The sequence below is a fragment of the Arabidopsis thaliana genome, assembly GCF_000001735.4.
Source record: "Arabidopsis thaliana chromosome 1 sequence".
NCBI lineage: Eukaryota > Viridiplantae > Streptophyta > Magnoliopsida > Brassicales > Brassicaceae > Arabidopsis > Arabidopsis thaliana.
Window position 1 is genome coordinate 24409302 of NC_003070.9, and position 808036 is coordinate 25217337.

At 34.2% G+C, this 808036-nt stretch overlaps 178 protein-coding genes, 25 long non-coding RNA genes, 15 other non-coding genes and 11 pseudogenes across 348 annotated transcripts; 102 read left to right on the plus strand and 127 right to left on the minus strand.

Annotated features, from left to right (window-relative positions):
* Nucleotides 1–1549: 1549 nt before the first annotated feature.
* On the minus strand, nucleotides 1550–4226 carry DEG4 (DegP protease 4; the record flags this gene model as incomplete). Of its 2 annotated transcripts, none has more annotated exons than NM_001334218.1 (8): nucleotides 1550–1759; nucleotides 2256–2306; nucleotides 2409–2567; nucleotides 2683–2810; nucleotides 2899–3158; nucleotides 3309–3504; nucleotides 3585–3830; nucleotides 3920–4226. In NM_001334218.1, 8 exons carry the CDS (start codon nucleotides 4224–4226, stop codon nucleotides 1550–1552), a joined length of 1557 nt encoding a protein of 518 aa, NP_001322516.1. The 2 variants fall into 2 exon arrangements, with proteins under 2 accessions (NP_001322516.1, NP_564857.2); NM_105237.2 differs by having other exon boundaries at nucleotides 2394–2567.
* A 403-nt stretch (nucleotides 4227–4629) lies between these two features.
* Nucleotides 4630–5669, minus strand: AT1G65642 (annotated as a pseudogene). The gene is made up of 4 exons: nucleotides 5626–5669; nucleotides 5147–5352; nucleotides 4805–5028; nucleotides 4630–4643 (listed from the first exon to the last, which is right to left on the minus strand).
* Nucleotides 5670–5713: 44 nt separating this feature from the next.
* Nucleotides 5714–8468, minus strand: UCH2 (Peptidase C12, ubiquitin carboxyl-terminal hydrolase 1). The gene is made up of 6 exons (NM_105238.3): nucleotides 8281–8468; nucleotides 8135–8176; nucleotides 7526–7572; nucleotides 6993–7039; nucleotides 6718–6820; nucleotides 5714–6635 (listed from the first exon to the last, which is right to left on the minus strand). The coding sequence occupies exons 2-6, from the start codon at nucleotides 8163–8165 to the stop codon at nucleotides 5871–5873; spliced, it is 993 nt and encodes a 330-aa protein (NP_564858.1). The 5' UTR covers nucleotides 8166–8176; nucleotides 8281–8468; the 3' UTR covers nucleotides 5714–5870.
* Nucleotides 8469–8769: 301 nt separating this feature from the next.
* Nucleotides 8770–12060, minus strand: SMP1 (Pre-mRNA splicing Prp18-interacting factor). Its single transcript, NM_105239.6, has 10 exons — nucleotides 11915–12060; nucleotides 11325–11488; nucleotides 11119–11231; nucleotides 10549–10962; nucleotides 10305–10440; nucleotides 9911–10210; nucleotides 9569–9785; nucleotides 9322–9425; nucleotides 9166–9234; nucleotides 8770–9068 (listed from the first exon to the last, which is right to left on the minus strand). The coding sequence occupies exons 1-10, from the start codon at nucleotides 11928–11930 to the stop codon at nucleotides 8994–8996; spliced, it is 1608 nt and encodes a 535-aa protein (NP_564859.2). The 5' UTR covers nucleotides 11931–12060; the 3' UTR covers nucleotides 8770–8993.
* Nucleotides 12061–12533: 473 nt separating this feature from the next.
* On the minus strand, nucleotides 12534–14768 carry CYP702A1 (cytochrome P450, family 702, subfamily A, polypeptide 1). The gene is made up of 7 exons (NM_105240.2): nucleotides 14444–14768; nucleotides 14040–14355; nucleotides 13797–13946; nucleotides 13387–13713; nucleotides 13132–13314; nucleotides 12925–13052; nucleotides 12534–12827 (listed from the first exon to the last, which is right to left on the minus strand). The coding sequence occupies exons 1-7, from the start codon at nucleotides 14650–14652 to the stop codon at nucleotides 12692–12694; spliced, it is 1449 nt and encodes a 482-aa protein (NP_176744.1). The 5' UTR covers nucleotides 14653–14768; the 3' UTR covers nucleotides 12534–12691.
* A 3196-nt stretch (nucleotides 14769–17964) lies between these two features.
* EXPB2 (expansin B2) lies at nucleotides 17965–19372 on the plus strand (the record flags this gene model as incomplete). The annotated part of the gene is made up of 4 exons (NM_105241.4): nucleotides 17965–18157; nucleotides 18269–18381; nucleotides 18466–18653; nucleotides 18771–19372. 4 exons carry the CDS (start codon nucleotides 17965–17967, stop codon nucleotides 19096–19098), a joined length of 822 nt encoding a protein of 273 aa, NP_564860.3. The 3' UTR covers nucleotides 19099–19372.
* Nucleotides 19373–19573: 201 nt separating this feature from the next.
* On the plus strand, nucleotides 19574–21369 carry EXPB6 (beta expansin 6; the record flags this gene model as incomplete). Its single annotated transcript, NM_001124082.1, has 5 exons — nucleotides 19574–19600; nucleotides 20016–20034; nucleotides 20160–20266; nucleotides 20643–20836; nucleotides 21045–21369. The coding sequence occupies 5 exons, from the start codon at nucleotides 19574–19576 to the stop codon at nucleotides 21367–21369; spliced, it is 672 nt and encodes a 223-aa protein (NP_001117554.1).
* Nucleotides 21370–22115: 746 nt separating this feature from the next.
* AT1G65690 (Late embryogenesis abundant (LEA) hydroxyproline-rich glycoprotein family) lies at nucleotides 22116–23864 on the minus strand. Its single transcript, NM_105243.4, has 2 exons — nucleotides 23135–23864; nucleotides 22116–22636 (listed from the first exon to the last, which is right to left on the minus strand). The coding sequence occupies exons 1-2, from the start codon at nucleotides 23595–23597 to the stop codon at nucleotides 22341–22343; spliced, it is 759 nt and encodes a 252-aa protein (NP_564862.1). The 5' UTR covers nucleotides 23598–23864; the 3' UTR covers nucleotides 22116–22340.
* A 1037-nt stretch (nucleotides 23865–24901) lies between these two features.
* Nucleotides 24902–27155, minus strand: LSM8 (Small nuclear ribonucleoprotein family protein). 3 transcript variants are annotated; one of them, NM_001198394.1, is made up of 8 exons: nucleotides 26941–26993; nucleotides 26533–26593; nucleotides 26397–26437; nucleotides 26229–26303; nucleotides 25809–25885; nucleotides 25476–25527; nucleotides 25344–25396; nucleotides 24902–25252 (listed from the first exon to the last, which is right to left on the minus strand). In NM_001198394.1, exons 2-8 carry the CDS (start codon nucleotides 26567–26569, stop codon nucleotides 25162–25164), a joined length of 426 nt encoding a protein of 141 aa, NP_001185323.1. In that variant the 5' UTR covers nucleotides 26570–26593; nucleotides 26941–26993; the 3' UTR covers nucleotides 24902–25161. The 3 variants fall into 3 exon arrangements, with proteins under 3 accessions (NP_001185323.1, NP_176747.1, NP_001031238.1); NM_105244.4 differs by lacking the exons at nucleotides 25476–25527; nucleotides 25809–25885 and having other exon boundaries at nucleotides 24935–25252; nucleotides 26872–27155; NM_001036161.1 differs by lacking the exons at nucleotides 25476–25527; nucleotides 25809–25885 and having other exon boundaries at nucleotides 24979–25252; nucleotides 26881–26954.
* Nucleotides 27156–27599: 444 nt separating this feature from the next.
* Nucleotides 27600–29322, minus strand: AT1G65710 (serine/arginine repetitive matrix-like protein). The gene has a single exon (NM_105245.3). The coding sequence runs from the start codon at nucleotides 29121–29123 to the stop codon at nucleotides 27756–27758; it is 1368 nt and encodes a 455-aa protein (NP_176748.1). The 5' UTR covers nucleotides 29124–29322; the 3' UTR covers nucleotides 27600–27755.
* Nucleotides 29323–30350: 1028 nt separating this feature from the next.
* AT1G65720 (uncharacterized protein) lies at nucleotides 30351–31772 on the minus strand. Its single transcript, NM_105246.3, has one exon. It carries the CDS (start codon nucleotides 31710–31712, stop codon nucleotides 31170–31172), a length of 543 nt encoding a protein of 180 aa, NP_564863.1. The 5' UTR covers nucleotides 31713–31772; the 3' UTR covers nucleotides 30351–31169.
* A 1314-nt stretch (nucleotides 31773–33086) lies between these two features.
* On the plus strand, nucleotides 33087–36990 carry YSL7 (YELLOW STRIPE like 7). Its single transcript, NM_105247.4, has 4 exons — nucleotides 33087–33716; nucleotides 34968–35229; nucleotides 35317–35641; nucleotides 35721–36990. The coding sequence occupies exons 1-4, from the start codon at nucleotides 33338–33340 to the stop codon at nucleotides 36819–36821; spliced, it is 2067 nt and encodes a 688-aa protein (NP_176750.1). The 5' UTR covers nucleotides 33087–33337; the 3' UTR covers nucleotides 36822–36990.
* A 23-nt stretch (nucleotides 36991–37013) lies between these two features.
* AT1G65735 (ascorbic acid mannose pathway regulator) lies at nucleotides 37014–37588 on the minus strand (the record flags this gene model as incomplete). The annotated part of the gene is made up of 2 exons (NM_001334219.1): nucleotides 37014–37019; nucleotides 37400–37588. 2 exons carry the CDS (start codon nucleotides 37586–37588, stop codon nucleotides 37014–37016), a joined length of 195 nt encoding a protein of 64 aa, NP_001320571.1.
* A 937-nt stretch (nucleotides 37589–38525) lies between these two features.
* On the plus strand, nucleotides 38526–38770 carry AT1G08773. The gene has a single exon (NR_139495.1). It is a non-coding gene; the product is annotated as an other RNA (long non-coding RNA).
* A 4024-nt stretch (nucleotides 38771–42794) lies between these two features.
* On the minus strand, nucleotides 42795–43910 carry UCL1 (ascorbic acid mannose pathway regulator (DUF295); the record flags this gene model as incomplete). Its single annotated transcript, NM_105248.1, has 1 exon — nucleotides 42795–43910. The coding sequence occupies one exon, from the start codon at nucleotides 43908–43910 to the stop codon at nucleotides 42795–42797; it is 1116 nt and encodes a 371-aa protein (NP_176751.1).
* A 1560-nt stretch (nucleotides 43911–45470) lies between these two features.
* Nucleotides 45471–49138, plus strand: AT1G65750 (annotated as a pseudogene; the record flags this gene model as incomplete). Its single annotated transcript has 1 exon — nucleotides 45471–49138.
* A 151-nt stretch (nucleotides 49139–49289) lies between these two features.
* On the plus strand, nucleotides 49290–50414 carry AT1G65760 (ascorbic acid mannose pathway regulator (DUF295); the record flags this gene model as incomplete). Its single annotated transcript, NM_105249.1, has 2 exons — nucleotides 49290–49925; nucleotides 49962–50414. The coding sequence occupies 2 exons, from the start codon at nucleotides 49290–49292 to the stop codon at nucleotides 50412–50414; spliced, it is 1089 nt and encodes a 362-aa protein (NP_176752.1).
* A 940-nt stretch (nucleotides 50415–51354) lies between these two features.
* Nucleotides 51355–52437, minus strand: AMR1 (ascorbic acid mannose pathway regulator 1; the record flags this gene model as incomplete). Its single annotated transcript, NM_105250.1, has 1 exon — nucleotides 51355–52437. The coding sequence occupies one exon, from the start codon at nucleotides 52435–52437 to the stop codon at nucleotides 51355–51357; it is 1083 nt and encodes a 360-aa protein (NP_176753.1).
* A 1219-nt stretch (nucleotides 52438–53656) lies between these two features.
* On the minus strand, nucleotides 53657–57587 carry AT1G65780 (P-loop containing nucleoside triphosphate hydrolases superfamily protein; the record flags this gene model as incomplete). The annotated part of the gene is made up of 9 exons (NM_105251.1): nucleotides 53657–53750; nucleotides 53851–53994; nucleotides 54078–54436; nucleotides 54590–54773; nucleotides 54851–55112; nucleotides 55191–55521; nucleotides 55598–56779; nucleotides 56855–57400; nucleotides 57492–57587. 9 exons carry the CDS (start codon nucleotides 57585–57587, stop codon nucleotides 53657–53659), a joined length of 3198 nt encoding a protein of 1065 aa, NP_176754.1.
* A 1881-nt stretch (nucleotides 57588–59468) lies between these two features.
* On the plus strand, nucleotides 59469–63174 carry RK1 (receptor kinase 1). 3 transcript variants are annotated; one of them, NM_105252.2, is made up of 7 exons: nucleotides 59481–60909; nucleotides 61321–61455; nucleotides 61559–61749; nucleotides 61826–62036; nucleotides 62122–62359; nucleotides 62463–62613; nucleotides 62702–63171. In NM_105252.2, the coding sequence occupies exons 1-7, from the start codon at nucleotides 59631–59633 to the stop codon at nucleotides 63026–63028; spliced, it is 2532 nt and encodes an 843-aa protein (NP_176755.1). In that variant the 5' UTR covers nucleotides 59481–59630; the 3' UTR covers nucleotides 63029–63171. The 3 variants fall into 3 exon arrangements, with proteins under 3 accessions (NP_001321477.1, NP_176755.1, NP_001321478.1); NM_001334221.1 differs by having other exon boundaries at nucleotides 59503–60909; nucleotides 61826–62359; nucleotides 62702–63174; NM_001334220.1 differs by lacking the exons at nucleotides 62122–62359; nucleotides 62463–62613; nucleotides 62702–63171 and having other exon boundaries at nucleotides 59469–60909; nucleotides 61826–62090.
* A 252-nt stretch (nucleotides 63175–63426) lies between these two features.
* AT1G08777 lies at nucleotides 63427–63671 on the minus strand. The gene has a single exon (NR_139496.1). It is a non-coding gene; the product is annotated as an other RNA (long non-coding RNA).
* Nucleotides 63572–67590, plus strand: RK2 (receptor kinase 2). Of its 2 annotated transcripts, NM_105253.2 has the most exons (7): nucleotides 63572–65155; nucleotides 65525–65659; nucleotides 65753–65943; nucleotides 66020–66230; nucleotides 66316–66553; nucleotides 66657–66807; nucleotides 66896–67586. In NM_105253.2, exons 1-7 carry the CDS (start codon nucleotides 63865–63867, stop codon nucleotides 67220–67222), a joined length of 2544 nt encoding a protein of 847 aa, NP_176756.1. In that variant the 5' UTR covers nucleotides 63572–63864; the 3' UTR covers nucleotides 67223–67586. The 2 variants fall into 2 exon arrangements, with proteins under 2 accessions (NP_176756.1, NP_001322917.1); NM_001334222.1 differs by having other exon boundaries at nucleotides 66020–66553; nucleotides 66896–67590.
* A 57-nt stretch (nucleotides 67591–67647) lies between these two features.
* On the minus strand, nucleotides 67648–71568 carry AT1G65810 (P-loop containing nucleoside triphosphate hydrolases superfamily protein; the record flags this gene model as incomplete). 3 transcript variants are annotated; one of them, NM_001198395.1, is made up of 9 exons in its annotated part: nucleotides 67742–67823; nucleotides 67897–68031; nucleotides 68113–68185; nucleotides 68288–68676; nucleotides 68749–69004; nucleotides 69082–69406; nucleotides 69482–70561; nucleotides 70625–71206; nucleotides 71299–71427. In NM_001198395.1, 9 exons carry the CDS (start codon nucleotides 71425–71427, stop codon nucleotides 67742–67744), a joined length of 3051 nt encoding a protein of 1016 aa, NP_001185324.1. The 3 variants fall into 3 exon arrangements, with proteins under 3 accessions (NP_001321284.1, NP_001185324.1, NP_176757.1); NM_001334223.1 differs by having other exon boundaries at nucleotides 67648–67823; nucleotides 67917–68031; nucleotides 68113–68676; nucleotides 71299–71568; NM_105254.1 differs by having other exon boundaries at nucleotides 68113–68676.
* A 4176-nt stretch (nucleotides 71569–75744) lies between these two features.
* Nucleotides 75745–77653, plus strand: AT1G65820 (microsomal glutathione s-transferase). 3 transcript variants are annotated; one of them, NM_001160980.1, is made up of 6 exons: nucleotides 75800–76027; nucleotides 76408–76483; nucleotides 76571–76743; nucleotides 77002–77114; nucleotides 77211–77241; nucleotides 77306–77591. In NM_001160980.1, the coding sequence occupies exons 1-6, from the start codon at nucleotides 75912–75914 to the stop codon at nucleotides 77379–77381; spliced, it is 585 nt and encodes a 194-aa protein (NP_001154452.1). In that variant the 5' UTR covers nucleotides 75800–75911; the 3' UTR covers nucleotides 77382–77591. The 3 variants fall into 3 exon arrangements, with proteins under 3 accessions (NP_176758.1, NP_001154452.1, NP_001154451.1); NM_001160979.1 differs by lacking the exons at nucleotides 77002–77114; nucleotides 77211–77241 and adding an exon at nucleotides 76247–76294; NM_105255.3 differs by lacking the exons at nucleotides 77002–77114; nucleotides 77211–77241 and having other exon boundaries at nucleotides 75745–76027; nucleotides 77306–77653.
* A 37-nt stretch (nucleotides 77654–77690) lies between these two features.
* On the minus strand, nucleotides 77691–77772 carry AT1G65830. Its single transcript has one exon. It is a non-coding gene; the product is annotated as a tRNA-Ser (tRNA).
* A 2684-nt stretch (nucleotides 77773–80456) lies between these two features.
* PAO4 (polyamine oxidase 4) lies at nucleotides 80457–83776 on the plus strand. Its single transcript, NM_105256.4, has 9 exons — nucleotides 80457–80914; nucleotides 81130–81245; nucleotides 81345–81433; nucleotides 81603–81716; nucleotides 81951–82038; nucleotides 82126–82211; nucleotides 82305–82505; nucleotides 82585–83017; nucleotides 83104–83776. The coding sequence occupies exons 1-9, from the start codon at nucleotides 80872–80874 to the stop codon at nucleotides 83425–83427; spliced, it is 1494 nt and encodes a 497-aa protein (NP_176759.1). The 5' UTR covers nucleotides 80457–80871; the 3' UTR covers nucleotides 83428–83776.
* Nucleotides 83710–84622, minus strand: AT1G65845 (uncharacterized protein). The gene is made up of 2 exons (NM_179515.2): nucleotides 84382–84622; nucleotides 83710–84245 (listed from the first exon to the last, which is right to left on the minus strand). The coding sequence occupies exons 1-2, from the start codon at nucleotides 84479–84481 to the stop codon at nucleotides 84031–84033; spliced, it is 315 nt and encodes a 104-aa protein (NP_849846.1). The 5' UTR covers nucleotides 84482–84622; the 3' UTR covers nucleotides 83710–84030.
* A 754-nt stretch (nucleotides 84623–85376) lies between these two features.
* AT1G65850 (Disease resistance protein (TIR-NBS-LRR class) family) lies at nucleotides 85377–89525 on the plus strand (the record flags this gene model as incomplete). Of its 3 annotated transcripts, none has more annotated exons than NM_001198396.2 (5): nucleotides 85377–85496; nucleotides 85602–86112; nucleotides 86279–87404; nucleotides 87512–87814; nucleotides 88033–89315. In NM_001198396.2, 5 exons carry the CDS (start codon nucleotides 85433–85435, stop codon nucleotides 89182–89184), a joined length of 3156 nt encoding a protein of 1051 aa, NP_001185325.1. The 3 variants fall into 3 exon arrangements, with proteins under 3 accessions (NP_001185325.1, NP_001321538.1, NP_176760.2); NM_105257.2 differs by having other exon boundaries at nucleotides 85433–85496; nucleotides 85647–86112; nucleotides 88033–89184; NM_001334224.1 differs by having other exon boundaries at nucleotides 85377–86112; nucleotides 88033–89525.
* Nucleotides 89526–89652: 127 nt separating this feature from the next.
* FMO GS-OX1 (flavin-monooxygenase glucosinolate S-oxygenase 1) lies at nucleotides 89653–93475 on the minus strand. Its single transcript, NM_105258.3, has 7 exons — nucleotides 92834–93475; nucleotides 92317–92387; nucleotides 91056–91211; nucleotides 90845–90927; nucleotides 90597–90732; nucleotides 90339–90512; nucleotides 89653–90124 (listed from the first exon to the last, which is right to left on the minus strand). The coding sequence occupies exons 1-7, from the start codon at nucleotides 93375–93377 to the stop codon at nucleotides 89909–89911; spliced, it is 1380 nt and encodes a 459-aa protein (NP_176761.1). The 5' UTR covers nucleotides 93378–93475; the 3' UTR covers nucleotides 89653–89908.
* Nucleotides 93476–94013: 538 nt separating this feature from the next.
* On the plus strand, nucleotides 94014–95089 carry AT1G65870 (Disease resistance-responsive (dirigent-like protein) family protein). The gene has a single exon (NM_105259.2). It carries the CDS (start codon nucleotides 94323–94325, stop codon nucleotides 94890–94892), a length of 570 nt encoding a protein of 189 aa, NP_176762.1. The 5' UTR covers nucleotides 94014–94322; the 3' UTR covers nucleotides 94893–95089.
* A 131-nt stretch (nucleotides 95090–95220) lies between these two features.
* On the minus strand, nucleotides 95221–97763 carry AT1G65875 (annotated as a pseudogene). 2 transcript variants are annotated; one of them is made up of 4 exons: nucleotides 97533–97763; nucleotides 96200–97052; nucleotides 95690–96117; nucleotides 95221–95660 (listed from the first exon to the last, which is right to left on the minus strand). The 2 variants fall into 2 exon arrangements; another variant differs by having other exon boundaries at nucleotides 95221–96117.
* A 1417-nt stretch (nucleotides 97764–99180) lies between these two features.
* Nucleotides 99181–101441, minus strand: BZO1 (benzoyloxyglucosinolate 1). Its single transcript, NM_105260.3, has 3 exons — nucleotides 101239–101441; nucleotides 100126–100979; nucleotides 99181–100022 (listed from the first exon to the last, which is right to left on the minus strand). The coding sequence occupies exons 1-3, from the start codon at nucleotides 101434–101436 to the stop codon at nucleotides 99332–99334; spliced, it is 1743 nt and encodes a 580-aa protein (NP_176763.1). The 5' UTR covers nucleotides 101437–101441; the 3' UTR covers nucleotides 99181–99331.
* Nucleotides 101442–103136: 1695 nt separating this feature from the next.
* Nucleotides 103137–105358, minus strand: AAE12 (acyl activating enzyme 12). The gene is made up of 3 exons (NM_105261.2): nucleotides 105113–105358; nucleotides 104124–104977; nucleotides 103137–103981 (listed from the first exon to the last, which is right to left on the minus strand). Exons 1-3 carry the CDS (start codon nucleotides 105308–105310, stop codon nucleotides 103297–103299), a joined length of 1737 nt encoding a protein of 578 aa, NP_176764.1. The 5' UTR covers nucleotides 105311–105358; the 3' UTR covers nucleotides 103137–103296.
* A 1098-nt stretch (nucleotides 105359–106456) lies between these two features.
* AT1G65900 (plant/protein) lies at nucleotides 106457–109300 on the minus strand. Of its 2 annotated transcripts, none has more exons than NM_105262.4 (11): nucleotides 108815–109300; nucleotides 108620–108722; nucleotides 108508–108533; nucleotides 108156–108368; nucleotides 107984–108055; nucleotides 107804–107896; nucleotides 107629–107670; nucleotides 107433–107537; nucleotides 107179–107344; nucleotides 106986–107095; nucleotides 106457–106808 (listed from the first exon to the last, which is right to left on the minus strand). In NM_105262.4, exons 1-11 carry the CDS (start codon nucleotides 109022–109024, stop codon nucleotides 106722–106724), a joined length of 1227 nt encoding a protein of 408 aa, NP_564864.1. In that variant the 5' UTR covers nucleotides 109025–109300; the 3' UTR covers nucleotides 106457–106721. The 2 variants fall into 2 exon arrangements, with proteins under 2 accessions (NP_564864.1, NP_001320413.1); NM_001334225.1 differs by having other exon boundaries at nucleotides 106508–106808; nucleotides 108620–108711; nucleotides 108815–109186.
* Nucleotides 109301–111366: 2066 nt separating this feature from the next.
* Nucleotides 111367–114959, minus strand: NAC028 (NAC domain containing protein 28). Its single transcript, NM_105263.3, has 6 exons — nucleotides 114651–114959; nucleotides 113462–113739; nucleotides 113052–113384; nucleotides 112570–112941; nucleotides 112381–112471; nucleotides 111367–112296 (listed from the first exon to the last, which is right to left on the minus strand). Exons 1-6 carry the CDS (start codon nucleotides 114805–114807, stop codon nucleotides 111632–111634), a joined length of 1896 nt encoding a protein of 631 aa, NP_176766.1. The 5' UTR covers nucleotides 114808–114959; the 3' UTR covers nucleotides 111367–111631.
* Nucleotides 114960–115800: 841 nt separating this feature from the next.
* On the minus strand, nucleotides 115801–120061 carry AT1G65920 (Regulator of chromosome condensation (RCC1) family with FYVE zinc finger domain-containing protein). 2 transcript variants are annotated; one of them, NM_105264.3, is made up of 9 exons: nucleotides 119850–120061; nucleotides 119420–119506; nucleotides 119254–119343; nucleotides 119085–119171; nucleotides 118806–119000; nucleotides 116819–118729; nucleotides 116587–116733; nucleotides 116143–116504; nucleotides 115801–116053 (listed from the first exon to the last, which is right to left on the minus strand). In NM_105264.3, exons 1-9 carry the CDS (start codon nucleotides 119901–119903, stop codon nucleotides 115966–115968), a joined length of 3021 nt encoding a protein of 1006 aa, NP_176767.1. In that variant the 5' UTR covers nucleotides 119904–120061; the 3' UTR covers nucleotides 115801–115965. The 2 variants fall into 2 exon arrangements, with proteins under 2 accessions (NP_176767.1, NP_001320309.1); NM_001334226.1 differs by having other exon boundaries at nucleotides 119420–120012.
* Nucleotides 120062–129584: 9523 nt separating this feature from the next.
* On the plus strand, nucleotides 129585–133411 carry cICDH (cytosolic NADP+-dependent isocitrate dehydrogenase). Its single transcript, NM_105265.5, has 15 exons — nucleotides 129585–129835; nucleotides 130191–130234; nucleotides 130318–130427; nucleotides 130526–130563; nucleotides 130647–130724; nucleotides 130806–130859; nucleotides 130938–131039; nucleotides 131171–131256; nucleotides 131347–131450; nucleotides 131553–131621; nucleotides 131714–131829; nucleotides 131922–131956; nucleotides 132062–132204; nucleotides 132281–132403; nucleotides 132479–133411. The coding sequence occupies exons 1-15, from the start codon at nucleotides 129787–129789 to the stop codon at nucleotides 132558–132560; spliced, it is 1233 nt and encodes a 410-aa protein (NP_176768.1). The 5' UTR covers nucleotides 129585–129786; the 3' UTR covers nucleotides 132561–133411.
* A 939-nt stretch (nucleotides 133412–134350) lies between these two features.
* AT1G65940 lies at nucleotides 134351–134800 on the plus strand (annotated as a pseudogene). The gene has a single exon.
* MIR5018 lies at nucleotides 134439–134713 on the minus strand. Its single transcript, NR_139497.1, has one exon. It is a non-coding gene; the product is annotated as a microRNA ath-MIR5018 precursor (primary transcript).
* A 444-nt stretch (nucleotides 134801–135244) lies between the features above and the next one.
* AT1G08787 lies at nucleotides 135245–135481 on the minus strand. Its single transcript, NR_139498.1, has one exon. It is a non-coding gene; the product is annotated as an other RNA (long non-coding RNA).
* A 1899-nt stretch (nucleotides 135482–137380) lies between these two features.
* AT1G65950 (Protein kinase superfamily protein) lies at nucleotides 137381–141843 on the minus strand. Of its 2 annotated transcripts, NM_105267.2 has the most exons (16): nucleotides 141624–141843; nucleotides 141456–141539; nucleotides 141085–141225; nucleotides 140938–141008; nucleotides 140756–140849; nucleotides 140583–140660; nucleotides 140009–140075; nucleotides 139720–139805; nucleotides 139576–139626; nucleotides 138954–139001; nucleotides 138680–138800; nucleotides 138403–138583; nucleotides 138108–138245; nucleotides 137911–138023; nucleotides 137757–137828; nucleotides 137403–137674 (listed from the first exon to the last, which is right to left on the minus strand). In NM_105267.2, the coding sequence occupies exons 1-16, from the start codon at nucleotides 141816–141818 to the stop codon at nucleotides 137559–137561; spliced, it is 1656 nt and encodes a 551-aa protein (NP_176770.2). In that variant the 5' UTR covers nucleotides 141819–141843; the 3' UTR covers nucleotides 137403–137558. The 2 variants fall into 2 exon arrangements, with proteins under 2 accessions (NP_001322260.1, NP_176770.2); NM_001334227.1 differs by having other exon boundaries at nucleotides 137381–137674; nucleotides 137911–138245.
* A 662-nt stretch (nucleotides 141844–142505) lies between these two features.
* Nucleotides 142506–148429, plus strand: GAD2 (glutamate decarboxylase 2; the record flags this gene model as incomplete). Of its 4 annotated transcripts, none has more annotated exons than NM_001334228.1 (6): nucleotides 142506–142875; nucleotides 142965–143169; nucleotides 144907–146668; nucleotides 146746–147214; nucleotides 147306–147358; nucleotides 147479–148130. In NM_001334228.1, exons 3-6 carry the CDS (start codon nucleotides 146567–146569, stop codon nucleotides 147950–147952), a joined length of 1098 nt encoding a protein of 365 aa, NP_001319328.1. In that variant the 5' UTR covers nucleotides 142506–142875; nucleotides 142965–143169; nucleotides 144907–146566. The 4 variants fall into 4 exon arrangements, with proteins under 4 accessions (NP_001319328.1, NP_001320515.1, NP_001117556.1 ...); NM_001124084.1 differs by having other exon boundaries at nucleotides 142702–142875; nucleotides 146468–146668; nucleotides 147479–148429; NM_001334229.1 differs by having other exon boundaries at nucleotides 142965–146668; nucleotides 147479–147952.
* MIR5014a lies at nucleotides 144608–144748 on the plus strand. The gene has a single exon (NR_139499.1). It is a non-coding gene; the product is annotated as a microRNA ath-MIR5014a precursor (primary transcript).
* Nucleotides 146234–146557, minus strand: AT1G08797. Its single transcript, NR_139500.1, has one exon. It is a non-coding gene; the product is annotated as an other RNA (long non-coding RNA).
* On the minus strand, nucleotides 148071–149021 carry TPX2 (thioredoxin-dependent peroxidase 2). Its single transcript, NM_105269.4, has 3 exons — nucleotides 148774–149021; nucleotides 148577–148656; nucleotides 148071–148479 (listed from the first exon to the last, which is right to left on the minus strand). The coding sequence occupies exons 1-3, from the start codon at nucleotides 148926–148928 to the stop codon at nucleotides 148226–148228; spliced, it is 489 nt and encodes a 162-aa protein (NP_176772.1). The 5' UTR covers nucleotides 148929–149021; the 3' UTR covers nucleotides 148071–148225.
* AT1G08803 lies at nucleotides 148811–149011 on the plus strand. Its single transcript, NR_139501.1, has one exon. It is a non-coding gene; the product is annotated as an other RNA (long non-coding RNA).
* Nucleotides 149022–149951: 930 nt separating the features above from the next.
* TPX1 (thioredoxin-dependent peroxidase 1) lies at nucleotides 149952–151679 on the minus strand. Of its 2 annotated transcripts, NM_001334230.1 has the most exons (4): nucleotides 151298–151635; nucleotides 151010–151089; nucleotides 150401–150814; nucleotides 150005–150348 (listed from the first exon to the last, which is right to left on the minus strand). In NM_001334230.1, the coding sequence occupies exons 1-3, from the start codon at nucleotides 151450–151452 to the stop codon at nucleotides 150786–150788; spliced, it is 264 nt and encodes an 87-aa protein (NP_001319329.1). In that variant the 5' UTR covers nucleotides 151453–151635; the 3' UTR covers nucleotides 150005–150348; nucleotides 150401–150785. The 2 variants fall into 2 exon arrangements, with proteins under 2 accessions (NP_176773.1, NP_001319329.1); NM_105270.3 differs by having other exon boundaries at nucleotides 149952–150476; nucleotides 151298–151679.
* A 1417-nt stretch (nucleotides 151680–153096) lies between these two features.
* On the minus strand, nucleotides 153097–159665 carry AT1G65985 (transmembrane protein, putative (DUF247)). 2 transcript variants are annotated; one of them, NM_001334231.1, is made up of 6 exons: nucleotides 159456–159665; nucleotides 158991–159194; nucleotides 156497–157082; nucleotides 155194–155297; nucleotides 153643–153860; nucleotides 153097–153560 (listed from the first exon to the last, which is right to left on the minus strand). In NM_001334231.1, exons 2-6 carry the CDS (start codon nucleotides 159167–159169, stop codon nucleotides 153277–153279), a joined length of 1371 nt encoding a protein of 456 aa, NP_001322075.1. In that variant the 5' UTR covers nucleotides 159170–159194; nucleotides 159456–159665; the 3' UTR covers nucleotides 153097–153276. The 2 variants fall into 2 exon arrangements, with proteins under 2 accessions (NP_001322075.1, NP_683470.1); NM_148629.3 differs by lacking the exon at nucleotides 159456–159665 and having other exon boundaries at nucleotides 153127–153560; nucleotides 158991–159318.
* Nucleotides 159666–162301: 2636 nt separating this feature from the next.
* Nucleotides 162302–164170, minus strand: AT1G65990 (type 2 peroxiredoxin-related / thiol specific antioxidant / mal allergen family protein; the record flags this gene model as incomplete). The annotated part of the gene is made up of 3 exons (NM_105271.1): nucleotides 162302–163728; nucleotides 163837–163916; nucleotides 164016–164170. The coding sequence occupies 3 exons, from the start codon at nucleotides 164168–164170 to the stop codon at nucleotides 162302–162304; spliced, it is 1662 nt and encodes a 553-aa protein (NP_176774.1).
* An 872-nt stretch (nucleotides 164171–165042) lies between these two features.
* On the plus strand, nucleotides 165043–166137 carry AT1G66000 (hypothetical protein (DUF577); the record flags this gene model as incomplete). Its single annotated transcript, NM_105272.2, has 1 exon — nucleotides 165043–166137. The coding sequence occupies one exon, from the start codon at nucleotides 165043–165045 to the stop codon at nucleotides 165988–165990; it is 948 nt and encodes a 315-aa protein (NP_176775.1). The 3' UTR covers nucleotides 165991–166137.
* A 259-nt stretch (nucleotides 166138–166396) lies between these two features.
* Nucleotides 166397–166754, minus strand: AT1G66010 (annotated as a pseudogene). The gene has a single exon.
* A 706-nt stretch (nucleotides 166755–167460) lies between these two features.
* AT1G08807 lies at nucleotides 167461–167704 on the minus strand. Its single transcript, NR_139502.1, has one exon. It is a non-coding gene; the product is annotated as an other RNA (long non-coding RNA).
* Nucleotides 167705–168242: 538 nt separating this feature from the next.
* On the plus strand, nucleotides 168243–170884 carry AT1G66020 (Terpenoid cyclases/Protein prenyltransferases superfamily protein). Of its 2 annotated transcripts, NM_105273.3 has the most exons (7): nucleotides 168243–168508; nucleotides 168586–168862; nucleotides 168955–169333; nucleotides 169432–169653; nucleotides 169734–169875; nucleotides 170061–170309; nucleotides 170403–170884. In NM_105273.3, the coding sequence occupies exons 1-7, from the start codon at nucleotides 168275–168277 to the stop codon at nucleotides 170694–170696; spliced, it is 1797 nt and encodes a 598-aa protein (NP_176776.1). In that variant the 5' UTR covers nucleotides 168243–168274; the 3' UTR covers nucleotides 170697–170884. The 2 variants fall into 2 exon arrangements, with proteins under 2 accessions (NP_176776.1, NP_001321005.1); NM_001334232.1 differs by having other exon boundaries at nucleotides 169734–170309.
* Nucleotides 170885–173817: 2933 nt separating this feature from the next.
* On the plus strand, nucleotides 173818–174427 carry CYP96A14P. Its single transcript, NM_105274.2, has one exon. It carries the CDS (start codon nucleotides 173848–173850, stop codon nucleotides 174349–174351), a length of 504 nt encoding a protein of 167 aa, NP_176777.1. The 5' UTR covers nucleotides 173818–173847; the 3' UTR covers nucleotides 174352–174427.
* An 11-nt stretch (nucleotides 174428–174438) lies between these two features.
* On the minus strand, nucleotides 174439–177459 carry VIM4 (Zinc finger (C3HC4-type RING finger) family protein). Its single transcript, NM_105275.2, has 9 exons — nucleotides 176958–177459; nucleotides 176101–176636; nucleotides 175880–176005; nucleotides 175640–175739; nucleotides 175485–175549; nucleotides 175297–175399; nucleotides 175080–175209; nucleotides 174785–174999; nucleotides 174439–174689 (listed from the first exon to the last, which is right to left on the minus strand). The coding sequence occupies exons 1-9, from the start codon at nucleotides 177378–177380 to the stop codon at nucleotides 174519–174521; spliced, it is 1869 nt and encodes a 622-aa protein (NP_176778.1). The 5' UTR covers nucleotides 177381–177459; the 3' UTR covers nucleotides 174439–174518.
* A 1508-nt stretch (nucleotides 177460–178967) lies between these two features.
* Nucleotides 178968–179493, plus strand: AT1G66045 (reverse transcriptase-like protein; the record flags this gene model as incomplete). The annotated part of the gene is made up of 2 exons (NM_148630.1): nucleotides 178968–179235; nucleotides 179327–179493. The coding sequence occupies 2 exons, from the start codon at nucleotides 178968–178970 to the stop codon at nucleotides 179491–179493; spliced, it is 435 nt and encodes a 144-aa protein (NP_683471.1).
* A 548-nt stretch (nucleotides 179494–180041) lies between these two features.
* On the plus strand, nucleotides 180042–183479 carry VIM2 (Zinc finger (C3HC4-type RING finger) family protein). The gene is made up of 9 exons (NM_105276.4): nucleotides 180042–180655; nucleotides 181195–181730; nucleotides 181826–181951; nucleotides 182092–182191; nucleotides 182282–182346; nucleotides 182432–182534; nucleotides 182622–182751; nucleotides 182832–183046; nucleotides 183142–183479. Exons 1-9 carry the CDS (start codon nucleotides 180233–180235, stop codon nucleotides 183313–183315), a joined length of 1872 nt encoding a protein of 623 aa, NP_176779.2. The 5' UTR covers nucleotides 180042–180232; the 3' UTR covers nucleotides 183316–183479.
* Nucleotides 183480–184613: 1134 nt separating this feature from the next.
* Nucleotides 184614–186243, minus strand: AT1G66060 (hypothetical protein (DUF577)). Its single transcript, NM_105277.2, has one exon. It carries the CDS (start codon nucleotides 185829–185831, stop codon nucleotides 184884–184886), a length of 948 nt encoding a protein of 315 aa, NP_176780.1. The 5' UTR covers nucleotides 185832–186243; the 3' UTR covers nucleotides 184614–184883.
* Nucleotides 186244–186472: 229 nt separating this feature from the next.
* Nucleotides 186473–189330, minus strand: AT1G66070 (Translation initiation factor eIF3 subunit). 2 transcript variants are annotated; one of them, NM_001198397.1, is made up of 7 exons: nucleotides 189066–189212; nucleotides 188207–188268; nucleotides 187887–188008; nucleotides 187611–187759; nucleotides 187340–187487; nucleotides 187092–187248; nucleotides 186473–186984 (listed from the first exon to the last, which is right to left on the minus strand). In NM_001198397.1, the coding sequence occupies exons 2-7, from the start codon at nucleotides 188217–188219 to the stop codon at nucleotides 186893–186895; spliced, it is 681 nt and encodes a 226-aa protein (NP_001185326.1). In that variant the 5' UTR covers nucleotides 188220–188268; nucleotides 189066–189212; the 3' UTR covers nucleotides 186473–186892. The 2 variants fall into 2 exon arrangements, with proteins under 2 accessions (NP_001185326.1, NP_564865.1); NM_105278.3 differs by having other exon boundaries at nucleotides 186508–186984; nucleotides 188207–188277; nucleotides 189066–189330.
* A 1307-nt stretch (nucleotides 189331–190637) lies between these two features.
* AT1G66080 (hikeshi-like protein) lies at nucleotides 190638–192007 on the minus strand. The gene is made up of 2 exons (NM_105279.5): nucleotides 191624–192007; nucleotides 190638–191524 (listed from the first exon to the last, which is right to left on the minus strand). The coding sequence occupies exons 1-2, from the start codon at nucleotides 191724–191726 to the stop codon at nucleotides 191055–191057; spliced, it is 573 nt and encodes a 190-aa protein (NP_176782.1). The 5' UTR covers nucleotides 191727–192007; the 3' UTR covers nucleotides 190638–191054.
* Nucleotides 192008–192731: 724 nt separating this feature from the next.
* Nucleotides 192732–195462, plus strand: AT1G66090 (Disease resistance protein (TIR-NBS class)). Its single transcript, NM_105280.3, has 2 exons — nucleotides 192732–193428; nucleotides 194492–195462. The coding sequence occupies exons 1-2, from the start codon at nucleotides 192920–192922 to the stop codon at nucleotides 195270–195272; spliced, it is 1290 nt and encodes a 429-aa protein (NP_176783.1). The 5' UTR covers nucleotides 192732–192919; the 3' UTR covers nucleotides 195273–195462.
* Nucleotides 195463–196125: 663 nt separating this feature from the next.
* On the minus strand, nucleotides 196126–196266 carry MIR5014b. Its single transcript, NR_139503.1, has one exon. It is a non-coding gene; the product is annotated as a microRNA ath-MIR5014b precursor (primary transcript).
* Nucleotides 196237–197421, minus strand: AT1G66100 (Plant thionin). Its single transcript, NM_105281.3, has 3 exons — nucleotides 196944–197421; nucleotides 196770–196847; nucleotides 196237–196672 (listed from the first exon to the last, which is right to left on the minus strand). The coding sequence occupies exons 1-3, from the start codon at nucleotides 197170–197172 to the stop codon at nucleotides 196575–196577; spliced, it is 405 nt and encodes a 134-aa protein (NP_176784.1). The 5' UTR covers nucleotides 197173–197421; the 3' UTR covers nucleotides 196237–196574.
* A 2371-nt stretch (nucleotides 197422–199792) lies between these two features.
* Nucleotides 199793–201068, minus strand: AT1G66110 (hypothetical protein (DUF577); the record flags this gene model as incomplete). The annotated part of the gene is made up of 2 exons (NM_105282.2): nucleotides 199958–201068; nucleotides 199793–199835 (listed from the first exon to the last, which is right to left on the minus strand). The coding sequence occupies exons 1-2, from the start codon at nucleotides 200929–200931 to the stop codon at nucleotides 199793–199795; spliced, it is 1017 nt and encodes a 338-aa protein (NP_176785.1). The 5' UTR covers nucleotides 200932–201068.
* A 2250-nt stretch (nucleotides 201069–203318) lies between these two features.
* Nucleotides 203319–205504, plus strand: AAE11 (AMP-dependent synthetase and ligase family protein). Its single transcript, NM_105283.3, has 3 exons — nucleotides 203319–203536; nucleotides 203769–204622; nucleotides 204723–205504. The coding sequence occupies exons 1-3, from the start codon at nucleotides 203339–203341 to the stop codon at nucleotides 205387–205389; spliced, it is 1719 nt and encodes a 572-aa protein (NP_176786.1). The 5' UTR covers nucleotides 203319–203338; the 3' UTR covers nucleotides 205390–205504.
* Nucleotides 205505–205515: 11 nt separating this feature from the next.
* AT1G66130 (NAD(P)-binding Rossmann-fold superfamily protein) lies at nucleotides 205516–207659 on the plus strand. The gene is made up of 3 exons (NM_105284.4): nucleotides 205516–206206; nucleotides 206518–206818; nucleotides 207116–207659. The coding sequence occupies exons 1-3, from the start codon at nucleotides 205739–205741 to the stop codon at nucleotides 207439–207441; spliced, it is 1095 nt and encodes a 364-aa protein (NP_176787.1). The 5' UTR covers nucleotides 205516–205738; the 3' UTR covers nucleotides 207442–207659.
* A 2869-nt stretch (nucleotides 207660–210528) lies between these two features.
* On the minus strand, nucleotides 210529–212816 carry ZFP4 (zinc finger protein 4). Its single transcript, NM_105285.3, has 2 exons — nucleotides 212500–212816; nucleotides 210529–211581 (listed from the first exon to the last, which is right to left on the minus strand). Exon 2 carries the CDS (start codon nucleotides 211542–211544, stop codon nucleotides 210762–210764), a length of 783 nt encoding a protein of 260 aa, NP_176788.1. The 5' UTR covers nucleotides 211545–211581; nucleotides 212500–212816; the 3' UTR covers nucleotides 210529–210761.
* Nucleotides 212817–219228: 6412 nt separating this feature from the next.
* CLE18 (CLAVATA3/ESR-RELATED 18) lies at nucleotides 219229–219534 on the minus strand (the record flags this gene model as incomplete). Its single annotated transcript, NM_148631.1, has 1 exon — nucleotides 219229–219534. The coding sequence occupies one exon, from the start codon at nucleotides 219532–219534 to the stop codon at nucleotides 219229–219231; it is 306 nt and encodes a 101-aa protein (NP_683472.1).
* Nucleotides 219535–222036: 2502 nt separating this feature from the next.
* TMK1 (transmembrane kinase 1) lies at nucleotides 222037–225480 on the plus strand. The gene is made up of 2 exons (NM_105286.4): nucleotides 222037–224497; nucleotides 224582–225480. The coding sequence occupies exons 1-2, from the start codon at nucleotides 222202–222204 to the stop codon at nucleotides 225112–225114; spliced, it is 2829 nt and encodes a 942-aa protein (NP_176789.1). The 5' UTR covers nucleotides 222037–222201; the 3' UTR covers nucleotides 225115–225480.
* Nucleotides 225481–227894: 2414 nt separating this feature from the next.
* Nucleotides 227895–229307, plus strand: CMPG1 (CYS, MET, PRO, and GLY protein 1). 2 transcript variants are annotated; one of them, NM_179516.1, is made up of 2 exons: nucleotides 227895–228063; nucleotides 228112–229307. In NM_179516.1, the coding sequence occupies exons 1-2, from the start codon at nucleotides 227917–227919 to the stop codon at nucleotides 229210–229212; spliced, it is 1248 nt and encodes a 415-aa protein (NP_849847.1). In that variant the 5' UTR covers nucleotides 227895–227916; the 3' UTR covers nucleotides 229213–229307. The 2 variants fall into 2 exon arrangements, with proteins under 2 accessions (NP_849847.1, NP_564866.1); NM_105287.2 differs by having other exon boundaries at nucleotides 227895–229307.
* Nucleotides 229308–229383: 76 nt separating this feature from the next.
* On the minus strand, nucleotides 229384–232193 carry MMD1 (RING/FYVE/PHD zinc finger superfamily protein). The gene is made up of 3 exons (NM_105288.2): nucleotides 231627–232193; nucleotides 231149–231392; nucleotides 229384–231067 (listed from the first exon to the last, which is right to left on the minus strand). The coding sequence occupies exons 1-3, from the start codon at nucleotides 231919–231921 to the stop codon at nucleotides 229492–229494; spliced, it is 2115 nt and encodes a 704-aa protein (NP_176791.2). The 5' UTR covers nucleotides 231922–232193; the 3' UTR covers nucleotides 229384–229491.
* A 1091-nt stretch (nucleotides 232194–233284) lies between these two features.
* Nucleotides 233285–234767, plus strand: AT1G66173. Its single transcript, NR_143591.1, has one exon. It is a non-coding gene; the product is annotated as an other RNA (non-coding RNA).
* Nucleotides 234768–237819: 3052 nt separating this feature from the next.
* AT1G66180 (Eukaryotic aspartyl protease family protein) lies at nucleotides 237820–239538 on the plus strand. Its single transcript, NM_105289.3, has one exon. It carries the CDS (start codon nucleotides 237920–237922, stop codon nucleotides 239210–239212), a length of 1293 nt encoding a protein of 430 aa, NP_564867.1. The 5' UTR covers nucleotides 237820–237919; the 3' UTR covers nucleotides 239213–239538.
* Nucleotides 239539–243439: 3901 nt separating this feature from the next.
* Nucleotides 243440–244697, minus strand: AT1G66190 (uncharacterized protein). Its single transcript, NM_105290.3, has one exon. It carries the CDS (start codon nucleotides 244538–244540, stop codon nucleotides 243728–243730), a length of 813 nt encoding a protein of 270 aa, NP_176793.1. The 5' UTR covers nucleotides 244541–244697; the 3' UTR covers nucleotides 243440–243727.
* Nucleotides 244698–245813: 1116 nt separating this feature from the next.
* GSR2 (uncharacterized protein) lies at nucleotides 245814–248402 on the minus strand. Of its 3 annotated transcripts, none has more exons than NM_105291.4 (10): nucleotides 248146–248402; nucleotides 247931–247970; nucleotides 247723–247826; nucleotides 247554–247602; nucleotides 247361–247467; nucleotides 247184–247271; nucleotides 246886–247089; nucleotides 246702–246793; nucleotides 246454–246613; nucleotides 245814–246371 (listed from the first exon to the last, which is right to left on the minus strand). In NM_105291.4, exons 1-10 carry the CDS (start codon nucleotides 248217–248219, stop codon nucleotides 246219–246221), a joined length of 1071 nt encoding a protein of 356 aa, NP_176794.1. In that variant the 5' UTR covers nucleotides 248220–248402; the 3' UTR covers nucleotides 245814–246218. The 3 variants fall into 3 exon arrangements, with proteins under 3 accessions (NP_176794.1, NP_001031240.1, NP_001185327.1); NM_001198398.1 differs by having other exon boundaries at nucleotides 246198–246371; nucleotides 247361–247494; nucleotides 248146–248382; NM_001036163.2 differs by lacking the exon at nucleotides 246454–246613 and having other exon boundaries at nucleotides 245909–246311; nucleotides 248146–248337.
* A 7834-nt stretch (nucleotides 248403–256236) lies between these two features.
* On the minus strand, nucleotides 256237–259549 carry AT1G66210 (Subtilisin-like serine endopeptidase family protein). Its single transcript, NM_105292.3, has 8 exons — nucleotides 259233–259549; nucleotides 259050–259141; nucleotides 258854–258951; nucleotides 257928–258745; nucleotides 257545–257840; nucleotides 257340–257454; nucleotides 257085–257262; nucleotides 256237–256999 (listed from the first exon to the last, which is right to left on the minus strand). The coding sequence occupies exons 1-8, from the start codon at nucleotides 259347–259349 to the stop codon at nucleotides 256434–256436; spliced, it is 2280 nt and encodes a 759-aa protein (NP_564868.2). The 5' UTR covers nucleotides 259350–259549; the 3' UTR covers nucleotides 256237–256433.
* Nucleotides 259550–261234: 1685 nt separating this feature from the next.
* AT1G66220 (Subtilase family protein) lies at nucleotides 261235–264360 on the plus strand (the record flags this gene model as incomplete). The annotated part of the gene is made up of 8 exons (NM_105293.1): nucleotides 261235–261342; nucleotides 261433–261524; nucleotides 261614–261711; nucleotides 261787–262607; nucleotides 262698–262990; nucleotides 263080–263194; nucleotides 263302–263473; nucleotides 263798–264360. The coding sequence occupies 8 exons, from the start codon at nucleotides 261235–261237 to the stop codon at nucleotides 264358–264360; spliced, it is 2262 nt and encodes a 753-aa protein (NP_564869.1).
* Nucleotides 264361–265857: 1497 nt separating this feature from the next.
* AT1G08817 lies at nucleotides 265858–266105 on the minus strand. Its single transcript, NR_139504.1, has one exon. It is a non-coding gene; the product is annotated as an other RNA (long non-coding RNA).
* A 1714-nt stretch (nucleotides 266106–267819) lies between these two features.
* Nucleotides 267820–269279, plus strand: MYB20 (myb domain protein 20). The gene is made up of 2 exons (NM_105294.3): nucleotides 267820–268283; nucleotides 268360–269279. Exons 1-2 carry the CDS (start codon nucleotides 268021–268023, stop codon nucleotides 268943–268945), a joined length of 849 nt encoding a protein of 282 aa, NP_176797.1. The 5' UTR covers nucleotides 267820–268020; the 3' UTR covers nucleotides 268946–269279.
* Nucleotides 269280–273605: 4326 nt separating this feature from the next.
* Nucleotides 273606–274695, minus strand: AT1G66235 (no-apical-meristem-associated carboxy-terminal domain protein). 2 transcript variants are annotated; one of them, NM_001334233.1, is made up of 2 exons: nucleotides 274366–274695; nucleotides 273606–274274 (listed from the first exon to the last, which is right to left on the minus strand). In NM_001334233.1, exons 1-2 carry the CDS (start codon nucleotides 274402–274404, stop codon nucleotides 273705–273707), a joined length of 609 nt encoding a protein of 202 aa, NP_001322493.1. In that variant the 5' UTR covers nucleotides 274405–274695; the 3' UTR covers nucleotides 273606–273704. The 2 variants fall into 2 exon arrangements, with proteins under 2 accessions (NP_001322493.1, NP_683473.2); NM_148632.2 differs by having other exon boundaries at nucleotides 273630–274274; nucleotides 274346–274685.
* A 2117-nt stretch (nucleotides 274696–276812) lies between these two features.
* Nucleotides 276813–278116, minus strand: ATX1 (homolog of anti-oxidant 1). Of its 3 annotated transcripts, none has more exons than NM_105295.4 (3): nucleotides 277928–278116; nucleotides 277477–277552; nucleotides 276813–277289 (listed from the first exon to the last, which is right to left on the minus strand). In NM_105295.4, exons 1-3 carry the CDS (start codon nucleotides 278024–278026, stop codon nucleotides 277144–277146), a joined length of 321 nt encoding a protein of 106 aa, NP_564870.1. In that variant the 5' UTR covers nucleotides 278027–278116; the 3' UTR covers nucleotides 276813–277143. The 3 variants fall into 3 exon arrangements, with proteins under 3 accessions (NP_564870.1, NP_001154453.1, NP_001185328.1); NM_001160981.2 differs by having other exon boundaries at nucleotides 276955–277289; nucleotides 277845–277935; NM_001198399.1 differs by lacking the exon at nucleotides 277477–277552 and having other exon boundaries at nucleotides 276955–277289; nucleotides 277928–278031.
* A 1532-nt stretch (nucleotides 278117–279648) lies between these two features.
* Nucleotides 279649–280077, plus strand: AT1G09785. Of its 2 annotated transcripts, NR_143528.1 has the most exons (2): nucleotides 279649–279713; nucleotides 279813–280077. It is a non-coding gene; the product is annotated as an uncharacterized misc_RNA (transcript). The 2 variants fall into 2 exon arrangements; NR_143529.1 differs by having other exon boundaries at nucleotides 279699–279975.
* Nucleotides 280078–281142: 1065 nt separating this feature from the next.
* On the plus strand, nucleotides 281143–282006 carry AT1G66245 (uncharacterized protein; the record flags this gene model as incomplete). Its single annotated transcript, NM_148633.1, has 1 exon — nucleotides 281143–282006. One exon carries the CDS (start codon nucleotides 281143–281145, stop codon nucleotides 282004–282006), a length of 864 nt encoding a protein of 287 aa, NP_683474.1.
* Nucleotides 282007–283497: 1491 nt separating this feature from the next.
* On the plus strand, nucleotides 283498–286359 carry AT1G66250 (O-Glycosyl hydrolases family 17 protein). Its single transcript, NM_105296.3, has 4 exons — nucleotides 283498–283846; nucleotides 284361–285611; nucleotides 285723–285750; nucleotides 285962–286359. Exons 1-4 carry the CDS (start codon nucleotides 283762–283764, stop codon nucleotides 286113–286115), a joined length of 1518 nt encoding a protein of 505 aa, NP_176799.2. The 5' UTR covers nucleotides 283498–283761; the 3' UTR covers nucleotides 286116–286359.
* On the minus strand, nucleotides 286336–289613 carry AT1G66260 (RNA-binding (RRM/RBD/RNP motifs) family protein). 2 transcript variants are annotated; one of them, NM_001198400.1, is made up of 8 exons: nucleotides 289548–289613; nucleotides 288994–289075; nucleotides 288361–288609; nucleotides 287466–287615; nucleotides 287307–287375; nucleotides 287029–287219; nucleotides 286877–286945; nucleotides 286345–286780 (listed from the first exon to the last, which is right to left on the minus strand). In NM_001198400.1, the coding sequence occupies exons 3-8, from the start codon at nucleotides 288580–288582 to the stop codon at nucleotides 286594–286596; spliced, it is 888 nt and encodes a 295-aa protein (NP_001185329.1). In that variant the 5' UTR covers nucleotides 288583–288609; nucleotides 288994–289075; nucleotides 289548–289613; the 3' UTR covers nucleotides 286345–286593. The 2 variants fall into 2 exon arrangements, with proteins under 2 accessions (NP_564871.1, NP_001185329.1); NM_105297.4 differs by lacking the exon at nucleotides 289548–289613 and having other exon boundaries at nucleotides 286336–286780; nucleotides 288994–289183.
* Nucleotides 289614–290566: 953 nt separating this feature from the next.
* Nucleotides 290567–293865, minus strand: BGLU21 (Glycosyl hydrolase superfamily protein). Of its 2 annotated transcripts, none has more exons than NM_105298.4 (13): nucleotides 293530–293865; nucleotides 293258–293327; nucleotides 293085–293140; nucleotides 292922–292997; nucleotides 292677–292754; nucleotides 292499–292586; nucleotides 292157–292409; nucleotides 291921–292036; nucleotides 291625–291842; nucleotides 291483–291517; nucleotides 291296–291398; nucleotides 291096–291204; nucleotides 290567–291016 (listed from the first exon to the last, which is right to left on the minus strand). In NM_105298.4, the coding sequence occupies exons 1-13, from the start codon at nucleotides 293692–293694 to the stop codon at nucleotides 290809–290811; spliced, it is 1575 nt and encodes a 524-aa protein (NP_176801.1). In that variant the 5' UTR covers nucleotides 293695–293865; the 3' UTR covers nucleotides 290567–290808. The 2 variants fall into 2 exon arrangements, with proteins under 2 accessions (NP_176801.1, NP_849848.1); NM_179517.2 differs by having other exon boundaries at nucleotides 290689–291016; nucleotides 292499–292580; nucleotides 293530–293740.
* A 3345-nt stretch (nucleotides 293866–297210) lies between these two features.
* On the minus strand, nucleotides 297211–300695 carry BGLU22 (Glycosyl hydrolase superfamily protein). Its single transcript, NM_105299.3, has 13 exons — nucleotides 300272–300695; nucleotides 300044–300113; nucleotides 299911–299966; nucleotides 299506–299581; nucleotides 299305–299382; nucleotides 299128–299215; nucleotides 298787–299039; nucleotides 298578–298693; nucleotides 298283–298500; nucleotides 298144–298178; nucleotides 297934–298036; nucleotides 297742–297850; nucleotides 297211–297665 (listed from the first exon to the last, which is right to left on the minus strand). The coding sequence occupies exons 1-13, from the start codon at nucleotides 300434–300436 to the stop codon at nucleotides 297458–297460; spliced, it is 1575 nt and encodes a 524-aa protein (NP_176802.1). The 5' UTR covers nucleotides 300437–300695; the 3' UTR covers nucleotides 297211–297457.
* Nucleotides 300696–302910: 2215 nt separating this feature from the next.
* Nucleotides 302911–303109, minus strand: AT1G08823. Its single transcript, NR_139505.1, has one exon. It is a non-coding gene; the product is annotated as an other RNA (non-coding RNA).
* AT1G08827 lies at nucleotides 302984–303489 on the plus strand. The gene is made up of 2 exons (NR_139506.1): nucleotides 302984–303204; nucleotides 303231–303489. It is a non-coding gene; the product is annotated as an other RNA (long non-coding RNA).
* A 515-nt stretch (nucleotides 303490–304004) lies between these two features.
* Nucleotides 304005–305542, minus strand: AT1G66290 (F-box/RNI-like superfamily protein; the record flags this gene model as incomplete). The annotated part of the gene is made up of 3 exons (NM_105300.1): nucleotides 304005–304268; nucleotides 304356–304496; nucleotides 304586–305542. 3 exons carry the CDS (start codon nucleotides 305540–305542, stop codon nucleotides 304005–304007), a joined length of 1362 nt encoding a protein of 453 aa, NP_176803.1.
* Nucleotides 305543–307003: 1461 nt separating this feature from the next.
* On the minus strand, nucleotides 307004–308749 carry AT1G66300 (F-box/RNI-like/FBD-like domains-containing protein; the record flags this gene model as incomplete). Of its 2 annotated transcripts, NM_001334234.1 has the most annotated exons (4): nucleotides 307004–307456; nucleotides 307566–307706; nucleotides 307781–308154; nucleotides 308293–308749. In NM_001334234.1, the coding sequence occupies 4 exons, from the start codon at nucleotides 308747–308749 to the stop codon at nucleotides 307196–307198; spliced, it is 1233 nt and encodes a 410-aa protein (NP_001321870.1). In that variant the 3' UTR covers nucleotides 307004–307195. The 2 variants fall into 2 exon arrangements, with proteins under 2 accessions (NP_001321870.1, NP_176804.1); NM_105301.2 differs by having other exon boundaries at nucleotides 307064–307456; nucleotides 307781–308749.
* A 2871-nt stretch (nucleotides 308750–311620) lies between these two features.
* AT1G09805 lies at nucleotides 311621–311997 on the plus strand. Its single transcript, NR_143530.1, has 2 exons — nucleotides 311621–311864; nucleotides 311945–311997. It is a non-coding gene; the product is annotated as an uncharacterized misc_RNA (transcript).
* Nucleotides 311998–312019: 22 nt separating this feature from the next.
* Nucleotides 312020–312362, plus strand: AT1G08833. Its single transcript, NR_139507.1, has one exon. It is a non-coding gene; the product is annotated as an other RNA (long non-coding RNA).
* Nucleotides 312363–313669: 1307 nt separating this feature from the next.
* On the minus strand, nucleotides 313670–315174 carry AT1G66310 (F-box/RNI-like/FBD-like domains-containing protein; the record flags this gene model as incomplete). Its single annotated transcript, NM_105302.1, has 3 exons — nucleotides 313670–313930; nucleotides 314024–314164; nucleotides 314248–315174. 3 exons carry the CDS (start codon nucleotides 315172–315174, stop codon nucleotides 313670–313672), a joined length of 1329 nt encoding a protein of 442 aa, NP_176805.1.
* Nucleotides 315175–317510: 2336 nt separating this feature from the next.
* On the minus strand, nucleotides 317511–319336 carry AT1G66320 (F-box/RNI-like superfamily protein). Its single transcript, NM_105303.3, has 3 exons — nucleotides 318342–319336; nucleotides 318105–318245; nucleotides 317511–318000 (listed from the first exon to the last, which is right to left on the minus strand). Exons 1-3 carry the CDS (start codon nucleotides 319311–319313, stop codon nucleotides 317740–317742), a joined length of 1374 nt encoding a protein of 457 aa, NP_176806.1. The 5' UTR covers nucleotides 319314–319336; the 3' UTR covers nucleotides 317511–317739.
* Nucleotides 319337–320327: 991 nt separating this feature from the next.
* Nucleotides 320328–323274, minus strand: AT1G66330 (senescence-associated family protein). 2 transcript variants are annotated; one of them, NM_202366.3, is made up of 13 exons: nucleotides 323077–323274; nucleotides 322605–322853; nucleotides 322366–322512; nucleotides 322205–322278; nucleotides 322048–322124; nucleotides 321886–321957; nucleotides 321706–321774; nucleotides 321567–321616; nucleotides 321373–321481; nucleotides 321228–321296; nucleotides 321044–321147; nucleotides 320830–320905; nucleotides 320328–320746 (listed from the first exon to the last, which is right to left on the minus strand). In NM_202366.3, the coding sequence occupies exons 2-13, from the start codon at nucleotides 322841–322843 to the stop codon at nucleotides 320579–320581; spliced, it is 1254 nt and encodes a 417-aa protein (NP_974095.1). In that variant the 5' UTR covers nucleotides 322844–322853; nucleotides 323077–323274; the 3' UTR covers nucleotides 320328–320578. The 2 variants fall into 2 exon arrangements, with proteins under 2 accessions (NP_974095.1, NP_564872.1); NM_105304.2 differs by lacking the exon at nucleotides 323077–323274 and adding an exon at nucleotides 322965–323059.
* Nucleotides 323275–324860: 1586 nt separating this feature from the next.
* Nucleotides 324861–328455, plus strand: ETR1 (Signal transduction histidine kinase, hybrid-type, ethylene sensor). Its single transcript, NM_105305.4, has 7 exons — nucleotides 324861–324982; nucleotides 325352–326302; nucleotides 326378–326746; nucleotides 326824–327078; nucleotides 327161–327288; nucleotides 327379–327576; nucleotides 327705–328455. The coding sequence occupies exons 2-7, from the start codon at nucleotides 325397–325399 to the stop codon at nucleotides 328063–328065; spliced, it is 2217 nt and encodes a 738-aa protein (NP_176808.3). The 5' UTR covers nucleotides 324861–324982; nucleotides 325352–325396; the 3' UTR covers nucleotides 328066–328455.
* AT1G66345 (Pentatricopeptide repeat (PPR) superfamily protein) lies at nucleotides 328418–330052 on the plus strand (the record flags this gene model as incomplete). Its single annotated transcript, NM_179518.1, has 1 exon — nucleotides 328418–330052. One exon carries the CDS (start codon nucleotides 328418–328420, stop codon nucleotides 330050–330052), a length of 1635 nt encoding a protein of 544 aa, NP_849849.1.
* A 6220-nt stretch (nucleotides 330053–336272) lies between these two features.
* On the minus strand, nucleotides 336273–336514 carry AT1G08843. The gene has a single exon (NR_139508.1). It is a non-coding gene; the product is annotated as an other RNA (long non-coding RNA).
* Nucleotides 336515–338803: 2289 nt separating this feature from the next.
* Nucleotides 338804–340885, plus strand: RGL1 (RGA-like 1). Its single transcript, NM_105306.4, has one exon. It carries the CDS (start codon nucleotides 339026–339028, stop codon nucleotides 340559–340561), a length of 1536 nt encoding a protein of 511 aa, NP_176809.1. The 5' UTR covers nucleotides 338804–339025; the 3' UTR covers nucleotides 340562–340885.
* Nucleotides 340886–342008: 1123 nt separating this feature from the next.
* On the plus strand, nucleotides 342009–343533 carry AT1G66360 (Calcium-dependent lipid-binding (CaLB domain) family protein). Its single transcript, NM_105307.3, has 3 exons — nucleotides 342009–342240; nucleotides 342760–342855; nucleotides 342989–343533. The coding sequence occupies exons 1-3, from the start codon at nucleotides 342130–342132 to the stop codon at nucleotides 343304–343306; spliced, it is 525 nt and encodes a 174-aa protein (NP_564873.1). The 5' UTR covers nucleotides 342009–342129; the 3' UTR covers nucleotides 343307–343533.
* A 754-nt stretch (nucleotides 343534–344287) lies between these two features.
* MYB113 (myb domain protein 113) lies at nucleotides 344288–345460 on the plus strand. The gene is made up of 3 exons (NM_105308.2): nucleotides 344288–344453; nucleotides 344595–344724; nucleotides 344814–345460. The coding sequence occupies exons 1-3, from the start codon at nucleotides 344333–344335 to the stop codon at nucleotides 345301–345303; spliced, it is 741 nt and encodes a 246-aa protein (NP_176811.1). The 5' UTR covers nucleotides 344288–344332; the 3' UTR covers nucleotides 345304–345460.
* A 2536-nt stretch (nucleotides 345461–347996) lies between these two features.
* Nucleotides 347997–349652, plus strand: MYB114 (myb domain protein 114). 3 transcript variants are annotated; one of them, NM_105309.4, is made up of 3 exons: nucleotides 347997–348232; nucleotides 348820–348949; nucleotides 349021–349634. In NM_105309.4, the coding sequence occupies exons 1-3, from the start codon at nucleotides 348112–348114 to the stop codon at nucleotides 349187–349189; spliced, it is 420 nt and encodes a 139-aa protein (NP_176812.1). In that variant the 5' UTR covers nucleotides 347997–348111; the 3' UTR covers nucleotides 349190–349634. The 3 variants fall into 3 exon arrangements, with proteins under 3 accessions (NP_176812.1, NP_001321376.1, NP_001321375.1); NM_001334235.1 differs by having other exon boundaries at nucleotides 348042–348232; nucleotides 348820–349652; NM_001334236.1 differs by lacking the exon at nucleotides 347997–348232 and having other exon boundaries at nucleotides 348745–348949; nucleotides 349021–349545.
* A 4987-nt stretch (nucleotides 349653–354639) lies between these two features.
* MYB90 (myb domain protein 90) lies at nucleotides 354640–356240 on the plus strand. Its single transcript, NM_105310.4, has 3 exons — nucleotides 354640–354871; nucleotides 355389–355518; nucleotides 355601–356240. The coding sequence occupies exons 1-3, from the start codon at nucleotides 354751–354753 to the stop codon at nucleotides 356097–356099; spliced, it is 750 nt and encodes a 249-aa protein (NP_176813.1). The 5' UTR covers nucleotides 354640–354750; the 3' UTR covers nucleotides 356100–356240.
* A 4877-nt stretch (nucleotides 356241–361117) lies between these two features.
* On the minus strand, nucleotides 361118–362092 carry CML23 (calmodulin like 23). Its single transcript, NM_105311.3, has one exon. The coding sequence runs from the start codon at nucleotides 362026–362028 to the stop codon at nucleotides 361555–361557; it is 474 nt and encodes a 157-aa protein (NP_564874.1). The 5' UTR covers nucleotides 362029–362092; the 3' UTR covers nucleotides 361118–361554.
* A 2719-nt stretch (nucleotides 362093–364811) lies between these two features.
* On the minus strand, nucleotides 364812–366683 carry CAM4 (calmodulin 4). 4 transcript variants are annotated; one of them, NM_001198401.1, is made up of 3 exons: nucleotides 366409–366683; nucleotides 366211–366240; nucleotides 364959–365503 (listed from the first exon to the last, which is right to left on the minus strand). In NM_001198401.1, exons 1-3 carry the CDS (start codon nucleotides 366482–366484, stop codon nucleotides 365130–365132), a joined length of 480 nt encoding a protein of 159 aa, NP_001185330.1. In that variant the 5' UTR covers nucleotides 366485–366683; the 3' UTR covers nucleotides 364959–365129. The 4 variants fall into 4 exon arrangements, with proteins under 4 accessions (NP_176814.1, NP_001320584.1, NP_001320585.1 ...); NM_105312.4 differs by lacking the exon at nucleotides 366211–366240 and having other exon boundaries at nucleotides 364812–365503; nucleotides 366409–366643; NM_001334237.1 differs by having other exon boundaries at nucleotides 364812–366314; nucleotides 366409–366643.
* A 1199-nt stretch (nucleotides 366684–367882) lies between these two features.
* On the plus strand, nucleotides 367883–368731 carry AT1G66420 (DNA-binding storekeeper protein-related transcriptional regulator; the record flags this gene model as incomplete). Its single annotated transcript, NM_105313.1, has 1 exon — nucleotides 367883–368731. The coding sequence occupies one exon, from the start codon at nucleotides 367883–367885 to the stop codon at nucleotides 368729–368731; it is 849 nt and encodes a 282-aa protein (NP_176815.1).
* A 224-nt stretch (nucleotides 368732–368955) lies between these two features.
* AT1G66430 (pfkB-like carbohydrate kinase family protein) lies at nucleotides 368956–371441 on the plus strand. Its single transcript, NM_105314.5, has 7 exons — nucleotides 368956–369249; nucleotides 369469–369671; nucleotides 369747–369959; nucleotides 370032–370229; nucleotides 370331–370468; nucleotides 370635–370751; nucleotides 370958–371441. The coding sequence occupies exons 1-7, from the start codon at nucleotides 369099–369101 to the stop codon at nucleotides 371090–371092; spliced, it is 1155 nt and encodes a 384-aa protein (NP_564875.2). The 5' UTR covers nucleotides 368956–369098; the 3' UTR covers nucleotides 371093–371441.
* A 1299-nt stretch (nucleotides 371442–372740) lies between these two features.
* Nucleotides 372741–375096, plus strand: AT1G66440 (Cysteine/Histidine-rich C1 domain family protein). The gene has a single exon (NM_105315.2). It carries the CDS (start codon nucleotides 372870–372872, stop codon nucleotides 375048–375050), a length of 2181 nt encoding a protein of 726 aa, NP_176817.1. The 5' UTR covers nucleotides 372741–372869; the 3' UTR covers nucleotides 375051–375096.
* Nucleotides 375097–376726: 1630 nt separating this feature from the next.
* On the plus strand, nucleotides 376727–379069 carry AT1G66450 (Cysteine/Histidine-rich C1 domain family protein; the record flags this gene model as incomplete). Of its 2 annotated transcripts, none has more annotated exons than NM_001334239.1 (1): nucleotides 376727–379069. In NM_001334239.1, one exon carries the CDS (start codon nucleotides 376824–376826, stop codon nucleotides 378999–379001), a length of 2178 nt encoding a protein of 725 aa, NP_001320388.1. The 2 variants fall into 2 exon arrangements, with proteins under 2 accessions (NP_001320388.1, NP_176818.1); NM_105316.1 differs by having other exon boundaries at nucleotides 376899–379001.
* Nucleotides 379070–379566: 497 nt separating this feature from the next.
* AT1G66465 (uncharacterized protein) lies at nucleotides 379567–381215 on the plus strand. Of its 2 annotated transcripts, NM_001334243.1 has the most exons (3): nucleotides 379567–379761; nucleotides 380109–380254; nucleotides 380602–381215. In NM_001334243.1, the coding sequence occupies exons 1-2, from the start codon at nucleotides 379650–379652 to the stop codon at nucleotides 380240–380242; spliced, it is 246 nt and encodes an 81-aa protein (NP_001321973.1). In that variant the 5' UTR covers nucleotides 379567–379649; the 3' UTR covers nucleotides 380243–380254; nucleotides 380602–381215. The 2 variants fall into 2 exon arrangements, with proteins under 2 accessions (NP_001321973.1, NP_001321972.1); NM_001334242.1 differs by having other exon boundaries at nucleotides 380109–381215.
* On the minus strand, nucleotides 380434–382862 carry AT1G66460 (Protein kinase superfamily protein). 3 transcript variants are annotated; one of them, NM_001334241.1, is made up of 6 exons: nucleotides 382294–382851; nucleotides 381925–382182; nucleotides 381661–381839; nucleotides 381501–381580; nucleotides 381271–381418; nucleotides 380434–380937 (listed from the first exon to the last, which is right to left on the minus strand). In NM_001334241.1, the coding sequence occupies exons 1-6, from the start codon at nucleotides 382766–382768 to the stop codon at nucleotides 380593–380595; spliced, it is 1485 nt and encodes a 494-aa protein (NP_001321968.1). In that variant the 5' UTR covers nucleotides 382769–382851; the 3' UTR covers nucleotides 380434–380592. The 3 variants fall into 3 exon arrangements, with proteins under 3 accessions (NP_001321968.1, NP_176819.1, NP_001321969.1); NM_105317.3 differs by having other exon boundaries at nucleotides 382294–382767; NM_001334240.1 differs by having other exon boundaries at nucleotides 381271–381580; nucleotides 382294–382862.
* Nucleotides 382863–385912: 3050 nt separating this feature from the next.
* Nucleotides 385913–387714, plus strand: RHD6 (ROOT HAIR DEFECTIVE6). Its single transcript, NM_105318.3, has 5 exons — nucleotides 385913–386552; nucleotides 386654–386758; nucleotides 386844–386909; nucleotides 386990–387055; nucleotides 387166–387714. The coding sequence occupies exons 1-5, from the start codon at nucleotides 386025–386027 to the stop codon at nucleotides 387295–387297; spliced, it is 897 nt and encodes a 298-aa protein (NP_176820.1). The 5' UTR covers nucleotides 385913–386024; the 3' UTR covers nucleotides 387298–387714.
* Nucleotides 387715–396116: 8402 nt separating this feature from the next.
* On the minus strand, nucleotides 396117–398256 carry AT1G66480 (plastid movement impaired 2). Its single transcript, NM_105319.4, has 2 exons — nucleotides 397496–398256; nucleotides 396117–396537 (listed from the first exon to the last, which is right to left on the minus strand). The coding sequence occupies exons 1-2, from the start codon at nucleotides 398102–398104 to the stop codon at nucleotides 396469–396471; spliced, it is 678 nt and encodes a 225-aa protein (NP_176821.2). The 5' UTR covers nucleotides 398105–398256; the 3' UTR covers nucleotides 396117–396468.
* Nucleotides 398257–400119: 1863 nt separating this feature from the next.
* Nucleotides 400120–401248, minus strand: AT1G66490 (F-box and associated interaction domains-containing protein; the record flags this gene model as incomplete). The annotated part of the gene is made up of 2 exons (NM_105320.1): nucleotides 400120–400757; nucleotides 400804–401248. The coding sequence occupies 2 exons, from the start codon at nucleotides 401246–401248 to the stop codon at nucleotides 400120–400122; spliced, it is 1083 nt and encodes a 360-aa protein (NP_176822.1).
* Nucleotides 401249–401778: 530 nt separating this feature from the next.
* On the minus strand, nucleotides 401779–403360 carry AT1G66500 (Pre-mRNA cleavage complex II). Its single transcript, NM_105321.4, has one exon. It carries the CDS (start codon nucleotides 403209–403211, stop codon nucleotides 401961–401963), a length of 1251 nt encoding a protein of 416 aa, NP_176823.1. The 5' UTR covers nucleotides 403212–403360; the 3' UTR covers nucleotides 401779–401960.
* Nucleotides 403361–403491: 131 nt separating this feature from the next.
* On the plus strand, nucleotides 403492–407319 carry AT1G66510 (AAR2 protein family). Of its 4 annotated transcripts, none has more exons than NM_179519.3 (14): nucleotides 403492–403675; nucleotides 403985–404067; nucleotides 404182–404239; nucleotides 404414–404473; nucleotides 404671–404800; nucleotides 404919–405145; nucleotides 405251–405343; nucleotides 405474–405545; nucleotides 405641–405673; nucleotides 405885–406016; nucleotides 406136–406192; nucleotides 406270–406365; nucleotides 406441–406519; nucleotides 407020–407319. In NM_179519.3, exons 1-13 carry the CDS (start codon nucleotides 403580–403582, stop codon nucleotides 406501–406503), a joined length of 1200 nt encoding a protein of 399 aa, NP_849850.1. In that variant the 5' UTR covers nucleotides 403492–403579; the 3' UTR covers nucleotides 406504–406519; nucleotides 407020–407319. The 4 variants fall into 4 exon arrangements, with proteins under 4 accessions (NP_849850.1, NP_001323254.1, NP_564876.1 ...); NM_105322.2 differs by lacking the exon at nucleotides 407020–407319 and adding an exon at nucleotides 406701–406847 and having other exon boundaries at nucleotides 403536–403675; NM_001334244.1 differs by lacking the exon at nucleotides 407020–407319 and having other exon boundaries at nucleotides 406441–406812.
* pde194 (formyltransferase) lies at nucleotides 406827–409443 on the minus strand (the record flags this gene model as incomplete). Of its 2 annotated transcripts, NM_105323.3 has the most annotated exons (11): nucleotides 409291–409443; nucleotides 409157–409219; nucleotides 408682–408816; nucleotides 408470–408572; nucleotides 408292–408362; nucleotides 408065–408169; nucleotides 407949–407982; nucleotides 407753–407853; nucleotides 407542–407601; nucleotides 407271–407474; nucleotides 406827–407118 (listed from the first exon to the last, which is right to left on the minus strand). In NM_105323.3, the coding sequence occupies exons 1-11, from the start codon at nucleotides 409390–409392 to the stop codon at nucleotides 407029–407031; spliced, it is 1068 nt and encodes a 355-aa protein (NP_176825.1). In that variant the 5' UTR covers nucleotides 409393–409443. The 2 variants fall into 2 exon arrangements, with proteins under 2 accessions (NP_176825.1, NP_001321620.1); NM_001334245.1 differs by lacking the exon at nucleotides 406827–407118 and having other exon boundaries at nucleotides 407262–407474.
* Nucleotides 409444–409609: 166 nt separating this feature from the next.
* AT1G66530 (Arginyl-tRNA synthetase, class Ic) lies at nucleotides 409610–413109 on the minus strand. The gene is made up of 17 exons (NM_105324.2): nucleotides 412959–413109; nucleotides 412740–412870; nucleotides 412588–412663; nucleotides 412400–412501; nucleotides 412113–412328; nucleotides 411940–412020; nucleotides 411728–411811; nucleotides 411524–411628; nucleotides 411264–411442; nucleotides 411100–411184; nucleotides 410822–411008; nucleotides 410646–410715; nucleotides 410445–410514; nucleotides 410273–410362; nucleotides 410135–410203; nucleotides 409953–410051; nucleotides 409610–409873 (listed from the first exon to the last, which is right to left on the minus strand). The coding sequence occupies exons 1-17, from the start codon at nucleotides 412974–412976 to the stop codon at nucleotides 409763–409765; spliced, it is 1773 nt and encodes a 590-aa protein (NP_176826.1). The 5' UTR covers nucleotides 412977–413109; the 3' UTR covers nucleotides 409610–409762.
* Nucleotides 413110–413952: 843 nt separating this feature from the next.
* Nucleotides 413953–414366, plus strand: AT1G66534 (annotated as a pseudogene). The gene has a single exon.
* Nucleotides 414367–415054: 688 nt separating this feature from the next.
* Nucleotides 415055–417382, plus strand: AT1G66540 (Cytochrome P450 superfamily protein). Of its 2 annotated transcripts, NM_105325.3 has the most exons (3): nucleotides 415055–415694; nucleotides 416127–416513; nucleotides 416587–417382. In NM_105325.3, exons 1-3 carry the CDS (start codon nucleotides 415536–415538, stop codon nucleotides 417199–417201), a joined length of 1161 nt encoding a protein of 386 aa, NP_176827.2. In that variant the 5' UTR covers nucleotides 415055–415535; the 3' UTR covers nucleotides 417202–417382. The 2 variants fall into 2 exon arrangements, with proteins under 2 accessions (NP_176827.2, NP_001117558.1); NM_001124086.1 differs by having other exon boundaries at nucleotides 415195–416513; nucleotides 416587–417369.
* Nucleotides 417383–419200: 1818 nt separating this feature from the next.
* On the plus strand, nucleotides 419201–420359 carry WRKY67 (WRKY DNA-binding protein 67; the record flags this gene model as incomplete). 2 transcript variants are annotated; one of them, NM_001124087.2, is made up of 3 exons in its annotated part: nucleotides 419201–419480; nucleotides 419660–419782; nucleotides 419907–420359. In NM_001124087.2, 3 exons carry the CDS (start codon nucleotides 419236–419238, stop codon nucleotides 420286–420288), a joined length of 750 nt encoding a protein of 249 aa, NP_001117559.1. The 2 variants fall into 2 exon arrangements, with proteins under 2 accessions (NP_001117559.1, NP_564877.1); NM_105326.1 differs by having other exon boundaries at nucleotides 419236–419480; nucleotides 419645–419782; nucleotides 419907–420288.
* Nucleotides 420360–424216: 3857 nt separating this feature from the next.
* Nucleotides 424217–425500, plus strand: WRKY64 (WRKY DNA-binding protein 64). Its single transcript, NM_105327.2, has 3 exons — nucleotides 424217–424522; nucleotides 424710–424832; nucleotides 424949–425500. The coding sequence occupies exons 1-3, from the start codon at nucleotides 424278–424280 to the stop codon at nucleotides 425328–425330; spliced, it is 750 nt and encodes a 249-aa protein (NP_176829.1). The 5' UTR covers nucleotides 424217–424277; the 3' UTR covers nucleotides 425331–425500.
* A 442-nt stretch (nucleotides 425501–425942) lies between these two features.
* Nucleotides 425943–428140, minus strand: SUC7 (sucrose-proton symporter 7). 3 transcript variants are annotated; one of them, NM_105328.3, is made up of 3 exons: nucleotides 426700–428140; nucleotides 426536–426599; nucleotides 425943–426177 (listed from the first exon to the last, which is right to left on the minus strand). In NM_105328.3, exons 1-3 carry the CDS (start codon nucleotides 427939–427941, stop codon nucleotides 426008–426010), a joined length of 1476 nt encoding a protein of 491 aa, NP_176830.1. In that variant the 5' UTR covers nucleotides 427942–428140; the 3' UTR covers nucleotides 425943–426007. The 3 variants fall into 3 exon arrangements, with proteins under 3 accessions (NP_176830.1, NP_001031241.1, NP_001031242.1); NM_001036165.1 differs by having other exon boundaries at nucleotides 426008–426177; nucleotides 426536–426588; nucleotides 426700–428020; NM_001036164.2 differs by lacking the exon at nucleotides 426536–426599.
* Nucleotides 428141–429788: 1648 nt separating this feature from the next.
* On the plus strand, nucleotides 429789–431505 carry SAG24 (senescence associated gene 24). Its single transcript, NM_105329.2, has 4 exons — nucleotides 429789–429916; nucleotides 430317–430818; nucleotides 430890–430971; nucleotides 431067–431505. Exons 1-4 carry the CDS (start codon nucleotides 429907–429909, stop codon nucleotides 431136–431138), a joined length of 666 nt encoding a protein of 221 aa, NP_564878.1. The 5' UTR covers nucleotides 429789–429906; the 3' UTR covers nucleotides 431139–431505.
* Nucleotides 431506–431597: 92 nt separating this feature from the next.
* Nucleotides 431598–433308, plus strand: COX19-1 (cytochrome c oxidase 19-1). 2 transcript variants are annotated; one of them, NM_179521.2, is made up of 4 exons: nucleotides 431598–431899; nucleotides 432360–432448; nucleotides 432536–432633; nucleotides 432757–433308. In NM_179521.2, exons 1-4 carry the CDS (start codon nucleotides 431890–431892, stop codon nucleotides 432854–432856), a joined length of 297 nt encoding a protein of 98 aa, NP_849852.1. In that variant the 5' UTR covers nucleotides 431598–431889; the 3' UTR covers nucleotides 432857–433308. The 2 variants fall into 2 exon arrangements, with proteins under 2 accessions (NP_849852.1, NP_564879.1); NM_105330.2 differs by having other exon boundaries at nucleotides 431822–431899; nucleotides 432299–432448; nucleotides 432757–433110.
* Nucleotides 433309–439018: 5710 nt separating this feature from the next.
* ABO3 (ABA overly sensitive mutant 3) lies at nucleotides 439019–440242 on the plus strand. Its single transcript, NM_105331.4, has 3 exons — nucleotides 439019–439349; nucleotides 439436–439558; nucleotides 439677–440242. The coding sequence occupies exons 1-3, from the start codon at nucleotides 439105–439107 to the stop codon at nucleotides 440032–440034; spliced, it is 726 nt and encodes a 241-aa protein (NP_176833.1). The 5' UTR covers nucleotides 439019–439104; the 3' UTR covers nucleotides 440035–440242.
* A 172-nt stretch (nucleotides 440243–440414) lies between these two features.
* Nucleotides 440415–442149, minus strand: AT1G66610 (TRAF-like superfamily protein; the record flags this gene model as incomplete). Of its 2 annotated transcripts, none has more annotated exons than NM_105332.1 (3): nucleotides 440415–440993; nucleotides 441417–441731; nucleotides 441943–442149. In NM_105332.1, 3 exons carry the CDS (start codon nucleotides 442147–442149, stop codon nucleotides 440415–440417), a joined length of 1101 nt encoding a protein of 366 aa, NP_176834.1. The 2 variants fall into 2 exon arrangements, with proteins under 2 accessions (NP_176834.1, NP_001185331.1); NM_001198402.1 differs by having other exon boundaries at nucleotides 440415–441111.
* Nucleotides 442150–443207: 1058 nt separating this feature from the next.
* Nucleotides 443208–444852, minus strand: AT1G66620 (Protein with RING/U-box and TRAF-like domain). The gene is made up of 2 exons (NM_105333.3): nucleotides 444573–444852; nucleotides 443208–444275 (listed from the first exon to the last, which is right to left on the minus strand). Exons 1-2 carry the CDS (start codon nucleotides 444741–444743, stop codon nucleotides 443505–443507), a joined length of 942 nt encoding a protein of 313 aa, NP_176835.1. The 5' UTR covers nucleotides 444744–444852; the 3' UTR covers nucleotides 443208–443504.
* A 1132-nt stretch (nucleotides 444853–445984) lies between these two features.
* AT1G66630 (Protein with RING/U-box and TRAF-like domain) lies at nucleotides 445985–447413 on the minus strand (the record flags this gene model as incomplete). The annotated part of the gene is made up of 2 exons (NM_105334.2): nucleotides 445985–446903; nucleotides 447228–447413. 2 exons carry the CDS (start codon nucleotides 447411–447413, stop codon nucleotides 446178–446180), a joined length of 912 nt encoding a protein of 303 aa, NP_176836.1. The 3' UTR covers nucleotides 445985–446177.
* Nucleotides 447414–448136: 723 nt separating this feature from the next.
* On the plus strand, nucleotides 448137–449710 carry AT1G66640 (RNI-like superfamily protein; the record flags this gene model as incomplete). Its single annotated transcript, NM_105335.1, has 5 exons — nucleotides 448137–448226; nucleotides 448304–448921; nucleotides 448967–449107; nucleotides 449205–449345; nucleotides 449450–449710. 5 exons carry the CDS (start codon nucleotides 448137–448139, stop codon nucleotides 449708–449710), a joined length of 1251 nt encoding a protein of 416 aa, NP_176837.1.
* A 905-nt stretch (nucleotides 449711–450615) lies between these two features.
* Nucleotides 450616–452520, minus strand: AT1G66650 (Protein with RING/U-box and TRAF-like domain; the record flags this gene model as incomplete). The annotated part of the gene is made up of 2 exons (NM_179522.2): nucleotides 450616–451504; nucleotides 452224–452520. The coding sequence occupies 2 exons, from the start codon at nucleotides 452518–452520 to the stop codon at nucleotides 450812–450814; spliced, it is 990 nt and encodes a 329-aa protein (NP_849853.1). The 3' UTR covers nucleotides 450616–450811.
* Nucleotides 452521–452574: 54 nt separating this feature from the next.
* AT1G66660 (Protein with RING/U-box and TRAF-like domain) lies at nucleotides 452575–454125 on the minus strand. Of its 2 annotated transcripts, none has more exons than NM_001084310.2 (2): nucleotides 453675–454125; nucleotides 452575–453444 (listed from the first exon to the last, which is right to left on the minus strand). In NM_001084310.2, the coding sequence occupies exons 1-2, from the start codon at nucleotides 454029–454031 to the stop codon at nucleotides 452755–452757; spliced, it is 1047 nt and encodes a 348-aa protein (NP_001077779.1). In that variant the 5' UTR covers nucleotides 454032–454125; the 3' UTR covers nucleotides 452575–452754. The 2 variants fall into 2 exon arrangements, with proteins under 2 accessions (NP_001077779.1, NP_176839.2); NM_105337.2 differs by having other exon boundaries at nucleotides 452575–453376; nucleotides 453675–454067.
* A 307-nt stretch (nucleotides 454126–454432) lies between these two features.
* Nucleotides 454433–456547, minus strand: CLPP3 (CLP protease proteolytic subunit 3). The gene is made up of 5 exons (NM_105338.4): nucleotides 456043–456547; nucleotides 455454–455568; nucleotides 455205–455380; nucleotides 455014–455109; nucleotides 454433–454933 (listed from the first exon to the last, which is right to left on the minus strand). The coding sequence occupies exons 1-5, from the start codon at nucleotides 456343–456345 to the stop codon at nucleotides 454694–454696; spliced, it is 930 nt and encodes a 309-aa protein (NP_564880.1). The 5' UTR covers nucleotides 456346–456547; the 3' UTR covers nucleotides 454433–454693.
* A 246-nt stretch (nucleotides 456548–456793) lies between these two features.
* Nucleotides 456794–459786, minus strand: AR401 (S-adenosyl-L-methionine-dependent methyltransferases superfamily protein). The gene is made up of 7 exons (NM_105339.4): nucleotides 459346–459786; nucleotides 459057–459185; nucleotides 458774–458974; nucleotides 458033–458129; nucleotides 457638–457741; nucleotides 457474–457525; nucleotides 456794–457302 (listed from the first exon to the last, which is right to left on the minus strand). Exons 1-7 carry the CDS (start codon nucleotides 459585–459587, stop codon nucleotides 457051–457053), a joined length of 1077 nt encoding a protein of 358 aa, NP_176841.1. The 5' UTR covers nucleotides 459588–459786; the 3' UTR covers nucleotides 456794–457050.
* A 252-nt stretch (nucleotides 459787–460038) lies between these two features.
* AT1G66690 (S-adenosyl-L-methionine-dependent methyltransferases superfamily protein) lies at nucleotides 460039–461564 on the minus strand. Its single transcript, NM_105340.2, has 3 exons — nucleotides 461423–461564; nucleotides 460671–461324; nucleotides 460039–460585 (listed from the first exon to the last, which is right to left on the minus strand). Exons 1-3 carry the CDS (start codon nucleotides 461495–461497, stop codon nucleotides 460253–460255), a joined length of 1062 nt encoding a protein of 353 aa, NP_176842.1. The 5' UTR covers nucleotides 461498–461564; the 3' UTR covers nucleotides 460039–460252.
* A 2340-nt stretch (nucleotides 461565–463904) lies between these two features.
* On the minus strand, nucleotides 463905–465465 carry PXMT1 (S-adenosyl-L-methionine-dependent methyltransferases superfamily protein). Of its 2 annotated transcripts, NM_105341.5 has the most exons (3): nucleotides 465315–465457; nucleotides 464576–465229; nucleotides 463905–464491 (listed from the first exon to the last, which is right to left on the minus strand). In NM_105341.5, the coding sequence occupies exons 1-3, from the start codon at nucleotides 465387–465389 to the stop codon at nucleotides 464159–464161; spliced, it is 1062 nt and encodes a 353-aa protein (NP_564881.3). In that variant the 5' UTR covers nucleotides 465390–465457; the 3' UTR covers nucleotides 463905–464158. The 2 variants fall into 2 exon arrangements, with proteins under 2 accessions (NP_564881.3, NP_974096.1); NM_202367.3 differs by having other exon boundaries at nucleotides 463984–465229; nucleotides 465315–465465.
* A 4098-nt stretch (nucleotides 465466–469563) lies between these two features.
* Nucleotides 469564–470919, minus strand: AT1G66710 (annotated as a pseudogene). The gene has a single exon.
* Nucleotides 470920–471878: 959 nt separating this feature from the next.
* Nucleotides 471879–473179, plus strand: AT1G66720 (S-adenosyl-L-methionine-dependent methyltransferases superfamily protein; the record flags this gene model as incomplete). Its single annotated transcript, NM_105342.1, has 3 exons — nucleotides 471879–472009; nucleotides 472102–472755; nucleotides 472850–473179. Exons 1-3 carry the CDS (start codon nucleotides 471935–471937, stop codon nucleotides 473177–473179), a joined length of 1059 nt encoding a protein of 352 aa, NP_176844.1. The 5' UTR covers nucleotides 471879–471934.
* Nucleotides 473180–474764: 1585 nt separating this feature from the next.
* On the plus strand, nucleotides 474765–475095 carry MIR163. The gene has a single exon (NR_139899.1). It is a non-coding gene; the product is annotated as a microRNA ath-MIR163 precursor (primary transcript).
* Nucleotides 475096–475379: 284 nt separating this feature from the next.
* LIG6 (DNA LIGASE 6) lies at nucleotides 475380–482745 on the plus strand. Its single transcript, NM_105343.3, has 19 exons — nucleotides 475380–477958; nucleotides 478134–478251; nucleotides 478343–478424; nucleotides 478510–478612; nucleotides 478715–478811; nucleotides 479098–479200; nucleotides 479278–479409; nucleotides 479532–479579; nucleotides 479893–479990; nucleotides 480081–480146; nucleotides 480391–480550; nucleotides 480726–480833; nucleotides 481051–481100; nucleotides 481193–481227; nucleotides 481333–481394; nucleotides 481502–481663; nucleotides 481743–481831; nucleotides 481963–482062; nucleotides 482214–482745. Exons 1-19 carry the CDS (start codon nucleotides 475690–475692, stop codon nucleotides 482520–482522), a joined length of 4191 nt encoding a protein of 1396 aa, NP_176845.2. The 5' UTR covers nucleotides 475380–475689; the 3' UTR covers nucleotides 482523–482745.
* Nucleotides 482746–483038: 293 nt separating this feature from the next.
* On the plus strand, nucleotides 483039–484575 carry SGA2 (ASF1 like histone chaperone). The gene is made up of 3 exons (NM_105344.4): nucleotides 483039–483393; nucleotides 483693–483808; nucleotides 483882–484575. Exons 1-3 carry the CDS (start codon nucleotides 483285–483287, stop codon nucleotides 484245–484247), a joined length of 591 nt encoding a protein of 196 aa, NP_176846.1. The 5' UTR covers nucleotides 483039–483284; the 3' UTR covers nucleotides 484248–484575.
* Nucleotides 484576–485221: 646 nt separating this feature from the next.
* Nucleotides 485222–487958, plus strand: CAK4 (CDK-activating kinase 4). The gene is made up of 6 exons (NM_105345.5): nucleotides 485222–485575; nucleotides 485662–485960; nucleotides 486036–486144; nucleotides 487027–487152; nucleotides 487228–487463; nucleotides 487540–487958. Exons 1-6 carry the CDS (start codon nucleotides 485474–485476, stop codon nucleotides 487712–487714), a joined length of 1047 nt encoding a protein of 348 aa, NP_176847.1. The 5' UTR covers nucleotides 485222–485473; the 3' UTR covers nucleotides 487715–487958.
* A 4622-nt stretch (nucleotides 487959–492580) lies between these two features.
* Nucleotides 492581–495142, plus strand: AT1G66760 (MATE efflux family protein). 4 transcript variants are annotated; one of them, NM_179523.4, is made up of 7 exons: nucleotides 492581–493057; nucleotides 493136–493680; nucleotides 493877–493963; nucleotides 494050–494106; nucleotides 494200–494438; nucleotides 494530–494735; nucleotides 494847–495142. In NM_179523.4, the coding sequence occupies exons 1-7, from the start codon at nucleotides 492809–492811 to the stop codon at nucleotides 494910–494912; spliced, it is 1449 nt and encodes a 482-aa protein (NP_849854.1). In that variant the 5' UTR covers nucleotides 492581–492808; the 3' UTR covers nucleotides 494913–495142. The 4 variants fall into 4 exon arrangements, with proteins under 4 accessions (NP_849854.1, NP_001321857.1, NP_564883.2 ...); NM_001334247.1 differs by having other exon boundaries at nucleotides 492677–493057; nucleotides 494200–494735; NM_105347.3 differs by having other exon boundaries at nucleotides 492677–493057; nucleotides 494530–495119.
* Nucleotides 495143–497149: 2007 nt separating this feature from the next.
* Nucleotides 497150–497935, minus strand: SWEET6 (Nodulin MtN3 family protein; the record flags this gene model as incomplete). The annotated part of the gene is made up of 1 exon (NM_105348.1): nucleotides 497150–497935. The coding sequence occupies one exon, from the start codon at nucleotides 497933–497935 to the stop codon at nucleotides 497150–497152; it is 786 nt and encodes a 261-aa protein (NP_176849.1).
* Nucleotides 497936–499876: 1941 nt separating this feature from the next.
* AT1G66780 (MATE efflux family protein) lies at nucleotides 499877–502439 on the plus strand. Its single transcript, NM_105349.3, has 7 exons — nucleotides 499877–500181; nucleotides 500459–501003; nucleotides 501138–501224; nucleotides 501317–501373; nucleotides 501465–501703; nucleotides 501839–502044; nucleotides 502131–502439. Exons 1-7 carry the CDS (start codon nucleotides 499912–499914, stop codon nucleotides 502182–502184), a joined length of 1458 nt encoding a protein of 485 aa, NP_176850.2. The 5' UTR covers nucleotides 499877–499911; the 3' UTR covers nucleotides 502185–502439.
* Nucleotides 502440–503210: 771 nt separating this feature from the next.
* AT1G08847 lies at nucleotides 503211–503676 on the plus strand. Its single transcript, NR_139509.1, has 2 exons — nucleotides 503211–503318; nucleotides 503530–503676. It is a non-coding gene; the product is annotated as an other RNA (long non-coding RNA).
* Nucleotides 503677–503900: 224 nt separating this feature from the next.
* Nucleotides 503901–503998, minus strand: MIR157a. Its single transcript, NR_139900.1, has one exon. It is a non-coding gene; the product is annotated as a microRNA ath-MIR157a precursor (primary transcript).
* Nucleotides 503999–511784: 7786 nt separating this feature from the next.
* On the plus strand, nucleotides 511785–511916 carry MIR157b. Its single transcript, NR_139901.1, has one exon. It is a non-coding gene; the product is annotated as a microRNA ath-MIR157b precursor (primary transcript).
* Nucleotides 511917–515472: 3556 nt separating this feature from the next.
* On the plus strand, nucleotides 515473–517111 carry AT1G66800 (NAD(P)-binding Rossmann-fold superfamily protein). The gene is made up of 5 exons (NM_105351.3): nucleotides 515473–515670; nucleotides 515827–515996; nucleotides 516086–516265; nucleotides 516364–516713; nucleotides 516796–517111. The coding sequence occupies exons 1-5, from the start codon at nucleotides 515553–515555 to the stop codon at nucleotides 516935–516937; spliced, it is 960 nt and encodes a 319-aa protein (NP_176852.2). The 5' UTR covers nucleotides 515473–515552; the 3' UTR covers nucleotides 516938–517111.
* Nucleotides 517112–517944: 833 nt separating this feature from the next.
* On the minus strand, nucleotides 517945–519753 carry AT1G66810 (Zinc finger C-x8-C-x5-C-x3-H type family protein). Of its 3 annotated transcripts, none has more exons than NM_001334249.1 (3): nucleotides 519449–519753; nucleotides 518707–519341; nucleotides 517945–518632 (listed from the first exon to the last, which is right to left on the minus strand). In NM_001334249.1, the coding sequence occupies exons 2-3, from the start codon at nucleotides 519316–519318 to the stop codon at nucleotides 518312–518314; spliced, it is 933 nt and encodes a 310-aa protein (NP_001321733.1). In that variant the 5' UTR covers nucleotides 519319–519341; nucleotides 519449–519753; the 3' UTR covers nucleotides 517945–518311. The 3 variants fall into 3 exon arrangements, with proteins under 3 accessions (NP_001321733.1, NP_001321734.1, NP_176853.1); NM_105352.3 differs by having other exon boundaries at nucleotides 517952–518632; nucleotides 518707–519337; nucleotides 519449–519502; NM_001334248.1 differs by having other exon boundaries at nucleotides 517945–519341.
* An 832-nt stretch (nucleotides 519754–520585) lies between these two features.
* Nucleotides 520586–521326, plus strand: AT1G66820 (glycine-rich protein). Its single transcript, NM_105353.3, has one exon. The coding sequence runs from the start codon at nucleotides 520792–520794 to the stop codon at nucleotides 521119–521121; it is 330 nt and encodes a 109-aa protein (NP_564884.1). The 5' UTR covers nucleotides 520586–520791; the 3' UTR covers nucleotides 521122–521326.
* On the minus strand, nucleotides 520597–523636 carry AT1G66830 (Leucine-rich repeat protein kinase family protein). Its single transcript, NM_105354.3, has 2 exons — nucleotides 522084–523636; nucleotides 520597–522006 (listed from the first exon to the last, which is right to left on the minus strand). Exons 1-2 carry the CDS (start codon nucleotides 523531–523533, stop codon nucleotides 521399–521401), a joined length of 2058 nt encoding a protein of 685 aa, NP_176855.1. The 5' UTR covers nucleotides 523534–523636; the 3' UTR covers nucleotides 520597–521398.
* An 839-nt stretch (nucleotides 523637–524475) lies between these two features.
* On the minus strand, nucleotides 524476–527211 carry PMI2 (PLASTID MOVEMENT IMPAIRED protein (DUF827)). 2 transcript variants are annotated; one of them, NM_105355.3, is made up of 3 exons: nucleotides 526918–527211; nucleotides 526729–526839; nucleotides 524476–526433 (listed from the first exon to the last, which is right to left on the minus strand). In NM_105355.3, the coding sequence occupies exons 2-3, from the start codon at nucleotides 526813–526815 to the stop codon at nucleotides 524697–524699; spliced, it is 1824 nt and encodes a 607-aa protein (NP_176856.1). In that variant the 5' UTR covers nucleotides 526816–526839; nucleotides 526918–527211; the 3' UTR covers nucleotides 524476–524696. The 2 variants fall into 2 exon arrangements, with proteins under 2 accessions (NP_176856.1, NP_001320449.1); NM_001334250.1 differs by having other exon boundaries at nucleotides 526729–527211.
* A 363-nt stretch (nucleotides 527212–527574) lies between these two features.
* Nucleotides 527575–528133, plus strand: AT1G66850 (Bifunctional inhibitor/lipid-transfer protein/seed storage 2S albumin superfamily protein). The gene has a single exon (NM_105356.4). It carries the CDS (start codon nucleotides 527684–527686, stop codon nucleotides 527990–527992), a length of 309 nt encoding a protein of 102 aa, NP_176857.1. The 5' UTR covers nucleotides 527575–527683; the 3' UTR covers nucleotides 527993–528133.
* Nucleotides 528134–529198: 1065 nt separating this feature from the next.
* Nucleotides 529199–529531, minus strand: AT1G66852 (Carbohydrate-binding X8 domain superfamily protein; the record flags this gene model as incomplete). The annotated part of the gene is made up of 1 exon (NM_001124089.1): nucleotides 529199–529531. The coding sequence occupies one exon, from the start codon at nucleotides 529529–529531 to the stop codon at nucleotides 529199–529201; it is 333 nt and encodes a 110-aa protein (NP_001117561.1).
* Nucleotides 529532–530248: 717 nt separating this feature from the next.
* AT1G66855 (Carbohydrate-binding X8 domain superfamily protein) lies at nucleotides 530249–530712 on the minus strand. The gene has a single exon (NM_001036166.1). It carries the CDS (start codon nucleotides 530708–530710, stop codon nucleotides 530375–530377), a length of 336 nt encoding a protein of 111 aa, NP_001031243.1. The 5' UTR covers nucleotides 530711–530712; the 3' UTR covers nucleotides 530249–530374.
* A 2174-nt stretch (nucleotides 530713–532886) lies between these two features.
* On the plus strand, nucleotides 532887–535213 carry AT1G66860 (Class I glutamine amidotransferase-like superfamily protein). Its single transcript, NM_105357.2, has 5 exons — nucleotides 532887–533038; nucleotides 533141–533454; nucleotides 533641–534057; nucleotides 534209–534418; nucleotides 534791–535213. The coding sequence occupies exons 1-5, from the start codon at nucleotides 532939–532941 to the stop codon at nucleotides 535049–535051; spliced, it is 1302 nt and encodes a 433-aa protein (NP_564885.1). The 5' UTR covers nucleotides 532887–532938; the 3' UTR covers nucleotides 535052–535213.
* A 969-nt stretch (nucleotides 535214–536182) lies between these two features.
* AT1G66870 (Carbohydrate-binding X8 domain superfamily protein) lies at nucleotides 536183–537667 on the minus strand (the record flags this gene model as incomplete). Of its 2 annotated transcripts, NM_001334251.1 has the most annotated exons (3): nucleotides 536183–536557; nucleotides 537012–537093; nucleotides 537399–537416. In NM_001334251.1, the coding sequence occupies 3 exons, from the start codon at nucleotides 537414–537416 to the stop codon at nucleotides 536241–536243; spliced, it is 417 nt and encodes a 138-aa protein (NP_001321897.1). In that variant the 3' UTR covers nucleotides 536183–536240. The 2 variants fall into 2 exon arrangements, with proteins under 2 accessions (NP_001321897.1, NP_176859.1); NM_105358.2 differs by having other exon boundaries at nucleotides 536183–537667.
* AT1G08853 lies at nucleotides 536229–536644 on the plus strand. The gene has a single exon (NR_139510.1). It is a non-coding gene; the product is annotated as an other RNA (long non-coding RNA).
* AT1G66880 (Protein kinase superfamily protein) lies at nucleotides 537627–546393 on the plus strand (the record flags this gene model as incomplete). Of its 3 annotated transcripts, NM_105359.3 has the most annotated exons (9): nucleotides 537627–537701; nucleotides 539585–540194; nucleotides 540991–541545; nucleotides 542134–542757; nucleotides 543651–544376; nucleotides 544591–544620; nucleotides 544720–545049; nucleotides 545131–545436; nucleotides 545503–546393. In NM_105359.3, the coding sequence occupies 9 exons, from the start codon at nucleotides 537627–537629 to the stop codon at nucleotides 546135–546137; spliced, it is 3891 nt and encodes a 1296-aa protein (NP_176860.2). In that variant the 3' UTR covers nucleotides 546138–546393. The 3 variants fall into 3 exon arrangements, with proteins under 3 accessions (NP_176860.2, NP_001320658.1, NP_001320657.1); NM_001334252.1 differs by lacking the exons at nucleotides 537627–537701; nucleotides 539585–540194 and having other exon boundaries at nucleotides 540720–542757; nucleotides 545503–546356; NM_001334253.1 differs by lacking the exons at nucleotides 537627–537701; nucleotides 539585–540194; nucleotides 540991–541545; nucleotides 543651–544376 and having other exon boundaries at nucleotides 541962–542757; nucleotides 545503–546310.
* Nucleotides 539092–544687, minus strand: AT1G08857. Of its 2 annotated transcripts, NR_139511.1 has the most exons (2): nucleotides 539765–540327; nucleotides 539092–539664 (listed from the first exon to the last, which is right to left on the minus strand). It is a non-coding gene; the product is annotated as an other RNA (long non-coding RNA). The 2 variants fall into 2 exon arrangements; NR_139512.1 differs by lacking the exons at nucleotides 539092–539664; nucleotides 539765–540327 and adding an exon at nucleotides 543991–544687.
* Nucleotides 546394–548060: 1667 nt separating the features above from the next.
* On the plus strand, nucleotides 548061–548992 carry AT1G66890 (50S ribosomal-like protein). Its single transcript, NM_105360.2, has one exon. The coding sequence runs from the start codon at nucleotides 548313–548315 to the stop codon at nucleotides 548787–548789; it is 477 nt and encodes a 158-aa protein (NP_564886.1). The 5' UTR covers nucleotides 548061–548312; the 3' UTR covers nucleotides 548790–548992.
* A 956-nt stretch (nucleotides 548993–549948) lies between these two features.
* AT1G66900 (alpha/beta-Hydrolases superfamily protein) lies at nucleotides 549949–552315 on the plus strand. Its single transcript, NM_105361.4, has 5 exons — nucleotides 549949–550555; nucleotides 551184–551220; nucleotides 551309–551545; nucleotides 551621–551668; nucleotides 551763–552315. The coding sequence occupies exons 1-5, from the start codon at nucleotides 550251–550253 to the stop codon at nucleotides 551952–551954; spliced, it is 819 nt and encodes a 272-aa protein (NP_176862.2). The 5' UTR covers nucleotides 549949–550250; the 3' UTR covers nucleotides 551955–552315.
* Nucleotides 552316–552332: 17 nt separating this feature from the next.
* On the minus strand, nucleotides 552333–554645 carry AT1G66910 (Protein kinase superfamily protein; the record flags this gene model as incomplete). Of its 2 annotated transcripts, NM_001334254.1 has the most annotated exons (3): nucleotides 553830–554645; nucleotides 553573–553602; nucleotides 552333–553483 (listed from the first exon to the last, which is right to left on the minus strand). In NM_001334254.1, the coding sequence occupies exons 1-3, from the start codon at nucleotides 554638–554640 to the stop codon at nucleotides 552333–552335; spliced, it is 1992 nt and encodes a 663-aa protein (NP_001321121.1). In that variant the 5' UTR covers nucleotides 554641–554645. The 2 variants fall into 2 exon arrangements, with proteins under 2 accessions (NP_001321121.1, NP_176863.2); NM_105362.2 differs by lacking the exon at nucleotides 553573–553602 and having other exon boundaries at nucleotides 552333–553522.
* Nucleotides 554646–555031: 386 nt separating this feature from the next.
* Nucleotides 555032–555314, plus strand: AT1G08863. Its single transcript, NR_139513.1, has one exon. It is a non-coding gene; the product is annotated as an other RNA (long non-coding RNA).
* Nucleotides 555315–555832: 518 nt separating this feature from the next.
* On the minus strand, nucleotides 555833–558285 carry AT1G66920 (Protein kinase superfamily protein). Of its 3 annotated transcripts, NM_001334255.1 has the most exons (4): nucleotides 557423–558285; nucleotides 557322–557345; nucleotides 556939–557229; nucleotides 555833–556860 (listed from the first exon to the last, which is right to left on the minus strand). In NM_001334255.1, the coding sequence occupies exons 1-4, from the start codon at nucleotides 558129–558131 to the stop codon at nucleotides 556109–556111; spliced, it is 1776 nt and encodes a 591-aa protein (NP_001322832.1). In that variant the 5' UTR covers nucleotides 558132–558285; the 3' UTR covers nucleotides 555833–556108. The 3 variants fall into 3 exon arrangements, with proteins under 3 accessions (NP_001322832.1, NP_001185332.1, NP_176864.1); NM_001198403.2 differs by having other exon boundaries at nucleotides 555833–557229; NM_105363.2 differs by lacking the exon at nucleotides 557322–557345 and having other exon boundaries at nucleotides 555910–557229; nucleotides 557423–558273.
* Nucleotides 558286–560572: 2287 nt separating this feature from the next.
* AT1G08867 lies at nucleotides 560573–560819 on the minus strand. The gene has a single exon (NR_139514.1). It is a non-coding gene; the product is annotated as an other RNA (long non-coding RNA).
* Nucleotides 560636–564019, plus strand: AT1G66930 (Protein kinase superfamily protein; the record flags this gene model as incomplete). 3 transcript variants are annotated; one of them, NM_001334256.1, is made up of 5 exons in its annotated part: nucleotides 560636–561411; nucleotides 561562–562275; nucleotides 562374–562394; nucleotides 562498–562524; nucleotides 562612–563768. In NM_001334256.1, the coding sequence occupies 5 exons, from the start codon at nucleotides 560679–560681 to the stop codon at nucleotides 563766–563768; spliced, it is 2652 nt and encodes an 883-aa protein (NP_001321228.1). The 3 variants fall into 3 exon arrangements, with proteins under 3 accessions (NP_001321228.1, NP_001321229.1, NP_176865.1); NM_001334257.1 differs by lacking the exon at nucleotides 562374–562394 and having other exon boundaries at nucleotides 561222–561411; nucleotides 561562–562212; nucleotides 562612–562884; nucleotides 562978–564019; NM_105364.2 differs by lacking the exon at nucleotides 562374–562394 and having other exon boundaries at nucleotides 561222–561411; nucleotides 561562–562212; nucleotides 562612–564019.
* Nucleotides 563727–565645, minus strand: AT1G66940 (kinase-like protein). Of its 4 annotated transcripts, NM_105365.3 has the most exons (5): nucleotides 564678–565645; nucleotides 564429–564518; nucleotides 564278–564301; nucleotides 564164–564190; nucleotides 563727–564051 (listed from the first exon to the last, which is right to left on the minus strand). In NM_105365.3, the coding sequence occupies exons 1-5, from the start codon at nucleotides 565381–565383 to the stop codon at nucleotides 563900–563902; spliced, it is 999 nt and encodes a 332-aa protein (NP_564887.1). In that variant the 5' UTR covers nucleotides 565384–565645; the 3' UTR covers nucleotides 563727–563899. The 4 variants fall into 4 exon arrangements, with proteins under 4 accessions (NP_564887.1, NP_001322985.1, NP_974097.1 ...); NM_001334258.1 differs by having other exon boundaries at nucleotides 564164–564301; nucleotides 564678–565508; NM_001036167.2 differs by having other exon boundaries at nucleotides 563766–564051; nucleotides 564278–564518.
* A 3174-nt stretch (nucleotides 565646–568819) lies between these two features.
* ABCG39 (pleiotropic drug resistance 11) lies at nucleotides 568820–575318 on the plus strand. Its single transcript, NM_105366.4, has 20 exons — nucleotides 568820–569332; nucleotides 569470–569590; nucleotides 569810–569898; nucleotides 570015–570099; nucleotides 570168–570458; nucleotides 570541–570631; nucleotides 570728–571628; nucleotides 571724–571884; nucleotides 572003–572106; nucleotides 572187–572352; nucleotides 572439–572513; nucleotides 572583–572701; nucleotides 572793–573125; nucleotides 573226–573516; nucleotides 573596–573679; nucleotides 573755–573888; nucleotides 573966–574193; nucleotides 574269–574440; nucleotides 574549–574803; nucleotides 574891–575318. The coding sequence occupies exons 1-20, from the start codon at nucleotides 568938–568940 to the stop codon at nucleotides 575158–575160; spliced, it is 4365 nt and encodes a 1454-aa protein (NP_176867.2). The 5' UTR covers nucleotides 568820–568937; the 3' UTR covers nucleotides 575161–575318.
* A 258-nt stretch (nucleotides 575319–575576) lies between these two features.
* LUP5 (Terpenoid cyclases family protein) lies at nucleotides 575577–582742 on the minus strand. Of its 4 annotated transcripts, none has more exons than NM_001334259.1 (18): nucleotides 582342–582742; nucleotides 580160–580373; nucleotides 579575–579760; nucleotides 579214–579303; nucleotides 578915–579112; nucleotides 578742–578826; nucleotides 578474–578640; nucleotides 578217–578408; nucleotides 578020–578133; nucleotides 577618–577737; nucleotides 577420–577542; nucleotides 577235–577333; nucleotides 577092–577148; nucleotides 576802–576992; nucleotides 576528–576705; nucleotides 576352–576432; nucleotides 576140–576223; nucleotides 575614–575976 (listed from the first exon to the last, which is right to left on the minus strand). In NM_001334259.1, exons 1-18 carry the CDS (start codon nucleotides 582356–582358, stop codon nucleotides 575854–575856), a joined length of 2319 nt encoding a protein of 772 aa, NP_001323106.1. In that variant the 5' UTR covers nucleotides 582359–582742; the 3' UTR covers nucleotides 575614–575853. The 4 variants fall into 4 exon arrangements, with proteins under 4 accessions (NP_176868.1, NP_001323106.1, NP_001323105.1 ...); NM_001334260.1 differs by lacking the exon at nucleotides 582342–582742 and adding an exon at nucleotides 580488–580555 and having other exon boundaries at nucleotides 580160–580413; NM_001334261.1 differs by having other exon boundaries at nucleotides 575640–575976; nucleotides 580160–580413; nucleotides 582342–582465.
* Nucleotides 582743–583084: 342 nt separating this feature from the next.
* Nucleotides 583085–587058, minus strand: SVL2 (SHV3-like 2). 3 transcript variants are annotated; one of them, NM_105368.3, is made up of 8 exons: nucleotides 586566–587058; nucleotides 586014–586307; nucleotides 585285–585902; nucleotides 585161–585199; nucleotides 584774–585058; nucleotides 584394–584536; nucleotides 583832–584318; nucleotides 583085–583731 (listed from the first exon to the last, which is right to left on the minus strand). In NM_105368.3, exons 1-8 carry the CDS (start codon nucleotides 586702–586704, stop codon nucleotides 583445–583447), a joined length of 2292 nt encoding a protein of 763 aa, NP_176869.2. In that variant the 5' UTR covers nucleotides 586705–587058; the 3' UTR covers nucleotides 583085–583444. The 3 variants fall into 3 exon arrangements, with proteins under 3 accessions (NP_176869.2, NP_001321449.1, NP_001185333.1); NM_001334262.1 differs by having other exon boundaries at nucleotides 583136–583731; nucleotides 586373–586939; NM_001198404.1 differs by having other exon boundaries at nucleotides 583252–583731; nucleotides 586500–586816.
* An 863-nt stretch (nucleotides 587059–587921) lies between these two features.
* SNC4 (suppressor of npr1-1 constitutive 4) lies at nucleotides 587922–592938 on the minus strand. 4 transcript variants are annotated; one of them, NM_001334265.1, is made up of 10 exons: nucleotides 592519–592938; nucleotides 592024–592272; nucleotides 591300–591917; nucleotides 591168–591206; nucleotides 590796–591080; nucleotides 590376–590518; nucleotides 589796–590279; nucleotides 589494–589712; nucleotides 589386–589412; nucleotides 587922–589289 (listed from the first exon to the last, which is right to left on the minus strand). In NM_001334265.1, the coding sequence occupies exons 1-10, from the start codon at nucleotides 592658–592660 to the stop codon at nucleotides 588190–588192; spliced, it is 3306 nt and encodes a 1101-aa protein (NP_001323205.1). In that variant the 5' UTR covers nucleotides 592661–592938; the 3' UTR covers nucleotides 587922–588189. The 4 variants fall into 4 exon arrangements, with proteins under 4 accessions (NP_001323205.1, NP_176870.2, NP_001323204.1 ...); NM_105369.3 differs by having other exon boundaries at nucleotides 592024–592323; NM_001334264.1 differs by having other exon boundaries at nucleotides 589386–589712; nucleotides 592024–592323.
* A 404-nt stretch (nucleotides 592939–593342) lies between these two features.
* AT1G66990 lies at nucleotides 593343–594026 on the minus strand (annotated as a pseudogene). Its single transcript has one exon.
* A 490-nt stretch (nucleotides 594027–594516) lies between these two features.
* AT1G67000 (Protein kinase superfamily protein) lies at nucleotides 594517–598346 on the minus strand. Its single transcript, NM_105370.3, has 5 exons — nucleotides 597565–598346; nucleotides 596605–597300; nucleotides 596480–596512; nucleotides 596193–596219; nucleotides 594517–596099 (listed from the first exon to the last, which is right to left on the minus strand). The coding sequence occupies exons 1-5, from the start codon at nucleotides 598301–598303 to the stop codon at nucleotides 594916–594918; spliced, it is 2679 nt and encodes an 892-aa protein (NP_176871.2). The 5' UTR covers nucleotides 598304–598346; the 3' UTR covers nucleotides 594517–594915.
* A 1150-nt stretch (nucleotides 598347–599496) lies between these two features.
* AT1G67010 lies at nucleotides 599497–600411 on the minus strand (annotated as a pseudogene). The gene has a single exon.
* Nucleotides 600412–601408: 997 nt separating this feature from the next.
* Nucleotides 601409–603686, minus strand: AT1G67020 (uncharacterized protein; the record flags this gene model as incomplete). Its single annotated transcript, NM_105371.2, has 1 exon — nucleotides 601409–603686. The coding sequence occupies one exon, from the start codon at nucleotides 603684–603686 to the stop codon at nucleotides 601707–601709; it is 1980 nt and encodes a 659-aa protein (NP_176872.1). The 3' UTR covers nucleotides 601409–601706.
* Nucleotides 603687–603724: 38 nt separating this feature from the next.
* Nucleotides 603725–605424, minus strand: AT1G67025 (wall-associated receptor kinase carboxy-terminal protein). Of its 2 annotated transcripts, NM_148636.2 has the most exons (2): nucleotides 605107–605424; nucleotides 603725–604680 (listed from the first exon to the last, which is right to left on the minus strand). In NM_148636.2, the coding sequence occupies exons 1-2, from the start codon at nucleotides 605132–605134 to the stop codon at nucleotides 604043–604045; spliced, it is 666 nt and encodes a 221-aa protein (NP_683477.1). In that variant the 5' UTR covers nucleotides 605135–605424; the 3' UTR covers nucleotides 603725–604042. The 2 variants fall into 2 exon arrangements, with proteins under 2 accessions (NP_683477.1, NP_001185334.1); NM_001198405.1 differs by having other exon boundaries at nucleotides 603725–605424.
* A 1676-nt stretch (nucleotides 605425–607100) lies between these two features.
* ZFP6 (zinc finger protein 6) lies at nucleotides 607101–608211 on the plus strand. Its single transcript, NM_105372.3, has one exon. The coding sequence runs from the start codon at nucleotides 607343–607345 to the stop codon at nucleotides 607934–607936; it is 594 nt and encodes a 197-aa protein (NP_176873.1). The 5' UTR covers nucleotides 607101–607342; the 3' UTR covers nucleotides 607937–608211.
* Nucleotides 608212–608540: 329 nt separating this feature from the next.
* On the minus strand, nucleotides 608541–608839 carry AT1G08877. The gene has a single exon (NR_139515.1). It is a non-coding gene; the product is annotated as an other RNA (long non-coding RNA).
* On the plus strand, nucleotides 608776–609756 carry AT1G67035 (homeobox Hox-B3-like protein; the record flags this gene model as incomplete). 2 transcript variants are annotated; one of them, NM_105373.2, is made up of 2 exons in its annotated part: nucleotides 608872–609376; nucleotides 609494–609663. In NM_105373.2, 2 exons carry the CDS (start codon nucleotides 608872–608874, stop codon nucleotides 609559–609561), a joined length of 573 nt encoding a protein of 190 aa, NP_176874.2. In that variant the 3' UTR covers nucleotides 609562–609663. The 2 variants fall into 2 exon arrangements, with proteins under 2 accessions (NP_001185335.1, NP_176874.2); NM_001198406.1 differs by having other exon boundaries at nucleotides 608776–609756.
* Nucleotides 609757–609803: 47 nt separating this feature from the next.
* Nucleotides 609804–613403, minus strand: TRM22 (DnaA initiator-associating protein; the record flags this gene model as incomplete). Of its 2 annotated transcripts, none has more annotated exons than NM_001334266.1 (5): nucleotides 612462–613403; nucleotides 612311–612372; nucleotides 610687–612216; nucleotides 610478–610607; nucleotides 609804–610408 (listed from the first exon to the last, which is right to left on the minus strand). In NM_001334266.1, exons 1-5 carry the CDS (start codon nucleotides 612619–612621, stop codon nucleotides 609804–609806), a joined length of 2487 nt encoding a protein of 828 aa, NP_001321671.1. In that variant the 5' UTR covers nucleotides 612622–613403. The 2 variants fall into 2 exon arrangements, with proteins under 2 accessions (NP_001321671.1, NP_176875.1); NM_105374.2 differs by having other exon boundaries at nucleotides 609804–610402; nucleotides 612462–613241.
* AT1G08883 lies at nucleotides 613338–613590 on the plus strand. The gene has a single exon (NR_139516.1). It is a non-coding gene; the product is annotated as an other RNA (long non-coding RNA).
* A 4227-nt stretch (nucleotides 613591–617817) lies between these two features.
* AT1G08887 lies at nucleotides 617818–618054 on the plus strand. The gene has a single exon (NR_139517.1). It is a non-coding gene; the product is annotated as an other RNA (long non-coding RNA).
* A 1182-nt stretch (nucleotides 618055–619236) lies between these two features.
* AT1G67050 (membrane-associated kinase regulator) lies at nucleotides 619237–620556 on the minus strand. Its single transcript, NM_105375.3, has one exon. It carries the CDS (start codon nucleotides 620353–620355, stop codon nucleotides 619561–619563), a length of 795 nt encoding a protein of 264 aa, NP_564888.1. The 5' UTR covers nucleotides 620356–620556; the 3' UTR covers nucleotides 619237–619560.
* Nucleotides 620557–623292: 2736 nt separating this feature from the next.
* Nucleotides 623293–623747, minus strand: AT1G08893. Its single transcript, NR_139518.1, has one exon. It is a non-coding gene; the product is annotated as an other RNA (long non-coding RNA).
* Nucleotides 623437–623709, plus strand: AT1G08897. The gene has a single exon (NR_139519.1). It is a non-coding gene; the product is annotated as an other RNA (long non-coding RNA).
* Nucleotides 623748–627200: 3453 nt separating the features above from the next.
* Nucleotides 627201–630138, plus strand: AT1G67060 (peptidase M50B-like protein). 3 transcript variants are annotated; one of them, NM_105376.4, is made up of 9 exons: nucleotides 627202–627523; nucleotides 627752–627847; nucleotides 628783–628867; nucleotides 628971–629092; nucleotides 629182–629206; nucleotides 629285–629368; nucleotides 629458–629487; nucleotides 629573–629675; nucleotides 629759–630138. In NM_105376.4, the coding sequence occupies exons 1-9, from the start codon at nucleotides 627428–627430 to the stop codon at nucleotides 629820–629822; spliced, it is 705 nt and encodes a 234-aa protein (NP_176877.2). In that variant the 5' UTR covers nucleotides 627202–627427; the 3' UTR covers nucleotides 629823–630138. The 3 variants fall into 3 exon arrangements, with proteins under 3 accessions (NP_001321368.1, NP_176877.2, NP_001321369.1); NM_001334268.1 differs by having other exon boundaries at nucleotides 627213–627523; nucleotides 627752–627897; nucleotides 629759–630088; NM_001334267.1 differs by having other exon boundaries at nucleotides 627201–627523; nucleotides 627752–628867; nucleotides 629759–630119.
* A 2393-nt stretch (nucleotides 630139–632531) lies between these two features.
* DIN9 (Mannose-6-phosphate isomerase, type I) lies at nucleotides 632532–635358 on the plus strand. Of its 3 annotated transcripts, NM_001334269.1 has the most exons (5): nucleotides 632532–632700; nucleotides 632985–633382; nucleotides 633913–634080; nucleotides 634186–634665; nucleotides 634794–635346. In NM_001334269.1, exons 2-5 carry the CDS (start codon nucleotides 633023–633025, stop codon nucleotides 635109–635111), a joined length of 1326 nt encoding a protein of 441 aa, NP_001319330.1. In that variant the 5' UTR covers nucleotides 632532–632700; nucleotides 632985–633022; the 3' UTR covers nucleotides 635112–635346. The 3 variants fall into 3 exon arrangements, with proteins under 3 accessions (NP_001319330.1, NP_176878.1, NP_001321710.1); NM_105377.5 differs by having other exon boundaries at nucleotides 632543–633382; nucleotides 634794–635358; NM_001334270.1 differs by lacking the exons at nucleotides 632532–632700; nucleotides 634794–635346 and having other exon boundaries at nucleotides 632834–633382; nucleotides 634186–634703.
* Nucleotides 635359–635849: 491 nt separating this feature from the next.
* On the minus strand, nucleotides 635850–637802 carry ABA4 (abscisic acid (aba)-deficient 4). 2 transcript variants are annotated; one of them, NM_105378.4, is made up of 6 exons: nucleotides 637333–637802; nucleotides 636899–637061; nucleotides 636692–636792; nucleotides 636483–636611; nucleotides 636322–636410; nucleotides 635850–636236 (listed from the first exon to the last, which is right to left on the minus strand). In NM_105378.4, exons 1-6 carry the CDS (start codon nucleotides 637378–637380, stop codon nucleotides 636104–636106), a joined length of 663 nt encoding a protein of 220 aa, NP_564889.1. In that variant the 5' UTR covers nucleotides 637381–637802; the 3' UTR covers nucleotides 635850–636103. The 2 variants fall into 2 exon arrangements, with proteins under 2 accessions (NP_564889.1, NP_001321234.1); NM_001334271.1 differs by having other exon boundaries at nucleotides 636322–636611.
* A 1054-nt stretch (nucleotides 637803–638856) lies between these two features.
* Nucleotides 638857–640366, minus strand: RBCS1A (ribulose bisphosphate carboxylase small chain 1A). 2 transcript variants are annotated; one of them, NM_105379.4, is made up of 3 exons: nucleotides 639778–640366; nucleotides 639537–639671; nucleotides 638857–639400 (listed from the first exon to the last, which is right to left on the minus strand). In NM_105379.4, the coding sequence occupies exons 1-3, from the start codon at nucleotides 639946–639948 to the stop codon at nucleotides 639164–639166; spliced, it is 543 nt and encodes a 180-aa protein (NP_176880.1). In that variant the 5' UTR covers nucleotides 639949–640366; the 3' UTR covers nucleotides 638857–639163. The 2 variants fall into 2 exon arrangements, with proteins under 2 accessions (NP_176880.1, NP_974098.1); NM_202369.2 differs by having other exon boundaries at nucleotides 639544–639671; nucleotides 639778–640123.
* A 4005-nt stretch (nucleotides 640367–644371) lies between these two features.
* LBD40 (LOB domain-containing protein 40) lies at nucleotides 644372–645563 on the plus strand. Its single transcript, NM_105380.5, has 2 exons — nucleotides 644372–644689; nucleotides 644847–645563. The coding sequence occupies exons 1-2, from the start codon at nucleotides 644500–644502 to the stop codon at nucleotides 645356–645358; spliced, it is 702 nt and encodes a 233-aa protein (NP_176881.1). The 5' UTR covers nucleotides 644372–644499; the 3' UTR covers nucleotides 645359–645563.
* Nucleotides 645564–648177: 2614 nt separating this feature from the next.
* Nucleotides 648178–648963, plus strand: AT1G67105. The gene has a single exon (NR_143592.1). It is a non-coding gene; the product is annotated as an other RNA (non-coding RNA).
* Nucleotides 648964–652371: 3408 nt separating this feature from the next.
* On the minus strand, nucleotides 652372–656145 carry CYP735A2 (cytochrome P450, family 735, subfamily A, polypeptide 2). Of its 2 annotated transcripts, NM_105381.5 has the most exons (4): nucleotides 655772–656145; nucleotides 655087–655546; nucleotides 654371–654743; nucleotides 652372–652957 (listed from the first exon to the last, which is right to left on the minus strand). In NM_105381.5, exons 1-4 carry the CDS (start codon nucleotides 656052–656054, stop codon nucleotides 652535–652537), a joined length of 1539 nt encoding a protein of 512 aa, NP_176882.1. In that variant the 5' UTR covers nucleotides 656055–656145; the 3' UTR covers nucleotides 652372–652534. The 2 variants fall into 2 exon arrangements, with proteins under 2 accessions (NP_176882.1, NP_001323156.1); NM_001334272.1 differs by lacking the exon at nucleotides 652372–652957 and having other exon boundaries at nucleotides 654171–654743.
* Nucleotides 656146–660126: 3981 nt separating this feature from the next.
* AT1G67120 (midasin-like protein) lies at nucleotides 660127–686337 on the minus strand (the record flags this gene model as incomplete). Of its 2 annotated transcripts, none has more annotated exons than NM_105382.7 (75): nucleotides 660127–660458; nucleotides 660541–660672; nucleotides 660778–661056; nucleotides 661152–663161; nucleotides 663253–663459; nucleotides 663661–663795; nucleotides 663883–664161; nucleotides 664273–664491; nucleotides 664566–664724; nucleotides 664814–665035; nucleotides 665125–665358; nucleotides 665456–665658; nucleotides 665762–665856; nucleotides 665951–666108; nucleotides 666248–666404; nucleotides 666493–666561; nucleotides 666746–666859; nucleotides 666941–667023; nucleotides 667099–667211; nucleotides 667342–667417; nucleotides 667624–667788; nucleotides 667876–668006; nucleotides 668092–668173; nucleotides 668257–668376; nucleotides 668458–668691; nucleotides 668767–668868; nucleotides 668996–669178; nucleotides 669260–669439; nucleotides 669528–669677; nucleotides 669783–669896; nucleotides 669988–670142; nucleotides 670252–670375; nucleotides 670512–670601; nucleotides 670688–670829; nucleotides 671064–671149; nucleotides 671250–671335; nucleotides 671412–671544; nucleotides 671708–671956; nucleotides 672034–672113; nucleotides 672429–672494; nucleotides 672583–672760; nucleotides 672846–674354; nucleotides 674482–675353; nucleotides 675443–675650; nucleotides 675756–675920; nucleotides 676050–676115; nucleotides 676189–676278; nucleotides 676361–676461; nucleotides 676544–676642; nucleotides 676756–676897; nucleotides 677173–677246; nucleotides 677968–678118; nucleotides 678518–678572; nucleotides 678655–678848; nucleotides 679001–679306; nucleotides 679396–679500; nucleotides 679597–679804; nucleotides 679921–679943; nucleotides 680269–682038; nucleotides 682165–682287; nucleotides 682366–682539; nucleotides 682624–682680; nucleotides 682756–682875; nucleotides 682959–683028; nucleotides 683114–683213; nucleotides 683286–683408; nucleotides 683767–683845; nucleotides 684001–684120; nucleotides 684215–684324; nucleotides 684552–684721; nucleotides 684830–685012; nucleotides 685102–685373; nucleotides 685486–685570; nucleotides 685695–686020; nucleotides 686121–686337. In NM_105382.7, the coding sequence occupies 75 exons, from the start codon at nucleotides 686223–686225 to the stop codon at nucleotides 660426–660428; spliced, it is 16182 nt and encodes a 5393-aa protein (NP_176883.5). In that variant the 3' UTR covers nucleotides 660127–660425. The 2 variants fall into 2 exon arrangements, with proteins under 2 accessions (NP_176883.5, NP_001322748.1); NM_001334273.1 differs by having other exon boundaries at nucleotides 660185–660458; nucleotides 669988–670163; nucleotides 686121–686225.
* Nucleotides 686338–689960: 3623 nt separating this feature from the next.
* AT1G67130 (F-box family protein) lies at nucleotides 689961–691324 on the minus strand (the record flags this gene model as incomplete). The annotated part of the gene is made up of 3 exons (NM_105383.1): nucleotides 689961–690509; nucleotides 690606–690856; nucleotides 690949–691324. The coding sequence occupies 3 exons, from the start codon at nucleotides 691322–691324 to the stop codon at nucleotides 689961–689963; spliced, it is 1176 nt and encodes a 391-aa protein (NP_176884.1).
* Nucleotides 691325–691546: 222 nt separating this feature from the next.
* On the minus strand, nucleotides 691547–708230 carry SWEETIE (HEAT repeat-containing protein). 3 transcript variants are annotated; one of them, NM_105384.8, is made up of 48 exons: nucleotides 707907–708230; nucleotides 707320–707527; nucleotides 707070–707176; nucleotides 706473–706709; nucleotides 706283–706372; nucleotides 706118–706205; nucleotides 705588–705652; nucleotides 705176–705280; nucleotides 704839–704928; nucleotides 704661–704741; nucleotides 704481–704549; nucleotides 703833–703958; nucleotides 703198–703301; nucleotides 702622–702754; nucleotides 702439–702545; nucleotides 702021–702122; nucleotides 701712–701879; nucleotides 701476–701562; nucleotides 701241–701334; nucleotides 701050–701118; nucleotides 700835–700957; nucleotides 700348–700416; nucleotides 700138–700242; nucleotides 699800–699888; nucleotides 699436–699592; nucleotides 698926–699075; nucleotides 698652–698701; nucleotides 698438–698537; nucleotides 698292–698348; nucleotides 698128–698195; nucleotides 697922–698015; nucleotides 697509–697693; nucleotides 697027–697171; nucleotides 696866–696934; nucleotides 696654–696710; nucleotides 696478–696564; nucleotides 696272–696400; nucleotides 695993–696196; nucleotides 695458–695892; nucleotides 695099–695164; nucleotides 694635–694732; nucleotides 694422–694518; nucleotides 694151–694313; nucleotides 693483–693793; nucleotides 693264–693398; nucleotides 692974–693138; nucleotides 692747–692872; nucleotides 691547–692551 (listed from the first exon to the last, which is right to left on the minus strand). In NM_105384.8, exons 1-48 carry the CDS (start codon nucleotides 708069–708071, stop codon nucleotides 691715–691717), a joined length of 6666 nt encoding a protein of 2221 aa, NP_176885.7. In that variant the 5' UTR covers nucleotides 708072–708230; the 3' UTR covers nucleotides 691547–691714. The 3 variants fall into 3 exon arrangements, with proteins under 3 accessions (NP_176885.7, NP_001319331.1, NP_001185337.1); NM_001334274.1 differs by having other exon boundaries at nucleotides 691553–692551; nucleotides 695458–695895; nucleotides 707907–708194; NM_001198408.1 differs by having other exon boundaries at nucleotides 691561–692551; nucleotides 693261–693398; nucleotides 707907–708122.
* A 2041-nt stretch (nucleotides 708231–710271) lies between these two features.
* On the minus strand, nucleotides 710272–710523 carry AT1G08903. Its single transcript, NR_139520.1, has one exon. It is a non-coding gene; the product is annotated as an other RNA (long non-coding RNA).
* A 1386-nt stretch (nucleotides 710524–711909) lies between these two features.
* Nucleotides 711910–712646, plus strand: AT1G67148 (uncharacterized protein). Its single transcript, NM_001084311.2, has 3 exons — nucleotides 711910–712026; nucleotides 712152–712180; nucleotides 712295–712646. Exons 1-3 carry the CDS (start codon nucleotides 711996–711998, stop codon nucleotides 712370–712372), a joined length of 138 nt encoding a protein of 45 aa, NP_001077780.1. The 5' UTR covers nucleotides 711910–711995; the 3' UTR covers nucleotides 712373–712646.
* A 456-nt stretch (nucleotides 712647–713102) lies between these two features.
* Nucleotides 713103–715724, plus strand: AT1G67150 (transmembrane protein, putative (DUF247)). Of its 4 annotated transcripts, none has more exons than NM_001334275.1 (4): nucleotides 713103–713136; nucleotides 713270–713423; nucleotides 714140–714951; nucleotides 715029–715724. In NM_001334275.1, the coding sequence occupies exons 2-4, from the start codon at nucleotides 713287–713289 to the stop codon at nucleotides 715304–715306; spliced, it is 1227 nt and encodes a 408-aa protein (NP_001322099.1). In that variant the 5' UTR covers nucleotides 713103–713136; nucleotides 713270–713286; the 3' UTR covers nucleotides 715307–715724. The 4 variants fall into 4 exon arrangements, with proteins under 4 accessions (NP_001322099.1, NP_176886.1, NP_001117562.1 ...); NM_001124090.1 differs by lacking the exon at nucleotides 713103–713136 and having other exon boundaries at nucleotides 713158–713423; nucleotides 714140–714483; nucleotides 714613–714951; nucleotides 715029–715394; NM_105385.3 differs by having other exon boundaries at nucleotides 713119–713423.
* Nucleotides 715518–717797, minus strand: AT1G67160 (F-box/kelch-repeat protein, putative (DUF295); the record flags this gene model as incomplete). Its single annotated transcript, NM_105386.1, has 3 exons — nucleotides 715518–715649; nucleotides 715898–715946; nucleotides 716626–717797. The coding sequence occupies 3 exons, from the start codon at nucleotides 717795–717797 to the stop codon at nucleotides 715518–715520; spliced, it is 1353 nt and encodes a 450-aa protein (NP_176887.1).
* Nucleotides 717798–717871: 74 nt separating this feature from the next.
* AT1G67170 (sarcolemmal membrane-associated protein) lies at nucleotides 717872–720163 on the plus strand. 2 transcript variants are annotated; one of them, NM_105387.5, is made up of 5 exons: nucleotides 717872–718082; nucleotides 718395–719009; nucleotides 719143–719288; nucleotides 719388–719479; nucleotides 719587–720156. In NM_105387.5, the coding sequence occupies exons 2-5, from the start codon at nucleotides 718426–718428 to the stop codon at nucleotides 719842–719844; spliced, it is 1080 nt and encodes a 359-aa protein (NP_176888.2). In that variant the 5' UTR covers nucleotides 717872–718082; nucleotides 718395–718425; the 3' UTR covers nucleotides 719845–720156. The 2 variants fall into 2 exon arrangements, with proteins under 2 accessions (NP_176888.2, NP_001320766.1); NM_001334276.1 differs by having other exon boundaries at nucleotides 717945–718130; nucleotides 719587–720163.
* Nucleotides 720164–720345: 182 nt separating this feature from the next.
* AT1G67180 (zinc finger (C3HC4-type RING finger) family protein / BRCT domain-containing protein) lies at nucleotides 720346–722982 on the plus strand. 7 transcript variants are annotated; one of them, NM_105388.3, is made up of 7 exons: nucleotides 720357–720515; nucleotides 720796–720920; nucleotides 721014–721147; nucleotides 721222–721384; nucleotides 721759–722334; nucleotides 722419–722607; nucleotides 722692–722982. In NM_105388.3, exons 2-7 carry the CDS (start codon nucleotides 720798–720800, stop codon nucleotides 722866–722868), a joined length of 1362 nt encoding a protein of 453 aa, NP_176889.1. In that variant the 5' UTR covers nucleotides 720357–720515; nucleotides 720796–720797; the 3' UTR covers nucleotides 722869–722982. The 7 variants fall into 7 exon arrangements, with proteins under 7 accessions (NP_001322040.1, NP_176889.1, NP_001322044.1 ...); NM_001334277.1 differs by having other exon boundaries at nucleotides 720346–720920; nucleotides 722692–722965; NM_001334280.1 differs by having other exon boundaries at nucleotides 720796–721147.
* A 214-nt stretch (nucleotides 722983–723196) lies between these two features.
* AT1G67190 (F-box/RNI-like superfamily protein) lies at nucleotides 723197–725169 on the plus strand. Of its 2 annotated transcripts, none has more exons than NM_001198409.2 (2): nucleotides 723197–723397; nucleotides 723738–725169. In NM_001198409.2, exon 2 carries the CDS (start codon nucleotides 723753–723755, stop codon nucleotides 725010–725012), a length of 1260 nt encoding a protein of 419 aa, NP_001185338.1. In that variant the 5' UTR covers nucleotides 723197–723397; nucleotides 723738–723752; the 3' UTR covers nucleotides 725013–725169. The 2 variants fall into 2 exon arrangements, with proteins under 2 accessions (NP_001185338.1, NP_176890.1); NM_105389.4 differs by having other exon boundaries at nucleotides 723273–723397; nucleotides 723743–725160.
* A 2985-nt stretch (nucleotides 725170–728154) lies between these two features.
* On the minus strand, nucleotides 728155–728262 carry MIR414. The gene has a single exon (NR_139902.1). It is a non-coding gene; the product is annotated as a microRNA ath-MIR414 precursor (primary transcript).
* Nucleotides 728263–729787: 1525 nt separating this feature from the next.
* On the plus strand, nucleotides 729788–729992 carry AT1G08907. The gene has a single exon (NR_139521.1). It is a non-coding gene; the product is annotated as an other RNA (long non-coding RNA).
* Nucleotides 729993–730963: 971 nt separating this feature from the next.
* Nucleotides 730964–731250, plus strand: AT1G67200 (annotated as a pseudogene). The gene has a single exon.
* A 263-nt stretch (nucleotides 731251–731513) lies between these two features.
* AT1G67210 (Proline-rich spliceosome-associated (PSP) family protein / zinc knuckle (CCHC-type) family protein) lies at nucleotides 731514–734748 on the plus strand. Of its 3 annotated transcripts, none has more exons than NM_105390.2 (10): nucleotides 731514–731631; nucleotides 731970–732068; nucleotides 732369–732527; nucleotides 732683–732764; nucleotides 732897–732972; nucleotides 733183–733263; nucleotides 733355–733485; nucleotides 733642–733894; nucleotides 733980–734043; nucleotides 734133–734748. In NM_105390.2, the coding sequence occupies exons 2-10, from the start codon at nucleotides 732038–732040 to the stop codon at nucleotides 734471–734473; spliced, it is 1218 nt and encodes a 405-aa protein (NP_564890.1). In that variant the 5' UTR covers nucleotides 731514–731631; nucleotides 731970–732037; the 3' UTR covers nucleotides 734474–734748. The 3 variants fall into 3 exon arrangements, with proteins under 3 accessions (NP_564890.1, NP_974099.1, NP_001322827.1); NM_202370.2 differs by having other exon boundaries at nucleotides 734139–734709; NM_001334283.1 differs by having other exon boundaries at nucleotides 733980–734742.
* A 995-nt stretch (nucleotides 734749–735743) lies between these two features.
* On the plus strand, nucleotides 735744–736222 carry AT1G08913. The gene has a single exon (NR_139522.1). It is a non-coding gene; the product is annotated as an other RNA (long non-coding RNA).
* A 63-nt stretch (nucleotides 736223–736285) lies between these two features.
* HAC2 (histone acetyltransferase of the CBP family 2) lies at nucleotides 736286–741257 on the plus strand (the record flags this gene model as incomplete). Its single annotated transcript, NM_105391.4, has 9 exons — nucleotides 736286–738466; nucleotides 738559–738837; nucleotides 738927–739055; nucleotides 739147–739347; nucleotides 739448–739590; nucleotides 739693–739993; nucleotides 740102–740707; nucleotides 740796–741025; nucleotides 741116–741257. 9 exons carry the CDS (start codon nucleotides 736286–736288, stop codon nucleotides 741147–741149), a joined length of 4104 nt encoding a protein of 1367 aa, NP_564891.4. The 3' UTR covers nucleotides 741150–741257.
* Nucleotides 741258–741909: 652 nt separating this feature from the next.
* On the minus strand, nucleotides 741910–747088 carry LINC1 (little nuclei1). Its single transcript, NM_105392.5, has 8 exons — nucleotides 746546–747088; nucleotides 746108–746317; nucleotides 745735–745988; nucleotides 745344–745614; nucleotides 745175–745258; nucleotides 742818–744868; nucleotides 742555–742702; nucleotides 741910–742454 (listed from the first exon to the last, which is right to left on the minus strand). The coding sequence occupies exons 1-8, from the start codon at nucleotides 746729–746731 to the stop codon at nucleotides 742260–742262; spliced, it is 3399 nt and encodes a 1132-aa protein (NP_176892.1). The 5' UTR covers nucleotides 746732–747088; the 3' UTR covers nucleotides 741910–742259.
* A 1725-nt stretch (nucleotides 747089–748813) lies between these two features.
* On the minus strand, nucleotides 748814–749153 carry AT1G67238. Its single transcript, NR_143593.1, has one exon. It is a non-coding gene; the product is annotated as an other RNA (non-coding RNA).
* Nucleotides 749154–749556: 403 nt separating this feature from the next.
* AT1G67240 lies at nucleotides 749557–753021 on the plus strand (annotated as a pseudogene; the record flags this gene model as incomplete). Its single annotated transcript has 1 exon — nucleotides 749557–753021.
* Nucleotides 753022–753205: 184 nt separating this feature from the next.
* AT1G67235 (uncharacterized protein) lies at nucleotides 753206–753803 on the minus strand (the record flags this gene model as incomplete). The annotated part of the gene is made up of 1 exon (NM_001334284.1): nucleotides 753206–753803. A coding segment is annotated over one exon (465 nt), but the record flags the coding sequence as incomplete, so codon positions are not given.
* A 494-nt stretch (nucleotides 753804–754297) lies between these two features.
* Nucleotides 754298–755755, minus strand: AT1G67250 (Proteasome maturation factor UMP1). Its single transcript, NM_105394.4, has 4 exons — nucleotides 755541–755755; nucleotides 755140–755240; nucleotides 754747–754844; nucleotides 754298–754607 (listed from the first exon to the last, which is right to left on the minus strand). The coding sequence occupies exons 1-4, from the start codon at nucleotides 755664–755666 to the stop codon at nucleotides 754507–754509; spliced, it is 426 nt and encodes a 141-aa protein (NP_564892.1). The 5' UTR covers nucleotides 755667–755755; the 3' UTR covers nucleotides 754298–754506.
* A 2361-nt stretch (nucleotides 755756–758116) lies between these two features.
* Nucleotides 758117–760406, minus strand: TCP1 (TCP family transcription factor; the record flags this gene model as incomplete). Of its 3 annotated transcripts, NM_001160982.2 has the most annotated exons (3): nucleotides 758117–758367; nucleotides 758807–758861; nucleotides 758962–760406. In NM_001160982.2, 2 exons carry the CDS (start codon nucleotides 760004–760006, stop codon nucleotides 758851–758853), a joined length of 1056 nt encoding a protein of 351 aa, NP_001154454.1. The 3 variants fall into 3 exon arrangements, with proteins under 3 accessions (NP_001154454.1, NP_001322103.1, NP_001077781.1); NM_001334285.1 differs by lacking the exon at nucleotides 758117–758367 and having other exon boundaries at nucleotides 758622–758861; NM_001084312.1 differs by lacking the exons at nucleotides 758117–758367; nucleotides 758807–758861 and having other exon boundaries at nucleotides 758927–760006.
* Nucleotides 760407–764523: 4117 nt separating this feature from the next.
* On the plus strand, nucleotides 764524–765061 carry AT1G08917. Its single transcript, NR_143438.1, has 2 exons — nucleotides 764524–764649; nucleotides 764733–765061. It is a non-coding gene; the product is annotated as an uncharacterized misc_RNA (transcript).
* Nucleotides 764844–765092, plus strand: AT1G08923. Its single transcript, NR_139523.1, has one exon. It is a non-coding gene; the product is annotated as an other RNA (long non-coding RNA).
* Nucleotides 765093–766256: 1164 nt separating this feature from the next.
* On the minus strand, nucleotides 766257–766929 carry RTFL21 (ROTUNDIFOLIA like 21). Its single transcript, NM_001084313.2, has one exon. It carries the CDS (start codon nucleotides 766801–766803, stop codon nucleotides 766681–766683), a length of 123 nt encoding a protein of 40 aa, NP_001077782.1. The 5' UTR covers nucleotides 766804–766929; the 3' UTR covers nucleotides 766257–766680.
* A 6788-nt stretch (nucleotides 766930–773717) lies between these two features.
* Nucleotides 773718–776638, minus strand: AT1G67270 (Zinc-finger domain of monoamine-oxidase A repressor R1 protein). Its single transcript, NM_001334286.1, has 13 exons — nucleotides 776406–776638; nucleotides 776210–776307; nucleotides 776036–776122; nucleotides 775826–775955; nucleotides 775663–775732; nucleotides 775383–775579; nucleotides 775153–775295; nucleotides 774884–775075; nucleotides 774711–774801; nucleotides 774464–774632; nucleotides 774263–774373; nucleotides 774085–774180; nucleotides 773718–773996 (listed from the first exon to the last, which is right to left on the minus strand). Exons 1-13 carry the CDS (start codon nucleotides 776490–776492, stop codon nucleotides 773986–773988), a joined length of 1482 nt encoding a protein of 493 aa, NP_001319332.1. The 5' UTR covers nucleotides 776493–776638; the 3' UTR covers nucleotides 773718–773985.
* A 2298-nt stretch (nucleotides 776639–778936) lies between these two features.
* On the minus strand, nucleotides 778937–781393 carry AT1G67280 (Glyoxalase/Bleomycin resistance protein/Dioxygenase superfamily protein). 2 transcript variants are annotated; one of them, NM_105396.4, is made up of 9 exons: nucleotides 781132–781393; nucleotides 780787–780982; nucleotides 780572–780696; nucleotides 780367–780431; nucleotides 780032–780244; nucleotides 779850–779897; nucleotides 779627–779734; nucleotides 779391–779531; nucleotides 778937–779303 (listed from the first exon to the last, which is right to left on the minus strand). In NM_105396.4, exons 1-9 carry the CDS (start codon nucleotides 781244–781246, stop codon nucleotides 779262–779264), a joined length of 1053 nt encoding a protein of 350 aa, NP_176896.1. In that variant the 5' UTR covers nucleotides 781247–781393; the 3' UTR covers nucleotides 778937–779261. The 2 variants fall into 2 exon arrangements, with proteins under 2 accessions (NP_176896.1, NP_001077783.1); NM_001084314.2 differs by having other exon boundaries at nucleotides 778973–779303; nucleotides 781244–781393.
* A 226-nt stretch (nucleotides 781394–781619) lies between these two features.
* Nucleotides 781620–783939, minus strand: GLOX1 (glyoxal oxidase-related protein). Its single transcript, NM_105397.3, has 2 exons — nucleotides 783344–783939; nucleotides 781620–783198 (listed from the first exon to the last, which is right to left on the minus strand). The coding sequence occupies exons 1-2, from the start codon at nucleotides 783857–783859 to the stop codon at nucleotides 781867–781869; spliced, it is 1848 nt and encodes a 615-aa protein (NP_176897.1). The 5' UTR covers nucleotides 783860–783939; the 3' UTR covers nucleotides 781620–781866.
* A 463-nt stretch (nucleotides 783940–784402) lies between these two features.
* Nucleotides 784403–787857, minus strand: AT1G67300 (Major facilitator superfamily protein). Of its 7 annotated transcripts, none has more exons than NM_105398.4 (14): nucleotides 787634–787857; nucleotides 787360–787496; nucleotides 787164–787281; nucleotides 787017–787084; nucleotides 786791–786923; nucleotides 786306–786405; nucleotides 786104–786216; nucleotides 785890–785983; nucleotides 785592–785751; nucleotides 785334–785477; nucleotides 785173–785246; nucleotides 784991–785079; nucleotides 784798–784912; nucleotides 784403–784713 (listed from the first exon to the last, which is right to left on the minus strand). In NM_105398.4, exons 2-14 carry the CDS (start codon nucleotides 787448–787450, stop codon nucleotides 784531–784533), a joined length of 1482 nt encoding a protein of 493 aa, NP_176898.1. In that variant the 5' UTR covers nucleotides 787451–787496; nucleotides 787634–787857; the 3' UTR covers nucleotides 784403–784530. The 7 variants fall into 7 exon arrangements, with proteins under 7 accessions (NP_176898.1, NP_001320756.1, NP_001320759.1 ...); NM_001334289.1 differs by having other exon boundaries at nucleotides 784811–784912; nucleotides 787634–787788; NM_001334288.1 differs by having other exon boundaries at nucleotides 784811–784912; nucleotides 787360–787788.
* Nucleotides 787858–788880: 1023 nt separating this feature from the next.
* On the minus strand, nucleotides 788881–793825 carry AT1G67310 (Calmodulin-binding transcription activator protein with CG-1 and Ankyrin domain; the record flags this gene model as incomplete). The annotated part of the gene is made up of 13 exons (NM_105399.2): nucleotides 788881–788979; nucleotides 789093–789386; nucleotides 789479–790058; nucleotides 790272–790960; nucleotides 791124–791347; nucleotides 791440–791524; nucleotides 791750–791838; nucleotides 792149–792650; nucleotides 792741–792795; nucleotides 792889–792977; nucleotides 793091–793206; nucleotides 793303–793428; nucleotides 793723–793825. 13 exons carry the CDS (start codon nucleotides 793823–793825, stop codon nucleotides 788881–788883), a joined length of 3051 nt encoding a protein of 1016 aa, NP_176899.2.
* Nucleotides 793826–795977: 2152 nt separating this feature from the next.
* On the minus strand, nucleotides 795978–799800 carry EMB2813 (DNA primase, large subunit family). 3 transcript variants are annotated; one of them, NM_001198411.2, is made up of 18 exons: nucleotides 799527–799800; nucleotides 799376–799437; nucleotides 799193–799296; nucleotides 799017–799098; nucleotides 798881–798940; nucleotides 798746–798803; nucleotides 798509–798528; nucleotides 798336–798419; nucleotides 798172–798236; nucleotides 798041–798089; nucleotides 797915–797962; nucleotides 797749–797838; nucleotides 797598–797657; nucleotides 797343–797402; nucleotides 797133–797207; nucleotides 796931–797016; nucleotides 796437–796530; nucleotides 795978–796347 (listed from the first exon to the last, which is right to left on the minus strand). In NM_001198411.2, exons 1-18 carry the CDS (start codon nucleotides 799663–799665, stop codon nucleotides 796219–796221), a joined length of 1365 nt encoding a protein of 454 aa, NP_001185340.1. In that variant the 5' UTR covers nucleotides 799666–799800; the 3' UTR covers nucleotides 795978–796218. The 3 variants fall into 3 exon arrangements, with proteins under 3 accessions (NP_001185340.1, NP_001185339.1, NP_564893.2); NM_001198410.1 differs by having other exon boundaries at nucleotides 796082–796347; nucleotides 798509–798636; nucleotides 799527–799732; NM_105400.2 differs by having other exon boundaries at nucleotides 796091–796347; nucleotides 797343–797387; nucleotides 799527–799671.
* A 292-nt stretch (nucleotides 799801–800092) lies between these two features.
* AT1G67325 (Ran BP2/NZF zinc finger-like superfamily protein) lies at nucleotides 800093–803952 on the minus strand. Of its 2 annotated transcripts, NM_001198412.1 has the most exons (11): nucleotides 803733–803952; nucleotides 803103–803327; nucleotides 802828–802873; nucleotides 802463–802578; nucleotides 801787–802060; nucleotides 801583–801662; nucleotides 801426–801471; nucleotides 801203–801312; nucleotides 800982–801009; nucleotides 800746–800900; nucleotides 800093–800526 (listed from the first exon to the last, which is right to left on the minus strand). In NM_001198412.1, the coding sequence occupies exons 2-11, from the start codon at nucleotides 803109–803111 to the stop codon at nucleotides 800524–800526; spliced, it is 867 nt and encodes a 288-aa protein (NP_001185341.1). In that variant the 5' UTR covers nucleotides 803112–803327; nucleotides 803733–803952; the 3' UTR covers nucleotides 800093–800523. The 2 variants fall into 2 exon arrangements, with proteins under 2 accessions (NP_001185341.1, NP_683478.2); NM_148637.3 differs by lacking the exon at nucleotides 803733–803952 and having other exon boundaries at nucleotides 800246–800526; nucleotides 800982–801006; nucleotides 803103–803230.
* A 598-nt stretch (nucleotides 803953–804550) lies between these two features.
* AT1G67330 (glucuronoxylan 4-O-methyltransferase-like protein (DUF579)) lies at nucleotides 804551–805873 on the plus strand. The gene has a single exon (NM_105401.3). It carries the CDS (start codon nucleotides 804817–804819, stop codon nucleotides 805690–805692), a length of 876 nt encoding a protein of 291 aa, NP_176901.1. The 5' UTR covers nucleotides 804551–804816; the 3' UTR covers nucleotides 805693–805873.
* Nucleotides 804552–805989, minus strand: AT1G67328. The gene has a single exon (NR_139903.1). It is a non-coding gene; the product is annotated as an other RNA (long non-coding RNA).
* Nucleotides 805990–808036: the final 2047 nt, after the last annotated feature.

Sequence of the window (808036 nt, forward strand, 5' to 3'; positions counted from 1 at the left end):
TGAGCTTCCTTATTATTTGTAGGACATAAAATTTAGTATACATTTTTTTTTTATAACGGTTATGAATTACTGCCAAAAAAAAACCTGCCGAAATATTTTACCCAATTAACAGCCTCAAGTTAACATAATGTTAAGTAGATGTCCATTGACGTGTTAATCTTAACAAAATTAACATCTAAATTTTTCTTTCTCTAAAAGATTTTATTTAACGTTGCAACCTTGACATAAAGCCAGCAGGGATCCACATTCTTCCCAAAACAACACCAAACGAGTTGAAAGACGACATCCCTCGAAACCAAAAGCCGGAGGAACAAATATATTTTCGTGAAAACTAAAACAAACTAAACCAAAACATCAAAATAGATCATAAATTAACCTTAACATCAAAACACCACTACAAGTGGAGGTGCTAAGTTCGACTTCCGTGATGGGTTCGACGTTCGTTGGAAGAAATCTTTTCCCAAACTATGTTAAATTAATCTTTATTGGAGAAGAGATTTCTTCCAACGGATTTCGAAAAAAAATTTATGGTAAAAAATATAAGTCTGAAAGCCCTACATCTCCTAGAAATGGAACCCATATCATTCCAACCTTATCATTAATTGATTTGGTCATTTTATGTAGTAATAGAGGTCAGATGATCGAGTGGCAATTAGATTAACAGACCTAAAGAGATGTATAAGTCTCGATCCAGAACCTCCTAATTATCAGTGTACTGTATATCTAGAATTGATTTAATTGGTATAGCATATTAATAGCCGCATAACATCATAACTAAATTATGGAATAGCGGAATTCATAGAACGGCCACACTCTTAAGCTTGAATAAAAATGATATACATATTTTTAGACACCAAAAATTTATTATTTAGTAGATCAGTAGATGAACGAAGTTTCTCTAGCTTAGTTAGCGGTAGAAAAAAAAAAACCATGTGTTAATTTCATGTATTCAACGAAACCACGTTTTAAAAACATTAAAAAAAGTCGCATGAAAAACAAGTCTCTTCATTAAAATCACAGCTCATTATTACACTATTTGTATATCAGTATATGAATCTAATAGAGATAATGTGGCCGGAACGGAACTGCATGCATAATCATGAGTTTGTGCCGGAATTGTAAATTTTACCAATTGTTCAATCAAGATTTATTACTGAATTGTGGAAAAAAACTTTTTATGCAAAATGGCGTAATGAGTTTTTTCAGAGTAAAGTTTCGTAATCTCATTCAGACAGTAGAGTAAAACCTCTAGAATCAAGATTTCACTTCAAGAACACATAATGAAGTTCCCAATTTCTTAGAGCTAGTAGCCATTATCTAAATGTTCTCTTTGAAACTATATACAGTATACTTAAACAAGTCATGCTAGTAGTCATCAGTGGCGGAGCTAACTCATAACCAAGGAGGTCAGTTGACCCCCATAACATTTAAAAATACTTACTTACATCTTTATGTAATTGGTATATAATGACATAATTTGGCTTGGTTCTTCTCAACTGACCCCTATGACTCACCTTAAACTAATAATTGATCCTCATAATAATTTTTTCTAGCTCTGCCACTGGTAGTCATACTCATTGGCCGACGGTATTCTATGCAGTTCTAAGATCAAAGAAGTAGCTTCTTTAGCATTTGCATAGTTGAGGACCACAACCTTCTCGTTTTCTAAGTCCAGTCTTAAATCCTCGGTCCAGCATGTCTCTACCAATTCAGTTAGATGTTTTAGATTTTCCACTTGAACTCCATTCACTTTTATTACCTAAATTCACCATAAATATATATTTTTGGTCATTTTAGTAAACCATAGACCTCATTCTCGAGACACTCACGAGTGCAACACTATGATTCTCTTTTGTTTTCATTTCCGGTCATAATACTTTATAATCAAAGCTGGAATGAACTTTGATACGAATACTTCTTATTTCTTGATTTAGGAAATTATTTAGGATTTCCATTTTCATAATTATTTTTCTCATAGAGTTTTGTTTTTACGTTTCATTATAAGTAAGCATGAGGTTTCTTTTGTGAGACTCATCCAAGCTAGAGAGTGCTTTGGAGGTTTCAAGCGGGTTAGGCCGAGGGAAGAGAACATAGTTCTATTTTGGGAAGTTTATACTCTTATATATCCTTATTTTCAGTTTAAATAAAGAGTGTTTTGGGTTTAATTCTGGTTCCAGATTCTTTTCTCTAAGAAAACTCATGGTGCTTTTGGGCAGCCTCTATTAAAGAGTTGTTCAATGAAATGCATTAATTACCTTCAAATTCTTGAAATCAGTGTATCCTGCATTGATGTCGTCAGCTAACACCTACACCAAGAAGACAAATCCAGTAAGTCTAATGCCTTCATGACAACCAAACATCCAAATATTTTTATCTTAGTTCAAATAACGAACCTAAGAAATTATGACAAGCTGTTCACCAGCCTTTTCAGGCATATATTTAATTGCACAATTGCAAATCAAAGTACTGTCAATGTATGGCTGTGTAAGAGGTACAAAAACAAAGCCTGCGAAGATGTAATAACTTGGAAGCTTATCATACTGATGCCCTGGAACAAGGGGTGGCACCTGGATCCAATAGTTCACCACAAAACGAGTTTTGAAGTCGTTCAGAAAAAATGTGAACCAAAAATTAAACCGATATATATAAAATTATTATACTAAATAATAAGAAATGACTTACGGGTTTTACCATAATGTGGAACTCATGCTCTTTCCCATCTCTCAAAACTTGAAGTAAAACTGTTTCATCTAATTTCTTCATCGAAACAAAATGATTGAAATTGATTCGTTCCTTATTCCGAAAAGTAACTGCATGCAACAAATACAATCTCAATTATCCATCACACATGGAGAAACTTTAACAATGGTTTTACAATATATATAAACGTAGGATTACCTTTAGCATCATTTCCTATAAGAACATCATCAATTGCGAGAATGATGTCATCTTTTCTTAACCTTTTGTAAGCATCCGACAGAGGGTTTATTTCGTTTATAAGAATCCCTGTCATTTCAGGACCCATCTTAAAGTGATTACGGAGTTGAGAATTCTCCATAAGTTGATAGGAAATGTCTAACGTGCAGAAACCACCATATTGTCCATTTTCTTCAACAGCAGTTAAAAAATGTTTTATTACTGGAGTCGGGATTATGTATCTGCAAGTGAAGTTAAACCACAAAAATATATTATTTCGAAGCCAAAACCCTTTTCCACGTTTTCTTCCTACTTCCTAGACCATTATGCTTTTAATATTGCAAATTTAAGCAGATGAATTATCCAAGATTTGTGGTTTAAACGTAACTTACCCTATATTATCTGCAGATGGATCTTTTTGAAAAGCTACACCTGCCATTTTATTTCCTATGATTGCTGGACCACCACTATTTCCAGGGTTTATAGCCGCATCTGTTTGTATAGCGAGTAGTGTAGTGCCTCCGTGAGCATATCTTGTATATTCGACTCTCGAAACATAACCTTTAGTAATAGAAACGCTATCACCACCTGCATAACATAAGTCATTATTAGTCCATGCAAGTTTTAACCTATTTATTCGACCCGTTTATTTTTTGTAAGCATTTTACCAGTAGGATAGCCAAATACGGCCACAGATTCATCCAGAGATGGTATCTCTCCGAGTTCCAAAGGTATCATATCCTCCCAAAACTCTTCATTATCGATCTCCAAAATGGCCAAATCACATTCATGTCCAATCGCTCGAACTTGTGCTTTGTATTTTGTGGGTGAGCCATGTTTTCTAACTTGCAAAAATATGTGATCAGCAACTACATGAGCGTTCGTAAGAATCTTTTTTCCCGAGATTACAAATCCTACATCAGTTCCAAGGATCAGTTAGGAAAATACTTATGCGCGCGACTCTTAAAAGAGTTGATAAGAATTATGGATAAACATCAAATACCAGAGCCGCCGGATTCTTGCTGCGGCCAATTCCGCCAAGGTTGCAAAACGCTAGGCATGCTATAGACGGTGAAGACCTTCACCACTGAATTTACCGCAAAATCAATGGAAGAAGATGTCACGTTTTCTGCCGCTTCTGGTTGTTTTGCGTCAGTCCCTGATGCAAGTGCTGACTCGCTGTTGTGCTTATTTTCGTCTTGCAGTTTTACGTAACCAAGAAGAAGCAAAGGAGAAAAACGGAACCCAAGAACCGAAATGAGCAAGAAGCGGCAGAACCGAGCCAGTGTTTGAAGAAATCGGAACAACATGTTGAGCGACTACGAATAGGTTTGAGATTTAAAACATACATGATTAGGAGTTATTTATATTGATATTAACTTTCTTATTATCAATTGTTTGTGGATACACTCATAATGTAAATATCTCACATCATTTTCTTGATTTGTAATGAGAAATACATGCTAACATATTATATTGCACTTAAGGAAAATATTAACTAAAGTTAATATTAAATCTTTAAACATCAGTATATAGTTAATGAATCTTATATAATACAATATATTAAAGTTTCTTATAAACAAAAAGTTTTGAGAAGCTTACACGTAATTTCTCTCCTTTAGATATGTATCATTTTTTAGATGGGTCCAATCTTATAATCATAAAACAATTTTATTTTAAGAATATCTACAAAAAAAAAATTTCTTTCTGATTCTATAAAAATTGATCTAACAATTAGAAAATTTGTTATAAGAATAAGAATATATAAATATATAATGTGTTATAATAATTTGATCATTGCATACACATACTATTAATAGACAAGGAAGAAATAGACACGTGGATTTCACTAAACCATATTGTATCTTAGAGTGTTTCAATCTCAAACAATGGATATGTGGTGCCACAATCTGCTTTAGTCCCGGATTATCTATATCAAATCTCTTTAACCGTAGCGATAGGGTCAGATCAATAGACTTAAGTTTATGACAGTGTGCAATGTCAAGCTCTCGAGCAGTGGAGAACAAGAAAGAATCTGAGCAAATGATTTATCAGTGAGTTTGCAAGAACTCAAGGACAAGTTTCTTAAGGAGGAAATCGACCATGAGTTCCCTGATGTGCAAGTAATAAAAAAAATCATAATCAAGAAACTCAAGAGATAGCTTCTCCATGTTGCGAGACCTGGCGAAATCGATCAAGATATCAATCTTGTGTTCCCTGGTGCGGATACAGAGATGGAAACTCATGATTTTGGGAGCTGAGTATCTAGCTAGGGTTTTGTTTATCGAGTTAGTGTCTGCACTACGGCAATCAATGTAGAGAGAAGGTGTTTCGGACCATACATGCCTCCATCGCTTGGACAAGACAGAGGTTCTGATTGCGAACTTAGTCGGAATAAAGGAGGAGATTAGTTGGAGAATCTCGTCGGGTAAAGAGCTGATAATGTCCACACCGTCGATTTCATCTCGGTCATTCTGTTTTGGTGGTGATCGCCACCGGATCTTTAATAAATGGTTATTTTATATATTTATAGTGGACTATGCCTAGGCCCGTCCCAAGAACTATGCATCTAGTTCTTCATTTCTGAATATGGTGAAAACAGCCGATTATGCACCCAACGATAGCCTGCGGTTTCAGTCCAGATATGTACTATATAGAGCAGGCAAAATTAGGTAGACGTACGATACCCCAGACAAAAACCGCAATCACAAAGCAGAGCGGACTAAATGGGATGGGTTAGGGATAGTCCGCATTGACACCCTTAAAAACCAACCTTCAGCTAGAGAAATTTGGATGTAAAACCAGACAGTAATCGAATCATTGGTACTTAAACTAGAGAATCTATTAGTCGTGTAACAAAAATTAGAATACAAGACTTAAAGGAAGAGAGAGTGTATTGATTTGGTGAGAGAAGACAAAACAAGTTCCTGAAACATAGAGAAGTGTCTACATTCTCAAGTGGAACTTTCTGTTTTCTGTTTCTTGGCCTTCTCAATCAGAGGTTTCAACTGTTTCTTCTCAGCAAGAAGTTTGAGGAAGTTGAACAGAAACGGAATGTAGTTATGCTTCCTCCTAATGTTCTCTGTTCTCCATTTCATGAACTTCTCTTCCTCCATTACAATCTTATCACTCGCAGCCTCGATCCCACTGCCTACCTCAGCAATCAACGCATTAACTGCTTCTGCTTCGCTTTTGTCCACACAAGTATTAGCCTGCTGCAACAGCTGTTCCCTCTGCCTTTGAAGCTCCTTGAGTTCCGCAGTGTAGATATCCTTCCTGTTTTTAATGACAGCCAAAAGATTGAACCTGATCTCGCTCTGTGAGTACCTCTCAATCCGTTCTTGGATCACTGGTTGAACCATTTGCAGCCACTCGATACCAGTTTGGTCTCCGGGGCATGGGCCAAGACTGATAGGTCCCTCCTTGAGCCCATCAAGCTCGTACAAGACTCCATCCACAGGTATGTAGCTTATGAAATGGTATACGTCATCGTCTTTTGTAGCAGCTTTCTGTTCCTCTGGGACAAATGGCTCAGGCCTTGCGAAACTGTTGTGCGCAGCCCGGATTGAATCACTGTTATTGATAGCCAAACCCTTGAGGTCGGATGGAAAGTTCTTGGTGAATTCTTTCAGCGCTGATAGTTCAGGCCCGATGTCAACCTCTGGAGAGTTCAAGAGGATAGCAAGGATCGCTTGGGTTGCACAAGCATTGTTAATGACCTATAAAATTGGAATTTTGAGAACACGAATTAAAAGACAATACTATTAGTCAAAATCTTATGCTTATGTTATCGACACAAACCTGATTTGCGAAAAATAAGTTCGAAACTTGATCTTGGATCGTTGGACGCTCATCTTTTTCCCCAGCTTGCCATTTGAAAAGAAAGATCAGACCGTATACGGGTCTACAAGGAAGCCACACGGTTGAAAAGCATTTATCAAGAAAGGCATAGATAAGTAAGAAATCTAACTCAAAGACTTCGAGGTCTGGCTCAAAAGAATATCATTTCTGCTCCATTCAAAAAAGAGTCCAGAAACATCACAAGGAAATAAATAACCATGGATGCAACTACTCACCTGAGGTTATTGAGAGAATCAGAATCCAGGGAATACAATTCTTCAACCTACAGGAAACACAATCAAAATCAAAAGGGATATCCAAGTGGTGGAAACTGATGCTAGAAATAATTGCAATAGCCAATTTCATCTATTGAGAATGCATTTGGACAACGTAAAGAGACGAGTAGGGATATCACTATCAGTATACGACAGAACAAGGCATGAAACAACAAAGACACTTACTTGAGAAGGTAAATAAAGGACGAGTAAGAAAAATATTAAAAAAGTTCCGATTTTTTTTTTGCTGCAGAGTACTTAAATTTAGACAAAAACATAACAACTTACAGCAAGGAGCACAATACCTATTCTCAACATTCATTTCATCACCATTCCTATACGTCTATTCCTTAGATTCTTAAGAGACAGACATGACTTGATAAAGTTTTCACTCATCATGAATATATTTCTCCGACAACATGTCTCATGCAAGGCTATGCATTGCTCTATATCCCAAAAAAAAGTTAAGAGGATAAATTATAACAGTTAATTACCTGCACTCCTTTGACTTGCATTTGTTGAATAAGCTCTGTAAATACACCTGCACTTGCATAAATATTTACATAGATATAATCAGAACACAAAAGATTGATATACATGTAATGCGGCAAATCATACATAGAGATATTCCCATTGTAATTGACTACACCAGAGAATCTCAATAAAACAGACTACAGACAGTTAAAGTGTGCAGAAAACCACTCAAGAGATCTATACCAAATACCAACACTTTTGTTTACTATATAAACTCAAATATCATTCAAGCCGGATATGAACTATCTACAGGTTACTATGAACTCTTCAACAGATGCAGCTAAAATAACCTTAGACCCCTAAAAAATACTCCCCAACTTTGAGATAATCTTCAATGTTTAAAATAGTACCAAACCCACACACACAGATCACTTCAGATATTCTCACATCACTATTCACTAGGAGCATAAATTTCACAACTTTTCATCAAACAAACAAAAAACATGGACTTAACATCTAAAGCATCGAGTTTAAGTTCTAATAAACCATTCAATGCAGTGAGAAATCAATTAAAGCACAAACCCAAACCCCATTAAGAGACATTAAACACTAAGAAGAGACCAACGTACCAGGATCCGACTCAATCGTGCACCAAGACATGACGAAACTACCTGAAAATCACGAAGGGATCACGTTATAAGCACCGCAACAATACACCAAAAGAGTAGAAGCCTGACGGAAATTGTGGAGGCGAAAGATGAAAACGATGAATTACTAGTTAGCTAAAGCAAAGGAATCGCCTTTGAAGCTTCTTCGAACCGAATGAGATAGATTTGGAGATTGCTTTCGTGACTCCAATTTGGGAATTAGGGTTTAACTTTGCCAGAGCTCGATTATATTTTTATTTTTGTTTTAAATAGTCGCTTTGTCGTGTTGCTTTTCCTGGTTTAGTCTCTGGTTCGTGGGTTCGTTCGTAATCTTATCGTTGGACCCTTAATTCATATATGTGAAAAAAAACATACGATAACAAAACTGAATCCAAATTCATATTCGTAAGTTGGTTAATTGGCTAATTTGCAAAATAATCACTACGTTGATCCATAGTTTAGTTTTGATTGAGTGGTTCTTAATTTCATATGCACTAGTAAATTTTTTGGTTTGGCTAATATACTCGACCCTATACGCCACAGGCGGGCAAGCCAGTGTACTCAGCGATGGAACATCTTACTTGAGTGCAGTACCTACATATGTGATTAAACTGTCGTATAGAGTAACGAATGAAGAAGCGAATCAGATAAAGTTCAGTCAAGAAGAGACGATGTTGGACATTATGCCTTCTTTAAGACAGTAACAAAAAGCTTTTAGTACCAGTAGTAGCAAAACTTCCACAAAGCTTTAATGTCAACATACTAACACTACTACTACAAGTAACATTATAAGCTTGTTTCTTCAGGTTACATGGTAAAAGGGAATGAAAGCCAACTTCTTTCAGAGGAAATCTTTCATTGGATCCTCATGGTGAACTCTCTTCATTCTGTAAGCTTCCATCTCTTCCGGAGTCACCTGCGATGAAATGAGAGATTTTGATTAATCAACACTAAATCAAGAATATGATACAAAATGTTATTAGAGTGTTAAGATTGGTTTAGATGATCATTACATCGTTGTTGTATTTGACATTGTATTTGCGTTTCCTCTCATCTTTCTCTTCCCTCCTACTGAGATCCTCCTGTGCAAAACAAAAAAACACAAGTGCTTAAGATAAAACTGCAGGACAAAGAAACGTCTGTGCAAGAGAATGAATGAGACTCTTTACCTTTTTAAGAGCATTAGCAAGTGCCTCCTCGTTCAACTCCAAATCTTCAGGAATATCAGTTCCCCATGACGCCATTCTCTTCTCTTCAACCTTCTTTGGGCTCTCTGATCACCAAAATACAAAACCAATGTTACATGGTGTAAAACAACATTACATATGCAGAAATACGTTTCTTTAGACATTCCTCAGGAGCATTTTTTCCATTAAATGCAACCAAAAATACATAAGGAATAGAGCTTACACAGACCTTCAGTTGCTTCTTTGCGAGCAATATTAGCCTTCATCAGATCAAGGGCAGCCTCTGCAGCTTCAATTCCAGCAGAACCTGTGCAGTAACTATTGCGAATGATCTGCTGGCAACATTTATATCCCCATTGATGATCTTTCCAATATGATCCCCACACACTAGTGTGATTGTTAGCATGAACATCTTCTTCATATTTACTCTTTGGCAATATCACCTCCTGTACACAACAAACACGTTAAGAATGAAACAGATCCACACAAAATAAACGTATCATAGCTGTTCATATCACAATAAGAATGCTACAGGCAACTGACTCAAGAAGGAAACCATCAGAAACCATACCTGTCCTTTTATAATCCTCCCTGCTCGGTCATACTCAACTTGCCTTTCGCTTTGCCCAAGTAAAAGCTCCATTGGAATTTCATCTTCTGTAGCTGCATTCCCGTACTTGTCCATGATTGTGTCCTTTGTCTGAGATTTCAGTTTCTCCTTTGCAACCTGAAAGCTCTTATAGAGCAATTCAGCTTGGGAAGGAGCCGCTTGCATATGCATGTCCTGTCCCTTGTCAAATGCTTCCCATGAATGGATGTTTAGCTGTTTGAACTCCAAAGCTTGGCCACTATTTCTATATTGATTATCTCCCTGCATACATGATACAAGTAAAACAGATGGTTGGTATTTTATACCATCAAAAGATATGATACAACCACATGATCCATGATGATCATCAACTGACCAGATAAAACTTGTCATTTGGATCTGCATCTGGAAGTGGGTCTTCACGCATAGAACGAGTTTTAGGGTCATAATGAGCTGAGTTGACATCGAGGTTCAACAGGTATTTTGCAGTGTCTTCTCTGATACGCAGATTCCTGAATTAAGAGAGGATGACACCATTAGTGCATCAAGTTAAAGCAAACAGCCAATATGTGAAAAGAGATAAGATATCTTGTAGATGAAGAATGATGAGTAGTCCATACCTAACCGTTCCTGTGCTACCACCACCAGTTGTTCTAACACGCTTTTCAACCTTTGCAAAATCCATCTGCCTGCTCTCATCAACCTTGGCTTCATCAACCCTTAAGTCATCTTCGTCTTCTTCCCCATCACTATTTGCATCATCACCTTTTTCATTATTGTTTTTCTCCTCAAGTTTCTTAAGTTGCTGCTCCTTCAAGTACTTCTTTCGTGCATCCTCTTTTGCTTCATAAAGATCTATCACACGATGGTAGGTCGAAGGATCATAACCATTCCATCTGTCCCTCTTGCCATCGTAGTCAAGTTCAAAACTTTCAATTTTCTCATCAGGTGCAATGTTCATGTTTGTGTACTTCGCCCCAATCTTACGAGGCCTATCCATACAAGCTTTAGCAGTATGCGTCATTGCACCACAGCTTCAAAAAGAAGATCGCCCAAGTTAGATAATGGAACTAACGAAAATCGTTTTTCCACTTTCAATATAGCCAAGGTTTCTCCAAAATATACAAACATTCAAGGGAATGGATAGTAAAACAAAAAACTGAAGGTAAAGCATCCAGCCAAGGACATACTTTTGACACGCTCCCTTGCGGTATTTTTCAGCTTGAAAGATCTTTGCACCTCTATCATACCACGACTTAGTGTAATTGGGATCACTCTTCCATTTCCTTTGATGCTTCAAACTCTGTTAAAACCAACCAATAAAAAGAGTATTCAGTGTGCATGTAAACATGGCAGTTCAGAGAAGCAGGTGAACCAAAGAAGGATTTTAGCTTACCGGTTTTTCAGAATTAAGATACCATGGAGCAGATGACATATACTGCGGAATATGAGGATTAATTTCCTTTCCATCCTCATCAACCTCAGCTGGAGCAAGCCCGGCTTTACGAGCTTCCTCTAATTCAATTTGCTTCCTATGGTCTTCCCTAGACTTAAAAGCAACTGCAAAAAAGTCCAAAAACATATGTCAGAAAGATAAAAGGATAGAACTTTAAGAAAATTGATTGCTAACAAAGAACCAAATCAATAAGAATAGTGAACTTTGAATCAGACTCTTAAGAATCACAATTTGAATCTAACCAAAACCATAACAGAGAGAGAACCACCAATCACAGAAAGTCTCAAATCAATAAGAATAGCAAAAATTTGAATCAGACTCGTAAGTAAAACAAAATGGATGTAAAACCAAAATAGAGAAAATCAATGATAATACAACTTCCAAAACAGTAAGAACCTTAAAATTAATGATACAAAATTACGAGAGTATGATTCGAAATCGAGATTTTTTTACCACCAAAAGGGAAATTTAAAGCTAAATTGAAAACCAGTTTCAAATGAATTAGAAGAAATGTTGAAGGAAATGGGTACCTGAAGCCGTCGCCATTATTATACGATCGTGAAGCTTCGACTTCTCTCTCTGTTGCGAAAAATCTGAAGGAACGAAGAAGAAGAAATGGCTACGGCTTTATTATGGTTAAAATCATGTGATAGATTGAAATGTGATCAAATATGGGCTGTTAAAAGGCGTAGAGGCCCATTCATTAGCAAACACCACTCATTTAACCCAAAACCAAAGCAAAAGCGACGCCGTTTTCGCCACTAATTATTATCCCCAAGACCAAACAAGGACCAGATTTAAAACCGGATATAGTATAGTAGAATCAATTTTCTAAGTAAGAGATTTCAGTTTACTTTTCTTTTTTTTGATTGGGTTGAAAAATGTCCATAGAAAGAGAAAACCATGGTATAAAGTTCTCCAATTAATTGAATATAATGTAAATGGGCATATATGAACCAACCTAAGCTTGCAAGCTTAAAAATGTAAACAGGTCTAAAACTAAACAGGCCTAAACGGCTACTTGTTAAATTGCCAGAGCCTAAAGAGGTCAAGAAAGCATGTTTTAGGTGAGGATTTGTTTGCTTTTAATCTCCATTTTTATAGGTAACAATGTATTTTCAATTTGTTCAACATAGGAAAAATATGCATGTTATCCTTCATTATTACAAGCATAATTCTTATAAGTCCAGTAAATTTTTCATAAAACTTAAATCCTCATATGACTCGTTTGATAAATCATCTTTACCAACTAGTCTTTTAAGTATTTAACATTTGCAATAATCGTTCAAGAACAAGATCGATGGTTTTTATCCATTGCAGCAATCGGGATTCGAACCACTCGAGTTATCCACTTCAGTGTCTTTTAAGAATTGAACCTCACATCCATTTGGAAACATGAGTACAAAGTTTCGAAGTATTGTGGTTCCTATCTTCATTGACCACCTTCAAACCATATATAAGGTATATTACATGTAAGTAAAAACTTTGGCTGCAAGCAAAAATAAAATCTAATCACAATCATTAGTTAATGAAAATGAACCTGTCTCTAGACAAATGATGGATAAAAATGGCCATTTGCAGCTTAGCAAACTCAGCTCCTACACATTGTCTAGAGCCAGCACCAAAGGGAATGTAAGTCCGAGAGACGATCGCGCCCAAGTCTTTTCCCTAAACATTTAGTTTAAAATTTCTATGAATTTGTTTACTAAATTTGTAGTAAATAAGTAAAAGATCATATGACATTCACCTCCCAACGCCATGGATTGAATACTAAAGGGTCATCGTAAGTTTTTGGATTGAAATGATTGTTTGGATAGCCCATGAAGATCCAACCAGCTGGAATTTTATAAGAACCAACTTGGAACTCATGATCAAATATTCTAAATACTGTTGGCGCCGTGCTTGTGATCCTAAGGGACTCATTGATCACCTAAAACAAACAACCATATTTCTATGAGCTACTTACTATGTATTAGCCAATCTTATATTGATTTAAACTCACCATTTGGGTAAATGTCATAGATTTGTACTCTTCCCATGTTATGCTGGTCTCCTTCTCAGTCTTACCCCGGACAATTCCCTCATGCTCTCTATGCAACTCCTTCATGACTTTAGGGTTGTCACTTATGAGCTTTATTGTAGCTGCAAGAATACGTGGTGTTGTTTCGTTAGCAAGCAGAAATAAGGTGTATATGTACTCGATCGCATTGTCTACGCTCATTGTTTCCGCTCCTTCAAAGATGATCTTGAAGAACTCCCCTAACTCCTCTCCTGATGCTCTCTTCTTCAGTATTGTCTCCTTTAGTAAGTGAAGCATCCTCTTTCTTGCCTGCAACGAAACATCATCCTCACGGCTTGGATCATTAATTTTGTAGAAAAATTACTACAATTAAGGTTACTAAAAACACCTACTTTCATCATTTTATAAACACCAGTCCCAGGAAGATTGAGAGGGAATCTAAACCAGCCACTCGGAAAACATCTCCAACAGAGTGCGAGTTCTTTCGCCGCCTCTGGTTCCATGTCGCCGGTAACTTTCTTTGCAAGGCATTCAATTAAAATCTGTAACGTTTAAATATACAAAGATTTGAGATCATCCAATATCTAGTGGATTGCAATATCAACAAGAGTACGAAATGGATAACTTTTCTTTACCTTGCTTGATATTTCCTTGACGTCAAGACAACCTCTCCTAGCTCCTTCTTCCATGTGTGTGCGAGTCAAGAGATCGATGTCTTGCATCACACTCAATTTCAAACCTTGTGAACCTAACAACTGGAATGTCAAGTTTCGGACATGTTTATGAGACTCCTTGCTCTGAAAAAACAAGTTGTTTTCTCCAAAGAGTTGTGCTATGCTCTTTGTGAGACCAGGAGCATGGTTTGTCTTTGCTATCTCCATATTTAATTCAATATCCGTCGAGATTATAACTTTGGCTCCAAATAAACTTGTCCGAAAAATTGGTCCATATCTATTATTTTTTCCATATCGAAAAAAAAGACAACGTTACTTAAGTAAGTTATGAGTTACTGCATGCTAGAGAAAATTACCAAATGAACCTGATGATTCTCTCCTTGATGAATGTTGGAAACTGAAAAGCGTCATGAGGCTTCATGAACTCAAAAGTCTCTCCAATGATCGGAAAACCCATCGACCCTGGAGGTAGTTTTTCATTAGGTTTCGGATTCTTCGACTGATATATCCAATGAAATAGCTTCACCACAATGAGTGAAACCATCACAGTTAATAACTCATAAACTTCTACCATATCAACTTATTTCTTTCTTCAATTTCAACTATTTCGAAGATGTAAGTGGTTTATGGTTTAGGGGTGCATGATTAGAGGGAGTAGTACTCTCCTTATACTTGTGATCTCTCGTCGATTGGTAAAGTATGTTTATTTCAGATGGTAAATTGTTTATATAAGAAAAAACATTGTTGCCTTGTGTTTAATTAAAAGAGGTAATACGTAAAACTGCAAGATAGCTTGTAATTTGATTTTGTCAACTCACACACGATGTTTTAAATTTAATTAAAACTGGATTGTGACAAAATAGCAGCTTTAGTACACGCAAGTAGATAAAATAAAAAATAAAACAACCCATGAAGACAAGTATTGCCCAGATTTCCAAAAGAGAACAAAATCATCCATGCAAAGCTAAGTTCAATTTTTTTTAATGAATTGATGCTCATCTCTAGATTATATATTCGCTACAGCTTCTCTCTAGATTAATCCGTCAATATCATCACCATCAGCAATTTCATCGTTTGCCCGCATACTGTTTGGTATTTTTGAAAGTAAAAAGTAAACTTGGTCTTAGATTAATTTTTAACTAAAGTTTTAAACAAGTGAAATGAATTTAAGTAGGACAAAGCAAACCAAATTAAGTATCGCTCTAATTAGGTGCCAATTTCACTAAGTAACTTTTTTAATTTAAATTTGTTAACAATGATTTTTAACTGAAGTATGATACAAACCAAAATTCAAATTGTACACTCTATCCACACCGATAGCGTTCAAGAAACATATGTATCGATTACCTTCTAATCCAAATATCTGAAAAAGATAAGTAGTCTAGATAGTCATTTATGATTCTTTCAACATTAGTTATTGAAAATGTAATTCGAAATACGACAATAAGAATGTGCCAAAAAAAGAAAGATGAGACTGGTGTTTTCCATAAAGATGTAGTTATCGAAATTTGTTGTACTTATAGTTTTAACTATATGTCGACTTTGAAAAAACGGAGTCTGATTTCAACTTAGCAATGATTTTTTAACAAAAAAAAAAAAAAAAACTTGCTTCACTCGATGTGTATATAAATTCCATCAGTTTTCGGATGATAAAAACTCTAAGACTGTTTCCATAGGCTTCTAGATCCATAGACAGTATCCCAAAAGCTTTGTTTTGCTAAGAGAACAAAAAGTTTAATGCAAACTTTATCTTGTGTAAATGGACGTTACGAATGTATCAAATACATATCTTTCAAGGTATGATATTTATTTATTTTTTGGTCAGAAAGGTATTGTATGATATTAAACACAGGATTTTGAACTGAAATACACAATACTTATCAATATATATACTTATCAAGTTAGTCTTTTTTACTCCCAATTTGAAAAACACGAAAGAGTAATTGAGACCTATATATGTCTTAATGAAGCCAACTTGCCCAAATTTATTTCACTATAAATTTGAATTATGCTATATATCCAATGATTACAAAGTTTGCTGTTGGTATATCCTACTCCTTGAAAACATACTTTGAAATAAGCATTATAAATTATAACCAAGCCTATTTCAGTTCCAGTTGGTATCTTAACGAAACTGGATTGTTAAAGTTGAAACATGTCAAAACCAAAGAGTGGTTTCAGCATTTGATCTTAAGCTAGAAGAGATCAGAAAGATGAGATTGCCTCCAACGATGCTGAGGGATCCATATGTTCTTGGCTATTATTGGGTCTATTTGGGCTTTTGTATATATCGACAGAGTCGTTTATTGTATTAGGTTAACACAATACTCTTGTCTAAAAAGGATTTTGCCGTCACATAAAATAAAAAAGTAAAATACTTTTTCAATAAACCGACTCATATATGTCGATACAAACAAAGACCCAATATGTTAAGAACAAACACTTAAGTAGTTGTAAAAGGTTTTCATAAAAGTGGTCTCGACAATCGTTGAGATTCATTCCTTTAACGAAAATGGTTGAATTGGTTCCAAGAAGCTTCTCATTGGACTGTATGAGAAACCCCACTGAGACAACTAAGATTGGTATTCCTCATACATCCATATCCTAACTATCCTTCTGATTCCAATTGTGCAAATCCCTTGGCTTGAAGCATTTGATGCAATTGCACATTGGCAAGGTTAGTTGATCACAATTTCTACTAGCTACTATATAATACTCAACGTTGTCGCATCAACGATATTTTGGTCCTCATACTCGACCTTGTTGCATTAACGCTTGATAGAATTTCAATAGAATAGTTTCTAATTCCAAAAACTATATATAAGTTATTACTTAAGTCAAATCTAAAAATTAGATTTTTAGCGCATTTCATAATAGAGTATTTCTTCTAGTTGGTAATTAATAATCATTTGAAATCTCGAGTTTAACCTACAACTTTTTGTCAATTGTTTTACTAATTTGCATATATTTTGCTTGAATTTTGCTTATGTTTGTTAAAAAAAGTCTTTTATTTTAGTTTTTTATATGATGATAATTTTGTTTTGATAGAGTTATGAACTTGTAGTAAACAAAATCATCATTAAATGCACGAAAAATTAAGTATCATGTATAACCAAAAACCAAGAGTCAAACGGATGATGATTTGAGAAGTTTTAAAGAATTCAAACGGTTGTTTGTGCTCTATTATGCTTTGATTTGCAACTCTTCTTCAATGGGCTTATGGGCACAGAGCAGATATATATCATTGATATATTACTATACATATACAGTATCGTGTGGGCCGGATGTGCATCATCATGAATCTAATAAAAATTAAGTTTATAGTATAACCTTTTTCTAAATGATATTTGAACTCTTCAACTCATATACAAAATTAATTAATTCATGGGACCTTCCTTCACGTTTTAAGTTTGTTATAAAATAAGTAAAATTGATTCAGTAAATCGTCATGACAAACCTGATTTACGCCAAGTTTTACGTTCATGCGATTATTTTCAGAACTTTATGCATGTTTTCAACCGTGCGATTAAATTTCAACGACCAAGTAATCCACCATTAACGGTTACATTAGCGTACAAATTTCGCCATCAATCTAATTCCAAATTACCTTGATTTAGGGAAAAATAAGAATTAATATGCTATACGACACCGTATGATGCAACCAGATATAAACTATGGCTCTAACGGTTAACCGTAATTAGGATTCACTTCGAAATAAAACTAAACAAAAAACGAAAGACTTCAAGTGTCTTATAGTATTTTTTTAGACAAAGTAACACGTGGATTAATACAGTTGGGCGTATTAGAGTCTTTCACGGGATTTGATCAATCTATAAACTACTATAAGTAGCCCATCTTACCTTACTTAATATTATCATTTATCACAATGACAATTCTTGTCGTAGATCGATACTACATGCTCATGAACTTACTCTTTGCTCTAACTTGTCTCCTCTTGAACTTAACTCATTGCTTTAGCCCCAAGAAATTCAACATTTCAGCCGCCACGACCAGCGATTCTGATTGGTCTATCGCCGGATCTACGTGGTATGGTAACCCCACCGGATACGGAAGCGACGGTATATATATATTCGTGTTATGTCAATTACAGCTCTAGATAAACAAGCAAGAAACTAACTATATATTTAAATTAATTACTAACCACAATATATTGATTAATTATAATGAAGGTGGAGCTTGTGGTTATGGAAATGCTGTTGCACAACCTCCGTTTTCGAAAATGGTATCAGCCGGAGGTCCGTCGTTGTTCAAGTCAGGAAAAGGATGTGGTGCATGTTACCAGGTTACTAATATAATTACAATATTAAGCGGAAGAGATTAAGAATAAATGAAAGATTAGCTTATATACTGATTTATTTACGTTCAGGTAAAATGCACTTCGAAATCGGCATGTTCGAAAAATCCTGTTACGGTGGTCATTACAGATGAATGTCCTGGATGCGTTAAGGAGTCGGTCCATTTCGATTTGAGTGGTACAGCGTTTGGTGCCATGGCAATTTCTGGTCAAGATAGTCAGCTTCGCAATGTCGGAGAATTGCAGATTCTTTATAAAAAGTATGTATCTAAGGATTTGGCATTAGTATATTACTACAAAGTTATTCTATACTAATTTAGTAAGGTTATATTTACTTGTTATGTAATTGTGTTTCATTGGTATGTGTGTGTGTTTAGGGTTGAGTGCAACTATATAGGCAAAACGGTGACATTTCAAGTGGATAAAGGTTCAAACGCTAACTCCTTCGCGGTTTTGGTTGCGTATGTAAACGGAGACGGCGAAATTGGCCGAATTGAACTCAAACAAGCTCTAGATTCTGACAAGTGGTTGTCTATGAGCCAATCATGGGGCGCCGTGTGGAAGCTCGACGTGTCGTCACCTTTGCGTGCCCCGCTCTCTCTCCGAGTGACTTCGTTGGAATCCGGCAAGACTGTTGTGGCTTCCAATGTCATTCCCGCAAACTGGCAACCCGGTGCGATATACAAATCCAACGTCAACTTTTAAGACTAGCTAGAACTAAACTAATCATAAAGTATAAATAATATCTCTTACTTAAATGTTCAATCCCGTGTGGTGGCAATAATATAAATTAGGTCTAGTGTGCTCAAATGTTTGTTCATTTGAGTTGTGGTTTATACATATGTCATATATATGTGGTAAGTTTACGCCTTTACACAGAAAACTTGTATCCAGGGTGATATACTTTATAAAAGGAAAGGATTTTTAAGCTAAAAAAAAGAAAAGCTAATGTATTTGTCCATATAGGCAAGTATACATTAATGAATATGGTATCAAATATTTTGACTTACATAAATGAAATGATGTTATTTATTTACAATTTTTTTTTATAGCAAGTTAATACATGATTTTGAAATCAATTACCAAAATTTATTTAACATAAATCACATTTTGTTTTCCTTTCTTGAATGCATTTATCGTTTAGACTTAAGTTTTACCTTAAATTTACCTTTCGTACGTGATGATTGGAGAGCTTGATTTTCCATTTGTAAGAAGTGACTCAGATTTTAGTTTTCGGGTCTAAGTGTGGGAGAAACTCGGTGAAAGAGAGGGTTCGAAGTCTGTTGTGACTAAAGTCATAACACGTGAGGCGAGCTGACTAAAGTCATAACACGTGAGGCGAGCTGACTAAGGTCATAACAAGCTTGAGGGCGTTTTGGTCTTTTCGCATGAGCTCTGTAACTATATCTTCTTCTTCTTCTCTGTAATTCTGTTAGATCGGAGATAGAGAAAGAGAGAGAATTGTAATCAAGTTCTAGAGAGAACTAGAGAGAGAAAACTTGTAAAGATACATTGTAAAGAAAGGTTCTAGTGGATTTCCGGAGAGATTCTCCGGCGAGACGTAGCGATTCCGGTTGAGGAACGTGAACTCGTTAAATCGTGTGTGTCTTTGTTTCTTTAAGTTAGGCGCCGGTAGCACCGGTACTAACAAAATTACATATTTGTAACAATATATATATATATACACACATACATTTTAGAATAGTAAATTCTTTATATGAATATATATGATGCTTAAATGTGTATATATATATGGTTATATATAGGAGGAGCTTGTGGTTTCGCAGTGGCTAATCCACCATTATACGGGATGGTTTCAGCTGGAGGTCCTTCAGTGTTCAACAATGGAATAGGATGTGGAACATGTTTTCAGGTTTGTATGAATGTATATAGGGCAAGACTCAAGAGCATAGTGTTACGTATGTAACACAGAATTTATGCCCTTTTGGTCAGCTTTGTTAATGCTTTTTAGGTAATATATTAGTTAGAATAGTATTTTCAGAAAAGATGATACAATTTTATATATATGTAGCTAAGATTGTTCATAAAACGTAAAAAAAAATTGTGTAATTATATTCAATAAAATGACCAGTTCATATGTCTTTTTTAATTAATCAGAATGAACATTAAAAATTTGGGTTGGAAAAAAAATTGACATAGCATGCAAGATCTGAATGTATGTTATATGGTTACAACAAGATTTTACTTTCATCAACTATATAGTATATGTTAACATTTTTATTTATCAGATTCTATGCAATGGGCATCCAGCATGCTCGAGGAGACCAATAACGGTGACGATAACCGACGAATGCCCTGGTGGTCCTTGTGCCTCTGAACCAGCCCACTTTGATCTTAGCGGCAAAGCCATGGGTGCCTTAGCCAGACCTGGCCAAGGCGATCGACTTCGATCGGCTGGTGTTCTACGTGTTTACTACAGACGGTACTTATATACTTACATAATTTTTGTTTTAAAATTTTTCCTTTTAGTATGTATATCTAGGTTTTGAGTTGAATTTTTTTTTTTTGATAAATCAAAGAAATCAATGTTTTCATTTTTGTTATTATCTTTACAGAAATATTATTTAATTAAAATTCAACTATTTTCTATGATATACGAATCAAAATATTGACTATTGTTTTTTGATCAGCGTGGAATGTTTATATCGAAGAACTAACATAGCTTTCCGTATGGACCCTGGAGCAAATCCGTACTACATTTCATTTGTTGTCGAGTATGAAAACGGTGATGGAGATTTGGCCTATATAGAAATTCAACCAGCCGACGGAGAATTCATCCCCATGCAAGAAATGAGGTCTGCTGTATGGAAGATCAGCTCTGGCAGTCCTCTAACAGGACCATTCAACATCAGACTTACTTCTGCTGAATCTCATAAAGTAGTCCTAGCTTATAATGTTATTCCGGCGAATTGGAAACCTAATGAAACTTACCGTTCAGTTGTGAACTTTAAGTAGAGTTTTCTTTGTCAAATTTGAAATCCGACACATTTCATTGTTTTTCTCTAGTCAAACTACAATATACAAATCTTTTTTTTTTTGGCCAAATAATATACAAAGCTTATGATATAGTAACGAATAATAGAAAGATATATGACTTACCACCAATATGAGCGCATATATTATATTTTTTGCCATTCTCTAAATCTTTTTTCATCAAAAGAAAAATTATCGACATTATGCTCATTCTCTAGCCAGTGTTACAATACCTTTCAAAGGTAGCCTTCCTCCTGAAACTGGTTGTACAACTACAAAGACTTCGGTTTGGTATATAACTTGAACTAGGAATTTGTTTCTTTGTACTTTTGATTCAGGACCTTACTTCATGAGGATAGTTCTCAAATTGTTACAGAGGACTGTCACAAGTTAAGTACATGAATCTTCTTTGTGTAAGTTCTTTTAGCGTTTCTTTTCTACATGTCTCTCTCTTCTCGCAAAAATTCAGTTTGTTCTATATATCTATGTCTCTTTATTATCTCTTTCATGTTGCTTGGAATGTCTTACCATAAGGTTTATTTATTGAGTTTGGTCTTTGCTTTAGAATACCAGAAGTAATTGTTGGAACAAGTAAATCTAATGCAAATTTGAATTCATAACTAAGATCTTGGAGTTACCTCCAATTTAAGTTGTAAGTAGTTAAAACTGAATTTTGGAGTCTACCTTCAACCAATTGTTTGCTTAAAAGAAGGTAAGGTGGAGTGGTGGACATGCTCTGGTTTTAAAAACTTACAACTACTATACTTTGAATTCCACCTATGTACATAGTATTGTATACTTTAATATATTAATTTAAACCAACAGTTTATTATACAACAAAGGTCTGAGACACAATAATGTACTTTAGAGGAGAACTATATATGAGTATGTGACTATATCTGACAAAATTCCCTCTGTATATCTCGATATTAATTATATAAAAAAAAACGGATCTATAACCTAAGACGAAATTTGCAACTACTACTTTGAATCTTAATAACATTATTGGTAGCCAAGCTATCAACAAATACACCACATCTGACCAAGAATCTTACTTCGAAGAGCTTCAACTTCCCAAATTTGACCCGAACCGGTTGGTTTACTCTAATTCTCAATGGTATATTCCCGGTTCTTTGTTGTTGCTCTTCTAATGTCGTCCTTAAACCCGATGCATTTTGTGTTTGACCAGTCATTTCTACGTATATCACTGTCGTATTTTCATGTCCTTGGTAAAATTTTGGCAACGACCCTATTCAAAAAAATCACAAAAGTTCAATGAAGTTAAATCTATAAGAAGACCCGGTTTGAAATGGTGTAAACGAATTATAATCAAACAAGAAAACCAAACAACATAAATAAATATGTTTAGTTTTGGGGTTTTCAGTCCGGATAAACCGGTATGATCCAACTCTACCAAAAACGATTGATTTGAATGAATTAACTCTATTATATCCGAACTATTGAATATGAACCGAACAAAAACTATCTAAACCAAATTTTGTTTGAAACTAAAGATATACAGTATTTGACAATCCTAATCCAAAATGAAAGTAAACCCAAAGCCAACCAAAAAAATTTAGACATCCCTAATTTGAAAAGAGTTTTAAAGTCTTCCTTGTGTACGAACCAAACCAAAGGAAAAGAACAGAAATCAACCAAATAAACCGGTTTTGTAGTGAGATTTTGAAGCCTTCCTACGTTAAAAAACCAAAAGAAAGCAAACCGGAGTAAACCAAAAGTGACGTACCATTGCTTAGTTGATGTTCCATGTACCACACGGTAATCTTGCTCCCATCTTCATAATAAATTCCAATCTTCTCGTTCGGATTCTTAGCGGTTATAGTCACGTTAAAAGCCGTAGTCAAACTCGAGTCTTGGTTCAGTGCAAACCGGGTGAGCTGTAACCGGTCAATAGAGTAATCCGGTAGCTTCGGTTTAAAGACAAGGTATAGTATACCAATGGATGCGCCTACTGCAACGACAAGAAGCAAAAGAAAGCAGAACGTGTAGCAAAAGCATCTGCAACAACAACTTCTTCTCTTCTTTGGAGGAGCCAACGGCACGAACCGTTGTGGCCTTTGGTTCAAAGGGACTTTGGATGGGTCTCCATGTTCTGATCTAGAGGAACCACGAGGAACCAAAGGAGCTGTTGGACGCGCTGTTGCGGCTTCTGGATCTTGGACCGGATAGATTTTTTGGTGTTGAGACATTTTTGGAAAATCTTGATGACACCAAGAAGAAGAAGAAGCTTTGTTTGTAGATCTTATTTAGGGGTTTGGGAAATTAATATAAGTAGGGACCTTATGGAGTTTTTAAAGTCAAGAGGGAAGAACTTTTCAATGGAGAGACTTCTCTATATGAACCTATAGATTATGAAAAACAAGTACATTCGCTTCCATACAACACATCACACGTGTAATGTGAATTTGCGTGTCTGCTTAGGTAGCGGTCTTTTATGGAAATTGAGTTTGATGTGAACCCATCAAATAAAAAAAATAAAAATCATTAGTAGGTATCAAATTACTTGCAATATAGATGGAAAAATTAGGATGACTTTTTGGAAAATACATATATTGTAGTCCTATACATTATCAAACAACTAAAAGTTATATCCACTTAAGATATTTTCCAATTACTATTTGTTTCTTTTTATTTCCTATAATTTTTTCTATTTACTCTTTTGCTCTTTCATGTTTACTCTTCTTGATTTATTTATATTTCATATATAAATGGTACTTAATCTACAAAATAAAATTTCATATATTTACGCCTCGCATTGTCTTTGAGAAAATACAAGTTTTTAATATTTAGATCGCATATAGTTTGACTAATAGGTACATTATAAAGTCAAAATACATTTGATGAAGATCTACTTTACTTTTGTTGACCTAATCCCCTAAGACTTATGCAGCAGTGTTCTCATGCATTTCGTCATGAATTTTTTTTCTTTTACTTTTTTGTTAACATGCTTTATTTTATTATTTTTTTTGCAAATAAAATTCCATTCGAAATCCCTAGGCCCCAACGATGTTAATTTATTTGTAGTGTTTCTGTTTAATATTAATCGTTATCAACGAAAAATTTTTAGAACGCAATTCTTTTGTTCTTCATATTAATAACCAAAAATCAAAAGCTTCTGATAACACTTACTATGAAAAATTTCAAGAAATAAATCACTTAATATGAAGAATATTACATTGGAATCGTAAAAGAAGACCCAAGACTCCGATGAAATCAGAAGTGTTTGGTTTTGGCGAGTTATTACCAAAACCAACGACTTGTATGATGCGACTATGGGAGAATGACATATTAAGTTAATATCTATATTGTTGTCTTATAGAAAATGTATGATGCTTCTAAGTTTTAAATACGGCCATTTGTTGATGTTGATAGATTTGATGATGTATATAATCCTTCTAGATGAAATTGCAACGACATTATAATTTGTAAGATACCAGAAACTAATTCCTCTTTTTTTTTTCTTTTGCAATTTGAATATCTATAAAATTTTGGTTAACAATAAAAGTTTTTTTTCTAATCAAAGAATTTGTGGTCTAGTAGCAAACCTAGGTCCGTCCAAAAGATTGTATGATTTAAGTTTCCGACCAAAACGTTTAAGACATAAAATATCATATAGCTTTTGTCCTTAGGATACACAAATAAGACAACTCCAGACATCAAAACAAACTATCCAAATTGTTTACAATCAAATCTTCTCTTTGTTTTTAGGCTTTGAATGAGAGAATTAGATTTTCTCACCATAACTATATTCAATCAATGCACTACGGGTTTCAACGGATGGGCTCTCAGCTTCGAAAAATCCAGACTAGCATCAAGCTCCTCGTCCAGCTCCCCGATAACACCTCTGATCAAAGATGACACCATTTTTTTTATTGAAACAAAAAAACAATTGCAATGTTAGAAAATCACTGATGATGATGGATGATAAGAATTACATGTTGTCCCCTCTGATGATGTACAAACCCAACACATGTTGTTGTACTCCTTCCTGCAAAGATGAAGACATAGTAAGAGGTCTCAATCCTAATTCCAATATCCATCATTTTAACAGAACTCTGCCTTCACACCAAAAATATCCAAGAACATTTGTCTAATGAAGTATCAACATGACCTGACATACTCTTAGTGTAAACAAGAAAACAGACATGAATCAAACCTTTAACCCTCTTACGAAAAAAAGGAGGTGATCATGTATAATTAATTACACACTGCCAATATCTACGTATTTGACTTACCTATCACTAGCTAAATCTTTTGACATATGAACTCACAAGATTTTTTCAATCAGTTATAACACTCGAAGAATACTAACACTAAATCTGTTTCGGTGTATCCAACACTATCTGATTTAGATACTTCCATTCAGAGGCCAGTTAGTTCATGATTCACTATTCTCTTACCAAACAAAGAACTGTAGGACAAGGCCTATCTTAAATATCTGAGTAAGTTTCCTCAATATTCTGTTGAAAAGATGACACTACGCAACTAAATCAAGCAATGTACATTATTAGCAAGAACGTAGTACCAATTAAAAGATCAATACCAGACGACGAAAGATGCTTTGAGTGACAATGAACAAAAGATAAACTAGCATCCTTATAGTACCTCTATTTTTCTAGTTTTATGCGATCACTACAAACAAAATATGGAGACATCGAGAACTCTGCTACATCATAGCCACTCATGGATACAAACCAACAAGGTTTTGCAGGTCATACACTGGCCAATTTACTTGCAGAAAAATGTATTTGCACCCATTCAATTTAGTAACATCGAAAAGTTCAGATGAAAATACTTTAAAACAGGAATCAGAAGCTAACCTTTGTGGAAAACACACGTTCATGAGATTCATCAAGGATTATATTTGTAGCCTGGTCAAAACCTTTAAGAACTCCCTGAAAAAATATAAAAATCGATCTCTTTACTAAGATACTTGCATTGACATAAGGAGTTCTAAACCAGATATCACACAAGAGAGTATAACATACCACAATGTTGCGTCCGTCATTTGTAATCACCGAAATAATCTCTGCAGCAACCAATCAAAAGATAAGATCTTTAGACAATTCATGTGACAGAACATCACATATCAATCGAGAATGGCAAAAAAAAAGACTAACTTACGATCGACGAGAGTCTCAAGTCCAGTAGTTGCCGCCATGTTACAGTTCGGAAATTATTTGAACTGAAAGGTTACTAAAAATTAGACTAGGAATTTCATCGAACACTTGGTGTGCTTACGGATAACAATGAAAAATTAATAGATTTCGTATCCATCTCAACGAGAGATTTCACCAAACTTAACATAAATCCAGAATTACGAGAAACAAATGATAATTCCAGTGTAATTTGACCTAAATTAAAAGAAACCACCGAATAGAAAACGAATGTAAAACAGGTTCTGGTTCACCGGAGGGTTTCAAGGAATTCAGAAGAAGAAACGTATGAGGGAAAAGCTCTAACCTTTGCTGCTTCGGAATCTGAAAATCGTTACTTGGCGGAGATTCTGATTGGTAAAGAAACCCTAAAAACCTTTTCGTCACTGTTGTTCTTAGAAAACTCTCCGGCGTGTGTTTTTGCTTTTGGATGTTGCTTTTAACTACGAAATGTTAAAAGAAATACTCAAACCGAACCGAACATTTTATCCGGTTTAGTTATTTTATCCGAAACCGACAATTCTGAAAATTTTCACCTGAACCGAACTGTTTAATCCACCAAGTATGCATGGTTCGGGGTTCAGATCGGATTCAGTTTAGATTTTTTGGATTCATCCGATACAAAAATTTAGTATATATTTGGGTTCTATGATTATTTGGTTCGGTTTTTGGAAAAAACTACATATTTTTTCAAAATTTTAATAAAAATTGAATTACAAAAAATATATAATTTTGTCATTTAGTTTAGGTATAATACTAAGAATTTTCGGATATTTTGGATATATATAATATATCTAAGATATTTTTGGATATTTTTGTTAATTGGTTAAGGTATAATTATAATTTAAAACATCTAATAATTTTGAATATGTAGATATTGTTTCGATTTTTCAGATATACTGTTTGGTTTTTGTTTCTGTTCGGGTTCAGTTGGGATAATTCGTGTAAAATTATTTAAAAGTCTCTCCGGTTATATGATTATTTGGTTTGGTTTCGGGTCCGATACAGGTTTTTTGGGTTTTATGCCAGACTGAAGATAAGAAGAAGATTCATTGAAATTGTCAAATTGACATCTGAATTACAAAATAAACCAAACAAAGGAAACAACAATAGACAAACAAAACAACAATTTCTCCATATTAAACCGCAACAACACGAGTTTCTGTTATTGCTAAAAGTGAATCTCCCTAGTCACGTAACATTGTTGCTACCAGATGATTCCTCCAACGAACCACCACCTCTCTTCACAGTCACATACTTCTCAAAACTCGGTTCCATAAGATCGGCTTTCTTCACCGTCGATGTGAATCTAAACCGGCTCGAATCAGACCTCAAACAAGTTCTGTTCGTCATAGAGTTAAGATCAGCCACTGCTTCAACAATTGAACAAGCTTTACTAACACACAATGGCAGCGAAATCACGCTATCATCAACACTCTTCCCATGAAAACTCTGAATATCTTTCAACAACAATGCAGTGTAATTGTTATCCTCGTTTGATACCAAATCGAAATCTCGAGATTTCCTCAACGATCTGCTTCTGCTTAACACAACTTGAGGAGCTTTCGTAAGTTCTACAACAGCAACACGACTCGGGCTTGGACCTCTACTTGTTCTTGAATTAGGTTTCACAGATTCTATCATCTTCTTAGTGTTTTGATCAATCTCTCCCAATGGATTTCTTCTATAGGGAGATTGTTCCGCCTTTCTTGAATTACTCCGGCTTAGCGAGGGAACATTATTCCCCGCTCTAGCCGGAGATTTTGACCTCGGAGACGCCGCTATTCTGCAAGCGTCTCCGATGTTTCTCTTAACCGTAATCCGTTTTACTAACGGCTCTACATTGTTACTCTTATCCGTTGCAGGAATCGTAACAAACTTTCCCGGTCTATTATTACTCGAATTTACCGAACTGCCACACGAATCAGCGTTACGAATCTCAGAACGTTTCGCCGGAGATCTACTCACTCTCCTACTACCACCGCCGCCACCGCCGACATTTCCTCTTTCTCTGCTTCCCGATCTTTCTCTTTCTCTACTCGGAGTTCGTCTTCTCCGTTCACGAGGCGAACCATGCACTCTCTCTACTCCACGGTGACGATTTCGCTGCATTCCGTCTTCCTCCGCCGCATCGCCGCCGCGGATTCTCTCGTTCTGGTCAAAATCAAAGCTTCTTTTAGAACCAGAGTATCTTCTTGTTTTAGCAGCAGAGTTGCTTCTACTTAGCTTCCCACATTGTATCAATATAGCATCAACTTCTTCTTTAGTACAGCTAGAGATTCTCACAAGCGGTGTAGAATTCGATTTCTCAGCCGCCACAGGAGAAGAAACTGGAGAATCTTTATCTGATTCTGTCTTCTTGGATCTCTCTTCATGGCTTCTTGTGTGTTTTATCACCACAACTTCTTCTTCTTCTTCTTCTTGATTCAGTTTCTCAGATTTGGGTTTTGCTTCTTCCTCCAAAGGCTCAATCACTGGTTCCATGGGTTTGATTGGATCTGAGGGTTTAACACTAGAGGGAAGAGAAGGGGAAGGTTTCTTGCTGAGACAGCAACCCATTTTGTGACAAAGAATTTTGAAGAACAGAGAGATTTTGAAGTAGAAGTGAGTCAAGAACAAGAGAGTTTTTAGGGGAATGTCTTTTGTGTAAGAAGACAAAAAGATTCAAAACTTCAAACTTTTTTGTTTGGTAATGCGATTTGTGACAGACAAAAGTTCTTTTATTTCAGAAAGTATTCGGATAGGACCCATTACTTTCTAAAATTAAGAAAAGTCGGGTGAAATTGTAAGCTTTGAAGAATAATGGGGTCAAAGTGGAATTAATTTATTTTATTAAAGATAGTAATTTTGAAATTGGAGCCGTTATACACACTGCAGTCAATGTCGTATTATCTCTGACCCTTTTTGCCTTTTTCAAAGCAAAATGGTTCTCTTCAAAAATTCTTTTAATAAGTTTTAGAATTCCAACGGTTATTTGCATGTTTGATGGTTTTGTTTGTTTACCAAAAGAATATGAGGTTACAAATTAGGATATGAAGAAATAAACATCAGTAGTTTCTATTGAAAATAAAATTTCGTTTTATGTATAAATAATTTACTGAGTTTGATTAATGATATTTGTTGTTAATCGAGTGCTTTCATTAATATTAACTCATGTGACCAAACTGAATGGTGATGTGCAAGTTTCTTCATATGTATAGTGGAGGACCCAAAAACAATTTTATTTTATTTTATCAGATAACTAAAATACTGAAAAAGAAACGATAAACAATTTCTTTTGAGGTAGTTTTTTTGAATATATATGTAGTTTTTTAAGAAAAGAGTACCAAGACAATTAGGTTCTTTTGAGGTAGTTTTTTAAGAAAAGAGTATATATGTAGAAAGCAAAATCTTGCACCATTTGTGTTGACAATCGAAAATCGGACCGATTTTGAGACATCTATAGATTCTATTACCAAGACAATTAGGTACTGGATTTTACATACATAAAACAACCTCAAATCAAATAGTAACATAACAAAGGATTGTTACAAGGCAAATAACTACTAGACTAGAGAGAATAAGGCACTTAATTGTTCCTCTGCATCCAAGACATCAACCTTTAAGCTATATACATACACAACGATGACCATTAGCAATAGAAACTAGAGACTCTCAATGCTTTGAAAGCTATGCAAATCAGAAATTAGTATCAATGAGAATCATCCACATATCCTGCGACCTACTTAAAAGGGTCTACCTACTAGGTAGTCAGAAATATAACAAGAAACAGAACAGAAACTAGACACTGCCTAAAGTTCACAATGCTTGAAAGCTATTAAACCACAAAATGGGGCAATAAGAACCATATATACAGATGACCATAAGCAATAGAACCTAGACACTCTCAATGCTCTGAAAGCTATGCAAAACTCAGATTGGGGTCAACCAGAGTCATCCCCATATCCTGCTACCTACTTAAAAAGTCTAGCTACTAGCTAGTCAGTAAGATTACAAGAAACGGAACCGAAACTAGACACTACCTTAAGTATGCAATGCTTGAAAGCTATTAAACAACAAAATGGGGCAATGAGAACCATACACACATATGACCATAAGCAATAGAAAACTAGACACTCCCAATGCTTGAAGGCTGTTCAAAACACAGATTGGTTAACGAGAATCAGACACATATCCTGCGACCTACTTAGGTTCTAGCTAATCAGTGCTTGAAAGAATGAAAGCTATTAAACCACAAAATGGGGCTATGAGAACCATACACATATCCTGCGACCAAGTTAGGTTCTAGCAAGTCAGAAAGAAAACAAGAAACAGACTTCTCGAGTCACGACCTTGGTTCCTTTGATGATCAATCCATTTAAGTATTAAGCTCCTAAACTAGTCACATTGGTATCAAAGATAATGAATAAATCCATAGGTAACATCATAATCACACTTATATATATCTAAGAAACATCAACTACAAATCGTAAAAACACTGATACTTAGAGTATAGTAAGTTTAGATAAATCCATAACAGAGACGAATTTACTTGTACGCAACAACATAGATAAGCAACAACGTAAATCATGATAATATGCAGAAACTGAAATTCACAACCTCAAATCAAGCAGCTTCCTTCACAGGAGCAGGAGCTGGAGCTGGAATCTTAACATAACCCAATTTCTTCAAGCTAGCAGCATCAGATTCATCATTCTCATAATCATCTTCTTCTTCCTCAAAATCATAGCTTTGACGATTCACAACAAGAGCCCAAACAAGATACATAGTAGCAGCGGTTAAAGCACCACAACCAACACCGAACAAAAGCGCGACGACGACGCTAAGAATATCTCTGGTTCGATCTCTAAACGAATTGATGTTATCAGAGATCAAAGGGAGGGAACGATCCGATTGGATCTGTGGCTTCTCGTGACGACGATTGACGAAGAAAGGAACCACGTGGTGAGGATTTAGACGACGGATTGTGAAAACGGTGACGAATCGTGTGGAGGTGAAATCGGATTCGAGGTTAGGGTTTTCTGGGGTTATTGAGAGGGAATATGAGGAGATTAGGAAGGTTTTGCAAGGACGTGCGGTGGTGATGGTGGTGATTGAGAGGAAAGCTACGACGGCGATCGCAAATCGGAGGTACGATGATGACGTCATTGTTATCGTCTTTGACTTCTTCTTCTTCTTCTGACGATTTTGAAGACAAACCTAACCCAAGAAGATTCGGTGAACGAAGAAGATTAAAAAGATTTTCTAAGATACGTGTTATTATGAAATAACCCCTCTACTTTTGTATTTGATCATATAGGTCCCTTTTATCTTCTTTTCTTATAAAAGGTGCCAAAATATTATTTAATTTTGACTTAACTATTTTAAGTCTAAATCTCATTATTTATACTCACATAAGCAAACAATAGATTTATTTCTCTATTTATCTAATTTTCAATAGGTTAATTGTTAATTGATATGAATTTTGTCCAAGTTATACAAGTTCTAATACCACAAATAGTTTGTGTAATATGTGAATAGTCTGAACCCACCTCGCATATAATCAAACTTCTAGTAGTTATAAATTCATAAGATTTTTGTTATTCTAAGCAAGTTAATGATGCATTCATGGTCAATATCAAGTTAACCATTTGTTTATTAATATAGTATAGTCAAACTTTCACATTTTATATTTATTAGTCAATATTAATAGCTAAGATTTTTTTACCTAATTATTATGGTTAGAGAATCTAAATGAAAATTCTATCTAGTCACTCATAGTCTCGTACCATAGAATAAGAGCACGACACTTTCGAATATTCCAACTTTTCTCTTATTTAAAATAATCCTCTCCTTTCTTGTAAACAAAGAGCTAGGTTAGACTTAAATTTAGCAGCGGTCACAGAGCGATAAAGGAAAAAAATGACGATCTCAAATGCCACGACATGACATGATAGAATCTTTGAGGCCAGCCATGAGCCCATGAGGATCATCCTTCGTGGCAAAGCCAGCTCACGTTTAGAGTCTTTAACAATGTAGTGAGAGAACATAAAAATGAAAATGTCAAATCGGTGTAAACGTTTGGACACATAGTTTTTATTTTTTTTGGTCTTTCCACATAAATAATTTGGTACTATTGAAAAGCGATAGAAATATTTTTTTTTTGGGAAAATTGTGGTAGAAAAAGTAAAATTCCCTTGTAATCTTTAATTATAAAAAATATTGGTTAATAGTTAAGTACTCCGAAATTAAAAGTAATTTGAAGAACAACTCACTATATAAACGACTATTGTTCTGAAATCAAATGTTCAAACAATATTTACGTGTATTTTCATTTTAATATTTTAATTCTTTTCAAAAAAACACATTTGCAACTAAAACTTAATTCTGTTAAGATTAATACAATCTACGACCCGTCATAATTGGCTCGTTTAACACGTAAACATGTCATAATCTAAATTCCAAAATCCATTTACGTATCAATTTAATTAACTCTAAATCCACACCAAAGAAAAAACTCAGATTTTACACTGTGTATACACACCACACCATAGTCCACGTGCACGTAGGTTAATTATTTATAAAAAAAACACATTTGACTTATAAATATAGAAATATTAAAACAGATTCGCTTCTCTCTCTCACTCACACAATAGAGAGAATCATTCAGTTACAAGAAAATCGTCCTCTTCTCTCGCCGATCTCTTCTCTTCAGATCCTCTCCTCTATAAAATCTCTCCCTCTCTCGTTCCCCTCCTCAGATCTGACTCAAATCAAATCAAAAACTCTCAGCTATGGAAGTCGAACGATCGAAGAAAGACGACGATCTAAACAATGGATCTAAATCCAACGAAGAAGAAGAAATCTCCGTGGAGAGAATCTTCGAAGAGAGTAACGAAATCCCACCGCCGTGGCAAAAACAGCTCACGTTCAGAGCTCTAATCGTGAGTTTCATACTCGCGATTCTCTTTACCTTTGTGGTGATGAAACTGAATCTAACGACTGGGATTATTCCGTCGCTGAATATCTCCGCCGGTTTGCTTGGTTTCTTCTTTGTTAAAAGTTGGACTAAGATTCTTAATAAAGCTGGTTTTCTTAAACAACCGTTTACACGGCAAGAGAATACTGTGATTCAGACTTGTGTCGTCGCCTCCTCCGGCATCGCCTTTAGCGGTACGTTTTTTTGTTTGTTGATGTGAACGCGTCGATGGAATTTGGTGTCGCCGTCTTTAATTTTGTTTCTATTTACGGCTAAAACTTTTTTGCTGTTAGGTCTCTATTGAAAATGACAGAGTATATACTTCTTTTTTGTGTTTATCGCTTTCTAAAAAAAAATATGAAAATTAAATAAACTATATAGTTGTTTAAAAAATATAATATGTGCAATAGTTAAAAAATTAAAACCGATCAAGTTAAAACCTAGACTAGGAAACTAATATCACACGATCTTTTTTGATAAAAATAAATGTGTATGGGTTTGATACTTCTTTGCAGTATGTCAAAATCAAGTGGATACTTCATACTTTCTTTAGTATGTCAAAATCAAAGTTGATTAGTGAGTGACGTGAGAGATTCATATCCGAGAGCAATGTGTATGACTTTTTTTTTTGTTATAAAATAAGAACCATATCTACACGGCAAGTTGATAGAGAACATGACGCGTGAGATTCGTATTTAGGTCTAAGTCAATGATGTTTTAGCATATGATTAGTTGATTACGGCACTTAATTAGGAGCTTCAACTTTTTATTTATAGTAGACTAGAATTAGCTGTTATTTTTCTGGATACTTACGTTAGAGATTATATTAACAAAAAAAAAAAAAAACTAATCCACTATCGTTTGACTTCTTACTTTGCATGGGATAAGATTGGTAAACTAAAGTGAGAATCACAATTTTTTAGAGGATAATTATGACTTTCATATTTTTAATTAAATGGTGTTGTCTTGAGAATTTAATATTTGGAACTATTTTCGAGATTTGAAACAGACATCACCACTCATCGTGTACACATACTTAATGCATGGAGAGATTGAAATTCCAAGGAAACCACTATTTTTGATTCTCACGTGATTCGTTATGACGTCAATTTTATTTTAATAAGAGTTGACTTGCTATGCCCACCATGTGTGTCAAATGGGAACCTATTTGGCACATGACCTTTAATTTCATACTATTATATAGGAACTTTAGTTTGTGGTATACGTTATGATTAGATTTTGGCTTGGTTTTTAATTTAAAGAAATCAATTCACATCTAACATGTTCACAAGATTTAATACCTACCTTAACAATATTTTGTGTTTGCTAACCATAACTAATTTTATAGTTACATGAATGAAATTTGTTTCCAATATGTTTGGTTCTCTCTTGGTGTATTTACGACCATAGTTTGGCTTAAAGATTGTGTGTTTGTGTTTGAACAGGTGGGTTTGGTAGTTATCTGTTTGGAATGAGTGATGTTGTTGCTAAACAATCTGCGGAAGCCAATACTCCGTTGAACATAAAGAATCCACATTTGGGTTGGATGATAGGATTTCTCTTTGTCGTTAGCTTTCTTGGTCTTTTCTCCGTCGTTCCTCTTCGAAAGATCATGATCGTGGACTTCAAATTGACATATCCTAGTGGTACTGCCACTGCCCATCTCATTAACAGCTTCCACACACCTCAAGGTGCCAAACTCGCAAAGTAAGAATCTTTCATCATGCCCCCATTACAATCTTTCTTTTGTCTGTTGAATATTGATCACTTTTTTTTTCTCTATGTATAACACAGGAAGCAAGTCAGAGCATTGGGCAAGTTCTTCTCATTCAGTTTCTTATGGGGTTTCTTTCAATGGTTCTTTGCTACTGGTGACGGTTGTGGTTTCGCCAACTTCCCTACATTTGGTCTCAAAGCCTATGAAAACAAATTCTACTTTGATTTCTCTGCTACATATGTTGGTGTTGGAATGATTTGTCCATATCTTATCAATGTGTCTCTTCTCATCGGAGCAATTCTCTCATGGGGTGTTATGTGGCCTCTCATTGGTGCCCAAAAAGGCAAATGGTATGCTGCTGATCTCTCATCAACCAGTCTCCATGGTCTTCAAGGCTACAGGGTACTGTGTCTCTCACTCTCTTTTCCTTCATTTCATTCAATAAGAGTTTACAATCTTAAGTTGTGTTTGATGCCCTCAGGTGTTTATAGCCATAGCTATGATCCTCGGTGATGGTCTCTACAACTTCATCAAAGTCTTAGGCCGCACTGTCTTCGGTCTATACAAGCAATTCAAGAACAAAGATGTTCTTCCTATCAACGACCATACATCAACAGCCCCTGTAACCATTTCCTACGACGACAAAAGAAGAACAGAGCTTTTCCTCAAAGACAGAATCCCATCATGGTTTGCTGTAACCGGTTACGTAGTATTGGCTATAGTCTCAATCATCACAGTTCCACATATCTTCCATCAGCTAAAATGGTACCACATTTTGATCATGTACATAATCGCCCCTGTCTTAGCCTTTTGCAACGCCTACGGTTGCGGACTCACTGACTGGTCCTTAGCTTCCACTTATGGAAAACTCGCCATTTTCACCATCGGAGCCTGGGCTGGTGCATCTAACGGAGGCGTCTTAGCTGGACTTGCAGCTTGTGGTGTCATGATGAACATTGTCTCAACAGCTTCTGATCTTATGCAAGATTTCAAAACCGGTTACATGACATTAGCCTCACCAAGATCAATGTTCTTGAGCCAAGCCATTGGAACCGCCATGGGATGTGTGATCTCTCCTTGCGTCTTCTGGCTATTCTACAAGGCGTTCCCTGACTTTGGCCAACCCGGGACCGCCTATCCCGCTCCATACGCCTTAGTCTACAGAAACATGTCTATACTCGGAGTCGAAGGATTCTCTGCTTTGCCCAAACATTGCCTCATGCTCTGCTACATATTCTTCGCAGCAGCAGTGATCGTAAACGGTATAAGGGATGCCCTTGGGCCAAAGTGGGCTCGGTTTATCCCGCTCCCAATGGCTATGGCTATACCCTTCTACCTTGGAGGTTACTTCACAATAGATATGTGTCTGGGAAGTCTCATACTGTTCATCTGGAGGAAGCTGAATAAACCAAAGGCCGATGCGTACTCTTCTGCTGTTGCTTCTGGTTTGATCTGTGGTGAAGGTATTTGGACGTTACCAAGCTCTATCCTTGCCTTGGCTGGTGTCAAGGCTCCTATTTGCATGAAGTTCTTGTCCATGGCTTCCAACAACAAGGTTGATGCCTTCTTAAACCCTTCTTAACATTCTTTTTTTTTTTTTTAGAGTTTGGTTTTTAATTTTCTACGTTTCTTTGTCTAGTTTTAATTGGCTTTTTAGGTCCTCATGTGTCTGTCTTTAAGTTGGTGGTTTCTTTTCTTTCTACTCAAATATGTAAAAAAAGGGAATGAATGAATTATTTGGTTTTCTGGTTTCTCTGTTCTTCTCTTCTTACTCTTAATACTAAGGAGAAACAAACTTGAACTTAATCTGAGACTAATGTAGCTAAGTTAACACATTGTAGTTTAATTCAAACTAAATTAACACAATGAGAGTTTGATAGATTGCTCAAATCTACTTGAAAAATCTTAAACATTTGGAAGAAAATTAAGGTTTTACAAATTTTATACATGTCATAGATTAAGTTTGGAGGCAAGAATACAAAAGTAAATCCTTACCGAAAATGAAGATGAAAATTAAGGTTTATTTATTGAAGATGACTGGTATTCTTAATAGAAAAAGAAAAGGTAGCTTTGACCTAAACAAGATTCAGAGAAAGCTAGGAACAAACATTTGGAAACAACTCTGCGAAAGTTCTGACATTATCTCAATACTACCATTACCATTGGTCCATTGTCTAGCTTAAATATATCCTTGTTGTCTGTGAAGTAAATAGAGTTTTGAAGGCATCCGTAAAACTCATGAGCCAAAACCGAGAAACAAGTATCGGTAGCAATCACAAACGCATTGTCTCCCAATGACTTAACTTCTATCCATTTTGCTAATGTAAAGCTCTCCACAACATTCCACATAGCTCTTTTCCATAAATATCTATTTGTGATGGTTTCAAGAATAATGGTCCGTACTCAGATGATTTTAAGAGAAGAATTAATCAAAAAAAAAAACACCTTTTAAATCCAAGGCGTAAGTTCGACCTTTGTGGATTATGATTAAATAAAAATTGCTTAAACCTCTATATTTGTAACTTGTAAGTACAAACACTATATATGGAGTATCAGTTTTTTTGTAGTTTAGGGGGTGATATTCAATCATAGATCTTAGTAGAACTAAAATCTAGCACTAATCTACTGTTATTCAGTTAATGATTCTAAATTGGATCTTATATTTGTAAATCATGTTTAATAGATTTTAAAGTTTGGTGTTATTCAACTAAGATTTTAAATTCTTCATAAAAATTATGTGTTATTCAAAACTTGTAAAAAATCTTTGTATATTAATTCATTTGAAATGAAGTCACTTTGGAGTTTCATGTGTAAATTATTAAAATCAAAATCAAAGATATTTTGAAATTCACACAAACAGATTCTTAAATACAATATCAGGAAACAAATCTTGACCTTTAAGAATTAACTTTAACTTCATGATTGGATAACACCACCTTAGGGAAGTCAACCCAAAATCTGTATTTTCCAGAAAAAGAGAATGTAATAATCCTACAAATATGAAGTCCAGCACATTACACGCACTTTATACAACAAATGATGAACCATGAAACAATTTATGGTATAGAATCTCATTGAATATGAATGAATATTATTTAGCAATTTAGCACTAATATTTTCCATTTAGATTCAATGTATTCGTTTTCATTGTTGGGAATGGGTTGATTTTTTATATATATATAGTTTCTTATTTCTCAAAAAGTTACAAACACAACCAAAGTAGCAATACTGATAAAAGAGAGAAATGGAAGTTTGGTCTAACTTAGTGGGAGAGCTCTTCCACTTGATTGCCATCCGACTGTTTCTCCATCGTCAAACTCAAACGTTTCAGTAGCGTTTTCACCCTTGGTGCTCCTATGTTTTCGACGTGAACAAACAAATTTTATAACAATTAAGGAAAGGAGTGTTCTTGTTCACAACGGAAACAGATGAGCACAAAGATGTGCAGATGCTACTGAAAACGTTTTGACTTTGACGATGGAGAATAGTCTGATAGCGATTAAATGGAGAGGCTCCTCCAGTAACTTAGACCAATCTACCATTTCTCTATTTATCCGTTTTACTATTTTGGTTGTTTATGATTTATGAGTCACATAATATATGAATCAATTACCGAATCATCACTTTTCCAGCCAAATTATCAGTTTTAGTACGTTTGTTAATGCTTGTTGTTATCAGTTTTGGCAAACAGAAAGTCGTTTTTACCCTTATCATCAGCTGAAGAAAAAATAATAATGTTCTTTTTTTTTTCAGTAGACGACAAGAAATTTAAGCTCTCTTTTACTTAATCTCACATGAAAATCTAAAGAGTGGAACCAAAACCCATATTTTGATAATCATGTCAATTGGAGCCCTTGGGTTTAGTAGATATCATGCCCTTAGGGTTTAGTTTCTTTTATTCCAAAGAAATTAATTGAATCTATTGAACTCATCAAAGATGGTTTGAACTTTTAGTTGAAACGTAAAACTCCTTATATATTTTTTTTTGGATAACTGAGGTGATTCTAAAGACTTTCGAGGTCCAAAAATTAATCTTGGGGTCTAGAGAAACCATGTTAGATGTTGAACCCGATAACCAATGCTGCTCGAAACACTAGACCTAGGCAACTTGGTTAAACTCCTTACATTTTAGGCTACAAATGGTGTGTTTTTAACCTTTGAAGAAATTATAAATATAAAAATAAATTCACACATTTCCCATAAATTAAAATGAATACATTAAAACTAAATGCAAAATATTAATGCTAAATTGCTAAAGAATAGTACATTAAAACTAGATGAAAAATATTAGTGCTAAATTGCTACAAAAATATCTATTGAGATTCTATTTGATTTTATACCATTAATGGTTTTCAAGGTTCATCATTTTTGGAATAAATCCAGTATAATTTGTAGAATTACTAAATACTCTCTCAATCTCTTATAAAAAAAAAAGTTGTGTTGACTTCCCTAAACTACACCAAAACAGGGACCCCATAGTGGTTGTACTTATAAACGTTTTTGTGGTTTGAATATTTTTGAAGCATTAATAAATAATTTATTATCAGAATTGAATCGATTGACATGTTGTGTTGGATTAGGGATTTAAAGATTTTATTTGTTTGATTTAGGTGATATTTATGATATTTCAAAGATTTATTATTATTATTATTATTTAAATCTCATCAGTTATTTAGTTTAAATAAGAAATTTTGGAGTATTTTGTGCGATATCAGCCTTTTTTTCTCCATTCGCCACTACATTTTTTTGAATGCTATTTTAGGTTGTTCAACCATAACATTAATTAAATGGTATGTTCGATTCAATGGTAGCTCATTATTTACGCCACGATATATAACGTTGTAGCATTTTATTGATACTATTTTTTTCAAATAAAATTGACACATTTTACATTTTATATTTAATATATTTTTATATAGACTAAATTTGGTCATAGATATATATTTTAAATATATTTTTTCATAAAAATTACATATAAAGCATAACAAGTCTTACAAAAGAGTAATCCATTTTAGCTTTTTGGTTTGCTATTATAGGGCTTAGCATTGTTGAAATGCTATGATATAGTTATCAGATTCAAATCCCAAATACTATCTTTAATAGCAATTATGAAAACCATGCTATCCTAATATGCTATTAATGTTCATATTTTTGTAAAATTCATTAAAGCCATGTGAGTCTAGCAAGATGGGAAATAATATGATCTTTCGACTTAAGGATTTTTTCAATAATCTTGATTTGATTCATTAAACACTCTTACTTTTTTTTTGACGGTTAAACATTCTTACTCATAGTGAGAATAACTACATATCCTTGCTTATTCTCACACAAACATTCTTACTCATAGTGTATATTTCTCTTTGCTTATTCTCACTATATATCCTATACTATAACTTGAAAAGTTCTGGCTTATTGTAATAATGATATTGACTAGCATTCGTTGCAACAACTTATTATATAATGTGGAACAACCATTGCCATTGTCAATCACAAAATCTAATTTGAGTTGCAGCAGCTACATTCATCTTCCTCTTCTCCACCTGAACATACTGAAGATAAAGCGAAGCGGAATTAATTCAGATATAAGAATCTAGGGTGTGAGCAATTTGTGCCGGCATAGGAAGTAGCATAACTCCATGGAGAAAGGTTTTTCCTTACTGGGAGACATTAGCTTCAGAAACTTGGTAGAAAATTGCTTCATATAGTCACAAAATTTATATAACAAATTTGCTACGACTAGCTATGAAAAAGATTTTGTTCTACTTTAGAAAGTTTCAAAATGTTTATGACAAAGTATTTAAATTTTTGAAAATACGATTCTTGTTGGCGCCAATTTGTTAGAAAAAAGCAAGTTCTATAAATCGTGTACCAAATAGTTGATACCAAAATTAATAGATTTTTTCATATTAATATCATACGTTGTGTCAAACATTCAACCCTAAAAATCAAACCCAAAAGCAAATATTCAACAAAGTTTTGAAAGCTTATGAACACATTTACCAGTTTGATTAGCTTTCTTTAAGCTAAATAAAGTCCGAATTGATAAGAAAGAAAAGAGGTTGTCCATCAGAGAATTTTCATCACGAAATGGCACCAGTATTGTCTTCATTATCATTGTTATCTTGCTGGTTGTTCTCATTGCAGACTTGGTTCGGTTCGGAATGATGGATGTGACTTCAGCCAATGAAGATCATTAGATCCAACTCTAACTTTTTGGTAGAATTGTCAGCATTGTTGTTGAAGCAAGTGGCCAGATATATAAGTTTATGCGCCTTGTGTGGGCTGAGCAGAGCGGAAGTTGGTAGTTGCTACTTCCGGCATATACTGGTTCATGTACTCGACCAAAGTGGCCAGCTACTGCTGCAAGGTAGAAACTTTTCGTTCTAAGGAAATTTTAAATATTACATCAACATAGTTTTTCTCTTTGCTCATACATCGAATGATGTTCTTCAAAACCAAAGATCCTTCATTTTCTTAGCCGATACGTAATGCAAAAAACAGACAATTTACAATACATTTTCATAAACTTTCATTTAATTACAATATGTATTCATAAACTTAACTAATTGGGATATAAAATAGGAGACAAAGAAAATCAGTATTGAAAACAAATGATTCTCATACTAAGTATCTACCCAAGTTCATTCCTTTATAAGTATACCCAAGTTCATTCAAAGAACACAAGAAAACATAACTCTTGACCGTTTATAGAAACCATAGAACATACATTTCATCCTCATCAAGTTGTGTGACCTATGAGCATTCACTGGTTGTCCCATTAGAAGCTTGTGACCTATCTGCCTTTGAATTTCTACATTAAATATTTGTGCCCTTCTATCCACATAAATTTCATCACGTCTACGATGAGTCTTTCTCAATACAAGCAACATGGAAGACTCAATTCTTTCTCGTTGTCTCTACAAGTTAAATAAAAAACATTTAGTGCTAAAATATATCCTGATTATAAAGTGCACACATATGGTTAGGATTAACTTACTATGAGATCTCTTACTTGCTTGAGAGATCTTGCTACAAACATTGAAATTTAAATTATTTATTAATGTCTCACTTTGCCACCAAAACACTGTATCAGTAAGTGTTATTGGACATTACAGCAAAATGCAGACTTTGACCTTTCGCAATGTTTAGAGTCATATAGTTTATGTTGCGACAAATATTTGTAGCCATTTTTTTTGGTTTGTCACAGTTTGTATATTTTGCTACAAATAAAAATTAGTCACAAAAAGATATTTTTAAGAAAATAAATATAGTTCAGCTACATCCTAATCTGTAAGAAATATTAGCAATCGTTTATTACAAATTTGTTACGAGATATTTTTGTGAGAAATTTTGATAAAAATATCTTGTTACTGTGCACGTCAATCTTCTGACGCAGTACTAACTAAGGCATATCTATGCTTCATCATGATACCGGAAAATGAAGATATTTTAGTTACGTTGCATTGCTTTGTCTATAAAGATGAAAAGTAATTATTTTATTAGAGATGATTGGTACTCTTAATTATAAAGAAAGTAGGTTTAACCTACACAAGATTCAAAGAAAGCTAGGAAAAAACATTTCGAAGGAACTCTCGGAAGATTCCGACTTTCTGGTGATACTACTTCCATTACCATTGTCTAGCTGGAACACCTTAGGCTCTAAATCCTCAATGAAGTAAATAGAGTTTGGGAGGCATCCGTAATACTCATGAGCCAAAACCGAGAAACAAGTATCGGTAGCCATCACAAATGCATTGTCTCCCAAGGTCTTAACTTCTACCCATTTGGCTAATTCCTTATCTATCTTGTAAACCTTGAAACCAGCCGTTCTTGAAAATTGAAATAAGGTCGATTTTCTCTTTCGAGAATTCTCTTTGGGGAGGCGTTTGATAACGTAAAGCTCTCCACAGCAATCCACAAATCTCATGTAATATCTCCTACAGCCATTAGTCATGTTTTCATCGAGTGAAGTTTCGTACCTTGACATTTCAAGATCGGAATTAATGCACCAAACGATGCCTTTTGAATCCAAGACGTAAGTTACTCCTTTGTGAACTATAATGTCGGAGAAGTGATGACCCATTTGTTTGAATCCGTTCAAGACATTTCCATTCCAGTAGTTGATTGTTCCATCCCTACCGATTCCGAGAATTCCATGATGATGATCATCTCCTTCCTTCACTTTGACAAGAGCACTTCTTTGGTATCCTGGATTCGGTAGTCTTCCCTTGGCGTCCTTAAGAACCGCATAAGATTCTTGAATCTCGGAGACAGTGAAATCCAAAAGATCAAGGCTCTCGGAAGAAATACGCAATGGAAAACGTGAGAGAGGGTTGAGGAGATGGAATCTCCCGGAGTTGGTGTCCATGTCGGATTTGATTATCCAGCCCTTACTCGGAGAGGAGGAGAGAGTGACTCGGAAGAAGGCTGCACGTGAGAGGAACGCGCCGGGGTTGCAGCTGAAGACATGGTCCTCTAGAAGGGTCTCACTTGGGGCGATGGGGTTGAAGTCAATGAGAGGGCGCCTATGGAAAGGATTCTTCTTCACGCCGGAGACAGAGGAGTGCCATGATACACAGATGCTGCTGAAACGCTTGTATTCAACTAGGGAGAACGATCGGGCGGCGATAAAATGGAGGAGCTCCTCCGGTAAGGTAGACCAATCTACCATTTTGCTACTTTGATTGTTTGTGATTTGTGAGTCACATAATATATATATACTACGTATACTTACCTAAAAGTCCTAACATTTTAGGTTCCAAATGGTTGTGTTTTTAACTTTTAAAGAAACAATAAAATATAAAATCAAAATTCACTCATTCCCATAAATAAGAATGAATACATTGAACCTAAATGAAAAATATGAGTTCTAATTTGCTAAAGAATATTAATTCATATTCTATTCGATTTTATACCATTAATGATTTTCATGGTTCATCATTTGTTGAATTGAAATTTAATAGCAGTACTTAAAGAGTAAATACTCTCTCCATTTGTAGACAAAAATATTTTGGGTTGACTTCCCTAAACTACACCAAAACAGGGACCCCAAATAGTGTTTGTACTTAGGCAAAAAGATTTAATTATGTTTCATAGGTGATTGATTATATATTCTAAATAAACAAAAACAAAAGCCCAACAAATATATGAGACTAAGACACAACAAATCAAAAATGAATAATAAATGTTACAAATTTTAGGGTTAAAGCCTTTGTAAAAATGACTTTTAGAATGACAATTTGACCAACTAACAGAAAATTATTGATTAGTGTGGCACCCAAAATTATTACATAAAATGTGGCCTTGGCACAAATCGTGTATTGTTTTTGCGATAAGAGAACAAATCCATAGCAAACGTTTGTAACGCAGTGAAAGGAAGATTATTAGAGCATCCTTATTGATGGTCTCTTAACACAATTCTTATGTTAAGAGATATGTCTTATAACTAACAAATGTCTCTTATTGACTTGAAAGTAGCCTGGGTCTAGTGAAGTCAACCAAATAATTTCGATGTCTTTTTCCTTGTTTCTTAAGAGATTTATTTTTTGCTTTACCATGCCTTTTTTATTAATTAATTATGACGAATCATAAACTTTTAAAAAATATTGATTGTAAATAATTTATTGTATAAAATTACTATTGGTTTAAAGTAATAAAGAAACAAATTAATACCAAAAATAATATTTATATTTAAATATTAATTAATTTTTTTAATATATGTGAAAACTCATAAAATCAATCATTCCAAAACAGAGAGAGTAGTAAACTTTTGCGGACGTGACTTGATTTAATGTTTTCTACACTTCTGTTATGATACCAAAGATGAAGATATTGTAGTTGCTGTGTGTGTCTATACCGAAAATGAAGCTGAAACGTAAGCTTTTTTATTAAAGATGATTGGTACTCACAATTATAAAGAAAGCAGCTTTGACCTAAAACAAATTTCAGAGAAATCTAGGATAAAACATTTGGAAAGAACTCTGAGAAAATCCTGACATTGTTGCGATATTACTTCCATGCCATTGTCTAGCTCGAACACCTTAATCTCTCTCTCGTCATCTGTGAAGTAAATAGAGTTTTACATCATCCATAAAGCCAAAACTGAGAAACAAGTAACAGTAGAATCAAAAATGCCTTGTCTCCCAAGGAATTAACCTCTATCGTTTCACCTAATTCCTCTTCGAACTTATAACCTTGAAACCGACTGTTTGGGAAACCAAGTGAGGGATGGGTTACAATCAATACCGACGGAGCCTCGCATGGAAACCCGGGGAAGGCAACAGCGGGAGGTGTGATCCGTGATGAGTATGGGACGTGGTTAGGTAGTTTTGTTTTTAATATTGGTGTTTGCTCAGCCTATTAGCGGAATTGTGGGCTGTGTATTAATGGCTTGTTGTAGCTTGGGAGAAAATATTTAGAAGGGTGGTGTTGGAGATGGATTCGGCGTTGGTTGTTGGTTTAATATAGTTAGATATTAGGGATATTTTTACGCTAACAACCCTGATACGCTTGTGTCATGACTTTATCTCAAGAGACTAGATAGTCCAGATTACTCATGTGTATATGAAGGTTGATCGCCAAGTTAGTTTACTATGTGTTTACTCTATTGCTTGGTTTTCAGTTATTTAATGTATGTTTGGAGGAAGTTTATCTGGTTATGATAGAGGATGTTAGTGAGATATCGATCCCACATAATGTTTGAATAAAATTTATATTTCGTTATTAAATAAAATGTAGGAGAAAAATCTCGTACAATCTACCAAAAATAATGTAACATATACCGATGTGCGTACATAGAAGATATTGCTTTTTACTAATTTCGGCTTTTTGCCACTGAGTAAATAAAACTTGAAAGTAGTTATTTTAAATAAATTTCTAGTCAAAAGTTATCCCTTCAATCTCAATTGGATATATCTCTCCTTTCTTATATTTCCATTTCGGCTTGTATTTCTTAAAATTAAAACTAAAACTGATGAGATTTACTTTTCTTTTCTTTTCTTTTTTGTTTTTAAAAGAATACATAACAACCTAATAAATCTCTGAAATATCAAATCCCTAATCTAATACAATCTGTAAATCAAGTTAATTCTGATAATAAATTATATATTAATGCTTCAAAGATATCCATACCACAAAAAAGTAAGTATAAACAATAAACACTATATTTGGTGTTTAGGGAAGTCAACCCAAAATCTTTCATCTAGAAATGGAGAGAATATTTTGTAATGCTACAAATTTTCAAGTCCAGGCCAAAACATGCATCTATCCCACAATGATGAACCATGAAAACCATTTATGGTATAAAATCCAATTGAATTTAAATTATTATTTTTAAAGCAATTTAGCACTAATATCTTGCATTTAGGTTCACTCTATGAGAAGAAAGAAAGGGAGTAAGGGTTGGATGCTTCTAAAGCTGGATTTAGAGAAGGCCTATGACAGAATAAGGTGGGATTTTTTGTCAGATACGCTTGTCGCAGCAGGGTTTTCTGAGGTCTGGGTGACTTGGATAATGCAGTGTGTTTCAGGCCCGGATATGAGCTTGCTATGGAATGGTGAGAAGACTACACCTTTCAAGCCATTGCGAGGTCTGAGACAGGGTGATCTTTTGTCCCCGTATTTGTTTGTGCTGTGCATGGAGAGACTCTGTCATTTAATTGAAAGATCCATCAATGCTAAGCAATGGAAACCGATTAATTTGTCGCGTGGGGGGCCGAAGCTCTCACATATTTGCTTTGCAGATGATCTGATTTTATTCGCAGAAGCTTCAGTAGAGCAAGTACAGATCGTAAGGAGAGTGTTGGAAGCGTTCTGTACTGCCTCGGGTCAAAAAGTTAGCCTTGAGAAGTCCAAAATCTTCTTCTCTAAGAATGTCTCCAGAGAGTTAGGCAAATTGATAAGTGATGAGAGTGGGATACAATCAACCTGTGATTGGGGAAGTATCTTGGAATGCCTGTTCTTCAAAAGAGAATTAATAAAGATACCTTTGGGGAGATCTTGGAGAGAGTTTCATCCCGCATGTCTGGTTGGAGAGAAAAGACGTTGAGCTTTGCGGGCCGGTTAACACTCACGAAAGCAGTCTTATCCTCGATGCCGGTTCACTCTATGAGTACAATTCTGTTGCCGCAATCTATTCTGAATCGACTTGACCAACTATCCCGGACCTTCTTATGGGGAAGTACAGCAGAGAAGAAAAAGCAGCACTTGGTAAAGTGGTCAAAAGTGTGTTCACCAAAGAAAGAAGGAGGTTTAGGAGTCAGAGCGGCTAAGAGCATGAATAGAGCACTTATCTCTAAAGTGGGTTGGAGGTTGCTCCAAGAGAAGAATAGCCTCTGGACCTTAGTTTTGCAGAAGAAATACCACGTTGGTGAAATTAGGGATTCACGTTGGTTGATTCCTAAAGGGAGTTGGTCTAGCACTTGGAGAAGTATTGCAATTGGTCTAAGAGATGTGGTATCGCATGGAGTTGGTTGGATTCCTGGTGACGGTCAACAAATAAGGTTTTGGACTGATAGGTGGGTGTCGGGTAAACCGTTGTTAGAGCTTGACAATGGTGAGAGACCTACAGATTGCGACACAGTGGTAGCCAAAGATCTGTGGATACCTGGTCGGGGTTGGGATTTTGCGAAGATTGACCCTTATACTACGAATAACACACGGCTGGAGTTGCGTGCGGTGGTGCTGGATCTAGTTACGGGAGCTAGAGACAGATTGTCTTGGAAGTTTAGCCAGGATGGACAATTCTCAGTGCGGTCTGCTTATGAGATGTTAACGGTGGATGAGGTTCCAAGACCAAACATGGCAAGCTTCTTTAACTGTTTATGGAAGGTTAGAGTGCCAGAAAGAGTTAAGACGTTTCTATGGTTAGTGGGTAATCAAGCTGTTATGACAGAAGAGGAACGACATCGGAGACATCTTAGCGCCTCGAATGTGTGTCAGGTTTGTAAAGGTGGAGTTGAATCTATGCTCCACGTGCTTAGGGACTGTCCAGCTCAATTGGGGATTTGGGTCAGAGTTGTGCCGCAAAGGAGGCAGCAGGGTTTCTTTTCGAAATCTCTGTTTGAATGGCTCTATGATAATCTGGGGGATAGGAGTGGCTGTGAGGATATTCCGTGGTCCACCATTTTTGCGGTGATAATATGGTGGGGGTGGAAGTGGAGATGCGGGAATATTTTTGGGGAGAACACGAAATGCAGGGATCGTGTGAAATTTGTTAAAGAATGGGCTGTGGAAGTGTATAGAGCTCATTCAGGTAACGTTTTGGTCGGGATTACGCAACCTAGAGTTGAAAGGATGATTGGTTGGGTGTCTCCATGTGTGGGCTGGGTGAAAGTGAACACAGATGGGGCGTCTCGTGGAAATCCGGGGCTGGCTTCTGCAGGCGGAGTACTACGAGATTGTACAGGAGCTTGGTGTGGTGGCTTCTCTCTAAATATAGGCCGCTGCTCCGCTCCACAGGCAGAGTTATGGGGAGTGTATTATGGATTGTATTTCGCATGGGAGAAGAAGGTACCTCGAGTGGAGTTGGAGGTTGATTCAGAGGTGATAGTGGGTTTTCTCAAGACAGGGATTAGTGACTCTCATCCGCTGTCATTCCTGGTGCGGTTGTGCCATGGCTTTCTACAGAAGGACTGGTTGGTCCGAATTGTTCACGTGTATAGAGAAGCTAATCGTCTTGCGGACGGATTAGCAAACTATGCATTTTCGTTATCTTTAGGCTTTCACTCTTTTGATTTGGTTCCCGATGCGATGTCATCTTTGTTGAGGGAGGATACTCTTGGGTCTACCCGACCAAGGCGAGTTCGTTTGTAATTTTCTTTAGTTTCTTAATAAATCACGGGAGGCAATTGTCTCCCGGTCACTTACCAAAAAAAATGAGTGGATTTTGTTTTTATATTTTCTTATTTCTTTAAAAGTTACAAAAACAACCCTATGAAATTATTAGGTTTCTTGTGAAGTACACGAAGCGTCGTATAAGTAAATATTAGAGATATTATGTGACTCACAAACAACCAAAGTAACGAACGAAACAGATAGAGAGAAGAGAGGAATGGTTGATTGCGATTGGTCTAACTTACCGGAGGAGCTCCTCCACATGATCGTCCTCCTATTATTCTCCGTAGTCGAACTGAAACGTTTCAGGAGCATTTGCAGATCTTGGCGCTCCTCTACTTCGGGCGTGAACAGGAACAATCCTTTCCCTAGTCGCCCTCGCATCCACTTCGATCCCATCGACCCTAGCGAAACCCTATCATCCGATGATTCCTACATTAGCAGACCCGGTGCGTTTCTCTCACGCGCCGCCTTTTTCCGAGTCACTCTCTCCTCCTCCTCGAGCAAGGGCTGGATGATCAAATCAGACATGGACATCAACTCCGGGAGATTCCGTCTCCTCAACGTTCTCTCACGTTACCCGTTGCGTCTTTATTCCGAGAGCATCGATCTTTTGGAGTTCACTGTCTCCGAGATTCGAGAAGCCTACACGGTTCTTAACACTGCCAAGAGAAGATCAGCAACTAAAGGATACCAAAGAAGTGCTCCTGTCAAAGTCAAGGAAGGAGAAGGTCATCGTGATGGAGTTCTCGGAATTGGTCGGGATGGGAATATCAACTACTGGGATGGAAATGTCTTGTCGGAACTTAAACAAATGGGTGATCATTTCTCCGACATTATAGTTCACAAAGGAGTAACTTATGTCTTGGATTCAAAGGGCAATGTTTAGCTGATAAACTCCGATCTTGAGATCTCTAGGTTTGGAACTTCACTCGATGAAAACATCACTGATGGCTGTTGGGGAGACTTGAGATTTGTGGAAGGCTGTGGAGAGCTTTATATTGTGGAGCGCCTTCCGAAAAATACCCGAAAGAGAAAAGCTGGGGACTTTTTTCACAACTCACGAACGGTTGGTTTCAAGGCTTACAAGATGGATGAGGAATTAGCAAAATGGATAGAAATTAAGACCTTGGGAGACAATGCGTTTTTGATGGGTACCGATACTTGTTTCTCGGTTTTGGCTCATGAGGTTTACGGATGCCTACCAAACTCTATTTACTACACCGAGAATACATGGCCTAAGGTGTGCAAGCTAGAGGATGGTAATGGAAGTAGTATCATCGTAACAATGTCGGAGTCTTCTAAGAGTTCTTTCGAAATGTTTTATCCTAGCTTTGTCTGAATCTTGTTTAGTTCAAAGCTTGTTTATCTATAATTAAGAGTACCAATCATCTCTAATAAAAAGCTTATTTTTCATCTTTATAGATTTCAAACTTTTTTTAGATTTCTCTCACAAACACGAATTTTTTTGGTCGAAACAATAAACAAAACAAAACACATACTTCCAATTCTGGAGAGATTTTCTCCCTTTCTCGTATATCTCTCTACCCAAATCTCTTATCTACGAAAATCTCTTATCTACTACCGTTAAGAACCCAAATCTACTAATCGTATATCTCTCTACCCAAATCTACTATCATTATGAAACTGAGGAGACAATCCATCTTATCGACTTCTTTGAGACTTCCCTTTGGATGTGATGCTTCAGCCCGTATGAAAATCTGTGGTTACTACAGGACATGGCTATTCATATGGATTATGAAGCTGAGGAGACAATTAGAAGAGACACTCAACGTGTCTCGTTTGACCTCTAATAAGAGACGTGGATGAGTCAAGACTTGTTCAAGAACAACTTGGTGATATATTGTTTGCCAAGCATGGACATGGACGCCCATAAGTTTGACAGGCTACAAAACCTAGGGATTAATGTCTTTACTCGCAATCTCGATAATGAGATCAGTTGGGATTGGTTCCAAATTTTCTCATATTTTCATTGAATTTGGACATCATTGATTTCCTTAGGACATGGTTGGCTTGAGTTGTAAGCAAGCTTGTTCTCATTGACTGATTGCAAGAAAGAAACTCTGAATAAATAACATCTCAATGCTTCATCATGATACCGAAAAGGAAGATATATTTATCAGTTGTATTTTATCATAGATATGTTGCATCTTCTGTATAATTTTTCATACCGAAAATGAAGAGAAAGATAAGGTTTTTATTAAAATGATTGGTATCCTTACATTATAATTAAAGAAGGTAGCTTTGACCTAAATAAACATTCAGAGAAAGCTAGGAACAAACATTTGGAAACAACTCTGAGCATAAGGATATATCGTTGTCTCGATACTACTTCCATTACCATTATCTAGCTTGAACACCTTAATCATGGTATCGTCGGTGAAGTAAATAGCGTTTTCAAGACATCCGTAAAACTCATGAGCCAAAACCGAGAAACAAGTATCGGTAGCTATCACAAATGCCTTATCTCCCAAGGACTTAACCTCCATCATTTTTCCTTGTTCATCATCAAACTTATAAACCTTGAAACCGACCGTTTTCGCATACTCATACCCGGTGTCGTCAGCTTTTCTCTTCCAAGTACTCTCTCCAACAAGTCTTTCCACAATGTAAAACTCTCCACAACATTCCACAAGTCTCCTATCTCCGGTCCAGTCACCAACTAGAGGTCCAAACCTAATGAATTTAAGATCAGAACGAATCCAGTAAACAATGCCAATTGAATCCAAGGCGTATGTTTGCCCTTTGTGAACTATAATGTCAGAGAATTCATAACCCTCTTCTTTGGCTTTCCATGTTTTTATGTCCCAGTACATCATCTTCCCGGTACTGCGAATTCCAAGAACCTGATTATCTCCTTCCTTGTCTTTAACAAGAGCCACTCTTTTGAATATAGGCCTTGTTTCTTTTCTCGTACGCCAGTCATGAACCTGATAAGCTTCTCGAATCTCGGTGATAGTGAACTCTGAAAGATCGACACGCTTGCGCGAATGCTCCATCGGAAGGCGAGAGAGCGGGTCGAGGAGATGGAGTTTCCCGGAGCTGACGTCCACGTCGGATTTGATAAGCCAGCCCTGGCTAGGAGAGGAGGAGAGAGTTACACGGAAGAAGGCAGAGCGTGAGAGAAACTCGCCGCGTCGGCGATGGTCGGTGAGAGGTTTGTTTGGGTTAGGATTGAGGAGGATTAGAGGACGGGTCCTGAAAGGGTTTTTCTTGCCGGCGCCGGGAACGGAGGAGCGCCATGAACGGCAGATGCTACGGAAACGTTTGAGTTCAATGTTAGAGAACAAGCGACCGGCGATCATGTTGAGGAGATCCACTGGTAAGGTAGACCAATCAGCCATTGCTCTGTCTCACTTTGTTTCGTTACTTTAGTTGTGTGTGAGCCACATAATATATAGTGAACGTTTGGAATTTGAAAAGAGACGTGAAAGGATTTCGTATCCCAGCAATTAAGGCTCCAAAATCCAAATGGTTGTGTTTATAGTAAATGTTTTAAAAGAAATAAAATATAATTAAAACTTTGACTTATTTCATCAATAATTACTAAATTTTATTCATACATATCCTATTATATCATTAATGGTTTCCATGTTTATTGGTGCTATGAATGCATAATATTTTGTTAGATTCGAAATTGGTAACAATTTAACATGCATGGTATGTGTTTTAACATTTTAAAGAAATAAATCTAAAAATTATCCACTCATTGTTGAAAAACATAAGTAATAATTACATTTATTCTTTCATATTCTATTCCATTTTATGTCATTCATGTATGTCATGATTTTTAATTGTGATGAAATGACACCTCACTTTTCCATGTTTTAAAAACATGATTTTTTTTTTGTTTACCATTTAGTGTATTCATCAAATGTTCAAAATGTTGTTAATAATAAAAGTTTCATGTTTTTACGATTTTGAAAATGTGATTCCCCTATTTCTTACCATAGTGTTATAATTATTAGAATTCATAAATAAAACGTCATTTATCAACTAAAATCACTTTTCTGCACAAATTTTATCAACTCTACTGTTTTACTACTCCACTATAACATTACAAAAACCATCTCCAATGATCACATCTATATTTTTCTCTATTATAGAGGTGACTCTATTTTAGAGACATGGTGCTCAAATGTTCACCTCTAAAATAGAGTTTCCTCAAAAATAGAGATGAATAATAGACATCTCTATTTATAGAGATTAAAGTAGATTAAAGCCAACGATTAAAACCCGTTGGCTTGAAATACGGAGCACACTATTCGATAGATATTTTTGCAAAATTGACTTGATTTAATGTTTTGTGTTGTGGGAATAACAAAATGTTATGTTTATTGTTTACTATTGTACATATTGAATTATAAGTTTATTGTAAACGATAGTTGGAGAAGAAACTATTGATTCAAACTTTTCAGAATTTGCTTTCTGAGTACATCTCTGTTGGGAGTTGGGACCTTAAAGCAAGTACATAGTGGAAACCTAATTTCGAATTTACATCAAAAAGAATTTTCACAAAAACACTAACTAACGTAGATTTGTTCCTAATAGGAGGAAACCATGTCACAGAGTGAGTTTATAGGCAAATAGATCCCCTAATCGATCTACTTCAAAATCCTGCTCTTCCTTCTCAACTTCCAGAGGTTCCACAGAGTCACTACACGCCCATTTGTGATGTTTGCATACAAAAAGAATCGATGAGAGGTTGATCTTTCTTAATGTACAAGGTTGAGTAATCCAAACAAGTATTAACTTACTTGGATGGTACTGAAGACAACATTTCTCCCACAAGGTTGAGTGATCCAAATGTCTTGATAACATCACTTGAACAAACCACCGAGCTCTTTTCAGGTATGCCATTTGTAGACTCAATAGACCATCTCATGGGTACAACTATATCCCTGCATCAATGTGAAAAACTTAGACGTACAAATGCTTTAGCTAGTTACAACAAGTTAGGATGTTATGTCAGTGTGTCACTCACCCTCTGATACATCTGGCTTTGCATTTTTCTATCTCATCTTTTGTATAGTTCGTATGGTTTAAGTCTAGACGTTTTAATGCTTCAGGAGCATCAGATGATGGTACAACATCCCAAATCTTCAGAACTTGATCATAGTGAAAATCTTCCTTAAGAATGTCTACAGCCCAAATGATCCTAAGAACATCGTCGATCTTGCTTTGTTTTAACAGCTGAGAGGAAGAAACCAGATTCTCTCTCTCTGTCTCTTCTTCCTTAAGCCAACCCTGTGATAACCTTTCTAAGAAATTCTTTATCTTCCTGTAAGTCTCCGGGTTCTTAATTTCTCCCACATATTTCTTGAATTCGTCGCTGAAGCAAAGCTGTTTCACATGCACAAAGCCAAGTCTCAGAGAAGAAGAATAAACTAAAAGAACACAAAAGACTCATCTTCTCCAGCACTATGGAAACAGCCACGTTTCTGAAGCGAAGCTGTTTCACATGCACAAAGCCAAGTCTCAAAGCAAAGTCATTACCTTCCATTTTGAGTTATTCAGTGGCCTAAACTCGATATTCGTACTAGCAATAGCCTGAGCTAATGACTCGTCTTCTCCAGCACTATGGAAACAGCCACGTTCCTTTGCGTCTTGTATCAGATTCCTCCACACAGACTTGCTATTCATCAAAGTTGCCTCATTTCCAAGTATCCATAAGCAGAACCTATAGAAAACAAAAATAATAAATTGAAAGACACATTCGTTTTCAGTAACCAAAGAAATGAGATATGCCTAACATACCTTGCTCGAGTGAGTAATACATTTGTTCTTCGGCGGTTTCCAAGGAATCCAACCCTTCCAACACCGTTGGACCTAACAGTTGAAACTATTATAATATCCTCTTCGCCACCTTGAAACCCATCCACAGTCCGAATCCTCAAAGAGAAGAGTCCTCCTGCATCACCTATGCTTGTTTCCTGAATCTTTTCTTGGATTGCAATTACTTGAGCCTTGTAAGGGGAAATAACACCAACGTTTATACGTGTCTTTGTTTTCTCTGAAACTGCATTTCATAAACAAAAAAGTCTGCTTCAATGAACCAAAACCAAAGAGAGACAAACTTTTTCATAGACTTCTTTACCTTGGAGAAGGTTGGCTATTATAGCCGCGACCACAACAACCTCAACGTTGTTTTTCAGACTACGTCCTTCTCCTTCCCCATATTCTTCTCGTCCATATGCTATGTTGATGAAAGAGTAGGGTCCATACATTTCTCCAGGAAGATATTGCTTCGTGTAGTTTCTTTGCCTGACCGTTGGAGCATCTAAAATCTTCTTTCCATATAACTCTTTGTTTGGGAAGCTACTTATCGAACAATGCATCCGGTATTGGATGTTTAGCATGTATTTCTTATGTCCAAGAAGAGCCAGTCTTTCAAAGAGACTTCTCCCAAATCCTGCCTCTAAAGCAATCTGTATAGTTTTAAACAAAGGTTAATTAAGGAGTGGGCACAGTGAGTATGAGTTGTGAGGATACAGAGACGCATACTTGGCTTTCGACCATTGCAGGAAGTTGCCTCTCATCCCCAACCAAAATTAAATGCCGGAGTCCTGGAAGTTGCATAGGAATGGATGATTCACATTCTTTTAACTGAGCAGCTTCGTCGATCACAAGAAGCTGTATCGGTGTTCCAGTATATAACCTAGCAGAGCATGATGCTGTAGAGAAAAGCAGGCAAGCATGCCCTAAGCAAAGTTCTTTAATAAGATGCCTATCACTTACAGCTGGAAGTGGGAAAATCTCAGGGATTGATCTTAACAGCTTTAGATAGTCATCCTCTACTGTCACATGTTGGCTGCTGAATCTGTCACTTCCTTCTCCATTAGGGATAAGGACTGACTTTACTCCTTCACCAGTCACACCATCTAGTATAGCTAAAATTGTAACATCTCTAACAAGGTCAATAGCTTCATACATACGTGTTGCAGCTTGAGATGACAGTAAAGCAGTTGGCAAATGTGTGCATAAACTTGAGAAATGAAGGTCAAGATCTTTCCTAAGTTCACTGAATTTCTCTGGTAGATAATCCTGAAATGATTGAGGACGTGTATCAGAAACTTGTTCCACTATGTTTTCATTTTGCTCATTTCCTTTGCGTTTGAAGACTGAACCAGTGTCTTTCCTTTTCACATTGTTAGCCCGTGCCAGATTTTCCAAGTATAGATTATACTGTCCTTTCGGGTCCTCAAGTAAACGTATCATGCCATCGATAGTAGCTTTCCACCCGTAAAAAGGCATAAAACATGGGTAAAGCTTATCAACACGTTCATCAATGAAGATGTTAACAAGATCTTTCCTATCTTTAATCTTCATCCTCTCATCATTCCCAAACAAAACTACATCTCCAAGACCATAGTTACCAATCTTCAATGATCCAGAGACTAGTTTCAAAACTCTCGACGCCACTTCAAGAACAGAAACATTCGTTGGACCACATGTCAAGGTTCTACATTTTGCATTCAGTAATGTGAACAACAACACACTTGTTGTCTTTGTCTTCCCTGTCCCTGGTGGTCCCCAAATAAGTCTGACGGTATTCGCGTGGTAGCATCTTCTAACATCCAAACAATTCAGTATTGCATCTTCTTGTGAAGGATTCAGCTTGAGAAAACGACGAGGAGCAAGACCATCACTTCCTTCTTGTAAACACTGAATGCAAAATCCTTCATCCTACACAAGCAGAAGCCAAAAATGATATGACTACAAACATCGAAAGCTATTACAGAGTTTATCAATATCTTTTACCTCACTGTTTCTTCGAAGGACTCTTGAGATAAGATTCAAGTTCACACCTTCATCACCAGGATGCAATGCATTCCAGATACGGATATTAGTAGTTAAATTGACGAGATGAATACCGAAAAGGCGTTCTTTCTTCTCATTCTTCTTCCTCCTTCCATCCTCAACGAAAAGAGGTTTTGAAGCCAAGATAGTTACATCATTAGGCCTATCTGGATCTACCTTACACACTAAAGCAACTATATAAGGTTCACTGGAAATATTGAAGCCATCAACATGGTTTGGTCTTTGATCTGTTAGCGAGATAAGATCTCTAGGCATCAACTTTGTACTAGCCTCATTACTTATTCCACTCAAACGCACTTTATAGAACAAGTCATTAGGAAGCTTATATTCCGCAGTTTGCATAATGTAGCTTATTTCAACCACAGGTGCTTGCCACAACTTCCTCATACTCGACAATAAAGCGGCATGTGTTTCTTCGATAAGCGGAGGAATAAAGGTCTTGAAGTAGTCTCCGGTTGATTCAAACTCCATAGGTATCTTCTCCACCTGTTATAAGCAATCAAACACACAAAATTACTCTCTAGGAAGCTTCTCTTTACTCAAATGGGACAGAGAACACAAGAAAGTAAAACAGAACCTGTCCTTTATAAAGATCAACATTGAGAACTTCGTCAAGAGACCATGAGAGCACCAGATCGACTAAATCTCTTCCTTCAATACGCATTCTCGGCATTTATATTAAAGTTACCAAACTCGATTTCGTACTCTGAAAGATTAACGCAACAAAACCCATTAAACAAGTGAACCCTCAAAGGTACGAACTTTACACTTTTGGCTATAACAGAGAAGCAAAAGGAACTATTTTTACGAGAACCATTGATCATTGAAAGGTAAAGTAAGGTTTTTTCTTCTTTGTTCTTTTTGGTAAACAACGTCTTAGGATTTTGAGATTCGCAATGAAAAACCCTAAATTCTAACGTTGGCTTGAACATTAGAGCGTGTGGCAACGAAATTTGAAGATGATGCAATGAAATTTTAGCCGCTTACTTTGAATTCGAGTTGTTGTTGTCAGAGTTTGATTACTTCGAGACGAAGAAGGGTTTGGTTTTGGGAGACAGGAACAGAGGTTTCTTTTAGAAGGACATGGATGAGTAAGGATTTGGAGGGAAAGGAGGAGAAGAAGTAATTAACTAAAATGGTAAAATTTTGGGGCTTTCTTGAGTTATTTGTTTACTTACGGGTCTACTATGTAAAGTAATTACGTTTCGTATTTAACCGGTTTACACGCTTTCGCAATCTAGCCTATCTACGCCATAAGCTAAACATGACTAGATAGTCCTATAAGGCTATGACAATAATGTTAATTTAAAAAAAGAGGATGTGTTCGTGGATGTTTTAGAGAGAAGCTAGAGAAGAAGAAAGCAATAGAATTTAGTATATTCTAAAATCTATTTCTATTTTTTTTTGCATTTGCATAGTCTTCAACATTAATAATAATTATTTGTATTGACAAAATTTTCATAAAATAAAATCTATGTCAAATAATATTATAAAGACAAAATTTTACACAATAATACAAAATTATATATGAATTAGAAAAAAATGTTGAAGGTAATATAGCAGTTAACAATTTCTTGATTCATTTAAAGAGAGAGTGCATCAATTAAGAGCAAATGTTATGAGATGGCTCAATTCTATGCAAAAATAAAAAGATAAAGTTCTAAAAATATAAAGCATGGAAATAAAATATTGATAACTCCTTCAAGTGGTATTGATGAGTTTATACGATCTGAACAAGTAAGAATCATACAAAACAAATCAAGAATAACAACAACCTATGATTGCACCTAATATTTATTGACAATATTTTGGTGACTTTAAAGGAATTGTACGTTGTAAAATCGTTTATGTAACAAGTCTCATTATTTGTAATAAATAATAAATTTTATAACTAAATTTTATAAATAATAAAACAGAAGGGCCCATAAATATTTTGTGTATTGCTTTTGTTTTTAATAACTAAATTTTATTAGAACTGTCATACAATTTTTTTTAAATAATGTAAAATCTTTAAAAGAAATTTATAAGGGCAGCCAAAAAACAATTTTGTTCTAGAACCCATGATAGAATTGAACCGGTCATGATGCGATGGCCAGTACACACAGCACTACGAATACGAAGCTCTGCCAAACAAATGTCATTTTGTAGTCTAAGGTTAATGATTTACTTGTCTAGCGAATGAAATAGTTGAAGCTTGGTGGTGTAAGTTAATTTCTTTCATGAATTGATATTCGTAGGAAAGGAAAGAAAACCAAAAAAAAAAGATTATTTATAACGAGAAAAACACAAATTAGTTTTATATCTCTCTGAGACACGCATAGGCCTGGCCACACACACACACAAATAAGGAGTGTTGACGAGATTTGTTTCTTTTTTGCGTAAACGAAGAAAGGTCAGTTACTAAGAAAATTACAAAAACACTGATAAGTAAATGTCTATCTAACGAGTTATTTTCTTGTCATTTGCTAGGTCAACTCTATAGTGACAGAGTCTATAGATATTTCAAATGCGAACAAGAAGACCAAGAAAACCAAGAAAACCAAGAAAAGACAGCCGAAAATGAAATATCATCAACAATGTAATATACAGAGTAATCGTGTAAATAACGGCACACATCAACAATAATATGAATCTCCGAAGATAAAAATTCTCAAATTCTCATAAAATTCCCTCAAGAAGAAAGAAAACAGAACACGAGAAACTGTCCTAGAGAGAGATGAGAAGTGTACCAAACTACCACCATTCTTTCTTCATTTTCCTCATTTTAATTCTGTTTCTTGCTTTCTCTGTTTCTCCAAACACTCTTTCAGCCACAGAATCTCTCACTATCTCAAGCAACAAAACCATTATATCTCCTAGTCAAATCTTCGAGCTCGGTTTCTTCAATCCCGCATCAAGTTCGCGTTGGTATCTCGGCATATGGTACAAGATAATCCCTATAAGAACCTACGTATGGGTTGCAAACAGAGACAATCCTCTCTCTAGCTCCAACGGAACTCTCAAAATATCCGGCAATAACCTCGTCATTTTCGATCAGTCCGATAGGCCTGTTTGGTCGACGAATATAACCGGAGGAGATGTGAGATCACCAGTGGCTGCAGAGCTTCTTGATAACGGTAATTTCTTGCTCAGAGACTCCAATAACAGACTTCTATGGCAGAGTTTCGATTTTCCGACAGATACTTTACTTGCGGAGATGAAATTGGGATGGGATCAGAAAACCGGATTCAACAGGATCTTGAGATCCTGGAAAACAACAGATGATCCATCAAGCGGTGAGTTTTCGACAAAACTCGAAACCAGCGAGTTCCCTGAGTTTTACATATGCAGCAAGGAGTCGATACTATACCGCAGCGGTCCATGGAATGGAATGCGTTTTAGCAGCGTACCAGGGACAATTCAAGTTGATTACATGGTTTACAATTTCACAGCAAGTAAGGAGGAAGTGACTTACTCATACCGAATCAACAAAACAAACTTATACTCGAGATTATACTTAAACTCTGCGGGTTTATTACAACGATTGACTTGGTTTGAGACAACACAGAGTTGGAAGCAACTATGGTACTCACCGAAGGACCTATGCGATAACTACAAAGTGTGCGGGAATTTCGGTTATTGCGACTCGAACAGTTTACCAAATTGTTATTGTATCAAAGGGTTTAAGCCAGTGAATGAGCAAGCGTGGGACTTGAGAGATGGCTCCGCTGGTTGCATGAGGAAGACGAGGCTGAGCTGTGACGGTAGAGATGGTTTTACCCGGTTGAAGAGGATGAAATTGCCAGATACCACGGCGACAATTGTGGACAGAGAAATTGGGTTGAAAGTATGTAAAGAAAGGTGTCTAGAAGATTGTAATTGCACTGCGTTCGCTAATGCGGATATTCGCAATGGCGGGTCTGGTTGTGTGATTTGGACCAGAGAGATTTTGGATATGCGAAATTATGCTAAGGGAGGTCAGGATCTTTACGTTAGACTAGCCGCTGCTGAACTCGGTTAGTTTCTTTCTTATTTGCATTTACTAAAGTGGTTCTTACTTTTTGTTTTGATTAAAAAGTTATGACCCAAAGTCAATATATCTTCCCAATCTGCGGACCAAGTCATGTAATATTGTCCCTCTCGAAGCAAAGTTCAAACTCCCTAATCTATAGAGGCTTTGGTCAACAAAGTACATTCTTGATGTTTGGTCAATTTGTTTAGTTTTTTTTTTTTGTCATCTGTTTTTAATTAGAGATCAAAAGATTAATAAGAGTTTAGCTAGATCCAATACCATTATACCAAAAAGAATTTTTGTTTAAGTTAAATTAATTATTTTGTTTATTTTTCGTATTAATTTTTTTTAATCAAACGTACAACAAAGGATATTTTTCGTATAGAAGTAAATATATGCCTCGTTTTTATTGCAGAGGACAAGAGAATCAAAAATGAAAAAATTATAGGTTCGAGTATTGGAGTGAGCATTTTGCTTCTTTTAAGTTTTGTCATCTTCCATTTTTGGAAAAGGAAGCAGAAGCGATCAATAACAATTCAAACACCTAATGGTAAAATAAATCATTAGCTTTCATTTCCTTTATTTTTGTCAATAAATTTTGATAATCAAATGTCTTGATTGTTTTTTTTTTTTTTAACGCCTGAATGAAACAGTTGATCAAGTGAGAAGCCAAGACTCGCTAATCAACGATGTGGTAGTATCTAGGAGGGGTTACACATCCAAAGAAAAAAAAAGTGAGTACCTAGAGCTTCCATTGTTGGAGTTGGAAGCTCTTGCCACGGCAACAAACAATTTTTCTAACGACAACAAGCTTGGACAAGGTGGATTCGGAATTGTTTACAAGGTAAAAGTGATTCAAAACATATTGAAAATCTACCACAGCACATGGTTTCATTGTATAATCACATGTGTGGTAATAGGGAAGATTACTTGACGGAAAAGAAATTGCGGTAAAGAGACTATCGAAAATGTCCTCACAAGGGACCGATGAGTTCATGAACGAGGTTAGATTAATTGCAAAGCTTCAGCACATAAACCTTGTCCGGCTTCTAGGTTGTTGCGTCGATAAGGGTGAGAAGATGTTGATCTATGAGTACTTGGAGAATTTAAGCCTTGACTCGCATCTCTTTGGTTAGTGACTCAAACAGCTTCTGTTCTAATAATTGAACATTTTTGTGAAAACGTTAACTTGTTGTTGGTTGTGTTGGATGTGTAGACCAAACACGAAGCTCTAACTTAAATTGGCAAAAGAGATTTGATATTATCAATGGTATTGCTAGAGGACTTCTATATCTTCACCAAGATTCACGGTGTAGGATTATCCATAGAGACTTGAAAGCAAGTAACGTATTGCTTGATAAAAATATGACTCCAAAGATCTCGGATTTCGGTATGGCGAGGATCTTTGGACGGGAGGAGACAGAGGCTAATACAAGGAGGGTGGTCGGAACTTAGTAAGCAATCATTCTTCAACAAAACAAAAAAAGAGCTTTTATCTCAAGTCCAAATATTTTCTTAAAAACCTCATAACATATGAGTTTATATTTTGTTATGCAGCGGCTACATGTCTCCAGAATATGCAATGGACGGGATATTCTCGATGAAGTCGGATGTTTTCAGCTTTGGGGTCTTGCTTCTAGAGATTATAAGTGGAAAAAGAAACAAAGGATTCTACAACTCAAACCGTGATCTTAATCTCCTCGGTTTTGTAAGCTAAAAACCTCTTCAATTCGATATTGTTTTGCATTCATAATCTGATTATAACACTAAAGAAATATTACATCCTTTATGCACAGGTGTGGAGGCATTGGAAGGAAGGAAACGAGCTAGAGATTGTAGATCCGATCAACATCGATTCTTTGTCATCAAAGTTCCCGACACATGAAATCTTAAGATGTATACAAATTGGTCTCTTGTGTGTTCAAGAACGAGCCGAAGACAGACCAGTGATGTCCTCGGTAATGGTGATGCTTGGAAGCGAAACTACCGCTATTCCTCAGCCTAAACGTCCTGGATTTTGCATTGGTAGAAGTCCTCTTGAGGCTGATTCTTCTTCAAGTACACAGCGCGACGATGAATGTACAGTGAACCAAATCACTCTCTCGGTCATTGACGCTCGGTAATTTGTAACTTACGGCCCAATCTGTTTACATGCATATCATTTTATAGGTAAGTCTAAATAGATTTTATTACTACATATATGATTCGATATCTTGCTCTATCTAATTTAATTTAGACAAAAGATTCACCACATGTTTCACATGATTTTGATTTAGAGCGAGAATTATAAAAAAAAAACATTTAGACAAAGACAAAAAAATGCAAGATTTGGAGTTGTCACTCCAAGATTTGAAGTTTGAGACCGAAACTCAATTAAGTGGGAATTCAGTAATGATTAATATTCACTTTTTGTACATACTACTGATAATAGACCAATACTGGAAGCGAACATAGGACTTTATGGCTATTACAACAGAGGACTTTATGAAACAAATCGAATATATACCTTAAACTTTTATGAATTCATCGGTGAAGCATTCTCTTGCATATAACATTTAGTATGTCGCCAGCAACATTGAAATTTTGTCTATTCTCGTACACACACACACAAATGGTTGAGGATATTATTTTTTTGGAGTAAACGAAGAAAAGTCAGTTACTAGGAAATTACAAAACCATAATTATCAATTTAACGACTTTTAAGGTCATTGACTCAATTCTATAGTGACATAGTCTATAGATATTTCAAAAGCGAACAAGAAGACCAAGAAAATGTAGCTGAAAATGAAATATTATCAACAATAGAGAGAAATCGTGTAAATGACGTTCACACATTTCAACACCAAACATGTCGTAATCTCCGAAGATAAAAATTCTCAATTATATGTACATAAAATTTTCATAAGAAGAAAATAAAACAGAACACAAGAAAGTGTCCTAGCTAGAGAGAGAGAGAGAGATGAGAAATGTACCAAACTATCATCATTCTTACTTCATATTATTCATCATAATTCTGTTTCTTGCTTTCTCTGTTTATGCAAGCAACTTTTCAGCCACAGAATCTCTCACTATCTCAAGCAACAAAACCATTATATCTCCTAGTCAAATCTTCGAGCTCGGTTTCTTCAATCCCGACTCAAGTTCACGTTGGTATCTCGGCATATGGTACAAGATAATCCCTATAAGAACCTACGTATGGGTTGCAAACAGAGACAATCCTCTCTCTAGTTCCAACGGAACTCTCAAAATATCCGACAATAACCTCGTCATTTTCGATCAGTCCGATAGGCCTGTTTGGTCGACGAATATAACCGGAGGAGATGTGAGATCACCAGTGGCTGCAGAGCTTCTTGATTACGGTAATTTTGTTCTTAGAGACTCCAAAAATAATAAACCAAGTGGATTTTTGTGGCAGAGTTTCGATTTCCCGACAGATACTTTACTATCGGATATGAAAATGGGATGGGATAACAAAAGCGGAGGATTCAACAGAATCTTGAGATCTTGGAAAACCACAGATGATCCGTCAAGCGGAGATTTCTCGACTAAACTCCGAACCAGCGGGTTCCCGGAGTTTTACATATACAACAAAGAGTCCATAACGTACAGGAGCGGTCCATGGCTCGGAAATCGGTTTAGCAGCGTACCGGGGATGAAACCAGTTGATTACATAGACAACAGTTTCACAGAGAATAATCAACAAGTTGTTTACTCATACCGAGTCAACAAAACCAACATTTACTCGATATTAAGCCTAAGCTCCACGGGACTATTACAACGATTAACTTGGATGGAGGCAGCACAGAGTTGGAAACAGTTATGGTACTCACCAAAGGACCTATGTGATAACTACAAAGAGTGTGGGAATTACGGTTATTGCGATGCGAACACTTCACCTATTTGTAATTGTATCAAAGGGTTTGAGCCAATGAATGAGCAAGCGGCTTTGAGAGATGATTCTGTTGGTTGCGTGAGGAAGACGAAGCTAAGCTGTGACGGTAGAGATGGGTTTGTGCGGTTGAAGAAGATGAGACTGCCAGATACTACAGAGACAAGTGTGGACAAAGGAATTGGGTTGAAAGAATGTGAAGAGAGGTGCCTAAAGGGTTGTAATTGTACGGCGTTTGCTAATACGGATATTCGTAATGGCGGTTCAGGTTGTGTGATTTGGTCCGGAGGGCTGTTCGATATCCGAAATTATGCTAAGGGAGGTCAGGATCTTTACGTTAGAGTAGCTGCTGGTGATCTAGGTTAGTTTTTCTTTGCTCTTTTGGTTTTTATTTTATTGTTTAGTTGACTAATAGGTTCTAAGCCAAGGTCCGTAACATAACGGCTTGATCCACTAGGTCCGACCATATAAAGAGTATATGGTCCACAAAGTATCTTGTTGATGTTTGGTCAATTTTTTTAGTTTATTACTTGAAGATATACAAAATACTAGAATAACTTATATATCAAAAGATTAATATGGCTTAAGCTAGTTCCAATACCAAAAAATATATTAATTATTTTGTTTATGTTATTGAATAATATTTTATCAAAAATACGTAAGTACAACAAAGTATACTTTGGAGTTATTATTATGATTGAAGAAAATATATGCCTCGTCTTTATTGCAGAGGACAAGAGAATCAAAAGTAAAAAAATCATAGGTTCGAGTATTGGAGTGAGCATTTTGCTTCTTTTAAGTTTCATCATCTTCCATTTTTGGAAAAGGAAGCAGAAGCGATCAATAACAATTCAAACACCTATTGGTAAATCAACAGCTTTCATTTCCTTTATTTTTACTTCAATTTTTGATAATTAAATGTCTTAATTGTTTTTTTCTGTGTGTCTAAATGAAACAGTTGATCTTGTGAGAAGCCAAGATTCTCTAATGAACGAATTGGTAAAAGCAAGCAGGAGTTACACATCCAAAGAAAACAAAACCGATTATCTAGAGCTCCCATTGATGGAGTGGAAAGCTTTAGCCATGGCAACAAACAATTTTTCGACGGACAATAAGCTTGGACAAGGTGGTTTTGGTATTGTTTACAAGGTAAACATGACTCATAACTTGTTGAAAATCTATCACTGGCAATGGTTTCATTGAATAATCAAATGTGTGGTAATAGGGAATGTTACTTGATGGAAAAGAAATCGCGGTAAAGAGACTATCGAAAATGTCTTCACAAGGGACCGATGAGTTCATGAACGAGGTTAGATTAATTGCAAAGCTTCAGCACATAAACCTTGTCCGGCTTCTAGGTTGTTGCGTCGATAAGGGTGAGAAGATGTTGATCTATGAGTACTTGGAGAATCTAAGCCTTGACTCGCATCTCTTTGGTTAGTGACTCAAACAGCTTCTGTTCTAATAATTGAACATCTTTGTGAAAACGTTAACTTGTTGTTGGTTGTGTTGGATGTGTAGACCAAACACGAAGCTCTAACTTAAATTGGCAAAAGAGATTTGATATTATCAATGGTATTGCTAGAGGACTTCTATATCTTCACCAAGATTCACGGTGTAGGATTATCCATAGAGACTTGAAAGCAAGTAACGTATTGCTTGATAAAAATATGACTCCAAAGATCTCCGATTTTGGGATGGCGAGGATCTTTGGACGGGAGGAGACAGAGGCTAATACAAGGAGGGTGGTCGGAACTTAGTAAGCAATCATTCTTCAACAAAACAAAAAAAGAGCTTTTATCTCAAGTCCAAATATTTTCTTAAAAACCTCATAACATATGAGTTTATATTTTGTTATGCAGCGGCTACATGTCTCCAGAATATGCAATGGACGGGATATTCTCGATGAAGTCGGATGTTTTCAGCTTTGGGGTCTTGCTTCTAGAGATTATAAGTGGAAAAAGAAACAAAGGATTCTACAACTCAAACCGTGATCTTAATCTCCTTGGTTTTGTAAGCTAAATACCTCTTCAATTCGATATTGTTTTGCATTCATAATCTGATTATAACGCTAAAGAAATATTACATCCTTTATGCACAGGTGTGGAGGCATTGGAAGGAAGGAAAAGAGCTAGAGATTGTAGATCCGATCAACATCGATGCTTTGTCATCAGAATTCCCGACACATGAAATCTTAAGATGTATACAAATTGGTCTCTTGTGTGTTCAAGAACGAGCCGAAGACAGACCAGTGATGTCCTCGGTAATGGTGATGCTTGGAAGCGAAACTACGGCTATTCCTCAGCCTAAACGTCCTGGTTTTTGCGTGGGGAGAAGTTCTCTTGAGGTTGATTCTTCGTCAAGTACACAGCGAGACGATGAATGTACAGTGAACCAAGTCACTCTCTCGGTCATTGACGCTCGGTAATATGTAAGATTGTAAGTTATCGACCCACTCTTTTTATATAAAAATATAGACACAGGGCAGTAAGGTCTCCACACTAGGGGCTGATACTTTGCATCAGTCAGTGATACCTTGTGTAACAAGTTTCCTTTGCCTCCATGGAACGTATACAAAAGTTGTATTCAACTTCGTTGTAAATATAATTAAGATAAAAAGAAAAAACCAAAGAGGGTATAAACCCACAAGGATAGCTACAATTTCCGGAGATCCGGATGAGGAGGAAGCATGATACCAAGCTTGAGAATCCTTACAAAATCCCACTACTGCGATAGCATTATATTTATAGTGAAGAAAAATTGTGATCTAAGATGATACACATGTTCAGTGATCACTGATCAATGACCAATTTAAGTATGTCTGACAAATAGCAAAAGATAATAAGAGAAAAGTCACAAAAGGACGCAAAAGAAGCAGACACACAATGTTTTAAAAGACCAAAAGGAATACCAAATTGTCTGCTTTTGACAAAGAAACAGTCAAATTTCACTTAGGATCTTTGGGGTTAGATGTTGAAAGTTGAACCTTTCTTCTAATCTTCCACAGTTTCTTTAGCTTCACTTGTTTCCTGCAAAACAAATAAACAGAGAATATTACTGAAACTGCTTTGAAATCTCAAAGACTCATCAAATAAGCCTTACTTGATAGGTTTAGGACTCACAGTTTCCTCTTCCACAACACTGAGCAACGCAAATGATCTCGAAACATCGCTTACAATATCTTTCTTTGAACAAGAATTGGAATCAACCGGCCATTGCATTGGTACAACTAAATCACTGCATCATTGTGAAAACATAAAAACATAAATTTCTCATGTTTCAGATTAAATTAACACCACAAAAATTTAACTAACTCACCCTTGAGAGCATATGTATCGACACCGACTTATCTTGCCTTTCGTGTATCGCCTGTAATGTTTCTCTAGATGTTCTGTAACACGAGAAACATCAGTAGATGGCAAAACCTGCCAGATCTTCAAAACTTGTACATGTTGATTATTATTCTTGAAAATATCTATCGCCCAAATAAGACTTAAGCCATCATCAAACTCATGTTGTCTCAACAAATTCTCACTTTCAAACTCAACCTCTTGATGAAGCTCTTTCCCATTAGATAACTTCTCCAAAAAGCTCATAACTCTTTTATTAATTTCCGAGTCTACGATCGTTTCCAGAGATTTCAAGAACTCGTAGCTGAGCCAAACCTTCCATATCGAATTCTCAAAAGAAATAAGCTTCTTGTTTTGAAGCTTATTAAGATCATCAAGTGCTGTTGTTGATCTTTCAATACACTGAGCTAATGATTCATCTTCTTCTGCATTATGGAAACAGTTTCGTGCTTTCGCATCATCTACCAACTGTCTCCACACTGATCTATTGTTCGTTAAAGTCGCTTCGTTTCCAAGAATCCATAAGCAATACCTACAAACAAAAAGAGCTAAATCAAGAAACTGAGCATAGCTAAATCAAGAAACAGAGAAAATGTTTACATACCTCGCACGAGTGAGTGCTACATTAGTTCTTTGTTGGTTAGATAAAAAACCAATAGCTCCATTACCGTTAGACCTGACTGTTGAGATTATAATGATATCTTCTTCACCACCTTGAAACCCATCTACAGACCTAACACTCACTGTAAATGTCCCTTCGGTATTATACTTTTCGCCTATCCTTTCTTGGATCGCAAACACTTGAGCTTTGTAAGGTGAAATCACCCCTACGCTTATCGTTCTCCCGGTCTTTCTTGATACTAAAGATTACATAACAAAACAAAAATCAACATCAAACTTTACTTTAAAGACTGATCTGAATCAACATTTTGTTTACCTGAGTAAAGCTTTGAGACTATCTCAGCCACAACAGAGACTTCCACTAGGTTTTTCGAACTATATCCTTCACCAAACTGTTCTCTTCCATAAGCTATGTTGATAAAAGAGTAAGGTCCATACATTTTCTCAGGAAGAAACTTTTTTTCATAACTTCTCAGTCTCACAGAAGGAGCATCCAAAATCTTCATATCGTAAAACTCTCTGTTCGGGAAAATACTAATCGAAGGATGCATTCGGTACTGCATGTTCAGCAACTGTTTATTATGTCCCAACAACACCAATCTTTCGAACAAACTCCTCCCAAGATCAGCCTCTGAAGCAATCTGCACATAACTTATTAAGTAAGCAAAGAGAAGAGAGTGAATATGTGTATAATTAGTTAATATAAGAGAACCAACATTGCTTTTTATCATTGCAGGCAATTGCTTCTCATCACCGATCAAAATCGCATGTTGAAGTCCTCGAAGCTGCAATGGTATCGCTGACTCGCATTCTTTTAACTGAGCAGCTTCATCAATCACAAGAAGCTGTATTGGACTACTCATGTGTAACCTAGCAGAGCTTGATGCTGTGCAAAACAACAGATATGCATTATCTAAGCAGAGTTTTTGAAGTTCGAACTTGGATATAAAATCCGGAAGTTTGATACTCATAGAAATCGATGTCAACATCTCCAAACAATCTTGCGTTCTTGAATCATTTTCATCACCAGTATCTTTAAGCTTATATTTCATTCTTCCATAACCATCTCTCATGACATCAGAAGCCGCGATGTTTCTAAGGAGATTATTAGTCTGGTTCATCTTTTCCGCCACCCTAAAGGAGAGCAAAGAAGTTGGTAAATGGAGACACAAAGTTGTAAACTGATGATGCAGATCATATCTTAGTCTACTAAGCCTCTCCTCCACAAAATCCTTAAACGAGAGAAGTGTTGTATTTACGGATTTGAATTGGCGAAACTCGTGTTTCGGATCACTGAGCAAACAGATCATACGGTTTACATTTGCTCTCCATCCAGTCAGAGCCATAAAACATCTATAAAGCTCATCAACTCGGTACTCAAGGAAGACATCGAAAAGATCTTCGCGATCATCGATTTTCATCCTTTCTTTATTGCCAAACAACACTATATCTCCGAGACCATACCCATCAAACCTCAAAGACTCAGAGACTAATTTCACAAGCCTTGAACAAACTTCCAAAACAGCTATGTTAGTTGGAGCACAAGTCAATGTCCTGCATCTCATTTTCAGAAAGTTCAAAAGCAGAACACTTGTTGTTTTCGTCTTCCCTGTGCCCGGTGGTCCCCAAATAAGTTTGATATTGTTGGAATGGTTACAACTTTTAGCTTCAAGACAACGTAAAATCGCGTCCTCTTGAGATGAATTCAGTTTAAATGAACGTAGCATTCGAGCTGAGTAATCTGAGACTACACTCTCACTGTTTTCTTTACAAGAAACACAACTTCCTCCATCAACCTACACAAGAAAAATATTTCAAAACATGATTTTGGTTCTGTTTTCAAAACTTAACTTAATTACCTCATTGTTGCTTTGAAGTACTCTTGAAATAAGCTTCAAGTTTCCTCCTTCGGGGTTTGGATGCAACGCAGTCCAAATACGAATATTTGTCATCATGTTGATCAAATTAACCCCAAAGAAACTTAAGCTTTTCCTCTCACCCTTTCCTCTCTTCGACGACGTTTTTATATCGTCATCATCGTCGAAAATAATTGGCTTAGAAGCCAAAATAGTTATCAAATGTGGATTATTTTCATTCACTCCACAAACAAGAGCTAGCAAATAAGGCTCATGAGAAAATCTCAAGTCATCGATTCGAATAGGCCTCTTATCGGTCACTGCAATAAGATCATTAACCTCTAACAGATTTTGACCTCCTTTGGTCATATACTCATTTGTCATCTGCAAAGTAACCTCATAATAAAGATCCCTAGGAGGTTTAAAATCTTTCCCTGGCTTGATTTCCCAAAACTTAAAAGCTTGTGCACGACGTATCGTTCCCATACTTGACAACAAATCAGCATGTGTCTCTTCAATAATCGGTTTAACAAATGACTCAAAATACTCTTTGGTTGATGTGAATGTGTTAGGAATCTTCCCTACCTAATAACCAAAAACACAAAATCCATAAAGCAACTAAGAAAAAAAAAGAGAATTGTTTTAAAGTAAAGACAAGAGTCAGAAGAATACATAACCTGTCCTCTGTATAGATTTGAGTTTAACACATCACGAAGAGACCAAGAGAAGACAACATCGACTAAATCTCTTCCTTTGATGATTTTTTCCTTCTTCTTGGTTTCTTTTGCTACCCATAAGTGCTCCATCGTTATATACTCTGTTTATGCAAATCTCAAGACCTCTCAACGTTTTTGTTCACATGCCTAACTTTTTAGAATGAGAAGATGAAGAAATACTTGTGAGGAGGAAAACCAAAGGTTTGGACTTGGAGTGTTGAAGTCTAAAAGACTTGTTCTTTTTCTTTTTCCTCCTAGGAAAGGGCCAATACTAAACTCAATACTTTAACTTTTAGAAATTTCGAAACATACAACTTTGATTATTTATGACTAGGTTTACGCAATCTCAATTTATGTTTTAATTTTGTTTTTGATAATCTCGATTATGTTAATATCCTTTTTCTTTTGGGAACGATATATGTTATTTTCCTTGAGTAGATATCCTTTGAGATTTTTCTTTCTAAATTTATATAACAACCTCCAAATTCATGTTTACTAGCCTTTTTCTATATACCTAGAGTAAATCAATAAATTGAGAAAATCTTACGAAATTTTCGGTTTTAAAATTCGTCAGATGTGATAACATCTTACAACTTTAATTTATTCAGCCTGAATAATATTTTTTAATTTAAATTCTTTTTTTGTTCTGAGAACATCTAACAACTTTAATTTATTCAGTTTTGTTTCGACCCATTAAGTAGTTAAGCTCTTTAAATCGTCTCGTAAATGTTAAATATTTTTCCTCTGCATTTAAAGTCATCTTTATTTGTCAGCAAGACCTTTACACACATCACTTGTCGAATTTCTATTGACGTTGACGTGATTGCCTAGAATGATAGTATTTACATGTATAGAGTCTTTCAGTACTGACAATACAGTCTAAATAAATCCAATTACTTTTATTTCCTTTAATTTGTATATTGCAATTTTTGCAACTTCCTCAAATAAGTCACAAAAGTACTATTATTAATTTGCTTTTCATTAGTAATACAGATAATAGTATAAAACTAAAAAGAAATTTAACCAAAAAGTAAAAAAGTTATAGAAAATGGAGGATTTATTAGCGAATTCTCGGGAAAATGGCGTATATCAACCTTAACTATTTGTACGGTAGTTTTTCTACCCAAATAAAGATATAGTGCCTTTTTTCCCAAACATCTCAAAAATTGAAAAAATCTACCCCAACTCTTCATGCGTAAATCAAAGTCGTCGATAACGGAAGTTAATCAACCGTTAGTGTGGATTACTTAGCTGACAAATGTGGAGCAAAATTGACAAGGTAGCATATTTCTCCTTATTACAAGGTACAACTACGTTATTACTGACATTTATACCATACCACAAAAATCCACGATAAACAAATATTACATATACCATGCTCACAATATAAATAAAACTTTATTTTAAATAAATAAGACCACGATGATTACATATTTCACGCTAGAGATGTCCATAAGTTATATTTTTAATTTTTTATTTAAATTTTCATTTCAAGGAAGAACTACATTGTTGAACTAATTAGAATGATCCATAGAAGCTTTGATCCTCACTCAACCAAACATTCTTGAATTTTTTAATCAAGCTAAGTCCTAAAGTATTAATTGTAGAATTACGAACTAAGCATGAACACCATAATCGATATTAATGCAGTATTGCAGTTTGTTAACCTTGTTCTCTTCTTCCTACATCGTATCACACAAAACAGTGTTTAGTGTCTCTGGTAAAATAATTGCAAGAAACCAGAACATCCCAATTGTGATTCCGAACAGACCAAATTGCCATAATCCATTATTCTGAGTTTCTGACCAACAACCACCATGATAGCACTAAGAATTCACCACCAAAACCAATGTTTGTCTCACCATAATCGCTAAATTTCTAAAGCATGTTGGAAATAGCTCAATTGTATATATCATCTCCATGTTAAAAGAAGAGCAGTCACTAAAATATTGCCACAAGCCCATTATTAACTTTATCATCATGTTACTTTATCATAAATAAAAACTCGATTATTGATTTGGAAAATTTTGCAAATCAATAAAGCATACGATATGGAATTTTTTTTCATTCTAAAATATGACAAGAAAAATGCAAAACATAAGCAATACATAAGCAACACACAAGCAAACAAAATTATAAGCTCAAATTTTAAGACTTTAAAACATTGCTAGTTATCAACTACACAAAAATGTGTAATAATATAAGAGACCGAAAATATGTGTTTTAAGACTGTAGATAGTTGTCATTAATTTTGTTTTAACTAAAAAATATTTATAAAACTATTCTATATAACACTTCTTTTTCTATGTGTTATTCGCAATACATCATACAAGATTTTGGAACTGTCGGAGGAGGCGCAGCGGGCATTACTTCATTTACCATCGCAGAGCTCATCTCGATCGTGTCGTCGGTAGCGGCCACGCCTTGGGGAAAGGATTCATCCGCTATTCTTGTTAACCTTTTTTAATTGAGTCTTCGAATTGTGAACAAAAGCCTTTTGTGTTGTACTTGGTTCGAATTGTGAACAAAACTCAATGGTTCAATCTTTATAAGGAATCCTTATCATTTTTAATAAATGTTTTTTGATAATTATGAAGTTTAGAGTTTTTGTAGAGTCTCTATATTTTTTATTATCTAATAGTGGAGTCTTTAAGTAAGTTTTTAAAAACAAAAGTATTTTTTAAATAATTTATTTGATAAAACTTAAAACTTATTAGAAATATTAAAATTGTAAATATATATCATAACTTAAAAGCACAAAAAAAACTAAAAAAAAACAAAATAAAAGGCTTACAAGAAGAAACTAAAATCCAAGATTCCCTATCTCGGTGAAGACTTTCGTTGAACATGTTGTGTGTACTAAATAAACGAGTGGAGAATGCAGCGACAAAACAATAGATTCGAAAATTGGGTTTGAACTTTTCCAGAGATGGAGGTCTCCTTGTTATCATTGTGAATCACATTTGATTTTCACGATTTGATGATCAAGAGATTGTTCAATCGCCATCGGAGTTAACAAGAGAAAAGAGAAAGAAACGACATAGAAAAATGAAAATAATACGTTGGCAAAGGAAAACAAATGTTTCGTCCAAAAACGTTACCAATTGAGAAGTTGACACGTATGCGCACCTTAACATTATTAAAAATCCAAGCTTAGGAATGCACCTAAGTTTATATAACATTTTTTATTTAATTTTTGCCCATTTTACCGAAGGATTCATACATTAGAAACTCTTAAGGATCACTAATGAAGGTGGTCTTAGATCGGTTCACCAGTGGGCAAATATAAAACATCTATCGTATATTTTCTTCTAGTTACCAAATTTAGGATTGCATTTTTGTTTAATTATTTTGTTATTCTATGACTCCAAATGGATATGTCCGGTTTAACGGCTGATCAAATGCGGTTCGGTTCTAATAATGACTAATATATATATATATATATATATGAAGAAAATTTTGTTACTACAGTAGAAACTCTATAAATTAATAATATTGGGACCATGAAATTTTATTAATTTATAGTGATATTAATTTATAAAATAATAAATATTAATTTATAGAAATATTTACGTGAAATACAATACTAAATTCTTCTTAAAATGTTTTTTAATTTAGTTTTTCTTATGTTTTGTTGTTTGTATATTCAGTTATGTTAAAAAAAAGTTATTTTTCTCTTGACTTTTATAAAACATGAGGCTTAATCCAATTTATCTTTGTACAAATCTTAGCAATGATTAAAAAATGTTACAAAACCAAATATGACGGATAAATACGCAAAGAGTTATGTGAGTATAAAAGAGATAATACCAACTGTACTCTAAAAAGAGTTATAATTATGGTTTGAATAAAAGTTTCATATAAAATTAGTGTTAGAATATATGCTTAAGATTTATGATTATTAATTTATGATATTATTGAGACCATATTTTTACATAGGGATTTCAAAAAAATTATTATCTTATTATCTTATCGATTTTGGTTAATTTTTACATTGGTCCGACTTGGAACCGGTAAAGTTTATTAATTTATCGTGTTTATTAATTTATCGAATATTAATTTATAGAGTTTCTACTGTATATGACTTATCACCATGAGATTGTAATAACTCTTATCTAATAATACTCACTCAAGTAAAAGATCCAATAATCTTCAAACGAAAGTAGTACCAGGTATGAAACTCCAGCGTTGATGATGTGAGCTTCTCAATATCTACTAGTCAAAGACGCATCGGATCGATCATCGGAGTTGCATCGGAATTTATCGGGAAAGAATGGATTGGGCCCAATGTGGAAATGATAAGTCGTATGGGCCTAAATCATTTAGTCGTAGGCCCAATATGAGTTTAAGCTCTTTGATATTTCAGAGAATGTTATTCAATTTATTAGTAATTTTCAAATGATATAAATTCAATTTATTAATCACTTGGTTAAAACTTATACACGTGAAAAAATGAGAAATCATTTTAGTACATTGTTGACCATCTTTTTCGTATAGACTACTATCTCTGATCTCTTGCGAGTTAAGTCAGTAACTAGGAAAATTCAGAAGCGCTCTCAATCTCAAAAATATCCATGGCGGCGATTACAGAATTTCTACCAAAAGAGTACGGATATGTCGTTCTCGTCCTCGTCTTCTACTGTTTCCTCAACCTCTGGATGGGTGCTCAAGTCGGCAGAGCTCGCAAAAGGTTTCCACGAAACTCCTAGATCGTTAACGCTTGAATTGCCGTGATTTCGCCACTAAAATCGAATCGAGGACGATGCTAGATCGTTCCCTTTGTTCTTGATTGGAATCGAATTTTAACTGAAATCTGTAGATTGATGTGACCTAAAACTAGAATTTTGCAATTTTCGTCCTAAGTTTTTGGATTCTGTAGTCTGATTCATTGTTTTGATGTTATCATCAGTTCGATTTCAAGTTTATTGAACTTACGATTTCAATCTGTTGTTTGTTTGTTCATCTTCTACTAATTGATTAGTATGAGCGAGATTGTCTTATCGGTTAGATCTGTTGTTTGTTCATCTTCAATTTTGAATGATCTCACATGAGTCTATGATCTTGATGCAGGTACAACGTCCCGTATCCAACTCTATATGCAATAGAATCAGAAAACAAAGATGCTAAGCTCTTCAACTGTGTTCAGGTTTGAAATATAGTTAAAACAATACTTGTGTGATTCTGTTTTCTTGTACTACTTGTTATTGAGATGTGATAAAATTTGTGGTTGTAGAGAGGACATCAAAACTCTTTAGAGATGATGCCAATGTATTTCATACTGATGATCCTCGGTGGGATGAAGCACCCTTGTATCTGTACTGGCCTTGGTTTGCTTTACAACGTTAGCCGATTCTTCTACTTTAAAGGTTATGCTACTGGAGATCCCATGAAGCGTCTTACGATCGGGTTTGTTCTTTTATCCTCTTATCAGTGTTCATTATCTTTATTGATTGATTTAGTTATGTTAGTCAATAGGATATAGAGTTTAGACTTGTATATAAGGTTGTAACTTGCAAGTATAGTTTCATTAACTGATTTCTTCGGTTATTGTATCAAAGCATTGATCTAAGGCTCTAAGCTCAACCATTTTCCGTTTTGCGTATCAAATGTTTCTCGCTTTCTTTGTCTTTGATTCTTGGGAAATTTCTTTGTTTCTGCATACAGCTTTTCCCATTCTTCGTTTCTTTACTCGGTTCTGTATTTACTACGACTTTGTTCCACGTCTTCGTCTCTAAATCGAGTTTACGTAGATAATCGTTGTAATCTACAATGTTGCAGTTAAGTTAGTCAGAGTAATAGTTAAGAGTTAAGACTTGTACATACGGTTGTAAGTGAACATTTTCCTAAACTGACTTCTTCTGTTATGGTGTCAGAGCGTGAAGCTAAGCTCAACGATTTCTTCGTGTTTCTGATAAGTAACAAGCCACCAAAGTCTGATTACTTATCTTTCTAATCTATAATGTTGCAGGAAATACGGTTTCTTGGGGTTGCTAGGTCTGATGATATGTACCATCTCGTTTGGTGTCACTCTGATCCTTGCTTGAGCTACTCGTTTCTGGGGTTAATGATTCTCTGGTTTGCTCGAAGAATATAGAACCAATGCTTGTAAGCTGTCCACAAAACTTGTGTAATACTTTAGAGTTTGTCACTTTTAAAAGTTTGTAATAAATCATGGCTTCATAGAACAGTTGAAATTTCACATCCGTAGACGTTAATAAAGATTTGAATTATGAAGACACTTTCTGGTTATTTTATAATTCCATCTATCTATATCTCTGTACTGAAGTGATCAAAACACTTACGACACGTTATCTTGGCTTGTTACTCAAAAAATGAAAAAAATAAACTAAAAACGTGAACGGCAGGATTCGAACCTGCGCGGGCAAAGCCCACATGATTTCTAGTCATGCCCGATAACCACTCCGGCACGTCCACTGTTTGAGATGTAACTTAAATATTAAGATAATATAATTATAAATAAAGACAACACGTTACGATACTACGTGGATAGTAACTAACTATTTGCTGAATTATGATAAAGTCGTTTCATTGTTTGTAGAGTTCCGTTGACGCAAAACGTGACGAGAAACCGACAAAATGAGACACCTACATAACCACGTGGAATGATATATGCCGGAACTATAATGTAAAGTTCGAAATGGAGAACACTAAAAAGACAAAAGATAAGCTATAAACCTCTAATTAGGTATAAGTTAACACAGTGCAACAACGTGAACATCCATTTGGCCAATCGACATATTATGCTCTAAATTTACTAAAAGAGTGAATTACTCGGTAACTATACTTATTATGAGAAATTGATTAGTTGGTTAGTAAAAATTAATATGAACATTTACATTACATAACTTTTATATAGATTGAGTGTTTTTTTTATCATTATATAATATTTTTTATGTGAACATTTCATTTATCAAATAAATGTGTATAAAACCATAAATCTGATATTCTAAAAAAAAATTTTCTTAGTAAATTAGATATCAACATAAAATATAACATGTTACAGTAAAAAAAAAAAAAGCTATTTTGTGAACCCTACAAAATCAAATATCACTATCCATAGATTTTCATTGCCTTTGGGTCATTTCCCTATCTGTTGTTTACCTTTTTGACGGGTTTCTTTTTGCGGAGAAGCATAAAAGGATTTGATCGCATATTCGCATTAAAGGCTCAATTGGTAGAAATTGAAGACTAATTTTAAATTGCAAACAAAGAGACCCATGCCACTTGTGACTTGCCCCACGTAGGTCCACTATGTTGTCTCTTTTCATCACACAACACTATAAGACAAATTCTCTTATAAGACAACTTGATCCCTACCATCACCTAATGAATGATATATTTTTCAATATTATGAAGAAAAAGAATTATAGAGTATTCATAATCAATTGGGAATGATTGAAGTAGATTATGATTCTTATATATTTCGGGTGATTTTTCTTACAAAAATACAATTTTCAACATGCCATGCAAAACAATTTTTTTTTTGCTTTTTTTTTTTTTCTCAAATCAGATTTTATTTTATAATTGACATTGCAAAAAAGTCCGACCAATTTCTACCAAGAATTTAGTTCGAAATTGGTTAGACCATTTTTGATCGAATCATGAATTGCTATGTTTAATAAATTAACTACCCAAGAAATGATATCTAAATGACTGATTGATCGATAATGGGTAGTAATTTCATCTTAGACAAAATAAGCATAGTATACTATTTCCCCCAATATTATAGTTACCTAATTAATCTCTTAAACAACTGATTAATCGATTTAAGCGATCGACAAAATATAACATAAAATTATGTTTAATAGATTACAAATCCTATATATACATCAAGTTAACGCCTAATGGTTGTTGTAAAACCTTTAACTGTGTTTTTTTTTTAATTGGTCAGATTTGTTTTAGCATATTTCTTTAAATCGCATTTGAGTGGCGGCCAAAGTTTAACAGATTAAGGACCCTAATTAAGACCTGACAACTTCATTCTTTGAAAACAACAAACCCGTGGTATTACTTAATCGCTGTCACCGAGTGCATTACGAACCCCATATGTCCACATGCTTCTTTCAAACTAATACAAAACTGAATACGATTTCCTTCATCAATAATTGAGTATAATAAGATCTTAAATACTCTAACTACAATTATTAAAAGAAAAGGTTAAGTTTTTGCCAATAGCTTCCACGCAAGTGGTTGACCAATTCAACTTAACTTTCTCAAAACAATGAGATTCCACCTAAACTATATAAATGACGTAGGAATTATATGTATTACACTAATATAACAACTCTTATATATTAGTTCATCTCTCTTATTCTCGCAAAGTTTTATTTATTTATATTTAATATTTAATAATAAATTAAGTTTTGAATGCTATTTGTGAATTTTTTTAAATGAGGAGCTATTTTTGGAAGATTTTTTTTTTTGGAGCTATTTATGTCAATCTCCCAAAATTAAAATTTACAGATTTTATGCTTATTGTTTTTGATGTTAATTTGGTATAATATATTTTCCTTAAAATAGACCATTACCTCAACAAATATTTATTGTAACTAATCCTATATATATATATGCAATATAATATAATATCATATTATTTAATGTTTATATATAATAAATTAAAATTCCATTGATTTTATGTTTACATATTTTTATAAAATTTAATATAGTTAAACTTAAATTAGTTTATCTATATTCGTAACTAATAAACCAATGTCAATTTTTATATCAGCAATGAAGAATTAATTTATGATTTATTTTTTTAACCAAAAAAAAAAAACAATAAATAAGGATCATGACCTATCAAGATCTGGAAAATCTTTCAACTGTTACATATATGAATATATGATAGACAAACCATAAACATATCAACATCAAATAATTAACGTCATTAGCTGTTTACTATATTAATCACACAATTATAAATAAAGGTAACTAACTAAAGTATCTAAAATGGAAAGAACATTTTGTTGACCACATAATAAAAACAAAACAAAAAAATAGAGACAAAGGGGTTTTACGTCATTTCAATTCCTGACGAAAAAAATCTTTAACACAGAGGGGTAAAACTGTCATTTGGATATCGGCTCCCACTATAAAAAGCCTATTTGCTTCGTGTTTTTTGGTCACCAAACCCTTCATCTTCTTCGTTTCAGCTTTTTTTTCTCTCATGTTTCTCGTCTTCTTCTAAACTTTTGTGACCACCCAAAAAAAAAAACGTAACGGAACAAAAAAAAAAATGCTCCGATCACGGAATTGTAAGATCTCCGCCGCGAACGAAGCCGTTATTTCTAATCGTCTTTCAATTTCTAATCTCAAAGTTTTATTCGTTTTTGAATCCTCGCCATTGAATAATTTGATTAATCGTTTTTCCGATAAGCTTCGTCGTTGAACTTATCTCCGATCTCTGCAAATTTTCTCTCAAATCTCTCCGATCTTCCTAATTGATTAGAAACTTCTCCATCGTTTGCTCAATTATTTCGGATTTTTCTCTGTTTCTTTCCAACAAAATCTTCAATGGATAAGAAGAAGAATTCGTTTCCAGATAATCTTCCTGAAGGTATTGTTGTTTTCTTCCTGAATTTTGTAAGATTATGCATTCCTATTTCAAAATCGTGTGATAGATTTAAGAATTACTTATCGTTTGAAATCAGATCTTGGTGAATTGAACAATGTTGCATGGTAGAGGAATCTGATTCTAATTTTTTATGAGATCTTGATATTTGTATAGCGGAAGAATTATGGATTCCAATATGTTTTGAATCTTTGAATCAGGCACAATCTCTGAGCTTATGCAGAAGCAGAACAATGTGCAGCCTTCTGTTATTGTGATTGGTAGTGGTATATCAGGTCTTGCTGCTGCTAGGAATCTCTCTGAAGCATCTTTCAAGGTAATGATACGTTTAACTTATTTTTGTGACATATAACTTTGAGGTGTGTTTCTCTATATGATCATGATTTATATTGTTGGATGCTGTTTGTTTGTGTAGGTGACTGTTCTTGAATCACGCGATAGGATTGGTGGTCGTATCCATACGGATTATTCCTTTGGTTGTCCTGTTGATATGGGAGCTTCATGGTGAGTTTTATCACCTTTGTTTGTTGGTTTCGTTTATACTTCTTTCAAATGTTATTATAGTTTGGATGATTAGAGAAGTAGGCAACAGCGGTAGTCTTTGTTTATTGGAGATTCCTAAGAAGAATGAAGATGAGATGCAAATTTCTTAACTTATTGAAATGTGGTGTAGGTTACATGGAGTCTCTGATGAGAATCCCTTAGCTCCCATTATACGCCGTTTAGGACTGACTTTATACCGAACTAGCGGGGATGACTCCATCTTGTATGATCATGATCTGGAGAGGTAACCCTCTCTTGCCTTTACTGTTCTATAATTTTGATCAGTTTGTTATGGTTCTCTGTGCTATAAGATTGACTGCAATAGTGTGGAAGAAGTAAGTAGAAGATAAGTTAGATAATTGTGTCAATACCGAAGGTTATTTGATTAAGCAGGGAAGAGTCGTAGACTGATTGATTTTAAAGCCTGTCAACATTAATTTGATATACTTATAAAGAGAATTTGGCTCTGTTTTTTCAGTTATGGACTTTTTGACATGCATGGGAATAAAATTCCGCCGCAGTTGGTTACTAAAGTTGGAGATGCATTCAAGAGAATTCTCGAAGAGGTAAACATTGCATTTGCTAGAATTTTTTTTCTAATTACTATCTTTTGTTACAAGAGATGTTGACACAACTTTACTTGTTGGTTTCAGACGGAGAAAATAAGGGATGAAACTGCCAATGACATGTCTGTTCTTCAAGGAATATCTATCGTCTTGGATAGAAATCCAGAACTAAGGTACCAAATGCAGTCACATTGTTTTAACTTAAAACTTTTACTTCTAAAATTTATATATCTGTAACTTCTGCTGTTTTTTTTTGTCTTATCTAGGCAAGAAGGGATGGCGTACGAAGTTTTACAGTGGTACTTATGTAGGATGGAGGCGTGGTTTGCTGTAGATGCGAATTTAATTTCACTAAAATGTTGGGATCAGGATGAATGTCTTTCAGGTGGTCATGGTCTAATGGTGCAGGGTTATGAGCCAGTGATCAGAACAATTGCAAAAGATCTTGATATTCGCTTGAACCATAGGTAATATAAATCAACCTTTGATAATTACTCATACGTAACATTCAGCTATCTTACTAGATGATTGGATTGATTCACGCAGGGTTACTAAAGTTGTAAGAACATCTAATAACAAGGTGATAGTCGCAGTTGAAGGCGGAACCAATTTTGTTGCTGATGCTGTTATTATTACGGTTCCAATCGGTGTTCTCAAGGCAAATCTAATTCAATTTGAGCCAGAGCTCCCACAATGGAAAACCTCTGCGATATCGGGTCTCGGTGTAGGCAATGAGAATAAGATTGCCTTGAGATTTGACAGAGCGTTTTGGCCTAATGTGGAGTTCCTCGGGATGGTGGCACCGACTTCTTACGCATGTGGCTATTTTCTGAATCTTCACAAGGCAACAGGCCATCCGGTGCTTGTTTATATGGCTGCAGGGAATCTAGCACAAGACCTCGAAAAGCTATCTGATGAAGCTACAGCAAATTTCGTGATGCTGCAACTTAAGAAAATGTTTCCAGACGCACCTGACCCGGTAAGTAATCATCATCTTTTACTCTCTCTGTAGCTTCCTTGTCCTATCTTTATTGCAGTTTAGCTCATATCTTGAAACAAAAACAGGCTCAATATCTAGTGACACGGTGGGGAACGGATCCAAATACATTGGGGTGTTATGCGTATGACGTAGTAGGAATGCCGGAAGATCTGTACCCGAGGCTAGGAGAGCCGGTTGATAATATTTTCTTCGGAGGAGAAGCCGTGAACGTCGAGCATCAAGGATCCGCTCACGGAGCTTTCTTAGCAGGAGTCTCGGCCTCGCAGAATTGTCAAAGGTATATCTTTGAACGACTCGGGGCTTGGGAGAAACTCAAGCTTGTTTCTCTTATGGGGAACAGTGACATTCTCGAAACTGCAACTGTGCCTCTCCAAATCTCCAGGATGTGATTATATCTGCTTAACAGACAGAAGCAGGGTTCCAATTTATTTTTCTCCATCTGAACAAATAAAAAAACATTCATCAATTGTGAATGTGAAGTCATGTTTTTTTTTCTTTTTCTTGTTCTATGATAGATCTCTCGATGGGTTATATAAACTGTTTATAATTCAATGATCTAAACATGTTTACCAGTCTAGTAAATCTCTTTACAATTATTGTTGCTTTTCTTTTTTGATCGATTAATCTTTCTTTTGTCAACATGTTTTATAAATAAATAAGTTATGCACATCACATGTTAGCTGTTGTTACATGGATTTTGTAAATATAATTTTACTTCAGAAAATGAAATACGTCATCATCTCTAAATGAAATGTAAGATAAAATTAGATATCAATGTCAAAGATGAGATGGTCCAGTTTCATCAGTTTTGAGCATTGAATCAAACATCAAAATGATACTAAAGAGATAACATATTTATTGAAGAACGAGGATTTATTGTACAATCCAATAAAATACTTGATGAGTTTTCAAAGGATAAGTGTATTCCAAAAAAGGATTCTAAGTGGTAGTTTTATCTGTGAAAGCCTTTCCCACACACTCTTGTTTGGAGATCACGGAACTGCTGCATGAGGCTTTGAGATTTTCTTCTTTTTGGTTTTAAGAGGCTTTGGAATTTTCTTCTTTTTGGTTTTAGGAGGCCTCGGAATTTGTCTGCAAGAATTCTCTCCTACTGCCGTAACTTGACTCCCGATATTAGTTCCACATGGTGGAGAGGGCCATACGGGCGAGGGTGGTGGTGGATTTAGGATTTGACTTGGCGGCTCAGCTGCCAACTCAAAATACATAAAAAAAAGATTAGTTCAAGATTTAGTTGAAAATTGTGAATAGAGGTAATACTCTAAAAACCATTCATAGTCTTAGTTATCATATGACAGAAAAATTGGGAGTAAGAAGGTACTGACCTAGAAGAGGGCGTATAGCACGAATCTGAAAGGATAGACATAGAAGTATATGAACTAAACTTAGAAGAAGATACGCTTGAGTTGTTTTTTTCATTATCATTGCTCCTCTCTCACATGTTTACTGACCAGCTTAATGAAACACTTATAGTGGAGCTAATCTTTATCGGAAAAAAAAAAGAAATTATTGGAGAAAACAAATTAACTTAAAGTCAACTTTTGGTTCGACGACTTTGCGTTTTTGAAAACGCGTCTACTTTGTGGATAGAAAACAAAGATGGGTAATTATGCAAGGCTGGCTCAATCATCCAGACCAAATTAATTAAATAATTGGCCTAGTTCATATATTCTAAATAAATTTATCAAATTACTTCTATAAAATAGCATGTTATGATTACTATGGAGATTGGTTGGCTCCAAAGTCTTTTTCTAATTTCTCTCATCTACTAATTTTTTGAAAATTCAATTTTAATACCACTTTTTAGTCAAATCGTTAGATTTCATTTTTTTCTATATAAACATTCATCTTCAAAATTAGACAATTCAAAAAAAAAAAATGTATAATCGGAAACCAAATCAAAACGTAACATATTTTCTTTTCTAATAACTTTAAATTATTTTCACATGTACATATATAATAATGCAAGATCTCGGAGAATAAAAATGCGTGAGTACAAAAAATTCACACCAGTGAACATATATCTGTACAAGAGATTCATTATATCACATTTCTTTTTCTGTGACGATACGTGAACTGACGTTAAATAGAAAAATATAACCTTTTTATTTTACATTAGCATGCGACAGATTTTAATATATAGTTGTTCATAAATAGTTGATATTAAATATTTATACTAGTATACAATTTAATTACTAAATATATGAAATATTGATAAATCGATAAAACAAATTTTCAAATATAATATTGCCTTTCGTGGCTTAAAAATATAAATTTTAAAGATATTTATATATATATATATAGAAATAGAGAGTTGACCGAGTCAGTCTTTAACAAAGTCTCATCTTGGTTGTGTCATATTCTTTGAATATTTCCATGACATCCATGATAGCTTCTCGCCAACAGAGTCAACGCTCCTGTCCAATATGCGCAACACCTTGTAAGCTTAATCTTGATCCTCTCTATCATTACTAATGAATTCTTCATTTTTTCTTGGCACTTTTGCAGCTGCAATAGGCTTCTTTACTCTTTTTAGAAAATTCAGATTACAACAAAATACTTGATTCTTCTACTATATCTTCTTCATCAGTTCCTTCATCATCTTCGTCCCACAAGTGGACACATCAAGTCTTTCCAAGCTTCCGTGGGGAAGATGTACGTAGAGGTTTTCTCAGTCATATTCACAAGGAGTTTCAAAGAAAGGGAATTACACCATTCATTGATAATGAGATCAAGAGAGGAGAATCCATTGGTCTTGAAATCATACATGCGATTAGAGAATCTAAGATCGCGATTGTCTTGCTCTCTAGGAACTATGCTTCTTCATCTTGGTGTCTTGACGAGTTGGTGGAGATCATGAAATGCAAAGAAGAATTTAGTCAAATAGTGATCCCCATTTTCTATAGAGTGGATCCATCCGATGTTAAGAAGCTCACAGGAAATTTTGGGAATGTCTTCAAAAATAATTGTGTTGGTAAAACTAATGAGGTTATAAGGAAATGGAGACAAGCTCTGGCAAAAATGGGAACAACCACTGGTTACGATTCTCGCAACTGGTTCGTCCTTCTGAACATACGGGCTTAATCCTTTTTAACACAACAAATTATATATGTGTATCTACAAATATTTATGATCTCCCATATAGAAATTTATATATTTTAAATACGTACTTGAAATTTTCATGACTATATTATGTATTTATTGATCTTCCAACTTTATTAGGGATAATGAAGCGACCATGATTGAAAACATTGCCACTGATATTTCGAATATGCTGAATTATTCTACGCCATCACGTGATTTTGACGGTTTAATTGGGATGAGAGCTCATATGAAAGTAATGGAACCGATGTTATGCCTACACTCCGATGAAGTGAGGATGATTGGAATTTGGGGTCCTTCTGGGATCGGGAAAACTACCATTGCTAGAATCTTATTTAGCCAATTTAGCGACAGTTTTGAATTGAGTGTCTTTATGGAGAATGTTAAGGAGTTAATGTATACAAGACCGGTGTGTTCTGATGAATACAGTGCAAAGTTACACTTACAGAAACAGTTCATGTCCCAGATTATCAACCACAAAGATATCGAGATTCCTCACCTAGGAGTTGTAGAAGATAGATTGAAAGACAAGAAAGTGTTTATTGTTCTTGATAATATCGACCAGTCAATACAACTAGATGCTATTGCAAAAGAAAGTCGATGGTTTGGTCATGGAAGTCGGATTATCATCACAACACAAGACCGGAAACTTTTGAAGGCACATGATGGCATCAACCATATTTACAACGTAAATTTTCCATCAGCATATGAAGCTTGCCAAATATTTTGTATGTATGCTTTTGGACAAAAATTTCCTAAAGATGGTTTCGAAGAGCTTGCATGGGAAGTTGCAAAACTTTTAGGTGGACTACCATTGGGTTTAAGAGTTATGGGCTCTCATTTTCGGGGAATGTCTAAACATGAGTGGATAAATGCCCTACCGAGGTTAAGGACTCGCCTTGATGCCAATATTCAAAGCATCTTAAAGTTTAGTTACAATGCCTTGTGTGAAGAAGATAAAGACTTATTTCTTTATATAGCATGCCTTTTCAACAATAAAAGGATTGAAAAAGTGGAAGAGCATCTTGCAGAGAAGTCCCTGAATGTGAAGCAAGGACTTCACGTTTTAACTGAAAAATCTCTCATATCTATTGAAGGGGGAAGAATAAAGATGCATAATTTGCTAGAACAATTGGGTAAAGAAATTGTTCGTCATGGGCTCGGGCATCAACCCATTCGTGAACCTGGGAAACGTCAATTTTTGGTTGATACTAGAGATATTTGTGAACTACTCACTAATGACACGGTTAGTTCTATGATTAGTCTATCTTTGCATTGGTGCTTCCTACAAATTAAATTTAGTTTGATAAGTAACCATCGTTAGTTCTCTACCTTTTATGGTCTTTTTTTCAGGGTAGTAAAAGTGTTATAGGCATACATTTCTACTCATCCGAGCTCTCAAGCGAATTAAATATAAGTGAGAGAGCTTTTGAAGGAATGCCTAACCTTAAATTCTTAAGATTCTACTACCGCTATGGTGACGAGAGTGATAAATTGTACTTACCACAAGGTTTGAATTATCTATCTCAAAAACTTAAAATACTAGAATGGGATCATTTTCCGTTGACATGTATGCCTTCCAATTTTTGTACGGAGTACCTTGTTGAACTAAACATGCGGTTCAGCAAACTTCATAAGCTGTGGGAAGGAAACCGGGTAAGAAATTGTTATAGAGTTCTCTTCAATTTTCAACTTTTTTTGTTGAAGTTCATCTGTATAGATATTTGATTTTCCTTGCACCTTTTACGCTTCAAAGGAGTTTTACAAAAGCATTACGTTTTGAATTTAATCTTGGTGGGTTAGAAGTTTTTTTTTACATATTTTTTCACTAATAAATGTGGTCATTTATATTGCCTTTTGTTTTGTTTTTATAGCCGCTTGCAAACCTTAACTGGATGTATTTGAATCATTCGAAAATCCTAAAGGAGCTACCTGATCTCTCAACAGCCACGAACCTTCAAGAACTATTTCTCGTTAAATGCTCAAGTTTGGTGGAGCTCCCATCCTCTATCGGAAAAGCCACTAATCTCCAGAAACTGTATCTTAATATGTGCACGAGTTTGGTGGAGCTGCCCTCTTCTATTGGGAACCTTCATAAGTTACAAAAATTGACTTTGAATGGATGCTCAAAGCTAGAGGTTCTTCCAGCTAACATCAACTTGGAATCTCTTGATGAACTTGATCTCACTGATTGCTTGGTGTTGAAAAGATTTCCTGAGATCTCTACAAACATTAAAGTTCTCAAGCTCTTAAGAACTACAATAAAAGAAGTCCCTTCGTCAATTAAGTCATGGCCTCGTCTTCGCGATTTGGAATTGTCATACAATCAAAACCTCAAAGGATTCATGCATGCTCTTGATATCATCACGACGATGTACTTTAACGATATAGAAATGCAAGAAATTCCTTTGTGGGTCAAGAAAATCTCTAGGCTTCAGACACTTATACTCAACGGATGTAAGAAGCTGGTATCACTCCCACAGCTTCCGGATTCCTTATCATACCTAAAGGTAGTAAACTGTGAGTCACTGGAGAGACTTGATTGCTCATTTCATAATCCAAAGATGTCTCTTGGGTTTATTAACTGCCTCAAACTGAATAAAGAAGCAAAGGAACTCATCATCCAGATTACAACAAAGTGTACAGTCTTACCCGGTAGAGAGGTGCCAGTGTACTTCACTCATCGAACTAAAAATGGAAGTTCCTTGAGAGTAAATTTGAATCGAAGGCCTCTTTCTACAGCCTCGAGATTTAAGGCTTGCATCTTGCTGGTTAATAAATATTGCAAGGAGAATGAGGTGAAAGAGGTGTTTGGTAGAAAAATGATGAAGGCATCTTACTGCATCATAGATCTTGGTCTTGATGTTCAGTGCAGACCTACACACCACTTTCTACCTCCCTCTTTAACTGAGCATTTGTACATCTTTGACTTTGAAGCAGATGTGACATCCAACGAGCTTTTCTGTGACTTCCAAGTCGACAGTAACGAAATGGTTATAAAAGAATGTGGGATAATCCAACTTTAAGTACCTCCATATTTGAGAGATTGCAATGGAGACCGAAGATAAATGCGACATAACTATATAACTGGATCTGAAGTCTCGTGGACAAGTAGATGGAGATGACACCGGAGAGGTAAAGAATAGCGGAAAATTAGTAAAGATTTTTCTTTTTTTAAATGTGAGTGAAAATTTAATCAAGAGATTTAGTCCAATTTAAGTTGTAGGCCACATCATTTGTACAATCTGTCCATAACCATCCATCACATTCACATATTTGTTACATACTATAAAGAATTTTATCTATGGTGAAGCTTTGTAAAAATTGTGGTTGAGAAGTGGATGTTTTCGACTGCATAAATAGGCATAATATTATCCTATATATAGAAAGTTATCCATGCCATCGTCTTGTTAACCAAAACTTAACTAGCAAGTCAAAATACTTGAAAATCTTATCAAAAAATCAAACTAAACTTTAGAATTTAAATGACATTTTAAAAGTTCATATTTTTCTTCGTCCCAAATTTGGAACATCTGGTTTTTCTCGACATTTTCCCTTATAAATATTATATCACTGATCGTATATAGATATGATATTTATCCGTCAATGAACATAAATAAGAGTATCAACTTTAAGTTACTGGAACACACAAACAAAATTAAAAAACAAGTCCAGCTGCTACTTAAGACTATAAGAAAGAACGAAACAAGCGATTTTTAATTTTTGGACAATATTTGTCGCAGATCATCATCATGATTCGAGGAAATAAGAAGGATGAGAACTAATTAACTTCTTCCTAGCAAAATCCTTGTACGCTTCTTCCATAAGATCATCATCATCCCATTCATCGCGGTAAATTTCTGGGTGGGAGACCATTCTCTGGAATCCACGCTCAACTTCTTGAATTCTCCAATTTTCAACTGGCGAACAATGACATTCTTCCGCGATCCAGTTGAGGTACTCACACTATATGGGAGAAAATATCTATAAGTAACATGGATATCATGATGCTCTTCTAGCGTACATTAATATACGTTTCATCGTTTATTACATATTTGTGTTTCATTTATATTTAGTATATTTTCAAAATTATAAGCGGCACAGGCAGAAATCGATGCTGAAAAAATTGAAACCTATATATATTTTCACACGTAATCATATTTGGAAGATAACGACTTACCGAAATTTTACCCAATTTATGCGTATGTCTTTTGGGAATTCCTAACACATCAAGCGTTGCATACCACTCAATAATATCTTCCATCATCTTGTCTTGCGAGGGAAGTATAACTCGTCCGGACAAGACTGCAGCCACCCATTTGCTTTGAATTTCAAACATAACGAATTGTATGGCCTAGTCAACAGTCAAAAGGTTAAAACCAACTAAGACATGAACTAGAAAAAAATCTGAGTGATATCTATTTTGATTGAGACTAACCATTCCAGGTAAACCGATGAAAGAAAGACTGGGGGCTAGCGCGGGTAGAAAGACATGCTTGTATAGAGGTTCGACGCGGTTTTCATTAATGTTTATATAGCCATTGGTTTCAAGAAATGGAAAGTAATATTTGTACCTACAAACATAGAACAAGCATTTACATAAATACACGGTAAATAATCAACACATTTTCACATTTGAAATCTCGTTGTTAACAAGCATGAAAATACAGAAGATAAGGAATATACCCAGTGCAATGCACAATGGTATCAGCATATACCACCTTCCCATTTTTGAAAAGAATGGATCCATCCTGATGGGCGAAGTCTATCTACGACATATAAAACGAAAAACTCAAACACTTTCATTCTTTAATTGGCTTTAAGATGATATTCATTTTGAAAATCAAAATCATGCATGGTTAGATAAGTTTAAGTAAAGTGAAGTGGTCAGTTTTACCTCGGAATGAACCCATAGATTGTTTTGGGGCACTGGAAGCTTCTGGTACGTATCAGATTCACTCGCTCTAGAGGCAATGTGAACTTCTTTCGCGACCTTAGCTATATCCCTACTAATATCAGCACCGCTCGCATAATTTCCGATCACCACCACTACCTGCCAAAATATCAACAAAAAAATAGACAGATCAGAAATAAATCTATGATATACAATTAATTAGCCCGAACATTTCTGCAAGAACTTGTTTGATGGACGATTACGTACTTGTTTACAAAGTGAGTATAATGATAGGTACAAGTAAAACTATAAAAAATATTGTCAACCAACTAACAAGTACGTTGATGTATTACTATTAATAGACCTAGCTTTATATCTACATGTGAAAAGTTTTTGTTTACTAATTAGTATCGCTGAATTGCAATTTTTCCCACATACTAATATAGAATATTTTTCTAACCTAGTTTATCAAAAGAAAAAAAAACAATTAAACTTAGATAGATCCGGTGGTCGAACAGATTAATCAGATTGATCGTCCAAATTTATTTATATAACCCTTAAAAATCCACAAAATTTGCAAAACGAATTATACAATGAAGCAATTAACCTTGATAATTCGATGAATAATTTTCCATTCTTGTTTACTTTTATGTCTTGTTCCACGTCATATAAGTTGATGTATATATACTACTACTAGTTATTATAATTTTCTTGATACAAATTTATTTTTTAAACTTTATGTTTATATCGTAACTTAATCAGAGTCATGCATGCATGATCAGTGGCATTACATTGTCAAAATACCAACTTTTTAGTAGTATTCTTTAAGGAAAAAAAAATAATACTAAAAAGTATAAGAAAATATCAAAATAACAATTTGATTTAAGAATACAAGTAAGAAAATAACAATTTTCTTTAAAAAATCAAAAATCTAACAAGGATCCCAAAAATCAATTGAAGAGTATTATTATAAAATTTTGAAAAGTATTCGTACATATATGTTTAGTGCTACTTTTGAATTTTTTTTAATACGTTATGGTATTTTTGGAATGCAAAAGATATAAATGGTTCATGTATCATAAACATTTTCAGTAGCAGAAATTCTAATCGAACATCTTCCCAATTGTCAGAAAAAAAATTAAGAAATTATATATATATATATATATTTTTTTTTTTTAATGACAATTAAGATTTTCTTTCTTTTTGTAAAAGAAATTATATAGTAGTTGAGATATATCATTTCTCAAGTTGAATGGAACATTACCTCGTTATTGAATGGACCAGGAACTCTGTAGTTGTGGCTATGGATCTGCTTTCCTGGCCACGATTTTATCCCTAAAGATACATATTTCAGGTTAAGAAGATGATTATAAAACTGGGGTAGGTACTAATAGTTTGTCAATAAACTCAAAATCTTTGTATAGCTTAATGAAGCTAACTTCTTTTTTGTCAACTAACTTTTATGAGCGTTTTCCAACTAGGAATACGAAGATTTTTTTTTCATTTTCTTTTGTAGATAAAAGCGATATCAAGATTACTATTTACTAGATTAGTCTTACTAGGTTTTGTTTAGTGCAACTATTTCTCAATTTCATTTAAACCATTTTGAAGTGAAAAGCCATAAAGTTAAGTTTATAAAATAATTTTTCTTTTCTTTTCGAAAGTACATATATTATACTTCTTCCTTTATAACTGAGGTGATCCTAAAAAATTTTAGACCCAGAGACTAAGAACAAAGAAACCAAGTTATTTGAAATAAGTATAGAGAAATGGATCTTTACCAGGAATATGAGCAACGTTAGGTTCTGTAAAGTGACCACTACAAACAACGACGGCATCAAAGATTTCATGGGCGGCGAAACCAACGGAATTCTTGGACCGGACACTCCATTTCCCGTTAACCGGCTCAACACAAACCACCTCTGTCTCGAACCGGACCATCTCCTCTATTTTAAACTCTCTAGCAAAGTCTTGAAGATACGCAAGAACTTCTCTGTGACTCGGATACCGTCTCGAGTCTCTCGAGATGTCATGAATGCGTGGCACGAAAGGAAAGTCCGTAAAACCCATACATTCTCTCGGGAGGTTGGTTCGGAGAGACTCGTAGATGCTCGTGTGGACTATGGTTCGGGTTGTGTCGAGGCTAAGCGGGTCAGAGTCAGCTTTAGATGAGTAGTTCCAGAGACCTCCCACTTGTTTTTCCCGGTCAAAGACAACGACAGTGTGACCTTCACGACGAAGTTCCCTAGCCGTTACGAGACCGGCAGCTCCGGCTCCAATCACTGCCACGTGTTTCGAACAGATTGTGTTTTGAGTTGGTGCCATTTATTTTATTAAATTTCTATGATATGTTTGATTTTCATTTATTTAGGAATGTGAAACAATATGTTTTAAATTCATTGGTATGTTTGATATTTATTTATAAATTGGCCTAGCTAAAACGTGTTTCTGCATATATTACATGTGTTTTCTTCTACCTGAAAGCTTACCTAACCACGGTACCAAGTAGCTATAGCAGAAACCACACATATTATTTTTAATCTATCAAAAATTATTTAATTATTTAGTTATGTAAATCATTGTTTATTGAATAATTCTTGGATTTTTATTAATCCACTCCAAATTACACAATAATGTTTTTCCATATCTAACTAAATGAATTAAAAAAATAATATTATCTAAATAAAATAACTAAATTAATCATTAAAACCCCTCCAAATTGGATTAAGTATGGAAACAATATACATTAGTGTTAGAGATTATATGTCTGTTTCGATTCATAAGAGAAGGGTTATGATTTAATGTTATAATTATAAGAAAGCTATATATTGGAAGCAGACATTGTGACAATTGAAAACAAACAATTATAAAAATAAAAATTTTATTCCCCAAAAATAACAGATATTGTTCTCAAACATAATACTTTTGTGAATTATCAACAGAATGGTATATTTGTAAACATATAGATTGGACCCACATATACATGGATGATAGAAGGGTAGTGGTCCTAGATCATCTAAGAAAAGGAGGAGATGAAGCAAAGAAAGTTAGAGGTAATTGTCCCTTCACTAAAAGCTATTTAACTAATCTATGAAGCATATGACTTTGACTTTATTGGCAGTTCTAAGGCAAAGTTTGTAACCAAGACTTTGAAGCCTTGTGGGGTTCCACAAACAAATGATGCAAGCACTTCCACAGAAATGCAATCACATTTTCACACATAGCCTGAAAAATAATTTGAGTTTGTAGCGCAACGACCATTTCTTCGCCATGGCTAGTCTTTATCTTCTACTACTTCTTCCTCTGTTCTTAGCTCTTATTCTCGCAGCCACCATTACAGAATCAAAATCTTTCTCAACAACAGTGAAGGCACCATATCCAGGACATAAACCGGATAAGCTAACCCACTTACACTTCTACTTCCACGACATTGTCTCCGGAGACAAACCAACCTCCGTCCAAGTCGCTAACGGTCCAACCACAAACTCTTCTGCCACCGGTTTCGGTTTGGTTGCAGTCGTTGACGACAAATTGACGGTCGGGCCTGAAATTACCTCAGAGGAAGTTGGGAGAGCCCAAGGAATGTATGCATCGGCTGACCAGAACAAGCTTGGTCTGCTTATGGCTTTTAACTTGGTTTTCACGAAGGGTAAATTTTCCGACAGCACCGTGGCGATGTATGGCCGGAATCCTGTATTGTCGAAGGTGAGGGAAATGCCGATCATTGGAGGTACGGGAGCTTTCAGGTTCGGAAGAGGATATGCATTGGCCAAGACTTTGGTGTTCAATATTACCAGTGGAGATGCTGTGGTCGAATATAATGTCTATATTTGGCATTAATTATTGTCATTGATTACTGCTTTTAGTTATTAAAAAAATCAATAAACTGGTCTTTTTTTTTTTTTGAATTAATATTGTGATTTTTTGTGTAATTTATTGAAACTGTGGAAAAAACATATACTTTATGTGATGATTTTTTTTTCTACATACCATGAGCTGAATTTGCCTACGTACTTAGACGTAAATGTTCATTTCCATTCCAAAAAGTTATCATGTCAAACCGCATTTGTTTGTTAAATCCACGTGTTTGAGCATGTATCTTCTTATTCACTGATTGAACTCAGTAATAATGTAGATTTACAAAACAAAAATGGGATACTTTATATGATTTGTGTTTACATGTTTGTATCTACTTCTCACTATTTGCTCATGGTACTGAATGTAATATAATATCCAGTTATGAAGAGTTACATACGTCCTTTTATTTAGAGTAGATTTAATGATCATTGATCAATACACGCAGACTAAGAAAAATATTAATTCAACCACAAACAGAAATAAATGCATTGATGCATAATCATATACGTAACCTTAAAGCCTGGAACTAACGTTGTTACCACCGCGTCCTTGAACTTTCTTGGAACGGGTATCGTCCTCATCGACAACCAAACCTTTAGCGATATCTCTCAGACTCAGATTAGGCTTAAGTATCTTTCCGTTCCCATTCTTTGGCAGTTCTTCCAAGAACACTACTTTCCTCGGACACATAAAATGCGGCATATTCTCACGGCAATACTTAATCAAATCTCCTTCTTTCGTCACCGATTCCTTTTCACGATCTCTTTGATTGGTTTCACCTTGGTTTAAAACAACAAAGGCACACGGCGTTTCACCCCACAAAGGGTGAGGCATGGCCACAACCGCGGCCTCGAGCACTTTCTGGTGCTCGTAAAGAACTCTCTCGACCTCAATACTACTTATGTTCTCACCTCCCGAGATGATAATGTCTTTGGATCGATCTTTGATCTCTATGTGCCCATCAGGATGAATCACACCTATGTCTCCAGTGTTGAGCCATCCGTGTTTAAACACCTCAGATGTTGCTTTAGGGTTCTTTAAATACCCTTTCATAACTATATTTCCTTTGAGGACAATTTCTCCCATCGTTATCCCGTCGCGTGGGACACTCTCCCGAGTTTTCGTGTTCTTCACGTCAACTTCATCTAGGGTTATGTTCCTTACCCCTTGCCTTGCTTTCAGCTTCATCTGTTGATGCTTTGGTAGCCTGTTGAGGATTTATATATTAATCGTTAAGTATAAATAAGATTGTAGTAAAAATTGTGTAAACTCATAATTGTGTTTAGTACCTGTTCCACTCGTCCTGCCACTCACAATAGAGAGCTGCACCGGAAGCCTCAGTAAGTCCATATACGTGCATCACCTGAAACCCCAACCGTTCAACCTTCTCAAGAAGTGCAGCCGGCGGGGATGAACCACCAGTTAGTACCCGAACAGGCAAGGACTTGTGTGACTGGTTGGTTCGACTTCCTTCGAGGAGAATTCTAAATACAGTTGGAACACAAGACATGTGCGTCACGCCATGCAATCCTATGTTCTTATATATTTCTACAGCCGTCACATTTCTGATGCATACATTGGTGCCCCCACGTGCAGCGACGGACCATGTGTGCGCCCACCCATTTCCATGAAACATTGGAAGGGTCCAGAGGTAGACCGGGCACATGCCCATTTCCCAGCCAAGAATCTAGCTCAAAGCGGTCAAGTAGGCTCCTCGGTGACTAATCACCACACCTTTTGGTTCGGACGTGGTGCCAGAAGTGTAATTCAAAGAGATCGGGTCATGCTCATTGTGGACACGGAACAAACTTGCTGACGAAGAGAGCGTAAGATCTCCTTTACGGATGAGACCCTCGTAGTCTAACTCCATGGAGGAACGCTTCGTAGTGGAATCAATCTCAATGATGGATATGATTAGCGGGTGAAGTTTTGAAGCGTCAAATGGTAAGAGACGGAGGACTTCTTGGATCAAAGGAGCAAACGTGTAGTCCACGAATAAACACTTTGGCTGGGCGTGGCGGAGGATGATGGCTATGGTTTTAGCGTCAAGACGCGTGTTAATAGGATTAAGTACAGCTCCGGTCATGGGAACAGCAAAATGCATCTCATACATGGCCGGTATGTTTGGAGCCAAATCGAAACCTAAACACAGATTTAATACATACGTTATATATAAATGAATGATTCATTCAGCTTGGTTAAGTTTATTTATTTATCTTTTTTTTTGGTAAAATATGAAGTTTTTATACCATTTTCGAAGTTTTGATAAAGAATAAAAGTAGCGGAAAAAAACAAAAAGAATTACAGAATATGCAGACAATAATAATAAATAAAGGAGAAAAACGAAAAATTCAGAGTGAAAACAAGAGAAAAAACACCGATTCCAAAGTGTTAAACTCGAAAATATCGGTTAAGTTTATTGTTCAAAAGAAATCTATGGATGGTACAAGCAATATATATATTTGATATGCATCAATAAAGATTAGACAAGAAAAAGGCGAAGTCATGTGGTACATATGCTTATTATGACATTATAAATATATCGATCTGATGAGTAACTGGCAAAGTCATATAATGATATTAGTCCCATATAGGTATGAGAAGGTAATGGAAATTTCTTACGACGTCGTATCGGGTGATGTTTAGAGAGAGGAGAGACGCAGCAAGACGACAGCAACGGTCATAGGTCTGAGGCCAAGTGAAACGAGTTTGTCCGTAGATTATCGAAGTTCGATTGGGATAACACTCAGAAGCTCTCTTCAAGAACGTTATGGGCGTTAGAGGAACGTTGTTTGCTTCAAATAACGCAAGATTATCCATCTTGTATGTGTATATGTGAGGGAATAGGGACATGCATAATCATTATATATATATATATATATAGAAGATTGTGAGAGGCCTCAAAATATAATTGCTATTATGCAATATAAAAGTAATTTTCGAAGAATAATAAATGAATTGCAAGCTGGCCATGCCTAAAGTTTTGGAATCTGTCATAGAAAACATATCACGATCCCACTTTCCTTTTGAGTCTATAATCAAAAGATGATGTTAGAGGAACCACCTTTAGAAGAATGGATGGTATATTTAAAAAAGCGAAAACAAAATATTTAAAATTAGTTTTTTTTTTAATTATAAAATTATCATGCCAAACAAGAAAAAGCGATTACTCCACATGTTAAGAGTAGGGTGGCTTAGTGGACATTTATATCTACTGAATCTGCCTAGGTATATAATATTGGGACATGAAGCTATTAAACATGTACAATAATTAAGACACCATTTATGATCATTTTAAGTGTCTTTATTGGTATATAAAAATCCTATCTAACATGCTTATCTCATATGTTTAACTTTTAGTTGAAAATTAAATTAAATATACATATTTGAACAAATACATAATAAAAAAAAGAACTTCGATGAAAATGAGGGGAAAAGAAAGCATGAAACGTGGAATAAGCCAAGAGAAGAAAAAAAAAAACACACCCAATTTTTTTGTATATTTCTTCTCGTTTTTTATTTATAATGCAGATTTATGATAAATTTTATCAGTTAAACAATGGAAAATATTAATGGATATGCATTGATAATTCAATATTAGGTTAGTATGAAAGAGAAAAAAATTAAAGCCATTATTGTCCTTCTTACTTTGTTTAATTTACCATATATGCCATGTATCAATTATTCTTATAATTTTACTATATATCAACTATTTTACCATATTTATAGAAATATTATTCAGATATTTAATATGTTAGCACGTTATATTCAGTATAATATGTTATTATAATTTTAAATTGATTATTTCATATTACTTTGTATGATATGGTAAATTGTTTAATACGATATATATAAATTTATCGTGATACATATTAGTTAATATGTTTATAAAATAGTTATCTGTATTTAGCACAATACTATACTAGTTAACATGTTAATTAAATAGTTATCCACATAAATCATAAATGTTTTATGCAATCTAATGATAAATAGTGTTGTAAATTTCGGATGAATAGTATCGTCAAACAATTGATGAACAATATCATACATACAGTATCTGGTAATAAATAGTGTTTTGAGATAATGACATTTTGGTAAATAAAACAAAATAAAAAGGATAATTATGGCTTTAATTTTTTCTCTTTCATGCTTACCTAATATTTAACTATCTATTGTAAATATCTAATTTTCAAGTTTTTGAGACATATGTATTAATATAGCCCTTAAACAATCCCTATATATTAAGCTTATTATTTACTTATATATAAAAAAAATAGAAGGGCAAGTAATAGAAAACGGATGAAGTATTATCTATGGTTGTTTCTTATTTTATAATTATTGAATGACTCTCTTAAGGACCCTCAATGAAGTGCTTCAATCGACAACCATACATACAAATATATAAGTCGGAGAAGTATAAATCAAAGCCGCGAAATAAAATGTCCAACCGGCCGTTTAACTTCTTTAGCTATAACATTGATCTCATCCTCAACAACCAAACCTTTAGCAATGTCTCTTAGCTTAGGCTTAAGGATCTTTCCATTCCCGTTTTTGGGCAGTTCTTCCAAAAACACCACTTTTCTCGGACACATAAAATGTGGCAGATTTTCACGGCAATACTCAATCAGATTTCTCTCTCTGGTCTGAAATTTATCAACACGATCTTCTTTAATAGTAGTCTCACTCTTTTCTAGAACAACAAACGCACACGGGGTTTCACCCCACGTAGGGTGAGGCATGGCCACAACTGCAGTCTCAAGGACTTTTGGGTACTTATAAAGAACATTCTCGACCTCAACACTACTAATGTTTTCGCCTCCCGATATGATTATGTCTTTTGACCGATCTTTGATCTCGACGTGCCCATCAGGGTGAATCACACCTACATCTCCTGTGTTGAGCCATCCGTGTTTAAATGCCTCAAATGTAGCTTTGGGATTTTTTAGATACCCTTTCATTATGCTACTTCCTTTAATGAGGATTTCTCCCATTGTCTTTCCATCGCGCGGAGCACTCTTTTGCGTTTCCTTGTTTTTCACGTCAACGTCAGCTAGGCCTAAGATGCTTATCCCTTGCCTGGCTTTTAATTCCATCTGTTGATTCTCTGGTAATCTGTTTCAATTGAGTAATAAGACCTTTTAAATTTTGGTAAACGATAACGCAAAGGGAAACTTATACCGTATACATGAGAATAAATAGTACAAATGATTATTACCTATTCCACTCATCTTGCCACTCACAAAACAAAATTGGACCAGTGGCCTCGGTCTGCCCATAGGCATGCATCACTTGAAACCCCAACCGTTGAACTTTCTTGACAAGAGCAGCGGGAGGCGGTGAACCTCCGGTAAGCACATGGACCGGTCCAGATCTAGGTGACAGGTCAAGTGAATTTCCTTTCAGAAGAATGTTGAAAACCGTAGGAACACAACACATATGTGTCACGTTATGCATTTCTATGTTTTTATAGATCTCCGGGGCAGTCACGTGCCTCATACACACACTGGTACCCCCACGCGCCGCGGTTCCCCATGTAAACGTCCATCCATTGCAATGAAACATAGGCAGAGTCCAAAGGTAGACAGGGCAGGTCCCCATTTCCCAACCAATAATCGCGCTTAATGTGCACAAATATGCTCCTCGGTGGCTAATCACAACACCTTTTGGGTCGGCAGTGGTACCCGATGTGTAGTTTAAGGAGATTGGATCATGCTCGTCTTGAATACGGAACATGCGTGCCACCATCGAGGGCGTAGGCTCTCCCCTCTGGATGAGACACTCGTAGTCTAACTCCTCGAATGAAGCCCTTTTAGGAAAATCGTTCTCGTGGATAAATATGACCGGCAAGTTTAGGTTTGAGTCTTCAGATGATAATAAATGGAGGCTTTCTCTAGCCAAGGCCTCAAAACTGCGGTCTAGGAATAAGATCTTGGGCTTGGCGTGGCGGAGGATTGCGGCAATGGATGTTGCGTCTAGACGAGTGTTGATAGGGTTAAGTACAGCTCCAGCCATGGGAACGGCAAAGTGCATTTCATACAAGGCGGGTGTGTTTGGAGCCATAACTGATACCTAAATACACAATGTTAGTCACATGCATGTCTCATACTTTGTATAAATGAATGTTAATCTGTTTAATTATACCCTACACAAAACGGACTATCTCTAACAAATCTTAAACCTCTTCAGCGAAAAATTGAGGTAAGGATAGTGAAAGATAGTGGTACAATATGATTAAACAAATAAACATAATAAATCTTGTTATCACAACTATAGTTTTATCCAGATGGGCTTAAATTTATAAATATTGAACTCCAATAATGTGACATACCACATCGTTCTTGGAGATGTTAAGAGAGATTAGAGAAGCGGCTAGACGACAACAACGGTCATAGGTCTGAGGCCAAGTGAAACGAGTTTTTCCGTAGATTATTGAAGTTCGATTTGGATAACACTCTGAAGCTCTCTTCAAGAACGTCATGGGGGTTAGAGGAACATTGTTTGCTTCACATAATGCCAAATCATCCATCTTCTTCTTCTTCTTCTACTTTGTGTAATGTGTTAAATGAATGTTGATGTGAGAGAAAAGGGATGTGCAACGATATAGTATATAAAGAAAATTAATGAGAATAAACAAGTCATATATTTTTCGGAAGTAGATGTAAAAAATGGCTAAAATTGGGAATTCAAAATAATCCGTCGCTCAATTATGGCAATTACTTAAAAGGAAATTATAGCAACGGTCCTCTTCCTTTACTTTTTTTAACAAAAAATCTCTCAATTTTAATTCTACATAAATAGGCGTTTACGTTTATCAACATTTTTATGTGGTCAGGTTTCAACAGAATTGGACGAACACGTTTTATCTCTGTTACTCACCGACAAGGTTGATCCATACATTTGTATCCATCATTATTTACTCATAAATCATTAAGAAATAAATTCTTTTTCTCCGTCAAATTTAAATCCAGATGTGACTGATGTTCTTACAACCTTTTGTTTCGACTCCCCACCAACCCCCCCCCCCCCCCCCCCCCCCCCTTGTTCTTTGTGTATCATTCTTTTGTGTTTTGAGCATTATTATCTTGTAAGGTTTTCATTTGGATGCAAGTGAAGAAAATAATGATATAGGATCATACAAAAGCGTCTAAAACATAATGTGGGATGTAAATTTCCTACCATTAAAATTTATTGAAGTTTGGATAGCTATAGTACGAGGTTGAGTTTCAACTAGCCAGTGATGTTTAATTTCCTACCAAAAAAGATTTTCCGGTGTTTCAACTAATATCAACCGGCAGATCAAAAGGTAAAGACAAAAGTAATGAACTTATGATATTCTGATGCGTAGATAAAGTGCAACGATAATTGTAGAAGAAATGAGGTGACTGACTAAACGTCTTAAAGACTGACCCAAAAGGTGATGAATATAAACTATTTCCACTGATCAACCGATCATTTTAATGCAAATACACAAACTATCGAGAAGAATCGACGAGCTAAAGAGGCCGGGCGATGTCCACTTGACTTCTGAAAAAGTGATAAATAACTCGAAAGGTCAAGTGGACATCAACCGGTCCCTTGCACTTGTCAATTATTCTGAAGAGTTTGTGTTTTGCATTAAAAATGATTGGTCGATCTAAGTAGAACTACAATATCTGAACCGGCTCATTTCAAGTCGACTCGGTCTAAACCTAACTTTTAGGTAACTACCTTCTCATCCAGTTTCCATATCCACTTCAATTTTGGATTCATCCAAACTGATCGGTTAACCAAAATGAAATTTTAAAATAACCTGAAATCTATTATGATCCACATCCAGTTGGTTCGCAGGTAAGGATTTCAGATACAATCTCGTCTTCATGAACTTCGAAAAGATTCAAGAATTGCGTGGCTTATATTGGTATTTGATTAAGTTCATTTTCACTCCCTTTTAGAACTGGATAAACGGCAACTTTGTAGTCACATGATTAATGTAAATAAAAGAAGACTAATAAAAAAAACATGGTAGTCACAACTCAGAATTGCCATGCATAATTAATTCCTCGGTAATCTTGGACGAGATCAAAATCTCTCATTGCCTAATAATATGTTCAATGTTTCCCGTGCTAGAATTATGAATTGGAGAATATTGTTTTTGTTTAAATGTGTGGGTGATAAAAAATGGTAAGAAATTTTAAATTTTAAATGTCATTTTAATAACTACGTACATAATTGATTACTTTGGTCAATGTTTTGACTGTCCATCAATGGAGAATCACAATTTTATCATTACTATATATATAGACAACCATACATAATTGTTGAGAGACTCTCTTAAGACCTTCAATGAAGCTAAGGTGCTTTAATAGACAACCATACATACATATTTATAAGTCGGAGATGTATAATCTCAAAGCCGCGAAGTAAAGTGTTCAACCGGCCGTTGAACTTTAGATCTAACATTGACCTCATCCTCAGCAACCAAACCTTTAGCAATGTCTCTTAGCTTAGGCTTAAGGATCTTTCCATTCCCGTTTTTGGGCAATTCATCCAAAAACACCACTTTTCTCGGACACATAAAATGTGGAAGATTTTCACGGCAATACTCAATCAAATCTCTCTCTTTGGTCACAAGTTTATCTTCACGATCTTCATTATTAGTCTCACCCTTTTCTAGAACAACAAATGCACATGGGGTTTCTCCCCATGTAGGGTGAGGCATGGCCACGACGGCAGTCTCAAGCACTTTTGGGTACTTATAAATAATATTCTCGACTTCAACACTACTAATGTTTTCGCCTCCAGATATGATTATGTCTTTGGACCGATCTTTGATCTCTACGTGTCCATCAGGATGAATCACACCTACGTCTCCTGAGTTGAGCCATCCGTGTTTAAATGCTTCATATGTAGCTTTGGGATTCTTCAGATAGCCTTTCATTATGCTGCTTCCTTTCATAACGATTTCTCCCATCGTCTTCCCATCTCGCGGAACACTCTCTTGAGTTTCCTTGTTTCTCACGTCAACTTCAGTTAGGCCTAAGATGCTTAGCCCTTGCCTTGCTTTTAACTCCATCTGTTGATTCTCAGGTAATCTGTTTCAATTGAGTAATAAGAGTGACATATTAATCTTAATAATATCAATAAATTAAAGAACTTTTAAATTTTGGTAAATGATAATGATAAGTGAAACCTAATACTGTATACATAAGAATAAATAGTACAAATGATGATTACCTGTTCCACTCATCTTGCCACTCACAAAACAGAACCGGACCAGTGGCCTCGGTCAAACCATAGGCATGCATCACTTGAAACCCCAACCGCTGAACTTTCTTGACAAGAGCAGCGGGAGGCGGTGAACCTCCGGTAAGAACATGGACCGGCCCAGACCTATGTGACAGGTCAAGTGAATTTCCTTTCAGAAGAATGTTAAAAACCGTAGGAACACAACACATATGCGTCACGTTATGCATTTCTATGTTTTTATAGATCTCCGGGGCAGTCACATGCCTCATACACACACTAGTACCCCCACGGGCCGCAGTTCCCCATGTAAACGTCCATCCATTGCAATGAAACATAGGCAGAGTCCAAAGGTAGACAGGGCATGTCCCCATTTCCCAACCAATAATCGCGCTTAATGTGCTTAAATATGCTCCTCGGTGGCTAATCACAACACCTTTTGGGTCGGCTGTGGTACCCGATGTGTAGTTTAAAGAGATTGGATCATGCTCGTCTTGAATACAGAACATGCGTGCCAACAACAAGGGCGTAGGCTCTCCCCTCTGGATGAGACACTCGTAGTCTGACTCCTCGGACGAAACCCTTTTAGGGAAATCAATCTCGTGGATAAATATGACCGGCAAGTTTAGGTTTGAGTCTTCAGATGATAATAACTGGAGGATTTCTCGAGCCAATGGCTCAAAACTGCGGTATATGAATAAAATCTTGGGCTTGGCGTGGCGGAGGATTGCGGCAATGGATGTTGCGTCTAGACGAGTGTTGATAGGGTTAAGTACAGCTCCAGCCATGGGAACGGCAAAGTGCATCTCATACATGGCCGGTGTGTTTGGAGCAACAACGGATACCTAAACACATAATTATGGGTTAAGTACAGTCACAGATACTCTATACAAATGAATGTTTATCTCAGATAAACGGACTATCTCTAAAAAAACTAAAACTGTTCAGAGAAAAAATAAGGTAAGGATAGTGTGACATACCACATCGTTCTTGCCGATATTAAGAGATATGAGAGAAGCGGCTAGACGACAGCAACGGTCATAGGTCTGAGGCCAAGTGAAACGAGTTTTTCCGTATATTATCGAAGTTCGATTCGGATAACACTCCGAAGCTCTCTTCAAGAACGTTATGGGAGTTAGAGGAACATTGTTTGCTTCACATAACGCCAAATTATCCATCTTCTTCTTCGTCTGGTTATTCTTTGTGTTTAATGAACGTTTATGTGTGGGAAAAGGGATACACAAAGATATAATGTATATATAGAAAAATAATGAGAATCAACAAGTCATATTTTAAGAACTATATGTAAAACGTGGCTAAAACTAAAAAGTAAGAAAAATAATTTGTCACTTAATTATTGGTGTGTGATTTAAATAAAGTTTTAATGACTTAAATGTTATGTAGAATTTGTTGTTATTTAATCAAGATTTTTTAAAATTTTGGTAAAGTTTGGTGATATTAGTTTAATATTTGTAAAAAATAATCTAAAATCTTAAGTTATTGGATTTCTTCTTTTATAAAGTTAACAAAACTTTTTTTGTTATTCAATTAAAACAAAAAGAATTTATGATTGTTAATAAATTAAATTATTGTGTTATTGGTTTATAACTTTATATACTTTTCTTCACAAAATAAAATAATGAAAAATATCATCAAAATAAAAAAATTGTTTGAGAAAATTTACAAGATAGTTTAAAACCATTCATTCATTCATTTTTCTATGATTTTATTAAAGTCATGAAAATTTATTAAATAGGAACACCCCTAAATGTAAAACGCGGCTAATTTTGGAAATAAAAATAATCTGTCGCTTGCAATTATTGAAAGGAAATTATTGCAAGGGTCCTTTTCCTTCTCAACATTTTTTTGTGGTCAGGTTTCAAAAAAATTTGGAATTGAGTGATTTCCACGAACCACGATTTATCTCAGCTACTGACCGACAAGGTTGATCCATACTGTTTGTATCCCTCTTCATTTACTCAATAAATCCAACAGAGCTAAATTATTTTTTTCGTCAATTTAAATCCAGATGGTGACTGATGATGATTCGTTTTTACCTTCTTATAACTTTTATTTCAGCTTTTTGTTTCTTTAGTTTTTTCTTTTCTTATCATTCTTTTGTGTTTTGGGTATTTTTTTTATCTTATTTGGTTGTCATTTGGATGCAAGTAAGCAAAATAATGATATATGATTATCATGCAAAAGCATCTAAAAGATCATCTGCTGGGATGTAAACTTACTTACCATGCAAATTTATTGAAATTTGGACAGTATAGTATGAAGTTGAGTTTCAACCAAAAAAGATTTTCCGGTGTAGAATCACCTTTCAACTCAAATTTCGTATTGAACTCATTCAAGCTTTTTCCACATTTGAGGTCGTCAAAGAGGTGTTCGAGACCTTATTTTCACGTTCAAATTATATATATAATACATAATATATCATTGTCATAATAGTCTAATCATTTTTTTCTAATTCATTATTCGTAGTTATCTTGGACAAAAATCAAAATCTCTAACAACTATCATTGTCAAATATTACATTCGACGTTTGTTGGGGAATACTTGGTGAGCTGTGAAAGTATAGAAAAATCATCCACAAGCTGGAATTGAAGGAACTAACGGCAATGATGCGTCTCTATCACACATATCCGGACTAATGTTTATGACTCCTTCACCCTGCCATGTGTAGTTATGTGGTCAAAATTATGCAACTTATAATAGACGAAAAATGATACGAGTGGTTTGGAGTGTTTGGACAACCAAACGGGGTGAATAGAGTTGATTAAAAAAATAAAAATGACGAGCTTTAAAATTTTAGAATGTCAAAGTATAGAGTTGATTAGACTTTGTTACCTTAGCAATGTTTCTGAAGTACGAAGTTGTATAGTTTCCCGTTGGAAACAAGGCTTCAACAATGTCAGCCAGTACAAGATTTGGTTGCGAGATTGCTCCGTCATACCAGTCTACTCATTCACAATTTCCAAGACACTGGTTTTTAGCTCAAATCAACAGAAAAAAAAAAAACAATGTCTTATAACTTTCTTACCAAGAGTTGTTCTGTTTCTGACCCTTTTGTCATATCTCCAGATGCTTTGATTAGCAAGAAACGCAAAACAAGAGTTATCATCCACGTTTATGTTCGCCAAGAACGTTGTCTGTGTGTAGTTTTGAGGGTCAGATGATAGCGTTTCATCGATCACAGCATCCACAGTCTGAACAATCGAATTGTAGAGGCTAAGCAAAAGAAGTTTGTTTTTGGTCATCAAAAAGATGAAAGCAAAACAAGTATGACCAGCTTACACATAAAATGGCATGGAGTGCTTCCAAATCATCAGGATCAGAGACATTGTAAGAGACCTTGTTAATAGACTTGTCGATATTTTCACCACCAGCATCTTCTACAAACTGTTGTGTATGGGTTTGTCATGTTCAGTTCCAAAGCTTTTCCCAAGCATTTAAGGGAATAATTGAAAGTGTCAAATATTGAAATGCGTACCTTTAGCTTGTGTGATTCCTTAGTAAAACTCCACATGCCTCCCTTGAAAAAACAATTATGCGTTATGAGTTTGAAACCATAAACAGACATTTATCTTCGTATTTTAAGAAACAAAACAGTTAAAATAGCTAGAGACAACCCTTGACAAAAAAGAAGAAGAAGAAAGTTTTCTTACATTTTGATCATATCCCATCCAGGCTACAATCGGCTTGAAGGATTTTGTCTTGTTGGCAGCCATTTGAGACAAGCAAGTATAGCTTGCTTTAACCTTAAAGTTTCCATAACATACTTTATAAACAGCAAGAATAGACCATGTAGGCAGATTTTGCTAAGAGAATCACAAATAGTCACTAACCGAGTCATAGACTTGATTGGCTTTAGTTTCAAGATTTGTAAACGCTCCAAGGAATTTGATCCACTCCGCTCGCTTATTCAAGATTACAAAACCAGCACAACCTCATATCAAAATGTGTAATGGTTATCAATTTTGGTTAGGTTTAGAACTATGCAAAGATAATAATTGGCACCTGAAGAGGTGTTCCTTCACTAAGTGGAAAAAAGTTTGCAAAATTGCAAGTCTGAGGTTGATCAGTATCGCTGATGAAATGCGCCGCGAATTGAGATAGTTGTTCACCTTTGTCAAGCTTAACTACTTCCCCTGCCTCACACAGTTTCAGAAGACACGGTGAAACTACCTCATCCGATGTTATTCCCTTCAAGCTTCCGAGTAATCCAAGTAACTGCATATAATCAAAACTAAATCCATTTTTTTTTTTTGGTACATTTTAAAGTGTGATCCTAGTCTTCTATAGAATTTTTTGGCTAGTGCCAATAAAAGTCTAGAGCTTATGTATTGAGATACTAGAAAGGAGTGTTTACCTCAAAGAAAGAAACCGGAACACTTCCTGCATAAGAGAAAACATAGAGATCTAAAACAACAGAATTTTGTTAAACAGAGGAATGAAACAGGGGAGAAAAAAACAGAACATACCTTGAGAAGATTGAGTGTCTAATGAGTAATTTAGAAGTGGAATCACATAAGACTTTATCCTGGAAGTACAATACTTTGTCCGAACCGCCATTCTAGAAGTGTTCTACATATTATCCTCAATTATCAGACACGAACCATACCATACATTTGGAAACAAAAAGATGAAAGATAAGTTAATGAGAAAAGAGCAAGAACCTGAATAAGGAGATAGCTCTTGCCATCAATGGCGTTTTTGATGACTTTAAAGGTCTGTCCATAATAGATATGGAAATTCGTAGCATCTTCCACCTTTGAAATGATTCCAACCTTTACATTGTTGGAAGCTCCGTTTGATAATCTAGCTACCATGCACCACAATACTAACAATAGTATCAGAGGCCAAGAACTATAAGGCAATGGAGACATTATCACTGTTAATGGTGATGAAGAAAGAAGACAAAATCACAATTAACCCTTTTTGAATTTAGATTGGCTCTTCTTGAATTCACAAGACAAATATCTGTGGGTTTTCCATAGAGGGAGAGAGATAGAGTGGAGAGTGATAGGGAGAAATATTTTATTATTGTTGTTGGCAAAAATAAATAAACTTTTTCTATATGCTAGAATTCTGTTGGAATGTACTTTTTGTTTTTAGTTTGATTTAAGAATAATTGTGGAATTCAGATGGAATATTTGCCTCACTGGACATCCTCACTCAAGTGTAAATGTATATGCAACCACTATTTCACATTCTTCATACATGTGAATACCCTTTTGTATTCATTTTAGTATAGTGTTTATACGGACAATTGATTCATTATCCCTATGTCTCTCCAATTCCTATAGATGGAAGTTCAAACAGATTGAAACTTGTGTCAAGGTTGCAAAAGCATGTGAAAAACAAATAAATGTATAAATTTCTGGTTAATTCCGTTTAAGAAATTTAAAAATCGATCTCAATGCTGTTTATAACACAATGAAATAATTTCTTACCACAACCAAAAAAAAAATTAGAAAAATATAAAAAATATTTGGAAAGTGAGGTTTTGATTGATTGTGAGAACAATAGAGGAGGTGACCCGTGAAGAAAGCACGCGACTATTATTTGATTTGTCACTTTGTGTTTCAATAGTTACCACTTTCGCTTTCTTGTGATTTTCTGTCTACACCCATTACGTATCACCACGTGCATCCCAATCCCCATTACCACAATCTCGACTCCAAGATTTGAGATCGTAAAAGATAACGCAAATTATAATCATTTTAGGGTGTTGTAATTATTGTTAATGATATATACCAACTGTATCATTAATTTTTCTTGAATTTCAAAGGATATGGGAGTTCTTGTTTTCTTTTTTTTTGGTTAAATGGGATTTAAGTTGTAACTTTAAAGTAGGAATAAAGTCAAAGGCTCAAAGCCATATCCATAATATGATACATCTTACCAAGACGCATGAAAATTAATGGATCCATATTTCAACGGAACAATGTTTTAAATAACCTAAACTTTCAAAGAACTTTGTAAATTTCAAAGGATATTGGGAGTTTTTTGTTTTTGGTTGGGATTTATGTTTAAAGTATTTTAAAACGCATGAAATTAGGATCCACATTGAACATCTTTTAAAATAAACCTAAACTTCCGATGAACTTTGTATATTGTAACACTCCAATCCAGCCCATTAAGGCCCAAGTACCCTAAATTATGTCGTTGTGTGTTACTTAAAGTCTCACAAGTCACTTAACGCATCTCAATCTTCAACCCTAAAACAGGCAACGAACCTCAGCCACCACTGTCCATCGTGGTTGAGTTCGACGAAGTTTGTTGTTGTGATCCGATCTGATCCTAATGAAGATGAGGAAGGAAACAGTTTCTGGTAGGGGGAGTGAGATTCAATTGTAGTTATACTTCAGCAAGTAAGGCTAGATGAGAGGTGTCGACATCACCCCTAAAGGTATACCTAGCTGCCAAACTCTTTGATTGCCATGCAAGAATCAACAATATCTATAAAAATCCAGTATGCATAATCATCTTTTGAACTGGTTCTTGTGCTAGAGTTACAAAATCCTAGTTGTACTAGTACCAAACTTTTATGACACTTTTTAGCAGCTTGTTTTCGGTCAAGCTTGAAAACATGATCCATGGAAACATAACATCTATTTTTTTTGTAAATCATAAATTTGTTCATATAAAAGAAGATTTAATTATTAATTGCTAATGACTAAGATATTAAAAATTCAATGTTGAAACGTATCGATATTTGGTATGTTATGAGATATGCATACTCACGACATTGTTAATGTTGCAACGTATCGTAATATGCATATTATGACGGGGCAAGTCCGTCTAGTCCTCTTCACTCAGCGTTAGACACATTCGTTTATTCTATGTTTTGTTTGGGAGAGAATAATGAAGTTTCAATCGCCGATCCATACAAACTATTAAGAGCCAGGAAAGCAAATCTTGGCTCCATGAGATTGGCGAGCTTCTCTGACGCACCTAGATTCTTTTGTAAGAGAGGTTTTTTTCCTCTCTCTATCTTCCATTCACATTTGTTTTAATATTGAAACCGACAGTTTGAACCGTATAGGTTATTCTTAAATATTATCTGTCAAGATTCAAGAACAAAATAGCTCGATAGTAATTTTTGATGATCTATACATTGCAAAACATGGAACAGCAATCGTTATAATAAACAAGTTATTATGAAAATGACTATAAACTTACTCACATATCTATAGTGACTAAAATACTGAAATACAAGATGGCTAAATTGTTAATGTTCGTATAATCTGCTCTTACCGTCTTACGTGCATGCAAACATAATAATAATAATAAAAACCAGACAGAAGACTGATCGTTCAACCCGCGGAGAGATCATATCACTTAATACATAAACAGAAAATAACCAAATCTAGTTTTGTTTAGACGACTTTAGAGAAATGGAAAAAGCAAATGAGAGTAAATACGACCTAGGCAAATGGGAGTACAATAGAAAAGTGAAAAGCCATATATGATATATTGAACCTCAGTATTCAAATAAGACTTATGGTAGAAACAGCTAAGATGATAGCAAGAGAAAGCCCCAACTTCTTCAATACGAAACTATCTTGAAACCGAAAACCTTGTTCGTCAACCATATTTTTCTCTTTCTTCTTCTTCCAAATTTTTCTTCTCACGACAGCATTTTCCATCATGAGTATTGTTCCCCGATTGTTACAATCTCCTCTCGTAGGCTGCCTCGAGTAACCTTCACTGCCTCTGTTTTTGTTAGAGTTACCTCGATGAACACAACGCATCAATAGAAGCATAGGAATGAAGCCAATAACATGCGCGAATTTTCTCCATTGTCCAAGAACTGTTGAGCTTACTCCGTTGATTCGCGGATTTATCTTTTTACGGACATGAACCTCCTCTTTTGATGTCATACTATGACAACACTCATTGCCATCCGTCGGATTTATATAAACTATAACGGTTTGCGATGGTACTATCTGTTGGAAGAATGTGTTGGTTACCTGACGAGTTGTGACAAACAATCCATGGCTAACCTCAACTTTTTTTACCACCTCAAAACATGAGGAACTCGTTGTCTCATGATCGTTCTTGTCCAAAAGATTCTCGTTATGTTCGTTTTCCGAAAACTCGAGTGTGAAAGCATCATCCACATCTCCATTGTTGTTGTTAACGTCCATACCATCTTCAACAACAACAAAACAAAAAAATCAAATCCAGAGATGTCAAGAAAGACAACCAAATGTAGAAATCGCGAAGTGAAAGCTACCTTGATCATGATGTTCTTGTTCTTGATTATCATTATGATATCTCCAAATATCTTCTATAGGAATTACCGTTGAGTGTTCTTCAACGAAGCTCTGAAATTTGTAGAATAAATCAAACATATACTTATATTTGATAACATATATATTAACACATAAAATATTTTGCACTTAACATTGTAAAATATCACTACCTTTTCAAGTTCCTTGCTTGATACTCCTACCCATCTCAAGTTTTCAACAAGTCTTTCTTCCTTAAAATTCACATGGTGTTCTTGCATATCTACAGCCTCCACGTTCGCCTCTAGGCATGAGACTTTTTCTCCGGAATAGTTAAAGTCTCCATGGAAGTTCCCGGAAGCAGAACCACCGTCCCATGAGTCTAGACTGTTTCGTGGCTCATGTGAGGCTTGAGCCAATGCTATAATCTTGCTCAACATTTCATCTGTATCGTTAGCTACATTGTTTCCAAAATATTCATTGTGTGTGAGACCTTCTACGTAAAGTGGTGGTACTGGTGGCAACATACGATTTTGTAGTCTTGCACACTCTAACGCTATATCAACCTATTATATGAGGAGAATTCAATGGATAAGAGATTAGTTTGAAAACAAAAGGTTACATATTCACCAATTTTAATTTTGTATTTCTTTGAGATATATAGTTTAAATTTTACCTTCGAGGGAGGATATGAGATTGTTCCATATTGAGACTGAGGTGGGAAGTTGAAGGACGTGTCATGCGACATAAACTGACTCCATTTATTCTCTATCGTTTCCATATCCGACGACGAATTATTACCGAGTTGAGTTAAGCCTCCTGTCTCAGGTGAGACTGGATACCCCGAGTTTTCGAGGTTTTCATACATTCCATCAGAATACAAACAAGTACTAGAAGTAGATTGTTCACTATTAGTCGTTCCTTTGTTCTTCTTCGTACCATGGTGTTGTTCTTCAATTTTGTTGGCTAAAGCACTCTTCTTAAATACTCGACAAAGTGCATAGGCATCCTGAAATGTTTATACATTGGTTTATATTCAAGTTAAGAATCTTAATCTTTTGATAACCTTTTTAAAAGTTAGCTTACCTGTATACCGGATTTAGAGTCACATTCTTGTTCTTCAAGACGGTACTCGTGCATGACCCAATCGGTACGAGAGCCATGAGGCGCTCTTCCTCGGTAATAAACTAATGTTTTCTTTGTTCCAACCATCCGTGAATGTGAAGTCACTTTACGATCTTTCCCGGTGGCTTTCCAGTAACCTGCTTTGGTCGCCCGGTTTGTTCTTGATCCGTTTGGATATTTCCGGTCTCGAGGACTGAAAAAGAACCATTCTAGGTCTTTACTTGGCAGCAAGGACTTCCCTGCAAGGATCATACAATTAAGATAAATTATATCCAATCTTAATTTGTACACACTACTTAAAGATTCCATAACATGTCATGAGAATCCAAAAGATTAAAAAAGAAAAGACAAATAAAGAGAACATTAGATTGTTTTATATTTAAAACAAAAAGTTGAAGGTGAATGAGAAGCTTCCAAAACCCTAAAGCACATGTGAAATTATTGTGAGTTACTTATTATCTTTTTTTTTCAATCTTCTTACCTTTTTTGACTCGGTCTTCCGAATTTGTCTCACACTAGTCACCACCGCATCTCTCGGTTTTATTACAATCCTTTTAAAGACTAAAGATAAGGGTGGGTCCATTTAAATTTTATTCTAACATAAAGTTGGGATCATAATTATTAAAGATTATTTAGTTGATAAAGCATTCACGTTCGATTCCAAGTTCGATGCGTGACTAGAGATACATAACTTGGTACGTAAAAATGTGAAAATAAAATGGGAATTATATTATGTTAAGGAAAAAGAGGGAAAGAACATCTATCTTCGAAAAAGAAAGGACGTCAAGTGTCTCTTCTCTCAAGGGTTACCCTTTCAAACATTAGTTTCACATTATGTAGTTTTCAGAAAAATGAATCTATTTTTCGTTATTCTTACTAAATTCCAAAAAAAAATGATCTTACACTAAGCATATCAATCAAATGATTATGACATATTAGAAAAGAACCAGATAGAGTCTTCTCCTTCGGTTGCTATGGTATGGTCTCATTTAAAATTTCTTTAACATGAGACACAACATGTTGATGTACTAACGATGCAGAATCATAAATTTATACCTTCGTCCATGGTAAATACTTGCGGATGACCAAAAAAAATGATAGATTTGCATCTTATGAAAAAGAAAAAAAAGAAGCAAAGAGAGAAATATACCAGGTAAATCCCAAGGTTCGCATTTGTAAAGATCAATCTCGGGTATTATCTCTAACTCAATAGTCCGACCATTAATCTTTCGCTTGAGGTAGTATATGACAAGCTCTTCGTCTGTTGGATGAAACCGGAAACCTGGAGGCATTGAAACAGGAGCCATGTCCACTGCCTTATACAAACTTCTTAGCTAGAAACAAATATGAACATTTATAGAACTTAAGAGAGAAAAAGGAGAAGAGGGAGGAGAAGGAGTGAGAATATGAAGAGACAGTTATATAAGAAAGAAGCGTAACATAAGGGTTTGAATTCGATCGATCAGTGATGAAATTGTAAGAAAGACAAAAAGAGATTAAAATTATGTAAAAGAAGCTGGAAAAAGCATTTAGGGTCGGTTGCCAATTGCAAACCCCACAACATATTTTCCACTTTAACTTTTCTTTTTACTTTAATGTGTTTATATATTTCCGTGTAAATTTGATTCTCAGTAACGTTCTTAATAAGCTTTTTCGGTATCATGTTCAATGTTGGAAAACTCACGTTCATTATAATTCATCTAAACATGTTTATTTTTGTTCATCCATGCGTAACGTGTTTATGCATATAGACTAGATATTTGTCAATTTCATTTATCAGTTTTGCTCCTAGTGAAAATATTAAAAGTAACCAATTAAAGACAATTTGATAACTATTTTTGCTTGTAAAAACGGATATATATGTATAAACCTATACTAGTTAATAACTTTTGCTCGTCATATTTTTTGGCATCGACCAACGTAAGGACGTGACATATTTGACATATTTATAAGGAATTTTCAACAACTAGAACTTAATGTAAGGTTTTAAGAAAACATAATAAGTAAACTATTTTTTACGTTGTTAATTTTTGAGATGCTTTCTCACTGTTTTCACACATTTTAAGCCACATTTCATAGTCAATTATTACGTTTTCTATAATATAGAATGAAAGTTTTATATTTGATATACATCATTTTATTTTCTATCTCGTGGTCAATGCCTCAATGGTAATATTGAACCAATCGCATTTTGAAGATAGCATGTTAGATATATTTCTACTTACATTTACATACTATGCAAGTCTTCTTCATTGCTCAAAATCACAAACATTTTTCTTAACTCGCATATATATTTCCTAGATGATCATTAAAATATTTTTATTAATCATATATTGGAATTTTTTTCCCAGTATTTTTTTTTCATTTTTTCTTAAATAAAGAAATTTTTCTGCATTACATATATTCACTAACAAACATCAAAATGAATTAAAATACATTCGAAGAAGTAAACTCAAAAGTTAGTTTCATATTTCAGCATCATACTTGTTATAGACCAAAACCTGCTTCTCTTCCCACCATCTTTGTGCTTCCTTCTCTGAAAACCTCTTCCGACTGCAACCAAAGTTAGAAACCAATCATATAAATACTTAAGCGTACTTCAAACTATATAAACACTTAAAAGCACATTAACATTTTTTTACCTAAACCGTACGCGTTTAAGCGTCTTCTGACCGCAAGGCAAGGCCGTGAAAGTTATATATACACCGGGCTCGTATTGCTCAACTTGTTCTGCTGACGAGTCTTGTGTTTCGTTTTGGAGATACCCTGTTCTTGTGATGGCTGGCGATGCATCTACTAATAGCTTAATGTTGCTGTCACGGTTCGAGGATTTCGTGACACATTTCTCTACATGTTGTTTGGTTTCGTGTTGTGAACGAGCTGTGGTGATTGGTGTGAGGTATGGAATGGACATTGAGTCATCAAAGATTGGTGAGACTTGAGAAGGATTGCATGCAATGCCGGTCTTCAGAGGATTACTCGGTTTCTCTTTATTCGCTTGGAGCTGCAAGCAAAGATACCGTGAAAATGTCGGTCACATAACAAACCAAAAACAGAAAGATTAAAAAAAACTATGTATCTTTTACCTTCGATGCCAAGGCTTTTATTATCTCTTTAGCAGCTTTCGATTTCTCTGCTTCTTCTTTAGCAACTTCCCATGTCTTGTCGAGCTCTTGTTGACATTCTTCCATCTTCTCATTGCCAAGTTCACACTGCCTCTGGAGATTTTTTATCTACATGTTCATAAAAATGTATCTTTAGTGTCTAATGTGTTACTATTGTTACAGGTAAGAAAACAAAAAGAAGTAGTTTAATTACCACGGCTTTTAGCCTTTCGATTTCTTCGGTTAAGATCTTATTCGACTCAGACGAGGTTGAAATCTTCGTTGAAGATGTTCGCCTTGCTGAGACTGAAAGATTCAAAGAAGAACTTGTCGAAATCTTATCGAAACGAAACAGAGAAGGACCAGAGACTTGTCCCCATCGAGGCTGTCCATCCGAAGATCGATTAGCTTGTGGAAGATTCTGCATCTCATTCTCTGATTGTTTTTCTGTCAAATCCTCAGATACTCTTCGTGTAACCATCTGCATCCTCGGAGTGTGATTATCCATCTTAACATTTCTTGAAAACTCTGTTATACTCCATAGATGATCAAAGCAAGAATCGCAAACCCGAGAAAGCTTGCTTTTATTCGGTGCTAACGAAGCATTTACCGCTTTCTTGCTACTACATGCATTGCAAAACAATAGACCACAGTTGTAACAGTTATGCTTTCTCCTTGTGAATCCAAAAGCTGATTTGCAAGAACTACAAGCGGTTTGATCATTCAAAGAGATCTCTTTGTGTAAACAGATCGCAGCCGTCAAATTCAACCCGCAAGCTATACTTTCTACCAACCTATCACCTAAAGGCTCAACAAGAACAGGAGAGTTTCTATCTCTAACGTCACCTAAACCAAGTTGTCCATTCATGCCTTTTCCCCAAGTATAAACATTTCCAAATGAAGTTAGAACAGCTACATGATGTGAACCTGAAGCAATATCCTTGACAAATTGTCGTGTTAGATTGCCTAAAACAACATTTACCGACTTATCCTTTGCCCGCGGACATCCTAACTGTCCGTGGATCGAGCTTCCCATTGTATAAACCGTTCCTGAAATGCTTAAAGCAACAGTTAAAGTCCATCCACAAGAGACTTTTATGAAATCATGATCAATGAGTTCAGTAACACAAGTTGGCACAAGCTTTCTCTTGCTATCAGCATGTCCTAACCGTCCTTTATCGCCATCTCCCCAAGTAAACAGCTTTCCACAACTCTTGGCGTTGTAGAATTTCCGGTCGTTCGCGGTTTCCACTATAGCAGCCGTGTGCCACGGTCCACAAGAGACAGATATGACCTTCATGCGTCTCAAAGACTCAACTTCTTTCGGCTTTGTAACACTCTCAAGACTCCCATGTCCAAGAACTCCAAAAGTTCCACTACCATAAGTGAAAAGCTGACCAGAACTAGTCACAATTGCCGTGTGCCACGCGCCACAAGCAACACTTAAAACAGTCAAAGATCCGCCAAGAACATCGGATATCTTCCGAGTCAAGAACTGGCTTCCTGACTGTTCAATGGTTCCACCATCAATTCCCCATAAATACAGCTCACCAGATTCCGTAACAGCACACGTTTGATGATCACTACAAGCCACTGATCGAACTGCAACATCCTCAAGAGACTCAACGCGTTTCGGATGGTCGATATCGATGTTAACTTTAAGTCCAAGCTTCCCACTATTTCCATTCCCCCAACAAAACACTTCACCTTGTCTTGTAACCAACGCAGCATGTTTTGCACCTAGAGATATACTCTGTACATCAAACATCGTAGCAGATTCCAAAAGCTTAGGAGACAACGCATCGTTCTGATTCTTCGATCCATCGATAAGACCCGTTATAGCTCCCCATATCATAATGTCCTTAAGGACATTGGATCTTGTAACCGGCTGTGTTATGATAGAAAGAGGAGGAGAAGCAGCAAATCTTTGTGATGAAAACCTGCAAAGTTCTGAACCTGTACTACGATCACAATCCGAGTTCCTGAAATCATAATCTGTTTCATAGTAAGAAGAAACTGGACCCAAGGCATCAGATTCAGCAAAACTATCTGAAGAACATGACAACCCGTTCGACAAACACCGCTCTTCAAGTAACGTCGATGGACTTCCACATAAGCTACGTATCTTCAAGAACATAACAAGATACATCAAGAAATCGAAAACAATATATAAATGGTTAAAGAAAGTGTCTTTTAGTTACCTGAGTGACGTCAGGAGTCTCTTCAAGAAGTCCAAGATTCTGTTTCCTTCGCATAAAACCCGCAGGACTATTGATGCAACTTTGAGCTCCCCTACTACTCCGATGATTCACAGAGTTTCTAATGTTATGATGCTTTGTTATCACAGCTCTAAGACCTTTAAACCATGAGTCTGCTTGTGCTTTATCCTTACATATCTACATCACCAACAATATATTCACCATTTATCAAATCTCCTAATCTTGAAAACTATTTGTTCAAACATTATAACTAAAGCTTACGAGATCAAGAGTGTGTTCTCCATTTGCATAAATGAGTGAAAAAGACTGTTCCTTTCGATCAGATTGTGCTTGTTTCTGAAAGTTTGGCTAAGAACAAAATGAAACACTTTTCATCATCAACGTCTTCAACTAGAGACTATTTAGTGAGCCAAAAGGAATATATACATACTGTGATTTGTCCGCGAACAATCGTTATAACAGAACTCAATCTCAATTGTCTCTCCTCTTCTCCTGAGTACCAAATCAAGTACTTCTCATCCTTCATAAGACCAAAAGAACACAACTTTACTAAAACCCTTGAAAGATAAATGATTGAAAGATCAAAAGAAACTTACCATTGAGAGTTTAAAAGGACAAAACTTTGGGTTTCCTCTTCTTCGACATTTCAAAAGCTGTGCACCTTTCTTCAAAGCCAAGATTGCCTACAAGAAAATAACGATCACTAATCATCTCTAAATCCAGAAAGATCTTGAATTCTATGACAGATCTCTAAACCATTTAAAACTAACTATGAACAGAGTGATTCTAATGTGTTTCACAGAACAGAGATTTCATTTGAGGAAAAAACAAAACACACAACAATGTTTGAAGATGAGAGAAGTGGTAATGGAATGAACAGTAATCACTGTCGAGGCTAAAACTGGAAATTTTCAAGAAATGCATCAATTTCTTGATTTTCTATAACCAAAACAGAGCAAAACAGAGTGTGAAACAAGAATCTGTAAAACAGAGGAGAAACAAAAATTGAGTAACATAAATCAAAACCTGTTCATCAGTTCTATCACGAGGCACTGTAACTGAGATTTGTTGTTCGCCCATAACTTTGTCAGAGAAGAAGAAGAAGAAGAAGATTGGTGTCTCTATAAACAATTTGTTTGGAATTTAGAGGAATGTGAAACAAATTTGTGTACTCTCTCTCTCTCTCAGCTCGTATTTATGTTCTTATAAAAAAACATGATTTTTTTAAGCTAAGTAGCTAAAACAGTGTAATAGTATAAACGTACAATTTAATACTTTTATTTCTTTAAATAACCAAAAAAAAATCAAGATTCTCGCTCCCAACGTTTATGCCACCGAGTTTGCTAAATTTATTTTGTTCGCTGTTTTTTTGGTTCAAAATTTAAAATTTTTGATAGCTTAATAAATCGATTAAGTTTAAACACAATTAATTCACCAGTTCAAAAAAATTGTGAGAGTAATGTCAAATAAAAGTATCAAATCTATTCTTTTTCAAGAAAAGTTTAATTTATTGTAACGGAAAAAAAAAATAAGTTACTCTTGTTTCAATAGAGTCATACATATTTTTTTGTAAAAGTGTAATGATTTTTTTGTGATTTGAATATTATTTTAAGATTATTATACTTTAAAACTGATTAAGCTTTCAAACTTAAAAAGATTTATAATCACATCATTTTTGTTTACTATGCTATGTTTTTATTTTCCCACAACATGTACTAACTATTCTATATTTTAAAATATCATGTTTAATTAAATATGCTAAAGTGATATTAAACTATGTAATTAAGTACCTAATTTTGTTTCCAAAATTTAGACAATTTTTTTTGTCGGCTTTGAGTGTATTTTTATTTAAGAAAGTCAAATTTCTTGTCAGTATAATTTTGGACTGCATATTTAAAAAGTATCTTACATTGTATAAGAAAACATTTTATAAGAAAATATATTAAATAAATGTTGAACCATATATGTTGTGTTATAGTGATTTGCATTAATGACTGTCGATGTGTATCTATATATCTGAATTCAAGTCTTTAAAATTCTGTGTTTGGTGATGTATAAGTATTTAAATAGTGAGTCATTTAGTTATATACTGTACATACTTAAAACTAATTTTATCTCATTAAGACAAACACAAGAGAGTAAGAAGGTTGCACGTGTGCATAAAACCACATGGGTTACTTTCAATTTTTTCCATAATTATTACTCTTTTTCTTCTTCAATTATTAGTTTCTCTTTTTTATTTTTCTTTCTTTTTCGCAATTATTAGTTTCTTACTGGTTGCTTCTCTATTTTTTGTCCTTTTCATATTTCTTTATTTTTTACTTTTGTTATTTTTCCATTTAGACAACTGGCATCAAGACAAGAGTAGGACACAAACCCAACATTGTCAACCTCTTTTGTAAGAAACAAAGCAAACACATACAAACTCTAACGTATATTGCATATGTTAGATTTTAGCTAAAAAGTAAAGTTGTAACTTTGTGATTTCGTGCGGGCCGAAAAATTCGAATAAAAGTGAAAAAAATTTTGACGTAATCATGATTTCAGCTAGTGTCAAAAAGCAAACTCTTGATATGAGATGTTTCAAGGATGGAAATAATCTTGATATTATTTTTTATTCAATGCATCATGCATGGTTTTTATTGTCGACAAATTCTTGCATGATTGTATTTCTAACTTAATAATAGTTTGGTTTTGGAAGAAGATAACGTTAGTGAAATCAATAATTAGATGTGACATATATATCATAATTACTTAATAAAATAGTGTGATACCGTGTAAAATAGCGTATTATCGGAAAAAATCTAAAACCTGTGCAGAATCTATATTATGTAACGGGTCATCATATACAATAAAGTGTTTGCATAAGTTTTTCTTTTGTTTTCGTTTTTATTTATAAGTATGAGTTATGAGTCTTATGACTTATGCGTAGAGATGTTTTTAGCCAGAGCTTTTTTTCTTTAATTTACATAAATGGTTTAGGGGATGTTGTACCAAATCCCGAGCTTTAGTTCTGACAGTCGGAGGAGGTTAGTTGCAAAAAGTATGAATATTTTATCATCCCTGACTCAAAGAACACATGTGCCGCAAACTCAAGAATTTCGTGGTCACAAAAGAGATCTTCTAATGTATTATAATGATAGAAATTAGGTGGTCATTTTTGTACCAGATAAACTAGTCTTGTTAACCTACGCAAAACAGTCAATGACCGCATCGTATGAGTATCTAATGTTTGAAAAAAAAAGTAGCTACCACTGCCTTTAGTTTGTCATTTAAATAACATTGGAAAAGGATAATCGATTTCTTATTGACGTTGCTAGATATACGTCCATTGGCTTTCTTTTTTTCGGTTTTCATGTTTAAAAAGTTGAGGATCATTGCCGACCAAGTTTTGGCTATGTAAAGGTTCCATCAGCGTTATCTAAGGCCTTTTTTTAGAAACTACCAATTGGAGATATCTTTCTTTCAATCTGCAGTTTAATTTAGTTCACCAAATCATCAAAGATAGTCCAAAGATGGGATTCCAAAAGAGCAAGGGTCCCTGTGATTTATATATGTACTTTGCAAAGGATTAGCTGTTTCTTCTTTTGTTATTTGATGTTTGTATTCTGTCTTATAACTTTTTTTTATTAATAATGTCAATTATAAGCTAAAAGGAAGCTCACAAATAAATGTTTTCACCAAATCATGGGATGTAGATTATCCAAAACAAGCTAGCATGGTGCATTCACTTTCATTATATCGAATTAACAATATAAGAAATACAAGGGCCTCTGTGATATCATATCTACTTTGCAAAATGGATTCACTGGTTATCCTTTTGTTATTTGATGTTTTTCTGTCTTACAAAAATGTGTAGTTTTCAATTCTTCTAAACATTTTTTAAAATAAGTTGGATTATACGTTTTCTTAAAAGTATATTTCTAGTTAATAAATTATTACCCTTGGCATTAGTCGGAAAGCATTCCAAACTCAGGACAGACAGTGTGGTGGTCCTTCGGGGAGAAGTCCACTCTGAAATACTTCGGTCTGTTTCTACCGAAACTTACCGGATCAGCCGATAGTATTTATCAACAACAAAAAAAGTTAATAAATTATTTATTGATATAAGTATAAGTTAATTAGTTTAAGCACATGGACGGACCCATCGCACTAACTAAACTTGACAGTCTCTTGGAAACGACCTCATACATTGAACCGAGCGTGGAACGTACGTATATACGTGCATATGACGAACACACATGCCCATGCATCCTCGAACACGCACCTCTATATAAACATGTTTAATATAGATCGATGGCTGTCTGTACTTGGATATGCTAAAAGAAAATGACTAATATAGTTTGGTGTTTGAAAACCTTTTATCCCATGAAAACGTGAGCCGTTCATGTATGTAAACAACTTTAAACAATGATCAAATTAACAAAAGAATTATAGTTACCCGGCGACGGGAGATCAATAATTTAGTATGTTTAGGCCTATGACCCAAAGAGATTATGGATCGAAGGATCTTGATTACATAAAATTAAATTATATTGGCATTCTAAAATTACCACACTTTTTTCTTTCCTAACGTGTGGTTTATGAAGTTTTTTTTTTTAATTATTTGCCAAACAATTCGTAAACCGTTGAAAAAATCATAAATTTCCTAAAGTCTTCATTGTAATTAGATTTTTATATGTTTTTTTTTTTTTTTTTGTATATTCAATCATAATTAAATGTTCTCATTTTGGCCAATGATTTATCGGCTACTAATAATATTATAGCAATTGTTTATCATTTGCTTTGTCCGGATTCAGATCCATCAGACTTGATTATGAATGACAAGATTCATAAGAGTTCACGAACTTAGACAGAGTACATACAGCCAATGCTATGCATCTGTTTTTGTCTCGAACACAGATATAAAATTAAAAAGCTAAACCAAAATTGTTAGATTTGTTGATTGATTGGTTTAGATAGAAAATCACGATAGTATTTGAAGAAGATATGATTGGTTAGTGGGCATAAGATTTGATTCGTTAAATTCAGTTTCTTGGGTCCCAATTATAAAAGAAAAAACATTTGCCTTTGTCATTTTTGTAATTGAGCATCAATTATTGCGGTGATAACATTCATGATTGTAAAATTATAGTATAGGGAGAATATCACGTATATAATAAAAATTCAAACTTCTACATATATAGTATTAATTAATTATATGAACCTACATATACATTTTTGCAACCATTTTAGCAAATAAATCCTCTACTTGACACTTATTTACAATGGCATGCCATTGACATTAATTATTTTTTCCTTAATTATTTGATTTGATTTTTAATTCTTGATTTAATATAATAATCACATTATTCATTCAAATTTAATCCAAACATCAAACTTTAAATCAAATCCCTTAAAATTAGCTACACACAATTATTTAAATGATTATTAATATTATACTTTATTAAAAGGTAAATATTGTAATTATTTAAAGTTTATAAAACGTTTATAATATTTAAGGGAAAAACGTTTATAATATTTATAAAATACAAAACTATATGTTACATATAGAGAAATATTTTAAATGTGAAATCTATAAAAATTAAATAACTATTTGAAAGACACCTTTTAAATTTGTTTGAATTAAAATTTTTTTAATAAAAATATTATTTAAACAAAAAATTTAAAAAATAATGTTTAATTTCACCGAACAGGATTAGATGGTATGACGGGTTTAGAATATTAAAATATATGAATTTTATAAATTATAACAATTAAATAACCATTTAAAATAAAAATTTTGAAATTGATTTGAATTATATATTTTTAAAATTAACGTATTTTTAAAACAACAATAATAAAATAATATTTAATTTTATTGTACGGGGTTAGATGGTAGAAGGGTTTGAGTCGATAGTAATATGAGACAGTATACCTAGGATGAAATCAATTAAATATGTTTAATTTCATTGAACAGAATTAGATGGTAAGACGGGTTTGAGTTTATAATAATACGACACGTTATACAACGGGTGAAATCCTATAAATAACAATTAAAATACAATGATATCATTTAAAATATATGACAAAAGAAACAATCTTAACAAAAATCATATATAATTTAAAATTTAAAATTTTAAAAATCGACTTATGGTGTATTCCATGATAAAATCAAGAGATTGTACAATATATAGAAATAGGATTATATATTTATAAAATACAAAACAATATATTACATATAGATAATTTATAAAATAATATATTTTTAGTTATTTTAAATAAAATAAATAATCCCTCGGTGTACCGCGGGTTAAAATCTAATGTATATTATAGTTGAGACTTAAATACATTAGGGTGGGTTAATACCAAACCCTAAGATTTTAGGCCACATGCCATACTTAATTATCCTACTTACTTCTTTTAAGGTTTTATGAAGACGCTTTGGAACTTGATCTATTTGCTTTCCGTCTTTTATTTGTGATTACATATTTTCCTAGCAATCGAGACGAGAGCCTTGTGTTGCTTATTTCAAAAGCTAAACTCTAAACTCTACAAACAAAACTTTAAACCATACATTTTTTAAGTAAATTATAAACCAAAATGGTGTATTTACATAATGTGTAGTCTATGTTTATGTGGAACAATACGTTTAATTCAATATCACATGTCTATTTATCGAGTAATATTTGTTTGTTTTTTAATAAACAAATCAGACATGCGGAAAAAATCTATAGTTTTTTTTTCATTAGTCATGCGAGTTTAATCAATTTTGTTAAAGATATATAAAGAAATGAAAGGGATATAAAATTTACTTTACTTAGAAAAAAGAGAATGAGAAAAATAAATGATGACATGAAGTAATTAATTTATCTTGTCTCACTAAGGAAAAATATGTCCATTTTCAAAAATTAATAAAGAAATTTGATATAGTTATATAATTTTTTCACTAAAGCATTGTCATTTCTCCATATTCCTCTATGAATAATGGAGGAAGAAAATAGTATACTGAAAGAGTTTTTTTAAAAATAGTATATTCATCCTTTACCAGACAAAGGTAATATTTCTAGCTTTGTGAAGACCTTAAACCACTTATCGCTATATATTGTGGTAGTTGATATAATCTTGTTTTGTTTCGGTTTAAATTGCTATTGAACAAATAACCCATACATAAATATATAAATGTTATGCGAAAAAATCAATTATAAGTATACATGGGAATGAAATCAAATCTGCTTATATGTGACTTTGTATTTAACTAGTCGGAGACAAGTCAGAGAAGTGCTTTCTACCATGTCTCTTAATGTTTGTCAATTAGGTCATACCACAATGTCTTGTTTTCATTATCCATGTCCATGTGGCATTTATAATAGCTGAATAAATCATAAATAAATCCAATTTTATGGGCATGGATATGGCTATAAGTAACTTAGAAGTATCGAAAGTCCAAACCAGATCTCATTATGATATATTGTTTAAGATTTTTGTGAAACAATTGTATTTTAGTAATCAACTACTTAACCTCATTGATGCATCTCGCTACCATGCAGATTATGGTACTAACACAAATGACTACACTAAATTTACTTGTCAACTAAAGCAATTCCTAAAGATAGTAAAGAGAGAACTATATACAAAATGTTTCCAGACAAAGACATGCAGTGTACTGATTTGAGTTACTTTTTAAGACTTCCTTTAGTTGTTGACTAGGACATATTTTTAGCTAAAAGATATTTCTTTCAATACTAAAAATATTTTGCCCATATTTTTAGTATTTAACGTAAACATGAAATCTTACACTACTTTGTATCGTGTAGTTCCACTGAAGAGTATACTCATTTTTCTTCACATTTAATTTTTTTTTTGTAGATTAGTATTATTTCTCACCGACCTTTGTAGATTTACAAACAGCTGTTCTTTAAAACTAAAGAAAACATAAATGTTTTGGCCACCCAAATTTCCAAATTTTATCTATCTCAAGTTTCAACAATATTTCAATGTAGACGTAACTGTCAACCACTTTGAAATGTAAGTAACAGGTGTCAGTGAGAATATTGTGTCGCAAATGTCAAATAAATGAATACGTAATAGTTAAAGATTCATTTGATCGGGGCTTACTAGTTTAGTAGGACCCTTACAATAAATTAGATAAAATCATTTATGTGACCGCTAAAAATTATACGTGGGAGAGGATTTTTTTTGTATAAAGATGGGCAAAAGTAGGGTATGCATTGTTCATATAGTGTTCCCTTTAGACTAAGAAACATACACACAAGTCACAAGGCCATGTTCTTTGTTAGGTGTTATATTATCCGAGGATGTGAAAATACGAGATGTCGGGATTTATAATTCCCCTAATGAATCCAAAACTTTATGTATAGTTTACTGTTCGGAGTTTATTGAATGTCGTATTTATCTAATTTTCTGAACCAATTCTTAACGAATCCAAACGTATACCTTATAACCAATACGGTCCACATGTCGTTTAGGTTACTACATTATTAGAACGTAACTTACACAAAGAAAATCGAAAACAAAAAAGAAACTTGCATGATTACGAAGTTGGCAGTGAATTCTTGTGGTTAGCGTAATAGCGTGATCCACCATGCCCCCTACTTTGAGCATGATGGATCACATTAAACCGACGCTGAAAGAAATTTAACGGCTAAGCCGACGTCGAAGGAAATTATGGACCATGCGTCAAAATTTGTTTGGGAGCATAATCACAAAAAGAAAAGGAGAATCGTAAGAATTCTGACCGAAAAATATTTTAAGGGGGTCACTCCATGAAATTCAAAGATTTTGAATTCTTTCTCCAAGAACAAACCGGGAAAAACTCGAATCTATCTACCAATTAAACCAAAACACTATCGACAATTGCAATATATGCCCATATTTGGGATTTTATTTTACATATCAGCAACCAAAAATAGGGGTTCTGCACAAAATGCAACTTAGTTTTTTGTTAATGGACACCCATTCCCCAAATCCTCTTTTTTGGAAGACTTTTTATGGACCCATTGCCCAAATGTTCTCGGATGCAAACAGATCTTTACCATAACTTAGAAGGCTTTCCTACTAATATCCAACATATCCTTTTTGCTTACGAGATATATGGAGTGGGCCACTTGTTTGGGCTCAAAATATATATAGAGTAAAACCAATAAGGCTATGTGTGAGATGATTGAAGAAATAGCTTACTAGTGGCCCACTCCATATATGGGGTTTTAAGCTTTGTAGTTAGTACAACATAAACAAATTGTACAAAATCATGTATGCAGTATGAAAAGATAATAAAACGTTCGTCATATCTCTTAGAAGCTCTCTTTCAAGATATCTCGGAACATATAAAGCTTGAACATATTCTCTATAAATATGTTAGGGCCTATCTACAACCTAACTTTGTTTATCACTTGCCATTTACCCGGAAGCAATGTCAACAATTTCTACCTCATAAGTTTTCGGAGAGTATCCAGAGTCTGTTAGTATTTGTTTGTTGTTCTATTGTTTCAAACTGGTGGTGTAGACGTGTAGTGAGTGATAATAAACACAAGAAGTTTGTTATCAAAATTCAGGAACCATATATTTTTCTATTTGTTTTTCAAAGGCAAAGAATTGTATTCAAAGGCCAAGAATTGAATTGAAACTCGAAACGTCCACATCGAAATGGTTTGGATAAACTGCTAAATGTTTTAAATGACTGTTTCCCTCTTGAAGAGTCTTTTCTTTGCTAGCCGTAGAAAATAATCCATCTGATTCGGGGCCAAGGACGACACCCCCGGACTCCTAAATTCATTTTTTTTTTTTAAATTTTTTTTTTTTTTGGAAGTTAAGAATGAAAAACATATCCCCACGTCAAAGCTCATCTATATTCTGAAACTATTAGAGATATCATACGTGTTAAATTAAGAGCGATTTTAAAGAAAACATTAGTTCTGAATGAAGACGTGTGTTCAATGGATGAAATGCGATTCAGTTCAAAATAATAACAATATATATATATATATATATTTATTTATTTATAGATATTCATATATATATATAAGAAAATATATAGATATGGTCATATGGATATGGTTGTGGACTTGTGATGCGACAAAAAAAAATTGAACAAAGTGGATCTGGTTAGGTGGCCAGCATCTTTTACGGAAGGGAAAAGTTGGATATATTACAATATTTTTGGTGGACCATGAGCAACCCCACCACAAAGTGCATGTGAAGTGACCACTTTTCTGCGAGCTGATCCAACTAATCAATAATGGTAACAAATACAAAAAATAAACGCTCTAATTTTATTTCAGTCAAATGTTTTTAATAATTTTCCATGTCCGAAAACTTTAAAATCTTTTATTATTACTAAGTTAAGAAAATTGCAAATGTAAGAATTATTTGTTTCTAAATAGATAATATTAATACCAAATTGATATTCCAAAACATATTATTTTCTTGTTTGATTTGATTGATAATCTATTAACTGATAAACAACAATGATAGAAATATGTTCTCTAATTCTTCTTCTCTAGCATTCAAAAATTCACATCCAACAAAACCATAAATTTTGTAATTTTAGATACAATTTTACACTAAAAATTAATAATTGTAAAGCTTGTAATTATATTCCCAAACTTTATTCTATAAATTAAAACTTAGCATTCATATTGTTGAATATGACTTTTGAATTTTGTTAGTGGGACCCTTTTATACAATAAGTGGCGGCTACAACGAAAAATCAAAGTAGGGACCAAAATGATACAAATCGTAATAACGGGGTCAAAATAACATAATCCAAACTTTTAAATAGCATAAATACAACAACTCTCAAGACCTGTACAAGCTATTTCACCTACTTCATCACTCATCACCAGCTTCGCATCTTCTTCTCCGGCTTGATCTTCTCTCGTTTCTAGATCTCCGACGATCGGAATATCAAATCCGATCGATTAATTCTGTCAATCACACAAAAACCGAAAACCAAAAAAAAACCATGGCGTTTGAGAAGATCAAGGTGGCAAATCCCATCGTCGAGATGGATGGTGAGATCTTACTTCTCCTTCTCCTCTCTCGATCTCTTTCGCTATCTATAATCAGATATTTTCGTTGATTGGATACGAAATGATTTACTTTCGCTTGCCTAGATTGTAACGAAGTTTCGTTGTTTGTTCTGATCTGATCTCTGGAATCTACGCATGTGTAAACTCGTTGATTGATTTGGTTTTGGTGTATGATTACGTTACAGATCGATAAAATCGATAAAACCTTTAAGCTCTGTTCATGAGATTGATTGATTTATGAAAAATCTGGACTCGATTTCAAGTGTGGATTTGATTTACAGCTTTGATTCGGCGAAATAGTTTCGATATTTAAGCTTCATTGGTTTGTGTAATGTAGGTGATGAAATGACCAGGGTTATTTGGAAGTCTATCAAGGATAAGGTATTAAGCTTACTTTTTTTGATGAATGAGTGTGGTTCGTGTTTTCGGCGTATTTTGAATTTTTTCTGGTGAAACGTTTTCAGCTTATTACTCCTTTTGTGGAGTTGGATATCAAGTACTTCGACCTTGGTCTTCCTCACCGTGATGCTACGGATGACAAAGTTACTATTGAAAGTGCTGAAGCTACTAAGAAGTATGTGTGTTTGAGCTTGAAACATACTAGAATGATGTTGCATCTCTGTGTGGAATATTCTGTTAATCTTTAAAGTTTATGATTTTGTTTTGTTTTAGGTACAATGTGGCGATCAAGTGTGCCACCATCACTCCAGGTATGTCAACAGATGTTTTGCAGTTGAACATTTTTTTTACCAGTGTTTTTATTTTACTTAGTGTTGATCTTTGCTCTCTGCAGATGAAGGCCGTGTCACGGAATTTGGCTTGAAGCAGATGTGGAGAAGTCCAAATGGGACCATCAGGAATATCCTGAATGGTAAGTTATAGACAATTGTATGTTTAAAGCTTATCCAGTGTCATTCTCTGTTGACTTATATACTGTGTTTGTTTCTCACAGGAACTGTATTTAGAGAGCCAATTATCTGCAAAAATGTTCCCAAGCTTGTCCCAGGTAATTATTGACAATGGCCTAGTTGCATTAACAATTTTATTTTCAAAGGGTTCTGAGAATATGTCTTGTTTTCTCTAGGCTGGACAAAGCCCATCTGCATTGGAAGGCATGCTTTTGGTGATCAGTACCGTGCCACTGATGCTGTAATCAAGGGACCAGGAAAACTGACTATGACCTTTGGTATACTTACTGCCTTTCATCGGTCATCTCGTTTAGAGTTGGCATTGCATAATTTTTGAAATCTCTTTTTCGTTTCTTTTTCCGTATGTCATTATGTATTAATTATAATCTTTAATGTCTTTGATTTTCAGAGGGAAAAGATGGGAAAACTGAAACCGAAGTCTTTACATTTACTGGTGAAGGTGGTGTTGCTATGGCAATGTACAACACTGATGAGGTATAGTTATGCTTACCCTTTCTTCCAACTACAGTACAAATTACTCGTCTTTTTGGAGATTGTCCTCTAAGATGTTCTCTTATAATACAGTCCATCCGTGCTTTTGCTGATGCATCGATGAACACTGCTTATGAGAAAAAGTGGCCACTTTACCTTAGCACAAAGAATACCATTCTTAAGAAATACGATGGCAGGTATGCGACATTTAGTTTTGGTTTTCATATCATATAGGCTTTTCGCTCATATGGTGGAGGAGATAGTTTTGCTGTTGGTTACATTTTTGTTTTCCTATAAAGATTCAAAGACATCTTCCAAGAAGTCTATGAAGCCAGCTGGAAGTCGAAGTATGATGCTGCTGGAATCTGGTGAGCTGTCTCTTTGTTTTTTCATTTTTGGAATAGCATGGTCCCTTATATTACCTTTTACTGATAAGAACCTAAATAATTAAATTGGTTAGGTATGAACACCGTCTCATTGATGATATGGTGGCCTACGCTCTTAAGAGTGAGGGAGGCTATGTTTGGGCATGCAAAAACTATGATGGTGATGTCCAAAGTGATTTCTTGGCACAAGGTTAGTGTAATCGTAAATGAATATGTCCTTCAGCGCTTATGTCTATCTTACATATTACTTGTTAACTAATTGTTTCTTATAATGTGTTTTAGGATTCGGGTCACTTGGATTGATGACATCTGTTCTGGTATAATTCTCACAAGTTCTTAGCTATATTGTCACATAATCTCTTTGTTAGGCTGTTACATGATTCTAAGTTTCCGCTTTTACAATTGTTGTGTATTTTCATTAGGTCTGCCCAGATGGAAAGACGATTGAAGCTGAAGCGGCCCATGGAACTGTCACCCGTCACTTCAGGGTTCATCAGAAAGGTGGTGAGACCAGCACAAACAGCATAGCCTCTATTTTTGCTTGGACTCGTGGACTTGCACACAGGTAACAAAAAGAAAACATGCTTAATAATGTTTCATTAGAAGGAAGAGGATTGTCTAAGCTAATGTCTTTGAAACAGGGCTAAGTTAGATGACAACGCAAAACTCTTGGATTTCACTGAGAAGCTGGAAGCCGCTTGTGTTGGGACAGTGGAGTCAGGGAAAATGACCAAAGATCTTGCACTCATCATTCACGGCTCAAAGTAATCAATTCAACACTTTCTATTTACGTCCTTGTTCTCATCAAGATCACTTAATTTACTGTCGGATTTTTTCAGGCTTTCGAGGGACACGTACCTGAACACAGAGGAGTTCATCGATGCAGTCGCTGCTGAGCTCAAAGAAAGACTCAATGCTTAAGAAACTGAAGAAATTGGGTAAAATTCGAACGTCTCAGTTCCTAAGTGTCTTATCTGGTTGGTGGGGTTGGTTGGGATCGGGAGGAATAAACTTTTGTGGAGAGGAGTGTTGAGAACGATTTGTTTCCTCTCTTATAATATTTCCAAAATATTGCGACATTTTTCCATTTTTATTCAGATCTCGAATTTTATGTTTGATTGATTGGTTATCACATCTTCTTTTTTTTGGTTGATCGATTTATGAAATTGGTATTAGGGTCTTTTAGGTTATAAATACACAGTACGGTTTAACTAGAATACACATACCACCAAGCCATTGGTTGACTTCAGTTTTTATTAGACCAACAAACAATCCATCAAATGTTTGTTTATTCTCTTGGGTATAATGTACTTTAGAAGTCTCTGACGCTTTACTTTCTTATACTCTTAGTCTCAAAAGATCGTCTTGTTTTGTCTCACCACCTTTTTGATACCTTGAAGTGAAGGGTGACAGTTCCATGGGGCCGTTTCAGCTTGATATGGATTGTGAACAATAATGAGCAGTCCAATATTTACTTGATTTGGTGTAATGCCAATCTAACGTATTCCTCTTAAATACCATGCTAACATAAATACTTTGAATAATTGGGAAATTTGTAGGATCCATTAGAGCATTAATCATCTCGAAATGTCATGTCTTAGTCGGATACTAATTGGTTGACCTCAACTAGGGATGAAAAAGTATCCCTTACATTTTGCTGGTCTCACCTTTTCATTAGGTAGCTATGGATCGTTCCAAACCAATATCGAGTAGAGGGCTAGAAATGGTGGATTATAGCAGTTTGTTTGTTTTCTTATTCTATTGTTTGATCTTCTGTTTTTACTAATGATTTTTTAGATCAAAAGGTAAACACAATATCATTTTATATCGTTTATGTAATGATACAAATAATTATCATCACTTATGTTAACAAAATTTATATGATTGCATTGATAATAGAGAATAAATTAACACTTCTATCAATTATAACAAATTATGCTTAGACTCAAGAAATGTTAAGAGAAATAAGTAATTTCAAAAGAAATTGAAATGGATTAGAAGTTTTTATTTTATTTTCACTAATCTGAATCTTGTGATGCTTTTTAACGAAAGTGGCACCAACACTTAATATGTCAATTCTGGAATATTTATTTATGCAAACAACCAACACATAAACAATGAAATCTAAAGCTCCAAAATAATATTTAATTGGTTATGTGTGGCATGTTTGCATAAATAAATATTCCAGAATTGACATTTGAAATGGTAGTACGACTTCCTTTGAAGAGCATCGCAAGATAGATAAGTGAGAAAATAATGGAAACTTCTGATCGATTCCGATTTTTTTCAAGATTAATTCATGTACATGGTTTTGGTCAACTCATGTAAAAGCTTCAAAATTGGTAATATTTTAAATTACAAAAACTTATATTGTACTTTCTGAAATTTCCAATATCTAGATTTTAACCAACAAATCGGCTTCACAGGTATTCAAGATCTCAAAAAATATAGAAAATGGGTTAACTAGGTAAAATAATAAAATAAGTTACTTAAAATATACTTTAAATTACTTTCATTTATTTTAGTTTGTTTACTATATTTACCAAACATTAAGATATTTATGTGTGTGTGTTTTTTTTTGAACAAAGATATTTATGGTTATTCTAGAAAATAGCACACATTTGTTTTCTAAGATACCACAAAGTATCTACGATATAGATTTACTACCCTTAAATTAAAGTACCAAACAATCCCACAAACTTGATGTTGTCTTTTACATGTAAGAAATGTTGATTGTTAGATTTCAACATAAATCATCCGAGAAACCAAAGGTTGATCTACCCATGCACATTATGGTTTTACGACAACTTCCATCAATTGGTACTTTTCTTAAAACTCCACTACGAGTCTAATATCTATGACAATTCTAGCAGAAGTAGCGAGGTTGAGTCTTATTGTAGGTGTTATAATAACAAAACTTAGTGTTATCAGAATCACATCTTGACATCAAAAAGTTTTTTTTTATTACAACTAGTACAGTGAGACTCAACCGCACTACTTCTACAAGAACTGTCGTAGATATTGGACTCATGGTGGAGCTTTAAGGGACATACCAATTGGTGGAAGTTGTCATAAGACCAAATGAGCAAGGGTAGATCAACATTCAGTTTCTCATATGGTTTCTGTTGAGATCCGACATGGTATTTATCAACCCGTCTTACATGTTCAAGACAACATTGAGTTTATTTGTAGGGTTGTTGGGTATAGGGCTCATTATGTTGGAACTCAATTTTAAGATATGTTTGCGCAGACACATTATCAGAATACTGTTTTTAAGCAAGATCTTTTATCGGAATTCTGAGATTGCTGAACTTTTTATCGCGAACACTATAATTTAATGTACTCATTAGTCAAAATTTGAGTTCGTTTGGATGTGGACTACTTGTCCAAAGTTTCTTGCATGAAAGACACGAATAGGCAAGGTGGATTTAGTTCTACATTAGAAGCTTGAGAAAAATCTAACTACTGTATATATAATCATAAAAAATCTAGAAAAACTTTGGGACTACTAAATAGTTAGAAGATCAAACCCATGTCGAGCCAAGTTGGTAATAACCGGATGGGCATGGGTTTCAATTTGATCTTGAGTGGATGAGCCTTCAGGCAAACATCCAATCTTTTGCATTATTTTTTGTTATGGAATTGATCAATATATAAATATCAATTTGGTCAAAAAGTAAACAATTCTCTAATCAGTTGAAAAATTGATTTGGTCTATGTCATAAGTTCTCTTTGTCCATTATTGCCTAAAGTTAATTGCTTAAGTGATGGGGTTTTAATCAACTAAGAAAAAAAATGACGTGATAAGAATCTCTTCTCGTCACAACAACAAAAAGAAAAGCGTAAAAGTATTTACCTTATTTAGACAACTCTGAAATCTGAAACTCTTCTGCAATTTGTCTGTTACACTTCTAAATCCCTAAAATCCAAATATTGTGGTGAATAAATAAAATCAAATCACACTAACAAATAAATGGCCATGAATGTTTTGTTGATTTTGGTGGGTTTTTGGATTTTGGATTTTGGTTTTTGATTTTATGAGTTTTTGATTTTGGTGGAGATTCTAGATTTTGCAAAATCTTAAATGGTAACTTTTCTAGTTTTTGATTTTTATATAATTATTATTTAGAAACTTTTTAAAATTATTTATTTTAAACTTTATTTTTATTTTTCAAAAACAAAAAAAGAGTTTACCATAGAATTTGTTGAAAATCCCCAAAAAGTGGATTTTGGATTTTAAGAACAAATGACTAGAAAATCTATAAAACTCTGGATTCCCTATAATTTAGGGAATTGTTTTTTTATAAAATCATAAATGGGTGAAAAAGTGGATTTTGCAAAATCAACAGCCAAAATCAACTTTTAAAACCAGTACCATTCAAGGCCAAAATTTGTTTTAGATTCATGCATGCAATATTACAATAGAAAGTTTTAAGAAAACTACAAATTATAGGTATGTATTATGATTTAAAATCTCATAGAGAGATAAATCAAAAAACTAAAACATGTTAAATCATGCTTTTAAATTTCAAAACCTACCGAAATCATATTATAAAAAAAGAAAGCATAAGTTACAAAGGTATTTAAACTTTAATCAAGCATCAATAAAATAGCAAATTAAAGTGAGAAGTACTTACCTTAGAGTCATAAGCTCAAAATCTGAAAGTTACATGTGATCCTTTGGCTCTTCTTACAAATCCCTAAATCCAAGTATAGCATGTGGTGAATAAAAATATGCATCTAGAAAATAAATCATATATATGTACCTTTATGATTGTATTATATATGAACATATATAACTATCATATATATATATATTAATATATGTACGTTTTTCCTCTCAATTAATGGTGGATTCGATAAAAAGAAGAAACGAGAAGGAGAAAATATCGCTTTACTCATGGATCTTAGTTAGTTGGGTTTTGAAAAATATTGCATCTAACGTGTTGAGATTATATACAAAATGAAATGAGATTAGTCAACAAATAACATAACTCTCTTTTTGGAAGTAAATACAGAAAATAATTCTCAAGTAAATCCAATTTAACAAAATTGGAACAAAATAATTTGGGAAACATTTTTAAAAGCAAATTCAGAATATTTTTACTAAGAAACAATAAAAGATTTTTTAGCTTAAACCAAAATGTACTAAACAATAAATAATAATATATAGTTTTAACAAAACTAAATTTGATATATATCAACTTCAACTTTCTTGTAAGAAAACAGATTACATGAATTCGGTAGTCAAGAAAAATGTGAAAAATTCCATTTAATAAAAAGGTTCAGAAATAATTTAATCTAAAGGAAAAAAATATTTTCGATAAAAGTAATAAAATACAAAATAATTACTAAACCCAGTAGAAAGAGAAAATTTTATCAAATTTAGATTTTAACTTTCATTTGTTTTTTAAATACTAAGATTTATACACAGAAAAAAGAGTAATTTATAGGAAATACAATTTCATAAATATAGAAACGTAATCTTACATAGATTCAATTCAATCAAAATGAATTCTTGTCCAATTTAAATCTTTTGCAAAAAGAAAAAGATTTCATTAGTTAGTCAACAAAATAAAAAAAAGTCTATATGGAAAAGAATCTTTGAATAAAATAAAATAAAATTTAAAGTTCTGCAATTTCATAAATGTCAAAAATAAATTTTAATATTGATATTTATTACCTTCTGAAAAAACCTTCCAATGCAACTAGAGTTATTCTGTTCTGTCTTCAATTTTCAGTTTAAACCAAAAATACCGTTGTGGTCAAGTCGGTTCTTTGTTTTTCTTTGATTAAAGTTCGTTGTACCGAGAGAGTCATTGGTTTCACCTCAAATTTACATATATCCGTTATTCCGTTTCGATACAAAAAATATATCAAAGACACTTTTGAACCAATTCCTACATCATAATCATATTTTCATACGCTGCATGTAATTCGCTTTACACTATTTGTGATACCGCCAACGAGTTGCCCATAGAAACCGTATATGGTATGTTTTAGCTTCTTCATTCCTTGAAAGAGTTCCATCAATTCTGAACCAAACAAAAAAAGAGTTTGAAGTTTACACACAAGACTTTTGAGTATAATTTTATCATTTGGATAGTAGTTTCTTACCTAGAATAAGACGTAACCGAAGGTAACTCATTAACATTACAGATCTGGAGATTACCGACTTCTCAACAAAATCTGGAAACAGCAGAACCAAAATCTATAGCTTCATTCTTGATAAAATTGTATAGATATTTTGAAACTTCTCAAACAAAGTTACCTGGTTCAGAAGTTGGTTTGTAGCCAAGCCCGTATACCGCATATTTCGCATAAGCGAGTAGTCTCACCCGTTGTGGAGCACCTAACTTTAGAGTGATTGACCGTATGAGTCCACTGAGATCGATCAAAAACAAGGAGGTCATAAATAATATTCTTTCCAGAATCAATTACTAAATAACCGAGGATCGAGGATTGTACTCTGTTCGCAGAACGGTTAGAAAGTCAGGTGGAAGAGACCCCATGAAAGTTGTTACGTCTTCCAATCTCAGAAGTTTGAGCTCCTGTTTCAGTTTTTGCCTCTCTTGTATAGACATTCCTTTTCCCAGTCCTGATTTGCTATTACCAAGAAGATGCAGGAACAAGAATAAGTCCTTTTGAATTTAAAAATGTAAATGAAACCCAAACTGTGCATTGTTGTCTCTACGGTCTTATTTTCATACTTTATTTCAGGATTAACAATGTCTAGTCTAAACAATGCTGGAGAGACATATACCTTTCACTAGTTCTTCCGGTGAAAATGACGGGGAAGAATTTGGCATATTTTCCAACCCCAAACTGTTTCCCTAATTCTTGTATCTTGTTCGAGTCTAGAAGAATCAAAGCTTCCCACAACCGACAAAAGTCCCGCCTAAATGCTTCATCCAATGTTTTACAGTTCCCATGGTCTAGCAGAACTTTTCATCCAAAAGTAATTTCAAGAAGAATAAAAGTTCTATGATTAGAATCTGGAAACAGTGAGAGGTCATGATAGAATTACGAACACAAAGTACCTAGAGAGAAGCCATTCTGGCCTTCAGGAGAAACTAGTATATTTCCAGGATGCGGATCGCCATGTATGAACCCGTGAACAAATATCATTTCAGCAAACACTTCAACCAATACTTTAGCAACCTATTGTAATTTGGGAAAAACTTTCATGCGTCAGCAAAGAAATCAAAGCGTATATTTGACGTTTCGAAGGCTAAGCCTAAATTTCACAGGTCAAATGCTCGTTACAGACCAAAGGTGTATTTCATAACTTATGCACAAGGAGTGGTTACCAACCTTTTCTGGACTTACATTAGTCCTTTTGAGGGATTCCACATCGTCAACCTGAAACCTAGGGAAATTTGAGTTAGATGAACATACAAGAATTATAGTATGCACGAGAAGCTACATGAGGATCTCTAAGAATATATAATATATAACGTTAAGATATAAGAGTAAACCACAAATGAAACTCAAAGAGGTCTCTGGTTTGGAAAATTTATCCCAGATTCAAATCTATAGCTAAGGGAAAATCTAGATATATTGCGTTTTGAATTATCACAGATAATGAATATCAAGTATTTATTGCATAAAACTTCATAAGGTACTAATTTGTTTTCACTAGACAAGTTAATATCTGAATTGATCAAGTGCTTTCTAGGCGTTATAACCAAATTCCAACATTCTTTTTCCAACACTGTAACTTTATGAAGAAACTTATGATTTTTCCATTTTTCAGAGTTTTAGCTATAAAGCTTTGAATACCAATCTCCTTTCTAAATGTTTCTAAGCAATTAAATTGTTTGAGATTGCTTCAGACTTCATTCTTCACTTATTTCTTTTAACTGAATAACGAATAATTCAGATCTAGGAGAACAGATAAACTGTATAATTAATTAACTGTGTTGAACATCATTACCTTGAAACCCTTGCAAAACTGCATTGTCAGCACTTGAGTGGTTGTGAACTCCTGAATATTAATGTGGGCGACAATATTAAGAAAAACAAAATGCCGATCCAACATGTACTAGTAAAATCAAAATCAAAGACTCTCAAGTCATACCGAAAACACTGTAGGAATTGTAATCATTTTGTTATGTTTGAAGTTTTTGGCAATTCTCTCTGAATTTTTTGCCTCCTGTAGAAAATCTGTGGACAAGAAAATTAAAGAAGAAATGAAATCATCAGATTCACTATACATAACTCTAGAGAAAGAATGTAATGAATATACTACAACATGTATTGTGTACATATAGGGTTCACTGGTCTTGACGTTTTCAGCATTTTAAAGAATAAAACATAAACACATGCATACAATGCAGTGCTTGGTTCTGAAGTTTTAGGTTACTGACCAAGTTCCTGGGAAATTGACTTTACGAATTCATAAACTAGCCAATCAAATCTGTATTCTGGAAATATCTGCGAAGTGGAAGAGAAAAAAGAACTCTAAGAAACAATAGACGGCTGCATATAATATGCAGCCTATAACTATATGAATCAGAGATGCACAAACAGTTCATGTAATTGCATCATTGATCTCAACTAACACTCCACAGCAACACAGGCTTAGGTCACAATCACCGGCAAAACTAATGAAATTAGAAAGAAGTAAAACAATGAAGTCCTCATAATCTAACAATGCATTTCGCAAGGCAGCATAAACTACTGCAGCACACTGGAAATATTATCCGCACCAGCAGTTCCCTGCCAGTACTTTTAATAAAAGACGAAACTCCAAATTTAAAGCCTCAAATATTTAATCAAAAAATCATATTTCCATCAAATTCCTAGATCAGTTAGATATATGATGTCACACGTCTGTTTCTTCGTTTCATATTTTATGAACAGCTTGTAAGAAAACATATTTTGTTTCAATCTAACTTCATGTTCTGGTACAGATATAAAGCAACAAGAAAATGCAGGCACCTTTGCGACTGATTTTGAAAGGAATGACATTATCATTGTATCTAACATCATGTTCTGCTTCAATCCAGGGTATTGCACCTATTTTAACACCAAAAATGAAAACTTGGTGATTCTTGAAGTTGTTGCAGAAAGAACATAGGAAATTAAAACAGTTATTGTTATGAGGAGTTAACCTTTACTGCTACTTCCTGGTGGTTCTTCAATACAGCATGATGTACTTGAGCAATAGATGCTGCCGCAATTGGTTCCTCATCAAAAGATAAATATCTGACATTTTAACTAATAGCAATGTCAAAACCTCTTCCAAAAACAGACGTCAAAAAACAAATCTGACATTTAACTCTAAAAGACTTACATCTCTGTGAGATTTTGACCCAAGTTACTTGTCAGAACTTGCTTTATTTCTTGAAAGTTACAAGGAACTGCCTACAAGATAAACAAATTAGGAATAGAACAAACAATCCGAAAATGTTTACAGACTCAACTATAACAGTATTCTTACCTTGTCCTGCAACGAGGAAAGAGCCAACGAGTACTCTTTCGGAACGAGCTTCAACGTAGCCACAAACTGACCAGCTTTCACATAGAAACCTTTATTACTTTCACACAGTTTAAGAATTCGTTTAGCAGACCGTGAATGAACCTACACAATCAAAACGACCAAATGTTACCATATCACATAGTACTAGTGAAGTATACTGCAAACTTTAAACAAGCAATCGTATCACTACTCTAATAACTTGCCTTCACCAATGACGAATAAGCCGATTAGAATGTAATTCAAACTACAAGAAAATCGGCCTAATGCCATTGATAACTACAATTCCATGAAACCAAAACTTAAACACGAATGTAAGATATGTAATTGTACACCTCTGTTAATCTCTGAAGATACTCATCGGAATCTGCTGGTAATCTACGCAAAGTATACTTGTAATCAGCGACAGTGAGAGTGATCTACAAGTAGAGAATAAGAGATTCAATGAATGAATTGGAATGAGGAAATGGTGAAATCAATAGAGAGATAAGGAAGATACGAACGGAGTAGATAGCGCGAGAAGAACGGACGACGCCTTCTACAGCCGTCGCTATTTTATTGGAAGGTGAGTCTCGGAAGATGGACACGGCGGTGGCGCTGCCAGTGACGGCGGTTAGAGCTAGGCCGGCGGTGACTGTGAAAGCAAAGATCGGAGACTTGGATCTCCCGAGAATTTTGAATTTGCGGAGAATCTCCATTTTTGTGGATTCTTTGGGTTTCGTATTATTTTTTTCGTAGTAACGAAGAAGAGGACGGAGAAGCTACACATTTTCTAACTTACTTGCAAGTCGGGTCGGATCGGATTGATGGACAATCTAATGGGCCAGGATCCGGTTAGACTAATCGATGTGATTTTAATGGGCTAAGTAAGCTGGGCTTGGCAAATAGCCAAATATAAAAGGTTAATTTAGTCAAAAAAATCTCTCAATTTAAAATTAACTGACGTAAATCCCCCTTCAGTATCAATACTGTAAAAATTGGATAGACACAGTAAAACGCAGTGTTTTACAGAATCTCTTTTAATCGATTTGACATCACACAAACTTCAGAGAATCTCATTTTGATAAATTAAAGTTTTTTTTCCACTTTGTGAATTTTAAAGCCTAGGTAAATTAGTGCATATATGTAATTTAAGTGTACATACTGTATCTCTCTGCAACGAATACAACCTTCTTTTTTACCCACTACCACCTGTTTTCGCTAGGCTTGCTGGACTCAAATAATGTATTTTTATACGGCAAAATTATTCATTAAATTTCAACTTTACGTTATATACAACATTTTTTACAAAAAATTACTAACATATATGGAACCTCAAACCTCTTAATGTAGAAATATTAATAAATTTTTATTTAACCATTGGACTAAGGAGCTTCCACAATCTACTCTAATCTAATAAAGTGTATATCTCATGGGTATCAATTTTTTTTTTCAATAGGTAAGAAATCAAATCGTTCTACATATCTTTACGATCTTGTGATATTTTACGAGCGAATATCGTCGACATAATATAAAACTCACAAAAAATAAAATAATAATGATACTCCATATAAAGGAAAAAGACAGCAAATATGTAGGGTCAATATAAACGCAGCCTCGTCGTCTCTTCATATATTCGTCTCTTTGTGTTCTTCTTCCTCCTCAGATTCTCTTTCACTAAACAGAAACAAAGATGGTTTTGACAAAAACCGCAACGAATGATGAATCTGTCTGCACCATGTTCGGATCTCGCTATGTTCGCACTACACTTCCCAAGTAAGTAAATTAACCAAATGACTATTGAAAACATTTTGAATACTTTGCTTCTTAATGTTGATGTATTTTATTTAATTGATTGAAAAAAGGTATGAGATTGGTGAGAATTCGATACCGAAAGACGCTGCGTATCAGATCATAAAAGATGAGCTGATGCTTGATGGTAACCCAAGGCTTAACCTAGCTTCTTTTGTGACTACATGGATGGAACCAGAGTGTGACAAACTCATCATGGACTCTATCAATAAGAACTACGTTGATATGGATGAGTACCCTGTCACAACTGAGCTCCAGGTCTCTCCATCTCTCGATCTTTATATTTCCTAAGTACTATATCCATAGTATAATTAACTAATGGTCAATGGTGCTAGATCTAATTTGGTTTGAAATGGTTACTATTGCTTAATGGTTTCATTAGAATATAGGAGTCATTCTAATGTATAACGAAAAGGTATAGAATTTGCATTCAAAGTTAGCGAGGGATTTGGAAGTTGAAAAATGATGTTTGATAAACTCATATAATCATATTCATTGTTTAGTATTAGTCCCACATTTATTTCTCCAAAAGAATATAAAAGGAGACAAATTATAATTATATTTAGTACTATAGTTTTTTTTTTGAGAAAATATGACCCATACGTTTCTAGCTATTATTGGCCGACATATCCATGCTTTCAGTAACAAGTGGACTTGCTCGTTTTGTAAGTTGTTCTCTTGATCATAAATAATTGGTATTGACTAATGTTAAAATTTTCATCAATACTAGTGGCCCACTTGATTTGAACTTTGAATACCAAATTCGGTTATCGTTAAACCAGTCGGTATATTCATCCGGTTTTATATTTATCAAAAATGAATCAATCAAGTAGTATGATTAAAGTAGAAAACATCTAAATCTTTGAGAATCAAAGTATGTGAGGAAAAGATGGTAAAGCAGAATAATTGATTAGCCGAAGGACAAAAACTACACTTCTGTCGGCAACCTCTCTTTTATTCCCCACATCACCAGTTCACCACAAACAAATTTTGGTTTTGATTGGTCCACTCAACTTTTTCTCACTATGTGGTACCATTTGATTGAGTTTATCTATATATTTAAGTTGAAAAGTGAACTATGGACACCGTGAATGCGTGGTAAACGTTGTATGAAATTAATGTTTGACAAAAGAAAACCATGCATTAAAATAAAGGGTATGTTGGCAAAATAGTCACTTTTCAGAACTTAATTGTAAATATAGGGAGTTTACTATTCATAATTGGAGAATTAGGTACATTACACTATTACTCTAATAGAAATCTGTGTAATAGAAAAAAAGTGGGACATAGAAAGAGAAATGGAAATTACCATAGGGGCCTTTGATTTTTTTTTCACTCTACTCTCTTCTTTCTACACGCACCCTCTTTTTTTTTTTTATAATATACATATATATTTTTTCTTTATTTTTTATAACCTCTCAAATCTAATAATTGAAATGCTTATCAATATGAATTTATTTTTTAAATTGATTCAGATACATAAAAATCTATATATTTTTCTCTATAATTTGATATGCATTTTGCTAATAATTTTAAATATATTACATAGACATTTTTATCAATAGTCAATTAATTATATGTACACACTTTTATTTGTACAGCATAATAAATATTCATATTTATAACAAATTTATACAATTCAATTTATTATTTAACAACATATCTCAATTTTTTTATATAATACATATATTTGTATATTTTTTACTATTTGATTCGTACACTTAGTTTTGTACAACATTTTTAGTGTACAAATAAATAAATGTACACAGCGTACACTTACATCTGTACACTAAAAGTGTTGTACAAATTTAAGTGTACGAATCAAACTATGAAAAGTCACTACTTTGCAAATCGTGAATACCCGATACATGTTTGTACGTGTTTATTGTTAGACGATTTTATTTTGTACGTTGCATTAGTTAGACATAAAATACAATATGTATGTCTGAAAATATTTATTTGCTTGACGGTTTTAATTTGTAATTTTCACCTAAGCTACATGGAATCGTAAGCGGATATTCGGAAGCATTTGGAAGCGGAGAAACGAGTTTTTCTAAAAAAATTAGGATGCATGTATATATTGGAAGTATGTGTATAAATTATATAAATATCTAATTCATAATATTCATAATATATAAAAATTTGAAAAGATATTCAGAATAATAGGTGATATAAATGTCTAATCGAATATAGTTGTATGAAAGTTCATGTGGCGTAGTGGTAAATACTCGCAAATGCATTCTCTCCACCCAGGTTCGATCCTATGGAGTTTATTTTTTTACGTTTTAATTAAATTACAGGGGTATAATCGTAAATTTAAACACAACTTCTTCTTCCCAAACAAAACCCTAGTAGTCGCCGTTCCTCTGTAAAGTTTTTTTCCTTCTTCTTCTTTTTTGAATTTTTAAGTTTTGTTCATCGTTTTCTCATTCAACTTAACCAAAATGTGAAAGATCTATCAATAATCTACAGATTTCTACCTTAAAACTGAAGTTTTGGACAACTTTTTTCCTCACCGATTTGTTTTCTGTTTTGTCAAAAACACCGACCAATAAAAATGTCTTTACATCACCAGCATTTCTAATACCGAATTCTAAAATTCCATATAAGAAAATTCCAAAAAAATTCCAACTCTATGCTACATAGATAACAAAAACTTCAAAATTCAACAGATCTGATTCCGGCAAGATACACCAGAACTAATGTGAAAGTCTCTAACTTTCATGGCCGATTATTTTTCTTAGATTGACTGCAAAGTCAACAATCACATATTCACTGAATAATGACTTCCTGTAGATTAGTGGCATGAGTTGTAATTAATAAAGTTGATTTGGGGTATTATTGATTTTGTATTTGGTAGGGACAAAGAGCAGTGACTAAAAATCTAATTATGAATAGTATACTGCCTAGTTCTATAATTATGTTTCAAAAAGTGACTAATTCACAACTTAATCCTAAAATAAATTAGAATTATACATATATAGAGGATATAAACAGTTGTGACTTGTGATAAAACCTAGGAGAGCCCACCCACCATTAAAATCTCGTGGTCGATCGGTCTATTGTCACATACATTCTATCATGTGAAACTTCAACAATTTCACCATTAAGAAGTTGGTACTTGTTTGTTCATAAATGGTTATGTGATGGCATCACTGTGTGCCTTTGATACTTGATAGTGTGAATACGATAATAACTAGTAAAAAATATCATAGTACTTTATTGTGATTATTATCTTGTCATATTGGTTTTTTGCATAAAAATATATATAGCCCATTATCAATACTATAAATAAAAATTACCCTTTCGTTTGATAAAAAATCTAAAGATACTTTGATCAATTAGATCACTGAAATTCGTAGATTCACTAATTTCGTACCAATAGTCTTTTCTTTTGGTAAAAGCTACAGATAAGTTATGTGATAGTAAATGAGCATGGAATTTGATTTGTCATAACACTTATATCAATCTTTTAAAAAGAAGATTCATAATTTTGAATATTTAGGAACAGAACAAATGTGTAAACATTATAATTTTGAATTGTTTGGAAAAACAGAACCGATGTGTAAACATTATAGCTCGACTGTTCAATGCGCCACTCGAGGAATCTGAGACGGCGGTGGGAGTAGGGACAGTTGGTTCTTCAGAAGCCATCATGTTAGCCGGATTGGCCTTCAAAAGAAAATGGCAGAACAAACGCAAGGCTGAGGGTAAACCCTATGACAAACCCAACATTGTCACCGGAGCCAATGTTCAAGTAAGTATATATATATACAGCTTAATCTGACTAGTTAGACCGTTATAATAAATAGAAATTTTGGCTCTCAATTTCAGGTTTGCTGGGAGAAATTCGCTCGGTACTTCGAGGTGGAGCTAAAGGAAGTAAACCTAAGTGAAGGTTACTACGTGATGGATCCAGACAAAGCAGCAGAAATGGTAGACGAGAACACAATCTGTGTCGCAGCCATATTGGGATCCACACTCAACGGTGAGTTCGAAGACGTGAAACGTCTCAATGACTTGCTAGTCAAGAAAAACGAGGAGACTGGTTGGAACACACCGATCCACGTGGATGCAGCAAGTGGAGGGTTCATAGCTCCGTTTATCTATCCTGAATTAGAATGGGACTTTAGGCTTCCTTTGGTTAAGAGCATCAACGTGAGTGGTCACAAGTATGGACTAGTCTATGCTGGTATTGGTTGGGTCGTGTGGAGGGCAGCAGAGGATTTACCTGAAGAGCTTATCTTTCATATTAATTATCTTGGTGCTGATCAACCCACTTTCACTCTCAATTTCTCCAAGGGTATGTTTATAACTTTCATATTTTATCTAGGTCAAGTAATTATGATGTTATTTTACGTAGCATTGGTTATGAACGTTTTTGGTTGTTGTAGGATCGAGCCAAATTATTGCTCAATACTACCAGCTCATTCGTCTTGGATTCGAGGTGAGTCTATTTAAGCCGAAAATATGTTTTGTTACATTTTCAATTTATAATGTCAATTTTCTTTCGTTTGTTACGTTTATGACTCTGGTATTTGTTACATCGAATGTTTGATTTGATTAGGGGTACAAAAATGTGATGGAGAATTGCATAGAGAACATGGTGGTTCTCAAAGAAGGTATAGAGAAAACAGAGCGTTTCAACATAGTCTCAAAGGACCAAGGAGTGCCAGTCGTCGCCTTCTCTCTCAAGGACCATAGTTTCCACAACGAGTTCGAGATCTCTGAGATGCTACGTCGTTTTGGCTGGATCGTCCCAGCTTACACTATGCCTGCCGATGCACAGCACATCACGGTTCTGCGTGTTGTCATCAGGGAAGATTTCTCAAGAACACTCGCGGAGAGACTTGTTGCTGATATTTCGAAGGTGCTTCATGAGCTAGATACCTTGCCTTCCAAGATATCTAAGAAGATGGGAATAGAAGGGATCGCGGAAAATGTAAAGGAGAAGAAGATGGAGAAGGAGATTCTGATGGAAGTTATTGTTGGATGGAGGAAGTTTGTGAAGGAGAGGAAGAAGATGAATGGTGTGTGCTAAGCAAGTGTGTTGCCTTTGTGTGGAAATGAAGAGGTACTTGCGAGGACTTTGCGTTTATCAGTTTATGTGTTTGTATATCTATTTGATCCAGTTATTATGGATTATATACGCTTGAAACTCATTTTAAGCCATTGTTATTGAACGTTTATCAAATACTTTATTATGCCAAGCAAGTCAAACACATGCTTGTTGATTGAAATCAAGCTATAGAAATCTCTTCTTCACATACAGCAGTTTAGATTCACAATACAACAAGCGAAACGATAAAGTTTCTTAAAGAGCCTTGAGAATATCCTCTGCGCTGGAAACCGTGAACTCGCCACCAGATTCAACATTGGCTACAGTCACCTTAAGGTTATCAAGCAACAAAGCGAATCTCCTTGACCTAATACCAAGACCCTTGTCCTTAAGGTCAAGCTCAAGTCCAAGAAGATGCGTGTATTCTCCAGACCCATCTGCTACAAACTTCACATGCTTGTTCTCTGGATATGTTTTTCCCCATGCCTTCATCACAAATGGATCATTCACTGCAACAAAAGATGCAAACATTCATGGCCTAAGTATACAAAAACTCATAGAGGCCAAAACAGAGGAGAGATCAAAAACATATCAATTCATACTTACCACTAAAGCAAATGATCTCATCAATACCCTTTGACTTCAGCTCCTCTGCTTTCCCAATGAATCCAGGCACATGGCTCATACTAACCTCACAAAAACCAACACAAAATTCTCAAATCAAATCTAACAACAAAACCCACATCTTATAAAACTAATGCAAAGGATAAATCTAAAAACGTTTGAGACTTTGTAGTTTGTACCTGCATGTGGGAGTGAAAGCACCAGGAACACCAAAGAGAATGACTTTTTTACCGGCGGCGATAGAGTGAACGGAGACGGTCTGAAGCTGATCATTTTCATCGAAGAAAGAGATAGTTCCGTCTGGTACAACATCGCCGACAGTAATTGGAGCCATGAAGAGATCTCTGTGGTTTTGAAGACAGAGGAAAATAGAAGAGTTTTGTTTGACTTGAGTGCGAAAATGTATTTAGGCCTTAGGACAATTTATAGTGCTTTACGGAATGATGTAAATCATTAATAGATTTCTAATTTTAGTTTGACCATAAAAAATATAATAGAATTTCTAAAATTATGATTAAAACAAAAATTGGATGTAAAATCTAGAACCAATATCTAAAAATAAACTTTTTTTTCCAAAAATACAACATTTTGTTTAAGTAACCCTCACTAATAGACTCATCTGCAAGAACATGTACACATATTTTGGAAAACATTGTATGACGATAAAAATTGAGTCTGATTTCTTCGTGAGCAAGCAAGATTTTTTAAATCCAAAATTAATGCATCATATTCGTAACCTTATTGAGGGAAACAAATTAATAATTCAAATATGCTATTTTGATTAGGAAATATATGAAAATCGTTTCTCTAGAGAATACAATCGAATAGAGAGAGAATATGCCCTTGATTAGCTTTTAATTACATACCAAACAAAATGAATGGTTAAGACTAAATCTATCGTAAAAACATTGTTAAGACCTGATTAGTTATTATTTGATTTCGTGATTCGACCTATTTGATCCTAGCCCGCCCATATGATAAACACGCGGATCCTATACTTTTCTAATTTCAATAAGCACTCTAAATGCTAAAATTGAATTGCAATCTTATAACAATTTAGTATAATTTGCAATTTGTACTTCTCTTACTATTATTTTCAAATTCAACATGTTGAATTGAATACCGCACAAAACAAATAGAAGGTCATACGCTTACACAATCAAGATAAGCATTAGATACCGCACAAAACAAAAAAAGGGTCATACGCTTACACAATCAAGATAAGCGTCATCGGACATATATATCCGATGAGCAAGGCTAAAAGATAGAGCGGTAAAAAAAATAGAGACAAACTTACCAAAGTTTGATAATGTGTGAGAAGCCTATGTACATTATAAATGCAATATAGCAACTATACTTACCAGAAACTCAGGTAACCTAACTTTTTGGTATGTGTCTACCATAGTCAAGAACAACAATGGCAAAATTTGGCATAAATGTTCACGTCAATGAGTCACATCTTTCATTAATCAACGCACAGAAAAACAACAAAACCAAATACTTTGTTATGCCAAACAAGTCACAATGAAACCGCTTTATTACAACCTTGGTTAATGTCTGAGAACAAGCTATAGAATCCTCTACTACACATACAGCGGTTTACATAGACAACACAAGTGGTACATTTCTTAGAGAGCCTTGAGGATATCATCGGCGCTGGAAACTGTGAATTCGCCACCAGATTCGACATTGGCTACAGTCACTTTGAGATCATCAAGTAACAGAGCAAATCTCCTTGACCTAACACCAAGACCCTTGTCTTTAAGGTCAAGCTCAAGTCCGAGAAGGTGTGTGTATTCTCCAGACCCATCAGCTACAAACTTCACATGTTTGTTCTCTGGGTATGTTTTTCCCCATGCTTTCATCACAAACGGATCGTTCACTGCAACATATCAATCCAAGTGATAACGTCAATGCCATAAACCATTTGAATCAGTCTACCATCAAGCAAACTCAACCAAATACATTAACCAATACTCTGAATCTCTTCTACAATTTACTATTATGAATACCAACTACCATTAGCCTAGCTTTCACATGTTTGACTAGCAAGAGATCAGATTTCAGAAGTAGACACAAACACAAAGGTCAGAAATAGTACAGGTTATACCTAAGAACAGACCTGATATCAAACCATATACATATGATGAACAGTTCACTGCAACAATCGATCCAAATGACGGCGTAAATACTATAAAACCAAGCAGCATATATAAACGTCTGCCAAAACATTTGCACAAGAAGCAGACTCAGCCAAATACACTAACTGATCTAATTGTATACTCTACAATTTACAAATAGGGACACCAACTACCAAACGAATCTAATAATAGGTAAGAACATATCATATCATAGAGGTTTCAGAAGTATACTCAAACTCATTATAGAGATCAAAAGCATATCATTCATACTCACCGCTAAAGCAAATGATCTCATCAACACCCTTTGACTTCAGCTCCTCTGCTTTCTCAATGAACCCAGGAACATGCTTCATGCTAACCTCACAAAAAAACAAAAACACCATTCTCAAATCAAATCTAAAGATCCATCATCTTACCATCAAATCCCACATCTTATACAACTAATTAGAATGATAAATCTGAAGAAACAAAACCTAATCTGTATTGAGAACAAGAAAAAGAAAGATCAAAACTTTGAAAGCAAATTAAGTGAGAGATGATGAAAAAGGTTGAAACTTTGTACCTGCAAGTGGGAGTGAAAGCACCAGGAACACCAAAGAGAATGACTTTTTTACCGGCGGCGAGAGAGTGAACGGAGGCGGTCTGAAGTTGATCATTCTCATCGAAGAAGGAGATAGTTCCGTCTGGTACGACATCGCCGACAGCAATTGGAGCCATGAGGAGATCTCTGTGGAGTTGACGAAAGGAGACAAATGAAAGTGTTTGGACTTAATGCGAGACTCAGATTTTTAGGGCTTTCGGACAATTTATGAGCGTTTTCCGGAATGAGATTTGTTTATTTTCTGTTATGGTAAGAAGTTTCCAGAATGAGATAAAAGGATATTTCTAAGATAATGATCTATTAGATGTATATTGGCTTTCTAAAAATACAACAATTTGGTGTTAGGTGGTAGGTAAGGTCTGTGTTACATAATATTACAAATATATGATATTACATACAAATTATATAAAAATGTCTAGTAGAAAATGGAATTATTAATTTAAGCAAAATTTGGACAAAACATTTATTTAGTTTTATTAAAAAATATATAAAAGGCTTATAACTATGTGCTAAAATTTAGTTAGAAATTAACAAAAAGAATACATTAAAACAAAACTTATGCATTTTTAGATGGTCGTTTATCCATCGCTTGAGTATCTAGAACTTAGTCGGGGTCTCGACAACCGCGTATACCACTTTAAAACTATTGTTTTAATAGTCATTCTTTTTATCGTTGATTTACTATGGTTTTCAAATTATATAAAAATCTTAGTCGTAATTCATATCTCAATCTTCTCGTGATTTTCTTTTGGAATCACTAAAACAAAATTCATAATTGTCATTATTGGTGGAAAAAAAAAGGATTCATTGCTGGATTTGGCGAAGTTTCCGATTAACCAGATTTAGAATCTCTGGTATGTGTTAAAGGTTGTGGAAGCAAACACGTGTCCTTAGCTTATTCCTATTGTTTTTTTATTCTTGGACCTTCTTTGGACTCTTTTGAAAGTTATATTGTTAGAGCAACTTCAATGGTTGGATTCAAAAATTGGGATCCAACCAAGATTTACAATTTGTATAATAGAAAAGCAAAAATTTAGACATTTTGAACTTTTTTTTTATTTTGAGCTATCCAATGGTGAGATCCAAAAGTGAGGATCCAAAATTTTCAAATTTGAAAAAATATATTACAAGCACAAAATGTTACTTGACATACACTCAAAAAAATTTATATGATTTTTTTTTATAAATTTTTTTTATGGGTTGCTTTTTTATGTTTATAACTATGGAAGTAATTGCAAAATCTGTCTCTCCAGCTAAAGACTATCCAAAATGGTTCAGCTAGTAAAATTATGATGGTACCTCCTTTTCGATAAATATATAGTATATGGGGCAAGATGCACAAAATATTATCTTGTTTAATTCTTACACGGGAGACAACAAAATCTCTTATTTCACAATAATAAATCTGGGATTTGTTCTCCATAATCCCAGCATCATTTTATTGTGGAAACAAACTCGCACTGTGGCCTGTTTTGTACCATAGGTTCTGTCCAAACGCAAATTGACGGTTCAGAACGTCAATGATTGCCCTCCGAACGTTTGTGATTGTCAATCGACAGACAGTACTGAACACTCTTAATTAGCATCCACTACGTAACCATTAATGTTGTGTCTATTGGAATGCGTACTTAGTTTTTGCCCTTCTAAGTTGGTGCGAACATTTATATATACATACAGTAATATCTTTCTGGTTTTGGGTATCAAGTCTTTGGTTCGTCGCATGGGAATAATCCATAGACGTTTGGCCAAGAGGAAAAGTTAATGTAGAAATTTCGTAGACTTGTTCCGTGTTAAAAGACAATCTTTAGAGAAATCAAGAATCAATCACCAAAGTACATAAATAATCCATGAGGAAAACTTGGAAATAAGTTTTTGGACGATATAAAAGCATATATAGTTTTTTTTTTTTGTTTTTGTATGAATTATAAAAGCATATATAGTTACTTGAAGCTTTCGTAAGCTTGGATGACAGAAGCCACCGTCCCAACCAGAGTCAAAAGCAAGAGAAGCACGGCGGCTAAAGTAGCTGTGCCGGTCCACAAGTCGCTGAAGTAAACTTTTCTGAGGGTGGCCCAACACCTCTTTCTTCGAGATTTATAGTGAGCTTTGAGATCTATGGCTATGTCATAGTATTGGGAGGTGTATCCTTCGTACACACCAACCTTTAACTTGTTCACCATGTCCACCACCAAGCTTGGCCGACCCATATTGTTCATTACCACCCCTATGTTCCAGCAACACATGCATATTTTTCATTCATATATGTTAATTAATAGTTAAATGTATTGATTTAGTGATGTTTGTACCTTTTTCGCTGAGTAGCTCGACGTCTCTGTCGGAAACTATCAGGGCATTTAAGAATTGTATGTAGTGCGAGGTAAAGGGTATTATGCCATGCTGGCACTGCTCAAATGCAATTACATTTCTTAGAATCATATCTGTCCTATCATTAGCCCAGAAACTCGGCATCGATAAGCAACCTTTCTTTAACTCCACATGCAATGAAACACCTTCAACCCTCTCTCTGTAGGAGGAGGCACAACAAATACGTTTCCATCTTATATATATACATGTGACTATGAAAATAGGGATGCAAAAAGTTTAATCATTTATATATGTTTTGTCTTTTGGCCCAGTTTCTCTTATTTATGTAAAAGTGTAAAAATCTGTTTCATTGCCAACATATGGAGGATAAGTATAAATACATATGTTCCTAGTTACATAACATAAATCAAATAACAAAATTAGCTCTACGTTTCATACATCCAAAATATTTGATCGCATCTTTTTTATTTAGTATATTCTTTTTTTGGTCATATTACATAGTATATATATAACTATATTGATCATTTATTCAAATATATATTATTTGTAGTATTAGTTTTGTAAACTCAAAATATCTGTCTGCATTCTTTAGCTCTGTAGTATTCATGTATATACTTTGCTATCTATATCATTATCTTGAATTTCCTAAATAACAGTTAGTTTAGGTTAATTATGATTCTTTTTCATCCGAGGATTATCTCTCTTTAACATAACAAAATAGAAAATGTTGCATCTTTTTCATAATATTTTGTTGAATATATTTATAATTTTTTTAAGAAACTGAAATTTTTTGTATACTCATTATAAACTTTCGTTTAATAATTTTTTTACTAATGATCGCATGGTTCACCATAATATATTATTTTATAATATGAATCTTAATAAATGTTTATGAGGGTTATGTTGTTTAATCATATTGTTTGTAAAATATATCTTCATATATTATTAGGAAACAAATTTCTTTTAGAGTTGTCTCAACTTATTATGACTTTTCGGTTGATATCTGTTTTCACTTTAAAGGTTTTTAAAATCTTTTTCCTAAGTCCCAATGTATATATGTTTCGAGTGGAGATGTACGATTCAAGTGCGGATAAGGTATGGAGCGAGTTAAATAGTAACAAAATATATACATTTATATAATGTAAATATTTTTTGTTCTATTGAAACTGCATCGTACTGTGTGGTTTCGTCACCATTCGAAGCCATATAGTATTTTTAATTGAAGTATTAATTTAGAATTCCACATGAATACTGATCTTATATTTTAAAATTTTAGTGTTTACATGACAACCCACAACTTTTTTCAACCATTAGGAATTCTAATACTAAGATTGCGATAAAATTTCAAAAATGTATTTTCTCTATAACTTTTTTTAATCAAAAATACCCTTAAAATATGAAATTTATTCAAATGTGTGTAATTTTGTAAAAATTATATACAAACTACCTTTATACGTGTGTAAAATCTAAAAAACTATGATCTATCCAAATCTAATTTCTATTGTCACACTTTTTTAAATGATGCTATTTACCTTTTATTTGTTGGTAATTTCGTAAGTTCAGAGTCAGACTTGTCTCGCGTAATCTTTATGTCAAGTTTCTCGTCTTGTTTTGAGAGATCTAAATAATCGTATGACTGAAAAGAAGAAACGTTCTTGTCAAAACTATTTCAAAGCTTCATACCAAAAATATATATACATATTTCAAAGCTAGTTTAATAACAATCTATAATCCAAAGATAAAATAAACAATTAGACACATAAAATTCATATAGATGGAGATGAAAAATGATGTTTGTTTTTTTATAATTTAACAGAGCATTTGAATGAATTAGTTGGATGAATTATCTGAATATCAAACTCATTTGGATGAACTTATTTGGACCATTTGGATGGAGATAATTCATTCAAAAATAATAAATGATAAATATACCCTTTTTTACACTCATATATTAAATAATATCAATTTTCTATAGATTTCTTATTTAATATTTTCAAATCACATATTTGCATCCAAAAAGACTCTAAAATCGTGAAATCACTGTTTATTAATTTCTGTCAAAATCATAAAATTATTTTTCCCCGCCAAAAAAGAAAAATCATTTTTCCCGCCAAAACTGTAAAATCATTTTTTCTGCCAAAACCATAAAATTATTTTTTCCGTCAAACCGTAAAATCAATTTTTCTCTAAATCATGGTTTCACGCCAAAATCGCACAATCATATTTTTCGCCAAAGCCACTAAATTGTTTTTTCGTCAACACCGCAAAAACATATTTTCCGGCAAAATCCATAAAATTATATTTCCCGCCAAAACCAAAAAATTATTTTTTTCCCCACCAAAACTGCAAAACCTTTTTTCCCGCCAAAATTATTTTTTCTTGCCAAAACAGCAAAATATGATATGTTTGGTATTGATATTTGGTAATGATGTTGGATAATTGTTAAAATGAAAGCATGAATATTTTAGCCATTTTTATTTAGATAAGTATATAGATGAAATATAAAATGATCAAGCAAACAAAAATCTATTTAAATGCATTATTTAGATGAACTACCAAAAGATTAAACAAACATCATTCAAATAGATCATCCAAATGGATAATTTAGGTGGATCATTGGATGAAAATGCCAAATGAGGAAACAATCAGGGCAAAGTCGTTTTGTTAGACCTAGGCTTTTTTTTGTTTTGTTAAATAAACCTAGGATATTTCTAAACTAAATAAATATGTGTATGACAGTGAAAAGCTCAAATAGCAAGGATTTTTAACTCCAAGCAAAAACGAACCAAAGGCTTATCAGAAACGAAGATATAGCCGTAATCGAAGATCATTTACCTTGAAATTAACTCCTGCATTTGATAGGTTTTCAGCGTTCCGCAACTCTGTGATAGACCATTTAACGCGATTCAGTGAGTACTCTCGTGGAGGAATGTAGTCAAGCGATTCTTTATAAACACACCGGTACATGTCTGTCAAATGCATGAAGTTTTTCTTCTCTTCGATCTTTAGGCCAAAACAGCGCAAGATGAAACTGTCAAGGGTGTGTGAATCCAAATACTTCGTCATACTGAAACTGAACAAGCTATCCAAAATGAAATAGGGAAGCTGATTCTCGAGCAAGAGTAAATCATTCATAACGATTGCAAAGTCTAAATTTCTGTCATCTGAATGTATTCGATCAAATCCAGAAAGTCTGATAATTAACTCCATAATGAAAATCGAATCCTGAAGGATAAGGTCTACGAATAATTCAGATGGTATCCATTCAGTTGATTCTTCATAGCAATTCCGAATATTTTTTTCTTCGGTTTGTATGGTTTTCCTCATTTCCTCAATAGTATCTTCCCCGACTCTTTTGGTGAAAGATTCGAAGTACGTCTTCTTTGTGACTTCCATCTTGATATAATCTTTTTTAAGATGCCTGGTAAAAATAAATCGACATATTAAACTTTAATTATATAAATGATCATATTCCAGTACGCCACTAAACCAAAATTAGGAACAAGTTGTGAAACTTGGTGTTTTTATCTAAAAAATAATTAACAATGAATAATATGACCGATAATTTGATATAGTTTTCAATATTTGAATTTGCTTTATTTATTTTTTGATCAAATTATTTTTATCAATGGGTTGTCGATAGGGTTTTATGTTCATATTTATTTATTTTAGTTTTATAACCAAAGGGTGATCTGGGTTTCTACCCTCCGAGTGAGTAACTGAGTATATCCGTTGAGTCGGCTACTCACTAATTTTTCTGGTGGTTTAAATTATGACACAATTTCAACTGATAAAAGGTTATTTCCCGGTTAAAAGGAAACTTAGTGCATAATGTTTTAAAGCATAATTGAGAAAACTGAGTTAAGAGTTTATCCTTGTTGCCTTAATTCAAACCAAACTTGAAAGCTTCGTGCATACTTCAAATCTCCTTTATTCCGAATTCTGCTTAACCGGTTTCAAATCAAATAGTTTTTTTTGTCAAGCAAAAGAAAGAAAAAACATTTAATTTGAAACGAATTGTGAAGGAGATTTGAAGTATGCATGAGAATCATTTTATTACTAACGTAATTTAGAATGAATGGAATCAACAGACACCGGTAACGATTTGTTATATGTATATTCCATCCATTTAAATTGAAATGAGGTTTCTAAGAGTAGGTGTGATTCGCGTTCAGGTTATTAGGCCATCTCAACATGATTGTAGTAATTAAGGATAAAACGAAAGACATGCATATTGTAGTTTCAAATATTCAACACTTGTCTCCATTAACTTCCGTTTGAAAACTTCTGAAAAAAATATTGGCGGATTCTGAAGCTAAACTTCTTCTAAACTTTGTTTTAAAAAAGAAAGACTTCAATAATTAACATTTTTAAAAAAGAATATCCAAAAAATGCGAAAAGAAGTATTATGAATACCATAATATTTAGTGACAAAGTTTTTTCTAAGAAATTTAGAAGATTTCCTATATATAAATGACACAAAAATATTTTCTAACAGTTTATAAAATATTATGGTATTTACTTTGTTACGAATTTTATGGTATTTGTTGTAAAGAAAAATATGTGATATCCTTTGGAATATTCCTTAGGAAAACAAAAACAGAAACAGAAATAACCAAAATATATAATTCGAGGAAGTCCTTTTTTTTTTTTTTGAGCAAAATTCTAGGAAGTATGTATGCTTTATAATTTAATAGATCTGGATTTTCCAGATCTCAGAAACAGCTTCTCAGATCTGAATATGCTAATTCCCCGAATTTGATCTGAATCCGAAGAAAATAGCGAAACAAAGTATTAAATAGAATATAATCTGATTGATTTCATAAACATTTGAGAACATTTTCTAACATATTTTTCATGAACATTATTAAAGATACTCCAAGTTTTTAAAATGAAGTTTATTTTTTGTGATATTTTCAGGTACTCATCAGTTTATTATATAATATACAGATTTTTTTTTTCGACATATAATATTTAGATATATCTAATACATATATTAAAAAAAATATATATATCAAAATGGATCCAACTTATCCGGATCTAGATTCCCGAAAATCTGAGTCCTAACCTGTTTTTTTTTTTTTTACTAACCTGTTTTTGAATTGGATCGGATCAAATTCAAATATTAGGTCAAATCGTAATTGAGATGATAGCTGTATTTGTTGATAAATTTTTGAGTTCTTTTACATTTTAATATTATTTTAATATATTATCAAGAAAATATAAGCATTTGCCCAAAAAAAAAAGGAAATCAAGAAAATATTGACGATATTGTACATATATTTATCGTCATATATATTCGTCTGTGTGTGTAATGTGTTTGACGTACCATGGATTGCTACTTGTTTCAGCGCCGTCCTTAGCAGTTGATTTGAGAGAACGATGAAGTGGGCCAATGACGACCACCTTGGGTGTATAGGCTTCAGGTTTCACTACTCGCATCCGATTTGGTACTCTATAAATGCAGGGTTCCTGAACTTTTTCATCCAAATCTATATGAACTTCCATCTTGGATTAGTCCAAGGACTTTTTTCTGTTTTGCACAAACAAATAAAAAGTTGAAGACTCGAGTATAATATATTCTTAGATCTATTTCTAAACCGAGATGGGTTCTATTTGAAAATTGGTTTCAATTATTATCTTTGTTCACATCATGCATGCTTATAGATAAATATATATATATATATAAATATATATATATATATATATATATATAAATATATATATATATATATATATATATATATATATATATATATCAATTAAAGACATAACTATAAGGAAGAAAGCTTACTGGTAATATGGATGAGCTATGGGAAGAAGATCCGTCTCTTTTAAACCCTTTAACGATTTTTCTTGTTTAGAAAATTTGACAGAGAGGGGGTATTTCAGTATTATGAAAATTTGTTCGAAGTAGATGATCATATATAAGTCAATGAATAACATGGTACAACTTGTAGTTATAAAAAGAGAGATTTCTTTAAAAGCAGGAAGATGTGTCTTTTAGTATTGATAAAAATTTTTGACAGAGAGCGAACCTATAAGTCAATGAATAAAAATATAAAAATAGTACAACTTGTAGTTATAAAAATATATAATACGGAATACTTAATAATTCGTATGGGCCTCAAATTTTTAATGGTCCCACTCTGTTAATAACAATGATCTCCAAGTATTAATACAGTAAAACATCTAGAACTCGCAATAATTTTTGTTAGAATTCGTCTATAATATTTTTACTTCATTAAAATTTGTTGGTGTTGTCTTCTACACACGATACTTGCTTTCTCACTTGTACTTAATTGTAGAAAATTAATATTTACAACAAAAAAAAACTTATTTTAATTAGAAATTTTATTTTAAACTAAGAAATTAGACAAATTTTTCTACAAATTAATAAAATATATAAATCCAGATTTTATTAATTTATAAAAGTTTTTCTGGTTTTTTTTATTAAAACATGAAAATAGTACAACTCATCCTAATTGTTACTTTATGAAAATAGAATAAGTCATTGTTGCCATATTTCGCCATGATAATACAAGCCTAGATTAGCTTGGTAAACCTCGACTTAATTTTATGATAAATACAGTTTTGGCAAAAAAAAGAAAGAATAAACTGCAGAAATATTATTTTTAGTTTTTTACTCGGTAATACATCAACTGAACAGAGGTAAATATTGAATAAAAAAATATAAAGTTGTGCTAAAGAGGTTATCCAACAAGGTAATCATACCCTTTGTGTTGCGAAAGGAAATGAGAATGTGAACACGACTTTAATGACAATTAATGATGACCATTTTCAATAATTTTCTTCATGAGCTAATTAGATAATGAAGTAGTTTTAAGAAAAAAAAAAAAGTAAATGAAGTAGTTGGAACGTAGCTTCCTTACATTAACTCTTCTGGACTTTTAATTATATATATATATATATATATATATATTTATATATGGATTCGTGCTCGCAGGCTCACAGCATCAAGTTAATACTTAATACCGTTGACTAGTTAGAAGAAGAAAAACACCCATCGTGCGTTTTTTTGTGTGTGGCCAGGTCATACTACTATTGCTAAAACATTAGTAATCGATAAATAAGACTATTTACTTAACTAATAATAATACTATAATAGATAACCAACCAAAATTATACTTTCATGTTTCTCAATACCCAAGCTTTCAGGCCAGGGTTTAAATTTCGAGCTGAAAAGCTTTTGTTTCAAACAAAGGATTTCGATTTCGTGTCATTGTTTAGATATCGTGTTGAGATTCACTTCGGGTTTATCTTTCGGGTTGGGCATTAGTTACGAAGTTGGCTTAATTTAATTTTAAATTTAAAACGCGTTTTAGACTAGATTTAACAAAAACCTCAAAATCTAAACACCAAGCGGTTGCCGATCGATTTTAAAATATTGTAGTTCTGGATTGGAAAAGTATGTTTTTTTTGTGTAGTTCCTTAAAGAAGTCTAAGTTTTATGTGGTTGGAACTAGAACCAATATGAAAAACATACGGAGTACTCATCTTTGTTGTTCGGATTTTATTAAGACCAATATGACCAAAAACAGTCACTGTGGTGCCATTTTTTAGTAGATTAATGGTCCTTTTCAAATGCTTGAAGTTTGTTAACATTGGAGTCTGCTATTAATGGTCAATTTTGGGAATTGATACCTCAGGTTTAGTGAACTCAAGAATAAGGAAAAATAGTATACTACGGTTTCTTTGAACCGTAGCTTCACCATCGGTTTCTCTAACTGTCGCCTTAACCAAAATGAGACTTTGACTACAACATATAGTCCCAAACAATAATCAAAGATAATTCTCTCTTTTTTCTTTTTTTCAAGATAATTCTCTTCGTGAAAACTCTCTGATGCTTTGTTCAAAAAAGTAGACAACAAGGCTAGAGGACCAAGAATGTTTTGGTACCATGACAAAAAACCACAAAATTAAGCAACATCTAACTTTCTATAGTAATAATAATATATAAGCATAACATTTCTTTACAAACACATTTTAAAATAATCATACATAAATGAAAAAAAAAAAATCAGTCATATCAAATCTGTTGAGAAATTGAGTAGTGGGAGGGTAATTAAAAAATAATAATCACTGCTTATTCACATTTTATGGAGAAGAGAAGAACCAAATCAAATGGTTCCAAGCATGAGTAAGAAACCATAGGAAATGCAAACCATGTATCCAAAGAAGAACAAGATTTGCATTTACCCCGATTAGTCGTTCCACGCATACCCGTAGTACAAGCAAAAAGCGCACATTAGCAATCCAGTTGATCCACCACAGACGAGCAATCTCCACCACCATATGGTCTTCAGATGATAGTTGGAAAATATGTAAATGCAACTGTGAAATTGACCAGAAGGATGAAGATGATGAAGAGAATGCTACAGGTTGTATATAATTTGTACTTAAATCTTTGATCACCCTCCATTTCGTAACAATTAAAAAAAAACAAAAAAAATCCTAAAATCTTGTTCATATTGAATAAGAGATGAGAAGAAACAAATTAATGTTGCTAAAAGAAAACAAAGGACATATAAACTAGACTTTGTCAATTGAAACTAACCAACTCTCGCTTTCTCCTTTTGCCACCTCCTCTTGATTGATTCGTTTACCATGTAGATCATATCAATGCCTTTTATAATCGCTCTGTTCTTTCGTTTTGCCTCCTTTATGTTGCTTGATTTGCACTACACTTGGAACATAAGGGCACACAAGTGGCCAACAGTTTTTGTCTGCCGGTTTTCCAAGCCCCAATTTCCACAAGCATCTAGCCTCTCCATTAATGATGTCAATACTGTCGTGCGTTAGGTCGCCTTTAGTGTCTCTTTCTTTATTAGAAACCACAACAATTTTATTTTCCTCGTCAATGAAGAAAGTCTTTAATGAAAGAATTTCGTGAAGGTATGGTGTATCCATTGTGAAGAATTTGCTCCACGTCGCATTGTTGACATCAATCTTAGTCGTAATCCATAGCTCAAGCTTATATGCTCGGCAATTCTGAAATAAAGCAGTGATTTTATCTTCTCTAACCGAAGATAGTGACGCAAACTGTGCACCCCAAGCACTAAATGGCAGAGGTAGAAGCGGTCCAAATCTCTCTCTTGTAAAATCAAAACAGATTATATGATCAATGGATCCGTATGCGTGCCGTTCTTTAGCGCCCCAGTAAGTGTTTCCCTTGAGAGAAAGGCCACGTTCAGACATTATAAACCAGTGTGGAGACACATCAAGAGTAGTCCATACATCAGAATCAAAATCATAGATTTCATACTGGAGAGGTATGTTTTCGCTGAAAATGTTGAAATTATCTGTAACCCTCAAGATTTTGGGGCTACGACAAGATCTGTTTTCACTATTATTTCCGTATCCGAGAGCGTACTTCTTCCATCCACTAACGCAGCAAATCAATCTTGTTTGGATCCACCTTGTTTGCCCCAAATACGGATTCCAAACCACAATCTTAGTATCATCATCTTTCAAGATGCATAACAATAAACCCTCACAACAAAAGACTTGAGATATCTTGACCTGTTCTGAATCGTCTAGGCAAGTAAGTTTACCTAGAGTCTCTATGGATGGAATTTCATTGACTGCAATGCCCATTAAATAAACATTGTAATCCATCATCACTATCATCCGAGTCTGCCTTAGTTCCCTTGTTGCTGCTTCTTCTTTGCCAATGTGCATCTTCGTAAAGCTCTGGCTTTTGAACATACCGTTCCACCTTTTGCAAGTTAATCGCACTGCTCTCATATATTTCCGAGGAACTCTAGAGATAATTTCCTCTAACAAATCCGTTGGAAGATTTGACATCGTCGTCGTCGTCATCTTCATAAGTTGAAACAAGGAACAATCACCACCAGATCCAACATTGACTACAATCACCTTGAGGTTATCAAGTAACAGAGCAAATCCCCTTGACCTAACACCAAGACCCTTGTCTTTGACTTCAAGCTCAAGTCCCAAAAGTTGTATGTATTCTCCTGACCCATCTTCTACAAACTTAACATGCTTGTTCTCAGAGCATGCCGTAATCATAAATGGGTCATCCCCTGCAACCAATCAAACCATTGCGTCAATACAATTAAACGTTTTGATCAGATTTCAGAAGTATACACAAACTCATCATAGAGATCAAAAACATATCAATTCATAGTTACCACTTAAGCAAATGATCTCATCAACACCATTTGATTTGAGCTCCTCTGCTTTCTCAATGAATCCATTCACATGGTTCATGCTAACCTCATAACAAGAAAACACAATTCTCAAATCCAAAACCCACATCTTATAAAAATAATTTTAAGGATAAATCAGAAAACGTTTTGAAACTTTGTACCTGCATGTAGGAGGGAAAGCACCGGGGACACCAAAGAGTATGACTTTCTTACCGGCGGCGAGAGAGTGAACGGAGACAGTCTGAAGTTGATCATCGTCATCGAAGAAAGAGATACTTCCGTCAGGTACAAAATCTCCGACATCAATTGGAGCCATGAGGCTGAGAAGCAAAGAGATTTGAAGAGTTTTGGACTTTGAGGGAAAATGAAATTAGCCAATTAGGGCTTGAGAGTATTTTCTATGAATATATTATTATGTAAAAATATAAAATCTCTGTATATATATATATATATATATATATATATATATAAAAGATAAAATCTTTCAAGAAATAAAATCAATTTGATTTTAGTCTTCTTTAGAAAACCTTATTAATTTTGTAGTAATTTTAATGAAATTTTCTAAAATATTTGATGGTAATTTAATTATTTTTGGGAGGGGTGGAGAATTTAAATATGCTGTTTTTGAAATATATTTAATAAATTGTAAAAAAGAAATATGCTGTTTTTGAAATATATTTTATATATTCATCAAATTTGATAATACACTTCATCTTATTGTTGGCTTGCAACAGATGACAACTAATTAAACAAAGAACAGATAAGCTTCTTTTTTTATAAATTTAAAGAAAAGAAATTTTCAATTAATGGTAGTATATATTTGTAATTGAAAGTTTCTTTTAATTTTAGTTGTCATTTAAATGTATCTAGGATTTATGATTTATGATTTATGTTTTTTTAAAACTAAGAATATTTTAATACCTTTTTTTTTTTTTTTGGCAACTAATTAGTAGAAGATTAAACTCTAAAAAAAATTCTAACAGAAAAATTAAAACTTACGAATCATTATCTATCTATATAAGAATTAAAAAAAGAGTTTAACAAATCGTGCGTTTGGATAATCAGAAGAATCATTATCTATCTATATAAGAATCATTATCTATCTATATATAAAGCAGTTATATACTTTTCTTTCTTCAACCGTTTTATAGACTCTATTGATCTCCCGGAACTTTCTGTTACCTTCCCATGGATAATCAGAAGTCGCCGAAGCAACCAACCTCCCAAGACTTCACCAAATCCGCCTTCAAGCTTCTTGCAAATCCTCACATTGAACCGACGGTGGAATTCATCGCCGCCCTCACAAAGCCACCGGAGAATCCAGAAGATAAAGACATCAAGTTCTTTTGTTTCTGCGTCGCCAATTACCCGGGATGCTTCTCCCTCAAGCTCATGCGTGTCTACTCCTCGAAAGAGCCACGCGTCCCATACGAGATCAGAGAGGGTGCGATGAGATGTCTCCACGTTATCTTCATCATAGAAGAAGCCTCCTTGAATTTAGCAGTGGTTCACATACTCTCGCCTATACTCATATCATGCCTTGAAGAACAAGTTGTCTCGGACACCAGTTTAAAGATTCTTTCAATGCTCGTGAACCGTGTCGCTTTCGAGATATTCACCATTCAGGAAGAAACGTGGTATGACCTGCGTGAGTTTATCTCGTCTAAAGCGGAATCAGAGTTTGTGAAAGTGGTTTCCGTGTTCAAGAGCTTGTCGATGCCTTTGGATGGAGAGGAGTTTTTGATTCCTCTCATGGAGAATCTTCTTCCAGCGATCTTGAAACGTTTAGGTGACAACGAGGAAGATAGTTCGGGCCAGTGGGGTTTAGCGTTTGTGGGTGGTTTCTGTGCGGCTGTTCACTTGTTGGAGACGACACGTGTTGATTTGGTGGAGAATCTTGCGAATGAGATGTTGAAATCGGTGAAGAGAGGAATGGAATTAGGGTTTCTTGGGAAAGCTCTTAGGGATGTTGAAATCGCTGTAGTGGAACAATTATGGTGGTATTGTACTACAGAGTTCAGATTCGTTTTGGGTTTGATTCAAAGGGTTGAGGCGATTGTCACTGAGGAGACAACAAAGAATGTGTTGCAGAGGATTAAGATAGTTGTGAAGAAGAAGATGCTTGAATATGCTTAAGAGATTGATAATGGTGACGAAGATTGTCAGCGGGAATGTTTTGGTTTTGGTTTTGATTTTGATTTGTGTAGTTTGGGTGTTTACATTCTGGATGCTTCCTGCACAAGTAAACAAATTCTTAAGGGCGGACGAAAACACAAACCCTTCATCGTAAGTCGTCGATGTGATGTACCGTACGTCATTCAGTGTTTCACTCCTCTAGGCTTTTACATCTTTTAACTTTTCGGTTTTAGGCAGTAACATTTAGAGTTAGAATCTACAAAGATTAATCAAACACACAATAAACTTTATAGAATTATAATGAGTAGAACAAAAGAAATAGTTATATGAACTCGTTTTAATTTGCATAATTAAATTATTTTTTTTAAATAATGTTAAATTAGATTTAAAGAAAAACTAACGTTTTTACAAATAGTGTTATGTGTTTGATACAAACAAATTGAAAAACATAAATTTTTTGAGATTTCTTGTGATTAAACTTGATTTTGGAGCCAACCATGATAGCTAGCGTCGTATCGTCGATCCTGATTTCGTATTTGCTTATCAATTCACTGCTTATGACGCATTCCGTTTCTTTCCCTCCAAACAGTATAAACTGTGGCTTGAAATAAATATTTCATGGAGAACCTCTCAACATGATCGCTTCGCGAGGCTGAGACTGTATTGATGAGCTGAGATCAATCGCTTGTATACCCCCGGTTAAACAATCCTATAGCAAGCGTATCCTAGATTACCGAAGTAAAAGTGCAAGAGAAGAAGAAATGTCTCTAATTTCAATGCATAATTAAATTAAATAGAATTAAACAGAAAAAAGTTTAGGAAAATTATTAGGGAATTCATATTTAATTATTTAATTAAAAATTAAATATAATTAAATCTTAATGCTTCCCATAAAGATTTAAACTTGTAAATTAATTATGGGAAGCATTAAGATTTCTTCTTCGATTTGAATTACTCATATCTAATTATCCTGCTCTCGCACTTAATAATTAACTATGAAATATATTACCTAAGAAATTATCGCTTTTTTCAAGAAATTCACAAGCCTTAAAATTCTAATTCTATCAATTCACAAAGCACAATAACATCAAATTGTTTGTTGACTAAGGAAACTTTGCCCATATATTGATAGATCCACCTATTCAACCCCACTTTTGATGAATTTGATTACAGAGTAGTAGTCAAATTGGCCTAATTCAACTAAAGCATGAAGAACAATCAAAGATAGAGAATTATTAGAACAATCTCATAAATAATATAACATGTAAATTAAATAAACATAAGTTATGCCTTTGTGGCTACAAATCATAAGGTATTTCTATTCATCGAGTCGGGCCCTAAAACTTTAGAAAAACAATTTTTATAAACGCCAAACCGATCGGTTCAAACGCAAACCGATCGGTTTCATACTTTGGTACCAACCGGTACAAATATCTAACAGGTGGGTATTGATCTTCAATCATTTATTATCTTGATGCATTCTTCTCCACTTCTACTCTTAAATTCCTTTTTTACTCCAACAGGTCCAAAAATCTGTAAAGAATCAAACCATCGTAAAAAGTAATTAGTTCTCGACAAAAAAAACTCAAGACACGGTACTAAAAATGACTCTTAAAATCTGTTAATACTAAGGCGTATAATGTTTGTTTTTCTTCCGCATGAGGAGGAGAAGACCTGAGAAAAAAGAGTGAAGATTGTACCGATGTCGTGAGAGATGCCAGCGAAGAGGATGAAAAATATCACTTTTTCTCCATTGTAAAAGAATGAGAAAAAGTTATTTGAAAAAACGTGAGAAGTTTTTCTTTTAAGATTTGTAACAATCTTAACATTGAAAGTTATCAATCAATAACCATGCAAAATATTAGGTAGCATTAATGATAATGAGATACTCCCTCCGTCTAAGATGAATTTTTTAGAAATTTCACATTTTTTAAGAAATATTGTATAAAGACAATTTTAACCTCTTAATATACTTTAAAAATAATAATAAATATTTATCTAATTATTTAGTAAAGGTAAAACGGGAAAACAATTTTAAAATTTGCTTGGAAATATAAAACTTCTATCTTTGTAGGACAAATATTTTTCCTAGAAAATTTATCTTTATGGGACAGAGGGAGTATTTATCTTTATTAATGATACAAGATTACCAACGTACGTCTTGATGAACAAAGTCTTATTATATAAAAATATTACATATCGTATAAAATACCCAGGACCGATATATGTGTTATAAATTTGACGGTGAATATGGATTCAGTATCATTTTGTAGTGGACCAAAAAATGGAAGCCAAATTTGGATCTCAAATTTCTCTTCATTTTCGTACCAATTCATTTCCTTTAAGGAAACTCTATGGCTTTCCCCTTACCACATTTTCCGGTACGTCTTTAAATCATCTTCGTTTAAAGGCCACTAATACTTTAAAGGGTGATGATCAAGAGAGTATTCGCAAGTTCAAGAAGTTACCAACTTCCGAATGGACTCACTACTTCCACTCGTTTGTCGTCGATGTCTCGGTGAGTCCATATATATATTTGGTGTTTGTAGATGTATAGAAGCTTAAGTGTGTTTACATATCTTACTTTGAATTTAGGAAATGGATGCGCTTAGGAATGAGATCGATGCACTAAAGCCGAAAGTGAAAAACACAATCATGTCTTCCCAAGGCATTGACTCGACAAAGAAGAGAATCCTTATGATATATATGTTGGTGAGCCTTGGCCTTGCACATCATTTTGAGGAAGAGATCTATGAGACTCTAAGAGATGGTTTCGGAAAGATAGAGGAGATGATGGAGGATGAAGATGATTTGTGCACAGTTTCCATCATCTTCTGGGCTTTTAGGAGATACGGTCACTACATATCTTCCGGTAAAGGATCTCTAGCTAGCAACAAGTTTTTTTTTTTCTTTCTTATCTCTCGAATTTCTTTGTATAATAAATTGATCCATTCTAATCAATAGATGTATTCAGAAGATTCAAAGGGAGCAATGGAAACTTCAAAGAATCCCTTACCGGATATGCCAAAGGTATGTTGAGCTTGTATGAAGCTGCGCATTTGGGGACAACGAAAGACTATATTTTACAAGAAGCATTAAGCTTTACATCGAGCCACTTGGAGTCATTAGCGGCATGTGGGACGTGCCCGCCTCATCTCTCAGTGCACATACAAAATGTTCTCAGTGTACCTCAGCATTGGAACATGGAGATATTAGTCCCAGTGGAATACATCCCATTCTATGAACAGGAAAAAGACCATGACGAGATTTTGCTGAAGTTTGCTAAGCTCAGTTTCAAGTTACTACAGCTCCAATACATTCAAGATCTCAAAATCGTTACAAAGTATTTAATCTCTTTATTTACTAGTTTCTCTATGGCTTAACTTCCAATCATTTAATGAAAATTATATTTAACTACATATCAATATCTTTGGTTGCTAGATGGTACAAGGAGCTAGAGTTTGCATCTAAGTTGCCACCTTATTTTAGAGACAATATTGTCGTAAATTATTTCTATGTGCTAGCAGTGATATATACACCTCAACACTCATATGAGAGGATTATGTTGACTCAGTACTTCACTTGTTTAGCGATTCTAGATGACACATTCGACAGATACGCGTCTCTTCCTGAGGCTATAAGCCTTGCCAACAGCTTGGAAAGGTAGCTAAGTTTTAAATAAATAACGATAGTGCATGCATGATAGTAGTGGTGGTCATGATGAAAATGATGATGATGTATAGGTGGGCTCCTAATGATGCCATGGATAAACAACCAGATTATTTAAAAATCGTGTTGAATTTTATATTGAAAACTTTCGAAGTGTTTCAAAAAGAACTTGAGCCAGAAGGAAGATCTTACACTGTGAAAGCCACTATAGAAGAGGTAACCAATCAAACTCTTCTCTGTAATTATGATTAATCAATTGAACTCGTTGGACTAATATTTTGTAGAAGAGCTTATCAAAAGTATATATTTTTTGTAAAGAAGAAACTTATGGTATAGAAAAACGATTTTGAAAAATAAAAAGTTTGTACACGTAATATGGTTCTATACTTTTGAGTATGCAGTTTAAGACAGTTACCAAAGGCAACTTTGATCTTGCCAAATGGGCACACGCTGTCCATGTGCCTAGCTTTGAGGAGTACATGGAAGTTGGTGAGGAGGAGATCTCAGTGTGTTCGACTTTGGCAGGTATATTCATGTGTATGGAACAGAAGGCTACAAAAGAAGATTATGAATGGCTAAAGTCCAGACCTAAATTCATCCAAACTTTATGTGCCAGATGTCGTCTTAAGAATGATATAACTGGTTTTGAGGTACAACTATTAAATCATTTCTTCACATCTGGGGTATGTTTCTACTTTCTTGTTCTATCTAACGTACATATTTATTATACATTTATTGGCTAGGATGACATGAGTAGAGGATATGTCACGAATGCAGTAAATTGTTATATGAAGCAATATGGAGTTACTAAACAAGAAGCTTTTGGGGAGCTTAACAAAATCATCGTAGAGGCTGATAAGATATTAAATGAAGAGTTCCTGACAACGGTGGGTGTGCGACATTGCGTTCTTAAAGCAACCTTTGATCTTGCACGTATGATCTTCATCACCTACAATGGATATGAAGGATTTACCTATCCCCAAGGAAAGATCAAGGAGTATATGACTTCTCTGTTTGTCGATCGTATCGGTCTTTGAAGACTTTGAAATATGTTGTAGAGTGTTTAATTCACCACTATGACATTTTTCTCTTGTTTACTCTTACCAGATCATGTGTTTGGTTTCTACTGTCTAGAATTAGATTGTATAATGCTTTTTTAAAAGTAATGAAAAACTTGATGTGTATGTTATTATAATGTTGGTTGATCATGATGTTTTTGATTAAGTGAATTCAGGGGTGTCCAATGAAAATGGATACACTAAATTATAACATTTTAATACATTATCATACTACAATAATCATCTAAGGTTAGTGACAAAACTCTATATATGCTCTTTTGTTTTAAGATTATTTGCACTCAAAGCTTCAAATAAATTATATTTCAAGAACAAAGGAACAATTTAGTTGCAATGTTTGTGCTTACCTCACTTGACGTGTGAAATTAATTGTTTTTATATCTATGCTTAATTCTTTAGAGAAGGACACTGTCTTTTTTTGTGGAGTGATGTATAGACCTGAAGGAGTAATAGTAAGTTCATGACCAAAACTTTATTACCACTTGTCTTAATCTTAATTCAAGATGAACATATGATTGACCTTGAATCTTTGATCGAATTTGGTCAGTAGTGTTACTACTAGGGTAATGATGAAAGAACCGCACAAAAAGGCGGCCGAGAATACCGTGAATATTTGACGACATACCTCTTCTGCTTGAGACCGCATGTGCTTGCTAGATATGACAAGTTTCTTTCTCAATCTCATTAACATTTTTAGACTTAAACAAATTTTCCTTGATTAATTAAGGACACTCATGAAATTTTTGGCTCCATACTTCTTGCACTATGTTATTCACATCTTCTCTCATTTTGCTTACAAATATCAAAATATCGCCATAGGTACATAAAAACAAAGACATGGCAACAATTTAAAGCAAAAGACTTAGTAACTTAAGACTAGCTAAAAACCAATGCATGAAACCAAACTAGAGAAACGACTCTAAATTACGATTAAAAGCATAATACGTACAACTGATGCAGGTGATAAACTTCATTATGATAGTGGTGAAGAAGATGGGGAGAACTGAGTTTTCGATTAAACAAAAATTATTCAAATTATCAAACAATTTTGAAACTTGGTGTGGTTAGAGATCTTACAGTTTCAATGTTTTTGATTTCTAAAAGACATCCTTACTTAGTGTGGTTTAAGGTTTTGTCATTAAATTTGGTGGGGACTGTCGATCAATCATTCTTTGTTTTTCGTTAACAACATGCATTCCACAATGAATGATCACCAACCACACTAATAAAGCACATTAGACTATGGGACAAAAATTAGTATATTTATAAAGTAATATTTGGTAAATGTGAATCATGCTATGTAGGGAAAGTGGGTTTTTTTACCCCAACAATTTTCAAATGCCTTTTCGGCATGTACAAATGCATATTACTCAAATGCCTTATAAAACCAAAACAGATGTGGCCTTCAAATCATAAAAATTATGGAGGCTCTAAATCGTTGTTTAGTCTGCTAAGTCCTAACTAGTAAATTATAATATGTTTTGCGAGTTATTTCCAACATGGTCGCAAAAATTAATCATCTAAGGTTAGTGGCAAAACACTCAAAAACACTCCTTTGTTTTAAGAATGTTTGCACTGAAAGGTTCAAATATATTTTATTTTTAGAACATGGGAACAACTTAGTTACAAGCTTACAATGTTGGTGCTTACGTCACTTGACGTGTGGAGTCAATTGTCTTTATCTCTATGTTTAATCTTCTGACCACGATGAGCGGTAGATAACATTTCATATATAGCACTGAGTTCATGATCATAAAAACATAAATAACTACTAGTTGTGTCTCGATTCTTGAGATGAGCATATGTTAGATCTAGATTGAGATTGGTTATTGGCGTTACAACATGCTGCATGTTGTATGTTGTATGTTTTTCTTTTGGTGTGTGTGTGTGCAAATTTCCACACCATGACACACACACAACATACAACATGCAGCTTTCTACGAGTTGATACTTGATACTCCGACGACAATAAAACAAAGCATTAGACTATGAGACAAAGTTAGTATATCAGCAGTGCAATATGATTTTGTAACTATAACATCTTTAACATCTTGTTGGTCACTGAAAGTCTCATGATTGTTTATTTGTTTTGAGTAGGGTAATATAGTGATAACTTTCTGAAGCATAAAACGAAAATACGATTTTAACATGTCATGACTTATAGCCAAATTAAAAGGAAGAAACGAGTGAGACAGAATATAAACATACCTCAAGTGGTTTAAGGCCTTGAGAAATAAATTTCGCATATTTCAAACTACTTCGGACTTGAGGATCATGTGAGACCCAAACCCATAATGGGCTTCTCTTTGATGATGGTTTCACTATAAGAATAATGTTCGTTTAATTATTCTTTTCTTGCTTCAGCAATCAGTACTCAATTAGTTATTTTTTATTACTTTCACTTACAATCAAACGTAACCTTTTTAGACTTTCAAACTGATAAAAAAAAGAAACAAAATTTTAAAGCTTTTAAAACTTGCATAACATCACTAAATTTATCCAAGTCTAAGGTTACATCCAAATTTAACCAAAGTCATAATATAACCATAATATAGCTGATTAGTTTCATAGGTTTTACATCTAAAAAATTAACCTATTTAGTTTCATTGATTCCCCTTGAGCTTCCTTAGCTGGTGAAGAGAATAAGTCCAAGGAAGCTGAAGTCTCTCTCTTCTTTGTAGCCTAGAATATGTATATGCGGTTAGAGACACGACTACACACGTTTAGCTCATGTTGAGATGTGTACCCTGACCATCAAGCTAATAACTTTAACTTCTTATACAAGCCATACATTTAGCTCTTGATGATGTATAATTTAAGCTCAATCTCTGGAGAATCTATTTTGTTTTTTCATCCAAAAACCTTTGAAACAAGTTACTTTGCACTGGATCATGTGATCCTTGTTTGTAGGAGACGAGAACTGAACAGGAAAACTTAAACGCTATTGAACTCTAGAATACGTTATGAAAGAACAAACATATTTTTAGTGTGAATCCAAAGATTCCTCTCTGGACTTTAAATGTAATGAAACAATATGCTTAAAAATTCTTCCGGTTGATGTGTATATAATCGAGTTCCTTCTTCTTCTCCTTTTGTACACAAAACCCCACTCATGGCTTTAATAGGGTTAATTGAAGCATTCATAGCTTTCGTTTGCTTTCTCATTTTCTATTACTTCCTCATCAAGAAACCCTATAGTTACATACTCATTAAGATATCCCAAAGCGGCCTATGGAACTGGCCGGTTCTTGGTATGTCTCCCGGTGCACTTATGAGACTCCCCCGCATATATGACTTCAGCGTCGACCTTCTCGAGAATTCCAACTTGACTTTTCACTTCAAAGGGCCATGGTTCGCTGGAATAGATATTTTGGCCACGGCTGATTCAGTTAATATTAATCATATTTATTACCGTGGTCCTGAGTTGCGAGAAATCTTTGGACCTTTTGGAGACGGCATCATCAACTCGGACTCAGAGCTATGGAGGAATTTAAAGAAGGCAACACAAGTTATATTCAACCATCAAAAGTACCAGAAATTTTCAACAAGTACCACAAGAAGCAAGCTCAAACTCGGGCTTGTGCCTCTTTTCAATGACCACGAAAATTTAAAGTAATATACTAATGTAGTAATATTGAATTTATATCTAACGGAAAAAAAGAATCGAACAATTTCTGATAAGTTTTAAAATAAAAATGATAAGTCGCAATGCATAACTTCAGACGTTTGCGGAATATTACCAAAAAAAGAAAGGAAGTTTGTTTGGAAAAACTAAAGAGCTCCTTAAGCTGAGAGACTTGTATCACCAACAGAGTTGTTATCCATCTTAATCTTCTTAGTTGGAGGTTCGGATTCTTCTTCTTCTTCTTCAGAAATGTTTGATGACTCCGCAACTTCAGCCTCTTCCTCACTCTTCTTAAAATTCTCTATTATCTCCATCATTTCTCTGTTCACCTGTTTTATTGGACATTTGTGATTAGCCAAAGTTAATCACAACAAAACTAGGAAGAACTAGAATGTAAGAAGAAGAGTTGGTTTCTGTTTTTTACCTGCGGGTTTTGGAGAAACTCGGAGAGATCGGTTGTGCAGCAAGGGCAGGTCATGATGTTTTTCTTTGCACGTAGTTTACGCACGCCATTGCTTCTGTCTCTCAGTTGAGTTATCCCAGCAAACTTCGCTTCTAAGCATGCTTTGCAGAAGTTGTGTGCACAAGGTGTCGTCACTGGAAGACTCAGCACTTTCCGACAGATTTGGCAACTGAATTCTGTGTCAAATAAAACAAAAAAAAAACAGTTATAAATTGTGCTATATACAGTAATAACACAAGTGATAATGGACGTTTACCTTTCAGAAGTCTGGCCTTCATAGCATTATTTCCTTTTTTTGCTCTCTTATTCTTCTTCCTCTCCTCAGTATCCAAAGCCATTCTGCTAACAGGTGGAGACTTCATCCACTTCCAACGACCCTCAGCTTCCTGATGAGGGAAAAGTTACAAAATAATGAACCAACCGAAGAATATTCGATATCTGCTCTGGTCATATAAAAGAGAGACTTTACTAACATCGAAACCCCATGATGGACTCTCCTTTCTCACAAACAGGTCAGTAGCATTCTCCAGCTCTGGAACATCAGGCAAAGGTCTTGGACGATCGCCATGCTCATCACTGCAATATATAATTAAAAAAATTCATGAGCCATCAAATAGCAAATACATATAAGACACTTTCCGGGAAAAAACAAAGATCAAACCTGGTCCATGGAGCTGGCTCATTGTCACATCTAACAAACAGGTAACGACACATCTTATGCAAACCCTACAGAAACAGAAGAGTGTACGTCAGGAACAAAACAATCCAGCTCTGCACAAAAGAAACAAAATAGGAATGTTAGCTATATATTCAAACCTGTACGCCAACATTACTCCAGCACTTTTCAATTCTGTAGACCCCATCGTATCTCACTCCTTCCGCAGGGGCATATGCAGAACGCTTCTCCTTCCAAGACCTGAAGATTGAAGAGTCAGGATAACTATCTACTCAGAGTATATCAATGAATAAAGATAATCTGTTCTTATTCACATAAAGTTGAAGAGAGTCTGCAGAAAGTGAGAAAGATATAGGAACTTTGCACAAAGAAATGCTAACCTTACAACTCGGACAGGATAGCCCATTTTGCAACTAAGTCTTAGAGCTTCATTCATGTTTTTAAACGCCTGGTCAGAAGACTGTATCTTGTTAACTCTTTTGTTTCCACTGAGATCCCTTCCACCACTGCAACACACATTCACACATATTAAGATAAATTGGAAAAAGGCTACTTCAATAAGAAGGGAAACAGGTGACAAATATAATGTAAAAAATCAAACCTTCCTGTGTAGAGAAACCATTCACCATGATCCTCATCATCGTCATAACCTCCAGAGAGGGCCACAGACTGAGCTCCAACCGCTGCTTGCCCGGCAATGCCAGCAACATGCGGGAAATGAACTCCCCACTGCCTACACTCTTGCCTGTCCTCCCAAGATTCTCCAACCAAAACACCTTGGTTTCTAGTGACATCATTCGCAGCTGGTATGGGACCAAAATGATCACGAGGTATTGTCACAAAAAACTTACCGCTAGCAGCATTAGCTTTCCCAGTTTTTACTGCCCGCTCGGTAGTAAATGCTTTGTCAGGACGGTCTTGGTTGCGGATAATATGATGAACCTTGGCCGCAGTTGCCTCACCAGAACATTTGGTAACATTTGCTAAACGAATAGCAGAAACTAGAGCTAAGTTGATGCGAGGATTTTTCGCCACATGTCTCGGAATTTTGCTTCGGCATATCATACAAGTTAGCTTCCCTTGACCTACTGCCCATTTCTCGAAACATTTCAAACAGAAATTGTGCCCACACGGTGTCTACAAAACACAAAAGAACAATACATCCATTAGTCTGCTACTTGAATACACTAATCATCATTATCAAGTATACAAATAAACTAGCGATTCTACTACACTTATGTGTACTCATCACAAGATTAAACAAGGCATTAACACAGACCACAAGCATAAATTCGCGATTCTACTACTATTATTAACAATAATCACAAGATATAACACGTCATTAACACAAGTCACAAGCATAAATTAGCGATTTAGTAGGGCTTATGTGTATTGATCACAAGATCTAACAAGTCATTAACACAAGTCACAAGCATAAATTAGCGAGTGAAAACGAACCGTGACAGGTCTCTCTGGCAATTGAATGCAAATAGAACAAAAGATTTCTAACTTCTTCTTTTCTTCATCATCGACACCATCGTCACCACCACCACTCATCAGTCTCTGCCTCTTTTTGGCTTTCTCAGCTTCGGTCAAAGTCACATCAGCCTGAATCGCACGGATCGCAGCAACGAGAACTGAACCGGAAGATTCAGGTCCGGAGATTCCGGTACCCGGAGCGGCGGAGGGAACGACAACGCCGGAGCAATCGGGACACTCCCAATCTCCAGTGGAAGAAGCGAGTGATTCAGGAAGGAGACACGACACGTGCCATGGAGTGACACAGGTGCCACACGTGAGAGTCTCTTCTGACGGAGGTGTCACCTGGCACCGCATACATACACCGTCTCCGTCGCAAGGAAGCTGAGTTTGAATCGCCATTGTTGAAACGAGTGTGAGAGATAGAGAGAGAGGTGTTATCGAGAGATGAGAAGAGGAAGGGGAAAAATGAAGAGGCGTGTTTTGAAATTTGTTGGGGAAGAAAAAAAAACGAGAGCGTATTTAAAAAGTTTCAAAACGAATTAAATAAAGAAAAAAATCTCACAGTCTCGATAAGATCGTGAGTCGTGACAGAATGGCAGCTAATATATTTTATTTTTCCTTAATTGTTTTGGGTCAAATATATGACGAATTTATTGCAAAATGTAAATGATAAAGACGTGATTAGTGGTGGTTTATTGGAAAATAAATGTTTCTCAAATTTAAATTAAATTTGTAATTGGTTTTTTAAATTTCAAAAATGTATATATTTAAAACGAACATATTTTATTTTTGAGGTTTACTAAAATAAGTAATAGTAGTATGCTGTCAAGTTATATTAAACAATATGTGATTAGTTTTATGACAATAATTATATGACACATTTATCTATAAAATTTAGAGTTATATCGCATGTGTTGGTCAATAGTTATTTATTGGTTAATACTCCCTCTGTTTTGAACGAGATAATTGTCGTTTAAAGTTTTTGTACAGTAATTAAAAAACAATTATTTATTTATTTTATCCTTAATTAATATATTTTTAAAATTTTTTATTGGTTAAAATATTAAACGATGAACATATAACTGAAATATTTACCAATATTTACATTGAAAATCTAAAACCATAACTATGATTAAACAAAATTTTATTGCCAGAACGACAATTAAACATAGGGGGTATATTTATAGTATTAGTTATTTATTTTTGTTACATACTGATAAAATTTATAAACTTAAGATACATCAAATTTCAGATGTTTATATTGGAAATAAATTTACCTTATAAAATGCTCGTTTATTATAGCCTCTGACACATGGATTTTGAATTTAATATGATACATTTAGACAATACATCATCAAATCATATTCAAAATAATAATTGGTTTTGTAGCAAGATCAAAAATTGTTTAAACTAAACCATACATGTTAATTAATGATCCTATTACTTACTATTTTTATAGTACACTAGTGGTGGTGGTTTAGTGAACATAAAAGTTTCTCAAATTTGAATTGTATTTGTAGTTGGTTTCTTTACTTAATAAATGTATACAGTAAAAAGTATACAAACATATTTGGGCTTTGAACGTTCCTCCCAAAATAAAGCATTTTTGGTAAAAAAAAAATCTTACACAATACTTTGCTAGTTGAAGATAATATTGCTCGAAGGCATATCAAAATTTTAAGAAACTGTATCTTCTGTGGTGAAGAAGCAGAATATGTCATTCACCTTCTCTTTCACTGCCGCATAGCAAGAGAAATTTGGGAGCTGTCCCCCTTCTATATCCACCCAGGTCAGTTACGACACCATCTCTCTCTGGCGTGTATCGTTCATGACATGCTTAACATTAAGAAAACGCTTGAGCACCATGTGCATCTTTTTCCATTCATTGACTGGAGAGTTTGGAAAGCATGTAATGACCTGTTCTTTAATAATAAACGATGGCCACTATCTGAAACCAATCTCTTATGAATTTCTCTTTGTGGCAAAATGCTCGTAATGATTATAATGATCAATCAGTCACCAAAGCAGAGAATAAAGAAGGAACCAGTTAATACAACCTCATTGGAAGTTCCTAGCTCCAACTCTACTTTGTATTGTTATGTAGATGCCTCATGGATTGACGAAAACAGCAAAGCGGGTATTAGTTGGATTCTAACTGAAGTGCATGGCCGATGTCTTCTCAAGAGTTCTTCCTCCATAGAGCATATCGACTCAGTTATTGAAACAGAAGATAAAGCTTCAGTTGAAGCTGTAGGTCAGCTAAAACGCCTAAATTACCGCCAAGTTACATTCTGTGTTGACTCCATCCATCTTTACCAATATTTGGAAAAGGCTTAAAAAGTAAGGTCACTCATCTCTTGGTCAAGCAGAGATTCAAAGCTACTTAGAAGACATCAAGGCATTAGCTCCAAGCTATTTTCGTTTCAAATTCATTCGTCGGAATGCAAACCATTTAGCTGATGCCCTATCGAAGGAAGCTAGATTAAAAGAATCTCTTTATACTGCATCTTGAATTTCTTAATCCTTAGGTTTATGAATGACTGTACTGAACTATTTGTAATGTTTTATCTTAAGAAAAAAAAGATAATTGGCTGAAAGAAACTTTTAAATACAAATATTTGTGTCCGTATATAACGGTAATGTATAACTAGATTTTTTTAGATAAATTGCCGATTAACTAACACGTGTGTTATAAACTTATAATAATTTAATTTTTTGATATTACCACCAAATTAATTATTTTTCAATATGATTTGACAATGTACTATTAATTATTTCATACAAATCATTGAAATTTTGGTAGCAAATTTTTGAAGTATTTAATATATTTATAAAATTTCAACAAACAATTGCCAATATAATACAAAATTAATATACAGTTACTTTTCACAAAATCTAATTATTACTCTTGTTTTGTTTTCTTCTTAAATCACGTCTTTCTCATTTACATTTACATAAATTAATAAATATGATAAAGAAGGTAATAAGAAAATGTTGACCCAAAAGCAGCTTTTAAGGAAAATTAAATATATTAGTTGCCATTTGTCACAATCCACAAATTCTTATCTCTTTGTGAGATTTTTTTCTTTTTTTGAAGGATTTTTACAAATCATTTTGAATTCGTCTTCCCAAAATTTCAAAACCCGCCTCTTCACTTTTCGCCTTCCTCTACTTATTTAGCCTAAATCTCTCACAAATCTCGACAACACCATTTTCTCTCTAAATCTCTCTCTCACTCACTCGTTTCAACAATGGCGATTCAAACTCAGCTTCCTTGCGACGGAGACGGTGTATGTATGCGGTGCCAGGTGAATCCTCCGTCAGAAGAGACTCTCACGTGTGGCACCTGTGTCACTCCATGGCACGTGTCGTGTCTCCTTCCTGAATCACTCGCTTCTTCCACTGGAGACTGGGAGTGTCCCGATTGCTCCGGCGTTGTTGTTCCCTCCGCCGCTCCGGGTACCGGAATCTCCGGACCTGAATCTTCCGGTTCAGTTCTCGTTACTGCGATCCGTGCGATTCAGGCTGATGTGACTTTGACCGAAGCTGAGAAAGCCAAAAAGAGGCAGAGACTGATGAGTGGTGGTGGTGACGATGGTGTCGATGATGAAGAAAAGAAGAAGTTAGAAATCTTTTGTTCTATTTGCATTCAATTGCCAGAGAGACCTGTTACGGTTAGTTTTCACTCGCTAATTTATGCTTGTGACTTGTGTTAATATCTTGTTAGATCTTGTGATCAATACACATAAGCCCTACTAAATCGCTAATTTATGCTTGTGACTTGTGTTAATGACTTGTTAGATTTTGTGATTAATACACATAAACTCTACTAGAATCGCTAATTTATGCTTGTGATGTGTTAAGTACTTGTTAGATCTTGTGATTAGTGTTGATAATAGTAGTAGAATCACGAATTTATGCTTGTGATCTGTGCTAATGACTTGTTAAATCTTGTGATTAGTACACATAACTGTAGTAGAATCGCTAATTTATGTGTTTGTTGTTGATAAGGATGATTAATATTTGAAGTAGCACACTAATGGCTTATTTGCAACCAGTCTTATGCTTGTGGTCTGTGTTAATGCCTTGTTTAATCTTGTGATGAGTACACATAAGTGTAGTAGAATCGCTAGTTTATTTGTATACTTGATAATGATGATTAGTGTATTCAAGTAGCAGACTAATGGATGTATTGTTCTTTTGTGTTTTGTAGACACCGTGTGGGCACAATTTCTGTTTGAAATGTTTCGAGAAATGGGCAGTAGGTCAAGGGAAGCTAACTTGTATGATATGCCGAAGCAAAATTCCGAGACATGTGGCGAAAAATCCTCGCATCAACTTAGCTCTAGTTTCTGCTATTCGTTTAGCAAATGTTACCAAATGTTCTGGTGAGGCAACTGCGGCCAAGGTTCATCATATTATCCGCAACCAAGACCGTCCTGACAAAGCATTTACTACCGAGCGGGCAGTAAAAACTGGGAAAGCTAATGCTGCTAGCGGTAAGTTTTTTGTGACAATACCTCGTGATCATTTTGGTCCCATACCAGCTGCGAATGATGTCACTAGAAACCAAGGTGTTTTGGTTGGAGAATCTTGGGAGGACAGGCAAGAGTGTAGGCAGTGGGGAGTTCATTTCCCGCATGTTGCTGGCATTGCCGGGCAAGCAGCGGTTGGAGCTCAGTCTGTGGCCCTCTCTGGAGGTTATGACGATGATGAGGATCATGGTGAATGGTTTCTCTACACAGGAAGGTTTGATTTTTTACATTATATTTGTCACCTGTTTCCCTTCTTATTGAAGTAGCCTTTTTCCAATTTATCTTAATATGTGTGAATGTGTGTTGCAGTGGTGGAAGGGATCTCAGTGGAAACAAAAGAGTTAACAAGATACAGTCTTCTGACCAGGCGTTTAAAAACATGAATGAAGCTCTAAGACTTAGTTGCAAAATGGGCTATCCTGTCCGAGTTGTAAGGTTAGCATTTCTTTGTGCAAAGTTCCTATATCTTTCTCACTTTCTGCAGACTCTCTTCAACTTTATGTGAATAAGAACAGATTATCTTTATTCATTGATATACTCTGAGTAGATAGTTATCCTGACTCTTCAATCTTCAGGTCTTGGAAGGAGAAGCGTTCTGCATATGCCCCTGCGGAAGGAGTGAGATACGATGGGGTCTACAGAATTGAAAAGTGCTGGAGTAATGTTGGCGTACAGGTTTGAATATATAGCTAACATTCCTATTTTGTTTCTTTTGTGCAGAGCTGGATTGTTTTGTTCCTGACGTACACTCTTCTGTTTCTGTAGGGTTTGCATAAGATGTGTCGTTACCTGTTTGTTAGATGTGACAATGAGCCAGCTCCATGGACCAGGTTTGATCTTTGTTTTTTCCCGGAAAGTGTCTTATATGTATTTGCTATTTGATGGCTCATGAATTTTTTTAATTATATATTGCAGTGATGAGCATGGCGATCGTCCAAGACCTTTGCCTGATGTTCCAGAGCTGGAGAATGCTACTGACCTGTTTGTGAGAAAGGAGAGTCCATCATGGGGTTTCGATGTTAGTAAAGTCTCTCTTTTATATGACCAGAGCAGATATCGAATATTCTTCGGTTGGTTCATTATTTTGTAACTTTTCCCTCATCAGGAAGCTGAGGGTCGTTGGAAGTGGATGAAGTCTCCACCTGTTAGCAGAATGGCTTTGGATACTGAGGAGAGGAAGAAGAATAAGAGAGCAAAAAAAGGAAATAATGCTATGAAGGCCAGACTTCTGAAAGGTAAACGTCCATTATCACTTGTGTTATTACTGTATATAGCACAATTTATAACTGTTTTTTTTTTGTTTTATTTGACACAGAATTCAGTTGCCAAATCTGTCGGAAAGTGCTGAGTCTTCCAGTGACGACACCTTGTGCACACAACTTCTGCAAAGCATGCTTAGAAGCGAAGTTTGCTGGGATAACTCAACTGAGAGACAGAAGCAATGGCGTGCGTAAACTACGTGCAAAGAAAAACATCATGACCTGCCCTTGCTGCACAACCGATCTCTCCGAGTTTCTCCAAAACCCGCAGGTAAAAAACAGAAACCAACTCTTCTTCTTACATTCTAGTTCTTCCCAGTTTTGTTGTGATTAACTTTGGCTAATCACAAATGTCCAATAAAACAGGTGAACAGAGAGATGATGGAGATAATAGAGAATTTTAAGAAGAGTGAGGAAGAGGCTGAAGTTGCGGAGTCATCAAACATTTCTGAAGAAGAAGGAGAAGAAGAATCCGAACCTCCAACTAAGAAGATTAAGATGGATAAAAACTCTGTTGGTGGTACAAGTCTCTCAGCTTAAGGAGCTCTTTAGTTTTTCCAAACAAACTTCCTTTCTGTGAAGTGCATTGCGACTTATCATTTTTATTTTAAAACTTATCAGAAATTGCTCGAATCTTTTTTTCCCGTTAGATATTGATTCAACATTACTACAACATATTACTCTAAAATTTCGTGGTCAGTGAGAGTGACCACAACAAATTCTCTATAAACTAATATTATCGAGAAGTTAATGAACTGTCATTGTTCTGATATTACAGAGATTTTACTATACACACCATTACTGGAATCTTTAAATGAATCTTCTTGAAGTTTTAGAAGATTCTTATTAAAAGATAGTTACCAAAGTGGATGAAATATCTTAGAGAGTACATAGTGAAACATATTTAAGATTCTATATAACAGAGAATCATATCAATCCATCCATATGATTACTTTCTTCAATCAATCCCACTAATCTCTCTCATTGATTGTAAAGAATATTAATTACTTTGTAAGAACTTGTATATAAGAGAGCTTAGCTTCTTTCTCAATATATCACAACATTCTCATTCATAGTATATACTCTATACATTTGAATGGTGTCAAGACTTTCAAAAATGTGAACTCAAAAGGAAAAGACTTTTTTATTAGTAAATGAAAAATGTGAACTCAAAAGGAAAAGGAAAAGAAAAATGTGACTATTTGCTCATGATTAGTAAATGACCAATCGTAAAAGAAAATTATCATCAACCAAAGATTCCAAAATAATTTGGTCCTAAAAGTCTATTTCAAAAAAAAAAAAAAAAACCAGACTATGCAAGTCAAAGTCCTAAAAGTCTCATGTATTAAAAAATAAAAAAACTAAATAACCTTAGTTACCAATCACGGCATAAATTCAATAATAAATATATCATTAACCTATAAATTAAAAGTTAAAGAGCTTACATTAATTCTTTAATAAACACATGGTAAATGCTAGTGATAATGTGTCAATCATATGAAGAGAATTGGCCAACTTTCATATATATGATTCTTCCTTGGATCTCAATCTCAGAATAAGAAATCTAAAGCTTAAAGTTTTCCCAATATTAGTAGATGACCAAAGATGCAAAAAACTATTAATCCAAAAACTCTATTTTTTTTTCTAACTCGAAAAAGAGGTGTTTTGCAAGATTTTAATAGCGTTTAAGTTTTCATGTAGAAGTTCTCGTCTCCTACAAAGAAAAAAAGATCACATGAATATGATCTAGCGCAGAGTAACTTGTTTCACATGTTTATTTAGAGGTATCAAACGGTCTGTTGACAAAAAGTAACTAGTCAATGGTGAAATTACCCATGAACACAAAGAAATAATGATATATTATCTCAAAGTAAAAAATTTAAAGCTTAAAGTTTTTCCAGTAAATGACCAAAGATGCAAAAAACTATAAATCCAAAAACTCTGTTTGATTTAATCCACTCGTACGTAACACCAAAATATAAAGTATAAACACCCAAACTACACAATTCAAAACCAAAACATTCCCTAAGAATTTGTTTACTTGGGCAAGAAGCATCCAAATTCAATGGCTCTCATTAAGCCAATCTTCGTCACCATTTACCAATCTCTTAAACATATTCAAGCATCTTCTTCTTCACAACTATCTTAATCCTTTGCAACACATTCTTCGCTGTCTCCTCAGTGACAATCGCATCAATCCTACTAATCAAACCCAATACGAATCTGAATTCTGTAGTACAATACCACCATAATTGTTCCACTACAGCGGTTTCAACTTCCCTAAGAGCTTTCCCAAGAAACCCTAATTCCATTCCTCTCTTCACCGATTTCAACATCTCATTCGCAAGATTCTCCACCAAATCAACACGTGTCGTCTCCAACAAGTGAACCGCCGCACAGAAACCACCCACAAAGGCCAAACCCCACTGGCTCGAACTCTCTTCCTCTTTGTTACCTAAACGTTTTAAGATCGCTGGAAGAAGATTATCCATGAGAGGAATCAAAAACTCCTCTCCATCCAAAGGCATCGACAAGCTCTTGAACACGGAAACCGCTTTCGCAAACTCTGATTCCGCTTTAGACGAGATAAACTCACGCAGGTCATACCACGTTTCTTCCTGAATGGTGAATATCTCGAAAGCGACACGGTTCACGAGCATGGAAAGAATCTTTAAACTGTTGTTCGAGATAACTTGTTCTTCAAGGCATGATATGAGTATAGGCGAAAGTATGTGAACCACTGCCAAATTCAAAGAGGCTTCTTCTATGATGAAGATAACGTGGAGTAATATCATCGCAATCTCTCTGATCTGGTATGGGACTCGTGGATCATTCGAGGAATAGACACGCATGAGCTTGAGGGAGAAGCATCCCGGGTAATTGGCGACGCAGAAACGGAAGAACTTGATGTCTTTATCTTCTGGATTCTCCGGTGGCTTTGTGAGGGCGGCGATGAATTCCACCGTCGGTTCAACGTGGGGATTCGCAAGAAGCTTGAAGGCGGCTTTGGTGAAGTCTTGGGAGGTTGGTTGCTTCGGCGACTTCTGATTATCCATGGGAAGGTAACAGAAAGTTCCGGGAGATCAATAGAGTCTATAAAACGGTTGAAGAAGAAAAGTATATCACTGCTTTAGATATATCTACGCACGATTAAATTAGGTTTGTTAAACTTTTTTTTTTATTTATTTTTTTCTAAAATTAGGATAATGATAGGATAGGATATTTTTCTGCTTTTTTTTGTTTTTAGTTGGATATTTTTCTTCACCATTACTGGAAATCATTAAATGAATCTTCTTGAAGTTTTAAAAGATTCTTATAAAAAGAATATCTTAGAGAGTAGATATTGTAACATATTTAAGAGTCTACATTACAGAGAATTATATCAATCAATTCATATGATTACTTTCTTTAATCAATCCCACTAATCTTTCTCCTAAAAGAGAATGTGGAAGAGGCTGAAGTTGTTGACACAATGTCTTCCGGAGGAAACAACACAGAGTCCGAAGAAGAAGAAGAAGCAACTCAACCACCAATTAAGAAGATTAAACAATACAGTCACTGTGTTGTTGTTGGAAATTAACTAGTAAGGAATTAGAGTTCCTTAGTTAAAAACTCATCATCATCCTCCCATGAATTCTTTATGTCATTCCCATTCACATCTTTATGTTATTAGCTAATGTAAAGTCATGATGATATTAGCGTGTTTCAAGGTTTACTACTAACATTAGCGAATTGTAACGAATCAACATTTTCTCTCTTACTCAAGAGGCAGTATTTAAAGATTGGACAACATGAAACGCACTCATGTCTATAAGAAATTCAACCCCCAAAGAGATTTAATCAGATCAATGTCAATAATAAATTTATACGGACACTTTAAGTATAGCTTTTTCAACCAACAAATAGAACCAAAAACATGACTCTAGAGAATTCCCAGACCAAACCAAAACAAAAGCTTCCCATGTTCCAACTATATATTTCCGCAACCAGAAATTTGGCTCTTCTTGCTCTATTCAAACCAAAATTAAGAAAAATGTGTTTCTTTTGAGTGATAGATAAATGATAAAATAGACGCTGGACAAATCCAATTTGCATTTGCTCAAAAAGCTCTTTTAATCTACATGAAGTCGAAGTCATCCATGGCATCATAAGGACCAGCCACTAGATCGTCATTGGCCTTATCTACAATAAGTTGTTTCTTCTTTCCACCTGATCAAGCAATGCCAATGGTCATGAAAAACGGATTCAGAATAACACATTCATAAAACTATAAACCAAAGATGAAGTGATTGTGAGTAACACATTCAGAATAATACCTTTCTTTTTTCCCGCAGCAGCTTCTTTCTCTGCCTTTAGTTTTTCATTTGCTATCGTTGTAATGGACGAAGCAACATCTTTAACATCAGCTGCTTTCATGTTGGTCAATGAAAGTCTCATGATTGTTTTGAGCAGCGCTATATAGTGATAACTTTTCTGCAACAGAAACCAAACTATATTTTCACACATCATGAGCTTCAATACTAGCCAATGAGAATAAAGGTATATAAGGCAGAATACAACATACCTCATATGGTTTAATCCTATGAGAAATCATTTCAGCATATTCCAAAAAATCGCTTTCAGACTTGGGGATAAACATATCAAGGTTTTTGTCATCATCCTTCACTCCAAAGAGCTCAGCAGTTGCCCGGTAGTCGGCTTCCTCAACAAGCCTGTGATAGAAAGAATATAACATATAAGGTCACATAGACCTTCACAGCCTTCTTCCATACACAAAGTACAAAAGATTAAAGTGAATTATTATGTGTGGGAAAGATATTATTTACAAACTGTACCTCTGCTGGCGAAGTTTCTCCGCTATAGGATCTAGAGGTTTTTCTTTTGGTGCTTCCTTTGGAACTTCGACTGCTTTACCCTTCTTTTCAACAGTTTTGGGGGCTGCTTTCTTAGGAGCCTTCTCCGGAGCAGGATTTATAACAGGCGGCTACAGAAAAACAACAAGGCAAAGCAGACAAAACATAAATATTCCCGTTGGAATCTCAAACCAAATTATACGTAGTAGCCACTAGCCAATAGGGAAAGAATTACAGAGAGTAAAAACTAAGCTATACCTGAGCAGGTTCATCATCATCATCCTCCCATGAATCCTTAATTTCATTCTCATCCACATCTTCATCATCCCAGTTACTTTTAAGCTCAACTTTTGCTGGAAGTGGTGCAATTTTCTCGTCCTCTGGAATCAGAAAATAAAAATTATAAGACTACTCACATGCTAGTGATACGATTTTGAAATATCAAATATGAAACCCATCAGATTAGCAAATAATCCAAAATTGCTTGCATATCCAATCAAATACTATAAATAAATAAGAAGACTATAATTAGATACAAATAGAGAATATAAGAGAGGACACTTAAAGCATAGTCTTACCCCAGTCATCCATATTTGCTGCAAATTATCAGGTACAGATATAAGCTTCTATCTGAGTCCAACTGGTAAACCTGCCAAACATACGCGTAAGCATCAGAAACACGCTTATTTGATCAAACTACATTACTGATCAATCATTCAATCCACATAATCAAATACACTGATCCCCATGTGTAAATATGCTTAAACTACTTGTAGTAAGCTTGCTAACTTCACATCATAGACAGAGAATACTGATACTATTACTTTACAAATCAAGGTTTCACAGCTAACAAAAACACATAGGCCTAATATTTCACACCCAGGAAAAACAGCTAAATCTAATGCTTACAAAAGACAAGATATCTTATATCAATTAAAACTATTACAGGCATGTCAGCTATCTAAACCTGAACACAAGTTCCATGAACTCTTAGAGAGATACCAAACAAAAACAGTCCCCAAAACACAAGAATCTTAAACACATAACTAATAATTTCCTTCTGATTTTGGTAATCCAATCCTATGGATTTGCAACATCGATATGAATTCCTCAATCGAAATCAATCAAAATGGTTAAAACCTTAAGAAGTCCTTGTTTCAATAAAAAAAGGATTCAACTTGAACATCATCATGCAAACAAAGAGCAGAGAAAAAGTAACGAATTGGTCATAGTAATCTACACTACACACAGAGAAGTTTTGATGATAAAGTTTGAATCATTAACCATGAATTCGAGAACCCAACATTAAGAAATCAAATCAAATCAAAATCATAATTTGGAGCAATTCTATAGAAACCCACCAGAGAATCAATCGAAAATTAAGATCTAGAAGCGAATTTAACTGAGAAAGGAAAACCCTTTGATAAGAAAACATACCGAGGAAAGTCTGAATCCAAAAGGGTTTTTCGCAGAGGAAGAGAAATCGCAAGAAAATTGAAGCGTTTTCGTTGGATTAGAAATCTCCGATGTGGTGGTTTTTGCTTCAGAGGTTAAAAAGAGATTTAGGGCTTTTGTGTGTTTCCTTTTGTTTTTCGTTAGATTTTATGCCTTTTTATAAAGCCTTTCCACCGTGGCCCCAACATGTCGAACCGATCAAAGTATAGACCAAAGTTGTTTGGTCAATTTCGGTTAGACTGATACGGTCGAACCGATCACCGTGGCCCCAACATGTAACTTTTTCCATCTTACACTCTCCATTTTTTTATTCCGTTTTTAATCATTTTTTTTTGGAGTTTTTGCACAATGATTTGAATTTGCTGACCAAGTATTAAGTACTTTTTGCAAATGAGGGTTGAAGGGTATTCTCACATGTGTGCAATCGATTGTAGAAAATACTTATGTATTCGAGATTGAAGTTTAAGTTAAAGGCTTTGATTTTGATTCATCGTATGTATCAGACAACTAGAGTTGTCCATCCAAGTCAGATTATCCCGAATATTTGTAAGCTTCTTGACTCTACAAATTGTTTAGGTCCATTGAATATTGAAGCCGTTGGTAAGCCAATCTAGAACCATATCAAACAACAACTTCAATCGATTAGATCAATGTATTAACGATCTACTGTGATATAGTGGACAAGAATCAAGATTCAAGATTCAAGATTCATTCCTCACACACAAGCTGAGTTAAATCATCACCTTTCATCCACCTCTAAGCAACAAAAATAAAGTTCATCACTTTAAATTACTTAAGAGCTACATTTGAGCTTATGACCATGACCAAATCTGAAACAGTATCCACTCAATGTATATGTGATTCATATTTTGCAACTACTCATATAGTTCTCACAAAATATTGAATTAACCGTTGAAAACAAATATAGAACATAAGATTAAATTATAATAAACTACAATCTCTTCTTCCATTTATCATATAGAACCTAAGATCAAACGGGTAAAACCACACAGTACACACTGTAAGAAACTGAAGCTTCTCAAAAACTAGGAATCAAGATTCATTCCTCAACACAAGATGGATTAAATCTTCACTTTTCATCTACCTCGATTCAACAAGATATAAAGCTCAACACTTTATATTGCTAAGATCAAAGGTTGATTGAGCCTATGAACATGACCAGAATCTGAAACAGCATCCACTTACCAAAACTATGATTTATAATGTGAGTTAGAACACTGAAACTGTTAAACTATCCTCTGACCAAATACTGAATCATATATTACTAGACCAAAAAATGTCAAACCTTCCTCTGTTGAATTGCACTAAATTAACCGAAGAAAAAAATATGAACATGGAAAGCAATTATGCATATCTCTCACATTTTCTCATTGGCAAACTAAGTAAACTAAAATGTTGTCTTAGATTCATCATAAAAACATGAACAGATTTAATCTTAACCCTTTCATCTACCTCAATCCTCAAAACAACAAGAGAAAGTTCATCACTTTAAATTTCTAACAGCAGAGTATAAACTTATGAACAATAGATACGAAACAGTATCCACCATTCCACCTACTAAAACTGTGATTCATATGTAAGCAAGAAGAACACTGAAACCAAAATATTCATAACCCTCATATTATCTCACTAGCAAACTAAGTAAAACTACAATCTCTCCTCCAATTCATCATATATAACCCAAGATCAAATGGATTCAACCACACAGTATACCAAAGTGAGCTAATCAAAAACTAAGAATCAAAATTCATTCCTCAACACAAGACAGATTAAATCTTCACCTTTTCATCTACCTCAAACCAACAAGATATAAAGTTCAACACTTTAAATTGCTTAAAAGCAGAGTATGATCAACTAGTTAATAAACATTGACAAACAAAGTAAAACTACAATCTCTTGTTCAATTCATCACATAGAACCACAAGATCAAATGTTACAAAAACGCTAACCTTACAAAGCAAAGCTTTTGAGGAAATCAGGATCACGTTTAGCTTTCTCCTGAAACTTCTTAAACCAACGATCCAAAATATCCATAGGAACAACCAATTTACTTCCATCAACACCACAAAAAGACTGCATAAAGTTAAACAAATTCTCTCCAACTTTCATAGCCAATTTCTCAATCCTCCTCTCCGCAACAACATCCAACGACCTCAACGCTGCTACATCCTCCACCGAAACACCGATCTTCGCCGATAAGGAACTCGAATCACCCGCCGTGAGTTGCATCTTCGCTGCACTACCAGGTTCAGGCCATTGAAGTGATAAAACAGCAGAAGGTCTAGCTAAAGTTACAGCACCACAGAACACAAAAGCTGATCCTGGAGATTGAACATAAACAGCTAAAGCTTTATCTGGTGGAAGATTGAAATTGTTTAACAAGAAGATACACATCTCTGAGATTTGATCATAAGCTTCACCTGTAAAAAAAGAAAAAAGGTTGGATTTTTCGATTAGGGTTTTTGATTTTGGGAATTAGGGTTTTGAAAAGTTTGGTTTTTGGGGAGATGGGTACTTACCGACGAAGTGGTTCATGTCGAGAACCCAGTGGAATGTGTCGATTTGAGTGAAGGTTGAGATGTCTATTGGGAAACTTCGATTGGGGAAGACGACTCCGAACATTGTTGAGTTTTTGGTTTTTTTGAAAGGTTTTGATTTTTTTTTAATGTGAGTGAAGTTTTAGTTTATGTTGGTGATGGAGTGATGGAGTGATGTAGATGATTGAAAGAGAGAGGGTGAAGAATTTGAAGATGGTTCTAGAAGATTTGAGAAAGAGCTATGTACTCCGCACGAAGACTTTTTTTTGTGTGACCGCGGAAAAGATTAACGTTATTTTATTTTTTGGAAATTTCATTTTTCTACCTAAAATCATGTACAATAGAGGTGTTCAATAAATAAGAAATTCAACAGTTGAACCATTACAATAAAGATGTTGAAAAAGAAAAAAAAACTTATGTGGATTTACTTCTGTTAAATATTTTCAACATGTTGAAACCAAAAATATGGGATCATAAATGACACATATTCATTTCTGATTGGATATTAAAATTTTTAATCTCACCCTAACTATTTAACATCAAGTATACTAAAATTTTTATTTATATATATTTTTATATCAAAATTCATCATATTTTTTTTCTCTATAAATAGTTTTGTATTTATTAAACAAACTATTGGAAATGTTAAAAATTAAATAAATATTAAATTAGTAGGTGGTCGAGAAATTTATGACATGGAGTATGAAAAAAAATAAAAAAAAGTGTTGAAAAACCAAACCAATGTATATAGTCTAAGGGATGATTGGTACACCATCTATTCACGTATGAAAAATATGATTCCATTACTCTCTGCTATTTGAGATATTCATCAAGTTTGATTTACATATTTTTACGTTTGCAAAAAGTATATACTTAAAACTAGTTTTCAGCATTTTATTTCATAAAAACTTTAACTAATTCAATTCGCTCCGTCATTATTTCAGTTACTCCATAGTTCCGTTATTTATTTGACGTATTAATGAGGTCTTTCGTTAACCAAAACAAAATTATAATTTTCCTGTCTTATTCCATTAGACCATTACGCGTTTGGCATAAAGAGGCAAACTCACGTAAACCAATGTTGACTTTTCTTTTTTCGTTTGTTCTTTTTTCTTCTCTAACTTTGTTCGTAATAAGTTCAAAATTTTGTTTACTTTGCAATTGCAAAGAAACTTCTCATTACATTCCTTCACCATAAGCTTTGCCACTCCTCTATAAAAGGTTCCGTAAAATGCTTAAACAGACACATCTCTTTGAATCTGTATTTTGAAACCACTCATGGCTGCATCTACTTCTTCTTCTTCTTCATCATCATCTTCTTCTTTATCTTCTCCTTCACCTTGCACATGGAGATACATGACTTTCACGAGCTTCCATGGACCAGATGTCCGCAACACATTTCTTAGTCATTTGAGGAAACAGTTTAACACCAATGGAATTACGATGTTTGATGATCAAAGGATGGAGAGAAGCCAAACCCTTGCCCCTACTCTCACGCAGGCGATTAGAGAATCGAAGATCTACATCGTCTTGCTCTCGAAGAACTATGCTTCATCGAGCTGGTGTCTTGATGAGCTATTGGAGATTTTAAACTGCAAAGAAAAAAGAGGACAGAGAGTGATGACAATCTTCTACGGCGTAAATCCATCTGATGTGCGGAAACAAACCGGAGAATTTGGAATCGCTTTCAACGAAACTTGTGCTCGTAAAACAGAGGAGGAGAGGAGAAAATGGAGCCACGCTTTGACCTGTGTGGGCAACATAACCGGAGTACACGTCCAAGACAGGTTTGTATTTTCATTAAATTACATTTTGTCTTGCTTCTGATAGAATAGAACTGAAATCATTAAGGGGTTTTTTTTTGAACGAGTATTAGAATTTGTGATTGAATGAATGATGGATATTAGAGATAGATGTAGGGGTGGGTGGACAATTTTTGGTTTGATTTCGGTTCGTTTTAGGTTTTTTTTTTTTTTATAATAAAAATTGAAACCATATAGAAACAGTATGTAATTCAGTTTGGTTATAGTTTAGTTTTCACGTTTTTCGGTTTTATAAAAATTGAAACCATATGCATTTCTATTCTGTTCGGTTTTGGTTTGGTTTCCCACTTTTGCAAGTAATTATATGCTTTTATATAAAAATATATAAGTTTGATGCGCATAAATAAAAGTTAACGAAGAATAAAAATAATAAATCAATAATCTTCTATATATTACAAGAGGGTTTTTGGTGATTATGTGTCATGCCCACAATTACTCTCATCTATATTTTTTTTTTTACTATCCATCTTGCCAAATATTTTTAATTCTATATACTACTTATTCTTATGAATTATATTTACCAAAAAATTAAATATCTCGAATTTACAAATTAGAAAACTTATATATTTTTTTATATATTAAATGCATTGTGTTTTTTTTTTTCAATTGAAGAAAATAAACAATATAAACATATAGTTTAGGCATTTTAACACCGACAAATTCTTTCATATATTATAAATATTTAAATTAAAACTGCAAATTTTTAAGTCTAAATTTATATGAATGACGTAAATACTATTTTGTTTTTATAATATAAATCATTAAAATATTCAAAATTTAATTTGTAAGTTTATTATAGACTAAACAGTCGCGTTATTGCATGATATTTTTACATAGCATTATTTTAATTTAAAATATTTTAGCGTATTTACAGAATTTAGTTTTGACATATCGGGATTCAATATAAAAACTTGACGTACATGGGACATGGCACAGATTCTTACCTAGTTTTAGATTACTAATAAGTCAATAATTATAAGTCCAATAGAATTTTGTAATGATACTATTATTAATCACTGTCTTTTAGGGACGATGAGGCAAACATGATCGAGAAAATTGCAACTGATGTCTCAGAAAAACTGAATGCTACAGAGTCAAAGGATTTTGATGAAATGGTGGGAATTAAAGCTCATTTGACGAAAATTGAGTCTTTGCTATCTTTAGATTATGATAAAGTTAAGATCGTTGGGATCTCCGGTCCTGCAGGCATTGGTAAGAGTACCATTGCCAGAGCCTTACATAACCTACTCTCTAGCAGTTTTCATCTTAGTTGTTTTATGGAAAACCTTATTAGCCAAAGCAACCCCCATAGTTCTCTAGAGTATAGTTCGAAATTGAGTTTACAAGAGCAACTTCTCTCACAAGTTTTGAACGAAAAGGACATTAGGATACGCCATTTAGGTGCGATACAAGAAAGGCTACACGACCAGAGGGTTCTTATCATTCTTGATGACGTGACGAGTCTAGAGCAACTAGAGGTTTTGGCTAATATCAAGTGGTATGGTCCTGGAAGTAGGATCATAGTAATCACTAAAAAGAAAGATATTTTGGTGCAACATGGTATCTGTGATATATACCATGTGGGTTTTCCAACAGATGCAGATGCTCTAAAGATCTTTTGTCTATCTGCTTATAGACAAACCTCTCCACCTGATGGATCTATGAAAATTCATGAGTGTGAAATGTTTATAAAAATTTGTGGCAATCTTCCATTGCATCTACATGTTTTGGGGTCGGCGCTTCGGGGAAGGAGTTATGGCAGAGTGCAGAGTTTGTGTAATCTAGTGTCTCTGGCTGATTTTGTATAAAGCAAGACTCTATTTTATGTACTACTTATTGCAATGCTCTCTTTTTGATAATTTTTTCATACACCCTTCTATATTCTTTTCGTTGTTTGTAGTGTTGTAATTTGTAAACTTTCTTTATTATGAACATAAACATCTATGTAAAAAGACTACAATTTAGAACTTGTCTATTATGAATAAATTGTGTTTAGTGGACGTTTTTTGTTTTGTTTCAGAAACTTCAATTTCCATCACAAACTGGGATTTTCAATGAAAGTATTTTAGTCTCAATGTTGTTCATAGATTTATGACGATAAGTTGAAAACAGAAAAAGAAAACAAAGAATTATGACGATAAGTTGTGACTGATTTACTAATGAACAATTCTTGGGTTCATCCGTAGGTGAACAAATTTCATTCACCATTTTTAATAACCAATCAAAATATAACAATATGTATGTCATATTATATTTAAAAATAAATCAAAATTAAATTATACTATACTCACTCTTACCTATTGTTATTTTGTTTCGATTGTACTTTTACATACTAATTATATCAGTTTTGTTGTTTTACCTTTTTTGATAACAAATTCATGTAGCTTTAGATCAAATTCTGTATTTTTTACATCTACACATATAATATTATTGTTTTACCTTTTTTGATAACAAATTCATGTAGCTTTAGATCATTTTCTGTATTTTTTACATATACACATATAATATTATTGTGTTTGGAACATGGAAATTCGAAAAATGATGCATTTTGCTCTATGACTAGAAAACTAATTTGAAAAGGGAAAAATTGAAAAATAGTCACTTTTTCAAACATTCCAATAATCACTTTACTATTCACAATTTGAAAAGTAGTCACTTTTCACTGTTTGATTTGTACACTTAGATCTGTACAACATTTTTAGTGTACAAATGTATATAAAAATACACAACGTACACTTACATCTGTACAATAAAAGTGTTGTACAGATCTAGGTGTACAAATCAAACAGTGAAAAGTGACTACTTTGCAAATTTTGAATAGTAAAGTGACTAGTTTCCCAATTATGTTCTGAAAAGTGAATACTTTGCCAACTCACCCATTCGAAAATTGGTTCTCTCTCTCTCTCAAAATCTCTTATATGAAGTATCGAGGATCTTCACAGAAATTATACACCGATTAAATATATTATAAACGGCAGCAAGCACGATTATCTTAACATGTCACAAACACGACGATTATTGAAAACATGAAATATACAACACTGTAAAAGATGACGACGATTCACGCCCTTCACCACAGATGTACGTGGTATCTTCATGGATATGGTGGTCTACGCATTTTCAACTGCATTCATAGAGCCCTTGGTACAGACTGTAGAACATGCCATGGTACATTTTTCAACTTCTCCATTCACGATTTCACTTGCATCTAGTCACCAAAACAAAGTTTGAATGGATTATTCTCTTGTCGATTTGTTTTTTAGAAAATGATAATAATGATAATGAGTTTGAGGAGTTTGCTTTACCGGAGTTCTGGAGAATGGTTAAAGCACCGCAAACAGAGGATACACACCCCAACTTGCAGTATTCAGTGACAGCATCACCTTGAGACAAAAATCAAAATCATGAAATGAAATTTTGATCCGTACGTGTTGTAACAAATAACGTGCGTAAGAAAAGCAAAATATTAATCAATCTACCTGTGTTTTCGAGAATGTCATTCGTATATCCTCTAGGACATGTCGACTCACTAATGTCAAGACAACTCGAGTTGCGTATACAGCTTGACGGGCTACCTACCGCGAAGAGGCAAGCATTATAGAAAGTTCTAGCCTGGATGGACGGACAGCAAATATTTGCGTCAACTTGATTTTGTGCCATGAACAGACTCATTATGAGCACACTTACAATCAAAGTCTTGCCTTCCATCTTTTGATTGATTAGTTGTTTGATCACAAAAATGTATGTGGGAGAGTTGTAAGCTTGTATTGATGAAATGGTGAAGAAACAAGGCCCGCTTAAATACTAGTTGGTCTACAATTTGCAACCACAAATGTTTGATACCTTCATCATCACATACTCTATACAAGACCCAGCCATATAAATTTGACTAGTTTAGGTCCCTTGGCTGTAAAACCATGTGCATTTTTCTCATGTTATTTTGAAAAGAATAAAAAATTTGGTCCCTATCGCAAGATCAATGCCTACCTGCACCTTCGGAAATTCTATCAGCAAATTCAATGCCTACCTGCACATCCGGAAATTTTATCTTCTTCTCTTTTTTTTTTTTTTTTAAATAGGAAGAGAAAAAACTCTTTAAATTTTGTGTTACAATTCACTATTCCGTGTTAGTATTTCTTGTTATATTTTTGCATGGTCGTGCTAACCGTATATGTATAAGTAGTTTCTTATAACTTGGTTTATGACTATGAGAATTTAGAAGTGGAAAAAGTGGGTCTTTAGTTTTAGTGATTAGGATTTTAGTTTTTTTTCCCCTATTACTTTCAATGGCGTGTAAAGATTTCCTTTTTTTCTTTGCATATTTATCAATAATGCCAGAGAGGTGAAGGGGAGGGTGGTGTCCTTGTTGCTGTCCCCATTCCATTCCCTCCATAAATGATAGATCGTGGCTTGGATTAGCAACAAGATGAGGCAGTGAATTGTTTCGCTCATATCTTGTGTGATGCTTGATCGAAGGAGATTAACGTAGGGTTCCATCTAGACTATGTAAAAGAATAAGGAAAACCAAAGATGTCTAATCTAGCTTACCTCAAAGTAGACAAGCATGTGTGATACCGCAACCCTGAATTCTTGCCCTAATCTGGCTTAGCTCAAAGTTGGTAATAGTTTGCTCTAAATATATTATGAGTATTAGAAGTTTGTATCACTTCTCGTGTAAATATTTTGAATTGGAAACAAACGATTCAACTGTTAAGATTTAGTTTTTTTTTTTTTTGGTAAGGACTGTTAAGATTTAGTTGGTTACTTGGATAATATAAACTCTTGTGTAAAATAACTAAAAATGAATTATACTGTAAACAAAAATAATAGATCTCTGTTTTTGGCCTCTTAAGTGTTTATCTTCTGTAAGATGAAGCGTATAAGTAGATTAAAATCATGAAAAAAATTTTTGTAAGAGAGAGAAGTAGTTCTTAAACAAGAACTCATGATCTTTTAATAAGAAATCCCATATAAACATGTCACTAAGTTATTAGTTTAATTTTCAAATAAATTTAAATTTAGTTAAATAACTAAAATCTAGGGAATCTTTCAAAAATGGTCAGATTTCAGATGAACAAAGAAAGTAGTATCCAAGTTGAAAATAAAGTGAAGTAAATAAATATTACAAAAGACATGTTTTTACCTGTTCAATAAAGCGGGGTACAAAAACCTTCACAGCAAGCGAGGGCCAAAATCCCCAAAAATGCAGAAAAACCTCATTTATAAATGCAAATTGACATATAATTTTGTTATAATGTACTTTTCAAATAAGAATTTAAGATTATTTAATATGTTATTATTTTTTGGATGTGAGAAACTCACAAATATACCGTATAAGCTTAACATATGTATTTTTGATTTAAATTTTTATCAAAAGTTTATGATATTTTTTAAAAAAATCTAAAAACTAAAAAAAGGTTATAAAAAAAACAATAATAAATAATAAGAACCATTTTAGACTAAAAATTGAATCTTGATTATTATTGAGAAACTAAACGTCAGCGGCGCAAGTTTCAAAAGGCTTTTTATATCTTTTCCTGTTAAATGTTGCATTTCGACTTCCCTTTTACACTACAATGCTCAAAGGAGAAGTTAATACACCCTATCTTGATTCAATACTCCCTCTGTTTTTCAATATTTGTAGTTTAAGGTTTTTGCAGGAAATCTATAAATCTCATTTAATTTATCTCTTTCCTATAAAAACATCATTAATTACAACTAATCCAACCAATACAAATATATGATGTAAAATATAATTGGTTAAAAACTATTAAATACATTTAATGTTTGCCTAGAAAAGTGAAAATAACACTTATATTGAAAAAAATAAAAAACTTTTAAACTACACTTAATTAGAAATATATCATTAGTAGAATTACGACAGTTAGTATTTGAATGGTTTTGGCAATTGATTAATTTAAACTTTGTTAGTAAAGCATTTATCTTGAAATTTGTTATCAACATTGGTTACGTATTCATAAAGGAAGAGTAGTATTTTCATTGATTTATAGTCCTTGACATTTTTAAATGTGCTTTCATACATTCTTCTATATTCTTTTCGTTGTTGTTTTTTGTGTGTTGTAAACTCTCTTTATTATGAACAAAAACATCTATGTAAAAGTTTATAATTTAAAACTTGTCCATTATGAATAAATTGTGTTTACTGGACGTTTTTTGTTTTGTTTTTGAAACTTCAATATTTCCATCAAAAATTGAGATTTTCAGTGAAAGTATTTTTTCTCAATGTTGTTCATAAATGTATGACGATAAGTTGGAAAAAAACAGATTTATGACATTAATGGACTGGAAACATAAGCGTCACAAAGCGTCAAAGCGAATCCATACCAACATGAATAGACACAAGAACGACCCTATTTGTACATGTCTTCAACAAAATCAAGACTTAGCTTGTCACTAAACAAAACTCTCATTCTCTCAATAAAAAAACTGATTAAGCAAAGCCTGATTCAATTCATGACCTCCCATGTAATACCTCTCAAGAATTTCGTGAATCAAAGTCACCATCATCATCGTAACTTCACCAAGTCCATTAATCCTCAGCATCATCAAACCTAAACGTGACACAACTTCATACTCAGCCTCACGAAACCTCAAAGCTTCTCTTCTCACTTTCTTCGCAACTCTAACAAACCCTTTACGCACAACAATCTCTCTTCTCTTCACATTAACCATCTCCCAAATCGATTTCACAATCACGTAAACCAAATCCCAAACCAAACTCTTCTTGTCCAAATTCACAAGCTGAAGTATCAAACTAAACCCAGCTTCTAAAGCTAAACACCATTCTTCTTCATCATAATATTGATTCATCAACAACACACTAACAATCTTTAAACCTAGACCATTATCCAACAACGGCATTAAGAACTCTTCATCAAGGACTGTTGGCAATTCACTGAACATCAAGAGAGCTTTTTTATTCCCATCTAATGAGAGAATATAAGAACAGAGCTCGTCCCAAGGTTTGTCTCCAATGAAAACATCAACACAGACACGAGATACGATTCTTGAGAGGAGTTTAAAGTCTTCATATGAAGTTTCTTGCGAGAGAAGGCAAGTACTTACACGGTTCTTGATAACATCCAAAGACTCTGTTTTTAAACCACCACGGAAATCGTCGATATCCGTGAGAAGTGAATCGAGAAGATAGAGTGAGAAAGATCGAATCTTTGGGGTTATATCGGTACCGGAACTGTAGATTTGGAGGAGTTTTGAGACTAAGATATTTGGGAAATGTTTTGTGAAGACTTCATAGAGAAGCTTTGAAGATGAAGAAGATTGCTCTGTTTCTTTGCCGTAACAGAGGGTAGTGACGAGTTTTGTGATTTCGGTGATGTCACGTGTTGCGAGAATCTCTTTTGCTTTGTTTCCGATGTAGATACGTGATGCGGTGAGTGGTGGAGGAGGGTTTGACGAAGAAGCTACGTCGTAATGATGAGAAGTCATTTTCGTGGATCTTTTCAGAGAATATGCGAGAAAGTCTTGGTGTCAGAGACTCAGAGAGAAGGAGATAAATGATAAACACAGAAGAGTAACAGATAGATTTGATGAATCTTCTTAATATATATGATTTTTGGTTACGTACGATTCTTGGTGCTTATTCATTTAAAATGACGAAATTGCCCCTATGTAAAGAGTATGATTCTTGCCTATTCATTGGATATGACGAAATTGCTCTTGTAGAGAGATTTGGAATGAATTTTTTACATTTATTTATTAATTGAGTTCTTTTTTTTTGCGGTGAAATAACTAAAAAAATAATTTGTCTCTCTTTTCTATTTTTTTCTATTGGTGGAAAACAAAACAGAATCGAAAGTAAATAGTAATTTTGTTGAAAGGTTTATTATTCATGTATAAATGAGTCAAAACTCAAAACATAAAGGTTATCCATTGTGGAACGGTTTATGAGTTAAGTGTTATATTTATACTGATTAAAGGGAATCGTATTTTTGACAAAGTTTAATTTATTTATTAACCGATTCGAATATGGGATAAGGTACATGAATTATTCATTTGGGTAAAGTCTGAGTTACGCTGCAAGGTTTTTCAAAGGTTGTTTTTATATTTAGAAGAATTTCTGAAATGATTGTGTAATTATTTAGTAATAGAAGATGCCAAAAAAATAAAATTATATAGTGATAGAAAATGTTTTAAAACTAAAAATTTATTGGTGTTTACTTTTTAGTATTGGGTATGATTGGTACGTTTTCATTGTTACCAATCATGAAAAATTAAAAATGATATCAGTGATATAAAAACAAATACTGTCATTTCTTATACCTTGATTACCCACTATTTTATATTAACTAGTTTACCTACCTTTTTGGTTACTGATTGGATATATTATTTAGTTGGATTTTTATCACGCTGAAAGAAGAACAGATTGAAAAAAAAAATTACTTAAAGACAAACAGTTGAGTACCTTTTTATTGTTATTAAAATTTTAGTATTAATTAGTTTGTAGCCTACTAGTTCGACGATTAGGTATTGTATGTAGTATCATCAGCATGTTAGGAGCTTGGCGAAGAAATGAAGAGGGTGTCAAATCTCCACATCTTTTTCAAAATTTTCCCAACCAAAACAATCTCTAGACCAACGATTTCCGAAGGACTGAACCCATTAGTGATCATTAGGTAACACAACCGATGCGGCTAGGGACGGATCTAGAATGTAATTTAATGTGAGGCACCATATATATAAATAGTACTAAGTATAATTTAGTTACCTAAATTGTATTGTGATTATAATTTTTTTTTACAAAAATGACAATTTGGGGACTTGAACTCGGGTTAGTATGGGGCACTTGTTGCTGGAAAACCATTTGAACTAACTGAATTACAATGTTTAGTAGTAGCTTAGATAATATTTAGAAGAGTTAGTATGGGGCACTTGCCCCACCTGCCTCCAACGTGGGTTCGCCACTGGATGCGGCAAAGACATCCTACGTACCTCAAGTTAATTTGTAGTTAAACATGAAAAATCCAAAATGAATGGTATTCTCACAAAATAAATGATTGCTTTTCACAAAAAAAAAAATTAAAATTAACTCACATCAGCATATTACCAATATGGATATAACATATCATTTACAGGTATTTTGGCCAAAAACTACATTTTAGAAGTCAAAAAACAAGAATTTTACTTTGTTAAAATACTAATTGTCAATCTACATTTACAAACATAGTGAGAACTTGCATATAAAAATAATCAGCGGAGAATTTCTAATAGTCAATACATCAAAGTTGGCGATGAGAATAGAAACCAAAGTTTTAGGTCGCATAAACTGATCTGTCGAGGCCGATCCATTTTGTTTTATTTGATTACAAACGCATGTGAACAATGAAAACAATATTGAATATGAATGGCCATTATACCATTTGAACGACATCTCACGCCTAACGTACTTGAGCAACTAATACCACAAACTTGAGTCTTTGTCAAAGACTTTTTTGCATGGCTTTCCTTTTAAAAAAATTGAAACATAAATAGCTTAGCCGAACTCTTAAAAATAAACGAATTTAGTATAATCGCATCTTCTTGTTTTTGCAGCATATATATCATTTACTACTTTTACAATATAGCTTCCATTCCTCTAAAAGGTCCTTTAATATCATGTTTCTGTTATAAACTCAAAAAGAAAGTGAGATTGTGACTTGTGTACTTAGAGCTTTAGATTGTTTCTATGACAGTTTCCAAAAGTTTAGGCACTGCCAGCATGCAATCCATTGGTTATGCTACAAATATTAAATTTTGTTATCTATCACTCTCAGTCATATGTTTTAAGGCCTCTCACAATTTGCTATATATAATATGGATTTCCAAATCTTTATTGCCACACATCCACTCATACAAGATGGATAATCTAGTGTTATGTGAAGCAAACAATGTTCCTCTAACGCCCATAACGTTCTTGAAGAGAGCTTCGGAGTGTTATCCCAACCGAACTTCGATAATCTACGGGCAAACTCGCTTCACTTGGCCTCAGACTTATGACCGTTGCTGTCGTCTAGCTGCTTCTCTCCTCTCTCTTAACATCACCCGAAACGACGTTGTAAGAATTTTTATTTTGCCTTCTGATACTTATATTGGACTTTTTATTATATGCCTTTCCGAGTTACTCGTGCTCACGTGTCATAATCAGCATATGAACCACATGACTTCTCTTTTTCTTTCGTTTTAGTTTTATATCTACTGATGACTATCATATTGCTTGTATCATCCTTACTTTTCTTTAGGATGGTACTTATATTTAACGTTAACGTGTATGATGAATCTTTGTTTAGGTCTCGATTTTGGCCCCAAACGTACCTGCCATGTACGAGATGCACTTTAGCGTTCCCATGACCGGAGCCGTACTTAACCCCATTAACACCCGTCTTGACGCCAAAACCATAGCCATCATTCTCCGCCACGCCGAGCCAAAGATCTTATTTGTGGACTACGAGTTTGCTCCTTTGATCCAAGAAGTCCTCCGTCTCATACCCACTTACCAGTCACAACCGCATCCGCGGATCATATTAATTAACGAGATTGATTCCACTACAAAGCCTTTCTCCAAGGAGTTAGACTACGAGGGTCTCATCCGAAAAGGAGAACCTACGCCATCCTCCTCCGCAAGCATGTTCCGTGTCCACAACGAGCATGACCCTATCTCCTTGAACTACACGTCAGGTACCACGGCAGACCCAAAAGGTGTGGTGATTAGCCACCAAGGAGCCTACTTGAGCGCTTTGAGCTCCATTATTGGCTGGGAAATGGGGATTTTCCCTGTCTACCTCTGGACACTACCTATGTTTCATTGCAATGGATGGACGCACACGTGGTCCGTCGCTGCTCGTGGTGGTACTAATGTATGCATCAGACATGTCACTGCTCCAGAGATCTATAAGAACATAGAATTGCATGGCGTGACTCACATGTCATGTGTTCCTACGGTCTTTAGGTTTCTCCTTGAAGGAAGTCGAACCGACCAGTCACCCAAGTCCTCGCCGGTTCAGGTGTTGACTGGAGGTTCTTCTCCTCCGGCTGTCCTTATAAAGAAAGTTGAGCAGCTGGGGTTTCACGTGATGCATGGCTATGGGCTTACAGAGGCCACCGGCCCGGTTCTCTTTTGTGAATGGCAAGACGAGTGGAACAAGTAATATATATAACCATTCTGATTTTACATAATATACTACAATCTTTTATATATAATCATATTGAAGATAACAATTTTTTATTATAAAAATCCAAAATAGACTACCAGAGCATCAACAGATAGAGCTACAACAAAGGCAAGGTGTAAGGAACCTAACCCTAGCCGACGTTGACGTGAAGAACACGAAAACTCTAGAGAGTGTCCCACGCGACGGGAAGACAATGGGAGAAATTGTTATTAAAGGAAGCAGCCTAATGAAAGGGTATCTAAAGAATCCTAAAGCAACATCTGAAGCATTTAAACACGGATGGCTTAACACGGGAGACATAGGTGTGATTCATCCTGATGGATATGTAGAGATCAAAGATCGATCCAAAGACATCATAATCTCGGGAGGTGAGAACATAAGTAGTATTGAGGTCGAGAAAGTTCTTTACATGTATCAGGAAGTGCTCGAGGCTGCGGTTGTAGCCATGCCTCATCCTCTATGGGGTGAAACCCCGTGTGCGTTTGTTGTTCTAAAGAAGGGTGAAGAGGGATTGGTGACTAGTGAAGGAGATCTCATTAAATATTGCCGTGAGAATATGCCGCATTTTATGTGTCCGAAAAAGGTGGTGTTCTTTCAAGAGCTTCCAAAGAATAGTAACGGAAAGATCCTAAAGTCTAAGTTGAGAGACATCGCTAAGGCATTGGTGGTCAGGGAGGACGATGCCGGCTCCAAGAAAGTTCATCAACGCAGTATCGAACACGTTAGTTCGAGGCTTTAGCGTTACTATTCATCGATGTGTTTATGTATATGCGTATGTTTGGATTGATATGTTTCTTAGTTTACATGTATGGATTGTTAAATTTACGCTAATAATTAAAATGAAGTTATTCAACAAATATTGCATCTTTTATTTGTCTAAAAAAATGGTAAGACAAAAAGAGGAAAAAATTCCACGTGGATTCAACAAAATAAAATTGAAGAAGATAATCTCAAAATTCTTAAGGCTCAGGATTCGCCACTTGGAAAACATTCATATCTCTTCACTTTCACTAGAACACAGCTCCTGAAGCTGAAGAAGTAGAAAAAAAAAACATTGCGACAACATAACAAAAACAAAAGAACACAACATGAGTGACACTAAAACGGTGCGTTTTGGTCTTCTTGGATGTATCAGATTCGCATCAAAGTTCGTCAGAACAGTAACAGAATCCTCAAACGCCGTCATTATCGCCATCAGCGATCCATCACTCGAAACCGCAAAAACCTTCGCCACCGGGAACAATTTATCGCCGGAGACCGTCACGATATACGGAAGCTACGAGGAGCTTTTAAACGATGCAAACGTCGACGCCGTTTACTTGACGATGCCGGTGACGCAACGAGCGAGATGGGCTGTGACGGCGGCAGAGAAGAAGAAGCATGTTCTTGTTGAGAAACCACCAGCTCAAGACGCGACGGAGCTGGAGAAGATTGTGGAGGCGTGTGAATATAACGGTGTTCAGTTTATGGACGGTACGATTTGGTTGCATCATCAACGGACGGTTAAGATTAGAGATACGATGTTTGATTCTGGATTGCTTGGAGATGTTCGCCACGTAAGCGCTCTGCCTTTTTATTCAAATTGCAAAATTGGTCCATAGAATCTTTGACTTTATTTATTGCCCCACATATAAGTTAGAATAACACATAAAACCTTTCAATTGTACTAGAACTAGAGTAGAGTTTTTAAGGTGTTCAACGTGTAAGATGTTGTTTCGAATGATAACGAACGATAGGTTTCGTCACTTAGTTTAAGTTATATTAAACTATTCATGAGCATACGTTGAAGGATTGAATCTAATCTATAATGTTTCACTTATCATTACGCCTAAAGTATATATGAAACATTCTCTGACACATGTTGCAGATGTATAGCACGATGACCACTCCGGTACCGGAGCAAGTATTGGAAAGACTGACTAAAGAAGCTATGGGTTTAGCCGGAGCTATCGGAGAGCTTGGATGGTATCCTATAGGCGCAGCTTTGTGGGCTATGTCTTACCAAATGCCGATATCGGTCAGGGCTCTTCCCTCCTCTGTCTCCACAAACTCGGTTGGCACTATCTTGTCCTGCACTGCCTCTCTTCAGTTCGGTTCAACTGCAACCACAACCGCAATCGTTCATTGCTCTTTCCTCTCTCAACTTTCAACGGACTTAGCTATCTCAGGTTCTTACCATTGTCTTTATTATACCATAAGTTGAAATAGAAATAGTAATAGTCTAGGGGACTATAATCAAACTGACCCGAATCGAACCGAATTTTAAAAACTAATTCAAAAACCAAATAAGTAGTATAGTTTGGTTAAAATGGTCATATTCAATGTAAAACCGTATAAAACAATCTATAGTAGATTTAGTTCTACATTTTATTTAAATTTCCAAAACCCTTATTAAAGACTAATGTATATGTAAAATATAAGTGATCAGCTTTGTACTAACATCAAATGTCAAAATGAATGTTCAGGCTCAAAAGGGTCGATTCAAATGAATGACTATGTGATACCCTACAAGGAGGACAAAGCTTGGTTCGAATACACAAGTGGTGCGAAGTTTGTGGACATGCACATTGGTTGGAATGTGACGCCAGAGAGAGTTACAGTGGACTGTAGCGGAACTCCGGAGACGCAAGAGGCAATGATGCTGAGAGAGTTCACGCGGCTTGTGGAAGGAATCAAGCGTGGCGACTTAGAGGCTGATCGTAGGTGGCCGGATATAAGTAAGAAGACGCAGTTGATCGTTGATGCTGTAAAGAAATCTGTTGATATTGGTTGTGAAGTGGTTCATCTGTGAAACTTGTTGAAATCTTCTGCTAATTAGATTATGATATTTATGTTAGTGTCATTGATACATGCTTTATGGTAACTAACTTTTATAAGTCGAAGATGATATGTACTTCATATTTTTATTTGGCACTCCATATGTACTCAAAACTGAGATATGTTAGGTCAGTAGAAGTAGGTGGAGTTTAAGTTTAGTTCTGAATCTCGATACAACTAAGAAGCTCCATAATCCAATACAGCTATATAAAAAGAGAAAATATAAGAATACTTTCTATCTTATTAAAATAATAAAATGTTAAAAAAATTTAGCATGAGTCGAAATTCTTACACATGTCTCAATTTTGTTTTTCCAAAATTTTGCAAATTTATTTCTTTTATCTTGACCAGAAGGCATATTTTATTTGTACATTATAAAGAATGTATTAAATTGTGGATTTCTTTCTTTTTCTCTTTGGATTTCTTTCTATTTATTTATATAAAATATCAAATAAAAAAAATTTAATTATTTAAGTGAAAATTGAAAATAAAAAACTAATTAAGGTTTCATTTTAATAGCAAACGCCACCACCTATTTTTGTTGTCTATATAAACTTTTTATCTCTTCGTAAAACAACATACGACCCACATATATATAACCTCATCATCTCTCTCACATATATTCACATCCTTGTCTTATCTCTCTTAGTGTACATCTCAAAATCAGTATCTTCTCATTCTCTCTAAACTTTTCCATTTCATCATCTATCCAAGTCACGAATGCTGTCATCGGATCCAAAAAGCACATGGATCCTCATATATTGGCTCGACCGGATTCGGATCAGTAAACTTCGAGATGATGTGTGGTCATGATCCTAGCGAGGTGTTGTCCAAACGATGATATAGAGTATGTCTTATTCATATAGTTATGCAAGTATCTTTTTTTTTAAAAAATCAATCTCTTGCCTTAATCACATAGTTACATGATATTATTGATATACAGTTATGCCTTATACATATGTTAGTTTCATTAATGCATTTGTTGCAGATACACTTTTCTCTTCTACCATATACGAAAAGCTATCATAACCAACATTGGATCTCTTGCTGCTCATTCTAATCACGTTGCGAAATCGATATCCAAGGTTTCTCTCTATTTTCAGTATTTTTTCTATAAATTATCAGAAACTTTTTGAAAACATAAAATGTAGCTTACATTGATATAGCTTATAGGTGCTATAGGTTTTCAATATCAGGAAATTTTTAAGTAGACTTTAAAATCACTAGTTCAATAACATTATATATCATGAAACTTTTAAAAATCTATGATTGGATAACATAGGATTTATTATTTTAATACAAATCATTTGAAAATGTTTGATTGAATACACCCTTTTAATTGTATGAAACATGCAATGTTTTATTCATCGATCAAAACATCCTAGGATACATGCAATAGCCGAGAATTATATGATAAAAAAAATCAAAATGTAACCATGTTGAAATGAGAAAATTACCTCAAGCTATAGTACCACTATGAGATCTATTTTGTAGGTTACAAAAAAAATAGAAAAGAAATTTTGTAAACTACTCAGTATATATGCCGAATATGCCATTCTATCCGTCGGCCAACCCCTAGTTTGAGTTTAGCTCAGCTAACATAGAGATGTTTTCCGGTGCAAAAAGCATACTTTTTACGCTAAAGAATACCTATCCACTAGCCGAGCTAAGCATGGACGACTATGGGTTAGCAGATGAAGTGAATGGTATATTCGAGATATGTAACTAAGTAGTTACGAAGTTTCCTTTTTTATCTTTTTTTGTAGCTTACATTGATATAGCTTATAGGTGCTATAGGTTGTTGTAATTTCTCATCTCGATATCGTCACACTTTCACTGTAATTTCCGTTTATGTAAATTTTAAACGAATACATTTCTTTAATACATCTAAATGTGCCAATGGACATATAGTTGTATGAAACATGCAATGATTTATTCATAGCTCCAAACATCTATACGATGCAGACAATAACCGAGAATTCTATGATAAGGAAAGAAAAACGTAACCACTTTGACATGAGAAAATTACCTCAAGCTATAGTACTCAGGAGATCTAATTTGTAAGATACAAATAAAAATACAATTTTTTTTTTAGCTAGTCAGTTACAGTCGCAAATTTCTCGTTAGGTTTATCTGCTAATCCATTGTCTTGGTTTACCTTGGCTAATGTAGATATGATTTCTAGTGCAAAAAGCATGAAGCGGGGAACATCAAACTGTTATGATCATATAATATAGCCAATTCGTAATCGTAGTTCATGCTTACCTATATTATGGGGCTATACTATATAATTATAATAATTTGGTGTTCTCCCGTGTCATGTTTCTTACGCTATGGAACATCTCTCCATTAGCCGAGTTAAGCATGGACTCTGGGTTGACCGGTGAGCTAAACTAGAAATTCACAAATTTTTGTGCTATAGTTTGAGGTAAAAAACTTTTATCTCGATATTGTTTACGCTTTGACTCTCTTTATAAGTTATAAATAAAATGGTGTACTTTCCGTTCAATTCATCGGGCAACCCATAGTCTAGACTTGACAATTATAGAACCATTATAACTTGATGTTTTCTCACATCATGTTTTTTGCAGTGAACTTCTTAACCCATAGTCCAAGTTTAGCTTGGCTAATGAGAAGATGTAATCTCGTGTGAAAAACGCGATGCGTGGTATCACCATGTTAATATGGTCATATAATATAGCCAAGATAAGAATGAATTATTGGTTGTATGATGAATTGAACATAACGCTCCATATGTAATTGAGTAGATAATTCACAAAGTTTGCTTTTGTAATTTACAAAGGTACCTCTCGTGGGTAGTGGGTAGTGGGTAGTATTGCTTGAGGTAGGTTCTCATCTCAATGTTACGCCTTCACTCTCTACTCACATCATTCTAGGTTATTGTTTTCTATCATTTGCATGTTTTTTTTTCTTAAATCATTTGCATGTTTGTTTAGATAATGCCATGTTTTCATGCCAATGCCTCATTGTTTCTATTTACGTTTGTGTTCAACCGTTCTATTATCTTTGATGATAAGGTGAACTTTTTCAAAAATGAGAGCACGACATTGATAGCATAATTAACTTAATATTTAGTTTACAATACATAAACGTTTAAATGGTTTATCCACGTAAGCAAACACTAGAATTGACTTTTGGTCGATCAATCGATAGTGACCATAACATATCAGAAATGGTTTGTGAAACTCTCACTGTACATAATAGAGTTATGAAGCTGATGCACCAAATTAAGAATCCAAATTCAGCAAAAAAAAAAACAAAAAAAACGAAAGCTCAAAGCTTCAAGGTTAGATCTGGAAGAGAACTTTCCATATCCATCGCTTGCTTGACGTCCAAGAAATCCATTTTTCTTTCACCTAAATTATCATTACCCGCTTCAACCGCAACCGCATTCGTAGCTTGCCGGAAACTCCCCGGCCAGAGCATCTCGGCCTCGTCGTCCTCCACGTAAAAAGGTATACAATTACCGAAATACCCCTGGTTGAACCTGGCAATGTTTCTAATAAGTGTTTCTGGTGTCTGCCTTGTCATGCTGACGTCGTGCGCCGAGGAATGTGCCCGGATTCCCAAAGTCCTGAACGATGTCATGTTCCCGTTTCCGCTTCCGTGAAGCGGCAAACACGAGAGAGCGGCTGCTGTGGCAGCAGCCGCATAATTGCTACTTGATCCTCTACCGGGGAAGACCCCAGCAAGACCCATACGCATAGCGCGTTTGGCGAGTGTTCTCTCACGTTTGTGAGCGTTTTGGTGACCACCTAGCGCTTGAGAGCTATAGAACTTCCTTTGGCAGTAGTTACAAGAGAAGACTCTCTTTGATACAGATGGTTGTTGTTGCTGCTGCTGCTCCGGGTTACTACTCTCACTCGTGCTCGAAAGTGGCAGCGTCAAAGACGATGATTCAAGATCCAGATTATTGTTGTTGTTGTTGTTGAAACTGAGGCTAAGATTCAGCGAGATTGGTTTGTAATCTTCCCCAACCGGAGACAAGTTTGAGGCCACTTGGCTGCTACTACTGCCCGATGAAGCTTCAATTTCGAGGTCTAATATTGGTCTCATGATTTATGGCAGAAACTTTACGTTGTTTTTTCTTTTTCTGCAATGATTTTGTATTGAAGGGAATGTTAAAATTATTTTGATCAAAAGGAATAATTTAAAGAAATTGGATTGTTTCTGTCCAAACAAAGTCGATAATGCATACAAAATATTCTAACAAAAATAATAATTATTTCAGAAATAGATAGTGGAGGAAACATTGGTGTGACCATAAATGGTCCTAACGAGTCAATGAGTAGACAACATCAGAAGTGCCAAATTTAGTACTGACACATCCATCCATATATCAACCAGTCAACTCTAACTAATTACATTCTTCTATTTCTCACTAAACTAAACTTAAATAGTTTCCAAATAATTTCTAGATTCTTTTATCATCTAGCAACTAAGTTTAATTTCTATTGAGACAGAAATAACACAAAACTTTAGATCACAAAAATTGTAATTCAGTTACTTGGTTTTGCTTTCATTAACAATGAGAACCCAACAAAGAAAAAAACATAAATATACACAAAGCGACAAACAAACAAAAAACCCGACAAATAAAACACATATACTCAAAGGAATAAACAAAAAACAGACAAACATATATAGCGAAAAGATCACCGACAGCAAAATCAACTTACTTACGAAGCAGATCCATCAACTAAACAATTATCATCTCCAAGGAAATATATTTATTTATTTAATTTTTAGGGTATCCAATGTTTTTGAGCAAAACGAAAAAGAGGTAAAAAAGAAAAAGTTGAAACTTAAGTTGCTGACACATAAATGGCAATAATATATGTGACCCATTCATATCTAATTTAAAAGTTATACAACCATGCTAACAATTGTTGATCAAACATCATAACTTCAAATATTGAGAAAGAATTGTCAATTAATCCAAGAACATAGAAATTGAGAGTCTTAGATTTCCAAAGAAAACCAATAAAGAAAGATGAAAGAATATTCATACCTTATATAGTTAGGATGATGAAGAGACCAAGGCTTGGGATTTGAGAGAAGAAGTGGGAGTTATGAACAGATTTGAGTCCATCGATCTCGAGGTTATTTTGGGGACTTAAAAAGAAAGAGAAGAAGTGAGAGATATGAGAGAGAGACAGAGAGAGTTAAATTGTGAGTGTTATGTTTGGTTTGGGAGCACAAAAGAGGAGAGAGTGGAATGTGTATAGTGTAAGATGATGTTTTATTATGGGAAAAGCTAAGGTTGCTGTGAGTGGGAGTGGAGGGGACAATGGTGGGACGTCTCACACTTAAGTCAGACCACAGTTTTTTTTTTCTTCGGATAATTTTCTTTATCTAATAAAAATACATATAATCATGTAAGTGTGATGGTTCAATTGGTTTCATACTCAGGGTCCATAATAATTACTCTATTAATTAAAATTCAGTTAAAGGTGAAAGTTGGCAGTGCAAGTGCGGCCAATTGAACCAGTTAGATGTTGCTTTTAGTATTATCGGATCTGAGTTCAAATCTAAGATAAATGATTTAAAATCTATGAATTTATCACAATTTGTTTTGTCAAAAGTTGGTATTCAACTAAAAAGGATTACAAAAGAAAAATTTGGAATTTCCAGTTATGAAAATGGCAAAAAAGTTAGTAATATTCAAATCCAGTATGAATCATTTACGATCTATGAATCCATCACGAATACAAACCAAAAATTTAGATTTTTTTAAATATTGTAAAGTAGTAAAAACTCGGTAATTTTTAAGTATTTTGGTGTGTTTTCACCGAGAGTTACCGGTTTAACCGATAGAATTTATCAAAAAAAAATCGGTAATTTGTAAAGCTAAAAAAATCTGAAGAAAAAACCATAAATACTAAATAAATTCGACTTCCACGTTTACCATATAGAAGTTGTTACAAATTTATTGTGGATAGTCACACATTGATAAGATACAATAAATTCACTTTGAAGAAATTTAAAAAGAATCCATTTCCAAATATGAAAACAGGAAAAACAAAGAAATTAATCTTATAGATAAGAAGATGTTAGGTTAATCGATTATACGAGTTTAACCAATTTAGTCAAACGTCTAGATGATTAATTGGATCTTGACATATACTAGCTCATAACGTGAGACTGAGCGCCTAACCGATTAACTAAACTAGCTAATGTCTAATGAACTAATTTAGCTAATACAACCCCATTAGACAATAATAGTAAGCATAATTTTGGTAAGTTTAGTTAGAATTAAAGAATTTGTTGACTAAAATTCGAATAGGTTTTTTACTTTTTCTTTGTTAGAGTACATCTTTGTAGTTAGTTAAAAAAAGAAGAAGTTTTCCAAAAAAAATGTTGTATGTTGTCAGTGGTGAGGATAAAATATTTAGTTAGTAAAAGAAAGAAAGGTCTTCAATTCCGAGTTTCCGACATGTTCGTTCCCTATTTGTTTATGAAGGCTTACTTTTGCGTTTCTCTAACTATTACCTTTGTTTTGTTTGCTATAGAATGGTTGGCCATTATCGATGGGATTTTGGAGCTGACGAGGAACAATGGAACATAGATAAGCTTGGCGCATATTATTTGATTTAATACTATTATAGTTTTTTTTTCTTCCTTTGCCATGATTTATTAGTTTAGAGTCAATTTGGTGAATGACACAAAGTAAAGTAAATAGTTTATTGGTGGATGCCTAATTAGGTCAAACAGATATGAAGGCAATTTTTCAATTTTCTCATGTATGTAACTTTTATTCCCCAACAAGTTATTTTTATATGGACCTCTAAAATATGAAATAAGTTTTAATCAAAACTAAAAACTAAATCCAAAAATAGTTTTAACTTTTAGTTATTAAATTTCATATCGTAACAGTTAAATAAAAATAAATGTATTATATATATAGATATAACATTTTTGTTACTAATAGACTTGCACAGTGTGGTACAGTTTTGTCTCCAATCGAAGCCCAAAATCTTTGAAAACCATCCAAAAATTAAGCAAAACATATGTTTTTTTTTTTTTTTTGCAAAGAAGCAAAACATATGCTCCTTACACTCATTGTTATTTTTAACTGCCACAACTATTGTTCTTTATTGTCATCGAGCACAATTCTCAACTATTATTGTTCTTTCTCGGTTTTTATTGCACGTCTAATTTTACAATTTACCAAAAAAATATCTAAATAAAAATAAATAAAATAGTAAAAATATCTCTTTCAAATGGGCAGTAGAAGTTTTGTACCCATATACATTTTACGGGACATTGATGTGAGAGGTGAGATCAGGAGCAGTTCTTAAGTCTGAGATAAGAGTCCAAAGTTGAAGTAAAGATCATCACTACACAGAAAGCTTATCCCCGTAGGACCACAACAACTAGTTCCATTGTTTTTTTCTTCAGTCTCTCCACTTAGGTATGTTCTTGTCCAATACACTTATTCTATTCCTCTTTTACACAAAATTATTAATATATTAGTTTTTTTTTATATCAATTGTTCATATGATCATGTGAAATTTCTAAAAATAGAGAATCGAAGGTTTTGGAGTATAGTAGATGTAGGGTGTAGATTCCGTTCTTTAACAAGTCAACTATTTTTTGTTAGAGTTTGAAAGGATAAAATTCTATGTTTGGTGTTGGAAGTGGGCAGATTATTCGCCATTTCTCATGCATCATGATATCTTTTTCAACTCAATTATTTCTATTCATTATGGATGAAAAATGATGGACATACTTTAGATCATTGTATCAAGTCTATAGAAACATTCTCTCTCTTTTTTAACAACCAGATAATATAAACTTGAAATCTATACTAACTTCCCGATCATGTAATATTTTCATCTAAAACGTTTATAGTGGCCAACCATGATCACACTCGTACTAGAAAGGCGCAAACTCTAATATCGATCCCCAACCCTAAGATGACTATTTCAACAACTAAACGAGTTTTCTAAAGATTAGCATAGTACTTTGGATATTATGAAATAGTTGTATATTTGAAATAAATTATAATTATTCTTATCCATAGTACAATAATACATGTTTTTCTATGACAAATTGCTAGTTACGTCAATTAAAAGCTTAGTTGGCGTAGTAACTATATTTTCAATGGCAGTAACAAAAATATTTGACATTAAATTTCCACTTAGAAATAAAAACTTATTTCAGTCTTACAAAAAAAAAAAGTTATTCAAGAACGAGAAAAGTATTTTGATACCAATATTTTAAGATTTTTTTTCACGTTTTGTTTCGTTTAGTCATGATATCTTCATTGAAACAAAAATAGAAGTAATAAAAGTAAATAACTATAATAATAGAAAATATCTGTTTAAATTTTAGGTTTTAATCCATCAAAAAGAAATAACTTTATTCAAGAAACTAACATAAAAGTATTTATATGTATAAAATTGAAGAACTATAAGGATGGTGGCAGCATCCCATAAAAAGATTCTTTATGTTATTTGTGTTTTCCTTTTAATTTTATTTTTCTATTTAAAGAAGAAAGAAAAGTGAAGTAGCTCCTCAGTGCATGGGGAGGACATCTGAAAATTTTGCTTTTTTTGTTTTGTTTTTTTTAGTGTTTAAAGTGTTGAAGTTTGAGAACACTTTAGATTCTTTAAAACTAGTTATCTTGACCTTTGCTGTGCCTTGGTAGCCTCTCCTCACCCATTGGACCTTTGCTTCTTTATTTGTTTTGTATGTTCTTTTCTCTCTTCTCTTTCTTTTTCTTATCACCCAAAAATACTTTTTCATGTCTAATCACATAATGCGAATCTCTTTCCACATTATGTATAATTGACATCCGCCGTTACTTCGCTTCTACGTCCAAACACAACTTGATTGTTCAATAGTTTTTTTCTATAGTTGTTACTATACGAAAATACTTCATTTTCGCATATCAATTTTCCAATTCACACAATCAATTGGTAATGACTAGATTGACAATTTTCTTCCAAAAATAAAGAATAGATTGACATGTGGCTTCCAATTATTTGCGTATATAATTTATACAAGACTAAAAAATCACAATTCACAATTGATTCATAGTCATGATGTTATAGTATAATTATGCTATTGCCGATTAATCCATTTTCTCTTTTTTTTTTTGTTGATATGATGAGCATTTTGTTTCGCCTATAACAACCTTTTAATGATATCTAGCTATGGTTATGTAAGTTATTTTTTGTATAAACTATTTATTTGCATAACATCAGATATTCCGTAAAGATTATTTTCCGAATTAAAATTAAGATTTTTCAAAGAAGTGTGGGGATACGCTATTTGCAAAATAAAGTAGATCATCAAATCTTTATGTACATTGACATATTTTGGAATTTGTATGTAGTTTTCCTTTGTTTCCAAGCCCTGAAAATTTTGTTTTTCTGTTTGTCAACACATGTATTTTGATTTTTTCTGTCTGAGTTTGATACTTTCAATTTTTTATTCAGTTTTAATGTGCATTCTTAACTTTTGTGCAGATTAACAAAATCTATAGCCACATGCTTGTTCCCTTTACTAAAACGTTCACTATTTTATTTTTGCATTATTAATACTTTTTCCCTTTAACTTTCAGTTTTCTCGTTCGTCTCCAGTTCCTTTTCCACAAAGTGTTTTCATCTTCCACTTAACTTAAAAGAGTTTTAATATCACAAGCCTAGTAGTAATATAATTATAGATCAAAGGTATAGTTTTATCAAAAAAACTCTTTTGAAAAAGATGACAAGACGTGAAACGGAACTTTGAAGATTTGGTTTTGTAGATGAAGATTTTTTTTCTTACATACTCAAGTTTCAGGTGGTAGTGTTTGCTCAAAAGCTTTACCTTACCGACTCTGATAGAATAATAATAGTATAATTATATAAGTATAGCCCATGCAGCTTCAAATAGCTGTCCCTTTATTGCATGTGATTCTTGGTATGCGCAGTAAATTTTTAGAGCCATAAACGACATCCGATAAAAGTTGCATACTAATCTAGTACTATATTGAAGCTATTTTATATTAAAATATCAATAGACATTATCGGTTCTATTTCACCAATCATGAAACAAGAAACGAGTTGCCTAATCAAAAATTTATATAAGTAAAAAAGATTTTTGAGAATTATAAACGTTTTACTAAAAATTTAGGAGTGGTCACCTAAGTGCTACACGCCATAGAATGTTTTAACTAAAATCAGTGACAGTGATGTTTAGACGGATAATTATAGATTTGATGGATTATACATAAAATGAACTAAATAAACAATGTGAAAAATAAGAACAAACAAATATAGATATATAAAAGATTTTTTTTTTAATAAGACAACAATAATATTGTTTATGGGAGATAATGGATTAAAGATTAGAGCCGTCGAGGTATGGTATATCAGATGAGTAAGTAGATGCCGTGAGCTCGTTTACGAGTTTTCTCGAAGTCACAATTCTTATATAGAGCAGGGGTTTTTTATGTATCCATGTATGAGATGCAAAAGTTAAAAAAAAAAAAAAAAATCGTTTGGAGGCAACTGCCATGGAAAGATAAATATGTATAGAGTGCTCATATAGTACTTAAACACCTAACAAGTAGGTTATCAGAAGGCTAAGCACATGGGTGATGGCTCTTTCTCTACCTATGATTATATTACATGATAAAGGAATAAAGTTTATCTTGGATTAGGCTTAATCTTAAATATTTGTTTTTTAGTGACTGATTTCCATAATTTTCCATGTGGAGGTTCTCATTTTTGTCTGACCGAACTAATGCATGCACTTGGGAGAAATGAACTGTAAAAGTGGAGTAACTCAAACCTCGTAAAGGCGTAAAGCAAAATATCAGTACTCCATGACAAAATGATGTACTTAGACTAGTATTTATCTATGTCGTTGGGATAATATTTTCTATAGTTATTTTCAGAGCATAAATTTCGTAAAATAACTAAATATTCATGAAAAGCTATTCATAAACAAATAAGTGGACTAAAAACGAGAGGTTAAAAAACCTAAATATGGTGGATCGAGGAAAAACATTGAAAGTGTACAGCGAAATGAGGTGATCCACTATGCCAATTGCATCAACCAACACTTTATTTTGTAAAGAAACCACCAGTGTTCTAATCACAGTCGGCCCTAAAATATAAATTTCTTAGGTTTTTAAGATAGGTTTTGAAAATGAGAGCATATTTTAAAGATTGAAAAAATTGAGGACCTAGTTATGTTTGGGGATCTATTTTCATATGAGATGAGCTTAAACATTTTAGGGACCCTAAGCCCATATTTCAACTCGTTGGGCTCATGAGTCATGACCAGACTTTCTAATCAAAAGTGGTTTTGTAAACATAGAATCACAACTTTGATCATCATTTTCCAACTAAGTATCCTACAAAAAAAATAAAAATGAAATCCATATATATGTGCTTGCATGCAATTGATCAATGGCGATTACTCTATTAGCATTGGTTTTTTGTGTGTGCACTTATGTTGTTTGCATACATATTGACCCAAGGCCCATTTTTCTTTAATTGTAGAAGAAGTGTGCATATTTTTGCATTCGAATTTAAATAGTTTATAAGGTCATAATCAATCTGTTTTTTTTTCTGCTAACAAAGCTTTCGATTATCTATGTCAATCTCTAATACAAACTATATCTGTATACGCAAACTAATGGAATCTACATATTACGGTTTTACCACTCCAAACTCATTCTCATACTAAAAAATATATCTGCATGTAGATGATTAAATATATATATATATATATATTTGTTCTAGACTCCAATCAAATGACGATATAATGGTGCAGGCTCAGGAGAGTTATGTATAGGACTATGTGCATGATGAGATTCATAATCCACATAATTCCAAGACCGGTCGATATTGTTTTCCTCGACTCCGATCCAATGATGATGTTTTGGTGAAGGCTGAGGAGGATTATGTAAAGGATCAGGACCTGTTGGGATCTGTCTGTCTACTCCAATCAACGATGGGTCTTCACGAATAGCAACAATAGACGACGTTATTAGGAACAAGATTAGCGTTATGATTAATACCACACCACCTTTTAACAAATGCATCTTTCTGATCCTTATTTTTTGCTTTTTGATTGTTTTTGTATAGATTTTTTTAGTTGGCTACACTCTTGTTTCCTCCTTTTTATTTTTATAGTGGAATTTTAATCTTAATTAAGGGAAGCTAATCAAATGTCAATTGCAATTGACTTGAGTATATTAGAAGATATGTACTTGACCCTTTTAACTGAACCCCAATTGTTTGACCCAAAAAAAAAAAGTTTTCCCGAATTATTTCATGGTAATCTCATTTTTAATTTGTTTTTACTTATTTGACCATAAAATAATTGTGTTGCGACTAAATTTAGTTTCAATTTTTCGTTTTGAAATCTTCATAAGGCTATTCTTTATTTCATGGTAACAAAATCTCATTTTTGAAAATTTTATTTAAATCTCATCTATGTAGTTAATTTGTTCGTTCATATATGGTAGACATTTTCTAAATCATAAAACATTTATAGAATTTCATATTTTCATGAAAATAAACCCAATGATTTGAAAATTTAGCCTTTGTGAAGCAATTTTGTGGAATATCACTTTACGGAAATATTTTTGCGATGGATCTAATATTGTGACAGATTGGTTTCGAACATAAATCTCTTGTTACATGCTATTTGCCGAATTGCTAGAAAAATTTCCTTGCAAATATATAACATGTTCTTTTGTATTGAATTTGTGAGTTACATTCATTGCTATATACTTATATTGATGACATATACGTTATAATCGTTTGGAACAGATCTTTCAGCTATACATTATTATGTTGGTATGCTACGTGATACTCTTTTAACACCCAACAAGTAACAAATTTTTGTTTTCAATAAAGTAATATAATAAAGTCTTGCACTGATTTGAAAAAGTTGAGTTCATTTAGTATTTTTGACAGGTCTCACTCACTACAATATTCATCATCATTCCCTAATTTATGACAAACACAATTATTATCCAACCTAAAAAAATAAAACATTATATAGTTAGAATTAGAAATGATAAAGTTTTTTTTTTCCTTGTAGATCTTGCAGAGAGCCATGTGCATGGGGAATAAGCTTCACCTGGGTTTTTCTTATACACATATTAAAAAAAAAAAAAATCTCATAGAAAGTAATAACAATATAATAGTAAAAAACTAAAAATAAAAAGATAAAAGGACTTTAAATCATCATGATTCATGAGACAGCAACGAAAGATACATGTAGCATTTTGCTAAAAACAGACACATCAAATTTATAAAAATTTGCATATTAATTGTATCCACATATATTCATATTATATGTATTAAAACATTCATATAATATTAATATAATAATTATTTCATTATTTGTTTGTATATCTTTGTTGCGGACTTTCGGGTCGTTAGTCGAGACTTCTTTATGAAATTTTGTTTTGACAACTGTATGCTTTTTATAATAACTTTGATAGTAATTGATATATATTATACTGATATTTTATGCTTTTTTTTGTGTGTTATCTACGAATCATTTGCCAATCTTTTTCACAACTTTTGCACTCTTATGCCATTGACAGCCTAGAACCCTCGATGTGTGATCACTAAAATACAACCAATTAAATTGTTTAGTTATCATTTTGGTGAACTACCGAATATAGAATATATATAAGAAAATCGAACTTTCGCCTATAATTACTTTTTAACTTTTCAACTTTCAAGACATTAATTTTCTTCAATTACGTATTTAGAAATAAAAGGTTCAGAATGTGTAGCTGGCACAAGGATTCTACTCTTTGGTTAATTGAATTTAGTGATTTTACTTGCAAGTTACAACAACTATTACTTACTGTATTTCTTATTAAACAAATACCACTAAATAACCATGATTTGTGTTTTTTTCTTCTTCTTATGAAATTAGTGAACTGCATTTTTAATACTGTACTTCATTTTTCGTTTGTGATTTAAAAAATGGTTTGGATTATGAATTTTGACTTAACATAATAGTAATGTAAGTTCTGCGTATAAAATTCAACTCTGTTATGCTATTTATCCTATAAACATTATTTTGAAAATTACTCACACTAAAACACACCACTTATTTACGAAAATTTAACCATATTTTCTTGCTAATAAAGTAATAATCCCCTCTAATTTGAATTACATAACAAATTCACCCTTATAAACAACTTGTCTTTTTTTTTTTTGTGCGAATAAACAACTTGTCTAAAAATTAAAATCTCGTATATATACATAACTTACCAAGATACAAAAAAGCAAATTTGAGATATTTTTGGCAATTTAAACGATACATCTTTTACCAATGAAAAAGCAAAATTGAGATATTAATTGCTTTTCTATTTCACCATTTCGTTTGTGTGAAGCATTTGACAAAATCCAACTCACACTACGTAGTCAATATATCCACTACAACCTTTAATTATTTTCCAAATAAACGTTATCTCAATCCTATGATAAAAATTAAATAAATTAAAAAACTCCAAAATAAAATAAAAATAAAAATAAATATATCTAATCTGTTACCAAACTGTCATTGGCTTAGTGGGACAGACATCCCATGTGCAGTCTCCTTGGCTTCTGCTTCATAGTTTCATCTTCTTCCTTCTCTCTCAATGGCCCATCTTCCCATTTCCTAAAAGCTTCAAACTTTCTTCACATTTCTCTCTTTATCTCTCTGTTTCTTCTTCAATCCTCTGTTTCTTCAAGCTATGAAGAAAAGAAGAACCTTTCTTCTATTTTCATTTACCTTTCTTCTTCTTCTATCTCTTTCTAAAGCTGATTCTGATGGAGATCTCTCAGCGATGTTATCACTCAAGAAAAGCTTAAACCCACCCAGTTCTTTCGGTTGGTCTGACCCTGACCCATGTAAATGGACTCACATCGTTTGTACAGGAACAAAACGTGTGACCCGGATCCAAATCGGGCATTCGGGTCTTCAAGGTACACTTTCTCCTGATCTACGTAACTTATCAGAGCTTGAAAGACTTGAGCTTCAATGGAACAACATCTCTGGTCCTGTTCCTTCTTTAAGTGGTTTAGCTTCATTACAAGTCTTGATGTTAAGTAACAACAACTTTGATTCTATCCCTAGTGATGTCTTTCAAGGTTTAACTTCGTTACAATCTGTAGAAATTGATAACAATCCTTTTAAGAGTTGGGAGATTCCAGAGAGTTTGAGAAATGCTTCTGCTCTTCAGAATTTCTCTGCTAATTCGGCTAATGTTTCCGGTTCTTTACCCGGTTTTCTCGGACCGGATGAGTTTCCCGGTTTGTCGATTTTGCATTTGGCTTTCAACAACTTAGAAGGAGAGTTGCCTATGAGTTTAGCTGGCTCTCAGGTTCAGTCATTGTGGCTCAATGGTCAGAAACTAACCGGTGATATTACTGTTCTTCAGAACATGACTGGTTTAAAAGAGGTTTGGCTTCACTCCAACAAGTTTTCGGGTCCTTTACCGGACTTTTCGGGTCTTAAGGAGCTTGAGAGCTTGAGTTTGAGAGATAACTCCTTTACAGGTCCAGTTCCTGCGTCTTTGTTAAGTCTTGAGTCACTTAAAGTTGTGAACTTGACGAATAATCATCTACAAGGACCAGTGCCTGTGTTTAAGAGCTCTGTTTCAGTTGATTTGGATAAAGATTCTAACAGCTTTTGCTTGTCTAGTCCTGGTGAGTGTGATCCTAGAGTGAAGTCTTTGCTTTTGATAGCTAGTTCATTCGATTATCCGCCCCGGCTCGCTGAGAGTTGGAAAGGAAACGATCCTTGTACTAACTGGATTGGGATAGCTTGTAGCAATGGGAACATTACTGTTATCAGTCTTGAGAAAATGGAACTAACCGGGACGATTTCTCCCGAGTTTGGAGCGATCAAGTCGCTTCAAAGAATCATTCTTGGTATCAACAATCTTACTGGTATGATTCCTCAAGAGCTTACAACGTTACCTAATCTCAAAACACTCGATGTTTCGAGTAACAAGCTTTTCGGGAAGGTCCCGGGTTTTAGAAGCAATGTTGTTGTGAATACTAATGGTAATCCTGACATTGGAAAGGATAAAAGCTCTTTGTCTTCTCCTGGTTCTTCTTCGCCTTCAGGTGGTTCGGGTTCAGGTATCAACGGTGATAAAGACCGGAGAGGAATGAAGTCTTCGACTTTTATAGGAATCATTGTTGGTTCAGTTCTTGGAGGTTTGTTATCAATCTTCTTGATTGGTTTGTTAGTTTTCTGTTGGTACAAAAAGAGGCAGAAGAGATTCTCAGGAAGTGAGAGCTCAAATGCAGTAGTGGTGCATCCGCGACATTCGGGGTCTGACAATGAGAGTGTTAAGATTACAGTTGCGGGTTCAAGCGTAAGCGTTGGAGGGATAAGTGATACTTATACGCTTCCTGGTACAAGTGAGGTTGGAGATAATATTCAAATGGTGGAAGCAGGAAACATGCTGATATCAATCCAAGTGCTTCGTTCTGTGACTAACAACTTCAGTTCAGATAACATTCTTGGATCAGGAGGTTTCGGGGTTGTGTATAAAGGCGAGTTGCACGATGGAACGAAGATTGCGGTTAAGAGAATGGAGAATGGAGTTATTGCTGGTAAAGGCTTTGCGGAGTTTAAATCAGAGATTGCGGTTTTAACAAAGGTTAGGCATCGTCATTTGGTTACGCTTCTTGGTTATTGTTTGGATGGGAATGAGAAGTTACTTGTGTATGAGTATATGCCTCAAGGGACATTGAGTAGGCATTTGTTTGAGTGGTCAGAGGAAGGACTTAAGCCTCTGTTGTGGAAACAGAGATTGACTTTAGCTTTGGATGTTGCTAGAGGTGTGGAGTATCTCCATGGATTAGCTCACCAGAGCTTTATACACAGGGATCTTAAGCCTTCTAACATTCTTCTTGGGGATGATATGAGGGCGAAAGTTGCAGACTTTGGACTCGTTCGTCTCGCTCCTGAAGGAAAAGGATCGATTGAGACTAGAATCGCTGGAACATTTGGTTACTTGGCACCCGAATACGCAGGTTAGTTTGTTTCTTTATGATGATATGATTCAGTTTGTACTAAAGATTGTTTATTGATGATGATTGTGATCTTGTTTGTTGCAGTAACGGGTCGAGTGACAACGAAGGTCGATGTATACAGCTTCGGGGTAATCCTAATGGAACTCATAACGGGAAGAAAATCTCTAGACGAATCGCAACCAGAAGAAAGCATTCACTTGGTCTCTTGGTTCAAACGGATGTACATCAACAAAGAAGCATCATTCAAGAAAGCGATCGACACGACAATAGACCTAGACGAAGAAACCTTAGCCAGCGTTCACACTGTTGCTGAACTAGCAGGCCATTGCTGTGCCCGTGAGCCTTACCAGAGACCAGACATGGGACACGCAGTCAACATTCTGTCATCACTCGTTGAGCTATGGAAACCGTCGGATCAGAATCCAGAAGACATATATGGTATCGATCTCGACATGTCTTTACCTCAAGCACTTAAGAAATGGCAAGCTTATGAAGGAAGAAGTGATCTCGAATCTTCAACTTCATCACTTTTACCTAGCTTGGACAACACGCAGATGAGTATTCCCACTAGACCTTACGGATTCGCAGAGTCATTCACTTCAGTAGATGGACGATGAATGAGAGATTCCTTGAAACCCAGATTTGATTTTTCTCCTTTTGTATATTTGTGTTTCCTCTCCTCTTCTTCCCCTCACAATTCTTTCATGTTTCTTGTGATGCAAGTAACATTTAGGGCTTAATTTGGGTGTCTTAATATTATTTTGATGTTGAGTGTTTTATTTGTTGGTTTGTTGATTTAGAAAAGTTGACGTGTGTACTTCAAGTTTGTGGGAAATGGTAAATGACAGTGAGGTAGAGAGGTTGGCATTGGATCCATCTTCACATGGCTGTCTCTTTTGTTTGGATCTTCATTTTTTAAATATCTTTATAAATTGACATCAACTTGATCTCAACCAAAATGTTTTCTGTGAATTTAGTTTCGGACTTAATACCTAGTATTAATATATAAGTATTGGATTAAATTAGTATCTGGTGACACAGATTCACAACTTTTTTTTTTATCATGGTATCATGTAGGTAGAGTGTTGAACATTGTAATAGCATCCAAAGTAAATAAAACTTATTATAAAATGGATGATTAGGTATGGTTTCGGTTTTTAAAGAAATTTAAGTTTCAGATTTTGGCTAATATTCATTCATATCAAACTTGTATGTATTTTGGTTACATGAAAACGAGAAAAGGACAGTGTATTTTTAGAAATTATAAATCATCAAGATAACGTTTGGTAACAGTTCAACCAATTCAAAGAAATAAACAAAGTTTTGGTCAGGACTACAATAATTCGATTATATTTTTGTTTTGTTAGGCTGATTTTAAAACAAAATAGAAACCTTGGACTGGAAATCTAAAACATAATTATGTTAATATCGTTACACTTATCATCAATTTAAAGTTGTGTATAAATAAGTACAATTCAATACAGCACAGAGAACAGGGAGATAGTAATACTTTTTCTCACATTTGTACTTTTGTGTCTCATAAGCAAAGAGAGACACATTATTTCTTATTTATATACTTTCTTTTCATAATCAAAAAAATATTAGACCAAACCAAGATTATGCTCTGAAATTTGGAAAAAGTGAGATCTTTATTTATTTAACACGTTTAGTACTATGGTCTATGGATGATTTATGTTCACATTGTACAGTGCTACTAAACAGGTAGTCTTTATCTCGTTGTATGCATATAAATAACATTTCATATGTTACAAGTCACAAGATAGTACAAAAATCGATTGAGTCAGAAGTAGTAATAAAATAACAATTCTCTTATTATTTTAGTAAATGATATCTCAGAATTTTATTTTTCAATTAAGATTAACACTTTTTTACGTAAAATATAGGATCAATTTCTCTTTTCAGGTACATGCACTAACTTAACCTTACTTTTTCTATTAATTCTCTAAATAATCTTGGTCTCCTTATCATTTTTGAGGTAAATAACATTTTTGTTTATTATAAAATTGTTTGTGTCACCAGTCTTAACGAAGAGAAGTACATAGATTTGAATTTTGCGCACTACTATGTTACTCGAGTTCATCGAAGTATCTCAAAGAATTAAACCAACTAAATCGCTAAAAAGAGTTTACAAAATTGAAGCCCAACTCTCCAACAATGAAGCCCATTCCATTCGATTTCGAACCTAAAGTTATTATGTAGAAATGAAGCAAGTTGTGTAATATAGTTTGGCTAAGATGCTGGTGGACACAAAGATAGCTGGAAACACAATATCAAGGATGGTTCACATAATCACATTATGAGTTGGAGATAGGTGTTGCCGTGTTTCTTACTAATATTATCTTTTCCTTTTCTTAAAGAAGGATATATGTAGTGGGAGAAATATGGACAGACTCATAAAATCTCAAGCGAATTATCAAAACAGGTAAGAACGTTACGTAATGTCCATATGCGCATGGTAGCGTTTTCATGCACCGACTCTTGACCACTGACTTAGTCAATCTCTAGCCGATTTCACATCATTCTTCATTTCAATATTATTTTTTATAGCAAAGACAAAAATACTCTCCAATTGTAGACTAAAAATACTCTCTAATTTGTATGGTTTCTCACTACGATTAAACCAAACTAAATTGTAGACCGATTTGGTTTCGGGGTTATAAGAAAAATCTTATCAACATAATTTTCTACATCTATATTTGTCTAATATTTTTTATGCATAATCGATCTTACCAAAACATACCAAAAAGGCACAAACTCTTTAAAATCACAAATATTTGATGTTCGCGGTTCGGAATCGGTGTTTCTTACCGGAAGTCAACTTGTTGGATTTTTGCTTATGGCTTTTTGTTGTTTATGTTGTAGTCTGTTATAGTTTTTGTTATTTTCTTCTGCTTTCGATTTTTTCCTTCTACTTATATTTTTCTGTAATTTTTTTCAAAAGCTTGCAAAAAAATATAAATATTTAACATTGATATAAAAAAAAAGTTTTACAGTTGATTTCTTTTTGTGAAAAAAAAAACTCAATCCTCAAGACCAAAAAAGAAGAGCGAAACAAAAAAAACAACCCAAGAATAGGTTTAAGAACTTTAATTTTTTCCTATTTCTGGATTAGTTGTCAATGTCATTAAATTCAAACATTCAACGGTCAATTTTTACGCTTCTTTAACAGCTAGCGAATAATATGACATAAACCTTCATTAATTCAAAAATCATTTTTCCCGTGATATGTTTTTTTTTTCTTTTACCTAAAAATTAACTTTGACCCACTCGCGTTCGAGAAGCGTATGATAACGACTAATTTAAAATGCATACATTTTATTATCTCTATATTCACATCCATACATATATAAATCTCTCATCCCCACTTGTGTTCTCCATTAGTAATAAACGGTCAAAGAATGGGACTTTCATTGAGAGTGAGACGTCGTGGAGGAAGTGTTAGCAAGAAAGAGATCATTCCGGTGACAAGTTGCTCGGAGGAAGTGGAGATAACCATACCATCGCAGTTTCAATGTCCGATATCTTACGAGCTAATGAAGGATCCGGTGATTATTGCCTCGGGGATCACTTACGATCGCGAAAACATCGAGAAGTGGTTCGAGTCCGGGTACCAAACTTGTCCCGTTACAAACACGGTTTTGACAAGTTTGGAACAGATTCCGAACCATACGATTCGGAGGATGATTCAAGGTTGGTGCGGGTCGTCACTAGGCGGCGGGATTGAACGAATCCCGACGCCTCGTGTACCCGTGACCAGTCATCAAGTCTCCGAGATTTGTGAGAGGTTATCCGCTGCTACGCGGCGTGGAGACTACGCCGCGTGCATGGAGATGGTTACGAAGATGACGAGACTAGGAAAAGAGAGCGAGAGGAATCGAAAATGCGTTAAGGAAAACGGCGCGGGATTGGTTCTTTGCGTTTGCTTCGACGCGTTTTCCGAAAACGCAAATGCGTCATTATTATTGGAGGAGACTGTGTCTGTGCTGACGTGGATGCTTCCCATTGGTTTAGAAGGTCAATCCAAACTCACCACGACGTCGTCGTTTAATCGTTTAGTGGAACTGTTGAGAAATGGTGATCAAAACGCTGCGTTTTTGATAAAAGAGCTTCTTGAGCTTAACGTAACTCACGTTCACGCGTTAACAAAGATCAATGGCGTCCAAGAAGCGTTCATGAAATCGATTAATCGCGATTCTACATGCGTCAACTCGTTAATATCAATCCACCATATGATCTTGACAAATCAAGAAACCGTATCAAGGTTTCTTGAATTGGATCTTGTGAATATAACAGTGGAGATGCTAGTGGATTCAGAAAACAGCGTTTGCGAGAAAGCGTTAACGGTATTAAACGTGATTTGTGAAACTAAAGAAGGAAGAGAGAAAGTGAGAAGAAACAAGCTGGTGATACCGATTTTGGTGAAGAAGATTTTGAAGATTTCTGAGAAGAAAGATTTGGTTTCTGTGATGTGGAAGGTTTGTAAAAGTGGTGATGGGTCTGAAGTTGAAGAAGCGTTGAGATTAGGTGCGTTTAAGAAGCTTGTTGTCATGTTACAAGTTGGATGTGGTGAAGGAACTAAGGAGAAAGTTACAGAGTTGTTGAAGATGATGAATAAAGTTATGAAGATGAATGGTTTTGTTGATCGTTCTTATTCTTCTTCAATTGAGTTTAAACATGTTAAGAAACCATTTTAATACATTTTGTATAGAGGAAACACCACAATTTTTTTCAAATCATCAATGTTTCCAAAAACCGGATTGGACCGACGGTTTGATAAACCAGACCTTATTCACAAAGCTCTGTTTCTTATTTCCTCTGTTTTTAAAACCCTCTCTTTGTAAACAGTGTCTCTTAACCAACTTGTAAACCACAAAGCCAAACTCATTTATATTGAGGCAAACAAATCACATATACAATTTGGTTTTGTTTACAAAAGAATTGATTATCTACAAAGTTTGATCCAAAAACTGACTTTACAAAAGATAGTTTTCTTCAGGAAAAATCATACCAAGACATCTCTGATCTCCAAAGAAATCATCTGCAGATTCAAGCAAAAACACATTCTCTGAACTTGGAAACTCATACTTTGGCTGCAGCACTTTCCTCTGTTGCTCTGCAAATTCTTCACAGCAATTCGAACAAACAAAAAGTGGAGGCAAAGTATCTGAATCATCAATCCCACAACATCGTGTATGTTGCCATACCTCACAAACATCACAAGATATCATCCTCTCGCCATCATCATCTCTAGCTCTGCAAATACATTTCACCATCCATGTATCACATCCACCTTGACACTTGAGTTTTGATTCCAAATCTATCCCATGACCTCTCACTGTTAAAGCAGAACAAGAACCGATCAAACTCATATCTTCTTCAACCTCATCAATCTCAGTCACTACAAAATTTGACAAGATGCAGTAAGTATCTCTGAAGGTCTCTTCAATGGCTTGCTTTAGATCATAGACTGTAGCTTGTAATGGCACTGTGACTAATTCGCCTGGAGGCAGCTCTGTGGTCTGTTCGGATCTCACATCAACCAAACTTGGATTGATACGGCAAAGAAATTGCAAGACTGTGTCATTGTTGTCCCATATAGGCCACTCTTTGATGAAGTGTTTAGAGTCTAAGATTGCTTGAGTTGCAGATCTCACTAGCTCAGATTCTGGATAGTTCAACAGCACATTTGTGTATAGTAACAACAGATCTCCATAAACGTCAGCTCCAGGTTTCAATGGAGTAAGAATCCTCAACGGAGTAATCTCCTCTAGCACAACAGCTTCTTTTTTCTTCGGTTCTTTGGCTTTCACCGCATCATCAAGATCCTGTATTGTATAGTGCAGGATCCGTGTAATGGGATCAACATAACGTCGAACCAAAACATCCCCAACAACCACATTGTTCATTGACTTCAGCACGTAATCAAGCAGACCGGTATCTCCAATATGCAATCTAGCTGAATCCCTAACATCTTGTCGAGTCATACCGTTCTGCTTCAACGCTTTCATCTCTTTCAGTGACTCTACTATCACTTCAGCTGCAAATATTAGTCTCCTCACAGGCCATCTACTACCCAAATTTGCAGCCACAGTACTATAGTTCCTATATTTCGGAGACTTGTCATTATCCGCAACATCACTTTTCTTCAAAAGCAATCGGCTTGATCTCTTCTGATGAGGAGAATCTGTCAAGAGAGGAGGAGTCACAGGAAGAAGCTTTTGAGGAGAAGCATGAGACTTTATAATGAGCATAAAACGCAAAAGATCTCTGAAAGTCTTCAAGTGTCCTTCACTCATTTCTCTGTAATATCGAAAAACCTGATTGATCTCCTTAGATTGTCGAAGCTCACCGAAATCAAACTCGATTTGATCAATCTCAAGTGAACCAAGAGCCTCAATGGCATTCTCATACTCATTCTTGGTCACACCAAAACTCCCACAACAGAACTTATATCCCCATCTTCCAAACCAAGAGTGACCATAAGCAACACCATACAACAACCTCAGTTCCACAGACCTCTTCTTAGCCAAATCTTCAACAGTAATCATCCTGCAACAAGATCACACTCTATCAATTTCCAAGCAAAATCCAACAAACACAAAAAGAACAGATAAATGTTGTCTCCATTACCTTGCTCCGAGACTATTACAAAGCCGATCCCAAAAGTCCACAATCTCTCTTCCGCATAAGTACTTAGAACCACTTTCCATACCATTGACACATACCAAATGACCAAAACCATTGCAATGAATCAAACCATGTAAAACATGGGATTGAGAATCAAAAGCATCATCTTCTAATGGCAAACTCCACTCAGTATCAATCGGAATAATGAAGTGATATTTTCTCTTCGACACAAAATGGTTACTCCAACCTAAACAAACACACAAAATCCAAAGTTAAAAACTTTTCAACAAAAATCTCCAAATCAATCCAAAATTCCACAACTTCCATCAATCTAACAACAAAATTGCAAACCTAATCGAAACAAGCCCATATACACAAAAACCTACCCAGTTTCTCAAAATCTCATCAAACACCAAATTGATTAACGCGATTAAACCCAAATCCCGAAATCGAACCCAGAAGGATTAACTAATCCACAAACCTGTGCAACGACAGTGATCGCAATAGGGTTCCGATGAATGTTTCACATTTTCTTCAACAATGTACAACGGAATCAGAGAACTCTTCGTCTCATGGCTTAAAAGAGTACACCACACAGTCATACCGCGGATATCATAATCTTCAATCTCCGCACAGTCCCGTAAAAAAACCCTAATTTGATCGCGAAAAGCTCCGTTCCGTTGTATCGGAAACCCATCTTCCCCGAATCGTTGTAGATTGTAAACTTTTGGCTTCCGTTTTCTCTTACGACACGTTTCGATGATTGGGACTGGCATTTTTGAGTGATGATAGAGTTCGCTTTTGATTCTGAGACTTTTAGGGTTTTGAGATTTTAGCTTCGATGGAGACGAAGAAGAAGAAGCTCTGAGGAATTTACCCGCTCAAATGCGTTTTGTGTAGTTTTAGAAATACCCTTGGTGTTGATTATTATCTACGTAATTGCCACTGAGATCTGACGGTTGTTAATTGAGTTCATGATCTGACGGTTGTAGATCTTTGCCGTTTATCTTTGTAACCGAAGTTTGTTAGTCAAAGTCAACAGTCGGTCAACAGATCACTCTGTTGAGTATATATTTTTACAAACCTTTCTATTTTAAAAGCTCTATTATTCACATTTTTAATATTTATTCTTGTGAATGAAGAGTTCGAATTTTATTTATATTATGTGGAGATATAGTTGGTGATTTTGCGAAGCTTTAATATGTCATCGGTGTTAACTTTAAGTTATTGAAAGAACTTAGATGTTAGTGTGGTGTTTTCGTATATTCATAAATTTGTTTTTTTTTTGTTTTTTATGGTGCTGGAAATTTTAAATAATATTTAATTCAGTGGGAAAGTTTCAAAAATACAACCTTTTAAAAGCACTATTGTTTTATTCTCTATTTTCAAAAATACCACAAATATGGATTTATAAATTCTTAAAGCATGTTATAAAAAATATTTATAAAGTTTTATATGGTTTTTAGCATTTTAAAAACTTTTCAGTAATTATTTGTTGTATAAAATATACTAGTATTGATTTTGTTATAGACTAAATTTGAATGTGTTAAATATTATATACCAATACAAAAATATTTTAGATATTATAACAAGACATATTATAACATGTACTGAACCTACCTATATCTTGTACACTTTGTGAAAGAGGTAGATCCACAACAATTACATTACAATTTGTAAAATTGGATCCACAACAATTTAAAAAGGTAGAATGAGTAACTATTTCTAAATGATTTATGATCCTTAAAGTTTATAGTATATTTTAGAAAAAACGGATTTCTTCTTTAGAGAATATTGAAAATTTATCAATTATCTACATATATCTATTTTGCAAATATTTTTAATCAGCTAAGGCACATAAAACCATAAATTCAACAATTACCCATCAATTGCGAAAATAAATCTTATAGTACAATGCAGAAGATAGAAGCTAGACACAAATAAGTGGATGAATGATTTATTTGAATTTTCCACGTAGAAAGAATGAAAAAGCTAAGGCATTTTTATTCTTTGAGATCAACTTACTTTTTTGAATCGTCAAAGAGTATGTGGACATCGAGTCACTCTTTGCATTAGGAGGATTTGGATAAATACACCACTACCTCTTTACTTTTACTTTTATTCATCCTCTCTTACAATCTTTCAAGAGCATATGGATGATCCTCAGTCTCCTCGAGTTAATTCAAATTGCTCAAGTATTCCTCTTCTTGGTTGCATCATGGACACTCTTGTTCATCTTTTTACGATCTTTTCTGACGAACAAGGCAAACAAGTCGTCGACACTGCGGTTGCGGAAAATCGTGCAGCTCATAAACACTTTAGGCAACTCAACTGTGTTAAACTCAACTAGCCCATGATGATAAGTTTTTCTTAGTATCTTTGGTTTTTCGTTTGTCTTGATTTATATCTAAAAAGTATTTTTTTATATGTTATATATAGAATTAGTTACGAAAGACTAGAATTTTCTATGATGTATGAAAATTTTGCATCAATGAAAAATATTTTGGATTCATATCATGTGGAGTTTTCTCCTTGGAGCAAGAAGAAAAGTATGCCTTCATTAAGAAATTCGACTCTTAAGTCTCCTTAATCCAGATGATCCCTATGTAAATATGTCCCATCTTCTTTTCTTTCTTTCTTTTGGTCAAATTCTTTTTTTTTGTTTGTCTTTTTGCAATATCCAATTACATTCAAGTATTTTATACAAATGTTTATAAGCAAACCGTTAGATTCAAAAATAAATACCTTCTCATATATAAGCTTTTAAATTCTTTGAAAAATTAAGTTTTTGAATCTTAGTATAGCTGATAGACAATGTTTCAATCTTGTATATGATGCTAGAAAGAGAAAATCTCTTGGATCATCGATTTTTGGCTACTGGTATTGGACTTCGATTCGTCATCACTTCTCGTATCAATCGATCCACGGCTAGTGGTCATTAACATGTTTTGACGTACAAACTATGGATCAATCGATCTTAGGTGTCCTCTACTTCTTTTCTCGATCGTTTTTTTTCGAACAAGCCTATAACGTATCAAAACTTCCAAATCCCGCAAAAGCACCTAGTACAGTAAAAGACTCAACACAAGACCAAAAAGACGGCCTACGACGCGACAAATGACTCAAAAACAAAAACTAAATGAATGACTTAAGACACTAAAAATGCAACATATCACTAGGCTTATAAACCAGACGCCACAAATGACTCAAAAACAAAAGCTAAATGAAGGATTTAAGACTCTATAAACGCAACATATCACCTAGTCCTATAAACCGTACACCACCTACAAATGAAAAATAATTTATTTTTCTATTTTGTATCCAAGTTTGATTTTGATTTTGATTTAGCAGTGAAATCTCTCGTCTCATGTCATATGTAAGATGATTTTGAATGATCGTTCATCTTCATTTGATACCCAAATAGTTCCTTTCCAATACATATGAACACAAACCAAGATATATCAAATTCATTCCTAAATGCCCTATAGACTCAAAGCAAAACACATAATACAGACTACCAAGTTCTTTTGGTATTGCCCTTTTTTATGTTTCAATATTTTAGCTTATCTTTTCTGATTTAGATGTACATAACAGTATTTTATTGTTGAGAAAATAAATAGAATATTAATTTTGAAACAATAATGTTATAAAGAGATATCATTTGAGCTTATCTTCGTGACTACAATTAATGGAGTTAACATATCATAAGTTGATATCTAATGATAACATAGTCTGGTCCCGTTACCACACACAACTCACAAGACAAGTGGACTAGAACTATAGAAGCATGGGACTGCATAGCTCTTTTCTTATTTTCTCCCTTGACATATGATTTGTCGTATTTATTTCTTATATTATATAGTTTTATTTTGTTGAAGTGTCATCGAAATTTGTGATCTAAAGTAAGTTGATGTTACATTATAAATTCTTCAAATTTATTTGCAAATTGAAACTATACTCGCTTTCTCTACAGCTCTCCCACTCGATGTAAAATGATGTTGTCGTGTTTTATGATCCATGACCTTTGATCATATTATTCAAAGCTTCCAATAAAAAAAAATAGAATTGTGAAAATCAATTTTAAAGATTTGGTGGTAAACAAATTACAATAAGTATTTTAATATCCTCAAGCAAGAGCATAAACATTGATTTATCTAAATAAATTTCCACTAAAACTAGTACGAAAAGAAGTTTAGAATCAAACTAGTTTTTTTGTAATGATTTTGAATATTAAATATGTTGTGAGATACAACCGTTTATAAGATTCATGAACGTAGACATGGTCCTACGGAAATTAAATTCCTATAGTTATCAATACTATTTTGAGTTTCATTTAATTTGACAAAGAAATAAATATTTTCACAAGATTCAATAGACATATAATTGGATCAAATATATCGTTTTGTGTAATTACAAACAATAGCTCACGTCAACGCGTTATTGGTTTCAGTTCTTCAAAGCAAAGCTAGTGGCACCTTTGCTCGGTTCTCAATTTAAGTGGATCATTCTTTCCGGTAAACTATTCAATTATAATAAGACATCACAGAAAGTTATAACCACCCAAATTTAGAAATAATAAAAAGTGTTAAAAACACATTATTATAAATTTAAAGGTAAAGCTAATATAAAAATACAAAATATGGAATAAATCATTGTCTCATATTTAAGAGAAACCGCGTTCCATATTTCACAGTATTTGCTTTCGCCTCAATATCTTTTGTCATCTTTCGGTCTTAGAAATCAGTTTTTCTAGGATTTATTAAGAAAATAAATATTATAAAAAAACTAATTCTTTAGTCTAAAAATGTCACTATATTTTAGAAAAATCACTTAATTAAGGTCTTATTAAAATCTAATTGAGTATTGTAGAAACAATATTTTTTTCATGCTAAAGTACTTACCTAACATAATCCAACTACTTAAAACAATATTAAACGAAGAAGTGCGACTTATTATTCAACTATATTAATTACAAAAATTGTTCAACACAATCACATATTCGTGTACATTTATTCCTTCGCAAAATTATTGTGAATTTAATTTGTGTAAAATTATTATAATATTTAACGATTATCTACATATACATTTTTGCATCCATATCCATTTTGTGAAATAAATCTTGTAGTTGAGACTTATTTACAATGGCTCTCACTGAATTTTAATGTTTGTTTTTGATAATTCGAAAAAAAATTTTCGAATGAAATATTTGACATTTAACAATCTTCTCTAAATCTCTCCACGTTAGTTACTAAAATAAAACTTCCAAAATATTTAATTACTTCAAAATTAGCATTTTTGATATTGCTTTTCTCTATGACTATAACAATTCGATTATAATCATCAAACCACAGAGATTTTTGATAGCATTTAATTACTACAGAATTACAAAATATTTAGACAATAATTCATAAACATATCATAAATAAGATCAACATTAATAAAATAAATGTTTTTTCACGGGACGGGTTGTCGGGACGGGTTTGGTAGGACGTTACTTAATAACAATTGTAAACTATAAAATAAAAATATTTTATAAATAAATACAATTTGCAAACTTTTATGTATACTAACTTAAAAAATAAATTATTCCTGCAGTGTACCGCGGGTTAAAATCTAGTTTGCTATACAAAATCAGAATTTCAATTATACTATAACTAAATCAAATATATTTTAACAATTTACGATTATTGTTGTGGAACCATCGTCACATCTGTTATCCATATATAGCCGCTGATTTGCCACCATGCCAAAGTATAATCAAATTGCTACAAAATTGTATTTTGTAGGCAAGTATATCTAGCGAAAGGTATAACTGGTAGTTGCCTAAAAATAAGAAGAAGGTATAACTGGTATAAAGAAAAACATGTGGGAAGTTCATATTCAAGGAAGGCAAACAAACCTATGTGTTGATTTGTTATATATAAGAAAAAATAAACTCCACTAGCTGCGTATGAGATAAGTTTCTTAAGTTCGCAAGCTGTGTATGAGGTGTACGTCAAAGCGAAAGATCCCTAATTAGTAATTTTATTTGGTGAAACTCTTGTAACCGATTTTATAGCCATAAGTAAAAATGTTTGTTTTTATAACTGTTAAAATTTAAAACAATATTTCATTGTGAGAGAGTTACACACAAGAATATATGTCTTTAATTTTTTTTTAGTTCCCTACAAAATCATTTGGTAAATACTGTATATATAGTTACATTGAGCGTTAAATTATTTTCAAGAAAATAATTTTCCGATGTTGTGCATGCAATTTCCCACCTAGGATATTATTATGTTTCCCAACCCCGAAATATCATTAAAAAAAAAAAATTAGTTTGAGAGGGAATTACTTTTAAATCTTAGTATATTTCCTGACTCCAAAATATTACGAATTTTGGTCTAACTTTTTTTGGTCATCTAAACGAAAACTGTCTGCAAAAAAAAAAAAACGTTTACAATTTACCTTCACAAATAACAAAACTCGTTATCTAAGATATGAGAAAGTATAATTTATTTCAAATATATTAATTTAATTTGATGAAAAAATTGTATTCGTTCCCTTCAAATGTAACCCTTGGCTTAGATTTATTTTTGTCAATTACTATAAACTTACTGTAAATTACATACAACCTTAAAATCTCCAAAATGAAACTATTGACCAAAAAAAAAAAAAAAAAATTTTAATAAACCTGAAAATTAAGTAAGAAAACGTGTATGTTAAGTGTATATATATTACAGTCACCTTCCATTACTCTCCATCATCTCTCTCACTTCCACAAAACTCAAAAAAATGTCTCCCATTCCAAAACCACTCTTCTTCTTCTTCTTCCTCAACTATGTGTCTCTCTCAACCTCACTCTCTCTTCACCTCCCACTCACATCTCTCCCTATCTCCACCACCACAAACTCTCACCGCTTCACCACCTCCCTCCTCTCCCGGAAAAACCCATCTCCGTCGTCTCCACCATACAACTTCCGATCAAGATTCAAATACTCAATGGCTCTAATCATCTCACTCCCCATAGGAACACCACCACAAGCTCAACAAATGGTTCTTGACACTGGAAGCCAACTTTCTTGGATCCAATGTCATCGTAAAAAGCTTCCTCCAAAACCAAAAACATCATTTGATCCATCTCTTTCTTCTTCTTTCTCAACTTTGCCTTGCTCACATCCTCTTTGTAAACCGAGAATTCCCGATTTTACCCTTCCTACTTCTTGTGACTCCAACAGGTTATGTCACTACTCTTACTTCTACGCTGATGGAACCTTCGCTGAGGGTAATCTCGTTAAAGAAAAAATCACTTTCTCAAATACCGAAATTACCCCTCCTTTGATTCTTGGTTGTGCTACTGAGTCTTCTGATGATAGGGGCATTTTGGGAATGAACCGTGGTCGTCTCTCTTTTGTTTCTCAAGCTAAGATTTCGAAGTTCTCTTATTGCATCCCTCCCAAATCAAACCGGCCCGGTTTTACTCCAACCGGTTCGTTTTACCTTGGTGATAACCCGAATTCACACGGTTTCAAATACGTTTCTTTGTTGACTTTTCCTGAAAGTCAACGAATGCCGAATCTTGATCCTCTTGCTTACACTGTTCCTATGATTGGGATTAGATTTGGTTTGAAGAAGCTTAACATTTCCGGTTCGGTTTTCAGACCCGATGCAGGCGGGTCGGGTCAAACAATGGTTGATTCGGGATCCGAGTTTACTCATTTAGTAGACGCAGCTTACGATAAAGTAAGAGCAGAGATAATGACACGTGTAGGACGAAGATTAAAGAAGGGTTACGTCTACGGTGGAACAGCTGACATGTGTTTCGATGGAAACGTGGCGATGATCCCACGGTTGATAGGAGATCTTGTGTTTGTGTTCACTAGAGGAGTTGAGATACTTGTTCCGAAAGAGAGGGTTTTGGTTAACGTAGGAGGTGGGATTCATTGCGTTGGAATCGGACGGTCGAGTATGCTTGGAGCTGCTAGTAATATAATCGGGAACGTTCATCAGCAAAATCTTTGGGTTGAGTTCGATGTGACCAATAGAAGAGTGGGTTTCGCTAAAGCTGATTGTAGCAGAGTAGTGTGAGGAAAAGGGTTCTGCTACGGTTACAAACAAGGGTCTTATGGTGGACTCGGTTAAAGATCGTCGTTCGATGATGTTAATCGGACGGTACATATTAAAATAGCAGTTTTGTATGAAGGAACTTTTATTAGGGGCTCTGAACAATGTCCTACAAATAATTAAAAGTGTTCACGTTAGATTTTTATGTTGTACCGTTTGTATATTATATGGTTCATATTAACTTGTTACATAAAAATATCTTTTATTACTTGACTCGTGTTGAAAGACTTGTGGATGAAGAGAATTAAATTTGAGAATTTTATGAGTGTTTTTGTTCTGTTTTTATATTTATGGTACCACTTCTACTTTTGGTTTAATAATCCAAAAAATTAGATCTACTTTAAGCCGAATGTCTACATATATACTAATAATGAAAACAAACTAATATAATAAATGGATAGTTAGCTACAAAACACGTAGTCTACTAACTATGAAAAAGTATCATAGAAAATTAATGAATAGCATAAATTAATCAATTTTTTTTGAAATAATGGGAATATGTTATATTCTTCACTTAATTTAATATCATTTCCAAGCGTTAGAAAAAAAAAAATATCCATTCCTAATTTTTTTGTTACAATATAGAATTGTGATTTTAGTCTATTCCATCTAACTTTGATTGTTTATAGGTCACTCAGATTTCGAAGTTTAAGCACTAGTACAGTTCACTAGGATACAAATCCTAGAAAAGTAGTATATTTCGGTGGTATGTATTTTTATTAAATTAATTGATAAACTGTTTATTTTAGTAAGTTTTTGTTGGAAAAAAAATCTAGACATGTGTATTGTGTATACGGTTTCAGAACTCTCATGGATGTTCTTTGTGTAACTAGTCTCCCATCACAATCCACATTATAATTTTTAGTCACCAACTAGTCAAGGCTAGTGGTTACAATTATTATCATTAACGTATATTTAATTGAAATATGGAGGAACACGAATTGCTTGGTGTAAAATATTGGTGTCTATCTATAATATATAACTTGCTTGCAACATAATCCTTGATTACAGAAATCGAAAGTAAGTTAAAAAAAAAAAAGAGAAATAGGGCTGTCTTTATATTTTATCGTCTATGTGATATTTACTAATTATTAGTAAGACAAATTGAAATCAAGATCACACCACGACACAAAAGATATATTATTATTTTATAAAAAAACAAAATCATATTTTTTTAAAACTTGGAGAGAAGAGAAAGATGCAATGGATAAACCACAAAAACACATGCACCAAATAAAGAACACTAATATGTCACAAGACATGTATCATCTATTTTGTGCACCATCATTTTTTTTTTTTTTGTAAGCAAATACAGTATTTGTCAAATTATTTTAAAATATATATGTACAAAATCTTGAAATCTCTATTATCTTTTTTTTTTTTATGTGAAATGCGTTTCTGATAATAATAAAAATACCATGAATACCACAAATTTAGAGAATAATCAAACCAACACAAAACTAGAATTTTGAGTTATAAGACAAGTATCAAACCATAATACAGTTAGGATTTCTATGTACCCCAAGACAAAACACTATGAGCATTGCAACACATGAGATTTCTGATCAAAAACAACAAAAACAAAATCAAAATTTAATAAAATAACAAGCTTTAAACTTTGAAAATGTAGGGAAGTGTGAAGTAGGGGCCAAAGATGAGCTGGTCAGCCTTAACTTTGAGATAGGATTTGGGTCAAGTAGCCGACAGCTTAGTACTCTTCTCCCTTAACTCATCCTTTTCTTTCCTTTTATAATTCTCTTTATTCCCGACAATGACGTTCCTTTCTTCTTTTTTCTTCTTTCCCATCTTTGTTACCATCATTGTAGTTTAGTTTTGCAAATCCATAATTAACTTAACTTATTTATGCATCATCAAATTATCATGGGTTGGTCGTGGATCTTGTACCTCATGATCCACCAGAAGATTAGCATGCGGTAAAGCCATTGTCAAGCAAATGATGACTCTATAAGATATATTTTATGTTTTACCAAGTATCATCCGAAAATTTATGATGTTGAGAAACCTATTTTAATTATTTCATACGATTGATTAATAATGTTCTAATACATTTCTATTGTATGACACACGATTGTTAGTTTATTCGTGAAATTGTGAATAATTTAGTAAAACTATCTCTCCAAAATCCTTAAGCAAATGTTATGAAGGTGAAGAAAACGTTATTATGCTACATATTGTACATCATACTATATGTTCTTTTTGGTCTTTATATGTATTATAACCAGTTTAATTCTTGCAGAAAAAAATAAATAATAAGACTTAACAATTGTGCAATAATATATGGAGAAACGAAAGCGAAAAGATGACGATTCTAATCGCGGAAAGTAATATAGCTTGACTCGATTGACGCGATGAACTATCATTATTCCAATCGAAGTGGGGAATTTGTGTAGTGCAATGTGCAAAAAAGAAAGTTCCTTCATTATTTCAACTTTGGACCGACCAAGATGGGTTCAATTTTCATTTTTATGTGCTTACGATCATGAATCATCAAGAATTTGATGGCAGACATAAAGTGCAGTTGGTACTCACTCATAAAATGGAGCTGGGCTGAAAAATCATAGGAATCTTCATGCACAATAGTAAGGCCAAAACCTTTGTTTTTTATATATAATAAACAAGTTGTTTGACAAAAAAAAAACTAGGTTTTAGACCCATGTGTGAGTTCTTTCTATATATTTTTGAAAAGTTTCATATGTGATATAGATATACTGAAATTTATTTTTAATTTATACGTGATGGTGATAATATACATCGAATAAAAGAAAAATTATTGTGACCTAAACACCATAAAAGTTTAAACTACCACTGAGTCGAAGATTTCAATAAATATACACAATTTCAATAATTATAACAATGTAAAACTAAAAAATTAATTTATTACAAAGGGTGAATAATTTTTTCATGACATATACATATTTTTTTTAATATTTCGTTATTTTCTTTCTACTTTCAATGTGCAAGTTTTTTTAAAATAGTTCTTTTTGTAATAGGTAAGGTATGATTCCAGTTTCAAATTCAACTATCAAAAAGTTAGAAACAAATGATCCTAATGGAGAATACACGTTTGTTCTACGAGAAACCTTTTTCTGTTTATATTATTAAAAATGTACAAAGACTCGTTTATGGGTTCTTTCTTTGTTAGTGTTTAAGTAGAGGGTGTTTTCAGCTAAGATATATGTTTCAGACCTCTAAATAAGAATGAGTTTTTGATATTTTGAAGTATAACAAGCTTGTTTGGTTATTAAGGAACTGGTCCATTAGTATTACGTACGAATGATCCAATCCCGTGCCTGAAACTCTATCACCTTCATGATGTGAAGCATCATAGCTACATTTTATCCATCCCATTGGCGGTATGTTCCACTGTAGGTTACGGATTGGCTCTTATTCGAATTCTCCTAGACTTCATTTTATACGAACGTCTTAATCCATTCATTTTAATCCAACCCGTAACAGAAATCAGTGTAAATCAAAACTCATTATGAAACTCTCAAACCAATAGAATAAAAAACAAAGAACAATTTTAAGAATTGTAGAAATCGAGAGAGAGACAAATGAGAGAGATTAACAACAGTCCAATCGAATTGGGCTTTTTGTTTCTTTCTTTAATGTTCGTTTGATTGATTTTTTAGTGGGCTGGCCCCTAAGTTATTTTAAATTAGGGTCATTTCATTTCATTGAATTGAATGGTTGCACACGCCACACACAATGTTTGGCACTTACAGACTTACAGTCACATCTGTACCTAGGAAAACGGCAAATTCATACACTAATTATGCTACATGGTTAGTCCGGACACCAGCTATATTGTTGTGTACAATTTACAGTTTATAAACATATATCCAATAATCCTAAATTCACGCACAACTAATAATTTTGGCTAAGACTTTGATTGTAGTGGAATGGTGTTAGTCAAACTGTTGTTTGTTACTTTTTTTTTTTAATGTAAAATGTTACCTTACCTACCACTAAAATATTTGATTAACACAATCGAATTAGATTGAACCATGCATGACCCAAACGCATATATGGTTCCGCTGTCGAGACGATCTTAAATCATTGGATTTCGCTTGTTTAAAAATTTAAAAGAATTTTTTTAATATACTTGTAATTAATATTATGTATTTCTATATTACACTCTACCAATAAATTATTTTAATAACTGTACTTAGTAAAAAGGTAAGCTGTAATTAAGTAATTCTTATGATGTAAGGGAGATAATACTAATCTAAACTCACAAATGAGCTAGAACAATTTCATTTTTTTTTTTTGGTCAGTTTTTCCCTAAAGATGTAAATATTTACTCAAACTGGTAAAAAAAAACATAGCTAGTGAAAATCGCAAACTGAAAGTAAGAAATGTACAATTAAATCAAACAAAACAAAAACAATGTTCAAAAGAAAAAGTCCTTCCAGCCTAAAAAGTCTTCAAAGTTCAACAACCCAAGAACCACTAAAGTTAGCAATGACCACTTTGAGTCTTGCCACTCCCACTTGCCGCCGACCTGACCAGAGCCTCTGCAGCCACCGCAACCTTAACCGTTCTCCTTCCGGCCTGCGAAGCCACGTCATCACTTCTCCCACAAACCGTCGACCCTGGACCCATCACAATCATTCCCTTCCATAAACTTCTCTTGCTCACCTTTTTCATGAAGCCACCATTATAACTCTTGTCATTATTTGTTTTACTTCTAGTAGTAGTATTACTGTCACTACCATTTCTCTTCTTCAACAAACCATGATCATCAAAACCATAATCATCATTACGATTATGATTATGATGATCATCGCCGTTGTGCTTCAAAACACTACTTAAACTCGTGGAGAAACTAGAATCATCAATGTTAAGCCTCTTGGAGATGTTCTTGGTTTCGTAAGTATCAAGAAGACGAGAGTAATACGTTTCTTGATCCCCACGAAATTGATAATTCGTGTACCAAAGCGGAGACTTAGTAGAAGAAACCCTATTCTCGGCCAAAACCCTATTCTCAGAGAGGATCATGTTCTTCGTGGCTTCGATCTTGTACCGTGAAGGTCGAGGTATTCTTTGTGCTCTCGTTACATCAAACTCTCTCATAATCGGTTTGCCTTCTTTCCGTAAGTACCAAGCCCACGCCGCCGCCTTCACCACCGCTAAATCATCTCCTCCTCCTCCTCCACCATAAACCATCATCGCCCGTTTCTTCTTCCTCCTCTTGTTTACGTTGTTGTTGATAGCATTCTTCTCCGAGACGGATGGTGAAGAAATGTAGTAGTTGGCAAATGGGAGCATTGTGGGAATAGAGTAAATAAAATTTGTGAGATAAACGTTAATAGTGGCGAAGGGAAAGGCTAAGGAAAATGATTGAAGAATATATTTATTTCGTATTAAAGGAAATAGTAAAGAAAAATGAAAGTAAGTAGGTGTGTTGGCCTTACTTTAAGGTCCACCAAATGGATACGGCAATCTAAATAATTCCATGGAGAAAATGTTTTTTTATATTTCTGTGTTAGTTGGATTTGGAATTGCATAGTGCTTATCCTACGTATCACCAGCGGTCCCGTATACGTATACTTAATTCGTGCATTAATATCTCAATAAATATGGGACTACAAGTCCTTGTTATGGACTGGACTACGAGAATATGGTTGTGACAGAAAAAAAATTAGATACAAGATTCAGTTTTTCCAAATTTTTAATTCATTTTGAAAAGATTCTTTGTTATTATAGTATGTGGAAGAAGTAACCACGCACTTTCTTCTCCACCTTGAAGTGTAAAGCTTTTGGTTTCGATGACGATGACGATGACGATGACTATCCAATTATATTATTTTAAGTCAACAAGGCTTATTGTGGAGATGAATGTTGTTGTATGATAAGGAATTATTTCTGTCCAACAGTTTTCTTACGCAATTAAATTTCAAGAACATAAGTATGATGGTCCCGTACCACAATAAGTTTTTGTTAGTTTGTGGTAAGTAATGGTTGTTTTAAAGTTCACACATTTTTGTGAAGAGGAGAAGTCTGGTTTCAAATGACTAGTCAAGACTATTAGCAGAAGACAAATATATGAACGAACCTTAGACCGATCCGATTACGGCCCATGATGGATCAAAATCACTTGCACCCATGTGACAGATAATGTTGGTATATTGCTTCTAAAAATAGACAAAAGGCTTAATTAGTACCGTTTATAGAAGTAAGAGTGCTCTTAGGAATAGTTCGGATAACTTTCCTTTTAATACTACTGCATAGGCAAGATCACAAAATGGAAACAACAATTTTGTGATTGAAAAATTTGTTATGTCTTCACATTAAACAATTGTTATGCCAATTTATAGATATAATAACATGGACTCAAGCTTACAAGGCTGACTTATATTCAATATAGTCCACTAGATATTATGGCCCATTATTCATTACCTTGATGGTCTCGTTAGTGTCCCCATTGAGATCCACTTTGTTATCAAGGAAGGTGAAAGGAAATAAAATTCCGGAGAAGTAGTCATTTGTTCGGTCTACTGATAAGCATCCCACATTGGTGGTTTGTTTGCAAACAAAGGGGTTCAAAAAGCCGTTGATATGAGTACGCAACGATCTTGTGAGTCATAGATCAAAAACGGACCAGACAGGATCAACATTGGTGTTTCATGTTTGTATAAAATGAAAAATAAAAGAGATCTTTAATTAGTCTCTAACATTGAAACATGAAGAGGCCTTTTCAGATTGTATTATTAGTACCAATACCAAAGGTTTCAATAAAGGTCAAACAAACAGAGCAAACCGAATTTGCTCTAACCACAGAACCCAAAAGATTATAAAAAGAAGAAAAAGAAAGAAAGGCCCCAAATCACAAACTCCGGCAGTGTCAACCGGTACAATTGCTTAATACACACTGTAGAGAAAAGACAAGCTTGGAACTTCCAAAAAACCCAATCAGAAGCAACTTCAAGAGTTACGGATCATCCTTTCAAGGGTTCCAGAGGAGTGTAGTCTCTGCAATCATGGAAGTAACAACGTAAGGGTCCATGTTTGAAGCTGGCCTCCTATCCTCAAAGTATCCCTTCCCTTCTTTCTCGGTGTCACGTCCTACTCGGATCGATGCACCACGGTTCGCAACACCCTTTTTAAAGAAGATTCAAACACAAAGATCAGAAAATGTTATCAAACATTTTACAAATAAAACAATGTTCTAAAATCTTTACCCAAAGGAAAGTGTTGATGTCAGCAGTTTCATGGTGTCCCGTGAGACGACGCTCGTTTCCTTCACCGTAAGCGGAAATGTGTTCCTTGTGTCTCAAGCCAAGCTTCTCGATCGCCTTCTTGATTATCTCGTATCCTCCTTCTTCCCTCATTGATTTAGTACTGAAATAAAAACGTTCACCATTTTCTTGAATGTTCTCACAAACATTGTAATGATCTAACAAGAGAAAAGATTCATGATTCTTTTTACCTGTAATTGGTGTGAGCACCAGCTCCATTCCAGTCACCAGGAATAGGTTTTGGGTCAAAAGATACAACCACACCAGCAATCTCTGTGATCCTCTGTTTTTAAAACCACCAAAACTTGTGTTATAAGTTTATATTTCCTTAAAGAGATCAACAAGAATCGAAAAGTGAATGGTTTTAAATTATACCTCCAAAATGTAACGAGCGATCCATATTTCATCAGCAGCTGAGATACCGACCGATGGGCCGACTTGGAACTCCCATTGTCCCGGCATGACTTCTCCATTGATCCCACTGATGTTGATTCCAGCATACAAAGAGGCTTTGTAGTGAGCATCAACAATGTCTCTTCCAAAAGATTTGTCAGCTCCAATACTGCAGTAGTATGGTCCCTGCAAGAGTGCAAGAGATAATTCAGAAGCCAAGAACGGAGAATCGAAAAAGAGCAGTAAACAAACGAAAAAACTCCGCAAAAACGGAATGTACCTGAGGGCCAGGGAAGCCACCAATGGGCCATCCAAGAGGCCAGTTCACATCCTTCTGCAACAAAGTGTATTCTTGTTCGATTCCATACCTAATTAACCGGAAAAAAAATCAGCGATCTACGACCACCGCAAGAAAGCGAAAAAGCTATATAAAAAGAACAGGGGAATTTGGATTAACCATGGCACTTCAGCAATAACATCAGGGTTAGCAAAGATCTCAGCCGCAGCATGTCGCTTGTTAGTAGGGATTGGCTCTCCCGCTGGAGTGTAAGCATCACACATAACCTGATCAAACCGATAAAAAACGTTAATCTTTAACCGCTAAAAACAGAACATATAGCAAGAAAAAAAAAAAAAAAGTTTAAACTCACAAGGATGTTGTTGCCTCTACGGAATGGATCTTTGAAAATTGCTTGAGGGCTAAGAAACACAAATACAACAAATATTATTAAGAAAGTAAACAAAAAACAAAAGAGATGGATCTTTAGAGAAAATCTTGAAGAGACTTTTTTTTTTGGTTTTAATCTTGAAGAGACTTACTATAAGATCACTTCACTGTCTTGACCAGGAGCTTGACCAGTGCTTGAACCATCATAGTTCCACTTTGGAAGTTTTGATGGATCGGTCACAGGTCCAGGGAGAGTCTGCAGGCAACAAACCAGAGTCTTAGTAATTCAATCGAATCAAATCTCTCCGAGAAAAGTTACAATTTGTCAAAGAAATTATAGTTAAAGAAAGATTAAATTACCCTGGCTTTGCTTCTCATGTCCATACCAGAACCACCAACCCTATTTGAATTAAAACCAAATTAGAGATGTAATACAAAATGGTAAATGACAAAGATTGACTTTAAGATAAGATTGACTTTAAGATTCAAATCTTTAACTCAAGCTCTTGTTTTCCGATAAGAACAGAAAAAACCAGAGAAACTCAAATGGTCAAAAGCAGAGGAAGAAGACGAACCATATGTATTCAGCGATGATCTTTTCACTGTTGTCTGAGATGTCAAGGTTAACAAGATCTGCAAGAAGACTCATGGTTGCAAGAAGAAACAAGAAGATTGAATCTTTGTAATAAGAAGTAGAAAATCTTGAGATTGTGTGTTTTATTTTTGTTAATGAGATGATGCTTTAGAGTTCGTGGTTGTGGTAGTACTTATAGTGCAATGAGAGGATACAGAGATAGAGAGAGAGAGAAGGTGACGTGATACTCTGTTTTTGCAAACATTATAATATTATATAAAATATAATAAATTGTTTTTTTTTTAAACTAATGAAATAATTTAGTTTTGGTAATTTTTAGTCATTAATATGATTGTTGACTTATTCTAGGATTTTATATATTTAAATTCTAGTAGGTAGATAATTTATGTAGGCGTTGAATTTTTAATTTGTAAGGGTAGGTATTTAGAGTTATTGTTACTTACCATTTACTACTTTACAAAGTTAACATTGGAACGGAATGTTTGAACTTTGAATAATAACAAGAGAATTGGATGGTAATAAATTGATCCAACAAACTGATAGGTAAAGTTGAAATTTGTTGATAACAAGTGTGAGGCAGAAATTAAACACTGATTAACTTATTTTTATATTTCAGGTGGTGAATTTTTTTTTATTTTTATGGTCGATAGAATTAATTGATTTTTAAAAAAAAAATTTATAATTATTTTGACCAAATTTATTTTTTCATCATCTATTACATTATTTTAAAATTTTATTGACAAAATAGACCTTCAACCCATAATTTTGTTTAGCACAAGACCATTTTTCAAAATAGACCTTCAATTTTTCAAAAAGGATAAAAAGAGGCATTTTTCTCCATTGCTATTAGGTCCAATTATTCAAAAAAGAAATGGATAGACCATATAAAAGGATATTGTTTTAATGTTTCAATTAAAACAAAAACACGAATTTTTATTTATCTATTAGTGATAACGAAAGAACATGTGCATAGGTTGTTGTCGCAATCGAACCGGCTTAACCGGTTAAAAGATAAGTGGTAGACGATTGTACGGCTTGGGAACGCGTCGGACCTACTCTTCTCAAAGTTGTTGCTAACGCAAGTCTTAAGCTGCGAGCCTTACCCAACCATGAATCATCTACACACTTTTTTGTCGAATCTACACACATATTATAAAAATAAACAATACAAAATTCAAAGAGGGACAAAAGAGATTCGATTCTTTTGGGCAGAGCCCGTTGTTGTTTGTTGAAGATATATACTTTAATATTTGTTATTTTACATGATGAATATGTGAACATTCTAAGAATTTATGAACAAATGTAGCTCATCTACACCCATACCTTCTAAAAATTTGGGTAGAGCTGTGCAAATTTCTTGAATTTTGGGATTTCCCAATTTGATGGGCAATATATCGATTTTTTAGTATTCATAAGACTTAGAAAAATTTGGATAAATATGCAAATTTCAGAAAAACGGTAAGTATGAGTTATATTTGGACTAGATTTGGTACCGGAATTTAAAATTCAAATAGTTATATTTAGGTCAATATTTAAACATTTAAAACAGGTAAATACTTACATAATAATTTCAAAAATATTTTAACCAAAAAATTAGATATTCAGTGCTTAACTCATATTTTTGAAAATAATTTATGTTGATTTTCAAACTTCCAAAATGTTATATTATATGTAAATTTTCTCTAAGGTGAGATTTATGTAGGATTTGAAGTAATTATGTAAATGCAAATATTATACTATAGATCAATTTTTAAATAACATTATTTGACACATCATATTTGTATTGAAAACGATAACTCCAAAGGAAATCGACAAGAAAGAAAATGTATCAATCTTGATTTGTAACCACAACAACTACAATGACCATTTTAACTACGCTATGTAAAAAAAAAAACTACGCAATGCTTTTTTATTTTATCATTTATTAGTTACGCAATTTCATCGTAGGGATAGCCATAATTACACCCACAAACGCATATATATAAAAAAAAGAATTAAAAATATTAATTAATTAATTCAGTTATGCATGTTTAATGTATGCCTCCTTTACGGAACAAAAAATTACTTATATTTAAAGTGATCTCTATTTAAACTTTTTTCATTGAAACTTTTTGTACTCGTATTTCTTAATTTATTCAAAATGCATGTGACTTAATTCTATTAATTTATTTTCCGAGGAAGAACTGAAGAAAAAACAAACAAAAGCAGATGCTTTAATTTCTGATCGTACGTAGAATTTGGACCTTCACATTACCAACCAAATAGCTTGTTCTCTTTTTTCTTTTCTTTTTTGATTAAAAGTGGAGACATGGTAGCCTTTTTCTGGACTCTAGTTTGTTAGAGAGGTCTTTTTACAAATCGATATCGAACATAACCTTTTGTGGATTTTCTTATAAAAAATGAAAATAATAGTAAAAAAATCATAAAAAATATTTTGTGTTTTTTTTTTTTACATTTTGAACTAGTTATAATAATAGAGAGAAGAAATATAACAAGTACTAGTATAACATGTCACCATCATTGAGAGGTTAGTGTGGATGGTCTCTTGCTAAAATTAGACTGCGTGAGAATGTAAAAATGTAAATAGATAACGATCTTGTTTGCAGTATACGATTAAAAAAACTCTACCAAAATATTCCTCCCATCTAATTTTCATACAGTTGAGTTTAAACTTGAATATGATATTTTTCTAATTTTACTATATTGAAGAGAATTTGTACATTACGACTAAATACGGACTCACATTTTTTTTTCAAAATAGCAATGAGAGCAAACGAATATTTTTGGTTACATCATTTGAATGATTTTACCTTTCATTTAACTTTAGTTTTTTTTTCTCCTAACATTCTTTACTTATGTGGGTGCCCTAATTGGCTAATTTATCCAACAAAGTTTACGAGTTTGGGTTTATGGCTTTATGCTATGATATACTTTTGTTAGGGATTTTAATTGATAAATTAGATGTGCACGTTAAAAATAATATATTTATGAATTTTTTTTGTTTAACTTACATATGGAAGTCTAATGATCATGGTTTAAGATTTAATTTTGGCAGGGAGAAAAAGTCACCCGTTAAATGACAGTTAACAACATATTTACTCCGCCTTCATTGCTAAATGCTAGCTAAATATATAGACTTTCACTTATTACCATTTTTTGCTATCTACCAAATTTATTCTTAATTAAACAAACTTAACAAGTGTTGTTGGTTTTTTCCTAGTTAAGAAACTCAAGAGAGAAGAAAGATATATAATAAATTAAACAAGTTTTTGTAGAATTTTGTGGAAATGAGAACGAGGTAAAAAGGAGGGAAAAATAAATGGAAAAATTTGGTAAGAGAAAGAATCGTTGAAGCTCGAAAGCTACGCGGACCAATGAAAAGAAAAATGATTTAACTTACTTGTACAATTCAAATAGTTCAGTTTATTATTGCATCTGCAACTTGCAAATGTTGATGTCGACACTTTATGAAGTGTAGATGCCGACGCAAAATGTGTTCATTTTCAACCGCAAATAATGTTTTTATAAATCCATATAGATACGATTTGTTATAGAAATGGTAATATAATTTACCAGTATAATGTAGTGGTAAGCAATGGTGTCATACAGTTAAGAAACAATTAAACAATGTGGTAAGAGTTGACGGTAAAAAAAAAAGACAAACTAAAAAAAAAAAGGATAGAAAGCAATATTACAATTTCTTTTATACTTATTATTTAGTTATTTACAGTTTAATAAACTTTTTACAATTTTTGTTTTGAAATAAATCATATGAAATATAAATTTATAACCTCTTTACCGTTTCAAAATGATGATGGTAAAAAACTAGCGGTAAAAACTTTGTATCCCATGTCTTGTTTTCTTTTTTTCTGTCGCTAACTCATTAGTAATTCATTTGTTTTGTTTTGTCTCAATTAATTAGTACAGAATTATATGTATAATTGGTACCAAGCAGGTTAGTCACTCATACGATGTTTAAGGGAAATAATACCGTTTTAATCTATTAAAGAAACCAAGATTTTCATAATTTTAGGTTTTGGTTCATACACAATTTTAAAATGATAGATTAGATAAAAAAAAAATGTTAGATATATGGCGGTAAAATTACATTACGAATACTGAATAATATTTCACACATCGTCTCTATGAACATTAATAAATTAAACGTTACGTTTTTTTTTTTTTTTTACAATGACGTGCTTAAGTGCCTAAGCTGACTAATCGCATAGTTGAATTAGTACACTAATTCCGGCACAATATAAAAGGTAAACATTATTCCAATAATTGAATTAGAATCTGAATCTCAACTAACTTAGAATATATTAAAGTCAAATCTGCATATCTAGTGGTTCCATGTACCTCATCATTTATGTCCTCTCGCGATCGAGCCCCCTCATCTATGACTATGCCTACATATTTGCAGTTAAAAAAATAAAATCTACAACTAATACTTTTTCCTTAATTTGCACGAAGTAAAATTCTAAATCATCCTGTATACTAAAACACAGAGTAGCTTAATTATAGACGAAGTAAAATTCAACGCCGAAAATGTATCACTTTTTTAGAAAAAAAAGAAGAGTATTATGTATAATAATAACGTTTTTCTATATAATAGTATATTTCTTATTAGATGTATACTATAGTTAAATATCCATGATTGGTCTCCTCTTACATACGCAAGAAGGACATTAAGGGACAAGTGTTAGTCAACTTTGCCTTTTGGAAGATACTTTAGCCATTGTCACTCTAGTTAATCATAGAGGTTAAGGCTTAAATTTGGCCTTAAGTACACTGGTACAGTTACATATTCTAATCACTTATACAAACTTATTCGTTTTTATTTCTTTTCTCGAATATAAAAAGAAAAACAATAATACTTGGAGATGAAGAACCGGAGAGATCTCCCAACCAAAAACTTACAATTTCATATACTTATCTAGGATGCCTTCAGGTCATCGCATAAACATGTAACCAACAATGATGATGTACTTCTATCAGGTTTTCGATTAACTATGAACATGATGGTGATCACAAACACGATCCCACGATTATGTATAAATGTTGATAATCTAACCGTTGGGTATTGTAGCTGTTTTGATCCTAAGATCGGTTATGAATGTCGATGATGATTTGATGGCCGGATATAAAACTATTATTTTGAAGATATGTTCAACTTCACATGTATTACCATGTATGAAATTATCGGGTGATATTTAAAGACCGAGAACCAAAGATTGATTGAGATCTTCCAACAGAAAATTTAAAATTTCGTATATTTATCGAAGAAGATATGAAGGCTGAAAACGAGATGTTATCGATCTAATATCAAGAAACCTACATATCATCAATTATATATGTTTGAGGAAATCTAAAAGCATATAAATATTTTAAGTTGTGAAAATTAGATGTCGTACAAAACTTAAATGCTAAAGTGAGAAATGCGGAGAAGGGAAACCGGAGATATGATCGTAAATGTCATATTCTTTTCGGAAGTTTATTTAAAAAATTTGGTACCAATTTCCGAATTCATAGCCCCACCACGTAAAAGTATATATGTAGATGCTATTTTTATAAATAACCTACCAAAACGTACAGCCTCACATGGTTTGGTAGAACATTTCTAAATGGTTAAGTTTACACTTGTTTATCTATAATTTTGTTTGATGGTTATTCAATATTGGTTTAAGCGATTGATCATTATTCAACCTTGTTCTTGTATGTAGTAGTTATATATCTTTAATCATCTACATCTTATTTTGAAATTTCCGGAAGTTTACTATTACTATTACTTGAAAAAAAGAAAACATTGTGCACAGACATCTACTCTTTAGTATAATTTTAAATTATGTTCTAGAGAATTTGTTTTGGCTCATTTTAAGTAATGTTTTCAACTATAAATGTATTTAGTATTTTTTGACCAATGATATTTTATGGTATATTTTTTGCTTGGTTAAATTAATTGTAGATAATAATATTTTATGTAAAATAAGTAAATTAAATGAGATTTTTGTGATGTTTTAATATGTGCGCAAATCACTATAAAAATAATTCTAAATCTATTAGAAAGGACCAAATAACCTGTCAAAATATTTAAACTTCCTGTAACAAAAAAGGTTCTTTTCATTTTCTATTTATTTGATACGATGAAATTCAAAACTTTGGACCCATTTTTTAGCCTGTTCTACAAGAATTCAAATTTTCTTGTGGATAATTTATCTAGAACAATATATAATACAGTATAAGTAAAAAAAAATCAGTTTTTTTTAATGTATTCATGAAGTTGACAAAAAAAAAAACGTAAAGTTGCTTACATAATGTATTTCTATAAGATTCTTACATAATGTTTTAGTGTCATTATTTGAGAAAGTCGTTGTTAGCTTAAATAAAAAATCTAATCTACTAATAATACATATTTATTGTAATAAGTTTGCAACGAACATGCATCCAAGTCCACCATATATATATATGTAGATAAAATAGGTAATTTGTTAGCTGACGATTAACTTAAACAATAATTGAATTCAGGTTACTTCCGTTTCAGTGTTTTATATCCTCGTCAATAATATAAAACATATGATTACGCAACTCATTACGTACAAGGTTATATGAATGTGTGCAGTTTTGAATTAAAAACGAAATCGAGCTTAAACTTTAAACTCATTTCTGAATAGATCAACCCAAAAATACTTTAAACGCTATTCAGATATGAACTAGTCAAATCATGTTGGGTTTCCACATACAACAACCGATGGGTGGAAAAACATTTTCAAACTCTAAATAGAGTACTTCGAGAGCTACCGTAACAAAAAAGAGAAAATTTGAATAATTATCATAATCCGACAATGCATAAGAAGTGGTACGAAATAAGGGGTATAATAAAAAGGTAACAATCAAATGGTTCTTGTTTTATGCATGGTGCATATTTAGGATAAAACCAAATAATTATCTTAAAACAAAAGTAACATGTCTATATTATAAGATTGCTTTTGTATAGAAACAAAACCAGTTGCTTGCTCTGGTAGAATCCGGTGCGAATCACTTTTAGAAGTACTCTTCTTCCTCTCTTTATTTTAACTTCTTTATATGTAAGAGTGATGCATTCTTTAAAGTTCTAAATTCTGAAAATATCCATTGGAAAAAGATTTGTTTTTAGATCTCATCTATGTTTATATATACTAGAAACTTTTATACAATAGTGTTCAATATGGATAATAAGAATTCATCAGAAAAAAGAGGATAATAATTAAGAAGAAGGGAAGAACGTCACTGTTCAATATAGTATATTTCTCTCACTGATTATTTTATTAGTTCTTATACAATAATGCAAGTAAATTTATGAAAAAATTAAATATACAACTCAATGACATATATTTAACCAAATTAAATTGCTTAGAATTCATCACATTGACATAGCCAAACTATTTAAAATATCGAACATTACACCTTCGAATAACTCAGAATACGTATCATTGGTTGATGGTTTGGCATCTATTTTAATAACTTTCTTTATTAACTTTTACCTAAATTCTTGTTTTTTTTTATCGGTTCTGCGACTCACGTCTCGATCGATCAACAACCACTCAAAAATATACTTTTACGTACGTTTTGATCTTAAGAAGATTACAATCACTTTAATCCGAATATATGTATGTGTTATGTGTGTGCAACGAGTGAGCATTGAGTCAATTTATGTAATTTTGGTGGACATAGAGAAAAGACGAAACAATAGAATTTGCCTATTATTAGTAATTTAGTATAGGCTCATTGGACGGTTGTTGTTATTTTACTTTTTTCCTCACATGTTACATCTTATCTTTATGTATTCTGTTCTTTTATTTGCACAAAAAAGTATTCTATTCTTTCTTCATTTCCCATTTTTACAATTTGAGTATTTTTGTCCCGTACATTTAGCAACGGATATCTTAATTTCGCCTAAACGCTTGACTAAAATGGAAACGAGTTCTTGGTAACAACTTTCCCGCAAATCCACCACGCTAAATTGTAATATTTACTCACAGTAGAATAGCAAAGTTTACGTTTTAGACCTAAGTCCAATTACAATTTTCATATTTTTGATAAATATTATAATTTTATTTATATTTTCATTGGTAAATCATGAGTATAGAGGGTAAGTAAAATGAGAGAGCGAAATACAAACACAGTGATAAAAAAAGGCTTTCTTATCACATTTACATTGCCTCCGAAAGAAAACAGATTATGATACACTTTACTTACACAAAGTATAATACAATAGTGTTAACAATTTTGTTAGATCTTGAAGTTGAAAACTCTTGTTCTCACAGAAAGAGGGATTCTTACATTATGGCCTTCATTGTCGGCCCAAGTCAAGCTCCCAAAGAGATAATCAGTATTCGCTCTATGAGTCGTGGAGACTTTCACCGTGAACGTAGTCTTGTTAGTGTTGGAACCGAATTCAAGAGTCTCAGGACTAACCTGAAGGTTAATACCTTGAGGCGCTTGGATCACAGCTTTGTAAACCGAACCAACCGGCCCAACATTCGTCACAGTTCTTGTTATTGTGATCTCTTCACTAAGATATGGGATTGTGATGGAAGGCATGTTGACATCAAGCATTGATGGAATTGGGGTAGGGCAAGTGTAGATTTCTCCAAGTAGTTTTGAGATGGATGTGTTGTCATAGCCTGCGGAGCACAAGTAATGAACATATTCATCGTGGCCCATGTCGTAAACAAGTCCTGGGTCCGCTACTTTCACCGGGTTTACAAGGCCGCCTCCATAGTCAAACGGGTCGGCGAGTTTGCGTGGGGAACCCTCGGCTGCGATAGGCTCTCCCGATGGGTCGGTTTGTAACGCTGCAATGGTTAACAGTTATTCCCGGGTGTTTCTTGTGGAGCAAGAAACAAGTTTTTTGCGTGAATAAAACTTATGTATATTTACCGGTTGTGACGAGAGCAGATCGGATCGCTGCAGGAGACCAGTCGGGGCGTTTTTTTCTAAGAAGTGCGACTATTCCTGACACGACAGGTGTAGACATTGATGTTCCTGACATGAAATCGTATCCTCCCCCTGTTGGTACGGCTGCGAGTATACCTGAACCTGGTGCTGCTATATCCGGCTGTACTTAAATTTAAAAAGTAACATTCAGAAAATGCTAAACAATTTGAATGTAAGAGAGAGCAAAAAGTATCCCACCTTGAGAATGACAGGAGATAGTGAATTGGGACCTCTAGAAGAAAATCTAGCGACCTTGGTCGCTAAAGGTCGGCCAACGAACGTCTTGGTCGGACTGATTTTAGCTATTGGTGATCTGCAGAAATCATCCAAGGAAATTTTTTCTATTACATCAAAGGAGTTCATAGTTTGATTTTCGACATAAATGTGAAGAGGATGAGCTTACTTGGTTGTTTGGATGTACAATAAAATGTCCATGCCAAGTTCGTTGTCTACGTAGGCAATAGCGATATCAACGGTGCTTGCATCGATACTATCTGTTGGCTGCGTAGCGATAATGACGCCAACAGCACCTTTTGATTTGGCATAAGCTGCAAAATCGTCTTCAAAATTGGCTCTTTGGAAGAACAACAAGATTTTTCCTGTAGCTTTACCGGCTTCCATATCCTCTCTTGTCACGTCGTCGTAGAAAAGAAGATCAGTGAATCCAACTTCTTCTCCGATGTATAGACCTTCTTGACCCTGAGAATGGGATCCCACAGAAAAAGAAGAGTTAAAACTTAAATGAACGGTCACAGTTTCTTGTGATACAAGCAACCAAATACGTACCAGTAAGGTTATATTGTTTCCAAGAGTGATGGGCGTGAAGTATTCTCTGTCCATGGTCGTAGCCGCGACAGTTATGAGCCACGGAGCAACATTAGAGATGGTTTCTTTTTCAGGACCATCGTTCCCTCCAGCACATACCACGGGAATTCCCTTCATAACAGCGTGGAAAGCAGCAATAGCGAAATCATCTCTATCAACCTCAAAATCTACAGGTACTTCAGATCCGAGCGAGAGCGATAGTACATCGACACCATCACGGATGGCATGATCAATGGCCTTTACAATATCCGGTGTGAAACACTCCTCGTTGTTCCAACACACTTTGTAAGAGGCTATACGGGCCCGCGGGGCACTTCCTCTCGCGGTTCCTTGAGCTAGACTGAGGACATTTGCGTCTGGGACAAAAGAACCCACGGCTGTCGATGCACAGTGGGTTCCGTGTCCAATTTTGTCTAGAGGGGACATAACCTCACCTTTCTCTGCCGCGTTAAACGATCCGTTGTACTTACTCTCAAGACCCTTTGAGTAGTACATAGCTCCAATCAACTTTCTGTTACAGCTCGATGCGTTGAACGCTTCTGCTGAAACACATTTTCCTTTCCAACGTGTTGGGATTGGTCCAAGACCGTTGTCGTTGAATGACTTGGAATCTGGCCATATTCCTGAGTCCAGGATTCCAACAATTGCTTCACTTCCCATATCGGTTTCATGGAGGAGACCGGTTGGAGCAGCTGAAGTGAGTCCCAAGTAATCACTAACCCTTGTTGTTTTCAGTTTCATATTCTTACTTCTCGTTACGCGAACAACATCCGGATGCCCTATTACAAATCCAAAAATAGAAGTTGACTATTAATTAGTGTTTTTGTTCTCTGAGTTTGACCTAATTCTTGTTCAACAAGTCTTGTCATTAAATGTTTCAAATTTACCTGAAAGTTCCCTTGCTTGAGATGATGTGAGTTTCGCTGCAAAGCCTGAGAAACCATGTCTGTAACTATAAATCATAGACTCATGGGAAGCTTTTTTGCTGCATTATCAGTCAAAACATACAAATTTGTAAACCAACTTTTTCCCGCAACATCGATTATCTTAGGAAAGCATTTACCAATGCTCATCATTCATTACCTTCCAAGAAGTGGTCCGAGAATATCATGATGTGATTCAGTTACAATATTAGGATCATCATGTTGCCTCTCACCCAAATGCACCGTGTAAATCTAAATATAACATCATCAAGAAATTAAAATTGCAAAATTTTTCGCAACTCCGCAGAAAAATAATATCAAAATTTGACCATTTATAACGAACCTGGCTTTTCTCATTGGCAGCAGTAATTAAGGCTATCTTGAAGATTAATACTAAACCTATGAACACAACTACAAAATGCTTCTTATTATTTGGTACAATCAGAGAAGACAACTCCATGTTTTGTCTGGGATTTAAGGAGTTGTTGTTGAGGTAGATTCTTGTCCTAGAAGAATCTTCCAAGATTATAAATTTTTAAAATTCTTGAACCTCCTCAACAATGTCCTCTCTGCTTGCATCCCAGAAGCATAATGATTGTGTTCACGTCATCTTGTATTTAAATTGATGAAGGATTTGGTTAAGAATGTTGGGAGTTTTTTTTAGCGTACAACGAAGATAGGACATGACACCAAGCTAATTTTGTTAAATTGGGACTAGTCTGGTTTATGGTTTACAACGAAAACGGATTTGTTTCTTTTTATATAATTATCGGTGTAGAATTAACATGAGTCAAAACTTACAACTGTTTTTCCATTACCTGTCAAAACCATGGTAAGATAAATGAACATGAGCATATTGTTTAGGTTAACATATTAAGATTACATTGTAGTTTGTAATAATATAAACATTCAAAAAAATTGAAAAAATTAACTTGGGGAGTGTTCCCGAAAATTATTCTAATATCGTGTGCTAGTGTTATTGTTGTATCACCCCTCAGATTCAAATTCGCATGTAAGAGTATTGTATATTGCTTACAAAACAAATATTAATCAACAAACTTTGTCTTAAAATGCTTATTCAAAGTCTATAGGTTTGAAGCATTAAAAAGGTATCTATAACAAAGGATAGTTGTTAAACTTGCTATAGGGAAAGAAAAAGAAAACATAAGTATGTCTAAAAAATGTTTCCTGGTTAAGAAAATATCCAAAAATTGAAAATGAGTTGGCTAATTGTTAGCTCCATGACTAGGAATGAGGATTTGAATCATATTCACGCAACGGACAGATTTTGATCTTTGTTTGAATCCGGTGACTCATAACCTCAACGAATCAGTTTTTTTTTGGTTTTGATTTGTTGGTTCATTGCGAAACCTAGTTTTAGGATTGGAGTGAAAATGATTTACCTAAAGCAATTTTTAGGAGTTAGGCTCTAAGTGAAAATAATGGCCTTTGCTTGATGACTTGTCTATACATTGTCTGTTTCCAGGGTTAGGAACTTAGGATTTTCGGAGCTTCTTCTTCTTCTAGGAGACAAGTATTTGAACTTGGACCATTGTTCTAGTAACTTGAGTTATTTTTCAATATTATCCAGGTTTAAAAAACGTGTTTTGGCCTTCTTTGAGCACTATAATTGCTTACTTCTCATAAAAGCATAAGATAACGGTAACAATACGCCCATAGCAGTAAGATGCATCATTTTGGAATTTTGTATGCTTGGGAAAGTACCCTCTTCAGGAAGTATGTTAAAATGTCATGATACAAATCAGAAATCTTATCATTTACATAAAACTATTTTGTTAAAGACCTAGAGTTTCTCTATCATCCTTTATTAAATGTGTTTTTATATCTATTTATAGAAACATTAGGACTAAAATCCAACTAGGACAATCAGATCATTCCATTAAATAACCAAAAAAAAAATCAGATCATTCCATCAAAACGATGTGCAAGGAAGCAAGAAACATTATCTGATGAAAATGAATACACAACAAGTCAGAAATAAGAGAAAATGAGTAATGTACAGATGATGATAAGGAGGACGAAGGTTGCTGTTATAATTATCTTTCAACATTCACTAATTACTGTTAATCCTCTGGCAAACTAATTAGGTGCAATGCCAAAAAAATCCAAATTAAGCTTATGATAAATCAGAATAACTATATATGACATTTCATTTTAAAAAAAAATATTAATTTGTTTATTATATAACCGTCTGTGGTATTTTTAGAATCTAGGTAATTTGTTTACGTTTTCTGATAAGAAGTTAATTAGTTTATAGTTTCATTGTTTGTTATATATGGAACAAAGAAAGACATGTCCAAGCAACTTGTTCTACAATCAGAAAAATGGGCAATTCTTTTCTGATTGCAGATACAAGTTCTCTAGTTATCGGTCTTTTGTTAATCCTGAACGGAGTGTTTATCTCTGCGGCAAAACACTATGGCTTGAACAAGGTATGTTGCGTTTTTCATCTTTGAGTAGTATTGAGGCTATAACTGGCATACATATGAAGTATGTTTTCTTTTTTCGATAATCGGCTCCAGATTCACATTGTACACTTGGGAGCAAAGCAACACGATACCCCTGAGCTGGTTACTAAGTCACATTACCAAATTCTTGAACCACTTCTTGGAAGGTACATATATTACAATGTTGATGCTATTGAAATATTGAGAATCCTTATGAGAGTATATGTGTTTTCTTCTTTTATATTTTGTGACATAGCAAAGAAGCAGCCAAGAATTCTTTAGTATACAATTACAAGCATGGCTTTTCCGGCTTTGCAGCAAAACTTACCGCCTCTCAAGCAAAGAATCTTTCAGGTACTTCAGTTTTCATTCTGTCCAATTAAACTCGTAAGACATTATGAAATCATGGTCTGATTTGTTTCGTAACAGCGCATCCCGAGGTTCTTCGTGTTGTACCAAGTCGAGTAATGAGGTTGAAAACAACAAGAACATTTGATTACTTGGGACTTTTGCCTACTTCTCCAAAAAGTCTTCTACATAAAACCAAGATGGGAAGTGAAGCTATTATTGGGGTCATAGACTCAGGGATATGGCCAGAGTCACAGTCATTCAATGACACAGGTCTAGGACCGATCCCGAAGCGTTGGAAGGGAAAATGTTTGTCTGGAAATGGATTTGACGCCAAAAAACATTGCAACAAAAAACTTATAGGGGCCGAGTACTTGACCGTAGGTCTTATGGAAATGACGGATGGGATATATGACTATCCTTCACTAGGTGAGTCTATGTCCCCTAGAGATCATGTAGGCCATGGGACACACGTGGCTGCAATTGCTGCTGGTTCTTTTGTGGCTAATGCAAACTATAAAGGACTAGCTGGAGGAACCGCTAGAGGCGCGGCTCCTCATGCACGTATAGCTATGTACAAGGTATGTTGGAGGGAAGTTGGATGTATAACAGCTGATCTACTCAAAGCAATTGATCATAGTATACGCGATGGTGTTGATGTTATATCCATTTCAATTGGTACTGACGCGCCAGCAAGTTTTGATATTGATCAAAGTGACATTGGTTTTGGTTCATTCCACGCCGTGATGAAAGGCATTCCCGTTGTTGCTTCTGCTGGAAACGAAGGACCTAACGCTCAAACCGTCGATAATGTTGCTCCATGGATCATAACCGTCGCCGCTACATCCCTAGACCGTTCTTTCCCGATACCGATAACTCTTGGAAACAATCTAACTATTCTCGTATGATCGAACCTTTTTGATTCTTTTTTTTTTATGATTAAGCAAGAAGTGCCAGAAATGTGATTCGATGTTCTTTCTGATTATTTTCAGGGTGAAGGTTTAAACACATTCCCAGAAGTTGGATTTACTAATCTTATATTATCAGATGAAATGTTGAGCAGATCTATCGAACAGGGGAAAACTCAAGGGACCATTGTCCTTGCGTTTACGGCAAACGATGAGATGATAAGAAAGGCGAATAGCATAACCAATGCTGGATGTGCTGGTATAATCTATGCACAATCTGTGATTGATCCTACGGTTTGTAGTAGCGTTGATGTTCCTTGCGCCGTGGTAGATTATGAATATGGAACCGACATCTTATACTACATGCAGACCACAGTGTAACAAATCTTCACCAACTTTGTTTAGTTATCATAACTTTCTTGTTTTTTGTTTTTTCCTAACACATGAGAACATTTTGATTTCGCAGAGTGCCTAAAGCAAAACTAAGCCCTTCCAAGACACTCATTGGCCGACCTATTGCTTCTAGAGTGCCTCGTTTCTCTTGTAGAGGACCTAATTCAGTTTCACCAGCAATTCTTAAGGTTTGTTTAGTATTTATTATTATTTTCCTATTTTTTTTTATTTTTTTTTTTTAACACATTGATCCAAGTGTTAATGAAATTTGGGACTTTGTTGTGTAATAATACAGCCAGACATAGCAGCACCGGGTGTTAATGTTCTTTCTGCAGTATCTGGTGTGTATAAGTTCATGTCGGGAACATCAATGGCGACTCCTGCTGTGTCGGGAATCGTTGGATTACTAAGACAAACACACCCTCACTGGTCTCCAGCTGCAATCCGATCCGCTCTTGTCACAACAGGTTCTTGCTTTTATTAATTATGGAACAATTTGTTATGGTTTTGATTAGGGCTTGGTTCTTAATCAAATATACTGTATCTTTTATTTTTCAAAATTAAGTTCCGAAGTTTTATCCTCTCTTTTCGGTTTAAATTTGGTTTTTGTTTTGGTTCTTCAATTAGAGAAAAAGTATAACCATTCTAACCAACTGTACTAAGACTCTCAATTCATTTTTGTCCTTTAAATGGAGCTTTATGGTTCGGTTTATTCAGATTAAGTTGAAAAAATAAAATAAAAGGCTCTAAACATCTTTACTTACTGTATGTTTCCTTTATTTGAATTGAAGCATGGAAGACCGATCCATCTGGAGAGCCAATATTTTCAGAGGGATCAACACGTAAACTTGCTGACCCATTTGACTATGGAGGTGGTTTGATCAACCCAGAGAAAGTAACACACCCGGGCCTCATCTACGACATGGGTATCGATGACTATCTTCATTACCTTTGTTCTGCCGAATACGATGATGATTCCATTTCAAAACTACTTGGTAAAACTTACAATTGCACTTCGCCAAAGCCATCGATGCTCGACTTCAACTTGCCTTCCATTACAATCCCAAGTCTCACTGGAGAGGTCACTGTGACAAGAACCGTGAGAAATGTTGGACCGGCCCGTTCAGTCTACAGACCAGTGATTGAGTCTCCTCTTGGTATCGAGCTTGATGTGAAACCGAAGACTCTTGTGTTTGGTTCCAACATAACAAAGATTACTTTTAGTGTGAGAGTGAAATCGAGTCATAGAGTTAACACTGATTTTTATTTTGGGAGCTTGTGTTGGACCGATGGAGTTCATAATGTCACTATTCCTGTTTCCGTGAGAACAAAGTTCATGAGGAACTATGTTTGATCATTGTTCACGTGTAATATTAGTTTTTTTTTTTTTAATTTGGTAATGAAACTCATTTTTTATCTTTAAGATTTATCGTTGGATAAAATCAGATAATTTGGTTTCCACATATATCAAAACGTTTCAAGCTTTTGATTTGTGTGCAAAAGCTAGTTTCCATTTAAGAGATCAATGGATTACAAGACTTGAAATTTAGCAAACTCAAAGTTGTACAGAATAGCTAAAACATTTGAAAACGTATCATAAGGATATATAGGATAATCCGACGGCAACACGATGAGATCTCGGAGACAAAATTTGTGAGACAAATTGTGACATGCGAGCCAAAAGTAAGTTAGAACCACATCCACGAGCGCATAGTGAAGTGAGAGATTGCCACTGTCGAAAGACATTTTGAAGTTATAGATGAATCCAAAACCCTGAAATGTTTTCGGCATTGAAGTTGTGAAACCGACTAATTTCCCTAACCGTCTTACTATACTTTGTGTAGAGTGTCTTGTGCCGGAGAAACTTTAGAGAATCGGCGGAGACACACACTAAAGTTGATGAGTTTGAATGTTTGATCTCTCAATAGAACAACAATTTGACCTAAGTGATACAAGAATCAAACAATGTTACACAACATCGTATGACATATTCTTAATCTTTATGTCGTCTAAGTTAATGTTTTGGTGAGGTAATATCTAACTTACAAAATTTTATGTAATTCTATTTCTCTTGGGGATTAATCCCCATCCATAAACCTTAACATACGTTTTCCTAAATTCTACAAGAAATAAATTACGGAACCAAACAAAATAAAATAATAGAAAAGAAAAACAATTAAGGACTGATTTTAAGTTTCAATTTTCAAAATAGGTACTTTTCGTGTAAAGATCTTGGTAACTCCGACTATGCATAAGATTTGGAGAAAAAATGTTTATAGGTCTATTTGTAGATTTTTTCTTACATGGATTCTATGTTTTAACATATTCACAAAAAAAAAAAATGAGTTGTATAAGTTTTTGTTGTTACAACTTTTGATTCATATCTTACTTTGTTTTGTTGAAATGTCAAATTTATTGCTTAACAACAGAAATAAGTTCATATAGAAATGGGGAAAATGAATTGAATGAAATTAATAACTTTCAATCTGAACCGTTGAATTATTCAATCCCTAGATGTCTTGAAGCTACCCTCAAAGTTATGTGATGACATGAACTCGCGATCTCTCTTTGACTCCATGATCCAAATCGCGTCTAAAACAAAGAACATCACGAAAAAACAGATAACTCTTAGCATATTAACTCAAATCAAAATCCAAAAAGTGCTACATCTAGGTCTAAGTCTTACCTACAACTCCATAAAATTTCTTTACCAAAAAATGAAAAAAAGAAAAAATCAGCTTGTACATATTTAAACATAATTTAAAGAATTATTTATATTTATTTATTGAAAAATCTTATAAATATCATTTTAACAAAAACATTCTATTACCCATCCTTGTTTCTTTTAAACATCAAAACGATGGTGTTTCTTACGACTAAAAGACGGATGGCCCAATTGTGAGCGGTACAAGAATTTTTCTAGGGTGTACTTCAAATGGGAGCCACCGGCTTACCAGAGTTTGGTTGGGTTTTTGGATTTTGTTCTTTTGGTCTTTTACAGACGCACGAGAGAGAATCTCAGACTTTAAACAGAAGCAAAGAAAAGTGGACGAAGTGGCCCTTTCCGACAAAAACGTTTCGCGTCCGGTCCTCTCTTCTACTCATTCCAAGTGTCGATTGGCCAGTAGTCCAGCATGAGCTACTTAATTTTGTTTTGCCAACGAGCTAACTTTATTAGAACTACATAATGCAGCACTTTGACTTAAAAATTTAGTATTAATGATTATAAAATATCATACTGAGAACTTTGCAACTTTTGTTTATTGGAAAAAGGATTGTAATCTTGCTAATGGAGTATTATTTTCTCCTCTATCTAGCTGATGTAGAAATTAGATCACTTTTCTATAACTAAATAATTAATGGATTTTCAACAGAGATTCTCAACATGAGTAAACTATTTTTTTTTTTTTTATGAATAAAATATAAAATTTATTCGAAAAAAAACTTTTTTACATCAAGTGCAACGTTTGTTTAGAAATTTGTTATACAAGTCAGAAGATAAAAAAAAAACCCTAAGCTTTTGCAATTATCTCGAGGCAAACCAAGCTTGCATACATCCATCATATCTTCGGTCACCTTGTTCACGGATCAAGGATAGCCAGTTTCGGACTTGTTTGTTGTCTGGTCATTTGCGCCGGTGGTAAAAGAGTTTCTCCATGCCTCCTGTTGTTACGCTCCTTCCATATAGAGTAGATTGCAAGCTGGAAAGCATACCTTGTTACTATAGAGTAAACTATTTTTTTACTATTTAAAGTATTTATAAAAATTGAATATGTTTACTATTTAAAGTATTTAAGGTAGCTAGTCAAATAAGATTAAAATCTCAAAAAAAAGAAAAGGATTGAGCTCATAGTCCCGTTTATATTTAAAGTTTGGTAAAAAAGTATTTTTAAAAAATGATTGTTGATTTGGAAAGCCAAAGTGACACGAAATAAGAAAAATATTAAAAAAAAAAAAAGTGTTACAAAAATCATTAAATATGTGATATTGTAAATAAATTTTATTTTGTCAACACTATAGATTATACTCAATTTAAAAGATCATATTTAACTAATATGAATCAAACATATATATATTTTTTTTTAAAAGAACTCTTTAATACCATTGTGTCACAAGAAACATAATAAAATTTGAGTTACGCTAGAAGCCTAGAATACATATGGATTTCTTCAGTTCATCAAATATTTTGTGGTCATTTTTCAGTTTTGAAGTGTTCATAACGAATTTTCGGATTCTACCAGAAATTGAATTTGTTCGGTTGTGATGGATTGTTACTGGTGCGTGGGATGGACAATTCAGCCACACTGAAGAGAGAATCAAAATAAGATCCTTCTAATAAGTGGTGAAAGAGTAGCTCCTTCTGTCTTGTTCCGTGTATGTTTTCCCTTTTATATAAACATACTCAGGATTGCCTCCCGAAAAAACAAAAATTGATTTATCCTCCTGAGAAAGAACAGAATGGAACAATGTGACTGTATAGGTATGGTAGCTATAGAATCACTCCAAAGAAAAACCATTTTTACATTCGTTTGTCACATAAATTCAACCATCACTAAAAGCTTTAATATATTAAGTTATTGAACACATATATTTTATATACACACACACATAACAGTATATGTATTTAAGATAACAAGAAAATAATAAAGAAATGAAGCTTTATTATCATATCCATGGAATTTAAAATTAAAAACATGGCCCAACAAAAAAAAAGAACGGGAAAAATGGACCACCCGTGTGTGAACCAGATATGAAAAGTCTGAATTATAAAATCTTAGTGCTCAAACTTTATCCTTACATTCTTTTTGCTCTCTTTATAGATAACCTATAGAGACATACACACATACATACATCAGTATGCATATATATAGGTGGTTGCAAGGCTTACCCAAATCTCTCTTCAACTTGCCATAACATTTACTCTCTTTGGACAAAGACACAGACAGAGAGATAGATAAAAACAGAGAATTGTCATAGAACCAATTCAGAGAGAACGAGAGAGAGAGAGAGAGAAATGGGGAGACAACCATGCTGTGACAAAGTAGGGTTGAAGAAAGGACCATGGACTGCAGAAGAGGATAGGAAGCTCATAAACTTCATCCTTACCAATGGACAATGTTGTTGGAGAGCTGTTCCTAAGCTTTCTGGTCTTCTTAGGTGTGGCAAGAGTTGCAGACTTCGTTGGACTAACTATCTTAGACCAGACCTTAAGAGAGGTCTTCTCTCTGATTACGAAGAGAAGATGGTCATTGATCTCCATTCCCAGCTTGGAAACAGGTTAACAAACGTTTCTTACTTGTGCTTTAAGTTTCGATATGTTCTGTTTTTGAGATTTTGTTTTTTGTATGTAAAGGTGGTCAAAGATAGCTTCTCATTTACCAGGAAGAACAGACAACGAAATCAAGAATCATTGGAACACTCACATCAAGAAGAAGTTGAGGAAAATGGGGATTGATCCTCTTACACATAAACCACTCTCTATCGTCGAAAAAGAAGACGAAGAACCCTTAAAGAAGCTACAGAATAATACAGTTCCTTTTCAAGAAACAATGGAGCGTCCTTTAGAGAACAACATCAAGAACATATCAAGACTTGAAGAGTCTTTAGGTGATGATCAATTCATGGAGATAAATCTTGAGTATGGTGTCGAAGATGTCCCTCTTATTGAAACAGAGTCTTTAGACCTTATCTGCAGCAATTCAACAATGTCTTCATCCACGTCCACATCTTCGCATTCTTCTAATGATTCGAGTTTCTTGAAGGATTTGCAGTTCCCGGAGTTCGAGTGGTCCGACTATGGTAATAGTAATAATGATAATAATAATGGTGTGGACAACATTATAGAGAACAATATGATGAGCCTGTGGGAAATTAGTGACTTTAGCAGTTTGGATTTGCTGCTTAATGATGAGAGTTCTTCCACTTTTGGGTTGTTTTGAATTCATTCTTAAGAATATGGTTTCTTTTGTAAAAGAATGGAAACTATGGGGTGGGGGAAACAGAAAAACCTAAATACCCTTCGTTACTCTAGTTTTTGAGGGATTTGAGAGAACGTTTTTTTACTTGTGAGAAATTTAGAAACAAAAATAAAGTTTATTTATTTTGTACAGACAAAAAGAGTTAAGAGAGAAATGTGTCTTTGGTCCATTTCTTTTTTTGCTTTGTATATTGGGTTCCATACTTCCTCGTGTTCAGGCTAACTATCACTTGAAAATAGAAATAAGACACTTGTAGTTTCATCTATCATACTTTTTTAGGCATATAAGTCTTGCGTAATATAATAAGAATATCACAAATTTCAAAAAGTATGATGGTACATGTATGTTAACTATACAAGCTAATACATTTACCTACTTATATTACCATAATACATTTACTTTTGCCTCTATAGTTAAACAGGTTCTCTATAGGAAAACTTCAAATTGATCTATCTATTAAAAGGTAATGCTAACACCATGTAACAAAATTATGAATTTTCACAATTAAACAAAAAAGAAGGATGAGGTCCACATAATTAATTTTAGGTGAGAGAAATGAGGTGTAACGATCTGCTTAGACTATGACTTTCCTGAAAGTCTTGAAGATTACAATGCCACAAAATATGTGGTCTGAGTAAGATGTCAACTTAAGATTTTAAAATTTTATTAAAATAATTTAATTTTTTATAAGAAAAATTATATATTATATGTCTTTGGTCGTTTTATATGTTAAATTGTTACCACACCGGGTCAAACAATCGCAAAAGTATTTGTTTTTAACCTTGTCAATAATTTGTACCAAAACCTGAACTTTGGCTTTGGAAAAAGATAGTGAGGGATTAAACTTAGGAATTAAATTACCCTAAATGATATGACGAATATTTCACTCAAAACATTAAACCACATTATGTTTTCCATAAGATATTAATATAAATACATCATATATTTCAGACAAGAATTCAAAATACAGAATGTTTTTTTTATTAGTATGTGTTCTTTCTCTGTGCTTTTTACGCCGAAGAAAAAATATACACTACTTCTCTTACCAAATTATGAGTCAATATTTTGAGAATGATAACAATAATGTTATACATTGCATAAACCAGTAATTAAATAACTCTACCATAGATTTTATTTGTAAGTTTTATTTCTTTTGGGTTGGCTCCTCTGTGATTTTGATATCGCCTAAGAAATATTTGATTAGAATGATAAAATAATGAATATATGTTTTAAGAAAATGAATATGATTGATGAAAGGTTATTGAAGCATTTGTAAGAAATAAAATAAGGTAGCTCATATATATCGTTGTCTTTGTCTTCACTTAGAAAAATCTAAATCTTGTTTTCACTTGTAATCTAAAACCGTAGAATACGAGTAACAATGACTTCTTCCTAACCAAAATTCATATACGTTTCTTTATTTGTTTTTTGGTCCTAAATTTTGACTTTGGACATAAGCGATTCTTTAGAAATTTATACGCATGGATCATCGTTGGGCACATTTTACTATTCAAATGAAAATGATGGAACCTTTAAAAATGGATTAAGTTAACGAGAAAAGTCGAAATGGAAATGAAATGGAAATGGATTTTAACAAAACAAAAAGGTTGAAATGGATTAAGTTTGACATTTGTATGACCATAAATACAGAACGATCGAACTCATGGTTAAGATACGAAATAAGAATTATAGAGATAGGAATATATATATATATATATGTATATAAACTAATTAAGAATATAGACATATCTAACTAGTCACATAGTCATAATAGTGTAAAGTTACATAAGCTTAATAAGAATAAGAGGGAAATGAAATCCTTTTTCTTTTAGTTTCCATAAGCTTAATAAGATCAAGAAAGTACTCTCAACCATAAATGGTTTTATTTTATTTTAATACAAACTAATGCTTTTTAATTTTAGGTAAGAGGATTTTGATTTATACATAAAAGTTATATTTTAAAACATCACTTAAGCAAAACAATAGCTGTGAATTATTTATTAAGCTTAAGTAGAAACCTTAATTTTATTTAGTATATGAATTAATAACCATATAATGCCGATTTATTTAAAACAAATTACGGATGTTAATATCATAAATAAATTATACATTTATCACACATGTTAAGCAAATAACATGAATTTTACACATATTAAAAAGTAAAATCAAATGTAACATTAGTTTACATGACTTTTTTTTTTTTTGTTAATTGGATATTATTAATCACGTTATTTTACATGATATCATGTTATGTTTTTGAATCACAACAAAAATCACTTATATATTGTATTTTTTTTTAATAAACCATAGAAGATCCAAACCTTCAACCCATAATTTTTCCAAGTAACTGAATTCAGTTTATTCCTGCCTATGTGATCTATCATACTCACCATATTATTATTTTTTAAGATATAGTCGTATAGTGTTTTAAAGAATTTCTGAGAATAAACTAGACATGTCGAATGTTTATAAGGATTATGAGTGGATGTCTCATTATGAATAGATAGAAGACCATAAAAAGCCTTCATTGACACCGAATTTCTGAATTAAATGTCTTGACAGAAAACACACATGTCTACATCATTTGGGTGTATTACTCAGTCTCATCGTCATGCTGATCTAATAATTTGATTATTTTAGAGTAAAAGAATCGAAGATAGTAATGTTGTTTTTTTAGGTCAAACTTGATGTGATTTTTAGAAATATATTTCCTTTTCTATCAAGCACTTTGTCCTATAAGAACCGCGTCATCATAAAACAGTCAAAACTAATTGATGACGGTATAGTTTATAGTGATATATGTATTATTGTGGATATGACTTTCTTTTAGTTTTGAATGTGATTTGGTAGATCCTTTTCGTTTAGTGGATGATATTTGATACTTGATTAGTATGATAGAAAGTCACTAAAAATGAGCTTTGAGAATGTTGAAACCTAATTGGTGGAGAGAATTAACAGCAATAAGTTTAAGTGATCCAATTGTTCACATATAATTGGAAAAAGAAAAAGGTCTAAATAAAATAAAATCAAAAGTGAGTGGTTGGTAGAAAAAGCTACGCAGGAGTTTGTGTTTGTGTGGAATAATAGAGCTCGGCCCATAAGTTAATCATGAAACGAGAGGACTCTCATTCTTCTCTTAGTTTTTTTTATCATATACTTCAATAAAATAAATATTTTAAAAAATTATATAAACGGTTAGTAACATAAAACGATTATAATGGAAAAATAAATGATAAATGTTAGAAATATAGTAATCAATGTATTTTTGATCGTGTGGCAAAATGTTAACAATCACATTCATAGGCCATAGCATTTGATATTTGATTTAATAAAATTGGGTGAGTTGAATAAGCAAACGCCAATATGTAAAACTTGCTTGTGGTAGAGTTATTATTACAGCCGATTCACTATTCTAAAAAGTTCATAAGATTTGTCAATTAGCCTTCGTGATTACTTAGAATTTACTTTCCTTGTTTTTCGTCTTCATTGCTATTATTAGATTGAACAATTCTCAAATTACTATATAATCGTTTCGTCAGTTAATAGTAAATTAGTAACAACTCTCAAACCAACCTTAAGAATCATTATCTTATTTTATCGAGGGAATATTACACAAAATGTCCTTTTTGCAATACCATTTTTCGTTTTTGCTCTTTTCTCAACATTCTTTCAATTTTGCCTTTTTCCATTTATGAAAACGAAACATTTGGAGTTTTTTTTTTTGTGAAACATATACTTCATAACGAAAATTATACCCTACAAAAAACTTGAATCTTATAAACTCAAGTATAATGTGTTAAATCGTCTTTTAGGATAGAAAAACCTCTAATTTTATCAGTTGCAACCTAAATCGCCAATATGCTGGCAAAAAACTATGTCTCTTTGTATTAAACCCAAATTATTAATCGTAGTACTTTGTTTCACCAAAAAAAACGATATTAGAAAAGGACAAAAACAACAACAAAAATTAGAAAAAGGAATTTTTTTTACAAATATCCCATAAATAAAGGTCATACGTTGTAATTAACTCTATCTACTATCGAATAACTCTCATTTCTAAATATTTCATTCATCATGTTTTGCATTGCCATTCCTGACCATTATAGTATTATACTTTAGAAGCTTATTTTATAAAAGAACATCAAATTTCTAATCATAAATATTCCAGTGATCAATCAATTGTTGGCACGACTTTATTTTAATATATTGAATTTCTGTCTGCATATTATGAATTTCTCATCGTGAATATTCTATGATGTATCGGTTTATCTTCAATTATTTCAAAAGTATGATTAGTAGTCATTTTTAACTAAAATACCTCTTTAAATTAATCAATACAGAAGCTTGAACTAAGGGCATCTCTATTGGTGCTTTATATTTTGCTCCAAACTCTATATATGGTGTAAAATTACTCCAACAGTACTCTAAATATTGTTCTAAAAATAGATATATGAATTTGGTAAAAAAAAAAATTATATTATCTATTTTTGGAGCATACTTTTTTAATTTACAAAGTACTCCCTTAATTTTAATATAGTATCATTTTATACATAAAGAAAATAAAATAACTAAATTATATAATTACATTAACATATATTAAAATTAGACAAATGATAAATTAAAAGTATATAAACAAGATTAAATTTGTTCTTAAACACCATAATCTAGTAATTTAATAATCCGGTAGGTTTCTTCGAGATCCACTAAAATTATTAAAATATTAAACAAAGGAAGTAGATGTCGATGCAGCTTGTTGATCAAGTCTTTTTCTTAAGATTTTTGCTTGTTCAGATTGAAGATATGCACGGAGATTTGGATCTTCTATGGAATTTAAGTTTCGATATAAAACTTTGTTTTCTTCTTTTTGTTCTCTCAATGCTAAACTCTTACTTTGCATCTCCAAATATTGTTGTCTTTGTGCACTTGTCTTCTTTAATTGCTCCATGAGTTGTTTATTCCCTTCTTCGAAAGTCTTGATAACATCCAATATTTGATCATTTTTTCTTTTCAATTTTGACTTTTTCACTCTAATTGGTCGTTGATATGGAGATCTTCCAATAATGTCATCTTCATCATCTAAGTTAAGAGAAAATGAAAACGAACCTGAAGACGCTTGTGAAACAGAATCGAGGGTAGGATTTTCTAATCCGCATAGATTTAAGACTTTTTTAGCTTGAGTAGCACCATCTTTAAACTTTTCAAAGTTTCTAATAATGTTCCATACATGATCAAATTTCCAACCAGATTTGAAATGTTTATCTTGCATTAGCATTTCTTTTGCTTGATTGAACTACATACAATTTAGAAAAAATATAAATAAATAAATATTCAAAAAAACATATTAATAGAGAGAATACTCACTATATCATCACTTGACGCACCACTAGAACGTCGATTTTCACATAGTTTGATGCATGCATGTAATTTTTTGCTAGCTTTCTCAATAGTTTGTAATCGACACTGGAGAGATTTTTTTGAACGTTTACTCCAAGTTGGATTTTTTCTATTTTCGAAAGATTCTGCCACGCGATCCCAAAAATGGTCAGAGGATTGGTAAACACCGATGATTGGATCTTGAGAAATATCCATATAAACTTGACATAAAAACTTATCTTCTTCGTTAGAATATCCAGTAGAACGAGGCATTATAGTTAAGAAAAAGAAAAAAATGTATAGAAAATTTTGGAATGGTTGGATGTTGTGAATGGAACTAAAGATCAATTATGATATTTATAGAAAATATTGGAGCAAATCTCTGTAAATCTCTGATCTATTTGTAGAAAACTCTAAATTTAGAGCAAAAAATAGAGTCAAAATTAGAGATGGTCTAAGATTTAAAAAAATGGACACATGTCGTAGAAATGTTGATATGTATAATCAAATACATAATTGCACATGTACCATTAAAGGTACTTTCCTTTCTCCACCGAATTCTGAACAACAATACATGTCATGTAAAGGTCTTGTTTAAAAGTTTTTCTGTGTAACAAAGAAATTTTCAAACGTTTGGCATGTCATTATTTTGAGTCGTGTAACAATATTTTGATAATATTTTGTGACGGATCTACAAGCGTAAATCATCTCCTCTCTAAAATGTAACACCTCGATTTCAATCTCGGACGGTAGCACTTTAACACTCTTTTAACCACACTTGGGGGTTCTTTTCAAAATGTTATTTCCACACTTTTTTTGTTAGTATTCTTTTCCCTAGTTGGCAAAAAAAGAAAGATATAAAACAAACAAAAGAACAATAAAGACAGAGCCCTATATCCTCTTATATTGTCATGGTCGGTGCATGCTTCACTGTTCGCCGAACTATAGCAAACAAGATAAGAACTCATGGTGTTAAGGTCGGTTCACGATTTACTATGCAAATAAATAGTATCAGATTAAAGTCGATGTATTTTTGTTTTGTCAGAAAATTAAAGGTCGATGTATATTGTCCACTATATGCAATGAAATAGCATGATAAACTGAAAGTCTGTACTTGTATAATAAAACTTTGAAAAATGTCCTATCTCCATCATGTAAGAACTAAGAAGTAAGTTTTGCAAAAGAAAATCCAAGCGTGTTAACACCACATTTGAGTCACTTTAGAATTTTGACGTTGTTTTGTAACTACATTATACTAAATTACTAATATTGGAAAATAAACACTAATTGTAGTACAAAATATAAATGAACCAATGCTGAATTTGTTTTCTTGTTAAATTCATAATTTACCTACAACATATATAAATGAAAAAGTAATATTGGTAATTGGGCATGATCTAATATGGTACATTAACCAATGGTGTTTGTGTGTACTTAGGTTCGTAATTAAGTTGTACATGTGAATAATTGAGGAAGTGGAGACAGGTGGAGAGACATAACTGGATGGGGCAGGCAGATAATGATGATAGTGTTTTCCATAATGGCCCATCCAATATCTTTTATCGTGACACATGATCCTCTCACCATTCCTTGAATATGCTTTCTAACTATATATTCTCTTAAACAAAAATATTACATTGAGGAAATGAAAATAACATATTATATGTCACATAAAGGTTCATATCAAAGTCTACTTCAGTTTATATAATTTGTATCCTAGTTAAGATGTTAGTGTATGAATTATGATTATAGTACATACAAACGAATGGAATTTGATATATTTAAATTAAATTTTCAGTATCATAGGTTTTAGTGAAGACTAAGTTTATGTGAAAATGTGTCATCATTGTCAATGAATTTTCCTCAAATTCGGTCTCTTTATAAAGAAAAATTGTGCTATGATCCTTGGAATTTAATATCTATTTTTTTTGCAGATATGAATATGAAATATCAAAAAGTTACCCAGAGATCAATAATAACAAACATAAAATTCATCATTTAATCATTAAAATTGGATGCACAATTTCACGATTCGTTTGCCTTTTCTTTTGTTTTTAATTATTTTCTAATAGTCTTTTGAGATTTACCATTTTGTCGAATTGTATCATCAATATAGCCCACGCAAAAGGTTTTTATATGATGGATCTTGAAAAATTGATTCTCCAAACAAACTGGCCCATTGGGCCAACATAGATTTGTAACGGCTACACTCACCCTGAAGAAATTATTCGGTGGAAAAATCAGCCCAGCTCATAGCTATCTTAAAACAAAAAAAAAAATTTTACTTCTCTTAAAACATCAAACGTTTCAGAGGCTGGTTCTTTTGAGGAAGATTCAACTGCATCCAAGGATTTGTCTTATGTTGGAGACTTGTAGTGAATAGGAAGATTCTTTAGCTAATTAAAATAATGATTGGATCAATTTCTTCTTGGAACTCTTCCAAAGAACATGAATTGTTTTGACTTTGGTCTTTGGTCATCTCATCTTTTAAGCCTCCAGCTAGTGAAAACACAATTTTGCAAGCCCAAGGAAAAAGGTTGCCATAAGCCTAATTGGATTACGCTGAGCTGCTTTCATACGTAAGAATTCTTCTAAGCTTGTTATCGGCTCCTGCTTTATCAGACCAGATAATGCCCCAGTGCATATTTATTCACTCAAAAGTGTGTTGTATCATCTATAGTTCCAATACACTCAGCCACAAGTCACAAGCAACAGAAGAAGAAAATAAAAAGATTTCACATAGATTTTATTAAAACAGAGAATCACATAAAATGATCTGCTTCTCCTTAAGCCTTAGCAGTTTCACCTTCAGCTTCCCAAAAAGCCGTTTTCTTTCCGGTTTTCGTCACGGTCTGTAAAACTGCGTCTGGCTGCACGTTGCCTTTCACCGTCACTTTCTGCTCCTTTATATCAACGTCAAATGACTCCACGCCTGAAACCAAAAAACCGAGTGAAGAGAGTGATGTTCCATGCTTTAGAAAAGATAGAAAACATTGCAGATTCCGCGATATCGACAATCTTTTCCGATGAATCTATATGTTTACCGTAAGACAAGTGGGTTCAAAGCATTTTGATACAGATCATAACATCAATAGCCAAAATAAGAAAAATAATCTAACCTTCCATTTTCCCAAGAACTCTTTTCACAGCTCCAACACATCCCTCACATGTCATGGCCACTCTGAGAACAACGGTCTAAACGATATATAAACATAAGTAACCCATAAGCTTAACTTCTGTGCAACTTATAGATCAAACGAACAAGACAATCATATAGCTAAGAATCAGATTCAACTTAACAAAAGTGATCTACCAAAACCATTTGAAACACTAACTAAAGATCATCTGAAAACCAAACACAAGACACCAAACCCTTTTTAGATTCAAGATCTGTGTTTCTGAAAATGCTTTTGAACCACAGATCAATTGATATATCATATTTAGATCGATGGAATAGAAAAGAAGAAGGAATTCAATAAGATAAGACCTAGATCCAGAACAATCTTTATAATGACCCCAGATCGAGAAATTGAGAATTCAAAGAACAGAATCAACACTGATGAAAAATACCTGAGACATAGCTTTCGATTCAACCACCGACAAGGCTTGAAAGAGAGAGAGACTTGCAGTGTTTTGATAGGATACGGCTTGGAACAAGTCTTTAAGCATAAAATGATTGTACTTTGTACTACTAATATTTTAAGATTCTCTTTCTGAAACCCATGATCTATTTTGTTTTTGGTCTTTTTTATTTTTATTTTCACAATTGCGTTTTCAATTAAAGATAAATATAGAAAAATAAGAAACATTAAATTAGACACATGTTTTATATGTGTTTACCACATTGTTATGATCTAAAAATTACAAAAGTAGTAAAAATACTTTTTATGCACATTTTTCTTTGACACAACTTTTTATACACATATATGATTACATTTAAAATTGATACTTACTACTAATTTTTAAAAAATATGTTTATCACATTCAAAATATATAATAAGGAATTCTCAGAAATGTCCTAAAATACTACTATACTAAGTTTTTGTCCAAAAAGTACCAATATTAGTTTTTTTCAAAAATACCACTACAATTGTTTTAGTCCAGAAATACCACAAACACTCAAAATAATTTTGTAAGGTTTACAATTTCAAAATTTAGGTTTGAGTGTATTATTTTCGGTTTAGAGTCTTAGTTTTTAGGGTTTATAATTAAGGTTTGAAGGCTTAAAGTTTTAGTTTCAGTTTTGTGGTATTTTTGGAAAAATAGCTTTAATGGTATTTTGAAACAAAAACTCATTTTAAGGGTGTTTTTAAGAATTTCCCATTCTCTTTTTCTTAATTCATTTTTAATGCAACAATTAATTAAATATAATTTATTGCAACAACTAACTAATCCGTTTGAGAGTATAAGTGGCAATATGTTTTATTTTTTGGGTAAGGAGTGGCAATATGTTAGGTATCCAAATGTTTTAACTAAATTAATATTTTTTACATCCAAATGCTAGTATTTTTAGACACAAAGTACCCATCTTTAAAGAAGATAAAAAATTCATAATGGCATGTAATGTTAATATTATCAAACTAAATTTTTGTTTTTATTCATATTTAGTGCTGTTCAATTTATATATAAATTCTTTATTTTATTTTTTTTGTTCAAATATATATATATTTTATATAAAACTTAATTTTAGTCATGAATCGTTTTTTTTATTTTGAAAAAAAATTAGTAAGTAACGTCCATACCAATTAATCACTCTTTAAATGTGTATGAGCTATTTTGGTTTTCCTTTCCAAAATTTGAAACGAACATACAAAAAACATCTCATTGTGCACTCAATACTCAACTTCAATTTATTCATAGTATCACACATTAACACATAAATGAAACAACTTATATTTTTTCCTCCTATTGCTCATTCCTTTCAAATTTCATCTAAAACCATAAGATTTGGATTTCTGTATTTTTAAGTAAAGAAATCTTCTCAATCCTCTCAAATCCTTCAAAATTCTTAAGAATCAAATCCACAAATTGTTTTCAATAACAATGAATTTTAAGATAGATTTTTAAATCATTAATTCAATAGAACTGGATTTCATTAGAGTTTTTAAAATCCATAATTGAATAACATAAGATTTGTAAATTTTACACAAATCACTTAAATACTAGATTGAATACACCCCCTCTAAGAAAACAACTTTTAACAAGAACTTTGTATTCTCTTTTACACATATAGACATAACAGAAAAGGGCAAAGACAAAATGAGTTTCAAGTTCATTCTTATAGCTACGCTTCTACTTTTATGCATCGCATCTTCCAATTCGACCATCACTTTACTTTTTAGAAATCAGAAAATTAGTAAGTTTATACTTTGATTCATGAATCATGCATAAGTCCAAACAGTGTAATGTGTAATTTTAAAAAATGTTTTATAATCAATTTTTGATGTGTTACAAGTCCATGAAGAAGAAGAAGAAGGTGGAAAGATTCACATTCACAAGGGAATGAAGATCTCCGTAGAACATAGCCGTTCACCTCCTGCAAAAGGCTTTTATTCGCATGCATACGGTTCGTTATTCGATAGATGTAATAATGTACTTAGAAGATTCAATTGTGAGTGATTTTCTTATATATACTGATTTCCTTCGGAAGATACACATTTCTGAAACCTATTTTGAAAGTATGCTGACAACATTAGAGATGGAAATAAAACTATATGCCATTTGAAATTTCTAGAGGGCAGTTACTAAAGGTTTTGGGTCATCAAATCAATTCTTCGATGGTTTAGTTTGATCGCTATTCCATTTTTAGAGAAACTGTGTAAAGCTTTGTTTTTATTCTAGAATGTACATGTATATCACTAGGGAAGTAGTTCAATATCAAAGAATATTGGATTAGAACAAACGTGTGTAATTCCGGTCTAAACGGAGGATTCCGGTAGGTCGGGACGGTTGTTCCAGCAAGCTCATCCACGGAAAAATCCTGACCGTCCATTTCCTGATCCTCTTCCGCAGGCTTCTCTCGCATCCTTGTGACAAAATCCTTTTTTTCTTTCTTTCTAACAGTAAATGAGAAAAATTATGGACCACTCACGTCGCAATGAGTTCTTGGCTCAAGTCCTTAACTAGTGAACTATCCACTAGTTAGCATTTACCAATAAGAATTCGGTTAGTTTTCTAATATACATGATGTAGACATGTAGTTTGGTTTATATATGTTAAATATATGTATAAATTGTTACCGAATTAATAGTTTGTAACCAAATAATTACATTGCTAGATTTATTTAATTCATTAAAAAAACACCTTAATAATGTTGCGGCAGGATATCATTATGCATAGGTAGGTATTCCGACAAAAAATGACCTTTTAAGTTCTAAAATTAGAATAAACCACTGGAACTCAAAAATGTAGTTCGTTAATCCAAATATACATATTAAAAGTAGGATTGCCAAGAAAATCTTCAAATTCTGGTAAAATTGGCACGTAGGATAGAGTTTTGTTGTTGTCGTAAATTCATGTTAAATCTTGGTTTGATGGTTGTAAAGTGTGTTGTTTAGAAGTTAAAACCGCGTTTTATAATTAACAACATTTTAAATGACAGCAAATAAACAAAACGAATTACTTCTTTTGGGTGTTCATTATCTTTTATAAATAACTTTTTCTTCATTTTTCTTAAATTTTTCATTAGCCTATAAGTAGTTCTCGGGAACAAAGTTTTCTAGTACTTAAATATATAAATCTTACATATCTTATGTTACTTGTTGATATCAAAAGAAAAGTTGAAAATGAAGAAGATTACAAAAAAGCTATCAATGAAATACGTGAAGCTCCATAAGCAAAAAAAGCTCCGCCAAGACGGGTCCATGAAGTCAGAGGAAGACGGTGGAGAGCCTTTCCGGGAATCTCATTCGCCGGATTATGCGGAAAGTAATGAAACAAAGGAGACTCCTAAGGTTACAAAGATTATGGAGTCCATGCATCGTAAGCTGATGCTAAAAGACAAGGCAAATAAAAAGAAAATTCACGTGGACGATCAATCCCAAATGTCAGAACGTTCGGTTAGGAATGGTGGTCGTGATCGCAAGGACCAGCTTGATGAAGGCTCGGTTAGAAACATGAATCGCGATGGTACGGACCAGCTTGTAGGCTCAGTTAAAAACAGTCATATGGATCATCTTGAAGATTTGATTAGGGGTCGTGATCGTATGGAAGGTTCCAATAGGAATGGTGCTCGTAATCGTGTGGACCAGCTTGAAGGTTTTAGCAAAAACGGTGAGAAACATCAGCATGAAGAAAATACTGTTAAAACAAGCGATCAAATAGATCAATCAGAAAAATCAACTAAAAGTCCATCTGATTTTGCTTCAAAAAAAGATTATCTTGATTGGATTGAATATGTGGAAGGATCGAATCATCATTGTTTCGATCGATCCGAAGATTCCGAAAAATCTTATATAAGAGAGGATATCGATCATGACGCGATAAGCGTTGGGATATCAGAAGGATCCATAGAGGGGAACAACGATGAGAGTCTATTACTCAAGAGTTCTAAGTATAGAAAAAACGAGAAATTTGAAGATTCAAAAGGTTATAAGAAAGGAAAAGGTAGCAAGGCTAAAGATTCACTGAAATGTCAATTAGTTGACTAAATGTTGAATGTGCATTTTAGTCCTAACAAAATAAATGTTTCTTTCATAATGTATAATATGATCATTGATCATTTAGTTAGTATGAACAACTACTCTGTATGATCATTACTTTCAATGAAAATTGTGGTTTTCTTATTAAAAGCTCGAGCTCGTCATGGACTCATGGCAGTGGTAATTTGGTCACCAAAATCTGGCTGCGAGACTCCAAAGACGATTACATGTGTCGGCATCCCCTAAAGTTATGTCATGTATGCTCAGTGTTTCCTCGCATTACTCTCCAATTTTTGCCTTGCAAGATACTTTTGTGCATGGGCATGGCTTGTCACTTGTGTCGCGAACCTTGTCTTCACATATTTCCTCGATATATTTCAATCTCTTTTTCTAGTATATTCTTTAATCCTTCCAGATATAATCTGAAACTTCATTGAATTAACAAGTTCATAACCAAGATCGTCTATCATTTAAAGGCCTTAATTAAAAAAGAAAAGTCAATAACAAAGAACACTTTGTTAATATCCTCACATTAAATTAATTAATAATCATCTATAAATATATCATTAACCAACAGACCCGTTATTCATTTTTAAAACTTGATTAATTCTCTCGCAACCACCCACAAAAGTGATAAAAGCATAAGTATAAAAATGTCAAGAGATTTGACAAAATTTTGTAGGCCGAGTTAGATTGACTTAGGTTCGTCCCAAACGGCTAAATCACTTGTCCATGCTTACCAAGATGCCAAAATACACGACATATTCCACAACAAACAAATTCCGCTATCTGATAATTCCCGAAAATATGTTCCAAAAATATATAGAAATGATGGAAACAAAATAATATTTTAAAATCTTTAATATTCATTAACTAATGATTTATGAAAAATTATTAAAAAATGATTTGAATATTTTATAAATCTATTAAGACGAAAACAAGCCATGTTTATTCTCTCTTATAAGCTATGTATAGTATTTGTAAGTTACTATTAGTATGGGTAACAATTATAAGAAAACGAATCAATTTATTAATAGATAAATTAAGATAAAATCACATAAAAGTAAGAAAAAGGACCAAATGTAATAAAGAGTAAGAGAAATACAGAGAAACAAACAAAAGAGTCGCAACGGCTATTTCGTAGTTACCAACTTATTTTGCTGTCCAATGCACAACTTGTTCTTACACCAAAAGTTGTGCTCTTTAAACTTGCATTTATTCTACCCAAAAAAAAAAAAAATTGCTCAATATATATACAAATATATACCATAGTTTATCACTAACAATCAGTAGTATTATGTTTCACACTAATATACTCAAAATTAATCATCAAATCATATTAATATTAGTGATTAACAAACAACAAAGAAGCTAATTAAGACTTTTCTTTCCCACAGTACAACTCTCTGACTGTGTAACTCACTCTGTCAACTACAAGATTACAAAAGACCGTTAGATTTCATCTTTGACCATTTGAAATCTTAAGATCAAATCTCAGCCGTCCATTCCACCGTTACCAATCTCTCTCTTTCGATATAATCAACAAATTTTCTAACTTTTTCTCGGTGTCCTTTCTCAATCAGAAGCTTTACCCTATTTTCTCTATACCTCCCACGCAATTTCTCTCATTCCTTTCTTTGTGGGTTTTTGTTTATTCTTCACAAAGTTAACATTTTTAGACTCAAAACTCATTCTTTTGCCCTTCCTCTGTTTCTCCTCTCTTGGGGTTTATCTTAGATTCTCCAAAAAAGTCTCTCTCTTTCCATGGCTTCTCTTCTCCATCTTCTTCTCCTTTCTCTTTCTCTTTTAGTTCTTGCTTCAGCTTCTCCTTCTCCTCCAGCTGATGAAGGTGAGATTCTTGTATCTGATTCAATCTTGTACTTTGAGTTTCAGATTCAATCTTTACTCCCAAATTTGAAAGTTTTGATTTTTGCATGTGTTAATGTTCTTCTAGAAAACCAAATGTTCCATTTTTTATGTAGTAATAATTCCACTGTCAGTGATTAATGAAAATAGCTTTAATATAAAGTAATTAAAGACAAGTCCTTTTGTATGTATGTGTTGGATTTGATTCATTGAGTATGTTTGAGAGTGTGGTAGGTTATGATAATAAATGTCAGTATGTGTGTTTGGCAGGTGGGTTTGTTTTTAAATGCTCACTAAGAAACAAGAAATGGTGAATTTTCATGTCCCCAAATATTTATTACAAGACAAATAATTCAATGTCTAATGTTTTGACCAGAGACATAGTTCTTTTTAGTTAAGTCTATGAATCCAAATCTTTGAGTATTGTACACTCTTTTGGACTAGTTCTAGATATGTTGATACTAATGGTTTAGTTGAAATCAATATATTTTTTGTAGGTTCATATATTGGAGTAAACATAGGGACTGATCTTTCTGATATGCCACATCCAACACAAGTTGTTGCTCTACTAAAAGCTCAAGAAATCCGACATATTCGATTATACAACGCTGATCCCGGGTTGTTGATTGCTCTAGCAAACACTGGTATCAAAGTTATAATCTCCATTCCTAATGACCAGCTTCTTGGTATAGGTCAATCCAATTCAACCGCAGCGAATTGGGTTAAACGCAATGTCATTGCACATTACCCTGCAACGATGATAACCGCGGTTTCTGTTGGCTCTGAGGTGCTAACCAGTCTCTCTAATGCAGCACCTGTTCTAGTCAGTGCTATAAAGAACGTTCATGCTGCTTTACTCTCGGCGAATCTTGACAAGTTGATAAAAGTTTCTACTCCTTTATCAACTTCCTTGATTCTTGATCCTTTTCCTCCATCGCAAGCGTTCTTTAACCGTTCTTTGAATGCGGTTATAGTTCCGTTACTAAGCTTCTTGCAGTCAACAAACTCATACCTGATGGTGAATGTGTATCCATACATTGACTATATGCAATCAAACGGTGTGATTCCGTTAGACTACGCGTTGTTCAAACCGATACCTCCAAACAAAGAAGCTGTTGATGCAAACACTCTTGTTCGTTACTCAAACGCTTTTGATGCAATGGTTGATGCAACGTACTTCGCTATGGCGTTCCTCAACTTCACAAACATTCCGGTTTTAGTAACCGAATCAGGCTGGCCTTCGAAAGGAGAAACCAATGAGCCTGATGCTACACTTGACAACGCCAACACTTACAACAGTAATCTCATTAGACATGTTCTTAACAAGACCGGAACTCCGAAACGCCCGGGGATCGCTGTGAGTACTTATATTTACGAGCTTTACAATGAAGATACAAAAGCAGGTTTATCAGAGAAGAATTGGGGGTTGTTTAATGCAAATGGTGAACCGGTTTACGTACTTCGGTTGACTAACTCGGGCTCGGTTCTAGCTAACGATACAACGAACCAGACTTATTGTACTGCAAGAGAAGGTGCTGATACAAAGATGCTTCAAGCTGCTCTTGATTGGGCTTGTGGTCCTGGAAAGATTGATTGTTCGCCTATTAAGCAAGGAGAGACTTGTTATGAACCGGATAATGTCGTCGCGCATGCTAACTACGCGTTTGATACTTATTATCATCAGACTGGGAATAATCCTGATGCTTGCAACTTCAATGGTGTTGCTAGTATCACTACCACAGATCCAAGTAAGAAACATAAAAAGCCTTTTTTGATTATACATTGCATTGTGTAATACTGTTTTTTACCGTTAATTAGTAAAAAAGCTAATTTTTTCTTGCTTGGTTGTTTCAATGCAGGTCATGGTACATGTGTGTTTGCTGGGAGGTAAATTATTCTGTTTCCTTATACTCTTTTGTTGGTAGATATGTTCATTCTTGGTTTCGATTAGGAAATGTATTGATTTGGTTTTTCGGATTAAAAAGAATGACTTCATGTTAATTGTGTTAAGTTTTTTTTAGTATCAGATCAGTTAGTCCAAATGAAACACTCATATTGTATAAATTTTTAATGGTTGTTTATTTTACCTCGATTGCAGCCGCGGTAATGGTAGAAACGGGACGTCTGTGAACATAACAGCGCCATCGGCAAACTCAACAACTTCTTCTGGAATACGGAGTGATTTGTATTACAGTCGGGGTATATGGAGTATCTTGACAGTAATGATTTTGAACGTTGCTAATATCTTGTGAGAAATCTTTGGGACATAACAATGTTAGTTTCTGTTCCGAGAAGTTTTTTTAACTTTCTTAGGTGGGATTGGAGTTAGAATTGAGGCCGATTGTGTTGGATTCGATTTTGTACACAACAAAAACCAAGATAACATTCTAATGGTCTTTTTTATCCCATTGTTCGTTTTTGATCCGTTACTCAGAAAGTGAAGTTTAGGGTTTCTGTAGATAAAATTCACAATTGACTAAAAGATTTTTTCGTATATTATTAGATTCAACCAACTAACAATAACAGCTTTCTCATTTACAGCTAAATCTCTTTTAACTTCAATAACCAAAAGTGACTGTGAAAGTGTGAAACAAGAAAAGAGGAAAATAAAAGCAGAGTAGAGCCATCCTAAACGTAATTAAACCAAACCAGACTTTGCCACATATTTAGTCAGAGACTAAGAATAAAGAACACAAAAGTACATGACAAGATGCGAAGTCTTGCTTCTGTTTAAGAGATGTTCATAGCTTCAGCATGATAGCTTTCGAGATCTTTGTCGAGATCCGCAGCAGACTTCTCCACTGGCTTCTTTCCACCTCGCCCACCGCTTTTATTCCCTCTGCCACCACCATTACCCCGGCCTCTACCACGGAACCCGCCTCGACCAGCTGTCACACCACCTTGTTGGTTTTGTTGGCTGTCATAAATAAACAATATGATAAGATAAGATGATAAAACCAATGCATGATCAGCCCACATGAATGACAACGAGATCAGACTCTTGAACACTTACAGTGGAAGGCGTCTCCCAGAAGGACCTGAACCTCTTCCTCTTCCTACTCTCCCACCTCTAACTCCTTGTCTGCAATAATCAGTGATACATTCACTTCAGCACATAAACTCAAAACTATTCTCTTGTAAAAAAAAAACAGACCGGCAACATACCCAATGAAGACACTCCTCTTCATCCTTCCATTCAATCCAGTCACATTAACACGAGCTGCGACAGGAGCAGATTCAGTATTTCCACCCAGAATCTCCAGTTTCATAGGCCTTCCATCCAAAAGTACATTATTGTATTTCCTCATAGCTTGAATTGCATCACTTCTTCTCATATACACAACTTCAGCCGATCCCTGTATGACACAGAACATCAGATATCAAATATTACAGAAACACGGTAATGAACAGATAAACCATAGCAAAAAGAAAACAGAACTTACACTTGGACGCCCATTTTTGTCATAGTGAATTGCATATCTTTTCAGCTCTCCAATTTCAGCATAGAGTTCCTAGATTCCATATGATAGTACAAACCAATTTCAGAAAACTCCACAGAACCAAAACAACAGAAGCACTGGAACATAGATGTCAGGCTATACCCTTATATCTTCATTTGTCACTCCCTGATCAAGGTTGGTAATATAAACTGTGGTTCCGACTTCCACTCCTGATACCCCAACAGCTCTAAGGGTTTCTTCATACAAATCATTCTGATTCTGCCATGGCAAGCTCCTCTTCCTGCGGGCAAGCTGATCCAGTAGAACATATCAAGTCAGCTAAAAGGGTCTGTAGAATCTTGAAGCCACATTAATCAACAAATTTCTTGAAAGAGGAGAAAACACCCATTTGGCTGAAAGTACTAAAGCAAAGAGCTCCAGGAAGAAGTAGTCAAGAACCATCCAAGGAGATACCAAATGAAACGTAGGGAAACAAGTAAATTTGACTAACTTCATATGAATCATACTGGTGTTATCAGTCAGTCTCTGAAGCCAAAAACGAAAACTGAGACTGCCGTCACACTCCGAAGAAATTCCAGATGTACCATCGTGAACTTCATGCATAGTGCAAATACCCCCACTTTGATAACCCATCATAAATCCTATTTACTGTTAAAATTTCTGAAATTCCCCCTAAAACCACACACATTTTCAGGCTTTATCCCCCTGTAGATAACCCTATGTGGACTACTTAGCTTAAAGGAGCTCCTCAATAAACCTATAGCGAGTGACAATATCAACCGAAAACTTCTGCACATCTATTCATGCCTCTTGAAGTTCCCAGATTTTAACCATAAAAACCACTAATTGCAGGAAAGAAGCTTTTCTAAGAAGATGTTAGAAGATTCTTGTAATCTGAATCATCATCAGAAGTAACGGTATATGCATGTATGATTCTTCTCCAAGGACAAAAGAGCATTAAAAGATCATCCATCTTAAGTTTTAGCATGCTTCGGTATTTGGTGGCACAGAGTTCCAATCAAGATTTCGAGCTTGCCTTGTTTATGGAGAAGGATGATGATGGCCGAGTATTAACAGCAAGAGGACCTCTACGAACAGGTCCACCTCCTCTTCCACCTCCTACAACACCATTAGGTCCACCACGTCCACGTCCACTCTTACGGGAAACTCCTTTACCTCCAGACCTTGCAGCTGCAGACCTTTCACTCTTACTCTTCTTCACAATTTCATCAAGAGTCATATTCAAAGCGTCTGACATCTTCAATCCAATAAAATCAAACTAAACCTGAACAAATTGGAGTTTAGAAAATTACAATTAGCTACCACCAACACAATGACAACACACGCCATCAAAATCGAAGGAGATCAAGCAATAATTATAAAATTCAAGCTCAAATACACAAATCAAGGACGGTGAATCATATCCACTGCTCGAATTCAAAGATCTGATTATCGGAACATATGAACCAATAGATTCCTAAAACCTAGAAAACAATTCTCATAAGCGATATCGAGAAAACACGAATCACTGCAAAATTTTAGACGGAAACTCGTAATCGCATCTCAGAAACATAGATCAAAGCCCTAGATCTAGATTCGTAATCGAAAAAGTGAAATCAATCGGAAACATTATACGCGAAACCAGATGAATCGAGAATCGAAACGTTACCAGATTAGGAGAAAAGACAGATCGGAGAAGATCGAGAGATCTGTGTTAGGGTTTTGAGGAAGCTTTTGGGGATTTTTTTTTTCTCTTGAGGATTTGATGAACGAAGGGGGGGAAATAGTTTGTGATTGAGATTACTGGTTAATGGAGAGGAGAAGGTATCTTTTTTTATATAGGACTAGGTCAGCAGGGTAATTATGTAACTTTTCTCGATTTAGGGGGGGCGTTTTGCGTCTCTTATCAAAAGTAGACAATTACCAAAAAACCGTAAGGGAAGATTGCCAGCTATGCGTTTCCGCGTTTAGTTAAAAATAGTTTATAAGATAAGGATTATACTTTTCGAAGATATCAAAAATGCCCCAGTTGTTTTTCTAATTGATATGTTGATACTACAATTTTTTTTTTTTTTTTTTATTGTGTATATGTAAGAATCTATCAATCTATCATTCCTACGGAACCTTTTTGGTACTCCTGAAAAACAAATCTTGATCAAACCTATATTTGCATATGCAGTTTAAGATTATGTCCAGTGGTGAGAACCTTCTATAGACTCTCACTATTTTTTTGTTTTATTTTTTTTTGGAAAGATTTATTAATTTTGTTATCTTTCCATGGTAGGTTCTCCAAGTAGGGTTCTTTAAAAGAAAGTGTATATGATCCTTTGTGGCTCAAGATCAGTTCCAATTTTATTATGTGATCCTTGTGCCTTGTAATAGATGTCTAAAGATGAGTGTTAAAGAGAAAAACAAACCAAAAGACATGACTCACTACAGAGCATAAATTACAGTATATGCATATATTTCAAATCTTACCAATTTGGTAGGTCTTGTCTTTCCTTTTTTGACAGACAATCCTTCCAACTCAGCTTCAAAGCTATCAATCTACGACTCTAGTTCACTCACTCACATATCAAAAGCACGAAAATAAGTAATGAATCAGCTACAGTACTGATAGGAGATGCTCCAAGAATTCTCAATTTTACAAAAGAAACAGTCTGAAAGTGAGTTGGCCTTTAAATTTTTTGCTTTTAAAAAAAAAATCTTGAAAATCACTATTTACATAAATCGTTTTTGATAAGTGACTACTAGTAAGATAGAATGTGATGATTTCATTATTAACACATACGTTTGATTGTTTTTTTTTGTTTTTTTTTGCTTGCTAAGAATGAAATATGAATTTCCAAAGTAATGAATGATGTTGGTATTGCATGGTGGATTTATTTGGTTGCATCATGCATGGATTTTATTTCCTTAAGGTATATAGAAAATACGCTTGGCCAAATGAGTGAAAAAGAGATATCTTCTCTTGCTGGTCGTCCTGTTTTTTAATCTAAACTAGTGACTTTCAAAAATAAAATATTAGAACTGTTTGGGAAAATGAATTGCCATTGTTTATTTCATCGCCAACGTTTAAGTTGTTAGTTTTTGAAATGTTTGTACTTAGTTGTTAAGACGACGTCAAATTATTTCCTAATCTATTTCTATGTATAGAGGTAAATTCGTATTTTTAATTTTCTAAAACTAATGATATTTTCTTACATCATTTTGTAACTCATAAATTTTTTAATGTTAAGGTTGTATGATTCAATTTTTCTTCAAGTTTGGAAGGTAAAACATATTTAACTTCACATATTGATTCTCAAAAAGGATAACGTCATTAAAACTAAAGCCTTCTTGATCTTGTCGAATAAGCTAGAGATTGAAGGAAAACGAAACACTTTTATTATTATTAACCACGACTCATGAATCGTGCGTGGTCAATCACAAACTAAAACATAGGAAAAACATCGAATAGAAAACGAAATCCTCAAAATATAACTTAAAGCTCATCCCTCTTGAGTGCGGATGGACGAACACCTTGAGCGAGGAAATCTTTGTAATACTTGGCTGATTCTTTCTCATAACGTGTGAGGTTATTTTTGAAATCGACGTAATAGAGTCCGAATCTGTTTTTGTAACCATCTTGCCATTCGAAGTTATCCAACAATGACCATACAAAGTATCCCGTAACTCTCACCTTATCGATGCTGCACAAACACAATTATGTTCTTAATTAGACCATTCAATAGAATCGTTAGTCAATCTATCAAATAATAAAAGGCTTACCAAATAGCCTCGTTCATAGCCAGAAGATGCCTCTGAAGATAATATTTCCTGTTATGATCAGCAGTACCAACGTCAACCGAATCTGTGGTCCCAAGTTTATCTCCATATCCTAGAAAAAACAACATTATAATGATCAGTATATTACTCTTAAGAGTTAAGATTAAATCAACACACAAATATAACAATAAATCTCGAGTTACCATTTTCCATTATCATAATCTCCGGGTTTGCGTATTTGTCCTTGATGTACTTTAAAAGCTTTCTAAATCCTTTAGCGTAGACGGGCAATGCAGCAGTAAGAGGCTGAAATAAAGCAATGGTGAAAATGTTATGTCGTAGACAAAAATTAACAATCACAAACTAGGACTAGTTTAATCAAACGCTTACCATGCTACCAATGGCGCTGTGATCTACATTCTTAGCTGAAAAATAAAAAGTGAAAATGTATGCATATCAATTAGTATTATAAAACCTTTTATCTTTAGTTTCTTGGTTTGGTTTCATGTACGGAAAACAAAAAAAAACTTACGTTCCCAGGAAACAAGAGAATCTTGCTTCCAACTTGGTTTAGACGGATCTGGCTTCTCATTATAATTTGAAAATGTCGAAGTATAGTAGTTAAGCCCTACGAAATCGGTCGAATCTTTCAATTTTGCTTTTTGTGCAGCAGTAAATTGAGGCAATCTGTAACCAAGAAGGTCTTTCATGATTTGTGGATAATCTCCCGAAGTAGTTGGCTCCAGATGCCTACACAAAATTAATAACTACATTAATTTTTATGAAATTATATACGAGAAACCATTTTCTAACATAATATATACTTACCATCCCAACATAAAGTCAAGTACACGGCTAACAGTTGGAGCGTCATTTGAATCTTTAAGATCATGTGGTTCGAACCAAGCCGGACTATGTGCGATTCCGATTTTCCCACCTTTAACCTATGTCCATAAACACAACACAAAACAACCTATTTTAAGATTCGAAACCTGATAATTAATTGTGATTTATATCTAATGTGACCTGATAATTAATTATGATTTATATCTAATGTAAACTACCTTTTGGCGGAAAACTTCAACAGCTTCTGCGTGAGCGTTGAGGAGATTGTGACTGACTAGATAAGCCTCTTTACCAGATTGTCCCTCTCGGTCTTCGCAACCTGGAACGTAGCGAGAACAACGTCCTGGTGCTTTCTTTCCTAAGTCGTAACCTGCGTGAGCAAAGACCCATGGCTCGTTGAAAGTGATCCAGTTTTTCACTTTTCCACCGTATTCAGTGAAAACATAATCTGCATATTCTCGAAAATCTTTCCTGTATTTTTGCAAAAAAAAAAGATACCAAATTAATAATTTCCATATAAACTTAACTAAATGTATTTTGTTTAATTTACAAAAACATACACAATGTTTTGGCTTAAGAAACCGCCATATTCGTCTTCCAAATCTTGTGGAGTGTCCCAATGGAAAACAGTCACAAACGGAACTATACCTATTTATGACGTAAAATAGAAAGAAATGTTAAATAAGGATACTATATTACTTGTATTTTTGTGAACTAGGTATTTTATATGTATATAACCATTTTTAAGGAGTTCATCGATGAGCTCGTGGTAGAATTGCACACCAGCTTGACTCACTCCCTTCTCCTTTCTCCCATCTAATAAAGCATTACAGTTTGTTTCATTAGTTATTGATACTTCAACATTCACATATACATCATCTAAATTCATTGGTTATTAGTATTATATAACAATCACATAAATCTAATTTCACCAAATTCGATTAAAACAAAATCAAACTAGAGATCTGCAGACATATACTCACGAGGAAATATTCTTGACCATGCGATTGAGAGTCTGAATGCATCTGTGTTTAGATTCTTCATTAGCTGAATATCTTCCTACAAACATTTTTAAGACAAGGCAAAATTTCAATAACATCTCGAGAATATAAGTTATGTTTGTCTTAAATTTATATTAATATATACCTTATAACGATGGAAGAAATCAACGGCCACATCGGCGTGGTCGCCACTACATCTCTCTGTAATTTGAAAGTAATTAAGAAAATTAATGGCTATGTATTGATATTAATTAGTTAAATTTAATTTAATATTTAAACATACTGTATTGAGAATGTAGATTATACGAGTACACTCACCTGGATTTCTTCTACAGTAGATATCCCATAGAGCCGGTCCACGACAAGTTTCATTAATTGCACCTTCGACCTAATGACATAACAAAAAATAGTTGATGAGTTGAGGAATATCACATGCACAAATGATTTCAAATGATAGGTATAACATATTTTGAGCAACTTTTACATAAAAAAAAACCATATTTTAAAAATATGGATTTGAATTCAGATAGAAACACAATAACGACACTACTTTTTGTTTTTTGAACTATGATTTAGTAAATCTGTTGTACCTGAAACGCAGCAGTAGCCGTGCCAAACAAAAACCCATTAGGGAAACTTGCTCGGCTTAGCTTGGAAGTCGCCGGGCAAACAGGATCATCAACCGCTGTTGTCACAGAGACGAGGATGGTTAGGAGCAAAAGCAGCCCCATGAGAGGAAACTTTTGCAATGCCATTTTTGTTTTTAGTTTCTTCTGGAAGAGAACAAGTTTATGATGATTTGTTTACATCCAATCGGAGTTCTTTATATAGCGATTTTGATTGTTTGTTAACGAGTGACTAAAATATAATTGTTTAGTAAAACTATTTTATATATAGGATGATTCATTGCATGACCTCGACCGTTGTGTTCTTACTTAGTTTGGAACATATTATATTGTGCGTGGAACTAATATAAGTTCTTCATCCATTTTGGATTTAATTATTTGATTAGTCCATTTTGGATATCATAATCTCCCAATATGATTATTTGTGTTTCATAATAAACCTTTTTCGGAATAACTCTTATGTACTTTGTCTATGGTTTCGATAATTAACTATGTTCATATATATATAAATATATAATATTGGTGTTTTATATAATTTAATAATTGTATATTATTTATTTGGTAATTTTTGGTTTAAACCACTGTCGCATCTACTGCTAAGCCAATCATAAAATTGCCGTAAATACACATATTTTTAACTGTAAACCAGTCATTTAAAATGTCCGATAACGTTTAAAACCTCAACCAATTACTTCCATTAACTTCCACAATGACAACCACACCCCGTTGCATTTAAACCAACGAAAACCCTAAATAATAACAAGCCTATTTTTGATACTCAAATAATTGGAGACTTTATTATTTTTCAAAACTTAATTGTAAAAACATATTTTTTAACTTGTTTAACGAACATTACTCTTAATCTTTCATAAATCAGTTTCTAATTCGAAAAAAAGTTATACCTTATTCTGAAAAAATTCAGGTAGCAAGTAAAGGATCTCTCATTTAATGTTTGGACTAATGAATGACTAAACTATATGAGTATGTATTTAGTAAGACTATTTTTATAGTATATAGGATGCTTCATGGCACGATCTCGATCATTGTATTATATATAGTTTAGTAAATCTATTTAATAAATAGGATGATTCATTGCATTATCTCGATCATTGACTAATTCTTACTTATTTTTCCTAGTTTGGAACATATTATATTGGGCGTGGAACATATAATATAAAAACGTGACTTAAAAATATATCATGTATGTCCAAAAAAAAAGTTTACAGCATGAGGAGTCCTCGAACCAATCGGCCGGCCCTAAGTCAATGGATCATTTAGTGCCTCGTATAGATCTAGATCGAGTTTTGGATCTTATTTTGTTATGGACGTTAAGTTATTAATGTGTTAGTGACTAAAATATAAATATATAATACAACTGTTTAATAGGATGACTCATTCCATGATCTATATGGTTTACATTACTTTTTTGTTTTCCAATATATAGTCCTCGTGTCTAAAACTCTAAACTAAATTATATCCTCTTTATATTTTATAATTGACACATTTTGCGCGAATAAAAAGACAAATCATTAACTATACAAATATACCATTACTTTATTAGATGATATTTCCTCTATTTCAAATTATATGATGTTTTAGATTAAAACACACACTTTAAGAAATTTATTTTTAATTATAAAATTTGTTCTCTTGATATTAAAAATACAAAATACAAACCAATAGTCAAATAATCAAATAAAATATATTTAAAAATTGCATTGATATTAGTAAAACATCCTAAATAAATCTCTGAAATATCCTATATAATGAATCAGAGTGAGTGTTAAATTTAAAACAAAAATATGAATAAATTAAAGAATAAACGTGGAAGTTTATTTGAAAAGTAAAATTGGAAATTTAAAATAACATGTTTTTTTTTGAAACAAAATAAAAATTCCACAAGAACACTAGTGGTTGTTATACAGAAGGACTATTATTAAATATTTTAAATTGGATGATTTCATTGCACGATATATAAACGTTGAGTTGTTTTTTATTTTTCTAAATCTTGAACGTATAATATTCATCATGCATAAACGTTGAGTTGTTTTTTTTATTGAACAGAAATAAAAATCCTCAAAATATAACTTAAAGCTCATCCCTCTTTATCGCGGATGGACTTAGGCCGTGTTCGTTTCATCAGTCAGATGGATCATCTAGATAGAGATGAGTTTTGATGTTCGTTTGGTGCCAAAAACGGTTCATTCAGATGATCTATCCAAATAAATCATCTGGATGACTTTGAAAATTTAAGCTAAATTTTGAAACTTATTTGGCTGAATTTAATTGGATCATTTGGATGGAGATGATCCAGTCAAAAATAACAAATAACAAAAATACCTTAATTATTTCAATTGATTATTTATATGTATTTTTTCGATAAAAAAACAAATAGACTTAAATCTTATTTTACAACTATTTTTAAAAAATAAAAAATTAAATTTTCCACTAAAACCGCAAAATTATTTTTTTTTCCGTTAAAACCGTAAAATTTTGTTTTTCCGCCAAAACCGTAAGATTCTGTTTTTCCGACAAAACCGCAAAATCACGTTTTCCCGCCAAAACCGCAAAATCACATTTTCCCGCCAAAACCGCAAAATCACGTTTTCCCGCCAAAACCGCAAAATCGTGTTTTCCCGCCAAAACCGTAAAATCACGTTTGTCCGTCAAAACCGTAAAATCGAGTTTTTCCCGCCATAACCGTAAAATCACGTTTTCTAGTCAAAAACGTAAAATCACGTTTTTCCGCCAAAACCGTAAAATTTTGTTTTTCGCCAAAACCGTAAAATCGAGTTTTCCCATCAAAACTGTAAAACCACGTTTTCCCGCCAAAACCGTAAAATAAATTTATAAATGTAAAAAACTATTATTTGAAATTTATTTACTTTTAAATATATTTTAGATTAAGAATTAAAATTAACATGTTTACAAGTAATAATAAAAAATATAATTAGATGAAAGCATGGGTAGTTTAGGTATTTGTATTATTACAAATCATTTGGATGGAGATAGAGATAAGCAAACGAACATCTCATTCGGATGGTCCAGTCAAATGAACCGACTAAAAATGAAACGAACAAGAGTTAAATAAATCATCCAAATAGACATGTTGAATGGATCAGTTGGATGGATCTATCAAATGTAGAAACGAACAGGGCCTTAAAACCTTGACCAAAGAAATCTTTGTAATACCTGGCTGATTGTTTCTCATAACATTGAGATTATTTTTAAAATTGACGTAGTAGAATCCCAATCTGTTATATTAGAACCATCTTGCTGATATTATGTTGTGTTCATTTTTATGTACATTGTCTTATCTTATCCGATATCAAATTATGTAACTTGATTTTATCTAAATTGTTTGGAAAGATTAATCTCAAACTTGTAGCTACGGTGTGACATCTTATCCGATCTCAAATCATGGTGATTTTCTAAAAATGTTAAACTATTTCCATTGTTTTATTTCATCGCCAAGCGGTTTAAGTTGTTGAAGTTATTAGTCATTAAAATATTTGCACGATTTAGTTGTTAAGACGACGTCTAGTTATTGCATAATCTATTTCTTTAAATAGAGGTAAATTCGTATTTTCAATATTTTAAAAACTATGATATTTTTACTTCATATTTAAAAACATCAGTCCTTTTGTAAATTTAAGACTTTTTTTAATATATATAATACAATATTTCTTCATGTTTTGAAGGTAAAGATACCTTCATATAAGGATAATATATTTATACTAAAGCATTCTTGATCATGTCAAATAAGCTAGAAACTGAAGGAATACAAAACACTTTTATTATTATTAACCAAGACTTCATGAATCATGATCAATCACAAACTAAAACATAGGAAAGAAGCATTGAACAGAAAACCAAATCCTCAAAATATAACTTAAAGCTCATCCTTCTTGAGCGCGGATGGACGAACACCTTGACCGAGGAAATCTTTGTAGTACTTGGCTGATTCTTTCTCATAACGTGTGAGGTTATTTTTGAAATCGACGTAATAGAGTCCGAATCTGTTATTATAACCATCTTGCCATTCAAAGTTATCTAATAATGACCATACAAAGTATCCCGTAACTCTCACTTTGTCAATGCTGCACATACACAAATTTTCTTGATTAGATCATTCCATAGAATTGTTCTCTAAATAAATAAATAGTAAACGGTTACCAAATAGCTTCGTTCATAGCTAGAAGATGCCTCTGAAGATAGTATTTCCTGTTATAATCAGCAGTACCAACCTCAACCGAATCTTTGTCCTTAAGTTTATCTCCATATCCTAGAAAAACAACAACATTAAGATGAATATATATTTTAACTCCAAACTAAATCAACACACAGTAACCATAAATCTCGAGTTACCATTTTCCATGATCATAATTTCCGGGTTTGCGTATTTATCTTTGATGTACTTTAAAAGACTTCTAAAACCTTTAGCGTAGACGGGCAATGCAGCGGTAAGAGGCTGAAAATAAAACAATGGTGATAGATGTTATGTCGTTGAGAGAAATATTTTAATTGTTTAGTTGTTAAAACAATCTCAAACTAGGACTAGTTTAGTTTAACGCATACCTGGCTACCAATGGCGCTGTGATCTACATTCTTAGCTGAAATTTAAAAGTGAAAATGTATACATATCAATTAGTATTATAAAGAAAACATTTTCTCTTAGTTTCTTGGTTTGGTTTCATGTAAGGAAAAAAAAACTTACGTTCCCAAGCAACAAGAGAATCTTGCTTCCAACTTGGTGTAGACGGATCTGGCTTTTCATTATGGTTTGAAAATGTTGAAGTATAGTAGTTAAGCCCTACGAAATCGGTCGAATCTTTCAATTTTGCTTTTTGTGAAGAAGTGAATTTGGGCAATCTGTGACCAAGAAGGTCTTTCATGATTTGTGGATAATCTCCAAAAGTAGTTGGGTCTAGATGCCTACAAATAATAATCAAAACTCCATCAATTATATGAAATTGTATACAAGACCCCATTTTATCAAAGTATATACCTACCATCCCAACATAAAGTCAAGTACACGGCTAACAGTTGGAACGTCATTTGAATCTTTAAGATCATGTGGTTCGAACCAAGCCGGACTATGTGCGATTCCAATTTTCCCACCTTTAACCTACAAAATGTCCATTAACACAACACAAAACAAATTATATTCATATCCAAAACCTGATAGTTAATTTTGATATATATATCTAATGTAAATTACCTTTTGGCGGAAAACTTCAACAGCTTCTGCATGAGCGTTGAGGAGGTTGTGACTAACTAGATAAGCCTCATAACCTGATCGTCCATCTCGGTCTTCACAACCTTTAAGGTAGCGAGAACAACGTCCTGGCGCCTTCTTGCCTACGTCGTAACCTGCATGAGCGAAGACCCATGGCTCGTTGAAAGTGATCCAGTTTTTCACTTTTCCACCGTATTCAGTGAAAACATAATCTGCATATTCTCGGAAATCTTTCCTGTATTTTTGCAAAAAATGATATTAAACTAATAATTTCCATATAAAATTTAATTAGATGTATTTTGTTTCAATTTACAAAAACATACACAATGTTCTCGCTTAAGAAACCGCCATATTCGTCTTCTAAATCTTGTGGAGTGTCCCAATGGAAAACAGTCACAAACGGAATTATACCTAGTTACAATGTAAAAATAGATAGAAATGTTAAATAATGATACTATATTTCTTGTCTTTTTTAATTAATTAGTTTATATGTATATAACCATTTTTAAGGAGCTCATCGATCAGGTCGTGGTAGAATTTCACACCAGCTTGACTCACTCCCTTCTCCTTTCTCCCATCTAAAAACCCGTTAGTTTGTTTGATTAGTCAATAAATGTAAAATTCATTAGTTATTGATTTATATATCAATTCACCAAATTCGATTACTAAATCAAACTAGAGATCTGCAGACATATACTCACGAGGAAATATTCTTGACCATGCGATTGAGAGTCTGAATGCGTCTGTGTTTAGATTCTTCATTAGTTGAATATCTTCCTACAAACATTTTTAAGACGAGACAAATTTTCAATAATATCTCGTATAATATCAGCAAACTAAAAGTATAAAATATAAGTTATATTTGTCTTAAAATTATATTAATATATACCTTAAATTTATATTAATATATACCTCAACTTTATATTAATATATTATATATACAGTGTGGCTCCTCTCAAGGGTCTAACCATTTCAAAGTTTTGTAAGCATCCTCTGAGTTAATTTTCTCAAAATTCTTTTCAAACAAGAGGCACTTTATTGTAAAGATGTTTTTTTTCTTTTGAATATACTTTAAATTTAGATTCAAAATACATATATATATTTACCTTATAACGATGGAAGAAATCAACGGCCACATCGGCGTTGTGGCCACTACATCTCTCTGTAATTTAAAAATAAAAAGTGAATGAATTTAGATATCTAAAGATATTGTATAGAAAATATAGATTATACACTCACCTGGATTTCTCTTACAGAAGATATCCCATAGAGCAGGTCCACGACAAGTTTCATTAATTGCACCTTCAACCTAATGACATAACGAAAATAGCTGATGAGTTGAGGTAATAACATATGTTTGAATTCAGCATTTGGACTTAGGCTTGAATTTTGATGGAGACACAACACTAATACATATTTTTGAAGTATAGTGTAGTAAATAATTCATTTTGATGTCTCACAGTTTACCTGAAACGCAGCAGTAGCTGTGCCAAACACAAACCCATTAGGGAAACTTGCTCGGCTTAGTTTGGACGTCGTTGGGCACACAGGATCATCGACGGCTATTGTCGAAGAGACGACAATGGTTATGAGAAAAAGAAGCCCCAGGAGAGGGAACTTTTGCAATGCCATGGTTTCTAATTTTTGGTCTTTTGGAAGAGAACAAGTTTGTGATGATTTGTTTACATCTAAACAGAGTTCTTAATTATATAGTGATTTTGATTGTTTGGTAATGACAAATAAGTCACTAAACTATATTTGTTTAATAAATTTATTTTATATATAGGTGTGTTCTTACTTATTTTTCAAAGTTTGGAACATATTATATTACGCGTGGAACATATAATAAAAACGTGCCTTTAAATAAATAGTGTATCCTATCAAAAAAAAAAAAAAATCGTGTATGTCCTATAACTGAAGTCTTCATCTATTGTTGCACCTTCGTCTTAATAATATTTCTCGTGTTTAACGAGCAACAATATTAACATTTAATCTTCCATAATCAACGGATCTCTCATTTAATGTCTACTTTCAAATATGCAACCAGATCTGTTTTACAAGAAAAGAAAAAGATATGCCAACAAGGCCTCGTTAATCATTTTCTTTAATTTTCTATAGTAATGATCCAGATCGAGTTTTTGGATCTTACTTTAGGTATTATTGACGTTTAAGATATTAATATTTATTGAATAAACTTTCATTTACTTATCCCACTAAGATAGTATACAATTATTTAACTATTGTATACGATGGTGGTTAGGAGCAACGTGTCCCCATGAGAAACTTTTGCAATGACATTTTGGTTTTTAGTTTTCTTTTTTTTCTTTTGTCTTGATTAAGAAAACAATTTTAGGATGGTTCATTTATATGTTAGTGTCGTTTTTTATAGCGATACTGATCTCTCATTAATGTCTTGTTTTTAATATGCCACAACCAGGCCTCGTTGATAATGTTTATTTTATTTTACTATATAGATAGATCTAATCATCCAAATGGTGTTTTCGATCTTATCTTAATCATGATTATTATTGACGTTTTCATAACTTAATATAATCTTTCATTATTGGTTTCCGCTTGACTATTATTTAAATAGGATGATTCATTCGATGAGAGATCCCGGGTGACTAAGCTAAACTATACAATTATAAATAAGAAAATCTAGTGTATGACCTATATCTTCAAAATCTTGAACCTGTAGTAGTCGTCCTGATCATAGGATACATTGGTAACTTATGGACCGTAAAACCTAAGCAAAAGACCTTATAATGGTTATCAAACAAGTTATTAGATATCAAGACACAACCTCCAATTAGACTGGGAGTTTGGAATGAGTAATCTTCGGTTTCGGACAAACAATTGGTCACATTCTAGTCGCATGCTGACTGCTGTCAGGACAGTGCGGTAAAGCCTAATTAAGATCAACGAAATTTAGGCATCAAAATTAAAATATAAATGTGGGGCAACTTTTTTGCCCAAAAAAACACAAATTGGGGTAACTATTATTCACCAAACATTTTTCTTGGTCGATCAATTGGTGGTGTAATTGATTATTTTTCTTTCAAACAACTCAATGAGAAAGTCCATTTAGATTTGGAATGACCATTTCTCAAAATGCTACACTTCATGGCCTTTGTGATCGAGGACATTGAAAGCTACTATTTACATGATCAGAAAATCTGGTAAGTTTACAAGTCCATATATATGTCAAATATTGTACCTTGGAAGAAAGCAACTTAAAAATATGTGTATTCCTCTTAGCTGATGCCCTACCAAAGCACATTGCGACTCACTACTCTCGTCTAGTCGTCATAGAAGAAGAATACACTGCGACTAGTTTTTTTTGCTCTCCTAAGAATGAAGAAACGGTTGGTACAATCTTTTACTAACTATGGCCAGTTCAATTACTTACCCTTGGTTACTTCAATGATCTGGATCAGTTAAGAGTCTTTGTGTATCTTTATGGCGTAGTCAAGGAAATGGAAACTTCCAATTAAATATAAAACTATTAAATACTAAAAAATAAAATAAATTCGACATGTGTCACGATTAAGCAACAAATATATATTAAATGTGACTGAATGAAAGTCGTTGTATAACTCCAAAATAATGAAGCTTCCTTATATATCATTAAAAACACATGTAACGACAATCTCTCTTGGTGTTTGACTTTGAAGGTGTTCTTGTTTTACGTCACGATGCATCAGCAATCACATTATTGTACTTTGATAATATTGTTAAGTATTAACAATATAATAGGTTCCACCTTCCACGCATTATGATCAGTAAATCACATTGTAGATTATTATTACTTTGATAAATATTTAAATCGAATATGTAGTAGCTAGAAACCTTTTTTTAACATACCATCTTTTTTCGTTGATAGTATTGCGCTGACGCTTATTTTGCTACTTGATGGCGATGCACCATCTATCTGTAAATAGATTTTTAGCATATTTAAAATACTAAGGTTTAGCCCGGGCTACGTTTGGTACTTATTTGGCGATAATTAATTTTAAGCTAGTTGAATTAGTTTTATTTTTAAAATTCATCAAACCTAACTCCACTACGGTGATACATGACTTCATTTTTGTTACATTATGAAGTTGATCAGGGTATCTTTATCGAACACTGTAGACATTAAAACAAGTATAAAAACAGATACATGTATATTTTCTTGGTACATACAATTTCGGCATTTCCTCCAACTGTAAAATAAGCAAAGATAAGTGACACATGTTTACACTTTACATAGTCCTCACCACAGCCATCATCTAACTCTCTTTGCTTCCACCACCACCTCCGCTTCTCCCTCTGAACGTCGGTTGCGAGTTGCGACCACCTCAGGTCCGTCTCTCACCCATGGAAACATGGGCATCTGCTACGGTCCACAAATTAAAAGGTCCAAAATTTGTTTGTATTTTAGTTGTTGGAGTTGGAAAAAAACAATAGAAGAGCCCTTTATATGTTGAAGATAAAAGGCCCCAAAAATTATTAACTTAACATAACAGGCCCATAAAACAATTAACCTAGTTAACTAGTTTAAAGAATTCAATCCGAATCTTCCTTATTGTCCTCCTTTTAGTTTTTGAGACTCACTCAGATCATGATCAAAATCACAAGCTCTCTAATTTTCTTCGGTCGTAAAGCTCATTAAAGCCTAGACATGTATATCTTAAAAGCTCCTAAACAAATAGATCTTAATTTTCCAAGAGTTTAATTATAATTTAGTTCCTAGAATGTTTAATCCTTGGGTCTTAGTGTCTTACAAAGATCTAATACTATTTTAGGTTAAATTTGAAGCATCTTTATTTTATTTTTCGTTTTTGTAATCCATTATCTATTTTTCTACTCGAAGTCTGAATTACTAATGAGCAAAAACATGTCTTTGAGTCAAAAGAAGTAACAGCATTACACATTTAGGCCAAACATAAGATCTCTTAAGATCTACAAGACATTCAAAGTCACCACAATGAAGAAGAAAGCAAATAGTTCACATAAATAAAGAGTTTCTGAAAATTTGAATCCTTGGTTCTTACACGAACCTTATTACATTTTTGGTTCAATTGAAACATTTAAGACAAACATATGATCTTCTTACAGATCTACTACACAACAAAGTCACCATAATAGAGAAGGAAACCACAGAGTTCACATTAATAAAAGTACAGAAAGGCAAACCTTGTATGTTCTTCAACGAGGATCAGAGAACGATGACTCGGCAAGAGGTCGAGCATCTTGGAATTGTAATGAGTTCTCTGAGGATGACACAAGATTTCTTTCTAGAAGAATGATCCAATGATAAAGTGAGTTTCTTGAGGATTGGTGAGTTCTCAAGTAAGTATCTCACTAATTCCATCTTCCCCTTGTCCAATGCAAATTCTATCTTAACATACTCGAGAGATGATAGGAGACACCGAGGTTCAGATATAATACTAGTTCTCTTCCTTGGAAAGTAATCAGATTCCTGATATTACACCCAAGTGAACGAAACAAGTTTGAGTGATTATGTTACCAAAGAAAGTTGATAAGTTTTAAGTAAACAAATCCTTACCAAGACCAGGGATTTTAAATTCGAGCAGCTCTTAAAAAAGAATGGCAATATTTCCCATCTTTTCTGATAGAATTCAACACTGAAGAAAGATAAGTTAGGAAACAACGGCAGTGGTTCACATCTTGAGTAATCATAAATGACCTACAACAAAAATAAATACAAGAAAAGTATCAGAATAAAGTTATACATGATAAAGTAAAACAATAAAATACGAATTCAACAAACGATACCTCAAGAGTACATGCAGCGATTGTCATAGTTTTGACACGAGAGAGTCCGACAAGAAAATTACGAATCATTTCTCTCTTTGGCAGATCATCCGGATCAAACTTTTTCCCCCGACAAAAGTTAAACTCAATATCGATATCCGCCTCTACAAGGGAACTCAGATTCTCTATTATGAAACTTGCAGTTAATTGATGTGAGAGCTTGAGTTTCTCAAGCTTTGGAGCATCCAATATAACCACTAGATCATCACGAAAGCTCTTACTACTAGAGCCGTAATAGTTGAAGCTTAATAGAGATTGAGAGATGACACGTAAAACTCTTACATTGTCAAGGTACCTTCTGCATAACGTAAAGCTTTCGAGGACTGGGCAGCCTGACATAAGCATGTCGAAAGCGAACTCATTGTAAAACTCAACCCAATCTAGAACCAAAACTTTCAGAGACGGTAGTGATACGAACTCGGGCTTTGTCAAAGTTACTTCAGAGAGCTTTAAAGAAACCAAGCTCTCACAGTTGTAAATTTCTGGATATATACGCACTCCAGGCCATGTAACATCGATATGCTGAACTTTTCGCTTAATAGCCATGTAGATCCACTTCCAGGAACAAGTAGCCAAATCCACATCCCCATCCAGATCCGAACCGCATCTTAACTTAAACTTGTTTACCTTACGGTTGGATCTCATAAACCTATCGATAAAACTAGCAAGACTATCGAATTCCGTGAAATGACGATTATCCAAATCCAATCGAGGAACATACCTCCAGATATTTCTCCATTTGGTGGATAAGACACTAGTCTTAATCACATCTTTTGTCGGAAGATTCAGGAGAACAAGAACAATCAAAGCTTCTGGCAAATCACTTATCCAATCAACTTCATCACCAGATCCGTTGTCAGAAGATTCAGGAGAACATGATCGTTTGGTACGAACACGTCTCTCTCCGTCTTCGTCCATGTAACTTCAAATTTGCGAAGAAAGCGGCATAGAGTTGGTGAAAATGAAACGATAACTATGAAACCTAAACCTAACAGTACCACTTTAACGGTAAAAACAAACGTCGTTATCTTTTTAGAATATTTCAGTTTGTGGTCACAAATGAAAGATGGATTTTAATGGGAAATTAGTATATTTTCTTTGTTTATTGAACATAAATATTTTTGTAAAATCTGCTCTATATATTGAATAAACCTTCTAACAAATATAACAATAATTATTAGATAAGACAATAAAATATAATCAGTAAAAAGTATAAAAGACAGCCTTGCAAATTCTAAAACAGTTTGATTTCAAAAGGGAAAGAATCCCAAGTACGCATTTGTTGCCTAGGTATACCAGATACATACCAGATAAAGACGTCATAAGTGGGACATATATTAAGGTGGGGCCCGCATATTGCCTCCTCTGTCTCATGACGGATCAGCTCAGCATTTTATCTTTGATTGCTCATTTGCATGAGGTTTGATCTTTCTTTACATCTAAAGTCCGTCTTTCTCCATATGAAAGGAAAAAAACTGTCAACTTCACTCTAAAAACCTTGTATGTAGTCCTGATAGAGTCAGGCTAATCTTTAAAATATATAGGCTCAGAAATTTACAGACCAGACTCAAACATATGTGAGTTTTGCAGGATTTGGGCCGGGACGGGTTGGCCTAAATTAAACACATATTAACTCGATTGATATGCCTAGCACCACCTAGTTGGTTGTAGTTGGATATTTCTTCTTTGTCAAACAACTCAGCGAGACACTCCATTTGAAGGTGGAATGACCATTACTCAAAAAAGTATAGATGTGGTAGCTAGAAACGTTTTTTAAACATACCATTTCTTTTCGCTGATAGTTTTACACATGCGCTTATTTTACTAGTTGAACATATATCAGAGAAAATATCTTTAAATATATCATAAACAATATTTGCACAGCATAAAATAATGAAAAAGTGTTAAATAAGTTAACTGATTTGTTTAGCAAAAAATAAATAAATAAGTTAACTGATATATTACACCTGCTACAGCTTTCGGTGGTCTATGAATCGTTGCACTGGCTGTCTTGCCTGCTTTAAGCGGAGCTATTTGGTCCGACACTGGATTCCTTCTTGCAACCTTAGAAAAGGAAAAAAGAAAGCGAGCTAGGTTTATTCGGTTTTTAGTTTAGTTTCATCTAACCATCTAGCTATATTGGTAAAGAGTTTCTATAAACTTTAATCCCAGGGTCTTACACAAATCTTATAACATTTTCAGTTAAACTGAAGCATCAAACATCTTGTGCTTTGTTTTTCCTTTTTGTAATCCATTATACTTTTTCTACTCAACCTCTGAATTATTATTGTTAAGCAAAAACAATTCATTGAGTCAAAAAATAAATTTTCCTTACGATCTACAAGACATCAAATTCACCACAATGAATAAAAAAATCAAATAGTCCAGATAAATAAAGAGTTTTTGGAAATTTTAATCCTTGGTTCTTACACGGACCTTATTACATTTTTGGTTCAATTGAAATATTTAAGACAAACATATGATCTTCTTACAGATCTACAACACAACATAGTTCATAGTAGTAAAAGTACCGAAAGACAACAGAGTTCACAGTATGTTCGTCAACGTGAATCAGAGAAGGATAACTTGGCATGAGCTAGAGCGTCTTGGAATGGTAAGGATTTCACATTCTGCTTTCTTTCTAGAATTATCATGCAAATGTATAGTGAGTTTCTTGAGGATTGGTGAGTTCTCAAGTAAGTAACTCACAAGTTTCATCTCAAAGACCTCCCCTGTCAATGGGGTTTCTATCTCAACATACTCGAGAGATGATAAGAGACATCGATGTCCTGATATGATACTAGTTCTCTCCATTCTATATCTATTAGATCCCTGAAATTACAACCAAGTGAAAGAAACAAGTTGGAGTAATTATGATACTTTCCCCATTTGCATTATTATACCAAAGAAAGTACATAAGTTTTAAGTAAACAATCCTTACCACGACAAGAGATTTTAGATTCGGGCAGCTCTCAAGAAAGAATGGCAACATTTCCCATCTGTCCTCATAGAACTCAACACTCAAGAGACATAGGTTACGAAATAAGGGCAGTGGTTCACATCTTGAGTAATCATAAATGACCTACAACAACAACAAAAACAAGAAAAAGATCAGGATAAAGTTAACATTAAAATAGCGAATTCAATAAACGTTACCTCAAGTGTACATGCAGCGATGGCCATATTTTTAACACCAGAGATCCCGACAAGAAAATTACGAATCATTTCTCTCTTTGGTAGATTCTTCGGATCAAACTTCTCTCCAAAACAAAAGTTAAACTCAATATTGATATGTGCCCCTACAAGAGAACTCCGATTCTTTATTATGAAACTTGCAGTCATACGGTGAGAGAGCGTTAGATCTTGAAGCTTGGGAGTATCAATTTCAACTATTAGTTCCTCATATTCAGGACCCATGGTATTGGGGCCATTATAGTTGAAGCTCAATAGAGACTGAGATCTCACACGTAACACTTTTACATTGTCATTGTTACTTCTGCATAACGTTAAGCTTTTGAGAACTAGGCAGCCTGAGATAAGCATTTCCAAAGCCAAATCATTTGCAAACTTAACCCAATCTAGAACTATAACTTTCACAGACGGTAAACAAACAAACTCAGGAATTGGTAAGATTACACCACAAAGCTTTAAAGATACCAAACTCTTACACACGTAAACTATTGGAGGTATTTCCAATGCACCCCACTCAAGATCGAGATGCTGAACTTTCCGTTTGACAACATCGTTGATCCACCGCGCCATTTGAGCATTACCAGTCTCCTCATCCCCAACAAGATCGCAATCGAATCCTAACTTAAACTTATTTAAGTACGACTCAGTGTTGGTACTCAGAAACCTATCCACAAAACTCACAAAAGTATTGTATTCGGTGAAATCACTACAATCCAAATCCAAACCAGGAACATACCTCCACAGATATCTCCATTTCGTGGATAAGACACAATTTTTAATCACATCTTTTGTCGAAAGATTCAAGAGAACATGACAAATCAAAGATTCTGGCAAATCTCTTACCCAATCAACTTCATAACCAGATTTTTTGTCCGAAGATTCTGGAGAACATAATCGTTTGGTACGAACACGTTTCTCTCCGTCTTCGTCCATGTAACTTCAAAATTGCGAAGAAAGCGGCATAGAGTTGGTGAAAATGAAACGATAACTGTTAAACAAACGACGTTAACTTTTAAAAATATCTCAGTTTGTGGTCAAATATTAAAGATGGATTTTAATGGGAAATTAGTATATTTAACTTTTTTACTAAACATAAACATTTTTGTAAAACCTGCTTTAGTTTATATATTGAATAAACTTCCAACAAATCCCGACCAAAAGAAAAATTAGGGAATATGCAAATAACCTAAGACTAAAAAAGAATTAAGAAAATAACATCTGACTAAACAATGTCTGCTTGCTACATGACTTTTGTCAATTTTTGGCCCATATGACTCATTTTCTCTTCGTTCTCTTTTTTTTTTTTTTAAATATCTGCATTATTTATTGAATAACCGGAGAACAAATGTAATTTATATTTATATATACATTTTTGCAGCCACTTTATGAAATAAATCCTGGAGTTTGGATTTATTTACAGTGGCTGCCACTGGCATTTAATAATTGTTTTTGATACTTATAAAGAAAATCTTTGAATTAAATATTTGACAATCTTCCCAAAATCTCTCCACATTAACTACACGATTAGTTACTAAAATAAAACTTTCGAAATATTTAATATCATTTAATTACTACAAAATTATCATTTTTGATATTGTTTTTCTACATGACTATAATAATTCGATTATAATCATCAAACCGCAGATTATAATCATCAAACCGCAGAGATATTTGATAGCATTTAATTACTACAAAATTAAAAAATATTTAGACAATGATTCATAAACATATCATAAATAAAATCAGTGAGTTTTTTTTACGGGACGAATTGGCGGGACGGGTTTGACAGGACGTTACTTAATAACAATCGTAAACTATAAAATAAAAATATTTTATAGATAAATATAATTTACAAACTTTTATATATAGTAACTTTAAAAAATAAATTGTCTCCGCGGTATACCGCGGGTTAAATTCTAGTCATACTGAAAACATAAACACTAAATTACTAAAGTTTATATAATTTACATATTTACTAAAAACAAACCAAACTAAATATATACGACGTGTGTTGTTAAAGTAATAGAGTGACCTCAATTATCTAAAAGTTTTATAGAATTATCGAAAGTTTCTCAAACTAATATTTCTATAAAAAATCAAAACCTTTTCGTAATATTTATTCAAAACAATTTCTAGTTACTTGAAATACCAGAATATAAATATGGTCCTTTACCAATTCGGAATATTTCTACAAATCCGAATTATCATACTTGCCCGTTAACATGCAGATTACTAAACCTGTTATAGTTTAGTTTTTCATCTGATCATCCTTGGGTATCAGCGCTGTAATGGTAAAGAGTTTCTAGAAACTTTAATCCTTGTGTATTATACCATTTTTGGTTAAACTGAATCATCTTGTGCTATTTTACACAGATCTTATACCATTATATATTTTTCTACTCAACGTCTGAATTATTGTTGAGCAAAACTATGTCTTTTAGTCAAAAGAAGTAACATTACACATTTAGGCCAAACATGTATAAGATCAATAAGGCATCAAATTCACCACAATGAATAAAAAAACAATAGTTTGATAAAGAGTTGCTAAAAACTTTAATCCTTGGCTCTTACACGAACCTTATTACATCTTTCATCTTTGGTTCAATTGAAAGATTTAAGCAAAACATATGGTCTACGATCTATATATATAACACAACATAGTTCACATTAATGAAAGTACAGAAACAGAACCTCGAATGTCCGTCAAGGAGGATCAGAGGACGACAACTTGGCATGAGCTAGAGCGTCTTGGAATGGTAAGCAGTTCTCTGAGGATGACAGATTCCTTTCTGGAACAACCATAGGGATGTCAAATAGGTTGTTCATGTCCAAAGGGGCAATGTCCAAATGGTCAGCCCCATATTTTTGGACATTGTTGATATAAGCCCAAATAGGACTAGACCCAAATTAGACCAAACCCAAAAAAAAACATAATAAGTTGGGCAGTCTATGGGTCCAAATAATACATAATATCATGAACACATTTTATTCAAAATTTCATACTTAAGTCTTAAGTGTTTCACACAATGACATAATTTCAATACTTCATAAACTAAACATAAGTTCAATACTTTATATATTACAAGTCCAAAATAAACCCTTTAGTTTTGGGCTTATCCAAAAGCTGACCATAATTAAATAGACATGGGCAGCCCATGATTTTAAGACCCAAATGACAATCCTAAACAACCATCCATGCATAGAGTGACTTTCTTGAAGATCGGTGAATTCTCAAGAAAGTAACTCATTAATTTCATCTTAAATCTTGTCCCATGACGATTCTATATTAACATACTCGAGAGATGATAAGAGACACCAAGGTCCTGAGATGATACTATTTCTCTCATTTTGATATCTATTGGATCCCTGAAATTACAACCAAGTGAAAGAAACAAGTTTGACTAATTAAGATACTTTCCCCATTTGCATAATTATTATATTATACCAAAGAAAGTGCAGAAGCTTTAGGTAAACAATCCATACCACGACCAGACACTTTAGATTTGGGCAGCTCTCAAGAAAGAAAGAATGGCAACGTATAAAAACAAAAGATGATACAATATTACAAAAAAGGACAATAATTGAATGGCAATAATTCAAAAGAGGACATTCAGTACGTTGTGTAACGGAAGATCCACGAAGTAAATAAGAAGCATTAAATACACGAAGTGATGATTCGAAACGTATGTCTTAAATGAGGCTTGATCTGCGGCGTGACGGGAGCTCTCATTTACTTCGTCGATATTCGTTCTTCTTGTATAAATATGGATCGATTGTAATGGTAATGGGGAGAAAAAAAAATACCGAAAGAATACTCAATATTATACACACTTTTTCGATTTGATTTTTGTTTGTTTAGCAAGGCTTAGAACCTCGAATTACAACCACAAATCTGTAATTGCGGATTCTCGCATCAACAAACATCATTGAATTCCGTGAAATCACGACAGTCCAAATCTAATCCAGGAACATACCTCCAGAGATGTCTTCATTCGGGGGATACGACACTAGTCTTAACCATATCTTTTGTCGGAAGATTCAGGAGAACATGGAAGAGCAAAGATTCTAGCAAATCTCTTACCCAATCAACTTCATCACCAGATCTTTTGTCGGAAAATTCAGGAGAACATGATCGTTTGGTACGAATACAAGATCTGGTGAGAATGGACGAAGAAGGAAAGAGAGACGTGTTCGTACCAAACGATCATGTTCTCCTGAATCTTCCGACAAAAGATCTGGTGATGAAGTTGATTGGTTAAGTGATTTACCAGAAGCTTTGCTCGTTCATGTTCTCCTGAATCTTCCGACAAAAAATGTGGTTAAGACTAGTGTCTTATCCAACAAATGGAGAAATATCTGGAGGTATGATCCTGGATTGGATTTGGATAATCGTCATTTCACGGATTTGGTTAAGAAGATCATATGTTTGTCTTAAATGTTTCAATTGAACCAAAAATGTAATAAGGTTCGTGTAAGAACCAAGGATTAAAATTTCCAGAAACTCTTTATTTATGTGAACTATGTGCTTTCTTTTCATTGTGGTGACTTTGAATGTCTTGTAGATCGTAAGACATCTTATGTTTGGCCTAAATGTGTAATGTTGTTACTTCTTTTGACTCAAAGACATGTTTTTGCTCAATAATAATTCAAACGTTGAGTAGAAAATATATAATGGATTACTAAAACGAAAAATAAAACACAAGATGCTTCAAATTTAACCAAAAATGGTATCAGATCTGTGTAAGACTAAGACCCAAGGATTAAACTTTTGTAGGAACTAAATTATAATTAAACTCATGGACAATTAATTAAGGTCTATTTGTTGAGGAGCTTTAAAGATATACATGTCTAGGCGCTAATGAGCTTTACGACCGAAAAAAATTTAGAGAGAGCTTGTGATTTTGATCATGATCTGAGTGAGTCTCAAAAACTTAAAGGAGGACACTAAGAGCATCGACATTGGTCATACCTTTGTAGATGACTCAAAATAACATTAAGATTAAATTTAAAGACATCTTCTGTTTTGGGAGTCTAAAATGTATGACACTATAACACTTTTAAAGACACTCCGTCTCTTTTCTTCAATTATTTTTAACTTAAAGACACTCTCAAAATATCACCAACGAGGATGGTCTAAGGAAGACGATTCGGTTTGAATACTTTAAACTAGTTAACTAGGTTATTGTTTTATGGGCCTGTTATGTTAAGTTAATAATTTTTGGGGCCTTTTATCTTAACACTTTCTTGATAAACATATAAAGGGCTCTTCTATTGTTTTTTTCCAACTCCAACAACTAAAAAACAAACAAATTTTGGACCTTTTAATTTGTGGACCGTAGGCAGATGCCCATGTTTCCATGGGTGAGAGCCGGGCCTGAGGTGGTCGCAACTCGCAACCGACGTTCAGAGGGAGAAGCAGAGGTGGTGGTGGAAGCAAAGAGAGTTAGATGATGGCTGTGGTGAGGATTATGTAAAGTGTAAACATGTGTCACTTATCTTTGCTTATTTTACAGTTGGAGGAAATGCCGAAATGGTATGTACCAATAACATATACATGTATCTGTAGCATAATAAGCTGATGATCTTACACGATCAACAACTACAAGATATAAATCTCACCACAATGAAGAAAAAAGACATATAGTTCACATTAATAACGGGTTTCGGGAAACTTTAATCCTTAGGTATTTCAAGAACCTTATTATATTTTTGGTTCAACTGAAACATTTAGGCCAAACATATATATGATCTTCTTACGGTCTACAACACAACAGTCACCACAGTGAAGAAGGAAAACACAGAGTTCACATTAATAAAAGTACAGAAAGACAACCTTTTTTATGTCAACGAGGATCAGAGGACGACAACTTGGCATGAGGTAGATCGTCTTGGAATGGTAAGTAGTTCACATTCTGCTTTCTTTCTAGAAGAATCATCCAAATTTATAGTGAGTTTCTTGAGGATTGGTGAGTTCTCAAGTAAGTAACTCACAAGTTTCATCTCAAAGACCTCCCCTGTCAATGGCGATTCTATTTCAACATACTCAAGAGATGATAGGAGACGCCTAGGTCCAGATAAAACACTAGTTCTCCTCTTTGGAGATGTTATAGATCCCTGAAAATACATCCATGTTTGAGTCATAATGTACTTTCCCCATTTGCATTTATACCAAAGAAAGTACACAAGTTTTATGTAAACGATTCTAACCACGACAAGGGATTTTAGATTCGGGCAGCTCTCAAGAAAGATTGGCAATATTTCCCAGCTGTTGTTGTAGAAGTCAACGCTCAAGTAAGATAGGTTACAGAATAAGGGTAGTGGTTCACATCTTGAGTAATCATAAATGACCTACAACAACAACAAAAACAAGAAAATTAAAGTATCAGGATAAACTTAAATATTAAAATAGTGATCAATTCAACATATGTTACCTCAAGAGTACATGGAGCAATGAACAGATTTTTGACACTGGAGATCCCGGCAAGAAAATTGCAAATCACATTTCTCTTCGGCAGATCCTTCGGATCAAACTTCTTTCCCAAACCAATATTAATATCCGCCTCTACAATGGAACTTGAAGTATTTCTTATGAAACTTGTAGTTAATTGATGAGAGAACAGCTTGAGGATCTTAAGCTTTGGAGCATTTATTTCAAGTACTAGATCATCATGAAGACCCTTGTAACTGGAGCCGTTATAGCTGAATCTCAATAGAGACTGAGAACTCACACGTAAAATTTTTACATTGTCATTGGGACGTCTGCATAAAGTTAAGCTTTCGAGAACTAGGCAGCCTGAGATAAGCATTTCCAAAGCCAAATCATTTGCAAACTTTACCCATTCTAGAACGATAACTTTGACACACGGTAAAGACGTAAGCTCAAGATTTGGCAAGGTTACGCCACAAAGCTTTAAAGACACCAAACTGTTACACAAGTATAGGATTGGAGGTATCTCTACTGCACCCCACGTAAGATCGAGATTGTGAACTTTCCGCTTAACAACATCGTTGATCCACCGCGCAATATGAGCATTTTCACTCACCTCATCCCCATTAAGATTGCAAAAGAATCTTAACTTAAACTTTTTCAAGTACAAGTCACTGTGAAAACTCATGAACCTATCGATAAAACTCACAAAAGTATTGTTTTCCGTGAAATCACTACTGTCTAAGTCTAATCCAGGTACTAACCTCCAAAGATTTCTCCATTTGCTAGACAAGACACTAGTCTTAACAACATCTTTTGTCGGAAGATTCAAGAGAATATGACAAAGCAAAGATTCTGGCAAATCTCTTAGCCAATCAACTTCGTCATCAGATTGTTTGGCACGGACACGTTTCTCTCCGTCTTGATCCATGTACCTTCGCAATAGCGAAGAAGCGGCAACGAGTAGGTGAAAACGAAAGGATGTAGGATTAAACCCAAACCTAACAATACCACTTTAACGTCTTCGTAAGAGATAATGGAGTAACAAACCACCGTTAACTTTTAAAATTATCTTAGATTCTTTTTTTGTGGTGTGGAAATTATCTCAGATTTAATGGAGTATATTTAATAAACAAAATTAGTATAATTTTCTTTTTCGTTTAACATCTTGTTTTGTTTATTAATCAAAAACATAAATAATAAAAATTTGTTATTAACTGTTTATTTATTAAAATAAAAAATAAAGTTATTTATGGATTTTCTAAAATCGAAACTAAGTTTATTTTAAACAATAAATTTTCATTATTAACTGTTTATATGTTAAAAAAAATATTTAAAGATTTTCTAAAACGGAAAGATACCAACGTTTTTTAGGACGTGTATTCTCAAACTAATAGAATTACCTAAATTATCTAAAAGATTTAATAATATCCAAAAAAAAAATGTAACATTTATTCAAAATATCCACAGTAATTTCTAGTTATTTGAAATAGCCGGATATAAATATGGCTCTAACAAATTTGGATAGTGTTTTAGCTGATAATTTTCTATACCTTACTGATTTTAGCTGGCTGATTTAAAAAGTCTAATTTGGATGTAACTTTTGTTATTTGATATCTTAAATATCCTTTTACTGGATTCATGTATTTGCAAGTATCCTATGTTTTATCAGAAACAAATATATCTATTCATCAATTGTTGTGGAAATTATTGTTTATTCAGTTTTGTTGGGCTCTCAAAACCTAATCCAACTCTCTTATTAGTATGATATTATCTGTTTCGGGCCTAATTGACTAACCATACATAGATTTAATTTTTAAACTCTTTCCTAAATTATCTCATATTAATTGGTGTTGGACTTGATTTATATATTATATCGTTCTTTTTTTAATCTTCTAATGTGAGAATTGATTTGTCTCCCAACAAGTTCAACATATGGAACAAGAAAAATGAGTATTGAATAGTAAGTTTGTGTATAACGTTACCCCTCAGTACTATATAAAGAGGTATGTCACATTATATTTTGGTTTAGTCCAAAAAAAAAGGTGAGGTTTGAACGTTTAATTTTTAGGAAAAATAAGTGTTAATTTCAAAAGGAATTTATGGATGTCATATCAATTTTTAAAAATAGTTTGTAGGCGAAGTTTGGTGCAAAATGTTGAAGGTGTGCTCGAAGCATCAGATCATCAACTGTATTGTTAACATAATAACATGTAATAGTTTCCACTTTCCACATTATAAATTATTATACTTTGATAAAATATATAGCAGTTTAGCATATGTAGCAGTAAGATCAGTAATCATATGTTTCCATGCACTCTCCTCTTTTTGTGTTCACAGTTTTGCAATGGGCCACTGGCGCTTAAAATGATTGGCATGAGTAAATAGAAAACTTATATAATATTACTATGACTAGAGATTTTAAGCATAAATAATTCTTTTTTTATTGTTGTCAAAATTGGTTTAAATTATCTCGTTGATTCTTTTGAGAAACTATCCTCACACTTTCATGTATTAAAAAACAGTGAATCAAATTGAATATTTTCAACCGAATTTTGATTATCTCTACAATTTATTCATTTGGAAAATATGGAGTAATTCTGCTATCATAATAAGCCTTAGAATAATCTTTTTCACAGAAATATCTTCTACATTGGGCTCTTGAAGCACTCTTATCTTCTACATCTGCACATATAATAATGAAAAGGTGATAAATCTGTTGATATGAAGTTAGGGACTAAAAGATAATGTCTAGCCTAGAAAAGGAACTAAATTCCCACGGCTGCAGCTTTTGGTAGTCTATGCATCGAGGGGTCACACACTGGACTCCTTCTTGCAGTTACTATCATCTATAAATATTTTGAAACCTTTGAAAAGGAAAAAGCAAGCGAGCTAGGTTTCTTCGGTTTATAAAGCTCATTAGACCCTAGACATGTATATCTTAAAAGCTACTAAACACAAAGAGATAAACCTTAATTTCCCAAGAGTTTATAGTTTAGTTTCTCATCTGACCTTAATTCTGGTAAAGAGGTTCTAGTAACTTTAATCCTTCGGGCTTACACAGATCTTATACCATTTTTGGTTAAACTGAAGCATCTTGTGTTTTCTTTTTTCTTTTTGTTCTACATTATATATTTTTCTACTATCAACGTCAGAATTATTGTTTAGCAAAAGCATGTCTTTGAGTCAAAAGAAGTGACATTACACATTAAAGCATAACATAAGATCTCCTTTAGATCTACAAGACATAAAGGCACCACAATGAAGAAGAAATAAGTACATAGTTCACATTAATAAAGAGTTTCTGGAAACTTTAATCCTTGGCTCTTACACGAGCCTTATTACATTTTTGGTTCAGTTGAAACATTTCAGACAAACATATATGATCTTCTTACAGATCTACAATACAACAAAGTCACCATAATAGAGAAGGAAACCACAGAGTTCACATTAACAAAAGTACAGCAATACAACCTTGTATGTTCGTCAAGGAGGATCAGAGGACGACAACTTGGCATGAGCTAGAGCGTCTAGGAATGGTAAGCAGTTCTCTGAGGACGACAGATTCCTTTCTGGAACAACCATCCAAACATAGAGTGACTTTCTTGAGGACTGGTGAGTTCTCAATGAAGTAACTCACTAATTTCATCTCCAACTTGTCCCATGACGATTTTATCTTAACATACTCGAGAGATGATAGGAGACGCCGAGGTCGAGATAAGATACTAGTTCTCTTCTTTGTATAATAATCAGATTCCTGATATTACAACCAAGTGAACGAAACAAGTTGGAGTAATTATGATACTTTCCCCATTTGCATTGTTATACCAAAGAAAGTACTTAAGTTTTAAGTAAACTTACCACGACAAGAGATTTCACATTCGGGCAGCTCTCAAGAAAAAATGGCGATATTTCCCATCTGTCCTGATAGAATTCAACACGCAGCAAAGATATGTTACGAAATAAGGGAACCGGTTCACATCTTGAGTAATCATAAATGATCTACAACAACCACCAAAAACAAGAAAAGTATCAGGATAAATAAACTTATAGAAGATAAAGTAAAACAATAAATATAGCAAATTCAACAAACGTTACCTCAAGAGTAGATGCAGCGATGGTCATATTTTTGACACGAGAGATGGCGACAAGAAAATGAAGAATCATTTTTCTCTTTGACAGATCATTCGGATTAAACTTTTTCCCCACACAAAAGTTAAACTCAACCTTGATATTTGCCTCTACAAGGGAACTCAATTTCTTTATTATGAAACTTGAAGTTACTTGATGAGAGAGCTTGAGGATCTCAAGCTTGGGGGCATCAATAGTAACCGCTAGATCTTTAAAATGAAGATCACGGGAACTAGGGCCATAATAGTTGAAGCTCAATAGAGACTGAGATCTCACACGTAAAACGTTTACATTGTCTAATGAACATTTGCAAAATCTTAAGCTTTCGAGAACTAGACAACCTGAGATAAGCTTTTCCAAAGCCAATTCATTTGCAAATATAACCCATTCTAGAGCGAGGACTTTGACAAGCGGTAAGTACATAAACTCAAGATTTGCCAAGACTACGCCACAAAGCCTTAAAGTTACCAAACTCTCACATAAGTAGAGTATAGGAGGTACCTCCACTGGAAGCCATGTAAGATCGACATGCTGAACGTTCTGCTCAACGATTGCGCTGATCCACCGCGCCATATGAGCATTATTAGTCTCCTTATCACGATCATGATTGCAATAGATTCTTAACTTAAACTTGTTTAAGGATGACTCACGGTTGATACTCAGAAAGCTATCGATAAAACTCACAAGAGTATCGAATTGTGTGAAATCAGCTTCATCCAAATCTAATCCAGGAACACACCTCCAAAGATGTCTCCATTCGGGGGATACGACGCTAGTCTTAACCAGATCTTTTGTTGGAATGTTGAGGAGAACTTGAAAGAGTAATGATTCTGGCAAATCTCTTCGTACCCAATCACCTTCATCCCCAGAATTTTTGTCGGATGATTCAGGAAAAGATGATCGTTTGGTAAGAACATGTTTCTCTCCGTCTTCGTCCATGTACCTTCAAAATTGCGAAGAAAGCGGCAAGACTAGATGAAAATGAAACGATAACTATTAAACCTAAACCTAACAGTTCCACTTTAACGGCTTCTACGAAAGATAACGGAGAACCAAAACGCCGTTAACGTTTTAATAAAATATCTCAGATTCTGGACTATATATTTAAATGGCAAAATAGTATTTTTAATAATTTTACTAAACAATTTTTTTTTATAACATCTGTTTTATTTTATAATAATCTTGGAACATATGTAATCATAAAAAAAAACAGAAATAATAATAATAAAAATTGACATCAATAATATCATTATGAATTGAAAAATTGAAAAATTTACAGATTTTCTAAAATTGAGCCAAAGTAAAAATTTTAATGATTTTTTAATTAATGTGTGGCTAACCAAAAATCAAAAAAAAAAAGTTTTAGTGACATGCATTCTTAAAGTAATAAATTATCTAAATATCTAAAAAAAACAAAATTTTGAAAGATCCAAAAAAAAATAAAATTTATTCAAAATATCCAAACTAGTATTTTTCCGCAAAAAAACGAAACAGTCTAGTTATTGAATCTATCTTTTATCTGAAAAACAAACATATCTATTATCAATTGGAGTTGAAAGAATTGTTGAATCTAAATAAATATTGCGAAATTTTTATAGATAGCAAAAGGTACTGGTCGAATTGCATAATCTATCTAAATCTCACAAAAATATTTTTGTATGTTACCATTTAGAGCCTTGTAAATCTTTTTACTATATTCAGTTAGATTCAACAATTTCAATGCTACCATTTGTTGTCTAATAAAACATTCAGTCATATTATCTCTTTTTTTTTGGTGTGCAAAACAGTCATATTTATCTAAACTCATCAATTTGATGAAAAAAGAAAACTCCACTAGATTTAGCTTAATACAACTAGATTAAACGATGACACAAACACTAATTGGTACATAAATCTATTACTTTAGATGAAAGATGAGCTAATAACTCCTCTATCTTGCATGGAAACTCTCGTAGAAAAGTTCGTTCTTTCTAAACGTTTCTCATTCTTGTTATCATTATGTGTAACAACAAAACACATAATAGTTTAATACAACTTAAACTCCAAAGAGTTATATATGAATATCTCAACAACAAAATACTAAATCGGCCAGTTTTAATTAATTACATGACCCCAACGAAGTCACCTACTATCATCTCTGTAACACTAAAGTTCACTGAAAATTATCTACAAACTTCATCTTCGTTTACATGAAAAAATCATTTTCAGATCTCATCAAGGTCACTGTCTACATCATCATCATCATTCGGCCTCTCGAAGTTCATCATAAACCTCAGTGAGTCTCCTTCCTCTACTTCCCATTGCTTCTTCAGCGCATTGATCGCTCTCGAAGCAGCTGCTGCAATCGCCGGGTTACTGTCTTCAGCGAGTCTCTGCAAAAAGAGTACTTTAATATTTTATCCAAAACCATCACTTTGCAAGAATGGTCATCAAGATTTGCATTTTTAACTTTTACCTGTAATGCTCCCATTCCTGCATTTCCTAGTGTCCACATTGATGGTGCCGCTGCTAAAGCATTAGCCAACGCTTTTCTACAACAAGACAAGAAATAAACAGAGGGATCTCAAATCAGAGAAGGACCACACAATGAAATATTCAGCTAAGAGAATGTTAAGCGAAGAACTCATCGAAGAAAGTAGTTAAGGAGCGTAATAGAGTGCTGGTGTTACCTTGTATTGACATCTGGAGAGCTTGAGCATTCAGCCAAGAGAGATGCACTACTTTTACCATCCATTGCATCAAGGTCAATCAGAGTCGTGACTAACAACTCGAGCTGTTAAAACCAAATGAAGATGATCAGGTATGAATAAACTGTAACAAAAAAAATTTTGTATCGTTGATTTAGGACCATACTTCTTCAGGGTCAGTGTAGTCAATTCCATCGGCTTCTGAGAGCGCTGATGCCATACTCTTGTAAGCTTCCTGTTTCAGCATCGGAAAGGAAATATCAGAGAGAAGAATACTTGAGAACACATAGTGTTTTCCTGATGTATCAGACCTCAATAGCAGATATGCGATCAGATGAAACTTCCCCAGGGAAAAACCCGAGAGCTATTCCATTCTTCTCAAGCGATATGCGATCCGTGGTACCAGTTTCAGATGTCACCCTTAAGATAACAATTTTAATATTTACATCTTGATATCAAGAAACAACAAGAAAAAAGGGAAGTGTCAAGGAGTTATGCTTCTTACAAGCTGTCAACCATTTTGTTCACCATCATGTCGTGGATGTTCTTAATAAACTGCAACAAAACAGGACAGAGTAAGCGTTAACATAAGGGAAGATGAACCAAAAACACCAACACTGTAACATATCAGACTTTGCTTTTACCTCTAAAGCCATTAATGCGTCTTCCATGGCCCGTTGTTTAGCACGGAAATCTGCTCGCCTTAAATCAGCCTGGAAAATCAGGGTAATAGTCTCTCAACCGTCAATCTCAGATAGTGACTATACTGTATGGTCACACATAACTTTCCACAAGTATACAAAGAATGAGGCAGATGGGCAAACCTCTAAAGCGCCATCGCTCCAATGCTTATCAGCGGCATTTTTCAACTTAGACTCAGCTATGTTTTTAAATATCTATGGACATAAAAACCAAATAAGATGACAACAAAACCAGAAGAGTAGTCAGAAAATGTGCATATATCAACGAAAGAATAAGCTGCATACAGTAGCAATATGATGAAGGCGCTCGGCTTTTCTCTTGACATCACGGTCTATTTTCTCTGTATCTTCTCTTGCCCGAGCTACATAATAAACACACAAAGGCAGGGTTAGGAAGCAATAAAAGAATTCTATATTAACGTGAAAGAGAAACAAATCTTACCATCGAGTTTAAGGAACCCGGAACCAAGAATGGCAACATCCTGTCGTGCACGAGCATCAAGTCTCATAATACCACTGCAAAACACAAACCTCAACACATAAGAAACCTCCACTAATGCATAAGTTCTAGATTCTGTAACCGTTGGATACGCGGAAAATTACCGAGATAGAAGAACAAAGTCATTACGAGCTCTTTCATTCACAAACTTAGCATCATTAGACACATATTCCACCAAAAGTTGGCTTGAGTTACTACTTTTCCTCCTCGGCATCACTTGCTTCTCACCTTCTTTTTGTACAACTTGGGAACTAACAACACATCACACAAGAAACTTATAACTAAGCATGAAACAAAACCAGACCAGTTTGATCTGTAAAGGCTAACAACTAAAAGGGCTTACTTAGTTTCAGTGTCTTGAGACTTTCCAACAAAGCACAATGTAGAACATCTCCGAGAACTAACAAAAGTGACAGTCTTTGTACAACAAAGACCTTGCTTTAACTCTTCAATAGATGAACCCTTATTAGCAGCTAAAGGATGATGAACATACGCCAACAGAACTCTTCGAGATCTTGAAGCATTAACACTCTTAACTAAAATTGGACTATTGGGAACAACCTTGCTCACGTTAAGAGCCATTGAGATAAACCTAAATATCAAAATTGATTCAGATAAACTTATCAAGGCATCAAATTTATAAAATTCTCGATTTTAGAACGACATAAAGATACAATTTTGCTTAAATGTAGAGATTACCCACTTGAATCAAACTCAAAGTATTGATTTTTAAGACAAAGCCCATCAAGGAAAAATTGGGAATTGGAGAGATGAAACAGTGAAGAACACAGATTCGATAGAGAAGAGAGACTAACCTTGTGGGAAGAAATGAAGAAGAAGAGTAATCCAAAGAAGGATTTAGGATTTTAGGGAGAAAGAAGAGGACAAAGAAGGAGAATTATGGGATTAGAAGTGAAAATTGTAACCACAAGAGTTACTTGTGGACCAGTGTGAGCCAACCATGTCCTAAGTTTTCTTTCTATTTCGATTCTCTGGTCATTATAGTATTGGCCCCACTCTTTCCCTTAATATCAATTTGGTTCAATCCATATATTTTGGTATTGCGATTTTTATTCTTATTTTAAATTGAAGGACCAACACTTATATATAAAGAATATACACCAATCTATTTATTATTAATTAGATTTAATTTGGAAATCCATAAAATTTAATACAGTAAAATCTCTATAAATTAATAATGTTGAGACCACAAAATTCTATTAATTTATAAAGGTATTAATTTATCGATAAATTAATATTTATTAATTTACAGAGAGATTTTCCAAAAGTGGTAATTTTTTTTTTAATTTCTATAAAAATTTAAGATTCATTCCATTATCTAAAATATATTTTTAGAACCAATTACAAATAGAAATAATTATCATGTCTAGAAAACAACAAGAAAAGTTTTTGATAGAGTAAAAATATTAAAATGAAATAAAAAAAAACTTATACAAATTTAAGTAAAAAAAAAACAATATTAAAATTATATTTCTCTGTAATTTATGATATTAATGGGACCCTATGTTTATATAAGATTTTCAAAAAAACTATTATCTTATTAATTTATCGATTTGTATCACTTTTTACAGTGGTTCCAACTCGGGACCGAAAAAATTTATTAATTTATAGAGATTATTAATTTATCGAGTATTAATTTATAGAGGTTTTACTGTATGTATCAAAATTTCGTGTGTTGAGATTTAATACTGATCTTAAAATGAGATTCAGTTCGAGATAGGCTGATTAGAGCCATCATCTTGAAGGTATATATTAAGATTCCATATTGTAAGTTTGAAGTAATCAACACTAGTATATATGAGACATAAACGTTGGTTGAGAATTGAATCGATGAAATTTAGTTTTGTTTGGATTTTGATTTGACTGGTTAAGGTCTTATGTACATTTTTCGGAGGATTGATTTCAAAAAAAACTAATGTAATAATTTTATATAATTGCTTAATATACTTTTGGTTTAGGATCAAATTTCTGGTTAACTCTGATTTAGTTTTGAGGTACTGAAAACCTATATTATGTCAATTTGGAGATATATTACAGTTAACCAGATATAACATTAGTAGTTTGATATATCTCCAAGTTGACATAATATAGCTTTTATTCACATGAACATATTTGTTTGATTCAACTTGTTTTACTTCTCTTACAACTATATAATGTTTTATACAAACGATTATTTACATAAGATTACACTTAAAACTCATAATTTTATATTGGCTAAACATATATATTGCTTAATCTCCAAATGACATTATCATTCTCCTTTTTTGAAATCATACGAATCAATGTAAGGTGAAAGTTAGTGAAAACAATATTTTGCATTTTTTGGTGAAACCATAAAGATAGTATTTGTTGATAAATATGGGGATATTTATCCTATATTATCTGTATTTTTCTTACCATTTTTACTCTATTCCTTTATCTACATTACGTCATTACACTATCATAAGATATTTGAATGAACAAATTCATGCACCCACCAGCTATATTACCCTTTTTTATTAAAAAAAAACATCTGATAATAATAACAAAAAAATTAGAGAAATGACGTCGAAAAAAAAAGTAAGAACGAAGAAGAAGTGTTAAACCCAACCAATTTTGACTTGAAAAAAAGCTTCAACGCTCCCCTTTTCTCCTTCTCCGTCGCTCTCCGCCGCGTCCCAAATCCCCAATTCCTCCTCTTCTCCGATCAATTCTTCCCAAGTAAGCTTCTTCTTCCTCGATTCTCTCCTCAGATTGTTTCGTGACTTCTTTATATATATTCTTCACTTCCACAGTTTTCTTCTGTTGTTGTCGTCGATCTCAAATCATAGAGATTGATTAACCTAATTGGTCTTTATCTAGTGTAATGCATCGTTATTAGGAACTTTAAATTAAGATTTAATCGTTAATTTCATGATTCGGATTCGAATTTTACTGTTCTCGAGACTGAAATATGCAACCTATTTTTTCGTAATCGTTGTGATCGAATTCGATTCTTCAGAATTTATAGCAATTTTGATGCTCATGATCTGTCTACGCTACGTTCTCGTCGTAAATCGAAGTTGATAATGCTATGTGTTTGTTACACAGGTGTGTGTATGTGTGAGAGAGGAACTATAGTGTAAAAAATTCATAATGGAAGTCTGCAATTGTATTGAACCGCAATGGCCAGCGGATGAATTGTTAATGAAATACCAATACATCTCCGATTTCTTCATTGCGATTGCGTATTTTTCGATTCCTCTTGAGTTGATTTACTTTGTGAAGAAATCAGCCGTGTTTCCGTATAGATGGGTACTTGTTCAGTTTGGTGCTTTTATCGTTCTTTGTGGAGCAACTCATCTTATTAACTTATGGACTTTCACTACGCATTCGAGAACCGTGGCGCTTGTGATGACTACCGCGAAGGTGTTAACCGCTGTTGTCTCGTGTGCTACTGCGTTGATGCTTGTTCATATTATTCCTGATCTTTTGAGTGTTAAGACTCGGGAGCTTTTCTTGAAAAATAAAGCTGCTGAGCTCGATAGAGAAATGGGATTGATTCGAACTCAGGAAGAAACCGGAAGGCATGTGAGAATGTTGACTCATGAGATTAGAAGCACTTTAGATAGACATACTATTTTAAAGACTACACTTGTTGAGCTTGGTAGGACATTAGCTTTGGAGGAGTGTGCATTGTGGATGCCTACTAGAACTGGGTTAGAGCTACAGCTTTCTTATACACTTCGTCATCAACATCCCGTGGAGTATACGGTTCCTATTCAATTACCGGTGATTAACCAAGTGTTTGGTACTAGTAGGGCTGTAAAAATATCTCCTAATTCTCCTGTGGCTAGGTTGAGACCTGTTTCTGGGAAATATATGCTAGGGGAGGTGGTCGCTGTGAGGGTTCCGCTTCTCCACCTTTCTAATTTTCAGATTAATGACTGGCCTGAGCTTTCAACAAAGAGATATGCTTTGATGGTTTTGATGCTTCCTTCAGATAGTGCAAGGCAATGGCATGTCCATGAGTTGGAACTCGTTGAAGTCGTCGCTGATCAGGTTTTACATTGCTGAGAATTTCTCTTCTTTGCTATGTTCATGATCTTGTCTATAACTTTTCTTCTCTTATTATAGGTGGCTGTAGCTCTCTCACATGCTGCGATCCTAGAAGAGTCGATGCGAGCTAGGGACCTTCTCATGGAGCAGAATGTTGCTCTTGATCTAGCTAGACGAGAAGCAGAAACAGCAATCCGTGCCCGCAATGATTTCCTAGCGGTTATGAACCATGAAATGCGAACACCGATGCATGCGATTATTGCACTCTCTTCCTTACTCCAAGAAACGGAACTAACCCCTGAACAAAGACTGATGGTGGAAACAATACTTAAAAGTAGTAACCTTTTGGCAACTTTGATGAATGATGTCTTAGATCTTTCAAGGTTAGAAGATGGAAGTCTTCAACTTGAACTTGGGACATTCAATCTTCATACATTATTTAGAGAGGTAACTTTTGAACAGCTCTATGTTTCATAAGTTTATACTATTTGTGTACTTGATTGTCATATTGAATCTTGTTGCAGGTCCTCAATCTGATAAAGCCTATAGCGGTTGTTAAGAAATTACCCATCACACTAAATCTTGCACCAGATTTGCCAGAATTTGTTGTTGGGGATGAGAAACGGCTAATGCAGATAATATTAAATATAGTTGGTAATGCTGTGAAATTCTCCAAACAAGGTAGTATCTCCGTAACCGCTCTTGTCACCAAGTCAGACACACGAGCTGCTGACTTTTTTGTCGTGCCAACTGGGAGTCATTTCTACTTGAGAGTGAAGGTTATTATCTTGTATCTTGGGATCTTATACCATAGCTGAAAGTATTTCTTAGGTCTTAATTTTGATGATTATTCAAATATAGGTAAAAGACTCTGGAGCAGGAATAAATCCTCAAGACATTCCAAAGATTTTCACTAAATTTGCTCAAACACAATCTTTAGCGACGAGAAGCTCGGGTGGTAGTGGGCTTGGCCTCGCCATCTCCAAGAGGTTTGAGCCTTATTAAAAGACGTTTTTTTCCAACTTTTTCTTGTCTTCTGTGTTGTTAAAAGTTTACTCATAAGCGTTTAATATGACAAGGTTTGTGAATCTGATGGAGGGTAACATTTGGATTGAGAGCGATGGTCTTGGAAAAGGATGCACGGCTATCTTTGATGTTAAACTTGGGATCTCAGAACGTTCAAACGAATCTAAACAGTCGGGCATACCGAAAGTTCCAGCCATTCCCCGACATTCAAATTTCACTGGACTTAAGGTTCTTGTCATGGATGAGAACGGGTTAGTATAAGCTTCTCACCTTTCTCTTTGCAAAATCTCTCGCCTTACTTCTTGCAAATGCAGATATTGGCGTTTAGAAAAAACGCAAATTTAATCTTATGAGAAACCGATGATTATTTTGGTTGCAGGGTAAGTAGAATGGTGACGAAGGGACTTCTTGTACACCTTGGGTGCGAAGTGACCACGGTGAGTTCAAACGAGGAGTGTCTCCGAGTTGTGTCCCATGAGCACAAAGTGGTCTTCATGGACGTGTGCATGCCCGGGGTCGAAAACTACCAAATCGCTCTCCGTATTCACGAGAAATTCACAAAACAACGCCACCAACGGCCACTACTTGTGGCACTCAGTGGTAACACTGACAAATCCACAAAAGAGAAATGCATGAGCTTTGGTCTAGACGGTGTGTTGCTCAAACCCGTATCACTAGACAACATAAGAGATGTTCTGTCTGATCTTCTCGAGCCCCGGGTACTGTACGAGGGCATGTAAAGGCGATGGATGCCCCATGCCCCAGAGGAGTAATTCCGCTCCCGCCTTCTTCTCCCGTAAAACATCGGAAGCTGATGTTCTCTGGTTTAATTGTGTACATATCAGAGATTGTCGGAGCGTTTTGGATGATATCTTAAAACAGAAAGGGAATAACAAAATAGAAACTCTAAACCGGTATGTGTCCGTGGCGATTTCGGTTATAGAGGAACAAGATGGTGGTGGTATAATCATACCATTTCAGATTACATGTTTGACTAATGTTGTATCCTTATATATGTAGTTACATTCTTATAAGAATTTGGATCGAGTTATGGATGCTTGTTGCGTGCATGTATGACATTGATGCAGTATTATGGCGTCAGCTTTGCGCCGCTTAGTAGAACAACAACAATGGCGTTACTTAGTTTCTCAATCAACCCGATCTCCAAAACTCATCCATGGCTTCTTCTCCTTCTCCTCCAAAACTAATCCAAATCCAAACAAACAACAACAAATCCTCATCGACTACATCTCCAAATCCCTCCAATCCAACGATACCTGGGAAACTCTCTCCACCAAATTCTCCTCCATAGATCTATCAGATTCCTTAATCGAAACAATCCTTCTCCGATTCAAAAACCCCGAAACCGCCAAACAAGCTTTATCCTTCTTCCATTGGTCATCCCACACTCGAAATCTCCGTCACGGAATCAAATCTTACGCATTGACGATTCATATCCTTGTCAAAGCTCGATTACTAATCGACGCTCGAGCTTTAATTGAATCGTCTCTGTTAAATTCTCCTCCCGATTCGGATTTAGTCGATTCGTTGTTAGATACTTATGAGATCTCATCTTCTACTCCTTTAGTGTTTGATTTGTTAGTTCAATGTTACGCTAAGATTAGGTATTTGGAATTAGGGTTTGATGTGTTCAAGAGATTGTGTGATTGTGGATTTACTCTTAGTGTGATTACTTTAAACACGTTGATTCATTACTCTTCGAAATCGAAGATTGATGATCTTGTGTGGAGGATTTACGAATGTGCGATTGATAAAAGGATTTATCCGAACGAGATTACGATTCGGATAATGATTCAAGTGTTGTGTAAAGAAGGGAGATTGAAAGAAGTTGTTGATTTGTTAGATAGGATTTGTGGTAAGAGATGTTTACCTTCAGTGATTGTGAATACGAGTTTAGTGTTTAGGGTTTTGGAAGAGATGAGAATAGAGGAGAGTATGAGTTTGTTGAAGAGATTGTTGATGAAGAATATGGTTGTTGATACTATTGGTTATTCGATTGTTGTTTATGCGAAAGCTAAGGAAGGTGATTTGGTGTCTGCACGGAAGGTGTTTGATGAAATGCTTCAACGAGGTTTTAGTGCGAATTCGTTTGTTTATACGGTGTTTGTTAGAGTTTGTTGTGAAAAGGGTGATGTTAAAGAAGCGGAGAGGTTGTTGAGTGAGATGGAGGAGTCTGGAGTCAGTCCGTATGACGAGACGTTTAATTGTCTTATCGGTGGTTTCGCGAGGTTCGGGTGGGAAGAGAAAGGTTTGGAGTATTGTGAGGTAATGGTAACGAGAGGGCTTATGCCTAGTTGTTCGGCTTTCAATGAGATGGTTAAGAGTGTAAGTAAGATTGAGAACGTGAATCGCGCAAATGAAATCTTAACAAAGTCGATAGATAAAGGGTTTGTGCCCGATGAACATACGTACTCTCATCTGATTCGAGGGTTTATAGAAGGAAACGATATCGATCAAGCGCTTAAGCTGTTCTACGAGATGGAATACCGAAAGATGTCTCCTGGTTTCGAGGTGTTTAGGTCACTAATTGTGGGACTCTGCACTTGTGGTAAAGTGGAAGCCGGAGAAAAGTACTTGAAAATTATGAAGAAGAGGTTGATAGAGCCTAATGCAGATATATATGACGCATTGATTAAGGCATTTCAGAAAATTGGTGATAAAACAAATGCTGATAGAGTTTATAATGAGATGATTTCAGTCAGATGATTCAAACCGGGTGGTTTAGGAGGGTGTCTGGGTTGTATGAATTTAAGCTCCATTGAGCTTCATCTTGGGAAAACTTGATTTTGTATCTTGGGTCAATGACCCAACGATCATGTATTGGACCACAGAAAAATGAAAGTCAACTTATAGAAACTTAAAAGAAAAAACAACTTTTAGAATTTTACAACGTCATTTTTTTTATTGTCAACTTCCATTCCACCAAACGTTTGGTAACGTGTCGAAAAAATATAAGAAACCAGAGGAAAAGAAAAGGCTAAAACCATGGAACTAGAGATCGAAACAGGGAATTGCAGGAGTGACGTCTATAACCAGAGGATCGTAGTGACGTCTATATTTTCATGACGCTAAAAATCGTTTCACGTCTTCGGTAATGAGATGGCTGCAACCAGAATATATAATTTTAAAACTTTAGATATGGGTGTATATGAAGATACATCATTCAAGGAGAAAAATTTATCTCATTCTTTGTTTTGAATATAAATCTTTGAAAATTCAAAGAAAAATTAATAGACATAAGTTGGCTAAGTTATTTGACATAATTCGGACATATATTTTATCATCAATCTAACACAAGTGATTTGAGCTGCATGCATGGTTCTTTCAGTTTTTCGGTTTTGGTCCTTCAATTTCGGTTTCTTGATGCTTTATCCAAATTCCAAAGGAAACACTGGTTCTTTATACAAAACTAAAATGAGCTCCTTATACACAAAACCTACAGAAAAGATGACCAACATACAAAATTTACTCAATAAATCTCTGTTATTATACTTTATGTTATTCATTCATCTCACAATTTTAAAGTCATATGAGAAGGGGTTCCAAAACAAAAGTTGGGTTAGTTTGCTGCAGGAGAAATATTCCACCATTGCATTGTATAAATAAAGAAGTTAATGGAAAATTTTGCATGTGTATTGAAAATTTCGATTATCAGCTTCCTTAAGCGTTCAAAAATATCTGATTTTAATAACGTTATATGTTTAATGTTGTATTAAAAGCAAAATAGTAAATATTATAGATAGATTTGATCATATGTAAGATAACACATGCATGTACATGAAAGTTGTATATGATTCTTTATTATTAGAGAATACAAAGTGTAACCCCACCACCATAGGTCACATGAAAAGGCATGTTATATTTGTTTTGGTTAGACAACAATTTTAATGGTCCTTAAAGTTTCTTCTTCTTTATTCCCTAATTGTTCTAACTTCTAAGCCTCTTGTTTTCTTTTTCTTTTATTTTTAATCAACTAAAAGAGAGAAATTGCAAATGAAATACATTGTGATTATATTTTTTGTAGCTAGATCATAAGAAAAGAAAGCAATTAGTAGTTCTTGATTTCTAAAGAGTTTCAATGGGTAATATATTTTGGCAGATGTACAAGCCGACGGAAATAAAATCATCGAAATATAGGTTTTCATCAGTAAATTAGTAATTCGGGAAGAAAATTTGTTCAATTATTATTCTTGTTTAAATATAAATAGTGACGATAAATAATTGGTTTCTCTAGGATGATACATCACCACATCAACATCTCAAAAGTTGTCACATGTACATTCTTACTATTCTAAACAAATATCAAAATTCATAGAAAACTCGAAATCTCTATTACTTCACGATTTACCCGACCCCTTCGTTTACTTTAGTTTCGAAACCTAAAATATTGAGTTTGTCTAACTACAAAGCTTCTAATGTATTTGTAAAAGAGATGAATAAGAGGATGAAAATGGATGAGAGGTTTCTACGAAAAATAAAGAATAATTCTTTCTAATGCCCTTTTCATGATGCCCCTTTTCAACTCTATCCTTTTGTTTTATCCATTTTTATTTGTACCTTCTTTAATTTTTTAATGACCATTTTACTCTTATTTGGAAATTATTTTAGGTTAACAAAATAAAATATTAATATTTTTCGCATAAAATATTCCAAAATAATTTTCCCGCCGATATTTTCCAGCCAAAAATTTTCGAAACAAATTTCCCTCCAATTTTTTTTTTTTTGGCGGGAAATAGATTTACAAGGAATTTTAAAAGAGTTTTAAAAGATTTACAAGGGATTTTAAAGGGATTTTATAAGATTTACAAGGGATTTTAAAAGGGTGATTTACAAGGGATTTTAAAAGGTTTTTAAAAGATTTACAAGGAATTTTAAAAGGGTTTTAAAAGATTTACAAGAGATTTAAAAGATTTACAAAGGTCTTTTAAAGATTTTTAAAGGGTTTAAAATTGTTTTAAAAGGATTTTAAAATATTTACAAGTGATTTTAAAAGGGTTTTACAATATTTACAAGGGATTTTAAAGGCTTTAAAAGATTTACAAAAGATTTGTAAAAATTTTTAAAGGGTTTAAAAGTGTTTTGAAAAATTTACAAGGGATTTTAAAACCTTTTTAAATTACTTGTAAATTTTTTAAAACCCTTTTAAAATCTCTTGTAAATCTTTTAAAACTCTTTTAAAATCTCTTGTAAATCTTTTAAAACTCTTTTAAAATCTCTTGTAAATCTTTTAAAACATTTTTAAAATCTCTTCTTTTAAAATCCCTTGTAAATCTAATTGCCGCCAAAAAATATTTACAAGAATTTTTAAAATCATTCTTTTGGCTGAGGAAAAAAATGTTACGAAAAAAAAATTTGGCGGAAACTTTTTTTTGCCGGGAAAAAAACATTTTGGCGCCAAAAAATTGGCGGGAAAAGTTCACTTTCCAATTACATGTTTCTATTAGATGAGGGTAATTTGGTTATTTTGTTCAAGGAAATGGGTATTTTTAAAAATGGACAACATAAAAGGATATTGTTGGAAAAATGTAGTAAAAAATGGGTAGTTTTGCAAATCTTTCAAAAATAAAGATCAATATAAGATTCTTTCCGCTAATATTCATCTTATATTTGTATAGAATAATATGGTTTTTGTTAATTACGAGGGAACAAAATCTACATGTTATGCGGGCGATTACCTCTACAAATATAATTTGTTTGTCGTCGAACATTTTAATTTATTTTGAAATCTGATATGAAGACATGAATTATTTGAATAACTTTCTTTTGTTCTGATTAAAAATATACAAAATCTTTCATTTAAAATATAACGTCATAGTATTCGTCTTAAGTAGCTTTGAAGGATAACTAGAATTATATTTTCTTAGTATATCCCTATAAGAATGTAACATGTAATTAGACGCTAGAGAAAAAGAATGTGACATGTAATTATTAATGCATCGTCGATGCATGTGTTCCACATGCAGAGAAAACGATCGTGTTGAATATTTATTGTGTCCACCAAAGAAACAATCTATTGGATTACCTTCTTCAAATGAAACTATGATAAAATGAAGTAAATGTGATGGATTCCCTTATTAATTACCAACAAGCTAAGTTATTATCAAATAAAAACTTAAATAAAATGAAGTAAATGTGATGGGCTCCTCTTTTAATCACCTAAGATCTCTATAAATGTGTAATATGTAGCTAGTGGTTGCTTGCAATTGTCTTGTCATTGGTGGAGACATAATATAGTGGCTCAACTTGTTTACTACAAAATATAATTTTGGTCTTGTGATTGTAAGTTATAAAATTTCGTGATGAGCTTTCTGAAAAATGTAGGGTCTTCTAATAAATCTTTCGATTGGTTATATATTCAATTCTATAGGTGAAAAGCGATTTACCACTCACTATATCAAACTCTAGTACTACCTTCAATTTATATTTTCTTTGTGACACACTCATGTCTCGTTTTTCTTTGGCCAATAGTTTTGTGAAAACAATCAAGTTTAGTGGTATCAACCAGTGGACAGGTTTATGTTTATTGTATGACACATTTGACTACTAACCTGTTCAATGGAACTTATTAGATATTTCTTTAGTTCACATAATTAGGAGGCACCGAAAATGGATTAATATTGTAAAAAAGAACTGTCTATTTCACGATTGTCTTCTCTCTTGTTATAGATGAATTGATTTAATTAAATAGGGAAATTATCGTGTCCCATAATGCCACAATAACAAAATTAATAAAAATAAGTAAATCAAAATGAAGTAGAAGAACCCAGATTCCAAATGAACAAATGCCAATAGACAAACAAAAAAAAGTTCACACTATAATCCGATTGGTAATGTATAAAGAATAAAAAAAATTAACGAATAAAACTAAATGTTAATGATATATATAATTAAAAACAATGCAATGTAGCGAATAGAAAAAGCGGCAAAAAAATCTTAATTTTTTTTTTATCTCGTTTTTGATATTGTTATGTGGTTAGTTATATTAAAAACGGTACGAATATACCACTACGGTGTGAAGCTAACAATCACACCCTATATCTCTAAACTTTTTAGCCAATTTTCATTGGATTCTCTAAAAATTAACTTGTTTATTAATAAGAAAACAAAATCTTAAAAGAATACAAAACTTAGGTATTTTAATTGCATTCTCAATTTTTACAACTTCTAATTCACATCATGTATACGAATAATTCGCATTCATAGGGACCACACGCTTTTAAGATTACTTTTAGAGAAACAAAATATTGAAAAGTTTGTGAGTGATGATAATCGATCGGAGATGGGGCAAAAATTTGAGAGCGACAAGGAACGTGAGTCACATGGAAAGATCGATCATATTATACAGCAAACAGAAGTCCCCACACCAACATGAATTGGTGTCATATGTATGAATGTGAAGGGCCAAAATCATCAAAAAGAAAGTGTTGTGTCATTGTGGACCTTGATTAGGGGTAAGCTCGTAATTATTTGTTTTCTACTTATATTTTCTTTGGTACCAATTGAATTAATTTTTTCCGAAATCGGCTATGAAATTATTGGCCTCTTTTTTGCCCCACCATAACAATCCAACTACTTTAATTCCTTCTTAGTACAACAACGGCTACTTCACTTTAACATTGTCTAGCCTTTTTCTATTTTAAGTCAAAATCTTGACAATGCACATGACCCCTTAGGAATCCACATTAACGATATTATTATCGTACATATTTTAGGTTATTAATCATCCCAGCTAATTCATTCGGATAATATCTAAAAACATGATGGTTTGAAATATTGGCATCGTTTCTAGCCACTTATTTTGAAAACCATTGATTACTTATTTACTTATAAGTCATTTTAACCCAATATACAAATAACGTGTTCGTCGATATTAAAACATTTCATTTGACAAGCATCAAGAGTATAATTGGCGGTAAATCTTTGGTTACAAATGAAGGAAATTCACAACAGTTCGACTTTGTCTTAGATGTGAAATAGAAGAAGAATCTATTAATCATGCGATTTTTAAATGCCCTTATGTTCGTCATACTCGGAGATTAGCACATATCCAATCGGCAATTAATGTATATTCCTCCAAAACGAATTTTGTTAATCTGAATTTTTATTTTATTTTATTTTTTTAGAAACCATGATAAAAATAAAACATGATAGATCAAATTTTAACCCAAAGATTACACTACAATGGTATTTAATCCATGAGAGCTAAAACAATCACACAAAAGTTTACAAAATTAACTCAAAAGAAAAGATTGTTTTGTATGGTTTCTAAATTAACTAAGGGGGTGTTTTTCGTTAATGGATTTTATAGAATTGAAATCCAACACTAATCCACTATTATTTAACTAATGATTCTAAATCCAGCTTTAAAATCTAGTGTTATTGGAACTCATATTTGTAAATCATGCTTAATAGATTCTAAAGTTTGGTGTTATTCAATTAAGATTTTAAATATTTCATTAAAATCCAATGTTATTCAAAACTAAAAGACTTGTAAAATCTTTGTATATTAATTGATTTGAAATGAAAGTTCTTTAGAGTTTCATGAGTAAATCATTAGAATCAAAATCCAAGACATATTGCAGAGATTTTGAAATTCATACAAACATATTCTTAAAAGCAATATCGGAAAACAAATCTAAAGCTTAAAGAATTGACTTTAACTCCATAATTGAATAACACCACCTAAGACATTAGTAAATTGTAAGTGAATAAAAGAAAGCAACAAAAATAGTTAACAATTGGTAGATAAGAATTACATGCAGTGTAAGAAAATTTCACAAGGACTCAAATCACAATTATCAAATTTTGTAAATAGATAAGAATTTTCAAAATATCAAGTTGTCTAGCTAAATACTTAAGATTGTAAACTGCAATTCAAATTCAAGAAATTAAAATGGACATATATAGGGAAGTTATGGGCATGTATGTGATCTCGTACATCCCTTAGAGCGAGGTCTAAACCATCATTTGGAAAGCTCACCCCTTCCAACACAAATCGAACACATGACTTCTAAAATCTCTACGTTTTCGGTGATCAAAGGGATTTACCACTAGAAGTGCCAAGTTGACGGTTCTTGGGAATGTAAACTCTACTTCTAGGTTATGTTGGATATGCTTTCAGGAGGAATCTATGACCCTATTGCTAGGATTTAAGTCCCATCGCAAAAATATTACTCTGCTCATTTTCTTGAATTTCTTATATGGGCTATGAAGACCATTCTATCAAGTGCACTCACATGGTAGAAACTAAAGTCGGATCTCTGAGCTGATCATGATAACGCAATACCCCTTTGAGTGGCTCCACTTTAGTGGACTATTGTTTTCTCTTATTGTACTTTAGGTCCTCGTGAATTAATCTCTCGGACGAAAGTGTTTAGCATGTAGTATTTTAGCCCATTATTTGGGTAACCAATTAATGTTTATTCCCTTAATGTATTGGTGATGATAAAAAGAGCAAGTAGACTACTAAGTTCTTACCAACCAATAACCGAAGGTACCAAACGATTCGAAATTAAAAAGAACGAATAATACTGATGAAAACTGTTGAATTAAACAATGTCATAGAATATAGTCACTTAATTATGACTATTTCTCTTTCAAGGCACTAATCATCCTTGTAAATCATCATACTTTCCAACAAGTATTAGTAAACAAAACCTACTAAACTAAAATAGAACCTTAATTTTAATTATCATTGTTTAGACATTTTTACATACATGTTTTGAGGAAAAGTCTCCTAACTATCATAATGATCAAGTCTAGTCTACTATTAATAGCAAAGAAATTAAAGAAACTATCAAAAATATTTGGACCTAGACATCAACATCTAACAGTATAACCTAATCAATCAAAGTAACAATCTTGGTTCGAAATGAGGATATGCATTATGTGAAAAGGGTCATTGTAGAACTATGAAAAATGGTTATGCATATGGGGAAGCTTAAAAATGTTTTATGATTGCATGTATCTTTCTTAAAGCTCATACCGAAAGAGCTCCACATCTAATAATGGTCGTAACCACACAGTATTTTATTTATTCTCCATCTATCGCCTTTTGAACATGTCTAAAACACAAGTATATAATAAAAATGCGTATTACAACACAAAAATATATAATACTAATATCGCTAATAAGAATATAGAATGATATTATTATATATTCTTGTTGGGTTATTTTGACGACAGTTCTTAAGTCAACTTAATTATTTTTGCAAAAGACATTTTTGCACGTTAGTTGTAATTTTTTTTCGCAACTAAAAATATATGCAAATATTTTACATAAAACATCTTTTGCTTTGTTTTGTCAATCTCTTATGCTTACACTACTTGATAGTCATTTCTTTGAGGAAGAGCGCCAATCCTACAAAAAAAGTAAGAAATATTTATTGTTACAAAGGTGATTCGAATTCGAGTGATAATTTCACAACGACGCTTACAAGAATAGCTAGATTTCATGTATTTTCCGATTACCAATTTTTTTTTGTATCAACAACAACATGCATATGAGTTTGAACTTCGACGGTGTCACATCAGCTCTTGCACACTAGCACAAATCACTAAATTACGTTTTTAGTCAATTAAAAATAATAAAACATATACAAATATGACCACAATCATAATACTACAATTGAATGGCGATGATATAAATTCAATTTTTGTATTAGTAATACGGTTTGAAAATCTACATTCGAAATGTGAAACGTACAATGCCATCATTATGCAAAAAAAAAAACAACTTTCAAACATTATTCTATATGAAATGGAGGAATTGGTAAAAATAGAATTCATTACATCACCTAAAGATTAATCACCCGATAATATAAAAACAGAAAACTAAACAAGATTTCCCTGAAATTTATAGTTTAATATATTTTCTTATGAACATAATGAATTTCTTTATTTATTCTCATTTATGAAGATGATATAAAAGTTTGAACAATAATCACAACACAACACATAAAAAGTAAATCTCCTAATCACCAAAAACTATAAAAATGAAATGTATGTTTTTGTAGTTGAAAAAAGGGTGGTGGTTGGCTTTAGAAATTGGACTTTTAACCTAAATGTTTCTCTACAATACAACTTCCAAATCATAACCGTTATTTAATATTACACCTAGTCTTCATCAAATAATCAAAATCACAAAATAATCAAATATCAAAAACAAGTTGTTATAGTTTTTAATCAAAATAATTATGACATAGCATAGATTATAGAATATCTCGTTCAAATAATGATGTCAGGTTTACATCAATCAAACTGAATTTTCTCGAGAAGCATATTTTGAAAATTAAAATTTATTCGCAGAAAAAGAAGAGAAAGGAATCTACTATTATTTACTGTATATTATATAAAGAGGAAAATAAAATAGGTAAATAAATTTCCTTTTATAATTGCTTTAGATTGCGGTTGTACCACGGCTCTGCTCTTGCTTTTAAGAACTTGCCGGTACTAAATTTCATATACTCCAATTAAAAGCTAGCTCGAAACCCCAAATGTTATTTTATTTTTCTATATAATAATAATCATACATTATAAAAAAAAATCATATCATTATTTAAAAATAGAATTTTATTTTTCTTTCTTCTTCTTCAATTATTATGACACTCCCGTGTTCCTAATCTTTTCTCTTATTCTTCTCTTTCTTCTCATCTTACAAAATCTTGCAAATCAATTTTAATGAAGAGAGAGCACAACCACCGTGAATCATCCGCCGGAGAAGGTGGGAGTTCATCAATGACGACGGTGATTAAAGAAGAAGCTGCCGGAGTTGACGAGCTTTTGGTTGTTTTAGGTTACAAAGTTCGATCATCCGACATGGCTGACGTGGCACACAAGCTTGAACAGTTAGAGATGGTTCTTGGTGATGGAATCTCGAATCTTTCTGATGAAACTGTTCATTACAATCCTTCTGATCTCTCTGGTTGGGTCGAAAGCATGCTCTCGGATCTTGACCCGACCCGGATTCAAGAAAAGCCTGACTCAGAGTACGATCTTAGAGCTATTCCTGGCTCTGCAGTGTATCCACGTGACGAGCACGTGACTCGTCGGAGCAAGAGGACGAGAATTGAATCGGAGTTATCCTCTACGCGCTCTGTGGTGGTTTTGGATTCTCAAGAAACTGGAGTGCGTTTAGTCCACGCGCTATTAGCTTGTGCTGAAGCTGTTCAACAGAACAATTTGAAGTTAGCCGACGCGCTCGTGAAGCACGTGGGGTTACTCGCGTCCTCTCAAGCTGGTGCTATGAGGAAAGTCGCGACTTACTTCGCTGAAGGGCTTGCGAGAAGGATTTACCGTATTTACCCTCGAGACGATGTCGCGTTGTCTTCGTTTTCGGACACTCTTCAGATTCATTTCTATGAGTCTTGTCCGTATCTCAAGTTTGCGCATTTTACGGCGAATCAAGCGATACTTGAGGTTTTTGCTACGGCGGAGAAGGTTCATGTTATTGATTTAGGACTTAACCATGGTTTACAATGGCCGGCTTTGATTCAAGCTCTTGCTTTACGTCCTAATGGTCCACCGGATTTTCGGTTAACCGGGATCGGTTATTCGTTAACCGATATTCAAGAAGTTGGTTGGAAACTTGGTCAGCTTGCGAGTACTATTGGTGTCAATTTCGAATTCAAGAGCATTGCTTTAAACAATTTGTCTGATCTTAAACCGGAAATGCTAGACATTAGACCCGGTTTAGAATCAGTGGCGGTTAACTCGGTCTTCGAGCTTCATCGCCTCTTAGCTCATCCCGGTTCCATCGATAAGTTTTTATCGACAATCAAATCAATCCGACCGGATATAATGACTGTGGTCGAGCAAGAAGCAAACCATAACGGTACCGTATTTCTCGATCGGTTCACGGAATCGCTACATTACTATTCGAGCTTATTCGACTCGCTCGAGGGCCCGCCAAGCCAAGACCGAGTGATGTCGGAGTTATTCCTAGGACGGCAGATACTAAACCTTGTGGCATGCGAAGGAGAAGACCGGGTAGAGAGGCATGAGACTTTAAATCAGTGGAGAAACCGGTTCGGTTTAGGAGGATTTAAACCGGTTAGTATCGGTTCGAACGCGTATAAGCAAGCAAGCATGTTGTTGGCACTTTATGCCGGGGCTGATGGGTATAATGTGGAAGAGAATGAAGGTTGTTTGTTGCTTGGATGGCAAACGCGACCGCTTATTGCAACATCTGCGTGGCGAATCAATCGTGTGGAATAAAAATAAATAATGGGAAAAGTGAAAATGTGCTATATACTTTATTGCATTGCTGATAAAGAAAAAAAGTCCCACGTTTTCCAAATTTTATGAATTCTAAATTTTGTTCACTTGTCACGAGATTTTGACCTCGCATAAATAGACTATTACGTCAGGGTCAGGCCAATGAAATGATTTTTTATCACTTGTTCTCATTAAGGTAAAAAAGGTCTTTTCTATTTCATCTTTGGTTTTCGATAAAATTAAAATTGAATAAGAGATGAAATAATGATATATATAAGGTGATAGTCTGATAGATATGGATAAATGTTTCATGACACGAACCAGTAGTCAAGTTCTTTTGAGAATAATCCTAAGACCATGGACTTTAAATAGATTGGTTAAAGGGTCATTATCTCTTTAATTAAGGAGGACAGTGGTGTGTTTAAAATGTATTTGTGCTCTTTTGACGTTGATTTAATTAGTACCCACCGCCAAATAATATATGAGCATTCCTGTTATCGCATGTTGACATCATTTTAAGAAAATGATTTTCGTAGGTAACATTTTGTTGGTAATCAATTTAACAACTACCAATTTTATTACTTTTAGAAGAAATATGCATGAGCTGACATAATTATACTGTACATAAGTTCATAAGTTTCTGTCGGTAGAGAGGTTTGTTCATCAGGAATTCGTAATGACGCAAAACATAAATTTGTCTTTAGAAACTTTATATGAATATATAAATTTGGGAAACTATTATAAATCCTCATAAATTTTAACAAATTTTCAAATACTTTTACCTTTCTAAAACTTTTATATGTTGTTTCTTATAACTTACTTACACAATTTTGTAACAATTTTCCAAGTATAACCAGAATTGTTTTGGTAATAAAACCTTCCTCAGAATATGTTCTTGGAAACGAGATTTTAATTTGATGGGCATCATCATTCTTCGACACTACAACCATTTTAAAATTTTGTTTTACTCGTTGAAAGTATTTTCTTTTCAATAATGGTGCATTCTAGGTTTGATTAAATTGTGAAGTCCAAACCCAAGCCCAATAAGGGAAGTTTGAGGCCTAACCCAACTCCTAATATAAGTTTCTCGTGTGTGTAATTCTATGATATTACCTTTTTACGATAATTTAATTAGTCATTTTAAAAATCTTTTAATGAACTAATGACGCGTCGAAGCCGCGATTAAAAGCTGCAAAAGTACATGCATGAAGTCAATGTATAACGCTTTCTATGGTATTGACCTTGGCAAGTTTAAATTTTTTAGGCTCATATTTCGGACCATTTAAGGAAAGCAATATCTAGAAATGGAATGTAATTACAAATGTTCTTAAACACGACACCAGTCATTTAGGAAAGAAACACGAGACTTTTTCTCTTTGGTTTTGACTGATTTTTGAGGTCCTTAAAATTAATACCGAAACCACTTCAGAGGTTAAGATGTCACTTCATCATTAATTGTCCTACACACCAAATTTTCTATTGATATAAAATTTTTGCATGTGAAGAAAAAGCCCAAAAATTTACTCGGATTTTAAAGCAGATTCCTTCGATCTAAAGAAAGAGAGAAAATGGAGAATATGTTAGGTCTTCTAAGACTTCATGTGATTAGAGGTGTTAATCTTGCCATCAGAGATTCTCAAAGCAGTGATCCTTATGTCATTGTCCGTATGGGAAAACAGGTAACCCCAATTTTTCATCTTTTCTTTTCCAATTTAGGCTTTACATTTTCTGAGTTCTTCTGTTCTTGTCAAACAAAATTTTCTTCTTTTCTTTTGATCGAGTTTGTCAAGTAATTGGTTAATTGCTTCTTGAGCTTTCTTTTGTGAATGGATCTTTGGTAATGATTAATGAATTTTGTTATGCTACTTCTGATGTAGTTATTGAATGAGAGAAGTATAATATGTCTTTTTATAGATTTAGATGATCTTCACACAAAAAAAAAAACTTTTTTTTTGACTTAATTGGTCATTTGAATTTCGTAGGCAAATGCTGTGTTATTAACATATCCATTATAGTCACATACTGTCAAAGTTAAATTACCGGCTAATGAGAAATTCCTAGGAATTGATTTCTACAAAAAAAAAAGTAGCTAAAAATGAAAAGCATTTTCAACAAGTTTTTGATTTGTTCGTGCATTTCTTATTTGTGTATAATCTATTTATCTTATATGGTTATGTTATGACTCTTTCTGGACGCAGAAGCTACGAACCCGTGTGATGAAAAAGAATTTGAATACAGAATGGAACGAAGACTTGACACTTTCTGTTACTGATCCAACTCTTCCTGTCAAGATCGTAAGTGATTTCGACATTACAACCAAATCAAACACGATACATTAGATTAGACCACAATATGGATTCTTTATATTTGGAAGTTTGAAACAAGACTTAACAAGAAAAATTGGTGTTTTTTTTTTGTTATAAACAGATGGTGTACGATAGGGACAGGTTCTCAAGGGATGATAAGATGGGAGATGCGATTTTTCACATTGATCCGTTCCTTGAAGCCATCAGAATCCAAAACCAACTAGGAGGACTACCTGAGGGGACTGTAATAATGAAGATACAGGCAAGCAGACAAAACTGCTTGTCAGAAGAGAGCAAGATTGTATGGCACAAAGGAAAGATTGTCCAGAACATGTTCCTTAAGCTTCAGAATGTTGAACGAGGGGAGATAGAGCTGCAGCTTGAGTGGATCGATGTCTCCGGCGCCTTGACTGATGATGCGGAGGATGTTGCTTTCTAGATCGACTCTATACTACAAGAAATTCCTGTGATGATACGGCGAAAACAATAACACAAACTGATGTAGTGATTTACTCAATTAATAATCTTAATGCACTAGCGATCTTATCGATGAAGCAATTAAGAGTAGAACCACAAGGACTAATTCACATTAAGAATGCACATAATTACTTAACTTAAGAACTAAATGTTGCATTGATTCAATAAACCGGTTGCAATAATTTATTTAAATATATATTTTAGTTTTAAAAATTAGTTATATAACAATTTATACAGAGTGATGAGGTCGTATATATTAAATATTATAAAAGTTACAATGCTCAGTCAAAATAAACTAAGAATTACATGGGTCTATAAAATAAAATCAAATATTACAATGATTCGTCGAATAACGATTACAACTTTATTTAAATAAATAAATATTTCTAAATTATATAAAAAGTTATACCGAAATACGCAACAGTAGATAATTAAAAGTTTATTAAATAAAAAAAATTACAACGGCTCATAAAACAAAATCAAAAGTTGCAATGATTCGTCCATATAGATCAAATGTTATAACAGTTCAATTAATCTGTTGCAATTTTATTTAAACATATTTTAGTAATCAAAAATAACCAGAAAATGAAAATATATAACTTTAGTTGAACATACATAACTTTTTAACAAAACATTATTATAACTTTTTAACTTTAGTTTCTTTTTTTTGTAATATTTTGAAGAAATGTTGCAATAGAAAGACAACCATGTAGAAGTACAAAACAGATTTATTGACATTGTTATTATTATACGTAATTAAAAAGAACGAAGAGTCTGGCTGCTAAGTGCAGTGAACCATTTCTCTTGTCTAAACAATAGCAAAACAAACTAATTTTTAGCAAATTCAGCATGAATTAAACGTGGATATAAAATATGGCAGTCACTGCACTCTCTATATAAAACCTCCAATAATTTGTGAAGGCTTCACACATGCCATATATATAAATTTTATAAAATTTGTGAGATAATTTTCTATTATCTTTGCTCCATGGGCGAATCACCCAAAGGGTTGAGAAAAGGTACATGGACTACTGAAGAAGATATTCTCTTGAGGCAATGCATTGATAAGTATGGAGAAGGCAAATGGCATCGAGTTCCTTTAAGAACTGGTATTTGTTTCATGCTTTTTAAGGTGGTTCATGAAAATACTATTTATATCGATTGGTGTGCATATATTCTTCATGATAAAGATAAAGGAGGTACAAAAGAAATCTAAGTAGGTATAGTAAATTCGACTTTTGGTTTTATAGGTCTCAATCGGTGCCGAAAGAGTTGTAGACTTAGATGGTTGAATTATTTGAAGCCAAGTATTAAGAGAGGAAAACTCTGCTCCGATGAAGTTGATCTTGTTCTTCGCCTTCATAAACTTCTAGGAAATAGGTATTGTTTTCTCGATAGTCAATACTATTTCTTTAGGGATCGCGGTTCAATACTAGAAACTCTCATGTATATTGTTTCACAATGTTTAGGTGGTCCTTGATCGCTGGTAGATTGCCTGGTCGGACTGCTAATGATGTCAAGAATTACTGGAACACTCATTTGAGTAAGAAGCACGATGAACGATGCTGTAAGACGAAGATGATAAACAAAAACATTACTTCTCATCCTACTTCATCGGCCCAAAAAATCGATGTTTTAAAGCCTCGGCCTCGATCCTTCTCCGATAAAAATAGTTGCAACGATGTCAATATCTTGCCAAAAGTTGACGTTGTTCCTTTACATCTTGGACTCAACAACAATTATGTTTGTGAAAGTAGTATTACATGTAACAAAGATGAGCAAAAAGATAAGCTTATTAATATTAATCTATTGGATGGAGATAATATGTGGTGGGAAAGTTTACTGGAGGCAGATGTGTTGGGTCCAGAAGCTACGGAAACAGCAAAGGGTGTGACCTTACCGCTTGACTTTGAGCAAATTTGGGCTCGGTTTGATGAAGAGACTTTAGAACTGAATTAGTGTTGCTCCCCATTTTTGTTTGCACGTGTGTATTTATGTTTCTGTGGATGTTTTTTATATTGCAATTTTTAAAAATTGTATTATTAAATTCATATCAAAGGTGGCAGCATTTGTTACAATATAACTTAACACGAATTCAAACCCGAGAAGATAACGTCTAATGGTTCATTAGGAGATAATATGAGAGTCGTTTCTACTTATATTGTGTTGTATGAGGTGATGCGATGAGAGTGAAGAAAGGGATGTTTCTACTTATGTTTTTTTTTGCTTTTTATTTACAAATTTATGGTCTTTTCTAAACCAACGTCAGAAAGTTCAATTCTCCAAAAAAACTACATGAATCGTAATTTTTTTTTATCTACAATACTACGTTTTAAATTGACCTAGATAATTAGGATCAGAGTAAGCTGCAATAAACTAAAAGAGAAAAAAGTAAGAAAAAAAAACTAAAAAAAGAAAGAAAGAAAAACAATTCTTCTTCTTCTCCGATGGAGACACACGTTCCTCCAACTCGAACAAATGGATGCATGCCTCAAAGTGGGTCCATTCAATCCGATCTGAAATTAAGCAGACTCAAAATTGGTCCGATTGATCTAAACCGAAATCAATTTTAATTATGATGAGATTTTGTCGAAATTAATAATTAGAAGGGTCATTGATTATTTTAAGGAGACATGTGAGCTATCTCGCACATTAAAATCAAGAAAGAACTTTGAGTGATATCATATGGATCAATATATTTATTATATCAATTGGTTTTGACTTTTCCTCTTAAAAGAAAACAACAACAGTTTTCTAACGCAAATAATGTTGATGTCCTTTGGATCCATGTCGGTTGCATAGTATACACTAAACATGCATTGGAAAAAAACAAAAATTCTTAAAACTTACCATTATCGTTGTTTTTATTAGCTTTGAATGATAAACTACTATCAAAACGATATATTTTTTTTGTATATTTTCGATATTTATCATTCACAATTTTTTTTATCAAAATCATTATAATATTTTTTATTTTTAGTTTTATTGTACAACTTTTTCGTATAACTATTTTTTACAGTTTTACATTGTTTCAAAATAACTTACAGTTTCAACTAATTTATGTTATCAATCAGATCTATTATTATTATATTCTATTATATATCAATTTAACACATGGGTTTTGGCAAACATAACCACCGGAGGATCGGAAAGGAACTTGTGATTGAATAGTGTTTTCTTATTAAAGGTTACACACATACAAGTGTGTAAGTCAGATTTTTCTAAAAGATTCATAAATTTAGCATTCTTTGAGAAAAAACTTAAACGTGAAACTTCCAAGTAAATTATTCTTCAGAAAATCTATAAAACTTTGTGTCAGTAAAGTGAAGTTTATTCCTTGAAATTCTCCCAAATCCATACTAGTCTCGTTCATCTGGTATTAATTACTATGACGTCGGTTGAAAAGAAAATATAAAATTCTAAAAATGTATGATAAATATCTATCACTTCAAAAGGAAATTTTCCTTACAGTGTATGATTATTTTTGTTCTGGAAAATCTTGAAAGAAATGACTTCACACCTTATAGCTTTTATGAAATTATGTCTCATGTGGAAAATTGTTTGTGGACGATGAGCATACACGTTGGTTTCACTTGAAAAGTTAAAAAAATTCTTACTATTTCCTTCAAAAATATTCTACAAAATATCAGCTAATCATCACCAGTGCTATCCTATATCATAAAATTACATAATTGGTGTGTTTTGCGCTAACAAAAAAGAATTAATATTATTTTAGTTTTTGTTAAAGGATATTCTGTCTTAGTTTTTATGTTATATCATACTTGTTTCACCAAAATCAAATTATATATTTTAATCATAATCTAGAATATATTATTTTAGAGGTATCTGGAATAAATCAAATTAGTTTTTATGTTATATCATACCTGCTACACACTATGACTTGTTGAATATTTTGTGATCAGGTCTTGGGTTACCTTTTTAGATATTGTAGAAATCTTCATGAAATATGTATGTTGTAGGAAGCCTGAATTTTGACCGTTATGTGGGTCAAGAGTTATGTACTAGATATTTTTTTACTAGATAAAAAAATTTCATGAAATATTTTTGTGACATAAATTCTTCAATTATTATTATTATTTTATTATTTTTTGGTCCTTCAATTATTTATAACAAGAAAATATTGATATAATATATTCTTAGTCCCCCTTGAGGTTTCTGAGGAGATGTGTTACAAAGAAATACTTTTATACTAAACAAACAGTATACACTAATAAGATGAAGATGAATTAAGGGTAAAGCGATCAAAAGATGAAGGCTAGAGTGGGGAAGTTCAATTCTGCTAAATGGAAAAAAAAAAATCACTTGATGAATATGTACATTAGTGTTAAGAATTCAAAGTTTGTGAGATCTGCAGTGGATAAAAACACTCCAATAATCTGTAAATGAAAGAAAAACAAGAGAAAAATAGCCTCCTCATATATATAGACCATCTGCCATCAATTCTCCTATTTTTTCATTTTTGCATGTTTTGAAGTACAGAAAAAGGATGAAGAGACAAGTTAGGTGTCTATGAACCATTTCTCTAGTCAAATCAGAAACCAAACAATAACTTAGCAAATAAAGCACGACATGTAAAACAGAAATGTGGATATTACACATGCACGTCACTTTCCTAAGCCCGTCACGTGTGTATATATTTCCGCTCAGATACTCACACTCTCTACTCCTCCAAGGATCTCTGAAGTCACAATATATACCTATCTCAATCCTTTTCTTATAGTTTGCTTAGATATCTATCTTTGGTCCATGGAGGGTTCGTCCAAAGGGTTGAGGAAAGGTGCATGGACTGCTGAAGAAGATAGTCTCTTGAGGCAGTGTATTGGTAAGTATGGAGAAGGCAAATGGCATCAAGTTCCTTTAAGAGCTGGTATGTATCTAAACACATAATCATGAAAATTTCTTTACACTGTTCATAAAATCATACTTAGACTTTGACTGGTTGTGTTGTATGCTCTATATTAGACTAATGATCAGACCAACATTTTGATATGTTAAATAGTAATATTTTGGTATGCATTTACTGTTCATTACGTATTAACATATATAGACCGGGGTTGGTCCGAAGTTGTTCCGGAATATATCGGAGTGAACGATGAAATAATATACAGACTCGTTAGATTTTGATCCGGTATTCAATATACCGACCAACTATTGGAAACTTTAATGTTGAACTTAGAGGAAGATTTTTTTTTTTTTTTTTTTTTAAAATGTTCTATGTTTATCTACGTTACATATTCTAAAAACAAAATGCGAACTTCCGAAAAGTCGTTTAATTCTACGATTGGTTTGTCTTCTAATTCATAAATGAATTTAGTGAAAGTTTTTATACGAACACGTGCGTATGTGTGTATAGTACATTGTTTCTATTGGTGTGCATAGATTCTTTATGATAAAATTATAGAAAGAGACAGCAATCTTCTTAGGTTTAACTAATGTCAATTATTGGTTTTGTAGGGCTAAATCGGTGCAGGAAAAGTTGTAGACTAAGATGGTTAAACTATTTGAAGCCAAGTATCAAGAGAGGAAAATTTAGTTCTGATGAAGTTGATCTTCTTCTTCGTCTTCATAAGCTTCTAGGAAATAGGTATAATTTACTTTATTCTACTTATTTAACGAGCAATAAGTCTAATACTAGTAACTCGTATGTATACGTAGGTGGTCCTTGATTGCTGGTCGATTACCTGGTCGGACCGCTAATGATGTCAAGAACTACTGGAACACCCATCTGAGTAAGAAGCATGAACCGTGTTGTAAAACTAAGATAAAAAGGATAAATATTATAACCCCTCCTAATACACCGGCCCAAAAAGTCGATATTTTTTAGCCTCGGCCTCGATTCTTCTCTATAAAAACCGGCTGCAACCATCTCGATGGACAGTCTGAAGTTGGTGTAATTCCTCCATGCCTTGGACTCGACAACGATAATGTTTGTGAAAATAGTATCACATGTAACAAAGATGATGAGAAAGATGATTTTGTGGATAATTTTATGGTTGGAGATAATATATGGTTGGAGCGTTTGCTAGACGAGGGCCAAGAGGTAGATGTGCTGGTTACAGAAGCGGCGGCAACAGAAAAGGAGGGCACTTTGGCGTTTGACGTTGAGCAACTTTGGAATTTGTTCGATGGAGAGACTGTGATCTTTGATTAGTGTTTATAAACGTTTGTGTTCTCTTGTTTGTGAGGTTTCTCTATTTAATTTAGTATCTATTTTCTAAATTAACTAATATCTTATAGTATTTTAGGCAAACCTTATGTTTCCGTTTCTGTGTGAGTTTACATTTTGTAAAAAATAAAAAAATAAGAATATATATATTTTGGAATTTTAGATTTTTATTTGAGATTATTTGCATTTGGAATTTTGGATTTTCATTACTTCATAAGTTTTGGACCAATGGTGTTGTACAATGTATATATCTTTTTGGCAATATACATGCCTAATTTTCTTAACAGCAACCGTTGAACTTGTATCATATATTAGTAACTACAGAGACATTAGATTTTGTAAGTATGCGCTATATAATAATAGATTCTTGTACGTGCATAGTGTTTTGCTATGGGCCAACCGGAGAACGGAAATGGACTTCTGATAGAGTGATTGATATATTGGTGTTTTATATTGAAAGGTCACACACTTACACATGTGTTACAAATTGTTTAAAAGATCTATCAAATTCCAATATGTTCAACGCCGTATATGCAAAATATAATAATCGAGTACATTCAATTCTGGCTTACTTTGATTTCGTGTTGGATCCAATGTTCAAAAAATTGTTAGAATGTAATTAGGTGTTCTGTAGGGACCTAACATGTCTAGAGCAATTTATAGGAGTCTAAACAAGGTCTAGTTAGAAAAATTGTTTAATTTTTTTTTTCTTTCATAAATTGGATAGCAAAACATATAATCTGTACAATATGGATTGCTAAAAACGTTATTTATTTGAATTTGTAATATCTGTTTACACCTAGTTTATATGAAAACTAGTTAGTATAGTTCCATTAGTAAAGTAAAAAAATCGGTACTAACTAAATAATAATGTATAATTTTAATAGTCATGCATCTTAATTATTTTCTTTTCTACGAGGGCTGATCGCGGATCAGTCGATAAGGTTTTTACAAAAAAATAATATTATTTTCTTAATTTCACTTATCTTAAACAATGTCATTAAACCCGTTGGTTTGGCCCATTTGACGATCAATACTTATTTTGAACGCTTAAATAAATAAATTGGAGTGCTTAGAGTCTCATGCGGAATTACTGAAGGCTCATGAGCATTTAGATGGACGTCTAGTCTGAAATTTGTTTGGCACGTATACAGTAGATATTGGTAAACTATTAGATATTCAAAGGACCTGATGATGTATTTGTAGGGTCTAATTGGTTCGGTTCGATTTTCAACTTCATTCAACGCACAACGCATAACTTGCCATTCAACTACTAACCTAAGTTATCTAACCACTAGTCAGATAAAATATAAATTATATTAACAAAAAATATAACTCTTCATTCTTCGGAAAAACTGACCGGTTAGAATGGTTTGAATGAATGACAATTAAACAAGCAAAAAAAATGTTCACCAAAACAGAACAAGCAAAAAACAGTAAGAATGACAATTGTACATTCATTTAGTCAATATTTTTCTAAAACAGAAGTATAGTTTTTGTGAATATCACTTAGAATTCTTTGAGCGCAAGTCATACAACAAAAACATTCAGAAAAGTCATATAATGTTGGCTCAAGTGCTAGCATAGAAAAAGAGAGAGGATGATGTTTAGAGTATATAAAATGCTGTTTTCGGAATATTCTCTGGATATGAAATTATCAGTCTGTTTTACTCAAAATAATAATAATCACAGTCTCTGTCATCTGATATTTGAACGATGTTCAGTTGAAAAGAAATGTCTGTCTATAAAAGCTTTTTTTTTTTTTTTTTGATAATACCTGTCTATTAAAGTTACGGTATATTTCTATAAATTTGAAAATAAACAATTATTGTGTATGATTAGCTTCGTACGTGGGATGAATCCAAAGTGGAAAGTATTGGACCCAAACTGGAGACTTTTATATGAAAATGACTTCACACCTTACCGCTTTTATGAGATTCTGTCTCATTTGTGAAATTGTTTGTGGACAATGGCGCATGCACGTTTCTTTCCCTTTTTGTACCCCAGAGAAAAAAATATCTTCGCTTTATATTTTGAAATATTATATTATTACATATTATGTTAGATAAGTAAGATACAAAAAGTTGAAAATAAACGTTATTAATGATAAATTTAAGAAAACGAGGTTTTTATTGATAAAAAGTAGATTATGATTAAAATAATTATATATAGTGTGAGACACTGAATTTTGGATGTATCATATAAAAATTTTAATTTCGTATTCAGCAATTTATTATCAATAGTAGCATAAATTTAACATGTGTGTTGTGAACGTAAACGTGTTATAGTATTTGGTTCGATTCAAACATGCTTAAGTGTTGAGCAAGAACTATTTTGTCATTTGAGCTTCGGTCTGGATGATTATCTATAATGGATTCTTGGGAAACTCATTGCTTAGGGATCTGCTCACCACATGATCAAAGAGGAACTTATCTGGAACATGTTGACTCATTTTTGATTATATGTATCAATCCAATTTGCTATACACGATTCTCAAAAGAAGAACTAAGCTAAGGTGATTGGTTTTAGTTGTTGTTGGGAATGTGTCACACACTAAAATATAAGAAAATATGTAAAACGGATGAAATAATTTTCAAAAGACATTTTTTTTTTTGTCGAATAATATTAAAAGACCAATTACTGTAATTTAGTCTCAAAGTGATAGATTATCCAAGGAAACTAGTTTTTTTTTTAAGTAGTAAAGGGTTATTTAAAAAAGGTTATAGATCATTCTCGCTTTTTTAGCAAATATATATGTATATTTTTTTGCGCTATAACTTTCTTATAAAAGAAAACTTACTAGTCTTTTCTCTAAGAGAGCTAAAATAATTGTAATAGCCATTGTTGTTAGGGTTTTTGGCAAGGAAAAAACTATCCAAATTATAAAAATATCATTGTCTGCATGTTTATAAAGGATGGTAGTCTTTTCTCTTAGAGAGATAAAATATAACTGTAATTACCTTCAAGTTGCAAATAATAAAAATCAACTCCACGAAATCTAATTTAACCTGCAATATAATCATCGGTCACCACTTTCAATTTTCCAAAATTGTAATAAATATTATATCAAATCAAAACTTTTACAATAAAAAGCCTATTTTTCGAATTTAAGAATACTAATATATGTGACTGTACTAAACTCATTTAAGATGCACGTTATGGTTATGTTGCACATTAAATTCAACTTCCTAAGTTTGATCTGCATTCTTTATAAATTGGGGGGGGGGGTAAACTTGTAGAAAACATTTTTGAAGGATTTTTTTTTTTTTTTTTTTTTTTTTTTTGCATAAAACTCATTTTTCACAGTGAAATCTGCACCACCAAAAGGCAAAAGTTATATATAATTTGCAATGTTAAGGATAGATTACTGTTATTTTTTCTGTATTCATGTCAAAGAAATATGTGCATCATCAAAAATATTTAATCATAGAAAATAATTAAATAATTAAATCAGATGATAAATGTAATCAAATAATATATATTTTTCTTATAAATTTTACGTCCACGCATAGCATTGATTAGAACCTAGTACTATGTGGAAAGTTGTAACTTTTAGTTATTTGGTTTAGCTTGTATGTTACATTGAGAGTTACATATATAGTAGTAACAACTAGTGGAGACCAAAAGAGGTCGACGATGTCGAGACAAAAAAGAATGTGAAAAAGTATAAAATAGAAATGAAAAAAGATTGGCAGATGAAAGGGAGTATCAAATTATTGTGGGAATTGAAGTCGCTTCTATCGGATAACTACACGACTAGGTATTGCTTATGCAAATAAGCTATCTATCACGGCACATGAGTAGCCCAAGATGTTTTACTTCAAGCAGGCTAAGCGATTTATACGCTACATTAAATGGACCACAAGCTTGGGGTTGTATTTCAAATCCAGAAATGAATTGGGCTGGAAGCATGGAAGATATTAGAAGCACAATGGCTATGTGTTTCATGCTTGGAAAATTTGTTCTCTTTGCAACCACGGAAGCAATCGATCATTGCATATTGACATGAAATGTGGATATCAAACATGCACGCTCTTCTTGTACATATATAATAGCTCACATACTCTCATTGTCAAATGTCTTTCAAGGATTTGTGTAAGCCATAGTATGTATACCCTCTTCATCAGCAATTTACTTATAAGTTTTTAAATAATTTGGTTGTGATACTTTTAGTGATTATCTTTGGTTCATGGAGGCTTCTTCGTCCACTGAGTTGAAGAAAGGTACATGGGATGGTGAAGAAGATAGTCTCTGAGGCAGTGCATTGATAAGTATGGAGAAGGCAAATGGCATCAAGTTCCTTTAAGAGCTGGTATATATACTATTGTTGTAAACTATTGAGTCACTTATATTGATTAGACACAAGTTTATATTCCTCACACACAAATCTAATTTATTTACATAATGTAATTATCCAATACAACTTGTTCCAATGCAAGCTTAGATGGTCACCGATTGCCGGTAGATTGCCTGGTCGGATCGCTAATAATGTCAAGAATTACCGGAACACCCATCTCAACAAGAAAGAAGAACCGTGTTGTAAGAGCAGAATGAGAAAGAGGGAAACTACATGTTCAGCTACGTCACCGATCCAAAGACTCAATGTTATAAAGCCTCGAACTCAATTCTATAACGGCCGGCTCAACGGGCAGCCAGAAGTTAGCTCTTTCAAAGTAAGCATTAACAAATATGGTGGTATCAGATTCACATGTAACAATGATAAGACGAAATATGAGTTTGTGAACATTATTTGCAAAATTTTCAGTAAAGAAAAATACTCCAAAAGTTTTTGTAAGAAGGTGCACCCTATTTTTTTTATTTTGTTCTATTTCTCGTGCATGAAATAACTCTTCCTTGTAATCATGAACCCTCTGAGACCAATCATTACTAGTCCTTTCTCCTAATTTTGATAAGAAACGTGTAATTTGTTTTTCTTAAGTACTGGAAAAGGTGCTATGAACTTTTTCTCTAGTCAAATCAAACAATAACTTAGTAAATTAAGCAGAACCGCAAATACATGAAATGTGGATATCAAACATGCACGTCATTTTCCTATGCCCTTCACGTGTATATATATACCTATTCGCTCACATGCTCACATTATCAATAAGTCCTCCCAGGATTTGGGAAGCCACAATAACCCCCTATTCCTCGGCCTTTTTTAAAAAAGTTTTAGAATAATCCGATAAAATACTTTTATATTAATTTTTCTTTGGTCCATGGAGGGTTCGTCCAAAGGGTTGAGGAAAGGTGCATGGACTGCTGAAGAAGATAGTCTCTTGAGGCTATGTATTGATAAGTATGGAGAAGGCAAATGGCATCAAGTTCCTTTGAGAGCTGGTATGTTACACACACAGATATATTCATGACTAAGAATATTCTCTTCTCTATATATAATATTCGGAAATCTTTATTTTACTTTTCTTTTTGTTTTAAGGAGCAAATTATTGATTCATATGCTAGTGTATGGTAAAACAAAAAAAAACAAAAAAAACAACTGGTTATTCAGAATAATTCTTTATGCAGTTTATTTAAACGAAGAGTTTTATATAAATAAAAAAGTTATACTATTTTTTATTTACGTAGCATATATATATATATATATATATATATATATATATATATAGCTTATTCTTCACAAACAAGGAAGATGCTAAGCTCATGTAAAGTTGTTAAACTATTTCACTGGGCTGTCTTCTGGTGAGTGAAGTCAGTGAAAATTTATGAACAAACGGTTACTGTGTTGAAACAGTTTAATCTTTCTATTGGTGTGCTTAGATTCTTCAAGATGAAACATAGAAAATGACCCAAAAGCCGTCTTGGTTGGTATAATTAATGTCAACTATTGGTTATGTAGGGCTAAATCGATGCAGAAAGAGTTGTAGACTAAGATGGTTGAACTATTTGAAGCCAAGTATCAAGAGAGGAAGACTTAGCAATGATGAAGTTGATCTTCTTCTTCGCCTTCATAAGCTTCTAGGAAATAGGTATTGTTTACTTTAATGGTTATTTCAAGAGCCATAAGTTCAACACTAATAACTTATATGTATATTATTTAACAATGTTTAGGTGGTCCTTGATTGCTGGTCGATTGCCTGGTCGGACCGCTAATGATGTCAAAAATTACTGGAACACCCATCTGAGTAAAAAACATGAGTCTTCGTGTTGTAAGTCTAAAATGAAAAAGAAAAACATTATTTCCCCTCCTACAACACCGGTCCAAAAAATCGGTGTTTTTAAGCCTCGACCTCGATCCTTCTCTGTTAACAATGGTTGCAGCCATCTCAATGGTCTGCCAGAAGTTGATTTAATTCCTTCATGCCTTGGACTCAAGAAAAATAATGTTTGTGAAAATAGTATCACATGTAACAAAGATGATGAGAAAGATGATTTTGTGAATAATCTAATGAATGGAGATAATATGTGGTTGGAGAATTTACTGGGGGAAAACCAAGAAGCTGATGCGATTGTTCCTGAAGCGACGACAGCTGAACATGGGGCCACTTTGGCGTTTGACGTTGAGCAACTTTGGAGTCTGTTTGATGGAGAGACTGTTGAACTTGATTAGTGTTTCTCACCGTTTGTTTAAGATTGTGGGTGGCTTTTCTTTCGTATTTTAGTAATGTATTTTTCTGTATGAAGTAAAGAATTTCAGCATTTTAAGAAAAATGGTTATGTTTCTACGTAATAAAAAAAAACGTTATTTATATTTTTCGCAAAGAAAATACAGTATTTTCCTAAATGCAGTATTTTCTAACTAAAGTTAAAGGTGATAATGTTTGTTAAAATATCACTCAACCTAACCATAGAAAATTCAAAAGCATAAGAAAGTTTTAACCATGAAAGATATGTCTTATGGCAAGTAGACATGGTGGAAGGTTGTATGGTAATGTGGTATTTCACAAGCATAAGAAAGTTATAATTAAGATCTGTTTGGTCTAACCGTTAAAATAATAGCTAGTTTAAGTACAGTAGTAAACATAATTATTTAATATTATCTTACAAAAATTATTTGATTGATACAATAATGGAAGCAAGTAGGGTTAGGAAAAATGGATACACTATTCGTTCTGCAACAAATAAATGACAATGTACTATTGTAGTACTTGTAATTGTTTCCCTCCCCCCCCCCCCCCACCACACACACACAGACACACACCACTCTCCTGAATTAATTAGAGTAGTTATATGAAATCATATATTAATTATTGATTATGTTTGCTCAAAACTGTTGACATTTCTACGTTTTTCATGCAAGATTCAATGAAAGACGGCGGAAAAAAGCATGATATATTTAACTCTCAAATATGATATATTTTCTGTTCCTAATTATCCAAGCTTTAAAGTTCTTACAGATTAAGGCCATGAATGTTTTGTTGATTTTGGTGGGTTTTTGGATTCTAAATTTTGGCTTTTGGCTTTTGGTTTTTGATTTTATGAGTTTTTGATTTTGGTGGAGATTTTAGATTTTGCAAAATCTTAAATGGTAACTTTTCTAGTTTTTGATTTTTATATAATTATTATTTAGAAACGTTTTAAAATTATTTATTTTAAAGTTTATTTTTATTTTTCAAAAAAAAAAAAAAAAAAAGAGTTTACGATAGAATTTGTTGAAAATCCCAAAAAAATGGGTTTTGGATTTTAAGAACAAATGACTAGAATCTATAAAAATCTGGATTCCCTATAATTTAGGGAATCAATTTTTTATAAAATCATGAATGGATGAAAAAGTGAATTTTACAAAATTAAAAGCCAAAATCAACTTTAAAAACCAGTACCATTCAAGGCCTAAGAAAAAAGAGAGAAATTTGATCTTAAAAGCATCATTTTGTGATTAATAATTCTTTATAACATTAAATCAATAATATTTAATTATGTTTCATGAAATCTACAATTTGTTTTTTCTGGAAATTTACAATTTATCATCATGAGATTTCCTTCTTTTTCCTCATGTCTATGGACTTCACGTAACAAAAAATTTGCAAGTAAAATCCATTTTCTTTTGGTTGAACTAGTTGCATGGGACAAAAAAAAAGATGCATGGAAACTTTCGCCATTTTTGTATCTATATTCTATGTTCATCGCTCCTCTTAAAAGAATCTTGTCCTTATTGTAAGTTTTGGACCCTCAATGTTGTCATGTATCAATTTAACTCCGTAGCATACGTGTATTCGTGTATCAATGAAGCAATATAGAAATAGCTTACGGAAACGTCTACATCTTTTTGGCTCGACTTGCCAAGTTGTTTTAACCGTAACCGTTGAAATTTTATTATTTAATTAAAATTATTAGAAATTTGATTAGAGTTTTGTAAGTATGTTCGTGTACAATAATACAATTTCGTATACGTGTGTACCGGCAGACGTCATGAATTTTGCTAATATGGGCCAACCCGAGAACATGAAAGGACTTGGTATTGAAAGGTTAGACACGTAGACGTGTTACGATTGAATCTACCAATTCCAACATGTTCAATGTCGTATATGTAAATTGTAAAAACGTAAAAATAAATAAATATATATGCCTTTGAAAGAAAAAAAAGATTGTATCTTTGATTTAAAGTGGATGATTTATTCCGCAAAGAATTTACCCTTCTTGGTTTAGTAATCACTACAATTTCTTCTTCTTAAAACCATAAGTAGCAAGACTCATACGTAAATGGCAATTAACTAAGTTTGATTAATGAATTAAGTACCTAAAACAGTTTTAACTCGAAGAGAAGAGGACAACGGTCCACGCACACTAATCTACCATTCAAGTTTAAGAGCTATAACGAACCTGCCAGTCATATTTCGCATGTATATCTTAAGAAAATACAGTAGATATATTTTCAGTCTTCCCAAATATATATACAAATCTTTACTTTACCACTAAAGAATAACAAATGCACATTCATTAAGTCATTTTTTCAAGACAAGATTATTGATGTGAATATGGGCTTAAATTAATATGCAGTTTTTCATGTTTTATTCCACATTTCAAAACTTAATTTAGCCGAATATATATATATATATATATATATATATATATATATATATTATTTATAATAACTTTATGGTTACATTTGCATGGACTAATGAAACGTTAAAGATAACACGTACCTTTCTTATGTATCTAGCATATTTTAAAATTATAAGTAATTTAGAAAATCTTTTAATGATCAATTAATAGCTAATAATATTTTAATATTTTTGCTATCCTACTAATCTTTTAATGTCAAATTTGCAGTTTAGAATTCTTCAAGCAAACCCTACAACAATAAACTTCCAACTCAAACAAAAGTTGATGCTTACTTCATAAAAATTAATTATTCTGGCTCTAAAAAACATTGCTGGCATTATAATGTTCTGTTTTGAAATCTCTCTAGATATATCATAGAAATGTCGGGAAAAGTCCATTAAAGTATAATCAAGTTCTATCATTTTGAAAGAATACAAAAGATATGATTTCTATCATTTTGAAAGAATAAACAATGATTGTGTATGATTACCTTCTTGGGATGAATCCAAAGTGTGAAAAAATGAACTTGTATATGAAGATGACTCGACTCTTACCGCTTTTATGAGATTGTGTCTCATTTGGAAAATTGTTCGTGGACGATGACCATGCACGTTTCTTTCTCTATTTCTACACAAAAAAAAGCCCTTACTAATTCCTTATCATCAACTGTGTTCTTCACTTATTCTATTTCATAGGAATAGTATAATAATTTTCTTATTACATATTTGAAATATTTTAGCCACTATTAATTATTAGATATTTGAAGTACATAAAAATTGAATATCATTTTATAATGTATATATCTGATTTTCTGTTACAGTAAAAGAAAAATATGTGGAGAAAATGTTGAAAAGTATATCATGGATAATATTCTGCTGATTAATATTTATATACGCTCTATTCGTTAAATACATGGTTACTTGCTTCTTTTTTCTTTTTCTTTTACAATATACATTATACGGATTTAAACTATGATTGTTAAATATATGGTTATGGGATTATGTCCAAACTCTGCAACTTGCAGCCACATTACTCCAATTGTTTTTGTTTTTCCCTTTCCCTTAATTACTTTTGTTGTTTAGCAAATTACTTCTGAAATGTTGGTCATTTAGTACATATTTAAAACTTTAAATGGGTAAATAGTTAATTACTTTTTTTTGATAAATAATAGTTTATGGAAGTCGTACATTACTAGGGATACACAGATTGAGAGTGACACATAGAAGTAAAAACCAAGCTAAGATTGAAAATATCGACGATGTCATAACAAAAATAATTAAAGAACTGACTACATATTATTACCATCTCCACTCACAATCCATTCCCGTGGACACAAAACATCTCGGTCACAGTCTCTTTCAGTCTCTCTCTTTTATTATATTTTTGTCAACAATCTCTTTCTCTATTGGCTTATGCAACTATGCAAGGCAAGATACTCTAGATTTTGTCGCAAACAAAGACAAAATGCTTAGAAGAACAGGACGTGTATCATTTGATAACTATGGAACAGTTCTACCAAAAATGGGCCTATAATGAGCTTGTAAATAGGCCAAGTCCATCATTTGTCTTTTTTTTTTTTTTTTTTTTTCAATCATTTATCTATGATCTTTTATTCTAACCAAGTCGGATTAGTAAACAGGCCAAGTCCATCATCCTTAATTCCTTTTTTTTTTCTTTTTAATTGTCGTCTGAAAGATTATATTGAAGGTTGAGTCGTTGAGACTTGAGACTTGAGACTTGAGAGGTTACACTTAAATCACACTTCAATCTTTACATATCCAAGATGAGAGGATTAGGAATTAGAAGAACAAATCCTAATCTACCAAAACATATAGCCAAAGATGTGAACTAATGCCAAAAACAGCATAGAGAAACGAGTTAAGAGAAGACTCTCTCTTCACCAAAGAGCCTATTAAGCCAAAAAAGATGCCCTGAAGAAACGTACGAATTGAATCTAAAATCCGAGATCACAGATTGAGAGATTAGCGAGGCTTCTCTATTTGTTTCCGCGGTTACACTTAATTCCTTATACTTTGATAAAATATAGTAAATCTAAATTGCCACGTGCATTGTTATTTACTAAAGCTGGTTATTAATTGCATGTTCTTCAATATTAATTTCTAGATGTATTTATATTTATCGTTATTAAGTTTGCATACACATTTTTGGCGTAAGGTAATCAAATTCTCAATATGGACCTAAAAGTATTATATCAATGAAAGCTCAATAAATAAACCTGGCTGACTTTTAGAAGTTTTATTTTCTAATCTTAAATCGGAACATTAATACATTGCGTACATGTAGAACATATTATAGTTGTCAAGTTAGTTAGGAAAGTATCTCTGTCAATAGCTTTTAGATAGGCAAATAATCCCTATGAATAATCAAGATCTTGGAGATCCCAAAAAAGATTGACACAATATGGTATCTTAACTATAATCGACAAAAAAAAAAAAAACTATAATCGACACCAAATCTTTTAATTTGAGAATCTCTTAAATATTCTATGCTGAAAATATTCTAAATGTCAAGTTTAGATCTTAATCTAAAGATCTTGAAGATCTAATCTTGACAAATTAAACACTAATTTCTTTTTATTTTATACTTGTGTATTTATTGCAAAACACAATAATCGGATCTTAATAAAATGTTAATTAATGCACCAGCGAAATACAGTTAAAGATCACGTGGGATCATGACCTTTAAATGTAACCATCATCGACACAAGATGCACATGATCAAACCAAACCAAACCAACCTTATTAATAAATGTCTTTAAAAAAGGTTTTTTTTTGTATTGTTAATCGATTATTTAAGGTCATCAACAATATTCCCTAACATTAGGTCAGAGAGCCATTAAAGAAGCAACATAGAGATTCTTCTAGATTAATCGATAAAACCTAAAAAATTAAAAACTCCTAATTAACCTAAATCCTAAAAAAGATTAGATTAACGAAATCATAAAACACAATATTTACAAACAAAAAATGGATATCACTTTTCCAAATTCTAAATCGATTCTATCAAGCACTACCATTAATCATCATCATCTTCTTAAACTCTTCAAAATCAACACAACCATCACCATCAGAATCAACTTTATTAATCATCCTTTGACAATCTTGAATCGAACACTTCTCACCAAGATTCTTCATAACCGAGTGTAACTCATTAGCCGAGATCCTTCCATTACGATCCAAATCATACAAATCAAAAGCTTCTTTCAAATCTCTAATCGCACTATTGTTGCTACTTTGATCACTGATTTGAAACAAAGCAACAAACTCATCCAAATCAATGAAACCATTACCGTCAAGATCAAACTCTTTCATCATTGCTTTGGTTTCTTCTTGTGAAGCGTTTGGAGAGAGAGCTCCTATCACGTCTTTAAGCTCATCGATAGAGATTTTCCCATCGTTGTTTTTGTCGAATCGTTGGAATACTTTCTTGATGTCTTCCATTGATCCTAAGCAGTTTCTCGAAACGTTCTTCGACATTTTTTTAGAGAGAAATAGAAGATTTTGGAAATAGGAGAAATTGTGAGAAGAGAAAGTGTTAGTTGGATATAAATAGGGTTTTTGGTGAAGTGACGTTTTAACGCGGTTTTAAAGACGCGTGAAAGATTGCGTGAGTAGGAGTGTTGAGAGAAGCTTCTCTTAACATTATTCTGATTTTTATTACTTTATAAACTCTCTTGCAAATTTTCATTTATTATTAGTTTGACGAGGCATTTATGTAAACTAATTTATTTCTATAGGATATTGATATATTGATATCAATTGATATATCTGATGGATATTATTTTGTTTGTTAGTTTTTATACGATTTAACAAGAATTCCGGAAGCAGAGGTGGATAATTGCAATCAATTTTAATAATAAAAATATGAAAATCAATTTTTAATTAATAATTTTTTAGTACTCATAATATTTCAACAGTTTTTTTATCAGTAGCAGTTGAGTCAATAAAAATGTAAAATATACATATTTTCTGTATTCAATAATCAATGCATATAAAATGAGAACCAATGTTATTAAGTAGAAAACAGAAATAATTTATATAAATTACTTTTAACAAACAAAAAATTGAGAAAGTAATGTTATGTTTGATTAGTAATCACATCACACGCCTAAAATATTTTATGTCGAATGTGCTGAGAACTATGTCTGTTGGCGTGTGGATGCATAAATAAGTCCCTTTCTATGCTTCTTCTAAGTGACGAATGGATGACAAATTATTAACGCATTTATTCTCTTCAATAAGATAATTAATTAGGTATGTAAGAGCTATGGTCTAATTTGGTTGAGGTTTTACCACTTTGTGTTTTGCTGTACATTTGTAAGTTTTTAGGGCCTGACTGGTTTAAACGCGGCGGCTGCGGTTGCGGTTGCGGGAGTTTGCGGAAACGGACGGTTGCGGTTTCAAACGATATCAAGCGTTTTCAACGACTGGTTGAGCGTTTGATAATGGGTGCGTTTGCGAGAGTTTTATGACCGGTAAACCAGCGGGTACAATAGTAATTAAATAAAAATAACCAAAATAAATATAATATATTACTATAAAAAGAAATAAAAATACAATATATTATTATGATAAATTGATAATATTAGAAAAGTTGAACATGCTTAATAATTAAAACCATAAATAAAACTCTAAATTCAAAAATAAATAAATTTTGTAAGAAAAAAACTTAATCCTTTATGTATTTGGTACATCACCAAAAATTGTATCAAGTAGTGTGATACAAATCGAAACATGCATTCAATCAAAAAACTCAAAAGAATACAAAATAAAAAAACAACGATACAATGAAATACTTAAAAAATTATACTAGCTAACGAATGGATAAGAAGATAGATGATACTTAAGTTTGATTATTGATTTTGATTTTCATCAGTTTGGGTGAATGTCATAATTGAGAGAATAAGGTTACAATATATTATAATAGTGATTAGGGTGGAAGCCAAAATTATTTTAATTAATTAAAAAATAAATTATTTTAATTAATTAGAAAAAGAATTATTTTTTTCTAACCTAACCGCTACCGCCCGCAACCGCAAACGCTTGCGGAAAGGAGCTTTTGAAATCCGGCGATTTCGAGCGTTCCAAAGCGGTATTTAGCGGTTTCTATGATTGGTGCCAATCGCTAACAACCGCTACCACCCGCAAACGTAGCATTTGCGGGTGAAAGAGGGAGAACCAATCAAGCCCTTAGTCGTGGGTGTGGAATCTTAATTCTATTTGTTTCCCTAAATAAAAGGTGTGATTAAGTAGATTTCGTTTTTGTTAAGTTTTTTTTTTTGTTTTCCATTAGAATGTTAAACTCTATTACGGCTAAATATTAAGAAATATATACATCATGATGATGATGATGATGATGATGATGATGATGATGATGATGATATAGATGTAAGGGAAATCATAGAGTTATGATCTTATTAAATGTTTATTCACTTCTCATTATAATGTTAATTAAACTCTAGTACAACCAAATATTAAGACAGTAATTCACCTAAATCACCCTTCTCTCAATAAACAACATGTTATTCGTTAATTTTTTATTTTGTTTGGTTATTTAAAGAAAGAAAGAAAGCAGTTATAGTCATTTACTATGTCTAAGAAATGTTCGTGGAATCGTGGTATCGTGCTCATATATCGTGCTCATAGTCATTTATTCTAAATGAAAAAGATTGACTGGTCGTCTGGTCCAATTCTGGACTTGCAAGTAAGGTTTTGATGACGCAGTGTTAAAATTCATATAAAACTTTTGTGTGAAGTCTGTAAATATAACATTGTCTACTTATCTCATTATGAGATTCTAATATAAATTATTTTTGTATTATGATTTGTATTTGTCAACTTTGCTTTATTATAAGGAAAGGAAACGTCAATACGATAAGTTATCATCCCTTTTTTTTTGGTAACATCATCTTCTTTGACCTCTCGTATTGACAAGGGAGTATATTCAAGTTTATCATTGTAATTTTGGGTATTTGAATGACTACAAGTGTAAATATAACTATATTTTTGGGTATATACTTGTATTTCAGTTTTTTTGGGATACCCATTCGGTTCTTGATTCGGATGGCTGGGATTTGATATTGGATCTTCGAATGTAACAGTTTAGGACCCATTCGAGTATTCATGTCGGTTCTGGTTCAATTCGGTTCCTTCGAATTTAGGTCGGTTATTTGTGTCCGACTCTTTATATGGGAGTTTAGCCTATAAATGGGCTTATAACACCCCATGGTTGTTTTACACTTGATTTTGCTTCTCTTTCTGTATTCACTCTATCTCGATGTATGAGTTTTGCAACAAACTATCGAGTCTTCTTAGGCTTGTTAAGTAAACTTTTTGCATAGTAAAAGCTTTGCGACCACTCTAGTTACCGAAATCTAAACATGCCATTATGCCAACGAGAAAGAAACCAACAAAATAAAAAAAGATAAGTCACAAATTCAGTCTGTTAAAACCTTAAGAAACTACTAGGCTCAAATCAAACCCAAGACATTAAAGGTCGAATCATTCTTTTGTAGATAGTAAAAGCCTAAAAGGTCATCACATCACCACTTTTATTCTTCATTTTTTTCTTATCATCATCACTTAGCCATCATAATCTTGACAAACTCCTCGTAGTTTATCTGACCATCTCCATCAACATCTGCTTCACGAATCATCTCCTCGACCTCTTCATCAGTCAGTTTCTCACCTAGATTCGTCATCACATGGCGAAGCTCTGCAGCGGATATGAAACCGTTCTGGTCTTTGTCGAACACCCTGAAAGCTTCTTTCAGCTCTTCCTCCGAGTCTGTGTCCTTCATCTTTTTAGCCATTAGGTTTAAGAACTCAGGGAAGTCAATGGTTCCGTTTCCATCAGCGTCAACCTCGTTGATCATGTCTTGTAGCTCAGCTTCTGTTGGGTTCTGCCCTAGTGACCGCATCACTGTTCCCAGCTCCTTTGTGGTGATGCAACCTGTTCAATCAGTAAAAGATAACATGAATAAAAACCAGGTCTTGTGATAAATAAGTCTCCAATAAAACTTTTTTAAGCTACAAGAGCCAACAAACAGCTAAACACATGACCATCAATGGATGCCAGAAAAAAAAAGCACTAGACTCTGGAATCTTTCATTATGGAAAACTCATGATCTGTTCTAAAACATACATGACTATACATGACTGTTTGCTTCTCATACGAAACTAAATATTATCAGAGAACTTAAACCTGTAGCTACATACCACCTTACAAGTAGATTCCCATAACAAAGTCAGATTGATATACATACGAAACATGAATGAAACCAGGTCTTTTGTTTAAACGTTTTTGAGCAAAAAAAAGCCACTAATCAACCAAAAACATGACCATTAAATGAATCTCATAAAAACACTAGAATCTGAATATCTTTGGCTATGGAAAAAGCATGACAGGTGCTAAAACTAAACAGTATCTTTGAACTGAAATCTATAGCAATATACCTACTTAAACTACAGAAGAATGACACAAAAAGACGATTCAGAACAAGAATCAGGAACATGATATTCTGCACAAAGCTAGTAACATTTCAATATAAGTCACCTTCAAAGAAACATCAAAATCACAAATCCATGCTTAGAGATGGAACAAAACTACATCAAAAGAGACAATCAAACGATTCAATCAACAACGAAGTAACAATTCACCACACGAATCACCTGAATCAGAGATCGAATCTAGCAAAACCAGAGATTAGACCAAATCCAAAGCGTATCAAAGAATCAGACTCAAATATTTTCTGAATCTGAAGCTGATCGCAGACGAAATCGGAAAAAATGAGATCCGTTATGGTTTTAACAACGATCAAGAGAGATTTAAAAGAAGAAGATGAGATTGAGACTAACCATCTCCATCTTTGTCGAAGAGGCTAAAAGCTTCCTTAAACTCAGAGATCTGTTCATCAGTTAGCTGATCCGCCATAGCTTCTTCTTCTCGTTTCTTTGGTTTTTCGTTTCAGAGAAGAAATGATTTTTTTTTTTCCTGAAGTCTCCGAAGCTGTGAAAATATCTTAGCGACCGACAAAAACAATTATACGACAATGAGGAAAAAGTTAAAACGAAATTAAATGTTTACGGAAGATAATAATAATAATTTACTAGTTGGGTTTTTAGCTAATCATGTGATTAGTGGATGTGGGACTTGAGAGGAAGCCCAAAGGGCCCTTGGATACACATTAAGGCTTAAAAATGTTTTAATAAAACAATTTACATATTTAAAAAGTAATGATTTTTCAATTTTGAATGATAAATAAGACAATCCTCAATAATACAATAGTACTTAAGTTTTAAGCTGTAAGTTTTCCAAAATTACCATTGTTTTATTATTCAGATCATCATTTTATTTGACATCCCTGAAAAGCAAATATTTACTTTTGAGTTTAAAATAAAATTGTGTTTACTTAAAAACAGTTTTATCCTAAAGAGTAAAGACCTAATCTTATAGTAAAAGTTGACATTACTTACTGTATAATAAAAAAAGGATTGAACTAGTAGTTTCTAAAGATAGGAACAAAACAACTGTTCAATTTTCTTCAGATGAAGATTAAAATCTGTTATTATTTTAAATCTCGGGGACTACAAAATTTACCTCCAAATCTATGATTTACTAAAAACAAAATTAGTTAAGCCAACATTTTAACTAACCTAATACTATCATTTGAACACTTATAGGTATGTTAACTGATTTCAAAATTATCTATATACATCTTTTGTAATGGCATGTTTTCCATCAATGTGTGTGAACATTGAAAACATAAACTGTTGAATATCTAAGGTCATCTCCATTGGTAAGAAACCTTCAAAGTTTCTCAAAAAAAAAAATTACTAATATTTTATTATGACTTAATTTTGTAATTAATATATTCTTTTCTTTTTTTCAGTTGTCTAATTACTTCAAAATTTCTCTGCACAGAAACGTTTCTGTAATTATGTTATTCTCTCTCCTCCTTTATGAATTGTTTATATTATATTAGTGAAAAGCAACTCTCAAAATTGTAACCGATGGAGATGATCTAACCTATTTACCAAAAACAATTCAGACAAAATTTATTTTCGGTTTAGTCGTTTTTTTTCGTTTTCTTAATTTCAAAATAATTTACTGGGAAAAGAAAAAATCATCATTACGCTCATGTGAAAAAAGATCGTTCATTGTATGGGTTTTGGAAGTTAGAAAAGTAAGCAAGCAACTTATACCCTATTGGCCATTATATCTACCGAGAAACAACAAGCTCTTTAATTTATAAATTCGTGTAGTTGCCTTAAACAAACCCCAAGCTTTCATTACACACCACAACCAAAATCGTAGTTTGAAGATTCTGATATGTCAAAGAAGCATCTCAAGCCGTTGGAGACATGTTTTGAAGATGAAGAAGATGATGTTATTTATCTTCCTCCAGGTCTTGTGACCGGTGCAACTTCCAAGAAGAATGAGGAGTTTTGTGGCGGCTCCGGCAAGGTACAACCGTCTGAGATGAAGCGTCGGAGTGAAGGGACCTCAACGGACATGACTTCGAAGAGAGCCAAGAAGGTTTCAGCAGAAGATGAGAAGAAAGTTGGAGAATGGACAAAAAACCCATATTTTCAAAGACTGTGGAGTGAGGAAGATGAGATTGTTATGCTACAAGGAATTATTAAATTTGAAGATGTTACAGGGAAAAGTCCGTTTGAGGATAGACACGGGTTTATAGAATTCGTCAAGAACTCCATTAGCTTCGAGGCTAGTGTGCAACAATACATTGGCAAGATTAGCCAATTGAAGAGGAAATATACGAGGAAAAGGAAGAACGGTTTTTCTGAAGGTCATGAACAGAAATGTTTCAAACTGGCCATGTCTATTTGGGGAACTAAAGAAACGTCTAAGAAGACGGACTTGTGCTCTTCACCTAAAGGTAAAAAAGTTAAAGAAGAAGATGGAGATGTGACAAACTCTGATTGGTTTGAGAATTCGTTTCTACTTCCATCAATTGAGAGTCTTGGTGTGGATTCGGTTAAACGTAAATGGAATGTTGTGCCTATGGAGTTTAAGAAGAAAATTGAAGAGAGGTTGGAGTTGTTGGAGGCTGATGAAAGTGAATGCAAGAAAATGGAAGAGATGTTGAAGGTTAAAAATAGCGAATGCGTGAAACAAAAGACTAACCTTTTGAATGAGGTGATCGATGTGATGACTTGAGATTTTAGATATGAAGTTTAATGTTTTCTAGTGGTTTATCTTATGACTCTTTTATGTTGGATTATTTCTTTATATATCTTAGCATAAAAAAAGTTCATTTTGGTAGAAAACAGAGAAAAAAGGATTAATTAGTAATTACGCAATCTAATCAAATTTTAAAACTTGTGATTATGTTAATAGCGCTATAATTAAAAACTCTGATCCGTTTAAAATGAAAATGACTTTTCAGATTTCCTTTGGTTGCTCCGCTACTTCTCACTGTCGCTCTCTCAGCTTCCTCTCTCACAATCATAAAATAAAAAACAAAAAGTAGCTTCTCCAAGACGCGGTTCCCAATATCTGCGTTTCCCGTTTGCGTTTTCCGGCAATGGCTCTCCAAGCCACTACTACTACGTTCTGCTTCTCCGGTCCAACTTTCCGATCAACTCCTCACTCACTCACTTCAAAACGTCCTATCTCCATCAAAGCTACTACTTCTTCTCCTTCAAGACTCTCCAATTCACGATCTAATCTCAAAGGTTAAATCTCAAATAATTTCTCCATCACATTTTGGTTTTCTTTACCATAAATTCTCATAAAATGTTGAAATTGCAGAATATGCTTGGTTTATGCATTAATCTTATAGAATTTGTATTTTTGTATATTATATAGTCTTTGTACATGAAATTGTATATAGTTGTTGAGAAAGAGAATTTTGCTTTGTACTGATTCATACAATTTGTGTTCTGTTTTTAAAGGAAGAGCATTGTCTAGTGATGGTTCAACACAAGAATCTCCTTATGTAGTCTGTTTTGGAGAAATGCTAATCGATTTTGTACCGACGACAAGCGGACTTTCATTAGCCGATGCACCGGCTTTTAAAAAAGCTCCAGGTGGTGCACCTGCTAATGTAGCTGTTGGTATTGCTCGTCTTGGTGGTTCTTCAGCTTTCATTGGAAAGGTGAATGGCAAAAACTTGGTCTTCTTGTTTTTTAGATTGTAACATTTTGAAACTTTGATTCTATGGTGTGTATAGGTTGGTGAAGATGAGTTTGGTTATATGCTTGCGAATATTTTGAAAGATAATAATGTGAACAATGATGGTATGAGGTTTGATCCAGGAGCAAGAACTGCTTTAGCTTTTGTGACTTTGACTAATGAAGGTGAAAGAGAGTTTATGTTTTACCGAAACCCGAGTGCTGATATGTTGTTAGAGGAGTCTGAGCTTGATTTTGATTTGATCAAAAAGGTAAGCTTTGAAGTTTTATACACTGCAAAACATGTAGCAACCACTTCAAAATGTTAACCGATCTTTTGTCAGGCAAAGATATTTCATTACGGTTCGATAAGTCTTATCACCGAACCGTGCAAGTCTGCGCATATTTCTGCAGCTAAGGCGGCTAAGGAGGCTGGTGTTATACTCTCTTATGACCCTAACCTTAGGCTTCCGTTGTGGCCTTCTGCAGACAATGCTAGGGAAGAGATTCTGAGCATTTGGGAGACTGCTGATATTATAAAGGTTTATTTTTTCTATATATGTATGGTTACATTTGCGTATATTATCTTTCACTTTTGTTCTTGACCTGAAACTTGTTGTCTCTGTTTGATAAAATGTTCAAGATAAGTGAAGAGGAGATTGTCTTTCTAACGAAAGGAGAAGATCCGTATGATGATAATGTTGTACGCAAGTTGTTTCATCCTAAGCTGAAACTTCTCCTTGTCACTGAAGGTCCTGAAGGCTGTCGGTACTACACCAAGGTGTGAAAAGTTCCTCTCTACCTTTTGGTTTTGATACACTTGTCCAACTTAAAGCGGATTATGATGAGAACTACGTATCCTTTCTCTTCTTACTCAAGGTTTAACGGCGGTTTTTTTTACCGCAATGTGAGGTCATAATACTTAAAAACTTTGTTCCACTTTACAGGATTTTAGTGGGAGAGTGCATGGATTGAAGGTGGATGTAGTGGACACAACAGGTGCTGGTGATGCATTTGTTGCGGGGATACTATCGCAACTAGCCAATGATCTCTCCTTGCTTCAGGTAACCTTTCATTTGTCATTTTAAACTCGATGTAGGCATGTAGCAGTTTATAGCTATGGTGAGTTTGGTGAGAAAGCAGTTAGTGAGGGCTAGGTTTATAAGGCTTTCTCGGCAGATCGTAGTATAGCAGTTTCTTAGCTTTGTTCTTATCATATGTTCATGACAACAAAAGCATATAGCTGAAAAAACTGAGTTGTTTGACTCAGGACGAAGAGCGACTGAGAGAGGCTCTTATGTTTGCGAATGCATGCGGGGCATTAACCGTTAAAGTGAGAGGCGCAATCCCGGCCCTTCCAACCAAAGAAGCTGTACATGAGGCTCTACTCAAAGCCGTCGTTTAACATTCAATAACATCACCAATATGAGAAACAGTTTGTACGCCAGCAGATTTCGCAAGTCTGCATTTTGTTGTTGTAAAATTGTTGTATAATGTACTTACCAATGTTTGTATTCTAGTAGCTGTAGAGCTTTAAGCCTTTGAATATATTGTTGAGCCAAGAACTAGAATCCATCTTTTGATCTTTGTAACTCTCAGTTTGAATTAGAGAGATCTTGAAAAAATGAAGAACTATAGCCTAAGTGTATTGTTAGGAGAAACAAATAGAAGATGCAAACAAATGAACAATATCTCCTGGATTATGAATGGTACTGATTTAGTCCAATGCCATTTAATATGTTTGGTTAAACTAAACTTTCAATGATTTGGTAATGTCAAACAGAGAAATCTATGGTCAGAGTATTCAAACTTAAGTAACTCTTCATGTCATATTAATTATAGAAGTATCCCATCCTAATGCACAAAACCACGTTGTTATTGACGAATTTGAAATGTATGCTTGATTTTCTAGTCTCCGGTAACTTCATTTTTCTAAAGTACAACGAATAGGAGCATTTTCTATAAGTACAACTCAAAACTGGCCAAAGGGAATCGAAGAAGAGGAAAGGCAATAATGAAGAAAACACAATTAGCTTCTCTTCTAAGTTTGCTTCTTATTTGATTAACACCAGAGATCGACATAAAAGTTAAACTTTGATATGCAACAATTAGTAGTAATTTTTAAACTTGTCTTAGGAAAGTACTTACTGGACTCGGCCCACTTTGATATTTCATTTTTGAACTCGAACGGGCATCCGAATGCGCAGACCTAATCTTTTCGGTAAACATGACTATTTTGCGAATCTCAGCAAAGTTGTTACTAAAAGCTTATTTTATTTTTGTTGTTACACCACGGCATCAAAAGTCAAAGCTGATTTTTCAATGGATTCGTTTTGTTTGTGAAGAAAATATGCAAGTTGCATAGGTCGACCCCTCATAAACATAATTCTAAGCTCAAATTATTCATTTGTAAAATCATATTATATATGTAAATATGATTTGTTAGTGCTAATCGATCATTGTCTTTGCGTTTGGACGAAGTCGACATGTCCTTTGTAATATTGTATTGCTTTAGTTATTTTCAACTATACATATAATAAGTGACGATCCGCAAGTTATGGGGTGTAATACAGAAACCAAAGGTAAAATTATAATGAAAGGGGTAGTGGCTTAGTGGTAGTAGAAGAGAGTTGATTTTCTTGTGATATCCCCGGGTATACAGAGGAAGATTCTGGCCTAAACCCGCGATTTAACCAACAAAAAAAAGAAGGTAGAAATATTTATGGGAACAAAAACATACATATGTGAAGAAAACTATAGGTTTAATGTTCACTAGTCCATCGAACATGGTTTGGCCTAAATAAAATAGATCATTCGATAGTTTTGCGTTAGAAGAAAATGTGAAAGTCCCATAGGCCGACCTTTGCCCCATCAACTAAATCATGAGGCTACTTTTTAATGTGAAGAAACTCGAATGCTAATTGTAATATTTTAGACTTTTAGTACTGTATATGAGTGTATGATCTATATTTTGCCTAGAGTTCCGTTGAGACATCGAATATCTAAATATAATTATTACATACTTTGTTTTCGGACAGCCGGTGTATGCTTGTCTTTGTTTAAATTATTGGCACATACATTATTTTATTATTGGTGTATAGAAGAGTACCAAGTTTTTGATACTCGATATTCAAAATCTCTCATACCATTCATCATTATTCAAAATCTCTAGTAAAAAAAAAATGGATTCGGAGTCGGAGCTCATATCGATCATTTCTCAAATCTTAGCTCTCACTAGATCTCACGTTGAGGAGGAGGAGGAGGCTGAGGCAGAGTCAAAGTTCTTATTATTCATTACTCGAATAATTTCTATAGTTAGCTCTCTTAACTTGAATGTGCAGCCAGAGCCCGGGGTCATATCGCTCATTTCTCAAATGATCTCGCTAAGCAGCTCTATATCAGACTCCAAGCCGGAGTTGGAGCTCATATCACTTGTGAATCATATGATCTCTCTCGTCAACTCTATAGATTCGGAACCGGAGCCGGATCCAGACCTCATGTCACTCATTACTCAAATATTCTCTCATCTCGACTTTATGGATTCAGATTTGGAGCTCAAGTCACTCTTTACTCAAATAGTCTCTCTCGTTAGTTCTATGGAGTCTGATTCAGAGCCGGAGCCGGAACGGGAGACGAAGCAGCCAATATGCTTGGCCCCTCAATTTAAACTAGAATTATCAAACGGGAAAAATCTTGTGACGGGATTTGTCAAGCGTGATGGTAGAAAATATGACCCCGAGTACTGTAACCCCGAGTACTGGAGGGTACTAAGGTTAACAACAGGCGAAATTTCTCATTTTCTCTGCCCAAGTTGCGAAGGTGATAATCATGAAGAATATGAGAAGGCTCCACTTGAGGTCAAACACCCTCTTCATCCAAAACATTCTCTTCAGCTTATCTTGGAAAACTCGTGGGGATGTCGAAAAAAGAAATGCTATTGTTGTGATGAAATACTCCTATGGATATTTTATTACTGTTGGGTTTGCGATTGTGGTATGAACATAGCTTGTGTGGAGAAACTACCGCTCTTATCAATACACCATCCGAAGTGGCATGAACATACACTTTCTCTGTTTCCAATACTCATATCCTTAACTTGCAACGTATGTGCCTTGGACCATTTCAACTGTCCTTTCTATATATGTTCCCCATGTGACTTTGTGGTTCATCAAAGTTGTATCACCTTACCACGTGTTATAAGGATATCTCGCCATCTCCACCGTATTTCCTTTACCCCTTCATTTGAACAAGGAGATTGGTCTTGTGGTGTATGTCGCAAAAAAATCGACAATGATTGTGGGGGTTATTCTTGCGGAAACAGCGGTTGTACGTATGTGGCTCATTCCAAATGTGCCACACAGAGTAATGTTTGGGATGGTGAAGATCTTGAGGGAAAACCAGAAGCTATTGATGAAATAGGAGTTAATCCATTTGTGAGGATAAGTCTTGGAATCATACAACATTTCAGCCATCAACAACATTATCTGAGACTTGATGATAACACGGGCAGAGACTACGACGAGAGTAAGCTGTGTCAAGCATGCATCACGCCAATCTATTTTGGTAAATTCTACTCTTGTATGGAATGCAATTTCATTCTCCACGAAGAATGTGCAAATTTTTCTCGCAAAATACAACACCCGATACATCCACATCTGCTCACTTTAGTGACTTCCGCGACCGATAAAGCCAACACTCATGATTTATGTTCAGCTTGCCCATGGTTGTTCACCACCGGTTTCTTCTATGAGTGCCACAGAGAAGGATGTCGTTTTAATCTACATGTGCGGTGCGGGACAATTTCTGAACCATTAGTTCATGGAAGTCATAGGCATCCTTTATTCCTAACATCTAAACCAGGAGATTGGAGAACATGTAGTGTTTGCAAAGAGTCAAGCCGTTATGTCACACATGAAACATTTAATTGCGTTCAATGTGTCTTTGCTTTGTGTTTCAAGTGTGCTGCTATACCTCAGAAGGTGAGGTATAAGCATGATAATCATGTGCTCATTCTTTCTTATGGGAAGGAGATCGAGACAAGTACCATGGCGTATTGGTGTGAAGCTTGCGAGAGAAAAATAAATCCGAAAGGGCAGTTTTATAATTGTGATGAGTATGGTTGTGTCACCCTACACATTGAATGTTTGATTGGGAAGGACTTATATATGAAGCCCGGTTCATCTTGGTTATTCAAAGGTAGAAAGGTACGTGTTCTTCGCAACAACCATCGTATGACTAGACCTATTTGTAGGGAATGTAAAGATCGTTGTCCACACAAAATAGTGTTCCGACGTTCTACATTAAACTTTTGTTCCACCGGTTGTATGAGGTCGAAGGTTTTTAGTCTGGAGCTTTATCGTTAGCTCTTATTGAATTTGTATGTTCAAGAATCACCGATGATGCAAAGCAAAATATTTATTTGTGTCATTTTCTTGCGAAATTATCTCATATCTTGCGAAATATTTATTTGTTATCCAATCCGATCTTTACAGGTAATATATGTACTGTTAATTAATCCCAACTTTATACCCACAACTACATTCAAATATTTACATTTTAGTCAATATTTATACTTTTAAAACATTAAATACATGAATAATCAAATTTTATATAGGATTATATGTAACAATATACTGAATAACACATTATCTAGATAAGTTAAAACTACTATGGATCGGATAATAGTGAGGGTACAGAACGGGAAGTTCAAAATATATTTGATATATGATACCTAATCCTTAATTACCAGGAAAAAAAAAATTATAATACCTTTTACCGAACCCAAAAACTATAGGTATTTTTTTCAAAGCGGATATGAATCATATGATTTAGGTCACAGGTCGACGACGGGTAACGAGTTTAAGTGCTAAAACTTAATTTGAACCATAAAAGATTTTTTTATATATAAAGTTTTAAACATATTTGATGAAAAAGCAAAGATATTTTGATGAACCTGAGCTGAATTTATTAGTTTATAAACACAAATATAAATGTAAGGCAAATTGTAGTATTATACACTTTGGATCTCTTATATCTAAAACTAAAACCGATCATTGACTTTGCGTTTGGGCGGCCTAAAATAAAAAATGTTCAAAATTATATATAATCTTTGGAACTAAAAATATTATTTATTATATGTTTAAACATAGTTTAACTAACAATACAAAAATTACAAACGGTTAGAAAAGAATACAATAATTGTAATAGTTATTCTTTCTGTTTCAAAAAAAAAAATGTTTTAAATTGTTTACATATATTTTATAATTAGAATATTAGATACCATTTGTTTATTATAGTTTAACTAATATTAAACAAACTACGAAATAAAAACGGTTAAAAAGGATATGTTTAATTAATTAATTTTTCATTGCAAAAATTAAATCACTAAAATGAATTTTTTTTTTTTTTGAATATATAAAAATTGAAATATGAAAGTCTACGTCTCCTATAAACGGAACTGACACCATATTAAATTTATCTACTTTAAAGATTTTTTTTTTCACAATGGACATTCAACCCAATACCTTTACCTAAAAAATTTACTGCAGCCCAACACTACGTTTTGAATTTGTTTTCATTGTCCGTTTAAAATTGTTGATTGTTTTTAAATTTTTGCGTAAGTAACCAAGATGGACAAGCTGCATGATGTAATATAAGACACCACGGGGAGAGCACTAACCATGATGTAATATCAAACACGACATGGGTGATTGGATGAGACTTTTGCTATAGACTTTAAAATAGTAAATTTTTAAAAGTTGGCTAAATAATGATTGTGACTTTATAAAGAAATAAAAAGCATGTATATAAATATATAATTTCATAGAACATAAATGATTTTAGAAAGAAAATATATAATTTCATATTTACATGTTCTTCGCTTTGGTTTCTGGCTCTTAGTTAGTTTTAGTCTTTTTTTTTCTTTGCCATGTGCATGTGTTCCTTGTCCAGTGTGTGGGTCGGTAGACTGTATCTAATAGTTGTTTCGTAAGATATTAATAATTTTAAAAGCTTAAAAGTTAAAACTCTTTTCTGAATCTTGAAAAGCTTCTCTAATATAGAGGTTACACAAAACACAATAATCTCTCATTACAAAAAAAAAAGTAAAAGAGTCAAAACAATCTCTCTCGAGTTCTATGGATTCGGAGGTCATAAAACTTATTTCTCAAATTGTTAAATCTAAGGATACAAGTTCGAATCCAGATTCGAGGATGAGATCACTTATATCACTTTTTAGTCAACTAATCTCTTTGATCAACTCTATGGATCTTGATTCGCAGCCGGAGCCGGAGCCGGAGTCGGGGATCATATTCTTCATATACCAACTGATCTCTTTCGGGAGATCTCTATCAGGTTCGAAGCCTGAGAGGCAGATCATATTACTCGTGACTGAAATGATCTCTCTCATCAGCTCTACTGATCCGAAGCAGGAACCGGAACCTGAGGTCATGTCACTGACCAGTAAAACATTATCAAGTTTATACTCACTGGATCCTTATTCGGAGCTCCAACTACTCATTGCTAAAACATTCTCTTTCGTCGAACTAATGGATTCTGATTCGGATCCTGAGGCTGACGCGGAACGTGAGTCGGAGCGGCTAATTTCCTTATGCCCTCAGTTTGAAGTAGAACTTGTGCAAGGAAAATTTCGTGTGGCGGGAAAATTCGAGTGGAGGAGGAGAGAAAAGGGGAAGTGTAACCCCGGAAACCGGAAGGTATTAAGGTTAAGAAAAGGAGCAGAGATTACTCATTTCTTTTGCCGGAATTGCATTGGAGAGGAACATGACGTATGTGACAAGGCACCACTTGAGGTCAAACATCCTCTTCATCCAAGACACTCTCTTCAACTTGTTTTGTGGTGGGTGTCCAACTTCCAAAAAAGAAAATGCTATTGTTGTGATGAAGAACTCTTATGGATATTTTATTTTTGCTCGGCTTGCGATTGTGGTATGAATATAGCTTGCGTGGAGAAAAAACCACTCTTATCGATAGACCATCCGGAGTGGCATGAACATATACTTTCTCTGTTTCCAAGACAAGCTCCCTTACCTTGCAGTGTGTGTGCCTTGCCTCATTCAAGGTCTACTTTTTATATATGTTCCCCGTGTCAATTTATAGTTCATCAAAGTTGTATCAACTTACCAAGCGTCATAAGGATATCTCGTCATCTCCACCGTATCTCTTTTATCCGTTCTTTCGACCAAGGAGATTGGTCTTGTGGTGTTTGTCGCCGAAAAATCTACAATGATTACGGGGGTTATTCTTGCATCAATGACGATTGTTCGTATGCAGCTCATTCAACTTGTGCCACACAGAGCAATGTCTGGGATGGTAATGAACTTAAGGGAAAGCCAGAAGAAATTGATGGAGAAGGAGTTGAGCCATATGTGAGTAAAGGGAATGGAATTATACAACATTTCAGCCATCAACAACATTATTTGAGTCTTGATGAAAACACTGGTAGAGATAACAACGAGAATAAGTTGTGTCAAGCATGCATCACGCCAATATACTCCGGTAAATTCTACTCTTGTATGAAATGCAATTTTATTCTCCACGAAGAATGTGCAAATTTTTCTCGCAAAATACATCACCCGATACATCCACATATGCTCACTCTAATGACTCCCACTACCGATAGAATCAACATTGAGAATTCATGTTCTGCTTGTCCCTGGTTGTGCACAACTGGTTTCTTCTATGAGTGCGATAGAGAAGGATGTCGTTTCATTCTACACGTGCAGTGTAGCAAAATTTCTGAACCATTAGTTCATGAGAGTCATATGCATCCTTTATTTCTAACATCCAGACCAGGAGAGCGGAAACATTGTGACGTTTGCAAAAAGCCAAGAGATACTTCTACAAGTGAAACATTCAACTGCAATGAGTGCGTCTTTTCTTTGTGTTTCAAGTGTGCTGCTATACCTTATAAGGTGAGGTATAAGCATGATAAGCATATGCTCACTCTTTCTTATGGGAATGAGACAAGTATGTTGACGCATTGGTGTGAAGTTTGCGAGGGAAAAATAAATCCCAAATACCGGTTTTATAGGTGTGATGAGTATTGTTGTGTCACCCTACACATGGAATGTCTGCTTGGGTTGGACTTATACATGACGCCAGGTTTATCGTTGTTCCACTCCGGTGCTACAGACATAGATGTTTTGCCCAACAATCGTATGTCTCGACCTATTTGCAAGACCTGTAACAAGCGTTGTCCATTCAAAGTAGTCTTCCAGTGTTCTGGATTTAAATTTTGTTCCAGGTTTTGTTTACTTCGTGGCATTTGGACAGGTTTGACCAAAATAGCTTAATGGTTTGCTTTTTGTATTGATAAGTTAAACACTTTTATGTCCAATAAAGTTATGATATATTTCGGAGGAAATTTAACTCCAAAAGTATTTTGCGTTCAATCCGTGGCTCTTCTTGAGTAGCTAATGTTGTTGCGAAAGAGAATTTGATTTGTTCTGATTGATACATTTTTCTTAGTTATAAGGAAGAGCAGTTTCAAGTGATGATAGTTCAACAATCCTTATGTGGTCTGTTTTGGGGGATTTCTACTAGTAGTGACTACTAGCGGGATTTCATATTTTAAGATTAAAAGACATACAGTACTACCCGCACAACTGTGCAGGTTAGGATCTAGTAAAATTAATAAATAACAAGATTTACCTTTTCTGAATCAGCTCTGCTACCGGTTTGTCTGGCTATACTCAACTTTCTTTAGAATAACTAATAAGAGAGATGAATTTCGTTAAAAGTCAATTGAGAGAGTTGACTCCAAGTCAACCTTATAAGTCTTGATTTCATATTGAAGCTGTGTCACATCTCACATGTATTCTACAAAACCGCGTTATTCAACTACACTTGTTGTTGATTAATTCTTCATTCTTTAAATCCTTCACTTAAACTTTTCTATATGTACAACCTAAAACCGGCCAATGTCAAATAGAAATTGAGCAATGGCAATAGTGAAGAAAACAAAATTAGCTTCCCTTCTTCCAAGTTTGCTTCTTATATTTCTATCTCTATCCTTTAATGTGCCAGTCTCGGGGACTAGACTCCATTACGTAGGTTAGTATCTCACTATTCCGATAAATTTTCCTCGCTACACATTCTTGTTTTACCATCCAGTAAATATTATTAAAAGAAAATCTTGAGTTTACATGGTTTTAATAGAGTTCATATCTTAATACGGAAAATAAGATGAATAATCTAGATATAATTTTCCACAGCTATAATTAATTTAAACAATTCACTTAAGAAATCAAAACCAATAGTACAACGGTAACTTTTATTTTATTTTTTACTTCATAGCTTGATTGTTGATCGTGAAGATAGTTTTCTATCTAGAGATATTAATTTTTGTTTGATCTCATCTTTTGATATTCGTTTTTACTTACCGATTCTTATGTATCAAGTTCGCATTCCCGTTCATTCTTCGCGATCCACTCCGCCGTCTTCATCGTGTGGAAGTGGTATTTATCACGTTGCCGGGGCAACAGAGAGGTTGTGTAGACACCCTAAAAAACCGTCTGCTGCTTCAAATCCTTGACTTCTCGTAAAAGTTAGTAAATTTGAAGAAGACATTCAGTATCAAATTTCCAAATCATCAAATGTTTGTTAGTCAATAAAATTAAAGAATAATCTTCTTTCTCATTTTCTGTTCTAGCAACTTTATTTGCTTGTTGACTTGTTGTATTTGTGTTTGAGAATAATTTCTCGGATTTGATTTGTGGGTTTTGTACCGTGAAAGTTGTTTAATCCTTTATTTATGATTATTAACCAAACCGGAAATTAAAATCTTAACCGGGTATCTCAGTAAACATTTACATTTGATATCTACACTTACTTACCACCTTCTTATTGTTTGTTTCTTACCATGTCTCCGGTCTGTTACCTTCCCTACAAAAGATCATCAGCTTCAAATTCCGTTACTCCGAGCATCGCAAGCGTAAGATGACTCTTCATCTCAGATTTTGTCCGTTGCAACTGCGGATAACAGTCCATTATACCCGGAAGATTTGATTTCTTCCGGCTTGATAACGTCCTTAGTTCTATCCCTTCACCGCCTTTTAGGATTGAAAGTATCTCCTTCATCCCCGGTCTTCGTGATTCCTCATTGATCACACACGCTGCCGCAGCTCGGATCATACGCTCCATCGAAGCCGAGTTTTTTCTAGTACATTTCAGCCTTGGATCTAGCAACTCCTCTGTAGCTTCTATCCCTCTATGCAACAACGGTTTTGCCTGCACAAAAATATATAAAACCAAGCCATTGATGCAAGCAGAAGTGTAGCCAAAATGGTTATTTTTTATTAAAAAGGTCTTAAACTGCATTTGACAATGTTATAAATCGTTAACAGTTTAAAGATCATTAAAACTTAGTTGAACCGTAATTTTTAGCTTGACCAAAACCCGAATTTAGTATGTCAAGTCACAAATTCGAATTGATGTATTGAGAAGCGTCCATTTATAGGAAAAGGGGCTTGTGGAGTATAAGTGCTACAACTACCAAAAGTCAAATAGGTTGGTTTACTAGTAGTTTATCAAGAAAATATACAAAAGTAAAATTACACTTACCCAAACTACCAAATTTTCTTCACCAGATGGTCTTCTTGCTTCAATTGGCTTCCGACCAGTTATTAGCTCAAGCAACACGACTCCAAATGCGTAAACATCGGTCTTGTCAGATATCTTGCCGTGTTGGAAATACTCAGGAGCCAGATAACTGCAAAAGTTTTCCAATTTATTGCGCACTTAACATCTATAGGTGTGACTTTATGGCATCAAAAGGTTTATAAGTTAGATACCCAAAAGTTCCTTTCACGGTTTTACAGAGGAAAGGAACCGAAGGCGCAGCGGTCCAAGTAGCCAACCCAAAATCACACAACTGAAAGAAAAACTCCAACAGTGAATACAGAACACACTTATGTTGACAAATGACTAAAGAGTGGTTCAAAGTCTCTTTACCTTTGGAATTTTGTTTGAGGAAAGAAGAATATTTGAGGGTTTAATGTCTCTATGCACAACGCATTGCTCAGTGCCATTATGTAAATAGGCTATGGCATCTGCAATACCTAAGGCAACCTTGTACCTTGTAGACCAAGGCAGATTCAAGGGGGTCTTCCTACTCTTCTTTTTCTTCTTATCTTATTTTGAAACCGAGTAAAACCCGTCAATCTATGCACAAATTTCAATCCAATGGTAAAGAAAGAGAGGAAATAGAGTAATTACCATGTAAAAAGCGTTCGAGGCTGCCACCAGACACATACTTGTACACCAAGAAAAGCCCTTGATCGGGATCGATACAGAAACCTAGCAGAGGCACAACGTTGGGGCTATTAAGAGAGCTTGCAATCATCAACTCTCTGCAAAACGACTTTGGAGATTCTTTATCTTTTTTATCAAGTCTTTTGATGGCCACGGCTTTACGCCAAATCCCGATTCTTCCCTTAAAAACATAGCTACAAGCTCCTCTTCCCAAAACCCTCCCTAACCAATTTCAACACATCTTCCTCAAATACAATTCAAAGATCTAACATATCAAAGTACAAAAAAAATAAGAACAATAACAGGACATTTTGAGGGTGTTTTAGGGTTTACGTTTTGAGAAATTGCGCGTGGCAGTGAGGAGTTCGCGGTAACTGAATCGGATCAAAGAATCGGCCACCGGAGAAATACTCTTCTCCAGTGAAAGGCCTCTCGACCAATTCATCTCACCTGTCAATTCTCCTGTCTCATTCTCCAGATTCACTAGCAGAACCGTCTCTGATCCTTCAGACACTGGAAAATTCCGATAAGACAACGAAGGTTTCTCCTTTTTAATCTTCTCCAGCTCCAACTGTGAGCAAAGACTAAACCTAAACGAAGACTGCAACGAATGTTGTTCTGAGTCAATAAGCTTCGGCTCTGTTTCAGCCAGAAGCCAAGCTTTGTTGTCCTCACGAGAGCTGGTTCGAGGAGGAACAAAACAAGGAAAACCCAAATCAAGAATCATTTTTTTCAAATGAGTTTTTATTTCTAGATTGTTGTCCTGAGGATTTGTATTTGGGTTTCGTTGATGAACATATAACCCCATTCTTTCTTCTCTGAAGATATCTAAAGAAAAAGAAAGGTAAGAGGGAAAGTGACAACAACAATTCTCTTTCAATTTTGGAAAAGTGTATTTTAAAACTCAAAGAACATGAACTAAAACCGTCAATGTATTGTTGAGCAAGAAAAAGAAAACAGAGGAGGGGGGAAATAATTGTGAATTAATTAATTATTTTTGAATTATTGTTAGGATAACAGTTGGAGGATATAATTATAATTAATTATTTGAAATATTGTTAGAGCGATTAATTCATATTTAATATAAGAAGATTAGTTGGTAAAGTTGTTGTTAAATGCTCAAAGAGGGACAAGACCAAAGCCCATGACCACAAAATAAGTTTATTTTGTGTGAAAGAAATTGGAGATGTTGATGTATGTTTCCATCTGATGGTTCTATATTTCTCTATTTATGTGAGAAGTAAATGATTTTCATAGCTATTATACACCATAGTAATATCTATAGATATTTAGAGGAATCGATAGTGAAAGATATACCAAAAGGCTTATATAAGTAGAGTTAAGATATTTTACTTTTTGAAGTAAAGAATAATTTATCTAAAAATGGATTAGAAAGACCAGCTGCTTTAGTTATCTACACATTGTGTTGACTAGAGTGTCCAAGTATTATATCTCTTTGTTTTTTTCCCGGTAATGTTTCTTAGTATATATGTGTCGTCGTTCACAAACTGGTTAAATTAGCTGTCGGATGTGTTTCTTATAAAGTAATGAGGGATCATTCTCTCTAGATGGTTAACATATATAATCGTATGGCTATTTACTTGGATCATGGTCTTGGTCCATATTTAAAGTTAGTGTGTTTGTAAACAATATTATCTGTTACTAACAATTTCGATGATGGATAATACAATATATAATATTTTTTGTTAGATAATTTCATTAAATGATTTCGATTCTCTAAATTCTAGATTTTTATCTTACTAACTTATATGATTATATTATTTTCACAGTTTCATCAATAATTTATTTCACAATAATGTTGGGCGTGGGCTTTGCTCCCACTTTACTCGCTCGGCCCATCAAAAATGAGTAAATGTTAACTGGTTTGATAAGGTGTGAATGTTTTATTTGAAAGCAAAAAAAATCCTAACTTTTTTTTGTCGAAAAAAATCCTCAAAATGATTTAAAAAAGGAATAAAAAAGAACGTTATTTCAATAAAGACGGATTGTACAAAACATAAATTAGTATCGAACTAGTTTGAATTTTATTTCTACCAAAAAAAAAAAGGTTTTAGCATGTTTTGGTCTCTAAACCCAAAGAATGGGCCGAATGTCCAAAACTTCAACAAAAAAAAAAGATTATATACAAAGATATTAACGAAGATAAAATAAATAAAACAAGTTAGCCTAAAACAACTATATTATGGAGTATATTACTTATAAGTCGACGTGTCGGCTAAAGAAATGAAAGTAAGAAGCAGGTTCTTAGGAAAAATGAATCATCGAAACAAAATAAACAATGAAAATGAATCATCGAAAGAATTGATATATATTAGAATCGATCATATATATGGGAATCAAAAAGACGTGTAGATTAGCGGAAGATACGGCGATGATTTTGCTTCTATGTTTTTCGCTTCTCTTAATTAATAAACTATTTTTGGGGTTATAAAGTCTCAGTCCATTAATTTCACCTTACTGCCAGCTAACAATCCCGATGAATTACTCATAAATATTGTAATACAACAATTACTCATAAATATTGTAATACAACACTTTAATTTACGTTCATTCATTTTTTTTATCACTCCAAAAAGATAATGATGTATTTGATATGCGATCCATATTTTTCCCCGACGTCAAGATTTTTTCTATGCCATTTTTTAAAATGAGTTCTTATTATTTACATTGTTGATCATGTGGTTTTACAGTGCCACATTAGTTGCTAAAATTATATACAATACAAATAACTTATATAATTTTTCCTCACCAGTATTAGTGGTCTATGTTTGGAGTATTTTTTATATAACATATATGGTACCGACTCGATTCAATTGATTAAATACCATAAAAGATAATTCTGTCTATAGACAATCTTTTACAATATTCTTTTTTTAAAAAAAAAAATACCTTAATTTGGGTTCATTTGAGTTTAACAAATTAAAAGTGAAAAAGAACTAATGAAAACTCAGTATTCTTACTACAATTTTCAATAAATATCGAAATTTATAATTAATTAATACTTAATTTACATTTTTCATATTTATATTTATCCATTCAGTTAATTGAAAATTAAAAATAAAATAATAATGTGAATATGTTTTATTGGTTAAATAAAAATGTAGTAGATTTTACGATATATTAAACATACAACTTTTTTTTGGTTAAGAACTATTGTATAGAGTAAGGTTTCAAATAATAACAATGGAACAAATTTTTTGTCCAAAAAAAAAAAAAATGGAACAAATTTAACTGTGAGAAAATAGTGGGATAGAAGCAAATAATGGAACCAGTGCAGTTAGTACGAAATGAAAGAATATGTGGAAGTATCATAAATATGTAAAATTTAAAAGTTAGAATACCAAAATTTTAGCTATCTTTTTAAAGAGGATCTAAAAAGTATCAGAAAACATGTAAGGTTGTGTTTATTAGAACTATTCATCTAGTAGAAAAGTGATTGTCATTATCTTCAAGTATCACATTAAAAAAAAAAAAAAAAATGTTGTGTAGTGTCTGTCGATGAACATCGGAGTAAAATGGATGTCATTATCTTGAAAGAACTAAGAAATATGAGTGTCCATAGGCAGAGTAACAAGTTGTTACTAACAACATTACAAGGAGACAATGACTACAAAAAAACAAAACAAATACAAGCATTTTTAGTAACCATACGTTTTAGGCATGCTAGTCCAATATTCCCAGTTAAGGAAATGTACAAAAAATAACATATGTCTAGCTAGAATTCTATGCATTCATAACTTCGAAGCTTCAAACTGATAAGAGTTTAAAAAATGACGTAAAATATTGAATTTGATCTAATGCCAGCTTCTTTTTCTAATCAGTTTAATCAAACTCAATAAATTAAAAAAAAATCTTAAGAATACGTCACTAGCTTAAATAAAATATTAGACATAAACCACTTATATAAACCTTTATCATAACATAACTACACAAACACATTGTCTCTCTTTGCTTACCAATAGACAACCTTAAAGCCACTTTTCGTCAACAAGACACACAAAAACCCTAAACAAAAAATCACTTATCAAACTTATTAGTGTCTAATGGCACTCGTTAATGACCATCCCAACGAGACCAATTACTTGTCAAAACAAAATTCCTCCTCTTCCGAAGATCTCTCCTCGCCGGGACTGGATCAGCCAGATGCAGCTTATGCCGGTGGAGGAGGAGGAGGAGGCTCGGCTTCGAGCAGTAGCACGATGAATTCAGATCATCAACAACATCAGGGGTTTGTATTTTACCCATCCGGTGAAGATCATCACAACTCTTTGATGGATTTCAACGGATCATCATTTCTTAACTTTGATCATCACGAGAGCTTTCCTCCTCCAGCCATAAGCTGTGGTGGTAGTAGCGGTGGGGGCGGCTTCTCCTTCTTGGAGGGCAACAACATGAGCTACGGCTTCACAAACTGGAATCATCAACATCATATGGATATTATTAGCCCTAGATCCACCGAAACTCCCCAAGGCCAGAAAGACTGGTTATATTCTGATTCAACTGTTGTAACCACTGGTTCTAGAAACGAGTCTCTTTCGCCTAAATCCGCTGGAAACAAACGTTCTCACACGGTAATTACAAACAACAAAGTCTTGGTGAATATTTTTCATATAAGATGTCAATGAAAGATCGTTGATATATACTACTATCAATTTGAATTATGGATATATAGGGAGAGAGCACTCAACCGTCGAAGAAACTGAGTAGCGGTGTGACCGGAAAGACCAAGCCTAAGCCAACAACTTCACCTAAAGATCCACAAAGCCTAGCAGCCAAGGTTTGCTTTCTTGACATTAATTTACATTCATTAAAATAAAACTCAATCTCTCAACACATATTTACATATGTTTTATTTTGTTCAGAATCGAAGAGAAAGGATAAGTGAACGTCTCAAGATATTGCAAGAACTTGTTCCCAATGGCACCAAGGTACACATCCATATAACCATTTATGACAGATTTATTATATTACTTATTCTCATGATAATAATATTTGTTATGTTTCACAGGTTGATTTGGTGACAATGCTTGAAAAGGCTATTAGTTATGTCAAGTTCCTTCAAGTACAAGTTAAGGTATATTAGTTATGACAAACATCCCTCAAATTAATTTTCAGGATTGATTTAATTACCATATTTATCGAATTATTACGTAACACGTATTGATATAATCTATTGTTTGTTAGGTATTAGCGACCGATGAGTTTTGGCCGGCTCAAGGAGGAAAAGCTCCTGACATTTCTCAAGTTAAAGACGCCATTGATGCCATTCTCTCCTCATCACAACGAGACAGGAATTCGAATCTGATCACCAATTAATGAAGGGTTTTATCATTAATAAATCAGTTTATCAAACATTAATTACGTACGTTGTAATAATATCGGGGGAAACAATGATTCTCTCGATTATAAATCCCACGTAAATTTTGAAATATGATCCAAAGAGAAGACAATCGAGATTATGTAACGTTAGATTATGTGAAAATCGAGAAGTTCTTAATGCATCTATAACGAAGAGAAGACAAGAGACATTGAATTCACCGATGATCAGTCTGATATGGGTCCACACGGGGATGGAATCTTTAACTAGTAAATAAGTGTTAAAAACATAAATATGTTTTTCAATTTCTTTTTCTGTTTTAATTGTATTTTGTGTGTTTTAGTCTACGGAATACAGATCTTTTATTTAAACTCCAAGAAATGAGTAATAAAATTCTTCACTTTTGTTTTTTCCTTGAGGTTTCAGTTTCAGAGAATCTATCTTTTTGTCATCTTTCTTTGTCTATTTGAGCTTGGCTTTATTAAAGCTAGCTCTTGAGCGACATGCTTATTTATTTAAAATTCGTCAAAAGTTTGTCACACATATTATAGGGTCTCTATATAGATTGCAATGCATAGTATTTTTTGAAAAAAAAGATAAACTATGAATTTCTATTACCAAAATAGACCATTTTTTTATTTATAATTGCTCTAGGACGACGAGTTCTTCTGTGCAAAACATTTTCACATTCTCTGTATGAATGATCAAAACATAATGTTAACCTAGTTTGCTTGGCTAAAACATTTTATGATATAATTTTGGTACACTAAAATATGTATTTTCGAAAATATAAACATTTTTATATGTAGGTAAATAAGTATTCAACCAAAAGTTGAGAAATCTTAAAATCAGTGATGAATAGCATATATTTTTTTTATCAATTAATTGTAGGATAACCATACACTGATACACATCAGCACCTTTATCGTATAAAATTATTTCTCAAATTAAGTATGAGATTATATTAATTGATTGGACGACATACCTAAGATCTCGATTTATCAGCCCATGTCAGCATGTGTCCTTTGGGAAAGATTAGGGATACGTGTTCTTATTAATTTATACATTGTTTTCATTTGAATTGATATTCAAATGTATGTCCAAAATTATTAAATTAATTAACTACATGATTAGCCACATGGATAATCCCACTTTAGGCGCTGTACTTGTATTTATGTACTTACGAGCTCCATCAAGTCAATAAGACAAACGAAGTTATTAAGAAGTCCAATAATCTATTTATTTTATAATCCATTACATGATTCCATATTTATCTTACTAGACTGGCATTATGTAAACAAATGAATGAATTGAAACGAAATATCAAAATTTCAATTCGATTTGTTTTCAGAAGTTTTGTAAAATATTAGTCTTATTGTATTATATTACACTTGAGTTTATTTATAGAAACAGAAAAAAATCAATTTTATTACCTTTTAAATGTTATTTTCTAAATCATTTACTTAAGTTAGGTTAAAATAAATGTATATGCACATGAAAGGAAAAACAATTGACAATTTGACATTAAAAATATAATTTTGAAAAGAAGTATTAACTTTGCCAAAAAGAAACTAAAAGAAGTATTAACTACATATAACCGTCAATTGTAGTCACTCACTGGTAATTGTAATTCGTTCCAAAACTTTAAGAATCATAAAACAAAGATATAAAACCTAAAATCATTCAAAAAATAATCCAAACCATCCCTAAATTATATTGGATTAGTTGTAATAATAACACGCTCAAACCATGAATGCTATACAAAATAAGCTTTAGTGTTGGTCTGGTATTTCTTTCCGTAATAAAAATCTCTATAAAAAAACTTATTACCAATTTATATTTTTCTTAATCAAAATATTTACCTATTTATGATTTTTAAAATGATCAATGTTGGTTTCAAGAAAAAAAAACATGATCTATATTTTTCTTTTAAATCTCTGTTATCATTTTCTTTTTAAAACATTAAAAACTCAACTATTTATGTGAATATTTTTTCATTCTTACTGGATATTTCAACCAATTTTAATATTGCAATCTTCACTGTCACAACACAAATGTGGAAGGTGGATACCGAAAAAACTGCTAGACATTTTTTTTTCAAGAGCTTGAGCTTATTGACTCTGGCCGTAACTTAAATGCATTTAATGGTAAGCTACTTTTGTTTCTTTAAAAGAGGATGGACAATGGATGATTATTGTGATAATTTTTTGTTTCTATAGAGCTTGAGCTTATTGACTCTGGCCCTAAATTCGTACTGATACATATACGATTACAAAAATCCAATTACTATTAATAATTTTATTTTTTTTAAACTAATAATTTTATTTTATCATTAAGAATCTAACTACGTCATCAATTGATCAATTTGAGGATATTCCTTTGAGGATTCTCCTTGTATAATGGTTAATAATTCCCTCTTTTATTGTTTGGATGTCTCCATAATTAAGAACACGAAATTTCATATGTTATTTGTCAAATATAGTCATAAATGCCAAGCCACTTAAGCGTACAGTTTTACTTACATTGTTTACTCGATAATCATTATTTTGTTGTATTATAGTAAGTATTTTACTCGATATGATCGTTTTATAAAAGTATGATATATGAAGTTTAACAATATTTCATGTAATATGACAAGCTATGTTGTCATGACAGTTGTCTCGTTAATGATTTCGTTAGCCATTGATTAGGTTGACTAGATACAAATGTTACATTTTGTTCGAATGAAAAGGGTCTTAATTTTTTATCAGTGAACTTTATTGAAGCTTCATTACATATATGTTTGGTGTCGATCGATGAGTATGTCAACAAAATTGGCAGAGTAATTTCTCTTCCTTTCTTAAAGTTAATTACATAACGAACGTTTATTTTCCCTCAAAGTTACTACTATGAAAATTGGACTTCTTATCATTTTAATGCATTTAAGTCTTTCGCAAGAAAAAAAAAATTCTTGGGTTTAAGAAGTTGTTTTAGGGTTTCAAAATTGTTTTGAATATCAAAAATTTCCTACTTCCATAATAAATTTTAAAAATATATATATTTCTATATTACTCTTAGTTCAATCCTCTCTAGTTTCTACTATGAACACTAAATAAGAAATAATTACGAAAATACAAATAAATTAAGATAAAAATGCACATGCTACATTTTAAAACCAGAAGTTATAGTTATTGTTATTATATGAAAGGAGTTGAAAACTGTACCTCCCCAAGTCGTATCCTACATATCGAATCACATACAATGTGTCATTAAGAGAATGGCAGGCTGGTTTTTGTAATCATAAAGTATGTTTATTGAATGGACAATTATGATTAATAATACAGAAGGATCCACGTGCACAGAGATTTGATTAATACAACGTGAGGTTTTGATAAATAAAAGATTTTCTTTTTCTAATCGCAGTTCTTGTTTGTCATTCTTATCTTTGTTTTGGGTTACTAATTCCCTTATTTTAGTGATAAGAAAAAATCCAAAACAAAAGCTTTATCTTATCAGCTAGGTTGGATTATTAAGCTTGGTATTTGTGAGGATATAAAACTTTCGGACACTAATCTATATGCAACGCATTCTGAATATATTCTAGATCAACAATGTCACATTAGAAACATTGCAATCTCTAGATAAAAACTAAGAGGGGACCATTATGTATAATTAGTATCGTTTCAAGTGTACAAAAATAGATTCACATGGCTAATCACATAACAATCATAGTGTATGTTAATACTCTCGATTAATGTGAATGGTCCAAATATTTTTATTTATTTCTGTATGTATTGTCATTAAGATCATTTATAGTTCCCGATTCCTTTTATAAAGATTTCTCTCCTCTACTAATACCTGTTTCCGCATAATTGCATCTTTTAAAATTAAAATCTTTTGTATGATTTCTGATTCTACCAAAATAAGTTCTGTTCAAAAGATTCGATCTAGCTAGTGATCCGAAAATGATATTCAGATTCATTGCAATTTGGTTAAAGAAAACTTTCACTAAAGTTTATAATATAGTTCAACTTGTATTTATCATTTTAGACAACCCGCATTGGTTACTCAAGTTGACATTTCTAAGCCACTCTTTCGACCAATATAATATGTTGGAAAATATACTACTTGGTTAATCACATTAATATTGAAGTAGCTAGCTTCCTAGAATTAGTCCCTCAGTGATGGGAAATCTCTATATTTACAAATCTGCATGCAATGGACATACGTTTATATATGTTTATGTATCTTGATGTTATATGAAGGAAAGGAATTTACTACTAGATATCCTACAAACATCATAACACTAGAAACTACTGCATTGGGAAAAAGATGAACTAACACTAAGTAGGCTCATTCTATGCTTCTCTTTTATGTTTAAATTGTAATTATTATATATAGAAGTCTGTATACATTTTTACATATTCATTTCTTTTCTCAAAACTAAATTGAATTATACATATATATATATAGTACTTTCAAGAAATAGACATATAGAAAACTAGTATACATAGAAGAAGGGAATGGCAATCATAGCAAAGGAAAAGCGAGAATTTGGACATTTTCCCCGTTATTATTGAAACAAAACATTGAATAGTTAAACTAATAACTACAATAAATGTCAAAATAATTGAGTTATGATGATGTATATGTAAGGATTTTTTGTTATTTTTTTAGAAAGGATTTGTGTGTTTAAGATTTCCTATGTTAAGACCAGAGTTTGAATCTTTCAATCATGTTGGTCATTGAATCTGCTTTAAATTGTAAGAATACCTAGTTTTTTCTTACAGTCTCTTGATCTTAGTTTCGGTTGGGGGATCTCTGATTATAAATAAAAAAGCAGAGGCCATATTAATTATGTAATTAATCAGTATTTCTCATTCCACAACTAAAAGGGTAATGACGAGATGCATAGTATTTGTATATCTATGAATTGAACAAGATTACCGAAAATTAGGTATAGGTAAGAGAACGTGGCTAGCAAAACTCATATTAGAAAGAATGAGAGACATGTGGTTTGTCTTTTTCTGGCTTAAAACTTGTGCGTGGACCGACCTACAAAATCTCTTTCAACCTTATTTTCTTTACTAGTTCGTTCGACTAAGGGCGGCTCAACAGTAGGGAAAACAAAAACAAATGATGGGCCCTGTTCAATAGTTGAGTTATGACTTCTCATTACATTTTAAAGTATATATTTAATTTGGACACTAAAATACAACAATTTGTTCGTGTGTTTATTAATGCTACTGTAAAAAAAACACTTGTATATATCCAGATACGGCCTAATCTTGAGTATAGCAGATATATATATTTAACATCCAAGACGGATGAGTGCACTAGCGATCAAAACCCTTTAATTTTTGCTACAATATTGAGAGGAGAATCTTTTTTTTTTTTTTTTTTTTTTGAGAGAGAGAAGAATCTTAAGAACATCCAAGACCAAAAATATATATATATATATATATATATATTTTATAAGAATGTGAATTTTTACATATATCATTGAAAACGTTTTTTTAGAGTGTGTAGAAGCTTTAATAACCTCATGAACTAATGTCTAATGATATATTGTTAAAAAAAATTATATATTTTTCTTTCTTGCATGCAGCAATTATTCGAAAATGTGACGTTGGTAGAGATGAATAGAAGAAAGAAATACTTTTTTTTTGTGGACTCTTGATTTTAGTCTATACATTACGCAAGTTCAATGTATTTATTACAAGAACTACGTGATTCCCATGCACATAACAGATATATATATATATATATATATATATATATATCCATGTACATAATTTATGTAATTGTATTCCCTTAGTGTGAGTGATCAATGTCAAAGGGACAAATAAACACGTACAAGTTCGTATGAATGTGTTACTAAAACAGGCTATATACGTGCACATGGACAATCCCATATAAACCGGGCTTCATACTTTCTGCCAGTTACTTCACTTTAAATGCATCTACCCATTATACATCATACCTTCATTAATTTCATTTTATGAATAAATATGAAAGTAGCACACTTAAATTGACTAATACTTCAAAAACAAAAAAAAACTATGAAAGTCATAAATTGGAATGTATAAGAATGAAATAATTCATATATGAGAGGATGGAATTCAGAAACAGTTTAATATTTTAGTTAGAAAGTTTAATATATTTGAATTCGCTTATTATGTATTAAGATTTGTTTCTATACAAATTAACTGAATCCATCCTAGTGTATATATATTTTTTTTTGCTGACTTGTAAATATCATATAGAAAATGAAGGGTAAGGTAGTACAGAAAATTTTACCTTAGTTAAACAGTTTAACTTAAACAAATCTTGGCAATAAGAATAAAAACGAGACTATAATACTTTTATATTAAAAAAACGGGAGAGAACCCGATTATCGAATCAAAAGAAGCATCACCCCAGTGTAAATTAGTTATATCCTTAATAAGCATAATGTTATTTGTGAAGGATTCAACTTAGACAAACACGAAACACTAACTAATGTTTTGTTTTAAATGTATTTGTGTAATGATGGTATAAACGATGTTTTTGCATTCCACAATGGCCTTAGATGAAAACAGAGAGAGAGACATATACTCTGTTGGACTGAACCATAATTGTTTATTTTTTTCAAACATTTTTCTATTCAAAATAATTATTTATTGTATTAGATTGAGATTTCCTTGATAGATGGAACTAAGCAACAATTTATAATTTATGAGAGAAAAAATAACGTAGACACCTAAAGCAACATAACGGTGTGAAACATGCATGTACAATATCTTTAAAAGAGATTTTATTTGTTTACTTGTCCTTAATTTGAATCTAAGCATGTGTCTTAAGAATTTGAAGTACTTTCCCTGCATTAGTTGTATTATTATGTGCAATGTTATCTATTTTTAACTACGAATAAAGTACTTGTCAAAAAATTATATTTTCTGAATTGAATGCCAAATTTACTCACACTCGAAAACTGTTTGGCAATATATGTGACTTAAAAATCATTTATTTTGAGTAAGATGTCGAAGATAAACCAAGAGCTTGAGCTTCTATGGGATTGCTATGGAATGCGAGTAGCAAAACTCTATATTTTTAAAGACTTAATATTTTGCTTTTTATATACGTCTAACCTCTAGATAAAGGATTTGTAGTTTAGATGCATCTGATCCCTAATTATAAATAGAAAACTGAAAATTTACCACTAATAGTTCTGAAAATAGAGATCTACAAATGAGAAGTTATTTAATTCATAGAAAAATCTAAACGCTCTTGGATAACGGTAAATATAATACTTATCTAAGCAATACAGGCCCAAGCTAAAGCCTTACATATATTAATTGTAATCAATCGCATGGTTTTCAGCTATGCATAGGTAAAAGTAACAACATTATTGTTAATTTCATTCGGGCGCGCCTAACTCATAAGTACTGATTGATAATGAATAAATTATCTCATGTCCCTTGTATATTAGTGTTGGTTCATCTTCCTTTTTGATGTGTGATTCTTAACTATTATTACATCATTAATCTCGCGAAAGGTCAAGGTTGATTTACATCATTAATCTTCTTCATTTTATTTTTTCTAACAGTCCAGAACATAACTATTTAACAACCAACGGTTCCAATCTGAAATTGATGTGAAGGCTGCCGGTTTGGGTACATAATCATGGAAGAAAGATCATGCAGATATGTTTATCTCATTTCAAGTTTAGTCTATATCAATCACTAGGAAAAATAACAAAAATTTACGCCCAATAATTCCTGATCATCATGCTTTACAGGTTGTGTAATATGGACCCAATCACATAGAAAATCCAGCCTATCCACCAATGACTTGATCTTGATAAAGAGGATAATCATAAACCCAATCAAACCCACGCGATAGGCCCAAACCATGATGTATATCACTTATAGATCAAAACTCTAGTATGGACGGTGAAATTTGTATTGATTAATAGTTCATCGTAACATAATATTTTTTCACATAGTCTTCTTCTATCAAATTTAAGTCAAGATTTTGTATTTAAATATGTATAAGAAATATACACTATGGGGCTTGGATAAGTCAATATTATGAGGCTTTGCTTAGACTATATCTAGTGGGAGAGTGGTGCACCTAAAGCACTCTATGTACCATATCTTTCCCTTTTTTTAATGGCGAAAGCGAAGATCGATTTTTCCACCCATGAAAAGGCTAAGAGAGTTGATATGTTAATGATACATACAAACAAAAATAGTTTGTAGATCAAAACAAAAATCTTTTTCTTTTATCCTGAAAATGTTTGATGATTATAGTTTTGGAATGCTTTAGTAGAAGACTAAATATTATGAGCATTCCTCTAACTGGGAAACTATGGCATTTTGGTTATTACTCGCATCTTTCCAACCAAATTTTGCAAAATCACTAAAAAGTCATACTGAGAAGAAAAAAGTGTACTAGTTAAATTCAATAGTTGTGTGGAAGTGTTTGTTAGTCAAGTTATGGCAATAGACTAAAGGGTTACAATCTTGAAAATATATTGCTAAATATCGTGAATTTGAGTAGTCTACATAGATTTTATCATGACGCAGTTTGAATAGTTTCTTATGGTTCTTTACTGTACAAGGCGTGATGTTACTTTACATATGTGTGTATTTTTAACGTTGAGTACAAAAAAAATCGTTTGTTAGATTTTTAAGTTGTACGTAGTTGACGGTTTCATCATTTCATTTTTAATCAAGATATTAAACCTTCATCGTTTATTGTATCAGTTTGTATCAATAATTACAGCCATAACGGATAACCAGCAGAACGAGTCTCGTTTAGTGGACTGCCCAAAAATTTTAACTTTCTAAAGGCAATATCATTTTAGATTATTCTTCTTCAAAATCCAACCATTTTGGGAATACTTTTTAGGGTCCTACTTTTTAATCAAAAAAGGCTGATTGCAATATAACGATCGTTGATTATTTGGTAACTGGTAGGGTAGGCACCCAACCATGTCCATTAGCTTCTATAATTTCTTATATCTTAAAGTATGAAAAGACTAATTAACGTAAAGGAAAACAAACAATTCTAAATAATCTCTAGTTGCTAGATAAAAGAGATTTATACACATAATATATGAGTCCTACCACAATAACTTCATATAAGAAAAAAAATAAAAGGGGTTCAAAAAAGAGAATTAGTTTGTCTATTTGAATATTTGATGATTATTTTCCACTTCTACTCCATAGAACAGGAAGCTCCCGTCCACCTTCTCCGGCGAAACTCACCTGCTTCTGCACATGTTTAATTTAATATCATTAAAAAAAATTAATATCATTACTTCTTTGACTCTTAATTATTAATTTATAATATATGATTAACCAAACAAACCGATAAATCATTTGATGATCGAGAGGATCTTGATCATTGGTAAGATATGATAATGCATTAATCTTTTTTTCCCCCGAGATATTACAAAAACTAATAAACATGTGTTTCTAAGCATATCCTTCGACAATGTTATTAAGACAAAGATGTATACAATTTCATGAACATGTGAATTCATTTACGAATTCCTTTGTAAATCCATTTATAAGTCCACTCCTACTCCGATAAAAGTTTGACTATAGTAACATGCATATCATGTAAATGTGTGTTTATGTAAATTTGTTTTGTATATATTTACTTACGTCATACTCACGTATGTAGATGACAAAAATATACCCTAGTGGGCTTAATTAGTGGCTTACAATAATAATTTTATAACTCTAATCCAACGCCAAAGCAATGCCTAACGAATTAACTTCCGTTTCTTGCCTTCTACATCAATTTAGGAACATTAAAAATTTAAACTATTTGCGCAATTCCGGGATGATATTTCGGTAATTCCGACAAATGATGATTGACACAAATTATTAATAATAATTCATTATAATCTCAGAAGTTTCGGACCGAGACCCATACATCTCTAATCTCTTCAACTTGAGAAGTAGAACATACTAAATTAACCCGTGTTCAAACTCAGAATCTGACCCGGCTTCTCAAAAACATGGTTCTAGATTGAACCAGCTGAGTTATCAACTCCAAAGTAGTTAAATTCATTTTATGCTTGTTGATTGTACCACTTATATAGATTCTCTATTAAGTTGATTAATTAGTTGAATATGTCCGCTTCAATTTTTTATGTCAAAGATTAAATTTAACGCGGTGAAACTATTTGACCAAAACTCAAAGTAAAAAAACAAGAATTACCTCACGCGCTTTAATCTCCCCACTTCCAAGTTCCCGGCGGCCGTCAACACCACCTCTACCGCCGCCAAGCTCGCCAGACCTCTCCATATAGATACCTAAAATCTTCTCAGCTATGGCCGAAGCATCATTATTATTCTCTTCCATAAGCTTCGTGATCTGAGAACGAGGCAACCTCAACCTCACACTCGTATGTCCAGGCCCAAGCTCAGGCCCAAACCCATCTCCACCGTCAGATCTTCCGATTGTGACGTCAGAAACCGTTCTCCGAGACAACATCAACATATCTAACCGCTCCTTTGCGCCAACGTGGATACCAGACATCACTCTCCGGTACGGTAGCTTATTTTCTGTATCCACCGCCGTCGTCTCCGGTGGAAGCTTAGGAAGCTCGACGAGAAAATAAGTCTTTTTCGGCTTCAAGGTTTGGTTCGGTTCAAGCGGCTTAGAGCGAACTCCAAAGTGTTTAACGGCTTGAGAATCTAACAAAACGTAACCGGGATAATCCGCGGTGACTTCTCTCGCCGTCACCGGAGTTTTAATTCGGAAAGTTTCGCCGTCGATCTTCATTACTTTAGCTCTTTTTCTCTTCACAGTAATGCTGTTTCCCATTTTTTTTTCTTCGCTTTGCTTTTTTTTTTTTTTTGTTTATTTGATTTGATAATGTGAAAATGTGTTATAAAGTGGCTATGTTACTATTTATATATGTTGAGGAGGTTTGGTTGAAAATGTTATTTTTTTGAATTTTAGTGTGTGTGAAGCTGGGAAATATTACAGAGATTCCTTCTAATTTTAATTAAAGTCGTTAACGTTGAAAAAAATCATTCATAATGTTTTAAAAGAATAAAGTTTAATATGTCGGTCCATGGCAAATTCGCATTACCTTTCTTTTGATTTGATTACATTTTTTTGTTTGTTTGTTATGGTGTTTTCAAGATGAAAAAATTAGCATATATATTAAAATCTGAATGACTGTAACTACCGCGCGTGATTTATGGTTGTGCTTATTTTTCCAGGTTTTATGTTGTTATATACTCATGTAGCCGTATTATATGTAAGAAATATAATTAAGTCAAACGATTTTATGAAGAAAATTTATATTCATACAAGAACTACAAATATGGTTGTTTCTGTTTTCAACCTCCACCTAACATGAGTTAATTCAGTTCCAAATTAGACCAATCATTGCCTCACTCTAAATATTGGATTAACCGTGTCATAGAATCTAATCGATATAACTACGACGAATCAGAAAATAACATATAAAAGACATATATATATATCGAGAGACATACAAAACTTTTTTTTGTGTGGTTACTCGAAACTTGGAACAAGGGAGCGGTCAAGACCATATTTATGTGTATCTCAAATTGATATATTGGCTCTAACAATGATGTTTTTCTTAAAATCAGTTCTTATCTAGAAGAAAAACATCAGATGCAAAAAGCAAATGCAAATTAGTAGAAAAACCTCACATGCGCATGCACATGTAAAAAAGCCAGTTAGGGTCCTAAATTCTGCATATGAGATCATTGTTTCCATGTATCAAAATCTATTTTTGAATCCCAATTTTGACATAATGGTACAAAAACGAAGAAAAGCTTTTAAAAGTGAAAATATTTTCGTAAGAATTAATTAAACTAACATTTGGTAAGTATGAAATTATACGATCAGAACCAACTTTGGAGCTTGTAAAGAGGGTATACTCGTGACTAAGTTATTAAAAGCAAAAACATACACGGTTCCGTGTTGGTGTGCATGCTAGTGGTCAAACAAAGCATCCGACATATACTAACCCTTGGTGGGTAAACTCAAATGACAAAACTAACCCTATCTATGAGCTGAACTATGTAACGAAAAGTTAGGCTAAATATGTAAATCGAAATGTCTTTTCCATTTGTATTCTTTCGCTAGGTTTTTGCTGTGTAAGTGCCACTGTTTAAAAAGTATCCGTGCACTGAATCTTCAAGAAATCAGTCTAAGAATTCAATCAACTAAAAAGTCAACGATTATGGTTTTTTAATATTTTGGTCCAACCGAAATGCATTACCAGGTCAAAGAGTTGGTAGGCTATCGGGTCTGGTAAAGATTAAGAAACAATCGCTTCGAATGTGATGAAAAATGGGACAAATATTTCGCTAAATAATCCGCCACTTGATTTGCTTGTGGGGGTGTGAACGAAAGGAAGAACAAGTCGGACTCCTTTTGATGTTCTTAATTCTCGTGCGACTATCCAAAGAGTTGGTAGGCTATCGAGTCAGCTTCTCTTTCACATTGTTAAGAACGTGAAATAATTCAGACAAATCTTTACTCACAACAATTGGTCGAGGCATAACTTATGACACAATGAAATTCATGTTCGAGGGATTCAAACACATGAAACTGCAAAAATTTGTAAAAGCAGGTACGTGAACGTTTGTGTTGGGTACAAAATTGGAAGATCTAGTAAGACAAAAAAAGTTATGGTAAAATATGCAAAAGCATTTGATGAAATTGGAAAAACACAAGTTAATACCTGACTGGAAGTAATCTTTATCTAAAGGAGATGATACAAGAAACAAATAATGTGTAGCAAATGAAACTACTTAATAATAATCTCTTTCTTTCCTTTTGCCCCGTTGCTTGATTTATAGTTGCACTAAACTTGGAACATAAGAAGATAACATAAACGAGTTAATATTCCATGCGTTGTTATGTTTCCGGTCATTAGGAGTTTCTCCGAATTTCACAGATTTGAGATATCCTCCTTTTCCAATAATGTAAGCTGTTTGGTAGGAACAATCCATGGTCCATTCAGGTTCATTCTTGAAAACCACAGCGACTTTTTTCTCCTCGTCAATGAAGAAGTAGTGAGATCGACTTCCATAAAATCTGTCCGGAAAAGTAGTGAGATCCACTTTCAAGAAATTGCTCCAGAATACCTCATTCGGCTCAATCTTAGTTGTAATATATATCTCCATTACTCCATTGTACCGTCGATATAAGACAGCTAAGTGCTCATCTCTTACACAAGATAAAGTCACATGTTCTGAAAACAAACCGCAAGAGTGAAACGGCAGAGGAAGGCGCGGTCCAAATCTCTCAGCAGTAAAATCAAAACACACTAAAAAATCTTTGACATTTGGAGCTTTTGCTATTTCTTTAGCAAAAAAGTAAGTTTTTCCTTTCAAAGACACGCCACATTTTATATCACAATCGGGATTGACATCAAGAACCTTCCATGCACTAGAGTTAAGATCGTAGATATCATAAAATCCAAAAAAGTCTGAGTACTCAAAAGCATCGAAGAAACCTCAAGATTTTGTAGTTACGGTTCTTGTTCTCGTATCCGAAAGCAAACTTGTCTGATACTTGATATTTGTGGAAATCGCTTATGGGTTGAATCCACCCTGTTCCCCCCAGATAAGGGTTCCACACTACAGGCCATCGGTTACCTCTGAAGACGCATAACAACAAGCCTTCGCAATGAAAGACTTTAAATATATCGAGTTGGTCAAGTATACTTACTCGCTTTATAGATGGTTCAACGAAGTCGCTTTCGTAATTGAGTCCTTGGAGATCGAACTTTATTGAATAAAGCCCAAAATCTATCATCATGAACCCTAGAAACTGCTGCCTCGTTTTGCCAAAAATCTGAGTTTTTGATAAAGCGTTCCACGTTTTACAAGTAGATCGCACGGCACTCAGAGATGTTAATGGAACCCTAGAGAGTATCTCTTCTACCAAAGCCACCGGAAGATCAGAGATTGTCCTCATGTTTATAGATTGTGAATGTGTTATCTCATTAGAATGATAATGTCCATACATATATATAGATACACAAAGGAATTAGGGAAAAAGCTAATTGCACATTCATGGGACGATTAGGTTTCAAGGTTTCCTTATTTCGGTTTAGTGGTATAGAGAGTCTGGTTTATGTAAACAGGTAATCAAGTGTGATTTCCCTGGTTAAACCGAAACACTCTACTTTAAATAGAGTGTTTCATTGTATTTGTCATTTGAGACTTTATGTGAAATAACAGAATTATCATTGTTCTTCGTTTGTTTTTCGATTTCTCATCAACTATTAGGGTTGAAAAAGGATTTTGAAAAGCTTTATAACGTTTATTAGCAAAACAAGTTTGTGAGAATTACTCTGTCTTCTTCTCGAAGTAAGAAACCCTAAGGAGAATCAAAAGAAGACGAGCTTCACGTTTGTCTCTGTTATTAAGTGTAAACTAAAGCATTTCGTTAATCTTTTCTGATTAATATAGTTACAACTTTTTTGATGATTTTTCAACACTAAACGACGATTAAAACAGAGATATAGAAGCATGAATATTCATTAAATGACACATAAGAGTAAAGAGGCGATAAGAGTAAAATAGGAGATTCAATTGATAGAACTGTATTTGTGTTACAACTTGTTCAAGTAAAGTACATTACTTAAAAAAACGAATGACTAAAACAGAGATCTTAAAAATCTCAATCAGCAGGCTATAGCTTTCGCAACCGATGGAACTGTAACAGACATTACCCTCGAAGGCTCTCTCAAATCCTTAGCAGGTCGGGGTTCAGGCATACACTTAACATGAACTATACGACCATTCTTGGTTAAGTAGACTGCATCTTTATACATCCAATCATCATCTTCATGGCTAAAGAACTCTTCAAACGGCTCTACGCATAATGCGCAATTCTTCTGATCTTCATCCGCAGGCACCATGAGTTGTTTTGGTTCTTCGTCCTTTCCTTTCTTCTTCTGCATTTCTCCTCCAAAAGATGCTACTTCTACCGTCTCTCCTCCCGTCGCTGCACAAAGCCATAAAGATGCACTTGCTAACCATCCCCTCGATTTCTTCGGTTGCTGACCCAGTCTTGTAGTGGTTTTCACCGACCTGTTCTTCCTTACATGCCAATCCATGTGTTTACTATGCTCTTCTTGACACTTGAATCTCAACCCACACGATGAACATTGTCTCGGCATATCAGAATACAGAGACTTAATCACAGATTCATGTCGAACATTAAGTGACGATGGATTATCAAAGCTTAATCCAACAGGCAAAGAATCACTATTACTTGCTTCTAAAGTTTTCTTCTCTTTCTCATTGTTAAGAAGACTAAGCAAATCAGTCAATTCTTTGCTCAAAACAATTGGTTGATGCATAGATTGAGACACAACTGAAACCATGTTCGAATGATTCATCGGATTTTGAACATTCGTAAAAACAGGAGTGTTTGGTACAAAATTCGATGACCTAACAGGATAATTCGGAGTTAGGGTTCTTGAATTCGGAACCCAATCAGGTAACGAATCTAAAGAGAGATTGTCATCAAGCTTACGATAAGGTAATGGAAGAGGAACAATTTGGGGATTAGGGTTTCCATAACCAGCAACAAAGGGTTTCTGATAATTGTTGGTGTTAGAATCATTGTTACGTAATGCAAAACTTGAATTAGAAGCAATCACATCAACACCGCAATTGTTATATGATTGAGAAGAAACCCTAGACACGTTATTATTATTACTACCATGATGATGATACAGAGGATTATGACCAGATCGGAATTGCTGTTGCGCTTGTGATCTGAAACGTTTTTGCGGCGGCGCGTAACGGTTCGTCTCCTCTTGATAACCTCCGATTCCGCCACCGTAACCGCGATTGTCGCTTCTTCTCTTCATCGTTGTTCTAGCGTTTGCGTTTCTCTGAGCAGAGAAAGATCCGTTTGATGCCATCTTCACGATTAAACAACAGTTATGAGTTTTCAGAGATCGATCGCAGAAAGAGAAAAGAAACCCTAAATTTGGATTTGGTGATTGCGTTGAGAGAGGAGAATTTTAGAAATTGAAACGATTGAAAAATAAAACGAATCTGAAGAGACGCGAAGATAGGTTTCTCTATAAATAAACGTTTATGTCGGTTGATAAAGTAAACCGCGTGAATCGCGCGTTGTCACGTGTTTTGGGCCACGGTTTATAGGCCCAGTTTGTTAATGGGCCTGTTAAATTGGGCCTTCTGGAATCTACTCGTTGTTCCGCTCTGTATTTTGCTGTTCTTTATTGAATTCGACGCTAAATTAGTGAAGACGAAGAAGAAGGAAGCTATGGATTCTGAGAAGGCACTAGAGCTTGTGAAGCATGGAGCTACACTTCTATTTCTCGATGTTCCTCAATATACACTGGTCGGAATCGATACTCAGGTTTGTCTACTTCTAAGTTTAAAGCTTTTATCGAATTTCAACTTTTCTCAGTTTCAAAGTTTGTTACTTTATTCCAAGTTTAAAGCTTTTTAATGTGGAACTGATTCTCCTTGTATAGTTTCTTTTTGGTTTAGTAAATATCTCGAGAAGAAAGTGTATTTTGAGTTTGAATATGATTAAAATTTGAGGTTTTTGAGCTTTTGAAGATTCTTTATTGGCTATGGATTTTGATTTCTGTATGATTGTGAAACATATTTCTTGAGCATATTCATTGGCCTATAACGACAATGTTTTGTATTGTGGTTACAGATATTCGCAGTTGGACCAGCTTTCAAAGGGATTAAGATGATACCTCCTGGAATTCACTTTGTATTCTATAGTTCATCGACAAGGTTTAAGTCTTTAAATGGTTTTTTAAATTTGTGATGTCGTACTCATTAAAAACCGTACCATGGTTATCGATATGCTTTGGCTGATAATGCAGACTTTCATTTTCTTATCTTCAGGGATGGTAGAGAGTTTTCACCCACCATTGGCTTCTTTGTTGATGTTGCCCCTTCTCAGGTTTGGAATCACAACTTTGAATAGTTTGTGTTTGTAGTTATCTATATAGATCGCTATTACAGAGAAAACATTTAGTAATGTTCTTGTCTCTCTGTGATATCCTGTTAGTAGCACCATGAAACTGTATATATTGTAAGTAGATATATATTTACTATCTTTTGTTGAATATACAAGGTTATTGTACGCAAATGGAATCAGCAAGACGAGTGGTTAACCAAAGTGTCTGAAGAAGAGGTATGTCCTTTTAATAACCTAGTGCAGTAATTTTCTCAATGTTGCGTATATGTTGGTCAGCGATTTGCCTCTTTGTGATATTTGTTCAATGCCTGCTAGATAGGAATATAATCAAATCATGTTGCATGAGCCATTAGTTAGTAGGCTTGAGAATTAGTGCTGGCTTATTTATATTTATTCTGCTCTTTTGTTGCTAGGAAGAGAGATATTCTCAAGCAGTCAGGTCTTTAGAGTTTGACAAAAATCTTGGCCCATACAATTTAAAGCAATATGGGGAGTGGAGGCACTTATCTAACTACATTACAAAGGATGTTGTTGAAAAGTTTGGTATGTGAACCTTATAATTTGGAGGATTCTTTAACCACATTGTTAATGTTTTCCCTCACTCGAGTAGTGAACACTGTAAAGTTTGGCTTGTTCAAAAATTTTATGTTCAATTTTGCAGAGCCAGTTGGAGGAGAAATAACAGTCACATATGAATCTGCTATTCTAAAAGGTGGACCTAAAACGGCAATGGAAATAGCACTTGATACGCAGATGAAAAAAAGCAAGTTTACGACATCATCTACTGAGCAACCTAAAGGGAATAGGTTTTACTACACGTCTATTCCTCGGATTATAAAGCACAAGGGAATGTCTGGACAGGAGCTAACCTCTATGAATCTTGACAAGGTATCTCCTCTTACTTGATCCTTCCTCTTTACATTTTCAGTAGATGTTTGAACTTTGAATCTCAAAATTCATGTGAAGCCATTTCCTCTATTTTTCTTTGTATAGACTCAATTGCTAGAAAGCGTATTGTCAAAAGAGTACAAAGACTCGGAAGACTTGCTACTTGGGGAGCTACAATTTTCATTTGTTGCATTTTTGGTATGTGCTACCTACCGTAACATGTACTTATTAGAAGCTCATACACACAGTGCATATTTATACATGGTTACAAATAGGAATCCTTCAGATTTGTTCCATTCTAAGATCAAGGTGTCATATTATTGGGCAGATGGGACAGTCTCTTGAATCGTTCATGCAGTGGAAGTCCATAGTTAGTCTTTTACTGGGCTGCACCAGTGCGGTATGTGATTAAGAAACCCCATCATGTTATTACAATTTCCATACCAAACTTCCTTCTTCATCTTAATATAATTGACATGATGTGACATATGGCAGCCCTTTCAGACGAGGAGTCAGCTATTTACAAAGGTGAGTTTATTTTCATTTCAATTAGTTTCTCAGAATGCATATAGATGATACGTTAGTCATATACTTTCTTGTCTTTCTCTATCTATATGTGCCCTCCTGAATAGTTTAGGCACCACGCAGGCTTTACCAATTAACATTCTAGCATCCTAATTTGTTATTACCTTAACAAAAGAAACTCATTTTTTACCTCTCCCTGGTGCATTTGTTACAGTTCATCAAAGTCATCTACCACCAACTAAAATATGGACTACAAAAAGAGAATAGTGGTCCTGAGACGGGCATTCATGCGCTTCTTGATGATTCTTGGCTAGCTTCAGATAGCTTTCTGCATTTCCTTTGTAAGGTGTATTTCTGACCAAAGACATGTTTTCTCTGTCTGAATATACGTTTAGCATATTAAGTAACTCATTCTAGATGATCTAGAAGATTTTAAGTCGAATACTCCCTTTGCTTTGATGACAGGACTTCTTTGCATTAGTGGAAGAGACGTCTGTAGTTGATGGAGATTTATTGTCATGGGTAAGTAAAAATTCTACATAGTATTTCACAACCTTTTTCATCAATGTCTCATGAGGTTTCTCTATTTACCTTTGCAGACAAGGAAGTTCAAAGAGTTGCTTGAGAACAGATTAGGATGGGAGTTTCAGAAGAAGAGCGCTGTTGACGGGATTTACTTTGAAGAAGATGATGAGGTAAATATATCTGCCTCCGGCTTTGTCTTAAGTTTCTTTCTCTTTCGCTCATACCATTAATTTGACATGATGCAGTATGCTCCTGTGGTTGAGATGTTGGATGAAAGTCATGGAGAATATATGGATAAAACCACTTAGACATCGATCGATGCAGGTATTCGTTGATTTTATCTGACGGTTTAGGGAGTTTTGCTTGCACGACAGATGTTTGCCTATGATGTTAATGTCGATTTAGTTTCTTCACAAAGAATCGAGGCGCTATTTTCGTGTCTTACATTTAGATATCGTTGCCACTAGCATGCGACAGTGAATTGTACTTAATGCAATATGGATAGGTCTTTGTTTGGAGCATAAGAAGACTTGTGAGCAGATTCTTGTTCAAAATTTATGGATGTAGGTTCCTTGTAACAGACCAATTTGATGAAAGAAATTTTACTTTTTCCTGCTAATGCGGCAGTAATAGAGAAGAATCATATTATACCAAAGAATGTGGAATATATTTTAGTCATACAAAATCAAATTTTGAAGAACAAAAAAAAATGAGACCAAAACTTATTAGGCACCTTTCATTCAGAAACAATTTGAAAATGGCTAGACCTGATTTGACTAATTTGCTGATTCTAACTTCCTGACCAAAGCTTAATCCTGTTTCAGTCTTTGTCTTCATAGCTTCTTCAGCTTTTGACCTCTCAAGCCATTCCAAAAAGCAGCTGCGTTGATGGCTTTCTTACCAGGAAGCTGGACTTCCAGTACCTGAATCAGCAACACCAAATATGAGCTTTATAAATAGTAGATTAATGTCTGATTACCACATCACAACATCTGCTTTTTGTATCAATACTGTGAGTGGGTCTGTAACTTGGTTGATTTAGAGTTTAGTGGCAGTGTTTCGCCTATCACTTTACCTCTAAAGCTGTACCTCCTCTGCAGGGAAATATTAGTGAACCTTTCTTGAAAGTTACATAATCTTGTTCACTATCCTGAATTTCCAGATCTTTGCATACTCGAGTGGACATAATTTTAAGCTCTAGCACATTTTGCTGACCGCTTTTCTCATCAAGGACTACAACTTTTGCTCGTGTTCCCGGCCATCCTGCAAATGCACGAACCTGAAAGGCAAATTTACTATTTACATTTATGATTTTAGACCAAGTGTAAATATGAAGGTTTCTTTACCTTGTTATGTAGAACAAAAGCTTCCTGGTCAAAAGAGAGCCAAGCCTCATCTGGAGCTATCTGTGCATCAATTGAATCATTTCAGTCACATAAGAACCAAATTTCGAATCAGATTGTTATATCTCAATATCTCATACAGGAAGCAATATAGCAGCATCGCCTAATAATTTTCATGCCCTATTTTGGATGATACAAGACACGCAACAGATACCTTTGGAGCTAAGGTAGCTTTAGAATCATCTTGGGGAGCTGCTTTTGATTTTGCGGACCCATCAAATATCGAGGGAAGTTCACGGATAAGAAGATTAGAACCTAAAAACGTTTTTTTCGCTTAGATCCTAATCATAGAACCCAATTATGTTTAAAAGTTCTATCGAATATCATAAGTACAAGAATTACTATATCACCTTCAGAAAATAGGAACGAGAGTAGTTCTGGTGCCTGCAAATGATTCAAACAGAGGTCATTAAGATCCAGAAAATATAATAAGATAACTATCTACATCGAGGGATAAAGTGAATACCTTTATTAGATCATCCACTTGGAACCTCTTAGAGGCAATCACTGGCCCTGCATCTAACTTACGCACAGTAAATGCTAATGATACTCCTGTTTCCGGGACACCATCCTAGTGCAAACACCAAGTGTTATTGTGCACACTTGAAGCAACAGTCTTAGCAATGTAGTAAGTAAGAAGCTAAGCAATAACATGAAGAGTGTAATGAGTTCATATTGAAAAAACAATTGCACCTGTAATGCTCTTTGAACTGGAGCTGCACCACGGTACAGCGGCAGCAAACTTGGGTGTATGTTCACTGTCCCTAAAACATTAAACATTGGCTTCAAAACACAAGACTCATTTGCAGCTATCTACTATAAAGAAACTACATTCGTTTCCATAAGTCCATCAACCAATTCTTTAACTAACCATGTACCGGAATCTTAAGGAACTTAGTAGGCAAAATATTCCCATAAGCTGCTGTAATACAAAGCTCAGGTTGCAACTCTCTTAAAGCCGATAAAAATGCTTCCTGCATAAAAGAATCACAAGATATAGCAATGTCATCGTCACAAGAAAGAACAAAAGATCACATCTTTCCAAAAGCAATAGCTTGATATTAATCAGACAAGAATTCTTACATCTCCTGCCTTCTCAGGGGAGAAAATGAGATCAGAAGGTAAGCCTTTATCAAGAGCGTATTGCGCTACTGGTGAAGGCAACACTTTTTTACCCCTATCTCTCCTTGATGGAGGCTGTGTAACAATACCTGCAACCTAGAAACAAAGCCGACTTAAACACGACTCGAACCGCGACCAAAAAGACACGAACGGACTTAGACACGACAAAAGAATCGAAATAACGAACAAAACAAAAGATTAAAAACGCTAAAAATGTCAAACAAAAGTGCCCAAAGATCTTCACTACATTTCTCATTATCTTAATTCAGAATCAAAATGGTTAACAAAAATCAGTTTCACAATGTCCAAAAAGCAACCTTGTTCCACATTTACAAAGAATCATAATCAGATTTCCAATTTTCGAAGTTAATCCAATGAAGAGACCGAGAAACTCGAAAATGGAGAAAATTTCTAATCTCAGTTTCAGACTATATACCTCGAAGGAAGAGTTTGGAGCATTAGATGCATTGAAAAGAGCTTCAAGCACACTCACGGAGACCTAATTTCGAGGGAGGGGATTAGATTAAGCTTAAACCCTAAACCCATGAAGATGTTAAAAAGTCTTTTAACCTGAGGAGAGCCTAAGAAGATGAGAGGCTTCTTCTTCGGTGATGGAGCTATAGATGAAACAGTTGAAGAAGCGTTGTAGCAGATGAAACGACGTAGTATCATTGCTGCTGCTTCAATGGTTTCGAAGCTTCCTTTGGATTTTGGAACAGAGACGACGAGACGGAGATGATAATGTTGCTGATTTAAACCGGTCAGAACCGAATTGAACCGGAAAAACAGACATAACCAAATCGAAGTGAATTTTTAATTCGGTTTAGCAATTTTTCATAACTTATTTGGACTAATCACTTTGGTTTTCACTTTTCACTTTTCAGATTTTGGAATTTGTGATTTTTTTTCACCTCGGAATTGAATTTTTCTCAGTAATAAATTAGCATCTTATGAACCAAAACAGTGTTCAAAGGTTCAAGTAAAAAATTTGTCGAAACAGAAAACAAATCCTAATGCCTTTGGTTAGGTTCATTGTCAAGCATCAAAGCTTGTAAACAGGGGTGATTCCAAGAAGGTGGAAGCATTTCCGCATGACTATAGCCGTTGCTTCGCAAAGTAAGAGACGGCTCGTCTCCTCGGCCGAACCATTCACCTGTAAAGAGAAAGATGAGAACAATGGTGGGGTTTGTTTGATTACAGTCTAATCATCGGTATAAATAGAGAATGCTCACCTGACAATTGGAGTAAAATTTGGTGAACTCTTCGGATAAGTAGTAAAGGTACTTGCAAAGCACATTCGGTAACAATGTGGTGCACGCTTCCTCCACCGTCTGCAAGTAAATCGTTCACAACAACTGTTCATCTTCTTGTTACCAAGAATATCAACGTACAATCTAATGAGTATATGTTTTACCTCAGCAAACTGAAGCAGGTGAAGCCCTAGTGCCCGTTCGGCTGCATGATCCAACGCTATCTTTCCTGTCTGCAATAAGAAAAGTGTTAGCGCATTACACAAACTTTGTAGGTGATTGAGTTCATGCTGCTAAAATACCTTTTTTAGCTCATCTATGTCTTTTCCAGACTTTCTGATGATTGAGCAGATCCGAGCATGGGCGTAGAGAAGGTAAACGGCTGTATCTCCCTATATGATCAAAATATTCAATAAGCATGTGTAGATGACTCCATAATGCAAAATATGTAGACTAGCTCCAAAGTTCAAGTACCTTGTCATTAAGCATTTGATCAAAGCTAAAAGTATAACCCGTAATTCTGTTGGTCTTCAGGTCAGCATACCTTGAAAGAAAATTAAACAAAAGTCATTTATCACATTTGTGCAGCCTCATTGCAAAAGTCATTGAAAACCAGAAGATACTAAATAGAATTCACTATCACCAGCAGTAGAATAGAGAGATATGAATACTTACTTCAGGGCACCATATCCAACTGCCTCAGCTATTTGGTCCAGCTCCTCGGGTGACCATTCTTTGTCCTTACCTAAACAGAGAAACAACATATACGGGGATGAATAAGACCAAATAATAACTGAACAATGAATAGTTCAGCAATTGAGAGAGTGCTGACACAAAGTTGGATACCATACCGCGCTCAATAAGGGCAGCTTTACTGCGATCCTTGGCCTCATCTAGCAAATCAGCTAGGCGGACTACCTCTGCTGCCCGAGTTCTAAATCGCTTGTTATCATCTCCAAGGACAAGACCAAAACCAACATGGCTAACTCTAGGGTAAGTTTTATCATCGTCTGGAAGCCATCCTGCTTTTCTGGCAGCCTACAGGAAAAACAACAGTTACGACTGAGTTTCAACTAAGACAACATTTCACAAGACGTGAAAAACAATGAAAATATTTATCAAAACCTACTTTGAAGAACATATCAAAATGCTGCTGCTGGCCAACGTCGGTCACATATATAATCCACTCAGCTTTCTCTTCATTAAGCCGATACCTGGGCCAAGCCAATAATATATGAGATGCATTTGCCAAAGATTGCTACTAAACTCCAGATTAACATAAAGATAACCCACCAAAGAGCAGTTAGATCAGTTGAGGCATAGTTAAAACCACCATCACTCTTTACAACAATGAGTGGGATTTTAAAGCCTTCAATGAATATCACACGAGCACCTTTACTTTCTTCAACTAACCCCTTGCTGCTCAATTCCTCAATTACGTTAGCGATATAAGGGTTGTAAAAGCTTTCTCCCTGTCATAAAACAATGTAGTTTCCATTACCCATTCATGTATATCTCAAATAATTTAGTATACGTCCCAGTTATTCCTTTACCTTTTCTTCAAGCTCGATTCGAAGGCGTTTGTAAACCTTGGCAAACTCGTTTCGGCTGATTTCGCAAATCTTAGCCCATGCCTGGCGGTAAACAGGATCTCCACCCTGTACCGAAGAAAAAAATAGACAAGTAGGTGCATATTGAGACACTGTGAAATAGAAGAATGCACCAGTGATTCAGTATTGAAAAAAAATGTTATTTACCTGAAGACGGACCACAGCCTGTTGTGCTTTTTCCTTAAACTCAGGATTCAAATCAAATTTCAATTTTGATTCTCTGTAAAACACCTATCAGAGAACATCAAAAAGTTAGAAACTAAATTGCATTGGTTCTTAACATAAAGCATATAATGAAACTTTTGGTACATCAGAAGAACTGTAAAGCTTGAGAGGCCATATGAAACAAGACAGCTGACCTGAAGATCTCCAATAGCTGTCTCGGTCACACTCTCTGTATCAGGAAATTTCTCAAAGAGAAACTCAATTAGCATCCCAAACTGCATAACAAACGCAGCTTTTTACTTCAATGAATACAATAAGCAAAACTTGGTTACGTAATCATTTGAAAGGCAGAAAAGTAGCTACCTACCTGTGTTCCCCAGTCACCAACATGGTTTCTGCGAAGAACTTCAACCTTTGAGTACTCGAGCATGCGAGCTAGAGTGTCACCAATGATAGTTGATCTAAGATGACCAACATGCATTTCTTTAGCAATGTTGGGAGAGGAAAAATCAACTACAGCTCTCTTAACCGAAAGAGTAGGTGCCCATGTATCAATCCCATCAACAAGCATATTTTCAATACTCTGCAGATAGATTAGAAAACAATTATGACAAACACAAAATTATTAACACAAGAACTAGAACATGACTATACCTTAGCCATCCACTTAGATGATAGTACAACATTAACAAATCCAGGACCAGCTATAGAGCATGATTCCACCATCTCAGAAGTAGGGAGACTCTGAATAAGAGCCTACATGAAAAAAATGAAACAGAATGAGTTAAAACTTAAAAGAGATAAAAGCAATGAAATTCTAAAGACTAAACCAACCAACAAACCTGTCCAACAGCGGGAGGACCACGGAACTGCGTACCCTTTCCTTTAATTAGAGACCATAGTCCCATTGCATTGTTACTGCAGACAAACAATATGATGAATTACACAAACAGAAAACAACTTAATTGGTAGTTTAAGTTGGAAGAGTGAGCACCATTGGTAATCTCCAAATTTGCCAGGCTCGATCAAGGGCTCAACATTAGGTTCATCAGGAACCGTTAACTTAAGCGACACATCGAAGAGCTTAGCGAGTTGGCGTCTTGGATTTCCGGTGAATTCTTTACTCTGTCAACATCATTCAACAAAAACAGTCATGAAACAGGAAGGAAGATTTACACTTTCTCCTGGATTAAAAAACTATACTGTTACTTACAGCTACAATGGTTGCCATCGAAATTGAAGCAGAAGACTGGTGAGAGCAGAGGAAGCCAAAACGGATCCGACGAATAATTGTTTAGGGTTGGACAATTTTTTACCGTGTTTGACAAAAGTCAAATTTCCAATTCACTTTTATTTTAATCGGGCTTTAACGAGAGGCCCATTATTCATTTGTCACAAAACACATGACTAGTTTCAAAATTTATGTGTAGCAGTCCTTAATTTATTCAATATCTCGATGTTTGTTTCTAAAATCAGTTTTGTTGAATCTAAATCTATGTTTTATTTTTGAACTATATAAGGCCCATGTAAGATATAAATATAAAATTTTATTGATATTTTTTGAATTTTGAATAGTAAATAAGTAATCTATACATTTTTAATATTTAATTAAATAATTTTGTTTTAAACAAATTTATGCATTCTATTTTATATCTATTCTACATTTTAATTATACACACTCAATCTTATTGATGATATTTGAATTTCTAAATAGTAACTCAAACACTTTTTCTATATTTAATTTAGTATTTAGAAGAAAAGAAAAAAAACAAATTTCTATCTTATACATTCAATTCTGCAATACAGTTTAACTATTTATTTCATCATAATAAACTTGATTTTAATTTTATACACTTCACCATAAGTAATAACAATTTCATATCAAACAATATTTTAAATTTTTTTTGTTTGCACCCAATGGGCATCGATTTAACATATATGATTATTCATAACACTTGCAAGATTTTTGTTATAGCTTAAACTTTTTAGTTTTTGTTAGGTGTTTGTGGATCACCTATAATTTGTAAGGTTGAATTCATTTAGTTTAATTTTATTGGTCAACGATACTTTTCGACACTATCTATTATTAATTCATGTCTGTGTTTCAATTTAACTAATTTTAGTTATGGCCATAAGAAAATACTAACCACACAAAAAACTATATATATTGTACTATTGATGTCCATCAGTTTCAAATTACTCGAAAAATGAATATAATTTTCATGTTTGTAGTTGCGACGTATTTCGGATTGAATGTAGAATTTGAAATGTTTCCATGTCCGTCAAACTATATTCTAATTACGAACGAGCTTGGTCCCGGTTTGGTTCTACAATAGCATTGTCACTCAAGAGACAACAATTTAAATGTCAAAAATTTACAGTTCAATGAAATAAAAAAAATTCGTTTCGCAGATAAGATAGGAAAAAGGACAAGATGGACTTGTGTTTTGAAACACGACTTATACATGCGATATTATTCAGAATTTATTGGATACAGAATGGCCAATGTTCGTCGATGTGGTGCTTCACGTCAGTGGATTGCCAGAAAAGCTGGAATTTACCTTACAAGAAATCAAAATCCACCACCAGTGTTCCAACATTTTTGGAATAAAACTAAATAATGTTTATGACAATGATATTTTTTCATCTTTATAATCTACGTCAACATTGTACGTACCCTATAGTTATAATTTATAGAAAATTAAATATGAATATATGGGTACAATTAAGTTAATTTTAGTATTGACTTATTTGGTAATTGATGCTAGGAAAGCTGCCTAGGTGTTTTGAGTTCCATACAGGGTAGTTTTTTTTTTTTTTTTTATAATTTTGTCTACATATTATTAGTTTATTACGATAATTGTATTCAATTATTTTAATTTATTGCAATCACAGAAAATTATAATAGAATGCATTAAAAACAAAATTGAACTTTTGCTTTATAATATTGAATACCTTTGTAAACGCTGTTAGAAAACTCCATTGTAATTTTGTACATATGTCAAAACAAACAAAACATGATTTTATGAATAAACCGTAGTTACTTTTGAACTAATTTTTAAACATATCAAAAGCTATAATAATTGAAGGTTTCAGCTATGTGTCATACCTCTTGATGTCGGAAAGTTTGGTCATTCGTCTGGCTCTAGAAGGCTTGAGAGTTCGATGTTATTGATTGAGTCATTTAATAGTTTCGATCTTTTATTGTCAAGACAACCAATGTGGTAGTCTATTCATCTAACGCTTGTAATTTATTCCCATGTGAGTATGTGACTTTGTTTGATGACTTGAGCTAAACTCTTTCTATAATTAAGTTTTCAAATTTTTGTGATGTTTTCAAAATCCACGTTTACAAAATAGTGCAAGCAAATTCTGAACCACATCTATAAAAATCCCAAAATTCAAAGTGAAGAAGAAAATCAAATCAACAACAATGGAAGACGAAACTCAAACCCTAATTCTCATCACAATCCTAATCCTAACCCTCATCACTCTCACATTCCTCATCAAAAAACTCAAACCAAAACCAAACCTCCCACCATCTCCACCGTTCTCACTTCCAATCATCGGCCACCTCCGCCTTCTCAAACCACCGCTCCACCGTCTTTTCCTCACCATCTCTAAATCACTAAACGATTCTCCGATCTTCTCCCTTCGTCTAGGAAACAAACTCGTTTTCGTAGTCTCTTCACACTCAATCGTCGAAGAATGCTTCACGAAAAACGACGTCGTTCTCGCGAACCGTCCAAAGTCAATTGCTTCTTAACATATCTCGTACAATTACGCATCTATGGTATCAGCTCCGTATAGTGAGCATTGGAGGAATCTCCGACGTATTGGCGCCGTCGAGATTTTCTCCAATCATCGGCTTAATAGCTTTTACACTATCCGCCGCGACGAGATCCGGCGACTTATCGCTCGTCTCTCTCGGTCTCCAAACGCTTCACTCGTAAGTGAGCTTAATTACTAATTTAGGATATAAATTTAGGGACTTAATCATTAATTTAGGATAAATTTAGTCCTTAATCATTAATTTAGGATAAAAAGTTAGGCCATAATCATCATTAGTATAGGATAAGGTTAGGCCTTAATCACTAATTTAGAATACTTCATTTGTAATTAGGCTAAATTACCAATTTAGGATAATTTGTACAACTAGGATATGTATATTTATTTAGGCCATAATCACTAATTTAGAAATCTTCACTTATAATTGAGTTAAATACTTAAATTACTATATTTTAGGATAATGTGTAACCAGCTACAAATTTATGAATTATGATGAAGAAATTGTTTATTGGTTGACATAATAATAGTAATCTCTAGTTCAGTCTCTGTTTATCGGTAAAAGTTTTTTTGAGTTGTGTCACTGAATTTGCAGGAATTTGCAAAGGTTGAGATGAATTCAATGTTATCTAACTTAGCATTCAACAACATTATTAGAATGGTGACGGGAAAATGTTACTATGGAGATGGTGCAGAGGATGATCCTGAGGCTAAACGTGTGCGGCAGCTTATCGCAGAGGCGATGAGTTGTTTTGGTGCAGGACATGCGGCTGATCATTTACCGATGTTGCGATGGATTACAGATTTCGAGAGGCGGGTAAAGAAGATTGCTGCTAGGCTTGATGAGTTTTTCCAAAGATTGGTTGATGAGAAACGTGTGGCAAAGGAGAAGAAGGAGAACACGATGATTGATCACTTGCTTTCTTTGCAAGTATCCCAACCTGAGTACTACACAGACCATACCATTAAAGGAACCATGCTTGTAAGTAATCCCCTAAGAGCATTTAAGTTAATGGTCACATTTGGTTTATTTCGTGTATGTGTGCAATGTGCAGTCTCTTATACTTGCGGGGACTGATACATCAGCGGTAACATTGGAATGGGCATTATCAAGCCTTTTGAACAATCCTGAAGTACTAAAAAAGGTGAGAGATGAAATCGACAATCAAATTGGCTTGGACAGGCTTTTGGAAGAATCAGACATTCCAAACCTTCCTTATCTTCAGAACATTGTCTCTGAAACGTTGCGCTTGTATCCCGCTGGGCCCTTGTTAGTCCCACACATCTCATCAGAAGATTGTAAAGTAGGGGGTTACGATATGCCGTGTGGCACGATGTTATTGGTGAACGTCTGGGCTATACATAGAGATCCTAGGCTATGGGATGATCCCGCGAGTTTCAAGCCAGAGAGGTTTGAGAAAGAAGGAGAGACGCATAAGTTATTGACGTTCGGGTTAGGAAGAAGAGCGTGTCCTGGTTCCGGACTGGCTCGACGGCTAGTGAGCTTGAGTCTCGGGTCTTTGATTCAATGTTTTGAATGGGAGAGGATTGGAGAAGAGGAGGTGGATATGACTGAAGGTGGTGGACTCACAATGCCTAGAGCTATTCCGTTGGTAGCCATGTGCAGAGCACGTGCCTTTGTTGGAAAAATTCCACATGAGTCTGGTTGATTTTGTATACTTTTGTAAATTCTATTGCTAGCTATATACATGTGTTTAGATATTCTAAGTAATGGTTTATTTCTGTATATTTGAGTCACTACTACTTTGGTACTATGTAAAACTAGTGTTCTAAAATACGGTATATACGATCGTATATATGATATATACACTGTACACTTGAAAGTCGTATTCTATTATAGCTGTACAGTTGTTAAACACGATGAAAGCTACACGATCTATATATATATATAATGATTATATGCGTATATTCGTGAATTTTGTGTATACTACGTATTAAAAAAAGCTAACAAACAAAAACTATGTTATTTTATTAATGATTGGAAAAGCAATTTAACAATACAATTAGATTGTCTCTCGAGAAAGAGAACCAAAAAGAAAAAGCCAGATTCATTAATGTAACGTTTGACGTTCGTAAACTAGTGGTTTTATGCACCAGTTCTTACCAGTTACCAAACTGATACATATATAACACAAATTATATTTTAGTGTATTAAAGAATCATATTTTCTGTATTTTACACTTTTATTTATTTATTCATTAATAGACCCATGTATTTTCTAATTTATCTACACCAATATTCAACAGATTATATATTTAATTGAATTTATCATTTTGGAATTAAGTAAGTAGATGATACTTTTCTTGAATCTGCATTTACATACCAATTTTCAAGAACGGAATAACTAAACAGAATGTTTTCGTGAGCAAAAAATAAAGTTTTTCTTCTTCATTAGCTCCACCTATCTGATGAATTATGATAAACAATGAAATCATCGAACATGAAAGAAATAATGATACATTTAAGTTGGTTGAAAACATAAAAGAAAAACTAAATAATCATATTGTAGACATGCACTGCACGAAACGAGACGAAAAATAAAAAACAATACAATCAATACATAATCATTAATAAAAATAAACTAAACAAAAAATCATTAATTAAATATAAAATATTGGCTATATACATATTAGTATATTCTCTAATGAATGAGTCACGGCACCTATAATGCTATACACACACAGTGTAGTTTCGTTTTTTTTTTTTTTTTACATCTACACAATTGAATTTCGTTTATCATCATCACATTTAACGAGTGACGATAAGTCAAATATTTGGTAACACTTATCATTTGCCTATTTTAGTTGATTCTAATATATTTTTTCCTTCTTTTAACAAATTATTTCGTCAGCACTAAAGAAAAGGAAGATCAAATGACATCATGTCGACAAGGATTTAATCAACATGTCGATGTCTTTTAACCAAAAGAAAACAAAAAAGTCTTTAATGTGTAACGGGACTACAACAATCAACAAGTGTGGTTTATATATAATATATATTCAAAGATGCACAGACTTATCTATCTTTCGAAAAAATCGTGTAGAAGGTACAAAACAGTTTTTCGAGAAAATCGTGTAGAAGGTACAAAACAGTGTTTCGAAAAATCGTGTAGAAGGTACAAAACTGTAGAAAACGTAAACTAACAATAGGTACACGTTCAATTCATATTTTCGAATTAAAATGGTAAGAAAATTCAATGAAACCTCATAAATATATTATCTTGTTTTTTCAAGATCTTCTAAGATGTAATAAACCTTGGATGAAATACTCATATGAATCAATGCATATTGAGTATTGAGATCAAATTTAGTGTGTAGATTAAAAATTGATGTACACATCTTTAGAGCTCTTTTAAAAATATGTATATTTTGTCAACTAGTATGTGATTATTATATGGTGTTCAAGTGTAAGTCCGTCGTGTGTTCTTTATGGACTTGTGAAATATCAATAATTATATCTCTGCGGGGATTGGTGGGACCAAGTCGGCGGGTTTCTTTGGTTTCGAAAAGAATCCTCTCACTTGGTCAAGACAGAAAAATTGTGGTTTTGCCACATAATAAAGTTAAAAACGTAAGACCGAAAATCAAATGTCGACAAGAATATTTGTCTTATAAAGACATAACGAGACTGAAGGAAAAATTAATGCTCAAACCAAATACATACCTCAAACTCAAACACAAGAAATGGTTTCCAACATTGATCACAAGGCTATGGAAGCACTCCTCCGTGGCCAAGGATGCGCTAACAACCTCAAGATTCTCCTTGAAAACGGCGAAATAAGCTCAGTTTCAACAGAACCACTCATCCACACCATTCTCGATTCTTTCTCACTTGCTCTGTCTTTTATGGATTCTCCTAATCATCCACCATACCATGAATCCTCTTCTCATAACATGGCAAGTCATATGTCCCGGAGATCATCTAAGCAGTAAGTTACCAACAAAATTCTAAACTCAAATTGTATATGTCGTATGCAAATTTTCATAAGTTCAAAATCAAGTGAAGTCGCACATGTTTTTTTTTTTATGTTACTTTATCATATCTTCTATAACCTTCGATTCAAGTGTCTCCTATATTCTTGATAATTCCTAGAGTACAACATCGCAGAAAACTTTGTGTAGCAGAAGGTTTAGTGAATTACAATCACGATTCCCGGACTATGTGCCCCAATGATGGCTTCACCTGGAGGAAATATGGACAAAAAACCATTAAAGCCTCAGCGCACAAAAGGTTAGTCAATTAGGTAAATTAGAAAAACAGAGCCAATGCTCTGTTTTATGAAAGACATGTAAATAGAGTACCGGCTATTTATTTATTTTAAGCAGCGATAGATATAAAAGTGCTATATTTACAGGTGTTACTATCGGTGTACCTATGCAAAAGACCAAAACTGCAATGCTACAAAGCGGGTGCAGAAGATCAAAGACAACCCTCCAGTGTACAGAACCACTTACTTGGGAAAACATGTGTGTAAAGCTTTTGCAGTTCATGATGATACATATAGTTCCACGATGATTCGATTCGACCAAGTTGTTCCTGAACCGATTATGCCGCAGCTCACAACAATTGACCACCAAGTAATTACCGTGGAGGAAAACTCCGCAGAACATATCATGAACCAAGAATGTGATATTAATGATTATTTGGTGGATGATGACCCATTTTGGGCTAGTCAATTTCCCCCGTTTCCATCGAGTGACACAATGTTCTTGGAAAACATTTCTGCTTTTGATTAGAACCTTATCCAGGTTTTGAACAACAAATCTATCAAGCTTTTTATGTTGTCATGGTGGATATTGATTGATTCTGCACTTCTTTTCAAGTTTATGTTTTGTAATTTAGATTTACATGCATTAAATTTACAGTGTCTTTTTGTGTAAGTTTTATCAGTCATGTACTTTTGCGTTTATTCAAAAATAAAGAAAGAAGACGTAATATCTATACAAGTTTTGAGAGTTCCCTTAATTGTAGATTCATAAAACGAGTGAAATAGATAAGAAATGATTCGTTTATCACCTAATACTTCAATGTTTTGGGTAAAAAAGAAGTTAAATTTGCTTGAGCAATGTGAAGTATTTTTAATTTGATTTATGACTATCATGCGATTACTAATGCAATTTATTTGGTCCAATTATTTTGTATCATCATCACTTCTGTGGACAATTTCGATTGCTTGAGCAATAGCTGGAAGAACTTTAGCTAGGCCAATATCAATATGACCAGTTTATATATTCAAGTCTTCTCTATCTTTTTGTTGAGAACTTACATGTACGTTTTTAAAGGCCGAGTGATTATTCTTGGTAAATTATGAAAAAAAAAAGAAACTTGTTCTTACATCAAAACATGTCGAAGGGATGAAGAAAGAGTCGAAAACAGTAATAGAATCTATCATTTTTTCGGCCCGAGAATTTCTTATTACAGTTATCAAAAAAAGAAAAAAAAAAAATCTACCATTTTCTTATATCATATCTTATTCTACCTTCTCTCAATTTTAATAAGTTCCAAATGTTTTTCTTGGTCACTAATATATAGTATGTTTTAAATAAGTAGTGTAAAAAGTAACGGTGTACTTCCTAATTTATCTGCACCACTAATATTCAACAAAATGTAAATTTTAATTACATTTGTTATTTTGGAATGAAGTGAGTAGTAGGTGACGATACTTTTCTTGAATTCGCCTTTACACATACACACCAACGACCAACCTCAAGAACAGAATAATAAAACGATGTTCGTCAGCAAAACTTATTTTTTTCTTCTTCGTTAGCACTTATATTATTTATTAGATAGTTAACAAAACTAATTTATTCGTTAGGCTGTATTCGTTTAATCTTTGAACATAGTGTGTTTCTGACAAAAACTTATATATTTTTAAATTCAATTAGTATATAGAGTAACTAAAGTTATGTTCTTATAAATGTTTGACATTGTTTTTTTAAAATAAGAAACTAATTTATAGACTATACCATATGGAATAACAGAAGGGTGTTGGAGGCTTTGGAAAAATTCCTCTAATTTAAAATTACAAGTATTTTAGATAGAAATTTCCCAACTTACCTTCATAAATCATAACTAGCAATTGATAAAACTAGTTTAAATAAAAAAAGAAAAAGAAAAAACCTAACTTGAAAAATTAAATCAAAAACGTGTTGATTAAAAACACATCAACACGTATTATTATCAATAAAACCCCTCAATTTCTTTGTCAAACAGTCAAAAGTTTGGGTGGAAAGTGGTGGTACGTATACAAAAAAAAAAAAAAAAAAAAAAAAAAACATTATTTGATGATATTTATGGAAATAAAGTATGAAGAATGGCTTGCAGAAAGTGGAACAATCGAGAATATTCGAAGTCGGCAGAGTTCCGGATTTGGGTGACGAAGAAAACTTTACATTATGGAGTTGTAAGAAACATTAATTGACTCAGTCCAAATACTTTGAGTTTGGTTTCTTACACGTGTTTGAAGAAAAAAAACACACGTGTTCTCCTTCTTTCTTCACGTGCTCAATGAAATGACGTTGACGTACAAGTAATGACGTTGACGTTGACGTACAAGTAATGACTCAGTCCACATCACGGTGACGTACAAGTAATGACGTTGTAATTTATTTTTTATTGTAATCAAACCAAATGATACTAATAGTTTGACTTTTAGCTAGTGTTCAAAGATTTGCTCTGCGTTTGTTTCTAGAGCTTGCACAGTTGCATCTACGAATGTATTTGGATAAATTAATCAAACCAAATGTTATAGATTACAAACATCCACATCGACTGTATTTAGGGATGTCAAAATCGGTCAAAATTCATGGGTTAATTCAACTCAACTCAACCCATGAACCCTAATGAGTTGAAAATTTTGACTTAAATGAGTTGATGGGTCAGATGGGTTGATGAGTCAATTGGTTTGATGAGTAAAATGAGTTGGGTTGTAATGGTTAATGGTTTCAATGGTTTACCCAATTAACCCATCAAATTTTGTAAAATTGAATTAAACCAACTAAAATCTCTAAACCAATGCCAATTTAAGTTTAACCAACACATCTAAACCAATTTAATAAAATTAATATTTTTCCAAATTTCTTAAATATACAAGCGATGCAATTGAGAAAAAATAAACTCGTAATTTTTCCACCAAAAAACATAAACCCGTGATTTTCCCGCCAAAAACGTAAACCTGTGATTTTCCCGCCAAAAACGTAAATCCATAATTTTCCCGCCAAAAACGTAAACCCGTAATTTTCCCGCCAAAAATGTAACCCCGTGATTTTCCCGCCAAAAACGTAAATCCGTAATTTTTCCGCCAAAAACGCAAACCCGTGATTTTCCCGCCAAAAACGTAAACCCGTGATTTTCCCGCCAAAAACGTAAACCCGAGATTTTTCCGCCAAAAACGTAAATCCGTTATTTTTTCGTCCAAAACATAAATCCATCATTTTCCGGCCAAAAACGTAAAAACCTATAATTTTCCCGCCAAAAACGTAAATCCGTGATTTTCGGTACAAAAAACGTAAACCTGTAAAAAGTGGAATCCGTAAATATCTTAAGTTTGATGATAATGAATTAATCGTGATAATTATTTATTATTTTTTTATAATAATAATTAATTAAATTATTACTTAAATGGATTAACCCATTTAATAACTCAACCCATTAAATTAAATGAGTTATGGGTTGACTCAACCCATTTAGTTAAATGAGTTGGGTCAACCCATAACTCATTTAATTCTAAACTCATTTGATTATGAGTTGAGTTGAGTTGGGTTACCCATTTTAACACTCCTAACTGTACTACTGCAAATATTCTTACTGAACCTATTTATATTTTATCATAATAATATTTAGATTCTTCTTTATTTGAACAATCAATTTTCCATTTTGTTTCGGGATTTTCCCTAAACAAGAATGTTAATTTGTTACCTTAAATTGCAGAATTTACTTTGGATTCGACAGGATATAAGAAAACAAAGTTTGAGATTTTGTGAATTTTATATGAATAGAATATAATATGGTTAATGGGTAAGAGGAAGAGTTTGAAGACGTGTGATCATATACAATATTAACGTAAAACAGGTGATATAGAAATGTAAAAGTACATTTTTGAAAGAGACATAGATAGTTTAGTTGACATCACATCCTTTATATCCAATTTCATGGGGATTTCAATATTCCAACTCATTAGGGAAAAAACAAAAGAAGAATATTAAATTTAATTAATGAACCCACCAAACCTTGAAGTTAAGTATATTATATACACAGTAAACCAGTTATGAACCAAAACAAGTTAAATAAGATATCAAATACACAGTAAGCATGTTCACTCATATCGTCGATCATAATTGTCAAAAATGATTGCCACCACAGCATCTATATAATACATACTTAATATACAAATATATCTTAGATTTTAGGCTGCTTTCTTTTTCTTGATTATTTTAGAAAACCTTAGTCTTACTAATCAAAATACATCCAAAATCAAATCCAACTGTTAACACTTTCTAAGAAATTTTTTCTTCTTTCTTTCGTCTAAGATAAAAAATGATAATAATGTAAAAAACGAGAAATACATTAGTTTAAATATTTATCTTATTAAATACGGAAGTTTCTTCAGTCAAAAGAATATATATAGTGCCTATAAAAAGGCCTTCAAATTATTCACCGTCTCTCATTCTTTCAAAGCCTTCAATATCTCTTATTAATCAAACTAACCAACTTCAAACACAAAAAAATGTTCTCCAACATCGATCAAACAGCTGTGGCAGCACTCCTCCGTGGCCAAGGATGCGCTAACAGTCTCAAGAGGCTCCTCGAAAACCACAAGTTAAGCTCAGATTCAACAGAGCCGCTCATCTACACCATACTCAATTCTTTCTCACTTGCTCTCTCTTTTGTGGACCCGCCTAGTCTTCTACCACACAATGAGTCTTCTCTTCAAAACATGACAAGTCATGTTCTTCAGAGATCATCAAAGAAGTAAGTTACCAACAAAAAGCTAAACACTCATTGCATATGTTACGAACAAAGTTCATGAGTTTCTAGCTAACTCAAAATAAAGTTAAATAGCAATTGTTTTTTCATGTTACTTTTATGTCTCGTATAATTTTTGATATGCAATTATGTCTTCTATATTTTTAAGCATTTCTCCAATACATCATTGTAGAAAATATTATGGAGCAGAAGATTTAGAGTATTACAGAGACGAATCCCCGACTCCACGCCCCGATGACGGCTTCACCTGGAGGAAATATGGACAAAAAACTATCAAAACCTCACCGTACCAAAGGTTAGTCAATTAGGTTACCTAGAAAAACAGAGCAAGTTCTCTGTTCTTACAAAAAGAAAGTAAATTCTCTTCTTTATTCTTTGAAATACATGTAAATAAAAGTGCTATATTCACAGGTGTTACTATCGGTGTACCTATGCAAAAGACCAAAACTGCAATGCTAGAAAGCGGGTGCAGATGATCCAAGATAACCCTCCAGTGTACAGAACTACTTATTTGGGAAAACATGTGTGTAAAGCTGTTGCAGTTCATGATGATACATATGGTTCTGAAATGATAAAATTCGACCAAGTTGTATCTGAATCGGTTATGCCTCAACTCGCAACAATTGACGAACAAGCAATTACCATGGAGGACGAAGCCATAGACCATATCATGAACCAAGAATGTGATATTAATGATTTTTCTGTGGATGATGACCCATTTTGGGCTAGTCAATTTCCTCCATTTTCATCGGAAGACATTATGTTTTTTGACAATATTGCTAATCTTGATTAGAACCCTTTCCAAGTTTTTTTTAATGTTCCCATGGGGAGATTGATCAATTCTTCACTTCTTTTCAGGTTCATGTTTTGTTATTTTAGATTCATATGTATAACTTTTTTTTTTCGTGTAAAGTTTTAACGAGTGATGTATTTCAAAATTAGAAAAGAAAAGGAGAAAGTAATATCTATCTTTGTAAAATTCCTAAGAGATATAATAATTAAGTACCAAAACGATGTGAAATGTCGCTAAAATATAGCAATACTTTAATTATTTATAGTTATTACCGAAATATAATAGTTTTGTGACTTATAATAAATCTACCATAAAGAAAGAAAATCCGTGAAAATTAAGAGTCAATTTGGAACAAAATGTTTTAAAATGTAGTATATATATGAGACTAGCTTTTTATCTTTAGGCGAATATGATATTTTCATAAAACGTCCACAATAAAAAAATGTTTTATATTTCATTTGTGCTATTTTTGAAACATTGGGAATGATGTGCTAAATTTGGGAAACTTTTTTATGCAGCATAACTTATGCTGTTTGTTAAAATTGCTATAATTTTAAATTAATTTTAATAATTTAACAGAATAAAGTTTAAATTAATTTTAAGTATACAAGAGTCCTTACCTAGTGCTACAATAATATTAAAAAATGCATATATAATAAATAAAACGCATAAACTTTTTAAGGTAAAACGGTAAATGCCACAATACTGCTGACTGCCGCTGCAATAGCTCCGACCACAAATCCTGGTAAGTTTCCATCTCCAAATAACGCATCAATAGGACCAACTCCAAACGATACAATCATTTGTGGTATGACAATTGCCATGTTTAAAACTCCTAGAGAAAGTCCTGCAAAGATGACAACAAAAAAGACACATCATTATTAATTTGATTTTTTAATATTTATATTACACAAAATAATTGTTGTTGTTTTTATTGATAAATTTATGGTAAATTCCTTGTGGTGAATAAAAACCAATTCCGTAAGAATATCAATTCATCAATATTCAATCTAATTAAGTTAGTAGATTACATACATCACCTTATATTAAATGTTTTGTTAGATAACTTATTATCCAAATTAACTTAAATTATGAAGATAAATGGAGACTGATCTCTCAATTTTTTTTTTTTGTAATCACAAATTTAATTAGCATTTACTAGAGAATGTTTAAATAATTTTAGGAAAAAAAGATGTTAAAAATACTTTGACCGGCGCCGGAGCTGCTTGATATTATAGAAGCTAGTGCGAACGGAATACTGAATGTAATCTATAAAAAGTTTCAAAAAAATGTTAACAAATATTAAACCATGAATGATAAATTGATCATAATAGTAACAAAAGTTGTATAAAAGACATGTTGGACTTACAGCAAGAGGAATTCCAAGAAGAGCAAAGAGAGTCAATGCTCCAGCTCTGATGCCATCGGTAGGAAGGGCCATTGGACCGGCGATTCTCCGGTGCTCCTCCGCCTTTTTAGTAACCAAAACCGTCATTGCCAAACACACGGCGAGAATAATATTCACAGCTCCCCAAAGCCTTTTAGCTCCTCCCATCTTCCTACTAATACCTTCAATACCAAGTGACATGACTCCAAGAACGATAGAGTTAAGCATCAATCCCAATGCACCAACATGAATTCCTTGGTTGTATAGTTTCTTCATTTTGTCATCTCCTTTTGAGTCTCCACCATACACTTCACGACCCATCCAATCAGTATCGTATAAAAGAAAAGGGAACCATGCGATCCAGTTCAAGGCCGTGACGATTAGTAGCATCCACATTGGACGTTTCATTACCTTGAAAGCTCCAAAGATCTCACCGAAGAACGGAGTTTTCTCGTTGTCGGAGTCTGCCTTAGGCGACCATTGCTTGTCTTCCACGTACCATAGAGCTATGATGGTGACGACTAGGAGGAGAGTGATGGAAAGGAAGAAACAACTCTTGAGATTTGCGCAATATATGTCGCACGCTTTAGTCATTGTGAAAGGGAAGATCTTGTAGAGGTTAGTGTACGATCCTGCCGCATATCCCAAAACGTTTCCAACGGCCATGAAGAAAGAGAAAAACGCGTTTGCCGTTCGCGTTTTCTGAGCGTCTCCAGCTGCTAAATCACCAAGAAAAGCACGGCATGGTCCTTGGAGAGTGTTGTTAGCCACGTCAAGGATCCAGAACCCGAGAGCGAAGATAACAACGGCTCGCATCTTGACAGGTTTGTCGATTTTGTCTCCCATGCTGTGGCCGAAATCAGCCGCATATCCGATTAGTACAACAGAAACAGCGACCAGCAAAGCACCCGTGGCGATGAAAGGACGACGACGTCCGAATCTTGACGTGCATCGGTCGCTGAAGTAACCGACTGATGGCTGGACAAGCAAGCCGGAGACAGGACCGCAAAGCCAAATGAAAGATGGCCATTTGTGTGGGACTCCAAGAAGCTGCACGTATGGAGTAAGCAGAGACAGTTGAAGAGCCCAACCAAACTGAATACCGGCAGCAATAGAAGCCACCGATATCATCTTTCTCAGCGGAGATGGCCCATCAAGATCCACCGACGAGGAAGACTGTCTATCCACAGTCGTCTCATCTTTGTTTGCTTGGAGGTCACTCATCTTCTTCACCCTTGTCTTAGAGGTTGTGTTTGTTGTTGGCGCTGAGGAGATGAAAGAAAGTGGGCTTGTCTCTTAAAGACAAGGTGGAGAAGAGAAATGAGACTTATATTTCTATAGATTTTTTGATTCTGTGTTTCAATAGTTTGGAAAAGTAAATCTTTTATAGTAATGCTATAACGCATATATCCTTATAGGATTGTTGTAATAATGACAAGACTAACGTTAATAAAACCGTAATCAGTTTATCATCTTATCTTTATATCATTTATTTTGAGATTGTGACAGATTTTTCAATTTCTTGTTTCTGTAGTATGACTTTTATAAATGATTAACTGAATAACAAGAGATTATAAATGGTTTTGAATGATTTTATATGTATTTCATGTTTAATAACATAGGATATAGAAAGATATTTAATTAGAAATTATTAGTTGAATAACAGGAGATCTAAAAAACCAAAAGGGATGATTGGTTGTTGCTGTAAAGTCTTTCCACAGCCCAAAATATGTCTACAACATTAAGACTCATCCAGTGTTGCTTTAGACAGTATTACAAAAGCTACCGGCTATATCCCAAATATAGCAAAATCAAATGTCTTGGCTGTACGTTATCAAAATTTCCACATTTGTATTGTACATCACGTAAAGAAGCCTGTGAACTTTCTTTCTCTCTCTATTTTTTCACAATTGTTTTGCTCTTTGCACTAAAGAAAAGAATATCTAATGACAAAAATTAACATGACTATAATATAAAGATAAGTAAATACTTTTACACTAAAATTTTGTAGCACTAACAAGTGTTTTATGTTTTTAAATGAATATCGTATTCGTTTTATTAAATAAAAACTTTAATTCAGTTTGTAAATAATATTATATTTATTAAATCCAAAAAAATATTATTTAAATCCATATACAGTGATGATGATGCTATCACGACAAATTAGTCCAAAATGGGCAGCGTATATTTTCTTATATGGGCCTAAACAAAGGAAACTAACTAATTATAATCAACTTATGATCATCAGTCAATTATGAAAGGTTATATTTGACAGGAGATTGTGTGTTTAAAACCATTTTGAGTATATCTGTTTTGAATCATTTGAGACAATTGTGATTTTTGCTTGTTCTGATCCCATTCTTTTAGTCTCGTGCATATGTGATCTTGTATTGTCTAATAAGGATTATGATCTGTCCCCTAAACTTCAAAATTTGGAGGCCATGATCTGATTTTTGAATGTGGTTCTTATAGTTTTTTGCTTGATATTTTGCAGACCAACAAAGAATGATGGTGAATATCCATCTAAGTCAAATACAGATTCCATTTCTCTTTTAATACAAATCAAATAAGAAAACTGAAGCTTGCAAGCTCGCTTGTACTAAGTTTCTGAAAGTTTTTATTCTCGACTAAATAATGTCCAAGATGGAAGCAAGACATAAGCTCCATTGTTGATAGAATGGAGCTTATGTTGGCTTTTGTTTTTGTTTCAAAATGGTTTTTAACTTATGTGTGATTGCTTAGCCAAATGTGGACTCTGAAGATGGTTTTCAGTTTTAGATATGAATGTCCTTGTTACTATTGTTACACAGTCACACAGAGTTTACAAAAGATCATTCATCATTGTTTATAAGAGAACAAATTGATAACATATATCTTTTTGATGTGGATGGATTTGTTAACCCTCTAGAAGAACACCCAAATTTGGCTACAAAGTTGTCAACACATTGTTCTTCGTTCTTCTTTGACTTTGACTAAAAATAAAAATAAACCTCGGCCTAAGAAAATAGCGTGTTCACATTGGATGATTAAGGCCTGGACCGAGTATCAAATAATATCTAAATGGGCCTAGCTAAGCAGTTACGTAAGCTAAATTTAGGGTTTGTTTTTGCCGCACCTATAAAATAACAACACAGCTTCCCATTTGTAATTTCTAGGGTTTTGCAAAACCAACACCGAAGATCCAACACGATGGGACGAAGTAAGTCGATCTTCTCTTCTCACCAACAATCTCAATTCGAATTCCTTGAGTTCGATTCGTCATTTGGTAGAATCGTCTTTTGCTTTAATCCGTGTGAAGAAATAGTCTAAGATTTCAATTATATCAATGCAAGGTTTTTGTATATCAACGCCATTGATTTTATCATTTCGAAATGTGAAATGTTGAATTGATTCGGTTTTCGTAGAATCGTGTTTCGTCAATCTGTGATTCATATGAAATTGCTAGGCTTAGGATTAGTTTGAGATTTTGATTATGTCAATCTAGGGTTTAGTGTATGAATCGCCATTGGTTTGGGTTTTGGATTTGTTTGAGGTCATTTTAGGGTTTTTTTTTGTGTGTGGACGCCTTTGATTGAACAATTCCGATGTAAAATGTGCAGGACCTGCGAGATGTTACCGTCAGATTAAGGGAAAGCCATACCCGAAATCACGATACTGTCGTGGTGTGCCAGATCCCAAAATCAGGATCTACGATGTTGGTATGAAGAGGAAAGGTGTTGATGAGTTTCCATTCTGTGTTCATTTGGTTTCATGGGAGAAAGAGAATGTGTCAAGTGAAGCACTTGAAGCAGCACGTATTGCTTGCAACAAGTATATGGTGAAATCTGCTGGGAAAGATGCTTTTCATTTGAGGATTAGGGTTCATCCTTTCCATGTTCTCAGGATTAACAAGATGCTTTCGTGTGCTGGAGCTGATAGGCTTCAGACTGGAATGAGAGGTGCTTTTGGTAAAGCTCTTGGTACTTGTGCTAGAGTTGCGATTGGACAGGTTCTTTTGTCTGTTAGGTGTAAGGATAATCATGGAGTTCATGCTCAGGAAGCTCTTCGTAGAGCTAAGTTTAAGTTCCCTGGTCGTCAAAAGATCATTGTTAGCAGGAAATGGTATGTTTCGTTTTCTTAAGTCTCTGTTTGATGTTTGAGGAAATTACTAAATTGATCATTGGTGTTTTCAGGGGATTCACTAAATTCAACCGTGCTGAGTACACGAAGCTGAGAGCGATGAAGAGGATTGTGCCTGATGGTGTCAATGCTAAGGTTTGTCTATTTTCACACACAATTTTTGAGCTTATAGTGTTTAGGGTTTGGTTGATTCTGAACTAGATTGTGTGTTTTTGTTGTTGTTGTTGTAGTTTCTATCAAACCATGGTCCATTGGCTAACCGTCAACCTGGAAGTGCCTTCATATCAGCCACTAGCGAATAAGAATGAAGAAGATGATGATGATTTGTGGTTGTAGAACCGATAATGTAGTTTCTGCTCTTTTCTGTTTCAATTTTATTGTAACAGTTGTAGACAAGGATCCTCGTATGATTCCAAGACAATTGTTTCAACATGTGTTTCTTACTTTTATAATTCCATCATCCAGTTTCTCCTTTAGATTCACTGCTTATTTCTCAGTAAGTATCTCGAATCGGACTCTTTAATTGGACTTTGAGTTTGGCTTCGGCCACAGTATTTTGGAAAGGAAAGTTGGTCAAACGTGAATAATGAATGTTTCGGACTTCCCTATCTCTTAAATTTCATCGAAACATACACAATCCAAACAAAATCAAAAAAGAAAAATCTCCGGACCTAATCCTATTCCTAATTCAGTCCGTCTTTATCATTTTGCAAAGATCATCGGATCACTCTTTGTTATAACCGTGGATCAATTGTCAACCACAAAACTGTTTTTCCTTCACGTTTCCCAATTAGTTAGCAACTCTCTAAGTTTAATTAAGAGAGATTTGGCCTCATTAACCATAGATATTAGAATGGATCCAGTAAGTACATGAAACTCGAAGGTATGGGCCATTATGGGCCTGAACCAAACATGAAAGAGCTGGGATAACTGACCTTTCTTTTTGACATTTGAGCATCGAGCCTCACAGTGCAAGAGTTCTATTATAGAACTCCTATACTAACACCGATCAAGAGGCAAATCTCCCAACTCTTCCAACTTCCAAGGCTCGATATGAGTACAGGTGCGTTTTCTTCTCTTCTCATTATGATTTCTTTTCTTTTTTTTCTATTCCGATTTCTCTGGAATTGAAGATGTGATGATGATTGAAATTGGATTGAAATCACCTTAAATACCAGATTTATGAGATAGCTTTTGGAACTAATCACTGCTAATTGATCATCATCATCTGCAATTGTGTATGTACTGATTAGTCCTGGAATTAATCTTTAGAGCCAGTAAATTCTCTCTGTTGTTGGAGACAAGATAACTGTGCTTGAGTTTGGTTTATTAGTAAAACCCAAAACCCTAGATCAACAAAGGTTCATACTTTATAGATTTCCCACTAATGTTGTATCTTGTTTTGTATTTAATCAAATACACTACAACCTATATTGATTTAGTTAGAAGAGAGGAAAAACAGGTTTTAATGATGATCACTATAAAGTTCGATCTGAATCGTTACTCGTGTTCATGGGGGGCAGGTGGAGCATTTGGAGGAAACAGAGGATTAAGACCAATACCACCAGAGAAGGGCATTTTCCCTTTGGATCACTTGCACGAGTGTGATGCGGTATTCTTCAACAAACGATTTTTCTTATGACCTTTGTTTGGTTATATTTCAGTTTATTCACTTTTAGCTTTCATTTTTTGTTTTCAGGAGAAGAAAGAATATCTTGGTTGTCTTAAGTCTTCAGCTCACAAATCTGAACAATGTAGACATCTCTCTAAGAAATATCTCCAGTGTCGAATGGCTAAGTACGTCTTTTTTCTTACTTTTGTCACCATCATAGTTTCTCTCTAGTTCATGTTTACTTGGGTCGTACTCGTATCGAGGAATGTTGGATGGGTTTAGATCATGATAGTGATATTATTATGCAGGAACTTGATGGCAAAGCAGGATATGGCTGAACTTGGATTCAGTGGTGTTAAAGAACTTGATTCCACTGAAGATAAGAATACAGAGAGTATCGAACATTGAAAGGTTGACAAAAGAAAACTTTGAGCCTCATTTTGTAAAATTTTGGATTAACATTGGGATAGCATTTGAGATTTTAGGTCCTAAAACCCAACTACTATGAAAGTATATGCTTCAGATTCACCAATTTTTATACGTATGTATTCCTGTGTGAAATAAAGCATTATACAAAGCCTGAAACAGAAGCAAAGTATTGTCTTCGGTCCATATTCGTTTGTAGACTTTTTGGGCTAAAGAATATTTGTTTGTGGATATTAGTCCATATTGATTTCTCTTATCTAGTTTAGTCGTAGTGAAACTTAACAAACAAAATATTAGTATAATTATGTTTTAGTTTTGGTTAATAACAGTATGAAAATATTCCACTTTATAATTACTCTATTAGACCCATTTCTTTATATATCATTTTCTCCAGACAAAGGTCTTAGATTTAAACAAACAAGATAAAGTAAAACCATTGCAAGTGTTGAATGTTATTATGTAAAGTATGTGTCATATTAATCGACCGTTTTTTCACAAGTTTTGAAAATTAGCCTAAATTGTAGTACACGGTTTTTGGTTATCTATAAAGAAAAAAAGGTGGGCGTCGTATTCATTTTGAATACTTATTTGGTTTATTGAAAAAAAAAATCCTTTGAAAACCAAAGTCAAATAGAATTTTTCCTCTTTCGATCTAGATTTCTAAATTAAAATCTTGGTTATTCAAAATCGCCGCCTTGAACCAAATAGATAACTAAAGACAAATTGTTTTTCATATATAACTAAAAAAAACACTTTCAATTATATCGATCTACTACTATTCAAACCTTTATACTATTTCAATCGTTATTCAAGTTTTGTTGCTATTACTTGTCTCTCCTATTCATACGTCTTTTTTTACTTCCAAAAATTCTCCTGTCAAACTTCACCTCTTGTGTCACCAATCGTATCTACATTCTATTTTTGAAGAAGGAAAATAAACAAAGGTAGAATGGCGGACATGATGCGATCGTTTTTTGTTGTCAATTTTGTTATTTTGATTTTTATGATCATATACTATGGTGAAACGAAAACAATAAGTGATTAGTGTGACAATAATGTTTTAAGTTCAACTATGTAATCAAGCGAGAATATATAATCTCTCTGTCTCATATTATTATTGTCTAGATCGGCATTGTCCTAAATTCTTTAGACCCACTTGATTTTATTTTTGGTTACAACGCAACCATATCCAACGAAAAGAAGATAGGAAATTAGAAAGATACTATATAGTTGTTTATATAGTTGTTAATGCCAAGTATATATATCACGCAAACAATGTATGTTCTATATACAAAACTTAGTAACTAATATAATTTTATTTAGTATGATATGCAATTAGCTACAAACAATAATGTACTCCAGATATTATTTCAAAATTTGTCCACTACTCGACAAACACGACATATTAGTTAATCATTAAAACTCAATAGATCTGTTCAATGAGATAACTATTGAATCATCGATTCCTCCACAGTCGGGTTGACATAAAGAAACTGTGCGATCCGCAGAATCTAGAGTAAAACAGAGTTGCAAAGAGAAGAGAATCCAAAGAGAAAAACTATTATAAGAACTCATGTTTATGATTTGCTCAAGAGAACTTGTTCTTTCCTGAATATTTTTGTTTTGTAAAGCGGACAATTTTTTGTAAGAAGAGGTAGATTAGAAAGATTCCGTTTACTTGGACAGCAATTAAGTCTCAAGTCTTCGTCTTTTGTCTTTTATCTTTTGTCTTTCTCAATCAAGACTAGTAAGAAATGCCTTTATGGCTATATGTGTTCGTAGGCCTACTGAAACAATCTCGCTTCTTCCATCTTTTGAATTTTCTTCCTCCATTATTTGCAAGATAAATTTAAAAAAAAAGAAAAAAAAAAAGAGTACCGATATAAAGTTGTAGACCGTTTTAGAGAATTTAAAATTTTGTAACTGGACAATACTTTAGAATGCCCAGTTTCATCTAATTAATACAGGCCCATTAAAACTCTATCAAGCCCAGTTCCAAAACCATCAACACTTTAAAATTTCCCAGTTCTCAAACTCGTAGATAAAGCGCGTGAACATCAGTCTCTATCTTCTTTGTCAATGTCAAAATCGGCGATCATCCAAAGTTATCATCTTTCTCATAAACCCAATTTTTTTCCACAGCGAGAAAGATATTTAATTAGAAATTATTAGTTGAATAACAGGAGATCTAAAAAAACAAAAGGGATGATTGGTTGTTGCTGTAAAGTCTTTCCACAGCCAAATATGTCTACAACATTAAGACTGATCATCCGGTCTTGCTATAGACAGTATTACAAAAGCTACCGGCTACATCCCAAATATAGCAAAATCAAATGTCTTCGCTGTACGTTATCAAAATTTCCACAGCAACTTAACATTGATACCAAAAAAAAAAAAATTCCATAGCAGTACTCCACAAAAAGAATCTCTAATGACAAAAATTAACATGACTATAATATAATATAAAGATAAATAAATACTTTACACTAAAATTTTTTATATAGAGTATAAATTTTGTAGCATTAACAAGTGTTTTATGATTTTAAATGAATATCGTATTCGTTTTATTAAATAAAAGCTTTGATTCAGTTTGTAAATAATATTATATTTATTAAAACCAAAAAAATATATATTTAAAATCCATATACAGTGATGATGATGCTATCACGACAAATTAGTCCAAAATGGGCTGCGTATCTACACGGACAGAGAAATTGATTACTTTTTTTTTTTACTAAAATTTTAGATTTTATGATATGCTAAAATTTTATGCAGAATCTTTTGCATGCACATCAAAATACGTACGTATGATACATCAAATTTAATTATGATTAGTTAATTATGAAAAGATTATATTAAAATTGATTAATTTTTTTTTTTTAATGACTTTTACCCTACTTCCCTCTTTTTCATTAGCACGAAAGAACAAAACATTGTGGATACCGTCATAGCGAAAGTGGGTAACGAGAAAATAGAATGTTTTTACTCTGTTTTACGCATTCCTACCATTTATTTTATTGCAGTTGACCCTATATCTTTCTCTTATTTCTCCCATGCAAGTGGATTTATAAATATATCAGTTTAATAATTATATTTTGATGTATCATACGTACGTATTTGATGTGCATGCAAAAGATTCTGCATAAAATTTAGCATATCATAAAATCTAAAATTTTAGTAGAGAATTTGTTCAAAGTAACCGATCGTAGAATCTGTAACAGTTGCTCCATCCGTAGGTATTAATATCACTAAAAAAAAAGCTTGAACACGTCACTTATTCAACATCACTTAAATGACGTAAAATTGAAAAATGGGAAGGATATTAACAGCAGTTAGTTGATAACTAACATTGACGTAAACCATATACATAAATGACGCAACATGCCGTTTTTAATTTGTAGTGCGGTTTCAATATTCTCTCTAGTTTTTGGTTCGAAATCCATTTTCACGATAGTAACTCTAGTTTTTGAACTGGGTTTGTTCACCCCAGATAACCGATATCGCTATAAAACCAGTGGTGGACCCATGTGTATTACAGGAGGGTTAGCTAACCTCCCGAAATTTCAAAATTTTAGTTAATATTTTGGGGTTTTCTTATATTTGAATATAGCCCAATTTGTTTTAATGACGTAGTGTTTTGAACAACTTGACCCAAGTAATACAATTCTGAATCCGTCCCGGTATAAAACACCTTAGTTTATTTCCATTTCTTTTTGTTATTGTTGCTCTAAAAGATATATAACCAAATTTTTTTAGTTAAAAACATCTATTATTTGTGATCTTAGCAACAACAACAAAAAAATCATTTGCGGTGGACTTGTTAAACTTTGATTCAAGTCAAAAATATACTTTACCCTCTCATTTTCACCTTTTTCGGTGGTTTCGTCTTCCTTTCTCTCGAGTGAAAGACCATGCATGATGGGAAAACAAGAATGTCTTTCTCTATTTCTCTTGCGTAATGACGTACACTGTTACGTAAGAAGAATATGACGTAAAAGAACAATATTAAACATTTTGTCATGGTTTGTTATAAAAAAAAAATTGTCATGGATTATTGATTTGATAGAATTAGCTTGTATAGAAAATGATAAATTTTGCGCTCTTATCCTGTTGATTGGCTATGATAATAAAGTCAATAATATGTTGCTCAACTTTCATAGGACCTACACAAAAGGACCACTAGCTCATCTAACTAATCTGTGATTAGTTTAATTATGAAAAATCATGACCCTTTTAGAGACATATCACGAAAATAATAACATTGGTTATGGAGGGATTATGTGACATTATCAACATGGTCTAAAATGTAACTTAATTTAATTTAATTCTACTGAATTTCAGAATTTGATGGGAACTAAATTATGATTTCACTAGAAATGGGGCTGAACAATTTAAAGTTCAAATGATAACAATTTAGTTAGTTTTTTTAAAGAAAATTATTTTTTATTTTTATTTTTATTTTTTTGTCGTCAGTTTTTTTAAAGAAAATTAAACAAACAAATTTGTAACAACGTTAACCAAAGTTTTTTTTTGTTTTTTTGGTCAAAAATATTAGTTAAATAAACAAATGAAAATATTTAAATAAACAAGTTGTATCAAACAGAATTTTCATTAAATGCAGGATTATCCTCTCTTTTTTCCGACACAACGTAGATTATCCATTCGTGTTATTTTCATATGTTAGGTTTGTATTAAAAAAAAAAAGATAATCCTAATTTGAATGAGCCCTCTGATCTCCTTACGACTTTACGTGTCTTTGTCTTTTTCTTTCTCTGATCTCTTTCCTTGCTTTTTACTTTTTAGGTCCTACTACTATCCTTTCGTAAATCGTAACGACATAAAGAAAACAACATGACTTTTATGGAAGGAATAAAAAAATGGATTTGTTGTATTAGAATTAGCAGCTTTCAATGAAAAAAGACTATGAATACCGAAAGTAAGTGATTATATTATATGTAGGGCCTGAAGTGGGAAAGGATCAGGAGAAAAAACGAGAATTGTGTTTAAACTAAAAGTTACAATAATTAGTCAAATAAATCAAATATTACAAATAAACGATTACTATTTATTTAAAATATACTTTTAATAACAAATATAATAATTTATGATAAATTACACCGAAAATGTAATCATAGATCACTAAATGTTATAATAATTTATAAAATAAATTTAAAATTACTTTTTTGGAATAAATTAAATGTTATATAGTTCAACTAAATGGTTACAAACGTTTAAAATAAAAATTACAGCTATTCGTAAAATAAATATTGCAATAGTTCACTATTTATGAAGAATTTAGTGAAAAGACTGAATCGTAGAAAATATTTATCCAGACTGCATTTTTATTAAACACCTATCATCGTAATATAAATTTAATTTAAATAAAAATTAATGAAAAATTACTAAAAAAAACATTTATTATTGTTATTGTTGTTTTTTTCCCCTACACGCACAAACTAGATCTGCATTAAGAAAATACATATATAATTTTACTACAAATTTCGGTGGTTTCGTCATCTTCTCTCTTCATTTGTCCTCGACTGGAAGACCATGATAGGAAAACAAGAATATAACTACAATGTGACGTACGAAGAATATGACGTAAGGGAAGCAAATTAAGCATGTCTTTTTTTTTCTTTAGTCAACATTGAACATGTGTGTAAATCTCATACTTTTATTGAAGGAACAAAAAAACAAGAAGAAGATTTCTTTAATGTTGTTGACGTTTTCTACCTTTGCTAGCTGCCTTATCTTGGTCGTTTCTGAAATCTCCCATATAGACAAAAAAAGAGAAGAAGACAAGTCTACTTTTTATAGTTTGATTTATTTATTGTGACACTAAATCCTCTCATAGTCTCATCTCCCTACTTGTCTTTGTCTTTTTCTTTCTCTTATCTCTGTCCCTTGATCATGGCCCATGTTCTTTCGTCATGACATAAAGAAACAACATAAGACATTTATGGAAGGACTAAAAAATGGATTTGCATTAGACTGAGAAACTATGAATACCGAAAGTGATTATATTTTATGTAGGGCCGAAGTGGGAAAGGATCTGGAGAAAAAAAGAGAATTGTGGACTAAGTTTAAGATTTTAAAAACATTTTCGAGCTAGGGAACTTTCAAATATTGAAGTTTCCACGCTATAAACTTAAAAAATTGGTGTCCACTAGAGAACTTTTTTTTGTATATATAGTAAGAACCAAACAAGATTTCAGAATCTAAACCAGAAAATGTTTTCAAACATCGATCACAAGGCTGTGGCAGCACTCCTTCATGGCCAGGGATGCGCTAACATCCTCAAGACGGTCCTCGACAACTGTAAAGTTAGCTCTGTTTCAACAGAACCTCTCATTAACACCATTCTTGATTCCTTTTCACTAGCTCTATCTTCTGTGAATTCTCCTAATCGTCAACCACACCATGAGTCTTCTTCTCGAGACATGGCAGGTCTTGTGCCTCAAAGATCATCAAAGAAGTAAGTTACCATTTACCAACAAAAAGCTAAACACTCGGTGCGTATGTTATAAACAAAGTTCATGAGTTTATACTACAACATCGCAGGAAGATTTGCGGAGTAAAAGGTTTAGAGATTTACAGAGATGATTCCCCCAATCCCCGCCTTGATGACGGCTTCACCTGGAGGAAATATGGACAAAAAACCATCAAAACCTCTTTGTACCAAAGGTTAGTCAATTAGGTAGACTACAAAAACAGAGCAAATGGCATGTACATAAAAAAACAGAGTCAATGCTCTTCTCTGTTCTATGGAAAGACATGTAATTACAAGTGTGATAATTTACAGGTGTTACTATCGTTGTGCCTATGCAAAAGACCAAAACTGCTATGCTACAAAGCGGGTGCAGATGATCCAAGACAGTCCTCCAGTTTACAGAACCACTTATTTGGGACAACATACATGTAAAGCCTTTGGGGTGCATGATAATACGTATGGCTCTGAAATGATAAACTTCGACCAAGTTGTATCTGAATCGGTTATGCGTCAACTTGCAACAATTGGTGAACAAGCTGTTCTCATGGAGGACGAAGCTAACCATATCATGAACCAAGAATATGATATTAATGATTATTTGGTGGATGATGAAGTCTTTTGGGGGAATGAATTTCCTCTATTTTCATCGGAAGACCTGATGTTGTTTTGAAAACGTTGATGCTTTTGATTAGAAACCTTTCCAGGTTTTAAACAATAAAGCTATTAAGCTTTTTATGTTATCATGGTGGAGATTGATTACCTGAAACATTCAGAGATGGGAAAGACAACAACATAGTATAAACTTCTTGAATCATTTTCGACATCAACGAGTTTTCCTTAGACTAGCAAAAACGTTCTCACCAAATATGAATATCATCAGAGAAAGTTAGAAGAATCAAACCTAGTCCTTCAGAAGGACTATAACCTTCATTACAGAACAACCTCACAACATGGAACAAAACTAAGCAAAAAGGACAACAAAAGAGAGACTGAGAACTTCGGCAGGTTAGTGATATGAAATACATTAGAAGGATATGATCATTCCTCCTCTTAGTCTTCATTGTCTTCTTCTTCTTCTTCTTCTTCTTCTAGGCTGCGGATACAAATATAAGTACCCTTATACAAACCCATCGGACACAAGATATATTCAGGAATAAACATGAAGTCCTTCTCCGGAGTTTGGAAGCTCACTTTCTGAATCCGATTCATCTCCGACGATCTAAACGTCAAAGTGTTACCTGCCGTCGAGTAGGATAGCTCATAGGAGAACTTTCCAACTCCTGGAGCAGAAGGTGCTATACAATTCACAGTCCAAAACAATCCTTGTGGTGGTTCCTTGAAACACTGAAGCACAACCAATGGACCATCTGAATATTGCTGAAGTACCAAACTTTTCGACTCGAAGTCCATGCATACATGCATGGAATAGCCACAACTGAAACGTGTCCATAATTTTTTGTGGTTAGCAGCGTAGTGACTGTAGAGATCCTTGTACACACCCGCGTAGTTGCAGTTTGGTGCAGGACAATAGCACAGAGCGAAGCTGCATTTCTTCTCATGGACTAACTCGTTGCCATAAGAGAATGTCTCGGTGCAGCCATTTTGGCGTTTGGCAAGGAACAATGATTGCTTTGACAACTTTCTCCATTATTATGCATCGGTAGTTACCAATAGGCAGAGAGCAGGATGGGCATTTGTACCTCAGTTCAATACAGCAAGAAGAGCAAGCTACATGTCCATTGTCACACTGAAAAGCAAGTCACACAGAGTTAGTAACTCGGACTACAGGCATATGAAACTAGAACCAAATACAAGCTTACACAAATCTAAACTGGTAACGCTCACACATAACCACATGACTACATTCTTCATTTCCTTCAATTATCATCTTCCTAATGCAACCACAAAGTTTTAGAATTCTGAATCATCTAATTACTCTAAGGCAATTTACATTTGTAAGGCATGAGTTTCTAGCTAATCAGCGTGATCCTAAAATCATAACAGTTTTCAAAACTCCAAATCAACCAGGAAGAAGAGAAGTAGTAACAAGACCTGAAAGATACTAATCTTGAGTGCTTTACTGCAAACAGGACAATCGAGAAGATCTAGCTGGGACAACGTCCCAGATGGCACAACCACATCTCTTCCACCATTCTCGCCGTTTTCTTCATCAATGGAGGGAACTCGTAGCCTCTTTTGGCGGCTACTCGACGCTTCTCCAGCAACAATGGGACATCGGACAATGAATGCTTCAACAACTCTCTCCATTATTCTAGACCGATAGTTACCAATTGCCAAAGAGCAGTAAGGGCATTTGTTACTTACATTAGTACAGCAAGAAGAACAAGCTATATGTCCTTTGTCACACTGAGACACAAAAAACTCACAATACTTAGTTATTCAGATACAAACAACATTTTCCCCAAAATCATCCAACTACTGTAATGAAATTGAAATTTGTAAAGCATGAATTTTTAGTTAAGTCACTGTAATCACCAAAAGCAAACAACATTTTCCCCAAAATCATAAACCACAACAAATATTCAAAACTCTGAGTGGTGAAGTAAGAAGAGAAGACCTGAAAGATAGGAATGGTGAGTGCGTTACAACAAATAGGACAATCGAGAAGATCTAGCTCGAACAACGTCCCAGATCGTACTACCACATCTCCTCCACCATTTTCGCCTTCTTCTTCAACAATGGAAGGAACTCTTTGTCTTTTTGGACGGCTGCTCGAAGCTTCTTCTCTGGCGAGGGCTTGCTCGGCGTTCGTGCCTTTCACCATGGCTATTGGAATTTTTGGAAGGGGTTAAGTCTGGAATCCAAAGAGTCTCGCTTCGCAATGTATATAAAGAAAAGGTGCGTTAGCCCTAGTTACCTTCTCTTATTTTTCCCGCTGAAACGTTTCCAGAGTTTGGAATATCAAACGTTTCCTTTCTACTACAATAATGACATGCAGCATAAAATTAAAATGAGACACATAACTCAAAGACTAACAAAAAAATGTTTTCCAACATTGAATACAAGGCTGTCGCATCACTCCTCCTCGAAAACCTCGAAATAAGCTTAGTTTCAACAGAACCAATTATGAGCACCATTGTTGATTCGTTCTCACTTGCTCTATCTTTTGTTAATTCTCCTAGTCCTCCAAAAAACCATGAGCCTTCTTGTCAAAACATGCCAGGTCCTGAGATCATCAAAGAAGTGAGTTACTAGCAAAAAGCTAAACTCTCATTGACTCGTTCCATATGTAATAAACAAAGTTCATGAGTTTCTAACTCAAAAATCAAGTGTGAAGTAGCACGATATCTTTTTATACGTTACTTCAGGCCATCTAATACATACATGTAAACCTGCAGCTTTTGCAGTTGGTGATGAATTGATGACACAAACGGTTCCAAAAATGATTCAATTAGACCAAACTGTGTCTGAATCGTTTATGCCTCATCTCGCAAGTCGCAACAATTGACCAACAAGCACTTACCATGGAGGACAAACAACACAGACCTTAACATGAACGAAGAATTTGATATGAACGATGCTTTTTGACAGCAAGTACTTTTGATCTATAAAGCTTTTTATGCTCCTTCTTTTCAGGTCCATGTTTGTAATTTAGATTCTTATACGTTACCTATTCTGCTTCAAGTTTAGCTCATTGTCACTATGTAAAAATAAACATAGCTGAAAGAACTTGAATATGCATGAAAATGCTAGACTGTCTTATACACTAAAAATATACAAGTAGAAAAAAAATAGATATCTTGGAACATATTGATAACCTCATTAGCAGAGGACAATAGTTGGTTCCTAACTTTATTAGCAATGAGTAATGTAACCAAATCTCTATTATCAATGCAGAGATCCTCAAAATCATGGATCATCAGAAAAACACATTGTGCAAAGTATAGCATCTAAATTATCTAATGAAACTCCAAAAACAGAGTTAAGGTTTTAAAAGCTGAGAAATTATTCTTGCAGAATCAAATAAAGCCCTGTAAAATTCTCAGAGCAATGAAACTTATTCGTTTAGAGTGCATAGATGACAAACTAAAGTAGCTGCAGAAAAACATCAGAAATGTATTTAAAGGGTAGATGAAGTTATGAACAGAACGACCTACAATGGATATGATATGATGATTATTACTCTTCTTCATCAGCATCTTCTTCTTCATCATCATCATCATCATCATCATCATCATCTTCTTCTTCTTCAGATTCTTCATCTTCATCAGCTTCTTCTTCATCTTTTTTTAACTTGCGTATGCAAATTTCCATCTTCAATGTAGAGAAATCACCCAAGAAATAATAAGGAACTAACATGAAGTCCTTCTCCGGAGTTTGGAAACTCACTTTCTGAATCCTATTCATCTCCTCTGACTTAAACATCATAGTGCTGTTACCTCCCATCGGCATCTTGTACGAGAGCTCAAAGGATAACTCCCCAACTCCTGGAGCACAAGGTGCTATACAGTTCACAGTCACATACATTCCTTGTGTCTCCTTGAAACACTGAACCGCAATCAAGGGACCCTGTCCATATTGAAGGACCAAAATCTTCTCACTGATACGTAGCCATGCACCAGCGAAATTGCCACACCCGATTTGATTCCATGTGTCATAGTGGTTAACGTAGAAGTGACTGTAGAGATCCTTATACACCCCCGAATAGTTGCAGTTTGGTGCAGGACAGTAGCACAAAGCGAACCTGCAATCCTTCTCATGGATCAACTCTTTCCCATAAGAAAACTTCTCAGTGCAACCATGTTTCACATTTGGGCATGTGACCATGACTGCTTCAACAACTCTCTCCATTATCCTAGATCGAAAGTTACCAATCGGCAAAGCGCAAGAAGGGCATTTGTTCCTCAGTTTAGTACAACAAGAAGAACAAGCTATATGTCCATTGTCACACTGATACACACAAAAACTCACAATACTCAGTTATTCAGATTACAAGTCTCTGAAACTATAACCAAATACTGGTAAGTCATATACAGACTCATTCTCCAACATTTCAGTGACTATAACGAAATTAAACATCTTTAAGGCATGGATTTAAAGCTAATTACGGTAATCCTAAAAGTCTAACACATATGCAACATTCTCATCAAAATCATACATAAACCCAAAATCACAACAGTTTTCAAAATTCTCAAACAAACCCAAAGAAGGAAGAGTGAGTGATGAGGAAGAGGTAAGAAACAATACCTGGAAGATAGGAGACGTGAGTGCGTGACAACAAATGGGACAATCGAGTAGATCTAGCTCGAACAATGTCCCAGATCGCGCCACCGCATCGCCTCCGCCATTTTCTACGGATTCAACACTGGAAGGAACACGTTGCCTCTTACGGCGGCTGGTCGAAGCTTCTCCGGACATGGCTATCGGATTTCGATGGGATTAGCTTCGCTACAATGTCAATAGATGAGTATATACCCTAATCGCCTTTTTCTATTTTCCCGCCGGAATGGTTTTTCAGAAAGGTTTCAGAATCTCTGTGGGTGTCATAGCAATTAAATAAAAATAACTAAAATAAATATAATATATTATTATATAATGGTATTAAAACACCATAATTATATTATTATGATAAAATCTATCAAAAATTAGTCAAAAACATGATTGATAATTAAGAACTATGAATAAAGTTCCAAACATGTATTCAAAAATTATAAAATTATAGTAAAATGTTTATTACTTTAATAAATAAATAAATAAAAATCATACTAAGAATAAACAAATAAAGTTTGCTTTTGTTAAAATAAACATAGAAAACTATGAAATTAGTTAGAATATTGTTTTTTTTTTTGTTAAAAGATATAATTTTTTTTGATTAGTGTGAGATATTTAATCAAACAAGTTTTGCGCAAAAATTAAAAATTAGAACTAGGAAACACACAAACCCAACAATAAACCCTAGCACTTAGGAAGACTCTTGATGAAATCTTGCCAAATCCAATCCTATTGTTGGTGCTATTGAATCCTTGATGAAGCTCTAGTCATAATTACATTTCTCCCAACCATGTTTAGGTAGCTTCCAATATCGAATCCTAGCTAGATTGATATATTGTGCTATAGAAGATATTTCCTAATTTTCTAGTTGATCCCTCTGTTAATTTTTGTCATTTGGAAGTGTCAAGTCTTTTACATTTGCTTCGTTATGTACATAATGGATGTATTTATTAATTCGGGAGTGAGTGAATTGAAGGCATTTCGGGTAATTATTTTGACAATTTCAAATCATAAAGTTTAATAAACCAAGAAACTAGTTGACGAAAAAAAACAAACAAGAGATAACAACATCTACCACTAATCTGTGCATAGTTTGCAAAAATACAAGAATTCTTTGCTCTTATAAAAAACAATTACTTTTTTTTTGTTGTTGGTCAACAAATTATAATTTATTCCTAAAACCGTTAAGGACATAGCCAAACAAAGGAAAGAAGTTCTAATTTAGCCAAAGAATCCGACTATACATGGTAGTTCTATCAACAATATATAGAAATTAAAATTACATTTTGGAGGACTAAATTCAAAGACGTATAAGTGTAATCAATGGTTAGAGAAAGAAACAACATTGTCATCGGAAAAAAAAGAAAAAGAGAGAAAGAAACAACATTAAGTAAACGATAAGCAATATTTAAAATATGAGTTTAGCTTTCATAGATGAAAGCAGCTACAACAACAACAACAACAAAAGACAAACATCATTTAATACATTACTAGCTAGGCCACTGATGTATGAACCTAATAACCTACTACAAGAGATATGATATGATAATTATGATCCTCTTCATCATCATCATCAGCTTCTTATACTTCTTCTCCTGATCGGCGAATGCAAATTTGCATCTTCAATATAGAGGCTTCATCAAGTAAATAGTAAGGAATCGACATGAAATTAGAGGCTTCACCACGTAAATAGTAAGGAATCGGCTTGTAATTCGCCACATGATTTTCAGGGCTCACTTTTTGAATCTTATTCATCTTCTTGGATTCAAACGTAATCTTTTCACTTCCGTTCCGGTAGATGAGATGGCAAGAGAATTCTCCAACTCCTGGAGCACAAGGTGCTATACAGTTCACAGTCACACATATTCCATGAGACTCCATCGAACATTGAACAACAACCAATGGACCATCTTCATATTCTTGAAGGACTAAAAAGCTTAATTTTTCACCGGTGACGTGTAACCACGCGTTATTGTACTCGCCACACTTGAACCATGAGTGATCAGTCTTGTGTTCAGCATGGTAATGACGGTAGAGATCTGTGTACACGCCGGTGTACTTGCACTCTGGTTCAGGGCAGTAGCAAAGAGTGAACTCGCATACCCTCTCATGGGCTGATTCTGATTCATTGTCATATGGAATCTTCTCGGTGCAGCCATATTTGGCGTTTGGGCATGAGACAACGACTGCTTCTACAATTTTTTCCAGTATTCTAGATCGAAAAAAACCAATCCGCAAACTACAGTAAGGGCATTTGTACTTCACCTTTTTACAGCAAGAAGAACATGCTATATGTCCATTGTCACACTGAAATTCAAAACTCAGACTTAGTTAATTATCAAAGTTTTATGAACTAGTCTAGTGTAACTTATAAAAATATCTAATCAAAAAAATGAAAAAGAATAACATCTTATCAACTCAATGTGGCAGTCAAGATTACATTTGAGAAATCGAGAAATTCGTAAATTCATCAAAGTAACATTTGAAATACATGAATTTCAAGCAAATTGATGATGTTATTCTAAAAGTCTCATATCAACAAAAATCATCTTTTAAGGACTCGTCAGTGCCACTAATTGTTTTTAATTTCCATCAAAAGAAAGTTATAAACCAGGAAAGGAAGAGAGAGACCTGATAGATAGGAGCCCCAAGTTTGTGGTAGCAGATGGGACAGTCCAGAAGATCAAGCTCCAACAGTGTTGCTGATCGTGCCACCTCACTTCCACTCGCCGTTCCTCCAACATTCTCCATGGAGACAGGTCTTTGCCTCTTTGGACGGTCGAGGGATCGCTCGGAGTTATTCGTGATGTTTTCCATCTCTATCGAAGGATAAGAGATGAGGTACGGTGTCTTAAGACTTCGCTACTTATAGATAGAACGATGCCAATAGACCCTACTTTCCTTATACTTCCTGTTGAACGTTTTTTAAAAGTTTTCATTAGATTTGAGAATCCTTATGTGGGTGACGCTATGTTAGCTTATTTACAGGTACATCTTATAGAAGAAAATCTAGCCTCTTTAATATTTGAATTTGTTTCTCCTTTTTGAATGTAAAATTAAATTTTTCTTTCTTAATTTCTTTTATAATAGGATAACTAAGAGTCTAAAGACTTTACTGCAAACAAGAAAGAAAAAAAAAAGGTTCAGATATATTTCAGGGATCCTTTGTTCTTTTTGAACATTACGATAAAATACATTCGAAAATACAAATTCACGGATGAAAGTTTACTGCAACAGAAAACTGTCTTTACGATACAATACATTCAATTTTTTTTAGTTTTATTGATTACATATGTTCCAAGATAATTATTAGATAAAACAGATGTTAAAAATAAATATGTTTAGTAAAATTATTAAAAATACTATTTTGCCATTTAAAAATATAGTCAAGAATCTGAGATATTTTAAAACGTTAACGGCGTTTTGGTTCTCCGTTATCTTTCTTAGAAGCCGTTAAAGTGGAACTGTTAGGTTTAGGTTTAATAGTTATCGTTTCATTTTCATCTAGTCTTGCCGCTTTCTTCGCAATTTTGAAGGTACATGGACGAAGACGGAGAGAAACATGTTCTTACCAAACGATCATCTTCTCCTGAGTTATCCGACAAAAGATCTGGTGATGAAGGTGATTGGGTACGAAGAGATTTGCGAGAATCGTTGTTCTTTCAAGTTCTCCTGAATCTCTCGACAAAAGAAATGGTTAAGACTAGCGTCGTATCCCCGAATGGAGACATCTATGGAAGTATGTTCCTAGATTAGATTTGGATGAAGCTGATTTCACACAATTCGATACTCTTGTGAGTTTTATCGATAGCTTTCTGAGTGTCAACCGTGAGTCATCCTTAAACAAGTTTAAGTTAAGAATCTATTGCAATCATGATCGTGATAAGGAGACTAATAATGCTCATATGGCGCGGTGGATCAGCGCAATCTTTGAGCAGAACGTTCAGCATGTCGATCGTACATGGCTTCCAGTGGAGGTACCTCCTATACTCTACTTATGTGAGAGTTTGGTAACTTTAAGGCTTTGTGGCGTAGTCTTGGCAAATCTTGAGTTTATGTACTTACCGCTTGTCAAAGTCCTCGCTCTAGAATGGGTTATATTTGCAAATGAATTGGCTTTGGAAAAGCTTATCTCAGGTTGTCTAGTTCTCGAAAGCTTAAGTTTTTGCAAATGTTCATTAGACAATGTAAACGTTTTACGTGTGAGATCTCAGTCTCTATTGAGCTTCAACTATTATGGCCCTAGTTCCCGTGATCTTCATTTTAAAGATCTAGTGGTTACTATTGATGCCCCAAAGCTTGAGATCCTCAAGCTCTCTCATCAAGTAACTTCAAGTTTCATAATAAAGAAATTGAGTTCCCTTGTAGAGGCAAATATCAAGGTTGAGTTTAACTTTTGTGTGGGGAAAAAGTTTAATCCGAATGATCTGTCAAAGAGAAAAATGATTCTTCATTTTCTTGTCGCCATCTCTCGTGTCAAAAATATGACCATCGCTGCATCTACTCTTGAGGTAACGTTTGTTGAATTTGCTATATTTATTGTTTTACTTTATCCTCTATAAGTTTATTTTATCCTGATACTTTTCTTGTTTTTGGTGGTTGTTGTAGATCATTTATGATTACTCAAGATGTGAACCGGTTCCCTTATTTCGTGACATATCTTTGCTGCGTGTTGAATTCTATCAGGACAGATGGGAAATATTGCCATTTTTTCTTGAGAGCTGCCCGAATGTGAAATCTCTTGTCGTGGTAAATTTACTTAAAACTTAAGTACTTTCTTTGGTATAACAATGCAAATGGGGAAAGTATCATAATTACTCCAACTTGTTTCGTTCACTTGGTTGTAATATCAGGAATCTGATTATTATACAAAGGAGAGAACTAGTATCTTATCTCGACCTCGGCGTCTCCTATCATCTCTCGAGTATGTTAAGATAAAATCGTCATGGGACAAGTTGGAGATGAAATTAGTGAGTTACTTCATTGAGAACTCACCAATCCTCAAGAAAGTCACTCTATGTTTGGATGGTTGTTCCAGAAAGGAATCTGTCATCCTCAGAGAACTGCTTACCATTCCTAGACTCTCTAGCTCATGCCAAGTTGTCGTCCTCTGATCCTCCTTGACGAACATACAAGGTTGTATTGCTGTACTTTTGTTAATGTGAACTCTGTGGTTTCCTTCTCTATTATGGTGACTTTGTTGTATTGTAGATCTGTAAGAAGATCATATATGTTTGTCTGAAATGTTTCAACTGAACCAAAAATGTAATAAGGCTCGTGTAAGAGACAAGGATTAAAGTTTCCAGAAACTCTTTATTAATGTGAACTATGTACTTTCTTCTTCATTGTGGTGACTTTGTTGTCTTGTAGATCTAAAGGAGATCTTATGTTATGCCTTAATGTGTAATGTCACTTCTTTTGACTCGAGGTCATGTTTTTGCTAATCAATAATTCTGACGTTGAGTAGAAAATATATAATGTAGAACAAAAAATAAAAAAAATAAAACACAAGATTCTTCAGTTTAACCAAAAATGGTATAAGATCTGTGTAAGCCCGAATGATTAAAGCTATCTCCTGGAAACTAAACTATACTAAACTAAATTACAAAACTCCTGTAAAAATAAGGTTTATCTCTAGTCATAGTAATACTATATAAGTTTTCTATTTAGTCATGCCAATCATTTTTAAATATGTTGCATCAAGAAGCAAAATAAGCGCCAGTGGCCCATTGCAAAACTGTGAACACAAAAAGAGGAAAGTGGAAACATATGATGACTTATCTTACGTACTACTACATATGCTAATATGCTATATATTTTATCAAAATGTAACAATTTATAATGTGGAAAGTGGAAACTATTACATGTTAATTAACAATACAGCTGATGATCTGATATGCTTCGAGCACACCTTCAAAGTTACGAGAATATAAGCGCATATGCAAATCTCTTAAATTTGGCAACATGTTTATATGTATTATGATAAGATCCTACGACTGATCGACTTCTCTTTTTATTTGACTGTAAAACTATTTAGTTTAGGGCTAACAATAAGGAAAGTTACATGATGATCATTGCGTTTCAACAGATTTGGAATTCTCCAAAAAAAAAAAGAAAAATTTCAATATTGGAAAACTCTACTAGAGTCCCAATGATATGATCTAACGACAAAACTAAACTTCTAACTCCATCTACTTCTACTGACCTAACATATCTCAGATATGAGTATAGTCATTTTTATCGCCAATGGAAATCTCCATCTTCATGTGATCACCATTCACCATATAAGATGGAATCAACAAGAAGTCCTCCTGAGGCTGCTCTTCTTGAGATCTCAATTTCTGTATATTCTTCACCTCCAATCCAAGTCTTAGTGTGCTATACGGTCTGAGTCTAGCTAGACTGCAGGAGAATTTGCGCACTTCGGGAACCATAGGTGCAATATGGCTGACCGTCGCATACACCCCGTGTGATCCGATGAAACCTTGAACTACAAACAGATTCCCTTGTTTCTCTTCTACAAAAATGACCATCTTATCACTGCTGTCCAGATCCAAGCCAAAGATTACAGGACGGTCGAACACAAACGAGTTGATATCACCCGGACTCACTTTGTGTGTAGCGCGAAAGTGGTTGATGAGATCCTTGTAGAAGCCAATGTAGTTACAATCTTTTATGGGACATGAACATGGCGCAAAAACACAAACTTTCTCATGGCTTTGCAGTTGATTTCCATACGTGGTGCTCTGTTTACACCCGTATATTGCATTTGAACATGAGACTAACCCTGCTTTTATAACCTTCTCCATGGCTCTGCATCGAACATCCCCTATAGGCAATTTGCAGAACGAGCATCTCTTCTTCAATTTGATGCAGCACAAGAAACACGCTAGATGCCCATTATTACACTATACGCAATCAAACAAAGAGTTAGCTAACCAAATCAATACTCATTGACCAAAACTAGACTTACCCCAATAACACAAACCAAAAAGATTCGATTTTTCCACTTTCTAGTGAAACTCATTGACCTAAAAACATTTGTAACAAAGAAAAACCAACACTAGAGAACAAACCATGGAAATTTCTGTAACTAAATTCATAGAAGGATACAAAAACTGTGACCTTTCAACTTAACTCAACCAATTGGAGATAAAGTTAACTTAGCTTAGCCAATTAGAGATAAAGTTGTGACCTTATAACTTAGCTTAACCAATTTGGAGGTAAATTTGGGACCTTTATGTAACTTAGCTTAAACCAATTCAAGATAAAGTTGTGACCTTTTTTTTAACTTAAGCTAAGCATCTTCTCATTTGCAATTTCACTAAACCCTAATTGAAAGAATCGATTTTTCTGAAACTCGTTGACCTAAAAACATTTGTAACAAATGAACAAACAACACTAGAGAACAAACCAACATGGAATATCTGTAGCTTAATTCATAAAAGGATACAGAAACTGTAACCTTTTAACTTAAGCTCAACCAATTAGAGATAAAGTTATGACCTTTTTAACTTGGCTTAACCAATTGGAGATAAAGTTGTGACCTTTATTATACTTGAGCGAAAAACTTCTCATTTGCAATTTCACTAAACCCTAATGGAAAGAAGAAGAAGAAGAACAGAACCTGAAAGATTGGTTTTTTCAATGGGTCGAAGCAATTGGGACATTCAAGAACATTCGAATTCGGGAGAGTTACGGATTTGGGTGATGAAACCCTCCGTTTTCTGCATGTTCGAAGAACATCTCCGAGCGGTTTATCATCCTCCTCAGAATCGCTATCATCGGTAAGCACCACAAGGGTTTTCTCTTCTTCTTCCCCGGGACTAGGGTCGTCGACGGAAACAGAAGTACGCCGTTGCCTCTTCGTTGAGCTACGGTGGCTTTTTCCTCCTCCGTCGTTGCGTCTTCCCAATTTCGTCATCTCTCCCTCTCCCTCTCTCTCTCGGCCACTACTTAATGAGACATATTGAAGTGTATTAAGTTTGAGTTCAAGTCGGTACCAACTAAATCAGTCGAACCCGGACCAATACAATTAACATTTTATCTCTAAAAAAGAATTTTCACATAACACATGAAGCAGGGTTTATGATCCAACGACCGTCTACTTCTAAGTTATAAGAGCAGAGCAAAAGAATTGAGACTTTGAGAGGATTCTTCAGATGTGAATAAATTTATATCCATAGGCAATGCAAATCTGCATCTTCCAGTGGTCACCGCTCAACATTTTAGGCGGTATCCACATCAAGTCATCTTCAAGATGCATTTTCTCTCTCACTTTCTGAATTTTCTTCACCAACGATCCACTCCTTAGTGTGCTATACTCGTTGAGCTTAGCCAAACTACATGACAAGTCACGTATTCCCGGAGCCATATGTGCAATACGGTTGACAGTCACATAAACACCTTCCAATCCCTTGAAAGCCTGAACAACAATCAAATCACCCTCTTTCTCTTCCTTAAATACAACCGTCTTCTTCCTACCAAGGTTCATGTTAAAAATTCTAGGACGGTCAATCACTAACTGGAAGTGGATGTCGTCTTCACCCCAAACGTGTGCAGTACTACAAGCATGGCTTTTGAGATTCGAGTATGAACTCACGTAGTTGCAGTTCGATACAGGGCAAGAACATCGGACAAACTTGCAAACCTTCTCATGGCTTGACTGATTACAATACGTGGTGGTTTCTTTACACCCGTGTTTCGCATTTGGACACGGGACTATAGATGCTTCGATAACCTTCTCCATCGCTCTGCATCGTATATCCCCGATGTTACATCTACAGAACGAGCATTTCTTGTTCAATTTTTGGCAGCATGACGAACAAGCTAGATGCCCATTACTACACTGTGCACACAATAAAAACACCATAGACTTAGCCATAAATCATCAACCACCAAAACAGTCTTACTACACAACAACCACCAGAGAGTTAGCCAAAACCTTTAACACCAATTAGCTAAATATATTATAAGCTGTGACCTAAATGTTCTTATTCTGCAATTCCATTAACCTAATAAGCTATGAATCTACAAATTGATTATACAAATATGAAGATTATGAATCAAAGAAGAAACCTGATAGATTGGTCTCTTGAGTGGTTCACAACAAGTAGGACAATCGAGAACATCTGAGCTCTGAAGCTTCACCGGTTGGGATGATTTAGGACTTCCAGATTGTTCATCAGTAGTAACGTTTTCTTCTTCTTCTTCTTCTTCGTCTTCTTCCTCTTCTAATTCTTCTTCTTCTTCTTCGAATTCTTCTTCATCTTCTTCGAATTCTCCATCTTCGTATCCTTCTAAATTACTTGGCTCTTCGAACAACTCTGGGTCTAATTCCTCTTCAGATTCATCGGGAGAAGGAGGAAGTCGTTGCCTCTTCGAGAGACGACTGTCGCCGGCTCTATGTCCGTCGTTTCCTCCAGATCTTGCCATTCCTAAATCTCCTCCGATGGGGTTTTCGCCGGCTCTATGCTGATCTTATGGGCCTTTCGTTTTAATATGGGGGTTTTGAGTAGCCGAACCAAACTTAACCAAACGGAACTAAGATTTTTGGTTCGGTTTGGTTCGGCTACTCAAAACCCCAAGCTGGTTGAGTTCTGCTAGACTGCATGAGAGGTTGCGTACTTCCGAAGCCATAGGTGCAATACAGCTCAGACACGCCCTCGAGTCCTTTGAAAGCCTGAACTACAATCAAATCATCCTCATTGTCTTCCAGAAAAACAACCATCTTCTTCTTACCAACATTAAAGGATTAAAGATTAAAGGACGATCAAACACAAACATGATGAGATGATCCTCGTTCCAAGAGTGTTCATAATGAGCATGGCTTTTGGGATCCGTGTAAGAGCCAACGTATTTGCAGTTTAGTACAGGGCAAGAACATTGGGCGAAAACAAAAAGCTTCTCATGGCTTGATGATTCAATTTAATCATTAAATTTTGTAGCTTCTTCTACAACAAATAATCTATCTTTTGCCTTCAAATTATTCCAAAAATCTATCAGAGAAATGGTACAAACACAGGAAATGCAACGTTATATGGTTACAGGTACCACCAGAATAACATATAAAAGGCGTAAACGCTGCAACAACAGTTCTATTCAATGGCGGCATAACCATTCTGTGTCATGGAGCGCTCAGATGGCAAGTTAGTGTTGTCTTTCTTGGTTCCTTCGACTTTCCAAAGATCCCAGACTTTGGTTTTAGGAGGAGGAGTACCATCTCCAATTGGAGCGATTAGTCCCGGTTTCCCATCATCGATTACAGCGTCGATCAAACCATATTCTTTCGCCTCCCATGGATTCAAGAAGTTATCACGGTCTGTGTCACTTTCGATCTGCAAAGAAGGATATCATAAGGTTGTAATGAAAAGACTCATGTAGAAGAAAACCAATGGAAAGATATGCAAATACATACCTCTGATTCAGGCTTCCCAGTGATTCTAGAGAAGATTTTGTTAAGTTTAATCTTGTGGTACATCATTTCTCTTATACGTATGCTCATTTCCGTTGCCTGAAAAGTACGACGGTTACTGTTATCTTACACTTTTTAACAGCAGAAAAGAAAAACCATAAGAGAAGCATATGAAACAGATCAAAGAATCGTACTTTGCCTCCAGCAGTACCAAGTGGCTGATGGATCATAACTTTAGAGTTAGGCATACAATACCGTTTCCCTTTTGAACCAGAAGCAAGAAGAAACGCACCCATAGATGCAGCTAACCCTAAGCAAACAGTAGATACATCCGCCTTACATTGTTTCATTGCATCATATATTCCCATCCCTGCAAAAAAAACATTTCAGAATCTGAAAACTCGATATCCACACCGAAAATGTCCAAATGGGAACGAACATACCAGCAGTAATAGATCCACCGGGTGAATTGATAAAAAGCGTAATGTCTCTTTCTGAGTCCTCAGCATCTAGTAACAATAGCTGACTTATAACCAAATCCGCCGTCATATCATCAACCTAAAGAAATATCAAATTCAACAAAAGCTGTGTCACGGTAGAACTAAGAATATATCGAATTGATCGAAAAATTTATCCGAGTTGATGAAATGCTAGAAACAAGCTTAAACTAACATCAAATGCTCAATTAATCATTCCAATAACCACAAAACCTCAAATTCAAGAGAGCTGAATCGAAGTAACACAAAATCTCTACTCTCTCTGACTCTCATCAAACAATAAAACAGCTTAAACTACATCAAATCCTCCATGCATAAATCATTCTAATCAACCAAAAAACAGTTCTTTCAGAATCAAGAACTTCAATGAAACAAGTTCATGGTTTTACAAGATCAATCTCTATAGATGCTTTGATTACACAAGACTAAAGCAAATTCAATTTCATTGTGATATCACCAATTTGATTATCTATGAAGAACCAATTCTAACATAACACAGGATTTGAAGAGAAAGGGGAAATTTTTGAGAAGAAACCTGAGAACCCAAAAAGACGATTCTTTGACGGAGCAACATGTTGGTGGTATCGAGTTCTTCGAAACTTGGGAGTCTTGAAGGAGATTGAGCAACGGAATCAATGGAGAAGCTAGATACATCCCAGTTACTAGATAAGGTTTGTCTGGGTGGTTTAGACAAGCTCATTGAAGACCTAACGCAAAAGGGTTTCGAAGTTTTAGGGATTCTATGGTTTCGGATTGGGAAATTAAGGTTTTTTCCAGGGTTTAGTAGACAAATTGGGTTTGAGGTTGAAGATGAAGCGAGACGCAAACTCATCTCCATTGTCTTTGGTGTTGGATGTTTTTTTTTTGAGTTCTGAGATTTTTTGCTAAAGAGGATGAAGAAAAGCAACTGATGGGACTGTTTCTGGATGTTTTTTTTTCCTTAGATTCAAAACGCTGTCGTTTTTTCGTCCATGGAAATGTACAATTTTGTGTCTAACGTGTATGATTTTTCTACTCTTTTATAAGATTTACACATTACAAGTTTCAATCTTAAACATCAAACTCAAGTACTAACTTCCAATTCTAACAATTTTGGATTTTATGCTTCAACTTGTTTAATTCGTTATCTAATAACTAAGAAAATGTAAGAGTGTTTCAATCCAAAAAAATCCGAGTTTATCCGAAACAAAATCGAATAATCTAATCTAATATGGAGTAGACTGCAGATTAAATGTGGTTCGGTTCTAATAGTAATCTTTCTTTTTGTCGGTTTTATTCTTTTTTCAAGGAACAAGTGAATCCACTCATTTTGTTTTCAAATTACTAATTTCTTTGATTTTTGAATTAGTCTATGACACATACTTTAACATCAAAAAAGAAAGAAAAAAAACACTGACATATGACCAAATCAGTTTTCTCTTAAAAGAACTTTAGAGGTTATTAAGAACTCCCAAAAGCACATCAACAGTCTTGCTTGACACCAACATAAAAAGAAGAGAAAAGGTCTGGGCATTATGTTAAAACAAATCCAACAGGTTTGTTCTCACTTCCGCAGAAAAGCAACCGTTGCCACACGCGATCCTACAGACCCACTGAACATGAACGTCGGGTATGTCCTAACATGGCTGAGATACTCAAACGGAGGTTGATCAATTCTGCTTGCAGCTTCAGAGCCAGAGGAAAGTACATTGTTTGCGTCATTTCCATCTCCTCTACATAAGTTGGATTTTCTGATGTTGAAATTCTCTACTTCTTCCACCAGTTCGTCCTTTGTGTGGTTACACGATGTGATCACCTTTAACAGAAGCAGAAAGAAATTGAGATTAGACATAGATGCAGTTGTTTAAGGTGTTCTATAGCAAGCAAAACGGGAAACAAGAGCCTTTGGTTTCTTTCTAACAGCTTAAACTTATGTGCTTTAGCTGCTTATAACCTAAATCTTATTCAGGAGTCGAGATGCTCTTACCAATATTCCACCAGGAGCAACCAGCTTGGACACTGAATCCCAGTACATGACTCTGAAACAGACAAATGGGATTGTTATTGGTAACCAAACCTAATTGTGTGCTAGGTAACAGAAAGAAAGTGCGGTAATTTACTATAAAGGATAGCAATCTAAGGAGGAGGTACCTTTTGACAGGGCCATCAGGATGCAAACCAATAGCATCTAAAGTTCCTTTGTCCATTACCAGCTTGAACTGCTGTTCCAATTTTGTGTCAAGGATATCATCAACCTATGAGAGCCAACCGTTAGTTCCACAACGTAGAGCACCTTAGATCTATATTTCCCAAAAAACAATTTGCTACTGATGCTCATTACAGTAAGGATTACTAGTTCATAGAGAAGATTTCTGTGTCCTGTACTACTAGATGTTAATTTCATGTAACGTACGTATCCCATTGCTTGATCAAGGTAAGTAACCATTTTCAAGAAAGAAGAGACAGCATTTAGACTTTTGTGGAGGCAGACTTTTTGTAGTTGGGTTCTGTAACTCTTTTTTATATTGAAGCTAACAAATTCATACCATGAAACGGATATTTGGAAAGCCATCACGTTGGGAAAGATGTTGAGCGAGTTCTACAGCCCCGTCACTGTAATCAGTTCCGGTTAAATCAGAGAACCTAAGCCAGAAAAGTGCAAGGATGATGAGATTAGTAATGTCAAAACAAGAGTAGAGTCTAAACATAAGATTCTGGTTAGAAATGTGTTGGTGTGTAATTGTTCTACATAACTAACAATTATCAGTGATAAAGTTTAATAGCAATACCACATTCAGGACAGTTTGGCTTTCATAACACTGACGAAACAAGCACGAAATGCCTTAGGTATAAAGATATAGTAACATTTTTGTATCACTGCATAGGGGACTTACGCCTCAGAGAGAGGCTGACTTCTGAATTTCTACATTATTTTCTATGGAATTTTTCTTTATCGTGACAAACAATGGTTCAGAACCTATAATCATCAAAGTTCACTGTGGCCGTTATATTCCCAAAAGGCTAGTGATACACGGCCACCATCTAGGGATCCTCTATAAACAAGAAATTCAATAGAAGTTCTAGGAAGCAGACAAAAACCAGTACATTATGATAGCTTGTTTACTATAAATGCTACATGATTCTAAACTTCTCATACTAACCGAGTGGTAATCAGGCTAGTGAAAATTAACAAATAGCATTATCCATAGTCCATAGAGCTTCTTCGATTGAAACAACAAAGTTAAGCATTTAAAGCCAGAGCATGAGAAAATGTTTAGAAAACTCACCCTTCCTTAGCAAGTTGATGAAGGAGTAAGCCATTTCCAGTACCAAGATCAAGCACATTCCAACTAGACAAATACTTATCAGCCTGATCATTCACCTCTGTCGTAACATCGTTTTCAGAAACAGACATGTTTCTTTGAGAAATCTCAACGCATAAGTCTTTAGTCCAAGAAGTAACAATCTCCATCACATCATCTCCAAACCTAAAATTGCGAAAAGAAAAAAATAAATCAATAGCTAGGATCTTCTCTCTTAAGTTCCATAGTGAGATCTGAAGAAAGTTACCAAACTTCACCAGCATGACCATGCTCTCTGAAATTAGTAAGCTCATCGGAATACGCTGCATCCCAATAGCTTTGAAGACCAAGCATTGATTGACCTCCTCCATCAGCATCTGGCTCTTCCTTATCAGAACTATACACACCAATCCAATTCATCAATTACTCGATAGATTCGACTTTAACAAGCGCCTAACGTATTTTAGAACATCAACATAAAACCCTAAGATCCCCAATTTCTCAATCTAATCCATAACTCTATACAATTCTCCCCCATTGTAGCAGAAATACGAAACCTGTAATCGGAAGAGACACGGAAGTTAGCGGACGAGAGAGCCTCGGCGGCATCGGCGTGACGTTGATCGTCATCGAGAGTGCTTCCATACTCACTTTTGATCGACCACGAATCCGCCGCGATAGATCGATCGTCATCGGAAGCCAAACTATCCGTTGTTGTCGTTGTCACCGCGGCGGCGGCTCTGGCTTGTTGTTGAGGAGTCGTCTCAGGTTCTTCCGGTAGCAATCTGATTCCCGCCATCGCAGATTCAACGCCACAGAGAATAAACAGTACGGTTCCTTTTTTTTTTTTGACGCAGTCGAAGCTGAAAATGAAACCCCTACTCGTGATAATCCTTCACTTGTATTGTATATATATAACAAATCTTCTCTTTTCTTTATTACTTTGAGACATAAATATTAATGTTTCTAGGAAAAAGTATTTTAACACAAAAAAATATTTTGGTAAGTTTTTTTTTTCTTGATTATTTGTTAATTATTGTTATGAATCATTTTTATTACAAAATATAATTAAAATTATACTAGAAAGAAATCATTAAACTATTTTGGTCAAAGTTATTATACTTGCGAAAGGTCTTATGATTTTAGACATTTAGTGTAGACTGTAGACATTTATCTGATAAGCTCAAAGAAAATACTATTCGCAAGAAAACAGAAGTGTTTGTAAAAAATGTCTAGTCAAAGTAGGCAAACTTTTTATTTAGCTCTTATGGAATAACGTTATACGATCCATATACATCATTCATCAACAATACTCGTTATACGTATAAGCATAAAGTGAAGTTTTATTCATTTGTAGGATAGTGGAGAATATTACAAAACAACAAGAAGAAAAGACGACAAAGCACCATAAGATCGACGAAAGAAGAGAATCAACAATGAAATCATATTAACAATATATTTGGATCAGTTCTTGCGAAGCACGATGAGGTATTGCATCCCGGGTTTGACCTTATGGAGGCGAGAAATCTGTTCGCGTGCCTTGACCTCAACAAGCTCAAAGGCTTTCCTCATGACTTCGATTCCAAAATGTGCGGATATAAAAGCACCATATAAGGCCTTGAAGGAGATGGCCAATGTCTTGGGGTCTAGCGGAAACTCATTCTTAGAGTGAATGATATCCTCGAAAGCCTCGATTGTGAACTTCCCATTCTCCTCAATGATTTGCCTTATCTCGCCTTGTTCTGCAAAGTAGATTGAGGTTTTGAAAGTGTCCACCTTTTCCTGTTCGGTGACACCCTTTTTATATTAAAAAGAGATAATGTTAGTTCGTACTTACTTCATATGCAATTGTAGGTAATACTTTAAAAATCACATTACGTACCTTTTGAGCAAGGTCATTAAGAGATTCTCCAATAAAATCCATTACTGTTCCTTTAAGGGTCTCGGACATCTTAACTCCGTCTCTCATACACGATCCTAAAAGCAACATCAATCCCCCGGGCATGAGCTCCTCAGCTCTAGCATCCAAAAGGTTTTTGGTGTCAATAGAGTACTGCTCAAGATAGGCTTTCTTCACAGCGGGGTTGAACCCGGTGCACTGCATGTCTTTGTTCCACAACGGAGAGTCGCGGTCCATGATCCCTTTGGGGATTTTGGAGGTGAAAAGGAATGCGTAACTCATGACTGCGATGTGGAAACTCTGCTTAGGAAGAACACGGTTGAAGAAGGAACCAGGAACCCCGGCGCTAAAGTATCTTCTCCCCGGAGGGAGTGTCTGGAAGAGAGTGTTGAAGTCATTGATTCTTAAGTCGTTGAAGAGGACTTGGAACTCGATGTTATCCTCCGGGTTTTGTCCGGTTTCTCTAAGATACTTCTCTTCCACGGCATCTATTATGTTTTGGACTGCCACAAAAGTGTTAGGTCCACTTGCACAACCGAAATCCGCTACAATGAAGCGATTCGAAATCAAGTCTAGGTCGAGGTTGGCGGAGATCGCCTCGGTCATCTTGTCCTTTGCCGCTTCCAACAAAGCTCTCTTTATATAGAGGAGACTCAGTTAAATACATACATCTTTGGAGTTAAGAACCTTGCTAGCTAGTTATGAAAATTTGCAAATCATATAAATGTATGAACCTGATACGATGACTGTTGGTTGTAACTTTCAGGGCCATATCCACCAATCATGATCCAATCTTGAGTAGTAGTCATTATATATCTCTCTGTTTTATCTCAAACTTCTTTTCTTGTTTAACTTTAGTTTATGATGAGAGTAGTGAGTCCATAGACCTCTCTCTATGCTTATATATATAGTGCTTGAAAGGCAATATACTGAGAACTAATTAAACATGTGCATGGGAAACTCGTCAAAAGAAAACAACAGCTTATTTATTATAGGAACTTGAATGCGTTCAACATAACGTTCCATATATGACATAATCAATTAGACTATGATATGTGTTAAATAGTTATATGGAAATTGAAACACAAATAAGGTTTAGAAATTGAAGTAAGAAATGTTTCAGTAGAATTTTAACAATTTAATAAATTCAGGATTATGGTATTTTAGTGATATATAAATTGTCGAAAACTTAATTTAGAACCAAAAGAAATGTTTTGATTTATCGCAATTAAATAACATTAGTTTGTAAAATTATCTGTAATCATGTACTTCTAGCAGATTTGTCAATGTAGATCATAGCCTTCAAAGAAGCCATGGATGGCCAATTGTTTGAGAAGAAAGAGTCCAAATTTTTATAATATTTGTTTACTTCTTTTTTTTTTCTCAAAGTTGTATTATTAATAAGGACCAGTAGTCCAGTACCCATATAAGTACACACCAAAATATTTGTTTACTTCAAAAAACAAAATTTACAATTTTATTGAATAAAAACAAAGATTACACGTGATGTAACACGGGTTATGATCTACATAGAAAGTGAAGTACAGTAAAACCTCTATAAATTAATAATGTTGGGACTGCAAAATTTTTTAATTTAAAGAGGTTTTAATTTATCGATAAATTAATATTTATTAATTTATAGAGAGATTCTCCTAATTTGGTAATTTTTAAAAAATTCCATAAGACTTTTTTCACTATACAAAATGTCTTTCTAGAATCAATTACAAATAAAAAATAATGTGTCTAGAAAACAACACTAAATTTTTTTGAGACCGTTACATATTATAACTAAATTTCAAATAAGAATAAATACAAATTTAAGCAAAAAAAAATTATAAATATATTTCAAAACAATTTCTTATATAATATATATATATATATATATATATATATATATAATTGATACATTTATGTAGTTATTAATTTATGATATTGATGGGACCATATATTTACATAGAACTTTCAAAAAAGTTATTATCTTATTAATTTATCGATTTCTGTCATTATTTACACTAGCCCCAACTCGGATCGGAAAAATTTATAAATTTACAGAGATTATTAATTTATCAAATATTAATTTATGCAAGTTACACTGTATTAGTAGATTTGTCCAAGTAACTAGCAAAATCTTAGCCGTCAAAGAAGAATGTTCAACATTGGATAATTTTATATTGTTTGAACAAGATGAGAAATTCGATCGGTGGTTGCGATGTAAGGTACTATATATGCATATATAATTTGTGTTATACATGAAGATAGCCCTTTTTTTTAATTAATAATGGAGTATATAGTTAGTTGAATAATTATTATAAGTTTAGTATCCCATCTGAAAACTGTTTTTGTCAGTTACTATACACAACAATTATAATACTATAATAAACATTTGCTTCTAATTTGAAAGTTGGACGATAAACTTAACTAACAAATATTTTTGGAATTATAGCTATTCAAATTTAAATAAATATTATATATTTGGTTTTGTGTTTGACAATCTCAAGAAAAAAACAGAGTTTGGACACCTATGTACGGATCGAATTTCTATCAATAGCAACGGTGAGTTATGTGTATACATAGAAAAAGTTTGTTTTTTGTAGAAGTTTTTTAATTTTCGGTGGCTTATACACAATTAACTCTTACAATAATAGAGAAAGAGCTATAAATCTAATCTAAATACTATAAGAAAATACACAAAATGACGCTAGAATAAAAGAAAATTTCTAGTCTAAAAGAACATTTAAACAGATGACTAGTATTTTTAAAAGTCAATTTTATATTACTAAAATATACTAACACAAAGAACTAATCGTAAAACAAACAAAAATCATGCTCTCAATTTTTTGATGTAATTATTTGTTATTTTCTAACTAAACAATGGAATTTTAACCAACATCAATATATATATATATATCTCATATGCAATCAGGCTCTTTTCAATGGATTCCAATGGATATCTGACAAATTATTAGTAATTGTATTTTATAATCTGGATAACTATATTCAAATATAGAATTGTATAATGAAAACTGTACTAGATAAATCATTAAAAACTATACTAGTAAAAGTTATTATTCTTTCCAATTACCCAATAAATGAAGTATCCAAATTGTATGTCTTATGCTTTTAGACTTTTAGTGTAGATTGTGGACTCTGATCTGATATGCTCAAAGAAAATCAATGTTTGTCAAAGAAAATATGTTTCGCAAGAAAACAGAAGTGTTTCTATATATAGTATTATTGATGATACTATGGAAGCTTGTTTGTTATCAAACCATATACATATGATTCAACAACAATACTCGTTATACATATAAGCGTAAAGTGAAGTTTTATTCATTTGTAGGATAGGGGAGAATACAAAGACGTTAAGACAAAACAACAAGAAGAAGAGACGACAAAGCACCATAAGATAGACGAAAGAAGAGAAGCAACAATGGAGGAAATCACATATAACAATATATTTGGATCACGGTTTAGTTCTTGCGAAGCACGATGAGGTACTGCATTCCGGGTTTGGAGTTATGGAGGCGAGAAATCTGTTCGCGTGCCTTGACCTCAACAAGCTCAAAGGCTTTCCTCATGACTTCGACTCCAAAATGTGCGGAAATGAAAGCACCATAGAAGGCCTTGAAAGAGATGGCCAATGTCTTGGGGTCAAAAGGAAACTCGTTTTTAGCGTGAATGATATCTTCAAAAGCCTCGATTGTGAACTTCCCATTCTCCTCAATGATTTGCCTTATCTCACCTTGTTCTGCAAAGTAAATTGAGGTTCTGAAAGTGTCCACCTTCTCTTGCTCGGTGACACCCTTTTTTATATCATAAAAAAAAAGAAGAAAATGTTAGTTAGTACTTATGCAGTTGTATAATACTATAACGATCAAATTATGTACCTGTTTAGCAAGATCGCTAAGAGATTCTCCAATAAAATCCATTACAGTTCCTTTAGGGGTCTCGGACATCTTAACTCCGTCTCTTAGACACGATCCTAAAAGCAACATCAACCCCCCGGGCACGAGCTCTTCAGCTCTAGCATCTAAAAGAATTTTGGTGTCGATAGAGTACTGGTCAAGATACGCTTTCTTGACAGCGGGGTTGAACCCCGTGCACTGCATGTCTTTGTTCCACAAGGGAGAGTCGCGGTCCATAATCCCTTTGGGGATTTTGGAGGTGAAATGGAACGCGTAACTCATGACTCCGATGTGGAAACTCTCCTTAGGAAGAACACGTTCGAAGAAGGAACCAGGAACTCCAGCGCTGAAGTATCTTCTTCCGGGTGGAAGTGTCTGGAAGAGAGTGTTGAAATCATTGAGGCTGAAATCATTGAAGAGGACTTGGAACTCGATGTTATCTGCCGGGTTTTGTCCGGTTTCTCTACGGTACTTTTCTTCTACCGCATCTATTATGTTTTGAACTGCCACAAAAGTGTTAGGTCCACTTGCACAACCGAAATCCGCTACAATGAAGCGATTCGAAATCAAGTCTAGGTCGAGATTGGCTGAGATCGCCTTGGTCATCTTGTCCTTTGTCGCTTCCAACAATGCTCTCTGTATATAGAGAAGATATTAAATATATACATCATAGGAATTAAGAACATAGATAACTAGGAATGCAAATCATTTATATTTGAACCTGATACGAGGATTGTTGGTTATAACTCTCAGGACCGTCTCCTCCAATCATGATCCAATCTGGAGTAGTAGTCATGATATCTCTCTCTCTTTTTTCTCAAAAATCTTTTATTGTTTGATACTTTGGTTTATGATGAGAGTAGTGATAATCCATGGACCTCTCGATGCTTATATATAGTAATATTCCGTGTTCTTAAAAAACAATTTACTGTAATGAGAATAAATTAAATATATGGAACGTCGTCCAATTAAAAAAAGGCAGCTTCTTACTATATGAAGCTGAATGCGGTCAACAAACGTTGCTTATATGACAAATTATAAGTGACGGCATTGCGACAGGTGTAATTTAAAATAATTATATGACCACATAGATCTTTAAAGTTAAAACATTAAATATAGTTTGGAAAATGAAGTATAAGATTAAGTATGAAACTGAAGTATAAGGTGAAGTATGAAATGTTTCAGTAAATTTTTAATAAATTAATAAACTAAACTATGATATTTTTATTAATTTATAGAATTATTAATTTAGTGATATATACTCGAAAATTAATTTAGAACCGGAAAAAGGTTTTAAGAATTAGAATCTTGGAGATATGTCAATGTAACAGGCGAGATGAAATAGTTCACAACTTCAAATTGAGAAGCGCTGATGTGTTTGTGATGGCGAGAGATTCGGCGAAGGCCGATTGTTTGAAATAGTCCAACTAAAAAATTATATATAATTAGTTAACTATTTATTCGGTGAATAATACGTTTCTAGTATTTTTCAAAGTTTTTATTAACTAAAGTTTACTATTTCATGTCTGAAAACTACTTTTGTGAGTTAACAGTGTTAAATGCAAAAAGAAATATTGTTATTAACATACTCTTTTTGAAACTATTGATTGAATAGAGAAAGTGGATCAAGCATAGCGGATCAAATGTATTCAATGGATCAAGCGTAACAAGTGTAGATCAAAATAATTTTTTGACGGTCTAAATATATGTTTGAATAGTAAAAGTCGATCAAATAATGTGAATCAAATAGAAAATATATAATTTAAATAAAATATCTTAAAGAATAGATAAATTCCCATAAATAGCACACTATTAAGTTTTTTGGACAAAAATAGCATTAAAAAGTTTTTTAGACATAAATAGCACTCAATTCATTATTTGAGAAATTAGTAACACTAAAACAAGTTTTATGGACAATAATAATACCATAATTTTATCTAAAATCTATTCAACCAAAATAAATTAGAAATAAATTTAAAATATTATATTTGGGTTTTCTATTTCAATTTAGAGTATATATTTCAACTATTTAAAAGAAATTTTGATTCATTTTAATATTAATTTATGGTATTATATTTGGGTTTCCTATTTCCAATTTAGAATATATATTTTCACCATTTAAAAGAGATTTTTTATTTTAAAATTAGTTTTTAGTATTATATTTGGGTTTTTTATTTCCAATTTAGGATATATATTTTCACTATTTAAAAGTTTTTTGATTCAATTTAATATTAGATTAGTGTTTGCTCTCATTTTTATTTGGAGGATTGATAGAAATGGTAATAAAAACACTTTATTATTTATTTAATTATCGAGGATTAAAAACTTTAAATGCTATTTTTGGAAGTTTCAAAAAATGGTGATATTTTTGGAATAATAAAGTTTTTTTGTGCTATTTGTGTCAATCACCCATTAATATATTAGAATATAAAAGGTTAATAACTACAAAAAAAATTCTGTATTTACAAAATATGTTATTTTGTATTTATGTAAAAACTTTTATAAGTGTATGCAATATTTTCAGAATTAGAAGGCATTTTTAATCATAACTTAAAAATGTAAAAAAAGATGTTTTAATATAAAAGGAAAAAAACATTAACTATAGGTGGAACACATATAATGGGATGAATTCATAAACGTTTCTACCGTACAAATCATCCCATATATACTTTAATGGTTCAGATTATTATTTTGTTAATACAAAAAAGCAGAACCACTTGTTACTCATATACATGCGATTGATGTGAATGGCAACATATAAAGCCATCGTTATTCAACTTTAAAATAGATATTATATATAGTGTTGGGAGGGAAGTTGATGTTGATGTTGTGTTTAATATATATATTTTCTTTCTTTCTTGTTTGCTCGATCATTCCAGATCATGAATGTTATATATTTGGACAGTGAACCTAAATATTTTTTAGGCCATCAGATCAGATCATCAGGTTAACCGGGTTTGACCATAAGTCAATAGATTAAAATTTGTTTAATATATTTGATATTTATACAAATTTATAAATATAAAAATAAAAATAATTGTACTATGTTTAACAAAATAACAATAATAATAGAAAGATTAAAAACTTAAATCTAACTAAAACCATAATAGAATAGTGATATGAATAACCAAATATTTTTCTAAATTAACTGAATATTGAATACACTAAAAGTTTGAAATCCTAAATTTTATGTTAAAATCATCGGGTCGTAGGTTCATGGTGGGTTTTTGTCGAGTTTTCTGGTTTTGAAATTATCAAATATTAGCATAAACCCAAACCGAGGAAGTGTCTGAGTCGCAGTTTAACAGTCAAACTAGATGATTTAGGTAGAAAACATATATCTATTTTAGAAAGTCTCTATAGTAAAAAAATGTAATTATTGTGATAGTTTTGAAATATTTAAAAATTGAAAAGACTGAAAGTCTGAAAGTTTCTCATTTTGAGAGTTTAACACATAAAAAGTATTTTTTTTTAACAACCGATAATAACTAGAACTCAAAAGAATCATTTTTTAAGAATGTTCTTACATATGTATCTCATAAGAAGTTTGAAATTTCTGATTTCAAAGTCTCTAGTCTCTTATAGCTTATAAATAATTAATACTCTATAAGGTAGGCTATTCCTATAAGAGATTTGTCCCTTTCAGTGACTTAAAAGTAAAAAAATATGTGTCTTGGCGTAGTTAAACCGATGTAATAGACCGGGTACTTTATTAACCCCGTTGTTACGTTCACGTGACGCTTCCTTATTGCAATAGAATTCTTTGTATGCATCAACGATTATGGACATTATCGCTTACTTCTTTTTGCTAAAGAATTATCGCTTACTTCTTCCTTTTGTTATTTATACGAATAGCCATCACGTAATCTTGCATTTTTCGCATAATTTTTCTAAGATATTATCCGAGAAGAATCAGCATTAGACTGCACTGAGAAGGAAGAAGATAGTACTATGATGGGGATTTTGGGTCAGCAATGCTTGCTATACTTGAGTTTTTCCAAAGCAAAGAAGAAAAGTCAAATCTTTTGTCTTTTTTGGTCAATTATAATTTAGGAAAACTAATTAATTACTCTTTTGGCATTAACGTCTACATCATTTTCCTCCCACGACTTTTCAGCATATCTTCTTTGCTTCCCTTTCATATCTTCTCATCAGTCATGCATGAATTGTATTCTTCTTAAAGAATATATAATTGATAACTATTCAGTTTTTGATTAATTTGTATAGTTCAAAGCGATCAGAAAATTGATTGTTAACAAAACAATTTCAGAGATTTCAACACGAAAAAAGTAAAGTGTAAAACAAGGACCAAAAATAATGAGAAAATATGAATTTGTGAAATCTTTGAAATAGAGTTAGTCGTGAAAATCAGGCTGGCTTTGTCGATGATTTAAGCTCTTGCTTCACTTCCGAAAATCATCTCAAATATTTATTTATTTATTTATTTATTATCATTATTATTATTATTATTTTATCTCAAATATTTACTTCATACAAATAACTTTGAAGACATATAGACATATTGTGAAATATATTTCAGTAATTTATATGTTTTTAAGGGAAATGTTTTATCTAAAACTCTACAGATTCAAGCAATATAAATTTATTTGGATAATTTGTCTTTCTTTTTTATTAAAGATCATTTTTGTTTCTGATTTATGTTTATTGCAATTTTTGTTTAGAAAGAAGTTAGTATAATTTTATTATTTTATATATGAGTTTGTTTCTACCGGCATTATTTGTATAAATTCTAACGTTAAGATTTTATTTTTTGGCGGTTGGACATTAAAAAAGAAAAATAAATAATTAGTAAGCTATAAGCTCAGTGTCGAGTTGTCATATTGTGTTAACAAAATGATGCCGTTTTAATCGTTGAGATTTTTTTTAATGAATAAAAATCTCAATAAGAACATATAATGTAAGAAAATATGAAAATCATCGTAAAGGTATAAGTGTAAAGTGAAGTTATTATTAATTTGAAGGATAGGGGAGAGTACAAAGACGCTAAAGACGAGAACTGAAGAAATTAAACACATAACTTAACAACATATTTGGATCATGGATCAGTTCTTGCGAATCACAATGAGGTACTGCATTCCGGGTTTGGCATTCTGGAGGGGAGAAGGCCTTGAAGGAGACGGGCAATATCTTGAGGTCTAACGGAAACTCATTGTTAGAGTGAATGATATCCTCAATAGTGAACTTCACATTCTCCTCAATGATTTGCCTAATCTCGCCGAGTTCTGCAAAGTAAAATGAGGTTTTGAAAGAGTCCAGCTTGCCTTGGTCGATTTTACCCTATTTTTAATAAAAACTCTATTAAAAAAAAAGATAATGTTAGTTAGTACTTAATTATAGAATTGTAGGTAATCTTTAAATTTCAAATTATGTACCGTTTGAGCAAGATCACTAAGAGGTTCTCCGATAAAGTCCATTACGATTCCTTTAGGGGTCTCGGACATCTTAATTAACTTCGTCTCTAAGACACAATCCTAAAAGCAACATCAATCCTCCGGGCACGAGCTCTTCAGCTCTAGCATCCATAGATTCTTGGTGTCGATAGAGTATTGATCAAGACACGCATTCTTTACCGCTTGGTTGAACGCGATGCACTGCATGTCTTTGTTCCACAAGGGAGAGTCGCGGTCCATGATCGCTTTGGGTATTTTCGAGGTGAAGTGGAATGTGTAACTCATGACTCCTATGTTAGAAACTTTCCTTAGGAAGAACACGGTCGAAGAAGGAACCAGGAACTCCAGCGCTATAGTATCTTCTCTCTAGAGAAAGTGTTTGAAAGAGAGTGTTGAAATCATTGATGCTAAAGTCGTTGAAGAGAACATGGAAATCGATGTGTACGTATGTCGGGGTTTTGTCCGTCTCTCTATGGTATTTTTCTTCTACCAAGTATGTTTTGGACTGACACAAAAGTGTTAGGTCCACTCGCAAAAATCGAAGTCTGCTATACCGAACCGGTTCGAAAGGAAATCGAGGCTGAGGTTCGCTGAGTTCGCCTTGGTCATCTTGTCCTTCACCACTTCTAGCAATGCTCTCTGTATAAAGAGGAGAATTCTAAATACATAGATCATCGGAATTAAGAACCTAGCTAACTAGGAGACCAAATCATTTATATCTAACATAAACCTGATACGAATTAAAGATTGTTGGTTATATCTCTCAGGACCTTCTCCTCCAATCATGATCAATCTGGAGTAGTAGTGACGATATCTCTCTCCCTTGGTTTCAAACTTATTGAAGAATTTTGGGGGCCACAATCAAATGCTTTTCATGAATTCTTTTCCTTCGACGAATGCTTTTTAGTTTGGTTTTATCTTCAACAACTATATACTAGACGATATCTCATGCTTATATGCAATGATAACAAAATAAAATAAAAATTGCTAAATTAATTTTCTCGACAATTATTGAAAATTTTATAAATACATATCATAATTGTTATCATATTTAAGAAGATTATTATCACTATAAACTGTATTAGACTGTTTATGATAATGTCTTAAAGTAAATCCAAAGTTATGTTTATGGATGGTAGAAATCTAGTATAAATTTGTCTACCAAAAATACCTTTACCCTATTTTTCAAACCTAAGATTTTAGTAGATTCTCCGATGAAAATTCATATGAACTTCCAATGACTGATCAAATGTTATTTTTTACTAAATCTCCCATTTTAGTAGACGTAGTTCTATCTTTTAATACTCCAACTTTGAGATAACAAGCAAAAATAGAGTTGCCTCCATGGTGAGACAAATATAAAAGATATTTCGAAGCTTTATGAAATTAAGTATATATTTGTTAAAATTTACTAACTTCCAATTTTGAGAAATGTTAGATTACATACATCTGTGCTTTTTTTTATCTTTCATCTTTAAAACAAAATTGAACATTCATTTTTATCCTTTTCATCAGAAAAACAAGAAATAACTTTTTTAAGAAAGAGAAAAACATGAAGAGTGTTTAAAAAGACTCGTTTTCAATCTTTTGACAGATTTGTTTTGTTTTTCAAATAATATTAAAACATAAAACTATAGAAGACGAAAAACAAGAAAAGAGTCCACCATAGACATCCATGATATTCAAACATCAAACTATATTCTCCCTTGTGTGCACCATCGACTTTGTAAATCCTTTAATCGTTTCATATCTTACATTTTAACTTCTTGGCAAAACTAGTTTAAGGTACAGTGTAATTAAGAGAAGAGATTTCAAATGAAAAATTAGTATAAACAAGCATAGAGGCGTCCATAGATCATCACAATTCTCATAACAAAGTAAAGTATCAAACAAGAAAAGAAAAGTGAGAAAAAAGAAAGCGAGCGAAATAATGTCACCTACTCCAGAATGGGTCATGGTTGGAGGAGAAGGTCCTGAGAGTTACAAGCAGCATTCTTCGTATCAGGTTTATACATAACAATTGATTTTTAAATTCTTAGCTAGAATATGAATTCCTAAGATGTATTTACAGGCTTCTCTTTGATTGGGGTTTTATAGAGAGATTTGCTGAAAGCAGCAAAGGATAAAATAAACGCGGTGATTTCAACGAACCTCAGCCTCAATTTGATTTCGAATCGGTTCAGTGTTGCGGATTTCGGTTGTGCAAGTGGACCTAACACTTTTGTCGCAGTCCAAAACATAATAGATGCCGTGGAAGAGAAGTATCTTAGAGAAACCGGACAAAACCCGGACGATAACATCGAGTTCCAGGTCCTCTTCAACGACTTAAGCAATAACGATTTCAACACTCTCTTCCAGGGACTTCCTTCTGGCAGGAGATACTATAGTGCTGCCATTCCTGGTTCCTTCTTTGACCGTGTTCTTCCTAAGCATAGTATCCACATAGGAGTCATGAATTATGCTTTTCAATTCACCTCCAAAATCCCCAAAGGGATCTCAGACCGCAACTCTCCCCTCTGGAACAGAGACATGCATTGCACCGGATTTAACAACAAGGTCAAGAAAGCGTATCTTGATCAGTTCTCGCTCGACTCCAAGAATATATTGGATGCTCGAGCTGAAGAGCTTGTGCCCGAGGGATTAATGTTGCTTTTAGGATCGTGTCTAAGAGACGGTATCAAGATGTCGGAAACATATAGAGGAATAGTGTTGGACTTAATCGGAGCCTCTTTAAATGATCTTGCTCAGCAGGTATATAAATAACGTTATCTTTTAATCTTTAACAAACCATCTACAATGAAAAAACTAACATTATCTTCTTTAACCTTTTTTTTATAACAAAAAGGGTGTCATTGAGAAAGACAAGGTGGAGTCTTTCAACATCACACTCTACATTGCAGAAGAAGGCGAGTTGAGGCAAATCATAGAAGAGAACGGGAAGTTCACAATTGAGGCATTCGAGGATATCATTCAGCCAAACGGGGAGTCGCTTGACCCCAAAATCTTGGCTGTCTCCTTGAAGTCTGCCTTTGGAGGTATCCTCTCCGCACATTTTGGAGCCGAAGCGATGATGAAAGCCTTTGAGCTCGTCGAGGCCAAGGCACACCAAGAATTTTCTCGTCTCCAGAATGCCAAACCCACAATGCAATACCTCATCGTACTTCGCAAGAACTGATGAGATCATCCAAATATATCGTGAATCTTTGTTTCCTCCATGCATTGTTGCTTCTCTTCTTTCCTCTAGTGGCTTTTGTCGTCTTCTTCTTGTTGTTGATGTTTTCTTAGCGTCTTTGTATTCTCCACTATCCCACAAATAAATTATGTTTATGGTTTATGATTACACTTATACATATATGCAAGTGATGTTGACAAATGATATGGAACTGTTATATCATGATCTCTTCTGAGAGAAAAAATCACAAGACTTCTAGTGCGGAAGTTTTCAACTCCGACCTATTAGAAATGGATCGAATGTTTTGATATTATGATAAGTTATTACAAGATTGGGGTGAACTCTTTGTTTTGAGTTATTAATACAATACCTTAATATCTGTTCAGCCTAATTAGAAAATGATATAAAGAAATATGAATAAGTAAATATTCTAAACGTTTTCTAAATCTTACATTAATAATCCTGTTATCGCAATGACCATGGGATTCCCAAAGCCGTCCATTTAAAGTGAAAAAGAAGACAATGATGATGGTGACGTGAAACAAAGTGTGGACATATCCACATAAAATTGGAAAGTTAATGGATTTCGTGTTTCATTCTAAGTTTATGTTTCGATTCTTATTAGATAAAAGACTTTTTTCTGCCGCATTTATATTTCTTGTGATGGTGTTGGTAAAGACGGTGGAGCAGCAGATGCTGAAGATAACGTTCAGAAAAGTGTGTTACTTATGCATATATTGTCTATTTCTTTTTCTTTAACGTTGGGGCTTTGACATTTTCTGAAGGTATTTTAATTAGTTTAAATAATTGTAAGATTAGTTTAGAGCTTATCTAGGGTTTTGTGACTTAGCTCACCATTTCATAAAATGACAATATGCATCTAATAATTTGTATCGAAATAACATCATTTAAAAGCCTGTTATATTTTTATATATTGAATATGATGTATAATTAATGCATAAATAATAGTAGAACCCTCTTTTATTTATACTTATACTTGATCATATACTTTACATAATATAAACAACAAATAGGTAATCAATTTTGTTCGTGTGTGGTGTAGACAGTTAGGATTTAACAAGATCAAATAAAAAAGACCTTTTCAAATCAAGCCGAGACCCACGACAACGACACACTACCCCAATAATTGTTTACACAATCATAAATACCCAACGACCGGCCAATGCGTATCCACTAGTGAATTGATACTTTTAAGGTTAAGAGAAAATGAGGTTTATTTTCGTACACGTCATTTGGTGTACTGTCTCGACCACATTCACATGTTTTCTGAGGTCGAGAAACTATTTTAACTAACACGGCACTTAAAATTCAACTGCAAGATTTTTTGAATGGAAGACTTATTAGTTATTACCAAATCAAAAGTCTTCTGATCATCAAAGGAAAATTAGTATAAATAAGCATAGAGGCGTCCATGGATTATCACAGTTCTCATCAAATATTTGAAAGTATCAAACAAAAAAAGGAGAGTGAGAAAAATAAAGAGAGAGATAGAGAGAGATCATGTCCACTACTCAAGAGCATAGGTCTTGATTGGTGGAAGACAAGTACCTTAGATAAACCGACCAAAACCCGGTGGATAAAATCGAGTTCCAACCTCTTCAACGACAACGATTTCAACACTCTCTTCCAGGAACAACTTCCTCCAGGCAGATGATACTAAAGTGCTGGAGTTCCCGGTTCCTGAGAGTGAGTCCATATCAAAATGCGCATTCGTTATCACTTGGTTGAACCCATTTGGGGATTTAAATTTGGAGGTGAAATGGAACGCGTAATTGATGACTCCTACGTGGAACCTCTTCTTAGGAAGAGCACGGTCGAAGAAGTAACTGCGCAGTGCTTAAATCGTAGATGCTAAAGTCGTTGAAGAGGACTTGGAACTTCGATATTATCCCCCGTGTTTTGTCCAGTTTCTCTATAGGTTGTGCCTGAAAATATGGGTTTCTAGGTTTAATTGATGAAAAGAGATAACGTAAGTCATGCACATGTAATTAAATTCATGCCCCTAACTATTAATTCTTGCAAGTAATTAAAAAATAAAACGTACACAAAATATATTTATGATCACTAATCCTTTTTAACTACTAACATTAACGATTTGATCTATCAATGTCTAATGATTTCAGGGAAATTTTTTGTTTCCTCATGTTTACACGTGTCAACATCCTCCGAAGGAATGCAAATGGTTGTGGAAAAAAAAAAAAAAAAAAGAATGCAAATGGTTGAGCTCGTGTTGGGCTTTGTTTTCTTATTTTGTTTTTTAAGGGCTTTAGTGGCCCATGTAAGTTATGTTTCATCAATAAAACTCCACTTATAAGAAAGAAAAAAAATGGTTACAACCGAAGTCCAAAAAACCAAAATAGTGACGTAAAAACTGTTGCTTAAACAATCTGAAGTCTGGACGCTTGATTTGATTCCTTCCGTTTTCTCCAAAACCAGACGAAGGCAATCCCTAAACCGTCACATTTTTGGCGCCAAATTTCATCTTCCTCATCATGGCCTCTGATTCCGCCGGAGCCACAATCTCCGGCAACTTCTCAAACTCCGACAACTCAGAAACCCTAAATCTCAACACTACGAAACTCTACTCATCAGCAATTTCCTCTATCTCTCCACAATTCCCCTCACCGAAACCAACATCTTCATGTCCTTCAATCCCTAATTCAAAACGAATCCCTAATACTAACTTCATCGTCGATCTCTTCCGCCTCCCACACCAATCATCCTCCGTCGCTTTCTTCCTCTCACATTTCCACTCCGATCACTACTCCGGTCTCTCCTCTTCCTGGTCCAAAGGAATAATCTACTGCTCACACAAAACCGCTCGTCTCGTTGCAGAAATCCTTCAAGTTCCTTCACAATTCGTTTTCGCTTTACCTATGAACCAAATGGTTAAGATCGATGGCTCTGAAGTTGTGTTGATTGAAGCTAATCATTGTCCAGGAGCGGTACAGTTTTTGTTTAAAGTCAAATTAGAGAGCAGTGGATTTGAAAAGTATGTTCATACTGGAGATTTTAGATTCTGTGATGAGATGAGATTTGATCCGTTTCTTAATGGTTTTGTTGGTTGTGATGGTGTTTTTCTCGATACTACTTATTGTAATCCTAAGTTTGTTTTTCCGAGTCAAGAAGAGTCTGTTGGTTATGTTGTTAGTGTGATAGATAAGATTAGTGAGGAGAAGGTTTTGTTTCTTGTAGCTACTTATGTTGTTGGTAAAGAGAAGATTTTGGTTGAGATTGCTAGGAGATGTAAGAGGAAAATCGTTGTCGATGCGAGAAAGATGTCGATGTTGTCGGTTTTGGGGTGTGGTGAGGAGGGAATGTTTACTGAAGATGAGAATGAGAGTGATGTTCATGTTGTGGGGTGGAATGTGTTGGGTGAGACTTGGCCGTATTTTAGGCCGAATTTTGTGAAGATGAATGAGATTATGGTTGAGAAAGGGTATGATAAGGTTGTAGGTTTTGTGCCTACAGGGTGGACTTATGAAGTGAAGCGGAATAAGTTTGCGGTTAGGTTTAAAGATTCGATGGAGATTCATCTTGTACCGTATAGTGAGCATTCGAATTATGATGAACTTAGAGAGTTTATAAAGTTCCTGAAACCTAAAAGAGTTATTCCTACTGTTGGAGTTGATATTGAGAAGTTTGATTGCAAGGAGGTTAATAAGATGCAGAAGCATTTCTCTGGATTGGTTGATGAGATGGCAAACAAGAAAGATTTTTTATTGGGTTTCTATCGTCAGTCTTACCAGAAGAATGAGAAAAGTGATGTAGATGTTGTGTCACACAGTGCTGAGGTTTACGAAGAGGAAGAGAAAAATGCATGTGAAGACGGTGGAGAGAATGTTCCATCATCTAGAGGACCCATATTGCATGATACAACTCCAAGTAGTGATTCAAGATTGCTGATAAAACTACGTGATTCTTTGCCTGCTTGGGTCACTGAAGAGCAGATGTTAGATCTGATTAAGAAGCATGCTGGTAATCCCGTGGATATAGTAAGTAACTTTTATGAATATGAAGCAGAGCTTTACAAGCAAGCCTCTCTTCCCACGCCTTCCTTGAATAATCAGGCTGTTTTGTTTGATGACGATGTAACCGACCTCCAACCTAATCCTGTGAAAGGCATTTGTCCAGATGTTCAAGCAATTCAAAAAGGTTTTGACTTACCAAGAAAAATGAATTTAACAAAGGGTACTATTTCTCCTGGGAAGAGAGGCAAAAGCTCGGGCAGTAAGTCAAACAAGAAGGCCAAGAAAGATCCAAAATCAAAACCAGTTGGTCCAGGGCAGCCAACACTTTTTAAGTTTTTCAATAAGGTCTTAGATGGTGGATCTAATTCTGTTAGTGTTGGTTCAGAGACTGAAGAATGCAATACAGATAAAAAGATGGTCCACATTGATGCTTCAGAAGCATACAAAGAAGTGACAGATCAATTTATTGATATTGTTAACGGTTCTGAATCTTTAAGAGATTATGCTGCTTCCATCATTGATGAGGCTAAAGGAGATATAAGTAGGGCACTGAACATCTATTATAGCAAACCCCGTGAAATACCTGGTGACCATGCAGGTGAGAGAGGACTCTCTAGCAAAACAATTCAGTATCCGAAATGTTCAGAAGCATGCTCCTCTCAGGAGGACAAAAAGGCTTCAGAAAATTCAGGACATGCAGTCAACATATGCGTGCAGACATCAGCAGAGGAAAGTGTAGACAAGAATTATGTATCTCTACCTCCTGAAAAATATCAACCTAAAGAGCACGGTTGGTGTATTTATATGCACAATCTTATAAATTTTATACCATAATCAGTTAAACTTTCCTTAAATTAGAGAGAATTTGTTTGCAGCAAATTATTTGCGGTGTAGTAGGAATATTTAGTCAACCAGCTGCAATATTTCTGTGCATCTACACCAATATGTGTTTTGGTAAAATGCAGCTTGTTGGAGGGAGGGACAGCCTGCTCCATATATCCACCTTGTCCGAACATTTGCTTCTGTTGAAAGTGAAAAGGGAAAGATCAAAGCTATGTCTATGCTTTGCAACATGTTTAGAAGGTTGCCTACTCTCTTTCTTTCTCGTTCACTCTATTGAATAAGATGCAGCAATGATAATTGGTACTTAAATTTGTGTAAATTCATCCATCAGCTTGTTTGCTCTCTCTCCAGAAGATGTTCTGCCCGCTGTTTATCTTTGCACAAATAAGATTGCCGCTGACCATGAGAATATTGTCAGTTTACGTTTTATCTCTTCTTCCTTCTCTTTTTTTTTAAGTAAACCTTTAAGATTTTTCTGATCATGTATCAATTGGACAGGAGCTTAACATTGGTGGAAGTCTAATCTCTTCTGCATTGGAAGAAGCATGTGGAATAAGTCGGTCTACTGTGAGAGATATGTATAATAGCTTGGGGGATCTTGGTAAAGGCAATTCTGTGCCATCACAGTTAACTTTTACCCTTTTAGGTGTTATTCCTTACTGTACACCCTGCTGAAACGGGCTTCAAATATCAAAATTCTCAGGGGATGTTGCTCAGCTATGTCGACAAACGCAAAAGCTACTGGTTCCTCCACCTCCACTTCTAGTTAGAGATGTGTTTTCAACTCTACGAAAGATAAGGTAAAGAGCTTAACTGGTAATAAATTAAATGATTGTCTATGGTCTCCAGATAGCTATTCGGGGTCTTGAAAGTAAGTGGGGCTATCTTTAAATGGTAAATGTTATAGATAGACTTTCTACTTGAGCAGACTCGTATGTGATTTCTGTCTGGTAATTCGTTAAAGCTTTCTTTCAACGAAAGCACACTTTCATTGTTAGTGGATCATTATAATGATCTTTGTTCTCTACCTCTCATGTTTTTACTAACATGAGGTCATTCCAGAAAGCTCCTAACAGTTTTTCTCAGTGTGCAGACAGGTACTGGAAGTACTAGGCTAAAGAAAAATCTCATCGTGAAGCTAATGCGCTCTTGTAGAGAGAAAGAGATCAAATTTCTTGTTAGAACATTGGTAAGAGTTTCTCACAAATATTTTTTCATCATATTGTTCACAAGTTCCGTGTTGTAAGCAGTGATGTCCCTGTTCAGGCCCGTAATTTAAGGATTGGCGCTATGTTGAGAACTGTTCTACCTGCACTTGGGCGAGCAATCGTTATGAATTCTTTCTGGAATGACCATAATAAAGAACTATCAGAAAGCTGTTTCAGGGAGAAACTTGAGGTTTGATTTTATTTTCTTTCTTAGTTCAGACAAAGTCTTTTCTTGTCACTTATCAAGTCAAGTGTGTATAAAAGTTTATCTTCAAGCGTATACGTTGTTAAGAGGAAGCTTCAAAATTTCAGGGTGTTTCTGCTGCAGTAGTTGAGGCTTACAACATTCTTCCATCTCTGGTGAGCTTTAATTGTCAACCTTTACCTTCCCGGCCTCTTTTTGCTTTGCCATTTTTCACGCGAAATTACATTATTTAATTGTTTGCATTAACTTCTGATTATGCGGTTAACAATTTTAGGGTGACTTGATCAAGAATTAGTGAAAAAATTAAGAAACTATTTCTTCTTAATTATTTGTTTTCTGAAAAAAATGGATTCCACATGTTTATAGCATTCAAATTGTTTGTTCTTTGACTTACTCCGTTATAGCAAAGTTTTCTAATATAGACATCAAGCTCAATACATTATATGTTTTCAATATGTTTTCAAACAGGACGTGGTTGTTCCTTCTCTCATGGACAAAGACATTGAGTTTTCAACGTCAACTCTGTCAATGGTCCCAGGGATACCTATAAAACCCATGCTTGCAAAGTAATTGTGCAGATACTCACGACATCTTTGTTTGCAAGATAACGATTAGAACTGCTGATCGCATGCCTTTATTGCTGCTTTTCATTGCAGAATTGCTAAGGGGGTTCAAGAATTTTTTAACCTCTCCCAAGAAAAGGCCTTTACTTGTGAATACAAGTAAGTTTGTCTCAAGAACTTCTATTAAACTACTACTTGAAACTGATAAATTTCTGATTATTAACGGAATGTCTGTTTCTTTCAACTCACAACCCTTGAATCTTCTTTGCATTCTGTAGATGTCATTAAATGTTATGATAGAGTTGATATTGTTTCCATGAGTTGTATTTGCACTCTATTGATCTCCACTAATCTTCTCTGTTTCCTGATATACCTTAATATTATGCCTAAATATGACTTTCAGATATGATGGCCAGCGCGCCCAGATCCATAAGTTACTTGATGGTACTGTGTGTATCTTTTCTCGGAATGGGGACGAAACAACGTCCAGATTTCCGGATCTGGTTGATGTCATAAAACAGTTTTCTTGCCCTGCCGCTGAGACATTCATGTTGGACGCAGAGGTAGGAGAATTTTCATATAATTCACTTTATGCATCTTTATCTATTCAAACCCACATCTAGCTATGCACAGGAAAACGAGGGAAGGGACCTTTTTCCGGTTTTCAAATTCAACCTGTAATTGCTCATCATAAATTCTCTTGGTCATACGTGGTGTATGGTCTTTTTATGGTTTTAGGTGGTTGCCACTGATAGAATAAATGGAAACAAACTCATGTCATTCCAAGAGTTATCAACAAGAGAGAGAGGGAGCAAAGATGCTTTGATAACTACAGAAAGTATTAAGGTATTGAACACAATATCTATACAACCCAATTGAATGTTAGTATGGAAGTTCCACATCGTTTTACAATGAGATTTATTTTTCTCAGTATATTCGACGAAAGTTTTCCTTTTCATCCTATTGTATCCTTTGAATACAAAATTCTTAGTCCATTGTCATTTTTGTAGTTTTCAATATGTTCTTCTAGATGTATTTCTTTTCTTCTAATGGCTTTCTGCAGGTTGAAGTCTGCGTCTTCGTGTTTGATATTATGTTTGTCAATGGAGAACAGTATGAGTCTTTTACTCACTATTTATATTTTCATTTGCATATATCCAAATACTTATATGTTGAGTTGTAATTTACTTAGCGTATCAATGCAGGCTGTTGGCTCTTCCCCTCCGTGAGAGACGAAGACGTGATTCCCATCATTTTCTTTTTTCCTTAACTTGATGCATTCATTTTCTCTACCAGGTTCATATATGTCCACTCTTATCTTACTTGGTTTTGCTTGAACTTACAGGTCTAAAGGAGGTCTTCCCTGAGACTAGGCCAGGTTATCTTGAGTATGCTAAGGAAATAACTGTAAGTGCTACGGTAGTTTCTCACCTAGAAGTTATAGGCTATAGCCTTCTTCTGTATCTAAGTGTTTTGGTATTTTCATTGAACTGATCATTGTTTGATTTTTATAGGTGGGAGCAGAAGAAGCGTCTCTGAATAATCATGACACATTGAGTAGGATAAATGCTTTTCTTGAAGAAGCATTTCAGTCATCTTGTGAAGGAATCATGGTCAAGTCTTTAGATGTAAATGCTGGATACTGCCCCACAAAGCGCTCTGATTCATGGCTCAAGGTCTCTTTGCTGTAAATTATCTTACTAAAACATAATGTGATGGAAATGGATTAAATAATGCTTTTCTTTTCTGGCTCAGGTTAAGCGAGATTATGTAGATGGATTGGGCGATACATTGGATTTAGTTCCTATTGGTGCTTGGTATGGCAATGGGAGAAAAGCAGGATGGTAGTAAAAACATATTTTCCAACTTTCTCTTTTTTTTTTTCTGAAAAGCAGAATTGTAATCATAAGTTTACTGGTAATTTCTCAAATGCATCTTGATGAATTCTGATGTTTTTTATATATTTTGTGTGTAGGTATAGTCCATTCCTTATGGCCTGCTTCAACCCTGAGACTGAAGAATTCCAGAGTGTCTGCCGTGTCATGTCTGGTTTTTCTGATGCCTTTTACATCGAGGTAATGAAAAGCTCAACTCTAACGTTGTTGTTTAATGATGAAACAGATGGGGTAGTAAATACGTTGGGTTTGGTCTATACTTGGACTCCTAATTGTCACGTGAGAACCATTTCAAGCTTGATTCTACTTTCTTATTTTGCTTATCTTGCAGATGAAAGAATTCTACTCGGAGGATAAGATCCTTGCGAAAAAGCCGCCTTACTACAGAACAGGGGAGACACCTGACATGTGGTTTTCCGCAGAGGTAGTTTGGGAAATCAGAGGTGCTGATTTCACAGTCTCGCCTGTTCACAGTGCCAGTTTAGGTCTCGTCCATCCATCGCGAGGCATCTCTGTTAGGTTTCCGAGATTTATCAGTAAAGTGACAGATAGAAATCCTGAAGAATGTAGTACGGCTACAGATATCGCAGAGATGTTTCATGCTCAAACCAGAAAAATGAACATCACTTCTCAACATTAACACGCTTCCTATCTGCTTTTGGTTCGTTTAGACTTTTTTTTTTTTTTTTTTTTTTGCTATCAAGCACTTGCAAAGTTGCAAGGGTGTTTAAATAGGAACCTAACTCACAAAATATTTTTTGTGGTTTTTAATCTGTAGGTAGAATGTGTAAATATTTCTACCTAGAACTATGTGAATATTTAACCCATCTGTATATATTATCTATGTGCGTCACTTTTTCTTTTTTGATGTCGTAAACACAAATGGTAACACTGGTAACAAAATATTGAAAGATAGAAAAAAAAAAAAGTATATAGGATATGATTGGTAATCTCTTATTTGTGTCACTAATCGATTGAATTCTATATTTTTTTCGTATTTATGTGTTGGACACTAAAATTATCAAATATTTAGCAAATTTCCCTGCTGCATTTCGTGAGTTAAAGTATTCCTCCCGCCAATTCAACTTAACCGGTAGTAGCCGGTCACCATTCCAACGACAACCGGTTATAAGAAAGCCATCCCCAAAATTGAAAACATTTTCATCGTCTTCTTAATCAAAAAAAAAAAAAAAAAAAAACTCTGAAGCTTCTTCTTTGATTAATTCTCTCCTGGGGAAAAAAAACCCTAGCTCTTCCTTCTTCTCTCTTCTCTTGAATTATCTGCTTTCGAATTTTTTGAAAAGGGAGAAACTTTTTCATCTGGGTCTCTCTCTCTCCCGAGTTTGGATGAAGTTTATTGAAACCTAGGGTTTTTCTCCGACTTGGTTGTTGATTAGAGATAATGAGTGCAATCAAAATCACCAACGTCGCTGTATTGCATAATCCTGCTCCTTTTGTTAGCCCTTTTCAGTTCGAGATTTCTTACGAGTGTTTGAATTCTCTCAAAGACGGTAAAAATCTCCTCTTTCTCCTTCCCCTGAATTGTAATTCATCTCGACTTTATTTAGGTTTTAGTCTCTGCTGATTCTTATGGATTGTTTTCAACACCAATTTGTTGCTGCTGATTGTAATTGGAACATATTGTTACCTAATTGCTTTGTCAGAGTCATGCTCTAATGGTTTGTTTTCTAATTGATAATCTAGAGTCTTGTTGTCTATTAGTTGGATTTATCTATGCACAAGTTCTTGGTTAACATTGTTATAGGGTGAGGATAACTTAGATAGACCCGTGCTTTTGCTTGTGGTACAGATTTGGAATGGAAGCTTATCTATGTAGGCTCAGCAGAAGATGAGACTTATGATCAACTTCTAGAGAGTGTGCTTGTAGGGCCTGTTAATGTTGGCAACTACCGCTTTGTATTTCAGGTAACATATGCACTACTACCTCTTCCAAGCACCAACAAAGTCTTGGTCTAACTCTCTATTACTACTGTTACAGGCTGATCCTCCGGATCCATCAAAGATTCAGGAGGAAGACATCATCGGTGTTACTGTGCTATTGTTGACATGTTCTTACATGGGTCAAGAGTTCTTGAGAGTTGGATATTACGTGAACAATGATTATGAGGATGAGCAACTCAAGGAAGAGCCTCCAACTAAGGTTTTGATTGATAAAGTTCAGAGGAACATACTTTCCGACAAACCTAGAGTTACTAAATTTCCTATAGATTTTCATCCAGAAGAAGAGCAGACTGCTGCTACTGCCGCTCCTCCTGAACAATCTGATGAACAACAACCTAATGTCAATGGTGAAGCTCAGGTTTTACCTGATCAGTCAGTAGAACCAAAACCTGAGGAATCATGATCCTTATACCAAGTCTAGTTGAAGAAAAGTGGATGAGAATTGAGAACTATTGTCTCCACAGATGTTGCGCTTTGCTTTTCTGTCTTTCAAAAGCATTATATGCTGTTTGTTGTACTTAATTCTAGAGGCTTTAGGGAAGTGATTCTTGACATTTTTGTATGTTTATGTTTTGGGCAAAGGTTTTTTAAATCGAAGCAAAGCCAACAGTTGCCAAACAAGATTCTGAGTTCTGATGGTTGGAATTTGGTAATAGGTGTAGAATAACTTCCCTAGATTTTCTCAAGGTACAAAGCGACATTTGATCTTCATCATTTGTTGAAAAAAGTGCCGTTAAATGGTCATAGTTAGCATTGATGATGATGATTATCATCATCATCAACCATAATTCTTTCACCAAAAAAACATGAGTCCGTGATTTTTTTAGGACCGTTTCACAGTTGTTCTGCCAAAAATATGAGTCCGCATTTATTCACCAAAAAAAAAAAAAAAAAAAAAGTAGTACACATTACAATTTCTCGCCTAACGATTTTACTCTGTGGTAAACCGAAAGATAGTTAAAAACGGCTCCATTTCGATTACTTTGAAAAAAAAAAAATGTTTGTTTTGTTAAAAGAAAATATCTTTTAAAATATTAAAAAATATTTTATTCAAACTTTTATTAATACAGATCTAATTACTAAACTCAATAACATTATAAAAGCCGTGTTCGGCTAAGCCCAGTAAGCCCTATATGTTTTGAATAAATACGATATTTTATAATAAACAGATTGTTGTTTTTAAATACCTAATAATACATAATATATTCCTATACTTGACAATAACGAATAAGAATTATATTACCTATTATTTTGGATTTCGTAAAATTATTTTATATTTTTTTTAGGTAAATGGTAAATTTGTAAAAAATAGCTACTTTGATATTTATATTGTGTATTATTTTCTACTCGATAAGATTAATCATCAATAGTTCGAGGTGGAGGGTTAAATTATCTAGGGTCTGATGATCATGTAGAATCACTTCCTGCAAACAAATCACGAGTGTTAGCATATTTATGCTATCCACAGTATCATATGGCTGTTTCTGATTATTTCATAAATATAAGGTTCGTTTCATAAAACACAAAATCTTACGGGTATAAAATTGAAACCAAAGAATTCAATTTCTTAAAAGTGTTTCACTAGGAGCCCTCGTACTTCCTCGAAGTGTACCGGAGAATCTAAACCCAATGTCGAAATCCGGCGATAATCAACCAGTTGATAGATACCTCCGCCGTCAAATCCTCGGAGAAGGAACATACGGTGTCGTTTACAAAGCCACCGACACAAAGGTAAAATCAAAAACCCTTCCCGATTTCGTTTTCAATTTCATCAAGATTTTCAAACTCAACAATCTTCGATTTTGTGATTTCCTTAGACTGGGAAAACTGTAGCAGTGAAGAAGATAAGATTAGGAAACCAAAAGGAAGGAGTAAATTTCACAGCTTTAAGAGAAATCAAGCTACTAAAAGAGCTGAATCATCCACATATCGTTGAACTCATTGATGCTTTCCCTCACGATGGAAGTTTGCATCTAGTTTTTGAGTATATGCAAACAGATTTAGAAGCAGTGATTCGTGATCGTAATATCTTTTTATCTCCTGGTGATATTAAGTCTTATATGTTGATGACTTTGAAGGGTTTAGCTTATTGTCATAAGAAATGGGTTCTTCACAGGTAAGAAGTTATGCTTAGGTTTATAAAGATTTGATTTTGATTGTGTTGATGGTTTGTTTTTGGTGTGGTTGTTAGGGATATGAAGCCGAATAATTTGTTGATTGGAGAGAATGGTTTGTTGAAGTTGGCTGATTTTGGTTTGGCGAGGTTGTTTGGGAGTCCGAATCGGAGGTTTACTCATCAGGTATTGATGCTATGATTGATACGGTTTTGAGCTTGGTAGCTAGGTTAGTGTAGTTCTTGATGATCTTATTGGATTTATTGGTTAGGTATTTATATAGTTATTGATATTTATGGTTGCATTGGTAGCTAGATTAGTCTGGAGTTTGTAGTAAATATCTTGGTACTTCTTCTTGATGATCTATTTTGAATTTTATGCTCAAAATGAAGAGTCGGTACAGAGTATTGAGAAGATATCATACTTTATGTGTGTTTGGTTTTGGTGAGGTGAAAGATTGTATTGACATTTTTTTACCCTAGAAGATTCTGAGATTGATTAGTTATGAAGAAATCTCTTCTATTTTTTGTTTGAATTGACAGGTAGATTAGTCTTGTTCTTGATGATCTATTGGTTTTTTTTTGCTGGGACAAACTAAGAGTATATATAGTGCATTGAGAAGACATACTATGTTTTTAATTCGAATGCTTGCATACCTATGTTATTGGTTTCGGTTGGTGATTACAAGTTTAAGTTTCCGGATAGCATTTTGTTGATTACGGTCATATTAACATTTTGACTCAAGAAGATTCTGCAATTGATTAGTTCTGTAGAAGTCTCTTTTTGCTGGATATGGAAAAATTGATACAGAGTATTAAGAAGACATCATACGGTTTTAATTTTGATTCTTGCATACCTGTGTTTTTCGATTTTGGTGAGATGAGAGATTGATGGTTCAAAGTCACCAGATACAGTTTTGTTACTTACGGATGTATTAACATTGTTACTTTAGAAAGATTCTGAGATTTATTGGTTGTGTAACTTGTGTAGATATCTCATTTGGTTAGCTATTTGTATCTGCTTGTGGAAGATTCGTTAAGTTTAAATTGGTTATACTTATTCACACAGGTATTTGCTACATGGTACAGAGCGCCTGAGTTACTGTTTGGGAGTCGACAGTATGGAGCAGGAGTTGATGTTTGGGCTGCAGGCTGTATTTTTGCTGAGTTACTACTTCGTAGACCATTTCTTCCGGTAATGCTCTATACCCTTCGTACTTCATGTTTAAAAAGTCTGTAGTTCTCTAAACATTTCCTATACTTTCTTCAGGGTTCTACTGAGATTGATCAACTTGGAAAGATCTTTCAAGCGTTTGGTACTCCAGTACCTTCCCAATGGTCTGACATGATCTATCTCCCAGACTACATGGAATTCTCCTATACACCCGCTCCACCATTACGTACCATTTTCCCTATGGCAAGTGATGACGCTTTGGATCTTCTAGCAAAAATGTTCATCTACGACCCACGTCAAAGGATCACAATACAACAAGCTTTAGACCACAGGTATACTCTTGAAAAAGAAACCCACGGGACAAAAATTCTGTTTCATCACTCTGATTATCATTGGTTTTTTCATCAGGTATTTCTCGTCTTCTCCATCACCAACTGAGCCAGGGAAGCTTCAGATTCCAGCTTCCAAAGGAGACGCACTCGAACCAAAGGCCTCCGAGCAAAACCAACATGGAAATAGCCCAGCGGTACTGTCTCCTCCTGGTAAAATGAGGAGAGTGATGGGTCCTGAAGGATTCACTTGAGAAGATGATGTTTCATTTCTTTTGGAAAATATCAATGGATATGCCCAGAAGATTTCAAAATTAGATTTTTACCATTGATAATTCAATATTAGTTAACTATCAAAGAGAAAAAATTTAAAGCCATAAATGTCCTTCTTAGTTCTTACTTTGTTTAATTTACCAAATATGTCATGTATCAACTATTGTTATAATTTCACTATATATCAACTATCTTACCATATTAATATAAATATTATTCAGATATTTAATATGTTAGCACGTTATATTCAGTATAACATGTTATTATAAAGTTAAATTGATTATTTCATATTAATTTGTATGATATGGTAAATGGTTTAATACGATATATAAAAATTTATCGTGATACTATACTAGTTAACATATTAATCAAATAGTTATATATATTTAGCACGATACTATACTAGTTAACATGTTAATCAAATAGTTATCCACATAAATCATAAATATTTTATGCAATCCAATGATAAATACGACAGTGTCGTAAATTTCGGATGAATAGTGTCTTCAGGCAGTTGATGAACAGTATCATGTCTAAAATATCCGGTAATAAATAGTGTTTTGAGACAATGACATATTTAGTAAATTAAACAAAATGAAAAAGGAAATTTATGATTTTAATTTTTTTCTCTTTCATACTTACCTAATATTAAACTATCTATAATAGATATCTAATTTTCAAGTCTTCCAGGCATATACATTAATATAGCTCTTTCCTTTTTTCCTTTCCTTGACTATAATCACTAATGGAGAGGTATATACAGTAATGACTTTAATTTCTAGAATTGCGTTTCGTAATGCTTTTCTACAAAGTAGTTACCATAAAAAAATATCAAACGAGAAGCCATCTTTTGACCTCATCCATGTCTAATATCTATTGACGTTAAATTCCTTCGAACCTTAAACTGATAAAAAAAAATTATCTTCAATAAACTTAAATTTATGATATAACACTGACCGAAGAAAAAACTAATTTTTCTAAAGAAAACACATTTAATGTTTAATTATAATTGCACTAAATTCTCACTCTAAACATTTTTCCATGACTATGAACCAATAATAATTCAAATATATGTACACGTGAGTGTCTTAATCAGTGGTTGATCATATTCATATTGTCAATTTGTGATTAATATTCATTGGGAAGCAGTGATCTTGTTGTATAGGGACTAGGCTTTCACAATATCTGCAATTTCCACTCCTATTGGCGATCCATACATATTTCATTGGCCCACTAAAAAAATAAATTCCAAAACAATTGGCATTACTACAAATACTTACTCTTTCGGTTTCATAAAGAATGTTTTTCTATAATTTTATATTTGTTCATAAAGACTTCTAAAACTAATCACTTATTAAATATGGACTCATGTATATATATATATTTTTTTTAATTTGTATGAAATGTGTCAAAATGATATTTTTTCAAGCCGATGAAGTACTAAACAATCTCTATTTGGTGCGGTTTGGTTTTTGAAGTTATGATTCTTTTGACTCACTCTTACGATCAGGAACTCACAGTTTGGACTTTGGACATAGACCGTGACCGGCCCATGAGAGACACGAGTTAAACTTTGAATTTAGAAGAAAAGAGTATTAAAAAAATGACCTTTGTGGTTACCCCACTGCAAAACGACCTCACTCAGATGAGGGCTAACAAATTGGAATTGGAGGCAGCAATTATGCCACTTGGCTAAGTAGTTGAGGCAGTGACGCGGCGATATTATCCATGTATATAATGTGTGAAGCCAAAAACGATTGTAACATTTTTCTCTGATCTTAGGTATTAATACGAGAATTCAATTTTTTCCGACAATTTGTTGAAAGCTTTCTCTGTCAACAATAAAATGAACGTGCATTAAATACCAAGGTTGGCTCTATCTAAGAAGCCAATTCGGTTAACCAAAGTATTTCTAGAGGGTTACCTAAATTAACCAAAAGAAATCCGGGTTCGGTTTTGGTTAGTGTAAAACTATTTGTTTTTGTACATTTTCTCATGAAATTGCTTATTAGTACCATATCTCCGTACCAATTTTTTTTTTTATTATTACTTTAAGAGTCTCACTAAGCAATTACCCATGAGATAACATGGTGTACCGCAATAATACAACGTTACCTATGAAACTTCGAGTAGTTAGAAAGTTTTGACAACACCTTTAATTTGATTTGAAGCATGCAATCACCAAATCTCTAGTAACTACTGTTCAAAGGTTGCTTATAGTGTGGCCGAGAGGTATGCCATCATCGACTTCACTATTCTTCGCGGAAACAACTCTTTTGCGATAGATCTCAACTTCACCAATCGGATCTCTTTCATCGATTAGATTGATAAAGTTATTCCATGTCAAAGGAAAAAAACAAAGAGATAGTTGGATTATCAAGATGCATGAAGTATGTGGAGTGCTTTTTTAAACCAAGTGAACGTAAATATGAATTTGTATACATAATACATGTGATTAGAGTTAGTTTAACATAAGTAAAAAAGAAAGTTGAAACTATCAAAATGCTCTGTGTAAGTATTAATTATTTCTTCCAACACACGATGTCAGAAGTCAGAACCGATTATTAATACTTTTCTCAACAACTTCTGTTTCTTTATTTATTTTTGATAACTTCGACGAGGATAAGTAAGAAAATGGCTTCCTCTTTTTCAGTGTGTATAATGCAGTTCTTGACTGGACTACTCTCAATTGGATATCACGGATTGTGAATACATATTCTCGGTTATAACTTTTAACTTTATAAGTTATACTTTTATTTAGTTTCACAATAAGTGTGGTTTAATTCTTACAAGTTTGTATCAAAATAGGTATTGTTTTATATTTTGAATGTAGTTACAGTATTTGGTGAAATTGCAATTCTATTCTTACTATTTTAATGTATTGACCAATAAAAAAAAGTTGTATAATATATTAATAAGAGATAAACAAAAAAAATGTTTTTACTATATGTGAAGAACCTGTAAATGACATTGTGAATACATATATTCTCGGTTATAACTTTTAACTTTATAAGTTATACATTTCTTTCTTTTCACAATAAGTGTCGTTTTAGTGTTAAAATTTTATTTCAAAATAAGTATTGTTATTATTTTTAGTGTAGATATTTGGTAAATATTCAATTTTAATGTATTGACCAATTATAAAAAATTGTATAATATATTAATAAGCGATAGACAAAAAAATCTAATTGTTTTTTTACTATATGTGAAGAACCTGTAAATGACATTTATACTAAAACGTAAAAAGTATGTATGATATATTGAATCAAAAATAATACTAGTAATCAGTAGTTAAGTTACATCTATTTTGTTAACGAAATAGTAAAAAAAAATGTCATTAAGAGACGGATTTATTATTGATATCAAGTAGAGCAAAATTTGTTTGTTTAGAAACACAAACAAAATCTTAACTTTGGCGGTTTAGTCTGACTAATTTCAAATTTATGTTGTGGAGTATATAAAGTCGATAGTACTTTTTAACAATGATTTTGAAAACTAAAACTTTATGTTATTGGAGTATTATCATGGATTGGAGTTTTTGTCAATGAATTAACATGGAGATGTGGATTAGGTTAGGTTCATCGAGATATGTATTTAAAGTTGAAACATGTGTTTTATTATTATTCTTTTCATTTATTTATTTTTTTCTTTCTGTCGGTCAGTATTGAAACATGTGTTTAGTTTCATTTGTCCTCTCAGGCCTCAGCATGTCTAGTCTAGGAGTATTCTTTATGTTTCAAAATATAAGAGGTTTTAGTTAAATATGCAGATTAAGAAATATCCATTTTTAAAAAAATTCAACCATTCATAAAAATATCATATAATATAAATAATTATAAAATATTAAATTAATCTATAGTTATGTTACACAATTTACATAAATCACGCTGTCATGAGTAGTCTTTTTCATATATCATCTATTGACAAAATAACAATTTATCTTGTTGTTCTTTTGAAAACTAGCTATTACTACATATATTATACATTTTTTTTCTCATAAGTGGTTTAACGCTGACAAAAAAAATCTATTGTAAGATGGTAACCACTGAAAGCCATCTTAGGTTCAATACTTAAATAAATGATATGATATTAAAAATATTGATCATGGACCGATGTTTATCGATTTGAGCCAATGCAATCAATACGAAGAGAGACTTTTATTCCTTATTCTTTAGAAATGTATATCTCATTTTATGACTAATTAAATAATAACTGATGATCAGTATGTGGTTCTATACATTTAAAAATCTTCTAATTCAGTTTTTTTTTTTTTTTTGGTATCGATGTTAAGTATTTATACCGTTTTCAAGTTTGAGACAGAATACAGAGTAAACAATAGAAGCAAAAAAAAAAAAAAAAAAAAAAAAAGGGAGAAAGACTACGACTAAAGGAACTACGAATACAAGAGATAACACGATAAGAAACACAAAGCGAAGCAACTAGTAAAGGCTTGAAGAGGAAACACCGATTCTAATTCAGTTTTCATATCTGTTTGATACTCTTAAGGTATTATATTGTTCTGTGTTCCAGTTCTATCTCATGCTAATCAAAAATATTGTTAATACCACTCTTGCCTTTTTCAAGAACCGACATGATTTTTAAGTTTTAACCACAAATGTATTTGATTGGTAAAAGGTTCTAAAAAGTTTCAACAACTCACAAAGCCTTAAAACTGAACCATTCATGTTTTACTTTTCTTTTTAAGGCTATACAACCAAAACAAACTTTATGTTGTCTAATTAATTTCTCTGGCATAAAAAAAAAAAAAGACTCCACAACTAAAATCTTTTAAGTACAAACTACAAATAGGAACCAATTATTAGTTACTAGTTAGGATGCATCTTCTTCTTACACGTGCTGAATTCTATCTTTTGACTTAAATGAGTGAGATGATAAAAGTCGAAAACGATTTCGCTTTTATACGCGGAAGCGGAAACGTGTTTATTTTCTTTTCTTCGAGTCGCGACGTCGCATATATTATTTATCAAAATACAAATTTTATTATATCAAAATCATAAAGCTAAATAAATACGACACAACTTCCAACATTTTCTCTAACCAGAAAGAAAAAAAAAATGAAGAAGAGTATCGAAACTCCGTTATTGTTGAACACCAAACAATCACAAGACGAAGATAAAGAAAAAATAAGATGGGAGAAGATGAAGAAAGTTGCTTCAATGGCTGCTCCAATGGTCGCCGTGAACATGTCTCAATACCTTCTTCAAGCAACTTCTACAATGATCGTCGGTCACCGGAGCGAACTCGCTCTCGCCGGAATCGCTCTAGGAAGCTCCTTTGCTAATGTTACCGGCTTTGGTGTTCTTGTAAGCAAGTATATGAACCTTTATATATATATATGTATTGGATTAATTTGTTTCTAATTATTGTTGTATACTATATAGTTTGGACTTTCAGGTTCATTGGAAACACTATGTGGTCAAGCATATGGAGCAAAACAATATCACAAGCTTGGATCTTACACTTTCACTTCAATAGTTTTCCTTTTGATTATCTCTGTTCCGATTTCGATTCTTTGGATGTTCATGAACCAGATCTTGCTGTTGCTTCATCAAGATCCTCAAATAGCAGAGTTAGCTGGTGTGTACTGTCTCTGGCTGGTACCAGCTTTATTCGGTTACTCTGTTCTCGAGTCGTTGGTTCGATATTTTCAGTCACAAAGCTTGATTTATCCAATGGTCTTGAGCTCTCTAGCTGCTCTGTCTTTCCATGTTCCTCTCTGTTGGCTAATGGTTCATAAATTTGATTTTGGAGCCAAAGGAGCGGCTGCGTCTATCGGTATCTCTTACTGGCTCAACGCGGTTTTTCTTTGGGTTTATATGAAACGCTCTAGTCGTTGTGTCGAAACGCGGATTTATATGTCCAAGGATGTTTTTGTTCATACAAATATCTTCTTTCAATTTGCCATTCCTTCTGCAATGATGTGTTGGTAAGTATGTACAACTTTATTAAAAATCCATATAGAATTAACCAAGTGATGGTAGTCTAGTGGTGGTCATTGTTTTGTGGATAGGTGAAAGATTTAAAATCTTAGGTTACATAAATAAATGTGTAATGGATTTTTTTTCCCTTCACTAATATTCTATTGACACTTATTTTCTTATTGCTCTTGCTTCCTTCAATAGCCTTGAGTGGTTAGCTTTCGAGGTCATTACTTTGCTGTCTGGTCTTCTACCCAACTCAAAGCTCGAAACATCGGTTATTTCGATTTGGTAATGTATCGAACCGCAAAACTATATAATCTGTGATACTTATATTTTCTTTCATTTTCTAAGCCTTAATTTTTGGGATTGAGCAGCCTCACGACCTCTTCATTGCATTACAATCTAGTAAATGGAATTGGTGATGCAGCAAGGTTTGTTCTTACTTTAATACTCTTACATCGAATTTTCACTTCATTTTATTTTCGAAGAATTAATGTTTCATTTTTTTTTGTTTCGTTGGTTAGCACCAATGTGGCTAATGAGCTAGGAGCTGGGAATCCGCGAGGGGCTCGTGATTCTGCTGCGGCTGCAATCATAATTGCAGCTGTTGAGTCAGTTATTGTGAGCTCTAGTCTGTTCTTGTCTCGCAGTGTGTGGCCTTATGCATATAGCAATGTGGAGGAAGTAATTAGTTATGTGACTGATATCACTCCTATTCTTTGTATCTCAATCCTCATGGACAGCTTCTTGACCGTCCTCTCCGGTTAGCCTTTCTTAACACGCATCTCCGGTTTTGCAACCATGTTATTATTTTTTTGTGAACGTGAACCGAATATATGTTTTGTTTTGTTTAGGGATTGTGAGAGGAACAGGGTGGCAAAAAATTGGAGCTTATGTGAACATAACCTCTTATTATGTCATTGGTATTCCTGTTGGACTTCTATTGTGTTTTCATCTTCACTTCAATGGGAAAGGACTTTGGGCTGGTTTAGTCACAGGATCAACATTACAAACTCTAATCCTATTTCTTGTTATTGGATTTACCAATTGGAGCAAAGAGGTGATTGTAACCGCGTAACTCGCTTTTTTCTGTTTCTAATCCATCATTCGATTTTTCGAGAAATCGAGCTAATATTTGTTTACACATTTTTTCTTCAATGAAATTTTGCAGGCAATTAAGGCTAGGGAGAGAATTGGTGATGAGAAAGTTTGGAGACATGACTCATTGCTTAATTGAAGAAAAAAAGAAATACAAACTTTTGGGGGATTTTGATTGCTTCTTTTTTTGTGTGTGTTTGTGCAATAACCTTCAGTTGATTGTAATTTATATTGAAAGTACATTATAGTCTTTCATATGATATTAGAGTGTAAGAAAGTTTGAAAATATATCTCAGTTAAAAAATGATCTGGTATATAATAGATGAATTAAAGAGTGACCAAAGTTGATTGGTTCAAGCTTAAAACTTCTATACTATAAAGTCTATAATACAACTTTACGTGGCCAAAAAACAAATAATGAACCAAAGAGAGAGTATCTTGAAAGGATATACTCAAAGAATTAAAGAAGTCAAAAAGCAAATTTGAATACTTTCTCCGACAAGAGATGCTCATAAGAGTCAAGGTGAGTAGGTAATTGTTATGGCAGAAAACACGTGGAAGCAACGACACGTCATACATAATATTGAAGATTAACAAAAAGTTAAATTAAATCAACATCAATCCAAGAAACAAAAATGTATGGACTTGCAAAATCAGTTATACAATGAGGTGAATCCAGCCTCGCAGAAGTCCATGTTCAAGTCCAGTTTTGCACCAATATAGTATATTGGTTTCATGGACGTAAGAGTCTTGTCAAATGAATCCAGCCGCGCATCAGTCCATGTTCAAGTCCAGTTTTGCACCAGTAAATTGGTTTCACGAACGTGAGAGTCTTGTTAAATGAATCTAGCCTCGCTTCAGTCCATGTTCAAGTTCAGTTTTGCATCAAGATATTGATTTCATGAACGTAAGAGTCTTGTCATGGAACTCCTAACAATAAATAGATTGACCCATATCATTTTTATATTACGTTCTCGGTTACATCACACTTTTAATGTTGGATTCCTGATACGCCTGCTCAAGAGGAGGGGTTTTCAATTATATTTCAATTGAACCTCATTCTAAAACTAGCAATAAACCCAACTTGGTATTGAAACTTAAATTTTGGGATGTTACGTTGGACATTTTTCCGAAAACTAATTTTCGGCAAATTTGTCACTCGAAACTACATTGAGAACGTTGGATTCATCTAATCTACAAGCACTATCTTTGTAGTTTGTAGATTGTAGTGTATACTCAAACGTAAAATTTGAGGTTTGTTTCTGAGTGAGAAATGGATATCCAAAGTTGGGTATATGAAATACACAAAATGGATAAAGTGGTTTTTGTACATATTGGAAGTTGGAGAAAAAAATCTGCTAGTATATAAGGTGAAGGTTTCATGTCCAAGGCTTGTGGCCTTCTTTATTTTTTTTTTGCTTTTTCTTTTTTCAAAAGGCTTGTGGCCTTGTGTCACCATATTTGTGTAAGTAGGGGAAGGAGCTAATTCTCTTGATGCTTGGACGGGTGGGTTAGGTTGGGTCATTAGATGGGCTTGGGACTAAATTTTCTTTACTTAGATTCATTTTGTATTTGCTTCTCTCAATCTGAACTTTTTATATTTAACTTCTCAATCCTTATGGAGAGCTTCTTGACTGCACTCTCCGGTAGCCTTTCTTAACCATCCTCTCCGGTTTAGGAGCCATGTTTTTAATTTTCTTGGCCATGAACAATATGCCTCATTGTGTTTAGGTAGTGTGAGAAAATTGGAGCTTATGTGAACAAAACTTCTTATTATTTCAGTGGTATTCCCTATTGGACTACTTTTGTTTTTTTCATCTTTCCACTTACACTTTAATGGGAATGGGCTATGGGCTGATTTAGTCTCATGTTCAACACTACAAGCCCTAATCCTAATTCTTGTTATGAAATTCACCAAAATATTTGGACCAAAGAGCTGATCAAACCAAGTTTGTATCTGTTTCTAATCCTTTACTCGGTTCTAGGGAAATCGAGTTAATATTTGTTTCTATTTATTTGGGAAACTTTTCAGGCAATCAAGTCTAGGGAGAGAATTCTTGTTGATAAATTTTGGATAAATGACTCATTGATTAATTGAAGAATAAGTACAAACTATGGGTTAACATTAGTTGCATTTTTAGTGAATTTGTTCAAGAAACATCAACGACTTTTTCTCAATTTTCACTCTTGAAGAAATGGTCCTCAAACAAAAAAAAATGACCAAAGAGAGAAGTCATATTTTTAAAAGAGTCTACGGCTTCTGAGAACTATGGACAACGAAATTTGACTTATTCGCATATTACAGTCCTAAAAATATAAAAAAAATCCTAGATGATTATATAATAAACTTACAGTGAATAACATGAAAAGACCAAATCAAACGCCGCTAACTCTTTTGTTTAAATATGGGATGTTCTCGGGTTCAGTTTGAGCGATCGCATTGGATAATCCGACTTCACCAACGTAACCGAGTCGGTTCTTCCTTTCCTCCATTATCCCTTTGGTAGATTTGTAGTAGGTACCATACAATATTAACTGTACTAGTCCAAAAACACACCCAATCCCATTTGGTATAGCCAGGAATGGATCAAAAGGCACAAAGCCATAAATTGTCCAAACACCTGCGTTTAGAAAACCAACTACCGATAACAAAAACGGCATGAACTCCAAACTTTTTGTTTTTATTACCATTTTCATGACAGACAATGGAGAAGCATACATCATAGCGTTGAAAACGCAAGATACAATCCCAACGCTTATCGTCCGTTGATCGGTAGTGTGTTCGAGAGTTAAGACCAAAACCGCAAGGGTAGCCACAAACACAACTTGAACGGTTAAAACAGCGGATATTACCAACCGATGTTGTTGACGACCACAAAATACAAAAAAGATTGTAAGGAAAACGATTTCGATCGTGATTCCTATACCGCTTATTGTAACGAGCAAGGTGCTATCAGGATGAACCATAGGAAGTCCATAAAGAGCACGAACCAAACAGTTTAGGAGAGTCGCTAAATATGGCAATGGTGAGTATTTTTCCACTGACTTCTTTTTCACTATGTGTATAAACGTTGGCGTTGGCGATAGAAACAAACATAGAGAGATGAAGTTTCCTAATATACCAACAATCTTCCGAATAAGATTCAACTGTTCATGCACCATATTGTTATGATGAAGGGTAGTTATCTTGAAAGAAATATAAAAAGACAAAATAGAAGAAGAAGGCAAAAAGCAAATTTGAGTAAGATTGCTCGATAGAGTCATGGTGAGTAGTTCATTTTCATAGCGGACAACACGTGGAAACATTTTCCACGGGAGGAACAACACATGGATATATCAGAAGAAGTTAAACACACACACAAAAAAAGTCCAAACACATCGATCCACTACCAAGAACAAAAAACGTTGGACAATGGATATGAAAAATTTGGGTTGCGTAAAATATCTATAATATTCAATTTAATAGTATGCTTAGGGATATCAAAATGGGTAACCCAACTCAACTTAACTCATAATCAAATGAGTTTAAATGAGTTGGGTCAACCCATAACTCATTTAATTTAATGGGCTGAGTTGTTAAATGGATTAACCCATTTAAGTAATAATTTAATTAATTATTATTATAAAATAATAATAAATAATTATCATTATTAATTCATTATCATCAAACTTAGGATATTTACGGATTCCACTTTTTATTGGTTTACGTTTTTGGCGGGAAAATCACGGGTTTACGTTTTTGGCGGAAAAATTATAGGTTTACGTTTTTGGCGGAAAAATTATAGGTTTACGTTTTTGGCGGGAAAATTACCGCTTTACGTTTTTGGCGGGAAAATTACGGATTTACGTTTTTGACGGGAAATTCACGGGTTTACGTTTTTGGCGGGAAAATCACGGATTTACATTTTTGGCGGGAAAATCACGGGTTTATGTTTTTGGCGGGAAAATCACGGATTTACGTTTTTGGCGAGATAATCACGGGTTTACGTTTTTGGCGGGCAAAACACGGGTTTACGTTTTTGGCGGGAAAATCACGGGTTTACGTTTTTGGCGGGAAAATCACGGGTTTATGTTTTTGGCGGGAAAATCACGGATTTACGTTTTTGGCGGGAAAATCATGGGTTTACGTTTCTGGCGGGAAAATCACGGATTTATGTTTTTTGGTGAAAAAATTACGAGTTTACTTTTTCTCAATTTCATCGCTTGTATATTTAAGAAATTTGGAAAAATATTAATTTTATTAAATTGGTTTAGATGTGTTGGTTAAACTTAAATTGGCATTGATTTAGAGATTTTAGTTGGTTTAATTCAATTTTACAAAACTTGATAGTTTAATTGGGTAACCCATTGAAACCATTAACCATTACAACCCAACTCATTTTACTCATCAAACCAATTGACTCATCAAACCAATTGACTCATCAACTCATTTGACCAATCAACTCATTTGAGTCAAAAATTTTAACTCATTAGGGTTCATGGGTTGAGTTGAGTTGAGTTGACCCATGAATTTTGACCCATTTTGACACCTCTAAGTATGCTATTCATTTAGACTGGAGTCAGAAAATTCGAATAATCATAAATTTATGGAACATATATAATATTCTTAGTACAATATTCATTATTTTTGGGTGGATACTGATAACAAAATGAGAATTACCCAAAAATATTACATTCTTAATTAAATTTTTAGTCTAAAAGTATTATTACTAATTTATTTTTCCAATTATACCAAAACAAAATTGTATTTCCAACCAAAATAAATTACAAATTACAAATAAAATTAAAATTTCTATTTAGGTTCTTTCTGAAATTTCCATTAGTTTCTGTCAGTTCCACCAGCTTCATTCTCTTTTATCTATTCAACAACTAACTAGTCAACGTTTAAAAAAAAAATCTAGTCAACGTTTTGTATTAACTTCCTCGACAAGTTCCCATAACTCTACCTACTCAACTTTTATGGAGACCACGTCTTCGCGTCATTGTTTAATTCATTTCACAAGGTCAACGCATATATTTCCCTATTTTTTAGTCTAATTCAACGAAGAGTTCTTTATCGTTCCCCAAGTTTTTTTCATTTGGATCCATTCAATCTTATTGATTGTAGCGCTTCTCTAAAAACAGTTTTGATCAAGACAATGGAAAATGGTTTCTCGTTGGTGCCCAAAGAAGAGGAAGAAGAAGAAGATTATAGTAATGAGAAATCTGAAGATCAGACGAGTTATTATTTGTCAACAGAGATGATGAAGAAGGTAAGCTTCATGGCTGCACCAATGGTGGCTGTGGCTGCTTCTCAATACCTCCTTCAAGTTATCTCCATTGTTATGGCTGGTCACTTGGACGAGCTTTCTCTCTCAGCCGTTGCTATTGCCACTTCTCTTACCAATGTCACCGGCTTCAGCCTCATCGTAAATTCCTCCTCCTCCTCCTCCTCCTTCTCTCTCGACTTATAGACCTGTCCAAAGGACAAACATGCTAAGCAAAAAATTAGGGTCGCCAAATTTTTTTTATTTTTAAATATTAATGCAACTTCACTTTTTTTAGTAGTTATATCTTTAGGACTACCAATTTTTTGTTTTGATAGAAACTTACACCTTTTCAAAGTTATGGGAGTGTACACATTTCTTGTTTCATAACTAGGACCACTATTTTTATTGGACCGACTTTGCTGACTTAGATCGTTAGTTTGGATTGGCAGGTGCGTTAGAGACACTGTGTGGTCAAGCTTTTGGAGCTGGGCAATTTAGGAATATCAGTGCATACACTTACGGCTCAATGCTATGTCTTCTCTTGGTCTGTTTCCCAATCTCACTTTTGTGGGTTTTTATGGACAAACTCTTGGAGCTTTTCCATCAAGATCCTCTTATCTCTCAATTAGCTTGTAGATACTCAATCTGGCTCATACCGGCTTTATTCGGATACTCTGTTCTTCAATCTATGACTCGATTTTTCCAGTCACAAGGATTGGTTCTACCTCTCTTCTTGAGCTCTCTTGGAGCTCTCTTTTTTCACGTTCCCTTTTCGTGGCTTCTTGTCTATAAACTGAGATTCGGAATCGTCGGCGCCGCTTTGTCCATAGGTTTTTCGTATTGGCTCAACGTAGGTTTGCTTTGGGCTTTCATGAGAGACTCTGCTCTCTATCGAAAAAACTGGAATCTTCGGGCACAAGAAATCTTTTTGAGCATGAAGCAGTTCATTACCCTAGCAATTCCCACTGCAATGATGACTTGGTAACAAAATCCTCTAAATTTTTTAAATTTGTTTGTTTTGATTTTCAATGGATCCCTGTCATTAGGGCTTCTTGATCTTTGGTCGTCATTGGATCTTTGATTCTATATTTTATGTTTTTTGGGCGTATGTAAAGCCTGGAATGGTGGTCGTTTGAGCTTCTTATACTAATGTCAGGACTCTTACCAAACTCAAAGCTCGAAACATCGGTCCTATCCATTTGGTATTGTACAGATATCACTTTCTACAAATTTTAGTATAACATTTTTTCATTCAAACAAGCTTTTGACCTCTCAGTCTTTATTCTTTGAACAGCCTAACAATGTCGTCTCTGCATTACGTTATCGTGAATGCCATAGGAGCAGCAGCGAGGTTTTATAGTTTCCCAACTGTTCATAACAATCTATCATATCTATTTGTTCTTGAAACATTTCTCTGAACCATTGTTTTTGTCATATAATAGCACACATGTCTCAAACAAGCTAGGAGCTGGAAATCCAAAGGCAGCTCGATCTGCGGCTAATTCTGCGATTTTTCTTGGCATGATTGATGCAGCCATAGTAAGCATCAGTCTCTACAGCTACAGAAGAAATTGGGCTTATATATTCAGTAATGAGAGTGAAGTCGCTGACTATGTCACTCAAATCACACCCTTTCTCTGTCTATCAATTGGTGTTGACAGCTTTCTCGCCGTACTCTCAGGTAAACAGTTCACATCAAAATCGAAAGTCTGTATACATTAGAATGTACAGATCGAAGCCTTTGCAGCTGTTACTTGACCACCAAGAAAGCTAAATGTTCTTGTTCTTAGAAACCCTAAAATTCTTGCTTCTTCAGGAGTTGCTAGAGGAACAGGGTGGCAACATATAGGAGCTTATGCAAACATAGGATCGTATTATCTAGTCGGGATCCCGGTAGGTTCAATCTTGTGTTTTGTAGTGAAATTGAGAGGGAAAGGACTTTGGATCGGTATATTGGTAGGTTCCACTCTACAAACGATTGTTCTTGCTCTTGTCACTTTCTTCACCAATTGGGAACAAGAGGTATATATACCTTTGCCTTTTTTATATTGTATTTTTCCTCTTCTGTTTTGCTAGAGTTTTGAATCTTGTTCTGATTTGGGTTTTAGGTAGCGAAGGCTAGAGACAGAGTAATCGAGATGATACCACAAGAAATCATATGAAAAGAAGATGTACAACTTTTATTCAAGGATATTTCAGAAAATGTGTAAAATACTAAACTTTAAGTAAAGTATGGTCCGGTTTCTTTTATTTGTCAAATTTAACGGATGTTGATTAGCAACTGAAACTACTGGATTCGTTGAATGCACACAAGTTGAGAAATTGAGAGCCAAACACACATCTTGAATTTTGATTATAGGGAGTTCTTCACAAAGTTTTGGTGAATTAATTATTTTCTATTTATGGAAATAATTTTTCTTTTTTACACTTTCTTAAATTTTCTTTCTGTAAATACGTTGACTATTTTAACCTTCTGTACAACGAAGGGAAACACAAAATCACATGCACAAGTTGTTTAATCTGATGCGGATTCGTGTGGACATATATAAATTCACATTCGTGTATGACCATATTTTTGTTTTGATATTCATTTATACAATTTTGTTTTAATATATATCGTCAGAGTGAAAAGGCATATGGGCTATATATATTCTTTTTTTCTAAACACTGCATAGAATTCTAAACAAAATGAAAATATTTAATCTGGTAAAATATACATATAAAAGTCATATCGCACGGAACATGTTGCATGATGGATATTTCGGAGGAGTTCAAGGGAGAACCAACTAAGCAACGTTTCTACTATGAGAATGCCGTTTAAGAGCAGGCCATATTGTACAAGGTCCTAAATTTCTGAAACTTTAACATTAACTCTCTTTAAAAAAAATATATCTTAAACACTTCTAAAAATAAAATAATTTTGTTTGGCCACCTGATTTCTCAGGACCGGCTCTATTTGTGAGGCCACATTGCAAGTTAAGAAAATTCCAAATGTTACTACACTAATACCTTAAAGTCTCAACCTTGGACCCAAAAATTCCGTGCTCCATTTATCGATGGACTTAAAAGAGAAACTAAACAAGAGTTGTAATACTATGGGGTTTAGTCGGTAGACAAAGCCATTGATGTGACCAACTCACTCTTAAATTTCTAAACTGTCGACCGACCCAGGACCTTCGAGATGAGGGGAGTGTTGTATTCGATCCGGTCAACCTAAGACCTTCGAGAGAAAGGTGGGATATACACAAAGGTTGAGGAGAAATTGAAATTAGTACGTTTACATCAACATACTACGGTAATTGTTAATATTGTAGGAATTGTAGCTTTAATAAACTACAATATAATTTACTTTCAATGATTTTCATGATTTTTTTTTTTTAATCCTAATCTCTCCAGTTACAAAACATGACCTTACTTATAAAACCATCAAACCTTATGGAATTCTTTAGCACATATATGATACAATTGAATGTAAAACTATAATCCCATATTTTATCGTGGAAGATGATAAGCTTAATGAGGTTCGAGTAACGGAGACGGACAAGAGACTTACTTACTTTGTTTGGTCTCCGATTTGAGAAGACTACGAACACAATACTACACTGGGATTAGAGGTACCATATCCTTTCAGTCGGATCCCCTGGCTCATCTTCGTTTTCAACCCTTCAATAGATATATGACCCAACTGATTATATACGGTCCTAAAAGGCTCCATATACAAAATAATACATGTAATAAAACTAGCGTTTTGAAATTTATATATTCATAACTGTTTCAATCACTCTCGTAACTATGGATGTAAGATTGCTGGTTATATGGATTTGTATAGATAATAGTTATATCAAAAGCTTAAAAAAGAGACAATAAAGCAAATAAAAGGTGATGACAGAAGGCTAGAGAGCACAAAGGAGTAAGATGCAAAGAACATGCTCCGAATTGTATCTCATCATCTGTGCTCTCTATCTTCTGTCAACACTATCAATGCCTCTCAATTCTCAAACAATTAAATATCGATATTTTGATTTACGATTGAAAAAAAGATATTAAAAGAACATGATACATACCTCTATGAACATCACGAACTTGATAAAAAAGAAATCAAAGTTGATGATCCTTTTTGCTAATTATACTCGCCAGTTTTTCAATGGCATAAGGCTTATATAAGAGAATTATATGATATAGATATATATGGATGGCGTAGAGAAGTACCAAAAGGGTTGTTGATGAGATGATGATGATGAGATTTCTTGAAGCCTCTATTTATAGACACATAGAGAGCAACGAAATGATTTCTCTCCGCTCAAACTAAAATCGATCATTATTTTACACAAATCTGGAATAATTGTTGTAATTAATTTATTCGTTTGGTATATACAGCTTTTAAATTTTATTCTTAAAGGAAAAACTTAAATTCTTGTTGAAAGAAAAAGTTATTATTCCCATGTCAATTTCTAAGCTCAATACTATTTTGGCCCTATCTACCTATTTTGCAAGATACTGTAGCTTTACTTCTCTCTTTTTTTTTTTAATTATTAATTTTGTCTAAAAATCTTCTTTGGATCTTGAAAAATGTAAGTTCCATAATTCATACACTAATAAACCTAAAACGTTATATAATAAAAGTTTTGCTCAAATGTATATTTTGTTTCAGTGACTAATTAAGGTAAGACAACGGTTAATATTCTTCTATTAGAACGATCATTGGTAACTATAAGGAATATATAAATCGTCACAACATAAGCTCGCAGGGTATTGTAGCCATTTGAAATGATATAAAACCCAATATGCCTATCTAAGGATAAACCCAAAATGACCTAGTGTCCGGGCATCTGGGACTACCAAAGCGAGCCGAAGTTGTTATAATAATGGATTCAATAGTTGTCCTAAAACGTACTGCTGGCTTCAAGGTCATCGACCGATGTGTTCTGAATAGAGCATCGTATCCTCAATAATTAAGGAGGAAAGGTTCCAAATGGGAAGGTATATAGTTTTTTATTTTCTTTTTTTCAGTTTTGATATGATTAAAATCGGTTTTGCCTTTTAGTGAGATTGTAGCCAAAGTAGTTGATTTAACTCGTAGAAAACTCTTAACAAAAAAAGTATGTTGGATTTGTTGAAGAATTCTTCGCTCTGCCATGACAACAATTCTGGTCTCGTTGAATGGTCTGCAGGTTCAGCTTAGGTTTTCTATTTAGGCTTAAATTCGTGATCAATTTAGGATTAAATTAGGGTTTTCATATTTATATTCTTGACCACTAATAAATAAGATTCGTTCATGAAAAATAATCAATCAAGTCATCTTTGGTGTTTGGACAAAAAAATAAATAAATCAATCTTGGGTGAACCATGTAAAATATATGTAGTTCTTGTTTGTGTTTCAATTAGTTTTCTATATACAAAATTTCCAAGATATTTCTTATTGACCATGAGACGACGGCTTTGATGTATATAGTTGCAGTATGGCCCTCTTACCAAAAAAAAACAATAGTTCGACTCTCTTGTCTTGTCATACAGTTGCCCTAAAAACATCTGGGTCGAGTAAATGGGGTTGACTGCTTTGTCTTGTAGGTTTTAATTTTTTCTTTTCATTTATTTTCTCTTTGGTTTCCTTTCATTTTGGTTGATACTCGCTCATTTGTTCATGGTATTGCTTGTGACCATATAAAACCTTTAGAGTTAAAACATTTCACACATTTAGAAGTACTGGACAAAAAGAAACCCACGTATGTACATTTTTGTAAAAATGCTAGGAATGTTTAACAAGTTGAGCTGAGAACCCCAGAAGAAGAGAAACTTCGGCCCCAACACAAAGTTTCCGTAGTGGGAAAAGAACTAATTCGCAAAAATATCTAAACTTATCGGAACCATCGTAAGTTGTATGGCAGCTATTGATAAACTGTATATCAGACATGCAATTGAAGCTGTAAGAATATATTTTTTTTATAGAAAAATAGTTAATTTAATATATGAGAATTTATAGTTTAAAATCTATATTTAACCAAAATCAAAAGTAAATGTTCTTTATTGGTCAAACACCGAAGGTAAATGTTCTTGTACAGATGTACACTAAAAGACAGCTCAGGTCCTTTTTCAGAGTAATTATAACCTAAAATAGTTATTTATAGATATAAGAGATAGAATGTTGTTGTTGGAAAAAAGGAATATTAGGGTTAATACAATTTTTTGTAGTATTTCTGTGTGTGGAGTGACTGAGTGAGATCATGGATGATGGATGCAATAAGAATATAGCCAATAGAAGAAGAAAAAAAAAGGGAAAGAGGGAACAAAGAATCCTGACAGAAACAGTGTCTTATCCTCATCTCTTCGTTTCTCTTTGGGGAAAGCATCTTCTTACTTGTCGCTTCCCTATAGCTTCTTCCTTATTCTCTTTTGCTTTCTCAACCCTATCTTCATTCCTTTTTCTTCATTCCACTATTCCCCACTCACTCCATATTTTGTTTATATTATATATAGAAATACATTCACACACAATCACATATATGTTTACAAATGAATTTCTTTTTTGTGTGGATATTTTAGGGACTATGTCTATTACATTCTTATGTCTCACTATGTTTGAGAGGTTATATGTTTGTAAGAAAAATATATCATCTATTTAACTTAGTAAAGTTTTAATTTTATATCTTTTAGAGTTATGTACAGACGATTAATTTCCTAAGCCACAATTATGTGATCAAATACGTGGTGACATTAAGATGATGTAAACTCTAAATACATGTAGTTAGATCATAAGATTCTAGTGCACAATTAAAATGGTCAAGCCAAAATTTACAGCCCACATGCGATCTTATCATCTTTACAACAATCTAGACAAACTTCTGCCTGCGTGAAGAATATACTGATAGACAGGCGGCTGTGACAGTACGCCATATTTGTACCCAAATTCATTGTCTTTGGTTCCAAATATAATTAATAATAATATGATTGGATATGACAGAACAACTGCATTTTACATAAAATAAAGCCTAGAAGACAAAATTGGCAAAAACAAAATACAGAATCAACACCGTAAATAAATAGTGTTAATTTGGGAAAGTTTAGTCAAATATAGCCTGCGCTATATATTTAAAAACATGCGCTAGAAACCATTAATATTACAACTATGCGCTAATAACAAAAAATAGGGGTTTGATTTTTTTGTTACTATGATAAATAATACATGCAACATTTATCTTTTATAGAAAAAAAAAACACTCAATAAATAAAAACCAACTTATTTATCGTACAGTTTTCCATTTATAATTTTTGCAAATAAATTTGATGTTACCCAACCCATGGACGTAGGGTTTGGGCTGTTTCGTTTCACAGAATATGGATCTCTAGTGGAACTATGCATACATATGGATTAATGAATATATATTCCAATAGATTGATTGTTGATTTTAGGAGCATTCTTTCATTCGATATATTAGGGCCCTTCAACACACGTTCAGTCATTATGTGGGAATGAGTGTTCCGTGGAATATAGCTTTGAAGGCTCTAGAGTTGGTTTCCAACATCGACCGAATCTCAACTTATGAAAGTGATAAGACTTATATGCTTACTTCAACTTCCACTTTGAACCATGTTTTTTGCATAAAAATATTTGAATCCGGTTCTCTATGTAGGTCAAATTAGTCATGCAAGAAAGTTAGACATGGTTCACAATGTTCCCTCGCACATTCCTTTTTTGGACTGTGTCGTGCCAAAGTTAATAGAGGCTAAAGAAAAATTCCAAAGATGTGGTCTCGTACATTCTATTTTTGAGAGAATAAATTATTTTAGAATGTAAAAAACGAGGAAATTGTTGCTCAATTAAAATAAATTTCAATGAAAACGAGATTTAGTAGTTAATGTAAAGAAAAAACAAACAAAAATTTCATAAAAATTAATGATATGAGTTTTGTTACAAAAAAAAGAGGTCCTAAAACACTGTATAAACATATTATTTTTTGCCTAATTTAGCAAATATTGTGGCCTTTTATTTGTATATTTTTTGGTGGCTAGGCAAATGACTTTTTCTTCTTCTATATGAAGCACGGCAGTGACTAACAATTAGCGACCAAATCTTATTTGTTTCATAATCGTTGATTCATCGACAAAATAAAAACAATTAGTTCTTTGTCGTTGGCAACTGCAAACAGAAAATAAAACGTAGTACTAGTTAACAATGTTAATCATTATGATTATATATCCACTGCGAGACGAACTCATGAACATGTCAACATCAATATATTTCAAGGTTCAAACTTCTTTGGTTTGCAACATGCACGGTGTAGAATAAGGTATTGAACTGAATTGATTTTATTGATTCACAAACTATGGTATTTATATACAATGATCTCTATCAGGATAAACATAAATCCCTAAAATATAGGTTAGAAACTCTATCATCAAAGATATTGTACTAATCCTAATCGGATAACATATATCCCCAATACTCCCCCGCACGACAAACGTGTTACGCAAAACGCAAACTTTGCAATCACAAAGCGGAACACGTATGTCGTGGACAATATGTCGAGGACGGACAAATCATGTAAATAAACATCTTAGGGTATAAACTTCATTCTTGGGGTGGAACTTCATCATGTCTTCGGTCTTGGTAAAAGAGAATACATCCCATGTACGCAAATTATGCTGCTCCACAAACAATCATCTTTATCTTGGACGGTGTATAACTCGGGACTAAACATGACCTAAAAACATGAATGTTCCACAAACTCTACTAATGGCTAAACCATAACCAAACTCCCCCGTAATGGTAAAACTATTACCAAACTCTCTTACTAAGAACACAAAAACTCTGAAAATTTCTTAACTCAAGAATAATTCCAGTAACATAAAAAGAAAAAGAAAAACCAAAACCAATCCTATTAAAAACATAGAAAACCAACGACTTAAAGTTTTGGAAAAATAATACCCATGTGATTAAGAAACAATCACGTAACCTCCATCCCTTAACATGCCGACATCTTCGTCGTTTTCATTTCCACCGTCGGAGGCACCGTCTTCTCCTTCAGTGATCACCATCTTCATAATCTTTTCTTGATTACAAAAACTATAATGCGGAAGCTTTAATTATGATCCACAAAGATCGACTGCTCTGATACCATGTAAAATAAGGTATTGAACTGACTTGATTCTATTGATTCACAAACTATGGTATTTATATACAATGATTTCTATCAAGAAATAAACATAAATCCCTAAAATATAGGTTAAAAACTCTATCATCAAAGATATTGTACTAATCCTAATCGGATAACATATATCCCCGGTTCAAAATGTTTTTGATAGGTTAGTTTTGATTGGTTGAAAAATCAAAAGAATTTTGAACAAAACTTTAATGTTGACAAAAGAAATAGATTAGTTAGTTCATGCATGCGTCGTTCACTAGTTTCGAAATTTTGGTCGTCGGTCAAAAGAGGAAATTGATAGTATTATCATTATATAATACTAATAATTGGATTCTCGAACATGGTGTAGTAGAATCTTATGCAAATGAAACTGTAGTTTTGGTGGCTTTAAATTCACTGAGAAATTTTGAGCGAACCAATTAACTTTCGAAGGGTATATGGAATTAAACAACAGATGATCGATGGGATTGGAACTTTCATAATGTGGAATGTGACACAAAGATAATTGAGACGTTCTCAATGTGGAATGTCTCCTGTTTTTGCTCTGTTTCTCTTCTGTAATGTTTTGTTTTCTCAGTCTAAAGACTCTAAACTCTAATCAGTCTCAGCTTAAAAGTCAGAATTATTGTAGTAAAACAGTTTTTCTTTCTTTTAGTTTGGACAAACTTTACATCCAATTTTTTTTTCTTTTTTTTTGAATGTCTCGAGAAGCCTCCAAGCCAACTACTATGACCCTCAATAATGATGTAGATGTTTCGTCTCTTTCTCCATTGTTTACTGTAAAATCACAACAATTATAAGAAAACTTGGGTACTATTCGAAAATTCTGAAATAAAAAAATAACCTTACAATTTCTCTTATTTTCTGGGCATTTTCAAAATTAACGGTAGTCTTTTCTAAAAGTTGGTGGTAAACTAGTTTGTCTACATAAAATGATAAATCATGTGTTGGATAAATATAAATCAAAAAGCATTCGAATACATTGTCAATTGATTGATGATCTCATAGGGATAGGACAAAACAGAGAAATTGAGAAAATTGTTGCCAAAAGGAGTTGTGAAGAATAAAAAAATGAGTGATTGGGCTTCATGTCTTTATTCCATTTTGGGTGGGTATATATCTTTAAATAAAGACTTGATCATCTTTTTCTCCATTTTTTTTTTTGTCCTTGATTTTCTTGGGATTACAAAGACCCTAGCCGCATAATTCTACGATCTTCTTTCCTAAATTCCTATACTCATCTTTATTCTGAATTTTAAAATTCTCAAAGTTGGAACTTGAAAATTTGAAATATCTATTCATGAGAGAAATCAAAATCTTTTAACTTATAAAAAAAAGGTTGAAATATTTTTTTTACCCTTCATGAAGTGAAATCTTCACGAACTATAGCAGCGGTGACTGAATAAGGTCTAGCAATGACTTGCTTCCAAATAGTATATAAAAAGGTTTGCATCAAAATAGTGCACACTGTCAAGATCGTTCAAACTAGTGATGCAAACCTTCTTATATACTATTTAAAAATTAAAAGATCGTTGTAAATTGCGAACCCGAACGTAGAAGTGAATACCCACTAGATTTTGGTATTGGATGCGGCTCAACAAAGGAGTTGTAGAGCAGAGAGAGAGTTGATCAAATATTTAATTAATCCCCAAATGTGAAGTATATCCTTCTTATGCAATCTTAATTTCACAACAATCCAGCTTACAAAGGCGTGTCTCATTATTCGAGCCCAATCATGCTGCTTGAACGTTTTAATAGTACGTTTAGTTTGTTCCATAGATCGTCGACCCATCTGGCTTAGTTCTATATAAAGAATTATGGCAAAGGAAAGCGTCTAGAGACCTTTATGTTTCCCATAAAATTTTAGATTAATAATCAAGTTCGATAGTAAAATTATATACTATTATCGTTTTGTTGCTGTAATTGATTTTTGGAAGTTCGGTTCTCATTACATGGTAGTCGTTTTGCTGAGAAATTGTCATTTTTAATGACCGTTACTAAAAGAAATCCTTTGTTTCTATATCTTTTGACGACTTTCTTTGAAATGATTTGCCATCAATATATACATCAAAGATACTTGTACACATATCTCTTTACTAGTTCTGACCTCTTCTTTTTTTTTTTTAATCTTTTTTTTTTTAATCCTAAAGAGGTAAAACAAATCTTTCAAAATAGCTCCAAAAAGTTAACTATTTTTTTCTCTCTTTTTTTTGTTAACAACTAACAACGATATATTTTCAAATTCGTATATACCAAAGAAGATCACTACAATTGGAGCTCAAATAATTACAATATTATTCCAAACTTCTTGAAACAAAAAGAAGACCCCTACAATTGGAGCTAACAAATTATCTAGCTGTCCTCTATGCGTCTATAAATAGTGGCTTCAAGAAACTTCATCATCATCAACCCTTCTACGCATATATATAGGTACTTCTCTACACCGATATATACGTCTAATCATATAGATCTCTCATATATAATCATCTTCAGAATTTGCTATAATTATCCAAATATCTGGTGTTTAATCAAGTTCTTGATAGCCATAAGAGATTGTATCAGGTTCTATTTAAAATCCCATATATTTTTCAACTGTAAATTAAAAATCGATTTTTAATGGTTTGGGAGGCATTGATAGTGTTGACAGAAGATAGAGAGCACAGATGATAAGATACAATTCCTCGCAGCTTCTTTGCATCTTACTCCTTTGTGCTCTCTAGCCTTCTGTCATCACCCGTTATTTGCCATCACCCATCTTTTTCACATATTTATACACAACTATGTTTATATATATATTTCTTGTTTGTTCCATGGCTTAATTATTTTGACTTGCAACTATCAGAATGCAGATTTTAGCCTAAACATGTTTTCGCCAAGAAGTATTGAATTTTCATATTATTACAGATCATATGTTCTTAGTAAATATTTATATATATTATAAGTTTCTTTTGTCCATTCTGTATTGAGTTTTCTTATCTTCAAATATATATGAATTTGAGTTTTAAGGTATTTTAATTAGGCTCATCTAATTTGTTTGTTAGATTCAAAGATTGGTGATCATGCCTATCAATCTGAATAGTGAATATGATATAAGAGCTCAATAGGTTCAACGATTCTAAAATGGAAATAAGTTAGGTTTTGGAATTGGCGTGGTTATAATCAAGTTGAGATAGTATGTAATAATAGGTTAGTGCGTATCTGAAATTTTTAAATGATATCGCTGGGAAAACAATTCCTATCGTTTCAACTATCTCAAAGAGCCCTTGAATGGGTCTTCAGAAATCAGTTTGTTTCATTGCGGAGATTAAGGTAAATTTTGTGTTAATTTTGTTTTTTTCAAAGTTTGAGTTTCTTTTCTCTAGTTTTGCTGACTTATTAGTTTAGTTTTTTTGGATGTATGTATTATTAATGGAAATGTAAAGTGTTATATCACTAGATTCACTTCTATATGTTCAATAAAATGATCATTCACTTTTAAGATGTCTCTATATCGATGATTAATGGAGAACTTTGCCTCTAATCGGTTAATCTCTTACTTCATGGGGTTCTTATTTGGCAAAACTATCTCACGTGGCTTCAAAGACAGTATCACGGAAGCACCTCAACCTTGAACAACCGCCACATCCCAGGCATAACATCTATTTAAAATAATTGATCGCGGAATAAACACACTTATCTTGCCACTTGCGAGGCGGCAAATTCTACGATTCACGGTTGCGTTATGGTTCAGCGAAACTCGTAGCTTACAGCATCGTCACGCCATCTAAGATCATTGTCCAGATTCCAGAGCACACAAGTCTTAATGTCTCATTATTTACGCAGACTTTTACAACAATTTTAGTCTTTCGGGGATCTGAATACAATACATAGAAACTAAAATCTAACAAACATTCAACACTAACACATAACTAGATGCATATCCTCTCTGTGCACATAACATTGAAAAGTCCATTCATGATCTTGAAAGCTGATAGCTAGGTTCAATGGCCTTTGTCAAAGAGTATATTGATATCGACAACATTATCTTGGTAATATGGACCGGCCGTAGTGTTTTGTTGTCGAAAGCGAAAAAAAATAAATCTCTAATCTTACAATTAAACCCAAAAACAAAACAAAATCAATCTCACTAACAAAAACATATTAAATAAACAATTAATGTTTTAAAAGGATTGGAACCCAGCACTTAAATTTATAAACGCTTGTCTCATCAGTTTTAGCCTTTAGGTCAGGTTAGGGCCTGTTGGTAATGTTACCACTACAATCATCAAATTTAAACTGAGCTCATCGTCCATTCATATGAAAAAGTAAAAGTAATTTGACCCAGTCAATTTAGTATTTACATATACAGAGAGGAGACGTGTGTCTCGGAAATTTTTATAGTAGGCTCGGCCCAACCCAAAATTTTTAAATTCATTACAACATTAAAAAAAATTGTTTTGTGCTAAAAAAAATTGTTCTAATCGTCTATTTTACAACTTTATAACGCCCAATCCTAAACATTAAATCCCATATTCATGTTCAATTTGTAACTACAGAGTGTATATTTTCTTTTTAATTTAAATATTATTAAATTCTAAAAACCAAATTTACTTATTAGTAAAAAATTAACCGGATTAGAAAAAAAAAGACCCATATTCAAAAATACAAAACAAAACAAGATCTACAGTACACCAGAAAACACGATCTTCGTCTTCTAGATCCAATGCTAATATGATTCCTCTGCACACAAGACCTCGATATTAAGATTTTTCCCGGAGATATTAAATTCCATTGCAACCTAGCACCGAAAAACGAACTGAACCCAAAACTTTCTTTTTGGAAAAAAAAAATTCACAACCAAGACCCATGACCTCTTCTACTTGACCTAAAAAGAAGAGAGATATCAAACCTTTAATAATATCAACAACATGCATTATCTTATGTTGGATTTGAATCCAAGTGGTGAGAAGACAAAATAATACTAGCACAAACTAATAGCTAGGCTACATGTCCAAATAATATGTTAAAGTCTTTTAAAACCATTTTTGTTTTTAATTTATAAACAAAAAGTTTAAGTTTATATATATATATATATATATATATATATATATAGTTTTTTTATATAAAAAATTAAAATTTATATAACGTAAAATTACAACTATAAATCATGGTCATGCAATATTTAGAGAGTGGAAGGAAAGAAGACGAAGCATCCTTTATAGTTTATATAGTCAGATGCATTTGATTACGAGAGTGACATGTATATATATATATATATATGATTGTCAGATTATAATATGTGTCAACATTTAAAAAAAATCCTAAACTGTTTTGAATTAGTTGAATAACCAAAAATGATCTGTCAGATTACAGTTGACTAGACGATTAATTAAGACAAAAAGATTGCGATCTTTTTAAAATAAATATATTAAGACCTCGCGGCATGCATGGTTCTTTTTTTCGTTTTTTTTTCTACTAAAATTATTGACGTACTGTATAGTATTTAACGCATGGCAACAAACTAATACTATCCTGAAAAATCTTTAGATGTGAATCACATCATGTGATCCGTATATCCTGGAATTTTTTGAATATAGGGATATTGATCTACTCTGTTTACAAAAAAACACAAAAAAAAAACACAAAAGATTTCTGAGGAAAGAAACTCTATTTAATATCACAGTGAGAAAATAAAAGTAATAAAAATTTATTACATAATATTATGTATATATGTAACCTACGGATGGAAGCGGACATCTAGCTTTTCTAAAATTTGTATTTGTGAATTGTTTTGTTTTTGAAAAATACATGTTCTAAATCATTATAGATACTCGAATTATTTTGAATAAAATCAAAGCGGATAATTTGTTTCTACCGATGGCATGGTTCGTAGTCAATCAAGCCATGGATCATAGTTATAGTAGAAGCTTAATGTGCTCATTCCAAAAATGTCAAAGTGATTTTTTAATCCAAAACCAGTCAAACGTATTGGCATCTTTGCAAGAAGTGTATTTTCTTCTATGTTACATTGGTGTTTCTACTCGCTATACCTTAGAAACTTGCAGAAAAATTTTCTAGATAAAACAATTCTTCTAACTACGTCTTCGATAACACATGAGTAAAATTTGTTTATTAAATATTTCATAATTTCTCTATTTCTCCAATTTATTCATATAAAAGATTACACACAGTCCACAACTATGTCCAAGTTGAGAGTATTATACTGAAGTACAACAATTCCACGTTGAAAAAGTGTTAATCACCATTAATTTTCGTTAGCCAGCCAACATAATTTTTTAAACACCGTTACCATTTATTTTTTTACCATTTAAATTTTTGTATAAAACTGAGGGTATAGTCGTTGCTCAATATCATTACTTAAGCCAACCTACCAATAATAATAAAAGAGAAATGAACGGCGAAGGAAAGGTTGTTTGCGTCACCGGAGCTTCCGGATACATAGCTTCTTGGATTGTTAAGCTTTTGCTCCTCCGTGGCTACACCGTCAGGGCCACCGTCCGAAACCCAAGTTTGTATTTTGTATCTTCTTCTCTGCTTTCTTCCTTATCTAAAATCTAAATAACATATTTTTTAATAACATTTGAAATGTCTCTTTTCCATTCTTGTGAGAGGAGGACGATTTTTCAGTCATCTAAATGTTTTTTTTTTTTTTTTTTCTCTCTAGTGGATACAAAGAAAACAAATCATCTTCTTACACTTGAAGGTGCAAGTGAAAGACTAAAACTGTTCAAATCAGATCTTTTGGAAGAAGGTTCTTTCGATCAAGCTATAGAGGGATGCGACGGTGTCTTCCATACTGCCTCTCCAGTTTCATTAACCGTTACAGATCCTCAGGCTCGTTAATGATTTCTTTTTTTTTGTGAACACAATAGTTGCAAATTTTTTTAACTACTTCTAAATTTTGTTGGTTTGAAGTTTTGCAGACTGAGATGATCGATCCGGCGGTTAATGGTACTTTGAACGTTTTGAGAACGTGCGCCAAAGTTTCTTCTGTGAAGAGGGTCATTGTAACATCGTCCACTGCTGCTACTCTTTCTATTAACCCAAACGACGTGGTGGACGAAACCGTCTTCACCGATCTAAGTGTTTACTTAGCGATGAAGGTCCTTAAATTATGTTCTTTGTGACGACATAGTCATCTAGTTCATGAGAATTCACATTATATCTCACTTTAACTTTTTTATTCTTTCTACTCTCCAAGGCATGGTATGGATATTCAAAAACTTTGGCTGAGGAAACAGCGTGGCGGTTTGCTAAAGAAAACGGGATCGATTTGGTTGTAATGAATCCAGGAAACGTGATCGGACCAGTTTTGCAGCCAACTCTTAATTACTCTGTAGAAGTGATTGTGGATCTGATAAATGGTAAAAACCCTTCCAATAGTTTTTACTATAGGTTCATGGACGTGAGAGATGTTTCTCTTGCTCATATCAAAGCGTTCGAGGTCCCTTCTGCTAGTGGCAGATACATACTTGCTGATCCAGATGTAACAATGAAAGACATTCAAAAGCTTTTACATGAACTGTTTCCTGATTTGTGCCGTGTTGATAAGTAAGTTATTTGTTTCCCTTCATCTTTTATTTATACTTGAATCCATAAACTAATCAACACTTTTGTTGATATTCTATTGTAGGGATAATGAGAATGAGGTGGGTGAAATGGCATACAAAGTGTGTGTCGATAAATTGAAAAGTTTGGGAATTGAGTTCACTCCTATCAAAGAATCTCTCAAGGATACTGTTGTTAGCCTTAAGGAGAGGTGTCTTCTTATATGATCATTGACATGGACTCCTTGTCATATCTTTATTTTTCTTGTGATTTTTAATAATAAATATGATGTCTATTGTCTAAGCTTTCACAATGTAATGAAATATTTGATTATAATCTTCTTTTATCAATACTACCCAAAGACTGTTTAAATCTGAGAGAGTGGTAAAATTTAATCTTTCTCTAAAGAAACACTCTTTCTAAAACGAAAATGGTCAAATTGCATGTATTTGACCTTCCAGAACCTAGATTTCAAGGCACAACAGTTTACTTTAGCTTATCAAACAAGCATACTGATATCGAAAACAGTCTAATATAGTAAAAAGCAATATAACATATACTGGTAACGTTACCAGTTAATACCACTGTTAGTACCAAATTTAACCAATAGACAAAGAATCCTCCATATGAAAGGCAAATCTAACCCAACTCGATCTTCCTACTCTTAAAGATTCACAATGTATCTTCCAGCTGGTAAGTAGCCCAATGACATTCTACAAACTTCATCGACCTTGTAAGTTGAAACCATTTTAGCAAAACAAGTAGTTTTAGATCAACTAATACATACAGTCATACAATACAGATCCTATGACTTAGACCAAGTTTTCTTTAGCGGACGGCAGGAACAAACTAGTTACAACTTCTAGTCACAAAATCGTCAGGAAACAGTTTTCTGCAGAGAAAATTGCTGTTCTCTTGCCAACCATAAACAGAACAACTTGAGACATAATACATCATCCGACACAATCACTGCATTCTTCTCCAAATGGTAAGACCAGCAAAACACACAGTTCGACATAAACTAACACATGCCCATCCTAAGATCTTAGTCTATGTTTATCAGCAAAACAGAAACTTGAAAGCCAGTAAGCAGAGATTACACATAAATACACAAACCAAGATAACCAACAAACCAAATCAATCTTTTCCCATGAATGTATTACCACCACTGCAGCAATTAGAAAGAGAAAAACTATAGCAGCACAACAGTTTAGGGAAGAAAGTTGCATACTTATGAACAAAGTAGAAAACTTTATCAATATAAATTTCATATCTTTGTTGAATCTAACATCCTTTTCAAGTCTCTCCTGCTTAATCCAAGAGAATACAAACAACATATCAAAAGAATTAACATCTCGAAGTATAAAAGAGAACCACACATTTCTTCAATTCTCCTTTCTTATCCATCCCTAATTATATTCCTATAATCCTATCAAACATTTACTTAACATCTTTCCCTTCCTTATTCCTATTGCAAGCAAATATGTTTCTTCCCAATTCATTACCCAGAAAAGTTACGATATTTATAAGGTATCAAATCTGAAATCTGTACACAACCACTAATTATTACCCTTTTTCAATGACCTTTCTTCTTCTCCAGATCAGCGAGTAAGCATCATCATCATCATCCTCTCTTGATCAGTAAGTGAGTGACGGAAATGGCAACGGTGACCGTACGGACACATAGCTCCGGTGACCATCATTCTGCAAACCTCAGTTTTGTAGCGTGGATGCCTAATCACAGGACGTAGCTCGTCGATTCCGTGAGCGAATTGGCAATTATCGCCGTAACAACAAGCTCCAGTCTCTTGCCATTTGTTACAAAGCTCCGTCTTCATCATCCCTTGACGATATACCTCAAGCTCTAATGCTTCTCTCTCCCCTTTTGTTTGTACTACACACACCTTTTGAGAAGAAGACACCTTCACAAAACATTTATGACGTCATTAATCAAATAAAAACAAATTTTAAATTTTAAAATTACAGTGAGAATTACCGAGTTAGAGCTGAGTTGACTCGTTTGGAGATCTGACGCTTCAAATCCATGGTTGATCTTGAGATATCCTTGAGATCTGACGGAGATGCTCTTAGGCAACGAGTTTCTCTCTTGATTGTTTCTCTTCGCGGAGCGAGAATCGGAGATCTGGTGACGGAATTGACGGTTATGGATCGGCGCCGGAGGAGAGACGGAGGAGGAGGATGAAGTAGAGATACGAATAAGTTTGAGTAGATCTGAGTTTTCAAAGCGGAGAGAATCGTTTTCGTGACGAAGAGAGTCAAGTTCCGTCATTAGAGATTGAAGACGGTTAAGGCAAAGCTCGTAATGCTCGTTGAGTTCGTCGTACTCGAGGATAAGTTTCGCTTGAAGAAGACGATGCTCTGTAGTTGTATCGACGCGAGATGGTGGTGAGGAAGAGGACGGAGGAGAAGGAGAGAGAGATTCCGGTGAGAAGATTGAGTTGTAGAGTGATGCGAAGCTTGCGGCGAACTCTTCTTGGTGTTTGTTGTTGAAGCTTTGTTCAGAGATCGGTGATAGTGGAGGCGGCGATGAGTTTATCGCCGTTACGCAAGCTAGATCTGTAACAGTAGACGCCGCGAGTTTCTCCATTGTTGCAATTTCTCGAAAGCTTCCTGAAGAAGATAACACAGAAATTGACAAAATTGAATCCGTTTAGATCTACAAAATCACAATCGGAAACTGAAACTTCCCAGAGAAGATAATAAGAGCGAGAGAGTACCTGAATTAGCTTTGAAACTTCTCAGAGAAGCGAAAGAGAAAGAGCGGTGAAATTAAGATATGAACGATGCTCTGTATATATATATATATATAGAGAGAACCAGAGAGGTGAGGAGGAAGAAGAAAGAGAGAAAGATAATATGCGGGAGAGACTACGAGAAGATTGTTACGCTACTTAATCTAGACCATACGATGAGATTATTTAAGGATCTGTTTGAGAAGCGAGTGTATTTAATTGGATAACGAATTGCTTCTTCATGGTTAAGTGAAGTGTAGAGGAATATTTCTCACCTACTTTCACTTTCGCGCCAACTTCAGAACCGTTAAAGATTTCTATGTAACAGAATATTATTTGTTTTTTAGATAACTTCAACAACAAAACTAGTGTTTAGTTTTACACATACAGTGAGAACAAAATTTAATATTCTATTTATATTGCTGTATAGTTTCTTAAGCTTAAGATTATAGTGACAATATTCACCATAAAAAATGTTAAATCCATTTGGTAGATCATATTTAGTCAATAACATGCATCTTCCATCCCAAAGGAGGTTTACTAGTTCGAGTATTTAATAGCTTAAAACATTAATAATATATTCATTAAGCAAGTATATAAATATGAACCTCAAGCAAAAATCTATTTTGAAAAAAAAAATAGATGGAAACAAAAAGTTTGTTAGGAGGGGAGGTTTTGTTTGTAACTTGGAGAATAAGGAAGTATGTATTGGTGTGTTTGAAGAAACAAAAATAAAGAAGAATAGGTCATTTTATTAAGTTTGGTTGGGCCAATCATGAATAAGAATAGTTAATGAATTGATGATTAAATTGGTTTTTTGATATATGCATGTATGTTTAGTTTCATGTTGTTAACGACCGTAGTAAGGTAAGGAATATATGTGAGTTTTGTTTGCTTAAAGAGCACAACTTTAACTAACTATGGTCCCTCTTTCTTTCCTATGTGTAATATACTTCAATCAAAATCTTTCGTTGTAGCTAACTAACTAGAAAATGTTTCCTTCCTTCTAACCCAACAACCCTGCCCAAATTACCTTCTTACCCTTTCTACGACATTTTAAAAACAAAATATCATATAACTTAATCCAAATCTGTATTTAACATTTTCTTGAAGAATTTGTATCTCATGTGTATCTTTTATCATTAAAAAAAACTGATAAATAGGAGAGAATCTGTAGAGACTTAAATGGGTTAAAGCCCAATATATGCGACAATAAGCCCAATAAATACCTCAACGCATATTCATCTTTTTTCTCAAATCTTATCTGATTTTCTCATCACTCATAAATTCACAATTCAGTGATCGTCATTTGCCCAATCACAAAACCAATGGGATCAACTAATAAACTCTGGAGCCGTAAACCAGACGTCAAAACCGGGAAATCAGAATTTCCGGTTACCAGATTCCTCCGTACACAAATCGATAACATCAAGACAACAACCGTCGGTCCCGGAATCGGCGGCGGCATTGGCTGCGGCGCTGGAATCGGCATTGGTCTCTCCGGCGGGCTCGGAATAGGTGCCTCTGAAGGACTTGACCATTCTAACGTGGTTCTTGGATTCGGTATTGGTTGTGGTATCGGGTTCGGGTTTGGATACGGATTTGGAGTTGGCGGCGGGTACAGTTTCGATGACATCAAAGAGAGATTTGACCTATGAAAAAAAGCTCCGGTTCATAATTCCGGGTCGGGTTTGGGTAAAAGATTTTTAAAGCATTATGTTAATTTTGTACTGTATTAACAGTTTTGTTAATTATATAAGTTCAATAAAAATATCCTCCCTTGTGTCCTTTTATTTTTCATAATAATATCACAATTATGAATGATTAACAGAAAAACCATAAAAATTATCACATGAAATTTATGAAGTAATCTGAAAATTATGAAGTAAACACATAATCTAATTAAAATTATTACTTTTCATTAATTAATAATAATTAAATAGAAGTTACCAATTTCTCGAAGCTCTCCAATACACTTCTCATGTGTGGTCTTTTATCTGGGTTCTTCTGCACACAAGCTAAACCGATCTTGATGACTTGAACCATACTATCTTCCAAATCTCTATCACGAGCTAAAACCGGATCAAGAACATACCAAGCCGGTTTATTTCTCTCACTAGCCGATTCAACCCACATAACCAAATCCATTTCTGAACTAACCGGAGATTTTCCGGTTACCATTTCGAGTATCACTAAACCGAATGAATACACATCCCATTTCTGAGACGGTTTAGTCATTTTTGAAGCTGCTTCAGGAGCTTGGTAATATGATTCTCTAGAGAGGATTGGTGAGCTTGTCTCCATGGGAGAGATTTGGTCTGATCTGATATCTGAAGACGTGTCGACGATACGACCTAGACCGAAACCGGATACTTTCGGTTCAAGATTCGGTCCTAGAAGTATGTTGCTTGTGTTTATATGTCCATGGACATACCTTTTGGGACTAAACTCATGAATATAAGTTAATCCTTTTGCTATTCCTCTCAATATTTTTAACCGGACCGTCCAGGTTAGTTGCTTGCATGACACGCTACCAGGTCTACCTGTCATAAATTTTTATGAATCAGTCTTGAATCTTAACTATGGTCATAGATTTATGCGATTTTGACACTAAAATTACCTTGAATTGCAGAACCAAGGTCACCATTTGGTATGTAATCATAAATCAGGAGTTTCTCTTCAGGAGACCAGCAACAAGCCTTGAGATTCAAGACATTAGGGTGCTTGATTTTCGCCATTGCTTCGACATCAGCTAGAAACTCTTTGAGCCGTAGCCAACCTTTATCTTCTAATCGTCTAACGGCTAACATTAATCCATTTTCAAGAACTACCTTGTACACAAGCCCGATCCTGCTCTTCCCTAGAAGAAAAGCCGAGGCTTTTAGAAGCTGGTCGAGGTCAAATTCGATTTCCGGGTCCATTGGCATGAAAACTTGTTGATTTTTGTTCTCATCTAGCGTTTCAGATTCTGAATTCCCAGTCTTGAAACAGAGAAACTCTGGCTTTGTCGTCTTCTTCAGTTTCTCGTTTATATGACATGTTCGGTTGTTTTGATCTTTGTTTGCACGAGCCGATGCTTTTCGGAGATAGTAGATGAATAATGAAGCAAGAAAAATGATTCCGGCGACTGTGCCTCCAGTGGCTGTAAGGATGATGCAGAGTCTAGAATGATGGTTGGCTCTTCTTGTATATAGTTGAGAAGGAACTACTTGTGTGTTTCTTGTGCTGCAAGAAATCTTTATCGGTAATCCACAGAGGAAAGGGTTCCCTTGGAAAGCATTTGGACCGGCATTCAACAGAACGTTGAATTTTGGTATCGGACCACTGAGATTATTGTAAGAAAGATCGACATAGAGAAGCTCAGGGAGATTTCCAAGACTTGTTGGAATCATACCTGAGAAGAAGTTATGAGAAAGATCAAGTGTACCTTTCAGATTCTCCAGACTTCCTACATCTTCGGGGATCGTTCCAGTCAAGCGATTGAAAGAAAGATTCAGTGTCCGAAGATGAACCAAGTTAGAACCTAACCCTGTTGGAAGATCTCCAGAGAAACTGTTCTTGCTAAGAACAAGCGTTTTCAGCTTCTTGCATGGAATAAGCGACAAAGAAATCGAACCGTTGAAAGAATTCTCCGAAAGATCCAGAGTCATTAGACTCTTCAAGCTACCAATCTCTTCTGGGACAAACCCGGAAAAAGAATTTCCAGAAAGCACCAAGCTTTGAAGCCCTTTAAGTCCAAAGAGTTCCACAGGTAACTTCCCTTGAAAGTCATTGTCTCTTAGGTTAATGTGACGAAGGGACAAGAGACTTCCAATGGATGGATCAAGAGAACCCGAAAGACGTTTATTAGGAAGACGAATCGAGACAACTCTCATATCATAATTACATGTAACACCTTGCCAAGAACAAGGGTTTGAATCTGAAGAGTTCCAATTGGTAAAAACAGAGTCACTCTGGTTTTGTATGGATTGTTTAAAGGAAAGAAGAGCAAGACCTTGATCGTTTAGAGAAGTGGCTATGGCAAAGAAATGAGTTAGAATGAAGCAGAGAATGAGAAATAACTGAGACATCTCTAAAGAGAGACACAATTCTGAATTGAGTAAAGTTTGGCTCCTAAATATCTCCAAGAAATTAGTGTTTATATAGCTTGGACTGGCCTAGTTTTCAATCAAGTCAACAGTTTTAACTTCTTATCAATTCTAAATTTTTTGAAGATATTTATATGTTTGAAGAAACTTATATCTAAATTCATGCATCAAACAAATTGTATATACCTCATTTACATGTCAATGGAATTAGCGATGATTGAGGCTATAATTGAAACAGTAGGGGACACGTAAGGTAATGAGGAATAGCTTTTCTAGTTTCTAGTTGTTTAGTTAGTGGTGGGGTAATGTATTGACAATTTTACTTCCAAATCCTAAAGTCAAATCTCCACCAGAATTATTGTTGTGCCGGTCAATTTAAGTTTTTCGTTTCGATTTGATTTGTACTCTAGTTTACTTCTAGATTGTTTGTTTCTGTTTTGGAGTCTGAGACAAATATAACTAGTTTGGGGGAAAAGAGTTAACATTTGTCGGAAAAATATATGAAAACAATAATATTACTTGTGTGAATTTTATGAGTCATGGCCAAACATTTCTACTATGATTGTTGCATAATTTTATAAGTTAATTTGGTTTTAACATTAGCAAAATATTATTTCGAGGAGCATTTAATTTAAAATATAAAACATAAATTTATAAAAAATTTTGTAGACGTTTGTGGTACAAATTAGCTTAGCCGGTAATCTTTTATGTATTTCTAGTTGACCAGAAAAAAAAGATACAAGTACATAATTTTGTTTTTTTTAAAATATGAATATGATTCATTCTTTACAATTAAATTCGTTTTTACTTTAATTTACTTTGATTTGTGTGTCTATAATATAGTTTATGCCAAAATTTCTTTTATCAACGGCTGGTCATGTATGAAATTTGTTGGTTCTAGTTCGATATAAACCATTCAAATTACCAAAATCAAATATGAAAAAATTTACCTGACTCTTATACAATGCAATACATTATTTTCATTAATATACACCTAAAGTCTACATAAATACATCATTTTTTTATTATCAAAAAATAACAAAAATACAAAACAAATAAATCACTTACAAGCTAAAAACAATGTGAAACTTAACACGCAAGCAATAAAAAAACTTACACTCACTTCAACAAGATAACTAAACTTCTCATTGTTCTAAAGAAGAATTACGCCTCTTCCGGCTAAAAAATTTGACCATGTTTGGAACTTTCTTCTTCTTCTTGATTACAAAGAATGTTGGAGTCGCTCGGTTCCCTGATGAGTACCTTCTCGACTTCCCTCCCTGAACCGGTGCAAATTTCCCGCTCAGCCTAACCGATTTTCTCACCGGTTTAGGAGAGTTGATCAAGCCATTGTCTTCTGAATTTCCCTTGAACTTCTGAATCTCATCTTGGACCAATCTCTTTATCGATAGCGACCTCTGCATCCTAAACGATTCCCTCTCTTCTTCCAACATTGTTTTCCCACTCACTCTCTTTAAAGATTCTGTCTTTATCATAATCGCCTTAGTGCTAGCCTTTAGTGCTTCGACCCACGCCATTGCTGCTTCCACTTTCTTCTCTGCAGTTTCTTCAGCATGACAAGCTTTTCCACTCAAATACTCGTACTCAAATCTCGATATTGTAATAGTTGAATTACGCCGAGATTCCATTTCTCGAGTTTCCATTGTTTTCTCTACCATTGTTTCAAGCTTCTCTAGAGCTAAACTCTCTGCGTGCTTCGCTTTCTCAAGCTCATCTAACTTGGAAAGCAACTCTTTTTCCTTTCCATCAAATCCTGTTTCGGTTTTCTGTATCTCATTGTTGATGATCCTTGCTTCTTCTCTAAGCTTAAGCTCCTCTTTCTTTGCAGCTTCTCTATCACTCTTTAGTTTCTCAAACGAAGTAGTTAAATTGTCAGCAAGATAGCTGATTCTTTCTTCAGCTTTAGATACTGCTTCTAATTGATCTTTCGCAATAAGCAGCTTCGTATTGAGTCTCTCAAGCATTACATCATCCTTTTGTATCATCTTATCTAACCAAGCTGTTTCTTTCTTTGCATGGTCAAATTCTTTCCTCAATGTATCCATTGTATTGACTAGACAAAATAACTCCGCGTTAATAGAAGCGAGTTCTGCCTTCTTCGCTTCTGTTGCTTCGGTAACTTCTTTCAAAACCGACAAATTATCCTTCCCTCTTTCGAAAGCTCGGTTTTTCGATCTCGACATACTCTCATTCCTCTGAACCTTCCTCTCCATTTCCTTGACAAGCTTTAACTGAGTTTCTAACATCTCAATATCTAACAAAGTCTCAGCTAACTCATTCTCAAAGTTCTTCGATCTCTCAATCTCTCTAATCATTTCCCTTATTCTTTTCTTTCGTTTATGCAATGACTCAGACACTTCCTTCCTTTCCTTCTCCCTCTGCTCTTCAACCTCTTTACACTCCTTCAAAGCCTCGATCTTCGCCACTTCAACCAATACATGTTCTTCATTCGCAACATCAACTTCTAACTTGAGACTCTCAAGCAACTTCAAATTCTCCTCCATTCTAGACTCCAACTCCATTACTTCTTTCTCCGCCACAACTTTCTCTCTCGAAACATACACTACATCAAGCTTCAGCTTACTCAATTCTTGCTTCATATCTTCTAACTCTCTCATAATCCTAACATAACCACCATTCCCATCTATCCTTGACTCATTCATCACAGCTTCAATATCGATTCTCCGAGACTTTAACCTTCTATTCGACTCCTCTATCCGTAAAGTAAGCTCCTTTACTATCTTCTTCGCCTTACACAATTCCACTTCTGCTTTGGCCTTAGCAGACTCAGCAACTCTTCTACTCTCTCTGTAGATACCAAGTTCTCTACCTGACTTATGCAAATCCTCAGCAACCGAAGACTGTTAACAACAAAACTCATAAATTAGAACAAATAAATCATCATCATCATCATCACCTACAGAAAAATTGCCTTAAGATTTCAAAATCATAACTTTAGCAATAAAAATCGAAACTTTAGCAATTGTACACAAAATTGCATCATTTGCATTAAAAATTGAAACTTAAGCAATTGTACACAAAATTGCATCATTTGCATTAAAAATCGAAACTTTAGCAATATAACAACATTCTTTGCACAAATATGAAAGAAATTTCACATTTTTCATCTGAAAGATTTGATCTTTGGATTCTCACCTTAATGACGCTTCTTGTAGCTTTTTGTCCGTACTTATTAATGGTGGCTTTCACTGATACAGTTCCATCTAAATTCCTTTCACCCATTGATCAGTTCCTACTAAGTTTCTACTGAAACAATAAACAAATATTCTAGTTCAAGATTGGATTTGGTGATGAACAAAGGGAATTTTTGAAAGGAGACCTTACAGGTGAGTGAGAAGTTGGATGAAGAGAAAGGTTGTGTGTTGCAGAGAATAAACGGAAGAGGAGAAGGAGATGATGATGATTGGTTCACGTCGTCTCTGTTTTCTTATCATTTTGTTTCTGTCTTGGAAAAGTTTAGAGAGAATTTATGAAACTTTTGTTTCTTCTGAGCATTTTATCTGAGGCCAAGGATACCACAAGTAGCATAAACATATATGACATATTGTCTGACCTGTGAGACTATCCCAACTAATTTTCACATACACTAATTGAGAATGAGAATTATCCAAATAAGTCATAAGATTACATGTCCTTTAGTTTATGTGTTGTTTGGTCTTTTGTTTTAGATGGTAGCAATCCAACTAGAAGACAGAATGAAACTGGTTCATCACCCATTCAATATTTGTGATTTAGGCTACTTTCGAAAATTGGGCCTATTGGGCTATTGTAAACTTGAAATTTAATTTTCTTTCGTTTTTGGAGGTCTCTTAGCCCTCAACTGAAATAATTTGATCTAAATTACAAAGCCCTAATTAGTTTCCCAAAAAAAAAAAAAAAAATTAATAAGCCCTAATTTAATACGTGTGTCACTATTACTTAATACTTATTTTCGACTAAGTTCTTTTTGCATGACGACTAGTTACGTTCACGTTATTTAACATTCAAGATACATGCATTTTGCGTTATGGAATGCAATGCGAAACCCAAACATAATAAATACTAAAACAAGACCTCAAAGAAAAATATAGAATATAACCATATTCCGGACATGAAGATCGTGACATTGGTACTCGTCGTCTTCGTCATACTTTCGACATCATTCCCGGCTGCCATCAAAGCCGAAGACACGGGAGATACAGGAAATGTGGGAGTGACATGTGACGCAAGGCAGCTTCAGCCTTGCCTTGCCGCGATTACGGGAGGAGGACAACCCTCAGGTGCATGTTGTGCAAAGCTTACAGAGCAACAGTCATGCCTCTGTGGTTTCGCTAAGAACCCTGCGTTCGCACAGTACATTAGCTCTCCAAACGCTCGCAAAGTGCTCCTTGCTTGCAATGTTGCTTATCCCACTTGTTGAAACTTATCTAGAGATTTTATAAATAAATAAACGAAAGGAAATAAATTACATTATATCAAACGTTATGATACAATTCAACCGTTTGTGTTAATGTACTGGCTTACATGGTTAAATAAAGTTTATTTTCTTGGTTGTTTTATATATATTTCCGGGAGAAACGGATAACCAAATGCAAAGCACTCGAAAAGATAAAATTGGAATATGTTAAATCGTTACAAATCTTGAGGAATTATGGGTTTTAGCTTAAAACCTCTTAATATTAAAAAAGAAAAAAAGAAATATGTCGAATAAACTAATGTTCGCCGAATCTTTGAGAAAATGGATGATGCCTTTTGAAAGACATTTGGAATATCTAAAATGTATGAATTACTGAGCTCATACATCTGCATGTTAAAATCGGCACGGTATCAAATTTAGGGTATAAAAAGGCACGATCGAAATCATACAGTTTTAAAATAGCCTTTTACCCCTTGTCTACTTTATCATCTGTTATCTTATCAGTAATATTTTCTTTACAAATTTGTATTGCATGTATAATTTGTAACATAAAAATATTATTTGATCTTGGTAATTTAATTATTGTTCTGTGAATAGTCTAATTTCTCTTCGACAAAAAAAAAGAATAGTCTAATTTCTAAGATCCTGAATTTCATTTTTTGGAATTAAAAAATGAGATTATTTGACCAAAATTATAAAATTACGTTATATTCTTCTTCTTTTTTCTTACCAAAAATATTTTTCTCTATAATTTAAAGAAGTCACCTTCGGGTACCTCATGTAAAATTGAAGATACAAAGAAGATTAGCATGACTTCTACACAAGGATGAAAAGCTCAAATTGAGAATTTGTCCAACTTTTTGACGAAAAAGGATAATTTTTTGAATAGACTCACTAGATGATGTTTGCAATAAAATAGTGATCACTTGTCATACCATCATACCAAAGCGCACTCTAGTTTTGGCCAAAATTTGTATTTATGTTAATACCATGACTTAGGACTTAGTTGTATGAAAAGTAGTATGAGAGAATATATTGGCAAAATGATCAAGATAAAGAGTAAAAGCACTTAATATGAATAAAACTGAATGAAAATAGATTTAGTTTTTATTAACCTTACATAATGTTTAACAATACTTTGATTTAACATAATACTATTATTCCTAAGAAAATTTTGTAATCACAAAATCATACATTAAACCATGTATTCTACGTATACACACAACCACCATAACTTGGATCAAAAGTAACGACTTGACCGGTACCACTAAAATTACACTCTTCAGTGCTCCCGTGATTTCTATAGAAATCATTCATCACAAACGATGCATGACTAATAACAGTATCTGGATCAAAGCAAGGTCCACCAGGATTGATCATTACACAATCAACTTTTCCTTCACTACATGCCCAATCAATATTAGCTTGTAGTAGTGTACTTGCCGCCGATGTATTTGCCACACACCATGTCTTGGCCGAGACATGAAAAGGGTGGATTACAACGAGAGAGAAAAGAAAAATTAGTGACAATTGCGGAAACATTGTGGTGTTTTTGCTTGTAAATAATAGATAACTCAAAAGAAATTGCACTATATATAATATGATAAAATTATTTTAATGTAACTTATTTTCCATGATATTTTTTATTTTATTATAAATTTTTGACCAATTTATGAAAATATGTGGTGGAATTTAAGACTAATTGACTAATGAAGTAAATGAAAATTTATGGAATATTATTATGTTATTCAACATATAATATTAATATATATAAACTATTACCTTATATTATAAATTATTTAAATAAAATATTATGAGTATTTAAGCAAATCATTGTTATCATAAATACGATGTTATTTTAATTAAAATATAACACATATTTATTTTTATCTTTTGTAAAAAAAATAGTTTAAGCCTTCGTTGCCTCTTAGGCCATTGGTCGTGGGCTTCCACAGCCATGTCCTCTATCCGAATTTTGTGTCTTGTTTAATTTTAAAACTGTTATTCTTTGTCCGTAGAAGTTTTTCCTTAAGAGGTGAATCCTTATATTCACTTTTTTTTTTATTTCAGATAATCAGAAAATAATACCTAATAAATAAACAAAATTATATAATTATAAAATCTATAATTCTACGGAATTAATGACTTGGTTGTATTCATGTTAACATAATTAATGACTTGGTTGTATGAGAGAATCCAAACCAATGTTGAATATAATGACAAATTCATCAAGATAAAAACACTTACTATGGCTAAAACTGAATGAAAAATAACTTTAGTTTTTATGAATCTTACAAATTGTTTAAAAATACTTTTGATTCTATATAATTTTATTGTTTATTAGAAAAATTTCCAATCACAAAATCATACATCAAATCATGTATTCTACGAATACCTACAACGACGATAACTTGGATCACCACTAATGATTTGACCAGTATGATTGAATTCACATGCCTCTTCAATGCTCCCATGATTCCGATAGTAATCATTCATCACAAATGATGCATGGCTAGTAAGAGTATTTGGTTCATAGCAAACGCCACCAGGATTAATTTTTACACAGTCAACTTTACCTTCGTTACATGCCCAATCAATATTAGCTTGAAGTTGTGTATCTGTCGCTGATGCAGCTGCTACACACCATGTCTTGGCCAAAATATGAAAAGGTTGGATTACAACGAGAGATAAAAAGAAGATTAGTGTCAATTGCGAAATCATTGTGGTGTTTGCTTTTAACTCATAACTCAAATGATACTGCATTATATATAATATGAGTAACTTTTTGTGAAAGTTATTTATTTTCATACAATTTTAGTTTTATTTTATAAATCTTTGACCAATTTATGGTAGTTTGTAGTAGAATTTAAGATAAATTGACTTATGAAGTAAATGACAATCATGGAATATTAATATGTTATTCACAATAGAATATTAATAGACTACTACCTTATATTATAAGTTAGTTAAAAAATACTTTCGTTGTTTCAATATAATTGTAGTTTAAGATTTTACACAAAGATTAAAAAATCATAAAAATCATATTTAATTTACCTTTTTTACATAAAATATCATTAGTTATGACTAGTTCAACCAATAGACAAAAATATTGTAAAATAAAATTGGTCAAAATATTATATTCATTTATTTATTACACAAAAAGTTGAAAATAACAATTATTTTGGAAAAAATAACAATTATTTTGGAAAAAATAAAATCTCTCAACCGATTGTAACTTTGGTTTTGAACCGATTTTAGATTGCCTATTTTTTAGGCTTCTTCCATTCTAATCAACTCTCAAATTTGGATGAGGGCTTCTCAGTTTATGGCTTCTCCTTCAGGATCAAAGTCACTTAGCTCGACATCACTAGCACATCCTCTTCTACAATCCTAATAAATCCTCTACATAGTTTTGACTGTCATATCAACATTGGATGCTCAAGAGTTTCATTCGAAAGTCTTGTTTTTATCACATAATTTTCTTTTCCGCTGTTCTCAGATTCTCTAGCGCATTAGAAAAAAAATTGTTTCAAAATTGAGTGAAAAGTATTTGTTTTAGATTATTATTATTTTTTTTTTGTTAAAAAAAATAATTCTTTTTCTGAGGAAGTCTTTTCTCTTTCTACCAGCGTACGTAATGCCATATCATTTTAATATAACCTTCTAGATGAACGAAAAAAAGAACATTTAATTTTTTCTTTTTCACAGTAAAGTGCTATTTAGAGAAATAATTTTCTAAATTATGTTGATTCAATTTTTCCGCAAATGTTTCATCCAAATGAATTGAATTAGTTCAATTGGATCTTATTATTTCTCTAGACCTTAAGTTTAACAGATATAGAATATCTTAATTATTTATGCAATAAAATATATAGTTCCTGAATACTCTCTTCGAAGACGTTTCTTAGTTATATAAATATTGCCTTAAAGGGTGGAAAATCATCCCAACAATCATAGGAAGAAAATCAGATTGTTAAAATGTTTTAAAAAACTTATAAGCTTCGATGCTCAAATTATACTGAATTAGTATGATTCGGATGTTTACATAATAGTATCGCCAGACGAGATGTCTACATAAGAAAATGGTACCAAAAAGAAATTGCACGTTTTATGATACTGAAATTAGAGGAGTAAACCCATATAAAAAGGTTTGATTTGATAAATTAGATATCGAAGTAGAAAAATTACATGTTTATGGAAAAGCGATTCGTTATGTAACTATCAAAAATGTCTCATTTTCTTAAATATTACGTTTTTCATCGTTAAAAAGTACAAATAACCCTTTTACATTATGGATTTGATCAACTTTCCAAAAATCAGTAATTGTTACAAATTTTCTATTTAATTTATCCACCATTCGGAAAGCAAGATCATATTATATACTCGGTAGCTATATATAATTTTACATATATCCACCATGTGACAAAATATATTATGACACTAAATTAACTCAGCGCAGGAAGCAAGATTTTATTAAATTCATTGATTCTCGACCGATGCAAATAAAATAAAATAATCGATTATAGCAAAAACAATAAGATACATACGACTCGATAATCTTTTCCAAAAAAAGAAGAGAATCGATAATCTTACTACGCCCCTAATGAGTCAATGACCCGACCCTCATCATTGGAAATGTCTTGAAAATGTGAATTTAAAGGAATATGAATTTTAAAGAATCAGAAAATTTTCTATCTTCACATCCCTTGAAATAAACGTGAGAAAAGTTTATAACAAAAATAGTATATTTTGATAATCATTCAATCAACATCAACATAAATAGTTAACTGTATATTGTTCACCATAAATAGTTAAATAGTATAGTTAACTGTATAATTTACCTTCAGTTTTCTCTCCTTCTCCGCTATAAATTTACCTTCAGTTTTCTCTCCTTCTCACAACTCAAAAACTCACACTTTATCTTGTGTCTTAGTTCCTACACATAGAAGATGGGAAATCCTAGCGTGAATGATCTCTCTCAAGTCCTCCCTCGCGTCCTTGTTGTCTCTAGACGCACTCTTCGCAAGAACAAATTTGTTGATTTCGTTGGTAATAGACATTTTGAAACATCCTTAAAATGTTATATTCTTGTTCTCACATTTTCATCTATATTTTTCAAAGATTTAATTATGTTGTATTGTTTTGCTTTAGGTGAGTACCATCTTGATCTTATAGTCGAGAACGGTGCTGTACCGGTGATTGTCCCACGAGTGGCTGGTGTTCACAAGTTACTAGAGAGCTTCAAGCCCATCCATGGAGTTCTACTCTGTGAAGGAGAAGACATCGACCCTTCTCTTTACGAGTCCGAAATATCGTCCCTTTCACCTCAAGAACTCGACGAGATTCGGAAAACACACGCAAGTGATACAGCTATCGACAAAGAAAAAGACTCTATTGAGTTTGCCCTCGCAAAGCTCTGCCTTGAACAAAACATTCCTTACTTAGGGATTTGTAGAGGTTCACAGGTAAAGTATCCTCTCCGCTGAAAAAGGAACATAAATTTTTTAAAAAAAGTTTTGCCACTTAAAGAGTGTATAGTGGCCAAATAGTTTTACAACGCGAAGGACTCAATCTTTGGCTTTGACCAAGTGGGTGAGTTCTTAAATTACTAGGACACCACGGTTGATTAACGGTGTTATTGAAACTTGTAGGTTTTGAATGTTGCTTGTGGTGGAAGTCTTTATCAAGACTTGGAGAAAGAGGTCACGATCAAGGTTCCCGAGGAACATAAAAGAAACCATATAGATTATGATGACTATGATGGTTATAGACATGAGGTGAAGATAGTAAAAAACAGCCCTTTGCATAAATGGTTCAAAGATTCTTTAGATGAAGAAAAGATGGAGATCTTGGTCAACAGTTATCACCACCAAGGGGTTAAGAGATTGGCGCAAAGATTTGTGCCAATGGCTTTTGCTCCTGATGGATTGATTGAAGGGTTTTATGATCCTGATATGTACAATCCTGAAGAGGGAAAGTTCCTAATGGGTTTACAGTTTCATCCAGAGAGAATGAGGAAGAATGGTAGCGATGAATTTGATTTCCCTGGTTGTCCTGTTGCTTATCAGGTTTGTTATTGAGTTCATGTTTTCTTTTTCTTTTCATTAGCATGCATTATGCGAGTTTGAACCTTGATGGTGACAGATGAACAACACTACCACAAACCTCTAAACTACATGTGTTGATCAATGACTTTATAGTCTTATGTGGTTTTGACAGGAATTTGCAAAAGCAGTGATTGCATGTCAAAAGAAGGTGAATAGTTTCTTGTCTGTTCCTAAGAAATTGGAACTCAATCCAGAAATGGAGAACAAAAGAAAGATACTTGTCAGGAGCTTCTCGCTTGCGAGGTCTATGTACACCAGATCTCATTCGTTGAAGAACCAATCCACAGAATCAGAACTTGAAGTTGGAGCTGAGTTTCTTGAGGTACATAACACCAAACCGTTTTATGTGAATTAAACAAGATCTTGATCCATACTATTGCAAGGGCCAAAAAAGTTAGGAGTCATATTTTGACCTTTCGTATATTGAATCGTTAGTAATAATAACCTTTCTTTATCTGCAAAGATTAATAACTTCTTCTTTTTCCTTATTTTTGAAATTAATAACTTAAGGGTGGACATTTGATATTTTTATTTTTTTGTTGGATCAGCTTCGGATTAGAAAAAAATGAAAAACATAAATAATCTATTATTATTAATTTGTATAGTTTGATTAGAATAATGATGACTTCCAAAGTCAATAGAATTCGACTTATGACCATGGACACATGTTTGGTCTCCTTTGATGTGGTTACAGTCAAATACCGCTCTAAGTGTACAACAAGAGATGAGGTTAAAAGAGATGGGAGCGACTATGAGGAATGGTGGATCATTTACGGAAAAGCTTAGGCTTGATGAAAAGAAGCAGAGGAAGGCTATGAACATAATGAAGAACATGAACATTGAGCGACTCTCTGAGCTCATGGCTTTCTACCACTTGATGGGGAAGATCTCTAGTGAGGTGTTGGAGAGAAAGCTTCATGCTTCAGTCAGTGACCTCAATCTAACTCCTCAATGACGTCTCAAATAATGATGATGAATGTTTAAATTTGGCTTTTCAATTGTTTTTGTGTGTGTTTTAAGTTACTTTGTGCTTTGGAAATGTATGGCATGATTTATGTCAATATGCATACGACTTGCAATGAAAGATTTTGGTTGATGTCTCAGTTTTTTGTTAATGCGTTTTATTTTAATGTTTAGTGTATACATTCTCTATATGAACTTGTAAGGAATTTTTAAACAATGAAAATGTATCCATTCTAATTTTAAACATAAATGCTAAACACAAACGAATATTTTTATTTATTTTATGTAAATCTTCACTCATTTATGGTAGTTTAGGTGAAATTTAAGACTTGTTGACTAATGAAGTCAATATAAATTATGGAATATTAATAGTTTATAAAAGATAGAAGATTTAATAATTTATAAACTATTACCTTAGTAAATGTATGCATCTTTATTTGATATTAGATTGAGTTTATTAAGTTATTCAGGTATACGCTCTATATATGCATATTTCATTACCAAACTTTTATAACTCTAACTAATAATTGTTGAAGTATTTTGAGAAGTTTACAATTCATAAACAAGAACTGGTAAAAAAATGCATAGAAACTTTTAATAATATATCTTTTGGACGAACTTGTTTTTCTTCTTCTAGAAATTGGATTAAGAAGGAAAAAGACAGTAATAATCTATAAACATACTAGTGTGTTATATTATCAATAATATTTTATTTTCATATTTGTATTACCTAGAATTTACAACATATAAATATTTCTTGATCTTGGAAATTTAGTTATTGTTCCATAGAAAGTGTAATTTCTGATATCTTAAATTATAATTTTTGGAATTAGAAATTGAGATTGTTTGACAAAACCTTAAGAAATTAAAAGCTTACGTTAGTATTGATTTTTCTTACCAAAAGTTCCTTTAGGATAATTTTATAAAAACAAATCACTAAATGATGGTGTTTGCAATAAAATAGAAATGACTTATTAGTTGTATGAGAGAATCACATAAAATGGTGAATATAATGTCAAATTAATCAAGATAAAAACACTTAATAGGAATAAAGATGAATGAATGATAACATTACTTTTTATAAACCTTACATAATTTTTATAAATATTTTTGATTCCACATAATTGTATTATTCGTAAACAAACTTTGTAATAGCAAAACCATTCATTAAACTATGTAATCTATGTATACACACAACTACCATAACTTGGATCAGCAGTAACGACTTGACCAGTACCAGTAAAATTACACGCCTCTTCAGTGCTTCCGTGATTCTGGTAGAAATCATTCATCACAAATGATGCATGACTAACAAGAGTATCCGGATCAAAGCAAGATCCACCAGGATTGATTGTTGCACAATCAACTTTTCCTTCACTACATGCCCAATCAATATTAGCTTGTAATTGTGTACTTGCCGCCGATACATTTGCCACACACCATGTTTTGGCCGAGACATGAAGAGGGTGGATTACAACGAGAGAGAAAAGGAATACAACTGTCAATTGCGGAAACATTGTGGTGTTTTACTTGTGAATAATAATTTTAAAGATATTATAATATATATAATAAAATAATATTGTGGTGTTTCGATTGTGAACGATAATAACTCAAATGATATTGCAGTATATATAATATGACAAAATTTCTTCTCAAAATAATTTATTTGCCATAATAATTTAGTATATTTCATAAATCTTTGACCAATTAATGAAAGTTTGTGATATGATTTAAGAATTATTGACTAATGAAACATTAATATGCTCTTCAACATATAATATTAACAGTTTATAAATTCTTACCTTATATTATAAATTACATAATTATGAAATTATGAGTTGTTAAGCTAGCAATTTATAATAAATATTATATTATTTTAATTAAAATATGACAATATATATATATATATATAACCTTTTTAATTTATTTTGTAGTTTTCGTATTTGACTTGCCTATTTGGCGGATGGTCGTGTGCTTCAGCTGGTATAATGTCAGTCCCAATTTTGTGTACTTTTCTGAAATTAAACCTGTAATCTAAACAGAATCAAGCCAATTTAATCATTAAAAACATGTGAATCAAATAACCAAATAATAAAAATGTTCAAACAACAATTAAATCAGCAAATTATAGATACTCCTACTTAGAACCATAAAACTCAATTAGAGAACTATTCACACCTAAACATGCAACACAAATCAATAAAGAAGACGTAGATGAAGAACATGCAAAGAGCAATTTTTATGACTTAAAAGTATTTAAAGATACATGTAAAAAGTCGAGTGTAGTGGTTAAATAAAAAATAGGAGATGACTCAGGTCTGGAGTGAATCGGGTCGAACCTGGATTTGAAAATGCATATGGAAATAGGACCGGACAGTCTTGCACACTTAGTTTAATGACCATGGACACATGTTTGGTTTTCTTTGATGTGGTTACAATTAAATACTACTCTAAGTGCACAGCAAGAGATGAGGCTAAAGGAGATGGGAGTAATGATGAGGAACGGGAGATCATTTACGAAAAACCTTAGGCTTGATAAGGAGAAGTAGAGGAAGGCTATGAACATAATGAAGAACATGAACTTTGAGCGACTCTCTGAGCTCATGGCTTTCTACCACTTGATGGGGAAGATCTCTAGTGAGGTGTTATATTCATAACTCATAAAATGATTAACAAAATTATATTCATTTTATAAATTATATTCATATTATAAATTATCGTGATTTTTAGATTGTAACATCACGTAGACATCAGTAACGTCCAAAAAAAAAAGTTTTGATTAGATTAATGTTGCACAACAACTTTAGAGGTTATCTATTACATGGAAAAAACGTTTGATCTATAGTGTACGAGAGAAAAAACCAAAACTGTGTTTGAAACAGAAACGCGTACGACTTTTACCCTTTTGTAATGATTTTTCACAACTAAAATATATAGATTTACAGAAAATGTAAGACATCGTTATAAAGCAATGGTAGCTTAACGTAACCGTGGGGACCCAAAATTCTGTTTGCTTGACTAAATTTTGTTAATTTGGACCTTATTTATCGTGGTCGTGGAATGGAAGGGCTTTCGAAGGCATGTTAGTCTCAGAGCAAATGCAAATGGTGAAAACAAATGCATGGAACACCTGGTGTCGTGTCTTTTCATTAACATGATTTATAAAATAGTTAAAAACTAGAAAAGATTTGGAAAAAATTAAAGTTATAGTTTTCTAGACTATATTCAAGGGCAGTTCACAGTCTAATCTATTTTGTAGTGAGAGTAAAAGGAAGCTACAAGGAAATTCTGATATCTAACGAAGTACGTCAAAAGAGAGTTGCAACGGAAGAGAAAAAAATATTCCCAAGAAAGTAATGCTTGTTTGTTGAAGTTTTTGTCAGTCTCCTAATTTTAAAATATTAGAGGGTATTTCTAGTTTTTAATGAATCAGATTCATACACCAAGTTACCGGATTGATGGTATGAGTTTCTGCGTTCGTGTGATTTTACCTCGATAAATATCAGAAAGATATGTTTGGATGGGTTTGACGGCGACATATCTGACTTGGTCGGCCAAATGCAAGCCCCTTTGACGGTGTGAGTTTTTGGGAAACGGCAGGTGCCACATACATACTTCCTTCTGTACTAGTACATTTAATGTGGTGTGGTTCCGTGTCTTGGCCAACGTTAAATACTTTTCTGTGTGTCGTGGAGAAAAGTCATAAAATTATGTAGCTTATAGTTTCTAAGGCCATCTCCATGAGAAACCCACAAAATTTCTCAAACAAAAAAATATTAATATTATATTATAATTTGATTATTTGATTAAAAAAGTATTTTTGTTAAAAAATTAAACCAATAGTGAGATGAGAATTGTCATGATGGGTTGTATAGAGTATCTCAGAGTTTTTCAAGTGAGAAACTTTCTACACTCTCTCCTTCATTTTTATTATTTTTATTTTTTTAATTGTGAAAAACTTTTATGAGATACTGCCAATGGAAATGATCTAAGAGGCTCATATATATCGTCCATCAATTCAAATGACTGCACCTTGATTCATGATTGTACCCAAGTACCCAACAGTTCGAAACCTGATCAGGCTCTAAAAGTGTTACAAAACACCGTAATGTTTCGGAAATTTCCTTAAATAGAGAAATTTCAAAATATTAGGAAATATTTTTCAATTTTTTAAGCTTTGAGGAAGAAGAAAAAACAAAACAAAACAAAAACAAAAATCTTTTCGAAGTAAACTAATACTGACATCCCAAGTCTTCGCTTCTGTCACTATCCTCACTTGACTTAGTCCTCAAGCCCTTCACCTTTCAACCTCAACTTGTATGCTTATCTCTTTTTTTTGTTTAATTCATTTCCTCTGCTCTTTTCAACATAAACTAAACCCAGAAGACACTTTGTTCATATCTCAAACAACATGTACTACTACTACCCCACTTTATGTTTTGTCCTGTTCTTCCTCTTTTCTTTAATTTCTCTTGCTTGTTCTTCAAGTATACAAGAACTTCGATTATGTGAGACTCAGTTTCAGTGTGGGAATATCACCGCTGGTTTCCCCTTCTGGGGAGGGAATCGTCTAAAACATTGCGGTCTTCCATCGCTGGAGCTTCACTGCAGCAAAAACATCACCTCTTTATTCATCTCAAGTCAAGAGTTCTATGTTTTACATCTAAATCAAACGTCTAAAACACTTAAACTTGCTAGAACAGACCTTTTAGGTTCAATTTGCAACTCTACTTTCACTACCATAACCTTGCCTCCAAATATTTTCGAGCTTTCTCCAACTTACAAGAGGCTCACCGTTTTCTACTACTGCTTCTTATTGACTCATTACGTTTCGAGTTATAAATGTCCTATGAGAGGTTTTATCTTTGTGTCTGAAAACCATGAATATCATAAAATCTGCGGTGACACTTTCACCGTGATTGTTCCTACACGTTTTGGTGCAGGAGAGAAAGAGTTGAATATGACCAATTTGGAAAGTGTTTTAAGTAAAGGATTTGAAGTAAAAGTGAAGATCGATGATACATCATGTCAAGAATGTTTATCCTCTCATGGAAGTTGTGGCTTTAATGAAACCTTGCCAGTGGGAGGTAAATGCAGTCCACTCAATCCAACAACACAACCACCGCCACAACCTGGTAAGTTTCGTATGCATCACAGATTCGCAATCATTTAATATCCATTTTCTTGAACAACTCGAGATATTTATTGAATCTTTCTCATTCTGAATACCTTTTTTTTTGTTTAACACTTTACTTAGACATATCAAACAACTATAGTAAGCCATGTTTTTAACATATATATAATATATGCTAAATTTTTAAATGAAAAATTTAGTGTTTGAACCTCCAAATTTTCTCACAATTTATATTTAGGAATTTTTACCTTCTATTATATAGAACTTATTTATATTTTGATAAAATTGATTTCTGAGAATCCACCACTGTTTAAGACATTTTTCATGCTCTATAGTCTATATCATGTTCCCGCAATATCCTCAAATGCGCAGCATGATTCATGTACTAAATAAGAGTTTTTCAATTTTTAGCTTAGGGAGAAGGAATGAAAAAACAAGGAACAAAAAGTCTTGTCAAAGTAAACTAATACTGACATCCCAAATTAGTCTTTGTTTGTGTCACAATCCTCACTTGACTTAGTCCTCAGGCCCGTTGCCGTTTCCACCTCATTTATGCTTATCGCTCTCTCTTTATATCTCTTTGTTTAAATCAATTCCTCTTATTTCTTCTCAACACAAACCAAAAACATAAAACACGTTGTTCATAGATCTCAAACAAATCATGTACTATCCCCTCAGTTCTAGTTTGATGTTCTTCATCCTCTTCTCCTTATTCTACCATCTTCCTTGTGAATCAAGTAAGTGTGAGAGTCTGTTTCAGTGTGGGAACATCACCGCCAGTTTTCCTTTCTGGGGAGGGGATCGTCACAAACATTGCGGTCATCCATTGCTAGAGCTTCGCTGCGACCAAAACAAGAGTACCTCTTTATTCATCTCAGACCAAGAGTTCTTTGTTCTCCATGTCGATCAAACATCTTACAGTCTTACACTCGCCAGACCAGACCTTTTACATTCCTTTTGCTCCCTTACATTCACCAACACAACCTTACCACCAGAAATTTTCGAACTTTCTCCGGCCTACAAGAGCGTCACATTCTACCACTGTTACCCGGTTCTTCCTGACCTTTCGAATTATACATGTCCTGTTATAGGTCCAATCTCAGTGTCTGGAAACCCTGAAGATCACGAAACCTGCTTTCCCAATTTTGCCGCAAACGTTCCCACGAGTTTCGTCACGAAAGAGAAAAAATTGAATATAGCCAATTTGGAAAGTGTTTTGGAAAAGGGCTTTGAGGTGAACATGAATGTCATCATGAAAGCTTGTCAAGCATGTTCATACTCTAATGAATCCTGTGGCTTCGATGAAAACTTTCCATTCGAAGTCAAATGCAAACCACACCATTCACCAACTGGTAAGTTTCTTATCCATCACTATCATTTCCTATCAATTTTCTTTGACGTATTAGACATAACTTATTAGTGAGCTTAGAAAGACGGTGATGCAAGATATATAACATAACTTGTTTGATATATTTTTTTTCCGATTTGGCATTAATTTAGCGTTTAGTCGCCAATCTATTTCACTAATTGATTAACAATGTTTTAAATCAATTTATGTATCTCTATATATTGCTTTTTTGTTTAATTTCCAAGAGTTTGATATGACCGGACCGTCCATCAACTTTAATAAGTGCACTATATCCATATAGTCTTCCAAAATCTTAGCTTTAGACAAAAGAGAAAACAAAGTACAAAAAGTCTTCCAAAGTAAACTAATAAATGACACCACAAGTCTCCTCTTCAAGTCTCTTTCTCTCTCTCTTTGTTTAAATCACTTCCTTTGCTCTCTCAACATAAACCAAACACAAAAGACAGTGTTCATAACTCTCAACAAATCATGTACTATCTCCCAACTTCTTGTATGTTCTTGTTTTTCCTCTTCTCCTCTTTCCACCCTCTTCTTTCTGCTTCAAGTAAACAAGAACTCGGGTGGTGTGAAGCTAAGTTTCAGTGTGGGAACATCACCGCTGGTTTCCCTTTCTCCGGTGGGAATCGTCCTCAAATTTGCGGTCATCCATCGTTGGAGCTTCACTGCTATAACAACATGGCCTCTATAATCATCTCAGACCACTTTTACAATGTTCTCCATATAGATCAAACATCTAACACTCTTAGACTTGCTAGAGCAGAGCTGGAAGGTTCTTTTTGCAACGCTACTTACACAGCCACAACCTTGCCTTCCAAAATCTTTGAGATTTCATCAACCTACAAGAGCCTCACTGTTTTCTACCTCTGCGACCCTAAGGTTTCTTACCGTTCGAGTTATACATGTCCTGGTAGAGGCCTTGTCTCAGTGTCTCAAAATTCTGATTACCATAACTCCTGCCAAGACAGTTTCACGATTAACGTTCCAAAGAGCTTTGTTCCAGAAGAGAAAGAGTTGGATGTGACCAATTTGGAAAGTGCTTTAAGAGAAGGATTTGAGGTGAAGGTAAAGGTTGATGAGAAAACTTGTCAAAAATGTACATCCTCTGGTGGAACCTGCGGCTTCCAAAATTCAACACAGATTTGCTGCAAGGAAGCCTCATCATTAGGATGCAATAAAGTCCATCCACTACCTGATGGTAAGTTTCTTCAAAACCCGTTACATCTCCACAATCTTTACAAAAATCTTGATAATGCCACTAGCCACCATAATCAAGAAACTAATACAAGATATAAACTTCACTTGTTTGATTCTTCTTCTATCTCCAACAAATTAGCATTTAAGTCACTCACTCTCTTTCACTAATTGATTTTTTTTTTTCCACGTTAGTCAGTTTCATTAGTTAATGATTTTTGCCTTAGTCCACACTCCATTTTTTTTCCACAATATCTTTAGATTCTCTCCAACTGAAAAACAATGGACCAAAACTAGGACATGGTTTTTGTGCTGGTCAATTTATGTAAAAAGGGTCCTACTTTTATAATGGAGTATTCTTTTTTCCATAAGGTCCATTCTAAGAAATTTCCAACCACCAGACTTTGAAGTCGTCTTACAGAAAAAAAACAAAAGAATAGAAAAATAAAAAGTTAAGGAAGAATCCAACTTTGTATAGTCCAAGGTGAGAAGTCGTTTATATTCTATAAACAACAAAGATAAAAACTCGTTTAAAATCACTATTCCCATTATCGTTTACCAATATATTAGTACCATTCAAAGTCGTCGTTGTAAGCCACCTAATTCCAAAGAAACTTCGATTCAGAAAAATATTAAATTCCAGAAAGAAACATTAAATAGATATTAAAGTGGAGGTTGGTCCAGAAAGACCAAACATGTTCCTTTAGTTCAACTCTTACAAAACCAAAGACATTTTCCATTTGCTTCATCTCTTCGTTTTCATCTTCTTCTTCTTCACCATTTTTTTATTATTCACCTGCAACACGATGATCAATTTGTCTCTTTCCCTGACCAAATACATGTCCTATAGCTTCATATGGATGCTCTTTGTGATCCATATATCTTGTGTTTTATCAGCTACTGAGCTTGAGCTTCACAGACGCTGCAATGGCACGTTTAGCTGCGGCGATCAGAGAGAACTCTTTTACCCTTTCTGGACATCTGGTAGAGAAGACTGTGGCCACCCTGACTTCAAGCTCGACGACTGTAGCGGAAGATTCGCAGAGCTTAGCATTTCCTCTGTGAAATTTAGAATTCTAGCGTCGGTTTATGGCTCTAATATCATAAGACTCGGCAGATCCGAATATATAGGCGATCTCTGTCCCCAAGATCCTATAAATGCACCATTCAGCGAAAGTGTCCTTCCATTTGCTCCTAACACCGAGCTGCTGACTATTTTTTACAACTGCAGCCGAGACTTTCCACAGCAAGTTACTAATTTTGGAGACTTTGCTTGTGGGGATGATAGTGATGATGATAGAAGTTACTATGTGACGAGAAACCTCTCGTTTCCTCCACTCAGTGAGATTAATGACCTTTTATACGACTTCAGTCAATCTTGCGATAGAAACGTCAGTATTCCCGCATCTGGATCGACGCTTAACATACTGCAGAGCACTCCGAGTAACGATAATCTAAAGAAGGCTCTCGAATACGGTTTCGAGCTTGAACTTAACCAAGATTGTCGGACGTGCATAGACTCTAAGGGTGCTTGTGGATATAGTCAAACCTCAAGTAGATTCGTCTGCTATTCTATAGAAGAGCCACAAACCCCTACTCCACCAAACCCTACTAGAAACAAGGGTAATATTTCCTACATGTTCTAATTTCCTAATGGCTCTTCCACAAGAATCACCACAGAAAATCCTTTTAGTTTAGTTGACCAAAAAAAAAAATCCTTTTAGTTTCTGATAACTATATACAGAAACTCCCTCGAGTTTTAAGTTATTCATTTCCAGTAAGATTCACAGTTATGTGTTTAGTTCGAACTAACCTTTTTTCTGTTGCCATTCCATAGATACAAGCCTCTCTATTGGAGCAAAAGCAGGTGTTTCCCCTTTCCCCGTTCTTTCGCAACACCTGATTTGATTACCATTGACAACAGCATATACTTATTATGAAAACTGTTTTTTGTTTTCCTCTCTAGGCATTGCGGTTGCTTCTGTATCGGGTTTGGCCATTCTTCTACTCGCAGGTTTGTTCTTATGCATCAGACGGAGAAGGAAGACTCAGGACGCTCAATACACAAGCAAAAGCTTGCCTATCACATCATACTCGAGTAGAGATACATCAAGAAATCCAACTTCCACAACAATCTCCTCCAGTAGCAATCACTCTCTTCTTCCCTCAATCTCTAACCTTGCAAACCGAAGCGACTACTGTGGAGTCCAAGTCTTTAGCTATGAAGAACTTGAAGAAGCAACTGAGAATTTCTCTAGAGAACTCGGGGATGGTGGCTTCGGTACTGTCTACTACGGTAAGCAATTCGACACTACATTTCAATCTCCTTGAAAGCTTTTGAGTATTGATTCGAACATTTTTCGGCATTACTCTATAGGCGTGTTGAAAGACGGACGAGCTGTAGCAGTGAAACGACTCTACGAAAGATCACTAAAACGCGTAGAACAATTCAAGAACGAAATCGAAATCTTGAAATCACTAAAACATCCGAACCTCGTGATCCTCTACGGATGCACATCAAGACACAGCAGAGAGCTTCTACTAGTCTACGAATACATCTCAAACGGAACTCTAGCCGAACATCTACACGGCAACCGCGCAGAAGCTCGTCCTCTCTGCTGGTCAACCCGATTAAACATCGCAATCGAAACCGCAAGCGCATTATCATTCCTCCACATAAAAGGTAAACAAAGATCATAACCAAAATCCAATATCAGAATTTCGCAAATCTCATTCCTCTGTTTTACAGGAATCATACACAGAGACATCAAGACTACTAACATACTCTTAGACGATAACTACCAAGTCAAAGTCGCCGATTTCGGACTTTCACGGTTGTTTCCAATGGATCAAACACACATATCAACCGCACCACAAGGCACACCAGGCTACGTGGATCCAGAGTATTACCAATGTTACCAATTAAACGAGAAGAGCGATGTCTACAGCTTCGGAGTCGTACTAACGGAACTAATCTCATCAAAAGAAGCAGTAGACATTACTCGACACCGTCACGATATCAATCTAGCGAACATGGCTGTATCTAAGATTCAGAACAATGCATTACACGAGCTTGTGGATTCGAGTTTAGGATACGATAATGATCCTGAAGTTAGGAGGAAGATGATGGCGGTGGCGGAATTAGCGTTTCGATGTTTGCAACAAGAGAGAGATGTTAGACCGGCGATGGATGAGATTGTGGAGATTTTGAGAGGGATTAAGGATGATGAGAAGAAGCGTGTGTTGGTGAAGTCGCCGGATGTTGTGGATATTGAATGCGGTGGTGGTGATGATGTTGGATTGTTGAGGAATAGTGTTCCGCCGCCGATTTCGCCGGAGACTGATAAGTGGACTAGTAGTTCTGATACGGCGGCGAGTTTGTAATTAGGGTTACTGTAAGTGGTTTTTTAATCTGTGTTAAAAAAGGATTCTTCTATTTTTGTGTTTACATTTTTTGGTTACCAATTAAAATGACATTACTATTATTAGAGATATACATACATATTACTACTCTTCCTATCCTATGTGGCTATGTCACGTGTGTGCAAATGTAACGTTCAGTAATATTATTACTACTCTTCCAATCCTATGTGGCTATGTCACGTGTGTGCAAATGTAACGTTCAGTAATATTTTACTACGTTGAGATTGTTAGCCTATTTTACAACACGCAATTATTGAATTGATAGACGAAACTATGAGGTGGACAGCGAAATATTTTGTGAGAATTTCTTCAAATTTTGTCAACAGCGGAATTCTGACTATGAGGTGTTATGATTTGGGATTGTATCAACAACGTTTACCATTTGTCAATTTCTTGTACATCAATGCTACCATTGGTCAAAATGGATTAAGACCAAAGAAATCTACGATCGAAAAGAGACTATCCGCTATCGAGAGCAATTCAGGAACCGGATATTTTTAGTATCCCTATCATAATGTTAATTCATAATTATTATTTAATATATGTAGTTGCATCTCTAGATCCTTTTCAATGGTGTCTTTATTTTTTACTCTAAATTTAGAGTTTTTTATAAAATATAAATAGAACATAGCTTTCCTCCATTAATAGTTGATTCAATTTTTTTTGCTTTAAAATATATATTCCTAATATATTCTGTTTTAATATTTTATTTTAATTTATCACATAGTTATTTACTTAAATTTTCCAAATTCTATCAACTTAGTTTAACTTATGCAAGAATTCTACATTTTTATTTATATATTTAATAGGTAATGAATTTTAAAACATTATTTTGCATAGTTATAACTTTTATATAGGTGATGAATTCTAACACAGTTTTATATATTTTAGGTGATGAATTCGATTTTATTAAGAAAGAAGATAAATAAACATAATTTGTTAAGTAAAGCTCTTTCTTGTTTGATTTGATCATTGTAAATTATGTTTTGTTTAAGTCATTTTAAACTAAAAATGTGACTTTTTCAAATAAACATTCCTTACATTGTATTGCATAGAGGGTTTGAGGGATAGTAAGCCAATGAGAAGATTTAAACTAACTTAAAATAAAACTTTAATTGAATACATAAAAAACAAGTTTTGTACATGAAAAAAGTTATACTGTGGATATTTTGTGGAAGCCCCTATTTAGACATGGTTATTTTTGTTTTTAATATTTCATTCAATCGGTCGTAAGTAAGTGTATTATATCTCATGCAAATAGTAAGCTCTATGATGAAGCTTGTTTCTCATGAAACAACCTTAATAAAGTGAGATCTCAAACGGTGAGAGGGACAATCTTGGTAAAAAATTGCATCAAATTCTTTTGTCGCTAACTACACTTATATTCTTACAAAAGCATATGTTATGAATTCACGAAAATACCTTGAAGAACAGTTATGAGAAGTAACTTCACTCTTAATGGAACATATTTCCAAGTTAGCGAGGTCACGCAACAATTTCAATACATGATCTTTAAAATTTATAAAATACGTATGTATAAGGGGTTTTGATCGGGAGACAAAAAGACTCCTTGCTGTGGCACAGTAATCTTACAATTAAAAACACAATGTGAACTTATCCATATTTAATATGTTCAATTGTGTTTTGAGTCTAAAGATTGATTTTAATTTTATTTTACTTTTTTTGTTTTCTTTATAGCTTGTATAAACCAATGTCGAGAAATATTGTTACTTATGTTATTACTTGTGTTAATTTTGTTTCATATTCTTTAAATTTGTACTTATCTCTGACTTAATTAGTTTTACGTCTTCTTTTTCTTTTTGCCGGCAGTTGTTTAGTCTTCTACATCCACTATTTTAGAGCAATCAGTCATCTATTAATTAATAACCATCATCAGCAAAAAAATACAAAAAGAAAAATTCGCTGGCATCTTAAATATCATCAGCGAAAAGTATACGACACTCATTCTTACAAGCCACGTGTAACCTATCTTCTTCAAGAATGGTGCCAATCCTAGTCACCACCTTATTCCTTTAACCCTCCACTATCATTACTACTCACACGAAGCAAAGAATCACCCAAACCAATCCAAATGATCAAGACAGTACACAGAGATCGAAACACAAAACCAAACCAATGTCTCTGCAAAAGTTTAAGCTTCTCGCAACTCATTGCAGCACCGTCGCAGAGAGTCCGACACGTAGTCCAGTCATCCACCTCCGCCGTCGTAAAACGCTGCGTTTGTTACTCACTCGATCATCAGACCGATGGAGATTACCGGAGATCCAAAACAACGTAGATGAATCGAAGAAAACGGATAAGAGAGGTAAGATCCGATCTAGCCGGAAGCTTGGAGATCTTTTTGTTTCGTCGCCACCGTTTGAGGAAAGTGGCGGTGGCGGCGGCGGAGATAAGGGGACGAAGATGGAGGTGGAGATGGAGAGGGATGTACCGGTTAACGGCGTTAGTAATAACGCAGGTTTTGGAGAAGAGATAACGGCTCGGCGTGTGGGCTTTAACGGGTCTGTTAGGCCCATGTCATCTGTTACACTTCGATGTAGATTACTTAGACGATCTTGGCGTCCTGTACTTGTAACTATTCCTGAACAATAAACTCTGAAACAAATAAATTATATTAACATTTTTCTATGTTGAAATTTTGATTTTTAGGATAATTGTTTTTTCTTAGGATTTTAATCCAATTCTGATTTTGTTTCTCGGAATTTTATTGTGATTTGTTTATTCCTCAAAGTAGATATATATTTTTTTTCTTCTTGAAGTTAATATTATATACTATGTAATTGCAAGTTTTTGGTTAAAATTGCTATAATTAATTATTTGTATTTGTGTGAGAAATCATCATTGGCATTTTGACTAAAACACCAATGGATATGAACTTTGTACTTGTCTTATTTGTATTATTGAGAATGATATTTTGCATAAAAGAGAAAAACTATTTGTAAAGTATATGAGAAGAACATGAGGAGCATATATAGGAGTATCATCAAATTTTCTTTTACATATATAAATATATCACTAACATGCTCTCTCAAAATAGAGGGATTTGTGGAACTCCAATCTTGTCACCTATAATGAGAGTGAACCAATGTCGATTTAGTGACTTGATGAGGCTATTTGCTAGTTAAATCAATTGTTGGTGTTAGCCATTTATGGCAATATGTTTCGTCCAAGAATGAAACACTAGATTTGTGAAGAGGTAAATCATAAATGGCTTCTTCATTGTCAAATCAAATACCAAATTTTGTAAGCAGAGAATATTCCTCAATTGAGTCGGATGTTGTGTTTGCTATTGAACAATATTCTACCTCAATTGTGAAAATCCATGATAAATTTTACATTTGTTAATATAATTATTTTGACGTCGAATAGTTTACTTTCTATTAATTTACAAACTTATTTGCCTTGAATTTTTTTCAAAAAATAAAATAAAATAGTATACCTTAAAAAAGTCTCTAATTTTTCAGTAACCATATGATTAATGAATACTTTTATGTTAAGAATAAGATTTGAATACCTTACTTTCTACTCATTATCATTAAAAAGTAAATTATATTTATTATTTTTGCCAACAATGTATTCAAATTTAATTGTTAAATAATTTCAAAATATTCAAATTTAAGATTCTTAATTCTTCTTTTGCTTACATACAAAAATTCTTCTCATTCATTGACTTAAAAATTCATCTAAACTCAAATCACCAACTTATATTGTTTTGTTAATTAAACGAATTATTATTTATGTTTTTTTAACGATAAATAACTAAAACAATCGCAGCATGGGGAATCTCCATCCACCAATAAAATCATTTCCTAATTTTTGACTTTTAAAACCTTTTGACAAAAACCAGATATTCTCTCCCATTTCCCTCAATCATCCAAACCACGCGCCGCCTCTAATCTCTCACGCGCCGCGGTCCGATTTCAAATCCTCCATCAATTTCTCCATCCCCTCTTCTCGTTTATTCATCAAGATCTCACAAAATCCAAATTTAACTATAGGGTTTCAATTACTTCGATCAAAAGGTATCTAATTTATGAATTAGAATTCATCATCATGGGAGGTGTTACATCATCGATCGCTGCTAAATTTGCTTTCTTTCCACCAACGCCACCGTCGTATGAGGTTATAGCCGACGATAGCTGCGGTGGACGTTTATACATACCGGAGATTCCTCGCCGTGATGATGTTGATATATTGAAGCTTCGTACTCGTTGTGGTAATGAGATCGTTGCTGTTTATGTGAAACATTCAAAAGCTAATGGCACGCTTTTGTATTCTCATGGTAACGCTGCTGATTTGGGTCAAATGTTTGAGCTTTTCGTTGAGCTTAGCAATCGCCTTCGCGTCAATCTTATGGGGTAAAACATTTATGTTATTGAATCTTAAGACATTATGCATAATTGGTTTGTTACAGCTTCGAAGTTCAGACATTTTGTAGAAAGATTACTACTTTGCTTTGCTTTGTAAAGATCAGTGCTTTAGAGCTTCAAAGTTGAGACATTTTCATCGAAAAACTAAGACTTTTCTTTGTTTATAATTTGCCCCAAAACTAGGATCTGTTGATACATTGTTATAGACATGTAATGAATTGTTCGTGTTTTAGGTTTTTTAGTAAAGGATAAGTTTTTGAGAATTTAAGTAGAATTGGTTTTTGTGGTCTTATAGTAATATGTTGTTAGAAGAATCAATCCATGTAAAACAAACAGTGTGTTATAGTTTCAAAGTTTGTGCCTTTAACCTGAGGCAATTAATCCATATCAGTCACACTTTCCCTATGCTTGTCATTGCCAAAACTAGGATCTGTTGTTACATTTTGTTATAATGTGTGACTTAACATTTCAACTTTCCTTTCGTGATTGATTCATTTCCATCTAAAGGTCTTCTATGACTTGCTATCTTGCTTTCGTCACCGTTGATAAATTGTTTCTCATATATTAGTGACTGTTAGATTGTTTTCTAATGTGTTCATCGGTTTTTCTTTCTCAGGTATGATTACTCTGGTTATGGTCAGTCTACTGGACAGGTGTAGTTTCGAGATTACTACTCTGTGTTATGAAATATGAACTTTCATGGATTGTTTCTCATTGATATAGACTTGGTATATGAATCAGGCTAGCGAGTGTAATACATATGCTGATATAGAGGCATCATATAAATGCCTCAAGGAAAAGTACGGTGTAAAAGACGATCAACTGATAGTATATGGTCAATCTGTTGGTAGTGGACCTACGGTTGATCTAGCTTCACGCACACCTAACTTAAGAGGCGTGGTTTTACAGTGTCCTATCCTGTCTGGGATGAGGGTTTTGTATCCTGTGAAATGTACATATTGGTTTGACATTTACAAGGTGATTTACTAAACATCAAATTTGCTTCTGATTACATATATAGCTTCTAAAATGGCGCAATTTCATGTTTTTCAGAATATTGACAAGATCGGCTCAGTTACCTGTCCTGTATTAGTAATCCATGTAAGTGACACCATCATCTGACTTCTTGCATTGCTTTGGCTTTGAGTGTGATTGTTATAAGACAGGTCACTGAACTCTCTTGTTGGTCTATTAGGGTACTGCGGATGAAGTAGTTGATTGGTCTCACGGAAAACGGCTCTGGGAACTCAGCAAAGAGAAGTATGAACCTTTGTGGATAAGTGGAGGTGGACACTGTGACCTTGAACTCTATCCAGATTTCATCAGACATCTGAAGAAATTTGTTGTATCACTTGGCAACAAACAAGCAGAGCAAGCTCCCACATAGCGAGATAGCTGATATGTTTGAAATGGGTTATTTTCAGAGAAGGCTAGACAGTTGGCTACAGAAAGTTCAAAAGAAAGTAATAAGCCTGAGAGATTCAAGATGAGAGTGGTAATAGGTTTAGTCATTAAAAGATAAAAAAAGGTCTAGTCTGGTGACACAATGGGTCAATCTGGAATGTAAACAGTATAGTACATTTCGTGAATAAATGTATTTTCTGCTTTCATGCTTTAGTAGGTTCCAAAGAGGTTACTTTGTTTATTTCACATTCATGGATCATACTTTTATGATTCTATAACATGCCAGAGAAAGCTGTAAAAATAAATAAATGTATTGGCTACTTTTTTTGGCTTTAATAGGCTCCAAAGAGGGTTTCTTTCTTTATGCAACATTTATGGAGCATATTTCTGTGTATGCCGAGATATCCTCTGAAAAAGTAGAAGATTCTTGAAGAGTTGCTGTGGGGATTTGCTGCAAAACAGGCCTAGGAGGGACTTCAAGAGCATCCAGGTTTCCTTCCATCATCTCTACGACTCTATTCATTGCTGGGCGATCTAATGGCCAAGGCTGAATACACCACAAACCTACCAACGTCATCTTCTTTGCTATCTCATCTTCTTCGTTACTGATTGCAGTCTCGATACTCTTTCCATTGTGTGCCTTTTCAAGATCCCTATATATCCATTCGGGAAAGTACATTGAGCTTGTGCTTGATGTAGTGTCCTCGGTTGATGTTTTGTTCCTAGCTCCTATTATATCAAGAACCAACATTCCATAGCTATACACATCTGACTTGTGGGAGACTCTACCGTACACTCTTGAAAACACTTCGGGTGCAATGTACCCTATCGTTCCTCTTGTGTCCATTAGTGACAAGATACTTTCTTTCCTCTCGCATAGCTTAGCAAGGCCAAAGTCTGAAACTTTCGGGGAAAGATTGTCATCTAAGAGTACATTCTGTGGTTTTATGTCGAAATGTACAATCCTTGTTCTGCAACCATGGTGTAAGTACTCTAGACCACGAGCAACGCCTAACGCGATCCCATATAGTTCCCTCCAGTCCATAGTTGATGACTTCTTGCTTGAGATGAACTTATCAAGAGACCCGTTTTCCATAAATTCGTAAATAATTGCTCTCTTGTAACCTTCAGAGCAGAATCCTAGGAGGGTAACAATGTTGACATGCGAAGTTTGGCTCATGCTTGCAACTTCATTGATGAAGTCTTCACCATTACCCTGCGACTCTTTTAAGACTTTCACAGCAACACTACGACCGTCATAAAGTGTTCCTCTATAAACAGTTCCAAATCCGCCTTTTCCAATCACTTCGGCGAATGACTTCGTTATACTCGTTACTTGCGCGTAGCTATAGTGTTTCAGTGGAATAAGGGCCTTTAGATTCTGTTGTCTTGAATCATCTGATGTCCTCATTCTTGGATCATTCAATGTCTTTCTTTGCCGTCTGATGAGACAGTTCAAACATGTGACTACAAGAATTACGCCCATCATTGCAAAGGAAGCAGCCCCAATGCCTAAGACATAAATAACGATAAAAAATAGTTTTAATATTACTTCAACAACCCCTTCAACAAGGTATTCAAATTAGAAATAGGTTAAGCACCTGCTTTTGCTCCAGTAGAGAGGCTTGTATCTGTGGAATGGCACCAGAAAAAAAGGTTAGTATTCGAACTAAATACATACCTGTGAATCTTACTGGAAATGAAAAACTTGAAACTCGAAGGAGTTTCTGTATATAGTTATCAGAAACTAAGAGAATTTTCTGTAGATGATCCAATCAAAAAGTCGATTTAGGGAAGGGACTAGTGGTGATTCTTGTGGAAGAACCATTAGGAAATTAGAACATGTAGGAAATAATACCCTTGTTTCTAGTAGGGTTTTGTGGCTCTTGCCTATAATAGCAGACGAATCTACTTGAGGTTTGACTAAATCCACAAGCACCCTTAGAGTCTATGCACGTCCGGCAATCTGAGTTAACTTCAAGCGCGAAACCATCTTCAAGTGCAATCTTTAGATTATCTGTACTTGGAGTACTCTCCAGTGTGTTCAGCGCGGTTCTAGAAGCGGGATTACTGACGTTTCTACTGCAAGATCCCCCAAAGTCGTTTAAAAGGAAACTATTCCCTTCAAGTTTAAGGGACGGCGGAAGGAACGTGAGGTTTCTCGTCAGATAATAATTTCTTCTATCATCAGTCCCATCATCTGGACAATCAAGCTCTTTAACAAAAGTAGAAACAAACGATGAAACGTTTCGGTTGCAGTCGTAATAAATGGTTAGCAGGTCGGTGGTAGAAGCAAGTGGAAGGACGGTTTCGTTGAATGACGTAGTGAAGGAATTTGGGAGACACGGATCGTCGATATTATCGGATCTGGCGAGTGTTATGATACCAGAGTCATAATCCGCACCTAGGATTCTAAATTTGACAGAAGAAATGCTAAGCTCTGGGACTCCTGCGTTACAGTCAAGCTCGAAGTCAGGGTGACCGCATTCTTTTCTGCCAGCAATCCAGAAAGGGTACAAGAGACCTCTCTGATTACCACAAGTAAACGAGGGACTGCAGAGTATGTGATTCCCATCGGCTGATAAAACACAAGATATATGGATCACAAAGAGCATCCATATGAAGCTATAGGACATAGATTTGGTCAGAGAAAGAGAAAAATTGATCATCGTGTTGCAGGTGAATGATAAAAAAAAGATGGTGAAGAAGAGATAAATCGATAAGAAGCAAGTGGCCATGGTGAAGGTCGAAAAGGATCAAGTCAAGGAAAGTTAGTTGACCCAAAGTCAAGGAAGGACAGTGACATATACAAAGAGACTTTTTTGGAGTCCTTATTAGTTTCAGATACTAAGTTATTTCTGAAAACTAATGAGAATCTAAAGATATTACAGAAAATATTGGAGTGTGAAAAAAGGCAAAGACCGTCATTCACTATTGAAACTAACTGATATCGAAGATGAAAATTCAATTTGTGACTAGTTCATGCCAATTTTCAAATCAGTTAAGTTAGAACTCTTTCTAAGCTCAGTAACAGGAGAACAAACACAACCATACGTCCTGATATATATACTGCTCCTTTCCGCAAAGATTACACTTAATCGGTCTTACACAACCCTAACACACTTGTTAGTTTGTTCCTGGCCAACTTCTAACTCATGACCACAGATTGTCCCCGATCACTCTACAAAATTACCGTGCATAACGGTCTTCTCTGACAACTACGGTCTCTTTAGAAATACCACCAACAGACCCTCTCCTCATAAACTGAGAAGACATTGCATTCTTGTTTATTCCAAAAGTCTGATGTCTCCATAAGAAGGTTCAGGCCACCTTGCTTACCAAGTTACCATCAAATTAAAATTCATTCCTGTTTTTTCCAAATGCCCCATACAATCCAAGGAATTGCCAATTGCAGATCACGGGGAATGTCATTGTTTTCCATCAACTGAAAGATAAATTACATGTTCTCTTTAAGAAAATCTGAGAAATGGTATATAGGAATATCACATACTTTAAGAAAAATAAAATGATAATTACATAAACTAAGAATGTTTTTGATTGATATATGCATAGTCCATTTGAGTCCCCTCATGAAAAATAAGTACATTTAAAAACTTGATAGTGATCTAAAAATTGAAGAAATAAATAGGTCCAGATTAAAACCAAAACGAGTATGTTGCTTCCTTCTGAGTATGGATGATATCACTACCTTCCTTCTCGAAACAACTATATCATTTCTAATCTAATTCTCATTCTATATTCCTAATGATATATAGTATCTGTAATATCTACAAATCAAAAGTTAGTTTCTTTAGTTTTTCCGAATAGTAATAATACAGAAAATTAGAGTTATCAAAGACGAGTCAGTTTAATTTGTAAGAATTTTCTAGGAAGTTGAGGCAAAACATGGAACTAAATCTTGAGTGGGAATGGAAGGACTTATTTGTAAACATAGACCACACTTTCTCCTAACCAAAACCTGTTTTTGTTCATGCATTAAATACCGTCTATGACTTACTGACCTTAGAAAATTCAACAAATGTGTTCTATTCTTTTTTATGCAAAGAAAATTTACGTTCAAACGACAGAGATTTACTCATAAGCTAAAAGCTTGCGAGTTACAGTTTACAGAGAAAATCATATCTCAGAGGAGATTGAATTTTCCTCTGAAATCCAGGAAGAATCGAGATGAGGCACTACAGAGCATTGCAAAACAGGCCTAGGAGGCACTTCAAGAGCATCCAGGTTTCCTTCCATCATCTCTACCACTCTGTTCATCGCCGGGCGATCTAATGGCCAAGGCTGAATACACCACAAACCTACCAACGTCATCTTCTTTGCTATCTCATCTTCTTCGCTTCTATTCACGATAAGCCTTCCATTGTCTCCCTTCTCAAGATCCTTATATATCCATTCGGGAAAGTACATTGAGCTTGTGCTAGATGTAGTGTCCTCGGTTGATGTTTTGTTCCTAGCTCCTATTATATCAAGAACCAACATTCCATAGCTATACACATCTGACTTGTGGGAGACGCTACCGTACACTCTCGAAAACACTTCAGGTGCAATGTACCCTATCGTTCCTCTTGTGTCCATTAGTGACAAGATACTTTCTTTCCTCTCGCATAGCTTAGCAAGGCCAAAGTCTGATACTTTCGGGGAAAGATTGTCATCTAAGAGTACATTCTGTGGTTTTATGTCGAAATGTACAATCCTTGTTCTGCAACCATGGTGTAAGTACTCTAGACCACGAGCAACGCCTAACGCGATCCCATATAGTTCCCTCCAGTCCATAGTTGATGACTTCTTGCTTGAGATGAACTTATCAAGAGACCCGTTTTCCATAAATTCGTAAATAATTGCTCTCTTGTAACCTTCAGAGCAGAATCCTAGGAGGGTAACAATGTTGACATGTGAAGTTTGGCTCATGCTTGCAACTTCATTGATAAAGTCTTCACCATTATTACCTTTTAAGTCTTTCAAAACCTTCACTGCAACCATACGGCCATCAGAAAGGGTTCCCCTATAGACAATTCCGAATCCGCCTCGCCCCACCACTTCTGCGAATGAGTTTGTAATTCTCTTCACTTGTTCGTAGCTATATTGCTTCAGTTGAATAAGTGCTTTGATTCTTGGTTTTGGAATATGTTCCTTGAGGTCTTGTTGACCCTTATCATTTGAAGTTTTTTGCTTTCGGATAATATGGACAACCAATGTTAAGACCAAGAATGGAAGTAGAGAAACACCTGCTATTGTAGCTGAAACCACAAAATTGTTTGGTTAAAAAGATCAAAAACAGTATTCATAACCAAATTAAGTTTATTTGAAAGAATAGGAGAAGGTAAAACACCTATTTTCGCTTCAGAAGACAAGCCTACAATAATGATTTTCAGTTTCATTTCAGTATAAAGTTGTTAAAGAAAATGGATATGAAAGGATTAAGATACTTACGAGTTGGTAGATTGAGTGGCCGGCATTTAGTTTCTAATGGTAAGGTTCCGGTAAAGCCGCAATATTTATGAGAAGATGAACATTCTTGACACGAATTTTCATCGATTCTCAACCTCACCTCAAATCCATTTCTTACATCCCTTACCAAACTTGTTATATTCAACCTTTTCTCGTTTGGAACGAAACTCGTAGGAATGTTCACGGTGAAACGGGCTTCGCAGCTAACAGGATTTTCAAGGTTGTCAGACACTGAGACCGAACCTATCGCAGGACATCCGTACCTTGCAAGGTCAGGAATAACAGGGTAGCAACGGTAGAGTGTGACGCTCTTGTAGGTTGGCAAAATATCGAATATTTCTGGTGGCAAAGTCGCGTTGGCGAATGGGAATGGAGAGAGGCAAATGGACTGTAAAAAGTCTGTTCTGGCAACTCTTAGAGTGTTATATGTATGATTTATACTAAGAACATGGTACAAATGGTCTGAGATGGTTAAAGAGGTGATGTTATCAAGGCAGTGAAGCTCCAGCAATGGATGACCGCAAACTTCGGGACGATTCCCTCCCCAGAAGGGAAAACCGGCAGTGATGTTTCCACACTGAAACTGAGATTCGCACCATCCAAGTGTTTGTTTACTTGAAGCACAAGGAAGATGGTAAAATAAAGAGAAGAAGAGGAACAAGACCAAACAAGAACTGGGGAGATAGTACATGATCGGTTTGATCTATGAACAATGTGTCTTGTGGTGAGATGTAGCAAAAAGAGAGAGATATCGGAAAGGAGCACCCTAAGTCAAGGAATGATAGTGACAGATACAGAGAGATTTGGAGTCTTTTTTTTTATCACGTCTATATTAGTTGACCCTAAAAATGGTGTTTCTCAATTATTTTCTTTAGATTTTGGTTTTAGTAAATTGTGGAGTTAAGTCTTCAGTGGGAATGAGAGGGATTTGCCAATAAAGCTTTACCATACTATCTCTTATCTCCTAAATCTGTTTGTCTTCGTTATTCTAAAGATGACAAAAGAGAATATAGGAGATTGGAAAAGTCAATAATTTGTTCAGTCAAAGACTTAGGTTCACACTTTCAATTATACTAGATTAGGATGTGTTACCAAACGGGTTTCTTATTTAATAATTCAGTAACAACATTAAACTAATATAAATAATGTTAAGAAATAATTATAATTGATACATTTCTTAGAATGAAAATTAAAATGTATTTCAAAACGTGTAAATTTTTAGGTGCAGGAACCAACCGAGGGATGTCGACAAGAGCTACAACTGGTAAGAAGTTATGTTCGAGAAACGTTTTGAGACTCATGTCTCTGACTCCAGTGAACTGTTGCAGCATTGGTGGCACTGAGGAATTTGTTCCTTCTCTTTGTTCTAGTTTAGTCTTTCGGATGACAATAAGATGATGGTTTAAAAATAGAATAGAGCAAAATAAAAAGGAAACATTTTTGTTCTTATTTTCTTGAAAATTAGACCAAACAAGACACGTATATCTACAGTCATGATAAAACCGGATGACATTGTACTGATTACTGAGGATGTCTCCAATATTATGACCAATAGTGTTTCTAGAAACAAGCTCTGGTTTGAGTACGAATCGGTTATGAGCTCTATGACGAGTTCTTTATTTTTTATTTTTTTTAGAAGAACACAAAGTTTAGAATAAGAAAACACTCCTCTGGTTTAGTAGTGATTCGTCATCAGTGAAGCATTATTTTGTTGGATAAAAATAAGGGTTTTAATATCACCCAATCGGTCCACTTGCATTTTGTTTCCTAAATTAAAATATAGTTTCTCCAAACTATCATGTAACTATGAGTATATTTATATGTAATTAATTACTTCATTAAATCAATCCACATTAATGAAATAAGTTTCTGAATGTTGACTTATTATTTTAATACTTGTGCTTTTGCATGTTCTAAATATAAAATATCTGAAGCATTAATTTGTTGGGTAAACGAGAGGCTTTGATCTCACATGGTACACTTGACATTTTCTCTTAAAAAATATGTGTTCCCACAAGAAATGTCATCATCTAATTGTTGTCACATGTAACTAGTACATCTAAGTTAAAGTCTGGTGAGTTACTTGTTTAACGCTTGATAGTGCTTTTGTATATTCTAAAGTCTAAACATTTGAGTTATTAACTTTTGGGTAAAAGAAAGTTTTTATTTTACCCCATTGGTCTATTTGGCATTTGTTTTTTCTTAAAATATTTTTTTTCTTTGAAATATCAGCTAATTATTGTCACATTTAATTAGTACATCTAAATTTACAATTAAGAAATCAATTTCTAGAATGTTGAAAATTTTGTTCAATTCATGATAATTTTGCTTGTTCTAAATTCTTTAACATCAATTTATTAGTTACGACAATGTTGCTTGTTCTATTCACATTAATTTGTTAGTTACGACTTACGACAATGGTTTTGACCGTTGACAAAAAAAAACAACACATTATAGGGATCCACTTGACATTTATTATTTTAAATAATAATATTTTTATTTTCTGCAAAAAAATTATTTGATTTCCATTGACTTTGGAAAACTTATGTATTTGATGTTAAACTGTTTTTTTCTTTTAGATTTAATTTAACATTATATTTCAAATAAATAAAATACAGTTGAATTATTCGAATTGTTTCTAAACCCGGTAAACAAAATCCAAACTACCCAAAAATATATGAATTACTCAAAATATTCCAGTACAAAAAAAAATTTCCAAACGAATTTAAAGTACTCAAAAAGTAAACTAAGTACCCGAAACTAGATAAAAATGGGTTAATTAGATTTTTTTTTTTAAGTACCCGTTTGGATCAAAAAGTTTCGGTGCCCGTAATACTGGCCTCTAAGACCAGTTCGTATCAGATATTTCTAATTTAGTTTGATTCGAATTTTTGAGTACGGGTATTTTGTACGTTTGCTTGTTTAAAATATTTAAAACACTATTTGTTAGCTACGAGATGAGTTTTGATAGTTGACAAAATAAAAATAAATAAGAGTTTGGATCTCATTTTAATGATCCACTTGGCATTTACTATTTGAAATAAAATTAGTTTTCCTTCCCAATAAAATTGTTTTATTTCATTGTTACTGGTAAAGTAATGTGATCAAAGTAAGATCTTCGTATTTTTGTATATGTCACCTGTCTCTATGCTTCTCTCTCTCACGCTCTCTATCTAAAGTCAATTGCTCCTCTCCGCTCAACACAAACCAAACGCAGGAGACACACTGTTCACAAATCATGTCCTATATGCCTACTTCTTGTCTGGTCTTGTTCTTCCTCTTATTCTTATTCCACCCTCTTCCTTGGGCCCTAAGTAAAGAAGACCTAGGGTGGTGTGAGGCTCTGTTTCAGTGTGGTAACAACACTGCTGGTTTTCCCTTCTGGGGTGGGAATCGTGCCAAACCTTGCGGTCATCCGTTGCTGGAGCTTCGCTGCCTCAATAACATCACCTCTCTAAACATCTCAAACCATGAGTACAACGTTTTTCATATAGATCAAACATCTAATACTCTTAGACTTGCTAGAACAGACCTTCTAGGTTCTTTTTGTTCCGCTGAATTCAATACCCCAACTTTCCCCCGCGAAATCTTTAAGCTATTCCCAACTTATAAGAGCCTCACCGTTTTATATAACTGTGATCCAAAGCTATCTTACCGCTCAAGTTATACATGTCCTGATCTAGGTCTTTTCTCTATGTCTCAAAGCCTTGATTACCAAAATTCCTGCCAAGACAGTTTCAAAGTTAACGTTCCAACTAGTTTTGTTCCAGAGGAGAAAGAGATGAATCTGACCCATTTGGAAAGTGCTCTAAGAAAAGGTTTTGAAGTGAAGCTGGTGATCGATGAGATACCGTGTCAAGAATGTTCATCCAGTCGTGGAATCTGTGGTTTCAACAGTACCACACAGATATGCTGCAACGTAACCTCACTTTCTGGTGGAGTTACTTGCGTACCACAACATCAACCTAGCGGTAAGTTTCTCACCTAATCCTATTGAGTGGCCTCCAAGGAAACAAAACAAGAGTATAACAAAATGATCAAGCTATCTCTGTTGTTGACGAATTCTCTGTCTTAAAGTCAAATGATGCTCTTTGTGATCCCATTTTTGTTTTATGTTTCAGCTGATGAGCTTAGGCGCCGCTGTAGTGAACGGTTTAGCTGCGGCAATCAGAGAAATCTCTATTACCCCTTTTGGATACCTGGTCGAGAATATTGTGGCCACCCTGACTTCAAGCTTGACTGTAGCGGAGGATTCGCAGAGCTTAACATAGCCTCCGTGAATTTCAGAATCTTAAATATGAGTTATGACTCTTCTAACAAAAGACTTGCCAGATCAGACTATCTCAACGATCTTTGTCCCCCAAACCCACTAAATGATGAGCCTCTCATCGAAACAGTCCTTCAATTCAGTGCTGACACAGAGTTGCTAACATTATATTACGACTGCCAACTTAATTCATCTGCTACTTCTCCTTTTCCTAGTAGCTACTTTGGAGAGCTTGGTTGTGATGAGGGAAGAAGTTACTATGTAACGAGAAACCTCTCATCTCCTTTACTTGACAGGTTTAGAGGAGTTTTAAACAACTTAAGAGAAATGTGCAAAAGAAAAGTCAGTGTTCCTGCGTCTGGACCGGCGTTAAACACACTTCAGACAAATCCAAATTCAAACAATCTAAAGATGGCTCTTGAACATGGTTTTGAGCTTCAAGATAACTCAAATTGTTCTATGTGTGTTTTGTCTGGCGGTTCTTGTGGATATAATCAGAACTCAAGTTTGTTTGTATGTTATTGTAAAGATGGGCCGCAAGATAACCAATGCGATATAAACCTAGATGGTAAGTTCTCTTCCATCTTATTAAGTTTAATTTCAAAGGACAAAGTTCTGTTTTCATTTCTAACTGACTTTGTTTTTGGTACCATTTGATTGTTGCAGATATTATCGGGAATCGAATAGGTACTTAACCTTTCTTGGAGTAACTGATTTAATCTTCGGAGCAAATCTTTGTTCGTTTCAAAATTTTATGCTGACTAATTTTACTTATTTATTTGTTCTACAGTGGCTATTATCATCGGCATTTTCGTAGGTAAGTTAAATAACTAGAGATATTTCTTTTTGCTCAATCAAATAAAGTTACTAATAAAACAGAGTTTCTCTGTTTTATTTTTGACAGCTTTGTGTACAATAGGAGGTTTCATTGCTTTCCTTGTATTATTGTGCCCTTGTTGCAAAGTCCGAATTTTCCGGAATAGAAAAACATCAGATGATCGGAGACAAGAGAAGCTAAAGGCCCTTATTCCACTCAAACATTATACTTATGCACAAGTAAAGAGAATGACAAAGTCATTTGCGGAAGTGGTTGGGAGAGGCGGGTTTGGAATAGTTTATAGAGGAACTCTTTGTGATGGCCGTATGGTTGCGGTGAAGGTCTTGAAAGAATCAAAGGGTAATAATAGCGAAGACTTTATAAATGAAGTTTCTAGCATGAGCCAAACATCTCATGTCAACATTGTTTCTCTTCTTGGATTCTGCTCTGAAGGTTCAAGAAGAGCTATTATATATGAATTTTTGGAGAATGGGTCACTCGATAAGTTCATCTCGGAAAAGACTTCAGTGATTTTGGACTTGACGGCACTGTATGGGATCGCGCTAGGCGTTGCTCGTGGTCTAGAGTACTTGCATTATGGCTGCAAAACGAGGATTGTGCATTTCGACATTAAACCTCAAAACGTTTTGTTGGATGATAATCTTTCCCCGAAAGTTTCTGATTTCGGACTTGCTAAACTATGCGAGAAGAAAGAGAGTGTCATGTCATTGATGGATACAAGAGGTACAATAGGATACATTGCACCAGAGATGATCTCTCGAGTTTATGGGAGTGTTTCTCACAAGTCAGATGTGTATAGCTACGGAATGTTGGTCTTCGAAATGATAGGTGCAAGGAAGAAAGAACGATTTGGTCAAAACTCTGCGAACGGAAGTTCAATGTACTTTCCAGAATGGATATATAAGGATCTTGAGAAGGCAGACAATGGGGATCTTGAGCATATCGAGATTGGAATCAGCAGCGAGGAAGAGGAGATAGCAAAGAAGATGACATTGGTGGGTTTGTGGTGTATTCAGTCTTCCCCATCAGATCGTCCACCGATGAACAAAGTTGTAGAGATGATGGAAGGAAGTTTGGATGCTCTTGAAGTTCCACCTAGACCTGTTTTGCAGCAAATTCATGTAGGACCTCTTCTTGAATCTTCTTGGATTACTGAGGAAAGTTCAAGCATCTCCGAGATTGAAAATAGGAATCTTCAAGTTTGTGAAAAAATATTGTCTTGAAAGTCATACTCTAGACTCTAGAGAAATGATCCTATAAAGTTAATGTCTGTAAATATTATTTGCATAACAAATAGAGAACAAGTATCAGTATACAAGAACACAATTCAAAAGTTCCACGGCGGCTTCTTAGATCAAGTCCGTGCTTTAATATCCTCTGAAAGTGTTGGTGATTCTTTAATAGGTCTAGGAGGGACTTCAAGAGCATCTGATGATTTTTTCTTTCTGACAATCTTGGCTCGGCAACATAGGCAAAGAAACACCAAGGAAACAATAATACCTGATACTAAAAAGCAATGCAGAAAAACAGAGAAAATGTTTGGTTAGTAACTTTGTATATATAATCTAAGAATATAAAAAAAAACATTTTGAATAGTCTCGAGGCAAAAAAAACTAACCTATGAGTATCAAGATCAACACACCACCTGTATAACCATTAAACAAGTAAAATTTGTCAGCATAAAACCAAAGATTAAAGAACAATAAACTCAGAGAGGAAAGGTTAACGGTACCTATTATCCATCTAATATTAGATTCTGTATCGATAAAATGGCGCAAAAAAAAAAGAAAAACAGTTAGCGCTGAATGAACACAGAAACTGTGAAACCGAAATCATGAAACTAAAGAGAGTGTCTGTAAATGAACCGATGAAAGAAATCTTACTGCCCGAACTGCATGATAGGCTATACGGATCCTTACAATAGCAGAGGAACGTACTTGAGGTCTGATTATATCCACAAGAACCCTCAGAGTCTACACACATTGAAAAGTATGGTGTGGAACAAGTCAAAAGCAAGAAAACAAAGTAGTAGAGGAAAAAGAGTAATGCTAAGTTAAGCTTATCCCTTGTCCTCACCTTTTCTCTTAAGCTCATTAGTAAGTAATTTATGTCTATAAGTGTATGAAACTTACCACTTGGTGGACGACATTTAACTCCTGGTGTTAAGTTTTCGTTGAAGACATGACATCTTCCAAGAGAGGATAAACATTCCTGACATGTATTCTCATTGATCACCACCGTCACCTCAAATCCTTTTCTTAAAACACTTTCCAAATTGGTCACATTCAACTCTTTCTCTTTTGTATCGAAACTCGTGGGAACCTTCACGGTGAAACTGGAACGACAGCTCTCAGGATATTTTTCAGGGCTTTCAGACACTGAGATGGGACCTATCTCAGGACATGTATAGCTAGAAAGGTTAGGAAGCACAGAGGAGCATTGGTAGAATATAGTGACGCTCTTGTAGGTCCGTGAAAGCTCGAAAGTTTCGGGAGGCAAGGTTGTGTTTGTGAATACAGAGGAGCAAAAAGAACCTAGAAGGTTCTGTTTGGCAAGTGTAAGAGTGTTAGATGTTTGATCTATACGGAGAACAGAGTACTTTTGGTTTGAGATGAATAAAGAGGTGATGTTGTTTTTGTTGCAGTGAAGCTCCAGCGATGGATGACCGCATTCTTTATGACGATTCCCACCCGAGAAGGGGAAACCAGCGGTGATGTTTCCGCACTGAAACAAAGTCTCACACCAGCCAAGTCCTTGATTACTTGAATCACAAGGAAGAGGGTGAAATAAGGAGAGGAGGAAGAATATAACTAGACAAGAAGTGGGAAGATGATACATGATTAGTTCGGTTCATGAAAAATGTGTCTTCTTAGTTTGGTTTGTGTTGAGAGAAGCAGAGTAAATGAATTAGTGAGATACAGAGAGAGAAAGAGAGACAAGAAGCCTCAGGACCATGTCAAGTGGGAGACTGTCCTGAGGACCATGTCAAGTGGGGGAGACAGAAGCGTAGACATGTGATGATGTCAAGTTTACTTTTGAAATTTCTTTGTTTTTTTCTCCAAGTTAAAATTTTGAAATGTCTCTCTAATAAGCACTAAAAATTCTCTATACGGTCCTACCACGTAGTTGATGAGGTCTCAGCATTGTTCGAACTGGATATGATTATGGGAACACTATTAATTGTTCTATCTTAACACAATTTTTCCTTGCAGTTAATCCAATGTGGAGTGAAAAAACATCTTGTAAACACATCCCAAAGAAGGTGTGCCATGGAAACACAAGATTCAAATCTTTGATGTGACATAATTGTGGTACAGTAATGATTAGTTCTCCGAATATACTAGCTCCCTCCAATAACTAGGGAAAAATTGTTGGTATTGGATTTAGCACAAATCCAGCCAGCCCAATGAAAACCCATTAAGTGTCAACGACAAAATAAACTAGGAGATGAGGTACATACGACGTAAATATAAAGCCCATGAAAACACGAAGATGAGTCATATCCAGATTGCTCCAGATGACCTCGACACATTCTAATTGCTGAATCAAAATGGTCAAATTTTGAATTTAGCGATATATTTAACATGTTAAGACATTTTGATCTGAGCATTTAATGACTTCTGACTAAGACAGAATATCAAACCAAAAATCACCAACTTTTTCTATCCTCGATATTAGCTTTTCTCTTCATTTCCCTTTGTAATTCAGTTCGAGGATCATCAACATTCAACAAAAAGACAAAATCAGAACTATTTAATGATGATGGTTGGGGAAACGATCAGAATATGATCCATAGGGGCCCTATTTTCTTTCTTAACACGCCATAGGGAAATGGCGACCTTATATCAATATATACCGTGGAATCAAAGTTTTGAAATTTTTACAGGTCAAATCTAATGAATGTGCATGGTTTTAAATTCTAACGTACGAAATGATGTAACCGTTTCCGTTATATAAATGTCCAAAATAATGATACTCTACCCACTAAAGAAGAAATTAAATAGGGAAACAAACTAAAAGTACCTCTTTCAGTTTGATCCAAAAAAAACTAAAAAACAAAAGTACTTCGTGTAAAACTCCGATTTTGTAAATATGGTGATGTATTTCAAGAGGTTTAAAAGAATTGATTTGAGTATTTATGTTACAAAAAATGCATTTATTTTTTTGGGCCCTCACAAACAAAATGCATCATTTCAGAACCCCACAACTAAGCTTTTTTGAGATGGAACAATTTCATGATTGATGACCTACCCCATAGTAACTTTTGGTAATGTGTGAGTTGAAAACAAAATACAAAAAAAAAAACTCATGGTAATTTGTATGGTTATTAAACAAGTCTTTTTAGAATAACGCATCAACCATCGGATGAGAGTGTAGCCCACAAACCAAAAAAAACGTGGGAATGGGACATTAGCAGTACAGTCGGGGGTTACACTTTGTCATTTAGGTGTCGCTATACATGTGCATGCGTGCTTTTTTAAATTAAAAAATAAAATAAAAAACAGGTTGAATAATTCGATAAGTAAATAAATACACAAGTAAATTCACTAATTTCCTGCCGTGATTTGGTTTAATGCTTTAATACAAATGTTTTCTTTTGAAATTAAGGTTGCGACTTGTGAGTTCTTCCAAAGTTGTTTTTTTTTTCTTTGAAAATAACGTTAATTTATATTCCAAAAAAAAAACATAACGTTTTTACGTCGAATGCAACGTGAATTTAAGAGTCTGAGCTTAAAAGAAATATGAAAAAATGATCACACTCTAAGTGATTAACTTATAGACTTGAACCAAGCTTGGAGGGCGCCATCGTATCTCCTATCTCCCTTGAGTCGGATCGATGACAACTGGTTTCTGATTTGTATCTAGCCATTCAACGAGTTGAGAGACCGTGTTCGGAGGCTCACCGTGCCGTGTTCCAAAGTTGTTCTTGAGTTTAGTATAGAACAACACGATTAAATAGCTACTTATACTAAGTATAGACCACGATATGGTCACACATGCAGATTATTTAGTTTTATCAATAACTACATTAACTATTGTCTTTGTATAGTGACACACACCAATTAACATGCCTTATATTTGCAACATTATACCCATCTTTTTAGTCTTGTTCCAGTTCGTACGTTGGAATCCAGTACCATCCGGTTTAAATCCAAACCTGACGACCCACCAAACCAATCCAACTTGATCCAAAAGAAGACTAATTAAAAGGTAAGAGAACAGTTATATGCTTTTCTACATTTGAAATATATGTGGTCACGTGTTTACTACATTCAATAGTGAGTTGAGCTCATTCCTAAAATTAGTTTTTTTATGATTTTTTTCAGTGTAGAATAAGTCAATAACATAATTAAGAGGGCATTTCTCTGAGAAATACTATAATGCACATGGCTGTTCGGCTGTAATTTTCTTGTTTTGGGAACTCCAGAGTTCTATATCTTAAATGCTTGCGTTCGATTATTAGTACTAGAACTAAGTACTATTAATGATTATGGTTATGATGACACTCATCATTACTGTTGTATTTATGGATTGCATGGAAATAACCAAATGCTTTAAATAGTCATGTGACGAAAACCCCTTGCTTCGTGGGCTACGGTATCTACTGATTTTACATTTTATCTAAATCCATAATGTTATGTACTTATGTTCAACTGTTATCGCAACTTTTTGATGAAGTCAAAAATATCCCGTTAACATTTGTTTTTTTTTCGTATTTTAGGTTTGTAGATCAGATTAATCTTCGAGGCCGTCTCAAGTATTTTGACAAACAACCTTAAGTAAAATACTAAAAATGGACCTTTTATTGTTTACACGATGTCAATAAAAAAACCACCAAAGAAGTTAATAGTTTTTGATCTCTCAAATTTCATTTTCTTTCTCAAACTCAAATTTTATCGCATTTGTTATAAAAACGTTATCTTTTGAAAAAATATAATTTTACATTAAATTCAAAAAAAAAAAAAAAAAAACCAAACTTTCGTTTTAGATGTCATTTTTTAACTTTCTTCTATCTAAATATTTAGAAGGAAAAAAAAAATTAAAAACTCTCAAATCAAGGATGCATATGTAACAATGTAACACAATTGTTTAGTGAACTCTCATATATCCTCAATTATATCTGCCGCATTTAAACAACCGTCATACTTTTTTGTTACTAAAATTTGTAATACTATTGACAAATTTTGTTTTCCTTTGTATACATAATTATTTCTTTTCTTATATACATAAAAAAATGTTCTTCTATTGTCAAATCTACGTTTATTCATTATTCAAAAGATTTTAACCCGCCTCTTCTCTCACCACAAAGTTCCTCTTTATCTTTAAATGGCGGACGCATCTCTCCGTATCCTTCTTCGTAATTAAAACCAGAGGACTCGTAGTCGTTGGCAATGGCCGCAATGCTAGGACGAGATGAAGATCCGGTCGGAGCATTGAGTGGGAGAGTGAGTTTGGCCTCCACCAGTCACAGGAGTTTGGTCGGAGCTTCCAAAAGCTTTCGAGATGTGTTCATGCCTCAAACTGACGAGGTGTTTGGGAGGAGCGAACGTCGGGAGGAAGATGACATGGAGCTCCGATGGGCGGCGATTGAGAGATTGCCGACGTTTGATCGGCTACGTAAAGGGATGTTGCCGCAAACGTCGGCTAACGGGAAGATTGAGCTTGAGGATATTGACCTAACAAGGCTCGAACCTAAGGATAAGAAACACCTTATGGAAATGATTTTGAGTTTCGTTGAAGAAGACAATGAAAAGTTTCTACGTGATTTGAGAGAAAGAACAGATAGGTAAGATAAAAAGCAAACAAAAATTTATTAAATTGTTTTCCAAAATTTCCAAAAAAGAAGACAAAAAATCCCTTTAAATCTTTATTTTTCTTAATTTTGTTGTTCCGACAATTTTGCAATTTATTTTGCGAGAACAGAGTGGGAATTGAAGTTCCAAAAATTGAAGTAAGGTATGAGAATATTTCAGTGGAAGGAGATGTGCGTAGTGCAAGTAGAGCGCTTCCTACTCTCTTCAACGTCACCTTGAATACATTGGAGGTTGAATTTTTTTTTTCATTATTTTGATCTTGTTTTGTTTATTTTTGGTAGCTTTCTTTTGTTCAATATCGTCGACAAAATAAGATCTAAGTAAAGAAGATAAAACCTAACTTTGTAAATATTCTTTTGTTGTTGTTGATTTTGAAGCATATTAAGCTTTTATTTATATAAACAATGATGAAGCTTTACTTAAAGAGTCTTTCTGTTATTTGTATATAGAGCATTCTTGGATTCTTCCACCTCCTTCCATCTAAAAGGAAAAAGATTCAGATACTAAAAGATATCAGCGGCATTGTCAAACCATCAAGGTAATTAAAGCTAATGAGACAACGGTGTCTTTGCTATATTATATCTCAACATGGAAACTTTTAGATGAAAGGAGAATATATTTGAGTTTAGTTACATTGTTGTTGAGCATTTCCAGGATGACTTTATTACTTGGTCCACCAAGCTCAGGAAAAACAACTTTGTTACAAGCTTTGGCTGGGAAGCTCGATGACACTCTCCAGGTTTGTTTTTTTATTAGAGTAACAAGTAAGAATAATCATTCATTATCTAACCCGATAATGGAAAACAGATGTCGGGGAGGATAACATATTGCGGTCATGAGTTTCGCGAGTTTGTACCTCAAAAGACGTGTGCATACATCAGTCAACATGACCTTCACTTTGGAGAAATGACGGTGAGAGAGATACTGGATTTTTCGGGACGATGTCTAGGTGTTGGAAGTCGGTACCAGTTGATGTCTGAGCTTTCAAGGAGGGAGAAAGAAGAGGGAATAAAGCCAGACCCTAAAATTGATGCATTCATGAAATCCATTGCTATATCAGGGCAAGAAACTAGCTTGGTTACAGATTATGTACTTAAGGTACTTTACTTTACTTGTGCTTTTTCTAACAAAGTGAAAGAACAATGTTTTGAGCTTATCCCTGGTTAATTTCACTTGACAGATACTTGGTCTAGACATTTGTGCTGACATACTTGCTGGAGACGTAATGAGAAGAGGTATTTCTGGTGGACAGAAGAAGCGTCTAACAACAGGTAAGACTTTGAGTATTAGTGTATGTAATACATATCTTCACTTTTCTAGATGATTCGTTACACTATATGATCATGACTCTTATTTTAACTGAGCAGGAGAGATGTTGGTAGGACCTGCGAGAGCTCTTTTTATGGATGAAATATCAACAGGGTTGGATAGTTCCACAACATTTCAAATTTGCAAGTTCATGAGGCAACTAGTTCATATCTCGGATGTCACGATGATTATTTCGCTTCTACAACCAGCACCAGAGACATTCGAGCTTTTTGACGACATTATCTTGCTTTCCGAGGGCCAAATTGTCTACCAAGGCCCACGGGACAACGTTCTTGAGTTCTTTGAATACTTTGGTTTCCAATGTCCTGAAAGAAAAGGGGTTGCAGACTTTCTACAAGAAGTTACGTCTAAGAAGGACCAAGAACAGTATTGGAACAAGAGAGAACAACCTTATAACTATGTGTCCGTAAGTGATTTTTCAAGCGGCTTTAGTACTTTCCACACCGGGCAGAAACTTACTTCAGAATTCAGGGTTCCCTATGACAAAGCTAAAACTCATTCTGCTGCACTAGTCACACAAAAGTATGGTATATCAAACTGGGAGCTCTTCAAAGCATGCTTTGATAGGGAATGGTTGCTTATGAAACGCAACTCCTTTGTGTATGTGTTCAAGACCGTCCAGATAACAATCATGTCTTTGATTACCATGACGGTCTATCTTAGGACAGAAATGCATGTTGGTACCGTGCGAGATGGTCAAAAGTTTTATGGTGCTATGTTTTTCAGCTTGATCAATGTTATGTTTAATGGACTAGCTGAACTAGCATTCACAGTGATGAGGCTCCCGGTGTTCTACAAGCAGAGGGACTTCTTGTTCTACCCTCCATGGGCTTTTGCCTTACCTGCTTGGCTTCTGAAGATTCCATTATCTCTTATCGAATCAGGAATATGGATTGGTCTTACGTATTATACTATCGGTTTTGCTCCTTCCGCTGCAAGGTACAGTTTCTTGCTTCTAGTGAAGATCACTAAAGAACTTTTCTTAATCGTCTTCTATTTTCATTTTCTTGAACTAACTAAACTTGTGTTACTAGGTTTTTCCGGCAGTTGCTAGCATACTTCTGTGTGAATCAGATGGCCCTTTCTTTGTTTAGATTCCTTGGAGCCATTGGAAGAACAGAAGTAATCTCTAACTCAATCGGAACGTTCACATTGCTAATTGTATTTACTCTTGGAGGCTTCATTATTGCTAAAGGTAAAGCAGATGATCCCTTGTTACGCAAGAAAGTTAAAAAAAAAAAAAAACAATAATACATTTTTTCTTAGCTATGAGATTGTTATGTGAAAACATATTTTATATTTTTGTTTCACAGATGACATTCGACCGTGGATGACTTGGGCTTATTATATGTCCCCTATGATGTATGGACAGACTGCTATTGTTATGAATGAATTTCTCGATGAGAGATGGAGCAGTGTAAGATTTCACCAAGTCCTTCTCTTGTTGACTTCTCTTTACCAATTGTGATGCAAAATCTGTTATGTTACATGATGCAGCCCAACTATGATACCCGCATCAACGCGAAAACAGTTGGAGAAGTCCTACTAAAGAGCCGGGGCTTCTTTACGGAGCCATACTGGTTTTGGATATGTATTGTGGCACTACTTGGATTTTCTTTGTTGTTCAATCTCTTCTACATACTAGCCTTGATGTATTTGAACCGTAAGTAATCTTATTTTTCGGCTATTCTAGACTTTTGAAGAGAATCATTTTTTGTTGACAAGGTCTTGAAAAAAATATTTCTTCAGCTCTTGGTAACTCCAAAGCTACAGTTGTGGAAGAAGGTAAAGACAAACAAAAAGGGGAAAACCGTGGAACAGAAGGTGCAATCTTTTAATTCTTTTATCTTTAGTTTATGTGTCTTAGTTTCTGACTAAGCTTAGAATTTGCAGGTTCTGTTGTGGAACTTAATAGTTCTTCAAATAAAGGGCCAAAGAGAGGAATGGTTTTACCTTTTCAACCACTTTCTCTTGCATTCAACAATGTGAACTACTACGTTGATATGCCTTCAGTAAGTAACCATGTCTCATACTATTTAGACTTCACCAATTACGTAACAAATGCGTTTTAAGTTTCATTCGTTGTACCTTAAAATATTGCAGGAAATGAAGGCGCAAGGAGTGGAAGGCGATCGTCTTCAATTACTAAGAGACGTTGGTGGAGCTTTCAGGCCAGGCATATTGACAGCATTGGTTGGTGTCAGTGGTGCAGGTAAGACAACATTAATGGATGTCTTAGCCGGTAGGAAAACTGGAGGGTACATCGAAGGGAGTATAAGCATATCTGGTTACCCAAAGAACCAAACAACATTTGCTAGAGTCAGTGGTTACTGTGAACAAAATGACATCCATTCTCCACATGTTACCGTTTATGAATCCCTCATCTATTCAGCTTGGCTTCGTCTTTCCACCGATATAGACATCAAAACACGAGAGGTAAGTATATTACTATGCAAAACAATTCACTGTTTTTTTCATAATCGCACGCAAGACTTTATACACAAGTAACTTTTTTTTTTTTTTTTGTGATTGGCAGCTGTTTGTTGAAGAAGTAATGGAGTTGGTTGAGCTCAAACCTCTTAGAAACTCTATAGTTGGCCTTCCTGGAGTAGATGGTCTTTCAACCGAACAGAGGAAGAGGCTTACTATTGCGGTTGAATTGGTAGCTAACCCATCAATAATCTTCATGGATGAACCAACATCTGGTCTTGATGCAAGAGCTGCCGCTATTGTTATGCGTACTGTTAGGAATACCGTTGATACAGGGAGGACTGTTGTCTGTACAATTCACCAGCCTAGCATCGACATTTTCGAATCATTCGATGAGGTTTGCCTCCAAAAAATCACAGTTTTTGTCCCCAAAACAGAATTTTTTTTTTTTAACAAATCATATTTGGTCATTGTAGCTTTTGTTGATGAAACGTGGAGGCCAAGTTATATATGCTGGAAGTCTAGGGCATCACTCTCAGAAACTAGTTGAATATTTTGAGGTGAATCATCTGTTTGTTTCATCTCTTAGTCATATATATCCGTGGAATTATCTATATCTAGAACGCTACTTGCAGGCTGTTGAAGGGGTTCCAAAGATCAATGACGGATACAATCCTGCGACGTGGATGCTTGACGTTACTACTCCTTCAATGGAGTCACAAATGAGCCTGGACTTTGCTCAAATATTCTCCAACTCCTCTCTTTATCGGTATGCTAAAGAAAATGCTGCTACTAAACCAGAGTGTTACTCTGTCCTTTTAATACGAACTTGATGTTCTTTCTCAGGAGAAATCAAGAACTCATCAAAGATTTAAGTACTCCACCACCTGGATCAAAGGATGTCTACTTCAAAACAAAGTACGCGCAATCGTTTTCTACTCAAACCAAAGCTTGCTTCTGGAAACAGTATTGGTCATATTGGAGACATCCTCAGTACAATGCCATTCGGTTTCTCATGACAGTGGTCATTGGCGTCTTGTTTGGTCTAATTTTCTGGCAAATAGGAACAAAAACGTAAGCCATTTTTTTCCTCGCTTTGTTCAATTTTTAAACCATCATCTTATAGAAACATGACTTAAACCAAAACAGAGAAAACGAACAAGACCTGAATAATTTCTTTGGAGCCATGTACGCTGCTGTATTGTTCCTCGGTGCCTTAAACGCTGCAACAGTTCAGCCCGCAATTGCCATTGAGCGAACGGTCTTTTACCGCGAAAAAGCCGCTGGAATGTACTCCGCCATTCCATATGCAATTTCGCAGGTTAAAACCATTCTCATAATTTTGTATTTACTTGTTATATGATTCTTTCCTAAAATATGGTTAAGCCACAATCAGAACTAACCAAAAATGTATCTAAAAATGGTGTAGGTAGCAGTGGAAATCATGTACAACACGATACAAACCGGAGTTTACACGCTGATTCTATATTCAATGATCGGATGTAACTGGACTATGGCCAAATTCTTGTGGTTCTACTACTACATGTTAACAAGCTTCATCTACTTTACGCTATACGGTATGATGCTTATGGCCTTGACACCAAACTATCAGATTGCCGGAATCTGCATGTCCTTCTTCCTCAGTCTTTGGAACCTCTTCTCCGGTTTCCTCATCCCCAGACCGGTAAATTAAGCAACTTACACTTTGATAATATCAACAAAAGTGTTTTAAGAGCTTAACTTTAGGTTTTTGTTTTGATTAAAAATGCAGCAAATACCTATATGGTGGAGATGGTACTACTGGGCAACACCTGTGGCTTGGACATTGTATGGACTCATCACATCTCAAGTAGGAGACAAGGATTCAATGGTGCACATTAGTGGAATCGGAGACATAGATCTCAAAACGTTGCTCAAAGAAGGATTTGGGTTTGAACATGACTTCTTACCAGTTGTAGCAGTTGTTCACATCGCTTGGATCTTACTCTTTCTCTTTGTCTTCGCCTATGGTATCAAGTTTCTCAACTTCCAAAGAAGGTGAAGAGAGAACCTTAATAGAAAGAGTTTAAATCTTTATAGAATAGTGTTGAAAGTTTATGAATTCATGTAAAATTTCTTTAGAATGCACTTTTTGTTAATTGTTTTGTCATTTGATTATTAATAAAACCAGCTTAAGTTATTATGAAATTATGATTTTTCATTTCCAAAATTAGTACCCTTGATATGTCTATATTCCCAAGTGATTATTGTTTATATCTCTTAAATAAAACGGCACCAGCTGCGAATAGTGTGCATCCAAGTGCAATGCATAGAACTCTTGGTTTGAGATGAATAAAGAGGTGATGTTATTGTTGCAGTGAAGGTCCAGAAATGGATGACCGCAAATTTTGGGATGATTCCTACCCGAGAAGAGGAAACTAGTGGTGATTTTCCAACACTAGAACAGAGCCTTACAACACTCATGTTCTTTTTTTTACTTGAATCACAAGAAAGATGGTGGAATATAAAGACTAGATAAATATTGGGAGATAGTACATGATCGGTCCACCGTTGAACCAATATTATCTAAAACGCCATTCAAATATCTAATACAATATTACAACATTTTGTTTTCATTTTGGAATAGTCTATTGAGAAAGATAGGGATCGAATTGAGAGCCTGGCAAGATGGAAGACCACCAGCCTACAAGGCAATACATTTGTGTGTATTTAAACTCAATTTATAAAGCAAGAGCTATAGATCTGCGTGATGTATGAACGCAGCTTTCCGGTACTCTGCAAGTGCCCATGGTGGGAAGATGTCTTTGTATGTAGAATAGTGTAGCATGCATGTACTCATAGACGCTCCTAATAGTTCCTACACACAAAAATAAACGGAGAATAAGCTCATAATATATAAACACATCTTTTGCTAAAGCAAGAGCAAATTAATTGCTCTTTTGCAATCACCAAAGGTTCTAACATTAACATATTGATCAATGTTTTTATCAAAGAAGATGCATGTCTGAATTTAAAATTACCTGTTGAGGAAAATCTCCGTTTTCCAGTTGCGACGTGATAATAAATTTTGCAGCACTATGTAGAGGTATAAGATCTCTCTTAGCCTGTTGTATACATTGCATACATATATATTTTTATATATGAACCAGAAGAAATTAAATGATAGGTTTCAAGACACTTTGTTACGTTGTACTTGACAAAAATGCAAATGTAAGATTGAAAATGTTTGAACCTGTCCAGCGTGAATCAGAGCCATCATAGCCCACGCGGTTTGCACTACGTTTGATCTATTCCCCTCTAATGGTATGTATCTCTGCATACAAAACATATTATAAGGCTTAAAACTTTTTCAAAATTTAAGAAAATAAAATCGATATACTAGGATTTCGCGTTGATACATAAAAATACCTGTTCAGGGCATGACATATAGCTTTCACCCCAACCCCCATCTTCATTTTGTATATTAAGAAGGAAATGTACACCGTCGCGCATAGATAGACAATTGTTGTATGTCTTACCAATCGCTGCTAGGCCGCAAAGAGCAAACCATGTCCCATAAGTGAAACAAATACCCCAGCTTCCGTACCTACCATTACTCAAAACATATTTGATTTTGTCAAAGATTTTAGGAACGACATTCATTAAACATTTCTTATTTCTTAACCATATTAAAGTAGCCTACCATGAACCATCTCGCAATTGTTTGCTTTCTATGAATTGCACTGCTTTCTCAATCGACTTAGTGATCTCTTTTGTCCTATGATCCGGATATAGTTGATTGAATATAACCAAAGCTTGTAACACAGCTGAGGTACATTCTGTATATTCACGCTCGGTCATAGCATTAGCAAACAAATCTGTGGGATTCATCAACTGCAACACCAGTACTTACAAAGGTTACTTTAAGATTTTATAAAGAATTGTGTTCTATCTCAACTTCGCAATAAAAAAAATATGTGTTTTAGATCTTACTTCCATCCATTTATAGGCGCGAACAGGTTCCCATGCAGTAAAACCTCCATTTTCACTCTACATTAGATAAAGCAATCGTCATGAATGTTATTTGTAGGTTGTAATTTCAAGGCTTAATTATATTTAAAAAAAATTTAACTCACTTGTAGAGATAACATGAGATTAACAGAATCGTATAGTTGTTCAAGATTGATTTTCTCTCCAGTGATATCAGTTGGCATTGTGGAAAGCAACATGCAACACTACAAAAGCAAAGGAAGTACAAGTTTACTTGAGGTAAAAATCTTATGGAAACTATAGCTGACTAGTTCACAACTAATTTGATTACCTTAGCAGCTTCAGCTGTACAATCTGAAACTTGCCATCCATGATCTCGATCAGAAAGAGTCCATCCTCCTTTGGAGATGTGGCGGTACATGCTCTTGAAGTCACCTGATGGGTTGTCTCTAACCTACAAACTTATTTGAATTAGAAACATTCAATTGTTCCATAGCGCAATGTTAAGATACTAACAAGGTTATCAAACCTGTGATTTCTTTATGTAATCGTGTGCTCTCCTGAGCACGTCATAGGTTTCATCGCGTGGATCACTTGCTAGTAAAGCCTGAACTGCAAATCCCGTCATCCAAAGTTGACTTCCAAAGCACTGCACAAATTTTGATATCTTAAGTAACTTTTTCTACTAGAGTACGTAAGTAAAACTATCTAGTGTCTTATAAAGTCGTTTTTAATTAATTAGTACGAAGTTTTGGGCCTAGACCCGTACATCCTCTCTAAATTGAGACCGGATCATTTAATATAATTTCCTCCCAAGTGCCTTATATAGGACTTGTATAAGATATCTTTTGTGGTGACTTGTAGTCATGATGAGTATAGGTTCATATCAGAGTATAAAATGCATATGTTATGTTAATATTTCTATTAGAACCTGCATTTTCATTCCATCTTCAGCTACCCACATCATGTCCGGAATTCTAGAGAGATGCTTTTTAAAGTGATTCCCGTCCGGGTTGTCAATCCAGCAAGCAAGCATGCACAAATTCTGCGTATAGTTTTCAACATATAAACCTCTTTTGAGAGACTACAAATGTCTATAATTTTAATTAGGTTTGAAAAATGTTTTACCTTTTCAATACATCCAATGGTGATATAGTGACTGTTTTCGTCCTCGTAATGTATGTGTTTCATTGCCACCTGAAGAGCCTTTTTCCTTACAAGTTTGTTTATCGGCCAACTTGCAAGCAAAGGCTCCACGAAGGTGTGGAGAGCATCCCATATCAAATCTTGAACTAGAGGATGGGGATAGTACTTGTCTTCCTACATGGGTAAATGATGTAATGGTTGCATATTCTTCAAATGATAGAGTAAATTTGAAACCATACCTTTGCGCATAGATGTCGCGCTTTGTTCCAGTTGATTTCTTCATAAGGTTGTAAGTGTAGTTCTTCACGTAGTTGCATAATAAGAGGTGTAATTTGACCCACGAATTTTTTGCCATATAGATAAGAGATGGGCATATATGTTATCCGGGTATAGCTAAAAGCTTTCCCTGTATAATATTTGCGTCAATGCATAACATTTTAAAACAATAATACACACTCACACGAATAGTTCTGTTCTAGTTTCAAGTTGATTCATATAGTAACAAACCTAGGTGAATTGGTAGGAAATAAGGTAGCAACCAAATCTCGGGAGGCATCGGGTTGACTCCAGACCAATCATAGATTCCAAGTACCTACATATATAAATATGAACGTTGATGGTAATCCTACAAGTTTCAACATCTCTAAGCTATAAATTAACTTATGCTCCAAAAGATTCACCGAGAGCCAAACTTTTCCCCAACAAGGAATATAAATCACACCGCCATGGCTAAGAATCCATTGCCTGGCCCGTTTGCATGCGTTTTCTAGTCCTCCATCGGGACCTACTCCAAGTATACGCAAGCATATGTAATTCAGCGTGGTAGTGAACATAATGCTTTTGCTCTCAATGTGGAATCCCCATCCACCATCTTCGTTCTGAAAATTAGGGACATAAACACATGTAATTCATATGGAGATCACTAGTCGAAGTTACTCATTGATATCCAAACCGTGTAATTTGTCATTTTAAAGTATACCTGGTGACAATAGATATATCGAAGCATCTCTTTGCGATGCTCTGCATCGAATACCTCTTCCAAGTGTCCAGTAATGTACAAACAAAATACCTGCACAAAGTTTTATTCATTTCGTTATTTCTCCTTTTTCCTTTTCTTTTTTTTTTTTCAACAACACAGATTTTAAAACTAACATACACCAGTAGGCTTATACAAATATAAATCTCTGATTTTATTTTTATAAAGAAAGTAGATCTTTGGGCTTTATATTTTATATGGGTTTCGGGTACCGAGTGAGGTTTAACCCCTTTAATATCCCTATTTGAAAGTATCCCAGACACATAAAATTTTCGAAACTGATAGTAGCAAAGAAGAAACATACCAATGGCGGAAGCATGCAGAGCGGTCCGGTGAACTCTCCCGGCCAGTGGCCGTCGGAGGCTTGCAAAGCTGATAAGAAAGCAACTCCTCGCCGTAATGCATTTGTCGCTTTTTCATAAGTTATGGCTTCCCCACCGTCAATTTTTACCGGCGGAATCACTTGCTCAAATTTTGCCTCTTTTAGAAACTGTGGACATGATCACCCAGACGGAAAAGGACCAATACGATTAAGTTGATGAGTTTGAACTTTAATCTATTTCTATAATAAGAAAGATTAAAATTTATCCTAGTAAAGTTATTTTAGTCTTATAGCATTTTGTCATAGTGCATACTAATTAAACTTCTTAAATCCTTTATTTTTTAAACAGCCTGGTTAAGTAACATTCGCTTTTCTTTTGTGATAACTTTTATTTTGATGAAAATATTCAGAATTTTTTTTTTGATTTTGATAAACTAAAAATGGTGATAGACTTTAATGGAACCTACCAAATTACAATTTCTGACTCGAAAAAAACAATATGGTCTATACATTTAATTATTATTTTCATGTTCGATATATAAATCTTACTGATGGAAGAAAACTTACTTGCATTTTCCACAATAGATCACTGGAAGGTTTAACACGAGAACGGTTGTCGAAGAAACTCCGGCGAGCTTCTTCGACTGCGGTTCGTTCCTCCCGTGTGCCGGCTTTGGGGTCAAACTCCCATGTTTGACGTCCCACGAAGTTGTTGCTGCTGAATAAATAAGGATCTTTTCCTTTTCCTTCTCCTACCTTTAACCTCCACATGATGATTATCCTATGAATTGGTGAGTTTAGAGTTTCATACAAATGATAGCCTGATGATATATAGATAAATTAGTAAAAGAGTTCTTATCTAACAAAGATAAAATAGGGGTGAGAAGGGAAGTACTTTTGCTGGAAATATTTCACTTCACGATTGATAATTATATACTTTTGAAGAGTTTGAAGCACGTATGTATATATAGAGACTAAAGACGGATAATAATAATAATATATGGGATTTTTAATTAATTAAAGAACTTGTGGAAAAACATTTAAAAAAAAAAAAAAATAGAACAATTTTACGGCAGTGTAACGATTTGGTCATGTTTTAAGAACCGCAATAGAACAATTCACCAAGCCTTTACGAGAGCAGTTACACACGGTTTCAAATTGTTTCAAAAGTTTTTCTAAACAACTGAAAATACGGAACTGGTTAATTTTATTGATTTATACAATTATACATATGTAAAATTATTTGGAGCATTTGAAGTATTTGGAACAATAGTCAAAATTTGACAATTATTTCGTGACATTGCACTTATTAGGCTGTACGTACATTCATTTTTGTTTCGTTCACCATTTGTTCCACACCGTTTATTTGCTTATCCCGCAGTAATCAATTAATCATACTAGTCTTTGGTTCTCGGTTCGGCAACCAATTGGGTTTTCAGTTATATTTGTTTCTCATTTCTTACTCGGTTTCAACCAAAAAAAAAAATCAAACTGACCGATCTAACCAGCTAACCAAAATCCAAATAAACCGCGATAACCGAGATACACCGTTAATTGGTAAAGATATTATAACCTACAGTCAAATCAATTATTTCATGCCATGAATTGTTTGTAAATGTTTTCTTTCAAATTGTTTTGTCTGGTAGTTCGGTTGCAAATGTAAATTATTTGTTCGGTTGCAAATGTAAATCCCACCAAATTGTTTTGTCAGGTTGTTCGGTTGCAAATGTAAATTATTTGTTCGGTTGCAAATGTTAAGTCCCACCAATTTAAAGTTGTTCGGTTGCAAATGTAAATTATTATATATTTTTTGGAAATGTTCTTACTTTGCAAACTGTCTAAATGGTAAACACTTTTGCATCTGATTATTAATAATATTAAGTACTAATAAATGATTATGGTTATGGTAATAACACTCATAATAAATCTTGTATTAATGCATAGCATGGGGAAAACAAAATGCTTTGAATAGTCATGTGATGAAAATCCCTTTGCTTGAGTGGGCTGGTGCATTGATGTGTTTAAACAACTTTTGACTTAGTCTCTAATGTGTTTTTAGTGAGTTAATATGAATGCAAAACTTTGAAGTACTATAAATGATTATGGTTATGGTGACACTTATCATTAATATTGTGTTAATGCATTGCATGGGAATAGTAAAATGCTTTGAATAGTCACGTGATGAAAATGTATAGTCACGTTCATCTCTATTGATAAATGATATTACTCAAATTAGTCGTAAATTTTACTTTTGCTGAAAACTAGTCTTCAATTTTTTAACTACTAGTTTCAATCAAAGCTTATTAAAAGATGATATTAAATATATTATATTTTTGTGATTTACTAAATTTCTATATTTTAAAACTAGTAGTATTTAATTGTTATTTTTTGAAATTTACAATTAAACAATAATCACTATTAACTATTATTGGCTATTGCATATAAATTTTTAAATATCTATCTTTTTAAAACAATTTGTTTTCCTGGAAATACAATAATAAGGAACAAAGGAAGTATTTAGCATGTACTCAATGAGATTTAAGTTTCTACTATCTAGTTTTTATGGGAGTATTTAGCATATACTCAATGGTTTTCTAGTTTCAGGTTCTTGTTTCAACTACTACTTAAGGTCATTTTGTATATGAAATTCGATCTTAAGTAACAAAAAGTAATGCTCGTTCCCAAAACTGTTGTCAAATTTACATAATGTGTATTCATTATTCAAAATATTTCACCTGCCTCCACTAACCTCCAAGTTTTCTTCATTCACCGTTATTAAAGCCAGACGACTCATAGGCATTGGCTTCTATGTGGGTAAATCTCAACACAGTAAAAAGAAAGGGGAAAGAACAAACGTTTATTGATCTTTGGAGATAAACTCGACTATTACAAGATGTTTTGGAAACGTGAAAGATTCATATAAAATAAAATAAATAAAAATATTAATAAAGAGAGAAACAAGACCTGAATAATTTCTTTGGAGCCATGTACGCACAAGGAAGGTTGTGGAATAACGAGAAGAGGAAGAAAAAGACCAGAAAAGAAGTGGAGAGAGAGTACATGATTTGTTTGAGATCTCTGAACAGTAATATCTTGCGTTAAGAGGAAACAAAAACAGAGGGAGAGAGTGATCGTTAAGGTGAAAGTGGTAATGGTGAAGGACCTAGTCATGGAAAGATTAGTAACCGTGGAGTCTTGTAATCATGTCTTTATTAGTTGACCCCCAAAAATACGAAATGGAGTGAGAAATAAATTTGATCCTTTTTGTTGGAAACATACAATACTATCTCTTATCTCGTAAAAATCTGTGTCTTCATCTATTAGATGACCAAAGAGGGTTTAGGGGACTTGTAAAGTCAATAATTTGATCAACTAAATTGGTGAATCACGTAATCATAACCTTGTGCGTCAAACAGGTGAAATCATACTATTATATATGGTGCTTAAATTGATGAATCAAAATAATTTTGTGAAAAATTGTATAGCTTTGGGTAAATAAATATCTTTAATATTTGAAGTTAGGTCGGCTTGTAAGGGGTCTATGTAAGGGTCTCTTATGAATTATGATCAATAAGAAACCAACTTCCAAGAAGTAACATTAATCTCCAAGAGAGACTAGGGTTAAGAGATGAAGTTTGCTTACATAGTTATCTCTTTTTCATGTTAAACAACGGCTACTATTACGAGATCGAAGTCTAAAGCTTTTTGGCTCATATCAACAGTAACCAAATGACATATATAAAACAAAAATGTAAACATGCACACATATAAACTCTACTCTCTCTCACACAAGGAAATCTTTATGAGGGTGGAAGACATTATAAACAGTGAAGAGATGTGATATAGCGTTGATCATAGAAGTAGAAGAGAGAGGAAAAAAACAGAGAGGAGAAGAGATAGCTTAAGTCGGGTTTGTCCGCTAGGTGCTTGAGCAATGGTTGAGGGAGTTCCAGGGGTTGAGGTTGGAGCTTTTGCTATAACCGGAGATAGTGGTGGCTCAGTGACATCAGCCTCTATGAAATCCTGGTTTGGAGCTTGTGCTGGAGGTAAGGACAGAGGACTCATAACGTTTAAGAGGCCACCGGGGTTAACTGGTAACATGTAAGGTGGTACTTCTTCTCTACCCAAACATCGATTCCCTGCAAAAGATAAACAAAGTTAGGCATTGGTATTGATCATTTTGTGTTGTGAGACCTTTTGGTGCAAGGGAACTCTGTGATGGTTCTATGAACCACTTACTTTTGTATCTTGCAGCTGTGAAAGGGAACTCTGTGATGGTTCCATTGATACCAGCTCCATAGATATATGCGTTTATCTCTACGGTTGCATCAGAGAAGAAGTCATATGCTTGAGAGACAAACTCATTCCTAAACAGTTCTACATAAACCGGGAGCTGAGACTTCTGCAACCTCTCCACAACATTGGTTTGGCCAGTGAGAAACGAATCAGAGTTAGGAAAGACTGAATCTTTGTTGATGACAACAGCGTTAGCGAACTTCTTTATGTCTTCGATGGCCGAGTCACGAATATTACCAATGGTTTCTTCAATTTTGTACACAGTCTCGTACTTGCTCTGCTTCTTGAAGTCAACTAGAACCGAGCTGTTCGTAGACTGAATCATGACCTTTGTTGTGGTTGTTCCATTGCTGTAACCAGCTTCGGTGAGTGTATCGAGAACCGCTTGAACCACGTCAAGCCCTTGCTTCTCTCTCAAGTATGCTGCATTCTGGGGGAAACAAAAAAAAAAACATAGATGATATAACGGTCGGATTGATAGACTAAGAGGTACACAAGAACTCACCTCTACACTGATCAAAACACCGGAGAGAGAAGTGTAAGTTTTTGCCAAGTCTAGGAATTGAGAAAGGGAAATGAGCTTCCCTGAATTTTTCTCTCTCGGATTCCTAAAAATTCTATAAACCCTGAAGGGGTTTGAAATAGCAGCTGCACAAAAAGATAAGAGAGTAGTTATTTCAACTCCAAGTTATGTAATCTCAAAAGTGGCCAGTAATTTTGACCACATCATATACAACCTAGGAGAATGTCAAATTGTTACTGATATGTAACCTCTTTAAGTTAAGTAGGACTAGAAACAAGGTTCTCTGATTAGTTACTATAAATAGTAGCAACAAGAGTGTGCATTTGTGTGAAGCAATTTGGAAAATTTGAAGGGAAACTTACGAGTCAAGCTCTGGATCTCAGGCCATGTGAGACTAAAAGTGAATATTCCAGGAACTGAGCTAATCTCAGGAACAGAAGTTGAGCGGTTACTAAAAGTATTTTGAAGGGCCGCTATGCTATTCCGGAGATCAATCGATCTTAAGCAAAAGGGTACACCGTCGCTAGACATTTGGACTGAGCAATCGATAACATCAGCACCATCTTTGATTGCCTTCTCATATGCCAAGTCTGTACATCCAGGATAGTCCCCACTCGCACCATCTTTTGATATAACAAGAAAATCCACTGAGACATGAACCATTGGTACATGATAAAGTTAATTATAAGTTTCTTCTTTTTTGTTAGTAAGAGCAGAAACAAAATGTGAAGTATTAATACTCTCATTACCTTGTTTTGTAGCGTTTCGGCCAATGTGGGAGAAGCAGTCTGAGGAAAATATGAAAAGAAGATATTTGATTTTTATGTTTTAGAGACAAATTAAAATAGTGTTTGTAGAAGAGATTTTGCTTACCAACGGCCGCAGATGCAGTGATAGGAAAATCAGAGAGCACACCATCGACAGAGAAATCTCCATTGTCCACAAAAGATAGATACTCGGACACTGGATCGGAACTGTAGTTATATGCAATATCAACGTCATTTGCGAAACCTGAAACATATACTTGTAATCCTGCTTTGTGAGCATCTTGAACTAAGGATGTATGTGGAACCAAGTACTGTTCGTCATCAAGTGGCAATATGTAAGACTTTGGAACAAGAATCCCTGAAGCAAACGTCTTGACAAAGGTTAGGTTACTCAAGATAGAACCGTATGTTCGGTTTGTTGTCGGCTCGAAATCTTCTTTCCCAAGAAACTGGAACACAAAAGTCGGTCCGTTACGCCCAAAACTGCCAGTAATTTTCTTAAAGAAGTTCACTTCAGGGGAAGATATGAAGTCAATGGAAACAGTTCTTGAAACTGATAACAGAAAACTGCTCATGCTCAGATTCTGTTGCTCATAGAACGCATCGTGCTGAACATTTAACCAAAAACCTTCTCGATTTAGTGTGGTTACTACATCTTCAATCGTCGAAATCAGATATCCATTTCCATCGAATCTATCGGTTCGTGAAAGTATTCCTCGGATCACTATGGTAAAAAGAAAAACTATATGTGAGAAGTTACAAGAAAAACAAAACTTATTTCTGTAAGTTGTAACACACTACAAAGGCACTAACTGAATCTTGATTAAACACTTACATAAAAAATTCTGGAGCTCTGTCAAGGAGAAATCATTGGGGAACCAACCCTTAGTAGTGACTCCATTAACAGAGTAAGATTTTTCACGATTTGGGTAAACACGATCAATAGTTGAAGCATTGGCCAGATTTAAATCAGGGAAGCAAATCCCAAGCCCATCTTTTGTTAGCTGCAAATCACACCATAGAACAACATCGGCTACACTTGTCAGGGTTGCAAGTTGATAAGCAGCGATACTCGAATCTGGATACAATCCAGAGAACCCACCACGAGCAATCACCAGTGGAGCATCACCTAGTAAATAAATAAATTAAGTAATTGGAAGTTGTTTTAATACTTGTGTAAGTATATATGCTTACATAATCAAAGTAATTATTGGAGTTTAATAACTGTTCTCCTGAAATCAATGCGAAGTTAATTAATTATGCCAACTTCTACTACACATATGGATAAAGAAAGAAAGTACTACTTGAGTACTACTGATACATAAGTTCTCTTGTTTTCTTGGAAACAATGCACAAAAGAAAGAGATAAAGTGAGAGCAACTCTCACCATTGAGCGTCTGCCATCGACTTGTTGATCTTTGAGCATCAATTTGAGCAGCAAAAAGATGAATGAGAACAACACCACAGAATAAAAGCGTTGAAGATCGTATTACGAGCTTTGTCGGATTACTTGGCCTGGAATTCATCGGTATGTTTTCTGTTTTATTTTTGAATGCATAAGCATTGAACACGTAGAGGAGAAGTACAGAGAGACTCGAGAGCTTTTTTTTTATCAACTGGCTTTATTAGTTGACTCATAGACTCATAGTGAACAAATGGAGAGAGAGTCAAGAACAATAATCATAGTGGACCAATACAAAGAGATAAACCAGCCTTTTTCGAAGGATTTATCAGCCTTTTTTCTTCGAAGGATTTATTAGTTGACTCAGAAAGACTAGTCTCTTCATTAAGTTATTTAATTATATGCCAAAACACACAAAATAGAGATAGAGAATGAAGAAAAGGTGGTGAAGAAAAAGAACACAGTAATAGTAATGGTCATTTGCTAGATCAACTATGATATATAATCTTGTCCTTCATTTTTTTATCACTGTTTTGTAAAACCTTTGTTTATAGTAGAAATTATCAAGAATGTGCAGTTTTCACCTAAACGTCTATTCTCCGAAAATGAGTTAAAACATGGAAAAGAATCTTTAGTGGGCCTTGGGCATTTGTGGGACTGAGATAGGTGACTTGCCGGTAAACCAACACCATACTATCTCCTACATCTTTTTATCTTCATCCTTTATAGCTGACCGAAGAGGCTTTAGGAGACTTGAAAAGTCAATAAATTTATCAGCTCTTTACGGCTACAGTTATTCACTTATATATCAAACGGTCCAGTTTCTCTCCAAACTAAATTAAACGGTCAACCAATACCATACTATCTCTTATCTTCTAAATCATTTTATCTTCATCCTTTAATGCTGACCAAAGAGGGTTTTGTTATGGACTTTAATAGACAAGAAGGATTTAAGCAAAAACTTCCCTTTAACCCAAGTCTTTCTTAGAGAATTAGGTTAATTGTTGGAGCTTCCTATATTTTATATAGGCCATGATACAACTTATACTCTAACCTAAACGTAAAAAGAAAGCACTTAAACATTGAAAGGAAATTATGAAAACCAAACTCATAAAAAAACCACAGAAGCTAATTAATTAATTAAAAAAAAAAGTTAATTAAGCCGTCCTACCGTGGCCTAATCAATCTAACAATAGTCTCATATCAGGTTTAAGAGACTTGCAAAGATAATGAAGTAATTTCTCTTATGGTTTTAAAAGAAAAATAAAAGTCTATTGTGAGAGTTATTTGTAGATAAAACTTAAAGCCCTGATCTCATCTTTGGGTGAAACGCCTCAAAGGTTTTATCGCGATAGAAATCTTTATTAAAAAGTTTAACATAGTCAAAAAAACTCAAGCAACTGCTCTGGTTTGGCACAAGATGATTTGATTTTCTTGCTCTGTTTTCTATTAAGAACTTCAAACAAGGATGCATTTTTTGTAAAAATGTTTTTGGATGAATACAATTTTTTACATTCATTAAAATATATATATATATATATATATATGTGATTTTTGATAAATGCGTAGCTATTTAGTGCTTTGATAGGTTCAATGGTAGCTTCTTGGATCATCCTTCTGTGTAGACAGAGACATCCTCTGAAAGAATAGAAGATTCATGAAGATTTGATATGGGGATTTGCTGCAAAACAGGCCTAGGAGGGACTTCAAGAGCTTCCAAGCTTCCTTCCATCATCTCCACAACTCTGTTCATCGCAGGACGATCTACCGGAGAAGGCTGAATACACCACAAACCCACCAATGTCATCTTCTTTGCAAGCTCATCTTCTTCGCTGTTAATTCCATCCTCAATATGCCTTCCAGACTTGCATGATTCAAGATCCCTATATACCCATTCAGGAAAGTACATTGAACTTGTGTTAGAAGCACATGCTTGATTTGCTTTCTCTTTGTTTCTTGCACCAATTATCTCAAGGACTAACATTCCATAGCTATACACATCTGACTTGTGTGACACATTCCCATAAACTCTCGAGATCATCTCTGGTGCAATGTACCCTATGGTACCTCTTGTGTCCAGCATAGACAAGATGCTCTCTTTCTTCTCACAGAGTTTAGCGAGGCCAAAGTCCGAAACTTTGGGACAAAAACTGTCATCCAAGAGTACATTTTGTGGTTTAATGTCGAAATGTACTATCCTTGTTTTGCAGCTATGGTGCAGGTACTCTAAACCATGAGCAACTCCTAAAGCAATTCTATATAGTGCCGTCCAATCCATATTCACGGAGGTCTTGCCTAATATAAACTTATCAAGTGACCCATTTTCCAAAAACTCATATATAATTGCCCTTTTGGAACCTTCAGAGCAGAAACCAAGCAAGGAAACAATGTTGAGATGAGAAGTTCTGCTCATGGTCGCAACTTCATTGATGAAGTCTTCACCATTACCTTTTGTGTCTTTCAAGACCTTCACCGCAACCACCCGGCCATCACTAAGTGTTCCTTTATAAACAATTCCAAATCCTCCTCTCCCAACAACTTCCGCAAATGACTTTGTAATTCTCTTCACTTGTGCATAAGTATAGTGTTCGAGTGGAATAAGAGCCTTCAGCTTCTGTTGTCTCAGCCGTGTTTCTCTCTTTCGGTGAAAACAGAAAACTAATGTTAATAAGACCAGGAACAATACAACTCCGGCTACTGACCATGAAACTACAAAAAAAATTGAGAAATGTTTTATTAAGTACCTTCGTTTTTAATCTTGGAAAAAAAAATCAGTATAAAATTTCTCAGGCCAGCATAACTCACCTATGCGAATTACTTTGAGAAAATTTCCTGTACAACCATTCAACAAAAAGAAATTGTCAGAATGGAACCAAACTTGATCTAGAAGCAAAAGAAAAGTAATGAACAAACTTAGAGGTTTTGCAATGGTTGATGGTGTTCCAAGAGTTGAGGTTGGGGATTTTGCTATAACTGGAGGTAGTGGTGGCTCAGTGACATCATCGTGTGTGAAAATCGGGTTTGGATCTTGGGCTGGAGGTAAGGATGAAGTACTTATGAGCGTTAAGACGCCACCGGGGTTAACAGGTAACATGTAAGGTGGTACTTCTTCTCTTCCCAAACATCGATTCCCTGCAGATAATAAACAAAGTTAGTCATTGATGTTAATAATTTTGTGTTGTGAGACCTTTTGATGCAAATTTTCTGTCACTTACTTTTATATCTTGCAGCTGTATAAGGGAACTCTGTGATGGTTCCATTGATACCGGCTCCAAAGATATATGCATTTATCTCAACAGTTTCATCTGCGAAGAAGTCAAATGGTTGAGAGACAAACTCATTCTGAAATAGTTCCACATAAACCGGGAGCTGAAACTTCTGCAACCTCTCCAAAACATTTGTTGTTTGTCCAGTGAGAAACGAATCAGAGTTAGGAAAAACAGAAGCTTTGTTGATTACAACAGCGTTAGCGAATTTCTTTATGTCTTCGATGGCCGAGTCAGTAATATTACCAATGGTTTCTTTAATTTTGTAGACAGTCTTGTACGTGCTCTGATTCTTGAAGTCAACTAGAACCAATCTGGTCGTAGACTGAATCATGACCTTTAATGTTCCAACGATGTAACCAGTTTCCGTGAGTCTATTAAGAACTACTTTAACTACGTCGAGTCCTTTCTTCTCTCTTAGGTATACTACATTCTGAAGGACGACACAATATAGTAGTGTGGTCATTAAAAGATATTATAACTGTGTGATTGATAAAATCTCAAGATTAAGAGGTACATGATAACTCACCTCTAGACTGATCAAAATACCGGATAGAGAAGTGGAGTTTTTTGCCAAGTTTAGGAATTCATAGAGTGAAATAAGGTTCCCAGAATTTCTCTCATTCGGATTCCTCGACATACCGTTCTCCCTAAAAGGGTTTGAAATCGCAGCTGCACAAAAAGATGGAAGAATGGTTATTGTAACTTTGACCACAACATATCAAGCTAGGAGGATGTAAATTGTTACTAAACACATATTTGTATCTATACGTAAAACCTCTTGAAGTTTAGTAGGAGTAGAAACAAAAGCTCTCGTACGAGTTACTATAATTAATGTAAACAATGATATTTTTTTAGTGTGAATAAATTTAACATTCATTCAAAATATAAAAAAAAAAATAGACTAGCATTTGTCTGAAGCAAGTGGAAAATTTGAAGGGAAACTTACGAGTCAAACTCTGGATCTCATGCCATGTGAGACTAAAAGTAAATATTCCAGCAACTGAGCTAATCTCAGGAACGATTATGGAACGGTTTCTGAGATGAGTTTGGCCGACCGTTGTGCTGTTCACGAGATCTATCGAACTTGAGCAAAAGGGAATACCGTCGCTAGACATTTGAACTGGGCAATCAATAACATCAGAACCATCTTTGATTGCCTTCTCATATGCCAATTTTGTACATCCAGGATACTCCCCACTTGCACCATTTTTTGATATAACAAGAAAATCCACTGAGGCACGCACCATTGGTAGATGGTAATGTTTTTGTTCTATTAGTAAGAACAGAAAAGAAATGTAAAGCAAATTACACTCATTACCTTGTTTTGTAGCGTTTCTGCCAATGTGGGAGAAGCAGTCTGAAGAAATACAAAAATAAAATGTTTGATTTTGAGTATTACAAGTAATGTATTAAGAAATAATATTTTGTCTGTAGAAGATAATTTTCTTACCAACAGATGCAGATGCAGTTAAAGGAAAATCAGAGAGCATACCATCAACAGAAAAATTGCCATTGTCAACAAAAGATAGATATTCAGAAACTGGATCCCAACTGTAGTTATATGCAATATCAACATCATTTGCAAAACCTGACGCATATAGTTTTAGCCCTGCTTTGTGAGCATCTTGAACTAAGGATGTATGAGGAAGCAAGTACTGCTTGTCATCGAGGGGCAATATGTAAGATTTGGGTACAAGAATCCCTGAAGCAAACGTCTTGACAAAACTTAGGTTACTCAAGATAGAACCGTATGTTCGATTTGTTGTCGGCTCGAAATCTTCTTTCCCCATAAACTGGAACACAAAACTCGGTCCATTATTCCCGAAACCGCCAGCAATTTTCCTAAAGAAATTTACTTCAGGGGAAGAGATGAAGTCAATGGAAACAGTTCTTGAAGTTGATAAAAGAAAACTACTCATGCTAAGATTATGCTGCTCATAGAACTCATCATGCTGAACATTTAACCAGAATAATGCTGGTTTCATCTGCGTGGCTACATTTTGAACCGTTGAAATCGAGTATCCATTTTCATCAAATTTTCCTGATCGTGATAATATTCCTCGGATCACTAAGGTAAGAAACAAAAAAAAAAAAAATTGTGAGAAGTTACAAGAAAACAAAACTTATTTCTGTAATACTCTATAAAAAGCACTAACTGAATCGTAAACACTTACAAGAAAACAAAACTTTCTGCAGCTCTGTCAAGGAGAAATCAATGGGGAACCAACCCTTAGTAGTGACTCCATTAACAGGGTAAGATTTTTGACGATTTGGGTAAACTTCTTCACTATTTGAGGCATTGGCCAGATTTAAATCAGGGAAGCAAATCCCATGCCCATCTTTGGTTAGCTGAACATCACACCATAGAACAACATCGGCTACACTTACCACCATTGCAAATTGGTATGCAGCTAAACTCGAATCTGGAAAAAGTCCAGAAAATCCACCACGAGCAATCACAAGTGGAGCATCACCTTGTTAAAAAAAAAAAAAAAGACATCCGCTATTTTAAGACGAAGTAATTATTAGAACTGCCCATTTATTTGGCTAAGATCTCCCAATAAATCAACTTTCCATAACTTTTCTTCTAAAGATTAGATCTCCCCAAATGGAAAAAGCAAGTGAATAAGAAAGAGACAAAGTGAGAGCTAGTACACTCAGTCACTCACCACTGAGCGTCTGCCATGGACTTGTAGATCTTTGAGCATCGACTTGAGCAGCAAACAGCTGTAACAGAACAACACCGCAGAGTAAATGCGTCGAAGATTGTTGTAACATTTGCTTTGTCCGAGTACTTTGCTGGGAATTCATTGGTTAGCTTCTGTTTCTTTCAGTCCACAAAATTATCTAATCAAATGGTTTTATTAGTTGACTCATAGTAAACAAAAGCAGAGACTTTATTTTTGTAAATCAAATGGTTTTATTAGTCTCTTCATTAAGTTATCTTAATCCAAACACACAAAAATTTGAGACAGAGAAAGATTAGTTATTTGATGTTCCTCTTTTCTTTTCTTTTTTTGGATATGATTAAGAAGGTGGTGAAGAAAAATTACATATGAATCATTTGCCATTCATTTTGTTTAACTATAAGAAATAATCTTTGCCCGTCGTTTTGTTTTTATTACTTTTTAAAGCCTTTGTTTATTGATATCCTCCTAAACTCTTTTCATGAGAATTTCCTCTGAAAATGAGATAAAACATGGAAAAAACCTTCCGTGGGGAATGAGAGGGACTTGTTGGTAAACAAATACCACACCTTATCCTAGATATTTTTGTCTTCGTTTTTTTTTGTTTAAAGATACTTTTGTCTTCATACTTTAACGTTATCGACCAAACACCAAAGAGCATTTACAAGAATATTCTTAAGTGGTCTGCTTTTTTCCCCAAGAAAAGAGGTCTGGGCTAATGACAAATGGAGTAATTTATATTTTAATAGTCTTGATACCATGTTTTGGTGTGACGCCTCTAACGTTTTATCACGATAGAAATCTGTATTAACTAGTAGGTAATTGGATCACCCTTCTGTGTAAACAGAGACATCCTCTGAAAGAATAGAAGATTCATGAAGATTTGATGTGGGGATTTGCTGCAAAACAGGCCTAGGAGGGACTTTAAGAGCTTCCAAGCTTCCTTCCATCATCTCTACAACTCTGTTCATCGCTGGGCGATCTACCGGAGAAGGCTGAATACACCACAAACCCACCAATGTCATCTTCTTTGCAAGCTCATTTTCTTCGCTGTTAATTCCATCCTCAATATGCCTTCCAGACTTGCATGATTCAAGATCCCTATATACCCATTCAAGAAAGTACATTGAATTGTGTTAGAAGCACATGCTTGATTTGCTTTCTCTTTATTTCTTGCACCAATTATCTCAAGGACTAACATTCCATAGCTATACGCATCTGATTTGTCCGACACATTCCCATAAACTCTCGAGATCATCTCTGGTGCAATGTACCCTACTGTACCTCTTGTGTCAAGCATAGACAAGATGCTCTCTTTCTCCTCACAGAGCTTAGCGAGACCAAATTCCGAAACTTTGGGACAAAAACTGTCATCCAAGAGTACGTTTTGTGGTTTAATGTCGAAATGTACTATCCTTGTTTTGCAGCTAAACTGTCATCTCATCTCTGTGTGTATCTCGTCAAATCTTTAGAGGCAAATAATTTGTTTTTCACCTGGCGAGTCTTTGTGACAGCCGTTCTGTTTCATTCCATGATACGATTATTGGTGTTTTCTCAATTCAAAAAGACTATTGGTGTTTTTCTCATTAAGTGGTTTGGTGTTTTCCTTTGATGTTAAGGGTATATCATCAACCAACATCATCATGACCCTTACGTCTACAATGTGAACATACTCTGTCTCTGTTTTCTTCTCATGCACAAGAAGGTGAAGTTTTCACCGCATAGCTCACTACTTCTGGAATACTCTCCTGCGATTTATTCTCGGTCTTGACAGTCTCTTCGCGTTGCAGAATGTTGTTAGTCGAGTTTAACGTCGGCAAAGTTATCACGGGAGAGAAGTACAAATCTGAACGTTGCCAAGATAAATTCATCGAGTCCAAACTGAAACAGAGTCTCACACCTGACAAACCCTTGTTTACTTGAAGCACAAGGAAGCTAAGGAGAAAGTTTTTTTACTACAAACAGAGTTTTTTTCACACCTGATAAGAACTACAAAGTTTTTTTATTTTGTTTTCTATTGTAGGACGATCTCAAAGTGAGACACTTAAACATTTTCTCAGACGGACCCTACTGAAAATAACATCCCAACTTAAGATCCATTTTTTACAATATTTGACTTGACTTTACCAGCGGTAAGTGATCCGTAATGAACATATTACAGAGATATGGAGTGTGGAAAAAGACCATTTCATGTATCTGTCAGTCACTTATGCTTCCTTGAATTGGTCCAACACTGATGCCCTATTTTTATTCAACACAGAGGAAAAGATTCATGAAGAAACTATATCGCAACTTTTGAGTTGGGTTATTGTATATTAAAACATATATGTGTTCTATTTGTTATGCAAATAACATATGACCTTCACGACGATTTTCTATTCACAAACTTGAAGATTCCAGCTTTGAGTTTGTGGAGAAAACCAGTATATCAGAGGCACTTGAACTCTCCTCTGAATTCCAAAAAGAGTCGGAAACCGACGAAGCTGAAATTTGCTGCAAAACAGGTCTAGGTGGCACTTCAAGAGCATCCAAGCTTCCTTCCATCATCTCTACAACTTTGTTCATCGGTGGACGATCTGATGGGGAAGACTGAATACACCACAAACCCACCAATGTCATCTTCCTTGCTATCTCCTCTTCCTCGCTGCTGATTCCATTCTCGATAAGCCCTCCATTTTCTGTCTTCTCGATATCCTTAATGTTGGCCTTCTCAAGATCCTTATAGATCCATTCTGGAAAATATATTGAGCTTCCGTCGGATCGAGAGTTTTGATCAAATCGTTCTTTCTTCCTTGCACCTATCATTTCGAGTACCAACATTCCGTAGCTATACACATCCGACTTATGAGAAACACTCCCATAAAGTCGAGAGATCATCTCTGGTGCAATGTATCCTATTGTACCCCTTGTATCCAACAATGATAAAATGCTCTCCTTCTTCTCGCAGAGCTTAGCAAGTCCGAAATCAGAAACTTTAGGGCAAAGATTATCATCTAACAGCACGTTCTGAGGTTTAATGTCGAAATGCACGATCCTCGTTTTGCATCCATAGTGCAAGTACTCTAGACCACGAGCAACTCCTAGTGCGATCCCATACAGTGTCTTCAAGTCTAAATTCACCGAGCTCTTGTCCGATATGAATTTATCGAGTGACCCATTACCCAAAAATTCATATATAATTGCTCTTCTTGAACCTTCACAGCAGAATCCAAGCAGTGAAACAATGTTGACATGAGAAGTTTGGCTCATGCTGGCAACTTCATTAATGAAGTCTTCACCATCAGTACCCTTTGAATCTTTCAAGACCTTTACCGCAACCATACTGCTATCACTAAGGGTTCCGCTATAAACAATTCCAAACCCGCCTCTCCCAACCACCTCCGTGAATGACTTTGTCATTTTCTTCACTTCCGCATAAGTGTAGTGTTTGAGTGGAATCAGAGCCTTCAGCTTCTGTAGTCTCACTTCATCTGATGTTTTTCTCTTTCGGAAAATTTGGACTCTGAAGCAAGGGCATAGTAGCACTAGAAAAACTATAACAACACCTGTTAATGCACCCAGAGCTGTAAAAAAAAACATAGAAAATCTTCTATTATATATTAACACTTAAAAATCAAGGAAGATCGAAAGGAATTGGAAATATGCACCACACTAACCTATAAAAGTATACCTGACCAGAGTCGCTGTAAACCATTAAAATAAATAAAAATTGTTAGCATAGAACCAAATTTAATCTTGAAAAGGAACAATTAACTCAGAGAAAACAATGGTTAAGGGTATTAGAGATATTGTCTCACATCGAAAGTTGAATAGGGTCTTAAGTGGTATATATAAGATATGGGTCTCTTCACCTATTACCAATTGATTTTAGGCTGGAAGCCCACAATCTAATAAAAGGGAAGATAACCAAAAGGAAAGTTTAACTCGATGAATGCTTACGCACCAATAAACCGTCGATGCCGACGAAAAAATCCATCTATAAAATGGCACAAGAAAGAAACCTTGGTTAGAGCTGAAGACTGATTAACTTTGAACTTTGAAAAAAAGTTTCCGCGGCCGCAATCTTACCATCGTATTCGTATCCGCATTTACCATCTTTACAATAGCACCCGAACCCACTTGAAGTCTGATTATATCCACAAGCACCGCCAGAACCTCGGCACCTCTCACAATCTGATGTAATCAACATCCGAAAACCTTGATCAAGAGCCATCTTCAGATTATCTTGATTTGGCCTTGTCTGGAGATCGAATAACGCGGGTCCAGACGCAGGAACACTGACGTTTCTTTTGCACATTTCCCTCAAGTTGTTCAAAACGCCTCTAGAACTGTCAAGTAAAGGAGAGGACAGGTTTCTCGTGACATAGTAACTTCTTCCCTCATCACAACCAAGCTCTCCAACGTAAATGTTAGCAGGAATATCCGATGAATTGAAACGGCAGCCGTAGTATAAAGTTAGAAGCTCTGTCTCACCAGTGAGTTCGAGGACTGGAAGGAATTTTTCGATGAATGGCGCAGTTAGTGGGTTTGCGGGACACAAATCGCCAATATAATCTGATCTTGCAAGTCTTATTAAAGAGCGATATGAGTCTAGGATTCTGAATTTAACAGAGGCGATGTTAATCTCTGCGAATCCTCCGCTACAGTTGAGCTTGAAGTTGGGGTGGCCACATTCTTCTCTGCCAGGTTTCCATAAGGGGTAATTGAGATCTCTCTGACTGCCACAGCTAAAACTTTCACTGCATCGTCTATAAACCTCATCAGCTGAAAAAAAAAGAACAAAATGGGATCACAAAAAGCATCTAAGAGAAATAGACAGATTGATCATTGTGTTTTCATAATGAGCAAAGTGGCAAGGAACAGAAAAAAAAAAACTTAGGTCATGAATCTTTGAGATTTTTTAAATGGTTTTTGGATTTTAGATTTTGGTTTTTGGATTTGAAAAATCTTAGTATATAATATGGAAAGGAAACTACGTAATTAAATGGTTTTTGAAAAACAATGGTCAATCTGCACGCAAAAACTTACCACTATGTTGATATGGTACGCAACTAACTCCTCCTGACGGTGAGGTTGCGTTACAGCAACTCTGTGTGGTACCGTTGAAACTACAGATTCCACGAGTGGATGAACATTGTTGACACGGTATTTCATCAATCACCAGCTTCACCTCAAAACCTTTTCTTAGAGCACTTTCCAAATTAGTCAAATTCAACCCTCTCTCTTCTGGATGGAAACTCGTTGGAACGTTAACTGTGAAACTGTTTTGGCAAGAATATTGGTAATCAACGCTTTGAGACATTGAAAAAGTACCTAGAGCAGGACATGTATAACTCGAGCGGTAAGAAAGCTTTGGATCACAATGGTACAATACGGTTAGGCTCTTGTAAGTTGGGGAAAGCTCAAAGATTTCGGGAGGCAAGGTTGTGGTATTGTATGCATAGGAGGAGCAAAAAGAACCTAGAAGGTCTGATCTGGCAAGCGTAAGAGTGTTAGATGTTTGATTTATCTGACGAACATAGAACTCTTGATTTGAGATGTATAAAGAGGTGATATTGTTATTGTTGCAGTGAAGCTCCAGCAACGGATGACCGCAAGGTTTGTGACGATTCCCGCCCCAAAAGGGGAAATCAGCGGTGATGTTCCCACACTGAAACAGAGACTCACACCACCCAAGTCCTTGGTTACTTGAAGCACAAGGAAGATGGTGGAATAGGGAGAAGAGGAAGAACAAGATCGAATAAGAACTGAGGGAATGGTAGTACATGATTTGTTTGATCAATGAACAGTGTGTCTGCTGGGTTTGATTTGTGTTGAGAACAGATGAGCAAGCGACTTAAAGAGAGACCGTGAGAGAGAGAAAGAAGCATAAAGACCAAGTCAAGGTGAAATAGTGGACAAATACATAAAGACACTAAATCTTTTTTGATTAAATGGCTTTATTAATTAGTTTAATCAGAAAACGAAATTGAGACAAACAAAGAATGGTCATTGGGTGACGAAGAAGAAGAAAAGTAACAAAATAAACGTGGTCATTTGATAAATCAACAAAGATAAACATTTGTTTATATCATCTAAATGTCTTTTTGTAAGAATTTGGAAAACCTATACCATACATTTATATTTGTTTGTCTTCATCCTTTTAACGACCATAGGGAATTTAGAAGACTTGAAAATTCAACTACTTAATTACCTTTTCACCGGCAACGTCGAAAACATAAGTTAAAACTCTCAAGTTATTCACACAAAATATGTATTATATGGATGTCTATTATGGGCCCATTAGGATATTCTAGAGGTTTCTACATTACTTGGGTTCTAATCTAAACCTTAAGTTGTATCTCATATATTTCTCCTTATTACTTACTCATGAATAATATATAAGAACAATCCTTAAACTTAATTGTTCTACAACACGTTATCAGAAGCCCTAGCCAACCAAGTTAACACAAAACTTTGCCGTCGTCCATCTCCGATCTCACCGTTTCCTATTCTCTCCCACGTCGAGTAAGTTACCTCATATTTATCAGCATTCGGTTCATCATACTTTAATAGTCGTGATTAAATATTGCATCATATGACTTGTCTGGTTTATATTTTAGTATCGATTGTTTATTTAATCATATCGTTGAATGAGATACTGTTGTTTAATGCTTGAATATCATTACGCGTTATTGATTCATCAGAGTTTCATAAAATATATTGTTTCATTACTAAAAGCATCTAAGTCTATGTTTTTTTGGTCAATAAAGTCATGCTTGTGTACTTAATTCTCATAAGGAAACAATATTACTTTACACGTTTGATTCATAGTCTTATTATATTGTGGGGTCATACACAAACGTTTAAATATTGAGCTTATTCTTAATTGATGATGATGGAGCATAGATCTAGTATATTGAAACTGTTATCTAATTCATCACTTATAGCTTTATCACTTATAAATATACATTTGCATAATTGATTCTCTGTTATATACTCTTACATACTTCAATACAAGAAGCTCGTTTTGATGCACAATTGATTAATATACTTTATTATTGATGGGACATTATCACGTCCAAGTCATCGTTCTAATATCTATACTACTTTATAATTGAGTTCGTTAAATTCTCTGTTTTGAAAACATTAAATCCATACTTTAGTTTACCTTCTTTGTTTTGGTATAGTCGAGAGTTGTGTTTTGGTACATTGAGCTTGTGTTAGATACAGAGACTTCTATGGATGTTTTGTTCCTTGCTCCTAGCATCTCAAGAACTAACATCCCATAGCTATACACATCTCATTTGTGGGAGACTCTCCGATACATTCTTGAAAACACTTCAGGTGCAATGTAACATATCGTCCTCCTGTGTCTAGTAGTGACAAGATGCTTTCTTTCTTCTCACAGAGTTTAGCGAGGCCAAAGTCTGAAACTTTGAGGCAAAGATTGTCATCTAACAAAACATTCTGTGGTTTTATGTCGAAATGCACAATCCTTGCTCTGCACCCATTGTGCAAATACTCCAGACCACGAGCAACGCCTAGAGCAATTCCATAAAGTGCGCTCTGGTCCATATTCGATGACTTTTTGCTTGAGATAAATTTATCCAATGATCCATTCTCCAAAAACTCATATATAATTGCTCTTTTGGAACCTTCATAACAAAATCCAAGCAGGCTAACAATGTTTACATGAGATGTTCTGCTCATACTCGCAACTTCATATCTGAAAAGACTATACACAAAAGTTTCCTCTATACACAACCCCAAATCCTCCTTTCCCAACTTCATATCTGAAAGACTTTGTCATTTTCTTTACTTGTGCATAACTATAACGTTTCAGTGGTATAAGTGCTTCGAGGTTTGTCTTTCTTACACAACATGTTTTCACTTTCTGTAACATCAGTGCTATGATTACCAAAACAATCACAAGTCCTCCTCCCATTGCACCTAAAATAACAAGAAAACTAGTGAGTTACGAATTCTCTATCACGCAAAGTCCACTCTTTGAGAGTCTCTGAGAAGGAAACTAACCAATGATAATCTTTTTTTTTTGCTAAACTGTTAATATATCATATATAATGAAAAGTTTGGCAGTTACAAAGAAAAGCCTAAGCTTTGAAAACTTGGCAAAAAGAATAAAAACAAGCTTTCAAGATTGGGAAGACACATAAAGTGAAGTCATGATATCCAGAGTTGCATTAGGTGGCGAAACCTCTTGCGATGTTGCCTCGCTGTGATGATGTTTTTGATCTCTCTGTTGATGAGCTTGAAAACAGTGACATTTGAGATGATTAACTGATTATGAATGACATTGTTTCGCTGCTTCCAAATGTGATATATTGAGGTTTGGGCTGCGACTTTCCTGAGAGTTGACGGAGCCGAAACAGAGGAGGCACGAAGCCAAGAAAGGAGCTCCGCCCACGAGACGAATAAGGACCTATTTGGATCGATACGCGCAAGGATTTGAAGCCACAATTGCGCAGAATAAGTGCAAGTGAGGAACAGATGATCTCTGGACTCTACAGCCAAGGAGCAAAGAGAGCAGTACCAATGATAATCTTGATCATAATATTACGACTCCTGACTCTTCTAATTGAACCTACAGTACGTTACGAGTTTTCTTTAATACCTTTTTCTCTACTATGTTTATTTTCGGTTGTTAATTTCTCAGAGTTTTACACTTTGTATAACAGAGATATACTTGGAAGGTTTTAAAGATAACTACAGAGTTGTTTAAAATTCTCTATCCACTATATGAAGAATTTACTTCAAGAGGTCAATATAGACTGTTGCTACTCACCTTCGTCGGAGCACGAAAAATTATGAGGTAATGTTAAGTTTTCAATATCGATACACCGATTCCTTAACCAAACCGGTACACACTAACACACCATACAAGAGAGAGACTAGCACATCACTAGCTCAGCTCTCAATACACCATACGAGAGAGACTAGCACATCACTAGCTCTGCTCTTAAGTCTCTCATACCATTCAACAACAAACAACATAAACCTCTCTAAACATTCAGAGCCATTATTTATACTAGAACTCAGTTTGTTCATGATATTTTTAGATCCTAAAAATATCTTCTTCTTCAAGCAAGTTTCTTCTCACGTGCCTCCTCACTTGCACGTGTCTTCTTTTGCTTTCTCTCATTCACATTCTTCTTGATACATCAATCGTATCAATACTCCCCCCATTTAGACAAGCTTGTCCTCAAGCTTAGTAAAAGAAAGAAAGAAACTACCAGCTTCTGAATTATTTGTGTTGCTTCTGAGTTCTGATATGCAGCCATGTCTCTCTTGTCTACTTTCTGTTTGTACTTGAATTTCCATGCTTTGAGAAACTTCCTTTTCTTAATATTGTGCAAACTCATCGATTGGTCCTTCTTTAATTTGTGTGTAAGCCTGTGACAACTCTCAAAAACACATATAGCACACCCGCTGGAGAATAGCACAATCATCATACCCGTTAGAGTCATGCAAGTAAACAGCCTCATACACAAGATCATCACTTTCTCATATTGTTGTAATCCAATTGCCTCTGAAAATATCGATGTTGCTGCTGCATCAATAACTTTATCACTACTGGCGCCATTAACTGTCACTAAAGGTCCATGAGAAAATCCCAAGAAGCTGATCACTTCGCTGGAATGAGAATGCACCAAACCCCAACTTAGAAATTCTGAAATTTCCTGCAATGTCTCAACTTTGGTTTTCCAACGATGCCACAAATGAGAATCAGTGTTGTTTGCCTCATGGACAAGACAATGCCATGGCCTTTGAGTTTTGTAGATCCCGGTATGGAGATTCTGCATTCTCACTTTGTAATGTTTATATATAAAGTGCCAAGACTTGCTACACTTCCTCTTCAGTGCTGAATTCATCAAAGTGGCATCATCCAATCTTAGCAACTGTGCAGAATCTATCGTAGCAAAATTAGCTTCCCCTAACCTCCGAAGATCAGATTGCAACGCTACCATATCTTCATCACCAAGTGTTTCAACAATTGGTAATGCAGGCTGTAACTCCTCGGAAGATATAGATTCTAACTTCTTAAGATCCCGTGACATGTGTGCTTGCTTCTTTAGTCTCAGGCTCTGAAATGATTTGTTCTTCCTCACCAATCCAACGTTAGCACTAAAACAAAGATACATGTAATGGATATTGCTGAATTCAATGGCTTGACATGGATCCATTTTTGACCTATTTTGCTGTAAATTCCTGTTTTTGAACTTAAACATCCAATTTTTAGGAGACAAACTCAACTTCCTCCTCTGTTTTAGGTTGTGACTTCGAATGAGAATTTTGTCGAGCACCTTGTAGGCACCAAACTTCAGCTTACTATCAGATGAATTGTTGGCTTCATTGTCCTTTGATTTGTCGTCAAAGAACCATGTTCCCTCCTGGAATTCGCCAACTACTATAGTGGCAACATTCTGAAACCGTGGAAACGATTTCTTTTGGGTAATCAAAACAATCTCCGGATTTGATTTCTTTCTCACACTTGATTCATCTTCCTCAATCAATTCTTCTGTACATCTTGATTCAGTTTCATGAGCAACCACATGAATCAATGTCGTCGGCATAAGAACCTCAGGGGAAGAATGAATTTTAACTGGATCAAATCGAGCCAACAACCTTTGCTCAAAGGAATTCCAATCTCTAAACTCCAATGTCGACATCTCCCGAAGAAACCATTTCAACGCAACTCCTTCTAAACTCAACGCTACCAAATCCAACTTATCTGAATCCTGATACCTCCCTACACGAAAAAAACGTTCTACCTTCGAGAACCATTCATACACTCCCGATCCATCAAATACAGGCATCTCTATGCGTCTGATCAAGCTAGATCTATTATCCAACAAGATCGGAGACTCACCAGCACCGCGTTGAGGCATAGAGGAAGAAAACGAGTGACGTGGTGACTGACAAGAGTGCTCACCTTGCTCCACCCGTTTACCTTCGCGGATCTCCATCCTCTCCAACGTTGCAACCACCTGTCGTAACACGCTATCCATAGATTCAAGCTTCTCTTCATGTTGAACCTTATCAGCACACAGACGCTTGAAACCTCCGAACAACACCTTCATGTTACGCTCTGTTTCATCGCCGTGACAGTTCTCCGACTCAAACACCTCCGATTCATCACCCAAGGCCATTGCGACTTAAATCGACCAGTTTCACCGCACCAATGTTAAGTTTTCAATATCGATACCACCGATTCCTTAACCAAACCGGTACACACTAACACACCATACAAGAGAGAGACTAGCACATCACTAGCTCAGCTCTCAATACACCATACGAGAGAGACTAGCACATCACTAGCTCTGCTCTTAAGTCTCTCATACCATTCAACAACAAACAACATAAACCTCTCTAAACATTCAGAGCCATTATTTATACTAGAACTCAGTTTGTTCATGATATTTTTAGATCCTAAAAATATCTTCTTCTTCAAGCAAGTTTCTTCTCACGTGCCTCCTCACTTGCACGTGTCTTCTTTTGCTTTCTCTCATTCACATTCTTCTTGATACATCAATCGTATCAGTTTGTCATAGCAGAGACACTGAAAACTGCCAGATACTGGCTCGGAACCGCATACTCCATGACTATTTGAACAACCTCTGCAAGATTGATCGTCTCTGATGTTGAACCTTAGATCAAACCCCTTAACCAAAGCTTCTTTCAATTTAAGCCTTGACCGCTGAAACTCATCCAGAAGAGAACTAAGAACTGGATATTCTCCCATCTTTACGCAGTCCGTAACAGAATCTGAGGGCTTAAACGCGTAATATGTTACAATTTCCCCGTTGCTTTTTCTGCAAGTAAACGCCGAAAGCGGACTTACCATCTGAGAAGCAGGACAAATGAATAGGTCAATCTTCTCCACTGTAGGAGCGATTGTGAACTGATTGGCCCCGGTGAAGTTCAGGGACATGCTTGGGCATCGACCCTCGAATAAACTCTCATCGACAACGGTTAAAGTTTGATTCTCCAAATCAAAAGAGATTACTTGAAGAGAAAGGTTTGTGAGAACTAAAGTTAGGTTTTGGTTGTTCTTGCAAGTGAGTTGAAACTCTGTTTGGCCGCAATAATTGGGTTTATTGACTCCCCAGAAAGGATACGTCACGTTTGGCAACAGCCTCGGACCTGCGTACTAATACGAGAATTGGGCAATAATAAGAGCAGACTAAAAATGATATGGACTTTATCTAGCATGGATTTAATAAGAGATTGACAAAAAAAGATCCAGAGTCAATCTAATTGTAGTAGGGCTATTTTTCTTTTCTTTTTTTTGTCATACTCATATATATTGGGTTTCTAATTTTCAACAAATGCGTTGAGAAGAATAGTTCCACAAATATTGTTAGTCCAAATTTTAGGTGTCAGTATCAACAATAAACTTTCTTTTTAACTAATAAATCCAAGCTAGAGTGAAGAAATATCCATTTTGATATTGGAAATTCATGAATTTCAAGGTAGAGGAGAGAAACCATAAGCATATATAAGTTAACAATTCAAACTAAAAAGGCTTTAACTTTGCATTTTTCTAAGATAGGTAATCTAATAATAAACCTTCTAGCTTGATAATTTGATCACTCATATTCTGTACGTGACTTATACACTTTGATTTGATCACTAAGAACTGAATATCAGAGAACAATTACATGTCATGCACTATATACATGTTCTGAGTTCGAGAAGAGTTTTGGACCAAAAATCTGAAAACAGGCCTTCAAATAAAATCAAAATAATTGCAAAGATATTTGTAAAAATTAAGATGCTTCTGCAGTGTAGACAAAAAGTGAACATAATGGATGAAATAATTAGAGACTAATGAAGTGTTTGCCTAGAATATGAACACCTTTCTTCTCTACTTGAAATACGTACCTTAGCGAAAGAGACATAAACAACAATAAACTTTAAAGTAAAAGAAACCAAATATTGAGACAAAATCTTGTTAGAGTGTAGATTAGGTAAGAGATTATACTACAAGAAGCCAAATAAGACATTGCAACGTAAAAGGTCCTGATATTTGTTAATTTCACCACTATCACATTCTTTTCCATGTATGTACGTTGAACTAATTTATAAATTTCCGACGATAAAAATGTTTACTGTAATTTCATAATTTGCGTGATACATGAGCAGTAAACTTTAAGTGAAATTAGTTAAAATCTATTGACTATATATTGTCAATCTGTCATATACTCGCAAGTAGCAAAAATATATTTGTGACAAATTAATAGCAAACTGAATTACCATTTCATCGCTAACCTATTGAAATTAGCTACGAAAATTTATCACTACGTATGTTTTATTTATTTTTTTGCGTTTTAACGATTGTTAACCCCTATCAAAACGTGGTTGCATGAGAACCATCAAAGTCTAATATAATATTTGGCACATTTTTAGAATTCAAAATAACCAAAAACCGAAAAACCAAACTCCCATTAGTAATATTCAATACTCCCTCCATTTCATGAAGATAGACTTTTAAGGTTTTGTTCACATATTGATAAACTTTTGCAAAACCTAATATACATTTATCTATATTAAATATTAATTGTTACTTGATTTAACTCTAGGTAATAATTAAGGGTAAAATCAGAAATGTTACATAAGTTTGCATAGGAAATACAAAACATCTATATCTTGATGAATATTTTTTCTTAAATCTCTATTTATTTGAACAGGGAGCATAATATAGTGACCATGAAATTAAATAGATAAGAAAAGAAAAACAAAATAAGGTAGTTCAGGTGAATCAATTAATGTATTGAAGGTGTAAAGGAAAGAAAATGATTTAGGTTAATTCAATTGTCAACGAAACACAAACTCGCAAAGTGTGAAGAAGACAAAGATGGTGACAAGTAAAGTTTCCAAATATCCTAAGAGCAAAGGTCATGCATGAGTTCAGGGGGGTAAGGAAGTATAAGCTTAGTTAATTAATCAACTATTTTACTTAAATTTCAAAGGGTTTAATCAATATAAAGTAATAATAATAGCAATTAAAAAGGTTTAATGATCAAATCAGGTTTGTAGTTAGTAAGATTCGGGAAGATCTTGCCATGTCTAAACAAATACTTAATTTCAACGTCAATCACGCCAACACTTTAAACTTGATGTTAATCTATAGTTTATTAAAGTATTATTGGTGGGACCTTAATTATAACCTGATTAATCATACACAAATGCATAGATCATTATATTAAGTGGGTAGATCAAAGATCTATTCAATCAAATTGTAATCTAATAATTATTTGTACAAACTAAAAACCATATGGTAAGAGAAAATTCCTTTATGTCCAATCAACTAATTGAATGGTTCAAAATACTTCAAATCCCGTGACATAGTTGAAAACTTAAACAATGATGGGATTATGTATATGCTTATCTATACTTAAAACTATATAATATACGATCAATGCCTTACGAGGTATGTAGACCTTCCTAGCTTTTATATTATTCTTGTGTTTATTATGTGGTACACGTACACATATGTATATACCAAATTTTAAGAATTATTAAAGATGTATTAAAGAACCATAAAACTCGGAAACTTAACCATTAACCCTATTGTAAACTATGTGGATGCATGCCATAAGCACTCCATAACAAAGTGAGTGGACCAACCTAGACTCCATAATTATTTTAAATCTCATCTTAATTATATAAATATATGCACATGCAAACTCAAGCTTGATCTCATTTTAAGTCTCTAATCTCATCTTTCCATTTTCAAGAAGACTTTTAAATCTGTCTCTCTCTCTCTCTTTGTAAATATACATATATAGATAAGCTCACATATATGGCGACTGAAACATCTTCTTTGAAGCTCTTCGGTATAAACCTACTTGAAACGACGTCGGTTCAAAACCAGTCATCGGAACCAAGACCCGGATCCGGATCAGGATCCGAGTCACGTAAGTACGAGTGTCAATACTGTTGTAGAGAGTTTGCTAACTCTCAAGCTCTTGGTGGTCACCAAAACGCTCACAAGAAAGAGCGTCAGCTTCTTAAACGTGCACAGATGTTAGCTACTCGTGGTTTGCCACGTCATCATAATTTTCACCCTCATACCAATCCGCTTCTCTCCGCCTTCGCGCCGCTGCCTCACCTCCTCTCTCAGCCGCATCCTCCGCCGCATATGATGCTCTCTCCTTCTTCTTCGAGTTCTAAGTGGCTTTACGGTGAACACATGTCGTCACAAAACGCCGTTGGGTACTTTCATGGTGGAAGGGGACTTTACGGAGGTGGCATGGAGTCTATGGCCGGAGAAGTAAAGACTCATGGTGGTTCTTTGCCGGAGATGAGGAGGTTCGCCGGAGATAGTGATCGGAGTAGCGGAATTAAGTTAGAGAATGGTATTGGGCTGGACCTCCATTTAAGCCTTGGGCCATGAATGATTATAATTTTGGCCCAGTAAAGATCTGTAAAATACTACTAGGATTTCATTTTTATAGAGTATGTTTTTTTCCTTAATTTCGGTTGAAATTGGTGAATATTTTTATCTCTTACTTACCAAATCTCATATTTCTATGTATGCGTTTGCTTTCACTTTTTTTTTTTATATAATTCTTCTTGTAAAAAATGCAATGTGAGTTTTCTTCCCTATCATTCTGTCAAGCTTTGGTTCAATTATTTAGTAATCGAATAATATAGGAATAGTGTTGAAAGAAGTTGATTAGCTAGTTTCTGAGATGCATACCAAGTCGATTTCAGTTTTCAATAGGAACTGGAAGATATCATTACATGTTGTTAAGGAAAATATAAGCAGTATTAAAATTACATGTAGGACATATGCTAAATGATCAAATATACTTGAAAAGAGATTATATATCTCTTGGCAGTGAGCAAAAGTTGTTTTGCATCAGCATTATTATTGTTTTCAATCAAACAGCAAGCAGTATTATAAGCCAATGCTTGAGAAACATATCCAGCTGAAATCAATGCCGCCACTAAACTGACATCTAACCACTCAATCTTGGACTTGCTCAGTTTCTGATACACATCCACACAAGCATCTGCTTTCTCCAAACTGTTTGATGCTTTGTAAGTTCAAAAGTTAAACCAAATTTGTATTTAGTGGAATTTTTGGTTTAGTCGGTGAATTTGTTTACTACTGATTGTCTAATAAGCGAAGGAGGATGAATAAACCAATATGCAAATTCTCTCTTTAACCGGTTTGGTCAACGGTGAATAAAATAAGACCGTTAAGAAGGGTAAAAGCGTAAATACAACAAAATATTTAGGAGCCTCTCTTCTTCTCTTTGTGACCGTTACGAATCCAAAAAACAAAATTGCAAACTTTGTGAGGAAGAAGAAGACGACACAGTAATGAAGGATACAATCTCAAACCCTAGTTTGGAATCTCTGCTTTTTCCTGTTAATCCAATGTCAGATACACAACAAAAACTCAAGCTTTTGGTTGATAACGGTGATTACGGATTCGAGAGAGGATCTAGATATGGAGAATACGCGAGATTACGAGAATCAAAACTTCGTATGAAACGAGACTTCGAGAAGATTCTAAAGGAAGAACAAGTGAGATTTGGGTTCACCAGAGAAGAAGAAATCAGGGTTTTGCCGGAGAAGAAGACGAGATTCGGATTTAACCCTAATCAGAGGAAAACGTCGTCGTCTTCTTCTTCTTCGTTGGCTCAATCTGTTCCTGATTTCTCTTCTATGATTCGTAAAGAGAATCGTCGACCACCAGTTAATTCGAATTTGCTTCCTCGGAGAACAGAACTTACTCCACCGTCGATGAAGAGTAGAAACGCCGCCGTTTTCGCTGGATCTGTGATTAGAGGAAGTGTTTCAGCGAGTGCTGGTGAGAAGAAAGGTATTGGGATGATGCGTAAAAGCTACGCTGCTGTTGATGATCTTAAGAAAATATCAATGGCTGCTGCTTCCGCCATAAACGGCGGTGGAGGAAAAAGGAGATCAATTGGCGGCGGAGGAGGAAGGAAATCACTTGGCGGCGGTGGTGGTGGTCGGACTATTCTAGGTTACAGACAAATTTATTGATTCTTTTGTTCTTGTTTGTGTCCAAACTCTAACATTTGTGTTCAAAGTTTGTTTTTTTGTGTGTTTAATTGGTTTTGATTGATAAAGATTAGTCCTTTTCAGATTTTGGTTTTGTGATTGATAGATTTTGTATACAAGTAACGACTAAAACTTGCATAGTTGTTATCAGAAAGCTAATAAACATTATAGTTGAAATAGCATAAGAAATGGTGACATTGATTAGTTCTAAAAGAGATTAGTTTTCACCAGTAAAGATCGGTTGCTAACTCTCCGATTAAACACCGAAGAATCTCATAAGCAATCTCTGAACCAACTCCAAACAAATGCGTTTCAAGATCCATTTCGATACCGATAACCTCATCCATATTAACCCGAGCCCACTTTGGAACTTCTTCAATAACACCTCGAATCAGCTCGTCTTGTTTAGCAGTCAATGGCTTTAACAATCCGCAGGAAATGTTTGTTTCTTCCAAGTGTTCGATCATGGCATCTACTAGGAACCCTCCAGTTAGTCCAGGGAGATTGACTAGATTGTCAGAACGAGCTGCGTAGATCATGAGTTCGTCGAAGAGTTCTGGTCCAATGAGGTAGTTCTCTTGTGTAGTAGTGGTACCAACTAATAGCTCCGTGTGGATAATGACTTCTCTAGCAATTGTGAATCTCTGCTGCGTTAATATGAGACCGGTGTTGCTTAAACATCGCAGGACGTTCGAGACATGGCTGATAAGACTTGCGATCGCCTGATAATTACCATCACTTGTTGAATTCTTGAATGAAGTCGCATAATCTTCAAGAATGTCCCAATCTGGTTCTATAGGCTCTAGAGGTAGCCTCATTTGTCCTGGAACTTTAAAACGTAACATCAGTTTCAGGTTTCAGATTTCAAGAACCGGTATTTATTTCAGAAAGTAAGTACCTGAGATATTGTCGAAGCTGTTCGAAAAGCAGCTCTCATTGGAGAAAGATGCATCGAGTACAGATCCCGGGCTAGTGTACTCACTGTTTGCATTTCCAATGGAACTCCAAAACTCTGTTTTGCCTTTTCTCTGCAAGAATCAAGAAGCATAATGAATAAAGAGATGAAGAAATACGTAAATGTGAAGTCCTTGCAGATTATAAACGTACCCGATAAGGCATATCGATATCTCGAACATAAGGCTGCTGCTGCAAAGCTAAAGAAGATAGCAATTCATGGAGAATCAAAGAAGCTGGTTTATTGGGAAAACCACTTTCTCCATTGGCCTCATCTTCTTCTTGAGAAGCCAATTCTTTCAACTTTTGCTGAATCAACCCGAGAGTGCCTACATCAAGCAGTGGCCTTTTCGTAAAGGATGGTCTGGGAACGCGTTGAACTCCTCTTCTCTCTTTGGTTTCTCTACAGCATTGGCTATAATGTCTATTAGAGGAACCAAGTTTCAGTGATGAAAATGCAGTTTCATTACTACAAGCACAAGAGTATTCACTATCCAATCTTCTTGACACTGGACTCATAGAACTACTTCCTCGTCCATGACCACTTTCACAAGCTAGCCTCCTCTTCCGTCCAGGTGTACTTAATCCTGATCTATTACAAGACTCCTCAACTCTAGTATGAGATTTTCTCTGCAGATTCAAATCAGAGTTTTCAAATTTAACCGGGGACTTCGAGTGATGACTCCTACTAGTTGAACCTCTATTCATAGCTATAAAGTCCTTCTCTTTACTGTTGATAGCATTAGCAGGTGAAGAACAACTTCTTTTACTCGGTAAGGCGAAAGATCGAGCTTCCGGAGGAAACCTTTCCTCTCTATGCAACACCTTCTTATGATATTCGGATCTGTTTCTATAACCCGGCAGCGACATTTCATCCTTAAATTGAGCACGGTGTAGAGCTTTCTTCACCATTTGATCAGTACTGTCTTTACCAGAAACAGACACAGATGAATCTTCATTTCTCCAAAACACATTTCTTTTACTCCGTTGAAAAGGCGTTGATTCAGAAACACACGCCATGTTGTTTCCAGTGTCTTGAACTACCTGAATCGAACCATTCACATCAACCAAACTACCACAAGATTTACAAGAAGCAACACTATTGTTATAACCACATTGAAACTCGGGTGAAACAACCGGTTCTTTCGCAGCATTTTCGAACCTTCTAATCCCCGTAGAACCAGGATAAGCAATAGCGCCTTTCGCATTTCTCTTCCCCGGCTCAAGAATCCTAGCAGCAGCATCAATCAACCTAGAACTTCTTCTATTCATCCTCGGACTTCTAACAGGAGAAGCTAGTTTCTGATGCTGATGATTATACTGATGATGTTTCCTTACTCTAGTCAAAACATTCTTAATCTGCAACGCTTCAGAACCAAACTTCTTAACCGCAACACGCCTATCACAAACTCCTGTCGTTCTCTGCATCTTCTGTGGTCTTAACTTATCAACACCACTATCTTCTTCTTCTTCTTCCACATCAAACAAGTCACATTTATCGGTATCTTGAATCTGCGAAAACAACGGTTTCTTCTTCTTGTTCTTCCCTTTGTCTCTATGATTAGATGGCATTGATTCAAGTCCCATTAAACGTGCTACTAAACTAGGAGATCTCATTTCATGCTTTTTAACCTCCATAACTTCATTCCGATTTGGGAAACTTCCTCTGTTCTCATCATCAATCTATTAATTCAACACAAAATACAGAAAAAATTCAACAATTACTCTAATCAAAAACTAAAGATATAAACTTCTAACAAAATGGAGACATAATCACCAGATTAAGCTTAGACTTTAACATCTTCTCATTTCCTCCAAACCTCTTCGAAACTTGTTTCCCTGACAATTCATTCATTACAGTCAAGCTCAACAACACTCACTTTCAGACATAAAATGAGGCAGAGACAGAGATAGAGACAGAGACTAACCAGGAAGAAGTGATTTGCGAGAAAAGAGTTTCTTTTTAGCAAAGCGTCGGTTCCAATCAAAGAGCTGGAAGAAAACACCGACACAACCACCGAGTCGATTTGGTCGTTTCTCTGTTATAGCCGCACACGGCGCCGTCGTCTCCTGTAACTCTCCTGTCATCACGAAACCCTAACAAACCCCACAAGTTTCAGAGAAATCTCAAACACTGTAAAAAAGTCTCCTTTAGAGACACATTGCCTCAAATTCCAAAACTTTATCACATAATCAAACAACCAGAGAAACAAAACTCTCTCTTTTTGAGTTCTCAGCTTTTGTGAATTTGGGGAATCTCTGAGAGATGAATGTACAACAAGATTAGAAAAAAAGCTTAGTGAACACGAATAAGGAAAGAAAGAAGACAGGTGGAGAATCAAGAAAACGACAATGGTACACAACAGTGGAAGAAGAAAGAAAGAAAGAAACAGAGCTTTTTAAGAAGAATGGAAAAAGTTGAAGTGTCACGAAATGAGAACTCAACGGGTAATATTCGCAATTGGGAGTTTAAAAAAGTGAAAGGAGACAAAAGCAAAACGATAGTGACGAGAAGTGATTGAAAGAGAGATGATAAGAGAAGAAGAGAAATCTTTTTTGTGTAAAAATTATTACTGTGATTCTCTCTGTTGTCACTGACGGTGAAAGGGGCTCGAGAGAGATTGTTAACAGAAGAAAGAGAAGCATGCGCACAAAAGGTTAAGTAGCTGATACAAGTAGACACTAGAGGGAAGATAAAAAAGAGAAACAAAAATGGAGATTAATTTTGAGAAATAGAAGTAGTATATGTTTAGAGAGTAGAGATTAGAAGAGTAAAAATGTGGTTCCGGACAATAAGGGTTAAAGGTTCGAGGTTTCTGTTTCTCTCGTTTTTGAGGATTCCAGCTTCATCTGTAGTCCGTTTCTCAGTTCCAACTTTGTATTGGTTTTTGTTCCAAACTGAAAAAAAAAAAAAACTAAACTAAAGTGCATTTTAACTTTTTATATGATATTATGATTTTTGTTGGCCAATCAATTAACGACATGTGGACAAGTCATGGATTACAACTATTTTGTGTCAAAAGAAAGGAAAAACAAGGCTAAACAACGACCTGGCCTTATGGATGATGACCACAGTGAGATGGGTTTGTGGTACTAGCTTGTCTCCTTGGGCAATAACAATATAATATAGGGATGAGCTATAATAATTTTACAAATGCATGAAATCAGAATTTCTTTATAGTCTAGATTTAGAGTATGTGAAAACATGATCAATGGACCATAGTAATGGATTTACGTCCAATTGTTATAATGTTCATGGACATTAATTTATCATTGTATCAAATAATACTAGTACTCAAGGTGTGGATTTACAATTCACCAATGAATTAGACGAAGTTTCGACCGATATATTGAATAAACTATAATTTCTTGAAACGCTTTCAAAAGCTTCTCAAACTTTCAATAAATTTCTTAAAGTTTTCGTCAAGAACTGTCATCTTGTTTTTATATGAAAATGAAAGAAATGGAATCATGTATTCTCAGACATTATCTTGCAAAATTACAAATGGTTATGAAAAAAATATCATAAGTTTTAATCTTTTTGCTAGTTTCTAGTCATCCATTAAGGGTATTTTGTAAGCCAAAGTTAGGATTTTTTTTTTTTCTTTTTGAATGTAAGTTTTTACAAACGTTATTGTTTGGGCAATGAAAAATTACCAAAATGTTATATTAGCAAATTGAATACAAAAATACTATTATTAGTTTTTACAAACGTCCTTTTAATCTTATAGTATATCGATTATCGAATAAGCTCTAACTTTGATCACGATCTATATCCGACGTTGTTGCGACTTTGTGCTAGCACTAATCAAGACTCAAGAGCTTCATTGTTTGTATAGTTTCTAGGGGAAAAAAAGTGAGAAATTTTAAGGGTTGTAATAAGACAGAAAAAGCAGAAGTTGCGTCTTTATCCGAGTCTGACGAATTCTGAAATGTCACGGACAATAACCCATACACGCTACGAATCTCAAGCATTCCCCCACTTCTTTCTATCTAAACACAGTACTACCAATTATTTTTCTTCTAGTAATATATAGTATACACACATACTTCCAAATATAAAAATATTTGGTTAAGCCAAATATTGGAAAAAATTTAGTAACATACACTGTTTGAAAATTCCCAACACGAAATGATGCTAAAGGAAACAAAAAAAGGAGGGATCAAATTTTGTCAAAAAATGAAGAAAATAGGAAACCCAGTTTTACTATTTGCAAAAAGTAACATTTTGACCAAGATGAAAAAACAAATATTCCTGCTGCTTTCTCTAGAATACTGTGGTTTGATCAAAACATCATGCAGAAAGTTAAACAGTTTTGGATGATTTTCTTATTGAAATCTGTATATGTGGATTTGATGTATTTTTATTGCATAAATGATAAGTATATTTAATATTTATATATTACAATTACATGTTTCTATGCTTATGAATGTGTTTCTGTAGCCTTGGGATACAGTGTCTTCGGGTTAAACCGGTCGAGTTATTGGGTTTTAAGAAAATTCGGTTTATAAAAAAACTCACTTCAAACCGCAAAAATAACTCAAATTAATTTTAGTGTATTAAACAATCGTATTTTCTATATTTATACTTTTACTAATTTACTCATTAATAGACCCATGTATTTCTAATTTATCTACACCAATATTCAACAGATTATAAATTTGAATTGAATTTATCATTTTGAAATCAAATAAGTAGATGATATTTTTCTTGAATCTCGAACCGTATCTAAGTTTACAATGTTTGAAGTTGTTGTTGATATTAGTACTCCAGACTGGCTTGTTACGGTCATTGACACAAATATTTTCAACACATTTTGTATTTTGCTAGTTTGTAATACATTAGTAGTAGTATGTTTGAGTCAAGAAAAAAATATGATTTCCGAAACGTACAAATTTGACAACCTACTTTTTTCTTCCTCTTGCTACATATGCAAAAGATCTTGGGCTTTGGTTTTGAACTAGCACTTTTCAAGCCCATGCAAAATACTTATCATTCATCTATATGTTATTTATAAAAGAGAAATAACAAATAAATTTGATCTCAGTTATTGCCATGACAATCTTAGCTTAAGAATTACTTTATCTGAAACTGTCAAATATTTAAGATGAATAAACAAATAGCATAAAACGATTTTATCAATAACTAGATTGGACCACATGCTTTTTCCCAGTACGTGCCATATGAACAATTCAAGGTTTCGACCAACCTAACATTTCTTTTTGGCATAACCAACCTAGCATTTTTTTAATATTCAAAAGTATGATGTCTTTAGTGTTGCATGAATTTGAATAATAAAGGTTTATATAGTATTATGTAATTATTTCTGGTTTAGTTTGCACGTGGTTTTGGACTAAATATATAAGCGGTTAAGTATATGTGCATGCATGAATATGTGTTAATTAATGATAATTGAACACAACTAGGCTCTCTATATTTGTTATTTTGTTTTATTCCTTGCATGATTGAGGTTTTAATTATTTCTTGAGTGCCGGCAAAAAAAAAAAAAAAAATCTTGAGCATAGTAACCAAACCAAACAAGGATTAGCCGGAGCGAAGTCAAATCGAATTTCAGAATTTATGGAGTAAACCGAGGATAATACAAGAAGTGAGTAATAAAACCAAACATTTTATATACTATACTAGTAGTGAGTAATAAACCAAAAAATAATTTAAACTCGGATGATGACAGTAACGACACTAATACTCATGACCACTATAATATAGTATGTTTTGGCTACAAGTAAATTTAGTTTTAATGTGAGTTTATAAGTAAACTTTAGTCTAGAGTGAGTGTTAAGGAAACTAACATAAATGGTTATTTTCCATACATATAAATTAAAACAAACCTAAAAAAAAATCAACAACCTTCAAACACTTTAACGTACTAAATTGACAATATGTGGATCTTACTAAATTTCTTCTTTACCAATCAAATCAATATTTTAAGAGGTTAATTTAATCCCAAAGTAACATAAGTTAGTAGCAAATTTTTTCATGCATATGAATTTTGTTGAAAGGGACACAAATAAAATAACTAATAGAGATGTGTTTATCTCATTAAAAAAAAAAAAAAATCTAAAAAGAAAAGGGAAAATTAGTGACAACCAGAAGAGAATAGGATTAAAGTGTTTTTAGTGTCCTACAACCATGTGGCGGTTGACATCGTCCGGATTAGAATCGTCATCCATACTTCCTTGTCTTAAAAGTGATCTAATAACTGTTTCACAATGATAACTTCGTCTTCTTCTTTCTTTGTATTATAGGACAATTGCGAAGAAAATTTCCAACTTTGTATATATCTCAAGAATTAGTTTCGATTTATAGAAACAAATTAAAAAGAGTAAAAGACTTTGAAGGGTGAAGTATTTAATATCTGATCATCATCGGTCAGCAGGCTAGAAATATATTATACTTTTTTTATAAAAGGAAACTCAAACTTATGTAAATTAATTTTGCATATAAACCCTTGCATGTAGTGATGTAACTATGTAAGTAAGGTTTCAATAAGAATAAATTTAGGTGAATGTCTTAAAAAAATGAGTTATTTAAGATCCTATTAACTTGTCAGAAACTTATTTTTTTCAATCATGCAATACAACTAATAAAGTTATAAAGAAAATATGACTGGAACATTAGATAACTATCAACTTTTTGAATTATTGCTAAATGCTCTATCCTTAAACATGAAAAAAAGGAAAATAATTTGGGACTACAACTTGTTGAACTCAATAATTTGCCGTATTTTTCCACCATATACGTACTTGTTGCATTCTAGGCTTTCCTGCTTTGTGTTGTATGAGCTTTTTATTTTGTATATCTTCTATTTTCCCAATCGAAGCAGCAAATTGCCTTCACATACATCATATCTCTATCACATACATAAAATTCAATTTCAAGAGTTCAGAGATTCATAACTCATGACGGAACATATTAGAATTGGTGTTTCTAAAATTGAGGTTTGTAGAATTGTCCATAAAAATCAGCAAAATATCTTAACCTGCTACAATATAATAAAACAGATTATGATAAATTATAGTTATTTATAAAAAAAAAAAAAAAAGCAAATTACTTGATAAAATGAATATAAAAAAGATACACATTTGTATTTAAAACTAACAACTAATATGAGTAACTATAGTATCACATTCATAGGTCGATCCGTTGTCTACACGCATTTAGCCTTTGGAAACTCTATCCACATTTAGACTAACTTACGAAATCATTTTGTATTTGCATCTAAATAATACTCTCCAACCCTTCTTATGACGAGATGGTCTATTTCAAATTCGCGGATTTTCGCCCGAACTAGCACACATATATGAATTCAAGCAATGAGTCTCGTTGGGAAATTTTAAAAATGCTACCATAAAGTGAAGGACTACGTACACCCTTTTTTCTTTAGACCATCCAGCCCACAAACTTCCCTCCAACATAAAAGCATATGGTATATCGTATTGAAATAGCAGTTGGATGGTGCCATCATTGTTTACTTGACTCTTGACTATACCTTTCAAAACATTACTAAGCCTTAGAAAAGTCAGTTTCATCGCAATCAGATTTGGTGTTCAAGACCGACTCATTTCTAAAACAACCAAAACTCATTGTCTTGAGAGATATAAATTTATACATAGTTGTGTGGTCAACAAAATTTCTTCGAATTATTAAATTTTTTGATAGGAACCATGTGAACTAACTATGATTGTTACGGCCGGTAAAGTATAAACATTATATTCCTTATTAGCAAATTTAAACCGTAAAATAGAAGGATAAAAAAACGTACAAAACAATAAAGGAATAATTGGCACGACGTTAAGCTTAACTTTACATAAATGATAAGAGAGAAAAGTAGAGATTTCACATCAATTATTTCTATTTTTTCCTTTATCTTTGCATTGCTTTAGTGATAATTCACATTAATTGGTAATACACACCATGTGAGAAATATTCAAAAGGAACAGAATAGGACAAGCTCCAAAAATAATTGTTTACCTGTCACTTGTCTTGTCCCACTTTCTAATTGTATTTGTCTATTTGATAACTCTCTTATCATTGTTTTATACAGTTTTATCATTAGTTAGTCACTATTCTATTACCAAAACTAGTTTAGTAATAGACTAAGTCAAGGTTATATAATCTCAAGTCTCAACTACTAAAATGTACAATATTTGATTATTCAAGTAAACGAATCAATTTAAGTTCATTGATTAAAGACTTGGAAGGACACGGCCGGCTGAAACCTACCCTTACTCGATCCACAAATTTTCTAAATAAGACTATTTAAAGCCATTGGAAGATACTACTTTAATTTGTTTATTGTTTTCCTCTGAAAAGATTATTGATCTAAGACTCACAATCTTTCGTTATAAGAAAATTAATTTAAGGTGGAAATAATAATTAGAATGATAGTTATAACTTATAAGTTGAATAAAAACTCAATAAAAAATCAAAACATGATTCAAATAACAAATCTTACTTTAATTTTTTTTAATTCTAAATAACAAATAAGTTCTTCATCTCCAATGCTGCTAAGAAAATATGATTGAATATATGTGTTAGAAAAAATAAAATAAAAATCCGCCGTACTTAATTGTATCATCCGCATATACAAACTAAAACCTATTTTTTGTTGTCTCTATCACTCTCATAATAAAATAAATATGTAGTAATTAAACAAGAATTATTATAAAAAGAAAATCAAATACCTTAATCACTTTTTTCTGAAAATACTCCTCAACTGTTTTAAACAAAAACACAGAAATATCTTAATGGTGATAGTTGATCATCCAAGTATCTGAAATTAGCAGCCTCTTATTAAAAAAAAAATCTAGATTTAAACATGAATAGAACACAAACTAACAAATCAAACAAAACACAATTACACCACAATAGTCTAAAAAATAATACTGGCATGGGATCCACAAAACACACTGTCAGAAAATCTTCAGAGTTCAGAGAACAAGAAGAAGAACAAATCAGAAGAATAAAACAGTAAAACCAGAAACATATCTATTCTTACATTTTTTTTATCTTTTCTTGTTCTTGTCTCTTCCATTACCAGAAAACATTGAACCAAAACCAAACAAATTCCCAGAAGGAACAACGTTTATAACCGGACTCACTCTAATCCCACCACCACCATGGCTACCATAACTATAACCTCCATAGCTTTTCTTCAATGGTGGTTTCGAAAAACCATTATTACTCAAAGAAGACGAAGCAGAAGAAGAAGAAGACAACGATGAAGATTGTTGTAACTTAACATGCTCGTTATGTTTCCTTGAGCTGCTCTGTTTCTGTTTACTCGACGTTGAACCGGTTGAATTACTCCGGTTTAGTAATGGTAACGGACATAAACTCCGTCCATAAGTACTTCCACAGTTTAAACTACTGCTTCTCTTAAACCCCCAAAACGACTTCGTATTGGTTTTCTCCTCCGTCGTGATTATCACGTCGTCTTCTTGTTGTTCTTCGTTTGGTTGTTTCCTCTGTTTTCTTGAATCCGGTTTAGATTTAACCGGTTTTGGTTCTGGTTCTTTTTTACCCGGTTCTGGTTTTTTCTTGATTTCCGTTGGTAAGATTTTGCCGTTAGAGAAGAGTTCATCGGCGGACCAAGAACCTTGATCGAAGCTTTCGCCGGAATTTACGCCGCCGGGAATGCAGAAATCGAAATCTATGCTTGAATTGAGGCTTGATGGTTTCGAGTTTGATGATCTTAAGGGACGTTTCTCGATTGGTATTGCGTCTGATTGACAAAAGTCACGTGAAAATGAGATTCTTGGACTCATATTAGAATTTTCCGATAAAAGATCCACCGCCATTTTTTCTTGAAGAAGAAGAATTTAAAGTTTTTTTTTTAATAATGAGAAATTGTGAAAACGAAGAGATTTTTGGATAGTTTCTGCAGAAAAAGAGGAGGAAGAATTTCGAAGAAGAGAGAAAGAGAGAATTTTGAGGAAGAAGGTGAATTTAATTATTTTTATAGGTGATTTTACAAAATTTATTTTTTGGAATAAAAAGGAGAAACAATAAAATGAATTGTTAGAATTGTTTTTGTGAAAAAGAGAAAAAAGGAAGAATAAAATGGGTTAATAAAAGAGGGGACAGAGAAGCGTGTCGCTTGCAACATATTCACATGCATGGGCCAAAAAAGGATATATGTTGGTTCTTCACTTTCGTACTTTTTTTTTTTTTGAATGGTATAATTTTTTAATGTCCATATTGAAATTTCTGTAAATATTTTAGTTGAAGTCAAAAGATATATGGTGATTGCAATCTTTGAAATGTTTAGAGAGTAAACGTTTGGATTCGTGTTGACCAATTTGATGAAGCAGAAGCAGTGAATGTAGACCAATGGTGAAAAAGTGCCCCGACGCAAGACTTTAAGAAACAATTAAATTACTAAAATTTTGTCAAGAACATTGTTAAGTAAAGAGATTACATTTATGACAAAAAAAAAAAAAAGAGAGTACATTTATGATAAAAAAAGAGAGATTAGTTTGTGTTAAGAGGTAATAGGGAGAGAGAAGAAAAAAAACTAAATTGTTTCAGTATTGTTCACGCAAGATTTTTAAATTGTCATCATGCAAGTTTTTTGTTAATAAATATAGTTTTAAATCGTAGTCACACAATATATATATATATATATATAATTTTTTTCTTTTTTTTAAACGTCGTCACACAAGATATTTTTAAATTGTAATCACACAATATATATTTCATAATACAAAAAATATAACCAGAGTCATTTCCGAATACTTTCTGTATTTTCTAATTCGTTAATTTTTTAATTTAATTCATTCCTTTTAGTTTTATTTGTATGAGTTTTATGTGTAAGAAGTCTTTTATGTCAAAATTTGGATTCGGATTCCCCATCCTCGTTAGGTTACCACTTGCCACCTAAAGACTGTAGAACACAATTCAAAACATGTGTTAGATAAGTTAAGGTAATAATAGCATCATTAGTCATTACTGGTTCGGTGTACAAGAATGTTGCATCATCCCATCGAACATTACTTCACGTTAAATAAGGTCGAGCACTAGCCAGTCTTCGAATATGATGTATTCAGGATGATATTTACATAGGAAGTCAGTTACCAGAAAGTCTTTTTGCGGGTCTGACACCCAATTATTACAACCCGAATTGTTTGGTGCTTTTGATTGAAATTTACCCCAACAATATTGTTACTGCTAAAACTATTAGTTGAAGTTAGCCAAAAAAAAAAAATCAACAACCTCAATTAATTCGATTTTAAAACATTTTGATCCAATCATTTATTTGCAGTGACTATACCGACCTTACTGAACCATACCAACTACATTTATCTACGATGCTTTTCATGAGTATTGAATTAGGAGCTAAACGATACATACATCGTTGTCTTATTATTTATTCAGTTCTTATATTATTAACCGAGGTTTTTGTCTTTACTAATTTAGAATATCCGTTTATTTTTAAGATTCTTAGTTTAGGTTTAATTTAATGGTTAGATGATATATTAATTAAAGTACAAGAATAATTTTAAAAAACCATACGGGTGGCATTGTTGATACTTCCAAACTGATTAATAATAAGGGCAGACAAATGTCAAATACATATCAAGAACATAGTTTTCTTTAATAGTAGACCATATTACAAATTCGTTGTTATCCATTTTTGTAAAATATGAAATGTATATACAAAGATTTGGTTACGTGTTTTTTTTTATTGTCGCTAATTCTACGTCTTTGTTCCTCTCAAATTTGGATTATATATTTATTTATTTAATTTGTATTTATCTTATAAGATGTATATAACAAAATTTTGTTCCGATAAGAGAAATGGATCTTTTGTGAAAGAAAAGTCTATAACTCTTTATTTATTTAATATGATGAGTCATGCGAGTTTGCTTTTCATAAAATTGAAATCAATTTTTTCTTAAATTTGAAGTAAAGAAATTGTCATGTGATAGAAAGAAAGAGAGAGGAAAAGGAGATTTCACATTATCTAGAAAATGAAAGGGAACTATGAATAATTTGTAAATTTGTGAATTATATGAAAAAAAATAGAAGACAAAGTAAGCATGGCCATGGGTCCGATGGCTACGTACTTACCGAAAACGAAGAATCCCACTAAGAGAAGTGAAGGGTTAAGAGATGGTCCACGTTTCCTACTAAACATTTTCCTATCCATTTGGATCGCCCACGAGCCCACCTTGAAACCAACCCGACCCGATTCGACCCAATCACGAACTGCCTACTTTGGCTGCTCTCGATAATACTAACAGGAACTTGTACAATTCAGTTAGGGTTTGGTTATGATGACGGACCCAAAAAATATCGGATTTTTCTGATCCTAGTAAACAATAAAGATGGTCCAGTCCGACAAATAGCATTGGTGATGTTTTTGCTGACAATTACCGAACAATAAAAGTATATATTTACATTATCACACCTATAAATACACAAATCACGTATAAATTTGATATTTCAATATTTGTGACAACATTTTGACTACATAAACCATTCATATTTCCAATAATTATGAATTATGGAAAAAAGAATGATCAAAAATGAACTGAACTATATAGAATGCTCATGAATTGGTATTTTTTGGAAGAAACAAACATTGAAAGTTATATTCTCTTTTGAAACAGTTATGGTTTTTATTATACACCATAAGAGAATATAATCCGGATTAGGCTTCGATGACTTATATCACTCTACTTTTTTGTTTTTTTTGTTACAATCTTATATCATTTTTATTAAGTTGTCTTACTAATCAAGTTTGGAAGATACATCAGATACTAACTAATTTCGTAAACAAAGATTGACACGGACGCGGACAACTTCTCACGAGGGACGTTGTTAACGGCTAAACAAGGATCACAAGTCACATGCAACCATCTTATGGTTGAACCTCCCTTCTAAGAGGACGTGGTGTGCAACTTGCGGTGGCTCAATTTAATATAGGCAATGGTAGAAGCATCATATTGGGTCAGGATCCATGGCTCCCAACAATGATCTTGACTACTTCGAATTAAACCAAATGTTGATCCGAGCTTACCAGTTCAAGTTCAACTCCACACAAGTACGGAACTCTGGAAAGAGGAGGATATATGCATGCAAATCTATGTCTCCAATGAACATAATGAGGATATTTTTCTGTCTTTTTTGGGGACAAACAGGAATTGCGAAGGTGTTTACTTTCATTCAGCACTGAAAAGAGACACAACACCCTGATACCACTTTATGTGAATTTGGAGAGTTTCTGAGAATGTGTTTAAATCCATTATCAGATTATAATTTACACTCACCGAATCCATGATAAGATGTCTGAGAAACAATCGATATTTGGAAAATATATTATTCACATAAAAGAGAGAAAAAAACACATTGAACAGAATTTCAGAATTCATGTATTTTGCATCATATTTTCTGGACAAATATGTTAACTTATTGCTTTTTCTATGTGAGAGAGTCACTAAGAAAGTACTTACCTCTAGTCTAAGATTTTGAGTTACATATGGAATTGTATGATGTGAGCTTGTTCCTTGGCTCTATTCTCTTAGAGGCCATTTTCTCTTTGTGTTTTTACTATATTCTCTTAGAGGCAAGTGAGTTTTTGTTTTTTTATGGTGAGTGTTGTGTTAATTCCTAACCTCCCCCACTCTCTTATATGGCTAGTGAATTATTTTAACTGGACATAATCGGAAATTCCTCCACAATGGGTTTTTGTTTAATACATATCACTCACTGGAAAATGACATTGGTAGAATAATAGGGAAACCCATATTTTAAAGTTATAAAAAAATAAAATAAGAAATTAGGACATCTCCAATGGTGATCTCTATATTTTCCTCTATTTTAGAGGTGACTCTATTTTAGAGGTGTCTATTGTAGTACAATGCCTCTAAAATAGAGTTTCCTCTATAACAGAGAAAAAATAGAGATCTCTACAATTCAACTCTATTTTTTCTTCTATTTTTGAAGAAACTCTATTTTAAAGGTGACTATTGGATCATAATATTTTTAAAATAAAGATGTAGCTAGTGAATTTTAAAAAATAAAATTGTATGTGCTCGAAAATCCCTCCACTGCATGTGTTCTGTTTTATTTTTTATCACAATGAAATTATGTATCCTGAAGATGAATGCATGCAAAAAAAAAATGAAGAATCATATCTGTACGTGGAATCCGCCGAGTAAGAAGTGATATGGTATGTACTTTGCAAATTAAAGATTAGACATCATTATTATAGATACCTCGATAGGTTTGTTATATTAATATTGATTTTCATTTATGCAACCATACCCAAAGATAATCCGTATATTCAAAACAAATTACGTTAAGCTATCATATCAAAGTTTTCTAATTCTTTTTTTTTTCTCAAATAATTAACTAATAATAAAATTTTGCACTAAAACTAAATTTGTGAAAGAAGAAACAACAAAAGTTAAGAAACAGAAGATAAAGAATAAGGTCATCGTGTAATTTGTTTTTTCCCTTTTTCGTTTGGGATTATTAGGTTGTTAGGGTTTTGATTCAACACATACGCTTTCTATTAAATCTAACTCTCTCACTTTATCACCTATCAAAACAAACGAACAGGAATCTCAGCTTAAAGAGTTTGAAAAACAATAAGACTTCTGAACCGTGCCGAGAAATTTTGATGCCGTAGGCGAAAAATATGGTTTAATAGTTTAATAAAATAATGTACACATAACAAAAAAAAAATAATGTTCAAAATTTAATAATAAATTAAGAAAATTTTAAGCAAAACTCAAAAAATAATTTAGAACAAAAATATGCCAAAAACAAAATTAGGTTGATTATAATATGTAATTTAGTAAATTGTGTTAGTATCATTATTATGTATGATGCATGATGTTAATAAAATAAAAACATAATTTTGGTAGTTAATAAAAATATATATAATGGTAATATCCAAAATATAGTATCTATATATAAAAATATAAAAATAGTTAATAAAATTTGATAAAGATGATTAACAAAAATGAAGCTGGTAAAGAAGTGAGAAAAAAAAAATTAATGATATAGGAAAAGAAGAAGTGAGAAAAGAAGAAGTGAGAAAAGAAGACTTTAAGTTATTGCCTTAAGTGTATTAAAGATTCCTTGTATATATTGCATATTATACTACTTTCCTTTGTCATTTGTATTAATTTTTGTAACGTTATTGCTTCCATAATACTTATATGATAAACATAATTAACAAATATAGCCTCTTCGATTTTTTGTAAACGTAGGCGAGTGTTTCTTTTTTATCTTAATAGGCACGACTACATTGGTTTATTTTTCAACAATCTTTTTCTTTTTTTTAACACTCAACATCATATTTTCTCTCCCACACTTAATCCTTCAACATCTATTTAATTTTTAACTTAGATAATGGTTTGTTTAATAAAATTAACATCCTATCCCACTATATTGTATAATATTTTTATGTTTCTAGTTACATATTAATAACAATAATCAAGTAAAATCAAATAAAATAACTGCTTTTTAAAAAAATATTTGTCTTTTATTTTATAATTTATTGTTGAAATCTATTTTTCAAAGATGTTTACAACTTTAAACAAAAGTGTATGACAAAATAATTGAAATAATTATAGTAAAATAGACTATGTTTTTTACAAATCAAATGAAACAAGTCTCTATATGTAATGAGAGAAAAATGATGAATTTGATATAAAAGCCATTAAAAAATTAGTTAATCATAATAATTAATCTTAAATAGTTAAAGTGATATAAAATTTTGAAAAATTCTAACATCTAGTAAAAAAAACATATGGTTCCTGATTTTTTATTCAACATATTGAATCTTTATAAGTGTGTTTAATCCTAAGATTGTTTACTTTTTCAACATCTTTGTTGCAAGAGTTAATAAGTAGAAGAAGACAAATGAGTTGGACCCAACGAACACGAATTTCTTCATGCCATAAATATATTCCACTACATTGTTTGTTTTTCGTATGATTCCACTACATTGTTACTTGTTAGTATGCATATATATATACAATAGTATCATCTTGTTGATTGACATCTGTTTGTTGATTTTAAATTGATAACTCATTAATTACATACATTTAAGGTAGCTGCATATTTCAGACTTGATATAGACTTTTGGTTTACCACGCTAAGAGACGTCGATACCCACTAATATGCGGATGTGCGTAAGAAAACTATAGAGTAATACAAGACCTTTGTATTTCACTCATTAATTTGATCATTTTCTTACAAATTAGCAATTGACCGGAAATATCCATAAGTAGATAGAATGGAATTTCACTCTCTTTTTTCTTCAATCTCCAGAAAGTTGAATGAAGGACTAAAAACTATATCAATTTGAATCATTTCAACTTTTAGATTGATAGTAAATGAGTTATTTTCGAATGATGTTATAGAAATAGACACATAACATCATCTAACTATTCGTCTAATTGATCCGTCTAGCTAGTTAACGATATTTCTCAATTTAGTCATCAACAAAAATTCGTGATTAAATTAAAAATTAATAAAAATTAGACATTTTAATTACTAGGTAAGATGATGCTTTAAATCAATAAAAATGATTAAAATGATTTTTTTTAAAACATTATTTTTCATTTATGTGTTAAATTAAAAATTAGGAAAATTAAACGCGTAAGATCTAGTCAATGCGGTCATAGGGATGGGTCACCTAATCAAACATTGTTCTACCAATTTCCTCGAAGAAGAAGAAGAACATTAAGAAACTTAAAACAATGTCAAAATCTCATAAACTAATAAGAAACCAATCAAATTCGTCCATTTTTCCCTCTTTTCTTTTTCTCTTTCTTTCTCCCAATCACTCTTCAGATTCCGGGGAAGAGAAAAGAGAGAAAGAAAGAAAGATTCAATCTTTATTAGCCGGAGATGGATTCGCCAAACTGGGAACTCCGTGGTTGTTGTAACCGGAATCAAAATACTTTCCTCATCACCATCGGAGTCTTCACCGTAGTTATCCTTCTGGTCAGTTTTCCGACCAGAAAGTTTTGACCTTTGCTTGTTTTTTTCGATTTTGAAAGGGTTTTTGTAAAATCTAGTCAAAAGGGTTCCAGATTGACTTATAATTTCAACGAAATTTGGTGAATTGAGGCATTTTATGTTTCTAGGTTAACATAATTTTGATTGAAGTATCAAAGTTTCTGTTTTTATGATCTTTACTGAGAGATTTCTTTGTGGGTTTTGGTTTGACAGCTATGGAGGACATTTCTATTGACTCCATTTAAACTCATTACGGTGTTTTTGCACGAAGCTAGTCATGCCGTTGCTTGCAAGCTTACATGTGGAGATGTAAGGAGCTTTCTCACTTCAACTACTAGTCTTCAAATGAACTTAAAAGGGTATAAGATTGATTTTAGGTCACTTGAACCCTTGATTTAGTTTGCAAACATGAATGTGTTTCCTTCCATTTGTAAAATGTTGCTGTGTAAGAGCAGAGAAGATCTTCTGGTTTCCTTAGATAGAAAGATTTTTACTTTAGCAATATGTCAGTTCATTCTTCTCTCTGGACATGACTGTTAGTATAGCCATAGATAAGAGGTTGCAGTATCCTTATATGTCTTGCTATCTGTTTTATCCGTAATCATATTTTTAGACGATTCTTGCTTGCTTCCATTGTTAATGTGTAAACTACTAGCTTCTGTCATTAGTTTAAGAACACACAGTGAGTCTACTTGAATAAGTGCAGCTGCTCAAGCCTTAGCTGTAGGTCTACATTAACTTCCCTAGGAGTGAATGTAACAGATTATAGCTCTTTTGTGTTGGTTAGAAAGCTTTTAGTGAGGACTGGTTTTATAAAGATGTCTCTGCAGATAGTTAGGGTGTAGATTTGATGGCGATTTTGGTTCTGTAAGAGTAGGAGTGTTCAGCTTCAGGTCTTAGTCTTACTATACTTCTGCTTGTGTTTCTTCTAGATTGATTGATGCATATCACAATTTTACCTTATGCAAGTATTGCAGTGACAATGTGAGATCTACAAACTTTCCTTTGCAAGTACTTCCTGTATGAAACTTATCTACCAGCTTCTCTCTATGAGTCTTTATGTTTTACCCCCTCATAAGAATTATCTTGAATAGGCTATGTAAAGGTTGAACATAAATACCACCAAATGTGTGCACCATCTCTCTGTGATTCTGCAACTAACAGTCGCATATAATGTGGATAATGTGTTTCTACTAACAAATTGTCACTCGTTTTGGTAAATCAACTTCTTATTGAATCAAAAGGTAGAGGGGATGGAGGTGAATGCAAATGAAGGGGGTTCGACCACAACACGTGGTGGCATTTATTGGTTGATCTTACCTGCTGGCTGTAATGCACAATCTATCGATATATCTTATACAAATCCACCATTTTTCAAATTTAGAACTAAAAGAGATAAAGTTTTAACCTTTTTGTTGTTGAAAATCTATAGATCTTGGCTCATCATTTTGGGGAATGGCATTGATTCTTGCATCTACCAATCTGCTTACAGCAAGAATAGCTGCTGCTGGTCTTGGTCTTGCTTTATTCATCGTTCTCTTCATTGCCAAAAACGTAAGAAGTCATTATTTCCCTTATATTAACAAAGTTTTATTTCCTTGAAAGTCATCAACATTAAACAATAAGAGCTTCAATTTTGACAGTGGACGCTTCGAGGGCTTTGTATAGGTGTGTTATCTTGCAATTCTTCTTGTTGCATTTTCTTTTTAAGTACCCAAAATCCTTACATAGTTGTAAAAATCCCAGGTTTCATAGTTTTCCTCGCTGTCATATGGGTTCTACAAGAGTTAACTACAGTCAAAATTCTCCGTTATGTCATTCTGTTTATTGGTAAGAATACCATCAAACTCTTCTCTGTCTTGTTATCATAATTCAGTTTCATTTAGCCTTATATAAAACTCGGATTCACATTATTGCAGGTGTGATGAATAGCTTATTCTCAGTTTACGGTATGTAGTTCTCTTCTCCCATTAACTACACTTAGAGTTATGACTTATGACCAATAATAATGTGGCTGAAATGTATGCCCATTAGATATCTATGATGATTTGATATCTCGGAGGGTCCATTCGAGCGATGCTGAGAAGTTCGCAGAGATCTGTCCTTGCTGTACCGGTTGTGGCTGGGGTGTCATCTGGTTAGATTCTAATACAACTCTCAATAATCAGATTCTGAAAGTGAAAGTGAAATCCTTTTTCTAACAATTAGTTTTCATTTCAGGGGAATGATATCATTTGCGTTTCTTTGTGCATCGCTCTATCTCGGGCTAGTGATCCTATCATAAGAGGGTATTCTTTGTTACTCAGGTTCAGATTCTTCCCAGTGAAATGCATGCAAAGACAAATAGTTTGACAAAAAGATTGATTCTTTAGATCCCCTTGATGTGTTTGGGATTAACATTGTCCATTGAAAGTTTAGGTTTTATTTGAAAGTTTGTATTCTTTTTATATTGGAGCGTGTTGATTAGAATTCATTGGATATTTGATTTGGTCTATGTTTAATGTATTGAAAGTTCGTTGACTTTTTCAATAGAAGATGTCCGTTGACTTTTGTTAAGCTTCTCATTATTGAAAATTTGGAACTTAAAGACGTTCAAAGCTTGACGAAGACATCTTTAGAAACCCTAAATAAGACTTGGTCATCCTCAAACCCCAAAAAGGCAAAAACATTACGTTCCTATAAGATTATGTTCCTATTATTTCTTGTAAAGAAAAAATAGAATGTTCTGAAAATAATTGTCGTAATTAAAAATTTAATAAAGAAGTTATAAAGTTTCCTGAGTTATATAGATAATTCAACGAAAAAAAATCTTTCAACTTTGGCCAAGTCCATTTTAATTCCTTCTATCCACACGAAACGAATTTATTAAACCAAAACTTTAAGGATTTTAATACACCAAAACTTTAAGGTCTATTAGGGTGAAAATATAACCAAAACTTTAAGGTGATATTTTCACTTTAATACACCAAAATTGAGATTTCTTTTTTATGAAATAAAAACAGTTTGGACCAAATTTGAAGAATTATTACGGAAAATCATTTTCCCACGTTTCAGTGATGAGTGAACAGCATAACAACTAAAATTGGCGCTTACATGGTTTTTTGGTGGTTCATATCTGTTTGTCCTTTCTTTATTTATTTTCTGGTTAAAATGTTACATAACTTCATACCAAAAAAAACAAAAAATGACAAGATACCATGTGTAAAGTTATATACTACACACAATTTGGTTTTAGTAGAAAGGGTCGAATGTTTATCGGAATATCATTCAATTTTTTTGTGGTTTTTTTATGTAGATAAAGTTGTATAGGAAATAACTATTCTATCGATCGAGATATAACTAACTTGACCAAATACTATAGAATATGTTCTTCTTCATAAAATATTGGAGATGTGCCATAAAAAGATGTTGACAAATAATTAGGCACATGCAAGAACCGGGTTCGATAAGTTGAGGAATACCAAAACGGAACACAAACTTGGAGAAGATGACGTAAAGGTCAGATTTGGAGCATAACGAACTCAAGGTCACCGCCTAATTACTTTTTCATCCATTGACGACGTCTTCTAACAGTAACCCTTCATTCTTCATATGATTCCTACGTCTCCACTCACATGAGATACTAGAATTCTATAATTTAGGTCTATATATGGTTTTTGGCTATTTTATGACATAAACGAATTCAATAACTAAAATTCACAATTTAACATATTATATATGATGTCATGCATGATAATTGCCAACTTGAGGACAGAAGTTTTTATTTTTGGACGGAAGTTTGTAAAAGCTTGCATCCACGATTTAAAATAGTGTTTGCATGTTGTATAGTTGAACACGTGGTATAAGAAAAACTAATATTTTCGATATCAATTGGGGAAATATACTTTTTTGGAAGTTTCTCATCGTTGGAATGAAGCTCTTTACCCTCCTAGGGTAAAATTTCTTATACTACGTACATTTCTTTACGCGGAAGCTATAGCTTATAAAGAATCGGTCTATTGACCACCAAATGGCCCATTTCTGGACTATGTCTCGTTTCATGTATGATGGAAGAATTGGAATGACGCATTTGCTCGATGATAGGACCGATTATGATGGTTTAGACAAAACACATCGGCCAATCATCAGATTCCGGGGGTTTTGTTTTTCCATTAAGCTAAAATAAAAATAAAAAATAGTTTGTGTTTTACTGGTAAACACAAACACGAAAAATAGTTTTACATTCGTGTATATATTTTTTATATTCCAAGAAAATGAGGCGTCATAAATCATAGTTCATACTGTTGGATTGCTGTTAATGTTATTTCTATATCAAACCAAGGCAAGTGATAACAAAAATAAGAAATGTAATAATGTTGACTTGTAAATAAAGTAAGAAAATTAAATTCTGTCATTTCAGACGAGGAAGTATGTCACATGTAAAATAGATCATTGATACTTTTCATGAGAACTTCCATAAGAATTAAGAAAGCCATTGACTTCTACCTTTCTTAATTTCCAGCTTGACCCATTTTTTCTCATGAAATTATAAGAACTTTACGTATTAAATATATAATTATTTTAAATATGTTTATAGTTATTATGAATTTTAAAAAATTTGTAATGTATTAACCAAGGTTGAAATTATTTGATTTGACTTTCTAAATACCAAAATTCATGTAATTTCTTTTAGTTCTTACCAAAATATTTGTGTGGTATGCTAATATTCGTTTTATATGTAATTTCTGAGAAAATTTCATCCCAACTAAAATATTAAGTGGCAAACAATGTATATAGGGAGAGATTCTACTTTTCATATTGTAAATTAGAGTCATATCATATCTATAATGTTCATCTAATATGTGATAAGGAGAACAAAAATAATGGCAAGTTTGGAAAAAAATCATTTTGCATATTTTGACTCATTTGCATTTTTAAAACCTTTTTCTTGATCCTTCTCCTTATCTTATCTTTTCTCAAATTCTATATTTCCAAAATAAAACACGCACTTTCTATTTTAATTATAATAAAAAAAGAGTTCTCAAGTTATCTTCCAAAACTGGTCTTTACCACTATATTTCAGATTTCTCCTCCACGTCTACTGATTGTCATAGATGATGCGTTCTCTTCTTGTTCACACGTAAGTACTTCATTTTTTTGGGTGCAAATGCAACAATTCACACGTAAGTATACTTTTCACAATTGCTTTTTTTTCTTTGTTAATATATAGTTATATACTTTCCATAATATAATTCAAGGATTTCTCGTGAACCGATTTTTTAAAAACAGTTAGCTAATGCATATCTTTATTTCTACATAAAGAAACACATATTTAGTCTATTGCTTCTCTATCAATATTCTTCTTTCCATATATATATGATTGAATTTTAACCCTCTTACAAGGAATATATTTCATTTATACATTATATATAGATTACAAGAAAACCCCATCACTCTATATTATCAGATTCATCATCGAAGGAAAAATAAAATAAACGGCCAAAAATGGGAGCAGACGCAATCCAAACGAATGGTCACGATCAAGCCAAGTTAACCGGCGGTGAAGAGATCCAACGGCTGAGATGTTTTGTGAAGAACTACGAATGGGGCAAACTCGGACCGGAGTCATTGGTGGCGAGACTCCAAGAGGCTAATACAGGACAACGAGTCGATTCGGAGATTCCTTACGCTGAGTTTTGGATGGGTACTCATGAGTCTGGACCGAGTCATGTTGAATTCGGGTCGGGTCATGGTGTGTCTGATAAATGTATGGTTACATTGAAATCGTGGGTTTTGGATAATCCGAATTTACTCGGGTCTAAAGTCGTGGACAAATGGGGTTGTGATCTTCCTTTCCTTTTCAAGGTAATGATCAATTTCTCTGTTTTTTACTCTGTTTTGAAGATGTTACATTTGACTAAGTTTTTCTGATTAACAAATTTGATTTTTATGTGTTTCTAAAAGTTATAATATACAGATTTGAGTATAATCATATTATAAAAACAACTATATATCTATATATATATATATATATCTTATAATCAAAATATACATTTTCAGATTCTGTTTTATTGTCAATTTCTCTGTTTTTTTCCTCTGTTTTGAAGATGTTACATTTGACTCTGTTTTCATTATTAAAAAGGTTGATTTTTTTTTGTGTTTTTTAAAGTTAAAGCATACCGACTTGAATCTAATGAGAAGTTTTTTCTTGTTGTAATGCGAAAATTATCGAAATCATTGTTGATTTAGGCACATCCTAATAATTTCTCTGTTTTTTTGCTCTGTTTTGTAGATGTTAACATTTGACTCTGCTTCTCTAACTAAAAATGGTGACTATTTGTGTGAATTTTTAATCTAATCATAAGTGTTTTGGTTTTTGAAATGTGAAAAATTAGGTTTTGTCAGTAACGAAAGCATTGTCGATTCAAGCACATCCAAATAAGGCCTTAGCAGAGAAATTGCATAGAGAAGATCCTCTTCTTTACAGAGACAATAACCACAAGCCTGAGATTGCTCTTGCTGTTACTCCTTTTCAAGCCCTTTGTGGTTTCGTAACTCTTAAGGTACACAACTTCAGATCTTTCTCTCTGGTATCTTATTACATTCGGGTTTTAAGTTTTGCTTAGATCTGATTCGATCTAAACGGTTTTGTACCTAAATTGAATCAGGAACTGAAGGAGGTTATCACTAATGTACCAGAGATCACGGAGCTTGTAGGAAGCAAAGCTGCAGATCAAATCTTCAACGTCCACGAACACGATGAAGACGAGAGAATCAAATCCGTTGTTCGATTGATCTTCACACAGTTGATGTCTGCAAGTAACAATGAGACGAAGCAAGTGGTTTCTCGGATGAAGAATCGTCTGCTCTTAGAGACCAAACACCGTGAACTGTCGGAGAAAGAGAAGTTGGTTTTGGAACTGGAGAAACAGTACACTGGTGACATAGGTGTCATCTCAGCCTTCTTCTTTAACTATGTCAAGCTTAATCCTGGAGAGGCTTTGTATTTGGACGCTAACGAGCCACACGCATATATATCCGGTGATTGTGTTGAGTGTATGGCGGCTTCAGACAACGTAGTTAGAGCTGGTCTTACTCCTAAACATCGCGATGTTCAAACGCTTTGCTCTATGCTTACCTACAAATTGGTAACTTTCTTTACACGTTAAATTTTTGGTATCTTTCTTTACACGTTAACAAACTGGTTTAGTTGGTAAACCGATTGTTTTTTCTTCTTTGTCCGGTTTATTGATAAAACGTACCGGATTTGGTTCAGGGTTACCCGGAGATTCTGAAAGGATTTCCTCTGACTCCTTACGTTACAAGGTATCTTCCTCCATTTGATGAGTTTGAAGTGGATCATTGTGATCTTCCTAGAGGAAAATCGACGGTTTTTCCGGCAGTACCAGGTCCTTCGGTTTATTTGGTTATTGAAGGAAAAGGGCAATTGCGAACCGGTTCATCTAAAGTTTTGGTAAACCGAGGAGATGTTTTGTTTGTTCCGGCTGATATTGAGATTCACGTAACTGGAGAAAGTGATGTGATGAAGCTTTACAGAGCTGGAGTCAGCAGCAGATTCTTCCAAACATTGTAGGCTAAAGTTTAAGTATATTAAATTTACTAATTACTATATACTATATATATTTATAAGCAATCATAGGGACCAATTCTCCAAAGTGTTAGGAAATGTGTTCTTTAAATCCTTGATGGCCCATTGCAAATTCAAGGAGTTGTCATTTTCCTATATTTAATTTTGATTTAAACGAACTATATATGTAAAATGATTGTAAAACCATGTTATCCTAATTTAAAATATATTTGAGATGAAATTAGGATAAAATATCTTTGATCACGTGTGTTAATTGATGAAATTTCTGAGCAGTCTTCGAGCCTCGATATATGACTAAGTCATTGTCGAGGGAAGCTTTAAGTTTACTAAGTACTAACAGATAGTTGTGATGGCTGTTTCCTCCTCCACCTAGTTAGAGGAGAAGTTGTTAATTTTCTTTCTAGTGGGGAAAACTAATTTGGATTTGGTTTTTGATAACTTAATTTGGATTTGGGCCATTTATATTAATTTATGAGGTTTATATTGGGCTTGAGACCAAAGATAGAGTTGGCCTAAAAATGTGAAGGTTTCATGCTTTTTGGTAAGTCTGCCTCATACCTAGCATTACATTTCCATCGATGCATATTCTTGAATATGTGTTGTGTAACTTGTGTTGATTGATTGGTGTACGGAGCACTTGATCTGCTGATGAGGTCATGACACACCACTCAACTAAAGGGCTCGAGTCGTAGTAGTGTTGTCACATCAAAACGGATTTATTAAACGTTTGACAAATTTAGTGAACCTAAATCTGTAGTTTAGTAAAATATTTGAAGAGGAGGTTTTCAAGTTGCAAATTTCTGCAAAAACCTCATGAGGTAAACTTATTGACAAAAGATGAAAACTTGTCTCGAGTTGTTTGGTCTCATTGATACTGTCAACAACTTAACCCATTACAGCTAATTTAACATGAGCAAAAGCATAATGAAGCATCATTCCAAATCTTTATAGGCATTTAAGAAACCAAGATCATCAGCTTATTTGTACTGGTTGTTGATTATAGCTTTGGTTACGAAATGCGAAACGATTCCAACCGGACAGAAGAGAAGGCAAAGTGAAACCGAATGCCTCGTCTCGATCTGGTTCTCTAACCCATCATTATAAACTTGCCTGCAGAGTAAACCCAAAACACGCTTTATAAGAAACATGTAGGATAATTTCAGAACCCATTGAGAAGAAGAGAAGTGTAATATACCGTGCAGCGAAAAGATCTACAACAAGAAGATGAATCCAAGCAGAAGCAAGAGTCATTTCACTTGAGAACATTTTAGCTATTCCAGACAACTGCAGATGAAAAAACTAACTTTAGAAACTGCAATGATACAAATATTGTGGATGGTTAAGGGAAAGCAAAACCTCTGGCAACATGTATTTACTAGAAAACATGTATTTGAGCGTCTCGGGTGTCCAAGAAATGTATAACAAATACACATATAATACGCCTAAGATGATATACGGTACGCTACTCTCCATACACTTCTTGGTCTGCACAAAGAAACATACTCAATTTTGATCAACTTCATTAGGTCATCAAGTTGTAAAACTTGCAACAAAATTAAACTTACAATTTCAGCTTTTGGTGCTACAACCATTAGAGTATAGAAGGGTAAAACCGCGGTAGTTCCAACCGCAAATACACTGCTTGCAATCTGAGTAGTAGTTAACCCTACAACATGAACATATAAGAGATTCTAATCACACATATAATCTTAGATCAAAGTCACAAAATGAGTGACAAAGTTTAATCTTTAAATGGTTATGAGACACAGTACATGAAGCTCGTACACCGGAGAATTTCTTGTGAACTACGGTGTAAGAATTGGACTGAACAGAGATTCTTGATCCTCCAATGAAGCTCCAACGATGATCTAATCTAATCTTTGAAGAATCAAGACAAAGTTCCGATCTTTTAGCAGAAACGTTGCGTTTCATCACCTGAATTCACCAACAAAGAAAGAAAGATTCTTCTTTTACTTCATAGAAATTCAGAAACTTTCATACAAAAACTCACAACAATCAAGAACAGAGATTCTGTAACAGTGACTCAGAAAGAATAAAGTCAACTCAAAAACCCATTAAATTCTTCAATTCTAGTCAAAAGATAAAAAGACTTTAAGGTTATCCATAACTATAGTTTAACTCAACACAGAATCTAATCCAACAACTGTACATATATGTATAGTGAAATTAAAGAAGAAGAAGATACCGAGAGAGATGAAGACAAAGGCTGAGAAATGAAAGAAGAAAAACCCATCTCTGATTCAAATCTTCACCACTAATTGCCAAAAATTGATCTTTCATCACCTTCTTCAACAAACTCTCTGCATATATATAATGGGAATGGTTGCGAGATTTCCACTGGATAAAAAAAAACGAAAGTGGAAGGGAAAAAAGTTGTCTTTCACTCTTTCTTTGCTCAGTGTCGACAATTATATACAACACTTTTTGCTCATCCTTCCATCTTTATAAAGTTTTCATCTTTTTTACTTCAATATTTGTTTAAACTTTGAATTCCGGTTTAGTTTATTATAATTATTTGGATTTTGTTTGTTTATTTAATTAACTTCTAATTTAATATGGATCAATTAGTAGATTTAAGTAACATTTTTGGTTTACTTCAATCAATGATATATTTTTACTATTACCATATAAGTTTTTATTAAACCAATTATACATAAAAAAAAAAGTTCAATACAATTCAATATAAAATTTTGAATATATTGATAAAAAGTTAAATATATATATTTTATTTTTGTGTGAAAAAAGTTATATGTGTATGTTAATGGAGATTTAAGTGAATTTAGGTGGACAAGACACAAGTCTAGTTTCAGGAAAGAAAAAGACAATGGTTAGTGTTTCCCCCCATTAATTCGGTTGTTTACTTTTATTACATTTATATATTTTTAGTTTTATATTCACAACCTGGTTATTGCATTAAGAATTGACTGAAAAAAAGATTTAAAAAATACGTTAGGACAAGAAAAAGATAGACATGTGGCTAATACTCATTGTTGGAGAAATTGGATGGAGTAGGAAGATAACTTGGGTGGGCTATTTGGTATGATAACTTATTTGCTTTGGTATTAATGGGCCTTTTGACCCACCCACTTTGTTTTTTTGCTTTATCACTCCCACCTAATTTGTTTATTTAACAAAAAAACAACACATGAAAACAAAAACAAATTGTGAAAAAAAGAAAAAAAAGACAAATCTTTGGTATCTCCTATCTTTCAATCTTTCTGTGGTATTTGAGCATTTCGATGTTTTCGATGGTGACCAAAACCTTTTGGTAAACAATATGTATAATTCTTGAGATTAAATGGTACAAAAATTATTAAAAAGGGGTAAAAATCGTTTAAAATATTTCAAAACTTTACACTATATCAGTAACTAATTAGGAAAAAATTAAAAAAAAAAATGAAAGAAAATTTTGAGTTTTTACGACCCACACATAGCTTATCCTATTTCGAAAGTACCTAAACAAACGACTCCAAAATATCTTTATGTGAATTTGGGTCAAGTCCCTTTGATTGAGGAAATATATGATCCACAAGATCCTTGAATATACTTGGTAAAAATGAATATTCGAGACTCTTATCCAGAATCCTATCCTAAACAAGGCACGTCCACTTATGTATCCATCACTAGATTTCAAGTGGGTCATCTTTTGCTTCAAGATATTGTTACTCTAAACCTCTCAAGCTCGTTAATCATGTGACAAGAATTGAATGTGAAACTAATTTTCTTAATGATTTCTTTAGCGACTCATGGTTCTTAAACTTGTAAATTTCATATTTGTAGCCGCATTGTCCTATTTTCTTTTTGTTGATATGCATATCAAATTGAAAGACTTATAGAACATTACATATTTATTTCATCAGACAGTTGAGAATCCGATAGAATATGTCTCGCAAACCGGAAAACAAACGTTAAGTCCGGAAATTAAAACCCAAGAAAGAAGAAAAAAGCAGAAAAACAAGGGATAAAATCAAAGATGGGGGATAAAGTTTTGAGGTTTACACAAAAGCAAAGGGAAATTAACCGGTGAAGCTTGGTGGCTTGTAGGCAATGAAACTGATGCACTGGACTTGACGGGTGTTGTCGAATCCGATGATCCTAATGAAGGCATTGGGGTACTCCTTCTTGCACTCTTCCACTTCCTTCAACACTTGAGCGGAGTCGGTGCAACCGAACAAGGGAAGCTTCCACATTGTCCAGTACCGTCCATCATAGTATCCGGGTGAGTTACCGTGCTCACGGTACACAAATCCGTGCTATACAAACCACATGTTACAAACCACTCAGATAACATTTTGAACATGTTTATATAAATCAAGATCCTAATATATTAAACCAAATTTTCCTAAGATCTAGCTAGTTTATATAGATGTTTAAATTTTGTTTAATTACCTCCAACTCGAATTCAACACAAGGAATCCACTTGTTGCGGATAAGGTAGTCAACTTCCTTAGCCAATTCGGAATCGGTAAGGTCAGGAAGGTAAGAGAGAGTCTCAAACTTCTTCTTTCCAATCGGAGGCCACACCTATTTTTTCGATTTTTCCAATGATATTAGTTTATGTAGATTCGAAGAAAGAACCGAAAAAAATCATATGGAATAATAAAAAAGTGAAAGAAGAAATATAAATGACCTGCATGCAGTTAACTCTTCCGCCGTTGCTTGTGATGGAAGTAATGTCGTTGTTAGCCTTGCGGGTGGCTGGGAAGGCAGCGGAGGACTTAAGTCCGTTGAAAGGAGCGACCATAGTGGCCTGAGCCGGAGAGGCAACCATAGTAGCGGAAGAGAGCATAGAGGAAGCCATTGTTCTTCTTTACTCTTTGTGTGACTGAGGTTTGGTCTAGTGCTTTGGTCATCTATATATAATGATAACAACAATGAGAACAAGCTTTGGAGTGATCGGAGGGTCTAGGATACATGAGATTCAAGTGGACTAGGATCTACACCGTTGGATTTTGAGTGTGGATATGTGTGAGGTTAATTTTACTTGGTAACGGCCACAAAGGCCTAAGGAGAGGTGTTGAGACCCTTATCGGCTTGAACCGCTGGAATAATGCCACGTGGAAGATAATTCCATGAATCTTATCGTTATCTATGAGTGAAATTGTGTGATGGTGGAGTGGTGCTTGCTCATTTTACTTGCCTGGTGGACTTGGCCCTTTCCTTATGGGGAATTTATATTTTACTTACTATAGAGCTTTCATACCTTTTTTTTACCTTGGATTTAGTTAATATATAATGGTATGATTCATGAATAAAAATGGGAAATTTTTGAATTTGTACTGCTAAATGCATAAGATTAGGTGAAACTGTGGAATATATATTTTTTTCATTTAAAAGCAAAATTTGCCTTTTACTAGAATTATAAATATAGAAAAATATATAACATTCAAATAAAAATGAAAATAAGAACTTTCAAAAAACAGAACTATGTTTAATGTGTAAAGATTAGTCGCACATCAAGTCATCTGTTACAATATGTTACAACAAGTCATAAGCCCAACAAAGTTAGCACGTCTAAATAAACTAAAGAGTCCACGAAAATATTACAAATCATAAGCCCAACAAAGTTATTGATCAAAAAAAAAAAACGCCCAACAAAGCTAAACAAAGTCCAAAAAAAACTTCTCAAGTCTCCATCTTCCTTTATGAACATTGAAAACTATACACAAAACAAGTCAGATAAATCTCTTTCTGGGCCTGTCTTCCCAACCTCCTACATCACTTCCCTATCGGATTGAATGTTTTACTTGTACCTTTTCCGTTGCAATGATATTGATAGTATGTTTGTGAAAACTAATAGGGTTAACAATCGAAGTCATGGAATATGGATTTGGTCCAAGATTTTCCGAGAGCTTTCTAGTAGAAAGCCCATCACCAGAAATTTACTAGTAAAATAAATCACCAATTAGGTTTCTTATTATGTGCCAAATTCAATATAATTATAGAGGATATTTCAAATGAAAACGTATGAATGTTATTAGTAAATGGTCAGGTAAGACATTAAAAAAATCCTACGTCAGATATTCAACTTTAAAAATTCGATCAGTGTGGAATTGTACAAAAATTTGGGATCTACTATATATATATAATGCTTTACAACACTTGGATTTTTTTTTGGAGGCTGGAATTTTTAATCTACATATTTGTTTTGGCCATGCACCAACTCATTGTTTAGTGTAATACTTTGATTTTGTCAAATATATGTGTTCGTGTATATTTGTATAAGAATTTCTTTGACCATATACACACACACATATATATATATATATATATATTATATATCATGCACTTTTAATTGAAAAAATAATATATATATATATAGTGCATTTTTTCTAACAACCATATATGTTGCGATTGATCTGCAAAAATACTGCTAGAGTAATGAAAAATATAATCTATTGCTGAAATTATCTCAGATGTTAAGATTTTCTTAAAGTAAATTCTTTCAAATTTTAGCTAAAAGTCTTGTAATAACTAAAGAATAATACACAATCTCGACCACGGAAAAAAAACACATAATAAATTTGAATTCTGACAGTGAACTCTACTTTTGAATTCTAATTATAGAGTGAAGAATCTTGATAGATGAAAGCCATAAACATGTTTGTCGAAACTAGAAAGTACCCACATATCATAATAAGATGTTTCTAATTCCACTTTGAGACTCAGTCAAACAGTTAATATCTTGGACAATAAGAATTTGTTGACCAATAATCCTATATTACAAGAAGCCTTCTATTATTTTAATCAAAACATTGAAGCTCAAGCTCCTCGTAAGGTAAAGAGCCCACAAAATTCCGAAAACCATGGAAAACGCGAGTCCCTGGGTTTGCATTATATTTTCTATATTTGTTTTTCTTTTCTCCTAAAATTATGGAAGTGATTGGAAGATACAAGAGGTTTTGTCCAAACAATTTAAACTCGACGACTAAAAACGTAGGATGACGCGATACACACGCGCGGCCATATGCATGCAAACCCCTATATTTCTTTTTAAAGTTTTTGGCTCTTTCCACATTTTTAAAAATAAAAATATTTTTGGACATTTTTGCATGGCATCTTCACCTATCTCTCCTCCATTTGTCTTTCTTTTTTCAGTTCAGTGTATCATCAACAAGAGTTCACAAACTTTTATTTTTTACACATTCATGGCTTGTTTCTAGTTCTAGATTTGGATTTTTCTAGCTTCACTTTTGATAGAATTCGGGGGAAATAGAAATTGTTAAACCAAAAGGAAGAGTTAACGTTCGATTCTGTATCAGATAAATCTCTATAAAGGATTATATCATTGTATTATTCCAGCTAGCACATATCCATTTTCGTATTTGTCAATTAAGAGAATTTGTATTTATTTGTTTATTATAAGACGACAATAAGAAAGACGACAAAAAATTTTATTCGTATGCTTATATTTTGTATGCATCTATTTTTCTACCTCTTACCTATGCATTTTTATTTTAATGAATTATCATATCTGTTTGTCAATCACTTCTATAGCAATATGATAATTTGGTTGAAACTGTATTTATCCATACGTCTATCTAAACATGTATATATACCATTTGAATTTTTCAAAAACATAATATATATACATATAGGAATTAGGTTATTGACTTATTGTTTATCTTACAATATGTTAAGTTATTTGATATAGAAAATTATTGTACAACTTTATACAGGTCTTCTAAATTACCTGAAACGACAACAAATTTATTTCATACTAGTATATATCATATAGCATATATAGCTTTCACATTCGTCTGTAACTGGTCTTTCAGAAAAATTGACTCTATAGAGTCTACTAGCTATAGTTATGATTGTTCGCATGATTATATTATTAGTTAAAGTGGAGACAATCGTATTAATCGTGTGATAGCCGGCAGAAGAAAAAATAAATCGTTTTATCCGTTAAAATTATATATATTTTGTTTTACTGTATTTTTCTAGTTTTTAACTAAGTTTTATCTTTATATAAATAATTATAAATGTTTATATAATGTTTGATATACTTAAATAAATATTTTATCTAAACTTTGTTTGCGATTTGACATTTTTAACATTTTTGATAGATATTTATATATTTTCTATAATTTTAATTTTTAACTGTTTCTAAACCTTAATAATAATTAATAGATTGTGTGTGCGTTTTTTTCTTTATTTTATTAAAGAAGTAATAGAAATAATTCAAACATCACCATTCAATGATGGGTGTTTCAATGGAAGAAACTACCAAATCTAACCAATAAACGTTGGCATCTATTCACCTAAAAGTAAAAATTGTAGAGCCTATATTAGTCAAAGTGATCCATGCAGATAATTTATTAGTAGGTCTTTCGATATTAATGTTGATATATACTAGAGCCTATAGAAGTCAAAGTGATTCCATTAAGATAATTTATTAAGTAGGTATTTGGATATTAATATTAATTATCAGAATTATGTATGGAGCTACATAATGTGTAACCGCTCAGAAAACGCGGCGATTCGACCAAACTCTGTTACCACAATGTCTCCGCCACGCGATCACACTTTTGCGCTTGCATGCGAACGTTGAAATTCGAACCTCTCATCTCTCTATTTACCATTTTACCCTCTAGTAATTTCGTTTTCAAAATTTACTATCTCCAAATATTTTGGCAGTCCATTATTAATTGCCGAACATTAAACTGCGGTCTAGACAAAAACAAACGGCGGTCAGATATAAACAACTAACCAAAAAAATAAAATACTTGACTGGTTTTGGACATTTTCGTCGATGATGATCACGCGCTACGAATGAGAGCCAAAGACAAAGCTCAACGGGCTTCCATATATATTTCATATTTATTAGTAACTATTTTCCCCAAAAAAAAAAATATATATTATTAGTAACTACAAACAAACAAACAAAATGTATAAACCATGAAAATTAAAGATTTTAAAATTTTATAACTATACAAATAGTATGAGAAGCTTTGTTTATTTTTATAAACACATAATAACAGTTTGAAAAAATTACTTACCTAAATAAAGGTAATATTCTCGTAATTTACTAAAATAATTCATACAAAATATAAAAACAATTACAAAACTCTTCTTTTTTGGGCTCTTTACATCTTATTTATACTTTGAAAATTACGATATCCATTTAGAGAAAAATATAACATGCACGTCACAAATTTATTTATTTTTTGAAAAAAATTACACACAAAGAAAACGACAACTTCGTTCCTTGTTAATTGTTATGATCTCTCCGACCAAACCCAAGCAGCTTCTCCCTCTTAAATACCTCTTCCTTCTTCTAAGATCTCTGGACCATTCTGTACTTTCCCTCAAACCCAAAACACATTTTGTTTTTTGTTTCCCATCTAAAATGCGTATGAGTTGTAACGGATGTCGAGTTCTACGAAAAGGCTGCAGTGAAAACTGTAGCATAAGACCTTGTCTTCAATGGATCAAATCCGCTGAATCTCAAGCCAACGCCACCGTCTTCCTCGCCAAGTTTTATGGCCGTGCGGGGCTCATGAACCTCCTCAACACCGGTCCTGACCACCTCCGTCCTGGTATTCAAACTTCCCATGCATGTTATGTTTTTTGTTTGTTATGGTTAATTGCGAAGTTCTGGACGGAATCTCTCATACATCTTTTTAGGAAACGTAGGATCCTGTTTATTTTTCTAACATGCATCTAATAATTTGGTAATTTTGTTTGTTTTTGCAGCGATATTTAGATCATTGTTGTACGAAGCATGCGGGAGGATTGTGAATCCGATATACGGATCCGTGGGGTTATTGTGGTCAGGAAACTGGCATCTTTGTCAAGCGGCCGTTGAGGCAGTAATGAGAGGCTCACCCGTGACTCCGATCGCATGCGACGCAGCGGTTACTGGTCAAGCACCTCCTTTTAACAACAAGCTTTGCGACATAAGACACGTGTCAAGCAGGGACGAGAACGTTAAGAGACGGAGCCGTGGTGCATGCAAGGAAGAGAGAAACGTGAGGTCTTTGAGTCATGAGTCGTCACTGAGTCACGAGTCACCGGTGTCTTCTGAGGAGACGACGACGGAGGAACCAAAGACTTGGATCGGGCTTGAGCTGACTTTGGGGTTGGAGCCTTTAGCACGTGGAAATCACGTGGTGGTACCGATGAAGAAAAGAAAGTTAGAGAGGTGTGGCACGTCTGAGGATGAGGACACGTGTAAGATTGAGCTTGGACTGGTGTGCAGTGAGTGAATGGTTCTTTTTTTGTGGCTGGTCTTAATTACAAGTTTTGGTGTTGAGTTTTAGGTGTACAAATAGAGATTAACGAATCTCTCTTTTTTCTCTTTTTGAGTTTTATGTTTTGTTTTGTTTTCTTTTGCATGTTCGGTGTTCTTCATAAATATGTATGATGAATGATAAAGAGGTCTTAACTTAACAAATCTTGGTTCGGATCGACATAACAAACATTTCTTCTTTCCATTCTAAATTCTTGATTTTACTCATGTACTTAAACAAACGATGCAATTGATGTAAACACGTTTATCCCAATAAATTTTGTATTTTATTTATATAAAAAAAAACTTAACAAATCTTCTATTTCAGAAATATCTGGGGTTAGATTACAAAGAATCTAAGTTGCTTAATGATGAAATCTCCATATGATGATTAGTCATTCATTTATAAATATTTTGTCTCAAAAAGCCCTTTTGTATGTGAACCGTGTTACCAAATGACTCAGCAGCTAACATGCATGTGTGTTAGATTTTTGTTCTCGAAGGATATGTGTAGGAACTTAATTAGCTAGAGAAAACGAAAAGGATGAATTATTTTAACTAATTGGGTCGAAATGTGTATTCAGCAGAAAACATAGCCCAACTCTTTCGGACTTGAATCCTGTTTTGTCCATCTATCTTCCCCCCCTATACACTCAATTCTCATACTATCAGATATGCTAAAATAATTAATGCAGTTTCTAGCCTACAGATATTTTGGGCTGTTGTGACTTACTTTTTGATAAATAAGAAGATACTTTTGTTTCCATAAATTTTGATTTCAGAAACTAAAAGTATTATAAGCCAAAAAAATCAATAATATATGTAAAATTATTTGTATGGTGAGTCTGTTTTAATTGTAAAGCTATTCAGTAAAATGCAGTTTGCCAAAGTTAAATCATTAATTAATATATATTTTTTCGGTTAACGGATAAAATATATATTAAACTGCATTTTATACTTTTGTTTTTCCGTTAATTGCCAAAGTATAAAAATCATTCAAACTTTTGTTTTTCCGTTAAATCTAGAGAAACTAATTAATATATATTTTTTCGGCAAAATGATCGATTTGTCTCTTTCTTCTTTCAATATTAAAAATGAAGATGATGTAGAGAGAAAGTGTAGAAGTAGAACCAACATTTATCAATACAGAATGATTTTTTTGGTTAAAGGATATCAATACAGAATATAATACGTTCATATACGGTGAACGTCCATGCATATTTTACGATTATTAATTCATATTTCTAATTTGATGGTACTTTTTTTTTTTTTTTTTTTGTATGAATGTAAAATTTAGTCATTAAAAAAACCCATGGTTACATGCAATATATGCTTTTCTGAGCAAAATTTTAAAAATGAAAACAGGAGAATAAGTGTTGAGAGAGAAACTGAAGTTTAGTGATCGAGAATGCAAACAGACCTCATGCCCTCGTCCTAAACCATTCACGCAGGCAATCATTGAACTTGCCCTGACGTTGTAACGTTGATAGGCGATTCCAAACAGTACTGTCAATGTCCTTAGATGGTAGCTAAAATTAGATCTTTATCTGTATTCTGCTTTTAAACTACGTGGAGAAATAATTGAATGAAATCGTTGAAACATTTGTTTTGATTATACGAATTTTTAAAGTGATTTTTGTTTTGAAATCTGATAACTCGAAAATATGAGTTGGATAGTTCTACTGCTACATGATTTCAGAATGTAAACTCATAGTCCGAATGGTGACGACGTATTTGAAAAGTGGTTTGATAGTGCGATATGGTCCAACTGCGGTACATGTGGGAAAAATATATTTGCGGAATAAGTACGGTTTTTATAAAATAAGCGGTACGAAATAATGTTTGATTGGTGAAGAATAGTATTTAGGATACATATATATATATTTTTATAATATTTTATTTTATAAAAATTATTATTATTTTAAATAAAATGATGTTATTTGGTAAACTTAATACATACTAGAAATTTCAGAATTTTTTAAATTTAAAAATATATATGTATTATATGTATATATACACATATATAGACAAAACAAAAAACGCATCATAATTGGTGATACACAAAACATGTGCGGTATTGAGATAAAACAGACCAAACAAAAAGAATTTGATGAGTGCGGTCTAAAAGTTAAAATACACGATGTGTGACTTGAATGGTAACAAGTTAAAAATACCGCATGTAAAAACGCTATAACGCGTCGCACAATCACACCCTCAATCAAAATTTTTAACTTGTGCGGAATTTGATTCTTTGCTATGGGCAATGGAATGCATGATCTCTATTGGCGATACTTCTGGCGCTTTTGCTTCCGATTGTTCAGACCTGATTTCTATCATTGACAACCAAGACGATTGGCCGACATTCGCAGCGGAATTGGCATCCTATCGCTCTTTAGTTTGTTTTTTTCCTTTTTTTGTATTAGATTTCTTCCTCGTAGTTCTAATACTCGAACAGATTGTTTAGCTAAGAAAGTTCGGGCTCGTAATAGCCTTTTCTTCCATGTAAGCATATTGGTTCCTGAATGGCTCTCTCTACCAGAAAGTATCTTTCCGATAACTTAATATAAATGGTGTTTGAGGAAAAAAAAATATAAAAAAATCACACCCTCAATCTGTGTGCTTTAATGGGTGGGGTGACATCAGCCGCATGATTTCAGAGCTAAAGATCTCTACAATGTGATGTGACAACAAACTACTTTACTTTATTTTTCATAACCAATTTATGCATTATAAAATCAATCATATTATTTCAATATCAACGTCAAGTCATCGATTTACCCTGTAAAAGATAGACCTGTAGTTTACGAGTTGGAGTTAAGTGGTTTCAAATTTCTTTTTCTCGTCAGTGGTTACAAACTTACAATTTAAAATTTTTATCTTAAGCTCTCCTCTCTTCTCTCTCCAAAATCTTTCAGAGAGGAGAGCTTGATAATCGTTTTGTCTCCAGTTTGATCCGGATTTGTTTATATTCTCGTCTCTATGCGAGATCAATAATTTCCGATTACATATCGGATCTTCTGTTACCGACTATGACCGGTCTTTTCTCCGTTTTTAACGGAACTTGATCTTTATCTCCATTGTTGCTCACCCATCGATCTCAACGTTTTCTTCCAAGATCTTTGTTGTCTCCATTTCTTCGTGGATTAACATCTTCGTCACCTCCGATTGCTCAAGACGCAAGAGCAAAAATGGACTTTAGACTACATCAAGATAGATGTAATCGGTGGTGGAGTCTCCCGAAACTGGTGATTCCAAAGAATTTGTGAAGCAGCTCTACCTTTTAATCCGGTAAATGATTTCGATGCTTCTTTTGATTGGAGTGGAGATCGGCAGGAAGGAACAGTCTACCCATCGCACTGATCGGCGGTGGTTGATCGGAGACGGCGGTGTTTAGCAACGTGAAGACGGCAGCGCTCGATTCCTGACGCGTGGATAGGTAGGGTACACGTCTCCAACACGTGTCAGAAGCTAGAATTATAATTTTTATGGACCGTTCTTCTCGCATGTACTTGTTATTGGGTTTTTCCTTACTGTACTTGTCCTATGGGCTTTTTAATATAATCTTTCGCCGGAAAAAAAAAAAAAAAAAAAATCTTATCTTAAAACAATAATATTATATATAACAGAATGAGGATTTTTGCGTCTAATCATTTTGAAAGGATATATCATATGCAGGCGTCAAAAAGGTGACCCATGTACACAAACACAACTGCAAAATTGATATTTTAGTCATTTATGCCATGTAGACAATGATTATTTCGTAAGAAAAAAGTGTGTACATTGCATACAAATTGCAACACACCTCCACCACGAATTACTTCTACAATTATAATGTCAATATATAGTATCGCATCCTGTAATGTTGGTGTAACATGGTAAATTCGGTACATTCACTCTTTTATGTAGCTGAGAAATTTTGTACCTTGGATTTGTTGTCTTTGGAATCATGGAATAGAAGATTAATGTATACTTGGATAAACTATCAATTTTTTGTTACAGTTAAGTTATTAGTCACACAAAATAATATTGCTTTCCATCATTTACACAATTTGTTTGTGTCTACTGTTTACTTACGTAGAATTGTGTTATATATTAAATGAAAATGTGCGTAACATCTTTTGTATCAAATGAAAGGTTGTAGATGTGACACAAAAAAAAAGAATATTGTTTACAAAAGTTTTCTTTCAACATAAAGTAACTGGGTTATTGCTATTTTAAAAAAAAAACTATATATCATTTTCTCGCAAAGTTTGTGAGAAAATTACTATGAAATACTCGGTTATAATTAATATGTTTTCTTGCAGTTTACTTTTAAACTTATCATTGCTCTTTATAAGTGTATTTAATTTTATATTTTATAAATACTAAGATTGAATGATTGATTAGCACGTAATGTACTAATGGCTTTAATATATGTGCACCTTTAATTTAGTCTTTTCCTACCAGCAATTTAAGCACTAGAGGTAATCTAGTTTCCATTACCTGCTAATCAATGTCACGGTTACCTGCTAATAAATCGTACTCTTGAAAACATATAGATTATTATTGACAACCATTATTTTCACCATGTCACGCACGGTTCATTTAATCAAATTTCATGTAGTATCTTCATTATTTATCCCATGTGCTAAGTTTTTACTGATTATACGTACATACTTAATACTCTTTGTTTTTTGAGCAAAGACGCACATACTTAATACTTTGATACGGAGAAAACGCTTATTACTAAAATTTGACTCTCTATAGAACTTCAGTTGGGTGATATTCAAATTAGCTCTCATTAATTAATATATATGGTGCAAAACATATAAAAACCAACAAGAAAATCAATAAGATAAAAATCAATAACTTTTTTGTAGAAAATATAAATGAGGAATGGACATATAAGAGTTAAAAGTTGGCATTAATTATATAGAATTACAAGTTGACATTCTTCTCCGTTATGAAATAATGTGCTTTATTGATTCAGACACTTAAAATATTGGAAGATAAGATGCAAAAATCAAGCTTATAATCATTATAAGTGCTGACCTAAAACAAAAACAAAATAAATTTAATTAAAAAAGATCAACTAGCTAGTTACCCCCATCACTTATCATTCCTATTATTTGTCATGTTTCTTTATTATTTAAAGGCCTATCTAGATTGAACCCATTTTACTATATAATTATGAGTTTCTTTATTCTTATATTAAAAATTCACCTTTTTACTCTATAGAGTCCAAAAAAATAAGATTAAGACCAACTGTTTTTGGCTTAGGTCAGAGAACATAATGTGACCTTGAAGCCAAATATATAAACATAATGTGACCTTACACAGATACAACCGTCAAAACCCTTCATGCGTTTTTTTAAATTTATTTTATGAAAAGATATTTTCTTTCCATATATCTCCAACTAAAGTAATAGAAATTAGGGAGAGGAACTTCTTTTTATACTTTAATTTGACATTGGAGCACCATTTTATTTTTGGTTTAGGAAACAATCTTCTTAAATCTTACGAGTGCACTGTCCAAATCGATTATATATAATTGTAATACTCGACATTTCTCTGTTTCTGCTGGAATAATGTTGTTAATTTTAGTTTAAGTTTTTATGATTTAGTGACTAAATTAACATATTGAATTTAAGATGTTGGAATTATGATTTATTAATGCATTAGAGTTCAGATATATAAAACAAATCAAAATTGGCAATTGAAAATGAAAACAGTAAACAGTGTTTTACAGAGAATACTTATAGAAACAAAATATATTACAAACAACAACGTTGATTTTTAAAGTTTCTGATTTTTTTATGAAGTTCTGAAAATATGTGAAAATTTATAAAAATATGTGAAAGTTTCCCAAAAGACGTGAAATTTTCAATATCTTTTGAAATTTCTTTTCTTCTCCTCAAAATGTCCAAACATGCTGTAAAATATGGTAACCAATACTCATAAAAATCAAATGTTTTAGCACACGATGAAAGTTCCAAAAGAGAAAAGTTAATTACTATGAATTCATGATGGTTTCTGTTAACAAAAATGTGAGTTATTTGAGTACATTAAATTTCCAAACGAGGCTATCTAATGAAATAAGCATGTCGACAAAAAAGTACATAGATAAAAGCTCCTTGACCTAAAATATATACATAAGTCTGTGGACAAAAGAAAGTATACATATAAACTGTTTAAAAACTGGTAGCCATCAACCCACTTTTCACCCTCTTTCCTATGAATTGCAATGTGGCTTTCTATTAGACTCACGATAAAATCATTCGTCTTGGTAAATGGTTTAAAAAAAAATAGTTCTAACGTTAAATGTTGATTGATGCAGTGCATTTCCACTTCGTTTTGAGTTTGTATCTTACCATTATTTTTTTAGAAGTTGACTTTGATTTCCATGCATATTTTGGAGTTCATGAGTCTCGATAGATTCTTTTTTTTCTTTCTCTCAAATGTTATTAATTAGCACCAAAGGTTTTCTCCTCAAATAGAGAGTAATTAAAGGTTACAGATTAATCCCCAATGGAGTAAGACCAAAAATTACAGATTAGTAATCAAATAGAATTTCAATAGAGACATTGGGGGAGAAGAACTTTAAGCAATCGCTCTTCTCAAGCAAAGATCAAATTCAATGGAAACAAGATCATCTCTAATTAAAAAAAGAAAAGAAAGACAATCTCTAATTAAAAGTAAGAAGTAAACTTCATGTATATGAGACAAAGAAAGAGTATCATTTTGTTTTTGTTCTTGTAGATGAGTCAAAGAAAGAGTATCATTTGGTGTCATGCATGGCGAAAGGAGACCGACCAGAGTGTCATCTGCTTTCAGAGTGCACGTTGGATAGAGGAATTATAAATTTATAATCATGCATGTTGTACAATATTACTACAAATTATCCAAATATTGTAGTTAAAAGATATTTTGTTGTTTTGAAGAATATATAGTTTTGAAATGAAGATAATGGATATGTTGTTATATAATTAATTACGAACGCACAACTCAAAATGTCTCGCTATGTTTTAATTAACTTGCAATCTATTTCAATTTACAATTATATATATAAAAAAACTCTTTATTATACTCATTTCAAAATCGTTTCAGTTACAAATCCCTCATGTCACTCAAAAATAAGTACTCTCTCAGGAAGCTTAACTAGATAATTCTCCCTTCATAGATCAAGTGGCTTCAAAACTAATTGAACTCCATACTTAGGTTTTATAGTAAGCACAACTATAGGAGCATGTCTATAGTTCTCCGATATTGCAAAACTGAATTTGGAAACAAGCATTGCTAATATTATCTTCGCCTCCATCATGGCAAAAGTCTGGCCAATGCAGTTCCTAGGTCCAGCCGCAAAAGGCATAAAATGGCGACTAGATGCAAAACTTCTAGTAGTAAATCGTTCAGGGTTGAACTCGTTCGCATCTTCGCCCCATAATTCATTACTATGATGGATCGCAAGGACAGGGATCCAAATAGATAAACCTTTAGGGATGATTAGGTCACCTAGTTTTATGTCTTCAAATGCCATTCTTGGTAAAAGTGTGGCAGGAGGGTAAAGTCTTAATGACTCGTTTATCACTTTGTTTAACTGTTGAAAGAAGAAAAATAAAGAAAGAGAGATAAGTTAGTTGAATATTAAATTACATAAAACCCTTTTAAGATATCATATCTAACAATCTTGTGAAGTGCCTTATGACTCTTTCACAAAGATCCCTTACTTGGTTTTAAGAATTGCCTTTCAAGCTGTCCAAATCGTTTAATGAATGATTTCTTTTAGTATTTTATGCAAAGCATGTTGTAGTGCTAATTTTTTCAACAAGTGGAATATTTTACTTATCTCATTATTAAAATATGCCTTAGTTCGATTTTAAATGTAGAAAGCCAATTCATCATGAGTCTCTCTATTGGTCTATCTAATCAAATGTCGAAGCAATGGTAATGTAAATTTCACTTTAGTCTAATAATTAAATACCTGAATTTGTTATATGTCATACATTTGAAATGAATTATCTGACTTGAAACTACATATCATAATTAATGGGATAACATATTAAGAAGATTTTCTAGATATATCATATTAAAGTTGACCGGATATGTACTAATTGAGATTTAGTTACGGAAGAAGCACTACGACTTAGTGGCATTGCCTGTAAGTGTGTTGAATGAACGTAGTACCCCACCCGCACCCATAACAATTGGCGTTACCATCAAATTTTTATTTTATTTTTCAAATGAAAGATATAATTGTGATTCTATCCTAATTCTCGACCAAAGTCAAAACTTTACTAGACATGTGTATATGCATAACAACGCATAAGACATTAACACATAGTATGTTTCAATTTTTTAAAATGTTATACTATTGTCTTCACTTCTTTTAAAATCTCAGATTTTTTTTATAAGATTCTTATCTTTTGTAAAACTGTAATGGAAACGTGAAACTCGTATGATCTTTCTCTTTCCGTTTGCTTTTAAAACATTCAAAAAGAGTTCGGAGTTTTTGTTTTGGTCAACTAGATCACCTTTACTCATTTATTTTATTATTTACATAGGTTTGAAAGCGAACCAAAAAAATAAAAAAATATAGATAACGAATTCTAACTTTACTAGCGAGAAAATTACCTACCTCACGATTAGAGAAGGAAAGATATATAACAATGTGGAAATAAGAAAGACTCTAAAAGCTACGATTTTACGTTCGAGAAGGACATAACGCCTAATTAACGATTAATTGAAATTTTATTTTTTTATTATTGATTTTTAATATTTTGTTGATAAAATTTAAATATGATGTTAAAAAATTTCTAGATATATTTTCCATATTCTAAGTATTTTATTAAAACCAATTAGAAATATAATATAAGGATGTCTAAGCTAAAAAAACAATAGTTGAATTTATAGGTTTCTAAGCGGCCGATAGAAAGGTGATAAGAATTAACCATTGTTCCATTGAAAAAACAACGAAGAAAGGTGATAATGTGAGTGAAAATTAAGAACGTACCGAAGTAAGACTTGAGAGCTGTTCAACGGAAGGGACACCATCTTGGCCACAAACTTGCCGGACCTCATCGCGGACATTGTCCTGCCAAGTGGGATTATGAGCAAGGAGCATGAGAGTCCACGTGAGGAGAAGAGAGGTTGTCTCATGACCGGTAAAGAAGAAAGTCTTGCACTCATCCATTATCATTTGAACATTAAGGTTGTTCTTGTTGCTATCCATCTGGTTCAAAAGAAGCCCTAAGAGGTCATCCCCGTATGAGCTACTCCGACCGATCTCTACACTGTCTTTTCGGCTGTCTATAATCTCCATCAAAAGACGTTCCACTTCCGTTTTCAGAGACTTTATTTCTCTATTGTATTTGCTAGGTAGAAACCTTTGAGACACAAAAGATTATATAGTTACACGTTAAGTCATCAATTAGATCCATGCAAATAGTAACCATGTCAAATATTTTTATCTTTCCAATTTAATATGTTAGTGGATAGTTTATATTATCAACGTTTCATTAAATTAAGTACCACTATATATAGAATCGTGAAAACCAAAACAAAATATATTATTAACGTTTTATTATTCTTTTAGGAAAATTTATTTAATTAAAAAACCGCAAAATGACAAAAAGTTAGTAGAATCATAGAATGATTTAATATAATTACTTGCAGTTCGTAACACAAAACAATCAAAAGAAAGATTTGTGAAAAAAGAAAAAAACTTACCGGCTACCGGGAAAACAGAGGTGGCGAGTGGCTTGAGCACAAAGACGTTGAAGTACAGTGAGTAGACTAAAAAGCTCCTTTCCTTTATCACAACTACTTCCAAATTCCGTCCTCGATATTATATCCGCCGTGAGCCGCCGCATCTCCTCACCAATTTCCACCTCTTCTCCAACCTCCTTTCTCAGCCTCTCAGCCATCATCTTCGTGCATTCCACCATATGCTTAGCGTATCCTTTGAGCCTATCACGTGTGAAAGCCGGAGCTGCCATGTGACGTTGGTGGTGCCAAGCCTCGCCGTTGGCCATGAGAAGCCCACGCCCTATAAACCCTTTAGTTCCTTGTTGTTGCAGCCATGATTTCCCGGTGACCGGATTGTGCTTCGTTAGCAATTCTTTAATCATCTCGGTCTCCGTTAGGCATAGTCTCGGTTCTGTCCCGTTCCACATTATAAATCTCTTCCCTGCAAAAGGCCATTTCAGTCATTTTTGAAGTGTGTAATAAAATAGAAAATGCATTGTAGGCATGTCCGGTCCAAAGCATAAGCAAAGGAAAGAAACTATAATTATCCGCTTCATATTTTACGTTAATATTTGGGGAAAACAGATTTTATGTAGCATAAGAAGAGACGTTTAAGAAAAAAATTAAATGGACATCCGAAAACGTTGAACTGGTCATGGGTACATACCATATTGTTTGGACCAAGAGACGTAATGAGGAAGAAGGCGTGGGACGATGTTGTGGTGGATGGAAGAGCAGTCGTTAGAAGCGGAGTGAGAGAGCATTTTGGAGATATCAATGATGTTTCCGGTGAGGAGACGGGGTTTAGGCCCCGTGATGCCTTGACGTTCCATAAACTTCTTGATTCGTCTTGGTGTGAGGAAGTAGCAACAAATGGAGTCGTATAGGACTCTTAATATCAAGGTCATGACTATCACGAGGACGTACTTTAGTACTAATGTAACCATCATCTTTTTAATTTCTTTGTTTTATTAAAAAAATAAACAAGATTTTGAGAAAGAGAGAAAGAGATGGTTTGGTGAGAGATACGGAACAACCTTGCAGAGTACCAAAGCATATATTTATAGTGCTGCAGAGGAAGCAGTGGAGTTAAAACGATAATTCTTATTCTTGTTATTTTATTTAGTCATTTTTACTTTTTCAAAAATGTTTTCAGCTTTTTCAAAACAAATACTTATTTATTTGTATTCTTAACACGACTTCCATTTTAACATAGAAACGAATATTCAAGAAAATTCGTCGACTAATGGCAGATCCTAAATTCAATTATTATTATTTTAACAGATACTGTGGCTTCTAGTTTATGATTTAAAGATTTTATTTGTAAGTAATTCCTCAAATTAAGTATGATTGGTGAAAGTTGGTTGCTATCTAGAAAACTGTGAAATTTCTTTAAAATCAGATTTTCTTGTAAAGAGAGTATAGTTGAGAAAGTAGTAGATTTTTAATAATAACTTTTTAAATATACATATATGTACATACATATATACATATATTTTTAGTAACGAGAATATAGCATATACAAGCTGGAAATATTATTTATATAGAAAATGATAATAAATTGCAACATAGAAATATTTATCCACTAAAAATGTTGGGGACAAAAATTTGCGGTTCACACCAAGCATTAAAAATATTTATACTTTCAAGAAAATAAGATCTGTTCAATCATTTATGGTATGATATATTTTATTTTGGTCTATATGGGAATTTTGTTCCATAGTTACTTTTTCTTTTCTTTGGGTAGAGTATTACATAAGAACTATTTAAACGGCTTTCTTGTTTTTTCAAAAATGCCTAACTTTATTCTTGCAAAACGTATCTGAGTCAGATCCGAAAATTCATTCTTTTTCATATTGGCAATAACCAGATTTATGTTTACGTGCTTATCTACTTGGGTGATTGAAATCAACTAATCAAGGGCACTTGTTTGAGTGCATTGAGCTGCTCCATTTCCTCATTTAAGATTTATAACACTTTCTAAACTTTCATAATTGTTAGGTTTAAACGTTTCTGTAATCTTTTACTGTTATTATGTTACATATGAAGGACCATAAAAGTAAGATTTAATAAGTATATTAAAGTTTTAAGCGTACATGCAATTTGTTAAAATTAATATTTTGGTGAAACAAAGAAAATCTTGTTTGATATTTTGTTTGTTTGATTGAAGTTTTAACAATGCGTAAATATTGTTTCATTGACATTTTCATTTTTTGCAACAATTTTGTGTCTACATTATCGCTATTACCACATTCTTTTCGCTATATCGCCGATTAATTGTATCAAAAACATCATATATTTCGTTTCTACAATTGTAAAGTATGTAACCAACAAATCCATTTTTTCATGTCTAATAGATGGTACATCTCAGACTTGAATTTTACTATTATTATTATTATTATTAAATATCTCAATCTAAAGCGATTCAGAGAGATATTCAAACTCAGTTTTAGGAAGATTTGTTAGTTACATTGCAGCTCTCTTCTTCTTCATTTTTTTTCCCTGTGATTGGCTTTGTTCATCTTCGATGATGGGAGTGGGATTGACAAGTCGTGTTCTTTAGAAATCGTATGCTTCTTTCATAATTTTAATCAAAACAAACAGTAAAAAATTGACTGAAAAATAACATATTACTTGTGTTTGTAAAATTCTAAAAATGGTTTTCAAAATTTTCCCCAAAAATGGTTTTCAAGAAATTGGATATATCATACTTTTGGATCAACTGTAGAGAAAGCAATAAAGAAGGAAAGGACACAAGAGAGATTGGGTGGAGTTTAGACAAATTTAAGGGTCTCCAAAACATTAGGCTGAACACAATAGATATGGTGATGCCTACTGTTTGAAAAACGACTAGATAAGGGATTATGGACTTGGATGACTTATTTGGAATGAATTTAGCCGGCTTGGGCATTGTGGAAAGACGACGGATCAGGTTCAATGCTCTCCCGAAGAAAGCAGAATGTGCCAGCTAAACAAACTGTAATGTGACTGTTGTTCCAAATCAATGTTAAAATATAATAAAAAATGACATTAAGAAAAAATACTGTTTCATTCGCACTTTTAATATAGAAATGTATTTACTTATAGCATTTTTAACTTGTACTCTAGTAATTTGTAATTGTAATATTGATGTTTAAAAAATATTAATTTGATCTAAACAATTGATGTCGTTACAGGTATGTCGATTTATATACTTTTTATGATTAGAAAGAAGATTTGCCGTCAATTACAAAAGCAAAAGCAGTGATGGGTAAAGATTGCGTATCTTGGGAAATGAATATGAAAAGCAAAGAAAACTTATACACATCATAATAATCTCGAGAAAACAAGCTTGCCAAGATTTCAACAATCCACTTAAAATATTTAAAGAGAATTAAAAGATAAACATATCTGAATATTCTTTCTAATATTATCTCCACTGTTTTATTTACTTTTCTCGTCACTTTCTTCTTTGAAGAACATGTTTGGTGACAAAGTCATTCCGTAACAACCGGTTATATGGATATATTGTACACGTTATAAATAAGAAAGAGTATGTTTCCTTCACTTTGAATATACATATTGAGCTTAATTCGTGCTATTTACTAACCAGTGTTGTACAAAATGATTTGGATGACTGTTTGTCTAGACGGACGGACATTCTAGACAAACAGTTTTGTGACGGTTGTGTATACGATACCTATATATTCGATCCTGGTAACTGTTATATAGATGTTAACTTTACTAAAAATAAAAAAGTGATTCAAAAGTTCATGATATACTTTTATTTTATTTTGAGTATATTTTTTTCCTTATGACTGCATAGTTTTCTTAATTTTCATGTGAACAAGTTAGTGTGTGAGAATTCTGTCTGAAAACTTCTTAATACAACCAAAAGATATTTCAAGATACTACTATGCGAATATGTCACTAGAGTAACTCATTTAATAGTTTATCAAATGGACATATCTAATAAAGAATCTAGCGGATCCTTCTCACAGTGAGTGACATCCAAATAGATATCGTTGAATTAGATACATAAAGATTCCATTTAAAGAAGATCAGAATGTAATTAATATACAATTAGTATTATTTAGTCAAAGATTGTAGAATCAACAAAGAGGATCAGAAAACCTTATTTCAACTTTTAAATGAGACTGAACATTCTTTTTCCTACAACGTGCAACACAATCCCATGGCATGCCAAGTAAAAAAGTGGAAACTTGTAGAACAATCAATCCCCATATTATCATGAAGTTTCAAAAGAAACCTCAGAATTTTATTTCTTCTGAATACATACCCATTTTGTTTGGTCAAGTCAACAAATGATCATTCTCTTTTCTATGCCATGATAAAATTAGTCGGCAAGTACTTAATTTAATCCTCCAATTAGTGTACCAACTACTAATGCATATATATAGTATGCCGACTGTTTTCATAGACTTAACCTTTAATTGTTAGATTTTTTTTGGATCCCAAAAACAAAGAACGACTAACTTTGTTTCTATTATGCTGCTAACAGATTTGCCTTGTTCATATTCATGAACATTTCTGTGTTACCTTTTGTTGTCAATGTAACATACGAATTTGAATGAGATCGACTCCGATCAAATATTAAATTTACATTAAACGTATATTTAGATGTTGAAAAAACTTGTAGCACAGTTAATCACCCGATTCAGCATTTACATTGCCCCTGTAGTGACTAACTTTGTTACTGAAAATTTTTAAATCTGGTTAAAGTAATTTCTTAGTCCACTGAATTTTTGAAATTTGTAATTAAAATAAGGTCGAGTTTTTAACTCAGGAAAACTGGGTGACCGAAAGTATTCAGATGAAGAAGTCATATATCACTGTTAATGATTAAAGGGCTGCTGACCCAAAAAAGTGATTCATGTGACTTTATTACATTTTAAATTGTTTACGAGAATTTTCTTCTTCGGGTCAAAAGAAAAAAAAACAAAAGTGATGAAAAAAGGTGAGCGATAATATAAGATTGTTGATAAAAATTAACAAACTGAAGTAACATATAAATATTCGACCTTTTGTTTTACTTATAACGAGCTTTTTACTTATGTAGTAATGTATACGAAAACCGAATTGCAGACTTAAACTAAGAAATGTTTGAATGGGAGAGTATTAACAGTTGTGAGAATTCGAAAGAGAAGAGAAGAGACTTTTTTTATCAGATATGTATATACTAAAGAGATTGTAGCAATAACAGTATTTGTGGTCTGATGTGATTAACTAAGGTTATTGCATATAATGTGTACAAGTCTAATTCACAAACTAAGCTAAGCTAAGTTTTTGTAGGCCTCGACCCTTTCTCTTCCAACAAGTGTTCAGTCCCGCGAGCTTTGCATCAGCTCGAACCACTGCAAAAACAAAAACAAAACTTGTCAGATATCTAAGTATTTTGACAGTGTAGAAAACAGAGAATGGATAGTGAAAAGTTACCTGTCTCAACACATCACCAAGTGTTCTGGGTAAGGCTTCGATGTCTCTTAGCACAATGTAGTATGGGAAGGGGAAGGAATCCAAGTAATTCATTTTCTTATAAGGTCTCCTTTCACCATCATATACATAGTCCTGATTAGAGAACAAAAAAAAGATGTAGTTTTTTTAGAATCATTCATGATAACTACTCGTTTCAATCTTATAAATATGTATAGGAAGTAATAGAATTGGACATACCGCTAAATCAAAAACAGATTGCTCTGCGTCATCGAGAAGCAGATATACCACCATACGTTTTTGCTGGAGAAAGCTTCTAACAGTTCGTTTCAACTTCTCTCGCTCATGGAACTTCCCATCGCCGATGATTAGTACAAGTTGTTGAAGCGGGTTGCTCCCGTAAGACTGTCGTCTTGTGCTGGCCAAATTCTCTAGCATTTCATTCATGTTTCTCAGCAGATTGACGACTGGTTGATCTTCAATGAGATTTTCTTGTTTAAATGTCAAATTTGAGATCATCTGCATCACAGAAACGAGAAAAGATGTGTTTTGTAAGCAATCAGAAGACAATCCACAGTGAACACATGGGAAATGAAAGATTTAAGGCCACTAACCTTAATGCCGGATTCTGTGGTGAAAGACTGACCAAAATCATGTAACATCTTTATGCTCCCTTGCTTCCCGAAACTTGCCACAGCCAAACTTCCCAGCTCAAGCTGTGACATAGCTCGGCATACCGTTGCCAAAGCTCTAATTGCAAAATCACCACATCCACTTTCTGACATGCTACGCGAGTCATCCACAGCGATAACAACTTGGTAATCACGCTTGTTTGGTTTTGTCCTCCTCAACCAAATTTTATCTTTCCGATAGTGACTTGCTATGTATGGAATAACCTTCTTCATGTTGATCCTTTTACCCGTTCTGTAGTCACCACTGAGCTTGCTAGCAAGCGTGGGTTCTAAGATAAGACGTAGTTGCTCAGCCAGCTCCTGAGACGGTTTTGCAGTAAGCAATTCACATCTCCTCCAAAGAACAACAGCATTGCTTCTGGCATCTGGATCTTCCTGATTATCCTGATTGCTTTCCGAGTCATTATCAGTCACTTGCATCCGGTCCAGATTACATGCCTCTTCCCCCAAGAAAGTATTGTCGACAGAGACCATAGAGTCCATCCTACTGTTACCATCACCAAAATTATGAATAGGAGAGTTCTCTTGGTGGGTCCTATCTGTATCTGGTTCTTGGACCTGTTCCGCGATGCTATTACTGATCGATGGTTTGGATTGGACAGCAGGTTTGTTTTCTGGGTTCAAGTCATCAATATCCATTGGAGAGACATCATCCTGATTACCTGCAAGTTTTTCTTCTTCGGATTCCCCTTCTCTCATATCTGTGTTCACTTGCTCAGGCAACGCAGGTCCTAGAGCTTGGGAAGTTCCTGCATCAAACTGAGAAGCAAATCCATATTCACTAGCATCAGGGTCTTCCATCTCATTTTCAGCCTCTTGCTTTTCTCCAAGGTCAGAGGAGATTCTAACTCTTTCTTTCCACTCCTTCAAGGCATCACCAACGTTCCTATAAGGATTGACCTTGGTTTGTTGAGCAGTAGATGACTGGTTTTGAGGAAATTCCATCTTTGGTAAGTTGTCTGTCAATGTCTCACCGTTGGCCATGTTGGTCATCATGAGGTTCATTTCCGTGTTACTACTCGAAGGCAGATCCATTGAATCAGTGAGTTCATCCGTAACATCAGTAGCAGACAAATTTTCTTGTGGTGCTGTACTTCCTGCACCCAGCACATTAGACCCATGGGGATTTTGTGAACCAGACTCTACGCCAGAAATATTATCATTACGGAAGTTCGGTTTCATCATGTCTTCTGACATAACTTCTTTTCCTTCTATTGGTTCCGTTTCTGGTTCCTGTTCAAGATCATTTCCAGGTTCTTCTTTTTGGGGTGATCCACACCTATCTTCAGCCTCAGCCTCCATATTTTCCTCAGATGGCTCTTGAGTTTCTTCTTGATCATTTTCACCTTCTTCAGGATGCTTTTGATCTTCTGAACAAGGTTCTTCCTGCTGATTTGCATCTTCCTTTTCGACCTCCTCTGTTTTGTCCATCTCCATGTCATCATCAATTTGTTCATTATCGACATCAGGAGTTAGTCCACCAAGTGCTTCTTCCTTGGTCTGGATTTTTTCTTCTAAATTATCTGTATCATCAAAATCATCCTGCTCCACATTCTCATCGTTTCCTTCTTCCGGTTTGTCAGAAGTATTGGACTCCTCAGGCTCATCAGCAGTTTCAACACCATCATCCTTGGCTCTTAGCTCCCTTGATCTTGTGTCCTTGTCGACTATAGATGGTCCAGATTCATTCTTCTCATTCATATTTTCTTCCTCATCTTCTTCATCCTTGTTCCATGGCTTTTCATCGGCTTTTTCGGCATCAGATCCCACATCTCCTATTCCATTATCCAACGGCTCATCCTCACTTCCTTCGTCTTCCTTGTCTTCTTCTTCATCCTCACTAACGCTGTATTCTTTGCCATCAAATTCGTCACTCATCTCAATGCCTTTGTTTTTACCCAGCACATCATCTTGCTCTTTCTCTTCCTCTTCCTGCAAAGACAACAGAAGAAAACTCGATTGGTAAAATCCCATAGAAAATTCAGGATGAGTGGCAGGCAATAAGGAAAGAGGCAGTATAAACCTTCTTATCTGTGCCATGCAGTTGGTCTTCATCTTCTATTTGGTCACTTACATCTTTTGCCCCCACACCATCTCCCATACCAGTACCTTCTGCAGCTTCCGATTTGTCAACTTTAGAGTCATCATCTTCTTCATTTTTGGAGATGCCAAATCCTTTTGTAAATAGATCGGCAAGAACACTTGCAAGGACATGGGTTATCAGTGAAACCTACAGACCAAAAGCACAGATGTTGTTGTCTTATTGGAATAAAATAGTAGAAGGTGTGTAAATGCCGAGATCTCTTCACACTAACTAACATGCTTGACATTCAGGAGGTTGTTTAAAGAAAATTTATCAATTAACAGGATCAGTTTAAAGAGATGATTGTCCCGAATGACTTTGAAAGAACAACATAAGATAAACACATACCGTTTTGCTTATCGCCAAAAACTCTTTAAGGTAACAATCCCCAAAGCTCAATAAAAGATCCAAAAATGCTTGAAGTTGCTTCAACTGGTCTCCAACACCAGCTGAAAGGACGCCTGATGAGTTCAACAGTTGTTCCTATGAAGATAAAAGCCTCAGTTCAACATAAGCTTGAAAATAAAAGGAAAATAGCATCCGCATACATCAAAAGACAATCCAACTTACAATGGAACCAAATGATTCGGACAGGAGTTTACACAGGTTATCAAGGTTCAAGTCATTTTCTGCCTTCTTAAACAGACCATCCCATGTAGTAATATTCATTTCCTCTTCTTGAGAAAGACTTCCATCTTTATAAGAGCAAAGCTTTCCAATCACATCCTTAACATTTGCAAATATACTTGCAAGATTTTCTTCAAGAAATAGTCGTTCCTTGGGTTCCATTCCAGTTGACTGGTCTCTCACGTTAAGTAAGCAGTTCAGATTTTCAGCCAACAATTTCCCCTGCATCAAATAAAGTTCTTCAATATGACTCTAAGAATCCTAAACGCAATTTATTTGCTAGGCTTGCATCTGGAAAAAGATAAAACTAATCCACCAAGGCTGAATAAATACCTCTTTAAACACAGGGGAAAATTGACTGAGAAGAACGTCTCTGCAATAGCTTTTCTCATTGTTTTCACAGAAACTTGAAATTTGGTTCTCAAGGTCCGTAAGTTGATCAAAGTTCTGGCGTAGCACCTGAACCATATGCTGAGTGACAAACTGCTTAAGACTGCTACTTGGTGTGATGATAAAACCGTTGCAATCAAGTAGAAGCCTATCCAGCGAAGCCTGATGACAACAACACATTCAGACTCTTGCAAGAAATAACAGAGCAGAAAGATTTAAAAGAAGCCCAAGGATACCTTGGAATTTTGAGCGATGGGAATTAGTATTTCAATAAAGCTGAGCAAACTCCGTGATGAGGTTTTCACAGCTTGACAGGAATCCAAGTGTGTACTTCCAACTGTTCTCAGTAAGGCCGACTCCTCAAGAAGCATTGCAGTAATGTTATCAAAGAGTTGCTGTCATATCACAAAAAAGCAAAAGCTTAATCCAGTGTTGTTGCAACAGACATTCAGTGCACATCATTCAAGTTAGAAAGCTGAAATACCTTCTGTAGCCACAAGCAATTGAAGACAGCATGTTGATTTTGGGGGAAACTGAACACAGAATCATCCTTTCTATCCGCACCAACTGAATCACCCAGTAATCTCGCTAGAGATAAAACACATTGGCGAAAGCGGTTGAAAAGTTCGGCAAAGGCATACGCAGATTTCCTTTGTTGCCGTTGTATTTCCACAAGATGATTGAGAAATGAGATTGCCCGTTTAACCTGTTAACATAGGATGGTTTGCAGAAACAACTGGTTTAAAATTGAGACTCGGTGAAGCCCAGATATAAATTACAAGCTTCAAAGTCTACCTGCTCAGCTGTTACATCGGAGTGTTTTCGGTCAATATTTAACATGAGTTGCACTGAAGCCAAGCTCTTAAAGTAAAACTCATTTGCCACTCTCCACTCAACTAGTGAATTTTCCTTGTTTTGATCTTCTACACCCATGGAAGGATGTATGTTACTTTTGGTATGTGTTAGCAGTAACAGATGCTTTGGATCGTATGCTGGCTGATAAAGCAACCCTTTAAAGTGATTTGACATCTACATAAGAAGATGATCAGAGAATATATATGATTAATAAACAGAGCATGACTAGAAGAAACATACACAGAAGTATCGACAAGCAAAAGTATATTACCTCTATATTTTCAAACTTGTGTTTCTGCAAACCACTACTTTCTAATAACTTGAGAAGTTCAAACAGGGCCCTCTTCTTTGCAACATCTCTATCACTGTTTCTCCATAGATCTGAACAGCCAGCTATGGTTTCACCAATCCTAGCAACCGTACTCCACAAATTTTTCCAATCACCCTGATAGACAGGGGACGAATACTGATGCTCTGCAAATATATTATGCAAGCTTAAGAATATGCAGACTCCCCAAAAATAAAGGAAAATCACCAAATAGAACCAAGAGAGAATGGAGTTAGTGTACAAACGAACCTGCACCCATCAGCAATGTTTTATAGTGCATTTCTTGGTGAAAGCGTCCTACCGATTCCTTTAATTTATTCCACCAGACAACATACCATGAAGACCTACCAAGAAAGTTTAAAGCATATATGATGGAGGGTTCAACTTCCATAAACTTCTCACAATGCATGCAGAAAGGCACAGGATGCAAATGTATACCTGTCCCTCAATTGCTCTGCATCTAAAGCACTAACTAGGACCTCGATCCTCATGTCGGATGCTCCATCCATAAGATCTGGATCTAGTAGAGGGAGAAATTGAGCTCGTTCCTTCGTCAGGTCTGGCTTAACAAGCATTACAGGGAGGCGTAGCATGTCCTGCTCAACAAAAAAGATGCCAATTAGAAAACTTTTTAATAAGGTCCCATCATTCAGACTCATATAAGCCAACATAGATAACTGAGAGTCGTGTGTTTATATAATAGTCCCCCAGAAAAATGAAGAACCAATAACTTACCGTAAACTTCTGTATCAGTTTCTTGACCTTTTGCCTGGTCCTTTTAGTGGTCTCATTGTACAAATAATTATCTGGCCTCTCCCACCGACAAAGTTTAAGAACCTCCTTTAACTCAGTTTCAACATTTTTTCTATTCAAATCTAACTGCTCCATTACACTGGTAAGAGAAATTTAAATTGAGAACATTACCCTGGCAAAATAATCGTGAACTAATAATCTTAAGACAGAATTGGAAAGGAGCTTACACCGGTAGAAATTGAATATAGAATCCAAAAATATTGTAGCACATTTCCACCCTCCTCTTGTGTGAATCACTGTCAAAGTAAAAGCGGGAGTCAAAGACAGTCAAGTTAGAAGTCAACTGTAAAAACAGCGGAGGAGCAATCAACTGTGAAGACTTAAGTATATAATGCTGAAGGCCCTTTAAATCCTTCAAGAATGATACTGACGAGGAAAGAGGAAAAGAAGAAATCAGGCAATAATTCATACGCAGCTAACCTTGAATATATCCCCAACGAGCTACCCATACTTAATTGAAGAAGGAAACAAAAGAGAAGCTGAAGACGTCTCCTAAATTCACCAACATTTGACGTTTCAATGAACTCCACCAAACTGCAACAAAAATATCTGTTAGATGACCGAATACATGCAAGAATGGAAATGTAAGCACCACATCATTTGTTTGGTGCACACCTTTGTGAAATGGACTCGTTTTCATGTTCTGAAATTTCCACAGCATCCTTCTGAAACAGAACTGAAAACAAAGGAAGCCACAACTGCAACAAGAAACAAAAAGTGTTACCCTTAACATTATTTTTGTTCATAAAACAAAATCTTCTAATTATACCAACCTTCCTAGCGTTTAGTTCATACTGATCCTGAACCTCATCAAGCAAAGTAGGCCAGCGCTCAAATTCCACCTTCTGCCAAGAGCTTGCTAGGGAAATAATTGGCTCCAAAAGATCTGTAGGATAAAAAAAAAGAAGGAAAACACAATGTGACACCTGAAAATATCATAAATAATGGCAGGAACGAATGTTTAGACTGAGAAGAGTCCATAATCAACCCATTGTAAGGAGATTAAAAATCAATACCAGAGATGGGCAATTTACATCCCTCTTCCTGTAACTTGTGAACCTTGCAGAGCAGAAATTGCAATCCTGAGAGAGCCTTCACAAAAAATGGCAAATAAGAAAGTAATGGTTTAGTACATAATGCTTATGATGAACTAACAAGATCAAACAATGACGGCAGGCAATGCAAAGAAATTAATTCTGTGGGTACAAGTTACCACTGCATTAATACTTTCCATAACATTGTTACCAAAGAGTTACTTTGTTAGTCATTGATAGATCTTTTGTTGAGTATATAAATACCTTTGCGAGAGGAGTACTGGAGGGAATAGCCAAGAGCATCTGAAGTACACCAGAAAGTTTCTGAAGACCAGGATGGTCCTCCCGTTCTTGCAATAGAGAATTAATTCTTTGTTGAAGAGGAGTGAGAAACTTGACCATTTTCCCCAGCTCAGGACCATCCAAATCCTATATAAGAAACTGTCAGAACACAGGCGGACAGACCTAAAACTAAAAGCAGATAAACTTCTTAAGGACGTAAAAGCTTTCGCAGACCTTGTAAAAGTTATATTTACTGGCTGACTGATAGTTTGAAGTGAAGTTTTTTTTGTTTTCCAGGCAAAGACGAAGTAGGTGTTCTGGAACAAGTTTTGCATCCAAGCTCGATGTAAATAAACCCCTTAGCCCTGGAATCAAGAGATAACCCTGTAATAGCATTAATAAAATGAATTTAACTACGTTAAACAATAGAGAGAAATAGTGTCTAATCACCTTTGATCATACTGACTCCAAGTTCATAGGAATCAGTGAACGAATCCAGTCTTCTACTGTCAGTAATACAGAATCTTCCAGACTGAATAGAATAAATTGTCTTGTTAGATACAAGAGAATTGAGAGTGAGCCTGATGCAACAATTGCAGATTTGAGTTCCAATACCTTTTCAGAGAGGTCACAGAAACCAAATAACTCATTATGTGTGCTATATATACTATCCAGATGCTCCTGTATCAAGTCCCAATCATCCTCCAAATTTTCCTCATCCTGGTCAATATGTGTCTGTGGAGAGGAAACAGAAATCATAAGTAATAAAGATGAGAATTCACAAGTTCCAGTAGACCATAAGACTGAAGGGTTTACCATATCTTTCACATTCTTCGTATCATCATCAGCCAGATACTCTTGCCACTCAGAGAAACTTTCGTTTGGGAAATACTTGCCAAGGGCAGATATATCTACTTCCATGACACTATCAATTTTGAAGTCCCGGGAACGAAATTTGTACAGCCCAGGAAGATTGTCAGCCTTTGTTTTGGCTTGAAACTTCATCTCCATCCAAATTCTCGCCAATTCAACATATATCTTGTCCAATAACTGCGGATAGAACTCTTGCGACATTAGATAACATATTAACATATTCATATGCATACAACTAAGTAAATATTTTACCTCAAAAGAAGCTTCATCCAGTAGCCCAGTATTTGCGACAAATTGTAAAACACGAGCATGGAGATTTTTATAAAGAGCAACTTTGAGTTGCAACTCTGAGGCCTACAAGAAATAAGCAAAACATAAAGAATACATGAATAGATTTCAAAATTCTGACAATCTTTTTTTATTATTTGAACGGATATCATCTCTAAAGACTGGAATTTCATGAAATCATATTAAACATTACTTTTCTCGAATCTTCTGCACTTGAAACAGAGATAAGTTTGTGCAACAAGCCAACATCCAAACCTAAGGACTTAGCACGAGAATTTGCACCATGGGAAAGGTGCAAAGGTGGCAAACATTCGGTGTAGGTAGTTGAAGCTATCGACGAGTCCCTTGGAAATCTCATTAAGGCATAAATTGTTTCCTGCCAGACACATGGAGTCATTAAGTTTGACTACACGAAATGACATGTTTAAATATTTCCGAAAGACAAGAGGTTAAGTACCATGACTGAGTCAACCATGTCTATGTCAAATCTGTTGAGAAGTTTTCCCAAGAGAGCACCAGATACAAAGAGTGATAAACCCAATTTCATCTCGTACACTGAAACTTGAATTGGCTGAGTTATATCGACATATTCAGAATAGTCACTTGACATCCGATCAATAAAAGATATTGCTGTCTCCTGCAGAATCCAAGGAATTGATATTTGAAAATGAAGCTTGATGGCTAAAGCAAAAAGAATACTAATGACAGTCATGAGATAAACATACCTGCCAGTTGAAAACCTGCTCAACAACCTGATTCCAATCAAGCACTTCAATATCGTTGACCAGACTTATGGGACGTGTGAGAAATCCAGCAAATTCATCCAGCGCCCTTCGTAAATCCTGGTACTTTTTTGGATCAGATCTAAAAATAACCTGTTTCAGAAGGTAAGAAAAAAAGGTGAGCATGAAAATGGGATAGGTCAGATAATAATTATCACACAGCGAAGAGGTGAAAAACCTATGGTAGCTGCTACATACCTTTCTTTGCAATCTTTTATGCTCAGTTTTGAGCTTAGATAATGTATGTTCACTGCTTTCGTCATTGTTTCCAGAGTAAAGCAATCCAGACAGATACCCACATTCTCCCCGGACCTGGTAATACATGAATAGGCCAATCAATGAAACAAAGACGGACAATATGCAACTGCTATTGTGAACCTACACAATACGAAAGAGTAAGCACCTTGATGTTTAGCTCAAGTGATGAGATTTTCTCTTCTAGCTTTAACAGCTTGCAAGTGATCTTCATGGCTGGATCTATAACATCTAAGCTATTCAAAAGATGGAAGCGTAGTCCTCCAAGATAAAGCCACGCCAAGCCAAGATTGCAGTAGAATTCTACAAAAGTTGGGCATAACGCTGTATTAAATAATTACAACCGTCGAGGAAGGTTTGCCTTGCTAAGAATCAAACTTCTACAGCTCATATATAAACTATAAAACAATACCATTTGATGAGCTATCGGAATAAAGACGTTTTGCTAATGGTCCGACAAATGAGTGAGTAACGGATTTCAATTTATTATGGCTTGATGAGCCAATCAGTGAGATAAGATTCTGTATTCCATCCATCTGCATAAAGGATAAGAGATGCGTAAACTTGGAGATGTAGCTATGTTTCACAAAGAACATAAAGTACTAAGAAGATTCCAATATTTTTGACAAGAAAAAGGGAACGAAAAATAGAAAATATAACTTAGAATCATACCTTGTTCTGCTTTTTCTCAATTGCATGAAATACAGACTTAATTGCCACAAACGTTTCTGACTCAAATGACTTTTGGTGCGTATATATTATCTACAAAGGTTAAAATCAAGAATAAAAAAGTGCACAATGGACAACGAAACAGAATATACTATTCAAATTTATCACGATTTCAGTACCTGTTGGAAAAGGGAACGTGCAATTGACAATAGAGAACCAGGCATTTCTTGATAGGGTTGTGAGCTTTTCCATAGATATCGTGAAGCAGAAAGAAGTTTCATTGATTGAACAGAATAATCCTTAACAGAAAATACATTTTCCCTGCAGAAAACATTATTAAAAAGAGCTTCATTGTATGGTTAAATGGAATCACAGTTTCCCATCATCAAACATTAAAAGTGGATTATCTTGGAGGGTAAAGCATTGTAGTCATGAATATATCAAACAGAAAGGAAAAGTATGGAGCGTTTAACATGTTCTTAGTTGATCAGAAGAAGCGAGTAGCAAAACAAAATAAAAAAATCTCAAACATAATAAAGGAGATACAACTCTTACAGAATCTGAGCAACGGTAGCTGTTTTCACAGGCTGAATCAGCATAGAAGGTGACAGAATCTGACAGTTGCCAGTGTCTGAGATATTCTGTAGGCCCCGTGAACATGAGATGAAAGAAAGATGTTACTAAATGCGCAATCTAAAAAGTAGCATGTGAACAAAAATCATTAAGTTTACTATCTTATACCATGAGACCAATTTGACTATTTTTCCACAATACAGAATGCCACCAGTACCAAATCTCGAGAGCAAAACCAGCAATTTTGGTGTCCACTGCAACATAGCCAAAGTTAATCAGCAAGTACACCTTAGTACACAGAAAAATTGTTGAATATTCAACTTTGTTTACCTCCTAGTTCAGAGGCATGTGCATCAATTGCCCACAGGAGTTTTTGATGAGCTACAAGAGTCTGTGGAGGCCTGGTTGAGGATAAAGAATATTCTAGAGCCGGTTTGAGCAGTTTTCGAATGTCCACAAGATCCTGCAACTCAAAAAGGTAAGAAGCAAACAGGAAAATGACTTTAACCAGGCTTTACATATAGTAGTTATCATACGCACATCTTCTCCATTAACTTTCAAATAAAAAGAAGACATTAGCTTATAAAAATAAAAAAATAAAAAAAAAATTCCAACTATCTACTAACCTGATGTTCAGTAGGTCGAGCAACCAAGAGGTGCTGAAGTGCAGCAAGTAACTCTACGTCTAGAGAACAACTTTCACTGCTAGCAATAAAACATGTCTTCACCCAACTGCTAAATCCAGACCCTGTAGTCACAATCTCTGGACAGAACACGCAGCAGGAAGCAGTTATATTTTCAGTATTGTCAATCTCACTGAAACCCATTTTATCCTCCAGTCTCTTCTTCTCTAGTTTCAGCCTCTCCAAAAAAGTCTGGTGATGATGGTGAAATTGTGAGTAGCAGATAGAGACTCATTCATTACACACAGCAGAAAAAAAAGATAACAAACCTGGTAGATCTCATCCAGCTGAACAGCAGCTACATAATCTACATCGTCTTCGTCAGCAATGTATGATGAAATGCAAAGACCTGCAGAGAAATACAACAATTTGAATCACATCACAATCATACAATCACAACAACTACGAAATTGTTATTAGGTTTCCCATAAAAAAAATTGTTAAGCCTGTTGTTCACAGAAGAGGTTTTTGGGATAAGGGAAAAAATCCCAAGAGGATAACAAACGATCAGTATTCTCGGTATTCTATACAGTCAAAGAATTATGATTCAGTTTCATATACTTCTACGTTTAACCATGACAATCAATTATCCCTTGGTTGAAGACAAAAATATATACACTTAAAATGAAACCAAAAATGAGCAATATTGATAAGGTAGAGTTACCTTCCAAGGCAAGCAAACATAATTCAGGGCCAGAAAATGGAATGGCTTTGGTAAGATGATCATTTCCTGCCAACAAAAACAGCTATCAGAAGACAGTTTAATTTTCTCTAATAAACAATCAGACATGTAGTACTGAACGCTTTAGATATCAAACCGTGTTCATCTGATTCTGATTTCAATGGCCAAACTGTGCTGCACAGCTGTAGAAACTCTTGCTGCTTGTGGAACAGCTCTGCAGATACCGGCAAGGAAGGATGTCCCCCATAAGCCCACAGCATAGACTTTTCAGGGTGACCATGCAAAACTATGTTGTTAATATTTTTGCTTTCCTCCTACAGAAGAAAGGCAATGATGTTATTGAGTAACCAGTATGATAATTTGAGAAAAGAAACTGGCATAACTGAAAGGTACCCTTACCAGAACCACCTGAACTTCTCCAGGGAAAAAACTGTGCATCTTTTTGATAGATTTTATCAGTGACCAAAAGGAAAACAATAGATACTCATCTGAAGAAGAGACCAAACCAGACCAAAAGAATGAATGGTTGTCAATAACTTCGGTGTACAACTGAATCAACACACTGAAAGATGGTGCTCCAACAATTTCGCAAAGAATTTTCTTCTCCAATACGCGAAGCGAATCCAAAAACCGAGTAAAAGTGGATACATCTGTGTGGTTGTCGTTGCTCTCTACAAGCCACTGCTGATACGAACGACGAAGAACGCCAACAGAGTTGAGAGACTCAAAGAGGGATTTACTGTAAGGTTTGGACTGGTCATTTGATGCGGCTACATCAATCAATTTGGAGGACAGCATAGGAATTGGAACAGCATCTGGATCCAATCTGCAGAGGAATTTCAGATTTTTCCGACATCTAGATATATGATTCCAAATTGGATGCTCAAACTCAACCTTCAACGTATTGAGAAAACAAAGCAGAAACGGACAGTGTTGTTGCAGTCTAGAACCAAACCAACTAAACCACGCAAGATAGAGTTGAATATCCTCTTCGGTTGCCTGTTCTATTGTCCAGTTGGCAGCAAACAATAGCATTTTTGAAGCCAAATCATTTTCAAAATTTGCTGCATCTGGTGCACAGCTTGACCCAATTAAGGCTTTAGGAAACAAGACTTTTTTAAGCGTCCAAGAATCAATAGAATAAATAATTCTTGGTTCCCCAGCAGCCAACTCCCTATCTCTTGATTTGACATTGTCGCTTATTTTAGGCTGATGTGAGGCATACTGAGCTCCTAGGAACTCCAGATACATGCAATTCTGTCTTACTGTTGTTTCTCTTGAGTACCATGTCAAGTCTCTCAAGTTGAAAGGCTTTGGCCATCCTCCAGGCAGGTACAGATCCCCACCCATAAATGAATCAAGCTCAGAAAGTTCAACATCTGATAAATATGTCTCACGCACAAAATCAACAACTTCTTTTCCATCAGTTACCCCAAGCGAAGAGAGATAGATGTGCTCCCAACTTAGCTGTAAGCTCCACAAAAGTTGATTACCATTCATGAGCAGCAATTGGAAGAGGTGAACCCACTGTTCGAGCTCAAGATACGTGATCCGTACACCAAAGCTTTGACCGTTTAGCCATGCATGAACATGTGCTTTGGCCATGGAAGTAACCAGCTTATAACCTGGAATACCTGACAGAGCAAGAAACCTTTCCACACCTCTCAGCACAAGCTCTTCACAGTTTGAGCCATCCTCATTGAGCTGCCAATGTGGCCCCATCATAAATACCTCAACGCCTCTATTCCTCATTGCTCTTGATACTTCCCCAAATTTTGGATTTACAGACAGGAACAAACGAAAGTTTGGGTGCGGAACCACAGTGACAGGTTCACCATTAACGATCCCGCATTCATTTATAGTGATTGATCCACACGGTTCCACCAATGAGTTAATTCTATCAAGTACCTGAAATTTAAGTTAAAAATGGAAATTAGCTACAAGGGAAATTATCAGAATTGTTTCTAATTATCAGGGTTAACGCAAAAGGAATGTAACCAGTACATGATATTAAAAAGGGAGATTATAACAATACCGTGGGATTACAGAGATTAGCATTTTTGAGGACAACCCACTCTCCCTTTTCTATTGCCTTTATCAGCATTCCTGTCACCCATTCAAACTTTGTAGACTGCTTTTTCTCATGAGTTTGTAACTGCAATATAGTCTTCGAGATTTGTTCCAGATACTTTTTTGACCAACTAACGGGTAAAACACCTTCTTTCAAGACCTGTTCCAGGTCTTCTACAACCTCTTCTAATGTAGACAGTGTTTCAGAGTCGTTCAAGAAGAATAATGGGTTCTCCACGAGAGAGGAATCAATCTTATTTAAATAGGAAAGCCATCTGGAAACTAAGCCACTCCTATTGCTGAAAAGGGCCTCCTGGGAAGACTGTAATAGCAGACTGTTATACTCATCGACAAGGTGCTCAACTCGAGTCATCACCAATCTGAAATTACGGAAGGCATTGTACTGCTCAAAGCATCCGAGTAGATCAGAGCTGTCAGTCGCAGACGAAAGATTTAATTCATTAAGAGGATATCCTGTTAACTGAGCCAATATTCTGATCACCGAAGTCTTTCCAGATGACGATGGTCCGACTAGGATGCACAACCATTTATTCTGCACACAATGTGCAACAGCTTCCAGATTTTGACGGATTTCAGGCAAAAGTTTCAACTGCTCACTGGCAATATTAGACTGATTTAAATTTCGTTTAATGGCAGCAGTTCCAACAACTAAGTACGCAGGATTTAGCTGAACCCGAGGATACGGATTTATCGACGGGGTTTTATCAAAAATAGCCTTATAGATACGCAGAACTTCTTTACGGTCAGTTGCAGTACGCATTCTTTGAATGTACAGAACATTGAGAAAGCTTTCAACTTCTAAGTCATGTATCGCCTCTGAAACGACACGAGAACTCAATTTAGTCCAAGCAACTGTCACCTGGAAAAAATGTATTATGAAAAATTTAAATGACTCTAGCTACTACCTTGCATAAACTGGCATGATCTTATCACATCCCGTAGATTGAATTCCCATGGTGAGCCATCGTGACCAAACTTTCGATATAACATAGTACCATCGTGTAACTGTCTGTTGAGAGCAATAAGCTTTGAAAGCAATGGACTAGGAACAGATGGGTAAAGTGAGCGACAGATGAAGAGGTAATCATCTTCCACTAACTCGTCCACATAAACCTGAAAACATTTGAGGCGGAGCAGATGAAATTTTCATTTGGAATTATAATAAAAATTTGACATGTCATGAGCATCCAGGACCAGAAAACGAATAGTAGAACATACTTTCGTGAATCGGTTAAGGAAAGACTTGGGAAGACCTTTCCTGCCACCACCTTGAGTGGAAGGATTCTGACATGCAAAAACTCTAAATGTTGGAGGGCATTCAAAGGTACAGCCCAGTTCTGGGATGAAGACTTGAGCACGATGATCCAAAATCGCATTCAAACCCTGGAAAGATATATAAATATATTTTAATAAATCTCACCAGAATAATATATGTGGAAAGGCAACAGAATTCAACATATTCTAGCGCAAGAAAATTTCTACTGAAATAAAATTAGTGGTTTGTCGGCTCACCTCTAGAACAGATTGTGGGGCAAGGTTCAGTTCATCTAACAAAACCCACGAGCCTTCTTTTAGAGCCTGTAGAAATTGCATAATTGAGGATCTGCAATTTTTAAATTGATACATACTTTTAGATAAAACAATCTTTAACCTGCAAGAGAATTCCATCAGACCAAGCAAACTTCATGTCCTCATCACTTTCAACTGGTAAATCTGATCCCAGCAAATCCATCATGTCAGTCTGCATCAACAAAACCATAGTTATAGTACCCAACAGATTAAGTAGCATACACAGTATTGAAGGCCTGGTGACGAAATCGAACCTGCTCCGATAGATTTATGCGCACAACCTTGTGGCCAGAATATTTTCCCAACGCCAATATCAGACTAGTTTTTCCAACACCAGGGCTACCTTCTAATAAAACTGCAATGGTAAAATAGACCAATATTAAAGCTGACATCAATCTCCAAAAACTACCATGATAACCAAAAGTAATGAGACATACTTGGTTTTGAAAGCTGCATTGCACGCAATACTCTCAAGACATTCCTGTGGGTAGTTGGTGCTAAAAACTCGAATCCACCAATCTCAGGATTTTCATCACCTGAACAGGCAGGTTGTAAGTTCCAAACAAAATCTCATAAATGCTATAATCATAGTTGCTATACTTTGACAATATTAAACATATCCTCTGCAGAAAGAACACGAGCAGCTCACCTTTGCTTATAAAAAATGGATCGATGCCAAACATGCCCTCATGTCGAACACTCTTACTTTTTTCACAAATTGCTTTGGAATCACCCCAGCCATACAGCTCCATTCTTGAAAGCTCCAAAGGTAGTGTATCGCTAGCAAAAAGCTGAACCAGAAAAGTCAGATACTCAGATGGATGCGACATGATGAGACATTCGTAGTCGAACAACGAGCATCACTATGTGTTGAGGACTAAAGACGATATAAGTCACACAGTTAAGAATTTAAAGATGCTACGAAAACGTTTTTGTTCTATAGCAAACCGAACTGATTTACTGGAATAACATTCAACATATGCCACTAGAGAAAACTTGGCGAGTTTGTGTTGCCAGAAAACAACAAAAATAAAGAGATATATTGTATCATCAAGATTGAAATTACCTCAAGTTGTTGTAACAGGAAAGCGAAGCATTTTTCTCTCAGATCTTGACCATCCCTTCCAGAGAAACCAGTTCCTTGCAAAACATAAAAAAAAAAGAGGTTAATCAATCATACACGCTGGGTAAAGATATATGAAAGCAATACCACTCAAACTCAGCTAATGAAGATGAAATACCAATAAAGTTGGATATCCTAAACTCAGTAAATCCAACGACAGAAACTACATAACACAAGTTGTAGATTCAGCTAGTGAAGATGGAATACCATTATATTCGAATACCCAATTCAACAAATTACATGAAACGATATTTGCATGAATTTATATAACAAACGATCAAGGTAGACCTATTCAAACTTTTAGATGTTTGATATATTCCAGTGTACTTATATCATTACGTCAAAGACAGACCAGTCAAAAAATGTAAGACTGTAGATGACAAAGGCATTTATAAAAGCAATCAATCTAAGAAGCAGCTAGAGAACCTAACGAATATGTTTTACTGGACCACCAGGCAAAGAGCATCTTTTCATAGGGATGTGAGGGAATCACTAGAGCATAAGCTACAGTGAAACACCCGGCCACAGATATACACGACTAATTTTATTACCATGTTTTTGGACATCGAGAAGTTCAAAAAACCACATTGTTCATACCAGAATGCAATCAAATAAACAGAAAGCTCCCCAGTGCAGATAAAAAATGGTTACAGAAGGGAAGAATAAGAGTTGAATAAGTGAGTATAGCAATAACACTTCAAACCTAGACAGAAAGATTAGAATTACGGAAAAACATACCGAGACTTAAACCGTCAAGTAACACGAGAAATGCTCCATGAAGAATAGCATATGCTGGTCCTAAACTCTCAGTTGCCATGTTGACAAATGCAACCCAGGAGAGGAGATCTCTGACAGTAAGCGTTCTCCCAGTATGCAACCTGTTGAACCACTGCAGCAAAGAAACTACATTGAATCTACTGATGCAAAAAACATATAATACTGTACAATTATAAAGTATCATGTATCATTGGGTTGGCTGATTTTATAGTTATGATTATAACTATAAAGCTCAGAACAGTTTGTGCCTGACGAGAGAGCATGGAAAAGAGAGAGATGGTATGGAGCCAAGTTTTAAAAGGTTACACTAAAAAGTAAAGCAAGCAAATCGTTTTCCAACAGCACAAAACCTTGATCTGTGTGGTCGTGTTCATGTTGGTAAATGGAGACACTACAAAACACTAAGGGCATATTCAAGCTTCTATATTATAAACTTCAAAGCATGTATTACTTTCAGAGTTACAGAAATTGAAAGGAAATAAAAATAAGAGTAATAGGAAAGGGAAACTACCTCCCAGAAGTTGATGATGGGATCTACAACATTAGATTCCTTCAAACTGGACAGGCTACAAAACAAGAATATTATGAATTAGCAACAAGAAAACTATTGACAAGTATCCTTCTGAGCATTTCAGGGAGACCACATACCCAGAAAAGGCAATACTTCTGAGCTCCTCAGTATCTGTAATAGGAGGGACCCATATCTCAGTAAAACGATTACGAAGCGCAGGTGACAATTCCTTCTTTCCATAATCACCACCCGGGTTCATGGTGGCTAGAACAAAAAAGTCTTCATGAGCTACAACTTCCTCCAAGACGGGACCACCTTTCTCAGCTAAGGACTACAAAGATAAAGTGGAAACAATAACATACGAGAGGACAATTAAACAGAAATAAAAACTCTACGAAGAAAATGGAAACCAACATGGAGAAATGATGAAAATGATAAGGAATGGCTAAATGATGAACATGAAGGCAGGGTAGCTTTACTCACCAATTTCCTGTCTGTCTCCAACACACTATTCATTCTTTCTAATACACTGTCATCAGCCAAAGATATCTCATCCACAAGAACGATATTTCCAGCTCTCATAGCTTCCACAAGGGGCCCATCTTGCCAAACAAATATTGCACGCCATTTTTGATACAGCATCACCATATTGTTCCTTATTTTCTCAAGAAAATCAACATCCTGTGGCGTGGCGGCCACTCCTATAACTGAACCATTTTTGTACTTCTCCAAAGCTACCTCTACTGATTTGATCGACACTTCAGCTCTACTAATATCTCCACAAATAACCTGCACATGACATGTTCAAGGAAATATAGCATCCACATTGAACGAAAGACGGGTGAAATACCAACATCAATGGGGTATTGGATACTAACAATATCTTGGCCAAAAGGCGTCAATGCCTGAGAGAGCTCCAACTGTTTGACTTGATTCTCGTATTCTGTGATCAATTTTGATCTGTCTCTCACAGGAAAGAATCCCTAAAAAAGAGGCGGACATTAGAAATTGTAAGATGAAAGAAGTAACAGTTTAGCATTGGAGTTCGGAATATGTAAGATGAAAGAAGATAAGCCTACACCAAGGAAATCAGATGTTTCGGTGTATTGATGACAGTTAAGGATGTGCAATCTTTTCTTCTTAACATCGCTTAGTATTTGGCAGATTGTTGTTTTGCCTCCTCCAGTGTCACCAACAAGAAGAACAGGCTCACGCAGTTTATAAGAACGGTCGATGAGAAAAAATAGTCTCCGCATACTTTGAGTCCAGGTGAATTTTCTGTTTTGTCTATATAGAAATTGAAAATAGCACCATAAAATTTAGCCAAGACTGTTCAAGATAAAACAAACAAGCTCGAAGAAAATAATTCAATAAAAGAGAATTAGAAGAGGAAAGGCATTTACATGGAATCCAACCTTGGAAGCTCCTGGGGTAAGAAAACAAAAGCAAAAAAAAGAACAGAAAACCATTATTTATATCAGAATAGTGTAAGAAACAGCACCTTTGTAATGATGCAGTAATAGTTAAACTTAATAATAATGCAGTAAGACCAACAGTGAAAAACAACAGAGCAACAACAAGCAATTTTCATGGAACAGGCAGTTCACTGTATGACACACAACTCCGTCAAATGGATATATTAAGTTAAAAGACCTACAATATAAACAAATTTCAGGAAACCTAAAATGAACTAGTTCCAATAAGAAAAGACATATTACATCAATTATCTGAAACTAGATAACATAACTTACCATATTGTACAAATCATCTTTGGCAAGACTGACACGGAAATGTCTCTCCAGCACCTCTTGAACAACTACCTTCTCAGTGTCATCACGCAGCCTTTCTGCAAGGATGTAATACCCTTCTCTGGCGAGTTCTTCATGAGATGTACCGTCATAAGTCCTGAAACGATAGGCCCACCGGAATAAATCTCTTGGAGTTATATAACCATGTTTTCCAGCAAAAGCTTTGCTACTCTGCCTATTGCGTTGCAGGTCTTTCATCACTTCAACCATTTTTGAAGCATGACTGTTAGCAATACTACACTTCGTAGTAAGAATTTCACTCAGTTCATCTTCTGGAATTTCATCAACATGAATCTCCACAAACCGATTGCGAAAAGCTCGAGACAGTATTTTGCGTCCACCATATAAAGTAGGAGGGTTCTGTGTAGCGAAGAGCATAAAATTAGGATGCGCTGAGATTGTTTCACTCAGCTCAGGCACAAAAAGCTCCCTATTGTCATCAAGCAGCCTGTTTAGTGCCTCTAAGACATCAGATGGAGCCAAATTAAGTTCATCTAAGACAATCCAATGCCCACCCCTGACAGCCTTCACCAACGCTCCTTCGTGAAATACAAGCTTCCCTGAAGAATCAGTCATATAGGAACCTAAATACTCTTGGATATCAGTCTGCTCATGATTATTGATTCTTACAAATTTGTTTCCACTTATTGCTGCAAGATATTTGACAAGGCTTGTTTTTCCACTGGATGTTGGTCCTTGTAAGAGCACAGGATATCTTTTAATAAAAATGGCATGCGCCAAATGATTAAGATGATCAATTACACTCTTCGTCTTAACATAACTGCCAACAAATTTATCAGAACTGCCTTTTAATTCTCCCAAGTATCTTTGAAGTGGTTGGCTTCGGATATTTTCCCCGGAGATACGCTTTATTATCGGTTCCACGATCTTAGCACTGGAAGCATCCAATAAGGAGAGGAAAAACATGGAAAATCCATCATATAATGCTTTCTGAAAACCACCAATAGCTTCTGCTTTTATCGCATATTCTAGCGCACGGTATAGAGACCTTAAGCTGTACTGTGGCTTCTGATTAGCACCATCCTGCAAGCTTTCTTCAGATAACCTTTTAGCTTCTTTGTAAAACCAAACAATGTTGGCTACTAACTTACTGTCAGATCCACGTCCACCTAAAAATCGTCTCACGAATATCTCCAGGTCATCATCACATATGTCATCATCCACAGCATACTCTGTAAATCTGCTTCGGAATGAGAATGGCAAGTCTCGCTTACCAGCATCTGTGGCTGGATTCATACAAGCAAACAAACGGAAATTCAAATGTCTGGGAATGCCCATTACATCCCCTCTCTCAGCTAAACAAAGTGATCCTCTCACTCCTTCAAGAACACCAATCAGCCTGCCCAATATCTCTGGTGGGGCTAAGTTCACTTCATCTAGTAAAACCCAATGCCCCTCCCTGAGGGCAGTCACAAACGCACCTTCAACAAAGGTAAAAACCATTCCACCTGAATGGATCTGTTGTCGTATCTTATTCACTTTCGTCCTCAGACACGCACAGTTTTTGAGCTCTTCTTCTGGTTTCTTCCTCTTTCTACCAGATCTAGACCTTGCTTCCCCAATTTTACCTTCCATGCGTTCAGTAATTCTACCTTCAATGCCTTTAATAATGTCCAATAACCCAGTCAAAAATGTATGCCACTTCTTGGCTCTAAAATTATCTTGCAGCCATTTCATAATTTTTGAATCATCCTGGGTACCAAAAATGAAGAGGACTCATTACTCAAGCAACATGCTAAATTCATTCCATAACATATCTCGTTAGGAATGAGTGTAGGAAGAAATTCATGAGTGACTAAGTTTTAAATGTAAAGCTACCTTAATCTTCAAATCTCTTGCCAATTCATTGAATTCATTGTACACCATTGTGCACATAAGCTTTGGATCAATAGGCTTAAAACCACCCAATAGATCAACTATATCACTTTGCTGGCTCAAATTCTGCAGAAAAGTAAACTAGAAATTATAGAAAACCACTACGATAACTACGTGACTACAAGAATGTAAGTCAAAACATACCAAAACAGTGAGTTTCTGTCCGATCCAGTGTGCAAGATTTTGAACTAGTGTCGTTTTCCCAGTCCCTGTTTCTCCTACTAAGAGAACTGGCTCATTGTACTCGACAGAGCGAGCTATTTTCTCAAGTAACCGTGTAGATGTGCGTGTTTCAACAAACCTAGACCGATCATGTGACTGAGATAAAAAAAAAGCAGATCAACAAGAGGCTTCAATAGATGAATAATTGTATAAGAAAGAAGGGCGTGCTTATAAACTAACCGCAGTTTCACCAAGTGGAAGAGAAACTCTACCAATTTTTAGAATCCCGGAAAATTCCTGCAGTTCAATGAATATTTAGAAAAAAAAATCTCAAAGCAGCAAGCTAAAACACTGTCAAGGATACTTAGGTACCTGAATTGGGGGCTTATCCTGAGATTCTGGAACAGCGACATTCCAAATACTAGCCACAATCTCACTTACTGCCACTCGGTTTTTAACTGACATATTAGACGCAGAGAATATATCTGCTGCCTGAGGATATAGCACAAAACGCCAAATTAATTACAGAATATTAGAATAAGACTCTAATCCAAGTTAACTTTAACGAAACAGACCTCCTGATAAACTGCATGGCCATCATAGGAGGGCAGGCCATGAACTCGTTCACACCACTTGAGCAGATCTCTGGAAATGATGACAATTCAGAAAGAATAGAATGAAAAATCCATTAATAACAACAACTCACAGTCATAGAAATATATATGCCTACCTCAGTGAAAATCTACTTGGAGAACTGAAAGTAGCTGAGTTTTCAGTTGTTGAACTAGAAAATTGGGGACGAAGAGCAGAGTTGATGGTTTCAAATGTTTCTGCAAAGATGGAATAGTTTCACTGTTAGTACAGATTCCATGTAAAGGGGTGTATGTGCAAGAGGAACCTACCAATAAGCTTCTCTGCAACAGGACCTAGGTTAGGATACCTAGCACCCAGGATACTTTGCAAGCTCTCACGATCTGGTGGATATACAACAATTCTCCTCCATAGAGGACTCAACGAATTTCCAGCTACATCCAAGAAAACCAGACATAAAAATAATAAGGTGTTTTGAACTGAACCTTATTTGCAGCAAGTAAAAGATGGGTTTTCTTCAGCTCGATAATACAGATAGTTATAAGACCACATAAGAGCTTTAGTGTAGTAAACATCAATAAAATTGGATATTTAATCTACCATGCACTTTGAGCTAGGTTGGTTATTTGCAAAACGGCCAAGCTGAATAATTATTATAACAGTCGTTTATTGAGCCTCTGATCCTACTAGCATTTGGTTTTACGCTTCAAGTAATAAACTCCCTAAAGTTGCAGGTTTCAAGCTTATACAACTACAATATCCTTCAACCTAATAAGTGTCTGCAAGACATACCGTCTCTGATGTGTGACACACTGCATTCAGGTGTCGATATAGTTGAAAACAGTTGGAAAGTTTCTGCTATCCGTATCTCCTGCAAGCAGATTAAAAGTTAAGAAGCTCTGAAAATTGAATCAATCTCTCAAGGAAATGATACGAGTACCTAACACAGAGTTATTCAAAAGTTGTGGCCCTAGAATATATTTAGGTATATGATAAGTAACAGAGCAGCAAAAAGAGAGTGTATACCTCTCCTTGACTGGTCAAGAATGAGCAAGACCCTCCCAGCAAAGATGACAAGACGAGGGGAACATCTGATGGAGCTTTGTCTATGTCCTCAAGAACCACCCAGAACCCATTCATAATCGCCTGCCAAGACAGAAAAAAAAAAACAAAAAAAATATTGATGCAATCGTAGGAGGACGGATAGATACAAAAAATAGGCTGCCATAATTCCACAAACCTGGGTAAGTGAGCCAGGCTGCCATCTGAATTCGCCAGGTTGATCAGTACACACATAAGTGCCAACCAATGTTTTCCCATCAAGTTGATCATCCATGTGGATAAATACAACTATCAAAATTATAAGAGAGGCATGAAGAAAAACAAAATATAATGAGACATAACATGGTTTAAGGCCTTCATTTTAACAGTCGAAATACTCAAATGTATTTACTATGCATAGCAACATCTCAAGATAGTTATTTTTCCCTTCCAAAAAACTAGAAATTTCTCTGAACTTTAGCCAACTAAAAAATTATTTGAGAGCAATATACGTAGATATTAAAATTATAACATACCATGGTTACCACTTTCATCAGCCAACTTCCTAATGAGGGCAGACTTTCCAGACCCCGAGGGACCATACAGAAGAACAGGTCGCTTTTGACTAACAGCCAATGAGACCATTTCAAAAGATTTCTTCACCCTAGAGTGGATTTCAAATGGTTCAGAGAAAGAATTGACATCCCTGAATTGAAGAGGAAGGTGGAATTCAACCCAAATAAGAGAACAATCACATTAAGTACAACGGGGATAAATGGTGAAAATGATGGGAAGGAACACAAAGATAACCAACCAGGTGTCCAGCCTCCGAATCTTCATCTGTGGCTCATCTGCTTCTAACCCTGCTGATTGTCGCTTGTTAATTCCAGGTACAAGGGTATTAAATTGTTGCAAAGACTTCAACGCTGTGTATGTAGGCAATTGAATGTATAATCCAGCCTTCTCTATTTCTATATCCTGACAAAATTCCTCCCAGCTGAATGTATCAAAAAAATTAAACCCTTAGAAACAAAACTTCAGACGAAAGTGAATTAGAAGTCTTGAGTATAGCTAAAAGTGGATTACCGTAGCAAGCACGAAAGTGCTTCTTCCTCTTCAAAACCAAAACATCCTGCTAATCTGTCACTGCATCTCAAAACAACAGAAAGAATTTGAATCCCACACCACACAGCATCTCGATACTTTTCCAAGAAATGCCTTTGTTGTCTAGGACATTCTGAGAGCCTTTTCATGGAGTCCAAGTAACAAGACCAATCCCACAACTTAGAGAAAACTTCAGGTCTAATGACAAGAAAACGATATGATACTCGAAGACAAAGCAAGTACGCATCTGTAGCCTGATTCAGGGGGAAAAAATAATCAATGTAACTGGCCAAAGACTATGAAGTGGATAGGAATAATAACATATGATGCTCTGACACCAATAAACGTCAAAGATAACAAGCATACCTCCATGCGCGACTCAGAAACTATATCTTTCACAAGAATTCGCTCGTATGGTGGTGGAGCTTTCTCAAAATAATTTAGAATAGACCTACAAAATTAAGAAAGCTTCCGTTGGGAGACTATTCAAGCTGTTTCAATTAAACCAATTTAACTTCTGATCTCATCATGCATATTCTTTCTAGCTTCGGTAACAAAGTAAATAGTCATCTTACCCTAACAAAGACGTATTGAAATGAAGCGCACGACTGAAGGCCAAGCAAGCACACTCATGAAGCTCCAACCTTTGTCCACGCCGGACATAAAAATCAATCACACTAATACCTTCCGTCATAGCATTATCCAAAACTGATGACACATCGTCTGAGTAGTCAATACTTGACTTAAGATCATCCACTAGACGAAGAAGACCCACCACTCTATCTACAACATTTCTTATTATTGGAAGGAAGCAATGAACCAACGGAACTGTAAACTCCGGGTGAAGAAACGCATCCCCTAAAGCATGAATCACCTCTTCGTTATCCACAACTTCTCCTCCCTAAACAAAACCCAGTAGCCATAAAGACAAAAAATTGTTCAAAACAAAGTCAAGCCCATAATTCTGGGTCAAATTTGAAGTAACAAGTACAAAACTTTACCTTGCTGAGAATCGAAGTGAAACATGGAAAAGCTGCGACCTTTGGACAACGTACAGAGAACGTCTCCAAGGCAAGTTTAAGGTTGAAACTCCCATCAATAGCCATTGAAACCTGTTGACAAACAAAAAAAAACAAAAACAGAGAGATACAGAGCACGAAATTAGGGTTTAGGGTTTAACGCCGAAGGGGAAGATTTAGGTTTATTAGTCTCTTTTCGTCAAATCCTCCATTGACGGTGAAACTTGAAATCGACACGAGTTGGGATATGCAGGCCCGGCCCAAATAGCGTGGGCAGAGGGAAACATTTAGATAAAAAATAAAAGGCCCATTATGTTTTTGAAAAAGTGTAAATTGACCCAAACTTTTTAAATAAAATATTTAAAGGGCCTTTGTATTTTCAGTTTTTTCAAAATATTTTTTTCTTCTTTTACAGAAAAAGAGGCTTTATATTTTAAAAAGTTCGGTTTCCTTCTCTCTTCTCTCTCTTTCATCTTTCAGAGAGAAAGAAGTTTTTTCGTTCAGGATTTGCCGGCGGTTATTCTCCACTGATGTTGGTTCCGCTTGAGGCACAATTCTCGTCTTTCTGCATCAGCTTTCTCAGTGGTGTAGGTTGGCTTTGCTTCCGGCGTAGATGGCTTTCATAGCATCTTCGTCCGGCTTTGTTTCTGGCATCGGTGGTTTTGTCAACACCGGTGGTTGGCTCTGTTTCTAGCGATCTCGTCGCTTATCTCTCTAGCGAGTATTGGCTAGCTTTTGCTCTAGCTTTTGTTTTTTTTCTTTAGACTCTTTCGATTTCCAATTAGTTTTGGTTTTCTTTGGCTCTCGCTAGTTTTTTCTCTTTCTATTGATCTAAGTTTCTAATTCTTCAATCCTTCTTTGTTTAAAGGGCTTGATTCGTTCTTCATGCTTTCTAGGTTTTAAAATTTTAAGAACGAAGTTGTATTGTTGGATTGATGTTTCTCTTAGTTAATAGTTCATGTTGAAGTAATTGGGAGCTGAATTAAAGATCGATACTTTGGATTCGATTGAATTTTCGTTTTTAGGTTTGATGACCTGCAATTGAAGATTGAAAGCTTGTCGATTGAAGAAGAAGAAGAAGAAGATTCAAAGAGTCATATTCTCATCAAAGCTAAAATTGGAATCTCGCCATGATTTCTTTGGGCGAAGTTTGAGACTTGTCGATAGATCAAGTTCTCTGGTGATTTTGGTCGGATTGAAGATTCCCGACGACACACAATTCTGCCAGTGAACGGAAACTCCTATCTCTTCCACTTCCCACGTGTCTAGAAGTCTGGTTACCATTGGATACGTGTTTCATGTGCTGTCTACAACAAGCTTTCCTTCAATTTAGGGTTTTTAGTTGGGCTTTTCTTTTAATTTAGTGTTATGACCTGTTAATTTTGGCTCTGTATTATTTGGCCTTATATAAATAAATAAAACACAGTTGTTACACAAAAAAAAAAAAAATTTAAAAAGTTCAAAAAAAATAAGGTCAAAACTATATTTATAAAATAGTCCAGATTTTAACTTTAAAAAAAAAATTATAAAACAAAATTGATGTACAAAAAGGTCCAAAAAATGATGAAGCATGTGTGTGAAGAAAGAATAAAATGATGAAGTAGGTTGGAGATGGGATACTAAGTCATAGCACAAATAAATAATTTTATTGTAATTTTGTTGTTATTAAAATTATGTTTTACATATGAGAGGGTTGTATTTTTCTTAAGAAATATTTGTTATGTCGTGTTTGAATTTGGCTTGTGACACAACGACACAAATTAACTACTAGATTACAAGTTGTAATGGCGAGAAACTTTTTATATTTTCAGGGGAAGTCAAATTATTTGAAGTGTTGTAGAATATATATTGTCAATTGGTAATGGTCCAAAACAGCTGACCATTTTGGATAGTTAAAATAGATAATTTTTTGTTGTGTATTTGTATAAAGGTAAAACTTACAATTAAAATTAAAAATGCCCGCTTTTTATATATACTTTTTTGTAGTGAAAAGGTTAAAAAGATTAAATTATTTTGGATAAACAGATTTAAAAAGTTACCAAAATTTTGTAAGAACTTTTTTATGATTAAAAGTCTACTTCTTATACATGACATTTGTATTGATTGTACAACACTTGATTGTAAAAAAAAAAAATGTTGTTTGGAAAAATTAAGAATCCAGAGGTAGTGTTGTTGCCCAAGTGAGGACATAGTACAATAGTAGTATTCAAAATGCTAACATGCTAATTTTAAAAAAATCTAAGAAATCAACACTCAAATCACTTAGTCTCATGCTTGTAAACACAAAACCAAATACATCAAATCTCATGCTCATTACATTTCATACATCATCTTAGTCCTGTGCTCTTAATAGTTTGATGTTTTATAGAAAGAAGTTTATTGTAAATTCTAATTATCAATTAATTCAAGACTGTTTTAAGAGTGAAAAGAAAAAACTAAAATCATTACTTATCATGACATGTGGCTAGGGATGTCAAAATGGGTCAAAATTCATGGGTCAACTCAACTCAACTCAACCCATGAACCCTAATGAGTTGAAAATTTTGACTCAAATGAGTTGATGAGCCAAATGAGTTGATGAGTCAATTGGTTTGATGAGTAAAATGAGTTGGGTTGTAATGGTTAATGGTTTCAATGGTTTACCCAATTAACCCATCAAGTTTTGTAAAATTGAATTAAACCAACTAAAATCTCTAAACCAATGTCAATTTAAGTTTAACCAACATATTTAAACCAATTTAATAAAATTAATATTTTTCCAAATTTCTTAAATATACAAGCGATGAAATTGATAAAAAGTAAACTCGTAATTTTTCCACTAAAAAAGATAAACCCGTGATTTTCCCGCCAAAAACGTAAATCCATAATTTTCCCGCCAAAAACGTAAACTCGTAATTTTCCCGCCAAAAACGCAAATCCGTAATTTTCCCGCCAAAAACGTAAACTTGAAATTTCCCGCCAAAAACGTAAACCCGTGATTTTCCCGCCAAAAACGTAAATCCGTGATTTTCTCGCCAAAAACGTAAACTCATAATTTTCCCGCCAAAAACGTAAATCCGTAATTTTCCCGCCAAAAACGTAAACTCGTAATTTTTCCGCCAAAAACGTTAACCCGTGATTTTCCCGCCAAAAACGTAAACTCGTAATTTTCCCGCTAAAAATGTAAATCCATGATTTTTCCGCCAAAAACGTAAACCCGAGATTTTCCTGTCAAAAATGTAAACCCGTAATTTTCCCACCAAAAACGTAAACCCGTAATTTTCCTGCCAAAAACGTAAACCTATAATTTTCTCGCCAAAAACATAAACCTGTGATTTTTCCGCCAAAAACGTAAACCCGTAAAAAGTGGAATCCGTAAATATTCTAAGTTTGATAATGATGAATTAATAATATTAATTATTTATTATTGTTTTATAATAATAATTAATTAAATTATTACTTAAATGGGTTAACCTATTTAACAACTCAACCCATCAAATTAAATGAGTTATGGGTTGACCCAACTCATTTAACAAAATGAGTTGGGTCAACCCATAACTCATTTAACTCTAAACTCATTTGATTATGAGTTGAGTTGGGTTACCCATTTTGACATCCCTACATGTGGCAAAAAGAATAAAGTGTTAAAATTGTTTCAGTCTTTAATTTAGATTATTTTCATCTTTTCACTAATTTTTATTGTTTCCTCTACAATAACAATAGAAAAATAAAACTACTCATATACATGAATTGGATTGTCTTTCCAGATCAGATTAGCAACCAACATATTAACACGTCCTCACACTAGGTTAGCTAATAATTCGTATTTTGTTCTTTACAGCCTCACAGGTAGAGCATAGTTGCAGAGGACCAACTGAAGCAATCAGGTTTAGACACCTGAGAATTCTTCATCACTAAAAGACACAGAGCACTAAATTTGTTAGTTGTACGCCGATCTTGTTGCGGGCGAGAAACAGTCGTCACTTGCTGATTTTTTCTAGATGATATCAGTGTCGTCCTAACATGATCATCATATTTAGATGATATTGATATGCTTGTGGGTTTACGCTTCTGTTCTGGTAGGTTTATAGATGTCTTCGTATTATCAAACTGATGAAGATCCTTCACATGTTCTACAAAGACGTAGACTCTCTGATAATTGCTAAACCATTCAGAGTCTTCTCCAACACCTTGAATTTCAACACTTAAGAGAGTGTTATTTTCGGGATTATAGTAGAAAACATAAAACGGTTTACATGCATACATCTTCGCCAAAACAATTTCACCTCTAGTAGTAACCCCAACAAAGGAAAGATTATAATTAACCTTAACAACATTATTATCAGGCTTCAAAGTGTAGGCATACTTCGACCATTCCTCTTTCTCGAGATCCTCTAAAACCCACATAGATAACTCAAGAGGAAATCCACCTAATTTGTCCTTATAGTTTATCAATTCAAAAAAACATTTTACCATATCATGATTTACATGGAAAAACTTGAATTTCTCAAACCTAACATCAAAACAACCTATCACATCATTCGAGCTGTCCTGTGTATCGTAAGCTATGTAATACAAAACTCCATTAATGCATATCGGGCTTTGCCCACAAGGACGATACCTTAAGGAACTTTGGATACTCCTCCACTTATCATTTTCTGTTCCTAATGTCAGAATATAATGATTGTCTAGAATGTTAAGAACCAAAACCTTGAATTGCTTGCCAATCGGGTCAAACCCTAAATCGCCAAAGATTCCTGACGGTTGAGGTGGTAAGATCGCATATACTGTCCTGTGCTAGGTTTACATATCACACACACTTCATAGTTACCCTCTTTTGACATCCACACAGTACGTAAATATATCAAACCAAAAGCATAGCTAGTCCCGTGATGTTGATGTTGTTTTATTTCAGAAAGCTTCATATGAAAATCAGCGGCTACTTCAAGAGATGACTTCTCATATGGATTCTTAGGCTGAGGCGACGAGTAGAAGCTCCACTCACCGCCTCGAACGATCCCGAGTAAGAGACGTGGATTAGATGAGGACCTGTTAACGAACAACCTGGTGAAATCTTGACTGGCAAGCATGGACGACCATAGCTTCGAAACGCAGTGAAATCTCGCGATGGACTTTGTAGGCAGTCTCGAGAGTATATCAAGAATCAGATCAGTTGGGATGGAATCTAAGGTTTCTCCTCTATTCATGATCGTTGTATTAGTTTGCTTGCGGAAGAAAGAGAGAGAGATATGAATACAAATCTGTTAAAATTTGACCTAATTAGATTATGTTAAATTGTTAATCAATCTCATTTATGGTCGGCACTGACCAAGGCCCAAGAAGCCATGAGTGTTAAGTTTTAACCATCCTTTTTTTGGCAGCGGGCCTTAATTAACCATTTAACTTCATCAGAACTTTTAACAGTGTGATTAGCACTTGCGCGGAGATTCGGAGAGCTTTTTTACAAGAAAGCACAGTAGAAAAATCAAACAATGTATAAAACCAATTTCAACTTTTATCCCCAAACCAGTAATCACAGCAATTGAAGTGACGCATAAAGACAACACAAATGAATCATAAATGTTTTACAGTAAAATTTATATATAATCCACGTCGCTCTTATTTTCAGCAATTGTCTCTTCCGTTACAATAACATCAGCTCCAACATGTTCCTTGCTAGATTCATCCTCGGGTGACTTTTGAATCTGTTGCGGTTCAAGATCATCTAAGGCTGGTGACTCTACCTCAGTTGAAGCAAGTTTGATATCAGTTCCAATGTTTTCAGATTCCAAATTCTTGCTTTCAACTGATTGTTCGTTTATTTCAACAGGATGGTCACCAGATGAGGTTTTGTCATTCTGGCTTGTAAGCGCGTCTTCTATGAGACATGGCTTTACTGTTTCCTCTTCAACCTCTTTGCTTTTGTCAACCGAGTCTTCTCTTGTGGTGAAACATGGCTCTACTGTCTCCTCTTCAACAACCTCTTTGCTTTTATCATTCGAGTCTTCTCTTGTGATGTCTGTGGCATGGTCAGATGCAAGATGTTGATCATCAGTTTCTTCTGCATTTGATTCATCATCCTGTATAGAAGACCTCCCAGGAAGATCCGGCTCCTCTTCAGCAACACTTTCTGTCTTAGACTCTGACCCTTCAAGATTTGTGGAAGCAGGGAAAGACTGGAAAGTGTCCCAATCATCATCATCATCATCTTCTTCTTCTTCTTCTTCTTCGTCAGTTCCACTTTCTACTGTGCTAACCTGATTGAAAGATGTTGGCATAGTAGACAACGCTTCTTCTTTAACCATATTAGCAGTAGAGGTAACTTTTTCAGGCGTTGCTACCACAGGTGCTGGTAGTTTGATATCCATGGCTGGAACCAAGGATTTTGGCTTCGCAAGGGCACTATCTTTAGAGACAGAAGCACGAATAATATCCTAACATCAGAAGAACAAGGACACCAATTAGATAGTTATTTCAAATTTTTGCATGCATAATGCTTAGCCATGACACATTTAAGGAAAATATAGAGAAAGATCAGATGATTAAAAGGATAGGGGATTTGGGATCCATTAGAACTTTCGAACACACTGTTTCCAGGCAAGTAAATCAAATCGAATGCATATAACAACCTGAAGCTGCTGCCGGTGTGTTACTGGAAGCGACAGCAAAACATCCTTAAAGTGAACAGCCGAGGAAGGCAACTGAGCTAGATGAGAAACAAGCCGCACAGCTACATTTCTTAACTCGAGGACTTCCTGGTATTATCCATAAAACAATAAAAAGAAGACATTTAAGCCTTAAGAGGGAGCAACAAAATTTCTAATACAGAATTTACATGTCGGGCTAGGAATGGAACCTGAGAAACGCCATCTGAAGTCTTAGAGAAGACGACAAGAACCACTTCAAGAAAAAGGCTCATGAATCCCTTCTGAAGTTCATCTGTAATTGAGTGTGTCTGAAGTAGCATTATGAACCGCAAGCATTCACCAGCTATGACCACCGATTCCGTATTCACAGGTTTCTATCCAAAAGAATAAGAATGAAGTCAGTTATCATAGTTTTTACATCTAAAAAGACGTCAAAATTACTCTTTTCTTCTAAAAATGTAAATTCAGTGATTTTGGAAGGAAGAAATGAGAAAACAACCAGAAGCGCCCTCTGCATCAGACTGACAATATCTCCAATAAGTTCGCCGACAAATAAGATCACAAAACTTTTCTCCTCTGGGTTGTTGTATCGCTGTACCAAGCTTTTTAGCACTTGTAAGACAGTAGCTTGAACCTACAGATATTTGAACTTATACTATTAAGAGCTCGATAATCAACAGTTGAACTAGCATATGACAAGGAGGCAAGTCTCAGATACCTGAACATTGGAATCTTTAACAACTGCTGCTATACTAATTTGGCAACTCTTCAACATGACAATACAGATAGAATTGGTATTAGTTTCATCTACTGGACAATCAAACTCGTAGGCAAGCTTAGCCAGTGAAAAGAGTTGTTCCAGACAGAATACAAGCTTCAACTGAAGTAGCTTGCGTAACCCTGATCTCTTGCTGTCCACAAGCTGGATACCGTTGATACAATCTCTAGTCAGATCCCCAACCATATGCAGACAAGCACCAAAAATTGCTCTTAGATGGAAGCCACTATCGGCAGCAAAATTAGTGCCATCTGCAATAAAATCATTTTGATCAAACAGTTTCAACAAACTTTACAATGTCCCAATAAAGGATGCAAAATATTTCAGTTGCACAAATCGACTTCACAATTCTGCATTTGCAACTTCGGGGCTCACATAAAACAGACATAAAGCATACATGATCTATACTGAATGTACCATCAAAACGAATCTAACATTCTACCCTCTCACAGAACTTTGACACCATCTGATAACCACCCTTAGCCTAGTAGACAAAAAATTAACCTAGCACCAACTCTATATAAACTTACTATCTGTTCATTCTATACAAACTCTTATCATTTTAGCTTCCTAAATAACATCGGCCATTGCTTATCATATTTTCATACCAGTATAAGGCTTTTGCGATGAGGCTCTGGTAAGCTCAAGCAATAAATCGTTGGTGGACTTCACAATCTCAAGAGCTTTGGGTAGGTATGCGTCAGTGGGGACTTGCCGGATGCACTTGTAGCCACTTAATAAAAATGCCAAAGGCGCCGAATTTAAACGATGCTGCATTTTACAAACAATCATCAGTTAGATGTAAAGAGTACAACAAATATAACAGAATTCGAGAAATGCAACAAATAAAGCAAAAATCCCTCAAAGTTTATATGTTACCTTCAACTCAAAACGTTTCACTAGCGTCTTTATGGAGATAAATAAAGGGGAAAGCATATTGTCCCAAATGCCATCATCTGGCGAAATTTCATTATGTCTGAAACAGAAAGGAATTTTTGGTAAGGTCGTTTCCAAATATAATGCAGTATATTTCTCTCTACATAATTTTAAACAGAAGTGAACACAGCTTCCAAAAATCTCTTTAATGCACACCTGTGGAGAATTTTGAACAGGTACCCAAGACAGAGTTCAATAGTCGAATAGGCAAATTCCTCACTTTCAAGAAAATCTTTTGGACAGTTTTGTGAGATCTGTTGGAAAAAAATAAACTTCATCAGAACTCGCATCTTTTCTAACGCGTAAGGCATATATAGTCCTGGAAAATTAATCAGGAATCAGTGTTACGAAGAAATTCATCAAACAGTGGTATTATGACCATGAAGTACATAATATCTGGTGATATGCCTATGGCAGGGTAACAGAAACAAGGGTAACTGATTATTTCTCCTACAGTGGAATAGTATATCTTGGTTCCAACTAACTAAAGATAAAAGAGAACAGAGAAGGAATACATATATACAAACGTTCTTGAACCTCATTTCCAATCTTAAGAAAAGTCAGTAAATGCAAGCCAAAAATGATGCTTTAGGGTTCAATAACATCAACGAGTTGTGTACCTGTTGTACTACTGATACTGCAAGAATATCCCATGAACTGTCCATATGAAAGGAATACGACAAAACCTGGATGAGTTACAAAAGGAAAATGAATCCAATTAGAGTAGTGTATAACTAATCAAAGCTCACAGCCTATGGCGCTTGGACATTGCTAAAGCAGAAGCCAGTTAGGAAAAATAAGAAAAATATGGGGTGTAGTGGATCTGCACAAAGCACAAGGTATTATGTGTTCCAAAGAAGAAGCATGTGGCTGCTTAAACCAATATCAAATACGCTTTAGTAGCTGATGATAATAAGAACTAAGATAGAATGGCATGAGAAGAATTTAAAAGGAAACAAAATATTTGAAGTGGCTCTACCTGCAATAGCTCTTGGCAGAGGTCTATACTAAGAAAGCCACTGGAAAAAAATCTTCCAGCAGAAAGAGATTGGAAAACTGGTAATGCAATTTCATATAACTTTAGGCCCTGGAACGAAGATTCGTTGATGCTGGAGTCTCCACTAGATTTGATTTTAGCTGAGCTAAAAGGTATTACTTGCATACTAGAGGCTGGATGCATCCCTTGAAACAAGACAAGTACAGCGAAGCCCCATAGAAACTGAAAATCTTCAGCCTCTAGTGTAACCATGCGATGTGTAGATATCAAGGACCTATCAGAAAATTCTTCAACACTATGATTCACCGGAATTGCATCCAGGACTAAAGCTTGCAGGATGACAGGCCATGCCTCTTCCAGACAAGGCTGTAGCCTTCTTGACACAGTATGTGGCAGGATTTCATCTAAGAATGAGCACTGCTGCGGCAAGTTTAAGATCTTATTAGAAGATAGGGGAGCACAAGGATAGAAGTGTTCAGCTAAAGAGAGAAAACAGAACTATTAGGAGTTGACTCACACTTTTCTTGAGGTTTTGACATAAGCAAATATAACTGTAGCCCTTTAGGACCTGAATCCAGTACCTCCCGAGAAGGTCTGAACTCTTGGAAAACATTGGCAACAGTGCTTCAAATTCTACTGGCACCTCACCATGGTGTTTTCTCAAGAACGTAAATATATAACACTTAAGCGAGGCATGTGCAGCAAGAAGCCTGATCTTGATCTACGTTGCAAGAATAAGTATACTCAGTGATAGCCAAATAAAATTAGAAAATAAACCCTTTTGTTGCTTATGCACCTTGCTTGTGACCCATTCAGCAAACGAAGGATAATATAATTCGTTAAAGTCATTGAGTGGACGTGAAAGTAGAGAAAATATGCGTTTGACTGCAACTTGATCACTTCTTATTATTCCACTGGTCATTATCTGGAATTAAACACATTAATTTAGTAACATAATGGCCAAAAATCTGAAGGAAGAACTACGACAGATGTCATGCTCACCTTTGTGGCCAATTGTAACCCAGCTTCCAGAAGAACAGGGCCAGAATTTGCATCCAAGGCAGTACGAACAGCAGACAGAAGTTGAGCCTAAGTGTGAAAATAGTCGGTAACTATTATGTTCATTAAAAAGTTTAATTAGTCTTTGTTCGTTGAGAAATAATTTTGAATGGGAGCACCTGATACTGTTCCAGAAGAAGATGTCCAGGAAGTTCAGGGTCGGCTACTAATTTAAACTGCATCAGTATCAGACAATTACAAATTATGTTTACTGCAAACTACCACACCACATCACCAAGGTGAATATGACAAGGAGGCTAGCAAAATATTGGCGAGAAACACACATGTAACTAGTACAATTCAGAAATCTTCCACTACCAAAAAGTCTCACCTTCTCAAGAATAGTACTAAGAAGTCCAACTCCAATTGGCCTCATGTTTTCAAACTGAATAGTGCTTATCTGAATAATTTGGTAGATCTTGTTAGAATTCTCTCAGGGCATTTTCCAGAATACTTGAAATGGTTCTTTACAAAGTAATTCCTTTTGTTTACCTGATAAGCAAGAGATATTAGCTCTTGTAGTTGAAGGACTAACCAGTCACCTGAGCTTTGTCTATTAGAAGCAAGATTCCTCGCCAATAAAATATCAAAATGAGCAGCATCATTGCCTACAGCCTCTGGCAAAAGACTCAAACACCTACAGTTGAAAATCAATTGGGCTAATTTAGAACACGAACAAATATAAACTCTTATGCAGTTTGACTGAGAGCTGCAACCATTAAGTTATTAAGTGCTCAGGATTAACTAAACGTTCAGATTTCATTTAATATTGGCTCAATGCTGAAACCCTTGAAGAACTTGTGAAAATTTGGTTCTGCGTCAACATACATTTTTGAAATATCAGTTGAAATTTTATTTTCCATCAAATTTTAGTTATGGTCACAAACTACTTCAGAGCATTAGTTAAAAAATATTTATGTCAACAGTATTCACTAGAGAGGTAGGGTAAGAACAAAGAAACATCTCCCACTTACTCAGCTGCAAAAACTCTGGTTCGATATCTCAAGGTTTTGTCTTTATCAGGATTGGCCCGTATAGATTTCCCACTAGAGCTAGAAACCATGTCTTCATCATCATCGCCAAGGTTCTCTCTTGTGTAAGCAGGATCATTTTCTGCAATGCTCGTTTCAGCACTCCTTCCAGCGGATGCTGCAAGGGCCTATCAGCAGAGTAAGTAATAAATCTCCATTGATTGTGGGAATAAAAGGCAGATCTCGAGATATAATAGCAGATGAAAATTCAAAACTGCTAGTAACATTTTGAACAAACGGCAGCAATCATGAGAAAACAAATAAATTGCCATGGTCCCATTTCAGATAGTTCATACTGCAGCATGAAAAGTCCATAGAAAACCAAGATTTTAGTATGAAAAACTCATTGCTATTACCATGTTGCGGCATATCAACATCCATCGAGATGGGCGTGATGGGCATGTTGCATAAAGCAGGCGTATCAAGGTACTACGGATCAGGTTCCCAATCCTACAAGAGCACAACATCTCTAGGTCATCAATAAAGCAAGTTAATCAAAACCTTACATAAGAAATTAACATTCCATAAAACAACAACATTTACTGAAAGAACAATTTCTTACTCAGAATCAGTTTCTTCATCCAACATCTGAAATAAGTTATCCTCTATTTGCTCATCAATGACAGAAACCTAAAACACACAAGAATGCGATAAATTCCGATGGTGCCATTAATTCTAAGACGATGAATCTGGAAATAAAATTTTGGGTCAAAGCATGCGGTTTACCGGGTCTTTCTCAACCAGATGCCGAAGAGTTGACACAGATAGACGCCTAATTATTGGCTGTTTTACAAAAAAATGTAAATAGTTTTCATAAGGGGAAGCCCTTGAAGACTAACCTATGAAAAGAAGAGATAGCAAAAATGAAAAACCTGTCTTGATGCCAGCGTCATTAAAAGATTTTTTACATGTATATGTACTGAAACTGCTTGTGGAGCAAAAAGAATAAGCTGCTGGGTAAAACAGACGCTTCTGAAAATGTTTAGATTTACAATAAAAATTAAGCTTGATACAGGATAGAGATAATTCATATAGTAGTAACAATGGATTAAAATGATGGTGGCAAAGAGAAAAGCATTCACATACTCAAGTAGTGTTGGAATCTCTTGCCAGGAACTAATCTCTGCAATAACAGACTGCAAAAACTTTATTTTAGAATGAGAAAAACAGATGGCCTTACATACGAATGCATGCACCTTCCTTTATTTAACCAACAAGGCCAGACATAGGATGCATAATTTACTGAAATGGAAGGTTGGAAGTTTTGCGGTAACAAAATTTCAAATGAGAAAACACCATTTTACATACTGCATGCATCTTACTTTTCTCAAAGACAAGGTTGGAAGGTCCAGAATAGTACCTTGCAGCGTGAAAACAGAATGCTGCCAGGAGAAAGCTCAGGGCCAAGGACAGCAACAATAGCATTAATAAGGCGTCCAATGCCTTGAGAAAGATCGATCCATCCACTTTCTTCAGTCAACAAAATGTCCAAGGCAAGTCCTAATGCTGCCTAATAATGAATACAGAATGGGAATGATAACATGACACAATGGATGGAGATATCAAATCAAGCTGGGAAAATGAAGTTAGCAGTTATAACCATGCACCTATTGTAAGGCAGATAAACTTTCTTAAACATTAAAAAAGTTGCAGCTATTGAACTGCACCAGAGAATTTCTCTCTCTGTCAAGCATTAACAGATTCAGGTGATAACCAAGTAACTCATTTAGCCAATTTTAAAGATACGCAGAATTTCATTTTAGTTTGCCGAACTGGCAACCCGAACACCAAAATAAGATCCTTTAAAACGAAAAAGCAAAATATGAAAACTGTGCATTCAAAGATCTTAATGAACCACGAAATTGTTTACCTGAACATGAGATACGAATGATAAACCAGCAGCTTCAATGGTCAAAAGAAGCCCATGCAAGGCCCATATCTTAAGACCAAGAACAGAGGTTTTGGTCAAAGATGAGACTGAATTAACAGTAGCAGGTACTAAGGACGACAATGCCATTCCTCCTGCACTGCACACCATGTACAAAATAAATTCAAAATATAACAAATCAACATGTCATAGTAGCCTTCAATATGTAAAATAATACGTATCTGCGAAGATTGATAATATTTTAACTTAATTGTTGTTAAAGCATCACAACCAGACACATATTAGCCTACTTTTCAATTTTTATTGATATTCACAACATATCAAACTAGTTAGAAGCCAACTCCACCTGTGATGAATGCAGCCAAGTGCAAGAGCAATTGATCCACCATAGTTTGGATCTGTAACTCCACTTAGGTCGCCAAGAAGAACTCTGGTCTATTTATCACCATGCAAAAACATATGTGAGAAATAAAGGAAATGTTTCACGTCCTATCACTATAAATAAATAAAAATATCTAGACCAAGAAAACCGGTACTGAATTTTTTCACATTTAGGAAACAAGTGAACAAAGCAAAAACAGAGACATGCTATACTTTAAAGTAGAGTCCATAAGCATCCAATTCTAAGGAGCATAAAGAAAGTCACAAAAGGTTTTTACGTAGAGAATTGCATTGTGGACAGACCATTCTTGCTGTAAAGATGTCATTTCCAAGACGAGCTAGAAGACCTAGACCCTCACATGCTGCTCTGCGTTGTGATGCACAAATGTCTCCCTCTGTTAGAATATTCTATAGCAACAGAAACATCAAAAAGTTATATATAAGAAAACAAGTGAATCAATCTTGAGATTAGGTTCACTATTCTGAACTACCATCCTTATTGAAATAAAATACCTGAAAAATGGCTTGCCCTGAGCTTAGTACTTCTGTCGTTAGTTGCTGAGGACGTAGAGCATGCAAAGCCTGTAAAAATAAATTAAATATGAAGTTCTTAATGTAACAGAACCATATTATGTTCATTAACTACAAGCAAATGATCTGGATTCAGATACAGATGATTTATTCAGCACAGCAGTCATTACATTGCATAGGCATGGTAGCACAACCGTTCCATACCCAGAGAATAGAGCTTGGTTCATTCTTCAATGAAACAAAACTTATCCGCTCTATATATAGACCAAAAATGCGTATGATCCTTTATATAATGTCATGTTATATGTAAATTTTATAGGTTTCCAACACCACCTGAGTTCAGCCCTCAGTACACTTCTACACGAGGTAGACACCATGTTCGTACCTTTACCATACTGCTATCTTGACCGATTTTTTCAATACAGTTTGTTAACAAGCAAAAAAACTTGTATACAAGTATTGGAAGCACCTTTAAACCGGCAAGAAGTCCCGCACAAATGTTAGTCAAGCTGGCTGTACGCCATTGTTGCTTTTTTCCGGCTTTCAAACACTGTTGTATGACCGAAAGAAGTGAGAGCATCCCTTGGCTATCCTGCGAAGCAAATGTTACAATCACTTCAGACTATCAAAATAGCAAATGTCATAGCAAACAAGGACCTATCTTGACATATAGTAATTACAAACCTGAGAAGCAAACATGATACCAAAGCAGAGAACCATCTGATTCACCAATGTCTTTTTCACAGTCTCTGGCTTCATGATTACGGAAATTTTGCATAAGAGTTGAGCATAAATAACAAAGACAAGCCGGTAGCCAAATAAAAAACCAGCACAACCACTAAAACCAAATTTCACCAAAAAGCCATTGGGCTTACCAAAGGAAAACTAGAAACTTTACTTTCCCATACACTTGGTGCTAGACCATCTTCCCCACCTTGAAAATAGCGAAGTTCATCTTCAAACCAATCCCTGGATAAAAATTCATAAAAAGTTACATCTCCCTGGGGAGGACTAGGTTTCTGCGGCATGATCCGGAATACGTGAGGATACAAATGCAGAAAAATTCCTTAAGGAATGCAAACCAGTATATACAGATGAACATATAGTCACCTGCCAGGAATCCAAGGACCAAGCCATGCATCTCTTTTGTCAAGGAGCGACTTCAAGCACGAGCTTTCCTCGAATCCGGAAGGATCCCTTTCAATTAAACAAACATGAAAGAATGACTACTTCAGTGATTAACAACGAGATTTATCAGGCCATGTCCTTATCATTCATTTATGACAACTTCAGTGATTAACAAAGAGATTTTAGAAAAACAAGCAGTTAGGGATGAATATTGTTACCTATATGGTGTGGTGCATAGCTGAATAATTTGCTGATGCTCACTTTTATAGGCCAAGGGATCTGGGATGGATTGATAAGCTATCAATATTCTTATGATGAGTATGTCGACCAAAGTTTTGACATCAGAAAACCGTTTGTTGGCCATTGTCGATACACAAGACAAAGCGCTGTTTGGAATAAGATGCTGTCAACTCACTCATCATACAGGTAAAGGATATGAAACTTATTCTCAAATGGAAGTAGCCAAATTATTAAAATGGCAATCACATGAAGACAAAAAACTGTAGGAAGCATCAGTAATGTTGTACCTACGGAGGTTTGCCAGTACGGGTTGAAGTAGAATACCATCATTACAAGATACAAAACGTCGCACAAAAGCTGTGAGTGCATCAATTGCGGCGGACCACACACTACAACAAGGAGAAGACTGATCATGTACTTGTTATCAAGAACAAAAAAGTGGAGTCATCACTTTTATTGCTCTTGGACCTGAAGTAATCAGGGAGAAGTGAGGACTTAGCCCTCTCAAACCAGCCACTAATGTGTACAAAATAAACTACGACCGAGTTTGGAGACTAGTATATGCGAGAATTATGCTAAAAGCGTGTGCATTGTTTAGATAAACATGGTTTGCTTCCAGGAGCTAAATTAAAATATACAACATAGGGCAAGAATATTCAGACCTTGGCATTTCAATAAAAGCTTAATGCATCACGGGCCAGTTACCTTAACATAGATTTTAATTCTGCCTGTTGTTTGATCAAGTGTTCTGGGTTTCCAGCAAAGACGTCAGTCCACAAGATTAATATATCAAAATCTTGGTCTCCAAACTCCTATATAATCAAACAGGATTGCATAAGAAATTGAATGCTCCAAACACAGCAGTTAAAGACATAAGGATTATATTACCTCCTTTGGCATAGAATTTAATAGCGATGATAACAATAACCATCCAGCTTCCTTTTCACTTGAGGCAACTGTAACATTTCTCCTTGATTCTGTTAGCATCTTCTTTGAAACTTCAAGCACCGACCTTGGCAATCTGTGAACAAAACATTACAAGAAAAGTATTGCAACTGATTAATGGAAGTTCTGTATTGGCTATTCTACAAAAGTCATGGCAGATTGAGAACTACTCTGACTATCTAGCACAAAATATATCCTCTGTAATTTTCATAGTACGTAAAAGGTGTATTGGCCATGAGCTAGTTTGATTAGGTAAGGAGCAAATGACAAACTCCCAGAAACTATTGAAAGTACTACGAGTTTGAAGGTTCATCTAATTGACTAAGGTAATGAGAAAGGTAGTAATTTACAAGATTAATGGGAAGATTAGAAATCTCACAAAGATAATAATAACTATGCAGCCTAAATGTAAGAACCAAATGCCCAGTAACTAATTTGTTGAAACTAGCATTAACGTTAAGTTTGAATGCTGAAACAGTGAATAAAGATGTGATCATGGGGAGTTACGAAGACTATTACCTAGCAGGGTAACCAAGTGAGAGTCCAGGCGAAATGGAGACTAGAGCTGCCAAAGTTGCTGCTTGCCCATGTAAAGAAGCAAGATCAGTTTTCAATTTGTCTCCCTACAGAAAATGACAATGGCAAAGTCATTCCCCGTCATCAAGTTGCTCCAGCTTACAATAGAGACTGTCTATTTATAGAGACTTAAAGATGAAGAACTTCAATTAGATGAAGGCCAAGGACGTCATAAGCATATGAAGGGAAACTATGATGTCTTTCATGATATATTGATATTCAATTTCACCATATTAATTATTAGTAATAGACTTTCTTGTTCTGCATTTGGATCAGAATGTCACTTCACATCTTCATTAATATTCGGATCAGACTTTCTCGTTTTGTTGCCACACTCTCATACAATACTAAGATATGCCAGATCATCTAATACCCAAAATCTCTTGCTTACTTCTGACAGAATATTTAGTAGAAATACATATTACAAATGCAGCAGACCGTGCATGCATGTGTAATTAAATATACAATTAAAATACATTTCAAACTTAAAAGAAACTTAAATAAAAATAAATGGCATATCATCTTACTAAAGAAGAAAACCAAACTCAGTTGACATAAATTGAAAGTCATAGTATTACCTTTTCAAAGGATAAACTTTCCCGTAGAGCATTAAGAGTTGTTACAGCAAAAGATGTCAACCCACCAACGCAGGTAGGATCAACCTCAGCCAAAGCACGTAAAGTTAAAGCGGCCTCAACACGTACCTAAAAAACAAGTTTAAGTTTGTAAATATGCATTTACAATTACCATCGGGTTGTCATTTGACCCAATGTACCCAGACATTCATGTTAGCATGACACCTAAAACTAATAAACACTGCATAAAACCGAATTTGTTTCAATATATCAAGCTACTAAATTCAGAAAATCAATCAGAAAATACTGTGATGACGGCCTCTTCCAACCCTCTATTTCTATGCATAAAGGTCTTATTTACGTACCTATAGATTACTGTGATAGCGGTTTATTCCAACCCTCTATTTCTATTCATAAAGATGTTGTTTGCCTAGCTTTTAAAGCAGATGAAACAATTTGACATCCAGTAGTAGGAAGAAATTCAAACAAACATATCTTTCTGTGAAATTACTAGACAAAAAAACACGTAATAATAATATCTATATGCTGAAAAGAAATAGAATTCTCTGATAAATGCTGCCAAGAAAAGTAAAAGGGATGAAAAGGACTCGTGTTGAGAGCAACTGTCAAACAATACATGTGAAAGCTTACAAGGTCCAAAAAATGTGACAATGCAGCACCCACTGTATCATCGAAAAATTCCTTGAATTCATGGGGAACCTGCAAGCAAGCAAGAAAAAATCGAGCTTAAAATTTTCTTTAGGGAGTTAAAGAAAACAGAAGTTTCATGACATAAATTAATCAGAAGAGTTTACGCCAGTAGGGCCTCACCTCTCCCAGTGTTTTCAACGTGTATGACAAAGCCCGCAAAGCAACTATTTTCATTGATGGACTGGCATTTGAAGACTGAAGCTGCAATAGTTTCAGGAAAAAAAAAAACGTAACTTACTTGATTATGATGTAGAAACATTAATTAAAATATTTAAATATGTAGCTCTGACTTGCAAACCTGCTTTCCGAGAAAAACGGAAAAGCTTCTCTGGCTTGGTTCCATCATTTGATCAATTACGCCAACCCGTAGGATGTAAAGAACACATGCCTTCAAAAGTGAGAATATAGATTAAGGAATTTGATCAGCAGAACATCACTAATGTTTTCATAACAGTTAGCAATGTCTCCTCTCTTTTTATAAGCTATGCAGAGAATTGATATGAATGATTCCCAACGCAGCAATAGAGGTGCAAGGCGAAATTTTGAAAGACAGAAGTATGTAAGAAAAACTTATGCACGACCAAATGAAAAGGTTGGGGGAGGCATTGCAAGAAAATGAAAGAAGCATGACTTACCAGTGCATGGGCATCAATTGAGGAGTCACCCCGCAGCATGTCCATGATGGGCAAAGAATAGTCTTGAAGCTCACTATCTGAATCCAAATACCTTATCCTAATGGCCTGCAAAATTTAGTTCACTTTGTAAGTTTACAAGGCCATGATGCCGTATTGGAGATATGCGTGTATAAAAAAAAAGTGAAGATAGTCACAAGACTTGACGAAAAGATTCACTACTAGAAAAAAATGCAGGTCTTTTATGATATGGCAATATAGGAAATATGCAGATATAACCCTTGATAACAACTGGTGTGATTTCCTAACAATGCTCATAAAATATGTAATTGATAATAAGTCTCAATGTCAAGTCTGACATGCAATATCTAATCAACGAACAAGGAAAAAAATAAAAAAAATCTCGTTTGTTTACCTGTAAAAAGAACACCCATGACAGAGCCAAACCAAACCGTGTATTCTTTGCCCGAGATCCAACCGCTGCGATTTTAGTATTATTTTTTTTATAACAGAAACAAAAATTAGTGCTTCGCACAAAGAAAAACGAAAAAAATCTACTACAAACTTTGTAGCAAAAATTTATATCTATCCCAAGTCTGAAGAGTTAATGAACCAAAAATTTTCGCACAGAGATCTTGCCAAAAACCAATCTTTCAAGAGGCCGTAACAATATGCTAATTTCTAGTGGCGATATGAAATTACTGTAAAAGAACAAATCAGGTACGTTTTGCTTTTACTATGTGAGCCATTATAACTGCTTTCTTATTTTTACTGTGCACGCCTCTATATAGTGGCTAGGGACTAAAAAGGTTCTCCCACAATTTCAAAGGCTAAATAGAAAAAGTATAAAACGGGTGGCAACAACATGATTGCATTTATAATGTCATCATATTGCCATAATGGCTTGCAATTCTGTCTTCAATAGCTCATAAGTCATAACACTACCTTTTGTGAAGGGTAAAATCAGATGCCTCTGCAGACCACCTTCCAGTTTCTTTGCTGGTGGAAATGGACCTTTACCTCTAGGTTGGACCTAGCAAACAAAAACCAAATTCCATAACCACAAAATTATGAAGACAAGGACGCAAATTACTAGTAAAATAAGCCTACATGCGCTTCAGGATGCATTCCTAGTGCAAGCAATGAGCCCAAAGCCTCTGCAAATGCATCACGGACCGATGATTCTGAATCTTCAATACCCTACGTTAACAGAGGTATGTATATATTCAGAGATAGACATCAGCCCACCAAGAAATTGAAAGAAGAGCGATTTAAAAACATACAGGTTTCACTAACTTACCTTGACACAGTAAGAGGCTAAAGTATCAAATTCGCTAGTACCAAGACCAGGTCCTCCAATGTTAGAAAAGGCCTTCAAACAACGAGCAGCAGCAATTCTCACAACGAATGATTTATCCAAAGTGGAAAATCTAGTGATGAGACGGTATGCTTCTGAGTATGCAGTGGCAGCAGCTGTACCACCGCAGCCTTCCAAAGCATTGTGAAGCAAGATAAAGGCTTCTTGTCGCACAAAATCCTGAAAACAAGGGAAATGACGCAGAATTAAATCAGTATTACAGGTCAGTTCTTCACAGAATTCTAGAAAATTATGACTGGGTGGAATTAAATTAACCACTGAAACAGCAGATTCAGAGACTAGGAAAAGTAAATTGGTTTATACCAAACTATATCAACCATAGATATTAGGACACAGTAACAATGGTTGCAGAGCTTCAATGCCCCATACCTATTTGATATTTTCACAGTGTATAGTTCTTTCTAAATAGCCCAACAGGGCAAATGATAAAAAGACATGATCTACTGAGGTCGATTAAACCAATCAAATTTACTGTTCCACATGACAGAAAGAACTTAAATGTAACGTGAACTGTGATACCTCGTTAAACTTCACTAATTTTGTTACAATAGATGTTGTTTCGAACAAGCCAGAAGTAATTTTTTTCCCAAAATGACGATACAGCTCCCCCAAGCATTGGGCAGCACCTAAAAAAAGAATTGCATCTATTAACTTAGGAGCACAAATAAACATAGAAAAACTTCCACATGGTTGAACATTATGAAATGTATAGATGCTTGATATGCTCGATAGAATGCATACCAAACAGCAAAACAAAACTACAGCCTACCTGCAACTCGTTGAGGATCACTCCGCTTTCCATCCGAAAGAAACCCTTGTAAACTGCTAGCTCTAGAGTATATCGAAATACTATCACCATTTGATATAATTTTAGCCATAGCCACTGACGCAAGATGACGCACTGGTCTTCGAGCACCAAGAGTAACCAAAGAATACAAGGCATCTTCGCATTTTCTTTGCGTTACTAACAAAGACTCCTGATAGACATGATCGTTGAGAAATCCAAGTATCACAAAAATGTCAAAAATATACAAAATTTACAGCAGAAAGGTACTTGAATGTAATGTTCCTAGTTAGAATTTCATCTTCACAGTTTTCTAATGAAAATTGCATAACGAATACGGACAATCTAGAACAAATTCGTGAAGCGATGCTAAATTAATAACAGAGCAATGGCCTGTGAAAGTAAGAAGTCTACTAGTTGATCAATGTTTATGAATAACAAAGATTCATCATCGTTGTTCCAGAGATAGTTCTTCGAATTTTCAGATACAAAAATGACGACATTGACGATTATATCGAGATTTTAAAGCGAAACGGATAAATAATAAGAAGGATCAACAAAGGAAAGAGGACCTTGGGCTCTTCATCGATGGCGGAAATAAGATCAGAAAGGATCTCGAAACAGAGGAGAGGGTCAGGGTTTTTCTGTGAAGCAGAAGCAACAATCGACTCAAGCTGGGCGACGAGAACGCCGAATCGCGACAGAGGAACGTTGTCGCTTGCAATATTCTTCGTCATTAGCAGTGGAGAAACATAGAACGAAGCAAGCCCAGAGTTGAGGAGGAAAATGAAAGACTAGTGTGAGAGAAAGAAAGAGTCGGAAAATTTTGATTTCAGTCAGATCTATTGGGGGGGTCGGAGGAAAAAAGCCGGATTTTGTTTCCGGGTCGGGTAAAAACTAAAAAACTATGGTAAATCAAAAATTGTTTAGCTGTTTATTTTGTAGCTCTTTTTTATCGGCCCAATATGTTTTAAAGCCCAAATAGGCAAATATTCGGTACATAAGAAGGCTCGAAAGAAGGCCCACTAATTGCAAACATTACAATGAATTGCAAAAGATGTTACAATTTTTGTGTTTAGCTGTTATTAGTGTTAAGTCTAATGGAGTTAACATATTTTTAATTTATCCATAAAATATTTATTGAAATAAAAAATGATATTAAAAAAAATTAACCACAAAGCTTGTTTTTTTCTACGCAGAAAACATAATATTTTTGTTTTTAATGTGATGTTGACCACATGTCATTATATATAATTGATACATGTGAGCTTGCAATGCATTTAAATTTAACTAATGTAGTTGGTTGGCTAGCTACAAATAATTTAAGGATTAGTTTGAAGGATTTTAAATTTGGATAAATTTAAGTGAATTTTAGGAAGATTATGAATTTTAAAGTTTTTTCAATAATAATAACCTAAGAATAATATAATAAATTATCATTGGCTGACATTTATTTTTGTTAAATTTTTGGATCATTTTGGATTGTTCCGTTACGTGTGCTTGCCAATCTAACCAAAACAATCGTCATACGTCACCATACTTCATTGTCCCATCGTCACTTCCGTAGATACTAAAGTTCCACAAATAATTCATTTAAGTAAAGTAGGAAAATAAATTGCTCTTTTTATTGAAATCTTAATCAAAAGCTATTGACTGGCTTTAATCTGCTTAAAGAACAAACTATAGAGCTTTTTGTATGAAACTGCGGATCATTTTTTCCGGTTAAGATCTCTCTAGTTATATGAAGGGTTAGTTGGTTGATATATCATATTTGCTCCACATAGTGATAGTCTGACCCGCCGCATTTTGCACTGCAAACGGTATAGAGATGATATCACCTTACATCTCGGGATTCACTAGTTTACTTATAGGGAGATAAAGACAAAGATGGTAGGTGAAAACTACTCGAGTGCATAATACATGCACAAGTCGATGAATCTGAATATGATCCGGATTTGTCTAATTAAACCCAATATACTAAGCCAACGTGGTACAACTCTTTCTTTAACGAGAAGGGGATCCAAACTTTCACTTAGTTACTAGTTCATGATTATTCTAGAGAGCATAAACACCTTTCTTTATCTTCGCTCGCAAAACCTCCTTTAGTTTTCACTCATACGTACTTCCGACCTATTTCGGTCACATCCAAAGACCACTTCTAGGTCACGCCTTCGTCTACTTAACACTTTCATTTTTACTTATTTCACCTTATATGCCTCTTAACTTAACATATACATCGTTGACCATCCTTCATCGGCATGGAGTGACTATACCTCCTCTTCTTTATGTTATCCGACATTTTCCATTCTACTCTCTCATCTACTCACCTAATAGTCTTTCACTTTATTATTTTTCTATTTCTAACTTAAGAGTTTAAGAGCCACTCTATATCGTGTTTTATTTGTTATATTTACAGGAGACCTTGCCCCCCAATAATCAATTCAAGATAACAAATTTACTAAAAAACAATCATATATGATAATCCGGATAAACGTTTGTAGTAAACTTATACTATTAAATAGAGTATTACATCATTTTAGATTATTGGCGAGTATAATCTCAACACGTTAAGTTCTTGGTTTGTATATGGTAGTACACTTTCTCATAAATCTATATTTTTATGAATAAACAAGTGTGGTTTGACTTTGTATGCAAAATTGCAAACCAATTATGAGTCGTGTCTCTAAGGAAAAAACAGTAGAAAATTATATATATATATATATATATAGGAAGATCGAGCATCATCTTCAAAACAAAACCAAGCTTCTTATCATTAACGAATCTACTCTTCTCACAATTCCTTGTTTAGTTATTTCTCAACTATGGATTCTTCCTCTGGTGCACCAGGTGTGTATATATATAGGAGTTTTGGTTATTTGAGATTCATGTAATTAACTAATTTAACCTTGAAGGAAATTAACATATCTTGTACTCCTCATTCAGTTCGTGGGTATCCGGCCCAGCAAGGCTACGCCAAAACGGTATAGAAATAATCAGTCATTAACTGTAAAGATCCTGATTTAAAGAAAAATCATTCTAATTTCTTGATTAATTTTCTTCATCAGATTAGGACCAGCAATATAAAAGGGACAAAAGAACAAGAGGGCGATAAATCAAACACGGAAGGTTCGAAGAAAAAAAAGATACCAATCACCAAAACGTGAGAAAGTCGAAAGATGAGGATGCATGTTTTCTTATGTGGTTATTGTGGATTTTCCAAAGTACCCTTTGTATAATATTGAATAATTTGAATCTACGTTGGAAGAATCTTTCTTCCTCTAATCTTTTCTGGATCATATTTTTACTTATTTTCTGCAACTTTTGTACCAAGTATTTATTGTAACTTTCCATATGTTCTCCTATTTTCTTAATGCTCTTCCTTTCTCTATCTTCCATTCCCCCAAAACTTTTATAATATTACAAATTTTCTATTAAAAAAAAAACAATTTCCACAAAAAAGTTCTTACTCTTTCATTTTTTTTTTTCGGATCTAGAGAGTCCAATTTAATTTCTTATTGTCTTGACGTGTAGCACTCCATTTGTACCTTTATCTAAAGATGAACATACGGTATATTTAATTATCTTATTAATATTAAAGATCACAAAAATTACTTTAGGAGATTATGGTTGTTGCCTATTGGCATCGCGGTAATAAACAATACTAGTATAATAGTAACATGAGCAATTAGCCTCTAAATAACATTAGTTAAGTTCACTAGCTACTTTCTTTCTTATTTTAGTTAATACGAAGTTGCCTATGTTGACTAACTTTTAATTATTTTAGTTAATACGAAGTTGCCTATGTCGTCTTTGTTAAGGAAGATGGTTTCCAGTACATATACTATAAAATTTTGTGATGATACAAAATTTAATATTTGTTAGTACTATCTATAGCAAAATTTTGTACGTGATAGTATAAATTACATAAGCGGAAAATTGTACTATTTTTTGGCAACACCTTTCGTAACTAAAATGGTTCAAAATTTAAAGCGGATATACAAAATTTACTTGAAATTAAAATGTATAACTAAACGAGAAAAATAAGAAAAACAAATTGCTTATTGCTCACGAACTCCGTTAGTAGACAACATACATCTTCACCGATTCAGAACAGTTTGTGGCAAATGCTATTGTCATCTTTTGTTGATCGATCAGACAGTATATAACTGATCAAATGAGTGCAGTCTAATTCAGATTATATCGGAGAGAGGCTTCTTCGTTTGTTTTGAGCTTCTATAATGGATCACATATCTTCAAAGCAAAACCATTTCAAACATGCAAATAAGTTTGTGTTTTTTTTCCAAGAGGCATCTACTAGCATATATATAGAAACATTATATGCTCTAATTAGTTATTTCGTTGTTTGCTTCGCAGTTCAATCCGAACTAAAACCAAAAATATCAATTTGGTCAGTTTGGTTTGTTCTGGTTTTACCTAATGCTGAGGGCTACTGGCTAGGTACACTTCCTCAAAAATTTCTATTTTATGAATTAAAAAGTATGGACTGTATGGTTGACCAAATCAGAGGCTTCTGTGAGGGAAAAAATAATCACATAATTAATATCTATATATATGGTAACAGCATCATAAAACAAAACCAAGTTTCTTATCATTAACGAATCTACTCTTCTCACAATTCCTTGTTTAGTTATTTCTCAACTATGGATTCTTCCCCCGTTCAACCAGGACCAGGTACGTTCAAGCTAATTGGTACCTGATGAGTTAAGCCAAAATAGTTTGTATATTGCTTTTGATTATTTAAGATTCATGTAATTACCTTATATGAAATTAATTTATCTTCTTCGTCATTTATTCAGTTCATGGACAGGATGACAAACCCAAAACGGTATATAACCTATCACATACTTATGAACTGTTAGGATCCAGCAACTATTTGCTGGTTTTTAGAAAGATCTGAGAGGAAAGACTAATCAATTTCTTGATTATTTTCCTTCATCAGATTAACACCAGCAATATCAAAGGGGCAAATATTAAGACCAGCAATATCAAAGGGACACAAGACAAAGGCACCAAATAAATCAAGCACGGAACTCGAAAGATGATGCATGTTTTCTTGTCTAATTATTGTGGATTGAATCATTTGGATTGGGTTACCAAAAAAAAGAGAGAATAATTTGAATTGACGTTGGAGGAATCTTTCTTCCTCTTATCGTTTTCTTCATATTTCTACTTTTTATCATTTTATGTAACTTTTGTACCAGTATCTATTCAAATGCCATTGAAATAAAAATATGGTTTCGTATTCCAATGTTGTTTTACTCACATATATATTAAGAAGACTTTTTGCCCAAAAAAAAATATATTAAGAAGACTTTTGTTTTATTCTAATTTTTTTTTAACATATGTAGCTATAAAGAAAAACTACAAAAACTTGGGAAACTATATAAACTTATAGGATTGAATGAATTTTCATTTATTCGATGAGAATCATAGTATATTTTCTTTCTGTTTATTTTATTAATCATAATTTATTTAAAATAGTTTGACATGAAGTAAACTTATGAGATTACTATTAATTATTAAAGTTTTTTAAAATTAATTTAGTGAAACGATTGACAACGCACCCTCTTATGCAAGTATAATATATAATAGATAAAAAAATATAAAATTATAAATAGCGCACTCTCTTGTGTAATTTTTATTTTTCTAATCCCAAATTGCCATTTTTTAATTCGAAATTCTCTCTTTGTTATCAGATCCACATCCTTCTCCAATTTGTAATTTTTTTAAAAAAAAGACTTAAAAATCCTACTTCCATAGCTCATTTACATCCGTATCACAGTAAGCTTGTGTTTCCTTAATTTTGTGTCTTAAATCTCATAAGCATAAAGACGAACTTTTACAACAATTTCTTTTTTTTCTTCGGTATCTCTTTGATTTTTTTTTAACTATTATTGATGTTGAAAATATAAAGCTCATAAGCAATTGGAGATGGGATCTCAAGACCCTTGTATATACAGAGTGCCAAGCCAGTTGCGTGAAGTGAATCCAGAAGCTTATAGACCTCGGATGCTTCTCATCGGCCCTCTTACTCATTCCAAGAAACCTAAAGTTCATACGGATTCAAGGTACGCAGACATAGCCTGGACGACCTTTGTAGCCTATAATCAATTTTTTTTTTTTTGCATATAATCATCTTCTTAACATTTATTTCATACAACGTATTTTTTTTTAATCGTAAGAAAGAAAAAAAGAAGAAGAGGACTTTTGTTAAGTTTTTGGCTGAGTTTTACCCTCTTTGTTTTGTTAGCAAAAAAAAAAGTAAAAATTCTGCAATATACCACTTTCAGTTTGCTATTGTTCATATATTTCGTACAAATTTGTATAATCTATATATATGTAAGTATTCATCTCTATTGTTTTGTGGTACTTTTGAGAATATCTCAAAACATAACAACGAAAGTAACATTAAATCCGGTAATGTCAGGATTTTAATTTTGTTCCGAGAGCTTTTTACGAACTACATTTTACAATCAAATTAACATTTAAACCAAACAAAAACAATTTGCAGTTATATAAAACAGAAAACGTAAACAGATTAATGAGTCTCTTCAAGAAAAAGTTTAGTAAAATCTTGATTAAAGTAGAATCCAATAACATCAAAATTTAACAGAGCTTAATAACATATTGATTGAATAACAACAAATTCTTCATAACATTAGAACACTCTGTAAATCACAAACCAATAACACCACTTTAGTCTCTTTAGCTCCTACTTCATATCTTTTGTTTAATGATTAATTACTTACACAATATAGATATTAATGTTTAGATGCTTTATTAGGTATCTAGAATATAAGATGATGGAGGACCAAAAGGTGTTGTACAAAGACGCTTTCACCAAAAGGCTAGATACTGATATTGCTATTCTTGAGGATATGAAGACCACCATAAAAGACGAAGAAGTAAATATTCGAGCAAGCTATGCGGTATCGACTGCATGGATATTATCCGATATATTCGTGGAGCTTATACTTAACGATTCAATTTTTATCGTGGAGTTCATTCTCAGAATGTATGAAAGTCATGAAAAAATTGGTGACATGATTGTGGACAAACCTTTTTACACTTCCACGGTTCTTGATGACCTTACCTTGCTCGAGAATCAGCTTCCTTACTTCTGTTTAAGTAAGTTGTTAAACCCCATTACAAAGAGATTTTGTGGAGATCAGTCGCTGGACCAAGTCATCCTCCAGTTATTTTCAGTCAATGATAGTGGCATGATCAATGAGAATACAAAGTTCAATCACTTCACAGATTTATTCCGGTGTGTTTACAAGGAATCACTTGGCCAGAATCTAGAGTTGAACAACTCGAAAAGCCAGATCGTGGATATGAAGAGCGCGAATATGCTATACAGTGTAGGAGTGGACTTCAAGGTAGTGAAGCGTGAGTATTCACTGAATGTATCATTCGAGGAAGGTTGCTTAATATTGCCGAGTTTTCCTGCCGATGAATCTTCTAATATCATCCTTAGAAATGTCATCGCATATGAGCAATGCCATGATCCTGAAAATGCCTTTACTACAAATTACATAAATTTCATGAATTTCCTTATTACCTCCGATGAAGACGTGGCTATACTCACTTCAGCAGGTACAAACATTATAACACATTATCTCTCTTTCTTTTTTGGCTAAGTTATAGTATATGATTGATGAATATATCCACAGGAGTGCTAACAAACGGTGTGGGGCGGTCAAGCATGGTACTGAAGATGGTGAATAACTTAGCTATAGGAGTGTTGCTATCGAATCAGAGCCAATATCACGACATTGTTGAGAAACTCAACATTCACCATAGTTCTCGTAGGAAAAGGATATGGGCGAAACTAAGAAAAGTCTACTTCAGCGACTTATGGACGACAACAGCTACGTTAGCTGCCATATCTCTTTTGCTACTGACTCTAGCTGGGACAGTGGCTTCCATTTTTCAAGCTATCAAGAGCTAATGCAGTTGCATGCTTCGATCTCCTAAAGATTGTATTCAACTCTTGTTATTGGAATATTGGATTTTCCAAAATTATATTTATTTCTCACATATAATTACGCGAAACATTTTGTTTTCCAACAAATAGTTCACAAATTTAAGAAATACAAACAGCTTGACCGAAAAAACGTAAAGCAAAATAGTACAATATGGATCCTGATCTTTTGACTTGCTCACTTCTTTCCAATCATGTTCTTTCCTTTGGTTGTTTTCTCTCGCTGCGTTGTTGTTCCATCTACGTTATTAACTATTGTCGTTTTCTCTCTCGTCACTGGTTTTGTCCCTTTTAAATTGCTTTTCTGAAGCTGATGAAGGAAAAATAAACAAGAAATTAGACAAGACACTTCCAAAAAAAACCCAGCATCGAGTCACTAGATCATAAAACGTTTATTTATCTAAGTATATGATTATATACCCCTTTCAACGCGGTCCGACCTGCATAGATAAACAAGACATGTTAGTTTCATACAAGGTAGTACTTAGTTAATCATATATAAGTTATTTCAGCTATCTTAATTATTCATCATGTACAAATTAGCCCGAACGTACGTACCTTCTTCGCCTGCAGAATTACTGGATGAAGAATCCATAGATGGAAACAACTAAACAAGAGATCAGAGATATCCGTGAATACGAAGCTTGTTTTTTTTATTTTATTTTTATTTTTTAATGTTCTTAATTTCAAATATATAGAGAGAAAAATTATTATTCTTGTTCTCTTAGGGACGACGCCTTGTAATTGGTCTGCTCACAAAGCAACCGCACTTGTGTTTTTTGATTCATTGAATATAATTTATGAGTGACTAACTAAATATTTAGTAAAGAAAGTGGGAAAATAATAGTCAACAAATTGAAGCGTTAACCTTGCCATAAAATCGTCTTTTCATTCAAAAAGTGAGGGATTAAATTACATAAGAAAATTACAAAACTTTTATTTCATAGGCCAGAAGTCTAGAAGGTACGTAGGCCAATATTCTAGTTTGTTCATCATAGGCTCATCGCGATAAACTCCATATGATTAACTGCAACACTATTTGTTATGAATTTCCAAATAATGTATTTTAATTTTGAGCTAGGTTTCATATGAAATCAGAATAACAAAATAGTAGTACGAAGTACGAAAAAGCAATTTTAAAAAACAGCTAAAAACATAACAAAATAGCAGTAAGAAAAAGTGGAACCAAAAAGCTGAAAGTATCAAAGCCGTGTTGCTAATCAAACCCAAAAACAAATAATCCACCCTTACCAAAAAGACAAAACTTGATAGTATTAATTCACAACCATTTATCACCAAAAGTGGGGAAAAACCAACGAGCATCCTTGAAAAGTTTTGTCGAGGAAGTAGTTAGATGTTCAAACTCTTGGACCACATAATCGCTTCCGATTTGGTAAACGCAAATACGGTCAGCGTTATAACCATCGCGTAGACTAATCCCACAACATCTATGATACTGATCATTACTAAAATATATGCAATCTCTCATAACTCCATCTTTGGCCGGAACCGTAATTCCTAAATCCAAAAGCAATGCCTCGTCCCCTATAGACTTGATTAGTACTGTAAATTCTGATGATTTTGGATCCATCTTATTGACAGTGAAGACGCATTTAGCCTCTGGAGAACTATCCATTTTACCACCTACAATGATCAAAACTTCTCCAGACAAAGTCACAGCAAGATTGCTGAAATACTTCATATGAAATCTATTTACACACACAGACGATCCGAAACTTGCACATTCCATTTCTACTGGAGAAACACCACCGGAGAAATCAAAAACAGTGAGACATTGATGTGCACTAATCATGTAAAGCTTGCTTTCTTTAAACACCATATCAACACAGCCTTGATGCTTTATTGGTTGAAGAACTTTCCAGCTATTGTTGTCATCTCCTCTCTTGTGATGATATGCTACATAACTAGAAAGATTACAAAACACAAAGTAATCTCTGCTTTTGTCATCTACCCACAGAACCGCTTTGTCTATTTCTATATGGCTACCGCTAATGGGTCTCTTGAATCGCATATACCGTTCTCCATCGATTGATTCGAGAGACGGAAGAAGAATCCTCTCTCGAGTAAAAAGATTCAAAAGATGAAAATCAGCTCTATGGTCGAACATAAGGAACCAACTACCGGAACTCGCTAAACAACGACTCGTAGACATATCAAACCCTAAATCTCTGATTATGTAGGTTTTGTTTTCATGAGGATCAAACAACTTACATGAACCGTTGTTTTCGACATTTTTGTTTGGAAAAAGAATGATCCATGGAGTTGTTGGATTTGTTACTCCGATGACTGATTTCGAAGCAACATACCATGTTGAAGAAACGCATCTCGCTCGATGAAAATCAACGAAGCTCAAGCGCTCCAAGATTAATCTAACTAGGTCCACGATATAGGCCGCTTCGAATCGTCCTTCCATATTTTTTCCGTCGGAATCGCTCATCTCCTTCTTTTGTGCTATTTCACGATTTTCAATCTTAGGGTTTGTGCTCAGAGACGTGGGGGAGAAGATGAGTCAATAAAGTTAATGAGGCTATTGGGCCATTATGTAAAATAGGCCCATATATTAATGGGTTTCGTTGGATTAGAAATCTTAACTTGTAGGAAAAAAAAAATTCACGCCGGCAAAAGAAAAGAAAAAAAAAACCTTCGCCGTCGTTTGCTTAGTCTTCTTCGCTCTATCCCAACACTCGATCAAATAATCCCAGTGAGCTTCTTCCATTCCAAGGTACGAATCGATAAAGTCATCAAACCTATACCTTTTCAGGATTTAATGGTAATTAGTCAGGATCTAAATCGTTTCTTCGAATTTGATTTCGGTGATCTAGAACCCTAATTTGGTCGGGAATTTTCAAATCAATTGATTTCCCTGCCCTAATTTAATTTGATGATTGTTCTGTTTGCCTATGAATAAGTTTGATTTCAATGGCAAACAAAAAAAAGAGAGACATTGATTTGAATATTTTTACTTAGGTGCATTGATTCTGCAGATTGTGTTAATGTGTGTCACTCTTAATCTTCTGTCTTATGTTTTTCTCAGTTGATAAGGAATTTGAAGAAGCCTTTGTTTAATGGAAAGCAAAGGAAGAATCCATCCATCTCATCATCATATGAGGCGTCCTCTTCCAGGTCCCGGTGGCTGTATAGCGCATCCGGAGACTTTCGGTAATCACGGTGCTATACCACCTTCTGCTGCTCAAGGTGTGTATCCTTCCTTCAACATGTTACCTCCACCTGAAGTTATGGAGCAAAAGTTTGTGGCACAACACGGGGAATTACAGAGACTTGCTATAGAGAATCAGAGACTTGGTGGAACTCATGGTAGTTTAAGACAAGAGTTAGCAGCAGCACAGCATGAAATACAGATGTTGCACGCGCAAATTGGGTCGATGAAGTCCGAGAGAGAGCAACGGATGATGGGTCTTGCTGAGAAAGTTGCTAAAATGGAGACTGAGCTTCAGAAATCTGAGGCTGTTAAGTTGGAGATGCAACAAGCACGTGCTGAGGCACGGAGTCTTGTTGTGGCTAGGGAGGAGCTTATGTCTAAAGTGCATCAGTTGACTCAGGAACTTCAAAAATCTCGTTCTGATGTGCAGCAAATACCTGCTCTGATGTCTGAACTTGAGAATCTAAGACAGGAGTACCAGCAGTGCAGGTAATGGTTGTAGAATGGAAGTTTCTGATATCACTGGCTCCCGACACTCTTCTTATAGTTATTGAGTTTGTCAGCTTTTGTATCATCCTCTTATGAAGGTTGGGATGAATTTGATTTTATCTGATTCTGGCAGGGCAACATATGACTATGAGAAGAAGTTTTATAATGACCATCTCGAGTCACTTCAGGCAATGGAGAAGAACTACATGACTATGGCTAGGGAAGTTGAAAAACTTCAAGCACAGTTGATGAACAATGCAAATTCAGATAGAAGAGCAGGTATATTGAATTATTTAGTTAGTTTCTGCTCTATTTAGCTTCATTGTTCCACGAACTTTTTTCAGTAATTTAAGAGTTGTATCTGTCAATCAAATGAAGGTGGCCCTTATGGTAACAACATAAATGCTGAAATTGACGCTTCTGGACATCAGAGTGGAAACGGTTATTATGAAGATGCTTTTGGTCCTCAGGTTCGTGAGTTTCTCTTTGCTAGCTCGTCTTTTTGAGACCCATTATAGTTTTCCACATTAGTTGATTTAGATGTGCTTGAGCTATATACGTTTTGTTACTTTTGCAGGGATATATTCCTCAACCAGTAGCTGGTAACGCAACTGGACCAAATTCAGTTGTTGGCGCAGCTCAATACCCTTATCAAGGAGTAACTCAGCCAGGATACTTCCCTCAAAGACCCGGTTACAACTTTCCAAGAGGCCCTCCTGGTTCATATGACCCAACAACAAGGTTACCAACAGGACCTTACGGCGCTCCATTCCCACCTGGACCATCTAACAATACTCCTTACGCCGGTACACACGGAAACCCTAGTCGCAGATGAGTCCACCAGCTAAGAGTACATATATAAATAACTCACCAGCTACAGATTCCTTCAACTGTGGAATTGTTGCCTGTTTGGTCCCATAATCTTTATGGGTAAAGAGAAGTTGGTACAGTGGTGAACGTTGAGTGCTATTGTTTAACTGATTTTGTTGAGAGCTTGACTTTTGTGAGACGGTTTTCAACAAGTTTTGTGATACAGAGAGATGTAACATCGGGAAAGAAAAAACAAAGAAAGAGAAATTTGTTGTTTGCCCTTCACCATTTTGTCTCTATGACTCTATGTTTCACTCAGTTAAAAAGTTTACAAATGAATCGAAAGTTAAATTTATCTTTGTAATACTGTAGTTTCTAGTTTTAGTTTACTTTTGAAGGGCCCATTTTATTTTTTATTTTATTTTGTGAGAAGGGCCCATTTCATATATATATATATATTATTTATTTTATTTTTGGACAGAATACGAGTTGTTTTAAAAAAAAAATATTTTTGAAACACCGTCCGATAAAATTATTGAAATTTTTTGATATTTTTAAATTCCCGCCAGACTCCCATCTAAATTTCGCTTCTCCTTTAGCCATTTGCTTCCATTGTCACGGACCTGAGAAAGAAGGGGAAGAGAGATTGAAGCAAACAAAGAGATAATCGCAGCAACTTTGTACCAATTAGACCAGGTAATTCTTCTCCAATAAAGAAATTGCAATTTCTAAGGTTTCATTGTTCGATTTCTGTAAAAAGGTTTTTGATTTCTCAATTCAATTGCTGAAATTTGGTTCAGTTACCTCGATTTTAAGTTTAGGGTTTACCGATTCTGGCCCATTTGATACGAAAGATGTAAGCTTTTCCCAATATTGAATCCCCTTGGCTATATAGGGGTTTAATCGCACAATTTGATTTAGAAGAAATTGTTGCAATCCCCAATTTACGTTTTTCATTTGGGTCTGATATTTGTAGGTATGGAAAATGTGGTTGCAACTGTGAGTGGTTATCATGGATCCGATAGGTTTAAGCTCATCAAGCTTATTTCTCATTCTGGAGCAAGTTATGTTGGGGCAATGTCAAGATCTATTACACATTTGGTTTGTGTAGATTGTTCTGTTCTGTTTATGTGATTCATTACCACTGTGGAGAAATGAAGACATACCCTTTTGTTTAATTGGTTATGTGTGTAGGTGTGTTGGAAATTTGAGGGCAAAAAGTACGATCTTGCAAAGAAGTTTGGTACAGTAGTAGTGAATCATCGATGGGTGGAAGAATGTGTAAAGGAAGGGAGAAGAGTTTCCGAGACGCCTTATATGTTTGATAGGTATGCTTATTGGTTTCCGGTCCTTATAGCTTCTATGTTCCTCAAAGATGATTGATAAAGCCTTAATTTTTCAGTGGAGAAGAGGTTGGACCTTTGATGATTGAACTACCTGCAGTTTCTGAGGAAGCTAAAGTCACTAAGAAAGTGAATAAGGCTTCTGAAACTTTTGATAAATACTTTAGTAATGGTGGAGAAAACCGGAGTGGCTCCACTTCTGAGCTTGCCACTTGGATGGAGGTAATCCTCGTTCTCTTATTACCTATTTGCTTAGATAGTAGATACAAGCCGCATCTAGGTTTCTACAGCTATTAGTTTAGTTTTTATTGAATTTCAGTAATAGAACAAATGTTTTGTGTTGTATACTTCTATATCCAAAAGATCAGAAGAGAATTATCTTTTTGCATAGTATATCTAGTATCATTTGAAAGACCGATGTGCTGATAGCATATCCTCATCAGATTTCATAGCTACCAAGATTAGCTTTGCGTAGCCACTGTGGAAAGTAACATGTTAATTAGTGTGAATGTAATTGCTTACTTGCATGACTGTTATGTGTATGGTATACTTAGTTTGTTTTCTTCATGTCTCTGGGCTTCTTTGTTGCTCTTCAGAAAAATGTAGAAGCAAACAGACACTCAGTGCGATTAAGAACAAAGAGGCCGAGTAGTATTCTTGAAAACAAGGAAAACAGTGGTGTGGCAGAATCTTCACGGAAAGGAAAAAAGCGGGTAGTAAAGCAACGCTCTTACAGAAACCTTATCGACCTTGAATCTGATGAGGAATCTGATAATAACCATCATGACAACTCTGATGAGAACCAAAATGAGACTCAGGATCATAGAGAGCCTGCTGATGAAAATGTGAGGGGTTTTGTTTTCGAACAAGGAGAAACATCAGCTCTTCGACATCCTGGAGACTTGGCAACACCAAACTGGGATGTAGATGAAATAGAGGAGTCTGAGAATTGGAGTCATTCAGCTGTTTTTAAACGCCCTAGATCATTTAGTCCAGAGATAAAACCACAAGATGATGATGAGTCAACAAGAGAAGAGACAGAAGCAACTGAGAAGGCTCCTGCACAAGTTTCTTGTATCATATGCTGGACCGAGTTCAGTTCCAGTAGAGGCATTCTCCCTTGCGGCCACAGGTTTTGTTATTCATGCATCCAAAAATGGGCAGACCGTTTGGTGAGTTTATCTTCCTTGCTTTTCAAACTAATTCTCATAAAATCCATATTGGTAAATGATGCAACTTCCTTATTATATCTGCAGGTTTCAGAAAGAAAGAAAACAACATGTCCACTGTGCAAGTCCAATTTCATCACAATCACAAAGATAGAAGACGCTGATTCTTCCGATCAAAAGATATACTCACAAACAGTCCCTGACTTATCTTCAACAAATAACATTCTTGTAGTACTCCCTGAAGAAGAAGAACAAAGACAAACTCTCAATCCACTGGTAAGCCGAGAGTATTGAGCTACTACGCGATCTTGTTCTTGATAGCAACAACATTCTATTGTGTTTTGTTTTTTTCTCCTGCAGACTCGAGCTTCAGGTTGCAGCAGATGCTACTTGACTGAGCCAGAGGAGCTTCTGATAAGATGTCACCTCTGCAATTTCCGGCGAATCCACTCCTATTGTTTAGACCCTTATCTGCTTCCTTGGACCTGTAACCATTGCAATGATCTTCAGATGATGTACCACCGTCGCAACTACTAAATATATACGTATGACAATAATGTTTTGATATTTGAAATGATGGACAAAATATCCTCCCATTGTTTATGGAGAAAAATTTATTTATAATTGATTTAAATGAAGTTCTTGGTTAAAAATTAATATAACATTAAATTATACAGATCGAACCATATCAAATTAAAACTAAAAAAGTTGGGTGTCAAATTCAATAAAAATTTCCAAATTCCAACTGTCTAACCAAAAGTCACTTTTAAGTTTTAATTAAACCACAAAAGCAAATTGCCTAGAAAAATAAATTAAGCAAAAAGCTCTCTTTCAGTAAAGATGCCGTTTATTTTTCATATCCCGCCATGACCCCACCACCCAATATAATATTCATTATTTATTTTCTTTTGATTTTAGTTATAAAAAAAAAAAAAACTCAAGTCGTCGTCTCTCTCATTTTCTTCTCCTCTAAAATAACCAGATCGCCTCCTCCAATCATCTTCTTCTTCCTCCTCGCAGATCCACCGTCGTCAACTATTTTATTCATCCCGGAGAACTAAAATCGGTATACAGATCTTCTATCTCGCTTCATTGATCGTTTTCTTCCTTCAATTTCTAATCATCTCTGTTAATATCCATTGGTTTGATTCATATCTTTCGCTGCAAAATTCCTCAATATTCAACACATTTACGCCATTTTATCCTTACGATTTCGTCTCTCCTGACTTTAAACTTCGATATGGTTTCTGATTCTGCTGATTTGTTCGATGTTGGCATTATCTTGCTTCTGGTGATTTGAGATGTAATGTTTAGATCTATGTTTTGTTTAATGTAGTTTGGATCAAAATACTATTGAATCATCTCTTGGAATTGTGTTAGACTTTGATGTTTAATCTATATATCAGTGTAGGTTTCGAATTATGGACTATCTTCCTGTGGAAGTTATTGGAAACATACTCTCACGTCTCGGAGGAGCTCGTGATGTTGTGATAGCTTCAGCAACATGTAGAAAATGGCGAGAAGCTTGTAGGAAACATCTTCAAACACTTTCTTTCAATTCCGCTGATTGGCCGTTTTATCGAGACCTTACAACGAATCGTTTAGAGATTCTTATAACTCAAACCATTTTCCAAACCATGGGGCTGCAAGGTCTTTCTATTATGATGGATGATGCGAATAAGTTTTCGGCTGCCACAGTTATCGCTTGGCTTATGTATACGAGAGACACTTTGCGGAGATTGTCTTATAATGTCAGGACGACTCCTAATGTTAACATTCTTGAAATCTGTGGGAGGCAGAAGCTTGAAGCTTTGGTTTTGGCTCATAATTCTATTACTGGTGTTGAACCAAGTTTTCAGAGGTTTCCTTGTTTGAAGTCTCTGTCACTGAGTTATGTTAGTATTTCAGCTTTGGATTTGAATCTTTTGCTTAGTGCTTGTCCGATGATCGAGAGTTTGGAACTTGTGAGTCTCGAGATTGCAATGTCGGATGCGCAAGTGACAATTGAGTTGAGTAGCCCGACGCTGAAGAGTGTTTATTTCGATGGGATTAGTTTGGATAAGTTTATCTTGGAGGCTGATAGTATTGAGTTCTTGCATATGAAAGACTGTGTTCTCGAGCTTTTTGAGCTAATAGGAAACGGGACTTTGAAGCATTTTAAGCTTGATGATGTTAGTGTTATACATCTTGATATCATGGAGACATCTGAAAGCCTTGAAGTAGTTGATGTCAATCACTTCACAATGGTTTGGCCAAAGTTCTATCAGATGATCTCAAGGTCACAGAAACTAAAGAAACTTCGTCTTTGGGATGTGGTTTTTGATGATGACGATGAAATCATCGATGTTGAGTCCATTGCCGCTGGTTTCTCTCACCTGACTCATCTTTCGTTAAGCTATGACCTTAAAGATGGAGCTGCTCATTACAGTTTGCAAGGGACTACTCAGTTGGAGAACGTGACTGTATTGGAGCTCGGATGGACTGTGATCAACGATGTTTTCTCAATCTGGGTCGAGGAGTTGCTGAGAAGATGTCCGAATCTGAAGAAGCTGATCATTTATGGGGTTGTCTCAGAAACCAAAACACAAGGAGATTGTCAAATTCTGGCGACATTCACATGGTCCATTGTTCAACTCATGAGGAAATATATACATGTTGAGGTACAATTTGAGTATGAGTAAACGATTCTTCTTCTCCATGTTGTTGAAAACAAGTTTGAAGATTGTGTAAAGATATGAATTTTGTGTTATTCAAAATTTAGCAATTCTTTTAAGAATACAAAAGGATTTTGTGAGACTTCATATACGTTTTTAGCTAAAAAGATTGACAAATAACTCACACCTATTAGACATGGAATTTGGAGAGATTGTAAAGAACAAAAACTCTCCTTAACATAAAAAAATGTTCATGTCTTCACGTAGACGATCCTTTTAAATCCATCTATAACTTTTGAAATTCACTAAAACCACATCAAATAAGAAATCTTTGCTAACGGACCTTTAGCAGTTTATTAAATTCAAACCTACTTATTTTTCTTTTTCTTCATCGAAACATTATAAAAAAAATTTGATGTAAATATTTTACTTTTTGTTGAGTAACAATTTCACATTTTAACAACAAAAAAAAAATATACCTTTTAGTCAAACACACTTAATTTATTATATATGGAAGATTTCTTCGACTAGTTTGTCAAGAAGATATATCTAAAGCGTTTAATCCTTTTTTCTTTCTGATAATTTTAATCAAAAACGACAATTACATAATGAGACGTATATAAAGTTTTTTTTCATTTTTGGTCACCAAATTTTAAAAAGATTAACCTTTTCATTAATATTTTGTTTTGTTATTCAAAAGTAAAAATAGTCATCACTCCAAAAATTATGTCAGACTAAATTGCATGATAAATATATTTTAGTTCAAATAATTAGATGGTACCAAACTAAAATAAAATATGACTCAAATAAGCTTAGACTGAGGAGACCGACTCAATTGACATATCTGTATCCCTCCCTCTCACAAAACTTGTGGGTTATACGACCAAACATATCATGTGAACAATATTTAGCTAGATCATATCTTTGAGTGTTCATTTTCATGTGCCTTGAAGTTTCTTATTTCTTCTTAAGTCCTATTATATATATAGATTTGTTGTCTTCTTCACCAATTGTGGAGATTGCATTGGTTCTGTTAGATGCATCTAAGGTGGAGTAAATGGTAAGGTTTTTTGTCCTCACACTGTGTTTGTTTTTGTCATTAATAAAAGCTAATTGTCCTCACACTGTTGGACCTTAGTGTTGTGTAGTATTATTCTCCATTTTCTTGTCCTTTTATATAGTCGGGGACCTATCTCCATGCCTTCTTCCATTCCTAGAGCTTCTTGAATACTATTAAATACATAGTTTTGTTTCTATAATTTGGGAACTTCTATAAAGAAGATGGGTATGAATTGATAGTTTAAATTATATGAATCTGAAATTTGTATTTGTAAGTCATGATATGCAACTATTTGGTACGTAACACAATTTTTTTGTAATATAAATTGGTAATTACTATTGAAATTGAGCTTGTAAAACGATTGATGGTTTAAAACACATACTATTTGAACCCCATTCAAGAAATTGGTATTGATGGTATCATCACTATATATATATATATATATATATATGTTGAATTCATATTTTTAATTACAACGTTAATAATTAAAAAGAGAGAGGATTTGGTATGTAAAATTTGGTTTGTAGTAATGTATAGGCATGGGCATGCATGTCTCTTCACCTACTTAAGAAACCTCTATTATGTCTCAACCTCTTTTTTAGGTTCTGTAGAGTCAATTACATAACGACACCACTTATGTCAAATTGTTTCAGGTTGCATCAACCTTTTTTCACAAAACGAAAACGAACTTCGTAATTGTTAACTTTATTTCTCTTCAATTTCAGCCACAAATTATACATTAGATCAAACATCATTATTTATTTTTAATAGAATGCATTTCTAAGAACTTAATCTTCTATCTTTATTTCCATTTGTAGAGTAATAGATTCAAGAAGTGTACTAAAAAAAGGAGTCAAGAAGTGTATTCCTCCGTTTTCGTGTTTCTTCAATGCTGAACTTTTGTTGATGTTTTATCGATCTATCACATGTATTAGTAAAACTGGAGCAAGATTATAGATCAACTAGAGATGACCCTTAATAAAATTATATATAAAATACTTGCATTTTATATGTCAATTTAATTCATCTATTTTGACAATTCTTTTGAAATTAATTTTGTTAGGTTGAGATACAGCAGATGTACTGACAATATATATAAAACAAAACCTCGATTATTTTTTTTTTCGTCGGCAAGAATCTGTTTCTAGATTGTGATATATTACCATATATAAATAGGAGGAATTGTGACATCAAAATTTCAAAGTGTTAGTTGAACAACACATCATAAATATGTTTAATCTAGTGGTTTAAATTAAATAAGGATTTTTTTCCCTCCAAGTCATGGTGTTGTGTTCTAAGACATGATGCTTACGCTGAAAAGAAACTTATCTATAACAACTTTCATTTATGTGATCGTTTATTCGTCAAGGAAATTAAATTTTATTTCTTACTATTAGAAGACATAGAGAATGTTAATGAACCAAATAATAAAAGACAATGTAAATTTTATTATTCTGAAAGTATTTTAAAAATGTGTATTTTTTGTTTTATGGTTCTGAAAGGTCAATATGACCCCACTTTAGTTGTTGTTTCTCTACAAAATTCTGATTTGAAATCTCATTGTTATCTCCCAAATAAAATGAGAAAGGCAACTTGGCGGAAATTTTCTTCCAACAATAAAAATAGTTTCTATTTTCTTTTTTTCCAAAATAACAATATTTCTGTTTTTCTGTAATATGGTCAAGGATATGAAGGTATTCAATTTTAATACTTTTTGGGGATACTTTAATTCCCTTAATGTATATGATTATTTTTTTTCAATGAAAAATAATTCCAAACTCTTGAATTCCGTGATTTTAGAAAGAAGAAATTGGTAAAAGTAAAAACCAGACAAACTTTTCTTTTATAGCTGCAACTATAAGCAGAATAATATTGTTGCATTCACCTAATTATCATTTAGCCAACATAATAGCCATCACACATACAAAACACACGTACAATGCTTTTGATAGATATGTATAACAGACGCGTACACGTAAATCCATATGTATGTGTATGTATGAATATGTTTTGGATGTTAAAAAGATGAAATCAGAAAGCATAAGTTCTTGAAGTGGGAGAGTCAGCAATTTGAAGGGTTTCTTGGATAATTTTGTGAGCCTTTTTGCTTCTCAACTCAAATCTCATACTCTCACTCTTCTCTATCTTCTCATACGATGATGATGATGATGATGACGATGATGATGAAGATGAATATGATGATGATGATAATGATGATCTCTTCCGCATCCTTAGACCAGTCTTTATCTTCGACTTCAAGCCTTCCACAATCTTTCCTAGTCTCATCCTCACCACCATCTAATATATGTAGAAGAACTGAAGAAGAAGAAAACTAATTAGATCCCACTTTGGAGTCGGAGATAAACATTATCTCAACAACTTAATTCAAGAATACAGTATATCCCAACAAAAAAGTTAAGAGACAAATCATTTTTTTTACATGTAAATAGTTAATCTGTAAGAGAAAAAGATTGAAGTATTGAACTAATATATATACATGTAATAAAGTGGCAAAAGAGGGCAGATAGAGTTGAAGAAATATTGAACCTTAAAAGTGTGGTTTGTAGATATGAGAGAAGATGAAAATGGAGGATAATATATATATGTAGATCATATATATATATTGTGTGTGTGTGGCGGAGGCTGATGTCAAAGGTTGTGTGACTTGTGAAGCTATGTGAGTCTCGTGACCTTATTTTTTCAAACTTTAGCCAATGTTTATTATTTTCTAAAATAGCTAGTACCATTGTTTTGTTAGTCAAAGATTCAGATTTTTAAGTCATCACCAAATCATGGTTCTTGGGGAATTTGTTTCAGATATTATGTATCTCCACAGTAAAGATCTGTTGAGTAATCATTTGAATATTAAAGATGAATACCAAATAGAGAAATCTAAATAAGATAGAAAATCTTGTGTGGTACTTGTCAGTTGTCACAAGGATTATTTTAAGTAGTTTGTTTTGCTTCCTCCACTTGAAAATTATATTATTTTTGTTATTCCATGACTTTGATAGAACAAGATGTTATCAAAAACATATATTTGTTCCGGCTGTGTTTAAATATATTTCAAAGTATAGGGTGATCATTGAAAACTTGAACATTCTGTACATCACATACAATTAAAAAGGTTCGAATAGAGCCAGAATATGTGTACTGTGATATCTAGTTAATCTTAATGATTATAAACCTTTGAAAAATATTTTCTTTTTTCTTTTGTCAACAGCTTTAAAACTTTGGAAAATCTTACTAACTAAATAAATATGAAAGGACCACGTAACTTAGAACATCTAACTTTTTCTTCTTTTAAAAGACATAGAAGATTAGCTAATTTAATATCGGAATAATTATGTTTTTCATATTTAGTATTAAAATAATACTTTTAATTAGTTTGTTAATTTTCTTAATTTTATTTATTTAAACATATAAGTAAATCTAAAAGAAGTCATCGAAGAAAATTATAAGTAAAATTATTTTTTAATTTAATAATAAAATATTTGTTATGATCCCGACAACTGCCTAGTAGTTTTGTGAGGACATAAAGGAGAACAGTGTGGACAGGAAATGAAAAAGAAAAAAAAAAAGAAATATAGAAGTTGAAAATTGTACGTGATCTTGAAAATATCTCTTACGACGCAACTTATGACTTATGATTCCATATTCTTAAGATTATTTTAACTAGTTAGAAGCATGAAACATGTGTAGTTGTGTACATCAATATGCAAACAGCTATCTCATACGTTTTTTCTTTTGGTTACAGATAGCCGTAAAAAAGAAATATATATCCATCAAGTTGGTAAAAATTGGTGAGTTTTCTAATTCTTGATTCGATCGTAATTTGTGAGTTTTCTAATTCGTGATTCGATAGTAATTTGCTTTAAACAAAAACTACGGATTGGTTGAAACAAAATCACTCCATTTTAACTAGTATTTAGTCTGTTGCCGAGAGACTTTATGATTTCGTAGGCTTTGAACTAAAAGAAGCAGAGAGTCATAAGATGAATTTGTTGGAGGTAAGTCCTCGGTCATAAACCAAGCACAAGAGGGAACAAAATCAATATTCAAGTTCTTAATGAAATTAGGGTTAAAGCTTACAAAATCTTAGAATTGTATATGTATTTGTTGTTTAAGACAGGTTTCATTTTTTGTTATTAATATGCATAATTACTAGAACCAAAACTCTTTTTAATCCAGAGAAAAGCAAATGTTCTTGCAAACTTTCTCGTAAAACTGCTTTTCAGTCTTATGACTCCTATTGATGCTACCATTGTTTAAGCTTTTGGTCTTTTAAATAAATACGGTTGGTCAATCTATATATTTATCAACCATCGAAGGGTCTACAAATCAACAAGTCATCTCTGTAAATGGATTGGCTAAACCTTTGACTACTTTGCAATTTGCATTCGATTATATGGTTAGATATTCCATGTTATGAAACTTTAATTTACATTGGTCAAATAATTATTTGATTTTGGGCCTTATAATTGTTGCAGTGGTCCTTAATACTATTCATTTACTATAATTAAGACTAGCAACTGACTTTATTTTAATTCTGATTTTGTTACCAAGTTAAGCACACCATCTCCAAAGTTCCAAAAAGGTAAGGAATTTATTATTAAGAAACTAATATAAGCATTTGATTGATGCTTCATGCGATCGTATTCTAATCATGATTCTAAATTGTAATTGATTTTATTATTGTACATAATTAGATACGATATAATAATTAATGTGTAAACTCACTTATGTTAATTTTGAAAAATTATGGAGTGTGTGTGTTATATGTGTCTATAAAATTTGTTTTCGTGTTATTTTAGGGTATTTCTTTTAAATTATTGACCAAAATCACTTGGCTTTGTCTCAATTGTGATCATGTATATTAGATGTGCAAAATAACCCTTACTTAAATAATTAACTCTATCTCTCGTGGTCTCATCTAAATGAACCGCAAGGATGCTCGCCGCGACATCAAGTTTATATCACTTTTCGTGGAGAACAGCTACGCCACAACTTCGTTAGCCATCTCGTGGAAGCCCTTAGGCGAAATGCGATCAATGTGTTTATAGACAATGATCAAGAGCTTAGAGGTGAAGATATCAGCATTCTTTTGAAGAGGATCGAGTATTCTTGAATCTCCATTGTTGTGTTCTCGAGCAGGTACACAGAATCGAGGTGGTGCTTGAGAGAGGCTGTGAAGATCAAAGACTGATGTAATTTTACCTTACTTGCCTTTCTTGCCTGTTGGCACAATCCATTAGTCAAGTTTGATAGTGAAAGCAATGCCAATGATCATCGTCATGTTACTTAAGTCATCTCGTATCGTTCGATTCAAATTAGTTGTCGTTTAAGTTTTTGAAGCATATACTAAAAAAACATTTAAGTTTTCAGTTGTCAATTAATAATAATAAAAAAAAAAGGAAAATGATGATGGGTGAGTTTTATAATAGTTACGGTGAACTTGGTCACATTGGATAATTTGTCATTGTTCTTGGGCGGACCAATAAAAGCCTCTCTTTTGAATCCCCCACACAGATCTATCGCCTCTTCTTCCCTCGTGTCTGCCAGAATTTTTGTTTCCCGTTGATAAAGGTTAAACCTTTCTTCTTCTTCTTCTTGTTTCGATTTCAAGTTCTTCTCTTTCGTGACCTACGGTGCCGTTTCATATTCCCTAATTTGATTGAAAAGGGTTGCGCAAGGGCTTTGAAGTGAAACACTTTTGATTCTTGTTGTTGCTTCAAGTTTTCATTTTTATCAATTGGGTTTTGGAGAAAACACTATGAGCTGTGATTGAATTGTCTAGCTCGAAGAATCTTGATTTTGTTTACACAGAGAATTGGTTTCTTCTTTCTTGATGATAGTACAATTGGATTCTGAATGTTGTGTAGAGTTTTTGGAATTGCTCATTGGTGTATGCTTTTGTTATGCAGGGTTTATCTTTGGTGGATGATTAGTGAAACTTTTTAAGGAGATAATAGTTCACATGTTTTAGTTAAAAATGGCAGCTTCAAGCGGCTCTGGTTTGGAAGGTTAGAAACATGACCTCAATCCTTTTGTTGTTATGTATTCTTTGTGTATACTGACTTTAGGAAGTTATATCGAGTTTCCATTTCTTTATTTCCGTTTCTTAGAGTGTTTTGCTTTTACGTTTAACTTTAAATAAGAATGAGGTCTTGTTTCTGAGACTCATCAATTTAGAGAGCTTTATAGGGTAGCTTTGAGCTTTGTTTATTGGCTTTGCTGAGGTATTTTGTTTGTATGTATTGTTTTGATTTGAATAAAGAAGAGCTTTTGGGATTTATTCTGTTTTTTGCTCTTGACTATATCAGCTGAGGAGGGGGAAATAAGTATAGACATGGAGGAAGACATGGATCTAACAGAAGATGATTTCAGAAATGTGTCTGGCCAGTTTTCAGGACAAGCATCGATCGTGGAGGTTGGGGATGCTGTTGATGTGAGAGTCGAAACCGTGAAAGTAGATGTTAGTTGTATCCTTATTCTTCTTCTTATTGTTGGAGCTTGCTAATGCTTGTGTTACTTAAACACCTCTGCTTCGAGTATAGTTTCTACAATCATTTGCTCCAAGACTTGAATGCTTGTGATTATGTTCTCTTTCTTTCTTTTCCATAATTCCATGTGTCAGCTAAATCTGGTGTTAAAAGAGCCAGAACAATCTCTCTGGAACAGCAACCTTCAGTCCATGTTACTTATAAACACTTAACAAGGTTCGATGAAACGAAGACTCTTAACTCGATAACAAGAAGCTTTTAACATTTGAATGCTCAAAACATTGCTATCATTATATGTGATTCTTGGTGTTCTACTTGTTTTGATTCTTATTGTCCTGCATCTTTCAGAGATAGTAAGCAGAAGCTGGAAAGTTTATTACAGCAATGGTCAGAATGGGAGGCAGAACAAAATTCCTTGTCCGAGGTATCTATGATTTGAACTCTTCTGTAGTGCTTTATATAGCCAATACAATAAACCTTGTGGTTTGCAAAAGTGAATCAATTTCAAGTTGTGATTGAAAGAACAATTGTAGACGAAATTTCGCAATTCTGCAAGAAATGATAAGGACACTTGTTTGCTGACTATTTCATGTTATTAACTAAGCTAGAAACTTTTCGTTTGGAATATGATCAGGATCAAGAACAAGTACTAGAAGCTGGTGATGAGACATACTTTCCTGCTTTGCGTGTGGGATTGCAGAAGACATCATCTGTAGTGAGTGAAACTGTTCTTTCAAGCATATACAATCTTGAAATTTTCAGGTTTTTCGTAATCCTTTCTGATAGATACGTTCTTACTTGTGCAGTCATTTTGGTTTGACTACCAAACTGGTCACAGTTCTTCGAAGAAGTCTGTTCCAGTGGAAAGTAGCACTACTCCTCTTTATAACCGTGGATTTACAATTGGTTTAGATTCAGGTTCAAATAACGTGGAAGGGTAAACAAATCTAGATTTGTAGATTCTTTTTGTTGCAGTTTCTAGTTTTGTCTTTCAATCTGATTTCGTTTTACCTTGTGACAGTGAATGTGTTATTGATACTTTATTATCTGCCTTGTGCATTCTTTTGAATTTTTGTTGTCTTCATTGTTCCAGAGGCTTGGAGATTATTGATGATCCTCCACGTTGCTTCAACTGTGGCGCATACAGTCATTCTATTAGAGAATGTCCAAGGCCTTTTGATCGATCAGCAGTTAGTAATGCTCGGAGGCAACATAAAAGAAAAAGAAATCAGACTCCTGGATCCCGTCTACCATCCAGATATTATCAGAGCCTTCAACGTGGAAAATATGATGGCTTGAAGCCTGGCTCACTTGATGCAGAGACGCGTAAGCTTCTCGGTCTAAAGGTATTTTTTCAACCTTCCTCTGCAGTATTGAAAATTAGACCAGAGAAAATGCTATTCCTGATTAAGCGGTTTTTATCTTGTGTAGGAACTCGATCCTCCTCCATGGCTTAACAGAATGCGAGAGATTGGATATCCACCAGGATATTTTGGTAAGCTTTCATACTCTCTCTTGTTATCATATCAAAGGCATCTTTGTTCATGACTACGTTGTCTCTTCTTTTTTGTTTGTATCACTTAGCTGTAGAAGAAGACGATGATGATCACTCGAGAATAACTATATTTGGTGAGGAAGAGACTAAAGAAGAGGAAGAAGTTAAGACTGAAGAAGGTGAAATCTTGGAAAAAGCTAGCCCTCAAGAGCCAAGAAAGATAATGACAGTTGGATTTCCCGGTATTAACGCACCCATTCCAGAAAACGCAGATTCGTGGCTATGGGAACAGAGGAATAGTAACACAGGACATACTAATTATCATAATCACCTTCGACCACAATATGAGATGGGCCCTCTAGGTATTCAACTGTCTTCAAGCTTTCCTCCAATGCATGGCATTAGATATGATCATAGGTTCGGTTTATGACCAATAAGCCCGGGATCCGAAAGAGTTAAGATCCATTTTAGTTTTAGCAGCAGAAGATAGATTCATTAGTGAATGTGGGATGTATGATAACCATTAGTTAAAGAGTTAACCACAAGCCAACTACGGTTAAAACATTCAGGCCTAAGCCAAAGTAGTCTATGCTTAAGGCAGAATCGAACTTTTACGTCTTTGGTCGTAAAACTGGAATCGTGATTATACACGTTTGGTGTTGTAACATGTCCATCAATGTACAAGATTTTTGTTTTGTTTTTGTGTTTGTCTCTCTACTAAAATTAGTACGTGAATCTAGTTCGTTCCGACACTCATTAACGATAACATAATAGTTAAACTCGTTTAAAGTATAATAATGCTACACTATCACACAAGCCACCGATCATAATGAGAGAATTTTTTTGTGTATTTATATGAAAATCGAAAAAGATTTGGTGTATTTTTTTATGTAGAATTTTCGCTATCGAGGGTTGTATTACCGGAACGTTATATGTCCAGTAATAATAACTACGTTTTGGTAATATGTTCCTAATTAATCTGCAATCTTGTCTCTCCATGTTTTCATATCCACCATTTGGTATGGATTATGGAAATCGACTACTAATAAGTAACATAATTCAAACTTCATTTATGCTTCGAGCTCCATTTATGCTTCACACCATAAATTATCGAAACACTTTGTATCCATCTAATAAACTTAAAACAGATAATTTGGAAAAGAATAATTTTTTTTTTTCTAGCTAAATCTATTGATATCAAATCGAGATTACAAAGTTAGTATACAGAACTTTCGATAACAAATTATAACATAAGCATATATTTATTTCGCATATATATCAACTTATAATTGGTGAATTCAGTCGAAATTATTTATTACAATTCTTATCTATAAATTTAGTTCCATAAAAAATTTGAGATTTATTTTTTTATTACGAATAACGAACTATATATCTTATTAATACCCGCGCAAATTCGTGTTATAACGGTTTTACCAAATCAAATATTAAAATTAATAGAATAAACAGAAAAAATCACCTAAATAGAAAACTCTTTTTTTATATTAACATTACAAAATAAAAAGCCTTGAGTATTATTACATTATTACGAAAAAAATGCTATATATCTAAGAACAATCCTAAATCTGACCATTAAATAAATCTCTCAAACCCTAATTAAGGTAAACAACAGAGAGCAACGAAGTCAGAGGCTTTCTCTTTCAACTATCTTTCTTTTGTCTGACGCATAGAAGGAAAAAGGTTTCACTTTTCTTCTTCGTCCTGTCTGCTTCTTCTTTACTCGATTAGGGTTTTGATTTTGGGTTCTTCGTCGAGCAATTCGTGTAATTGTCTTTAAGATCAGGTGTTGAATTGTAGCTGACGTAGCTAATTAGGGTTTCGTCATGCTTCGTTTGTCGAGTATCATCACGAAATTATGGTTTTTCGCGATCGTGATGCAATCAATTTTGGGGATTTCGTTGGAAAAATCAAAATTTTTAAATTTTTGAAGAACTTAAAAATTTGGATTTTGGAGATCGCAGAGTGTTGAATAAGCTTAGATTGTGAAAGCGATCGATTAGTTTTAAGGTGGTTCTGTTGATTTTTTTGTGTAAGAAGACTCTTAATCCAACATTTAGTGTATGACTTGAGCAACAAGCTAAAACAAAATTGATTTGGTGTATGTGCAAGTTTCAAACTTTATTGACAATTTTTAATTCCTTCTTCTTCGGTGTCTTTTTCAAGTTTGGTGATTTTTTTTTTTCTAATATCTCTCTGTTTTGCATTGTGCAGGGAACATAATCTGATGGCTCCACCGCGTAAAAGGACAAGGGACTTGATGCCTAAGTTTCTTAACACCGAAAGTTTTGATGAGTTCAATCAGCGGTTGAACAATCTACCTGCAGAGTCAAATGTTACGTCTGATGAAGATGCACAGTTTCTTGAATCGAGAAAATGTCAGTCAAAGCGATGGAGAAAGGAAGAACCATTAAAGTTGAATCTTCGTAGTCCTTGGAATGTTTTATGTAGTCCTGAGTCGATTAGCTCTGCTAAGTTCATTGTGGAGAAGACATGTTTGATTCCAGTACCAAGTTTTGAGGAGGCTGCTACTAATGCTAGAAGATGTTTAAATACATCTTCTATACCGGGAAGTAGCGGTTCTGCTTCCGAGACAAACAGCGGTTCTGATATAACGAAGCAAGATTTTAAGAACGATTCTCCTTCGGATAGTAAGAAGGTTCAGGGTTCTAGTACTAGCAAATCTGCAAAACCGAAGGTAATCAAGGTTTATTCTTTCGTGGATCTGGTTACTACGACAAAGAAAGGAAACATTCAAACCGAGGAAAGTTCTTTAAACCATGAGAAGAAACTTGGAACTGTTGTGGATATTGTTGAGCCGATGAAATGTGATGAAAGGAGTAAGGAGGTTCAGGGTTCTAGTACTAGCAAATCTGCAAAACCGAAGGTAATCAAGGTTTATTCTTTCGCGGATGTGGTTACTACGACAAAGAAAGGAAACATTCAAACCGAGGAAAGTTCTTTGAACCATGAGAAGAAACTTGGAACTGTTGTGGATATTATTGAGCCGATGAAATGTGATGAAAGGAGTAAGGAGGTTCAGGGTTCTAGTACTAGCAAATCTGCAAAACTGAAGGTAATCAAGGTTTATTCTTTCGCGGATGTGGTTACTACGACAAAGAAAGGAAACATTCAAACCGAGGAAAGTTCTTTGAACCATGAGAAGAAACTTGGAACTGTTGTGGATATTGTTGAGCCGATGAAATGTGATGAAAGGAGTAAGGAGGTTCAGGGTTCTAGTACTAGCAAATCTGAAAAACCGAAGGTAATCAAGGTTTATTCTTTCGCGGATGTGGTTACTACGACAAAGAAAGGAAACATTCAAACCGAGGAAAGTTCTTTGAACCATGAGAAGAAACTTGGAACTGTTGTGGATATTGTTGAGCCGATGAAATGTGATGAAGGGACCAAGTGTGAGGTTACTACGACAAACAAAGGAAAGATTCACACCGAGGAAAGGTCTTTGAACCATGAGAAGAAACTTGGAACTGTTGTGGATATTGTTGAGCCGATGAAATGTGATGAAGGGAGCAAGTGTGAGGTTACTACGACAAACAAAGGAAACACTCAAACCGAGGAAAGGTCTTTGAACCATGAGAAGAAACTTGGTATTGGTGTGGATATTGTTGAGCCGATGAAATGTGATGAAGGGACCAAGTGTGAGGTTACTACGACAAACAAAGGAAAGATTCAAACCGAGGAAAGGTCTTTGAACTATGAGAAGAAACTTGGAATTGGTGTGGATATTGTTGAGCCGATGAAATGTGATGAAGAGAACAAGTGTGAGGTTAATGCTGACACATTTGATGTGGTTATTGTTGAGCCAATGAAATGTAATAAAGTGACCAAGTGTGAGGTTAATGTTGACACAACTGGTGTGAATATTGTTGAGCCAATGAAATGTAATGAAGTGACCAAGTGTGAGGTTAATGTTGACACAATTGGTGTGGATATTGTTGAGCCGATGAAATGTAATGAAGAGAGCAAGTGTGAGGTTAATGCTGACACAATGTCTCTGCAAAAACGTAGCAAGAGAGCTGTCTCTTTGGTCGAACGTTTCACAGAAGAAGAGATAAAGCTGCATATAATGAGTCTAAAGAAGCCAAGTACACAGAGCGCAGTCGAAGGAATGTGTGACCTCAAGGAGGAGGAGGAATCATGTCAATTGTGTGACGATGGCACACTCTTGTTTCCACCACAACCACTATACTGCTTATTATGCAGCCGCCGCATCGATGACAGATCTTTCTATTATACCCCTGGGGAAGAAGAACTAAGCAATGCGCAACATCAAATCTGCAGTCCTTGTCACAGTAGATGTAAAACCAAGTTCCCTTTATGTGGAGTCTTTATCGATAAACACAAAATGCTTAAAAGGAGTAACTTTGACAACGCAGATACGGAGGAGGTAAACTTCATCACTCTCTCTATCTCTCTCTCTTTCTTAATCTCTCATTTCATGAATCTTACTAACTACATAAGCTACTTTTGTTGGAGCAGTGGGTTCAATGTGAATCTTGTGAAAAATGGCAACATCAGATATGTGGTCTCTACAATAAGCTTAAAGACGAAGACAAAACCGCAGAGTATATTTGTCCTACATGTTTATTAGAGGAGTGTCAAAGTATCAACAACATGGCACTCGTTGACTATACGGATTCTGGAGCAAAAGATTTGCCTGAAACTGTCCTCAGCTACTTTCTAGAGCAAAGGCTATTCAAGCGCCTCAAGGAAGAAAGATACCAAACAGCAAAGGCTACTGGGAAGAGCATCAATGATGTAAGAATATGAAGTGGTTTCGATTCATTTGAGTTTCTGTTTAGAGTTTCTGTTTTTTATACTGAACTTGTTACTTTTTTTCTTTCCAGGTACCTGAACCAGAGGGTCTTACTCTCAGAGTCGTGTTTTCGGCTGACAGAACCTTAACTGTCAACAAACAATTTGCCAGTTTACTTCACAAAGAAAACTTTCCTAGTGAATTCCCTTACAGATCAAAGGTGAGAATCAGTAGTACCACAATTGAATATTTGACTTTAGCTCCAGTTATGTATTTCAAAACTTAGTTGTTATTAATTTCTACTCTTTCAGGTTATTCTTCTATTTCAGAAAGTCCATGGAGTTGATATATGCATCTTTGCATTGTTTGTCCAAGAGTTTGGATCAGAATGTAGCCAACCAAACCAACGCAGCACATACATATTTTATCTCGATTCTGTCAAATACTTTAAACCTGAGAGAGTAACATTCGCAGGAGAAGCTCTTCGAACTTTCGTTTATCATGAAGTATTGGTAAATATTCATCTCTCTTTTTTCATAATCATGCTTAAATGCCAATAAAAATATAGTTGTTATTGATATTGACATGTTTCTGTGTTTTTATCTCTGATAGATTGGATATCTTGAATATTGTAAGCTTCGAGGTTTCACGACGAGTTATATATGGGCGTGTCCACCTAAAATAGGACAAGACTACATAATGTATTCTCATCCTAAGACTCAGCAAACACCTGACACTAAGAAGCTTCGCAAATGGTAAGTATTTTCTTTCCTTTTTCTCCACTTTGATCCCAGCTTTATCCTTTGGTCATTGTTGTTGTGAAGATATTGGATTTGACATTAACAATGTTAATACAGGTATGTGTCAATGCTCCAAAAAGCAGCCGAGCAGAGGGTAGTGATGAATGTTACAAACTTGTATGATCGGTTCTTCGATTCGACAGAGGAATATATGACAGCTGCGCGGTTGCCTTACTTTGAAGGATCTTTCTGGTCCAATAGGGCTGAGATTATGATTCAAGACATTGAAAGAGAAGGCAATAATGAGTTGCAGAAGAAGGTTAAATTGCTTTCTAGAAGAAAAGTAAAGACTATGAGCTACAAAACTACGGGTGATGTTGATGTTGATGATGTTAAAAACATTCTCCTGATGGAAAAGGTAATTATTTACATTTTGAATGCACATAGAATTTAAATACGGATCTTTTTTCGTTTATTTTGGTAACTTTTGAAGGTGATTAATCTTTGACAATTCTGTTTTGTGTAGCTGGAAAAAGAGGTATTCCCAAATAAGAAGGATTTAATGGTGGTGGAATTGAATTATTCATGCACACGCTGTTCGAAAGCCGTATTATCAGGATTGAGATGGTTTTGCGAGAAGTGCAAGAATCTTCATTTGTGTGAAAGCTGCTATGATGCAGGACAAGAGCTTCCTGGAGAACACATATATAAGAGGATGGACAAAGAGAAGCATCAGCTCTCAAAGGTTCAGGTGAACGGCGTACTGTTTTCTACAACAGAGGATAATGATATCATCCAAGAAAACGATATGTTCGAAAGCAGACAAGCGTTCTTAGCTTTTTCTCAAAAGCATAATTACAACTTCCACACGCTTCGACATGCCAAGCATTCTTCGATGATGATACTTCACCATCTTCACACCTCAAACAAGCATCATTGCTCTCAAAACTCTAGCAGTCTCACCTGCACGGCCTGCAAAAAAGATGTTTCGACAACGATTTACTTCCCTTGTTTGCTCTGTCCGGATTACCGAGCTTGCACTGGATGCTATACCAAAAACAGAACCCTTCGTCATCTTCATATTTTCCCTACACTCCCTTCAGCTAATAGAGCGCCGTCGAGAACCGTAATGGTAAGTATATGTTACCTGAAAGTATATATCGTTTCTTTGGTTTACTTTTGACTTGTTTACTAAATTAATCAACGTATTACTCTCTTAGGTTCTTGAGATATTGAACGCAATATCGCATGCGCTTCTGTGTCAGCACAAGACCACTAAGTCATGCTCATACCCGAAATGCCACGAAGTTAAAGCATTGTTCACTCACAATGTACAATGCAAAATCAGAAAGAAGGGAACTCGTTGTAATACTTGCTACAAATTGTGGCAGACAATAAGGATTCATGTGTACCATTGCCAAGATCTCAATTGCCCCGTACCGCAGTGCAGGTAAATTTCCATTCCTCTATTTATGATTTCAATGATCATCTCTGCAACTTTAGCTTTTTTATATAACTTTGATATCTCTTATATACTCAGAGATAGGAAGGAAGTCTTGATTAGGAAGGTGTAAAGGCACTAAAAGAGGAGTCAGAAGGAGGAATATGAACATTGCATAGGTGCTGTGATGATGATAGTGTTTGACTATACAAGAAATTGTACAGAGCTAACACCTTTTCTTACATCGATAATTATTCGGTCTATAATACTGTCAAGAGTGATGGACTCTGGTGTTGTTCAATAGATAGAAAATAAGTTTGCTTGTGACGTTTTTTCTATTGGTGTGTAACATAAAATAAATAAATAATTTGTCAATATATATCATTCCTTTTGTGCAACTTTTATCTTTTCCCATAACTTTTTTTCCCATGAACAATCATAATCTTTTAATTAAAATATTTACAAATCTATTTAACACTATGATAAATAACATTAAAAGATAAAATTCAAAATATAACAAACAAAATGGTTTCGTTGTTTAATTGTTGTTTTGTTCCTGTAATTGGCTTATGTTTTGATAATCTTAGTTTGTGTTTTAATTCCGAGAAATTTTCGTTTTCACCGGCTAAATATCCAGAGAGTTACATGTGTTCTCTGGTCAATATCGTTGTAATGGGGTTTCTCTTCATTCGTTTGAAGAATTGAATAAAAGTTCCATTGCGAAAAAAAATAAAAAATGGTTTCGTTGTAGATTTTATTACACATATTATAAAGATAAGCAAAACTATTACACATATTATATAATATCATTCCTTTTGTGCAACTTACATCATTCTTTTGTTATTTTAAGATTGTTCATGCAATAATTCTCATCTATCATTACCGTGTATTTAATGCAGAAAGTTATAATTTTGACGCCAAAAAAGTTGTATCCAAGCAAACACATATAAATGGATCAAATCATCAAAATGCAAACACTTTGTGGTTACAAGGATCACACTCTCATAAAATAAATAAATCATCATCTAAAACATACCAAAAGAATGGAGATTTCTTGAAGATCATCTTTAACAAGATAGCAACTAAGTGGTAGAAAGCTAGAAAGAAAACACTACATTGTGGTGAAAAAATATCCAAACGAAATTAACACAAGCCCTCCTAAGTAGCTACTAAAGATCAAGAAGCAAAACACTAATATTGTCAACAGAAGAAGATTAGCTACATTCTCTGATCAAAGATTGGGCTACGTCGTCAAGAAAGTCCAAAGCTTCTTACCAATGGAGACTTTCCCGGGATGTTCTGCATCTGATTCATCATCTTCACCATCCGAGTCAGCCCTTAGGGGTGTTTTGTTCACATCTTCACTCATTGCCTCACTCTCATCTGTTCTTTTGGGCGAACCAGCATCTGTATCCTCAGAGTCTGCCGTAGCTTCATGCTATTGAAACAGACAATTGATAGAAACAGTTTTGTCAAGAAAGAGAAATCATAAGAAGAGGGAAAAACACAAATCCAGCTAAGTTGTGAGAGCATTCTACCTGCACCACATTCGTGCTTACTCCATTATCACTAACAGCTACACCTACTGATGCTGTGGCAGTGGCTTGAGTACAGTGAATCCCCTCCTCTTGTTGCACTCCACCAATATCTTCATTCTTCTTACTAAGTGCGGGTTCTCCAGTTACCCTAATAACCCAAAAGAGAAACATTTATCAAACAGCCTCAGTAAAAAGATGAATAAACATCTCAAACGCATTATCCTCAGTGACTGTGTTTGAAAGCAAATGGGATTTGAAGTAACCTTCTAGGTCGCCTGAGATTATATCTTTGTCCCACCACTTCTCCTTGTTGTTCTGATGCAACCTTTTGCCGCCTCTTCCGCTGATGTGCTCCTCCGGTGACACTATCTGATTTTCCATCGCTCTCGTTACCATCCTGCTCAGTAGTACAAGTTCTCAAAGAACCCACACGCCCACGTTTCCGTCCATTCTTCGAAATTGCTTTATCAGAACGACCAGTTTCACCTGTGCTTGCTTTAGTAGAGTCGTCAACATTTTCTGTTGAATCATTGGGTTCATATAGGTTTATAGATTCTCCATATAAAGCTTTAGCATCATCAACAACATCTTTGACAGAGCGTGTTCTTCTGGTTCTGGCTTTCCCTTTCCCTTTCATGCGTGATTGGCCATCAACATCTAGATTGGACAAAGAATCTGCAGCGACTTCTTGAGCCTTGCTGTTGATGTCGCTTTGATCACCGTCTGAGTTTACATTGGTGACTTCGACTTCTTTTGTGCCAGTTTCAGATTCGGCCTTTTGAACATCAAAGGAATAGGTCGTCGCTGCCTGAACGGTAGTTGATGGCCCACCCACGTTAGCTTGCTCAGTAGATTGAGGTTCTTGATCAGCCAAATTCCAAGTAACAGAGGGTTCTGTCATTTTTATTGGGGACAACTTAAGCATCTTTGAAGTACATTTCCGGAACCATGACACCTTCCCACCAGTAACTGGCAATCCTAAGCCAGCAGCAGTTGGGGATATATCCCTCATCTCCTGCCTTGGTGCTTCGTTATCAAGAATGTTGGCCAGTTTTGACATGTTAGGCATTTCCAGGTTATCAATTTCAGGAAGTACGAGCTCAGAAAGTAATTCACCGCACCGACTGCAGTTCCTATTACTTTCCATGGAAGAAAGGAAACGACTTCTCTCACTAATGAATTGTTCCCGCTGTTCCTTCAGTTTCTTGGTTAAGGCAACAAGGTCATCAACATCTTTCCGGATTTCTGTCTGCTGCTCTTCAAGATGATTTTTACTAGAATCAACTTCTAGCTTTTCTTTCTCTATTCTTTGTCTTTCATTCTGCATGTCCATCATTTCTCTTCTCGCTACATCTCTTAGGTAATTAATATTGCTCAATTCCTTCTCTCTCTCTTCCTCAAATAGCTTCTTTTTAGCTTGCAACTCCCTTTCTTTTTCTTCCAGTATAGTCTGCATATCAGACTCGAGTTTCCTTTTACGCATTTCAATATCATGAAGCAGTTGACTTCTTTCGCTCTCAGCTTTTTTAGAGAGCATTGAACGCTCATACTCCATAGTCTCTGCAAATGAAGCTTTTGCCACTTCAAGAGTTTCTAGCTCCCTTTCCATGTTTTCATTTGCTGCTTGCTTTTCTTTTTTCAGCCTTTCTTCTTCCAAGTGAATGTGTCTCTCTAGTTTTTCTTTCTGATCAGTTATATTCTTTAGTTCGTTCCCGATCTTAGCTTTCCTCTCATCAAGTTCTTCCCATTCTTTCTCAAAACTTTCCCTTTGGGCCTTCAGATCCTCAGCCTCTTTCTGAAGAAGCTCCTGTTGAGACCTGCACTTTTCTATTTGCTCCTTTAATTCGGTTTGCAGACGAAGATACTCTGACCTCTCCTCCTCAGTAACTCTAAGCTCATCCTTCTCTTTGTTAATTTCTGATAGCTGTGCTTGATTTTCACCACTTACTTTCTCAACTAAAGCTTTAAGATTGAGAATAATCTCCTTATCCTCGAGCAGTTTTTTCTTCTCAGTTTCCAATGCCTTCTCCTCGCTTTTCAAGGCTTTCTCTCTGCCACTTATGCCTTTCAGTCTTAGATCAAAATCGTTTTCTTTTTCTTTATGCTTCTCCAGTTTCCTATCTAATGCCTGTTCACGTTTAGCAACTTTCTCCTCCATGTGCTTCCACTCAGCCTCCCTCTTTTCCACTTCTGCAACCTTGCTCTTCAAGCTGTCATCAATAGATTTTCTTTTCTGCTCCATTTCCAACTCAAACTCACGCTGTGTTGAATCCAATTTAGCTTGGTGTTCATCAACTAGTTGCTGAACTGCCATCTGTCAATTAGCCAACATGAAACAATTAACACCCCGAATGCACACATGTAAATAATCACAAATGACATGGAAACGTGATATCAACCTTGTCAACATGTAAACACTGTTTACTAATACAGATAAAGGAATACTTATTAATTTTAAGACATGATAACAATTGCAGGATACGCAAAATCGAGATGGAAATTGAAAACTTTTCCTGCCCAGAGAACTAAGTCAGCAAGCAATTTATCAACTAATTATCAAACTGAATTACTAGGTATCAGATTTTATCCACAGAGAGAGATAGAGAGAGTGAGGGCTTGCCTTTTCTCTGGCTTCCAGTTTCTCTTGCAGAGCTTGTAGCTCACGCGCTTTTGTCTCTATGGATTTCTTCAACACATCAGTTTCCTGCATCCAGAGGAAGTATGTAAGTTGAAAAGATTCAAAGTACTTTAAATACTAAAAATACTAAAAGAAAAATTGAGCTGCTTACTTGTTCCCTTAAAGCAAGATCTTTTATCCTCGAACTGACATCGTCTTCTAGTTTCTTCACAGCGAGGTTAGCAGCATCAATCTTCTTTTGTGCCTCTTCCAGTTCTTTTCCCTTTTGCTTGATAATCTTATCGCTTTCATTTGCCCTATCTTCTCTCTGTTTTACAATCATTTGAGATTTAGCAACTCTTTCTTCTCCTTCTTGCAACTTTCTTTCCCATTCACGCAAGTCCTCCCTCTGCTTTGACAAAGTTGCCTCGTCTGCTTCTCGTCTGAGAAATAAAAAGACCAAAACAAGTTGAGTCATCACCCACTAAGCAGCAAGGAAACGACATAAAGATAAAACTATTCAACATACAAAAATGATATAAGGAAAGAAGTCCAATACGTACTCAGCAATGTAGGAAAACCGCTCCCTTTGAAGAGAACTTTCCCGAGCTTCCACTTCCTTTGCCTTCCTCTCCACATCTGAACTCTTTCTACTAACTTCAGCAAGTTTTGCATCAACAGCACGCAGCTTTGCCTCAACTTCAAGAGATTTTTCTTCAACACTTCTAACCAATGCATTTGCCTCAGTCAACTTTGAATCAGCTGTAAATTTGATCTCTGCATTTTCAGCGCGTAGCTCCTTCAGAGCCTTCTCCAGCTGCAACAGAACAAGAGTGTCATAAACCTTACATGTGCTAACAAATTACGCTTATGGCCAAAACGTCTCTCAATTAGAGAAAACAATTATATACATAAAAGAAGAGTTTAGAATCTTACATCAAGTGCACATTGCTTCTCAATCCCTAAAGCTTTCCTCAAACCCTCTTCCCGCTTTTCAACATCTGCTATAGCAATCAGATGCGCATTACGTTCCTGCTTTAGACACTCATTCACCTCTTCAAAAGCCTGTTGAAGCGCTTCATACTGGGAACTCCACTCCTTTTTCTCAATCAGAAGAAGACCCATACTATGTTGATATTCGAAAAGCTGTCACAGAACATCAACAAATCAGTAATTGTTGAAACAAAACCACATCCCAATGTAAGTAAGAATCATTATTCACAGTGAAACATTACAGGAGAAACTAAATTCATAACGTATTCAAAGATTCATGAACTATAATGACAAATATTGAGAGAGTAAAGACGATTAATTTACAAGCGACAAAGTTATTAGAGGAAACAAAAAGACAAAAGTAAAAAACAGATCACAAACCTCTTTTTCAAGCTCTGAAATTTTCTCAGGCAATATTCTTGGGTCATCGAACTGGATCTCACTAACCCGACCCGAAACTGGGGTCACCATGTCTAAACCGGTTCCATGACTAGAGCCATTCGAATCTGGATTTGTCGCTTTCGTCGGTGTAGACCAACGTTGCCACACCTTCAACGGCGTGGACATCTCTCACAATTCGCACAGATCTCAAAACCTAACTTTCTTACCTAATTCGGAAATTGAACACTTGAAATAAAAAACCCAGAAGCCAAAAAACGAAACCCTCTGACTTTGTCGACTTCAGTCTCTCTGAGAATTTTCTCCAATTAATGGATAAAGTTGGAAGCTTTATCCTTTAGAGATTGGCTCCGGATTTGAACGGAGTTTCTAAATTCCGGTACCGAAACTGGTTTCAAGTCCGACAACGTTTCCTAAGCAATCTCTCTCTCTCTTCTCTGTGCTGGAAACCTTTATTGTGTGGCTCGCGCGGATCGTTCACGTTCTTGTTCTTTTTTTTTTATTATAAAAGTGGACCCTATATTTTTACTTTATTTACATTTTTGGCCGCCGTCTTAAAGATTTGCTCGAAGGTTCCAAGGGTAGAACTGGAATTTCGTTGGAATTACAACGGTTATGCGTTGTGCAAGTGTGGAAACTTTTGTAAGACAAAAATACCCTCTACAAAATGTAATGATGATTAGTGTTTAATTAATTAATAATTATAGGATTTGACTGGTTTAAATGTGAATACGAAAATTTATGGAAGCATCCATAAATTCGCCGAAAATAAGAAAAACATATTTTGGATATAAATTAAAAAAAATCTAATTTTTGTCAATTTTGTCTTAGAATTACAGCAAAAATAGGAAATTATATTTTATAATAAATTTTCATGTAACTTTTACTTTGAAAGTCAATTATGGCGTGATCATAAACAATAAATACCATATATTATTATTAAAAAAAAAGATGTACATTTTGGAAATGGATAATATGAAGAAAAAGGAATACAGTAACTAAAAGAAAGAAAGAAAAAAAGGAAAGCCAAGGTGGCTAAGAGCTGTGCATATGGCTGCTGTTGTGTTTGGATGCAAGCATATGTTCTGTCTCCATGTGGCTCCCATCATTGTGCTCTTCACTCTGTCTTGTTCTTTTTCAGATTAATTTGTTTGGCTTCCTAGTATTAATGTTTAATGATAGTATTTTAAAATAATATTTGCAGTAGTAGACACAATAGACATGTAATTAAGAAGATGGAAATGCTTTATCCAAAAAAACACAATACATTTATTTATTATATTATGAATAAAAAGAAGAAGAAATAAATGTAGATCTATTATAGATGGTTTTAAACTCAAGATTTTTTTTTAAAAAAAAAACAAATTAAAACTCAAGAATGTACTTTTTTTTGGGGGTCAATTTACTAATTGCCAATAAGAAGAATTGAACTAGCAAAGAGAAGATATAAGAATGTATTGAACTAATTTGTTATTACCTTTAAAATTTGTAGTAGATATGTACAAATGTACAATAGATTGACTTGACTAATAGATTTTTTTTTTTCCAAGACTTGACTAATAGATTGTTGAGTAACTCCTTAACTATATTAACAAATTATAACCATAGTATTAAATCATTATGTTTGAAAATACTAATATATATAAGTTTGTTGCTGCAACAAAAGTCTCTAACTTTAGGAGATTGCTTTGTATGAAGAAAGCTTTAGCTTTAATATTTGTTTTATGTATCGATAATAATGTTAAGGGGAATATCTGTTTATGATAGTTCGTAATTAGTCATGAAATAATCGTAGTAGAATTTACTACTCAATAGTTTACAATTTCGATGGAGACATGTCAAATAAAAATTGATAAAGTGGGTCGTTGGCTGCCGCCGTCGCTCGCACCTCCAGTTACATCTAATTTTTCTTTTCTCTTCTGAATGACTCATGTGATATAACAATCAAAATGTTCGCAATAAAGACAAGAGGGCAATCAACTACATGAAAACATTACATCTATGTAATGCATTTATCATTTTCAAACACATTCGTAGCTAAAAACGGTAGTTTTGTGATTCATATAATTGCTATCTTTCTTCTCTTGTGACATTCTATGCTATAAGAAAAGCACCTTAATTTGCGATAATAACTAATTTAATAATAACTATATATCGTAAGGAAATTTTGCAATAAAATATAGATGTCATTTTGTGTTTAGAAGAAGACCACAATAAAACGTAAAAAAACATATGTAATGACCAATATAAGACGATGAATCGATGATGCATCAATGAAATGACAATATAGATGTCATTTCTTGTCTAGAAGATGACAACAATGAGACGTAAACAAAAGAAATGACCACTATATATAAGACGATGACGCATACACATCAATTAAGGGGCGACCAGCGATGGCTTGAGCATTTCTTACATATTTTTTGATGGATTCCAACGGATTTGAAAATAGTTTAACATGATATATAACTTTAGATACATTTTATTGGAAAGAAAAAAGAAATGAAATGTAGAAGTTTGGTGTAAATGGAACAGAAAAAAGAGGTCTAATTTTGGTGACAGAAATTAATAAAAAAGAAACATATGATATGAAGAAGTGATGAAAGGGGTAATGGAGTGTTAGTGGGCCTACGTGAGAAGAACGTAATAGTTAAAAGCGTCGTCATGAGGGCCTTCCATTCCAATATGCAAATCGTGTTTGTGACCGTTGCTAATATTCTTTTCTTTTTTATTTAGGGAATCGTTTTTTTTATTTTTGGGAATCATTTTTTTAATATATAGAAAAACACAAAGACGTAAGCAAAAAGCATCTTTGAAATGAGAAATTGGGATTCCAATTTGTCAGCTGAAGAAACATGTTTCCTTCTCTTTTCCTCTAAGAAATCACCTGTTGAGTTGAGATGAATTTTCCTCCAAGTTACTAAAAGGATAGTCATTGTTGTCAAACACACTCCAAATGGTAAAAGGCAAAAGCATAAATGAGAAGGAAAAAAATGAATAAGGTAAAGATAAAAAGTTCGAAGAATGTATTTTCATCTCATTCATTCTTTTTTTCTTGAAGTTAGTTCAACATTTTTAGAGCCGTTTAGGGTATTTTCATGACGTAGACATATACTCAACCTAATTAAACATATTCTTTTCATTATTCTTCATTTCTTCAATTCAATTCTTTAGAATCGGGGAAAAAGCTTAAAAAATCCTCATTTATTTTTAATTTGGCCGTTTAATACCTGTACTTTTAAAATTGGAAGAAAAATACACAAGTTAATTTCGATTGCCTATAAAAACACTGATCTTTTAAATGTTGGTAACTTCATGCTCTCGAGTTAACGACTGTTAGTTTTGCTAACAGAATCACTAACTGTGGTTAAAATATAACCACACGTGGTTAATTAGTCCTAATGAAAGACACTGTTGCCCTTTTTCATTTTCCCCCAAATCGATTTGGGATTCAGTCACGAACCCTAATTTTCTCTCAGAAATTCGCTCTCTTTCAAACTGGGATCTTCGATGTGTTTGGGTGTTTGATTGGTTACGGATTGGTCCGAAATTGAGTTTGTGGAGTTCGCTTTGTCGCGTCGTGGCTGCTTGGTCGCGTCGTGATGAGGTATGCAAACGATTGAAATTTGTTTCGATTTTTGGTTTAGGGTTTGGATTTCGAGTATCTGGGTTTTGATTTCGAGTGTCTGGGGTTTGATTTCGAGTGTCTGGGTATTGATTTCGAGTGTCTGGGTTTTGATTTTAACTTAATCTCTCTCTCTCTATGTAGTGATTTCGAGTGTCTGAAACTCAACATAAAGTTCGGAGGTGATGTGGTATTTAAGGATGAATTGTTCGACTACGTTGGAGGATTCGAGAAGAGAGATATGTGTATGGATCCAGACTTGATGACATGGTCAATTTTTGATGATTTCCCGAAAGAGAATGGTGTATCTGGTCCGGTGGAGAAAGTGTGGTACAAGCTTGCTCACGAAGACTTAGTCTCAGTTAGAGCTATCTCAGAAGATAGAGATAGTGGGATTAGGCAATTGTGCAATGAAGCTTTGATTGGTGGTGAAGTGGATGTGTATATTCAGCAAGGTGTGTCTATACCTTCACCGTTTCCTCTGTCTCAGCCTACTGAAGAAGTTGTTGTTGAAGAGCAGTCCGATGATGAAGCAGTGGAAGAAGAAGATAAATCTGCTGAGGAAGAAAGATTAGAAACTGATGGAGTTGATCCAGTCGAAGAAGTTAGGGAAAATGGTGTTGATCCTCGGTTTAGAGCTTTCTATGAAGAAATAAATGCAGAAGAAGCTCACCAAGTTCCTGAAGAAGAAGCTGCGGGTGATGAAACTCACCAATATCAACAGGAAGCTGCGGGTGGTGAGGAAACTGAAAGGGATGTTGCGGGCGAAACTGAATTAGATGATGAAGACTTTGAGATGCAATGCATGGACAATGAGAGACCCGACCCTGCTATGGATACAGATGAAGAATGGGATGCCTTTGATCGTGAAGAAAGGGAGACATCAAGAGCTAAATACTCAAAAGATAAGCCACCTTACTTATGGATTAAGCAGATTTTTCACAGTGGAGAGGAGTTCAAAGATCATCTACTGAGGTATGTTCTCAAGGCAAACTACGATGTGAAGTTGTGTAAGTGGGCTCAAACACAGTTGATGGCTATATGTAGGCATGAGAATTGCAAATGGAAGATTTACTGTTCAGTTGATAAGCGGCTAAATAAGTGGGTGTAGTCAAAACATATGTTGATGAGCATGAACATGCTATAAGTGGTAAAGCTAGGATGTTGAAGCAAGGTGTAATTGCTAGACTATTCAGAGATGAAGCAAGAAGGAGGCCGACTTTGAGATGGACTGACATTAAAGATGAGATTATGATGCGTTACACGATCTCTGTTTCTAAGTGGATTTGTCAAAAAGCAAGAAGATTGGCATTTGATATGGTGATACAAACACAGAGAGAACAGTTTGCAAAACTATGGGATTATGAGGCAGAGTTGCAAAGGTCTAATAAGGACATCCACACAGAGATTGTCACGATTCCTCAGGATTGCGGTAAGCAGCAATTTGATAAATTTTACATATGTTTTGAGAATATGAGAAGAACTTGGAAGGAATGTTGTAGGCCTATTGTTGGTTTAGATGGGGCTTTTTTGAAGTGGGAACTGAAGGGTGAGATTCTAGCAGCAGTTGGCAGGGACGCTGACAATAGGATTTATCCTATTGCTTGGGCAATAGTAAGAGTTGAGGACAATGACTCGTGGGCCTGGTTTGTTGAGCACTTGAAGACAGATTTGGGTTTAGGTTTAGGGAGTCTTCTGACTGTTATATCAGATAAGAAGAAGGGGTTAATCAATGTTGTTGCTGATTTACTTCCACAAGCAGAACACAGGCACTGTGCTAGGCACATTTATGCTAATTGGAGGAAGGTATATAGCGATTACAGCCATGAAAGCTATTTCTGGGCTATTGCTTACAGCTCAACAAATGGGGATTACAGATGGAACATGGATGCTTTGAGATTATATGACCCACAAGCACATGACGATTTGCTGAAGACCGATCCAAGAACATGGTGCAGAGCCTTCTTCAGTACTCATTCTAGATGTGAAGATGTTTCCAACAATCTTTGTGAGAGTTTTAATAGAACCATTAGGGACGCAAGGAACCTCCCTGTGATAAATATGCTAGAAGAAGTAAGGAGAACCTCCATGAAGCGTATTGCTAAGCTGTGTGGGAAGACAATGAAATGCGAGACAAGGTTTCCACCTAAAATAATGGAGATCCTTGAAGGCAACCGCAAGTCAGCCAAGTTTTGTTCAGTTCTCAAAAGCAGTGAAAACATATATGAGGTGCCAGATAAGAGGAAGAAACGAGGACGACCAAAGAAGTTTGATAGGATAAAAGAGCCAGGCGAATCAGCAACTAATCCAAATAAGCTAACCAGAGAAGGAAAAACAGTGACTTGTAGCAATTGTAAGGAAATAGGTCACAATAAGGGAACTTGCAAAAAACCAACAGTGCAATCAGCTCCTCCACGCAAAAGAGGAAGACCAAGGAAGTCAATGGTACGTATTCTGACTCTCTCTTGGCCCATATTTAAGCACACGACCATCTTAGCCTTCTTCCTCACAATTGTTGTAGGAGGATGATGATCCATGGAGCATCAACAATGCTCCAAGAAGGTGGAGAAATGCTCCAAATGTTGCTCAAAGTCAGTATTCCAACCCACATGTTGCTCAAAGTCAGTCCAACCCACCTATTGCTCTCAGTCAACCGACTCAAATTCCGCAGCATTCTAGTGCTCCAGCAGCTCCTTCAAGTGGTACAGGTCGTGCTCGTGGACGTCCTCCAGGAGTAAAAAATGGTCAAGGCAAAAGTAAAAGTAAAGGCAAGGGACGTGGTAAAGGATCCGATGAAGCTCCAAGACCTCCTGTCTTTTTTATGTCCCCTTAAACTGATAAGGTCTTCGATGTATGGCGACCTGAGAAGAAGTAGGAATGACTTATGTTCTCTTTGTCCTTAATGACTTTGTAGGATTACTTTCTAGGATGATATCTATGTAGGATGATGTGTTTTGGTTGGTAAGATCCTGAATTGTTTTTGATGGGATCTTACTATTTCTAACGGCTCTTTTGATCAATTAAAGTAGCATTTTGATTATCGAAACAAAGAGTTAAAGTTTTACAACAACAAAGGTTCCCCAATAACAAAACAACAAACAACCTTAGCATCAACAACGTTATGTCCCGAACAAGACAATGAACTAGGACCTACTTCTTTCCCATTCCAAGGCACATCCCAATGACAACAATGAAACATCCCCAAGACAACACAATCAATTGCCTAAGCATTTTTTCTCTCTCATTAGCACCCATAACTTCAATTGCAAGTGTCTTCTTCTCTTCATCAAGCTTCTTCTTCTCTTCTTCAAGCTTCTTCTTCTCTTCTACAAGCTTCTTCTTCTCTTCCTCAAGCTTATTATTCTCTTCCTCATACTTCTTCAAATGGTCGTTTGAGCCAGACACTGAGACACTCACCTTCTGTTCCCTCAAAGCCTTTATACACTCGCTTAGCTGCCGAATCTCATCTCTAGCCTCCAATAAGCTCTGTTTTTGCCAACCAAATGGCTTCTCTGCATCTGCCCAGTTGATGAAGCCATGAACACCACATCTAACAAATCTTCTACCAGGATTTTCATTTGTCCAAGCCTTAGTAATTGTCGTAGCCCTACCACAACTGCAAACAGGACCCCAGCTACGGCTGATTGAATTTGCATCAGATCATGAACTTTGGCTCATCATCTTTGAGAAATAAGCAAAGATAGAAATTTTTTTAGGGTTTGTGAATTTGAAATCGATTTGGGGAGAATGAGAAAGGGCAACAGTGTCTTTAAATTGGACTAATTAACCACGTGTGGTTATGTTTTAACCACATTTAGTGGTTCTGTTAGCAAAACTAACAATCGTTAACTCGAGAGCATGAAGTTACCAACATTTAAAAAATCAGTGCTTTTATAGGCAATCGAAATTAACTTGTGTATTTTTCTTCCAATTTTAAAAGTACAGATATTAAACGACCAAATTAAAAATAAATGAGGATTTTTTAAGCTTTTTTCTCCTTTAGAATCCCTCTCGATTTCTCACTTTCATACGTGTGAATCCCTCTCAGTTCAATTACGTAACTGTGTTAGCCAATCTGACTCTCTTATTACTGCTGACAGTGTCAATCCTTGAGTGGATACGTGATGATTCCTTCATTTGACAATATTCTTTCAAAGTTTTAACATATACTAGAATTGATTGTTCAATCATATTCATCATTGTTTCATCTGATTTCAAACTTAACTCAAGAGAGAATACAAGTCTAAGGTTGAAATAAGTTCATACACGATGAGTCATGATCCAAAAACAACCGATAAAAAAAACCACCCATGAAGGGTTACATGAAACTTGGGTAAATCGGTCCCTTTGAGATGCCAAGACGAACTTCCATCCCGTGGTGGAAGTCTACCGGCTTGAATGTCTCGGAATCACGAGGATCTGCAAGTGATGAAAAAAACTAGATTCAGCTAACCGATATACATACTGAATTACTGAGATACCATCAAATTGGTTTCTACTGATCTAAAGAAGTGAATCTAGCATTGAGACACTTGCAATTGGAGTAAAAGACATTTACCATTCAAGTAATCCTCAAAACCAAAGTCATCCACAGCTCCCGTGTAGACTTCTAAACCGAGCATCGACGACGGAATTGGTCCAGGAGGTCTCTGAAACCTAAATATTCCAGAGAAAAAGAAAAAATTGAGAACTATACAACTTATTTTCATAGTGCTATTAACAACCAGCAGATAATACAGCAAACAGTTTAGACCCTGAGCTCAATGATACACACAGATAGTTTTGAGTACACAATAGATACCACTAATGCACACAACCATTATACATAATTGGGACCTATTAAGTGTGTGCATCTTACTAAGCAACATAGAATAGCTTCTCAATGCATTGATTCACACATTTCATGTAAATCTGAGTGTTCCAGTACAAAGAAGTATTAGCAGAAGCTTACCTTGAGAGAATTTGCCTATCCATATCCATCTTCAACGGAAGTGCAGTCCCGTAGGCATGCGCAATGACCGTCCTCTTCAACGCCTCTTTCGATTTCTTTTCCTGAAACCGATGAATCAACAGAGATTCAAGATCTAGAGAGTAAGAACAGAACCCTAATTATTAACCCAATTTAGAACCCTAGTAAGATTGAAACAACAGTTTCTACTCAAATTGAACCCTAAATTTGCGAATTGCAAAACAAAGTAATCAACTAATCAGGCGATAGAAGAGATTCAGGAATGCTAATCAAACACACTTAAGTTCCTTTCGTAAGCTAATTTCTCAGTTAACCAAGGAACAAACAGATTCAATTTCAAACTAACAAACAAAGAAAAACTAAATCGGGGAGGATAGTTTTACAGATTCGTATGACGATTCGAGTGGGTGAGATCCGATGATGTTGCTCTTAACGCCGTGAAGACCAAATCGAAGAGCGTCGTTTTTGACACCACCGATCTCATGAGCTATCTTTTTCTCAGACTCCATTGTTTACTTCGTTGTTGTTCTTCTTCTTCTTCTGGGTGTGTTTCGCTTCTTCTTGTAGCTCGCTCTGCGACTTTCGGGACAAGCAAAGTAAGAAAAAAAGAAAAAAAAAAAGTAAGAGACGAAGTTTAATAATGGGCTCACATAAATAATCCCAAATCTAAGGCCCATTAATTTTGTATTTGGGCCTACAAAGATGGATTTGTTTGTCTAAATTTTCTTAAGAATTTTTTTGTTCAAAACTTTTTTTTCAACAATGTCTTGTTTCATAAAGAAGCAATTTTTTGGTTGGTCATTTTTTCAACTATCTTCTTTCATACATAAGCAATTCATTTGCTTTTTGGTTGGTTATAATTTCATTATTAGTTATTTTACATATTAATAATTATGAATTATTTTCATACTACAAAAAATGACGTAAGACAATGACTGTGATGTGAATTTACAGATTTTAAAACTGAAATCTGTAAATTATTTTCAAAGTATTCGTTTTTCCTTTTACCTTTAGGTAAATCTTTTCTTTATGTTTATATTCAATACCTAATTTTGTAAATCAGTAAATTTATGGTAAGCAAAGACACCCTTGAAGATTGGACGCAGTGAAGAAGGGTCCACTCAAGGTCAGATTAATAAAATAAACAAAGGTACTCTTACAAAGGCATGTTGAAAAGATGTAATGTGAATATTAAAATTAGCTATTTCGGCGAGTTTATTTCATAGGATCTGACAAATGAAATTTTATATAATAAATTTTACTTCACTTTGCAACAAAATCTCGAAGGTAAATCAGTTTCCAGGCATTTACGAATTATATATTGTAGATTATTCATAGGGACTTAACTAATCCAACGACCTAGACAAGTGTAGATACTAATCCAGCGACCTAAGCAAGTGTAGGCAAGTCTAGATATTAAGGTCAGTGAGATGAAAAAGAAAGAATAAACAACAAAAATGAAATGAAAAAATAATAATAAGAAGCAAAAGTTAAATTACATCTTCATATCAGACTATATTTCTCAATCACCTATCGAGCATTGCAAACTTTAGTATGCTTTCTTCTGGCAGTGACAGTTCTTCAACATTCAGTAACTTTTAGTAAGCTTAATATGTTGGGCGAAAAAAAAAAAAGTAAGCTTAATATGTTGCAGTGAGCTTATTCAAAATACATTTGTAAGTGTGTCTACATGATTAATTTCCGAATGGTGGTATTTTGAGAGCTTTTATTTCACATGATGAAGTGTTGCCTTACATATATATGTGCTTCGTATACATTCATGATACACATTTTTGACAAGCGAGTGACACTTTCTGATTCACACCATATCCCACCAGTTTGTTGATAAAAACTATCATTTTATGAGTTTTTCAATCATGTTTATAAAATTTTTCGTAATTTAACAATCAATTATTTTCAACTAAAGTATGATTTAAAATAGTTTTGTTATATTTTTCAAACATGTTAAAACAAATTTTTATTTTCATAATATATTATTTCTTTGATTATTTTCTCATTTTATGAGATTAGGAATGTACAGCGAAAAAATTGTCACATGCACAAACAGCTTCAAAAAGAAACTACATTTGGATAAGCTTTCTAAAACTTGTACCGACTATACTTGTAATGCCAACTTCTCATTCTTCAAAACAGAATCTTACAATCTTCGATGTGTGTGGTTCAAACTTAGTGGAATCTTAAGTCCCTATATATTGAGATTAGATTCCTTCCAAGGTTAAAAAGAAATTCTTATTGTTCATCTTTATCTTGACTGCTCCAACGTGAATGTTCAACCTTCTTACTTTTTTTTTTTTTTCGGTTTAAGAACAACCTTATTACGTACTTAGTCTAATTAAATTAGACTAGCTTTAACCATATATGATCATCTAATTTGACTAATTATCCTAAAATTAGTTAGTTAAACCAAATAAATTTAGGCATATACTGTAAATTTAAAAATTATTAACAAATAGAATCAGTCAAATCTTGTATCATTCTTTTACACGTTTTCATTAACTCCTAACATTCAGTTTCTTAAAAAGTTTTACGTTTTGATAGGATTTCCGACTAAATTGTAAATTAAATTAAAACGACTAAATTCTAGAATCTCAAATTGGTGAATATCAAGTTTCATAAGCAGAATTGATTGGCTAATCTCTTGTATATATGGATCTATTTGGGGTCAGCTAGGAACAACAATATTGATTTAGGTTCATGTCAACGTGTGTTTGGAGTTTGAACTATGATAGCATATTCAGTTTTGAGGATTTATAATAATTCAAACAAATTGGTAGTGACTGAATTGATCCATGTACTTATTTACTACTAAGTGAATGTTATCATTTCAAAACATTGAGTTTTCTTTTGGATTTTTTTTTTTCACATCTCTAGTCAGAGTTTAACCTAAAAGCCTTAAACAAATCTTACTCGAATATGTTAAGTTAACAATCATTGTTTCCAAAACGCCAAACTTCAAACCCCATAAACAAACAACTCATATTTGCTTCAAAAAGCATCATTGCAAAACATCCTCCGAGTAAGAGAATAAATACACCAATATATAAATGTGTATATATCTTCTATATAGACAATAATATGAAAGTAGGATATATTCTCCTCATACCTGGATGGCCAAATCACAAACTATGAATCAAATAGACACCACGGCAGGCACGCCTCCACATTCCACACACTAATTCTCAGTGTCACCTTCAATTTGCAATGTAACTACTTCAGTTTCACTACGACCCTCAATATTCATCATCATACATATTTGGTTTTGTGGGTCTTAATTGAATTTAGGGTTTGAAGAACAAATTCTAATATATGGAGCTCTAACTTAAACAAAAATGGCTTAATCTTAAAGACTAGCTCTTATGTGTAGTGCCTAATCGAAGTATGAATCTTGGATTGTAATGGGATGACCAAATATATAAACATGTTCTTATTCATCTTCAAAATATATAGTTCAAAAGGTTACAATAATACCACTTAAAAGTTGTAGCTAAAATATTACACAAACTGAATCTTAAAATGACAATTTTGATCAAGGCACAGAAGATCAATAAAGATACGTTAAAAAGGAACAGATATACATAACTATAGATTTTGTATACATTCAGAGGAATAAGGGACTATATTGGCTTACATGTTTAAACTTGATCATGCATAGTCCTTCAAAACTGTCGAGATTTATAGGAAACCTGCCAGAAACAATCAAGAGAAAGAAAACATATCATAGAATGCAAACATATATATGAACAATAATTTAGTTTACAAAAGAGTCTTGAATCCAAACTTTACCTTTGGGGAAATTTTTGTCGGTGACTACATATAAGGTTTGGTCATGAAAAGGGTTTTGATCATAACTATAATCCAAATTTTGAGGCAGAAATGTATTATAGTTGCTGCTAGAACTCTGATCTACCAACATAAGTATCCCATTATTTTGATTGTAACTTTGACCCATCTTCGTTGGTAGAGTCATATTGGTTAAGATAGATTCTTGATTATCAAACTCCTCGATTGGTTCCTTGTAGAAAAGGTGTGTCATATCTTCTCCTTCATTGAAGACTATAGACCTCTTGAATGGGTCCATGATTTCAGATTGTGTAATATCAGAGGCAGTCTCTGGATTATCATAGGCCATCATCTCTTTTGTTCGCTCCTTTGCTTTTCCTCTAGCTTTGGCTCCTAGCCCCTTTGATGAGATGTTTCTCAACTCACTCTTCTTCTTTCTTATCCCTGCCTTCGTGGCCTCACATACCACTTCTTCTTCACCGTACCCGGGGCTCAAACCATACACGAAGCTCTTATCGCCATTGTCATCCTCCTCCTTCTCCTCTTCTTGTTCTACATCGCCTCCAATGTTTCCAAAATCTTCATCATCATTGTTGAGGTTTTTTGCTTGTACGACCTCTTTGATGGCTTTTCTTGACTTCTTGAGCAGCCAGTCTAACGTTTTACTAGCTTTATCAAACCCCAACATATCCTGAAGATCAAAGAATTGGCGAGCAATCCCAATAGAAAGCCTAACCCTCCTGTCTCTAATCCCTTGTGCCGTTTGAATCTTGCTATGTCGGTCCTTCTTCACCACCTTCTTGATTTCCTTTGACACCTCAGGAAACTCAAAGCCTTGTTGATTCACAACATTATTTGACTTAAACGCCATGTAATCGATCAGAGATTCAGGAACTGCTGATACCATATGGCCCGGAGATGCTTTTAACTGATGGTTGTAGGGATTATGAATGATGTCTTGATGGCCAGAGAGTGAAGAAAGGTAAAGAGAGAGAGGGTACACTCCATTGTTATTACCATCGTTGTAGTCATTGGTGGAAGACGACATCACCGAACTTAAGAAGCTAAAAAAAACCAAGAATCAAGAATCAAGAACCAAGAATCAAGTATTAAAAATATGCCTTTTTCTTAAGAAACAAAAGCACAACTTTCACATCATCAAAAAGAGAGAATCTGGCAGAGAGAGAGAGAGATAGTAAGCGTACAATTTCTCACACCAGCAAAAAAAGAAAGAAAAGAAAAAAACTATAGAGATATTAATGGTGTAAGAGATGTGTAACAAGAAAATGGTTAAGTGTACAGTGATGAAGACATGATTTTGTGTATGTAATTGAAGATCTGCTCGCAAAAAAGCAGATCTGTTCTTCTCCTCTCTCACTCAGTTACAGGTTAATTTTTCACTAGGGTTTACAACTTTTTTCTAGGGTTTTCAATTCCAGATCTAATATCTGGTTATGAACTTATATATTGGGGATTAACCTCAAACTCAACTATTTTTAGTATCTTCTTAACATTTTACTTTTACTACGTATACATATACAAGTAGGTAACGTACCTTTCGTATGAGTGCTCCACAAAAGCAACATCTAATTAACATGGCCCATATAGTCCAAAAATAATAATTCAACAATAGAAGACGACATATGAAGGATTTGTTTCCATTTCAATGATAAACATCACGCTTTTAAGAGTCAGTATTGAAGGCGATCGATGTTCTTGAATGTATAGTATTTCACTGTTTTTATTTTTTGTCGGATCTCAGACAAGATCTGCTTTGCTTTCGTTTTGGATATAAAAAAAAACTTCTATTCTTTTGTCCAGTGGTTTCTAGTTTTTCCTACATGCCATGGAAATGGAAATTTAGATTTTTTTTGGTGGGTGAATTAGTTTTGACCGGTTAACGAAACTATAGATATGGAATAAATGTGTAGTGTACATATAACAACGTAACATAAACATTATCCCTTTATTTAGGGTTTTTGTCAAAAGAGAAAAGAGGCTTTAATGTGACCTGAGTTGGTTTCCCGTACGATTGAAGATTGTGAAAAGATTTGTCGTTTTCAATTTTCTTTTGACGTCTCTAGCTAGTAGTCAAGGGTTGTTCTAATTTACAGTGGGCGCAAATGCAATATATGCATTCATGCACCCAACTGTTTATATACAAAACCATAGAAAATATAGTTTTTTTTTTTGTTATCACATAAAAATAGTATTTTATCATTTTAGTAATTTGAAATGTGTAACAATATAAATACGACGGTTTTAAAAGATATTTGAAATGAAAAAAAAAATAAGTTGAATCATGACAAAATAAAGGAAACTATATAATTATAACGGTTTCAAGCTTAACAATTTAGGGTTGAGTAGAATTTGGGGTTTTAGATTTTAGTTCTTGGATTTAGTGTTTAGTTTTTAGAGTTTGGAGTTTATAATTTAAAGTTTATAGTTTAGATTTTAGTTAGTATTGTTAATTTATACAAATCTACACTAGTTTCTACCCTAGTAAGTTTAAGGGACGAGTGATTTCTGTTTTGGGTACTTTGAGTTTATTGGAAAAAAAAATTTTCCCCAGGAGAGCTATTTTTTACAGATATTTATACCCTAGTATTTAAATAGGCTTTTAAATCGGTCAATCTATTAAACTCATGTTAGTATAATCGCATAACCGTTTAAGGATTTTAAATCGCAATTGACTCAATTAATTGAAGTTGTCTAATTGTGATGAATTTAATAGTTTAGGTGGAATTATGAGGTTTATGATATAGTTCATGGTGAATTGGGCAGAGTCTAAAAGTACACGGTGATACGAGTTGAACACCTATAATTCGTGTCGGTTTAAACATTTTATAGGCCTTAGGGCTAATTTTTAAAATAAGTCCCTAGCAATGTAAATTGTACAGTTATTTTTTTATATAGAAACCTTTATAAATTTTTTTATATGTTATGAGTATAGGAAAATAAATTTTATGAACTTTTTTTCTCAGAAATGTTTTTTTGGGCCCTTCTTACCCATATTTTTTTATTTTGCCTTCTACCTGTACTTTGTTTTTCTTGGATATTTTTTATCCATCAATATGAGGTACTTGAATTTGAAATATTTTTAGTGGTTATTTTACGATTTTGAGGAAAATATCTGAACTAGGATTGAAGCTAAAAGGAAGGGAATATGTTCGACTATCAAATCCGGGAAGCTTAGAAAATGTGTGAGGGAAACTGGTAAATTAAAACAAGCCATCTATCAACGTAAGTCTCTAAAAAATGAAACTCCAGCAGAAGTCGCTGAGCTTTTTTTTCTTTAATAAGAAGTAAATCGAAGATAGATTTGAAAAATACGAAGTGGCGAACAGCAAATTGAGGAATTGAGGAACATGTATTTAGGATATTAGGGTTTACAGAGTACATAAAGAAAAGGAAGGAAGATAGTGAAGTCGCCCAATTATTTCACTCAACAATGGTATAAATTTCGAACACTTGTTGTAGATGGAAGTTTTGGAGAATGAGCTTTTGGTTTTGGTCAGTGGTGGAGACTGGAGACAAGAGAGTCTTCAATGGAGAGAGGTTTTTTTTTTTTTTTTATTAAACAGGAAATGGTCATTTTTGAGTTATTTGATTCTAAAGTCTCTTCAAATTTCATGTTAGAATATGTGGGTTTGTTTATGTATTAAATAGATGTATCTAAAATCTCTTAAATTCTTCGTTTAATATGTGCTTTTTAGAGACATGGATGCATTCCACCCAAAATCTATAGATCATGGGCTACCACTTTAGTTTACATATTTATATTTTATATTTTCATTTTCAAAGCAATCATCTTAAGTCTTCTAATATTGGTAACAAATTTATATCCCCAAAATCTACATCTCGCTAGGATGCTAGAACATCGTTCATTTTCATCATCGAGTATCCAAACTAGTAAGAGAAAGTCCATTTATGTCGGTTGTCAACTAAGTAGAATCTCTTACAGATGGTTAGCGAACATGTAGCAATGATATATTTGGTATAATAATCCTGAGCCTCAAATACTACAGTATTTGGTCAAGAGATTGCTTAAAAATATTGAATACAAATTTTGATTATTGAGGTAACCTGGAACGTTAAGAAAGAGAGAGTGCTCTCTGTTAACCAAGGAAAATAAGCAATTCTGGAATTAGGCATATGTCAAATGGGCTGACCCTTATATTGACAGTCCAAAACTCAAAAAGCAATTGTTTATTTTAAATATATTTAGGCCTACTCCTAGTATAATTCAGCTTATACTTAGATCATGATCCAGTTCAAACACCATAATAAGGTAGTTCCAAAATTTTGTTTAATGAACATATAAATGGTACTAAACTATAAAGTCTCAAACCTTTGATAAATTTTGTTTGTAAACGTATTCGTTATTTGATATTATTTAGAGTTCATATTTTATAAACTTTGAAAAGTTTTACCTCTACGTAAAAATGTACAGTTATTTCTGTAATTCAAATATAATAATCAGTTTCAAATTTAAAAATGGCTTAAAAGGGGGAAATGAAACAATAGAAGATGGGCTGTGTGGATATAATGATGGGCTACTGAAAAGCTTTGAGTAGTAAAATGTGTAATCACTGTGAACGACCCATTTAACGAATATTTTGCGATCTAATTCCACGATGTGAAGTAGGAGTGGACAAGTTATTTGGATGATCCACACCGATTTTAGATCTGTCTCGATTTTTTAAATGTCCATGATCATGAATATGAGTAAAAGCGGTAAGAATCTAGAGGTGCATGTATAATATATGTATGGATACTGAATATTTTAGTTTTGATTATTCGAATCTGACATGAAAACATATATTATTAGTTTTTATACAATGACAAAAGCATAATGTATACAATCACGTTTTGAAGTTCATGCTTGCCTGAGGAGACTTCGAAGTCCATGTAGATCTTGAAAATTTGTTCGCAAAGATAGTTAATTAAAGTGCTATCAAACTAGCTAACAATTTAATGTTTCATGTAAGTATGAAAATATTGAGGAAGAGCATTACTTCATAAAGCACAAGATGTTTGATGGGACAATTGAAGCTTTACAAACTTTAAGATAACATTGCATATATCTCCACCAAATCATTATCAAAAGGCCAACTTGAATTACTTTGCTCGAAGTTCGGGTTGACTGACATAATCAGATTTAAGGTAGTGTTAAATTTAAACTTGATAACGGGTCTAGTTTAATTATGGGTTCATGATCCAGTTATCTCTCTGTTCCAAATCCAAAATTAAGCCCACATGCTAAAGTTTCACTAAAAACATTTTACAAGGTTATACCTCCTTGAATGTTTCTAGAGAAATCTATAAGTTAAGTATCTAAATTTTAATATATTGAAAAATATAGATATTTGTATGATAAAATTTTAGATGATATGGTAGAATGTTCAAGATATTAAGATAGCATTTGTAAGATACTTGGTGAATAAGAATTTATGGGTTGTCGTTGGTGGAAGTAGCATTACAGATGACAAAAAAGCCAAAGCAATGTTTGCTTGGTCAATATCTTCAGCTTATATGAGCATGTATTAAGGTCTACATTGGCTAGTTCCATTTGGTAGGCATTAGATCAATTGTTCAACAAGAAGAACAAGACTAGCCTACATCTGTTGAAGGACAAGTTAGGCGAACGTGAAGTTGGAGAATTCTTCAATCTTTGAGTCTTTTATCAAGGTAAAACCTTTGCTATGAGATTAATACTTTTCGAACATGAAGTTGGAGGATTCTTCAATAATCTCTCAATTTTTTTTTGTCAGGGTAAAAACTTTGCTCTGAGATTAATACTTTTCACCAAACGGAATCAATTTCGGAAATTCGTTTGAACATATCTACTACTCGAGGTCTATGCCAAGTTTCAGAAATTGACTCATCCGGGGAAGAGTATTATTCTCATAGCAAATGTTCTTGACCCCTGATAAAAAAAAATTCTAAGATTGAAGAATACATTTGTATGTAAGATATACCGTTTGGAGAAATTGATGTGTCTTGTTTTGGTTCCGGTCTAACAAATGATGATCGGATCATGAACTCATAGTTAAGCTAGACCCAAAATCAAGTTTAATTTTAATAGCTTTGTATTAGTTTTGAAATTCTACCTTTTGGCTCCTTTTCATTGATTTAATAAAATTTCTGAAAATTGTGTATAAATATGTGCACTTACAATGGGAATATCACATAAAATAAATAAAAACATTTCATAAAAAAAAATAGAGAAGAGGAAAAAAAAGAAGAAAAAAAGATAGCAAACAGCTTTCAATTTTCTTCAACATTTATCATTGCGTCTCAAATTCATCAACAACAATGATCCTCTTTCACCTTAGTTTCATTCTTTTATGTTATCGATCCTTTTAAAAAGTGTTTCTAGAAAATTCTTCACAAAACTTTTTGATTTCAAGAGCCTAGAATTAGAACTAACAAAATATATCAAGTTGTATAGAAAAATATCTAATCGTAGTAAAATTCAAACCACCACCGGCCCGAAAGCGATTATAATCGTTCATTTAGTTCCAAAATCTTATGGTGACTAAATGTGTCTAATTTATCACAAGGTGTTTGTTTGGGTCCTATAAAAACGCAAACTGGAGATGATGTGGCGATCCGATCTGATGGTATGTGGGTCTCAGGACATTGGCCTTTGCCCGTGGGCAGACATAAAAGCTGTCATCACTAAGAGTATCCTTTGGCACGTTCTCATTGGTCAGGCTTCAATATCTTGTCAGATTTTTTCTGAATGTGAAAGTAATGCATTATTTCATTACATATCACCCAAACTCGGTAATAAGACACAAGTCAAAACAGTAATGACTAATGACTCTTTTTTTTTCTTTTCTTTTTTTCCTTTTTTACTTTCTATACAAATCAAGACTTGTTATTTTCATGAAATGCATTTTTCTAATTCTGTCAATGATATATGGTTATTTTTTTTGTAGGAAAAGTATATGCAATATGCAAATACAAACAGTGGTTTTTAATAATTTTGCTATAGAATTTAAGTCACTGGGTCCAAACAAACTCATGTGCTTGAAGCCTCTAACATAGGAGCAAGATATGAGAAAGGTTGATCTGATTGATAGCGAATTACTTTCATATTCGTAAATGCCAAATTAAATTCTATTCAAAATTTGGCAATTTACATATATTTTAACATCGAAATGGTTATTGAATATCAGTAAAACCTGCGTGTATGGGTACTTCTTACTAAACACTATGTATCTTTTTAAATTGTTTTAAATTATTGTTTGACGAAATTACATCCAATTATTAATCATTGTTCTTATAGTTTTTACTTGTAATCTTTATTTTTATTATTGTTAAATGTCATAACAAGAAGGAAGACTTGGATTAATTAGAGACAAGGAAATTCAACTAACAACTACTCTCTGTGTGCATATACAAACTAAGCTTATAATTTTTCTCTCCTTACTCTATATCATACACTAACATTAGAGAAGATTCTACATATAAATTTTCATACTAACTCAAAAATTATTATCTTAACTCATATACGAGTAAAAACTCATATACATGATATGAATGGTTGGAAGCCCTTATATCTCTATCTTGCGAACTCCGCTCACATCACAAATCGCCACAACCACGAAGATCCGATCCCTTTCTTCAATCAAACCGTTGTAGTACAACGTAGATATTGTCTATAATATGCATGTGCATATGCATGTATATATAACACATATAAGTTGTAAATTAGTCATGCCAACAAATGAGCATGACCACACATCTTCTGATGATGTAAAGCCTTCCCTTTTGCTCTTTCAAGTATCCTCCAAGCTTTTTGTTGCATGGCGTCTTCTTCTTGGTACCTTTCATTATGAAAATCTCTAGAGAAAGAGAGTGGCAGAGAGAAATTGAGAGAGTATTTGGTGAGAAAGGGAGAGAAAGAGATGCCTTAGCACATAGAGATGTTGTGCAAAGTGAGAAAGACTTAACTTATATATACTCACATACATGCATATATACTATGTAGGTAGGCAAATATGTATACATTATCCCCATGATAGATGGAAAGAAATATAAATAAGTAACAAGAAGACTTTATCCCATGCTTTCTCTCATCATGCATTAAATATCATTACTTTTTTTATTAAAAAAGAACTTGAGATTTAAATTCGAAACTAAAAAAAGTCTCTCTTAATTAAGGGTATGCCATATCAACATTTCTAAGAAGTAACAAGATTACAAAGGAATCTAAGCAACCCCACGCGCATTATGTTCTTTTCTCTTGTAATTGATGATTTGGAAGCTGTCATTTTCATCGTGTGTTGGATCCATTATGAATGATAATAGCAACATTTCTGTAGAGCATAGTTAATAAAAGAGCAACATTTGATTCACTAAATAGACTTGCCAATACAATTTATAATCCGGTGAGCTTTTTAATATGATTTCAATTTCTTGGCCAGTAGGAGTAAATCTGAACATTATATATTTTATATATATTCAACTACAAATTACATATATATTATATATACTTTGAAGAAAAAAAAAGAAGAAGCTCTCACACATATATACAAAATGAAGAGACACAAATACCCCATTTTGTGGGCTGGATGTTCATTTTTGTTTTTAAAGGCTGATTTAATTAGGATTGGACAAATATCTGAAATTTTCAATCATGTATGATATCATATTATCTTGAATTTTAGGATAGCAAAAATCTCATCTTTGAATACGGAAAATGACTTAATAATACTCATGAATCATGATATATATTACTTTGGCATGGATATCTATCTCTAATCCAAAATATCGTTTCACATATTTTCTTAGTTAATATTATACATATTATTTGTAATTTTTAATTATATATTTTAGGCATCTTAAAAATTGAATGTTAAAAAAAGAAAAGAAAAAACTACGCTCTATAGAATTACATTTTGATACGGACGTTATTTAAAAGAGTTCGAGCTTTGTGGATGTCTAAGGTTTTTAACACTCAAAAGATAGATATCCAAAATATTCCTTTGATCAATACAAATAGATGAAGTGTATTACCCATATGGTTTAAGAATGTATAATGATAATTTCGAAATGGTCAAATGGATTAGATACAGTGCACGTGATTAGTTGCACACTAAGCCTAGCGGGCAAAGCCAATTTCCAAAGATTTTCAAGTTGATTATCATTAATTAATCTGGATAGTATACTGATAAGTGAACATTTCTTAATTTAAAAAGTTACGTACTTTTTCTTGTCACTTTCAACTTATTAACCGGTTTGCCGTTGCTAATTAGAGACTTCAGGTCAGTTCATTATTAGTATGTTAATTCGAAAAAACTTAACTAGTTATTTAATGTTTTTGTGTGTGGGATTGGAATTGTATCCTGCAATATTTGCTCCATAATAAAAAATGAAAAATTTAATATGCTAAAGTCAAATACAAGAGATGTGATACTCTCTGAATAATGAGAAAACTACGAAGAGTAGAACATTTTGTTAGTGGATCAATGTCATGTTTTATATATGAGTTACTATGTCTATCCATATAATTCAAATTTAATTAACTGGTAAATAACTTATCTCAAATTTACCACAGAAATGGCGTCTTAGATCAAAAGAATTTTAAGAAAGTTTCTTGAAAATTCTTCCTTTCCCGCATAATTAAATTTTGTATACATACCATTGATAAGTATATAGAAAAATATGTGAAAAATGATTAGATATGTAAGATTTATTTTAAAATAAATAAATTTGGTTGTAACCATGTTATGTGGGGACATAAAAAAACCCCAGTGATATGATAAATAGGAGACAATGCCATTAAACTTATCGCATTACCTCGAACCCTCGGATCCAGACAAAAGTATCCTAAGCTTTCTTGTCTCTTTACGTGTTCATCTTATTGTAGGGTCGTCTATAGGTTATTCAAAGGGTGAAAGTAATCTTAATGGGATAAAATAATCGTTTAATTAGTTACTAGGAAATAAACTAAATGTTACAAAGCATAAAGTTTTATAAAACATGTAATGTACGGAAGTAGACCGGTCGACATGTGATAATCCCGTGAAGGGCATGCTCTTTGCCTCTTCTAAGGTGGACAATGGACTTTATATTTCTTGTTAGATAATCTTTTTAATTATTATAAATAATTGAGTCATAACGAGTTGTTGGGAGTCTAATTATTTGTGATACATATTCCTTCTTCTTTTTTGTTTTTTTTTTTATCTTTTATTTTTTATACATGTTCCTACGTCAAACATTATTATTTCAAGTTAATTACATTACTTAGACAAATCAAACTAGGGGGTTTATGTCAGGTAATCTGGTTCTGCGGATACTATGAGCTTCGAGCAAGGTTTTAGAGACTTTTCTTTTTAACTAGTTTTCAGGTCAATAGGTTATGAAATCCAATAAATCATAAGACCATGAGGAGCCATATGAACACTGTTGATATTCCACACGTTTATGAAGTAGTTTCTAGGGTGAATCAAACATAGGGTACCTTATTCGATCCGCTAATTTGATCCTATGTCAAGATTCATCTTCTGTGTTTTCTTTTTGAACCCGATTCACTTTCGTATGCTTTTGTTGCTGTCAGTTTAACTTAAGGTACAACAAATACATCAAATAAGCAAATACATTCTAATTGCCAAATTATCATAGAGCCACGATTTACATATCCCTAACTAGCATACGGTCCACTTTATATTCTTACTTCATTTTATTTTATTTTTTGATACAGTGATTTATATTCTTACTTTGCACCATAATCACTGTCAACTTAGTCGCGTTTAATAGAAGTCAATCTGTACTTATATTGAAGTGTTTAATGCATAAAAACAACTTGAGGACTATATATATATATATGCCCGGAAATTTCTACAAAAACAAGAAGAAAAATTGAAGCAACAAAAAAAATGATAAAAACAAAATTTAACGATAACTTAATGATCTCTCGCTTTAAATATAAACCGTTTAATTTTTAATATATAAACACCAAATGGGGGTAATTCACATTTACCAAACAATGGACTGGACTTTGAGGATACATGATACAATATAATCACCAATATGTTATTGATGATACAATACATGATACAATACCTTTATTTTTTGTAAACATATTCTTTGAGTTGCTTTGCGTCCTTTTATATGCATATACATACGTGTTAACATTTGGATTTTGAGGATACATGATACAATATAATCACCAATATGTGTTAACCCAAAACCCATTGACATTTGGGTTAAAAAATAATAATGGGAGGACTCAACTCTAAAAGTGTGCACCAATAAACTCAATGGGTTAATTAATGAAACTACACGAGAATTTCAAATTATCAAAATAAAGTAAATGATAAAGTTTTAGATCCTTAAGCGGCAGCTTGTGTGTTTGACTACTCCATAACCGGTAACTTTGGAAACACATATGCATATAAAAGGACGCAAAGCAACTCAAAGAATATGTTTACAAAAAATAAAGGTGTTAATGTTACCGATCAATAATATAATCAAAGATTTTGAAAGACAAAATTAACATATGATAACAGCTATCAAATTGGCCCTTCAAATCCTTTGATTGTAAACATTGTTTGGCAATATTTGCAATTTTATTCTTTGCAGTACCCATATTCTTTGATTTCTTTACATGTTTTTACATGCATACATATTTTCCAAACTTCCAATTGTGAAGTACTCTCGCACACAAGCTACCGTTCAAGGAGAACAAGCATTTAATTTAAGAAAAACACAGAAGCTCAATCTTAGACAATTTAAAATGAAAATTTTGAAACTCAAAGAAAAGATAGAGAAAACAAAAGTTAGAATGGTGAATAATGTAGTGATTTTCCCTCATCTTAAGTAGTCAGTAAAAAATTCAAAAAAGGGGAAAAATATAAATTGGTAACATTTAGGAAGATTTGCAAAATTACCCTTTTTTTACTACCTTTTTCCAACAATATCCTTTTAAGTTATCCATTTTTAAAAATACCCATTTCTTTGAACAAAATGACCAAATTACCCTCATCTAATAGAAACATGTAATTGGAAACTGAATTTTTCCCGCCAATTTTTTGGCGCCAAAAAAAAAGTATCCGCCAAACTTTTTTCCCGCCAAAAAAAAATAATTTCCCGCCAAAAAAAAAATTTCCCGCCAAATTTTTTTTTCGTAACATTTTTTTCCTCAGCCAAAAGAATGATTTTAAAAATCCTTGTAAATATTTTTTGACGGCAAATAGATTTACAAGGGATTTTAAACGAATTTTAAAAGATTTACAAGAGATTTTAAAAAGGTTTTAAAAGATTTACAAGAGATTTTAAAAGAGTTTTAAAAGATTTACAAGAGATTTTAAAAGAGTTTTAAAAGATTTACAAGGGATTTTAAAAGGGTTTTAAAAAATTTACAAGTAATTTAAAAAGGTGTTAAAATCCCTTGTAAATTTTTCAAAACACTTTTAAACCCTTTAAAAATCTTTACAAATCTTTTGTAAATCTTTTAAAGCCCTTTAAAATCTCTTGTACATATTGTAAAACCCTTTTAAAATCCCTTATAAATATTTTAAAATCATTTTAAAACAATTTTAAACCCTTTAAAAATCTTTAAAAGACCTTTGTAAATCTTTAAAAACCTTTTAAAATTCCTTGTAAATCACCCTTTTTAAATCCCTTGTAAATCTTATAAAATCCCTTTAAAATCTCTTGTAAATCTTTTAAAACTCTTTTAAAATTCCTTGTGAATCTATTTCCCGCCAAAAAAAAAAAAATTGGCGGGAAATTTGTTTCGAAAATTTTTGGCAGGAAAATATCGGCGGGAAATCTATTTTGGAATATTTTATGCAAAAAAATATTAATATTTCATTTTGTTAACCTAAAAACAATTTCCAAATAAGGGTAAAATGGTCATTAAAAATTTAAAAAGGGTAGAGTTGAAAAGGAGCATCATGAAAAGGGCATTAGAAAGAATTATTCTAACATTTATAAAATTTGTAGAAACATTTTTTCAATAACTATTTTGCTATAATATTATACTAGTCAACTAAAAGATTTATTTTCTTTCTCATTTTACCAAATTTTATGTTTGACTGAAATTAAACTTGTACAAAAAAGATAAAATGAGAAAGATAATAAATCTTTTAGTTGACTAATATAATATTATGGTAGAATAATTAGAAATATAATATTTGTTGACTATGAAAAAAATCTTTTGACTAGCATAATATGGTAGTAGAATATATTAAAACAAATCTTTTAATTATTGAAAAATTATATTTCTTTATATAATTAATTAATTATACACTTTTGTTTTTGTTCAAACTATGTAAGCCTTCATAATTAGTAATAATTTGGAATTACATAAAATATTTTGAAGAACAACTAGAGTTGGGTATAGAGTACAGACCCTAGCTACGCTTTGAAATTTCAAATATTTAATTTAGAACCGCCAAAAGACATTACTCGTGTTAGATAGACGAGTATCAAGATCTCAAATACGTAGAAACTGGGATAAATTAAAATAATAAAATTCATTAGAAAAAACTTATTTTGTAAAATAAATGGAAAATAAATTCCATTTAATTTATCTTAATTTATTTTCAAAACATTTATTTGGGTTATTCTAAACATACCACACATTTTCCTAAGAAACTGAAAAAGAACAGTTTTATTTATCTTACATATATCTCAAAAAAAATGATATTTGGAAGTATATTCAAATCAAATCTGGATATCCTAATCTTAAATTATTATTTTTTTGGATCCATAGGAAGAACTTGTATATGGAGAAATTTAATTTGAATAAAAAAAACTTCATATATCTATATTTTGAAGTGGATTGGACGGGGTATCAAAGATATTATTCTCCCACCTCTAAAGATGATAGATTTAAAAAAAAAAATTGAGAAGGTTTTATATAGAAGATGATTAAACATGACATAAGGATGAAACAATCAAACATTAGAAAAGAAAACAAACAATTTAACAAGAAGTAATTAAGAGATAATTAGAGAATAATTGATAAAAACAACCAAAATATTATAATAATATTTGGAAAACTCAAAATGAAATCAAATGAAAGTAAAAAAACACAAATGTTTTTTCATTAGAACATACCTTTCACAAATTGTTTAATCGATTCTGAATTATTTTTGTTGACAATAGAAATTTCACCAAATTTTCTAGATATGTTTCAGAATGTTTTTTTTAGGAGAATCAGCGGATACACATACTAAAGTTAATGAGTTTGATCTTTAATAGAAGAAAATTTTAACCTAAGTGAAAAAATGATCAAAACATGTCACACGACGTCGTATAAAAATATTTTATACGATGTCGTTTGATATATTCTCTATTTTTTATGTCATCTAAAAGTTAAGTTTTTGTTGATGTAATAACTAACTTAAAGACTGTTATAATTTCTATTTCTATTTCTATTGGGATTCATCCATCCATAAACCTTAACATACATTTTCATAGCTTCTACAATAAATAAAATACTTAATCAAATAAAATAAAATAATATAAAAGAAAAACATTTAAGAATTGATATCATGTTCTCAATTTTTCAAAGTAGATACTTTTAGTGCAAAATTCCTTGTAACTCCGACTATGCATATAAGATTTGGAGAAAAAATGTTTAGATTTTTCAAAGTAATGTATGTGAAGGGGCATGCCAAAAAAAAATGATCTCTAGATTTTTCATGCTCACCACAAAAATACGCAATATGAGCTCCATTCAGTTTTCACTTTTCAAATTTCATTAATTAAACCAAAACATTTGACCATGGTCAGTTAAAATCGATGCAATATAATTAAACCGAACTGAACCAGAGAAGATAAAAGACCCAAAGAGAAAACAAAAATTACTTAACTTTTTCAGACTTCTGAAAGTTTACATACTCTACTTTTTAGTTATTATAATATATCAAAGTTACAAAAAAAAAAAAATTCAATATTGTTCAGAAATGATGAACTCGAGTTTTGATTTAGGTTTTGGTGATGATTCTGATGCTTCCGCATTTGCATTCTTTTTCGGATTTTCATTCTTTTGTATTTGCATCAGTTTCCTCCTACAAAACAAAAGCAAAAATATGTTCAAACACCATTACAAATTCCAAATATCGCATTGTTAATTGCTTCTTTATAAGAATGACTTACCTCTTACAAGAGATATATTCTCTATCTCTGGTTTCTGCTCAGGTTTAAAAGCTAACCATCTTTCATGTGGACATAAATCATCAAATGTTCCTAGATCTGTGCATTGATAAGATGGAGATTAAATTACTAAACACATTTGAATATAAGAAACATAAACAAAGAGTAAGTAAATTCAAACCTTGAAGCAAAAAAAATTGTTCTTCTTCAAAACACTTCAATTTCCAGAGAACAAAACCATTATCATCCAACATGATTGGTTCCGTTCTACGCGCATCACATATAAGCGTCACTGCAGATAGATTTCACCATGTCAAACAAAATAATATCTAAGATAACATTCGTTAGACAAAAACAAAAGACTCAAAGAATTTAGACTTACTTTTAGATTTCATGCCCTTTGCCTCCATCATTTCTTCATGAGCTTCTTTAGCTTCATCTCTTATTTGAGACACGATTGAGTTGTGTTCCTCAATAGACAATGGAGCTCCGTTTTTCTCCATAATGGATTTGGCAACCTCACCTTGCATCTTCTGTTTGAGCTGCTTCTCCTAAATATAAAGACAAAACGAGCTTTAGCACAAAGAGTTATATAAAAACAAATCCATCTAACATATTTTCAAAAATACCTTTTGCTTTGCGGCTGCAGCCTTTTGTTTAGCTTCCTTTTTCCGTTCTCCACACTCTTCAGTTTGGCTATTTATGTAATTCCTCATTGCCCTAGTAAAATTTCACACATAAGTTAACGAAGCATTAACTACAAAAAAAAAGAGTTGATACTGGCATAAAAAGATTCACATACCATGTGCTAAGTGATTCATCACATAAGAAATTTAGAAGCTTGAGCTTTCTTGATGCATTCATCTTCTCATACGCAGCAACACCCCCTACAAAAGTTTCTAGTGGGAGCTCATCACTCAAAACTTCTGACTTCGATAGGATCTCTCCTATAGCCGTGAACCAACTGCTGTCCGTTGCACTTAGAGACAAAGACCTATAATGAATTCAAATACATCAGAAACAGGAGAAGAAAATGTATATATTTCAGGACATAAAGATAAACACTCGTACATCTCTCTATCCTTTGATATTAAATCCAACAACTGGATCATCATCTGAGTAATAGAGCAGTATTGTTGTCTCCTTGTGTTACGCCCACATATAAACAGCTCACGGACAATAGTTTCAGCATGTCCTTCCTTCAAAGCAAGTGCCTATCATAAAAGTAAAAAAAGTATCAGATTAAGAGTAAATATCTATAGATAACTTGATTATCAAGCTATAGAGAGAAAATACTATACCTTTCCAAAGGCTGAGCAAAACTCGAAAAGCTGACATACATTTCCAGCTTCTTCAGTTGGTATATCAATGCGTGAAACACAAGTCAAGCTTATACCCTCAGGAAGTTGAGCCTCAAGCTGAATCTCCTCTTTCAGTTTGTCACTGGGTTTGGCTCTCTTCCTCTTGTCCACCACTTTCTTCTTCTCCTTGGGAACATCTGTTTCATAACCGTAAAAACCGTTAGTCTCTTCTTTATATAAGACACCTTACAAAACACAAACACAAATCTTATATTCTCACCTAATATTCCCACTTCTGTCCCTGGAACAGATTCACTATTGCTACTACTACCTTCATTGCAAGCAGAAACCTACAGAAACCGTATTGATCAAGTAAGCATAATAAAAAAAAAACGAAACCTAAAGATCACTAAAACCACGATTTGTATAATTTTTTTCAGTACCAGTTCTGGTTTCTTCTGATAAGCAAACTTATCATGCCCCTCAGCTTCAAGAAGCGCATAGACTGAGGAATATCCACGGGCTTTAGCTTCGTGTGCCAAAATCCCAGTGGGCTCTAGTCCTTGGGCTTTTCTGAAAAATCCTCACAAACATTCAACAAAAAAAGCTTTCTTACATTGATAAAACTCAAATCTTAAAGACATGTAGTTTACCTGCATACACTACAGATGCAGATGCCTCTGCACAGAGGACATATCCAATCATCCAACTTTGCTACTTCTTCTGCATTTTCACCATACCTATGATTCAAATAAAAAACACATAATAAGAATACATAGTCTCAGAAAAAATAAATTAAAGAATCGAAAAAAACACAAAAAACGGACCTGATTGATAAGCATTTGTAACAAAACTTTATGGGACATAGCTTCTTCCTCCTCATTGCCTTGCACGGTGCAGCAAAGTCAAGAGTCTTCTGTCGACACTACAAAGAAACAAACCAACATTTTAGTTAATATAAAAGGAAACGAAATTTTATCATCTATTAAAGAATGAAAATCGAGAATCATAATTATGTTTTACCTGGTGACATGATTTGCCATTTTGGGAGTCATAAATTCTTTTTCCGACAACTCTAACACCGGGATTGGTTTCACGCTTTCTCACCATAACAACAGTAAATTAAAAACGTAGAAAGCGGACTTTTCGAAATAATAGAGAGTTTAAAGAACTAAAGGGTTAGAGAATAATGAAGCAACTTTAGGAGGAATATATGAAGTATTTAATTAGAGAAGATACCAGAAAGCAAAAGTTGAAGTGAGTATGGAATGTGAGAGGTGTTTCCATACTCACTTCTTAAATAATAGGCTCAAAGTTCAAAAAAGGGAAAAAAAAAATATTCATATGGTAGTTTGTTTTCAATTAGTTGTTTTCAGATCCTTATCTTTTTATTTGACTGTTTTTCTATTTAATGTTAAAGCTCTAATTGGTATAAATTTTGGATTTGTAGAAACAAAATCTTTTATTTCTTTTTGTAAAGTAAATTAGCAAATGAAATACAAATAGAAATTGACTTTGACTAAAAATTTATATATTATAATGGTCAAATGAAGAACATGGAAAAAAAAATTTGACTTCTCTAATAGGATGGTAGAATAATTATTAAGAAAGAAATTTTCGATTCTACAAAATCTATGGACATTCATGTAACCTACTTATTTTTGGTCAAACCATGTAGCACTTAATGGTGATTATATTTTTTCTCTTTTCTTAAGATTGTTTCTTTAATGGTAAAATTCTATAATAGGATGGTGGAATAATAATTAAGAAAACAATCCTTAGAATAAAGAAAAAATCAAATCACCACAAACTGCTACATGATTTGACCAAAACAATAAGTAGGTTACATGACAGTTCATAGATTTTGCATAATATAATGATTCTTTCTTAATTATTATACTACCATTCCTATTATAGAAGTCAAATAAATGTTTTTACCTATTTTCATTTCACCATTATATTATTTAAAATTTCAGTCAAAGTCAATTTCTATTTTTTATATCATTATGCTAATTTCCTTTACAAAACAGAAATAAAAGATTTTGTTTCTTCAAATCCCTAAAATTAGACCAATTAGAACTTTAACATAAACTACAAATGAGTCAAATAAAAGGATAAAAATCTGAAAATAGCTAATGGAAAACACACTGTTATTTTGAATAAAATGTTTTCCCTCTTAGAAATTTTAACCTATTATGTAAGTAGAGGGAAACACCTCTCAAATTCCACACTCACTTCTAACTTTTGTTTTCTAGTCTTCTCTAATTCAATTCTCCAAATTTTCCTTATATATCTCTTCATTACTCTCTAATCAACTTTTTGTTTTGTTATGGAAATTTGTTTCCAAAAAAAAAAAAGATTTTGTTTCTACAAATCCCAAATTATAGGCCAATAAGAGCATTGAAAACAATACAAAAATGGATAATCTGGAAAACAATTAAAAATATTTTCCCTCTTTTTTAACTTTTAGAAAATTACAAAAAAATTGTATTATCATTAAAAATAAATCAATTTTTTCAATAAAACAAAACATATATATCAGGGTTAAAACTACCACACAATTTTATTTATTTTCAACAAATGTATTTATAAATTATTATTTTCATACATATATATTAAAAATTATTTATTTGGGAGTAGATCCAAGTTGGATCTGAATATCCTGTTTTTCAATAGAAAAAGAATTAGATCCAGATCCGTAAGTTTCATATATCATCTTTCAAACAGGATTAAGATTTCAGATATTTTTCCACCTCTAAAGATGATATACATTTATCCAATGATTTTTTTGAAATCTTTTATATGAAATTTAGATAAAGTTTTTTATACTAAATTTGAATTATGTTATATTTTCATTGGAAAAATCAGGAGTCAAAACATAAATATCAAGCAATCAAACTAATAATAATATAAAAGGATTAACAGTATTCAATAATAAGACAACCAAAAACATATGCAAATATTTAAAAAATCATAAATAAAATCGACTGAATATAAAATATCTTAAAAACTGTTATTAGCACATACCTTTTGCAAAATAATTCAACTGAATGTTAGGTTTCTTCATTGATGCGATAAAAAAAATCTAAACTTTCTTTATGATATGTGTTTTCGCTATATTGTTATAAAAACAATACGGCGGATATAAATACATAAAGCTGTGAATATGATCTTTTTATAGAACAAGAATGTTAACCTAGACGACATAAAAATTGAAACATGTCAAACGATGTCGAATAGATTAGTATAGTCGATGTCGTTTGGCATATTTTAATTTTATGTTGTTTAGGTTAACTTCTAGTTTTATAAAATCGTATACAAGTTTATCTAACGCTAATCCTTTAGTATATTATACGATGTCGTTTGACATGTTTCAATCTTTGCTTCGTCTAAGGTAATTTTTTGTTCAGCAAAAGATTATCTAATTCACAAATTTTTTGTATCACTAAAATCTAGCCCGTTTAATCTACACATACATATTTTTTTGTAAATAAAATCCCGAATTAAACAAAATTAAGAAGAAAAAGAAATGACATTCAAGAATTGATGTCAAGCTTCGATGTTTTCTAGTGTAAGGATCCTCATAACTTGGACTAGGCATAAGATTTTTTCTTGAATATCATTCACTTATCATCTTATTTATTGGCAATTAATGTTAAGTGGAACTAATATACAAAGACGCAACATAGGCTTTTATACTGTAAATTAAACAACTACACTATATTCTGAAAAACAAATCATTCACTTTGATAAAAATATTCAGCACTGAGAGAGATTATATCAAACCCCAAACTGATGTAATTCACAACAAGGCCTCTCCTCCTGTCTCCCTCATAAGCCATTTTCGTGCATTTGTTGCCTCTCTTCTGCTTTCTCCTCTCACTCCAGTTCTTTGAGAAAGTCAATGTTGTCCACAAATACCTGTAAAGCCAAAAGTCGAAACTCAAAACGAGACATTCAGAGCTCTTTGCATCAATATGAATCTATCTCTACACACCAATATCTTACCGATTTCCAACCATCAGGATCCAGACACGCGGTGATCTTCGTGCTAATACCTGGTAAGGGACCAGGCTCCCTCGTGATTTTTCCCCCAAAGAGTTTTATAGCTTCTGCAGTTTTGTACACATCATCCGTCCCTATTGCTATCTGATAGTAATCAAATACAAGCAAACAAGTTAAAACTATCGCAACCCTCCAGTTGAAAAGTAATATAGACGAACGGAATGTCAATTTTCTTTTACCTGAGCATAAGCATTTCCTTTATCATATTCAGTGACACCATAGTTATATGTCAGCTCTAGGACAGGAAATTTATCTTCTGGACCATATCCCATCATGGCTATTGTGTACTGCAAATAACCACTTACGGTAAGTGAGTTTATACAAAAACATATAACCGATATATACAATGGAAGGTTAAGGCCGCATAAGTAAGAATTAGATTTGTGAGGCATTGCAAATTACCTTGTACTCTGGGTTGTCTCTTGTTCGCAGAAGTTCCATTCCAAAAGCCTATAAAGAAAGGAAGCACACATGATCAGAGGATAAGAATGCATTCTGATAAAAGAGATAGAAACTATATCAGATCAAACATTTACTGTCAGGCTGCAAACTACCACATCTCAAAACAATTTCATAGGAATCACCTTCTCATAGAACTTTATGGCCCTATCGAGATCACCAACACGGAGCATAACTTGGCAAAGAGGTTCTGGTGTAGGACCTCTTTCCAAGAGTTCAAATTTGTAACCATCAGGATCTTCAATGAATGCTATTACAGTTTTGCCACCTTTGACAGGACCAGGCTCCCGGCTTACTTTTCCCCCTTTGGCTTTCACAAGCTCTACAGTTTTCGCCACCTTTTGGAAAGAAATTTTCACTTCTTAGATATAAAACCATTAAGTGGAAAGAGTAAAATCCATACACATCAAACACTGTTTCAAAGAAAGAACATAATTGCATATAGATTGTAGAAGCTCACATCATCGACCGCAATACCAAAGTGACCAAAACCAGCCCCAATGTCATACTTGTCAACTCCATAATCTGTAAAAAAAATTACACTAAGAAAGCTAAGCCAACCATATAAATATAAAATGCATAGTCTTGAGCTCCCTAGAGCTAAATGAACTACAATACTCAGAGTCTTGGCAGTAGCATAAAAGGGGGATACAGATATAACTTACTATAAGTAAGCTCAATCACAAAGTGTGAATCTTCCGGTCCATAACCAAGGAAAGCATTAGTATACTTCTCTTCTGGTATATCACGCTTACGTAGAAGCTTCATCCCAAGACATTCAGTATAAAACCTACAGCAATCAGATGATTCTTTTAAACTTAATGTGACTTTAAGAGACTCAACATCAAAGCCATATCACAGGAAAGCCAAAGTGAAGTACTTTATCGTCCGGTCCATATCGCCAACACGATAAACAACATGAAGCATTCTTCTCTTATCATTCTTAACCCAGGTGAGAAGATCATCTTGTGTAGTAGCTTGAGCTGCTTTACCAGATTCAGCAACTCCTAAACAGTTTACACTTCTTCTCAAAAGCTTATGAGAAGTTAAACCAAAAAGCTGTGATTGAGGAACATCTGCAACAACACAAATTGAACAAGAATCATAAACCAGAAATTTGGGAACTTTAAAACAACCCTAGTTCTAGAATTCACTAATCAATTGGAGAATGATTGTATCTATATTGTGTAGTCAACGATATATGTGAAAGGAGGAGGATGATTACGGAGAGTGCGAGAGAGATTTCTGGAGAGGAGGGAGATGGGGAAGCGAGGAGAATCAGAGAAGCAGGCGAGGGAAGGTCGAATGGAGGAAGCAGCCATAGGAATGATCCTCACCATCTTCTTCCTCGAGATTCAGAGCTCTCTGCGTGTGTTGATGAATGATTCGTCAAGCGGTGGCTACTTTTCCTCCGTCGGAGATTAAGTGACGACAACGGTAGAGACTAGAGATAAAGCTTTTTTATTCTTTTTTATTTTGGAGATTCATTAAAAAAACAAAACAAAAAAACAAAAACAAAAAATTGAACGATTCGTGATATTTAGACATAATTATTATTAGTTAAATGATTAATTAGTTAATTACTGCCTTATTGGAACTTATATATTTAGATTTTGTATTGTAATGTTAAAATGAAATGAATTTTTTCTTACTTACAAAAAATAAAAAATGGAATCGATGTTGGAAAATAAATGTCATAAGTAACACTATTTATTAATAAAGGACTACAAGACTGTTGAAAAAATATAAAATAATAAATAACCATTCTATATAGTGATTTCATTATGACAATTTTCTCCAATTTGTTATATCTATCAAAAAAACATTTATTCAAAAAATATAATAATTACAAGAATCAAAGAATATATACATGTAAGTATAAAGAAAAAAAATTAACCTTACAAACATGTTATATAGGTTTCGTTTCAAAAAATAAATTGATAATATATGCATATCAAAATTAGACAATCTGAATCCATTCTCCAACGCTAGGGACACCATTGTAGACGGCAAAGAGAAGATAATAACCAGGAGGAGCAAGTTTTCCACTAGGAGGAGCAACGGCTTGGATTTGATGATTATCGCCACCAACATTCTTCACATTGTTAATACCCAACATAAGCAACCTCATGTTCATTGATACACTATGTGTAGTAAATGATGGTGCCAACATTGTCACCATTACATTCTCCTTTGCTACGTTTTGTTGTTTAAGCTCGATCTTTACGTCAAACATTTGTCCATACTTAATCTGTTTTGGTGTTGCGGTGTTTACGATTCTTGGTCTCATATTGGCTAGAGCTGGATCAAGGTAAGGTGGTGAGAATTTCTCGATGCGGAGTTCGGTTGGGTACTCAACGTTGAATTGGTATCCGTTGTTGGTGTTGCTTCCACCGACGAGAACTTTACCATCAGGAAGAGCGATTGCGATGGAATGGTACACACGAGGGATAGTGGAAGGAGCGAGTTCTTTGAAACGTTGGCCTAAAGGTTTGTTAGGTTTGTACAAGAGTGGAGCAAAATTTGGTTCTTTGGCTAAGTGCCAACCAGAGGAGCCACGTTTTGCACCATTAATGATAAGAATTTCTCCATTAGGAAGGATCACAGTATCACTCATCACACGTGACGTTGGCATGGTCTCTGTTTTCCATACAGGCTTAGCACTATTGATGTTTAACCTTGCACAATCTTTCAAGGCCCAATCGTAAATCTTTAACCTCTCTGCACGGAAGTAAGCGTCTTGTTTTGCACCACCGCAAACTAGGACATCAGCGGGGATGATAGCGGGGTTTTGGACGTAGAGGCGGATGGGGAGAAGAGCCGAGGAGGCGGAACCAGGGTAGTTACGGGCACCACCGGGAAGTTGAGGGAACTCTTTGAGCACTTTGTTTGTTTTCGGGCTAAGAAGAATGGATCGGTTGTTGGCGAAAATGAAGAGGTTACCATCAGTGTTAAGCCAAACAAAAGGGTAAAGATTGTTTTCTTCTGGATCATCTGTTTGTCTAAGAAGTTGTGAGTCATAGAGTTTCTTGTTGTTTTGTCCTTCCGGAAGGATATACTCGTAGTTGAGAGCGTCACGGCCTCCAACAACGATGAAAGTTCCATCAGGAAGAGTGGCTTGTGTTGAGTACCATCTCCTTGCAGCGAGTGCCTTTGGATATTCAATCCATACACAGTTTTCGCATGTGGATAGGTACCTTGCCGTGTTTGCTCCTCCTTGGAATCCTCCAGTACTTACCAAAGTACCGTTTACGGTTAAACCTCCAGAAGAACACCATGTGTCTGTTGTAAGCTGTCATGTTTCCATTAAATCCATCAGATCAACAATTACTAATGTGTAAAATGAATTATATTTGTAATTTCTTAATCTGCGTGATTTTAACTAAAACGTTATATAAAAAAGGAACGGAGGGAGTAATAATTAGTAATTTTGTTACCGCAAGAGGCTTGATGTCTCCGGTGTTAATATCGACGAGGACAGAGTGAGCCCAACAATCAACTTTATTTTTTTTGGCGTCAAAAACATGGCAAGGTACGCCTGGAGGCAATTTGATTTGTGAAATTCTCCAAATGGTTGCGTCGTAAAACTGAACTTTATTGATCAAAGGCATCAAAATTGCGTGCATGGCTGAAACACCAGAATTCTTCATGAATAACTCCCATTGTCCAGGCCAATTCATCTCAGGTCCTGCGGCAACGGTGCCACGACCTTTACCTTTGCCTTTGCCTTTGCCAGCTTTTGGTGGTTTTACTTCGAGGGCTTCACGTTTAACCATGCCTTCCAATGAAGTATGATCCTCAACTTCGAGGGTTTCACGTTTAGCCGTCGTCATGCCTTCCAATGAAGTATTATCGTCATCATCATCGTTGTCTACCTCTGCGACTGCCTTAGAAACGGCTGCCACCAAAACAATGATGGATAATAGCCATAAGAGTCTTGTTGACTTTTTCATTTTATTTTTTTTTTCTTTTTTTTTTTACTATTTGGATGGGACAATAAGGAATGATGTCTACGGTTAAACTGGTTGATGATGGTTTGTCTAGTGAACATTGCTTTATATACTTGGGAATAGTTTGGCTTGTGTTTATTTTTGACCTTTCTTTTATTGGAATGAGTGGTTGGCAAATTATTTCCTCTATACGTTTGCCTTTCATTTTGTATGGTGGTTCTTTAAGAAAAACAAATGATAGGGCTATATTTTTTCTTTTTCTCACGTTGGCTTACAGCGTTAAATTTGTTGCGTAAACCCAAAAATATAGTATTTGAACATAATGATTTTGCAAAAAAAAACATTTATATAAAGTGGAAAGCTTCTACCTAAGATTTTGAGATTATGTTTGCTTCTACCTAAGATTTTGAGATTATATAAAGTGGAAAGCTTCTACCTAAGATTTTGATGTATGCTTTAGTCACACTTTTGAAATTTTGCCTGGCACTTACATGCCTGTATCATTGTGACTATTTAAACCCAAGAGTTTTCTAATAGAGACAATAAGAATAATTCAAATCTTGAAATTGATTAGTTTACGTGAAATGTAACATTTAACGAACTCTACCGAAAACTCGAATCTTTTTATTTGATTATACAACAGTGACCAACAAGATGAGAGACTGAAAACACATTCATGGTTTGGCTAGTAGAGAAATCTCAATCTCTTGAAGTGTTTTTCCTTTGGTTTCAATCACGTTCCGCTTCACGAACATCACCGCCATTAAACAGAACGTAGAAAACATCGAATATAGTAGCCGAGGACCAAGCTTCTCAAGCAATCTCAGAAAGAGTAAACCCACAAAGAAATTTATCACCTGTCCAACAAGATTCAACAATGTTAAGCAACCTTAGGAACGAAAACGCAACGATGATAAAATCAACGAGTTTACTATTGTTACCCAATGCACAGACATGCAGAAAGCCATCGCTTTTGCTCTGATTCGACTTGGGAAGATCTCAGGGAGGAGTAAACCTGGTACTGGACCAGCTCCTAAGGCGAATGTTAGCACAAACCTGTATCAGAAATGACAATTTTGTTTAGAACAAACAAATTATGGGTAAACATATTTCAGTTTTTCAATAAACACTTACACAAGAGTGCCACCGACAGACAAACACAACGCCGAAAAATGTGGTAAGTATGAACTTGTAGCACCAACTTGAAGTGCCATTGCTGCTGCCTAATATACATCAAAACATAGGTGGGCTGTCACGCTAAAATCATATCAGCATAGGTAATAAGAAAAATGGAAAGGAAGCAAAACACAACATACCATGCCAATAAAACTCCAAAGCAGAAGAAGCTTTCTTCCTACTTTATCCATCAACACCATCGCGATTACAGATCCTGATAATCAGAACAATGTTACAATCCAAGATCCATATGATTGAAAAGACAGAAAAAAAAAAAAAGTGGAGGAGAAGGCTACTGTACCCAAGAGGTTTGAAACTCCAACAAATATGTTGCCTAGGTCCGATGGTACTCCAGCACTTTTGAATACGGTAGAAGAGAAATAAAAAACAGCATTTATACCAGATAGCTGTTGCAAAGCAAACAGGGTTGATCCAATAAAAACAACTGCAAAAGGAACAAGTGAATAACAAAGTACTATACAGGAAACAAATAGACACAACAATCAACATACATGTTTGCAGTTCCTTCCGCGGGACAAAAGCAAAGAGTTCTACATACCTCTTGAATGCCGACCATATAACAGCTCAGAGAGGCTCACAACATCTGGTTCATCCGTCTTGTCTAGATCTAGTTTGTATAATTCTGCCATTGCTGTTTTCACATGAGACCCTCCAAGCAGCCTCTCAAACTCAGCTTCTGCTTCAGCTATCTTCCCTTGCTGCATAAGATGATGAGCGTTCAAAAGAAGTGATGACAAAAGGAAAGTAAAGAAGCTCTAATGTAAAATTCAGTGCAATTTTCAGCTCAGCATACGACAGAAAATTGTAAAATCTAAGATGTGAATTCTGAAGCAGACCTTGAATAGCCACTGTGGAGACTCAGCACAGAGGAACATTCCCAGAGCGAGTAGTGCAGCAGGTATCGTTGAAAGCCAGAAACAGACACGCCACCTGGGTACCATAACAACATATATGATCAAAACGTATTAAATTATGATATAGAGAGTCCTACAAAAAGTTGATTCTACAAAAGAGTATGGTAAGACTCTACAACAGGTGATAGTAACTTACCAACCCGTGATGTTATGGACTGGGATCCCTATAAACAGAGCTGCCATCAGTCCCAGACATGTAGCTATCTGTATGAAGCTTCCATATGTTCCCCTAACAAAAGCTGGTGATACCTAGTCAAAATTGGGAAATTTGCATAAGAAGTCAAGCGGTTTCAAACTTCTTGTAGAGTAAGTTCTATATTCGGTGTGCATTGATATACCTCTGTCACATAGAGTGCTGCCACAGGTGGTCCAAGACCCATGCCAGTCCCAACCAAGAATCTTCCCAAAAGCATTACAGCTAAGCTGTTGCTAACTCCACTGAAAGAAACACATATTAGCATAAGCAACAAACCAAACTAGTAGAAACGAGGCCAACTCTTGCTAAAGGATCATAATATTTTGATATGAGCCACATCAAAATATACATTAGTGAGTGGGATTGGAATACTGGTAAGCTTAATTGGTTATTTGATTTGGTCTGCAAGATTTATCATAATTCAGCACTGTACATCTTTCTTAGAGAAATGAAACAGAGAATCGAATCTGGACCTAACATGTTGTAACCCTGAGACTTCTGGTAAATTTATATAGTAGAACAGTCACTTGATATTTGCAGGTATCAGTGCTATCTAGACCAATTCATAAGTCTAGCTTAAAGGAACACTAGCAAAGAACCAGAGATAGGAGGAAATTCCCAAATTACCTCACAAAAGCACCCAAAATCATAGGCAAAGCACAAATCTGAAAAGCTCTCCGTCTTCCAAACCCATCAGCAACTCCCCCACTGAATAAAGATCCGAGAAATGCACCACCAAGACATACACTAACCACCAAACCTTTCACATAAGAAGAAAACAGAACTTATAAAAGTAGTACATGTGATGACCACTGCCATGACAAATACTAAGCAGGAGAAGTAATGAAAATACCTTCAGCTAATGTATCACCACTAAAACCAAGATCAGACGAAATGCTTTCAAGAGGTTCATTAACAACTCTGTAGCAACCAAAAAAAATAGCTCAACACAAGTAATCACAACAATATTCAAGAAGAAAAGCTAAAATCAATCACCAACCCTAAATGGTAACCAAATAGAAACGACGAAATTGTAGCCACTAGAACATGCGGAAGAGAACACTTCCATGAAGGATTTGTAGTTTCCATTTCATTGTCCACATCATTCTCTAAAAGACCTGAAGCCAAATTCGAAATTTCATCAGTTAAAATTTTTGAAACTCGTTTCTACAAAATGATGCATGTTTCGTGCGTACCTGAGCTGTCTTCGACGTCGATCATCGGAGAATAATCTCTCGATGACGTTCTCTTATACATCGAGGATGTTTCTCGTTGCAATCCCAACATTCGTCAGCTAAGATTTTGCCAGATTCTTCTAGATCGCTTGATTTCACTGAGTATGATTCAGATTAGGAATCGTTCGACGAACACAGAGAGAGGAGAGCTAAATCGTTAGATACAGCGAAGAAACACGAACAATTGTTGAGAATCTGGATAGAGAAAGAAGACGAGAGGAAGAAGAACACATACAGATCGAGATGAGAGAAGAGAGATCGGAGAAGCTTCTTCTTCTACTTCTTCTGAGTTCTTCTGTGTCAATGAGAAGCATCTGTGAAAAATGGCGGTGGTTGCTAAAGTGCGCTTGGGTTCGATAGAGACAAGACAACAAAAAAACTTTGCTGAATCATTAAATTTTCTCCTTTGCGTCAATTTAACGGTTGGATTGACGCACGTGTCACTTCTACGTCTTTTTTTTTTCTATGGAAGGACCATGGAGAATGTTTTAGACATTTTCATGATTTAGATATTTTGGAACGAATTAACTAATAGCAACTTGACAAAAAATTAATTCAGCTAGATAAAATTTCATTTTTATCATTTACTCAAATAATGCAATTTTTATGTTATTATAAATAATGATTTTAGATTCATAATAAATAATTAAATAAATCTTCAAACTATTTCACAACAAACAAGTTTTAATAACCGTAACACAAATATTAAAGATGTAAATGTTCGTCTCTAAATGAATGATCGTAAAAACTAAATTAGAAAAGCTAAAGTGGAATATCATTCAACTCATTTCTCTCCAAAATTTGAATACTAAAGAATGATTTTCTGAGGTTTTATTTTTGTATCAAAAATATTGACTTTCTTTAAATTTTTATCAATAAATTGTTAATTTCAAAAATCATTAATTGAGAATTTTAAAATTTTGATGAATTACTATTGGTTAATAGTTATGAGAAATGGTTCAGTATGAATAAATAGTACATTTATAACTAAACATTGAATGTTCTTCTTAATTGGTGTGATAATGAGGGAGTATAAAAGAGTTGAACAAAAAAATAATTATAAATAATCTATTCATTCAAATATTTTTTGCTGAACAAACTGAACTATTTGCACCAAAAAAGATTCATACTATTTCATTCCTTAACTTTTGGATTGAAATTATAAGACTAACTATTTATTAGAACACAAAACACAACAGTAAAATCACCTTAAGAAACAAAAAAAAAAACATGATATCACAAATTTGTATATGTACATTGTTTTCCTTGTCCAACACATCAAAGCCTTTAAGCTTTTCAAGTTAGTCCCAATAAAAGACCATTTACAGAAACTACTAACAAGAGCTCTTCCTTGTTTTCTTCTTTGCATGCAACTTCACAAAATCTAAACTATTCAGTTATTCACTCTTGAAACTTCACAAAATCTACAGACACTATTAAACCTCTAAATTCACAGAGATGTTCTTGCCTGTCTTTCCCCTCTCAAGGCAATGAAAACAAAGTGTCATATTCCATATCAGCTATGTCGAACAACCCATCATCGTCCTCTCCAACTAATGTCTCTGTTTTTCCAAGCTCAGCCTGCAAATATTCAAGCATCTTCATTATTATCATATAACTTGTGACAAGAAACACTAAGAGCAAGTCCACTATGATGATTTATAACTTTGATTCATCTCTTGTAAACTACTAACCTTTGTCTGACAATATCTCTTGAGCACTCGGTGGTATTGCTGGCGAGCCTCTGGAGAGTTAGACATCGATAGAACACGAGAGAAAGCCTCGTTCACTGCAACATCTACTTTCTGTTTGCGGAACACCTTGAGAATGTCTTCGTCTTCACTGTCCTCTGTACTCTCTACGTCTTGTCTGAACCCTCTTAGTCCAACTCCTTTTCTTCTCCACCTGAGTACAACCTTATCTAAAATTCTTACTGCCCAACAGATTACTTTGTAATTTTTCCTTATTTGGTAACCTCGCACATGAGCCTGCCAGAATTAGAAGAGAATAAAGAGCTGCACGAGAAGCCAAAGGCTAATGGGAAACAACTATGTTCATCTCACTAAAGCTGTTAAAATACCTGAATCTTTACAACTTTCTGGCGAAGCTCTAGAAAACATTTACGATCTTTATAGCCACGAAAATTCTTCTGAATAGATAAAGCTGCTGAATTGTAGTTCCTGCCCTTTCCAAACGTTAGCTTTGACATGGCCGAGATCCCTTCTATATCTTCACAATACATCCCATACTCTTGTAAGCAAGCAACCAAAGCTGCTTCTCTTTGTTTTCGCTTTCTGAATGAATGTGCGCGAAAAGCTGCTTGGATTCTTGCAGCTGCTTGAGCTGCATTTCGTACTGCAGCCAGTGTGTCTTTCAATGACACTTGATCCTCGTTACCGGAAGGACTTTGTTCTGAGATGGAATTCAAAGTTTTCTCAGTTTGCACTTGAGCAGTGTCTTTTGAATTCTCGGTTTCTTCAAGTGTGAGCGATGAGAGATGGTTTGTTAACGCCACCTCTGACAGATAACCTGCAAGACCCTTGTGGCCATTAGAGGCAGCTATTGAAGCTGCAGTTTTGCCATTTGGATCTTGCCGACTTGGATCAGTCACTGCTCCAGCCGATGCCCCTGAAGCTATAAGGGCAGCCACCATTTTTTCACTGCCACAGCAGAGAACACAGTATTGGTTATTTTGATTCATTTGAAGCTATTGTCTAAGAAAGATTCCATCTTAAACTCCTTTTTACAGGTGACCAAGTGATAACATTCTTTTACTTATGAAATTATGATGCTAAAACATCAAGACACTATTTTCTACTCGAATCAACAAAGTTGAAATGAGACTGTTAGTCTACTCTTTATCGGCTACTCACCTTCCAAATTGTGCAGCCCAATGAAGAGCGCTCCATCCCTTAATATCACGAAAATCTACATTGACTCCATGAGCAAGGATTGGATAAAATGCCCACTCGAAGCCAAGGCCTGCAACCATATGGATAATACCTTGTTCCTGCTTTGACAAAGAACACGTTATGTAATCTTCATCACATGATCTTGAAGACAGCCATGTATCCAGCTTGTCTTTAAGCAGTTCCTGTAGAAGCCAATCAACTGTACTTGTTGATGATGCACTGCCATCTATGATCGTTCCTATGACATGTCTCCATTGATCATCATCAGCTTTCAGTTTCGTCAACAGCTTATCATTGCCAGACTCTAAGTTACTTTTTCTTTCCGACGATCGGTCTGATAGAAGTGTTTGCACAAACCTTACAAGTAATATAAGCTCATTTGGACTTGTGGACATATCAGAGGTCTGTGGCTCACTGCATTTAGGGCAACATGTGTCAGGCTTCTCACGATACTCAAATTCCCTTATTTCACTACACAAGAGTCCATCTCCAGAAGTAATGCATAAATTGACTTTTCCAGGACCACATTGAGGGGCTTCACACCGTATAACACCTTCTTTAATGATCTCAAAAGGAACTTGAGCATTCCCAAACATGCAAGACCATGTAGATTCTGTTGGATCACAGAGAAATGATCCAATGATTATCACCTGCATTGTCAAAATGAAATTTCAAAACGGAAAAATCTAACTGATCAGTGATCACCAACATTTGTTCTAACCAGGCAAGAAGATAACCATGAGAGAACATTTATGCACTTCCACATAAGTCTCAACGAAATATTACGGATGGTGTAAGTGTAAGAGATTAGACCTTTGTAGTTTCATTCGCGTAACCCCAGTCTGGTGATATGTCCTGGATAGTAAACTTTTGATTATGAGCACCTGTAACTCTCATTTCTTGCTCGAAAGGCAGACCGATTTTCATTCCGTCCTCCATCATTCCACAGTATTCACCATTATTCTCAGGAGCTACCAGTGCAGAATAAGAAGCAGGAAGTTGGAAAGAACCAAGATCTTGAGGCAACAAAAATGTAGCTGAAATTTAAGACAACAGGAACTTTTTATCAGACCGCTGTTATACTATATACGAAGCCCAAAAGTATTCTTTAGCAAAGCAGATAACATACATTGGTCAACCTGATTGCTGTAACTCCAATTTGAGTCTTCCTGCAATCCAGCTAGCAATCCTTTTGCAGAACTTGGTGTGCTTCCCTGCTTCCACGAAAAGTAAATAAATTTCTAGATTGGAAAATTGTTACTTATTAGTTTGGAAAATCTACTCTTAAACTACTATTAGAGATTAGAAAATCATAACACATATGGTTCGTTCACCGTGTTCCTCTGTATGAAGTAACTGTTAGGATTCTTTCTGTTCATAGTTTATAGATACAAGATAGTCATCCGTGTTTGATTCCACAAAGTATATGAGAGAGTTACCTCAGAGTTAAGAGGTATAGAAGCCTCACATGCCTCCAACACATCTTTCCAAGATTCAGACCCTTGATCTCCACTCCCTCCTGTACCACCTGTAAACAGATTGCTTCTTACTCTTCCTAAAAACTATATACCATTCTTCATTTCCACGCATACACGAGACAAGCAAGACTACAAGGGCATACTAAAGCTACTTCATATAGATGAATAAATTACAGATCGTCCATAAAGTTTGCTACAGTCAATGAATGACCATTGAAACCTTCTCAGACAGACTAGTGAAACTCAAGTGAATGAACATAAATATTTTCCCTGAATATTGAATAGCATCAAAATCATCTAGTGAGGAAATAGAAAGAAAAAACTGAGTATCGAAACCAATACTGTATAACTTTGGCGTACCTGAAGGTCCTGAACCATTCTTTACGAGCATGAGATTGCTAGAATGGTATTCGGCTCCACCAACATACCCTCCATAGCATCTCTCTAGTTTGTTAGAATCATTCTTGGCACTGTATTGGGCTCCAAAATTGCCTCCATAACATCTCTCTAGTTTGTTATTCTCTGGTCTCTGATATACAGTTGTTGGTTGAGCAAGGTGATCTATGTCACTGTACTCTAAAAACTGGAGACTATCAAGACTTTCTGGTTGAATGTAGTGTGGATCAACAGAATTAACATGTTCATCTCCGATACTCAGTTGTTCCTTAAGCATCTTTAAAGCCTGTCCAAACTCAGAAGAACTTGCACTGCCTTCCAAGTTAGAGTTAACCTCTGCAACGCCCGGCGAAGTAGAAGACTGCTGATATATGTCCGAAGAATCACCAATGTACTGATTGTAGCTTACATTTTGAGTGGAAAGAATTGGTGCAAACTGATAAACTTGTCCACCAGTTTGTTGTCCCTGAAAAGTTAAGCCAGCCATAACGTCATACAATGAAACTCAGGTTCCAGCTTTAGTATAACAAATATTTTGCTTATTCAGAGAAGTCACCTCTTCTCGTTCGCTTACATCCCTGTAATGAACAAGGACAATATGCTCGTATTCCCTGATATAGAAAGCAATAAACTTTATCTTCATTTTTGAGAAAAACAAACAGGAGTAACTTGTATACACATATGAGTACATTCTGACTACTCACGGATCTAACATCCAGTAGATACGCCTCCGAAAAGTAGGGTCTTGCTCTCCATGAGCATAATAACAATTCAATGCCTCAGCGTTACCCACCTATTTCACAAACACATCAATCAAATAGTCATTAACAACCTTAAGAACAACCAACATATCTAAAGTAAGAATGTAAGAAGTATCTAAGATCAAAAGTTCACTATCTCTAATACCTTAAGTCGTTCATGTGCTTCAGCAATAGCTCTACCATCTCTTTTTCTCCGCCATTGATGACCATCTTTACGAAAGAATTTAAGAACCCTTTTATTGAAAAGCAACAAAGACCCACCTAAGAGACGAGAGTTTACCAAAATTGATCATCAAATCAAACCCCGAATCAAAAACCAAACCAGTTAAAGTCAGAAAGCAAGTCAACCAAACATACTTGTAGGTCTTTGAGGAGCTGTATTAGTAAGCGTCAAGCTTTCATGATTCTGCAATATGAAGAGTACCTCAGGAGGTTTCAACCAACGGCTATGAGCTTCTTGATACAGAGTACTAATTTCATATTCTGAGAAGAAGAAAAAAACGAAAAATGTAGTCTTAGTCATCGAAATACATAAAGTTTGATGCTTTCGAGGAAAATGAAGAAACCCCTCAAAACTCACCAGATTGCATAACGACTGGTGACGAATTGAAGTAGAGTAAGTCAATCTATCAAGACAAACATGAGATCAAGTTTGGTTCGGAAGAGAGATAAGGATCGGAGCTCGAGACAGACAGGAGTTGCTAAACCAGTACGATAGACAAAGAAGAAGAGAAGATAGAGACAAAAGAAGGTGTAATAATTTGACTATGGACTGACGAAATAAAGAATCTGAAGGATTAGCAGGAGGGTTCCGACAGATAGCCACGAAGATGGTTGCTATGTCACAGGTAAAGGAATTATCCTCTGCGACGCTACTCATTTTATTATTAGTTCTTCTATAATTGATACCCACGTGGCATGATCTTAGAGTGTCGCAGATTTTATTTCTATGGAGTCGGCAAAAATAAATTAAAATAAATTAAAATTAACATGTGTGAAATCATGGTGGTTTAGACGACAATTACGGAATTAGCCCTTTGTCGTTTGACTTTTGACTTGTGTAGTGTACGTAGAGAAATTAGCACGTCGGCACGACGATTAAAAGTAGTACAATTTGCCTGTGAAAAACTTGAGGGTACAATTGACAATCTGTTATTATTTCTTTGTGTAATCTACATCAAAGTAAAGGAGAAAAAAGTGTCCAAGAAAATGATATTTGGCTGCATAGCATTTTCTTGAATTAGGAATTGGGTGATAAGGTTTTATTCAAGAACATGACAAAATAAAAAAGGTGGTATTGAGATGTAACAAAAGTCAAAAGATATATCGACAAAAAAAAAATTGGATTGGTGTCCTATTTTTAATGCATTTTTTTAAATGTCTTTATTTACTATTTTGTGAATTGATATACTAAAAAAATTATCAGCAACAAATATGTGATCTATACATATTTTGTGTTGAACCAAGTAGCTTTGGTACAATGGTAAAAAGAGGTAATTTCTACTATTTGGGTTCGAGTAAAATTGGTCATTGAGGTTCGAACAATTTAACATAGATTTGTTGGACCTGAAGATTAATCTTTGGATCTATGAAGTTTTTAAAGTCACCTAAATTAAATATCGTATACATTTGACATTATTAGCTCTCTAAAAAAATTTAACGGTTACCATAGTTAAAGCGGATAAATATGTTTATTGATTAAACTATTTTTATTTATCACTTATAAATATACTCTATTGTAGTAATGTACTTTTTAAAAGAAAAAAATTCACTACAGATCAATTAGTCTTTTACATAAAAATAAAGTTGATCCCCTGCAAATTATTGTACATCCCAAAAATAGAATCCGTTACGATCTAGTTTACTAAGAATTTAGTCCGTTTCGTCCGTAACATTCTTTCAAAATCTAAGTATCTATCTTTTAATTATTATGCTTTGAAAGAGAGAAACAACCGCATTCACGAATCATAATCACAATGTTTCCCAAAATTGTGAAAAATAATGTTCCAAAACTCGATTCAACAGCTTGTTCATAAATTTAACGATATACTATGGAGTTGAATGTTTTTCCTCCATTGTCATCTTCAATGCTTCCTATTTAATTATGATCACCTACCATCAATAATTATTCTATATTCCATTATCTTCTCTAGCAGTTTCTTTTGTACGATGTTGGGCAAACAAAGAAATATAAATATAGTAAGAACTTACATCATTAATCATTTATATCTGTCAAGTTCGGTTCAATCTTGTCCTTCTTGCTTTCATGTAATAAATTACATGTTGGTGACCCTCTCCTCTCTTTTGTTGCATATTTGAAGTACAAATATTTCAAAATACACATAATTTAACTCTTTGAGAATTGGTATTTGCATACGGATAAAATAGTTTTCTCATACAAATTTAGTTAAACGTGATTTAATAAAGTGTAATTTAAGGATTAATTTGGATCAAAACCCAATCCCATAAAATCAATTTGAGCAAAAAAAAAAAACAAACAATATGTACAATTTTAAGTGGTTCACCTACAAAATGAGAGGTACATCCTCTAATTAATTTATGTTACAGATTTTAATATATTAAAAAGTTAGTAGTTATAATTTTTTTCATTTTCATCTTAAAAAACAGAGGTAAAAAAAAATAAAAGAGAAAATTCTAGAAAAAAACAAATAAACATGAAATATACCCCAAAATATTTTGAATAGACATTATTATTCTAATGTAATTTAGAAGTTTCGCCTAGTAACCGCGGTTACTAGCTAGATATTCCCATTTTTTACAGTGTATCCAAGAGATTAAATTTCGTAACTCAACAGAGAACTTACTTCTCTCCACTCTCAACATCTCTTCATATTCACCTTCACTCACATTGTCCACTTCAAAAATGTACATCTAAGATAGTAGTAGCAACAACAACCATAATAACTACAATAACAATGGCTTGTGGTCAAATCTTATATCATACAGTTGAATATTTTATTAAAAAGTCACGAGGATAGATGTGTCAGTCATAGTGTGAGTAAGAGATTCACTTCAGTTTCATTGATTTCTTTGAATAGTTAAAGAAACATGTTCATGATTTAAACTCGCACAACATGACAATATTGGAACAAAAGGAAGCATATGCCTAACATATGCGTAATGTTTTTTTTTCTTGATATAGGTATGCTTGGCTTTTAAAAACATGGTACTATCATCAAACAGGTTTGGCATCAACTTAAAGATTTAAATTTTTAATATTATGTCACGGATTACATTGAAACCATAAGGAGATTAAACCGGAGCAGCTGGAGTCTTGGATTTCAGAATCTTCTGACTTTCTTCAAAGTATTGGTTGGGATGGTTGATACCAGTATCACATGATGTACCATAAACAGCTTCAAAGGTTAAGGTGCATGCGAGCTTTACCATATAAATGCATATGAAGAAGAGCATGTTAGTTATTGCTACAATCGCCAAAAAGATTTGAGGTCTTAGTTAAGATTAATCACCTGATAATGTCTGTTCCGCACTTTATCCATTACGTCTTCCATACCACGAGAACTCAATCCCATTCTACTAAGTGCTGCTTTCAGGTTATCCTCACTGTCATCAAAGCAGCAGAATGTATCAGAAACATTACTTTGGGATTCACCTAATCATTCACACATCTACACATATGTAATTATTGTTTCTCTTTATAGCTAGACAAAGGCCAAAGGCAACAACTTCTGCTGAGCAAATGAAGCAAGCTACAATGCGCTCGGATTCGCTTTTGCACACATAATTATATATATAATTCCAAGGAAGGAGTTTCTGTCTCTATAAAGATGATCTTCTTATGTTCACTAATCAAAATATATACAAAAACTCCATTATTTTCAGCCGCTGGTTGTGTTGATATGAGATGTTGGTGATGGATAAGAGATACTATTTGAATAATAATATATAACGGTTACCCTTTTCTTTCAGGGAAAGAGAACATATTTTTGCTGAGAAAACTGACCTGAAATGTCGATAAGGGCAGCCGTGATGATCCCCAGCACCAGGAGCAGATGTGATGATCTTTGAACAAGCATAAGGGGTATAATCCTGAAATTGCAATGTGAATTTGGTATCAGAAGCTGATCATTGCCACTTTCAATGACATAAATAAGAGATGAGAACTCTGGAAAAAAATGGCCTAGAAAGGACAGTTAGGTACTTACTGTTCTCTTGCCTTCCTTCCCATAGTTATGGCGAATGGCATACGCATACTCTTTATCAAATCTCTCAGAGCCAACCTGAGGATAAAAACGGAAAGAGAAATATGCATCTAATAGCTCAGTATTACTTACTTAGTTATTCAAATTTGCTAGCACACACAAAAACATGGAAAAAGGGTGAGGAGAACGAGAAACTTTAGCGAATCAAATTACCTTTTTTGTAAATTCTTCTCTCCAAAACGCTAAGGCGTCATCCAACTTCAGACCCACACCCTACATGGCAATACAACTTCAAAGAGGTACAAATTGGAGAAAAACATGAAAAAGAACTGGTGGCTTATTTACTATGATGTTTGACCAATAGAAATGTTATTACTTCTAGCCTCAAATCTAGATGTGAATCTATCTGCATCACGTCGCATTCAAATGCAACAAAACTTAACAAGGGAGTAGTGTTTAAGGAGAAACCTTCAAAAAGAGACCCAGTTGCATTCTTCCTCCATGTTTTAGATGGTGATCTTCTCGAAGCTATGTGAAACGTTCACATGTTACAATTGCATAGGAGCAGTTTATGTAATTAATGAAGAATAGAAGATTTGCAATCCATGAAGCAGCTTACTTTTTCAAATAGATGCCTCATACAAAGGGGGAAGGAACTCTTGGAAACTTGATCAATATCCTTAAGTGATATGTCAGCGTACTCATTTGACTGTAGAGACATATTAACAACTTCAATGATTCCAATTCTATAAATGTATAAACAAGTTTCAAAGGACAATCCTCACTTGAGAATAATCAGGACCCAAGTAGCTTGTAGATAACGCTTCTACGATCTGAATGAGAGCAATGATAAGTTAAGGAAACATGGGACATGAAATTAAGCAGTTGATTGATTTCAGGTCCGTGCTTACTGGAGTTAGTCTGTCTTTTTCTCGTTCTCGAATGGTAGTTGTCCACTTTCTGCAAACAAAAAGAAAATCTTGTTACTAAGGTGTGACATATATGAGAAGAACTTTTAAATATTCATATAAACCAGAATAACCTGTTTGTTAGAATGAGGGCCTTTGATAGATGAGATCGAAATTGTGTGACAACAAGGGAAACCAACTGCTCAAAGACATAAGGAAATATGAGTTAAACGAAAGAGACACTACTATCTACATAAGAGAAGTTTTGTTTCAAATTGAAATAGAAAGCATTACTTACCTGAGTACCAGCTACAAAGGCAAACCCTTTCTGTAATAATACTCTCCGACTAGCTACAAGGTCAGGAACCTCTTCAAAAGGAACCTTTTTCAGGTGAAAATGAAACTTGATCAGATAAAATGAATTCGTAGCTTGTAGTATATGAACAAATACAAAAGATGAGGCAGACCTACCTTGTAGTAAATGTTTTCAACTGCAAAGGATAAGAAAGACAAGAATTTTTCCATTAGAAAAGGTACAAGTTTTACTGCTAAATGGCTCAGAGTGAACATCGGATCGAAATACAACATGTTACATGTCCCTACTATGTTACACTAATATTAACAGATAACATCAACACATGCACGACGAGAACAAAAGCCACAACTAGGAGACAAAAAAGGGATCTGAGATTTAGTTAGTATCATTACCATCAGAAGAAATTTGACCATGTGAACGCGCAACTAGCCCCAACCTCTCCTTCAAACTCTGCAAATGGTCAAAGATCAATTTCTTCACCTCTGCAAACCACAATCCTGAAATATTGTAGGACAATGAGCTATTACCTCAAGTTCTGCACCTATGACTGCCTTATACGGTAGTCCAAATTCTCCCACAATTGCTCTCTGGGAACAAAAAAAACAAACTTTACCCGCCATTCCACATCACGACTCATCGAACAATAAACAAAGGCAGAAGTACCTGTTCTTCAATCTTTTTAAGCCGGAATCTATGGCGGAAAAGCGCGGTTTCCATGCTAAGAAACCATTTCTTCAATTCATCCCTTAAAAATCAAAATCAAGAAAGAATAAAAACTATAGAAACTAAAATCTAAGACAAAACAATAACTCAAAGGCACAAGAGTAAGAAGAGCTTACGATCTACAATAAACGAGACGAAGAACAAAATGCGAGATTATATCCTTATTGATCATTTCTGAAACATTCGAAAGTCTCATATGTTCTTTCCACAAAGTCTCTACCTATAATCAAAAAGAATTTGAATTTGAATAACAAAATCTGAAAAGTGTCACTAAAAATATCAAATTTTTATGAACATACAAGATCATCCATTTCGTTAGGGTTTCGTGCACGAGCTAATCCATCTGAGACTCCTTTAAGAACTATCACAAAGAAATTTAAAAAACTTTTCAAAACCCCAGAAAGATTCTACACGAAAGCAGCGAAATTTTGGTTTGAATTTGATTGAAACCTCGTAAGCGATCGATGGCGAAGAGCTCAAACTCTTCTAAGCGGACTTCCATGTGTGGAGCTGTAAGATACAGAGGAAGCGTGGGAGTTGAAACGACGTCGTTGGAGACTGTTCGCTTCTGAGAGCGTATCACTTCCATTTTTACTGATTCTACTTCTTCTTCACCGTTCTCTATTCGTGAGCCAAAGAAGAAAGGGTTCGTCGAGAAAAGCGCGGGAAAGATGCAGGCTCAGGAGCGGGAATTTCTCTGTTGGGCCTATTAATGGGCCCATATGATAATGATAAAGATAGCAATTATTAGAGAATAGATTGGAATATGGTTGGGTTGCACACAAAAAAAAGATTGGAATATGGTTAATGTCAAAGCACTTTGATGAAATTGTTGGTTTTGTAAATCGGTCGTTACTACTCAGGTCTATATAAGTCTAATCCCGATGTAACAGTAATCTTAACACAATAACAAATAGAAGAAATTGTTTAGTTGAAAATAATTAGCAATTATGTTGTGACCGAGAAATAGAGAAATGTTTTTCATTAATACATAAACTGTTTTGATGAAATTTTCAACAGAATCACCTAGTTTATTAGTCTAAAACCAACAACCAGTTGCAACCCCTAGATAGACTCCATTACCCCCCCCCCCCCAAAAGTATCCAAGTGTTTCTAATTTTAATAATAAGGTAAAAACGACCAGGTGAGTGACAAAGAATGAACCATAAGTGCCAACTTACTTAAGATTAGGATGTAAAACAGTATGGACCTGGAGGAGGATTCTATAGCAAGACAAGATCCACGAGGACGACAAAGTAAATAAACAATTTTTGCATTATTAATACAATCCACAACCACGCAAGGGAAGTAAAGAGACAAATGCATAGAAGCAACTTGACTGACGACCGCAGCAACATGGACGACCTGACCTGACGAGACATTGACTGACATTACGACACCCGCTGGATTAGACTCACCCTTCTCAACCCCCAAACATGTCTACGACTCACTGGAACAGACCACAAATTGAAACACACAGTTCAGAGACGCACTCAACTCTATATTGGGTTTCAAAAAATTTAAACGTAGTCGGAGTCAATTTTTTCATAAACATATAACCTCTGCTTTCACAAGGCATAAAATCTACACAGGTTGTTACATTTACGAGTTTCAGAGGCAAACATTTTATTAACAAACAGTTGTGACCACATAGATACATCTTACAAACCTGATCGTTCTCTTCTGGTGCACGGGACGGAGATCCATTCGACCGATCCCCAGGCTTATCAGCTCCACAGTTTTGCCTGTTGCATTTGCTCCTGAATGGGTAGTTTATATTTCCACAGTTATCACACTTCCAGCTCCCTTCCGGTGCATTTTGTTCTGTTAAACAACACATATCCCTACGTCAGTCTCAAAGTTCATCAAGTAAGCTGCAATATTTCTAAATTTTTAGGGGCTTACTGGATATTTTATCTGAGCTTCCACCCTGCTGCAATTAGAAGAGTTTAAAGGTCAGAAATCAAGAAAATAATCCCAAGATCTATCCAAGTAAGCCATCTACGAACTACGATTAATTAAGCAAGCTGTTTTATGATATCTGAATTAACCAGTGCCCTAGAGTTCACAATAATGTATATGTTCGCTCTACGGGACAGTCAAACACAAAAAAAAGCAGCACAAACCTGAGAACCAGGCTTTGGAGTGTTGCACTTCCTCATGTTACATACAGTTCTGAATGAGAAGTTTACATTACCACAATTCGGACATGTCCAATCATTATCGCGAGTTGAATCTGTAAAAGAACACAACAGAATATATCAAGTTGACTATCACTATAAAATAAAGGCCAGCTTTACAGCTGACATGTTCTAGAATGGGAAAAGGCCTAACTCTTCTAGCACATACCTCTCTTTTGTGATTTTTCATCTGGGTAAAACCTTGGTCTTGGCATCTGCAAAGAAGCGCGCATATATTGTGAAAAGATTTCAGCTCATGTTACAAATCCAAGGACTTATAAGATCTTGCATGTGATCAAAACCAAGCATCTTACTGTTTTACATACCATGGCAGCGGCAGAACCAGGACCCATTGCCATACCAAGGCCATACCTGTCTATTGGTGGAGGCATTCCATACATACCACCTGACAAAAGAAGAAACCCAACAATGCACCAGCCAAATTAGATACAGGTACAATGATGGTAAATGGAAGACTTGACACCTATTGGGAAATAGCCAGACACCAAAAACTGATTAAAAATACATACCACTTCCCATCATAGATCCGCCATGGTATGGTGGTGGTCCAGACATATGTAATGGTCTGTAATGAGCTCCGGCAGGCATTCGGCTATTATAGTTAAAATGGTAAGGCGAACCCCCAGAAAATGGGACGTCATAAGGAGGCATAGACGATCCATTAAAGAGAGGAGATCCATATGGTGACCCGCCCATATATACTGGAGGGGGACCCCCAGATCCTAAGTATGCCCCGGGTGATGAGAAACCTTGTTGATGTTGCATAGGTTTGGGAGCAGACTTCTGTTACAGACGTGCAACAAATAGGTCATCAAAAACTAAGTAGATAATTGTTTAAACTGAATACCCACTGGTAATCTTCGTATTGCTGCTCTTGTTGGAAGATAACAAACAAATGGGTTCTAGATTTGAAAGAATCTCTTCTATTTCCTTAAACAAAATCTAAGTACAAAAGCCAATAGACTGGACAAAGCACTAAGGCTAATCTTCCACTTCATTCCTTATTTTCATAACAAACACCTGAAAATCCTAATCAAAACTACTCACCATCCTAAGTCTCTATACATGTTTGCCTCAAAGAGCTCTATCTACTAAACCCGCCAAGAAGTCAATGACTGTTTTGCACACAAAACTGTTTCAAAGCAGAAAGACATATATTCGATATTGCAACACAAAATAACTTACTCCATTATGATCTGCAGGTCTAGGCTGAGTGCAATTACGCATATTGCAAGTTGTCCTGAATGAAAAGTTGACATTGCCACAACTTGGGCAGATCCAATCATCTTCTCTACGCCCCCCTATCCACGACCAAAAGAATAAACCAAACAACTATTCATATTGGTAGTCTAAAATCAAAAACCCTTTATAAACATATACGCTGAAAGAAACTGACTATAGACTCAATATAACCGAAATAACACAACATTGCCAATGTTACACAGGATAAAATTTTCCACTACTAAAAGCATGCAAGACATTGGAAACAATGTACACACAGAAACACTATCTTCGGGTATATATGGATTCAAAGGTAAGAAATGTCATACCGTCAGTTCTAGCACGCTTGGCTGCTGATGAATTTCTGTTGTCTACCTAAAAATCCAGAGGAAATATAAGTCAAGAACTACACTAATCAAAACCAGATCAAACGATACGAGGAAGGATCTACAAAACTGATTAAGAAATTGAATGATTCGATACTGTTCTAGTAATTGTAACCATAGAATCAATCACAAAGCAAAGCTCCGGTGACGATTCAGTGTCAGATCTGCGATATTCACTATAAGACGGGAACAAGGAATATAGTGGGCAGTGTTGTTACCTGTGACATAGCTGTGGAATAGTCTGATTAGTAGCGAGATAACCGGAGAAGGAGGCGGTGCGGTGGCTAGACGTCACTCGGCGATTTCACCTGTGCCCTAGGATTTAGTTCGACGGTAGGAGAAATAGGAGGTGAAATTAGCTCAAGATGTTTTTATATTTTAACGAGAAAAATAAAAATGAAAATATACTAATTTACTCTCATATGAAAAAAAAAAAAAAAAAACTTTAAACCAAGAAGATTTATTGGTTTTTAAAGAGCTAAAAAAAAAACTCTTTAATGTTTTTGACCCAAAAATAAATGGACTTTAATTTTATTCAATCTTGAACTTCCAAAACTCTATTAAAAATTTAAAATTGTGTTGATTGTTTTGTGATTTTTTAAAAAAAAAATAATCATCTAACCTACATCAAATGAATATATTATTTTGGTCAGCTATATGTAATCATGTCTAGAGTTAAAATCAAATTCAAGATTGAAAGTTCCAATCACAGACAATATAGAAAAACAGCAGACAAAAATTTTAAAGAGATTTTCCAGAACTTTGAATAAATTTGATTCTTAAGAGTTTGTATATTTTTATAAAAAGTCAAATAATATTTCTTGTCTTCTGCCTATTTTTCGTAATACAAAATTTTTTATATTTTGTTGTCTATATTGTAGATTTGTAGGATGGAAATCGGATAACATATAGAAATTATACATCTTATAAACACATTAGTTAATAAATAGTATACATCATGAGGTATGTTTTTGCTTTTAAAGAAAGCCTCCTTATACTTTCATTGTGGCAAATGTGATTTGTGTAATACTGTTTGTCATATATGATAATCTCTTTTGTACTTGCTGTTAATTAAACTTTTTTGCTTTATATATAGGTGCGAATATGATAATAAGAGTAAACTCACCTTGTAATACCATTAGTTGATTACCATAAAGTAATATGAATACAGTTCGTCAATCAGCAAGGCTAAGGTAATTCGATCTCTATTCAAGCATGGGATGAAGATAGAGATTGGAGATATGTTGGATGAGTTGCAGTAAGTTGTGAAAAACGAAGGTGAGGAGGCTGTTTTGGACAAGTGTATCACACATTTGCGATAGAATTAGAGGCTGGGAAGCAGAGTGTACGATAGAAATTGAGGTTGGAAAGCAGGGTCTTATAAGGGTAAGTATCTCTTTCTTCTCTTAAGAATGTCTTTTTATTTACATTCATTGTTTGCTGGTAAGAAAGGTTTATTCTGTATGTGCAGGCAATGACTAAGTTGGATATGTGAGTATATATGATTATATATGGTTAATTATCTATTATCTACTATGTTTATCATTATTTTAGTACACTTTTCTTTTGATATTTAATTTTGTATGATGATATTTTTTGTCATAAATTTACTTACAAAATTTGATAATTTATTACATAATTTAAATTGCTATAAATCTTTACTATTACCCTTTTAAAACTTTTTTCATTAAAATGGAAATAAACTATATTTGATCAGTTGAGATCTATATTTAAGAGAAGTGAGTAAATTAGATTAAAAGAACAACGAGGATCGATCAATCATACGTGCCATTAATGATTGAGACGGACGTGCTTCACATTCGTTGACTCTACCATTAGCATTATTTCTCCACTTTCTCATCCGATCTCTTCACCTTGTATAACCATATACTCATCAGCCTCTCTCGCCAAACCCCAAAAAGCAAACCAAACATGATTCAAGACAAGTCTAAAGGTGCAAAGCAAACGCTTCTAGAGCGGCCATGGTTCCTCGCTGTGGCTCTAGCTGGTCTTATAGGTGGCGCAATGCTCATCACAAGCTTCATCCGAGCTACGGACAACACCTTGTCACTCTGCTCCACGGCTAAGAACACAGCTGCGTCTATAGCCAAATACACAGCCACCCCAATCCAACTCCAATCCATCGTCCACTACGCCACTTCACACACCGTCCCTCAACAATCTTTCGAGGAGATCTCGATCTCTTTAAACGTCCTCAAGGAGCGTCTCCCTTGTAACTTTCTAGTCTTTGGCCTCGGCCGCGACTCCCTCATGTGGGCCTCCCTCAATCCAGGTGGCACAACTGTGTTCTTGGAAGAGGATCCTGAGTGGATAGAGGCCGTCCTCAAGGACGCCCCATCCCTCAGGGCCCACCATGTTCAGTACCGGACCCACCTTTCTGAGGCCGGCCGCCTTCTCTCGACTTACAAGAACGAACCCATGTGTTTACCAGCTAAAGCTTTCCCGATCCGCTACAACGAAAAGTGTCCCTTGGCGTTGACTTCTCTCCCTGATGAGTTCTATGATACCGAGTGGGATCTGATCATGGTGGACGCACCAAAAGGGTACTTCCCAGAGGCGCCAGGAAGGATGGCGGCGATATTTTCCTCGGCCATCATGGCACGTAACCGGAAAGGTGATGGCACGACTCACGTCTTCCTTCATGACGTTAACCGCAAAGTGGAGAACGCTTTTGCCAATGAGTTCCTTTGTGAGAAGTATAAGGTCAACTCCGTAGGTAGGCTCTGGCACTTCGAGATACCTAACGCCGCTAACATGACCGACCAGCCTGGTGACCGGTTTTGCTAGAGTGCGCCAAATATTCGTTCTTCGATACTTCTTTTAATTGGAGCACCGCATAGTTCGATCTGAGTTTAAAAATCGTTATTAAAATATAAACTATATCCAGAGGCTTCTCATTAAAATAAATTATGTATTCTATCGTTATTACTCTTTGTTTCATAATGTTTTAAGAGGCCTAGCTTCTACATTTGCCTATTTAAAAAATACAAGTATAAGAAAAAATTTATCTGGATTTAACTTGTGCTACACAAATTGGATTGGCATCATCTTAAGTGAAATGTGAAGAATGATTTATATGAATATTTAACGATATGATTGGAAAGAATTTATGGGCGGTGGTAACTAATTTTGGAATCTCAAAACACAAGACCCGATAACTAATATGATTGTCAAAAATATGTGTACCAAAGGATAATCATCTTAATCGACCCATACATAGAATATCAAAATCATACTCGTGCTAAACTAAACTAAACAAAACATTATTTTTTGTGTGTTTATTAGACTGGCCAAACTTGAGCCTCTTCCATATATAGGAGACAAGGTAGCTCACCAAAAATCATAAATGAATGGTAAAACTGGATACAGGCTAAATCAAGGTTTTGGGCCACTAAATTTTGTTTTTTTATTTTGGGGCCATTTCTTTTTAAAAAATCTAATGAGTTTTGAACCACAATATTTGAAGTGCGTGAAATTGTTTTTAAAAAATAATGTTTTCAAGTAAGAAAATAGTGGTGTATATCACATAACTACTAATATACGGGCCACATATTCCTATTCCTTTTTTTGGTGTGTATGTCAATTGTCACGTTACTTTTTTTTGTATGCTATGTTTACATGCATTTATTTATTTTTGTTTGGCTTTCGTATAAGATTTTGTTTTTCAAATCATCATAAACTATGAAAATGTCACATTTTGTTTTCTTGTTTTGGACCACGATTTCTATTGCACCGGTTCGGATTAGATATATGGATCGGACAAGACACCCCAAAGAGCTAACTCACCGGGATTCTCAATGATAGATCAAGGAGTACAAGGAAATATTCTTTACAATCACACATACCAGATTTAAAATCCGCGAAAGACGGTCTGAACATACAGTAAACATTTTTAAATTAAAATCCGATAATCACAAAAATAAAAACAAGAATACTCATTATCAAATCAAATATTAACAACATAATATAAACCAAAATATATACACAATAATAATGTACTCGCAATGCATTACTGCCACGACTCAGAGTCTCAGACCAAAGGGAGTTGACTTGTATAAGTAAGTAGTAGGAGAGTTGACTTCTAAGAAAGTAACAGGCCCTTATATACTATGCGATTCAAGCTAATTAAGGGAATTGGGCTAGACTTCTAAACATGTTCTTAGTAAGGCCCATTAGAAAACAACAAAAATCATGTCGAATGAGCTCACGATTTTGTCACACAGCCACAACCACGGATTTGAATTGTAGCCGCCTTTGGCAAAACTCAAAAGAGAAGATAGCCATGAATTTTAGTGATATAGTGCTATATATTTTGACTCAAAACTTTAATTGATTGGAATATGGCTGGTTTAAAGATCTATGGCATGTTTCTAATTCCAAAGTATGTTTCGGTCTTTAAACTCTTTTACGACTAATGTGCAGAATATATTACTAGAATGCCATAAGCACATAGTTTTAGAAAATTTAGTTATAGATGTCATTTAAACACCATGTAAGAAAAAAACTTAAATAGATGAGAGATACTAACTTCGAATATATAAGAGATATAGACGTAAAATACAATATCTCTAAGTCAATTTCAAATAGAATAAGAAAGATGTTGATATATGTCCCGAAGGAAGTCGACAAAGGCAATCAACATATTATATAAAAGAACATTGTACCGGGACTTAATATTTCCAACGGCAGGTTGCGTATATAGATTTGCAATTTATGTCGTTATCACTAAGACACCAAGGGTTAAAGAACTATTAACCGAAGATGAATAGGCTTCAGTGATAACCAACCTTTTGTTGTTGGAGTTATCTCACATAATATCGAAATAATATCTATATAGGCTCACACATCACATTATTGTCATAATATATTATCTTGGGAATGGATGTAGACTCTAAACAAATTGATATCATGTCGGGTTTTTTCGTTGCGAAACTGAACTATATATTTTTTAAGAAATATCATTGTATTTTTACTTGTTACAATTTCATGCCCTGAAAATAAACTTTAAAATCAATATTTTCTTCCTAATTTAAGGAATTTTTATTTTTGTTGACGGATTAGTAAAATCTTAAGTGGTCATTTCGTTGCAAAAATTGAAATTAAATAATTTAACATCAGAAATTTCCAAAAC

Bases quoted from the DNA above. Each gene is read 5' to 3' on its own strand.
- AT1G67180 (NM_001334277.1), top strand. From the start codon at position 720,798: ATGGAAAATGTGGTTGCAACTGTGAGTGGTTATCATGGATCCGATAGG. The intron at 720,921-721,013 runs GTTTGTGTAGAT...TTATGTGTGTAG, and splicing joins CAAGATCTATTACACATTTG to GTGTGTTGGAAATTTGAGGG. The intron at 721,385-721,758 runs GTAATCCTCGTT...GTTGCTCTTCAG, and splicing joins AGCTTGCCACTTGGATGGAG to AAAAATGTAGAAGCAAACAG.
- AT1G67148 (NM_001084311.2), top strand. From the start codon at position 711,996: ATGGATTCTTCCCCCGTTCAACCAGGACCAG. The intron at 712,027-712,151 runs GTACGTTCAAGC...TCATTTATTCAG, and splicing joins CCCCGTTCAACCAGGACCAG to TTCATGGACAGGATGACAAA. The intron at 712,181-712,294 runs GTATATAACCTA...TTCCTTCATCAG, and splicing joins AGGATGACAAACCCAAAACG to ATTAACACCAGCAATATCAA.
- ATX1 (NM_105295.4), bottom strand. From the start codon at position 278,026: ATGCTTAAAGACTTGTTCCAAGCCGTATCCTATCAAAACACTGCAAGT. The intron at 277,553-277,927 runs GTATTTTTCATC...TATATCGTTTAG, and splicing joins AATCGAAAGCTATGTCTCAG to ACCGTTGTTCTCAGAGTGGC. The intron at 277,290-277,476 runs GTTAGATTATTT...TTTTGGTTTCAG, and splicing joins AGTTCTTGGGAAAATGGAAG to GCGTGGAGTCATTTGACGTT.
- AT1G66090 (NM_105280.3), top strand. From the start codon at position 192,920: ATGGCTGCATCTACTTCTTCTTCTTCTTCATCATCATCTTCTTCTTTA. The intron at 193,429-194,491 runs GTTTGTATTTTC...ACTGTCTTTTAG, and splicing joins GGAGTACACGTCCAAGACAG to GGACGATGAGGCAAACATGA.
- UCH2 (NM_105238.3), bottom strand. From the start codon at position 8,165: ATGTCTTGGTGCACGATTGAGTCGGATCCTG. The intron at 6,821-6,992 runs GTGAGTAGTTGC...GCTTCCTTGTAG, and splicing joins GATTCTCTCAATAACCTCAG to ACCCGTATACGGTCTGATCT. The intron at 6,636-6,717 runs GTTTGTGTCGAT...CCAATTTTATAG, and splicing joins ACTTATTTTTCGCAAATCAG to GTCATTAACAATGCTTGTGC.
- AT1G66430 (NM_105314.5), top strand. From the start codon at position 369,099: ATGGCTCTCCAAGCCACTACTACTACGTTCTGCTTCTCCGGTCCAACT. The intron at 370,469-370,634 runs GTGTGAAAAGTT...TCCACTTTACAG, and splicing joins GCTGTCGGTACTACACCAAG to GATTTTAGTGGGAGAGTGCA. The intron at 370,752-370,957 runs GTAACCTTTCAT...TGTTTGACTCAG, and splicing joins ATGATCTCTCCTTGCTTCAG to GACGAAGAGCGACTGAGAGA.
- TPX1 (NM_105270.3), bottom strand. From the start codon at position 151,452: ATGGCTCCAATTGCTGTCGGCGATGTCGTACCAGACGGAACTATCTCC. The intron at 151,090-151,297 runs GTACAAAGTTTC...TTGTGAGGTTAG, and splicing joins GCTTTCACTCCCACTTGCAG to CATGAAGCATGTTCCTGGGT. The intron at 150,477-151,009 runs GTGAGTATGAAT...GATATGTTGCAG, and splicing joins TGAGATCATTTGCTTTAGCG to TGAACGATCCGTTTGTGATG.
- RHD6 (NM_105318.3), top strand. From the start codon at position 386,025: ATGGCACTCGTTAATGACCATCCCAACGAGACCAATTACTTGTCAAAA. The intron at 386,553-386,653 runs GTAATTACAAAC...ATGGATATATAG, and splicing joins GAAACAAACGTTCTCACACG to GGAGAGAGCACTCAACCGTC. The intron at 386,910-386,989 runs GTACACATCCAT...TATGTTTCACAG, and splicing joins TTGTTCCCAATGGCACCAAG to GTTGATTTGGTGACAATGCT.
- ABO3 (NM_105331.4), top strand. From the start codon at position 439,105: ATGTTTTCAAACATCGATCACAAGGCTGTGGCAGCACTCCTTCATGGC. The intron at 439,350-439,435 runs GTAAGTTACCAT...ACAACATCGCAG, and splicing joins CCTCAAAGATCATCAAAGAA to GAAGATTTGCGGAGTAAAAG. The intron at 439,559-439,676 runs GTTAGTCAATTA...GATAATTTACAG, and splicing joins AAAACCTCTTTGTACCAAAG to GTGTTACTATCGTTGTGCCT.
- AT1G67280 (NM_105396.4), bottom strand. From the start codon at position 781,246: ATGGTGAGGATCATTCCTATGGCTGCTTCCTCCATTCGACCTTCCCTC. The intron at 780,983-781,131 runs GTAATCATCCTC...GTGTTGTTGCAG, and splicing joins AAATCTCTCTCGCACTCTCC to ATGTTCCTCAATCACAGCTT. The intron at 779,304-779,390 runs GTAAGATATTGG...TTGGCTTTACAG, and splicing joins ATCCTGATGGTTGGAAATCG to GTATTTGTGGACAACATTGA.
- MMD1 (NM_105288.2), bottom strand. From the start codon at position 231,921: ATGCCAGTCCCAATCATCGAAACGTGTCGTAAGAGAAAACGGAAGCCA. The intron at 231,393-231,626 runs GTTTGTGGATTA...GTGTTTGTTTAG, and splicing joins CGATCACTGTCGTTGCACAG to GTTGGAGTAACCATTTTGTG. The intron at 231,068-231,148 runs GTAATGGAGACA...ATCTTGTTGCAG, and splicing joins TGTAATAGTCTCGGAGCAAG to GATGATTACTGTTGAAGATT.
- AT1G66250 (NM_105296.3), top strand. From the start codon at position 283,762: ATGGCTTCTCTTCTCCATCTTCTTCTCCTTTCTCTTTCTCTTTTAGTT. The intron at 285,612-285,722 runs GTAAGAAACATA...GTTTCAATGCAG, and splicing joins TATCACTACCACAGATCCAA to GTCATGGTACATGTGTGTTT. The intron at 285,751-285,961 runs GTAAATTATTCT...CCTCGATTGCAG, and splicing joins ACATGTGTGTTTGCTGGGAG to CCGCGGTAATGGTAGAAACG.
- AT1G66100 (NM_105281.3), bottom strand. From the start codon at position 197,172: ATGGAAGGCAAGACTTTGATTGTAAGTGTGCTCATAATGAGTCTGTTC. The intron at 196,848-196,943 runs GTAGATTGATTA...TTTTGTCTCAAG, and splicing joins TGACATTCTCGAAAACACAG to GTGATGCTGTCACTGAATAC. The intron at 196,673-196,769 runs GTAAAGCAAACT...TTTGGTGACTAG, and splicing joins AACCATTCTCCAGAACTCCG to ATGCAAGTGAAATCGTGAAT.
- AT1G66235 (NM_148632.2), bottom strand. From the start codon at position 274,630: ATGCCTCGTTCTACTGGATATTCTAACGAAGAAGATAAGTTTTTATGT. The intron at 274,275-274,345 runs GTGAGTATTCTC...AATTGTATGTAG, and splicing joins GTGCGTCAAGTGATGATATA to TTCAATCAAGCAAAAGAAAT.
- RBCS1A (NM_105379.4), bottom strand. From the start codon at position 639,948: ATGGCTTCCTCTATGCTCTCTTCCGCTACTATGGTTGCCTCTCCGGCT. The intron at 639,672-639,777 runs GTCATTTATATT...TCGAAAAAATAG, and splicing joins GAAGAGTTAACTGCATGCAG to GTGTGGCCTCCGATTGGAAA. The intron at 639,401-639,536 runs GTAATTAAACAA...TGGTTTGTATAG, and splicing joins GTGTTGAATTCGAGTTGGAG to CACGGATTTGTGTACCGTGA.
- AT1G67060 (NM_105376.4), top strand. From the start codon at position 627,428: ATGGATTCGCCAAACTGGGAACTCCGTGGTTGTTGTAACCGGAATCAA. The intron at 629,207-629,284 runs GTGTGTTATCTT...TAAAAATCCCAG, and splicing joins GCTTCGAGGGCTTTGTATAG to GTTTCATAGTTTTCCTCGCT. The intron at 629,369-629,457 runs GTAAGAATACCA...ACATTATTGCAG, and splicing joins TTATGTCATTCTGTTTATTG to GTGTGATGAATAGCTTATTC.
- AT1G66180 (NM_105289.3), top strand. From the start codon at position 237,920: ATGTCTCCCATTCCAAAACCACTCTTCTTCTTCTTCTTCCTCAACTAT.
- ABCG39 (NM_105366.4), top strand. From the start codon at position 568,938: ATGGCCGCAATGCTAGGACGAGATGAAGATCCGGTCGGAGCATTGAGT. The intron at 569,333-569,469 runs GTAAGATAAAAA...TTGCGAGAACAG, and splicing joins TTGAGAGAAAGAACAGATAG to AGTGGGAATTGAAGTTCCAA. The intron at 570,459-570,540 runs GTACTTTACTTT...TTCACTTGACAG, and splicing joins TTACAGATTATGTACTTAAG to ATACTTGGTCTAGACATTTG.
- SUC7 (NM_105328.3), bottom strand. From the start codon at position 427,941: ATGAGTGACCTCCAAGCAAACAAAGATGAGACGACTGTGGATAGACAG. The intron at 426,600-426,699 runs GTAAGTCCAACA...AACTTTTTATAG, and splicing joins TTCTTGGAATTCCTCTTGCT to ATTACATTCAGTATTCCGTT. The intron at 426,178-426,535 runs GTATTTTTAACA...TCATCTTTGCAG, and splicing joins CAGCTCCGGCGCCGGTCAAA to GACTTTCTCTAGGAGTTTTA.
- AT1G66820 (NM_105353.3), top strand. From the start codon at position 520,792: ATGGGATCAACTAATAAACTCTGGAGCCGTAAACCAGACGTCAAAACC.
- AAE11 (NM_105283.3), top strand. From the start codon at position 203,339: ATGGATAATCTAGTGTTATGTGAAGCAAACAATGTTCCTCTAACGCCC. The intron at 203,537-203,768 runs GTAAGAATTTTT...ATCTTTGTTTAG, and splicing joins ACATCACCCGAAACGACGTT to GTCTCGATTTTGGCCCCAAA. The intron at 204,623-204,722 runs GTAATATATATA...AATCCAAAATAG, and splicing joins TGGCAAGACGAGTGGAACAA to ACTACCAGAGCATCAACAGA.
- COX19-1 (NM_105330.2), top strand. From the start codon at position 432,305: ATGATGATCACTATAAAGTTCGATCTGAATCGTTACTCGTGTTCATGG. The intron at 432,449-432,535 runs GTATTCTTCAAC...TTTTGTTTTCAG, and splicing joins ACTTGCACGAGTGTGATGCG to GAGAAGAAAGAATATCTTGG. The intron at 432,634-432,756 runs GTACGTCTTTTT...ATTATTATGCAG, and splicing joins CTCCAGTGTCGAATGGCTAA to GAACTTGATGGCAAAGCAGG.
- EMB2813 (NM_001198410.1), bottom strand. From the start codon at position 799,665: ATGGAAGTGATACGCTCTCAGAAGCGAACAGTCTCCAACGACGTCGTT. The intron at 798,941-799,016 runs GTACTTCTGCCT...TTTTGTTCCCAG, and splicing joins TTAAAAAGATTGAAGAACAG to AGAGCAATTGTGGGAGAATT. The intron at 796,348-796,436 runs GTGATTAATCTT...TATATGGTAAAG, and splicing joins TGCGGAACAGACATTATCAG to CTCGCATGCACCTTAACCTT.
- MYB114 (NM_105309.4), top strand. From the start codon at position 348,112: ATGGAGGGTTCGTCCAAAGGGTTGAGGAAAGGTGCATGGACTGCTGAA. The intron at 348,233-348,819 runs GTATGTATCTAA...TTGGTTTTGTAG, and splicing joins TCAAGTTCCTTTAAGAGCTG to GGCTAAATCGGTGCAGGAAA. The intron at 348,950-349,020 runs GTATAATTTACT...ATGTATACGTAG, and splicing joins CATAAGCTTCTAGGAAATAG to GTGGTCCTTGATTGCTGGTC.
- VIM4 (NM_105275.2), bottom strand. From the start codon at position 177,380: ATGGCGATTCAAACTCAGCTTCCTTGCGACGGAGACGGTGTATGTATG. The intron at 176,637-176,957 runs GTTCGTTTTCAC...TGTGTTTTGTAG, and splicing joins TGCCAGAGAGACCTGTCACG to ACACCGTGTGGGCACAATTT. The intron at 174,690-174,784 runs GTAAAAAACAGA...CCAATAAAACAG, and splicing joins AGTTTCTCCAAAACCCGCAG to GTGAACAGAGAAATGATGGA.
- CAK4 (NM_105345.5), top strand. From the start codon at position 485,474: ATGTCGAAATCCGGCGATAATCAACCAGTTGATAGATACCTCCGCCGT. The intron at 485,576-485,661 runs GTAAAATCAAAA...TGATTTCCTTAG, and splicing joins ACAAAGCCACCGACACAAAG to ACTGGGAAAACTGTAGCAGT. The intron at 486,145-487,026 runs GTATTGATGCTA...TTATTCACACAG, and splicing joins ATCGGAGGTTTACTCATCAG to GTATTTGCTACATGGTACAG.
- AT1G65845 (NM_179515.2), bottom strand. From the start codon at position 84,481: ATGATAATGAAAAAAACAACTCAAGCGTATCTTCTTCTAAGTTTAGTT. The intron at 84,246-84,381 runs GTCAGTACCTTC...TTGAGTTGGCAG, and splicing joins TGCTATACGCCCTCTTCTAG to CTGAGCCGCCAAGTCAAATC.
- AT1G65710 (NM_105245.3), bottom strand. From the start codon at position 29,123: ATGGGTTGCTGTCTCAGCAAGAAACCTTCCCCTTCTCTTCCCTCTAGT.
- LSM8 (NM_001198394.1), bottom strand. From the start codon at position 26,569: ATGGCGGCAACTACTGGACTTGAGACTCTCGTCGATC. The intron at 26,304-26,396 runs GTATGTTATACT...ATATTTTTTCAG, and splicing joins ATGACGGACGCAACATTGTG to GGAGTTCTTAAAGGTTTTGA. The intron at 25,886-26,228 runs GTTAGCTTCTGA...TTAGTTGCGTAG, and splicing joins AACGTGTGTTTTCCACAAAG to TGTCATCTTTTCAACAGAAT.
- AT1G67210 (NM_105390.2), top strand. From the start codon at position 732,038: ATGGCAGCTTCAAGCGGCTCTGGTTTGGAAG. The intron at 732,765-732,896 runs GTTCGATGAAAC...TGCATCTTTCAG, and splicing joins ACTTATAAACACTTAACAAG to AGATAGTAAGCAGAAGCTGG. The intron at 733,486-733,641 runs GTAAACAAATCT...TCATTGTTCCAG, and splicing joins GGTTCAAATAACGTGGAAGG to AGGCTTGGAGATTATTGATG.
- AT1G66260 (NM_105297.4), bottom strand. From the start codon at position 288,582: ATGTCAGACGCTTTGAATATGACTCTTGATGAAATTGTGAAGAAGAGT. The intron at 287,376-287,465 runs GTATAGCCTGAC...TATGGAATCTAG, and splicing joins TGACAAATGAAGATATAAGG to GAACTCTATGCTGAAATTGG. The intron at 286,781-286,876 runs GTAAGTGTTCAA...TATTTATGACAG, and splicing joins TCTGGGAGACGCCTTCCACT to CCAACAAAACCAACAAGGTG.
- LUP5 (NM_001334259.1), bottom strand. The intron at 579,113-579,213 runs GTATACTTTAAA...CCTAATTTTCAG, and splicing joins GATATATCTATTGTCACCAG to AACGAAGATGGTGGATGGGG. The intron at 576,706-576,801 runs GTAGGCTACTTT...GAGTAATGGTAG, and splicing joins CAATTGCGAGATGGTTCATG to GTACGGAAGCTGGGGTATTT.
- PXMT1 (NM_105341.5), bottom strand. From the start codon at position 465,389: ATGACTACTACTCCAGATTGGATCATGATTGGAGGAGACGGTCCTGAG. The intron at 465,230-465,314 runs GTTCAAATATAA...CTCTATATACAG, and splicing joins ACCAACAATCCTCGTATCAG to AGAGCATTGTTGGAAGCGAC. The intron at 464,492-464,575 runs GTACATAATTTG...GATATAAAAAAG, and splicing joins TTAGCGATCTTGCTAAACAG to GGTGTCACCGAGCAAGAGAA.
- AR401 (NM_105339.4), bottom strand. From the start codon at position 459,587: ATGGCGGGAATCAGATTGCTACCGGAAGAACCTGAGACGACTCCTCAA. The intron at 458,130-458,773 runs GTGAGTTTTCTA...TTTCTGGCTTAG, and splicing joins CATCAACTTGCTAAGGAAGG to GTTCTCTGATTTAACCGGAA. The intron at 457,526-457,637 runs GTACCTCCTCCT...TGTCTGTTTCAG, and splicing joins CCTGATGGCCCTGTCAAAAG to AGTCATGTACTGGGATTCAG.
- CLPP3 (NM_105338.4), bottom strand. From the start codon at position 456,345: ATGGAGATGAGTTTGCGTCTCGCTTCATCTTCAACCTCAAACCCAATT. The intron at 455,110-455,204 runs GTACGATTCTTT...CGTACTTTTCAG, and splicing joins TTGGTACTGCTGGAGGCAAA to GCAACGGAAATGAGCATACG. The intron at 454,934-455,013 runs GTATGTATTTGC...CCTTCTTTGCAG, and splicing joins CTGGGAAGCCTGAATCAGAG to ATCGAAAGTGACACAGACCG.
- AT1G66940 (NM_001334258.1), bottom strand. From the start codon at position 565,383: ATGTATCATCTTCCCACTTCTTGTCTAGTTATATTCTTCCTCCTCTCC. The intron at 564,519-564,677 runs GTAAGTTTCATA...CAATGTGTGTAG, and splicing joins TAAATGTCGTCCACCAAGTG to ACTCTGAGGGTTCTTGTGGA. The intron at 564,302-564,428 runs GTAAGATTTCTT...TTATCGATACAG, and splicing joins CCTATCATGCAGTTCGGGCA to AATCTAATATTAGATGGATA.
- NAC028 (NM_105263.3), bottom strand. From the start codon at position 114,807: ATGGCTCCTGTTTCAATGCCTCCAGGTTTCCGGTTTCATCCAACAGAC. The intron at 113,385-113,461 runs GTAAGCTAACTT...TAAACATTTCAG, and splicing joins ACTCTAAATCCGGTATACAG to GATGCCTATGCACTTTGTCG. The intron at 112,472-112,569 runs GTAGTGATATTT...TACAAATTTCAG, and splicing joins CAAGCAAGGAACTTGAAAAG to AGCTTCGTTGAAGAACACTC.
- CYP702A1 (NM_105240.2), bottom strand. From the start codon at position 14,652: ATGGTAGAAGTTTATGAGTTATTAACTGTGATGGTTTCACTCATTGTG. The intron at 13,714-13,796 runs GTAGGTGTTTTT...GTTTCGTTGCAG, and splicing joins GTGTTTATAAAATGATGAAA to GCAAGAAAGAGGATGCTTCA. The intron at 13,315-13,386 runs GTGAGTTTAAAT...TGTTTGTTTTAG, and splicing joins CTATGACATTTACCCAAATG to GTGATCAATGAGTCCCTTAG.
- ABA4 (NM_105378.4), bottom strand. From the start codon at position 637,380: ATGGGTTTTTCTTCTTTCATTTCTCAGCCTTTGTCTTCATCTCTCTCG. The intron at 636,793-636,898 runs GTACTGTGTCTC...TTCATGTTGTAG, and splicing joins CTCCGGTGTACGAGCTTCAT to GGTTAACTACTACTCAGATT. The intron at 636,612-636,691 runs GTAAGTTTAATT...TTCTTTGTGCAG, and splicing joins TAGCACCAAAAGCTGAAATT to ACCAAGAAGTGTATGGAGAG.
- AT1G65950 (NM_105267.2), bottom strand. From the start codon at position 141,818: ATGGAGATTCTCCGCAAATTCAAAATTCTCGGGAGATCCAAGTCTCCG. The intron at 140,661-140,755 runs GTTAACTCCTCA...GTGTTAAAATAG, and splicing joins ACCAGGAAGTAGCAGTAAAG to GTGCAATACCCTGGATTGAA. The intron at 139,002-139,575 runs GTAATGATGTTC...CCTAGGTTTCAG, and splicing joins AGTTTTGCAAGGGTTTCAAG to GTTGACGATGTGGAATCCCT.
- BZO1 (NM_105260.3), bottom strand. From the start codon at position 101,436: ATGGATGATTTGGCATTATGTGAAGCAAACAATGTTCCTCTAACCCCC. The intron at 100,980-101,238 runs GTATGTCACATT...TTGTGTATTTAG, and splicing joins ACATCTCCAAGAACGATGTG to GTATCAGTTATGGCTCCAAA. The intron at 100,023-100,125 runs GTAATAATCATT...CAATTGAAACAG, and splicing joins TGGCAAGATGAGTGGAATAG to ATTACCAGAGAATCAACAGA.
- SAG24 (NM_105329.2), top strand. The intron at 430,819-430,889 runs GTATGTTTCGTT...TGGTGTTTTCAG, and splicing joins ATCATTGTTAGCAGGAAATG to GGGATTCACTAAATTCAACC. The intron at 430,972-431,066 runs GTTTGTCTATTT...TTGTTGTTGTAG, and splicing joins CTGATGGTGTCAATGCTAAG to TTTCTATCAAACCATGGTCC.
- AT1G65820 (NM_001160980.1), top strand. From the start codon at position 75,912: ATGGCGGCGATTACAGAATTTCTACCAAAAGAGTACGGATATGTCGTT. The intron at 76,744-77,001 runs GTTTGTTCTTTT...TTCTGCATACAG, and splicing joins ATGAAGCGTCTTACGATCGG to CTTTTCCCATTCTTCGTTTC. The intron at 77,242-77,305 runs GTTTCTGATAAG...ATAATGTTGCAG, and splicing joins AAGCTCAACGATTTCTTCGT to GAAATACGGTTTCTTGGGGT.
- AT1G67270 (NM_001334286.1), bottom strand. From the start codon at position 776,492: ATGGTGAGAAAGCGTGAAACCAATCCCGGTGTTAGAGTTGTCGGAAAA. The intron at 775,296-775,382 runs GTATAGTATTTT...CTTTTATGATAG, and splicing joins TTTGCTCAGCCTTTGGAAAG to GCACTTGCTTTGAAGGAAGG. The intron at 774,633-774,710 runs GTATTTTTGAAA...CTTTATATTTAG, and splicing joins CTGCAGCCGCAAAGCAAAAG to GAGAAGCAGCTCAAACAGAA.
- AT1G66130 (NM_105284.4), top strand. From the start codon at position 205,739: ATGAGTGACACTAAAACGGTGCGTTTTGGTCTTCTTGGATGTATCAGA. The intron at 206,207-206,517 runs GTAAGCGCTCTG...CACATGTTGCAG, and splicing joins TGCTTGGAGATGTTCGCCAC to ATGTATAGCACGATGACCAC. The intron at 206,819-207,115 runs GTTCTTACCATT...ATGAATGTTCAG, and splicing joins AACGGACTTAGCTATCTCAG to GCTCAAAAGGGTCGATTCAA.
- AT1G65720 (NM_105246.3), bottom strand. From the start codon at position 31,712: ATGACGTCATCATCGTACCTCCGATTTGCGATCGCCGTCGTAGCTTTC.
- AT1G67190 (NM_001198409.2), top strand. From the start codon at position 723,753: ATGGACTATCTTCCTGTGGAAGTTATTGGAAACATACTCTCACGTCTC.
- PAO4 (NM_105256.4), top strand. From the start codon at position 80,872: ATGGATAAGAAGAAGAATTCGTTTCCAGATAATCTTCCTGAAG. The intron at 81,246-81,344 runs GTAATGATACGT...TTGTTTGTGTAG, and splicing joins TCTCTGAAGCATCTTTCAAG to GTGACTGTTCTTGAATCACG. The intron at 82,506-82,584 runs GTAATATAAATC...TGATTCACGCAG, and splicing joins GATATTCGCTTGAACCATAG to GGTTACTAAAGTTGTAAGAA.
- cICDH (NM_105265.5), top strand. From the start codon at position 129,787: ATGGCGTTTGAGAAGATCAAGGTGGCAAATCCCATCGTCGAGATGGAT. The intron at 130,235-130,317 runs GTATTAAGCTTA...AAACGTTTTCAG, and splicing joins GGAAGTCTATCAAGGATAAG to CTTATTACTCCTTTTGTGGA. The intron at 132,205-132,280 runs GTAACAAAAAGA...TCTTTGAAACAG, and splicing joins ACTCGTGGACTTGCACACAG to GGCTAAGTTAGATGACAACG.
- AT1G66890 (NM_105360.2), top strand. From the start codon at position 548,313: ATGTCTCTGCAAAAGTTTAAGCTTCTCGCAACTCATTGCAGCACCGTC.
- AT1G66080 (NM_105279.5), bottom strand. From the start codon at position 191,726: ATGTTCGGAGTCGTCTTCCCCAATCGAAGTTTCCCAATAGACATCTCA. The intron at 191,525-191,623 runs GTAAGTACCCAT...CTTTTTTTACAG, and splicing joins CGACATGAACCACTTCGTCG to GTGAAGCTTATGATCAAATC.
- RK1 (NM_105252.2), top strand. From the start codon at position 59,631: ATGAGAAGTGTACCAAACTACCACCATTCTTTCTTCATTTTCCTCATT. The intron at 61,456-61,558 runs GTAAAATAAATC...TGAATGAAACAG, and splicing joins AACAATTCAAACACCTAATG to TTGATCAAGTGAGAAGCCAA. The intron at 62,360-62,462 runs GTAAGCAATCAT...TTTGTTATGCAG, and splicing joins AGGAGGGTGGTCGGAACTTA to CGGCTACATGTCTCCAGAAT.
- ETR1 (NM_105305.4), top strand. From the start codon at position 325,397: ATGGAAGTCTGCAATTGTATTGAACCGCAATGGCCAGCGGATGAATTG. The intron at 326,303-326,377 runs GTTTTACATTGC...CTCTTATTATAG, and splicing joins TTGAAGTCGTCGCTGATCAG to GTGGCTGTAGCTCTCTCACA. The intron at 327,289-327,378 runs GTTTGAGCCTTA...TAATATGACAAG, and splicing joins GGCCTCGCCATCTCCAAGAG to GTTTGTGAATCTGATGGAGG.
- AT1G66810 (NM_001334249.1), bottom strand. From the start codon at position 519,318: ATGGAGAAACTCGCGGCGTCTACTGTTACAGATCTAGCTTGCGTAACG. The intron at 518,633-518,706 runs GTAATTCTCACT...TGTTTTGTGAAG, and splicing joins GTCAACTCAGCTCTAACTCG to GTGTCTTCTTCTCAAAAGGT.
- TMK1 (NM_105286.4), top strand. From the start codon at position 222,202: ATGAAGAAAAGAAGAACCTTTCTTCTATTTTCATTTACCTTTCTTCTT. The intron at 224,498-224,581 runs GTTAGTTTGTTT...TGTTTGTTGCAG, and splicing joins CTTGGCACCCGAATACGCAG to TAACGGGTCGAGTGACAACG.
- AT1G66480 (NM_105319.4), bottom strand. From the start codon at position 398,104: ATGGGAAACAGCATTACTGTGAAGAGAAAAAGAGCTAAAGTAATGAAG. The intron at 396,538-397,495 runs GTAATTCTTGTT...AAACATGTGCAG, and splicing joins GGGAGATTAAAGCGCGTGAG to AAGCAGGTGAGTTTCGCCGG.
- AT1G66070 (NM_001198397.1), bottom strand. The intron at 187,760-187,886 runs GTATAGCTTAGT...GTTTTTCTGTAG, and splicing joins ATGATGATGAACCTGCTCAG to CCGCCTGTTATAAATCCTGC. The intron at 187,488-187,610 runs GTACAGTTTGTA...TTTCTATCACAG, and splicing joins GAGAAACTTCGCCAGCAGAG to GCTTGTTGAGGAAGCCGACT.
- AT1G66060 (NM_105277.2), bottom strand. From the start codon at position 185,831: ATGGATAATCAGAAGTCGCCGAAGCAACCAACCTCCCAAGACTTCACC.
- AT1G67150 (NM_001036168.1), top strand. From the start codon at position 713,287: ATGGGATCTCAAGACCCTTGTATATACAGAGTGCCAAGCCAGTTGCGT. The intron at 713,424-714,127 runs GTACGCAGACAT...ATTAATGTTTAG, and splicing joins AAAGTTCATACGGATTCAAG to ATGCTTTATTAGGTATCTAG. The intron at 714,952-715,028 runs GTACAAACATTA...ATATATCCACAG, and splicing joins GGCTATACTCACTTCAGCAG to GAGTGCTAACAAACGGTGTG.
- AT1G67025 (NM_148636.2), bottom strand. From the start codon at position 605,134: ATGAGTGATCAAATTATCAAGCTAGAAG. The intron at 604,681-605,106 runs GTTTATTATTAG...ATTAGTACGCAG, and splicing joins TCAAATTATCAAGCTAGAAG to GTCCGAGGCTGTTGCCAAAC.
- AT1G67330 (NM_105401.3), top strand. From the start codon at position 804,817: ATGATTCAAGACAAGTCTAAAGGTGCAAAGCAAACGCTTCTAGAGCGG.
- AT1G66855 (NM_001036166.1), bottom strand. From the start codon at position 530,710: ATGATTTCGCAATTGACACTAATCTTCTTTTTATCTCTCGTTGTAATC.
- LINC1 (NM_105392.5), bottom strand. From the start codon at position 746,731: ATGTCCACGCCGTTGAAGGTGTGGCAACGTTGGTCTACACCGACGAAA. The intron at 745,259-745,343 runs GTAAGCAGCTCA...CTCTGGATGCAG, and splicing joins ATCTTGCTTTAAGGGAACAA to GAAACTGATGTGTTGAAGAA. The intron at 742,455-742,554 runs GTAGAATGCTCT...CTGTTTCAATAG, and splicing joins TAAGCACGAATGTGGTGCAG to CATGAAGCTACGGCAGACTC.
- WRKY64 (NM_105327.2), top strand. From the start codon at position 424,278: ATGTTCTCCAACATCGATCAAACAGCTGTGGCAGCACTCCTCCGTGGC. The intron at 424,523-424,709 runs GTAAGTTACCAA...ACATCATTGTAG, and splicing joins CTTCAGAGATCATCAAAGAA to AAAATATTATGGAGCAGAAG. The intron at 424,833-424,948 runs GTTAGTCAATTA...CTATATTCACAG, and splicing joins AAAACCTCACCGTACCAAAG to GTGTTACTATCGGTGTACCT.
- DIN9 (NM_001334269.1), top strand. From the start codon at position 633,023: ATGGGAGCAGACGCAATCCAAACGAATGGTCACGATCAAGCCAAGTTA. The intron at 634,081-634,185 runs GTACACAACTTC...AAATTGAATCAG, and splicing joins GTGGTTTCGTAACTCTTAAG to GAACTGAAGGAGGTTATCAC. The intron at 634,666-634,793 runs GTAACTTTCTTT...GATTTGGTTCAG, and splicing joins CTATGCTTACCTACAAATTG to GGTTACCCGGAGATTCTGAA.
- SNC4 (NM_001334263.1), bottom strand. From the start codon at position 592,660: ATGAATTCCCAGCAAAGTACTCGGACAAAGCAAATGTTACAACAATCT. The intron at 591,207-591,299 runs GTAAGAAAATTA...GTATTTCTTCAG, and splicing joins AACTGCATCTGCATCTGTTG to ACTGCTTCTCCCACATTGGC. The intron at 589,290-589,385 runs GTGAGTTATGCT...TTTTTTTTGTAG, and splicing joins TCTCAAAGTAATTCGCATAG to TTTCATGGTCAGTAGCCGGA.
- RGL1 (NM_105306.4), top strand. From the start codon at position 339,026: ATGAAGAGAGAGCACAACCACCGTGAATCATCCGCCGGAGAAGGTGGG.
- AT1G66530 (NM_105324.2), bottom strand. The intron at 411,009-411,099 runs GTAGGTTTTGAT...TTTTTCCTGTAG, and splicing joins ATTTTGATATGTTCTTCAAA to GCTGCCAGAAAAGCAGGATG. The intron at 410,204-410,272 runs GTATTTTAGCAG...TTCTTATTGCAG, and splicing joins ACATAGATGAGCTAAAAAAG to ACAGGAAAGATAGCGTTGGA.
- AT1G67170 (NM_105387.5), top strand. From the start codon at position 718,426: ATGGAAAGCAAAGGAAGAATCCATCCATCTCATCATCATATGAGGCGT. The intron at 719,010-719,142 runs GTAATGGTTGTA...TGATTCTGGCAG, and splicing joins CAGGAGTACCAGCAGTGCAG to GGCAACATATGACTATGAGA. The intron at 719,289-719,387 runs GTATATTGAATT...AATCAAATGAAG, and splicing joins AAATTCAGATAGAAGAGCAG to GTGGCCCTTATGGTAACAAC.
- AAE12 (NM_105261.2), bottom strand. From the start codon at position 105,310: ATGGATAATTTGGCGTTATGTGAAGCAAACAATGTTCCTCTAACTCCC. The intron at 104,978-105,112 runs GTATGTCACACT...TTATGTGTTTAG, and splicing joins ATATCGGCAAGAACGATGTG to GTATCCGTTGTTGCTCCAAA. The intron at 103,982-104,123 runs GTAATCATCATT...CAATTGAAACAG, and splicing joins TGGCAAGATGAGTGGAACAG to ATTACCTGAGAATCAACAGA.
- AT1G66465 (NM_001334242.1), top strand. From the start codon at position 379,650: ATGGCAATAGTGAAGAAAACAAAATTAGCTTCCCTTCTTCCAAGTTTG. The intron at 379,762-380,108 runs GTTAGTATCTCA...TTATGTATCAAG, and splicing joins GACTAGACTCCATTACGTAG to TTCGCATTCCCGTTCATTCT.
- SWEETIE (NM_001334274.1), bottom strand. From the start codon at position 708,071: ATGACGAAGAATATTGCAAGCGACAACGTTCCTCTGTCGCGATTCGGC. The intron at 707,177-707,319 runs GTAGGCTGTAGT...TTCTTTTTTTAG, and splicing joins TGATCCTCAACGAGTTGCAG to GTGCTGCCCAATGCTTGGGG. The intron at 699,593-699,799 runs GTGGAGTTGGCT...CATGGTGTGCAG, and splicing joins CTTGGCTGCATTCATCACAG to TGCAGGAGGAATGGCATTGT.
- SVL2 (NM_001198404.1), bottom strand. From the start codon at position 586,704: ATGAATTCCAGGCCAAGTAATCCGACAAAGCTCGTAATACGATCTTCA. The intron at 585,903-586,013 runs GTAAGTGTTTAA...TTTTTACCATAG, and splicing joins AGAGCTCCAGAATTTTTTAT to TGATCCGAGGAATACTTTCA. The intron at 583,732-583,831 runs GTAAGTGGTTCA...TATCTTTTGCAG, and splicing joins CACAGCTGCAAGATACAAAA to GGAATCGATGTTTGGGTAGA.
- AT1G66660 (NM_001084310.2), bottom strand. From the start codon at position 454,031: ATGGCAAGATCTGGAGGAAACGACGGACATAGAGCCGGCGACAGTCGT. The intron at 453,445-453,674 runs GTTTCTTCTTTG...TTGTGTGCACAG, and splicing joins TCAAGAGACCAATCTATCAG to TGTAGTAATGGGCATCTAGC.
- AT1G66320 (NM_105303.3), bottom strand. From the start codon at position 319,313: ATGGACGAAGACGGAGAGAAACATGTTCTTACCAAACGATCATCTTTT. The intron at 318,246-318,341 runs GTAACGTTTGTT...TGGTTGTTGTAG, and splicing joins TCGCTGCATCTACTCTTGAG to ATCATTTATGATTACTCAAG. The intron at 318,001-318,104 runs GTAAGTTTACTT...TTGTAATATCAG, and splicing joins ATGTGAAATCTCTTGTCGTG to GAATCTGATTATTATACAAA.
- BGLU22 (NM_105299.3), bottom strand. From the start codon at position 300,436: ATGGCATTGCAAAAGTTCCCTCTCCTGGGGCTTCTTTTTCTCATAACC. The intron at 300,114-300,271 runs GTAAACTGTGAG...TTATGTCATTAG, and splicing joins CAGCTACTGCTGCGTTTCAG to GTTGAAGGTGCAATTAATGA. The intron at 299,216-299,304 runs GTTATATACATA...CATTGTAACTAG, and splicing joins CGATGAGCTCCTTAAAAATG to GTATAATTCCGTTTGTGACT.
- AT1G66540 (NM_105325.3), top strand. From the start codon at position 415,536: ATGGTATCAGCTCCGTATAGTGAGCATTGGAGGAATCTCCGACGTATT. The intron at 415,695-416,126 runs GTAAGTGAGCTT...CTGAATTTGCAG, and splicing joins GGTCTCCAAACGCTTCACTC to GAATTTGCAAAGGTTGAGAT. The intron at 416,514-416,586 runs GTAAGTAATCCC...TGCAATGTGCAG, and splicing joins CCATTAAAGGAACCATGCTT to TCTCTTATACTTGCGGGGAC.
- AT1G66900 (NM_105361.4), top strand. From the start codon at position 550,251: ATGGGAGGTGTTACATCATCGATCGCTGCTAAATTTGCTTTCTTTCCA. The intron at 551,221-551,308 runs GTGTAGTTTCGA...TATATGAATCAG, and splicing joins ATGGTCAGTCTACTGGACAG to GCTAGCGAGTGTAATACATA. The intron at 551,669-551,762 runs GTAAGTGACACC...TTGGTCTATTAG, and splicing joins GTCCTGTATTAGTAATCCAT to GGTACTGCGGATGAAGTAGT.
- AT1G65870 (NM_105259.2), top strand. From the start codon at position 94,323: ATGGCTAGTCTTTATCTTCTACTACTTCTTCCTCTGTTCTTAGCTCTT.
- AT1G67300 (NM_179524.3), bottom strand. From the start codon at position 787,450: ATGTTGGGATTGCAACGAGAAACATCCTCGATGTATAAGAGAACGTCA. The intron at 785,478-785,591 runs GTATGTAGAACT...TTCCTTTTGCAG, and splicing joins ATATGGTCGGCATTCAAGAG to TTGTTTTTATTGGATCAACC. The intron at 785,076-785,165 runs GTGTTTTGCTTC...TATATTAGGCAG, and splicing joins TTTTATTGGCATGGTATGTT to CAGCAATGGCACTTCAAGTT.
- CYP735A2 (NM_105381.5), bottom strand. From the start codon at position 656,054: ATGATGGTTACATTAGTACTAAAGTACGTCCTCGTGATAGTCATGACC. The intron at 655,547-655,771 runs GTATGTACCCAT...GGCCTTTTGCAG, and splicing joins CTCTTGGTCCAAACAATATG to GGAAGAGATTTATAATGTGG. The intron at 654,744-655,086 runs GTAAGTTTTTTT...TGTGTCTCAAAG, and splicing joins CTCTGTTTTCCCGGTAGCCG to GTTTCTACCTAGCAAATACA.
- ZFP6 (NM_105372.3), top strand. From the start codon at position 607,343: ATGGCGACTGAAACATCTTCTTTGAAGCTCTTCGGTATAAACCTACTT.
- AT1G67325 (NM_001198412.1), bottom strand. The intron at 801,313-801,425 runs GTATGTGCTAGA...GTTCTTTTACAG, and splicing joins TGAAAAATCACAAAAGAGAG to ATTCAACTCGCGATAATGAT. The intron at 800,901-800,981 runs GTAAGCCCCTAA...GTTGTTTAACAG, and splicing joins AAGCTCAGATAAAATATCCA to AACAAAATGCACCGGAAGGG.
- SMP1 (NM_105239.6), bottom strand. The intron at 11,232-11,324 runs GTAAGCTAAAAT...TGGTTTTAACAG, and splicing joins ATCTTAATTCTGAAAAACCG to AGTTTGAAGCATCAAAGGAA. The intron at 10,211-10,304 runs GTCAGTTGATGA...TCATGTATGCAG, and splicing joins CAAATGACAAGTTTTATCTG to GGAGATAATCAATATAGAAA.
- LIG6 (NM_105343.3), top strand. From the start codon at position 475,690: ATGGCCTCTGATTCCGCCGGAGCCACAATCTCCGGCAACTTCTCAAAC. The intron at 478,252-478,342 runs GTTGCCTACTCT...TTCATCCATCAG, and splicing joins CTTTGCAACATGTTTAGAAG to CTTGTTTGCTCTCTCTCCAG. The intron at 482,063-482,213 runs GTAATGAAAAGC...CTTATCTTGCAG, and splicing joins CTGATGCCTTTTACATCGAG to ATGAAAGAATTCTACTCGGA.
- SGA2 (NM_105344.4), top strand. From the start codon at position 483,285: ATGAGTGCAATCAAAATCACCAACGTCGCTGTATTGCATAATCCTGCT. The intron at 483,394-483,692 runs GTAAAAATCTCC...CTTGTGGTACAG, and splicing joins TTTGAATTCTCTCAAAGACG to ATTTGGAATGGAAGCTTATC. The intron at 483,809-483,881 runs GTAACATATGCA...CTACTGTTACAG, and splicing joins ACTACCGCTTTGTATTTCAG to GCTGATCCTCCGGATCCATC.
- MYB90 (NM_105310.4), top strand. From the start codon at position 354,751: ATGGAGGGTTCGTCCAAAGGGTTGAGGAAAGGTGCATGGACTGCTGAA. The intron at 354,872-355,388 runs GTATGTTACACA...TTGGTTATGTAG, and splicing joins TCAAGTTCCTTTGAGAGCTG to GGCTAAATCGATGCAGAAAG. The intron at 355,519-355,600 runs GTATTGTTTACT...AACAATGTTTAG, and splicing joins CATAAGCTTCTAGGAAATAG to GTGGTCCTTGATTGCTGGTC.
- AT1G66190 (NM_105290.3), bottom strand. From the start codon at position 244,540: ATGCTCCCATTTGCCAACTACTACATTTCTTCACCATCCGTCTCGGAG.
- AT1G66460 (NM_001334241.1), bottom strand. From the start codon at position 382,768: ATGGGGTTATATGTTCATCAACGAAACCCAAATACAAATCCTCAGGAC. The intron at 382,183-382,293 runs GTAAACCCTAAA...GAAATTGGTTAG, and splicing joins CACGCGCAATTTCTCAAAAC to GGAGGGTTTTGGGAAGAGGA. The intron at 381,419-381,500 runs GTATCTAACTTA...AAACTTTTGCAG, and splicing joins ACCGTGAAAGGAACTTTTGG to TTATCTGGCTCCTGAGTATT.
- AT1G66920 (NM_001198403.2), bottom strand. From the start codon at position 558,131: ATGTACTATCTCCCCAGTTCTTGTTTGGTCTTGTTCCTCTTCTTCTCT. The intron at 557,346-557,422 runs GTAAGTATCTTA...TCATTATTGTAG, and splicing joins GCCACTCAATCTACCAACTC to GCTTGTCTTCTGAAGCGAAA. The intron at 557,230-557,321 runs GTGTTTTACCTT...TTGTGGTTTCAG, and splicing joins GTCTTCTGAAGCGAAAATAG to CTACAATAGCAGGTGTTTCT.
- AT1G66330 (NM_202366.3), bottom strand. From the start codon at position 322,843: ATGGCTCTTAACGTGAGCAAGGTTGTTCCCAATAGTCCAATTTTAGTT. The intron at 321,617-321,705 runs GTAAAAGCAAAG...GTTTTGTTGCAG, and splicing joins ACGCATTAATGGCTTTAGAG to TTTATTAAGAACATCCACGA. The intron at 320,747-320,829 runs GTAAAAGTTAAA...CTCTTTTTGCAG, and splicing joins CAGGAATGGGAGCATTACAG to AGACTCGCTGAAGACAGTAA.
- AT1G66620 (NM_105333.3), bottom strand. From the start codon at position 444,743: ATGTCCGGAGAAGCTTCGACCAGCCGCCGTAAGAGGCAACGTGTTCCT. The intron at 444,276-444,572 runs GTATTGTTTCTT...TGTGTGTATCAG, and splicing joins TCACGTCTCCTATCTTCCAG to TGTGACAATGGACATATAGC.
- AT1G65690 (NM_105243.4), bottom strand. From the start codon at position 23,597: ATGTCTCAACACCAAAAAATCTATCCGGTCCAAGATCCAGAAGCCGCA. The intron at 22,637-23,134 runs GTACGTCACTTT...TTTTTTGAATAG, and splicing joins GGAACATCAACTAAGCAATG to GGTCGTTGCCAAAATTTTAC.
- AT1G66510 (NM_179519.3), top strand. From the start codon at position 403,580: ATGGATTCTGAGAAGGCACTAGAGCTTGTGAAGCATGGAGCTACACTT. The intron at 404,068-404,181 runs GTTTAAGTCTTT...TCTTATCTTCAG, and splicing joins TTCTATAGTTCATCGACAAG to GGATGGTAGAGAGTTTTCAC. The intron at 405,674-405,884 runs GTGAGTTTATTT...CATTTGTTACAG, and splicing joins GGAGTCAGCTATTTACAAAG to TTCATCAAAGTCATCTACCA.
- BGLU21 (NM_105298.4), bottom strand. From the start codon at position 293,694: ATGGCATTGCAAAAGTTTCCTCTCATGGGGCTGCTTTTGCTCCTAACC. The intron at 292,755-292,921 runs GTGAGTATATGT...ATGCTTTATTAG, and splicing joins ATGGTCAAGAATATTTCCTC to ATGGGAGAAAGGAGAAGGGA. The intron at 291,843-291,920 runs GTAAGTATATAT...AATTTTGTGTAG, and splicing joins CTTGACTTTATGTTGGGATG to GCATCTGGAGCCAACTACTT.
- MYB113 (NM_105308.2), top strand. From the start codon at position 344,333: ATGGGCGAATCACCCAAAGGGTTGAGAAAAGGTACATGGACTACTGAA. The intron at 344,454-344,594 runs GTATTTGTTTCA...TTGGTTTTATAG, and splicing joins TCGAGTTCCTTTAAGAACTG to GTCTCAATCGGTGCCGAAAG. The intron at 344,725-344,813 runs GTATTGTTTTCT...CACAATGTTTAG, and splicing joins CATAAACTTCTAGGAAATAG to GTGGTCCTTGATCGCTGGTA.
- AT1G67050 (NM_105375.3), bottom strand. From the start codon at position 620,355: ATGGCGGTGGATCTTTTATCGGAAAATTCTAATATGAGTCCAAGAATC.
- CML23 (NM_105311.3), bottom strand. From the start codon at position 362,028: ATGTCGAAGAACGTTTCGAGAAACTGCTTAGGATCAATGGAAGACATC.
- ZFP4 (NM_105285.3), bottom strand. From the start codon at position 211,544: ATGAGACCAATATTAGACCTCGAAATTGAAGCTTCATCGGGCAGTAGT.
- AT1G66690 (NM_105340.2), bottom strand. From the start codon at position 461,497: ATGACTACTACTCAAGATTGGATCATGATTGGTGGATATGGCCCTGAA. The intron at 461,325-461,422 runs GTTCATACATTT...CTCTATATAAAG, and splicing joins ACCAACAGTCATCGTATCAG to AGAGCTTTGTTGGAAGCGGC. The intron at 460,586-460,670 runs GTACGTAATGTG...TAATATAAAAAG, and splicing joins TTAATGACCTTGCTCAAAAG to GGTGTCACCGAACAGGAAAA.
- CAM4 (NM_001198401.1), bottom strand. From the start codon at position 366,484: ATGGCGGATCAGCTAACTGATGAACAGATCTCTGAGTTTAAGGAAGCT. The intron at 366,241-366,408 runs GTTAGTCTCAAT...TGGTTTTGCTAG, and splicing joins CTTCGACAAAGATGGAGATG to ATTCGATCTCTGATTCAGGT. The intron at 365,504-366,210 runs GTGAATTGTTAC...CTGATTGAACAG, and splicing joins TGATTCAGGTGATTCGTGTG to GTTGCATCACCACAAAGGAG.
- AT1G66850 (NM_105356.4), top strand. From the start codon at position 527,684: ATGAAGATCGTGACATTGGTACTCGTCGTCTTCGTCATACTTTCGACA.
- GSR2 (NM_001198398.1), bottom strand. From the start codon at position 248,219: ATGAGTCTTCTTGCAGATCTTGTTAACCTTGACATCTCAGACAACAGT. The intron at 247,971-248,145 runs GTTCGTCTTCTT...TAATTCAAATAG, and splicing joins ATCATCGCTGAATACATATG to GGTTGGTGGTTCTGGTATGG. The intron at 246,372-246,453 runs GTAAAGATTTTA...TTCTTTAAAAAG, and splicing joins ACATCAACACTTTCCTTTGG to GGTGTTGCGAACCGTGGTGC.
- AT1G66440 (NM_105315.2), top strand. From the start codon at position 372,870: ATGGATTCGGAGTCGGAGCTCATATCGATCATTTCTCAAATCTTAGCT.
- AT1G66360 (NM_105307.3), top strand. From the start codon at position 342,130: ATGGAGAATATGTTAGGTCTTCTAAGACTTCATGTGATTAGAGGTGTT. The intron at 342,241-342,759 runs GTAACCCCAATT...TTCTGGACGCAG, and splicing joins TTGTCCGTATGGGAAAACAG to AAGCTACGAACCCGTGTGAT. The intron at 342,856-342,988 runs GTAAGTGATTTC...TGTTATAAACAG, and splicing joins CAACTCTTCCTGTCAAGATC to ATGGTGTACGATAGGGACAG.
- MYB20 (NM_105294.3), top strand. From the start codon at position 268,021: ATGGGGAGACAACCATGCTGTGACAAAGTAGGGTTGAAGAAAGGACCA. The intron at 268,284-268,359 runs GTTAACAAACGT...TTGTATGTAAAG, and splicing joins CATTCCCAGCTTGGAAACAG to GTGGTCAAAGATAGCTTCTC.
- AT1G67250 (NM_105394.4), bottom strand. From the start codon at position 755,666: ATGGAGTCTGAGAAAAAGATAGCTCATGAGATCGGTGGTGTCAAAAAC. The intron at 755,241-755,540 runs GTAAAACTATCC...CATCGGTTTCAG, and splicing joins TCGAATCGTCATACGAATCT to GAAAAGAAATCGAAAGAGGC. The intron at 754,608-754,746 runs GTAAATGTCTTT...CATCACTTGCAG, and splicing joins TTTTGAGGATTACTTGAATG to ATCCTCGTGATTCCGAGACA.
- AT1G66500 (NM_105321.4), bottom strand. From the start codon at position 403,211: ATGGCATCAAACGGATCTTTCTCTGCTCAGAGAAACGCAAACGCTAGA.
- AT1G65920 (NM_105264.3), bottom strand. From the start codon at position 119,903: ATGGGCGAACAACAAATCTCAGTTACAGTGCCTCGTGATAGAACTGAT. The intron at 119,344-119,419 runs GTAAGTTTCTTT...GGTCTTATGAAG, and splicing joins GTCCTTTTAAACTCTCAATG to GATGAGAAGTACTTGATTTG. The intron at 118,730-118,805 runs GTAACTAAAAGA...ATGTTCTTGAAG, and splicing joins AGACTCCTGACGTCACTCAG to ATACGTAGCTTATGTGGAAG.
- VIM2 (NM_105276.4), top strand. From the start codon at position 180,233: ATGGCGATTCAAACTCAGCTTCCTTGCGACGGAGACGGTGTATGTATG. The intron at 181,731-181,825 runs GTTTGATTTTTT...TGTGTGTTGCAG, and splicing joins TGGTTTCTCTACACAGGAAG to TGGTGGAAGGGATCTCAGTG. The intron at 182,347-182,431 runs GTTTGATCTTTG...TATATATTGCAG, and splicing joins GAGCCAGCTCCATGGACCAG to TGATGAGCATGGCGATCGTC.
- RK2 (NM_105253.2), top strand. From the start codon at position 63,865: ATGAGAAATGTACCAAACTATCATCATTCTTACTTCATATTATTCATC. The intron at 65,156-65,524 runs GTTAGTTTTTCT...TCTTTATTGCAG, and splicing joins AGTAGCTGCTGGTGATCTAG to AGGACAAGAGAATCAAAAGT. The intron at 65,944-66,019 runs GTAAACATGACT...GTGTGGTAATAG, and splicing joins GTTTTGGTATTGTTTACAAG to GGAATGTTACTTGATGGAAA.
- AT1G67000 (NM_105370.3), bottom strand. From the start codon at position 598,303: ATGTACTACCATTCCCTCAGTTCTTATTCGATCTTGTTCTTCCTCTTC. The intron at 596,513-596,604 runs GTAAGATTGCGG...GCCATTTTATAG, and splicing joins ATGCGGATACGAATACGATG to ATGGATTTTTTCGTCGGCAT. The intron at 596,100-596,192 runs GTTAGTGTGGTG...TTTTTTTTACAG, and splicing joins GGTCAGGTATACTTTTATAG to CTCTGGGTGCATTAACAGGT.
- RTFL21 (NM_001084313.2), bottom strand. From the start codon at position 766,803: ATGAAAGGTACCAAGAAGAAGACGCCATGCAACAAAAAGCTTGGAGGA.
- AT1G66210 (NM_105292.3), bottom strand. From the start codon at position 259,349: ATGGAGTTGTCTTCTCTGATTGTACCAAATAATAAGAAGCATTTTGTA. The intron at 258,952-259,049 runs GTAATGAATGAT...CTGATAATGCAG, and splicing joins CTCGGACCACTTCTTGGAAG to CAAAAAAGCTTCCCATGAGT. The intron at 257,841-257,927 runs GTACGTATTTGG...TCCCATTCTCAG, and splicing joins GAAACAATATAACCTTACTG to GGTCAAGAAGGTCTATACAT.
- LBD40 (NM_105380.5), top strand. From the start codon at position 644,500: ATGCGTATGAGTTGTAACGGATGTCGAGTTCTACGAAAAGGCTGCAGT. The intron at 644,690-644,846 runs GTATTCAAACTT...TTGTTTTTGCAG, and splicing joins TCCTGACCACCTCCGTCCTG to CGATATTTAGATCATTGTTG.
- AT1G65985 (NM_001334231.1), bottom strand. From the start codon at position 159,169: ATGGAAGTTCATATAGATTTGGATGAAAAAGTTCAGGAACCCTGCATT. The intron at 157,083-158,990 runs GTACGTCAAACA...TATTTTTACCAG, and splicing joins GAAACAAGTAGCAATCCATG to GCATCTTAAAAAAGATTATA. The intron at 155,298-156,496 runs GTAAATGATCTT...TCTTCTTTTCAG, and splicing joins ATGCAGGAGTTAATTTCAAG to TCATACGATTATTTAGATCT.
- YSL7 (NM_105247.4), top strand. From the start codon at position 33,338: ATGGAAGTCGAACGATCGAAGAAAGACGACGATCTAAACAATGGATCT. The intron at 35,230-35,316 runs GTAAGAATCTTT...TGTATAACACAG, and splicing joins CAAGGTGCCAAACTCGCAAA to GAAGCAAGTCAGAGCATTGG. The intron at 35,642-35,720 runs GTACTGTGTCTC...TGATGCCCTCAG, and splicing joins ATGGTCTTCAAGGCTACAGG to GTGTTTATAGCCATAGCTAT.
- CYP96A14P (NM_105274.2), top strand. From the start codon at position 173,848: ATGGCTTTAATAGGGTTAATTGAAGCATTCATAGCTTTCGTTTGCTTT.
- AT1G66760 (NM_179523.4), top strand. From the start codon at position 492,809: ATGAAGAAGAGTATCGAAACTCCGTTATTGTTGAACACCAAACAATCA. The intron at 493,964-494,049 runs GTAATGTATCGA...GGGATTGAGCAG, and splicing joins ACATCGGTTATTTCGATTTG to CCTCACGACCTCTTCATTGC. The intron at 494,736-494,846 runs GTGATTGTAACC...GAAATTTTGCAG, and splicing joins TTACCAATTGGAGCAAAGAG to GCAATTAAGGCTAGGGAGAG.
- AT1G66800 (NM_105351.3), top strand. From the start codon at position 515,553: ATGAACGGCGAAGGAAAGGTTGTTTGCGTCACCGGAGCTTCCGGATAC. The intron at 515,671-515,826 runs GTTTGTATTTTG...TTTTCTCTCTAG, and splicing joins GGCCACCGTCCGAAACCCAA to TGGATACAAAGAAAACAAAT. The intron at 515,997-516,085 runs GCTCGTTAATGA...GAAGTTTTGCAG, and splicing joins TAACCGTTACAGATCCTCAG to ACTGAGATGATCGATCCGGC.
- TPX2 (NM_105269.4), bottom strand. From the start codon at position 148,928: ATGGCTCCAATTACTGTCGGCGATGTTGTACCAGACGGAACTATCTCT. The intron at 148,657-148,773 runs GTACAAACTACA...TTGTGAGGTTAG, and splicing joins GCTTTCACTCCCACATGCAG to TATGAGCCATGTGCCTGGAT. The intron at 148,480-148,576 runs GTAAGTATGAAT...CTTTTGTTGCAG, and splicing joins TGAGATCATTTGCTTTAGTG to TGAATGATCCATTTGTGATG.
- AT1G66780 (NM_105349.3), top strand. From the start codon at position 499,912: ATGGAAAATGGTTTCTCGTTGGTGCCCAAAGAAGAGGAAGAAGAAGAA. The intron at 500,182-500,458 runs GTAAATTCCTCC...TTAGATCGTTAG, and splicing joins TCACCGGCTTCAGCCTCATC to TTTGGATTGGCAGGTGCGTT. The intron at 501,004-501,137 runs GTAACAAAATCC...GCGTATGTAAAG, and splicing joins CCCACTGCAATGATGACTTG to CCTGGAATGGTGGTCGTTTG.
- PMI2 (NM_105355.3), bottom strand. From the start codon at position 526,815: ATGGGTGAAAGGAATTTAGATGGAACTGTATCAGTGAAAGCCACCATT. The intron at 526,434-526,728 runs GTGAGAATCCAA...TGTTGTTAACAG, and splicing joins CTACAAGAAGCGTCATTAAG to TCTTCGGTTGCTGAGGATTT.
- AT1G65900 (NM_105262.4), bottom strand. From the start codon at position 109,024: ATGTCTCCATTGCCTTATAGTTCTTGGCCTCTGATACTATTGTTAGTA. The intron at 108,723-108,814 runs GTTCTTGCTCTT...GATAATATGTAG, and splicing joins AGAGCTATCTCCTTATTCAG to AACACTTCTAGAATGGCGGT. The intron at 107,538-107,628 runs GTACGCATTTCA...CATACACAACAG, and splicing joins AGGAATCACACAAGCTAAAG to TTTGTAGAAGATGCTGGTGG.
- AT1G66830 (NM_105354.3), bottom strand. From the start codon at position 523,533: ATGTCTCAGTTATTTCTCATTCTCTGCTTCATTCTAACTCATTTCTTT. The intron at 522,007-522,083 runs GTAATTTTAGTG...AATTTATGACAG, and splicing joins CCTTGGTTCTGCAATTCAAG to GTAGACCTGGTAGCGTGTCA.
- AT1G66860 (NM_105357.2), top strand. From the start codon at position 532,939: ATGGGAAATCCTAGCGTGAATGATCTCTCTCAAGTCCTCCCTCGCGTC. The intron at 534,058-534,208 runs GTTTGTTATTGA...TGGTTTTGACAG, and splicing joins GTTGTCCTGTTGCTTATCAG to GAATTTGCAAAAGCAGTGAT. The intron at 534,419-534,790 runs GTACATAACACC...ATGTGGTTACAG, and splicing joins TTGGAGCTGAGTTTCTTGAG to TCAAATACCGCTCTAAGTGT.
- CMPG1 (NM_105287.2), top strand. From the start codon at position 227,917: ATGGGACTTTCATTGAGAGTGAGACGTCGTGGAGGAAGTGTTAGCAAG.
- GLOX1 (NM_105397.3), bottom strand. From the start codon at position 783,859: ATGAAAAAGTCAACAAGACTCTTATGGCTATTATCCATCATTGTTTTG. The intron at 783,199-783,343 runs GTAACAAAATTA...GAAACATGACAG, and splicing joins GAGACATCAAGCCTCTTGCG to CTTACAACAGACACATGGTG.
- AT1G66020 (NM_105273.3), top strand. From the start codon at position 168,275: ATGGAAGCCAAATTTGGATCTCAAATTTCTCTTCATTTTCGTACCAAT. The intron at 168,863-168,954 runs GTAAAGGATCTC...TCTAATCAATAG, and splicing joins CGGTCACTACATATCTTCCG to ATGTATTCAGAAGATTCAAA. The intron at 169,334-169,431 runs GTATTTAATCTC...TTTGGTTGCTAG, and splicing joins GATCTCAAAATCGTTACAAA to ATGGTACAAGGAGCTAGAGT.